The 1,153,433-nt window shown below is 37.8% G+C and overlaps 2 protein-coding genes and 1 long non-coding RNA gene across 22 annotated transcripts; 1 reads left to right on the forward strand and 2 right to left on the reverse strand.

Moving 5' to 3' along the window:
• INPP4B (inositol polyphosphate-4-phosphatase type II B) lies at positions 174,829 to 917,988 on the forward strand. 12 transcript variants are annotated; one of them, XM_021100673.1, is made up of 30 exons: positions 174,870 to 175,112; positions 302,809 to 302,871; positions 507,429 to 507,494; positions 530,270 to 530,481; positions 532,506 to 532,550; positions 560,981 to 561,099; positions 563,101 to 563,217; positions 629,513 to 629,563; positions 640,475 to 640,554; positions 675,152 to 675,263; positions 684,979 to 685,051; positions 697,490 to 697,637; positions 720,398 to 720,528; positions 720,903 to 721,007; positions 735,801 to 735,909; positions 753,710 to 753,887; positions 764,851 to 765,054; positions 777,214 to 777,370; positions 798,041 to 798,213; positions 799,633 to 799,756; positions 800,806 to 800,923; positions 806,427 to 806,567; positions 811,820 to 811,917; positions 831,560 to 831,672; positions 835,374 to 835,528; positions 885,318 to 885,360; positions 888,177 to 888,312; positions 894,265 to 894,295; positions 914,913 to 914,973; positions 917,918 to 917,988. In XM_021100673.1, the coding sequence occupies exons 4-27, from the start codon at positions 530,391 to 530,393 to the stop codon at positions 888,183 to 888,185; spliced, it is 2,694 nt and encodes an 897-aa protein (XP_020956332.1). In that variant the 5' UTR covers positions 174,870 to 175,112; positions 302,809 to 302,871; positions 507,429 to 507,494; positions 530,270 to 530,390; the 3' UTR covers positions 888,186 to 888,312; positions 894,265 to 894,295; positions 914,913 to 914,973; positions 917,918 to 917,988. The 12 variants fall into 12 exon arrangements, with proteins under 12 accessions (XP_003129226.3, XP_020956332.1, XP_020956326.1 ...); XM_021100668.1 differs by adding an exon at positions 191,993 to 192,068 and having other exon boundaries at positions 175,014 to 175,112; positions 885,318 to 888,312; XM_021100667.1 differs by having other exon boundaries at positions 885,318 to 888,312.
• Positions 542,345 to 554,282, reverse strand: LOC110261981. Its single transcript, XR_002346409.1, has 2 exons — positions 547,864 to 554,282; positions 542,345 to 544,180 (listed from the first exon to the last, which is right to left on the reverse strand). It is a non-coding gene; the product is annotated as an uncharacterized LOC110261981 (long non-coding RNA).
• IL15 (interleukin 15) lies at positions 1,029,751 to 1,103,768 on the reverse strand. Of its 9 annotated transcripts, none has more exons than XM_013978870.2 (9): positions 1,103,092 to 1,103,575; positions 1,088,421 to 1,088,500; positions 1,069,719 to 1,070,488; positions 1,041,151 to 1,041,249; positions 1,039,942 to 1,040,039; positions 1,038,552 to 1,038,636; positions 1,035,255 to 1,035,299; positions 1,032,739 to 1,032,876; positions 1,029,751 to 1,031,264 (listed from the first exon to the last, which is right to left on the reverse strand). In XM_013978870.2, the coding sequence occupies exons 4-9, from the start codon at positions 1,041,160 to 1,041,162 to the stop codon at positions 1,031,154 to 1,031,156; spliced, it is 489 nt and encodes a 162-aa protein (XP_013834324.1). In that variant the 5' UTR covers positions 1,041,163 to 1,041,249; positions 1,069,719 to 1,070,488; positions 1,088,421 to 1,088,500; positions 1,103,092 to 1,103,575; the 3' UTR covers positions 1,029,751 to 1,031,153.

Below are 1,153,433 nucleotides of genomic sequence, written 5' to 3' on the forward strand. Positions count from 1 at the left end.
TTAGGAGTAAATCTCAAAACACCTCCTGGAAAACTCACTGATAACATCTGGGTGTTACTGAAACAAATTTGGGTCCACTCACCTATGCTCTATAAAGCCAATCTAGTGATCACCGGGTTGTGGTGAAGAAAAGTGCAGTGTTTATTGCAGGTTCCAAGCAAGAAGTACAGAGCAGCTAGTGCTAAAAACACTGGAACTCCCTGATGAGGTTCAGGAAAGCATTTTTAAAGCCCAGGTGAGGGAGGGGGGGTTGCATAGTATGTGATCGGCTTGTCCACAATTCTCTGATTGGTTGATGGTGAGGTAACAAGGCAGTGTGACAGCGGTTAACATTATCAGTCCTTAGGCTCCAGTAGGTCCAGGGGGCTATCTCATTAAGTAGTTAACATCTTCCATTTGGTGGGGGTTTTAGTATCTGTAAAACAACTCAGGAAATGTGCATGAGATAAAGTTATCTAGGCACTTCAGAGAGGAGCTAAAGCAGAGGATATGGTGAAAGGGTCTGTCATAGAAAGGCCCCAGAGGGTCCTGTTAGGTTATATGGGTGTTAATACACACTGAGGGAAAAATAGGAATACATGTCTGTATTAGTTACCTACTGCTGTGTAACAAATTGCCACAAACTTAGTAGATAAAACAACACCCATTGACATTTACTACCTCAAAACATCCTGGGTCAGGAGTCTAGGTGTGGCTCAACTTTCTCTCTTTAGGGTCTCAGAACACCATAATCTAAGTGTCAGCCCAGCTGCATTCCTTTCTGGAGTTTAGGATCTTCTTCCAAGTTTACATGGTTGTCCATAGACTTAAGTTCTTTGCAGTTTAGGACAGAGGCCCCCATGTTCTTTCTAGCTGTTAGCCAAGAGCCTCTCTCAGCTCCAGCCATCAGCTCCTTGCCATGTTGCCCTCTCACAACCTGGCGGATCACTTCTCTAAAGCCGTTGCAGGAGAATGGAGTGTGAGAGGATGATCACCTCCCAGGTCTCCAACGAGTCCCTGGGACAGGCTGCCAAGTGCAGGTCTTGGCTTCATGCAGGAAAGAAACTCAAGAGTGAGCCATGGTAAAGTAAAAGCAAGTTTATTTAGAGCTCCCATAGGCAGAATGTGGTCTATCTCATTAGGTGAGAGCAGCCCCAGAATCTGGGTTGATTAGTTTTTATGGGCTGGGTAATTTCATATGCTAATGAGTAGGAGGGTTATTCCAACTATTTGGGGAAAGGGATGGGGATTTCCAGGAATTGGGCCACCACCCACTTTTTGACATTTTATGGTCAACCTCAGAACTATAATGGTACCTCTGGGTGTGTCATTTAGCATGCTAATGCATTACCATGAGCATATAAAAGGCTCAAGATCTATTGGAAGTCAGACCTTCCTCCATCTTGGTTCTAACCAGTTTTTATTTTGTCCTCATTGGCTGTGTTGTTCTTTTCCTGGTTGTGCCCTGCTCCCTTCCCTCCTGTCTCAAAGCCATCAGGGGGAAGATTCTTAAGGAAGGGCCCATTCCTTCTTTTAAAGGCTTTTATTTGATTAACTTTAACTCATCCAGATAGCATCACTTTTCTTTTTTTTACTTTTGTCATCCTGTGTTACTTAGTGATGGGAGTGAAATCCACATCCACAGATCCTGTCCATGTTTAAGAGGAGGAGGTTATACAAAGATACACTTCTACAACAGCAAATGGAAATTTTGGGAGCCCAGCTCAGAATTCTGCCTACTAGAGTCTTTAAATTCTATTTTCTGCTTCTTAGCTCTTCTAGGGAAAATGGCAGAGGCCAGGGGTAGGAAGCCAAGGTTAAGTCCTGACTGCCACTGACCCACTGATACTTTGGACAAGTCATTTACCCTTTTAGGGACTAGATTTCTTTTGCATTTCTACTCAGGTGGTAATATTTTCAAAGCCCATTATTATAGGTTCCTTTGTAGGAAGGAGGGATAAAATATCAGACACATGGGTTGCAATTCGATAAATGTTGGTTTAGTGAGGGCAAAAGGTCAACCTACATTATAACTTGGATATGCACAGAAATTATTGTTACTGCATGTATTCTGTAACAAATTTGGCCTTTCCATTTCACCTCTGTCAACTAAGTGGAAGGGAGGAAAGCCAACTTAATACCCAGTGTAAAGCTTATCTGGTTCAATAATTTAAAACTGGCTATTTAAGCAGTGTTTAACACCTTTTGGATAAAAATGTGGAGCCTTTCATACAACCTCCTCCTCTTCCCTGCTGTCTTCCTAAGACAGTGTCGGTTTCCCTGAGGTTAGGGGTGATGAGGAGGAGGAGGATGGATGGAGCTAAAATATCCTTATCAGGGTGGAAAGTGCTGACATCTTCAGGTGCCATCCTTGGCCTTCTCTGGCCTCCAGGTGATATGCTGGACTACCTGGGCACAGCATGTTCTGCTGACACTCAAGGCTGGACTCTGTGGCTGGTATATTTATCTTTCTTGCATGGCTTGGTCAGGACCTAGTTATACTTCCTGATTTAATTGGTCTCACTTGGGTTCTGCAGGTGCCCTTTCCTTGACCCTCCCCTTAGTCTATGTAATATTGCCTGTTTTGTAGGTAAATTGAAGCTTGAAAAGGGAAAACAGTGAGGCTCATGTCAGACTACCCTACTTTTCTTGTTTCCTTGATTCTTTGGGCCAGAGGAGTAACCCATTTTTTTTCTTTTGTGTCCTAGAGTTCCTCCTACTAACTCAGAGATGGTATGATTGTCTTAAACTCAGGGCTATCTGCACTCTTAGAGAATGCTATGAGCAAAGTCTTCGGTGTTTGGCTTTGCAAATACTAAAATGAAAGACAAAGGATTTTTGAAAATGCTTTCCCAAGCTAATAGTCTTTTTTTTTTTTTGTAAGAAAAGCATTGTTTATTTGTTCTTTTATCAAAATAATGAATAGCTAAACACATTCTAGGGAATGGAAGAGAATTAGAAATGAATAATAAATAAATGAACAAACCAACAGAATGAAAAGGTATCAGACATAACATATATAAAAGTTGAAGTTTTTTCCAAGTTTTGGATAGATCTCAGGTTTATTATTATAAGTAATAGGAGCATGAAATCATATTAAACAGCTTAGATAAGAGCATGAAATATATTCACCAAAGTAATTCCTTTGAAAGTCCCCACGCTTTACATGTATCAGGCCTGATTGAGAGGCTCATCTGGAAAGAACACAGTACATAAGATATCTGAGATAACAGCCTAGAGGTCATACAGTAACAAATCTATACTATCCTGTACCTTCAAGGATTTTCTATACTTCTCTTCATTTTCACCTGAATGTGTTCCTTTTTTAAAAAAAAGTTCCACAAATAATGCCTAAGAAGCTCACATCCACAGGTGTGCTTTATAGTTCCTTGCCAAATATCTGACCTGTTGAAGCCAGATCATCTGTTTTCTCATTTAGGAGAAAACTTGGACCTTTATAATGACATGGCGTTCATGGGATCTGGATCACAGTACACATATGTAGACATGGCTTTACATGACAAGCATAAAATAAATGTGTTGCAATAATACACTGTTATTTTTTCATGGAATTTCTAAGCCAATAGTCTTTCTTTTCACATCTAAAGCATTTATTTTTAGGACTGCACCCATCGCACATGGAGGTTCGCAGGCTCAGGGTCGAATCAGAGCTACAGCTTCCAGCCTTGCCACAGCCACAGCAACATCAGATCCGAACCATGTCTGCGACCTATACCACAACTCACGGCAACACCAGATCCTTAACCCACTGAGTGAGGCCAGGGATCGAACCTGTGTACTCATGGATGCTAGTTGGGTTCATTAGCCACCGAGCCCCAGTGGGAACTCCAAGCATTATATTTTTGAAGGAGAATCATTGAATATTAACTCAGTCTTTCTCTTTTCATTCTTTTGACTATAGATTCTAATCTACCGCAGGCAGTCAGACAGCTAGTGTAAATGTGAGCTCTGGAAGATATTTTCAAAACACCATTACTGCATCCCTCTCAGGTACCCATGAAAGTGTTAGTGTCTTGTTTGCTTGTGTATTCCCCATTCCTGGGAAAATAGTTGGCACGTAGTGTACTCTGTAACAGATGTAGAGTGAGTGAATAGGTAAATGTGTGTATGAATGAATAGGGCAGAGAAAGTCTTCACAGGAAACTTGCTCTGCAGCATCATACAATCTGAACGCCTTTTTTTCTCTTTTCCTCTCAGGTCCTATTTGCTCAGATCCATGAGAAGCCCGTATTATTTCTCTAGCTTTCTTTCTGCTTTTATTTGCTGTCTATTTTCCTCTGAGAGCTTTATATCTTTTTTGGTTAATTTAGAAACCAAGTTATACTCAAGTAAATCTCAGCTTTTACTGAATTAAAACCTTTTTTTGATCAAACTATGTCTTATTTCCCTCTAGAAAATAAAAATTTAATTTGATATGTGATTCTCTAAGGACTAATTGCTCATTGGTAGGGAGGGTAGAGAGACATTTGTTTATTAAAGCCCACCACTTAGATTTTAACTGAGGTAGGTTGAGGAAAAGAAGTACTAATAATATCAGCTATGATAATAATAGTTAACATATTAAATGCCTATTTTGGATTGGATACTATGTAAGCTCACTTTACACAAACATACTTACATTCCGTAAGAACCCAGTGATAGATATTAGTGTTGACCCCTTTATAGGTCGGGAAATTGGACCTTGGGTTACATGGAAATAACCTAATCAAGACTCAAAGCTATGGAGGGTGAAGCTGTGGTGAATCATGTCTGTGAGATTCCAAAGTCAGAGCTCTTTGCATTCTGATACACTGCTCTGGAACCATAACTGTCATACTTTTCTAAAAATATCTTGAAAATCATTCAGCAGTAAAGAAAAATGGAGTGAAATGCTAAACACAGAGAACTTTAAAAAAACATTTAAACAAACAATACATAAGCAAAAGTAAATGGGTTAACATTTTCACAAAAATCCTGACATTAAGAAATAAACTATTTTAAGGAGAGCAATGAGAGGCTTCTGAGCTATCTGTTGAAAAAAGGGGAGGTTATTTCACAACATGCTAACTGAAAAAAGTATGGTTAAAAAAAGCCTGGTGACCTAGGTATACAGTCAACAAAGCGGCCCAAAGAACTTGAATAAGAAAGTGGAATTGATTCCAGAAGTTGAAAGCGGAAGCTCAGAAGCACTCATATATATTTGTGTCTTCAAGTCACACACATACTTGCCATTACAAGGATTAGAATTGCATGTATTGGATAGATATTTGGAAATTTGGAAAGACATTAGGCAAAATAAATACAAGTATTTAATATTTAACAATGTTAGACACTGAGTTTGAAATTATATACAATTTCATTAGATTGTCTTACAAAGGTATGTATTTTCCAAGATTTCAACTTTTTTGCCAGAAAAATACTCCAATTAATTACTTTAAAAAGTAATGAAAAGCAAAACCAAGACTGAAAGAATAACATTTCTTTCTCACACATACACACTCACAGCTTTCCCCCTCACCCACCCAACGACCACAAGAGTAGGTTTCTAAATTCCTTTGTATTGAAGTTTAATTGACAGTATTTTAGTGCTCACTATTCAACCTTCACTTCTTCACTTTTAGTTCTTTATTTATTTCCCCAATCATCCTTTTAAATCTATCTTGGTCCAAATCTCTAGTTATCTCATAATGATACATTTCTAGGACAAAATATTTTAGGTAGTGTTTTAATCTAGCCTGTGGTGAATAACAGGAGACTGACTAACACTGCAATTGGGCAGAATTCATCTTCATCCTTCAATTATATTTCTTCCCCAAATTAAGTTTCTGATCAAGCCTTCTTATGTTGTGAGACAGTATTTCCCTGTTTCTGTCTTGAAAAAGCCTTACCCAAAGATTGGCTCTAAGACTTTTTCACACGTTTAATACTTTTAACAAAGATCAAAACTTAAGCTCTAATGATAAATATGTGAGTGGTGTGTGTATGTGTGTTGGTGTTGAGCAGGGTAGGAAAGGGAAAATGGAGGAGGTAAAATGGATAGAGGCAAGATAGATAAACCATGAAGCTGAGAGTAGAATATGAAATTTGTTTCGTTGAAGTGCCTAAAATCTGACTGTTTAGACAATAAGAAATAAATAACTTCGGGTTTAAACTAGACCACTTTTGAAGGATCTACCTTGTTACTAGGCCACAGTAGTAGTATGAGGTATCAGTTCATTTATTAATCTACTTAATAAATATTTAATAAGCACATATGCATTAATTTTCTGTTGCTGTGTAACAAACCACCCCCAAACTTAGTGGTTTAAAACAAAACTAATGATTTACATTGCTTGAATATGTAATTTGTCAGGGCTCAGTGAGGACAGTTCATCTTTGTTCCTCATGCTTCTATCTGGGGTGGCTTGACCAGGAGCTGGAGAGTCCACTTTCCAGATGTTTACTCACAGACTGGGAGCTCAGCCAGCCTCTGGACCAGGGACTTTGGTACTTCTCTGCATGGCTCCCCCATAGACTGCTTGGATTTCCATATAGCATCATGGGTAGATTTCAAGAGTAAGATCCCAAGAGAACAAGGCAGAAGTGAAGATAGTCTTATGACCTAGCTTCAGAAGAAATGTGGCGACATTTCCACTGTATTGGTTGTGGCAGTCATAAAAGTTCCCTTAGGTTCCAGAAGAGGGGCATTGTTGCTTCTAGTTAGTGGAATGAGCATCAAGGTCACATTTTAAGAAGAACATGTGGGATGTTGTATTAGGGTTTTGTAACAAAGTACCACACACTGAGTGACTTGAAACAATAGAAATTTTGTAGAAGTCATAGTTCTGGAGGCTGGAAATCCTAAATCAAGGTGTCACAGGGTCATGCCTGCTTGGAGGCTCTAGGGGAGAAACTTTTCCATGTCTTTCAGCTTTTAGTAGGATGTAAATCCTCGGCGTTCCTTGGCTTGCAGATGTATAACTGCAGTCTCTGCCTCTGTCATCACATGGTGATCATTCTCTCCCTGTCTTCTCTCTGTTTCTTACAAGGACACCAGTCATATTGAATTAAGGGCCCACCCTACTCTAGCCTAGCCTCATCTTAACTCATTATACCTACAGCAATTTCCAAATAAGGACACTGGTTATTGGGACTTCAGCATATCTTTCTGGGGACACGATTCAACCTTAACAGATGACACATGTATCTTCTTTGCAAAATAAAATCTGCCACGCTTTACGAAATAGCAGTCACTAAGTCATGTATAGGTGATAAATTGGTGACTTTTAGAATGTAGGGTCCATGAAAACAAAACTTTATCCAGTACTTAGAACATTGTTGACATAGGGTAGGCACCCAACAAATATGCTGAATAAATGAATGAGTGAAAACGGATAAAGACTTCGACTTAATAGAGTTTACAGTTTTGACTAATATGAACATCATCAAGTTATCACACAAGTACAAGCTGAAGGACATGCTATTCATTCATACTTAATAAATAGTTACTGAGCATGTATGCCCTGCCAGGAATTGTAAGGGGGGGGTATAGAGCCATGAACTAATCACAGTTCCTGCCCTCGTACAATATCAGAGAATAAATAAACAAGAGTGTGTAATAAGTAGATGATAAATATTACAGAGTCAGAGAGGGGGTACAGGATGGTGTTGGTGATATTTTACGTAGGATGCCCTTAAGGGTCAGTGTCACTGAGGAGGTAACATTTCTGCAGAGACATGAAAGAAATAGATGAGAAGATAAGCCAGGTGCCAACTTGGGGGAAATGTGCTCCAGTGGGGGGCAGGCCAAGGGCAAACACCTTGAAATAAGAAAGGGTTTGGCTGTTTGAGAACTGCTAGGAAGCTGGAAGGGGATGAGCAAGGGGGAGGAAGTGGAAATGGAGATCAGGGACTTAAAGACAAGCCAGCCGAAGGACTTTGCTTTTTGCTTCAATTGAGATGGCACACATGGAAGGTTATGACGAAAGGGTTGGCATGATCCAACTTATGTAGAATCTCAGCTCAAACTTGATTTCAGCTTTCAGCTCCTATATCATCCCCTCAAGTAAAAAGTTGAGATGATTAGGAGACTGTGTAGCAGGAGAATGTGACCTAGTTTGGAGGTGGGGGGTTTTGAGCTGACACGTGGAAATGACAATAATTTTCTAGTTTTATCTCAATTTGATTTTCAACAGATACAAAAGTTGCATTATTTAACTTCCTCATATTACACATTAAACTATCTTGAGTATTTTAAATACCCATGTATTTGAAAAGGAAAAATATATAGCAACGGTTCTATCCAAATGACATTTTTATTTAGGAGCAAGAAACATTATCCAACCTCAAATAGGAAATTGAAGCTTACCTGTTGGGAAAGTATGTTGGGAAACACAGCTCTAGGTCAGGGTTTGGCAAACTTCAACCCATGGACCAAATTCTGCCTGTTTTTGTAAGTAAAGTTCTATTGGAAGACAGCCATCCATTTACATATTTTTAATGGATTTTTTTTTTTTGACAATAGCATAGTTAAGTAGTTGTGACGGAAACTATGAAGTCCCACAAAATTAAAAATATTTGTTATCTGGCTCTTCACAGAAAAAGTTTGTTGCTCATGCTTATGCGAGATAAATGCCAGGCCCAGGAAGATCTCCAGCTTTCTCTAAACCTTAGAAAAGTAATGTGACTATTCTAGTAAAGAAGAATTTGTAAAAATGAATTTTCTAGCAATTAAAACGTTCACCGTGGAATAAATCAACATGGGGCCTTTATGCACAAATGTTCGAATGGCTTTGTAAGTTGTTATCAAAGCCATGTCTACTCCTGTTTTTTATCAGTCAGTGGTACCACCAGTTACCCAAGTCAAAAATCTAGTCAGTGTCCTAAAGTCCTCTCATGCCTATTCACCTTTATTACCAACTCAGTCCTGTCACTCTGGGCCAGGTCACATGGAATTCTGCAAGTTTGGCTGGCAAGCATTTCCTAACAGCTTTTCCACCTCTCAACATTGTTTTTACCCATGGTATATGGGAGTTCCCAGGCCAGGGGTCGAGTTAGAGCTGCACCTGCCAGGCCTATGCCATAGCCACAGAAATACCAGATACTTAACCCATCTAGCAACACCAGGAATCAAATCTGCATCCTCATGGATACTAGTTGGGTTTGTTACCATTGAGCCACAAACAGGAACTCCAGACAGTCTTTTGTATACAATGCCTTTTTTTTTTTTTGGCCATCTGAAGGATATGGAGTTCCCAGGCTAGGGATCAGATCCAACCACAGCTGCAATCTAAGCTGCAGCTGTAGCAACCTCGATCCTTAACCCACTGTGCCAGGCCAGGGATTGAACCTGTGTCCCACTGTTCCCAAGACACTGCCAATCCCCTTGTGCCACAGTGGGAACATCTCTACCCTGTACAATGACCTTTTAAAAGGCCCCAGTCCCCTATTTATACCCTTCAATGGTTTTCTCTTGCCTTTAGAAATAAATCCAAACTCTAGAGCATAATTTTGGACTCTTTCATAAATGGTCTTCGTTTGACTAACTTCTCTTTACCCTTCAGGTCCCAGATTATCTATCTCTTCCTCGGAGATCCTTCTCTCATGCCCAAGTCTGGTGTAAGTCACCATCAACTATTCTCCAAAGGCACTTTATAGTTTCTTGTTATAGAGCAGAACACATGACATTATAATTGTTTGTTTAATTGTCTGTCTGAACACTGTAACACTGTTAGGGCAAGAACCATGTCTTTATTAACTAAGAAGCACTAGGGAGGAAAATGGATATAATCTCTGTTGGAAAGACACTGGAGCATAGTGAGAGAAACAAATATTTGTCAAGTAATTACTGAAATAAAAGTGGCAATATCCTGGAGATTTTAAACTGAGGTTCCCTGCCCCTCTTTACTGAAATTATTCTTGTTCTCTTATGATTCTTGTGTCATTCACTGATTTAGGAAGAAGACAAAGACATGCTAGAGTAAAAAGGTCATGATCAGATATGAAGTTCACAGTCCTTAGGGACACAGTAGTTTTGATGGCTAGGTTTTCAATTGCAAGAAGTAGTCACCCTCAAAGAGAAAAGATTTTCCCCAAATTTCTAAACTGTCCTTTAATAATCAAGAACCAAAGATAGAATTTACTATAAGCTCCAGAGTAGGAAGGATACAGGATATGTCACACAGCTGATAGGGATAGAATAAAGGGACAAAGTAAATAGGTAATCCCAGTAGGGGATTGTAAATAGAAAAAGAACCATGGGAAATGCCTGTAAGTTAATGAACACTCAAGAAAGTAGGCTTACTGAGCAACAAAACTAAGCAGGCTTGTTTAGCAACAAAACTATGCAGCAGAAGCATGAGAAACACCCCCAAACAATAAAACAATGGTGGGATGAGACCCACATCCTGCCCAGTGAGGTCACTAACTTAATGATTCCTAGGATATGGTTCTCTGCACACACTAAAAACAAAAACATAGGAAAAGGTGACCTTATACTGAAACTTGAGATGATTTACCGTATTATAATATATGTTACCATTTTTTGCTCATTTCTGTGGCACCATGACAGTCCCAGTTTGCCCACATAGGACAAGAAAACTCCCCTTCTCCACATGGAAGAGGGGCTGATGATAGAAGTTTGAGGTCTACTTAAGAATGAGGAAGAAGGTGGTCTTCTCCCCCTCCCCACTCTCCCTTTGATTATAAAACTAGCCCACTAAGTTCTCAGGACACGGCACTCCTTTGCCTGCCCATTTGCATGTCTCACAAGCATCTCTACTAATAAACTCTTTGCTTACCTGTCACTCTGCCTCTCACTGATTTCTTTGTGTGCTGAGACAGAAGAACCTACGGTTCTCTAAGTCCCAAGACACATTCTGCCGGTTTCACAGTGAGAAGATAAAGGCTCTTTGGGGGAGGAAGGAGTGAAAGATACAAGTGAGAAGCCTTCTCATTTTCTTGTTTCTTTCCTCTAGAGTGTGAGTCTTTTGGGGACAGCAGAAGGCCCAAAGTAGGGTTGAGGAATCCGGACCAGGACTTGTGCCTTTTTTCCTTTCCATGACTCAGGGAAGGTGAGAGCCTCTTAGTGAAGAGGCCCTGAGTGCAGCATGGCACTGGGGCCACGTGGCCCATGGGTGGTTGATAGCAGTGCTTGTCATGGTCTGACCACTAGTTGAAAAAAGAATTTCCAAACTCAGAGCAGGGTGAAAAGAAAGATGAGTTTATTGAGGCAGGAAACACTGGTAGCACAGTGGGATGACTTCCTGATGATCAGGGAAAGCCGACCTCCAGTGGAGGTAGGCTGTTTGTTTTTATAGCCAGAGGTAAGGGAAAGGGTGGTGGGGCTTTGCTGAGGGTCTGAAACTTCCCTCATCCCAGATAAGAGCCTGCTTGGGTAAGCTATTTCTTTAATCAAGAGAAAGAGAGCTTACTGGGGCAGGCTATTTTCTTATCGGAAGAGAGCCAGCCCCATGAATGCCAGCTTCGGATTTTGTGTTTCAGCTGATAGGTTCCACAGTGCTGAGGCGGGTGGCCCAGTGAACGGCTGACTTTTCTCTCCTAAAGGGATTTGGAACTGTAGACTAGGAGGCCTAGACTAATCTTAAGTCCAGACTAGTTTAGAGTTTCAGATCCTTTTATGTAGAGAGGGTCAGTGGAGAAAAACATGTTACAGGAACTGAGAGAAAGTCTTGTTTATGATTGTATCCCAAGCATCTAGTACAGTTTATTGGTACACAGAAGCTTGTAATAAATATTTATTGAATAAATTGAATGAATGGAGAATGGGAAAACAGGGAAGAAACTGAGTTTTTATTTATTTAAAAGGGAGTTTTTGAAGGAATCTGTCATGTTGATACTTGACATAAAGTCACTTAAATGAAGACTTAATCTTCTTTAATTTCCGGAAAGCAACTCTACAACTAAGTGATCTGAAAAAGTCCTGAAAACCTTTTATCCTTGGAAAATCTACATGGCTCCAGATTCCATGGATCACTACATTCATCTTGATAGAACTATGACAGTGTTCTTAATCTAATCCTTTTTCAAGGTGTTTCATTTTTTGTGATCTTTATTTCAGTACAACTGTTACTGTCTATTACCCGCAGAGTATGTAGTGCTTAGAAAACACTTAAAACAAATTTGTTGAATGGATTGCTGAAGACTTCATCTAGTCTCCAGATCTGAAAACTGTAGAGAAAGGGCTCCCTCCTCTCTTAAACTATATTTGTACTAATTATCCACAGAGCATCTGTGGGATGTAAGATGGGTGCTCAAAAAGTATTTGATGAAGAACCTGAGTGAGCAAACAGGAAAGAAGGGAAAGAAAATTTTAGCTCACTTTGCAGAGAGATCTTTTCAGAGAACCTCTGTCAAGCTTAAAATCTTCTATTCTCTATTACCTTCAGTATTAATTTTTAATGTACTTTTGCCATGAAACCCCATGTTCGATCTTAAGATCATGTAAGTATTATGAGAGAATATATATTAAAATAATTAGCTTTTTCCAGTTCTGTATTTTATGCTTTTTAGGGAGGATGGACTCTTAGGAAGAACCTTTGTTTTACTGAATAAGATGATATGTGAGGGTGTAAGATGTAGAAGCAAAGTAAAGACAATATCCTGAACAGAAAGGGTAGAGAGACCAAGGCATCAGGGTATATGGATGTTGCCCACATGACATCCTAGCTTTTGAGCTGAAAGTCTTCCTTCTTGGGTGTGGGTGAGACTTACGGTATTTGTTGTTATAATCATTGTGTTCTTCCTGCATCCATTTTTGACTTCTCTGCCTCGTAAACTCGTGCTTTATTTTTTCTCAGCTTGGTCCAGAACTGACTCTGATTGCCCCTTCTTACTGATGTGGCCTCTCTTTAGCTGTTGATAGGGCTGAGGCCTCTTGAGTCTATGTAATATCCCCCATCTGACCTTGTGCAAGGATGTCCACCCTACAGTAGAGGCTTAGACTCAGCTTTTCACCCACTACAGCCTATGCACTCTTGTCCCAGCAGCCCTGTGACACAAGAACAGAGGTTGATCCTGCCTCTGACTGACCATACCTCCCCACTGTCTCACCCACACTGGATGTGACCATTTATTGGCCAGGGGCCTCTCTACGTAAGGATCTCCTCTCAGAGGCCTAAACGGGGACTGCTCCTCCAGTCTGTCACCTCCTCTTCAAAAGGCCACCTTGAAGCTAGGAGGTTGGGCGCACATCTAATTGCTTATCTCCTTTGAAAGGGTGGGCTTTTCTCTTCCCGCCTGATTAAAATATTCTGTGTCATATCCTTCACTTCCCCAAAGATCTTTGCCCTCCATTTCTTTAAAGCTGTGATTGTGAGTGGGTGTAGGGAGATAGAAAACTCGCTTACCAATAGGCAACATACATGGAAAGATATTTTAAAAGTTTTGTTCTTACTGCACTTGGAGAATGGGTGATTTATATTAGTGCCAGATATACGGAGGTTTCTGTGGGTTCACTAGGTTGAAAAGATCTTCCTTGTTGAATGGAAGGCTAGACATTAATATTTAACCCAATACATGATTTCTTTAGTGATCAGAATTATTCCTGGAAATGGAGATATACCCATTTCATTCTGAGTTCTGGGGACACTTGCCCTAACTCTGGTATAGTAAGTTTATACTTCTGTATAATAGCACTTAACTTTCCAACTGTACTTATCTCTGCCTAAAAGTCTCTCGCCTTTAGATTTGTGTAAGTTCAAAGCATGGACCTTGTTTTTCCTACACCTCCTATCACTGCTTCTCCAGCAGTCAGTGTGACACCTGACACACAGTAAGCAGTCAAAAGTTGTTTATTGAATAAATGACACCATTTAAACCTATGGTTTAAAAATGTGATTCACTTTAAAGTGGCAATATTATAAAAGGCCACAAGATGGGCTCATGACACTGTGGAAATTTGTAAAACACTCCTGAATCATGAAATTATGAATTTTCTGCAAAAACTAGGAAGATTTCACACATATTTCTGCATCTTAAAGAGGAATTAAAATGCTTTTAGTAGCAAATCCTGGCAACATTTAGTAATTTCTTTTTTCATCTAAAGAATTGTATTAAAGGAATGTTGTAGTGTTATTTAATTATCATTCCCTCTCATGGCTTTGAAAAAATACTTTTATCTTTATAACTCTCCCCATATATTCCTTACTATAAAATTGAAATGTGTCTTTCTATTTATGGAATAATAAATTATATTTCTTCTTCTTAGAATTCAAATGGTATTTGTCACTTTTTTTTTTTTTTTTGTTCAAAATATTAAGCTCTCTAAATTGAGTAGCCATCTTTTCTAAACTAATGCTCCTTGAAACTTGACTATATGCCAGGAAGGAGAATCCCATTGTTGTCTCCTTCGATACTCTTAACAAGATAAGGAAACTGAGGCCCTGAGAGTCTGAAGTTTGCCAAAGTCGCCAAACTAATGATTAGAGCTACATCTTAGAAGGAAGGCAGATATAAATCAAACAAAGCAAGAGCAAAAACAACATCAGAGAAGCAAGAGAATATGTGCTGGTGATAAAGCATAGTGATGTGATAGAGTGCCCGAGGTACTACTTTCAGCGGGATGACCTTTGAGGAGGTGACATTGATGCTAATCCGGGGATGCTAAGAAGGAGCAGGTGTTCGTAATTCTGGGGGAGAGTTTTCCAAGCAGAAATAAAAGCCAGTACAAAGGCTGATGGGAGTGGGGGAGGTGATGGCTCTCAGTTCAGAGAGAAGATAAGCTGTGTGGCACTAAAAGATTCATCCAGTATCACTCATGTCTTTGACACAGTTGATGTTAGACATCTGCTGTTCTGGTTTCCCTTGGAGATAAGCAGACACTGGAGTGTGTCTTTGCAACAACCACAGGATTGCTACTTATCTAAAGCCATTGACACGCATTACCAGGAAGAAGAAGAACTTTTATGGAGTTGGCTATTCTTTAGCTAAGGAGGGTCAGGGTTATATTCTATTAGGATGACTCTAAGCCAGACAGGACCCCCTGCACCTGCTGAGCTAGGGTAGGATCGGAATGTTCTTCATATTGTCAATATGCATGTATTAAGTATCTACTACCAGGCATAGAGTATAATGCACTGAACAAAAGAAAGTCCATGCCCTCAGGGAGTTTGACGGGGGAAGGGGAACAGATGTGGATATCAATGTCTATCTAGAGAATTTTCCTATGAATTAGTGGCTATGAAGGCAAAAATTACACCATGTTCCCAATCCCTTGTGTCAAAATGTCAGTGTGTGAATATAGTTTGTTTTTTCTTTTTTGAATTTTTCTTCTAAGTAGCCTAAATTATGGAAAGATTTCAGAAAAAGCAGTTGAGCCTATAATAATTAGATTCCCACTGGGTTTTAGATTTCAGTCATTGAGGGATAAGTTTCTGCTTCTCCTATTATAGACCCAAAGGGACACAAATCTTGAAGAAATGACCCTGACCTGATGGACAGAAGTGAGGTAGGGATGAGGAAGCATCATGCAAGTCTGGAAATGCATTTGGAGACCAGTAGGGTACAAATAAAGCCATGATATCTATCAGGTTTCCAATGTCAACTGCAAGTTCTAAATCTTTGTAGACAGAAACAATTGCAAGTTCTGAATCTTTGTAGACAGAAATAATGGCACCATACCTACCCTCAGGAGACTCCCCCTGTTAAAGGAGCCCAACTGGGACTGGGGCAGAAAATGGAAATCCTGACAATTGATGCCACTTTCTGTTTTGTTCAAGTGCCCAATGAATTAAAAAGTTCTAAATTTAGTCAAACCGTGGCTAAACTAAATTGAGCCATGTGTAAGTTACAAAGCCAGTGATGTCATATAGCACCTTATATTAGGTTTTCTATGAGTAAATCGCAATTTACTACAAACTCAGTGGTGCAAAACAAGACAGTTAATATCTGACATTTCCTTAGGCAGGAGTCTACCAGTGGGTCTCACCTGGCTTAAAGTCCAGGTGTTGGTGAGGCTGTTTGTTTCTAGAGGTTCTAGAAGAGCAGATTTCCTGGCCTCTTCCAGTTTTTAGAGCACCCCTGCACTGCCCAGCTCCTGGTCCCCTTCTTCTGTCTTCAACACCAACCACTTCACATATGTCTAACTTTTCTTGCATCATCATGTCCCTTCTAACCACAGCTGGAAGAGGTTCTCTGCTTTTAAGTGCTCATGTGATTAGATGGGCCTGCCTCAATAATCCAGGAAATTTCCCCTTCTCAGAGTCCATACCCATAACCACATCATCAAAGTCCCTTTCACCATGTATGGTGGCATATCTGAGGTTCTATGGATGAAGACATAGACATCTTCCATAGACATCTTTGGGGCTATTATTTTGCCTACCACACCCTTTTCTAAAAATAAAAAGATGCACTGAGAAATGTATACATGTCACTCCTATAAATCCCCTGCAGAGAAATCCTGCTGTTTTCAATTAAAACTCTCCTCTTCTGTCCTTTCCTCTCTCTCCCTACCCCTCCCCTCCCCTCCCCTCCCCTCCTCTCCTCTCCACTCCAGTTTTCTTCTTTGGGGATAGATATGGAAAGAAAATGAGATGAATAACAGGGTTTGGTCACTCAGCTTCTCTTTTCTTCTTGTAACAAGGCTTTGGTAAGGGAAATGAGTGTTCTTTTTATCCACTCTGATCCTGATATTCTGGTAGGGTTTCCAGTCATAGTATTCTTCTACCTCTGTGCCTCAGGCCCCCTCTCATCCAATTAGGTTATTTTATCTACCTGGTCATTGTGATTGGTTCAGTAGTGGGCATTTAGCCCAAATTGGGCCAATCAGAATACTGCCCGAGATTTTTTCCTAATTGCGTCCAGGGGGGGAAATTACTCCCTTCCTTCCTTCCTTCCTTCCTTCCTTCCTTTCTTTTTAGGGCCACACCCATGGCATACAGAGGTTCCCAGGCTACAGATTGAATGGAGCTGTAGCTGCCAGCTTATGCTACAGCCACAGCAATGCAGGATCAAGGCCAAGCCACATCTGTGACCTACACCACAGCTTACAGCAATGCTGGATTCTTAACCCACTGAGCGAGGCCAGGGATCGAACCCAAGTCCTCATAGATACTAGTTGGGTTCGTTAATCACTGAGCCATGATGGGAACTCCTCTTCTTTCTTTCTTTGTTGCAAGAAAGCTGGTTCTGTCTTTTACCACTTGGAGAAACCAAAAGACTGAAAAGTGTAGGAAGAGACAATTCGGTTACTCCTTGATTTTATTCCTTGAGGCCTTCAAAGCTGCTTTGGTTCCTCTTTGACACCATGTTACCCACATTTGTTTCCAATAAATCTCCTTTTTGCTTAGTCTAGTTTGATTTGAAGTTTGTTTCTTATAATTAAGAGTCCTGATTAAAATAGGGTGTTTTCTCTCCCTTAATGCCTTTGTCCCCTGACATCACTTTTGGTCCATTGGATTTAAAAGCCAAATCTCAGGTCAAGGATGTCTCCCACGGTGGGGGAGATGGGTGGGTAAGATTGAGAAGCAATCAGAAGAGATTCTGAAATGAGTCCACATAATATTGTTTATGTTAATTCCTAGGTCACACTTTCTGAAAAACTTCACCCCCTGTTTTATAGTCCTTTTTGGATTATGCAACTCGTTAATTAAAGAGTATTTCATACAGATCCCAGTAATCCTATTAATACAATCATATTAATTGTATATATAATACAGTAATATGAAAAGCTTGAAATCTGAATACTTTCTATTATTAAGTGAAATTAAAATCCTTAAAGTGAAATATCCCTTCTCATTTCTTACTTTGCTTCTGGGACTTATATATTCCTAACAAAACCTTCAAAGTCCAGCTATTCTAAACCCAGATCTCTCATGTATCCCATGTTTCCAAAGATCAGAAAATTATATAAGAACATTCCAGTGAAACTCCATACCCAGACTTTTCTGACCTAAATGCAAGAAGTGCCAATTTTGCTTTATAATTTGGATCTTCTCATCAACATAGTTCTGAGACTCAGAAATGTTTGTCTTTTTATATACGTTTCTGACATACAAGGAGAGGCCCAGTATGCACTTCCCAATACATTGCAGACTACAGTTCTGCAAGGGAATTTGTGGGGAGATGAATGTCCAACCAGCATATGAGGTCAACTCTTTTAATTATTGCAATTAGGCTATCCTTGGGACTAGAGTGACCAGAAGATTCTTATCATTTGAGGTGTAGGGGAGCGAAATTTGCTACTCTCAAAAGTCCCTTTGGCATGAAGATTAGTTGAGGCTGATTATTTTTTAAGAATAGAAGACTCAGGAAGTCTTGTTTTGTACATCCTCCTTAGTTGCCTAAAGAATTCAGATAAAGGGCCTGCCTCCTGAATAGAGCTATCACCAGAGATATCTGAAAGGAATTTGGACCAGGTATGGTACATAGACATCAGAGGTCTCTCTGGGTCCCATTTTCTCAGCATGGCCCAGCAAAAATTTGCTTTTCCGTCTCCATGGCAGTTGCCTTCCTCCCATTTGAAATCCCAAATCACTACCCCAATAGCTTTTTAGTTTGTTTGTTTTTAGCTGAAGATGGTATTTAAGGTGAGGTTTTCAGTCATTTTGGTGAGTTACTCGATTTTCCTGAGTTTCTCCCATGTATCCATATTATTGTCAATGAAAAAAATGATCATTCTAAGGAAGAATTGGAAAATTTGATTTGAGCCAAATTTGAGGATTATAAACTGGGAAGAGTATCTCAGAAAGTTCCGAGAACTGTTCCATTCGTTGGAAGTCAAGGCACAGTTATGCAAGTTTTTGAGACAGAGGGCTGTACATGGAATGATGTGTTTTTGACAGTTTACATAATCCAGAGCTAAGCGTCATCCTTGTGGGTCTCATGAAACTCCTGACAAGATCAATAAGGAATGTTATCTTTAAGGAGTGGTCTTGTCAATGCTAGGAGAATATTGCTTTTTATGGCTAGACAGGTATTCCTGCTACTGGGGGAGGTCTGATATATGCATGATATGCAGATATACAATGCAGTGTGGGGGAGAGGGGAGGCCAAAGGCAGAGAAGAATTTTTAAGTTTAACTTTTTCTTATCTTGCATATGAATTTATTTCACATTATTTGTTAAACTTTTGTTTGATTTTCTCCTCTTAATCTGTCTCATGTCAATTTAACTCTTAGACCAGCCAGAAAAACCTGAAGTGTAGGGGAAAATTTCTTCCTCCCTGACAGAGATAAAGGGAAAGTGTCATGAGTTCTCTTATACAATTTGCTTAAAGAACAGGAAAGAACTACCTTAATAAAATTTAGTGGATGGGAGTTCCTTCTTTGGCACAGTGGAAAGAAATCCAACTAGTATCCATGAGGCCTTGGGTTTGATTCCTGGCATTGCTCAGTGGGTTAAGGTTATCTGGCGTTGCCATGAGCTGTGGTGTAGGTCACAGACGTGGCTCGGATCTGGCATTGCTGTGGCTGTGGTGTAGGCTGGGAGCGGTAGCTATGATTCAACCCCTAGCCTGGGAACTTACATATGCCATGGGTGTGGCCCCAGAAAAAAAAGATAAGGAAAAAAATTTCAGTGGGCAAGAGGAGTGTACAATTATTTTGTTTGTACTCCAGTCTTCTTGAAATGTAATAGTTAAACATATTTGCAAACAAAAAGATTTACAATTTATAAGCTAAGTATTCAACTAAACTTTTTAAAAAAGAAAAACAGGGTAAGCCTAAACTAATAATGATATCAACATAAATTAAAGAAATAGAAATCAAGCAAATAATACAAGATCAACTAAACCAGAAGCTAATTGTTGGAAAAGACTAACGAAATAGTTAACTTTTCCCAAGATTGAACACAATAAAAAATAAAGAGAAAGCAGAAGTAAATAATATTAAACATTAAATAACCAGACATCACTATATATAAGGTTAAAACTTTAAACATAAGAGAATACTATAAATCGATTTATGTTAATTATTGGAAAAGACCTGGAACAAATTCTCTTCTAGAAAAATATAAATCACCAAAATAGATTCAAAAGAAATTATAAAACCTGAAAATACACACTGAAAAACTGAATGAATGTTCAAATATTGACGCTCAAGAATGGCACCCTTCTCTGAACCTTTTACAGCTGAGTTTTATGACGCCTTTAAGGAAAAAAAAATTTTTAATCTTATAAAACATGTTTATACAATAGTAAAAGAGGGTGTACTCCTCAATTCCTTTCATGAGTCTATGTAACTTTGATACCCCAGAAAAGATAGTATGAGAAAGGAAAATTAAGGTCCTATGTTATTTTTGAACATAGTTATAATAATCTTAAATAAAATATTTGCAAATGAAATCTACCATTGAATTTAAAAAAACTCTTGGAGTTTCTGTATGGCTCAGCAGTTTAAGTATCCAGCATTGTCACTGCAGTGGCTTGGGTTGCTGCTGTGTTTCGGGTTCAATCCCTGGCCTGGAAACTTCTGCATTCTACAGGTGCAGCCAAAAAAAAATTTTTTTTTAAATTAAAAAAAAAAATCTTAACCAGGCAAGGATCATCTCAAAGATGTAAAGATGATTTATTCACTGAAATTTTATAAATTAATTTACCATAATTACAGGCAAAGCAAGGTTAAAATCCACTATAATCACCCCTGTATCCTGAATTGCTGCTGTAAAGAAATCATCACAAAGTTAATTGGCTTAAAACAACACAGATTTATTATCTTACAGTTCTGGAGGCCTGAAGTCCAAAACTAGTCTCAGTGAGCTAAAATCAAGGTGTTGACAGGGCTAATTTCCTTCTGGAGGCTTTAGGGGAAAATTCGTTCCCTTGCTTTTTTTTTTTTTTTTTTTTTTTCCCTCTGGGAGCTGCTTACATTCTTTGGCTTATGGGCTCATCTTCTATCTTCAAAGCCAAAGTGTAGCATCTTATTATGATGCTTTGACTCCCTCTAATAAGGATCAATGTGATTCCATCTAACTCACTCAGGTATTCCAAATATTCTCCCTGTTTCAAAATCCTTAATTATATCTGCAAAGTCCCTTTTGTTATTTAAAGCAAAATATTCACAAAATCTGGGGTTTAGAATGCAGATATCTTTTGGGGGTATTATACAACCTATTACCCTTTAGAAAAATAATTTGATAAAATTTAACATGTTCATAATTTTAAAGTGAAGAACAGCAACAATAACAAAACTCAGCAATAGAAGTAGAAGAAACCTCCTTAGCCTAGTGAATGTTATCTTTAGGAGCATTTTCTTTTAAAGTCAGGAACCCCACAAGAATTCTCATTATCAGTGCTTTGTTCAGTATTGTGCTGGAGGTCCTATCCAGTGCAACACATAAAATAAAGAAATAAATGGTAAAGCATTTAGAAAGAAAAAAATTTGTCAACAAAGAGATTTTCCACAGATAAAACTTAAGAAAATCTATAAATATTAGAACTAATGAGAAAATCAGCAAAGTTTCTGGATACAAGATGAATTTACTGCTGTTCCTATATATGAGTAGCAAGCAAATAGAAAATGCAATATGTAATTTTTAAAATTGCATTCAATCCCTAACTCATGTCATGCACAAATAGGAATTCCAGTTAGATTAAGGACTTAAATATTTAAGGTAAAACTATGAAACTTTTCAAAGGCAATATGAGGCCATAACGTCATAACATTGGAGTAGGGAAGGAGTTCCTAAATAGAATATAAAATATATAGGTTTATAAAGAAAAAGTAAATTTGGTCACTTTAGGATGAGGAACTTCTCTATCAAAAGACATTAAAAAAAGACTTATAAAGGAAGCATAAAGACATGTCACAGTAGAAAGATAATTTGCAAAAGATGTAATTGAGACAGGATTAATATTTAGAATACATAGTGATCTTCTAGAAATCAACAAAAAAGAGAGATATCCAATAGGAAAATAGGCAAAAGGTTTAAAGAGGCATTGCACAAAAGAGGAACTCCAAATGGCCAATAGACATATTAAAAAAAAAAAAGATGCTCACCTCATTAGAATTAGAGAAATACAAATTAAAACCGCAATCAGATTCTACTCCATACCCAACAAAATAGGCAAAAATTAAAAAGTCTTACACCAAGTGTTGTCATCAGAATGGAGCAATAGAAACTCTCAGACAGTGCTACAGTGTAAAATGATACATTACTTTGGAAAATAGTTTAAAATTTGAATATAAGTAGATACTATGGTTCAGCATTTCCACTCCCAGGCATAGACTTTAGAAAAACTAATATAATTGCCTGAAGATACATATACAGCATTGTTCATACCATCATATTTTATAATAACCCTAAACTGAAAACAATGAAAATGGCCGTCACAGTAGAACAGACAAAATTTAGCATGTTCATATTTGGAGATGCTCTACAGCAGTGATAATGATTGAACAACCATCTCATGTATCACTACGGTCAATTGCAAAAATGGGATTTTGACTGAAAGAAGTATAGGGAATACAACAATATAATTCTATCTCTAGTGTTTAAAACCATCAACACCTCATCAATAAATTATTCATCAATAAATTATTAATAGATACATACATAGGATGGGTGATACACTGTAAAGAAAAACAGTTGGAACATCTAATGCAAAATTTAAGATCGTGGTTATAACTGGAGGGCGGGAGGTAATAAGATCTTGGAGGTAAGAGTCCACATGAGATTCTGCTTAGGTCTAATTTTTTTGCAGGAAAGGAAACAAATGATTTTTTTTTACTGCTGTTTTTATCATGTTTAGCATATATAGTGTTACAAACATCTCCTGTTTGTATATTTCTTCCTTTGTTTCTTCACACCCATACACACACTCAGGTTAGTGATAAAAACAACAAAAAAAGAATAAATCCACATAAGTATGCATAACTTTTATGGAGAAAATTCTGAAACTTTTTTGAAGGGCAAACAATGAGAAAATGATTGAGCAACCATGTCTTTGAAACTCAGTGTGGGTGAGTGAACTCAATATTGAAAAGATGATAATTCTACTCAAATTTACTTAGTGAAAAAAAAAAATTTACTTAGTTCATTTCCTTTCCTTTTCTTTTTCTTTTTTCCCCTTGGTGGATTTTTGACAAGCTGATCATAAATTCTATGGAAAGGTAAAGGGCCCACATTAGCCAAGACAAACTGAGGTACAAGGATTGAGGAACATATTTTAATATATTTTGTTTCTTAAAAAAAAAAAAAAGACTAGGGAATGAAGAAATTGAGATAAGATTTGTAGACAACCGTTTTGAAAATTTTTGGTTGTGCAGAAGAGCAGGAACCCAGTCTGTCAATACTTGCTCTGGTACACAGAAACATTTCAGTGCATGGCTCAGCTACTTCATGTGAAACTTAGACATAGCTTATGACACACATAATCATGCTCAGGGTTTTCCAAACTTGCATGGTCATAAGAATTGCCTAGGACAGTTGTTAAAACTGAAGATTCTGTTGCGCATTCTAGACCAATTGGATCAGACTCTGCAAAGGAAGGTCCTGGGAACTTGTATATGTAATTAACTGCCCAGGTGATTCTTCTGATTTGGTAATGTTGTATAACACGGCTTCCTTAAAGGATAATTGTTGTTAGAAACAGATGATTAAACACATTTTGTGAAAGTTTATACATAACTTTAAAATAATAGTAATCATCTAGAAAAATATTTATTTTCCACGGATGAGAATTATTTCCTCAGTAGCTTGGTATCTGCTTTAGTCACTTAGATTCTTTGAGAGAACTCTTTATAAACATGCCTAACTGCAAAATTAAAAAAAGAAATGTGGGCGTTCCCGTCGTGGCGCAGTGGTTAAAGAATCCGACTAGGAATCATGAGGTTGCGGGTTCGATCCCTGCCCTTGCTCAGTGGGTTAACGATCCAGCGTTGCCGTGAGCTGTGGTGTAGGTTGCAGACGCGGCTCAGATCCCACGTTGCTGTGGCTCTGGCATAGGCCGGTGGCTACAGCTCTGATTCGACCCCTAGCCTGGGAACCTCCATATGCCGCAGGAGCGGCCCAAGAAATAGCAAAAAGACAAAAATAAAAAAAAAAAAATGTGAAAGCCTTAATTTTCATATTAATACCACTTACTCAGTTCTAATTAGGAGATCATTGATTTAGCTATTTTTTTCCATATATTTTTCTAGAAGAAGGAGGTATAAACAAATTTGGTTTGTGTTTCTGTCCAACAAGATTTGTGATTCTTCTGCATTTGTTGCTTTCAAGGGAGAAGCAGGTCTACAATGTGGCAAAATAGATTAAATATCATAGGTGGATCACTCTTGTGAATTGTCACAGCCCTCAAATTATACCTTTCGTTAGAGTGTTTTTTGATTTTTTTTCAATTACATAAATAGCATATGAATATAGTTTCATTGTAATGATTAAACCATTCAAAACATTAATAAGTAGTACTCATTAGATGCATTCTGTGTGCCTTCTGGGAGTATTTTTTGATGGATTATGGAACTTAATTCATGGAATTCTCACAATTGTATGAATTATGTACCATGATTATTTTAAAGAAGTGGAGTCCAGGTGTGTACATCTGGAAAATAGCAGAATCAGAATCTGACCTCATGTAATTTGACTTCAAAGCCTATTAACATACTCTGAATCTCTCTTTAATCTGATGGCCAAGAATACATGGCGAGAGGCCTCCAAGGCCCCCACACCTACACTTTCTCCCCCGCCACCCACAGGTATTAGCTGATAGTAGGTTTGTTTTGTCCTCTTCAGACTTGCGGGCATAGCTATGTCTACACATGTCTTTTATTAAATTTAACTGAGGTCTACACCACCAATTATTTTGTAACTTCTTTTGGCGTAACTCCTAGAAATCTTTTCATTTCATTACCTATAACCTACCACATTTATGTATTTATGTATTTATTGTTATTATAGTTGATTTACAATGTTCTGTCAATTTCTACCTACTACTTTCTTTTAAAAGCAGCTTAATAGTTCATAGTATGTATGTACCAAAACTTGTTAAACAGTTGCCATGGGAATAGATATATCTTCTAATTTTACTCAACTATAAATGATGCTACAATGACTCCTCTTGCAGACCTTGTGCTGGGTATGAATATTTCTATAGGATAGACTCTGAAATGAAATTGCTTATAAAAGTATGTAAAAAATGAACATTTTGCTTTATACTGCCAATTAGTACTTCAAAAAGTCTGTGCTGATTTATTCTCCCAAACTTCATGAGCGTGCCTATTTTTCCATATCCACACAAGCATTCGATATTATCAATTATCAAATTTTTGCCAATCGGATAGCAAATTATTTTAAACTATCTCTTCATTTCCTTTTTGTATCTTTTGTTTACTGTTATGTGTCTACCTGCTAGGGCTGTGGCTGTCATAAAGGAAGACAGTGAATACTGATTGAATGAATGGAAGAATACATGTGTTTGTCATCTGTATCTATTTTATAGTTTGTCAGTTTATCTCTTTTGCCCATTTTTAAATTGGGCTATTTATCTTTTTATGCTTAATAAGAACTTTTTCTACATTCTTGGTAGTGATCATTGTCTGTTATATATGCTGCAAATATTTTTTGTGGTCTGTTGCCTGTTTTCATTTATGGTGAATTTTTATTTAGAAGATCTTATTTTTAGAATATCAAATTTCAGCATCTTTCTCTGTTTGCTTAGAAAGGACTTCTCTAGAATTGAAGATTATGAGATGGTTCAAATGGAATTTCTGCAATATTTGTATAGTTTTGTTTTGTTTCTGGTTTTTAAATTCATCTGATGTGTCTGTGTGTGTTTAATGTTCAGATTAAGCCTGTCTTTATATTTTCTTAGATGATAGCCAATAGCAGTCTTTTTGAAAAGTAATGTAGTCTTTTCTTCTGTATGGATTTAAAATGTAATCTTTTTCATAAGTAAATTCACAGAACTCTTTCTGAACTCCTCATGGAAGACGGGGCTTCTCAGCAACATCACTACTGCCAGGGCCTAGTCCTCAACTTCTCTATTCTAGAAATGGGAATTTTTCAGTATATTGAGAGAGAATAAGCTGCTCCATTGCTAACTCATGTTGTCTCAACCCCCCCGATATCGGTAGATAAACCAGAATGTGATCTCACTAATATATGATGCAGTTTGTAGTAATAACTCCTGTTTGTAGTAACTCAGATTCTCAGCATGTTTCAGGGTGTCCTCCTTCCTAAGTACCAAGGAGAAACTGAATTCTAATTGGTCTATAGCTTGTGTACATGGAATCAGAACAATGAGCATAGTCAATATGTGGCAGGGAGGGGGGATATTTTGTCTAAGCTTTAGGAAATAAAATATAACAAGCCTACAAACAGTCTTTACTGACTGCAGCAGACCTAGGAAATCAGTTTCAGTGAGAGAATTGGAAGTAGGAAGTGGATAAGAAGGGGTTTTAAAAGGGAGCCTAGGGAGTTCCCGTCCTGGCGCAGTGGTTAACGAATCTGACTAGGAACCATGAGGTTGCGGGTTCGGTCCCTGTCCTTGCTCAGTGGGTTGATCATCCGGCGTTGCTGTGAGCTGTGGTGTAGGTTGCAGACGCGGCTCGGATCCCGCGTTGCTATGGCTCTGGCGTAGGCCGGAGGCTACAGCTCCAATTCGACCCCTGGCCTGGGAACCTCCATATGCTGCGGGAGCGGCCCAAGAAATAGCAACAACAACAACAACAAAAAATCATTAAAAGGGAGCCTACTTCACAACTATAAGAAAAATGCTAACATGACAAGTTTTATTAGTGATTGAAATCCAGACATCCAAGACTTTTCCAAGAGCACAAAGCAGAAGAATTATTAGTTAGCAATAGGCTTTACAAATATCCCGCCTGGACTTCAGATTTAAAATATGAAAAATACTTATTCGAAGAAGGTTAATCACAAATGTGACAAGCAATTACCTCCAAAGTATTAGGAATGTAAGAATTTTAAAAAGTGATACGACTGAAAAAAAAATGAAAGAAATAAAACTTTTCTTTCTTAAAAATAGGGACTATTTACAAGTGAAGCTGCGCCAAATTTGTTTAAAATACCTACTTAAGTAGGAATGTCAGAGTGCCTATAATTAATGTCCCTGAATTTCCTGTGGAGTCTATTTTGCAATACTTTGGAAGTCTTTTACTCTAGTTTGCTGAGAGATGCGGGGAAAACAAGTAAATAGGTATATAAAAAAAGGAAAAAACCTAAATGTAAGAATAAGAGATTTGAGCTGCCCAGACACCCAAGTTTATTAACATGTAGAGAAGCTCTCTGCTGCAAGAAGGTAATGTCTGAACAGGTAAACTACACAGTTATTTTCTTTTTCTGGTCTGAGCATGAAATCATTCTTGAGTTTAATAAAAGATAGACATTTGGATGAGCTGTGTAAGTGAAAACAGAGGAAGGTAAAATAACCAAGGCCTTCAGAAAAAATAAAACAAAACAAAATAGGCATCATAGTCTTGAGAAAGAGGAATTTATATATATATATATATATATATATATATATATCAAGAAATTTGGGGGGAGTTCCCACTGTGGTGCAGTGGAAATGAATCAACTAGTATCCATGAGGATGTGGGTTCAATCCCTGGCCTTGCTCAGTGGGTTAAGGATCTGGCCTTGCTATGAGCTGTGTTATATGTCGCAGAGGCAACTCAGATCTAGTGTGGCTGTGTCTGTGGTGTAGGCCATCAGCTGTAGCTCCTATTCGACCCTTAGCCTGGTAACTTCCATATGCTGTGGATGCAGCCCTAAAAAGCAAAAAAAGCAAAAAAAAATTCAGGGGTTTTAAAAAAAAAATTTGCACTCTTTTGCATTGGTTCTTTTGTATACTAGGGATGTTGAGGCAAACCTATAGCTATCTTTTGTTCTTTGACTAATGAAAAAACGAGAATGAGCATGTATCTTTTCAATGAATGCTGGAATCTAAACACAGGATTTATGGGGAAAGTTCTAAATGCTTTAGAAAGGAGCTTAGAAGAATATGGTATTAACATTTATTTAACTAGAATGAGCACCTTGGGCATGTTCAACTCATTAATTACAGTAGTATGGACACTTTCATTTAGTGATCACTGTACTTTTAAAAATAAATAGACTTTATTGTGGTATAATTTGCATATAATAAAAAGTATCCTACACTTGTTTCAATAAATATATGTACTCACCACCTCCACAGCTAAGAGACAGAACATTTTCATCACCCTCAAACTACTTCAGAGTCTTTTGCCGTTATCAGCACTTGGTATTGTCAGGCTTTTTAATGTTAGTCATTTTAATAGAGATCTCATTGTGGTTCTAATTTGCATTTTCCTGATAATTAATGATATTGCATATCTTTTCAAGTACTTTTTTGCCATGCATGAATTTTCTTTGGTGAAGTGTTAACATATTTATTTTGGGTTATTAGTTTTATTCTTATTCAGTTAATGTGAGTCCTGTATGTATTCTGGATACCAGCCCTTTATCAGATAAAAGTTTTCAAATATTATCCCCGGTGTGTGGCTTGCCTTAATACTTTTCTAAAAGATGTTTTTTTGAAAAAGCAAAAGTTTTAAATTTCAATAGTGTATAATATATCAATTATTTTCTTTTCTGATTTGTGTTTTTGGTGACCTATCTATGAAATATGCCTCCTGCAAGCTTGCAATGATTTACTCCTATATTTTTTCTGGAAGTTTTATATAATTTGCTATTACATTTAAAACTATGAACTATTTTGAGGCAAGGGGCAAGGGATGAAGCTGATTTTTGCCCATATGAATATGAATACTTAGTTGTTCCAGCACTAATTATGCAAAAGAGTATTTTATGGCCCATTACTTAGATTAGAATTGTTCTAGAGAATCTCTTGACTATATGTATGTGTGCTTCTGGACTCTATCTTGGTTTGTGATGTATGGGTCTAGTCTTAGACCAGCACCACAGTTTCTTGATTATGATAGCTTTACAGTTTGGCCTGAAATCAGGGAATGTAAGGCCTCCAAATTTGTCTTTTGGGGGCATTCTTCTAAGTCTTTTCCTTTTGATATAAATTTTAGAGCCAGCTTGTCAAAAATGTCTCCTGGAATGATTTGACTGGAACTACCCAGAATCCATTGACAATTTTATAGCAAATTGTTATCCTAATGATATTGGGCCTTCTGACCCATCAGTCTGTAGTATCTATTTGTTTAAGACATTTTAAATTTCTCCTAGCAATGTTTTATAGTTTCCAGTATAAAGGTCTTACATTTATTTTTCAAATTTATATCTAAGCATGTTATGTTTTGGATGCTATTGTAAATTAAATTGTTTTTTATTTTATGATTATTCCTACTGAAATTATATATTTTTTCATATTGATTGTTTATTCTTCTTTCTGGCTAAATATACTAATTACTTCTAACAGTTTCATTTTAGATTCCTTAGAATTTTCTATGTAGATTACCACGTCACCCATGAATAAAGATTGTTTGTTTTACTTGTTTCTTTTAGTCATTATCCCTTTTGCTCATTTATTTCCATCTTCATTGCACTGGCTAGGAACTTCAGTACAATGTTGAAAGGAGTGATAGTGAACATCTTTGATTTACCTTTAAAATTAGAAAGAAAGCATTTAGGAGTCCCTGCCATGACTCAGCAGAAACAAATCTGACTAGTATCCATGAGGAGGCATGTTAACTCCCTGGCCTCGCTCAGCAGGTGAAGGATCTGGCGTTACTGTTAAGGATCTGGTGAGTTGTGGCATTGGTGAGCAGATGCAGCTCAGATCTGGTGTTTGCTGTGGCTATGGCATAGGCTGGCAACTACAGCTCTAGCCTGAGAAGCTTCATATGCCACAGTTGTGGCCCTAAACAAGAAAAAGATAGGAAGTGTTTCGTTTTTACCCTCAAGTGAAATTTTAGCTATAAAAGTTTCACTGATGTCCTTTATCAGGTCGATGAAGTTTCCTTGTTAATTTGTTGAGAACCCTTATCACAAATGGGTGATGAATTTTTGTCAAATGCTTTTTCTGCATTGATTGAGATCAATCTTATGGCTTTTCTCTTTATTGTGTTAATGTGGAGAATTACATTGATTGATTTATAAATATTAAATCAACCTTGTATTCCTAAACTACAGCCCACATGCTCATGATATATTATCATTTTTCTTTACTGCTGGATTCTTTTAAATCATATTTTAAAAGAAATTTTACATCTGTATTCATGAGAAATATAGGTCTATAATTTTCTTGTGATTCCTTTGCTTTTGGTATCAAGGTAATACTGACACCACGGTGTAAATGAATTGGAAAGTGTACTAGGGATCCCTGAGACCAACTTTAGGCTTAATGATTTACTAGAAGGCTTACAGGACTCAGAAAACTATTGTACTAATGCTTAGTTTATTACAGTGAAATTCAGATTAAATTCAGCAAGGAAAATGAATATGCGTTAAACCAGGAGAAATTAAGCTCAAGCTTCTATGTCTCCTCTCCTTGTGGAGGAGTCACATGATGTCCTTAATTCTCCCAGTGTGATGTGTGACAACACGTGTGCATAACCAGGGAAATTCTCCTGAGTAGATCTTCAGAACAAAAGCAGGTATTCACATATCACATAAGCATGAACCATCTGATCAAACTGTATCATGTGGTCTGAGGCCTCAGGCTTGGAAAAACTTTGTCAGAATACCCCAAGGGCTTAGAGCTCCTATCCCAGCAGCTTGCCCAGGGCCAGTACTGGAGGAAGGACATTTTTGAGAATGTGCAGGGTTTTAAAAACCCAGGCCTGAGTTAGCCCTTTCCTGATAGGGTATGTATTTATAGGCTCTATTTTCTGAAAGAATATGTGTAAGATTAGTTTTACTTTTTATTAAATGTTGACTGTAATTTACCAATGAGGCCTCCTTGACTTCAAATGTGCTTTATGGAAAGATCTTTATTTAAAAATTCATTTTTTTTAGTTGATGTAGCATTATTTATGTTGTCTGTTTTTTCTTATGTCTTATTTGTAATTTGTATCTTTTGATAAATTTGTACATTTAATTTAGTTAAGTTTTTTGGCACCGAAGTTTTAATAATATTCCTTTATTACCTGTGATAAGTTGAAAACAGTCCTCCAAAGACATGCCTATATCCTAATCCCTGGAAGATATAAATGTTACTTTGGAAAAAGCTAATTTATAATTAAATTAAGGATTTTTAGATGAGGAGATCTTCTGGGATTATTCAGGTAGGCCTTAAATGTCATCACAAGTGTCATTGTACGAGAGAGGCAGATTAGAGAGATACACAGAGGAGACACTGATATGAAGATGGAGGCAGAATTTGAGTAATGCAGCCATAGGATAAAGAACACCAAGAAATGCTGACAGCTACCAGATGCTGAAAGAAGCAAGGAAGGGATTCTGTCCTAGAGCCTCTGGTGAGGATATGACCCGGCTGACACCTTGATTTTCAGACTTTTTTTGCCTCCAGAACTGTGAGATAATACATTTCTCTTGCTTTAAACTATAAAATTTTTAACAGTTTTTATTTTCCCAGCAGCCTTGGGAAACCAATACTTTCAGTTTTTACCATCTGTAATAACTGCAGTGTTATTGAAATTGGTAATTTCATCTTCCACTTTTTTCCTCTTGAATATTTTGGGTAGAAGTTAATCAATTTTATTGATCTTTAGGTTTTATTGGTTTATCTCTTGCTTGTCTAGTTTATATTTCATTTATTTCTGCTCTTTATTATTTTATTCCTTATGCTTAATTGGGGTTTAATTTTCTCTTTTTTTCCTAGCTTCTTAAAATATAATCTTAAATCATTGTTTACTTCTCTCTTTTTTTCTAAATTATAAATTTTATAAATTTCTTCTAAACACTGCTTTAGAACCATCCCACAAATTTTGATGTGTATATTTTTATTAGCATTTACTAAAAATGATTTCTAATTTCTCTTGTGACTAACAGGCGCTTTAAAATTTTGCTGGAGGGATGAAGACCAACCTCAGCCAAAAGAGCCACAGATTTAATTCTTATCCATCATACTAACATCTCTATTAATTTCTGTGAACTTTTGGCTTTGAGTCAACAATTAGTTGTTTTTTTAAAAAATATTCTCTCCAGTTTTTACAGTGATTGTGTGCAAGAGGGTTTGCTTAACCCTGTGGAGGGTTTGAAAGGAGGCAAACCCTTTACGCTGTGAAGGCAATAAAGAAAGGCCATTTATTGGACATCTTATCCACTGTATTTTAATTGTCTCTTTTCATGCCTGTTACTTGTTTATTTCACCATAAACTTATGGGATGTGGAGACTGTATTATGTTCCACGTTGAATTTTCAGCACTTAGAGCAACACCTGGCACCAAGCAGGTCCTCCATAAATATGTGTTGACTGAATTAATACAATTCTAGCAGTGAATCTCACCTGACGTCTTCAAAAGAATGGCAAGATCATTATGTTACACATGCCCAGAAGGATTTATGATTATGAATGATGTGAAGGAATTTCAAACATGCAAATGATATGCAAATGAAGGCTCTATTAGTGAAGAAGCCATGATTCAATGGGAGGGGAGGTGGGATGTCAATGCGGGTAAGCCTGATCGGATTAGGAACTGACTACAATAAAATACCTAGGCAGAGAAATAATTGGGAGGTTCCTCATTAACACCTTTAGGACACCTAAATTTGTGTTCACAGTGAATATAAGAACACTAAAATGATCTTTGTTTTTCTGGGAACAGACACAGAGTCTATTTTAAAAAGCAAATAAACAACACCTCTTTCTTCATGGTTGTCAAAGAGAAGCTTACACATATTAAGATGCTTATGCTTTTTTCACTGATATAACACTGTCCACCCTTATCACTTGTACTGGTTTTGAAATAGCAATAAAGCAAGTGTGAAATGGCTTTATTTATTTATTTTGGGATGTATGCTAAAGATATTTTTATCTTAGTTAAGGACTCATTTAAAATCATATTATCTGGTATAGGGATGGTATGGAATGAAGAAAAAAGTTTCTGTTTGTTCAGTTAAATATTAAAAATAACTATAGTTACAATTTGTAAGTAAGAAGAAAAATAAATATCTGGGGAAAAGAAATTCACACAAGAGAAAGGAAGAAGGACGAATGCGTTCAGGGGACAAACTTCCATCTTGAATGGGCCTGTCAGATAACATTATGGGTAAGTCTGGCAAGTAGGAGACTAAGTAGAGGCAGAATGTACCTTTGTCGGAGTGGCTCAAGCTACCGGCTCTTTATTCCTAGGAGACTGGAATCTTGTGTTGCCAGATCTTCCATTTGTTTTCAGTTCTTCTAATGGTTTTGGACATTCTTCAAAAGTTCTCTTTTGATCTACAGGATTTCTGGTTTGTACCTGGCCTGGCATCCTTCCTGTTTCTTTGCTTTCTTTAGTTGAACTACTTTTCTAGTCTTTGAAAGATTTTTTTCCTATCCTCTTTTCTCTCTCTCTTTCCCATCCTTCCTTCCCCATTTCCTTCATTCATTCCTTTTAAATAATTCTTTCTCAAATATTTCTAGTAAATGAGAAAGCCTGCTTCCACAATCCTTTAACCTTGCTTAGGGACACACACACACACACACACACACACACACACACACACACACACAGAGCTTGGAATTTTAAGATTTGTCTTGGGTTTTCAATGAAGTGTTCACAAATGCTTTTCAGCTTCCCATGGGTTATTGAATTTTTAAATGCTAAAATTCAATATCCCGCTAACTGATCTCTATAGATTTTCAAATTCTTTTTCCAAAATTGAATAAGTAGGATGGATTTTTCTTTTGTTTTGCTTTCTGTCTTTCACTGGCAATGCTCGATTTAATTGGCATCATCACAAACATTTATCAAGGACTACACTATAATGAGCTATGCCAGGGGATGGGGACCCAAAGAAGAATACTTCATGCTTATCTAGTTGCTTATAATCACAATGGGGAGGTAAGGTAAAGCATGAAAAGATAAATAATGAGAGAAGGTCATATATGCTAGGTAACAGAAAAGTAATATAACCAAGAACTATAGGGTTCAGTGATAGGAACAATTGTTATGGCTTGGGATAGTTAGAGAAAGAAGGGAGAAGTGAACACTCATTGAGGGTTTATTGTTTCTAGGCATATCACACATACCTTTTTCATTATTTAATTATTTCAAGAAACTAGTGAGGTTTATAATGTTACCTCTTTTCAAAATGGTGAAACTAGACTCAGCATGGTCAAAGTGATACTCCCAAGAACACAGAGACAGTAAATTACAATCCAGGGTTTGAGATGAATAGTTATAAGATGTTTGGGAAGTAAAGAGTCTAGGAGAGGAGTTCCCTGGTGGCACAGCAGGGAAAGGATCTGCTGTTGTTACTGCTGTGGCTTGAGTCACTTCTGTGGCATAGGTTCAATCCCTAGCCCCTGAAACTTCTGTGTGCCCCAGGCACGACCAAGGTGGGGAAAAAAAGACTAGGGAAGTGGTAGGTTCTTCTGGGGTATAGTAGAGTGAAAAGTTTTAATGACAAAGACAAGGTCAGGTAATTCTTTGAATGCCAGTTTCTTAGTGTGTACTTAAGGTATTCTAGAAAACTGTTTTTAATACAATCAAATATTATGTGTTACTTTAGAAACTAATGTTATCTTCTAAAATAGTCTTATTTTAAACAGAATTTTAGAAAAATATCTTTTAGGTATCTTTTAGCATAGAATTCCTGGTCTAGATATCTGCCCTACAGAAATACTGGCCTACATGTGCAAAGATATATCTAGAAGGTGTTTATTATAGCATTGCTTTTAATAGTGAAAAAAATGAAATTAACCTGTGTGGGAGAGACTGGCTAGATACTCATCAAGCCTTCTACCATTCCTGGGAACAAATTCAAACAAATTTTCCAGCCTTTTGGTGGGCTGTGACTAGTTCTTGCCAGTAAAACATGTGCAGGAGAAATAAAGCTCATGTTTCTTCACTTCTGTCCATGGCAGTGAAGAGTGGTGTGCCTTCACACTTTCTCTCTCTTCCTCCTGTCTGCTGGGTGACCTTGAAGAAGGATACCTGTAGGACCCTGTGAAAGAACACCCTCTATTGACTCATTGGACTGTGACCCAAGTTCAGCCATAACTTTTACTGAGTTAAACTGCTGAAGTTTCAGTGTTGTTTGTTATAGCTCTTAGCCTATCTAATTAATACATTCTGACATACATGAATTAATAACTTGTGATGCTTTCATATTATGAATTGCAATGTGACCAGTTAAAAGAATCAGGCAGATATTTGGTACTGTCATGAAAATCACCTCCAGGCTATGCTGTTAAATATGAAAAGCATTTCACACAATAGCATGCCTAATACCCCACTTTGGAATAGCTGCCACCCCAAATTCTGTGTTTGCATGGCCTAGTGCACAAATGCAGGGGGAAATGGCTGAAAGGATATGGGGCTTGAACAGGGGGTTCATCACACTTTTATCTATGTACTGTATTATTTGAACTTTTAATAATGAAAATGTACTTGGGACTTTTATAAATAAAAAAGGAAAAAGAAGAAACTCTGCTCAGACTTTTTGTAAAGCTTGTTGTAAGCTCAATTAATGGTTGTAAAAATTCATAGAAGAAAATTCTAAATATATATGAGGTATTTTATTATGACTAACCTCTTCAAATATCTATTGTTAAGATGTCTATGTAGATTTCTGACCTAGCTATGATTTTTTTTGTATCACAGGAATGTTGGAGAAGCTGCAGGTTGCTGGGCTATCTTAGTTGAGAATCATGTGACTACAATTTGAGATGCCTCCTGTCCTTTTATACTTTTTTTCCCGCATGCATCCTCCTCTTCTACCTAGTTCTGGAAATAAAATATTGGGAAGAAGAGGAGAGTTCTTTTTCTTTTTAGAGTTGCATAGAAACATTTCCCATTTAAATAAAAAGATGCATAAATGGGGTAAAGAGTTGCCCACACGGCAGTGATTTTCAGCTCTCTGCTTCAGAAGAGAGGTCATAAATAATGAGAATGTAATATTGTCAAAGAAGCAGTAGATATTTCTAGCTGATAAAGACACCTGAAGGCAAACAGCTTGTCTCTTTAATTGGCTTGAATAGGAATTAATTCAAAAGCTATCAGTACATAGACCTGTGTGCAGACAAGTCTTCATGAGGAGAAAACCAGGGGAGCAGCATGCTCTGCTTCAGGCCGACCTGGGTTTGAATCTGGATTTAGCCAACTATATCACGTGCAGAAGAAAATCATGTTTTTCAAATATCTAGGATAGTGTTTGATATGTTTGAGGCACTTCATCAACGTTTTTAGAAACAAGTTTTTAAGAACTTATTTTTAAGGAGCACAGCATTTAAAGTAATATTTTATATCGTTCTGCTGAACAATTCTCTAGATATGGGGGTCGTTCTACTGTGTAGCCAATTTTATTTTTCCTTAATTTTTATCTATTTATTCATTCTTTTTTTATTAACATATAGTTGATTTACAACTATTTTGTTAGTTGTATTAGTTTCAGGTGTACAGCAAAATGATTCAGTGATATATGTATATATTCTTTTTCAGGTTCTTTTCCCTTGTAGATTATTACAAAATGTTGAGTACAATTTCCTGTGCCATAGAGTAGGGTCCTTGTTGGTTATCGGTTTTATATATAGTAGTGTATATATCTTAGTCCTTGATTCCTAGTTTATTCCTCCCCTACCTTTCCCCTTTGGTAACGATAAATTTGTTTTCTATGTCTGCATGTCTATTTCTGCTTTGTAAATAAGTTCATTTGTATCTTTTTCTTTTTAGATTCCACATAGAAGCAATATCAGTGATATTTGTCTTTCCCTGTCTGGCTTACTTGGAATAATAATCTTTAGGTCCATCCATGTTGCTGCAAATGATATTTTTCATTCTTCTATACGGCTGGGTAGAATTCCATTGTATATATGAACCACATCTTCTTTATTCGTACCTCTGTCAATGGACGTTGAGGTTGTTCAACATCTTGGCTATTGTAAATAGTGCTACTATGAACACTGGGGTGCAAGGATCTTTTTGAATTATAGTTTTCTCCAGATATATGCTCAGGAGTGGGATTGCAGTGTCATATGGCAACTCTATTTTTAGTTGTTTTTCTTTTAAGAAACCTCCTTGCTATTCTCCACAGTGGCTGTGCCATTTTACATTCCCACCAACAGTGTAGGAGGATTCCTTTTCCTCCACACCTTCTTCAGCGTTTATTAATTGTAAACTTTTTGATCATGGCCCATTCTGACCAGAGTGAGGTGATACCTCATTATAGTTTTGATTTGCACTTCTCTAATAATTAGTGAAGATGAGCATATTTTCATGTGCCTGTTGGCCATCTGTTTGTCTTCTTCGGAGAAATGTCTATTTAGATCTCTGCCCGTTTTTTGATTGGGTTGTTTGTTTTTTGATATTAAGCTGTATGAGCTTTTTGCATATTTTGGAGATTAATTCCTTCTCGGTTGCATCATTTGCAAATATTTTCTCCCTTTCTGTAGGCTGTCTTTTTAATGACGTAGCCAGTTTACTTGGTAGGAAATCTTAGGATCTGAGAAGGGAGGGGAGAGGGAGACAGAGGAGAAGGAGAAGAGGAAAAAAATACAGGAGAGGAACCAGAGGAGGAGGTAGAGGAAGAAGAGGAGGATTGAGTGGAGGCAGACAGGGAGGAGGAACAGAAATATGATTACAGTTACTTTTAGTTATATGTCTAGATCACAAAAATGTCCTTTTTTCCCCTCTATTGATGAACTAATCAGATGCAATTCTTCCTAACATAAAATTTTTGTGGCAGTTTTCACTTCTACAAGAGTTTCTACTGACTGATTAGTTTCTAGCTTTTACCGGAAGTAACCTATCAATAGTATTATCTTTACTGATACCCAGTATATTAAAATATAAATATTTTTATTATAATGGCATTGATATGATAATCACATAGAAATACCTATGTGTCATTTTCTAGAAAATTTAGAACGTATTAGTATATGATAAATAGAAATTGGTTAAATTATTAGAATACTAAGTTTAGATTTATGTTGTTGGAGTTGTTTGTGATAGAATATATGGATCATATAAATTATAAATTACCATGAAACTCCATGGTGAGTGATTTTTAGGTTGCACTGATTATTTCTTATTGTTTTCTCAATATCCCAAAGTAAACAAAGAATGTTTTTTGAACATATCTTAATAATAATTGTGACATTTCTTATTGTACTTGACTTCTCTGATGCAGTTTGGCTTGTTAAAAGTTCAAGAAATTTTTTCATTCTCTCCAATTTTATCTTGCAAATGATGTTTACTAGAAGGTAGTTAAAATATGACTATAACTTTAAAATTTTTCTTCATAATTATTTTTCATTAGTATAGAGTTAGAAATATTAATATTAATAATCATCCTATTTAAAGATAATATAACAAATAAATTACAATTTAAGGAAGTAAATCTTTAAGTTCAACTGGGGACCATTCTTAGCAACCTTCACTATTAAACACCATTTGGTGTGGAACTTAAATTTCTATCTTAGAGTCAAATAATTTTCTTGGTTAGAATGTATCTGGTGGAATTCAATTAATGTCTTCTGTCTAACTAGCATGTTGTAGAAGGAACAAAGAAGAGAAAACCCACTACCACTCTGAGTGTCAACTCTTTTCATTGTAAAGTATGCTAGCCATATTGGCACATAATGTTATGGTGAAGCTCAAGTAAGGAAATGTGTGTGCATTGTTAAAATGTAATGAAAATGTAATGCATTGTTAAAAGCATTGCTCAACAGGTGTGATGGTAGATGTTTCTCATGGCCTATTGGCAACTTGGTTTCATTATTTTTCTTCTAGGATATTCCCTATATTATGGAAATTGGAAGTCTAGAGACTAAATCTCACAGAATCTAAGCCAGAAAGGTACTGTCAAGGAGAGGCACTTGTGTGTAATTTGAAAGCTTCTGTCCTCTTTCTACTTCAGCAGCAGAGGAAGGATACATGCACGCATCATCATTTTCCCTCAAGTTCCATTTTAAATGATAATATCTGCCAATACCTAACCACCCTCTATTTCCAACCTGTGGCCTTCAACATTACCATATTGTATAAAGTGGACAAATGAGGTTCATTCATAGTCAAGATTCCTGAATATGATTTTATTTCTATTTCTCCTTTTTTAAGGAAACCTACCTCCTCCTTTTATACCAAGGGCAATTGATAGTGATTACCTTAAATTACAACACTTGTTTCCACATTTGGGAAATTGGAAGGTGAGCTTCTTTTCTACTCTGAAATAGACAAAGTGCAAGCACTCAAAAATTCTTTTTTTTTTTTTCTTTTTTTGCTTTTTAGGAGTCACACCCTTGGCACATGGAGGTTCCCAGGCTAGGGGTCAAATCGGAGCTACAGCTGCCAGCCTACATCACAGCCATAGCAATGCAGGATCCAAGCCATGTTTGCGACCTAAACCACAGCTCATGGCAACGCTGGATCCTTAACCCACTGAGCAAGGCCAGGGATTGAACCTGCAACCTCATGGTTCCTCTTTGGATTTGTTTCAGCTGTACCACGATGGGAACTCCAAAAAAAATTCTTATGATATAGTGGGATTATCATAGATATTTAAAATTTCTTTCCTGTTAATTTCAATGTCTTTTTCATTTCTAGGACTGTTTCTACTGACTCCTTTTTTCCCTCCTGGTTAAAAGCCAAATTTTCTTTTGACTTTATACATTCAGTAATTTTTTATTATATGCTGGACATTGTTGATGTAATGTTGAGAGTCTAAAATTGCGTTACCTTTCTTTATGGAGTGCTAATTTTTGTTTTAGTAGGAAATTAAGTTACTGATGATTCAGTTTGATTTTTTTGAGGCATTGTTTTTAGCTCTCTTTGTAGAATCTATAAAAGCCCCTACATTATGGGTAGATATGCCCTAGTTCTAAGTTAAGGCCTTTCTGAGGTCACATAGGGAAACAGTTGAAAATACTTAGAGATTTGTGTAAGATATATGGAAGGTCAGAATCCCAGCATTATATGATCTCTGGATTTCCCATTCAGCTTAGATTGCCAGCAATTAATCCCTCCCAGACCTGCACACACACAGCTAAGGATCTAGCCTAAAATTCAAGAGAACTTAGAGACTTCTATGTAGATTTTTGTATTTCCTTCTTCACATAGCTCCCTCTCCTCTGGCACTCAGTCTAGCAAATACCCACTGTTTCAGCAACCTCTAACTCTAATACTTATATTCTATACCCAGTAAAACTGATTTAAACTATTCTTCTTACAAGGGCCAGAGTGAAAGTAGAACTTGCCTTATGTGTTTTCCTTGTGTCTAGGATCACAGACCCATGCTTTCTTTTGTTTCATGTTTGAAGATTTTATTGAAAATATTTGTCCTGCTTTATTGTTACTGACTGCAGGAGGGTAAATCTGATAGCTATTACCTCCTTATGGCTGAACTTCCAGAAAACTTTTGGAAGTCAACCATTATTTTTCTTTGTGACATTCTCATGTATGAACCTGATATGAGGAATCTCTGTATCTCGTTACTAGCATGGAAATGAATCTAAAACCTGGAAGAGGTCAAGGCCGAAAGAAAATGAGTCCAATATAGTCCATTGAGCCAAGCTTTCAGAACATTCTGTCTCTGGATTTCTAGTTTTATGTGAAGATATAAGTGTCTTTATTGTTATACTTAATTGAATTATATTTTCTATTACTCGTGGGCAAACTATTTTAACTGATAAAAGCCCATACATATATTTTTAAATCTAAAAGTTAAATCATACTGTAACATACTCTGAAAGAATATTGAAAAATTTCCTTGTACTTTAAAAAATTATGTTTTAATTAATTAATTAACTAAATTTGCTATGCCCATGGCATATGGAAGTTCCCAGGCCAGGAATTGTACCCATGCCACAGCAGTGACTCAAGCCACAGCAGTGACAACACTAGATCCTTAACACACTAGCCACCAGGGAACTCCTGTACTAACTTTTTTTTTTTTATGATTATAATTTATTCCATTATATTCTTTCATAAGATGCCAGTGTAAGTCTTTTGTCCATTTTTTTTTTTTTTTTTTTTTTTTTTTGTCTTTTGTCTTTTTGTTGTTGTTGTTGTTGTTGTTGTTGCTATTTCTTGGGCCGCTCCCGCGGCATATGGAGGTTCCCAGGCTAGGGGTTGAATCGGAGCTGTAGCCACCGGCCTACGCCAGAGCCACAGCAACACGGGATCTGAGCCGCGTCTGAAACCTACACCACAGCTCACGGCAACGCTGGATCGTTAACCCACTGAGCAAGGGCAGGGACCGAACCCGCAACCTCATGGTTCCTAGTCGGATTCGTTAACCACTGTGCCACGACGGGAACTCCTGTACTAACTTTTTTATGTCACTCATTATATGAAATAAATGCTCCATTGGCTGGGGCTAAATATAATCCAGATTTTTCATGAAATCACATTTTTTACTAATTAGTTCCTTAATGCTTTTAACATTACACAAATATTTATTTAATACTCTGTGAAGCACTGGGGATAAAATGGTGTAAAACCAAAATAACATATGAATTTGTGTCTATCAGCACCTATGTACACGTATGCCTATAGTCTAATGAGACTGAAAGAAAATATCTAGAGGAGTTAACATGGGTGGTGGAATTGTAGGTTATTTTCACATTTAAAAAAAAATGTTTTTCTACTGTTTGTGTTAAAACAGTACAGATACTTATAATACAGTACTCTGTATCTGGCACTGTGATAAACAACATGTATTAATTTTTTCATTTAATTTTTACAACAAGAGATACATATATTATTCTTATTTTACTGATGAGGAAATTGAAGCTTTGATTTTAAGTAAATTGTCTGAGATAAAACAATAAAGAGTGGAGGATACATTATACTCCCTGAATTACATTATATTGTAATTACAACATAATGTAGTTAGAAAACAAAAGAAAGCTAATTATCTTTAAGAAAAATAGTAATGTAGAAATGTATTTAATTACATGGAAAGAAGTTTATGCGTGTTAAGTGATGAGAAATCTGTTATAATACAACTGACTCAAAAGACTCTCACACTACCTTGGCTACAGTCTGGGGACGTTTTTGACAATGAACATGTACGATTCTTTTTTTCTCCTGGGAAAAAAATGGAGTCAATAAATTGACATTAACTGTCTTAAGCTCAGTACAACAGCAAGTAAGAACACATACAGTGTCCAAAACATCTGTATTTATGTTCTCTCTTCTGGAATTATGGTTTATAGTTCTTTTAAAGATTTTATTAGGAAACAAAAAAACTGCCTTTCAGTGCTTCATTGGAGCCCAGAAAAGAAGTTCTTTGGACAGGAATATTACTGTTCTTCAAAGCAATTTCCAGGCTGTGCTCACAAAGCTTGACTATAAAGAATACCCCTTTTTTGTCCAAATCTTTGTCCTGAGAAATGTCCAGACAGTTTGTATATTTAAAAGAGAAAATCTTGCCAGTAGATAGTTGAGAAGCAGTTTAGGTAAATCTGACTCAAATATCTGATCCATACCTAACATGACCTTGAGTACAAAATAGGTGAATAAATCTCTGACCTCTTTTGCTATCCTCAGACCTCTGTCCCATTGTTTTGAAAAGAAACAGTCAAATAAGACAGCCTTGATTTTGGCAAAAATCGTATTATCTTTTTTTTTTTTTTTTTTTTTTGTAACGTGAATCAGTTTTCTCTACTGAGTATATATTACTTATGTAATAAGAATGTATATTATTTTAGAATTTTAGGATTGCTGTGGGCCTTAGGTATTATCTTTTTCAGATTCCTTTTCCCTTTTTACAGATGAGTACACTGAGATCTACTTGCTAGAATGTGTGATGGTATTAATTCGTGGTACTTTACTAAATGTTTTTGCTTATACACACTCTCAAAATACATTTATTACATTTTACTTTTTGGCTTCCTGACTAGAGAGTTTCTTAAGAATTTTTTTTTTAATAAAGGAGTAATTTGAATAATTCTTGAAAAAGTAAGAAATCTTTGGGTCCTGTAAAAGCATTTTCTTTCCTTCTTTTTAAGACTCTAAGGGGATTTCACTATCAGATATTTAACATGAGTATTCGGTATCACTTTCTTCTTGCCATTTAAAAACATTGCTGCTGTAATCTCTAGCCCATCCAAAGACATACCTGTGGCTTTTCTCTTCTTCCAGTCTTCACCCAAGTGCTATTTTTATTCTCTTTTGTGAATGAGCCCTTCCAATATAAGGGCTATTTCCTTTGAAAGGGAATTTATCTGAGTGGTTTACAAACTCTTAAAAACTTTGAAAACACTGGCTCTTGAAGGTCAAGTACTCTTTATAAAAATGGCATTTCACTGAGTGAGATTTTCACTGACTTTAGTGTTCCCTTTTTCCCTTGATTCCTTTTTGTATCTTGATCATGGCACACGGCACAGGTGTATTCTTATGGGGACCTCATTCACAACATTCACAGTAGTTTTCTTCTCCAAGAAGATTTTCTAAATTCAAAAAACATCTTTGTTTCACTCTTCAGTTTTTCATCTCTTCCATGTGTATCATTGAGGATTTCTTTTGATTGCTAGAAACAAAAAATATGGACAAGAGCTGCTAAAGTATGGGTTTATTTTGGTCATATAATAGGAAACCCAGAGGCAGTTATCTAAATTCATTTACTCAGGGATGTCATCCAATACTACAACTCTTACACTTTCACTTCACTAGTGTTGGTTGGCTTTTTCCTCCTGATTGCAGAAATATTGTTAAATAAATTCTGCTTAAAACCAAGTGAAGTTTTTAGATTTGGGATTCACTTCTTTAAGAAAACAATGAGTGTCTAGTAAAGTGGGGATAGATTTCAAGGACCCTGTTGAAAGGTGTTTGAAATTGTTCTTCTCCATTCCATCCATCCTTTCACTTTCTGTTTTCATCCAAGGCTAACCTTTGGGCCACAACTCACTATCAGAAAAAAGGATGTTGACCTCTGGAATACTGATGTTTACTTTAAAGTTAGAAACAGCAAGTTTGGATTTGAATCAAGCCACTAAATAGGGGAATTAAGGGTCCAGCTTGGGTTATCATGATAGGAAATATGTCTCACAAAAGTCCATAATACAGATGTTATCTGGAGCCTCTATCTTATAGAAATCTGGCTGAATGTGTCCCGAACCTCCAGTTTTATTGTTTGTGAAAGCCCTCCTGTGATTCTTGTGAATTTCTGTGACTTCTTCTTCTTCTTCTTTTTTTTTTTTTTTTTTGCATTAGGTTGTCTATGATTATTTCATGGTGTACAGTGTAATGCTTTAATATGTGTATACATTGTGAAATGATTATCACAATCAAGTTAACACATACATCACCTCACACAGTTACCATTGTTTTATAGTAATAAGAATATTTGAACTAAGTGGATGCTGTTAAAACATTAATTTAAATCAGAAGAAAAAGGATATTACCCAAAGTTCTATTTTTTTTTTTGGTAGAGGTATTGATAAAATTTTGTGGAAGAATGTTTCATTTGGAATTACAAAAGCAGCCACAAAAGTAGGAGGCAGAATATTTTTAAATCAATATTTATTTAGTTGGAAACAGGAAAAAGTGATGTCCAAAGGAAGTCACAGTTGCTTAAGTGATAAAAAGAAACTGCAAAATTACTACAAATACATAATGAGTCTTTGTTTTATTATATTTCTATCTTTACTTAAATACTAATTTCAGGCAAAAATTTTTGCCTCAAGATTTGTACCTTGGGTCATGAATACTCCAATTTCTCTAAATTATGCTAACTAGATAATACATCAAAGATCCTAATCTGATTCTTCCCTTATGTAAAAATCCATTTACTTAGAGAAATTAATATAGAAAATAGAGTGTGCCAGTATTCTGTTAAAGGTAGGTAATGAGCAATAGATTGTATATGAAACTTCTATCAATATTTGCTAGGTATCTATAAGAACATATTTTTTAAAAAGCAAAAAATTACTTTCAATTTTCATTTCTCAGTTGCATTTGGAATTAGAAAAAAACTATCAAGTCGTTTATAGGAGTTGGGGCTCTGTCATTTTTCAGTAGTGTAAACACTAGGTATGTGACAAACGTAAAAATAGCTAAATGTTTATACCAATTGTGAAAAAAAAATAAGCTTACGTTAATGATAAAGCTGGAAAGACATATCATTTCCTTGCAACCTCCTTTTTATTAGAGCAAATCCTTGATTGAAGTGTGTGTGTATAATAACTTCTATTCAGAAATCAAATATGGCTTATAATATTAGAAAACTGGACCTTATAATTTTTCCTATATTGTGTATGTTCTTGATTCTTTTTTCCTATAAGTAGGTTCTTGGAGAATCATAACATCATTTGTGTGATATTCATAGAAATATCATCAATGTCTGGAAAAATGAGCTCTTCCCATACTGTAACTTTAGCTTGGGCCAATACATCCACACAACATGTACCAAACACACAACAAAAGTCCTGGAACCTTGCTACTTTTCTACATTCTGCTCAGTCTGCATTTATCTGACTCCCGAACTTTTGGTTTTATGCTCTGTTCTTTTTCTTGCACTTGACCTTGAACATGATACGCAATTTGCTTCTTTGTGTGACTCTTTGCACTCTACTTGAACATGGTATTTTTAAAATTTGCCTTAGGGTCCCTTAACTTCCAATGATTTGATAGTTCAAGAACAGAAGATCCAACCAATAAGCTTGGCGTTATCCCCTTTTCCTTTAAAAAGTTTTATTGAAGTATAGTTGTTTTATAAGGTTGTGCTAATTTCTTATATACAACAGGGTGATTCAATTATACATATACATACATCCATTCTCTTTCAGATTCTTTTCCCACAGACTATCACAATATTGGGTAGAGGTCTCTCTGCTATACAGCATGTCCCCATTGGCCAATCATCTATATATCTCAGTGTGCAAATGCCAGTCCCAAACACCCAGTCCATCTCTACCCACCCCCAATCTATTCCCTTTGGTAACCATAAGTTTTTCAAAATCTGTGAGTCTATTTATGTTCTGAAGATAAGTTCATTTTTATCCTTTTTTAAGATTCCACATGTAAGTGATATCATATGATGTTTGTCTTGGAATATTACTCAGACATAAAAAAGAAGGAAAATAATGCCATGTGCAGTAACATGGATGGACCTAGAAATTACCATAATAAGTAAAGTTAGTCATACAGAGAAAGCCTGGCCCTTAATCTGATGGGCTTGAATAAACCTCTGTAAGGTGTAGGCAAAGAAACTTGTAGTTTCAGTTCCTGATGGTTCATTACTCTGGTTCCCTAGGTACAGACTTGATGAAGATGAATGAGGCTTTCTCCTATACCTGACACCATGAGTTTATGAATAACCACAAAAGCAGATGTTCTGCATGCCATTGTCAGATACATAACCAATGTTGTCATATGTAAAACTCTGTTGGAATATAAGGTCATACAAATATTGTTATAATTTGAGAGGACCTTGTTTTGAAAGAACTGTGAAGTTGGAGTGATTGTCAACACCTTATGAGGACTATAGAAAAGGGGTCATATTATAAGGGCAAGTAGGGCCATAGGAGAATCTTATATTTACTTAGAAGATTTGTCATGATGGTAGAACTGTAATAGTTCTAAAACCATTTTGTGTATATTATAAACTAAACAAATGAATAAACATGTTAGTGTTAGGAATCAGAGCTTTCACTGTAGAAGAAGGGTGATAAAATTTTGTATTAGAGGCTATCAAGGAAGAACCCTATGGTATTACTTTGGAATCAGATCTATTGATAGATCTATCTATTCAGAAGAAGTGATTTCATTTAGAAGTAGCCCTGTTCAAAATATACACCTAAACTTAACCTACATGTATTTTAATTAATAACTAAACACACCTGGAGTGGTGAGAATTATTGGATAGGAGGAGAATGGCATTACTTGTTAGTACATTACTGTTGGTAAAGGCTATAAGCTTTTCCTAATACCTAGCTAAGAAACTCTAAGTCAGTGGTTCTTAACAGGTGAGAGTAAATTCTTTAATTTTTCATCAATATACAAACTTTTGTTTAGTAACAGTTACTGTGAAGATTATGTGTCAGATAGAAAATTTACTGAATGGGTTATTTGACCATCCAGAATGGGTTAAAATTTATCATGCAATTAAGAAGTTAGAAGCATATTTTAAGACCAAATAATGCCGAATAAAGCTGGTGAGTTTACTGTGATGCATGAGAATTTTGCCTCTTGAGTACCTAAGAAAATGTGGTCAGGGCACAAAATCATCCTCTCAAATGACAACTAAGATAGCTAACTGAAGATGACTAGGGATCCATGTAACATTATATTACAATTATAATTAGAAAGGAAATCTATTGTGAGAGTAATGCACATATAAAATATATTTATGCAAGAGGTTTATTGTTATTTATGCTTGGAAATTATCAGCATATAATGGAAATATAGTAGAATGGAAGGCATTTCATTAGTGGATTTAAGAGACCATATCTTAGTCAATAAAGTATATGAAGGTACAGGAGACAAGGGGAAGAACTCTAGAGTATACATTCTTGTGATCATAAAAAGTAGATGAGTCAAAAAAAAAAACCAAAAAACCACAACAAAAACAAAAAAAACCCACTTGGGATTCTTCCAAGTGGAGCAAAGTAAACTGTCTAAAACTGTTCTGACATCACTCTTCCTCCACCTGGTCATGGGCAGCCTCCATCTCCCCTTCATCCATCAACCTGTAATAAATAAAGCAACATGCAAATAAAGGAAAATGTAGCTAAAGGCAGGGCAACTTATGGTTGGTCTCAGTTTCATTTTGAAGGATCTCTGGGGAGTTTGAGAGGGTTTCAAACAGAGGAGAAAGAGTGAGTATTTTGGGGGAAGAAAGAGCTGAGGCAGTAAATAAGAGACTGAGTCAGCCAAGAATGTCTTTGTTATGATATCTGTCATGTCTCTTGCTGGTGTGATTGGCCAGAATGTACACCTGCCTGTTACCAGGAAGGAAATCCTAGAGGGTAGAGATTCTAACTATAGAGTGATTACATTATTGCTGAGATGTTAGAGTCTTTGCATCTTTTTAAATCATTGATCTGCCAAGTGCTACAGACTAAAATTTTTGAGAACCATGGCTGAATAGGCTTCAAAGACTTGTGATCAATTCTCTTCCTGTTTGACTTGTGGATATATCTCATTTGGATGGTAGCTCAGCATGGGGAATTTAATAAATTTAGCTCTGGTGTGATCGAGGCGGAGTCAGTGAACTAAGAAGTCTGAGACTGTAGTGGGGCCAGAGTTCTGGTTTTTCAATCTGTGGAGAAAATGGAGTAACTCAGGCTCTTTCCACCTAGCCGCCATGTTGTTCTGGTGAGAAATGACACAACTATTATGTAATGATAGTTACCCATGAACATTGCAGTGCAATAGGATGGTGACCACCTCTTACTGTAACATTTTGGCAAGTTGCCAGCTTTGTTCTTTACCAGCATAAAAGGTGAAGGGACCACTGCTGCTTGTGAAACCAATAAAGGGATGTCTGACCTACCCGCAGTTCCTCGTTGGCTCTTCTTCCGGTTGCCTGAATCCAAATGGAACCTGTCTGGTCTTGGGAGACTGCAGAACACAACCCAAAGGAGATCTAGCTGAGAAGCAGTTAGAAGGACAGTTTCCTTGCCCAGTGCTTCCACTGACCTCTCCTAATCTGTGACCATGGACCAGGGAAAAATGTATCCTGACATCAGCTTAGAGAAGTGGGCAGTCGTGCGAGGTGATAGATGAGGAAAACAACAATGTGACTGAGTCAGAGTTTGGCCCGGGAGTGTTTCCGGGGCTGGGTAGATAGTTGTAGTCCTTTTATGGTAGGTTTATGTGGCTGTGTGTGGTGGCGTGTCCCCTGTGGTGGAAACACCAATAGAATGAGAGTCATTTTAAAACGTGGTGTCCTCCAGTAACAGCCAAGGTTGGAAGAGTTCTGAAGTCTGGCTTGTTGGGTAATTTGTCAAGTAAAACAAAGAGAAAGCTATGAGGTAGAAGGAGGTCGGGAAATGGATGGAGGATTGGAGTTAGAAAGGAAAACTCTTAAATAATCTTATCTAAATGTGCTGGGAAGAAAAAAATGCCCTAGTACCTTAGTAGGATATTTTATGATTTGTATAGATGTAAAAATCTTTTTTTTTTTTTTTTTTTTTTTTTTTGCTTTTTAGGGCTGCACTAGTGGCATATGGAGGTTCCCAGGCTAAGGGTCTAATCGAAGCTACAGCTGCCAGCCTACCCAGAGCCACAGCAGCTTGGGATCCGAGCCCCATCTTCGACCTACACTACAGCTCACGGCAACGCCAGATCCTCAACCCACTGAGCGAGGCCAGGGATGGAACTCGCACCGTCATGGTTCCTAGTCAGATTCATTTCTGCTTCACCACGATGGCAACTCCTAGCTGTAAAACTTTTAATGGGAGTTATAGCCACACATACACTGATTATTTGGGATATATATTTTTTGCCTTAATTACCTAAATAGTTGAGGAAATGTCTAATGATCCCAATTAACTATAAAGATACCTCAGTTCCCCAGATAATGTAATCCTTTATTGTATTTTGTATCAGGGAGTTACGAGAGAGATCTTCAGTAGAAAGATTTTCCTATTTTCCCATTTCCAGTCCTTAAATCTGTTGGTGAAATTGGTCCAGCTTGCATAATGTCTGATAATTAAAAATAAAGACATTGTAGTGCACATCTTTTATTCACTATTTGTTAAAGAATTAGCTTGCGATTTCTTTTAAAACATTTGGGAATATATCCGAGATTTCTTTCCTTTCTTTTTTTAACTAAAGGGCTCTTAACCAATTGTTCTAAATTTGCATACATTTGAATACTATTTTGCAGGGAGTAGGAGAGTGCCTCTCTACTTTTTCTAAGACCATAAAGTTTGATGGGAGTAGAATTGAAATATAATATGATTAATTTCAAATAGCATTACAGTGTCAAACAATTGGTAATTGTAAAATTTGCCTATTAGTCCTGTGTTCCACAAACCTGAATCGCTTTTTCTGTCAGTATCTTGATTCCAGAGATAATAGCATTTCTGTCTCCTTTAAAGGCCATCATTAAAATTAATAACTAATGCCATTAAATTCCAAAAAAACTTAGAAGCTAGCATTACATAGAAATCAATGTATCACTTATTATAAAACTGATTACTCATTATCCTCATAATTAAATTAATTATGAGATTAATATATATGATATTTTAAAATTTTAAATACCTTTCTTTGGAGATACCTGGTGGCTCAGTGGGTTAAGGATCTGCCATTGTCACTACAGTAGCTTGGGTCACTGTTGTAGTGTGGGTTCATTCCCTGGGCTGGGAACTGCATGCTGTGAGTGTGGCTAATAATATAAAATAAATATCTTTGGCAAACCACTCAATCACTGTCTATGGATTTTTTTTTTTTGAGACATTTCTTACTTTGTGGATGTACAAGGTACTTCCTGGTTATTTTGTATATTTCCTGTACCAGCTCATTCCTAAGGAACCCTGATTCCCTTTTCTGGGGAACAGTATTAGAAACTAAAATCTGGCACTAGGCATGCCCCTTGGGATGGGGCCGATGTTACTTCTTGGCTCTCTCAGCTGACAAAACAAGGAAATATATCAAATATATACTAACCTGTGTATATATGGATATCTATGAATACCTACAAATTTATATAGAAATATGTAAATTTGGAAATATCTAGAAATATAAATGTTTCTACATGTCACCATCTGTGTCATGTTGAACTAAACTTGAGTTCATACTTATGTCTCCAAGCCTGGTTCATTTTGACCATGTGGATCCGCCTCACGTCCTTCCTTTGCTGAAGTGTAACCTTTCCCTTGTAAGTGGGGAATCTGGCCTCAACCCTCTGCTCTCTCTTTACTTAACTGCTTAATTTAAGTATTCCTGTGAAGTGGGTATCAGGACTGTTAATCCATACTTCTGTGGCAAACAGCATTGTCAGGGAGTTCCCGTCGTGGCTCAGTGGTTAACGAATCCGACTAGGAACCGTGAGGTTTCGGGTTTGATCCTTGGCCTTGCTCAGTGGGTTAATGATCCGGCATTGCCGTAAGCTGTGGTGTAGGTCGCAGATGCGGCTTGGATCCTGCGCGTTGCAGTGGCTGTGGCGTAGGCCAGCGGCTATAGCTCGGATTAGACCCCTAGCCTGGGAACTTCCATAGGCCGCGGGTGGGCCCTAGAGAAGACAAAAAAAGAACCAAAAAAACAAAACAGAAAAACAGCATTGTCAGCTAGAGTACAGTCCTTATGCAGCTTTATTTTGGCTTTTACTTTACAGCCTCCACTCATTTCCAAAGTTACTTATGTCAGCACCTCTTCCTCCCCAATGTCTTAAGAGAGGTTGTCTCTCATGCATTTGCAGTGCAGTTAGGTTGTTTGGTCACATTCTGCATTCCATTGTGGATTCTCCCAACCTTCTAAATCATTTTTTTTAAATTTGCACTTATTAAGGTTCACTCTCTGTGCTATATATACATTTTATGCGTTTTGATAAATATCAAGTATCATGTAACATACAACATAGTTTTAATGCCCTAAAGAAGTCTTTTATTCTTTACCTATTTAACACATCTCCTATGTCTCCAAGTACATGGCAACCGCTGTTTTTTAAAAATCATTTCTGTAGTTTCACCTTTTCTAGAACATCTTACATTTTGATAGCCAGACATAACAAGGAGCTGCTGTAAACAGGCCTTTAGTAACGTGTGGTCCGTAGGGATTGGGAGAAGTGATCCATAGTCCTCTGGTTAGACCTCAGCGTTTTGATGAGTCTATGACTCCAGACGTGATCTTCACGAGCATCTCTCTCCTTGTTTTTCTCTCTCCTTGGGTGGCTCGAGTGGGCTAGAGTTGAGTGTTTCCCGTCTCCCATGTAGAGGGCTACAGGTGACTGGAATTGTGTGTTACCCTTCTCTCAGGTGAGTTAAATTCTGATAATACCCCAGCCAGCTAGGCTCCAGTTAATTAGTTTCCCCTGGGCAGGCCTTAAAAACGTCAGAGTGTTCTGGCATATTTCAAAATGATCCCTTTTCTCCCTCTGCTGCTGGAAGCATGGAGAGGTATTTTTCTCTGATATTTACTGTGAGAATCTGGTTGAGCTGGAGGTAAAACTCACAAAATGGGGGAGTCCCTCTGTGATTGGGTTCCCCCAGCCAGAGTTTTTACCAGAGTCAGAGTTGTCCACACTGAGCCTCCAGCAGCAACTCATTGGTTACAGTGCAGGTTGTCTACTCCAGCACGGGCTCTTTCAGCAGTTTCTGCTGGTGAGTCTCTGCTCAGGTAAGCTCTGACTCCCTGTGCTCCCCTGTCTGACTCCCTAGTCTTGGGGACAGTGGTTTGCCCTATGTCTTCCCATCTCTTAAGGATCCTGGAAGAGTTATTGATTTTCATTCTGTAAAGCTTTTTACTTGTTAGGATAAAGTGGTAACTTATAAGTTTCTTACATATAGTACCAGAAACCTGAAATCGCTAGGTATTTTGTGACTATAAGTTTTCAATGTTTAGTAAATATCTAAGAGCGTAACTGCCAGCTTGTGTGGTAAGAGTATGTTTAACTTTATAAGAAATTGCCAAAACTATCTTCCAAAATGACTAAACCGTTTTGCATTCCCACCATCAATGAACGTTGCTTTGCCTCCAAGTCAGCAATTGGTATTATTTGATATTTGGATTTTAACTACTCTTTGGTTTATGTAATAGTATCTCTTTGTTGTTTTAATCTGCAATCCTTAATGAAAAATGATTCCAGGCATATTTTCATTTGTTTATTTGCCATCTGTATATCATCTTTGGTGAGGTGTCCAGGCATTTTGCCCATAATTTATTGATGTGTTTTAAAATTTCCTTCTCTATTTTTGGTACAAGACCTTTATCAGGTATGTGTTTTTCAAATAGTTTATCCTAATCCATGGTTTATCTTTCTATTTCCTTAAAAGTTTCTTTCACAGGATAAAAAATTTTAATAAAATCCTACTTAGCAAGTTTTTCTTTCATGGAATGTGCTTTTGGGTGTGGTGTCTAAAAAGTTGTATCACCAAATTCAAGGTTACATGTGTTTCTCTTTCTTTCTTTTTTTTTTTTTTTTTTCCTGCGGCCTATTGAGGTTCCCAGGCTAGGGGTCAAATCGGAGCTACAGCTGCCGGCCTACGCCACAGCCACAGCAACGCCAGATCCTTAACCCACTGAGTGAGGCCAAGGCTCAAACCCATAACCTCATGGTTCTTAGTAGGATTTGTTTCCGCCGTGCCATGATGGGAACTCCTATTTCCCGTTTGCTTCTTGGTGATACATTTCAGCATCTTCTTGTTTGCCAACTTTCTTTATAACCATTGAAATTTAGTAAAAGCTACAAAATCTGAAGATTTTTAGCCTGTTAATTATTTAATCTCTAATGATCAATTTCTAAGTCACTCTGAACAATGTGAAATCTAACTGTAAAGAAATTTCTAACAAATTTCATGTTTTCTCAAGACAATTTACTTTACAAAATTTTTCTCCAAAGGCTTATGTGGTTAAGGAGAGATAAATAAAAATTAAACTACCACATGGAAGACCTTTTCTTTTTTTGCTATTTTTTAAATTTTCACATTAATTTTGTTGCAAAATTTTGTAGTCAGTTGTAATGTATATGTAAAATATTTGTAAATTTTTAAGACCTTTGCTTATTTTTTTTAACTGGTAGACTATCATGGCATTTGAATTCATGTAGGGAATTATGTACGTACCATAATCAATTCTATTTCTCTATCATATGTTTTCAATTTAGTAATAGCCTTGTTCTTACCATGATAATGTGCTCCGTCACAATTCGTACATATATCATTACTGGAAAAACAAATCCTTTTTTCACAATAGCATTCGTAATAATGTCAGATGTTTTACCTTAAATGGAATAAATTTTTAAAAATTTTACTTTGATTCCAGGACTTGTGTGAAAGAAAAGCAAACATTATTAGTCTTAACTCTTTTTCTATTTGAAGGATCGGATGACATAGATATGAAACTGGCATAATTAATCATTTATGATTTGCTAATGCAGCCAACAGATTAACAGCTCTCACTTTACTTTTTATTTAAGTACAAGAAACTAAGGAATAGAAAATTAGCTACATTAATATAAAAGCAGTGTCATTTGATCTAAGTGAAATGATAAGTAACTGCACCTTCTATAGCTGCATTTTCTATTGTCATCTCTAGACACAATCTTGTTAAAATAAATATCAAAATTAAAATAGATGCTGGCCTTACTTCAGATTTCCAGCTACTGGTTTTTATACACTACTGGTATCTCTACAATCCTCATGACATGGTAGATAGTAAATATTTTAGTTAAGCTATATATATTTATCATTACTTTTTTGAGAGAAATTTAGTATATGACTTTTGATTAAATAGTTTTGAAGTCATAGTTTCCAAAAGAGTGTATGAAATAACCATTACCAAATAAGCTAAATAGTTGTATATTTACATATTATTAAACAACTGTAGCAGTAGTATTAAGGCTATTCTCTACATACTCCACAGAACTGCTCTGTGCTTTCTCTCATGTATTTTGTGTTTCTCTAGCCTGTAAGTTCTCATGTTTCATGCTGATTTATTCCTCTGTCCCTGACTGGTGGTCTGATGGTTTCATGTATTATATAAACCAGGACACAGAGTACGTGAAACTAGCTGTTATAACCATTGATTTAGAGACTAGCACCACAGAATACTTTTCCTGATACTTAACCTAAGATTTGAAAGAGATGGCTGTGCTAATCATTTGTACTGAAAGACAAGCTAGAACCCTATGATTGTCTTGAAGAATGATGGTTGTTGAGTCTGGAGATGCTCAGTGAAGAAAGATAGGTTATTGCTGATTGTCCTTCAGACAACTACATGTGAAGGTAAGAACTCTAGTGCACACGAGTCTCATAGCCTACTACATAAAACCATTGTAGAAGCGAGACGGTCAAAGTGGAGGACTGCTAAGCCCAGTCATTTATTTTAATGCAATTATTAAGAACAAAACTTTATTAAATAATCCAGAATAATTGCTAAATTGGACAGGATGCAGGGGGAAACCCTATAAACTAGGACTATTATGGGCAAACCAGAATATAGGGTCACTTTACTTATTATCCCAGAATTCCCCAAAATTCCTTGTGTTATAGGCCTATGTCCTTCTTCATTTCCTAACTTCCTGTCTTCAGGGTAATTATATTTTTCAACTTTTTGGCCCTTACGTCTATATTTTTAAATATGTGCAAACTGTTCTCTTGATTCCTTTTTTATTTTTTTGATTCTTAACTTTTAAAAAATTATCTATTGACTTCTTGTTAGAGTATATGAGGATTTTTCTCTCTTTTTCCTTTTCATATTCTCCATTATAATATCACCATTTTTGGTTCAATCCATTTTTGGTGTTTTCATTATCAGTGTGTGTGTACTGTGAAGTCAAGTATTATATCATGAATATAAATCGTTCTTAGATATTTTTCCCTTTGGAGTTGATAATTGCCTTATTTTTTCCTCAGTTAGTTTTCTCTAAATTAAAAGCTGTCTTTCTGTACATTCTAACAGTTCTGTAAAATATTTATGAATATAACTTTCTAAGCAGTCACACTTCTAAGATAATCTTCCAGTAACTTCATCACCATCCTTTGCTTATTTTTTTGCTAAAAACATCCTTTTTGGAACCTTCCATTTTCTGTTCCACGATGGTGTGTGGTGTAGGCTTCCTGCATGGCTCTCATCTTGGGACTTCTTTTTGACATGTTCATACAAATTCCTTTCACCTCTTTCCTCTGTTGGATCCTTGTACAGGATTTCATGTCTGCTTTCTTTGCCTTATTAACTTAATTTTAGTAGCTTCTTACAAAAAGATACCTGGGAAGTTAAATTTTTAACACTTGAATTTTCTTGTGAATTGTGAACACATTGCTCCATTTTACCAGCATTCCCTGTTTCCATTTGGAATTCCGATGCCATTCATATTCCTGAGTTGGTGGAATTAGTAGCAACATTTCATTTACTATTGAACATGTACATGTTGATACTTGTGAATTGTAGATATTGCCTGGTAGTGTTATTAATGGAAAAAAAAGAAAATCTATTTTTTGTGTTCTTTTCATAACTAGTAGTGTTTTTTTCCCCCAAGAGGCTCAATGGTATATAAAATGCCATTTTTACAAGTTTTTTTTTTTTGTCTTTTTGCCTTTTCTAGGGCCACTCCTATGGCATATGGTTCCCAGGCTAGGAGTCCAATCAGAGCTATAGCTGCCGGCCTACACCAGAGCCACAGCAACTTGGGATCCAAGCCGCGTCTGTGACCTACACCACAGCTCATGGCAATGCCGTGAGCAAGGCCAGGGCTCGAGCCCACAACCTCATGGTTCCTAGTCAGATTCATTAACCGCTGAGCCACGACGGGAACTCCTGCAAGTATGTATACTACAATGATCAAATTATATTTTATTTCATAATGATTGTAGTTAACATTTTGTAGAAAGAATCTAATGATTTCATTGACTGTTTGTATCTTGAGTTCAATCAGAATATTTTGCAAGTAGAACATACATACTAGTAATGATTACCAAAATATACATTGTGAAATTTTGTAATTATCAGATCTCTCAGTTCAGAACAAAAGTAAAATCATTAGAGATGACAAATCCTAATAAAATCTCACACAGAGTGAGCTTTATTTAAGTCATAATGAAAACAATGAAAAGTACATTGCATTGACATAAAGGCTCATAAGTGAAGTACACTGAAAGGAAATGAACATGTTTTCTTCACATCAAGATGGCAGAGGAAGGGACTCCATGTGATTTCAAGTTCTTAATACTAAAGTCAACGTTGTTTCAAAGAGTCTGAAATAAAGCCTGCAGTGCAAAAACCAGTTAGATTACTATTCTCTAAAACCTGACCTGGAAATATTATATTCCCAAATGTCTGCTTGTGACAAATTAACTTCAATGACATTATAAGACTATCTGAATATTGGTTAATATCTTGTTTGTTAAGATAACTTACTTCAACAAAAATGGACATTGATCTTAAATATTTGAAAAACAAAAATGTAAGTGTTCTGCTGAAGGTTTTGAAATAGTTTTTGATTTTTAGTATATTGATTGGTTTCACAGAGCAAGTGGCATAGAAATTTCTATGCTTTAGTAAATCTCATATATATTCCTAGATAATGATCTAGAACATAATGGATAGAAAATAATGGATTAACTACACATATATTATTGTGAGCATATTAAACATTCCTATATGCATATTAATTTATAAAGAATTATGAAAAATTACAATTAATAATAATGACTCTTGCTTCTTGAAGTAGCAAAGGAGCTAAGCCTGAGGAAAAATATTTGAAGTTGGTTGTTTTTTGGCAAATGCTATGTTATGTAATATGATATTAGGGAGTAAAATCATTTCAATCTATTTTTTTTTTCCCCCACTGCACAGCATGGGGATCAAGTTACTCTTACATGTATACATTTTTTCCCACCCTTTTTTCTGTTGCAGTATGAGTATCTAGACATAGTTCTCAGTGCTACTCAGCAGGATCTCCTTGTAAGTCTATTCTAAGTTGTATCTGATAACCCCAAGCTCCCGATCCCTCCCACTCTCTCCCCCTCCCATCAGGCAGCCACAAGTCTATTCTCCAAGTCCATGATTTTCTTTTCTGTGATGTTCATTTGTGCTGTATGTTAGATTCCAGTTATAAGTGATATCATATGGTATTTGTCTTTGTCTTTCTGACTCATTTCACTCAGTATGAGAGTCTCTAGTTCCATCCATGTTGCTGCAAATGGCATTATATCATTCTTTTTTATGGCTGAGTGGTATTCCATTGTGTATATATACCACATCTTCCGAATCCAATCATCTGTCGATGGACATTTGGGTTGTTTCCATGTCCTGGCTATTGTGAATAGTGCTGCAATGAACATGCGGGTGCATGTGTCTAAATGAACGTCTTACATGACTACTAGAGTCTCACTGCTGAATGCTATTTCTAGGAAGTATTGGATAGGTAGGTTTTCAAAGAAATGGTACTACTCTGCTATAACAACCTCTAACTAACGTGGACATATATTTCCCATTCACTCTTCCACAACAATCCTTTCAATATATTATACTTTACGGGGAATAATATTGCTGATTGCAACACTAACTTGCTGATGGTTAATCAATTTTGATGCTTTCTTGTTTCTAAATGTAATAGCACTGTTTTTTTTTTTTTTTTGTCTTTTTAGCTATTTCTTGGGCCGCTCCCGTGGCATATGGAGGTTCCCAGGCTAGGGGTCGAATTGGAGCTACAGCTGCTGGCCTACGCCAGAGCCACAGCAACGCCGGGATCCAAGCCGCACCTGCAGCCCACACCACAGCTCATGGCAACGCCAGATCCTTAACCCACTGAGCAAGGGCAGGGGTCGAACCCACCACCTCATGGTTCCTAGTCGGATTTGTCAACCACTGCGCCACGACGGGAACTCCAGCACTGTTAAAACTCTTATTTGTTCATTTATTATAAGAAATATCATGTCTTTTAAGAAATCTTAAGTTTCTTTTAGTCTGGATTTATCAAAGTAATTTCAGTACTTTTGTGCTTGGACTGGAAAATAAATGTACTTTATGGAGTCAATGGCTTTTTGCATTCTGATGATCAGTTCTGCACTCAAATCTCCAAAAGGGAATGAACAAATACCTTGTTGGGGAACACTCTGTCCCATTTTTGTTTTTGCATTTATTTCTCCAGCCAAGAATATCCCAGGATCTCATTTTCTTCTCTTTATTGCTCTTTTGCATAGGCTGATTGTTTCAGTAGTTTTCCCCACAGTAATAGTTGCATCTTTTTCCTGTTCACTGTGCTGGATGATTGTCCCATTTAGCACTTATTTGCTAGCTTGATTTCTTGTTTCTGGACTAATTATTTTACTTTACAAGGGGCACTGGCAAAAAGAACAGACTATTAGTCTAAACATTTACTGTGGGTTCTATTATCTTTCTATTTCATCACCACCAAATAACATTTACTTAAACAACAGCAACAGAATCTAGAAGTTGTTGAATCATATGGCATATTTCCATCTTGGAGCATTTCAAACTATTTCAATATTAGACTTATTTTTATGGGATTGCTTGCCCCACTGATTGATCTTAGAACATTCATACCATTCCCCACCCCCCCCAGCACCCACCCCCACCCCCAGCCTAATTCCACCTGCATGGTTATAGGGAGACTAGCCATGTTAATACAACAGGTTTGGCCTCCTGGCCATAGCTCTGCACCATGCTGGTTCAATCAGCACCTCTCTAAAATTAAGCCATTATGTTTTGGTTTACTCTGACTGGTCTTTTGAGTTTTCAACATTAAATTTTTTTTGGCTGTATTTTCTGCCGAAAGCAGAAAATGCGTGGCTGCAGAGATAGAAAGAAGGCTAGAGGTGACTTTTACAAATGAGCAGTGACGAAAGAAGGAAAAAGCATCACAAAGGCATTTAAACTCCTGGTTTCCATTTGTTCTGAGCCTGGCTGCATCTTTGTCTTTGAGACACCCTTATAGTCTTATGATAAAGTCCCCTTTTAAAAATGTATGCTGCCCTCGTTTGGGTTTTCTTACTTGTTAACAAGAGCATTCTAATAAATATATATCTTAAGATTCAAGATATTTTACATCAATATTGCCTATACTTCTCTATGTTACTACAAAACAAAACATAAAAATAAAACAAAAACATGATCCCTTACTTCTGTTATTCAGTAAAGAAAGTTTCTAGGCTATGATCCTTCTTAGAGGCTATCAAACAGTCTCAAACTCTTGAAATTTGGTAACTGAGTGTCCTCTGAGTGATAATATATCAGTGTTTTCCTGATATGTCAAAGAAAATCTTTATTTTATTCTGCAACAAACACTTTACATATTTTATTTATTCCTGAGAGGTGATACTTATATATTGGATCATATTTTCATTTTTATTTTCTTTATATTCTGGCTATCATTTCTCAAAGGAAAAGATTAGCTTTATTGCTTTTGGGTGTGTATGTGTCTGCACACATACACATATGTGTGTATATATGCATATGTAGATATATATATATGAAACATATATATTTGCACATATATAACTTTGATTTTTAAAAGCAATTATTTAATATTCCCCACCTACCCTCATGAAGATTAAAGAAAGTTTTAACCCACATTAAAAATATATATAAATTAGGAGTTCCCGTCGTGGCTCAGTGGTTAATGAATCCGACTAGGAACCATGAGGTTGTGGGTTCGATCCCTGGCCTTGCTCAGCGGGTTAAGGATCTGTCGTTGCCGTGAGCTGTGATGTAGGTCGCAGACGCGGCTCAGATCCCGAGTTGCTGTGGCTCTGGCGTAGGCCGGTGGCTACAGCTGAGTCGACCCCTAGCCTGGGAACCTCCATATGCCATAGGAGCAGCCCAAGAAAAGGCAAAAAGACAAAATGTATATATGTGTGTGTGTGTGTGTGTGTGTGTGTGTGTGTGTATATATATATATATATAAATTAAAATACTGAAAGAACACTTCATTTTACTGTGAGCCCCCTCAGTCTCCTCATGGGTTACAGAAATTTAAGCAGCCATACTAACTACTTTCCTTCTCTCTTTATTTAGAAAATTCTGATGGACGTGGTCTTGTAAAAATACTTTTCAAAGGTTTCCAGGAAATATAAGACTTCTTTGATTAGTAATTAAAAGTAAGTTTCAGGGTGATGTCAGCAAGATGGCAGAATAGGAAGTCCCAGATCCTCTCAGCAGAGACATCCACTCAACAATACATGGACCAGCTCCCTTTGTGAGATATTCAGAACCAGTTAAGACACCTGCATGCAAGGGGAGCAGTGAAACCAGCCAGCATCAATGTCAGTAGGAAAATTTGGCACCCACTCTGCCAGGCTGGATCTAGAGAAAACTCCCAGCTCTTAGCTTCTCTTTGAGGAGGGAAAGAGGAAAATAAAACACACATCTAGTTCTTTGGACTTTGGGGGAGTCTGCCTGACAGACTGGTTTCTGTCTTGCCTGAAGCTAAGTGCTGACAGGACAGGGTGCCATGTCCAGGGCAGCTGAGAATACAGTGATTCTTTGAACTAGCACATATTCCCTCTTCACGGTTCTTCATTCTAGCTCAGTGCAGAGAAACCCCCTACTCTGGGCTTTTCCCTGGGGAGGGAAAGAGTTAGAGCCTGTGGTCAGTGTTCTTGATATTTGGGGGAGGGGGGCACCATGCTCTCTCTCTTTCTTTGTTTTTTTAAACCTATAATTTTGAGTAGAATTACTCTGAATGTACAGAGTGCCTGCAGCATGTGGAAGTTACCTGGCCAGGGTTCAAACTTGTACCACAGCAGCAACAATGCTGGATCTTTAACTGCTAGGCCACCAAGGAACTCCTACCTTTATTTTTCTTAGATTTTAAAAATCATCTCTTTCATCTTCATTTCATGGGTTTTTTGTTTGTTTGTTTGTTTTTAATTGTGGTAAAAGAATGTTAGGAACACAACATGAGGCCTTACCCTCTTAAATTTTCACATGTGCAATGAGAGTAATGTTAACCCATGAACACAATGTAAGCACAATGTGTGGAGTAATCTCTAGAACTTATTCCGTAGGGAGTCTCATGAGATGGCCGACAGATGGTGCTCAGGCTGGAGTCACGTGAGGGCTTGAATGGGGTGGATGTACGAGGTAGCCTCTTCTGTTCTAGGTCTGGCACCTCAGCTGGAAAGTCTGAAGAAGCTTGGAATTGGGCCATCTATGTCCTTCTTCATGTGGTCTCTCTGCAATGCCTGATTGAGCTTCCTCACAGCATGTGGATCTCAGAATCGTCAGGTGTTTGCCATGGTGGCTGGCTTCCACCAATGCGAGAGTTCTAAGAGACCAAGGCAGAAACTACAGGTTTTCTCTGACCTAACCTCAGAAATCACACAGAATCACTTCCAGCACAGCCTATTGGTTACAACAGCCAGCTCATATTCAATGTAGAAGGGCACCACACTTGTCTAAAAGGGATTCGTGTGCTGCATTGTGGGGCTATACTTGGACATGATCTACTATGCATACCATCTCTGTTAATAGCATCTTTTAGACCTAAAAGCATGTAGTGGAATTATATCATGTTTATTTTATTTACTTAACTATTTCTATTCTAGTATGTGCAAGACACTATTCAAGGATTGAAGATATAGTTGCAAAGAAGATATACACACGTTCCCAAACACACTGACTGGTCTCAGTTTACATTCATGACCATCAACATTAAATTCAATCTGGGAGAGAACTAGAGAAGGACACACATCCTGGGAGGCATGGTTCACTGTGGGACCCTCAGTGTAGACTAGATATCACATATGTCAACCCTTTTAATACCATCACTTAGACTCTGAGAAGTATACAGTAGCATTATATCAAATGCTCATTTTATTTACTCATTTTCTTTAGAATCGAACTTCTACATCCTTCACCCTCACTATTATGTTAATGAAGGCTGATTAAAAGATCAGCTTGGCTTCTGTGTTGAGAATTGACTGGAGGAAGGCAAAGGCAAAAGCAGGGAGATTATTAAAAAATAAATTGATTGTGAAGATCCAGGAAGAAGATGATGGTGGTTTGGACTAGGACGTCTATGAGATTCTGAGGATCTTCATTCCTCCCCTTTGAAGGCAACTCTGTCATGTCCCATGGCTTTCTAGTCATGCACAGATATAAGAACGTGTTCATTTTTGGTCATTACTTCTGTCTTCAGGCATTCCAATACACTATTCAGTCTAACTATATCAAAAAGCACTTCCCCCTCTGACCACTGTCTAGAGCCCAATCCTATGGCTGGAGGCTACTGGTGACAGCCAGGCAAGGTCTGATTGCATGCCACCTCTTGTTTTTCCCTCTCCTCTTCTCCTTTCTGGTGCTCTTGGCTCCCACAGGGCTGGGATGGGATGCATGGGGATTAGAGGAGGTAGCAATAGTCTTAATTTAATGTTATTGTCATTGATGTCTTTGTGGACTCAAGGCTGAAGGTGTCAGTCTTTTGGGACACTGTAGGGACTTCCTTTCCACCCTACCAGTACACCTGGAGTCTCTAGTAGCATTGTCCTTAGGTTGCCCTCTTGCAGGACACTTTGAGACCAAAGCCCCTACTCTAAATGGTGCTCTCTCTCCTTGTCCTGCTCTTGCTAGCTGCTCATGTGAGCTACAGGGGATGTGTGTCAGCTTCTCCCAGAGCTCCCTATCCTTAACCCACTCAGCACTGGCAGTACCAGGTCTATTTATTCCACACTAAGGACCCAAACAGAAGGTAGGATGGCAATCTTTTCTTCCAGGCACTCCTGATCTCTGTGACTGGTTCTCTTGGAGACTCTCCTCAACTAGACTGAAATGGGGGAAAAGAGGGGGGAAAACCACAATGCTCTTCTGTCTAGGCTGACAGCTCACATCTCGGATGATCCCTAGTACAACTTTCTTTAGCATTGCCTTCTCTTTAAATCAGCTTGAGGCGGATAGATGGGGGTGAAGGAATCTGATCTGATTTTGATTTCTTTTAATAAGCCCCAGAGTGGATATTTGTCAGCTCCTTGGTGTTCTCTTTAAAGAAGATTTTTTTTGAACATTTATTTATGCAGTATTCTCAGACCATTGAAAAGTCTAATTCAGAACCCCATTTAACTTTCCTATTTCTCGATTTAATTTTTAAAAACATTTATTTTCTTATAAAATCATCTGGGTTTTCTTTTCTTTTTTTGGTTCATAGTCATGTTACATAATTATTTAGTAGATTTAATATATTTTGGTTTCAGCTCTTCACAATTGGCCCCTAAGAGTCATGATCCAAGAATTGTGAATTTTGCTGAAATAGGAATGTGGACCAAGGCAGCCTAGGCCTGAGTGCAGCACTTTTATCTCTGAGTAGCTTTGTTATACTCTGTCAACAGTAACTCAGTAAGAGATGAAACATGTGCTTCTTCGAGTAAAATGGCTATTAAGTGAGAGAAAACTTTAGCACAAGTGGAGAGGGCAGCTAAATGGCTGGGCAAGGATGTGTTGGGAATCATTTGACTTTTTATTGTGTTGTGATTTAGAGGAAAACCAGATATTTCAGTATTTATCATTTTGGTCATTCATGAACACGTTGAAATACAACCAGACCAAATATCAAGCTCTGTGCCATATGTGTTCATGTATGTGTGTATGTTTATACTATATATATAAAACAATATTTTTTTAAGTCTTTCTTACGTTTGCCATTATAATTTCTTGTAGCTGAATCTGTGTGTGCATGCTTTCCTTTTTATTTCTTGGCGATATTATTCAGAGATGTCTCTACTACCTTTTCTAAGACTCAGTTTTCTATTTTATGATTTACTTATTTCTGTACTTTTTCATCAAATTCTTCCACTAGACATTTGCTAGCCTTGCTCACTTCTTCCTTTTGAGTTATCTGTTTAGATGTCACCTCTTCAGATAAACCTTCTGTGACTATTTTATCAAAAATAGCAACTTCCTTCTACCCCATTTCTGTCTCTAACCCCTTATCCTACTCTATTTTTCTGTACAGAATTAATCTCTATATAACATTGTTACATAATTACTTCTTTATATTTTTACTTATTTACATTTACTTACCCTGTCTGGAATGTAATAAGCCTTTGCCAAATATTTGTACAATGAAGATTTAATAGAGTGAACATTTTTACTCATCCTGTTTTCTTAAATTTTTTTCTCAACGATTTTGAGTTAAATTATGAGTTTACTTTTTTCTATTTTTATTTAATAACCAGAAACTTTAATTTAAAAAATACTTTATGACTGCAGTTTTGATTTTGCTATCCATGCTAGAGTTATTTAGCAAGTCTTTTTAAAAAATATTTTCAAGCAATCTAGGTGTTTTTATTTAATTTCTTTGTTGGTAATTACCAGTTTTAATTTGCAGTTAGAGAACTTGAACTGTACAGTATTTGTTTCTTAGCTTTTATTGAAATAATCTTCATGAACTATATGATTTTTTTGGGTAAATGTTCTCTATAGAATAAAGTTTACTTTATCTAATAAATAAACTTATTAATTGTATTACTCAAACCTTAGGGGAACTTGGTCAGTCTTCTGTAAAAGAAAGAAAGATTGTTTTAATTCTTACTAAAAAAATATTTTTCTATCAGTATTATCTCTTCAAATACTTACAATATAAAAGGTCGTAATTATTTTATTTTCATTGTGAATTAAATCCCCTTTTTTTTTTTTTTTTTTAAGCTTTTTAGGGTTGCACTCATGGCATATGGAAGTTCCCAGTCTAGGGGTCTAATCAGAGCTACGGCTGCCAGCCTACACCGCAGCCACAGCAACTCCAGATCTGAGCCTTGTCTGCGGCCTACACCACAACTCCTGGCAACACTGGATCCTTAACCAACTGACCAAGGCCAGGGATTGAACCTGCCTCCTTATGGATCCTGTTTGGGCTTGTTACCACTGAGCCATGATGGGAACTCCTTAAATCACTTGTTAATAAAAATGACCATCTTAATGTTTTTGTATATTCAGATTTACTTTGTTTGAAATTAATATTACTATTTTCTTTCCTTTGATCTTATTTTGCCTATTAAATCTTTGATTCCTTTTGTTTTTAGCATTTGAGTCTACTAATGTTAAATGTGTATTTTGAAGCTGGATGTTAGATTTTGGCTTAATAGGATTGTTCAGTTATTTTTAGTCCAAACTCTTTGGGGATTTGTTTTTTCTATCTTTTTTCATTGTGAATGTTTCTTTGTTACTAGATTTTTTTTTTTTTCCTCTGATTTTCATTTTCTTTTGTCTGGTGATTAAAAAGTAAAAATCTTGCTTTAACTTTAAAAATAAGTTACTTTAATTTTAAAAAATGCTTGAAAGTAGATTTTATTATCTAATGTAAGAATAAGAATTTTTGCATTCTATGTAAAATAAAGAATTTAGCAAAATTTCCTTTCCATTACCTCTTTTTGATTTCCTAATATAGTCTGCAGCTTTAAGCTATTATTTTTGTTATTTGGTTATAGATTTCAACTTTGTTTTTCTTTCAAGACCCACTTTTTGCTTTGAATTTTGTAAATGTAAGTGACAAAGACAATAGTTAACAAACTGAACCCCAGTATCTAATAAATCTTTGACGATAACTTCTGCTCCCTTTCTAAATGGTGGCAACTATTTAAATGTTGAATTTTCTTTTTCCCTGTAGCTATCATTTTCTTAGAGATTTTCTTGGTTGTTACTGATTAATTTTTATGCAGTCTTAATTCTGTACTTCACATGTTCCAATGCATATTTTAATTACTTCGTATTTTATATTTTATTATGCTTTCTTAAGGGCTTCTTTGCATTTTAATTTTTCTCTACCACCTCAATCTTCATCTTGTGTCCTATCTCCAGTTTCACTCAGTCCATGATTTCTTGTATTTCACTGAAATGTTTAAAAAAGAAACAATAGAAACAACACAAACTTTTCTTTATTTCTTGGATAAGTTTTATTTAGAGGTAGATATCTCTATTTATTTTTAGGTTAATAGCAAAGTTCTTTCTTATGAATCACAGAGAGTTTTTATTTTAAGGGTCCCCTATTTCCCATTTCTTTCTGATTTTTTAAAACTTGAATAAGGAATTATTTCCCTGGGCCTGATATTTGTCAAGTAAGGTGATAGTTTCATTCCCTTTGAGTTTATATATTATCCACACCTTTATTGCTAGAATTCCCCCATCAGCCTTAAGCTGACAACCAGCTTCATGAACACAACCTCCAGCAAATATCTGGTGTATAGTAGACATCCATTTAGGATGACTTTGTTCGATAGAGTGAGACATTTCTTTTGCTCTTACTTTTTGATTCTTAAAATATTTTGAAATTTGGTTGAGTTGTTATAGATAGTACATGACCAGTATAATCTCTGGAGGGCATTCCTCACTCTGCTCTAACTGAAATTTTAATTTATCACCGAAGAGCAAGCACTACAACCCATCCTCTATTCAGTGGCAGCACTAGAGATTGATGCTTCCTGAATGGATTTAGAGAGACAGGTAAAGGTGGGCAAGGGGGAGGTAGGCAGTATTGAATTAGCTGATATGTTAGGACCTTTTTCAATTCATTCCTGTAAAACTAAATAGCTGTTTCAGGGGTCTTGTCAATGATTATTTTAGAACCTATTGAAGCTATAAGTAGGGGTAAATCATTAATGATGAATTGATTTTTTTACATGTTTTTGTTGCTCTAACAATTCTCATCACTTTTTTTCTTTTTATGGGAAGAGAGGGAAATGTGTGTCAGTTTCCATTCATCAGCCTCATCATGACCTAAATGTTCTAATATTTCACCTTAATTTTGTTTTAAGTCTCTTTATGCTTTGGGGAGAAAAGTTTTTATTTTTTTTTTTGAACTAAACAAAAAATGAATAGATGTGAACTTCAAGTTCAAAACCATGTAGAACTATTGTTGGCCTTCCCAACGGTGCATAACTGCCTGTGGGAAAGACTTGTTTTGTCTGAAAATCCTCTGAATGTTCATGAAAATTTATGGAAGTCAATTCTGCATCTCGTTCTGAATGGTGGGGCTGTTTTTTAGACCTACCCAGGAGTAAGTAATGTGTGGAAATGGTCCCTTTGAGTGTCTTTACAGGAAAAGCCCTACAAAGGCAAGAATACATTAAAAGGTTGTGATAAATACAAACATTTCTAGCAAACAGCTTAATCATAATGCATATCCACTCTCTTCCTCAAACTTTTAAATGCTTCTCTCACAAAAGCATTTACAAGCTTGCAGAACCTCTTACAGTCTTTACAGAAGATTTCTAGGAATCGAGAGGCTCTATTCACCTGGCTTTGGATGCCACCTATTCATACACTTCATCTACTCAGATTAATCCAGTTAGCATTTTCCAAATGTGAATTCCCTTCTATATTTAGACCCTTGACTAGCACACTGTGAAAGAGGTTTTTATTCTAGCAGAAGTTCCCTCATTGATCTGGTTCTTGTTCTTCCTTTCCCACCATTGATCTTTCAGACTCTCTTAAGTCCTTGTTCTAGATGTAATAACTTGCCTTATTCTTGGCAACTGTGCTCTTTCTAATCCTGATTTGTTTAGTTTTGATTTCTAGTTGCAAGCTGGTTATCAATTTCCAGGCCCTCTCAATTTTTCTAGTACCTGCTGTCTCAATTTTGTTCAAGTCGTATCTTTGGTTATCTGAATTTGGCTCCATTTCTAATTTTGTTGTCCCAACTGTTAAAAGTCTTAGAATAACAAAATACTGGCAAATTCATATTTAATATATATATGATATGTATTTAGATATGTGTGTATGTGTGTATGATTATACCACATTTTAATGAAATGTAGGCATTATAAAACATCCTAAACTATGTTCAAAAATAACTATTTCAATTTTAAAAAATATAGATGTACTTTTCCATCATGCTCTTTTCTCTGTGACTTCCCCAAACTCTGTACATTTTTTAAAGATAAGTGCGTTGCAGAAATAGAATACTCTGCTTTTCTAGCTGCTTGGATTGCCTCAGGATCTAACACAAGACCACACAATTATGCATCTCCTTTCTCAAGTTACGGACTATTTAAGAATATTGCATCTTTGCAATGCCCATGTTTGCAATATTCTTAAATATACTCCCCACTGCCTGAGAAATAATAAAATTACCAAATTGAAGGTATCATTAGGTAGCGGAAGAAGGGACAGAAGAGGATTAGGAGGTATTCTCTTTATTCTTGGGAAACTGATATATTAATGAAATTAAATTCTTACTTTGGTAAATTTATCCACCCCCCCCCCTTTTAAGATGAAGGAGTTGTCTCAGCTTAGACGGTCTCTGAGATGGCAGGGTTCTTTTGAGATAACTAACTCATAATTCCTATCTTCATAACATTTTTCACTCCCATGTAAAATATGTGGAATCTTTTTATCCTTGTATGTTTCCTTACTGGAATGTTGGTAATTTATTGTGGGTGCAAATGAGTCATGCAGGTACAGGAGCATGATATTTATTAATTGTTGACCTTTGTCTTCAACATTCAGCACACAACAAACATAAGGGAAAAAGCTGGAATAGGGAAACTTAGCCTAGGGAAGAGAAATAGTGACTGGTAGCTAATGAGGAGTCTGTCACTGTGATTTTAATGTCAATGTGTCTTAACATATTAATAGGAGAATGTCTAACTATTTTTCTGTACTTTGCTTTAAATAAAATCCAAAATTTTCCTTTCTTAGTGTATATTTAAACACTGAGAATTTTGGCAGAAGTGCTCTTCTTCCTGGTCTCAAGTTTAGAACTCCTTAGTGCTATATTTTGTTAAGTAAACTTCTTTCTGTTGGATCCACTGCCAGCTACTTACATGATAAAACTGTCAATTATTATTTTTTTTTTTTTTTTGCTTCAAGGAAGTTCTTATTTTGGTTTTGCCTAGTTCATCCTTTTACTTTTCAATATCCCATGTTATATCAATTATTGCACTCAATTGCTCTACCTTGAGCTCTACCCCCTATTTTATCTCAATTATTGTGATTTTAAACATTTTATCATTGACCTTACAACTTTTTTTGCCGTCACTCATTTTTTTTTTTTTTGATTTTTTTGATTTCTAGGGCCACACCGGCAGCACATGTGGAGGTTCCCAGGCTAGGGGTCGAATCAGAGCTACAGTTGCTGGCCTACACCACAGCCACAGTAACTCAGGATCTGAGCTGCCTCTGCAACCTACACCACAGCTCATGGCAACTCACTGAATGAGGCCAGGAATCGAACCCGCGTCCTCATGGATACTAGTTGGGTTTGTTAACCACTGAGCCATGATAGGAGCTCTGCAGTCATTCATTATTAATGTAGTGCCAGAGATGCACCTGTGCTTTATTTGATTGTTGAATATGAATAAACCGGCTCACTACTTGGGATAGAGCTTTCTGCCTTGGAATGTGATGTTTTCCTAGTACCAGTGATACCTGAATTGCTATGAAATTCTTAACTAATGAAGGTAAAAGCCTTTCATGGTAGAGAGTGATTGCGATGAAGTCACAATACCCATCACATGCTACAATGATAACGCTGAATCTAATATTTACTTTTTATAGAGAAGTGATATACCTTCTAATTCTTTAAAATATATGTCAGTATGCACTGATAGGCATAGGAAAATATATTTATAATCTCATATATTTCTTCACCAATTAATAGGGCAGTTGAAAGAAAAATCGTTATGGCTCCAAACCCCAGGGGCAGCTGGCAGGGGAACGTAACATTCGATTTGCAGAATAGCCTCCAAGCTTGCTTCTAGGTGCCGTAAAATGTTATACTGAGCAAAGTAAATCAATAAGGAGTAAGAAATATGAGATATAATACGTATACTTAAAATTCTAAAGATGTTCTTCAACCTACAAGAGGTTTAGACAAAACCTAAATGATCTAAATTTGCATTACTCTTTATAATTTGTTTGAAAAGAATTAACTCAATTTTTAGTTCCAGAATTGAATTAAGGTATCTATACATGACTGCAGGCTCAACATTCTCCTGAGAGAGCAAATAAAGTCACAAAATAAGCCTACCCCTTTAAATATACAGCCAAGCTATCACCAAGCACTTTGGCTGCAATATTCACCTTCCTAAAGCAGCTGAAGCCCTTGTGATTTTTAAATCAAAGGTTAAAAAAAAAGTTTTGGAACTCTTCCTACTGTGTGAAATTTCTTGATTCCTTCTCATTGTCTTTGCCCAGTAACCCCATAGAGGTGTTTTATTTTATTTTATTTTTGTGTGTGTCCTTGGGCATGTGGAACAAGGTGGCCATCAATTAAAGGTGTAATCCTTGTTTAGTCATGGAGGCTGGTCCAGCAACTAGCTCAGGTCTGAAAGAGCATCACGTTAACTAATCATATTAACTAATGATTCTTTTTGTTCTGTTCTCAACATAATGGTTTTAAATTTAATGTATTCAACTTATAGTCTCATTAGAGGCTGTGAAGACAGCATGGGTACTTGCGTAGCATATATTAAACCCTGGTTTCATTATGATATACTGTAATACTTGGAGTAGGGATTGGGCATGGTCAGTGATTTGGGGAGCAAAAAAGAGAGATGCACAGAACCTTTACTTGTATTAATTTAGGGAGCATTTTTCTTGTGGCAAAGTTTTGCCAAAATTCCTAAATTGTTTCCTAAATTCTAAGCGAACCCTTCTTTGTCAATGGAGAGTTATGGCAAATTCAGTCTAGCATTCCCTTTCTAGTCCAAGTTTGGCCCTTGTTAAAATCAGTGTTTAAGCAGAATCTCTACTAAGTTCCTATATAAATCATTCTCATAGAGTTTCCTAGAAGGAAGACTTAGCAGGGGACCCTGCAAAGGTCCACAGCCCCTTATAAAGAAAACTACCCTGTGCCAAGACTCTGCTGATGGTGAGTCCTAGGCAGTCTGCCTTTTGGCTGGCTCACCTTTGCTCTGTCCTCCATCCCTACCTATGGTTTTTCCACCTGTTTTTTGGCACCAATATTATCGGCATCTATCCCAAGGGCGGTCAATCAGTAGGCTGGCTAGATAACTAAATATGGTTCCTTGTGATGAGTTTCATCATGTGAAGTCACCTGTGCCAATAACTTCTTGCTCTGGATAATATCTCTTAGGCAGGTCAGAGGCAGTTAGCAGGAGACAGTGCTAAACTGCTATGGCCACAGTGGAGTCAATGTGGCATACAAACAATCTATGAGAAGGAAACAGAGATATACAAAGGGTGAAGATATGGGGCGGTAGTAGGAAAGGAAGGAAGTGCTGAGGGAAGAGCAATTACACTGGTGATGGGGCTCTAGGGTAAGATCCAGTTCTTCCTACTCAGTTTTGCAGCAGGCTTTTACTCTGACCCGCCTCCCCAGTTCCAAGCTCTGAGAGGCCAGCTCTACTTTAGTCCTGTTCTTAAAGCTCAACTGCATGGTTGGACTTTTACCGGGGATGCCTGAGGCTAGCCATGGACATAGTTTTTCTTTCTCTGTTACTGGTATGGCCTGCTTCACCACCTTGGGGTACAAAGGGGTTCATATTTATTTTTCAAATCAGTACTGGCTTGAGGAGCTCCTGTGTGGCTCAGTGGGTTAAGGATCCAACATTGTCACTTGCTGTGGTGCGGGTTTGATCCCTGGCTCAGGAACTTCCACATGTTGTGGGTGTGGCCAAAAAAAAAAACCAAAACTGACTTGAATATTCATGTGCCCAAATCATTACAGAATCCAGTATCTTACTCCTGAGATTTTCTTCTCTTCCATCATGTTAAAAATAATTCATAACCTTTAGGGGCTTACTTGGTAGTAAAGGCTAAATACCTTTAAAGAGCGCTTACTTCCAAACCCTCAAGGAGAAAGAGAAGGTAATTATTTTCCGTTGACTTTGTTTCTGTCACTGCCACATGTTGCTACTACAGTTGGAAAGTCTTGCAATTTTCTCTGCATTCAATTCACCATTGCAATGCTACCATTGCAGATCTGCTAGAAACTTTTCAGTATAGGGAGGGGATGTTCTAGAGATTTCTCCCCGTAGGGTTAAGTCTATCAGTGGTCACAATACTATTCTCTTTAGTGGGACTATATGGACCAATAAGAACGTTTGCTAATAACATCAAAAGAGATGAGGTCATGATCTCAATGTCTGTGTCTCCAGGAGTCTCTTCAGTCTTTAACACCCATGCCTCCTATGCAGTTTTGCCTACACTTCCGCTATGAAGAACAGCTCTCCACACTACTGTGTATTAGTGAGGGTGGCTTTCATCTGGTCTCATCAGTATAATGCTATACCTTTCCTCCCAGGCTTGGGGTCCCCACTTGCCTTGCATCTATATTACTAAGAAATCCGCTCAATAAAGATATGCCCAGAGTTCCCATCGTGGTGCAGTGGAAATGAATCCCACTAGGAACCACGAGGTTGTGGGTTCGATCCCTGGCCTTGCTCAGTGGGTTAAGTATCTGGCGTTGCTGTGAGCTGTGGTGTAGGTTGCAGATGCTGCTCGGATCTGGCATTGCAGTGGCTCTGGCGTAGGCTGGCGGCTATAGCTCCAATTAGACCCCCAGCCTGGGAACTTCCGAATGCCACTGGTGCGGCCCTGAAAGGACAAAAAAGACAACAACAAAAAAAAGACAAAAAGATATGCTCCAAGATTATGTGTTTATTAAAAAGGGAATCCTCGCACAGGATTTAAGATTCAGAAGGTCCAAAAGGGTTTTTTTGAAAAGCAAATTTCTGTCTCATCCTGTTCCCTAGTTCCTCTTTCCAGAGGTGTGTATATTCTTAAATGATATTCCATGTATAGTAAAATTCTATACTTTGTTCATTTTACAATAACTGTTCCATAACAGGATATATAAAATAAATTGCCTTACTCTTTTTAAAGGTGGCATATATTCTATCATATGCATGGAGTATGATTTATTTAGTCATACATTTATTAATAAGCAGTTAAGTTTGCCAATCTTTTGCTATTATAAACAATGCTGGAAGGTGTATCTTTTACATTCATTATTTAGCAACTATGTATAACATATCTATAGGGCAAACTTCCAGAGATGTAATAGTTGGGCCAAAGAATAACTTAGTAATTGTGATTTGCAATTTCGTATACATACTGCAAAAGCCTTCCCCATAGATGTTGAAATAATTTAAACTCCCTCACATTGTATATGAGAGTGCCTGTCTGACAATACCTTTCTTGACCCTGTAGGTAGAAGTTTATATTTACTAATTTTTCAGTGAAAAATGAAATATTATAGTTTTTATTTTGTCTCACTTAGTAGGAGTGAGATTGAGCATTTTCACATATGTTTAAGACATTTATATTTCTTTTCCTGTGAACTATCTCTTCATAGCCTTTGCCTAGTTTTCCATTGAGTTGTTTCACTTTTGGCTCTTGGATTTTAGAATCTCTCTCTCTTTCTCTCATACACACATGTGTGCACACACACATACATGCACAATTAATATTTTGTAATATGAATAACAACAAATATTTTTCTATCTTTATTCATCTTTAAATGTTTTGAGAGGACACAGGGAGCTTTGTCTTCAAGATAATTAAATTTACTGATGGATATTTTTTGACTTCTAAATTTTGTGTTGTGTTTGGAAAATCTTTTCTCAGAGACTATGTACCTAGCTAGCATTGTGCATCCCACTGCACTCATTTCTGTAATCATCGTATAGTAAGCCAGCAATTATTTGAGATGACATGAGTGAATTTTCTTTGTGACCTAAAAAGACTAACTTAAACTGTGATACTGTCAATAGAACAGAAATAAAATATTAAAGGTGCATTGGACTGTGCTTTCCAGCAATAATCTAGTCAGCAGGCAGGTCAACCTGTGTTCAGGACTCAGAGCTCTGATCATGCTTTTTTGAACAAAGGTTTGAACTCAAGATACTGAGGCTGAGACAGAGTCTCAAATAATAATAGCTCTGAAGCAGGGACTTACTTATGGGAAAATAGATGAAGGTTTGATCTGGAAAATATTAAGCAAACACATATAGAGTATGGACAACAGCACTCAAACACATTTTTGTCTACTTTTAATTTTTAAGGTCTCCTTCGATCACATATTTCTGATTCATGTATTCAATAAATAATATTGGTAATTTCTGTGTACATTAGTTTATTAGGCATTAGAAACTTTAAGGAATTAAATGCTATTGTCCTTTATCTTTTGGAACTTACAAGTTCACACGAGAATTGATGAGTAAAGAAAATACCTACATATGAAACCAAGAATGTGTTTGCAAGGATATATAGCAGCTAAAGCATTGCAAATTGTATTTATAAATGTGAAGAAGTCAGTGAGTTTTTTAAAGTGGGAAATAGGTTAAAGAGCAAAGGTTATTCTTTTTACAAAAACATTTATCATTATTGAAAGTTTAGGAAACAGATAAGCAAAAAAAAAGATAAAACTCTAACAGCACAACCAGAAAGATCCACTTTGAGCATGTGTTTCTTTCCTTCTTTCTCTGCCTCAAATTATACATTATATGTATTATTTGGTAACCTTTTTCTCTTAACAAGAGACTGAGGACATCTGTCATGTCATTGCATGTTTACTTAAAACATTTGTGGTGTTCTATTATACAGCTGTGCTGTACTTATTTAAACAAGTCCCCATATTGTTGGAATTTTGGATGGTTTCTAAATGTTCAAGATGATGAACAATGGTGCTGACTATTTGTGTGCATCTTAATTTTGTTCAGATACAGTGAGTAGCTAGAATTGATGAGTCAAGAGCCCTTTTTCTAAAAAGGGCCTTTGATATTTACTTTTCATTTATGCATTCATTCATCCCTGTTGAATTTGGGGTTAGTCAATTTAGGGAAAGATTTTAGAGAGTCCATTTTAGTTTGAGATATTTCTGAGAGCCAAAATATTCCTGGTCACCCCAGTCTATAGGCCTCTAGGGACAGTAAATTGAACCAGGTTAGAAAGTAGGATAAGGATAACTGAAGTCAGTTGATTCTGCTTGGAAGATGACATAAGAAAGATTTCTTATCCCTTTGTGTCTTTCGTATTAAGGATTGCTGTGGACTGAGTTACATCCCTCCTTCCTTTATATGTTGACATCCTAATCCAAACATCATATTTAGAGATGAGGCCTTTGAGAATTGATTAGGGTTAGATGAGGTCATGAGGGTGGGGCTCTCATGATGGGATTAGTGCCCTTATAAAACAGAGATACCAGAGAGCTTGCCCTCTCTGTCTGTCTTTCATGTGACTTCTCTGTGATCCAGAAGAGAGTTCTCACCAGAACCTGATCACGCTGGTACTCTGATCTCAGACTTCCTGGCTTCAGAAGACTTGTGAGAATATAATTTTCTATTGTTTAAGCCACTCAGTCTGTGGTGTCTTGTTATGTCAATCTTTCTAGACTAATATCGGGAAGTTAAACAGAAAGAAAGAAAGAAGAAAGAAAGAAAGAAAGAAGGAAAGGAAAGGAAGAAAGAAAGAAAGAAAGAAAGAAAGAAAGGAAAGAAAGAAAGAAAGGAAAGAAAGAAAGAAAGAAAGAAAAGAAAAAGAGAAAGAGAGAAAGGAAAGGAAAGAAAAAGAGAAAGAGAGAAAGAAAAGAAAAGAAAAGAAAGAAATTCCTATATTTCTCATAATTAAGAAATGATAGATTTTTTAGAAAGTAAAAACACTCTTGGACCCTTAATGGTGGCTTCAGTTATAAGTAGTATATTACTTAACTGAGTACATACGTATTTTTACTTTCATCAAATTTAAAATTTTAAAGTTAAACTTCCCCTAGAAAATCATTAGATTGATTCAAATGTAATTGTTAATTCTCTCATGTCTGTGGATTCCCACTGGAGAAATAGTGATATAAGATAGAATGTTTTGATACACTTTTTACGGGTGATATTTGACATAGCAAAAATTTGAAAATTATCTTTCTCTGTAGAAAATGATTTATAAACAAGTTCATCCATGGTGCTATTCTCCCCACACTGCCTTAGACGTGCTATCTTAGAAAAATTCCAACATTTTTCTCATTTACCTCTCTCCTCCTTCTCACTTTGTCTTTCTTCCCTCCCTTCTGCTCTCCTTCTGCCTTATTTTTCCCTCCTTTCTCTCGCATATAGTGTCACAGACACTATTCCACATGTCTAAAGGAGCTTTTATGTCAATGAAGTGAGTTTGCCAATAAAACAATGAACAAGCAAATAGTAAGATGTCAGGTGGTGATAAACAACGAAGGAATATAAAGCAGGGTAAAGGGGAATAAGGAGTGCTGGGGGTGTTATTTTATAATGACGTAGTTTATATGGAATGGTCCAAGAGTGTCTTGGACAGGGTGACCTTAGACTAGAGATACAACTGAGGGGAGTGAGCACCACAATAGCCGCCTGGGAGAAGAGTATTCAAAGTGTAAGTTTAGGTGGGAGAGTACTTGGCATCTTTAAAAAAAACCAGCAAGGATTATGGCATGGAATGAGCTGAATGAGTAAGAGGGAGCATGGTAGGGAATGAGGTCTAATGAGGTCTAAGAGGAGCAGAGGGTCACATCATGTAGGGTCTTGTAGGCCATTAGAGGGAATTTGACTTTTACTCTAAATATCATGTCAACCTTTTAGAGAATTTTAAGCAGAGAAGTGATTGTCTCCATGGTCCCTCACATTTCTGCACATCTTCAAAGGCATTAACATATAATTCACTCTGAACTTTTCTGGGGTATTTGCATTGTAAGAAGCCTTGGAAGATAGAGTTCTTTCCTTTCCTGTAGCAGGTTTGTTTATATTGCAGAATAACAAAGGTAGAGAGAGCTCCCTCTGGAGAGGAGGATAAGCAGGTTTACAGGAGCGAAGTACATAACATCAAGTCTTCCTGACTCCTGTGACTCTACCCATTGCCATATACTGGCAGTGCCTGGTTCTTTTCATATCATCCTGTGAGAGTTGGGCCTTATGCAACAATGTTGCATTAGCTACTGTTACTACTGTGGGTGATGAATTGTCTTTTGTATCTGACCCAGTGGTCTTGTGTCTTCTGTCAGTACACTGTGGCAGGCTACTTTATTAGCTTGCTCATTGATAAGATCTCAGAACTTTCACAGTTCCTGTCCTGATTGCGATTTGTTCTGAGTTACACTTGAAAGCATGATTCTGGCTGATGTGTGGAAAGTAGAGTGGAGGAAACCAACAGTATAAGCAAGGAGACTTCTTAGTAGGCTCTTGCAATAATTTTGGAGAGAAAGAATGGTGGCTTGGATCAGGGATGAAAGTAGTGATGTATACTGGATATTAAACAGAAGGATTTGGTAAGAAATTGGAGAAGGTGAGAGAAGGCAAAATACCAGGACTGAGTCCAAAGTTCCTGGTCAGAGAAACAGGAATAATGGATGGGAAACATTGCAGAATTCTTGGGGTAGAGGTGGAAGGGAACTAAAAAGCTTATTTTTGTCATATTTAATTTATTTCATTTAAATTTTTTTACTTCTTCCAACTTTATTGAGATATAATTGACATATAACATCATGTAAGTTTAAAGTATGTGATGATTTGACGTATGTAATATTGTGAAATGACTTCCACAATAAGGTTAGTTAACCATTCATCCGTCACCTCCCGTGACTATAATCCTTTTTGTGTATATGGTGAGAACAGTTAAGATCTACACTCATGGCAACTTTCAAGTATATAATACAGCATTGTTAACTAGAGTCACCATCCTGTGTATTAGATTCCCCAGAACTTATCTTTTGACTGGAAGTTTGTATCCTTTGACTCTCATCTACACATTTTGACCATTTCCCAGTCCTTAGCAACCACCATTCTACTCTCTGTGTGTTCCCATAGTACTCCCATCCTTTTTGTTTCTATGAGTTCCTTTTTTTTTAATTTCACATATAAGTAAGAGCAAATGGTATTTGTCTTTCTCTAACATATTTCACTTGGCATAATACCCCTTAGATCCATTGATTTGTTGCAAATGGCAAATTTCTTTTTTATGGCTGAATAGTAAATATTCCATTGTGTGTGTGTGTGTGTGTGTGTATCACATCTTCTTTATCCATTCATCTCTTGATGGAAACTTATGTTGTTTCCATGTCTTGGGTAGTGTTAATAATGCTGCAGTAAGTACGGGAGTGCAGGAATCTCTTTAAGATAGTGATTTCCTTTCCTTTGGATGTGCACTCAGAAGTGGGATTGCTAGATCATATGGTGGTCCTATTTTTAATTTTTTGAGGTATTCCATACTGTTTTCCATAGTGGCTGAACCAATTTATATTCCTACCAATAGTGCACAAGTGTTCCCTTTTCTCCACATCCTCATCAACACTTGTTATCACTTATCTTTTTGATAAAAGACATTCTAAAAGATGTGAAAAAATATCTCATTGTGGTTTTAATTTACATATCCCTGATGACTAGTGATGTTGGGTATCTTTTCAGATACCTATTAGTTATCCATAGGTCTTCTTTGGGAAAATGTCTGTTAAGGTCTTTTGCCCATTTTTAAATTGGAATATTATGAGTTTTTTAGGTGTTCAGATTTTTGTTTTTGCTATTGAGTTGTGTAAGTTCCTCAAATATTTTGGATCTTAACTCCTTATTTGCTATATGGTTTGCAAATATATTCTCGCATCCCATGTACTACTTCTTTATTTTGGTGATTATTTCTTTTGCTGTGTAGAAACTTTTTAGTTTGATGTAATGCCACTTATAGATTTTTGCTTTTGATGCTTGTGCTCTCAATGTCATATTAAAAAATTACTGTGAAGACCAATGTCAAGGAGCTTTTTGGCCATGTTTTGTTCTAGGAGTTTTATGTCTTTAATGTATTTCAGTAAAGCTTTTTGTTTGTTTGTTTGTTTAGGCTGTGGTGTGCAGTGGCGTGATGTGGGATCTCAGTTACCAGACCAGGGATTGAATTCCAGGCGCAGCAGTGGAAGCACAGTCCTAACCACTAGACCACCAGAGAACTCCCTATTTCATGTTAATTTTTGTGAGTGTGTAAGCTGGGAGTCCAATTTAACAGGTGAAAGCAAAAGCCTGTGTAAACTAGGTTAAAAGAAACTCAGGACAGAAAATTAATTTTCTGAACAGTTTGACATAGAGAAGTGGGGCAGTAACTGAAGAAGAGGATGGAAACAATTTTTTAAGATGTTACAATATGTTTGCGTGCTAATGGTAGTGAGCTAAGAGAGGAAAAATAACAGAAAGGAGGGAGGACAGATAGATGTGGGAGTAAAGTCTTTGAGCGGCTAAGAGAAGACTGGCCTTAGAGACAGAAGGAGGGGTTAGACTTGGAGAAGGGCATGGGGTCATCCATTTCAAGCATCAAGAAAAAAAATGATCTAATACAGATATGGTGATAAAAGCTTGAAAATTATCTCTGTGATAGCATCTGTCTTTTTGGAGAATTAGGAAACAAGGTCATCAGCTGAGGGGAGCTGGTATTGGAGATTTGAGGACAGAGAAGGCATGGAATAATTATCTAAGTGAGTAGAAGAGTAAAAGGGACCACAAAACAGATTGATTGCTGGGCAAGTGTCCTCTTGAGCTTAGGGATTATGAGATAGGAGAGAGAAGGGTGAGCATGGCTGTGGTTTTTCTTCAGCGCTGTTCAGTTGTCCAGGTGCAAGGGTGAAGAGGGTAGGGAGTTGGGCTTAATGAGCCCTGGGATTTAGCCAGGTGTGTATAATGGTTAGAGAGAAGGGTAGGGAGTTGGGAGTGGAAAGGAGTGATTATAATGATAAACAATGTTGTTTAAATTTTGCAGTCGGGGAAGAGAGTGTGTAATGGAGATGAGGGACAATGGAAAAGAGATCAACGGATTGTAAGCAAAGGATAGATGGAATTTTTACCCCAGGGTGGGAGAAGAAAAGATTGGAGGTTTTGGTTGAGGCGTTTATGGAGGGAAAACAGATCTAAACAGGTTGGTTTCAGCTAACCCACTTTGAATACTCTGCTTGGTCTTTGTGCATACGTAGCCCAGTCTGGGTACCTAATTGCCTCATGTTCAAATTCTTTTTATCACACTCTCTGTTCTGTAAACTATCCTGCTCACAGAGAGCAGGAGGGAATATCTCTCTGAGGAGTCATTTTGATCTTGCTGGTCAAATCCTTCGAATTCTGTAATGATTCTAGTCCATTTTAAAAATCAAAATTTGATGTCCTTACAGATAACATTCCCATAACTTCTTCTTACTGTCCTTTCTACTTCATTATTATTATGTTTTCATTTTGCGCATATAAACACAGCACATTTCCCAGAAGTGCTTTAAATAGGGATAGCTTTCTCCCTTTATCTCCCACTGATTTCATTGTCTCATGAAAAGAGAGAAGCTTTTCTCCTAAAGCTCTTTTGCTCTTCTGTGGCTCTTTGTAGGATTTTTTCACTATCTCTCCAGAGTAATTCCAACACAATCCCAGAGCTTGATCTCTAAATTTTGTTTTACTTCCTCCTGTGATAACTTATAGGCTCAAAGCATAGAGTCGGTTTTTTTTTTTTTTTTTTTTTTTTTTAATTCAACTATCTGGTAAGATTCAGAAACACAGTCTTCAGACACAGAGTGGGCCTTTGTCCTTCTCTGTCCCTCTGGCAGTCCGTGCCCATGCCCCTGTGATTCTTTTTGATGTGTTATCAAGGAATTCCAGATGTAACTCTAATACTCTTTCTTTTCCCTTTTTTGCTTTCATCACTGTACCTTGCTCCAGGCTCAGTGTTTTAATTGGGTGTCTTTCTTTTTAAAGGGATATGTATTAGGGCCTTAGGCTATTATATTTTTGTTTACTGATTGGTTATTCTGAGTGATTAGTTCTCACTGGGCTGACCTCCTCTGTAGAATGTTGGGACTAATGGAACTTAGGTAATTTTTTAGGTCTTTATATGCTCTTTTCTCATGTCCATTACCCATAATATTTTCAGAGCTTTCAGATAAACCATTACTTGTAATGACAACTTAAAGAGCTGATAGTTTTTTTTTGTTTTTGTTTATTCGTTCGCTTTTTTTGTCTTTTTAGGGCCACACCTGCAGCATATGGAAGTTCCCAGGCTAGGGGTCAAATTGGAGCTGTAACTGCCGGCCTACACCACAGCCACAGCAATGGGGGATCTGAGTCGCGTCTGTAATCTATACCACAGCTCATGGCAATGCTGGATCCTTAACCCACTGAGCAGGGCCAGGGATCGAGCCTGTGTCCTCATGGATACTAGTTGGGTTTGTTACCACTGAGCCATAATGGGAACTCCAAGAACTGATAAGTTTTTTTCCCCCTGATGTTTCTGGAGAGAAATTCAGGCTTAACAAAGCTAAGTCCTGGTAGAAAATGGTGCTTTTGACTTTTTTAGATGACCCTTATGAGGAAGTATCTCTTCGGACAGCTTCCTTATTTCTTTTTGGTCTATATTATTAGTTTCCCAGGACTGCCATAACAAAGCCCCACAAAGGAGTCGGCTTAAGACAACAGAATTTATTCTCCCACACTGCTGGAGGCCAGAAGTTCAAAATCAAGATGTTGGCAGGGCCCTGCTCCCTCTGAAGTCTACAGGGGATGATTCTTTCTTGCTTCTTCCAGCTTCCGATAGCCCCAGACATTCCTTGGTTTGAGGCAGCATAACTCCAAACTCTGCCTCTGTCTTCACATCTTCCTTCTGTGTCTGTGTCCAAATTTCTCTTCCTCGTCTAAGGACACAGGTCATACTGTATTAGGCCCCAGTCTAGTCCAGTATGACATAGCTTATCTAAGTACATCTGCAAAGACCCTGTTTCCAAAAGGTCATATGCTTAGATTCTGGGTGGACATGAGGTTTTAGCCGACATCAGTCAACCCAGTCTGGTGGATGCAGCATAAATCTGTAGAAATTGTATGCTAACCCTTCTGTAGGAAGATGAGTGTTTCAGAATGGTACTGTGCAGTTTGGTGTCCCTTTCACTGCCAGCCCCATTTACCCCTTTTATACGGAGAGTTGACATTAAGGAGTAGAAATGACTGGTAGTGACTCATTTCAGTCATTCAAAATACATTTCTCTGAGAACTTTACCAAACATCAGAAAATGATGCTTTGAAGAGAAACGTGGATTTGATAAAATATTATTAATGCAGAAACATTAATAAATAATATATGTTACTGGATAAATGCCTGTTACGGGGGTGTGGGGGAGGAGACCGTGAAGTCTTTAATTTTATCCATTTCATTGTCCCTCAGTAAGATGACTTAACCTATTACTTTACTAAAAAGCCAGCTTAAAGGAGCCCCTCCCATGCAGAGTGGCCTTCTGTGTCTCCATTTCTTTACTACCCCCTTTTTTCTCACTTTGCTCCACGAGGAAAATTTGCATCTCTCTTCCTGCCAGAGGCTGATCTTTTCACCTGTGCCCTGGATCCAACCTCGTTTTCTGCCTCTGAGATTTCGTGCCTTCGATTTTTCTTTCTCCTTTGTAAATTTAATCTTTCTCTCTACCAGCTCTTTCCCACATATTGATAAATACATTTAGGTCCCCCTCTCCTGACAAGCTTCATTTTTTTTTTTTTTTTGACTCTGCCACTCAAATCAATACTATTTTTCTCAGGTCTCAATTCTTTTTGTCCTCTAAGTAGCATTTGACATGTTGACCATCCTCTCTTTGGAAAAAAAAATTTTTTTCCCCATCTCTCATTTCTTCTTACCTCACTGTTATTTCTTGTCTGTCTCCTTCATTGGCTCTCATCTCTCCTACTATGTCTTAAAATGGACGTATTTACCAAGTATTTAAAGTCTTCCTTAAAACTTTTTCTTACTCTGTTTTGATGATTTCGTCAACCTTATATCTTCCCATAGTAGGAGCCTTTCAATCCTATACCCCTTGCTCCCAATTTTTTATAATATTCAGGTGGAAAAGCAGCAGCAGCAGCAGCAGCAGCAGTAATAAGAATATTAGCTACTGTTGAGTGAGTGCCCAGTGTGTGCTGTCTACAGCGCCAGATGCTTTTTCTTTCCTTCTTAAAAAAAAAAACAAAAAACTAATTCTAAAAAAAAAAAATCTGTGAATTATATGTTAGTATTCCTATTTTTCAGAGAACAAAAGGGGTTTTAGAAACATTAAGGTACTTTTTTGCAAAGTCACATAGTAAGGCCTGGCACAGAGAAAGCCAAAGTTCTCTGCACAGACCCCATCAACATCTCCATAAACCCAGTGTACCACCTTACCTCATTTTTTGGTGAATAAGAACACCTTACTCCTTATTTTGTTAATTTCAGGGCTCAGCTTCTAAACCTTAGGGTTATTTCTGCACTTCCTTTTTCATAGGACTCCTCACGCAATCACATAATTACTTGCCAATTCTTCATGGTGTCTTGAGTCCAGCCCCTCTTTTCCAGATTCAGCATTGCCATACTTGTTCAAGCCCTCATCCTTTGCCTTGACTATTATAAAAAAAAAAAAAAAAATCTCACAGCCCTCTTTGGCATCCTGTGCCATACACTTCTACATGGTGATTATTCCTCCTAAAGCCCAGCTAGAGAGTGTCATCCATGCATAGGTTTTTCAGAATTTCCATTGCATGCTGAATGAGGTACAGTCCTCTTACACTAGAAGTGATGTATAAAAGAATAGAGTTTATTTTGATGATAAACTGACAAAGTACACATAAAGCACTTAGCACCATGTTTGCATATAGGAAGACCTTAATACATATTTTATGTTATAATAATTCAGTGCTCTTCAAAATGTGGTTCTAAACTTATACTTCTAGCTTACATATTCCAAAGCCCTTCGACTCTACCCTCCATTTTAACAGGACACGTGAACATGTATCCACTTTTCTGCTGTAGTTCTTTTATTCATACTATTTTTCTTTATCATTCTCTAGCTCTGCTTTGAAATTCTTTCAATTATAGGTCCTTCTCAAAGCCTATCTTCATGAGGATTTTCCTGACCCAAGAATCCCTGGTCCCAGCTGATAGAATTGTTTCTTACTATAATCCCATGGCACCTTGTTTATAAATCTCTGATAACAAGCAACATAAATATAATTGTCTGGGTACTTGGTTCATCTTTTCTGTATTGTGAAGTCTCTGAGGGCGCAATTTGCATCTAATTAATTCTGCACCTTTATAGAGCCTAATAGAGTAACTCTACACTATTTGCACTCAATAGAGATTTGGATTTATATTAGCTTTTTCTAAATTTCTTAAGATAATACTAAGCTGCTACAACAAAAAGACCCCACATTACTCTCAAAATCAGATAGAAATTAATTGCCTTGAGGGAAATATGGGGTCCAGGAGAAGTAGGGCATCCTATTCCTGTATGAGTTGACCTGGGGACCCAGTTTCCTCCGTCTTTTTGTTCCATTTCCTTGCCACCTTGTCTGCATTGTAGAAGCTAGCTTACCTGTTTCATGATCTCAAGTTTATGGAGAAGCTAGCTTACCTGCTTCATGTTCTCAATACAGTTTGTGGAGTGAGGATGAGGAAGTGGAAGGCAAGCAATTTTCCTCTAAGGAAATGATATCATTTATTCCACATAAGTGATATCCTATATTCCATTAACATTCCATTGCTAAGAGATTAGTCACATGGCCATTCTGAGCTGCAAGGGAGACCAGGAGGTAGCCTCTAGATGAAGAGATAGCCACATCCTCATATACCCAGGACCTTTCCATCTCTAAAAGAAGACTTGGAGAATGAAAGGTTAGGGGATAATTAGCAGTCTTTGCCACACCTCCTCAGGAAATTATCAGCTATGTTATATTTTATTTTTACTCCCAGTATCTTTTTATAACAAGACCACTTAGATAAAATCATTCTGAATAACCAACTATTTTGGATTGCTACATAGCTATCTATTATGACACTAAAATTTTTTAGCTAACTTTTTTAGGAGAAATCTTCCAATATGTATTGCAGCTTCAATGAAATGATTGAGCCTGTTTCAATCATTTCTTAAATGCTCAGGGTTATCTTTATAAATATGAACATTTTACTGAGCTGAAATAGATGTCCTTGGATGCAATGGTTCAGGCTCCTTTTTATAAACATTCAGCACTCTATTGTGATGTAATAGATTGATGCCCTTGAGTACTCTCCAAGTTTTCATTCTCATACTCACTGTCCCCAGTTCTTACGTCTGTTTTTAAGCAATAGCCCCAGAATAGCTTCCCTTTGCTATTAGACTTTTAGTTGATAATGCTTGCTGGTGTCAGTGCAAAGGCCTACGGAAGCCCCTGTCCCTCTTCTTTCTTGCTGTTTATAAAATTTTATGGGCTTAGAAATCAAAAAGTGTGCCTGGGAACAGTTCTAGGTGTTTTACATATTTTAATTAATTTCATCCTTTAACAACTCTGTAAAAGATACTATTGTTTCTCACATATTATGAATGATCCAACAGAGTGCCAAGTTTAAGTAACTTGCCCAAGGTCACAGCATTAGCAAACAGCAGAGCCAGGATTCAACTCACACAGTCTGACTCTAGAGTCTGTAGTCTTAATAATTACACTGTACTGTCTTTAGGCTTCTTCAAATTCTATTCAAACTAAGAATAAACAGACTCTGAAAGAGACTAAGAGACATTCATGCAAAAATTGCATTTTTGGTTGTTAGAACATTCTCTCCTTGCTCTACTACATGCAAATGGCATTGAAAGATAGGCAAGTTCCAAAAGGTGAGTGAAGTAATATGGCAGCTGTGGTTCTGGCAGTTGTGTTGGGAAGCAGTGAGGGAGCTTACTCCATTGCATGCAGAGTAGATCAATTATAAAGCAAGAATTCAGAGGTATGAAATCAGTGTTTCTTCTCTTCTGCATTCGACATCACTAGAATTACAAGCCTTTTCATGCTCTTTTTCAAGGTGGTCAAACATTTTGATGACTCTTGATCTGAGAATACATGTAAGACTGCTGTTTCTCATCTTGACCCTCATGTCACCAGGATATAAGGGGCTAAGTTTCCAAGGAAGCAAGAAGAACTCTAGAGAATGTCACCGGTGTTTTGTTTGAGTGGTGGTTTTTTTTTTTTTTTTTTTTTCCTGATGCTATAATATAAAAGTTAGTTTCCAAACATGACTGATTTAAAGAAAAAAAAAAAAAAGCACCTCTTGGTCAAGGGAAAAATTATCTTATATGGAAAGCTGGTACTTTGGAAGGAATGTGTGTTTGAAAAATGCAATGTAAAGTATCTGGACAATGTTTTTAATGGAACATATAAGTGGCAAAGAGCATCTTAGTGTGAGGAGATACTAGCTGGGAACAATGCCAATAACCAAGAAAATTAGTGAAATGAAAATATGTTCTATAAATGCTGACAGGAGAGTAGGTCCTATCTAAGATTATTACAACCTCAACAAGATTGATATTTTCAAGTGACTTTGAGGCTTTGCTAGTTTATTTTGATGACTAACAGTTTTTGGAGTGTTCCTTGGGTATTGACTCATTTTTCTGCTTCAAAACAACCCAGAGCATTTTCTTTTATAGCAGAGCTGTCACTGATAGACAAGTAAGAAGGCTCTTCCCGTAGCTTTGGCTATGAATGGTTTTATTATAAGACAGCAGCATGTTTGGGAGGCCTGAAATTTTGTTTATTACAAAACAAGCATGATAGTAGAATTTTCTATAAAAATCACATACCTCAACCATTTTGCACTCCTGCACCTCATTAGCCTGTCAAAATGAGTAGTTACATTCATTTTTTATATAATAACACATATAATTACAAGTTATAAAACTCAGACTGCAGCATATAAAGGAAATAAACTAGCCTATATAGCAGCAAAATGAGTATGAAGGGTATAGTGGTCCAGTAGTAAGAAATTTTATATATCTAGAACCAGCTATAGGCAGACATAAATATTTCTACCTCAAACCATCAGACATTCCCAATTCCTTCTTCTATTCCCCATCTCACTCAGCTATGAGAACATAAGTATTAGATTGATGAACACTGAACCCCTTGAAAAGCTAAAAAAAAAAAAAAAAGGAATATATTGAAGTTGGCCTACTTCCAAAATGTCCCTTCTCTTATTTCCTTAAATTCAAGTGATATGAGCCAAGGCTGTACTAGCTTCAACTATTTAAACTTCCTTGGGGATGATACCACTACCTAAATGGGTATAGGAAGTAATTGCCCAAAATCAAAGCTGAATTTCTTGAGTTCCTATTAGAATTTTATTTTTTTTACTTTATTTTTTATAATGATTTTTATTTTTTCCATTATAGCTGGTTTACAGTGTTCTGTCAATTTTCTACTGTTCAGCAAAGTGACCCAGTCACACATACATGTATGTATTTTTTTTTCACATTATCATGCTCCATCATAAGTGCCCAGATATACTCCCCAGTGCTATACAGCAGGATCTCATTGCTTATCCATTCCAAAGGCAATAGTTTGCATCTATTAACCCCAAATTCCCAGTCTATCCCACTACTTCCCCCACCCCCTTGGCAACCACAAATCTGTTCTAAAAGTCCATGAATTTCTGTGGCAAGGTTCAAGTGTGCCATATATTACATTCCAGATATAATTGGTATCATATAGGATTTGTCTTTCTCTTTATGACTTACTTCACTCAGTATGAGAGTCTCTAGTTCCATCCATATTGCTGCAAATGGCATTATTTTGTTCTTTTTTTATGGTTGAGTAGTAGTCCATTGTGTATATTTACCATATCTTCTTAATCTAATCATCTGTCAAAGGGCATTTAGGTGTTTCCATGTCTTAGCTATTGTAAACATGCAGGTGCATGTGTCTTTTTCAAGGAAAGTTTTGTCCAGATAGATGCCCAAGAGTGGAATTGCTGGGTCATGTGGTAGTTCTATGTATAGTTTTCCAAGATACCTCCATACTGTTTTCCATAGTGGTTGTACCATTTACATTCCCACCAACAGTGCAGGAGGGTTCCCTTTTCTTTACACCCTCTCCAGCATTTGTTATTTGTGGACCTATTAGTGATGGCCATTCTGACTGGTGTGAGGTAGTACCTATTAGAATTTTAAGCTGGTCTGTTTAGCCTTTTCTCTGAGTTTGGAATAGAGCAATGTCATGTATAATCTTGAGTCTTTAGTTTTGTAATTTTGGTTTGATCTTTGGGGTAGAATCATTTTCCACGTGATCTGATCATCTATATCTGATTCCCTGGCAGAGGCCGAGGTTATATTCAGCCTCACACGTTCCTCTTATGGCAAGTCTAAGTACTTTCTGTGGATGTAAACACCAGATACACTTGTTACCTTGTCCTCTGGCTTTTGTGTTCATGAGTTTTCTCTCTCTCTCTCTCTTTTTTTTTAACCCCATGTAAACCTAGATTCTAAATTCTATCATTTTACTGCATTGCAAGAATGAAAATATCCAACTCATGCCAAGATATTAATGAATTTCCTAGAACTGATGGAAGATTCAAAAGTCATAGGGGTGAATGTGTTGTCATGGTTCCATTTGCCTCACTTTCTCTCTCTGTGCCCTCTTATTTTGCCCTGAAATTCTCCAAACTGCATTTTTATTATATAGAATATAATTTTTTTCTTCTTCTGTTTCAAGCTTTTATTGATTGATAAGTAGGTCCTGAAGGCCTTAACTTTTACTCTAAAGACCTTTCATAAATCTTTCCAGCAAAAGCTCTCCCTGCCTTGGACAAATTATTGCTTAAGCTGTCAGCTATTATAATCTTTATCCTATTATGAATAATAGCTCAGTCATTTTATTAATTGCCTCCCTCTGTACATCTCTCTCTTCCCTTTTCATTTTCCTTTTATTATCCCTTTCTTGTCTTTCTCCCTCCTTTCCTTTTATCCTTCCTACCTTGTATGCCTGATCTGTACTAGATACTCTTCTAGGCACTGAGGTAAGGAGGGTAAATAGGAGAGGTTCTTACTTTCCAGAAGCAGGGATATAGAAAGGGAGACAAACAAACAAACAAAACAAAACAAACGAACAGAAAACACCCCACAGAGTGGGAGGTTGAGAGGGAGGGGGAGGGGTAAAGGTCATTTCATGGTTGCTAACTTGGAGAATTGCTTGACAGGCATGCCATTAATAGGAAATACCAGAAAAGGAGAAGATTTTAGGCATAAATGATAAGTTTGGTTTTCAACATGTTGAAGTTTTATGTGCCAGCAAGAAACTCAAGAAGGAGAAAATTCAGTTTGGAGTTTAGAAAAGAGGTGAAAGTTGGAATATAGTTTTAAGGGTCACCAGCCTGTGGGGTAAGATTACCCAGGAAAGAGAAAGAAAAGAAAAAGAAAAAGAGGTCAGAAAAGGATGTAATTTTAAATACTAGCCACATTTTACAGCAGTCAGAAGCAGAGCCACAAAAAGTAAAAGCAAAAGTACACAGTAAAAGCAAAAAATTACATGGAAACTAACCCAGTTCATTTCTAAACTCTTGCCTTCTTTTTATGACTGAATCCTTGGATCCCATGGATGTGAAAAGTGACTATCAAGGGAGGATAAGAATAGAGAGTTGTACTGTAGGAAGGAAAGGAAAATCTTCATAAGGGGGACATAACTGATGGTGTTCAGTGTCTCAGAAACATGAAGACTGAAAAGGGACTGTTGAGTGAGCCTCTGTCTTCCTTACCCTATTGTTGTTGATCATTCCATTTTGTTCTCTTTCAAAATGAAGAGATGATGGTACATGGTCACCATGTTTTTCACCTTTCTTGTCTACTTTTTTCCCCACTGTTTTCCATTAAGTTCTATTCTCTTAAGTATTATTTTGTGAGCCTTCTCAGAAATGTATTCTAGTTTTTTAAAAATTTTTTCTAAAATCCTTATTGAATATTTGTCTTGACAGAATCCCATTGGTTAACTTGAGTTAATGCTTCATTTGATCTCATTTTGCTTGTATTAATTCACTCCTAGATAGCACTTGTTTACCGAGAAGCATGCTGAACTTCTTGGTCATGGTCAACCTGTATTACCTGGTAATCTCTGGATTTCTTTTGTTTATAATTCTGCACAGACAGAAGTTAGTAGATCTTAGTATGTGATAATAGCAACTGGGTTCGAAGGGTATATGGTTAGAGGAAGCCTGAGTATTTTTCTTTCTTTTGTTCTTTTGGTTGATGTGGAAGGATCCAGTCTGAGTAACATAATGGAAAGGACAAGACAAAGACAGTTATTAAAAAGGCTTTTCAGTTAGCAGTTCACACTGAAGATTTCTATAAGCATGGACAATTGTCAGTAGAGTTTTTTTTTCAAACTGACAGTCATGAAATTAATTTTCAGTCCTGCAAGGACTCAAGAAGTTGAACACACTAGATGCTTAAAGACAAGAAGAAAGTTTTCTTTTCTTAAGTCATATATTTTTGGGATTTGACATCTCACAAAAAGTGACTTTATTCTGCTATTTTCTATAAAATATGTGACTGGTTTTATGATCATTTTACATTATTTTATTACTTTTATAAGGATGCCTGCAATAAATTTCAAGGTATTTTTTTTTTTACAAGGAGAACAAAAAGATAAAATTCCAATGAGGCTGAAATCTTTCTTTTTATACATAAACATTTATTATATGAATTTATGTAAAACTTTGTGATCACAAGGTCAGTGAGTCTAAAGATCTGTTTTATTTCATTCTTTTGGGGGGGAAAGTATATTTCTCTTCTTGCCAGAGCTGGATGCCAGGGTTCCTATTATTAAGACTTGAGTTCCACTCTTAAGAAGCTGCTGAAGGTCCTGGCCACAGACTTTAGGGCCCCAAAGTCTTTCTACAGGCTTACCCATCCTAAGAAGATGCATTAATCACAAGGATCATTAATACAGGGGGGTTCATCTTATCAGACATGGTGGCGGCTGAGATGCTGAGTTTAAAAATATTTCATTATGATATTTTTCAAATATACAGCCAAGTTGAGAGAATTTTTACAGTGAGAAACAATACCATATTTAACCACAACCCAGATTCCGTCAATTATATTGTCCTGTAGATGCTTTATATATCCCTTTATCCATCTTTTAATCCATCTATTCTTTTTGATGTATTTTAAAATAAATTGTAAATAGCAGTACACTTCTTAAATATTTCAGCATGCATATCATGAACTAGAATTCAATATTGGATTACTGTTTTTTTATATTAAATTTATATATAATGTGCACAAGCATTACCAGCACATTAACTGGGTTTTGACCAGTGAATATACTTCCTAAAACCAAACTCATATCAAGACATAAAATATCACCACCACCCAAGAAAATTCCCTCATGACCCTCTCCAAATACTACCTCTATCCACAGAGGAAAATACCAATTTTTTTTCTACCATAGATTAGTTTTTCCTATTCTAGGATGTCATATAAATGGACTAATACCATAAATAGTCTCTTGTGTCTGGAAAAAAGCCAGACACATCACTTAGCATGATGGTTTTGAAATCCATCTTTGTCACAGCATGTATGAGTTGGTTTATTCCTTTTTATTGCTGTGTGTTGTTCCAAGCTATAATATACCATAGATTGTTTATTCTCTTTCTGGTGGACCCTGGTCATTTCTAGTTTGGAGTCATTATGAATAAGAATACGATACCATGGATATTGTTGTATAAGTGTTGTCTTATAAACATATGTTTTCATTTCTCTTAGGTAAATATCTCAAAGTGCAATTGCTAGGTCAGTGTAGGAGGTTTGTTTAGTTTCATAAGAAACCACCAAAACTTTTTTCAAAGTGTTTATATCATTTTACATTCCTGTCAACAATATGTGAGACTTCCATTTGTTCTACATTCTTGTCAACATTTAATGTTGCTAGTCTTAATTTTAGCCATTATGATAAGCATGAGAAATATAGGACTTAGGAGCAAATAATTCTCTCACTGCCCCTGCCTTTTTTCCCTCTCCTCAGGAAGCTCTTGCAGTGCTCATTGCCTGATTACTAAGACCATAGAGTCTGGAGTTCCCATTGTGGCTCAGTGGTTAATGAATCCGACTAGGAATATGAGGTTGTGGGTTTGATCCCTGACCTCGCTCAGTGGGTTAAGGATCCGGCGTTGCTGTGAGCTGTGGTGTAGGTTGCAGATGCGGCTTGGATCCCACATTGCTGTGGCTGTGCTGTAGGCTGTCGGCTACAGCTCGGATTAGACCCCTAGCCTGGGAACCTCCAAATGCTGCTGGTGTGGCCCTAGAAAAAGACGAAAAAAAAAAAGACCATGGAGTCTAGAGGGTTCTCCTAACATAAATCTTTGATTCAAAGGGATTCTACCCTATGGGCTTCTTCATACCTACATTTCTTCCTTTAGCTCAGGACCAGATTGTATAGGGCCTAATACAGTCCTCATTCAAACTTGCCTTCCTTTTATGACTTTGACACTATGGACCACCACCACAACACCAGCTAGTTGATCAGGATATTAAGGCAGAGAAAGGGTGAGGAGGAACTGCTACCTTTTCTCTGAGTGTTTTATGCAAGACAAAACATTTCTGCATTAATTTTAGAGTGTGTCAGGTCAGTTACGAGAAAACACAGAAAATATAGATGTGAGACTGTGTATTCCTGGTACTTCCATCTGCATGGTCTACCCTCTGTTTCTGTATGCGTCCTTGAAAGAGCATGAAAAGCTCTTTTTAAAACACTTTTCTCTTTGGTTTCCCCAAAGACTGGAGGGGCATGAATACATATATCAAGGTGTGCTGAATAGGGCATGGAGCATAACTCATTTCACTCTCTTGCTCCCAGTCTTTTTTTCTTTCCCAGCTTATCCAGATACAAAAACCAGTGAGTTTACCCATAAGCCACAGGGAATTTGGTCCTGTTCATCAAACAGCATTGCCTGAAGAACTCTTGATTTTGAAGAATGCTGTCATATATGAACTTTAAGAAATCTGGCATTAGCCACATGTAGTGCTCTGAGTCACTGGCTCCACATATTGTCTCTTGAGTTACCTAATTTTTTAGCTCATACTCTGAGACTTTGTTTAACCTGTGGTTAAGTGTTCTTAGTTAACTATTTGTATTGGTTTTAGTGTTTTGCAGTTGCATTAGCCCTTGAGTGTCATAAGATCTTCACTTTCTCTTCATTGAGTCTCCTTGCCTGATCTCCTTAGCCATAAAGTTGGGTCACGATAAACATAGAAGAAAGCGGATTCAAGTTCTGCAACTCTATATTTTGCAGCTGACTTTCATTACTCCTGGTCACATATTATCATTTCTTTCCACTTATTATACTTATTGAAGAAGTGTTAACCAGTTTCCACTGCCCTCATAAATGTAAACACTTTGATATTTACCTCAAAGTAATCCTGGACAATAGCATCCATAATTATTACCACGTAACAGAAGCACAGAGAAATGGCATTCTCACAGTTGGCTGAAAAGTCAGGACCTAATGCCAGGTCTCCAGGAATATTTAATAGCTGTCATGTTTCCTTAAAAAGAATGGAGGTAGAAATACAAGTCTTGGGGATAGGATAAACAGAAGATTTGTTATGATACTATTGATAGCAGAAGTCCCAGATGTTGCATGTTAAAAATGAAATATATCAAAGAAAATCAGTATAACTGATACCTACCTTTTTTGTAGCAATACCTACAATCTATGTCATCATTTATTCATTCAACAAATATTTACTTATGGTATACTATGTACCAGGCGGTGTTTTAGTGGTTAGTGGCACATCAGTGAAAAAAATAGGAAACAAATTCCCATAGAGCTTACATTTTGATGAGTGGAAACAGAAAAGAAGGAAAATAAACAGTTGTTAAATATGCTATGAAGGGATAAGTGCTATGGAGAAGATAATGCATGTGGTGGATAAAATTTTAAAGGGATGGTTTCAGTAAGCAGAGAACATCTGAGCAAAGATTTGAAAAGTGTAAGAGAATAAACCACGTACAAATTTGAAGTAAAACTGTGTCGGGCAGAGAGGTATGAGCTTGATACATTGTAGGAACTACTTACAGAAAGGTAGACTGAAGTGCTGTGAATGGAGTATAGATAGTAGATGAGAGATGAAAGGCAATGGAGGCGCCAATCCACAGGTGTCTGGTCTGCTGTTGTAAGGAGTTTGGAATTTATTCTCAGTAAGCTATTTATTCTGTTGGAGGACTGACATAATTGGACATGTCTGAATGGGTCACTCTGGCTTCTGGGTTGGGAATAAACTGAAGTGGGGCAAGAGTGTAAGTGGGGACATCATTTGAGTAGGACCTTCACTTTGGCTGGAAAGTACAAGAATTTTTAGTGTAGTACAAATGGAGTGGGCTAATAGGGATGATCAAAGATAATAGCGATGAAAAGATAACTGAAAATGTCCTTGTAAAAAGGCTATAGTGTGTTTGTGTCTGTCTTGGTGGTTGGTGGTATTTGCTGAGTCTATAAGCTGTGTGTATGCTTATGGTGAATAAATTTGCAATTGTGAATTTATCTTTGCCCCCTTGAAATTCTATTTTTCACAGTTCTGTCTGTACTTCAAAAGTACTTCTTGTATCAGTTACGTCTGGGGACTTATCTTAGTGAATATTTGCTCAACTGTCTCTGAAAAATATTATTTGAAAAATATTATAACTCTGTTCAAGGACAAAAGCTTCCCCAAAACAAATAATAATGAATTTGAGAAGGCATTATTTTAGGGGCTCCTCAAGGAGTAACAGACTAGACGGTCTCAGGAGTGTAATGTTTAGAAGAGTTTGAGTCAATAGAAATTAACTAAGTGTTTAAAATGGTAAATATTTTATGTCTAAGACAAATTAGATTTTAAAAGACATCAAGACTATGGAATTGAAGCAAATAATAAGGCAGTACATTCTTTGCTATGAGAGTCTATGAAGAATATCAAGATTTCAGGAAAAGTGGAGCAGTAGACAGGAAAATTTACTCAGATTTAGCTATTCCTGAATTGTAGTATGTGAATAATTAAAATGATCAAAGCAATAGGAATGGGAGCTTAAAGTAATTATATAGATATTAATTTTCTTGCTTATAAATTTAGGAGTTCAAAAATATAATTTTATTGTTCTACAACTGAAATTAATTTCTGTTCTATCCCATTCTGCCTGGTGATACAATTTTAACTATTGTCACCTTAGTCACTTCAGGAATTTCTCAATTCACTCATGTTTTGCTCCTTTCAATTCTCCCTGAGAGGGTGTGCACACACACACACACACACACACATACACACACATTCTGAGGGATTTTCTCCAATGCTCAGCACCAGAGGGGCAGGACATCTATTCCTCAGCCATTGGCTGTCTTTATCGGCATCTGTTGTCACCTTCTAGCAATTGATGGCTGGTGGCCACTCTCAGGTTACAGAAGGCACTGGAAGCTTGACCGCAGTTCATCATCACGTGGGCTTCTTCATGTGGCTACTGACTTCATCAGGCTCTCAAGGAGAGTCCCTCTTTTGAAGGCTTTTACCTAAGTCTGAGCCATGTAGGATAATCCTTCTTTTGATAATAATAATAATAACTCTAAATGGACTTACTGAACTTATTTGAAACTTTAATTACACTGGAAACCCACACACTTTCGTCATATTCTGTTAGAAGCAACTCATATGTTCCATCCACATTCAAAGAGGATGGCACAGGGGCTACCCTGGCACAGGAGCTACCCTAAGGTCATGCCCAATAGTCTGGAAGACTTTCTTAATGTTATCTACTAGAAGTTTTACTATTTTATATTTCACATTTAGCTTCACAGTCTACTTGGAATTTATTTGTATGTGAGGTAGGTGTTAAGATTTATTTTTATTTTGTGTGGATAAACAGCTGACCCAGTATAATTTATTTATCATACATCAAATGAATGTATGTTTGCTTATTTTTCTTGTTTCTGTTCATTGACCTATTTACCACTACTGGGCCAAAAAACACAGTTTTTATGACTTAGATTTATATGTCATTGATAGCTGAGTAGTGTAAGCCTTCCAGATTTGTTCTTTAAGTTTGTCTTAAGTCTTTTGTATTCTGAAGTTTGTCTTTGTCTTTTGTATTTCCCTATAAATTATAGAATCAGCCTGTCAGTTTCTAGCAACATTTCTAGTGGGATTTTTATTGGTATTTCATTAAATTTATAGCTCAATCTGGAGGGAATTAATAACTTTAAAACATGAGCCTTTCAATTAATGGAATCTCTCTCTCTGGTTCTGTCTTTTAAAAATTATCTTAGTACTTTTTTATAGATATCTGTGTAGTGTTGCATAACTTTCATTAGGTTTATTTCTCTAGGAAGTGAACCAGTAGTTATCTATATGGTTGGAGCATTTCATTAATCACAGAAGAGCATTTTTGAACCAAGAGGCAGTGTTGAGAAAAGACATAGCTTCCCTAAATTCTTCATTCAGGGACTTAAAATATAACTTCATTCATAAAAGTTATGAATGCTTGGAAAATTAGAAACTCCAGCATTCAAATATATGGACAAACTCAATTCCAAAACCAAATCTAATAGCAATTACACTGCCAATGAGAGAATTAACCTGTTTAGAAGTCTATGACAGGAGGTGGCATAGTTTTGTTTTTTTTTCTTTTTCTTTTTCTTTCTTTCTTTCTTTCTTTCTTTCTTTCTTTCTTTCTTTCTTTCTTTCTTTCTTCCTTTCTTTCTTTCATTCTTTCTTTCATTCTTTCTTTCTTTCTTCTTTCTTTTTTCTTTCTTTCTTTTTTTTTTTTTTTTTGTAAACGGCTGGTTAGTATTTTAGGCTTTATTAGCCATAAATGAAATTTTGTTAGAAGTACTCAACTCTGCCTTCATGGCATAAAACAGTCATAGGCAATATTTAAATAAATGGACATGACTGTGTTCCAATAAAACTTTACCTATAAATCAGGTGCTGGATGGATTTGGCCCAAAGGCTATAATTTTCAGCCTTCTGTTCTAGGGCACTGGTTAGAAATCATTATATCCACATGTAGTCCATTTGATTATGGATATGGAATGGTTAATTCCAACAAGGAAGGATGTTTAATGTTATTCAATAAGTATAAAAACATTTACACCTCTGCCCAAAGGGGCAAGCTGATTCCTTACCTCAGTGTTTGTAGACTAGTGTAAAGGAGAAAGAAATCCTAGCAAGAAAAGAATATTATTTCTTGACCATATCACACTAAGGATTTTCACTGACTTCTTAATGAGGAAGGAAAGAAAAACCAGATCGCTAATGTATGTGTGTGTGTGTGTGTGTGTGTGTGTATATATATATATACTCATATGGAAATGTATGTGATGCATGTATTTTGTACTTGCATTAATATACAAAAAGTTATCCTACATATTACACATATTTTACTTCATTTACGTAAACACTTTCAGAGCTAATTCTTTTTGATAATAACTCTAGAATGCACTTATTATATTTGACTTATTTGTGAATATTAACACTATTAATCAGTATAAATAATTTGAATTATGGGAATTTTGCTACACATGTTTTGGTGTGCAGTGTTTTAGTATAATTATATCTAGAGGATATAAAGTTCTGAACTCAAACGCTATTGATCTGAAGCTTTTAAACATAAGGACAACTTTATTAATCATTTAAAACATTATATATGTTTTAATTACAGATCATAAAAGAGGATTTAATAGGGATAAGGGAAGGGCTCCCCAAGCCCAGATAGAGCTGTGGTAAATAAAATGTGAACCAAATATCAGGAAGACAGGATAAAATAGGCTATTTTTCGTAAGAATTTCTTAGGCTTTCTGCTGCCATTTAGTCTAAAGGAACACATGGTGCAGTCTCTCTATGGTCTAGATTTATTTGGTTAGCTAAGGAATCAGGAGTACAATTTGTGATTTCTATTTTGGGAACTAATTATTTTAAATCTAGCAACTTCCTTGACATGTTGATAAGCATTTTGCTCAACATGAGCTGTTAATAGCTATCATGGAAAAAAAAAAAAAAGGATTTGTGATCCAATTCATGTTGGATGCATTGGCACTCTCTCCCTCTGTTAGAGACTCACCACCTGCATGAACATATGTTTAGGGCTTCAAGGAGTCTGGAAGTTATGAAACATGTTCATGCTTAGCCTAGATTTCTTCCAAACTTTTTGGATGATGAAGCAGTTTGTTTCCCCTATAGAACACACTAGGGTTTTAAGGGAAAATATTCTGGAAACAAGTATTTTAATCCATAATTTAGTTTCTTGCTTTTTTTTTTTTTTTTGGAACCACTTCTCATTGTTTCTGACTTTTCTAATCAAGATGGTTGTATTTATTTCTGTTATTTCTTATAGACATCTAGAGCCGGTTAACTTGAGGATAACTTAGTGGGAGAAATTAATTTTTCTCTGTATGTTATTCTTGCATAGTTGAAGATATTAGAAGCAATGTTATATTTTGTATTTTTATTAGCGGTTTTAAAAAGTACATTGACATAAATTTATATATCCATTAAATACATTGGTTATTAATGGCTTAGTTAAATATTGTATAGAACTTTTTAGTTTTGTTTTAAAATTTATACAAATAATCTATGGAAATATATTTGTTATTAAAGATGAAACAATTCAGAAATTTTTAGAATAAAACAAAAAAATTTCCCACTCATAAATAATCTTTGTAAACAGTTTGGATTCTTTGGGAGCCTTTTAAAAGTGCATTTTAAAATATTTGCTTTTTGGCTTTTGAGTTTTATTACATATGTAGAAAGGCCTCCCTTATCCCATGATTTTAAATAAAATAAGCATATACTTTGTCCTTAAACCAGATTAACAGAACCTTAAACAGAATTCCAGAAGTTCTGGAAGCCTAAGTAAATATGTATAATAAATGCTTATTGATATTGTGTTACAATAAATGTGTTTAATAACATTCAGGTTATGTTCAATGTGTGTCCCTTATTAGTGTTGCTTAGTTCAATGCACTACAAATTTACAACAAATGTGACACATTAACATGAAATTTCCATAAGTCCTTGCATCTGTGATGCATTGATTTGTATTTATTTTTCACTGGATAAATCTGTGCCTTTAGCATATCTCAAAAGATGTTGAGGTTCACTTTGTAAATATATATTTATATTATATTACATTATAGATAATTACATATATTTTAACTTTGTGACTACTCTGTACTTTTTTAAAAAAATCCTTTAAAAGTGTTTAACTCTTTAACTCATCTAGAATTGAATTTTGTATATGTTGTGAAGATACAATCTACATTTATTTTTTTCCCAAATGAATCATTAGTTGTTCTAGTACCCTTTATGGAACAATTCACATGGGATTTATGTATTTCCATCTTAAGGTGGAAGATAAAGATTTTAGAGTCACTCTTAAAGAGGTGAAAGTAGAAGGTGTGAGGGAGGATGAGCTCTTGGGGATGGGAGTAGATACGAGAACAAATAAAGCATGACATTCTGGACCGTAGGACATGTGCTTCTTTAGGGAGAGGAAGAAAAGGAGTTAACCGAGAGGTAGGCAGAAGGACCCAGCGTAGTACTCTGGAAGTTATGGATCAGGGAAGTTGCGAGATGAGGAGAGGGTAATAGTAGCCAGTGGGGAAGCAAGAGTCTATGGTCAACTGGGTGGTACAGGACATTTGCTATGTCAGTTTTGCAGTTCACTGGTTCTGCGATACAATTGAGGTCTAACTGGCTTTTGGATTATTTTGGATTACCTACAGTTTATTCCATTGTTTCCATCCATGGACATGGATCATGATGAGTTAACTGTAAGCATGGGGGGCTTCTAGGTAGTAAAGTGAAGTTTTCTAAACATATTTTAAAACATCATTTCATGAAAATTTTATTTGTATGGGGCATTTGAAAATATTTGCAATGACAACCCGGGGAACATACAATGATATAATGTTTTGACCTAAACAAACCATGAACATAAAAGATGGGGTTTTGTATATGCAGCACATGGTGGCTCTTCCTCATTCATTTGGTGAAAATATGGAGCATACTTGGCCAGGCCTCTTAGCATCCTCATGTTTGTCTGCACCCACAGTGATGTTGTAAAATACAATTCAGGCTTGCTAATTCTTTGTTTTATAAACTCACCATTTCTAATGCCTATTTGTGGCTCACTTTTCTCTGTTTCCCTCTTCAAAAAGAGGTGGAGAGAGGTAGGAAATTTGTCCCATTTAGTTTGGATGATACTGTTTGATCAGCCTGTGGCCCCTGCCATGATAATCACTGCATAAATGCATAGTAGCACAGCATCCCACTAGCCTTCCCCAGCTGCCCTGGAATGCAGCCAGGCTGTAGGCACGTGTGCGCAGTCTGCTCTGCTGCACCCTGGCTGAGGATGGATGGCGGCAGGATCCGGAGCAGCTGCTCTACAGCAAGATGTGGGAAAAAACCTACATCCAGGCACTCACAGAGAAGACCGTCGGACTTGTTGATGTGACACCAAGGAAGCTGCCATAGGTGATGAATGAGGGGTACTGTCTGTGGGCAGACACAGCACAGGCAGTATGACAGAGGGGGCTCGTTTTGATTTAAGGTATTGAGCAGCCTGTGAAGCGAGGAACATCAGCAAACAGTGACAGGCCTGCATTGGTGCCTGGAGTCAGAAGGCAGGGCTTGACCAGCTAAGCTGTTTAGAGCAACTTGCAGGTTTTTTTTTTTTTTAAGCTATATCCATAAATATGGAAAGTAAAATTGCCAGCATCATTATAATCATATATGAAGAAAGAAAATGCACATCCATAAATCATACTAATAATGCCAGCTAATGGTGATGCGCTGAACGCTGTATTCCATAAAAGTCTTAGAGTCATTTTCTATCTGCTTCTCCTGATTTATTTTTTTCATAGCCTTATCTTTGCCAGATATTTTATTGTATATTTATTTCTTTATAGATCATTTCCTTCCTAGCCCCTACCAAAGAGAAGTTACAGGGGGTACAATCTCTGAATGGTCTTGTTTCCTGCTGTGTCCCCAGCGTCAAGAACAGTGCCTGCACATAGTAAGCCCTCAAGATAGATGTTTGTTGAAAAAAATGTAAAAATTCAGTCTGGTAAATTTCTAGTGATTTCCCATAATATTAGTGAGGCCCAAAACATCAGTTTAGAATAAGAGATGTGCTCATTAAGTGAACAGTAATTTTCTTCAAAGTGATTCCTAAATAGCTGAGTTTTACAGTATTCAAAATGTATAATGCCATATTTCTGATGGATTTATCAGTTAGCGTTATTAACATAACTAATATATTCATTCTTGTGTGCTTATGCTGCAAAGTAACAGGTTTTGATTAAGTTTCTCTCCTTCCTTTTTCATCCCTCTCATCTTGTCCTGGAAAGGATATTGTCACAGCACAAAAACTTACCTCCAACTCATTGTCAATATACTGATAACAGGAATCAAATGATCTACCTCCTTTTATAGACTGGGTGTATCTCTGTGTAAAAGTAGGTGGAAAAATATGAGTTTTCCTATGTAGAGAAACAGAATGTTCATAATTACTTTAGGTGGCAATGGTTTGGGCTCTTGGCTGGGAAGTATTGAGGCCAACATGGGATAAACCTACGAGGCAAAGCAAAGATGGCAACTAATGCAAAACAAACCTGGGCATCAACCTCACCTGAGAGCATTAATAAATAACAAACAACCCCTCCAAAAAAAAAAAAAAAAAAAAAAGAAAGGAAAAAAAAAACTACCAAGAACAAACAAGCAGGTTACAAGTCCCTGTTCTGGAGGTTCATCTGTGGAAGTACTAGACTCCACATTGAGAACAAAATAGGAGTTCCTGTTGTGGCTCTATAGGTTAAGAACCTGACTAATATCCATGAGAATGTGGGTTGGATCCCTGGCCTCGCTAGGCGGGTTAAGGATTGGGCATTGCTGCAAGCTGCAGTGTAGGTTGCAGCTACAGCTCAGATCTGGTGTTGCTGTGGCTGTGGTGTAGGCCAGCAGCTGCAACTCTGATTTGACCCCTAGCCCAGGAACTTCCACGTGCTACAGGTACAGCCCTGAAAACAAAACAAAACAACTTCTCAGGTAGCTCTCATGTACATAAATACTAAGAACCACATAAGGCTGGGATTCAAATTTCAAGTAGAAAGTTGGACCAGTGCAGCCTTTCTCAAGTACTGCCTGAGAACACATATTTATTAAAGTTTCCCTCACTGGGAATTCTGCATCAGTTGTACAGGGTTGGGGCCAATAATCTTTTTCCACTTTTTAATTTAAAAAAATGTAATATGATTCCAGGTGATTGTTGGAGCATGTGGTAGTTCTATTTTTATTTATTTTTTAATTTTTTTATTTTTGTCTTTTTAGCTATTTCTTGGGCCGCTCCCGTGGCACATGGAGGTTTCCAGGCTAGGGGTCGAATCGGAGCTGTAGCCACCGGCCTCCGCCAGAGCCAGGGCAACGCGGGATCCGAGCCGCGTCTGCAACCTACACCACAGCTCATGGCAACGCCGGATCGTTAACCCACTGAGCAAGGGCAGGGACCGAACCCACAACCTCATGGTTCCTAGTCGGATTCGTTAACCACTGCGCCACGACAGGAACTCCGTAGTTCTATTTTTAATTTTTTGAGGAATCTTTGTACTGTTTTCTGTAGAGGCTAAACCAATTTATATCCCCAGTCCCAGGGTTCTCTTTTCTCCATATCCTCGCCATCACTTATTATTTGTTGCCTTTTGATGATAGCTATTTTAACAGGCGGAAAGTGACATTTCATGGTTTTGATTTGCTTTTCCCTAATGATTAGTGATGTTGAGCATCTTTTAATATGCCTGTTGGCCATCAGTATATATTATTTGTAATGCCTTTTCAGATACTCTGTTCATTTTATAATTGGGTATATATCAGAAGAAAATGAAAACACTAATTTGAAAATATACATGCACCCCAGTGTTCATAATGGCATTATTTACAATCCCAAGATAAATATGCATCAACAAATGAATCAATAAAGAAGATGTGGTATGTGTATTATATCTATATCAGAATATTACTTGGCCATGAAAAAGAATGAAATTTTGCTATTTGCAACAATATGGATGAACCTGGAGAGTATTGTGCTTAGTGAAATCAGTCGGACAAAGAAAGACAAATACTGTATGTTTTCATTTATATGTGGAATCTAAAAAATAAAACAAACGAGTGAATCTAACAAAACAGAAACCCAGGTACAGAGAACAAACTAGTGGTTACCAGTGGGAGAGGGGTGGAAGGAGAGCCAAAATAAGTAGAGGGGATTAAAGGAACAAACTACTAGGTATAAAATAAATAAGATACAGGATGTAATATACAGCACAGGGAATATAGCCAATATTTTATTACTTTAAAGGGAATATAATGTGTGAAAATATCATATCACTGTATTGTACACGTGAAACTAATACGCTTAAAACATTTGAGATCATTCTTATTTTCAGGCACATTTGGGAACCATTAGTCTAGAAAACCTTGAGGTCTGGTTCTGTCCTCAGATTCTATGATTTTCAAATAATTTAATTCTCTACGTCGTCTGTATGTAGACTCAGTTAAAATGTTATTTTTGGGGGGGAAAGTGTTAGGAGTGCTATAACTAAATTCATAGACAGTGGTTTATAAATTGGGCAGTTTATGCTTGGCTTAAGAACACATGAGCAAATAAAGAGGCCTCATTTCATGCAAACTTCCTGTGGAATGGCATGCCCTCTGGATCACTGGGCCCAGTAACATTTTTCATTTGTTTGTGAGCACGCTTGATGGGTCTGTAGCCGTGGTGTGCAAAGGTTAAACTCAACAGCTAGAAAAATGATGACAGTAACAAAGTTTAAATAACAAAAAAGCATGGTGCATGAAAACCAATCTTCAAAGCCTATAAACCTCCTGGTACCAATTCCTCATTATATTTTTTTAACTACATCATGAGTATACAACTTGAACACCCCTGCAAGTTGAAAAACAAATAGCCAGGACTTAGAGCGCTATTTCCCGATGATGGTTCTGCTTTGTATTTTCTTTTTGTTTGTTTCTTCTTTTCACTATATATTTCAAGTGGATTAAATAGAGAATTTTAATTAAGAAAACAATGTTCAGAGCCCTCTTTGCTTCTCAGATGCTGTACTTATGGTCTAGTAAGTACTTTAATGAGTTGTAACATCGCAAGATGTTTCTAGTTCCTTTACATCCTTAGCTCCATCAGCATGTATTTCTGCCAGACTTTCAAAATGAATTCTATTTTCCCAAAATGGATAATTTTTAACAAAGAGCCTAGTGAAGATTTTATTCTTATTCTACTTTTTAAAGGTGCCTAATTTAAGGTATTAGCTATTCTTAACCCCAAGTAGGACTGAACTAATTTTTTCCCTAGCTACCTTACATAGCTATTCACATGGCAGAAGTCTTTGAAAAATTACTTTATCTTAATTTTAGATCTCCAGATACTGCAGAGAATAATTACAGAAATTTGGAAATTTATCATTTGAAAGAACATTCAAGATAGTTTATTACAACACTGACGATTTTCAGATGTGAGGAATGAGACTCCAAAGGACAAGGTGACTTGCTCGTAGCCATTTAATTCAAGGAAAGCCAGTGTTAGCACCTGGGCATTCAGAAGCCAGAGCCAAAGTTTTTTCCAGTCCACACATTGACTTCAAGTGCTCTTACCCTAACAAGACCTCTTGGTTGTGAACTATTCTTTTAAGCTGTTTAAAAAGATCATTAGCGATAATTCTGAAAATAAGCTATTTCTATCTCTATACTATGTGCAAGTATATTTTTATGTATGCACACGGTATGAATATCCATAACACATATACTTATAGTAATAAATGGCTCTTTGAATGTAGACTTAGAAGTGCTTTTCTTCAAGCAGTCTGTGGCTGCGGTGTTCTCCTTCTCCTTTCCTCCTCTCCTTATACCCAACCTTTCTATCTCAGTTGGGGCCTCACTTCCTTTGAGAACCTTTTTCTGCAGGCCCAGGTCAGGTCAGGAATGATTGTTCTATGCTCTCTTAGCCCTTTGTAACCTTCCACCACAGCATTTCTAACACCTGTGATTTTACATTTGTGTGATTACATAATTAATGTCTGCCTCTCCCCAACTCTAGACTGACTCTGATCATTTGAGGACAGGGGCCCCTGCTGTTGCTCATCCTTGTCCTGAATGTGTCTGACTCAGTGCCTGAAACACAGAACATTCTTAGGAAGCACTTGTGGAATGAACAAAGAAATGAGTGAAATATCCACTATCCTCAAATGAATCCATACTTGAAATTATTGCTCTATTAACATCCTTCCTTCTAGTATCACATTTATGAAAATGAATTTTCATTCCTGCTTCCTACTCCTTCAACTCCAATCTGCTGCAAGTAAGCTTTATTCCAAGCATTTCCAAGTAATCCTTGGCAGGGGCTCACCTTACTGGGGTGTTTCAGGACAGGCTGATCTGTGGAAACATCAAGGCCATCTTTCCGAGGTCCTGAAGCTAAAAAGAAAGAGAGGAGACCATGCTTGACAGCAAGAGTGAGAAGCTCCATAAGACTCGTAGCAGAGCTTTAGCCAGTGATTACAGCTCAGCATGGCTCAAGGTAGACCCTCAACATTCATCCTGCCCTGGAAGGGGAGTGCTCAACACCTGAAGACCAGAGATCCTATGGTTCTCCTTAGGAACCCACGAAATGAAAAAGTCCCCATATGGTCTTGGCTGTAAAGAAAGGGCCATTTCCTCAGAGGGTTTTGGAAACACCGTGGAGGTTGCTGAGATATGTCAGAGTGACTCTTTGACTGTGATGAGTCCCTGGAAAGAGGATGAAGATACCAGCATGATTAAGGAAGGGGAGAGGGAAGGACTAGCTGTGCCCATGCCTCCTAAATGAGGGTTGGCAGAAGATGGCCACCCCTCCACATTCTAGTCCCAAACCAAGGCCAGAGGAAGGCAGTGAAGAGTGTCCCCAGAGAGACACAAGTGCTGAGGGACTTCTGCCCACCCAGATCCATCTGCGTTCTGCCTGAGGTGCCAGGAAGAAATGCCACCCACATATTTGGGCTGTTTTGCCTGTGACATGCCATTTTGGGGGGCCCTGCTCTGAGTGCACATGAGCTTTGGACCAAACATGAGGTTCCTACCTTCTAGGAAAAAATGAGTGGAGAATGACAGCCATCTTTGCAAGGGATTGCAGTGATTTTCCTGGGAAGGTGAACCATGGATGAGAGGGCAGTTACAACCCTTCTGCATACTGGGATTGTCAACACTGGGCCTGGATTCCATAGCACAGACACACAAGGTGCCCCTGCCACATGGAAACAGTGAGAAATCCTGAAAGAGATTCTAAAAACAAGATGGCCTTGCAGGCCCCAGGGGACCCATGTCAGGAAGTAAGTTAGACATCAGTCTCTGGGCTTTTGGTCATCTCCACTCACTGTGAGGCTTTGTGAGAGCTTAAAGTTTGATTGAGCTGAGACGCTAAGAAGAAATGGAAGTTCTCATCTCCTGACAGAGCGTAGAAAGCACGATTGTGGCAACAGCTGACCCCAGTGGTGGCTTGGGGGGTACAGCAGAGCTGCCTCTGAGGAGGCTCTCTGACCAGGTGCTGCAGAACCCACTCCTAGGGGAGCACAAATGCTTGAGGCTGAAGTCATGTGCAATCTTACTATTATCATTAGACCTGTGATGTGCTGAGATGCTGTGCTAGCACCTGGAAGAGGTCCCATCTGAGGCCAAGCACCGCCTACTATGCTAATTCAGGCTAACTGCACAGTGCTCAGCCCAGCACAGCACAGCACAGGCTGGTGAACTGCTGTCTTAGTCACCCATGCATGTAGGCCCACACCCAGCCCACTCTTTGTCTTTTAAACACCATAAAGATCCTTCTCACTCATCCTTCGTCCTTGTCCCTGTTTCCTCCACCATTTTCATTCCCTAATGGCAAAATTTTCTCTTGGTGTTCCCTATAAATCTCTGAATAATTATCAGCCTATTTCATGGATTCCCTGCCTCCCCTACCCACTCCTGCCTTTCAAATGTTGATGTCTTGGGGTTCCTTCCTCCTTCTAGCTCTCTTGTCCCTGTCGATACTGTTTCTAGGTGATGTCGGTCATCTACTGCCAGGATGCCCATGCAGCTCAGTTTTTTCTCTCCTCCCAGATCTTCTTCCGGCTCTGGGGTTTATCGAGAGTTTTAGAAAACTATATATGAGATGTGGCCTTTTTCCTTGTAGATAGTTTAACTGAGTTGCTATTAAGTGGCATATTTTACCAGGAAGCAAACACTGTCCTTAGGTCTGTGTTTAACTATTCAAACAATTTTGATTTTTAGTTGAATTTAGAATATGATAGTAAAAATTTTGTAGTTTATTTAAATCATAATTATATGTTAGATATTTAATGTGTACATTTAATTTTTATTGGCAATAAAAACCATAATACTGAAGTAAGGATTAAAAGCCACTTAGGGGAATTCAGAAATATTAATAACATCTTAGTACTTATAGTTAATAGAATTATTCTTTGAAATTACCTTGTCTCAAAAATTAAAGCATAAGATGAATTTATAGATATTCAGTTTTTAAAGCACTTTTATACATAGAAAAAACTTAGCCTTTTCCATGGGCACAAATGTTGCTTACGAGGAACCTAAGTAGCTGGCCATAAGTATAGTCATCAAGGGAGAATTACATTTCCTTAGTCTCTGGATATGTCCAGAGGATTTTTTAAAAATATAAAAATAATGACCCTCAGAATTTTCTGTCAATAGTTAACCCCCCTGAAGCTAGTTCTCAGAGAGAAAGTGACTCTGGAATTACTTGGGTAATTAAGGAAAATCTTTCATTTCCTTACAAAGTACTTAGTTTAAACCATCCTATGTTTGGGTTTCAATTTTTTTTTAAAGGTTATGATCTTAAATTTTTTAAGTTACCTACAGATAATCCAGGCATGAAAAACAAGTCCAAGGCAAGATCCGGGATATAGGCCAAACATTCTGACTTGGTTTCACTATCTGCTGAAACTGTAAAATGACACACAATGAAACATTCAAGTCACAAACTATAATGTCTCTATAAATTACAATAAATAAGACAAACACTAAGCATAGTGCACAGCACTGTTCTGCGTCCTCAGAATCGGTGAGGCAAGTCTGTTTTGACTCCAGGTGTCCGCTTGAGCACAGTGATGGGTTTGCAAACAGATTGTGCTGTGGCCAAGGCCATCTGTGCTGCTCTGCAGACCTGCATGGGGTCCTCCAAAATGGAGGAAGCAGATCAAGTCCCCTGGGCCATCCACACATCCACAGCTGAACTGTGTGCCTGCGGTTCAGGTTCAGGAGATATCTATCTGCACATCTGGATCCATTTTTGAGTCACCCCCATGGGTAAAGGAGTTGAGAGATGTCTGGCCGGCTCAGCTGCTTGGGGCAGCTGTGAACTCAGTGGGAATTTAACTCTGAGCAAGTGCCTGTATTTCTGAGAAGACCTGCGATGGACCATGAAAGTAAGTGGAACTTGATTGGTTGCTTTGTTCACGGAAGTGATGTCCTCATTGGCTGTCAGGGCTTCGGGTTTGCTGATGCTGGAAAAGAAAAGGTAAAGGAAAAAGAGACCAGGAAGAAGCAACTCTAGAAGAGGCGGGGAATGCTTCATAGACAGAAGCTAAGATGCTCTGAGGTGGAGAGAAGAAGTATTTCTGAAGCAGAGTTGTGAAGTGGTTATGAGCAGGATGTATTGAGCTCAACTGCCCTGTTGGTTTCAAATCCCAGCTCTCACGACCTTGGGCAAGTTATTTGCCCTCTCTTTGTCTAAATTTCCTCGTAAAATGGGAATAACTGTCTTCATCTAGGGGGAAGATGTGAAATTACAGGAGTTAACAGAGGTAGAACAACATGAAACAGTAAAACTGCTCAGTGAGTTTTGAGCTATTATTAGCCACTGTGACTTATGTTCTTACACAGCTCCTGAACACCGTCCTCTAACCCCCAGCCAGACCACACGCAAACCGTAGGTACAGAGTGTGAGGACCTTCAGTAATCCTCCAGTGCATCTGTTTTCTTGAGGAATTGCCAGACTAAAGGCAGACCACCTTCTAGAGAATGTGAAACTGTTGGAGTCTTTAGCGCAAGGCTGTATAAATCCTGCACAGATCAATAACATTTTAGGGCACTTTTTGTGGGAAGTGCACGCATGCCCATGTACACACACACACACACACAGAGTGAGATCTTGCTACATGGTTCATATTCTGTTATGGTTTTTACATATATAATTTCACCTATTCCTTGCAACAATTCTGTAAGGCAAGGCTAATTATTATCTTCATTTAAAAGATGAAAAATCTGAGGTTTGAGTGAGTTATGTTAGCTGGGATCCATATCTAGTAAATGTTATAGCTAGAGTTTGTAACCATATCTGCCTGACTCCAAAACCAATGCTGTTATCCATTGTACCTAAAGATGTACAGGTAGTGGCCAAAGGGAGGCCAGGGTGCCTGACTTTTTCTGGGGAGATGGCCACATTTCTGGAATATGAGCTGAAAGCTATGTTCTTTATGTTACAGGGTCAAAATTTAACAATCATAACAAATAAAGATGTATAAATGCTGGAGCTTTGTTCCCTGTGTCTGAGATCAATTTCTCCTTGTCCCTCCTTCCTGTTCATGGTAGGGAAAGGCACCCTTCTTGCATCTGTCATCTAAGGTCCACCCAATACCTTCATTTTATAACAGTGGATATTCTCTTGATTCAAAGATTAAACTTCCTATAAAGGTTGCTTCCAGCCTGTCAAAAGTATCCTTCCCCTTCTGCTTCCCAAGATGGGAAGAAGCTTGGGTGTTCTCAGGGCGGTGAGGCAGCAGACTGATTCCTCTGCTGAATGTCTCTGGAAGCTCCCTAGGGACTATTCCTTTTAGCAACCTCCTCCCTGGTCCTCCTGATGTGGCTGACCCTCTGAAGCATGGTCGGCGATGCTGTTTAATCCCTAGGCGTTTTGCCCTGGGCATCTGCTCTTGGCTTTATCTTTCAAAGAGGCACCACCCTCTACCCATTCACTCCCCTGCAGCAAGTATGCCAGTCAGCATCCTCAAGTGATTTTACTTTTTCCTTCCTTTTCCTAGTGGGGGGAAATGATCCCCACTAGGTATATGGGGGGGCTCTAAAGGCAGTTTCTCTCAGTCACTTCCCTACTTTGGCTTTGGAGTCATGTTGGGGGATGTACTGAGGGGCATACACAGCAGGGGAGGCAGAGAAACCTCCAGCTCTGAGAGGCCCCCAACTCCTCTGTGTGTTTCAGCCACCCTCCCTTCCCATGAGGACATCCTCTGCCCAGGCAGGTTTGGCCCCAGTGGTGGGGAAGGCCAGGGAGCCCCTTTGCAACAATTTGCTCTGCCTTCCTCTCTCTTCCCTTCCTTTTCCTCAAAGAGAGGCTTAGCAGTTAGGTGGACATTTTCTTTAGCTCATAGCTTGACTGCTCTGTATGATGATCTGCTATGTAGAAAATCTTCCAAATTTCCTTTGCTGATATTTGAAGAGAAGTTTTTTGGAAATTAGGGCTGTGTATATGTGTATGTGGGGGGTGGGGAGAAGGTGCTCTTGCTCAAGGAAATCAGGTTTTCAAGACTATTTCTCACTGTGAATTTACAAATCTGATTTAACACTCAAATCTGAGCAATTCCTTTTCTCCAGGTATGATGGGCTCTTCCCCTAAAGCAATGAAAGCCTTTGATTCAATACCTGAGAGAACCATGGGAATTAAAAATGCATGGTTACAGTATTTTCAAAATACTATAGCCATTACATATATATCTAGTTTAATGTTATTTCAGTGTGGATATCCCTTTCGTGATCCTCAAGTTTCATAGAATTTTTATTTAACTGTTCCAGAGTGATTTCTGCTGTAGTTTAGACCAGAGCATTAAATGGGGAACAACAACATTCTCTTATCGCAGCCCAGGATGGCAGTGGCATTGGAATTCAGAGCAGGAAAAAAACGGTTCTAGGGAGAACAGAGGTGGCATGTGATGTCCACCTGCCCATCTTACACCAGGAACCTTCTTCAAATACTAGCCTTGGAGATTCTGGGTTAAATTTTGTTAATGAAGGAGGTTATTTGTGCCTAGAAAAATGTTGCTACATTTCTGACTGCTGACATTATTTTGGGTTCTAGGTGTGTGTTAAGAGATTGTGGGATGCAAAATACACACTATGGCACGGAATATAGAATGCTGTTCAGAAGAGTTTTCATTTGGAGGTTGGACCATAATGTAAGCATTCTAAAGGATTTTAGTCTTAGCGTATTGCTCAAGATGACCTTTTATGGTGATCTGTATGTGGCATCCTATTATATAAAACATTTGTGAGAACTTGGAGGAAATGATGGCTTGAGATGTTGACAGAGCGTGTTTTTCTGATGATGAAAGGGAATTTGAAAATCTTTGTGTAAAGCATCTCCAAAATACTAGCTTATTTTGTAACATTTAATGATACTCTTTGTATATATGTATCCTTACCTGCCTCATTCCACTTGCCACCGCTCCTGACCTCCTAAGGTAGGGAGAGGGTTTTGTTTTCCTTTTTGTACTTTGAGACACACACGTTTTCCCTCAGTCCCCTATAACGGAATTATGAAAGAGCATTCAGATAACAATTTTCTATGGATTAAGGCAATGATTTGCTTTATAAGCTGTGGCTTCCTCTTGTTCAGCTGGGTTTCTGGGTTCCCTCTCTTCACTCTGACATCGGTACTGAACTTAAGGAATCTTAAACCATTCCTTCAGTTAATGAGAAAATGAGAGAGTGGAACTTATTGAAATGGGTGGCAGCCAAAGAGGACACCTTCTGAAATGCAAATTATCTCCTAGAGATAAAAGAGGCACGTAAACAACACTAGAACATACCCTTTATTTCATTTGGTTGCATCTTTAATACTAATAGATGAAAAGGAGGACAAGAAAGGAAGTCAGGGAGAAGAGAAGTCAACATGACACAGACCCAAGAGTGCCAAAGTGGGAAGCAGGAGAGGAGTGATCAAGAAAGTGATCCAGCAACTATGGATGCAATGACTGAAAGAGCACTTGGCAATATTCTAAGTGACCTTCTAAACCCTTTACAACATTCCCAAGTTTATACTCTATTGTCCATCATGAATCTGTACCGTTAGATCAATTGGAGCCACTGTGTAGGTGGAGCCATTAAATGTAAATTTGGGGGCTTCTGAACATCACTTACATTTAACATCTCAGATTCTTCCTTCTAGAAGATTTTCATAATTCTGCTCCATGCATCTAATGGTCCTACCTTTATTGGCTACCACCTCATTTTCTGTTTCCTCTTCCAATACTCACCTCCTGAGAGTTTGTTTGCCTTTTCCAGCTTGTCCTTGTGCTTTGGCTGGAGCTAATTCTGTCTGGATTAGTACCCAAGGCAAGATGATGGTTAATGTTTTGGTTAGTATAGTCAGGCTGTATGGATTTCTCTCCCATCTTTGATTTATCAAGTAGGTAAACTCAAGCCCCTTCTTAACCTCTCTGAAAGAATCAGACAAGACCCTATCTGGAAAAGATAGCATATTCAAATGGAGTAATTTGATGAGTGTACTGGTTTGCAGTGATGGTCTGAATTCTTAACTCCCCTTCTCCTCTCCCCTTGATATGTAGCTTTGCAGAGCTTTTCTACTGTAGATAGGGTTACCTGCTATACCTACCCACCCACCCCCTTGGCATTGGGTTGACCATGTGACTTGCTTTGGCCAATGCAATATTAGCAGAATGAATAAGAGCAGCAGTTTGGAATGGATTGGTGCACTGGGGCTTCCTTTCCTGTGCCTCTGCTATACTGGGGGAGCATGCCAGGGGTAACCTCCTGAGGTCAGGAAGCAGGAAAAGCAGGTCTGAGGCCAGCCTAGCTCATCCTTTAGCCAGCTGCTAGAAATATGAATGAGCCTGACCAAAGTGGACTAGCTGACCATCCAGCTGATACTAAACATGTGAGCAATAAATGCTCATTGTCAAGGCCACTGAAACTGTGGGGCTTGTTATACAGTATTGTGACAATAACCTGGGAGTTTAGTTTTTGAGACTTTTTACAAAGGTGTGGGCTGAGTTTAGGTAAACCAGGGTTGAAGAGTAGTAGCAACAAGGTGCATTTACCATCGCTGGGCCTGAAGGAACAAGGGGAGGAAGTGGTTAATGGAGTTTAGAGAAAGAGAAATGTATAAAGACCAGAGCTGTGAACTTGAGTTAAGGGTGCCGGCCAGCCTGGGGTTACATTGCAAGAAGGGAGCTAGAGGAATACATGCCATCATGTCACTTGCCTCACTGGACCTACTGTCCCAACTATTACATGAACTTGGGCTACAACTTCAGAAGCACCCTCTCAGGACAGTGGTGGTGTTTCAGGAATTGAGATTAGCACCTAATTAGAGCCAGGCTCTAGTAAGCCTCAGAAGTTCTGAGTATTTTCCTTTGTTTAGGGCACAGTCAACTGGTAACATGGCATGGGTTCTTGAGGGAAGGACTGAGGTAGGATTTGTGATATAGGCCTCTGGCTGTGTTGCCTGGTGCTTCAAGGGTCCCAGCCTCTCCCTCAGTCAAGGGTCTCTGAATTGCCTTACGTCTGGTGGAATAAAGTATACATTTCCACTATGGTGATGAGTTAAGTTTCTGATGACTAACTCTAGACTATTTCTGCCAGTATAGGTGCAGAAATGTCTTAATGGACAACCCATCTGCTTTACTTCTAGGGATCATTGACGACTCCATGGTCAGTTCACCATCCCCACAAATCCTTGATGGTCAAAACCATCTGATTTTATTTTCCCCAGAGGCTGACTCTTTAATTGCCTGCACCTTATGGCTGATGGTTAATTGCCAGCACCTGGTCTCTCCTCACTGGAATCATATTATTTCTACTGAGATCAGGAAACTAAATTTTAATGCAGGACCTTCTGCTGCTATATCTCCAGCTTGCAGACAACACCTAACACAGAGAATTTCAATCTCCTGGAGGCTTTCTCAGCAATGCCTTGGTAAAGGAAGTATTCTTTGGATCATCCTACGAGATGCAGTTGGTGGTGGTGAGCAAGTTGCCATATGATAGATTCATTCCAACCTTCCATCTCCTGTTAGGACTCCTTCTTCTCCTGTAACTCTTGACCTCAATTTGACCTCAATGATGTAAATCAGGGGTTAGCAGATGTTTTCAGTAAAGGTATAGATAGTAAATATTTTAGGCCATGAGGACCATATGGTTTCCTTTGCAACAACTCATATATTCCATTGTAGCTCAAAAGCAACCACATACGATACGAAAATACATGAGTGTAGTTGTGTTTTATAAAGCTTTATTTACATAAGCAGATGCAGGACTGGATTTGGCTGATGGGCCATAGTTCTTTGTCCCCTGATATAGATATCTTTGGGACCCAGCTTCAGTTAGCTACCTTCACAAACTATCAACACCACTGTTGATGATCTAATATATTTGTGAGTCTTGGGTAAACAGATGCTAGTCAATGAATTCAGCTGGATCAAGGTTTATGGTTCATTCTTCTATATCTAGTACTCTGAGAAGCTGCCTCCATATATGTTCCTTGGCCCGGCTGGTACCCATTGTATCTCTTTTCTTGTATAGATTGTCTCCTTTGGAGCTGGACTTGTTTTACTGTGTCTGGACTATGCAGAGCATTAACTCTTGTTAGGGTCCAGAGTCAATGAGGAGTGACTGGAATGAATCTTGAGAATAGGCTTTGGTTTGTGGGATAACTTCTGGTTATTTCTTGAAAAACTTTTACTAAGGATTAAGTTAGTTCCCTTAGAGAGTATTCTTCAGGGAGAGATTGTTCCTTGAACTCTACAAGAGATGTTCAGAGGGCTGTGGGTTCAAAATCTTCAGCCTTATATCCCTTCAGATGACCTATTCCATAGCTCCAGGTCCTGTTTATTCTCCTTACATTAGGAGAATATTTGAAAGCATTGGGCATTTAATTGCTGATGTAGTTCTATAAACCTTCAGATCAAGTTTGCAATTGACTAATTTGAAGACCGTCTAAAAAAGGGATTATTTAAGAATTGAACAGTGTTTGGAGTTCCCATTGTGGCTCAGCAGCTAGCAAACCCGACTGGCATCCATGAGGATGCAGGTTCGATCCCTGGCCTCGCTCAGGAGGATCCGGCATTGCTGTGAGCTGTGGTGTAGGTCGCAGATGCAGCTCGGATCCCCAGTTGCTGTGGCTGTGGTGTAAGTAGCGGCTACAGCTCCGATGTGACCCCTAGGCTGGGAACCTCCATATGCCATAGATGCAGCCCTAAAAAAGATCAAAAAGAAAGAAAGAAAGAAAGAAAGAAAGAAAGAAAGAAAGAAAGAAAGAAAGAAAGAAAGAAAGAAAGAAAGGAAAAGAAAAGAAAAGAAAAGAAAAGAAAATAATTGGGCAGTGTTTAAGGAAAATGTTTAGGATAGTGTGCTAATAATCCAAGGGTTTTTTTTCCCATCCTAGACCTAAAGGGGTCAGGAAGGGTTGCAGAGAAAACTGTACATGGATGTCCACCAATCAGGACCTAGTCCTTTTTGTGGAGGGGGCATCCAGTGCACAGCAACCCAGCAAGAAATCTTTTAGGGAAATAAATTCCACAACCCTACTCTCCTTTCTTTCAACTTTTGCAGTTCTCTCCATGAACTTAAATCAACAGGAAGCCAGACACCAAGGAAATCCATTGATGAAACCCGTTCATGTCAACCACTCAAGACAAGTAGCAGGAAGAAGGGTAGAGAATAGATTTGGAGGAGCTAAAAGAAGGTTTTTTTCCCAATGCACTACACTTCAGTTTCCTGGGGCTATGTAATGAGGAGAATTTTGTCTACCTCACAGATTTGTTGTGGGGATGAATTTGTGAAAACAGGTAGAATACTTAGGCTAATGCTTAGCACAAAACTTTTATTACTCTCAATCTGTTCTTGAATACCATATCTTACCCTGGTATTAGACTATGGGCTCAAGCTTCCATTTTATCTCAGAGTTTCCCTTTGTATTTGTCAATTGTAATGCAGAGAACCACACCTCTCCCTCCCCCAATAAATGAGCCTTCTATGTTAAGGAAGGGAAAGAGCTGGGGATACTTTGCCAATGGGGATAGTAACTCCATGGAATATGGTGGCTTTAAAGAAAAGAGTGTAAGGAAGGAAAGGTAATATGGTAAATTGAACTTCTCTAGACATTGCATGTATTTCCTTCTGGCTTTTGAGAAATGGGGAGAGAAACTTGAAAAGCTGGGAGGCTGGAGATGGTGGTTGGTTGTAACTGGGCACCAAGAGAGATTGCCCTAAAGGCATGTATTCCAGAATGGCAGAGTCAAATGCAAATTGATCAAAGGAGAAGAGATGATTTTATATAATTTCAAATACTCAGAAAAGTTTTAAGAATTGTATAAGAAACATCAGTGTACCCTGACCCAGATCCACCAAGTCTTTGCATTTTGCCACATATGTTTATCATTCTCTCCCTCCCCCTCTTTCATGCTTTTTTTCATGTGTGTGTAAACTTTTTCCCTGAATCATTTGAGAGTAAATTGAGGCATTGTACTTCTTTATACCATAATGATTCTATGTGTATTTCTTAAGAAAAAGAACATTTTCTTTATCCTTATTGTCAAAATCCAAAAATTTAATATTGCTGCATATCAATGATCTAATATATTGCCTATTCAAATTTTGTTGGTTATCCCATCAGTGTAATTTATAGTTTTGTTTTCCCCTTACTCCAAGATAAAATCTAGGAGCATGATCATTCTTATGATGGATTTAATTTCAATCCATCTAGAACCAATTCTGTCTTTGTTTTTCTTGACTTTGACAGTTTGAAGAGTACATTATAGAATGACATTTAATTTAGTTATTATTTTTAGCATGAAAATCTGAGTTTTCCATTTTTTCCTAATTTTAGATCTTTTTTGTTAGGTATTTTTTGGTAAGAAAGCAACTGAAGAAATGCTGTCTATTTCTTAGACCATCATATTCAGAGGCACGTGATATCTATTCCAGTACTGATAATATTAGGTTATTGTGCTGTAAACTTGACTATATTTATTTTTGTAACAAGTAATTCATAGGAAAGTACTATGTAACTATATAAAAATAACATTCCTCACCAAGCTTTTACTTCCTAGTTTTAGCATCCACTGATTATTTTTCTACTCCATCATTCTTTTTTGTATCAGTTGTTATTATCCTATAAAAGATTTTCCTCTTTCCCATTTATCTAATTATTAATTTACATAGGAATGAACTCATAGACTATTGCTTTTTTCATTGAGTTATGGTCCATTATTACTATTAGTTTGTTGTTCAGTTTGTCCCAGATTTGGCCAGTGAGGTCCTTTCAAGTTGGTTCAAGTGACCTTTGGCCAAATCCCCATGGTTATTTCAATACTTTTGTACTTTTTGGTACAGCAAAATGCTCCAGGCTCATCCTGTTCTTTTCCTGAAGGGTCCCTGAAATGAGCCATTTCTTTGAAGGATTTCTGGTTCATTGAAGTAAAGAATGGCATTTAGAAAGCAAGAACCTGACTCAAGATTGCTCACTGATACATGTGATAGATTTTAGGTCTTCTTAGCAGACAAGAGATAAGGAATATATGTATGTATGTTTGTATAAGTAGATGTCGGGTCTTTAGTGTTTTAGATACAATTTTAACAGTTGTAGAAAACAATTCTCCATTTTGAGACTAACCTTTGAGTTCCTGGATACTTGGTTAATTCTTAGGAGTGTAAACTTTTGGGTAATTCCAGTTTTTAGAAGATCTCCTATTAATGATACACACAGAGTTGATTTGGCTTGATTTAAAAAAAATCATCAAGGAGTTCCCTGGTAGCCTAATGGTTAAAGATTTGGCATTGTCAATACTGTGGCTCAGGTTCCGTTCCTGGCCCAAGAACTCCCACATGCCATGGGCACGCCAGAAAAAAATCAGCAAATACAGGTTGAGAACAACTATATCCTCCCCTTTCAGGTATAGAATTATAAGGGAAAAAAATCTCCTAGTGATTTCAAGATGGACAGGGAAGTACTTATAGGTAACACATGTGCACACAATTCCAGAATACAGTTGATTCCCACAACAAGTAATTTCTTTCACATTTTTAAAGAAAAATGTCAAGCCTAATATCAGATGTAAGACTTCACCTTAAAGTTAAAAGAATATTATTTCTGCTTCTAGTTTTAGTCCTTGATTTATCCCTGTCATATAATATTTCATTGTCTAATTATATAACTTTTAAGAAATTTATTCTTTCTGTGGACATTTGAGACCCATTTATTTCATCCTGTGCAGCTGATGATCTGGTGGGTTATTAGTTAGGACACCAGCCATGCTGCTACAACTCAGAGACCCCAAAATACACTAACTCAATCAAGAGAGAAGTTTATTACTTTCCAATGTGAGAGTGCAGTGGTGAGTGGTCCACTGCTAATAGGAAAGCAGGAACTTTTTCAAGGGACTCCCTACCTTGTCCCAGTTATCTCCACTTTCTGAGGAAATGAGAAAGGGCAAAGGAGCAGTAGAGGCAAGTTGTGATGACTCTAAGAGATGACACAGGCGTTGCATGCGTCATTTCTACCCTGTCTCATCAGCCAGTACTGTCACCACACATGCCTTGCTTCAAGAAGGCTGGAAATGTAGCTGTTATTTCGGTGGTCACATGTCAAGCAGAAATGCAGTGGAGTTTATTAGTAAAAAGAAGAAAGGGAGATATTCTGGGTGCTAATTTGCTTTTCTGCCTCTAATGGTATGTTGCAGGTAAACATCTAGCTGGCCATAAGGACAAATGGAAGGTATGAGATGATGGCCCGGGACCTATAAATATTAGATGTTTGGGGGATTGACTTGGGGGCTGAATTTGGAAGCTGGTTCATGAAGTCATCAGGTGTAGGATTTTGATGTGAATATTCAATAACCTGAGGTACATTTATTGATCAGGGAGAAATTATACTGTAGGTTGCTATTCTTTTGTTATTGAACCTCATTGTGACATTCATAAATCATTTTTCTTAATACGTACTCTTGTCCAGTCATTATGTATATTTATATTAGTCTTTTCAATTAAGATCTGCACTGATGAAAGGACAAAAAGTCTAGAAGGGCTATTGGTTTTAGACAAGTGTATTTTACTTCATTCAACATGGGTAATATTTTCAAAGTCGGAAAAGAACTTTGTTATGTACCGTTAAAGGTCTCAAATTTTCATATTTTGCCTTTAATCACATAGTGGGGGAATGTATTTACTCCTGTTCATGCAAATCTAAATGCTGTTGGAGGTAATTCATAATAATTTGATAAGAATTTGAAATGAAGGCAATATTAAAAATACAGCATGCACTATGATAAAAAGTGCAATGGTCGTTTTGACATTACTATTTCTGGCCGATGTTAGGATTGGGTGCCAAAAAGAGATTATTTTTGACACTCGAAATATTATAAGAATGATGCATTACATCTACTTGACATTATCACTTCTGATGATGGTTATCTCCCTTACTTTTAACCCTGGAGGGTAAGATAAAAGGTTAATCTTTTTCAGGAGATTAAAATGTATTTTTAATCTTATTTCTTTAGGCTAAGTAGAGTGAAGACTTAAGAAATTATGCGGAAAAGTCAGCAATATTTTTAGATTACCATGTACATGGTGCTACCTTATTTGCTTTTTGTGTGGTATCATAAGGGTATTATTACGTTTTCCATTTTGCAAATGGATTAGTGAGATTTAGAGACATTAAGGACAATCGCTCATTCAGCAGAAAACATTCACTTGCCAGAAAAAAAATCAAGACTCAAGCAACTTCTGTCTCTAGACTCTGTACACTTTCTACTCTACCACACTACCTCTCCTTATAGTAGACAAATAATCATGATAACTCATATTTATAACGACTACCTATTATCTGGCCAGTTACTCAATTGGTCACTTTCTTTTCTTTTTCAGATTATATTCCATTATAGATGATTACAAGATCCTGTGTATAATTCCATGTGCTATACAGTAAACCCTTGTTGCTTATCTATTTTTATCACTTTATTTTCTAGGGTAGATTTCCAAAAAGAGAGCTTGGAAAGCTTACATTCTTCAATTTAGCTTATAATTGTTTTTAAATGTGTTCATGCTCACAATCCATGTTAAGTGCTGTCCATTGTTTCTCCTGATTTGAATTTTGGGCAAAGATTAATTTGTTCAAGGGTTTCAGATACAGTTGAACAGCCTCGATTGGGTATTTCTCAAATTGCGGCACCTTGTAGTTTTAGGAAGCATTTAACGTGAGACGGTAAATCTCATCATCGTTTCATAAGTTAGACAAAGTCAAATTAAATCAAAATATTGAATGTTGGAAAATTAAGCATATAATACAGAATATCTAAATTTATAGTCGTTTAATGTCCGTGAGATTACATTGCTTTAACTTTCCCCAGAATAAAAACATCTGGTTCAATGTGGTGATTGATAGTTTAAGTTACTGGTCAAGTTCTGCTCTCTTTTCTTTCTCTTTACCTAGAAAATCCCACCTTGCAGAGATTTGTCAAATTGGCCAATAGTTCTGCATGTTCAGACCAAATATACATCTAGCGATACAGAGTTTTCATACTGAAGATGACCTTTAGTCCCCCATCAGAGAAAAGTGATAAGCAGATTACACACAGAAACTGGAAGAGCCAGGGAGGTTTCATTTTGAGAAAAAGAGGCCAGTGGCCCTCTGAATTCATTCTGGAGTTTCATTTAACTCTGTTGTGTTTCAGAACATACTCATGATAATAAAAATCCCTTATAACATATAAAATATGCCATCAATTTCTGTCTGTAGATGTGAAGGAAATCAACTGTTATAAAGTCTTGGAGATAAGCCATTTGTATCACAGTTTGGTTTTTTTAAGAAGCCCTGGTATCTGGTTTTTAACCATAGCAATATTTTGGTCTTGATGTGGGAGGTTCAACTCTTTCAAAAGTACTAGGTATGTCCCTAAAATATGTTAATTGAGGAAATAGCTTGAAATAATAGAAATGATCTCTTTTACATAACTGAACTCTCTTATTTGAAATGTGACCCCTTCCTTCTCATAGGGTACATTTCTTTCTTTCTTTTTTTTTGGCTCAAAATTTTTTTTTCAAATTTTTTTTTCTCTACTGTACAGCATGGTGACCCACTTAACACATACATGTATACATTCTTTTTTCTCACATTATCATGCTCCATCATAAGTGATTAGACACAGTTCCCAGTGCTGCACAGCAGGATCCCATTGCTAATCCATTCCAAGGCAATGGTCTGCATCTATTAACCCCAAGCTCCCAATCCATCCCACTCCCTCCCCCTCATTTAATGTGGAGGAGGGCCTCTTGTCCTTGCTGAATGTTTCTTTATATAGCTTGCTGAAGACAAAGTTCTCAGAGTCTCTGTGTGTTGGATATTGGTTATGCTTCATCTACCAATTCTAATCAGGTGGGACTTTTCTCAGGGGCCCTTACCTCTACTGTTCAAGATGGAGTATTTGAATCTTATGCAGAAGAAAAAAGAAAGTTAAACAGCTGGCTTCCTGTGCCAGCTCCTGCTTTTCCCAGCCTGGCTCTGATGTACCACAATTGCTGGACTTCCTAATCCTTAGCCTTTGGGCTGATTTCAATCCTGCCCCCTCCCAAGCTTATTTCTCTAGCCTTGCCATCAATTCTTTGAGCTCCTGTTACCATTCCAGTAAGCTTATTTTTATTTAAATCAGCCAGAAATTGGTTTGGTTGCCTGTAACAAAAGAGCTTTGGTCTGATTATACTAACAATTATTGCCATTTCCTGCAACACTGAATCAACCCCAAATTATTTATTTTTTGTATTGACAAAGCAAGGTGTGTGATGTGTAGCAAGAAAGGGTATTTACTTAATAATACCCTTTCTTGCTACACAGCTAGTGAGTGCTACTTAAGCACGTGTCCAACATACCATTTCTAGCTATGTCATGCCTCAAAAAATTGGAACTAAAATTTCTAAAAAGGTCCTTTATCCTATACTATAAACTTTTAGTGCTAAATGTTACAGGAAATCATCACTTTCCTTTCTTTTCTTTTCTCTCTCTCTCCCTCTCTCTTTTTTTTTTCTTTTTTTTTAAGGCCACACCTGTGGCATATGGAAGCTCCTGGACTGGGGGTCAAATCGGAGCTGCAGCTGAGACCTACTCCATAACCACAGCAACGTGGAATCTTTAACCCACTGAGCCAGGTGAGCAATCGAACCCACATCCTCATAGACACTTATGTTGGGTTTGCAACCTGCTGAGCCACAATGGGAACGGCCCCCTTTCCCTTCTTCTATTCACTGTGCATATTACAAGAACTGATTCACACTGTTCATTGATGTTTTCATCCAAATGTTAGATGAAATATCCAGTAAGATACATGTATACTTGTAATTCTACAATTTGTGCCTTTCATATCAGGTGACATACAACAAGTTCATTTAATTAAAGGAATTTTCTAGTGGTGTCGGTTATAGACTTCATGTTTGTTTTTATCACCTCAAATTCACATATTGAAACCTTTATGCCTAATGTGATGGTATTTGGATATAGGGCCTTTGGGAGGTGGTTAGGCTTAGACGAGGTCATCAGGGTGGAGCCCCCATGATAGGATTCCTGTCCTCAGAAGAAGAATAAGGAACTCCAGTTCTTTCTCTCTCTGCCCTTTGAAGATATAATGAGAAGACAGCTGCCATTTGCAAACCAGGAAGAGGGCCCTCACCAAAGACCTGACTGTGCTGGCGCTCTGACCTTGGACCTCCAGGATTCAGGTCAGTGAGAAATAAATGTCTGCTGTTTCAGCCATGCAGTCTATGGTGTCTTCTGTTACAGCAGTCTAACTGATTAAGGCAGATCTGTTCTCTTTTCTTTTTAGCACAATATTTTTCCTTAACTTCCGAGACTTCTCATCAACACTGTGATTTCTATATTTTTGCATGAAGGTGTACACTAATGTATAACACTTCTGTATTTTTGTTTCTTCTCCCTCTTTAGTAATAACTATCTCTGAATATTTTCCTCAGGAACATTATTTTGTAATTGTTCTGAAAAAAAAAAAAAAAACCAACACAGTTGGTTTGTAAAAGAGATCATTGTACTTTGTTTGGAAATGAAGAAGAAGCCTCAATGATGTTTTAAAATTAAAACTACCATGAGGACCAGAAGGAATTGGATCACAAATCCAATAAAATTCAATATCAAGGCTTATGAAAAATAACCATAAATGAAGATACAATTGCCCCAGCCTATTTTGTGTATGCTCTATAGTTGTATTCATTATATATGTTTATATTATTCTAAGTAACAATATTTAGATTAATATTTTCTTTAGTACTATTATGTTTCAGTAAACCAACTCTAAACTATGTTCTCTGCTCTTGGGGTTTAGCAATTTGACATTAGTAAAGATAAAATGAAACAGGAACAATAAAAATCCAACAGTACAAATGTAATTAGTAAGCACCCAGATGATGTGAAAACATATTAGTTGGGTGTCAGTTACTTAATGCTGTAATGATTGGTAAGAACTTTAGAAACTTGTCAACAAGGAAGAACTTAAAAGAATCCTCTTGGAGTTCATAGATAGTATTGCATCTATTTTTTGTGAAATATATATAAATGAAAATGATTTTTCTGGAGTTCCCGCTGTGGCGCAAAGGGATAAGCAGCCTCTTGAGAGCACTGGTACTTGGGTTTGATCCCTGGTGCAGCACAGTGGGTTAGAGATCCGGTATTGCTGAAGCTGTAGTTTAATGTATAACTGTGGCTCCAATCTAATCCCTGGCCCAGGAGCTACTTATGCCGTGGGGCAGCCAAAAATGAAAAAAACAAAAAAAGAGTTTTTTTCTTTTGAAATCACCAAATCACCTGTGGATCATTTGGCAATTCATAGAGGCATTTTGAAGAACACACTTTGAAAAACTTTGGATTAGAACTTTTCCATACTCTTTTAACCATTCCCCCTTTCCATAAAATCTTGACCATAAATGTTTATCTATTAATGGTAAATTATATATGTTTCCTTATTTTCCAAAATTTTATGTCCATTTAAAACATACCCAAAATTACAGAAAGAAAAAAAGTAAAATCTGTTTTAAAAATACTTTACATTAAGAACACAAAAATGTATTTTAAAATATTTATTCTTAGGTATACAATTTTACTGAGTTCTGTATTGTAAATATACCTTATTATTTTTGAAAACTCTGGCCAACACTTTGTGGTACAATGATTAAAAGGACTGGTTCTAATTTTGGTTTATTTTGATATTTGGTTTTGATGGATTTATACATATGATTTTTTTCCCCTTCCTTTATACCTATGATTCTTTACAAAGATATACAGATCCCAAAGGAAGAAGTACACCTTTGATTGTATTTAAAATTTTTGATAAAAAATTTTTCAAGTCTACTGGGCAATTACACAAATATTGTTGTATAAAAAACTGCTTTTGTGATATTTGTGCTTTCTGTAATAGTATTACCTTTAATCTGTGTCTTCCTTGCAGAAGTCTTTTCAAGGGACTTATTTTGTAAAAATTAGCTTCTTAGAATTATATAATTATATGAGCCACATGGGAAGTCCCAGAATTATATAATTATGTGAATTCACTTAACTAGTCACTCATGAATGGTGATATCTAATGATATATGTGAAAACACTGAACATATGAGTGGAAGCACTATCATTCCCTCTGCTCTTATCTCAAGAGGTCACATGATTCAGACTTAGTGTCAAATCACGTTAACCATTAGTAAAGTTTAATTTCTTTTTTCTTTTTAAAATAAAGCAGAGATTCTAATATTTACTTCCCCCACTATTATGTATCACTTTGCACACTTCTTGGAATGTCAACACACTCATTTGGAGTCCCCTTCCTTTATCATATCTACTGCTGCATCTTGAGATCCATTTAGGCCTGGGAAGTAGCTCTTCTTAGCAGCCAATGTATATGTGTATTGTAGGATAGAAAGGTTATTATCAATTGCTTCTCTTCTTATTTTTATGGATAGAACCTAGCAAGACTTTTCATTGGGCATGTAGTCCACCCAGCTAGGATCTGCATTTTCCACCTGCCTTGCAACAAGGTGTGGCCACGTGAATATGGTCTGGCTGATGGGGTGCAATTGGAAGTGATGTGTGCAATATCCAGGTCATGGATTTTAAAAGGAGGCCTCTTTACGTCCTACTTCCTTCCCCTTCTCAGTGAATTACGCATGGCAGCACCAGAGCAGCCAACCTGGAGCCACTGATGGAAGTTACTTGTGGAAGATGGCAGAACCATCCTGTCATGTAAAGGATAAATAGACTTTTATTTTATGTGAGCTATTGTGTTTTCTTATTATAGCTTTTGGCATGTTTATCCTAATGTGGCCCAATATTTGTTTGGATGGAAGAAGCTTTTCCAAGGGATGACATTTGCTAGTAACATTCTCACTAGCTCCTAGAACAAAATTCAGGTATATTTTGACTCACATGTTCTGTCTTGAGTTCAGATGATAGAAGCAGGACAAAAGGTCAGACTATGTTTAGATTATTTCAAAGTAAGATAGTACTGTTTACTACCATTTCTCAAGCTCTTAACTAGAGTTAGAAATTTTCAAAATACTCTTATTTTTAATCCTTCAACAGTTTTATGAATTTGGAATTGTTATCCCTATTTTACAGATAAAATATGTTTGTCCAGAGGATTTGAAGTCTATGTGATTACTAAGGGGCAAAATCTAAGAATGCAAGTTTCTGGTCTCTTTCCATTCTGACTCTACCTTTCTAGATCTTTTTTTTTTTTTTTTTGAAGTATAGTTGATTTGCAATGTTGTGTTAGTTTCAGATGGACGGCAAAATGATTCAGTTACACATATTCTTTTTCATATTCTTTTCCATTATAGTTTATTACAGGATATCAAATATTGTTCCCTGTGCTATACAGTAGGGACTTGTTGTTTATCTATTTTATGTTTACTAGTTTGTATCTGCTAATCCCAATCTCCTAATTTATCCCTCCCTCACCCCATTTCCACTCTGGTAGCGATAAATTTGTTCTCTATGTTTGCAAGTCTGTTTCTGTTTCATAGACAATTTCCTTTGTGTCTTATTTTAGATTCCACATATGAGCGATATCATATGACATTTGCCTTTCTCTGTCTGACTTGCTTCACTTCGTATGATAATCTCTAAATCCATCCATGCTGCTGCAAATGGCATTATTTCATTCCTTTTTTATGGCTGAGTAGTTAGATATATTTTGAAAATAAAAGTGTAGTTTGATGGATGAGGGGACAAAGGTTTTACCAAATTTTTTAACAAAGGAAATTTCTAACTTTTTCAAAGATGCTGAAACTATCTGTAGTTGTGAATCTATCCCACAAAGAAGCAAAAAATCAGATTAGTTTGGCATGTCCAGGCCATGTATTCTATCACAATACATCATGTTCGACCCGAAGACTTGGTCAACATGATCTTCTACTGAGATCATCATCACAAATAAATATGCCAAGAGAAGTAACACCAACATAAATAAATAAATAAAAGCCTTTGATTTATGTCAACTGCATCAATTTTCATAGGGTTGGATAATTAAAAGGACCTAAATTTTCTCCATGGTATATTCACGTAAGCTTAAATAAAGGTGAAGGATATGGTATAATAGGAGGCAGAAAGTACAAATGTCAGAGAGGTATAAGACTTTCTGGCCAGCTCCCAGGTTCCTCTCTCAGTCACAAAAGACAAGTCTTCTTGATCACAAGGAAATCAGAGTTCCAAATGAAGAGATGTCTTTTATACTCCCCTGGCCATGTTGCTCAAACCAGGATCTATGACAAGGCTCAATAACAGAAATCAAGAGAACACACAGAAACCAAGTGCAAACCATCAATCTGTGCATTTATTACAAACGATGCTAATAAGTTGGCCCAAGTTGCACTGGCCTGTCTTGGACCCTAGCCTGGGACTATATTCATCAGTAGTAGGTACATTTCATTCAAGTGTGGCCAAGGGTCAGCATTTTTGGAGATAATAAACATAGGGTTGCAACAGATTATCTGAGAGTAACCCTGTTTTTACACCATCCACCCCTTGACCCTTGGTCAAGCTTTCTTAATTACAAATTGGTCAACATTTTTCTTTCTGCCTTTTAGGATACTTATAGAATAGTAAAAGCAGAAGGATAAACACCAAACTACTAATTTGTAACATTCATGAGGTATAGTTATTGCTTTAAAAAAAAAAAAAAAACATGTGGAGTTCCCTTTGTGGCTCAGTAGTTAACAAACCCGACTAGGATTTATGAGGATGAGGGTTCAATCCCTGGCCTTGCTTGGTGGGTTGGGGATCTGGCATTGCTGTGAGCTGTGGTGTAGGTCACAGACTTGGCTTGGATCTCACATTGCTCTGGCCGTGGTGTAGGCCAGCGGCTGTAGCTCTGATTTGATCCCTAGCTTGGGAGTTTCCATATGCCACACGTGTGGCCCTAAAAAGCAGAAATAAAAAATTAAAAAAACATGTTGGCTTTTCACATATTCCAGCACAGAATTGTTCATAATCACGTACCCCTTTTTCTCCACTACAAAAAAAAAAAAAAAATTATGAGGAGAATCTTAGACCATAGAATCAGAGAGAAGATCTAGGTTAGGGATGCATGGAAAATTCTCGTGTGTGAGTATCCTAGTAGATGTGTAGAGTGTGTTAAGTGGTGTTAAGTCTGAAAGGGCCAATAGGAAAATCAAAATTTATTTGCACAAGGGAGAGCTGAGGAAGCACTTGGGGGAAGAACTCAAGCACAGGACCATAGATCAGGAATGATGCTGTTATTCCTAGGACCACTGCAGAGCAAGACAAGACCTCAGAAATATTAGGCAATATATCAACATTCACTAATTTGAATTCAATTACTAGAAGGGTATGGTGCTTAGAGCTCAGCTAGGACACCAGGAAAACTACTAGTTCATTTATTTACTCAGTCTTTCATTTTTACTCTATCAGTACATATTTATAGTATACCCAATATGTGGCAAAAATTTGGCTGAATACACATGTTAAGTAAGACAGAAAAATTCCTTGTTCTTCAAATTTACATTATATATATTCTGATGAATGACTAAGAAAGGTCACTTTTAGGTTGTTATTATTTTTGGCTATGCCCATGGCATGTGCAAGTTCCCAGCCCAGGGGTTGAACATGAGTCACACCAGTGACAACTCTGAGTCCTTATCCACTAGGCCACCAGGGAACTCTGTTACTTTGATTGTAGGATAATGATCTAATGTAGAGATGCTTTGGTTCTTCCACGATAGGAATTATATTGGTTCCAGAGTCTAGGGTAGGAAGACGCTGAAAGGAAAGGGCTTAGCATCCTTAGATTTAGGCTTTGGAGAGATGTGCCAGAGAAAATCAAGATTATTTCACTGCCTACATCTTCAGAATGGAGGGCTAAGAAATTACATAGTTTGTGTTGAAAAATCTAAGTCCTTGTAGAAAATTCAGTCTCCCAAGTCTTCTTTTATTGTCATGATCGAATTGTGTCCTAATGTAACTGACAATTTCAACATTCCCCTTGACTTTGTTATTATAGCTCTGGAATAAAATGAAGCCCAGACTGAGAAAATGTATATTTTGCTCCATTGATGGTTGTTTTTAAAAGCAGATGTTCAACAAAGGCTCTGCTCAAGCATTGCAGATCTGTTATAACAGTCAAACCTTAATGCCGTCCTTCTGCCTCATCACTCAATATGATAAGTACTTACTGTATTCAAGCTCTATGAGTTAAAAGATTCAAACTTATAGATAAATATCTTCTATCAACTACTGAAATATAGCTTTCATATTATCTCGCTTCCTGGAGCTTTGATAAGCTGACTTTTTATTTCACTTTACCTTATTTTTAATACTGAAATAGCGAGTACCAATTCACACAGTGACTTGATAACTGTAAAATCTGGAACTTCAGTAGCCAATCAAACTTCTTATTGCTTAATGGTCAGGGCAAGAGCCTTTATTCCATTTCATTAAAAACTTTGACTGCTACTTTCTTCCCTTAAAGAAATAAAATAAATTCTTATGGAATTAGCTGGCAGTTTTTAAGACTCTTATGCAAATTGGTAGCAGAGCTTAAGCAGTTATAAAAGAAGCTGATAACTCTGGAAAACATGAAGAACGGGAGTGCTTTGACTTATATACACATATGTGGTTGCATTTAAAGTTTGAGTATGAACCAAGTGCTTTGTTAGAAAGAAAATGAGGTTTCTGAAGTATGTGCAGTGAGCAGAATGAAACCAGCATCTTTGCAAGGAAATTTAAATGAAAGAAAGGCAAAACAAATATATTGGGGTCTTGGGAAAAAAAAAAACAGTGGGACAATAACAGATCATAATATAATCATCAGAATATGAAGGGTGAAAAAACAAAGGTATTAAGTGAGAGACAGTATACCCATGAGAACTTGGACAGTGTCTGTTTTCTTTTGTTAGAGACAGTGGATTTATTACCATGCTCAAATCTATAATAATGGGCTTTTTTTGGTCACAAGAAAGTCATCCTGATTTGTATTTTTGGTTTATGCATTTATGTGCCATTTGTCTATCTTTTGATAAATGACCTATCTATACTTCAGAAATGTAGATCTTATTTTCAAAAGCTATTCTTAGACAGTCTTTTGACAATGAACGGTATGTTTTGAGGAAAAAAAGCCCAAACAGAAATATTACAGCTTTGCCGACTCTAGCAATCTTAGCTCATTTTTCCTTTGTTTCAATTATAGACTCTAATTAAACAATAATCCCTGCACATTTTATTTAAGAAAGGCTATATAGCAGATGTCAAGGTTAATTATTGGACAGTTGACTCTACCAATGAATGGGAAATGTGGTAATTAGATTTCTATTAAAAAAAAAAACAAAGGTGACTTTGCACTTTTTGATTGTGTAAAGTCATAACAGAAATGCAAATGGCTACAAATAAGCAATGAGGAAGAGAAAGCTCTTCTGGGATCCTTAGCTGGGCCTGGCATGCACCACTTGTTTCAGAGGGAGAAAGCTCTAGCATGTCTCAGTGTGGATGGAGTCTAGATTTAGGTGTGGACTCTCATTTCTAGGAGATTAGTATCCAGACAGTGAACAAGAGCCTGCAATATAAAGCACAGCTTTACTATAGCAAATAGGAAGAAGTCTGGATTTTGAATCAAATGAAACAGGCTTACTCGTGTGGCCTTCGGTGTACTATACACATCTTTTGGACCTTAGTTTCTATAAAATGGAAAAGTTGGATTCAATTATCTTTAAAAATTTTCCTAACTCAGAATTTTGCAACTTATTTTTAAATTCTACATCTGAGGCCCTGTCTGACAACTCTGTATTTATTAAGAATGTGAAATCAGGTTTACCTTTAGGCTGCTGGCATTTCAGAAAATACTATTATATTCACACCGTTTAACTTTAATAAAAGAATTGGTTCCATTTCTACTAATATTAAAATCCCATGTAAGTTTATACTTCAGAACAATACCATTTGTCAATGTATGAATCAGCTTCCTCATGCTGTGAACCTCTTGAGAAATGAGGCATTGTGAATTACGGCACCAACTCAGTGTTGCCTCTTGAGGGATTACCACTCAATCATGATCTAAATAATGGTTATCTTGGGTAGCCAAAGAATCTGATTTCGAAAGTTACTGAGGGCATCTCTTTAACAAACAACATAAACCCAAATAGAACACCACCACCAAAAAAAACCTATGGAAACTATGTAATTTGTGGTCTAAGATGTCCAAATTAGAACATTTCCACCATCAATGTCAATTAAGAAATGATTGTTGAACAGACAAATATTTAAGAAATATTTTCCCTGGCAAATGGAAGTTGTAAATACTTTTTCAAGGATATTTTAATATATATATATTTTACTTGAACTGTCATAGACAATACCATATAAAGTTCTAAGAAGTCAAATCACATGAGATAGCTACATAAATGTTGAAAGCCTTTGACACATCTCAACCCTCATTCTTGATAAAACATAAAGCATAAATATAGGAATTGATATATACTTAACATGAATTTTTGTATAATTACATATTTATATGCTATATAGATTATGTACATATATAATTTATATCTATCCATCTATCTCTGTGTTTCTTAGTCCTAAAGCCAGCATTTTACCTACTGGTGAAACACCAGTGGCATTTCCACTAAAAAATACGAAGAATAGAATGTAATTATTTAACTCTGTACTGGACATATTAGCCAATGCAGTTGGAAAAATATATCAGTGGGATAAAAATTAGAAAAGAAGTAAAACTGTTTTATTTCCATTTTCACAACATATCCAGAAACTATAGAGAATCAATGATAAATTCAGCTTTTATGATGATGGTCAGTGAAACTCAATAAAATAATTCATATATGTGTTGATAGAAAATTAGCATACAGAAATCAGTAATCTTTATATACATAAATTATAGCCAGGATAAGATATAATGGTTGATGGACCCTATTCATAATAAAATAAGATAAAAATAGTTAAGAGAAACCTTACAAGAAAATGTAAAATTTATATGAAAAATACTCTAAAACTTTTTGAAAGACACAAAATTAGCCTTAAATAAATGAGAAGATATTTCTTGTTTTTGTATAGGATTACTTAGCATCATAAAGATGTTATTTCCCCATAAGTTAATTTATTAATTTAATTCAATCCCAATAAAAAAACCCAAACCAGCTTTTTTTCCCAGGAGGTTAATACCAAAGGTCATGTGGAAAAGTAAATATGAGAATAGCGAAGAAAATTCTGAACAGAAAAGTTATGGAAGTGTGTAGGTAGCCCTCCAGATATTAGAATATAAAAAATAAAACTTCTGTAATGAAAATAGTAAATTAGAGGCACATAAATAGCCCAGAAGAATCAAACAGAAATAGAAATACCCAAATACACATGGAAATATAGGAAATGACAAATCTGGAGATGACACTAGAACAAAGAGGGACTTTTTAATAAATGGTGCTGGGACAATGATATAGACATCTGGGAAAAGACAAAGTTTGTCTTTCTCTTTCTGATTTACCATGCTGTACAGTTGAAAAAAAAAATTGTGTTGGGGAAATAACAAATAAATAAAACTTGGGGGAAAAAAAAAGATAAAGTTTGATCCATGTGTCACACTAGGAACAGTTCCAAAAGGATTGGACATCTTTTAAAAAAAAAATGAAACCGTGTATGTATAAGAAACATGTGTGACTTCCTCTATAATCTAGAAATAGGGAGAGCTTCCTGACTAGGATGCAAAATCTAGATGCAATAGAGAAAAGATTGATAAATTTGATTACTTTGAAGTAGATAACTGGCATGGTAGAAAAAAATTTTTAAAATGATAAATAGGAAGATATATGTGTTTTTTGTTTTTTGTTTTTTTGTCTTTTTAGGGCTGCACCTGTGGCCTATAGGAGTTCCCAGGCTAGGTGTTGAATCGGAGTTGCAGATGCTGGCCTACACAATAGCCACAGCAACACCAGATTCGAGCCACTTCTGTGACCTACACCACAGCTCACAGCAATGCCAGATCCTTAACCCAATTAGTGAGGCCAGGGATTGAATCCACATCCTCATGGATACTAGTCGGGTTTGTAACCCACTGAGCCACACCATGAACTCCAGGAAGATAATATTAACAAAACATATGTAGAAAAAGAACTAATAGCTCTAATACATGAAGAACTTTAAAGAATAGAAATACTTTACATTCACTGGGTTGGCCATAATAAGAACAGTAAGAAGTGTTGGTAAGGTTGTGCAGAAACGAATCCACCTACAGTCTGGTATGAATGTAAAGTGGTATAGTGCTTTAGAAAATAGCCTGACAGTTCTTCAAAATGTTCAGTATAGCATTACCATATAACCCAGCACATCTACTCCTGGTTACATATCCAAGAGAATTGAAAACATACATCCACCCCAAAACTTACACACTAATGTTCATAGCAGCATTATTCAAAATAGCCGAAAAAGTGGAAACAGCCCAAATGTTCATTAACTGACAAATGAATTAACAAAATGTGATCTAGTCAAACAATGGATTTGACAATAAAAAGGAATGAACTTCTGATACATGCTACATGGATAGACCTCAAAAACATTATGCTGTATCAAATAAGCCAGACACAAAAGACCACATGGTGTATGATTCCATTTATATGACATGTCCACAGTAGGCGAATCCGTAAAGATAGAAAGTAAGCTAGCAGTTGCCAGCAGCTGGGAATAGATGTCAATGGAGAGAAACTGCTAATGTACAGGATATCTTTTTGGAGTGGTGAAAATTCAGAATTTTATACCTGGAATTAGATGTGACAATGGTTGCACAATTTTATAAATATGCTAAAACCCACTGAATTGGACACTTTGTATCATTTATCTTTACACATTATTAAAAGGGTGAATTTTCTCGTATGTGAATTATATTTCAAATTTTTTAATGAAAAAAAATTCCAAAGACCAGATTACAAAATCTGCAAATGACATGAAGAGACAATTCATTGGAAAAGATATACATTGGAGTTCCTGCTATGGTATAGCGAGTTAGGATCAAGGCATTGTCTCTGTGGTGGCTTGCATTGCTGCTGAGGTGCAAGTTCCATCCCTGGCCCAACGCAGAGAATTAGGGATTCGGCGTCGCCCAAGCCATAGGTCACAGCCACAGCCTGGATTTGATCCCTGGCCCGGGAACTTACATGTGCTGTGAGTATGACTGAGAAAAGAAAAATAAATAAATAAACAAACGTGTTTTTAAAAGACCATTAACCATGATTTTGCTTAGTAATGGTGTATTTTTATTTATCTCTCTTTTAGAATCCTTTTTGGTCCCTGACGTTTCCTAGGAAATGGCAGTTACTCACATCTTCACATTTATTTGAGTAGGGTTGAGCTCATAATTCATCTGTGATATATTCTGAGATACTGGTTTTATCTTTTTCCTTGACCTAAGGGTTATTTAAGACTTCGTTGGATTTCCCTTGTGGCTTAGTGGGTTAAGGATTTGGCGTTGTCACTGCTGTGGCTTCAGAGGAGAGGGGAGGTATCACTGCTGTGGCACAGGATTGATTGTGTGCGTTGGTCCTTGATCCCTGGCCTGGGAATTTCCACATGCCATGGGCACAGCTCCCCTGGAAAAAAAGCAACAACACAAACAAAAAAACTTTATTCCCCAAAGTTGCTTCTTAAACCAGCAGCACTGGTCTTACTTGGAACATGAATAGCAATGCAGAATCTCTAGCTCCACTTCCCATCTACCTAATCAAAATCTTTAACATGCGATCTGTAGGCATTTTTTTTTCCCCCTGTGGTTCAGCATATGTTCAGTTTTATAAATTTCCTTGGACATTTGAGAAGATAGTGTGGATTCCTTAAATACTATTGAACATCCATTAGTTATTCAATCTTATTGTTATTTAGATTCTTCAGAGCCTGACATTTTTTGTCTCCTTGATTTCTCATGGTAAGAGAAAGTTAAACTCTTTCTATTTTCCTTGTATTTCCCGTAGTTTTTGCTTTATTAGTTTTGGTGCTGTGTTTATATTCTGATGCACAAAGTCATGACAGTTCATGGTGTATTGATTGTATCATTTATCTTTACACATTATCTACCATGCCTTGTTAAATGCTATTTAATTCCATGAATTCAATTTCCATCCAGGCCTTTTTCCATTGGCTCCTTTATCCATCATTGGTTTGGTTGAATTTTATCAAGTAGTATTTTCAGGAATGGCTCATGTGGACCATATTCCTTAAATATTTTACATCTGACATAATTTGCCTTTATAACATTTTTAGTGTTATTTTTATGGTAACTTTGTTGAATCCTTCCTTATATTCTAGTATTAACGTTGCTGTGAATAATTTAAAGGCCAGCCCAATTTTCTCCCTTAAAAGGAAGCTAATTCTTTTACTTTTATACTTTAACATTTGCCATAGATGAGTATCTGCAGCTCTGAAATCCTGTCTGATTTTTCATTTGCCTCAGCTTTTCCATATTTTAAAAATATCTTATATCAGCCATAAAAAAAAGAAAGAAATGATGTCATTTGCAGCAACATAGATGCAACTAGAGATTCTCATACCAAGTGAAATAAGTCAGAAAGAGAAGGACAAATACCATATTACATCATGGTATGGTGTGGAATCTAAAATATGGCACAAACGAACCTATCTACAGAACGGAAGCAGACTCACACACATAGAGGACAGACTTGTGGTTGCCAAGGAGGGGAAGCAAGTGGGATGGACAGGGAGTTTGCGGTTAGCAGTTGCAAACTATTACATTTAGAGTGGATAAGCAATGAGTTCCTACTGTACAGCGCAGGAAGCTGTATCCAGTCTCTTGGGATAATAATGGAAAATAATATAAGAAAAACAATGTATATATATATAGGAGTTCCCATCGTGGCTCAGTGGTTAACGAATCCAACTAAGAAACATGAGGTTGCAGGTTTGATCCCTGGCCTTGCTCAGTGGGTTAAGGATCCGGCGTCGCCATGAGCTGTGGTGTAGGTCACAGATGCGGCTTGGATCCCACGTTGCTGTGGCTCTGGCGTAGGCTGGCAGCTGTAGCTCCGATTAGACCCCTAGCCTGGGAACCTCCATATGCCACGGGAGTGGCCCTAGAAAAGGCAAAAAGACCAAAAACAAAAACAACAACAACAAAAAAGAATCTGTGTGTGTGTGTGTATGTGTGTATATATATATATATATATGAATGACTGGGTCACCTTGCTGTATAGCAGAAATTGGCACATTGTAAATCAACTACACTTCAACCTTCACCTAGACACCTGCTAGTTGTGCATCTCCAATGAACAGAGTTTAGCTTGCTGTTAAATCTGAAAGTACACCGGCAATAATTTGACTCACTCATCTCAACCTTTTCCGGGCACAACCTCATGACACTTCCCTCTTGGGTTCAGTATACAGGGCTTGTGCTGTTGGAGTACACACAAACACAGGTGGGATCACTAACTGAACTGGTATTGGGTGAAATGCTCTTTGCTACTGCCTCTGTTGGCCATTTGGTGTATCAGTTGGCTGTACTGTGGTTTGTGCCATTGCCTCTGAGATACACAAAGAAGCTTCAGAAAGAGACATTCTTGTGCTGGTAGCTCACAGCAAGGCCGGAGACTCTGCTGGATGAATAGAGATCATGCGCTGCATCAGGCAGGGATTCCCAGGAATCAGAAGTCTGAGTCCCCAGCTCTTTTGCATCACGATTTGGCATTTGCTCTCCTTTAGCAGATCTGGGTCAACAACTATATTCCTGCCTCCTCCTCCTTCCCCCCCACACCTGCTTCCTGCAAAGGTTGTAGGTTTGTCAGTCTACTTGTTTAGTGATGGCCTCTTCTGCCACTCTGGGCTATTGGATCAGGATCAGGAATGCCCACCAGTTCTTCTCACATATCTAGCTCCAAGCAAAGGTCATTGACTCCTTTCCTCATGGTTTCCACTTAGTTGTGGAGTGCTTCCTTAGGGATCTGCATGGGAATATGTTACCTCTAAATTTGGTGGCTATTTTAAATACATTCTGGTTTGAGGCTATAGTGTTTTCTAGTATCAATATTTTTTTTTCTGTTTTTTTATAATTGGCATATAGTTGACTCACAAAGTTGTTAGTTTCAGGTGTACAGCAAAGTAAATACACACACACACACACACACACACACACACACACACACACACACACACATATATATTCTTTCCTTTTCAGATTCTTTTCCCATTTAGGTTATTACACAGTATTGAGTAGGTCCTTGTTGGTTCTCTGTTTTATATATAGTAGTGTATATGTTAAACCTCCTAATTTATCCCTCTCCCCCCACCATGGTTCCCCTTTGGTAACCCTAAGTTTAATTTTGAAATCTTTGTTTCTGTTCTGTAAATTAGTTACTTTGTATCATTTTTGTTATTAGAGTCCACATATTAGTGATCTCATATGGACAGATCATCCTTCTTTCTGTTTTTAATCTTTGTTGTTTTCTCTAGGTATCAGTGAGTGGAATGGTAGGAGAAACACCTTTTTTACTTGTGTTTTACCTCTGTCTTGCCTGCCCACACCCCAAAAGTTGGTCTTTTGGTGGCTGACCACCCATCATATACAAAGACTAGGCCAGCACTGTCTTTTTTCTTCTGGATTAATTTCTCTCTCTCTCTCTCTCTCTGTTTTTAACATATATACATATACTCAGATATACATACTCACTCTGGTCTAAGATCAGAGTAGAAAATAAGTTTCTTATTTAATATAAGTAGTAAATACTTGTAGGTTAACAATGAAGAACTCTGTGATTTGGTGGTGAAACAGGATAAGAGAAAATAAATAGCACAAAAATTTTTGCTGAGATTGACTTAAGTAATGCTTTTTGAACTCCATCAGCTGAAGTAGGCTTTTTCTCTTTCTTTAAATCACTGTTCCAGCTGATTACTTTGCAACTTTGATGTTCCCTAAATAAGAAAGAGATTCGGGGAGCCTATATAAATGGACTCACAATATCCTTTAAAGGACAGTGAACTATGATTTTTTCAAGGTATTTTGAAAAGAGAATAGGTCCATTTCTATTCAATTGCTCTGATATTGCCATTCAGAAAATATGGATAAAAAAAGATATCATGGATTTTTGCTGAATAGTTCTGTCTTTTCATTTCTTTTTTTTATGTGAGATGAATTTTAGAAAAGTACTTTAAATACTAAAATCGTAGGATGCTTTCCAGAATAGCACATTTCATCCAAATCTTGGGAACATTATGGGCCATTGGAAGGGCTTTGGTATTTAAGCTGTGTCAGTAATGATTACATGGTTTTGAGGAGTGACACAATATTACCTAATAAAGTCACTATGGTTAGTGTATGGAGAAAAGATAGTGCAAAAACTGGATGATTAATTAGGAAGTTCTGAAATAATTCAGGTATGAAATGAGGCTAACTTGGACCAGGTGGTGGACATAGGGTGATAAGAAGTAGTGCAACTAGGGATATATTTTGAATGTAAGATGCTGATGGACAAGATGTAGGGTGTAGGAAAAGATGAGAGGTAAGAATAAGACCAGAGTCCTGAGCAACTACAAACGTGGATGTGCAATGATCTGAGATGGGAAGGTTTTAGAAGGAACTGGTCATGTGGAAAATAATGAGAATTCACTTCTGGACATGCTTTGTTGAGATGTTTAATAGACACCCAAAAAGACAGGTTGAGAAGACAGTTGAGACATAGAGATCTAAGTTTCAATGGAGAGGTTTAGGCTGAAAATATAATTTGGGCGCCTTCAGCTTACAGGTGGTATTTAAAGCCATGGATTTGAATGAGACAGCCCTGGGGAGTGAATGTGGAAGGAAGCAGAAGAAATCCTTGAGCACAGCCACTTTCAGAATTTGAGAAGTAAGGAGGAATGATTTACTGAGATGGATCAAGGCAAAAGGAAAACCAGAGGAATGTGGGATCCTGCTTCAAGAAGGAGTGATCAACTGTATCAGATCCTACTGATGGGTCAAGTAAGACCAGGACTGGGAATTGACACTAGAGTTAGCAATGTAGAGGTCCTTGGAAATCTTGAGAAGAATTAATTACAATGACATGTGTGTGTTGCATTCAATTAACATCTCTTTCATGAGTATCCAGTTATCACCTAGACACTGTATCTTCGTTGTTGACCAGAATACCCACCATTTAGCATAATAAGCCCTTGTAAATATTCGTTGAATGAGTGACAATGACCAGATTTTAATCTTTATTTAAGACCTAAAACTGAGTTCCTATGTCATATACTAAACATTCAGGGGGAATTCTTTCCCTGGATTTACCACAGATTTATCCAGGATTTAGGTGAATATGGACCAAGCTCTGAGCTTGGCCTTGGAACTGCAAGATTAAATTAGATGCAATAAGTCTCCTAAAGAAGTCTGTCATAATTGGAGAGGCAGACAAATGAATGGACAATTAAAATGCCCTTGGGCTAATATAGTGATTCAAGTGAAAGAATTCTGTGAAGATGTAGGAGGTATGCCAGCTGGGCCGGAAGTGAGGGCAGCTGGAGTGTGGGGAGCTGAAGACGTCCGCAGAGGCCACATCCTTGGGCTTAGTTAGTGGGCATCACCCAGGTGAAGGTTTGTGGGAAAAGAAAACTCCAGAGCAGCATGTCCTAGGTGTGGGGTGAGAGGAGCCATGCCCTGAAATACATACATATTTCTTTGATTTGAGCCCATCCTCCCGCTCCTGTATCTCCTATTTTCTCCAGCTCTAGTCTAGGTTTTTTTTGTTTGTTTGTTTTGCCTTTTGTCTTTTGGGGGCTGCACTGGTGGCATATGGAGGTTCCCAGGCTAGGGGTCTAATTGGAGCTACAGCTGCCAGCCTACACCACAGCCACGGCAACATGGATCTCCGACCTGCCTCTGTGACCTATACCAGATCCTTAACCCATTGAGCGGAGGCTAGGGATCAGACTGAGTCCTCGGCAACATGGATCTCCGAGGCTAGGGATCGAACTGAGTCCATGGCAACATGGATCTCCAACCTGCCTCTGTGGCAACACCAGACCCTTAACCCATTGAGCGGAGGCTAGGGATTGAACTGAGTCTTCATGGATACTAGTCAGATTCGTTTCCGCCTAGCTACTATGGAAACTCCTAGTCTTGATTTTTTTTTATTCCTGGTTGGTTTTGTTTCTTTCTCTCCATTATCTCTCTTCTGCCTCCTTATTTGTGGCTGACCAGCATAGCGCTTTCTCCAGTTTCCTCTGTAGAAAGGCATTTCTTTGATTTAACCTGGAGCTGAATTTAATGAACTTCCTCCATGTGCAGCCTGAGCACTGCCCAGACGTTAATGCCTTCTCTTCTTTTCGGGGGTGGGTGTGTGTGTGTGTGGGCAAGACCTATTCCATCCTCTTTCCTCCTCTATGGCTTCCTCAGAGCTTTATTCTCCATCAAATCTGACTACCTGAAGTTTCCTACATTTGCCATCTTGGTTAAAGTCTCTGAACATCTCCTGTGCCTACCTTGAGTCTCCTCCCCAGCCTACCCTTTCCTCCTCTGGTGACTTGAACTCACACTTACTTTGCAAATTCTTTTTTTGTTTTTTTTTGTTTGTTTGTTTTTGTTTTTTGTCTTTTTGCTATTTCTTGGGCCGCTCCCATGGCATATGGAGGTTCCCAGGCTAGGGGTCCAATCGGAGCTGTAGCCACTGGCCTACGCCAGAGCCACAGCAACGCGGGATCCGAGCCGCGTCTGCAATCTACACCACAGCTCACGGCAACGCCGGATCGTTAACCCACTGAGCAAGGGCAGGGACCGAACCCACAACCTCATGGTTCCTAGTCGGATTTGTTAACCACTGCGCCACGACGGGAACTCCTGCAAATTCTTTTGTGAATCACCTTGACTGTAATGTATTATCAAGACAGGCCAAGTTAGGCTACATTAAAAAAAAAAAAGAACACATCAAAATCTATGTGACTTAGTATTACAAAAGTTTATTTCCTGTGCTTACAAGATTCGGGCATGGGTCTGGGAGATGATCTTGGGATGCTCTTTTTTTCTGGAGATTCAACATCTCCCAGGATCTTTTGATGTTAAAGCAATTTGACATCAACACGTGCTTCCATGACCACTGGGAAAGGCAAAGAGAGCGTGGAGACTTGTACTGGCTATTAAATGCTCCTGCCTGGAAGTGACACATGTCATTTAGGATCACATTTCAATGGCATGTATTCCAATGCGTATATTCAAGGAGCAATGTGCCTTGAAGGAAAAGAGAACCAGAAATGTTAGCAATTACCTTGTGGTAGCATTTACCTCGTGGAAAATACTGGTGAATTGTATTTGTGGGGACACTACAGGAAATCCTGCAATTATCACTATCATCAGTAAGTTATTTACTAAAACTTTACATAATGTACTTGTCTTTGTGTCCTCAGCTATAAGATAAGGATAATAAGATCACCTATCATAAAAGGTCATGATGAGAGTAAAAAATGCTTAGAATGATACCTAGAACTCAGCAAAAGATGAGTTATCAAAAAATCATTGTTGATTTTTACTATGAACTCTTCCTGGAGCTTCCTTGTCCCATCTTGCTGAGTGAGAGATGTTTTCGCTCTCCTTGTGTGCAACCATAGATGATTATATCATAATTTATTATTTTTAGGTGAGATTTTAAGTTCCATAAAAGTAGGATTTTGTCTCTTCAACATCGTACTCTGGAACCTAGCCCAGGGTCTGTCATGGAGTAGGCACTCAGTGTATTTCCTATGTATGAATAAGCGAACAAGGAAGAAGCTTGTGGTTTCAAAGCTCTGCACTGGGGATTAATCATGTTTGGACCTACAAATACCTCCTACCTTTTTTTTCCCCCTAAAGTCCCACTCTTTGATGATTTGTTTGTTTGTTTGTTTTTTAGTCCTGCACCTGCAGCATTTGGCGGTTCCCAGCCTAGGTGTTGAATCGGAGCTACAGCTGCCAGCCTACACCACAGCCACAACAATGCAGAATCCAAGCTGTGTCTGCAACCTTCACCACAGCTCACAGCAATGCTGGATCCTTAACCCACTGAGTGAGGCCAGGAATCGAACCCATATCCTTGTGGATACTAGCCCATGAGCGCTTGTTACCACTAAGCCACAACGAGAACTACCTCGGATGATACTCTCACTCCTAAACTGCTTGTATGTGATCCATTTACAGAATGGAAGCATTCTTGACCTGGATATTGTCTTTCTTAAAACTATGTTTTCTTCACTCAAGAACTCAACTACTTCCCTTGCTCTGGTCCTCTGACTAGCAGCCTCACTGTCACCTGGGAGCTTGTTAGAGGTAGAATTTCAGACCCCATCCTAAAATTATTGAATCAGAATCTGCATTTTAACAAGATCCCAGGTGATTTGTATGTACATTAACATTGCAGAAGCATTTTTCTTTCTAAAACTCTTACTCAAAGTGTCAGAACGAGCTTATGTGCCCTCATGCGTATGGCTAAGAGTTAGAGATTGAGCGTTGAGCTACCCTAAAGTTGTTTGGGTTTGACTTTGTTCATTCTGGTTTATTACTGAAGAAAAGACCTTGATTCTCATTGACCCAACATTAACAGACTATGTTTAGTATCAGGGGAAGAATGGATTTAGAAATACTTTGTTCAGGAAGTTGAGGGGTTTGCCAGTTGATTATTATTTAGTGTCAGTTGATTTATTATTCCTTTGTCATTTGTTACTGAACATAAAAACTACCTGAGAGATTCCTGAGATTTGGAAGTTATGGAAGTAACAGGTGGCTTTTACCAGAAAGTTTTATGATGCGTAAAGTTGAGCTGTTTCTTTGTAAATTAGCTGATCCTAACATTGTAAAAGACTTTATATAGGTTCTATGCTGCTTGAGAAAGATCAGGCAGCTGGGCTTCCTGTATGTCCATCAACTGGGCAGTCATCATTATCCTAGGTAAAGGCCTTAAAACCATTTTTTAAAAGTGCTCACAAAGTGTATTCCCTTCTGAAAGCATGTTTCATGTGAGTGGTTGAGAGCGATGCAGGATGTCTACCCTGATTCAAGGCAGACAAAGGCATCCCAGCTGGTTCTCTCATGAGTGAGAACAGTAGGGAAGCCCATAGAACTTAGTTAAGGGCTGATTGGTGCTGCTTAAACGTTTTTAGTTCAGAAACCATCCAATGATAAAGTTTAAAGAAAGTCCTATTTTATGACATACTTTGAAGCTCTGTGTATAAGGAGCTTCACCTTCTACATCACCCCCCGTAATATATTAGTAATATTCAGCACAGTCAACATTAGTGCAGGGTTATATGGGGAAATTTTTCTTTCTGTAGGAAAAATAGCCAGAAAATTTCCTACAACTTCAGGATGCATTTGGTTAACTGACCTAGTGCAGGATACTGATATGATTGTATAAACATGGTCCATAACTTTTAAAAAATTTTTCTTAGAGTTACAATATTGTGTTAAGTATATGGCAAAGTGAATCCTGTATACATATACATATATTGATTCTTTTTTCCCATATAGGTACAGAGTATTGAGTATTGAGTATATCTCCCTGTGCTAAAAGTATGTCCTTGTTACTTATCTATTTTATATTTAATAGTGTATATATGTTGAATCCCAACCTCCTAATTTACCCCTTCCCCCATAATTTACCCCTACCCCTTACCTTTGGTAACCATGTTTAATTTTTAAAACTTTGAGTGTGTTTCTATTTTGTAAATAGATTCTTTTGTATTATTTTTATTAGATTCCGCATATAAGTGATATCATATAGTTGTCTTTCTCTGTCTGACTTATTTCACATAATATGATAATTTTTAGGTGCATCCATGTTGCTGCAAATGGCATTATTTCGTTCTTTTTATGGCTGAGTAATATGCCATTGTATATATATATGTACCACATCTTTATCCATTCCTTTGTGGATGGACATTTAGGTTGCTTCTATGTCTTGGCTATTGTAAATAGTACTTCAGTGAACATTGGGGTCCATGTATCTTTTCAAATTATGGTTTTCTCAGGATATATGCCCAGGAGTGGGTTGCTGGAACACATGGTGGTTCTGTATTTAGTTTTTTAAGAAACCTTCATACTGGCTCCATCGTGATTGCACTAATTTACCTTTCCACCAAGTGAAAAAGGGTGTCTTTTTCCCAGCACCCTCTCCAGCATTTGTTGTTTGTAGACATTTTGATGATGGTCATGGTGTGAGGTGAATACCTCATTGTAGTTTTGATTTGTGTTTATCTAATAATTAGTGATATTGAGCATCTTTAAATGTACTTTTTGGCCATCTGTCCATCTGTCTATCTTCTTTGGAGAAATGTCCGTTTAGATCTTATGATTTTTGATTGGGTTGTTTGTTTTTTAGATGTAAAACTACATGAGATATTTATTTATTTTAATCCCTTGTCAGTTGCTTTCCTTTGCAAATATTTTCTCCCATTCTGTGTCTTTCTGTTTTTTTATGGTCTCCTTTGCTGTGCAAAAGCTTTTAAGTTGTATTAGGTATTATTTATTTACTTTTTAAATTTTTCATTACTCTAGGAGGTGAATCCAAAAATATATTGCTGCAATTTATGTCAAAGAGTCTTTTGCCTATGTTTTCCTCTAAGATTTTTATAGTATTCATCCTTACATTTAGGTATTTAATCCATTTTGAGTTTATTTTTTGCATATGATACAAGAGAATATTGTAATTTCATTCTTTTACATGTAGCTGTTTGGTTTTCCCAGCACCATGTATTTAAGAGGCTATCTTTTCTCCATTGTGTATTCTTGCCTCCTTTGTTGTAGATTAATTGACTATAGGTGTATGGGCTTTATCCTGTTCCACTGATCTATATTTCTGTTTTTGGGCCAGTACCATACTGTTTAATGGCTGTAGCTTTGTAGTGTAGTCTTAAGTCAGGGAGCCTGATTCCTTCAGTTCTGTTTTCTTTTGCAAGATTCTTTGACTATTTGAGATCTTTTGTGTTTTCACACAAATTTAAAAGTATTTTGTTTTAGTTATATGAAAAACACCATTGGTAATTTCATAGGGCTTGCATTGAATCTGTAGATTACTTTGAATACTATAGTCATTTTGACAATATTAATTCTTCTAAACCAATAGCATGGTATATCTTTCCATCTATTCATGTCATCTATGTATTTCATCAGTGTGTTACAGTTTTCAGAGTACCATAGCCATAGTTTTTTAATAGCAAACTCTGTCCAAGAATCATTAGGCTAGGTTTTATTCTAAAATTGCTATTCTAAGTAGCTGTCTATTTCTGGCCTGCTGAGATTGCTATGTTCATTTTGTTTTTACCACAAATAAACAAGCCATTAAAAATTTATTGGATAAAGTATTTATAATGTATTCATAAATAAATTAAACATTCAATATTATCTATCACATAAAGGAACACATGCCCATTTTCATTACTTTTTTGTTGCCTCTTCAACATATTTCTTTAAAAAATGTTTCAAACATAAAATAAACATATTTACCATTGCTACATCTTTTTAGCAATTGTAGCAAATAATTTGCACAGCTATTTTAACTTGTTTTGATGGATAAATTGGTACTTTGACAAAGATTTCTTGTATGGTTGATTACAGGGTTACCACAGAGATATTGTGGGTTTAGTTCCAGACCATTGCAATGAAGTGAATATCACAATAAGGTGGCAATAAAGTGAGTCACATGATTTTCTTTTTGGTTTCTGCACATGCATGTAAGAGTTATATTTGCACCAGGCTGTAGTGTATTAAGTGTGCAACAGTGTTATGTCAAAAACAGCCTACACACCTTAATTAAAAATACTTCATTAATGAAAAATGATAATTATCATCTGACCCTTCCTCAAGTTATCTTTTTGCTGGTGGAGAGTTTGCCTTGATGTTGATGGTTGCAGACTGATCAGGGTGGTGGTTGGTAAAGTTTGGGGGTAGCTGTGGCAATTTCTCCCAAGGAGACAACAAGGAAGTTTGCCACATCAATTGACTCTTCCTTTCACAAAAATTTCTTTACAGCATGTGGTGCTGTATGATAGTATTTTACCCACAGTAGAACTTCTTTCAAAATTGGAGTCAGTCTTCTCAAACCCTGCTGCTGCTTTATCCACTATGTTTATGTAATATTATAAATCCTATGTTGTCTTTTCAACAATATTCACAGCACTGGATTGAATTCCACCTCAAGAAACTACTTTCTTTGCTCATCCATAAGAAGCAATTCTTTATCCATTCAAGTTTTATTATGAGATTGTATCAATTCCATTACACCTTCGGGCTCCACTTCTAATTCTAACTCTCTTTCTCTTTACTTTAAATCTGCAGTTACTTCTTCCATTGAAGTCTTGAACCCCTCAAAGTCATCCATGATGTTTGGAATTAACTTTCAAACTCCTGTTAGTGTTATTATTTTGACTTCTTCCCATAAAATCATGAATGTTCTTAATGGCATCTAGAATGGTGAATACTTTCCAAAAGGTTTTCAATTGACTTTGTCCAGATGCATCAGAGGAATTACTATCTTTGATAGCTATAGCCTTACAAAATCTATATCTTAAATAATAACACTTGAAATTAGAAATGACTCCTCGATCCATGGACTGTAGAATGGATATTGTGTTAGCTGGCCCCAAAACAACATGATCTCATTGTGTTTCCATCAGACCTCTAGGTGCATTGTCAATTAACATTAATATTTTGAAAAGAAGCTTTTTTTACTGAGCAGAAGTTCTCAGCAGTGGCCTTAACATATTCAATAAATCATGCTGTAAAAAGATGCTGTCATCTAAGCGTTATTGTTCCATTAATAGAATGTAGCATAATTGTTAATGTCCCTAGGATTTTCAGAATGGTCAATGCCATTGGCTTCAACTTAAAGCCATCAGCTACATTAGTCTCTAGTGAGAGAGTCAGCCTGTCCTTTGACACTTTGAAACCAGGCATTGACTTCTTCTCTCTAGGAAAGCCCTAGATGGCCTCTTCACCCAACACAAGGCTATTTTGTCTCATTGAATCTGTTGTCTAGTATAGTCGCCTTCCTTGGTTATCTTAGCTAGATCCTCTGGATAACTGGCTGCAGCTTCTACAATAGTAGTTACTGCTTCACCTCGCACTTTTATGTCATGGAGATGGCTGCTTTCCTTAAACCTTCTGAACCAACCTCTGCCAGCTTCAGACTTTTCTTCTTCATCTTCTTCACCTCTCTCAGCCTTCAGGAGATTAAAGAGAGCTAGGGTCTTGCTATGGATGAGGCTTTGGCTTAAGGGAGCATTGTGGCTGGTTTGACTTCCTTTCAGAACATTAAAACTTCCTCCATGTCAGCAATAAGGCTATTTCTCCTTCTTATCATTTGTGTGTCCACTGGAGTAGCGCTTCTGATTTCCTTTAAAAACTTTTCCTTCGCATTTACAACTTGGCTAACTGTTTGGTGCAAGAGGCCTAGCTTTGGCTTATCTCAACTTTTGACACGCCTTCCTCCCTACTGTAATCATTTCTAGCTTTTGATTTAAAGTGAAAGACTTGAACAGTTAGAAGCCATTGGGTATTTAATTAGCTTCACTTCAATGTTGTTGTGTCTTAGGGAACAGCAAGGCCCAAGAAGAGATGGAGAGAGATGGGAAATGGTGGTTCTCACTTGGAGTTGTCAGGACAAATACAACATTTACTGACTAAGTTCACTGTCTTATATGGGTGTGGTTTGCGGTACTCCAAACAATTACAATACAGGCAGACCTTGGAAATCATGTAACTTTGGTTCCAGACCATGGCAAAAAAGTGAATATTACAATAAAATGAGTCACACATTTTTTTTGATTTCCCAATGCATATAAAAATTGTGTTTACACTATGATGTAGTCTATCACGCTATAGTGGATTAGACCCTTACATTATAATGTAATCTTTATGTAAAAATAAAGTTATGTTTATCCTTTAGTGTAGTATTAATTGCTTTGCTGAGTGTACAATAGCATAATGTCTAAAAAAGTGCATACTTTAATCGGAAATACAAAACAAGTATTACAATAGTATATCAAAGATCCTTGATCACAGGTCACCATAACAAATATAGTAATGATGAAAAAGTTTGAAATTTTGCAAGAATTGCCAAAATGTGACACAGAGATGGAAAGTGAGCAAACATTGTTGGGAAAATGGCACCAGTAGTCTTGTTTGATGCAGGGTTTCCACCAGTCTTAAATTTATAAAAAAACACAATATTTGTGAAAAGAAAGCAAAGTATAATAAAACAAGATATATCTGTATTTTGTGATGAGATGTTATCATCAACAATACACAGAAAATGTTTTGTGCTATGAGAAAGATCTGGAGTCAACCACAGAATGGCTGCATTGAGATTACTTCTGCCCTAACATTTCATATCTGTGTGTTTACCAGAAATACTTTTACACTGTTTTCCCAATGACATGGTAATAAATATATGTTTTTTATGAAATAAAATATCTCACGCTCACCTATATAGTCTTTCATGTACATTGCCATCCCTGTAGGTGTTAATCTATCAACTAGACACAAAAACAATGATTGTGTTTTCCCCTTTTGGTCTTTATGTGAACAACACAGCACTTGGGTGACTTAAAAAAATGAACAGAGAACTTCCCCTGTGGCCTAGAGCATAACAAGACGGCATCATCTCTATAGTGACTCTGGTCTGATCTCTGGCCCTGAAATTTGAAACTTCCACATGCTGCAGGTAGGGCCAAAAACAAAACAAAACAAAAAAAACAAAAAAAAAAAAAAAGGAAAAGAAATGGACAGTTAGATGAAACTTTAGAAGCATTTGGCTTTTTAAGTACTAAATGTCAGTGATAAGTGAGTGAAAAGATCCTGAATAGCCAAGACAATTAAAAAAAACCAAAAACAAAGAAAGTTTACTTCTTCTTTTTAATTTTTTTTTTATTTTTATTTTTTTTTTGCTTTTTAGGGCAATACCCGTGGCATACATGGAAGTTCTTAGGCTAGGGGTCGAATCGGCACTATAGCCTCCAGTCTCTCGCCACAGTTACAGCAATGCAAGATCTGAGACGCACCTGCGACTTACACCACAGCTCATGGCAACGCCAGATCTTTAACCCGCTGAGCAAGGCCAGGGTTGGAACCCATAATCTCATGGGTACTAGTTGGATTTGTTCCCACTGAGCCACTACAGGAACTCCCAGAAGTGAAGTTCCTGATTTTAAAACTTACTGTAAAGATAGGCATACTAGATAATGTGGTACTGGCATAAGGATAGACCAATAGAAAAATGGAACAGATTTAAGAATTTAGAAATAGGAGTTCCCGTCGTGGTGCAGTGGTTAACGAATCCGACTAGGAACCATAAGGTTGTGGGTTCGGTCCCCGCCCTTGCTCAGTGGGTTAATGATCCAGCGTTGCCGTGAGCTGTGGTGTAGGTTGCAGACACTGCTCGGATCCCGCGTTGCTGTGGCTCTGGTGTAGGCTGGCGGCTACAGCTCTGATTCGACCCCTAGCCTGGGAACCTCCATATGCCGCGGGAGCGGCCCAAAGAAATAGCTAAAAGACAAAAAAAAAAAAAAAAAAAAAAAAAAAAAGGAATCTAGAAATAAACCCTTATATTTGTAGTTAACTTGATTTTCCACAAAGGTGCCAATGCCATTCTCTTGGGAAAAGGATATTTTCAACACATTATGCTGGGACAGTTGGATATACACATTTAAAAGATGGAGTTAAACTCTCATCTCACACTATTACACAAAAATTAACTCAAAACAAATCAGATACATGGAAGTAAGAGTTGAAAAAAAATCTTTTAGAAGAAAATAAAGGAGAAAATCTTGATAACTTGGATTAGAAAAAGATTTCTTGGATCTACAACAAAAGCATGACTCAAAGGGTAGGAGTTCCCTGGCAGCTCAGTGGGTTAAGGAACTGTCATTGTCACTGCAGTGGCTTGAGTCAGTGCTGTGGCCCGTGTTCTATCCCTGGCCTGGGAACTTCCATGTGTCTTGGGATGGGGCCAAAAACAAAAAAACCCATAAAATGTAGTATACTAACTTGTGGTTAGAAAACCACCTTCTAAAATTAATAAACTGCCTTAAAAAAAGTAAAGAATAATCAATTGGATCTCATAGAATTTTAGAACATTTGTATTTCAAAGACATCATTATGAAAATGAAAAGACAAACAAACCAGAGATGGGGAGAAAATGTTTGTAACTCATGTATCTGATAAAGGATGTGTACTCAGAATATACAAATAACTCTTATACCTCAATAATAGTTAAAAAGAACCCAATTAAAAATAAACTATTTGGGTAGGTATTCCACCAAAGATATTCAAATGGCCAATAAGCATGTAAAAATATTCTTAACATCATTAGTCAGTAGATTAATGCAAATTAAAAACATGGTGAGTACCATTTCATACCCACTAGCTATTATCAAAAAGACAGACAATAAATGTTGTCCAGCATATGGGGAGTCAGAAAACCTCCTACACTGCTGGTGAAAATGTAAAATGGTATGGATCTCTGAAAATAGTTTGGCAGGAGTTCCCGTTGTGGCTCAGTGGTTAACGAATCCGACTAGGAACCATGAGGTTCTGGGTTTGTTCACTGGCCTCGCTTAGCGGGTTAAGGATCCGGCGTTGCCGTGAGCTGTGGTGTAGATCGAAGACTCGGTTCGGATTCGGATCTCTCTTGTTGTGACTCTGGCGTAAGCTGGCGGCTACAGCTCTGATTAGACCCCTAGCCTGGGAACCTCCATATGCCCCGAGTGCGGCCCTAGAAAAAGACCAAAAAAAAAAGTTTGGCAGTTTTTTTTTAAAATAAAATTAAACCTAAAGTTACCATGCATTCCAGCAATTTCATGCCAAGTTATCTATCCTAGGTAAGTGAAAGCATACATCCATATTTTTAAAAATTGCATGCAAATATTCAAAGCATCATTATTCATAATAGCAAAAAGTGGAAAGAGTACAAATGTTCTTCAACGGGTGAATAAAGAAAATGTGGAAAATTCATTCAATGGAATATTATTTAGCAATACAAAGAAATAAAGTACTGGCATGTGATATGACATGGATGAACCTCATAAACATTATGCTAAGTGAAATAAGTCATACTCCCAAATATGTGACTGTATTGCGACAGGGGGTGGAGACAGGGATTAACAGTTTATAGGCAGGAGGGATATTATTATTAGTGGTAGTAGTAGTTTTTCCTTTTTAAGGCCACACCTGTGGCGTATGGAAATTCCTGGGCTAGGAGTCCAATCGGAGCTGCAAAGGCAGGCCTACGCCATAGCCACAGGAATGCCAGATCCAAGCCACGTCTGTGACCTACGCTGTAGCTTGCTGCAATGCCGGATACTAACCCACTGAGTGAGGCCAGGGATCTTAAGCTGCTGAGTCACAATGGGAACTCCACAAGGGATATTATTGATGAGATGAAAATATTCTAAAATATTCATTGAATTGCACACTTAAAATGGGCAAATTATATAGTGTGTAAATCGTACCTTCATAAAGTTTTTGGGAAATGTTGTAAATGATTAAAATAAGTAAAATCAAAGTCTCTGTGTCATCTTGATATCCACTTGGGTTTATTATTGTTAGAACGTTCAGATAATCTTAATCCCACAGGTCCTAATGGTAGCCAGCCTCCATCAGAATGCATCTCTCCTCACCAATAAACTAGCTCTTTGTTTACAGGTTACAGCTGTGGGCCCAGGGCAGATTATAACTTCTGCAGCTAGAAGATGGATAGACCCTTCCTAAAATGTAGCTAATTATTATTTTCCCACTGCTTTGGGCCTGAAATGCCCTCTTCTCCTTACTTTGTCCTATTCATATTTCAGATCTCAGCTCAAAGCATATACCCCCAAAGAGTTCTACCTTCTTGATTATGCATCCTTACCTGCCTTCACATTCACAAATCAGTCCTTTTGTTTCACTAACCATCTGCTGTTTAGATTTTGCTCTGTCCCGGCCAGTGATGCCATTCGTTACATTACTTTTACCGCAGTAATTCTGTGATACACTGTGTTTAAGAACATGTTAAATACTGATTGCATGGGACCTTGTTAAAAAGAGGATTTCTATGTCTTATCTGTAAGACTTCTAGGGGGTGACAGAAATAAGTAACACAGGGAACAGTGTGATTGGGTCACTTAGCTGTACAACAGAAATTGAAGAAACTTTGTAAATCAACTATACTTTAATGAAAAAAGAGAAGTAATTTTAACAAGATCCAATGATGCTTCCGTGTGCATAGTATATAGCCCACGTACTGTTTTCAAGACACAGAGATACATTGCTGAGGATGGAATCCATTAGAATATTTTCAATGAACTTTATTTGAGGCATATTTCATATCATATAATTCACCCATTTAAAGCATACAGTCCTCTGATTTTTAAGTTAAATTTACCAAGTTATGCAACCATCAGTTTTAGATCATTTCCATCACCCTGATAGTGTTTCTCATGTATATTAACTTCTACTCTGCATCTCCATCCCACATACCCTGCCCTAGGCAACCACTAATCTACTTCGTGTTTCCATAATTTGCCTTTTTTGACTATTAAAAACAATGGAGTTATACAATATATGGTTTCTTCTGTCTTGCTTCTCTCCCTTAGCATAATGTTTGGCAGTTGGTTGGTTAAGAACTGAATGTCAATGAGAAGTGTATGAAAAGCCCCTGAACAGACACATCATGACACATATCAGTGGCTCCTTCTTTGTTACTGCTAAATAGTATTCCACTGTAGGGGTATACTGCATTTTATCTAACCATTTGTCATTTGATGGACATGTGGTTGTTTCCAGTTTTTGGCTACTATGACTAATACTGATATTAATATTCCTGGGTAGATACCTAAAAGTGAAATTGCTGAACCTTATAGTAATTTAGTTTAAAAACATTATGACAAATCTTCAAATTGTTTTCCAGTTGGCGCTATACTATTTTACGTGCCACTCATATGGTAGGAGGCTTCCTGAGTCCCCACATTCTAACCACATTTGATTATAGTGGTATCTTATTGTGGTTTTTTTTTTAAAATATTCTACTGACTTTATTCTACTTTTAAAAAATTATACTTGATTTTCAATGTTGTGCCAATTTCTGCTATACAGCAGAGTGACCCAGTCATTCATATATGTATATATACATACACATACACACACACACACACACACACACACACACACATTCTTTTTCTCATATTATCCTCCGCCATTGTCTATCCCAAGAGACTGGATATAGTTCCCTGTGCTGTACAGTAGGATCTCATTGCTTATCCATCCTAAATGTAATAGTTTGCATCTACTAACCCCAAACTCCCAATCCATCCTACTCCCTCCCCCTTCCCCCTTAGGAACCACCAGTCTGTTCTCTAGGTCTGTGAGTCTGTTTCTGTTTTGCAGATAGGTTCATTTGTGCCAGATTTTAGTTTTGCATTACCCTACTGATAAATGACACTGAGCATCTTTTCCTGTGCTTATCAGCTATTAATTTATTGTTTTTGGTGAGATGTCTATTCAGACTTTTTGTCTATTTTTGGGGGGAGGGTTCTACTTCATTTTTAAAAATTAAGCCACAGTTGATTTACAATGTTATGCTAATGTCTGCTGTACAGCAAAGTCCTTTTTGTCCATATTTTGATTGGTTTGTTTTGTGATTAAATTACAAAGGTTCTTTGTGTATTCTAGATATAGTTCTTTATCAGATATGTGTTTTATAAATATTCTTTTCTGTCTATGGCTTGTCTTTTCATTTTTAAAATTTATTTTTCATTTTTTAAGTGAAAATTGCAATGATTTTTAATTTTTATTTTTTATTTATATTTTTATTGCTTGCTTGCTTGATTTTTGCCTTTTAGGGCTGCACCCACGGCATATGGAGGTTCCCAGGCTAGGGTTCTAATCAAAGCTACAGCTGTGGGCCTATGCCATAAATGTGGGATCCTGGTGGTGTCTGAGACCTACACCACAGCTCACAGCAATGTCAGATCCTTAACCCACTGAGTGAGGCCAAGGATCGAACCTGTAACCTCATGGCTCCTAGTCGGATTCATTTCCGCTGTGCCATGACAGGAACTCCATGTCTTTTCATTTTGTTAATTGTATATCTTGACATGTAAGAATTTCGAATTGTGAGGAAATTAAATTTATTATAAATTTTTATGGACCATAATTTTAGTGTTGTATTTAAGAAATCTTTACCTAACCCAAATTCTCAAATATTTTCTCTTTGTTATCTTCTAAAGTTTTTATTGTTTTAGCTCTTTAACCCTGTGATCCATTTTGTGTTCATTTTTGTGTATGAGGATCTAAGCTCATTTTTGGGGAGGGGGCATGTGGATATCCACTTATCCAAGAATCATTTGTTAAAAGGGAAAATGGGAGTACCTTCTTTGGCCCAGTGGGTTAAGAATCTGACTGCAGCAGCTCAGGTCACTTTGAAGCATTGGTCTGATACCCAGCCTGGAACAGTAGATCCAGTGTTGCCACAGATGCAGCATAGGTCATAGCTTCAGCTCAGATCTCATCCTTGGCCTGGAAGCTTCCATATGCCATGGTGCAGCCATAGTAAATGAAGAAACAAATTTTTTTAAAGGAAAATGAATTTTCTTTGTAAAAATATGTCTATCTTCATGCCAACATCACACTGTCCTGATAACTGTAATTTAGATTAAGTTTTAAAATCGGGAAATCAAAGTCTTCCTACTTTGCTCTTATTTTCAAAATTTTTGGCTCTTCTAGGTCTTTCATAGTTCCATATACCTTTTAGAATCATCTCGTCAATTTCTACAAATAAAAAGACCTGCCAGAATTTAAATAGGTATTGTCTTTGTTAGATGGTGACTGTACAAAATGAAACACAAAGCTGCAAGACAAACTTATCTAGAGAAACTGTTAAATTATGACAAGGTAACTTGTATCTTCCCTGTTTCTTATTCCAGCAGGAACCTCTGCTAAAAATAGAATGTTCTAAAAATAGAAACTACTCCTTTCCCTGTATAACTAGTTGCTCCCAGCAGGGAGCCTGAGTTCTCTCTGCTCAGTGCTCCTGGGCAACTCTGATGGTGGATAAACCTGGTTGAGATCTGTTGCTCCCCTCTCTGCCTCCTTCACCTCTTGCCATTTCTAACAGTCTTGAATCTATAGGCCAATTTGGGGACAACTGTCAGCTTATGACTAATGAGTCTTTAAATTCCTGGAATACCTTTCCATCACTTAGAAATTCCCTCAGCAGCATTTATAATTTTTAGTATACAAGTCTCCCACTACTTTTTAAAATTTATTTCTATGTATTATATATATTTTTAAATCTCTCCAGAGTATTTGGGATCTATCATGATCAGAGATGGTTTTAAAACCGTATGCCCAGATAGTAACGGTGGTTATGTCTGATAATGTAATAACAAGTGTAGTTTTATTTAAAAATTTTTGTCGCTACTTTCCAAATTTTCCAGAAGTATCATGATTCTTTTTTTTTTAAGTTGGTGATGTCCCCAAACATATTAAACCATCGATATAAAAACCTTAACAACAACAATTAAAGCTATTAAAGCTGTTATATATTACTCTTACTATATATCAGAGAATTTTTCCCTAAGCTTTTTTTTGGGGGGGGGGCACATCCCTGCATATGGAGGTTCCCAGGTTAGGGGCTGAGCTGGAGCTGGAGCTGCCAGCCTACACCACAGCCACAGCAATGTGGGATTGGAGCTGAGTCTGCGACCTACCCCCTCAGCTCATGGCAATGCCAGATCCTTAACCCACTGAGTGAAGCCAGAATCGAATCAGCATCCTCATGGATACTAGTCGAGTTCATAAACTGCTGAGCCATGACGGGAACTCCTTCCCTAAGCTCTTTACATGTATTACTCATTTAATGTTCTCAGTGACTTCGTGAATTATCTCTAGTATCATGCCCATTTTATTGATATGGAAACTGAGTCACAAAGTAGTGCTGGTACATACACAAAGTCTCAAGGATTGTAAATGGAGGAGTAGTTATTTGAACTGGCTCTAGATTCCATGCTCTTAGCCACTGAATATTGGAAATAAAATCCACCAGATATTAATACCAAATATCTCTGAGTAGGTGACAATAGGTATTTTTAATGTTTCCCATAATTTCTTAGATGAGTGCTAATATTTTGTAATTAGAAAAATATTATCTGAAAGTACCATTAACTAACCCAGTGGTGGACCCTACCACATGGGATGCTTTTCCTTACCTGTTAGATCATCCCGAAATTCACAGTCACCAGCGGTGACTCAGTGAGTTTAAAAACATTTTAACTTTCTTTCTTTATAAAATATTGAATCTATTATCATAATCAAAATTTCACAATTACATCTTCTACTCATTACCTAAACTACAGGCCCCTTCCAGTAAAAAAATTCAGTAGTGTAACAAAAAGAAGTACACATTTACAAAATAAGACAAAACATAAGTAGGGAAAGCAAAGAAAATGCAGATATTAAACATTTTTTTGAAAAAGACATATAACTCATTTTATTTCATTCAAACACTGTTAAATGAATTCCTATGTAACATTTAAATTGACATTTTCACTTTAGGTTGCTTCTGTTTTTGTGTCTTGTTGGTGAACTAGCTTTTTAATGTCCCAAAGTCATAAGATCTTTAGAAAAGACCTTGTATCTTGTAATTAAAAACTGCTATTCCTTTAGTTGTTTTGCTCAGCAAAGGCACAGGGCACAGTGCCTTTTGGAGACATTGCTCTTGAGATGGGAATAAAAGATTTTGACCTTTTATTGTAGCATTCATGGATCGGAAGAACTTCATTTATTTTAGGTAAAGAGCAAATGGAGCATTGCTTATTTTCAGTAATTCAAGAGCAGCGACTGAGGTCACCTATGACTTGCCAGTCAATGGCTTTTTGTAACGTTTTCCATTTAGAAAACTGTTGTACTTGTCCTTAAAACATCAGTGGCTCTAAGCTAGCAATTTGAACATGCAACGCGTGCGCGTGTGTATACACACACACTCTCACACACAACCATATGACCACAGTCCAGTCACTGGTGAGCTATAGTTAAAAAGAACACTACCCCCACATATGAAAATTTTCCTCCTCCTCCAACTAAAAAGACATATCTTTCAAAACTGAGAAATTGGAGTTACCTTGTAGCTCAGAGGGTTAAGGGTCTGGCCTTGTCACTGCTCTGGCCCTGGTTACATTGGCATGAGTTCGATCTCTGGCCAGGAACTTCAGCATGTCATGGGCAAGGCCAACAAAACAGACCAAGAAATAATTCAAAAATTTACTCTTAAATGTGTAATAATTAGAGCTTTGGGATCTGCCATTGCTGTGGCTGTGGCTGTGGCATAGGCTGGCAGCTGCAGCTCCGATTCAACCCCTAGCCTGGGAACCTCCATATGCCGTGGGTGTGGCCCTAAAAAGCACACGTGCACGCGCGCGCGCGCGCGCACACACACACACACACACACACACACACACACACACACACACACACCAAGAAAGAATTCAGAACAAATAGAAATGTGTGGTTTTAAAGGTTTGAAAGTACCTGGGATGGGCTTCAGGGTTGGACTATGTGAGGAACCCAAATTTCCTATTACTCTGGGTCAGAAAGAGAGAGTCAATTAATGCCTCCCTTATAAGAATAAACAATGACTTAGGGATGGTGGTAATAGTGGAGGAGACAATGTGTAGATTTTTAAAGCAGCATGGAAAGAGAAATTCTGAGTGATATTAATAACTTGTGAAAATTATGTAATTTCAGAAGGCTATCTTGAGAGCAATCCAAAATTTATTTTTAGGATCAGATGTGTCAGACACATTTACCCAAAACCAATTTCCTAACTCATCAAAGATGGGAACCTTGGAACCATATGCTGGATATGTTATCTCCAAAAAATAATAATAATAATAATAATGCCTGTTTTAGAACCAAATATCTATTTTATTGGTGACACTAGTAATAATTCAACAAAAATCTCAGAGAAATAAAACAGAGCTCCCTCCTCATACTATATTAAACCTGATATAAACTATGTACAAGATCAAGAATAAAATTCTTTAATGGACCAGATATTAGGAAGTTTCAACACAGCTGGACAAAGCTACCATTTTTAATGAGCTCTTTTTAAATTCTGTGAGATGACGATAGAAAGATCATGGAGTCGTGAGGGTCAAAGTGATCTTTGTGTGATTCACCGAAATCTAATTATGTGCAGAAGGAAGCTACATAATTCATTTTATACTAGATTCTTCAGAAAATACTTAAGTTCAAATATAAAGCCTCTGGAGTCAAGGGTTTTGGAAGAAAAGAGATGAGCTCATTAGGGTAAATGTGGTTATCTGCAGGTGACTGGTCAGCATAATTAATGTTCTTTGGGGAACAAGGGGGAATATTTGAATCAGAAAAGTTATACTGCCTTGTACATGTACCAGATTTAAAAGGAAGATGTAAGATATTATTGAGTTCCTAGCTATGAAGTTGATATATGTTAATATTATTGGTAGTAAGTTCATCAGAGATGATAGCAACCTCTTTGAAAATTTGGAATAGTAATCTAAAATTTAATAAGTCTTTATCACTAAATCATGAGATTTGCTGTAGCATGTCCGAGTTGACCGTATTGAGATTGGATCTGCCAGTAGAATTGTTAAATCCTTCTTCTGGTAGGTATAATGAAGAAGGCGGCAGTAAGAGAGCAAAAAGGTCAACCTAGTAAGCAAAAAACTTCAGGTAACGAGTATGCCAAGGAGAAGCAGATACCAGTAGTCCAGCGAAGTAGTTCATATCAAGGAGGAGTTTTAATACCAACTAACTGTGTGGGGGGGGCAAATTTGTCTAATAGACATGAACAATCTAGGAGCGCAATCAATATACAGAAAGTGGAAAGACAGGCAGGTTGGTGTGAGGAAATCCTCTCAGCAGAGTTCTAATCACAGGGAACCCCCCCCCCGAAAGTACGATGATGGATATCACAGACTGGCTTGCTCAGAATTTCTACCTCTTTCTAGTATGGCTTCCTATTCTTCAGAGGATGGCAAACGAAAATATACCTTTCCCACATTTCTGGATGTGATTTACGTTCTGCCAACCAGATGCCTTTACGTAAGACTAAAATCCAGAACTGAAATAAGAGTGGAGGGAACATGGCACGTGGCTCCTCTTTTTTGCTGATGCAGATTGAAGTGGAAGCGATTTGATCCTGAGCTCGCAGCTGTCATCATGACTTCCTGCTTCCTCAGGCAGCTTCCTGATTATGGCCAGAGCAGCAGCAGTTCTGCATCATGACTCAAGATTTTTTTTTTTTTTTCCTGGAAGATCAGACTAAATTCTCTTCAGTTTATAAACAACTTTATAAGCCATTTAATATCTCATAAAAGAAATTCCTTTGTGCTAACACAATCTAGGGTAGGTTTTGTTCTCTTATAATTGAACCTTCACAGGGTAATGACTGGCTATAGTGATCATAAGCAACAGAATTTCAAAGAAATGAGATTCTAACATTGGCTGGCTCACCAGTTGGAAATAAAGGCAGCTAAGGTTCTGCTAGAATCATAAAATAGACACTGGTGCACACTAGTGATGCAGAAACTTAAATCATCCATTGGCATTGTGTGGAATAAGAGGCTTATTAAGGATAAGGTTTTGGTGGCTTAAGTGATGATGGTCATTATGGGAAGAAAAAGAATGTAAAGACTTGTGGGGCAGTGGGGTGGATTTTTCTATCTGTTCCATGGAACTTAAAGGACAAATAATAAAGTGCTATTGAAAGTGTTCTGCTCAAGTTATGGTCAGAGAATCAGAGAACTTCTATGGCATGCTATAGGACTCTCCTCTGTCTTATAGCTGTTGAACTGGCAGCCAAAAGAAATAGAGCCAGATCCTTTGAGCTTCTGAACCACAGTGTAGGGTGGATTCAGATCTGTTATGTGAACAAGAGGGCATCTGAGGGAAAGAATGGGACCAGAGAAACAAATAGAGAAATTGGTAGAGGCTTAACGTCTCTGAGTACTTCAGAAGCCCTCATTCCACCAAGTATTCCTTGAAAGCAGAAGCAAACTTGTTTCCTGTTTCATGAGGCTGCTCCTTTCTTGCCAGAAGTTTCTGTGATGGCTCCACTTGAGGGAGATGCCAGCCCTCCTTGAGCCCCACACCCCAGCATTGGCTTCAGAGCCACACAGCTAGAATCCAACTCCAGCATGCTGGTGTGGTGGCAAACACAGTCAAAGCTGGAGAGAAGAGCTTTATACAACAGAGAAAATCACAAGATTTTGCCCATTTGTGATGGCAAAAACCTGCAATATGTGTGGGAATGGATTCCGAGGGTGTCAGACCAAGAAGGGAGAAGCTTAATTTTAGATCGGGTTGATTATTTTGCATGGGGTGCAGTTGCCAGAGATTCTGGGTTCAATATGCTCACTTGAGCAGCTCAGAACGTTTGATAGAAATGTGGGTATATGGGATAGAAATGTGGCCAATAGCTATCATGCCCCTAGCCATATCCACAGTAATGGTCAAGGTGTAAGCTATAATGCCAGAAATTTCTTGGGATAATGTAGAGAAAAAGACATAAAGATAAGGAAACATTGGGGTACATTTATACATGCAAATCAGTCATCTACACCTACTTATGTCTCCCAAGAGAGACTAAAGGATACCTCCTTCAACGAGGCACTGCCTCCACCAAGAAATACCTGGAGGAGTTCCTGTCGTGGCTCAGCAGGAAGAAACCCAACTAGTATCCATGAGGATGCAGGTTCGATCCCTGGTCTCGCTCAGTGGGTTGGGGATCTGGCATGGGGGTGATCTGTGGTATAGGTTGCAGACGTGGCTTGGATCTGGAGTTGCTATGGGTGTGGTGTAGGCCAGCAGTTACAGCTCTGATTTGACCCCTAGCCTGGGAACCTCCATATGCCGTGGGTGTGGCCCTAAATAGACAAAAAAGAAAAAGAAAAAGAAATACCTTGAGAAGTGTTTGGAGTAGTTGTCCCGTGATGGTAGGAGCTGCCTGATTTCTGTGGAGTGGATGGGGTTCCAGGTGGCAAAGGGCAAGGGAAGACACAATGCAGGACCCAAGACAGATGGAATGGATGTGGTTGCCATAACAGGCAGCAGGGCCAAAGCGATGACCATAGGTTTTGAATGTCCGGGATGTTTGACGGGACAAGAGGTGCCTAAGACTTAAAGAAACATGTGGGTCTTATTATCATCCTCCTCGATCTGCATAAACAACCCCCAAACAAAAGCAAAACTCTAAATGACCTAAGTGACTATAATTATGAGTGATAGCGCTTTCCTGGTTCATAGACCCACAGCCCATAAATGAATGGACCCTATGATAGGGCTGCAAGCACTGTTCACCATCTTTCTATTCCATTAACAAGGACCTGCAGTCATCTGTCAGGAGAGCAGCTATGCCCAGGAGAAGGGAGCCAGCCAGATCTTTGCGGGATTATTGACATCAGCTGTAGCGTTAATACTTTTTATTTTTTGCTTTTTGTCTTTTTAGGGCCTTTCTTCGATATTAACATTACCTTGAGAAAGGCAGAGGGAATAATCCCATCCCTAGCCCCATCCTCCCTCATTCGGCTCTCACGTTCTACCAGCAAGAAGACTGATGGGTCTTGGAAACAATATCAATGATCAGAAATCTAATGAGAGAGTGGTTCTAATTGAAGCTGATGTTCCGTATGTGGTTTCTTTTCTTTCTTTCTTTCCTTCTTTCTTAATTTCTTTCTTTCTTTCTTTCTTTCTTTCTTTCTTTCTTTCTTTCTTTCTTTCTTTCTTTCTTTCTTTCTTTCTTTCTTTCTTTTTTTTTTTTCTTTTTTTTGTCTTTTGTCTTTTTAGGACCACACCCGTGACATGTGGATGTTCCCAGGCTAGGGGTCGAATTGGAGCTACAGCCACCAGCCTATACCACATCCAAGGCAACACAGGATCTGAGCCACATCTGCGACCTACACCACAGCTCACGGCTTCACAGGATCCTGAACCCACTGAGCGAGACCAGGGATTGAACCCGCAACCTCATGGTTCCTAATCAGATTTGTTTCCGCTGTGCCGCGACGGGAACTCCCATATGTGATTTATTTTCTGACGTCATTGGACACAGATTGTGATGCCTGATATGGAATTTCCAAGTTGGCAACAGCTTTTTCAAAATTAAATACCCCAAATAAGAAGAGACCACAAATGCAGTTTCCTTTTAAGTAACAAGGGCAGCCGTGGACAACAGGCTCCATCCATGCTGTGGCTCTGTGTGGTAATTTAGGTCAGAGATTGGCTAACTTTTCCTGTAAAGAGCTGAAGAGTAAATATTTTAGGCTTTGTCGGCTACATATAGTCTCTGTTGCATATTTTCTTCTTCCTCTTTCTTTTTTTCTAAAAAAAAAAAAAAACCACCTCAACAAAGTCAAAACCTCTCAGCTTGCAAGCTTTACTGAAGCGGGCCAAGGGTCAGACTTGGCCTGCAGGCCATGAGTCGCTGCTCCCTGATTTGGCTCTTGGGCTCCTTGGCCATCTCACCAGTCCACAGGATTTCACTCTGCTCCATTGTATGGATCATGCTGTAATTAGGGATCCAGGAGGCAGAAAGTAGACCTGCAGGTCCTGGGAAGGCACACCGATGCCACAAATGGAAGAGAGATCCTCTCAAAGTTCAGTGATCTCTTTCCAAGTCAAAGGGCCACTTACCAGAAGGTTTTTTTTTTTTTTTCTTTTTTTGTTTTTAGGGATGCACCCGTGGCATATGGAAATTCCCAGGCTAAAGATCCAATTGGAGCCACAGCCGCTGACCTACACCACAGCTCACAGCAACACTGGATCCTTAACCCACTGAGCCAGGCCAGGGATCGAACCTGCGTCCTCATGGGTTTCTGCTGCACCACAATGAGAACTCCCAGAAAGTTGTTTTTATATCTGGTTTTCAGAAACCAGGAAAACCATTCAGGAGTATTGGACACAAGCTCTGCAAGGAGGAGCAATAACTGTGTCTTGAAGGCGGCACCTCCAATGTGGTGTGAGGGTCCTCAAACCCTTTCCATCAAGTGCCTTTGGAACTGAGAGACGGCTGGGCAGACACAGGATATCAAATGGCTCCAACTGCAAAGAGGGGAAAAATGCAGTAGCCAAGAACCAGGGGCTCGATGAAGTAGGTCCTGTCGCATTTTTGATCTTGAGCCTATTTCTCTAATAAGACATTTTGACTGAAGGTATTGTCTGACATTGGCATAGAAGGAAGCCAAAACTTGACTTTAATTTTATTCCTCAGTTTCCCCGGGAAAAAATTGTAAAAATAGCTATAGTCCAAGGTCACTTTAAAGAAAGAAACATTCAGAGTTTGGTGAAAACCATGTAATTGTGTAGTTATGCAAGCAGAGATGGCTTTTCTTCTTTATTCATTTTAAGAACAGTTTGAAGTCGTTTGTGTATAATAAAAATTTAGCCTTACTTAGATAAATAAACTACAGCCTCCCTGGCATATAGATTATCAAAGGACAATCGTAAAGTGGTTTACTATTTTACATAGTATGCTTTCTCTTTCAGAATTAATAAAAGCCACAATGCATGCTTTATTATAAAAAGCAGAACAAAAACTGGGCAGTGTTTTCTTCTTTCAGAAAAACAAAACCAAACAGTGAATAACATATTAGGAATTTGACCTGAACTGTAAGAGATTTGACTTTCTTGCTGTGTCGCCTTAACCCCATCTGTAAGCGTGTTCCGTAGTGATGACAAGTACTTGAACCTCTTTCTTTGATTTCATAACTTTTAGCAGAAACATATATTTTCACTGCATGTGTGTATGTTTTCACCAAAGCTATTTTCTTACGTATTTGAATGTGCATTTGTTTCATTAAGGATCTTTACTAGCCTGGTGCCTGATATCCCTCTCAAGCTGAAATTCCTAACTCACAGTTCCCCACTCTCATAAACAATACCAGGTTGCTCTTAAAAAAAAAATATTTAAGTATAGTTGACTTACAATATTGTATTAGTTTCAGGTGTACAGCAAAATAAATCTGTTATATATATCAGTTATATATATATGTGTATATATGCATCTCCATTCTTTTTCCCCATATAGGTTATTACAGAATATTGAGTAGACTTTCCTTGCTATACAGTAGGTCCTTGTATTTATTTAATTTAATTTAATTTTTTCTTTTTTGGCCACACCCGCCTGTGGAATAAAGAAATTCCTGGGCTGGGGATTAAACCCGTACCACAGCAGTGACCTGAGCTGCTATAGTGACAATGCCAGATCCTTAACCTACTGTGCCACAGGGAAACTCCTATTTTATATAGTAGTGTGTATATGTTAATTCCACCCCCTAATTTATCCCTCCCTGCCACTGATTCTCCTTTGGTAACCACAGATTTGATTTCAAAATCTGTAATTTTATTTGTTTTATAAATAAGTTCTTGGTATCATTGTTTAAATTAGTTTCCATATATAAGTGATATCTTACGGTATTTGCCTTTCTCTGTCTGACTTACTCCACTGAGTATGATACTCTCTAGAGAAGTGTGGACACTTGATCAAAGACTAGCCTAGCTATACAATGTATAGAGTAACTTCTTGCAAGAGGCTCTCTTCTTAATAGGAGAGAGATTCATTGCCCCAGTCAGTCTGATGCTGTCCTTTGCAATTTGGACTGAAGATCATTCAGCTAGGGGAAAGAGAAGAAAGTGGAACCTCCAAAAAACAACCGTAGGCAATGAAAGTTGCTGGGAAGTATTCATGATCAAAAGGAAGGAGTCAGATCAGAAGAGAGCAACACTGTGGTTCTGAATGGCAGTGTCCCCCAAGTTTTCTTCATCCCTCCACTCCTAGCTGTCCAATATAAGGTGACTAGGATCCCAGTAGCGGCAAAGACAGTGGCTTCTCTGGCAGAGAAAAATGAGAGGTACAGAGAAAGGGGTCCCATCAGACAGACCAACACCATGGATTTCTAGTATTTCATGTCTGCCCAGTGTATCTTTGTTCCTTGTAACTCTCACCCAAATGTGTGTGGCTTCTTTAGCCTCTGGGGATCACACCTCCCTGCAAAAGACAATTAAGGTATGTGGAATCTGAAAAATACAGCACACTAATGAACAGAACCAAAAAGAAGCAGACTCACAGATACAGGGAACAAACTTGTGGTTACCCGTGGGGAGAGGGAAGTAGGGAGTGGAAGGCGGGGTGGGGATTAAGGGGTGCTGACTCTTATGTATAGAATAAGCTATAAGGATATATTGTAAAATATGGAAAATATAGCCAATATTTCATAATAACTCTAAGTGAAGCATAACCTTTATACGTTGTTCATCAGTATATTGTATACCTGTAACTTACATACTATTGTTCATCAACTACAATTAAATAAATTTTTTAAATTAACAATTTAAAAAAAGAATAGTTGGAGCTGGTATCCCACTTGATTTCTGGAAGTCTGTTTTGTTTGCTTTGTTTCTTTTGTTTGTTTTTGAGGCAAAGAACACTTATAGGTTCTACCAATGGGTTCCCATTTAGAGCTCTTTCAATCCATCATCTTCTGGTGCCAACTCCAGGCTGGCTTCACCATACTGTTCCTGCCCTCTGATCCACCCTGGGAGGGAACAAAGTCACCAAGGCTCAGCTAAGACCCTGCTATTGTGTTTAACTCCACTTCACAGACAAACGAGGGGCACAGAAGGGAATGACACGGGAGAAAGACCAAGCGAAGAACAGGAGACTTCTCAGGATTTCTTCCAAAGTATAAAGGCCACGTCCTTCTATGATGGTACCTGGGATGTGGGGTTAGGGACAGAATAGGTTGGAGAGGGGATGTTGCTTGGTTTGCCAGCTTGTTTCAGGGAGCACTTGGGATCCTTGAACGAAAAGTGCCTGTGATCTTGGGCTTCCTGCCTGGAGTTCAGTTGCCCCAGAGTCTTTTGAGGTCCAGCAAGAGACAGATCTAGTTTCTCTCTCATCCACTGTTCCCAACCCACAGTTGAAAGCCCACCTCCAGGAAACACAATCCTCTTCAGAGAGGTAATAGGACCTAGAATGAAAACCACCTTTTTCATTGTTGTGTAGAGCTTTTTGCTTCCTCACTATTTTGAATATCCCATTGTCATTGTAGAATAATATTCCTTTTGGCTTTACCATTAACAAAACCCGCTAAAGTACCCTTTTTTTAAAAACCCAAAACAAAAGCAATCTGACCACTTGGTTTAAGTTAATCTTCCATTTGAAGAACTCAATAAAATGTTCACAGGGCTTTTTTTTTTTTTTTTTTTTTTTTTTTAGGGCTGCAGCCATGGCATATGGAGGTTCGAATCAGAACTACAGCTGCCGGCCTACACCACAGCTCATAGCAACACTGAGATCCTTAACCCACTGATTAACCCACTGAGCGAAGCCAGGGATCGAACCTGCACTGAAACCTCATGGTTCCTAGTCGGATTCGTTTCTGCTGTGCCACGACAGGAACTCCTGTTCACAATTTTAAAATAGTGGTGTTTACTGGCCCCCTGCTTCCATTCACCTGAATACCCTATCAAGGTTTTTTTAAAAAAACTTGAGCCTACTCTCACCTAGAGCTTTTGATTACAAAATGAGCAAGGCTACCTCAGACGGGGAGGTTTTTATTTTTATATTATAGAAAGCGTAAAATGAGTGACTCATTTGTTTTCATTATAACTTTCATCAAACTGAAATCCAGTCCTATAAACGCTGCTTCATTTTAGACCTGATAAAATGGTTGGCTTCGGTTGTCTTTTCACATGGATGAATTTCTTCAACCTCTTCCTAAGGTTTCAAACGATCCTATTTGCCCATAAGTGCTATGTTCAAGGGAAGAACAGTTTTAAGTTATCTATAATGATATCTCAGCTTTTACCTTAGAGAATATTGCAGTATGTTCTGTGTGAGAAGCTTATATTCTATTTACGAAGAAAAATATCTGTAACTTTATACTTTGCTGGAATCTGTTCTAGAAACCAATACTCCAGTGTACATGTGAACGCCACTCTGGAATTTCAAAAGTCTTCAAAAAGTTCATGATCACATGCACTCATACAGGCACAGCCTTGTACATACGCTTTCATCAATTTGGGTTACATGAGATGAAATAACCCAGATGAATTTTCTTTTTTCCTTTTTTCTTTCTTTTTTTGTCTTTTTGCCATTTCTTGGGCCGCTCCTGCGGCATATGGAGGTTCCCAGGGTAGGGCTCCAATCGGAGCTGTAGCCGCCGGCCTACACCAGAGCCAAGGCAATGCCAGATCTGACCCGTGTCTACAACCTACACCACAGCTCACGGCAACGCCCGATCCTTAACCCACTGAGCGAGTCCAGGGATCGAACCTACAACCTCATGGTTCCTAGTTGGATTCGTTAACCACTCTGCCGCGACAGGAACTCCCAGATGAATTTTCTGCTCATGGTAACTCAGATTCCTTCTCTGCATCTTCTCTGGCATTATCACTACAAGATAGGGAAGCATAGCTGCCCCTTGAGGAAGAGAAGCCTATGACAGAGGGGCCTGGGTGAACAGAGTAGGGAAGTGAAAAACGAAGGAGATGAAAAAGGGCAGGAAATGAGAAAAGGGGAGGACTGTGGATGTGGTGGTCCGTCTTGCCCTGTAGAGATTAACCTTCAAGAGAGAGATTAGATACTCTGAGGTACTTTCTGAAGAACCCCAAACATGGCACGTCTCAGAGAACTTCCACGCTCAGTCTAGGGGAGCATGTTAGAGAGATGAATAAAGGAAGGTTCTAGATGGAGGGGTCATGGCTCCCCAAGACCTTCCTGTGCCATGTGGGGATCTAAGGTTCCTGATGACCTTGTGAGGGGTGCAGAAGTGCCGAGGAAACCATGGGTCAGAAGATGAACTGGCGTCTGTCTTGTACAATACCCCCTTGCCAAGACTGAAAAAGATGGACAGGGAAGGGGCAAAAATCAGAATTTCAATATGAAGTCTCCTAATTTATATGTTCTAGGCTCCCTTTCACTGTTACCTACAACCTGACGTTTGTCACGGAGACATTTGTCAGTCCCTGTGAAAAGTAACAGTTCTGAGAATCTGACTAAGGTCTATGGAATCTGAGAGGAGAATTTTCCAGAAAGCTTGAAATAGAAACCTTCTGCAGAACCACTCCTAACTCTCAGTTTATCTTTACCACTCCCTTCCCTATTCAATTCTAACAAGCATTCAACTGAACACCTACTGTTTGCCAGGAACTGTGCTAAATCCTGGGGATAAAAAGGCGAAGAGGCATAAACTTTGTCGTCAGAGAGCACATCATTTAGTAGGTTTAGACTTGATTTTTCCACACCTATCCTCTGTTATTTATTTAGTCCTCCATTCACATTACATTCATTGATCATCTAGTACACGCAGGGTACAGGACGTGGAAACACAGAGATGAGCACAAAATTTAGTCAAGAGGACAAGGTATGTATACAAATGGTACAGAACAAGGAAAGAGATTGAGGTGATGTGCTGTGAACATCAGGAGACCAGAGAAATCAAATCCACTTGGAGGGGTCAGAAAAATCTTCCTGAGGAAGAGGATGGTTGATATGTGGGGGTTTCAGGGAACATAACTGGCACTAATTCCACAGGGAGGCATCTTGGGACCTGGTGGATGGTGGAAACGCTCAGCCATCAGAGCAGATGTCCTCACCCGCTCTTAACCCCCTCCTTGTTTCCCCAGCACTGGGAGTCTGCCCCAGGTGTATCCCTTCCTGCACTGGATTTGTTGACCCATGTGTCTCCTTCAGTGGGTCACAAGCTCCTTCTGGAAGGAGGAGCCATGTTTTATTCAGTTTTATCTGACAGTTACGAAGGTTCTAAGAACTTAAAGCCTAGGTCATTGAACTTTATTTATTTTTAAATCAAGTTATAGCCAACTTGAGCCTCTCACCACACTTGCTGAAATCTGTCAGTCAGGGGAGCTCCTGTTGTGGCTCAGCGAGTTACCAACCTGGCGAGAATCCATGAGGATGCGAGTTCTATCCCTGGCCTCGCTCAGTGAGTTAAGGATCCGGCATTGCCATGACCTGTAGTGTAAGTTGCAGATTGCAGAAGCCGCCAGGATTCTGCATTGCTGTGGCTGTGGTGTAGGCTGGCAGCTACAGCTCCCATTTGACCCTTGGCCTGAGAACTACCATATGCCTCAAGTATGGCCCTAAAAGGCAAAAAAAAAAAAAAAATATCAGTTTTTAGGGTCTGCCTCACCTCTTTTGGACCTTCTGCTTGGAAGTAGGTTTACTCAGTCCTGAGAGATCTTCTGACCCATGGTTTCCTCAGCACTTCTGCACTCCTCACAAGGTCATCAGAAACCTTAGACCCCCACATGGCACAGGAAGGTCTTGAGAAGCCATGATCCATCCATCTGGAACCTTTCTCTATTCATCTCTCTAACATGCTCTCCATTTTTCAGCGTGGAGCTTTTTCTGATCAAAATTGGTCTATTCCAGCCTAAATCAGGTCACCAGGAGATGGTAAACCTGGATTGTACTAAGGAAGAAGGGACCCAGAATGATAAATGGACAGGAAGATTGGATGTAGAGAAATTTTTGAAAATAGAGTGAGAAGGATCTCTTTGTATGCTCAAGAGTGGGATGCAGGCTAGAGACACTGAGGAACAAGATGTGGGAAAAATATTCCGGAATATTGCTATAATCAATGGCCCTGATTATCACAAACATTCCTTACAAGTATGCCTGATATGTTTCTCCTTCATTTTATGCCACCAGTGGCGTAATTAGGTAATAAAAAAGTCTTTGAAAATGGGGAGGAAGAAAAACAATTAACTCAGATGTTTTCATTTTGAAGACTTCCGTTAAATGAAAAGCTTTATATTTCTCAAAATGAAGCAGCATAATACTGCAACCTCTACTCCTTGAATATAGCAATCTTTACCCAGTGGTTGTCTATAATTTCTCCATTTCTGATTCTAAGCTTTTTCTGGCATTTACTAAACATAATCATGTGAGCTATTGTTCTGTAACTTTGCAGATGGTACTCTTTAAGAAAATAGAATTTCAAATAATATGTTAGTGGAAAATTATATATATTAGCAGGTATTTTTTCAGATAAAAATTTCTTCATACAACCAGATTTAAAAAGCCAGATTTCCCCAGGGCAAATATTCTTAATAGATGCCATTCCAGGGGATCTGTGTGTTTACTGAAAATATATTAAAAATGTGAAGTGTAGGGAGTTCCTGCAGTGGCGAGGTCGGTGAAGAATCCAACTGTAGCAGCTCGGCTCAGGTTGCTGTGGAGGTCTGATCCCTGCCCAATGCAGATCTCAAATAACCATATCATCTATCATCCCACTATAAATATGTGTGCATCTGCTTATATTTTTTTCTAGGGAAAAGTCCACAGCACTCTTCAAATTCTTGAAAGCTTTGCTGACCAGAAAAATGTTAAGATTCACCATCCGGTTATATTTGAAATATAATTTCATATGGAGAAAGGGAAACTTCCTACACTGTTGGTGGAAATGTAAGTGGTGCAGCCACTAAGGAAAAAGTATGAAGTTTCCTCAAAAAACTAAAAATAGAGCTGCCATATGATCCAGAAATCTCACTCCCAAGCATGTATCTAGACAAAACTATAATTTGAAAAGATACATGTACCCTATGTTCATAGCAGCACTATTCACAATATCCAAGTCATGGAAACAACCTAAATGTCCATCGACAGGTAAATGCATAAAGAAAATGTGGTACTTATACACAGTGGAATACTACTCAGCCATAAGAAAGAATGAAATAATGCTATTTGCAGCAACATGGATGCAGACAGACATTATCATACTAAATGAAGTAAGTCAGAAAGAGAAAGACAAATGACATATGATGTCAGTTATATGTAGAATCTAAAATATCGCACAAATGAGCCTATGAAACCGAAACAGACTCCAGACATAGAGAATAGACTTGTGGTTGCCAAGGGGGAGGAGGAGGGAGTGGGATGGACTGGGATTTTGGGGTTAGTAGATGCAAACATTTACATTTAGAATGGATAAACAACAAGGTCCTACTGTATAGCCCAGGGAACTATACTCAATATCCTGGGATAAACCAGGGAAAGAAAGTAAATGGAAAATAATATTAAAAAGAATGCATATATATATATACACACACACACACATATATGTATATATAACAGTCACACATATATATATGTGTATGTATAACAGTCTGTGTACACACATATATATATATGTGTGTGTGTATATAACAGTCTATGCAGCAACTACTACAACATTGTATATCAAACTTCAATAAAAATAAAAAATGTAAGATTTATATACATTTTAGAAATAACTATGGTGTAAGTGAGAGAGCAGAATGTCTATCTTTGATAAATGTAAATGGTATCACACTCATTCCTTTCATTAAAAATTTTACTAATTTGCCATAAACAAAGCTAAGGTAAACTGTCTGTGAAATACTTGATTCTGTCCTCATGCTCATCTAGTCTCATGTCGAGATCATCAGATCATCCTCTTACTTTTACAGCATCTGAGGGCACCACCATCACTAAGACAGTATCTAGACAGGAGAGCTGGAGGGAGAGAAGGGGGGACAAAAGGGACAGGCAGTCTATGCAGGCCCTGTGAGGATGAGGCTCACACCTGAGGGACCCATTACCCTCACTCATGATTTAAACACGCACACTCATTCACACACAGAGTTGTCATGGCATTTTTCCTACCTGCCTCCTTCTGCCTTTTGTGCCATTATTCATCAAACAAGGATTCAGAGATGATAGTGGTTACGGAGCACCTACTCCTTCCCACATTCTGGGAATTTTTTCCTTCCCTTCCTGCCTCTGCCCACCATTATTATCCACCTGATGGCTATAGCAGCTGCTTTGGGACTGCAACTTGACCTTGATCTCTCAGCCATGGTTGTTTGGACTGGAGTTTGGCAGCCAATCGTGATACTTCCTTGAGAATTTGGAAATGGCCCATAGGTTATGAAGTTCAAGAGCAGTGAGTAACCATGTAACTTAGTGGACACTAGAGAAGCAGAGAAGGTCAGTGTATGGGGGCAGAGAGAAGGAAGGAGAGAGAAAAAGGGTGGAGCAGATAGGGGAGTGGGTGAAAAGGGGGAGATAACGTCCTTAACGCATGTCCTTATTTCCAAGTTGTCACTGATACCCAGTTGCATTCCTGTCTTTGGGTTCCTTGGATAGCCAGGCATCTTTACACTAGTTCCCCCCTTTTCCCTAAGTTGGGTCAAACTTCTAATAACATCTCCCATGAATTATAGCCACACACTTACCCACCCACACACAAGATGATCTTAATGTATGAATGTCAAACTTAAGCCTTCCAATGATAAGTTTTTAAAAATTGGGATGAAAACTGACTTGATCTACAAAGTTATCATTAATATAAGTAAAAAAGTATGGTTAAAAAAATCCCTATGCCATACTTGGCGCCATGCTTTAGATGAGACTTTTCACAGAAAAGCCTCACAAAAGTGGACACTCTTCCTTGTGCCACACCGACCTCACCTGAAAAAAACTCTCCAGGAAAAATGAATCTATACAATGAAAAAGTATGAGCTACTTCACTGAAAAAGGAGGGTGTGATGCCAGCCCTGCAGATTCTGGCTTGATTTTTTTGCTTTAGACAGCAAGGTAACTACTGAGAGTCACCTCTGACCTCCGGCCCTATAAAGATATATCAAAAGGAAATGAAAAATATTTTGTCCTTCATCAGAAGATGGAGTTATGTTTGGGGGGCACGAGTGGCTTAAAGTTCAAGGTTTGTAAAAGTGGCTGCTGAATGAGTTTAATAAGCCATAGAAACATCTGAATCCACTAGGCTTATTTGAGGAAAACACCACCAAATAACTAAAAAAAGGTAAATATCAGGCTGTGGATGGATTTTTAAAATGTCATGTGGTACATGCATCTGATTCATTCTCTCTTTCTCTCTCTGCTCCCTCCCTGCGCCCGCTCCAGAATTTAAACTTCCTAGATGATATGCATAGGTATGTCAGCCTTTCCCCAGCAGTCCTGTAGATGGTCTGGAAAAGGTCTTGGTCAGCATGATCTATGTCTGGCTTTGAATTACAAGAGGGTTTTCTGGGTATCTCACTTTAACTGTTCATTTTCTCAAAGCCAGTTGCTGCATCTATTTTACAACTCTGTCTTTTGGAAGGAACATTTTAGTACTTCTGGAACTTTGGCAGTCTTCAAACACACACACACACACCCAGAGCTCCCTTTAAAGTTAGAGGACAGATATGTTAAATGTCTTTTGAACTGAGTGGCAAAGCTCTGGCACCCTGATGTTCTGATATTCTTTCACCCTTTCTGTATTTTAAGAAAAGGCTGAAACTCTTGTCCAATGAAAAAGCTGTCTCGTTCTGCCAGCAGATCTCTACAAATAGGATTTATCCATTGCTTCAAGCCGCAAGTATGACACAGGTGTTTTTTTTTTTCCCCCAAGTGGGTGTGTTGAGAACCACCTCATGCAGGAGAAATTTAATTGTGTAATGGGCCCCTCCGGTGTGAGCCACAGCCTCACAGGGCCTGTGTAGACTGCCTGTCCCTTTTGTCCCCCCTTCTCTCCCTCCAGCTCTCCTGTGATGGTGGCTGAATGTACCAGAAAAAGCTTGAAGAACAGGGAAGGGCCGCAGGGGAGAATGGGCCAGGCCCAGTTTCTGGCCCATAGTGTTTTTTAATTCCTTTTGTAAACATTTATTGACGCTAGGACGTTAGGCATTGTTCCAAGTTCTGAGGAAGAGCAATAGGAAAAAACAAACAAACAAACAAACATCAAAGTCTCTGCTCTCATTGATAAAGCTTCTAACCTGCTGGCTGGCAGTGAAATGCTTGCGGAGAGAATGGATGCCTAGAGTAGGAAGTGACAGCAGGGGTGACAGGTGGGGACAGCTACAGCTTCCCACTTGGTGTAACATTAAGCCCTGACTTAACCCAAATCGATGTTACCATCCTAACTTTGGGATTCCAGTCTCTCTGCGTGGCAAATGTAACCTGAGCATACTGGTATTCTCACTCCGCCTTATTATCTTTTAAAAGTGCCCTTACCGAGGGTGCTTGCCTGGACTGGGGCTGGCATTCCCAGCTTTACCATTACCTTTGAGCAGCTCAGTCAATACCTCTCCACGAGAACCGCCAGGTGGCACCTGTAAGGCGCAGATGGGGAGAGGCATTTGCCCCACACCCCGCAACCCGGAATAGCCAGGCAGCTTGCCTTCGCCCGTGGGCTTGTTTGCGAGGAAGTGAGGGAGTTTTAGCCTCGGTTCAGACTGCGCGATTACGTACCCTGTTTTCCTGACACCCAAACAGACAGAGCGTAGATTTGTCTCCACGCGCCGGGGCTGCCAAAGGCGTGACACACGCCTGTGGGGAACAGCTCGGCCTCAGTCCCCGAGCAGAGACGTGGGGACTGCGGCGGGTGGTCGGTGGGCTGCGCTGAGCTGGAAGCCTCGCCATTGCCCAGGTCTCCTCCGCCCTAAGTCCGGGCCCAGGCAGAGGAGTAGTAAGAGAGACAGGTCCCAGAGTGGTGGCAGGCAGAAGTCCGGGGAACGGGGCGGGGACGGGGGGAACGTCGCTTCCCTACCCTCCCGGACTGAGCCCGGTTCTGGGGCGCCCCCTTTCGCCGTTTAAAAACCCCTGTGGTTTCCGTGGCCCCGGCCGCGGCGTGGCGGCCTCGGGTCACCTCTCACCACCGCTCCGCAGCGGTGCTCCTGGCAGCACAGGCTAGGGACCGTCCCCGCTGGCAGAGGGGCCCAGCAGAGGGTCGGGGTGCGGGGTGGCGGTACACAGAGTGAGCCTGTTGGGGTCATTTCAGGTTGGGCGGCGGGGACATCAACTCCACTCCATCGGTAGTGGGAGGCGAGCTGCGCCAGCTGCGCGACTCTTGCTGCCGTCGCTGCCTCTGTTCGGGCGCCGGTGACATTGGGAGGAGACCGCTGGGAACCAGCAGAAGAGGAAGAGGAGCAGGGAGGGGTGGGATTGGAGGGGCGGGGGGGGTGCGGGGGGAGAAAGTAGCGATTGTGCCAGGGGAGCATGTGAGCAGGGGAGAGGCGGCCGCGCCGGCGACAACTTCTCCGGGGCGCGCGCGGCGGGGCGGGGAGCGAGCGGGGAGCGCGGCGGGAACCCGGAGCCCGAGGGAGGCGCGGGCGCCTCGGGGAGCAGCCGCTCGCGCCCTGCGCCCTGCGCCGCCGCGCCGCCGGCTCGCTTCCTCCGGGTTCCCAGCCCGGGTGCTGAGGCTCCGGTCTATAAATAGCAGGTTACAGCTCTCGCTAGGCGCGCACACGCTCACCCGCGAACGCCGGAAAGTCAGGCTAAAAGTGTCTGCTGCTGCTGCTGCCGCCCCCCACTCCGCCTCCAGGAGAGGTAATTACCCGCCGGGGCTCCCAGGGCCGGGTGGGGGGTTTGGCCAGGGTGGTCTGGGAGGCGGTGGGGAATGTGTCAGGCGTTGGAGCGGGTCTGAGAGCGGGGTGGGGGGGGTCACGTCCTGGCGGGGGGTGGTGAGGGAGTCTTGTTTGGCATTAAGTTTCTCAGCCTGGCAGCCCCGATAGCCCCATACGGCCCTCGCGCCTAAGGGGTGTGGTGCGCTGCCTCTCCTCGGCAGCAGGAGTACCCCTGACCCCCGCGGACACTCTGGCCCGGCGCCGCTCGGTCGGGCCCACGCGCGGGTTCACGTTCATCCTCACCCCTTCACACTCACTCTCAGGGCCCCGGGTTAACTCCGAGCTCTGGCCTCGCTGACCTTCCAAGGCTGCGCCCACCCTCGCGGTCCCTTTGGAGGGGCTGCGGTGGCCAGAGGGAGGGGGGGCTCGCTCTCATCCCTATCCCGGCCACAAAGCTGCCAACGCCGCCCGCCCCGGGAGAAGTCGCCTTCAGGGCGAAGGGTGGGGGTGGGGTGGGGGTGGGAGTGAGGGTGCTTGATACTGGGGTCTCAGTTGCCCCGTTTTGGGCTTTTCCTAAAGAGTCCCTGTCATGACCACCCTCGTTCCACTCCCAGCAACTCAGCCCGCTACGTGTCTCTTCTTGGCAACCAGACATCACTTGTCCTCCCACAGAGAGGTCCTTCTAAAGGGTCAGAAAGCCAGGGCCATGACTTGAAAGCGCGGTGGTGGTGCTGCTGGTGGTACTGTGTGTTGTGGGGGGAGCATCGTTGTTTGAAGTCTGAAAACTGCGCTGCAGGGTCCGCGAGCTCTCAGGGCACCTCTGGCACGGAGCACCCAGGCCAGGGATGTTCGGAGCTAGGGGTCGTTCCTGAAGGGACTTTCAGGCTTGTCGCTGGGACTAAGACCAGGATGCTGGAGCTCCAGGTACCTGTTTTTGCCCCTCCCTTTGCCTCTGAAATCTCCTCCCTGTTGGGGGGTGGTTTCTGTCCCTAGAAGATGGAGAGGCACCAGCAGTTTCTATTTGGGGACTAGAGGTTTATAAGGGTGAGGATGTGCATGTTGATGAGGTTGTTGCTGCTGCTGCTGCTCCTGCTCCTGCACAAAACTTACCGGAAAAACCGGGGAGGGTTTTCTCTTACTCTTGTTTTAATGATGAAGATTCACTTTCCCTTTCCTCTCCCCCCCCCCCCATCTCCAGAACTAGGTTTCCTCCCTTTCTGAAATGTGTTATTTGAGGTCATTACATTTTGTGACTCCAGGTGTTATATTTTTGCCCATCTCTTTCCTCTAGTATGACAGAACTTGTTTGTCAAGGTGTGGCTCTGTATAAGTGAAAGCCTGGAAGACAGAGTAGATTTGTCTTCTTCCTGTCAAGGTGGGCACTAGATAGGTCGTTTATAGGTGTAGGACTGTATTTCAAAGACCTTGCTTGTAGTAGGAATTTTCTTAATGGGTTCTGGACCATCCATGGTAGTATTCTGACAGTGCTAAAGCAGCATATAAGGTGCAGAGAATCACCAACAGAGCAGCTGGCTAGTGCAAGAAGTTGGGTAAAAGGAGGCCTGGGTAAGTGGGCATTGTCACACTTAGTAGACAAAGAAATGCATTATCTTGTGTTCTTTTGCGATATATCCCAGTAAAACATTGATATGAAATCAGAGTAAATGATCAATGGCTTCGTAATAGGTACTTGGGCATTTTAAAAATAGAACCTCTTGGATTTGTAGTAAAGTCTTTTTTTTTTTTCCTTCGGTGTATTTCTTTAAAATGTGATGTAGCACATTGTCCTTGAAAGGTTATAAAGTGTGCCTGGGAAAGAGAGTCTAGATCTTCACTGTCACTAGGAAACATAGGTGCTGATTGAAATACTGCTCTTATTTTGGAAGAATAGGCTCTTTGATGAGGCAAATCAATATTTGTGATAAATTAATGACCAGTTAGGATGTACATAGTTATAATTGTGTTTTGCTTTTGATCCTTTGATAAAGTATAAGAAAAAACAGGTAGACCAAGTTAGTCCTGTTCCTGCAGCAAGTTTAGACCGTGTTCCTGCACATGGTCAAAGTTACAGGCAGAAAATACTTTTACATGTTGGGTTTCAGCTTCACTTTGGGGATGCACATTGACTGAACGACTTGATTACTCATAGCATAGACTTGTCAGTTAAATTTGATTATAAAAATCATGCTCTTATATTTGAGTTGTGTGAAGTGGAAAATCATTAAGCTGAAGGAAAAGCCAGATATTTGTTCTAAATTGTGCAAATTGAAAGTAATTCATTTCCTTTCTGAGACCTGGGAGTTTCTTCTAGTACAAGTAATATAAATCCCCGCATGGATAACCAAGGTAACAGTTACTACTTCGAGGCAAAACCCAAGAGGGCAATTCTCCTAAAGACAGAGAAAAAAGTGCAAACTGATCTCATCTCTCTTAGCAACCGAATGGTTGTCAGTTGTCAGGTAATTACCTGACGTCGAGAATACAAAGTTAACAAAATTATGAAATCATAATTAGTGAGCAAAATGCTTACTGGATGTCTATTACATTTTCTCATTTCACAGTGCACAGTCCCCAGCCAGTACTAATACTAGATATACAAATATCATAATTTCTGTAATCTGTGTGGAATAAATCCTTGTCTTCCATAGCCATAGGGATTTGAAGAGATAGAAGTGCGCTCTTTCAGATAATCTCAAATTAAATGTTAATGTTCGTTTGAAAGCTGAATCTGTCTCTTCTGTATTCTTTACCTTAATTTTTTACCATGTCCTAGCTAGCTTTCTAGAGCCCTAGGGAATTGGCTTCATAGCCATATTGTTACTACCTTTTAATACTGAGTTAGAAATCTTTGATTATAAGGACTCTTAAGGATACGCTCATAAATACACACGCTTTCATGGTTCAGGCTCAGAAATGAGATTCTTAGACAAGTAATTTTAGTTTAAATTCATATGACGATGCTGTGATTGCATTTTTGTGTGCATGTGCAAGATGCACTGAGCTTATGTTTTCCAAAACTTGAAATTCTCTATGTACCTAAAAACACGTTAAGATGTGGGAGAACATTTTAAGGAAGCTTCAGAGCCCCAGGCATCATTGTCCTTTCAATCAAGACTTGTTAGTGCGTTTATTTTGAACATTTTCACTACCTTGAAGACCAATAGGAGCATTTCAAAATGCTTATGAACTTTTACTGTTGTAACTATATTGTTTGTATATCTGCAACTGCTGTGGGGTTTTTTGTATAAGGCACAGTTGTAAACCTCTACCTTACTTCTTGGACGTGTCTTGCTACAGATGGTGTACCACGAGGCCAATGGAATATCTAAGGGTTGCAACTTTAGACTTTTTCCAATTGTCTTTGTAATTTTACTGAACACTGAGAAATGTCATCCCAACATAGTGTGACGAGTTGGATTTTAATATAATATGTGTTCTTAAATCATGTTTTCCAAACTGAGTTTCTTAAATTGCAATACTTTAAGTTCTATCTTCCCAATTGGCAGCCATTCCAACTAGGTGTCCTAATTGTGTGGTAGAGGCCTCAAAATAGCCCTATGCAGAACTCAGTGAAATAGACTTGGCAGTATTCATTTGGTTAAGCTGATTAAAGGAAATATTGAGAAGTTTTCTAGATCATGAGGCTTTGATCAGAAATTCCTTTGGGAATTATCTAAATTAATGATTTCAAGGGGATGGAGGCAACATTTGCCTTCAAGGAGAACTTCTCTCTCCTTTCCTCCTTCCCTCCCTCCCATCCTCCCTCCCTTCTTCCTCCATCCCTTCTTCTTCCTTCCTTCCATCTGTCTATCATCTGTCTTTCTATTTTTAACCTACCCTTCTGGTTGTTACAAGGAAGCAATGCAACAGGCCTAATGTTGAACTCTTTTCTCTATTTTCCACATTTCTAAGGAGGGAGATGTTTGTGGGATATACAGACAGCCTTAATATTCACTGTGAGTGTTAAGGTCTTAAATTCTTTAATATTGAATTCAATTGATTCCTTATATTGAATTATTGGCGTAATAGTGACAATGGAAATCATCTTCCAAGATTACCACAAAATATAATTCTTTTAAATTTCCAAACATGAGTTATTTTAATATATCATTTATTTATACATTGTGAATACTTTAAAAGGACATCCTGAGATCTTTATATGTTTCAAAAGGGAGTGTGATTTTTAAAATGTTAAGCAATAATGATTTAAAGTGAATCTTCTGAGGATTTTTTGCTATAACAGACTTAATTGACAGAAATATGAGTCTTTCACCTTTCACCTTTGTTCTTAAAATAGGTGATTCCAGTGCATTAAATAGACCAAACAGGGAACTACCGTTGTAGAACATAGTGAAGCAAATAAAATATACTCCCTTAACTGTAGCAAAGTTCTCTATAGCATCCCTTTCTTTAATTCAGTCTTTCAGATGTTTCTCATTTCATTTCCTTGGGGCTTTACTTTTCTAGCCAAAAGATCAGAGATGAGCTCCAGCAATTAGCACAACCAAACCACAAAAATTATTCACCGCTGGGAAAATAAAGTAGAACTAAAAAGCAGTGGCATCTGAAATTGAAATTACAGCCTGTGGATGAGAGAGGATTATAGCTATGTCCTTAGAAAGCCTGAAAGTATCATGTGATTATTTAACATTGTATGAAGCCCTTTTGAACATCATCACATGCCAGACTGGCTAGATAACCACGTATTTCACTTGGAGCATTGGCATATGTTACACTCATAATAAAATATGTTGCATACTTGATGCACAGCATGAAAAAAAATCACCCCTTAAAAAAATTTCATGTCTTCATTAACAAAACCCTTACTTTTTATATTTACTAATCTAATCAGATCTTTTCTACCTAAATTTATGAGACAGGGATAATTTTATGGTATGTGTAATATCATTTCTTCATAATAGCCTTCTCTTGAAGCAATTACGAATAAATATGTTTCAGAGCTGTCTTTTTGGATAGATTTGCTTTAAAATCAAGCATTTCCACTTTTCTGAAGACATCCATTGTGCATTTGGAGTCAGAGACAGTGAACACTAGGTGGCAGTGTGCAATGCTTAGTAGCCTTGAGTCTTGTTAACTGATATTTTCATTATTAAAGCTTTTCTTTTAAACAGAATTTATTTATATCACGAGCCAGTTAATGGAATTAAAATCCACAGGCAACAAAATCCTTAGCAGTATATTTAGAAGATCTACTGTTTGTAATACTTTAAAGATTTGATTGTAATATTTAACATACTCTGCTTTTATGTGGGGTCTGCTTATAAGGAATTAATTGAATTAAACATGCCAGAATTCTGCTTATGACTGGGTAAGAGAAGGGGAAAGAGAAATTTAAGAGAACATGAAGGAAAAAAAACCCCATATGGCCGTTCTAAAACAGACATTGCATTAACCGTTTGCACTTTAATCCTAATCCTCTCCTTACACAGGCTGAACAAATTCTTTTTTTCCAGGAGTTGAAGACTATATTGTTAATTATTCTCTATCTTGCTAAACTTGGGACAATGCAAAAAAGAAAAAAAAAGTGCAGATTTTCTCTCTGACACTTCAGCAGTTCCCTAATGTCCTTTGTAGTAGTGATGGCCTGGCTACCACAGTGACCAAATTGGATTTACCATGTAGTACTATAATTTACTTTATTGTGACAGCTGAAATTTATCTAAACCATTTCTTCTTGGTTAATCTGGATGTCAGCATCTCTTTCTTTGGCCGAATGATTAAGCTATAGGTCATGGAAGAATTAAAATTTATTCCATCATCCATGCACGAGAATGGGACCTATGTATTGTGTAGCCACCTGATTGCAACCCCCTCGACATCAATATGGTAGGCGCTGTAACCATGTTCACTGGATGTGGCAGTGGTAGGAATGTAAACCAAGGGAAAATTAATCAACATAAATGGGCATAATTAAGAAATATATGTCTTTTTAAAAACGTTTTACTATGTAAAATTTTAAACCTAATAAAAAAAACAAAACAAATCTCATCAGCCAGCTTCATTGATTGTCAAATCAGAGCATTCTTATTTCATCCACAACCCTACTCACTTTTGCCCCCACCCCGGAGTTTTTGGAAGCAAATCCTAGAAATTACATCAAAGGAAATGTACTTGTGAAGCAGGTATTTACAAAACTAGGTATCATATGAAGGGCAATTTAAAAACATTTAATTATTTACCAGAAGGGAAAGGGGAGGAATAAATTAGGAATTTGGGATTAACAGATATACCCTACTAGATATAAAATAGATAACAAAGACCTACTGTATGACACAGAACTATATTCAGTATCTTGTAATAACCTATAATGTAAAAGAATAGGTATATATTCTGTGTATAAAGTGATTCAGTCTATGTATAACTGAATCACTTTGCTGAAGATCTGAAACACTAAATCAACTATACTTCAATTAAAAATTTTAAAAATAGTTACTAAAGTAAAAACATTACATGTCATTTAAAAATTAGAAATCTTGGCGTTGGGTAAAGTAAACAGTTGAATTCGTTTATGGAAAATATGGCAGACTATATAATTCAGGAATAAACTTCAATTTAGATTCTATGTCATCTATTTTTAATCAGCCTAAGTGTGCAGTACTGTTCCTCGAACACAGTAGGTAGGTGGTACCTGCTCGATAAACCAATGACTGCATTTGGCTTCTTAGATTAAAACAAATATTCGACTGTCTGCATACCTTATCACTACAGTTCTCTTGTGTAATGTGTTGCTTCTAAAGAGGCAGACACTGTAGATACAGCACACCCTTGGCATGTAAGAATTTAGTTTGCATGAGTCAAGATCTTACTACCAGTCTTAAATTATTTATACGTAGTAATCTATAGTTTTGCTGACATATGCATTTGAATCACACAGTTCTAGAAACTGGCCTTTGGGTGAGTTTCCAGTGGTCCAGTGGTCATTCCTCTAGGTGACTTTATGCTCCAGGTGACTTTACATTTCACTGTCTAGAACTAATTACCCCCGGGGAGTGTGTTTGAGAATTTGGCAGTCTTAGAAATTGTTCTTCCCTTTCCCTTTGAGAATATCATGAATCTTCTAAAATATACCATTTAGATTTTGTGTGGAGTTTAAATTTGAAATGAGTGGAATTTTTTTCAGATCTCAAAAATGACAGGAACCATTATGTACAAATCTTTGTGACATTATGTATCTAAGAGAAAATATAATTCCATGGTAGAGAAAATAAGTAATTTGTACCTAAAGGGTATGTGCCATGCCATGTTTTTCATATGTATAAATTATATAGGAAACAAAGCCTCTGTGTAATTTTCTTAATAGTAGACATGTAATTTTTTTGACTTTTTTTTTTTAATTTACTATAATGTTTTCTTTCCTGGGCTGTGTTTTAGAGACTGCCTCCCAATTTATTCATGCTATTTGTATTTACATTTCCCATTTTATATTTTGGGTGGGAGTGAAGAATGGTACAGACTCAGAATAGTGTAACGGGCTTCCAGTTGATTTCTTTCTTTCTTTTTTTCTACTCATTATTTCCCCCAGATGATACATGTGATAGATCTCCATTAAAAAAAATTGGTGTGGAGTTCCTGTGGTGGCTCAGTGGTAACAAACCAGACTAGTATCCATGAAGATGCAGGTTTGATCCCTGGCCTCGCTCAGTGGGTTAAGGATCTGGTATTGCTGTGATCTGTGGTGTAGATTGCAGATGCGGCTCCAATCTGGAGTGGCTGTGGCTGTGGCATAGACACAGGTCCGATTCAAACCCTAGCCTGGGAACTTACATATGTCATGGGTGTGGCCCTAAAAAGTCAAAAAAAAAAATTGGTGAGAGGAGAAGAGTCTAAAGAGGCAGAAAAAAAAATCACCCAAGGACCTATTGTGAGCGTTTTCTCATATTTCTTTCTAGGATTTCCCGTGATTCTTCTATAAGAGCTGAGTGTTCATTATGCTTGTAAGATTGCTCTGTGTGTGTGTGTGTGTGTGTGTGTGTGTGTGTGAGAGAGAGAGAGAGAAAATGAGTGTTCTGACTTTTTTTTCACTTAGAATTGTATTGTTCAATTAAATTTAGAATTTGATTGAGCACCTACTGTATGCTAAGTACTATGCTAAGTTCTGTCTGGTTTATAGCAGTGAATAAAAGGAAAATTCCTTTTCCTGTGCCTGTAAACACTTCTCTAAGCTTCTTTTTTTCTAAATTTCTGTCTGGTAGTCAGGCATACAAATCACTGTCATTTCTTTGGCCATCCTTGTTACTTAGACTTTTGGAATTTTGTCATTTTTTCCCCTGTTAATATGCTGTAATGAATCTTCTCTATATGACCTCATTTTATGATATTCCTTGTCTATCATTTTCACTGTTTTCTTAGGAATGATTCCTGGAGGTAGTATACTGGATACAAAATATGAATTTTTAAAAAACTCCTTGTATGTGTGCCAAACTGCTTTCCAGAAAGACTGCACCCATTTTCATTCTCCCTGGAAGTACAGAAGTCATATCTCCATTCTCACCGCATTGAAGGATTTTATTTTATTTATTTATTTATTTTATTTTGCTTTTTAGGGCCACACCTGCAGCACATGGAAATTCCCAGGCTAGGGGCTGAATCAGATCCACAGCTGCCAGCCTGCGCCACAGCCACAGCAACGTGGGATCTGAGCCATGTCTGTGACCTACAGCACAACTCATGGCAGTGCCAGATCCCAAGCCCACCGTGTGAGGCCAGGGATTGAACCCGAATCCTCATGGATACTAATAAGGTTCGCTTCCCCTGAGCCACAACGGGAACTCCTGATTTTAATATTTTTTAAATTAAGTTCATTAATTGGAATGAGGAAGAAGAGTGTAATAACATCAACTACAGCAATAGCACTTATTGAGTACCTCATACAGACCATTCATCAGGTAAGACCTTTATCTATATTAACTCATTAATCTTCCCAACAACTGTAAGAGGAGGAAAAAAATACCATCCCATTTTAAAGGTTAGGAAACTTATTTTTTGAGAGTTTAACTGACTTCTCCAAAGTCACATAACTGGTGAGTGGTTGAATCGGGTCTTGGACCAAGACTGATTTTACTGTAAAGTCCTGGCTTTAAAGTACTGCATTCTTTCTACCAAAGCTTTATCACGTGAGGCTGAACATTTTTGTTGTTGTTTCAAAGCTCCAAATTTAATTTGATTAATTTATATATTTATTTATATATAGTTATTTTTAACTGATGTGCAGTTGAATTCTATGTTGCCTTAGTTTCAGCTGTATAGCAAAGTGATTCAGTTATACATACACACATATATATATTCTTTTTTAGATTCTTTTCCATTATAGGTTATTATAGAATGTTGAGAATACATGGTAGGTATTCGTTGTTTGAGGGTGAACATTTTTGAAATATTTATTTTCATTTGTACTTTCTTTTTAATATTCATATTTTTAGCCTTTCTTTGAATGTTGGGACCTAGGTTTTCTTTTCATCAATTTTAGTGTCCTTTATGATAATGTCCTCTTATCATTTATGTTATCAGTATTGTTTTTCTCTCTGTTTTTTAACATATAAAAACTGAAATTGTATGGGTGGTTAGGATGAATGTCATATTTTACCTTTTTTTTTTTTTTTGCTTAGACAATACTTTCTCATATATTAAACAGAGCAAAATTTGTCTTAATTATACCTCCTCTAAAACAATCTACATTTAATTCTTTAATGATTTTTTTTTATCACTAGCCCACCCGACACTTTTGGTGTAAGGTGTGAGGTAAGCATTAAATGAATTATTGTCTTGATTGAATTAGGAAGATGTGGTGTATATATACACAATGGAATACTATTCAGCCATAAAAAAGAACAACTAATGCCATTTGCAGCAACATGGATGGAACTAGAGACTCTCATACTGAGTGAAGTAAGTCAGAAAGGGAAAGACAAATACCATATGATATCACATATCTGGAATCTAATATATGGCACAAATGAGCCTTTCCTCAGAAAAGAAAATCATGGACTTGGAGAATAGACTTGTGGTTGCCAAGGGGGAGGGGGAGGGAGTGGGATGGATGGGGTGCTTGGGGTTAATAGATGCAGATTCTAACCTTTGGAATGGATTAGCAATGAGATCTTGCTGTGTAGCACTGGGAACTATGTCTAGTCACTTATGATGGAGCATGATAATGTGAGAAAAAAGAATGTGTACATGTATGTGTAAACTGGGTCACCATGCTATACAGTATAAAAATGACAGAACACTGTAAACCAGCTAAAATGGAGAAAAATAAAAATTATTATATAAAAAAATGCAAAATTTTAGAGAATGAACAATTTGTCATGCTCAAAGCCCATTGCCTACTATGTGCTTAATTATTTGAAGTTTCATAGTCACATAGAATATGGATTTGAAATTTGTGGTAATGCAAAATAATAAAAGGGCAGCAATGATATATTTTTATAAGATCTTGGAAAATATTAAACAAATGGATAAAAGAAGTATTATAAAAAATTTCATTTTTCTGTAGCAATCTTTGAATAATGTACCCATTTCCCACTTCTTTGTGGTTCTGTCACATCATATTATATGTTGTCTGATTCCGGAGGTAAACGAGGTCAACACACACACAACACGCCCCCCGACACTCCCATGTAGTGGCTTTCTGGTTCTGGTGTACTTACTTCATTCTAGTATCCTGTTGGTTTTTAAAATAGTAGCATGCAGGTTTGAAGGCTGCAGTTATTTGTTTAATATCTGGTAGTATTGGTACTGTCTTTTGTGTGTGTGTATTTATATGTCATTTTTAAGATACTCTCACTCGTATTTCTTTTCAACTCACTCTAGAATAATTTGGTAAAATTACCCCAAAATATTTTTAGATTTTAATTGAAATTTGAGTGTACAAATAGAATTGAGAAGAATTGGCAACTTTACAAGATTTAGTCTTACTGTACAGAAACCTAGTGTGTTGCTCAGTAAAGTTTTGATTTGGGGTATTTTTCATGCTGTATGCAAGGGTTTATATCAGACATTGGTCGTTTGTCTAAGTATTTTCTTTTTTCATGATTCACTCTTCAAACTGACCAGAAAATTAGGGAGCATTCCTTGTGTACTATGGGCCCACCTTAACTTTGTTCATTCAAGTTCACGTCTTTGGCCTAACAGCATGTCATTGTCCAGGAAAGGGAGAGGCACTTGAGGCTTGGAAGCTTCTCTTTCCCATGACTGGGCCACAACCTTGCTCTAAGTATATATTTATTTTAAATTATTTTACTTAAATTAGCCTAAGAAGATGGTTTCAGTATGAATATTTAAAACATTAGTATGTGAATAGTTCTACTTCTTCAATAATTCACCAAGGACATAACATAAAATTGTACCAAAATATGTAGTATCATGTGTGTGTGTGTGTGTGTGTGTGTGTGTGTGTATAGATACATATAATATATATATAAATACAAAGTTCCCATCATGGCATGGCAGAAACGAATCCGACTAGGGACCATAAGGTTGTGGGTTCGATCCCTGGCTTTGCTCAGTGGGTTAAGGATCTGGTGTTGCTGTGGCTGTGGTGTAGGTCACAGATGTGGCTCGGATCTAACGTTGCTGTAGTTCTGGAGTAGGCTGGCAGCAACAGCTCTGATTCGACCCCTAGCCTGGGAACCTCCATATGCTGCGGGTGCGGCCCTAAAAAGACAAAAGACAAAAAAAAAAAGTAATAATACAATGCAGCAAACATTGCTCAGTTTGATATTTGGTTCCCAGTTTTCAAATCTGATGAAAGTACCTCTAAGCTCATCAGCTTGGACCCATTACAATGAGTGACAGTGTTGGGTAACTAGCCTGAAGCTCTGAAGCTATTTATTTGGGTCTGTACTCTAGTTATAGAGATCTTTTTTTTTAAAGGAATATCCAGAAAGATTTTCATACTTGCAATTTTTTCATGTCTTTTTAAAATGCTCCATTGCTATATATTTCAGCTCCCGTCCATGGACCCTGGTATCTAAAACAATTTGCTTATTGGAATCATGCAAGAGAGAATGTGTTCCTTTTATTAACATGAGTCCTCCAGGTTTTCCCAAAACTGAGACTTGTTTATCTCAGGCCAATGGACCCCACCTCTGCCGGTGCCCTGTCTCTCGAAGCTGCCCTTTAGACAAGTTGGAGAGTTATTGTGTGCGTGGGTCTGCAGGCCTGCTCATCCACACCTCCAGTTCCAGTTTTATTATTTTAAATGATGATTCCTCCGTGTAGTGGAATTGTACACTAAGCTACGTGCCAGTTACAAGCATCAGGTTGTGGTGAGAACCACGTTCATCTCCCTGCCGAAAACTGCCAGGTCTTCCCCATGCACAGGTCATCACGTCAGATTTTACTAACATCCAGTTTCCATTTCCCATGGAGCTCACTGAGCTCAACAACAAAGGAAAACAAGTGAAAAGCTTCTGATTTGCTTCTGTTAAGATTTCTAGTTTCCATGCCTAGGTTTATATATTTCTTTTTACTTGGATGCTTGAAGCAACAATATACTCACAGTGATGAAAATCCTCTCAAAGCCTCAGGAGAGTTTTCTCCCACTGGTTTAAATTTCCCTGTCAAAATTTCTCAGGTAATGTGATGCTGAGAGAGAGTGTGTGTGAGAGAGAAAAAGATCCGTGTAGACGAGCAAAGCCATTGCAGTGGGGTTGTCAATCACATGACATTTCACTTGGAATTCTAACCCATGCAGATTTACAGCTCTGCAGAGTGTTTTCTGCTGCCAGCATATAATGTTTAATTGTAATAAAAAATGATTTTTAAAAAATCGTTGAAAAATGGTGTCTTAGTTCAAGACGGCATCTCTAGTTTAACTATTTCTGTATTTCACTTTAGGATGACCAGTGTTCTGATTTGCTTGGCGCTGATGGGTTTCCAGTGCTAAAACTTGGAGAGACCTGGGCCAACGTGCCGGTGGGTCTTTAGCTCCACAAACATGTTTGAGAAGTATGGAGAGATTAGTAGATAGATGTTTTCAAGTATCTATTGTACTCAGTAGAAAGGAGAGAGAGTTTTTGGTATATGAAGGTGTTACTTGAACATTCAATGAATAGTAATCACCCTAGAGATGTTACAGAATCTGGACTCAAGTTGTTCTTTGCTGGCAGAAACTGGATATTTTTTATTTATGCAGTTATACTTATTTATTCATAATTTAATCCCTGCATACTTCCAGAAATGATTTGAGAAGCTTTACAGTAAAACCGTATATGAAGATACTGAGTTTTTATGGCAGTTCAAAAACTAAGGTGAAAGATGTATTTTGAAGCTTGGCTAAAAGTACTATGCCTTAAAAATTAAATTTGATAATATGAATGATAACTAATATGAGATCTGAGGTACTCTAGGTAGAAACATACTCTAGGTAGAAACATGATTTTGGATAAAGATGCAGCCATGATTTGAGTAATGATTTGGTGTTTTAAAGTTCCCAGCGGACAGTCTGGCGAGCTGTTGCAAGGAGGGCCGCATATTCAGGAGTTCTGGACAGGCAACTTTCCTTCACAGGCATGTTTTTGATTCTGGCTCCACGCATTCTATCATGAGACACATTTGGGTTGCATTGAAAAAGACTGTGAATTTATTAAAAAGACCTGCTGTAAGCTTTGTTCTTCTGTGCCTAGACTGTAGTGACTTGGGGAAAGTCTTTGTAATCTACCTGAGCCTGTTTTCTCATCTGTTAAGTACAGATACTAGTAACTACCTCACAGATTTGGAGTGAGAATTAATTAGTGGGTCTGTACCCAAAAAATGACTTACAAATATACTGTAAAAACATAGTATGAAAGATATTAACAACCACTAATGTAATTATTATTTTCACAGTCTATATACAAAATGATTATTTAGGACTCAATTACAGCGTTATATCTTACCCAGACAACTCTATAGATTAGGAGTCCACGTTGGTGAATTTTAAACCATAGCTGCCTTATCTGTAAACTGGTTTATTAACATGTGCCTTGCAAAGACGTTAGGAGGATTAAATACCATAAGTGATATAAAGCACACAGTGTCAGACCATAGCAAGTCTTCAATGAATAATAAGTCTTCAAGCTATTTTAGTTACTATGGTTAACACTTTTTATTTTATGTGAATGAGTGAGGAATTGATATATTGGAGTCATCTGACATTGTATTTCCTAAACTTTCAACAGTAGAATATTAAATGACATCCCAGTGTATAAAGTAGATATAAAAACATTTTGTTAGTATGGATGCATTTCCTAAGTTCACATTTTAAAACATGCTTATTGATAAGGGGTCAGTCAATGAAAACAAAGAAGTTCCTTGCTGAACACAAATATGTAAAATCATGGTTCATAGATAATAGTTGTGCAATATATCTGTTCCATCATGCAGTTTATGTTTTACTTGTTTTATTAATTTTCTTTTAAAAAATTTAGTGTCTTTATTTTGTTTTGATTTATTTGGTATTTCTCTTTTGTGTCTTTGGTTTCTACAGTTTCTTCCTCTAGATAGAAAACTTCTCAAGGCTGGGGAGTGTCTTCAGTTTATCTTTTGGACCTAATGCCCAGTAGAAGGCATGGCACAGGGTAGGCCTCAAAAATGTTTTGTGGATAAATGGATAGTCAGTATAGTGAGGCTTATTTTACCTGAGAAAAACCACTGTATTTTTAAAGGTGTTAGAGTATGAAAAGACAAGAAATGAAATAATAAAATAACTAATAACAAATAAAAAATACCTTCTTAATGGAAGTCCAGAAGAATTTTAATCTATAAGTAGAGCTCTTGCCATACCAGAGAAGAATCTGGTCTTTGCAAACGGTGTGTGTGCGCATGCGCACACACATATGGGAGCTCCTTCATGCATATGGGTTTACAAGAGTGGGTGAGGGACAGAGTGAAGGAGATTGGAAGGGATAAACACTTGGGCAGGACCTGCCAAGTGTCAGGCACTTGCCAAGTGCATTGCTTTGAGTATGGTCTCTATTCTTGAGGATTTTTGCCATATCAAAGCTTGATGAAATAAGCCCAGTGAAATGTTTATCATACTTTGGCAGGTGGACTGTGGGAAACACAGACTGTTAGTGGAACTGTGGGGTCAACTGTTTTCTGTCTTTTGGGGGCTGAGTAATTTGTAGAGTTCTTTATCACCCCTGTCTTATCCATGAGAGCCAGCAAGAAAAGGTAGAAACAAATCAGAAAAAAGTAGACTGTATGCTGATAAAAATAACAACAGCTAGCATTTATGGAGCACTCTGAGTGTTTTACTTACATTAACTCTTTTACTCTCTGCAATTGTAGGAGGTAGGCACTGCTGTTATCCCCATTTTACAGGTGAGAACTGTGAGTCACAGAGAGGAAATGTAATAAATTGCAGTTCCATGTTTAGGAAATGGTAGGTCCAGGACTCTGAGCAAATTCCTTAAGCACCACCACTCAGGACCCTCCTCTTACAATAAGACTCTTGGCATATCAGCTGCGGAAGCAAGAGGAAGGCTCATGGCCGTGCCAGTTCCATGTAGGGGTTCTCCAGGAGAGCTTCAGTTGATGGGAAAGGAGTATGTGCCCTTGAGGGTAGCTTGCAGCTATGGTGCCAGGGGCAAAGTGCCCCCTTCTTGCTGTGGTCATTGAAGGGCAGAGGTGATTATTCCAGTTCTGGAGGGAGGCTGGTGAGAAACTAAAGTCGGGATCTGTAGAATCCCTCCTTATGCCCTTTGTTCCATCTTTAAGTTGGGGAAAAATGGGTTTTTAGTTCCAGTTGGATCAATCTGTTGAGTACATAGATATGCATAATATCTGGAGATGCTATGATGATTACAAGCATAAAATTGCCCGGCGATTGGAAACTTTTAATCATACACTTTGAACATTCTAGCCAATTTTTTTTTGTGGCCTAAAAATACATCATAGGTGGAAGGAAACATCTGCTGTGTTTTTCGTGAGAGCTGAGGAAGCTAATGTGCTTCGTTTACACGGTCATTTAAAGTGCATTGGGCACACTTAAGAATTTTATTTGTCACTGAATTTTCTACTCAGAACATTCCACATGTACAAATAAATGTTAACCTCTGTAAAATCCACTGGCTTAAGCCACGTATAGGAGTTGGCCGCTAAATGTCAAAAAACCATGATACAGGCTGAATGGTTTGCCCCTCCTGCTGTCTTAGAAGATCTATCTTGAGCACAAAATATATTTTATTTTAGGAAGGATTTGTTTATACCGTAAGGTGCCAATGCTGCTAAGGTTTATTTGCGCCATGGCTGTTTATAGTACAGATTCTGTGGGACTTTACATGGTAAGAACAGCATATTGGAGGAAAGTGAGCACACCGCAGGTTACAGCTCTTCATTCTGATATGTGTCCATTAAATCTCAGCCTATGAAGAATCTTTATTTCCTAATGGAAGAGGCGGGTGTGAGCCAGCGTTACATGATCACTGCAGATTTGTTTGCCGGTCTTTAAGGTTCATTTGCAGATCACCCAACATAGAGGTTTCGTCTTGGGAAGCATAAAAAAAAAAATGCTTTTTGAAAAACATCAGAGGAATTGGTGTTTTCAGCCTGATCATAATTCATTGAAGGCACGAGGGGATCTGCGTGAACCGTGTTCTTCAAATTAATGGGGAGCCAGAAGTCTTCCTTCACCCTTGTGAATCCTTGTAGAAGACATTTGCAGAGAAATTACTTGAGCTGCTCCCCTGTAGGGAGATTAATGTTTTAATATGCAAAAGCAGACAACTCACAATTCCTTTGTGCCACGGCACTCCTAGCTGCACTGTCTTACTGCTTTATTTCCCCCTTAAAGCCTGTCTGCCTAAAAACTTTTGTAGAGTCAAATAGAGCCGCTAATGCCAAGCCATATCTTTGGTCTAGACCTGAGGACTCTGCTGCAATGGAACCACCAAGCCATCTTTGACCTAGCACTGGGGGGAAAAATGTCCAGGTGAAGGTATGGAGATCTCCCTGCTCGTTCATTTGAATTTACTCCTTGATTTAGAGCATTGCAGTTAGGCACTGGAAATTGGTATTAGGGGAGGGTGTGTTTGGGGGCTCTTGCCACTGATTTCCAGTAGAAGTAAAAGCCAACAAAAGCATGACCTTCAATAACCCACCACCAGTCTACTGCATCCGTGCATCTTATCAACCATCCTTTCCTCCTGCCTGCCTGCTAAACTAAACCCTGCTCCTCTGCACTCAATCCCATTTCCTTCAGAAATCTCAGGGGTCTCTGCATGGCCTTCATTTCTTATCTCCCGTGTCTTCACTCTACCTCCTCCCAATGTGCCGTGAGCACACTCACGGTTTTCAAGTGTTAAAAAGAATCGAACCCTTTCTCTCCCGCGTATCTCGCTCCAGCTACCCTCATTCCTCTTTTGTGAGAGAGCCAAGCATTTGGAGGGGATGTTCCACATTTCCTATGCTTTCCTACTTCATTCTAGTCTGGACTTTACCCCCGCAGCTCCCGTGAAACTGCTTTTGCCAAGGCCACTTAGAGACTACGTTACATTTCACAAGTCATTCTCTGTCTTTGACCACAATATCAGGTTCTTTTGCTTTATGGGTTATTACAAAATATTGAGCATCGTTCCCTGTGCTACATGGTAGGTCCATGTTGGTTATCTATTTTTTGTATAGTGGTGTGTATCTATTAATCTCAGACTCCCGATTTATTGTAGTTATTTAAAATGACATCTCCTTACATGCAGCCCTATGTTCACAGGAGCACTATCTGCAGTAGCCAAGACATGGAAACAACCTAAATGTCCATTGACAGAGGATGTTTAAAGAAGATGTGGTACATATATACATTGGAATATTACTCAGCCACAAAAAAGAATGAAATAATGCCATTTGCAGCTACATAGATGGAACTAGAGATTATCATATAAGTGAAGTAAATCAAAGAGAGAAAGATAAATACCATGGATATCACTTATATGTGGAATCTAAACCATAACACAAAAGAACTTATCTATGAGAAAGAAATGGACTCACAGACGTAGAGAAGCGACTTGTGGTTGCCAAGGGAGAGGAGGAGTGGGGCAGAGATAAATTGGGAGTCTGTGGTTAGCAGATGGAATCTATTATATATAGAATGGATAACAAAGCCCTACTGTATAGCACAAGGAGCTATATTCAATATCCTGTGTAAACCATAATAGAAAGTAATATATAAAAAATGTCTGCATATGTATAACTGAATCACTGCTGTACAGCAGAGATTAACAAAACATTGTAAATCAACTATGCCTCAATGAAAATAAATAAATTAATTAAAATGGTACATCTTTTGAAATTACAGAAGAGAGATACAGTGTACTAAAGGATGCAAAGACTATAATGAAGATTATAAGAGGTCAAATCTACCCACATTGATCTAAGGATTTAGTGTGGTCCCAATCAAAGAGAGAGATATAGTCGGGAGAGAGAGGTACAAGCATGGTTAATGGTATATAGAAATATTGTTGATTTTAATGTATTGATCTTGTAATCAGCCACTTTAATAAATTCTGTTATTCTAACATTATTTTTCTGTAGCTTGGCTGTTTTCGAAGTATATTTATTGCAACAATGCTCTATTGCTAGTAAACGCTCCTGGATTCTATTTCTCTTAAACTGCCTTTATTTGGGGCTTGCTATTGAATAATAGTTTTATACAACTCCACGTTGATAGTTTTCCCTCTCAGCATTTTGAAGATATTGTTCCACAGTTTCTGGCTTCTATTGTTACTATTGAGAATTTTGCTGTCAGTCTAATTGCCATTTCTTTGTAGTGATCTGTCTTTTCTTTCTGGTTGGGATAAAGGGGAACCACAAGGAAGAATGCAGCAGCTCAGGAATAATAGCAACAGAGCTGTCGGAGAGGGAGGGGTTACTGGAAACTGGAAGAAGGGTGGGTTGGGTAGCCCAGGAGTGATAACCTTCCATCAAGAGGCACAGCCGGTCCTGGGGGCCTCCTGGCCACAACGCCTACACTCACTCCCCTCCTCCCTCTGTCTCTTGCCTGTGCTGCACATTAACTAAACCCCCAAAGAAGCCAAGGATTGTGATAAAGTGGACATAATAATAAATATGTGTCAGATAAATATGGGGGGCAGAGAGCATGGTGGAAAAGGGCAGAGAGTGTGGATCTAGAGGATTCAACATAGATTCAACACAGGATATTCAGCCCTTTGTATTTAGTTTTCTCTTCAAATATATATAGTCTTTTTTTTTTTTTTTTTTTTTTTTGTCTGCACCCACAGCACGTGGAAGCTCCCCAGGCCAGGGATTGAACCCATACCACGGCAGTGACAATGCTGGATCCTTTAGTCCTAGGCCACCAGGGAACTCCTGTCTAGTCATTTGTGATTATTTTTGTTTCTTCCTCAAATTTAAATCCCATCTTTTATTTCTTAAGGCATCTCATGCATAGTTGTTTATGTTAGATATGTTAGGTCTGCTATCTTAAGCCATGAGGTTCTATAGTTTTTGGTGTTTCTTCTGACTTTTGGCATGATGGCTCATTTTCCTGAGTTTATGTTCATTCTTTAACGTGAACACATTTTGACTAAAGATATGTATGATTCTTAGGAGACCTGAGTTGAGGATCTTTTCTCCAAAGAAGAGTTGCTTTTATTTCTGCAAGATACCATTGACTTCCAGAACCTTCTTTGCATGAGCAGTACCATTTAAGCCTCTGACTCTTGTGAAAGAATAAGTATAAATATAATTTTTTGGAGAAGACTATCCTTTTTCTTTTCTTCTCAGAACTATCTTAGAGGCAGACAGATTTCCCCATCTATTATTCCCTTTATTGGGTGTGTGGAAGTGTTCCAGACCATTTTTTAGAAACAGTACTTCCCTTTTGAGAACTGCAATTCTGTGAGGGACTCAGGGTCACCCTCCATCTAGAGTTCAAGTCCAAGGCCTTATAGTTTCTATACGGGGACCTTGGATTTTCCAAGATCTGGTTTCTTGGTGTTAACATGTGTCCTGTCCATTCTTGATTTATCACTTATTTTTTTTAATTTTTTTTCTATTTAAATTTTTTTTAATTAAAGTGTAGTTTATTTACAATGTTGTGCCAATTTCTGCTGTACAGCAAAGTGACCCAGTCATACATACATACATATACATTCCTTTGCTTATGTTATCTTCCATCATGGTCTATCCCAGGATGTAGTTCTCTGAGCTATATTTCATTGCTTATCCATTGTAAATGTAGTAGTTTGCATCCTCTAACCCCAAACTCCCCGTCCATCCCACTCCCTCCTCCTCCCCCTTGGCAACCACAAGTCTGTTCTCTATGTCTGTGAGTCTGACTCTGTTTTGTAGATAGTTTCATTTGTGCCATATTTTAGATTCCATATATATGTGATATCATATGGTATTTGTCTTTTCTCTTTCTAACTTACTTGACTTAGTATGAGAATCTCTAGTTGCATCCATGTTGCTGCAAATGGCATTATGTCATTCTTTTTATGACTAAGGAGTATTCCATTCTGTATAGGTACGACATCTTCTTAATCTTGTATTTAATTTGAAATTGAGGTATTTTATTTAATTTTTTTTGACTAAGCATTATACATATCATTGTGATTTATTTGACATCTAAGACTCCGGTGTGAAAGGAGATTGCCAGTTTTCCTTTTTTTTTTTTTTTTGCTTCTTGCCTTGTCATCCTTCTCAATGTCATCTCCTTGCTTATCCTTTAAACTCTAGGTACTTCAGAGTTCTGTCCAAATCTCTCTTCTTGTATCATCTGACATTTTCAATTCTTACTTTAGTTCACAGGCTGTTGTAATCTCTCTAAGAGCAGGGGTGGTGTTGATATTTTTCACCAATATGTCCCTAGTGTTTAGCATAGTATGTAGCACATGGTAAGTATCCATTTCATATTTGTTGAATGAATGAGTGAATGTAAGAACTGTTAAGGTGTCTCAATAGAGCATGATTAGTTTGTTGTACTACAGGTGGGGGGGGGAGCTTGGAATAGTAATGGCTCTATAATGGATAAAGATTTTTATTTTACTTTAGTTTCTTGAGGTTTGCACTTCTCTTGAGGGGCTATAACTTGCCTTTGGATTTGTCTTTGTCTTTATACTGCAGGTGATGTTGAATGTTTTTACCCCTCCCTTAAAAATATGTTTGCCAGTAACACATGTGGACATAGAGAATTCTAAACAGCTTTAGTTGGTGATGGGATTTTTCTGTCTGCTATTTGGTGAATAGTAGTAAATCATTTTTGGTCTTTTTTCCAATTAATATGAAGACCTTCTAGTTTGCGCGTAACTTTATTAATTTGATCGTTGGGCTTGATGACTGAGCTTCAAGTAGAGTAGATAAAGTGAAATTAACTTCTGCTAATATTCCAAGCAAACAACACTTGAATATTTGGAAAAGCACTTTAAGTACAGAGAGGTAGCTGGCCAGGGTGAAATCTGTCTTTATCAAATGTTGCATGGCTTTTAGGCTAACAGCATGGGACTGAATTGTGTCTGGGAGATTCCTCCCACAAAGAGAAGTATGGAGAACAAGATCCTGCTGGGTAGAAGCAAACCAAAGACTGACCCTTGAAATAAAGAATTTCTGGTTTTTCCAAACAAATGGTGACTGACCTTGAAAGTGAGTGACTATTAGAGGCAGTAAGGCAGGACCTGATGCGTGTTCTCCAGTGAGCCTTGAAAATGATGGCAAGGATGATGACTTTGGGAGTAAAAGACCCTACAGAAAGGCACTGATAGGCCTGTGGACAAAGAGATGCTGCTGTAGGTTTCAGGAGCTGTAAAGGTAAAGCTATTTCAACAACAGTGACAAGCTCCCAGGAGCTTCTAAAGATGAAAATGGTCATTGTACTTTATCTTGGCTATTTTAGAGAGCTTGCTGGGTTATTCATTTTTCTTGCATGTCAGAAGCTGGAGAGTTGAGTTTCTGAAGACCTTAGTGGAGAGAGCTCTTGTCAAAGTGAATAAAAACGCAGGCTTAGCTGGCCGAGAGTTTCCCCAGAGAAACAACATTTGAACAGCACAGTATTAAAGATGAGGACACTGCAGCCAAAATATCAGAGAGGGGCAGCTTGTGCAGGAGAACAAATATTGTGCAATTTTAAGAGATGGGAGTGGGAAAGGTTTTCTGTTCATTTTGCCTGTGCTTTAGAAAACAATTAAAATGTTTAAAAATTATTTTATAATGATTTTTATTTTTTCCGTTATAGCTGGTTTACAGTGTTCCATCAATTTTCTACTGTACAGCTTGGTGACCCGGTTATACATACATGTATAGATTCATCACAAGTGATTAGACATGGTTCCTAGTGCTATACAACAGGGTCTCATTGCCTATCTATTCCAAATGCAGTAGTCTATTTAGTATTAGGATACTGGAACGGGGAAAGGGATCAGTGCAGACAGAGCCATTTGGGAACAGCAGGCAGAGTCTTAACAGAACAAACCCGAAGGACATCAGTTTCTTTTTTTTTTTTTTCATCTTTTTGCCATTTTTGGGCTGCTCCCGTGGCATATGGAGGTTCCCAGGCTAGGGGTCCAATCGGAGCTGTAGCCACCGGCCTATGCCAGAGCCACAGCAACTCGGGATCCGAGCCGCGTCTGCGACCCACACCACAGCTCAGGGCAATGCCGGATCCTTAACCCACTGAGCAAGGGCAGGGATCGAACCCGCAACCTCATGGTTCCTAGTCGGATTTGTTAACCGCTGCGCCACGATGGGAACTCCAGGACATCAGTGTCTTGAGCAAAATGCTGGAACTCCTACTTTTCATTCTTTCACGGCATTGTCCTGATATATAAGAATACTCAAAATGGAGAATTCGCTTTGTGAAATTGAAGGGTATATTAGCCTCATTCCCCTATGCGGCCAAGTACATTTATGAACTTAATTAAAGTTTAGGGAAAGGATTTACCATCCTGGAAAAAGAAAAAAAAGTGGTAGTTGTTTCTCCTATGTGTGTATATTTCACAGATGAATTTGCTAACTTTCATCCTAGCTACTCGCATTGAAATTATATTTGAGCCAGGTAATGGAAAATAGACCCCATAATCAAATTCAAAAGGAAGTTTAGTGTCCAGAACAGGGTCCATAAACAAAGAAACATGGGAAAAGAGGCTTTTCTTTTCCACATCTATAAAAACAAGAGCTTGAACAGAGAGTCACTGAGTGCGCTTCCAGCTTGAACAGTCTGTAGCGCTGAGAATCTCTCATTTATTTCCTGTTTCTTTGTTGCTGTTCCCTGTACTACAGGCAAGCAAGACCACTTGGTCCTTCCCGAACACACCTCCTGCTCATGCATCCTTTCTCCTTTCAGGGTGCTCTTCCTTCCCAATTCTGTCACTCAGAATTCTACTTATACTTTAAGGTGCAACTCAGGTCATTGGCCACACTTCCCCAAAGTTGTCCCCAGGTTTTCTAATTGAAAGTGATCTCCAGGTGCCGTGCACCAAAGCACCTGTGGTTCTGCTATCATACTTTTCACTTACTTGCTTGGGTTATGCTTATTTGTTTACATACCCATCTACTAGATTGCAAGTGTCTTGAAAGTCAGGGATTCTGTTGTTAGATTCTCAATCACATATAGCATTGTGCTTTGCATGTGATAGGTTTTTCTCTTTATACAGTGAATTGAAAATTGAGTAAAGAAAATGATTTGCTGGTAGATTAAAGCCAAGTAGATATAGTTACAGGAAAATCTTAAATTTATGTGATGCATTTAGTGAAACTAATCAACATTTTAACCTAGAATCTAAAACAAGTAAATAGGAACTTTTCTGGACCTCTCTCTTTCCAAATGGTAAGAAATTTGGATTATCAATAGAGTAATTCTATTAATCATATCCCTTCTTGAAAAAAGCCTTCTAGAAATCAAAAGAAAGAAAATAAGGCGTTATATTCACAAAATGCAAATAACTTGCCCTTTAAAATATGTCAAAAGGAGCATGGTTACTAGAAAAGTCTGACGTGAACTTTAGCTCATCAAAGAGACTAGCACACAAATGCAGGGTTGTAGTGCTATTATATGAAATTGTCATTGTTTCTTCCCCTTCCTGTACATTTGCTAGCTTTAAATTCTCTGAAGTGAAATGGAGGTAACTTGAAAATGTCCTCAACACTTGGTCAAAAAATGTGTCTCCAAACCCAAACAGAAAGATTTCCATTTTGAACTATTTCTAATTTATGTCATTAAAATTAAGATATAGGAGTTCTTGTTGTGGCTCAGTGGTAATGAACTCCACTGGTATCCATGAGGATATGGGTTTGATCCCTGGCCTTGCTCAGCGGATTAAGGATCCAGTGTTGGCATGAGCTGTGGTGTAGGTTGCAGACCTGGCTCGGATCCTGCCATATGGAAATTCCTGACTTCTTGCTCAGGAATTTCCATATGCCCATGTGTGGCCCTAAAAAAGCAATACGTAAATAAATAAAGTGAAAGTGTATATGTATTAGTTCTGAACTTATTTTTCTTGAAACAAAGAAAAGACCTTTATTTAAAATACTGTTTGTATTGCTGATTGCAAAAAAAAAAAAGTGCACAATATGACAGTTGTGAATTAAGTTTTATTTGGGGCAAAATGAGGACTATAGCCTGGGAGAGAGGCTCTCAGATGGTTCTGAGGAGCTGCTTCAAAGAGGTGGGCATGGGGAGGGGGTCAGTATATCTGTGATTTTGGTGGAGGGGATACATGCAACCAAGCACGCGTTTTGCAGAAGTTTGCTCCTAGTCACAAGGAACAGGAGTCTCAGTTAATGATTTGAAGTGTTTTTCTAGATATGAGGGGATGCAAGAAATTGGGCTCATATAAGCTCCTGAAAATGACTATCTGAAGGCCTGTTCTGCCAGTTTTTCTATCTCCACACTGAACTTCTTTCAGGATGTGTCAACCACAGGTCAGAGACAGGAGTGGCGTGGGACTGTATTCTTAGAGAACCAGATGGCAAGTGACAATTTTTAGTTGGCAGCATAAAGTGGAATAAGTTGAGGTGATCAAACCATCTTTTTGAGAGACAGACATTGAAACTCCATCTGAGTAAAGGACTGGGGAAAATGAATTAGTGTGAGATTGCTGTGACAGCTCATAACCAAAGAAATTCACTTTTCTGATACTGTGGGAAAGAAGCTTTGGGGTTGTGTCTTTGGAGTTGTTTCATATCAATAAAGCCATACATAGCTTTTGGAGTTGGAGTTAGGGTTAAGTCTGAATTTCAGAGTAATCGCTTATTCGATTGAGTAGGTTCAAGACAACATTTAACCACCAACTACTTCAGCCTGTTCCAGGGTGTTTTGATGCCAAGAGGGTTAAGAGTAAGGAAGGTATGGTTTAGGTTAATAGCCCAGAGAACTGGCTGCTCTTGCCTGGTGCAGTCTTTGCTTTCTCACTGGAGACTTTCCAATGAGGGGGGACAGGTTTCATCCTCAAGCATTGTCAGTCTAAATGCAACAACCAAAAGTCTGTGGTGTCCCCAAGGCAGAATAGACATCTGTGAATTAGTGGTGAAGGTAGAGGTCATTTGGAAGAGAAAATATCGAGCAATTTAGATGATCAATAAAAAACAATAAGGTACTTTCATGAAAAATGATCTTCATTTAAAATGATCAAGGTTGATAAAATTCAGTCTGCTTTTCAAAAAAAGCTTATCATTCTAAGACTGTTGATTACATAGGGAGCTATTTGTATCTGTAGTTATAACTAGAAACTCACAGATTAAAGTATGAAATAAAAATACGTTAAGGCTACATACGTAGTTGATGGCAATTTTGAAAAGAAAATATGAAAGTAACAATATATTAATATTAGATAAAGCAGCAATATAGGAAATATGTGTCATTGTCAGGCTGATTAGTAACTTCCTGGATTATTCCAAGCAACAAAGAAAGAACATTGCCCTTCCAAAAAAGCTATGGTCACCTTGTGGTGTCATTTTAATTAAGGCAGTGTGTATTTCTAACATAATCTGTGAAAATAGAAAACTGACTGAAATATAAATCTAACTGTTCCATGAGCAAGTAGTATATAAATCAAATAAATAAATGCACTCAAGAGAATTTAGGCTCAAGAGAATGTAATAAATTCTATATCATCATTGCAGCTTTTTATAATGTTATTACTAAAAAAATGTGAGCTAAAAATAAAAAAAGCAATTGGCCAAGTTCTCCAGAGGCATTATAACTCCTGTGAGAAATAACTGACCAGACAGAAGCAAGCCTGCATATTGTGCAGATAATTCACATGGTTTGCTAATAAAATGCAGGAGACAGATTAAATTCTTAACCGCCTATAACCAATATAAAGTTTTAATAGAAACCATGAGATGGGGTCCCCTTAAAACCCATCAAATACACAAGACCAACTTCATAAAACAAACGAAAAATTTAAATTAGAATCAGGGGACTCTGAGTTGGCTAAGTTATTTCACAGTCAACTTTTCTATAAGAAAAGGTTACAAACAAATGCACAAAGACCAGCCAACCACTGTACATGCAGAAAAGGTGCAAAAGGAAAGCATCCTATAGTAAGCTGCCTGCATTCATTGGAGTTGAGCATGCTCGCTTTCCTCCCAGTACAACTATAGCATAAATGGCAATGGACTTGTCGACTGAAAGAGGAAAACGCTCCTCTGCATACAGTAGTTCCACAAACTTAGAATCTGTTAAATTCAAGTGACCTTAACATGAAGTAGGTTTATTACAATTTAATCTAACTTAATTCGAATTTTGGGTCTTAAGTCAGTAGCTAACCCGGACATATACTGATTTCTGTTGGGTTTTCAGAAGCAGAGTCTGAGACATGGATCCAGGTGTCATGACTTATTGAGGGAATGCTCTTCAGAAAAAGGCAGTAAGGGAGGAGGTGATGCAGGCTAGGGAAGGAAGAAGACCTGAGCAGAGAAGTGGTTTCAGGTCAATGTTAGTCTTGGCTAGATGTGGGGTAAATTCTAACCTCAGCTAGGTGTAAACTCATGGTGGCAGTGAAAGGAGAGATCGTGCAGGCATAAACCACAGTGAAAGCCACACCACACCTTGAGTGGTTATCCAGAGATGCCAGTCAGTCATGCCTGTGGGCGGTGTGTGTGTATGTGTGTGTGGGTATGCATTTATGTGTGTGGGCGTGTGTGTGTGTGCGTGTCCCTATGGGGTGTTGCGGGAAAAGCATGTGGCAACTTCCCTGATGAGGCAGCTCCTGTCTATACTGGCTCAACAAAGGGGCCAGTATGGACACGGCATCAGCACAGCATTTAGCACATATGGGTTTTAGTTTTACCAACATGTGACAGTGTACAGAAATACCCAGGGGGGAGGGAGGAGGGAATGGGAGGGACTAGGAGTCTGGGGTTAATTGATGCAAACTATAGCATTTGGAGTGGATAAGCAATGAGAGCCTGCTGTGTAGCACAGGGAACTAAATCTAATCACTTGCGATGGAACATGAGGGAGGATAATGTGAGGAAAAGAATATATATATATAAACACACACACATATATATATCTATATATATCTGTATGATTGGGTCACTTTGCTGTACAGTAGAAATTGACAGAACGCTGTAAACCAACTATAATGGAAAAAACAAAAATCACAAAAAAAGCAATACCTTTTCCATGTATCTTGCTGGAAGGAGAAGGGAAGCAGCTAGAATTTGCCTCCTGAAAGTTATACTAGTGTCTCACCTATGGGGTAGACAGCTGTAGTGGGAAGAGTCTCCATTTAGCATTCTGTCTTGATAATTCCCTGAGACTCACTTTGAGTTTTCTATTGCCATTTTAAGACCTCCCACTATGTATGCCTGGTTTCTTTCCCTGTTGCTTGGTAAGGGACTCAAAGGCTAACCGACCCTGTGTTCTGCATCAGTGGGGTGTAAACCTTTTACAAGTTTATCTGAAAGAAAGGAATCAAACATCTCAGCACATTTTCCCCAGGCCAGCTCTGGGTGCAGCAACTTAGGCTCCTTGGTGTTTGAGAGTGACATTGTTTATTCAAACTCCTAATTCTATTTACTTTCATCAGTGTATGCTCCCTTCTCAATTCTTTTTTTTTTTTTTTTTTTTTTTTTGTGTTTTTGCTATTTCTTGGGCCGCTCCTGCGGCATATGGAGGTTCCCAGGCTAGGGGTCTAATCGGAGCTGTAGTCTCCGGCCTACACCAGAGCCACAGCAACGCGGGATCCGAGCCGCGTCTGCAACCTACACCACAGCTCATGGCAACGCCGGATCGTTAACCCACTGAGCAAGGGCAGGGACCGAACCCGCAACCTCATGGTTCCTAGTCGGATTCGTTAACCACTGCGCCACGACGGGAACTCCCCCTTCTCAATTCTTGATCTTTCTTCTACTCCAAAGCATTTGTGTCCAGGGAGGCTGGGGGAGCATGCTTGCCTGAGACCCTCTACTTTCTAGAGTACATCCCACAAGCTAATGGCAGCACTCACAGCAGAACTGAAAGACATTCCTTTCCCAGGGAAGATTCATCGTGAGCCTAGGAGAGCCAGGCACTCTTCTAGGTGCTGAACATGGGGTGAAGTCCCCGTCCTCATGGTACTTGCTTGCTAGTAAACCAAAAGGTCGTAAACAAATATAATATATTGGTGGGAGAAATACCACATGGATAAAAACAAAAACAGGATGAAGAGTTAAGGATGGTTGAGTGGTTGTGATTTTCTATAGACTGTTGAGGGGGAAGGAGTTCTCTAATACGGGAGCAGTTAAACAGCGACCAACAGGGCTGTGAGGGTGTTGGGGAGAAGAGAAAAGAGAGTTCCTAGCATTGGGCACAGCACACACAAATATGAAGAGAGTAACCTGGCAAGAGAGTAACCCGGCTGCCAGGGGAGGATGGGGCTGGGGCAGTGGCCAGGAGCCTACCTAACCACAAAGGCTTATTTGTTGCTAATGTTATATTGTTACTTTTATATCTTCAGTGCCACTTTTTATAATTAAGACTTTGAGGCAGACAGTCAACCTAAAGTTTGGTTCCTACAGAAATTATAGATTCTACTGAAATCTAGATGTAATTAGTGATACATGCACACATATGTATGTTTTAAATTGCTTTCCTTTTCTGGGGTAGGGGGGTGTAGAAAAACCAGGCCCTAGAGATGAGAAAAAGCCATGGAAATTGTACTTTGGTAAAAATGCCAATAATGGAATCAAATCTAGCCTCAGGTTGTTTTTAGGAAAGCAAGCTTTGCTCAATGAGGGATGATGGCCTTTGAAACTTGGGGGATGTCAGAGAGGAAATGAAATGCTGGTGAGGGAAGGAAGAAGAGTGGACTCCAGAGCTAACATAATTCTAGGTGCTTCTCTCTCACTTTCCCATGTGATGCCAGAAGGCGCTGATTTCTTATCGGCTTTTCATTCTTTAATGTTATTGAAGTTCCATTTTCTTTTCTTTCGTTCTTCCTTCCTGGCTGCACCTGTGGCATATGGAAGTTCCTAGGCCAGGGACTGAATCTGAGCTGCAGCTGTGATCCGTGCCACAGCAGTGGCAATGCCAGATCCTTAACCCACTGTGGTGGGCAGGGGGTCAAGCCCTCAACCTCCTCAGTGATCCGAGCCACAGCCGTCAGATTCTTAACCACTGCACCACAGCGGGAACTCCTTAAGTTCCATTTTCTTACAATTTTTGACTACCTGATTATTTTTCCTATCATGTTGCTTTCTTGTGACTAAAGTGCTCTCTCACTTTTTCTCTCTCTCACTCCCCTGCCCTCTCCCTTTCTGGAAAGCTAGCTGTTTATTTTTCTAATTCCAGTGAAAGGAAACCCAAAAAAACTGCCGGGATAAGTTTATCTCACAAGTTCCAATTTCCTGATGTCTTTTGTTGTTATTTTGGTTTCCTTTGTATATCAGTATATAGCAGTCGTAGAGCAGGTTTAGATTTTTTTTTTTTTTTTTTTTTTTTTTTAGTTCAAATACATCCGGAATATAAAGTAGCACAAATATGATGATGGAGGAGACTCAAGAAGTGTTAAGTTATTTAAAACGGATTTAATTCTACTTGAAAGCTGACTTCCTGGGTGATATGCTTGCTGTGGGGGAGTCTTAATCCCTGGCTCCATGGTTTCCTCGGGTTGGGATGCTAAGCGTTTAATCAGTTAGTCATCACTCTTCTGAGGGCCTGTTGTGGCCCAGGCATTACAGTCAGGCGGCTGTTACCTCCCTGGATGTGCTCCTTGGAACAGGAATAAATTGGGTGCCTGCATGGTGTATAAAGTCTGAAGCAGCTGCATATTCAAAGATTAGAGCACTTCCATGCAGTTTGACTTTGAAAAGACTGGACAATCAAGGGGAAAGTCAGGGGAAGGAAGAGGCTTGTCGGAGGCAGCTTGCTTATGTTTGGGAAACCTCTCCGGTCTGTGACTGGTAATTCCATTTCACACATCTTTAGTTTTATGTTGCTTTTTAGCCATGGCTGGCAAGCTCACTAACAAAACCTGTATCCTGTAATCAGAATGATCAACCACCTTGTTGAATGCACGAATGCAGTGCAAAGTATTGGAACAGCCAATAAACAACAAGAAAATAATGAAATCCCATTGCCTCCCGGATCCCTGTCTTTATTGTTTGTGCTTTCTAATTTTACATCGAGGACCACCATTTTGACAGGGAAGGGCTGGTGTGTACCAGCATTTTAAAAGGCGCGATTGAAACCGCATCCGTTCTTATAGAAATTCCTGTTTGTGTACATCCCCACCATCCCCATTAGCTTCCTAGGGCCACTGTAACAAAGGACCACACACAAAGGACTTGGAGCATTTATGAAAGTCTGACGTCAAGGTGCTGATTTCAGGGCATTGATTTTCCTTGCTTTGTAGATGCATCGCTGTAATCTCTGTGCCCCCACTCCTGCCCTGTCACAGGGCGATCTCCCTGTGTGTCTGTTTTCTCTTCTTTTTTTCCTTCTATAATGATTTTCATTTTTTTCCATTGCAGCTGGTTTACAGTGTTCTGTCAATTTTCTACTGTTCAGCAAGGTGACCCAATCACACATACATGTATGCATTCTTTTTCTCACATTATCATGCTCCATCCTAAGTGACTAGATATAGTTCCCAGTGCTATACAGCAGGATCTCATTGCTAATCCATTCCAAAGGCAATACTTTGCATCTATTAACCCCAAATTCCCAATCCATCCCGCTCCCTCCCCCTCCCTCTTGGCAACCACAAGTCTGTTCTCCATGTTCATGATTTTCTTTTCTGTGGAAAGTTTCATTTGTGCCATATATTAGATTCCAGCTATGTGATATCATATGGTATTTGTCTTTCTCTTGCTGACTTACTTCACTCAGTGTGCGAGTCTCTAGTTCCATCCATGTTGCTACAGATGGCATTGTTTTGTTCTTTTTTATGGCTGAATAGTATTCCGTTGTGTATGTATACCATATCTTCTTAATCTAGTCATCTGTTAATGGACATTATAGGTTGTTTCCATGTCTTGGCTATTGTGAATAGTGCTTCAGTGTTTTCTTATAAGGACAGCAGTCACAGATTAGTGCTCACCCTGATCTAGTATGACCCCATCTTAATTTAACCAATTAAATCTGCAAAGACCCTGTTTCCAAAGAAGGTCATGTTCTGAGATTCAGATAGACATGAATTTTGAGGGGGACACTATTCAACCCCATAACCCTTTATCCCACTAGATTATAAATCTTTTTGAAAGATAGGCTTATACTGGGAGTTCCCATCATGGCTCAGCAGGTAAGAACCCAATTAGTATCCATTAGGACATGGGTTTGACCCCTGGCCTCACTCAGTGGGTTAAAGGATCTGGCGTTGCTGTGAGCTGTGGTGTAGGTCTCAGACATGACTCAGATCCCGTGTTACTATGGCTGTGGTGTAGACCGAAGGCTGAAGCTCTGATTTGATCCCTAGCCTGGGAAATTCCATATGCTGCCAGTGTGGCCCTAAAAAGAAACACACACACACACACAAAGAAAGATAGGTCTGTACCTTAATTTTTTTACATCACAGTGTCAACTGTTTTGTGTTTTATGTTTGTTTTGTGTCAACAGTGACTTGGAACACAGCAGATGCTAAATAAACGGTTGTTAAATAAAATAAGTGATATACTTTGAACATTCAGATGTACTATAAAGAAAAAATAACCAGTTTCACATGAGCTCAAGAACATTTCCTTTTGTATAATGTATACACACATGCATATATATATGCAGATTATATATATGTATATTTTTATACATGATTTTCTAAAGACGTTAAGCACCACAGAATATTGTTACTATTTTTACTATTTGTCTTTTTAGGATGGAAAGTAGTTTAAGCTTGAAGGAAATGATGAAGTGGATCCTTTTCTTGCACTAATTCTTAACTTTTCCTGTAATAGAGTATTCAGCATAAAGGTGTGCAGAATATGAACACATATGCAATTAAATATTTAAAGATTATCATTATACTCTTCTTAATGAAATGATTTCTTATCAAATGGGAACTGGCTACTTGGATTTTACCCTGCTTTAATCTGTTTTGAGAAGAATCTCCTCTGAAATCACACCCCTACAAATGGAGAGTGACAGAACCTTCCTTCAGTGAGATCCCTACGCCTAAAGACCCTGTCATGGTTACGGAGGTGGAGGTACTTCCCAAGTGAGCCTCCCAAGAAGGGAAGCAGCAGAAGATGCATTTCTGTTCTGCCTGGAAGTGGCTCTGATCACTTTTCTGACATCAGTCTGTTGCCACAGAAGGAATCATGGTGACACAAGTCTAGCACTGTGACCTCACAACAGAAAGTAGAACTTTACTTTCTTTATGCCATAGGTGGACAAGCATCTTCTCTGCGTACAAAGCTGGCAATTTGGGAAAATGGAGAGAAAAATATTCTAACTATCTATGGGGAAAATGGGGTTTTCTGCAATTGTTTTTCACCTATCCTTTAAAGCAGGACATCTTCAATTTTTGAAATATCCCTCAAATCAGTACACCTGGTTTGTAACAAATACAAGGACACAGAATGAAGCTAATTATATAAAAGTATATATAGAGTTAAGCTAATGTTTTGTTAAGCTTACCTAATTTGTCTTCATACGGTTAAAAATCTAACAACTAAATCCCCGCAGAAAGATGTAGTTTGATTGGGAGGCCAGGTTTGTTTTTCTCATCACAGCTGACGTTTAATAGAAAGAATAGCGTGAAAGGTAATTGCTTCATTAAACTGAAGCATGAGTGGCATGATTGATTTATATTTGTGTGGCATTCATTAAAATGATCTTCCTATTTTAGAACAGTTTTGGATTTACAGAAAAATTATGAGGTAATACAGAATTCCCATGGACCCCATACTGTTTTTCCTATTAATAACAGCCTACATTATTATGGTACATTTGCTCAAGTTAATGAACCAGCATTAATTCATGACTCTTAACCAGAGTCCACACTTTATGCAGATTTCCGTAGTTTTTTTTGTCGGATGTTCTTTTTCTGTTCCAAGATCCCATCCAGGATATCACGTTACATTTCCCTTGTCATGTCTCCTGAGGCTTCGCTTGGCTAGGACAGTCATTTCAGACTGGGCTTATTTTCGATGACCTTGACAGTTTCGAGGAGTACTAATTGGGTAGGTTGCTAGAGGCTCTTCTAATGGACTTGGATATTTTTTCATGATTCCCCTTGGTTTATAGGTTCTTGGGAGGAAGACCCTAGAAGTCCAATGCCCTTCTCATTGTATCATACCATGCGCGTAGTTCACCCCTGTTGAGTTAAGCTTGATCACTTGGTGAGGTGGTGTTTGTCAGACTTCTCTGCTGTAAAGTTCTCTTTTTGCCATTTCATCTTGCATCCTTTGTTAGGGATGTACGATGCATAGCCGACACCCACCGAGGGAGCCCTGGGGGGCAGGGATGACTCTCCATCTCCTTGAGGGTGGAGTGACTGCTTTCCTTACCTCCTTCTATGCAGAACTGTCCCTTCCTCTCCAGCTATTGATTTATTCAGTCATTTATTTATATTAGTGTGGACTCATAGATATTTATTTTATGCTTTAGATTATAATCACATACTACTTTTTGAATTTATTTGCTCAAATTGTTGCAGGTTTGGGCACAGGGACTGCTTTCATTTGGTTCCTGTGTCCTATGTGTATTTTGAAGGCAGGACAAATTGAGTTTTAAATGTCCATGACATTTCTTTCCCTCTTCATACAATAACCGTATAAAATACTTTGGGGGAAGAGGAGAGAATATTTGGCCACAGTATTAGTAGGTAACTTGACCTGATAGTAGTATCTATTTTTCATCTTTGTCTTTATTTTTATCTTAGCATTTTGCTGATTTTTACCCTCTCAGAGTACCTGCTGTGGCACAGTGTGTTAAGATCCAGTGTTGCTGCAGCTGTGACTGAAATTGAAGCTGTGACTCAGATTCCATCCCTAGCTTGGGAACTTACATATACTGCAGGTGCAGCCAAGAAAAATTTTACGCCATCTCAATAAAAACTTACATTTCACAATTTACGATAATATATGTTTGTCAATTATTTCATGTGATTTTTTGGGGTGGGAGATTGTTGGTAAAAAAGCTGGGGATGTGGGTCATGAGGAACCCCCCTACCCTACGACAGTTCCATCTGATCTTCCCCTGGCTTGAAGATATTGTACTTAAAATAGGATTTCTTCCTAAGAGAAAGAAAATCCGTGGTCCTCCTCTATTCCCCTCACCTGCTTTCTTACTATCCCCCCTTTTGTTAATTGCACAATGATCAGGAAACACCCTGCTATGCCAGAGATTAGGTCCCATTTTTCCAGCCACTGCCCATTTGCAGCTCCTCCTCAGGCTGCAGTTGAAAATACCCTGCAACGGGGGCCACGACTGGAAGAAAGGTCCAGACCTTTTTGATGTGTGACTTTTGCCTCCTCTCAGGGGCAACACCAATTTGGGGACAGCCTGGTGGTTCGCAGTGTTTTTAGGGTTAGTAAAGAAATTGGCATCATGATTTTTAAAGCTGTTACTACCATGTTTTATGTGGTATTAGAATTTCAGTTCAGAATATAAATACTGCCCAGAGTCACAAAATGCAGCATAATAAAAGGAAGGGAGAGATAAGCAGTGGGGTCCTTTAGTTACTTTGTTATTTTGCAGTGTGTAGGACACTGATATATTGTAAATCATTGATTTAGTATTCATTTATTTTGTTGTTGGCACAATGATCTTTTAAAATGAATCTTTTTATTAGCTTGGGTCTATAATCTGTGTCACTGGAAAGCGTTTCCAACTTCTTTTATGTGTTATTGTTTATTTCTTTATCCTTTTATTGCCAGTGACAAGGCATAGAGCAAAGCTCAACTGAATAGTACAAAACACCATTACATGGCTTAGTAACAAGGCCGGTGATGGAGAGACTTGGAGAAACTGATATTAGAGAAACAATGTGTTATACTTAGTGCATTAACCCACCGACTTCTATAAGTCTGGGCTCTGTTCACCCAGAGCTTTTTAGCTCCAAGTGACGATTTGTCTGGAGCAGGTTCTTCCTGAAAGACCCATTAATATTTCTTTACCTTTTATCTCATGAATGGTGATGAAGGACAGAGCAGGTTGTTCTAGGAATGTTCAGAAAATGATATTAATTTTCATTCTGAAATGAAATGATGTTTCTGAAAGCTTTATAAGTTTGCAAGGTGTTATCTTCACTTATTGGGTTGGATGTGACTAGTGCATGTGATGTCTCCTTGCTGGGTCTAAGGGCTTCAGTAGCACTGGAGTGGAGTGGTGGAAACTCCCTCTGTAGAGAGGCTGTTTTGAAATTTCACTTTCATCACTTTTAGGAGTGAGATCATGAGCACATGAGAGGCAGAGGCAGTGTATGTGGCGTTAGATACCTGGATGGACCTCATGTTATGGACATAAATTTGATGTTGGTCAGAGTAAAGCCTTTCGTTTTTTGACATCTCAACAATAGATGAAAATCCTCTATGACAAGTGAGATGTTCCAGGAGAGCATTCTCATAATTGTAAAGCATTGTCATGCTTTTCGATACCTACAGGCTGTATATCTATAGAGCTGAGGTACTTTTACTACCCAGCAAAAGTATTACTCAAAGTATTATACTAAAATTAGATGTTCTGTTGTCTTTGTTCCCTTATTTTCTCATGAATGTTATAAATAAGACACCAGTGAGGTGATATAATTGTTTCTCTTTTCCTTCCATGTTACTGGAAGCCTAGTTATTGATTAAACCCTTTAAGCAGCCATGTTGTTTGCTTCTCCAAGTGAACAGCGGGTGCTTATATCCATCACCGCACGCTAGGCAGGAAGACCAGCAAGGATGGGATTGAACAGTCTTTAGTGGAATTTTATTAACATCTATATTTATTAAAAGGCATAATATTATTTTCTAATGTTAAAGGGGGAAAACAAAGCAAAGCCAATAAATTTGGTGAGGAAGCAGCTCTCATGACCTCTAGAGCCAAAAAGAACAGTATCATCACCTCCAAACCACAGCTGAGGGGAGCAGTCCTTCTGGGCAGTATAAGACAGACACAGTCCCCAAATCCCAAACCTATATCCACGGCCAAGGCGGAAATACCATGGGTATGTGGCCATGTGCATCCTGTTAGGTGTACCGTTTCTTAAAGAGCCTGCTGTCATTAGAACACAGAGTTCAGCAGAGAAGTGGGCTTAAATAGTAGAGATTTTAATTTTTATCCAAAAACACTGTCTCTTTTTGAATTTGTTTGAGATCAGAGACCACGTAACTCATCTTCATACCCTCCACAAAATCCCCATCATGCCTTATACTTAATGGGTTTTCAGTAATGTGTGTGTGTGTGTGTGTGTGTGTGTGTGTGTGTGTGTGTTTGTGCGTGCGTGCGCGCGTGCGCACATGTGTGTTAAATGGACTCGTTGACTTTGGTTTTAGGGGGACTTGGGAAATTATAACTGCTGGTGGACTATCTACTTATTCAACTATTTAACCATTCCTTGGATAATATTTCTGAGGCCTGTTATGTGCCAGCACCGTGTTTTTCTTTGGGGCTAGGATGGTAAGCAAATGTAGATATAGGCCCCCTTCTTATGAAGTGGAGATGATAAGAGTTAAATAAAAAAAAATAATAGTCAACATACTACTAACCAGTTGTTCAGATGAATTAATCTATAAATCAATGCACAAGAAAAATTTTAAATATAATTTAAAAATCTTCTAACTTAACTAATATGTATCATAATACAGCTTCCCAAGTGTTATAGGTTGTAATTTAAATTCATTTAAATTTAACGGATCATTCCAACAATTCTCCAAATCATTGGCTGATTTTTAGATAGTAACATGATGAATCCCATCAAACTTTTCCAATGACCTCCTCATTTAAGTTCCCCCTAGTCAGCACTTCTATGCACTTGGAGGGCAGCTGGCATGATGTCCTTGGGTCAAAGCAGGATACACACCTGGATGTCAGGCGCTTCCCTTATGGTCTAGACTCAGGGAGATTCTGGCTTGGCTCTGTTAACAGCACCTCCACCCGTGCTGCCTGCCCTGCCTGCCTAGTGCTGCTCTGAGACAGCAACAGCCATTGCCCGTGACTCCACTGCCATGGTTGCCCCTTCGTACCTGAGGCAGATGTGTGGATGGAGGCAGGGGACACGTATTCACCAACTGCACCCTGCCCCATTCCTGGCCTCTATGCTACTGCTCCATGGCAGTATCCTTTGGTGGCTCCTGACAGGGCAGTATGTATAGAATTTGACAATTGGATTCAGAGTAGGTTAATATTTTAACAAGCATTGCAAAGAAAAAAAAAAAAGATGTCGGCATTGTATATGGATACCTATATAATATCTTTAATTTTTAATTTGCTAGAAAAGAACCCTCTTCTATCTGGACATGTAAAATCAGGAAGAAATACTGTTTAATGTATCTTTACTGAATGACAGTTTGTACTCAAGGGATTTTACTGGAGGGTAGACAAAAGGATTTGGAGTTGAATATAAGTTGAAGTGTGTGATATGTATGATAACGAAGTTTGGCTTTGGAAAATTTCTGTAATGACTTTAGGATCATATTGTGGGGTGAATAGCAGCCTTGTATATGAAAATACATATATATTACAGTGTAAAGCTTACACGTTAGTCAACCATATATTGAGATGACAATAAAAGTGTCTGAGTCCTTTGTGCTCTATAGGAATTTAGTAGATGTTAGTTGAGCTGATTTTATGAAGCCGCTGGTATAGCACTGAAAATATGATTATATGTATTAACTGTGGTCCCATAACTGAAATGTTAATCTCAGTAGATTGCTGCGCATATTTATAGCAGTAAAAGATTTATATTCTGAAACAATGAATAAATAATGCTGATGGATCAAGATGTAGTTCAGGGTTATGAGTAAAAGAATCTAATACAATAGGAACACTTCTGTGGATGCGTACTGAAAAATGTGAAATATTTTATAATTAAATGCCAAATGGTAGCACTCTTCATAAGTGCTTTGATGATAAAATCTTTTTTTTAATTTTTGGCAACATATGTATGACATAAAATTTACCATTTTAACCATTTTTAAGTATAGTGGCATTGAGTATATTTACACTGTTGTGCAACTTGATGATAAATTCTTAAGTTCAAGGTCATATTATATCCTGTAGGGTTTTTTGCTTAAATATGGAAAAACCAAATTTTTTTGAGTCACTGACTGCAACTCGATTGACTCTTGTTGATCCAGAAACATCAGTCATAAGGAGGATACTCAGGGAGAATACCGATATTTTGGTGCAAACTTTATCACTTTGAAATAAATTCTAATAAATATTCTAGAATGTTGCACAATTTTTTTCTTTGCATCAGAGTGAGTTTTTTCACGATGATGAATTATTAGTAGTAGTTTATAAATGGAAATTCAATCTATGAATCCATCCTTAGTAATTTACATGTATACCAAATGGGCATATATATCTACTACTGTAGAGATGCATGGAGATGGGTAAGAAATTTATCAAAAGATCAAACATTTGTCCTGAATATGACATTGTAGGTGTTAAAGACTAATGGAATACTGGAGAGCGTCTTAGAACAGCTGGGTTTTTAGGAGACCTTGGTTTTTTAAGAGTGAAATGAACAGAAATTACTAGATATTAAGGTAAAAAGCAAAGTCATGATTAAAATTTGGCACCGCTATTTAGCCCAATTAAATATCTTTTCTTATATCACATAAATGGAAATCAAATGTGAAGGAATATGATTATATTTTAGAATCTTAAAAGTTTTACATCTTTTTCTTAAAATGAAAATGTTGGCCCTTTTCCTTTTTATACTTTTTTTGACATTAAAACTCTTTCAACATGCATCAGATTCCAGAATATTTTTCATTGATAAAAATCAATTGATTGATAAGATTAAATTTTCCTTCTTTAGTAATAAGGCTTTAATCCAGGATGACTGATGAAGTCATTTCTTATGCAAATATTTTTGAAAATAAAAAAATTATGTGTTCTTTTTCCTTACTAATACAGATATTTGAGTCTTAATTTCTGAGGACTGTCATAGTATTAATAAATCCACAAATATTTAGGATAACAATATTAGCTGCTTAGGCTTTGTGGTCTCATACTAAAAGATACCGATGGATTTTCTTTCTGGAGTTTTTTAACTCTTCAAAATCATCATCATTTTCAGTAGTAAGACGTAGAAATAAATATCCTTTTTTTTTTTTTTGGCTTTTGTCCTTTTAGGGCCACACCCACGGCATATGGAGGTTTACAGGCTAGGGGTCTAATCCGACCTACACCTGCCGGCCATGTCTGCGACCTACACCACAGCTAATGGGTACGCCAAATCCTTAACCCACTGAGTAAGGCCAAGGACCAAACCCACAACCTCATGGTTCCTAGTCAGATTCATTAACCACTGAGCCACCACAGGAACTTGGAAATATCATTCTTATCTTACCTCCATGGACTATTGCATTTTTTGGTTTTGCCCCTTCCAGTTGGTCTTCCACATTGCTTGGCTGGCGGGCACAGAAATCTCATTCTTTGCTCTCCCTGCTGAAAGCTCTCCCACCTCTACACCTCTCGAGGATGACGCCTAAACTGTGGGGCATGAGCTGTGAAAGCATTTGATAATTTGGTCGTTGTTCTCTCTCCTGCTTCTTAGGGTTTATGCCAACATATGTTTTAGAGACAAGTGTTTCTTTCCTTATGAATGTGTTTAAGTTTTTGTCTACTTGGAGAAAACCATAATTCAAAAAGATACATGCACCATAATGTTCATTGCAATGCTATTTACGTTAGCCAAGACATGGAAACAACCTAAATGTCCAATGACAGAGGGATGGATAAAGACGATGTGGTACATATATACAACGTAATACTATTCAGCGATAAAAAGAATGAAATAATGCCATTTGCAGCATCATGGATGGCCCTAGAGAGTATCATACTAAGTGAAGTTAGTCTCTCAGTGAAAGACAAACATCAGATGAGATCATCATGTGGAATCTAAAAAAAAAAGGATACAAATGAACTTATTTACAGAACAGAAACAGACTCACAGACTTTGAAAAACTTCTGGCTATCAAAGGGGATAGGTGGGGTTTGGGGAAGGGATGGACTGGGGGTTGGGGATTGGCGTATGCACACTGAGGTATGGAATGATTGGCCAATGAGGACCTGCCGTATAGCACAGAGAACTCTACGCAATATTCTGTGAGAAAAGAAGCTGAAAGGGAATGGATGTGTGTACATGAATCACTTTGTTGTACAGCAGAGATTATCACAACATTTTAAATCAACTATACTACAATAAAACTTTTAAAAATGAAAAAATAATGTTTAAGTTTTTGAATAAATAATATGCACATGGAATCAAATATCAGCAAATGTAAAATGAAGTGTCCTATCAAACGTCTCTCAACTCTATCTCCCATTTGTCCAGGTCCATTGGCTGTAAGAGATAGAAATCATCCAGGGAAATTTTATGCTTGTATGAGCTAGTACACACTCATATTTACATGCTATTTTTTTCCCTCTCTTTTTAAGCAGAGTGTGGCATGTTTATTCATTCTCTTCTGTACCTTGCATTTTTAACCCGACAGTATATCTTGGAGAATTTTCTACACAAGTGCATCAGCCAGGATGGGTTCCTGTGTTGATCATGTTGTCTCTGTGCCTTAAAATTACATAGATTAATATTTCATTCACACTACATGTCTATTGTGAGTCATCTGCAGCCCTGGTCCAGGGCAGTGTCTCCTGAGGATTCAGGCTGATTGAGCAACATCTGTCTGGCACAATGCCAGGTTCTGCTGGGAGTGGTTCTGGTCACTTTTCTGACATCAGTCTCTTGCCACAGAAATAATCATGGTGACACAAGACTAGCACTGTGACCTCAGAACAGAAAGTAGAACTTTACTTTCTTTACGCAGTAGGTGGACAAGATCTACTGTGAGGGGAAAAAGCATCTTCTCTGAGTACAAAGCTGGCAATTTGGAGAAGTGGAGAGAAAGATTAATAACTGCCTTGGAGAAGTGGAGAGAAAGATTAATAACTGCCTATGGGAGAAAATGGGGTTTTCTGCAATTGGTTTTTACATATCCCTTAAAGCAGGACATCTTTTTTTTTTTTTTTCTTTTTGTGGCCACACCTGCAGCATATGGAAGTTCCTGGGCCTGTGGTCGAATTGTTAAAAAAAAACAAACAAAAAAACAAAAACAAAGAAAATCTGTTTTTCCCTTATATGACAGGGAACGAAAATGATTTTGCTGATAATATTTTAGTGATTCTCATGTCAGATTCGATTCATACAAAGTATTTCTTGAGCATCTACTGTCTGATTAAATGAATATAGACTTAGTATTATATTGTACCTGTAGCGAGTTGATGACTATTGCAAAAACCCATTTTAAAACTTGGATGTTGTATAAGGTGCTTTAAAGAACTGGTAATTTAAAAAAAGAAAAACTGGTTCTTGATGTTTCCTATCTTGCATCTTACCAATTTCTTTATTCAATTTTATTATTCTTGCACCAAGGGGGTAGTCAGTGCTATCTTTTAAATGATCATTTTCCTAATAGAAACAAAGAGAAGAAAGGAGCCCCCAGACTAAAAGCTGTATGCTTGTAGCTTTAGTAGGCTGAGCAAGCTGACATCTCAGACTGTGCTTTCAAAATACCTTTAATAAAATGAAATCACTATCATGGAAAGATATCTGCAGCCTCATATTCAAGGCAGCATTATTCACAATAGCCGAGCCATGGAAACAACCAAAGGAATGTTATTCTGCCATAAAAAAGAAGGAAATCCTGCCTTTAGTAATGATATAGATGAATCTAGATGACATCGTGCTAAGTGAAATAATCCAGACACGGAATGACAAATACTGTATGATCTCACTTACTTGTGGAATCTAAAAAAGCTGAGCTCATAGACGAAGAATAAATTGGTGGTTGCCAGGGGCCAGGGTGGGGGAAATAGGGTGATGTTGGTCAAAGGGAGCCTTGTGTCAGTTATGAGATGAATAAGTTTTGGGAATTGAATGTATAGCATGGTGACTTTCATTAACAATACTTTATTGTTTACCTGGAAGTCGCTAAGAGAGATCTTAAATGTTACCATCAGAAAAAGGTGATTAAATGAGATGAAGTTGCTGATTAACTTTATTGGTAGTGTATAGGTATCTAAAGTCATCACATTGTATACCTTAAATTTACACAATGTTATATGTCAGTTATATCTCAATAAAACTTGGGGAAAACCACCTTCCATATTATTTAGTAGATGAGCTATTTAAGGAAAATCCTAGTACCTATCGGAATGCTTTCAGCTTCACGAAACATGATTCTCAACCAAAAGTGGAATAAACAGTATGTATTATTTTTCTCCCATGACCAGTGAAGAGATAGGTGACTCCGGAATTGGTTCAGTAACATCACAAGTCCAGACCTCTGGAAAAGCATTGCTTCAATTCTCTTAACCTCTCCTCATTCTCACAGTGTGGCTGCCACAGTACTAAGCATGCCATCTACTCACTAGTCCTTGAGTTCAAGAAGAAAGAGTTTCTTCACACATATTTCTTCCTCTTTTTATCAAGAAGAAGATCTTTTCAGATACAAATCTGTTGGGAATGAATAGGTCAAATGCCTCCTAAACATTCTCTGGCAAAAGGAACTATGACTCCCATGTGCCAATCATGATTCATTTTCTGGGGCTTGGCATGATATGGCTCAAAACCTGAATCAAAGTAGGCTCCTATGACAGAGCCCAAGAGAAATGCCTTCTGAGTGGGCATTTAAATGGCTGTGACAAGATCTAAGAGCCGAACTCTTAGTGACCTTTGCAAGGGAAAAATGGAATCCTCTTTCATTTCCATATCCTCCTATCCACATGCCACCAAGTTCAAGCAGTGAGTCTCTAACATTCATCTCCATGTTGATGAACCTGGGCCCATTTTTTCCAGCCAAGATCTCTCTTCTGAGTTCAAGATCCATGTATTTATATAGTTATCTAATTTATAACTAGGGGTTTTCTACTTGGATGTTTCATAATTACAAAAACTCAGTATGTCCACAACTAAATATGTTAATTTTTTGTCCATTCCACTCCTCATCTTCACGTCCGTACAAGGGAGTCACCTTGATCCTGCCTCACCATTAAAACTCATATCTAGTCACTGATTTTTGTGATTATTGACTTCTGAATATCTCTAAGATTCACTCACTTACAGCCATCTGTATTAATTTGCTAGGGTTGCTATAACCAAACACCACAGATTGAGTGGCTTCAAAAACAGACACTTTCTTACAGCTCTGGAGGCTTGAAGCCCAGCATCAAGGTATGTTGAGACCTCGCTCCTTGGCTTGCAGATGGTGACCTCCTCAGTGTCTTCACCTCATCTTTCCTTTGTGCACACACATCCTTGGTGTCTTTCTGCGTGTCTGTATTTCCTCTTATGAGAACACCAGTCAGATTGAATTAGGACCCACCCTAACAGCCACATTGAACTTAACCAGCTCTTTGAAGGCCCTGTGTCTAAATGCAAGCAACATTCTGAGGTAAGAGGAGTAAGGCTTTCAACACCTGAATTTTGGGGAACACAATTTATCCTGTAATATCACCCACTTCTGCTTTCTGAACTTTGGCCATTATTCACCACTTGTCTAGATTACTGAAACCACCTCTTTTTCCTGTTCTTTCTTTATTCTCCAGTGAGAGTGTTCTTTATGTCATGACACCCCATGTTTAAATGCTTTCAATGGTTTTTCATTACTTTAACTTGGTATGCAAAGCCCTCTGTGATCTGTTTCAGGTCAACCTCTCCATCTTTTATCTCTGGACAATTTCTCTTCATCAAATCCATTTTCCTGCCATTTGGGTCTGTTTTGAGACCTTCTGAATGACCTGTTTTGTAGACTCTGGTCCCTTAAAACACCCCCTTTGTTTATAACTTACTACCAATGTGGAATAATGTCCTATTTTTCACTCCTTCTATCCTCTCAAGTTATTACTACCATTCTTTACTCACTTAATGGGAAGCTAAGAAGTTCTAAGCATAGTACCAAGGGAGAAATAATAAAAGAGACCCCTAACATTGAACGCCCAAGTAATTTGCAGAAATCCCTGAAACAAAAGTAAGCATCACACTGCCAACATCCTATTGTATTTGTAGGGTTATAAGCGAATTAATATAAGAGCTTTTCCTTTAGCACTTAATACACTAAGAGATCTTTAAATCACTGTATTACTTTCTTTCCTTTCGGAGATCTGCATATAAACCTCCACTCTTTATTATCTCTTGAAAAAGCAATTCTGTAATATATCTGGTGATCCAGTTGGTGATCCAGTTTCCATTTGATCAGATGTATGCACCATTACTTTAACCTTATGCCATGTAAGAATTATTAGGATCAGAGAGGAAACATGATCTGTTAAAGCGAACCTTTTAACAGCCTTGTAAATAAGCACTGGTACTTTATTGTTGACTCAGAATCTTGACCTGCTCTACTGCTTCCAGTAGCGATACACTGGCCATAAAAGGAGTGAAGCCAGCAGTGTTGTTTGTTTGCCTGGTATAAATCATTCCTCACTTTGGGAGAAAGGAGATGCTGTTTCTAAGTTTGCTATGTGTATATTCAACCTAAAGTGGATCATATTTTCTTACTGATACTCAAAGCACTTGAAAGGAACTCACACCTATCTTTTGTTTTTAGTTGTTTTTAATTTTTTGCAGTACCATTTCGCACAAGCCAAAGAATCACCTTGCCTTTTTCCAAATTGCATGCTTTTCCAATTATTGAATTCAGAATGATCTTTATACATTTTAAACTTCTAGTACTTCTCTAAGAGCCAGTATTTATACTTCTGGAAATTTAAACTATGAAAACAATCCAAAAGAGGCAAAGATTTTAATACACACGTGTTCACTGCATCATTACTTATAATTTGAAAAATTAAAAAATTGGAAGAACACTGAGTATCTGATAATAGGGCAATAATGAATTAAAATTTGATAAATAAAACATAAAAGATATTTATGAAGAGGCTTAGGTATAGGGGAATATTTTTGCAACAACATTTAGTAAAAAAAAAAAAGGTATGAAACAAACTTACATATGCCATAGATCAATGATTAAAACACATCGTATATGCAAAGATAGAGGAGAGACACAAAAATGTTAAAACTGAATATCTCTAGATTATAGAATAGTAAAGAATTGTTATTTTCTCTTCTAAATTTTCCTCTATTTTCTAACTTTCCTACATTTGTTATGTACTATTTTTATAATCCCTCAGCATTTATTTTTAAAACTATATTTGAGGAGTTCCCATTGTGGCTTAGCAGTAATGAACCTGACTAGTATACATGAGGATGTGTGTTCGATTCCTGGTCCCACTCAGTGGGTTAAGGACCTGTGGTGTAGGTCACAGAGGTGGCTTGGATTCCACATTGCTGTGGCTGTGGTGTAGACCAGCTTATGTAGGTTCAATTCTGTCCCTAGCCTGGGAACTTCCATATGCCACAGGTGCAGCCCTAAAAAGAAAAAAATAAATCATATTTGAGTAGCCCTTTAATAGCATGTAAATATTTTATATTAATTTTTGTAGGTAGGATGCAAAATATTATTTGTTCTATGGCTTTAGTTATGATAAACAATGAAGACAATTGCCAAAGTATTAAAAACTTTTGCTTTCAAAGAGTGAATTATGATCTTTATATTTTTTTCAGAATTGCCCAATTTTTCCACAATATTTGTACCTTTTAATATGTATAATTTAAAGTCAGCAAAAGTGCATGCAATTTTTTAAAATATATTGGAACCAATGAGATTCAGATAGTAATGTGAAGACAGTTATCCTGAAATACATATGTATATAAAATTTCCATATATATGTATGTGTGTGTGTGTGTGTATATATATATATATATATATATGAAAAGAGAATCAAGAGATTTTAAGTAACATTTTAAACAATGTTAGTTGTAAAACATTTAATAGGGGCTAAATGTGAAATTTCCTTTCTGTTTTATGATGGTGGTTCAATGGGATTAATGTTAGTATTTGAATCTAGTGGTTCTTAAAAAAAATTCAGTCCTTTAAAAAAAACTGCCAGCATATTGTGTACACATGGGTAAAATCCAGTAGTACCAAAGGTTTCATCAAGAAAAGCCCCAGTCTGTCTCTCGAAACCCCATCCTGTTGCTCAAACACAAACACTTTAACCGTTTAAACTACTTTCAATTTTGTTTCTTCTGTTAATTCTATAACTTAAATAATATCCTTCAATACTAATTGATTTATCAACTTTAGGCATTACTTCTGTTTCTTACTGTGAAATATGGTTGTTTCACTTACACAACCCCCTTCTTCCCAATTCCCTCCCCTTTTCAATTTGATTATATATTTTGGAAAATTTTTTCAATTGTCTGTGTAAGTTTCAATAATGTGTTTTAATCCCCTCTTTTGTCCTCTGGTCTTTAGATAAGGGCTCTCTATTCCTCGTGATGTCTGGGGAAGGAATGTTAACACCTCCTCTCTCCCCTCCACTTCTTTCCAACTCCATGCTCCAACCTGTTGGCTGTAAGTTTCCTTGTATGTTATCAAAGTAGATAACATTCTGTTCTGAAACCATAATCACTTCCTTCCTGCTTTAACAATATAAGTAGTTCTGAAGATGATGAGTAGAAGCACTTCTCCTTCATGGCCCCAGTTACCCACCCTCATGCCTCTTGAATCAATCTAGCATTGAATCACATGAGTTTGGTTGTGATCCTACACTCCACTAACTACTCAAAAATCATGCCATGTTTTTGGTTTGCTTTATAAATGTAACAATAGCTTTCTTGTGGAGTTTTCTATCTTTTCTAATGTTTTTATTCCTCCCTCTTCTTTCCTCCTTTGGTCAGAGTAAACAAGCTTTCATGACATCAGTAATCTCTTTGGACTCATTTTTGTATTGTTTGGAAACTGTTCCATTTTCTTCTTTGAGATTTTCTGTTGTTGGCTCTGTGTCTTCCTGTTCTAATGGAGACCAGTTGCTTTCTAGGCTTGCTGCATAGCTATTATCCTAAGATTGCCTTTCATTGTGCCCTGCTTTAATTCTTTGTTGTTATTTACACCTTTCTCTTGATTTCCATTCTCGTTTTGGTGAGGCATCCTCAAGTGATTTCTTCTGAGAGATGGATGTGAAATAAGGTGAATTTGTGACCGTCTGAAAATACATTTATCTAAACTCACATCTGAAAATAGTTCATCCACATACAAAAAATTTTCCTTAAACTCTAAAAACCCTGCTCCCAATTAATTTCCTAGCATTTAATGATGACGATAGCATAATGATTGTCATGCATTTTTTTAGTGAACTTTTATTCTTATTTTTCACTTTGAAAACATTTAGGATACTCTCTTAATGTCTGAGAGTATAAAATGCCATGAAAGTATGTCTAGATTTTTTTCTTTTATTATTTCTTGGGCTAGGAAGATTCCTAGATTCAGTATTCCTCCTCACGTGAAAATACATATCTTTTTTGTCTTCACCGTCTAGAAATTTAGTCACTTAGATATAGCTCCCCCTTCCCCCCACCCTGCCCCCACCCCACCCTTTGTTCATAACTCTTTTTTTTTTTTTTGTCTTTTTGTGCTTCAAAAGGTCCTTGACTTTATCTTCCATTTTTTCTCTTGGTAATCATGATTGACATTAGTGGAAACTTTTTTTCCCCCTCCGCATGGGTCTCTCCTTTGAATGGAGAAACTCTCTGTACAGGGATAGGACTTATAAACTGACAGTCTTTGTTCAAGGGTGATTGAAAAGGAGGCTTCCTCCTAGGTCAAGACCTTATACATGCCAGAGTAGGTAAGTACCTACTTCAACACCAATAGTCTAGTTTCTGCAGCACTTATTCACATCTTCAGAAAGAATTATCTTAGGGTTTTTTTTTTTTTTTTTCTGGCCCGGCTGTAAATGTTAAGCTGCTGGCAGCTTGGCCTCTGTGCCTTGGCAGGAGCTGGAGGTCTCCTTGGTCAGGCATTCACTTACTTTCTGTCTTCAGCATCCTTTTTCCTACCACTCTTCCCTGCTGACTCAAGCACAGAGCCAGGGCTCTCATTCCCTGGTTGTGGGTGCTTCCATTCTCTTCCATTCATAGCATGATTCTCAGCTGCTTTCTACCTCTCAGGATTTTGGTGAAATCTTTTGACTGCTGAACCCCTGATTCCTTTTACAGATTTATTCCCTTTGGTGTTGATTTTTGTCACTTTAACGGCACTGTTGTCTTGGAACAAAATGAGAGAGGCAAACATGCTTTGCCCTTTAACCTAAAGAAGAATCCTCCGTGTCTGTATACTGCTTAGGTCTTGCATTTTAACATCCATCATTCATTCTTCAAACATTTTTTGAGCACATATATGCGTGTTTGTCACATAGAGCAAGATGTTGGGGATGGAACAGTGATGAGATGTGACTCTCACCTTTGGGTTATTCATATTCATGGTACAGGGGCCTTTCTTTGGGAGGAATGGATATAAAAATGCAATGAATGTGGAGCATTGTTCATCTCCCTTCTATTAGATAATACTGTTAAATGAAAAATAATGACCTAAATTAGGTCAAATCATATGAAACATATCGAACAGAGGGCGCAATTATGGAAGCTTTAGAAAGAGGATTTCTAGTGAGAACAACAGGAGATATATATATATATATATGTATATATATATGTGTATATATATATATATATATATATATGATTTAAAAAGTAGTTGTTTAAAGGCATAATTCATCAGCTGAGTTCCTTCCTTCCTTCCCCGCTCCCTTCCTACATCCCTTCCTTCCTTCCTTTTTGGTTGTAGAAAGGTAAAGCATTTGGGTAAGCAGAGAGGCCATAGATCGTTTTGGCCACATTGATGGTTATGATGGAAATAGTAGATATGCTGATATTGATGATGATAATACTGTTAATTAATGATCATTAAGCACCTACTGTATACCAGATTCTATTCTAAGATCTGCTATATTTTCACACAGCCCTATGAAGTAGATATTGTTAAAATTTGATCTTGGAACAGGTTTTTAAAAGGGCAAGTTATCAGCCTAAGGACATTAAGAGGAAATTTTAGATCGCATTCTCTGTTATACTTTATTTTGTTACTGATTACATAAAAAATGAACAGAAAACTCTTTATAAAGAAATTTCACTTTCTTTTTATGATATCTTTCAATGAACAGAAGTTCTTAATTTTAAAGTAATCTAGCATATCAATATTTTTCTTTGTGATTTGGGCTTTATATGTTTAATTTATCATTCCTTGTCCTAGAGTGTTAATGATATTCTAATCTTCTTAAAATTTTATTGTTTGGTCTTTAATATTTAGTTCTTAAATACACAGAATTTTTGTGTATGGTATTAGTACAGATTTAATGTTACATTATTTTTTTTCCCATTTTGTCTCAGGCTTTGTATGGAAAATTTCGTTCTTTTTCTATTGGTCTTTAGTTCAGGTCAGTAATAAACCAATCTTCCAGAGTCTTTGACTGTGCGTCCGTTATACTGCTCGCATCCTTTTCGTCTATCCCCAGTCCACCCCATCTTAAACTACAGCTTGTGTACTTAGTACTTTATTTGTACCTTAAATGTCGTTAGTTCTTGCTATCTGGTAAGACAGATTCTCCTGCCTTGCTTTTCCTTTTCTTTTAGTGTGTCTGCACTATTGTCTTTTGCTTTAGAATTAGCTTTTGGTAGATGCATGGATAGGTAGATGATATAATTCACAACCACCAAAACCAACCCATTAATTCTTTACTTGTAATTGCATTGATTCCATAGATTCATGTGGAAAGAATTAACATCTATACAATATACAGTCTTTCAGTACATGAACATGGTATCCATTCTTTTAGTTTCCTTCTTGTTTCCTATTCATCCTGATTGGGGATCCCTCCCATTATCAGTGATTGATGGCTGTTTTGATTTTTTTCAAATTATTAGTATGCATAGGCTTTTTTTTTTTTTGTCTTTTTGCTATTTCTTGGGCCGCTCCTGTGGCATATGGAGGTTCCCAGGCTAGGGGTCCAATCGGAGCTGTAGCCACCGGCCTACGCCAGAGCCACAGGAACGCGGGATCCAAGCCGCGTCTGCAACCTACACCACAGCTCATGGCAATGCTGGATCGTTAACCCACTGAGCAAGGGCAGGGACCGAACCCTCAACCTCATGGTTCCTAGTCAGATTCATTAACCACTGTGCCACGACGGGAACTCCTTTTTTTTTTTTTTTTTTATAGGCATTTTAAATACTTATTAGTTATTCAGATTTCTCTTTCTGTGCAGTTCTTGTTCATATTTTCATGGGATTTCTGGTTGGTTGTCTATACTTGCAGAAACTCTTTGCATTCTAGAGTCTTTATATACTAGATATTTATTAATTATTATTTGATATGACTATTAAATGTCTCAGTTTTAACATTAAAACAATAGAACTCTTGTTAAATCCATCAATTTTCACCTAATATTTTGATTTTGGTGTCTCATTTAAAAAGTCCTCATCCACATAAATTTACAAAAATATCCTCTCATGTTTATTAGTTCCCCATTTTTTCTGTTTCATATTTAGGTCTTTAAACCTTCGTACATAATGTGGGATTGATAGATAGTATTAATTTTCATCATCTAATGAGCCGGATTTCTTAACATCAGCTACTATACGACCTGTCTTTTCCTTGCTGATCAGCTCTATTTTCAGGTCTCTCAGGTGGAACTTTTGTTCCATTGTTTAATTTTTTTCATCATAATTGCATATAATTTTCATTGCTGTGCTCTTTTTGTTACGTGTTAAAATGTGGTAGGAAGAGTGTCCCTTCTTTTATTTTCTACCTTGATGTACCTGTTCAGGGATACCACACACACAAATGCATATCATGAAATAATAAGTTCTTAAAGGTGGAATTTTGGTTAGTCTTACACTGAATATGCAGATTCATTTAATTTTGAGAATATTGATTTTAGGAGTATTTTCATTTTAATGTGCTCCATCTATAAATATGTTACCCATTCATTCAGATCTTCCTTTTTTAAAGTTTTAAAGTTTTCTCTTTTAGATGTTGGCTAAAAAAAAATGCACAAGTTCAATTTGAGGATTATGTTTCAGTGGCCTTATTGAGGACTATAACCCCAGATGGCAGCCTTTCAGATAGCTCTGAGGGACTGTTCCAAAGAAGTAAGGAAGGAACCAGGATATATTGGTGGTTTTGCTGAAACAAACAAACAAACAAAAACAAACAAAAACATGTAGTAGAACATCAAAAGATTATTGCTAAACACACACACACAAAAGATATCTCAACTTAATGATTTTAGTGCCTTTCTGTGTATGGGAAGTTATAAGAGTCTGGGCTCATTGATATGATTCCTTTGGGAGTTCCTGTTGTGGCTCAGAGGTAACAAACCCAACCAGTATCCATGAGGATGTGGGTTCGATCCCTCCCCTCACTCAGTGGGTTAAGGATCTAGCATTGCCTGAGCTGTGGTGTAGGTCACAGCTGTGGATCAGATCCCGCATTGCTGTGGCTGTGGCGTTAGGCTGGCAGCTATAGATCCAATTAGATCCCTAACCTGGGAACTTCCATATGCCATGGGTGAGGCCCTAAACACACAAGAAAGAAAGAAAGAAAGAAAGAAAGAAAGAAAGAAAGAAAGAAGGGAGGGAGGGAGGGAGGGAGGGAGGGAAGGAGGGAAGGAGGAAGGAAGGAAGGAAGAAAGAAAGGAAGAAAGAAAAAGAAAGAAAACAAAGAAATAATTCCTTTGATATGCATCTTAGTTATCAAGACAATATCCTGTTTTTCTCCGTCCATAATTCCCCTCAGGGCACACCATCAGGGTAGCTGCGTAGCTGATGGCTTGAAGGCTCAATGATGGGGAACATTTATTGCTTTTTGGAATGACAGGCAACAAACATTCTTTGTTTACTAAAATGGCAGGCAACTTTTTTTTTTTTTTTGTCTACTTAGGAGAGTTTTAAAGTTTTCTCTCTGTTGGTTTTTTTGGGGGGGATAATTTTTGCTAGGCTAATTTCTTAGCACTTTTAGTTTGTTCACTCTAATGAATGATAGCTTATTTTTTGAATGAAGTTTTCTGCCTGATTGTTAGTGGTTTAGAAACATTTCTGGATTTTGGAAGTTAATCTGCATTTGGAAACCTTGCTAACTCTATTAATTCAGAATTTTCCTGTTGATTCTAATGACTTTCCATGTAGATGATCATCTCTATTACACATAGGACAATTTTGCTTCTCCTTTCTAATCCTCATACTTCATCTTTATACTAAATAGCAATGATAACAGTTATCTTTGTCTTCTGAATTTAAAGACCCTGTGAAAAATTTCTCTGTAAGGTATGATATTTACTGTAGAGTTTGGCCATTGAGCATATTATCAAGTTTAGGAAATGTTTTATTACTTTTATTTTCTTTGGTTTTATCATATACAGGTTATTGAACAATACTTTTCTTATACCTGTTGAGATAGTCATATGAATTTTCCATAGTAGTCTTACTTAATTTCTTCTTTCCCTTTAGTTTTCTTCTTTGAATAAAGCTTTATTTTTTTTTCATGAAGGTATTGCATATATTTTGTTAAATTTATTCCTAACTACTTGGTGTTTTTAATGCTATCATTATGACATTTTATAACTCCTTGTTGCCACTGTTTAGAAATACAATTGATTTTTGTATATTGATTTTGTTTTCAGCAACCTTGCTAAGATTTTTTTTTAATCTTAGTAACAAATACAATGTCCTTAGCACAATGTCCTTACCTTATTTATTTATTTTGCTTCTACTTGACTTTTGAAATCACAGTTTTCTATGCATAGTAGATTATAGTTCTCATGGATTGCTGTTATTCTAGGAATTGAGGCCTCTGGGAAATCCTTATAGCTGTATTTTCTTACTTGCAGGGCCTCAGCCTTAGCTGCTGAAACAAATACATCATTTGCTTTTATTTGTCCTTAATGCCTTTTGTTATATTGGTGGTTGTATTGAAATATATGTTCTGCTTCCCTGTTCAGGTTGACGTTTACTGAATTTATTTGTGGCTACAGGCTGATCCAGACAGTGAGATGGGTGCTGAGGATACAGAATGGTCAAGTCAGTCCCTGTTTTCTCAGTAATTTAGAGCTGGTGGATTTCTGGGCAGATGTATTCCTGATTAATTTTTCCAAGTTGTAAAGGATAACTTCTTTTCTTTTTTTTTTTTTCTTTTTTGGGGCATAACTGCAGCATATGGAAGTTTCTGGGCCAGGGATTGACTGCAGGCTATGGTTGTAACCTATGCCACAGGCTACAGCAGCTGGAAATGCCAGATCCTTTACCCACTGCACCAGGCTGGGGATCGAACCCACACCACCACAGAAACAATGCTGGATTCTTAACCTGCCATGCCACAGCAGGAACTGCACAGTCACCTATATTTTAGGGAGCTCCATTTCTGATGGGCAATTACTAGAAACAGAATGCTCTATGTGTGTGAGTGTTTCATGATTTTTAACCTTTGGGTTTAAACTCTTAAATGTGGGGAGTTCCGGTTGTGGCTCAGTGGGTTAAGGATCTGACTAGTGTCCATGAGGAAGTGGGTTTGATCCCTGGCCTTGCTCAGTGGGTAAAGGATCCAGCATTGCCATGAGCTATGGTGTAGGTTGCAGATGTGGCTCAGATCTGGCATTGCTATGGCATAGGCCAGCAGCTGCAGCCCCAATTCAACTTCTAGCCTGGGAACTTCCATATGCTGCAGGTCCAGCCCTAAAAAAAAGAATAAACAAAACAAACAAAAATCAAACCCAAAAAACCCCACATAAATATGCGTGGTATTGGCCCATCTCTGTAACACTTTTGCCATACACCCTTCATGTGGCATCTTGGGACATGCAAAAATTTAGAAGATCGGTATTTTGCCAGAAAAGAAGTTGGACCTTCCAGCTCCTAGATTTGGTCACAAACATCCTTCGGTCATGAGAATGTTGGAGTGAAGATTGGGGTATGGAGAAAGCTTGCCGTAGCCCAACCCATTTTGAGATTATTTTTGGCAATTTTTCATCTCGTGTGTCTGAACATATTTTAGGCACTTCCTTTTCAGTTTTGAAAGAGCAGTGTTTGAATTGCGTATGGTATTGTCACATCAACACTTGACCAGTGGTGTGGGGAGAATCCTCTTGAGCTCTGTGGCTTGGAAAGGCTGCTGTGCTTGGGTGTGGAGTGACTTTTCCATCTGGGATGTCTCCCGGGACATTTACCACGCTAATGTCAAGAAGAAGATGGACAGAATCCGTTCCCTCCTCCGAGCCCATCATAATGCTCTTCACTTCTTAAGCAGTATCCCTGTTTGACCTCCCCAGAAAGAGTTTACTTAAACTAAAAGGAAGAGACCTTGGGGAAATTATTGCATCAATAACAATACTTTCATAAAATGGAAAACCCTGCAGCATCTAAAAACATTTTCAAGGAATTTTTTTATGTCAGGTGAAAATGTTGATGATGAAGTACTAACTGAGAAATGAGTGAGTCTTGGTATTTTTCTGTTTCCCCTCCAATCAAGTTCTTGAATTTATATGTATTGTGTTGACAACTGGAGGAAATTTTTCTAAAAAAAAGTTAATAAAATTTATTTTTAAAATACATTACACACACAGAAATGTAACCTGTAGGATTAAATATGAGATATTACAGGGTTATTTATCTCCTGGTCACTGCTCTTTGAAGCTTGTTTTAGAATTTCTGTCAAGCACACTTGGGTACTGGGGTTGTTGGAGGTGGGCTAATGAACAGCAAGCCGGCAACGTGCAAGAACATCTGGGTGTGGAATCAGTGTTTGGAAGGATCATACCGATGGTGGCCGGTTTAGGAAACAGTTGGTGGGTAGGTAAGTAGCAGAACCCACATCTCAGGGTCCAAACAGTACTGGGGGATATGGCTCTGAAAATGATGAGAGCTGAGAAGGAAGGCAAAAAAAGGGCCATCCTTAATCTCTAGGGACATAGCACAAGGAGCCAAGGTGCTAGGAAGTTCTTCTGTAGGAAGATATGGACAAGGTACTGAACCCATCACTGAATTAGAGCTTAGTCATCAAGAAGAAATGAAGAGCCATGGTGCTGGTAGGGGTGTGATATAAGCCTCCTAGAGGTCTTTTTAAATTTTTTATAAAAATTTTTAGTTTTATTTATTTTAATTTTCAAGTATGGTTGATTTACAGTATTGTGCCAATTTCTCCTGTGACCCAGTCATACATTTATATACATTCTTTTTCTCATACTATCTTCTATCATGTTCTACCCCAAGGGACTAGATATAGGTCCCTGTGCTGTACAGTAGGACCTCATTGCTTATCCATTCGAAATGGAATAGTTCACATCTACTAACCCCAAACTCACCGTCCATCCCCGTCCCCGCCCCCCGCCCCGCCCCAGCAACCACAGGTCTGTTCTCTATGTCTACGAGTCTGTTTCTCCTTTATAGATGGGTTCATTTGGGCCAGATTTTAGATTCCACATGTAAGGGATGTCATATGGTATCTGTCGTCTCTTTCTGACTTACTTCACTTAGGATGAGAATCTCTAGTTGCATCCATTTGGCTGCAGATGCCATAGAAGTCTTGATCTTCAGCTGTACATCACAGCCTTCTTCATTCTAACCTCCTCCCTAACCACTCTGACCCCTTCTGGCCACCCTCTACACACACCCCTGCTACTATTCATCCTGGAGTCTGAGTGGGTAGTGTGCTAATGAGGTAGGAGGAATCTCACGTTGACTGCTGCTGTTATAATCTCTGACCTTCTAGTGCGAAACCATTTTCTTCCGCTGGCGAATTACCCGTAGAAAAAGGGTATTCGCTGAATTGCTGAAATGAAACAAAAGCCCTTATAGAGCAGCAATATTTAAAAGTCCTGCTCCAGGCAGCAGTGCATTTCTGAGATGAAGTCTTTGATGATATGAAATTAAGCTTTTGTGATAAAACTTCTAAGTCATACTGTGTCTTAGGCTTCTGATCTTGGGCAGATCATGTCACTCCAAGTCTCTATTTCCTTTCTGTTAATTTATGATATATTTTACCCTGGCTATGAAGTCCAAAGTCAAAGATACTAATGTATATGAAATCATTGGGTAACAGTTATACAGATATCAGGCTTTTTTTCTATTTTTATGGCCACACCTGAGGTATGCAGAAGTTCCCAGGCCAGGCCTTGAACCCATGTCACAGCAGCAGCCTGAGCCACTGCAGTGAACAATGCCGGTCCTTAACCTTCTCTGCCACAAGGGAACTCCTGTCAGGTATTATTATGCAATGTAGACATTTCTGAAATATGGGATAGGTGTCTGAAAGATTGCAGTGGAGTTGGTGTTTGGTGTTGTGAGGTGGGATTGTGGTGAAGTGTGCCCACTTGGATGTGATACTTCTCTTTTTCAAGCTTTTAAAGGAGAAAGGAAAATAGTCCTTAAATCTGGTTTATTTGTAGTATGAGAGAAAAAAGGATCTCAACAGAAGACAATATTTTATACCATTTAGAAATAGACATTTATATAAATGTTAAAAGGCAGTTTAATTTTCAATCAGACTAATTATATCAGGGTTTTTTTTTTTATCCTAGTTTGTGTTTCTTTTCCTTATACAAGTCCACTGGCTCTGAAAATATATGCCTTAGTTTTTTAGTTCCTCTAACCTTTTAAAGAACATTTAAGGATTACCTCCTAAAAGATACAGCAGAACCAAGAGAAAATTCCTCTTGTATAAGACCCTGGGAACTCCAAGTTTAGTCTTGGGTCTATCTTAGAAATTCTATTCTCTATTCTCTTTTATTGGCATTTTTGATCTCCTTCTTTTACTACTTTCAAGAACTGTGAAAAGCTAAGGGAAATTGTATTTGAAAAATATCTTGAGCTGTGGAATAGAGATACATTATTAAAGTTATTAATATTGGCTTTGAATTCACCAAGTGTTTATTGGCTGGCATGTCATAATAGTTATGCTTTCTGCCCTGTGGGTCAGCATTCTTGGGGACATTGCAAGTGGGGATAATGTCTCTATTTCTTAAGCTGACGTTAAGACTTTCTATAATTGCAAGTGCTCCAATTGCTCCCATTTGAATTTCTCCATTCCATCTGAATTTCTCTCCTCTTGGTGGTGGTCACATCTGTGCCCTCTCTCCCTTCCACGACTGTGAATCTTGTACTGGCTTCCCTGTGGCACATTTTCAAATTTCTCAAGTCTACACCGATCTTTCTGAACTTAAATAGCACTCATATTAATTGGCTTTTACTGTGTTTTCTCTTATATTATTATTATTTGCCTTTTTATGTGCATGTCTCTCCTACCCCTCATCTTGACAGTAGATTTTTTTTTCTTTAGAGGCCAGTCACTATCTCCTACAGGATTTTTTTTAGCACCAATATAGCATTTTTCTCCAAGTAGAATTTGGCCATTGATTTATCATTGGCTATTATAATCCCCAACTACTGTTGCATAAACTGAGGCACAGCTGATGGTTCAGTGTCATAAAATAAGCTGGTAGCACGGATAGGAAAGGAACCCACAATATAAGATTTCTAGTCATCCTAAACCTGACGTTTATTTGAATATACTTCATTTTTAGGACTGTTTTAGATTTACATCAAAATTGAGAAGATGGTACAGGAAACTCCTATGTACTCCATACAACTTACTCTGTCGTTAACGTCTTAGAGTAATGGGCTATGTTTGATATAATTCATGAATCAATATTGGCACAATATTGAATCAATATTGTTATTAACTGAAGCTCGTACTTCATACCTTTCATTTTTACCCAATATCTTTTATTTCCCAAGGTCCCATCCTGGATACCACATTACATTTAGTTGTCATTTCTCTTTAGGGTCCTCTCGACCGTGACAGCTTTCTCCCTTTACTTGTTTTTGATGACTTTGACAGTTTTGAGACGTATTGGTCAGGTATTTTGCAGAGCGTCTCTCAACTGGTCTTTGTCTGATATGTTTTCATGATTAGATACAAGGTATGCTTTTGGTGGGGCATAGATAACAGAGGTAAGCTACCATTTTTATCATATATTGAGGGTACGAACTATCAATACAACTTATCTCTATTGATACTGACCTTGATCACCTGGCGGAAGTCGGTTTCTCTGCTCTAAAATTACTTTTTATTTTCTTTTCCTCTTTTCATACTATTTGCTTGGAAGCAAATCTCCATTCTCAGTCTACACTTAAGGAGTGGAGAGTTATGCTCCACTCTATAAATTATTTGGGATATGTCTCTTATCACCCATTTATTAATTTATTCAGTCATTTATATCTGGACGGAGTCATGGATATTTATTTTATACTTTAGATTATAACCCCACACAACTTTACTTATTGCTTAAATCGTTGGGCTTTGGCCAAATGGAGCCCTTTCACTTGGTTCCTGTACACTTTTGGTATAGTATCCAACCAATCCGGGGTTTTTTTTTTGTTTGTTTGTTTTTGTGCACTTTCTTACTTCCTCACTGCAAAGTGATCCAGGCTGATCTTGAATATTTCTTGCCCTAGTCCTAGAATTAACTTAATAAATTAGAATTAATGAATTAAAGAGCCTGGATTCTTTTTATTGGCGAATGGAAGTAGAAATCAAGACATGGCTACTACGTAAGTTTGTTTTTTTGAGGCTCTCTGTATTGACATAGCAAAAAATATATATATGTGTGTATGTATTAACCTGTACACACACACATGTACACACTTCTAGGTATAATCATCTTTATCTGCATTAAGCTAAACATGAGTTCTTTTTGATGACTCCACCTCTAATCTACTTGCATATGAATCTTTCTAGGCTCCTCCTCTTATCTGGAAATTCCCACTCCATCAGAGGGTTATCTGGCCCCCACTATCAATACCCTGTCTACTTAATTTTTTAGTTCTAGTATACATGTAGAGCTGCATTGGAAATGCTACCTTGTGTCCCCATGAGAGATAACTTTATCAACTGGAGAGCAGTGTTTATAGGCCCTTGCTTTTGTCTTTAGTGTTATAGACTCCACTCATTTCCAAAGTCCCTTGGGTCTGCATCATCCCCCTGCCCTCACTGTATTCAGAGACTCTGTTTCATACATTTGTAATGCATTTATAATTTATATTCTTTTGTCATAATCTGTATTAATTCCTTGGATTCCCTGACTTTCAAAATGACTTATTTACAAAATTTGGACATATTAAAATTTATCCTTTGTGCTATGTTGTATGGGTTTTGAAAAATGCATAATATCATAAATCCACTGTCACAGTATCATACAAAAGAGTTTAATTGGAGTTCCCGTCGTGGTGCAGTGGTTAACGAATCCGACTAGGAACCATGAGGTTGCGGGTTCAATTCCTGCCCTTGCTCAGTGGGTTAATGATCTGGCGTTGCTGTGAGCTGTGGTGTAGGTTGCAGACACGGCTTGGATCCTGCGTTGCTGTGACTCTGGTGTAGGCCGGTGGCTACAGCTCCGATTCAACCCTTAGCCTGGGAACCTCCATATGCCGCGGGAGCGGCCCAAGAAATAGCAACAACAACAACAACAACAAAAAGACAAAAGACAAAAAAAAAAAAAAAAGAGTTTAATTACCCCAAATATCCTCTGTTTCACTTGTTCTACCCTCCTTTTCCCCTTCTAAACCCCTGGCAACCACTGATTTTTTTTTTTTTTTAATCATTGTATTTTGCCTTTTCCAGAATATCACATAATTGGTAACATACAGTATGTAACCTTTTCAGGTAGCTTCTTTCACTTAGTGATATACAATTAAGGTGTTTGTAGCAGTTTCTGGCTCCAGCAACTTTTGCTCTAGGTAAGCTGTTCTTGGCTGTGATTCTCTGTATTTGCTTATCTTTACAGATTTTGGGGATGGTGACCTGTGACTTCAATTCTGATTGGTCTAAAAATAGTTGTTGATTTTTAGCTTGTTTCTTTCTGTAAGCAGGGAAATCATGACTTCGAAGTTCTTCACATGCAGAAACCACAGGCATTTCTCTTAGCCTTAAGAGTCTTAACAATCTCTTCTTCCTATAAAGCAATTTATTTTTTACTCTTTATGGTTCAGCGACGCACATTTCCTTGTCTTTGACCACACTGTCATTTCTCTCGCTCCTTCTGCGTTGACTATATGCCACCCAGACCTAGCACTTTAGGTGCTGAGCGCACTTCAGTAATCAGCAAGAAGGAGGCGGGGTGGTTTGGGAGAAGGCAGGTAATGTGTTACCTGAAGCGTTATTATACTCTTTATTCTTTCAAATGCATATTTTCTGTCATTTTAATGTTTTGCAGAGTACAGAGAGGATTCTAAATTTCTGTTTATCACAATCCCAGTGTAGCAAAATGTGCTGTTTAAAAAATTAATCTTCCGCAAGGGATGCATAAAAATAAACCTGGGAACTAAAAACCAAGAAGGGAAAAGGAAGCCAGGTCAATAAAAATTGTCTCTGCATGGTGCCTTAGTTCTCCCTTCATCATAAATATTTCTAACATGGAACATAGCCAACTTAATTTTAAATAAGTTTGTTTTAAAAAGAGGTTAGCAAGACAAAAAGAGGGAGTAAAAGTCATTCCAGCTGAACCACTGGCTAGCAAGTGAAGCAATGACCTTTCAGCAATTCTTTAAAGGGCAGTAATTGCATTATTATTGTTAATGCTTATTTTCTCATGGTTATCTGTTGCTTTACTGTTATATCCTATAAGTTTACTATTGTAATGCCAATGATAAACACACCTTAAATATGTATTTTAAAATATTTTAATATATTTATACATATTTTATTGAAGTATAGTTGAGTTACGAAATTGTGTTAGTTTTAGGTGTACAGCATAGTGATTCAGTATTTTTTGCAGATTATACTCCACTAAAGGTTATTGCAAGATAGTGGATATAATTCTGTGTGCTATACATTATGTCTCTGTTGCTTATTTATTTTATATAAAGTGGCTTATATCTGTTAATCCCATACCCCTAATTTGTCCCCCTCACCTTTGATAAGCACAAGTTTCTTTTCTCTATCTGCGAATCTGTTCTGTTTTGCATATAATTCATTTGTATTATTTTTGATTCCACATGTGAGTGACATCATTCAGTATTTGTCTTTCTTTGCCTTATTTCACTAAGCATAATATACTTTAGGTCCATTCATGTTGCTGCAAATGGCATTATTTCACTCTTTTTATGCCTAAGTAATATTCCGTTGTATATCCATGTCTTCTTAATCCAGTCGTCCCTTGATAGGCACTTGGGTTGCTTCCATGTCTTGGCTGTTGTAAGTGAATGCATCTTTTTTGATTAGTGATTTGGTTGTTCCTGGATATGTGCCCAGGAGTGGAGTTGCTAGATCATATGGTAGTTCCATTTTTAGTTTTCTGAGGACCCTCCATACTGTTTTCCAAAGTGGCTGCACCAGTTTACATTTCCAGCCAATGGTGCACGACTTAGATGAAGACTTATATCGTAATTTATAAAGATTTGCTCTCACTGAATCCCATTGATTCTTTCCTCCCTTTCTAATTCTTCCATCCAATCTGATTTTTCATCTTTGATTTTCTAAAAAAAATATTTCTCAACAATCATTAAATTATAAATGGGAAATGTCTCTCTAATTGAGCCACAGGCTTCCACTTCCTATTTGTACCTTGTCTGTGCCAATGAAGGGCTTGAGTATTTTAGTGGGAGGAAAATCACCTCCTTCTAGGATGATCCATTACATATTGGACAACACTGGCTGTTAGGAGATTCCTTCAAATAATGACTGACAGCTGTTCCCTCCTGTTTCTCCCCACACAGGGTGCGTGTCTGTTCACAGCAGTTCAGCTGGTGGGTGGGGAAGAGGTGAGCCCTGTCTATTGGAATAAAATAAACAGCGGGAAAGTGACGCAACAGAGGAGAACTTATGAGGGTCACCCCACTTCTGCTTTCCTAACACCTGCTTTTACACCCCCATTCAGCCCTACCATGGTCTTGATGAAAAATCTGTCAAGTTTTAGGACTACTTCACATGCATGTAAAGAACCATGGCCATGATACTGTGCATGGTTATAGTACTTTTTAGCTCACAAATTCAGTGAGTATTATGAAATTGATTTCTCTAGAGCCTCTAAGGTCTTGAGATAAATGAGCTCATAGACACTCTCTGTATTCTTATTAATTTCCTCTTTGCAGCTGAAAAAAGAAACAATCACATAGCTTCTGACACCTTTATGAGAAGTACATTAAGATCAGATTCAGTCTAGACAGAATCGAATTTTGGTTTAACCTGAAACTTGTTTTCCTAGAGGTTTTTAATGCCTCAATTCCTTAGTGCTAAATGGATGTGTCCTCAGCGTTTATCAAATAAACATAACTTTGCTTTTCTGTCATACTCCCCTCACCATTTTGCGTTTTGAATAAGCCCCCCTTGATTTAACTCCTGAAAACTCATTTGAATCCCCCCCCCCATTCTCTCTGATATTCCGCCTTTGTTGAAACTCTCATTACTAGACTTTTGGAATTTTGTTGAAGGTTGGAGATGAGAAACCCCACTTGATTGTCTCATATGTGAAGATTCAGATACTTAACTTTAAGCATTGATGTTAATAAACAGTGAAAATTGTGTTCACTTTAAAGAAAAAAAAATGTAGTTCTCTTTAAATGACCCTGAACTTATGTAAGCTGTCATTGAGGTGCCAGAAGTTGCTCTCTTCTTTCTTTCTCTGTCTGAATATAAAAGTAATGATATTTATTAATAAATATGAGCTCATTTCTCTAGAGGGCACTGTGAGCTGGGGACATTTCTCAGACCTGTCGTAGTTTCTTACTTTTTGGCTCTATTTTCCCCAAGTCTAGTCTCTTTTTCTGTTTTACTCCCTTTTGTGCTGTCTGCCACTGTCATGGCCACATGACTTTGAATAATCTTCTAGCTTTCTTTTCCTGCTTTCTGTCTTTCATTCTTTTCCTACTTTTGTAATTTTATCTTATTATAATCTACTTTTCTGTTCTTTAAAAGAAGGGGTGATAGATGGTAACTAGACTTAACCGTGATGATGACTTTGTAATATATACAAATATCCCATTATAATGATGTACACCTGAACTTTATATATTCAAGTTATATATTGAAAATACTGAAAGTTTTATAATTGGTTTTATAAACCACTTTTAACTTTAAAAAGCCAAATGCAGCCTCCTGATCTCTTAGAACATGAGATTACGGAGCATGGACTAACCTCCCATGGTTTCAGCCACTATCTTTTGTTCTGTGAGCATGGAATATAGGAAAAGAGGGGAAGGATGCTGTACCAATATTTACCTCAGTGTATACCATATTGGTACAAAGGAATTAGTAATGAGAGTGGTGGTTGGGAGTCATAGATTTGTAGAAAGAATAGAAAGAAAAATTTCCTGATAGGATAGTAAATATACATCCCTAATGCATCATTGTCTGTTTTTTAAAATAATCTCCTTTGGTCTGTACCATGGATAGTTTTGAACGTTATAGATTCATGTGGACCCTTCATTATATGGAGTTGTATTCTACAAGTTTGTTCATAAATGACTTACTTGGGACTGTATATATTTAAAACATTGTTACCAATGCTTAGGGTCCTAGGTTAGCCCCCCAAACACCAGTCAAACCGTTACAATGAATCTAAACTATAATTTTAATAATTTCAGTGTTCGTAACCAGCACTTATAAAATTATCTCAGAAAAAAAAATTCTCTGGATTTTATCTTAGGATGCTAGGACACTTGGCTGGGATTCTGATAGTGAATGAGTTGGAATGGGCTGTAACAGTGGGTCCCCTAAAAATCAGGGGCATATTAACTCTACTTATGCATATAGAAAGTTACCTTTCCTATGTACGTAAGAGAAAATAAGTTGGCAATTCAGAATTACTCTCCAGAAGCTACAGGGTTCCTACACTTAATGGAGCTGAATAAGTATAAATGCTCTGAATTTAGATCCTCAGCCATATTTCTCAGTCTGAACCCCTCTCTCAGCCAACATTAAAAAGTAATCACTTGCAATAGAACATGATAGAAGATAATATGAGAAAAAGAATGTATATATATATTTATGACTGGGTCTCTTTGCCGTACAGCAGAAATTGGCACAACATTGTAAATCAACTCTAATAAAAAATTAAAAAAAAAAGTCATGTGTTGCCTGAACAAAAATTTACATGATGGAGAGGTTGGAGAGTACAATTTGTAAAAAGCTGTAGACTCTGAGAAAACAAACATAACCTTGTACATCCCTGGAAGGCAAGCCATATGGAAATCTTTCTACAATAATGATTCCCAGCGAAGTATAGTGGTGAGTCTTATGCTTGCCTTGTCAGAATCACTGGGAAGAGACTTTTTCAATCTCCCCACCTGCCTTCATTCTTACAGCTTCTCCTTCCAACCCCCACACTTAGCAGGTGAGAATCTGCTGTGGTGTCACTGATACTGAGGGAGCAAGATCACATGCTCTGGAGTACAGACTGGGAGAAAGCGCTCAACCTACCAGCTTGTAGAAGGTAGGGTCATAAGATCACAGAGATCTGTGTTGGAAAACTTTGAGATATTCCTGAACCTGTGTTGTAAATCTTTATGGAACGTGTCAATTTTTTTAAACTAATAAGATGGGAAGAAGAATCTGAAAACAAACCTCAAAAGAAATCATCACCTTTTGGTTTTGGACAACTAAAGTTTCTGTATTATCTGTCTTTGGAGAAAAAAAAAAAAGAAGAAGAAGAAGAAGAAGAAGAAGAAGGAAGCCTGTGTGTGTTTGAGGAAGACAGAAAGGAAGATAAAGAAGTAAACATTTTTTTTGCATACCTACCCTAAACCAGGAACTTCCACAGACACATTTCATACTATGTAGGCGTGCTGCCAGTTGCTGCATGCCTACATTTTCTGCAGAATATATGGAGGTTTAGCTTGAAGAACTTTCTCAAGGCACATCTAATACGGTAGTAAGATCCAGCTTCATGACCCTCTGTCCTTAGTGGGGCACCTATGCTTGGCTCAATACCCTGCAGTTACCATCCTGAATTTTCTTTTTTAACAAGAGCCCCCATATTTTTGTTTTGCACTGGGCCTTACAAATTACATAGCCAGTCTTTCTGGTAGACCATGCTGAGGTGTTCCACGGAGATCCCTAAAGATACATACTGAAAACTCATCAGCCCTGTAAGGAGACTAGGAGAAAAGGAGAGGGAACTCCAGGGCTTGTACAGTAGGAACTTTGTATTCTGGAATCAGACTATTAGGTTCCTCAGTAGAATCGTTGCCTCTTATGGTAATATAAGTAAATGGTTCTTGGGTGTCAATGTGACTTGATGCCTTATATTAATTTTCTATTGCCTTATAACAAATTACCACACAATTGGTAGCTTAAATCAACAAATATTCATTATACCATAGTTGCTGCAGGTCAGGACTCTGGGCATTGCTTAGCTGGGTCCTCTGCTCAGAGTTTCACTGGGGTGCCATCGAGGTGTTGGCCAGGCTGTGTTCCTTTCTGGATCTCAGGATCCTCTTCCAAGCTCGTGTGGCTGCTGGCAGAATTTGTTCGGTTCCTTGGGGTTTAAGACTTGGCCCTAGAGGCCAGTCTAGATGAAACCAAGCCTCCTAGAGGCCACCCGCAGTCCCCCGACATGTGGCTCTTTATTGGCAGTTCACACACGTTCACACTTCTTCAAGGCTGGTGGGAGAGTCAGTTTCTCTCTAGTCTGCTGTAATGTAATCACGAGAGTGATGCTCTGTTACCTTCACCATATTCTCTTGACTAGAAGCAAGTCGCAGGGAGAAGGGTTTACACAAAGACCTTAATAACAGGAGGTAAGGAATAGGGGGCCCTCCTAGGATTTGTCCACCATATATAAAAATCCAGAGATACTGGACACTCTGCCTAGGTGGGCCTCTCCCTTCACAGGGGTTACTGAGACTATAAAACTTTGGCTATATCTCCATGAGATCTAGAGAAGGCAGTGTGGCTGTTCACTCCCCATCTGTTCTTGTATCCTGTATATTCTTTTGCATTGCTTTGCTGCTTCAGGGAGTAGTCAGATTAAAAGCCACCTTGAGCTGAGTTCCAGCCATTATAAATGATCAACCTCAAATCCAGGCCAGCATCTGGGTCAGCCCTCACTCATTAGTAACGGGCAGATCTGTGGTTTAATCCCAGGTTTGTGTGGCTCAAAAATTCCTGTGCTTCACTGGAATAGATCCAAGTATTCTGGGGTCTGAAATGTATACATTTTGAGGGGCCCACTTTGAGAGAATATTAAATTATAATTTACAAGATTAGTCATGAATTGACTAGTTAGGATGAGAAAAGAAATCCCTGATAAATTCCTCAAATCTTGGAGATTCAGGTCTCTCTCTCTTTTTTTTTTTTTTTTTTTTTTCTGAGATCTCTAAATACTTTACCCAAAATATTTATCTAGAGATGCTTTCTAATTGCAGCCTGGTCTCCTCCCATTCCCATATAGAAAATTGTATCGCTACTGGCAAATTCTAGTACCCAAGGGAGACAGTGCAAATGATAGGCCTGGAAGTTTTATTCGCTTCCCAGGAAATGTGCCTTTGCTTCTTATGTTGTCCTCACTACTCAGCAAGTGATTCATGGACTAGCAGTGTCGCCACCTCTGGGAGTTTGTTAAAATGCAGAATTCTAGGCCTCACCCATACCTGCTAAAGAAAACCCTGCATTTTGCCAAGATCCTGGGTAATTTATACGCGCATTCATGTTTAAGAAGCAGATGCTGGGCAGCATTACTTCTTCTCTGGGCTGCACCCAACTTGTTTTTTCTTGATGGGAGCCAGTGTGTAATAGCCCTTAGCCCACAGCGGGTAACAATCTTGACAAGAAATAGAAGAAATAGTAGGAGCACATCGAAGTGCTTTAAATTAACCCGAGTCTCCAGGGTCAGACAAATTACATCCTTGGGGTACAGAAAAAAAAAATTTATAGCTGTGATTAGAGAAAACCATCAGTAATCTCTGAAGAATCCCAGAGAATCAGGGAGGTGCCGTATTTTTCCGAAGAAAGAAAAAGATGAATTCTGAAAATTACTGGGTAGTGTCTAAGAGCAATTTCTTACAAAATTCTGGAAGGAATTATTAAACGGGTAACTTGTCAGCTCTTAGAATGAGAAATGGTGATTATTAGGAATCATGCTAAATTAACTTCCTTTTTCTTCTTATGTTTCTAAGAGTGGGAAGCCCAGGGAAGGCTGTAAGTCTGATAGGTTTGATTTTAGATAGGTGTTTACAAATCTCCTAATGATATCCTTATACACCGTATGTAGATATTTGGTACAGATAATAGCTCAGTCAAATGAATTTGTGGTTGGTTGAATGATTATACTCTCAGTTAAATCACACATAGTATGAGGAAAAGCGTTGATAGTAGGTCTCTGTACCAATCAGGGTTCAATTACAGAACTCTTAGGAATGATATGTAATAAGGCATTGATCCTAGGGATTTGACTTTATACAACTGTGGGATCAAATTAAAGTGTTTATGTACTTTTGCTAGGTATCAAGTCAGCACTGCAGGAAATCAGGAAGAAAAGATGGATAGGAAGAAGGGGAGAACAAGGGCAAGCAGGAATGTGTGCAGAGGATGGTCTGGATCTTGCTTCAGCCTCCAAATTCCCAGTTCCTATGATGCAGGTATCTGGCAGAAGAAGCTGAGGTCCAAACATGCACCTGGCCTGGGGGCAGGAGAAGCTGGAGGAGCTGTGGCCCTGGCAGCTGCTTCATCCAGTAAGGTCAGCCAGCAGATTCATAACCCATCTGTAGGAGCCACATAAGCACCTGGCCCAATGCCACCAGGCTTCCAAGCTCAAATATGGCAGCTGGTGGGTCACTTCTGCCTTCTGGTCTCATCTAAACTTCTCCTATGGCCAAGCTTAGCTCAGAACCATGAGGGAAAGGAATTCTGGGAAACGTGGTTCCTGCTTATCTGAGTTGACATTAGTTTAAAACTAATAGTTTTGTTATTGGCCTTGCTCTGCTGAATGTTTTTTAATAATGTAAAGCTGTGAATGGTAACACATCCCAAATGGTAGGATTCAAAGGAAACCTCTCAATAAACTGCTTTCTCATCTATCAAGTATCACATTAAGTGTGAGAGGCCCTTCTTGACCACACTCAGCAAACTAGCATCTCAGCCTCCAATGGTCCTGTATAATCTGAGACCTTGCTCTGTTTTTCCATAGTGCTTATTAGAATCTTTTGTATATAGTTATTGGTTTATTTATGTTTTGTCACCTCCACCAGAATTCAAGGTCCATGAGAACAAGGACCTTGCCTGTTTTGCTCAATGCTCAATCCTTAGCATCTAGAATAGAAAGGCACAAAGAAGGCACTTGATAAAGATTTGTTCCATAAATCTATAATAACGTTTAATAATAAATGTAACATCATATACTGAGAGGTTAAAAAACCACCTGTGTAAGTAGAGAATGGAAGACATCTAAATTAAAAATAATTCATGAGAGAAAGTAAGTTTGGGGCACTTGTTGATAGCCACAACAAATTTCCAATCAAATTGGAATATTAATACATTTTTTATTTATATTAAAAACAAAGGAGGTAATATTTACATTGTACTCTATATGGAAGGAGAAGGGGCACATATTTTTAAATACATATTAAAAAAACAAATTTTTTAAAAATAAAGAGCCACCCGCCCAAGACCCCAGGGGGTGCTGAGACCTAGTGGACCAGCTGCATAGGACTGCCAGCTCCAGGCAGGACCCCCTGCAGCCCAGAAAAGCTGCAACAAGCCTGGCCGACTTGGGAAAAGATCTCAGACGGTCTTTCTGAGTCGGGCTGTTCTGGGGAGGAGCCTCTTGAGTCTCCAAAGGCCCTGCTACCCGCCCAAGACCCCAAGGGGTGCTGAGACCTAGTGGACCAGCTGCATAGGACTGCCAGCTCCAGGCAGGACCCCCTGCAGCCCAGAAAAGCTGCAACAAGCCTGGCGGAATCGGGAAAAGATCTCAGACGGTCTTTCTGAGTCGGGCTGCCCTGGGGAGGAACCTCTTGAGTCTCCAAGGGCCCTGCTACCCGCCCAAGACCCCAGGGGGTGCTGAGAACCAAGTGAAATCTGCTACCATCGTGGGGTGGACCTCCCAGTCCTGTCTGCCCTCAGGAAGTCCTCCTTTGCTTCAAAGAAACACTGTTAGTCCCATCAACACTCCAGAAAAGCCACACTGCCTCAAAAAAAGATTGACCAACAACGACAGCCCTCAGGAAATATTCCAGGGCAGTGACAAGGCAAACACTACCCGATAACGGAGAGTACAACTCCCTCAGGAGAAAGAAGACAACAAGCAAGATGAAGAAGCTGAGAAACCACCCCCAGTCAAACCAACAGGAGAACTCACCTAAAACAGTCAACAATGAAACTGATCTCTGCAGTCTGACAGACCTGGAGTTCAAAAGAGAAATAGTGAAAATACTGAAGGAATTAAGAGAAGATATGAACAGCAATGCAGATACCCTCAGAAAGGAGCTAGAAAATATAAGGAGGAGCCAAGAAAAACTAGAACATTCATTTGCAGAGATGCAAACTGAACTAGGGGCAGTAAAAACCAGAATGAATAATGCAGAAGAACGAATCAGTGATATGGAAGATAGAATAATGGAAATCACTCAATCTGGTCAACAGACAGAAAACCGAATCAAAAAACTGGAAAGCAATATAAGAGACCTATGGGATAATATAAAACGGGCCAATCTACGCATAATAGGAATTCCAGAAGGAGTAGAAAAAGATAAAGGAATGGAAAATATATTTGAAGAAATTATCGCTGGAAACTTCCCAAATCTAAAGGATACTGGATTCAAGATACAAGAAGCACAGAGGGCCCCAAACAAACTGAACCCAAACAGACCCACACCAAGACACATCATAATAAAAATGGCAAAAGTTAGTCATAAAGAGAGGATCCTAAAGGCAGCAAGAGAAAAACAGAATGTTACCTACAAGGGAACCCCCATAAGAATATCAGCTGATTTCTCTACAGAAACACTACAGGCCAGGAGGGAATGGCAAGAGATATTTAAAGTGCTCAAAGGAAAAAATATGCAACCTAGAATACTTTATCCAGCAAGAATATCATTTAAAATAGAAGGGGAAATAAAAATTTTTCCCAACAAACAAAAACTTAAAGAATACAGCAACACAAAACCCAGGTTAAAGGAAATATTGAAAGGGCTTCTCTAAACCAAAAAGAAAGGAAGGAAAGGGAAGAAAAAAGAAAAGAAAAAAAAAAAAAAGAAGAAGAAGAAGAAGAGGAAGAACTAGGACTGAGGAAACGCAATCAGAGAGCAGTCACTCAAATAAGCCAGCATACAGATTTAATCATGAACATGCTTCAAACAAAATAAAATTAAAAAGAAAAAAATAAAAGAGTCATCAAAACCATAAAATGTGGGCAAGGGATGTTAGGAGGTAAATAATCCTTTTTGTTTGTATGTATGTCTCTCTTCTTAATTTTAATATAATAATGAAGTGTTTGAACTTACAGGACCATCAGGCTAAAACACACAATTATGGGAAGGGGTTAGCATACTTAAAAAACAGAGCAACCACAAGCCAAAACCAAATATTGCATTTGCAAAAAATGAAAAAAAAAATACACTCAAGCAGATAATAACAGGAGACCATCCAACCAAAAAAAAAAAAAAAAAAAAAAGAAGAATGGAGAACCATAGAATCAACTGCAACACGAGGATCAAATGGCAATAAATAATCATCTATCAATTATCACCTTAAATGTCAATGGACTGAATGCCCCAATCAAAAGACACAGAATGGCTGAGTGGATAAAACGGCAAAAACCTTCAATATGCTGCCTACAAGAAACTCACCTTAGGACAAAAGATACATATAGATTGAAAGTGAAAGGCTGGGGAAAAGTATTTCATGCCAATAGACATGACAGAAAAGCAGGAGTCGCAACGCTCATATCAGACAAAATAGACTTTAAAACAAAAGACATAAAGAAAGACAAAGAAGGACACTATTTAATGATTAAGGGATCCATCCAAGGAGAGGATGTTACTATCATCAACATATATGCCCCAAACATAGGAGCACCCAGATACATACAACAAATATTAACATACATAAAGGGAGATATTGATGAGAATACAATCATAGTAGGAGACCTAAATACCCCCCTCACATCAATGGACAGATCCTCTAGACAGAAAACCAATAAAGCAACAGAGATCCTAAAGGAAACAATAGAAAAGTTAGACTTAATTGATATCTTCAGGACACTACATCCAAAAAAATCAGAATACACATTCTTCTCAAATGCTCATGGAACATTCTCAAGAATCGACCACATATTGGGACATAAAGCGAATCTCAATAAATTTAGGAGCATAGAAATTATCTCAAGTATCTTCTCTGACCACAATGCCATGAAATTAGAAATCAACCATGGGAAAAGCAAAGAGAAAAAACCTACTCCATGGAGACTAAACAACATGCTACTAAAAAACCAATGGGTCAATGAGGAAATCAAGAAGGAAATTAAAAACTATCTTGAAACAAATGATAATGAAGACACAACCTCTCAAAATCTATGGGATGCTGCGAAAGCAGTGCTCAGAGGGAAATTTATAGCAATCCAGGCCTTTCTCAAAAAAGAAGAAAGATCCCAAATTGACAACTTAACCCTCCACCTAAATGAATTAGAAAAAGAAGAACAAAGAAGTCCTAAAGTCAGCAGAAGGAAGGAAATTGTAAAGATCAAAGAAGAAATCAATAAAATAGAGACTCAAAAAACAATAGAGAAAATTAATAAAACCAAGAGCTGGTTCTTTGAAAAGGTGAACAAAATTGATAAACCCCTGGCCAGACTCACTAAAAAGAGGAGAGAAAGAACCCAAATCACCAAAATTATAAATGAAAAAGGAGAAATCACAACGGATACAGCAGAAATACAAAAAACCATAAGAGAATACTATGAACAACTATATGGCAATAAGTTTGACAATCTGGAAGAAATGGACAATTTTCTAGAATCTTACAGCCTGCCAAAACTGAATCAAGCAGAAACAGACCAACTGAACAGACCGATCACTAGAAATGAAATTGAAGAGGTCATAAAATCACTCCCTACAAATAAAAGCCCAGGACCAGATGGCTTCACAGGTGAATTCTATCAAACATATAAAGAGGAATTGGTGCCCATCCTCCTTAAACTCTTTCAAAAGGTTGAAGAAGAAGGAATACTCCCAAAGACATTCTATGAGGCCACCATCACCCTCATTCCAAAACCAGACAGAGATACCACCAAAAAAGAAAACTATCGCCCAATATCATTGATGAATATAGATGCAAAACTTCTCAACAAAATCTTAGCCAACCGAATCCAACAACATATCAAAAAAATTATACACCATGACCAGGTTGGGTTCATCCCAGGTTCACAAGGATGGTTCAACATACGCAAATCAATCAACATCATACACCACATTAACAAAAAAAAAGTCAAAAATCATATGATCATCTCAATAGATGCAGAAAAAGCATTTGACAAAGTTCAACATCCATTCATGATCAAGACCCTCGCCAAAGTGGGTATAGAGGGAACATTCCTGAATATAATCAAAGCCATTTATGATAAACCCACAGCAAATATAATCCTCAATGGGGAAAAACTGAAAGCCTTCTCACTCAAATCTGGAACAAGACAGGGATGCCCACTCTCACCACTGCTCTTCAACATAGTTTTGGAAGTCTTAGCCACAGCAATTAGACAAACAAAAGAAATCAAAGGCATCCATATAGGAAGAGAAGAGATCAAACTGTCACTGTATGCAGATGACATGATTCTATACCTAGAAAACCCTAAGGACTCAACCCCAAAACTCCTTGAACTGATTAATAAATTCAGCAAAGTGGCAGGATATAAGATTAACATTCAGAAGTCAGTTGCATTTCTGTATACCAGCAATGAAGCATTAGAAAAGGAATACAAAAATACGATACCTTTTAAAATTGTACCTCACAAAATCAAATACCTCGGAATACACCTAACCAAAGAGGTAAAGGACCTATATGCCGAGAACTATAAAACCTTAATAAAAGAAATCAAAGAAGATGTAAAAAAATGGAAAGATATTCCATGTTCCTGGATTGGAAAAATCAATATTGTGAAAATGGCCATCCTACCCAAAGCAATCTACAGATTCAATGCAATCCCTATCAAATTACCCATGACATTTTTCACAGAACTAGAACAAACAATCCAAACATTTATATGGAACAACAAAAGACCCAGAATCGCCAAAGCAATCCTGAGAAACAAAAACCAAGCAGGAGGCATAACTCTCCCAGACTTCAAGAAATACTACAAAGCCACAGTCATCAAAACAGTGTGGTACTGGTATCAAAACAGACAGACAGACCAATGGAACAGAATAGAGAATCTGGAAATTAACCCTGACACCTATGGTCAATTAATCTTTGACAAGGGAGGCAAGAACATCAAATGGGAAAAGGAAAGTCTATTCAGCAAGCATTGCTGGGAAACCTGGACAGCTGTATGCAAAGCAATGAAACTAGAACACACCCTCACACCATGCACAAAAATAAACTCCAAATGGCTGAAAGACTTAAATATACGACAGGACACCATCAAACTCCTAGAAGAAAACATAGGCAAAACACTCTCTGACATCAACATCATGAATATTTTCTCAGGTCAGTCTCCCAAAGCAATAGAAACTAGAGCAAAAATAAACCCATGGGACCTCATCAAACTGAAAAGCTTTTGCACAGCAAAGGAAACCCAAAAGAAAACAAAAAGACAACTTACAGAATGGGAGAAAATAGTTTCAAATGATGCAACTGACAAGGGCTTAATCTCTAGAATATACAAGCAACTTATACAACTCAACAGCAAAAAAACCAATCAATCAATGGAAAAATGGGCAAAAGACCTGAATAGACATTTCTCCAAGGAAGATATACAGATGGCCAACAAACACATGAAAAAATGCTCAACATCGCTGATTATAAGAGAAATGCAAATCAAAACTACCATGAGATACCACCTCACACCAGTCAGAATGGCCATCATTAATAAATCCACAAATAACAAGTGCTGGAGGGGCTGTGGAGAAAAGGGAACCCTCCTGCACTGTTGGTGGGAATGTAAACTGGTACAGCCACTATGGAGAACAGTTTGGAGATACCTTAGAAATCTATACATAGAACTTCCATATGACCCTACAATCCCACTCTTGGGCATCTATCCAGACAAAACTCTACTTAAAAGAGACACATGCACCCGCATGTTCATTGCAGCACTATTCACAATAGCCAGGACATGGAAACAATCCAAATGTCCATCGACAGAGGATTGGATTCGGAAGATGTGGTATATATACACGATGGAATACTACTCAGCCATAAAAAAGGATGACATCATGCCATTTGCAGCAACATGGATGGAACTAGAGAATCTCATACTGAGTGAAATGAGCCAGAAAGACAAAGACAAATACCATATGACATCACTTATAACTGGAATCTAATATCCAGCACAAATGAACATCTCCTCAGAAAAGAAAATCAATCATGGACTTGGAGAAGAGACTTGTGGTTGCCTGATGGGAGGGGGAGGGAGTGGGAGGGATCGGGAGCTTGGGCTTATCAGTCACAACGTAGAATAGATTTACAAGGAGATCCCGCTGAATAGCATTGAGAACTATGTCTAGATACTCATGTTGCAACAGAAGAAATGGTGGGGGAAAAACTGTAATTGTAATGTATACATGTAAGGATAACCTGACCCCCTTGCTGTACAGTGGGAAAATAAAATTTAATAAAAAAAAAAAAATAAAGAGCCACCATGTCAATAGACTAAGGAAAGAAATTAAATGATTCTATCTGTTGATGCAGAAAAATCAGTTGACAAAATCCAATATCCATTTATGCTATAAATTCTCACCAAACTATGACTAGAGGGGACCTTACTCAACTTGGTAAAGAACATCTGCAAAAAACCTACAGTCAGCATCATACTTAATGGTGAGAAACTGGATACTTTCCTTTTAAGATTGGAAACAAGGCAGGGATATTCACTCTTACCAGTCCTATTCAATCTCATACTAGAAGTACTAGGTAATGCAGTAAGACCATAAAAGGTAATAAAAGATATGCAGGTTGGGAAGGGATTGCTTGCAGACAACATGATTGAATCCCAGAAGAAATAACGAAGTATAGCAAGTTAGCAGGATACAAGGCTAATATACAACAGTCAATTATTTTCTTACTTATCAGCAAGTAACGATTTAAATTTGAAAATAAAAAAATACCATTTACAACTGTACAAAAACCTGAAATATTTAGAGGTATAAATCTAACAAAATATGTATAAGAACTATTAGTGGAATACCACAAAACACTGATGAAATAAAAAGAAGAAAAGCTTGGGGTAAATAGATGCAGAATGTTGCCTTTGGGATGGATTAGCAATGGAATACTGCTGTATAGTACTGGGAACTCTGTCTAGTCACTTATGATGGAACATGTAATATGAGAAAAAAGAATGTATACATGTAAGTGTAACTGAGTCACCATGCTGTACAGTAGAAAAATATATACACATAAATAAAAGATAAAAGAAGAATATCCAAACAAATACAGAACTTTGCTGTGTTGATGAATTAGAAGATTCAGTATTATCAAGAGGTCAGCTCTCCTATTTGATCTATTCAATGCAATCTTAGTCACTCAATGAAATCGCGAACAAAATTCTAGCAATCTATTTTTTTTAGATGCTGACTGGTTAAAAGTTTATATGGAAAGATAGGATACCTCAAGTAGCCATTCGGTACTACAGAAGAACAAAGTTGATGGACTTATACCACCAGATTTCAAGATTTTCTATACAGCAACAATAATCAACAGAGCATAGGATTAGTGAAAAAATTGACACATAGTTTAGTGAAATAGAATATAGCACCCAGAAAAAACTAATACAAATGTGGTCCATTGATCCTTGATGAAGAAACAAAGGCAATTCAATGGAGAAAGGGAAGTTCTTAACAAATGGTGCTGGAACAATTGGAAATCCACATGCAGAAAATGAATCTGAACACAGAGCTTATGCCTTTTACAAAAATTAAGTCAAAATGGATCATAAGCTACTTGCAAAATGCAGAGGTACAAAATGTAAAATGTAAAACTACAGGTCTTTTAGAAGATAACGTAGGAGAATATCTAGGTGACCTTGGGTTTGGTGGTGACTTTTTAGATATAGTACCAAAAGCATGATCCATAAATAAAAAACACATCAGCTGAACTTCTTCAAATTAAAAACTTATGCTCTGCAAAATACACTTGTCAAGAGAATGAAAAGGCAAGTCACAGATGGGCAGAAAATATTTTCAAGACATATACTTGATGAAAGTTTTTTATCTAAAGTATATAAAGAATTGTTAAAATTAAAACAATCTGATTTTTAAAGTTCCAAACTAATACCTCACTAAAGTATGGTAAATAAGGGGGTGAAAAGAAGCCCAACATCATGTTATTAGGGAGTTTCAAGTTAAAATAGCAATGAGATACCATTATAGCACATGAGTTGGACAGGTGAAGTGTGGGAGATACTTTATGTTGGTTAAACATTTTTGTACGACGTTATAATGGCAGATACATGACACTCTGCACTCGTCAAAACCCATAGAACTTTCCAGCACAATGAATGAATGTTATTATGTATACATTTTAAAAAATTATTAGTATATTGGGAAGATTTCCAGAATAGAAAGCAGATTTTAACAAAATATATAACTATGTTACAAAAGCGTGAAACAACCTCATCAAATGGGATAAAGGAGGTACTGGTTAAGTAACCTTGAAAATGCGTTGGATCAGTAAGACTAAAGTCAAATGTTTTCATGCATAAGTACAACATAGAGTTGTTTCTCACCTGGGGACAGGTTATAACTTGGGCATTGCTTTACAAGTATACCAGAACTGAACAGTTAAGTAAAGGGGGGATGGATGGTGGGAGCCAGGTTTCTCAATGTTGGAGTGGAAATTTTCAGATAAGCAAGGAAGGAGGCTAGAATGATTCATATTCTGGGTTAGAATTGGAACCATAAGTATGTATTCCGGATTAGCTTAATATAGGTACAGGTAGTACATACAAAAGTATTTTTAGATATGCAGATAACATGGGTAAGTGTACATACATAATTTTGCTCTGTGAGCTGAACGGACCTAGCTGTGAGCTGAAGCTAATTTACCCCAGTAGAAATTAACATATCTAACTTGAAGTTCCCGTTTACTTATTTTATTTTATTTTATTTTTACCTTTTTTGCTTTTTAGGGCCGTACCTGCTGCATATGCACATTCCCAGGCTAGGAGTCTAATTGGAGCTACAGCTGCCAGCCTACACCAGAGCCACAGGAACGCCAGATTTGAGTGCATCTGTGACCTACACCACAGCTCACGGCAATGCCGGATCCTTAACCCACTGATCGAGGCCAGGGATCGAACCTGCAACCTTATGGTTCCCAGTCAGATTTGTTTCCACTGTGCCGTGACAGGAACTCCCAGTTCTTGGTTTCTAATGTCATTAATATATAAATATATTTATGTACACACACAAAAAAAAACAGGGTGTCTAGGGGAAATGGTTGATTTTAGAAAGGGGTTAGGAAATATACCAGATGAACCCAGAGACTGTTATGGTGCCTAAAATTAAGGAAGTACTTAAATAAACTAATAAATAAAGTCAAACAAATAAAATCCCCCAATGATGATGGTATTTCAAAGAAAGACAAGAGCCAACTGAAAGAGATTCTAGTAGCCAAAGCTGGAACAATTCTAGGAACAAAATAAATAAAGCAGGGCTGGATTATAACTCTAAGTATAAAATAAATATCCACGGGCCTATAAAGATATAAATGATTTAATAAATAAGTAAATGGAGGGGAAAGACAAATATCCCATGCAAATGAAATCCAAATAATATATAATGCATATAATCCTCAAAGGGATGAGGATTAACCTTCCGGTTTTTAAATGTGGGCACTGCACTGTGATATTCTTCCGAAGAATGTAGTACAGAAAGGGGTGTGGGGGGAGAGTGACTCTATAACAGAGAAACCTGATAGTCACTACCTCACTAGGTGAGCAAGGTCAATATCAACAGTGATGTGGTGGTCATCATATGTACTTTTGACCTGATGTGTTAAAAATGTCACTTTACCTCCATAGTCTTTCTCCCTAGGCCCATAATCCCAGTCTAATCATGAGAAGATCATCAGACAATCCTGATTGAAGGCTATGCTACAAAATACTTGACTAGTATTCTTCAAAAGTATCAAGGTCATTGAAAACAAGGGCAGTCTGAGACACTGTCACATCCAAGGGGAGCCTAGTATGATGTCTATGTGGAATCCTGGACATTAGGTAAAAACGAAGGGGATCTGAATAAAGTCTGAATTTCAGTTAATGTACCTATATGGACCCATTAATTGTGTTAAGGACCTCATACTAATGTAAGGCATTAATAATGGGGGAACTGAATAGGCACTGTATATGGAAAATCTCTCCCCTATTTCTGCAATTTTTTTCCCTGAAAATCTGATATTTAGGACAAAGATTTGATTTAAAAAAGACCAAAAAATGAAAAGCACAGAGGACAAAATCAATGATTGACTCTGGCCACCAGGTTATAGATGGAATGGTTGATTTAAAAATATGGAGAATATGGATGGGGTCCTTATAAGTGAGTCAGTGCTTATGCAGCATTTGTCACTGGAGTGCTGTTAACCCCTGCCTTCAAATATTTCAGACCTTGAATGTAAAGGGATCATACTTAGTGTGGTTTCCAGTGGCTGAACAAGACTAAGTTGATCAAAGTTACGTGAAGGTGGATTTTAATTCAGATTGGAAGAAGAATCTTCTAATTATTTGAGCTGTCCGAATATGACTCATCTGCCTTTGGAAGGCAGAGCACTTTCTCTCACAGACCCTCAGGCTGAGACTAAAAGAATCCATAGTGAAGAGCAGTTGGAGGAAAATGAGCCCCGAGGTGTCAGAGGCAGCTTGTTCTGTGACACCTGTGTGATGGCCTTCGTTCAGGTGGCTGCAGGCAGGCCTCCCATACTGGTTATTGTCTTATTATGTCCAGATGGCACGTTTTTCTCTGATCATTTCGGAATTATACACTCTAGATAGGAGGAAGGAGAAATAATTGTTGAGCGCTGTGAGAAATGGGTTTAAGAAATGCCTCCGAGATTATATGTGTGTACATGCACTCTTCTCTTAAAAGGAACATGAACAAAAGGTGAAAGAAAACAAAATGAAGATAGGAAACAAACCCCTACAGTGGTTTTCTGCAGATGTTATCATCTCAGTTTTCAGTACTATCTGGTAATAGTGACGCTTGAGGCCAACTCCAGTGAATAGGGATAACTTTTGGAGGGCAGGCATCTGCTTCTGTTATCCTCAGAACCAGGTGGGACTTACCTTCTGGAAATCCGAGCAATTGCATTCTCTTCTGGGAAAGCAGTACCATCCGAAATTTTGGTCACCACCCTTCTGCTGTTGTTCTTGCTTGTTCAAAATAGTATGTTCTTACTTACATGGTTCCATATGTGCATTTCTTCTTCACACATCTCAACTTTGTGATTCGCGCTCTAAAAGTCAGGAACGTCAGGAATATAGAAACCGCAGCATGTTCAATCATGTCTCTTTTCTAAGAAATGTAGGCGTTGAAACTCAGGCAAAGTGCAGCCCTTCCAGTAAAAAATAATGTAGCCAGTAGATCTCAGATCAAGAAATATCTTAGTATATCTGCTATAGAGAGAATAGATGAACATGTACATTGGTGTGTGTGTGTGTGTGTGTGTGTGTGTGTGTGTGTAGCCTGTGTGATTTTTAGTAATAATGTCAATTCAATCAGAGAATTGTGCTCCCTTGAAATGTAAATACATAACCTGTCATTTGTAGGCTCTATTTCTTGGCTGTGGTTTGCATGCAAGAGTAAGTGTAAATACAGTAATTTTTTTTAGTAGATGACCCTGATCTTTGGATTTTATGCCTACCCTCATCCCACACCAATGTTCTAATTTCTTGGCTAATATTAATTATAGTCAACTTCATGCTACGGTGGATGACAAGGTGCAAAAGACAGCACAGACCTGTTTTTTGTTGAGATTTTTCAGGCTAACAGCCTAGTCTCTCTGGCTTACCTCTTTCTTCTCACTAGTCTAGGAGGAGGTTCTTGATTTTGATCTCCAGCATCAGTTTCTAAGAGTATCCATTTCCTGGATTCAGACCTGAAGAGCAGTGGTATTGCTAGAATGAATCTTTGCAGCATCGGCTCCCATGGTAGCAGTATGCTTGCATGCTTCATCCACACATCCTCTGACCCCTTTGGATGCCCTTTCATTATTTGTGTTCACGTAGGTCCCCTTACATAGGTGTTAAGCTCCTTCACCATTGGGGACTGCATTGCGTGTATTTGTTCATTCCTTCAGCTGCGCAATGATGTTTTGTATTCGATTTTGCACCTGCCTGTGATTGCTCATGCTGGACCTTCAACCCTTTCTCTCTTCATCCACCTCCTAATATCCACACATTATTTAAGGGTCACCTGAAATGACATAGCTTCTGAGAAGCGGATAGTTCGGTTGGAATTAATCACATCTTTTGCTATATTCCCACTCCACTTTGCTCTGGTCTCTTTTATAGCTATTTCCTTCTGCTGTGTATTTTACTTATTTATGTCTCACATCCACCCCAGAGAGACATGCATGCGCAGTTTCTTGTAAGCTCCTTACAGACAGCATCCTACTTATTCCAGCACAAGGACTTGTATCTGCTTTACGAGACATTACAGATGCCTCATGAACTTGAGTTTAATGATGCAACTCAGTGTCTTAGGAAGATAGTTTCAGAGCTATTTATTGTCAGTTCCCATCATGGCTCAGCAGTAATGAAGCTGAGTAGTATCCATGAGGACGAAAGTTCGATCCCTGGCCTCGCTCAGTGGGTTAAGGATCTGGTGTTGCTGTGAGCTGTGGTGTAGGTCACAGACGCAGCTTGGACCCTGTGTGGCCATGGCTGTGGTGTAGGTCTACAGCTGCAGCTCCAGTTAGACCCCTAGCCTGGGAACTTCCATATGCCATGGGTACAGCCCTAAAAAGACAAAAAACAAACAAACCAAAAAAAAAACATTATTCTCTGTTGGCTCAAAAAATGATATCCCTAGCCTGGCGCTCCCCTTCTCCCTGCACTCCCATCTCCAGTTATCTACCTATCTCTAGCTAGTTTACTAATTAGAACTGCAAACTCTTGGGCAGGAAACTCTTGATCTTTTTCTTTACTAAGCCTTCTTCATCTCAGTAAAAGTGAGTACCATTTAGAGTGCCATTCAGGCCCAACCTTGACAGTAAGCCCCGATTGCCCTCTTCCTCATATTTCACATCAAATTCATGAATAGGTCTTGTCAGTTCATTACCATATCTGAATCTGAGGCATTTTCACCATCTCCGTATCCATAGCTCTGGTCCAAGCCACTTGATCCCTCCCCTGGATTAGCGCCACCTTCGTCTTACCTGAACTGCACAATATCCTAGTCATTGTCCTGGCCTCCACGGTTGCTCCCCTAAGATGGGTTCTCCACACAGTTTCTAGAGGTAATCAAACATCAGACCACAGCATATCCATTTTGAAGCTCCCCAGTGGCTTCTAGTTGGAATGAAATGAAAATTTCTAACCGCATTATCCAAAGGCCCACATAGTATGACCCCTGAGTTCCTCTGACTTTCCTTCTTTCTCTCACCTCTCTGTTCAGTGTGCTGCAGTGACATTGACCCCTTTCCTGTCCCTGAGACTTGGCAAGCTCATTTGTTCCTGCCCAGGAATTTTGTTTCTGCTGTAGTTTCGGCTCAGAGCTTCACGGGACCACCTTCCTGATGTCCTTGGAGAAGCCTGCTCTGACCACCTTGTTAACGAGCCCCCTCAGGCATCCTCTGCCGTGATTTCATGTCTTTCTAGCACTCACTAGGTACAGGACACATTTTTTCCTGCCACTTCCCAACTAGAGTGTGATCTCTGGCATCTAAAATATCTCCTGCCCTAATATGTACTTATCCATTGGCCGATAGAGGCTAATGCCATCTCGTTGGCAGCCTGTCTTGCATCTCTTGGTAGTTGGTTCCTTTTTGTTGTGTGGTTCAGGATTTTTGCCCTGCCTTGGGGTGATCTGTGCCCCTCACAGCTGTTTCCTGGGCCTGACTGTGAGCCCCTTAGAAGTAGACACCGTGCTTGTATCACCGCTGCTTCTCAAAGAATGTGGCATGGAGGAATACGGAAATAGATGAGCCCATGTGTTTTCCCTTTAATACTGTAATCACTCTTTCCTTCCTCATTCTTTTCTAATGGACTTGCTTGTTAGTTATAGGAAACTTAAATTCCTATTAGAGCCTTTTAAAACTGAGATTGGGGAATTGATGAGGCCTATAATTGGTAAAAGAAACTCTGACCTGAGGTACTTGCCTAATGAAAGAATGTGGTAGGAGGGCAGTGGGAATAGTTTCAGTTAATAGAGGAGATGAAGATTCGATGCTCATGGTAGCAGTTTATTAGGCAGGAAAACCAGTGCTATTAATTCACTGAAAAAATGATCTGTCAGAATAGTTCTTCTGCTCTATAAGCCAAGAGACTGGCTTAGGTCTTTTAACAAATTGCAGCCCTTTTACTTATATGAACATGATTAAATAAAGATTTATCTATTTTTTTCTTTTCCCAATACATTATTTTTTTTTCTACTGTACAGTATGGTGACCCAGTTACACATACATGTATACATTCTTTTTTCTCACATTATCATGCTCCATCATAAGTGACTAGACATCGCTCCCAGTGCTATACAGCAGGATCTCACTGCTAATCCATTCCAAAGGCAATAGTCTGCATCTATCAACCCCAAGCTCCCAATCTATCCCACTCCCTCCCCCTTGGCAACCACAAGTCTATTCTCCAAGTCCATGATTTTCTTTTCTGTGGAAAGGTTCATTTGTGCCATATATTAGATTCCAGATGTAAGTGATGTCATATGGTATTTGTCTTTCTCTTTCTGACTTACATCTTTTTATAAAATTTTATATCATATAACTCGGTACTTTTAACTGAACACTGATATTGGACCTACATCACTAGCTTTACTTCCAGTCAAGAGGATTCATCTGGTTCCTTGCCAAACTCTTATGATCAAGAAACAATCTGATTTTGTAAAAACAAATAGACAGGCTGTTACCAATATCCTGCATGCATCACCCACTTTATTTTTAATGTTTCCAATATTGTTTTCTCATACCACACACTGCACCAGATTTTGAAAATTGAGCCCAAAGACCTAAAATAATGAAATTGGGCTTTAGTGGTTTCTCATTTCTTATCACCCATACCCCCCGCCGAAGTTCATCTTGCCTCTAGACAGGTTCTGAGCCTTGAGATAATTACTTCTGACCCCAGAGAAAAATTAGAGACTCTTTCCAGGCTGTCCTCCCCCTTGTGCTTTAAATGACCTCATTCCTCCACCCCCAAGTCACAGCTCCTATTTCTTTAGTGTCTTTGTTACAACTAGAAAAACAGATTTGTCAATGAATAATAACACCTCCATGTGTAGATTCAAAGGCATTTTTAAAATAAAAATTTCTGGAGAGAACCATCTTTGAAGAGTAATAAATTATCAGTGGTGGACTTTTATACACAACATTAATCCACATCATATTTTAAAATGCCCATCATGCACCTAATGTCCACTTTAATGAGGATAGAGTAAATTAGTCGAGTTAGAAAAAAATAGTTGTATATAGCTCAGCTGTAGTTTATTAAAATAGCACAGGTTTACTTATTAAGGTCTAGTTTCAGTTTGATGCCCAGAAAAGTACTTGAAAGTTCCCCGCAGCGCGTCATGGGACACTCTCAGTGCCCTCCTCACATAAGTGTGGTCCCTCTGGCTGAGTTTAAAGTGGAAACAAGCCTGGCAGCCCTGGGCCACATGAGGTTGCGAGAGCCCTCACAGTCAACATATGCAAAACGAACTCGTTTTTTTTCTCTTCCTTTCTCTGAGATATAATTTCATCTTTATTTCCTCTCTTTGTTGAAAACATTACTGAACAATCAACTTCTTAAGCCAGAAACCTGGGGGTCGCCTTAGAAAAATGATTCTTTCTCAACTTTCATGTATACCTAGTCACCAAAACTTATAAATTCTGCCTCTTAACCTGACTGCCACTCTTCTAGAGTAATGCCGGCCTTCCTCACACTTACCTTGGTATCGCAGTAGCCTTTCATCTCATTCTTTCTGCCTCCAGTGACGTCGCCCACCAATCCATCATCCGCACCACCAACACGTTCCTAAAACATAAATCTTTCCCCTTGTTCCCCGTTGCCTATGGAATTACTTCCAAACTAAAGCAGAAGCTACCCTTGATTCCTCATGATCATGCTTTGCCTCTTCATGACACAGCTTTGTTTACAGACATACGTCCATGAGAGACTGTGTTCTAATTCTCTTGAGCCTTTGCTGATCTTTAAAAGCTCCATGTTCTTTCTTGCCCCATGACACCTTTCTGTATGTCATATATGGTGTTCTCACTATGTGAAATTCTTCTCCCCCCCGAGGCCATTCCTACTTCTCTCTGTCAAGATTCCATGCAGACAACCAAATCCTCTGTGAAACCTTCGTGATTTCTGTGATCTCTGGGCAGCATGTGTTTCTCCCTCTATTGTGTAGCAATTAGACTCAGTGAATATGCCTTTATCATAAAATGTATTGCTTTGAATGACAAATGCTTGATTCTTTGCTGCCTCAGGTTGCCTCTGAAGAGAATGAAGAATATCTGAGCAGGACCCTGGGATAGACACTCCCTTTGCCCCCCACAATGTCTTCTGCCTACCTCTTGTTTATAGAAAGGCTTCAGTCACAAGATCCTGGCTCAGAAATTAGTGATTGAAGGTATGGGAACATGTAGTGAGAAGAGTAGAAGTTGGGCCAGGAGAACCAGTTACAACAGTAAATCAGCCATATGACAGTCACAGAATCTTTAGTTTCTCCCTGAAGTAAATAGATAATAGTATCTGATGCACATTCCTGAGTTTTTTTGCAGATGTAAAAACCCCCACCAGATGGAAGATATTAACTACCTGATGGACCAGGAAAGAATAGTCCCCAGGCCTACTGGAGCCTGAGAATTGATAATGTTAACCCTTGTGGCACTACCCTGTTAGCTCACCATCAGCCAATCAGAGAATTTTGCATGAGGTAATCACACACCCTGTGACTCCCCTCCCTCACCTGGCCCTTAAAAACTCCACCTTGAAACCCATTGGAGAGTTTGGGCTCTTCAAACATCGGCTGACTGCTGCCTGCACTCCTTGTTTGGCACCTACAATAAACACTGCACTTCACTTCACCACAAACTGGTGTCAGTAGATTGGCTTTACTATACACCGGTGAGCAGACCCATGTTTGGTTTAGTAGCAAGAGCAGAGTCTGTGGTGTTTACTTATTTATCCCTTATTATTATTTTTGTATTGCCTGGTACAGTGTACCTGCCATCTGGTAGGCACTTAATAAATATTAAAAGACTAACAATCACAGCTAACATGAATTGATTTCTTATTACGTGGTTCTCTTCTAACCACTTTAACATGAATTACTTTATTGAATCCCTGCAACAATGCTTTGAGGTAAATAATAAAGCTGATGCTTTCAGTGCCCTGTGTCACTGTTTTTTGACTCAGCTCTGATCTGTCATCGCTGTGGCAAATAGTTTTGTGTGAGCTCAGGCTCTTGCTGCGCGTCTCACCTCAAGCGCTCTGTGTGTCAATCTGCTCTCTATCTTAGACCTTCTTCAGAGCTGCGGGAAGCCGTTAGGTCTGTCTGTGAGGCTAGCACAGAAGTGAGAGGGATTTAACATCCTCAGGGCAGCCTTTAACCAAAGGTGCCGGTGGGTAATTGCTCCAGCGTCTCCTCATTTGGGTCAACAAATCTAAGAGGCATTCTGTCTGCTCTCAGAGGTCTCAGCTGAATCAAGCTTCCATTGCTTGTAGAAGCAGCTTGGATAATTTGCTTTTAGATAGCGCCATCTCACTTCTTATTCCTCATTGCTTCCAGAGACATCTCTCAAGTAAACTACTTACACACAAGATCTCATCGGGTTCTATTTTGGGGAAATCCAAATTAAGACAAGCACTACTATTATCCTCATTGTATTGGAAACAGAGGTGCAGGAAGGCTAAATATCTTGCCTGAGGTCTTACAGCTGGGAAGGGAGGGAGGCCGGGTTTGAGCTCAGTCTCTGCTGAGCCTATTTTCTTGAGCACTTCTCCATCCTGAATAAAGATTCTAGCAGATGCTGGGGATCTCACCCTGAGTGATAGAAGTCACCTACCTTAATTGTGTTTAAAACTTGTAGTTGACAGATTAACATTTTTATTCCTCTCCTAGGTTTAGAGAACAGAGGTATATTGCTTCTTTGATTCTATCCTCCCTCCAAGTCAATTCCCAATGTTAAGTTCCATAATATTTGTTCCAGAGGAAGAAGAGCACAGAAGAATGAGAGAGGACACACTAAAATGTTATAACTTACCATCCTTAAAAACTTTATTTTTTTCTGAGTCTTTTCAATGTATCTCTCCTGATGACAAAATTAGCACTTACAAATCTGTTCTTGAGAGAAGCAGAAGATAGAAAGGAACACAAAAATGCTTGGTCTGTATGCAGTTCCCCAGACATAGCTCTTATTTGTCCCATTCTTCCAATAGCATCACCATTAATCCTGCTGGAACAAGCATACATGGGTTTATATAGAGATATTTTGCATATATGAGATTTCTGGAGAATGGAAGTAATTACTATTTATTTATTTGCTTTTAGGGCTGCATCTGCAGCATATGGAGGTCCCCAGGCTAGGGGTTGAATCAGAGCTGCAGCTGCTGGCCTACACCACAGACACAGCAACACCAGATCCAAGCTGTGTCTGTGAGCTACACTTTGACTCAGGGCAATGCCGGGTCCTTAACCCACTGAGTGAGGCCAAGGATCGAACCCACATCCTCATGGATAAAACTGTTCAGGTTTGTTACTGCTGAGCCACAACCCGAACTCTTCAATTACTATTTATACTGCTCATTAATTTTGGTCTCTTCTCTATTATAATTTTCACTTTCTCTTGATTCCTTTATCCCTTTAGAGAAGTGTTGTTAACCCTGACTGACATTACAATCAAGGAGGAGTTCAAAGCTCCATATTTAGCATTTCACAGCGGAGGCCTCTGAATAGTGGTGCTGTGGCAGGCAGGGCACTTAGATCATCATCCGTGAGACCAGCATCATCTGAATATGAGTAGCTCCATGACCTTGAGTGACTCTGTTGCCCAATCTGGGTCTCAGCTTCCTAAGGTGCAGAATAAAACTAAAGAGTTTATTCTGCATGTGTAGACTTGTAGAGAATAAATCTCCTGTGCAGAAGAAAGTGGATGTTCTTACATTCTTTTAGAGCCATGGAAACATTTTTGAATCAGCTGCCATCTCTGTATATCATCTCTCCTCTGACTCCAAATGCACAGACCCAAGTACAGGCATGATGCCTCCCCATGAAATTTCAGGGCTGGCATCATCTGTGGACCTTCTGGGTTTAAGAAACCATAGACATGACCTCCAAGTTCCATTTCAATCCTAGCCTCCTATAGTCGGTCTTAGGTACGGAAGCACTCAATTCATGCTGCTTAAGATTTTTCTATAAGAATTTATGCATTTGTTAACTTTCAGGCTCAACGTAAATGACTTATTAATAAAAGTCCAGATGATTTTTAATAGACATTAGAAGAAACAAACATTTATATTTTATTTATATCTTATTCTCTATTTTTCTGTGTTTGGATATCTTTTTAAACCATGGAGGTGGAATATGTAAATGATAGACTAATGGGCTATACCCTACAAATAATATTTGCTGTGCAATATGAATTAAAAGTATTAAGAACATGATTGAATCAATTAAAAAGGTATTCTGAAATACTTCTGTCACTGACCCTGTGCTTAAAATTAGGATGTTCATGCAGATGTTAGACTGCTCTGTGTTTTTCTGTAGGAGGCTATATTGATTCAATATCTCTCTTTTCTTCAGGGAAAAAAATCTCATTAAGTATGAATCTAATGGACTGGAAAAACTAGCAGACCAACCTCAATGAAATAATATATTTATTGAGAAAAATAGAGCACCTCATTAGCTGGAAATGAATGGTAGCTTTGATTTACATTGTATTCATTCTGTGTTTTCATAAAACTACTACCTTTTGCTGACAGTTTCCTGTACACTTTTTTATGAGCTGAAAGCTTATAAAAGAGAGGTAATGATGATAGGTAAAACAATGCTCACTTTTAATTCAGGTTACATAAATAAAAGAAAGATAGCATAATATGCTATTGTACTGCTTTAGTTAATGTTTCTCTTCAGAATAAGGAATTATGATGATGTACACTTTTCTGAATCTAACCTAAACTAATTCTATGTTGTTAATTTTGTTTTGCACCAAATGGGCTCACTGGTGATTGATGGAAAAAGGCTGAGGAGATCCATCTCTTCCAACCAAAGGGATCACCTTCCCTCTGTCTGCTGATGTTGCATTACAACTCTTCCTCCAAATACAATCAAAGTTATTGGTTCAGTCTGATTTTCTGCATTGTATTTGGAGAGATTGTTTTCCTGCAATCCACTACTCAGGGTGGCTTAGGCCTCAGGATGTACCTAGGTGACTATGACCTTTGTTTTATATTTCCCAGTATTACAGATACACCCCTTCAGCCCCTCCTTCCTGTATCACTTTGGCTCATAGGCACCTTGTAGATTTCACCTGCCTTGCTTGTCCCTCTAGACCCCTGGTTACTCGTTTCAACATTTCAGCATTTCCTTTGCTCTCCTAATCTCTAATGTTGGATCACCCCATTATCTGCTTTTTCCACTACCAGATAACCAAGCTTTGTTGCAGAAAACTCTGACAATTTTTGGACTAAGGTCTGTACAATACCGTGCTCTCTCCTCTCAGTTACGTCCTCGGCGTGTCTTGATCTCTTATTTACCTCTTGTAGACTTTCTGAAATATTGCTGAGAGCAGTTGTTTCAGATGTTTTTCACTATTTTCAAACACTTGGTCACTCACTGCCTCCAGCATAGATGACTTGCTCTACTTTGAGGTCACGTATGTCCTCTTTGTTAATGAGTTAGCAGTCCCCTGTGGCCTTTCCAACCAAGTCCAACTTCTTAGCTGCATATTCAAGACCATCTGTGTTCTGGCCCCAACATCCATACTCGTGTGTGTGTGTGTGTGTGTGTGTGTGTCTGTGTCTGTGTCTGTGTGTGTCTGTGTGTGTATGTGTCTGTGTCTGAGGGTCTCCAGTTTCTCAAGTTTTCTGAAGGCTCTCTTGTTCTCAAGACAGATTCTGATCATCATTGATAGAGGGAGGAAAAGGGTGGGAGTAACGAGGATGGGTATTGACTCTTTTGATTTGCATAATAAAGAATCTAAGGTATCTCTCAAGAACATCTCCTGAGGAATAATTGCTCTCTGAATTCTAATCTGTCCCAAAGAAAACAGCTGCTTCTTCTTTGTTCTTGTCCAAATAAGATGTTTCTGTTACAGCATGGGGTCCCAGTACCATCAGAGTCCCAGCTAAGTTGTTTTTTTGTTTGTTTGTTTGAAAGTAACCATAATACCAACAGCTTCTTTGATGTCAGCATAGTACGGTGCTGTGCCAGCTATTTTTCAACAGTTGCCTTGAATTTTTCATTACTGTATAAAGCAGGATATGACCTTTGAGGGTTTCAGTATCTGTTTGATGTATATGTTCATTGATAGACTTTTTCAACAGCCATTTAAAAAGGGTCAAGAAATGAACACAACAATTTTGGTCAGAAAAGAGCTTTTATTTATTTATTTATTTTCGTCTTTTTGCTTTTTTTTCTAGGGCCACTCACATGGCATATGGAGGTTCCCAGGCTAGGGGTTGAATGGGCGCTGTAGCCGCCGGCCTACACCAGAGCCACAGCAACAGCTCATGGTAACACCGGATCCTTAACCCACTGAGCAAGGGCAGGGATCGAACCCGCAACCTCACGGTTCCTAGTCAGATTCGTTAACCACTGCACCATGACGGGAACTCCAGAAAAGAGCTTTTATTTTTGTCTTTGGTTTATTTGTAAGTTTCTACTTAAAAAGTGTGGATTACATGCAGTTTATATTTTGAAGGTAAATTCTTCATTTTTTATTGCATACACGTGTCATATTGTCTGAAGAATGAAAAGGGGAGGTAGAAAATATCTTGAGAATGTAATAAGACTTTTTTAAGGAAAGAAAAATGCATGGTCTCATAAATTAAGTAATAAAATTAGCATTTTGTCATAACTTTTTGAACTTGAAATAAAGCATCTTAAAAATGAATAAGCTCAAAGAATTTAAACAGTGGATTAGAGCTTTTAGGAAGCTGTCAATGAATATGTTTCATCATTAATTTCCTACTGAACTTTCTTTTTAGTTCTTTTCTGTAAGAGTTGGAATAATTTCATCTGTCTTGATGATTTACAGTGCTTTTTTGTTGATTTTTTTTTTATTTAAAATTTCTTTCTACTGAACAAAACTTGTGTTAGTATATTTGAACAATGTCCTAGCTGCAGAGAGGTGGAAGCATAACAACTGAATCTTGGTTAAAATTTGTTCTGGCATGATTTTTACTCTGGTGATATAGCTAGTATGTTGATTCGTCACTGCAAGTTTCCATTTTCCTCAAAATATTCATTTCTCCTTTAGAAGAGCAACAACTCCAGGTTGAATATGTTTCTGGATTCAGAGTTCTTCCATAAGGTTTGGTATTATATTATAATTCTCAAGCTCAGTTGGCCTTCTCAGTTATGTGTAAGTTTCTTTGGTGAAACTACCATTCTGCATCTGCAAGGTAATATCTTGGTTCTCTACAGTGTGTTCTATTATTTTTTGGCATTTCACCTTGTTTCTGAGGGTTAAATATGATCAAGGAGGACATTAATTAACATATATTGAAATAGTTGTTGGTTTTTGTTGTTGTTGTTTTTTGGTTTTTGTTTGCTTTTTAGGGCCGCACATGTGGCACATGGATGTTCCCAGGCTAGAAGTTGAATTGGAACTGCAGCTGCAAGCTTATACCACAGCCACGGCAACACCAGATCCAAGCCGCATCTTTGACCTATACCACAGCTCATGGCAATGCTGGATCCTTAGCCCACTGAGCAAGGCCAGGGATTGAAACTGCATCTTCATGGATACTAGTTGGCTTTGTTAGAATGGCTTTCATTAGTGCCAAGAGGTTAGTATACTTGGAAAAAAGACCTGGAGGATATTCAATTATAAACTTTTAGCTGATATTCACAGTATTTATGTAAGGTTCAAGTTAAGAATATAGTTGCAAGCAGGTAAAAATATAGAGAATTTTTTTGGCAAACAAATATGATTTATTATTATTTTTAAATTGTTATTTCCCCAATACAATTTTTTTTCTGCTGTACAGCATGGTGACCCAGTTACATGTAGATGTACACATTCTATTTTCTCACATTATCATGCTCCATCATAAGTGACTAGACATAGTTCCCAGTGCTACACAGCAGGATCTCATTGCTAATCCATTCCAAAGGCAATAGTTTGTATCTATTAACCCCAAGCTCCCAATCCACCCCACTCCCTCCCCCTCCCCCTTGGCAACTACAAGTCTATTCTCTCCAAGACCATGATTTTCTTTTCTGTGGAAAAAGTTCATTTGTGCTGTATATTATATTCCAGATGTAAGTGATAGCATATGGTATTTGTCTTTTTCTGACTTACTTCACTCAGTGTGAGAGTCTCTAGTTCTATCCATGTTGCTGCAAATGACATTATGTCATTCTTCTTTATGGCTGAGTAGTATTCCAATGAGTATATATACCACTTCTTCCTAATCCAATCATCTGTCAGTGGACATTTAGGTTGTTTCCATGTCCTTAGCTATTGTGAATAGTGCTGCAGTGAACAGCCAGGTGCATGTGTCTTTTTTAAGGAGAGTTTTGTCTGGATGTATGCCCAAGAGTAGGATTTCTGGGTCATATGGTAGTTCTATGTATAGATTTCTAAGGTACCTCCATACTGTTCTCCATAGTGGCTGTACCAGCTTACGTTCCCACCAACAGTGCAGGAGGATTCCCTTTTCTCCACACCCCCTCCAGCATTTGTTATTTGTGGACTTATTAATGATGGCCATTCTGACTGGTGTGAGGTGGTATCTCATGGTAGTTTTGATTTGCATTTCTCTAATAATCAGTGATGTTGAGTATATGCTCAGAGAATTCAAATGACTTCTCCAAGATAACACAGCAAGAGGCTGAGGTTTTATTCTCGTTCTGATGTTCTGGCCTATACATCCGATTGAAATGTATGCTATCTATCCTCACCCTATTCCCCCATGCCCCTTAGAAACTGCATTCTGCTGCAGTGATTAAAAGATAGCATAGTTGTTCTCCCTGCCTCTTAGAACAGTGCATAGCCATGGATTGGATCTAGGCTAACCAGGCAGGGAAATTCATGGGAAAATTGGGGCTGGCTTGCTGCAAAGAGCTTCTCCAGGGTTGCTTTGCTATTGGCAATGGGCCATACACCAGCTTTAACCAGAGGAGAGTTAGTTCAGGTGGCTATTTTTATCTCTTGAATAAACTCACCTCATAGGATTATGTTGGCTCCTAGAGTTATACTGAGAATTTAAATCACTAAGATGATCTACCTTCCCAAGGTTCTTCTTCTGAACTTGAACAAAGCCCGTGCATCTGTCTGTGCCTGGGTGTTTGGGGCAATACACTTGGAGAACTGATGTGAGTGTGGGCATGGATTTCTCCCTCTTCAGGCTAATATCAGCCAGAGTGTTTCCAAGAGCGCCGCAGGCCCCAAAATACTTCCAGATTGCCAGGGGGATGCAGAATGAGGGCCAGAGCAACTAATACGCAAATACAGAGTACATCAGGATGAACGCATGAAAAACAGTGTAGGCATGTCTGTGTACACTTGGCATATGTTACAGTGAACTCTCTGCCTGAGACAGTTAAGGGTGTTGACCTCCAAGCCATGGGCTTAAGTTATATAGCACTTTTGTTGTTGTCAATTCAATTGTGTCAGGGTTTCTGGTCACATAGAAGACCAGAAATGATCGTTTTGGTTAGTGAGCTGAATCTGGCCAGCTTCCATTTCTATGCGGTTGGCCTTGTGTTCTGAGAGAGTATGAGACGGTTTATGCTCCGCCATTGGCTAAGAATGTGTTACCATGACTTAACTATTCCTATATATGACTGATTCATATTTGAATGGAAAGAAGGTCAGAGCTGCCCCAGAGTTCCATTTTAGCAGGGCACTCATAATGCAACTAACTTAAGATAATATCTGACAGGTAGGGCTATGCTATCTACTTCTGAAAAATGATCAAATATCACATGTGTGTTGTCAGCTTGAGAATGATTTTTTAGTGTATTTTCTAATATGGAGTGGGCTTTAAAATTAACTCACAAGCAATGATTATAATGAGGTCTGTTGTGAACATTTTATAAGAAATACAAAATTAATTAAAAATATAAGAACTAGTCATCTGAAAATACCATTATAAATGCTAAAATGGATGTATTTCTCAGTCTTGACCACATGCCATTATGATATATCTGTGTTAAAAGGGGGTCATGGTAATGATTTAAAATAAATTATGATATGATAAATTTTCTGTTTTCAAAGTGTGAAATCAATATGTAAAACATCAAAAGGGACCCATGCACAGAACTTCAATCAGTTTACCCAAATTGTCGAAGGACTGAGGACTCCTGCGACCTTGGGCCTGAGGTGAAATAGAGGATGTTGCAGAATTCAATTTAAAATGTTTAAGAAGATGTGTATCTTTTTTTAGCTTACAGCCAAAAATACTTTTTTTTATGACAATATATTTATTCATGAAAAATATATTAGGTTCATACTGTGTTCTTGAAAAGATTTTGGATGTCATATCCTGAATTAGAAGGATTTTACAGTCTGTGTGTGTGTGAGAATGTGTGTGTGTGCACACATGTGCACAAGATGGGGGAGTACAAATAAATAAGAACTATCCAGGAGTTTCCATTGTGGCTTAGTGAGTTAAGAACCCAACATAGGAGTTCCCGTCGTGGTGCAGTGGTTAACGAATCTGACTAGGAACCATGAGGTTGCGGGTTTGGTCCCTGCCCTTGCTCAGTGGGTTAAGGATCCGGCGTTGCCGTGAGCTGTGGTGTAGATCGCAGATGCGGCTCGGATCCTGCGTGGATGTGGCTCTGGCGTAGGCTGGTGGCTACAGCTCCGATTTGACCCCTAGCCTGGGAATCTCCATATGCCGTGGGAGTGGCCCAAAGGAATAGCAAAAAGACAAAAAAAAAAAAAAGAACCCAACATAGTGTCTGTGAGGATGTGGGTTCAATCCCTGCCTTCACTCGGTGGGTTAAGGATCCAGCATTGCCACAAGCTACTGTGTAGGTTGCAGATGTATCTCGGACCTGGTGGCTGTGGTGTAGGCTGCCAGCTGCAGCTCCGTTTCAACCCCTAGCCTGGGAACTTCCATACGCCACAGGTGCAGCCATAAAAAGAAAAAGAAAAAAGAAAGAAAGAAATGTCAAGACACTGTGCTTTGTGCCATATTGGGGGTCAGCAGGGTGTTAGGGCCAGTGATCATTTTGAGGGGAACACTCAATCCAACTTTGGGGAAGATGTTCAGGCAAGAATTCTCGAAGAACTTGTCTTCTGAAACAAAGAGTTCAATTCAGGCAGAAGAGAAGAACTGGGAGGGGAGAGTAGTGATTGACAACGACGTTCTTAGATGTGGCAACACTACCGCGGGACCAAAGGCAGTGAGAGCAAGGTTTGTTCAGGAAACATGTTCCTTCAAAAAAATGTATTTTTGGAATTCACACTATGGTGCAGTGGGTTAGGAATCTGACTGCAGAGGCTCAGGTAACTGCAAAGGCTTGGGTTTGATCCCTGACCCCACACAGTGGTTAAAAGGTCCAGCATTGCCACAGCTGTGGCATAGGTCACAGCTGCGGCTTGGAATCAGTCCCTGGCCTAGGAACTTCCATGTGTTGTAGGTGCAGCCACATTTTTTTTTTTTAAAAGTATCTTCATAGTTTTATACCAAATTTATTATAAGAACAGCTGGAATAATTAAAATCACAAAATTCACTTTTATTTTTTAACAGTAGGCTTTTTAAAAAAGTTTTATTGAAGTATAGTTAATTTGCAAGGCTGTAATAATAATTTCTGCTGTGCAAAAAGTGATGCATTCATACACATACACATGTCTATTCTCTCTGATTCTTTTCCCACATAGCTTATCACAGAATACTGGGTAGAGTTCTCTGTGATATACAGCAGGTCCCCGTCTTTATAACACGACTCTTTCATTTTTTTGAGTCAATCATTGAGAGTATTTTCAGCATAAATTATTGCTCCTTAAGAGTTTCTTGGCACTTCAGCATAATTGATTTCCTTTTTGGAATTGGCTGTGAAGGCTTTTATAAATGTTGACACTAACTTCAAGAATACAGCTGGTCATTCATGTAAATTGCCAATTTGTTTAAAACAGTAACCTTTCCTAATAATTTATGTATTTTGCTCTGTCTTTCGAGTGAGTTCTCTGATTTTACATTCTTTTCTCTGTATCTCTTGTAAGCTGAGGTATTTTCTTTGTCTTTCCCATGTGTGGCATGACAGAGAAGCTGTTAAAATGATTTATTGCCATTTCTTAATATGATGGCATAAGAACAGCATTTTCTAGATTTATTTGTTCAGGGAATGTGTTCTCAACTCCATGATACTATCAAATTAATTAGAAATGTTGGTTTCTGGATATTTGTGAATTTTGACAGTTGACTATTTAGTGACTGCACTGACAGATCTCCATTTGAAGTACTTGGCTTGGCTTTAAATGTTTAAGATGAAATATTATTCAAACTATGCAAACAGACAGATTTTCTGGTTTCCTTTTTCTAGAAAAGGAAGCAGGATTTTCCTAAAAATTTTGGCCTGCATTTTTTTTTTTCCCCCTGCTCTTCTGGATCAAGAGTGTGTGTGCTCTTTTCTTTTTTCTAGTTAAAGTTTGTAGTAGAATTGCTTTATGGTATAATTTAATTAGTAGTAGTAGTAGTAGTAGTAGTAGTAGTAGTAGTAGTAGTAATAATAATAATAATAATAATAATAAAGCTCTAGAACATGTAGGCTCAGGGTCTGGTGGAATTTACTCTTGGGATCCTGGGAAAATCACTTAAATTCTTCATAGCTCAAGTTTATTTAATCAAGAGGTATTACTGTTTGCCATGTATGTGATGGTACATTCAATTTGGGGGGGATTTGGTGGGGAGATTTTAAAAATTAGTAGGGAAAAATAGATCCATACAAAATTGTTATAACATAAATCATATACACATACATATACATCTTAATAAATAAATGCAAAACAGAAAAGGTTAATACTGCAAGAGAGCTAGTATAGAATGCAGTGGGGTTTCTAGGGATGGAAAACTTACTTCCAGTTGAGAAGGAAGGAGACTTGAGGAAGAAATATTTGAACTGGTCCTTGAATTTGTGTTTAGAGATATGGAGACTAGAAGAAATGGTATTAGAAATAGTATTAGAAATGGAGGAAGCTTCATTATAATGCTTAGGGTCAGAAGACCTTGTGCTTTGAAGGAAACAAATAGTTCAATTTAATTGAGTTAAGGGCAATGAGGAAAAACAGGGTTGAAAATATAGGTTGGTGAAAGATCGTAGAAGTTCTTCAATACAAAATAGGGAGTTTAATATTCACTTTATAGATCTTGAAAAGTCATTGGGGGTTGTCATGTAGAAAAGGAAACACTTTGTCAAGACTTGGTTTTAAGTCTTATCTCTTGCATTTATTTTTTAAGTACTTATTAGATAATTTCTCAGAAAGTTGGCTTCCTCATTTATAAAATAAGACTAACAAGACGATCTTTATGGTTTGCTGTAAGAATTGGGGATAGTGTAGTGGTTGTTAGCAATTGCTATCCATAGAATGAAGGACCTTTAACAAGCAAATTCCAAGTTTGCTTTCTGGGCCGTGTTTCTGTGAGGTGGTTTTTTTTTTTTGTTTTTTTGTTTTGTTTTGTTTTGTGTTTTTTTTTAGGGCCACACCCGCAGCATATGGAAGTTCCTAGGTCTAATTGGAGCTACAGCTGCCAGCCTACACCACAGCCACAGCAATGCCAGATCCAAGCCATGTCTGCAACCTATGCCATAGCTCACGGTAACACTGGATCCTTAACCCACTGAGCAAGGCCAGGGATCAGACCCCCAACCTCATGGTTCCTAGTCGAATTTGTTTCCGCTGCGCCACAATGGGAACTCCTCTGTGATCTTTATGTTATATATTTGCTTTGAGTATCATAGGATCTCAGAATCAAAAGTAACCTCAGAGGTGTTCTCGTCCACTTCCTACTGAGGGCAGGTGGCTCCATTGCAGTCTTTCTAATTGTGTTTTACAGTGTCAGTTATCTGACCTCTTGAGGGAACTTACAGTTATGAGAAAGTTTCTATTTTCCATTGTTGACCACTTCATGTCTTGAAAAGTTTTCTTTATATTAATCTAAAATCGGTCATCATCTAACATAAGTATTAGTTGCCTAATCCTTTCTTTCAGAGTTATCACACAGTGGTACCTCTGCCACAGGTTAAATCTGAAATATCCAACACATTTATTTAGTTTCCTTTCCTGGGTTCCTTCTGAGTACTTCCACTTCTATATCACATATTCTTGGGTCTTTCATCTACTCATCACATGACATAATCACAAGACTCCTTGTAATTATTATTATTATTAATATTTAAGACTTTACATTTGTTCCTGTTACACATCATCTTGGGCATTTCTGGCCATCATTCTGTTCTATCCATGTTGTTTTCAATCTCACATGCCTTACTCAGATAACCTTTAAGGATTCATTTTGTTCTGGGTAGGTATTCTCAAATGATAAATATAACAAAACCTACAGATTCAGATCTGTCCTTATTTATCATGACTCTTCTCTGATGAGTGTTATGTCTTTTTTTTTTTTTTTTTTTTTTTTTTTTTTTGTCTTTTTGCTATTCCTTTGGGCCACTCCCACGGCATATGGAGATTCCCAGGCTAGGGGTCTAATCGGAGCTGTAGCCACTGGCCTACACCAGAGCCACAGCAACGCGGAATCCAAGCTGCGTCTGTGACCTACACCACAGCTCATGGCAACTCCGGATCCTTAACCCACTGAGCAAGGGCGGGGACCGAACCCGCAACCTCATGGTTCCTAGTCGGATTCGTTAACCACTGCGCCACGACGGGAACTCCTGATGAGTGTTATGTCTTGCTGTCACTTTTTCCTATATGACATATTTATCATTTTGCCCAATGCTTTGAGTCACCTTTCCCCTTTAAGTTACAACAACACATACCTGTAGAGTTGAAAGCTGGTGGAGAATAGGTCTTAGGAAGCTATAAAGTAAGAGCAGGACCCCCCAGCTAGCACTAAAGGGATGGACATCTTTTTGAGTATCTCATAAAAATGATGTTGCTGAAGCTTTGTTAGGCTAATTTTGGCTGCAGGTATCAGGCACCCCAACTTAAAATGTCTTAAATAATAAGGGCATTCATTAACTTACATAGCAAGAATTCCAGAGGCAGGACAGTCCCAAGGTTAGTTAATTCAGCAATTTTCTAAGGTCATCAGAATTCTACTTTACTTTCATCTTTGCACTCTGCCATCCTCAGCGTTTTCCTTTCAGGCTAACTTCCTTCATGGTCCCAAGATGGGGGCTGCAGTTTTGTAACAATATGCAGACATGACCGTATCCAGGAGCAGAGGGGAGCCCTTTGTTCTTCATCATCGCTTTTTAGAATCCTCTCATCAGACAACCTCTCCTATCTCATGCTCCTAAACTCTCACCTGTGCCAGCATTAAGCCGACACTGCCAAAGAGACCTGGTTGAATTGTGATTCACCCTCAGGTCTGAAGCTGGAACTGGTTCTAGAAAGGAGGCAACCCCCTTGAAATTGATGGAAGGTTTGAGACTTGCTAAAAATTGAGATTTTATTAAGCAAGACCTGAACAAAATTGGGATTCTGTGAGCAAGGAAGCAGGTTGGTGTGGAAAATGATTTCTGGGTGAGCAAGTGCTAGTGTTCATTATGCTCCTCAAGCTCAAAGGCATTTTCTGTCTTCAGAGTGTAGATATTTTGCTACTGAAAATGTTATGAAAACTGTGAGATGTGGTGAGTGTTGGCTTGTTGCTAAAGATCAAGCCGCCATTTTATAGGGTAAAGGGAATGGGACAAATCCCTCTGCTAGCCTCATAGTTACATTTTATTTTTCTCAAAAGCAAATGAACTAAAGCATAGTTTAAAAAAAATGATTTGTGCATGGCTCCAGATTCATCCTTAGTTTGTAACTGTCAGTCCTGTGTATGCGTGTTCCATCTTTCAGCCCTCTTAGAAGCATCAGCTCCTTTATTTTTCATTTTTCCTTTCAGTCTGATGGCCTTATAACAACTATTTTAAAAGGAGTTAAAATTATAGCTTTACAATTGGGAAGTAATAGGAAAAAAAAAAGGACTAATTGAGATCTCTGACAGAGAAAAGAATCTGGGAGAGAACGTGTGTTAGAATCTTCAAAGAGCTGGATAATTAAATGCAAATTAAAAATTTATTTGAAAAAGTTCATAAAAAGTCAATGTAATATTATTTCCAGCTGATCCTTGTGAAAATGAGAGTTAGGAAAACGAAAAATTGGTGTAGACATATAGTCTAAGGAATTCGTGGACATGAATTACTCCATGTCATTCGGAAAGAAAACCCCGGGTGAGTAAAAGTCTGTGGCTATTACTTAATTTCAATGGTAACCTGAAGAAAAGACTCAGAGATTTATGAGAACAGATGGAATAAAAATGTATGTCATCCACAGAAGAAAATGAAATAAGTAGCAGGACTAAAAGTTTCCATTTGCTGTGACCTGTGTATGTGTCAAAAACTTACTTGTTTCGTTTAATCTTTGCAGCCCTTTGAGGCAGGTGCAATATGAGACAGGTATAATTATGAAGAATTATGTAATTTTAAATTGTAATGTGCCATACAAATGCAAGATATTTTTAGTCTATGTTTTCCTGCACCCACGTCAGTCTATTGTTGGGTGTACTGACTCTCCTCAATTCTAAGATGAATGCACAGAAGCCCATGCATGGGTCAGAGTTTAGCTATATAAGCAACATTACACGACTTTATCTGAGGCAGAGCCTCAAAACCTCATCGTACTGAATAAGTTCAGTACATCAGGAATGAGTTGCAAAATCAGATTTGCAAGTCATACCACACCCTGAGACTGAATCCTTTCATATTGCAAATATGCATATATTCTTAAATTGGCAAATAGTAGAACCCCCCTCTAGATAGTGTCAATATTTTTGAAGTATTTTTTAAAAAATGACTTTGGAAAAGGTTACTCCTTGCTGATTAGCATAGAGTGGCATTTAAAATACTGCCCCAAGAGTATTTAAGTTTGGATGTGCCATAACTATGAACAAAGATACAATTTATGGTAAATACTGGTGTGGAGTTGGGAGGTGGATAAAGAAGGAGAAAAAAAGCAGGCATATATTTTAAAGTTCACTTGGCTTTTTCACAGACCAACATAGTATTTGGGTCCGAGCAATTATTTTTGCTGCTTGTCAGCACTCAGGGTCACCATTGCTTCAGCCCAAATAAAGAAGCTCATTAGTGAAAGATGTCCCAGAGAACAGCGTGACTCATTTACTTGAGAAATTGAATGCAAAAGAAACCCCTAGCTAATAATATTTTGGAGTTATTTTTGAGAAAAGAAGAGATCCAGGGGAATTATTATAGGTATAAAGGGAAATTCCGAATGAAAAATTCACATTCTTCTTCATTTCAGATCAGCTAGTTTGGAAGTAAGTACAATTTCCACATAGGCCATAAATATGACCTTACTTAGAATTATGGCTTTTCTATTCTCCTTGTTTTTCAATTGGAAAATCAGTTACCAAGGTAGTTTCTTCTAGAGTTTTCTTAGGAATCAGTAAAATCTGGACGAGGCAGAGTTTTTCAGTAACATTACCCGTAAAAAGCATCCTAGACTTTTTCGTAGCAATTTGCACAAACACAAAATGATACTGATATAGTTACTAAATATTTTCTGTGTTGTAAATATACTAATGTAAAACTCATTTTTTTCCCCCTTGGGGAGAATTTATTGAAAAATTTATTGAAAATAAATTTATTTTATTCAATTTATTGAAAACCATTTTATTTTCTCCTAGACAAGCATATTCTACCCTAGAGGACCTTTCAACAGTAAAATTCATCCTGAAAACAGATTTGTGAAAGCTTTGATGTTTTCTCTCTCTTTGAAAAGATATATATTCCCAAATGTTAAGCCTCAAATATAGTCAAAAAGAGAGACGGAGAGAAAAAAAATCAATATGTAAATTTGTTTTGAGAGGTTCTTCTGGGCTGACCTGGTCTTCATCATATCACCGTTGTCTAGACTGATGTCAAGATGGTAATTGGCAGGTTGACGACAAATCGATTTTGGCTTCACTGTAAAGTGGGTGCAAAAGCCTGTAGACATAGATGATCTAAGAACCTTAAACTAGCTACCAAGTAGCATTGAATACACTGAAATACTTTATAACAATGCGAATGGCAAAGTTATACTCTATCTTCATTGTTGCCCTCTCTTTGTACAATTAAAAGTTTAACCTTGAGAAAAGTAAAGATTTGAAATAGAATTTATGTCACTTGATTAGAACAAGGAATAACCAATCGATATTCAGCAGCTCTGATGGTTGTAAGCGTGGCTTTATAAGACTAGGGCTGTGAGTATTTTGTAACCATTAGGTCTTAGTAAAAGGTTTGTTCTAAAAGCTCCTGATATAGACATTTATTAGGTCTGTCAAAATAAAAACTTTATTGCATGTCCTGAGGCTTAGAGCTCTCCTCTGCACAGAGCTGTTTCTACCTGGACAGGGTATGCCAGGAATTATTTATATTATTTTGAACCAGATCTATAAATCCTAACTCAGTGCCAGGCTCAAAAGGGAAGCACTTTCTGGATCACTGCATCCTAGTAACTTTCCATTAAAACATGCCGTTCCTTCCCTTGTTCATAGAAAAAAGGAGAATTTGCTTTTCTTCAAAGACTCTCAGCATGTACAGGAAAATGTGGCCAATAAAAAAGACACACCCGGTCCTTCGTTGTTGGGGAATTTCTAGAACGTAGAGTCTCAGCTGTCTGGCTATTGGGAAATGATAAAGTAAAATATGATATTATCTGAAGAATTAACCGAGGATCTGGAAGGATAAGGCTCCTGTACAACTCTTGCTGCCTGACAGCTGCATTCTGTGACTCTTCCAAGGACAGAAGAAGGGCTCATTAAGTCCAGTATTTCCCCAGCTAGTTGCTTAAAATCAAACAGCAGAGCGGGGAAAGGACAAAGCCTCTTTCTCCTCCAGCAACCAGCAGGGTGTTTCACTTCTGACACATAAAAGACGGAGAGTTCCCAAACTCAGGGGCAGGGACCTGGGCAGAAATTCAGGCTGTGATTATTGAAACTAGAAAAGCTAAAGATAGAAAAGCTCCATAGATGGGGAAACCGAGGACACGCACGGCCCGTGGACTCTCTATGCCTGAGGTGTCCTGCGGATCTTTAGGAGAAGATAAACAGGATGGCTCCTCCTGCATCTGAATCTCTTTCCTGGGGCCTGCATTCCTCTGACTCCAAGGTGACGAGGGCCTCTTAAATCTTGGCTCTCCATGTGCAACAATTACATTTTCTTTTTTAGCCGCATGTGATTGGATTCACTGATCCTTACCTTATGTGGCTGGCTTCCATTCTGCAGCTCTGAAAAATGTCTCTTTCCTAAGCAGAAATACAAGAAACCTCAACTTGAATGTCTAAAGGCTTGAGAGGTGTGTGTTTTAGACTCAGTATATTATAAGGCAGGCCCACAGATAGGAATAAAATAGAATTCCACATCTTGAAATTATTAAGTTGTTTAAAATGGATTTTTTTTTAAATGTCTTTGGAGTTCCCATCGTGGCTCAGCTGTAACAAACCCGACTAATATCCATGAAGATATGGGTTCAGTCCCTGACCTTGATCAGTGGGTTATGGATTTGGCATAGCCATGAGCTGTGGTGTAAGTCATGGACACGGCCCAGATCCCGTGTTGCTCTGGCTGTGGTGTAGGCTGGCAGCTGCAGCTCCATTTGACCCCTAGCCTGGGAACTTCCACATGCCACAGATGTGGTCCTAAAAGAAAAAAAAAATGTGTCTTCGTCACTTTGGATTGCTGTAACAAAGTACCATAGACTGGGTGGTTTATAAGCCATGGAAATTTATTTCTCACAGTTCTGGAGTTTGGGGCTTCTGAGGTCCGGGTGCCAGCGTGGCTGGGTTCTGGTTCCAGGTCCTCGATCACTGACTTCACATTGTATCTTTGCATGGCAGAGAGAGAGTGAGCAAGCTCTCTCTCCTCTTCTTATAAGAGCACCAATCCTGTTCACGAGGGCTCCATCATCACAGCATAATCACTTCCCAAATGCTCCAGCTCCTAATACCATCACCCTGGGAATTAGATTTCAGCCCTGAATTTTGAAGGGAAATAAATACTCTGTCCATAACAGGATGTATACAGGATATGATATGGCTTGGAGAGCGTGAAGCAAATAACCCTAAAGGACATGGAAAAATGTTAAAGCAGAAACATGGAAAATAGAAAATCTCGTGAGTGAAGCCACAACTGGGTCAGGAATGAGACAACTCCAGATTCTGTCTCTTTTGTGCACTTAAGCCTCCAGGCCTTATGAACAGTCTTGTATGAGGTTAACTGTTTAATGGTTTTAAAGAATCGGAGTCAAGTATGGAATAAGTGACAAGCCTATCATATCTACCACACCTTTAATGACTGATCACTGATCACATGCTCAAGCTGGCATCAAGGGAGTTCTCTCCCCTCTCAGCCACATGTGCCACAGGCAGAAGCCATGTGCTTAGAAGAGAAACTTGCTGTATGGGGCAGGATAAGAGTCACAGAATCATGGGATTAGCAGTGTCACGAAGAGGCCTTTGAGGAATGGGAATTTATGTAGTGTACTGAGGGTAATGATTCTTGAAGATGTTCATGGAATCCAGTGAAAGAGAGAGAAGGGGGAGTTCCCATCATGGCCCAGTGGTTAACGAATCCGACTAGGAACCATGAGGTTGCTGGTTCGATCCCTGGGCCTTGCTCAGTGGGTTAAGGATCCGGTGTTGCTGTGAGCTGTGGTGTAGGTTGCAGATGTGGCTCAGATCCTGCGTTGCTCTGGCTCTGGCGTAGGCCGTCGGCTACAGCTCCGATTCGACCCCTAGCCTGGGAACCTCCACGTGCCACAGAAGCGGCCCTAGAAAAAAGGCAAAAAGACAAAAAATAAATAAATAAATAAATAAAAGAGAGAAGGGACAGAAGTTATGTGTTGAGAAATGCTTTATTACCCTATATGGAATTACCTCTTGTTCTCATATATAACCCACTTTTTTTATTGCACCATGCTCTACAGAGTCATTGCAGAGATCAGCTAATCAGCATTTTACTCCATTGCTCTCTGTAAACTTGAAGGCCATTGTCATTATTGGGCTTATTTTTTGACTCTCCCCCATTACTTTAAAAATGATGACAACAAAACTTCTATTTTGCCCTATTATTTATATTATCCTTGGATCTCACTTTTAGCACTTAATCAGTGAAACTACCGCACAAAGTTCTGATTATACAGCATATACTGGCCCTTTATAAAAAAATATATATATATATATTCCTTTTCTCAACGTCATGTTATTTTGACAATCGTACTCCAAATATGGCACATGTCTTCTGCGTATCTAGATCTTTCTGCAGTATTTGTACCTGGTCCTTTTGTATAATGAATTAATTCCTGACTCTTCTATTTTTTAAACATGTTTCCTCTCATCTGATACTCTGCATTTTCTCCTGTTTCTAGACTCTCCCATGGGTTTCACATTAAATTATCCAAAAATAATAGTATAGGTCATAACCTTTCTTTCCTCAGGAACTTCCAAAGCTTCCCACTACCTATAAGGACAATGTTTAAATTCCTTGTCTTGACATCCATGCTTGTCATCTGACCTAATAGTTATCCTATGCCCTTTTTCCTCCAAGGAACCCACAATCTGATCAGCCCCATCCACCCAGGGCCCCTCATAGAGGATCCTTCAGCCTGTCCCCTTTGTCTATGCTAATCTCACCATCTGCTCTCAGACCCCTTCCCATTGCTTCCCAGTGATCTGAAGCCCCCTTGGACTTTGGCCCAGCTTAATCCCGTGACTCCTCTTAGGAGCTTCTTCCTCCCCCTCACCTAGTGTATGAGACTCCCACCTCCCCCAGCCCTGCATTTGCCCTCCTGAGCCAAAGTATCAAAAAATGGTGCAGAACAAGATTTTTGTCTTTTTTCCACTATTTTCCTACTGAAGTGTATTCTTTTTTCAAACTAGAACTCGTGTTGTCAAGGTCATTTTAAAATGAGTTTCAATGAGATCTTGCTGCGTAGCACTGGGAACTGTGTCTAGTCACTTATGATGGAGCATGATAATGTGAGACAATAGAATGTGAACATGTATGTATAACTGGGTCACCATGCTGTAACAGTAGGAAAAAAAATTGTACTGGGGAAATAGCTATTAAAAAAATAATAATAGGAGTTCCCGTTGTGGCTCAATGGTTAGCGAATCTGACTAGGAACCATGAGGTTGCGGGTTCGGTCCCTGCCCTTGCTCAGTGGGTTAAGAATCCGGTGCTGCCATGAGCTGGGGTGTAGGTCGCAGATGTGGCTTGGATACTGTGTTGCTGTGGCTCTGGCGCAGGCTGGCGGCTACGGCTCCGATTAGACCCCTAGCCTGGGAACCTCCATATGCCGTGGGAGCAGCCCAAGAAATGGCAAAAAGACAATAATAATAATAATAATAATAACAAAACATAAAAAATAAAAAAATAAAAATGCTTCATTTTTCCTGAGTAGTACAATTGAGTTACTAATTTCTCCACTATATACTTTTGTATTTTCCAAATATTCTTTATTAAAAAAATTGCAGTTAGTGTTTATAATAATAACAACAAACCCTTACTCTGTGGCAACAACTGTGAGAGTAGGTATTACTTTCCCTTTTTTGCATGTCAGGTAATGTATTTGAAACTTACCTGAGCCTGTCTGACTACAGAATCAAAGCTCTTAACCATTCTACCTTCAATAATCATGGAAAAGAGATTTTTTTTTTTTTTTCTGCTATACCTGCAGCACATGGAAGTTCCTGGGCTAGGGTTTGAATCAGAGCTGCAGTTGCAGCCTACAGCACAGCCAGATCCATAATCCACTAACTGAGGACAGCGATCGAACCTGCATCCTCACTAACACTATGTTGGGTTCTTAATCGCTGAGCCACAATGGGAACTCCAGAAAAGAGATCTTTAATCTTTTTTTTCCTACATTTTTGAGAGCATTAGTAATCCCTCTTAATATCAACTGCAAGATTATGTATTTGCCATCCTTTTGTTCAGGGTTCCTGACATTATATTTCTACCATACCCATATGTAGATAGCTCATCCCACATGGCTTTCTCATACAACTAACATGTCACCACTGTCCCCACTGCAGATGGGTCTGTTGCTTCCGTTTGAACCTGTGAGTAGGGACTTATGGCTGCTGCAACCAATAGATTGTGATCATGACGCTCTGTGCCTTCTGAAGGTGGGTCACAAAAAAGCATAGGGCTTCTGCCTGGTTTTCTCTCTCTCTCCCTCTCTCTCCCTCCCTCCCCCCACAGTCACAATGCTGTGAGATGTATAAACACTGTTGTCGGAGCACTTTATACCCACCATTAACTCTCACTCTCATTTGCCAAGATTTTAACAACCAAAGTGTATTGGCATGCTGTCTAAATAAACATGTCTTTAAGAGTACCCTCTCTCTCTTTTCTTGCTTCAGCTTTTTCTAATGCCTACTTTTTATTTTTTCATTTTTTTTTCATTTTTATTTTATTTTATTTTATTATTTTTTTGCTTTTTAGGGCCCCACCTGTGGCTTATGGAGGTTCCCAGGCTTGGGGTCCAATCAGAGCTGTAGCCACCGGCCTATGCCACTGCCACAGAAACGTGGGATTTGAGCTACGTCTGTGACCTACACCACAGTTTAGGGCAATGCTGGATCCTTAACCCACTGAGCAAGGCCAGGGATCGAACCTGCATCCTCATGGATGCTTGTCAGATTTGTTTCCACTGAGCCACGATAGGAACTCCCAATGCCTACTTTTTAAACATTTTCTTTCCTTTTGTTTCCTCAAAATAAATATCTTTTCCCTACATAAAACTATACAATTTACTTCATTCTTAAAATCTTGTCTGCTCTCCTGTACCAGAATGAATCTTCTCCATTTTTTTTTAATGATTTTTATTTTTTTCCATCATAGCTAGTTTACAGTATTCTGCCTATACCACAGCCACAGCAATGCCAGATCTGAGCCTTATCTGTGACCTACACCACAGTGCCGAGCAATGCTGGATCCTTAACCCACTGAACAAGGTCAGGGATCAAACTTGTGTCCTCATGGATACTAGTCAGGTTCATTAACCACTGAGCCATGATGGAAACATTTTCTCCCTTTTTAATATTAGTGTTTGCAGTTTTTTTTTTTTTTTTTTTTTTTGGCTGTGCCAGCAGCATGCAAAATTTCAAATTTATTGAAAGTTGCCCCCAAATAAAAAAAATGCATACCACTGTGCTCTTTTCCTTAGATTCATTTTTAAACATTTCAACGTTAATTCAATTTTTAGAACATTTTGCAACATTGCATGATTTTTACACATGTACACACACATGCGGTTGTACATGTGGGTCTTTGTGCACACACACAAAATGTCTTATTTTCTGAACGATTTGAAAGTAAGTTGCATACATCATGGCTAGTCTCTTCATAGGCCTTCCACGATTATTTCCTAAGAATAAGATATGTTACATAACTTTAGTAAAGTTATCAAATTCAGGGAATTTACTATTAATACAATATTTTTCTTTAATCTGCAATCCTCTTCCAATTCAATAATTGTGCCAGTAATGTTCTTGAAAGCTTTTTTTTTTTTTTTCTTTTTGAAACAAGATCTGGTTCAGAATCACATTCTAGGTTTAATTTTCCTGTCTTCTCAGTCTTCTTTCTATCTTCTCATTCTTTAATGCTAAGTTATCCTTATATTATTAATTTTTATAGTACATCAAAAATATTTTAATATGATGCCTAGAAGAAATCAGTGTTAAATCACACAAAGGATGTGTTTAAAATGATGGTACACAAACTAGAAACTGTTTTGGAGCCTTTTCTTAATTGGTTGCCTTTGTGATTGATCTCTAATTCATTTGTATTGTGATTAGAGCAACAGTCTTAAATTTTAATATTTAGTCAGTTTGGGTAAATATTCCATGTATACTTGAGAATAATATGTTTTCTTTTTTGCTAGGTACAGGATTTTATTCTATCATTTAAATGTTATTAAATATTTATATCATATATTTCTACCATTTGTGTTCAAGAATTTGGCATATTTATTCATTTTTTTTTCCGTGTTAAGTACTTAAAGACCTGTTAAAATGTGATAAATGTATTTTAAAAATCTCCCAATATGATGGTGCAATGGAAAATATTTCATTTCTTATAATTCTATTAATTTTTATTTTATATAACAAGGTGAACACAATTTTAGAATTGTTCCTTGTTATATTTTCCAGTGAATTGGATTTTTTATCATTAAGTAGAATTCTCTTTATCCCCAGGACTGTTCTTTGGCTTAAAATGAATTTTGTATGATATCCAGTAGTAGTATAGCTATGCCATTTTCTGTTATTCCTTTAAGGACTCAGTCTATTTTTTATGTGTTTTCTTTCCAAATATATTTGAAATTCCTACTACTATTATTTTGTTCTTTGTGTTTGTCTTTTTTCTCTTACACTCTATTTACTTGTCTCCTCTTTTCATATCTTCTCTCTTTATGGGAAAATATCTGATTTTGAATTCAAATTATTTAATAGAAGGAGGAATACCATTTGATTTTCTATTTCTCCTTGATTCAGGGAAGTTGAGTTGTTCAGGGAATATGTACATTTCCTCTAAGTTATTGAATTAATAGGTATAAAATTGTCCACAATGTTTCCTTTTTTTCTTTAATGTTTGAGGGATCTCTAGTAATACATGTCATTTCATTACCAATATTCTCAATGCGTTGTCTCTCTTTTTTTCCTAATTAGTTTGCTAGGGGTTTATCAGTTTCATTAAACTTTTCAAAGACCCAACTTGTGTTTTTAAAATTTTTTCTCTATTATTTGACTATTTAATGTTTCTTTGGTTTCTGTTCTAATTTTTAATATTTCTTTCTTTCTCCTTATTTTGAGTGTAGTTTGATCTTCCTTTATTGAGTTCTTAAGTTAGAATTTAGATCTTATGTTCTCATATGGGCACTTATAAATCTCTAATAACTACTTTAGTTATGTTCCACAAATATTGCTATGTTTTATTCATATTATCATACAGTTTGAACATTTTCCAATTTTTCTTATATTTTTTCCTTTATCCCATGGGTTATTTAACAGTGAGTTAATTTTTAATTATTTCTTTTTCTATATAGATGAATAGATATAGAGGTTTTATTTTTTATTTTTTTTTATTTTTTGGCTTTTTAAGGCCATACCTGTGGCATATAGAAGTTCCCAGGCTAGGGGTCAAATTGGAGCTGCAGCTGCCGGCCTATGCTACAGCCATGGCAACACCAGTTCCGAGCTGCATCTGCGACATATACCACAGCTCATGGCAATGCCAGATCCTTAACTCACTGAGCAAGGCCAGGGATTGAACACAAGTCCTCATGGATACTAGTCAGGTCTGTTACCGCTGGGCCATGATGGGAACTCCTGTTAGAGATTTTTAACTTAATTCTAATTTGGGAAAAGAATATACTCTATGAGATTTCAACCTTTTAAAATCTTTCAAGGTTTATTTTATGGCTGGCATAGATTCTATGATTGTGAATATCTCATTCTTGAAAAGAAAATCTGTACTGTAGTTGTTGGATATAGGATTCTATAATTGTCAATTAGGTCAAGATGGGTGGGTTGGGTGCTTAGGATTTTTTTTCTCTATTGACTTGGCTCTTATTATATCAATTATTGAGAGAGGGATATTCAAATCAACAATAATATGGATTTGCTTATTTCTCCCTCCAGTTCCATCAGTTTTTGCTTCAGGAACGTTGGGGCTTTATTAGTAAGTAAATATTTAAGACATATTTAAGATCATATGTCTTGTGGATTAATTGACCCTTTTATCATTGTGAAACATCTGTCTTTATGTTTTGGAATATATTTTGTCTTGAAACTGACTTTGTCCCATACTAATATCATATCATTTCTTAGGCTTCCTGTTTACATTATAGATCTTTCCCCCATTCTTCCACTTTCAACTTATTTGTTTTCTTTAAATTTAAATTGAATTTTTTGTTGGCAGCATATAGTTGAATCTGGCTCTTTAATTCAATCTTGTGAATCTGCCATATAATTGGACTGTTTAGTCCAAGAGTTAGCATGCATTTTCTGTTAAGGGCCAGACAATAAGCATTTTAGGCTTTTCAAGTTGTATGGTCTCTGTAACAACTACTGACCCCTGACATTGTAGCACAAAGGCAACCACAGACAGTATGTAAATAGAGAAGGCTACTTTTCAATAATATTTACAAAATAATTGGACAGGATTCGGCCTGCAGGTCATAGTTTCTCAAACTCTTGTTTAGTCTTTTTGTTTTTCTTTCTTCCTCTCTGTTTACATTTTCATATAATTATTTTATATTATTTTTAAGCCTTCATTTTTTTTCCATTTTCCTTTACTTTTTTTGGTCTGTTTTTTGTTATGTCTTTACTGACTACTTTGGGCTAATTGGCTGTTTTAAAATACTATATTTTATGTTCTTTCTTGCTTCATACTTCTTTTGTCTTTTAAATTTATGTAGTGTTTGCTCTAGGATTAACAATATCCTACCCTTAATTTCTAACTATTTAACTACCCTTAAATTCAACTTAGAATTAATATTCTTCTATTGAACACCTGATTCTTCACAATTCCACTTATCTCTTCATACTTGATTCGTCTTACTTTCCAATTTCTTCTTCCTATTCCATTTCTGAAACGTTACACTCATTCAACAGTAGAATTCCATTAATTTGTCCCTTATTTATTATGCTGTTGTTTGCATATCCTCTATTTTTTCATACTATAAACCCTACCTTACAATTTTATTATTGCTTTTCTAAAAACAGTTATCTTTTAAAGAAATAAGAATAATGTAATGTTTTATTATGACTGTTTTTTTCCAATGTTCTTCTTTCTTTCCTGTAGATTTGCCTTTTCATGGGGTATGATTTCCCTTCTTTCTTTAGCATTTCTTGTAGTTTTTGTTTGCAGCAAAGACATTTTCACTTTTCTTTATGGTAAAATCCCATTTTTACCTTATTTTTATTAGATATAAAAATTTTTAACAGTTTTATTCCAACATGTTAAAAGATGCTGTCTGGATTACTTTGTTCAAATGAGAAGTCATCAATTATCTTTATCACTTTTCCTGTAGTAATGCATCTTTTTCTCTGTTTTCTCTTGTTTTCGGTAATTTGATTATGATGCACTTTGGTATAGTTTTCTTTAGTTTTATCTTTTTTGAGGTTTTCTCATATTCCTAACTCTGTAAGTGAATTTTTCCCATCAAGATGAGTATACCTTTAGCCATTATTTCTTAAAATACCTTTCTATCCTATTGTTTTTTTTCCTGTTTGAGACTTTTGGTACGCATATGTTTGATTAATTGACATTGTGGTATAGGTCTCTGAAATTGTTTATTTTTCTTCAGACATTTCTTTCTTTTCCTCAGATTGCATAATTTCTATTGATTTCTCTTCGACTTCACTGACTCTTTCTTCTACCATCCAGAATTTGTTATTAATACCATCCAGTAAACTTTAAAATTCATTTATTGTTCTCTTTAGTCTAGAATTTCTATTTAGCTTTTTAAAGAACTTTCATTTCTTATCTGAGATTCGCTATCTGTTCTCTCATTAATACTATGTTTTCTTTAATTATCTGAACACATTTTCCATTGGTTCTTTGAATATATATTTAATAGCTGCTTTAAAGTCCTTGGCTATATGCAAGAACTGTGTCATCTTTGAGTTAGTTTATTTTAATGTGTTTTCATTACTATGTGCCATATTTCCCTTTTTTGCGTATCTGATAATTAATGTTTAAAGGCATTATAAAAAAAGGTACAATATTGAGAGCTGTTACTGAGCTATCTCTGCTCTGGTTGGCATGGAATCCAACATCCTCTGTCATAGCTTGACCTCTAATATCTCTTGTTTCATACTCAACCAGTACTAGCAACTCTCTAAAAACCTTCATGTGTTCTTGTCCTGCACATGTATAGCCCATTCCTTGCCTTAGAACTTACAAAGAATACTACTCAAGTATCTGAGACCTCCCTTCTACATAGCCTCTTCCTTTCTGATTCCTTGCTTTGCATATTCCATCTACTACAGCTTCCTTGAATTTTAATTATTGCCTTCCAAGTGCAGCGGGGCCATGCACTTTGCTTGGGTCCCAGCTTGCTTTACTGAGGTTAGAAGATTCTTCCTAAGGAAGTGTTGGGGAAATGATGGAGCTGTCTCTTAGCTCATAAAATAAAGTTTTGTGCTGCATGTATAATGTCCAGAAATATTTACCTTATATATTTTGTCCAATTTTATGATTGTTTATAGGAGTGGACTAATCCAGGGCCAGTTACTCTATTGTTGTTAGAAACCGAAGTTTCTCGAACTAACCTATCTTTCTCTCTTTCTTTCTTTCTTTCTCTCTCTCTCTCTCTCTCTCTCTCTCTCTCTTCTCTCTTTCTTTCTTTCTTTCTTTCTTTCTTTCTTCTTTCTTTTGTGTCTTTTTAGGCCTGCACCTATGGCATATGGAAGTTCCCATGCTAGGGATCAAATCAGAGCTAAACCTCTGGCCTATACCACAGCCACAGCAACACCAGATCCACGCCACATCTGTGACCTATGCCACAGCTCATGGCAATGCTGGATCCTTAACCCACTGAGCAAGGCCAGAGATCAAATCTGTGTCCTCATGGATACTAGTCAGATTCGTCTCTGCTGAGCCATGATGGGAATTCCCTCAAACTTTCTTTCTGATTGAGGTTTTCTGTTCTTTCTTTCATTTTGTGCTGGCTTTAAGTTAATGTATTTGATTTCTATTTTTAGAGATTGACCTTAAAATATTGGGTGGCATACTTAAAGTCTAAAGTTAATTAATCTCCACTGCCTACTCCTCAATAATACAAAGCATTACAACTTACATTCAGTTACTTGGCTTTTTAAAATAATTAGATCAACCTTATTTTGTTATTCACTGAATTAAGCATTATCATTAATATTATTATTATTTTTTCCTCTTTTTTTTTAGGGCTGCACCTGAGGCATATGGAAGTTCCCAGGATGGGTGTCAAATCAGAGCTGCAGCTGCCTACACCATAGCCACAGCAACATGGGTTCTGGCCCACATCCATGACCTACCACAGCTCACGTCAATGCTGATCCTTAACCCACTGAGCAAGGTGGATGATCGAACCCGCATTCTCATGGATACTAGTTGGATTCTTTATAGCTGAGCCACAGTGGGAACTCCATTAACATGATTTTAAATACAATCATTGTTGATTAACTTTACCCACATGGTCACTGATTACTTTTTTCTCTTTCTCTAGTCCTTCTTGTGTTTCAGACTTCCCATCTGTGATTATTTTCTTTCTGATGCAAATCATTGCTTTAAACATTTTTTTTTTGATATGGGTCTATTGGTGTTAACTCTGTTTTGACACATCTAAATATTTATTTCACATCTACCTCAAATTATAGTTTGGGAATAGAAGTCTAACTGACAGTTATTTTTTTTCATTATTAATGTATTATTCTGTAGTCTTCTGGCATCCATTGTTGTTTTGGGAATTTGCTGTTGATCTATTTATCATGCTTGTTAGTAATTATACTTGCTAGAGTCAAACCCCAAGATGGAGATCCTTGATTTTGTTTGTTGAAATCAGAAAAACAAGATTAGGAAACCAGCATAGGACAGGAAAAGCAGCTAGTCAATGATATGGATTTAGTGGAAGATGGGCCATATTTCAAAGAAGTTCTGCATCCTGATTGTACCACAGAAATGTCCCACCTTGATGTAGAGGACTAATCATTGGTATTCTTTATTAGTTATTCTTTAGCAGTGGGCTGTCCCCAGAAGAAGTGTAAACTCTCGGAGACATTTCCAGTAAGCTGAAGACAATTATTAAGAGAAGAGTAGGTGTGAGTTCACCGGCTGGTAAAGAGGATGTGGATAAGAAACCAACAGTGGATAAGAAACCAACAGATATTCTACTAAAATAATCAATCTTTTATTTTCAGCTGCATTTTAACCCTTTTTGTCTTTGGTATTCAACAATTTTACTATTGTCTCTAGGTATAAATTTCTTTGTGTTTATTCTGCTTAGAAAATACTGCGTTTGCTGGGTCTCAAGTTTCAGTTCTGAAAAACTTTTAGCCAGTTATCTTTCTTGGTATTGCCTCTTCCAGGTGCCACAATTTGAAAAGAATAAATGCTCCTTAAATTTTGAAGTTCCCATCGTGGCTCAGTGGTTAACAAATCTGAGTAGGAACAATGAGGTTGTAGGTTTGATCCCTGGCCTTGCTCAGTGGGTTAAGAATCCGGAGTTGCCATGAGCTGTGGCTGTGGTGTAGGTTGCAGACACGACTTGGATCTGTCATTGCTGTGGTCTGGCGTAGGCCCGTGGCTACAGCTCTGATTAGACCCCTAGCCTGGGAACCTCCATATGCTGCAGGTGTGGCCCCAGAAAAGACAAAAAAAAAAAGAAAAAAAATTTTTTTTTTCCCTAGCTGCCTCACTTACCTCACGGTAGGTTTGGACCTTGTCTCTCTTCCATTTTCTCTTATCTCTCCTTTAGGGAATTTAATTGCTCACATGTTAGAACTTTTTATTCTCTCCTTCATTTTACATGGGTTTTATAACTGTTTCTTCGTTGTATTTTATTTATTTGTTCAAGTGTGTCTTTCAGTTTTTAACTCTCTCTGAAGTTGTACCCAATTTTCTATTCAATACATCTATTGAGATTGTGATTTTATTTATCTTTTTCTAGAACTTACCTTTGGTCTTCTAAAATTTCTATTGTTTTATATACCGTATTGGTCCTTTTCTTGTTTTTAGTTCCCAGTTTTATATATTTAGAGATTTTTAGTCTATCATTTTATGCTATATATCTGGCACTTATAAAGTCTGAAGTCCTTGGCAATCTAATTCTGCTGTTTGATACTTCTTTGGACTTTCCCTTATGAGGGCCCATTTTCTCGTAGTTTGTGTAATTTTGGATTATGAGCTCATTTTTGACTGTTTAAAAATTCTGTGACTTCCGAATGTCTGAAGTTAGGTTGTATTCCTTTGAAAATGATTTAATTTGCTTCTTTAAGTTAATTTATCTGCTTGAAGTTTTTTGGGATTTGTTATCAATGTAACCCAAGCCCCAAAGTCAGGGGGGAAGGATTATGATATATGCATTTTTAGAATAGTGGTTTTCTTCTTCTCTACTCTAAGCTAGGGATGTCACAGATAATTTTCCCCTTGTCATTTCCCCTCGGAAGAAGGCATTTAAAATTTTTATACCTTTTTGGGCTTTTGCATGTTCTTAATTCCACCTCCCCATCTTTATTGAACCTAAAGTCTTGTCCGCTCTTTCCTGTCAGGCAGTTAAAATCCAGGGCTTCAAAATCCTAGTGTTAGTAAACACCACCAGAGCACCCATGATTTTTGCTTGTTGATGCTACTGTTGTTTCAGACTTGTCTTCATTTTGACACTGTAAAGACATTCTTATTTCTTGTGATCAACAATGCATTTTAACTGTGTTGTGTTTTAGTAAACATTCTAGATGTTTTGAAGCAAAAGGCTTTTTAAAATTACTAGAGTCTGTGTTACCAGGAGCAGAAGTCTTCTGACTGAACACCAGTTTTTATTTTTGTCCCCTTTTTTATTCTGTAATACTTTGGTAGTGGAATTTGGAGAATTTGACTATAATTTCCTTTTTATAGATTGCTTCTTATTCTTGCATTTAGATATTGTTCAGGTTTTCTGTGCATGAATACTTTCAGCATTGTGAAATTCTTTTCTGCTGTGCTAATTTTGTTGATATAGTCCACCAAAATTGTTGATTCCCAGAACATGGCTGGAAAGTAAGAGTTTAATTTAGTTAAAACTTTTTTTAATGTTAGTTAATTTTTCAAATTTTGGAACTAAGTTTTACACCTGCTTTAATGCATGTAGGCACAGCATCCACCAATAAATAAAATATGGCTATTGCCTAATCAGATTATCTTTCCTTATCCAATGAGGTGGAGTAAGTATGAGATCAAATAGAAAGACTGTAAAGGATGCAAGAGACTTGTCTCCTCCTTGGACCAAGACAGCAATATTATGAAAGCAGGCAAAGTGGTCTTCATGTCTCTGCTAAATTATTTGAAAGATTAAGAGTAATGATATATTTTAACATGTTATCATAGTAAAAGTTATCATAGTAATTGGCAAGGGTCCAATAAAATGTGTCCATAGTGTTTAAAAAATATACTGTTAGTTCAGGGACATTATGAATATTTTAAAAAAATATACTGTTTTTCTTTCATTCCTTTTAATCCAATGCACTAATGGTTTATTTAAGCCTCCTGCATTGGTATTAAAATTTACCTATTATTGTTGTCTTTTCTAGATTTCTTTTCTTTTTTTTTTTTTTTTTTTGTCTTTTTGACTTTTCTAGGGCCGTTCCTGTGGCATATGGAGGTTCCCAGACTAGGGGTCTGATCGGAGCTGTAGCCTCCAGCCTACACCAGAGCCACAGCAATGCAGGATCCGAGTTGTGTCTTCGACCTACACCACAGCTCATGGCAACACCGGATCCTTAACCCACTGAGCAAGGCCAGGGATCAAACCCACATGGTTCTTAGTTGGATTTGTTATCATTGAGCCATGACAGGAACTCCCTTTTCGAGATTTCTAACATCCCTCTCTCCTCTCTCTCTCTCTCTCTCTTTTTTTTTTTTGTTAGTGATACTTTTTTTTTTTTTTTCATTTTACTGGTTGTGGTATGTGCTGGTATGTCCTAATTAATGATTTTTTGACATTCCAGCCCAATTCACTTCAGTGTATATTTCTAAGATAAGGCTATTTAGCTTATGTAACCACAATATGGTTATCACACCTGACACAATTAAAATTAATTCCGTTGACTATCTAATAACCAGATCATACTCAGACATTATTTCCTACTGGCAAAATTTTAAAGAATGATCTTCCGTGATCATGTACTCAAGTAAATTAACCTTCTTGCCTCAGCTAGCTCCTATGTTGGCAGTCCATTCAAGAACCAATGCAAAGATAAGGTGGTAAAGAAATTTGATCTATTTTTTTCAAGATGTGGGTACCGGTGCTTCATTAAAATAGTAAAACGCACTTACCAACCTAGAATTTTGTCTTACAAAATTTGTCTTATTTTAAAATTGATTTTCTTTGGCATTAACTTCCTGTATTTTGATGGTTTTTCATAGAGCTATTTCTCTTTCTTTGAGAGTTTTATTAATTCTTCTGTTTGATTTTGGTTGTTGATGGTGGTTGTTTTCACCAGAAGTAAAATCCTATATTACCACTAAGATATCTTTGTGGAACCTCTTCAGGCCAACTTGTATAAAAAGCTAGAAAACCCTAGAACAGCTTATAAGTGAATATCTAGGAACCAAGGAAAAAATTCACAAAGGAATTGAGAGCAGCCTTGTGCTTTAATATAGCATAAAATCTCCTAGGATTCTGAGAAAGAAAACAGTAGCTTCTCTGTTATTGATCTCTTAATTTAAGAGCGCTCATAGACATTTACAAGGCTACACACCAGAGCTAGAGCATGTCAGCACTGCCTGTGTCCAATTGATGGTATTTGTAGTCACTTGTGGAGGATACAGAACCTGGCAAACAAATAGCTCTACAGACAGCCCTAGAAATGAAGCTTCTGGGTTTTTTGTTTGTTGGGTTTTTTTAGGGCCGCACCCACGGCACATGGAGGTTCTAATCGGAGCTGTTGCTGCCGGCCTATGCCACAGCCACAGCAACGCCAGATCTGAGCCGCGTCTGCGACCTACACCACAGCTCACGGCAACACTGGATCCTTAACCCACTGAGTGAGGCCAGGGATAGAACCCACAACCTCATGGTTTCTAGTCAGATTCGTTTCCACTGTTCCACGATGGAAACTCCAGGAAGCTTCTGTTTTAAGTCCTCAATAGTTAATTCAGTAACACTGCAGGCAATAAAGCTGATAGAGGAAGCACCCAGTTTTAACAGACTAAAACACTTAGTGGTAAAATTGATAAGAATATCTTTCACAGAGCCTATGGGAATAAATTTAGCTGGAGCAAGGATTAAGAAAGCCATTAGTTCAGAGGAATATGTTATCTCAGGCAAATTTCTTAAACTTGAGGTTTCCTAGAGATCCCCTAGGTTCTTGTTCATGCACCATTGGTCTAGGGCGGTGTCTGGAATTCTGGTTTTCTAACAGGCTCTCAGGTCTTGGGGAGACTGGTTTTTATTTTTGAGAATAAAAGGCCCAGAATCTGAGAATGTGACTTTGGCAATAGCATGAGACAAAATGTGAGCAAATGCATAATAAAATATATAAAAATCAATTCAGAGACAAATGCTAAATATGTGTGTTTAAATATAAGTGTTGTGATAGGTGTACATTGCTTTAAGCTCTTAGGAGATAGTACCTAGTCTAAATTCAAAGTATAGTGTGTTTACAGTTCTAATGAATACATGGAAAATATTAAAAATAGCAAAGATGTACAGAGAATAGAAAACTCTTATGCAACGTACGTTTTGAGTACAATGGGAAACTCTGTGGTAAGGCTCGATATTAATATATTTAAATAATAAGACATAGGACAGAATATGTGCCAGAGTAATTGAAACTCACATGAAAATATCAGAGGTACATTATCAGCAGAACAGCACAGGGAATGAGACTGGCCTTCAAATCCTGCCTTTGCTCGCTGCTTCTGTGGCTCAGGTAACATCCAGAAAATCAAGCTGTCCTTCAGTTGCCTCATCTATAACATGGGTTGATAGTGTACCCAGCAGTTAAGACTATTATGCATATTAAATATATAAGACAGCAGCTCAGAACAATGCCTGGTTTATATTTGACAGTACTAAATGTTTATTTTATAATAATGTTACTAATAATAATACATTGAGAACTAAAAATAGTTTTCAAAAAGTAATTTTCTTGAGTTAGTCTTGTTGCTAAATTGCCTGTGGGAAAATATTTTGATTATTTATTTGAATAAATAATGGAAAGTGAAAATTTAAGATTACGTAAATAAAATTATCAGTGAAATTAAAGCATATCATTTAGAGAAGAATGTTTTCATTAACTGGGAAAAGGTCTGGATATTAAAAAATAAAAGGTAGAATTTTCTTCTTCCCAGCATTCAAATTTTGTATGTTTTACATGGACTGTGGCTTTTTTGTTGCTATTTTATTTCTGCCTTTCCTCTGGCATAGATTTAAGCGTACATTTCAAAAGCCTGGGCCTTGATTATTACCTTTGTGGTTTTTCATTATTGATGCTGAATCTAGTTATAATTATAATCCAAAGAAAAAAATTTCCCATTTTATTGCTTGTAGACAGAGATAAATAGGTGTTAATTGTATTTCTTTTTAAGAAACATTTTTTTTCCAAAATTTACGTGCAGACACTTCTAAAAACCTGCAATTCTAAACCTTTGTTTTGTTTGTGTTTTTCTTGTCTGAAATAATTATTTCATAAAACAATAAGCAAGGGGAAATTAGAAAGGAATCCAGGGGGTAGCAATTTTAGTATATACAAAAGCAAATACTTTGAAAGGTCAGGTATAACACTTAAAATCCATCTCTAGGTGTTTCCTGGCTAATGTAGCCAAAATTAAAAAAAAAAAAACTCAAACACATGTACTATTAAATATACAAATATGCTTTAGTTGGAATGTACATGCTAGATTTCCTTTTATTAAATAAAGTTGACAATGACTATGCAGTTGGAGGAGGAATCTTATATGTTAAAAATATGGAAAATGGCTTGTGTTCCAGGGCAAACACTCATGTTCTGTCTCCAGCTTCTGTCCTGAATCATCGAACTTGTAGATGCTGAGGAAAAGCATTTGCAGATTGAAATCTGCCCTTTTATTTCTTCCCAATCATCTTAAAATCAGGGATCATCTTTAACATTTATTTGTGCCTTTTTATCAAGTGGTACAGACAGATGGGTGGAGATTCCAATCACACTTAAAAATCTTATTAAAGTATAAGTATATAGAAGAGTGAGCAAATCTTAAGTGTACAGCTTGACAAATTTCTGCAAAGTGAACACAAAGATCCAAACAGAAGATCATGAAAGCAATAATACTGGTACCTTAAAAGCTCCTCTTATTTCCCCTCTCAGTCACTATTTACCCCACAAGAGGTCCCCCCCACATTTCAAATAAATGTTGTCATGTTGTATGTACTTTTTTCATCTGACTTCTTACCCTAAACATTATTTGTGATATTTTTCCGTGTTTTTCCTGTAATGGTGGTTTGTTCATTCTCACTAATGTGACTCTTTTCATTGTATGAATAGATCCTAATTTGTTCATCTGTTCTATTGTTAATGGAGATTTGGGCTGTTTCCAGTTTTTTCCTATGGTAAAGAGTCCTACTATGAGCATTTTGTATATAATTTTTGGTAGCCAGAGTATGGCTTTGTAGAGGTTATAAACGTAGTAGTGGAATTTGCCCAGCCATAAGGTGTGCATACATGCGCCTTTAGTAGAGACTACCAAACTGTTTTCTGGTGTTACAAACTTTTCCACTCTTTGCGTCCATCAAGGGCATATGACAGTACCATTGTTCCATGTTCTCGTCCACTCTTTTTTTTTTTTTTTTTTTGCTTTTGAGAGCTGTACCGCTGTGGCATATGGAAGTTCCCAGGCTAGGGGTCGAATCAGAGCTGTAGCCACTGGCCTACACCAGAGCCACAGCAATGCGGGATCTTAGCCGCGTCTGCGACGTACACCACAGCTCATGGCAATGCTGGGTTCTTAACCCACTAAGCAGGGCCAGGGATCAAACCTGGAACCTCATGGTTACTAGTCAGATTTGTTTCCACTGCTTCACGTCAGGAACTCCTCCTTGTCCACTCTTGGAATCATCTGTCCTTTATATTTGAGCCAGTTTGTCTGCATGTAGTGGTATCTCATTGTGATTTTAGTTTGCATTTCCTAAGGATTAGAACTGAGGAAATTTTAATATGTTTATTGAAATGTTGAATGCCCTCTTTTATGAAATTTCTATTTGTCTTTTGTCCATTTTTCTATTGCGTTGTCTGCAATAGTTTTGTAAAGGTTTATTTTAATATTCAGAATATGAGTCATTATCTGATATTGCAGAGTTCCTTCTGTACTCTGTGGCTTGCCATTTTATTCTGTAGTTGGCATCATTTGATGAACATTAGCTCCCCCCTCCGCCCTGTTTTCTGGATGAGAATGAGACTTTATTTTTCTTACAGTTTTATCAAGTAAAATTGACATACAGCATGGTATAAATTTAAAAATTTAAAGTAGACAGCATAATGATTTGACTGACATACATTATGAAATGATTACCACAATACGTTTAGTGAACATCCATCATCTCATATAGATACAAAATTTTTTTTAATATTTTTTTCTTGTGTCAAGAACTCTTAGGATTTACTCTCTTAACAACTTTCATACATGACATTCAGCAATGTTAATTATATTTATTGTGTTGTACATACATCCCTAATATCTATTTATTGTATAACGGGATGTTTGTACCTTTTTGCCTCCCTTCATCTGATTCCCCCCTCCCCCCTCTGGTAATCACAAATCTGATTTTTCTTTCTATGACTTCGTTTGTTTGTTTTTGAAGTATAATTGACCTACTACACTATGTTAGTTTCTGGAATGTAATATAGTGACTTGATTTTTTTTTTTTCTTTTTCTTTTTTTCTTTCTTTTTTTTTTGCCGTCCCTGGGCATATGGAGTTCCCGGGCCAGGGATCAGATCTGAGCCTCAGTTGCAACCTAGCTACAGCAACACTGGATCCTTTAACCCACTGTACCCGGCCAAGGATTGAACCTGCATCTTAGTGCTGCAGAGACACCTCTGATTCCATTGTGCCACAGTGGGAACTCTGTGATTTGGTATTTCTGTACAAAAGTCCTCAATTTAAATACAGTCAAGCTTATCATGTTTTCCTTTTGCGGTTACCACGTCTATGCTGTTTAAGAAACCATTGTCTATCCTAGAGGGAAAGTTGCTTTCATCTAAAATCTTTATTGTTTTATCATTCACATTTCGATATACAATCTTCTGAAACTGATTTTTGTATGTGTAGGGGTTAAGATTCACTTTTTTTCACAAATGGGTATATAATTCCACCAGTATTATTTAGTTGAGAGGTTGCTTTCTCCCCATTGTTTGACATTGTCAAACTTGTCATAATTGTATAATTAGTTGTTATAATTCATGCAGGTTTGTTTCTGGACTCTTTTTCATTCCATATATCTGTTTGTATGTTTTGGTACAATGTATGTTTTTGTACAAAATACACAGTTGTTAATTACACAAGCTGTACAATATGTTTGCTCTCTGGTCATTCAAGACCTCCAGTTTTGTTTTTCTTTACTATCACCTTGGCTAATCTTAGCCCTTTGCATTTATGTATAAATTTTAGCTCATAAAATTTGAATTAAAAAGAAAAACTACTGGGATTTTGATTCTGAGTATACTGAATACCTAGATTAATTTGAGGAGAATTGACATCCTTATTATATTGTATTTCCATTCTATAATCATGATGTATCTACGTCTTTTTTTTTTAATTTGCTTTATTTAAGTCATGTTTTATGTGTTTTTGGTGTCAAGATCATGAGCATTTTTGTTAGGTTTATTCTAGGGTATTTGATGTTTTAAATTCTATTTTAATAATATATAATTTCTATTTTTGTTGTTGGATGGTAGCACAATTGATTTTTGTTGAAGGAGCCTAATTTAGTAACTTTGCTAAATTTACTAATTAAATAAAACTAATAATTTTTCTGTAGACCCAATATTATTTATTTGGGCTGCATCCATGACAGATGGAGGTTCCCTGGCCAGGGACTGAATCCAAGCTGCACTTGCAACCTACACCAGATCTTTTAACCTACAGCGCCAGGCCAGGAATGGAACCCACTCCTCTGTAGAGATGTGAGCTGCTGCATTCAAATTCTTAACCCACTGTACCACAGCAGGAATTCCCCCAGTATTTATTTTAATTTTAAATCTATTTCATTACTCATTAAAAGAAATGGATTTTAAATTATTGTCTCTATTATTTTATTTAAAATATAATTATCACTTTTATTTTTAAATATTAACTGAATAGTAGCATTAATTGATATCCACAATAAAAAGAAAAGCTGGACTCTAGATGAACATATAGGAAGGCATGTTAGCATTTCAGTAGGTGCTAGAAAAATTGGAATTATTGCCTCTGGTCTGTCCTCACCTGCATAATACTCTTGAATAAATGAGGCTGCCATTCTGGTCTTAGTTTCCTCATCTGAAAAATGATGACATAAGACTAGATACCTTCTAGTGCCTTTATATTGGGGGTAGGTGACTTGGACAACTTTGGGGTCAATGGTTGTGCTTTCAGATTTTCCCTTTTATTCTCCGCTTCCCCTCATGGTGATAGCGGGAGGCAAGGGGCCTCTTATGATCTCATTGTGGGGGACGGTAGTAGAAGGGGCTGCGCCCACCCAGCACTCCCTGTCCCCTGCTCAGGGCCCCTGGGAACTTCTATCTCCCTGGGACACTGCACACTGGCTGTGAGGAAGATGGGATCTGTCTCAGGTTCATGTCTTTAGGCATGTCCCTCCCTCCTTGAAGGCCTCCAAACGGCTCCTACATCGTGTTAGATGCTGAGCGCGGGTTTTCTCAGAGCTCTCTCCAGTCTGTGCCCTGAAGAGTGGTCTGTTAGTCCTAATGCTCCTCTTACCACATTCATGTGGGGGTTGAAACTAGAGAAGGGACACAATGACCTGATGCTGGACCCCTTCCTCTTCTGTCTTCTCCATTCAGCCCTTGCACCGGGGTGTACCTTTTCCATAATCCTTTACATCATAACATACATTTACATCATAACCACTCTTGACACTGCAGAACTCTGTGATTTGGTTCTCTAGGTCTGACTTCAAAGATGTTAATGTCCACTAAGATCGTATTTTTAAAAATCCTATTTTCTCTAAGGAAAGCCTGCTATATAAGACTATTGTCTTGCTGTGGATCCAGAATTCCTTCTAGATGTCAAACTCTAAACACCATTCTTATTTTAATTATCCTGTAACAAACCTAATCCTCCTTGAGGCAAGTGCCACCCCCGGTAGAAAGGTGAGGTCAGACATAGAAAAATGCAAAAGCATTACATGCGGATATATTTGCGAATAATAGCATCCTTGTTATAGGATGGCCTATCATTTCTCCAATTTACCACCTCTCTCTGTCTCTTTCCTACCTGACATACTGGTTTGTCCAAATATTTTAAAAAATTTGCCCAACGATAAGGATCTGTTATATCATCCAATTTCTATCATACGACATGCCTCCTAGTTACGTGGTCATTTCTGTCTGTGTCTTTGTCTTCATGTGGCATTCTCCTCTCGGCCTGTGTTTGTATTTCTATCTCCTCTTATAAGGACCCCAGTCATATTGGATTACGCAGCATATGGAGGTTCCCAGGCTAGGGGTCCAATCGGAGGTGTAGCCCCCGGCCTACGCCAGAGCCAAGGCAACACGGATCCGAGCCGCGTCTGCAGCCTACACCACAGCTCACGGCAACGCCAGATCGTTAACCCACTGAGCAATGGCAGGGACCAAACCCGCAACCTCATGGTTCCTAGTCAGATTCGTTAACCTCTGCGCCACGACGGGAACTCCCATGTAATGTCATCTTAATTTACATCCCCACTTGCTTGCCTGCCAGTCTTAGTCTTTCCAAGTCCTTCTCTTTTGTAAAATTCTTAGACCAAACAGGACCAATGGTCAGCCAGCATATACCTGTCCTGCTATTCTGGTTAAGTTTTAAGATTATTTTTTAAATGACCTTTTCCTGACTGCACAATACTCTTCCAATTCTTTTTGTTGCTTCAGCACAGTGTCTGGTGTTTAATGACGGTATTTTCATGAGTTACTTAAAACTATTGTCTACAAATGTTTCCTCCACTTATCTGTGTTTTTCTTGAGTCCTTTTTGTTTACTATGGTTTCTCTCAAGTCTGTTATAGACCCTCACTTGAAATAGGGGCTCACCAGCTGTTTTCTCAATTGGATTGAGTATTCACAAGAGCAGACAAGGGTCAGTTGCTTTGAGAGAATCTTGAAGTATATCCCAATTTCTTGGAGGACATCTTTAAATTAAAATCCTCAGCAAAGTCCAGGGAAGCCACTGCAGCAGCTGACAGCTCACTCATTTTCCTGAAATGCTGTTTAATCTTTTTTGCCTTACCTGCCAAGACATTTAAAACAAACTACTCTTTATTTCCTTTGCCATCACAGAGTCCGATTAATATACGAGCAAATTAAGTAATGTCCAGTATGGTATGATTTTTAATTATTCCACCATGTGGCTCACTGGAGTGATGATTTTCAAAGGGGTAGCAAGATTTTTTTTTAAAAAAGGAGAACAATGATAATAATAATAATGATTTCATAATTATGTTAGCTAACATTCTCTTGTTCTTTATATATATATATATGTCATTTTCTCTCTATATATGTCTTCTTTATATATATATATATATATATATATATGTCATTCATTTATCCTATCCATTCTACAAAGTAGGAAGAACTGTCATTCTGATATTACAGATAGAAAAAGGATGGTACAGAGTTTACTTTCCTTGGCTAAGTTCACACGGCTGCTAAGATGTCGCAGTGATTGCTGTCATTTGACTGTTCTTATAGTGACTGTGATAGCCAATTAATCAACATTGCTTTTAACTGTTAACATTTCTTCAGTCAAATAACTTTCTTAAGGAGTGAATTTAAATTCTTACCTATCTATGTGACAGTCCTTTCTGGAGAGCTGTTGCTCAGACTTGAATTTCTTATCCTCCAATCTGAACATTCAGATAATGATGCAATAAAATCTTTTATGGGATACTCCTCAAGATGGTTATATGCTAAGGGAGGGGATAAGATATATTTTCATAACTTTTGACTCCTCTAAAGTACTTTCCTCCTTGGTACAGCATAGAAAGGCTCTGAAATTGCTTCTCATAAGTAGAGTAATCTGCAATTATTTACAGAGTCATCTCTCGATGTCTCATTTTATCATTTTTGTGGAAAGACAATTGAAAACCACCCAAACTTTCATGATTTTTAAAACCCATACTTACTGGGGGAGGGAGGGAACTACCTTTAGATAACTGCAAATTCCCTCTCAGTCAGTTGTATTGGTCTTGCCATGGATTACATAGTATCTTTTGCAATGATTGAAGCTAATGCTTTTCTTTGTTCCTGGGTTAGCCTGTTCCCCTGTAAGAAAAGAGAGCCAAGCAAAGCAAAGGGCTGAGGTTCTGCTGCAGTCACCCGTGTTCTCCACCGCAGGGGAGAGGGGACCTTTGGGGAAGTTATTTGGCATTTAGAGCAAGTGGTTCCCAAGGCAGCTGCTGAATGGAGCTGAATATTTTGTTATGTGATTTTCTTCTCTGACCTTTATGACTAATAAATCTCTTTAAGAAGCATTTAACGAGTAAAAAAAAAAAAAAAAGGTTGTTTTTATTAATCTCTTTTCTTTTTGCCCACAGAACCTAAAGAAATGGTGTTACCTGGCAAGAGATCTGCTATCCTTTATGAAAAATCCAGCCAAGGTAATGCTTATTTTGAATTGATTTTTTAAAAATCTGTTTAACTCTGATACATTTGACTGTTTAATTTTCTTGATGACTGGTTTTGAGCTATTGAGTAATCCATCAAAAAAGTAACTCATTATCTGAAAAGTAGAAGGAATGATTTTTGATGACTACTATATATGGGAAATGATCGGTCAATTTTAAAATATATACTAGCTTAGGAGTTCCTGTCTTGGCTCAGCAGAAATGACTCCAACTAGGAACCATGAGGCTTCGGGTTCAATCCCTGGCCTTGCTTAGAGGGTTAAGGATCTGGTATTGCTGTGAGGTGTGGTGTAGGTTGCAGACAAGGCTCAGATCTGGCATTGCTGCGGCTCTGGCGTAGGCTGGCAGCTACAGCTTCGATTATACCCCTAGCCTGAGAACCTCCATATGCTGCAGGTGTGGCCCTAAAAAGACAAAAGACAAAATAAAATAAAATAAATAAAATAAATACTACCTTACAACATTGTGGATAATGGTTAATTTTCTGACACTACACTTGGATTTATGTTAGTGTATGAATAGGAATTTTTTCAACTTTTAAAATTTTATTTATTAAACTACAGTTGATTGTGGATAGGCTCTTGACTGAAAGATTGTGTTCTCTTTGTAGATAACTGCAATTAGTGTGTTATACTTACAAATGACGGACATTAAGGGAAATTAGATTCTTGTCGTGGTACAATAATAATAAGATTTTACTTTTATTCCAGCATTAGTTAGATGGCTTTACATGTTGCTCTTTGCTCTTGTTGCAAAAATTTTCAGTGCAGATTCCTAGAAAACTTCAGGCTTTACGAAGATACCCTTATACAAAACATGTATTTTCTCTGGAGAGATTGAATTTGATCGTACAGTTGTTGAACAGCATGCCTGATTATGTTCAACAGATTGCACATTTAGTTGCTAAATTTTCAAATTGCTATGTGATTTATTTACATATGTTGGCCTAAGAATATGAACATTCATGCAAATATTGTAATGACATATATGTGTAAACAAAGTGGAGCATAGATGCAGATATAAAATGTGTGTGTGTTGTATGATTTATGGATAAAGCAGCTGTCTCAAAGGAGTTTTTAATAGAAAAGTTCCTGAAAGGTTAGAATCGTGATGGGAGCTAGACCCATCTATCACTGCTGTCCACTTATATAGCTATGAAGATATGATTTCACTTTATGCAAATGAACACACATACTGGATTTGCTGAGATGTATATCAGGCTACATATTAATTGCGTTTTATTTTTGACAAATTGTTGAATTCCTAAAAAACAAGTGAGTGCTGAAACAAAAGAAGCAGTTAAATTTAATGGGCATCGGCAGCAAACTGGTTTCTGAACTTTAATTTGCAGTTGAGCAAAAACAAATTGTTGGGTTGAATTACAGACAGAAGGGTTTCTCCTTATTTCTTCAGAGGAGGTATAAACCCCTCAAGGAAGTAGCTTCTCTTCTTTAAAGGGAATTTTAAATTGTAGGCACTCTATACTTAAATGATAATGCAAAATATAAAGTGTTTTTAAGTGGTTAATGAAGTCAATTGAGGGCTTCCTTTAGCATAGAGCTGTTAGCTGTGACTCCCCAAGGAGAGATGTTATAATAAGAACGAATACTTAGACAATATGTGCAAGGGCTTGAAGCTGAGCTCTGTGATTCAAGCGGAGGGAGATGAATGGTAGGAAAGTGCTGGTTGAGGGGAAATCAATGGGAGATGACACTGGGTAAAGACAGAGCAAGAAGCTCACTGAGTGAGTGGAGCTAATGAAGAGGGTCAAGGATCCCTGTCCTTTAGAATAAAAATAAAGGATGACGGGAAGGAGCACAGACCATCTGGGCATTCATGTGAATTTTTTCTTTTTTCAGGATATGTGTATACTAATATGTTCAGTCTTATCAGGCTTTTATTTCACGTGTTTAAGAAATGGATAAACTTACTCCGAATGACCATAGTAAAGAAGGAGTTGGGATGAAAGAGAGAAACTCCCATTAACATGGCAGAGAGTTCACTACTGTGTACCTAGAGTCACAAGATTTGCTTCTCCCCAACATGCAAATGAAGGGCCAGTTCTGGATATAGGCAGAGCAAGCACTTTGGTCCGGTAACAGTGCCGAAGAGATTATGCTCTAGGATGCTGGTGTTTAGGTGGAGGTTGGGAGTAGGGTGTGGAGGACTAACTGAAGTGTTCATATCATTACCTCTCTAGGTTGGCCCTTTGAATTCTTTGAGGTAAGGCAACTTCGCAAAAAATTCTTGTTGAGAGTTCCCTTGTGGGTCAGTGGGCTAAGGACCTGATGTTGTCACTGCTGTGGCTCCCGTGGCTACTGTGGCATGGGTTCCCTCACTGGCCCTGGAACTTCTGCATGCCCTGAGCACAGCCAAAAAAAATAATAATAATAAATTAAAAATTGTTTTAAATTCCTTTCAATAAGACAAAGAATGCTAATGTGATACTCTGTCTCTATTATCCTAAATGTGATATATGCATGTAAATTTCAAAGTTAAAGTAGTGGACATTCAAGATATACTAGTGAAGGTGCTGTTTTTAGATACATAGGACCATTCAGCTTTTCTCAGTTGGCCATGATGACCTAACATACTCACTTTATGTACCATTAACTCTGGCGATGGGGCTTGGAGAGCAATCTATTGGCTTAACAGGCAGTTTTGTGTGTGCAGATACACGAAAGTTCTACATTTGACTTTATTTTATTTTACTTTTTTGTCTTTTTAGGGCCTTGCCCATGGCATATGGAAGTTCCCAGACTAGGGGTTGAATCAGAGCTGTAGCTGCCGGCCTACACCACAGCCACAACAGTATGGGATCCAAGCCATGTCTGTGATCTACACCACAGTTCATGGCAATGTCAGATCCTTCACCCACTCAGCAGGGCCAGGGATTGAACCCTCATCCTCATGGATACTAGTCAGATTTGTTACCACTGAGGCACCGTGGGTACTCCTACATTTGACTTTCTTAAAAAGGGTTTTAGGATAAGTTTTCATGTGGCATCTCATTATGTAAACTTATTGATTCTGTTAGTCATAATCTTCTTAAATTTTGTCACCCCCAAATAGAGGCAGGTTAAAATATCCTACTCTTTTCCTAGTCAAATTATGGGCAAAAATAGACTTTTATTCTGTTCAGTTTTTCCACAGGTTTATAGGTCCTAGAAGAGATTGAATTTCAATTAAGAAAATTTCATGTTTATAATTTATTTTTATTATGTAGGAATATTAAGTTTTATTCTCACATATATTTAATTTTCCTGTAGGAAAGTAGAATGATACATCAAGGATTCAGCAATTTTTTGATGTACTCTAGGTTGAAATCTAACCTTAGTATGAACACATTTTTGAGAATTGAAAATAAACTGTCAGAAGGCTAGTGTACAGTGTTCTTTATGTTGTAGGGCACTAAGAAGTAAGTTATACATGTATCATTTAGAGATTGGTTTCCTTGCGGTTTATTATTATGGCTGTAGAACATTTTGTAGATGTAACACATGTCGAAGTCTTTTATAGAGGATACAATTCTTTTGATATTTTAAGAGCTTATTGCAAATTATATTTTATATTATTTATTACAAAATACTATAAAGCAACAATGGAAAGTAAAGCATCAAATGTGCAGTTGATTAACAAGTTAATGACCATAAACTTAAGTGCGAGTTAGGAATACCGCTATACATGTGATGAAAGTGTGACGTAATTGTCACAATGCCCATAGGATATATGCAATGCTTTATAGAGCAAGAGCTCTAACATCCGGCAAACATGCTCCCAAAGAAAATTTAAACTGAAAGCCAGTGAATAAACCTTTGAACACTTTCATGGAGAAGAGATTAAAACCTAATTCTTAGAGAGGACTGTGTATGAGGAAGAGTTATTATGAATTTCCCCTTTTTGTTTTATGATTTTGTCATTTGCAAAAATACGAAGATATCCTTTACTCTTTAGAGTATTAGATTCTGTGATATACTCTACCTTTTTAAAACTTTAAAGAAAACTCCCAAGACTATAAGCCGTAGCGTTGTCAAGAATTGTCTCCTGCTAATATTCAAGTTCTTATGTTGATTCTCCACCTGTGTTTCTTACCGTACTTGTCTGTCTCATACTCCACCTCATCCCCTAAACATTCTTGCTGTTCCTTATGCTGAAAACTCCGCTTGGAATGCCCAGTCTTTTTTCTTCCTTATTCCAAAGCCTTCATAACCTTAAAATATCTCTTTAGGGAGCCTTCTGCGTTCTACATCATGCTACAAGTATTTCTCTTCCTTAACTCATATTCATTCAGTAAAGTAACCTAGATACAGTATCTACCACATTGTCATTGATTTCTCCGCATTGCTATGTAATAGTTCTCATGTGTGCATGGATTTATATACATATGTATAATTTTTTTGTGTGTAAATGTATATACACAGACACAGGATTTATTTTTCCTTCAGTGAGATTGTAAAAAAGATTCTTCTGTCATCTACTTTTAGTCCCACATGTGAGTGAAGTAGACAGGCTTTGAATGAATGAGCTTCTCGTGTCTCTAAGATTTCCATTGAACGAATATTTAAACGGCCAGAAGATGCCTTTGTACTATGAGAATTATAATTTAGCAATGTTTTGTATTATTTAAACATTGCTAAATTAGGACCAACTTGAGAAGCTCTTCTCCCTTTATCACATCTTTTCAATGTGAATAAAATCTAAATTCAACTGTACCAATTTATAGAGCAAATAATTTCCAATTATGAACATACACTCCCTTAACCAAAGGGATATTACCCAACTTAATCACGCACTGGCTTTGTGCTCCTTTGCACATGTCATGGGAGAAAAATCTAACCTGAACTACTCCACAAAGGCACTTTTGCCTAAAGAGCAAAACAACACTGCCTATATAACATACCTTACATCAGAATCAATAGGGGGAAAGTTCTATTGTAATTTGCCACCTTATTCATTTATTCATTCATTCATCGATTTGGTGTTTACCTCTTATACTCACAAGTGCTTTCGTGGGAATGGGGTGCGTGCCGAACTTGTCTTGCTCTTGTTCTGCACACACACATCCCTTGTCTGCACATACCTGCATATGGATAGAGGCTCTAGAGTAAATCTTTTTGCTTGCCTGTAGAAATTATCTCTATGCTTCTTATCATTTTTTACATCAATCTCAATTTCATCGTTCATGTGGATGGTTGGAAACATTAAAGCAGTCCCTGATAGCTATTTTAAAATTTTCAATAAATATTGAATCTCATGCACAGGGAGTTCATGACCGTTTTTTGAAAGTTTTATTGAAGTATAGTTGATTTACACTGCTGTGTGAACTTCTGCTCTATAGCAAGTGACTCAGTCTTATGTATATATATATGTGTATATATATATATATACTTTTCATATTCTTTCCCATTATGATTTATCATAAGCTATTGAATATAGTTCCCTGTGCTATACAGTAGGATCTTGTTGTTTATCCATTCTATAATATAATAGTTTGCATCTGCTAATCCCAAACTCCCAGTCCATTCCTCCCTTACACCCTTACACCCCTTGGCGACCACAAGTTTGTTCTCTGTATCTGTGGGTCAATTGTTATTTCATAGATAGGTTATTTGTGTCATATTTTAGATTCCACATATGTGATACCATATGGTATTTGTCTTTTTCTGTCTGACTGACTTCACTTAGTATGATAATCTCTAGGTCCATCCATGTTGCTGCAAATGGCATTATTTTATACTTCGTGACCGTGTGAGCATGTGTGTTTGTGGGTATGAATGTGAATTAACATATCCCAGCTCTATAAGCAAGTCTCTTTAGACCATGACCCTGAAAGTACCTAAATGCTAGGTGTGGAGTTTGGGGAAGGGCTCTGGTTATTTGGGAAGTTGAGATAAAATTAAGACTACTGAGGTTGGGGCAGAGCCTTTGGGAATTGGGGCAATTCCGTAATGGACTAGGCATTTTGGGGGACTCAGTTCTCTTAAGGCTTTAACAGATGTGTTGGTTTTCATTTCTCCAGTTTTGTAGCAGTAGCATTATTTTGGAAGGGGAAGCGAGTCACTGGAGGTAGAGTGGTGTGAGCAGAAGCAAATAATTTGTAGCATAGGATGTCTACTAGACTTTGCAAGACATATGTTTGTGGTACATCTATCCCCTCTCTCTGGATATACATTTGTGATACATTTAGCATTGAAAAAATTATGCCACTAGATGTCAGCAGCAACCTCCTAGGGTTCCCGTGGCCTTCATTTGTGATAAAATTGGTACTTTATTAGAACATCTTATCTGAGAATAGTAAGTACTTATTTTGAACATTCAGAATGAAAGTGGATTTTTTTCTGAGATATAAGAAGGAAGATTACAAACATCAAAAACTATTTAAACATTATTTTAAAACTGCTTTTTGTTCACAGGTGACAAGTTACTCTTACTTCCAGTATTCTCTCTACCAGTGAGATGGCATGAAGAAATAGGTGTGAGGCTGAGTAATTTGTCACAAATTGTACCTGATGCCAGAGCTTGACATTTCTGTTTTAATGCTTTATGATTCATTTATGTTGTGATTGCATGACTATTTGTGCTTTGGGCTTGTTTCATGCTGTTTTTGCAGAAGCATTTTTGGAGCAACAGCTTATCAGAAGGTGGTGTGGTATTAATTTTTCAGCACCCACATCTGTGCACTGTTTACTTAGTAATGTCTAAACTTTCCTGGATCAGTGCTCTGTTGTTACAAGCGACTCAGAATATTTTGATAGATGCCAAGGAGCATTATGGGTGTTTGCTCACCAGTTGACAAACAACCTAGAAATATGAAAAAAAAATGCTGTTTTCATGAATTGTGACACATAGAATTGTTTAGTCCCTAAAAGAGCAGGTAAAAGTATCTTAAATTTTTTTTCCAGAAAGTAATAAGAAAATTGTGATATCAGCCAATATTCAGTAGATACTAGTAATGTTTTTTTAAATAATGCAGTTATTATCTGGTCATGTCAGGTTCACATTACCAGAAATATTCAGACTAATCTGTTGGATTTTAGTCATCAGTTGGATCTCACTCTTAGGTGATTGACTATGAGTTTTTAAATGATTAGGAGAAAGGTAAAGTTGTTCCCCTTTCTCTTTTTTCGAAAAATTCTTTCAATGCATTTTTAAAAACACCTTTAAAAATGCCTTAGCAAAAGTTAGAAAAGACTTCCTCTTTTGTTGTTGTTGCACCTGTGGCATGCAGAAATTCCTGGGCTAGGGATCAAATTTGAGTCACAGTAGTGACAATGCTGAATCTTTACCCACTAGGCTACCAGGGAACTCCTAAAATTTCCTTTCCTGAAACCAGTTTTATCAAGGAAAATACTAATGTATATGTTATACCCTTATCACTTTTAAGATTTTTAAAAATTGTTTTAGTGGGTGCAGTGAGCAGACTAACTCAACTAGTACATAGGCTAAAGCAATACTTTCTTTCATATCAAAGTTGTTATATTTGAGAATTATTGTTTTGCTTTCATAAGATTATCAGTAGGTTTTGTATTTTCTGTATCTCTGTTTAGAACTGTTCTTGAAAAAAGAGTTAACCGGAGTTCCCATTGTGGCTCAGTGGTTAGTGAATCTGACTAGGAACCATGAGTTTGCGGGTTTGATCCCTGGCCTCACTCAGTGGATTAAGGATCTGGCATTGCTGTGGCTCTGGCATAAGCAGGCAGTGCAGCTCCCATTAGACCCCTAGCCTGGGAATCTCCATATGCTGCAGGTGCGGCCCTAAAAAGACAAAAAGACAAAAAAAAAAAAAAAAAGAGTTAACCAAGATTTTCTCCACGACTGTGATTGTTATTCTTTAATTATGTTAGTAGGTGATGAGGCAAACATTTGAAATCATGCTGCCATTACTTGGCCCATGTAATTTCCTGGCGCAGAGCAGATGCAGTGAGTAAGTGTGTTAATAAATGGAAGGTGTATTATTAGCCAGATGTTCAGTTAAGGCACTCCTGGCATTGAAGTTGGTGTGGAAGCACACAGCTTGCTAGCTCTGGAACAGCCATCCCATGTTTCCAGTACTTAACCCTCCAGAATAAGGTCAAGGCTGGTATGTGACCAGGGCACCTGTCCTCAGCCTGTGACTTTCTTCATCATTTGCAAATAGTTCAATGACACAGATGTATGTGAAGTATTTTGAGTTCGAGATGCTGCCAGTTTCAAACAAACTGTTTTAGCTCCACATTAAGAAACTACCTCCCACTTCCATATGCACCAGCGCGTTTCTCCTCAACATGTTCATTTGCCTGTGCGTTGATGCGGATTAAATTATACAGAGGGTCAAGTTCCCTTTGGGCGGTTCCAGACATCTGAACAACTCAGCCTGACATTCAATGACCACTTTGCTGCTGCTACTGCCGCTACTGCTGCTGCTGCTGCTGCATCCCGGATCCTTCCAACCTCATTTCCATCTGATTTCTCAGCCAGGAGTGACTTCAGAGCCCATACAACCTGGTTGATCCCCATGCCTGTGTGATTGACTTATCCCTACTTTGATGACTTGGCATTTACTGTTACTTCTCCCCTCCATTACTTCCTTATTCTTCATTTCAGAGAGCAGGATGTAGCAGGGACATTTCTCAGGAGCCAGATGGCCTGCATTCAAATCCCAGATTGCTGATTTATTATTAGCTTTTTGCCACCTGACCTTATGCAGGCTACTTCACCCATGGGATCTCATACTGCTGTCTTCTACAAAACTGTTAAAGAAATAGACTTAAATAATTAAGTGAGTTAGTAGTAACTTAGGATATTAACATTAACTTAAAATAGATACTGGCATATAGTTGGTGCTTAATTAACTATTAATTTCATTAAGGAAGTCTCAAACTTCACTTCCATAAAATTTAGTTTCAGCACACTTAGCATTCTTCATACAATGATTATTAACCTCATTGATCTGTATTTGCAGCTCTGCCTGTCCACCCTGCCAGTGCTTTTATATTTGACAGTCTACACAACTTGGTATACTATTGTCCACTTCAATAAAGTAAGAGAATAATACTTACCACAGGGTTATTCTGAAGGCAAAATTGGAGAACGAGGGTTATGACAAGATTGGTCATAACTATAATTTCATCCTGCTTTTGTTATGTATAAGAAATGGAACTAGGAGGCTTACTTACCTTGAGTGATCACATAACACTGTACATGTGTTTGGCGGGTGATGGCTGAGGAGGTGATGAATTCACCTTTAGAATTATTGAGGATGGCGAGATGGCAAAACGAAATCAAACAGGAATGGAAATATGGAACTGAGTTCAAAAGAGAAGTTACTACCTGAGATGGAGTTTGGAAAGTTATGGAATTTGCCTGAAGCTTTCTAAGAGGATGAACAACTCGTCTGAGGGAGTACAGACAGGGAAGGTTGTTCATGAAAGAATGCCACCCCGCATACACTCACCACACACACACACATACACACACACACTCACTGATGAGAGGAGTGAAGCTCATGATCATGTGCTTCTCCAGTTTTTGTAAAGATAAGGTGTATAATAATGTTTTCTTGGAGTTAATGCATTAAAATCCCACAGTTGAAAATAGCCTCAGACATAAAATTATTATGTCTGAAAATACTAGGACAGATAAAATTACTCTTGTTCCAACTTATTTTTTTAGGGCTGCACCTGCAGCATGTGGAAGTTCCTAAGCTAGGGATCCAATAGGAGCTACAGCTGCCAGCCTACACCACAGGCACAACAGTGCCAGATGCCACAGACTGGAGCTGTATCTGGGACCTACACCGCAGCTTGCAGCAACACCAGATCCCCAACCCACTGAGCAAGGCCAGGGATCGAACCCGCATCCTCAAGGATGCTAGTTGGGTTCTTAACCTGCTGAGCCACAACGGGAACTCCCTCTCTTGTCCCAACTTTTGAACTGATATAAATATCGCTAACAATGACAATTAATCATTTGATTAGAATGTTACTGTCTATTTTTCCTGAAAGAAGTTGGATGTTTGATCCAATTGGTGATACGGTAGCTGGGCGTAGATCAGATATTGATAGATCTTTGTACAGGATGTGTGAAGGGCTTGGAGATCATGATCGTGGAGCTCGTTTTTACTGCATTGGCAATAAACAACTCATTTTCCATTCTTAGGCTATGCTTAGCTTTTGAGGCTTGTTCTTACTAACTCGTTAAAATTATTAAAAACGTGGTAGATTGGTATTCTGTGTAAACTCTCACAAAACTTGTGGTAGACATCTCATTTTCTTCAGGAAGCTGGGAAACACATTCATTCTATGTGGTACTGGCAAATTATGGATAATAATAGAAACTATTTATTGACTGCTTATTTGATGCCGGGCACTGTTCTAAACACAGTGCGGAGCATTAGGGCCTGCTCTTATCTCTGTTTCAGTTTTGTCCTTCATACTGTGGAATAAACACCCAGTGAGCAAAGCTCATTGGCACAAGTCTGAAGATTGTCTGGGAGGTTTACGCGGCTCCTAGCTGGGTTCATTCAGGCCTCTGCAGGCAGCTGGAAACTCAGCCGTGGGCTCGTTTTGCTGATCTTGGCTGGGTTCTTTCATGTCTCTGTGATCTTGGCCAGGACAAACTGGCCGGTTTGGCTTTGCTGTATATGATCTCTGTTCCCTTAAGAGTCTAAACTGAGCTTGTCCTTCTAGTGGTATCAGAGCTCTGAGAGAAAAAGAGCAGAAATGCTAAAGAGTCAGAATGAACACAGAACCATTTCTCTTGGCCAGCTTGGAATAAGGAGATGGGAAAATAGACTCCACCACTGGATAAAAGGAGTCAACAAAATCACATTGCAGTTGGCTGGTTACAGGAGAGTGGAGAATCGGGGTCGTTTTTACCATCCATTTACCAGAATATCCATTCCAAATGTAGGAAAACTGAAATGCAGTGAGGTTAAATAACTTACTGCTGGGGTGGACTTGAGACCTTCAGCTGGCCTATTAGGGAACATCATTTCCCAGGACCCAAGACCCAGTGATTGAACAGGAGTAAATAAATTAATCTCAGCCCTTCCATGAAATTTGTTATGCAAGAGAAAGTGTCTTCCTTAAGTGTCAAAAATTATCAAGATGTTGACTTAGAGTTGCCAATAATCTTTCCTTCTGTCATTTGGAGAGGATAATGAGCCAGTTGAGGGGAAAAGGGAAAGACAGACAGACAGACAGACACACACACACACACACACACACACACACACACACACAGACAAGAAACAGAGAAGAATAAGTGAGTATCAGAAAGATGCAATTGTATTATTTGAGCCAATTGATCCAGCTGTGCTTGAAACTTTAAGCTTACTGGTTTCTTAATACATTTCTATTTTGTTATCAGTTTGGTCTGACCAAGGTTTCTATCCTTGGACGCCTAAACTAGTTTATCTATCAGTGATGGATTATTTTTCAAAAATGGCTGTAGCAATGTATCTAGTCTGCATGTTCCTCCCGAACCTCCTTGGCTCTCCCTACCAAGAAGTGAAGACTACTTTCCTTCCTCTTGAACTTGAGTGGCTTCGAGTCTGCCCTGATGACATAGCAGTACTGCAGAAGTGATGCTGTGGGATTCCCAAGGCAAGGTCGTATGGAGTAGACAGAATCCTCCTGACCTTCATTCTTCCTGGACCCTTCCCTTGGAACCCAGTCACTGTGTTGGGAGAAGCCTAGGTCTCGTGGAGTAGCCAAGGTGTTTTGGCGAGAGCCTCAGAGCCAATAGCCAGCATTGTCTGCCAGCCCTGTGAGGAAACATGCCTTTAGATGATCCCAGCTCTCAGCCTTGGGACATTTCCGGCCATGGTGAGTGGAACAGAGATGCGTTCTTCCCCATCCCCGCCATGGGTCCTGTGCAAGGTGCAGATTCATGAGTAAAACAAATGTCATTGATTCAAGGGATTAAATTTGGGGATAGCTCATTAGGCAGCTGTGGAAATAACTGCGGCCCTACCATTACATGCTTACCCTGTAGCTCCTTCTCAGGACTCTTTTTCTTACTAAAGCATATGCCAGACCCTGCCCCCACCCAGTGACTGCCATTCCACTTTGACCCATGCCTTTATTCAAACTTACTTTGACTTGCCAAGCAGAAGTGGACATTTTTTATCAACACTTGTTCCCCACCGCTCCCCTGATTCCCACTGACTTCCTGATGTATGGAATCGGAACTAGTTGAGGAAGATGGGTTTGGGTTACCCGTGTTGCTCTATGACCCTAATAAAAGGCTAGGAATCCTGATCTGATGAATTCTACTTCCATTTTCTAGTGCTATGCTGTTAAGACGGTGGCCACTAGGCACTTGTGATTATTTATAGTTGAATTCATTAAAATTAAATAAAATTGGCCATTCAGTTCTTTAGCGATACTAACTACATTTCAAGTGCTTGAGATTTAAATGTAACTACTGGCTAACGTACAGAACAGTGCAAGGTCATAGAACATTTCCATCATCTTACTATGGTCTTTTTTGTGGTTGTTCCTTAAGTGATTATTTAAAAACGTTTTATTGAAGTCAAGTTGACTTACAGTGTTTCAGGGGTACAGCAAAATTTCAATTATGTGTGTGTGTGTGTATGTATGAATATTCTTTCTCAGATTATTTCCCATTATAGTTTATTTATTATTGAGATATTGATGAGATATTGAATAGAGGTTTCCCTATTCACTGTGTTCTTTTGAATGGTGCTGCTCTGATATGCCACTTACACATGTGGTCCGAGGCTATAACTCCTTCAAAGATTGGCGTGCCATGGCAAAAATCTTAAGGCTCTGAGCAGAGGTCTAAAGCTCTGGTCTCTGTCTCCTAGGTGTGAGCTCCAGGAGAGGGTAGAGATATAAGAACCTCTGCTCTAGTTAATAAGGCTACGCTTTGTCTACATTCACATGGAAAGACTGCTTTTTGTAATCTTCCCCGCCTTCTTCCCTAGCCCCTGGATGTGTGGATAATGGTTTATTTTCTGGGCTACATTAGATGCCTTTCTTTAGTCCTACCTGACTTTCAGAATAATTCAATTCACAGAAGTCATCCTAGTAACAAAAGTTGTCCCTCCGAAAAGACTGGGGGGCTCTGTTCTCCCAGTAGAGAGTCCTCATGAGCACTAGGGGCTTCAGTGGACTTGAAAGTGAACTCTGGCTGTGGAGTGGTTATTACTCCCTTAGAAAAGAAAAAGAATAACTTCCAGGCAAAAGGGCCTTTATTCTCCCAAGGTGTACGTTTTCTTGAAAGCTTGTTTATTGATTTTCCTGGTAACAACTGAGCTTGCAAGCTTTAAAAGGAAAAAAAAATAGAAGCAGAGAAATAATATCAATGACCAACAAGTTTATTCATCAGCTTTGTCTCATTTGTAGTCAATCATACAGGGCTGTGAAATGAAATGTACCACATGCCCCAATCCCAATTTAATTCTGGAGGCCACAGAATTTAGTCCATCAAAAGGGAAAGCAAATACTTAAGCTGTCAAGCAAAGATCCGTTGCCATTATAAAAGGGATGGTGCCTGAATCAATAACATTGTGTGAGGAAGGTGCTGAAAGTGGGGTGAGCAGAAGGAAACTTGGCCACTCAATGGGATGGTACTGGGTACAAGTAGAATGGTGTTGACTTTGATTTCTAATCAGTCACGCACATTGCCTGAAGTAAACTTCACTAGCATTGGTCCTATGGGAAGACGTCTTCTTCAATTTCTGATCCATGTGATAACCCTTTTAAAAAGTCCTATAATCAGGTAATTTTGGAAAATGCTGAATTTTATATCTCCCTCCTGTAGTTTTATGACACACATTAGAATATTAGTCTCTGAAAATCCTGCTGTAAAGAAACCTGTTTAACTTTGTTTAACCCAGCATTTCCCCAAATTGGTGGCCCATGGAACCTTTATGCTTTAATGTATTTTTATGTAATGCTCTCTGCATCCAGAGAGGTGGTTTCAATGAAGCACAGTTTGTGAAGTGCTGCTTTTGAATGAAACAGGAATTCCCAAGAATGCTCGCTTTATTTATTTTTTTCATACTTTATTATTATTTTTTAAGTTGCATGGCTGTTCTCACAGCAATGGAAGTGCCTAGGCCAGAGATGGAATCTGAGCCACCACTATGACCCATGCTGCAGCCGTGGCAATACCGGATCCTTTAACCTGCTGCATCAGGCCAGGGATTGAATCCTTGCCTCTGCAGTGACCCGAGTCACCACAGTCAGATTCTTAACCCCCTGTGTCTGGTTGGGAACTCCAGGAGGGCTTGATCTATGACATACAAGTTACCTGTTAAGAATGTCACTGTAGCCATTAGCATCTGTCCATGCAGATTAACTCTCCTCAGTCAGAAGGATCCTAGGACCCTGATGGTGGGAGAGGCCATGACGTGGGATGTTTTCTAAAGCGGGCTGTTTCAGGAGGGTTCCTGGGGAGTCAGATGATGGCCAGCCAACTCTGGAAAGGTCTTTTCTGAGGCTGTAGACGTTCAAAACTGTGTTTCTGGGAAGGTCAGTTTTCAAAGGCATCAAAAGGTGGATGATTAGGTGAAGAAAATTTTACTAGCTCCTGTGACTTCAGATAGTGTTCAGTCACTCCTTACCCTTTGCAAATATCCATTTCTCAGAAGAGTAGATCGCTGTCGCCACTTCTGCTTTCTCACCATCCATTCTCTCTTTGACCTGGAACAATTTTTCATTCACTCTCTCATTCCAGTAAAACTGCTCTTTCTCAGATATCAGTTTTTTTTTTCCTACTATTTTCCAAATTCAGAAAACTCTTCCTGGATGAACTTATTGTCTCTATGATTTTGGATTCTACCTAACTGCCCTGAAGTTCCATATGCCTATCTCCAGCCCAGGGCACTGTTCTGAGCATCAGAATTTATTCTCTCAGGCATCTCAAACCTACATCCAAAGTTGATCTAAACCTCTTCCTCCTGTGGATCATTGGAAGAATCATTATTCACCTTGTCACCCAAGCCAGAAACCTGGGAGTCATCCCCGATCGCCCCTTTTTGCTCTTCCAACCTCCCTCCCCATAATCCATTACCTTTCTCAAGGTATTGCCTCTCCCTCGAAATCCAAATCTCCTCCCATGCCGTAGGTTCCAGAGTCAAATCACAGCACTTCTACTTAACATCTGGGTGATCTTGAACAAGCTTTCTAATTTCTTATGTCTCAATTTCTTATTTGTTCAATGGGGATAATGGTAATGCCTAAGTGAGTTGTCGTAAGCTTGTGAAAATGAAATGGGTATAAACTAGGGAAGCAGAGAGAAGATTGCATTGATTAAACTGACTTTTTTGGATGGGAAAGGTACTTATTTATTAATAGGGGAAATTCTTAATGACTTAGTGTTTTTATAGGAGCAACTGTCTTTTAAAATGCTATGGTAGTAAATTAAAAAAATAAGGTTGTGATATGGTTATAATTCATGGGAAAATTATTTATTAATAGTTTTCTCCTTTCATGACAAAAGTATGGGCTATTGGCAGGAAATAAAAGGAATTGAACTATCTTTACCACCCTTTGTGCCAAAATTGATTGTATGTTTGATGAAGTAGATAAAAAAAGAAGGACCTTAATCCCTAGGACATTTGTATTATCTGTTCAACCAGGGTGTTGTGAAGATGTCTGCATCTTATAGGGTTAGCCAGTAGGAACACTGCTGACAGTGTCACTTGCTTATGAATTTCAGGCTATTTCCTGTAAGTCTCTTATTTTTTGCTTACTAGCTAAATGCCCTTTGAAATCATATTACACATAGAGAACGTAGTGCACAGTACAGTGTGGGAGAGTTGCAGAGTTATGTGTACTCAGGCCGACCACTATCAAAATAAGAATGCATGATTGACAATGGTCATTCCTTCTGTCGGTAAATTTTATTGGCCTCCTGGTATGGACCACTGATTCTGGATGTGGGGTCTACAAAATAGACAGAAATCCTTGCCCTACTGGATCCTGTGTCCCAGTAAAAGGAAACAGACAGTAAACAAAATAAATATTTGTACTGTATATTTTTTTACTTTCTTTTAGAGCCACCCCAAAGGAATATGGAAGTTCCCAGGCTAGGGGTTGAATCAGAGCTACAGCTGCTGGCTATGCCACAGCCACAGCAACTTAGGATCTGAGCTGCATCTGTGACCTACACCACAGTTCATGGCAATGCTGGATCCTTAATCCACTGAGCAAGGCTAGGGGTCGAACCTGCATCCTCATGGATACCAGTCGGAATCATTTCCGCTGTGCCGCAACTGGAACTCCAGTTGTACTGTATTTTAAACAAGGGCTATGGAGAAAAGTAAAGCAGGGAGGAAGGACAGGGCATCTTGTAATGACATTAGAATTGGGTATTGAGGAGTTCCCACTGTGGTGCAGTGGGTTAAGAATCTGGCTGCACTGGTTCTGGTTGCTGTGGAGGTGGGAGTTCAGTCCCAGGCCCGGTAACTTCCATATACCATGGGTGCAGCCATTAAAAAAAAAGAATTGGGTGTTGATTCATGTCAATAAAATGCATGAGACAGATTTACAAACCAGCATGTACTCCTGCCTGGACTAGATGCTGAACAGGGCACCCCTTTCCTGTGTGTAAGGGCATATAGCAGTCTAAATTATTTATTCATTTATTGATACAGCCCCCCCCCAAATTGTTATTAGGTACCTACCATGAATCAAGAAGTCTGTTAATTTGAGCACTTACAAAGATAAGGTATCTATATATCTATATTTAAAATAATAAATATATCTATATTTAAGATATATAGATATCCCTCACAGAGCTTAAAACCCAGAGCAGGAGACCAACAATTTAGCAGTCATAACCAGTACCATGCTCTGGGTGTTTCAAGAGGCTGTGGGTATTCATAGCCAGGGCAATGGTTGTGAGTGCTAGGACTTGATTTTATTATTCAGGCAAAGAAGAGTGGGAAAAGACGTTCAAATGAGAAGACCTGCATTTGCAAAATTTGGAGATATGCAAGCATGAGATCTGGGGGGGAGCTGATGAAAATTACCTGGGACCATAACTCAGAGGGCAAGAATAAAAACTGAGAGATAAAGCTGAGAGAGTGACAGGGGCCAGGTCTTAAACCATCTGGTAATACATCTTAATGGGTTTGGATTTTATGCAACGTGCAGCAGGAGTTACCACATGGTTTTGAGTAATGACTTTATTGGATTTCTGGTTAGTAAATGGAAGAAATAAGGGCAGAGATGAGGAGGATCAGGGATTTGAGAGAGAGAGAGTCTTGTCATTTGCTAAGCAAGAAGGAATCTTCGGCATGTTTACTGACAGAAGAAGAGTGAGTAGAAAAGGAGAAGGTGCAAGACAGGGAAGGAGGCTTTCTAAACAGTTGAACTTCTTGAACAAGTGAGAAGGGATGCCTTTCAGAGCAGTGGTGGTAATTTAATTTTCAATTTAATTTTACTGTGAAAATTTCTCAGTCTACATGGGCGACCATAACAAAGATTGCATGGCTTAAACAATAAGCCTTTCATGTTCCAGAGGCTGAGAAGTCCTAGATTATGGTGCCAATGATTGGTTCCTGGTGGGGTCCTCTTCCTGGCTTGCAGACAGTAGCTTTCTGGCTCTGTGCTTATGTACTGGAGAGAGGTGGGTGGGGAGGAGAGAGAGTAAGAGAGGGCAAGCTTTATGGCGTCTCCTCTTATAAGGGCACTAATTTCACTGTGAGGGTCCCACCCTCATGACCTAGTTATCTCCCAGCGTCCCTACCTCCTAATACCATCACATTAGGGATTAGGATTCCAACATTTGAATTTGGGTGGTGAAACAAATGTTCAGTCTATTGCAGAAAGAGAAGGAAATGTAGAAATCTAGAACTGACTAAGTTTTGTGGTCAGAAGTTAAAAGGATTCTCTATGGCAGCTCCCATTTGCTCTGTGAAGTCATGGGAGATCACAGATGCCTGGGTTATACAGGATTTAATTACAGTAGATTATTATGTAATTCATATGTCGTTGTACTCACCATCATGTAGCTAAATGCAGTTTCATTTTTTACAACAAAATCCTTATGGCAGATTCCTCCACTGATTTATCACTGAAGAGAGCCCTCTCCTAGAACGTTCAATTGTGCTGTTCATCACCCATACTCTGGACTTACTACCCCACCCCCATCATGCCTGTTTGTTTTTTAAAGTGTACCTCTTAGGTATTCTGAGATGACTTTGTGTGGTTTGTCCATTCTGACGTCCTTATCTGGCCATCTTATTACATCCTGTGCTGAGTGTCCTGCTTTGTGAAACATAGCTTCTTCAGTTAGTTATTCTTTCTGATGCATCCCCATTGGCAGTGGGGATGGGTGCCATCTTCCTTTTGTTCCAAAAGTGGCTATTGCTCCTGGATACTGAAAGGCTAGATTTTGGATACACTTTCTCCTTCCACATCCTGAAGATGTTTTCATATAGGGCTGCCCTGAAGGGTAGGAGATCTCCAGAAATTGGCCACTCTTCTACACTGTTGATCTGGTACTGCTGGCATGTAGCAGAGACTGAGCAAGTCCATTCATTTCTAGCCCAGATTAACTTCTTTCACTGCTCGACCTTTCCCAGTCTTATGTATGTGACTGGAAGCATGTGTGGTGCCAATGCATTCTGTCTTCAGAGAGGGGAGTTCCTTTCTATTTCAGGACAAATTCTTAGGAATGTTGATAACTGCAACATTTATTCTTTTCAGGATAATGGGACACGATGTAGGTAATTCAACTGCCCGAGAGGAGACAACCTGAGATTTCAAATACAGATTCCTTGTTTGTGAGCATGTGGATTTGTTTAGAAGGGCCAATACCAATAGCTGGTCTGCTCACAAAACCTCTTGAATTTAAACTGATGGTTTCAGGGCTGTGGAGTTAATGCAGCCACTTTTGTATGTACCATTTGTCAGTTGAGTCTGTCTCTCTGATGCATGTTAACTAAAAGCAGTGGGGGGGTGCCCTTGAAAGGCTCACAGAGAGAGTGGGAGAGAGGATAACAGGCACCCAAGCACCATACGAAGTTTTTCACAAGTTCTCCCTTTTAGTCGTTACTTGTTATTATCTGCCTTTTGCAGGAAAAGGAATCAGTGCTAAAAAGGGTTAAGGAACTTGTCCAAAGTCACACAGCTAACAAGTTTCTGAACCAGGCTTGAATCCACATCTTTATGATTCCAAAGCATCTGCTCTAAATAGACTAGTCTTTCCCTGATAAATATAGCTGTAAACATTGCTTTTAAGAAGACCTTCTTTGGTGTCAACTAACTTTATATGGAAGCAGCACCAAGATTAATATTCTGTGGAGCCAAATTGGGGAAAAATTATTTGCAAATGTCAATCTGTATCCAAAAGATGTTATATTTTGTCAGTCCAAAGTAAATCTGAACACTGTGATTTTAAACACTCATCTATTGAAAAATAATCTATTTTTATACATTTTGGAATAAATAACTTAGCTTTCTGGAATAAGGCATGGATTGGCAAAGAGAAGATTTGATCATTTTTCCTTTCAGTTTTGAGGAATAATTGGCATATGGCGCTGCATAAGTTGAAGGTGTACAGCATAATGATTTGACTTAATGCATTATGAAAGGATTACCATGATACGTTTAGTGAACATCCATCATCTCATATAGATAAAACATTAAAGAAATAGAAAAAAATGTTTTTCCTTGTGGAGGAGACCTCTTAAGACTTACTCTCATTTGGATAGAGTACATCATTTGACAGGTGTCCCCATCAATAAGAATTACGTGAACTACACACATGAAATAAACTCTACCCAGTGCCCATTTGGAGTCTCTCATGTCCAATGCTAACAGATACTTTAAACTAAAAAGGATAATTTAATAAGAAAACTAAGCCATAAGGAGGCCAAAGCTATAAAAGCACAAAAAGATGACAAGTGATATGTGTGGTGTTACAGGTCAGGGAAATCTTGAGTGGGTAGGTCTGTTAACAGGTCTCTCAAATTCCTCACTTAGGCTTAACTTGGGTGAGCTTTGGGTGTAAGTGCCAATAACCTGATTTAGTGTAGTTCTTTTTATGTTGAGTCATCATACTATTCTAGATATTCCTTGGATTTACTCATGTTCGAGGAACCAAGGTAGTTCACTGTCGACCTAGACATGTGTTTATTACGATAGATGTGGAGAAGCATTTATCCCCCATCGTGCCAGATTTTCAGTCTCTCCAGAGTTGACTCTGCTCTGTGCACATCAGGATGGAGTTACCAGCCTCTGATTTTGGAAAACTTTGACTATAAGCAATGATTCATGAAGGTATCTGATAAGAGAAACGGTCATTTTCCAGCTAGTGTTCAAAACAACATCCCTTATTTCATATATTTCAGAATAGATTCAGTAAACGAGAAAACAAAGCCCTTTTCCTTTCATTGAAACATCACTTTTTTTTTCCTGGCTAGTCAAGGCTTCTTGTTATCATTTTTCATTTCTGGGTGTTTCTGGCGATCGTTTCAGATCATTACAGCCCAGTTCCTTGTGTGGCTGCCCTTGACATGGTGGGCTCTGCGAGGCGTTCTTTCAAGGATGGCGTGGAGATGGACTTCTTAACTTTCTTGGCTATACCACATTTGCTTAGGGCATGACCTCTGTGGTAATGGAATGGGCATGATTTCCTCTCCTCTTGCCTTGCAAAGGTCAGGGAAGTGATCATGACATAGCCCCATTGTCATCTGCACTTCCATGTAGAGGCTGGGTTACCAATGACATGCAGACCAGACTGTTCTTACTGGGTAACTTTTTCTGCAATTCTTGCTGTCTCCTTGGGGTTCCCTTGTTCCCACCACTTCTCCAAGAGTGGCCTTCTAGCTTCTCATCAGCCCTGAAATCTTCTCAGTAAGTTCCTTTATGGCTCAAGATAGCTAGAGCCAATATCTGTTGTTTTCAGTCTGCCTTTCTGACTGATATATGATCTTAACATTTTCTGAGATAGCAAATGTTAAATCATCTGAGTTTCAACATCTTACAATATTTTAGGTACAATATTAACTAAGTATTCTTGGCCCAGAACATTGTTAAGCTGGAAATAGGCATGCAGATATAAGTTTAAGACAATTCACTGATACTAAAACACAAAACCACACATAATTTTGCAGAAAGTTTGTGTGAACTGATTCTAAGAAAAGATTATAATCTGAAGTAGGAAAAAGCACTTGTTACAAGAATTAAAGATTTTAGTTCCATGAAAATGTCCCAGGGCAGAAAGAAAGGATTAGTAAATTGGGCAAATATGCAAAGGCTTGCTGTTTTCATTTTTTTCTTCCACTTTTTTTTTCCTTCTGCTTTTTAGGGCTGCATCTGTAGCTTATGGGAGTTCCCAGGCTAGGGGTCGAATCGGAGCTACAGCTGCCAACCTATGCCACAGCCACAAGATAGCTGTATCTGTGATCTACATCATAGCTAACAGCAACGCACATCCCACTGAGTGGGGCCAAGGATCGAACCTGGGTCCTCATGGATACTAGTCAGGTTCTTTTCCACTGAGGCACAATGGGAGCTCTGGGTTGCTGTTTTCTAAATAAGATTTCTCTTAATTTTTTTAAAGAAGCAGTGAAGAGAGTTAATAGAATTTGGAACAGATATCTAGAAGAAAAGAAATTCTCTGTGTTCCAATGGGCAGCAATACACAAATATAGTTCTGTAGAATATAATTCTATAGTTCTGACTGACTAGCCCCATCTCTGAAGATATAATTCCCCTGAAGGAGTTCCAGACACATTATAGAGAGTAATTATTAAATCTATATTTAACTCAGCATTTTACATTTAGGAAAGAGAAACCATACAGTCTCTTCATCTAGTGCATTTTTCAGGTTAAAAATGGCAGCTCATAATTTGATGATTTCATTTCAAATAATAAAAGGTTTGTGCAAATAAATACTCATGTTCTGAAGCCATATTACTGTTTTATTGAGCCTAATCTGTCCCTTTGTCCTACCTTTTGTGGTTCTGGAAGTTCCTGCTTGGCATCACCGTGAGCATAGATAGACTAAAGATGCCCTCCGACACTGGCATCCTATTTACCTAGAGAGACGAATCACTACACAGTTGTTGGAATCTTTGCCAATCGTTTGGCTACTAGGTCACGGTTGCATGGCCATTGGTTGTCCCACAAGGATATCATTGGTGATATAACAATGCAAGTATTGATGGAATAACAAAGGCAAAGTTGCATTGAGACAGTTTCAAGGAAGGATGGAAAAGATATTTGGATGGAAATGATGGGAAGGATGGGAAGGGTGGAAAAGATATCTGTCTTTTTTCTATGAAACATTTTATGAATGATTTATTGATTTGAAATCAATCAAAATAACGTATTTGTATCAGGATTTTTTTTCAAGCTGCAAGATCTTTAACTGTGTTATTTTCTTTAGCAATGCGGTGTGTTCCTGCTTTATAAGATGGCTGTGGTCACTTATCTTGATTAAGACTAATACTCATTTTATCCTGAGTGTTGTTTTCTTTTTTTCAGCTTTATTGAGGAATAATTGACAAATATCTGACAAATGTGTGTGTGTGTGTGTGTGTGTATACATACATACATTGTGGAATAATTACCAAGATCCAGGTAATTAAAATATCTATCACTCCACATAGTTAACTCTTTTTTTTTTTTTTTTTGGTAAGGATGATTAAGATCTACTCTCAGCCACTTTCAAATGTACTATACTGACTATACTGTGCTGTTAACTGTAGGCATCATGTTGTACCTTAGATCCTCAGAACTACTTCTTCTTATACCTGAAAGTTTTTATCCTTTGGCCTCTATCTCTCCATTCCCCCACCCCCCACCCTAGCCCTTGTCAACCACATCTCTCTTTCTATGAAATCACTTTTTTTTTAAGGCTCCACATATAAGTGATATCATACCTATTTGCATTTCTCTGTCTGGCTTATTCACTTAGCATATAATGCCCTCCGGTTTCATCCATATTGTCACAAATGGTAGAATCTCCTTCTTTCCTAGGGCTAAATAAGATTCTATTGCGTATATATCCCTACCACATTTTTTTTAATCAATTCAGTCCATTGAAGGACATTTCAGTTGTTTTCATATCTTGGTTATTGTGAATAATGCTGCAATGAACATGGATGGAAATACAGATATCTCTTAGAGGTATTGATTTCATTTCCATTGTATGTAAACCCAGAAGTGGGATTGCTTGATCATATGGTGGTTCTATTCTAAATTTTTTGAGGAACTGTCAAACTGTTTCCATAATGGCCATACCAATTTACCTTCCTACCAACATTGTGTCAGGATTCTCTTTTCCCCACATCCTGGCCAACATTTGTCACAGCCTGTCTTTTTGTTGATGGCCATCCTGACAGGTATCGGGTGATATCTCCTTGGGGTTTTGGTTTGCTTTTCCGCAATGAGGAGTGATGTTGAGCACCTTTTCATTTGCCTATTGGCCATTTATATGTCTTCTTTGGAAAAAATGTCTCTTCAAGTCCCTTGCCCATTTAAAAAATTGGATTATTTGCTTTTTTAGCTATTGAGTTGTATAAATTATTTATTATTTTAGGTATTAACCTCTTATCAGATATACGATTTGCAAATATTTTTTCCCATAGGTTAGCCCAAGTGCTTTGCAAACAGATGAAAACTTTAGCAGTTGATATCACACACTACTCTCTGAAAATTCAAGCCTGCGTCACATTCTGAGAAACTAGTCTCAGAATATATAGCCCTTTATTTTGGTACATATTCAGTTTTCTGGAAATGTGAAATTCCTAAATAAAACTTTCAAATTCTGAGTTTGAATGATCATTATCATTATTATAATGGAGAAGAAAAAAGGGGGGTTAAGTAAGTGCCTAGAAAGTGATTTGTACCGTCTTATCCTTATAAGAACTTTTACCCATGCCTGCTGGTCCGCGGTTTATAGTTGGTCTCCAGCTTGGATGTCTGAATATGTTTGTCTCACGATACTGAGAAATCTGTTGGCTGCCTTCCTTTCCACTCTTTGCAGCTGTCTGACCTGTGTCTCCTGTCTTTCTTGTAGGTTCCTAGAATAAGATCTGAACACCTAAATTAGTGAAAGGCAATCAGCTTTTGTCATTTAATCCTATAGAAAAGGCCACTGAGAATGTGTTGTCCAGGCCTTTTTTCAGTTGAGACTGATTGCCAGTTTTATCTCATTGGATGGGATTTTTAGAAGACGAACAGAACATATGTGATTAAAACCTACTGCCAGAAACAATAAAATTGGGTACCTATTTTGTTAGATTATTATTTTGATTCATATGCTAATAATATGATTCACGTTCACAGCTGATACCAGACTTCTCTTGTTTATTCATGATGACTCCATAAATTGAGGCAATTTTTCTTGGAGTGAAGTTGATGGTGTTGGTGCAAGTTGGGGAAAATGTAACAATATCAGAGGGTAAGGTAATATTGGGGTTGTTTGCCCCATATTCCATCGCAAATGTCTGTTCCTTAGAAGTCTATCATTTAAATGTCTCCTTTTCCTGGAAATTACGAAGTATCGTATAACAGGTAATTTAATAACTTAGGCTGCTTACAACTGACTACAACATGGCTTGCCTAAGATGTGATTCTGAGAAATTCTGTTTTTTTAATTTGTCATTGGGATAATAAACTATAAATGACATACTTTTAAACCAAAAGAAAGTGAAAGCTTGCCAGCTTCCCTATTGTGTTTCACTGTCTCTGACCTACGGTTCTAAGAATAAATGCATACAACAGAGTGTGCTGTGCTGCACACTGAGGTTTTATTCACTTCCTTGCTGGAGGAAAGTGCTTTTATAAAAACAAGCAAAACATACAAAGGGAGGTAATAGAATAAGTAATTGTACAATAAAAGAGTGGAACTATAAACCTACTTTTGCCTGGATGTCCTTTGTGTTACCCAATTTGCACCTTCCCTAGGACCCTCAACTGGCTGGCTGGCAAAAGGCTTGGTGAATTGAGAGACACAAAAGTGGATGGCTGTCAGAAAGAATGGATATGTGTATAACTGATTCACTTTGCTGTACACCTGAAACTAACGCAATATCACAAGTCAACTATACTCCAATAAAATTTAAAAAAACATTAATGGTTGGCTACCTAGTGCCTAGTTTTGAAATGCTCAGAGAACTACGAATGTAGTAGCTAATGGGAGGACACAGGGAGGCAGGGGTTGAGTGGGCCCTTCGGATGCCAGGATAAGACAGTTTCAATGGGTGTGAGCAGTGAAGCAAGTGATGAAGGTGGGTAGACACTGCTGTTATAGGAGGCAGATCTTAGGGCTCGATTGGGAAAAGGACTGTGTGTGTCACAAAGTTAGGTGCCAGATCAGTTATCTCCTTGCACTGATATGGCTGCATATTTTGTCCTCTCAGCTAGATTTTCTTCTCTCTCTCTCTTTTTTTAAATTTTTATATTATTTTATTCTATTTTATTTTACCTTTTTTAGGGCCACACCCACAGCATTTGGAAGTATCCAGGTTAGGGGTCCAATTGGAGCTGTAGCCGCCGGCCTATGCCACAGCCACAGCAACACCAGATCCGAGCCGCATCTGTGATCTACACCACAGCAAACAGCAACACCAGATTCTTAACCCACTGAGCAAGGCCAGGGATAGAACTCACATCCTTATGGATACTAGTTGGATTTGTTACTGCTGAGCCATGATGGGAGCTCCCAAGAGTTTCTTCTCTTTGAGGGTGGCGACCTTGTTTTATAATTGTCTCCTCATTTCATAGCTGCTGGGAAGTTATGAAATGAGATCAGCTGTTGCCTGAGGATCTCTGTGAATTGCTGCCCTCTTAAGGACTGTAATGAGTGCTGGTAAGCCCAGGGCCACCCTCTTTCTGAGAAGACATGGGACAGGGCAGAGAGGAAACCACCTGCTTTGGTTCATTCATTAGTCTAGTGTCACCACCTGCTTTTGCGACCTTAAACACCATCTTTCTAGACTCCTCATGTCCTTATAAGCTTTTCATCTTCAGAAGATGACTCTGACACTCCCATTTTCCTGCTTGATCCAAGGCATCTCTCTGTTTCTTATAGTCCCAGCTCCCTCTTCTGGAACTTGACCTCTAACCTGAAGGACCGTGTCCAGTTTTTGGTTCTTTTCACCCCATTCCATCCCTGATAAATATTGCCTTCATTTGTGTGAATGACATGTATATAACCACCGAGTCCTCTGTTGGACAATTAAGGTTTGGTTGCCATTGGCACTGTGGATGGATAACTTACCACTCTGCAGAGGAGGGCACTGTAACGTCTTAATGAGTGTTCTATCACTGATTTAAATTCTTTTTTTTTTTTTTTTTGTCTTTTTGCTATTTCTTGGGCCACTCCCGTGGCATATGGAGGTTCCCAGGCTAGGGGTTGAATCGGAGCTGTAGCCACCGGCCTACGCCAGAGCCACAGCAACGCGGGATCTGAGCCGCGTCTGCAACCTACACCACAGCTCACGGCAACGTCAGATCGTTAACCCACTGAGCAAGGGCAGGGATCGAACCCGCAACCTCATGGTTCCTAGTCGGATTCGTTAACCACTGCGCCACGACGGGAACTCCTGATTTAAATTCTGTTGCCCAGTTTATTAAATTATATGTGTCGGATGGGTTCCTGCCTCTGAGGCATGCTGCTAACAACATGATTGCAGCATCTTATATTTCCTTCAGCCAGTTATTTCCAATCACAGACTTGTGCCTATGATTTTAAGAATAAGCCACTAATTTACAGATAATTGTGTGAGGAAAGTGACAGCCACATTATACATGATCCTTGGCTGAAAAATCACAAATAAGAACTTTTGCATGGGAAAGAATGTTTTCAGCACTATTAAGAACTTAGTTCAATGTCTTAAATTTTAAATAATTTATTTTTATGGAAACAAAATAGCTCTCCAGTTTGGCAGAATCATTTGTTTGGGGCTTTCAGGCTAACAGAATGCATGCTTCACTTTGGCAGGGCTGTTTGAGAACTAGCTCCATATTTGGGAGTCTTCAGTTTCCTGGCTCATTGTTAAACCTCAATTTCAGAACATTCTGTCTTTGCACCATCTTGAAATAATGTCAGTGATTTTGAAGTCTTTCTAAAGGAGATTATTTTGTCAAGTAATGCTTTGTACAATTTATAGATTATTTTATAATTTTTAAGGCACAGGCATAAGTGTTGTTTAACACTAAAAAACAAACAAAGTAGGTGATTAAGAACATGTTCTGGGGAGTTCCTGTCATGGCTCAGTGGTTAACGAATCCGACTAGGAACCATGAGGTTGTGGGTTTGGTCCCTGCCCTTGCTCAGTGGGTTAACGATCCGGCGTTGCCTTGAGCTGTGGTGTAGGTTGCAGACGCGGCTCGGATCCTGCGTTGCTGTAGCTCTGGTGTAGGCCGGTGGCTACAGCTCCGATTAGACCCCTAGCCTGGGAACCTCCATATGCCATGGGAGTCGCCCAAGAAATAGCAAAAAGAAAAAAAAAAAAAAAAGATGTTCTGAGTATCATAGAATTAGTCACATTTTATTACTTGACAAATGGGAAACTATCATGAGTTTTTAACAAGAAAGTGGTTGTTAAGATTTTGCTCCTTCTTGAGAAAAAGATTTTCCCTGAAGGACTTCAGCTGGTATCTCTAGCCATATAGATAGTAAAAGCAAATATGTTTTTAAAGAATGTTAAGTAATTTAATCAGAGAACATTTTGATGAACTCAATCTGAGAACATTTTTAGGTTCACTGTAAACCTGTTCCAAATAGAAGGAGTGAATTATTTATTTATTATTACTTATTTTTATTATTTATTTATTTCTCTTCCCATATTGTTTGTTTGCATCTAGTGATCTATTTAAAGTAAGAGTAAGGCAACTGGGCCCTCAACCCGATTTGTCCCATTTGTGGCCTCTGAAGAGAGGTCTTTCTCGGGAGAGAGAAATCATCTCACCTGGCCCCTAAGGTTTCTGTTTTGTGTGAAGATCCACTGTTGATCTGTTTTGAGAACACTCACTGGGTGATTCGTTATTTTAAGTTGAAAGAGGGCTCTCGGGTTATCTAACCCATGGCCTTCCTTTCAGAGGAGACAGTGAGGCCCAGGAAAGTGAAAGCCCCCCCCCTTCTCCCCCACTGGTGAGTGGTGTGACAGACGTGACATTCCAGCCTTCCGGTCCGCCCATACATTTCTTTTTTTTTTTTTTTTAATTATTTTATTACAGTTAATTTACAATGTTCTTTCAATTTCCGCTGTTCCCCTACATTTCTTTTCTTTTCTTTTTTTTCCTTTTTTGCTTTTTAGGGCCACACCCGTGACATGTGGAAGTTCCCAGGCTAGGGCTTGAATCAGAACTTCAGCTGCTGGCCTACACTATAGGCCACAGCAACACCAGATCCAAGTGGGGTATGAGACCTACACCACAGCACATGGTAATGCTGGATCCTTAACCCATTGATTGAAGCCAGGGATCGAACCCACATCCTCATGGATACTAGTCGGGTTTGTTACTGTTGAGCCACAATGGGAACTACCCCCTTCATTTCTTAAAGTGGATCTCCGCGAAGTTTCTCGAAAGAAAAGCATAAACAAAAGGGGCTTTGTAACCCAAGGTCAGTCAGTAGCTCAGGGATTTTGTAGTTGAGTTGTTACCTGCATTTGCCTGAGGAAATGCAGAGAAGAGAGAAGACAGAGTACTCAGGAGTCTCAGCATAAACTGAGGTTACCCTAGGTAACTAGGATGCTGAGATTGGCTTTCTAAGTCTGGATTGTCTATGGGTAAGTAGGTGCAATCTTATTAATGATTTTGAGACATCGGGTACCTGCCCTGACATTTTCTCCAGTGGTTTCCTACCTCTTCTTGATTCTAATAAATGCATATCATGGTTTGACCTTATTAAATGCACAACCTGAGTATTAAAATATTAATCAGGAGACTTTTTTTTCTAGTAGCATCTGTTTTCCAAACATGGTCCTTGTGGAATACGTTATATTATAATGTGGATCCTGGAAACTAAAATGAACAAACCACCATAGCAAAAGCCTGCCCTTGAAAGCATTGTGGACCCACTGCTCTTTTTCTCTGTTTCAAAATGCTTCGAAATCACATTCAAGTCTTGATGTCAGAAGGGCTAGCATGCCCCTCTGAATTTTTTCACTGGGCTTTTAGAGTTTGCTAGAAAAACGTGGTGATAGTTATAGCTAAAGAAAATGTTAAGATGAGAAGGAAACAAGACGCGTTGAAGGGCTGAGATGCACTTAGAGCTTCATAGTCTCGCTGTGATGGATTTAAACAGATGGTTCCTGCCGAGTTCTTAGCTCTGTCAAGTCCCGCAGGCCAGCTGGTCATCACAGACTGAACTGTACACTTTATGATAACTGAGAATTATATTCAGAACTTGAAGCAGCGGTGAAACAAGAGACCAATTGTTGGCTATAAACAGCTTCTGAGTATGCTTTTCTAAAAACAGGTGCCAGCAAAAAGGTCCTGGACCTCTGATTCCTGGTCTCTGCAGGTGGGTGAGGGGGCAGGTGCTGGGGGCCCTCTGGACTAATTTCCACTCCCTTGTTGTGCTTTACAAAGAAGTCAGATTCACTATTCACTGAAATGGAAAAGTCAGTATTGGGAGCCATTTTAAAAGTCTAAATTGGCTTTTTTAATGAAGTTGAAGGCACCAGGGAGGCTCATGGATGGATGGGAGGTGACGGTTTTCAATGTTCTCTGGTCCTTTTTGCCAATTTTCCAGCCGTTCCCTGCAGGGGAACCGGGTTTCTTTTGAGAATGTTTCAATGTTAAATTGACACTAAATCAAGAGCACAGTTAGCCCCAGCCTAGTCTTTTTAAGGGAAGAGAATTTTGGAGGCAGCCAGGTCCCCTGTGGGGAGCTGATGCAGAAGCAGGGAGACAGCAAGTAAATCCACCGAAGAAGTTGGGGACTGGGCTTTTGCATTGATTTCAAAATAGGTCTTTCTCTCCTTGTATGTCCTTTCCTCACTGCACCTCTTGTATTATTTGTTTTAGATGGAGAATATTTTGCTTTAGTTTCAAAGAACAAAAATGGCCTTTGAAACATTTTTTTCCATGTTGTATTTCAGCCAAGACCCTCTACATCATCCTTTACCCTACTTGCAGGACAGTTTGTTGGCTCAAGCTCCTAGGTGGCGTCTGCGTGCTTTGCAACACACCTGAGTCATATACTAATGGATCGATAAAAGATGCCCTATTGTGTCTTTAAAGGATATTAAGAACTGGATGCTGACATGAAAAGACATTGGTGCTGATGGTGACCAGATCTCTTATCAGCAAAATATAGCTGAACATGTCACTCACTTTCTTAATAAAACTCCAAAGCAGTATACAAGATAGTGGATCATAGAAAAGATTATTAAATGTATAAAAGTCAGTTCAGTTTTTTATGCAGATGGTACATGCCATCAATTTCGCTTTTCTTTCTTTCTTTCTCTTTCTTTCTTTCTTTCTTTCTTCCTTCCTTTCTTCTTTCTTTCTTTCTTTCTTTCTTTCTTTCTTTCTTTCTTTCTTTCTTTCTTTCTTTCTTTCATTCCTTCCTTCCTTCTTTCTTTTCTTCTTTCTTTCCCTCCCTCCCTCCCTTCCTTCGTTCCATCCCTCCTTCCTTCCTTCCTCTCTCTTCCTCTCCCCCCTTTCTTTCTTTAGCTATCTATCTGTTTTGCAAGAAAAGAAATTTGTTTGACTTTTTAAGTTGCACGAAATCAGAACTTAGTACTTACTTGTGATAATGGCTCTACAGGAAAGGAAGCACATAAATATTATTTTCTAAAGAATTACTCAGCTGTGCATGAACACATGCAGTTACGTGAAACAGAGTTTGTTTACTCTCAAATGTTTATCTCTGACAGCTGCAAGGCTTTCTAATGCTTTAATGTGAACTGTGTTGTGGCCCATTCTATGCCATCAGCTAGGACTATACCTTTAAGAAGTTTAGTATCACAGATCTTCGGACTTGACACTACTGAATAGAGAGCTATCACTAGCTCTTCATATATCTTGTGGCCCTTTGTTGCAAAATGGCCCTGAAACAAGAGTCTGGGTAAGTCTGCTGAAGGAATCATAATTTCTTGGTTTAAACCTAACCAAATAAATTATCACAAACAGCTCTGTACTGCTTATTGAAAGCACTTTTAACACTTTGGGAGGTATTAGATTGCAATTTGAGACAATTTCACTTATTTCACAAATAATTATTGTCTGCTGGTGTCCTGGGACCTTCACTTGAGGTACTAGTCTTTCTTCTAAGTAAAGTATACCAAATAAATGTGTAAATTAATTGCTGTGAGATTTTTGTTTTCCATTAGTGTTTATACAAGGTGGAGCAATGACGCAAAAGAGGACCATTAGCTTCCTGAGATGGCCTAGGATGTGTACCAGAGAAGAGGGGACTCTTGTAGGAAGAGCAATATTTGCCAGATAAAAATATTATGGGAAAACAGTCCAGAAAAAAGAACGTAACTCAAAAAGACAAAAAAAAAAAAAAAAAAAAAAAAAGGAGTTCCCACCGTGGCACAGCGGAAACGAATCAGACTAGGAACCATGAGGTTTCGGGTTCAATCCCTGGCCTTGCTTAGTGGGTTGAGGATCCGGCGTTGCTGTGAGCTGTGGCAGCTGTAGCTCCGATTAGACCCCTAGCCTGGGAACCTCCATTTGCTGCGGGTGTGGCCCTAAACAGACAAAAAGATAAATAAATAAATTAATTAATCAAATAAATTAACATGTGCAGAGTCATGGAGTCAAGAAAATATCACAGTATATTTAGGGAAGTGTTCATAGCCCTGCAGTGTTTCCTGTTAGAATCTTGCTCTCATCTTAGTATTCATAGAGAAAACAAATTATATTGCCTGCAGCAGATGTGTGATATGTGCTAAGGAAATGTCCTTCAATTATTACTAAAGATGGTGACCTAGTATTGATTACACAGCTCATTCTAGTGACAAAATGAATTAGGAAAATGTTCTGAAAAAAATATCTAAAATGTAATACTGTAAGATAGGAAGATATGATAGGCTGGAAGGAACAGGTGTCTGCAAAGAAGGCCAAGTGCAGCTTTGGTTCCCATCCATGGACTGAGGGTCATGGGACAGTGAATAGGGCAGATAATGCTGTCAGGCAAAAGTTGCGTTTCTGTGAGGCAAAGAGGCACAGAATGAAGTATAGCAAGTCCGTCACAGTGCGACAAGGGTACCATAGGACAGGATGGAAAGGACTGGGTGGAGAGGGAAACAAATAATGAGGGGGTGGGGCAAGGAAGAGACAAGGACAGTGTCATCCTGGTCAGGTAGGTGCTACCCAAGCCTGAAAAGGATGAGAAGTGTAGGACGTGGGTATTCATGTGGCGACCGAACGTGGGACAACATCCTACACTGTTTGGAACCTCTTGGCAAATAGCATCTGTATCACTTGTAGTCACCAGGACTGTGTCTTCTATTCCCAGCAATTTAAATATGGCGGCCAACAGACCCCAGTATTCTCCATACCTCCCACTTTCTTGCTCCTTCTGGTAATTGTCTTCTTGCCTAGCTCTGCCCTGCAGAACGCTCACAGCTCACGCTCCCTGGACTAGCCTAAAGTTTTTGTTTTTTCTTCAAGGGTTTTCCTGAGGAAGAGTGATCTGCTGAGAGAAAGCATTAGCAACTTCTCTCTCTCCCTGCATGACTTTTTGCTTTGAATCTTGGAAAAATTAATACTGAATCTGTTTCCCAGCTGAAACAAGTCTGAAGATCTTATGCTCTATACTTCCATACTCCAAAACTCCAATCAGAGCTTTGTTGAATTTTCAGTGGTTATTTTCTCATTCTAGATTTTTTTTTTTTCATTGCTTAATTTTGTGCTTTGGTATTGTAGCTATTTTAGAAAGTCCTTTGAAGCCCTTTTGTAATGAATAGAAAATTAGTAAGTGTAAGTAATCACATACCCTTTCTCATCTCATGTGTCCTTCGGCATAATTCTCTCAGTTCCTATCTGCCTTGGGGCACATTTTTTGTCAATGGGTCAATTTCACATCTTCTATCTGATGTTCTTTCTTAGTAACTCTCAGCATTTCATAGCTTTTAATTAAAAAAAATTCCCAATCTCATTAGTGGCAAATCTCTTTGTTTCTTCTCTTTTCTCAAGAATACTTAATGCTTTTTTTTTCCTCCTGAAATCACCATTTCCAGTGATCAGAAAATAAAACCTTTCTATGCAATGAATCTTCTTCTCCAAATCTATTTTATCCTTAATAACAAGTCTCAGTCATCATCCTAGCTCCTACTAAATAAATATTTTCTACTCTTCCATTTTTTTTTTTTTTTTTTTTTTTGTGTGTGTGTGTGTGATGGATGGCCTGCTTTCTAATTTCTACAGAGTGGGGGTAATCTCTCTGTTGGAGTTATTTTCTCTTAACAAAGGTTTATCTTTTCAAATTTCAAATTGCATACTGGACCCAGGAATAGATGAAGGTATCATTTATAATTGAAGTTGTTTGGGGGCATGTTCTACAATCTTTGAAACATATTTTATACTATAGCCAAGTTTTGAATGGCTGATAAGAATTGTCAAAAATGGACAATATCTTGAGGATCACTGATCTTTCTCTTGCGTGAAAACAGTGTGATGAATTGGTTGCCTGTGTTTTCTTACTCCTTGACCTCAGTGGTACTCCAGTCTCCATTATGAGGCATGATTACTGAGTGTCAGGGCAGCTCCCACAGAGGGCCAACGGGATTCTTGGTCTGGTTCTCAGCTTGGACTTCATTCCTTGGCTTTGACCCAAGATACAACTAACTATTGCTTTTCAGGTTAGCAGCCAAGGTTATCAGAATCAGCACTTCCCCTACTTGGGGCTCTTAACCTACAGTTGATGACTTTGTCATTTCCTTCCTAAGTTTGTCCTGACTTTCCATTAATTGAGAGCTGTAATATTTGCTTATACCATGTAAACATTTAAATGTTATCAGTCTAGAGAAATTAAAAGTCCTTATTAAACTACTACACTCCTTCCATGTAGGTTGTAGAAGTATTTCTGGTCTCAATTCCAACCTGATTTTAGAATTTGGAAAATTTTATCAGCAGCTTAGGGGTTCTTTTGCATCTGATGTTGAGTATAAGCCTTCTGGGATTTCTAAACCTGTACTTCACAGTTTGTTTTACTAACTTCAGTAATCTTGCTTTTAAATCAAAATCTATTTATGGCTTATCTATTCTACCCAGTTAGTCTCTTGGTATTATGTAGCAGTAGATAATTATTTTAGACTTACCGTATTTAAGGCAGTTGTCTCGACAGGTATTTTTTAAACACTATGAATATGTTGCACATAGAAAGCTATTTGATTCTAGAGAAAGTATAATTGGTATGAAATTTGCAGATGTTTTTAGCTTGGTAGGGAAAAGCTTGACCATTTGTATTTTTAAAAATGATTGCAGAGAGTGGAATTTCAGTGGAATGAAAGTATACCATATAAAAAAATCCATACTATGAAATTTTTTGCCATGAATCACTAAAATATTTATTGTTTATAAAACATTTTTTTTCACCCTTGAACAGTCTTTGAAGTATTACTCACTAAAAATGTCTCCCCAATGAAGGATTGTTCTAAAGTGCAGTTGGCTTTTTTCCTCTTCTCTCCGGTCAAGGGAGATCTATAAAATGGTAAATATTCAAATGTTCTTCTTGTAAAGCACTATATTTCCCTGTCTCAGGCAAGTAGAGGACTGTGTTGGCAGAAGTCAGCTTCTGCTTATTAAGTAATATAGCCATGGCTTGTAAAATTGGGAAGCAAGAGTATCTGAGGCTGCAGCGTTCCTTTGATATATCACTCGCTATTAATGCCTTTGAGAATTATGGAGACATACTTAAGTCTGAATCAGCAGAGTTTCCACTATGGCTCAATGGTAACAAACCCGACTAGTGACCATGAGGACTTGGATTCAATCCCTGATCTCCCTCAGTGGGTTAAGGATCTGGTGTTGCTGTGAGCTGTGGTGTAGGTCAAAGACGCAGCTTGGATCTGGCATTGCTGTGGCTGTGGTGTAGGCCAGCAGCTGTAGCTCCGATTCGATCCCTAGCCTGAGAACTTCCATGTGCCAAGGGTACAGCCCTAAAAAAGACCAAAAAAAAAGTCTGAATTAGGGAATAATGTCAGACAAAAAAGGGCCATTTTTTGACTTTAAAATATACTGTATTTTCGAAATGTTCAAAATCACACATATGTTCTTTGATTTATGCCATTTTATTAATATATAACAAATATGTGGTTTTCAAACTAACCTTTTGAGGTTTGGGTTATCACTCTGGTTATTTTGTTTATGGTCTTATTCTAATTTAGTCCGGTTAGAATTTTGCCAAATAATTAATAACAGAGAAGTGTCTTTTTTCCACTTGTAGGAATAAGACAACCAAGGTATGTTAAATTAAATACATTCTGGCTCTTCATTTCAAGCTGAAATGGCTCTGGCTAAATACCTTTCCAAAACAAATGGCCCTGAGCATTTGGGGAAATTCATTGAAATATTAATGGTACAAAATCATAATTAATATAATCAGCTTTAAAAAATTTTTAAATTTCCAAACACTTTTTCTGCCACTCTTCTAAATTCTCAGGCCTTCCTAAGATTTATGACTGTTGAACCATTTGGAAGTTACTGTTGGTGGAGCTCTTTTGCCTAAGTAGAGGGAAAAAACTTTTTATAGTAGACTTCAGTGGTTAACTTAGATTCATCTCTAGTCTGAAAATATTGTCGTCCTTGTAGCTCTTTCACACGACCAATCATAAGCTCTTGGACAAGTTACACGAAACTTTTTGGCAGTAATATTTTGAGTCCCCACAAAGGGATCATACACGTGCAGTCCTTTTTGGTAGAGCCATTCACGAAGGTCCAGACTGCCTACTAAGGATGTCCCATTTGAAATTGTTTCACAAAACCCACTTGAAATCTTGGCAAGCATATCCATTGAGCAGCCTTATGGACTGGTAGCCGCTCCTTCACTTGAAAGCATGCGAACCTCAAAGACATCAAAGAAAGCGTTATGCATACAAATTGAAGGAGTTTTGCCATGGGCAAATCCAAGTTATACCTTTCCAGATTTATGCAGTGTCACTCCATCTCCATAAATAATACCCTATGCTTTAGTCTGCTCAAGTAAGGGCTAGTCCTGGAACATACCACACCCTCTTTTCGCTCTGGATATTTGCCCAGAATGTCCATAAAGCTCGGTGCTCCATAAATGTTACTCACTTTTCCTGACTCAGTTCTATCACCAGTTCCTCTATGACTCTCTCCTAAATTTCCCTCCTTTTCCCCTACATACACATTGGCTCTGACACTCTCTTTGTTAAATTACTCTCTGCCTGTTGTAATACTTAATAGATTGTATTCAGTCTTTAGGTTTGTTTAGTTGTGTGATTCCTATATCCTCAGGTCCTCCAGCCTGGAGAATAAAACATAGGGTCACAATAACTTGGCAAAAAAGGCATTTGTCCGGCTTCTTTTCCAAAAGTCGGTAGGCATGGGTTTATCTCTTATGAGCCTGTTAAATAGTTCTTTTAGCTTCCAAGTAGGAGATAGAGTTTCTCTCTTCTACAGCATGTTCCCCTGATGCCCCTTAGAAGCCACCAAAGCCCAATACCCTTGCTTTATCTTTTCTCTTCCAAGTAAATGCAGGTCTGGTGCCATTTAAATCAGAAGTTTTTGTAAAATTACTCTTCTAGCACCTCTCTCTTCCATAGAACACATGGAGAAAATATGTCCTTTTCTTCCAGAGCTACACATTTAAGTTTAGAGGGCTGTTTGTATCTGTAATATGCAGTATACTCTATTAAAATGACATAGGAGTTCAGGGGCCATCTTGCTGGACAACCAGAAAATAAGTAAGAAAAGTTTTGGCTGAGTTCACCTTTACTTCTTACCTATGATAGTCATCTATCTTAAAACCCAAGAAGAAATAGCTTCTTATAAGAGGCTTTCCATTTATCATGTATGTGTATAGACACACACACAGACATACACACATATGTATGTATACACACACACACACAGTATATGTGTGTATATATCTATATAATCATCACAGTGCTTTTATTGCATAAGGCTTTCTTCCTTGACACCCCAAATGCTAAAATACTCTTGTTTGGGGGCTTTTTTCCAACCTACTGATTGATATCTTGTAGAAACCAAAGTTATATTCTATTAAGTATTTTCATAACATCAGACTTCCAAAACAGAACACTGTTTATTTGATGATGAAATTCCAGATATCAAGTCCTTGCCTGATTCTCAGAATCCCATGATCAGAGTCCCTGGGAGGAGGATATTTTTAACTTCACACACCAATATTTGTGAGAATATTTTCTACTCCCTTGCAATAGGGAATGTACTTCGTTTTAGTTTTTCAAAGAGTTATATTCTCTGTATAGAAATGAGTTGTTATAATTGTTAAATAAGCAAATTAAGACTTTGGAAACTTTGGCAATATATGGATGCAAAAGGAAAGAGACTTAGATCTGTTTATAAATTAATCAAATGAATTTCAATTCATTTTAATCTTGGAAAAGTGTTGTGGGATGGAAATCCTGTGAAACTGGATTGTGATGATCATTATACAACTACAGATGTGATAAATTCATTGAATAATTAACAAAAAAAAATTGCCAAAGTTGGGGTGGAGAGACAGCTTTACTAGATAAAGGAAGTGTTTAAAAACTTATAATTTTTTTTTGGTCAACTTTTTTTATTTTTTATTTTTTTATTACTCAAATGAATTTATCACATCTGTAGTTAAATGATGATCATAACAATCATTTCACAGGATTTCCATCCCATAACCCAAACACATCCCCCCAGCCCCCAAACTGTCTCCTCTGGAGACCATAAGTTTTCCAATGTCTGTGAGTCAGCATATCTGTTCTGCAAAGAAGTTCAGTCTGTCCTTTTGTCAAATTCCACATGTCAGTGAAAGAATTTGATGTTGATGTCTCATTGTATGGCTGACTTCACTTAGTATGATAATTTCTAGGTGCATCCATGTTGCTAAAAATGCTGGTATTTCATTCAAAAAAATTATAATTTTTTTATACCAGTTGTGTTGTAAGTATTTTTAAATTCTCACTTTTGTACTGGGGATCCCTAAGACCTCCTTCAGGTTTGATAATCCTCTCCATGGGCTCACAGAACTCAGAAAAGCTGAGATACTTACAGTTTATTACAGCAAACATATGGATAACAGTCTGTAAAAGTGACTACTGCACAGGAAAGTGTCTGGGAGAGACCAGGCAAGTGTTTCCGCTTTCTTCTCACAGTGGGTTTGTATGGATAACACCTAATTCTCCCTGTAATGATATGTGGTGCGTAGAAGGTATTGCCAACCAGGAAGCTCAGTGGACCCTGTGTCCAGGGTTTCTGTTGGTAGCAGTCATGTTGGCATGGAGGGCCCGTGTGACAGACCCACTCAATTTCCAGCTCTCTCAGGTATCAAGCTGCTCAGTGGTCCAGGCCCTAAGTGATAAAACAGACAAACAAACAAAACAAAAAACAAAGACCTCCCCTCCCTGCCATTCATCATATTGCACTGTTAGCGTAAACTATTTGCCAGGCCCAAAGCAGTATACAAAGACAGTCTTATCAAGCAGGATATTCTAAGGGTTTATCTCCCGGAGCTGGGAGCCGGGAGCTGGGAGCCTGTTGTTTCTTTGAAAATGCACCCAACCCTGCTAAATCAACCCTTTATGACAGACTTCTCCTTGGAGACAACCAAATTGAAATGAAGCCTACAGTTGCATTTTATTTAGGAAAGACAGTCAGTGGTGTACTCAGAGAAAAGGTCCTATTTCAACATCAGAAGATTGGCTAATATGTGCAAATGTCTATGTTTTCAGTTAAAACAAAATGCCTTTTTAATTAAATTTTTTTAATTTTCATAAATGACTTTGACTTCATCATTTCTTTTGACAGTAATTCTTGGCAATGTGCATGTAGCAGGAAGGCAAGCATACTTTCAGAAGTCATCAAAGATATGGTCCTGTTGGCCTCATTTTCTTCTTTTTTTTTTTTCATCATTTAAAGTTTTGCTGAAGTCGGTTCGATTTACAAGGTTGTGATAATTTCCTCTGTACAACAAAGTGACTCAGTTATACGTATACACCCAATCATTCTTTTTCAGATACTTTTCCCACATAGACAAAGTGTTTAAAGCCGCATATAACCATTTTATGTATTCCTCCCTTACACTGGCTTTTAAATTTCCTACCTACCTGTCCCAATCTCACATGCTAAAAGCGCTTCTAATGAGCCAAAAATGATCTTAAATTTCTCATATCCATGAAATGGCTCACAGCTTAAGGATGAAGTGAAGACGAACGAAAGTGAAGTAACCAAGTCATTTTCAGCAATTACAGATAGAAATACTGCAAGCATCATTGTCATGCAGCAGGTTAAAATACGGGCATTACCTGTGCACTTCTCGTTTCAAGTTTCACTATCAAACAAAAGATATTGAAGGCGATGACACATAAGGGAACAGGTAGTATTTTAAAGTGGGCATGTGAGCAGTCCTTCTTTCTGTCCTTGTGCTCTAGGACGTGCTGCAATGAAATTGACCTGTCCCCACTCTGTCCCATTGTCACCCTAAAAAAAAAAAAAAAAAAAAAAAAAGCACAACCTGAGAGTTAAGAGTTAAGTTTTATTTGGGGCAAAATTAGGACTTAAGCCCCGGAGACAGCATCTCAGGTAGCTGTGAGAAACCACTCTGGGCAGGCAAAGGGGGAGCTGGATATATAGGAGTTTTTGCAACAAAGAGCAGATAGCAGAAACAGAAGAGGTCTAGGCTGGCTGAAATCATTCTTTTGATATGAACCTTAACTATGGGGCCTATATCCTGAGTTTTCACAGCCCTGGGGGCTCAGCCTAGGAGGCGATGCATTTGCAGATGACTGTGAAGTACCACCCAAAGAGGTGGGGGAAATAAAATCAGTGTGTCCCGTGAAGGCGAGGGGGGCCCGTGAAGGCGAGGGGGGAGGTGCGTGCAGCCATGTACACATTTTACAAAAGTTTGTTGCTGGTCCCAGGAAGGTTACTACTAGTCACGAGGATCAGATGTCACCATGAAGGATTTTAGTGTTTTTCTAGATATGAGATGATGCAAGACTTGGGCATGTAAAATCTTCTAAATATATCTATCTGAAGACCTGTTCTTCGAGTTTCCCCAGAGCACAAAGTGCCTCACTCCAGATCTCCACCCTGAGCTCCACTCAGGGGGTGCCATGGGTGGGCAACTGCAGTGGCTCATGATTTAATCCAGGTAGAGGCTGATGGCAAGTGCCCAACTTCAGTTCACGCCCCCATCCTATGGAGGATTTGACTGCATGCAGGAAGCAGGTGAGATAAGGTATTCTCGTTGATTGATGCACACATTTTGTTTTATTCTGTAGCATGGGAAAACTGTGTGACAGAGTAAATGAGAATAATTTTGCTACATAATTAAAAATACTGAACCTGTAGGCTGATGTGACCTTCTTGCATAATGTAAAATTAGAGGTCATTCTTGTAATTAAACTGTAAAATTTATCTTGGTTCATATCACTTTTTACCTTATTCAATAAAGTAAGTGGCTCACTTTGTCTTGTAAATTGTTGCTAAGTGGGATTTTCATCTGTCACTGAGTCTTGGTCAGTTAGATGAGGAAGCGAATCCACAGCAGAGATGCACATGATGGTGTCGGGGTTATAATCCAGTTATCCAGCTGCCCAAGTTCTTCCTGTGAGGCTTACTCTGCAAATAATCTTAGTCATGTATTGGTAAGAAAGTGACACTGTCTGTTTTAGTTATAGATTATTATATGAAAATCAGTGATGCAATTTTAATGAAAAATAGAACATTGTAATTATTTTATCAGCAACATACTGACTTTTAAGGGTCATTATTGTATTCACTACCTGTTGTAAAAATATGACTCCTTTCCCAGTGTTTATTTTTTTATTGACATTAATGACAGTGTCTTCAAAAGAGAAGAGGATAACACTTCAGGTTTAAGATGTCATTTTTATATTACAATCCCAGTACAAGGTTTAACTGGGTAGGTATTGTTTTAAAACTGAAAGGGAGAGAGGGAGAGAGAGAGAGACAGATTCTTGCCAAGTAATTACATGAAATATTCTCTCTGGGGAGAAAAAAGTGTCAAAAAACTCTGGAGAAATAGATAGAATAAATTAACTTCTTGTAAAATCATTTTCCACATCATTAGAATATTTGTTTTCGAATGTCAGAAGCAGATGGAATACTTTCACCGCAGATAATGCTTCAAGGATGAGGCTGAAACTCACGGAGTGTTACAGCAGTGCAGGAAACTTCCCCAAGGTGTGCAGCAAGACAGAATTGCTCACTGAGCAGGAAGAGTGGTGCTCTCTATGACTGAGCTTTTGGGTTGTTTCTGTTTGGAGTCGGGGATAATTATACATGACGAAATATTGTAAAGCACAGGCAGCAAGATCTGCCAACCGTATTTATTAAGATGGAATGCTCATGGAGCATCAACATGTCATACAACACAGTTCCCTAGGTTGAATTTTAAGAAATTTCAACGCAGATTAAAAAATATGACAGTAGAGCAAATCGACTGTCTCTGCCTTCTACTGTAAATCTTCTCATTTTTTTTTCCCCTCTCTCATTAACAACTTTCATTTCCTTGGCAGTTGCATCCGTCCACCTCCTTGAAAAGCCTTTCATTTTTTCTCTTCTCTCCTTTCTCGGCCGTCATTATTCAGATGTTTGCTTTAATGCCAAAATTAATGACACTTTGAAATTTACTGTTTAATTTTATACTTTAGACACCTGACCTTTCCTGCCTACTTAATCTCTGTCTCTCTCTCTCCTAGCTTTACCCAGTAGTCAAGGGCAGCTAGTTAATTAGCATCCACAGCAAAAGGAGAAAAAGTTGCACTTGCTCAAAATGCCATTTATCTCACTATTGAATTGCATTTAGAATTTCATAATGTCTGATTTGGCTCAGTGGGCTCTTTCATGTTTGGAAATAAAGTATGTGGTCCTGGCATCCTCAGGTTAAGTGGAATCAGTTGCTTGGAACAGGATGCTTCTTGTCTTTACGTGATACTAGGAGTATAATGCCTGGGGGGGGTAAAGGGTATTGGCTTCAGATCCATGGCTGTCAAGAGACCATGCAGAGTAGAAAAAATGACGCTAGCATAATGGTGTGTTTTAGACTGTTTAAAGGGCTGTGTAATTACAGTTGATACAAGTACATACTGAGTGGAACTACAGAAAAGTAAGGGTTTTCTGCATGCAACCTGATATAACCATATAACATACATTGTATGTAGATTTGAATAAAAACTTAGTCAGCCCCGCAGTCTTTCTATGTAAATGTATAGCCTTGGGGCTGGAAAAGAGGATTCCTTTTGGTTCCTGAAAAGGGGTTTGCTCAAGAGAAGGAGCAAACTAAGGAGAAAATAATACTGGGATTTTCTGACTTTTGTGCAAGGCTGGGAAGAAATGTCTGACTTACCTTTGGGTTGCGGGTATATGTTAAGGTATATCTCGTCTGGAGTAGACCGTGATGATACCGGAAAGTTGATACCAGAATCCGGGTTCTTGTTCAAGGCAGTCAAAGAATGAACTCCACGAACACACGGGCAGCAGGCAAGCAAAGTCTTTTTAAAGAAAAGCAAATAGCTCCCAGCGCTGCTGGGAGGGGGGAGAAGAGCCCCCTTTCTCTATTGTCCTTTAAGGGTTTTTATTCCTTAAAGATGGGGGGGATAACCAACATGGGGTTCAGAAAGATGTGGTTTTCTCCCATTGGCCTTGCTCAATTATTTATATCAGTCCTTGTCCAATGGGGGTTTTAGGGTTGGAAATGTCCATAAGTTTTATGGTTTCTTTGTCCTTTTCTTTCCTTAGATTAAATCACCATTCCTCTCATTCCTTTTTATCAGCTGAGGACCTATAGTAAACAAAGTCTGTGGGGAATGCGCATATCCTATAATAAAACCGGGCCTGTGGAGGTGTTACTCCCTGGAGCCCTTAAGCCATACATGTTAATCAATATCCATATCAAAAGAATGTATCAGAGCCCATGTTCCTACCCTGACTCCCTAAGTTAATATTCTGCCTCAAAGAGGAGGGAAGAGACTTCAGTAGCCACTGGAGAAGATTATGAGTAAGGAAGAGAACCATTTCAGTCTATGCGCTTTAGTCCTGGTGGTTCAAAAACCTCTCCGACGTCCTGAACCTAGAACTCAAAGAAAATGCCTGGGGAATGGAAATAGGGAGACTGTTGAGAAGACATTTCTAGGATTGGCAGCCCAATTCAAGAATTCTATTTGGTGAACTAGCACATCTTTAGTAAAAATAATTAGTGCAAAAAATGCTTTTTTAAAAAAAAAAAAAAAAAGAAAAATTTAGTGACTTAAATTCTTAAATTGGCTCGGAAGTACCTTGTTAAAAAATGAGCCTCAAACTGTGTACGTGCTAGAAACCATTTCATATTAAGCAAGAGTTTTTGGTTCTACAATTTTCCATCTTTTTTTATTTTTCATGGTTATTTAGACATGAATAACTAGCTGTGAATAGAGTTTCAGCTTGTTTGGTCATAGCTATTTTATAGGGGAACTAAATGCCTTTTTAATTTGGAAGCACACCTAAAACAAATGATCATGGTAGTTGAATTGCTTCCCTTGGGGGATGTGATAGGTAAGAACAGGCAATAGGATTTGGCAGGAAGTAGGTAATTTTGGAATGCAGCGTAGCTAAGAAATATTTTGATGTGCTTTCCTGTTGATTTCTTGGCTGGGGTTCCTGGCACAAAGAGAGGAAATCAAATTAATAGGAATATGTGAAGTTTTAATATATTATGCTAAAATGCCATTTTTAAATTAGTCTTAAAATAATCAAGCTTAGCTTGAATTCACCAGCCAAGACCTGTACTTAGATTTATGCATTGTGATGTTAGGGCTCCAAACCAGAACTCAAAGTGGATGAAGGGTCCAGCTGACTGCAACCAGCCTGAGAGTCCACTGCTGAAAAGAAAACAATAGCTAGAAGAGAAGCTATATCTTCACTGAGAGTTACCCGCCATTTCTAATTTCAGCTCTTCAAGTCTGTAGGTCTAGATAAGATCATAATGTATCTATTTTTTTAAAAAAAAATGTATTGACGCAGGGAACATTGTTGGAGGAGGTATAGCTCTTATTTCTTTCTCAGTTGATTGGCTTAAGGAGAATGTTCTCTTCCTACAGTGAGTTTGATCATTAGTGTTTCTGGGTAAGGACTGAATCCTATATGGATAACCTGAAGGGGTCCTTCTATAGAATGGTGCTTTCTGCTAGATGAGGATTGTCAATTCCTTGTCTTTTAGAACTCAAACTCCTGTATCAGTTTGAGGTACTGATGGTGTTCAGAAGAGACTGCCTATGCTTAAAAACATGCCAAGTGCACATGACTCCTCTAATTATATTTATTTCAATTAGTATTTTTTAACCTTTCTATAACTACTGTTTTGGAATTCCTATTTTGCTATCCTGAAATAAAATTCAGAAATAAGGCAATCAACACACACACACACAATTTTATATAATATATAAAATGTGTGAATAATTCAACCTATATATACCCATAAATGGAGAAATACAAAGTTAAGTTATTGGAGTTCCTGCTGTAGCTCAGCAGTAACAAATCCAACTAGTATCATCAGGATTTAGGTTTGAACCCTGGCCTCAGTGGGTTAAGAATCCGGGTTTGCTGTGAGCTGTAGTGTAGGTCACAGATGCGGCTTGGATCTGGTGTTGCTGTGACTGTGGTGTAGGCCAGCAGCTGCAGCTCCATTTCTTTTTTTTTTTGGGGGGGGGGGAGGTTCTGGGAAGAAGGAAGAGAAAAACATGGTAAGCAATTAATTATATTATTGGTTGAGCCCCCTCCATAGACATCATAGTCAAAAATAAATGTCTGTTTCCAATTTTCGCCATGAAGAATCACAAAACTCTGGGGAAAACATTCATCTCTTAGAATTCATGAAACACTAAAGAAACAAGGCTGTGAGTTTGGGTCCTAAGTCACAGTGGTCACCTCGAGATGTATTCTTAAAATCCCCCTTCTCAGCATCAGCCACAGCCCAGATTGCCACAATCCAGATTCAAAAGAAATATATTCTGGCAATTCTATGACAAATGTATTATATATTTTATTGCACTAGAAATTTAGAAAAAAAAATGCTGATTATGTTTTTAAAGGGGAATCCTTATCTTTTGAAGCATTACGCTGAAATGGGAATGTATCAAATGATCTGTCATTGGGGGTTGCCTTTATTTTTTTTAATTTTTTTATTTTCCCACTGTACAGCAAGGGGGTCAGGTTATCCTTACATGTATACATTACAATTATATTTTTTCCCCCACCCTTTCTTCTGTTGCAACATGAGTATCTAGACAAAGTTCTCAATGCTATTCAGCAGGATCTCCTTGTAAATCTATTCTAAGTTGTGTCTGATAAGCCCAAGCTCCCGATCCCTCCCACTCCCTCCCCCTCCCATCAGGCAGCCACAAGTCTATTCTCCAAGTCCATGATTTTCTTTTCTGAGGAGATGTTCATTTGTGCTGGATATTAGATTCCAGTTATAAGTGATATCATATGGTATTTGTCTTTGTCTTTCTGGCTCATTTCACTCCGTATGAGATTCTCTAGTTCCATCCATGTTGCTGCAAATGGCATGATGTCATTCTTTTTTATGGCTGAGTAGTATTCCATTGTGTATATATACCACATCTTCTGAATCCAATCATCTGTCAATGGACATCTGGGTTGTTTCCATGTCCTGGCTATTGTGAATAGTGCTGCAATGAACATGCGGGTGCACATGTCTCTTTTAAGTAGAGTTTTGTCCGGATAGATGCCCAAGAGTGGGATTTGCAGCTCCATTTCTACCCCTAGCCTGGGAACTTCTATATGCCATGGATAGGACCCTAAAAAGCTCCCCCACGCCCCCAAAAAGTAGGTTATCATAAAATGTCTCACAAGAGGGAAATACTCATGCAGAACTTCACCAGAGGACCAAAAATAGGCCCACAGTTTCCAATGTCCTTTAGTTTCCAAGAAACTCAGTAGGGACCATGGTGATCCCCTTTTTAAAGAAAATATATTAAGTGTCTTGTCAAGCCTTTGGATTCTAGATATAATGTTTTCCTGATTTGCTAAAGCAGCAGGATCCCGTCTTCCAAAGAAATCATATTCGGAGGTATAATATATAAATAGTATATAAAGAAGATAAAAGCTCTTCTCCACTTCCTGCCACAGTGGTTGTCTCTGAAGCATCGCTGGTCTAGGGGTCTGAATATCTGATTGTTTCAGTGGTATCTTGAGAGCTAAAAATAAATTGAAACTGATGAAAAGAAATCTGCTTTTACTAGTAAGTAAGTGACTTCTTCCTTAAACTTTCTTTTTTTTCTTAGAATAATAGAACCACTCTGTCAGTCTTGCTATTAAAAGGAATTTTTAAAAATTAGAGAAGAGGGGTTCCTTTCATGGTACAGTGGAAATTAATCCAACTAGTATCCAGAAGAATGAGGGTTCAATCCCTGTGCTGTGGCTGTGGTGTAGGCTGGCAGCTGTAGCTCTGATTCAACCCCTAGCCTGGGAACTTTCATATGCCACGGGTACAGCCCTAAAAAGCAAAATAATAATAATAATAATAATAATAATAGAAGATAAATTCATATCTCTTGGGCATATGTCTCAGGAAATGTTTTGTACAATTCTTATTTTTAAATGAAATACCAAATATTTGAGAGGATGAGATACTCAGCTTGCTAAATTCTTGTCCAACTTCAAGTCAGTTACATTTAAAATAAAGCCATTTGAGGACAGGGTATCTAAAATTCTTTCCAGTTCAAAATACAGATCAAAAATGTATCTCATGAGTGGATGTGTGACACATACAAACTTCTTTTCACTACCATTTCTCTATCTTCTTACACTGAGGGTCAGATCTCTTCTATACTTGTCTTCTTTGTTGGAGAAGGACATCATACATCAACACCCAGGAGAGTCAGAAGAAACTTAGGGGATATGTATCTTAACGTCTACATTCTGAAAATACGGAGAGGAAGCCTAGTGCTGTAACTCCAACTGCACAAAGTCAGTTGTCTAGTGAGAAATACATGCTGGCCACAGAGTGTATACTATCTAAAATGATCACTTCCCAAGAGGAACTTAAATCTTTGTTGCTAGCTCGGGCATTGTCAGATACTTAAGAATTAATGTTTCTTCGAACAAAATCAGATTGGTTTTATTAACCAGCAGGAACCAGGAATGTTGTAGCCCTAGAGAACATCTGGTGTGGTTGACCTGTCTGGCAAGTCAGCAGGCCTTGTAGGTTTAATTTATCACACCATCACCATAGTCTTCTAATAAATCATTTCAGGGTAGTTTGCCTTCCTATTTATATTTCTCCTGCAAAGGTAAATTTATATCATCACCATTAATTGATCTCAGCATAGCAAGAGTCTTTCTTTTTTTTTTTTTTTGGTCTTTTTGCTATTTCTTGGTCTTGGGCCGCTCCCGCGGCATATGGAGGTTCCCAGGCTAGGGGTCCAATCGGAGCTGTAGCCACCGGCCTACACCAGAGCCACAGCAACGCGGGATCCGAGCCGCGTCTGCAACCTACACCACAGCTCACGGCAACGCCGGATTGTTAACCCACTGAGCAAGGGCAGGGATCGAACCCGCAACCTCATGGTTCCTAGTCGGATTCGTTAACCACTGCGCCATGACGGAAACTCCGCAAGAGTCTTTCTTCGTGTACTCTATACCTTTGTCAGACATATGTTTATTTATATTGTATTTTCTTAAAAATGTATTTAATATTTCTATAATCAAAGGTCACAGATATTTTCTCCTATTATTTTCTAGAAGTTTTATCATTTAGGTTTTACCTTTAGGTCTAAGATTAATACAGAGTTAATTTTCATATATAGTGTGTGGTATGGGTTGAAGTTCATTTTTTCATATGGATATTCAGTTTTTCCAGTGCCATTTATTGAAATCATTAGCTTTCTCCAGTGAATTAATTTGTACCTTTGTCAAAATCACTTAACTATGTATGCGTAAGCCTAAATCTTTTCTTTTCTTTTCTTTTTTTCTTTTTAGGGCTGTACTCATGGTATATGGAGGTTCCCAGGCTAGGGGTCAAATCGGAGCTACAGCTGCTAGCCTACACCACAGGTGCAGCAAGGCGGGATCTGAGCCATGTCTGTGACCTACATCACAGCTCACAGCAATGCAGGATCCTTAACTCACTGAGCAGGGCCAGGGATTGAATCTTCATCCTCATGGATCCTAGTCATGTTCTTTAACCACTGAGCCATGAAGGGAACTCCTGTAAGCCTATTTCTGAAGTTCCTAAGCTTCTTCATTCATCTATACATCTATCCTTTTTCTAGCATTACACTGTCTGGATTATTATAGTTTTATACTAAGTCTTGAAAGTAGATAGTGTAAATCTTTCATCTTTGTCCATCTTTTAAAAAAATATTATTTTTGTATGTGCGATTGACTTATTTTTTAAATTTTTATTTATTTTTTATTAAAGCGTAGTTGATTTACAGCGTTGTGCCATTTCTGCTATATAGCAAAGTGACTCAGTCATACATATGTGCATTCTTTTTCTCCTATTATCTTCCATCATGTTCTACCTCAAGAGGTTAGACATAGTTCCCTGTGCTGTACAGCAGGATCTCATTGCTTATCCATTCTGAATGTAATAGTTTGCATCTACTAGCCCCAAACTCCCAGTCCATCCCACTATGTCTTCCTTCTCCCTTGGCAACCATAAGTCTGTGTCTCTGAGTCTGTTTCTGTTTTATAAAGGGGTACACTGGTGCCATATTTTAGGTTCCATATATAAGTGATATCATATGGTATTTGTCTTTCTCTCTCTGCCTGACTTGACTTCATATAGTCTAGTTCCTTTGCCTTACCTAATTTTAAGATAAACTTGGCAATCTCTATAAAAATTATTTTGATATTGACTGAGACTACATTGAACCTATTCTGGTTCTTAAGGTAGAGATGGCAGTACAATTTATAAAATGTATAGAATTGCACCGATATAGTATGGAAAAGAGTCCTGTTGAATATTAACCTATAAATGCTGTCTGTCACTGGGCTCTTCATGTCAAAATACAAGTAGAGAAGAAAGGAGCCACACACTTGACTCTGAGTGTGATAAGAAGATAGGGAGGGATACCTGATGGTGGAAGTCGCTTCCACTATGTAGTTAGCAAAGTCCTGGCCACCTGAGTCAGGACTCTGAGGAAAGAAGCTTGAGGATAGATCAGGAAACAAGAAAAAGGTGGAACAGAAAGATGAAACAAGCATAGCAGGGATGGAGAAAGAGGGCTACCCACAGGTCCTGAGAGCCCTAGTGGTGATTCTGGAGCCCTTGATGATCTTGATAAGGTCAGCATTGCCCCAGAATGTCAGCTCTAAGTGCCTGACCACAAGGCCTGACCTGGATGCAGGAAGATAGCTGTTGACAAATGCGTCAAGTTCAGTAATTTCCTTTATGTATAAAGTCCGTGCGTAAATATACTGGAGGGCATTTTGGTGTGTGGATTTACTCCAGCAACTATTAAAATCTGACAGAACAGCATGAAAATGGCCCTAGGCTGTGTTGACCTTCCATTCAAATAAAATGGCTTGTTTTTCAAGTGAATGAATATTAAGGGTTAATAGTCCTCATTAAGGGATTTTAGCAAATTAAAAGGTTGATAAATAGCACTTGTCTATACCCTTTTGTTCCCCAGCCAGTGCTGGTGAAGTCATTGGACATTAATGAATGGTAGGTGTTCTGCACTGGGAAAGTAGGCTGTGCCCACACACACCCCGAACAGCAGTTGCATGTTAAAAAATTCTGTTTCCAAAGGCTGAATCCTAAAACAACCTAAAAAATGCTGAACTGTTTTTGCTGTTGTTAAAAATGTCATCATTCTCTGTATTTCTAGGCTCCAAGCAATGACACTAATGAATTTGTTTTTAAAAACAGAAGGAAAGCTTAATCTTTTGTTACTTTTTCATTTATTTACCTCTTCAAGTCTTAGCTTTTATATTACACGAAGTGACTGGTTTTAATAGCTGATGCCTATTTTATATTCTAACTATTTTCTCTGATATTAAAACAATGTATTTGTATAGAAATAGGAAAACATGCTATGAACATTTTTTTAAAAAGAATCACTTATAATGAATCACCCAAGAAAATCATTATGAGTGTTTACTTTATTTCTTCTAGTCTTTGTTTGTAACCCGTATGCCATAATGTGTTGTGCATAACATTTTTATATTAAATTTTCTTATATGTCTTTAATTTGTTAGTTTAATGTGTCATATCTATCGCATTTTATTAATTGTGTTTATAATATACATGTGGTTTGGAGTATTTTTTTTTACTGAATATATCCTAAGATAATCATTAATAAAATATTGAATGAGCTGTGGTTTTAACGGTAATGTAATGTCATTAAATAATTTTGTGTTTTTTTTGGCTTTTTAGGGCCTCACCTGCGGCATATCGAAGTTCCCAAGCTAGGGGTCAAATAGGAGCTGTAGCTGCCTGCCTACACCACAGCCACAGCAACAGGGATCTAAGCTGCATCTGTGCCCTTCACCATAACTCACCGCAACGCAGGATCCTTAACCCACTGAGCAAGGTCAGGGATAGAACCCTCACGGCTACTAGTTGGATTCATTACCACTGCGCCACAATGGAAATTCCAATAAATATTTTTAGTCCATTTAACTTTTTTGTGCAATCAATGACTTTACCTCCAATTACTTTTTAACTTAACTCTAAACTCTTCCTTATCTTTGTGTTTTTAAACTCTTTCATCATTTTCTTCAGGTATATCTTCTATAAATAGGTTTTTAAAGTTTTCATTAACCTAATCTGAGTTTATGTATTCATTTTTATTCTCTTATTGTTGAAGTAAAAGTATGTTTTTTGTGAGCTAATTAGAGTTTATGGATCAGTTATATGTAAATCCCCCAACTGTTAATATTTTGATGTATACCTTTCATTTTTTATATATACGTAAGCACACATATATATTTATTCAGCAAGCAAAATAAGTATTCTGAGATCCCATTGTTTTTAGTGCTCTTTATTACTTAATAAAATACTCTGAAATTTTGTTATGCCTTCATATAGTTAATGGAAATGTTTTTAATAGCATATTGCATCTCACCGTATCATATTTTTTATACAGGTTCTTTTGGCCATTGACATTTTTTCCATTTTTTGCATTAGTAAACAAAACTGCAGTGAACAAACCTTGTAGTTATCTTTGATGCATCAGTCATGGTTTCTTTAGAATAAAATCCTAGAAGAAAAATTTCTGAGGAAAAAAAGGGCATACAAAATATATAAAGAAAAAAAGTAAGGTTTAATTTCTTACTTCGGTTATCTTATTCTTATTTTCTGTTTTCCGGGCTTCCTTGCAATTTTGTTTGCCACTGGGTCTCTATTTTTTGTTTTCTCTTAGTGAATTAAAATATTTACATTCCCTTTCTAGTAGTTGTAAGGCTAGTGCAGAGAAAAAGAGAACTAGCCGGGTGTTCAGGCAAAGAGAAGAAAATTTATTAGAGGGAAAAGAAGAGGGTGACTGACCGTTTAAAAGAGCCAGCCCCCAGCCCTTCTGGCAGGGCCTTCTTATACCCCGCAGGTGGGAAACTGGATTCCCTGAAGCGGTGGGGGGGGTGGGAGGAAGAGTTAGTTTATCTTTTGCCTGCAGCTGGACTCTGATGGTCATGTAGTCTTGAGAAAGTCAGAGGTGTCCCACGGTAGGGTGGTCTCGTAATCTTGAGAAAGCTGAAGTGTGCGGTGTCCCATGGTAGGGGGATCTCGTAGTCTTGGGAAAGTAAGCACCAGTGGTAAAATCAGGGTGTTGCTAGAGCAAGGTGGTCAGTCTCAGGGGTTACTGCGCCCTCATATTTTATTTGTGAGGTCAGCACATTGAGCCATTTTAACAATGAGTCCCCATGTAGGCCCTAACAGTAGTATTTTCCTTTAAAGAAATTCTTAAAACTTAATTTTTCTGATTGTAAATATTAAAAATTATAAATATAAAGCTGATTACTAGTATTTTACTGTTATTTGAGGTTTATTTCATGTTTTTGAATAGAAGGGGGTTCACTTGACTTTGGTGTCCTGCAATGTTAGAATCTGTCTGATATTCCACACTGGAGCCTCACATCCCATGTTTGTATATGTTACAGTACCAGGTTTGGGGTGGCAACAACCTAGTCTAAGCCCAGAAAGAATGACCCCAGCAGTAGGTAAGGCCTTGGTGGACTATTAGACAGAAAACGGAAAAGGGACATAAGTGATGTGGCCACAGCAGACAGCAGAGGTGACCAAGAGATTCAGGGGCCAGCGAGTAAACAAATGGCTTAGGGTGGAAGAAGGGACACCTAGGTTGGGCCAAGGGAAGGATGGGCTTCAAGCACAGTGGAACTAAGATGAGTCACAAGCCAGGCTCTAAGAGACTTGATGAAAATATTTTTATGAGGCATGGCCACCATCAGAGTCCTGGTGTGGATGGCATGGATGATGGTAGAGGGAAAATCAGCAAGATGCTGAGTTATCAAGGCAGGGGCCTCATGAGCCTTGCTGTCCAGGCCAATAACTGAAGCTTCCAAGTGGGCCTGGTGGATCCCTCAGGTGAACTCTTGAATCCTTAGTCCGGGGAGTTAGGTGCTTGGCTTGACATTCCCCAAGTCAAGTCAAACTACACTAATTACCTTAGCACAGATATAACTGATATAACTGAACCATTTCTCAGATACCTTTTTTTTTTTGTTTTTGTCTGTGTCTTTGGAATGTGGAGTTCCTGGGCTAGGGATTGAACCTGTATCACAGCAGTAGCCTGAGCCACAGCAGTGACAATAGAGTCCTAGTGCTAAGGCCACAAGGGAACTCCTCTCTGATACATTTTATTTCTTTCTCATCCTTTCGGAATATCAATATTTTCCCAAGGTAATTAGTTCACATAAGCAAACAGTGAAAAAATACCTTTCTCTCTTTTTTTGCTTTCTTCTCGTATTCCATACTCTTTAATTTTAGATCAATGTAAAAATTTTTTACTGGCTGAAATGTTTCTCATCTTTTAATAGCTTTAACTGAAAATTTAAAAGCTATGGTGACAGTTGCTATAGAAATTCTCAGAAACAGATCAAAACAATTAGAATAATCTTTCAACTTGTAAATGAATACAAATCTTGACTATTAATTTTTCTTTATGGAGTAATAAATGGTCTATTTTAAAACATGGAATGCAATTATTTCAGCAAATTGGATAGATTTTAAAAAGTACACAATTAAATAGCTCGGTCTTAAAATGACCTGTTTCCTGTATTGAAACAAATCTAATAGTCCAGATAGTCTTATTTTCTAAAAAGAAGATATATGCTTTGCATTGAAATGTTAATTTGCTCACTTCTTGAATAAATCACCCACTTACCTCTCACTCCCATTTTAATTCTAACTTCTACTGCCTATATTAATGTATAATTACAATTTTCTTTGAACTTCTAAATTTGATCTGAAAGATATATGAAATTAATATAATTTTATTATCCTTCTATCTGCAGACCTGTTCTGATTAATTTATTAGCAGTGATATTGCTTCACTTTTCTTAGTACTTTACAGTTTGCAAGTGCTATCACGCCTTTAATCTGACTTGATATTTTAGCAAGTAAATAAGATTGATAATAACCATATCAAGGAGGGTAAATTTGAGATGGAATAACTTGTTTGAGTACTTCTGGCCTAGAGAAAATACTCGATGTCCTTTGTTCCTCTCTTACACTCTTGCCCTCAACCATGTTTTTAATCTCTTTGTTTCTCATTTGCCAAATTAGATATTTCCTTCATTTTGATAATCTATCTCAGTGAGGGATCCCAACTCCTTCTAATGATTTTAAAATTCTTACTAAAAAATGACTGTCAACATTTATGAAATGTTGTGGAGTTATGAAATGCCTTTCAATTCTTACAGCTTATCAATGTTGGGACTATCCCATCTATTTTAGGATTGTAACTCTGTGACATTTCCCAAGCCAGGCTTGAAATCAAGGACCTATGTATCTGTATTTTTCTTTTCCTTTATCCTAGAGTTTGGAGTTATAGGGTTACCCTAGCTGGTCCAATTAATAAAGACCAAATCTTCTTTACTTCTTTTTTAAAATAAAAAAATATTAAAGTATAGTTGATTTACAGTATTGTGCCAGGAGTTCCTGCTGTGGCACAATAGGATTGGTGGAGTTTCTGCAGTACCAGGACACAGGTTTGATCCCTGGCCAAGCACAGTGGGTTAAAGGATCTGGCGTTGCTGCAGCCTGGGTAGAGTTCTCTGTGCTATAGATTAGGACCTTGTTTGTGCATTTTAAGTGTAATAGTTTGCATCTACTAAACCCAAACCTTTTCTACTTCTTACTACTGTAAGGGCTTGATGTAGGTCTTCCTCCTGATTCATGGAAGACAGTTTTCCTCCATGAAGAGAACTCAGGATATTTCCACCTTTTGATTCTACCATCTCTTGGGGCCTCTGAATTTGCTGTCTCCAGATCATATGCTTAAAAGCTTCTGGATGGAGATGACATAGTCTTTCTTGTTCATCTTCCTTTGTTAGGAACTAGTTCTGTAGACAAACAGGAAATGTATCTCTGATTGGGCAACTACCTCCCAGGATCAACACCATGAAGTGAAATAGAGAGGGCACACTTTTGCTGGACAGTTAGCCATCAATGCCACAGAAGATTAAAACTATGACTACCCCAAAGATAACACATGTGATGCTATTTAATAATAAAGCAATAACCAGGGCGATGCAGGATTTCACAGGGAAGTTTTTAATAGCGTGAACCCATGTATGCAAAGGATCAAGCTGTGTTCAGGACTGCCCACTCCTCTGATTGGTTATGCTTTGGTATCCTGTCTACCTCGGTCCTCATCTGATCACCTAGGAGACTTAAGCTCAAAGCAGCGTTTACTAACATCTTGTCTCCAATTAAGCATCCACTAACAGCTTCAATGGATTGCCTCCTGCTCTGAGGGAAAGACTTCCAGCATCTGTTACATCGGGGGAAGTCACAGCCTCACTCTTTCCTAGTCAGCAGCTGGTGCACTCTAGGTGAATGGAGTTGAAAGACTCATAGTTTCAGTAACTATCCTGAAGATCTGACAGCATGCGAAAGAAAGATCTAGTTATGTTTTTAAAGAATTTTTCAACTCTGAAGGAATGGCTAAATTATGAAGCCCCCATGGTTTAACTATCATATTACAAAAGATACAATATTGCAAGTGAAGAAACTTTCAAACATGACCTACTATTGAGATTGGAACCTATTTTTCAAATCCTCTGTCTTTTGTCTTTTCTAAGGCCGCTCCAGAGGCATATGGAGGTTCCCAGGCTAGCGGTCTAATTGGAGCTGTAGCCGCCGGCCTATGCCACAGCCACAGTAACACTAGATCTGAGCCGTGTCTACAACCTACACCACAGCTCACGGCAACATCTGGATCCTTAACCCACTGAGTAAGGCCCAGGATTGAACCCGAAACCTCATGGTTCCTAGTCAAATTCCTTTCTGCTGCACCACGACAGGAACTCCTGGAACCTACTTTTCAAATTCTACCACATGTTGTTGATAATCCATTTTAAGGGCCAAATGTCAGGAATCTGACTGAATTTCTTCATGCTGTAATTTTCCATGAGTAGAGACAATTGCTGGTTGTGATATTTGGCCCAATGAACTTTTTCATTGCACATGTGTTCTTACTTATTGTCTTACGAGTAAAATAATTTTAACATCTTCCTCACAATTACAATTTAATTTTGCTCCCAATCTTCAGTAATGAAATATTGATTTGACCCATAGCTTGCATTTCAGAATTCAACAAATATTCTTACATTCTATCACTGTCAATATTTAAGGACTATTAGCTTTCTGACAACAAATCTTCCTTTTGAAAACCAACAAAAACGCAGGAAGCTAATAAAAGTTCAAGTGAAAATAGCAAATAGATTACAGTAATGGGAGCTCCTGTGCCCTTCATGTGGGTTTTCAATGGAATAATGCATGTAAATGATAAAAAACAAATTAAATACATAACCTATGGTATGTTGCCACAGAGTCCAACTTTATATGCATATAATTAGCTGTGCTACTTATTAACTTTACAGAATCCTTTCAAGTCTTGTTACTTAACCATAGCTTCATGCTAACTAATTATAGAAAGTATAAGGCAAAGTTGTTTTTTTTTTAATGTTGTAACTCATTCAGTTGCCTTAAAATACCATTCAGGGTGTACAAAATTAGCTGCACTTGTCAGATAATTTTCAAGCCGGATATTAGAAATGAGCACTTGAAGGAGCCGCTCACTTAGATTTGGGCCAATTTTGAAAGTGTTTATTGGAACCATGGTGTGCTCTGTAACAAAATGCGAACTCACGGAGGACAGAAAATGTTCATCTAGTGTTCCCTGTAAATGAAAGTTTAGAAAATAAAATGGCAAGAACGGTACAACAGTGGAGATAATGGAGCTTACCTACCGAGCTGGACCACCAGGTGAGATGATTTTCATAAGGATCATTTTAATCAGAAAAACTGACGCCAAACAGCAATGATAAAAGGATTCACAGGAGGGGTTTTCTTCATTGTTGTTATTGTTTTTTAAGAGTTCTGAAGGCATACTGAAAGGCAATGGATGAGAAGACAGAAAACCTGAATTCTAGACCAAATTGGTACCTTTTCATCATACACGTAGTTGCTATGAGAATTGAATATGATGGACCAGCAAGTGATTGAAACAGGTACCAGGTTCAGGAATCCTTTCTTTCTCTTCTTTTTTTTTTTTTAATGTTTCACACGTTTACAATTTTATTTTATAAATAAACCCAACATCTTCTTAGGAACTTGATATTTCCTTAATATTCAGGAATCCTTTCAATTACATGTCCTCTCCCTCTTTTTCTGAAGCTATAAAGGATAGTATCTTCTGATGGTGGCACTAGGATTGATCACTGTGAACTGTGCTTACTTGGATATTTGTGTCACTTTGCACTCTGCAACATTGAGGACAGGGTCTTCTCTTCACTCACTATTTTACCCATGGTTCTTGCTGACCACGGTTTTTTCAGAATGTCCTCCAAAATATTTATTGACCTTGATGGAATAATTGGGTTTCAAATGGTAATGAAATTGCAGCCCTGACTTTATTTTCTCCTTTGTAATTTTATGTAGGAGATGCTATTCAGGGAGGGAGGAAAGTCTGGGTTTGCAAACAAGAGCTTGAGAAAACCCAAAAGGATGTGGAATAGGAAATAAGAAAAAATTAATCAAGCATGTCCTTCAACACGCCCTTGAAATGATACAATTCTACCAAAGTTTTGAGTGTGAGGGGTTCCTTAGGATTTATTCATTATCATGGTATTTGTAAAGGAACTGTGTAGAGCAGAGAGGTAAGAAACATTGCCCTTTATGGTCTCAATTTACTAACTCATTTTATGTATTTTGCTGCTAATTTGAGCCAATTTAGTTTCATAGCCTTGAGTCAAGGTGTCTGTTACAATTTTGCAGTGTATTAGGTAAACTAACCAAGAAAACACCTTTTTTTTTTTTTCTGTAGAGAGAGTGATGCTGAGAAGTAGTAATTTCTTTATAAGAAATTGATTTAGTCTTATTTCACATTTTGAGGCATTTGGAAGATCAGAGGGTAAGGGGAAGAGAGAGAGAGATGGAGAAAGAGGGAGAGAGAGAATACATTTGATGTATACAATCAATAAAAATTTATTTACGACTTACTAGTCAATAAATCACTCGCTCACTTGCTACAAATGATGAAAAACAATAAAACAGTGAAGGACAAGTAGAAAGTACCATTTATCCGCATCTGCTTTGGCAAGGCCCTTAGTTCCAGGCTGTGTTTTCTATCCTAGTTGACTCTTGTCTACTCAGTGCAGAAGCTATTATCACCTATACACCACTATGGGGAAATTGGAGCTTGGTGAAGTAATTTGCTTAAGGTAACTGGTGATAGGGAAAGAGGGAGGATTAGAATTCAGATCTGTTCCCTTTGATGTCCATGTTCCCTCCATCGCTACAAAAAAGTATGAGGATTTACTAAAATCAAGCAGGGTTATCAGCAGGATTTCTTTTGAGTTGCATGCAACAGTGGCCATAAGAGAGAAACCGTCTCTAAGGATAGCTTCTGCTTCTCCGCACACAACTGGCAGGATTCAGGCAAAGCTGTGATGCGGATGAATACTGTCTCTTATTCCAACTTGTCGCTGTTGATCTTTCTGCTTGTTTTCTTGGCATCTCTTCCTTCAGGTCCTGTCTGTTTTCTTTGTATCAATAAAAGCAGAAAAGTGTCGGCATCAGGCATTATATGTATAGAGTTTTAGTCTTTATGTTAACTGCATTTTTGTTTTCAAACTGTTTTTATTAAAAAAAAAATACATACACACAGTTAAGTTGTTCCTCAAGCTACAACAACAACAACAAAACCCAGCAGGCCCCTGTTCTATTGCTCCTGGCTCTTGATTCCCACTTTTCTGCAGCAAATACCTTCAATTGTTTTAGCCATTTCTTTTGGTATTTCCTTGCCTACTCCTTAATAACAGGTCTGAACTGCTATAAATTTATTTATGCATTTAATTTTAAATAATATCTATTGCTTTCTCTCCATGAAAGTTGACACTTTAGTTCTTGAATCTTCCCCTATAAACACCTTCTTCATATCTACCCTAAAGTTGTAAGCACAATATTTGGTGAAATCATGCATTGTGTTTAGTGGTACATGTTGGTCTCAGATGAGCTGCCTAATGTATTACAATTTCATCCCTTCTAAAGGTTTTTATTTTTCCTTGGAAGTAATATTTGCAGGGTTAATTAGGACAGGTTCCACTGCTGAAAAAAAGAGCAAAATGGCAGTGGCTTGAAATATGGGGTTTATTTCTGTCTTAGGCAATAGTCTGAGCAAGCAGTCCAGAGCTAAGGTGATAGTTCCAGTGACAGAGACCTGGATTCCTTTAACTGTATTGTTTCACCAGCCTCACAACCTGGCTTCCACTTCATGGTCTTAAATACTTCTCTACCTTGACTCTCTGACTTCTTTTCAAAAAGTGGAAATTGGAGGAGTTCCCGTCATGGCGCAGTGGTTAACGATCCGACTAGGAATCATGAGATTGCAGGTTCAATCCTGGCCTTGCTCAGTGGGTTAAGGATCCGGCATTGCCGTGAGCTGTGGTGTAGGTGGCAGACGCGGCTCGTATCCCGTGTTGCCGTGGCTCTGGCGTAGGCCAGTGGCTACAGCGCCCATTCGACCCCTAGCCTGGGAACCGCCATATGCTGCAGGAGCGGCCCAAGAAAAGGCAAAAAGACAAAAAAAAAAAAAGGAATTGGAGGAGTTCCTGTCACAGTGCAGTGGGTTAAGAATGTGACTGCAGTGGCTCAGGTCGCTGAATAGGTGAGCATTTGATCCCTGGACTGACATGGTGGGTTAAAGGATCTGGAGTTGCTGCAGCTGTGGCTCAGATTCATTTCCTTGTCCGGGAACTTGCATATGCTATGAGTGAAGCCATTAAAAATAATAAGAAGAACTAAAAAAAAATAGAAATTGGAGAAGAGGATGTGAGGAGCACAGAAGTTGCAAGCATCACATTCCATTGGCCAGCATTTAAACTCATGGCTGCACATAACTACTTCAAGGAGGATGAGAAATACTGTCTTACTAGGAAAGCTGCTTATCCAGATAAATGTGGGGGTTTTATACCAGAGGAATAAGGGAGAAGGACTATTTGGAAACAAACAACTGTCTCTACTGCCTTGATTCCTACTCATAGTTTTCTGACTTCTGTCTTTGCTGCTGCACAAAATTGTCCATTTTCCATTCCGGTTTCCAAAGCCTGTGACCTCTTTTCAGTCAGTAGGGCATTTTTCCCTGAAATGTTGTCCAATTCTATTGCTATAAATTTCCTGAAATTCCCTATTAGAGTTTACAAATGCCCTTCCCTTTGTTGTATTCTTGTAATTGTGAGAGGCAAAATTTTAAAGCAATGAATGGGTTCATTGTCTAATATCTCCTACATGTTTTTTTTTTTTTAATTTGTTGATGACTAGCAGCATAAAGTATCAACAAAGATTTAAATACTACATCTTGATTTTCAGTGATTATATCATAGAATCATGTATACTAGATCTTGTATATACCTTTTTCTTTCCATAGAATGTTAATACTGTAAAGCTAGGGTTTTATCTGGTCTTCAAATGCAGTCACAAAATAACTAAAAATCTTTCCTGGAGTTGAATTATCTGTCATGTATCTGTCATTTGTGTTGATATTAACTAAAGCTAGTTGACCATAATATTCTTTTATGCACCAATGTTTGACAAAAAAAAAAAAAATCCCATTTTAAAATTTTCATAATCTAAGTACAAACCATAATCCTGTTGATATGATTTCAGATCTAATTGGCTCAAATTTTAAACTCTTTGGAGAGAAAGAGTATTATGTGCTAAATCTTTGAGACACTAGTTAGAAATATTATTGTCATATTTGTGACAAGTAGAGGCAGATACTCTTATATGACTTGATGTAGATTTCTGTCCTTAGGTTGATTTTCTTGATCATGTTCTGTTTACATGTGATTCAGAATGAAAAAAAAAGTGTCATTCAACTGACTGTTGAGTCATTTGTTGCTCTCAGTCTTACCTTGAAATTTTACAAAATCCTCACCTAAACCTACACCTAACTGGCTGTTAAGTATTTTCACCATGAGACATGAAAATAGGTCAGGCAAATAAGGCTGAGCTTAATATACACCAAACAATGAAGTAAGATGGGGATTTAATGAGCAGTTGTTACAGTAGATTTTATCTTTTTTTAAAGAAATTGAAATGTTATGAAAAAATAAACAGAAAATTTCACGCACATCAACATTCTCCTTAATGATTTACCAAAGTGGACACCTCTGTAACCATTATCAAGTCAGGGACAAAACATTGCCAGCCCTCTTTGTGCCTCCATTGAATTGTCCACCCCCAACCCCTTAAGTATAATCCTAGGGTTACTTTGATTTAATCACTCCCTTTTTTTTCTTTGCAGTTTTACCGAAGCATGTATCCCGACTAATTTCTTTGTACAACTGCTCCTGTTTTAGAACTTTATTAAGTAAATACTATGAAGCATACATTTCTTTTCTACTTCTTTTGCTTGTTTATGATGCTCATAGTGTTATTATAAGAAGCTGTAGCTGTTAAATTTTTTGGTGCATTTTGTGGTATGAATATACCACATTTTAGCTGTGTAGTCTATGGTTGATAGGTATTTGTTTCTGGTTGAGAAAATTACAAAGATTACTGCTACAAACGTTCTTGTGCATGTCTCTTGGGGCATGTGTGTACATATTCCTGATGGAAGTATACCTGGGAATGCAACGATTGCATCTTAGGTTATGTCTATCTACAACATTAGGAGACACTGTCAAAATGGTCCTCCAAAGTGGTGGTGTCAGAACTCGGCCTCTGCTCCCTGGTGCTGAATAGAAATTTGGAGACAGAATTTTGGGCACAGGAGGGTCACCACAGACTAATGCCTTAAAAACTGTGCCCCCCTCTCCTTAGGAGAGATTGGGAGGTAGTTACAGTTTGGGAGTGAACAATAAGGCTACAGGTAAGGATCAGGATAGAGGCAAGCTTGCATTGTTTTCAAAGCTGGTGTTCAGTGGTCTGGGTCTTCTTTCTGGAATAAAGAAGGCTTCATTAACATCTTCCATTTGTTGGGGGTTTTAGTTCTGCAGAAGAAGTCAAAGATTTTGTTATTCATATTCCTTGAGGAGGGACCCGACCCTGCCCCAAAGCTGCGCTACTATTTCTTGACTGCTCCTCCCAGCCTCTGCATCCCCTCCCTTCCCTGATTAGCAACTGTTTGAACCTGCCCTTTGGAACTCAATTAGGTCATGGAGGCTGAAGTTTATTCTCTAAAGACAAGAAATGGGGGACACAGAAAGGCTTGTGTGCCCAGGAGCTCCACAGGGCCCAGCTCCGTTTCAGTGGTACCAATTTATAGTCCTATCAGTAGTAAAAGAGAACTTCCACTGCTTCACATTCTCACCAATATCGATGACTGGGAACCTTTTCAATTTTAGTGAGTTGACTGGGTGTAGAGTGATGTCTCATGGTTTTAATTAGCATTTCCCTGAAGACTAATGAGCATGAGCACTTTTTCATATGATTATTGATGATTAGGTTATTTTCTTGCAAACTTTTTAAAGGCTTGTCACCCTTTTTCTATTGTGTTGATTGTCTTTCGTTTGTTCTTTTAATTGTTTGGAATTCTTGATCGTGTTTCAAAAATCTTCAGCTTTCTAGATTGCCTCTTTACTCTCTTAATGTGAATTTTGATGAACAGAAGTTCTTAATTTTGATGTAGTCCAATTTATTCCTCATTTATTTTATGTTTAGTGTTATTTAAATTCTTTTAGGAAATGTTTCCTTTTGTCAAGTGTTGATGTTATGTTACTATATACTATCTTTTAGAAGCTTTGCTGTTTTCGCCTCCATATTTAGACCATTTTTAAATATAGATATCTAATTGTCCTAGCACAAGTTATTAAAAATTATCTTCATCCCACAGCTCTTCAGTATCAACTTTCTCATAATTCAACTATTCATACATTAATAATTCTGTCTGGGCTCTCTCTTTTATTCCATTTACCTCTTAGTTCTTCCTTGTACCAATACTTCATAATCTTAATTACTTGTAGCTTTATAATAAATTTTGATTTCCAATAGAAAAGTCCTACCACCTTGTTTTTCTTCTAAGAGTTGTCTTGGATCTTCCTTTGACATTTTCATTTACATTTAAAAATTAGTTTCCTAGGTATTACTAGAAAACCTGTTGATATTTTTAATAGAATTGAATTGAATTCCTGGAATTGCAAAATATATTCTTTCCTGATTTTCCTACAGCAGTCCTAGTTTACATCTGTACTTCTGGTATCCTATCTAGTTTATATTTGGAGTTTTTCATCTTTTTATTATTATTGTTGTCATTAAATTACAATAAGCAAGGAAATCTTTCTAGATCTTTATAATTTTAGCTCCTATATAGTTCAGTCTGGAAGTGGATAGTATACATATATGGTGATAAGAAGTCTCACTTTTACTTGTGGTTATATATGGAAATAAATGCTCCACTTCTCTTTTTAACCAATTCCTGTTATAGTGTTATTAATAGCTCCCATTCAAATACAACAAGCAGAGTGCTCACTGATAAAATTAAGTGAATTCAGACATGAAGAGCTAGATAGTCAACACATTCTGATCCAGGGTGGTGATGGGAAAACTATACTATTTGACTTTTTGTCTCTGTCAGTCACCTGCTGTAGCTATGGTATATTTGACAAATTATACCTTATAAAAATATTTGTCAAATAAGAGTGTTTTGAGAAGAGACAGAGTTAATACCTATGAAAATATTTGAGAGGAGATATTTTAACATGAACAACTCTATGCCCACAAGTTTGATAACCTAGATGAAATGGGCCAATTCCTTCAAAGACACAATTTGATAAAACTTACTCAAAAAGAAATATAAAATCTAAATACTTCTCTATTAATGAAATTAAATTAATAAGTTATACCCTTCAAAACCAGAAAGCACCAGACCCAAATGGGTTCATGGGTGAATTCTACCAACCATTTATGGAAGAAATCACACCAGTTGTACAGCTCCTTCCAGAGGGTAGGTACAAAGGGAAAATGTCCTAACTCATTCTGTGAGGCCAGTATTACTTGAGTTAAACCAAAGACATTATGAAAAAATAAAACCACACACCAATATTTCTCATGGAAATCCTCAACAAAATATTTATTAGTAAATCAAATCCTCAACAAAATATTAGTAAATCAAATCTAATAATATATGAAAAGAATTTATGCACCATGACCAAGCAGACATCCCAAACATAGCAAAGCAGGTTCAACATTCAAAAATCAATCAATGTAATCCATCACATCAACAAGTTATGAAAAATTTAAGGATCATATCAATAAGTGTAGAAAAGTCATTTGACAAAATGCAACTTCCAGAATGACAGAAAATCTTGGCAAACTGGAAATAGAGGGTAACTTCCTCAACTTGATACAAAACATCTATTTAAAAAAATTGCAACTAACATGATACTTAGTATAATGGTGAGAAACTAGAAGCTTTCTGAGCAAGAACACAGCAAGGAAGTTCCTTCTCACCCTTGCTTTTCAGCATTGTAGTGAACATCCTAGCTAATGTAACCAGATAAGAAAAGGAAATAAATGGTAGTTAGGGAAGAATAAATGGTAGAGGGAAGAAATAAAACTGTCTTTCATCATTGATGACATGATCATCTATGTGGAAAATCCTAAAGAATGAGCAAAAACACTTCTAGAACTCATAAGCAATTATGGCAAGGTGGCAAATACATAGTTAATATACTAATTAATCACTTACTATAAGTCAGCAATGAACAGTGTAATTTGAAATTAAACACACATTACATTATATTAACAATAAAAACAATGAAATACTAGGCATAAATCTCACTCTCTCTCTCTATATATATATGTATAAGATTTATGTTTGGAAAACTGCAAAACTCTGATTAAAGAGATCAAAGAAAAACTAAATAAATGGATAGTCCATGTTTTTGGATAGAAAGACTCAATATTGTCAGGAGGTCTGTTTCTTCCAATTGACCTGTAGATTCAAGGCAATTCCAATCAAAATCCCAGTGAGTGACTTTGTGGAAAACTGATTTTTTTTATATTTAAATTGACCTTGCATTCCTAATTTGAACTAGGTTATGTTACATTATGATTTTAATATGTTGTTTGATTTTTCCATATTTTATTTGGAATTTTTGCACCTATGTTTATGAGTGAGATTGAACTATATTTTTTCTCAAAATGCCTTTATTTGTTTTTTGTTTCAAGGATATGTAGGATTTGAAAAATGAATTAAGAAGTATTTCTTCTTTTTCTACTCTCTTTGGAAAAGAGGGGTATTATGTCTTTTTTAAGTGTCTCAGAAAAATCAGTGAAACAATCTAAATTTGGAGTTTTTATTATAGACATTCTTTTTCCAATAGTGACAGGATTATACATGTGTCAGTTTGGGTAATTATTTTTTAAATAATTTGCATTTCTCTGGCATAGTCAAATTTATTTGCTTAAAAATGTTTTTTAGGTTCCCTTTTTATATTTTCATGTCCTGGGGGTATTTAGTGATGTTCCTTTTTAAATTCATCTATTTTATTATATCTTAATATATCATTTTCTGCAGATTTTTAAAATCAATTTTGTGTCACTTTTTTGATGCTCTCTAATGTGTGTGTGTTTTCTCTTTTATAATTTCAGCTCTTTATATTTCCTCCCTTTTACTTTTAAAATTTTATTTTAGTCTCTTTTCAAACTTCTTAGTGGACAATTGGCTCATTGCTTTTAGCCATAATTCTTTTCTAATATACCATTTAGGACTATAAACTTTCCTTCAGTCATGGTCTTAGCTGCTTAATTACACTCTGTATAGACTGTATTTTGTATGACTTCAAATCTTTTACATGTGTTGAGACTTCTCTATATTCCAGTAAGTGGTCAACTTTTTTTGAAAATCATTTTGACTTTCAAAATCATTGAAAATCATTTTGTTCTGCAGTTGTTGGGTGAAGTGTTCTATATTTGTAAACTAAGTGGATGGTATTTTTCTTTGTTTTATTCTTTGTATTATATATGTATATGTTGCATCTTATTCTTTCATAATGAGAAGGATGTGTAAAAATTTCAAAATGTTATTGAATATTTTTCTTTTATTTATGAAAATTCATTTTTGAAGAATATATTATTTTGGTAGAGAACTCTAGGTTGCATGTACTTTTAAAGCACATTAAAATATCATTTTGCTTTTCCAACTTTCTTTTTTTCTGTAGAAAAGTTAGCTGTTAAAATAATTCTTGCTACTTTGAAGTTAACCTTTTTTTTCTTTCTCCTCTTTTTAGATTTTTTTCTTTATCTTTAATTCTTTAACAGTTTACTATGATGTATTTAGCTGTAGGTGACATTTTATTTTTTGCATTTTGAGTTTTGAATCTGTGGCTTATTGTCTTCTATCAATTTTTGAAAGTTCTTACTTGGTATTCTTTCAAATAATGCAGTTACCCTTTCCTTCTCTTTTGGTTTTGTTCACATTTTTCAAAATTATATATCCTCACCCTAATCCCTTGCTCTCTTTTTTTTTTAGCATTTTTCTCTTTATGCTTCATTATAGATATCTACTTCTAATTCATTTCCACGTTTTTACTAAATATTTTTGCAGCTCTTGCTATTTTGCCTTTAAAATCATGTGTTGAGTTTTTAATTCCAGTTATCATAGTTACTGATATGAATTGTTATGTTCTAAAATTATGTTATTATTCTTTATGACTTCTAATTCTCTGCCAAAATGTCCAAGCTCTCATTTCTTATCTCTTGGAAGATATGAGCTCTGTCACTTTAAAGTTTGTTCTGATATTTGGAGTTCAATTATTCATTCCATTTCTGTGGTTTGTTTTATCTGGAGGGCTTCATCTCTACTGACTTATCTTCTACCCTTATTTTGGATTATGTGGTGAAATAGTATTTTATTTTTATTTTATTTTATTTTTTTTTATTTTATTTTATTTTTTTTTATTTTATTTTATTTTTTGTCTTTTTAGGGCTGTACCCGTGGCATAAGGAAATTCCCAGGCTAAGGGTAGAATCAGGGCTGTAGCTGCTGGCCTATGCCATAGGCACAGCAATGCCAGATCTGAGCCATGTCTGCAACATACACCACAACTCATGGCAACTCCAGATCCTTAATCCATGAGCAAGGCTAAGGATCAACCTGCATCCTCATGGATGCTAGTTGGATTCGTTTCTGCTGAGCCATGACAGAGGAACTCCAGAAATAGTATTTTTACATTGGCGAAATTATTTGAGTCCTAGCATGATGTTATTTTCCTCCAGAGAGGATTTACCTTAGCCCTTTCCAGGCACCTGATGCACTGGTAACATAGGAGTGCCTCAATTTAAATCCAGTCGTGATGAGTTGGGGCCAAGCTGCAATTCCAGTGAAGAGCTGTTCCCTTTTGGTTTCCTGTTACTTCTGATGTTCAGTCTTTTTATGTCTGATCCTAAAGAGATGGATTTACCTATATCCCCAACTTAGGAGGACATGGACTCCAGTCTCATTCTTTCATACACTATGGGCTTATGTAGATTGATTCTTAACTGACCCTTCAGATTCTTTGAAAAAGTGGTCCTTAAGTCAGGCTTATCTTCCTGGACCTCTGCTCTTCTCTGTATCCTGACCTTATAATTTTTCCTCTCTTGTTAGCTCTGCAAAGCCTTAAAATACATCATTTTAAAACACTTTATTCATTGTTTAACCAGTCTGTAATGAACAGAAATAGAAGCCTTAGTAGAGTTTATTTAAGTTTACTGGTTAAAAAATGAGTACTGTCCCATCCCCCAAAAGCATAACATATCAATGTTTTTAAAAATTAAAAACAAATATCTGTAATTTTCAAAGAATTTAATTAGGCAAAAATAAAAGATTCAAAATAAAAGACAAAATTATTGCTTTCATTCTAATAGAAATATGATTTTATTTTCTTTTTATTTATTTTGTATTTTTTATTAAAATATAGTTGATTTACAGTGTTGTTGCAATTTCTGCTGTAAAGCAAAGTGACCCAGTCATACATATACATACATTCTTTTTCTCATATCATCCCCCATAATATTCTATCCAAGAGGCTGGACACAGCTTTACAGTAGGACCTCATTGCCCATCCATTCTAAATGCAATAGTTCACATTACTAACCCCAAACTCCCAGTCCATCCCACTCCCTCTCGCTCCACTTGGCAGTCACAAGTCTGTTTTCCATATCTGTGAGTCTATTTCTGTTCTGTAGATAGGCTCATTTGTGCCTATTTTAGATTCCATGTACAAGTGATATCATATAGTATTTGTCTTTCTCTTTCTGACTTAGTATGAGAATCTCTAGTTCTCTCCGTGTTGCTGTAAATAGAATTATTTCTTTTTCATGGGTGAGTGGTATTCCATTGTGTATATGTACCTCATCTTCTTAATCCATTCATCTGTTGATGGACATTTAGGTTATTTTATGCCTTAGCCATGGTGAATATTGTTCCAATGAACATAGGGGTGCATATAACTTTTTGAATTGTAGTTTTTTGCAAATATATGCCTAGGAGTGGGATTGTTGGATCATATGTTGTTCTGTATTTAATTTTCTGAGGCACCTTCACACTGTTTTCCGTAGTGGTTGCACCAATTTACATTCCCACCAACAGTTTTAGAGGGTTCCTTTTCTCCAACAAATTTCTCTGCAGCATTTGTTATTTGTTGACTTATTAATAATGACCATTTGACTGGTGTGAGGTGGTACCTCATTGTATTTCTAATAATTAGTAATGTTGAGCATTTTTTTTCATGTGCCTGTTGGCCGTCCATATGTCTTCTTTGGAGAAATGTCTATTTAGGTCAAAAATATGATTTTAACTAGCTTGGATGTAAAACAATTGGCTTATTTAACCAAATTATTGAAAAGGACTATGACAAGCTTGCCCTTAGGAATGATTACATTTAAAAAGCAAAACAGTGTGAGGATTACACTATCCCTTGGTTCTCCTGCCTCTTCTGCTCTTTAGATGTTGACTTTACTCTGTTATAGACAAGTTTTGTCATCGTGGAAGGGAACACAGATCATGAGAGTGTAAGTTTCATCCTTAAATCTTGCCACCAGAGGAAGGAAAGAGGATTTTCCTGGCCACCATTCCTCTTTCCTAGCAATATCCAATAAGAAGAATCCTAGGAAATGCCCAGCTTAGTCCTATGCCTATCTTCAGATCATCACTGTGGTCCATTTCTACAGCTTGGATTAGATCCCATGTCCATCATGGATCCATCACTGTGGTCAGTTTCTCTGGAAATGGGTATTATTATTGGCTGCAGCAAAAGTCAGCTGTTGGATTAGGGTTTTGGTGAAGAAGAATGGAGAAGAAGGATAATTTGGTACAAGAAAGTAAGTACCCTCTGTTTATGCACATAAAAGCTTTTACAAGTAAATTCCATCTGCTTCCAATATCACATTTTACTATTGCTTCTCTTATTCCTATATCCTTGTCATAGTGGCCTTTTCTCTAAATATGGCTTTTTCTCCAAATATGCTGTCTTTTCATAAATTCATGTTTTCTTGCTGAGAAATATCTTCTTTTATGCACCTGTCATTGCCCATCCATGTTTTAAAAACGCAGCTCAGGAGTTCCCGTCATGGCTCAGTGGAAAGGAACCTAATATCCATTAGGATTCAGGTTTGATCCCCGGCCTCACCCAGTGGGTTAAGGATTGGGCATTGCCCTGAGCTGTGGTGTAGGTCGCAGACTCTGCTTGGATCCAGCGTTACTGTGGCTGTAGTGTAGGCCCGCAGCTACAGCTCCAATTCAACCCCTACCCTGGGAACCTCCATATGCAATAGGGGCAGCCCTAAAAAGACAAAAAACAAAACAAAACAAAACAAAAAACACAGCTCAGAGATTACTTCTGCACATTCTCTATGTCTTTCACCCTTCACTCAAATACACACATATGCTTACACGTGTGTGTGCAACACACACACACACACACACACAATTATGCACACAATCATCCACTCTAGAATTTCTTCAACTCACCAGGAAATAATTTCTTCTTGGTGAAGCAGCCCCTCTGCATCCATCCTGTTGAAATCAGTCTTTTTATATGTCCTCTTTACATCAAACTCTGATCATCTCCAGTTAGTGGGAGATGTATGTGTGTATGTATGTATATGTGTATACTTTGCCACATCAAAAACATGCCATAAATATTTGTTGAATGAGTAAATGAAAATCAACATCCTCCTCAAGGTTTGAAGCTCAACCTATCAATCATTCAACATGAAATGACTATCTGTTCTCCCAACAAGCATTTCTAATATATGCCTAAGACTCTACTCACTTCTCTTAGGGTTGAGAGAAGAACCACTGGACATGCCTTTTAGCTATTAATTATCTTTTTTACTTCCTCATCCCTGGAAGAGAACAGTATACTCTCAGCTGTTTAGTAGCATAGTTTGTTTGCTGGGTTATTAATTGGAGGAAAGTTGGCTAAATCCTGCTTCCGTAAAAAATGGGTGAAAACAGAGTAATAAATGAAATATGAGAGAGGGAGATTTTTAATTGCCTCTTATGGACATATTGTGATTGAACAGTAATAGAGTATTGCTCAGGCAAGAAATGTTTTGTGCTGCCCCTTTTACATTTTGTTTGTGTGCTCCCACCTTGCCCACAGTACACTTTCTCTGTTGTGCAGCCTGGGCACTTAGTTGTGTTTATCGTTTGTTTGGGGAACTCCTGGGGAAGAATCATCTAGTTATAGAGAATGAATATTCTTTCTCTGCAAAGAAATGAAACTTTAGGAATTCCATAATGTAGTGGAGCCATAGCTTATGAAATGCCTGTCGAAAGATGAATCAGAGAAAAATGTAAACAATCTGAGCACCTAGAGAATAATCACAACAGGAAAATGGTGCTTTAGCAACTGACACATTCAAAGAGTACATCTTAAGAGCTGCACAGATGTTCCACAGAGGTGCAAAGAGTGTCATTTAGGTTATGCTCCAGTGTCACAGTGAAGGGCTCTTGTACCAGGGAGCTGTCTGTGAAAAGTTTCAGTGATAGCATATAGAGCTTTGTGCAAATGTCTCTCAAGCAGAGTCCTTGAATCAGACCTTACTCGTACGAGGCTTTCATTTGGATGAGCAATGGATTGAGGAAACATAGTTTTATGGCTGTTTCTGGATGGAGATATATAGCACAGAACGGAAGAAATATTTATCCTAGAGCATTAAATAGTATTGATTTATCTGGAAAAAATTCACCAAGTGTTAAGAACAATTAACTTTTTTTTTTTTTTTTTTTTTTTTTTTTTTTTTTTTTACCATTTGGGGGAGATAGATTTTCAAATGGGAAAAGGATGGATGTATTATTATTTATTTTTAAAATTATGTGTGAAAATTTCCTACAAACTCAGGGGCTTACCACAATGTCCAGTTATTTTTTCATGGTTCTTTAGGGCAGAAGTCTGGGCAAGGTATAACTGGGTTCTCTGCTCAGGGTCTCACAAAGTCAAGGTATAAGTTGGGCTGAAATCCTCCTTCGAGCTCAGGGTCCTCTTCGGAGCTTACATAATTATCTGAATCTGGTTATTTGTGGCTGTAAAACTGAGGGCCCTACCTTCTTGCTTACTGTTGGCTGGGGGTTGATCTCAGTTCTTAGAGGGGGCCCTCAAGTCCTTGCCACATGGCTTTCTTTATGCTTCCAGCCAGCATCAGAAAATCCCTGCATGTCAGATCTCTCTGACTTAGAGACGGGTCATGTCCCTCTAAAGGATTTACCTGGTTAGGTCCCTCCCTTTTGAATGATTCAAAGCCAACTGATTGTTAACTTAATCATGGAGATGATAGTCCATCATAGGCATAGTTTTACGCACATTCAAAAGGAAGGAAATAATAAGGTATGTGTACCAGGGATGGAACTATTGGAGGCCAACCCTAGGATTCTGTCACCACTGTGGGTCCCTGTTTTAAGAGAGTGACTCTGGCAGAGTATGAATGAAAATAGATTAGAAAGGTAAGAAGATACAGCCAATCAGTGTCATCTTGTGTGCCAATTCCAATCACAGGGGCTTCCTAGACTGTAGTGCTGAGGATTCACCACAATGGAAAGAGCCTCATAAATAAGCAAAGGAGGGGGGAATAACAGTGATACACTCTGCATTTACCACCCCCATTACCCCGACTTTTCGAGGGCAACCAGTAGTCCTGGAAATAGACAATGCCAATCGACTGAAATCAGAGCAGCTGCAGCCAAAATAGAGAAGATGCAGGAGATACAGACACCATGAGCCTGCGGGAGACCTTGGACAGGGAATCGGAGGGAGAAGTGAAGCCGACTCTGCTTTGGAGCATCCTATGCAGGCAGATCCCATAGGTGGCCTCTAGCCATCAGAAGTGGACACGTGTCCTGGGTAAGCGGGCATTGGGAGCCTACAGAGGAGTCTCAGGGGCCAAAGCAAACCTCTTGGCAAAAGGCAATTCCTCTGGTCTGGACACAAACATTTTTTATTAAAAATATAAGGGTCTGAGATGTGCATCTCCCATAGGGACTTATTTTTTGTACAGAGACCGTGATCTGCTGGGCCAGTCTGTTTTGTCTTTTTTCAAACTGACCTTCACTGATGTTTTTCTTCCAAGTTCCCTTGCCCATCCTTACCTCTTGGTCTAGGAAGTTTCCCTGACAAGTTCTTTCTGCTTCTCCACTCATGCAGTCTCAGGGGCTCTCTTCTCAAAGTAAGGCAATTCATTCATCAGGACTGATGAAGAAAACATCCATTTTTTTCCCTCCACTTTATGTGCCGTCCCTTTGTCTACCACAGTTCACTGTTAACAAGTATGCCAGATACATGGGGATGTTTGGGGCAGTTGGGCATCTGCATGCAGAGCTCAGGAGAGAGATTTAAGGACTGGGAACTTGAAAAAAAAAAATGTGAACCTTCATTTTTGTTTAACATCAGCATTAAAAAGAAATCTCTGACTTTGCTGCATTGGTGAAGGGAAAATGTAATGAAAAGGATCATAGTGTTAGCACAATGGTTTTATTTATTTCACTAGCATTTGTAGCCCTGTCCCAGTTTGAGCTTCTGGGAGTTCAGGGAGGTTAGTTTACCATGAAAATAAAAAGCTGCAGTTACAGCAATAACCATGAGTTGAGTGTCTACCCTGTGCCAAGTCATTTATATAGGAAGCAATGATTATGAAGTTGTTTAAGCAAGAGAACTTTGGAATCAGAACGTTTGGGTCCAAAGCACAGTTTCCAACACAACTATGTGATTGTCAGTAGATTACTTATTTAACCTCTGTGTCTATTTTACTATGTGTATATGATTAAAAATAACAGCAGTTGTCTCTAGATGTTTTCTGCAGACAAATAAATTATACTACTTAAAGCCCTTAGAGTAGTGTCTTCTACATGGCAAATATAAATAAATGTTAACTTCTAGTATTTTGTGCATCATAATATTTTATCCACACAGTTGTCTATTGAGGAAGGGAGGGTTTTTCCATTTTTCAGTGAGGAAACTGAGACTCCAAGATGTATTTTAAAAAATGTCAAATAGCTCAGAATATGAAAGAACATGAAGTTGCAATTTGAATCCCATCATGTGACTAATGATCATGTTCCTTCCACTCTGCTGTGATCTTCTGGATTTATCCCGTATGTTTGTATTAAATGTGGATGATTGCCATTAAAATATTTCTTTTTCTCTTGAGTGATTGTTCTGGACTAGATAACATTGACTCCTGTATAGCCTAGTGTCTAGTGCACAGGGACTGCATAACTGACAAGGAGTTGTAATCATCTATTTTACTATGAACTATTTAGAACTGACCTAAACAGATATAGTTTTCTAAATTTTTAGTAGAACTGTATAGTTTACCTCTCTACTGGCTAGTTTCTCACACAAAAAAAGTCCTCTCTTTCTCTCTTTGGCAGATTTGGAAGAAGGATTTACATTTTAATCTTATTTTCTTCTTTTACATTTATATTGGATGATAGAGAAGTTGTATACAGTAAAATAGTAGGCATCAAATACAGTGGAATCAGTGAAGAATGGACAAAGGGGTTAAAATGTCCTGATTTTATTCTTTGTTTCCATTTAAAACAAATAAGAAAGTGTAGTATGAAAAATTGAGATACACTAGATTAAGAAAAAATTATTTTAATAACATTGAAGGTTATTTTTTAGGTGTTTTTAATTTACTCTTTGTGTATGCAGTTCCATGCATTTTAATACATGTATAGACTTATGTTAAGTATCAGTACAATCATGACACAGAGCAATTCCATCATCCCCAAAAGCTCCCTCAAAGCTTGTGTTTTAAGTGAGTCTTTGGAAAAAGATAAATAATAAGATTAAACTCAGAGATAAAAAAAAAGAATGAGAAGATAATGAAAAAAAAAGATTCAAAATTTGAATAAAATTTGAAGACCCGAGTTCTTCTCCTCACTCCGTTAATTATCTGTGTAATTTTGTGAACATCCTTAACTCTTTTAAGCTGCACTTCCTTCCTTCTTTTTTTGCCACACCCATGGCATGTGAAAGTCCAGTGGACCAGGGATTGAACCTGCCCCACAGCAGCAACCTGAGCCACTGCAGTGACAATGCTGGATCCTTAACCCACTGCTCCACAAGAGAACTCTAAGCCCCAGTTTCTTCATCTTTAAAATAAGAATGTTAGGCTTAATGAGTCCTACTACTCATACTTGGCTTCAAATTCTGGAATTACAATTCCATGTCAAATCATTGAACCCAAACATTTCAGAAAGAAACCTTACTTTGATTGCTGAATATATTTCTTCCATTCCTTTTTCATGATCTACTCTTGAGATGTAGTCTTTTATCTCATGTTTATGCCCATTTCTTTCTACCTTTTGGAAAGATGACTACAGCACATAAAGTAAGTAGTGTCACATTTCCCTTAATTCCACAGCAGCGACAACACTGGATCCTTAACCCACTGAGTCATTAGGACAAACCCAGATAAAGTGCTTAATTCCTAGTTATTACGTGTTACACACTTGCCATTATTTGCTTTTCCTTTGAGCGCACACAGCAAAACAAGATCTGAAATATTCCAAATTCTTATTTATACCTCCTAGCATGTATTCTGCATTGGTCAGAAAAACTTATGATGAGGGCTTGCTTCAGCATCAAAAAATCCTAGTAAAGTTAAGAATGCTGATCCTGGCTCATATTTTAAGTATGCTTGCATTGCTGTCTCATTTTCCAGTTTGCAAAGTGTTCAGACATTTTTTTTTCCTGAATTGATTCTCAAACGTATCCTTAAGGTAGTTAAGGATATGAATAGTATGAGACTATTATAGAATCAAATAATTTCAAAGTGGGTGATCACATGTTCTAAATTTTTAAGTCTCTGAGAAATAAAGCAATTTTCCCAATGCCACACAATTAGTTAGAAATATAAGTGAAAACACATATCTTCTGACTCCTGGGAAATATTCTTTTCAAATATTTGTTTTTATTTCACAGAGATATGAACCCCAAGTATGAGAAGCATGTACTGCTAAAATCCATGGCATTTTATCTTGAATTTATTTACTCATTCTTTTAATTTCAGTAAATGCATAGTCTTAGCAGTGTTGATGATATCAGAATTACACTAAAACAGTAGTCATTTGCTGCATGTGGCTGTTTCAGTTAACTAAAATGAAAACTCCACTTCCTCAGTCCCACTAGCCACACTTCAGGTGCCCAATAGCTGGATACAGCTAGTAGCTTCTGTTTCCGACAGTGCAAATTATATAGAATCTGTCATCACGGAAAGTCCTACTGGAGAGCACTATGTGAGGAGGTTAGCATATTTTGTTTCTTCCACATGAATTATGATTACATTCTTGTTTTAACTGGTGCATGCAGGTGGAAAGTAAGTACAGTTGGCATATCAAAAGATGGAGAAATAGTTGACTCTTCAAGAAATATTTTTCCCATTCAAGAGAAAATGAGTATGTGTGAAATTAAGATGCTAAGTGCAACTAAGTAGATCAACATGATAGGTAGTTATAGATGGTACCCCAAATAAGCTCTTTGGTGGGGGGATTTTTAGATCATGGTTTTTTTGTTTCTTTTTTTGTTTTTTTTTTTTTTTTTAATCAGTGATAGAGCATTTTGGCAGCAGTATTCATTACAGGTCCCTGTCAGTGAAGTTCTAAACACTTTGAGTTAATATTATTCCCTAACCATGTAAACTTGAGCATGATAATCTGTCAGAAAAGGGGAGAAGTAAGTACGGTCTAGAAGAACAACCTAGAAAGCTAAGTTGTCTTCTGGGATAAAAGTCCATATTTACTTATGTGCACACAGTCGAATACTCACAAGCCTTTATTCTGATTGAACTGAAACCTTCAGGTTCACTTCTATGATGTCTACAAGGCAGGACTGTGCCTCTGACAGGACTTGGATGGTGAATTAAATTAGCCTCCAACCACAGGTATGGTGGGTTCTGTGATCTCTTGACTCCCCTTACAGCCTCATAGCCTTAGTGTGAATTATGTGGAGACCATGGGAAATTGTTGGCCTTAGAAGGGAATTTCATGGGAGAGGCAACAGAAAATAAATAAATAAATAAAGTGCTAGTGTTAATATGAATTCAGAGTAAGAAAATCTCAACATAGAGTGAGAAAAGACATTTCACAAAGCAACCTTGCACTTCCTTGGAAGCCTAAATTGGATTTTGAAAGGGAGAAAGAAAGGTAGGCTCTTGTGAGGCAGTGATGAGGAGTCCTGAAGATGCATGGGAATGCACTTGCATTTTGGTGAGGGGGAGAGTTGGCACAGACCATGAGAAGGACTGATGGGATCAGAAAGTGTGCACTTGATTAGTCATTAACAGCATGGGCTAGAGAGAGAAGATTCAGCATGGCTAGAGCTTGAAAGCCAGTATTGGCTGTGGATGCTGCTGTCAGAGGCAGCTTTTGTTGACTCTTGGTTGAAGCAGGGTGTGACCAAACCTATCTTTCAAGACGGAGTCCTGGAGGGTGTTGCTAAAGGACCTAGGAAGTCCTCTAACATTTCTTGAGCACCACATTATCTTCCAGGCATTGTTCTAGGCACTGGGGAAGCAGTAGAGCCAAGCCAGAGACTGATGTTGAGAGCACTGGGCAGAAGACTGCAAGATACCAAGAAAGAAAGAGCAGTCCTGAAGTACAGGAGACTTAAATGCCCCTCATATACCAGAAGGATGACATCACAGAAAGAGATGCGTTTCTTTTTTAGACCATGGACAGTAACATATTTGTTTGTGATCCCTGTTTTCTCTAAACTCATTATCATATTGAAGACTCACTGTTTCCATGGAGGCGAAAAGAGTAACTGCCCTTTTATTGGCTTTCACATTATGCAAGGAGGTCAGTGACGGGAAGAAGACCTGGTAATTCTGGCAGGAAGCTCCAAAAGGTCACTTCTGCCTTTATTTTTAGGAACTCTGATGGGCAGAGGCCTTAGTCACTGCAGCTGTTTATAATTAGAAAGCAACAGGCCTTCGGTGATTCATTCATTCATCCCAAAACAAAACAGAGCAAGACAAAACTCACCAAACCCCTTAAATGCTTACCTCTGCCCTTGAGATAGTAACTAGGCAATAGGAAGTGTTTGGTGAGGACAGCCTGGGGTGCGTAGGACCTGGTTCCAAGCTGATGGTGTCCTTGTCTATAGCAGGGGCTGTGGCCATTTGTACATAAACACCCAAGCTGAGAAACAGATTATTAAGTAAATGAGGACAGTCATAGAAGGTCTGCTTCCCTTCATCCCTAGCAGGTATATGACTTGAAACCTTCTAATCTTGAAAGCTCATATGTTTTCTTAAAAAAAAAAAAAAAAAAAAAAAAAAAAAAAGTACATCTTTTCTATAAATTTGTCTGTCTTCTCCATAATTATTCAGAAGAACAAAGCTGATATCATGCCTCTCCCCCCCAAAAAAAGTAAGTCTGTACACAGAGGTTTAACACATTGTTAGTTGTTAACTTGTTTTGTACGTGGGCATGTGAAAACACTGCTTCAGAGTTTTCTCATTGTCACTTTGGGTCAGATTGACAGACCAGAATCCAATGTACATTCTCTAGAGACCAAGAGATTTCCGTGCCAGGCCAGTGCTGGTGTCAACCTTTGTATCAGCCAGGAGTGAAGCACTTTGAAAATGTGAAGCTGCATCACACACATATAAATACACACATGACAATTTGTTAAAGGTTTGCATTAATTTAATCAAGTAGAGTGCTCAAAGGATGTAGTAATAAAAAAACTACCATGATAGCTTTTAGTGTAGTTTCTTTGTACATTCACATATACTCAGTTTTGTGGCTAATTTTATGTTGAAATTAAGTGCTTGTCTGTTTTCTATATATTTGCACAATATCCAACCAAACAAGGGATGAATTGTTGGATATCTATAAGGTAAAATGTACACAGCATTCAAGTTTTATTTTTTTCCCTTTTGTTGTTTTTTTATTTTAATTGAAGGGCACGGGGATGTTGAGTTAAAAAATCAGGATATAATGTATTTTCATTAAAATACGGTATGTATAAGAAGAAAAATAATAAAACAAAATATCATGAGTTAATAATCTTGTTAATATATGTTCTATAAATTTTATTTTTAATATTTATATATTTATATTTTTAGGTTTTCCAATTCTTCTACACTGAGTATAGTCTTTTATAATAAGAAAAAAAGCAAAAACTAGAATTTAAAAACATTTTCATCATCTTTTTTCTTTGTATTTTAAAGAATTTGCCTCTGATTTTCACTTCAAAGACTTAGCCATGTACCACAGATAGTTGAAACTGTCATTTTCAGTACTTCTCATTTTATAATTTGATCTGAGTTCAGAGTAAACTGATTTCAGTATTCTTTCTCTAATGAAAACAGAAATATTGCCAGCAGCTTCCTTGTGGAATTTTAGCACTTTCAAGGCCAGAATGTTACATGTGAAAAGATTGAAAAATTCCTTTAGGCAAACAGTCTTAAGATCCAAAATATTTGGAAATACGTATTTGAACAGCTGTATTATAATCTGATAGTTTAAAATTGTTTAGCTCTTGTTGCAGGAACTTTGTCACAATTTTTTTTTTCTTTTCTTTTAGAATAGTGGTTATTTCCAGAACAAATTACTGTAGAGTTAGGGGCATTTGTTGTTCAAACTATAGATTCTATAAAAGGGAGTTGGCTCTTAGCTTGGAGGTACTTGAGTCGCTGTTGCCTGTTACAGCTCTTGGTGTTCCAAAAAAAGGCATAGCAAGTAACCTTAGAGATAGATAGTAGATACTTTACTGGAATGAATACAAATTGTTAATGAGTTACCACTGCTTCTTAAATGATACTTATCATGATATTTACTGAGTTCCCCAGAGGAAAGATGCTTATAGATAAAGGGATTTATATGGCAGCAGGCCTGCTTTTGAAATCTGCTGACAGTCACCTTTCAGAATTTAATCCTACTGCAAAGGGGATTAGTTAGTTTAGGATAAAAGGAGTTCTCAGTGGTTCAAGGAGTCATTCAAGTGAAAAATTGCCTAGGTCTCAGTCATCTAAATTTGCACATTCATCTCAATGATTCTTTCTTCTGGTATTATCTGAAAAGCCCATCAAAGTTATGATGAAATGTTGAAGAACTGACTTTAGCCTCATCTAAGCCCTGACTCCAGTAAATGTTGACACCATTTATTTACATGGTGGAATCATGGAATCTACAGGGTATTTAAAGAGGCCCTTTCCAGCAATCAGAACCCTGTTCATTGGGACATTAAGGTAGATATAACAAGCAGAAATCCCACAAGTTCTAGTATAAGGTAGTCCTTGAATGAAGTCCTGATCTATTTGGGGAAACCAGAGCGAGGAATTCATTTTGTCTGGTGTCAGGAACACAATGATGTTGTGAGGGTTGGATGATATGATGTAATTCCTCCAGTTTAATACTTGGTTCATCATCAGAGAAGGTTTTTAATGAGTAAACGGTGGCTCTGGAGCACGGGCAGTAAAAGGTGTCTATCTGAGGTGACTTTAATTTTAGAGGCCAGAACAAAAAGCAGAAAACAATGCCCTTTAATCTGTGCAGTGTGAATCCTATAGGGATATGAGAGTAATCCTTGATTTGGTACAAATGAAGTCCCTACTTTACTGGTTTCTACTTTACACCAAAGAGCGAACGGGGGCAAGCTTGTGCTTTAGCTTGTAGCAGAGAGTCCATTTGCTAAAGATTGCGGTAGTTTTAAAACCTGCACAGTCTTTAAAACTTGGTGCCTTATAAATCCCAACTGGCTTTATTGTAGTTATTAAACTACAAGTGTCTAAAGACCTGTGGAGGGAAAAATAATTTATCTTAAGCCTTTATTACAGCTTTCCTTCGTGGTATAAGAAACCAATCCAGAACTTACTGACTTAAAACTTGATTCAGGGGAGTTCCCGTCGTGGCGCAGTGGTTAACGAATCCGACTAGGAACCATGAGGTGCGGATTCGGTCCCTGCCCTTGCTCAGTGGGTTAACGATCCGGCGTTGCTGTGAGCTGTGGTGTAGGTTGCAGATGCGGCTCGGATCCCGCATTGCTGTGGCTCTGGCGTAGGCTGGGGGCTACAGCTCCGATTCAACCCCTAGCCTGGGAACCTCCATATGCCGCGGGAGCGGCCCAAGAAATAGCAACAACAACAACAACAAAACAACAACAAAAAAGACAAAAGACAAAAAAAAAAAAAAAAAAAAAAAAAACTTGATTCATTATTGCCCACAAATCTGTGGACTGCCTGGATGGTACTTCTGCTAGACTTTCCTGGGCTCAGTCATCCAGGGTGTAGGTCAGGGGGCCTGGCTTCTGCTGAAGGGATTGACACGACTACTGAAGCCTCCATCCTGAGCTTCTTCACATGAAGATGATTTCAGGGCAAAGGAAAAAGCTGCCGAGTCTCTCCAAGTCTGTGTCCCAGACAACATGTGTAACATCATTTCCTCCACATGTTATTATCGATCAAGGCAAATCACAGGGCCACTTCAGATTCAGAGGGAAGGAAAATAAACTCTGTCTCTTAGTGGAATAAGTGACAGATTCAAATGGCCGGTGAGCATGGGGATAATTTTTATAGGCACTTCTGAAAAAAACAAAACAAAAAACTCTCTCACTATTTCATAAGAAGGGATGTGGATTTATGACAAGGAAGGTGATACGAGGTGACCAATAGCAGGGAACCTGCTAATGTGAAGAGTGAAAGCAAAGAGCTCCTTCAGTGGCTGCACATTGCCAGGTTGATTGTTTACCCTGGCTGGGATGATTATACTTTTGAGTTTATTCAGGGCTGTTTTGTTTATGTCTCCTGGTAAAAATAAAAGTAGCTCTCTCCTTCCTTCTTAAAATATGCAACTTTGGAAGATCCTGGCATAGTTTGCGTGAGGATGCGGGTTTAATCCCTGGTCTCACTCAGTGGATTAAGGATCCAATAGTGCCACAAGCTGTGGTGTAGGTCACAGATGCAGCTTGGATCCAGCATTGCCATGGCTGTGGTTTAGGCCTCAGCTGCAGCTCTGATTTGACCCCATCGCCTGGGAACTTCCATATGCGGAAAATAAAAAAAAATAGAAAAAAGAAAAAGTCCAACTTTGACTAATAAATTTTACATTCACATCAAGTATAGATCAACCATACACATTTTGTACCTTGAGAGCCCATCACCCTGTAATAAGGAATTGCTTTGAGTAACTGCTGATGTGTTTACACCACAGTGGATACTCAGAAGGAGGGGTTCATCTGGAGAAGGACCACCAGAAAAAGTTCTGTCCCTGGTACGTCAGTTTGTAGCTCTAGAAACTGTTAACAAGAAGGTGACTGTTGAGGGAGATTCTTCGTTGGAGCTGCCTAACGGCTAATTTCATTCGAGGGCAAGGATCAGAAAGAGATAGGAGATAGCACCAGGAGGGCAAAGACTCAACGGCTATCTTCCCAGCCCTAAAAATTAGGGAATGTGCCAAACTTCACATACTCCAGCTTAAACTGTAAGTTCCACTAATTATTGCAAAATATACCTACATAGGCATTTCATTTAAAGCAAAATACAAGTAAAGCAAATAATGACAATGACAACAAAAACATGGGACAGCCATAGTAGCTCAGAGTCAAAGAAATCCAAGTGAAGCAATCTTAAGGTACTATTTTATGCTGTTAGTATGTCCTCTTTTTTTGCTTGCCAGAATTCTAATGTCTAAATGTTTGGTATAATATTTAGAATTAGTCAATGTGAAGCAATAATGAAGTGCCCCAGTTCTGAAGCCCGATGGTCTGGATTGAAATCCAACTCTGCTTCCTTCTGGTCGTGTAACTTTGGGCCAAGTACTTTCTCTTCTGTGAATCAGTTTTTTTCATCTGATTAAATGGGGTTGATGATAGTAGTGTTCACCTTTTAGGGGTTTTGTGACACAATTGAATTGATAGAAATAAGGCCCTTAGTCATAGGTACAAAATAAACATTTGGAAAACATTAGCTATTATTTTATTGCTGTTGGCTTTGGACATTGATACAAGCCTCTTAAAATGCAAAAAAGCAATGCATATCAAATGCATTCTTTGGCCCAGTGAATGCACTTCTAAAGCTTTAACTCATGAAGTAATCCAACAGAAGGAAAAAGATCTGTATTCCTGGGAATCATCCAGTGCAGGGTTACTTCCTTGTCATAGCAAACACTGGCAATTAATTTATGTCCCAACATTGTTTATGATGCTCGAAGTGCATGGGGTGGTCAATGTTTTTCTCCTTATGTTACAGATTAGAACTTGGATGCAGATTCTGATGGGCGAAATCCTAAGTGTACACCCATCAGTGACCTGTTAAATTTGTTTTTATGGTATATCCATAAAGCAGATGCTGTGGAGGTATTAAAGAGAATGAGGAAAAATGACCCTAAAGATCTTGATTTCTAATATCTTTCTTCAATAAAAGGAATCAAGGTTCTCTGCAGAAATGGTTCATTTGAAGGCTAGGAGAGTGAATGCATAAAATGTCTGACTGGAACTTCTGATTCTCCCAGAAAGTAAGAGTGCAAACCATAGCAATACACAACAACAACAACAACAACCCTCCCAATATAGCACAAGGTTGGGGATATGTTAAAGGGAGAGAGGGCAACTGAAAGAACTCTCAGTGGCTGAAGCTGGAATAATTTGAACAACAAATTATGGATTATAACTTAAAATGTAAAATAAATACCCATGAGTCCATACAGATATAAATAAATCATTGAATATATACATGGGGGAGAATAGATAAATCTCTCCTATAGAAGAATTGCAAATAATTTACGTAGATAGCTTGCCTTCAAGGGAGTGAACTATAACTCTCACTCCTTGAATGTGGTCTTCGTGTAGTGACTGTCTTCCCCAAACTACAGTCTGGAAAAGGGGAAAGAAGAGTAACTTTACAACAGAGAAACCTGACCCAGAAGTGCCTTATCCAGGCTATCAGAGTCAAGGTCAACAGTCATAAGCCCTGCTGAAAAGATGTACCCTTGATGGGATGTAATGAAAATGGAACAGTTGACCTCTGTGGACTTCCCCCTACTCCCAGTCGAATCATGCGGAGAACATCAGACAAATGCCAGCTGAGAGAGGCTCTACGAAATAGCCGACCAGTCCCCCCTCAAACAGGTCACCCCGAACTGGGAAAGTCTGATACAGTGTCTTAGACAAGAGGAGTCTAAGGAGATGTGATGCCTACATGGAATAAGGCGTCCTAGGTGGGATTCCGGAAAAGCGAAAAAAGACTAGGTAAACTCCAAGGGAGTCTGAATAAAGTATAGACTTTAGATAATAATAGTGGGTCAATATTGGTCAATATCAGTTCATTGAAGAGAACACATGTGTCATATGAATGTAAGATGGTCATGAGAGCAGAACCTGGAGGGGGAGTGCTAGGGAACTCTGTTAGCAGTTTATCTCTCTTGATTAAACTGTTCACAAATAAATAGTTTATCTTGAAAAAAAAACTTTTAGAAACTCAACAAGGCTCTTATTTTCTTTTGGTCATTCTCTTTCCCTGTCAGAAGAGAACACAGAGCATGTCAAACAAAGGTGAAGGACAGAGCACATGGCAGGTTTCTAATGCTGAGGCGACAGCTGGGGAATGAAGAGCTTTAAACTGAGAGATTACAATTTAATTTCGATTGGAATAGAACTGTTTGCTCTCTACTGATATAGCTGTCAATACCTGAACTCAACTGGAAGAGATGACAGGGCCTTTCTGAAATATTACTCAGGGGAAGAAAGTGTTATCCCAAAGAGTGGTTGGAAAGCTCTTTAATAAAAAAAAAAAATACTATTGCTTTTTGATTTTCTTACTACACATCCAGCTAGTTCAGTAAGCTTATTGAATGAAATATTTGCTGCATATGTGAATACATCCACACACAACCAAGTGTTTCATTTGACTGAGCTACATTTACATGCTGTTTGACGATCCCACCCACCTTGCAATTATCACCAGGATTTGTTTGCTTTCATTTACTTGTTCAGGGCTTTGAGTCTGGAAACTGGAAAACCTTTGGAGGGGTTTTGTTTGAGGTGAGGGATAGGGGGAGATGGATGGTTAGAGGAATAACAAGGGATCTTGTCTCTGCTGATTTCCAGGGACTGGGTGATCCCATATGGAGGGAGAGGGAAGGCTCAGGAGGCTGTGTGTTCCAGGAAGAGGTGGCCCTCTAGCTGGAGGTGTGCATGGCCCAGGTGTAAAGTGTGTCATGAAACTGAGAAGACGACTGTGTTTCCTGGCTCTGCAAAAAATCAGGTGTTGCTTTGGCAAGTTGAAGTCTAGCAGCTTCACAAGCATCAGTAAGCAGCTGACTTGGCCCAGAACAAAAGTGTTCTCACCACTGCCTTGCTCTGCAAGGTGGTGGTAAGTCTCCCCTCTCCCAGGATGCCTGGGGCAGCAGGAATGGCAAGTGGGAGCAAGAGAGGAGAGAGAGAATGACTGCCATTGATAAAGTCCCTTCTCTAGGCTCTCAAAAATAATTAATGGAATCTTTGAGAGGGGCTGGCTTCTTGCCTTAGGCGGGTAGGATCTCAGAATCATGGTAATATTGCCCTAAAAATAAATATGACCCCAGGCAGAGCCAACAAATGGCAAGGAATTGCCCATATATTTAATTCCACCCTTCAATCCTTGGCAATAAGAGGTACAGTATCTACTATCCGTTTTTCAGATAAGGCAAATGAGGCTTACGTAAGTTCAGATTAAGGTCACACAGCTCATAAACTTGTATGAGTGTACTCAATCTTAGTAGTTTATTCTCTGTAGATGTATAACCCAATGTAAATGGTAACTAATCTCTGTTTAGGAGAAAATTGTACACTAAACATCAATAGCAAAAGGCACGGTAAACTGCCAAGCTCTTCATATGTTACAACATGATTGTGTGGACTGTATTATTCATTTTGGTTTTATAGAGAACTTACGGAGGAAAATTTTTTTTCCCCTGATTTTTACTTAGCTATCACAGATTAGCAAGTGTGAAAAATATCACATAGGGAAGCTGTACTGTGCTTTCCACAAGTGGCTTGGGTCATGCACGTTTTATGAAGAGAAAGATTTTATACTCGCTGCTCTCTCTGTCCAAAAAGCTTTTACAAAAGAAATCCTTTTCTCTTCTGTTAGATCATATTTATAGATTGATCCTGCTACTGTTAATAACAATCACTATACCTTTTATGAGTCATTGATGTTCTTTCTGGGAACATCTCTAGTTCAAGTGACATAAATTTTAATTTATATCCTCTCTGCCCAGCGTCTCCGGCACGTGTGGCAAAATACTGTTTGAGCATCCTACATAAAGTTCCACCAACCTCTGGTTATACCTGGGTGTCTTTCCATCCACTTGAACAGACCTAGGTAAACCAAATGTAAGGGCAAGTGCTCTTTTCTCTTACATATTTTTGGGGTTTCACTTAGCAGATTTAATAAATGTAGGGTACAGATTCTAGCTGGGTCCAGTGTTGGGCTTTTAAAAATGATTTTCTAATTTACATCTTGTTTTTCATAACCTGTAGCCATCCATGAGTAGATGTATTTTCTTAACCATTTGATGGTTATGCATTTTAGCTGATTAGGGAGGTGAATGGGGAAAGTGTTCAAGACCCCTGGGAAAGAGCAGGTTGGCGGCAGCAGGTATAAGATGTTTGGGAGGAGAAGCAGCGTGTACGGCACAGACTTACCAAATTGCTGGCTAAAGCAGCAGTGGCTGGCTTCCACAATGCACAGCGAGGCATAACTTTTCAGTTTTTTAGAAGTAGGATTTTCCCCTGGTGTGATGAACAGAATTGAAGAAGATGGCGAGCCTCACTCATGCCGGCCATTACCCCTAATAATTTTGTTATTGAAGTATAGTTGATTTACATTGTCGTGTTAGTTTCAGGTGTATAGCACCTGATTCAGTTGTACATATATATATATATATATATATATATATTCCTTTTCAGGTTCTTTTCCCTTACAGATTATTACCAAGTATTGAATCGAGTTCCTTGAGCTATGCAGTAGGTCCTTGTTGGTTATCTATATTACATAGAATAGTGTGTGTTTGTTAATCCCAACCTCCTAATCCCCCACCACCACCTCTAGTAGTTTTTAAGTGGTATCCACGACTCCATTCTCAATTCATGTAGATTCAGGATCAGCTGGTACAGGAGTGATATCCTTGCAGGATTCTGGGAAAATCTCATACCAAAACAATGCACCTATAATGATGTCACAATTTATAATAATTATAACCATCTGTTTTCCAGACCATTGAAGTCTGAAGGAAGATGAATTATTGGAAATAATTATGAGAGAAGGAATGGAATGCCTATCTATTTCTTTGTAACCCAATTTCATGGAGAATTGTTGTCAACTCATTTGAAAGAGAGCATATGGATCAACCAATTAATCTGACAGTGATTTAGGTAGTCTGTTTGCTTGCCCTGGATTTCCAGTAGGACTTGGGAAGCTGGATCTGAGAGATAACCGCCATGGAGAGATACTTGAGTGCTTTTTGGTGTGTGTACAGTACAGAACTTGGTGAAAAAGTCCCTGAAACTCTTTGAGGAGTATAAAAGTGTCCTTATTTTTTGTCCTTCCAGATTTCTTATCCTATCTTCAAAGCATAAACAAAAATTATATTTTTCTAAACCTGATGGATTTTTCTCAGCTCTCTTTTCTTTGGTCCTGTTCTTGACACCCCGCATAATGACAAGACATGCCACTCTCTGCCCTCTCTAGCCCTTTTTCTGCTCTTATTTCAGACATCTTTCTTCCAGAAATCTCACAGTGATGAAATGAAAGAGTCCTAAGTTATTCTTTGCTCTGAGGATGACTCTGTACATACTGTGCCATTAAGAAATGTCCTGAACCTGGGCCAGCCGCCATATAATCACATCAGATCCCAATATCACAATGAATTCATGCCTGCTGAATTATGAAACAGCAGCTGCTCATCTGGCCCAGAAGTTGAAATTATATGAGAGGTGGATTAAATGGTTTTGACCCAATTTATTTAGTATCTCTCTCTCTCCCTGGTTTATCTTTATTCCATAAAATGGAAGAGACTCCATCTTTTCTGAACCTGCCAAAATGTTTCAGGCATTTTGGGAGAGAGAAAAAAAGCCCAAAGAGAGAAAATTTGAAATTGTTTGTCTTCTTTTAATATGAAATAAATTCAAAAATTGATTACATATGTACATTCTTTGTTACCTGCATTGGGATATTGTTTCCTGGCAGAAGTAACCATAGCTGTCACATGAAGTCTTAAAGTGTGAATCTTCCCCAAATTAATGAAATCTCTTAATTAGAGATCCTTAATTTAAAAAAATATAACTTTCTATTTGTGGGGTGGGGGGATGTGCTTGGGTTATGGGATGGAAATCCTGTGAAATTGGATTGTTATGATCATTATACAACTACAGATGTAATAAATTCAAAAAAAAAAAAAAGAATAAACCGCTGTTCCTTTGCCAAAACAAAACAAAACAAAAACCTTTCTATTAGAACTATCTTCAGATGCAGGCTTAATACGAGAAGCAAAATAAAGGTAGAAAATTGTATGTTGGGCTTGTTTCTTGTTGAGAAGCTAATATTTGCAGAGCACAGACCCTATGTCAGATGCTGAGTGCTTTATGTGGTATAACTCATGTAGTCTTTGCAACAACCTGTAAATGCAACAACCCCTTGATGCTTTTTGAAGTTGGAAAGTTGGATCACAGTAAACACAGCTAGTAAGTGGTGGAGATGGGATTGGGGTCCAAGCATCTCTTCTGTGCCTAGATCCTTGGTGCCTAGGCTTGCTTTCTCGACCACAGAGCTATACTGGTTAATGCTTATACAGGTCAGCTACTAGAGAGCTGGAGTCTTCCTTCTGTGACTTCCTGCTTTCTGTATTCTATCTTCAGGTCCTCAAACACACCAATATGTCTTGCTGTGAAGGTCTTTGTCCTTATGGTGCCTGATTTGGGACCACTCTTCCCTCACTCCTTATTACGTGGTTGACTCTCTCTTACAGCCTCGAGTGAGATGCCTTCAGCTCTGGGAGGCCATCCTTTACCACCCAACATCAAGTAGATTTTTTTTCTCCTCCAACCCACTAGCATTCTCATTTCACTGGCGTTTACATTATAGCCTCTTCATGGCATTTGTGACTTTACATAATTTACGTTATGAATGTGACGTGCTTATCTGCTTGCTTGTTTACTATCTGCCTTCCTCCAGCCCAATGTTCCTCTCTTAGGTGTTGGCTCCATGAACTGAGGGATTATGTTGCTCTGTTTTAGTGACTCAATAAATTGTGTTGGATGAACTAAGCAGATGTTCAATACAATGTCTCACATACAGCAAAACGGTGGCTATTGTTTGTGTGTGTGTGTGTGTGTTTTGTCTTTTTGGTGGAGATAGATGACAAAGCTAAGGCATGTTCACTTTGCAGTTATAGGAGTCTACAGTCAGGAGTTCTCTGGAAACTTAAAGTTGAGGGCAATATAATTTCTCTCTGAGAATTAAAGATTCACAAGAAAATAGAATGGGTCACAGTCAAGATAAGTAAATCGCTTTAAAGAGATGCAGACAAGTGAGGCCTGATTATAAGTTGATTGTTGTTGCAACATTTCGAAAACACAGGATCAGTTACTGAGTTATGCTCCCCCAAATTCGTATGCTAAATCCCTAACCCTAGTGCCTCAGAATGTGAGTGTACTTAGGGGCAGGGCCTTTAATGACTGTCAGAGTGAGCCCCCCCCCCCAACTCTGTCAGCTACCAGTTATGAAAGCTTGGGCAATTTAGTTTAGTCTTCAGTGCCAGCTTTCCTCACCTGTAAAATGGGCATAATCTCCATACCTGTTTCTAGAACTGAGTTTGCTCTTGTGTGTAGTGTAGAATAGTGCCTTGGATGTGATAAATGTTGGCCTTCTTCACTATTACTCTTATTATAAATCACCAGTTTCTTTTTTTAACAAAAAATTATTATAGTTGATTTACCATGTTCTGGAAATTTCTGCTGTGCAAAAAAGTGGTCCAGTTATATGTATATATACACTCATATTCTTTTTCTAGATTATCTTCCATCATCTTCCATCACAAGTGATTGGATATAATTCCCTATGCTCTACAGCAGGATCTCATTTCTTATCCACTCCAAATGCAGTATCGCAGGGCAGACCCTTGAGGGTGATCACTGACCACAGGTGCCGCTTTTGAGTTAAAAGACCTAAAACCTCAGAGTGAAGGAGGAAGGGGGGGATGGCAGAGATAGGGCGAATGAGCCCTAAAAGTGACTTTTGTGCCATTCTTTCCCTTGGAGACATAGTTTATGCATTCCTCTTAAAGCTTTGGTATTTCTGCTTTGCATTATCTATAATTACTATCCTTGTTGCCAATAGATTTTTCTCATATTGTATCTTTGGGTATAGTATTCTCATTTGATATCCCATGGGCCAATCAGGAAGTTAAAGGCATATCAGAAAAAACAATTGTTCATAATATACAAAGTCATATCTAAAATCTTAGCATTGTATCATGTCAAGGTGAAAAAGACCCCTTTTTTTTGTAAAAATTTCCTTTATTTCAAATATAAGGAAATATATTTGGGCTGATTAGATGGCATTTGCAAAGACTAAACACTTTTGTTTCTGCCCTTTACTATTCTGGATCATCCTCCCTCTAGAATGTAGTTCTAATAGGTCGGGGATTTTTATCTGCTTTGTTCACTGCTATATTCTCTGCACCAAGTAAATGACCAGTGCGTGTCAGCTCACTAAATATTTGTTAAACAAATGAATTAGTGTCAGGTGAATGCTGAGTGGAACTGTGACTATGTTACTGTTGTGAACTGCTGGGAGATCACAAATGATATCCAGGATAGTTAAAAAGCATGAGGGCTCCCACTCTACAACTTGGTGGATTTGTAACACCTGTGACAGGGCCCAAGCAAGGGATTCCATCCCTTAAATGTAACCTAGGCACATATGATATACGAGTTTGCATATAGCACCTTGAATTATTTGAGCCACTAGGTAGGTGATATACACAGTGTAACCACAAGGTCCAGGGTGTAATGGTAGGGCATGATTAGTGTAAGTTTCATTTTCCGTGACCATGGCATCAAATATGTCATGTTTGTACTTCTGTTCTCGTGCCAGCCTTTCCAGAAAGATCTTCATTGAAATAGGCATGAGTTTGAGGGAGCTGATAGTTGATGATAATAATAATATTTATTGAATGTTTCCAATATGCCATTTCTGTCTGAGCACTTTACACTGTTTCATTTAATGCTGACAGAACCTCTGTGAATTATTCTGATCACTCCACCCTATTGATGAGGAAATAGGACTCAGAGGTCTTTATATTCTTCTCCTTATTATCATTATAGGCTCCAGAATAGTATAAGGCAGAAATAAAAGTGTTTAGTCTTTGCAGATGCCATCTAATCAGCCCAAAGATAAGTTGACCTTATATTTGAAATAAATGACTTTTAAATTTATCATATAGCATCAATAGAAATATAGTAGGAGGGCAGTGGTACATGGTAGAGAAAGTGGATGGTTAGTAGAAAAACCTTAATTTAGTTAATCTCGGTCACCTTACAACCCACTGTAGCCTCATGTGTTAGAGTAAGTCTTCAAAGGCTACATTAAAAAAAAAAATAGCTGCTTTAATTCGTGTTTTGATTTTCTCCTGCAGTGAATCCACCTACTGTTTCTGTCCAACGGAAACTCTGCTTGTTCTCCCTTTTCTCCTCTGGGGCTGAACTGAGAGCCAAAAATAACGTGGCTCACACTTCCTAAGGGAAACCACATTCCACAGTAAATTTCTCTTCTTTTGACCCTTATCAGAGTTGAAAGTTATTTCAGCCAAATTAAGGACTAACAAGGCTTTTTGGCTGGATAGCCTGAGGCTCTCAGTGCTCCTAAGTGTCACTTAGGGAAACTGCTCTGGCTTCCACTACATCTACATTTCCATTTAGTCATTCATTCATTCATTCCTCCAGCCACTTAGCATTTAATGAATTCTGGAGCCAGCACCATCGTGGGTCACAGCAAGTGCCCCTTCCCTTGTGCCCAGGGAGCTATGGAACCGCTGGCAGAAGAACATCATATAAACAAGCAGACTATCTGATAGCAGGATGTAGTAAGTGCTATCTAAGAAGCACGCCCTAGCTCACATGAGGATAGAGAAAGCTTGCAAAATTCTGACTAGGAGGGACAGAGAAGCCGATATGTAGGAGAGGATATTTGAGTTGAATCCTGACAATTTTGAAAGGCTCTCTGTTGATAAATTGGTGACTTTCTCTTCCTGGCGACAGCACAACAGAAGGTGACAGGAGAAAATGGTATCTCAGGGGAGATTCCCATTCTCTTTGTGTCAGTTTCTCCAGTGATGGCTGGGAGTTCCTGTAGAAACAGCATGGAATGTCAGGAGGATCTGCTCACAATGTCCAGGTGACAGGTAGAAAGTAACTGCTGACGATTTTGAAGGGGGAGAGACCACACTGGGCTGTGACAATGTAGGGAAGTGTGAAGGAAGAGTGGGATCTGAACTGGACCATCAGCAGATGAAAGGCTAGCAGAGATCCCAGGTCAGGAGACACAGAGAGTAAGACGGCTGAGGAATATTCCAGGTTGGGAAATGCAGAGTACAAGGGAAGGAAGCAACTCCCCAGATGAATTCAGGTGACCCTGTGAAGACGGGCTTTGCTACAGCAGAAAGATTAGCTGGAAAGAGCTGGATATAATGTTGGTAATACCTGAGTGCAGACTGTGTGATATCTTTGGTGTCGTGTAAGGCATTTGGTATTGATGGAAGTGACCATCCAAGAGTTAAATGGTTTAGGTTAGAATTTTAGCTCTGGTGTGTTTTAGTTCTGTGATCTCAATCATGTCTCCTAATTTCTCTGAACTTTACACCTCTAAGATGGGGATAATGCCATTTTCCCTATCAGCATGTTGAAAATAATTAACTAAAACAAATATATATATAGAAAGTTCCCTTGGTGGCTCAGTGGTAATGAGCCTGACTAGAATCCATGAGGATGCAGGTTCGATCACTGGCCTTGCTCAGTGGGTTAAGGATCCAGCATTGCTGTGAGCTGTGGTGTAGGTTGCAGACATGGCTTGGATCCCACATTGCTATGCCTATGGTATAGGCCAACAGCTGTAGCTCCAATTCAACCCCTAGCTGGGAACTTCCACACGCCACAGGTGTGGCCCTACAAAGATGCCATGCCCAAATCCCTCATCCTCCTGAAGGTTCTCTGTGGGTTGGTATATAACACTTTACTCTCATGTGACAATTAATTATTCTTAAGTTTTCCGTATATATGCTTGGCCAGCCATCCCATGGGTCCCTCTCCCCACTCCTAGTCACTAGCACTTATATATGTAGTTCTCCACTGTGGAAAACAAGAGAGGGTACAGAGAGTGGTAAAAGGGGCAAATGAACCAGCAGACAGAAGAATGTTTCATTTTGTTTTGTTTAGTTTTACTAACGCCTTTTTATGTAATAAAGAACTTGGTACTAAGGTTGGTATTTCCATTTCCCTTTCTTCTGCATGAACCGGGAGTTTTGGGATAAGGATTGCAATAGCTAGAGGCAGGTTGGGGGGTGGGAGGTCACATCTTGTGTAACCCACCCAAACCTGCCCTCCCTGACACTGTAATCTTTTTTTAATTGAAGGATAGTTAATTGATAATCCTGTGTTAGGGTCTGGTGTACAGTTATTTGTATCTATCTATCTATACACACACATATGTATATATACCCTTTTTCCTATTTTTTACATTATAGTTTTTTATAAGATATTGAATATAGTCCCCTGTGCTATATAGGAGGACCTTGTTGTTTATCTATTTTATATATTGTAATTTGTATCCGTTAATTCCACACTCCTAATTTATCCCATTTCCCCTTTCATAATCATAAGTTTGTTTTCTATGTCTGTAATTCTTCTTCTTCTTCTTTTTTTTTTTTTTTTTTTGGTCTTTTTGGGGCTGAACCTATGGCATATCATGTGGAGGTTCCCAGGCTATGGGTTGAGTTGGAGCTGTAGCTGCTGGCCTACACCACAGCCATAGCAATGCAGGATCTGAGCCATGTCTGCTACCTACACCATAGCTCACATCAATGCTGGATCCTCAACCAACTCCGGGGATTGAACCCATGTCCTCATGGATACTAGTTGGGTTTGTTAACCATTGAGCCACAATGGGAACTCTGTATGTTTGTAATTCTTTAAAGTACCTATATGTGTATGTGTGTGTATATATATGTATGTGTGTGTATATATATATATATGCACACATATATGTATATATGTATAAAACATAAAACACAATAAATACAAATGTAACATAGATATATAATATCTAATGCAAACATATATAGCATATTATATAATGAATTGTATCATAATATATAATACATATTTAATATATAAATATAGTATATTATGCAATATATAATATGCACAATAAACATACAACACAGAATTATATGATATTATGTAAATGCATATATACATGTATATTTACATTCATTCAGTACCTGTTTAATGATTTTTAGCCATTCATTGAAAATTTACTATGTGCCAACCCTGAGATTCACATATATAGAAGTTAAGTGAATACTCTCTCATATTTTACAATAGAGGAAAGACAGATTCAGGTATAGGAAGTCAGAGAATCTAATGGAATGTCAGGGACTCAATAAGAGGGACAGTTAGAACATTATCACCCTGGTACATTTAGGTTCTTAACCCACTGCAGTACACTTCAGGAGCTCCTTGATGACTTTAAAAAATTTATTTATGTGCAAATCAAAACTACCATAAGATACCACCTCACACCATAATAATAAGTCCACAAATAACAAATGCTGGAGGGGGTGTGGAGAAAAGGGAACCCTCCTGCACTGTTGGTGGGAATGTCAACTGGTACAGCCACTATGGAGAACAGTTTGGAGATGCCTTAGAAATCTGCACATAGAACTTCCATATGACCCCACAGTCCCACTCTTGGCATATATCTGGACAAAACTCTACTTAAAAGAGACACATGCACCTGCATGTTCATTGCAGCACTATTCACAATAGCCAGGACATGGAAACAACCCAAATGTCCATCAACAAATGATTGGATTAGGAAGAAGTGGTATATATACACAATGGAAAACTACTCAGCCATAAAAGAGAATGACATAATGCCATTTGCAGTAACATGGATGGAACTAGAGATTCTCATAATGAGTGAAATGAGTCAGAGAGACAAAGACAAATACCATATAATATTACTTATAACTGGAATCTAATATCCAGCACAAATGAACATCTCCACAGAAAAGAAAATCATGGACTTGGAGAATAGACTTGTGGCTGCCCGACGGGAGAGGGAGGGAGTGGGAGGGATCGGGAGCTTGGGGTTATCAGATACAACTTAGAATAGATTTACAACGAGATCCTGCTGAGTAGCCCTGAGAACTATGTCTAGATACTCATATTGCAATAGAACAAAGGGTGGGGGAAAAAAATGTATCCATGTAAGAGTAACTTGATCCCCATGCTGTACAGCAGGAAAAAAGGAAAAAAAGAAAAAGAAAGAAAAAAAAAAGTGGTAGAGTTAATAAATACATTAAAATATTTTGCTTTTGTAAAAAAAAAAAAACAGTGTGGGCCAGATTTGATAGAAAATTTTAACTTTAGCATTATTCATATTATAATAGTATTATTATAAGTTTTACCCCAATATGTATATTATGTCTAGAATTTACTCATTCACATGTTCATATATTCATTTATTCAATGAATTCAAGTTGTTATGTGCCAACTTCATCCTAGTATCCCATCTCTGTTTTTGTGAGTTTATTGTACTATGAAACAGAAAATAAGATGGTAAATGACAAAAAATAAGTAAAATATGCATTGTATTATAAAAAAAATTTATGTGCAAAAATGTTGAAAAGACTTGTTTAAAATTTGCTAATACATTTCTTTTTCTTCTTTTAAATAGAGTTTAAAATGGCTGAATGTTAAAGCATCTTCTAGGTTTCCTACCAAGCTTAGAATCAACCTAAATCCTGCCTTCTTGGAGTTTAGAGTCATTGGAGGGTACTTAGTCTCCTCTCCCAACTCAAATAAACTCAGAATTCCTTCTTCCAAACTTTCAGTTTGTATTTTTATCCTTCCCCTTAAATTGTAACACTTTAAGAAATGCTAGCTCTATATTTTTTAATGATAAAAAGGTTTGTGGTAAATATTACTTTCTTTTCGCAATGGATTGAAAATTTTCAGTGTGTAAAGGAACGAGTGTAATGAGGGCTCTAAGTTAATTTTCAAGTGAGGGTTCAGGGATTACAATGAGAATAAAAGAGAGAGAGAGTGAATGAGTCCAGAGCCCCTGGAATGTGGTTGTTTAGCAAAAGAACATATTATTAATGCCATTGAAAATAGGTTCATTATTTGGTATGAAATGAAGTACACAAAGAGGTAAATTTGGTTTCTTTGTGTTCTTTCACAGACAGTGAAAAATGATGTGACTTCTTTAGTATATATTGCAGTTCCCTATAGGGAGACACAAATTAATTTTTTTCTTAGTTTTATTTATTCTTTACTTTTTTGGATAGGAGGATCTTACTGATTCTTATAGCTAGTTACTCACTCAAAATTATAAATCAGGAGTTCCCGTCGTGGCGCAGTGGTTAACGAATCCAACTAGGAACCATGAGGTTGCGGGTCCGGTCCCTGCCCTTGCTCAGTGGGTTAACGATCTGGCGTTGCCGCGAGCTGTGGTGTAGGTTGCAGACGCGGCTCGGATCCCGCGTTGCTGTGGCTCTGGCGTAGGCTAGTGGCTACAGCTCCAATTCGACCCCTAGCCTGGGAACCTCCATATGCCGCAGGAGCGGCCCAAGAAATAGCAAAAAGACCAAATAAATAAATAAATAAATAAACAAAAAATTATAAATCATATTTTGGAGGGAGAGGAAGGAAAAATAATGTCACTTATTTTCTTACCTATATAGTTCCTATATATAGAAATTTTTTGTATGTATGAGAGGTAGCATTTGTGTGTATATATGTACATATATATATACACACACATACACACTATAGTATATATATGTATGGATGGATATATATGCACTGTGTGTGTGTGTATATATATATATATACACACAGTGGATATAAGCACTGCATTATTCATCATTGAAATTAATCTTAAAATATAATCCTTAGTTTTTAAGAATTATCTACATTTTAGAGAAATTTTTATGACGCTATAGAAAGGAAGCAGTCATCAGCACAGTGTAGTGCTAAGAGCAGAGATCATATTAAACAGTCTGAGTTTCAGTCCTGGCTATTTTGCTCAGTTGTTCCCATCTGTAAAATAGGCATGATAACAGTGTTCACCTTATAAGGTTGTTAGTACTTAGATTTGGCACACAGCACTATATGGTTGTTAGTACTTAGATTTGGCACACAGCCCTACATGGTTGTTAATAAACAAAACAAAACAAAACAAAATCACTGCTTGAAGGGTTGGGAATATATTAAAGCATATGCAGGGACTGTATCGAGCAGTAAAAATCCATTGTCATTCGCAGTGGTATATTCATTTGGTGTTTAATTTTGTGTCTCTTTCCCTAATAATGTAACCTTTTATAGTTATTAGATGCTGTTTTTGTCCTAAAAACTTCTATTTCAACTTTTTACTTTTTGAGTTTGCTACATATTGTGAAACTTGAATATGGCATATGGTTTACAATGCCACGTAAGAAAGACTTTTTTCCATTTATGTTTTCAGCTGGCATTTGGCCCTACTGTGATGGGAATAAATGGTTATGGCATGACTATGAAATTGATAATGTCTGTTCCAGAAGGCTATAGAATTGAGCAAACACTGGCCAGAATTATCCTTCACCTTTTCCAAATGCAAGGTCAAAATTGGGATAAGTGAAGACTGTAATTTTCCATTTCTTGCCATCATGTGGCCATTCAGAATTTGTTGACAGATGACAGAATGCGTGTATGTTCAGTCCTGTGTAATGCAAAAACTTTCTTTCTTATTCATGCCCATGTATAGACTAAAAGTGTAGGTGGTATATTTAAATCCTTCATTAAGTTGCTATCTCATTCATGTAAAGATTTTTAGGTAAATATCCCAACCATTCAGTTTTGTTTTGTTTTGTTTTTTTCCGCTGTACAGCATGGGGACCAAGTTACACTTACATATATACATTTTTTTCCTCCCTTTTTTCTGTTGTGATAAAAGTATCTAGACATAGTTCTCAATGCTACACAGCAGAACCTCATTGAAAATCCATTCCAAGAGCAATAGTTTGCATCTGATAACCCCACGCCCCGATCCCTCCCACTCCCTCCCTCTCCCCCCGGGCAGCCACAAGTCTATTCTCCAAGTCCATGATTTTCTTTTCCCATTCAGTTTATTTTTAAGCTCTGATTTCAGCAGAGTGGTTAGATTTGAAAAGGTCAAGACTACTGACCTGTAAGTATTAACAATCCTTTTATAATTGCCATAATAATTTGTTCCATATGCCTATGAATTGTTTATCAGAGTTACTGGATTATCAGCTACTGAGAAGTTCAAAAATATCTATTTGGTATTTTTTCCAGCTGAGAAGCAATTCTGCCTCAATCCCAGATATTGCTGAATTACACATCAAAGTATGTCTTATAAAATAATATCATCTTCAGTAGCTATTAAGCATATCTATGATGATCTAACAAAATTATTAATGCATTTTTTTGGCTCTTAATATATTAGTGGTGGGAAAGCTACAGACTATTGCTTTTGAGAGCTGCCACTTTTGAATATTTTTGTAAAAAATCCAGTAAGTGCCCAATTTTCCTCAACTTCTTTGGGACACTTAGAAATGCACATGACATTAAGGAGAGCAAGAAAGGAATGGTGATTGATAGCAGTGATGCCCAGGGTCCATGTCCTTTATTTCTTCATTTAGTTGTTGCTTAAACATTTCTACAAGGCCATTTTAATTTGAGGGAAAACAAACAGAGTTCCTGAAAGCAAGCTGGCTGGGTGGTTCCAGCATTCAGGTGATGCTATGGGGCCGACTTTGGACCTTGGTGAGTCACCAGACATGTTGAAGGTTCAGATTGCGAAAGGCTGGGCTGGGAACCGACTTGAAATCAAAGAAACGACTGGAGAAAAACAACTTCCTTGTTAAGATCTGACTGCTCTTTCTCCTTTGAATTTAGAATTCTACCCAACAGCAAAAAAGACAAAAGGAAAAGGAAAAAGAATAATCAAAACCAAACTGAAGTCCGAGACAATGAATGCAGAGCAGAAAGACTTGGCCCTGAGCTTACAGTCTCTCCCACTTTAGCTCCAGAGCTGTAATCCTTTAATTGAGGCTTTGCTCTGTTCCTGAGCATTCAGCTGTTACTAACACATTTCATGGAGTGTCTGTTTTGGAAACACGGTTGTTTTAGGCAGGCAGTGTCTTAGGTACATTTGTGTTTTAATTGCAGGTAGGTAGAGTTATGATTTGAGAGTACCCAAATTAGAAGTGTTTTTGAATTCCTTTTCATGTACATTAATAAATAAAGACCAGTAATGAAAAGCCTTTCTTACAGTATGTAATGAACTGTGGTTGAAGAAGGATTTAAGAATGCCATGACCTTGGCTGTGGCAGTTTAAAACAAGAGCTGTGTTTCTGTAGGGAATATGCCCTTTTATGTGTACCATTCCCAGTGTGTATATACTTATTTCACTGTTATTACAGGTATGAGAAATAAAAGAAATTTAATGAGAATATACTTATTACTTCAGCAATATAGTCATTTGACCTTTTAAAGTATTAGTTCAAATAAAAGATTTTTCTCGTTCATGCTACCCTGTCTGCAGAGAGAATGGACACTGCTTCTTTCAGTCTTATCACCTGCCTTTAACTGAAGAGTGAAAAGGCCCATTCTGGACTCACAAATGCCTCTCCCCACCACTGGGAGGGGACAGCTGGCACAGTTGCAGTTCACCATTAGCAGCTTCTTCCCCGGGGGCCTCAGGTCCTTATATCTTAGGGAAACTAAGTGATGCCCTAGAACCCAACGGATCGAGTGGTGGGTCTTCTGCCCACCCTCAGAGCTGACCTCGGTAATGTATGTGAACTCAGATATGTTCAGGGAATGAGACTTTTCTTCAGTATAGATATCCAGGACACAACTCTTTGGCCAACTAATATACAACATTAAAACCTGAAACTCCAGCTCCTGTCTGCTTTGATCGAAACAAGTGGGGAGACCTGGTAAGAATTCATTTACTTGTACCAGGGTCTTTCCATCTAACCTGTATATACATATGTGCATGTACAGGACCAGATACCTGATCTGTAAAATTACAGCACTTGCCTAGGTAGTAGTGTCTGAGGTTGGCTGGGCTCTGACAGTCCATCAGGTGACTGTTGAATTCCCTAGGAGGCTCTGAACAGTCTTTACTTATGTGTAAATAGGACTCTCTGACAAAAAAGGCAACTTGCCTTATTCTTGTACATTTTTTAATGAGTGGCTTATGACTTTGCACGTGGCCTGATTGTGCCCTTAGAGATGGACAGTTGCTGATGTTTGTGGTTCTTTTGAATCTTTTTGAGAGTTTTGCTACACACAGAACATCACGTAGACCACAGACACTGCTGAACTTGGAAGCACTGGGTTTAAATACCAGTTCTGCCCCTTGCTGCCCTCGTGATGCTGCAGAAGGTACAGGTGCTTTATAAACCGGGTTTCTTTGTAGCAAGTGCACCCATTCCTAACACACTGCATCTCCTTCCCAGATGGCAGACTGACCTTTCCTGCTACCTGCTAGGCATTCTCCTTAGGATATCTTGATGATGCCTCAAATATCGATCCAAAACAGAACTTCCTTGCCTCTCCTTCCACTGACCCATCTTATGCCTAGACAGCCAGGTGCTCAGTCTAGTCTTAGGGAACCTCCTTTTCCCTCCACCAGCCCCTTCACATTCAGTGAGTAGTAAATTCATTTCAACTTTTTTCTTCACATTATATCTTGGCTTGCTCTCCTCTCCTCTATTTCCAATGCCATTACCCTAGTTGAGGTTATTACGACCATGTGCCTGAAATACTATAATGGATCCCTGACAAGCACCCAGGCCTTCCACAGGTTCCAGAGCTTTCATTTCCATCCCCTTCATTTTATATCTTACCCTCTGCTGCCAGTTTAATCTCATTGAGACATAGCCATCATCCTGTCATTTTCTTCTTAAAGGTCTTTCAATGGATCTCCATGAACTGAGTCAGGGCTGAACTGAAAGTACATCTAACACATGGGTGTGCCCTAGTGTGCGTAATACTAGGTCAACGAGGCTCTCGCAGTCCATATATATTCTCTGATGTTTCCTCATATTTAAGTTCAGGTTTTGCATTTTCGGCAAACATACCGAGAAGGGAGGTTGTGGCCGTCTCAGTGCATCACATCAGAAGGGATTCGATGTTGGTTTGTTCCATTACTGAAAACGATAAGGATGATCACTTGGTGAAGGTGATGTCTATCAGGTTTCTCGACTGCAAAGATGCTATATTTCTTTGGATGTAATAAACACTTTATGGAAAAATAATTGAAGACTCTCTAAGTATATGGTTATGTATCCATCTTTACCACTAATTGTAGCATCTGTTGATGATTCTTCCCTGAAACAGTTATTACTATTGTGTGTGCCAAATGCTAGTGGGAAGTTTCCTTACTAGTAAGGAAAAGTTTACTCTATTTATTCACCCATTCATCTGTTTATTCATCATGTATATTATTATGGGCAAATGAACTGACTTTATTCTGTGGGTTATGATCTGTCACCATCATTTTGTTGTCGAGTTTTCCCAGATTTGGCCTCTGGAAAGTCTCCTTCAAGTGGGCTCCTTTATCTTTTTAGAAAGTACCTTCTCTCTCTATCTCTCCCTCCCTCTCTCTCTCTCAAAGCACTTTGATATTTCCTGGCACCACAAGGTATTTTAGCCTTATCTTATACTTTCCTGTCCCAGTCCTGTAATCAGCTGTTTCTCCAAGGTCTTGTACTTTTGTTGGAGCATGGTGTTTAGAAACCAAGATTTAGGCAGTAGATGGGCTCATTAGTATGGGGGTATCACCATACGTGACCAACCCTCTTGAAAACTGTCCAGGTTGTGGAAAACAAAGAAAGACAGAGGACCTCTTCCAAATTAAAGGAGACTAAGGAAATTTGACAACTAAATGCAAAGTGTGATTTTGGATTGGAGCCTGAACCAAAAAGAACATTAGTGGGGCAATTGGAGGAATTTGAGTAAATTCTTTAGATTAAATGATATGTATATTGTATTATAGTCTTATCCATATTTATCTTCATGGAACACAGTTGAAAATAACATGACCATTCACATTACTGTTGATTTAAAAAAATAATTCAGATCTATGCAATTGAAGAAACTGATCTAAATTAGGGGCAGGATAATTCAGAAAAGAAATAAAATGGTACTTGGCATTCTAACTATACCATTTAGGGTTTTTGCAAGAAATTATCATGTATGCCCCAAATTATCTAATTAATCTCCTTTTGATGAACATTTACGTTGTTTCAAATTTCCCCTGCTGATGTATAAGGCTCTGTTAACATATTTTTACATACATTTTCAAACATTTGAAAGTCTCCTTGGGATACATTTCTTGAAGGTTGGTTAAATAATTTATAGTACAGCCATAAGCAATATGAAGTCATTAAAATTATGATATAGATCAGCATTTGGCAAACTGTAACCTATGGGCCAGATCATCCTTGCTCATTCATTTACATATTGTCTGAGGCTGCTTGCATGCTACAGAGCAAGGACAGAGTTGAGCAGCTACAGCAGGAACAATATGGCTCAGGAAACCTAAAATATTTACTATCGGCTCTTGACAGCTGAAGTTTCCTAACTCTGATATAGACTGTTACATGCAGAATGACAATGTTCAGTGAAAAAGACACAGTTTTATTTTATATGTTAATACATATACATCCATATAATTTTTTTTCATTTTTTAAAAATTGAAGTACAATTGATTTACAATATTATATTCATTTTAGGTGTATAGCACGGTGATTCAGTAATTTTACAGATTACACTCTGTTTTATGTTATTATAAAATAATGACTATAATTCCCTGTGCTGTGCAATATAACCTTGTTGCTTATCTGTTTCATACATAGTCATTTGCATCTTTTAATCTCATACTCCAATCTTGCCCTCCCCCTTCTCTCACCTCACTGGTATCCACTAGTTTGTTTTCTTTTTCTTTTTTTTTTTTTTTTGTCTTTTTGCTATTTCTTTGGGCTGCTCCCACGGCATATGGAGGTTCCCAGGCTAGGGGTCGAATCGGAGCTGTAGCCACTGGCCTACGCCAGAGCCACAGCAACGCGGGATCCGAGCAGCGTCTGCAACCTACACCACGGCTCATGGCAACACTGGATCCTTAACCCACTGAGCAAGGGCAGGGACCGAACCTGCAACCTCATGGTTCCAAGTCGGATTCGTTAACCACTGTGCCACGACGGGAACTCCTAGTTTGTTTTCTATATATGTAAGCATGTTTCTGTTTTGCCACATGCATTCCTTTGTTTTATTTTTTAGATTTCACGTATAAATTATAGCAAAGAGTATTTCTCTTTCTCTGTCTTACTTATTTCCCTGAGCATAGTACTCTGCAGGTCCATCCACCTTCTTGCAAATGGTATAATCTCATTCCTTTTTATGGGAGAGTAATATTCCATTATATCTATCTCTCTATTGATCTATCTATCTGTATCTATATCTTTATCCATTTACATTTATTGATGGACATTTGGGTTGCTTATATATCTTGGCTATTGTAATAGTTCTACTGTGAACATTGGGGTGCATACATCTTTTTTAATTAGTGCTTTCATTTTCTTTGGAAATATACCCATGGAGGAAATTGCTGAATCATATTGTAGTTCTCTTTTCAGTTTTTTGAGGAATTCCATACTATTTGCACGGTAGCTACACCAATTTACATTCCCATCAAAAGTGTTCAAGGGTTGCCTTTTCTCCACATCCTCTCCAATATTTGTTTTTATAGATTTTTTGATGATAGCCATTCTGGTAAGTATGAGGTGATGTCTCATTGTTATTTTGATTTGTGTTTCTCTAACACAGTAGTGAACATCTTTTCAAGTGCCTGTTAGCCATCTGTATGTCTTATTTGGAAAAATGTCTATTCATGTCTTCTGCCCATTTTTAATTGGGTTGTTTGTTATTTTGTGATACTAAATTGTATAAGCTGTTTATATATTTTGGATATTAACCCCTTGATGGTCATATCATTTATAAATATTTTCTCCCATTCATTAGGTTGTCTTTTTGTTTTGTCTGTGGTTTCCTTTGCTGTTCAAAACCTTTTAAGTTCAATTAGGTCTCATTTATTTTATTTTTATTTATGTTTCATTTTGATATTTAATTTTAACATTTAAAACATTTTTATGTTTTATTTTATTTTTACTTTGCTTTCGTCTTAGGTGACAGATTGAAAAATATTGCTATTATTTATGTCAAAGAGTGTTCTACCTATGTTCTCTTCTTGGAGTTGTATGGTTTCAGGTCTTACATTTAGATACCATTTGGGGTTTCTTTTTGTACATGATGTGAGGAAATATCTAATCTCATTCCTTCACATGGAGCTGTCTGTCCCATCTTCCCAGCACTCCTTATTGAAGAGATGGTCTTTTCTACATGTATATTCTTGTTTCTTTTGTAGATTAGTTGGCCATAGGTGTATTGATTGGTTCCTGGGTTTTCTGTTCTGTTCTACTGGTCTATGTGTCTATTTTTTTGTGCAGTACCATGCTGTTTTGATTATTGTCCCTTTGTGGTATAGTAGAAAGTCAGAGAGCATGATACCTATAGCTCTTTATATTTCTCAAGATTGTTTGGCAATTCAAGGTCTTTTGTGGTTCTGTGTAAATTTTAGGATTGTTTGTTCTAGCTCTGTGAAAAATATGGTAGGGTTTTGATAAGGAGTGCTTTAAATCTGTAGATTGCTTTGGGTAGTATAGACATTTTAACAATAGTAATTCTTCCAATCCAAGATATGGATTGGGATATTTTCCATTTCTTTGTATCAACTTCAATTTCTTTCATCAATGTTTTATAGTTTTCAGAATATAGGTCTTTCACTTCCTTGGTTAAATTTGTTCCTAGTTATTTTATTCTTTTCGGTGGGATTTTTTTTCTTTACTATTTTCCTCCTCCCCAATTCTATGTGTATCTTTCCTGCAGGAGATCATGCACAGGAGTTTTCTGCCAGTTTCAAGCTAGTTTTCAGTGAGCATTATAACGCATGTAGATGTATTTTTAATATATGCATTGGAGGACATGAGGTTATATATTTTGAAAAAGCAGTAGAGTTCCCTGGTGGCCTAGTGGTTAAAGTATCTAGTGTAGTCTCTGCTATAGCATGGGTTCAGTCCTTGGCCAGGGAACTTCCGCATGCTGTAGGAATGGCCAAAAAGAAAAAACAGCAACAACAACAACAACAAACAAAACAAGAGGAAGACAACTAACATAAATAATATAACATACTAAAAAAATTAAATCCCAAAGTCTGGGCTCCATCACTAGGTTACTGGATCAGAATTTATGGGCAGTAGAGCCCTAGAAATTTCTGTTCTTAATACCACCAGCAGATGATTTTCATGTACTTTAATGTTTGAGAACTACAGTCCTAGGCCCATATCAAGACATGCCTCTCCAAGGTGATATGAAAACATCCAAAGGCTTTGTGGTCTAGTTCCTGTTCACTTTGCTAGTCTCATTTCCTAACCAAAACTTTACATTCTACTAATGTAAATTCCTGCATCTTCCTGCTTATACCTTGCTATTTATCATTCTCTATCACTGAAATACCTCTCCATCTTGCTTCGTCTCGCCTACTCTTAAGTATACTTTAAGTCCTCACCCAAGTACCTCCACTGCAGGTCTTCTGAGCATCTCCAGTATGGAGGGCTTGTCTCCCCAGTGCACCATTACTGAGCTATGTCAGCACACCTGGTACATAGTTAATAGTTGATAACATTTTGGCAAATTGAGTAAATAGTATGCTTCTATGGAGCTTCTTAGAATACATGGATTCTATCCTCTATCTTTTGTTGTGTGACAAATCACCACAAAACAGTGGCTTACAATAACCATTGCTTATTTAGTTCATAATTCTGCAGGGCAACAGTTTGGTCTATGATCAGTTGAGTAGTTCTTCTCTTGATACAGCTGGAGTTACTTCTGTGTCTGTGGTCAGCTGCTGGTCACCTAAGTGGCTCTGCTTCTAGGACTGGCTTTTTGTTGGCTGGAGCAAGGGCAATTGCTGTGCAATGATTCCTTTGGCTGTAAAGTCTAGACCAGGCAGGCTCCGGCTTGTTCAAGTGGAGGTGGCAAGTTCTGAGAGAGAGAGATAGAGAGGGAAAAGGATGTGGGGGGAAACTACACGTTCTTTTGAGGTTTATTTTTAGAACTGGGAGAATATAGTTTCTGCTACTTCCTATTAGCCAAAGCAAGTTACAACACCAGTTTATATTTGAAGGTGAGCAAATAGACTCCGTTTATTTTTGGAGGCACTACAAAGTATTGTGACCATTTTTGCAGTCTATTTCACTGGTCTGTATATATGAATTGATAATTATTATTTACAATGTAACTATAAACTGGATTATAATTTCCTATCATAAATACCTTTATTTCTCTTATCCTCAAACCATCCAACTGTTGCTGTTTCTTTTCCAGCTCTGTCATCTAATTCCTCTTCAATTAACCTATTCTGGAGTACAGTTTGCATTTATTCATGAACAGTATAAATAAGCATGTACCATTTGTTAATTACTTGGATTTGGTTTAAGTCTTAAAATGAAGCCAACTTTTCCAGGCATAGCAAACTACAGACCTAAGTATGAAGACAGACACGATGCCAACAAGAAAACATATCATTCTTGACTCCTTGAATTTTAGCTTTCATTTTCAGCTTTACTGCCTTAAAAAATCGACAATATCCAGCTTTCGTTATGCCACATCAGTTGACCTATTTTCTGGTTTGAAAGTGATATTCATCTTTCTGCCTACTGGAGGGCCTCTTCACTGCTACAAAGAGATTTCTTTAAAGGGTAAAGCCATCTAAGGTCAAGTCCGTTGGCCTCTGCCCTGCTAAGGTGAGTTATGCTTTGAATTAGGGCTCAGGCTTTGAACCCTTGCATTCATCATTAGAGTCTGCACCTTCCTCTCCTTATTGCCACGGTCAGTGTGGGAACTTAACTTCATTGGCATTTTATTCTCTCAGCAGACCTTGGAAGGAAAGGTAGCAATGTCGAACATTGCCAAATAACATAAGAGCCTGGCATGGAAATTATTAAGCAGGCTTTTGAGTTTTCTACCATAGGGACTTTTTCTTTTTTTTTCTTTTTTGACCTTATTACTTTTCTGATTTTCCTCCTCATGGATTCTGAATTTAACTCTTCACAACCCTTAATTTTTTTTTCTTTAACACAAAGGTGGAGCTGGACCATTCTGTTTCCAAAGAGGGACAGAATTTCTTTCTTATATTCAAGGGCATCTTAGTCACCAGTGGTCCCTGCTCCTGGGCTCATTGAAGCTTAGCATCCAAGCCTGTCATCCACTGAGGGGAAAACATCCAAGAATTTGCTTTGTGACCTGGGATCTATGGGATGTAAGTGTGTGTTACAAAACTTAATGCATAAAGCTGCTACTTTTGATACAGTCTTGCTCATGGAGAGATGGGATTTAGCTGCTTGTAATGAGAATTTGATGTGACTGGAAATTGAACAGAAGCATCTTTTTATTGAAGGTGCTGAGCCTTATAACAATCATTCAGTGGCAAACGTTATTATTTTTCACATTACTTTTCGACTATAAAACCTTTCAGGGCCTCATAAGAAAATCCCTTTCCTTGTTCAAGCAACAAAAAACTTGATAACTTTTTCCTTACATCCACATAAAGCAAAACAATATGGTAACATTTCCCATCCCCCTCTTTAAAGATCTGTCTCAATTTTTCTCTGTGTTAAAAATCTTCTTTTGCTAGGTCAGAAGTGTCCTCTCATGAAATCTCATTTTCCCTTTATTTCACTCTGTGAGAATCTCAAGGAACAAAAAAAAAAAAAAAAAAAAAAGAGAAAGAGGAAAAAAGAGAGAGAAAAAGAAATCTAGACAGGGTGCTGGAGACTTGAAATGTACATAGAAACCTTTTTGAAAAAAAAAAAAAGATATTTTCACCCTTTAGTTAGAATCTTCCTTACAATGTGTACAATATTATCTTACAAAGATTAAAAAATTTAATCTTTACAGATCAATACCCAAAACATCTCGAATTTGATATTTGAATTAAAGTTGGGAGAAAAGCATTCTATTTCTTGCTGCATTCACAAATCCACTTCAGAAACTTGAACAAGTCATATAATTTTTCTCCTTCAGTTTTTCTGTTTATGAAACAGGCATCTATTCAACTGGAATAATTTTTTGAACTGATTTCTCTTTCGCAAGTATATTTTCATCCCAAGTCTTCTTTTTTAAATCAGTACTGTGTTCTTCCCCACCAGAAAATATATCTAGAAAAATTAATGAGTCAAGAGTTTGTAATTTTTTTGCTCTTCTAGCAGATCTGATAAAAATATCTTAAGTTCTAATTTCCTGTATATTTGTGAGTTACGCCATTGGCTATGTATTCTGTAAACCTGAGTATAGTCTTCTTAAATATTTTTCTCTGAAATTTATAATACTGGTTTGGCAACCATTCCCTGGAGAACAGCAGGTGCTATGAAAAGGGTCACTTTGGTTTGTGCCAAAATGACAGTAAGGTTTTATCAACCTGGGTGAGAATGATTTTTTTAAAATCAATACTAGTATGTGTGAGCTTTCAGGATTAAGAAGCATCTTAAATTCCATCGTCAGGCTGCTTGTTCTGTGCCCATGCTCCCTCAGAGCTGTAGAAGGGAGGCCCAGCTCAGGTTTGTAGTTCTCCCTGGGGGCTAGAAGTACTTAGAAGAGGGAGGTGCCTGGGGCAGAGGATGCTTTGGGAAAATGTCTTTCAAACAACGGGCTTCTGGTGTTGAGGACTCTGTCTTGCCAAGACACTTCACTTCTGGGGTGATCTCAGTGGAGAAAGAGTTGCTTGATAAACCTCATTTGGGGAAAGTAGCAGAGACGTATTTGATGGTTTGTATTTCTTGATGCTTATCTGATGTGAGTTGATGAGACTCTGCAGAGCCCAGTGCTAGCACACCCCTCAGATGGCTCCAGGCAAATCAGATGGACAGAATTACAGCAGTCGGCATCCTAGCTCAGGCTTTTAAAGTGTATAAAAGCCTTGTCTGTGAGTTAGATGTAAATAAATAACTCAAAGCTTTTTCGACATGTAATATGAGGAAGAAGTGAAAGCAATAATAAAGACTAATTCAATAGCTTTCTTTTCTCATTATTTTTATTGTCCTCTTGTCAAAATGTTCAGTTTATGTGGTCAGAGTTTAAAGCTTTTTAATGCCAGGTCTAGGTAAACTGGTGCTGTAATTAATATATGCATTGAGTTGCCCTGGCTTTATCTGTAAAGGGCTGTGAGTACATGATTAAATATGTTTAGAAGTGCAGGTGACATCCTAGAATTAAATCACAATATTGATCAGATGGATGCATATGATTTTACTATTTCCAATTCTGTTGCTGTATTGAAGCATTAAAAGTTGCTTTTAACAAGGTATATCTGCTGTTTTATGCTTTTGAATATTATATGTGATTGTCCATAAAGATGAGAGATAAATCCTCCACTTTTAATCTTGGTTCATTAAATACAAGGTGGGTATTAAAAACTAACATTAAAAAATACTCTTTTAGCCAAAAAAATAAAACTAAAACAGAAGAAGGAAGTAAAATCGCAGCCTCACAGCCACTCTCAGATACCTTAGGGTCCCAGCTTTTAACGCACACACTGACATTTCATCATTCAATTAGTCCATATCCATTCCTTTTTTTATCACACTTACTGCAAACGGCTTTGCTTATTGTCAGCTCAAAATGAGAAGCATGGAGTTCTCTTGTGGTGAAGCGGGATAAAGACCCAGTGCTATCAGTGCAGTGGCTTGGGTCACTGCTGTGGCATGGGTTCAGTTCCTGGCCCAAGAATGTCCATGTGCTGCAAGTGCAGCCAAACAAACAAACAAACAAAAGCAAGAAGCACTGTCACAATTGCAGGTGCATTAGGCCTTCAGCGAACACAACCATTTGGGAGAATTCCAGAGCCTTGTCAACTGGAATCATTGTGCCTTGGGTGTTAGTAGCATTCCCAGCCTCCAGGTCTCCTGGCCTTTGGGTCTCATGGAAAAGCTGGGCTTCTCAGCTCCTCGCAGATGGCCGGGACCCTGTGTGCATCTCGAGCTAATGAGCTGTGAGAAGTGATAGCATTAGTTCCAGGCCAAGGCTGTGCAAACCCCTTGTGATCCTCTAGCTGCCCTCCACCTGCTAGGAAGTCCAGGAAACTGTGTCCTGAGGAAATTTCAAGAAGTCGGGCCTCCTTTAGCCCAGATCCCTAGTTCCTACTTAGAGCAATTCTTTCCCACCTCCCAACACATAAGGAATATATAGACGAGGGAGGACATAAAGTTTCTTAGGTTAATCCTCTGAGATTTCCTAGTAAATTTGTTAACAGCAGCGCAACCTAGCCTACCCTGAAGAGTTCCTCATCTTTAGGCTTCTTTTTTAGGTATTTAGTAATAACTCTTTCTAAAAGAAGCCGTATTTCCTCCCTAGCTTTTAGTTCTTATCTTTGTTCTTCCTTTATTTTCTGCTTCCAAAATCAGATTATAGTCAGTATCTTCTTTGGGCCAGGATGATGAAATTTGGAAGATAGTGAAGGTCTAGGGAGAAGGGGGGCAGGACAAATAAATACTATGAACCCAGAGAACAGAACAGATTCTGTCTAAACATCAAGCCACCATGGGCAAAATGGGCAACAGGTGCCCTGAAGACACATGCCAGGCTTGGGATGTTGGGGTCAAGGTTGGGGAGAAGACTCAGAGGAAGCGAGGCCATGCTGGGGGCTCTTCCAGAGTTTTGAGATGGCAGGTAGGGTATAGCATTCAGAATAAAAGACTGGGACCAAGGCTTTAGGATTGAAAAGGGCAAGTGTGGCTGTCTTGGTTGCTTCCATGGATGTGAGTCAAGGGCTTGCCAAGGAAGCAGAGCCTCAGCTGTAGAGGGACTGGTTAGTGAAGTCAAACTCAGCCTGGAGCAACCACGCTTCACATACAGGGGTTAAAATCAAGATTAATTTCTCGTCTCTGAACTCTTTGTTTGAGTTCCTTGGTTCTGGGGGACAGCCAGGACCTAGGAGGGGAAGTAGGGGGTTGAGCCACAGAGGAGACCAGAACAGATATCAGAGATCTTGGTAGTTGGGACCCTGCCATTTCTTTCTTTTTTTTTTTTAATTTTTCAAAAAGATTTTTTTTATTGTTATTTCCCCAATACAATTTTCTTTTCTACTGTACACCATGGTGACCCATTTACACATACATGTATACATTCTTTTTCTCACATCATCATGCTCCATCATAAGTGACTAGACATAGTTCCCAGTGCTACACAGTAGGATCTCACTGCTAATTCATTCCAAAGGCAATAGTCTGCATCTATTAACCCCAAGCTCCCAATCCATCCCACTCCCTCCCCCTCCCCCTTGGCAACCACAAGTCTATTCTCCAAGTCCGTAATTTTCTTTTCTGTGGAAAAGTTCATTTGTGCTGTATATTAGATTCCAGATATGTGATATTATATGGTATTTGTCTTTCTCTTTCTGACTTACTTCACTCAGTATGAGATTCTCTAGTTCTGTCCATGTTGCTGCAAATGGCATTATTTTGTTCTTTTTATGGCTGAGTAGTTTTCCATTGTGTATATATACCACTTCTTCCTAATCCATTCATTTGTTGATGGACATCTGGGTTGTTTCCATGTCTTGGCTATTGTGAATAGTGCTGCAATGAACATGTGGGTGCATGTGTCTTTTTTAAGGAAAGTTTTGTCCAGATATATGCCCAAGAATGGGATTGCTGGGTCATATGGTAGTTCTATGTATAGATTTCTAAGGTATCTCCAAACTGTTCTCCATAGTGGCTGTACCAGCTTATATTCCCACCAACAGTGCGGGAGGGTTCCCTTTTCTCCACACCCCCTCCAGCATTTGTTATTTGTGGACCTATTAGTGATGGCCATTCTGACTGGTGTGAGGTGGTATGTCATGGTAGTTTTGATTTGCATTTTTCTAATAATCAGGGATGTTGAGCACTTTTTCATGTGCTTGTTGGCCATCTGTAGATCTTCCTTGGAGAAATGTCTATTCAGGTCTTTTGCCCATTTTTCCACTGGGTTGTTGGCTTTTTTGCTGTTGAGTTGTATAAGTTGCTTGTATAACTTAAAGATTAGGCCCTTGTAAATTTTTTTAAATTTTACTTTAGGGCCACACATGTGGCATATGGAATTTTCCAGGTTAGGGGTCAAATTGGAGCTGCAGCTATTGGCCTACACCACAGCCACAGCAGTGCAGGATCTGAGCCATGCCTGCGACCTATACCACAACTCATAGCAAAGCCAGATCCTTAGCCCACTGAGTGGGGCCAGGGATCGTTGAACCCACATCTTCATGGATACTAGTCAGATTCATTACTGATGAGCCTCAGTGGGAACTCCTAGGACCCTACCATTTCTGATGGACCTATTTGTGGGCTCCCAATTCCATTTTTATTATATAGGGACTTTATCTCAATTTCCTCTCACATTTCACCAGAGACAGTCCTTATTGTCACCTCTATAGTTTGTTTACTAGTTATCAGACACCCAGGAGGACTCTCTGCAGTGTGGGGGTTTGTATTTACCATGGTTGCACCTACAGATTTTATGATGTAGTGTGGAATGCTGAGAAAGAACCTTGAGTATACATCCTATTCTGCCACTGATGGCGCTCCTGTAACACCAGTGGGTCACGTGACCTTCCTGGCTGCCTCTTCCTCCGTGGAGGTGATGGGTCTGTGGGTTTGAGGAAGCTGTTGGGTGTTGGGGGTGGACTCGATGAACTTCAAGGCCTTTGTGTCTCTTCGGTTCCCTGAAGTCATCCTCTGTGGTGAGTCTGGCTTTCACAGAAGTTCCATTTCTGGGAACTCAAGGAGCTTGACCTGTTCCTTCCTTCTCTTAACTAGGTCGATCTTCACTTCTGAGCCTACATTTGGCTCTGACTGACTTGTCTCTTCTTTCTTTTCACCTCTCCACAACTCTTTCTCCACTTTTCCTGTCAGCAGCTCTACCCTGGCCAACTGCCAGCCTTCCTGCAGCTCTGTCAGCATTCTGAGAGCTTAAAAAGATGCTCCCCTTGCACCAGCAAACCTCTCCAGGCAACCTCTTTGTAAGCCTCTCCTGTGTGGGCTGTGATGTGGGAGCTGGCTGCTGGCCCCCGCAGAAGGTCACAGCAGGGCCGTTTGGAGGAGCAGCTTTGTGTTGTATCAGTTTTGATGCATGACGGGAAGTGAAGAAAGAGCCCCTTCCAGCCCTCTGTCTGCTCTTCTGCTGCCTGAACATATGAGGGAGAGAGTGCCGGTTTCCCCAGGTACCAGCTTAGATGTTCAAAACTGCAGTCGATACTTTCCCCTGCAATTTGTGCAGCTCTTCAGGCCTCTGCCTTCTTGCTGTAACTACTCAGCTCATCTTTCTGACTCAGAGTGGAAATAAAACTGTCTTAGGTGATAGAAAACCTTTTTTCCCCCAAATGACATATCAGCAGGGAGTCTTCATATGCATATCCTGCCCTCTTGTCAAAGTTAATTTATCCCCAACTGAGCTAATGGTCTTCCTCCCTGTGACTCTGGACACCTTTCCTTCCCCTGTGACTCCATTTTGGTCAGGGTACCGGCTTTCTTCCCTGTCTTCAAGCCTTGAGTTATTATTATTATTATTATTTTAATATTTCTTTCCTCTTTATCTTTCACACCTGGTCAGCCATTAAGTTCTTTCACCTTTCACCCCAACTGGCTCTAATACTTGCCTTTTTTTTACTATTTCAGTTACCATAACTCTAATCCACATCCTCATTTAAAAAGCATTAAGTATTTCACTCTAGTCACATGCATGTTGGAGTCAGGGACCCCAGCAGTGACCTGTCTCAGTAACCAAGGGGTGATGGGGGGTTAATTGTTGTAGTTAATTGGTGGCAGGGGGAACAGAGCCTGCGGGGCCAGGAAGGTAAAGAGGAGACTCACATAGGTCGTGTTCAGGAACTGCACTTTGACCTCATGTGGCTTCGTGGACAAAGCCTTGCCCTGGGTGTCTGAGTTCCTAGGTTCTGGCTGCAGCTGTGGCCTTTAGCTGGTAAGACAAGGAAACTGAGCATTCATTTCTTTACCTGCTCATCAGAGCTTATCTCATCTTTGCAAAGCTGCTTCCATGACCCCACAGGTCATGCACAGCTAAGAACTCTCTTCTTGCCCAAAAGGCAAAACAATAAATATATACACTCTGCCAGTAGGTGGAAACAAATTTTTTTTTTTTTTTTCCCAACCAGCCTCAAGATCTTCCTCCTGTTAACACTGGCTCTGGAAGCTAAGTCACCTGTAAAATGCCCATTGGCAACTAGTTAGTGTCTAATAGATACATGAGGTAGATTGCAATGTAACCAAGCCTTGGAGTCTCCTTCCTGAATGTTTCCAAGGCTGCCCCCTCCTCCTCACCTCACAGCTACTACCTTTACAAATATGCTGACCGGCTCTCCCCTGGGGTGCTGAACAAACTTTCTAAATAGGGTAGCTTTGCCATATTTTGTCAACCTCCAGTTTGCCTTTCACAGTGTGGGAAAGGTCCTGAAGGCTGCACTCTGGTGGCTGAAGGAACTTGTGCAGGTTCTGCCTCCCATCTTTTCTTCCAACGTACCACTTTGGCTTGATATGGTCAGAAGCCATCCTGAGGTCACATACTTGGATTGTTTATAGCCTTTCCTTTCAGTCTTCCTCACTTGGGTATGTTGAATTCTCCTCAGCTACATGTGGTGCTGCCTGGAAGGAGTCTTTAGATGCTCACACTCCCACCTGGCCCGTAGGACCCCAGCATGGATGCAAGGGTCCAGGAGGTTGTGTAGGGGTTGGGGCAGAGCTTCCCAGGCAGAGGGAGCAACATCTTCCAAGGCTCAGTGGTAGGAGAGAACATCGTGTGCTGAAGGCATCGTTCTTTTCACTGTGATATTTGGTGATAAATGGGTCTTTCATCCTGATGCAGTACACATATCACTGAAAAAAAAAGTTCTGATAAATAACACTCTGATGTGTTTCTCATTTCACATTTCATTAAAATAAAATGCTGATCTTGACCAACTAAATTGCTTTCACACCTCACTAAAGTCCATTGGTGAGGCTGCAAATACAAAAATGTTAGTTTTAAAATCCAGACAGGGTGAAGCCAGGGGTCATGTGACGAAGATGAAGCTGGAAAGGAAAGCAAATTCAGATCCCAGAGTGCATTGTCTGCTGGTTAAGCTTGTCTGTTGTTAGCTTGAAAGCCACCAAAGGGTTTACACAGTGGGTACTTGGGGAGTGTGATATGAACAGGTTTGCAAAATATTCTTCATGCAAACCAATTTGAGGGGGTCAAGAGTGAATGAAGGTAGTCAAAGGGTACAGACTTTCAGCTATAAAACAAGTAATTTCCGGGGATGTATGCGCAGCATGGTGACTATAGGTAATAGCACTGTACTGAATATTTGAACGCTGCTAGGAGAATAGATCTTAAAAGTTCTCATCACAAGAAAAAAAATTGTAACTGTGATGATGTATGTTAAATAGCTTTATTGTGGTGATTATTTTGATTATGTATTTAAATCAAATCATTATGTTGTACACCTAAAACTAATACAATGCTACATATCTATTACATCTCAATTTTTTAAAAGTTAAAAAAAATAGTTCAGAGAAGAAAAAGAAATAAAAGGAATCCAAACTGGAAAAGAAGAAGCAAAACTGTTGTTTGCAGATGACATGATACTATACATAGAAGATCCTAAAAATACTCTAAGAAAACTACCAGAGCTCATCAATGAATTTGGTAAAGTTGCAGGATACAAAATCAATGCACAGAACTCTCTTGCATTCCTATACACCGACAATAAAAGTTCAGAAAAAAGAAATAAAGGAAACAATACCATTTACCATCACATCAAAGAGAATAAAATACCTGGGAATAAACCTATCAAGAAGTAAAAGATTTGTACTCTGAAAACTATAGGACACTGATGAAGGAAATTGATAGGTGGAAAGATACACCATGCTCTTGGATTGGAAGAATCAGCATTTTCAAAATGACTCTACTACCCAAGGTGATCTATAGATTTCAGAATAATCCCTATCAAACTAGCAATGGCAGTTTCCATAGAAATAAAACAAAAATTTTTTAATTTTATATGGAAACACGAAAGATCCCCAATAAGCGCAGCAATCTTGAGAAAGAAAAATAGAATCAGGCTCCCTAACTTCAGACTTTACTACAAAGCTACAGTCATCAAAACAGTATGATACTGGCACAAAAACAGAAATACATATTAATGGAACAGCATGGAAAGCCTAGAAGTAAACCCAACACACCTGTGGTTAATTAATCTATGACAAAGGAGGCAAGAATGGAGAAAAAGACAGTCTCTTCAAGAAGAGGTGCTGGGAAAACTGGACAGCTACATGTAAAAGAATGAAATTAGAACATTCTGTAACACCATATACAAAAATAAGCTCAAAATGGTTTAAAGACCTAAACATAAGACCAGATACAATCAAACATTGAGGAAAATATAGAACACCCTTTGACATAAATTGCAACAATATCTTTTATGATCCACCTCCTGAGAGTAATGAAAATGAAAACAAAAATAAACAAACAGGACCTAATTAAACTTAAAAGCTTTTGCATAGCAAAGGAAACCAAAAACAAAACTGAAAGACAACCCACAGAATGAGAGAAAATATTTGCAAACAAAGTAACTGACAAGGGATTAATCTCCAAAATATGCAAACATCTCCATACAGCTTTATACCAAATAAAAAACCCCAAACAACCCAATTAAAAAATTGTCAGAAGATATAAACAGACATTTCTCCAAAGAAGACAGACAGATGGTCAAAAAGCACATGAAAAGATGCTCAACATCACTAATTATTAGAGAAATGTAAATCAAAACTACAACGAGGTATCACCTCTCAGTAATCAGAATGGCCATTGTCAAAAAGTCTTCAAACAATAAATGCTGGAGAGGGTGTGGAGAAAAGGGAACCCTCCTACACTGTTGGTGGGAATGTAAGCTGGTGCAACCACTGTGGAGAACAGTATGGAGGTTTCATAAAAAACTAAAAATAGAACTACCATATGACCCAGCAATCCCACTCCTGGGCATCTATCCAGAGAAAACCACAATTCAGAAAAATATATGTACTCCAGTGTTCGTTGCAGCACTTTTTACAATAGCCAAGACATGGAAGCAACCTAAACATCCATCAACAGAAGATTGGATAAAGAAGATTTGGTGCATATATACAATGGAATATTACTCAGCCATAAAAAGAATGAAATAATGCCATTTGCAGCAACATGGATGCACCTAAAAATTATCATACTAAGTGAAGTAAGCCAGATAAAGACAAATATCATATGAGACCACTAATACATGGAATCTAATAAAAATGGTATAAAAGATCTTAGCAAACAGAAATAAACTCAAAGAGTTTAAAACCAATCTTATGGTTACCAAAGAGGAAATGGGGAGAGAGGGGTAAATTAGGGGGTTGAGATTGACATATATACACTACTATATATAAAATAAATAGGTAATAAGGACCTGCTATATAGCACGGGGAACTTTACTCAATAATATATAATAACCTATGTGGGAAAATAATCTGAAAAGGAATGGACATATGTATATGTATAACTGATTAAATTTGCTGTACACCTGAAACTAACACAACTTTGTGAGTCATCTATACTCCAGGAAAATTTATTTTTAAAAAAGGTTAAAAAAAAAGCAAGTGTGGGAGACCAGTTTATACTATTTTATAGCATTTTATATTACTATGGGGAAAAATAACTATTGGAGTAGGAGGCGGTAGAGGAGATGGGGAAGTAGACACTTTGTAGCTATTGAATGGACAGAATTTGTAGGACTTACTGATGGTAGGTCTGGAGTGTAAAGGAACAGAACAGGGCAAGGATGGCTGGGCTTCTAGCCAGTGGAATCAGGCCGATGGTTCCCCCATTCATTGAGAATGGAAGACATGAAGAAAATCATGTGGTAGGTGTGCCTTGGTGTGGTTTTCTCCAGAAGCAGATGGCAAGGCAGGTTTAAGGGTCAAGTGACTTATTTAGGAGTTGGCTCCAGGAAACACCAGTGGAGAAGTGAAGACATGAGACAGTGAAAGGAAGGTGGGCAATAAAATGTGTTTTTTTTTTTGTTTTTTGTTTTTTTTTTTTTTTTTTTGAGAAATTTACCAGTACAGAATTCAGGAGCTTATGCTTTTTGGGAAATTCTAGAAGCCAGCCTGGGATGTGTGCCTTAGAGTTACCCATCTGAAGGAAGAGGGAGCTGTGGTATTTATGCCCAGCTCTCCTCCTGTCAGTCATTAGTTGACAGTGGGCATTGATTCTCCAGCACTCTGGCTTGTCATGTAGGCAGAGCAGGCTCCAGTAGGCACGGGAGACCTTCGGACAAGAGATGCAAATGCTGGAGGTTGAAAGTTGAAGGTATGAACCAAAATAATAAAGCCAAGGGGATATGGCTAGGGCACTGGCAGCACCCACTGCTACAGGGTGTTTAGTGAAGAGAAAACATGGAGATGGCAGTCTTGGACTTAAATTGTAGAAGTATTGCACCTGACCTAACTTTCAGACATACAAACAGAGACATCAGGTTGGGACAGATGAGTTAGACTTCAGAAGAGATTGGAGACCTGGAGTCATTTGAGTGGAGGTGAAAAGAAATGGCTGATGCTGTCGAAACAAATGACAGTGAGAAAACAGGAGAGATGTTGGACCAGCCCTGAGGAATCCCAGCACTTAGTGGCCAGATAAGGGAGAAGGATGCTAAAAAGACACTGAGAGGAATTCTAGAAAAAGAGGACAGGAACCAGGAGAGTCCATGCCCTGAAAAGCTAGAAAAGGAAGGAGAGGGCTACAGTATCCAGTGTTGCTGAGAGGACCAACAATGTCCATTGCATGTTGCATCATGGAGATTTTTAGTCTCTGCAGCAAAAACAGTATTTCAGTGGAGGAGGGGAGATAGGAGATGGAGACAGCATAGTAGCCACATGTGTAGACTGTAGATCAGATCTACCTGTGTTCAGATACCTGTCCTGCTAATTATTAGCTGTGTGACCTTGAGCAGGTAACTTACCCTCTTGGAGTCTCTGTTTCCTTATCTCTAAAATAGAGATAACAGTTGTTCCTATACCATAGAGTTACTGTGATATTAAGAACTAAATGATAAAATACTTTTGAAACAGTGTCTGACAGATGGTAAACATTAAACAAATGGTTGCAATTGTTAGTTTTATTTTCATATTGTTTATTTATCTGAGAATTTGTATTGCTTCCTTCTGTAAATTCTCCTTATTTCTTGCTGTTACACTTACCAAGATCTCTAGTTTTTGGTAATATGTGATGCTTACCAAAGGCTCAAAAATCTTCTGTAAAAGTCCAGTTTCTTTGACACCGTGCTCTGATAGGCCAGGGTTCTAGAATGTAAGTTTTTTTTCTTCCATAAAGTTTCAATGAGTTTTTTTATTACTCAATGAATTTTATTACATTTATAGTTGTACAGTGATCATCACAACCAAATTTTATAGCATTTTCTGTATGGTGAGGTTAATTTATTTAATTCATGTCAGGGTCCTCTATTGTTTATTTCATGAGGGAACCTGGTCTTGCTGATCTGAGTATGGAGCCCAGACCATCAGCCATCTGGGAGCTGGTTAGAAATGTGTATACATATATAACTGAATCACTTTGTTGCATAGCAGAAATTATCACAATATTGTAAATCAACTATACTTTAGTAAAACTTTAAAAAGATGAAAAGAAGAAATGAAGAATCTCAGGTTCTCCCTCAGACCGACTAATCAGAATCTGCATTTTAAGCAAATTTCTAGCTGATTCCCCTGCACATCAAAAGTTAAGCATTATGCTCTTGTGAGCCCCAGTAACATTGCACTTGCTTGCTTTTCTGCTACAAGCATTCAGTGTCAAGAAGCTTCCTTACCCAGATTTGGTCAGAATGACTTTAGAGTACTTCCAGCTTTTCTGTGACTGTGGTTGAAATCCCAGCACCTAATAGGTTGTTGCTGAGTCATTGTTTCTTCCCTGAACTAGGCACCCATGGTTTGGCTGTCATATGCTCCTGGTGCTTCAGGCTGTCATATGCTCGCTACTCTATAGAACCAGGGCAGGGAGTTAAACAAGGAAAAACCTTCGACTGCATCAGAGTTCAGATGAACCTGAATAGGACTTAAAATAACACGCTGGCATCAGCTTCTGTATCCCTTCCCTGGAAAGGAGATATAGTTGCCTCAAATAGCTACTCTGTGTCCTACCCAATGGCCTCTTGCCATCCAGCTTTGAAGTCTGCTACATGTAATTGACATTCTTTTGGCCACATGCCACTCCCAGCTTCAGCTTCAGCTGGCTCAGGTTAGTTGGCAGATCAGTGTGTCTGTCTTGCTGCTACCCGTCCACTGTGACAACACAGACACGGAGCTCAAAGTTTCCCGCACTTGCCAGAAAAACAAGCAGAAACACTCACACAAGACCTTTTGTGTGTAGGACAACTAATAACAGGTTTGGGGAGATGGAAAGGCCTTACATCACCTAAATGCAAACCCTTTAATGGTGGAATAGTCACCAACCCTTGCCTTAAAATTCTCCTTAGACATTTTTACAGCTTGGATACAGCTTCCTGCCTTGTCTTTCTGTCTTTCCCTCTCTCCTCCCTCGTACTTCTGCACAGTATCAGAAAGGAAATTACAGAAGGAAAATGCCCTCCCCCCAGTTCTTTTGTGTGTGTGTGTGTGTGTGTGCACTATAATTTAGGATTTAAGCTCTCTTTGTAACCCAGACGGTGCTGAACCTTTGAAAAGGCCACTTGCCGTGTCATGCAACCAGAAATGGTGTGAACTCTTTCAGAAACACATGGGCTGATCGCAGGGGGTAGGGGGCTTGTCCAAGGAAATTGGATGTCGTTGCCAAAGAAAGGACAGGCGCTTGCTGGGCAGCCATAAAGCAACACGTGTCCACTTATAGGAAGAGTAGCCTCTTCTTTCCTTTGCGTTTCTGTCTAGTTATCATTCCTTGGTTAGAATACTTATTGGTTTGCGTTGTCACTTACCGGTAAGTATTAAGTACCAATATGTGCCAAGCTCGCTCATCAGGGATTTATATCGACTCCTTCATTTTTATAACCCATTGGCAAGATGAGTATTATTACTGTTGTTTTACATGTGAAGAGACCACAGTGATGAGATTTAAGTATTTTAGCTCTAGTGACACAGCCAAGCAAGTATTTATAGTGAAACAGCCAAGTAAGAATTTAGGTAACTTAATTTACATCTCTCTCTCCAGCTAGACTGTGGACTTTTGGGCAAACAAGATTCACATTGTCTTCATAGGGGACTTCAAAGTGCTTGGTCCTCTAGTATGTTGGAGGCCTTAATCATTGTTTGGATTGAATCAATACTTCAAGGCACAGAGATGAAAGGAAAACCTAGTTTCTTGGCTGAAAAAATAAAAAACTCACACACACACACACACACTATATATATATTATCCCTTGAGGTTTTTTTATTTTATTTTATTTATTTATTTTTTATTTTTTATTTTTTTCCTGCTGTACAGCATGGGGATCAGGTTACTCTTACATGGATACATTTTTTTTTTCCCACCCTTTGTTCTGTTGCAATATGAGTATCTAGACACAGTTCTCAATGCTACTCAGCAGGATCTCCTTGTAAATCTATTCTAAGTTGTATCTGATAACCCCAAACTCCCGATCCCTCCTACCCCTCCCTCTCCCATCAGGCAGCCACAAGTCTATTCTCCAAGTCCATGATTTTCTTTTCTGTGGAGATGTTCATTTGTGCTGGATATTAGATTCCAATTATAAGTGATATCATATGGTATTTGTCTTTGTCTCTCTGACTCATTTCACTCAGTATGAGATTCTCTAGTTCCATCCATGTTGCTGCAAATGGCATTATGTCATTCTCTTTTATGGCTGAGTAGTATTCCATTGTGTATGTATACATCACATCTTCCAAATCCAGTCATCTGTTGATGGACATTTGGGTTGTTTCCATGTCCTGGCTATTGTGAATAGTGCTGCAATGAACATGCGTGCGGGTGCATGTGTCTCTTTTAAGTAGAGTTTTGTCCAGATATATGCCAAGAGTGGGATTGCGGGGTCATATGGAAGTTCTATGTGCAGATTTCTAAGGCATCTCCAAACTGTTCTCCATAGTGACTGTACCAGTTGACATTCCCACCAACAGTGCAGGAGGGTTCCCTTTTCTCCACAACCCCTCCAGCACTTGTTATTTGTGGACCTGTTAGTGATGGCCATTCTGACTGGTGTGAAGTGGTATCTCATGGTAGTTTTGATTTGCATTTCTCTTATAATATATATATATTTTTTTTCCATGATAGAAATGAGAGATTAAGAGATGGGGAGAAACAGCTTGAAGAGAATTGCATTCTGGGCAAGCTCCCTTATCTCAGGAAAGTTTAACTCTCCCGCCTCAAAGGGACAGAAATAAAGAATGAGGTGTGGCTGCCACTGTGAGCCACTCCTCTCCCAGGACTGCTAACATCCTGGTTTGCTCATTCTGAGTTTACAGACCTTCATTATGTACCACACAGCAGGAATCTTCCTGTCTGTTCCTACGGGGAGAATACCAATTTGTCTTCCAGACTGTGCTGCACAGCACACCTTTCTCCAGCCACTGCAGTAAAAAAGTGAGGGAAGGAGTTCCCGTCGTGGCGCAGTGGTTAACAAATCCGACTAGGAACCATGAGGTTGCGGGTTCGGTCCCTGCCCTTGTTCAGTGGGTTAACAATCTGGCGTTGCTGTGAGCTGTGGTGTAGGTTGCAGACGTGGCTCGGATCCTGCGTTGCTGTGGCTCTGGTGTAGGCCGGCGGCTACAGCTCCGATTAGACCCCTAGCCTGGGAACCTCCATATGCTGTGGGAGCAGCCCAAAGGAATAGCAAAAAGACAAAAAAAAAAAAAAAAAAAAAAAAAAAAAAAAGTGAGGGAAAAAGTACAACAGACCCTCCTCTGCCCACCATTGTGCATGTGACGTGTCTCTCTCTGAGATGTTAATAACCTACCCTGTGGCTGTCCCTGGGAGCCTGGGGCTTGATGGTTTGAATCCTAGTCCATGGCCTCACCCTTGGACAGGGTCATTTGGCCCCTGGGAGCCTCCAACATCTCATTTAAGACAAAAGAGTGATTCTTTCAGAAAGTGAGAATTCCCCATTCTGCCAGAACAGGCTCCAAAGCAGCTGGCTTTTGAAATGCCATTTTCCCCTCTACTTACCACACTGGGCTGTCATCTTATCTGTTTACTGACATGGAAACCAGCGCTAAAGGGAACACCTCCCCTACCTGGAATTGAGTTGCTCGGAAACCTCAGAGGTGCTGGAATAAAGCCAGGGAAAGCTGTTTTACCAGGAAGTGGAGTAGGACCATCCGGTTCTTACCCGGATCCCTGTGATACCCACATCCCACCCTCTAAGGCCTGAGTTATCTTTTCATCCAGGATCAAATTCATATTGAGGGAGGGGCTGTATAAAGAGCCGGGCACCCTCTCGTCCTCCCTCTGTGTTACTTTCAAAATATAGTCGCCCTGGAAGAGGGTTGAAAGATGGCACAGACATCCCTGTCACTCAGATTCCCCTGCACTGCCTCCCATGACCCACTCCTTCCTGGACCTCTTTCTTGGCATTTTTTTTTATAAGCAAAGTATAGTTAATTTACAATGTTGTGCCAATTTCTACTGTACAGCAAAGTGACCCGTCATATATAAATATATACACATTTTCCCTTTCTCATATATCTCCCATCGGGGTCTATACAGAGAGACTGGATCTAGTTCCTTGTGCTGTACAGTAGGACCTTATTGCTTATCCATTCTAAATGTAATGGTTTGCACTTACTAACCATCTGTTTCCTGCCTCCCCTTCCCACTTTGGCTCTGGACCTTAGACTCCAACATCTGGTTAGACCCCTTGATTGAGGTCCAGGTTAGTTTTCCCCCCCTGAATTTTAGATCACTGTCCCAAATTTTACCTGAGTGCCCCCAAGATCCTGACTTCCAGCCATCACCCTCTGATGACCATGGGCTCCCTGTCCATCCCTCTGTGCCCAAACCAATGCGGTCACCATCAGAGTGTGCACAGTCCTGGGCTGGAGGAGTAATAGGGCGAGCATAGAACATTACAAGGAGGACAGAGAAAAGATATATTTTAAAAAAAGACTAAGGAACTAATGAAAAGCACAGGTTGTGGTGTACGATGTGGGGTGATTGAAAGGATTCTGGAGAAGTTGGGAGACCTGGATAGCTCTCCTGGGTTTATGTCTCCTTCATGACATCACATCACTCCTTTCTCGTCATCAGTGTCTTCTTCTGTACTTGAGAAATCTGGACAAGCTCTGAAGTCCTGTTTCATGCTGACATGCTGTCATTTGAAGGGCTGCAGAAAGTATACATCTTTGAGGGCCTCACTGGGCCTTACAGCTCAGTGTGATACTCAGTATTCATGGCAATGACTCTAGGTCATTGAGGAAAATGACATTGTGGCCAGCGTATCCCTTTTTTAAAGAAGGTCTTATAGAGTTGAATACATTTTAGAATGACTTTTTGTCGGGATGTTAAATAAAAAAAGTACATACTGTATTTGGGCCTTAGAAAGGGAACTCCTCTGTTCTGCCGAAAATATGCAGTCTAGAATTCTAAATCTTCTAGGATTCTGTAGAGTGTCGCTTAATGCATCTAAAAAGCATTTGGTCATAACTGCTTCATACTAAATTGTTTACCAATAACAGAATTTTTCCCCCAAATTTAAACTATTTAGATGGATTGTTATGGAGGCAGTCAGATTTGGTTTACCATTAATATGTATTTTAAGTTTCAATGCATTTATTTCCTATCATATTTCTATAAGACAGGGCCATCTGGGCTGGCCTTTTCTCCTATCATTTATATATTGTCTTATCACATATTTCAGGGAGGATATTTTCCTTTGAGGACTTTCTTTAATTTTCTGTTTGTTTGTTGATATGCTTTGAAATGCTTTGGCTGTTGTTCCATAACTGATAAAAATTAAAATTCTCAGGTCACTACTTAAAATTTGCACTCGTTTGCCATCAAGTCCACAAGTCTCTCAGTGCTAGAAGTATTGCTCTGTAGTGACAGGTAAGAGTGACTTGGTTCTTCCATTATTTAAGTAGTAGAAGGAAATAGCTTTGCAGCCATTAGAGAGGAGTTGGGGATATATATTTACCTTTCAAAGTTGTTCCTTTGGGCTTCTCTCCAAACTGAACCACTGACTAGAGTCACAACCTGTTTCCCTATCAACTGGAACCTATGCTAATAATAATCCTTAGCCAATATCTCTTTTGAAACCACTGAAAGCTGTTTTAGCTTTTTTCTCAATCTTTATGCATGCAGGCTCTCTAATAAAATATGGTGATGATTAATGCATGAAGTTGTGTTGTTGCTACCTGAACCAATGATTTCTTATGGGTTCCATATTTCTTACAATATTTTAACCTCAAGAAGAGACCCAATATGATATATCAGATTCTAAATTGGTATCCAGATTTGTTCTCCACAGATAAGGAAGTAGTATACAATAGAAAGCGGGGGTGGGAGGTGGGCATTGCTTCAGTGGAAATAATTGGAGATGATATTTTCTTAGCAGGAAAGGTGAAAGCAGCATTGTTCTGACAGCCAGGGTTTGCTCTCTCTCAGCACACTGTGTCACTTCAGCCAAGTCACTTAACCTTCATGGTCTTTAGTTTTCCTGAGATATAAAATGGGTTATAAACTCGGTGACTTCTGATGGCCTGTTTGGCTCTTTGACTCTGATTCGCTAGTGGTCCATGAGAGGAAGGTCATACTTCTTTTGCCAAAGGTTGCTAACTGGATTGCAGAAAATCAGTGCAGGGTGTTGGAGGCAATCGTAAGTGGTTAATGTTTAACTATTTCCTGAGCAATCCTGCAAGGATTTGGGGGTTCAGAAGATGAAGGGTCCTCCAGTCCATCTGAAAGATCCCCAGAGCTCAGTGGAAAGGTTCGAGGATATACACGAGTTAGTCAGAAGGTTTTAAAAATGATCTGGCAAGCATAAAGACTTTTGAGACTCCAGACATAATATTTGCACATTAAATATTGATTCTAGGGTCGGTTTTCTGACTGTGTAGGAAATAACTGCTCAGCATTTTGAGAGCTTATTTGCTGTCCTGGTTGCCTTGGTAAAAATATACAAAAAGTACAAAAAAGCAGTGGAAGCAGGAAAAGGGGATCAATATACAGAGGAAATATAGACTCAGTGGTATGATTTGAAAGAATGTTGGATGAAAGCAATGCTCTAAATATTAATTTAACCAAAAGATTCTAAACAAAATGATCTCTCTTTGATTATCATTGAGATTGGCTGAGAGTTTCATCTCTATGTCCATCTCTGTCATTTAGTACTTACTCAGGGACCTCAAAGTGAGTTATTTAGTTACCGTCTATGTGCCTTGGTTACCTTCTCTTTAAAGAGTAATGAGTTGTACTGCTAAGTGAATCAGTTATACATATACATATATCCTTTCTTTTTTCCCTTATAGGTTATTACAAACTATTGAATAGATTTCCCTGTGCTATTCTGTAGGTTCTTGTTATTTGTACATTTAATACAGTAGTGTGTGTTGTGAGTCAACTATGTTCTAATAAAGTTTTTTTAAAAAAGAAGGAGAACGAAGATAGTAGTGTTACCTACCTTATAGGCTTGATGAGTCCATTTTTGCACATTCCCATTATAAAACCTTCAGGGTGGTGTTTGGCACAAAATAAGTGCTTAGTTGTTAGCTATTATTAGCTATTGCCATCATTATTACCATTAAGTATAATACTGTTGCACTGTAAATACATTGAATGTTCACCATACAGGTGCTTTTTCCTTGATACATTGGATTCTAATTTTGCATACCCCTGAGTCTTTGGGGATTAATATAGATACATTTATATAAAACAAATTTTTTTTCTACATACTTATTATTGGGGACACATATTCAAATCATATAATTTCATAAATAATATATGTAACTGAAAAAGTACAACTCCCAGGATGTAACCATAAAATCCACTTGATTTTGTTTTCTAGTGTCCATGTAAAATACATTCAGTAGGAGAAGTTTTTCCTCCATTATTGGATGAAACCTTCAACAAGTTCATTACTCTTGGATAATAGGAAGTCCTAGGGTCACATTATGTGAAAAATACAGTCTCGATTCAGAAAATAGACTGTCTAGTTCAATATATTAGTCCACACTCAATCTTTATTTGTTCCCCTCCTCCAGCTGAGGCAGAGTTTTGGTGGGTCATCTGCCTGCAGAAATTGTTCAGCCCTTAAACCTTTTTTTTTTTTTTTTTTGGCTGCATATGGAGCTCCCAGGCCAGAGATCTGATCCGAGCTGCAGTTGTGATCTAAGCCACAGCTGCAGCAACGCTGAATCCTTAACCCCACTGTGCAGGGCCAGGGGTCCAACCTGGGTCCCAGAGCTCCCAAGAGGCCACAGATCCTCTTGCTCCACAGCAGGAACTCAAGCCCCTTCAAGTCTTCACACTGGCCTCTCCCTCCCTCCTTCCCCTTCTGGGGCTATTGCTTCCAGCCGTACCGGAGTCACAAGAGGGTGAGATGGAGGGAGTACAAGTGCATGAAGATCATCCTTTCTTGAGTGATAACATCACAACTTGCTTTGTTCACTTTTGTCCTAGCAGGGGTAGTTATAAGGATTTTTTTTTTTCCTTCCATGGATGCTTCAATGGGTTCTTTGGAATTTCCCTCTGACAGCAATGCCTGTGACTTGGAGAAAGGGTTCTATCCATCCAGCTGGGGCAACCCGCACTGTGCTTGTGTAGTGGGCTCCTCTGTTTGGGTTCTTTCCATTCTCTTTCCCCCATTTATTTTCCCCTTAAAAAATAAAGGCCCCCTCCAGATCGGCTAGCTTTTCCATGGATTCCCACCTCTGTCTACAGAGAACACTCACATATTTATTTGTTCTGAAGAACTTCGAGACCTTGGTTGATTCCAACAGATTAGTAATACTCTTGTTATGCTACCAGAGCTATTATTCATTTCATCTCTCATTCCACAGACTTTGCAGGAAGAAGTCAGACCCAGGTCCGTTATGCTCCCCCAACACCCAAACACTGTAGTTGTCACACATAACACTTTCTTGGTAGCCCCTTGAAGAACCCTTCACTAGGTTTTAGTTACAGGGTACAACTTTCTCCAGAGAAAACATCCACTTCTTCTCAATTGTAGACCTTCTTATAGAATAGGGACTATCACAGCCATGCTGCAGGCTCTTGGGGTGGGGGTCTTTTCTGAGGCTCCCGCTAGTGGACACGTCTGCACTTTATGCCTATTATCTTGAGCATCTGACATCTAATTTGCAATATCAGATTTGAACTCCATTTTTATGGAACAGAAAGGATGTTTTCATACAGTTTTAAAACATTTCAGAAATATTTTATAATTTTATACAATATATAATCTGTTAAGATTTTGAGGTAAAAATAACTAAGGACCCATAAAAACCTATGCAGTTTAAACTTTGGGCAATAGTTGAAGATTTAAAGAGGCAAAAATGCCCTGCAATAAGGTGTTCAAACATTACTGAAATTACTGAGCATCATTGGGAGGTGGTTTTTTTTTTTTTTTTTTTTTTTAAATGCTGACTCTACAATTGAATTCTAAGATTAAGAAAAAAAGAGCACTTATATTACAATGAAGTAAAATGACCTTTTAGCTACACAGCTTGAAGTTTCACTAATGGATTGAGCTCCATCAGAAAGAGAAGTTCCATTTCATTTTCTGCTTATCATCCACAAATATAATAGATTATAATGCTAAAGGGGAATTAATCGTGTGACAGTGGAAATGAGTTTGCATAAAATTCATTTACTTGAAAATAGAAGCACTCATATTTACCAAATTTGCAGTTAGCTAAAGAAGTGGCGTGGTACTAGCGGAGTTAAACCATAGAACAAAGTGCACCACTAAACTTAATTGGAAACAGCATTTGTGTAGAGATTGAAATAGAAAGATTGAAAATGTGAACAACCGTAATGTACTGTTTTCTCTAAGGATTAATACATTTAAATGTAAGGATATTACACTTTAATTTGTAAGTGTAAACAAGATGCACTTTAAATTTGTACACATGCGTCAATACTTTGAGAGATGAGCTTCCAATGCCCATTTATGTAATATTTAAACCCAACAAGTATGATATTTCCAGAGGTTTTTTTCCACCCAAGATAGTGAGAAAGATACTGTTTTGTGCATGTAAATAGGCATTTTTCCCCCTTTCTCTGAACATCTGCTACCTTTTTTTTATTACACAGTCAAACCAATTGATGCTCATTTTGAACAAGGAAAATTTACAGTGTTTACATTGTGTAAAAGACTAATTCATTCCGTGAATTTTCATTGGGATACAGCATCTTATTTCATCATACTGAGTTATGCATATCAGAAGAATGCAATCTAGTTATTATTGATCTGGCCAAATGGCTTTATTGGTTTACAGTATTCCTAATTTGGGAAGGAAATGAGATTCATATGAAATTGGCTATTGTAAAAATGCAAGTATCAAAATGCTATGGCCCTGGATGCCAAGATTAATTTGTAGCCCAAGAAGGGAAAAGTATTTCGTAAAATTAACTCTTCAGTATTTGACTCTGCAATCCTGAATTAAGTTTCAGATACCATCTTAAGCAATTGTTTCATGTGTATTAATGAAGTAAAGGCAAGAAAGAGAATTCAAAGGTTGACAGACATTTACATTTTACATCAGAGATGAGATTCAAAGAATCCGTTAGATGTTCTGGTCAGACAGTTTTCATATATGAAAAATGAGATGATTTATTCATTTTCTGATAAATAGTGCCATGTCCTCCTGTAACGGGGACGAAGGTTTTGATTATTCTTTCAGTCAGGATCTAATCAGGAGATGGAAACCACACATTAATTTGGACAAGGTTGAATGTTGAGAACGATCAACTTGGAGATCCCGCTGTGGGGCAATGGGATTGGCAGCCTCTTGGGAGCACTGGGACGCAGGATCCATCCCCAGCCCGGCTCAGTGGGTTAAGGATCCAGTGTTGCCACAGCTATGGTGTAGGTTGCAACTATGGCTCAGATCTGATCCCTGGCTCAGGAACTCCATACGCCGTGGGGTGGCCGAAGAAGAAAAAAAAAGGAAAAGAAAAAGAATGATCTACTTGAAGGGAGAATTGGAGTGACTAATTTATAGGAAGAGTGGACAAGAGGGGCAACCACTTCCTCCTCTGTTGAGATAGAGGGTTTTCTCTCTCCTTCCTCCAAACCTGAGATCTAGATCTCAGAGAGGGCAAAGCTATGGTCACAGATGATGAGAAGTTGCTGTGGTGCCATGCTGGCAGACCTGGCTGGACATGTGCCCTCTGGAACTGGTGAGGAACCCACATTCTGTTTACAGGAAGGTGTATCCCCAGAAGCACTCTGCTCCTAAATGTCCTGAGAGGTTGGCCAGGAGAGGTCTGCTGGGGGCTGAGGGGTGCTAGCTTCAGTGTCTTCCAGGGGCTGGACCCAGGAGAAGCATTTTATAGCCTTTTTTTTTTTGGTTTTATCATGGCAGCTCCTCCCTAGGCAAGGGATGTCTCTCAGCCAACCTATTAAATATTTTGTAATTCCTATATCCTTTTCAATATTAATTCTTTCCTTTGATCACAAAGTCTCATTTTTCAGCATCTCTCTAAAATTGGCCCCACTAAAGCGACCCAAGTACTCCAGATATTGATCTTTGTCAAATTATTTAACTTCAGTTTTCCCCTCCTAAAGTGAATTTATATATACATATGTATTAATATATGAATTTTTACATATGTTATATAGATAGACTTTACATAAATTTATATTTTATATATATATTATATTCATATCCTTTATATATGTGTGTATATATATTTTACTTTTTAAATTATAGTTGATTAACAACATTGTGCCAATTTCTGCTGAATAGCAGAGTGACTCAATTGTACATATATATATTCTTTTTAAGTATTATTTTCCACCATAGTCTGTCCCAGGAGATTGGATATAGTTCCCTGTGCTATACAGTAGAACCTCACTGCCTATCCATTTTAAATGTAATAGTTTGGGAGTTCCCATCATGGCTCAGCGGAAATGAATCTGACTAGCATCCGTGAGGATGCAGGTTGGATCCCTGGCCTTGCTCAGTGGGTTAAGGATCTAGAGTTGCTGTGCGCTGTGGTGTAGGTCACATACATAGCTCAGATCTGGCATTGCTGTGGCTGTGGCATAGGCCAGCAGCTGCAGCTCTGGTTTGACCCCTAGCCTGGGAACCTTCATATGCTTTGGGTGCAGCCCTAAAAAGATAAATAAATAAATAAATAAATGTAATAGTTTGCATCTAATAACCCCAAATTCCCAGTCCATCCTGCTCTCTTCCCCCATATATATATATATATATATATATTTTAAATATTTTTTTAAGAAGAACATTGAGGTTTTCTGGCCACAAAGCCAATACATATGCAATGAATGTAATTCCTCTATACACACTTACACATACACATATGTGTGTAAAGGAGGAACATGCATTGTCATACATGCATACACACACATACCTTATCATGCATTAAATAAGATGATATATATATATGTATATATGGCAGCAAACCTTATTGCTAACATTCAAAGATATTAAACACATATCAGTGACTTTTATTATCAAGTAAATCTTCCTGTAGACACGCAGACTGTCTCAAACTTCACCTGAATGATAGAAAAATATTTCTGTGCCAAGATTGCCATTGAACTCTAGGACAATTGGGGAAGGCCAACAGAGGAGCGGGAGATCTAATTTGGAAATTTGAAAGATGAGGCTCAGGGTTGCTGGGTTTTTCAACTCAGGTTCAGAATCCTCACACCTGGGATGCCATAGCCACTGAGAGGTATTCTCAGTACTGTCCTATCAGCTCTCCATGCTCGGGCTTCACTGCATCATTCCTTCCTCTTCAGGTAAACGTGATCCCACTCTTGGGAAATATTAAACAGGCTAGGCTCAGTAATTGAAAGGCAAATCTCCTTTTCTTGGGTCTGGGTTTCATTTCTCAAGAGTCTCCACTTACATTTCCATCTGAGATATTCAGGATAAAAGATGATGCAATCATACAGTTTTTTTTTTTTTTTCTGATCCTGAACTGATTAAATAATCATGATTTTTTTTTAATTCCATCCCACTTGTATTAAAATAATGATCTGGAGCTTGTCTGGAAATATTACTAGTAGACAGGAGAACTTTAAGGAAAAATATTCATTCCTTAAAAAGTAACGTGAAATATATGAGTCTGTTTTGTAAATATCTTCATTTGTATCATTTAAAAAATTAAATTTCACATATACAATCTGAAAAAGAATGAATATATGTATATGTATAACTGAATTACTTGGCTGTACACTTAAAATTAACACAATATTGTAAGTTAACTATATTCCAGTTAAAAAAAAAAAAAAGTAACTCATAGAGGGACAGAGCATAAAGAACCTAAAGTTGAAATGTTGAAAAAAGTGATAAAAATGTTACCAATTCTATTAAAAAATAACACTTTTGGGGTTCCCGTCGTGGCGCAGTGGTTAACGAATCCGACTAGGAACCATGAGGTTGCGGGTTCGGTCCCTGCCCTTGCTCAGTGGGTTAAGGATCCGGCATTGCCGTGAGCTGTGGTGTAGGTTGCAGACGCGGCTCAGATCCCGCGTTGCTGTGGCTCTGGCATAGGCCGGTGGCTACAGCTCCGATTCAACCCCTGGCCTGGGAGCCTCCATGTGCCGCGGGAGCAGCCCAAGAAATAGCAACAACAACAACAACAACAAAAGACAAAAGACAAAAAAAAAAAAAAAAAAAAAAACTTATTATAGGCACATGTGCAGGGTATAAGTTATTTTAATATTAAAGAAAATGACTGTGTATGTTCTAGAGAAGGTTGAAACCCGCATGGATGTGCTTTGACTCCAAGATTGTCTGGAAATATGTTCTTGGCTAATAAATGGATATAAGTTCAAGGGACCATGTAAAGTAGAAAGCAAAGTGCTCTTTGCTTTCAAGTGGAAGATTGAAATGCTACTGGTCATGAAATCCAGGGGTGCCAAAAATGGAAATTTGTTTTTCTTTACTCTCTATTTCAAGTCTCTGTTCTGCCTCATGGCAGCAAATATGATCATTGCCAGTTCCACATAACCTCTGCTTTAGTTTGAACTCAATCAGTTCTGAATCGTTGCCCCTTTCCTCCCCCCGACTCTAGGCAGCATTTATTTCCTAGAGGGCTTATATCACATTCTGGGACAGAAGAGGGGGCATGGGGACCAATTCCTCATTTAGCCTCTGTACTGACCGTGTGCAAAATTATCTAGCTCTCTGTCGTAAACTTCATTATGGCATCTCCTGATATTTTGCTGCCCAATGAGGACCATATGACCGATGTCCACCGGAAAGCATCCGATGTCACTTTCTGTCCCAATATAGTTGTCCTGGTCCCAAAACCTTATTAGTGCCCTCCCTCCATCACCCTCTCTCTCTCCCTTCCTCCCTCCCTCTTCCCTTTCTCACTCCTAAGATCTACATAATACTTCTTGGAGCACAGAAATATCTGCCTGTGATTCTACAGCATCTTCTGCTGTGGGAAGCTTGTGGGTAGAGGCACCACCAGATGACTTTGTTCCTGATATTCCTCAGAAGTTCCTCCACCCAAGGAAGCATATGTCAGTAAAGTGTAGGGATCTTCATGCCCCAATACCCCCAAGGATTTCAGATAGTATGCTGGGCACAGGTCTCCTCTATATTCAGTTTCCCCACCTATCAGGAGCAAAAGATTAGACAGGGTCAAGAGTTTTTCTCCCTGAAACCTTTTGTTGCTTGTTTTTCCAAATCTTTGTGGGTTTTTGTTTATTTGTTTGTTTTATTCTCAGGTCAGTAATTTTCTATGAACATAGATAGATTCAAACATTTTACAGCTTTTTGTCATAGCAACTCCTCCCTAGGCAAGAGAAGAGAAGTCACTCTATTAAGTGTATCATAATCCCTATTTTTTTTCATGCTTAATCCTTTTCCTTGATCACAAATTCTAATTTTTCAGCATTCCTCTAAAATTTTCTTCACTGATGCAAACTAACTACTTGAGATGTAGTTGGAGAAAATTAAATGAGATGAACAGCCCATGAATTGGGGAGTGCACATATATTAATATAGCCTAATACTGCATTGATGTCACCAGCTGCCTCAAATATTGGCTCATTACAATTTTGGAGAACTAACACCTGTAAATTTTTCCCATATAAATTGCTTCTTTGCTCATACATGTGCTATTGAATATTAGAACACAAACTGGATCAGAATATTAATTGTTAGGTTGCCCACCATGGTATCTTTTAAAATCTTTGGAAAATGTGACTTTTCCAAAGACATTGAATACCTTTTCTGTTTCATATAACTTGGTGCTACCTGTAAAGAAACTTATCCTCTATGTTTGTACTCAAGTTATTGATTACATAGGACCAGCTCAGGTGTTGCATGAATGCTAGAAACTCATTCCTTCACAAATCGTGTTCTAGTTCAAAAGATACTATTTATTGCTCTGAGCAGTAAGAATTTCATGATCATTTGCTTTATTGTAGAGTCACATAACATACTAGTATTTTTAAAACTCTGAGGCGTCTAGTAGTAAAAAAAATTTTTTTAATGATGAAAACGAGTATATTTTGACAAGGGAGAGTATTTACTTCAGCATATCCACTTATTCAATGATATCTTTTTCTCCCTAGTTTTTTTTTTAACTTTTTTGAATTCTTTTTGTGGTACACTGTTAGCAGGAATATAAACTGGTACAATCTCTCTAGTTTCTTAGCACCATCATTTTGATTAGTGTGGACATTGCCTATCTAATCAAGGCTAGAAGCACATACTCATGTGAATTAGGTCCTGAAATTAAAAGTTGTGCTTAAACAAGTTATGGTGAGGCTAATTGCTCTAGCAAATGACCTCCCAAATCTTTGTGTCTTAAAACAGTCAAAATTTATTGTTTGCGTCACTGCCTCCTGCAGTCGGCGGGCGGATGTGGATGGTGAGAACTCTGTTCCACCCACTCATTCAGGAAGATTGTTACCTTGGATCTGAAGTGCCTCCTTCCTCACCACATAGCCCTGAAGGTCATTGCAGAAGGAGACAGGAGTATGGGGAAGTCCTAACCACCTCAGCCCACCCATCATTCCATCTGACATCCTCTTGGCCAAAACCTGACACAAGGCTAAGACCTAAACAAAAGACGAGACCCAGAGATGTTACCCTCATCTAAGCACTGCTTCCCATCAATGGCTCTACATTGGGAAAGGAGAGAACACATTCTGAATAGTCAGCTAGTCATTTCTGCTCAAATGGAGAGGAGTTTATTGTTATTTTTATAACACAACTCTGACCAGGAAGAGAATTCTACTTAGAAGAAAAATTTGGATAAGCTATTTGAGGCAAAGAGTAAGATGTCAAGCACATACCAAAAACAAAAACAAAAAATCCAAAAACAAAAAACACCCCCAGAATTCTAAAGAGGTCCTTTTGTTTGGCTGATTGTGGAGATGAATTTGCTTAATTTGGGGTAGAAGCTGGGACAGCTGAATTATTCCGACTGATAAGAGAAGAGGGAGACTGACATTCCAAGAAGACCTTTAGGTGTTAGAGGAATAAGGAGGCCTGATAAGTACTGAAGGTGGGCGAGTTCCCTGTGGGGCAGCAGGTTAATGATCCGCATCGGGTGTTGTCCCTGAAGAGGCTAGGGTTCTGCTGTGGGCCAGGAAGCCTTTGCGAATTGGAGAAGTCTTGGGCTAGGAGAGTGGGGTGGGGGTGGGAGTGGAGGAAATGAGGGAGGGATTGAGAGAGACTTTTAGAGAATTTGAAGCAATGTTTAGATGTGCATTTGACACAGAATAAAAATAGAGATGATACAGGACAAAAGCTACGGAATAGAGGCATCAGCATCAGTGTTACACTCTGTAAACATAATTTCAGTGTTATCAAAAATGCGTATTACATGGTACCCATGATTCTTCCTCTCTAATGCCACTTTATCATTAGGGTTCAGTGCAAGAAACAGAAACAGATCTAGTTACTTCAGGCAAAATGGATTTGCTACAGGAATTAAGTGCTTACAACATCTTTAACGGCTGGAGGAGTTGACGTCAGGAAGCCACCCTGAGACATCTGGCATCAAAGCATTTCTACCACCCCAGGCTCCAGAGGAGGAGCTGCTGCTTCCAGAACCACAATGCTGCCCAAGTCACAGCCTCCCCACACCCACCAAGCAAGGGAAGAACTTGGAGTTGAGCGGCTGCTGACACCCACATGTGCTGGAGCCCATCTGCCCCTCACTTTGTCACCATCTCCCTTGCATTTTCCAAATCTCAGGATGAGACATCCCCTTGGCAGAAACTGAACTGTGTCCTGGGACATCAGAGCAAGAGAGCTGATAAAGTTTGGCCTTCCCTGTTCAGTAATTCTGACAAGAAGCAGAACATAGGGGCTGAAAGGGGATCCAGTATCCAGCACAGAGGTTTTATTTTCGTATCCAGTGCCTCTTTTTCTGGAATAGGTCGTTTCATTAAAAGTTTAGTAATTTTTTTTTTCCTTCTGTACATTATGTTAGTATTTCTAAAAGTTATCTACAAGGCACTAATTCATTTTATCACAAATACAAAGCCTTCTTCTCCCTGTCAATTCCGCCTCTTCCCAGGAACGCTTTAATCAAATATCCTCAGCAGAAGCGCAAAATCTAAAGCAGACTGAGAAGCGGAATGTTAGCACTGGAGCTGGGGAATGGTGTGGACGTTTACTCAGTATGGCTGTTCTCCTCACCAGGCTCTCACAGGCTACCTTACTCACTGGTCTCGCAAAATAATAGAGGTTTTGTTCTCACATCGGCAAGACACACGGTGAAAAGGACTAACTTAAGTGAAGGGGAAGGAGGCAGCAGTAATCTGTGTTATTTACTAGATTATTGATCAATTCTTCTGATTTCACTGGTCAGTTCAATCTGTGTAGCTGAGCTCAGCTACTGTGACTCCCATGGAGTCGATCAGCTCTTTGAATTCACCTCATTGATCCACTGGTTTACTTACTACAGATCAATCTTTAAAAGCAGAATTATTCCACCTGATAAAATTCTTCATTCGAATATACTTTGAATCATGTTCTGCTTCAGTAGAGAAAGTTGGGTTTTTTTATTGTCCTGTGGATATGCAAAATAAATATCATCTGGCTGTTTTATGGCTTCTCCAGACACTCAGGGGTGACAAGAATGGCAAACATTAGCAGGTGGATGAGCAGCCTTAAGTGGACCTTGTAGTCTCCACCAGGGATCATCCAGATTTGCTGGTTGGAGAATGAAGGTACAGTTCTGGTCCAGAGCTGTGACTTTAGTGCCAAGATACACAAATGAACATCTCCTCAGCATGCTAGTTGTGTGTATCAGTGTGCGTGTGTTGGGGGTGGGGAGGGGGGGCGCTTGTAACTTTTTTTTCAGGCACAAAAAGAGGCCTGAACAAGCTGAGATCAAGTTCATATAATTGCATATAATTTTTAACCTCAGGATGTCTCTCTCAAGCTCCTCCCCACACCTTTTAAGAGCCGAATCTCTTTTTGAGTTTATTGGTAAAGGAATATGTGGTTTGTCACTGTAAAGATTCTTCTGCAGAATCTAAGTTGGAGAAAGTCGTATGTCAATAGGGAAATTACTTTGTTAAAATAGTTCTGGGAAAGTATTTTAAACTTCCTTAACCTGCAACACGGGCCTGTGAACACATCTACTCCTCTTGAATATAGTTAGAATTTCAAAGTGGCTTGTTGACCAAGGTGCAACTTATATGCTTCTCAGTGTTTGTAACAAGAGAACTCTTTGAATTCTTTAACATTATATTTAGCATGAGTCATATTTTCTTAAAATGGCATATTCATTCAAGTTTTCCTTTCATGATGGCACAAAGGATCATGATACCTAGTGTTACAGATATTTAGGCAAAATGAATGATAAGTTTGCAGCTCAAGTATTTAGCTTCATGGTTGTAGAAATTGCTTTTTATGTATGCTATATATGTATATGATGTGTATATATATATTCACATAAACACAATCTTAATGAATTTACTAGATCTTAGAATATCAATATTTTTTTAAAAGCGTCTACCCTGTCAGAGTCTGCAAGAAATTATTTGTAATATATTACCATTTTAATAACCTCCAGATTGCTGGCTGCCCTTCCTGCCATGTGGATTTAACCAATTTAGCAGTCAGGTTGAGCATGTTGGTGTTTAAAAATCATGCTCACTTATGTAAAGATTTAGGAGAATGGTGAAGGATCAAAAGCAAGGTGTGCTTTTTGGTGCCTGTCCTATAAAGGTCATTCATGATGATTGTTTCCTGGAATCCTCAAGCTTAGTTCAGGTTTTTGTTTCTTTGTTTTGTTTTGTTTTTATAACAAAAGTTTTCAAGAAACGTAATACATTTTCTTGAAATAAGAATTTATACATTTTGAACTCTAGCTGACTTTGGTTTTCCTCTGCATTCCATTTGCAACTAAGATTTGAACAATTCTAGGTAAATTTTGGAATAGTATTAAATATTTCTAGGGTACATGTGGTAAAGTATTTTTCATCTTTCCTCTCTCTGTCTCTGTGTGTGTATGTAACCTCTTCTCTCTGAACACTGGTTTACCTCTGTTTTGTTCATTAGGCGACATCTTAGACATATGTCCTCAGCCTTCCCTGAGGTGTATTCTTTGGGTTTCCCTTTAAGGATCTTTCCCACACATGTTCACGCCTACGTCGTATTTTTCCCATTCTCCAGTCGCACCTCGAGAAATCTATGTCTACCCATCACCCGGGACTCGGCAGCTGTCAATGTGAATGGGCTTACTTTGAAAGTTTTCCTTTGCTCTCTATAGATCAATTTATTGTCCTGTTAAGTATGATTACCAAATCATCCCCTATTTCCTATAACCTATACCCGGTAAACTCTTTGAAAATTATTTGGAATTGGCTGGAATGGTGTTGGATGGAGGGTGGGAAGCAGAAGAGGAAAGTCACATTAAAAGAAGGTCAGATTTTGACAGCCACACTCATCCAAGGTCAGCCCTGTTCAAACCCCAGGTGGAGGTATGCTGGGATCTGACCACATATACCAAAGTCCTAGATGACTGCAGCAGATGTGAGAGATGTATTTCATTTCCTTTCTCTCTGGAGTTCAGCACTACCAAGTTCAAGGAGCAACAGAGGGAATTATCATGGAGTATTTTTAAAGATTGGTTTCAGTGTTGAGGAAGTGGCTCATGACTTGACCTGAAGTCTTATACTCAAGCAGTATTTCTGATTTCAATAAAAACATATCTGTGCATAGATAATGATGGTTGTTGATGTTTACACATGATTGTGTTCATCAAGCTAAAATAATCTTCCAAAAAAATCACTTAAAAATGTATATTCTAGATTATGAATTTTTTCAAATACTTCTAAACTGATCTGTAAAATTTATCTTGTAGATGTTAATTATTGACTGGTATGATTCATAAGAGTGCACACTATAAACATCAGTTTCAATTCTAAAAATTACATTTAGGTACCATGATTTGGTTGGCTTTTATTTTGTCTTTTGCCTTTCCTAGGGCCGCTCCCGCGGCATATGAAGGTTCCCAGGCTAGGGGTCGAATCAGAGCTGTAGACGCCGGCCTACACCTCAGCCACAGCAATGCGGGATCCGAGCCACATCTGCGAACTACACCACAGCTCATGGCAACGTCGGTCCCCAACCCACTGAGCAAGGCCAGGGATCATGGTTCCTAGTCGGATTGGTAGACCACTGAGCCATGATGGGAACTCCCATGATTTGGTTTTTAATCAGTAGAAGATTTGAGGGAGGATGCCAGGTTTTTTGTTTTGTTTAGTTTTGTTTTTGGTAAAACATCAAATGTGGCCAGACCTTATATTGGGTACTTGGGCCAACACAAAAAACACATTAGGTAAAACAAAACAAAACAAACAAACAAACAACTGTAGCTCATTTCAAATGCATGCGACAAAAGTATTCTCGGCCATCTGCTTTTTAGGGCAGCAACACAGTTTTAAGATCATAATGATAGGAGCACCAGTGAGATAAAAAGTTAACCTTTAGAAATTTCATAAAATAGCAGTTAAATGTCAAACTACAAAAAAAATAGAGTTTTAAAAAATATTTTCACTAAGTAATTTTATATTATTTAATAATTTACATTAAGTTCTTTTTTTTAGGGTTGTACCCATGGCATATAGAGGTTCCCAGGCTGGGGGAACCTACACCACAGCCACAGCAATGCTGAATCCTTAACCCACTGAACGACGCCAGCAATCGAACCCGTGTCCTCATGGATACTAGTCAGATTTGTTTCTGCTGAGCCAAGACAGGAACTCCTAAATTACATTAAATTCTGTTTTTATCCTCAACACTGTGTTAACTTTGGGAATAAAGAGATTCTTACAGTCTAGCAGGATAGGCAGGCATGTAAACAGTTATCAAAAAAATGTATTTTAGGAGTTCCTGCTGTGGCACAGTGGATTAAGAATCTGACTGCAGCGGCTCAGGTCACTGCAGAGGCTTGAGTTTGACCCCCATCCCAGTACAGTGAGTTAAAGGATCCCGCATTACTGCAACTGCAACATAGGTCACAGCTATGGCTCAGATTTACCCTCTAGCCTGGGAACTACCATATGCCACAGGCATGGCCATAAATTAAAAAAAAAAAAAAGAATATATATAATCATTGATTAATTACATTTTATTGTAGTGGATTTATAATGTGTTAATTTCCTGCTCTACAGCAAAGTGATTCAGATATATATATATCTATATAGATATATATAGATATATATATATATACACACACACACATATCTATCTATCTACTTATATCTCTATATATCTGTTTTATATCTTTTCCATTATGTTTTACCTCAGGATGTTGAATATAGTTACCTGTTCTATACAGTAGGACCTTACTGCTTATCTACCCTATATATACTAGTTTGCATCCACTAATTCCAAACCCCCTTCCTTCATTAATTTATCTATACTTAATTCTTCTTGGCAGTGATCAGGGTGGGCTCTCAGAAGGAAGTGAACTGCATCTTCAAGTAGGTATAGAGATTTTCTGGCCAAATCAAGCAACTCTAAGAAAAGGAGAATATTTGGAAAATTATAGATGAGAAAGAACATGAGGCATCTGGGAAACTGCACACTTATCAGATGAAATGCAGACTTTTGCAGATGGTATTGGCGATCTCCAAGGCCTTGTTATGTTCTGTGTATCTACTTCCATGACTAGATCTTGTCCTATAACCAGTGGATCGGTGCTACCACAGGTTTCATTTCCTCATTCAGGTGACTTGACTTGCTTCGCTGCTGTTTTTGCTTTGTCTCTCTTCATAATGTTTTCTAAAATCAGGTGGTCTCATGAATCATAACACACATACAAATGAGGAGAAACCTATTGAACAGTGACTCCCAAAAATGTGACTTGGAGTGTGTTTAAAGTTCCCAGAAAGGGATAAGTCACATGGATAGGAACAGAGTTTGCAACGTGAGCAGGTAATGCATTTGAGAGACGAGGAAGGTGAAATTAGAGATTATTTCAGTGATTTTCCCACTTGACCTGGCAGATCCTTACCAGAAGCAGGAGAGAAAATTGATGTCATCTCCCCCAGCCTTGCTTATTATGCCTGCTTAGGGTCAGTTCATTCATAATAAAGGCGTGGGGTCATTAAGGAAGTTCCCAGCTGTCTAGATGCTGAGAGAGCCTCTTCCCATCACACATGGCCTTTCCTAGATCCCTCATGTTCTAAAAGAAGCTCTTTAGGGAAGAGGCAACTTCTAGAAATGCTGGGGCGCACTACTCTACGTGCAGCTGCCACTTCTTTTGGTTTGAAAAAATAACAGTTTTTCTACTTAGAGGGAAATCAAATCCAAAATTGTAGAAAGGCAGAAAATGATGATGATAGATTCTTTTGTTCATTTTCAGGTGGTTAATTATCAGTTGAATTAATTGTCATTTATCTTTTCCGTGCTTAGAAATTGTTCAGTTCCAATTTTTAGGAGTTAAATCAGAAATGCTTTCTGAAGTGGAAAATGGAGAAAAGGAGGGCAGTTAATTCCCGAGGCCCACACAGCAAAGAGAGTGAGCAAATCAGCTAGCATTGTTTAGAGCAATATTAAATTTAAGACTTTGTGAGATTTCATGAACCGAAGTTTGAATGCTTATTTTAATTCTTCTACGGATAATTGGAAATTTAGTTCTATACTATTAATCTGCCAATAATTTTACTTGCCCTTGAAAAGTAGGGCACTGATCCTATAACTGTATAGACATGAGACCTCTTGGTTCTGATGAATCCTTGCTCTTTGGGGAAGGGTGGGGTCAGAGAAGGGCTTAGGTAAACCTAGGAATCTTACTTTCAAGTTTAAAGTTGACACCTGTAGATGAGATTTCCATGGAAAAAGAGTTATGGAGTGGAAAAAAAGGAGATGATTGAGAATTGAACTTAGCTTTTCCCATTATGGCTCAGCAGGTTAAGAACCTGATATAGTGCCTGTGAGGATGCTGGTTAGATCCCTGGCCTCACTCAGTGGGTTAAGGATCCATAGTTGCCGCAAGCTGTGGTGTAGGTGGCAGATGTGGCTTGCATCTCGCCTTGCTGTGGGTATGGTGTAGACTGGCAGCTGCAGCTCTGATTCAACTCCTGGCCCAGGAAGTTCTATATGCTGCATGTGCAACCCTAAAAAAGAAAAAGGAAAAAAGGGGGAAAAAAAAGAGAGAGAGAGAGAATTGAACTTGGGACATGCCCATACACAAATAATGTATTGATTTTTAGCAATATTATTATTACTGTCTTTTTAGGGCTGCACCCACAGCATGTGGAGGTTCCCAGGATAGGAGTCAAATCAGAGCTGTAGCTGCTGATCTATGACACAGCAACACCAGATCTGAGCCTTGTGTGTGACCTACACCACAGCTCACAGCAACGCTGGATCCTTAACCCACTGAGCGAAGCCAGGGATTGAACCTATGTCCTCATGGATACTAGTCAGCTTGGTTTCCACTGAGCCACGATGGAACTCCCAACAATATTATTATTATAACAACAGTTGTGATTTATGGAGCCACTGCTATGTGCTGGGCTTTTCGTGTGGATTAGCTCATTTAATCCTCACAACTCTTGAGGTGAGTGATGTGATTAGCCCTGTGTTACAGGTGAGGGAATTGTTATAGATAGTTCAGTTTCTTGTCTTGCGTTTTTTCTTCAGGAATCGAGGATAGCAGCCATGGCAAAGCAGACTGCTCACTTTTGTTACACTGCCATACAGCTGGCTCACATTTATGTCCAGCTTCTCCTTAAAAGAGTCTAGAGATCTGTGTGGGTAAGGAGATAGGTAGTGGGTAGGTTGCCTGAAACTCAGGAAGTCCCTGCTTGGAATTTCATTTTTGCTTAAATGGCATGAAAATTGTTGACATTTATCTGGAAGCAAGAGAAACAGATTTACCCTGCTCTGGATATGTGGGTGGACTAAACTCTCCCTCAGCTTTCCTCTGTTCCTGAGTTATTACTTAACTCAAGGGACATCATTAGACAGCAGATGAAAGGTGTGATTCTAGGTACTCGGGGACTTTTGTTGAATCATCAACTGACTCATAATGGTTTCAGTGTTTGGCATTGCTAAGCAAATTATGTGTAAATATAGTCATTTGTACCCTCTCTCAAGACTATATGTACTTCTTGTGATAATGCATGGAAATAGATGTTCTTCAGATATTTTAATGTGAATGTAAGACTGGAAAATAGTACAGAATGAACTCTGACTTCCTCAGGGGATGCATTTGGAGAACAAATGGTATTGTTTTCAGTAACAAGTAAATTGGGCTGTACCTGTGAAAAAGAGTACAGCAAATGCTGTACTTATTCTTAAATAATTCCATAAATGCATACAGTTTTCCTCTCTCAGGTTAAAAAGTTTAAAAGGAAATTTAAGAGAGCTGCAGAGTAAGGAAGTTTAATGAATTGAAATCTGATGACATTCTACAATCCCTGCATCTTTGTGTCTGTTTTATTCTGTGATGCCCATATAAATAAATGGATATATAAATAATATGTATCATATTATAAAATTTGAAGTGATTTTTGATGACTTGAGTTTACAAACGTGTGTCACTCATGATGGGCTTGGTTATGCTAGAGAAATGAACAACTTCAACTTGTAAAGGCTTAAATGAACAAGGGCATAATTCTCACTCAAGATGCATATCCACAGTGGGTTGGATGGGGCTCTAATCCATGTCTTTCCAATTAGAGGCCCAAGATGAAGGCATTTCTACCATCTACAGCAATGCCAGTGCAGCAGCTGTGGAAAAGGATTGTTGCAAATTGTGCACCTGCTGTTAGAGCTTCTAAACCAACGAGACACCCATAACTTCTGACATTTCATTGACCAAAGTAAGTTCATGTCATGCCATTCTAATAAATGCAGTCCTCCCATGTGTACAGAAAGGAGGGGAAATGAAAATATTTGATGACTGGCACTGATGATGACCACACTATCTTTGGTTCTACCTGCAGATTCAAAGAGGCAAATCAAATGTAAGACATTCATGAGTTGTCTTCAGAGCTTAAAAAGGATCATGTTCCTGCCATTTCGTTCTTTCTTTCTTTTTTTTTTTTTTTTTAGGGCAGCAACCGTGGCATATGGAGGTTCCCAGGCTAGGAGTTGAGTCGGAGCTATCGCTGCCAGACTACACCACAGCTACCACAACACCAGATCTGAACTGCATCTTCGGCCTACGCCACAGCGCACAGCAACGCCGGATCCCCAACCCACTAAGTGAGTCCAGGGATCAAACCTGCATCCTTATGGATGCTAGTCAGATTTGTTTCCGCTGAGCCATGACAGGAACTCCCCCTACCATTTCTATGAACACATTATTTCATTTGTTCAAGCATTTTACAAATGACGTCAAGGTGAAATTTTTATTACATTTCTTTTTTTTTTAATTCTTTTTTTTTATAATTTATTTTTTTCCCCACTGTACAGCAAGGGGATCAAGTTACTCTTACATGTATACATTTTCTCCCCCCGCCCTTTGTTCTGTTGCAATATGAGTATCTAGACATTGTTCTCAATGCTACTCAGCAGGATCTCCTTGTAAATCTATTCTAAGTTGTGTCTGATAAGCCCAAGCTCCCGATCCCTCCCACTCCCTCCCTCTCCCATCAGGCAGCCACAAGTGTATTCTCCAAGTCCATGATTTTCTTTTCTGTGGAGATGTTCATTTGTGCTGGATATTAGATTCCAGTTATAAGTGATATCATATGATATTTGTCTTTGTCTCTCTGACTTATTTCACTCAGTATGAGATTCTCTAGTTCCATCCATGTTGCTGCATTATGTCATTCTCTTTTATGGCTGAGTAGTATTCCATTGTGTATGTATACATCACATCTTCCGAATCCAATCATTTGTTGATGGACATTTGGGTTGTTTCCATGTCCTGGCTTTTGTGAATAGTGCTGCAATGAACATGCGGGTGCATGTGTCTCTTTTAAGTTTCTAGCCCTGATTCACTTCACTGTGTTTGGAAAAATCAAAGTGATTTTTTTAAGTCTAGTCTTTTAAAGTGTAACAATGGGAATTGGGTGAGTGATTGAGAATGGATTTCCTCCTACCATGTTCAGGGGGAGTTGTTGGGTCAACTTGGACTAGAAAGTAAAATATTATTTTTATTATTTGATTTTTTTCAGAAGTATTTTTGTGCATTTTAGCATCCAGGGGAAACTATTTGTTAAGAATTGAGACCAATGGTTGAAAGCTTGTTGTTGAATCTTTAACTCAGGATAGAGATTCAGCAAAAAGCTACCATATAGTCTTCCTTGAAGGATGCATCAATTTATCCTACACAGGTTTGAGAGCAGACTGTCTTTTGAGCAGAGCCTTATGGTTGCTCCAGAGCAGTGAGAACATTTGTCATGCGTATATATTCATACAATCAAAATTAATCTCCTTTAAATTGTGAGACTGATGATATATTTAAAACATATTTTGAACATTGACCTCCAAAGATAAAAGGGTGAATAACACAATTACTCTTTTGGACCTGTAATTTTCGACACTGTAGCACTGAAATGATTTTCTGATTCACTTATTTCTTGAGGTTGTGTTTTTGACATGTGTTTCATTTGCTTTCCAAGCCCATTAGTGGCACCTGAACCTCTTTCTTAGAGCTGCTATAAAAATTACCCCTAATGTTACCATTAGCATTTGCAGCTGCTAATGTACAGCAAAACAAAATTGTAAGGTTTTCTGAAAGCCCATGAGGCAGAAGGTCAACCGATGAATGGCCTTTGAGTAAAATCAAAAGATCTGAATTTACTAAGCCTCTTTTCCTCCAAATATCCATTTCCCAATTATAATTGATTATTTAAATTTTTAGATGTCTAAATATATCTTTCACTCAAGTATTTTGTTATATTTCGTTTTTACTCTTACTCTTCTTTTATCAAACGTTTCTTTTGATCTGTGAAGAATTGATACATACACTTGTTATTCACCAACTAGTTACTGAGTACCTATCTTGCTCTGTAACAGGATGGTGAACTTTGGGTGGTGTGGGTCCCTCCTCACTCTTGAAACTTGCTATCTGGTAAGGAAGATGGCATGAAATAAAGTTGCTACCTTCATAAGTGCTATGAGCAAGAAGAACGTGGAATGGATGAATAGAAGATAAAATGCGGAGATCTGACCTTGATGGGATGGAACAGGATAGTTAGGAAAGTGTTCCTGAAAACATTGAGCAGAATGGCTAGAGACTTGAAGGATAAAGATGAATTAAGGAAAGATGGGACTAATGAATGTCCTGTCGGAGAGGCTGAAAGGGGGCGGGGCTGTGCAAAGATGTTGGCATGGTTGGGAGCAGAGCTAGTCCTGGAAAGAGCAGAGCCAAGAACAATGAGAGCAGAGCGTCCTTGGGCTAAAAGGGATGGAGAGGCCAACCGCAGGCATGTACATGTCTCCAGAAGTTTTTCATTATCTTGTGAACTTTTGGAAAGCTTTGTAAGTTTTTAAGCCAAGGGAAAATACTGTGTGATTTGAGTTTTGCAGAGGATCATTCTGAGTGCTCTGTAGAGACACATCAGAGCTGGATGGGCAAGACTGATGCAGAGATGTGTGGGAGGAGATTGTTATTCCCAGGCTACAGATGGCTCTAGCTTGGACCAGGATGGTGGTGGTGCAATGGGGAAAATGGGTATGTCTAATAATAATCAGAAAATGAAATTAATGTGGTGATAAACTGAAAATAGAAATTGGATAGCTGTAACACAGTTTTCTGATATCTCTTCTCAGTACATCCTGACTCGGGATTTAATGTCTGGCTGTTGAACCAGAAGTAAATTAAAACAAAAATATTACTTATTTAAAATGTCCTCATGCATGAAAAAGCAGATAAATAATGCATGTGTTGAATAGTTCTATTCAGCTTATTCAGTATTTAATATCAGTATTTTTGAAAAGGAACTGAAGAACTGGACTTTGTAGATGGCACTAGAAAATTCTGGTTCCTTTGTGGAGAAACAGGCCACCTCAGACCAGTGACTTGGTTGATTTAGTAGTATCTTTACCCTTAGCCTGAGACTGTGGAATTGACAGCAAATGTGACCTTCACACAGTCTTGTTAAAAAATCTACTCAAGAGAAATTGTATTCTGTTCAGGGAAGGACAGGGCCATTTTACTCAAGTGTGGATTAGATAACAATAAATCATGTTGTAATAATGTTGAAAGCTACATCATCAACTTGGACTCATAAAAGGGAAATTATTTCTCATAGACTGCACAAATGTGCACCAGCAGCTACGTGTGCCAGACTAGCCTAACACCAAGTTTTTGATGCTAGATAAGCATGTTTTGCTTGCGTAAAATTCATCTTTCTTCTAAGTAATATCCCAAGACTTCCCCAAGTCACTGAATTAATAATTTTCCAAGACCTACTCATTCTGGTACAAAAATTTTCCAACTGAAAAGTTGGGTGGAGGTTTCTTTCCCTCCCTTCCTTCCTTCCCTTTTCCCTGCCTTCTTTCCTCCATCTCTCCCTTTCTTCTGGTTTTGAAGAGTGACCACTTTTCTTGGTAATAACTCTTTCACACCCAAATCATCTAAGTCATCAGTGTATCTATTAACTTTATTTTCCAATTATACCCAGAATCTAGACAGTTCTCATTACCTCCCTCATTACAGATCTAATCCAAATCAACATCATCTCCTCCATCTCCTCCCTGTGTTATTTCAGTGACGACCTGACTACTCTTCAGGCTTTTAGCCTTGCCTCCGGGGTTATATTCCCCTAACAGTAGTCAGTGATCCCTTAAAAATGTAACCCATATCCTAATACTCCTAGAAGTAAATGGCACTGTGGTTTCCCGTCTCAGAGGAAGGACTGTGTCCTTGTCACAGTCCTTGCGACATTCCCTGATTTGCAGTTTAGTTCTCTCTCACCGACCTCATCCCCTCCTCTTCCACTCCCTGGGCCACACGCTGGTCCCCTTGTGGTCTCTCACACATTCCAAGCATCTACCCACCCAAAGACATCTTCAGTTGCTGTTTTCAATGTCTGGATGTTCTTCCCCCAGATATTATGATTTCTTCCTTCACTTTATTCAGGGATCTATTTGGTCATTGTTTGACCAGAGAGGCCTTTGCTGACCACCTTGTCTCGTATCACTCCCACTTACTTTCCCCTGCCTTACTTTTCTTTGCGATGCATACCCTTCTCCTAACATATATGTGCATTTGTTTACTTGTTTATCATGTTTCTCCCTCCTCTAGCTCTCAGAGTTGAGTCTGTGAGTGTCATTCAGCTCAGTATACTCAGCATTTACAATAGTGCTTCATACCCAGCGGGGACTCAATTCTTTTTGGTTTGAGGGGTAAATATTGTTATAATCCATGTTTTCTACAACAGGTGAAGAACTGATTGTCCCCTAGACACTTTGCAAGGAGCACATCCCTGCCAACATTCTGGTCTTAGGATTTATGATCTCTAGCTCTGTGACAAAATACACATGCATTGTTTTAAGGCACTGTGTCTGTGGTAATTTGTTTTGATGGCAATAGGAAATTAATGAGTCTCATGAATTAAGATGCAGCCTCACAATCCTTTTTTTTTTTGGTCTTTTTAGGGCCACACTGGAGGCATATGGATGTTCCCAGGCAAGGGGTCTAATTGGAGCTGTAGCTGCTGGCCCATGCCATAGCCACAGCAATGCCAGATCCAAGCCGTGCCTGCGACCTACACCCCAGCTCATGGCAACACTGGATTCTTAACCCACTGAGCGAGTTCAGGGGTCAAACCTGCATCCTCATGGATGCTACTTGGATTTGTTTCCGCTGAGCCACAACTGCAACTTCCCACAGTCCTTTTGAACTCAGTGCTCCTGCTGTCTATGGGTTGGAGTTGATATAGGTGGTGGTTATTAGTATCAGTCACTACATATTTCTGGATTTTCTTTTGGGAATATGGCAGAATTGTGTTCTTCTGGTGGTGTGAATTAGGTGTGGCCATGTGGCTTTCTTAGGAAGATAACTAGCAAGTAGGAGTCCTGTATATAACTTCCAGTAAAGCTTTATAAGCATTTGAAAATGTTTCCATATTCTTGCTTTTCTTGTTATTTGAGTGTAGAATCTCAATGAGACAGACTCTCCAGGAGCCTGGTTTCCTGAGGAAACAATGAGCACATTCCCTCAGCCAACACCAGTGGACTTTAGTGTGAATAAGAAATCACTGTGTTCAAGCTGCTGAGATTCTGGGGTTATGGTTCAAACAGCAAAATCTGGTCCAATAGTTTTCAAGAATCTTGATCTTAGAATCCTTTTGCACTCTTAGAATACATAAAATAACTTTTGCTCATGTGGATTATACCTCTCACTACTTATCATGCTGGGAAATGAAAAATAAATTATTAAACAATTCATTAAAAGTAACAGTAATAAACCAACTTCATGTCCACATAAAATATGTTTAAAGAAAAGCTATATTTTTCAGAAAAAAAATGGTTTCATGAGGAGAAGTAGTCTTTTATACGTATTTGTAAATATTTCCAATGCCTGGCTTGATAGAAGTTGGCCAGATTCTCATATCTGCCTCCACAGCAGTAAAACTGTTGCCATTTGTTGTTGTGGTTGAAGCATATGGACAAAATCCAGGCTCGCATAGTTACATGGCTGCAAATGAAGAAATATTTTAATGCCCTTTTGTGAATCTTCTTTGACACTGCACTAGAAATCTGTAAATAGTAGTCTCTTAAAGGTTAATTGCAAGGTGTAACTGAAAATATATGAATGAACTTTTTATATTATCACCTGAGATCCTGCGCTTTAAATGGATACCTTTAAATGGATATTCCATGATTGCATAAAAGCGTTCAATGGTCATTTGAAAAACACTGGCTCACTGAGTTTCACAGCTCTTTTAAATTTTAACACATTTCATTACCCAGTATCGAACCTAGTGTTCTTTAAAATTGCTGCCAGAATCTTTAGAAAAGATATTTTGTTTTGAGAAACTGGTGAGACATTGTTGCCAGACACATTTTTTTTCCAAAATTCTAGCACTTGTTTAAATATTCAAGTTCTATTGCATATTGAATTGTTTGTTCATTTTAAAGAAATTTTCAATTCTGCAAATATCTAAAAAATACCTAAGCCTGACTCATTAAAGTTTTTTTTTTTTTGTTAATGATTCTTCCAAGAAAAAATGGTTTGTAATAAAAAGAGAGGCTATTTCATTTTGGAACACAGAGTTACATAAGTGCTTTTCATAGGGATGACCATTGTGGACAGCAGCTTCTGACTTGGCTTTTGATGATCTCCAGCCATTGGGATCCATGCTCTTATGTAATTCTCTTCACTCAAGTGTGGGAGGATTATCAATTGCTTATAACAAGTAGAATATGGCAAAAGTGAGGAGGTGTCACTTCTGTGATTGGATCGTGAAAGACTGTGATTTCTACCTGGCTGATCTTCTCTCTTTGGCTCTTCTCCAGTGCTTGCCCTGATGGAGAGGGCAACCTGGAAAGGAAGGGAGAGTGGCCTCCAGCCAATAACCAGTAGGGAACTGAGGTCCTCAGTCCAAAATCCCTCAAGCAACTGAATCCTCTCAACAACCACGAAAGAGGTTGGAAGTGCTCTCCTCCCCACTTAGACCTTGAGATGCCTGTGGTCCCAGTTGGCCTTGCAGCCTTGTAAGAAACCTGGGCCAGAGAATGCAGTGAAGCAAAGCATGAGTTCCTGACCACAGAAGCTGAGATAATAGGTGTATGTCATTTAAGCCACTAAATCCTGGGGAAATTTGTTACACAGCAGTAGATAGCTAATACAACTATTAACTTCATTATGTAGTAGAAATGCTTTATATATATAATATTCAATTTTTGTCACACAGAATTTTAAGATGTGTACTTAAGTGCCATAACTTAATAAAATTACATTTTTTAACTGCTTCATCAATGATATTCTTAAGTAAAAGTGACATTTTAGTGCGTGAGGGTGTATGAAATATACAAAGCCTATTAATCCAGCTTATTTCTACTGCCTTGATTTGTAAGCAGCAGTAATTTTAGTCATCATTGTATTCGTACCATCAGTGCATATGCCAATGTATGAAAGAGGGCACAGGACAATGCAATGAAAAAGGCAAGTAACGACAATGATAAATAATGTGGTGAGAGTTTCTTTGCACCGAACTCCTAAAAGGTTTCCTGGGACTTGTGGGGATTGGAGGATTATACTTTCAGAACTGCTAATATGGACTATTCCTGTTATCTACAAGAGGTGAATTGTTAATTTGTTATCCCTAGTCTGTATGTCACAGCACAGTAAAGTTGCCCTAAAGGAAGACAATGCACAATTCTCTTCATTTAAATATGAAAAGTGGATTTTTTAGCGTTTTGAGACCCCTTCCTATGGAGTAGAGTCTCATGATTGACTCTGCCCATCAATTCAGGACTGCCGAAACGTTGCTTTACTTTAGTGTTCAAAATCCTAGTCATGATTATACATAACAAGAAAACAGTTTTGACTATTACTTGCTGCTGCTGCTGCTGCTATTGATATCTTGTTTCTTAATTATTAAGAAAAGCACTGTTCATATTTTGTGTATGCATTTGTGGGTGTGTGTGTTTTCGCTTTTGCATGTATTTTATAAATAGGAATCTGGTACAAGTTGGAATAAGATTTACCAACATTTCCAAGTACATATTTCATTTGTGTCGTTATTACTAACACTGGTACTTTAATGAACTTACTTAATACTTCCTTCCTTATGATAGGGAATTTAGGAAATATATATGTATAAGTGAGAACATAATGCATAATATTTCCACCAAGATAAAATCATTGCTAGAAGTTTTGTATGTTTTCTTTCTTTTTATGCACTTGAAATTAATATGGGTAGTATTTCAAATTTTCTTTAACAATATTGACGGGCACTTCAGACCCTATAATTTGCTTTCAAAATTCTAGTTGCGGTTGTAGATAAGTTGAACATCGAAATGATTGATTTTATTCTGAAGAAAAGCATATCACAAAGGCAGCATTATTCAACTATCCAAAATACTGAAAAAGTGTTGGTTAATGTTATTTTTCAGCATAGGTTAATTTTGTCTCTACTGTTAAGCATGTTATATTGGTCTGCTTTTTACATGCTGTCTTTTATATTTTATAGATTTTAAGTTCACATATTATGTTTGCATGCAGTATACAAATTATAAAGCAAAAGGAAATAACACATAAAGAAACACATAGGAATTAGCTTATATTTATAAATAATAGGAATGACATGTTTCAAGTCCCTGAAGACTGATTTTGTTTTACTAAACATGTATTCCCAGATAGAACAAGGCAGTCAGCACCAGTTAAAATGCAGGTGCCACTCTCATATGCATCCTGTTCCAGAGACCACCACGGTAGGTTTACTTAACTCAGAGGTCTACACAATTGATCCTTGTGGCCGTGGCTGAGCTGATCCTTTGCTGCTGGAACTGACACATTTTATTGCCAAAATTAATACTCTGGTCAGGTCTCTGATAAGCTATTGTAGTGAAATCTCTCATTACTTATTACCTCTGTTTCCACCAAAGAATCAATTAAACTCCCTAAAAAACACAGCGGAGGAATCTGAAAATTGGTAAATGTTTTCTGTAGCTGGTCACTGCTCACCTCTCTTTTCATATTTACTCTACTGGATTCAATATAAAATTAGTTTTTAAGATGCAAACTATTGCATTTGGAGTGAATAAGCAATGAGACCCTGGTATATAGCACAGGGAACTATATCTAGTCACTTATGTTGGAACATGATGGGGAATAATGTGAGAAAAAGAATGTATATAGATGTGTGACTGGGTTACTTTGGCGTACAGTAGAAATTGACAGAACACTGTAAACCAAATGTAATGGGGAAAAGAAAGTCATTTAAAAAAAAGATGAAATTAGTTTTTAAACTAAAAATGCTCTTGAATAATACAGATCCAGCATGTTCCTTGCAGACTTCTGTCTTTTGAGGGCCAGAGAGGGGCCACTAGGTACACATGTATTGATAACTGTTTTATATTTAATGGTCAAGAATTCCTACTATTAAAATGGGTACTAGGTTATTACTATCCTCATCTATTATATATAAAGCTCAGTAAATGTACATGGTATTTAATGTTAGATGAAATCATACCAGACAAATTGCCTTCCTTGAGGAGCCTCCAAGCTGTAAGCAGGAGAAGGACAATGCAGGAGGGAGATCGTGGGAAGGATGGAGAATAATTAAGGGTTGCAGACTTGGCATTGCTTTGCAGAGTAGGTGGACTGCAAGGAGAACTTGAAAGCTGAGAAGTGATTCTGAGATTGGGAAGCCATTCAGTAAAATAAAATCAGTGACTGGAAGCAAGCAAAGGGAAGAGAAAAGGGTAATTTCAGCCTTCTAAGAAATCTATGTTCTCAGCTCTGCCATGTCCTTGTACACCATGTTCGTCTGGTTTCTCCTCATCGCCTCTTGCTCATCAGGTTCTAAACCAGTGAGTCTCAATCTTGAGTGAGCCTCAGAATCACCTGTGGGCAGGGGGGTGGGGTGGAATAGGGGGTTGTCAATGATTGCTGGGCCAGGCGTTCCCGCTGTGGTGCAGCAGATTAAGGATCCAACATTGTCTCTGAGACAGCGTGGGTTTGATCCCCACCTGGCACAGTGGGTTAAAGGATCCATCCGGCATTGCTGTAGCTTCAGCATAGGTTGCAGTTGTGGCTCGGATTCAGTACTGGTTCTTGGAACTTCTATATGCTGAGGGTGCAGCTGAAAAAGAAAATAGATTACTGGGCCACACATCAGTCAGATGTCTGACTCAGTAGGTCTAGGGTCTTGAATTTGCATTTCTAACAAATTCTCAGGAATTGCGGCTGCTTAAACCATATTTTGAGAATCTCTGTCCTAAAATATCTTCATTTCCTCTTATATCTTTCCCTCTAAGCCTCATCTTCAGTTTTCACCTTTATAGTCAGAAAATACCCCAATTCTGTTTTTCTTTTTTTGGCCACACTTGCAACATATGGAAGTTCCCAGGCCAGGGATCAAACCTGAGACACAGCAGTGATCCGAGCTGCTGCAGTGACAATGCTGGATCCTCAACCCACTGCACCACAAAAGAACTCCTGAAAATACCCCAATTCTCTTTTTCCTTTCCTAGAAATTTCTTGCAGATTTACCTTTCAAACTTGGAGCTACTTACCTACTCAGATGTTGTTACCACTCCTATAGTATTATCAGCAACAACAGAGCTAAAATCGCTGCTGTTAACTTCTTTGAATATGCAAGACAATATGATAACCACTTTTAAATATATTATCTCATTAAATAATGCTATCAGATAATCTGTATTATCTCCATTCTCAAGTGAAGAGATTATTTGCAGTAAGATTAACTTGCAGTGTTAAAGGAGAGATAAAGATGAAGGTGTGTCTGACACCAAAACCTATGACGTTTATGTTCATCAGTACTCAGCCCCTACCTGCAGTCTGTTTCCTTCTTGCAGCCTGTCATGTTTAATTGTCAGTGCAGTAGTAAATATTCTCCCCAACTACTAACAATCTCCACTACATTACAGAGACTTAGCATATGATGAGGTGGTATTGGAAATCAGTATGGAAGGGATAGAAGGATCAAGAAATGTCACTGGGACAATTAAATGCCTGTTTGACACCATACACAAATAAATAGCAGTTAGAATGCAGTCCTCAAAGAGACAAATAAAACTTTGAAAATTTTTGAGGAAAATAAGACATCAAGGTACAAACGTTATAAAATTGAAAAACGTAAAAACTTGTCAAAATACAATGCAAGAAATAACAGCCAAGGTCAAAATTAAACCATACACCAAGGAAGTTATTCAGGGTGAATTTGAGCAATAAAGGATTAGTTTAGGAAATATCTAATCCGCTCTGCCAAGTCTGCCCGGTTCTCAAAAGAGGAAAGCCAGATGGCCAATATGGTTAAGAAAGTATGTTCAGATTTCAAACATATTAAGGAAAATTAACATTGTATAGCAGTGCGTTTTAAGTTCATACACAGTAGATTAAGATAATGTCTGAGGGTCTGCAGATGTGTGTCCCTAGGAATTCCCTGCAGTGTATCAGTTGATGGGTAACTTAGTTCAGCAACTTTGGAGAGAAGTTTGAAATCTCTACTAAAGTTAATAATGTAAGTACCTGTGACGTATTAATTCTACTTCTAGGCATGTGCTCTCTCTAGAACCTTTCTCCAACAGACACACAGGAATTTATGTGCAAGAGTGTTTACCACAACACTGGTTATATGAGACTGAAGCGCTACCTGCTGCACCAACAAGGCACCTAACAGCACTGGTTATAATAGGACAACATCGAGAATGAACCACATGTCCTCAGTAGGTTACTGGATAATTAATTTTTATGGTCTATACAGAAAGCATAATTCCTTAGTTAAAACAGACAGTGTTAACCTATATGTTATTAAAATCATCTCATAAGCATAATGTTGAATAAAATTAGAGTATGTACAAAAATGCTATTATTTCTGTAAATTTAAAACACACAAATCCTACATATTACTCATGGACACAAACATGGTCAAAGTAAATACATGGATAAGAATATACACCAATTTCAGGATGATGGTAACCTCTGGGGAAAGGAGGAGGAAAAAGGGATGGGAATGGCTTTAATTACATAACTAATCTTTTCTTATTATTTAGATCAAAAAGTCTGAACCAAATATGGCCAAATGCTAATGCTTATTAATGTGGCAAATACTTGTGTTGTTTTTTTTCTCTTCATTTGTGAAATTTTCATAATCAAAAGGAGGATATTTTAACAGAGGCTTCTATAGCTAAAGAAATTTTGAATATTCTAGGTTAATCAAGGCGCAACTGTTTTTGCTGCAAAATTTTTCAGTCATTAATATGCTAATAGACATTGTGATTTGCCAACAGGGTAGTGTCTTATGAAATATTTCCCAAATGTATTTGGCCATGAAAGTCTTTCTTTTTTAAAAATAAAAATCTATTAGCATATCATGGATCTTTGGGGAAATGCTGTTATATAGCATAGCACTTAATTTTTCCTAATTGTTTTGTGTAACTGAGCTTGATTTTTCTGATTATATTTCCATCTCCTTGATGTTAGCACCTAAGTCTTATTCCTTTTATCTAGGCATAAAATGGACATATAAGTAATACTTCGATGGCTTTTTTGCTTTTCTGAGAAATTATTGCTTATCATTATTCTCAATGTAGGTTTTGATGGGGAGGAAATAGTAAAAATATTCCTTTCACACAATTTTACATAGAAAAAAACCTGAAGAACACAAAGATCAACATAAAGATAATATTATTTTTCAAACAATGGAGCCTATCAATCCCAAAACATTGCCAGTGCTCATTGCTGCAAACTCTTTTTTTAAATTTATTTATCTCATTCAACAGATACTATAAAATTATCTGAAGAGAGATGATAGCTATGCATATATTAAAAAGTGGATACAATCCAATGCATAAGATTTTTCAGAATTACATCATCAATGATTTCTCAGGGTAAAATAACTCAATCTTTTTGAATTTGTAAACCGCTCACAATTTTATTAAAAATTTAAAGATTTGTAAATACTAAGTACATCTTAAATTGCTTGTTTCACAAGGTTACAATTTTAACACATCAATAAATAAAACTGATTAAGCAAAGATTTGTTGACTAATTAACACTTTAGCCCCTAACAAGAGAGTAAGACTGTCTTTGGAAGCTTGGAATCTAGGCATTGACTTCTCTTGCTGTGAAGGTTATAGAAGGCGTCCTCTTCCAATAGAAGGCTGTTTGCCTCTACACTGAAAATGTGCTATTTGGTGGAGCCACCTTCATTGATTATTTTAGCAAATGAGATTTAAATAGCAGCAGAATTTTACCACAGAAAACGGTATAAAGGGTAATGGTTATCGAACAAGAATTACAACTTGCTTTTCTGAAACACTCAAGTTGAGTTAACTTGAATTAGCGAAGGGGATCTTCTGGGTAACCTGCTGTAGCTTCTGCATCTGGATTTGCTCTTTCACCTTGCACTTTTATGTTAAAGAGATGACTTCTTTCCTTAAACCTCATGAACCAACCTCTGCTAGCTTTAGAATTTTCTTTGGCAGCCTCCTCACCTCCCTCAGCCTTCACAGAATTGAAGAGTTAGGGCCTTGCTGTGGACGGGGCTTTGGCTTAAGGGAGTGTTGTGATTAGTTTAATTTTTTATCAAAACCACTAAAACTTTCTTCTTATCAGCAAGAAAGCTCTTTTGCTTTCTTACCATTTTTGTGTTCACTGGAGTAGCACTTTTAATTTTCTTCAAGAAGTTTTCCTTTGCATTTACAGCTTGGCTAAATGTTTGGTGCAAGAGGCCTAATTTTCAGCCTATCTTGGCCTTCAATATGCCTACCTCAGTAAGCTTAATCATTTCTAGCTCTTGATTTAAAGCGAAAGGTATGCAACTCTTCCTTTTACTTGGACACTTAGAGACCATTGTAGGATTATTAGTTGGCCTAATTTCAACATTGTCCTGTTTCAAAGATTAGGGAGGCCCAAGGAGAGAGTGAAATGGAAGAACAGCCTGTGAGTGGAGCAGTCAGAACATACACAGTATTTACTGATTGATTTCATTGTCTTATTGAATATGGTATGCGGATGCATGGTATGTGGTGCCCCCAAAACGATTGTAGTAGTATTCTAAAGGGTACTGATCACAAATAACCATAACAATCATAACAGTAATGAAAAAGTTTGAAATATGAGAATTACCACTGTGTGACACAGAGCCTCAAAGTGAGCAAATGCTGTTGGAAAATGATGCTGATAGACTTGCTCAATGCAGAGTTGCCACAAGCCTGCAATTTGTTAAAAAATGCAATTTTGCAAAGTGTAATAAAGCAAAGCACAGTAAAACCAGGTATGCCTATAGATATGTAAGATTTAGTACCAGGAGTTAAGGAGTTAACTCAACTTGAGTGTTTCAGAAAAGCATGTTGTAATTCTTATTCGATAACCATTACCCTTTAAACCGTTTTCTGTGGTAAAATTCTGCTGCTATTTGAGGATAAAACGTTTAAATCTCATTCTTTTTTAATTTTTTGTTTTGGTATAATTCTTACAGCTCTAAAAACTTATTTTATGGATTCATGTGAATGAAAATTTCTGCCCTTTGTAGAAACTAAATGCATGTATAGTAAAACCTCTGTTGAAATACAATTCAATATTACTATTATTTAGTTTAGAGTTCCAGTTTTCTTAAGAGAAATTCATACCAGTACTATAAAATTTGTTACTTTGATCTATTACTATATTGGAATCTCATATCAATAGTTTTTAAGTAGTTTTACTAGAAAATTCTACAGGTACCCCCAAATTTTTTTAGAGATGTGATTTTTTAAAATATGTTTTGTTTTATTTCAGTCTTGGAAATATAGTGATGTAAGCAGTAAATGTATATCTTCTTAATTTGATTGCATTAAATTAAATTATTAATTTTCTTTTTTGGCCACCCTGAGGCATTCAAGGCATTCGGAGTTCCCACCCACAATTCACAAGCACAATTGTGACCTGAGCTGCAGCTGCAGGAATGCTGGATCCCTAACATACAGTGCTGGGCCAGGGATTGAACCTGCCTCCCATGCTCCCAAGATGCCATCAATCCTGTTATGCCACAGCAGGAACTCCTGATTACATTTTAATATTGATCTGAAATGCTAATGATAAACTGATTTTATATGGAGTAGAAGGCAGGTAGGGAAGAATGATACATTATCCACTTTGGGTGCTTCTGGTAATATTAGTTCTTTAGCGCTCTTTGTATAATGCCATCCTAACTCGTAACACAGAGTTAATAATTGCGAGAAATTTCTCAGCAGCTGAAGGAACTCATACTTGGTTTAAATGCACTGCTAGACCTTTGCAGTATTTCAGCGAGATGTCACACTTAATGGTGTAACTCATTTGTTTCATTATCAGCTGAGATAATATGACTCATTTCCTGCAGTTTACGGGAGTTAATGGTAAGACATTAACTCATGACTTATAACTGTCTGGGTAATAAAATGGTATCACCAGTATTCTACTCATGCTGCTGTAAGACAGTGGAATAATCTACTGTGTTATAAATAAATTAGAGTTATATACCTTATGAAGATCAAAAATGTAGTATTTATTTTTGTAAACAATTCCTTTGATGAGGATATTGTTTTTTCAGATAGACCTTCCTGGTTTGTACAAGTATAACTATGGGCATATATCTTAGAGCATTAATTCAGGATAAGCCTTGTATAGACTAGAAAATCAAAATAAATAGTATTTTAGTTACATATTTCTAGAGAGCAAATTACCCTCCCCCGCAATCTTTGTGGCTTATACCAGAAAACATTTATTATCTCACACAGAGTTTAGGAGCAGCTTAGCCAAGTGATTCTGGTGTGGAATGTCTTGAGTTATGGTCAATATGTCAGTAGGAGTTGCATTCATCTGAAGCCTTGACTGGGGTGTAAAGATTTGCTTGTAAGATGCCTTAATTGCCTGACTGGCAGATGGTGCTGGCTCTTGGTAGGAGGCCTGGATTCCTTGCCCTGTAGACTGTTTCATTGAGCTATGTGAGTGTCCCCTTCACATGGCAACTGATTTCTCCCAGAGTGAGGGATATGAGACTAAGCAGAAGCCAAATGGCTTTTAGGAGCTAACTTGTAAATCACATACTAAGCTTTCAAAGTATGTTATTGGATATACAGGTCAGCCCTGATCAGTGTGGGAGAGAACTACTTGAGTGTGTGCTTACCAAGAAGTAATGATCGTTGGAGGAACTCACCTTAGAGGCTGGCTACTACAGTTTGGGGGAAAAAGAAATGTGTAATTTGAAATTTGTTTAAGGACAATGAGGCTCTCAATAGCTTAAAATTATTTTTGACTGATTTATGCAAGGTGAAGTAGCACAAAGGTTTTTGGTATTACTGTTTATACATATAAATCTCTTTCGTTAACATCATTGACTTTGCCAGCCAGATCATACAGATATTTGTTATTTTGTAAGTGCAGGAGGTCTGGTACATCAAGAAGATGGCAGAGTTATATTAGAGAAGTAAGACCTACATTTCTTATCTTTTAACCTTTGGTCATGGTCATTGTTTTCTGCCAGACCAGAAGTACCCCCAAGAGATTCCCCCAAATGTTTACTGCTGAAATCAGTTCAATGTAGTCAATGTAGTACTTTTTCTACAAAACTATAATTCAGAAATGTCAGTTTGTTGTATCTATCCCACTGGTAGTTGTACATACTTGTAGGTTTTGTACATATTTGAAGGTGGTGACACCTTCTGATGATGAACAGAAGAGACTGAATGCCTCCGTAAACATTTACCTTTGCAAAAATCAAATAATGGTAAAGGAAATGCATTCTTCTAATCAAGACATCTGAAAGTTAGACTTTCAACATGGAGACCAGGAGTAGAACAGTGAAGAGTTATCAAGTCTGTTATGGTGGATTAGGGGAAAAGAGTGGGTAGGGAGCCTTTTTTTTTTTTTTTTTTTTTTAATTATGACTCAGGGTGTTGTTCTTGCATCCTTTTGATGGAAAAAATGTCTATTGTCATCACAGGGTGAGCTGTTGAAGTAAATGACAATACTGCAACTTAAGATGTTTTGAAGAAGAGATGTTAAGATTAGTTCAGATGCTGTCTTTGTTTGAAGCTGAGACATTTTCATAAACTGGCATTGTTTCTGATGATGGCTAATTAGATTGAAAGAAAAACAAGGATGCATCTGATATCTTTCTGCACCATGGGATGACATTTCCTGGATATATTTTACCACCAGGTTCCAATAAGCCAGCTATCTAGTGTTGTGAGAAACATGGAATCAGGTGTTTTTATATTTAATTAGGCTAAACGTCTGATTTATGACACCTGAATCAAGGGTCAGTACAGTCATTCAACTCAAAGAGACCCACACCCAGTGTGAATAAGTCTGTTGCTGCCTGCTGTCTGACACTCAGGAGGCTTTAATAGACCCAATGACTATTGTTAGAATAAAAACGCTGTTCTGGTGTAGACTTCAATTCCTGACCTCTTAAAAAAAAAAAGAAAGAAAGAAAATTGAAAAATGATTTTCACATAGGCTTGTAGTAGGAGTGATGGAGCTCTTTTGGGGCAGCTGTAGAATTTATTTCCTGGACCCTTGTACAGGGGGTGAAAAGTGGGAATGGTAAGGGTTATGTTGCATTTTTTGGTCCATTCATATGTAAATTAGATGGAAAATTAATTCTCTGCTTAGATCCCTAGAATGGTGATTTGAGGAAAGCTTAATAAAGGACCATTTACAAAGATGTCAGGGTTTAGTGCAAATAATGACTATGGTTCAGTGCCATGGCAACTGCAATAGTTGAGAGCTATTGTTATCTCTAGGCCTTTAGGGGAAGAGGAAGGAAGAGGTTGGGAATCCAGAGCGAAGTGAGTCATTTGACAGGAGCTGTAATGTCAACAAGGGAAACAGCTGACCATTAGTGACCTGACTGAGGGACCTGGGAAAATAAATACCCTGACTTTATTCTCCCATTGACTTCTCATCTCCAGCCAGTGCTAGACCAGGCTGGAAGCCCACGGATGCTGTCCATACAGGCCAGACTCTAGAGCATCGAGCAAGATAGAATGGTGTGGGAGGTGAACCCAGAGGGAAAAGGAAGATATCCAGCACAAAGACATACTTATACTTGGCAGAAATCAGAACAAAATATTACTCCTTTTCTTAATTCCAGTGAGACTAAAAAGCTAAAACATACTGTGGTCATCTCCAGAGTGTGATTGCCTGGGTTTGAATCCTAGCTCCAGCAATGACTTTCTGGGCTTCATCTATCAAAGAGTTAATCATGGCTCTTTGTTGTGAGGAATAAATAATGTATGTAATACACTTGGACCAGTACCTGGAACATGGAAAGTATTATATGTCTTTGCTACTATTATTTACTTCAATCCCATGTAGTATTGTATAGTTGTGTTGCTCATTTTTACGACAAATAATGTGCATTGAGTTAAGCTGGATTCTTGCTGTTATTATTTTTCAATATTCCTTTGGTGTTTGGCTGAAACCTGGAGTTACACATCTGGGTTGCAGTAATTGAATTTAGATCCTTAGGAACCTGACTTCCAACCAAAGGAGGCAAGGAACATTTCTGTGCATATCCTCCTAAGAACTGGGAAGTATGGTGAATTTCCTTACTGCAGAAGATGACTGACTGGGTTGACCCTGTGTGCATTAAGTCTGTGATAGAAAAGTTTAGTCAACTGTTCCTGCTTCCTCCAGTAAGTGAATCCCATTAGGATTTCCTTTGGGAAGCATTTTAAATAGGCTTATTGCATAGAATGGTAGAGATGAAAATGAATCTTTGACTTGGAACAGTTCCTTTTCTTGAGATTTATTATCTAATTAAGCAATTTCCCAATAAAACAAGCATTTAAATTTTCACAGGAAACATGAAGCAGCAGTGATAATATTAAAAACTAGTATTTGTAAATCACACTACCGTTTCACAAAGGGCCTTCCCATTTACTGGCTCAGTGGATTTCTAGCTTTATTTTAGTCATGAGACCCTTTGAACATACTGTTTATACATGTTTCGATCCACCATATCATATGATATGTATATTATCATTATATATATAACACATGATTTATATGTTATATAAAATCATTTATTTGTAAATTCTTAGTCTGCTTTTTCAGTCTCTTTCTGGATTTCCTCCCTTCCTTGGGTACAGGGCTCAGTCACTCCAGTAGATTTTGGAGTTCTATTCCAAATGCTGAGTGCTGGGCCTCAAGACAATCTTCCCTGAGAATATGCATGTTAGTGTGCAGGAAGTCACTTCCCAAGGGCTTTGAGACTAGAAGGAAACACTGAGGGGCATTGAAAGGACCCTGAGCATCTCTTTTTCATGCCCCATCATAGTTGTGTTTGGAACTTGACATGAGGTCTGTGACCAAGTCATAGTGGAGTTTGGGGTTTCAGGTTCTCCCCATCCCACGTCATATAAGTCATCCTAGCCCTTCTTAGTTAGCAGACTGCATGCAACCTTATAATCAGTAATTTCAGAGGCCATTCCAAGAGTAATATGGCATAACCAAATTAAGTCTTGTTTTTACTACCATGTACTAAGATCTTTATCCACACAATATTTAAAATCATCTTGGAGTTGCCCTTGTGGCTCAACAGGTTTAGAACCTGACTAGTATCCATGAGGATGTGGGTTCGATACCTGGCCTTGCTCAGTGGGTTAAGGATCCAGCATTGCCACAAGCTGTGGTGTAGGTTGCAGATGTGGCTTGGATCTGGCATTGCAGTGGCTATGGTATAGGCCAGCAGCTGCGGCTCTGATTTGATCCCTAGCCTGGGAACTTCCATAGGCCTCAGGTATGGCCCTTAAAAGGCAAAAGACAAAAAAAATTAAAATCATCTCAAGGGGTGTGTGAGTGTGTGTGTATTTATGCAGTTTTTCTCTTCTCTCTCTGCCCACCCTACCTATTTATTAAGGGCTTTTGTGTCAGCCTCTAAGCTGAGTTCTCTGTACCATTTCTTTTAAAACTCATATTCTTATGATTATATAAGGAAACTGTGGCTGGCCTATGTAGCTCAGGTAAGGTCTTACCATAGCCCATGCTCTTTTTGAAAAATAAATAATTAGTTATTTTGGCCTCACCTATGGCATGCAGAAGTTCCCAGGCCAGGGATTGAACCTGCGCTGCAACAGTGACTCGATCCATGGCAGTGACGGTGCCAGTTCCTTAACCCCCTAGGTTCCAGTGGTCGGTCTCCACCATACTCCATGCTCTTAGCTGCAATCCTAAACCACTCATACAAGCTTGACACAGTTCAGCTCCAAAACTGAGGAGAACAATAACAGCGATGCTGATTTGAAATGCCAAGAATCATGGTAAATTTGTGGTAAAAAGAAAAGACAGCACATATTTTAATCAGATGATATTATACATTCTAACTACATTCTTGGCTGGAAGCTTATGGAGGAATTTGGTCATAGCCATTCTCTTGGGATTGGTGAGCCATATGACAAAGGAATTGGCCTCTAGGTGCCTTCTGAGGAAAGGATAAAGCAAGAGTGGGGTCTTACTCAAAAAGAATCCATGCAAAGACTGACAAGGAATGGACATTTTCAAGGTTCGCTCACTCTTTGCCTGTACCTTCATGAAGTTCTTTTCCAGGTAATTAAGAATTTCCCGGAAGGTAGCATTATTCCACTCTTCTTATGTTTTCAGATCATGAGAATTTCACGTGGTTGATTCCTACCACTCATTTAAATCTCGGAGCAAACATCTACTGGAGATGCTTCTTAAGCACCTCCCCTCCCCTCTCTAACCAGCCTCCTTCCCAGAGTCAGAATCCCAGGAAAATTAAACAAGAATCACTGTCTATAGTTATCTTTTAGATTTACTTGTTTTTCACTGTTTGTTTCTCCCCACTGGAATAAAACTCCAAAGAACAGGAATTTTGTCTTCATTCCCTTCTGTGTCTACCAAATCTAGACTAGTGCCTGATACATGGAAGGCAGTGTATAAATATTTGCTCATTAACTCAATATTCTGAAGCTCTTGAAGTGCTCAGTGATATTAAGCATTTCAGCCATAACCATTTCAAATCAGGTGTAGAGTTATTAATGAGAATTTAAAGTTCTTAAAACAGAGTATGAATAAAATGAAAGAGCTTCATACAGAATTTTAAGTTCAGTGTGTCCTTAACTGTAAAAGCTTGATAGAGAAAAGCTTGTAAAGATGTCAGATATTCCATATGGTTGCTATGCTGGTGGGTTATGAGTGTATTTCTCTAGTGTTGAGGTAGCAGCACAGTGAGCACAGATATTTTATAAGGAAATATAGAATAATCAAAGGACTGAAAAATATCTTAAGCAGATCAACAATAATTTTCCAATATTGTTTCCATGATGTAGTTTTGCTTCCAGACATATTTTCCAGTTACATGGTAGAAACTGTGCCCAGACAGTTGTGACAATAATGATGATGATGATGCTGATGATGATGGCGATGATGAGAGACGGGAAGAAAGCAAGAATGGGACAGAAATGTGAAGGAAGTGGAGATATGGGAATAGTTTACCATTTTTCTTTTTTGCATAAACCCGTACAAGCTCAGCTAGCAGTGTTTACATTATTAATCTTTTCTTAATCTTGTGAAAGACAGGGACTAGAGAAAGGCGTAGGATGTCAAACAAGATGACCCCAAAATAAATGGCAAGTCATTTATGACTTGGTATGTTACCAGCATTTAATAGCATCCTGAGTTTACAGTAGGTGCACAGATGGATCAAAACCTTTGGTTTGACTTACAAGTCAGCCACCTGGGCTTGTATGTCAGTGAGAGCAGGAGCTGTGTCTTTTCAGATGCCTGTGTCCCCAGGGCCTAGTATGGTGCCAGGTACTTAAAACATCGTTGTGTGCTTTTTCATAAGTTAATATACTGGCTATGGTATTTTTAAAATACTATTAAACATATGGAGTCAAAAGTTACCTCTCCTGTTATGATATGATGCTCTTATGCCAAATTTCATATTATTGTTCTGCTTTTGAGGAAAACTGTTGCCTCACCAGGACTGAACCTTCTATTTCACCTGTTGAATAGGTTAGCGATATTTAGAATCTTATACACGGCTATGTCACATCAAGCTGCATCCACTTAAATGTACACAGATAGAAATGATCTCAAGACTTTGCTGGACTATTATAAAAAGAGTACAAAATTAAAAAAGAAATCTATTCTGCCAGTGGCTTTAAGCCTCATTCTAAATGTTATAGTTGGAGACTAGAAAGATAATCCTTCTACTCTAACCAATTATATTTTCAGTTATGAAGATGCATCCCAATATTCCTTTTAACTCTACGCAGCGGTGGCAATTGTTGAAACCTGTCATTTTTTAAAAAAGCATTAGTTCTCGACCTGGGCTGCATTTTCGCATTACTTGGCGAAACCATAGAAATACTGATGCCTGGTTCCCAGCCTGTACATTCTGATTTAATTGATCTGGGGGCAGAAAGGGCATTCAAGTCTTTTTTAAAAGCTTCGAAGTTGTTTCCAATGTACAACCAAGGTTGAGATCCACTGATTAAATGGTTAACACCCTCATCTGCTTAGACTATGGTATTATTTTCCAAACAAACGAACATGCTGGCTTTTGTTAGCTCAGAATCCATAACTGGTACTAAGGAATCTACAGAAAAGTCCTTTCCAAACAATGTCTCTAGAAGATTTCTATATGGTAAAACAAACAAACAAACAAAAATCCTTTTAAGTGGACTGTCAGATCTTTTGCCTTTGTGTTAAGGTTATTGTAGAGGGTGATTTTACAGATTTCCTGTCCTTAATAATTCAGTTTTTTAAGTTCTTAGCATTTTGACCTGGTATGTACCTCGTTGAGATTACACTTAATGTTCCCCTTTTCAAAAGTACATTAGAGAGAAGCAGCACTTTGGAGATTTTATTTCTTGACTCAAAATCTTGGGATGAAATTGAATAATGAACTTATGAGAAAGTTAATGTAAGAATGGCATATTGAACTAACCCAAATGTACCCTCTGGAACTCATAAAGAGAGGAGAAGCTTGAAGGTTTTAGTACAACTCAGCTGTATATAGAAACAGAAAATGAAGCAAGATCTCTTTAATTTCCCAGGATCTCAGAAACCCAATTCATGTTCAATGTGGAACCGACAAGTCTATGTAAAGGACAAATTAGTTTAGAAATTTGGGGCAGGGGATGTCCATTGTTTCTCAACTTTAAGTTTCCTTTAGTTTGGTGGTTTAAAAGCATTCTTTATATGTTGATTTAGTAGGGAGTTATTGATGGAAACTTAAGGGGTTCCATGCTTTTACTGCTCACATGCTAATGCGTTTTTAAATTTAAAATACAGCTCTTGAGGAAACACAGATAATCTTTACCATATTGCCAGGAAAACACAAGACAAATATAAATAATAGAAGCTCTAAACATTGGCCAAATAAAAACATGGCATTATGTCTAAGGTGTGCTACTCAGTGTGTAGTTGATGAGAAGCACTGGAGTTTTACATCAAAAAATAAGCTAAACTCATTTACATCTGAACTACTAGACTCGATTTAAGTCAGTTTGTCCTGATACAGATTTTCTAGCTGTGTGCAAAAGGGAGGGGGGGTGTTTAATTTTTTTACTGTGTGCTTGCCAAATAAAACAAGATCAGCGTGTCACAAGTGAATTAGCTGTATGTTTGTTCTTTATTATTGCGACAATAACTGCTTTTTGACTAAATGAAAAGGAAATCCGGTAACCTGCTTAAGGTAACTTACAGCTACTAAGAGAGCACTTGCAAACTTCTTCATTCTAAGGGGGCAATGGGCTAACTGAAGAGCCATTCTCTTGTCAGTGAGATAATGATAGGTGGTGGCAATCTATAGTGGATTAATCATAGTGATTAGTGTGTACCTAAATTGATTGAGCTGGACCTCTAAAGCAGATAATGGCAGAGTGGCAGTTCATTAGTCTATATAGACTAATTAAACAATCTAATTAGAAATACCTTCATGTGATTATGAGTCCAAAGTGATTCTGTGGGCCCACAAATTGAATTATCTGGATCTTAAATTCTCATAAAAATAATGGTGTTTGAAGAGTTAGCTTGGTCTCAAAATATTAAATGATAAACGTAGGACTTAATTAGATGTCATTTATTTCCTCATTTATTGAGTAGTTAATTCCGGGGTCCCTATTTTCCTTTCTTACTGCAGTTTTGAAATGATCATCATATGTTCAGAGCTTAGTATACATCAGACTCTGGGTTCAGCAGTGTCTGTGCATCATTTTGCTCACTCTTTACAATGCCACTGCAAGGCAGAGGTTATCATTCCTTTTAAACCCATGAGAAAACTAAGCCTGAAGAGTGAAATAACTGGTCGCTTTTCTAGTTAGGATGTGACAGGACCTGCACATCATCAGCACTGGACCATGTCCTACACCAATGTGAGACGTGCACTCATATGGTGTTAAACTAATAATTCAAGATTCTGTAGGTTTCATTGGTTCTACTCATGTTTCTCAGTGATGTCCTTTTCCAGAGCTCCAGGTGGCCCCTCCATATCTGTGGGTTGGGGATCTTGCAGGGCCGACTCTGCTCCACCATTTTATATAAGGGATTTAAGCAAAATCTGTGGATTTTGGGGTCCATGGGGATCCGGGAACCAGGCCTCCCGCCTCCCCCTGCAGATACTGAGGGATGACTGTATTTATAGTTATTTTGCAGTTGCCTGCTTTTCTTATTTTTAAGAACTATAACATATTCTGGTGGAGACTTTGGGGCACAACCTTATTTTCTTGACCAGGCTGAGACGGAGGGACGAGAGAGAACTTGGGATCCTAATTGTTTGCAGCAGGATTTCTCAACCATGCATTACTCACGTCTGCACCAAATTATTCTTTGTTTTGAGGGGCTGCCACATACATTGTAAAATGATTAGCAGCATCCCTGACCTCTACCTCTTAGATGCCAAAAGCAAACCTGCTCCTTAATTGTGACAACCAAGGAGATCTCTAGACTTACCAAATGTCCCCTGTTTGGCAAAATTGCTCTTGGTTGAGAACTACTGGTTGATAGGGGTCAAGACATTTTATTGACCATGTTATTAATCACAGCTAGACGACCACTGTGTTGTGGTTGCGTTGCTTTATAGTGGTTGTCCAAGAACAGTGGTCCCCGGTGAGCTTAAACAGGCAAGGAAGACTTTTAATCAAGACTAATAACAAAGGGAAGAGAAGTTGACCTCAGCTCCACAGAAACTAAAGGCCAAAGAGCTTTAATGACTGTGGTGAGTGAGTAGACAAGGACCCGAGGGCATCGGGGGGCAAGTGGGTCCCTATGGAGTACAGTTAAGCCCTCTGTGTTTATTAACTAATGCCTTTGGAAGTTGGATGCCTCCCTGCCCACAGAGACTGAGAGGAGTGCTATCTCTCCTAATGATTACATTTCAAAGGATGGACCCTAGGTCCTTGAAAAACCCATTCCTGGGTTATAAAACTGGCAAGAAGCCGGGGGAAGATTTACACATCAAAGAGGTAGAGAAAGAATTTACAATGACAAATTTTCTCAAGTAAATACTCCTAAGGAAAAAGAGGTCATAGGCCTATCCTCAGAAAGAAACCATCTGAAGTTTAGTCTAGCTGAGGAGACTGTTAATTAAGGTCAGGGTTATGATAACTTGTATGCGTAGTGTGAATCTAGGACACGCCACTATTGGGTCAGTGGTTGGGTTAGGATTTTTGCGAGCATCCCACAGCCCCATTAAAGAATGTGGCAGGGTCTGGTGTTGGTGCCATGGCCTGCTTTATTGCCCTCAGTTTCCAGGTCTTCATCCTCTAGAACTGACACCTCACAATCGGCTCTGAGTTTAAACTACTAGTGCTCTCAGCAGGTGATGGTTATGTATTTTCCAAACTGAGGTCCATTTAAACAGCTTCAAGTGGAGTTCCCGTCGTGGCTCAGTGGTTAACGAATCCGACTAGGAACCATGAAGTTGTGGGTTTGATCCCTGCCCTTGCTCAGTGGGTTAAGGATCCGGCGTTGCCGTGAGCTGTGGTGTAGGTTGCAGACGCGGCTCGGATCCCGAGTTGCTGTGGCTCTGGCGTAGGCCAGCAGCTACAGCTCCGATTCGACCCCTAACCTGGGAACCTCCATATGCCTCAGTTACAGCCCTAAAAAGACAAAAAAATTAAAAAAATAAACAGCTTCGAGTGTAGGTTAAAAGAACAGGGCAGGGGCTGTCTTCTTCATTCCCAAGACCTGACAGTAGTAGTCACCTAATAGTCATTTGCTTTGTTCACGAAGACATCTGGGTCTCTATTTTCATGGACGGTCAGCTGTGTCAGTTATCTTGACTCTTAACCTCAGAAGCCCACAGGAAAGCACATAGTGTCCCACTGCCTGGGGTATGATTTCTGAATGTATCCTTTAGAGATATGGGGGCACAGCAGATATATCATGGTCCTGGATTCTGTGACTGATTTCAGGGATTTTGTTCCACAGCAATTTAATCTGCTAGTACTGAACACTTAGCATGAGCCAGACACTGCCTTTAGCAATGGGAGTTTAAAAAAAAAAGACTGTTGCATCTTAAAGGGGCTCACTGTTTCTGAGGAGTCTGACTATACACATGGCTACAAAACTACATAACTGACTGGGTGGAAGGCTGTGGGAAGACAAGGGGAAAAAAGATTTAATTTATCTGGAGACATGAAAGACATCATGGAAGCAAGGTCATGGAAAGGGGGGGAGACTAGAATGCTGGACAGAATTTCAAGAGAGAAACTTCTATGAACAATGTCAGCCAAAGCAGAGGGGAGAATTAATGGTTTATTTTCTTTCTTCTTCTTTTTTTTTAACAGCCACACCCACAGCATATGGAAGTTCCCAGGCCAGGGATTGAATCCAAGCCCCAGCCGCAGCAACGCTGGATCCTTTATCCCACTGCGCCATGCTGGGGATCAGACCCACACCTCCGCAGCAACCTGAGCCACTGCAGTTGGATTCTTAACCTACTGTGCCACAGTGGGAACTCCCAGAAGTGATGGTTTCTTATGTCACCAGTCAATAAGGGACACTCACAAAATGGCCTTATTCCTCCTCCCACCACTGCCTTCCAACAGATTTTGTTGCATCTGCCTTCTAATAGTTCAGGAAGACCCCAGATCTTTCCAGAAATAATATTAGAACAGTCACTGGATATTAGAACTGTCATTTTCTGATATTAAAAGTATAGTGCAATCAGATTTCGTAACTTTTACCTCTAAACTAATTTAAGGCATCTATTTTTCCCACTCAGTCTCAACACAAGACTTCTCCGGCCAACAGTGGGGAAACGTTATCTGTTTTTTTACTCTTCCGTTTTGCTCTTACACTCCTTTCCTCCTAAAGCTCTGCAGTTGCTGGGTCCTCCAAAGCTGAGATGAACATAGGAAACAGAAGTAAAGGAACAAACTCTCCCCTGTCTGGTACTCTTATATCTGGCCCAGGGCCCTGTATTTCAGATGCCCAGTACCTTGCTCTTTTTGTAATGGGTGGCATCTTGAACATATCCTGCAAGTGCAGAGGTAAAAAACCCAACCCTCTCCTCCCCTCGTCTAACGCATTTCCTTAAGATCTCCATTGCCTCATCAACTTTGCATAGACCTGTGATAGGTGACAAAGAAGGTAGAGACATGTTTAGATTTATCTAAGCAAGTCTGCGTAGGAGCGTCTGGCACCTCTATTTAGAATGTGTGAACATTTGTCACCTGCTGTCCTTAATTTAGGACCTTAGCCAAGACTCTAAGACAACCAAAACTTCCCATTAAATATCCTATTGCTTTTAAATGTGTAGAATACTTACTCTTTATGGAAAATGTATACATTGATGACAACAAGCTGCCTTAGAGAAGCCTCAGATGTGGAAAAAGATATATCTACCATCAAAAGAAACTTTGATTTTCATTTCAACTATGGGGATATTAGTTTCTTTATCTGCAAAATGAGTGAGATAGACTGTGCTTTTGAGTATTTCTGTGTATGCCAGGGCACAGGCACCGTGTCAGTGCCTGGCATATAGTAGATAATTAAAAATGTGAGTCAATATCTCCTCTCTTTGATCCTAATATCAACTCGGAGTCGATATTGCAGGAATTGTTTGGGAAACAAATGGTATTTCTAAGCATAGGAGAATTGTTACACTAGGGTGAAAGGCTGATTTTGAGGATCTTGTAGGTCATGGTGAAAGGTTTCAACTTTCTTTGCTACCCAGTCAAAACCCAAGAAGAATTTAAAATACAGCAACATGATTCCAAGTACCTGGACTTGAACTCCCAAACCATCTTGCTGTCCACCTCTCCTTTTCTTTAATGAGGACTCACAATTGGTCACTTTACAGTAACTATAATGAGAATGATAATATGAATTGGCAATATTTATTGAGCACTTAATACGTATCAGGCACTGTGTTAAGCAATTGGATTACATTGGTACATTTTGTTTCTACCACTTTAGTTTATGCATGAGGAAATTTTGAGTTTGGGAAAGTAAGCAATACAATGCAATGGAAGTCCCACCTCTAGTCAGCGACAAGGCTGGGACACGACCTTTGTGGTCTAACACCAAAACCTGGCAGCCCCCTGCTGCCCTGTCATTTCTCAAAAGATACTCACAGAAACTTTCCTAGTCACTGAGGAAAGAACTTTATTTATTTCATTTTTATTATTATTTTTTGTCTTTTTGCCTTTTCTAGGGCCGCTCCCACGGCATATGGAGATTCCCAGGCTAGGGGTCTAATTGGAGCTGTAGCCACCAGCCTATGCCAGAGCCACAGCAATGCAGGATCTGAGCCGTGTCTGCGACCTACACCACAGCTCAGAGCAATGCCAGATCCTTAACCCACTGAGCAAGGCCAGGGATCGAACTCGAAACCTCATGGTTCTCAGTCGAACTCATTAACCACTGCGCCATGACGGGAACTCCATGAGGAAAGACCACCCAAAGACCTTTCTATTTGGATCAGATTTTGTTTAATAACTTTCAACACAATTGTGTATTTTCTTCATAGATTATATGTCTTAGGCCATTTTTATGAAGGCTTTCAGTATTTTGTAATGTTTATAAGTATTATAAATGATAGACTTTTTCATTTTGTTTTCAAGATTATTAATGCTAGAGAAGATAAAGGCTAAGGGCTATTTTTTGTAGATTGTTTCAAATTACCCTGCTTTGCTCCTCCATTATAATTAACTGTGACCTTTACTTTCCCAGTTCGTATAATCAGGTGCATGAGATGTAACTGTTTCAGCCCACTCACTACCCTTTGCTTAACTCATCTTCCTTCATCTCAAAATTCTGATCTATTTGTTTACTTAGAGTATTTTTCCAAGTATTTTTTTTCATATGTAGTGTACAGATACTATATTATTGCCTATTCTTAAATTTTATTTTTTTCACCCTGATAGGTGATGGATATCATGGGTGGTAAAAGAATCCTAGTGCTGACAGGCTTATCTTTCAATTGGTTCTAAAGTTTATTCTTCTGTCTAACAGCTACCAGGTGTTTCTATGAGAAATTTCATCCTGGTCTGATTTTTATTTTCTGTTAGGTAACTTGTTCTTTGTGGTTTTAAGCTCATACATTATTTTGTTTGTTTTCAGACTTCTGAAATTTTAATTGCATAGGCCTAGGAATATCTTTCTTCTTAGCAATGAAGTTTGGGACTTGGTGAGTCATCCGAAATATCTGTTTCAGTTATTCTGCACCTCAGAAAAATTCTCTTTTACTGATTCAGTTATCACTTTGCCTTCATCTGTCCTTTTTCTCTTTTTAAAATTTCTATTATTTGAATATTAGGTTGTATCTCTTCTCCAAATCTCTTATCTTTTCTGTCATATTTTCCATTTCAGTTTTTTATGGCTACACCCACAGCATGTGGAAGTCCCAGGCCAGAGAATGAACCCTCACTGCAGTTATGACCTATGCCACAGCCGTGGCAACACCAGATCTTTAACCCACTGTGCCACAAGGGAACATCCTACTCCATAAATAAACAGAAATGTATTTATTAATTTAAATTAAGGTATGGAACAGTAGAGTTGCAACCTACTCCACATTTTGAAAGCAACTCTTGATCTTCCAAGCTATGGTTTTGATTCCTAGAGGTGCTAATCCACGCCCTCATTTCATTTAATGAAATCTTTAGTTTGGAACTCAAGTTTATTAACTCTGTGTGTGTGTGTGTGTGTGTGTGTGTGTGTGAGAGAGAGAGAGAGAGAGCGAGCAAGAGAGAGAAAGATGAGAGAGGGAGAGAAAGCTCTCACATTTGCCTGAACTAAACTAAAATTTTATTCAAATATCCATTTGCCATTTCCAAAAGTTCTATTTTTCTGGTGAGGTTTTCTGATTTTTCTAATTTTCCTCTTATCTCTGGCTCCCAGTTTCCTAAAATGGGGAGTACATTTCCTTCATTATGTCATTGTGGCTTAGGTCTTATTATTGAGATATTCTACAGAAAGTGAGAGTCATTGCAGTTTCTACATCTTTGGGTCTGAGACATAGGAGCCAACAGCTACATCCCCTAGATGAGCTGTTGGAATTTAGCGGGCAGATAGCTCGATGTGATTAGGCCATTTGTGTTTTCTAATTGGTGCTTATCTAAGTTATCCTCTTACAGAGACTGGGGGATAGTAGCACTATATATAGTTTATTGTGAGAAAAAATGGTACAGAAACATGACATGAGATCATTAAATCTACTCTCTTAGCAGAATTTTAAGTGTACAAGTACACTAACGATAAGTAAATATTGTTCAGCAGATCTCTAGAATATTTTTTATCTTTCATACCTGCAACTTAATGCTCATTAAATAGTAACTCCCCTTTTTCCCTTCCCTCCAGCCTCTGGCAACCATGATTCTACTTTTTGTTTCTATGAATTTGACTGCTTACAATATCTCATATGCAATATTTGTCCTTTTTTTTTTTTTTTTTTTTTTTTTTTTTGGTCTTATTGCCATTTCTTGGGCCGCTCCCAGGCTAGGGGTCTAATCAGAGCTGTAGCCACTGGCCTACGCCAGAACCACAGCAATGCGGGATCCAAGCCGTGTCTGCAACCTACACCACAGCTCATGGCAATGCCGTATCGTTAACCCACTGAACAAGGGCAGGGATCAAACCCGCAACCTCATGGTTCCTAGTCGGATTCATTAACCACTGTGCCACAACGGGAACTCTGTATGTGTCCTTTAATGACTGGCTTAGTTCACATACTATAATGTTCTCAAAATTCATCTATGTTGCCACTTATGACATGATTTCCTCCTTTTTTTAAAGAATCTTGAAGAGATATTTGCACACTCTTGTACACTGCAGCAGTATTTACAATAGCCAAGATGTGGAATCAACCTAAATGCCCGTCCATGTATGAATGGATAAAGAAGATGTGGTACATACAAACAATGGAATATTATTCAGCCTTAAAAAAGGAAAATGCTGTGTGTCTTCCTTTTTTAAGACTTTATTTTTTAGAGAAGTTTTTGGTTCACAACATAATTGAGAAGAAGGTACAGAGATTTCCCATTTATACTCTACTTCCTCACATGTATAGCCTTCCCCATGATCAACGATGAACTGACATTGACCAAATCCATAGTTTACCTTAGAGGTTACTCTTGATATTGTACATTTTTGTGGGGTTGGATAATGCATTACAATATATGTTCACTGTGATAGCATTATATGGAAGAGTTTCACTGCCCTAAATCTTCCAAGTTCTGCCTATTCATCCCTTGCTCCTTCCACCTTCAATGACAACCACTAATGTTTTTCTTTTTTTCATTGTTTTGCCTTTCAAAGAATACCATATAGTTAGAATAGTTAGAATCATCCAGTATGTAGGCCTTTGAGTTCTTTCACTTAGTAATGTGTATTTAAAATTCCCCCATGTCTTTTCATGGCTTGGTAGCTTATTTCTTTATAATATTGAACAATATTCCAAAAATAATATGGTACAGTGGTTTGTGTTGTTGTTGTTGTTTTAATCCATTCACCTCCTAAAGAACATTTTGGCAATTATAAATAAGGCTGCTATAAATGTTTGTGTACAGGATTTTGTGTGGATATACATTTTCAGTTCTTTTGGGTAAAAACCAAGGAATATCTGAATCATATGGTAAGAGTAGGTTTAGTTTTAAGAAAATGCCAACCTGTCTTCCAAAGTGGTGTAACATTTTGCATTCCTACTAGCAATGTATGAGAGATGTCCTATTGCCCCACATTCTTGCCAACATTTGGTGTTATCAATATTCCAGATTTTGGTCATTCTAATAGCTATGTATCAGTATCTTATAATTGTTTTACTTTTCACTTCCCCTACGACATAAGATGTGGAGCATTTTTCTAGTTTTTTTTGTTTGCTTTGAGTTTTACATCTAGACCTATCATCCATTTTGAACTAGTTTTTGTAAAGAGAGAAAGAGCTGTTTCTAGATTAGTATTTATTACTTCATTATGTCAGGTTTTCCAGCACATTTTCAAAGAGTGTATTTTTGCTCCGTTGTATGGCCTTTGCTCTCTTGTCGAAGATCAGTCACCAGTGTTTATAGGGGTCTATTTCTGGGCTCTCTATTTTTCTGTTATTTCACTAATACTACATTGTCTTGATTACTGCAGTGTTATACAAAGTCTTGAAGTTGGGTAGGGTCAGTCCTCAAACTTTGTTCTTCTTCCTCAATGTTGTGTTAGCTATCCTGGATCTTTTGTCTCTTCATATAAAGATTATAACCAGCTGATCAATATCCAAAAAATAACTTGCTGAGATTTTTATTTGGATTGCATTGAATCTATATATCAAGTCTGGAAGAACTTACATATTGACCTGTAAGATGAAATATCTCTCCCTTTATTTAGTTCTCCTTTGAGTTTGTTCATCAGAGTTTTATAGTTTGCCTCATATAGATCTTGCACATATGTTATTAGGCTTATACCTATTTTGTTTGTGGGTGCTAATGTAAATATTATTATGATTTTAATTTCAAATTTCATTTTAAATTGTATATAGGAAAACATTGGGCTTTTGTACATTAACCTCATATCTTTCAACTTTGCTATAATTGCTTGTTAGTGTCAGGATTTTTTGGTCAATTTTTTCCCATTTTCTACATATGTAATCATGCTCTCTGTGAACAAAGACCATTTATATCTTTTTTTTTTTTTCATCCACATATATTTTTTTTTCTTTTTTTCCTCTTATTGTATTAGTAAGGGTTTCCAGTACCATGTTGAAAAGGAGTGGTGAGAAGAAACATCCTTGCCATACACCTGATCTTGGTGGGAAATTTTCATCTTTCTTACCATTAAGTATGGTATTAGCTGTAGGCTTTTCGTACATGTTCTTTATTAAGTTGAGAAAGTTCCCCTATATTCTAGTTTTTTGAGAGTTTTTGTTATAAATGAAAGTTGAACTTTGTCAAATGGTTTTTCTGCATTAGTTACTACGATGATATAAATTTTCTTCTTTAGCCTGTTGATATGATAGATTGCATTAACTGATTTTTGAATGTTGAACCAGTCTTGCATACCTGGTATAAATCCCAGTTGGTCATTATGCTTAATTCTCTTTATGCTTTTTTGCATTCAACTTGATAATATTTTGTTAAGGATTTTTGCATCTATTTTCATGAGAGATACTGGTCTAGTTTTCTTTTTCTTTTTCTTTTTTTGTAATATCTTTGTCTGTTTTTGGTGTTAGAGTAACACTGGCCTCATAGAGAGGGCTAGGGAATTTAATTTCTTCCTTAAATGTTTGGTAAAATTTACCACTGTATCATTCTTTTTTTTTTTTCTTTCTGTTTTGGAAAGTCAAATTATTGATTCAGTTTCTTTAACAGATATAAGCTTATTCAGATGGTCTGTTTCTTCTGGGTACTATCTTTCTTGATGCTTACATTTCAAAGGGGTAACTTTGAATCCTTGAGAAAGACATTTTGGGGGGTTATAAAATTGATCAGTGGCTGAGTGAAGATTTGTATATCAAAGAAGTAGAGAAAGAATTTACAGCTGCAAGAATTTACAATTATTATTGCATCTTGAAAAACTATTCAGGTTTCAAGTCTCTCTGTAATTTTATGGTTTCAAGGTACTGATGTACTTCCTCTATCCCAAAGTGTTTAAGACACCAGAGTTTTGTTCAACCTTCCCAGGAGTACATCCCGTTCTAAGCACCAAATCTGTCTCCAAAAGTACGAGTTTTGGAGGCTTGCTCTTGGGCTTCAGTGAAGTTCCTCAGAAGTTCCTCAGAATGTTGCCAAGCTTTACCTTTTGGGGAAGAAAGCTCATGCCTGTTCTCCCACATGTGCCCTCCCTAGCTTCTGAGAGTGCTATTGGTTTGTCCAAGGATTGGCAAAAACCTTAGAGTTTATTGTGGAGGGAAAGGGAGCTCCTGAGTTTATTTTGCTAATTTGCAGAATTCAGTCTGTTTCTCAAAAAAGTAATATTTTACAAGGCTGCAGAGAGGCATGCTGGAGGCTGGGGCCAGACAAGGGACTTGGCTTTTAGACTCTTGTTAATGACCTCATATTAGAGGATGATGGGATTTTGTTCAGATTTCAGAGTTGGCGTAGGGGAAAAGAAGTATGGATAAATCTTACTCTTTCAGAGTATAATAGGATTTAAATAATTTCTTAACAGCCTGCAGGGTTGGTCTTTTTTATTAGTTAAAGGGAAGAATACTTGGAGGATTGCTGAATTGGCAGTCAGTATCTTTCAGCAATTATGACCCCTGTGGGGTGATGGATAACAGCATTCTCAGGATAGTTGATTCCGTGGGATGCATAAAGAGTCACATATTCTGTTTACTGGTGGAGGCAATTCCTATTCCTGTGTAGTATATCTTAGACAAAAAGATAGCTTGTAAATAAAATTACTAGAAAAGCAAAATTATCTTATAACCTGAATAGCATAATTCAGTCTTAGTTGGCTTCAGTGAGTCTCTCCAATAAAGCAGACAGTAGGTATATAAATATTTAGAGCAACACAATTCAAACCTATTCTAAATTTTGTTTTGCATTTCTTGAAACATTGTGTTTGCTGATTAAACTTTGTTTTAATCACTGGCAAATGCTAACTCCTTGTCCTCAGATATTTGGTTATTATTATTTTTCATGGTTGAAGCCTCTATTAAATATTATTTTTATCTCTCAGAATATTGGGTTGTTGGCTTCTTGATAAGTCAGGTAAACAACCAAAGCTTTTCTCAGTAGTATTAAACCTCAGTGCTGGCTCCCAGATAGATTGAATGGTTTTTATAGAATAGATATTTTCTCTTTATCCTTGATGATCCAAGGCAGATCACAGGAATGGAGGAACAGCTTCTGCATTGTGCAACTACAAAGATGCTGATAACCAGTTCTTACAGGGAGAAAAGTCTTTCTGAATAACATTTCAAAATACTTTGTGCATTTTAGAAACTTGCCTTCCTCTCCTAAGAACTGAGACTAGATATTTATTTACAAAAACACACCAGTTAGCCTTTAGGTCACTCTGTCTATATTTGACAATTCTAACTAATAGTGGTGTCTTCAAATAGTAATTCATTGTGAAGATTATCTTCCATTCTAAACCAAAGTTTTCAAGTGAACTTTTCTTTAAATAAGACTTTTTAAATAGGTAGATTCATTGTAGTGATAGTTGACTTTTTCAAAAGGTCACAGCCGTCTTCAACTCTTAAGGGAGTTGACAATTCTCTCAGTTAATTTCTGTATCACATTGCTTTGTGAGAAGTGAGATACCCATGAGAAGAATGATATGATTGGAAAAGCCTGGTAGATTTGAGTTCTGGTCCTGCATTGCTTAGGTTGGCATTTTTGGACAACTGATTTATTCCTCTGATGAAATCACCCAAGAAAAAGTTAATATAAAGATAAAAAATAAGTTGCAAGGTTGAAATAAAATGGTTATATCATGATTTCAAGTCCCTTGAAAGGCTCATAAAAATAACTAACATAAATTTGCCTAATATAGTTTTGACTACAGTTTTGTCTTTTCATTTGTAATACCTCAATCATCGTCTGTGCCAGTAAATGTGATCTGTGCCATTTTTGGAACATAACTACAATTAATTATCTACTCATTTCATTTTGAATTATTTTTTCATCTTCCCTGTATTTTTTCAGTGGGTAGCAAGTGGACCTGTATTAGTAGAGGTAAGCCTTTGGATCCTTATATTTGGCAATGCACCAAGAATGCTGTAGGTTTTCAGTGCAATGGCTGAAGCCAGTGATGATATACTGGTAGGAAAGTCTATTGTTGGAAAATATTATTGTTTCAAGATAATGTTGGAAAAACCAATGAAATTGAAAGCAAACCAACATTTTAGACATGGTTTTGCCTCTGTAAGTGCAGTGCTGTTTGTGGATATAATTATTTACAACTTTGACTGTTTGGTTTATTTATCCTGTGTTTAGCCAATAAGGCATTTTCTCAAAATATATTTATTTTCTAGTTTTCTTTTCTTTTGTAAAATTTTATGGAAGTATAGTTGATTTACAATGTTGTGTTGGGAATTCCTGAGGTGGCTCAGCAGTGACAAAACCCACTAGTTTTTGAGGATGTGGGTTCGATCCCTGGCCTCGATCAGTGAGTTAAGGATCTGGTGTTGCCATGAGCTGTGATGTAGGTTGCAGATGTGGCTCAGATCCTGCATTGCTGTGGCTGTGGTTTAGGATGGCAGCTGCAGCTCTGATTGGACCCCTAGCCTGAGAACCTCCATATGCCACAGGTGAGGCCCTAAAACATCAAAGCAAACAAACAAACAAAAAAACAATGTTGTGTTAATCTCTGCTGTACAACTAAGTGATTCGGTTATACATATACGCACATCCATTCTTTTTCAGATTCTTTTCCTATATAGATTATCACAGTTCAAAATTAGTAAAACTGGACTTCTTCTAAGTAAAATGTAGTAAGCCGCATGAGACCAACAAAACTGCTGACAGAACTAGAAAAGCCTGATAAATTACAAACGTCACATTTTCAAAGACAAAAAGCTGTGGAATAAATGGATATTGGGTGCGCTGAAAGTCCAGAGAGGAGAAAACGTTTCCCAAATGAGCTGAAGGCAGCAGCTGTTTATTCCCCTACGGGGTTTCCTTACGTGGTCTGGAGGCTGAGGAGCAGGGATTTACCCAAGAAAAGCTCAGCTCCAACGAAGCAAAGTGGTCATTCAGCAGCAAAGTGACAATATTAGAGAAATTAGGGACTTTGCACACACAGCTGCTTTATTACACAGTGCCTTTTGAAGCTTTGCATGAAACCGAAGCAACTAGAACCAAAGCCTCAGAAAGGCAGAGTGAAATTGCTCTCACCTCAAAAATCACCATTCAAAAGAATTGAAATTCCCTGTGGTAAAATAATAATGCAGAATTGACAGTGAAGAGCTACAAGCACGGTTTTTTCTGGGCCTGGGGTTCTGGGATATGTGGATGCTGAGGACCCAGGCAGAGTTCGGTTTCAGGATGGCAGAGACACCACCGAAAACTTTTGCTTATTTTATGGCCAATGATATAAATAATATATTTGGATAATATTTTGAGTTTATGTTATCCCTAATTTACATAATTATGAAACCAAGTAAAATACTTAGTGGGTATAAGTGTGTTGAGAATCTGGCATTCTGTTGCATTCTGGCACTATACATTGATGTAACTATTATGGACATAATGAAATAATTATGAAAATAAGTATGAATAAATGATAAAAATAAATAGATAATAAGTAATAAATCATTATAATTATGAAAGTTAAGTACTTAAATAATTATGGAAAATAATTAAAATCAGTGAACAAAGATTCTCAACAGTGAATTGGAAGCTAAAACAAATCATGTTGCAATTCTGGAACTGGAAAGTTATAAACTCTGAACTTGAAATACATTACTGGTTAGGATGATCAGTAGGTAGAAACTGCAAAAGAAAGCATGAATGAGCGTGACATCAACAGAAATTACTCAATTAGAAGAACAAAGAAACAAGTTTTTGTTTTGTTTTGTTTTGTTTTTTAATAAACACAGTCTCGGTTACATGTGAAGTGATGTCAAAAGTCTAGCATGTGAAATAGAGTTCCAGAAAAAGAGAAGGAAATGGTGCAATAAATATATGAATAAATAATTGCCAAAATACTTCCCAAATTTGCTGAAAATAACACAACTAACCTACCAAATCAAGAACCTCAGAAAACCACAAGTAGGATGAATGCAAAAGAAATCACCCTTTGTCATATCATAAATAAACTGCTGAAAAACAGATAAAGAAACAAAGGTTGAGAGAAGCCAGAGAAAAACTGCCCATTACCAAGAGGAAACCATGGCACAAATTATGGATGTTTTTTAAAATAGACATAATGGCAACTAGAAAACAATGGAACAGTATCTTTAAAGTTCTGAAAAGAAAACGAAGACCCAAATCCAGTGAACATATACAACAAAACCAAGGGTGAAATAACATTTTTCCAATTTAAGAGAATTCTTGGTCTGCCAAATTGCACTACAAGAAAAGTTAAAGTAGGTTCTTTCTGCCAGCTGAAGGGAAGTGATACCAGGTAAGGAGTTGTATCAACAGGAAAGAATTAAGGGCACTAAGATTATAAATATGTAAATATGAGAGCCTATTATGTTTTTATTATTTTACTTAACTGAAAGCTGACTATTTAGAACGAAAATAATAGTCTGTGTCGTTCACAAAGTATAATAACAATAACACAAAGAGAGGAAAGCAAATGGGATCATGCTGTTGTTGTAAAATTCTTACTTTTACCTTCTTTTACCTAAAGTGATTCAACAAGAATTAGGAGTATGATACATTGAGGATGTTAAACTGCAATATTGAGAGCTATTGATAAAAATTAAGCAAAGAGGAATAAAATTAATAAAAAGGCCACAGAATTAAAAGAATAAAATATATGCTGTCTACAAGAGATAAACTTTTATTATAAAAACACCCCTATGTTGTGGTAAAAGATGGGACAATATATAACATACAAACAGCAACCTGAAATTAGAAAGCTAATGTAGCTTTAGATTTAGATCAGATATAGTAAACACCGAGACTAGGACTGCTACTTGAAAAATAGCAGTATTTTACAATGATAAAAGCATCACTAGGTCAGATAACATTCCTATCCTGCATATATATATATATATATATATGCACCTTTGACAGAGTTTAAAATACATAAAGCACAAATCTGCAGAACTAAAGGAAGAACACACAAATGCTCTATCATAGTTTGTATTTCTAATATCCCCCTCTTAGCAACTGATAGACCAAAAAATATCAGTAATTATATCAAAAACTTGAAAACACCATCTAATTGATCTAATTAATATTTGTAGAGTGCCCTTCTCAACGCCTGCAGAACACACACTTGTCCAGTATGTATGGAGCACTTACTGATATAGATTATGTCCTGGACCATAAAAGAAGTTTCAATAGCTTCCAAAAGACTGACATTTTACAAAAGTAGTTTCTCTGAGGAAAATATATACCGTAAGATTGAATTAGGAAAAAAAAAAATTACCTGGAAACTGACCAAATATTTGGGAGTTAAATTAACACTTGATTTAGGTTACCCACGGGTCAAAGAAGGATTTCCAAGGAAAATTAGAAAGTGCTTTAATTTAAGTAAAAATAAAAGCGCAGCATATTAAAATTTGTGAGATGCAGCTAGAGCAGTGTTTGGAAACAAATGAACACTTTTAAGTGCTTATATTAGGAAAGAAGAAACACTTAAAATCAATGAACTACATTTTCACATTAAAAAAATAGAAAGGGGAGAGAAAATTAAAACCAAAGTAATTTGAAGAAAGGAAATAATGAGCACAAGACAGAAAAGCAGTGAAGTAGAAAAAGAGAAAAGTTAAAAGCCTGGAAGTTGTTTTTTTCAAAAGATCAATCAAGTTGATAAGCTTCCAGCAGGACTAATCAAGAAAAGAGAAAGTACAAATTACCAATACTGGATTTGAAAAATAGGCTAGTAGTATATATCCTAAAGATACTAGGAGAAATAGAAAGGGATATGAAAAATGAACCAATAAATTCGAAAATTTGAATGAAATGAAGTTCCCTAAAATTCACAAACACACACAAGAAAAAAAATAAAAGATATGAGTAGTTTTGTATCTGGTAAACAAATTACATTTGTAATTCAGAACTTTCCTACATAGAAAACATCAGGCCAATTCACTGATGAATTCTATCTTATATTTCAGGAATAAAAAATTCCAATGTTACACAAACTTTCATAAAATGTAAGAGGAATGAGCACTTCACAACCAATGTATGACATCTGGTTCCCAAACTAGAGATATTAGAGGGGAATACATTCCATTATCCCTCATGAACAGAGATGAGAAATTCCTAACAAAATATTGGCAAAGCAATTCCATTATATATAAAGAGGATAATTTATTATGAACATTTGGAGTTTATCCCAGTAATGTTAAGATTGGTTTAACATTCAATAATTAATCTTGTATTGTACCACATTAGCAAAGAAAGGAAGAAATTATATGACCAATTCAAAGGACACAGAATAAGCATTTGAAAAATTCAATACCCATTCATGATAAAAACTCTGCAGCAAACATCATTCTTAGTCAATAGTGAAATTCTGAATGCTTTCCAGCCAAGATCAGAGATAAGCAGATTGTCTGATTTCTATTCAACATTGTACTGGAGGTCCTACTCATTATAAAAAGACATGAAATTCATAAGAACTCAAAGGAATAGTTAAAAATGTCATTATTCACAGAAGATATATACATATATATTTATATGTAGGAAATTTTGATAAATTTAAAATGGAACCGTTAGAAATAATACATAAATATAAAAAGATCAGAGGGTGCAAGGCCAATTTTACACAAATCTATTTCTATACACATGTAGAAACAATTAAAAGTTCATTTAAAATACATTATTTATAAAAGCATCCCCTAAATATAAAATAATCAGGAAATTTAATAAAATTTGTGTAAGACTTCAACAATGAAAATGATAAAATTTTGCTTCAAGAATTTAAAGAAGATTTTTTATCCCTGTTTATGGATTAAGTAGCTCAAATTTATTAAGATGTCAATTATTTCAAAATTGGTCTACAATTCCGAGGCAATTGCAGTTAAAATCCCAGCAGACTTTTTTTTTGGGGGGGGCGGAGGGTAGAAATTGACATGCTAACACTAAAATTATATGGAAATGCACCAAACCTGGAATAGACAAAGTCTTGAAAAAAATAAAGTTAGGGAATTTACATTTCTTAACTTCAAGAATTATTGTAATGCTGCCATAATCCAGAGAGTGTGGTACTGGCATAAATAAAGACAAATAAATCAGTGACAAAAATAAGAATGTCTGGAAATAGACCTACTTGTAATGATCAATTGAGTTTTGATACAGACACCAAGGCAGTCCTTGAGAAAATTCGTTGCAATAAATGTCGGCAAAAGGGAACATTCTTATTCCTGATCTTAGTGAGATTTTTTTTCAGGTTTTCACCATTGAGAATGATCTTAACCATGGGTTTGTCACATTTGGGCTTTATTATGTTGAGGTAGACTTCCTCTATGCCCACTTTTTGGAGGGTTTTTATCTGAAATGGGTGTTAGATTTTGTCAAAGCCTTTTCTGCATCTATTGAGATGGTCATATGGTTTTTATTCTTCAATTTGCTAATGTGGTGTATTGCACTAATTGATTTGTGGATATCGAACAATCCTTGCATCCCTGGGATAAATCCCACTTGATCATGGTGTATGATCTTTTTAATGCATTGTTGGATTTGTGTGCTTGTATTTTGTTGAGTATTTTTGCATCTATATTCATCAGTGATATTGGCCTGTAATTTTCTTTTTTTGTGATATCTTTGGTTTTGGTGTCAGGGTGATGGTGGCCTCATAGAATGAGTTTGGGAGTATTCCTATCTCTGCAGCTTTTTGGAAGAGTTTCAGAAGCATCGATGTTAACTCTTCTTTAAATGTTTGATGGAATGTGCCTGTGAGGCCGCCTGGTCCTGGACTTTTCTTTGTTGTAAGTTTTTAAACCTCAGTTTCAATTTCAGTACTTGTGATTGATCTGTTCATCTTTTCTGTTTTTTCCTGGTTCAGTCTTGGACGATTGTACCTATCTAAGACTTTTTTTGTTTATTCTAGGTTGTCATTTTATTGGCATCGTTAGTTGCACGTAATAATCTCTTATGAGCCTTTTTATTTCTGTGATGTCTGTTATAACTTCTTTTTTCATTTCTAATTTTATTGATTTGAGTCATCTCTTTTTTTCTTGATGAGCCTGGCTAGCTAAGGGGGTGTAAAGTTTGTTGATTTTTTTTTTTTAAAGAAACAGATTTTAGTTTCATTGATCTTTTCTATTGTTTTCTTAATTTCTATTTCATTTATTTCTGCATTTTTCTTTATGGTTTATTTCCTTCTGCTAACTTTGGGTTTTGTTTGTTCTTCTTTTTCTATTTGCTTTAGGTGTAAAGTTAGGTTGTTTATTTGACATTTTTCCTGTTTTCTGAGATAAGCTTGCATTGCTATAAACTTCTCTCTCAGAACTGCTTTTGCTGCATCCTGTAGGTTTTGTAGAAGCAACGCCGAGTAGTTATGCTGCGAGCCACATGGGAAGTCCAATCCCATAGGTTTTGGAGCATTGCATCTTCCTTGACATTTGTCTTTAAATATTTTTTTGACTTCCTCTTTCATTTTTTCAGTGATCTAATGAACATGAAACAAATGAGTGACAGAAATATGGAAAATGCTTAAAATTATAAATTGTCAGGAAGCTGCAAATTAAAGCCACAATTATCACTACCTGTGGACTGAGTATGTAATACCAGGATTATCACTCCCTGGGAACTGAATGTCTGAGACTAAGAAGACTAATGATGCCAAATTTTAGTGACGGTGTGAAGCCAATGGAATTCTCATACTGGTGGGAGAATGCAATGGTACAACCACTTTAGAAGTTTCACAATCTTAGTTGCTTAGAAAAAAAAGTTTTATTTCTTGTTTACGTACATTGCAGTGTATCCATATCTGACAGGTAGAAGTATAGTAGGATATGATAGAGACCTAGGATCCTTCCTCCTGTGGATCTGCATTTCTTGGTGTTATCCTCATCAGCCAGTGGAAAGGGAAGGAGAGCATGGTGGAAGGCAGAGGAGGATTTTATACACTAGGAGATCTGGAATAAGTGTACAGAACATCTACCGACAAACCATCAGTCAGATCTTAGTCACATGGCCATGCCTAATTGCACAGAAGTTTTGGAAGTATAGCCTAGGTGCATGCTTAAGAGCAAAGGGAAAAAGGTGTGGTGAATGTCTAGACAGTGTCAGCCTTACTCACATCACTATTTAGTTGTGGACGGATGTAGGAGGCAATTTTGAAGAGAACACTAGTTTGGGAATTTAATTGTTAGTTCTACTAGTAAACACATGTTACCTTGGGCAAGAAATTTAAAATACAGCTGGTTAAGGGCATGGCTTTAGAATCAAGCAGATTCATTCAAATGCCAGTTCTTATCCTAGTTGAACCCCTAATTAAACCAGTTCGCACAATCGATGTTATAAAATAGGCAGCTACTGATACATTTAAGAATTCTTAAAGATGGAGACTTTACTTTTGAAAATAGAAATTATGATACCTGCTTTTATTCATTCTAGGAATGTCCCCAGGATCAAATGAGAGAGTGTCTCTGAACTAGCTGAACTATGTTATGAAAAATAAATTATTTTTCTCCTTAGCTGACAAAGGAGCCTTGATCTATACAATGTTTATATAAACTCAGATTTTGGAAAAGAGAGAATGAGTATCATTAGTTACTGTTTCCTGTGGCTCGGAAATACAGACTTTCAGTCTAAAAGTTAAATACCTAAGGTTCTTTTGTTTGTTTGGTTTTTTTTAATGAGAAAATTTCCACTCCAGTGAGATGTTCCTTAAAAAACATTTAAATGAAGATTGAGACGATGCTGGTTTCTGATTGCTTTGTTCTTGTCCCTCAGCTTTCTGGCATAAGATCAGATTCTCCTAAATCAAAGTAACTTTATATCTCCCTTAGTGTCAGCTTTAAAAATAAATGTATCTGTGCATGCCTTCTCTGAAAACTATTTACATTCCCTATCCCTAGAAAAGAGCAGACTAATCTCCTTGAGTCTTACACAGAACCAGGATTCTCTGATGAGTAGTCAGGTATCTCTGCTCCAGTCCCCAGATGACAAGTTAAAATTCTGGTAACGTTACTTCCTCCTTAATTGCATAGATATTTTAATCATAGACATCGTTATTAATAAAAAACTAAATACAAGATCCTTAAATGTAATTTTTTAAAAATAGCTAGACAGAGACCTTATTTTCTGAGGCATTCCTTTCTGTCCAGATGTCTTCTTCCAGAAAGTTAGATATTTATTATTTAATTTGCTTCTTTCAAAATATTTTGGACTTTAATGGGTTATATACTCAGGCTCTTCTTTTTTTAAAATTTATTTTTGTTTTTTTCCACTGTACAGCATGGGGACCAAGTTACCCATACATGTATACGTAAGTTTTCCTCCCATTGTTGTGTGGCAATATAAGTATCTAGACATAGTTCTCAATGCTACACAGCAGGATCTCATTGTAAATCCATTCCAAGAGCAGTAGTTTGCATTTGTTAACCCCAAGCTCCAGATCCCTCCCACTCCCTCCCTCTCCCCCCAGGCAGCAACAATTCTATTCTCCAAGTCTATGATTTTCTTCTCTGTGGAAACGTTCATTTGTGCTGTATATTAGATTCCAGTTATAAGTGATATCATAATTTATCTTTCTCTTTCTGACTTCACTCAGTGTGCGAGTCTCTAGTTCCATCCATGTTACTGCAAATGGCATTATGTTGTTTTTTTCTTTATGGCTGAGCAGTATTCCATTGTGTATATATTCCATATCTTCCTAATCCAATCATCTGTCTGTGGACATTTGGGTTGTTTCTATGTCTTGGCTATTGTGAATAGAGCTGCAATGAACATGCGGGTACATGTGTCTTTTTTAAGGAAAGTTTTGTCTGGATATATGCCCAAGAGTGGCATTGCTGTGTCATATGGTAGTTCTATGTATAGTTTTCTAAGGTACCTCCATACTGTTCTCCATAGTGGCTGTACCAGCTTACATTCCCACCAACAGTGCAGGAGGGTTCCCTTTTCTCCACACTCCCTTCAGCATTTGTTATTTGTGGACTTATTAATGATGGCCATTCTGACTGGTGTGAGGTGGTATGTTATGGTAGTTTTGATTTGCATTTCTCTAAGAATCAGGGATGTTGAACATTTTTTCATGTGCTTGTTGGCCATCTGTGTATCTTCCTTGGAAAAATGTCTGTTCAGGTTTTTTGCCCATTTTTCCATTGGGTGGTTGGCTTTTTTGCTGTTGAGTTGTGTAAGTTGCTTGTATATTCTAGAGATTAAGCCCTTGTTGGTTGCATCGTTTGAAACTGTTTTCTCCCATTCTGCAAGTTGTCTGTTTTCTTTTTGGTTTCCTTTGCTGTGCAAAAGCTTATCAGTTTGATTAGGTCCCATTGGTTTATTTTTGCTCTAATTTCTGTTGCCTTGGGAGACTGAGCTGAGAAAATATTCATGAGGTTGATGTCAGAGAATGTTTTGCCTATGTTCTCTTCTAGGAGTTTGATGGTGTCTTGTCTTATATTTAAGTGTTTAAGCCATTTAGAGTTTATTTCTGTGCATGGTGTGAGGGTATGTTCTAGTTTCATTGCTTTGCATGCAGCTGTCCAGGTTTCCCAACAATTCTTGCTGAATAGACTGTTTTTTTCCCATTTTATGTTCTTGCCTCCTTTGTCAAAGATTAATTGACCATAGGTTAAAAAAAAAAAAAAGAGTTTTTGAGCATCTGTAGTGAGTGTTCTTGAATTCCACAAATCTGTTCTAGTTGCTGTTCATCATTTTAGACCATCCTACTGCCTTTTAATCATATAGTTGCATTAATCCTGTCTTAGCTCCTTGCTTTTCAGTTTGATCAAAATGTACACACATGTTCTACATTAGTTCATAATGGAAAACATTTCAAGTTTAAAAATTTGACTAAGACCTAGAGAAACTGTGATGCAAAAATGGAAACTTAAACCTGAATATCAAGTATCATCGCTTTTTAGGTTCATTATTAATGTCTACTCAGAGTTCTCTTTCACTTCTGCTCAATGAACCAAAAGAATGCCACAAAGGGGAGATATTTGGGGAAAGTGTTTTGAAAAATACTGGCTCAAAAAAACTGTTCCAGCATTCCCATCATGGCTCAGTGGAAACTAATCTGACTGGGATCTGGGGAGGACTCAGGTTTGATCCCTCACCTTGCTCAGTGGGTTAAGAATATGGCATTGCCCTGAGCTGTGGTGTATGTCGCAGATGTCGTTTAGATCTGGCATTGCTGTGGCTGTGGTGTAGGCTGGTGGCTACAGCTTTGATTCTACTCCTAGCTTGGGAACTTCCATATGCTGCAGTAGTGGCCCTAAAAATAGAAAACAATCAAACAAACAAACAAACAAAAAGACAAAAAACTGTTCCTATCCTGACTCCATTATGTTTTCTAGAGTGCTCTAAACATAATGACACTCAGCAAGTGGAGGCTGGTTTTGCTACCCGAGCACCATGATTATGTACTTTGAATTATTTAGCTAATTCTATTGTCAGGCCTTTGGCATTGACCTCTGGCATTGACCTGTGAAATGGAAACAAAAATGTAGCGTGAGTCCAGTCATTATTACTGGTTTCTATCATAGGACCATTATGAGTTTTGTGTTCCTGGAGGTTATTACACTCCTCCAAACAAGAGTTCTCCTTTTGCAGGACCCTTATTTCTTGAGACTATCCATGAAAGAGGCTGGAAATTAAATTTGCATCATAATCTATGCTCATATTGAAGATAATCTTATATGTCATTAAATAAAATATTGCCTTATTTATTTATGGAGCATGCCGTCTATGTGCTGGACTTTATTCCAAGTCCTGGAAATAAAACGATGATTAAAAGATGCACCTAGGCTTTTTTTAAATGAACCTCATGGAGTTTACAATCTAGTGGGAATTGTAAGCTCTTCACTGATGAATTGCGCAAATTAAGATATGATGTGTCACAACGGAGAAGTACTAGATGCTATGAAAGCAAATAATGTATGATTGAACCAACTCAGGAAGGTCAGGAAAGGCTTTTATTTCACTACAAAGCACTTTCATATGATTTACTTCTCTGACTCATGGCTGCCTTAGTACAAATTGATGCACACATAGCTTGCATGTATGTCTAACGGTATCATTCAAGTAGTTTCAGAACAAAGTCCACCCCAAAGACACATTCTACACTTTACTTTTGAAGCCATTAAATGTCAGAAATATTGAGTGTTCAGGTTCACTGAACCTGAGGGGTGGGGGGGGAGTGGTCAATAAATTATTTTTATTTTCCCTTCATGTTTTGGAAGGAACTTATTAATAGGCACAGAAGTCAGACAAATAGAGCTTTAAATAACAGCTTTATTACTAATAAAAGCTTGACTGGATGATGGGAAATACTTGCTGCCAGATTGAGCTTCTCATATTCCATTCTGAAATTAAACTCAGCCACCCAGTCAGATAGAGCTGGACCAGTGCAGATAGGGCATGTCCCACGTGGAGCAGAGCCCATTATTATAGGCTTCAACAAGGTAGGAAGCAGAAAGACTATGCAGTTTCCTCTCATTTGAAATAGAGTGAGAAGCCCAGGAGGGTAGAGAAGGGCAGGATTGTCACCCTAGTTCAGTTCTATCCCAAATAGAGTCCCGAGAAATGGAAGCCATACCACACAACAATCAGGTTCTTTTTGTTTCCTTAATGCATGTGGTTTAACAATCAACCCTATGGCTCACTAGAATTAGGTCTGGCCCTGGTGGAGAAGGATGTTGTCGGTTCCAGGAAGTCCTACTCTTTACTCACAAGGTTAAGGATACCACTCCTTTGCATATCTGGTGGGAAGTTTAGTTTTTACTTCTAAAAGCTGCATGGCCCAATATAGTCACGTTAAATAAACTAAAATCAAATTAAGTAAAAATTCAGTTTCTCAGTAACATTCGCATGCTTTAAGTGCTCAATAGCCAGACGTAGCTTGTGGATACACTGTAGGGCAGATTAACTTAGAACGTATTGGCATCATCAAATATGCAGCATCCTCTAGAATGCACTGAAGTAGGGTAGAGTAGTGCATCAGTGAACTCCAGGACTTCCCTGTACACTAAGACATTCACTTTGTTTTGACTATTTTGTTTATTTTTTTTTGAAGTATAGTTGCTGTACAGTATTATGTAATTTACAGGCATACAATATAGTGAGTCACAATTTTTAAAGATTATACACCATTTATAGTTATTATAAAATATTGGCTATTTTCCCCGTGTTGTACAACACTTCCTTGTCATTTACCCTATACCCAATAGGTTTGTACCACCTACTGGCCCACCTCATAAGGCCCCTCGCTCCTTCTCTTTCCCCACTAGTACCCACTAGTTTGTTCTCTGTATCTGTGAGTTTGCTTCTTTTTATTACATTAACTGGTTTATTTTTTAGATTCCACATATAAGAGATATACAACATTTGTCTTTGTCTGACTTATTTCACTAAGCCTAATCCCACTAGATCCATCCATGTTGTTGCAAGTTGTGAGATTTCATTCTTTTTTATGGTTGAGTAATATTCCATTGTATAGATATACACATCTTTTTTTATCCATTCATCTATCAATGGACACTTAAGTTACTTCCATTTCTTGGATACTGGAAATAATATTGTAATGAACTTTTATATGTGCATATATTGTTCAATTAGAGTTTTAGGTTTTTTTTTCCCCCTGTAGAAAATACCTAGAAGTAGAATTGCTGGATCATATGATAGTTTTTAATTATTTATTTATTTATTTTTATTTATTTTCAGGAATCTCTCAACTCCTTTCTGTAGTGGCTGTACCATTTACATTCCCATCAACAGTGCACTCTAGTTACTTTTTCTCCACATGCTTGCCAACACTGGTTGGCAAAATTTACATACAACACATGTTTTCTTTTGGATGATAGCCATTCTGAGAGGTATGAGGTGATATCTCATTGTGCTTTAGATTTGCATTTCCCTCAAGATTAATGATGTTGAGCATCTTTTCATGTGCCTGTTGGCTATCTGTGTGTCTTCACTGGAAAAATTCAGGTTATCTGACCATTTTCAAATCTGATTATTCATTTTTTTGGTGTTGAGTTATATGAGTTATACATTTTATATATTAACCTCTTTCCAGAAATAATCATTTGCAAAGATCTTCTCCCACACAGTATGTTGCCTTTTTATTTTGTTGAAAGTTTCCTTCACTGTGTGAAAGATTTTTAGTTTGGTGTAGTCCCATTTGTTTATTTCTGTTTTTGTTTCCCTTACTTGAGGAGACAGATACAAAAAATATTGCTAAAACCAATGTCAAAGAGCTTACGTCCTATGTTTTCTTTGAGGTGTTTGGGCTTCAAGTCTTACATTTCAGTCCTTAATTCATTTTGAGTTTATTTTTGTATATGGTGTAAGGAAATGGCCTAGTTTTAGTCTTTTATATGCAACTCTACAGCTTTCCCAAAACCATTTATTGAAGAGAATATCTTTTTCCCATTGTATATTTTTGCTCATAGCATAGATTAATTGACCATATAACTGTGGGTTTATTTCTGGGCTATTCTGTTCCATTGATCTATGTGTTTGTTTTTCTTCCAAAACCACCATACCTTTTTTACTACTATATCTTTGTTGTGTAGTTTGAAATCAAGGAATGTGATATTGCCAGATTTGTTCTTATTTCTGAAGATGGCTTTGACTATTTAGGGTCTTTTTTGAACTATTCAATTTTGGGGATTATTTATTCTGGTTCTGTGAAAAATCCCAATAGGTATTTTCATAGGAATTGCATTGATGTGTACATTGCTTTGGGTAGAACAGACATTTTAACAATATTATTTCTTCCAATTCAGGAGCATTGTGTATCTTTCCATTTATTTGTGTTGTGTTCAATTTATTTTTTCAATAGCTTATAGTTTTCATATCTGCTTCTTACATTAGCCCCTTTTGTCCTCTACTTCATGTAGCACAGGTAGAGTTTATTGCATCTGAGTATCTTTTTTCTTTTTAATTTTGGTCTATACGTTTGTTTTCCTATCATACTTCTTCTGAATTTTTTAATAGAAGGTCTCCTGTAGTGAGAGATATAGAGCCATCCATTTCTAGATTTCCAACATCATCTAGTTTTAATATCAAATTTATTTCACTTCACCTCCCTGAATGGCATAATATCATTTCAGAATTATTTAACCATCTAATTAGGCAACATCTAATATTGACCCAGATGGGCTCTAGCAGCCCTCTCCTTGTACTTTCTTTAGCGTGTCTCCTCTAAATTCTTTCTTCTTTTGGAGTCAAAATTCCTAAGGGTCTTGGACTTGTCCCTTTAGGTAGTGATGTACTGGTAAACTGGCTCTCTAAAAACACAAAACTAAATGAAAAGTTCTGGCTTTTAGTATTTGCCTATTTTCTAGTATAAATTCTCCTACCATGACTGATTTCAGTCTACTAATATGATATTACTAAATGTAGCTTTGTGGGAGCTCACATGGGCTGGAGCAAAAACCAACCGAGTTTTGAGTTCGACACTGATCTTTGTGCCTTTGATGCTCAAACATAACCCTGGTTTCTGAAATCTCTTCCTAGACCCATTGGGATTTTTAGGGTGTGATTTGCCTATTGCTCATGTCATGAATTCTGCAAGAGCATGCATCTCAATAGTTTTCTAGATCCTGTCTCCCTTAGGAGAAGTCATGCTGTTCTATTCTTATTTCTTGACCCTCTTCTTTTGCCCTCAATGTTTTGGGTCTCAATCAGTCTTTCTAACATTGAAACAACTAAAGCAAGGGTGATAATGAGATGATGTTTTTAAGCACCAGCCTTGAATATAATAAATCCTCAAAAATGCTAACTGGCATGGTTAGATGTTTATAAAAATATTTTATTCTGTACTTCTATCATTTTAGGGGCCCATATGTGTTATCTCCTAACATGCTTCCTTTCAAAGAAAGCAGCCTGTCATATTTAGTCTGTATTTTAAAAGGCCCTAAATCCTAAGTGTTATCTTTAACAGACTGTAATCATGGGTTCACTGGGTCTGAAGCTGGATCCTCTCCTTTGATATACTGAAAAGGGTGTTTTTATTTGCTTTGACATTTTTTTGAAAAGTAATCTTGAAAGTTGTTCTTTGGCAAAACATTTTATTCCTAGATAATATTCCATCTGTAGGCTATTTTGAGGGCTTCACTGTCATTCTCACTCTGCCTGTCTGTCCATATTTTGAAAGAAGATCTTTAACAGGGACAGTTTATGACATTTGACTAGTAGTATTTGCAGCTTGTGCTATGAAGCTACTTGAAAGAGCAAAAATTCAAAGCTATATCATCTCAAAATTGATAGACCTGGTTGAACTTTAAACAAATAAAAATGTGTACCTTTTCCCTTACAGTAGTGTCACTGTTTTCCTTTATTAGCCATGCCTATAGTTTTGAACCACAACATGCATTTTTCCTGGGCTTATAGTAAGGGCTTTGGTACACAGTCACTAGGATTCTTGTAGGCTATTGACTTTCTCTATTTTAATTTAAAATGATTTCTCAACTAATACCCACATATTGCCACCATATGTCTTTTTCTCTAATATTTAACTATTTCTTTTATTTTCTCACTCTCATGAGGGTACTAAAGGTAATGTTATTGTGATTATTATTACTTTGGAGCTCACTCACAGGCATCTTTTTTTTTTCTACTACTTCCTATATGCTACATCACACAAAATAGAATAAATGCTCCTTTATTGAAAATTTTAACTACTTATTCTAAGAAATGGATCCCAATCCTCTCTAAACTTGCTAGTGCTAAATCATATACCTATACGTTTATGTTTGGGTAATTAAAACCAATGACCTCCTTATGTTTTTGTCTGAAATGTGATTGAACAGTTTTACCTTAGATTCAACAGAATCAGTCATCTATTTTTCCCAAAGCTAATGAAATGAGGTCACCTGGGAGTTTTTTTGACGTGCAAAATTCTATGACTGAGACTCTTGAATCCCCAAGTAGTACTGGTATGCAATATGTTTAAAAATCACTTGTTTAGGAGTTCTCTGTGGTTCAGTAGGTTAAGGATATGGCATTGTCACTTCAGTGGCTCAGGCTGCTGCTGTGGTGTGGGTTCGGGAACTTCCACATGCCATGAGTACAGCAAAACAACACAAAACAAAAACGAAAAAACAAAACCCATAAAACCACTTGTTTAATGTATAAATCTGTTGACTTTTTCAGTCATTCATTCAGTAACAGTTTAATCCCTTACCACCTATGAGGAGATATGATAGTATAGAATCAAAAAATGATTCGTTTAACAACATACAATTAAATAACCACATGGCAAGCCACCATAATGTAAATAATATGAGAATTCCAAGGGGGAAAACATTTTCCTAGCATATATATGAAGAGGCTTTGTTGGACTGATGAAGTTCCAGTGGGTAGCAGCCTGATGAAAGCTGCCGCCAGACAGGAAATTTACAGAGACCACAGAACAAAAGCCATTGTAGAAATGGTTGAGAGAAGATCCATATGGAGAGCTAGGAAAACAGAACACTGGAAAAAGACAGGTCAAAAAATATTCTGACTATCAGTCTAAAGAGTATTTTTATCTTATTATATCACATAATATGCCTATTATATGACTATGAAAATAGCAGTCCTAAAAATTCCCTTTTTTAATATGACTTTTGCCCTGAAGACATTTCTGACACTTCTCATCCAGAACTACATTTCTCTTGAAATCCTCTTATCTATCCACTCTGAAGTGCTTGCAGCTTACAATAACCTCATTCTTTAGATTATTCTCATCTTCAATAAATTCTGATGCCAATTTTATCAAAGCCTTGAATACCAAATCATTCATTTTACCTACTACATTATTTAGGCCTTGGCATTGATAGAGACAAATGTATGCAAACTGCCTTGGACTAATTGAGACTCACAAAATCTTTAACTATGCTGGACTGAGATGGAGATGGCCAGCTGGCCATGAGATATTCTGGTTCCCCTCTAAGGTGTAGAGTTATGGCTGCTCAGGTCCTTTTACCCCAGGCACATCATGTCCTGTCCAGACCTGGCTTGTAAGAGCTCCCATGTGACCCCATCCCCTCTCTTCCCTAGTCTCCCTGCTAGAACTCCATGTTCAGAGTGACTAAGCCACTTGTTGGAAAGATGGTGAGGCCTCTCTTAGCCTGGGTTCCTGAAGGACTTTGTAACACGGAACTCCTTCCCAGCTCTTCTCAGCAAAATTTGGATTGATGACTTTGTAACTTTTCAAAGTTGAAGTCCAGTTGATTAACAAGACTGTGTTAGTTTCAGATGTATAGCATAGTGATTCAGAATTTTTGTGGATTACATTCCTCCATAGGTTATTACAAGATAATAGGTCTGATTCTCTGTGCTGTTCACTATTTGTTGCTTATTTATTTTAAATATAGTAGTTTGTATCTGCTAATCCCCTACCTCCAATTTACCCCTCCCCCTTCCCTCTCTCCTTTGGTAAACAGGTTGGTTTTCTATATCTCTTGAGTCTGTTTCTGTTTTGTATGTACATTCACTTGTGTTATTTTTTTAGATTCCATATATAAGTGATATAATATTTGTCTTTTTCTGTCTGACTTATTTCACTAAACATGATATTCTCTAGGTCCAGCTACGTTGCTGAAAACTGTTTCTTTTTTTTTTATGACAGTAGTATTCCATTAGTTATGGCTGAGTAATGTGTTAATATATATTCTTCTTAATCTAATCATTTGTTGACAGCATCGGTTTCTAAGAACACAAAAATGCATACTGATGGTGATCAGATGGGTAAAGAATGGTGGTGTACTTTGGATTTCAATCCCATTTAATACTCTGTTCATTGGTTAAAAGGGAATCATGAATGTAAATTGCTCAACAGTTTTATACTAAGTTACTTCATGAGGTAAATGCCTTAGGTATATAATCCTTTATTAGACATCCTCATTAAATATTAATGGGATCTGGATTTTGTAGATTACATGGGGTGTATTAGCAGAATCAGGAATTAGGGTCTATATCACCAGATTCCTAGTTTTGTGCAGTTTTTATGATTTCAGTCTGGCTAGCTGCTTCAAGAAAAACACAAAGTAGAAAGGTTTTCCTTTCTAAAGTACTAACATCTGAATTTTGTTATTTTGGATCCTGTTTTATTGTAAAACTCAAATTTATTTTAAAACTATGGCCCAGTACAACTTGTTTTCCTCTGATGAGAGTCAAAAAAAAAAATGATGTTTCTGATCTGAAGAGAAAGAATAAGAAACAGTGCTTCTGATCTAGCAATTCACATCTCTGCTTTGGAGGAACGGGTTACCAAGAAAATGATAGACTAATACGGAATCAAAGTATCAAGTGTGGGCAATAGTTATAAATAGTTACAAAATCATGATAAAATTTTTTTGAGTTGGGTTTCTATGCAATGGAGGCATCAATTCCAAGGCATTGATATTGGGTATCTAAAATGAGAGTGCAAGGAATTTTTACATGTTGGAGACACATTCACGGGAAAAAAAAGTTTCAAGAATAAACATATTTTGACTCAAAATTAAAGAAGAGCTTTCTCATAGTCAGAGATATCAAGAGATAGGATGTTTGATTTTATTTCTGAGATCATGAACTACTAAGCCGAGTTATCACTGATTTTGACACCTTGGCTGGGAGATGGGGTAGAACTGATTTAAATGACGGAGAGATGGTAGGACTATACCATCTTTTTTTCCCACAGTGATCTTTGCAATACCTTTCTAGTTTGAGATTCTGAGATACACATGTAAAATTTGTTATTTAAGGCTGTTAACTATTGATGATACATTAATTGGTCAGCTTTTCTTTTTCCGAATATATCATCTTCCCTTTAATAAGTAATGCATGCTGTGTCAAAAAATTTGAGGATTCTTAAAAAGTCGAAAAAAAAAAGTAAAAACTTCACTGTAGTTTTGTCATCTGTATCATCAGGTTTCACAGTCCAAATGTAGAAGAGACTCTAGCTAGTTTAAGAGAGAAGGAGTTAATCTGAAAGTATCAAGTAGGGCTGACTTTTCTATCAGGGACATAGGCACAGTGCCAATGAATTGCAGTGTTTTATGGGCCATGAAAATGTCTTAATTTCTTTTAAAATCCAAAGGAAAAAATTGTTTAGTTTGGAAGAATTTTATTATATGTTGTTATACCTATCTTTATACCAACACATTTATAAACTATGATTATATGTATATATACATATATTATGTATATCTGTGTAATATATGTGCATATATATCCACATGAGCACCTCTCTAGGACAAACTCTGGTTACTTCCCTGGCACAGGCTCCGCTGCCCTCACATGAGCTGGATGGTAGATCCTCTGCCCCCACTGACTCTGAATGCTGGCAGAGAAGTCAGCTCTCAGAATGGATCGCCAAATGGATTCAGTGAGGCATGTGCTTCTAAACTGAATAATTTTCATGTGCCAAAAGTATAGTTTATAGTTCTAATTCAAAAAGATTCATGTACTCCAGTGTTCATAACAACACTATTCACAATAGCCAAGATATGGAAGCAACCTTTATGTCCGTCAGCAGAGGAATGGGTAAAGAAGATGTGGTCCATATATACAATGGAATATTACTCAGCCATTAAAAGAATGAAATGATGCTGTTTGCAGCAACATGGATGGACCTTGTGATTATCATATTAAGTGAATCAGAGAAAGGCAAATACCATATGATTATCACTCACATGTGGAATATAAAATATGATATAAATGAACTTATTTACAAAACAGAAACAGACTCACAGACATAGAAAACTACCTTATGCAAACCCGATAGTATCCATGAGGATGGGGGTTCAGGGTTCAATCTGCCTCACTCAGTGAGTTAAAGATCTGCTGTTGCCGTGAGCTGCAGTGTAGGTCACGGATATGGCTCAGAACTGGCATTGCTGTGACTGTGGCATAGGCCTGGAGTTGCACCTCAGATTTGACCCCTAGCCTGGGAACTTCCATATGCCACAGGTATGGCCCTGGAAAGACCAAAAAAAAAAAAAAAGAAGAAGAAAAAAGAAAACAAACTTATGTTTACCAAAGATGAAAAGGTGGGGAGGGATAAGTTAGGAGTTTGGTATTATCAGATACACGCTACTGTATATAAAATAGATCAACAAGGTCCTGCTGTGTAGTACAGGGAACTACATGCAATATTTTGTAATAAACTATAGTGGAAAAGAATATGAAAAAGAAAAAAATATATGTATATTTCTGAATCATCTTGCTGCACACCAGAGATTAACATAACATTATAAATTAACCATACTTCAGTAATGAATAAATAAATAAATAAATAAATTGAAGCCTTGTACAAGGATATCTTATCAGAAAAGCCTTGGTCACAGGCTTCTACCTTAGCATTCTCACCATGTATCCACCCCTTCAAGGATAATTTAGACTTTCAGCCTATAAGGAGGAATGAATGAGAAGTGGATTTGGGGCATCCATCCTGGTGATGTATAAACATATAAAGTGGGAAATTTCCCAAACATAGAAGAGATATGCTAAAGGTTTTCAACAGCCAAATCCATCACACATACACAAAATTTGCTGTCAATGCATTGACATATTAGCGTCTGGACTTACTTATTTATTTATTTTGCTCTTTAGGGCAGCACCCATGGAATTATGAAAGTTCCCAGGCTAGGGGTTGAATCAGAGCTGTAGCCACTGGCCTACACAACAGCCACAGCAACATGGGATCTGAGCCACATCTGCAGCCTACACCAAGGGTCATGGCCATGCCAGATCCTTAACCCACTGATTGATGCCAGGGTTTGAACCTGCATCCTCATGGATACTAGTCGGATTCGTTTCCACTGCGCCACAACGCTAACTCCCTGGACTTTCTTTTTTTTTTTTAAATTTTTTCTTTGGGTTGAGCCTGAGGCATGTGGAAATTCCTGAGTCAGAGATTGAAACCATGCCACAGCAGTGGTGATGCCCGATCCTTAACCTGTTGAGACTTCAGGGAACCTTAGCATCTAGATTTTCTGGCATGCATATGTTTCGTTTTTGTTTAATAGTTTAAATAAAAGCTCTATATCTAATTATTGAACGTGTATTACATGATAGGTACAACTAATATTATTGGAATGATTTAATTTGATCTTAATAAAGAGCCTTTTAAATAAACAATATTGTTACTACTCTGCCATTCTATAAATGAGGAAATTAAGGCTTGAAGAGAGAGTGTGAATCAGGTTTTAACTACTGAATTCACAGACTATATATATGGCCTAAGAATCTACATATATAGATTTAAACTCCTGGATCTTTTAGGGGACAAATATATGAGGGCCTCCATACTATACAATTTCCTGACATCCATGCCATGATCTCTCCCTGGTTTTTTCTAAACTCTACCCTACTCAGTTCCTGACTTTGGCATAATATTGTAAAACTTCCCACTGATGGGGGCTCTTGACCTAGAATCACCAGGCTTTCTGGGATGAACAACAAGGCATCTCAAGCCCAGCTTTCTTTCATGGGGCACATGGAAAAAGCAAAGAGCCAGCTCTGACCTTAGCTATATTCCCACCACACCAGGACTCCAGGGAAGTAGAGACAGAATGTGGGTCATAAGAGCCCCATTTAGGGCCATGAGGGAATGGAAATAGAACCCAAAGAAGCATAAGGTGGAGCCCAATAGAGACTATTCCATTTCTTTAATATGCCGTATTTTATTCCTAATCAATGATGTTTAGTTTAGTTTAGCGTTCAAGAAATTAAGATAGACTTTTCTATTTTCTACTTAAAGAAAACATTTCTGTTTTAATTAAGGCATGTATTATATTTGATCATTTATTGTGAAGGTCATGATAGGTGTTAAATAGGCTTTTGATTGCATTAACTCTGTGGGATGTTTATTTAAGGTGATCAGTACTTTGACAGGTTTGGGTAAATACTGGTTCTCGCTACATGATAGAAGCTGGCAAGTAATAACAACATAATGGGGACAAAGCAAGTATGAAAGATCGGGCTCATATAACACAAGAGATCCTTCTGAGTCATAAACTTTTATCCTTTGAATTTGCACAGTCACCCAGTTTATATTCTATGCACCTCATCCATGCACCTCACTGTGTGAGGTGGTGCCCTTCCTCTGCATGCTTTACTTGTATTTTTTGGAAGTTATTTTAAGGGTTTGTCTGACACTCTGAGACCATGCTGGCCTCTAGACATCCACATGGCAAGGTGGACTCATTATCTTGGCAGATATAATGACACGCTAACCTATCAAGGGATGTGTAGTTTGTTTTGATGATAAGAACAAGACACAGTAATCCACCATGGGAAAGACAGATGACAATACTTAGTTTTAGGTAGATTAAAAAGAGATAAGAGAATGACAGTTTTGTTCAAGTGTTAGAACAAGGCCTCATGTATAAAGCCTACTTCAGACACCTAATGACAATGATCAATTAGACCAATGTGTTTTTTTCAGAGTCTACCTGAAAAAAAGCTTAATGTAGCAAACCCATGCTATCTCTATGTAACTGTCATATTATTTTTACCTGTTGTGTTTAGAAATCAGTAGATGGTTTTCTTTGGTAGCTACTGAGTGACTCACTTCATGTTTCCTCCTATTATGAATCTATTTTTCACAACACTTCTCTTTAAAAGCATCTCTGGATCTGTCAGACTCAAAGAATTAGAAACTTTAAGAAAAATTGTGATAAGGTGTTTTGTTTTCCCCAAATTAAATAAGAACCTGGTATGATTTAAAGCTGACTCTCAAGTGGAATCTAAAAAATATAGCAAACTGGTAAATATAACAAAAAAAAGCAGATGGATGTAGAGACCAGTTGGGAGAAGCCGGGAGGAGCAATACAGGGATAGAGGAGTCAGAGGTGCAAATTTTTAGGTATAAAATCAGATACAAGGATGTGTTGTATAACATGGAGAATATAGCCAATATTTTATTTTATATCTTATAAATGGAATATAAGCTTTAAAACTGTGAATCACCATACTGCATATCTGTAATTTATACATATGTAACATATATGTAAAATATACAACATATATAGCACATATATATAACATATATATGATTGTACAGCAACTATATACTTCAATAGAAGAATAAAGCTGACTCTGTAGTTTTTATACTCCCATATTAAAAGTCATATAGAATGGGAAGAAATATAGCAGAATGTGAGAAAATCTTAATCACACGTGACTGGAAGAAAGTTTGTTTTGGATAAAGCACAAGAGTTAAAAAGCAACTTTAACTCAATAAACGTTGTTGCTCTCTTTTTAGCAGATAAAATGAAATCTTAGTAATTGGTAGTAAATTTATAATTTGAAAATTATCATTCCTGATAATAAGATAAGAACCAGATGGCACTTTTGGATACACTTATCAAATGACACATAATAACAAATATTTTAATAAACCACATGGCATAGTGATAAAACACCCAAACCAGGTCCTTGGGTTCCATTTTAAATACTGATGCTTAAACTAGCTGTGAGAGTCTGAGTTTCTTTTCCTTTCTTGGCCAATTCCTCGGTCTATGAAATATGGGTAATAATGGTACCTACATCAGAGGGGGTTTTGTTGTGGGTCCTCAAGTCTACCCTCAGGCTAGATGATTTGCTGGAAGGGTTCCCCAGGATTCAGAAAAATTGTTATACTCACAGTCATGGATTCTTACAGCGAAAGGATACAGATTAAAACCAGTGAAGGGAAAGGGCACATGAGGCAAAGTCCGGCTGCCAACTTCCAGGTGTCCTTTCCCAGCAGGTCCCATGGGTGTGTGTGCTCAATGCTCTCGGCAACAGCGTGAGGACATGTGTGAAGTGTGGTCAGCCAGGGAAGCTCAGCCAAGCTCTGGTCTCTAGAGTTAACTGGGGTCAGTCACAGAAGTCTGCAGCCCCAGATGACAGACCTCAGCTATTCAGACTTTAGCCGCCCCTTCTCCCAAGCCAAAACAGGTGTTCACCCTAAGTGTGTCTGGTCCAACTAGAGCAGCAGACACCTCAAACATACAGAAACTCTCTCATCAGTCAGAGTATTCCAAGAGCTCAAAGGTTATCTTCCAGGAGCTGGCCTAAGGCCAATTCTAAAGGTAGATCTGTCTTTGGAATGTGTAGCATTTGAGTGACTCACACCTGCTGGGCTAACCCTTGCCTGCCCAATGATTATGGGAAATACAGGAGTTGGTCCATGTACTTTGGACAAGCGCTTGGCTCAGTAAGCAAATAAATGAGTCAGCTGGAGTTCTTTCTAGCGGACCCCTGTGAGCTGAACAAAGCAGAGTCTTGTTTGGAATACAAACAAGAAATAGCTATATTCCATGGCATGTGTGATCAGGACATAAGTTCTCAAGTTTGGAAGAATGGGCATTATGAGCAAATCAAATATTTTAGCCAGGCATGTTTTAAAAAAGGAGTTCCCAGTGAAACACTAAATCTTAACATTTTGTCTTTTTGTTCTTTCCAGAGATCTGAGGTCAGCAAAGCAGTAATCAAAGAGCAGAGCTATTTGAGGAATACAACAAGGAAGCAGGTACAGGAGTGATTCTCAGTAATTGATCAATAATATTCATTGAGATTGATGATTAATTCAAACTTATAGCCCGTTTCATTTAAAATATTTTATAGAAAGGCCAGTTTGGTGTCTTAGAATGCGTGTGACTGCATATTGTAGGTGGCTGACCATATCCTAAAGAGGAAATGATTTTTAAGCATATATTAAATAAGTTTTGAAGATTTCAGCTAGGCCAGACCTAGGCAGAAATGTGAAGGAATTAACAAACTTACTAATATTACTAAGTCAATACATATCTATTAAAGGCCAGTTATATGGCGAACACTCATCTGTGAGGCATTTGGTGATTTTTACAGACTTGAACAAAACAGGCAAGGTCCATTCTCACCCTCATGGTGCTCACAGTCCAGTGAACGTGACATGAAATAAATAAGCAAGTATCTATAGTGCATAAAACTATGATAAATACTATGAAGGGTAATTGCAGAGTTCTGTGGGAGATAAGGAAGGACTCTACTGTTGATGGGCCAATCAGAGGGTATTTCTTCGGAAGATGTTCAAACTAAGAGGTGAAGTGTCAGGAAAAGAGTCCCAGGAAGATGGAAGAGCATTGAATAGAGAAAATAATGAAGGGGAAAAAAAGGATCAAGTGGCTGTAGCGAAGTCACAGAGGTGGAGAGAAGCATGAGATGAAGTGGGGTTGAAAGTGGGATGAACGTGAATATGGCAATAGGGCCTTAACACTGTGGATGAGATGTCTTTAGCAGACCAGCTCTGCTTGACCACTTTCTGCCCTTAGCATTTCTGTGCTCTGTCATTTATCATTTGGTCTTCTCTCCTGTTCCCCTGAATATAGAAGTTCTCAAATCTACCACCCAACCCCACCCTCCTGCATCTCCTGCCAAATTACAGTGTAAAAGGCTTGGAGTTCCTGTTGTGGGGCAGTGGTTAATGAATCCTATTGAAGAACCATGAAGTGGGTTCAATCCCGGCCTTGCTCAGTGGATTAAGGATCCAGCATTGCCATGAGGTGTGGTGTAGGTCGCAGACATGGCTTGGATCCAGCATTGCTGTGGCTCTGGCATAGGCCAGTGGCTACAACTCTGATTCGACCCCTAGCCTGGGAACCTCCATATGCCGAAGGTGCCGTCCTAAGAAGACAAAAGACAAAAAAGTAGGGGGGGTGCTTATGACTGTGCAAAGAGGTTCTTAGTGTGTCTGAATACTGGTTCCATGAAATGTTCTGTATAGAATGGTTTGGGGTCAGAGTTACTGCTGTGGTGCAGTGGGGTTGGTGGTGTCTCTGCAGCACCAGGATGCAGGTTCAATGCCCAGCCCGGCACAGTGTATCCTTTAGGATACAGCAGTTGCTGAGCTGCTGCATAGGTTGTAACTGTGGCTTGAATCTGACCCCTGGTGCAGGAACTCCATATGCCATGGGGTGCCCTCCCCACCAAAAAAGGAAAGAAATGGTTAGGGGTTAATATATATTAACATAATATATGTTCTGAGAAGTTCTGTAGTAAATATGCATATATTTATGTATGTATATACATGTGTGTATATGTGTGTGTATACCTTTATTTAACTGGATATTTAACCAAAATGTCCAGGTTTACATTAGGAAATGTTTCAAAAGTTTCTGTCTTGGAAATATGTATTTTAAAGGGTTCCTTATATTCCTGACAGAGGCCTGCTTTTAGGTAACTTGACCTATTTTATGGCTAAGCACAGTAAATTATGTTAGCCAGTTTTCTAGAACCTAGATAACGCAAGCCAGAAAAAAAGAAATGTTTGTTTCGGTGGTTTAGCTTTTTCAGGCAGAAGATATTTCTTGACCTGAATTATATGATTAATTGCTTCAAATCCTGGTTATACTTTGCATGTGAAAATATAGTCTTAAGTACCGATAAGGAGCCCTGGAGTAAGAGTTTATCATTAATTTTCATTGTTAGTGGTATTTGTTCTCTTAAATCAAACAAAGGAAAACCACACACGCACAAAACAAAACCATACTTTCTGCATCTTAGCTGCTCTGAATCTTTTTCCTTTCCACTGAATGTGCTTATTCTCCCTGATTTGTAAAATTCTCATAATTTAAAAGTCCCTAAGTGTAGAAGATGACTGGGTAGTGCCTACTTTTGCACTTGAAGAAATGATTTGATTTAAAACATAAAGATTTAGTATTTACAGAAAGAAGTTTCAAGGACTCAGTGTTGTGTTAACTTCAGGTCATCCCAGAAGAGAGGTTCTCAGGATCTGTGTTGGGAAGGACATTGACTTTTTAGAGCAATTCAGAGTCTTTCTTTTTTAAAAAAAAAAAAAAACAAAAACCCACTTTATTATAATTGTTTTACAATGCTCTGTCAATTTCTGCTGTACTATATATCTAATCACTTGTGATGGAACATGATGGAGGATAATGTGAGAAAAAGAATGTATATATACATACATACATGTGTATATATTTATGTATAACTGGGGCACTTTGCTGTGTAATTCAGTCCTTCAAATTAATTAACTATTATGGAAAGTAAGGAAAAAACTCATGAAAAATTCCCTAGGATTACATAACTTAGAAACATCCCCAGAAAGCCTTGTTTCAGCCCCAGAAAGACAAGAGACAGCTGTCCCCTAGTTACTCCTCTTGCCATTTGCTTTCTACTAGAGATGTGTCTCAAATTTGGAATCTAATTAGAAATCTTAATTGAAACTGGCTTAAAAGGAAAAGAAAGTAAAATGATCAACATGAAAACACAAAAGTAGGGCAGAAAGTGGAAATGGTAATATAGCCAGATTGAATAATCACCTGTCTTAAAATGAGTTGGTGCCTGGGGAACATGTTATCTGGCACAGAATTGAACATTATTGTTTCCTCTTTCAGGAGGAATTTTCTCAACCAAATGACAAGTCTTTTAATTTCTATAAATTGTAATTTTCAGGGATGATATTTTGCTCACTGTAAAACCAATAGTTTTAAAGCTTTGAAGCTGGAGTTAAATCCCAGCTCCCTAACTCTTTCCCTCTCTGACCCTGGATAAACTTTTGAACAGGCTCCATCTCAGGTGGCTTGCAATGTGGTTTCTTTGCAGTTTGTCTCTTGACTTGCACACTGACTACATATGTTCAGTTCTAGAAAGAAAAGAAAGAAGAGGAGAAAGTAAAAAGGAAACAAAGCTAAATTCGAGAATATAAGTCATAATCACTAGTACAGACTATTGCTGATACCAAACATTCAGAAAGTGCTTATTGATTCTGTGCCTTGGAGGCAAAGCCTCAAAGGCAGATTCATTAATCTTTTTACTCAAACTATTTTCTTCTCCTCTTGAGGATATTTTGGAGCCTGCCATCCAAATTGTAAATCCCACTTAAAGACATAGTAACATATTATTTCTGAATTATAGTACTTTGCATGGTGTTAGGCATGATAGTTGCTCAATTAATATTGGTTTAATTGAGTGAGGCTATGAACAGGGCCAGGAAGTAAGTAACCCAGATTGTCCCAGCCCCTGGTTTACAGACACCATGTCTACCATCCCAAGCAGGAGTGGCTATGCCTCCCTGTGAATGATTTCATTCAGTGATAGCGTGCCCACTTCCTGTTGCTGCTTCATGCACTCTGCTTCCATCAGATTAGCTAATTTCCTGTTATTTATGCATATTCTACATGTGTGGCTTTAGGTCTTGGCTTGTACTGCCTCCACTTTCAATATTTTCTTCCTTGTTTTCTTTCATTCTCCCTTCCTTCCTCCCCCTTTTCTCCTCCCCCTTCCTTTTATCTCTACCCACCTTTTTGATGTACAAATCTCTTAAAGTCTGACTAAATAACATCTCCTCTATGAAGCAGTCACAGGTATCTCCTGAGATAATTATCTTAACCCCTTTTATTTTTTTTGTTTTGTTTTGTTTTGTGTTCATGCATGGTTGGGTCCTTGTTCTCCATCTTTGAAGAGTGACTTTGAACACAGAGCCAGTGAGAGCCCAGCCACATAGTATGGTTAATGACTCTCTCCTTTCACCCCTGACTCTATTTTGGTACCTTTTATCAAAAGACTCACCAAGAGAGTGGACCTCTGGTAGTGTTTGCTGCTTGTCTGCATACTGGTGTCTGGGTTACTGATGGTATGCATTTAGACAATGAGCACCAGGCTGCAGTCACGTCAGTTAAGTCTAAGTCCGGTTGGCTTTCTGAAACATAGCCTTAGTTTTTCCTCCTGTGTACCTTGCAGTCAGAAGCCTGGCTCTGCACCCAGTGGCTCAGGTGCTCTGATTCCCAGGACACCTGCCTGCATCCCTTTCCCTGTGGCCTTACCTTACTTTGGGTATCCCTCCCTGCTTTATGGCTGAATACACAAGTGATGCTGAGAACTGCTCTTCCAAAGGAGCCCCTTTTACTGCTTCCCTATCCTCCATCTCAAACTTGAAGGCATCCCTATTTATTGAGGCCCATTCAGATCAAACTTAAGTTTGTCAATTAAAAATTGACTTGATAATTTGGACTCTTGGCTCCTATATATCAATATTTCTTTCCCAGTTTATTCTTCTCACTTCTTTATTGAATGTTTTTGTTTTCTTTGGTTGCTTCCTTTTATGTCTCTGCATTCCTCTTGATGAAATGGTTATTATCAAAGCCTTCCAGTTGTTCCTCTCTTAGGCCACCTTACATTTGTCTAACTGTATTAATAATAGTAAATATTATTAAAATAAATAATGCTAGTCTAGTAATATTTATTGGCCACCTGCTCTGTTTTCTAATATCTCTTCAGTTGTTTGTTTGTTTTATATTCACTGTTTTAATCTACCACAGTAAAATTCATGCTTTTCCGTGTGTGTTCTAGAACTTTTGACAAATGTAAGCAGTCATAGACTCGCTACCACAGCCAAGGTACAGAACACTTTCATCGCCTCATAATCTTCTCTCTTCTACACCCTTATGGTCAACTTCTCTTCTCCAATTCTAATCATTAGAAACCACTGATCTGTTTTGTTTCTATTATTTGCCTTTTCCAGATGCCATGTAAACTGAATCATAGAGTACGTAGCACTTTGAATTAGCTTTCTTTCCTTTATCATAATATGCTTAAGATTTACTGAGTTTTGTGGGCATTAGTGATTTACTCCTTTTTATTAGCAGTCCACTTTACAGATTTGATTTGGTGTGATGAATCCATTCATCATTTGAAGAAATTTTGGATGATTTTGAATTTTTAGGTTAAAAAAAACCACAGATTTTTGTGTGATCCTAAGTTTCATTTGTCTTAAGTAAAAAAGCAGGAGTGAGATTTCTGGCTTATATAGTATGACCCAGGCCATGTTTAACTTCATTAAAAAACCCTCCAGATTTTCTTCCAAAGTGGCTGTACTATTTTACCTTCCCACAAGCAATGTGCGAGAAATACAGTTGGTCCATATCCTTATCAGATATTAATATTGATAACTTTAAAATATTTAATTACAGTCATTCAAATAGGTACATAATAATAGTTCATTACAGTTTTAATTTGTATTTTCCTAATGATCTGTAGGTCAGTTTAGAAAAAAATCATCTTGGAGTTCCCGTCGTGGCGCAGTGGTTAACGAATCCGACTACGAACCATGAGGTTGCGGGTTCGGTCCTGCCCTTGCTCAGTGGGTTGACGATCCGGCGTTGCCGTGAGCTGTGGTGTAGGTTGCAGACGCGGCTCGGATCCCGCGTTGCTGTGGCTCTGGCGTAGGCCGTGGCTACAGCTCCGATTGGACCCTAGCCTGGGAACCTCCATATGCCGCGGGAGCGGCCAAGAAATGGCAAAATGACAAAAAAAAAAAAAAAAAAAAAAAAAAAAGAAAAAAATCATCTTAACAACGAGCCTTTCAATCCATGAACATTGTATATACCCTCATTTTATTTTATCATATTTTATTTATTTTATACATGTTTTGTTGATTACAGCATACAGATTCTGTACATATTTTGATTTCTAGATGTTTTTATTTTTTTGGAACTGTAATAAATGTATTTTTAAAAAATTTATATTTTTAATTTTCATTGCTAGTTTATAGACAATTGATTTTTATATAAATTGACCTTTTATCGTTCATTTTTGGTTTTTTGTCTTGTGTTTATTGTTTTATTGGCTGCACCTGTGTCATGCAGAATTTCTTAGGTCAGGGATTGAATCCAAGCCTCAGTAGTGACAATGCCAGATCCTTAACCACTAGGCCACCAGAGAACTCCTATTGTGCATCTTTGATAAACTTATTTCCAACTTTTCTTGGTATATACTTTTAGGTGTTTTCTACATATACATTCATATTGTATGCGAAAAGAAATACTAGTTGTTGCTTTCCAGTCTGTGTGTCTTTTATTTTTTTTTACTTGCCTTATTGCATTGGTTATGACCTCCAGTATAATATTGAAGAGAAAAGATGAGAGTGGAAATTCTTACATTATTACTGACCTTAGCAGTCAAGTATTGAGTCTCTTATTATCCAGTAATGATGGTAGCTATAACATTTTTGGAGATGCCCATTATCAAGTTCAATTCCTAAACTGCTGAGAGTTTTAAAAAATTTTTTTGGGAGTTCCCGTCGTGGCACAGTGGTTAACGAATCTGACTAGGAACCATGAGGTTGCGGGGTTGGTCCCTGCCCTTGCTCAGTGGGTTAACCATCCGGTGTTGCTGTGAGCTGTGGTGTAGGTTGCAGACGCGGCTCGGATCCTGCGTTGCTGTGGCTCTTGCGTAGGCCGGTGGCTACAGCTCCGATTCAACCCCTAGCCTGGGAATCTCCATATGCCGCGGGAGCGGCCCAAGAAATAGCAACAACAACAACAACAACAAAAGACAAAAAGACAAAAGACAAAAAAAAAAAAAAAAAAAAATTTTGGATTGGAGTTTTGATTTTCTGAATATTGAATTTTGTCAGTTACTTTTTATGTGTCTTTGAAATAATTGTATGTTTTTCTTTTTAATCTGTTGATATAGTGAATCACATTGATATATTTTTGAATATTTAACTGGCTTTGCACTCCTAGATAAACCCTTCTATACACTGGCTTATTCTAAGATAAACCCCTTTTTTACATTATTGAATTAGGTTTGCTATAGCTAAGACTTGGTTGATAATAATTTGTGATTCTAAGTTCATAGAGATATTAGTCTGTATTTTTTTTCTGTAGCATCTTTTATTGTACATTAGGATAATGTTGGCCTTATAAAATGAGTTGGAGCTATTTCCCATTTTTGTTTTTCCTGAAGAGTTTGTATAGATTTTTATTATTTGCTTTTCAAGTTTTTGCTAACATTCATCAGGAAAGGCACCTAGCCAGGAGTTTTATTTGTTGCTTTTAAATATGAATTCAAGTTTCATAATAGGTATAAGACTATTCAGATTATACATTTCTTCCTGAATGAGATTTAGTTGGTTTTTTTTTTTTGTTGAATAAACTGTTCAATTTTATTTTCATTACACTTTTTCAAAGTTGAAGTATAGTTAATTTGCAATGTTGTATTAGTTTCTAGTGTACAGCAAGGTGATACAGTTATACATCTGTGTGTGTGTGTGTGTGTGTGTGTGTGTGTATTTTCAGATTCTTTTCCATTATAATTTATTACAAGATACCGAATGTAGTTCCCTGTGCCATGCAGTAGGGTCTTGTTGTTTATTAAGTTACACTTTTATCTTCATATTTTTATAGAATATGAAGATTCTATAAGAATTTTATAAGAAGAAGATACAGATTTTTTTATCATTTAAGTTTTTTTTTCTGTAGTTATGTCCCTACCCCAATTCCTGATGTTAGTAACTTATGGCTTCTCTCTTTTTTCTTGGTTAGTCTGACTAGAAGTTTATCAATTTTATTTATCTTTTCAAGAAACATCTTTTAAATTTTTTGGTTTTCTTTCTTTTTTTTAATTTTTATTTTTTTTGTCTTTTTTGTCTTTTTAGGGCTGCACCTGGGGCATATGTAGATTCCCAGGCTAGGGGTCAAATCGGAGCTGTAGCTGTCAGCCTATGCCACAGCCACAGCAATGCCAGATTCGAGCCATCTCTGCAACCTACACCACTGCTCATGGCAACCCCGGATCCTTAACTCACTGAGGGAGGCCAGGGATCGAACTCTCATGGTTCTTAGTTGGATTCGTTTCCTCTGAGCCATGATGGGAACTCCTGATTTTCTTAATTGTTTTAATTTTTGGTCACATTGATTTCTGATTTTATTTATGCTATTCTTTTCTTTCTGCTTGCTGTGACTTTAATGTAGTCTTTCTAGTTTCCTAAGATAAGAGATTAGCTAGATTTGAGATTTTTATAATATTAGCATACTAAATTTCTGTAAGTACTACATTAGTTGTTGCTTTTCACAAATTTTGATATTGTTTTTTACTTTCATAATTCAAATTATTTCCTAATTCCTTTTGTGATGCCCTCTTTGCCCCAGTGATTATATACGAGTGCGTTGTCAATTTTTGAAATATTTGCCTTTTGTAGATATTTTTCTGTTATTGAAATCTAGTTTAATACCACTATGTTCTGAAAATATATTTATATGATTTCAGTTTTTTTTTAATTTAGTTTTTATTGTTATTTCCCCCAAAACACTTTTTTTTCCCCTACTGTACAGCATGGGGACCCACTTACACATACATGTATACATAATTTTTTCTCCATTGTCGTGCTGCATTGTAAGTATCTAGACATAGTTCTCAGCACTACACAGCAGGACCCCATTGCTAACCCATTCCAAAAGCAATAGTTTGCATCCCTTAACCCCAAGGTCCCAATCTTTCCCGCTCCTTCTCCTTCCCCCTAGGCAACCAAGAGTTTATTCTTCAAGTCCATGATTTTCTTTTCTGTGGAAAAGTTCATTTGCGCTGTATATTAGATTCCAGATGTAAGTGATATCATATGGTATTTATCTTTCTCTTTCTGACTTACTTCACTCAGTATGAGAGTCTCTAGTTCCATCTATGTTGCTGCAAATGGCATTATTTCATTCTTTTTAATGGCTGAGTACTATTCCAATGTGTATATGTACATCTTCCTAACCCAGTCATCTGTCGATGGACATTTGGGTTTGTTTCCATGTGTTGGTTATTGTGAATAGAACTGCAATGAACATGCGGGTGCATGTGTCTTTTTAAGGAAAGTTTTGTCTGGATATATGCCCAAGAGTGGGACTGCTGGATCATATGGTAGTTCTATGTATATATTTCTAAGGTACCTCCATACTGTTCTCCATAGTGGCTGTACCAGCTTACATTCCCACCAACAGTGCAGGAGGGTTCCCGTTTCTCCACACTCCCTTCAGCATTTGTTATTTGTGGACTTATTAATGATGGCCATTCTGACTGATGTGAGGTGGTATGTCATGGTAGTTTTGATTTGCATTTCTCTAAGAATCAGGGATGTTGAACATTTTTTTCATGTGCTTGTTGGCCATCTGTGTATCTTCCTTGGAGAAATATCTATTCAGGTTTTTTGCCCATTTTTCCACTGGGTTGTTGGCTTTTTTGCTGTTGAATTGTATAAGATGCTTGTATATTATTAAGCCCTTGTCAGTTGCATCATTTGAAACTATTTTCTCCCATTCTACAAGTTGTCTTTTTGTTTTCTTTTTGGTTTCCTTTGCTGTGCAAAAGCTTATCAGTTTGATTAGGTCCCATTGGTTTATTTTTGCTCTAATTTCTGTTGCCTTGGGAGACTGAGCTGAGAAAATATTCATGAGGTTGATGTCAGAGAATGTTTTGCCTATGTTCTCTTCCAGGAATTTGATGGTGTCTTGTCTTATATTTAAGTGTTTAAGCCATTTAGAGTTTATTTCTGTGCATGGTGTGAGGGTATGTTCTAGTTTCATTGCTTTGCATGCAGCTGTCCAGGTTTCCCAACAATTCTTGCTGAATAGACTGTTTTTTTCCCATTTTATGTTCTTGCCTCCTTTGTCAAAGATTAATTGACCATAGGTGTTAGGGTTTATTTCTGGGTTCTCTCTTTTTTTCCATTGGTCTGTCTGTCTGTTTTGGTACCAGTATCACACTGTCTTGATGACTGTGGCTTTGTAATATTGCCTGAAGTCTGGGAGATTTATGCCTCCTGCTTGGTTTTTGTTTCTCAGGATTGCTTTGGCAAATCTGGGTCTTTTGTGGTTCCATATAAATTTTTGGAATGTTTGTTCTATTTCTGTGAAAAATGTCATGGGTAATTTGGTAGGGATTGCATTGAATCTGTAGAATGCTTTGGGTAGTATGGCCATTTTTGCAATATTAATTTTTTCTAACCCAGGAACATGGAATATCTTTCCATTTCTTTACGTCTTCTTTAATTTTCTTGATTAATGTTTTATAGTTCTCAGCATATAAGTCCTTTGCCTCCTTGTTCAGGTGTATGCCCAGGTATGTGATTTTTTGGGGTGCAAGAATAAAAGATATTGTCATAAAAACACTCCCTACAAATAAAAATCCAGAACCAGATGGCTTCACAGGCAAATTCTACCAAACATACAAAGAGAAACTGGTGCCCATCCTCATTAAACGTTTTCAAAAGGTTGAAGAAGAAGGAACACTCCCAACGACATTTCCTGATGCCACCATCACCCTAATTCCAAAACCAGAAAAGATACCACCAAAAAAGAAAAGTATAGGCCAATATCTTTGATACATATAGACACAAAAATTCTCAACAAAATTTTAGCCAACCCAATCCAACAACATATCAAATGATCGTACATCATGACCAGTTGGGATTCATCCCACATTCACAAGGATGGTTCAACATACGCAAATCAATCAACGTCATATACCACATTAACAAAAGAAAAGTCAAAAACCATGTGACCATCTCAATAGATGCAGAAAAAGCATTTGTCAAAGTCCAACATCCACTTATGATAAAAACTCTCACCAAAGTGGGTATAGAGGCAACATTCCTTAACATAGTCAAAGCAATTTATGTCAAACCCACAGCAAATATAATACTCAATGGAGAAAAATAGAAAGCCTTCCCCCTAAAATCTGGAACAAGACAGGGATGCCCACTCTCACCACTGCTATTCAACATTATATTGGAAGTCCTAGCCACAGCAATCAGACAAACAAAAGAAATAAAAGGCATCCAAATAAGAAAAGAAGAGATAAAACTGTCACTCTATGCAGATGACATGATACTATATATAGAAACCCTAAGGACTCAACACCAAAACTACTTGAACTGATCAACAAATTCAGCAAAGTTGCAGGATATAAGATTAACATTCAGATATCAGTCGCATTTCTGTATACTAACAATCAAACTTTAGAAAAGGATTTCAGTTTTTTGTTTATTTTTTATTAGAGTTGATTTACAATGTTGTGCCAACTTCTGCTATACAGCAAAGTGACCCAGTCGTATGTAAATGTACATTCCCTTTCTTACTTTCTACAGTAGGACCTTGTTCTTAATCTCAATTCTTTTAAATTTGTCACAGTTTATGGCTAGTGTCAAAAAATGAGGACTATCTTCAGGTCAAAACTATAAGAACACAGTGGGGAAAATGAAAAATTTATCTTCATGTACTTACTTCTAGAAGTTTTAGATTCTTTTCACAATTTTCCTACATTTGTTTATTTTTCAAAATCCTCAGGTAGCTTGCTTTTTGTGTTTGCTTCTTATTGGTGGGGGATACGACAGTTAGTTGCCTTGGTCCATCTCTGCTAGAAATGGAATACCAGAAAAGTTTGCATATATTAATTTATTTAATTCTTTCCACAATGCATTAGATGGGTATTGTCATTTTCCCAATTTATGATAAGGAAACTAAGAAATAGTATGCTTGAGTTAATTGCCCAAGGTCCCAAAGGTAGCCTGGGTCTGTATTATCTGTCTTCACCACTTTGCTTTGGTTTCTCTCATGCTAAATTATTGTAATAATCAATGCCATGTAAAAGGATTCATATATGCTTGCTAAACTAACATAAAGCTAATTATAAAAGACCTCGGAACAAGAGCGAGAAATAGTCAAACAAAGGCACATTTATTAACATGCCAGACGAGGGAACAACAACTGGTAAAGAAATTCTCAGAGTAGTTTCCTAAGGGAAAAAGAGCCGGGGAGTGTTAAGTACTAAAATGTTGTGGTGGTGGCGGGGAGATAGATGGGCATGGGGAGTGAGAGTGTGGAGACAGGAGGGAGAGAAGGGTGCAGAGGTGGGTGTTATGTTGGTTATGCTATTTAAGGATTGAAAACTAGTTCTATGGCAAGGACAGAATATAAAAGGAAACTTTTCTGTTTCCAGCAGTATATTCCATAGAGATACTCAATAAATAAATGTCACATGAACTAATGATTATGGCATTACTTTTCTTTTCCTTACATGTATGATCAAAATTACCCTAAAAGTTGGAGAGTTTCAGCCTGAGATTGAAAAGATGGGAAAGGAAAAAGCAAAGTCTATACATGTTTTATTCAGTATTTGGACATAAAGTAATGATATACTTTTCACATAAAATCTGAGCTTGGATACCATACTGCCTCAATGATAATCCTTTATATACTCCATCTGATCATAGAAGATTAGCACATATTACAGAGGGAATTCATTAAGTTAATCCATGGTTTTCTTTAGTTGCATGAGATGCACCAGAGAAATCCTAAATGAATTTGCAGGTGGAACAATGGCTTTGAACTTCAATACTCTGACCTGTTCTTTTTGCAGATATTCTTCCCAGTTCAAGTTTAGCAACTGAATTTTCTTTTTCTTTCCTCGTCTTTTCTCTTTTTCTTTCTCTCTTTCTTTCTCTCTTTCTGTGTGTACCTATTGTTTCCCCTTGCCATAGTGCAGTTTTATTGAGTAAATATTTTAAGGTAGAATGTGCAATTGTGTACATATTTGAGTGTAAAGGAAGTGATCTTCAGTGAAAAATTCATCATCTGTGTGTGATAAGCGGTATGAATGTGAAAACTTAGTTATATCATATTATATTCTTTGTAGATAACCTCAGGCACTCTATAACGTCTCTAGAAAGTTAAAATGAAATTATAATGATCACAAATATACATTTATACTTGCCTGTCATAACAAAAAGCAGAAGATAAAATTTTAATTAAATTTATGATCTGTCTTACTTTGAAATTTAGAATTTCAAAAGAAAATGAGCAATTAATCATCAGAAACTGTGGCAAATTCAGTCAATACTAATTTGAACCCGAAATGTATCATCATCATGAGAAATTCAATCAGTTCTCTGAATGAATAACTTCTGATGTCTGTATTAGAAATGGCCTGAGGATATAGCCAAAGCTTCAGTTTTAGTTCTGCCTGAGCACATGATATTTAACTGGCCTTGGGCATACATGTGTGGCAGTGTTCTGAAGGATTGTGATACATTTGCCATTGCTGAGGCAGCACTTGCTTAGAGTCCTCTTAAGTACGTGTGAAAAAAGAATCAACCTCCCTCCAAATTAAAATTCTCTCTAAACATCTCTGCTTCTTGAGATAGGTTTGAGATGGGCCTCTAGGAGTCATTATATTTGGAATATGCAGCTGTCGAATAAAAGTATCAGAAAAAAAAAAAAAGCCTCATCATCTTAAGTGTGAACAGTAGACTCCTGTCTTTTGCTTAGTTTTCAGATGACAGAGAAAGCCATTAAAAATATGTGTCTAGCGAATTGCTATATAACCCTCTGGTACTATTTTTTAAACCTCTGCTGTGTGATAGCAATTTTTTTTAAGCCGGTTTTAAAATTTCTTGTTTTGTAAGCAAAATGCAGTGTGTCACATGAAGTAATTATAGAAGAAAGTCTACATGAAATTTCAGTCTTTTTTGGAAGATTTAATGAAAGCTCCTATCCCTTGGATGATGTGTGAGAAACAACCAGGAGTGTCACACTGTGAAGAAAAGGGTAAAAGCCCACCTTAGAACAAAAGGTCTTCTTCCCAATCCTAGCATGGCCACTGGCCCCATGGAGTTTTTCTCTCCCATCTCTGGGTCTCAGTGTTCTCATCCTCTGAATGCAACATCCCTTAGTTTCCTTAAGTTTCTTCAATTCTATTTTCCGTTAGAAATTTTTGTCTCAGTATTTTAAAGAGTGACGATAGATAGACATACATAACCAACCTCTTGGGAAGAGATGATTGAGGTTAAATCAAGCATGTTTTTACGTCTTTACTTTGTAATTCTTCAGGTTGCTTTCACATGTGTGACCATCATAGAACACAGCCTAACAAATCAGAGAGCTGATTAGCTGTATTCCCAAAGTCGGTTCAAGGACCCCCCAACCTCAGGACATCAGTGCATTGGTGGAAACTGGTGCAGATCTGATGTGGTACTGAGGTGTTCTGATTTCTCAGGATTAAAGGTGCTTTGCCACAGGGATTGGCAGAGCCTCCCTCTCCTACTTTATGTACAGTAGAGACCATGTTGTTTGAAATAAATGAGTGGCAGACGGACCTTGGATTTACAGGGCAAATCAAAGGCAGAGTCCCTTTGACCATGCTTGCTGAACTGAGTTGTCTCTATTGCTGCTTTGTGTTCTGTCCTTCTCAACATCAAGATTTTGCTAGTTTCAGTGACCATTTAGGTGGGTGTCAAGGGTCCCAGGCAAATAACCAAGATGGTAAAATCCTGGAAAGAATGGAAACACTGGAGATAGGACACAAGCCAGTTGCTGGAGAAACTGAAGGCCAGGCTAGGATGCATGACAGCCCCTGGCATCAGTCTAGAACACTGGTGAAGTAACACAGCCCTTAGCCTATATTGGCTTTTCTTCTGGTGGAACTCCCTACCCACCTCTCCCAGGTGATGAACCTGGAATCTGGGGGGTCTTCTGTGCTGTAAAGTGGTGCTTCTCAAGCTTGAATGTGCATAGGAATTGCCTGCTCTACAATAAGGAGTCTAATTTAGTATATTCGGGGTCTGTCTCAAGGTTCTGCATTTCTAACAAGCCTCCATGTGATGCAGGTAGTGCACGCTCGCCCAGGCACCACGTTTTGAGTGGCAGTCTTAAAAAGATGTTGCTGTTTGGTCTTGCTCAATCCACATGGCTTCTGTTCTGTTCTGATCTGTGCTGCTTCCTCATGGTGAAGGTGAGGAGGACATAGCTGGCTAGTTCAATCCTGAGCTCCCAAAGCTGGACTTTTGATCAAACTGGAGCCCCTGACAACTCTCCTTTGTATTCCCCTTGTGTCAAAGCAGATCCTCACAGAATTTAACATTAGTAGTAAACTCATACCTATGGCCTAGGGAATTCAATTGTCTGTTGACACAATAGGTTTTCCTGGGCAGACTCGCTGCCCCTGAACATTCATCCAATTGCTGTGATGGGAGTTGTCCTCTTGTCTGCTCAGGGCTGTCGTGAGAAACCAGGAAGGACTTTGACCTTAAATACATGCCTGATTTTTTTTTTTTTTAGGTAAAATATTCACTGATTTATGCTAATTTTTTCCAAAGGGAATTTTTTCCCAAAAAATCATTTGTAGAAATTCCACTACTATTTTTGAATGATATGTAATAAAAATAAACCCCTATCATTGAGAAAAGGGTCTGGTTGCAAACCATGAGGATATAATTATCCCATGGTGATGGTAGCCTTCAGAGTACACTGATATTTCCCATGAGGGGAAAGAAGCTGAGAAAGTAGAGGTAAATTCCATCTGGATCATATTCCTGGTTTTACTTCTTGGCGTTGTGTAGCATTCAGCTGATCCTTAGAAGCTTTGCCCAATCATGCTCCGTATTGCGAAGTCCAGTTGTTTAGAAGTGATTTTTGGCATCGTGAATTATATCTGGTATAGCAGAATGAAATCCTGGCTCCAGAAGTTTTGTGACACTGACACGAAGTGAGCAGTTTAGTAGCTTATCTCCTGAGAGTCTGTACCATTAACAGACCGGAGACTTGCTATTCTGTTTCTTTGTGACATGGGTAGGAAATAGTAATTCATTCAACACTTTGTATCAAAGCACTATCTGGAAGCCCAGCAAAAGTTGGAGTTGTACAGTCACCAAGCCTCCAGCACTCCCTGCCGGGACCTTGGACTGAACAGGCCGGAAACATCTGTAACCAGATCCACGTAGAACCCAAGAATGTCCCATTGTATGATGCCTTTCATCCATGTCATCCCTGGGTCCTTTCTAAACCACAGGAACCTCCTGGCATGTATTTTTTTTTTAAGCCACTCCCATGGCATGTGGAAATTCCTGGGGCCAGCCATTGAATCTGTGGCACAGCAGTAACCCAAGCCAGCAGTGACAACTCGGATCCATAACCTGCTGAGCCACAGAGGCGCGCCACCCTGTTGCATGTTTTTGTCCATTGTGCTCTCCCCATTTTTGCCATGGGCTTAGATGGCCATGACTGCATTTTCCTCGGATTCTTTCACTTTTGAAATATAAGGTCCTTGGGGATTTCTGTTTCTATGAGAAATAGTCTCATCCACCTTCTAACTCTTCAGAAAATGTGTTCTTTGTCTCTTTGTCTTAATGGAAACCTGGATTTCTGGAGTTTTCTGCTTCCCTGCTGCCTACTCTAATGTAGAAGGGCCATAATCACAGAGCCTGAGGGCAGGGTTACTATTTTCCTGGTGCCACGAGAGGCCCCTTAGCTGTTAGTCTGGTTATGCCACATCTCTACCCCTATTTATCATGCTCATTGGCCAAGCTCCTTTAGACTTTTTCACCAAACATAGTTGGGTCCCAGGCTCTGCCTGCTGTTCCCTTGGGTGATTGCAACCACCGTGGGAATAACCCATCTAGCGGCTTTGCTGGCCCAGATTCTTCATCTTATGGACTCTAAGGACCATCAACACCACACCATTTCAGCCACCCACTTACTCTGTGGCAGTACTCTGGACTTCTCATCACTCAGGGCTAAGTTCTCTCTGCCCTAGTATGTCACTCATTCCCCTTTAATGACCTCCCAATCCAGCCTAGGACCTTTTCAGTCACATTAGTAATATTCCATTCTTGGTTTCACCCTTCTCTCACTGCATCAGCAGACAAAACCCCAACACTCTGTCAACTAAGCCAGCTGTCCTCCACCAGGATGCCAAGCTGCTTAGAGAAAGCCACACAACTAGTCCTGCTAGGGTTGTTTTCACACCCAACAAGCAGAGTTGAGTGGTTGAAACAGAGACAGTATGGCCTCAAATGTCTAAACTATTTATTATCTGTTCTTAGAAAAATTATGCCAACCCCTGCCTTGGGCAATTATCTTTAACAGTCACTGAAAGTAAGAAAAGGTGAAATTAACATTTATTTTCCTTTATGCCATTTATAGTGCTCTTTATTTCTTTCCTTGATCCAGGTATCTCTCTGCTAATGTCATGCTTGAAGAACTTCCTTTAATATTTCTTGCTGTGCAGATCTGCTTATAATGAATTTGTCAGTTTTTTATTTGTCTGGGTGAAAGTTTTTATCGCTCTTAATTTGTCCAGGTTATTTTTATGTTGTACAGAATTTTGGGCTGAAAGTTTCAGAACTTTAAAGATGTCACTTACATAGTTTCTAACAAGAAGTCCAAGATATTTTCTTGTTTTTTTCTCTATATGTGCTTTACTGTTTTGCTCTTGTTGTTGCAAAAATTTTCCCTTATCTTTGGTTTTCAGTAGATTGAATATAAGTAGAATTTTTACAAATTTTTTGTTTGATTTGCTTTTTGATTATTGGTGTGTGTGTGTGTGTGTGTGTGTGTGTGTGTGTGTGTGTACCCTACTCTCCATGGTGTTTTCTCAGTTTCTTAGATTAGTGTTTTGATGTATATAAATATTTTTGGAAAATCCTAGGCCATTATCTTTTCAAATATCTAATCTGTCTTTTTCTTTCTTCTGAGATTCAAATAATGCATTTTGATTGCTATTGCCTCACAGTGTTTGAATGCTTTCATGCATTTTCAATTTTTTTCCCTTTTTTTTTAATATTTCAGTCTGGGTTATTTCTATTGGCCTGTCTTGAATTTTACCAATTATTTCCTTGATGGTGTCACATCTACCGAGGAGCCCATCAAAGGCATTCTTCATCTCTTATGTTGCGTTTACATTCTTAACATTCCCATTTGATTCTTTCCAATAGTTTATGTCTTTTCTAAACATCTCCATATCATCATGCAGGTTTTCTTGCTTTCCCATTACAGTCTTTAGTATATTCTCTTTCTGATGGGTCCATCGTTTGGGTCATATCTGCGTCTGATTCTCTTGATTACTTGTTTGCTTTTTTGGTTGACTTCATCATCTTCTTCCTCACCTTCATCTTCATCTAGTTTGGGTGGTGTGTAGGATAGTAGAACATGAGATAAAGCATTTAGGCCTACAAGTGGGCTTTCCTCTTTTCTTGCTAAGCTTTTAATTTGTGCATTGGGGAACTTGAATCAATCTAGTCAATAACTGAGCTGGGTTTGGGTTTTGTTGTTGCTATGGCCATCCTCAGTGCACCACCAGCTTCAAACTCCTCTAGCATTCACTTGTGTTTAGGGAAGGGTTTGGGTGGCTAGAGAATTTGTTCTCTGCCTTCTACTTTAGTCTTTTCCTGGCAGCTTCCATGTCAGAGTGGTCCATTGTTTGGGGTCTGACATCCATTCCTCCTTTGCAAGAAAGCTCTGCTCCATGGAGGCATTTGTCTTTCCTTAGATTTCAGCCTGGTTGGTGGCTCTGAGAACTCAGGTCTCTGATTAGTTAAAGAAAAGTAATGATTTTATGTATTATTCAGCTTGTTCTTGAGTTCATTATAGGAGAAATATTCTTCACATCTTTGTCTAAACAGAAGCTGAAAATTGCTGTGTCACAAACATATTTTCCCAGTATGTAATTTTTCATCTCATGCTGATTTGATGGTGTCGTTCCCTCAGTTGCTCCTCTTTGCTGCCCTTGTCATCGCAGCTGGTGCCTTCACCAGATAGCTTTTCTTCCTGCTCCCTGAAATACTTGTGCACCTTGAGTCCTTAGTCATCTATCTTCTCACTACATGCACTTGCTTTCAGTGGCTTCATGCATTTCTTTGGCTTCAACCATTAGGCAGTGATTTCCAAAAACGTATTTTTCCAATCTTAATATCTTTCCCAAGATCTAGACCCCTAGTGCCCCTGCTTTCTGAATATCTTAAGGCATAGCAGAAACAAAATGGTTAAAACTAAACTCATCATCCTTGGCTGCAATTCTTTCTTCTTTATTCTCCAGGTAAGTTTAATGGTCTGGATGTTAACTGAGTTCCTCTGGAAATTTCTGTCTTTCATTATCTCAGTTCCATCACCAAGTCTAGATAATTCTATTTAATTTTGTTTTTGAATGCAGATTATCTTCTCTAGTTATCTCCTACATCTTGACTTAGCTCCTTTTAATTGTTTTATTTTCCTACAATATTAAAACTACCTCCAAACAGGTTGATATCCTTATCAAATTGCTACCTTCTAGTATATTCTCTACTTAGACACCCAGTAAACTTTTAAAAAATCAAATGTGATCATGTTACTCCTCTGCTTAAGGTATATTTAGTGTAGCTTCTTTCTTCTTTAAGAAATATGGTTAATCTCTCTGGCTGTTTTAGATTTGTATGTGGTATGTAAAAACCTCAATCTATTTGTGTGCGTGATCTTCAAACCAAAAAATTTCCAAACAGACACAGAAAAAGGAACTATTGTACCTAACCATAACCGTAGGTAAATGCTATATTTGCCAGCTAGACATGCTTAGGTTTCTAGAATTTTTCTAGTAATGCAACTGATTCCTTTTGAGTCTTGTGCCTTGGTAACAAGCATCAGATCTGAAATTTGATAGCTGCAACAAAGATAGAATGGAAATGAATAGAATCACAGGAGATTATCATATAATCCTTGTTTCGTATAGCTGACTCCATTCTCTCTAAAATTGAGTTTATTTTTCAGTTTTGAATGGGTGGAGTGCTTAAAATGGGACCATGTTAATGAGCCTTTGTGGGCATCTTACTTTGGTCCTCTCCACTCACCCCCAAGTTACACCAGCGCACACAACCCACAGACAGAGTTGACATTTATTACTTATTCACAATTAATATGCTAGGTTATTATTTTCCTAGGATTCATCCATATTGCCTTATTTAGGTCTCTTCTTCAAATTTTAGGATGACTGAGGGTAATTAGGGGTTGAGTCTTTGGTCAACAATGCCAACGAAGTCCATGTATTCAACCTCCACATACACGGTGGTCTTCCACAGATGTTATTCCACAAATGCCAATGCATCTGTCCTAGGTTCTGGATATAATGTAGTGCAATAAATATGCACTTGTCCTCATTAGAAAAGACTTCTAAATTTAAGTTGTCCAAAAAGAAAGTGCAAAGCATTGTCTTAATTTAAAATATAATTTTTTACTCCCATATTGCCCCTTCCCCTTCCCTCTCCCCACTGGAAACCACTAATTTATTCTCTATATCTGTGAGTCTGCTTATTTTTTATAATATTCACTAGTCGGTTGTATTTTTTAGCTTTCACATGTAAGTAATGTGATATGATATTTGTCTTTCTCTGACTTTTTTCACTTAGCATAAAACCCTCCAAGTTCATCCATGTTGTGGCAAATGGCAAAAATTTTATTATTTTTATGGCTGAATAGTATTCCAATATACCATGTTTTGCTTATCCTTTCATTTGTTGGTGGGCACTTAGGTTGCTTCCTTATCCTGGCAATTGTAAATGGTGCAGCTGTGAATATCAGGGTGCCTGTATCTTTTTTTTTTCTTTTTCTTTTTTTTTTCTTTTTACGGCCACACTTGTGGCATATGGAAGTTCTCAGGCTAGGGATCTAATTGAGGCTGCAGCTGCCCTCCTACACACAGCCACAGCACCACTGAATCCTTGACCTACTGAACAAGGCTGGGCATCAGACCTGCATCCTCATGGATACTAGTCAGGTTCTTAACCTGTTAAGCCACAATAGGAACTCCTCCCCTCTTTTTCTATGTATCTTTTCTAATTAGTATTTAAAAATACATAAATACTCAGGAGTGGAATTCCTGGGTCACGAGGTAGTTCTATTTTTAGTTTTTTTTGAGAAATCTCCATACTATTTTCTACAGCGGCTGTACCAATTTACATCCCTACTAACAGTGCATGAGGGTTCCCTTTTTGACACATCCTCTCCAAGATTTATTTGTGTTCTTTTTGATGATAGCCATTTTGACAGGTGTGAGGTGATATCTCATTGTGGTCTTGATTTGCATTTCCCTAATGATCAGTGATATTGAGCGTCTTTTCATATGCCTGTTGCCCATCTGCATTTCCTCTTTGAAAAAAATGTCAGTTCAGATCTGCTGCCCATTTTTTTAATTGGGTTGTTTGGTTTTTTGATTTTGAGCTCTATGAGCTGTTTATATCGTTTGGATATCAGTCATAACATTCGCATTCAGTGGATTTTCTTTTCATTTTGTCTTGGTTTCCTTTACTGCACAAAAGCTTTTAAGCTTAATTAGGTCTCTGTTTATTTTTGCTTTTATTTCCAGTATAGGGATAGAAGATTAAGAGGCACAAACTATTATGTATAAGATAAGCCACAAGGACATATTATACAGCACAGGGAATATAGCCAATGTTTTTATAATAATAAATGGAATGAAACCTTAAAAATTATAAATCACTATATTTTACCTATGTAACTTATACAGTATTGTACATCAACTATAACTCAATAAAGAAATAAATAAAATATACTTTTAAAATTGATGTATTTTGTCTTATTAATAGTGTTATGGCTCTTTACCCCAGAAGATATTTCTAGTTGTATCCTTAGAGGCCAATGTGTATTTCTCTGCAACTTTATTTTAATATTTTCTGAAGATTCAAGAAGCTTTCTGGGTATAACTTTTGCCAGATGATATTTAAAAACTAGAACTGAATTATAAACACAGCTGCTTTTTCAAGAACAAGACATAGGGAGGCTGTGGACCTGTGACGCTGGAGACGACATCAGTATTCTAAACGAAACCCAGTTGCTGCTGTCTCATGAAATAGCATCGGGTAGATGCTTAAAGATTTTTGTTCATTTTAATTCAGCTGGTAACTTGATTTAAAACAACATTGATTTTTTTTTTCCCTAATTCGTTCTTGGTCATGTATATCATGCTAAATGTCAAAATGTATTTGAAACAATTTGAGGCTATCTATGTCACAGGGTGTTAAATTCTTGACGGCTTTCTTTCCCCATGTTAATTTTCATCATTTTGTCATTGCTTGCATTGGCCTTGGAGTTTTAGCTTTTTAGAAGTATTATTCATTCTTTTCACTATATACCCCAACGATTAAACAATTAAAGCTTTATTAGGCAGAGCAGCAAGAGACATTCTATGGCTCATGATAAGGCTCGAAACTCCCCTGAACAACCTGTTGGCTCACCTTGGAAGAAGAGCTCCATGTCAAATGATCTGTATGTGCTTATGAATAATGTTCTAACAAGGGTAGATGGAGAGATGAGCATAAAGGGCAATTCTAATGGAAGGAACAATGATAGTATTCACCTTGACAAAACTTGACAATGCCTTGACCAGATGTGGTGTGCTCTAGCTGCTAAATTAGGTGCATATTAAGTTAGCAGTCCCTATAGTCATCTACTATGTTGCAAAATGAACCAGAAGAGAAAGAACATACCTTTCAGGATTTAGAGGTTTTGCCTATGACCAGAAAATCATCGCATAGAGAATATCCTTTCAACCTAGTGCTTATGGTACATTCAACTGGGTGGATTGGTACTAAAAATACAAGTGGGATGGGCAGGATCCAACCTTCACATGAAGGTATTTGAAATCTCTACCTACCTTTAATTCTTAGCTTTATACTGAATTCTGAAATAACCAGGATTTTCACCTATTGATGTTTCCTAAATGCAGAATTTCAGAGTGGGATATCCAGACTTTAGTGTAAAGATACGTCTGTACAAAACGAGGAAACAGTGGCAGTGACATTTGGGCACAAAAATTTGGAAGAGTTAAAGAACTGTGAAGATCGATCATGGAAATCAAAGAGGAAGGAACATCAGAAGAAGGCCAGCACTTTCTTCCCGCACCCCAGGCAAATGATACTGGGGACTTTCAGTTCACAAGTGAGTATGCATGCACCCTCAAATTAACTAACTTTTTTCCTTTGCACTACTTATTTCAGTATTGAGTCTATGATATGTCTCCCATCTTTTATCTTAGATGATATGATAGTCTATGAAATGGTTAAATATCAAATGGTAGAATCATAGATCTTGAATGTGTCTTGAGGTGCTAATAAATAATTTTTTGTTTTGTCTTTTTAGGGCCACACCCTCAGTATATGGAAGTTCCCAGGCTAAGGGTCGAATCAGAGCTGCAGCTGCTGGACTACACCACAGCCACAGCAACATGGGAGCCTTAACCCACTGAGCAAGGCCAGGGATTGAAGCCGCTTCCTCACGGATACTAGTCAGGCTTGTTGCCGCTGAGCCACAATAGGAACTCCAGTTTTTATGTACACTTTCTATTCAACATTTTTATAATCTCATATGGGGTCATTTTTTGGAACCTAGAAATTTTCTCTTTAAAGCCAAAGAAATTTAGGTTGAGAGCGTTAGGGCTCAGTGATGACACTGGATGCTCGGACTGTCACTGCTATTCTTGAGAGCTGTAAATCACATGAATAGAGCTAGCTTGGAGATTAAGCCAAGACTTGCATTTAAACATTAGCTTTGGGTTTCTGTGCTATTCAAGTCATTAAAATCATTGGAGGAATTGTATGTTTTCTCTCATGCTTAACATTCTAGAGTCTGTCTGGGTTTTATTGTTTAGCATACATTGTATATTTTTCTTTTCTTTTCAAAAGATTCCTGTTGCCCAATTATTTAACTCTAGCAAGCATATGCCTAACTTCTCATTTAATTTACATTATAAAATAGTTGGTATTGGTTGGATGTGTTTTTGAGAAATTTGAGAAATTTGGTTGTCAGAGCTTACAACAGAATTAATAACCTCTTAAAAATCCACACTCTTTGAAATTAATAAAGACCTACCTAATGATTGTCACTCTAACCTATCCTGGAATGTCTAAACTTGTTAACTATAGCATTGTTAAATGTCAGCAGGAAGAAAAAAATCGGTTACTATGCAAAAAAAAAAAAAAAAATGAAATCTGTAAATAAGAAATTATTTTTGTACAAAGAAGTGGTTCTAACAGTATTTGTGACCAAATGCTAATAAATTTAAATAGTACTTGATGAGTACACTCGTTAAAAACAAGCAAGTAAAGGCTTTTCCCAATATTATTACGATTATTGCTAACTCATTTACATTTCTGTAAATTTTAGCTTTGCTTTCTTGATCACCCATGCGTGGTAACTAATGGTACCCAGGCCAACCCACTCTTGTTTAGGAAGCCTCTGCGCTGTGTGAGGTCTTTGGGAATCTACCTACCACATTATCACTGCCCACCAGTCTTGTCTTCTTACCTGCTAGCCATTAGATGTTTCCATCTTCCTTACCATTATTCTCAGACTCACGCTCCCTTTTATGTCAAGTTAAACAATTTAGCCATGTTATTAGATGTTTTTCATTGCCAAAGAAAGAATAGAAACATTTAAAAAAATGCTGATTTGAGCCATCAGTAAGTTGGCAGAATAACCACTATCACCAGCTTCTGAGTAACCTAACCAGAGAAGCTCTTTAATCAGTACTTGATTATCAAGTCAAGGCTGGAGTGATGAGAAAGAGAAATCTACGTGAGAGAGGACTTTAGTGAGGTCATCCTTTGTGAAGATTCCATATCCATCTAAAGAAAACTGAAGAAGTTGAAAGAAACTGAAACAATTGAAAAATATGTTTTATATATTTGTCAAGACTTCCCAAAACAACATTTCTGAGGTTTTAAATGGCCATTGGAGCTGAAGAGATCAATCAAATCTTTAGTCATATATAGTTCTGCTACAAATATTATGTTCTGCCCCAAGAACAAATTCCTCATATATAAATTTGAATAATTAACTGAGTTTGTTTGTTCTGCCAAATAATGCAGTTACACATTCTGGGCAGGGGGAAAGTAATGTTTGTGGACATAATTTTGATAATGGGTTAAGTATCTTTAATCTGAATTTGTTCCTAATATTCCTAGGTATTCAGAAGACTCCAGATGAACCACAGTTGGAATTCATCCTTGGTAAGAAATTCCATCTTATTTATGTATAGCTATAAATGTAATAGTCATTTGCACATTTAGTTTACACCTTTAAGCATGCTATTTATATCATTATATAATTTATAAACGCTCATGAATATTGTTCTGTAAAAAAAAAATTCATTCTATAAAGTAGTGTTATTTTCCCTGATTTATGAGGAAAGAATTAGAGCTGTGGAACACGGCAGCTCATGGCCCAGGGATGAGGGCGCAGTGGTGAGGGGGTTGTGCCTGTCATCCAAGTCTACTGACCACACATCCAGTGGCCAGCACTCATTCTAATACGGTGCTACGGTGCTGGATTTGGTTGCTAAAGACTTCTCAAAATCCGAGCATCTAATTATTTACTGCTTGGGCTGGAGACTGGGCTTCTGTAGAGTTTCCCTTTGTCTTTCTTTGCTGATTACAAGGTTCCTTCCCCCTTTCAGTCCTACTCAAAAATATCCCGTCTCTTCCATCTTGATACTGCGAACAGGTTCTTGGCATTTGAGAATTTGACTTTAATTCAATGCTTGGACTTGCTTAAGCAATTCTAAAGATCTGTCAGATGTAGAAATCTGTAATTTTGTCAAAGGGAGAATTAAAAATGTGCACCTTGAGGCTGGTCCACTTAATACTCAGTGGGAGCTGCTTTGTATTTGAACCGGCTGTGACTTCAAAGTGCCATTGGGGAGTTAGCTGCAAAATGGTATTTAAAGAAGTTAAAAATGTGGTTCATATGAATGTGTTAGAGAGGGTTTTTTTTTTCCTTCTCATACTTCTGAAATATTTTGAAAGGTCACTAATATCTTTAATGAAGTTTTATAGAATTTTACGTGCATGTATTCAACTTCATGTATATAGACAACAGATACATTTTCACATCCAAATCTTTAAATATTGATGTACATATTTTATAAAGTTGTGGGAAAATTGAAATATAGACATCTATTGTCTATAGTAGTTTTTAGTGGTTTGAAGTAGCATTTATTTTAGAAGTATATGTTTTCCTTATACAAGGAATAGTTTCCAAAATTATAACATTTGCTTAAAATATTATATTTGAAGCATAACTTATTGAGAAAATAATTACATTTTTGTTTTGTTTTCTTTTTCTTTTTAATAGATTTTATTTTTAGAGCAGTTTTAAGTTCACATCAAAATGGAGCAGAAAGTACAGAGATTTTCCACATACCCCCCTGCCGTCACACATGCACAGCACCCCCCCCCCTTATCGACATCCCCCATCAGAGTGGTACATTGTTTAAAGCTGATGAACTTATAGTGACAGATCATTATCACCCTAAGTTCATGGCTTACATTAGGGTTCATTCTTGGTGTTACCTTCCATGGGTTTGGGCAATGTAGAATGATATGTATCCATCAAAACAGGATCTCTTGGAGTTCCCGTCGTGGCGCAGTGGTTGACGAGTCCGACTGGGAGCCGTGAGGTTGCGGGTTCGGTCCCTGCCCTTGCTCAGTGGGTTAATGATCCGGCGTTGCCGTGAGCTGTGGTGTGGGTTGCAGACGAGGCTCGGATCCCGCGTTGCTGTGGCTCTGGTGTAGGCCGGCGGCTGCAGCTCCAGTTCGACCCCTAGCCTGGGAACCTCCATATGCCGTGGGAAGCGGCCCTTGAAAAGGCAAAAGGACAAAAAATAAATAAATAAATAACAAAACAGGATCTCATAGAGAGTATTTCCATTAACATACTCTAAAAGTCCTCTGAGCTCCCCAATATATCCCTTTTTATCCCCTAACCCCTGGCAACCACTGATCTCTTTATTGTCTCCATAGTTTTGCCTTTGACAGACAGTTAGAATTGTATAGTATATAGCCCTTTCAAATTGGCTTTGTTCGCTTAGTAATATGCGTCTGAGTATTCGTTCTATTTCTTTTCATGACTTGATAGATCATTTCTTTTTAGCAGTGAAAAATATTCCATTGTCTGGATATACCACAGTTTAGCTATCCCTTTACCTATTGAAGAGCATCTTGGTTACTTCCAAGTTTTGACAATTATGAATAAAGCTGCCGTAAACATCTGTGTACACGTTTTTATGTAAACATAAGTTTTCAACCTTTTGGGGTGAAAACCAAGGGGCACAACTGCTGGATCACATGCTAAGAGTATATTTAGCTTTGAAAGAAATTGTCAAACTGTCTTGCAAAGTGGCCTTACCATTATGCCTTCCTGCCAGCAGTTTGTGAACTTTCTGTTCCTCCACAGCCTCACCAGCATTTAGTGTTGTCAGCATTCTGGATTTTAGTATAACTCATTTTTTGAAACATTTAATTTTTGTTACAAAAGTAGCTAAAGAGGCATTGTAAGTTAAAGAATTCTAGATGTTTCATTTTTCTAGGTATTGAGAAACAGGCAGAGCTATGAAAACTCAAGAAACTACTGTGGTAACACTAATAAAACTGTCCACTTAAAAAATATCCACAACCTAAAGGTTGAGAGTTAAGTTTTATTGGGGGCAAAAAAGAGGACTATGTCCTGGGAGGCAGCCTTTCAGTTAGCTCTGAAATACGGCTCCAAAGAGGTTGGAGTAGGGGGGAGGTCAGTACACATGTGATTTTGGTGAAGGAGGAGGTACATGCAACCAAGCACACATTTTTACAGAAGGTTACTGCTAATCACATGAAGGTTTCTGCTAGTCACAAGGAGCAGAGGTCACCATGAAGGATTTTAATGCTTTTCTAGATATGAGGAGATGCAAGAATCAGGCTCATAAAAATCTTCTCCTGAAAATATCTAACTATCTGAAGACCTGTCTGCCAGTTTTCCCAAAGCACAGAGCGTCTCCCTCCTGATCTCCACCCCGAGCTCCTTGCAGAGGGTGCTGAGGATCAGCAGCTATAGTGGCTCAAGATTCAATCTATGTAGAGGCAGTTGGCAAGTGTCAGTCTCCAGTTCACAAGGATATACTTTATTACTTATTTTTCTAGAGTGCTCTCAAGATGTTTTTAGATATAGAAAAAATTCATTTTCTGAAAAGGAGCTGAGTGTCAAAAAAGGCCTACATACCTCTTTACTCACTGACTGTAACTCTTGCTACTTTAGCCTTCATGTACCCATCTTTCATTTTTAAGAGAAGAAAATCATTTTTTTTATGTTTTGAGTAGGACTTCTGAAAAATGAAGATTTTTTTTAGGCTAATTCAGTATATTTCAAAACAGTTCAAAACAGAGAATGATTTTTTTTTTTTTTCCACACCCACAGCATGTGGAAGTTATTGGACCGGGGATAGAACCTATGCCACAGCAGTGAGACAGGGACAATGCTGGATCCTTAACCTGCTGTGCCATGAGGGAATTCTGATAATGCCTTTTTATTCACATCCTGGAGAACAGGGAAAATCTGAAGGGGGCAGAAGCAATTGGAGTGGAGTCTGTTAGTCAAACATAGATAGCAGGCCTGGGCCAGATAACTATCTTCTATTTTAGTTAAAGTTACATATCTTGTTTAAAGACCTAATTATACTAATTGTTTTGAAAGTGCAGTAAGTTCGGGAGAAATGCTGTCGTCACTTACATTTCTGGCTTTGAATCATAGATTTAAGAGATCAGCAACTCTGAGAATTTATTCGTAATAATATCCCTCCTATTCAATAAATAACTGTTTTTCTTTTTTCATATTTATTTAAAAAATATACCAGAATTCTTAACAACAGGGAATTTTATGTTATCACATGACAGGAAATGCCTGACAAGTAAACAAAAGAAAATTATTTAGAATCTGCAGTGAAAATACTGATGGAATTAAGAATGAATATGAACAGTAATGTAGATTACTTTAGAAAGGAACTAGAAAATATAAGGAGTAGCCAAGAAAAATTAGAAAATTCATTTGCAGAGACACAAGCCGAGTTAAAGACACTGAAGGGCAGAATGAACAATGCAGAGGAATGAAATTAGAGATTTGGAGGATAGAATAATGGAAGTCACCCAATCAAGGTAGCAGACAGAAAACCAAATGAAAACAACATGAAAGGAATATGAGATCTATGGGATAATATAAAGTGGGCCAGTCTACATACAACAGGATTTCTGGAAGGAGAAGAAAAAGAAAAGGGGATTGAAAACATATTTGAAGAAATTATGGCTAAAAACCTTCCAAATCTAAAGGAAACAGATATCAAGATACAGGAAGCACAGAGGGCCTCAAACAAAATGAACCCAAACAGGCCCACACCCAAGGCATATTACAATAAAAATGGCAAAAGTAAAAGAGAGGGTTCTAAAGGCAGAAAGAGGAGTTCCCTTCGTGGCTCAGTGATTTACGAACCTGACTAGGATCCATGAGAATGTGGGTTCTGTCCCTGACCTGGATAGTTGGGTTAAGGATCTGGCATTGCCATGAGCTGTGGTGTAGGTCGCAAACGTGGCTTGAATCCTGTGTTGCTGTGGCTGTGGTGTAGCCTGATAGCTGTAGCTCTGATTTGACCCCCAGCCTGGGAACTTCCATATGCCCTAGGGTGCAGCCCTAAAAAGCAAAATAAATAAATAAATAAGCAAATAAGTAAATCAAATAAAAATAAAGGCAGAAAGAGAAAAACAAAGAGTTAATTATCAGGGAAACCCCATAAGGGTATCAGCTGATTTCTCTACAGAAACACTACAGGCCAGAAGAGTGTGGCAAGATATATTCAAAGTTCTAGAAGGGAAAAATTTGCAGTCTAGAAGACTCTACCCAGAAAGAATATCATTTAAAGTAGAAGGAGAAATAAAGAATTTCTCCAACAAATAAAAACTGAAAGAGTACAGCAATGCTAAACCCATTCTAAAAGAAATACTGAAAGGGCTCCTCTTAAAAAAAAAAAAAAAAAAAAAAAAAAAAAAAAAAAAGGGAAGTAAGAAGAAATAGGATGGAATAAATCACAATTGGAAAGCAATCAAGTCAGTGTACAGATCTAAAAGAAAAAATAAATACAACTCATAAATGTAAGGAAGTGTGTTATTTATCCTGGAAGATGTTATTTCCCAAACTGTTTATTATACTTTTTAGCACTTTGAGATCCTTAACTCTAAGAGTTCCACTGTGGCTCAGCAGGTTAAGGACTCAGTGTTGTCTCTGTGAGGATGCAGATTTGATCCCTGGCCTCACTCAGTGAGTTAAGGATCAGGCATTGCCACAGCTGCAGTGTAGGTTGCAGATGCTGCTCAGATCCAGTGTTAACAGCAGCTGACTCCCGGCTAGGAACTTCCATATGCCACAGGTGCAGCCATTTAAAAAAAAAAAAAAATGCTTAACTGTATCATTTCTTGAAAAATTTTTTAAAATTACTCTCTCAAGGAGATTATCACTAGAACCATGTAGGTTTCACTGTATATTTTTGTCATTTTTTTTCTTTGAGTTTTTTTTAATCTCACAGATTATTCCATGCATCAACTATTATATAGTTGACTTCATTTCATAATTAATCATGAGAGAATATTAAATATTAATATTAAATATTTTGTCATTGTTTAATAATGTGCTCAGAAAGAAAGCAAAGCATCTTAAAACAAACAAAAATATCTAGGAAAAAAATGGAATAACCAAGATAAGAGACTTTTTCCATTTAATTTTCTAACTAAATTGTTCTGTGTTTGATTCTCAATTCTTATCAACGTATTTGAATAAATCGAAAGTATCAACAGCCTTGCTTTTTAAAATGGGGAAATAGTCACACTAATTTTGTAGGTGTTGTCTTGCTTTGTTTAAGTTATTTTCCATTAGGGGTTTATTTTTGCCTTGTCTCTCTGCCACTATAAAATCATTACAGCTTATTGAAGCTATATCTTTATTCAAGGAAATGAGGTAGGAGATACTTAGTTGAGCAAGCTAACTGGCTAAAATTGTCTTGATAGTACAGGATAACTCTGTACTGAAAAAGTGTGTGTCTCATACCCATCGTCAACTCTATTTCTAGTGATTGACTGCACTTAAATTCTGTAATTCACCCTTACACCCACAGCTCTGCCTCCACATGTCATTCATTCTTTCTCTTGAGTGTATCGATACCCTTTTTTTATTTTCACAAAGAGAAAAATAATTAAAGCTCCAAGAGACACAGCTTCTGCATATAGTTTAATAAAATTGTTTTCATTTCAACAAAGCTGTCATTGAAGAAGAGGGATCGTTTCTTACAATCTATTTGCATTTCTTTCTTAAAACTACTGCGGAAAAAGTATACAGGCGAGTAACTCAACAAAAATAAGAAAAAAAAGAAAGTCCCATGAACTGTTTCTTAAGTTTATCCCTCCAATTATGCTTATAATGTTTGTTATCATATCCCTCCATTTACTATCTCCAGAGTCAATAAAATACTTATGTGCTTTTGTATTTTTATACAGATGTCACATATATCATAAATCCAAAGCAATAGTCACTATTGCATGTTAAATATGTAGAAGAGAATGGCATATGTGTATGCATGTAGTCCTGGTGTTTTTTTCTTGACGCTGTGAAGACACATTCTTGAAATAACTTACATGTTGATGACTGATACCTAATGGAAGGCAAGTGACCAGAGAGAGGGTACATCAAAACATGTTCTCTTAGTGCCAACAGCCTTAGTGACAGTTATGATAGGAATGTGGGAACACGGAGGCTGGAGTGAAATCCCAAACAAGTGCAAATAATTCATTCATCTAAACCATATTGGGAGCATAAAAATCTTACTAATAATTTTAGATAGTATGAAGTTCTATGTAGACACAGAAACAGGGCAACTATATAGAATGTGCCTGGGACATGGAAACAATCCAAATGTCCATCGACAGAGGATTGGATTCGGAAGATGTGGTATATATACACAATGGAATACTACTCAGCCATAAAAAAGGATGGCATCATGCCATTTGCAGCAACATGGATGGAACTAGAGAATCTCATACTGAGTGAAATGAGCCAGAAAGACAAAGACAAATACCATATGATATCACTTATAACTGGAATCTAATATCCAGCACAAATGAACATCTCCTCAGAAAAGAAAATCATGGACTTGGAGAAGAGACTTGTGGCTGCCTGATGGGAGGGGGAGGGAGTGGGAGGGATCGGGAGCTTGGGCTTATCAGACACAACCTAGAATAGATTTACAAGGAGATCCTGCTGAATAGCATTGAGAACTATGTCTAGATACTCATGTTGCAACAGAAGAAAGGGTGGGGGAAAAAACTGTAACTGCAATGTATACATGTAAGGATAACCTGACCCCCTTGCTGTACAGTGGGAAAATAAAAAAAATAAAAAAAAAATTAAAAAAATAAAAAAAGAATGTGCCTGGGGAGAGATAGGTGACTTTGGGGACAGTGGGATTATTTTGTTTTTGTTTTGTTTTTAAAACATAATCACAATACCTTTATTAATCCTAAAAAATTTATAGAAATGCATTAATATCATCAAATATACAATCAAGTTTAAATTTCAGAAGGATGGGAATTCCTGTCATGGCTCAGCAGGTTAAAGAACCCGACTAGTGTCCATGAAGATGTGGGTTTGATCCCTGGCCTCGCTCAGTGGGTTAAGGATCTGGCATTACTGTGAGCTGTAGTGTAGGTCGTAGGTGTGGCTCAGATTTGGTGTAGGCCAGCAGCTGCAGCTCTGATTAGAACCTCTAGCTCAGGAATTTCCATATGCTGCAGCTGCAGGCCTAAAAAGGAAAATAAATAAATAAATAAATTAATTAATTAATTAATTTCAGAAGGACTTCTTTGGCTATAAGGGGTCAAGGAAGACCTTTTTGTGTCCAAAGGATCTTATGCAGGGCATGGATGCTAATTTGGAAAGTATCCATGCTGAACATAAGACCTAGGTGACTTTTCCAGCAGGAGGGGGTAGGTTACAGTAGATAGGCAATAGGGTTGAAGGAATGGGAATACTGGTGTTATAGGACAGTCAAATCAGGATGCTGGTCTGATCAGGCATGAAACCCAAGCTGATCTGGTGTTGAAGTCAAGGGAGAGTTGCAAATAGAGAAGGACCATTTGCTGGAATGCTGGCCTGCCAAGGTTGGAGCGGGACGATGGTAGGAGAGAGGGGCGGAACCAGAGCACTCCTACTTCCACAGACTCTTCTGGTCTTCCTCACCCTCACCTGTACCTAGCCTCTGGACAACAGGATTGGCCTTGGCACTTGGGTATTGCTGGGATTCTGATGAGTAATGGATAAAGAGAGATGATTCAAAGCCAACTGATGGAAGATCTTTTTGCCTTTTGTGAATCTGTTTTATCTTTTAAGAATCAGTATATACACTTAGGGAATAATTTTTTTCCTCTTGAATTGAAAACTATGTATCCATTCCTCCCCTGCAGATTTTATTAGTACCTAAAGCAACACTAATCTGAGGGTCAAACATTTATTTAATAGATCCTTACTTTATTTTTCTGTTTTATCTAAAATTGATAAATCTATATTAATGGCTATAATTTTCTTAGTGATATAGCAAAAACTATATTAGATGAAAATTAATAATAGGTAATGCAGAAATACATCACCATTACCCCTGCGTTTTGGTCATTTGTCACCATACATTTTCTGATAGTTCACTCTCTTGATTTCTGTTTTCCCATCTCATTTCTTGACTTTTTTCCTAATGCCTCAAATTTCAGATGGATAAAGGAAAGTTTGAGTCACTGTATTTCATTCACCCCGACTCAGAGTCAATAAGCATGTGCAGGTTTTTTTTTGGTTTGGTTTGGTTTGGTTTTTTGCTTTTTTTTTTTTTTTTTTAAGGCCACACCCTTGGCATATGAAGCTTCCCAGGCTAGGGGTCTAATCAGAGCTATAGCTGCCAGCCTACACCACAGCCACAGCAATGCCAGATCCAAGCCGCATCTGCAACCTACACCACAGCTCATGGCAATGCCAGATCCTTAACCCACTGAGTGAGGCCAGGGATCGAACCTGCAACCTCATGGTACCTAGTTGGATTTGTTTCCACTGCACCATAATGGTAACTCCCAATAAGCACGTGTTTAATCTTTATAGTGAAACATACTTTTTAAAGATAAAAATGATGCAGTCATTAAAAATAATCTGTCAAAAGAATATTTCACCCAAAAAAAGAGAATAAGAATTGTCAAAGCAGGATAATAAATTCTATGTTTGACATAAACCTTATTTAACTGTGTCTACAAATAACAAGATTGTAAGTATAGTATGAGTTTTTAATTGTGGTTCTTACAACTTTGTTCCATTATTATTTCCTTTGCTATGTTTTCCTATATTTCCCCAAATCTTTGCAACATGCCCATATAAATGTCACAATCAAATGTTTGTTTGTTTGTTTGTTTAAATATCTAAATAAGCTGAACAAGAAAGGGAGCATATTTGAAGGAGTAAAGTTATGCTCTTTTCTTTCAATTAACTCAGTGTAATTAGAGAGATCAAACTAAGACTCCTGAAGTCATTAAAAAGACCCTTAAAAGCTAAGTTGTTTTTCAGGGTCTCTAAGAATATGAGAGATGGTGTAAAGAATCAAACTGGCATGAGAAGGAATAGTCAAGAAAGGCTTTAAAGGAAGACTAATTCAAGTCAGTTTTGAAGGAAGAAAGCGGCATTAGAACAGTTGCAGGAAAGGAGGAATCATATTCGAGACCAAGGGAGCAGCAGAAGCAGATTCTTTGTTCTTGGAACAAGATAAAGACTCCAAATGCAGGAAACCCCCCCACACACTGGAGTTTCCTGGTGGCCTAGCAGCTAAGGACCCAGCTTTGTCACTGCTATGGTGTGGGTTCGATCTCTGGCCTGGAAACTTCCATGTGCCTGGATGTGGCCAATAAAAAGAAAACACACACACACAAAGACATGCCATAACCACTTTTTTATTATTGTACCAAGTTGCATATACAAAGCCAACCATCTTATTTTCCTAGAAGATAAATGAAAACTGTGTTCTCAAATAGATTTCTTGATTCATCTACTTCCTAGTCTTTTGGAATCATGGCACCGAAGAATCCAAATGATTCCAAGTGCTTTATAGGAAATTACTTGCCATTCACTCTGCAAGCCATGTCGGTTCTGCCATAATGTGGCTAAATACACAAATTGAAGCACACCCTTGCAGAAACTCTGTTTTTTTCTATGGATATGGAGGATTTTTTTTTTAAGGCTGTGGGCATGCAACCCACTATATACCTGTATCAGATAAATGATTAATATACCAGCCTAGAAATCAGTGATTAAAATTAAGTTTCACCACAACATCATGTCATGGTACAATGGCAGGACATCCCTAGCTAAGTTACTTCAAATGTTAGAATGGCTTTCAGTAAGGAGAGGTTGTCCCGTTTGGTTATTAAGGCCTTGTTCAATAGAGTGCTTATTCCAAGTGCTTTATTCTTCTGTTGGATCATATATGTGATTATGTGTACTGGTTTTAAGTTTTGTGTATACAGCCACTGTATTCCTAGTAGCCCAGATAGAAAAATAAAAAGTTCTGTAACTCATAGGATCAATTTTCTGGGTCCAGAATTTGCAAATATGCATAAAAGGTGCCCTATTGACATGCTGCACAAATACTATCTCATCTCTTTATGGACAGCATTTTATAGCTTGCTAAGGCCTTCATTATCCTGCATGTCAGATTTATTCATATTTTATGAATTGCTATAAGTCAGGCATTGTTTTATATGTTTCTCTAAAAGAAAAAAAAAAAAAAAAAAAAAAACACCCTAGGAGGCCAAACTTGCCAATTTTCTCCTGTGTTCACACTTTTACTCTCCTGCTGATCTGTGTTCTATAAATGATCATAAAGCTCTGACTTTTTTAAAGCTCCAGTGGGAGAATGGAAGATTTTACTAGATCTTCTTTAGTATTTTTTACCCTCTACATGGTATCCTGGGCAAGCTAAAGGGAACACTAAGCACAGAGGTATATTTTTGTATATAATCAGTTGATGAAAAGATTACTTCATAGAAGATGCAAGACGCTATTCAAGCAATTAAGAGAAGCAACTGCTAAGAACTAGACAAGGCCTGTGCTTGCTCTATTTTATTGCCTGATTATAAGTTGAATGTCATTTCCTTTATTCTCATAGTATGATACATTCCTTATAAAACGTTACATTCTACTGGACAGTAATTTTGGGGACCACTCTAAAAGAAGTCATTTTGCCAACTACTAAGAGAACCCAGTAATAGCTACCATGTTTTGAGCATCTACTTTGGGCTTATCTCTTTATAAACAGTGTGCTATGTTTTCCGTAACCACAATTCTGAAGGGTAATAACATTAAAAATAGCTAACATGTATTGAGTGCTTATTTGTTCACCATACATTGTTCTAAATAATTTACATAAATTAATTACTTTAATTCTCACAATTTCATTATGAGATGAGTCCATTATAGGATAATTACTCTGTTATCGTCCTTGTTTCATGGGAAGGAAACTAAGACATAAGCAGGTAAAGTAATAAGCCCAACAACTGAACCCAGGAGTCTGAGTACAAAACGTGTTCTCCCATATTATTTTCAACGGAGAGATGAAAAATCTAAGATTCTCAGTGATCAACTTTCCAAAGATCTTACGGAAGTTGAGTGAGAGAGTCAGGATCCAAGTTGCGTTTTGTCTGATTCTGAAGCTCCTGCTTTTAACCGTTGGGCTGTGCCTCCTCCTTCTTGATCCCTCTCTTCTCATGAATTTCTAGGAGGTGATTGAAACGAACAGCTATAAGGCCAGGCAGATTGTGACAAGGACAGACTAAAGGCATAAGCTAATAACTGTGGAAGTACTGAGCAAGTGGTGATTAAATATAACTATGACATCAGGAACAACATCTCAGAAGAGGTGGCATTTGGACCAGGTCTGGAAGGATGGTCAAGAGTTCAGCCAGTTTAGGAGGAATACAAGAGTCTCCAAGATGCAGGCAGAGAGAACAGCAAAATACCTGAGGCAAAATCCTGCAGCTCATTTCCCGAGGTGATGAGTTTAAGGCTCATTTGCATTTTCCTCTTTGTTACTTATAATCCCACTCTAAAAATAAAGGCTCTAAAAGTCCTCTTGCAATACTTTACAATTGTTGCACATATATTAGAACTTGTTTTAAAATTCTAAAGGAAGGCAGGTCTTTAAACATTATTCTAGCACTTGCAAATTGTATTTGGGTATCAGGAGGAATTGGGTCTTACTGGCTTTGGGGCTATGCTAGATGAAACTCAGGGAAGGCTCAGGCCAGGCTAAATGGGACACGGCCGAGGACTCTGTCACCATTCTGTGCCCCTGACTATTGCCTTCCTACGCAGAGTTTGCATACAAAAGTTTGCATACAAAAAAATCTCCCCAATGTGTCTTTTCATGGTTTATTTCTGATCTTACATCACATCTGCTAAGTGCTTCTCACTATTCTGGTTTCATAGGTTAGATTCAGTCACTTGCCCAAGGGCATAAAGCTGGGCGTGGAAGAAGAAAGATTCTAAAGTCCGTGTTCCTTGTGGCTGATTATTAAAAATACAGGATTGGGGAAGGGAGCACAAAAGGTTATCTAAGACCTGCACCATGTTTTTTTACTCTGGAAATAGAGATTTAATTGAAGGAAGAGAAAATCAACCAATTGTAGTCTCTTAACCAGGCTGTCCTGGGGGTAGTCATTTCTGGTGACTCAGGATTCAGGGCTTGAGGCAGCTGGAAGGAAGCCGTTCTTCCTGACACTGGTCTAAATCCTAACTTGGCCTTCTTCAGGAGGCTGAGATTCATAACATCAGTTAATAAAAGAAAAGTACATCAGAGAACAAACATCTCTTCTCTCTTCCTTTTTGCCTGGACTTTAGCATTTAACTGAATTCACTTGCAATAAATTACATCTATTCGTCTGTTCTTCTTTCTTTCTGAATAATATACCTTATATTTTGTTAAGGGAGGTCTTGGACGAGGTTTAACTTCACAGACCTAAATTGATTATTCCACATAGATTTACCAAATTATTTGTTAAATTAGAGGGTTTTGTTGTCATTGTTGTTGTTAATGTTCACATTCCACCTTCTTTGTCTCTCTTTCATCCATGATCAACATGCCCCATGCAGTTTATTTCTCTTTGTGTGTGATTTACCTAATTACTTTCTTCCCGCCATTGTATAATTACTGAGAGGCTGGTCACTGGAACAGGGCTACCTTTGCAACATCTGTTGCTACTTATGGGTCATTGAGGCATCAGGGCTACCCAATGGCTTTGTTCATTAGGAAATCTCTGGGGTTATAAGGGAGCAAGATCCCCTGATACTATTGTCCGTGTGTCTGAAATTTGTCATTCGGGCTACTGTGGAGCAGATGGCATCAAAATGCATCTGAGGCCACCTGGGAACAAGGCCAGGGGAAAGAGACATAGAGTGGAATGGGATTAAAGCAAAGTCCCTTTGCAAATCCAGCATACAGAATCATCTTTTCCCAAATGCTTCTTATTGGAGCCCTGACCTTTTTCAGTTGGCAGTGGTGGTGCTCTCCCTGTTTCACAAGGGCAGAAACTGACTCTTGGAGGGATTGAGTATTTGCCTGAGCTCATGGGTCTGGTACAGGAAAACCCAAAGCTTTTCAAGGGCTCCTCCCCTTACTCCTCCGTTATCTCTACTTGACCAACGACAAAGACATAACTCTTGGCTGTCATCTATAGGTAAGATGGCAGAGGTCAATTTGAGCAAAAAAGTTATTCCCAGGTGAAAACATACTCAAATTCAGAATGTCAGTTTTATCCCAATACTGAAAAAATTTAAACACCCTCTTGCTCTAAGCAGTTTCAAAGTCCATGGTTTTAAATAACACTTATGAGTCTTTGTCTCCAAAATTTGTAACTTCTGTTTCTATCTTTTTTTAATTGGTGTAGTTGATATACACACACACATATATATACACATATACATATATATACATATATATATTCTGTTTTTAAGGTTCTTTTCCATTATAGGTTATTATAAGATATTGAATATAGTTCCCTGTGCTACACAGCAGGACGATGTTGTTTATTTATTTTTTTACATAGTAGTATGCAACCGTGAATCTCAGATGCCTAATTAATCCCTCCCCGCCCTTACCCCTTGGTAACCATAAGTTTGTTTTCTATGTCGTTGAGTCTATTTCTGTTTTGTAACCACTTTTGTTTGCATCATTTTGTTGGATTACTCATGACAGTGATACAATATGACATTTGTCTTTCTCTGACTGATTTACTTCACTTGGTATGAACATCTCCTTGCTCTCTTTATCAACTAGCTAGTACACATCTCCATTTCCTCATCTAAGAGGTCTTTTTTTTTTAAGATATAAAACATTTATTGGATATTTATTCTGTGCCACTCTCTGGAATAAGTATTTTACCAATTTTATCAAATATAATCCTCATAATAACTCTGATTAGGCACCATTATTATCTACATTTTGGAAACTGAATTAGGAAGAGGTTGAAAGGGGTTGAGATTTGAATCCTGGCAGGCTCACTCTAGAGCCCATTCTCTTAGTCCCTGTGGATTGTGTGACTTCCATGGATGAAAGAAGGAAAATGAACTTTTGGTTATTTCAGATACCAAGAGTCATTTTGTTGTCAAGGAGTAAAAATATCCCAACCTTAAAAGTAAATCAAGGAAGATAGATGAGAGGGGACACACCTTTAGACCAAATTTTTAACCAGACATCCACATCATTTTTACATTTCTAATTGTATCTTTAATTCTATATCTGAGAGGTCTACAATCAGATCTTAGAATCAAGTCCTTGGAATGCTCCCTTCCTCTGGAATATTAATCCTTATCTTCCTTTGAACTCCACAGTGTCATTTGTTCAAGACATTTTACTTCATACGAGGTATTTTAAACTTAAGATATTTAAGACTAAGGGAGTGGGATGGACTGGGAGTTTGGGGTTAGTAGATAAAAACTATTGCGCTTAGAATGGTTAAGCAATGAGGTCCTATTGTCCAGCACAGATAACTATATCCAGTCTCTTGGGAGAGACCATGATGAAAGGTAATATAAGAAAGGGAATGTGTATATATGTATGACTGGTTCACTTTGCTGTATAGCAGAAATTGACACAACATTGTAAATCAACTTTCATAATAAAAAAAAGAACCGTCAAAAAGTCCTGATTTTTTGATTCCCATTTTCTGTCTTTCCAAACATTTTATTTCCCCAGTGATACTCATCTCCTTTAAATGCATCAATAGCCATTCAGTTATGCAAATTCTCAAACCCTGGCTCTTTCTTGATTCTTCTTTTTCCCTAACTTCCTATCAATCCGTCAAGTCTTATGATTTCTATGTTCAGAGTATACTCTAAATTTGACCACCTCTGTCCATAGTCGCTGATATCGTTCAATCCTAAGCCTCCATCAGTTCTCACCTGGGTGGGTTAAAGGCATCTTCATGGGTCTGCTGGCAGCTGCTCTTGCCCCTACACACTTCCTTCCTGACAGAAAAACAGTAATAATCCTTTTAAAATATAATCATGATTTCTTTACATCACTAGTTAAAAATCCTTCAATGGCTTCCATTTCACATGGAATAAAATCGAAATAACTTACCACACTTTAAAGGATCTCGAGAAGCAAGCCTTCTCATCTTGCCTGTGCTATTCTTCCAGCCCACTCTGCCAGCCTCATTCTCAACCTCACTGCTCTTCTTTTTCATTTGTCAAACAGGCCAAGCATTTGGGTCTTTGAATTTGTCCTCCCCCTCTTAGCTAGCGCCTTGGTGTGTTTTAGGTCACAGCTCAGATGTCATTTCATCACAGAAGCTTTTCTTGATCCATGCTCCCCCCAACATTATCAATTTAACCACCCTGTTTAAAATTCACACTAAATGATTTTTTTTTAACACTTTATGTCTTGCTAGACTATAAGCTCCATAAAATAGGGAACTTGCTTTCCTGTTCACTGCTATGAAACTGTCACCTAGAATCATAGTATGCACATTTAGACATTCAATAAATGTCCACAGAATGAACGCAAGCATGAATGCCATTGCTTTTGAATTCACATTTCTCCAGAAAATAAATCTATATATTTAGAAATGCCCTTGAAATGTTTTGTAATTGTTGCTCACAGAATTGTTTGTAAAAAGCAATTCATTTTAGTATTTGCAGTGAAGACAGTTATTTAACCATGGATATTTTGTTGTTAGGAAATTACATTAGGAAGGTTAGAACCCAACTGCCCTTGGAGTTCATCTAGAGAGAACTGACAGGAAGAATCAGTCATAGGCTGAGCTGAACAAGTGGGTCCTATAACTAAACTGGAGAGCTGTTTATCTGCATAGAACTTTATGCCCCCATTTTTCAAAAAGTAACTTCAAGATTCCTGTGTTATGACAGCATCAGGAAGCAAGCCATTTTCCTATAGAGATGCCCTTAAGAACATACATACATAAGTAACAAGAAGCATAACAGACAACTAAAAGAGTAGAGATGGACTGGGGTCCAGAGATTTGAGCCTAGATTTCAGCCTACCACATGTGACCCTGAGAGAAGGCAGTGCAAGGGCAGATGCTACATGTGATTGATTTGAAAGCATGGGCTGGGCTGCCAATCTCAAAGCATTTGAATCTAGATTCTGCTACTGGCTCCCTGTGCATTTCTGAACTATTCCTCTTCTCTGGGTTGTTTTGTGGATGAAATGAGGTAGGGTACCTAAGGCACTAAAACGGTGCTAGTATATACATGATTGCTCAATGGTATTTTATTATTGTTGTGGGTTAGTCTCTTACCCTCTCTGTAAAGCTGATTCCTTATCTGCAAGTTGTGCATAAGAATTCCAGTTTTACAGTGTTCGAGTTAGTATTCATCGAAGTGAGACGTACATTATGAATACATCATTAGGAAATTAACAAATCTTTTTCCCACGTATTTAATTAGATCTTCACATGTTCTCAGTGAGAATCACTGTAATGATCATCCCCATTTCCAGAGGAGGATACTGAGACTTCAACACAAATCCAAAGTCATGCAGTCAGGACTGGAACCTGTGATCTTGAGCCTTTGACTATTTCCTGCAGGGAGCAAGAAAGAACTACCAAGGAGACCTTCAAACAGAAGGTGTCTCATATTCTCATCTTACCTCGTCTCCTGTATGTCCTGGGAATGCTGAGAAGTTGGTTCTTCTCTAGGTTAGTGTGGGTAGTATAAACGACTGTTGCTCCTTTGTTCTGAAACTTCCTGCATAGCTGGGGCAATGAAGCATCTACCTCCAGCTCACAGGCTCTCTGCTGAGCTCAAGGCTCTCCTTGGAGATCCCAAGTATTATAAGAAGTGTGCTCTTTGTTTCCTCTAAACTCTGATTCTCGGAGAACCTGTCCCTCTTTGAAGTTGTCTGATCTGTTTCCACAGAGTGTGAAGCTTGTGGATTTTGCTCCGAATAATTAGACCCTTTCTGCCTTCAAGCATTTGATTTCAAGTCCACATTTGATTTCTCACCCACAGACCCAGTGTCTTCCTCCTCTTGTGTCAAGTCTCCTGGCTCACTAGTCATTTCTAGCTTTACGTTCTCTACCAACCTTCTGTTACTTCCTGTGAGTCAACCGTCTTACAATGAGAGAATTGACACCCTTCAAGCCCATATTTAACATGAATATTGAGATTTTCTTTTGTGTACGAAAAAAAAAAAAAACCCACACACATTTGATTGATTCAAGAGACTCAAGAAAAATGGGGAGTGATAATGTGTCCACCCTCCCCCACAGAGACTGTTTGCGATAGAGACAATAACAGGAGAGGCCAATTATCCTTTCAGAACCATCTATTCTCCTGCTTCCCTTTTCCCCTTGTTTCCTAATCTATCCATATAGGGCTTTGATTTAATACTTTAAATCTACTTTAAAATAGTTGACATTAGAAATGGCAGTTTCACAGAAGACTGTTAATTCTACATATAACTACTAAGTCCCACACATTTATGGGGAAAATATCACTGAAATTTTAAAAATTTCCTTAATTAAAATACCACCTTCTAAAATGTAAGCCCTTGGGTGCAATATATACAATGTAATTTTTCTGCAGCATTTTGATTCAGGGGAAAGTGTGTCTAACAACTTGCCTCATGCATGATTTGGTGAAACCCGGACCATGAGTCAGTGTTTTGTGTGGGAAATTAGCCAGATTAAACAACTGCTTTCCAACTTGCCTGCTACTTCCTGTCCAAACAAATGGACCTCAGATTCTCCCAGGAGACTTAACCCCTGAAGGCAACATCCCAAGGTTCCAATTTCCTTTATTCTTCCTCAGACTCCCAAATGCCTCTTAGGCATCATTTTGTGTCCTCAGAGGTCAACAAATTTGAGCACATTCCCTTAGCCACCCACCTTTGGTGACTTAGGCTCTGACTTTCCTCCCACCCATCCTGTAAGGAACTATCTCCACCAGCCACACTGGCCTCATCTTTTGGTTCAGAGATGAATGGAGGAAGCAGCCCTTCCCCCACTAACCATGTGTACTGCTAAATTGACTGATGGCTGCTCTGCTTGTCCTGAACAGGAATCCCTTTGCATCCTATGTCAGACTGGCAGTTCTGGAAAAATGTTGTCATCTGAATCCCTAGGCGGGTAAAAGATTTAAGGTTGTTCCCTGTGTTGCTTCCTCTTTTGTGACCCTAGTTCTAACACTACAGATTTCCATTAACTGACTCACAATATTTCTTTCAGTATTCAGAGGGACCTGCTTCCATTCTTGGAATAACATTTTCATCCTTTCTTAAGCAGCACATATGTTGCTTCTGAAAAGAGCAGCAGAAAGCTGCAAGCACGTGTTTCTGAAGTGGAACATGGGTTTGGTACATGCACACAAAGAGCCAAGAATATTAGGCCATTGATGGCAGACCAGTTCGGGCTTTACATGACATAGCATGGGATATCAACACGGAGGAGACTTGAGCACAGACTTGTTTTTCATTCAGTTGCTTGGGGATGGAATCAGCCATCTAGGTAATATTCATGAAAACAAGGCAAAATAGAAGTGAGTACCGACTTGACAGAAGCCTAGGGAGTAAGGGAGGAGCTGGAGAATGGGAGTCTTCTGGTACTGACAAAGGTGAGTTGAACCAGATTTGCTCTTTTCATATGCAAATACTCTGTCTTCTCTACAGCTGCCATCTTCCCTGCTCCAGAGTACAATCAAAGATCTTTTCCAGGGAGCCATCGTTCTAGTCAGAGGTTCTATTTTTACTTTCTCGATAGATTCTTCATGATACTTAAATTGAGAACCAGTACTGAATGGTTAATTTTAGCATAATGTTCAAAACTGTAGGAGTGAATTCCATCTTCCCAGCCATTTTTTAAAAAGTTAACATGTTTTTATTTAACACACATAAATACACATAAAATATGGTGACGTATTTCTACGTTGTTCTGTTACAGGGGAAAAAAGTAACAAATTTTGTTCAGGACCTATTTCCTATTTCCGAGCAATCTGAATCTAGCTTTTTCATCGAGGAGATTAATTTATAAGTGAGTCAGTTGTAACAAAATTTAGAAGCAGTAGTGCTCAAATCTCTGTGTAGAGAGAATTCTGAAACAATATTTCTATAACAAAATCTCTTAAATTCTCTCATGCAAATTATTACCTATATTCCTCAATAACTCTATCTTCTGCTTCCTCCCTGTGGTATTCCTCTCATCCTTTCCTTGAGTTTTATTTGCATTTTATTATCAGAGTGTTGCAGGTGTTAAAATTCTCCTTACGAGGCTAAGTCGCCATTGAAGATGCAGAGGAAAAGGCAGAGTAGAATGCACAGCATTTAACTGACAGAAAGTTAACTCAAGCTACTGAGCTATTGGTAATAAATAAAAAAATAAATAACCTTGGAGTTCCCTTGTGGCTCAGAGAGTTAAGGGTCTTACATTGTCACTGCTGTAGCTCCTGTGGCTGCTGTGGCTCAGGTTCCATCCCTGGCCAGGGAACTCCCACATGCCGGGGGCACAGCCAAAAAGAAAAAAAATCTTCATCCGTGAGCCACATCTTGTGATCTGCAGATCTGGCTGACTGATTAATCAAAAACATGAATATGGAACAAATAGCATTAATAGGCAGCAATAGGCACATTATTGTTCTGGACTTCAGCTAACATGAGCAAAGTTTAAGTCTAATGCTAGTGGGCACATAATTAAGTATGCAGTAAACTAGGCTTCCTGACAACCACTCCTGTTTTCTCTGCATGCTTCCTTTATTATCTTAATTGAGAACAACCTGAAGTTGTTATATTAGCATTTTATTGTTGTAATAGAGAAGCAAAAAATCTAGCATTATTCCAGTATGTCTAAGGAATCTTTTCATTAGGATGACTTTATGTGTGTGTATTAATTCCTTGGATTGGTTTCATATCATACAACCTTGAACACTGACTTGTGTTTTGCCCTCTAACTTTCTAGAAACCTGAAATTAACACTGTTGGTTCAAGTTATTAGGGTATGCTTATTCTTGAAAAGTAAGATTTTAATTTTGAATTTGGAACACTAATATTTTGAATTCAGTGTCTTGAAAGACAAAAGAAAACAGCAAAAAAAGAAAGATAAAGTCCAAATTTTCTAATCCCATTTTTCACACAACTTTTATACAATTCTTTAATTTTCCCAGAAAATATTTCTTATGTTGGCAGCTCTGCGTTGTTCACATACTCTTTAGGGAAGTATGTGTAAATTAAAATCTCCCACATAACAGTTAAGGGAAAAATAGCACATTTTTGTTTTATTTCTATGAAGACTTGAGAAATAGTTACTTAACTGAAGGGGGAAGCTGTAGTTGGTTAAAAGAGATGTATTTCTGACCCACTAGTCCCAAATCGTATAAATATACATGTGATGATTTTGAGAACCTCATCTTTCAGACTGTGAGAGAAACATATGGTAACAAAGACATTTGAGATAGCAGAAGAGAACATACATGATAAAAAAAATACCAAATGAGAAAAATTACAGAAAATAGATTCTGTCAGTTGAAAATAAACTAAAATGAACAGGGAGGGCACGGTGTGGTACGAGGCTCAATGAATTAGAGACTCCTAAAGATTCTACGGAGAATATGAAATGAACATGGTAGAATATTACCAATGGACATGTATCAGCTCAGCATGATATAGAGCCACCCTCCTCTAAGAAATAGCTTTAAGAAAATATTCCAGAGTGAATAGCATATTCCTGACTATGAAATGCTCCTGTGTGGCTCTGAGTCCAGGACACTGTGGATTCTGCCATTTTACTGTGGACAACTGAATTATCATGGAATGAGGAGCATTGGGAACAAGGCAGTATTGTCTTCTGAATCCACTTAGGAGATCTGAATTGTAGAGGGTGACAGCCTAGGCTTCAGAAAATTGCTATCTTAAAACTCTTGAGAGAAAAGAAAAAGAAAGAAAAGAAAGTCAGAAGAATCTGAAAATAGGAAAGCCTATTATACTGGCAAAGTAACTAGAGGGGCTTATCAGGCTTTTGAAGTGTTATATCTATCTAGGTAGGATGTGAATTGACTTACTATAGATGCAATCACTGGTCTAGAATGGTTATTGTGAAACCATGTACCAGAGTCCAGTATTTTATTGGACTGCAAACACAACTCAAGTTGGCGCATCAGTTGATAAGTGGCATGTAACTTTCTAGAATACAGGGGACAAGAATATATACTACGTGGCATTTTTGAGAAACCTGAGCAAATGTTAAGAATTTGAGAAGTAGGAGTTCCTGTCATGGCTTAGTGGTTAACAAACCTGACGAGTATCCATGAGGATGCAGATTTGATCCCTGGATTCACTCAGTGGGTTAAGGATCTGGCGTTGCCTTGAGCTGTGGTGTAGGTCTCAGACCTAGCTCAGATCCTGTATTGCTGTGGATGTGCTGTAGGCTGGCAGCTGTAGGCTGATTCAACCCCTAGCCTGGGAACTTCCATATTCTGCAGATGCAGCCCTAAAAAGACAAAAAGAAATTGAGAAGTAAATAAAAAAACCACAATCTAGGCAGAAAGAGTTTTACCCACAGCTTTAGGGAAATGGCCAGTTTGCTTAGGAATGGCAAAATAAGAAGAGTGCTAGTGGGAGAGCCTGGAGCTAGGTGGTTATTTCCCTAAATCCCTGTTTGAATCAGGCCACTCTTCTGTTCAAGACGCCCTCCATCCTCTGTACTCTGCTTATTTGCCCTTGAGGGGCATGGCTTTCTCTCTTCCATTTTTCCTATGAAGAGTCTGGGAGGCAGATATAAGAAATGGACTTTTGTCAGAGGAGACTGCTTGTTTCTATCAGACTATATGGATTTGAGCTGTAACATTTATTTTTAATTGCAAGGAAAGAAGCTTTATTAGCATTCACAGTCTTCCTTTTTTGATGAAGGGATGAATAGAACAGAGGAGCAAGTCTGTTCTTCCCAAGGGGTCAGGGAATTCTCAGTTGTTCAGACATGCCTGCCTGTGGACCAGCTTTCTCTAAGTAAAGGAACACTAACCTCCCAGATAAATCCCTGCTTAGAGGGTGCGTTTACCATTTATGTGTAGTACACCTGACGGCAGACAGAAAATAAATAAGGCTTTCTGCTATTTGGCTTCTCATTTAGAAGTGCCTATTCAGAGGTGAAATTAAATGTGCACATCTGATTTCACAGAAGGCATTATATTAATGATACCTATGATTTCCAAGATTAATAAATAATCCAGTATGGGGTTTAAATTTTTTTTTTGTATTTTTCTATATGAATACAAGAAGGTACCAAAAAATCCACCAGTATAGACTTAATAAAATGCTTTTATTGAAAAAGAATAAGGTTTTACAAAATCAGGACCAACCCAGAATATCTTGAGCGTTTAATTACTATAAGAATATTAACTAGATAAAATCCATTTTTGTGTTAGTGTATGACAATATTCCTATTAAACTTAATAAAAAAGGGCCTCTAATGTGCATAGCATGCTATATATATTACTTCATATAACATTTATAACAAATCTATGAAATTTGTCCTTTTGATTCCATTTTACAGATAAGACAATAGAGGTGGGAAGAGATAGAATCATTTATCCAAAGTCACACAATGCCTTAGGCTAGATTGTGATTTCGAATACAATTTTATCCCTAGTTAAATTTTTTTTCTTTAGCCTCTATTTGTTCTACTGTATGGTTTCTCCTCTAAGCCCAACTTTCCTTGGGCTAATTTTAAAACAGAATTGTAGAGATGTGGGAATTGTTGCCCAAGTACCCCTCTTCCACCTTCTCTGCTTGTGGCCATTGCTTTTTTCTGAATGACAGAAGATAAACATGAGAGATGAAATGGAGTGGGTCAAGAAACATGACCTGTATTTCACAAAACAAAGAGTTCTTAAGGAAAAGAGACAGTTGCATGGAGTTGATCTTGAAGTTGTACTGCCTCAGTGGCTCAGGACACTGCCCATGTGAAAGTATATGGTAGGCAGCTCTGCTTATTTGCATACTTTATATCCAGTTTGCATTATTCATATCCAGTCCAGGTCTTAGAAACACTAGGATTTGGCCAGTGCTGCTAAATTAAAGGCACCTGAACCAACAGTTGTGTTCTACTTCAAATTGATTTTTGCTGGGACTAAACTCTCTGATAGAAGAGTTGAGACTTTTGGGGCTTCTAGCCAAAGTTGGCTAGAGTGATAGAATGGCTGTTTAGACTCAATAGACTTGACATGATTCAGAAAGAATGGTTGCAAAAGCAGAAAAGGGAGGAGTTCCCACTGTTGCTCAGCGGAAATGAATCTGACTAGGGTCCATAAGGATGGAAGTTCGATCCCTGGCCTCACTCAGTGGGTTGGGGATCCTGCATTGCTGTGGCTGTGGCACAGCCTGGCAGCTGAAGCTCCAATTCAATCCTATTCTGGGAACTTCCATATGCTGCAGGTGTGGCCTTAAAAATATAAATAAATAAAATAAAATAAAATAAATAAGAAAGGGTGAGGGATAAATTAGGAGTTTGGGGTTAACATACATACTACTATATATAAAATAGATAACCAACAAGGACCTACTATGCAGCACAGAAAACTATATTCAATATTTTGTAATAATGTACAAGGGAAAGAATCTGAAATTGTGTGTGTGTGTGTGTGTGTGTGTGTGTGTGTGTGTGTAATGGAATCACTTGGCTGTATCCCTGAAACTAACACAAAATTGTAAATCAACTATAATTCTTTTTTTTTTTTTTTTCTGCACCCGAGGTATGTGGAAGTTCCCAGTTCCCAGGCCAAGGATTGAACCTGTTGTGGTAAAGCTGGTTTACCCACAGCCTTAACCCACTGCACCACGAGGGAACTTCAACTATACTTCAATTTAAAAAATTAACAAAATAAATATCAAGTGAAGGAAATGATAGATATTTTGTAAAAACATTATTTTGGAATAGATAGAATATTAACTCAACAGGAACCTGAAAACCTCTGTCCTTTAGCTTCTGGATTCTCAAATATTTGAGACAGGCATACGGATTTAGCTGACACAGTGGCCGGGATTTCAGGTTTTGGACAAATCCTCAAATCAAGCCACCATGGGCTTTTATTTCTTCAGGCAATGATTTTGAACGGCAGGCCTCTCTTTGGCCAGAGCATGGATTTCCAGTTTGCTCAGTGCCTGGCCCTCCCCCTGGAGGGATACTGAAGCTGCATTTAGTTTTATCACTATACTTCAATTGAGGATTCCCTTCTGGCAGAGCAGGAGCTGTCTGACTCCTGGACACAGCTGAGTTTGTGATGCCTGTGAGCATCTCACTCACCAGCACTGACCATGGAAAGTGAACTCTGTGTGGCCAGTTACTATAGCAAAGTTAACAGGAAAAATAGTCACTTGTGGCTCTTCTATTTTTTTTTTTTCCTAAGGAAAAGTTTTAAATTATAGTTTGAAAAATTACTCATTTTTTTTTCATTTTTCCTTTTTTCATTAAAAAGTAGTCAATTCAGTGGACACAAACACATTTGAATCCCAACCCACCAATATCTTGTATGTTTAACCTCCACTGGGCTCTGAAAATTCTTTTAAGTCACCGAGTCTAAAACAAAGCCAGTAAAAAGGCAGAAATAAAAGTAAAAATCTACTGATGAATGCATGATTGCAAAGAGTCATTCCTCTGTTACTACCCATGTGAGTCAAGAACTTTTAATTAAACACGACAATCAAAGCAAAACCTGGAAGCATTTTTATTTTTATTTTATTTCATTTTTTTTAGTCCTATGAGTTGAGGAAGGCCATTTACCCAGGTCACTCCCTCCTAGAGTGGCTTCATGTGGGGTAATGACAGTGCATACATTTGACTTGGAAGACCAACAGGACATACTTCCATTTCTGACAACAAGTTTTCAGGTTTCTTTAGCGGCTGTGGAAAAGTTCCTGTGCAGGTTAGACTTGATGGTGATCCAAATGAGTGATGTCTCCCTGAGCAATCCAGTCACTCATGATTTATCACCTCTCCAGTGGGATGGTTTCAGTATGTATAGATCCAGAGTGTGTATGGGTTTCACCTTATGAAATGCGATGACTCATGTCCTGGTTGGGCATTTCCAAAGAAATATTGAAGCTAGTGACCACTTTTAAGGAGCTGTCTGACTACATGACTAAGTCAATAAAAACCATTTTACAGAAGAATAAAACACTATTGGTAAGTGTTGGCATCGCTATTGGTAAATATTAGTATAATGATATTAGTAACTTTTATTTTACCTGGAAAAATCCTTTCATAAAAAGTATTTGATTTCTTTAAAACTTTTTGTTGAAGTAGAGTTGATTTACAATATTGTGTTAGTTTCAAGTGTATAGCATAGCAATTTAGTGTATGTGTGTGTGTGTGTGTGTGTGTATCTTCAGAATCTCTCCCCTTATAGATTATTACAAAATATTTAGTGGAGTTGCCTGTGCTAAACAGTAGGTCCTTGTTGGGACTAACATATATATGTTATGTTATCCCAACTTCCTAATTAATATGTATATATTAATCCCAATCTCCTAATTTATCCCCTATTATCTTCCTTACCTCCCCCTGAGGAATAGGTAAATAGATGAAGAAATCAAGTTTGACAATGTCACATAAGTAGAAAATGGTGAATCGGGGAATACAGCTCAGGGATTCTGACTGATGTCAGGGTCTTTCCCTAAGGTCTTGCTACGTAAAATTAGGGAATAATAAAGTATCTGAGTTGTTGGGCAGAAAAGAGATCTGGGCAGCCTAAGACATGACTTTAGTTGTTGTTGTTTTCTTTGCCTCTTTTTAGATCTAGACTATAAAGAAATAGATAATGCCATTATGGTTGTTTTTACTTCATCAGTACTGGTGGATCTGCAAATGCAGTTGGACAGAACATTTGAGTTTAATGGAGATTTTCTGTTTTTATTAGAACTGAGTCTTAGAGGTTCTCTGATAAAATGAAGAAACAGCTGCTCACTTCTGAGAAACAACCACAGCCCACAATCAAGCCTGATAAGAAATAAGAAAAGAAGTAACTTATTTTGAGCAAATGTGTCATAAGTTAGTAAGGTAAAAATGAAGCTATCAGCAGAAAGTAGACAACGATGCATGTGTTTGAAACAAATTGACTCCAACTTCAAAATCTAAGGACAGATATATGTCAATATCAGTGAACGGAGGGAGAGCTGTATACTGTGACGAGAAAGCCAAGAGAATGAGTGATAAAATTAAACATTCATTAGGCAAGTGGAGGAAATGATCAAAATAACCACCAAAGAACAGTAAAGACTAAATCTTTTTTTTCCCCCTTCCGGTGATACCTTGGTATTATCAAAACCTTGCATCAGTATTTTCTAAAATTGTAGATCCCTTGGGTTAGACAATAAAGAATTATGGCAATGGGTCTTCTAAAGAGAGGCGTCCTTGTGCAGGAGAGGAATTTAGTATGCCAAGAAAAGAAATGGAGCTGCTGGAATATGATGCAAGAAAACTACCAGAGAGTTCTAGTAATATAAATGTGACCACTTAATATTTCTAAGCCTCTAGTTCTTAGTATGTCAAATCAAAATAGTAATTCAAAGCTCCATTTTGAGAAATAAAGAAATAATTGGCAAACAGCCTCAAAAATAATGATGGCTAAAAAAGTTATTTTTTTCATGCATGCTTTCCTGTATGGTTAGAGACATGTGGTTTAAATAAGGAAAATTTGTAGCAAAATATATAGGCATAAAAGGATCTCAAGGTCTATCAAGAAGTTAAATAATTTGCCCAGCATCACTTAACTGGTAGAACCAGCTGAAAATCAGGCCTGTTCCATTCCAAAACTCCTGCTTTTGCCTTTATCCTATTCTGCTTCTACGAATGAGCTGATTTGTAAGGATGGAAAGGTGATAATTACACTTATAATATTCTTTGCTTTCAAGTCTTAGGTTTAAGCCATAGTATCTCCGTCCTAGGAGATGAAGGCCCTGTGCAGGGCTACAGAGCCACAGTGTAGCTTAAATACATGGGTCCTTCTGTCCCTTTCTGCGCTGGTCAGATGTGTGAGATGTGGATGGTCTAAAGCCAGGCACACTCCCACTTTGAACCCAGGATCCTGGGCTACTTCTCAGTACCCCTGTCCCAGCCTCCACCTGTCCCCAACCACCAGCTCTGCTTAACTGATCCCTGGTGAGGACTCTTTGCATTATCCTTAGCAATCCAAATGCAGGTTGTAAAATTACCATTTCAAAGCCAGATGGGGAAACACAGGGGGAGGAGACCTTAGACTGGCAGTAAAGAAATTTTTTTTTTTTTTAATTTTTCTTCCCCAAATGGTGGGAATGATGTGTGGAAGGAGAAAATATTCAAGTAAATTTGGTATGGTGAGGAGAGTCTGTAATATGAGCCTGGTATCACAAGGGAAAGTTCTTACTTTTGCGGCCCCTGGTCAAGAATTAACCCATCCTTTCCCCACATTTCTGCCTCTGGACTTGGCAGGGATCCCCGACAGGAACGACGGACAACCCCTTTAACCTCCCCCCACCCCACCCGCCCCTAGCCTGGGGCTTGTGTGCTGCTGTGATAGGGCAGCCTCTCTTTCCTGTGTCTGTCCCCGTGTAGGACAGTAGGAGGTCAGCTCTAGCGAACAGATAGATAAGGACCAAGTTTGTGGGTTCCAACATCTGAACTAATGCAGCCAGGGTGCACTGGGAGCAGCTGTAAAGTTTCCCGGATGTGGCCCAACGTCGTAGACTTAGTCTAGGAGAGTGAATTAAAGCCTAGGGTTTAAAGACTAATTAAAGCCACTCAAGACCCTGAGCTGTGTGTGCACAGTTCCACGTTAGAGCTGGGATCCCAGAGCAGTCGAGACTTGCAAGAACTGCACATGTGGTCAGTGGAAATGAATTTTCAATTCAGCTCGGCAGCACGTGACTTCCTATTTCTGTAAGGTACTTCCAAGGGACTTCCTCTGTAAACTCAGCCCCCGTCCCAGAAGATTTAATTCCTCGCCGCGGCTAAGTTGACTTCCACCCTGGGACAGACGCTTTCCCCTGAGATACAGGGTTAGTTTCTCCTGTTTCTCTTTCCTTTGCCATTGCCAGCTTGCAAGGATCTTGTGGCTCCCGTCCGTGATCGGAAGCTGAATACCCTGGTGCAGATCGCAGTTGTTCACCCCGCCGAGCAGAGTCTGACAAGATACTCCTGCACGGAAATTGTGGAGGTGAGTGTGCTGCGCCTGCCTTCCTCTCGCTATCTCTCAGTCGCTCTCTGGATTTGAGCAAACAGCCGAAATAAGTTAGATCATAGCCTGCAGCTCTGCTGGGCTGCTACCCTCTGTCCTTTCGGAAAGCTTACCTGAGGTTACTAAGCACGCCTTTGTAATTTACCAGAATAAACAAATGGGGGGGCGGAATTTGCTTTTTTTTAAAAAAGACCTACTTTTCTTTAGAAAAGAGAAAGAAAACCACACTTTGAATCTTTGAATAGAGTACCAAAATTTGTGCGGGAAGCACAAATTTTACATTTTAAAGTAAATGGAATGAATATTTCTTTTGGGGGGGAGGAGTTTTAAAGTACCCAGAGAGGTTTTAAACCTAAGTGTTTTTCCCTTTTCATTTTTGTCCTCTATTCTTCAGACTGTGAGGAAACTTCATATTCTCTGCTGGCTGTGGCTGTCTTTTTAAAAGTATGATGTTTTATGAAGAAAGGTAGATGATTAAACACTGTAATATTCCTAGGCAAAAGGTGTAAATATTACTCATGGATGGGAAATTTCCTATTTACATTTATTGTAACTTATATAATCCTCAAAATGTGTCAGGAGGAAACTTGTTATTGTGTTGGATCAGATTCAAAAGAGGAAGTGTTTCCCTTTTGATTATTTTGTTCTCATCACACATAGTTCACAGCCTTAGTGACTGAGAGATAATTATTTAAACATCTGAGACTAAAGAAAGTGTCCTCTGAACTCCTCAAGCTTTGCTTTTCTTAGATTCGGGGGCCCTGCGTGTTTTACAAGAGGAGTTCCTCTGTAAGAGCCTAAGTTGCCTCCCCCAGACCTGGCTTGCTCAGTGCTGTTGGGGGAATAAATGATTCACACTAAACTCCACTCACTTCTCTAATGGGAATGGCCCAGATCCTGCACGTAGCCTTGAATCTGCCCTTGGGAAACTTGAGGTTCTAATGCTGGTACAGTTTGTAGTTAATAAACAAAAATAGTGGTATTCAATCATTGAAAGAACACTAAAATTGTAACATTGTTCATGTATGTGAAAAATATTTTCAAGCATTATTCCAGCTTAATTTGTTAAAGTATTGACAAAACTTAAAAGGAATGATCTCTTCTGACACATTTATTTGAATATATACAGCTGTCCTTGACTCTTTCATTCACTGCCTGTTCCAAAATGTCTAACACACAGTACCAAACAAAAAGTGGTATTTGTTGAGTGAAAGGAAGAAAGCAAGGAATACGTGAATAACTTGAGCTTCCATAGACAAGTTTACAGACCTCTAGCAAACATCTCTATGATATTCAGCAACATACATATTTAAACATAGAAATAAAATTTAATGTTGGATGTCAGCTCCCTAAAAATGAATTCTGCGGCCTGGAAACACCCTGTGCACTGCATGCTGAGCTAGTCATTTCATAGCCCCAAATCCATCATCTTTAGTTTCTTCCATTAGTTTTCAAATCAGTCTAAGGGGAAAAAACAACAACAACAAAAAAACACAGCTCAACATCTAAAAACAAATGAACGCTATCAGAGCATCACTTTCCATTGAATCATTGCATACAGGAAATAAATGGACAGCGTAAGATTACCAAATGGTTCTTGATAAGAAAATAGCTTCCTTTTAATTTGATCAGTCACAATCTTAGGTTATTTGCATAAATCACAAGTTATGTCCATTGAATATATGCTACATGCACTGACAATTGACCCTAAGGAAGGGTTCAGCATATAGTGAAAATAAATTGTTTTTCAGGATATTTTAGCAGCTCTGACAATGATGCAGCTCTGTCAGTACTTTGGGGCCCAGGGCCAAGTGGTTCCCCATGCGCATCATTTGGCAATTCAGATCTCTCTTCTAATACAACTATTTCCTAGAAAAACAAACAGACCCAGACACTTTCTGCATTCTCCTGTGTCACCGCATGCTGTCGACTGCAGTTGCTGCCTTATTGAATCAAAGTTGTCTGCTTGTGCTGTTACAGGGAACAAGAGACCCACTGTTCTTGACTGGTGTCACATTCCCATCTGAGTATCCCATCTATGAGGAGACCAAAATAAAACTAACAGTCTATGATGTCAAGGATAAGTCTCATGACACCGTAAGTACTTGTACTTTTTGGGAAAAGAAATGTGCTTTTCCCTTTTTTGGGTTTTCGATCTAACTGACGTTTTTTTCAAAGAGGGTCTTTGTACTGTGTTTATGCTAGTCTTATGTTTATGGTTTGCTGGGATTTTTTTTTTCCCCTCAGACTCATTTGGCTTAGTGCCACATTGGCAATTGGTGAGCAGCAGCAAAAGCTTTTCAGAATGGGTTTTCCTCCTTTTCGGGAAGGCTGGCTGGATGTCTTGGTTTACATTTTTATTATTGTTGCTTTAAGGAGTTGCTGAAGGAGTAACCTTGTGGATAGAAAGCAAGTGGAAAAGAATGAATAACAAGTCAAATCTTTCTAGATGTTGTCATTATGGTAAAGTGGGATGGATAAAGTGCTCTGCTTTCACACTTTATGCTTTGACCTTCTGAATAAGCAAAACCCTCTCTGTTCCTCTGATATTCCTGGCACCAAAGCAGAGGAGGAAGTAACTGCCAGCACTAGGGCAGAAGCTTTCATTGACCAATTTTACAGGAAGGTCAGGTCAAGTCCTGATAGTCTTTTGTCCTTCAGGTTTTCTCCAGGGTCTCACTTTTCCCCCCACTTGAATCAGTGGATTCAAGTGAGACCATGAGGTCCCCAGGCACTGTCTATGGAGACCACAGTGACAATCCCTGGATAGGAGAGAATGCTATTGGTAGATGTCGGGAAGGGGGTGGTTTAAAGGGAGCCCTCTTTAAATCTCCTCCATTAGCAGGAATTTTTGTCTGTTTTCAAGGTAGGGGGAGGTGGAGGGAAGCTATGGCAGTGGTGATATCACAGTGAAGGACAAGCCAGGAACCACTTCCAGGGCAGGTAGGCCAGTAGCTTCCGGGAGAATTCTGGCTGAAAACACAGGGATGCTGGCTGGGCCTGGAGAGCCACACATACCTGGTTGAGGGGAAATGCAGCTTTACACTCTGCTCTTACTAGGCATTTCTGTCTCTCTCGTAATTCTTTCTTTCTCTTCCATTCTTTTCCACAAAATATATAATATAGGTAGATGGGGATATTTAATAGAGAAACAAACGTTCTCTACTGAAGGAATTTCTAGTCATCTTAGCCCCAGAAAAGTTCATTTCTTTCAAATGGCAGAGGAAAAGCACCTAGCTGGAATAGAAACAGTGATGGTTTCTATTTCTGAGAGTTGTTGAGAAGGCAGACTGTCTGGTGTCTGTTCCACTTATTAGCTTTGTGACTCTGGGAGAGTTGACTCTTGATATCCTTCTTTCCTCATTTATATTTACCTGGTGGGGTGGTTGTAAGGATTAAAGAAGTTAATATGTATAAAATATTTGGAAGACTATTAGCTACAGGTTAATAAGTGCAAGTTTATTATCCTTGTAGTTTTGGCTGTTGCTTCATGGTTCCTCATAAATAGTGGAAATCAAATAAAGGAATATAAACCAAAGTCTTTTTTTATATTGACTAATTGTTTTTTTTCTTAAGTAGCCCTATATTTATTATTTTTGACTTCTTTGAGGAACAGGGGAAGATAAAAATACTTGAAGAGACAAACACTGGGGTTAATACTGGTAATCAAAATGTATGTGCCGGGAGTTTTAGTTTTTCCTTTCCATTACTTTTCCTTAATTTTTTTCCTTTTTTTTTTTTTTTTTTTTTTCTTTTTAGGGTGGAGCCTTCTGCATATGGAAGTTCCCAGGCTAGGGGTCAAATCAGAGCTGCAGCTGCTGGCCTACACCACAGCTACAGCAATGCCAGATCCTTAACCTACTGAGTGAGACCAGGGATCGAACCCATGTCCTCCTCATGTATACCTTCCGGTTCATTACCACTGAGCCACAATGGGAACTCCTTCTTTAATTTATGAAATAATGTGGAAGAGGAATGAACTGCGATTAGGACCAAAGGCTATGCACAAAACCTAAGGCATGTTTTTTTGTTTTGTTTTGTTTTTTGCCTTCCACCAAGAAAAGAGAGAAATGGAAGGAAATGGGGAAAAGTCAGAAAGTTAGAGAAAAGAGAGATATGGTTCAAATGGATGGTGGGAGGAGGTAACACAACTGTGCAGAGACATGATAAGCAGAGAAATGATCAGGGTGAAAGACAGTGTAATGCAGATTTTATGGGATTTTTATGTTTTTCCAAGCATGTGATCAAATTCAGTGCTCCCAACGGTCCCAAGGTGTAGACAGGACAAAGGATATAGAAGGCACAGAGTTAAAGAAGCACTATGCCACGGAGATGAAAGTGTTGAACCCGCTGGTTTATTATGTCCTTAGAAATATCAGAGTTAGAAATAATTAAATACCAAAGGTGTTCCTATCCAGTTCAATCTGCCTCATTTAAAATGTGTGTGTATGTTAATGCTTGAGGGATACATAATTAGCATACTCATTAATTATGCTTTTTGTTGGCTTCTATTCTGGAAACTCATTAATTAGGATCTTTTAAAGACTTTCTTCCTTGATCCAGAGGTGTTATCACATAAAAGTATTGAACAAACTTGAATCCCTGCTGTGAAATAAGAGTTGTGAAATTTGAACATGCTTAAGAAATGCAACCAGCTTTCATTTACCAAGTGCTGTTAATTAAGGCATAACCTCTTCCTTAAAATAACTAACAATTAGCTCTGATGATGGAAGTGTAAATAGAAACAGAGTTCATTAATATGCTAATAGTCCCCCATAGACAAGTAGTATTTATCCTGGCATCTTTCTCTTACTTCTTAAGTTTTTTGTTATGTTTTGTTTTGTTTTTTGTTTTTTTTGTGTGTGGAGATGGATGCAAAAGTGGGGAAGGTAGCAAGTGGTTTTAAAGTACGGTTTATAATTATGGGCGCTTAAGAACCTAAATATTTTAAGGATTAAGAAAAGAGATTATGAATATTTATGTGTTTTGTAAAATCAACAAATTATGTTCATGTATTTTAAAGTAGTTTAAATATGTGATCCAAGTTAACCATTGATCGTATTAGGGCAAGACAATGAGATTATCTCTACTGGCTGAACGCTAATTAATTGAGTCAGGTTAAGTTCTTTGTCTTTTTCTATTGAGTTTATTATTACTTGGAATCAACCAAATAGATGTGTTACTTTGCCTTCTCATTTTTTTTTCACATACATATTCATATTAAAATTTTCCTTTTTTTTGGTAGTTTTAGGGCTGCACCCATGACATGTGGAGGTTCCCAGGCTAGGGGCCAAATTGGATCTGTAGCTGCCGACCTATGCCACAGCCACAGCAACGCCAGATCCGAGCTGGGTCTGTGACCTACACAACAGCTCACGGTAACGCTAGATCCTTAATCCACCAAGAAGGCCAGGGATCAAACCAGCATCCTCATGGATACTGGTCAGATTGTTTCCCCTGAGCCACTACGGGAACTCCCATATTAAAAGTTTTTAGAGAAATATGCTAACCTTTCGTCTGTGTCCTTAATGCGGATATTATCGACTTGTTCTTATAGTCCTCTAAGCAACTGAACCTAACATTATTTTATTAAGTAACTTCAGCAGAAATGCAGTTAATTATTGTACAGGATAAGAAGAGTCTAACTGTTGATTCAGAATGACTACTGTTTTCTCTCTACCACATCCTTCATCCTTCCCCGTCTTTGTAGTCAGTCCCTCTCTGCAGCAAATGCATGGATAGTGCTTGGCAGGTAGGGAGGCAGGGAGTTAGGTCATAATTAAAATTAGAGTGACCTTTTTGTGATTTTCCTTACCATGAAGGAATTATCAGATTTTCTCAGAATAGGCAGTTCTAACACCCAGCTCTTGGGTGGAGACTTTAATGATTGAAATTGAAGCCCATGGCTAGAAATATGAGAGGCCAAGTTCTAACACTGGAAGTTGATGTCTTCTGGGTGTCTGTTTGTTGTATGCTCTATCTTAAAAGACTTGCAAACTGAAACGCATAGACAAAAGTGTTTTTACCACATCATTTACAATGTTCAGCCCTAGGGGATCAAGCTTGGCATCTGAGTCTATCATATGTTACAGCAAAAACCCAGAGGAAGGATAAATTTTATAAATGAAAAGAACATCACCATCCAACCCTTCTCTCTTTTCCTTTCCTGCCAAGTAACATGGTGTTTTGGAAGGTACCGAACAAGATTGTTTCGGTACTATTTTGAGGTCGCCCCTTCAATCTGCAAATACATGATTAGGTCACAAAACTGTTTTTGCCCATGGTAGAAATTTAGATTTCAGCTTTCATTTGCAGGAGGGTGTACTGACCTCATTCCTTTGGCTCTAGGGTTAAATAAATGTTTGCCATATCTCCAAATGGTTGGATTTTTTAGCTTATTGGACGGGTTCATGTCTACTAGACACTGAACATTTCTCAGATAAGGATATATGTCCTAAAACATTTTTTTTTATTGCCAATAACTAGCAACTCTCCATTTGTACCTTTTAGACAGAGTGATCTTATCTAGATTTACCTTAAATTTATTCTATATGTGCATCACATGTCCAAGGAAATTTAGTTTTGGTATAATTCCCTAGGCAGAATTATCCAGTTCAGTTTTTCTGTTTTTCCATGGCAAATAAAACCATTTTCTGTGTAGTATACTTTGACATGGCTTAATTTTCTGCATCGACTTCTTAGATATTTAAGTCTATACCTGTTAAGAAATTGTGTGGCCAGCCTTCTGTTCCACTTGAAAGATATGGTGCACTGGAAAAGGAAGAAGAAATTAGATTATTGATTAATCAAACCAAGCACCATGTTTAATTTTAATTTCTTCTTTAATCTCCATAAAACTTCTTTGAGACAAGTATCATTATATCCATTTTAAAGATGACGAAATTGGGATTCTGAAAATGTAAATAGGTCAAGTCAAAGATCATTTATTTTTTCCATGTGACACTTTGGTACATAGTTGATAGGATTGCTTTCATTTTTCACTCACACAATGAGATATTTTTACTTCAACTGACACTTTAAAAGCATTTTTCATTTGGAGCTTAAGAATTGATTAATTGAGGGGGAAAAATCAGTATTCAAATATCAGGGAAAAAAAACAAAACATTTTAAGCAGTTAAATTAAGCATGTGTAAACTACTTGCAGATGTCTGAAAAAACTTTATAATGAAAGGGCCAATTACTGTTCATGAAAAAATAGTTGTTATTGCTTGCTGTGAAATGGCTAAATTTATGTCTTGTACTTTTACTCTTTGCACCCCAGACCTTGTTTTTACCTTATAAGTGTAGTGTGTGGTCCTTTCAAGCTGTTAGTTCACTCAGCCTTGGCCTTTTGGAAAACTCCCAAAAGGAGTGATGGAGTTTTAAATGGGAGTTACTGGTTCCTTATAGATGTCAGTCAGGGTTCTAACATGTTGCTGACTTTCATAAACAACTTCTGCACCTTTCTACCCATTGTTAAGTCATATGTATTTACAAAGAGCATATTTAAATTTCTCTGAAGTATAATTTACAGCCAATAAAATGGAAAGATCCTATATGCTCAATTTGATGAGTTTGACAATTGCATATGACCATGTGGCTGCTACCCAAGGCAAGATGTGAAACATTTTTATCATTCCAGAGGTTCCTTTGTGTCCCTTTGCAGTCACTTGCCACCCACCACACTCAGAGGCAATTGCTTTCCCATATCTACCAACACAGATTTGTTTTGCTTGTTAAAATTTATATGAATTAAATGCCGTAGTATGTGCTGTCTTGTATCTTGGGCCTTTTGCTCAACATACTGTTTTTGAAATTCATTCACGTTGCTCTGTGACCCAATAGTCCACTGCTTTTTATTACTGAATGGTATTATTGTAGTGATATAGCACAATTTGTTTATTCATTCTCTTACTAATTGCTTCCAGCTTTCGGCAATGATGAATAGGTGTCTATGAACATTTGAGTACAAGTATTTGTGTGGAATTGTGCTTTTACTTTGGGGGGGGTAAATATTGAGGACTACAATTGTTAGGTATGGGTCAGACAGGTATTTAACTTTTCTAGAAACTATTCTTCAAAGTTATTTACAACTTTATTCTCCTACTCTTAGTAATGCATGAGTTCCAGTTACTCCACCAGCAATGATATTGTCAATCTTTTCACTGAGTATTCTAGTGGGTATGAAAGAGTATGTTATTGTGATCTTAATTTGCATTTTCTTGATGACTAATTGTGTTGAGCACCTTTTCCTATGCATATAGGCCACTCATCTTTTTTCACAAAATTAAGTGTCTGTTCAAGTGTTTTGCACATTAAAAAAAAAATCAATTTTCTTTTTATTGTTAATTTCTAAGAATCCCTCATATTATGTGGATACAAGTGCAGTTTTGTTACACCCTACTGTGGTACAGTATGTTACAGTTTTGATTTTTTTTCCCCTGCTCTTTGGCTCATCTAATCGTTTCCTTAATGATGTATTTTGTTGATTAGAAATTTCAAATTTTTTCTTTCATAGTTATGATAGGAGAATGTTCTCTAAATTTTCCTCCAAAATATTTTTTATTTCTAGCCTTTACATTTAGGTCTAAGATCCAGCTCAAGTTATTTTTTTTTTGTAATAGAAATGAGATAGAGATCAAATTTATTTTCTCCTATGTGTATATCTAGTTATTCCAGCATTATTTGTTAAAAATACTTTTTTCTCCGTTGAATTTAGTTGGTCCCTTACCTGGAAAATCACTGTCTCCTGAAGCACAAGGGTCTATTTTTGGATGCTCTGTTCTGTTCTATTGATCTATTCCTCTAGCTTCTTGACAATAACATGATAGTTATTACTTCATAAAAATTCCTAAAATCTGGTGCTTTAAGCCCTTCATCTTAACCAGCTTGTTATTTTTATCAAGGTGTTTGTTTTTGCTTTTGCCAATTCTGAAGACTTTTGTCTTTCCATACAAATTTTAGAACAACTTGTCAATTACTTTTAAAAACCTATTGGAATTTGGATTGAAATTGTATTGAATCTATAGGTCAATTTGGAGAGATGGACATTTTAATGATAGTGGGTCTATTGATCTATGACTATGGTATGTGTGTCGTCCTATTTTTTTAGGTCTTTAAACTTTCATCAACAATGTATTTGTTCTCAATATACAAGTCATAATAATTTTTAGACTTCTTTCTAGATTTTGTGTGCTAATGTAGAAGGTATTGTTTTAAAAATAGAGTTTTTAATTTTATTTGCTAATAGGTAGAAATACACTCATTTCTGTATATTGACTTTGTATCCAAGGCTGCAGCCTTGCTAAATTCACGGATTAGTTCTAAAGGATTTTTTTTATAGATTCCATAGAGTTTTGTAAAATACATAATCATGTTATATGTGAATAATGAAAGTTTTATGTTTCCTTTTCCAGTCATTGTGCATTTTATTTTTCCTTATTGTACTGGCTAAGTTGGAGTTTTAGTATTGCATTATAGATCTGCTAACAGTGGAAAACCTGATTTTTGTTCCCATTCTTAAGGGAAAAGTGTTTAATGTTTCACCACTAAGGATGGTCTTAACTGTAGGTTTTTCATAGATGCCTTTGATCAGATTGAGGAATTTTCCTTCTATTGATAAATTTTCTGTTTTTACCATGAATGATGTTGGATTGAGTCAAACTTATTTTCTTTTTGGTGTGTTTTGAGATGCTTAAATGTTTTACTTATTTATTCTTAGTGTAGTGAAGTACCCCTTAATTTATTTTTGTGTGTTAAACCAACTTTAGATTCTCTCTCTCTCTCTTTTTTTTTTTTTTTTTTTTTTTGGTCTTTTCCAGGGCCGCACCCGCGGCATATGGAGGTTCCCAGGCTAGGGGTCTAATCGGAGCCTACGCCAGAGCCACAGCAACGTGGGATCTGAGCCATGTCTGTGACCTACATCACAGCTCACAGCAACGCCACATCTTTAACCCACTGAGCAAGGCCAGGGATCGAACCCGCAACCTCATCGTTCCCAGTCGGATTCCTTTATACTGTGCCACGACGGAACTCCCCAACCTTAGATTTCTGAACCTTTTTTTTTTTTTTTTTTTAAACTCACTGCCTTCCCACCTCTTTGCCAAGCTTCAGCCTAGTGTTGGGGGAATCAACCTCTGCTCTTAGGTCCTCACCTTAGAGAAAGCACTGTGCCCTTGAGCAGTGAATCTCTTGCTCCCATGCTTCTTTGGACTGTCCTCCTGCATGGAATGAAGTTCCAGAGGAAAAGATGAGGGATGGGTGAGACTCAGGCTGCAGCTAGCGCATCTAGGGATTCAGATCTCTCACACCAGGCCACATGTGCTCATTAAAAGTTCATTACGAGTTCAGCTGGTTTCCATGGAAGACCCTCTTCTTCCTGCTGCTCAGCCAAGGATGATGCCAGCCCTGGGCATTTTCTCCTCTGCAAAAGGGTCTGTCACCATCTGGATTTCATTTCATTTGCATGTATATCCTCGGTTTTCTGATGGGTTTATTAACAAAAGCTATGATTTGGTGGCATATTTGCTTTCTTCTCAGCTGAACCATGGGAGTGACAGTCTCTTGCAACATTTTATATCTTAACCAGAAGCAGAAGTGCTACTTATTAAACTTCTTTCCTTTAGCATTCATGTTGCTCTCCAGATATCTGCTCTTCCATCTCTGTCTTTAATTTCCCCTCCTCTATAGATTACCTATGAAATGCACTCTGTTCTAGGCTGCTCTTTACATTGTTTTCCCTTTTCTCTCATATTGCAGTTCTTTGTGCTACTAGCTCTTGCATACTTACAGTACTTGTTCTGTATCAGCTATTCAGAGATTTTTTATTTTGTTTTTGTTTGGAGTCCCACAGTAGAGAAAAGGATATTCTTGGGTACCTCTTCACGTAGCACCAAAAATAAAAGTTGTTTGCCTGAAGAAGACTGGCTCTTTGACAATAAAATAAGAAAACAACTTTACTCATGAAGCAAAACAAGCTTCTTACAAATTTGGTGCAGAGGGTGGGCATAGCAGAGTGGCTGTTTGACTATGATGTAGCCACATTCGTATTTTATGGAGATCAGCACAACTGTAGCTTCAGTATTTTCACCCTGACTGTCTTCAGATGTAAGACAGTATGGAAACTCTGTTTAACCTAGCTTAAAAAAGGAAAAAACAAACAAACAAGAAACAAAACAGCAATACTTGGCATTAATTTGCTTTTTTCCAATTCACATAGAAACAGTTAGTGAAGGCCTTTTCCCTTTCTCTTTCCCAAATGGGGCCACTATCTTCATGTTAATCATAAACATAGAGAAGCACAATCTACCCTGTGTTTTCTAGTAGAATAATGAGATTGGTGAATTAGTAATCCTTGTAATATTTAAAGAGTGCTTTCAAATTAGAAGTAGGGTTGAAAATTGAGCAAAGTATTTGAAGAGGCATCCCTCAGAAAAAATAAATCCAAATGACCAAGAAACATGAAATGTGTTTAAATTGTATTTTCTTGGAAACACAAAATTAAAGTGGCATTGTGGTCATCAATTTTGGCTAATGAACTGGCAAAAAATTTAAAGACCATTGCTGGCAGGGATGTGGGAAAAAGTACACTCTTGTACAGTGATGATTAAATGTAAAATTTTACAACTTAAAAAAAAAAAACCAATCTTCTAGCATCTATTCAAATGAAAAGTAAGTGTACGTTTTGATTTAGCAACGTCCACCTGATATATGTCAAACCACCAGTACTTAAGGGTATTTGGAGAAAAATGAGCATTGCTGATAATAGTAAACGATTTGAAGCAGAGTCCATGCCTTTTAGTAGGAAAAGTGTGAATAAATTCTGGCATATGCAAATTAGGGATATTATGAGACCTTAGAAAGAAAGATTAATTAATAGGAACTCTAAGGGCACACTTGAAACGTGATTCGTGAGTATCCATACATGCTTGGGAAAAGCAAGATGCAGAAAACAGTATGTAAATAGAAACCCATTTTTTTGAAAAAGAACAATGAAAAATGCCTTTACAGAGCTATGTGCTTTGAGTTTATAGTTATGCCATGCATAATTATGTATGCCTGTCATGAGGATGCAGAAAAATATAAGAGGATAAATGCAGTGGATGGAATGGGGGAGGAGAAGATATCAAGGGGAGATAAAGAGAAGGAGAAGAAAACGAGAGCAGGAGATAAAATAACAGTATAATAAAACAGTCCTGTCCATAGGCTTTCTGAAAGACTCCTTATTTTTAACAAAATAGAACAAATATAAATTTAAAAAGGTAAGTGTCGTTTATACTACTTCCTTACAAAGTACATGGTCCTCAGGGAAGTGTCAGTTTTTCATCCTGAAGATTCAATACAGAAGGGCTGTCAGTGGTCTGGATGGGAGGGAGCTGACACCTCTGAGTGGCCACCTAAAGTTATGCTGGGGGGTGTGGGGCAGTGCCTGGGGATGTCAGGGACCACTGTCTGGGATCATCTGTAGGGAATGAGGGCAGTGGCTGACATCACCCAGCCTAGACAGAGCAGAAGAGGAAGAAGATGGCAGTCATTTGCATTACTTGATGAAGCCCTGGGAACTCCCTGAAATAACTAGGGCAACTCTAGGGTACACAAGGATCTGCAGACACAGTTGGGGGCTCCATCTTCTTGTACTGTGATAGTTAGTAAACCAGATAATGAATTCACACTTCCAGGTACATCTAGGAGCATTTATATTTTTTACCTGCTAACACCAATCAAATGATCTGAAAATGGACCACTGGATTTGTGAGTCTAACTTGGACCCTGAACTGAGGGAGAGTTTATTTCTGCCTCAATGTATTTTCCTCTGAGATATTGACCTCATGCTGAGAGTTTTCAAGAATTCTCCGGATGTTGCCATTTGTTCAGTGGCTTAAGCTGCGAGCGCCTGGCAGGCCAGCTCTGTCTTGTTCATACAGCAACCTTCTGGCAGGTGGAAGCATAGGGAACATTCTAGCTGATGGGGCTGATCCCTGAACAACCCAACGTGGTCACTGAAAATGCATGGCTTCCCATTCCTGCTTGTTTTGCAAAGCTGAAATGGGAGACGTTGCTAAAACATTTCTTTTGATTCGAAAGGAGGAGAAACTGGTGATTTAAAAGGTTAGTCGGCTTGGCTCAGCTCAGAATAGCTTTTAATTACCTTAAGTTTATATATGCTGTATAGCAGGAAGAAAGGGACATTCTAAAGAAATCCAGGCTTTCTTTAGAGTCATTTGAATGGAAGGATAATTACAATTAGATTAGATTACAATTAGATTTTAAACCTGGTGTTTAAATTCATGTGAAAAAGTATTTTTAAACATTGGAGAAAAGTTATGTGTGTCTACCAAGGCAGAAGATGAGGCCACATTCTGAAAAATGTTAAGGGACATCTGTTTCCATGTTAGAAAAGTTTTCTTTCCAAGTTGCTACGAGCCGGGCCACTCAGGTTTCATTGCAGTAAGTCACGCTATCTTTTACGATGTGCTCCTTGAAGATGGGGCTAAATGCTGAGGGACAGCTGTTCCTTATATCATGCCCTCAGGAATTCACAGTGTGAATTCACAGATACTGGTCTTTTATATAAACGTGGGTAATAGTTTTTTTTTTTTAACCAGGAGAAAGAGGTAGAGAGCAGATTTTGGAAGACACTATAGATTTGCTAAATTGGAAGGAGCCTATAAGGACATTTAAACTTTTAAATAACATACTGATTTTTTTTTTAAACTGCCATTTTAGTGTTTTGAAAAGGGCACCGATGGTCACATTGGCATGTTGGAATGTGGGAAAGCAATTTCCCCAGAAAATCTTAATTGGACAGGATGTAAGTATAAATAAGAGCTCACCAGCCTCACCCCTGACTGCCCCCACTCAGGGAATTTGGAGCATATGTTATGACTACAGTATTTATTTGCTTTTCATTCCTAAGTTTAAAATGAGGCACGGTGAAATGTGCCAGCAGCTTGTTCTGGCCTCCAAGCAACAAGGAAACTAAGGTCTCACATTAGAAACTCTGGATGTGTGCTTGTGTTTTGGTACCATCTTTTTTTTTTTTTAAAGAGTTAATTGAAGTATAGTTGATTTACAATGCTTGACAATTTCTGCTGTACAACAAAGTGATTCCTTTATACATGTACACACATCCACTTTCTTTCCCATTCATTTCCCACATAGATTATCACAGACTATGGCACAGAGTTTTCTGTACTATACAGCAGGTCCCTATTGTCCAATCATTCCACATACCTCGGTGTGCATTTGCCATATGTACACAGAGTTACCTTCACACATTTGTATATGTGTGTACATTACGTAAGACTTTAGATTCCAGGATCGAGTTCATTTGTTGCCCAACAAGGTCAAAAGTATGCTTAAGGCAATGTTAATATTGAGAAAAAATTTCTTCTATCTGTAAAGAGAACCTTTCAGTTAGTATAGGCTTAAAGGCAGAAATATGTCTTCCAGATTCTGGTTTATTGCCTTCCCCAGTACACACAGCTAACAGTTCCTTCCTCCTGGTATTAGTTTCTCTGACTTTGAACTTGCAACCTAAACAAATATCTGAGAAAAAGCGATATTGAACTGCAGGTGAATTATTATCACAGACCACAAGAGGCATTTGAAAATCCACACAAGAGTTGGTGTAGGAACAAAGTTTCTAAATGCTATTGTGGGGAAATCATGTCCACACAATGTTGGAAACAGGTGTAGCAAGGACATTTTCAAACTCGGGACAAGGATACAACTCTCTGTCCCCTCAGGGATCCCTGCCCAATCATGATGCCACACTAAGAATGGAGAACATCAAGTTTAGAATCAGAAGCTCTCATTTCAGATCTACTGCTTAGTTGTGTGACTTTGGACAAGTTATCTTTTTGGAGTCTCAGTTTCCCCAGCTTTGAATGAGACTGTAACCTGCTCTGTTTGCTGCTGAAAGGAACATGTGGAAAACTGATTTGGAAGCAAAAAATCTAGCAGAAGTTCAGGTCTCATCATAATTTGCTGCAGGTATTATTTTTGTACTCAGGGTATTCTTTCCTGAGTGACACTGGTACATTTCCAAGAAAAGGATTAATGGTTTCCTAGTATCCGACTCCTCAAGATTGACCGTGTTTCCGGTGAATTGATCAGTCTGGATATCTCGTCTGTGTTCTCCTGAGGTGATGTGTGACTGGGTGCTGATCCTGTACTGTACACCAGAGCTGTTTCAGTTTGACACCTGTGAACAAAAATGAATAAGAACTAACTTTCTCTGTTTTTAATCATAGTATTTCAATAGCCCAATACTCTGTATTCTGATACTCCCGTATTCATTTCCTGAGTGAGTATTTCTTTCCAAAAGGGGGGAAAGCTGCAAAAGATTATTATGACGCATGTTCACATTTTTCGTTTTGATGCCTGATTCTCATTTTTTGACTTGGGTTACAAAGGACACTGTGTCTATGGGTCTGTCTTCTGAAATCACACATGAGAAAGAATAAGAGATGGAAAAAAACCTTCTTCTTAAAGATTCACTTTTCAAATCATACTTATATCTGATGAGCTGGCCAGAGAATCACCCTGTACCTTTTTTCACTCTTCCAACTCTGAGTCATTATCCAGTTTGATTTTTGAGACATTGTTCGAGCTGCCCCAGATGAAAGGCTTTTATGGGATTCTTTGACCTTGGATATAGCAGAAAGTAAAAATGGAGAATAATAAATTCTTTCCTACTTTCCCTACTATCTTATTTTGCTTACTTTCTCTAAATGTTTGTTAGATAGATGGAGTAGAATGTTTCTTCTCTAGTCTGACCTCATGAAATTCATGAATGCTTAACAAGATGAGATTGTTTGAAGGAACATTTGAGACCATAGCCACCTAAAAGTTGTGGGAAAAAGTTTTATTTATTTATTTTTCTTCTGTGAAGCAGATGGCCTAACCATTTAGACTCTCAGGAACAGCAGAGATAAAATGGAAGAAAGGGCTTAAGGGTTATTAATTAGTTAAACATCAGACCAGAGTCCAAGTGGTTTTATTGGATGGTAGATTAAAGGAGAGGATTATCTTACCTGATAGCTATACATGTAAGTTCACCTTTTCCAGCAGTGCTAATTTTACTTGGGACATGACCAAAAATAAAGAACACATAAATGACATAAAACCATGAATTACAAAGAATTTGTACATATTTTTACATGTGAGTTTAGGTGTTAAAATGCCCTTTCTGTTCTGTTCACTTCAATCAGGATAAGTCTACCTAATGTTGCCATGGAGTAGCTGTAGGTATGTTAGAGTTATTTGGTGCCTGTCTCAGGTTAGCCTAGTTACTGTATGTGAGATTTCCATGTTGAGGAACTGATATCCAAGAGGACCTAAGCCCAATTGTCAATCGATCATGAGATATTATCCTAAAATGCTGAAATGTCAAGACAAAAATAGTCACAGGAAGAGAAGAGCTGTTTTGTCCGTGCCCATGGCATGTGAAAGTTCCCAGACTGGGGACACCACCAGCAGCTGGAGCTACTGCAGTGGCAATGCCCCATCCTTAACTTCCTGAGCCACAGGGAACTCTGAGAAGAGCTTTTTTTTTTTTTTTTTTTTTTTTGTCTTTTTGCTATTTCTTTGGGCCGCTCCCGCGGCATATGGAGGTTCCCAGGCTAGGGGTCGAATCGGAGCTGTAGCCACCGGCCTACGCCAGAGCCACAGCAACGCGGGATCCGAGCCACGTCTGCAACCTACACCACAGCTCACAGCAACGCCGGATCGTTAACCCACTGAGCAAGGGCAGGGACCGAACCCGCAACCTCATGGTTCCTAGTCGCATTCGTTAACCACTGCGCCACGACGGGAACTCCGAGAAGAGCTATTTGTCTCAATGCTGTTTGCTCTCATTGCAAGTTCCTAGAGATTATTTGCTCTACCATGTTTAGAAATGTCACAATTTATTAATTCACCTTAATATTTTATATTATTCTTTGAAATGTTAGCTATATTAAGGAAACATAAAAATATGACAAATGCACAGGCCTCTTGATATCAATTTGATTTTTGTTACTGTAAGTTTGACTTACAGATGGGCTGTCCATGTAGAAATATCTAAGCAATAATTTGGAAATAGGCCCATGGAATGAGAAGAAAGTGACACGATTTGTATCACCTGGAAACATCAATCTAACAGTAACTTAAAAATTACTTCTAGTGTTCCCGTCGTGGCTCAGTGGAAAGGAATCCGACTAGGAACCATGAGGTTTCGGGTTTGATCCCTGGCCTTGCTCAGTGGGTTAAGGATCCGGCGTTGCTGTGAGCTGTGGTGTAGGTCGCAGACACGGCTCAGATTTGGCGTTGCTGTGGCTGTGACATTAGGCCAACGGCTACAGCTCCGATTCGACCCCTAGCCTGGGAACCTCCACATGCCACAGGTGTGACCCTAAAAAGACAGAAAAGACAAAAAAAAAAAAAAAAAACTTCTCACACAGGAAAGGAGAATATTATCTAATTCTGTTCTGTTTCCTCAGGAAAACAGACTTGTCCCAGACTTTTTCCTGCATCTCACTGGCTAGAATTGTGCCGCATGGTCACCAGTAAAAGCAAGGGGAGTTGATAAAACAAGTATCTGTTCTTTCAAACATTCCTTATTGGAACATGCAAAAAAGAAGCAAGTTGGAAATGACTTTTGATTTAGGCCAGTAACCACAGTCCTTGAAATAAAGATTTGGAAAGCGTCATTACAGAAGTGATCTTTGAAAGTTGAGGGAATCAAGAAAGAAAAGTAGGAGAAAATAACTAAAGTCAGAACCTTGGGAAATAGTGACATATGGAGAATGAGAGATGATCGGTTTTCTGTAAAAAGGATAAAGAGCTATCTCACACCCATTAAGATGGCTGCTGTCTAAAACCCAGAAAATAACAAGTTTTATTTTTCCACGGCTAGGATGTGGAGAAATTGGAACCCTTATGCACTGTCAGTAGAAATGCGAAAATGGTGCAACTATTATGGAAAACAGTATGGAGTTTCCTCAAAAAATAAAAAATAGAATTAGCATACAGTCTAGCAATCCCACTTCTGAGTGTATGTCCAAAAAAAAAATTGAAATCAGGATCTCAGAGCTATTTGCACACCTATTATGTTCAAAGCAACACTATTCATAGTAACCAAGAGGGAAACCAACCCAAATGTCTATCAATGGATGTATAGGATTTAAATATATACACATGGGGCACATACAAACAATAGAATATTATTCAGTCTTGGAAAAAGAAGGGAATCCTGCTGTCACATGCTTCAACCAGATGGACTTTGATGACAGCGTGCTATGTGAAATAAGGTGATCACAGAAAGACAAAAACTGTATGATACCATATATATGCGGTAGCTTAAGTAGTCAAATTTATAGAAACAGAAAGTAGATGGTAGTTACCAGGAGCTGGTGAGAGGGGGAAAGGGAAGTTGTTATTTAATGAGTACAGAGTTTCAGTTTTGCAAGATTGGAATTTGGAGATGTATTTCACAACAATTTGCATATGATTAACACTAATGAACTAGCTACTTAAAAATGGTTAAGAGGATAAATTATGTTATGTATTATTTCTCACATTTGAAAAAAAAAATACTCCACCTCTCTGCTTTGGTAGGTTTGGGCTAGTGCCCCAAAAGTTGAATTTCTAATATGTTGCCAGGTAATGCTGATACTCTTGGTTCACTGGTCATACTTTGAATCACTGCTCTAATGTGTTAAGACTTATCACTCTATTTCATAATCCTCTGTTTATACTCTAGCTCCCCTTGAGACCCTGAACTCTTAGGACAGGTAACATCTGGGGTGGTTTTGTGTCCCCAGGTTCAACCCCCTGTTTTTGTTTTTGTTTTTCCTGAAGAGATTTGTGTTGAATAAAAAAAGGTAGAAAAAAAATAAATAAAAAAACAATTAAAAAGATGAAGAGAACCAGATAGTGTAGTATCGTTGAAACCAAATTAGAAGAAAGTTTTGAGATAGAGATGAAGGTCGGTGTTGTCCAACTCAACAGAGGTATCAAGGAAGGTGAAAAAAAGGCTAGTAGATTTAGTGATTGGCAGGTCACTAGCCTTTCAGAAAATAGTTAGGCATTGAGGAGAGGCTAGAATCTAAGTGTTTATGGTATAAGTGAGGAGCTGAGGTTGTAAATACAGGCTAACAAAAAAAGAAGAAAGAGGAAGGAAATATGAGTGAAGGTACAGACAGGTGTTAGTTTAGGTAAATTTGAACATGTTAGTAGAGAAGATCTGAGCCACCTAAGCAAACTGCATGAATGCCCTTGAATTTTGGGGTAGTAGGTAGTAGGGTTCTCAGAACAGAGAGCTGGAGATTTCTTGAATATCAGTCTTGATTTACTAGAAATTCCCTGATTTATTGTTATTATTATTTTAATTATAAAGTGTCTTCTGCGGCAGTGTTTATGTTGTAACCCCTTCCTTGGATCAGTTTACCAAATGAGAAATAATGAAATACTTGGCTTGAATCTCTCTCATTTGGGTAACAAGAGAAAATGCTGCCCATTATTTTTATGATATGTTTGGAGGTTCTGATGAGAAAGAAATTGTGTTTTGTGGAAGTCACCAGTAATATGACTTCCTTAAGGAAAATAAGATGAGTGTTGCCTAATAGTTTCTCAAGAAAAATAAATTATTTCAACCAGTTTGATACACCCTGGGAATCCAAACTAACCGTGATAAAAGAAAATCATGTGAAAGAATGAAAGGCTGTATATGAAATTATATTCTGTTATGGTTTATATCCTTTTTTTCCCATAGCATCTCAAAACTAATGGAAAAGCCTCCCCCTCTTTTGGGAGAAATTCTTTATTCTACATCTTCCAAAGTGTTTATCCAAAGAGGTGTTGCTAAGAAATCTAGATCATTGAAAAATAGTAAGGAAAAAGGTTAGCATGAAAAGTATATCGTCGGAGTTCCCGTTGTGGTGCAGTGGAAACGAATCCAACTAGTAACCATGAGGTTGTGGGTTGGATCCCTGGCCTCACGCAGTGGGTTAAGGATCTGGCATTGCTGTGAGCTGTGGTGTAGGTCGCAGACGCGGACTTCGATCCTGAGTTGCTGTGGCTGTGGTTTAGGCTGGCAGCTGCAGCTCCGATTCGACCCTAGCCTGGGAATTCCATTTGCCATGGGTGTGGCCCTAAAAAGCAAAAAACAAACAAACAACAAACAACAAAACAAAACCAAGACAGAATCACAACAACACAAAAACACGCATTGTTTTGAATAATGGCCTCTGAGATGGTTAAGATTGTGAGCTGTGCTCATCTGAACAAGGGTTTATTTCCAGGTTCTGACACTTTCTTATCTTGTAAGCATGGGTTTAAGTTACTTAAACTTTCAAGTTTTAGGTTATTTAATCTTTCTGGAGCTCAGGTCATTTGTCAGTGACCATAGGAGTAAATATTACACAAGGTGGTCAGAAGGACAGTGAGATGATTGGTGTAAATCTAGTTTAGCTCCTGACATGTAATCGTGACTCGGTGCTGCTGGAGTTCTCAATGTGATGATGATGATGATATTGATGATAGTATTTGTGCTTGAGCACTACAGTTAATTTTGGGGGAAAAAAGTTCGTTTTATTTTTTTGTTTGCTTTAGCAGTAACTGCAGAAAGACTCTCAACTGGGAAGATGATAAAGCCTAGTATTTCCTGAATGACTGTTTACATTTTTATGTTGAAAGGAGTGTGAGTGACTATACAGAGTGTTCCCATTCTGAGAATGTGTGATCATCATCATCCTTATCCTAAAACCAACCTTAATAGCACTACTGTGCTTCACACTCTGGTCTCTAGGCTTTACGTATTTGCTCATTTAAGTTCAGAAAATACTAAGAGATGGAAACTATTAGTATCCTCCATTTTCCAGATGAAATAATTGAGATACAGGGAAGTATAAAGCTCTTTTTTTTTTCTTCCAGGTTTTTAGTCCATACTTTATTTGTTTTGTATATCACCGAGCACTGGGTTTATTTAAAACTTTTTAAATTTTTTAATTAATTAATTTCCCCAATACAATTTTTTTTTTGCTACTGTGCAGTATGGTGACCCAGTTACACCTACATGTATATATTCTTTTTCCTCACATTATCATGCACCATCATAAGTGACTAGACATAGTTCCCAGTGCTACACAGAAGGATTTCATTGCTAATCCATTCCAAAGGCAATAGTCTGCATCTATTAACCCAAACTCCCAATCCATCCCACTCTCTCCTCCTCCCCCTTGGCAACCACAAGTCTATTCTCCAAGTCCATGATTTTCTTTGCTGTGGAAAGTTTCATTTGTGCTGTATATTAGATTCCAGATATAAGTGATATCATATGGTATTTGTCTTTCTCTTTCTGACTTACTTCACTCAGTATAAGAGTCTCTAGTTCCATCCGTGTGGCATTATTTTGTATAAAGCTCTTAAGTACAAGTGCTTGGGTATAAACCAGGACATTTACCACTAGGCTCTGTGCTCGAATTAATCACTATATTTTAAATGACCATAAATAACATAGTAAATAATACTAGATATTTATTATGTTTTGCCACAAGAGTGTTTTTTACTTATATAGCTTGGATCTCAAAGGAAGAAATTCTAGAAATTTCACTAAAATCTCTTTTTCTCTTAAGTGTTTGAGATTTATGATCTGAGGATCATGGCACCTTAAAAGGTCAAGCATTGTTGCTCTATTCATCTTCTCAAACACTTTCTGCTTTATGAAAGGGCACCAATCTATTTAATACAGATGCAAAAGTAGAATTTATGACACGTACAGGTCTTGGCTCTTCCATCAGAGTTTTTTTCCACTGTGCTGCCTCACATAGAGTCAGATTTTCAAAATAGTAATTGTGAGAGCCTGCAGATATTTGAAACTGATCACTGTTCTGGCAAAGAAAAGAAATGATTCAGTTTAGTGCTCCTTATGTTTCAAGTCCAGGAGAGAAGTGCACCATATGCCCTTGTATTTATTTATTCACTTGTAGGCAGATACAGAGGGTCAGTCCTTGGTTCAGGACTGAGACTGAGGTAAACTCTACATGAGCCATCCAGTGAGATACTATTTGTGGTGATACCAAGGCAGCCAGAGTAAAGATGCTCAGGTCTTCACATACAAGACGAGAAGACCGAGCTGACACCTCCTCCTGGAGAGGAAACACATTTGCTGATGGTAGGAATGGGAAGGATATCATCAACCTCACTTATTTGTTCTTGAAAATGTGTCAGGCTGCTTCATCAGAGGAACACATCCCTACCGACTGTCAGAAGCCAGGCTGGAAATGGAGTGAGGACTTGGGAAGGGAAAATTGCCCATCCTTAAAATGCCTGTCATCTCTGCCCTTTCCCATTGCAAAACCAAATCCAAGTGAAATTTGCTGCCTATTTTTTGTTTGTTTGTGTGTGTGTGTGTGTGGGGGGGGGTTGTTTGTTTCTTTGTTTTGTCTTTTTAGGGCCACACCCTAGGCATATGGAAGTTCCCAGGCTAGGGGTTGAATCGGAGCTGTAGCTGCCAGCCTACACTACAGCCACAGCAACGCTAGATCCTTAACCCACTGAGCGAGGCCAGGGATATATCCTGAGTCCTCAAGGGTGCTAGTCAGATTTGTTTGGTGCTGAGCCATGACAGAAACTCTGCTTTCTATTTAGATTGAATGACCTGAAAGGTAGAAATTTGTCTTATATTCATGCACCTAGATTACATTTAAGAGCTAATTTTTATAACCAATACTAAGGAATCGGAGTAATTATGTTTGTATATCTCTTTTATACCCTACACATTATCTCTAGAGAGTCAAGCCTCATGATGTAAATTGATGCAGTCAAGCAGCCAGCATGATCAGAATCTCACAAGATTCCTGGGAGGATATCCTGTGTTCTGTGTTCTGTGAGATAGAGGTATAACTAGTGTACTCAGAGGAAAGTCCTCTAATGTGCTAATTATCATTATCTACTTATTCATGAGAAAACCATGGCCTTCTCATTTTCCATTGGCAAAAGCCTTCGCCGATTCCCTTTGATTTCCTTTACGATTAAAAATGTCATCCCTGTTTTGAACGGAGTCGTAAGAGATAAGGAGACCATGATGCTGATTAATGAAGGCTATCATGGTTATCAATTCCAAGATATTCAGTGATGTCACAAAAGCCGAGCATTTTTGAGAAGGGTCTGTTCATAGCCAAGTGTTGATAATCAAGAAAATCTCTCAGGTCTTCAATGAAACATCTCTTAACACTTCATCCTCTCCACCGAATCTTCATTGACAGAGCTGCGTTGATGCCTCAGATGTGCAGCTGTCCTTACTCCCATTTCCCTAAATCCTAAATCCATTTAATTTCTGTGTGTCCTTAATATTTCATTGAATCTGAAGTATACCTTACATTTTGTAGCTCCCTCTATTTTCTTCTCTATGCTTCCTGAATCACCACAGGTGTGTGGAGTAATTTGTCAGCTAAGTGCCTGAGGTGGGACAATGTGTTCTCTTAAAACAAGGATGGAGGTAAGGATATCAGCACTGAATTAGGAGCCACGTCTTTTTTTTTTTTTTTTTTTTTTTTTTTTGCGGTGGGGTGGAGGGGGGATGCCTATGGCATATGGAAGTTCCTGGATTCCTGGTCCAGGGGTCAAACCTGCATGAGCGACCCAAGCTGCTGCAGTGACAATGCCAGATCCTTAACCCACTGTATCACAAGGGAACTCCAGAACTGCCTCTTGTACCATGGAAGTTTACACCTATGTATCCTGTCCCAAGCAGCACCAGGCAGAAGGAAGCTTATGTTGCTTAGCTCTTTTTTCTTTAATTTATATTTAGTCATGTGGACTCTCAGTGTCAGGTTGTCAGATGCTTGGAGAACCAGTGTTTTGAATACATTCTTTGAAATCTCTTGAGTTTTTCTATATTCAGTGTTGTATCTCATTTCATTGTCAAAACAGGTTTTCAAAACCTCAAACTATCTGTACAGCAAAGTCTGATTTACTATATTCTAAATTCCATGTTTACTCTGCCTCCACCTGTTCCACCCATGGACATTCTCCTCCACACTTCTCCATTCTGCTCTGGCCTTTCTGATGTCAGGACCTAAGCTTGCTTTCTTTTCAGCTTTACATGGGGTCCAGCCAGCATGAGGCCCCGCTGGAGATCAGGACATGAGCGAGAGAGAAATCTGACAATGAAGAGCCCTCATTCCCATTCCTACCGCTTGCTCAGGTTCCAGAATTGTCTGCTTCTCCACCCTCCTCCCCCTGCTGTGGCTTCTGTCCAATCCTGTAGAACTACTACTGGCTTATCTTCCATCTCTCAGCAGATCCCCAGCAAATGTGGTCCCTCTGTCGCCACTTCCCACCAGCGGTGTCGAGGACCCACTGCTGTGACTATATTCCCCTGGTGCTTCCCTACATCTTCTTATGTCCCTGACCCACCCACCACTCCATAACAGTCCTTTCTTTTCTTTTCTTTTTAGGGCCGCACCCGGGGCATATGGAAGTTCCCAGGCTAGGGGTTGAATCGGAGCTGCAGCTGCTGGCCTAGGCCACAGCCATAGCAATGCGGGATCGAGCCATGTCTGTGACCTACACCACAGCTCAAGGCAACTCCAGATCCTGAACCCACTGAGCAAGGGGATTGAACCCATATCCTCATGGATACTAGTTGGATTTGTTTCTGCTGAGCCTCAGTGGGAACTCCAACAGTCCTTTTCTTTAATCCTCTTCAGTTAAACCATTGAAGTGTGCTGCCTATTTCTTCCTAAGTGATGCAGCACATGGGACTTGCTTCAGCCAGGAAATATCTTGTTTATTACATAGGCTTTTGCTGTTGGCAAAACCTTCAAACTTTGGGACATTTACATTTGTTCCACTCTTTCCCCCATATTGACTATGTCCTGTTTATCTTTGCTTTTCCAAGTTCAGGTCAACTGTCAGCAAATTGTATACCTCATAGAATGCACCAAGAAAATCTCTGTTTAGTTGAACACACATGAATTAACACTGAATTCTCTTATTTTCATTGCATCGGATACCATGAATAATAATGCTGAACTGCACATAGATTACTGAGTGACAATTTGCCTACATAATCCTAAAATAGTCATTTGTATAATCACGTCATGCTTTATTTCTCCTTTTTCATGTATGTGATTTACCTTAATTATCCTTATACAGGAATTTAATTAATGAGTCTTTTAAATTAGAAATAGCTGCCTCTAACATTTTACTGGAATCATTTATTCTTTACTATTTTAGGCAAAATTATGATTCTCATTTTATAATACGGGAAAACATTTTTAAAATTATTGTTCAATTAAGGTAATGAGAGGGTCAGTTTCTATAATTAGAATGCAATGTCACAATGGAGTAAGTGGGGAAATGTTGATTATTTGGAACATTATTAGTAATTTGGAGAAGAAAAACCATTGCAAAAATTTAATATTTAAAAAAAATAGTGATGTATGACCTATAATGATGCTTTGTGGTTTTATGCCTCACTGAATCTTGGCTGCTTTAGCAAGGCACATGCATTGTAATGAGCTGCTGTGTGAAATGACTAATGTTGTGGATACACATTGCATTTAATTGATGTAGCCACATGTCTGAAATAAATGTTCCTTGGAGTGTCAAGTGTAAACCTCTCTAGATTCTTCAATGTACACTTCCCTAAAAGTAGGACTCTGAAAACTGCAGGTTCCACTGAAAGGGAGGGCTATGGATGTTCACTTCTTTTTATTTCTTCTCTGCCTATTACTTATGGGTTGTTTTTATTACAGTAAATCATCTCTGTAGAGAAGCATAAATACTATTCTCCTTTCACTGCTACAGCCTCCCTGGTCTCAGATGACTTTTGCATCTATGTGTATCTAGTTTATTGAGAAGGCCCAGCTCAGTGGGGAACACACATGAAATGGTTTTATTTTCTCCAGTCTTTGCTCCCCTATTGTGTTATGTCAAATTCCTCTTCCCAGCTGGGTAGCAGGTCCCTTAACAACATCCTAGGTGGATGCCGTAACTCTTAAGTCATTTCCCATTACTCAAATTCTGTCTACTGGAAAATTCCAATCTCATTTCTTTTACAAAACTTTCCTTTCCAATGTCGAGGGCCAGGCTGGAGCCACTTGACCCATGGGGAGAGGCGTGGCTTGCCTGTTCACACCTCCTACCCCTTCTTCACCTTCCAGCCCAGGGCAGGATTGGCTGGCCAGACTTTGGACACTTTCTTCCTCATTTTTTCTTCTGCATTCAGATGGGGAGAAAGAAAAAAGGAAAAAAGGCTGTTGTCCTTTACCTGCCTGTTGTCACTTGGTGGCATACCGCTGCTTCTTAGGCTGTGACCGTCTCACTATTGCAAAGCTGGCTCTCTCTCATGGAAGAGTGGGGGTGGGCTTGAGTTTGTGGGAGGTCTCTGTGGGGGTGTCCCTTCTGCAGAGGTTTCGGAACCTGACCCTATTCATGTACCCCATAGCCTCTTGCTCTTTTGCAGCCCTTTTCTGTGGCTTGCTAGCAAGGTGGTTCCAGTCCAACTCTCTTCCAAGATGCCCACTTGACCATAGGGACCAAATACTGAGTGTAAGCTGTGACACCCAAATTAATCATCTCCTTCTGCCTTTGGTCTTTTGTCAGTTCCCTTTTCCTTTGCATAGGTACAGGGAAGATCAAGATACGGTGCAGTAGGGGAAACCAATGAGGTGCTAGAATCCCAGTCTCTACTGTATGATCTCCCAGATCCCTCTCATTTAGCTTGTTTGATGGGGGCAGATTTTACTTCCCAATGAGCCAAGAAGCTATAGCAAGAATCTATGGTTCCTGATGACTTCTTCCCTTTCTTTCTTTCTTTCTTTCTTTCTTTCTTTCTTTCTTTCTTTCTTTCTTTCTTTCTTTCTTCCTTCCTTCCTTCCTTCCTTCCTTCCTTCCTTCCTTTCTTTCTTTCTTTCTTTCTTTCTTTCTTTCTTTCTTTCTTTCTTTCTTTCTTTTTTTTTTAGTAGACTGGTAAGGGGAGTCAGGAGGCTAGAGTGATGTTTGGATGTAGAAGGACTACTTCAGCTGCCTTAAAAGGGCTGAATATGAGAAGCCTTTATCGTTTGTAGTTCTCTTTAGAATATGATGTACTCATATTCTTTCCATTCTTAGAATAAAGCATTAATTGCCAATTTGGAGCAACAGGAAAAGTCCCAATTCAGATCTTGTTACCTGGTCTCATATTCCTGTGGGCAGAGGCACCAGAGAGAGATGTTAGAAAGTGCTATATTCCTTCTCTGGAATCTCTCCAACCTCACTCCCCACCCCATCCTCCCACCACCTCCACTTAGGAGATTTTATTACCCAGAAGAATAGAAGAAGCCCTGGGAAGGAAATAGCTACCTGGATTCTAGTCTGATCTCTGCAGAGCTCAGTGGCTCACTGGGACTTCACCCTTCTGTGCCTCAGATAATCCGTCTTGACGAATGCAGATGAAACTACGCCCCTGCTTATCTTTCAGGGTTGTTGGAAGACAAATGAGATAGTATCTGAAAACCCTTCGGAGGAAATATGATGTATAAATCTAGGTGGCATTATATATGAGACACCACCTTAATCATTCTTCCACTTGCTATAGGATGCCTTCTTGCTGTGCTAAATGTAATAGAAAGATCCCTGGATGCAGCGAGTTTTCACATCCTGGTTCTGCTTGGCTTTGAGCACTGACTGACTCTTTCTTTACATCTCTTTACATTTACTTCCATATCTAAAAAATCCGTAGCAGAAAAATGGTATTCTTTACCCCTTAGAGGTACTATGAGGGTCAAATACACAGGAGGTAAGAGCTCTTTGCGATACATAAAAGATTTTGAAATATATCTGAATGTCTTTATATGAATATATATAATGTAGCTCTATATAATCATGTGTAATATACCTTATACCTTTCCATATGCACACATACATGTCACATAGTCCTTCCATTTATGTCAGTGATCTGGCACAATGAAACAACTTGCCTTAAAATTTCTTAAATTGATATATACAAATGATATAGACAGTTCACTCATTTTTATAGTAATTTAAAAGTCACACGTGTGTGTACAGGTGTGTGTTTACACGTGTGTGTGTTTACATGTGTGCATACACGTGTAATACTAGACTCACTCGCAGGTTTCCAAAATTGATTCTAAACTGTCTCTTTCTCTTTCTGTGTCTCCCCCTGGTTATGGCACATGGGCTACAATGTAGCCAAAGGTATTCAGAGGATAAAAGAACTACAGGGAATTCATAGACTTATCTGCCTTCGCAGATAAGTTATTTTAACCCCTCACATATTTTTCTCACCTTATCTTTTTGTCAAACGTCTAATCATTGGTGTTCTTACCTTCATAATTGATTTCATTCCTCTCTGTCTTTACTAATTCCCAATTTGGACATAAATAATTTTTAGTTCTGTTAATTACTCCCATCTCCCCTACTGCTGAAGATTTTGATAGAATTTGTGCAGGACACCATATCCTCTTTCTTCTCTTTCTCTTCTTGCATCTCTATGTTTTCTTAAATCAACCTTACTGAGGCACAGTTACTCTTATTCCATAGGCCACAGTGGGTCATCGTTGGGTGTTGCCTCAAGGTAAGGTGTTATAAGAAGCAAACAAATGTGAATCATTTATTTATTTGCATCTTTTTTATTTTATGGGATATACCTTGTTCCTCACATGTACGCACACACTGCAGTTGCTGGAGGCAACCTTTTGATTTTACTCTTTCTGGCCTCTTTTTCTTCCACCCGCTCACCCTCATCTACTACCTCCATCGAATTCATATTCAACTTCATAGTCAGTTTAGACCTTCTCCCAACATCCCTCATGAAGGATTTCTCTCTTTTCCGAATTCCCATAGCATCCATGCTGTGTTTATATCACCTATTGCCCTTTATGGTTATTTGTGTACATGTTTCTCTTTTGCACTAAGTCTGTCTTTCTCAGGAGCATGTTGTATTTACTTTTATGTTTCCCACATCGTCAAGCATAATACCTTAAGCAAAATAAATATATCCAAATGTCTCTTGGATTTATAATGTAGTTCATAACATTGATACTTATAAAAGTTTGTTTTATTCATTCTCTTGCCCACAAATATTTATCTCCTACTGTAATAGGTGATCATATACAAACATAAGTCAGGCATAAATGTTCATTGCTCTCACAGAACTTGCAGTCAGGGAGACACAAACAAAGAAACAGATACACAATAACAAATTGTAATCAATGCTAAGAAGAAACAGGATTTTGAGAGATTAACAGGAGGGGTTTCATTTTGTAAAGGGTAATTAGGAAAAGCATCTTAGACTGGGTGATATTCAGTTGGAAACTTGAAGGAAGCTCCTCAGCATATACATCCACGTACATCACATGGACTGAAATCTAGTGGCCAAATCAGGAAAAGCTGGGGAAATTTCCAATCCTAACAAACTCTGGCCCTAGGAAAGAAGTGCCAAATTAACCAGAAGTGGGCCATGGTAGCAGTGCCTGTCCACCTACCAAAACTGTTCATGTCCTTTGATAGAGATGCGGATAGAGTCAGCTCATGGTCAGTCTTAAAGGTATTTTCATTTAATTTTATCTGATTTAGGAAACCACTGACTGGCTTCCAGAAGAGATGGGACATAATTCTATTCATATTTTTCAGTGGTTACACTGGCTATTGTGTGAAATATGGACTCAAAGCAGTTAGGAGTAAAGAAGTAGTAAAGATGATGGGGGCTGGATGAGCATACTGGCCATAAAATGAGGAGAGGTGGTTGAATTTTAGACATACTTAGGAGACAAAAGCAACTAGACTTAGTGAACAATAGGATAAGTTAGTTGAGGTAGAAAGAAGGCATGAAGGATGATACCCAAATGATGTACACAAAATATAGGACACACAGAAACTGCATGAGATAACAGCTATATTTCTATATAAATATGTACCCTTGGTGCAGACTCAGCTGCCTCAAGGAAAGTACTAATACAGATTTTGAGTCACTTTTGGTAGATTTTTCAAACTATTCACATGGCTGCTGGAATTTACTTTTTCTACATAATATTTTATATTATTAACCTGTGATAATCTTTTTTTTTTTTTTTTTTGCAAGCTGACATAATTAAAAGGCATTCCATCATTGCAGTCACTCTAGCTATTATCTTTAGCTATCATCTAAAATGATGTTTGCCTTTCCTACAGTGTGTAGATCTCTGACCTGGATTCCAGAGGATTTGCAGAATTAACAGAGACATGATCCCATCCCTGAAATGACCTAAATTCTCAGCCTACAGAGGGATTTTAGCATTAATTATTTTCAGTGTATCGGTATCTACACTTGGCTTTGTAATATGAAATAGTCCTTGAAAGTGAAAATGTCTAGGATGTATTTTCAGAATACTTTTCTGTGAATTTCCCAGGTTTCAAATATATTTGCTTCTGTAGTGATAACTTTGTGACACCTTGGCTGTAGACATCCAGCACAAAGGATCGGATGGTTTTAGATGCCCAACTGCCTCTCAGGGATAAGATAAAGTAGTGAGTATTGTTAAAAAGCATTAAGTGAGCAAGTTTTATAATTTGGCCTTGTTTTTATGTCTGCTGAGTTGGCTTCTCATTTACCCTTCTTGAAGTGGCCTTTGCAATTGCTTCTCTTAATTATTGGCATGTGTATCGTATGTTTATATTAACATCAGGGTCAGAATTCATATACATGATCTTAGTCTCTATGATGAAGGTGATTTTGTGGTTATTATTTCAAGTAATATTTCCTTTTGTGTTTCTTTAAAAGCCCCTCATATATGAAATTGAACTCAAAAGGAAACATATTGTGGCATTCTAGTATAATTTTTAAAGATGTGAAGTTCTTTCTACAGTAAATACTAAGTAATCATAGTTATCACAAGTCCCATTTTATAAAATGGGCACAAAAGCCAAACCTGGCGAAAATGGGATTAAAGTTCATCATGACCGAAGAAACCTGGACACGAAAAAATATTTCCTGCCCAAGAGGGTTATTTTAACTCTTCAACAAGTTATTAAAGTAAGTTATGGGATTCTAAGACCCAGAGATCCTTGAAAAAATTGAATCAGGATAGCACAAAGTGTCACTCAAGTTGACACAGCCAAAGTCTTATTTTTGAATTCATATCGCTCAACAGTATTTACTGATGATGGTGACAAAATGAGAAAAAGATAGTTCATATGTTTTCGAAAACACACAGAATGTGCTATTTGATAAAAGTTTTAGTAATTTTGATATTTTTACTACTTTGTTTTTCCTCTGCTACAATCACTGAGAATAAAAGAGTGAGTGCTGAAAATGGGAAGAATTCTAATTGTTAAACTTGCAAAAATACCTGTCTGAAAGGAGAACTGGGAGTTCCCACTGTGGTGCAATGTGTTAATGATCTGGCTTGTGTCTGCATCTATGGAGGCATGGGTTCGATCCCCAGCCCAGCACTGTGGGTTAAGAATCTGGTGTTGCCTCAGCTGTGGTGTAGGTCATCACCACTGCAGCTAGGATTGGATCCCCTTCCACATACCTCAGGTGCAGCCAAAAAAAAAAAAAAAAAGAAAGAAAAAGGAAAAGAAAGGAGAAACTGAAAAATGTAAACTGGTGAGAGTAATAATAATAAAATTTTTATTAAGCACTTAAGTTCTAGGCATTTATAATTATTTATCTTACTTAATATTCATAATAAAAATATGAGGGTAGATGCTATTTTCATGATGATTTTTGCAAATGAGGGAATCAAGGTGATATTAGACTAATTTGTAATGGAATTTAATTTGCAAAAAAAGGTTCAAAATAAAAAATAAAAACTACAGGTGCATACCTGTTTATTAAAAATGTAAAACAATAGCAACTAAATTCAGGACAGATGTTTATTTTTGAAATTGGAGGATGATAAATGAGATCAAGAAAAGACAAAATACTTAATGCACTTCTTTATGTCTTTCTTTAATAGTAACAGTAAAGCAAATATGGCAACATGTTAGGATTAGATTAATAGTAGGTTTATGGCTATTTTTATATCATTTTATTATTTATTATTCTTTGTAGTTGTCTACGTGTTTGAAATTCATTACACATTGGTTAAGAGGTCAGGAAATGAGAATTTCTATAGACCAAAGCCCACAATCATAAAATGCTAATGCCAGAAAAGAGCACAAAATCATTTTCGTCATTACCCATATTATATTCATGAATATAAGCCTTTCCCAGAGGAAGGTGCGGTCTTTTCTCCAGTCCCACAGGCTGTGTTGTTTTTGAGGTTTGTTGGAGAAGAAAGAGGAGACTTGAGTGCCTGGGTGCACCCCTATCCCCTGCGCCCTCTGGAGAGGTGCTGAGTTGCATGGAACGCCATCGCTCCACAGCCCCCTTTCTCCTCCAGGCTCCTCACTGCTCCTGCAGAGCCTGGCCTTTGCTTTCTGCTGACCAAGATCCATAGCACTGTCACCTCACTCTGGCAGCCTCCCCCTTTCAATCTGCTTTCTCCTATCTCCTTACTCAGCCAGAACCATGGAATGAAGTTTTCAAAAATGTCCTACTTTCTCTCGCCGTCTTCACTTGATTCATCCTGGTTTCCAGCTTGGACGAGTCCCATTTTTCAGTTACTTTCATCTTCCTAGACTACTGTGGATGGCTGAAGAAATTTGCAAAATCGTGCTTCCTAGAGTCTCCTACAGAGACATGCATCTCATCTTCACTGCTCCTTCATTGCCATTTTGCTTTTATTTCCCTGACTTGCGACTGCCCCAAAGCACTGGTCCTAGTGATGTTTCTAGACTCAGCAGGTGCCTGCCAACAGCATAACATCATTCTGTAGAAGCTAGAATCTAGATACGTGAGAATAGTGAGGCTATCCATGTCTTGCTCACATCTCCCCCTCTTCATTTCAAACATTTATACAAGGTTTATATTCCTTCCTTACTTGACCTCTGTCTCTAAGAAAAGTAGTCAACCTCTCCTTACAGATATAAACTGTTTATTACCACTCTTGTTATTTTTTTCCTCATAGTCCTGGCCTTTAGTATTCTCATGTAGTTTATTGTGGTAGATACATAACCTTTCTTCCTAACCACTCATTTCCTCTGGAATCAGTTACATTCATTGCTACCAGAAAAATCTTCCTAAAAATACCACTCTAGCTATTTTATTCTGGTAGCTCCTTATTACCTTCTAAAGCAAGGTAAATTCTTTATTATCTGACTCTGAGCTACATTTATACTCTTGTCTCATGAATTTTCTCTTTTTTGGACCGTTCATTTGTACAAAAGTGGATCATTCACTTTTGCTTAATTAATAGGCCCCTCTCTTCTGCCTAGAATGCCTTCCTCCATGTACCTGTAAAAGTAGAATGCATATATTGTATATTTTTTAGCTCCCCTAACATATTATTTTCCTCTTTTGAGCTTGGATTGTAATTTATACCTCCTCTCCATCACTTTATCATTTTATACATTGTAAATTGAGTAGCCCTATTTGTTTTGGTAACAGTATTAAAACTTCCCGTTGTGGCTTAGCAGTTAATGAACCCGATTAGCATCCATGAGGAAGCAGGTTCCATCTCTGGCCTTAGTCAGTGGGTTAAGGATCCGGCATTGCCTTGAGCTGAGGTGTAGGTCGTAGATGTGGCTCGGATCTAGTGTTACTGTGGCTGTGGTGTAGGCCGGCGGCTGTAGCTCTGATTGGACCCCTAGCCTGGGAACCTCCACATGCTGTGGGTGTGGCCCTAAAAAGACCAAAAAAAAAAAAAAATTCTAGAGGAATAAAACTACATATTTTTTACTTTATACTTCTACAGCATCTACCAGAATTTGTGGCACTTAAACACATATGTCTATTATTGAATCATATTGTCCGTTTTGCTTAAGGTTAGAAAAGAATTCCGCAGGAAAAAGAGCTGTCCATATATAAAAAAGGTTTCTTTCCTTGAAAGTTAATTGGCCTTTCGGAGGATCTAAGCCTTAACTTCATTAGTCCTGCATTCTGATGTGCTGAACTTCTTCACAAAGTTTACATGATTAGACACAGTTTGCTTTGGATGCCTTAGTCTTGCCAGAACCCAGTAACTTGTGGTCACCTTTGTGTTATATAAAGAATCTCTCAAAAAAAAAAAAAACAAACAAACAAAAAAAAAGGAGTTCCCGTCGTGGCACGGTGGTTAACGAATCCGACTAGGAACCATGAGGTTGCGGGTTCGGTCCCTGCCCTTGCTCAGTGGGTTAACGATCTGGTGTTGCCATGAGCTGTGGTGTAGGTTGCAGATGCGGCTCGGATCCCGCGTTGCTGTGGCTCTGGCGTAGGCCGGTGGCTACAGCTCCGATTGGACCCCTAGCCTGGGAACCTCCATATGCTGCGGGAAAAGACAAAAAAAAAAAAAGGAATCTCTGTGCAAAGAAGTAATTGTGTTCCTCGGCTGGAAAGGGCATGGCTTTTCATAAAAGATAAGAAAATAAACTGATGAAATATAGTTTAGTTTCTATCAAACCTGCCTGTCCTTACTTCTGCCCCCATTGTTTTTTGTTTGTTTGTTTGTTTTGCTTTTTAGGGCCACACTCATGGCATATGGAAGTTCCTAGGCTAGGGGTCTAATCAGAGCTGCAGCTGCCAGCCTATACCACAGCCACAGCAACGCCAGATCGGAGCCTACACCACAGCTCATGGCAATGCTGGATCCTTAACCCACTGAGTGAGGCCAGAGATCGAACCCCATCCTCATGAATACTAGTCAGATTTGTTTCTGCTGCACCCCAATGGGGACTCCCTGCCCCCATTGTTATGACTGGGTGTTTAGTGGGTGCCAGTTATGATGGAGATGTTGCATGTATAAAAGCGTAGCAATGGTGTAGTTTCTGTTGGTTAGAATTCATGATAATGAATGATTTGAAAGCATAAATCTGTGATCTTTACCATCACCTTTGTCCCTAAGAAGATCTATGAAAACAAAGGAAGTCAAATCTGCATCTTAACCTCCTGACTTCTTTCTTCTGTCTGGGTGTGGCAGACACACACACACACACACACACACCCCTTTGCAGCTTCTCCTAAAAGAGGTGGAGGCTATTTTCCCACCTTTAACTCTGGTACGTCATTGTAATTTATTTTGACCTTCACAATGCAGTGGAAATTACAAAACAGGACTTCTGAACCTCTCTTTCTTTTGGTCTTATCATGTCTGCTTTTGCCCACTTGGCATACTTCCAGCATCATGTAGAAAACCCAGATGAAAGGTGTCATCGAGAGAGAGAGTCCTAGATCTTATAACTTTTCGAGCCATTCTAGCTGAGACCCCAGGCCATGAGATGTTTTAAAGCATCTAGCCCCACCCAAGCCACTAGCTGACTGGACCACCCACCCTGAGTGAGGCCAGATGAGATGAACAAAACTGCCCAATCCATTCACAGAATCACGTGAAATGATACATCGCTTTTGTCAAGTCACTAAGTATGGGATGGTTTGTGAGTTGGGTACATTTAATTTGATTTTCTATATTCTTTGTTCACGAGCAGAATTCCGCATTCACATAATAGTATCTAAGGTAAACCCCAAATAAAGATCATCCGAATGAAAGATTGTACCTCTCAGAGTTACGGTTTCCTATTTTGTAAAGTGTCATTGCATTAAATGCATTTAAGATCTTTTTTTGCTCTCTTTTCCAAAATATTGGCTCATTTTGATAGTTGGATTTCCGGAAGACTCAGAATTCTCGATTCTGATTTTCTTCTTTGTCCTCCACCTGAATTGATCTGGCCAGTTTATTCCTCGAGCATCCATGACAGATAAGAGCTACAAAATGGCAAGATCTCTAAGGATACGGAGGACGGGACTCCTACTCTTGCCTTTCCTGTGAACATCTCTGCCTTCTACTTATCGATAAGCTGTGCTCATCCAAACCACTTCTGAATTGCCACAAAGTTACAGGAAGGAAAGATACTGGCACAGTCAGGAAGATGATTTATCCAAGGCATCTGTGCAGTCCACTAGATTTTTATTTTATTTTTTATTTTTATTTATTTATTTTTTTTACAACCGCACCTGCCGCATGTGAAAGTTCCCAGGCTAGGGGTCAAATTGGAACTGCAGCTGCCAGCCTGCAACACACAACCACAGCATCACTGGATCCGAGCAACACATGTGATCTATGCCACAGCTTTTAGCAATGCCAGATCCTTAACCCACTGAGCAATGCAGGGATAGAACCCATGTCCTCACAGAGACAACATCAGGTCCTTATCCCACTGAGCCACAATGGGACTTCCAGCCCACTGAATTTTTAGGCTGTAAGGGTCAGTGTGCACATTTGCTGAGCTCGTGTCCCAAGGCTCTAAGAAAGTTTCATTATGCATAATACCTAGCATGCTCGATTCAAGGCAGACCATGAGCTTGCTGTTAGGGCTTGTCTGTTTAGTATGGCTTGGGCTGGACTGCTCTCTCCAGGTAAGCAGGAGGTCTCTTCAGCCCATCTGTCATCTACGTTTGATGCGAGTGCTGTGCACTTGCTGGATGCTTTGGGTTTTGTTCCATGACCCTAGGTGGCACTGTGTTAATGAAATCACCCAATGGAGAAATGACTTAGACTGCCAGTAGATGTTGAACATAATTTGTCTTAGCGCTGGAAAGAAATTGATGAAGATAAAATGCATAGAATTTTGGAGCCAGAAGGCACTTTAGAAACTATTTCATGAGGAAAGTGAAAGTCATAGAGCAAAGGCATATGCCCAAAGTCATAAAACTAGTTAATAGTATTCTGTGCATTTTGACCAATAAACACTCTGTAGTATTGGTGCATACTGTTAGGAATCAGAAGAAGATATAGGGTGCTGTCATATTATGGCCAGTGCCTCAGAAATGCTGACTATTAATTTGCACAATACTTGCCCTCAAATACATGGACATGATGGCTGAGCAAAGACAGTAACAAGATAATCCAGGATACACTTTAATAATACACACACACACACACACACACACACACACACACACACACACACACACAGAGAAGTGTGCCAGGACAGTTGTTCTGCCTGTTGCCACATGAAAGAGAGAAATAGCGTCAAGAGAAAAGTAATCATTTTTGCTGACTTTTAAGCCCTCTGAGAGCGCCAGTCCTACCAGACAGTCCAATCAAGGTCCTGGAATCCAACGAGCCCAAATCATTCTCTCTTAGTGAAATGGAGATTTCTCCTTTTTTCCTAACTTAGCCATTAGGAAAATTAAGGCAAAGAGCCTGGAGTTCCCCCTAGAGGCTAGCATTTATTCATGCAACTTTAAAAGCACTGCTCTGTAGGGAGTTCCACGTTTTCAGTCTTGACAATTCCCTAAGGAATAGATCAGCATGCTCACTTCATCATCTTTACAGATGTTAACAGGATGAAGACAGAATAGCCACAGTTGTACCTCATGCATTAAAGGTTGAAGAATACACAGGGTTTCTTTTATGATGGACATTAAAAAATACGTTAGGTGACTTCTAACCTTTTAACATAAGCTGGCTGGTAGCACATCTGGATTCTGCGATCCAAAGTCAGGTTGAATAGAGGTGTGGTTATCTGAGTAGTGAGCTGGAAAACACCACCATCTCTATTGCTAAGCTACTCTCTTCATAACTAAGTAGGCCCCTTGTCTTCAGCGAAAGTCCCCACAGACAGTTTGGCATGTCACTGTTGTGGGGTGTTACCTCTCATGCAGCAGGCTGCATTCAGCAGCAAACAGAGGCAACTCAGATGCTGCCATTCAACATTCGCTTCTCAATGGCAAATCCCGATCATGTTGGGGCCATGAAAATAGGGAACAGCTCTTTCTTAGGTGTTTAATTAATAGACGGTAATTAAGAGAGGTGGAGGGGTTTCTTTTGTTTTCCCATTTCTTTCTTTGCTCTCTGTTAGTGATGTGTCATAAGCCACTAAAAGGGAGGTGAAGTCCTACCCTATTAACAGGTGAATTTGTTAAGCTGCTGGTGTGACAGAGGAACATATGGCTTGGGAATATTTTCTATTGTAGAAAAATAATATCTATATTTATTTGTCTCCATAGACTTTAGGAGTGAAATTTTCATTTTCACATCATACCTATATGATGTATTTTAGTAGATAGCATAGGTACTGCCGATGTGATGGTACTTTTAATTTATTTTCCTGCATTTCAGTCTCGAGGATCTGGAAGGAAATGAGGGTGGAAGAATAAAAGTTGATGTATTGGCTTTTGTAGCTTCTGTTTTTGCTTTTTTTGGTTGTTGTCTCAATACTGACAACTGTAGAAGAAAGCTGTTTGGGAAGCATTTGTGGTGCTTTCTTCAACCTGATTAGCCTTTGCTGCCAGAGCCTCCTGTTGGATGGTAAAGGAATCCCTGTAATTTTTAGGAACATAAACCCTTTGGAAACACATCCACCGAGCAGACAGGAGGAAAAAGCACACTATTTGGCCAAAAAAAGCAAGGAAGTCCATATCTAAAAAAGCTTGCTAAACATCCCATCAGGAAATATTCATTACTTTCATTTTAAACAGTAGCTTCCAAAATCTATTTTCATATTTATAGAACACCTTGCAGCAAGCAAATCTAATCCTGAGAGCTACATTTTATTTGGTATCTTGCTTTTGCTTTTTAAATTCCACTTTGAAAATTGTATAGGAAAGCGTGAACTCACAGGTTTGGTTTTGACATCCTTCAGTGGGCTCAAATGTAATGGATCATAACTGTTTGTTACACTACAGGAATAAGAATACGTCTTAACTCAAACTCTCAAGACTGTTAGAATGGATTGCCATTGAAGTACTTTCACATAAAAATTAACCTGGGGCTTTGTCCAAATGATCTGACTTTACATTGCTATGTTTATCTGGACCACCTTAGATATTTTTATTTTATTTTATTTTTTGTCTTTTTAGGGCTGCACCCGTGGCATATGGAAGTTCCCAGGCTAGGGGTCGAATTGGAGCTGTAGCCGCTGGCCCATGCCACAGCCCCAGCAACTCCAGATCTGAGTTGTGTCTGCGACCTACACCACAGCTTGCAGCAACAAGGGATCCTTACCCCATGGAGCAAGGCCAGGTATTGAACCTACGTCCTCACCGATGCTAGTCAGATTCATTTCCACTGAGCCACGATGGGAACTCCCTATGTAAGATTTTTAATTGCCCAAGTGAGCTATGTAGGGGGAGAAGTACTTTATTCAGTTTACACATAGAAGCAGTTTCTGTGAAAATAGTGCCAATCTTGGAATTTGAAGACAGAGCTCAAATCTCAGGTTTTCCTTTCCCTGGATTGAAATGGTACTTTGTGGACATTTGCAAAAGGGGACAGTAACGCTTGCTCTAACTGCTCCCATTGGGTTATTGAATCGATCTGGGCCAAGGCAGGAGACAGACACCACACCTGCTTTGTGAACATAGATATTGAATATGATTTATTAAGTGGGCATAATATTTTTGATGAGGTCAATTATCAGAAAGAAGATGGCAACTACAAAAGGTAGCTATCACCTCTGGAACTGGAGGAACAAAGGGAAGAGTTTGAAATCATTGAAACTTGGAATTTTGCTTTTTAGGGCCGCACCCACGGCGTATGGAAGTTCCCTGGCTAAGGGTCGAACTGGAGCTGCAACTGCTGACCTACACCACAGCTCACGGCAACGCCGGGTCCTTAACCCACTGAACGAGGCTAGGGATCAAACCTTCATCCTCATGGATATTAATTAGATTTGTTACCACTGAGCCACAGTAGGAGCGCCCGAAACTTAGAATTTTGCAAAAAAGGGCCAGTGGAGCTAAAATGTAATGATCTTGATGAGCTTGGGCCAAAAGAGTATAGCCTGAGACCCTCTGTACAGAGGGCGGGTTAGTGTGGGTTCATTACAGTTGGAAGTATTGCAGACTGGTTGTGACTTGTTCTATGGCAAGGCGCACTGTTCCTGGAGTGCAAACGTATAACTAGACTGATGCTCTTAGCAACAGCAAAAAACCAGCTAGCCTCCAGGAAGGAATGTATTTCTTCCTCCTGCAGCCTTCTCAGACTCCATCTAGTATTTCTGGTAAAAAAAGGCTAACATTGAGCTGGTTGGGAAAGCCAAAACAGGATTTCAAGAATCAGCCTCAACATCATAAGGCAGAGTGTGGACAATGAGCCGAGAGTTAATCATGGCTCAGTTGTATGTAAAACCACTTTGGAAATTGAGATACAGATGTAGATTATATTTTTGCAATGCAGAGGAAGAATTTTATAGTCATTAATGTTTTTGGTGTTTTAAATCCTGAAAAATAATGCCTTAGATATTCTTAAATGACTTCCATGTCGTCAGCTATCTTACCGATAGCAAAGTACTTAATAGTTCCACCACTTGTGGCCCTGTTATCATTGAGACTCAATAGCTTATGAATAATAACCTTATTCTGCTGTAACAAAGTATGAATTAGAACATTCATGCAGAATAAGGTAAATATAGGGTAAGGAGGAGTGGGGTAAGAATTTGAATTACGTTGGTGTTGGTGATACATAAAAGAAACTCTTTTTAAGTTTTGGTTTTCTGTTTGTTTAGCCAAAAAACCAAAAAAAAAAAAAAAAAAAAAAAAAAACCAAACCAAAAACAACCCAAACAAACCCCAAAACAAAACAACACTTGGAAGAATGGTCACCAAGAAGGATGATGGTGAATACCATTCATTATGTGCTCTGATTTATCTTCCCATTATCTTAGAGAAATGGCAGTTTGAGACAGAGACACCACCAGTTATTAAACACAGAATGTGACAACAATGTTCCCACTTTTATTATTTTGCTTAAATACAGCAAGGGCATACTTTATGTTCTGGACATGGCATATTCCTAAACACTTAGAGAAAAGCTAAGAGAGTAACTTCTTTGCAGCAGTGGAAAGCAATTTACAACTAAATTCTGCAGCTTCACGTCTCTTGATAATTTTTGTTCTATGGTTTCTTGTATCTAAGAGCATGAGAAATATCTTTGGTTACGGTAATAATCAAAGTCTGTGTCCTACAGCATGATTATTTGAGAATGCATTGAGTATCTTAAAAAAAGAACAACTTTTATTTCTGACTTACTTTGAAGAGAATAAACAGATATTCTGGTCAGATAATGATGATGGCTTTTTTGTTGTAACTTCTTTGACAATATTGGTTTCAGGAATACCTGGAATTATTGGAGCATAAAGCTCTTGGTTTGTCCATTTTAAAATTATAGCTGAAAAATAAAGAAGCATATGTGATTCTTTGATTCCTTAGTGGAGGGGGTAGGGGGATCTGGACAATTCTCGATATTACATTCGAGATAGAGTGATTACTATATTTCCTCTTTTCCTCACACAATTTTCCACTTCAAAGACTGTTTTTGTGGGCTGTATAATAAATCTTTATAAAATATTTGTGGGCTGTATAATAAATCTTTATAAAATATTTTATTTTTATAAATTATTGATGTTGAAAAAAACGCTCATGTTTTATATTTCCCCTGAAATATAATATCTGTATGCCTTTGCAAAAAGGTGGAAAAGACAATCCATGAGATTCTCCTTGTGACCAAATGACTCTGTTTTTAAGTGATTTGCTAAGAGAGCAGTTTAACTTTCATTCTCTTAGAGGACCATTTAGTGCTAAGCTACTGGAAGAAAGTAGATCTTTCTTCCTAAGAACCTAATGTACAAAGCAAGTTCAACAGGCAGTATGAAAAATAGCATCCCTTTTATGCCAACTTTCCTTTCTTTCCCCTCATTTGGAAAGTGACTCACAAATGTTTCTTTTGTCACTGTATATCAGATGCTTTTATTCTCTGAGGGGAAATCAAAAGAGATTTGTGGAGAAAGGGCTATCTTCTGTGATGTCAGCATTTCTATCCAAATTGAGATATATTGCTGATAATTGACCCGAGTTTATTTTAACTCAGATTATAAATAAAGGGCTATCCCCCATAACGATCTTGGCGACCAGACCGTATATGCAGTAATAGCTAATAAAGAGCCAAATATGGCGGAAATTTGGAACAGGAACAAAAAACCCAAAGGAGTGTAAAAACATGAGGAAAATAACATCTGCTCTGTGTTCCTCATTGGTGCTGGCAAGGCTGAGCTGTAAACATTAGCTTCCCAAGAGCCTGCACTGGGCTGGCTGTGAAGTGCATGAAATCACTCTGCCCTCCTGCAGAACAGCTCTTGGGAACAGGCACTCAGTGAAGTTGACACGGGGAATTCTGAAGACAGATAAGGCGCTGCTCTGCTAACCTTCTATAGCGATAGAAGGGAGAACTCTTCCTTCAAATTGTTCACTGGGGATATTTTAGATGCTCATTGCCCAGTTCTAGTCTGCCACCCTGGAGCTATGGTACTTGAAATGAGTGGGTCGCCAAACCCCTGTTGAGAAAGAGGTTCTTGTATTTCCTGATATCCCAGACTTGCACTTGTCAATTTTAAGGATGAAGCCACGAGAATAGAGGGAAGGCTTCCCAGTGCTGAGGATTTCAGGTATCTCCTTAATCATCTGCGTTAAAATAGAATTAGAAGGCAAGGCAAGTGGCTGGTCCTGGGGCTCCAGGGTAACCTGATGTGGGTCCACAAATGATGGGGTGAATGATTCTTCCTCTGAGATAAAATATTCCAAAAATAAAAGATTCTCCTTAGACAAGAGCAAACACTGAAGTGACAGGATGGTGAATGCCTTAAATTTATTAAAATGCCAAAAGTCAACCCATTTCCCTATCAAGATGATTAATGACAGAGCAATTAACTTAGGGGCTGATGGAAACAAAGGCTCCTCCTCAGTGACCTCTTTACAACAGCAGGGTTGCAACAGGGCGAGACTCTTTCTAATGTCCCCTCTTCAGACCAAATGCCCTTGTCCCCTGACACCCCTTTATCATAGCAAAGACTTCAGGATGGAGGAACATTTTCCACAAGATGGAGCCTATAGTTTATCTTTATTACGGATGTACATTTTTTCAAAATGTGTGAATATGTGTGCAGCCGCATAATGAAGCTACGATTTGGTTTATACTCATACAGCAGAGTTTACGGATTATTGTGTTTAGATGTTGTCATGCTTTTGACAATTACATTTCCCCAATTCCTCCTCCCTTCCCCTCAGGGTATCAGGGAATTGTTGTGACCTAGGATGGAAAGACTTAATGTTCAGGTGGGAATAAAACAACCTTTGCTACTCTTTGTAGAGGACTGTCCCCCCCTTTCTGAACTGCCTCTGCTCTTAGACATGTACCCAAGACTAGAAGAAAATCTCCACCTAGTACATGCTCTCCTCCTCATCTCATAAATGCTTTCATATTTCATCTTCAGTCGTTTATATTATGATATCAGAGAGGTCTCAGGAGAAAAGATCACATAAAAATGATCTGCCCACCTGTTTTAATGAATGGCTTATTTTTAATGTTTGTATTGAATTTTAATATTTTTCCTTTGGAGTTTTCCAATTTAGAAATTAAATGGAGATAATAGCATCATTGCTAATTCAACTAAGGATGAATAAATTAATTTCATTGTGTGATTTTTGACCCCTGAGGTTGGTGCTCAACCAGTATTGATTTAGCTTCGTCCAATCTTCATTTTGTGTATCAGCCAGGATGCAATACTTCGAGGGCTTCATAATAATAAGGGCTGTTCTTTTCCCTCAGACCACTGGCCAAATAATAATCAGGTAATTGGAAAGTATTTAGCACTTTCATTTGAAAAACTAACGCATCCTAGTCCTGGCTCTTTAAGATTCTTCTTGTGTTATCCCTAATAAGCAGTTGGGTGAAGAGTTTTGGTCCTGGGGCTGGCACATAGTAGATATTCAATAAATATTTGTTGAATATCTTTTAAAGTTGAATTTAAAATGACATTGCTCATTCAATTTAAATTTAAGCACCCGTTTACTTAATTTGAAAAATGTGATATTGACCATATGAATTCAAAATGAAATGGCATTAAATGTAATGAAATCAAACATCATAACTCAATTTTTTCCTCCCATTTTAAAGATGCAGTTCCTTATCTAGGCATTTCAAGACCACTTATTAATTTACAGAGAGGTTGCTCTGACATTCTTATAAGGGAGGACTGGGGCTTTATCTACACAAAGGGAAATGGAAAATTAAAGCAACTCTAGAATTTAGTTAAGCCTGGTGTCTTGACCTATTCCATCTGGATTGGTCACAAAACTGAACCGGGTCAATGACTGTGTGGCTGGCACTACCAGGCAGAACCTCTCATGTCCTTTCAAGTGGGGGGGGGGGGTTCTCCTTTTGTGGAGCTTGCTCTGCCTCTCAGAATATCATCATTCAGCACTTTTATGCTAGTACCACTCAACATTGCACTTTTATATTAAAAAGTATTAAAAGTTCCAATTTAAACTAAATATTTTAATCATTTAAGTAGTGTAGGCTTGACTTACTTAATATTTGTCTTAATGTGGTATTTTTTTTGCTGAGTTACTAAGGCCGTAATTCCATTTAGGGAAATTTCTTTTGCAACAGAGCTCCCAAGCCCTCTGTTTATTATTATTATTGTTGTTATTATATTCGTTAGTCCTTTTCTGTTCTTGGCCTTAATTTACACTTTTTGCTTATCATTGTTCCTCCACAGGCTATCTCTTACCTCCCTTGTTTATTTGGGTTTGGTTTATGAAAGAGACCTTTAGCCTTTTCCACGTTATCAATATGTCACTTTTTTCAAGTCTCGTTCCAGCTTTTATGGTTCTAAACTATTTAATATTTGAGGATATTTGCCTTTTTAATTCCTTCGATAAGCCTTCTAATTCCCAAAGCCTCCCTAAATTATGAAGTAATAGAGGCCAAGAGTCAAAAAGAAGAAAAGGGAAGTGGAATAGAGTTAATGACCAGTTTATCTTAGAGTTCTAGTGCTTGGATTTAATTAGGAAGCCCACAGGGCAGATCTACATTCTCCTCTTGGAAAGGAGCAAGAGTGTGTTATTTATGTTTTGGTTCATAAATTCCTAAGCTGCAGACACCATGTCTGTTTAAATTACAAGCCCAGCTCAGCACTACCTAAGATGATGATAATGTTGTCCAATAAATTAGAGCTACCGCTGTTTGTTCCTTTCTACAACCCCATTCCCTCGCTCTTGTGACTATATCCGCATGACTTAATGCGTTGCAACTGTATGTTTACATGAGCAAACTGAGGTGGACAGCTGAGATGAGAACCACTTTGCCCAAAATGCCACAATCACGTAATAGAAAAAGAAAGATCTAAAAGCCATTTATCCAAACGTTTATTTCCTAGGCTAGGTCCATGCTGAAAAGGTGGAGTATTAGCAACTGTAGGGGTGATGGCTAATTAATGGTCAGCCTTAAATCTGTAAGACAACATAAAGCCTCTGTTTCCTTTGATTATTCTAGTTCTTTGGATCATTGTTAAATTAAATCGTATGTGAACTACTGTCACTTTTTTTTTTTTATGAAGACCCCTGGAATTTATTGGGAACTGGATAATTTCATTTTGACTTGAATTAAATGAATTACCTACCTGTGCTTGGATTCTACATTTTCTGATTAATTTGGCTGAGATTCATATTTTGAGGTACCACCAAGTAAGCATGTGTACTATTCCCAGTCCAAAAGGTCATGCACACTGAATGATGTAACCACATCCTTTACCTACTCCTGGCATTTGGAAAACACCCGTCACACCTCTATGAGTGTGTAGTGTATGTTTTACTCTAAATCTTTTCTAGCCACTGTTTTCCAAATGCTTTATTTTTCAACATTATTTCGCCCTGCTCTGGCTTTTTTAAAAATCAGGAAATAATTGTGGGGCAGTGAAGATTGACCCTTCTTATCAAAAAAGAATGGCTTCTTTTTCTAGGGATCTGACACCTGTAATGTGTCTTATAATAGAATCTAATTAGTTGTAAGTACATCTACTGCTACATAATGTCTCTTCTCTTACTAAGGAATAATATTATGACTTTTCAACACATAGATGCCTCCATAAAGTTTTTTTATTGTGCATATTTCCTCAAATATAAGTGAGTTAGGTGCACTTAACTGTTATTAAGTTGTGAATTTAAGACTTCATAGACATAAGCAGAACCAAGCAGTTAGCTTAGAATACTATAAGGAGAGCTTATGAAGTGCCTATATTACAAATCAAGTGAGATGGTAGACACCAAGAGAACAATGTTTAATTTTAAATATTCCATCTAGAGACAGTATTGTTGTGTACTAACTGAATTACACAAAATGGTGCAACAATGTGGAAATTGAGGTTTATTTTGCATTGTTATATTTTAAAGAAAAACTATCAACATCTTAAGTGATGTGAGCATTTATCATATTGTCAAACAAAGCTATGCCCTTGTTTCTTAGATGACTGATGAGCGTGTGGCTGGAAAAGGAGTTGATTTCCTTCTGATTTGTTTTTCCATTCATGTAAATTTATGCCTGTGGAAGATGTAAGATCAGGCAGAGCAACTTGGGAACAGACATGATGCAACTAGGAAAACTTGCCCCGTCTATCTTTCCCATTATGATATGATGTCCTCCTTTGAGTTATGAAACCTTGTAGCTTGGTAAAGGGCCTAAACAACTCTTTTATATTAAAATATACATTATATTTTATATATATATATATATGTTATATATAAGTATTCCATCCCCCCCATTATTAGCTTTCCTGTTTTGTCTCTTGGACCTGGCTTGAGTATTTTATTCTTAAGGAGATTAATATTCTCTTTTCCATTTGCAAAGATTTTTCTTATTTATGAAGTTATTTCTCTTTTAATGAATGCTGTTCTTCACAAAGCAGGGGGCATTTTTAGAGAATGTGAATGGCTTAAAATGAATTTATAGGCATTATTAGAAAGATCACCAAAGTACAGGCAGTACTAAAGATGGCTAAATAGTGGCATCTTGGAAATACAAGAAATATCATTGCTAACAAATATTATTAAGTTGCAACTTATTACTTAGCAAACCTCTACTAGGAGCTATCCAGGGCCAGAAATGTAATATTAATATTTGTGGTAATTTTGTTAAATTTGGATAGCACCTTACAGCTTTCAGCACATTTTCATATGTATTATTGCATCTAAGCCCTAAAGAAAGGAAAAGAGTAAAGGCAGTGCTTCCTCTCTTTTACTAGAGACAAACAAAATGTCTAAGAGATTAAGTGGTTTGACCAAATTTGCAATTAATGCATTGCTGAGCTGTCACTAATAGCTAACTATTGAACTTCATCAGCATTCCAATTGATGAGGAGGTAAGCAAATCAGAATATAGGGTAAGTGAAAGTAGGTGTAAAATGCATGGGGGGGGGTTGTTTGAAGATATTAGTCATGATTCTGTCCAGTCATCTAGGAACTCTGATTGTGGAATTCATATTTTAAAAAAACAGGCAAAATTCCAATTCCCCATTTTAGTCAAAGGGAAATTTATATTAGTTTAATTTATTATAAATGTTCAGGGTTTTTTTTTTTTAAGCCTTCACAGGTATAGGGATTTATGTGAACTCAGAAGCAAAGGATATTCTTATAATCCATTAAATAAATGTTTTATATCTGTCTGTTCCTTCATCTCTAGACTGGCACTATCTTTGTCACTACATCATATGAAATACATCCCTTAGAATAGCCTCTGTAATCCACTCAATTCTTGAGATCCCTGGTTAATTTACTAGTTGGGAATATCCATTGTGGTGGCACCTGCTTGGTTGTATGGGAAAGCATCCTGTGTATTCAATAGAAATAAACTGAGATCACAAACTTGTTTCACATCAGCTTCCCTGGTACTAATATTCAGATTTCTTCTAAGTCAGATGTTTGAACTGACAGGATAGAAATAAAATCCGTCATCTTCTTACTGATGATTTTTCTTCCAGTGCAATTGAGGGATGGATGACATTTTTAAGTTAATGATGTTGGTTTGTACTTGACACACTTAATGTCACTTAGTCACACTTTGCTTTACATTTCTCCACTAATAACATGGTTTTTATCCAAATTTTTATGACCATGTTCACTTATAAAATGGTTTATAGAACCTTTGGAATGAGGCCACTAACTATTCCAGCTTTAAAAGCATCCACATCAGTAATAATCCATTCAGTGTTGGTACTTGCTTTTTATTGATAATTAAAATGATCTGAAATCAAAATGAGAGTAATAAATAAAGCTCGGTGTCAGAGATCAAGGCATTAAGCAAGATAGTTCACACTGCTATTAAGAGATGTAAATGCTTTTTTTCCAGCAAAATTTCTCTATACAAAAGTGCATGGAGTTTATCTTGAAATTGTTTTATATTATGAAAATGTTCATGTTCTTATAAACATTTCCATCTAATTTTAATTTAACACTTTTTGCAAATATGCAACAATTCTTATATTCTGACAGAAGAGGCAATTGTGTTTTTCATGTATCTTGAGCTATTATAAGCATCCCTACCTTAAACTAGATTCCTCAATTCTGGGCATACACAGCTACCAAGAGAAATCAATTACTTAAGAACTGAGAGAGGGTAGGAAGAAGGTGGAGAAAGCTTGAAAACATAAAGGGAGGGTGCCCAAGACCAATTTCTTCCATTCCTCAATTTTGTTCAGTGCTGTTCCAGAAATCAGATATAGTAAAATTGTGTCCAGTTCTTCGTTAATCAGTATTGTATTTAACAGCATCCTCACTGTTAACATTAGTACAGCTCACCTCTTCTGAGGGCCTTTGCTTATGTTCACTCCTCTGAGTTTTAACTTTCTCGGATACTAGTAGTAATATGTTGCTACCCATTTTTGAGAACATTCTATGAGCAAGGTCCTGGAAATGTGTGTTGAAAACAGAATTGCATTGAATGCTCACAGCTACTCTGGGAGGATTTTTGGTTTCTTTTTGTTTTTGTCTTTTTAGGGCTCCACCTGTGGCATATGGAAGTTCCCAGGCTAGGGATTGAATCAGAGCTGTAGCTGCTGGCCTATGCCACATCCAAGCCAAGTCTGCAACCTACACCATAGGTCATGTGAACGCCAGATCCTTAACCCACTGATCAAGGCCAGGGATCAAACCTGCATCCTCATGGATGCTAGTCAGATTTGTTTCCGCTGAGCCACGGCAGGAACTCCCAAATCTGGTAAGTTTTAATCATTTGTTTTTAAATATAAGAAATCTGAGGATTGGAAGAGTGTATGACAAATCATCACAAATTTTTATTGTTTACCTTGAAACAGTATGTATTTATTGTCTTACAGTCTGCTAAAAAAGTCACAGGGTGACATCACCTCTGCCATGTAATATAACAATCCTAAGAGTGACATTCTATCACCTTTGCCATATTTTGGGTGAGAAGCAAGTCACAGATCTTGTCTACACTCAAGGCAAGGGAATTATAAAGAACAGAAGCACCTGGGGGCAGGGATCATGGGAGGCACCCTGAAGTCTGTCTGCCACATTAAGTAAGTTAACCAAGGTCACACAGCTACTGGGATTCACAGCTAGATGTTATTGACTTAAGTGTCCACCCACTAACTACCATGTTTTCCCATCTCCGTAGGATCCAAAAGAAATAAAACACAACTGTATGAGACTACTGTCTACATGTACTTCAATAACTTTTTAAAAGTATAACTTAAACGATGTAATTTCTCTATTTGGGGACATTCTCAATTCTAACCTACTCCTTAAGACAAAATATGTGTGTGTTTTATCACATCTGTTTAGAAACATAATAAATGAGTGCAGTAGTGAATTAGACACCACACCACACAGCCCCTCCATGAACAGAACAACCGTTGTTTTCAAAAAGTAATGAGTAGGGTCAAGGCAGAGATGAAAGTGTCTCTTCTAGTCAAAAAAGTATATTTATATATTCACTAGTAAGCACAGTAGAATCTGTGTATGGCTTTTCTGTTTAAAAAGTGTAACTGAATTTTTTTAAACTCAATGGGAACCACAGTGGGAACTCCTAGAATTTTCTTTTAATTTATTTTTCATCAGGGTATAGTTGATTTTCAGTGTTGAGTCAATTTCTGCTGTACAGAATAGTGACCCATTCATACATATAATGTACATTCTTTTTCTCATATTATTTTCCATCATGGTCTATCCCAAGAGAGGAGATATAGTTCCCTGTTTAAAATGGATAAGCCGTGGGCTTGTGTTTCTAAAGAAGGGGAAGATTCTTTGATTCTTCCACAAAGTGTGGCTGGCTTCTGGCTCTCATATCTACTGTTGCCTCTGGTACCTGCCATAACATCTAAAAAGTTGAGAAATGAGATTCTCAGACTAAGCCTTCTTGTCTTTTTTTCAGGTGGAATTTAGACTTGTCTTTCCTGTAGACAAACAGGTGGGGAAGAGCCCTCTCAGCTCTTCCCTTTATCAGATACACCTTTTGTAGTTCCAGTTAGTAATTTCACTTGAAGAAAATCTCTCCTCCATTTGAAGTGCTTTTTTGCGATATTAAATATAACCTAGTTTGAGAGACTTTTGTTTGTATAGTAGATAAATTATAAGGCTTTTTCTTAGGAAGACAGTCTTGTAGCTGAGAAATAAAATTATTTCTTTGTAGCATCCCGAGGTATTTATTCATGTAGCTGATTATAATTTGTTCTTTTTTCCAGTTTAATCGTTATTTTTTAGTTATGCATGAACTACACATAAGAGGAGAAATTTTACTTAATATTATAACCAAGCATGAGAAAACAAGAAATCTATGCAGTGGGGAATAGATAAATAAGCATCAACGGAACTGCCTTTTTTTCTTTAGAGACAGAGACAAAAAACAGTAAGAAAAAATAAACTCTGAATGAACTTCAAAGCCAGGATGCATGATGGTCACTTGAAACATAATTCACTTTCCTGCACTAAAAAAAAAGTCCCTTTTTAAAAATATGATGGTGAAAACGAATGACTTAAGCAAGAGGGTGCAAAGAATTGTTATGGGAGGAAAGTGCTTTTCACCAACCCCCTGAATGCTGTCCAGCTGGCAGATAATGATTGGGGTCTACAACATAATCCTGGTAAAAAGAACCCATCCTTCCAATGGAAAGAATAATTTTGTTCTTCATTATTTATTATATTCCCAGAGCCCAACATAATTTTTGTGCTCCTCGATTCTTCCATTAGTCCATAGAAAAGAGCACTCATGCTTGTGTGTGCTTCGTATATGAGCCCAGGAAAGCAGCACTTACAGTAATCTACCTTAATGCTTTGTTTTGCTTCTCTTTTTGCACGCAAGTATGGCTGTTAAGTCTGGATCAGTCACAGTCCCAATAGGAAACAGATGGCACTCGCAAATTAGGATAATTCCAGGAGGGCTTATTTACAAAGAGACTATTTGCAAAGTGGAACCACAAAGAGTAGTGCCGTAACTGGGTTTAATAATGTTAGAGCTATTACCGTTCTTGGGCCTGAAAGAAAGAAGGCGGGGAACAGTTTCCAGAAAACAGAGGGACTTGAGTAGATAAGGCCAGTTTGGTCAAGAGACATGACTTCCAGAAGCTCCCTGTCAGGAAGGCAGCCAAAGGCATATATATATATGCCTTTTCCCCTCTGGGCTAACCGGCTGGCTGCCAGGGCCCCCATTGAAACCCAGCTAAAAGCCAGAGGACAAGAAAGACCCTTGATGTCTTCCGCAGAGCTCAACCCCCAGGGGCAGATGACCAAGGTGGGAAAGGGTGGAGGAAAAATTGGATCTGGCACGTGTGTCACAAATTACAACATATGGAAATTAGGATCTTGAAATGCAAGTTTTTTTTTATGGCTTACGATCATCAAAGTAGAGTAATAGCATATATTTAGTACTTAGGAAGCATGTCGGCTTTGAGAGTCCTACTTGTTTGAATTTGAAAGGCAAGAAAAACAAAAAAACAACTTACTCATTAGTAGGGCCTCTGTCCAGGCAAAGGAGCAGATTTTTGTGTGCAGGTTGGTTATTTTCTTTCGAAGGGGCCTTTGATTATAAATTACTATAACAGTTGGATGGCTAATCTATCATGTGACCCTTAATTAACTGGATTTTTAAAATTAAAGCGTTTGTTAGGTTTAGGTGGTATCTAGGTGTTGGGGTGCTATGGAAGGGAAGGTTTCAGACACATATGGAGAGTCTTGAAAGCATTTTCCAAAGGACACATAGACAATCTTAGGATGATGTAGTAGAAAGCGGGTATGTAAGCGCTGACAGATTACTTTCAGATGCAAAATTGGAGATAATGACATTGGATACCTTCTTGAGATGTCATCTTTTAAAGATGACTGGCCATGTACTCCTTTTTCCTCACCTTGTCCTAATGCTTTCAAACATGAACATTTAAGAGTGTTAGGTGAAAAAGACACCATCAAAAGAGTGACAAGACCAGTTATCAAAGGGAGGAATCATTTGCAACATAGACACATTACAAAGGATTAAGACCCATTGCATATATAAAAATATATAAAGGATATCTACAAATCAATAAAAATAAGACAAATAATTATAGGGGGAAAATGGCAAAAAGGTGTGAACTAGCACCTCACGAAAGAGAGAATTCCAATGACCAACGAATGTTTGGGAATCGGCGTCATTAAACAAAGAAATATGAAATAAACCTATGATGAGATATAACTACATATCAACTGTTGGCAAAAAATTTAAAAATCTACTAATTTCAGGTATAAATAGAAATGTGAGCATTTTGTATGGGTGGAGGTAAATGATATAATCATTTTGAAAAATGATTTAGCGTTCTAGTCCAAAGATGTGATCTCTCAAGACCCAGCAATTCTCCTGGGTAATTACCCTAAAAAGTGATTTGCACATGTGTTCCAGAATACATGTGAAACACTTCACAGCAGCAGATCATTCTAGCCATACCTGGAAATAAGCCAAATATTCATTAAGAGTAATAGAGGTAAATAAATTGTGGTATACCAACACCATAAATTACTATCTGGCGATGAAAACAAACCTTAGCTGTATGCAACAACTTGGATAACGAGCAAAAAATATATTGAGTAAACAAAGCAAGACAAAGGAATATATACAGTATACTTATGTATTTTAAATTAAAGGAAAATGTAGTTTAAAAGAAAGCCCACACTTTTTGTTTTGGCATGCATTCTTTAATGGTGATACTCAAAGAAGAAAAAGGAAATTGTTATAGGACAATGGTTATCTCTGATGGAGAAGGTTGGGGTTGTATGGGGGAAAAGGCTCAAAAAGGACTTTACTATATATGGAATCTAATGAAAAATGATACAACAGAATTTATTTATAAATCAGAAACAAACTAGAGATTTCACAGCCAATCTTAAGGTTACCATAGCTGAAACTGTTGGGGGGAGAGAATTGGGAGAGTGGGAATAACACATCCACACTACTATATAAAGTAGATGATTAAGGGGAACCTACTGTATAGCACAGGAAACTACTCAATAGTTTGTAATAACCTAAATGGGGAAAACAGAATGGATATATTTGTATATATGACTGATTCATTTCTGTGCATTTGAAACTAATAACAACATTGTAAAATGGTGTTTTTTTTTTTTTTTTTTTTTTTGTCTTTTTGCTATTTTTTGGACTCTGTGCATATGGAGTTCCAGCTAGGAGTCAAATTGAGCATAGCCACCGTCTACGCCAGAGCACAGCAACGCTGGATCCGAGCCGCGTCTGCATCTACACCACAGCTCACGCAACGCGGATCATTACCCGCTGAGCAGGCAGGACCGAACCGCACCTCATGGTTCCTAGTCGGATTCGTTAACCACTGCGCCACGACGGGAACTCTAAAATGGTGTTTTTTAAAGAGGTTTTCTAGGTTGCTGGCTAAGTTACATTTCGTCCACAGATGGTGGTTGCGCTGGTCTTAATCCATACATGTTAAAGTGTACACATATGATTATGCAGTTTTCTTTCTTCTAAAATTAGATTAACAACTTTTTAAAAGTCAATTGACTCTCCATGTTCTGCGGTTTGATGATTGATTTTGCTTATCTCTCCAAGGTGTTTGAAGGCACTATTTAAAACTTTCAGATTGCATTTTAGTGGCTGAGAAGTTAACATGATGAGCATAACAAAAAATGTGAATCTATAGCAAACATCCATTAGATTTGCATTATCTCTTCCCTCTGGCATATGAAAGCAAAGCCACCTTAAGGTCCACAGGAAAAACTAGGTGGAAGAAAATGAGGAAGAAATCAATGCTGCTATTAACAGCTGAATTCTAAAGAGTAAGATAGACAAGGTAAGGAGTTAACACAAGGTGATTTGGGCTAAAAAATTAATAGGACCAGAGCTGAAGGTAGGGAAGAGAAGCATCCTGTACCCTAAGCAAACATTAGGAAACAGTTCGCGGAGAATTTGTTTTTGTTGTTGAAAGGTTTAATCTGAGTTACTATGAATAAAGAAAAGAGGAGAAGTGAAGAAGCTCCCATGGAAATGGCCAGATGCCTTTCTTTTTATAACTCCTCCAGCTGCTTTGGGAATTCTTGAATCCTTAGAGAGACTTTTTTCCTGCATTTTTCCCAGGAAATAGCAGACAGAGCATTAGCCAGACTGAGTTATAGGCACCATCCTTGGGAAATCTTAGGAGGCCAAGATTCTAGCGGAGTTCAGGGGAGTGGTTGCCACAGTGTGATTGCTCCTTAAAGAATTTATCCATTCTGTCTTTAAGGACAGCTCCATCAACTCGTACATAAATACAGTATGCATTAAAGAATAAAATAGAACCAAAGCCCGGCTAAATATAACCTGTGATAATGACAAGATCAAGCACTCAACTTTTGCTTTTGAATTTAGAGTGTTTATGTACAAATCCTTTTCTCTCTTACATGCAAGAGCCTTATTGTAATGTGGTATCATAAAGTATATCTTTATATATTTTAACTAAATGCATTATTATTTTTGAGTCTTCCTAATTTCTACAAAACAGAAGTTGAAAAACAAAGGAGAGAAAGAGAAGATTTGGTCTTTAGCAACCTCTCCTCCACTTTGAAAGGCTGCACCCTTTGCATCTGGGCTTGTCACATGTTCATGTACTCAGGGATTACCTGAGGACCTTGTGAAATGCAGATTCTAGTTTATGGTCTGGGGCAGGATCTAAGATTCTGCATTTCTGTCAAAATCCTGAGCGATCCCATTGCTGCCAATCCAACAATCTGGCTTTGAGGAGCAGGAAAGGGAGCAATGGCATGGCCCCAGTTGATCCCATCAAATGCTTGGGATGCCCCTGAGATGAGTTCTTCCCAGTCATCTGTTTCCATGTTTCAGCATTTTCATTGTGGCTGCTCGTCTGTAGTTTTATACCTGTTTGAAGGAAAAATAAAATATTGAGCCTAGGCCTGCTTTAGTACTGAGCTAAATGTGAAGCCAGGGAAATGTTGATCCAAAGTACCCACTTCCGGTTATCAGAGGAAGTTCTGGGCATGTAATGTACAGCGTGGTGACTGTAATTAACGGCACCGTATCGCATACTTGAAAGTTGCTAGGAGTTGATCTTCAGTGCTCTCACCACACTCCAAAAAAAGAAAAAAAAAGTCACTAAAATGAGGTGATGGATGTGTTAATTAAGTTGCTTGCAATAATCATTTCACAGTGTATCTGCATATCAAATCATCATGTTGTATACTTTATATATGTAAAATTTTTGTCACTATACCTCAGTAAGGCCGGAAAAATTCTAAAAAAGTTTTTATTTTGGAAAATATCTTTTTTAAGTTGTTGGATTAAATTATTTCTAATGTCTTTGCTATCCCCAAGGCCCCTTGGCTCATAAATGATAGAACACTCTGATGTGAGTTTTCATGATGACAAATGGGATCCTGTCTTTTTTTCTTCTATTTCTTAAATTTCCTGTGTTTTTTTTCTTTTTCTCCCTCTTTAATAAGTTTCTATATTCATTTCCAAAGGACATTGAAAAATATTTCTCTTTTGCTTTAAGGGTAGCATTTAATACTCTTCTGTTCCATTGCTCTTTTTATGAATCTCGATGTGCCTATGAAGGCTACTACTCTGCTGTTACAAAACCTTCCCTAAATGTCTAGCCATGCTTACCCGCCTTATGTTTTATTTTAAAGAAAGGGGGAAAAGCCAAAAATAAAGTCTCATTAAAGTGCCATAAGTTTCTCTTTTTTTAATATAAGATTGTCTGAAGTCCCTGAAACATGATAAGCACCAAACTGTCATGTTATATAGCTCGATTTGTAAAAAGCCATGAAATAAAATATGTGTAAGACAGCTCTTTTAAAAATTAGCTTTTCTTAAGGAGGCAAAATTATTGGCATGGTTAATTCCCTTGAATAAATTTCTGTTTGCTTAATTGAAGCAACTATCAAAAATTCCTTAATGGAATATTTTCCTAAGAATATAGAATCTAAAAGTTCTAGTATGACTAATTCTGTTTTGGACCAGGGCATATATGGACAACTGTAGGGTTTTATTGTTGTCATTGTTGTTGTTGTTGTTTTGTTTTCAACAGCTTTGTGGTTCATTCATTGAAAATACTTTTCTAGACATTGATGGCTAACATGGTTTGTGGCCTGTAAAGCTTACAATCAGAGGTTCCAAAGATAGAGAAGATTTTGTAGCATCCTGATCCAAACTTCCAGGGCACTTAAAACTGACCCTGGAGCCCATGTCATGAGACCAGTTCTGGTCAGCCAGATTCTTTGTATGCTTCTGCATCTTTCCCATGGCCAAAGTTTCCACTGATTTTTAAAAGAATTTCTCAGCAGTTACCAGGAATCTGATTGAATAGACAATACTGGCCACTTCTTAGCCAGATATTTGCATTCCCCAGAGTTTAAACTTAATTATTATATATTTTAACTAAGTGCACTATTACATGGTTGAATTTAGTTATCTTAGGTCTTAGGTCCTGCCCCAGACTGTAAACTAGAATCTGCATTTCACAAGGTCTCAGTGATCCCTAAGTACATGAACATGTGACAAGCCCAGATGCAAAGGTTCAGTCTTTCAAAACAGAGGAGAGATTGGCTAAAGGACCAAATCTTTCCTTTCTCTCCTTTGTTTTTCAGTTTCTGTTTTGTAGAAATGAGGGAGACTCAAAAATAATAATGCATTTAGTTAAACATATAAAAATTTTATTATGTCTTTTTCTCTGTGATATGAGACTAAGGGGGATTTTATTTTCATATTATTCATGGTAGTAGAGTGGTGGGCTGTACCGTGTTCTTTCTGGAATAGATGTCTGAGCTGGCCACAGCCAGGCCCCCGGTACACTGAGGCCTCAGTAGACCTGGGTCCCAGGGTCCTCGGCTGTGCTGACTTCTCCACCATGATGCCACGGTTGGGAGCTGGAGCCCTTTTCCACCAGCCCAGGAGAACTGATCATGCATAACTCTTCCCAACTCCACATCTGTTATCCCAGGTGGTAGCTTGGAGTGGGCCAGGGTGAAGGTGTTTTCACCACCGAAATTGGCACACTCTAGAAGTCATAGCTTCTCTTCCACCCTCAACTTTGGAGAACCGGTTGGTGTTACCTGCACACCATTGTCCTTAAAGACAGAATCCTATCCAGCATGGTTAAAGCCCCTGAATTTCTTTCCCTGTGGTTCCATCCAGTCTGTGCCAATAATGAGCACCTTTTCCTGAAAGTGACAGCAAGTTGCTTTCTGGGGCATCAAAGGAAAATTCACCTTAGGAAGTGGGGACTGTAAAAGCATAACTTTTGATAAGAAGAAGTTGTGAAAATGCCCCTGGTTTCTCTTGTCCCTGTGAATGGAACTTTGCTTTGTGCTCATAGTTTTAAATGGTTCCCTCTCAAGTGTCTGAACTCATTAGCTCCGATTAGCCTGCCTCTTTAAGGCACCCAGGCAGCAAGAATCCCAAGTATAGACTCACTTTAAGCACAGAACATACATGATGCACGATGGAGATACTGCAACTGTTAAGAGTTTTAAGTATTAAGATTCTAAGTTTCAAATGTCTCTTTGAGAGGGTAAATTCCTTAGACATCTGAAAAGAGGTATTTAAAAAGCTTTGAATGGTTTGAAGGAGTAGGAATGTTTTGGCATTTGTTGAATAGTTATAGTTTAAATTGAATTTTCTTGACTGAATACCAGTGTGCATGCCTAGGGATGTGTGTGTGTGTGTGTGTTTGGTGAAAACAGACACAGAGTCTTTGATTAGAAAATGAAAGAGCCATCTCAAAGGCAGCTAGTGCTCCAGTGCAGGTGAAGAGTGTTCCACAACTTGAACAAAAAATTCAGAGTTGGATTTCCAAGTCAGGCCCTGTGAGGTGCAAATCCATGCATGTGTGGAAAGACGCTTTTCAGAAGTCCTGTTAATAGGTTTACTAGGTCTGTTGTACTGGAAAGAAGGGGTTTGGTTTCAAAAGTAATGGTGCTACCCTTCCCTTTCATGATCTTCCACCCACCCATCAGCATTTGCCATTCATGCCATTTTTGAATCATCACTTGCTGATACGGTTCAAATGCAAAGAGGCAACAATGAAGATTTTTTAAAGTTCTACTGCCATGCATAGCCGCCAGAAGTGTTGACTCTATCTATAACCCATCCTATGCATAGAGGTTTCTTTAGCAATTATAATTCTGTTATCACTAAGTTTGTTTATGATTTCATTAGGGAATTGAGTTCCCTCATGCTTTAAGGGAGGTTGCTTCTTCTGAAGATTCTTCTATTTCGAGAGCTGTGCTCTTATGTAAGTCAGATGTAAATAGTACATGTGTTATTTAGCACTAAATGCATTTATAATTATTATATAATATTCAAATTAATATTCTTCTATATTCTTATGACCTTGGGGGATTATTATTCTCAGAGATTAATGTAATCACACATTCAGGAAATTTATATACAAACTTTATTTCTCTGTAAGTATCAAAGTATTTTCTATAAATGCTCAGAAACAAATTAAATGACTCAAGGTTATCTACCGATTATCCCCCCAAAACCTAAAAACCAGAGTTTCCACTGTGGTGCTGTGGGTTAAGAATCTGCAGTGGTTTGAGTAACTGTGGAAGTGTGGGTTCAATCACCAGCCTGGTGCAGTGGGTTAAAGGATCTGGCTTTGCCACAGCTGTGGTGTAGGTTACAGCTGCAGCTCAGATTCAGTCTCTGGCATGGGAACTTCCATATGCCATGGGTACAGCCATAAAGAAAAAAGAAAAGAAAAGAAAACAAAACAAAACGCAAAAACCTTAAAAACCTAGTTTGCTCCAGACTCTAGAAAAGTAGAGTAATGGTAGTACAGCTCTAATTTGCAAATGACTCCTAATTGTTCATCATTCCCATCTAGACCATCTGCAGTCTGTTCTCCAGATAGAATCAGAGTAGTATTTTTATTTTTTTGATCTTTTTAGGGCTGCACCTTCGGCATATGGAGGTTCCCAGGCTAGGGGTCGAATCAGAGCTGTAGCCCCTGGCCTACACCACAGCCACAGCACCTCAGGATCCCAGCTGTGTCTGCAGCCTTTATCACAGCTCACAGCAATTCTGGATCTCTAACCCACTGAGCAAGGCCAGGGATCAAACCTGTGTCCTCATGGATGCTAGTCAGATTCCTTTCCACTGAGCCATGACCGGAACTCCCAGAGTAGTATTTTTAAAGCATGAAAAAGATCATATCCTTTCTTGGCTCAAAACCCTGCAAGAGTTTCCCATTGTAATTAGAATATAGACTTGACTCTACCAGAATTCTCCTTTTCTTTGAATCTACTTCCACTTCTTTCTTCTTTCTTCATCTACTATTTTCAGCCACTCTGGCCTCAGGGCCTTTGCACTTGCTATTGCTTTGGCCTGAAACACTCTTGTTATTTTTCTCTGAGCTGGCTTCTTTTCTTTAGCAGGTCTTAATCAAAGTCACCTGCTCAAAGAAATCCACCTTCACTGTTGCAGGTAAAATGACCCACCCAGTTATCACTTTATTCTATGATCCCATGTTACTTCCATGCATACTTACTAATGTACCTGTTTTGACACTTCCCATCTCTTCTTGTTACTAGAATGTAAGTCCATGAAGTGATTATTCCTTGCTCATCACCGTGTCCTTCACACTTAGAACGACAAAAGATTAACATAGGCAAAGACATGCAGGGACATGGGAGAAAGTCAAGTTCAAGGAATCGTAGGGATCCAGAGTGGCTGGATTTGTAAGTTCATGATATAAACATCACCTCCATCTCTAAAGCGATTCTAGGGCAAAAATCTTAAAAATGCTAACACTGTGAAAGACTAAATGTGAAACACAAGCCTCAGGGGTTGAGGATCATCTGAGGCAGAATTCCTCAAACCTTTGGTTTCAGGATTCCCTTACCTTCTTGAAAGTTATTCAGAATCCCATTTTGTTTATGAAGGTTTTAATAACTAGATGTTTGCCACAGAAAGAAACGAGTGTGATTATAGAATAGCACTGCCATTATCCCATTTTTGCCTGGAGACCAACACATTTCATTGGAGAGCTACATGAAAGCTCCTCCCCACTGTGCCTGTATCCACTCTTTTTTTCCAATGTGTCAAAAAAAAAAAAAAATACTTTGTGGGTTGATTATGTAAATCAATTGATCTCTACCCAGGACTTGGTGATCTTCTGACTGGGATTACAAAAGCCTGGGTTATAAACAATCTCTTAAAAGTATTGAGTGATATCACAATAATTTTGTTTTAAAGCTACCTAGAAATAATTTAGCTTTACAGTGTTGGGACAAATGCCTTTCACTGAGCAACAGATTAATAGACTTTTGCTGGTGTTGATATTACTGTTCTCTGCCTAACGGCTTGTTCATTAACTCATGACTGTGGTCTTAATTGGGGGCTGTTAATACATAAGGAGGGTGTTTTTGAGTCTAGCAATGTGATAAATTGTGTCTGTTTCTATTCCCTGAGGCTAATAGATTTTTGGTTTTTAAAACTCATTAAGCAGCCCTAGGAAAGATAATTGAAGTCACCATCCGTCTGGGCTCAGAAGAGTCGCACCGCCATGGAAGGGGCGCAGACTTCGAAGCAGACCATTTCATGTCTGATCTGCACCTTGGTATTGAAATGGGCAAATTAGGGAGTTCCCTCTTTGCTCAGTGGTAACAAACCTGACTAGTATCATGAGCACATGATATCTGAGTTGAATGCTCTGCGTATTGAAATGTTAATCATGTTCTCCTGTGAGGCTTTGGAATTCATCAAGAATGGGATTCCTGACTTATAATGAACAGTTCTTTAGCAAATTATCAGTTAATATTTTTAGTGTCTATAAAACACATTTTTAGATTCCGTTTTTGCAGTGCAGAGAGACTCTTTATTCTTTAGTTCTGTTTTAAAAATAGCTAAACATGTATTAACACTTAAAAAAAAATCCTTGGTCTTAAACTGTACAGCTCTTTGGGGGTTTGTTTTATTTGCTTTAGGTAAGTGCCTAAGACAAGTCTTGACTCTTAGGTGCAGTGCAAGAAACCTGATGGGGTCTGACCAGGGCTGCCTTGCCCAGCCCTGTAGCTTTTGGGAGGATCCAGAAGTAAAGAGTATGAAAGGCAGAAGTGTTTAATCTCAGAAGACCTCTGTTTCCGCATCTGTTATTTTTAGCAGAGCCTGTATCTTTCAATGACTCTCTGACAAAGGAAGAGACTGTCTAAAGATATTTTTGCTATTCAGTATTTTTTTCACCTGTCTATAATAGATCTTTGTAGTAGTGGGAAAGGGAAATGGAATAAAATGTGGGTAATGGCAGGGATACCCAGAGTTATGTGACTCTGGAGCCACATTTGCAGTCACCATTAACCTAAAGAACCACATGACGCCCATATATGACTGGTAGAATTTAGTATAATGGCACATTCACATAGTGAAATTAGAAGTCTTTAAGAGCCACCAATTAAGCATAAAAAGACCCATGTGAACAGAGAGCTGTGATGTGAGCATCACTGCCTTGGAGAAATGGAAAACCTCTAAGATTAGATGCATCCAAACTAAGAGGGCTTATATTTTTCCTAGTATGACCTCTTTTGGCTTGTAAATCTATAGAATGTTCTTGTGTACATCATTTGCATCATAGGTTTGAACATGTGGAAGATGATCACATTTGCTTACTAAAGATCAAGACAGCGTGTCATACTCAATAATTTTTGGATTATAGTTGCATAGTGCTTAGGCTTCAGAGTAAACTCTACTTTTACTGAAAGAACTACTTGCAGTTTTCCATTTGTAACTGTTTTATCAACGACTTAACTCAAGAGATGGACCCACATGCAAGGGCATTTTTCGACTCTCCAACCACATTAAACTACTATGCTCTGTTGACTATCGTCTTTTCATCTCTTAATCACATGTTTGGGAGATTCCTTAGCTTTGCAATAACTTGCAGATATTAAAAGTTTAGATTGGGCAGGATGTGGTAACTGGGGCAAAGAACGCTTCCTTTGACATCACCTAGAAATAAGCCGAACATTATAAAAATCATGTTTGAAAACATCATCAATCTGTGGAAGTAATAATGACACGAAAAACTAAAACTCCAGAGAAAGGAAGGCCTTTTGAGTTGAGCATCAGGAGCCTATGAGTTTTCCTCTTGAGGCATTTGGGAATCTGGAATAAAGAACAGGTCTTTTCTTGGCTCCAGGGCTCAGAGAAAGAGAAATCAGCAGAGCTTTCGACAGTTGTGTGGCATGAAGTAAGAAGCTGAGACTTCAGGGGCTGCACATCAATGGCTATTTTTTTCTCAGAAGAGACTTGCTGAATCCTGACCTTGGCAGGAGGCTGAAGAACCCGGCCAAAGGCTTATGAAAAGCAGCATGATACCTCCCACTGTTTCACAGTGTTTTAGGAATCCAGGGAAAGGGACCAAAGCCAGGCAGAAACCCCAGCCCTAGAGAGAGTGGTGAATTGACACCGAGGGACTAAAAAGACCATTTTTCACCTGGAGGGTGGGGAGTAGCATTTATAGGTTCTCCCAGTAGCTGGAAGTTTGAGTATCTGTCTTTGCTAAACATAAAGTGGCAGCTGACAGACCAGCACCCAGCAGAGATTTCCGTTTTCATGTGTGGATGAAATGACAAATTTAGAGACCAGAGGGAACTCAAACCCTGGCTAGTCTGTCTCCAAAGACATTTGCAGCTGTGCGAGCCACTGTATAAAAGAACTAGGCTGAGACATCTCAGAATCTCTGGCATCCTTTCAGGGTTGAGGGGTAAGACCAGCCAATCTCTCTCTACAGAAAGTTCTGGATGGCCATACCCTACAACACATGTAGACAGGTGTCTTACTTTGCTAAGGCTGCCACAACAAAGCACCACAGACTGGGGAGATGAAGCAATGCAAGTGTATTTGCTCACAGTTCTGGACTCTGGAAGTCCAAGGTCAAGGTGTTGGAAGGGATGAGTTCTTCTGAGGCTTCTCTCCTCGGCATAGCCACCCGCCCACTGCCTCGTCACATGATCATCCCTTTGGGTTGCACCCTGGTCTCTCTTCCTCTTCTTATCAGGATACCAGTCCTATTGCATTAGCGCCCCACCTTTGTGGCCTCGTTGTAGCTTAAATACCCTATGTCCAATTATAGTCACCTTCTGAGTTACTCATGGTTAGGTTTTCAATATATGAACTTGAAGTTGGGGGTGAGGGAGTGGGGTTTGAGGATAGAGGGGTGGGGAGAATGGAGATTCAGCCTGTAACATCAAGCCTTACCAAAATTCCAGCCCAGCTCTGTCCCCGATCAATTCCCATCCCCATGACATGATATAACAAAGCATAACAAAGGAGAGGGCATCTCTGAAAGAAAATATTATCTGGAGCTTTTACAGATGTTTGACATTAAAAGAAAATCACTAAATACCTTCATGACCAAAGGAATAAACTCAGCTCTTATTTAGACACGTTTATGTGCAAATGAGTATCTGGCATTCCTATGTGGGACCTGTTTCACTCATAAGCACTTTAGGCCAGACTTCTCAAACTTTAACGTGCGTATGAATTACCTGGGAGCCTTGATGAAATGAAGACTCTGATTCTGTGTGTCTGGAATGAGCCTGAGAGTCTGCATTTCTCTAACAAGCAACGAATCCAGCTCCAGTTCTGTCACAGTCAGGTTTCCATATGTTTGAAGATTAAGGCAATTCTGTTATCTCATTCCAAGTGGAACCAATCAATGTGATGATATGTGTTTTAATTTGAGATACAGAGAGAATTAGAGAACATTTTTATTAGGGGAAAAAAAAAAAAAGGTGTGTTTCCCTGACATTCAGTATCAGAGACCTTAGCTAACATGACAGGAGTCTTCAGAAAGGATCTGGGCTTTCTTCTCTGCCTGGGGGTGTTCCTCTATTATTATCAACACCTTCCCCTCTGCCTTCCAGCTAAGACCTTCTGGGGGAAGGTTGCCCCTTTCTCACTGACCAGTGAGGTCCAGTCTGGACACCCTGGTACACAGCGTTATGGCTGCCTGGCTTCCCCTTCTCTGGGTCTGGACACCCAACAATATCCTAGCATTACCCACCTATGCATAATAGAGCAATCAGCACCTTCCTTTGCTGCTCCAGACAGCCGTCCACAGGCTCCTTGTAATAAAAAGGAATTCTTTGTGGATTGGCATGCTATATTCAACCACGGCGGTGGTCGCCCAACCACCCTCTTGCTTTGGCACAATTAAAAGTTATGAACTCGTCTCTAAGGATTTGACGAAGTGTCCCTCACTAGATGCTACCTAATTTTCCTTTTTTCTTTTTTTTTTTTTTCAGGGTAAATTTAGTATGTAGAATGTTGAGCTGATAAAGTTGATTGAGAGGGAAATGACTTTGTTTTACAGGAACCTTAAGAAAAATTCAAGACGGAAGATATAGTTTTCTACATGGCCACTCCTAGTAATTGATCTTTCTTGTTTTATTTGATGTCATAAAAATATAGATAAAACAAAGTTATAAGAACTTTAAATGCGTAGTCAAGCAGACATTCTTATGTTCCAGGAAGGGACAGGGAGGGGTATGGTGAAGAAAAACAGGGAGAAGAACTGCTAATAAGACCAAAAAAGGGAAAATGAATTCCTAAGGAAGGGTCGGAAATCTCAGGAGGCTTGACATTGCCGATGAACTGGAATATTCCAGATGCTCCAGTGACAGCCATTGCACCACCCTTTTCTCAGCAAGAGGTCTCATCCGTATCTGTCAGGGGTGTATTTGATTTTTCAGTGACATATTTCTCCCTCAGGCCCTATCTCCTTGTCTCTGCTTCCTCCCTTCTTTCCCCTGTATCTCTTCCTGCCTCTTTTCTTCTTCTTTCTTTTTCTCCCTTCCCCGTCTTTTCATTCCCTTTCTCTCTCACGTTCTCCCTTCTTCCCTCTCTGTGTCAAGTACTGTTCTCAGGGCTGAAAAGATGTCATACTTACAACAGCCTATGGGGTCTGTTATTAACCCCATGTGGAGAATAACCTACAGAAGGGCAGAAGGTTGCTGGTGTAGAGAGGTTAAATCATTCTCCCAACGTGACTCTGGGCAGAGTTGGGATGATTCCAGGGGCTCTGGTCATGTCACTCCTCTGCTCGGATGCCTTGCTGACTTTTCCATTGCCTGCACATTGCTTACAGCTCCAATTCCATAGCATCATTGATGGACCTCTACAGCAAACGGCCCCCAACCTCTCTCCCCAAACACATCTGACATCCCTGGAGGACCTCATGTTATAATATCATCCCAATACTCACTCTTTGGAACACAGATGGGCTTTTACAGCTCCATGCCACATGCCTGATACCTGACACCCTGCTTGCTTTGTCACATCCTTCTTTGCCTAAAACTCCTACTCGTTTTTTCAAAGCCCAGACCACCTCTTCTGTGAAGCCTTTTGCTTCAGACACTTACAGGCTGAATGAGTTTCTTCACTCTGAATGCCCATAGGAAAATAAATGCTCCCATTTCTATCGTAGAACTTACTACATTGTCCTGAATTATTTGTTACTCCTGCGCACTAAACTCTGACGTCCCAAAGAGAAGTAATGGGACCTTATTCACACACACCCCCCCAAGAAAACCATCATGGATGTGTAATCCATATACTATAACATCAGTAGTATTGACCTTAAATATAAAAGTTTTAGAACCATGCATATATACTGATTTAAGCAAAAATTTCCTATAGAAATCTGACTTAATACAGTTAAAAACTGGTTCATAACTTTGTCCTTCACTTTCTCCAAATCAGGATTTCTGCTGGTGATTTAAACATGCCATGATTTAGGAAAGTGCGACGTATGTGTACTTTTCAAAAATACATCTTTTATATAAAGCGAAGTTCCTTCTCTCTTTCTCCTTCTCACAAGCACACCCACACACACACACACACCCAGCCACACTGGATCCATAAATATCTTTAGATTTTTCCATAGTATACAACTTTGGGTCAAGAATCTTTTTTTTTCTATATAATTTATTCATATTTATAAGAAATAAATGTTCTGCTGATAAAAGCTATATAAATTTAGGAGTTTAACAGCTGTATTACAGGAATTGTCAGTATTATTCTACTGTTGTCCAGTGTTAAATCACATAGTATATACACATGCACACACTTTATATAGTCCTCTATATGTTTACCAGTTTCTGACCATTTTCACTTTATTTCTAAATTGAAGCATATCCCTTTATATAGTGTTATTTGGATGTCAAGTATTTTCTGAAAATGATGTAGGGATACACATACATATACATGTGTGTATGGGTTATATATGTGAATATTCACTATATGTGTATTTCATTCTGGTATATATATATGTGTGTGTGTATAGTGTGTGTATATCCTACACCATGTATATAGTCTCTCTCTCTCTCTATATATATATATGTATGTGTATATATATATGTATGTGTATATATATATATGTATGTATATATATATGTGTATGTGTATATATATATATGTATATATATATATACACATACACACACACTACACACGTACTGTATATAGTCTGCGTGTCTACACACACACACACACACACACGCACACACACTATACGGTCCATTACAATTCACTATGTATTAATATATAGTTTCCTAGTTTCCTTACCCTTTGAGGCCAACTAACTATTTGCAGATAATGAGACTGAATGTTGCATCTGAACATTCTGGACCGAAGATTGTTAATGCAGCTCCCAAACTGGAAATGCTCTTAGCAGATGAGTGCTCTGCCCTGACATCCTGCGTTGAGTGTGTCCTGAAAATTGTGTTGTTTACTCTGTTGGGATCTCTCCTGTCATTTATCTTGTGTTCTGGTGAACAATTTTGAGCCTTAACGACTGACAAATTGCATACGTGATGATGCCGGGTCTGTCATAAACAGTGAAAGTGGTACGATTGTCATGCTGCACCTCCAAAGGGATTTTGTTAGAATGTCCCCCTAAAATGTTGGCCCATTATATGTTCTTGGGTTCCTCTCTGCCATCCCTCCTCCCAGCTCTCTGGTCTCCAATGAAATGGTGTTCTTAGGTATTGTTCTGTATTCATTTACCTTGTTTATCTCATCCTGACTTCAAATTAAGGTATACTAGATTTAGGTTTTACGTTTTCTTCTTGCTTTTATTCGCGTTTCCTTAAGTGAGAAAGAGAATTATGATTTCTTTTTATCTGAATTTTTTTCTTAAAAAGGGAACCATAGACTCAGTCGCTACACATTAGAATCATTATTAGGGCACAGGAAAGAACACAGATGGTTTGAAAGGCCCTCAGGTCATTCTAATGTCCAGCCAGGATTGAGGACCACTACTCAGTAGGAGACATAATGTCTACTTATTATCTGTGGGGTTGATTTTTCACTGGGAATACATTTTAAACATATGAAGAGCTTCCCCCAGTGACTATTTATTTTACACTGTTTTCTTCTCCCACAATTGAGAACTCGTTTTCAAATGAATCTAGATAATGGTATCTCACAATTTAGCCCAGAATTTTCAAGCAGGAGGGATATATCCTAAAAGGACCGTGAGTTCTGGTGCCCAAGCAGAGATAAATATTTATTAGACATGCATGGGATGATTTCCTGTATGCCAGCTCTGTCCTTTTCCTTAACTGTTGAACGAGGGTTGCTTTTCAGGGAAATTAAATGATTCAAGAGTTCCCTTGTGGTTCAGCAGATTAAGGATCCATCGTTGTCACTGCAGTGGCTTGGTTCACTGTGTGGGGCAGGTTCGATCCCTGGCCCTGGAACTTCCACCTGCCCTGGGTTCAGCCCAAAAAAAAAAAAAAAAAAAAAAAAGAGAGAGAGAGAGAGAGAGAGAGAATGATTCACCCATAGCCCAGATATCTCTGTATTTGACAAGAAGTGATGGGGTGAGGGTGCCGGCAGCTCTCTCTACTTAGGAACATCAGAGAATTCAGGAACTGTAAAAGGACAGCTTCGTTGTTGCCCACAGCAGATGTTGTACACAGCTACCTCCAGTAATGATTCACCACAGAGTCTGAATAGCTGCCAGATGCAGGAAAATGAAACCCAGCACCCGTGTGAAGCGTCTGCACTGGTTTCTACTCCAAAGTCATACAGAAAATGTTTGTTTTTCTCCATAGGTTCGAACCAGTGTCCTACCTGAACATAAGGATCCCCTGCCAGAGGTTGGGGTAAGTGTTTCTTACATTTCCAAAAGGCATACACATCGCTTCTAAGCTAATCATTTGGATTCTCTGGCCTCCTGCCTGGTAGCTGCTGAATAAAATTGAGTTAAATTAATAGGGTGTGACTATACAAGGAGGCACCATCACATATTTGCTGAATTGCATGGAATACTTGTCTCCTGAAAATCGTCCTCAAGTGAATTCATACTTCGTTCAGCTGGCGAGAGATGAATCCAGAAATTGCCCTGCAGGTAACTGAGATGTGATTGGGAGCCAGCATTCCTGGACCAAGAGGAGGCTGGGAAATTGCAGATGTGAGCTCTGCTGCTTCAGCCAGGAGGCAGAGGACTAACCAGCCGTGGGACTGGGATGTTTTCTGTTTCCTGCCGCTGGAACACTGTGGCGCAGGTCAAAACAGAAGCAGCCACAAAAGTGCAGCCCAGTGTTAGAAAATCCAGCTGAGGTTTTCCTGCTCCATCTGAACCCCTGCATCTCCAGCTTTTAGAAGCTGGGAGGGCACCAAGTGATTTTGCTTAGACTAAATTAGAGTAGGCGGTAGAAGTTCCTGAAAAGAGCCCAACAGGTCCCTGGGACTTTGCATTCAGAAAGGAGGGAAGCCTCCAGAAATATGTTGTGTCTAAGAGGCTCTCTGACTGAGGCAACCAAAAGGCCTATTTGAAATGCCCTGAAATCCTACAGGCAATTGGCAACCTTCTTCCGGTGGGTGGGTGTGGGGAGCCCTGGACTAGTTATCCTTCATTTCCCCCGCTGGCAACAGGCTCCATACCAACCTGCCAGGGGAGCCCTCCAGAAGGAGGGCGTTGATTTGACTGAGAAGTCGGCCACCTCCGCTTCTGTTAGTGAAGGCAAAGGAGTGGGGCGCTTGGTGCTCCCTCACGATAAACAAGGCTTCTGCTTTCTTCCCTGGTTGGGGTGAATGACTCTTTGACTCAAGGGAATCTTCATTCTTCAATCTTTCTTTTCTGCCAGTCCTTTCAGCCTCACCAAACTTGACTGTGTGGGCTTCCTTAGGTTTTCCCAAGGTACCAGCGAGTCTTTCCAGCCTCAGGCCTCCCTCCCGACAGGCCACAGGCCCCTCTTCCTGTCCAGCCGCTACCCCCCACTGGCCCTTTGCTCCCAGTTCAGAGCTCAGGTCGCAGGGCTGAGGATTGCTTACCATCCTCCTTCAAACTAGAACTTTCATTGCAAGCTGTCATCACACCTTTGATGATTCCTTTATAAAATGTAAGGTCTTTTGAAATCTATAACTCCTTAAAATAATTTTAAAAAAATCAATAGTTTTATAATCCCATAAAAACCTTTTTCCCTCCTACCCCAGCCTTGCCCCTCTTCTCTTCCCTTGCCCCATCCCTACCGGTACACTAATTTGTTCTCTATATCTGTGGATCTGCTTCTTTTTTATGTTCACTAGTTTGCTGCTTTTTTTGTTTTTTGTTTTTGTCTTTTTAGGGGCTTACCCATGGCATATGAAGGTTCCCAGGCTAGGGGTCAAATCAGAGCCATAGCTGCCAGCCTACACCACAGCCACAGCAACACAGGATCCAAGCCGTGCCAGCAACCTATACCACAGTTCACAGCAGTGCTAGATCCTTAACCCACTGAGCGAGGCCAGGGGTTGTACCTGCGTCATTATAGATGCTAGTTAGCTTCTTTTCTGCTGAGCCACGATGGGAACTCCTGTTTTTTGTTGTTGTTGTTGTTCGTTTGTTTTTAAAATTCCACATGTAAGTGATATCATGCAGTGTTGGTCTTTGTCTCATTTCCTGTAGCGTAGTACCCTCCAAGTCCCTTCATCTTTCTGCAAATGGCAACAAAAAAAAGTAAAAAATGAAATTTATGACTCTTAATAAGTTAATTATTTAAAAAAAATTTCCATTTATTTTTTGAAGCTCAAGGAAGATGAGCTGGTTTAATTTTTTCTCCTGTCACTACTCACTACCACAACTGCTTTGTGTTAAATCCCCTTACTTGAGATTTTAATGACGTCTTGGCTTGGCCTAACTGTATACATTTCCCCCTTTTGTTGCTCATTCGGTTCCTGAATAGAATACATCTTTATTCATTTTGAAGCTGAAACTGATAGCACTTATGAGTGGAACCCAGCCAGAACCCAGATTGGGACTTGAACCCACAGGCCGGGACCCAAACTCAGCCAAAACCTAGATTGGGACTTGAACCCATGGTTATTTAAATGAGAATCACTCACCCAGGATCTGGACTTACTGAGGTTCAGATTCTTTGTGCCTCTGCACAGAAGGAATTCAGTGAGAGACAAAGTGATAGGCAAGAAATAGGTGTGCTTGTGAGAGATGCAAGCAGGCAGGCAAGGAAGCTCTACCCTGAGGATTAGGTGGGCTACAATTTTATAATCCAGGAGAAGTGGGGGTGGAAAAAGACTGCCTCTTCCTCTTTCTTCAAGTAGTAACTCCACCTTTGTATCTGACCCTATAATGTCAAACTAGGACTGTCATGGTGCTTATTCAAAATGGCAGAAGGGTGGTCCTTAAACCCCTGCCCTTGGTCTGAACCTGAATGCAGGCCTCTCCCCATCCCTCACCCAATGACCTGAGGCATATCTCACGCCCCCACTTGTCAAACTGCCTGCCTCTTTCTGATGGTCCTCTTGAGCAATTCTTAACTTATAGTGATCTCCCAAACTTCCCTAGGTTTCCATCTTTATCTATGGTCCTTTATTGGGACTTCTGCAACTACCCATGTAACTATCCTACTCCATCCCTATCAAAACTTGAGTCTTTTCTCTGATTTTAAATTATTTTCTCCCATCCTGTCCTTCACTACTTCTTACTATAGGCTACAGACTTCTTTGTGCCTCTAGATGAGGTGGAGGGGGCCGTGGTCCGTTATCATGTGCATCCTTCCCTTTCCTCCTCTCATCGCTCAGTTACTCAGGAGGAAAGAGAGGGAGGAGGGTCTTCCTTTGCTTGTCCACCATGAGGGTGTGGTTACCTTTATGCTGGTTTAATGCTTCTCAGCCTAACACTGCACATCAGAGTCCTTTTTGTGAAAGTAAAATGCCAGCTGTCCCATAAGCACACATGGAGCTATTTCCGGAGGCCTTAGAGGCCCCTTCCTATTGTATATGTTCCCACTATGGGGGATCTTCTTCTGAAGGAACCATCTCTCTGCTGACCCTTTCTACAAGCCCCAGCAGCACTGGGTACTAGATAGTCAATTATTCTCAAAGGAGACACAATCATCAGTTCCCAGTGGCAGTAAAGATGGTTTGGGCACATCCAATCTCCATAAGTCTCTTTTTGGGTCCAGACTCCCTTGACTTTGGCTTTAGGTTTGAGGATAGAGGTGTCTCCTTGAGGGTAATGACACAGAGATTCACCTCATATCTTAAATTATATCCTCCCCATATTCTGACCTTCTCTCTCTTCCAACATTATATTAACTGGCTGTATCGTGATTACTAATAGGCCAGTTTCTCTAAACTGGCTCCTCTTTAGGCACTATGATGAGGTTCTCTGAACTTATCATGTGGTGGTGCATTTTGTATCTTGTGTCCTCATCTTTGACAAAGACTCGGCTATACTTCCTGGATCAAAAGAAACTTCTTAATAGACATCCTGTGACATGCCTATTGTATCAGTTAGGAGTGCATTCAGAAGCAAGTAACTGGATGAGTAGTGGCTTAAAGGAAACACCTGCTTTATCTCATGTTACAAAACGTCATGGGGGAAATTGTCCAAGGCTGCAGCTACTCAAAAATAACTTTTAGGTACTGGGCTCTATCCATTGTCTTGCTTCTCCTTTCTTAAAGTATTGTCCAATCTGACCATTATACCTTCAGGTATCACATTCCAGATTGAAAAGGCTCAGATCAACTGATCCTGTTCTTTCAATTCTGGATGACAGTAACTTACTGGGAAAAATTAATTGATACACAGTCATGCCTCTATAACTTTGGAGATTAGTCCCAGCACCCCCCTCAGGTATCAAAATCCATACTAAAATCCCTTACAAGTGGGCACTCCATATTAGTGGGTTCCATATTTGTGGGTTCTGCATCCATGGGCCATCTTCACTGCCACTTACTTATCACTGAGAAGAGTGGGGTCCCTGGGTAGAAGGGAATCTAAGTGCAATTCCGATTTAAGCAAAATCAGGATGCTAGTAGGAATGAAAGGTGGGCAGAATGGGTATTAGGTATCAGTAGTGTTATTGTACTCTTACTAGATCTTAAACTCTGTGATAGCAAAAGTCATGTCTATTTTGTTCACTCTATTAGATCTAGCTCTGTGCCTGTAAATGACAAAATCATGATATATGAATTGAATGCATTTGAAGCATACCGTGATTTTGATTTGCCAGTCATGTTTTTAGAACCACCAGAATAATAAAAAGAGGAGTGTCTAAAGATAATTGCATAATATGACACATTTTAAAACACATCAGAAGTCAACAAAATGACAATTATATTACTGAACTCCATCTCAGGCAGGTAAGAATGAGCCTAAATAAGAACAAGTCAGCACACCTTGGCTTTCTAACACCCTCAGAGTGCATGATATTCTGGAAAGAAACAAATGGCTACTCCTTGAGCAGCTCTGAAGGACCACTGGTTAATACCCATCTCATCACTCCTCAAAATATTTCTTTGGACACTGAAAATATTATTGAGGGTTTAAGTACTTGGCCAAGAACATAGAACTGGTAATGGCTCTGCCATTAAAATGTGCCAAGGACTCTAACTGCTAAGTACTCCAATTAAAAAAAAAATGAGCTTGTCTCTTACTACAAATCATTCAAATATATTCTATACATTTTTAAAGCAGCATCTGTTAGATGCACACACACCTTTGTTAATGGCTTAGTCAACAAATACCAGTCTGTGCTCTGAGTCCTTTGGAGGTATATTCATAGTAAAGATGTAATTTTATAATACATGGCTTTATCCTAAAGTTCTTTTTAATATTTTCTTTGGATTGTTGATCAAGTTGTAATTGGTTTCCTCTCAGTTGTTGTTGTTGTTGTTTTTCTTTCTGATGTATTTGTTTCAGCACAAATAATTCTTTTACTCTCTGTCCTTTCCTATGGGGTGGGAAACCATGCAACCACATCTGGTAGGTTTGAGAGTATAGAAGTGTGAAAAAGGACCTGACCTGTAAGACATGTGGAGGAGATGTTGTCTCACAATATCAACTTTGGCTCTTCAAAGACCTTTTACAACTTAAAAAACCTCCCATAATACATATATAACGTTATGAGACTAGGTCAGTATATTATGGATATCTTCATTTATCCTCAAAACCGGCACTGTCTAGCAGAAATATAATGCATGCCACATATGTAATTTAAAATTTTCTAGTAGCCTATGCTTTTCTTTTTCTTTTTCTTTTTCTTTTTTTGTCTTTTGGGGGCTGTACCCATGGCATATGGAGGTTCCCAGACTAAGGATCTAATCGGAGCCTTAGCCACCGGCCTACACCACAGCCACAGAAACCCCAGATCCGAGCCGCACGGCAACTCCAGATCCTTAACCCACTGAGTGAGGCAAGGGATCGAGCCCACAACCTCATGGTTCCTAGTCAGATTCGTTTCCACTACGCCATGACGGGAACTCCCCTATGCTTTTAAAAGAGTAAAAAGGAGCAGACAAAATTGATTTCAGTATTTTATTAAACTCAATGTATGCAAACTATTATCAAAATGTAATCAATAGAAAAATCATTAATAATCTATTTCACACTCCTTTTTTTCATATCATATCCTATAAACTGATGTGTAGTTAAGCTTCAAACACATCTCAGTTCACGGTGGCCACAGACTAGCATTCAAGCTGGATAATGAAGCTCTGGACCATACTTGGAAAAACTTGGGAGATCCATGCAAGTTGTAGTATAACGGAAATCTATACTTTGAATAAAAGCTTTGTGAGAGGTACATAGATGATGGAGACTTGCATCGTGTATGGGGAGTACTTCCTCCAGGTCCTTACGTGGTAGTAGTACCAGGGGATCAGACTTTATGGAGCTATGCAGCCCTGGTGAGCATTCTGGATATCTGTGACAGGTGCAGCGTCCCCGACAGGGCTCACCGGATGAACTCTTTATTTGCATGCTCCCCATAGAGTAGGGCCAAAAATTGAGGCAGAAGCCTAACTTTTGCCACACTGCTTGATATCATTCTCCGGCCAGGTGAGTGATTGAAATCAAGCATAAAGCAATTTAATGATCATCAGCTTTGGGTGCTTGCACCCGAATAATCATTGTGAGTGTTGTATCCTCATGAGCAGCCCAAAAGGTCAAAGCTGCAGGTTGTGCCAGCCAAGAGCCTGTCAGAGGAAAGGGAATTGCCGCCTGTCTGGGAAATGAGGCACAGCATGATGGGGATGAAAGAATTCTGGACTGCAAGCAGGAAACCTGCATTCCGAGTTGACCTCTGCATGTTAACTTGTTCCGTGACAACGTGTAAGCCAGTTAACGCCTATGGGCCTATTTCTTCATCTACAGACCAGGTCTTAACAAGTTTTCACAGTTTTTTATTTGATCCTGACATTTTCTGGGCTCTGATAAACATTCCATGTGATTTAATAAAAAGTCGAGCTATAAGGAATCGTGTACTCATCACTAATCGCTGTAAAGGACCAATAACTTTCATATCTTTTCTCCCTAGTAGAAAGAATAGCAGTACAAATTTAGTAAAATTTATTCTAATTTATATTTTCCCGAAATCTAATTTTTAAACATATATTTTCCTTTTTGATAATCAGGATTGCCCATAGACTTTTTCTTTAAATACTGTCTTTTCCAAAATGTATTTGCTTATTTTTATTTTGTTTTTGTTTTCAAGCTTTTTTTTTCTATTTTTAAAGTTTTACTGAAGTATAGTTGATTTAAAATGTTATAATAATGTCTGCTGTACAGTATTTAAAATGGACTTATATTTAAGTCAGCTGACTTCTGGGTAGACTTTCCTTAATCACGATGCAAGCTAGTTTATGCAGTGCTTCCTATTTTCCTAGCAATGTACTAAATACTTTGCCTGGATCTTATAGCTATGCTATGAGAATTCGTTATCATATACAAAATTTTCATCCGGAAACTAAGGCTGAGGGTGGTGGAATAACTTGTTCAAGACCACTGTTTGTGAGAGAGGAGACAGAAAAAAAGGTGCTGACAGTGGACAGCCAACCTAGGGGCTGGGAGAAGCGATTTAATTGCCCAGATTTCCATTTTTGGACATAATCATTGATTTAGAACTACGCTTCAGATTTCCAGCTCTAGTGACACTTACATTTTTTAAAAACTTTCTCCCTGGTACTGGAACTCCGAGTTTAAAACCTTTAGGATGAGAATTTTGGACGCAACACTGAAGGAGAGATGAAAATATTTTCCTTGAGTTATATCTGGAATATAAACACATTTAAAAATAATTCTCTTAAATTCTATATTAATGATTAAGGTGACAGTAAAGATAAAATAACTCTGTATTAAGTTATTCTTTTACATTAGCACTGTGTGCTACTTTCCCTCCATGGGAATTAAGATTTCAGAAATAGCAAAGCCTGTTTTCCCTCTACCTCATTCTTTTGTCAGGAGACCAGTGAATATTCATGTAAATTAATGATGTGTTTTCCAAAATAGGGGATGTAGAGAGAGGGACCTTGTTTTATTTATATTGAAGTAAAACAAACACATTAAAAACCTTCTAGAAAGTCAACATATAGGCAAATCCATTGTTAGCTACTGTAATGTGAAACAATTATATATACTGTCTTTAAATTGGGGGATTTTATTAATGCATTTTATGCAACTTGTAGTCCCAATGTACAGTTATTTTTAGAATAAATAAGGGAATATTTATATCTAAATAACAGTTCCTTTAGTTTGACACATTTTCTTTATGTAATGCTATCATGTCATTACTTAAATTTGTTTGTAACGGGCTGTGTGATTTCTGTAAGCTCTCTTATTATCCTTGAAGATTAAGCATGTGGCTGACAGTTGTGATGGAAAAGATTGACGCACAGGCATTATTTTTGGCACACTGCAAGCACTCATGGTGTAGCTGTAGCTCTGGGTGCTGGGCTGAGCTGGAAGATAGACCATCCAAGGTCATGCTTCCACAGGAGCCCTTGGTCTGGTGGGCAGGAGGGACATTCAGTGGCTTGTGGTCACAGACTACTTGCAGCTGTGCCTCCTGGTGTGTCTGTAGCACGTGTCTGAAAATAGTCACTCCACCTGTCTCTCCCTGCAGCATTCTAGTCTGGGACATCTGCTGCTTTTATTGCCGAAAAGACCACAGTATCATTTATGGCATGTGCAATTTGTTTTCTTAATTCTAATACCATCCATACTTTCAAAATCTCCAAAGGCAAAGAGAAGAAATAACTTGAAATTGTGGGACACCATGACGTTTCTGATAGGTTAAGAATTTTCTTCGAGTGAGGATAATGAATTTAAATTAAAACCCCTAATTACGAGTGAAAGAGGAAGCCAGACATCTCTCTAAAATACAAAATGCTAAAGTGAAATTCACGACCACAGTATACAATCTGCAAGCTAAAAGATTGTTTTGATTTCTTACAGTTCAGTAAATTATAGTAGTTTATAAATATCTGCAGAAGGAGCATTTCTCCTTTATGTAATAGAATAACTTACTTGAAAGCTAGTGTCTATGCTATTCATTCATTCATTTATTGTCAGTAACTATTTATCACACACCTAATGTGTGTTAGGCGGTAGGGGTTTATCAGGAAACAAAGCTTGTTGTGGAAGTTCAAATGTCAAGTTTTTTTTTGGGGAGGGGACAAATTAAGGCACTAAAATACATAGTATTTAAGCAAAAATAGAAAAAAATACAACAGGATAAGAAATCAAGGCTAGCAGCGTCAGTGTCAGGGAGGCACCCTCTTTTACATGGGGGTGTTCTCGAGGGTGTCTGATGAGGTGGCATAAGTAACTTTTGCCCACCTGGATCTCTGCTAGACTCTCTCTGCCCCTTGCTGAAAAGTCACCTTCAATTTCTGCAGGCTTTGTTCAGACAGCTCGTGGACTTCCTTTTCTGCCTTGATTCACTCTCTATTCATCACTCATATCATCAGAGCTAATTTCCACAAATCCTCTGTTTTCACATAAACCTTCTTCCCCTAATAATTTAGTCTTAATGTTATGCAGGATTTGGTGACATGGTGTCTAAACCAGCTCTTTGAGTTTTGAGTAAATTAGTTGGGTTGATTATATCGCTAACATATAGGCACCTCCAACTTTACAACTGACTTATGTTTCAAAGGTTTGCCTTTAAGACTTTTGTGATGTAAGTTATAGAAAAACAAATATCTTATGATATCACTTATAGGAAACAAATGAATTTATTTACAGAGCAGAAGTAGGCTCCCAGACATGGAAAACAAATTTATGTTACCTAAGAGGAACCAAAGGGGAATGGAGGGGGAAGAGATAAATTAGGAGTTTGGGATTAAAATATACACACTACTGCAATATATAATAAATAACCAACAAGGACCTACTGTACAGCATAAGGAACTGTACTCACTATTTCATAATAACCTATGAGGGGAAAGAATCTGAAAAAGTGTATATATATATATATGTATGTATAATGTATGTATATAATACATACATTGTATATGTAATATAACTGAGTCACTTTGCTGTAACCTGAAACTAACACGTTATAAATCAACTATATTTCAATCAATGTATTTTTTAAAATAATAAGCAAAATAAATATTTCAGAACATTATAAAATAGCATGAGTTAAATTAAGCAGGGGAGACTTTTGAACCAGTTCTAAGCTGAACTTTGAAAAGACTTAGAAAAATTCTGACCTGAAGATTTTCTTCCCTGTGCTCAGCAATTGTTTTGTGTGGTTGCAGCCTTTAGTATATATGGAATAGCTGCACACTTCCTCAGAAAAGACCAGTTGACTTAAATCCAGCCTCTTACTCTAGGGCAGGCTGGTAACAGATCTCTGCATAGAGAGTGTTCTAGAAGATGTAGTGTAGATTTCTTGTAAAGTATTACAGTGTGTTAGGCAGTAATGGTATAGGTTATAAAATGGGTTTGGTATTCGCATGTTTACATCTTGACCTTGAAAGGGAATGAGAAATCCTATTTATGATAGACCACAATATTGTGACTTTTAAAATTACAAGTAGCCAGGAATATTAAAAAGAGATGAAAGATTTTTTTTTTATCCTGGAAAAGAAAAACCAATTTAGTGCTTTATTCTTTATATTATGAGTCAGAGAGTGTAGAAGGTAGATATATTCATAGATCGTCAACACCCAGTGTGATAGGTTAAAAAAGCAATTTTAGAAAATGTAACTGAATAAATACCATTCCTTTTTTTTTTTTTTTTTTTTTTTTTGCGTGTTGGAATGAAATTGTCCCATGCTAGTGTAGAAATAACAAAGGAAACAAATGCTTTTAAACATTGCTGTGATGGGGGAGAAATATAGCATTTCTATTTATAACTTATACAGAGTCCCACATAAAAATAGCTCCAACTAGCAGATTTGCTCATATCTGGAATTCAGAGTTGTTGCTGCCCATGACTTGAGGAATTCTAATAAGAGCAACGACAGCATTGGTAAATATTGAAAGTTTGTCATGTTTTCTTTTACCTCAGTTTTCATGTAGGGAGAATGTTTATTCATGAAAAAGTCCTGGCTTCTGTGTTAGACATCTAATTTTTTTTTTAATGAGAAGAATTCACTTGCACCCCTCAACCTTGCCCTGTAAAGTAGGTATATACTACTGATAGTTGTAGTTCTCTCAGTGAACTATTTGTCAGGCTAATAGATTTAACATTTTATTCTAAAGACTAATGTTGTGTGATTGGTGTGACTCACAATATTTAGAACTTCCAAGGTTAATGCAAACCATTCTCTCTTATTTTCAGCGAAGCTTCCTGGGCTATGCCAGTTTTAAAGTGGGGGAGCTGCTGAAGTCCAAGGAGCAGGTGCTGGCCCTGAGCCTGAGGTGGGTCTCAATGCTGTTCAAGTTAACAGCTTATGATATTTATTGAAGACTGGTTGGGTTTGAAAGCTCCAATTCTTGAAGATGTTTAGATGTCAGCTCTCAAATAGCTTGCATTTTTCATTGCATCAAGTTACAGTGAAAGAGCAATTATTCAAGTTCACATTCAGGTTTGTGTTTCAGATTGTCAAAGGTTATCAGCTCTTGTAGGGAAAAAAAAATGACATTATTAACAAACTAGTGGTAGCCAAAGGGGAAGGGGTCGGGGTGGAAGAAAAGAGGAAAGAGATTAAGTATTGTAAACTACCAGTTATATAATAAATAAACCACAGGGATGTAATATAATGCATAGGGATATAGTCTATAATTTTATAGCAACTCTGTGCTGTGCATAATCTATAAAAATATCAAATCGCTAGGTTGTGCTAATACAATATTGCAAGCAACTATACTCATAAAAAATAGTGATGAAACTTGAAATGAAATTTCAAAACATGATGAAGTTTCAAAAAATAATGAAACTGAAAGTAAGAAAGTAAGTGGAAATGATGGGCATGTTATTAAATAATATTTCTGTTACTTATCAAAATGCTACTTTTTAAATCAAGTAAGTTTCTGTGTTGTTAGAAACAACATTGTGATTTATGATAATGAAGGGTGAGCTGATTATTCTCTTTTTAAAGCTTATTTTGTTGCTATACTCTTAAATATAAAACTTTGGACAGATTCATATTGTAACAGATAACAGATCAGAGATGATTTTGAGTATGAATACAAGTAGTTTGGGTGCAAAGGATGTAAAGTTGCACAGCATTTCAATACCAAGAATAGTATTAAATAGAATAATCAGTTCTTTTTAACTTCATTAAAAGTTAGACAACCTAGTAGGTTATTTTCTAACTGTATAATACTTTTTAAATTATGTATACATAGAGAATACTGCTCTGCAATACTTATATGAATGAATATAAAAGTTGTATAGAACACTGTAAATCTTAAGCTGCTCTTTTTTTTTTTTTTTTTTTTTTGATGAAACATAAAGCCCACTCTTAACAGACAATGTATCTTAAGTTTGTTTGCTCTCTGCCTGGCCCCCAAGGACCCATTGTAACCAGTTTATTTCTGTATAGATGCCATGGCTTATGCTGGAATCTGTTGCTAGCTGTCTCCTTTTCTCCTTTTTCCTGATCCTTACAGTTTACCATTTTGACTTGAGAGGCTATAAAATAATTTCAAATCATTCATATCCATGCAGAAAAAATAAATATTGATAGGTTCGAATGAGGTCATCTTCTTTTTGGCTTCCTTTGGGCTGTGTCTCTTAAACATGCTACTTTTTGTTGTTGTATTTTATTTGGGAAGACATTCAGAAATCTTTATAGTTTTTTGATGTTATTTCCAATAAATTTTGGCGGGGATTATTTTCTGTCTAAAGTGTGTCAGTGCCAGCTAAAATGTCTATGTCTCACTGTCACTGATGTCCTAGAGGATATCTGTTACCCATCTAGCATGGCAGTTAGATTTGACCTAAGTGCCCCTGGATTCGTGATGTGAGATGTCAGACATCGAGTGGCTGAGAAACACTAACGGGTCACAGATTTTCTGTGGAAGATGCATGGCTCTTTATTCCTCACCTTGCTGATCACTAACTGCAGTATTGATAGCATCATAACTGCCATTAACATCAGCAGCAGAGGGCATACCATTTAAACGCTGGCTTTCAAACAAACATCAAGGGTCCAGATATTCTATTGAAATGAAAATCTGCTAACATACGCAATACCTGAGAGGGAGAACAGGAAGAAAAGGATCTGGTTCAGAGTATTACACTTAGAATTCCAGGTCTAGAGAAAATCAAGACATATTTCCACTTTTGATTTTACTACTCCTGGTTTCTATTCATTTTATTTTGATTGTATAAATAGGAAACAAATTCAGTAACAAAAGAATTGTATTTTCTGGAAAAAAGAGTGTTCAGAAGCCAGTGTTGAAATGGCTAGATTATTACTTTTTTCCCGTTTCACTCTTTGCCAAATTTGTGGATGTCTCCCTGTGAACAAGGCACATTGTAGACTTGTCTTAACCTTTAGATTTCTGCTGCTTTGTGTTTTTACATCTGTCCTAATTTATTTTCTTTCCACTGACTCGGCAGTCTCTGAAGTATGGAGTTGGAAGAACATTAGGTCAGGGGAGCATTTTCTGGCTGTTAGTTTGGTTTTGTTTTTCATATTCCTTTGCACTGACAACATCTGACTTCTATTCATTTTATATTTGAGTTGTTAATTTTAAAGCAATTGAATTCTCAGATTTCTATAAAACAAATTCCTAGAAATAAGGGCTGTGTGTCAGCAGTGTTCTTTGATGGTGAGGGTCCCCAAATCTTCCTAGTTTCATTTGTATTCACGGCCCCTTTGGGTACCTACTTGTCAGATAATTCAGATTTCAAACTCTCAAACTAGTTCCATGGGACACGGTAGTTTAATGGGGCTACTCTGTCCTGTGTGCTGTGAGCTGGAATTTTTGAACCTTGAACTGAATATTTTTTTAACCACAGAAGACTCAGAAGGTCAAGAAGTGAGTGTGTGTCTTGTTTATAGATTTAGACTCAAATTTCATGAAATATAATGTAGTGCATTTTTGAAATTGCAGAGTAACACTTGTTTGCTTATATTGGGCAGACTGCCTCGGATATGGAAGGTGGCTCCTAATTCTAGAACTCATATTCATTTAAATGCACAGTTACCAAATTTCTGTCTAGGTGTTCTCACATCCCAGTTGGACTTGGTCTCTTTATTTAAAATTAACCCTTTTACCTTTATATATTATCTGCTTTGTTTTGCTCATATAGATTGGTACCTCCTGTCTCTTCTGACTTCTTTCAGATCTGAATCACTTTATGATTTTGTTCTCTAGTTCATTGCCATATATTCCTGACTCCTGCACTATACTGGAAACAAGCTAGGTTCTCGTATAGAGGGTTACAATTATAGACATGAAAGAAACTGAATAATTTTATAATAATATTAATGACAGTAATAGCACAGATAATAGGGAGAGAGGTGGAGTAGGAAGATACTAGGAAATACTTATGCTTTATGTGCTGATAAGTATGTTAGTGATAAGTATTTGTTTCATTGCCCTTTAACAAATTAGCCTCTGATGTTATGATTTTTGTCATTTTATAAATTAGGGAACTGAGGTGTAAAAAGCAGTTAAGTGGCACAAAGTTACAATGCTCTTAAGTCTTTTTTTTTACCTTGCAGTACTTTTTTATTATAGTTGATTTACAGTGTTCTGTCAATTTCCGCTGTACAGCCAAGTGTCCCAGTCATATATACATACGCACACACAGACATTTTCTTTTTCTCACATTATCTTCCATCATGTTCCATCAAAAGTGACTAGATATAGTTCCCAGGGCTGTACAGCAGGATCTCATTGCTTATCCACTCCAAAGGCAATAGTTTGCATCTACTAACCCCAAACTCCCAATCCATCCCCCTTCCCCCTCTCTCCCCCCGCTGCCCCTTGGCAACCACAAGTCTGTTCTCCATGTCCATGAGTTTGTTTCTTTTCTGTAGACAGGTTCGTTAAGTCTTAAGTAGGAAAGCCAGGGTATGAAGCCACACGTTGCTGCCTATAAAGTCTATGCTCTTGAGGACTCCCTTCTTGTCTCCTTTGAGAAAGGAGAAAACTGCTATCTAGTTAAAACCTGTCATATATCATGCAACTTCGTAATAGCAGAACAAAGCCAGCACTCAGGTCCAGGACCACTGGTTCAAGGTGTCTTCCACAGTGCTTCATTTTATACTAAATTAAGACAGAACGAGTGTTACCAGGCCATGATGACAGAAACTGAGAAAAAGCCTGCTAGGTTAAGCCAGGGGGGCCAGGGATGGGGAGGTGGAGACCGAGGAAGCCTGGGGAATCGATTCTCACTCCAGAACCATAGCCCCAGACCTGGCTTACTACCTGAGCACCTAACAATTGTTTCCTTTACCAACCTGCCCTGAGTCTCTTGGGATCATAATAAGCAGACATTTAGAACATCATAATGCTGTTGTAGGATTCCCTAACAGAACGAAGGAGATCTGTCTCTGGGATGGTGCTCAAGGCCAGGGGAAAAATTACATTGCTCTTAAAGTGGTCAAACAATCACAAAAGCAGAAAAAGTAGGGGAGGGTAAAAATTCTTTCTTAGGAAATCCTTCTCAGGAGAACTGAGACAGGTAGAAGTGTTTTGACCTTGTCTAAGCTTTGTTGCCTCACAGTTCCTTATTCAGTGCTGGTTCATTCAGCAAGCATTTATCACAGATTTTTCATATGCTGTCTACAGTGATGTGTTCTTTACCAAAATTTTAAAATAGCAGCAGGGTCCGTATTTTCTGGTTGATGTTGCTAATAATACCATTAATGAAAAAACAATCTCATTATTAATTGAGCATCTACTAGCATGCAAGGGCTGTGTTAGGTGTTTTCCTCCATTGTCTTTTTTAACCCATGCACTTTTATCATCCCTATTTCATAGAAACTTGTCGAAGAGTCCACAGCTGCTAATTAGATAAGTAGGATTAGAAGTTGGTTTGGTCTGACTCCAAAGCTTGGTTTGCTTTTATTTTCCTGCCTGGTAGGTAGCTAACGATCTAATAGAATCCTTGCTTTCTTCTCCATTTTACATTATATTTTTTGGAGAAAAAAAATTTTTTTTCATAATGCTTTAATTGTAAAATTCAATTTCGTATGTCTGTCACAGTAGTAGAGGTCAGTAATTATTTGCTGGAATTTTGATTCACCCAGATGACTTTCTTATATTTTGATGGATGCTCAGTATTAGCCTGATACCATTTATTTCCAAGTAGAACCCACGTAAATTAGTGAATATAATGCAGTCTAAGCATCAGAGTGTATCTGAGACAAGCACCTTTCAGAGTAATGGTGACTGGTAGGTTGTAATTTGCTCGAAAACCCAAAAACCTTACTTGGATTCACATTTATTTCAGTGTTGGTCTTGTCACAGAAACTTTCAGGTCATGTTAACAACTGCTTTCTTATTCCTTTTGTAAGCTTCTACATGTAACTCCCCCAAATTCAGCAAACATTTATGTAATTTTATCAAAGTGGATGTAACAAAATTTTCTTTTTTTTTTAACTGATGTTTATTTTTTCCCTTAGGGTTGGTTTACAGTCTTTTCCTGAATGCAGATGTGTATGAATTTATTCATAAAAAAGAGAATTTGTGTTTCCTTTTTCTTCCTTCTGCCACATTTACAGTATTGCGTCACGTAACACACAACCTAAGGCTTTGATGGACCTGGCTAAATATCTGGTGTCATGTTTTATAATATACAGATGAATAGGAGAGTCTCTGAAGAAAATAAACAATGAGCTTCCATCATTTGTTTTCATATTTTCCTTATTTTCTGTAACATTTATATGTGTGTATATATTCAAGCAACTATCTCATAGAGTGCATGGACAGATATGCCTTTGTACATTTATATTATTTTAGTACTATTTTGCTTTCTCACAAACCTTGACTACTTATTTTCTAGTGTTGTAAACATGTCTTGGAAAAGGTAAGATCCAAATTATGAGGTCTTTAAGGTTAGGTTTTTTTTTGTTTTGTTTTTTGGTATTTTGCTTAATTTAACCTCCTTACTTACACACACACACACACACACACACTTTCATTTTATTTCTAAATATAGGAAAACAAGAAAAATCCCACATGTTTTTAACTTAGTCTCCCAAAAGCATGTTCTTATCTTCAGAGCTGGAAGCAATGTAAAGAAGCAGCTCCATAGACTATGACATGCAGTTTTCAACCCAAGATTACTCAGAGTGATAAAAAAATGAAATTGTCACTAGCATCTTCAGGTTGGGAGCTGAGTTACGTTCTGTAGGCCATAAGGCAGTGCATTCAAGTAAATTTGTTTCTGGAATGCATGAATACATCTGAATCCCCACAGTAACCTGAAATCAACCTTGGCCATAGATTATATAAGAGTTTTAAATGATAAATTTGTTTTTCATTTGAAGTGTAATTAAACTTTTTTTCGTTTCCTAGTACTACTGCTCTTTTCCCGCATGCAAATAATGCTTAAGCACCAATTTACAGACTTTAAAATTGTATGTGTGATGAATACTTCTATAACAGCACGTTTTCATATTAATATTTACCTTAACTTCAGAGATGATTAAAAAAAATCTCATTCAAGCATCTTAATATCATGCATATTTTGAATATATTTTTCTCTCTCTTAAAACTCTCTTCCAGTTAGCTTTTCCAAGTACGAAAAAGTAGGATTACTGCAGAAAGCCCTGATGTTTCCACCACACTAAATCTTATGTCTAAAATATTTTCTATGTTAAATAAGGAGAGTAGACATTGACTAGTGGCTAAAAAGCCTACTTAGAGAGACAAAAGCATATCAGTGATTCATTTTAAGCAGAATAGTACTAAACATTATTAAATGCACCAATGGAAACGTTAGGGGATGAGGATGGTGTTGATGTTTTCCTAAAATCCACATTCTAAACTCTGAACACAACGCATAAGGATAAGGATCCCCTCCCCCCCGATCCCCACCCCCACCTCTGCCCCTTTGGGAATAAGCCAAGCAGAAAAACATGCACCTCAGTAGCAAAGGCATACTCATGCTTGATCCAGATGGACACATATAGGGAGAGCGTGATAGCCCTGCAATGCTTTATTCACCTGGCCTTTGACATGATTCAAAATGAAGACAGGAGGCTCTTCCAAGACAGTGCCTCTGATTCTGACACTGACTCAGACCTCATAGATATGTAGGAACTGGTAACTAACACTATTAGAGGTTTATGATGGGTCCAGCATTTCAAATGTCTTATCTTGTTGAATCTTTTTTTTTTTCTTTTTAGGGCCACACCCTTGGCATATGGAAGTTCCCAGGCTAGGAGTTGAATCAGAGCTACAGTTGCAGGCCTACGCCACAGCCACAGCAACACAGGATCTGAGACGCGTCTGTGAACTATGCCATAGCTCACAGCAATTCCAGCTCCTTAACCCACTGAGCGAGGCCAGGGATCCAACCCACATCCTCATGGATCCTAGTCAGGTTGTTAGCCCAGTAAGCCACAATGGGAACTCTTTATTGAATCTTTTTTTCAGTGTTTTTAATGCAATTTTTATTGAAGTCATAGTTGATTTACAAGGTTGTGGTAATGTCTGTTGTACAACAAAGTGATTCAGTTATACATGTGCATGCATCCATTCTCTTTACGATTTTTTTCCCCACATAGATTATCACAGAACACTGGATAGAGTTCTCTGTGCTATATAGCAGGTCCCCACTGGCCAGTCATTCCATTGACCTCAGTGTGCATCTTCTAATAGCCTTGCTCAGAAGGTGTTTTTTTTTTTTTAATTTAATTTTATTGGAGTAGAGTTGATTTACAGTGTTATATTAGTTTCGGTTGTACAGCAAAGTGAATCAGTCATATATATAAATATATCCATTCTTTTTTCCCTTATAGGTTATTGCAAACTATTCAGTAGATTTCCCCGTGTTATACAGTAGGTTCCCATTCATCATCTATTTTATATAGCAGTGTGTATGTGAAATGTGAAATTATTTCCCTTTGACTAGTAAGCAAAACGAGAAACAACAATATGATTTTCTAAGGTCACATATGTGGGACGGGATGGAAATTAAAAGAGAAGAAGGGTTCTTGATATCAAGGATTTCCTGGAGAATGTATATTTTGTTTAGAATTTTAATATTAAATAATTTGAGAGGTCAGAAGAAACCTGGGCATTTGAGCTTCTTCTTGGGCCCCTTTAGTGACCTGGAACTCAATGTCAGGAGACCGTACATCTTTCTCATTTTCTCATCTGAGAAAGACGTTAGAAAATGCTGAGAAAGATGTTAGAAAGATCTTCAGTGTTAGAAAGTGCTCCTCTTTTATCCCAAATTTTACCAAATTTTAGTGCTTGCCATGTTCCCAGCTTGCCTTCATGGAGTTAAGTAAAACAAATCTCATGCCTTTTCTGTATGAGGGCATTTGAAAGCAGCTTTCTTGCTCAACTTTAAATCTTCTCTCTCTCTCTTTTTTTTTTTTTTTTTTTTAAACTCAGAAAGGAATGTAATCTAGTAGAAAGAGCACCAGACTTTTCCATGAGACCTGGGTTCAAGTCCCATCTTGGTCACCAGCTGTGTCACTCTAGGCATGGTATCTATTCTCTTACATTTGTTAATTGAAGCCTTAACAACCTCCCTCCCAGGGTGACACTGGGCAATTAATTAATAAATGCAGTGAAGTTCCACGTCTGGCCATTCACGTATGGCCATGGGTGTGAGGGAAGAGCACTCTGTAAAGACTGTCTTTCCTTGCTTCTTGCATTAAACTTACTAATTCCTTCACCCATAACTTAATGCTTTGCTTAGTTTGAGAGCTTAGTTTGTTGCAGTTCTTTCTTAAAATCTGACATTAGTTTTTTGTTTGTTTGTTTTTGTTTTTTTTTAATCAATCAGTGGCAGAGAGGATGTTGTAAGCTTTGATCTGGATGTAACAATTTTATGATCTGAGCAATGGATGCTTCCTTGAAACCTAAGTTCTGGCTTTAATCACTCTGATGTCAGATTTGGCTTTTTGTCAGGGGGACAGCTAACCAGCACGAGTCATAGGGAAAGTTTTGGTTGAAACAGGCAACATTCCAATAGAGTTGGGAAAAATATGAAATTTGTTTTGACTTGAAATTTTAGCAATATACCCTTGAAATCGGAACAGAGATTCATAGAAGTAACACAGTCTCAATTGCCTTTAGAGTTTACCAATGCATTTTATTGCTGAATCTATCACAAACTGTCTACAGAAATAAATTCAAGTGATATTTCTGAGGACTGGACTGTGAGAGGGAAGGGAGACATCAAAAATAGAAGTAGGGGCATTTGCTTCCGAAAAGGATCCCGTTCTTATATGGAATTGCATTAATGCCATTCAGAAACAAGACTGCCTAAAATTATTGAAAGGCTCTAACATGAACTGCTTTGTAATAACTGTTAAAATGACATTAATTTATGAAATCAGAGAATGAAAAGTAAAAGAGTATCATGGGCTTAGGACAGTTGAGAAGTAAGAGTATGGGATTTAGAGATCTACCTGAGCCCACATCCTGGCTTTTTTATTGCCTAGCAGGATGGCTGAACTGAGACTCAGTTTTCTTATCTGTGAGATGGAGATGGCAGTGGTGCCCATCTCACAGCCTCAGCTCGCGAGAATTACTAACATGAAATGTTTATAGCAGTTCCCAACACATAGTAAGTGCTCAATAATTGTTAGCTGTAATTATTATTATTATTTTTCTTTTATTGACTGGCTTCTCTAGCCTTAGGTTTTTTTTGATGTTGTTTTTGTTGTTCCCAGGTGAGAATTAGACAAATTGGACACAATCCATCTGAAAACAAAACAAAACAAAACAAAACAAAACTCCAGTGCAAAGCAGGTGCCCATCATCCTTGTTTCCTACTATTAAATTGATCATCTTCATCAGTATTATTATTTTCCATTTCATCCAACTAGACTTTCATTTATCTTTTAAATAATGCAGTGGTACAGTCTGCATTTTTTCTTTATGTTCCTAATCCATTTTCATGAGGCGGGAGGTATGACCATGGAAACCAATTAGCACTTCCTTAGTTTGCATTATTCAAGAGATGTCTATTTGTCAGATTGCAAATTAGAGTTTTCAGTCAGTGAAGGGACAGTGCGTACTTAGAGTAGACTTCAATAGCTCCTCAATTTGTAGAGAAAAGCCTGAAACCTTCCCGTTTTTAAAATGCAAATGGTATAAAGTTTCTATCCGTACACAAAGACCTACCTGCTTAAGAAGTCTGAGAGCTAATTTAGCTTTGAAGATAATTTACAGGAATGATTAGTCCTGCAAAGAATTATATTTGAGCTGAAAATTGTGTATTGGATTTGCCCATATTTACCAAAGTTACTTTCATCATCATCCCCCTGTATTTCTGCTGCTCTGGACACATTTATATCAGCTTTTTACCAAAGAATGTCATTGGGAACACCGGTACCGCTTCAGTTATTATGTGTTCTTTGAATGCAGGTATTTTATGGCAAGTACGTTTGAAAAAACAGTCTTAAAAAAAGTGAAGAGGGTGACCCTATTGTAGGATTTCTCAGAGCCTTCATTAATCTCGAGGCTTTGGGGACCCTCCGAGGATGTTGCCTATAGCTTTTCTGTAACTAATTTGAACCCAAGCAGCTTTCTGCATGGAACACCTATTAACAGCTTATCAGATGCGGTGTTCCAAGAAAAACACTGCCTTGCTTAGAAAATGCTGCTTTGGAATGATCAAAACAACCAGCTGTTTTCCAGAGAAATACACGCACACATTTTCTGTATCTGTTCATCCTCTTTTTCCCACCAGGGGCATTTTCTCTAACACACACCTCTGTCGGCAGGCCTGTGGCCCTCGTCCAAATGAACACTTCGTCCTACACACACCCCGCACCTCGGTTTCTCCCATCACCACCCCGACCCCCGTTGTCCCACAGGCACTGCCAACCCTTGGGTGGCATTTTACGCCCATGCCAGGGCCTGTATAGATACCAGTTTGTGAAATTTGTACGGAATGTGTGGAAAGGGGGAGGGAGTGACAAAATACACGCTCTGTCTTTTATGTTCATTGACGATTCCTTTTAAACCTCCATAAGTGGAGACACACTGATTTTCAACAGTCACCTAATAGTAAGTGGAACTACCGCAGACTGAACTTGAGTCTGCTCTTGAAAGTTCTGCCTTTTGGTGCTTGTTTCTTTCTTGTTTAAACTAAGAAGGATTCGGGACCCCAAGTGGAGCCCGAGCTAAAAATCTCAGCATCATTTTCAACTCATCTTTTCTACAGTTTTCATCCGATTCCACTCTTTTTTCTGCCTTAAACTTTATATGTCTTCCTGCCCCCCCGCCCCCCCCGCCACGAACATGAACAAGAAACTAACTTTGCAAAAACTTCGGCCAAGAGACACAAGAGAGTAAGACTGCTTTTTAGCTTCATCTGCAACCGCACATATAACCCCCGGCCCTGATCACCACTTCCTTTGTCATTTATAGTGGCTTATGAGCACAGAACACTTTCTTAAGGTGCAGTCAGTCTCTGTATTTCTTTGGAAACCCTTCTTCTCAGGGTTTGATCTCAGTTTCAATTTCAGCCAGCAAGAAGAGCCCCAGTGTTTGTATGTGTCGATGGTGCACCTTTCCCACACTGATGTCTGGTTATTTCCACCCCACCCCCTTTTTGCTATCCATTTCCCAGGGTGGTCTTACCCATCTGAAGCCCATGATATTCTCCATATTTACTCTACTTTGGAACCGAAGGGCAGTAGTCTTCAGGCATTTCATTGAAATGATCTGGTTGTCACCTGCTACCCAGGGCTCCTCAACTTTCTATGACCCAACTGATGGGTTTTCTCTCATCAGGCTTTTCAGTGAGTGCCTGAAGAAGCAGGTCAGAACTCATTATTCTTGCTCCAGCTAACACAAGCTTAATGATCACTGGAAGGTCACTATTCTTAACTGTGTTCCCAAGGAGATTTGGCTTTGCTTTTCCATTTACACCTTGTCAGTTCTACTTAATAAATATGAGTGAGCTGTATGGAAGGTACCATCTTTAAGGAACTGTTGGAAGTTACCTGCTCCTTAAGAACCTATTTCCCTAGCATGCTCTAGCCTAGATTCTCTGCCCCAATCCAGTAAGTGAAAATTCACTGATATTTCTTGTTCTGGGGCATATAGCATGGTATCTCATAAATATGGTGGAATGAGATTATTTGCAGTAAGACTTTGGTAAGATAAAGAATTGAGTCAGGAAAAAGAAGACACAATTTTATTTATGAAAGATAGGAAAACTAGAAAGCACACAGTCCTATGATAAAAGGTTTTAAGAAGGTAGAAGATAAGTATGAGATCAAAGATAAAAAGGTGTAGAATAAGAGGGGAGAAAGAAGAGAACAGGCACGTTTATTTTGCTTCACTTAACTAATTTTAACACCAATATAAGATAATTGTTTTCCTCAAGGTTGTGCTACAACAGGGATTGGTTGCTTCTAGCAATGGGCTCAACCTATTGGTGATCCAGGGGGTCCCTTGATCAATGTACTTCAGTTTATTGAAATTTGCTAAAAAATGTTAGGTAATTAAAGGTCCTTCTTTATACATTGTATGGCACTGATGAGTTTGTCACATTATTGGGCAATTTACCATCTTACATAGTAAGATTTAAAAATTAACTGAACTCATTGAGTACAGGCTTAATTGGACCTGATCTAAGTGCTACTGGGCATATATTTCATGACAAGCAAGTGAAAGGACTAATTTTGCTTGTAGATACATGCTGTAAGCTACTTCTTTCTGATGTTCACACATATAAATTGGAAAGTAAACAAACACATTCCTTTAGAGCTTAATATAAAAATTAATTGCTAAAAGCAAATTTAGGATGCCATATTAAACTTGGTCTAATCCTCATATCCATCAAAGACCAGAGCAGATAACTTGAATTTTATTTCATTTTTATCTTCCCCAACATCAATGAGCTTTCTCTAATTCAAAGCAGGTTTAAGCATTTCAATCCTAAACTTAGCAATGGTGTATAGGGGGATTATTTTTCCTCTTATCTAGAATCAAACTGAAGATTTTCCAGGGACCCGCACAGTAAGTAGGAGAGACAGCCTCTAACAGTTTGGGGGTTTGCTTGTTTGTTGGGCAAAGTGCCAACTAACACTAAGTTCGTGGCTCCTGGGACTTAGCTTTAGTACCAATAAATACGAATGGCTTCTATGGCCAAGTGATATAACCTTTAGAGCACTTTAAGGATTGGCCTGTGATTGTAACACTGGAGGAAGTGAAGAGTTCCATTGGTGTCACTGGAAGGAATTTCTTACATTTCTTCATCTGTTTGCTGATGGTAATCATGTCACTGAAGATGAGCTTAAATTATGGGTTCATAAGGAGATTTTAAGAAAAGAATCCCTTTATATTCATTTATACTTTAATGGGGAAAAATATTTTCTCTTTCTTTCATGCCATCTCTTCTTCCCTTGAACCCTCACTATTCCTTGAAACACGTACTATATGAGTGATGCTATCTTTCTTGCCAAATTCGTTGGAAAAATATATTGAGATATTAAAGGATATATGCAGGCTCCTCACAGGGAGGGAAAACACATATAATTGGTTTCATAGTATTTGTTATGAAATTTTATTCTTTTCTTAGAGGTCATCATTATAAATTCTCTGAGTTCAAACATGCTAGTCAGAGACATGATGAGGCAGCCAACTTTTCTTTGAGTTTTAGGGTAAGGTAATTAAAAATGGGAATACATATTCTCTGTAAAGTGCCTTTCCTTATTTACATCCTACGAGTGGATTCCTCTTTGAAAGCTTTCTACCTAATAGAGAAATGTCATCAGAAAAGAAGATTAATGAATTTCCAGGGAAGGAATAAGGAGGGTTTCCTTCTGGAACTAATTTTAAGAGTAGAGTCCTGGGCAACTCTGATGCTGGAGGAGAGGCTGAGAGTAGAGAATAAGCAACATTTTACACCAGCACATGAATACTCATTCGAGGAAAAGAGATCTCCTTTCTACTTTGTCATACAGAAGAATGATCAGAGCATAAAGCTAACTCATGAAGTTGCAGTGCAGACAGTGTGATGGCTGTGTAGATAACCTCTTACATTAGCTAAGACTGAAAACCAAGTCACATCACTCCTGAGAATTGTGGTCCAAACTCAGCATTAACAGGACAGGTAGCTTTAGGAAGCAGATTTTTGTTTGTTTGTTTTCCAATTTTATCATCTCAAAGGGAAAGGTCTGGAAAGGGTCCTGAATGCAAGAGATTCTGTCCCTGTGGAGTTGGAAGAACGACCCTCCCAGTACGTGGACGTGTTCACCGACTGAGAAACTGTCTGAACCCCATACCTTTGAGAATTTTATGCAGGGTTCATCAAATAGGTATGCCTGAGTATTCACTCAATTTCCAGCCCCTCTCCCCTTCATGGAAGATAGGGTGTGGAGTTGAAAATTTTTTCTAATCTTGTCTTGGTCTTTTTGGTGACCAACTCCCACCCAGGAGCCCAACAATCATTGCCTCATTAGAAGAAAAGATGCTCATATCACCCAGGAAAGTCCAAGGAGCTGTGTCAGGAACCATGGTCAGACCAAACATGAGCACATAAGATATTCTTATTGCACTTATCACTTAGAGTATTGTTAGGATTTGGGGAGATCTGTGCCAAGAATCAGGATAGAGACCTTTATATATATATATTTCTATTATTTGGCAATCAGTAATCCAAAAGATAATCGAAAGATAAACCCAAGCAATATTCCAGATTCCAAAACACTACTAGTACTTGTATCCCCTCACTTCTTCTACTGCTTCCACCACTAATCCCATCATCAACAAAATCATAATTACTGGGTGTTTGCACAGGATGTCTCCCAAAATATCTTATAAGGTAGGTAATATTGTTACTGTTGTATAGATGAGAAACTTAGGCTTGGAAGTATTAAGTAAATCGCTCAATACCATATTGCTGGTAAATTCCAGAGAAAATGTAAATATAGAACGAATAAGAGAGAAGATAATTTATAGGTTTGCAATAATAGACTTATTTAAAGGAAGATGAGCCAGATTCAATAGTCAAGGTCATTTTCAGATAAAACTTTCCAGAGACCGCCAATGTAATTCAAATGAGTTCTCTAGGCTTGAATCAAAAGTAATGAATAATGACTAATATGAAGTTCTATTCTGGCAATTTTTACAGTTTGAGGTTTTAAGAGTGTTATGCCCTGAATGTTTGTATCCCCACAAATATATCTGTTGAAGCCCTAAACTCTACCATGATGTTTGTTGGCAGTGGGGTCTTGGGGAAGTGATTGGGGTTAGGTGCGGTCATAACGGTGGGGCCCTCACAATGGGATTAGTGCTCTTCTAAGAAGAGACACCTGAGAGCTTGCTCTCTCTCTGCCATGTGAGGGCACAGGAAGAAGGAAGCTGTCTGCAAGTCATGAAGAGGTTTCTCACAAGCATCCAACCTTGCTGGTACCCTGATCATGGGCTTCTAGCCTCCATAACTGTGAGAAAATACAATTCGGTTGTTTAAGCCACCCAAACTAGGATATTTTATTACAGTCTGAGCAGACAAAGACAAAGAGTTATCAGATTCTGATAGAGTTCTTTGAATAGACTTTACAATCATATTCCTCTTATATTGACTGTGGTTTCTTGTTTTTAGCAGTAAGAATTAAATTGTAAAAATTACCACCACTGCTGCACATCTGTGGTGAACCACAGATATGGGGCTCTGCTTCTTGGGATGGAGTTAAAGTTGTCAAGAATAAGGCCTACTTCAAAAGGACCAAGAGAACTTTAGAAGAAGGCAAGAGGGCAGAACTGATTGCTATGCTTGGAAATGGTTAGCAATTCAGGGTAAAAATATTTGCCATACACTCAAATATGGAATGATAGTTCATGTAGTCAGCAGAGAGATCATTTGTTAGGTTCCTATGCCTGTATTGAAGAGGCTTTGATAGTCTGTGCAGCTTATACTCATGAACTTCCAAAGTGTAGTGTGAAGGAGTTTTGTATTTGTGTGCAATTCACATTGGAACTACCACTGGAAGTAAAGCTTGGGGGGCTCTGAATGGAGCTGTGAAATGAAGCTTTTCTTTTATCTATCTATCTATCTGTCTATCTATCTACCTATTTATTTTTTTCCGCTGTACAGCATTGGGACCAAGTTACATATACATGTGTACATACTTTATCCTCCCATTGTTGTGTTGCAGTGTAAGTATCTAGACGTAGTTCTCAGTGCTACACAGCAGGAGAAGCCTTTCCATCCCTCACAGAACCAAACAATTCTCTGATTATGGTTCAGACAGCAAGGAATTCAAGGCAGAAGTACCTTGGAATCGTATCATGGATGAGAACATTGCAGATCACATGTGAAAGGAGATGGTTATGCTTACAAGTAACAGTGCACTCAGTACCCAAAGAAGGTAACATGAGGAGATGGACAAGACACAGAGGAGATGGACAAGACTGCTTATGCTGCTGTTTGATGAGAAGACACCGAAGTCAAAAAGAGGAAGTGGAACTCTCTTAAAATGGCTCTTGCTCAGAAGGTAGATTGGGGGCTCAGAGAACAAGTTTCCTCAGAGTTCTGGAGTAGGCTGGTGAAAGTGGGACCAAAACACCACAGTCCTATGAAGAATTTTTCAAATAAGGACAACCAGAGTATTGGCTAAGAAGCTAAATTTAAGGACATTTAAAAGTTCCCATAGTTGCAACCTTTTATTTATTTATTTTTAGGGCTGCACCTGCAGCATATGGAATTCCCAGGCCAGGGGTCGAATCCGAGCTGCAGCCACCAGCCTACACCACAGCCACAGCAGTGCTGGATCTGACCACAGCTGCGACCTACACCACAGCTCACGGCAACACCAGATCCTTAACCCACTGTGCAAGGCTAAAGATCAAACCTGTGTCCTCATGGATACTAGTCTGGTTCACTACCATTGAGCCACAAAGGGAACTCCCATAATTGTATCTTTTAGTTTTCAGAAATAATTAAAATTAATACAATAAATAAAAGCCAGATGTGGGCTTCTGGTTTCTACTGTGCTTTGACAAGTATCAGCATTGCTGCTGACTTGAGAGGTGGCCATGAGCCTTTCCATTTCTCTCCGGTCCTCAGGTTCTTCAGCATGTTTTGGGTGAAACCTGAGCTTACTTTCTGCTCTAAGCATTCTCTGATTTTATTCCATCCTAATACTGAGTTCTGAGGAGTTTATCTTGGAATAAAAGAGAAAAGAGCTGCATCCAAGGTTATTGAGAGCTAGTGAAACTTTTATTGGGAACACAAACTTCAATTCAGTTCTCAAATATTTACAAAAGGATATATCGCAGTCACTCTTGAATTGAAAATTTTAATCCTGTGACTTTTAATTTTTACTGTCTTTCTACTTCCTGTTAGAATGTCAGCCTGCCAAATACCAAAATCAATTTGTTTTCTCTTCTGAATGTTTTTAATGGTGTAATGAAGATCTTTTACTTATGAATAGATGTACTTTCTTATAATCAGAAATCTTAAAGTAGTGTTTTAAAAGGGAGATATTTGAGAGAAAGTCATTGCTTTCTCATGCACTTTATGTTGAAAGTTGGTACAGGATATTTGATTTATTCCTGCTGAGCTTCAGAATCTTTTATAAAAGCAGTATACTGGTTCCATATAGCAGGGTGTCTTGAACTTTGCTTTACTTTTCTAACTTTTAAGAAAAATGTTCTGCAGAAATCTTCGTTATTCTATCTAGACTGCTTTAACTGTGAATCAGTAACATTTTGACCTCAAAAATAATTACCAGATGATTTAGTAATGCATTGTTAAGACTATGTAGCAAAACAGGTTAAAGTTAGAAAACAAGGAATTTCAGGAGTTCCTGTTGTGGCACAGCAGAAGCGAATCTGACTAGGAACCATGAGGTTTCGGGATCTATCCTTGGCCTCGCTCAGTGGGTTAAGGATCTGGTGTTACCATGAGCTGTGGTGTAGGCCAGCAGCTGTAGCTCCGATTGGACCCCTAGCCTGGGAACCTCCATGTGCCATGGGTGCAGCCCTAAAAAGCCGAAAAAAAGAAAACAAAGAATTTCAGGTCTTTAGAGTATTTTTAAATTACCTCTGCCCTGTCTGCCCTTACATATTTTGCCTAGCTAAACTGAGTTTCCTTGCTGAGGCAATAACCATTACTCATTCTCAGGTGACTGGTCACCAGGCAGAAGCCCCAGATCCCTAGTTCATCCTTCATCCACAGAGCTGCCCATCATTTATCCCTACTCTGGCCCTAGTGCCCTCTGCTTCCCAAATCTATTCTGATTCCTGAGGTCCTTCCTCATCCCCATACCCTAATCTTAATCATTTCTCTTTATTTAGCTGGAAGCTGGCTCTCTCCGCTGCAGCCCTGCCTAGTGGCTGCTCTTCATACTTGCTTTGGGGTGAACATTCTCTGAAAACTCCCCTGGATTGAGTCTCATGGCCTCAGACATGCCATTGGATTCCCTGCACTACTAGGATCACCTGAAGATGTCACTTCCTTTCGTTTCCTGAGGATTCTAACTTGCAGTTCCCTCTGTCTCTTCAACACTGCTCTTCCTTTATATGTTGGGATTCGGTGGCCTTTCAGGTGTTCCTCTTTCCTACCTCAGCAACCCACTCCTGAGCTCATCCCCTAGGTCCTGTCATTAATCTCATTCCTCCAGATCCTTAACTTTAATATTCTATTTTCTGCTTTCCATCACATATCTTTCCAATATGCTTCTTCTAGTTGCTCCTAAAGTCTTGTTTCTACCCTTTACATTCCTCCTCCCCATAGTCACTCTTCTTATCCAGCTGAGGTTTCATGGTTCAGCACTGAGAAATCACAAAACAATTCCTTCTCATACATTCTCAACTCCCGTGTCCTTCTTACTATACCCCCTCAGCAAAGTATGGATAGATAGATCTATAGATGGAGTGATTGATAGATATAGATAGATAGATAGACAGATTGATAGATAGATAGTAAATAGAGTGATAGATTAATAAATGATTAGAGGTAAGATAAAAATAAACGCTAGAACAACAAAAACTCTGGTTAAACCCAACATTTTGTTCACCTCCTCCACACTTGCATCTCTGCAGCTGTGTGGACTAGGCTAACCTGACTCCCATGCATCCAGGTTCCACTTGGGTCCCTGAGCCCTTTGTACTCTCTGTAGTCCTACCATATTTTCCTGGTCCATTTGCTCTCCCACTTTCCTGGACTGTTCTTTTACACCTCCTTGTTCCCAGAACCTCCAAACTATCTTCCCTTTTCCTATTCTCAGCTGATTAGTCTGATCTCTGTTTCACTGAGAAGAGGAATGTGATGATTTCCCACGCTGTGTTGATCAACTTACCAGCATCTACTTTGCCTTTCTGCCTGTTACTCTAGGTAAATTCTGCTTTGTGTCTAAAGTTGTCTCCACTTGTGGTTTACATTCCACCTCTTCTCACCTATCCAAAAATGTCACTCCAGCAGCTATCCCTATTTCCTCGTATATCATAAATTATTTAAATAATGCCACTGAATCTCCCACATCTTCTTCTAACTTATGCTCCATTACCCTATTCTTCTTCATAGAAGGAGCATTTTAAGAACTGTCTCTACTTTGTCTCTTATGATTGTCTTTTGAACCCATTCTCACCAGGCTTTCATCCTGATTATTCTACCTAAACAGCTCTTGTCACTATCAGGAATGAATGGCCCTCATGTTGTTATATCCAATGAACAATTCTTTGGGTTCCCTTTCTTTGGCACATCTGCACAGTGGCTCACTCCTTCCTTAGAATACATTCTTCACTTGGTATCTAAGATACCAGACTTTCTTTTTACCTCTCTTCCCTAGGAAGCTGGCCGTGACTTCTCCATTTCTTCTGTGGGATGCTTCTCATCACTCTGACCACTAAATATTGACTTGTTCTCTATCTCAATTTATGAATGCTTCTCTCTTCTCTCCTCATTAACACACTTCCATCCAATTTCAGAGCTTTAATATCATCTATATTGTGATGATTCCCATATTTTTATTTCTAACCTTGACTGATTCCTTGAGCCCTGGACTCTCGTATCCAGCCACCCAATGACATTGTTGCTTGACCTTTACATACATGTCTCAAACTCAGAATGTTCAAAACTGAACTCCTCCCTCCTGCCTGCTGCCCACTCCTGCCCATAAAATCCTTTTATCCTCACAGTCTTCCATCCCAGGAAGTTGCAATTCCACCCTTCCCATTGTTCAGGCCATCATCTCTATAGTGTCTGATTCCTCTTTCTTGTGTCTCTATATCCGGTCCATCACAGGATCTTGTTAGTTCCACCTTCAGAATTAAAGTGGAATCCTACACATCGAAACTTCAACTGCATTTCTTCTCACTCATCTCTCAGCTCCCCTATACTCACCTTTCTGCACTGTAGCCCAAGTTCTCACTACTGTGTCAATTCAGAATCTTCTGTTGGTCACTCACCACATTCAGAATAAAAGGCAAAGTTTTGATAGTGGCTTCTATAGCTCTAGATGACATCACTCACCATTACTTGAGGTAGACAGAAACCATGTCCCCTGACATTCCCCACCTCCCTGGTATATAGGCCCTGCTTAGTTCTGTCCTCTAGAGTGTGGTTGGGACCTGTGAATGTGACAGGACAGTCACTCGCTCTGGACTCTTGTATCTAACCACGAGAGGTTATCCTATCTGTCAAAGGTGATGAGGTTATCCTGTCTGCCCTATAACTTTACCTAGCTGGCTGGGCTACCATCTAGCTAAAACATCATCTTAGCTGATTGGAAAGAGAAATTCTCCTGCCAGCCTTGCAAAAGCAAAATGCTATCTTGTGAACTGCCAGTGGAGAGGACCCACCTGGCAAGAATCTGACGGTGGCCTCAGGAGCTGAGTGTCACCCCTGCTGATAACTAGCAGGAAAACAGGGACCTTAGTCAAACAACCACAAGGAAACCAATTCTACTAACTAAATGAGGTCAGAAGAGCCTCCATGTAGGAGTGCAGCTTAGCCTCTACTTTGGCTTCAGACCTCTGAGACCCTGAGTAGAGGACCTGGCCTGGCTTCTGATCTGGAGAAACTGAGATGGTAAATGGGTGTCGTTTTAAGTTGCTGGGTTTGCTGTCATTCATTATGCAGTGATATAAAATTAATACCTACCTCTCAGACTTAGTCTTCTTACCCCACCTACCCAGCTTTAGCCACAATGGGGTCTTTGCTCTTCCTGGAATATGGAAGACACTGTTCACTACAAGATCTTTGGACCATCTGCTTATTCTGCTTTAGAAGATCTTCCCCTAAGAAAGATATATGGCTCACTTCCTTACTTCCTTTAGTTGTCTGTTCAAATAGCATCATGTTAGGTTTTTCCTAGTACATGCATGCACACACACTATATATGTATATATGTGTGTGTATATACATATGTATGTGTACATATGTGTACTTACTGACTGTAAGTAGCAGCCACAACCCAGCACTCACCTACCTTGCTTACTTTTTCTACAGGGTACTTAGCATATTCAGATGTATCATTTACCATGAGAATTAAAGCTCCATGAGGGCAGGGATTTTCATTTTGTTCTCTATTGTACCCTTGTACATGGAAGAGGGCTTGTAAGTGAATTGATACTTTCTGTTATTTGAATTTATTTTTATAGTTTCATGGAAATTTGTAATTTTGGAAACTTTTTTCCTTAAAATGTTGTCATATTAGAGGAGAATAAAGCAAAGATTATTTTTTAAGCAGTTCATTTAAATTTTTTTTTGTATTTTATTCATTTATTTATTTTTGATGATTCTCCTCAACTGTATTTATTTTGTTTTTTGTTTAATGATTTTTTTTTCCCCATTATAGCTGGTTTACAGTGTTCTATCAATTTTCTACTGTACAGTATGGTGACCCAGTTACACATACATGTATACATTCTTTTTTCTCATATTATCGTGCTCCAGCATAAGTGACTAGACATAGTCCCCAGTGCTACACAGCAGAATCTCATTGTTAATCCATCCCAAAGGCAATAGACTGCATCTATTAACCCCAAACTTTAGCACAGCAAAGGAAACCAAAAAGAAAACAAAAAGACAATTTACAAAATGGGAGAAAATAGTTTCAAATGATGTAACTGACAAGGGCTTAATCTCTAAAATATGCAATCAACTTATACAACTCAACAGCAAAAAAGCCAACAACCCAATTGAAAAATGGGCAAAAGACCTGAATAGACATTTGTCCAAGGAAGATGTACAGATGGCCAACAAGCACATGAAAAAATGCTCAACATCCCTGATTATTAGAGAAATGCAAATCAAAACTACCATGAGATACCACCTCACACCAGTCAGAATGGCCATCATTAATCAGTCCACAAATAACAAATGCTGGAGGGGTGTGGAGAAAAGAGAACCCTCCTGCACTGTTGGTGGGAATGTAAGCTGGTACAGTCACTATGGGAAACAGTATGGAGGTACCTTAGAAAACTATACATAGAACTACCATATGACACAGCAATGCCACTCTTGGGCATATATCCAGACAAAACTTTCCTTAAAAAAGACACATGCACCCACATGTTCATTGCAGCACTATTCACAATAGCCAAGACATGGAAACAACCCAAATGTCCATCGACAGATGATTGGAAGATGTGGTATATATACACACGGAAAAAAAATTATTTTAAAAACCAACATACTTTGGAGTTCCCATCATGGCACAGCAGAAATGAATCTGACTAGGAACCATGAGATCGGGGGTTCGATCCCTGGCTTCACTCAGTGGGTTAAGGATCCAGCATTGCTGTGAAATGTAGTGTAGATCAAAGATGTGGCTCGGATCTGGTGCTGCTGTGGCTGTGGCATAGGTCGGCAGCTACAGCTCCTATGAGACTCCTAGCCTGGGAACCTTCATATGCTGCAGGTGGGGCCAAAAAAAAAAAAAAAAAAAAAAAAAAAAAAAAAAAAAAAAATTCAACAGACTTTAACTTAATACCTAAAAAATTTAAAATAAACCCAGGAGTTCCCATTGTGGCTCAGAGGGTTATCAATATGACTAATATCCATGAGGATGCAGGTTTGATCCCTGGCCTCAGTGAGTTAAGGATCTAGCATTGCTGTGAGCTGTGGTGTAGATCACAGACACGGCTAGGATCCAGCATTGCTGTGGCTGTGGTATATGTCGTCAGCGGCAGCTCTGATTTGACCCCTAGCCTGAGAACTTCCATTTGCCACAGGTATGGCCCTGAAAAGCAAAAAAAAAAAAAAAAAAAAAAAAAAAAGGCAAATACTATATGATATCATTTATATCTCAAATCTAATATATGGCACAAATGAACCTTTCCATAGAAAAGAAAATTATGGACTTGGAGAACAGACTTGTGGTTGCCAACAGGGAGGAGGAGGGAGTGGTATGGACTGGGAATTTGGGGTTAATAGATGCAAACTATTACCTTTGGAATGGATAAGCAATGAGATCCTGCTGATCCCACTGAGAACCGTATCTAGTCACTTAGGATGGAACATGATGATGTGAGAAAAAAGAATGTATATATGTATGTGTGACTTAGGTCACCTTGCTATGCAGTAGAAAATTGATAGAACACTGTAAACCAGCTATAATGGAAAAAATAAAAATCATTAAAATAATAGAAAAAATTTAAAGAAAAAATTAAATGCAATTAAGTAAAATATTTCAGAGTGCATTTCTCATTTGTACAATTTAAAGTTTAATTAATTTCTTACCACACAGGTTTGAAATATGTTATATTATAAAGTTATGTTCAGATACTACATAACTTTGAATTTTTATTTCTATCTTTAAAAGAAAATCTTAGAGTTCCCACTGCAGCACAGAGGATTCATGATCCAGTTTTTTTCTCTGCAGCAGCTCGGGTTGTTGCTGAGGAGTGGTTTAAAGACATAGGTCACAGCTGCAACTCAGATTAGAGCCCTGACCCAGGAACTTCCATATGCTGCAGGTGTGACCAAAATATATATATATTCTGTATATATATATGCACTATTTTCTGCTATTAAGAAACTTATATATAATCCAAAAGCACAAAAATATTCTCGTAAAATTGTATAATTCAAAATTTAAATATTAAATATTGACCCATTGGTAGTATTTGATACTTATTATTTAATAATTAATCCTCTAATCCTCCATGCCTCTTATCTTTGGAATGTTTTCATAGTGGCTTAGAATATTTTCATTTTTTTTTTTTTTTTTTGCCATTTGCAAACCATTCTGTAAAGAGTTTCTGCTGTAGGAGCATGTCCATCTTTTTAGTAAGAAAAAAAAGTGCTTAACTGTCTGTCAAGATTGTTTGTATTTGGTGTTAAAAATGTCTATATATTTTTTGCTTTAAAAAAAATTCTGCCTTAAGTAGCTTTTCCTCAGCAATCTATGTCTAACCTCTTAGAAATCCTTTCTTATTACTATCACCTTCCTTTCAATGGTCTCTGCTTTATATTTGTGTGCATATATATATATATACACACACACACACACACACGTACATATATATGCATATATATACACACATATACACATACACATATATGTACGTATTTATGCATATATATATACACACACACATACTGCTCTTTTCCTTTCAGTATTTTTTTTCTCTTAAAATTCAAATAACAAATAAACATAATAAAATAAATTAACAAAAGTCCTTAGCAGTAGTTTTTCTCTTGTGGGTCTATACACACACACACACACACACATGCACACACATATATGTACATATATATGCATATATATGCACACATATACACATACACATATATGTACACATTTATGCATATATATATATATATATATACACACACACACACTGCTCTTTTCCTTTCAGTATTTTTTTCTCTTAAAATTCAAATAACAAATAAACATAATAAAATAAATTAACAAAAGTCCTTAGCAGTAGTTTTTCTCTTGTGGGTCTAAATGTGAGTAAATTCAGACAGTGGGTGGCCAGTAGGTTTAATTCCATAAACAAGAGTCATTGGCTTGGAAAATTCATAACACTTCCTACAAGAGCATTTTCCTCTCCAGTCTCTGATGAAATACCCTCTGCTGTTAGGGTGGAAAACTTTCCTCTCACACATGCCATTTCTATGTCAGAAGATATTTTGAAGGCATAGGAGCATGGGATCAATTGACACTTGCCTCTACCTCTACAAATAAATGTTGCCAGAAATTAGGTTTTGTTCACATGGATGGGAATAACCTTTTAGTAATTTGGTTTTATATTCCCAGATCAAATGGCTATTAGTGTATTATTAATTCATTATCATAGAAAATGGCTATGTCCTTTCTCCTTTGTTCTATTGTATGAATTAATATTCAGTAAAATTGACTTTTCACTGTTGTACGGTTCTATGAATTTTAACACGTGTATGGATTCTTATAACTACCATAGGAACCAGGATACAGGACTGTTCCATCATCACTGAGAAACTCCCTCTTCTTGCACCTTTGACTCATGCCTCCACCCACACCAACCTCTAACAACCACAATTTTTGTTCTCTATCACCACAGAGAAATGCTTTTTGAGAAACTCATTGACTCCTATTTGAGGCTGGCTTCATTTTTCGTCGAATGCCTTTAAAATTCATCAAGGTGTTACATTTATCAATAACAGATTTCTAAAAAATTACTGAGTAGTATTCCATGATGTGGTTGTACCACAGTTAGTGACACCGTTCATATTAAACTATATTTGGGTTGTTTCCAGTTTTGAGTGATTATGAATGGAGCTGCTAAAATATTCATCATAGGTTTTTCTGGGATCCTAAGTTTTCATTTTTCAGGGTAAATACCTAGGATTGGAATTTCTGAGTTATGTGGTAAGTGTATGTTGAGCTCTGTAAGAAACTCCTGTGCTCTTTTCTCCACCAGCAGAGTCTGAGCGTTTCAGTGGCTTTGCCTCCTCACCAGCCAGCCATTTGAGGTATAGAGTGACATTTCATAGTGCTTTTAATTTTCATTTCCCTAATGGCCAGGGATGTTGAACAGTTTTCCACGGGCTATTTGTTATCAGTATATCGTCTTCTTAGACACGTCTGTTCAACTTTGTTTTCCTGTTTATTATGTTGCTCATGTTCTTGCTGTTGAGTTTTGAGGGCTCTTGATGTATTGGGGATGCAAGTTCTTTGTCAAATATAGGATTTGAAAGTGTTTTCTTCCAGTCAGTGTTGTCATTTCATTCATGTAACAGTGTCTTTCACAAAACAAAGCAAAAGTTGTCAATTTTGATTTAGTTTCTCAATTTTTTTCTATTTTAGATCATGCTTTTGGTGTCATATTTAAGAACAATTTGACCAATCCCAGTTCATGAAGATTTTCTCCCTTGTCTCTTTTCAAAGTTTTATATTTTTATGTTTTACGTTTAGGTTTATGAACGATTTTAACTTTTGTTTCATTTGCAAAATTAAGTAAAGTTTCATTTTTCCCCCCAAATGGATATCTAATTGATCTGATACCACTTGTTGAAAGGACTACTCTTTTTCCATTGCATTGACTGTAATTTTGTCAAAAAAAAATTGGCCATATTTGCCTCTGTATTCCGTTTCATTTTTTAATACATCTATCCTTTTGTTGATATCATGTACTTTTTGATTACTATAGATTTAGATTAAGTCTTAAAATTAGTGCATGCAATTTCTCCATTTTTATTCTTCTTTCTGAAATTACCTGGGCTGTTCTCTTTACCTTGCTTTTTTTTATAGCTTTTTGAATCAGCTTGTCAATATGGACAAAAATCTTGCTGAGATTTTAATTGGTATTGCCTTAAATATGTAGATCAATTTGGGGAGAACTGGCATCTTTATTGAGTCTTCCAATACGTGAACCCAGTTAGTTTCACCATTTATTTAGGCTTTAACAAAATTTCTTTCCTCAACATTTGTAGTTTTCAGCATATAGATCTTGTGCATTTTGTTAGATATATACCTAAGCACTTTGTTTTAGATTTACTGTAGATGATCTTTTTATAAATTTCAGTTTCTAATTGTTAATTGCTATATATTTGTAGGTCGACCTTGTGTCTTGTGAAACCTGGTAGTTTCAATATCACTTCTGTTTTCAAAACCTTTGTAGTGTTATTCATAACTGTCCTTCAGATTTATCACCCAGTCGGCAGTCTGGGACATTGGGGGTGATGTAGCCCATAGATTATTTCTCAGAGTGTCTGATACACTGTTTAGGTCCATGCCCACATAGCTTGGGGTTAGCCCAGAAGTTCCTGAACAACCTTAAGTCCTTCCTCAGCTCCTTCCTCTCCACACTATCCCTGGCACATTTCTGTTTCCTGAGGCTTCTCTTTTTGATCCTTCATCCAGAAAGCTGGGGGTTTATTTTCCATTCTCTGCCATGCAAGTGCATTCTTTTCTGGAGCCAAGAAGTAGAATAGAGAGAGGTAGAAGGGGCATTCACCATACCCTTGGGATCATAGCTTTAATCAGGATCTTTCCCTTCCTCATAATTTTAGGCTCCTTCAGTTCCTCCTTGCTATCACTTTTGTGGCTGCCACCACTGAATTACTGGGAGGTTGAGACCCAAGAGAGCAGGAAAAAGAAAAGTGATTTCATCATTCTTCTGAGTGTTAGGAGACCTATTTTCTGTTCTTTGAGCCAGAACTAGAGGGCTTCTCCTGGAGCTTTCTCTGTCTGCCCCATGATCTTCTCTGGGCTTGGGGTTTTGCTGAGTTCTAGATCATGAGATCCCAGGGGAGAAAATGGCAAACTAATGCTGGTTCAGTGGTATTTAAAATTATGATTTTTCTCCCCAGTATACTTGGCACTATTTACCTTGAATCCTCAAATAGCTGCCCAGTGCATTCTGTCCAGGTTTTATAGCTTCATCCCAGTGGGTACGAGAAGGGAGAGGATTCTTACTCTCTCTTACTTGCAACATCTTATCTACCAATAGGCAGATGATGGTATCCTATTAATTTGAATGTAATTTCAGGTTGCCTGTGAATCCTGGTAAGGACATTTCCAAGATGCCAATCTTGTTTTCTCACCTTGCTGACAGACTATTTCTTACCTTCAAAAAGATAATTCATACTTTGCATTTAGTATTGAATCACGTTTCCAAATATAACTCACTATATATATATTTTAATAGAATCATGATGAAGGAAAGATTTCTTTAGCTTATTAATATTGGAAGAATTACTCATATTTGGATAGTACTGTTCTCAGCAGTAAAGAGGAATCTACAAGCCAATTGGTCTGAATAACTGATAGTCAGCATATCTATGATGTGTTCTTGAAGCTTTATCGCCCAGATTGTATTACAGTGGTGCTCATTACCAAACACAAAAGCATTTTTTTTTAAATTTATTTATTTATTTTTTTGCTATTTCTTTGGGCCGCTTCCGCGGCATGTGGAGGTTCCCAGGCTAGGGGTCTAATCGGAGCTGTAGCCACCGGCCTACGCCAGAGCCACATCAACGCAGGATCCGAGCCGCGTCTGCAACCTACACCACAGCTCATGGCAACGCTGGATCGTCAACCCACTGAGCAAGGCCAGGGACCAAACCCACAACCTCATGGTTCCTAGTCGGATTCGTTAACCACTGCGCCACGACGGGAACTCCACAAAAGCATTTTTTAAAGTTGATTTACAATGTTTTGATAGTTTCTAGTGTCCAGCAAAGTGATCCAGCTATACATGTACACTCATATATTCTTGTTTTCAGATTCGTTTCCATTATAGTTTATTACACACAAGAGCCTTTTTATATTTAAACTTAAGATCTTTTATTCTTGGACCCATAAACCTTATGAGACGGATAGAACTATTTGCTACCTTCATATTTTATAGGTGGTAAATTTTTATAGAGGCTAAGTTGCCTGTCTATGATTACATAATTTTCAGTATAAAGAACCAACACCATAACCAAGGATGGTGTCACTCAAAGTTCTCTACTTTCTACTAAACTGTACTCCATAATTTAATGGCATGTGATGACATGGATCTGTTTGAAACAAAAATACTGAGCAGTCCATAAATAACCTTTAACAAGTCCTGATATAAGGTCTTGAAAACCCGGTTATACTTCAGAATCTCTGGGTAGTCGTTGGGCCATGTCTAAGGGATTTTTATAGAGAAAAGAAAGCAAAATAGTGACAACAGGGCTCTAAGAAAACCTGATGTGGGTGGGATGGAAGAGAAAGATACTGGAAGATGACTAGGTTCTTCAAGTGTAATGAAAGAGAATTGATGAAATCCCTTGGGATATCGCCATTGGGAAGAGGACATGTGAAAGAGATATAGAGGAAGGATCAGTAGAGTTTAGTAACTTATTGGATGGTGGGGACTGGGCACAGGTAGAAATGGAGTATTCTGTGGTTTTGGTCTTTGGAGAATGATATATATTGATGTGAGCTGGGGTTTAAGGAGAGGATGAAGCTGATAGAATGTACAGTTGTGCCAGGACAAAAAGAATTGGGACTCCTAGAACAGGGAATCAGGTCAGAGTAGGGAATATAGAATTGTGGTAGATCCTTGTAGATGTGATAATCAAATCCCAAGATAATGGATGGAATTTCTGGAGACAAGGTTATAATGACCAAAGAGGAGCAAGCCAAGGACTATACCCACTATACCTGAGAGTGTGTAAGCTATAATATTAAGAACTACTGAAAAGTTTTATTTGAGAATGAGTTTGAAAGTATTATATGGCTTCTGACATTTGTGAATTCCAGGCAGAATAGAGATGTGTTTAGTCATGTGTACTTAAATAGAACTCTCACTTGGGTGAGGCTAAAGGAAATCTAGCACTGCCAGATAAATATATTCACCAGGAAGATGTCAGAGAGTGCTCATTCACTCACTAACTCCATTTGTTTTCTTAGGCCTTTGTTTATTTTTCTGTCCAGGTGAGATTTTCATTTCCCAGTTACATGGCTTGATGAGTTAATGCAAGGCATGTCTTACAGATGAGATTCCTGTGCTTTGTACCACAACTACTTTATATTCACAAAGACTGACAGTGCTAATGATGGTTTTTCCCTGGATGTTTACAGAGTCATTTGTATCTCTGTGACATTTCCAAAAGAGAAGAGTTATTTACATGTTGCTGTTTAACATTTCCATAGGATTTTTGTTTCCTTTAGCCCTTACTAAGGAGGGTTCAGTAGGTGGTGAAAAAGTTTAGAGGAAAAGTATCATTACATTGCCTTTTGTTAGAAGACTGTTTCACACCCCCTCTTTCAGAAATGTGTGTATGTTTCAGCCTGTGAGATTGCATATTTCATCAGGAAGCATTAGGGGAGTTATTTTAAAGGAAGATTTTAAAGAACCTTAATCACTAATGTATTATGCATGACAAAAATCTAAGTGATAAGGAAGTGTAGATTTGCCTTACTGAAATTTTTCCCCTTCTCTATCTTCCATCTTGCTGGCATGCTTAAATATTTCAATGTATCTGCTCAGGGAAATAGGAACTTGATGTTGTGATTGAAATAATGTAGCTGCCATGAACTATTCATCTTTTACTCATCTAACAGCTCTTTGCATTAAGCGGCGGTAATGACCTGGCAAGAGACTATTTGAAATGACATAGTTTTTTGTTTTTTGTTTTTTTTCTGTATGGCTTGAGATAGTTATTTATTACTGTAGCCTGTCCTTATTGCCATATAACTTGCTAGGAAAGTTTATGAAGATTGCTTTTGTTTCTTAGTTCAAATTTAGATCCTTGTGAAAATACCAAGATGCATTGCCATAATGGTAGTAAAATATCTATGTATGTATACATTGGATACTGTAAGAAAAACTAGCCCTTGGATTTGAAGTGTTAAGTTACTTCCTGGGTTTGGCATGAATTGGTTTGTTTCATTTGTTTGGGGGAAAAGTTGAAGGGAAGGTGGGGGATGAGGAGGAGGCTGGATATGCCTAAGATTTTCCCCAATTGTATCAGCCCATGATAACCTATGATGCCTATTATGGAATCATATGATGAAATTCCAGCCTAGACAGAGCCTAAGGCTTGAGTGTTGACATGATAGCTGCCAGAGACCAACTCTTTGGTTTGCAGTAAAGGAAACTGGAATCCAGAGAATTGAAGCTATGTGGTGTTGGTCATAGAGCTAGTGAGCAGTTGAGTTGGAAGGAGGACTTTAATTTCTTGATTCCTAGCCCAGAAGTCTCTTTAATATATCTCCCACACAGATAGGATGAATTTCCATTAGATAAAAGTCGGTAGAATTTTAGTGATAAATGATGGTTAAGCAATTATCAGTTGCCTCCTGAACCTTAATGGGTGATTCACCTTTGAAAGCATCATTAATCATTTAAGAGGGAATTTTTTTTCCTAAATATCTAGGAAATCACCTTTGAAACAGCCTTTGGAAACATGAAATTGTTATTTCATTTGTGACTCTCCTGATTGAAGAGAAGTGCTGAGTATCCAGGCTTTGTGTGGAGTAAATTGTCACAGAATAAATAGGGGATGGCTTCTACATATCATGTTGCTATTCACTGACAGAATAAACCAGGCTTTGGGGTGTCTGGAGTCACTTCTTCAGTTTATAACCTAAATTTCCCATTCTGTCTCCCACAAACCTCTGATGAAGAAGCATGCTTAGGGTACTTAGAGCGTTTTAATGGGAAATAAAAAAAAGGTTTTAGAATCCCTCTAGTATGCTTTAATTAATGCGACACAGACACAGGGGGCAAATGCTTTTGGAAAAATGGTGCCAATGCAGAGTTGCCACAAACCTTCAATTCGTAAAAAACATAATAGTTGTGAAGCTCAACAAAGCAAAAATACAATACAACAAGACATGTCTGCATTTAAAAAGTAGCCATATATTTTTTGTTTTGGTTTGGTTTTGGTTTTTGTCTTTTTTTTTTTAGGGCCACACCCACGGTATATGGAGGTCCAGGCTAGGGGTCGAAACGGAACTGTAGCGGCCAGCCTACACCACAGCCACAGCAACTCGGGATCCAAGCCACATCTGTGACCTACACCACAGCTCACGGCAATGCCGGATCCTTAACCCACTGAGCGAGGCCAGAGATCAAACCCATGTCCTCATGGATGCTAGTCGTGTTCGTTAACCGCTGAGCCACGACGGGAACTCCTCGATATTTTTTTTTAAGGGAATAAATAAAGCTATTGTTCAGAAGCTTACTCCCATACTCCCAGAGTGCATTGCTTCATCATCTAACTTTGGCACTTTGTAAAGTTCACTTGCATTGTAATTAGTTATAAATTTGTGTTCTTTGCACTACTAGGAACGTAAGCTTTATACCGTCATCTGCCATTACTAACTCCATCTACCATTGTTAACTCTTTGTGTCTCTAATGAGCACTTAATTGCTCTTGAAATGCATGCGCCATGAAATCCTATCATCTTTTCCTATAGTCTTAGAGGCCAGTGTTAGTGGAATTTCTGAAGAGAATTGAATTAAATATAATGTATTAATGACAATAGCAGTTCTGTTGATGCTGCTACCTCTACTGCTTGGATGAAGGGGTGGGGGAGAAGGAAGAAGCATTTATCTTGTCAGTCATTATGCTGAGAACTTTACATAAGTCATGTCGCAATTTAACCCTTACAACAAAATTATCATCTCCTTTTTACCAAAGAAGTTTCATGTGATTACATACCTTGTCCAAGGTCATGAAGCTAGCAGATAACCGAGACACCTGAGTTTATACTTTTAACCGTGATTGTCTGTACTGGTTTTTTACCCAGCCCTGGAAGAGGCTGGGAGAGTCTGTCCTCTCTTTCAAATCCCTATGATGTTATTTGGTTTAGTTCAATGAAAAAAATTGGAAAGTTATACACAGCCTTTATAGATCTAGAAATTAATCTCAGTTTGCTCAAGCAAACGTTCTAAACAATGCCCAGGAGAAGAAAAGGGTGCCTTTAATTATTATTGATGGTCAATTTGGGGAAAAAAGAAGTCCTAAAATTTCTAGAAAAAACTATGAGTAGTGCCAGTGAGGGCTTTTATTAAAAACTATTTAACTCTCAGGTACTGAAGCATTGTATGGACATATCTCAAGTGATTTATGATGACTTGTTATGTCATTTTCAAGTGGGAAAATAATATATAGTTAATTATTAAAATCATCCCACGTTTGGAGGATAATACAGTTTTTTACAAAATCGTGGTTTGTACCATCATCTGTATATACATCTTCTTTGCAAGTTTCCTATATTAATTTAAAATAATTGAGTCAATATTCTGATATCCACTGATTTAAAAATCACCAAGAAGCATTTTATTTTATGTTTTAGTAGGAATCTGAATACACTATTTAAGTAAATCACTTTTATTTCTCTATGTGCATAATCTTTATTTTATTACATTTTGACGTTAGCTATGTATATGTCATGAGAATTTTTCTATTTTGGTTTTCTTAAAAGTATAAGTCAAAAGATGTGTTTAAATTTGCACTGTATACATTTTGAGAAAAACTTCCAATGATCTATTAACAGTTAGTTTCCTTTTCACTTAATATTAAGATCCCAGGCTAAGGGGTGAATCCAAGCTACAGCTGCTGGCCTGCACCACAGCCACAGCAACTCAGGATCTGAGCCAGGTCTGTGACTTACACCATAGCTCACGGCAGTGCCAGATCCTTTAACCCTCTGAGCGGGGCCAGGGATCAAACCTGAGTCCTCATGGATACTAGTTGGGTTCTTTTCCACTGAGCCACAACAGAAACTCCCTAATTTATGATTCTAACTCCTTCATTATTCTAATTAGCATTTTAGTAAACTATGTATACTGATTTTCCTATTCCTCTTTTCTGACACCTCTAATAATAAAATAGTGACATTTTGAAGAAATCGGTTGAAAGAAAAATGCCTTTGTATTCAGATTAAAGTTACAAACAAATTTAAGTAATGACTAAATAAAATGAAATGTCATATAATATTAGTCAATTAGGCTTAGAAGTTATGGCGACACCCTACACCAATGGGTGACTTACTACCTATCTTCAAAATAAGTTTTAAGGGAAGAATAACATTATGTATTACAGTGTTCCCATGACATAATGCCACCATTTATTCTGTACATTTTCTTGCTCAGAAAAGAAAATTGGAGAATCTTAAAGGATGTTGGTTGTTAATTTTATTTTTGGTTTTCATTATTATTGTCAACCACAAAATTTGTGTATTTAGGACAGTAATGATGATGAAAGTCTTTAACAAAATTATCATGATTATTAAGTAGAGAAGATTTGTTTAATGACCAACAGACTTTCAAAAAAAGATACAGACCTAGGTTTCTGGTTTTGCCAATTTGCTTCCATGGATACATCTTCCTATCTTTTTCAGTTTAAGTTTCTTTATCAGAAAAAGTATTGGGTCATCCCAAAGTATCTTAATGGTTAATTTCTGCCCTGTATGTACTATAACTGTCTTATGTTTGCTGAGAAAACATCTTTACTTTGTCTCTGAGACAGAAGAATGATGCTAGGGAAAAGGCGCAAAATCAGATTTTATAGCCAATGGCCAGATCATTGAGGAATATGGGGATATTTGTACTCTTTTCTGTTTTATTAAGCTGTAATTTCTGTAATAGATGGGCAAAATATCTCACACAGTTGGTAGAGAGAAGCCATGGTTTATTCTGTTACAGACATGAAGTTGTCAGATAGGAACTGCAGTCATGACACTAGTGGTCACTCCTGGGAGCCTTGAGAAGGTTTTACGTTCGTGGGTAGTTTTTAACAGTCCGTGCACTTACTGCACAAATTCATGATTAATTTTCTTTTGCGATGAAAAACAACACCAACACTCTTAACATGTTTCAGTGTGTTCCGAGCAGGTTTTTTTGTTTGTTTGTTTTTATTATAACCATGCAGGTAAAAAGCAATGTTGGTGGTTTTCAGAAACAAAATGTTTGGACATACTTTCAGGAAAAAGAAGATTCTTATCCTTCCCTTTCGTTTATTTAATTTTATTCTTTTTGGTTACAGAACCTCAGATGGTGGCAAAGTTGTTGGCACTATAGAAGTCTCTGTCGTGAAGATGGGGGAGATTGAGGATGGGGAAGCTGACCACATCACGACAGATGTGCAGGGACAAAAGGTAGGCTCGCTCTCAGCTCACTGCAAAAATTGAATTAGAGATGATCAGCTTTGCCAGGTGTCTGAATCACCAACACCTCTGTGGGGTTTGAAATCTCATTGTTCAAAAGCTAAATGAGAAATGAGTTTTGGATTTGGAGAACCTTAAGTGGGTCTCATCTCTGAACCAGACGGCCAATTTGCATGGAACTATGCAAAGCTGTGCACCATTCAAAACACCTTTCTCTTTGCAGCTGGCTCCCATGTTGACACAGCCTCTTTTCAGGTAGAATAAAGGTATTGATGGCTGTTGCTTTCTGCCGAAATTAACCCTCTGTGAGATGGGAAGGTTCTGAGAGGCCTGCTGCCCAAAGTAACCACTTCTCTGTTCTCAGAATTCCCTTTGAAAAGAGAGGCAGTTTGAATTTGGATTTCATTTTTATATGAAGGGGGACAGATTCAATAGCTTTGTGCCTTATGAAACTGCAGAGAAAGAAGCAGGAAGTGGTATAAGGAAGAGGAAGCCCAGGATCAAAGCCTTAATACATAGCATCAATATCTGGGATTTTTACTCTTTTTTTCTACTTTCTTTCTTTAAGGGAAACTTGATATAAGTCTAAAGTTCTGTCTTAGGAATGCAATTGCCTATTTTATTGAGGCACAGGGGGTAGACTTACAAACTGTTAATTTTTTTTTTTCAGGGAAATGAATTTGTTTTTATGCCAGAATTCCTACCTTTTCCTAAATAAACATTTTTTTTTTTAATGACAAGGTAATGTATATGTGACCTATTTTCTGGCTTAGTGTTCCTTATCTGGGAGCACATTTGATTTTGGGTATCAAGGAAATATCTGCATGGGAGACAGGTTAACAAATCATTAACTGTCCCCCCCGCCCAAAAATAAAATCTAAGTTTCTTTAAAAAAAAAAAAAAAGGTTGTTCTTGCCCAGACTGCTGCCCCAAACCTTGTTCTTCCCAGTTCTCTATTCTCCCTCAGAATATATCCCAGGTCACAAATAGATTCCAGTGAGACCTGAGGTTTAAATCAGGTTACTTGCAGATGTCAGGGCCACTGTGAAGTTACACAGCAGATGGACACTTAAGATTGTCTATTTAAGATTCCTGTCTTGTGGCTAGGAACTGTCATTCAACCCTTGTTAACTTTGGAGTTCTATGTAAGATTCCTATTAGTCATCACTGCATTCATCCATGTCAGGATTAAGGAGGGAGGCCTCTTACCTATCCATGTAGCCTAAGAAGGTGGGGAGGGTGAAGGGGATGGGGACAGGATGAATTAAGGGCAAAAGTAGGGAGATGATTGTGCCTGGACCCATGGCAATGTGCCAAGAGACCAGGAGCTGAAGCACTTCCCATTTTAAAGTAGGCTTGCCTTGCCTGTTGGGAATCTGTTACCAGCCATCTCTATTTTCTCAAAGCAGGCTCACCTCTGGACTCCTTTACAAGGTTGCTATTACGGGGTAGCGCACATTAAATCATGGTCTGTTCATAAAAGGAGAACTTGATACCCAGGAATATGCCCCACCAAAGTCCTACATAATGTTTCTGACTTAGTAATGTGAACTTAAAAAAAGGTTTCACCGAACTAATCTAGAAATAGGAGGTGGTGGTGTCAGCACGTACCATGTAGGAGTTGTAAGAGGACTAAAATGGTAAACACACCAAGTGTTGTTGGTTTTAGCTCTGTCCTGTCAGGATTCTTAGTAAACCTTGACCTTCTGTGAGGTTTTCTGTAAAGTTACTATAAACTCTGTTGGCAATCCCTAGGAATAGTCATGATCCAGTGATGAACATGTAGTAAGGTCCATTTTGCATGGTATTTAGAATTGTGTGGAAATGACTTTATCTTGATGTTTTTTGGACTATGGTCAGAATCATCCAGGGTGTTTGTTAGAAATTCAAATATGGGAACCCCTTTGCAGATCCGGTAAATCAAAATCTCTATGAAGTATATTAATACAGTCTGTTACTAATAGTGATTTAAATCCTGAGGTAGGTCAGTGGCTGAAATATATGAAAAGACAAAGTAACTGAAATTGAGGTTATCCCTAAAATAACATCCTTCTCACTGGTTTGCATGAAGGGGGTCGAAAGAAGTGGAACTGCTCTTAGGACCATAGTCATGTGTTTTGTAACCTATGTTATCTCTCATGTATGCTGAGCAGATAAAAGATTAAAACCTGTGTTACCAGCTTGGACCGTCATAGTAAAATACCGTCGACTGAGTGACTTAACAGAAATTTGTTTTCTCACAATTCTGAAAGGCAAAGTCCCAGATCACGGTGCCAGGTGATTCAGTTCCTGGCAAATGCTGTCTTTCCGGCTTCCAGATTTCTTACTTTATCCTCACAAGGACTCTCCTTGGCAGATGAAGAGAGAGAGAGAGAGAGGAGAGCAAGCAAGAGCAAGAGAGAGAAGAAAGAGAACTCTGGTGTCTCCTCTTCTTATTGTAAGGCACCAGCCCCAGCACTAGGACTAGTCTTAGGACTTTATGCAACCTTAGTTACCTCTGTAAAGGTCTCATCTCCAAATACAGTCACTGGGGCATTGAAACGTCAGCATATGAATTTTGAGGAACACGATTCAGTTTATAACAACACCCCTGATATAAAACATTACAGTTTAATCTTGCATCTTACATAGCCTCCAGATCATAGAATAAAATATAAATGAAAATCTGATGTCTTTTCTCTCAGGTACATTTACTTACTTGTTTCCTAGAATCATATAATTATATATTTTTAATCAAGGGAACACCGTATGGAGAGTCATTCACCGCATCACACTGTTTAAGCTCCTATTTGATATATACATACGTAGAAATAGAAGACAAAGTGTTAAAAATCACATAGCAGTAGAAAGAAAAGTTCGCAAAAGGAGCGCTAACATTGTCCTTTTTCAAAGGTAATATGTTAGGTGAAATACTGCATTAAGTATGCAAACTTTTTCTTTTTAATTTTGGAATCATCTTTGACTCCTTTCTTCCTGTCATACTCACAGTCAATATGTCAGCAAATCCTGTCGATTTTGACTTCTCAATAAACCCAGAATCCGATGACTTGCGACCCCTTCACTGTAACCAACATTGTCACCAAGATTTTTGTAGTAGTCTCTTTTAAAAAAAAAAATTATGTGGATAATTTAATTATTAATTTGATTGCTTTTTAATCTGGGTCATCAGCCTTCTGCTTCAGTGCTTATCATAATTTGCTTTCCTGTGGAAAATTTAAGTAAAATGATCAAATCTCATTATAGTCCCCATGCAATAAGTTTAACGACATAAAATAATTTCCAACATTGGGTTTTATTTTGGTTGGATTAAGCCTGGCCTTAAACATGTAGATTACTTTATCATTAGAATCACTTTGTCTATCAGTCTTAAAAAGTACTTCTTCCTACTCAATTTTTTTCTTTTATTTCCAGGAAAATGGACTGAAATGACTACTTTGCACTAAAGATATTTTCTCATATGTTCATCTACCTATTTTTCTTTCTTTCTTTTTTTAATTATTGGAATATAGTTGTGTTAATCTCAGGTGTACAGCAAAGTAAATCAGTGATACATACACATAAGGTCCATTCTTTTTCAGATTCCTTTCCCTCTTAAAGGGCTCCCTGATGACCTCTATCTTCCTTCCTTGACACCCCCCACAACTACCACCACCGTCTGCTCTCAGCAGAGCACTTACTGAGATGTCATGCAGAATGTGTCATTCCTCCAGTGGTTTCTCATCTCCCTGCAAGTGTAAACCCAATCCTAACTTGAAGTCCTACCGTCAGTGGCTCCCGTCACTTCCTTCACCTCGTTCCCTACTCATTTCTGTTCCTTTCAATCCAGCCACAGTATCTTCCTGGCTGCTCCTTGAACTTTCCAGGTACATTTCCACCTCGGATCCTTGACCTTTGTTCTTCAGTCTACTGCCGAAGCATTTTTCTCAGTTACTGTGCTTCACCCCTTCATGGCCTCTGGTGTTTATACAAAATCACCTTCTCACTGAAGCCTTCTCTGCTAACACATCTAAAATTGTGATGCCTACTCCAAACTCTCTATCTCCCTTTTCTGCATTATTTTTGTCCTTAGTACTTATCACTGTCTGATATGGTATATATTTTATTTATCTCATTTATTGTTTATTTCCCTCACAAGAATTAAACTCCACAAGAGAAAGACATATGTCTATTTTGTTTTTTTACCCTCAGTGCTCAGAATAGAGACTTGACATGGTAAAAATGAATGAATAAATGAAGTCAATCTTACTTTGAAGAAATTAAATCCAAAATCATCTCCTGGAAGGGAAAATAATTTGGCTGCAAAAGATGCTGTACATACTGACTGGCCAATAAATAAGGAGGGAAATAAGGATGTAGAGAAGAGTATAGGATTATGAAGGAAAGATGAAGAAATTAATTTAAAAGAAAACCTTTGAAATAAAGTCAAGAAAAAGTGCTATTAGGGAAAAGAGCACTAGGAAACAAAAATCATCAAGTCAGGTGACAGATGAGAAAATTCATGTTACAGCCCATAGCATCAACTTAGAAAGCCCAATTCTCCCCTTTGCCTGCTTCAGAGATGCCTGGGCTTCTTATTAGGGCAGGAGGGCTGGCAGTCCTGCCAACACTGCTTAAACCCAGATCCTACCTTGTCTCCCCCTTTTGTTTTATGTCTGTATGGTATTTGAATGTGGGATAGTACTACTGGTCAAAGGGATGGTGATTTCTACACAAAGGAGGAGAATGCCTTATTTATGACCATGGCAAAACCGTACAAAGGGAGTTTATCTCCCTTTGACTGTGAACCTAACTTAGGTAGTATTTTGATGACCTGCTGCCCTTCTCAGGTTATTCTGAAGAGGCATTTGAAGTAAACTTTCGTCAGGCTTAATTAGCAAAAAGGTCAATTCCTTGCATGGCTAAGGCCCAGTCTCAAAAGATTTCCTTCCTTTATTTACCCCAAATATAAAACTGGAAATAATATAACTGGCCTTGTTTATCTTTATAGAATATTTGCAAGCACATGTTATCCTTCATGCTTTCATCAAACAGTACTACCTTCTATATTCTAGGGATCTGCCTAGGTTCTGAGTACTCAGCAATAAACCAAATAGACACAGATGCTGCCTTCTGGGGAAATAACAATAAAAAAGTTAAGCAAGCACTGTATTGTTGATCAGAGAGTGCTATATGCTAAAGGAAAAAATAAGATATGGTGCAAGGACCAGGGAATGTTGGGCTGTGGCCATTTTAAACTGGATGGTCAGGAATAGACTCACTGATCATGTGATATTTAAGCTCAACATACATGAGGTAAGGGCACACGACATGAGGAGGTCTGAAAGGAACAAGAATTATAGGTAGAATGAATACTATGAATGAAGGTGGCAGGATGCTTGTTGTGTTGAAGGAACAGCAATGAGGCCAGTGTGATTGGAACTGAGGGATTAAAGGGGAGAGTAGAAGGGGTTGAGGACAGAGATTCATGGAGCAAGGAGGACCAATCGTGTACTCCTCTGAAGGCCTTTAGACACTGGGCTACATGAGAGAGAGTTGAGAAGTCTTGAGCATAGGTGTGAACTTTGATCCATATTTTAAGAGGACCATTCTGGCTACTGGGTTGAGTAAGGCCTGAAAGGAGGCAAGGACAGAAGAATGGGGCCTGGTTATTGTGAAGATTCAGGGTAGAATGAGGATGAGCTTGATCTACGTGATATCGATGGAGAAATGAAACATGGCCAGACTTCAGGGGGAAAGGGTAGCCAAAGAACAGAATTATCATCTTCTCAGGAAAACCGAGAGAAGCAGGTGGAGGAGGACGGAAATCTTGAGATAGTTATGTCTGATATTCCTCTTAGACATACCAGTATCGATATATCTAAGCTGCTGGAGATTTGAGTCTGGAGTTCAGGTGAGGTGTACAGGATAGAATGATGTATTCGTGAGTCATCAGATGACCTCTGGATGGTGTTAAAACCAAGAGACTGAATGAGATCCCCAAAGCATAGTGATTCTTATATTTTATACTCTTAACATTTATACTTATGTGGATTTTATCTATTGATATTTACTGTGTTAGAAATGTTGCTTTTTTGGATTATATCTTTAGACATTTATCATATTAGAAATTCAACCAAGAGATGTTGCAAACAGAGTGCACAGGCACACACATACCATTAGCTTTCCAATGATTGTGATATAGTCTCTAGACAATTCTACTTTATGCTTATAGGAGAAAGAGAGGGAAACAGAAAAATAGCATTTTTGTTTTATTATGAAAATAAATTTGTCTTTGCTCTGTGCTAGATTCTACAAAGGATGCAAAGCCAAAAGTTTTCAGGAACTTCTGGGAGACTCAGGATCAAACTTTGAGATCCGTGGTGGATGGAATAAGCCCACAGTTGTGAAAGTACTTTGCCAAGAAGTGTTGGTCTTAATGGATTCACACAGAGCTTTATGATCATTGTTCATACAAGACGGCTAATTTTCTAGCCCAGTGGATGGCAAATTGTTATGTTAGCTGATAGTCAAAATCATTTTGCCTCAAGAATTTTGCATATTTTATGTTTCCTCCCTTTGGCCACCATCCAAATGACACTTGCAAAATTATTTACCATCGAAAGACACTTTTAAAATGATTAATCAAGATCAGTAGCTTATGGTGTTACTATTTCTGGTACAAAAACATGTGATGTTTGATTATGCCTAAACAGAATCACACATGTAAAGTCATTACTTTGGGAGCATACATCACATAACTGTGCAGTGCTGCAAAGATCCATCATCCTAATAGCCATGAACACTCTATTTTGCTGAACCTCCTTAAGCCCAGATTCCACATCCTTTCAATCTTTGCAGTCTCTGTAGCAGTCAGCACAGTGTAAAAATGATTCTAGGGTTAATGTCAAAAACAAAAGTAAATAAAACCACCTAAGGAAATAAGAAATGGGGTTACTGGCTTCAAAAACATTCAGTCTGAACAGAAACACATTCAGGGAACAGCTCAGGTACACTCAGGAAACAACTGAAGGAAATAGTTACTGAGTCCAACTATGAAAATATTAATTGATTTAGTAAATATTTATCTAATCTTGTCTGTTTTGCTCCCATGGATTTAAATCGTGAGAGCATTCTGAAGAGCAGAGCTATAAAACACAATAAAGTTGCAAGATTAGAATATTAGGTTAAAATTGTCCTAAATAGCAGCCTTCTAGTGTGGATGGAAGATATGAATATATAAAAGCCATGTCTGTATTTATTTGATGAAATAAGACAGGCCTTTTGTTAAGAAGCAGAAAATCTTTGATTTCAAAGAGGCCAGGCTGCCTCTTTATAGAGAAGCAGGTTCTCAGGATAATAACCTGCTCTCTGTGAAATATGGACTTCTTCACTAAAAAGGTTTAATCTAAACCATTCCTATAAGTTGTAGATGATGATCTTCCTTTGGAAAGGAAGACAGCTTAGAGCTGTATACCTAGTTATTACGTGGAAGGATGTCAGGGACAAGTCATGAAAAAGGATTGGAAGACCGGTGTGAGACGATTGGATTTGATTGGGTGGTAAATAATCATTATGCCTTCTAGAACAGAACTTTGATATGAATATAATGTTTATAAATGATCACTTTAACAGCCCTATGTAGGCTGAAAGGAGTAGAGAAAAATATGGCAAATAGGAGAAATAAAAAAAAATAAGTATGTCCAAGCATCACTGCATATTGCTGTAGTGATTTGGGAAGTGCAATTCCAAAAAAAAGCTGTGACTTCAAAGAAGGGATCACCTCTGACTTCTGGTTGATCAGGAAAACGATTTAGAGAACATTCAGTTTTAAGAGCTGTTTGTAGTGATTCGTTCTTTGTGTCGGCTAGGATCTCAATATAAGCAATATTGATAAGTTGTAAAAGCACATTTTTCCCTATCAATAATTTTCCTAAGTAATGTGATGAATGTTAGGATGGAAAAATGACGCAGAGAATACAGAAAGTAACATTTAAATCAATGTTGTAAATTATTTGTCTTCCTTCTCGAAAATGCTTAAGGGACATAAACCTTCTGTCATTAACAGTAACATTAATGGTCATGAATCTTAAAGGGGGCCAATCCCTGGAGGAAGCAGGGAAGGGGGGACATAGGACGCTTGGGAAATAGCCCAAGCAGTTCTGATGCACCTTCCTGGGAAGGGCAGTCTGAGCCCTTGGAGTCTCTCTCTCTCTCTTTAAGTATTGTAGGACTCAGTCATTTTATTTTATTTTATTTTATTAAAGTATAGTTGACTTACAGTGTTGTACCATTTTCTACTATATGGCAAAGTGAGCCAGTCATTCATATATATATGTGTGTGTGTATATATATATGTATACATGTGTGTATGTGTGTATATATATGTATATGTGTGTGTGTGTGTATATATATAATTCCTTTTCTTATATTGTTTTCCATCATGTACTATCCCGAGAGACTGGATATAGTTCCCTGTGCTGTACAGCAGGACCTCATTGCTTATCCATTCTAAATGTGACAGTTTGCATCGACTAACCCCAAACATCCTATCCATCCCATTCCATTCCCCTCCCTCCCCCTTCCCCTTGGCAACAGACTGGTGGTTGCTTTGGAGTCCCTGGACCACACTATGCTTGCTACAACACAGAAGGATGGCTGTTTCCCTTAGAACTCCTCACCCAGGACTTTTTGGGGTTTCTGTTTGTTTTGGTTTTGTTTGCATTTATTTGTTTATGTCTGATGTAGTTGCTCTAAGAATTCACTTTTCTCCTTCAAGACCTTCTCTTTCTTTCTTTTTTCTTTTTTTTTTTTTGGAGGGGGCTCGGTGGGGAAGGCTAGAGATAGAAGAAAACTCATTTGAAGAAATAATTACTGAGCTATGTGTGAAAATGGGTCTTTTGTGAACCTCCTGAGGCCAGAAAAGTTTTGCTTCCTCCTGTTGGTTGCCTTTTCATGGGATGAAGCAGAGTCTCATGCTTGGTGATGGATTATCCAAGACACTGTCTCCCATCCATGGTCCCCTCTTTAGGAACATGGCAATGTCCTTTTTTGTGCCTCTTCTCTGCTTCTGTCCAGGGAAGTGTCAGTTCTGTAAAGTATCATGAGCTGAATCTATGCATCACGGGCTAATAGATGTATGATCGCTGGATCAGCTTATTTATAAATTGCTTATTCACAAATCAAACATCAGCTTAATTGTAAAGTATCCTTATACTTTTTGAATGTTCCATATATTTGTCCAGAGACAAAAATCTCCTTTTGCCTTATGAAATTAGAGGCTACAACATTTTTTATCTTTCATTTAAAGTTGCCTCTATATAAAATCTAGAAAATAATTTGCTTTTTATTGATCCAAAATCAACCTGGGTGACAGAAGTACAAAGCCATTTCTCTCGTCATATGTGATTTGCTGTGGTAGGAACCTGTCTCTAGCAAATCGGGGACAGTCTTTTTCCTCTTTCTCCTTTCTTTTCTAAGTAGTTTTAAACCAGAACTAAAATGTAGCCTATGATTATATAATATAAACTATATTATATATAAAATAAAAGTAAACCATCACAAGTTAAACCAGGTTCATGATAAAGCTGAGATTAATTTTACAAAAATGTCTTGTTTAAAATGTTTTGAAAGCATGTGCATGACCTCATGTTTTATAAACAAAAAGAATTCCATTTCTTACTTGATTATTTTTCAAATATCTTTTCTTTTCTCTTTTATTCCTTCCTAGTGTGCACTGGTATGTGAATGTACAGCTCCTGAAAGTGTGAGCAGAAAAGATAACTTACCTTTTTTGAATGCAGGTATGTACCTCAATTTCAGAAACTTACATTAATACCATCTGAACATAAATTTTCATTTTCTATGAAGTCAGTACTGAAGCATGGGCAGCAGCATTCTCACAGAATCATTGTGAACACCTTTTAAACATTGGCGGAGTTCTGTGGTGACTCAGCGCGTTAAGGATCAGGTGTTGTCACTACTGTGACTTGGGTTGCTCCTCTGGTGTGGCTATGATCCCTGGCCCAGGAACTTCCACATTCTGTGAGTGCAACAAAAAAAAAAAAAAAAAAAAAAAAAAAAAAAGAGTAAGTATTATAAAAGCTCTTAATTAATTTGACTTACTAATTATAGAACTCAATGTTGTTAAAACAGTATGTATATAGATTCAATAGGAAAAATTCATACACACATTTGTAGATGCCTGGATGTATATCTAGATGCTGTGTTGCTTAAAGTAATAAATTTGAATTTCAACAAGGCATTAAGCAATGTGATAAATGATGACTTTGAAACATCTGGTACAGTTTCAAAATATGTGCTAATATATATAAATATGTAAATTATGGAGCTAATTTTTGAATGATAATATAAACTATGTTGCCAGTAGTGATGATAATAGCAAATAATGACTATTCCAGTGACAGGCAATATGCTAAATGCCTCATAGTCTTGTCTTACCTTGCTTTCCGATGTGTGCTGTGAAGAAGATGCTAACATTATCTCCATTTTACAGATGAGGAAATTGCTCAAGGTCACTATCTAGCAAAGAGCAGGTCCAGAATTTAAATCCAGTTTTAATCCCAAGGCTTTGCACTTAATTACCAGGTCATACTATTACTAAAAAGCTGTTAATTAACAAGTTAGTGTAACAGTAGAAAAAAACCTGAATGTTTTTCTAGCTTTGCTCAACAGTGACATGGATAGCATGGTTATCAGATTAATGAGTGAGATGAAATTTCAAAGGTTTACTAAGAGGTAACCCCAAAACTATTAGCAGTTTTTCCTTGCAGGAAGCCACTAATAATCAGGGATGGAGAAAGGCAGGCAACTTTTTGACTCAAAGAACTCAAAATAAAATTTAACAAGACCAAAAAACCCATTAACTGTATTTATCAAAATGATGGGTTAAACAGAAGAGGAGCCATACTTCTCAACCTATGACTAAATGACCATATTCTTTTTTAAAAAAATATTTGGGATGTACTATCAGGAGGAATGCACATTAAACAGTTAAGGGGCTACTCAAACAGCTAGCCCAGCCATGTACCATAAAAATACTTGATAAAATATGTGGTGAAAAAAATCTAAAAGTGAATGGATGTGTATACATGTATAACGGAGTCACTGTTGTATAGCATAAATTATCACAATATTGTAGATCAACTGTACTTCAATAAAACTTAAAAAAATACTTGATAAAGGAGTTCTCTTGTGGCAATGGGTTAAGGATTCAGCACTGTCACTGCAATAGGTTGGGGGTGCTGCTGTGGCACGGATTCAGTCTGTGGCCTGGGAAGTTCCACATGCTGCGGGTGCCACCCAAAACAAACAAACAAACTTGATAAGTTATCCATGTGGGTAAAATAACTAATGTATCCTCAAAAGGTCCTCCTCACATATATGTTTCTCACCTGGAAGTTGACCAGACCTTTAGTTCTTTATTTCACTATATCCACATAATCTCTTTAATTGACCCAATATCAATTTTGAGAAATAAAATTGAATATGAGAGATTAAACACAGTTTGAATGAATCAAATTATCATCAAGATCATCTACACTGTAATTATAAAACACTTTTTTTTTTTTGTCTTTTTGCTATTTCTTTGGGCCACTCCCGCGGCATATGGAGGTTCCCAGGCTAGGGGTCGAATCGGAGCTGTAGCCACCAGCCTACGCCAGAGCCACAGCAACGCGGGATCCGAGCCGCATCTGCAACCTACACCACAGCTCACAGCAACGCTGGATCGTTAACCCACTGAGCAAGGGCAGGGACCGAACCCGCAACCTCATGGTTCCTAGTCGGATTCGTTAACCACTGTGCCACGATGGGAACTCCTATAAAACACTTTTAAAGTGATTCACTCATGTGAACCTTGTAATTTTTTTAATGCACACAAAAATAAATGCCCCTTTAAAATGCCGATTGGTTTAATATAATTTTCAAAGAGACAGACAAAAATGGTTCTCAGATTAAGATAATATACTACCTAAGGAAGAGACAGAGAACATAGTGAAAAATAAATCCATACTTCCTAATCCTTGTGCCATAAAATCTGTGAGGCATGAGTTTGGGAAGCATACTAACTCTGCTGGATTACGAGGATACAGTGAGTAATGTGTACATTGTAAAATGGAAAGGACAAGTGACAAGGAAATGATGGAAGCAGCTGCATTCTGCAGTTTAAAAGTATTCAGTGGAGCGAAAGAGGACGGATTACCTTTTTTCCCTTTTTCTTGGAGGTGACAGTTCTGATGGTGATCCTTAGAGTATTCAGTTCCAGTGCTTCTTAGCTCTGATGATATCCAGATGTGCACATAGAATCTGGAATATTGGCCACAGATATTTTCTATGAGTCTTCTTCTCTGAGCAAAAGATAAGACTAAATGACAATTGAATGCTATAAAACCTACTTTTTTAAAAAAATGTATTTTAAAATACAACTAAGTGCTATATATGAAATGTTTCTATTCAGCATACAGAAGGGTGTTGTGCAAGAATAGAGTATGTAGCTAGAAGATGCACCTATGACTTCGGCCTGTGTGTACCTTAGTCTTTCATTCTGTTTATTTATCCATCTAAACTCAGCAGTTTTGGCATAAATCCATTACACTCCCATGTGGTATTTTTTCAAAATCTGTAGGCAAAGGGAGCTATTGACATTCTTCTCAAGTCTTTGTATTCATGTGTTATATGGAACTTGCCAGCCTTGAGTAAGTTATAGAGTTCTTACTGAGTGAGTGCAAGAGGTTGTCATACCTTATAGCTGCTCTTCACTATTCTATTTATATCTCTAGAGGTTTAATGCATAACTCAGGAAATTCACTTATCCATTGTGAGACTAAAAAGAAAGAGCTCTTCCCCCTTAGGCCTCACCTTTTTCATGCCCTGTTTGCCTTGCAAGTTGAATGTATATACTAGGAGCCTGGGAAGGTGAGGGTAGGAAGAGAAAAAGGATGAGGAGGAAGAGAGAGGGCAGAATTTACAATTCCATAAAAAAGATATATGAGTAGCTTAACTATAGGAGAAAACACATTCTTTTCAGCTGTTGGCTTTTACATTCTCCGAAACTGGAAACACACTAGAAGACATAGTATTAGAATTGAGAAGGTCTCATTTAGTTTGGCTTTATAATTATATAGCCCAGCCCAGGTCGACCTACCTGTTTAAGTGTGGCTTTATTCACTGAAACAAAACGGACACTTAAAAGGACTTGTTGTTGGAGTTCCTACTGTGGCACAACAGGATCAGCAGCATCTTGGGAGCTCTGAGATATTGGTTTGATCCCTGGCCTGGCACAGTGAGTTAAGGATCTGGTGTTGCCACAGCTGTGGCTTAAGTTGCAGCTGTGGCTTGTTTATGATCCCAGGCCAGGGAACTCCACATGCCATGGGGCAGACAAAAAAATATTTATTGTTGGGGAGTTGCTTGGGGATGGGGAGTAGGGGAGTTCATTTTGACCATAGAGAAGTGCAGACAGCCAGGTCTCTTAACTGATCACAGAGTTGGGGACTTGCTGAATCATATCACCTGAGGCACCTTGTCCACAGGAGAACAAGAACACATGTCCCCAGTGGTGTTAATATCAGAACAGTGGACAGGCTTTTCTGAAAAATTGGTGTCACTGCCTAAATTTGCTAACTAGCAGTGTAACCCTGACAGAGAGGTCAGCCTCTTTGGACATCAATTCTTTTAAAAGGACCAAACTGACCTGGACGGTCTTTGATTTCCTTTTTGGCTCTCAGTGTCTAAAGTCTGTAGAATATGGTTTAGCTTTTGCTGTGTTTTCCTTCTTCTCAGAAATACTTCACAACAGCATTCATTTTCATCAGTTTCACATAGTCAGGTATCCCATTCTTTGTCACTTATAGTTGTCTTTCTTAAGAGCTATTTATATTAATAAGCTGGGCCACAGGTAAAGTTTTAAAATTTTTTTTCAAGACAATTTTCTCTAGATTTACTAATTCTACCAATTTTCCTTGTAAAAGTATAATGCTTCAGAAGACTTCAGCCTATGGACGTACTATTATGCCAAATCTGAGGAGCTAATGGGCCCTGTCACCAAGTTTCCTATTATCTTCACATTTTGAGTGAGTGTCCTCTTGTCAGCAAGCATTCGATCTGATGAGGCATCTTTCTTGGTTGAATTCCATACTTCTTGAGTCATGAAATTATCTTTGATTTTGTGTGTGTGTGTGTGTCTTTTTAGGGCTGAACCGGCAGCATGTGGAAGTTTGGCAGGCTTCCAGCCACCGGCCACAGCCACAGCCACAGCAACGTGGGATCCAAACTGTGTCCGCAACCTGTACCACAGCTCACAGCAACGCCAGATCCTTAACCCACTGAGTGAGGCCAGGGATGGAACCCACATCCTCATGAATACTAGTCAGGATTGTTAACCACTGAGCCACAACGGGAACTGCCATCCTTGATATATTTTAAAGACCACTTTCATGCTGTATATTGTGTGTGCTGTACCTCAGAGTCACCAAAGGTGTATCTGACAGCGATGATTTCCATAACTGTGTAAGTCAGAACCCAAGCAACAAGGTAAGGGTTTCACTGCTCTCAGTCTTCATTACAGCAGTTTCCCTCCTGTTTGGCGAATTTATAAGTGTTTGTCTTCTCGCCTCAGATGAATCATACTTTTTCTCAAAACAGTGCTGTATCTTTGGCTCTTTTTCCTTAAGTAGGGTTAAGCCATCTACTACTGTTACTTTCCATAAGATTCCCAATTATTAGTTATTTTTTTTTAAAAGAACATTGCGTATTATTTCTGTGTCTCCAGGGCCGGAAAACAATAGGAAGTCAGTGAATATTTGTCAAATGGCAGATAATGGTGTGTTTTATCATTTGAATTTATGCTTCAGATAGCAGAAAACTGCACTGTTAGTCTTTCCATGAGAAAGATGTGCAAATGCCATTATTTAAGTTTGAAATAAAAGGATATATTAATTTCTTTAGAAATTATTACTGAATTCTTATTTTTGAGTTTTTCTTCTGCCCCTTATGGCACCACAGATTTCAACTGCCTTTCACAATACATAAGACAGAACTAAATATTGGAGTAATTGTCTCACTATCACCCCATCCAAAGCAGTGCATGACTCAGAATATTTTAAGGTTGTCAGAAATATTTCCCTCCTCATTTTGAGTCCTGGGAAATTCCAGCCATAAAGAAAATCCCCCCCCTTTTTTTTTCATTCACTACCTTGTCATTTTTTAGATCATTTGAGTTTATGCTGACAAAGATATCTTTGTTATATTTTCCCCATACAGTTTAAATAGATTTTGCCCTTGTACTTATATCCCTATGATGTATAAAATATGGAACCATATTGGCTTACAACATCGGTCCTTTATTCCCTATTCTTACTCATTAGATTTCTTAGCCCTTTGCTGTTTTAACAAATTTGATGGAGTCCATTAACCTTGCTTTTTTTGAATTTTCATATGTTCTCACTACTGTATTTTAATATATTTAAGGTGTTTAAATAGCTTCAGTAGAAGAGTGAATTTCATTATCTAGTAATCAATGAAATCATCTCTAAGACACTTCTAAATCCTCAATTGTTTTCCTTTTGTAAGCTCATTACCTGCCCACCTTAGGTAAACTGAAAAAAAAATAAATGCAAAAAGATGCTATAGTCAAAAAGTTAACGTTTTGTGGGCAAATGTGGGGAGGGCTTTCTCTCTGATTTTCCCTCCTTCGTTCTGATGCCTGTGATTTTCCTTGAAGTGAGGGTTTTAATGATGCCCCCGCCCTTGCATTTTTCCCCTCAATGTACACAGTCATCAGTGCCCTACAGTTCTGCTATTGGGGGAAGTAATGATAGGACACATCTGAGTGGTAGGATTTAAACTCATTTCTGGGCACTGTGCTAATAAGTGCAGGAGATAAAATAAGGATGAAGAAAACAGCACAGTCATGGCTTTCACCAAGTTCACATTCAAATGGGGGACTCAGAGCAGCAAACAGACCTGAGCACAACTGGTAAGAACCATGATAGAGATGGGGATAGGGAGTAGCAAGGAAAGACACCTGTAGGGAGGGAACAGAAGCCAAGGAAGGCTTCCTGGAGGAGGAGCTAACTGAGTTGAGCTTATAGGATAGATAATTACTATAGCTAGGAAGGGGGGGCGGGGCAGGGGGGGAAATTCCTTTAAGGTGTAGGGGGTGCCTTCAACAGAGGCAGATTATCAAGGAACAACTTGAGTTCAATGAACTACAGGTTATTTCAAGTTGCTCAGCATGATGCATGAGCCATAGAAGGATGCTTTTCTAGATGTATCCTTTATTTTAATGACTGAATTAGATTGAAGAGAGCAAATCATTCAAATGAGAATGAATGAAGAGAATCACTTTTCTGACCACCCAAAATTGAAAATCCAAATGCTGCACACTGAACTCATCCGCTATTACCAGTTGAAGACTAAATTCCCACAAATATTTTTGTTTTATTCTGACATCTGTCATAGTTTTTTCTTATTCTTGCTCTTGAATTGAAGATGGAAGGCCAAAACCTTATGGGTTTGGTTAGAATAGGGAAGCAGCACTTTGTCCAACTCATCTTAGATCCTGCTTCTATTATTTTTGTGTTGCTTTAAAAAAACACAAATAATAACATAATTTTGATTTTATAATACACCTAAAGAAAAGCGATTTAAATATTCTTGGTAATTTATTTTCTATTTTTTATTTTTTTATTATTTTTTGTCTTTTTGCTATTTCTTGGGCCACACTAGTGGCATATGGAGTTTCCCAGGCTAGGGGTCGAATCGGAGCTGTAGCCACCGGCCTACACCAGAGCCACAGCAACGCGGGATCCGAGCCACGTCTGCAACCTACACCACAGCTCACGGCAACGCCGGATCGTTAACCCACTGAGCAAGGGCAGGGACCGAACCCTCAACCTCATGGTTCCTACTCGGATTCGTTAACCATTGCGCCTCGATGGGAACTCCGATAATTTATTTTTTAACAATTTATTTCATCTTTATTATTTTAAAAGTTCCCTCTTTGCTGTGTTTTCTGAACCCGTGTCACATTTTCTTACCCTCTCTTTTCTGTAGCCATGCCTAGGATAGTCTTTTAGTGATTTCTATTTAGGTCTTTTAGTTCTCATCTAATCTTAAAAAGAGCCAATCTACATTTAAGATGTATGTGTATAAATCTAAGATATTTTCAACTACAAATGAGAGAGTGTCATTACTTAACTGGATTACACAGACTTATCCTTACTAAGTATAATGTAGGATTTGGAGAATAGGCAATACATGTACATTCAGCTGAAAAATGAAACTGTTAAACAACTGCATAATTAAAAGCTATGGAATGAATAGATTTTCTACAAGAATCTACAGTACATTAAAATAGTGACTTTGTAAGGCGCGAAGCCAGTAACGTCAGATTCCATTTAAATATGTGATGTCTCCCACCTCCTGAAAGCAAGAAATTACGTGAAATAATCACAGATGAACTTCTCTGGAGAACTGTATTAAAGGCAACCTGGTGAAATAAATGTTTGGCATTTTGATGATTCCCTTGACCTTAAATCCAAATGTCCAAAACTCCGTTCTAATCCCTTGATGTCTCCAACACAGACACATGAAAAAGAAAATCATCCCAATGATATCTCTCTGGTTTATCTTTTCTGCCCCATCTTTTTTTGAGATGTCATCTTTTTTTAATGCATTGTCTATGCATTGGCTTTGTTATTTTCTTGGGATCTTTACTTTGATAATTCAGAATTGGAGCACTTGGTTTTTGTAAGTGCTGAATCTCATGGAAAAGAAGGAGGTGTGTTACTTTATTAAAAAGACCTGTTAGGTTGCCCGGAATAAACAATTTATGGTAGAGTCCAAAATGTCTCCACTACTTTTATCCTAGTAGACTCTGTCCTATAATATTTTTAGAAACTGTTTTGACAAAAGGAGTTTAAAAAAAAATGAAGATAATACACACAGGGCCCTCTTTAAAAAGAGCTTGTAATAATATATGTTGGATAGTTATTGTTACTGAGCTGAGCCTATTGAATGGTCAGAAATGCATCTCCTATGTGAAGAAACATATGGCATCAGTGGAGAGCCAGAGCTGAAAGTGATGGGCTCATTTACACAGCTGGAGTGTATGTGCAGAACTGTTGAAATTTTATCTCTGCTATAGGAGAGAAGCATTTATAAAATGACAAAAGCATTCATCATTTATGGCCCACTGTTAGATATGCAATGCATGAATACCATGTCTTTTATGTGAGGATGGCAAAAATATCCTGACCATGAACCCAGCAAAATTTTGAATTGAGGACATATTATTTGGTCTGTTTGTAACCAGCAAAATAAATTTCATAAGAATTAAAAGTCAGGCTTTTTTTTTTTTTTTTTTTTTTCATTTTCTAAGTAATACTCCATTATGTGGTATTTTAGTACACAGCTTCATATGTAGTGGGTGTTCAACTAGCAAGGCTGCTGGATCAAATTAGGTTCTAAAGCGGATGTGTGTATTTATATGTATACATTGTAGTTATATGTATTCCTTTATATGTATACATTGAGATCCTAATAAATACATACAATTTAGTACTAATGTTTGGAGACAGGTTAGACCCTATAACATAAAGTTAGATAGGAGACATTACTGAGAATTTTTTTGGTAGACCAAGTTGCCTGTTTTTGTTTGTTTTTTTGTTTATTGTTTGCTCCAAGCGTTTTTCTTAAAAAACCAGCAGCATTCTTACAAGGTCCTTGGGTATTGTGTACCAGGTGGTCAGAGGAGAATTCTGGAGCTCATTAATCACATTATCCTTGATTTCTACTTATGCTGTTTCAACAAGGGTTTATATTTAGAACCCATTGAAGAGCATTAAAATGCAAACAGCGAAATCAGAATTTGAAGTGCTAGTTTAGGGATAACAGAAAAAGAATATTATATTTTGCAACATAATTAAAATACAAAATTTTTAAAAATAATTATTGTTTTATTACAGATAAGAAAAATCCAAGGATTTTTAACCATGGTTTGGGACATGCAAAGATTCTGTATAATCTTGGACAAAAAAAAAAACAACAACAAAAAAAAAAAAACAAAAAAAAAACAGAGGTTAAAAGCAGTACATATACTACATGTAGATAACCCAAGTGACTGACTATTTCTTAGGTTACTAAGGAAAAACTTGAACATTTTGGAGACTGAGTTTTTGTCTTACTGTAAAAGGATGTGTTTATATTCCTGATCCTGTTAGCTATATCAGCATTCCTGAGATCCCATAAATGGTTTAACCTGATTTATAATTTATTTTATTCCATAGACACGTTTTTTTCTTAACTCTAGAGATATGGCAAGAGAGGTTATTGTAAAATTCTTATGTCTTTGAAACATTGTCATTTTAAAGATGAATGAAATATTATAGTTATGTCATACAGATATAAGTTCCTGTATTTCAGATAAAAGAAAATGTAACTTATAAGGGCTAATATTCAAAATATATAAAGAACTCAAACAACTTAGTAACATACACAAAAAAAAAAACCCCACATAAAATCTGATTAAAAATGGGCAGAGGATCTGAATAGACATTTTGCCAAAGAAGGCATACAGGTATTCAACAGGTACATGAAAATTTACTTGACAGTATTAATCACAAGGGAAATGCAAATCAAAATCGCAGTGGGATATTACCTCACATCTGTTAGAATGGGTACTATAAAGAAATACAAGAAAAAGCAAGTGTTATTAGCAAGGATGTGGAAAAAAGGGGTCCTTTGTGCACTGTTGGAGAGAATATAAATGGTGTCACCAGTATGGAGAACAATATGGAGGTTCCTCAAAAAACTAAAAATAGAACTACTGTATAATACAGCAGTTCCAGCTCTGAGTATTTATCCAAAGAAAGTGAAAACACTAATTCAAAAAGGTGTATACATCCCAATGCTCATTGGAGCATTATATTCAATAGCTAAGACATGTGAACAATCTGTGTATTCAGTGAAAAATGAATAGACCAAAAAATACACACACCACACACAACATTATTATGCAGCTGTAAAAAAAAATGAAATCTTGGCCATCTGTGACAATATGGATAGACCTTTAGGGATTATGCCACGTGAAATGTTTGACAGAAAAAGGCACATAACTGTATGATCTCACTTGTAGGTGAAATCTGATAAAAACAGAACGAAAAAATGAAACAAAAGATAAAAAGAACTCATAGATACAAGGAACAGTTTGGTTATAGACAGTAGCCTGAGATGGGAAAAGGGGATGGAATTGGGTGAAATGAATGAAGAGAATCAAAATATACAAATTTTGTTATAAAATAAGTAAGTCATGGGGATGTAATATACTGCGCGGTGACTATAGTTAATAATATTCTATTGCATATTTGAAAGTTGTTAAAAGAGATTGTTAAAGGTCTCATCATAAAAGAAAATTTGTGACTATGTATATGATAGATGTTAAGAAGGTTTATTATGGTGATAATTTTGCAATATATACAAATATTGAATCATTACATTGTATATGCAAAACTAATATAACTTTATGTCAATTATACTTCATTAAAAAGAGGAATAAAATAATAATTAGCCTTATATATGGATCTATTTTATAATCTAAATGATGAAACTTAAAGGTCAGGTTTATGGCAAAAATATAATCCTTTTGTACATGCAAGTCTAGATTTCAAATAATGTCTCTTGGAGCTCTCTGGTGATCCAGTGTTTAAAGGATTCGATGTTGTTATTGCTGTGGCATGAGTTCGATCCCTGACCTGGGAATTTCTGTATGTCATGGGCATGGCCCCCAAAAATGATTCAGTAAAAAGAAAAAAAAAAAGATTGTCTCTTAATACTGGAAATATTCTCTTGTTTTCTGGCTTCTATTGGTGCTTTTAAAAAGTGAATGTCTGGCTAATTCTTATAGGGGGTAGGTAAGTGTACTGAGAGCTTTGAATCTGGTCATTAATGAATGAAATATTTGAAATTAAGTTTTCTGATGTAGTATCAATTCTGATAATGATACTGTCTAGACTGGACCTCTGAGAAGGGAGGTTGCAAAATGGATGAATAGTTATTCATTTTAATGCTCAGAAATAAATATATGTATATACATATACCCAAGTAATGAATGAGATATGGTCTTATAGATCCCTAAAACATCGAAAGGCATTTTACTCTATATATTGAGACAATTTGGGCCAAATACTAGGCTCAACAGTGTTTAAAGTTTTCATTCACTTCAATATCAAATTTTTGGTTTAATAAGCTTTATTGGTAAACTGGAGACATATAGTCATATATGGTGATTGGTATTGACTGGTCAAATATCTACTGACTGGTAATTGACCTGGTATTTTGTTGTCTGTTATGCTCTGATGTGTTTCTCTTATATTCATTGTCCCACAGCAATGGAAATAAAATACCACCCTGAAATATAGGGCTTGGCAGTGTGGTAGGAGTTCAGGCCTCACAAAAATGATCAAGTATTACCTTAATATCTAGCCCTATTCTTTTTCTTTACATCTTTTACTGTCCTTGATGACATGACCTGGTCACTTCTCCCGTAATCACGGCCCACACGCCTGAATATTGTTTGTTCGTAGTCTCCCTGTCTTGCTTCTGATAAAATATAGTTTCAGAAAAGTGGGTTATTGGCTTATTGGCACTAAAATATGCATAATGTTTGAATTATAGTAAATCTTAAGCCAAGGAATTAACCTTTCTGACATTTAAGAAATAAATCCCTTATGGTAGTCAGGTCATTTAAAACGTCTAATATAACATACCAGTTGTCAGCTTCTACATAAGTGAGTAAAGTTGACTAAGAATGATTGGAAGAAATTCAGAAATATATTTTTCCGAAGTATGTATGATATAGAAATCCATATATATTCATCACATTTATAAATACGTAGGCTTTAAAAAAATCTTTAGGAGCAAAAGGAAATGAGTATGTGGTAAATCAGAAACACAGTAACCACATTTATGAATTGGAACTTGATTATCATTTTTTTTTGATTTCATAAAGACTGTATATCCCAGCAGCTACCCCCCAAAAAAAATCAGAGGTAAGAAGAAAATTCTTAGAAACTCAAATATGCCATGGATTATGTAAAAAATTTTTGATCAAGTAAATAATTAGAATGGTATATTGATTAATGATTGTGTTAATTGATCTTTATCTAATGTGCATATCTTTATAATTTAACTCAACCTTTTATTTTTCTCTCCTTTCACAGTGTTAAAGAACCCAGTATATAAATTATATAGATTTCCCACATCTGACAATAAATGGATGCGAATCCGGGAGCAGATGTCAGAGAGCATACTTTCTTTTCATATTCCTAAGGAATTGATCTCTCTTCAAATAAAAGAAGATTTGTGTAGGTAAGAGGAAATGATTTATGATTGTCTCTCCCATTATTTATTTTTTTCTATAAAACATTTTCCTTAAAGTGGTATAACATAAAATTCTGGACCTTCACTGTCCAGCATGATGGCCGGTGGCCTTGTATGGCTATTAATCACTTGAAATGTGATTAGTCCCATTGGAGATGTTCTGTACGTGTAAAGCACACACCAAACTTTGAATTCCTTGCCCACAAAAACAGATTTCATAATGAAATGTTAACATTTGCCATCTTGGAGTTACATACACTATACTATTACTTTTATGTGCCCTTTTCATTTTTTAAATGACTACTAGAAAAAAATTTTAATTACACCTGTGACTTTCATTTGTGATTTGCATTGTATTTCTCTTGTGTAACTTGGTGTCTAGCCAATAACCTGAGCTTTGACCTTGTTAATAACCCTTGTGTCTTTACTTCATTTAATTATGGTCACTAGTTCTTTAAGAAATTCTGGCTTGACTCTTCTTTTGAGTATTTATCTGTAACAAGGTTTTCAGATATTTGTGGTTCTAAAAACTCTTTGAGATGATTGATAAAGTAGGCTATGTGAATGGATAGTGTTGCATACAATGAAATCAAATCTGTTGCTGTAATAAAATAGAATGATTTGAGAACTGATTGTTGATAATATCTCTGAGCTGTGACTAATCAATTTGTTTCTCTGCCTTATAAACCTCTAGTGACTTTAAAAATGCTGATATACTTCATTATACCACACAGACAGTTAAGGCTCTAAAACTCAGAAAATTAGCAATTATTTTTAATAGCTAAAATGTACAGCAGAGTGTGAAATGTCCAAAATGTGGATTCCTGCCTTATGCTCACATCAGGACACTGTGTTACTTAATAGCACTGTACCCCTTTGGTAGAGCCACACTCCCACCCCCAGTCCCCAGTGAAGCCGTATGGACTTGGCCAGTATGCTCTGTATGGATGGGTCAGGTCAAACCTGGCAGTATTGATAATACTTGTTAGAGTAGGAGTGACTGCAAAAATGCTATATATTCAAGTGAGAAAAAAAGAAAATAAATAGAATATGGATTTTAAGGGAAATCAGAAGGGAAGGTGTGGGTTATTAAAACAACAACCACCTGTACCTGGAAGAATCAAGATTGAAAAAGAGACAGAAGAGTGGGTATTTGAAAGTAGAAGAGTGGAGTTCCCTGGTGGCTCAGTGGGTTAAAGATCTGGTATTGTCATGGCAGTGGCTCAGGTTTGATCCCTGGCCTGGGAATCTCTGTGTGCTGAAGGTGTGGCCAAAAAAAAAAAAAAAAGAGGAGAAGAGTGAGAATAGTCAGGCCACGGAAATCAGACAACAGTCATTGACTCAAGCCAAGAGAAGATGTAACATGTTCAGGAACCTAAGCAGACTAACTTGTAATAGCTAGGTGCAAAAATGAATTAATGTTAAGCCAAATTATTTAATATTTTCCTACCTAGAGCCAGTACTAAGAGTAGGTGATGGTCAAAACAAATTCCCAGGAAGGATAAACAAGCTTATGTTAGTATAGAAAGAGTATGGAGCTTGGGTGTTTAAAGTCATGAAAGAATTATCATCCTCAATGTTGTTGCATTCAAGACTATTGTACACTAAGAACCACTCTTCCTAGAAACATGTAAATATCACTCTTTATAGGGAAAGGTTGGAGAGGGTAACCTTTCCTCTCAGGGGTTATAGAATAAGAAGGACTTAGAGAAGGCAAGCATGAGTTAGAGGTGTCAGGCAAAACCTAGCATCTTTATTTCAGCCAGAACCACAGAAGAGGAGTTACCAGATGAAGTAGAATTAAGAAATTAAGGTAGGGCCTTACCTTATCAAGTGGTACTGGAAAGCTACAGCTAACTTAGCCAGTCTTAACATCTAAAGATCTTAAAAAGACACAGAAACTAACTAAATATCTAAAAAGACACAGAAAATGGAAAAAGATGACCTTTTGTAAAGCACCGAAATCTATTAACATAATACTACATTATTATACTAACATACTATTATTAGGTTAGTATTTGGGCGGGGAGGGGGGTGTTGAACATCTTTGTTGATGGACCACTAATTCTATTACATCAAAAAATACAGTTGACTAGTGAGAAAGAGAGGAGAAAGACCTCTACTGTTGTCCCATCTGTCTTTTTTCTTTTTCTTTTTTCTTTTTTTTTTTTTTTTTGTCTTTTGAGGTCTGCACCCATGGCATATGGAAGCTCCCAGGCTAGGGGTTGAATCAGAGCTTTAGCTGCTGGCCTACACCACAGCCACAGCAACACTGGATCCGAGCCACATGTGAGACCTACACCACAGTTCACAGCAATGCTGGATCCTTAACCCACTTAGCAATGCCAGGGATCGAACCTGCATCCTCATGGATCCTAGTCGGGTTTGTTACTGCTGAGCCATGATGGGAACTCCCCATCTGTCTTTTGTCACGATTTAGAAACCCCTTAAAGGCTGATCCACTGACCTCTGAATGTCTGGCTTTTGAGTCCTCCAGGGTTATTTTTCAACCCCTGCCTTCATTCCCGCTGATATAGTGTATCCATTCATTTACTAATAGTAGATCCCAGTGGGAAAGGAGTAAGAAATAAGGAGAAAGAGTAGAGGTAGTCTTGGCTCTTAGGAGGCATAACCACTGTGTTGCCATTCATCTTGTTCTCTTGTCTTTCTCTGTATCCTTTTTCCCCCCTGTGCATTTATAATAAATAAATAAATAAATAAATAAATAAATAAATAAATAAATAAATAAATAAAATAAATAGCTAGCAAACACTTGGAAGGGGGTAGTAGGCAGTTTGGGTGGAGACAGAGGAACAATGCCTCCATATATTAAAAGTTTCATTGGTAAGGACAGACCTAAGAACTGTTATCAATACACCTTGGAAATTGTTCAGAGAAGAAAATCTCATTTCAATCCCATGAAACTAAGCTGTGTAAGAATATGATAGGTTTTGAAAATTGGGTAGGCACTTTGATGGCCAGCCTATTTCAGGTATCTTTTGTTTTTCCAACACTTTTCCTACGTAGCTCTCTCAACATTAAGCTGTGTTTTAAAAAAATTCAACAATGACTCTTTAACATTTTATAAAGAAAAATAGAGAAAAATCCATGTTGAAGACTCAAAAAGGAAATAGGAAAAACTCATAAGAAAATTGACCAGCCATCTCAGTAGAGTGAAAGAAGGTATGGCTGTCATGAAATGGAATTGGAGTGCCTTAAGTCATGAATCATCACCTGTTAGGGAAAATGCTGAGAAGAAAAGAGTAATGGAGAGAGAACTGAAATTTTAAAATGCAGCAGGCAAATTAAATCCACAGAGGCAGTAGAGAAGAACAGATTGGACACTGAGAATCACATGAAAGATGTGGAAGACAAACATGAAAAGCTGTTCTCAAATACAAAACAAAGATGGGAAGAAGTTCAAAATGATGAGAAAGAAGATGTTAGATATGCAGAGCACCAAACTGGAAGCTACCAAAAAATTGTGTGTTCTTGAGTGAGGAAGAACAATTCATGCAATTTCTTGGAAGAAAACAGTGAATGCTTAAGCAGTTTTTTTTTTTTTTCTTCATATACTAAAATCAGTCTAATCTTATACTTCTCTACAAAAGCCCACGGCATAAGATCTACTGATTTTTTTTTAGAGAGAGAAAGGCTATGGCCCCACTTGATTATATAAGGTCAGGTTATGAATTATTTTTATGAATGGAAGCAATGGAGATAACAGAGCTAAGTCTGCAGGAGCTCAAAAAATGTCATCACCAAACTTTCTTTAAAAATTACTTGAAGATCCCTGCCATACAGATGCGAAAATAATTTAAATTAAGAATTATATATATAAATTAATATAGCCATTAAATTTTAACATAAATTTAATATGATATAATGTAATAAATTAAGAAGATAAGAATGGCACATTGTCCTGCGAAAGGACGTGCAACATTTTTCTTGGTTGGGTGGAATCCACAGTGTAGACAGAGCTTTACTCTGAAGTTCTTTTCTCAACCTTTTTCACCTCTGTTCTAACTCACATACCAGAAAGTATTTTACTTTCTCCTAACAGCACAATTTTGATGGATTTTCTTACCTTGTTTGACAAAGACTCTGGGTGCCATAGTGCCGTTCTCTCTCTGTACTTGGAAAGAGCACAAACTGCTTCATTTGTGTGCTTGGAAATCTATGTTGAGAGAATGATTTTTTGAAGACCTTGGAGTTATTTCTTCAAAAGGAAAAAAAAGTTTCTGGGGCGACTTTATGTTGTGGTCATTTACATTGCTAAGGAACGTAAGTGACCTATTTTATGAATCTTTAAAATAAATATTAACTAAATTGTGTCATTTTAGTTGGTAAAAAGCAGTAAGCAAATGACTAGCAGATATAAGCTGTCCTTAAGTCCTTTTCATAGTTTGTTCTGCATGGGTCTTGTGGATGGGTGGAGACAGTTAGAGATGGATAGACAGACAGACAGACAGACATAGATATATAATCTTTTTTTCTTTTCTTTTTTTTTTTTTTGGAGAAAGCCATATTCACAAAAACTTTTTCTTCAAGGGCCAAATAATAAATATTCTGGAAAATATTTTACCAAAGTTAGCTGCTCCTTCTCAATGACCAAGATGATGAATTTGCAAGCATGTCCACCCTTAACATCTGTGGAGTCTGGATTTTGAAAACCCTACACTTTATTTCATGTTCCATTGACTCTTTCAATCTCTCTTTTCACTCCATATGTGAACTTTTATACAACTTCTCTGAGTTGGTGTGTTGCCGTCTCCCTACAAGAGTGTTTAGGGAATTATTTGAATATTTTGATAACTCCCTTGGTAAACAAGGGAGTGGAAAGTGAAAAATTGAAAACACTGCTGTGATTGATATCAGCCTCATAAACTCTGCAGGAGAGATTTCCTAGGTTTGAGTATGGGTTTAACTGTGAAATAAAATAGCAATTAAGGAAGGGAATTAAGGAAGTACTAGGTGTATGTATAGTCACAATTGTGTCTTAAAGACATATTTTTTTTAACTTTGCAAGAATGAAATTCCACTCCTACATTTAAGTACATTGTTCATTTTACCACATCTGGGATTGGTGTACACTTGACAGCGTAAGTTAGTATGAGTCTCTGCAGGGACCGCGTGTGTGTATGGTTCACCTTTTTGCCTAATGCACACCTGTCCATATAAATGAGGAAAACATTATTCTTCTCAGCCATCCTGACATGGAGTGGAAATGTTGACAAGTACATAACGGCAGAATGGCTGCTTCCCATCTCGCACACACAGTGTCTGTCCTTGCCTGCCACTGCCATCTAAAACTCTCTTGCTATTAGTATCTTAGTTAGCATGACCTCAGACTCAACGTGTGCAAGACTTGAGATTGCACATACGCAAGTCTTAGAGCTGTGATAAAGTTTAAATTCTTTGGGGGCTCCCTCTGACTGGCTGAAGCATGAATGTCTTCTGAGTTCAAGTTCAGATATGTAACAGCTTTTGCATTGACTGTGAAGTGTTTTTAAAACACTGCTTTGAATTTTATATTATGGTTTATGTCCAAAAAATTCCCAAGCAGGAACTCGTAGATAGCAAGTTATGTTTATTGCTGTGAAGAAAGGCTTATATTGTGCCTGGCAATTTTCTGATTCTTTGCTCTTGAAGACATATTTTAAAAATACATAAGATGTATGGTGAGTTTTTGCTAGAAAAATAATATATACTTGGAGTTCCCATGGTGGCATAGTGAATTAAAGACCCAGCATTGTCTCTGCAGCAGCTCCAGTGGCTGCTGAGGCATGGGTTTGATCCCTGACCTGGTGCAGTGGGCTAAGGATCTGCCCTTGCTAGAGCTGTGACCTAGGTTGCAGCTGTGGCTCTGATTTGATCCCTGGGCCAGGAACTTCCATATGCCACAAGTGTGGCAAAAAAATATGCATTATATATACATATAATACACATATATGCATATAATATACATGCAATGTATAGTATCATGTGTGTATAAAACATGTATAACATACATATAATATACATATTATATATGTATATTTGTCTTTATATATGCACACACATATGTATATGCACATGTATGTATAAGCTCACCATAGAAAATAGTGAAAGTACAGAAAATACAAAAAAGTAAAAGAAAAATCATTCTAAATCCACCATCCAGAAAAAACACTGTGTCTTTCTTTTCTACATCTACTCTCATCTTCAAGAGCCTCACTCTGGGAAACAGGATTGTGGTCCCCATGGCTATCATGCCCTGTATCCTGTTTAATTTTCCTTGCACGTCTGAGCTGTATTATGAATAAATATACAATTCTATTATCTAATGTTTTAAAGTGAAGGTTACTAATTAGTAGAAATTATTGCATCTTAGTTTTGATCGATACATAAATAAAGTAGAAGGAAAATAGACTGGAAATGCACTCAACTATTAGTAATATATACGCTAACGTTAATAGTGATTAGTTCTGGATGGTGGATTTAGAATGGAAATTTCTTATACAACCATAAAACAAATGCAATAACCCTTCCTAATCTCAAAAAATACTTAGAGTTACCAGTTAACTGTACCTTGGTTTTGTTTACTTTATATGTGAACATCAAAATTTACCTCTCCTTCAAACTTTAAAAAAAATTAAAAAAAAATTTGTCTCTCTATTTTTTGGTTGTTTTTTTTTTTCTTTCAGAAAATTACTAGCCATTTATAATTCAAGTTTTTGTCTCTTCCCAACTTCAAGAAAAAATATAGGTAAATGGGGATAGGCTTACTGTGTTCTCATGGCAGCAGCAATAAAAGGGATTCTTGATTCCTTGCAGTGTCTTCCCCTTTAAATCATTCTCCCTAAATTAATCCCTGTCTCAGTAAATGGCACCCTCTGTCCAGCAGTGGAGAAATATGTTTCAATGTAGAAACATAAAACATAAATATTTTTGTCTTGTCGCACTACATCTATCCACATTCAAGTTCAGGTCAATTTCTAATCATGCTAGCGCCACAATTGCTTTCAAATTCATTCACTTTTTGAATTTTCACTCCATCCATTCTAATCCCAACCAACATTATTTCTTGCCTATGTGTAATAGTCTATAATGGATTTTCTGCCAAAGGCCTTGCTTCCTTAAAATCCATGGTTCCTTTTTTTTTTTAATGAACAAATGATACAAATAAACTTATTTACAAAGCAGAAAGAGATTCACAGACGTAGAAAACAAATTTCTGGTTACCAAATGGATAGTAGTGGGAGGCCGGGGGGATAAATTAGGAGTTCAGGATTAACAGGTACACACTACTATATATTAAATAGGGGAATAACAAGGACCTACAGTATAGCACAGGCATCCATACTCAGTATCTTGTAATAACCCATAATGGAAAAGAATCTGAAAAAAGAATAGATTATGTATATGTATAGCTGAATCACTTCACTGCACACTTGAAATTAACACCCCACATTGTAAATCAGCTATACTTCAATTTTAAAAAATAAATAAAAATATCCATGGTTTACATTGCAGACTCATATAAGTTGTTGGAAAATGTTATAAAAATGCAGATTTTCAGTAGATGTATCAAGGGGATAGCTTGGATGTGTATGTAACATCTTGAGAATGACACTAGAACTATGTGTTGGAAAGTGAAGGCAGGGGCGCGGTTCTGCCTACCAAACACTCAGTGTAACACCTGGCTTCTGAGAAGCTTACTAAATTACTCCATAATCATGGTACCTAAGGGATGTAGGTATTAAACCCAGGTCTTTGATCTAGCCTCCTTCAAGGAAGGGGGAAAATGGCAACTTGATTATTACAGAGTTATAATGGAGAGAAAAGGAGAGTGACAAGTTGAAGACTGCTCAGGGATCCTAAATACCTAGAAGATGTGTGTGTGTGTGTATGTATGTGTGTGTTTATGTGACTCTTTGCCTGTGTTTATAATGCCTCAGGCTTCACAGTCCTTCAGCTTGGGTTGCATGCAGGCAGGTTATGTAGGTCTTGCCAAACTGCCATCTATAAAAATTTTATAGCTTATTTTATTGTCATCACATATTTTGTTGTTGAGTAATTTCTTCAGGTTTTATACTACTTCAAAAGTTTGCTGTGCTTAGGCTGCATTGAAATAGGTTACTTATAAAATAAAATTATGGAATTTGGCACGTTGAAGCTCCATGACAGCTACACACAACATACTATATGATGGAGTGTGCATGTATGTGTTTAGATGGGAGGCTGTGATGGCCATAGAGTGTTTGGCTTTATAAAACATGTATAATTTTCTACACTAATAAAATGATATTTTAAAGCCTATCATAGTACAAAAAGTTTTAAAGATATGAAAGATTTCAGTGAAAATGTATCTCATAGTTCATAAAGCTCCCCAGAAAAAAAATTAGTTTGATTTATATAATATATTTTTCTATTTTTTCTCCAGCTTAATTTCTTCTCTACACATATTTTTCTTCATTGGTCCCAGGAGTAGGGAAGGAGAGAAACTTTGTGGTATATAATCCTGGGAATCTAGAAGAAAGCATAAGAATGTTTTTTAACAATTAACTTTAAGATGTTCTTGGGCTTTGTATAAGACATAGGAATATTTATGTGTATCATACAGAGAAAAAAATCTTATAAATAAAACAAAAAATCTGAACCACTTTAGTAGGGAAAATGTGATAGAATTTGGGATATATAAACTTTAAATAAAATTTTTCTTAGCACTTTTTTGAAAAAAGGTACATACTTTGTCTTAGATACTAGCCTTCATAATGTATGTATAATAAATTCATAGCAATAAAATTTTTATGTCAGTAGACACTTTTTTGTTCAATATTAAATATTTCAAATATTCTATATTGCTGTTTTTAGAACTATATTATGTACCTATGATGTCTATCTATCTGTCAATCTATCTATCGATCTATTGATCTATCGATCTGTCAATCTGCCTTTCTATCTACACCTTAAATTTATTTCTTGAACACAAAATATTCTTATACATGCAAAAGATAGTAAGATACTTTGAAATACCGGGTTGAAAGCCTAGTTGCTGCACAGAGTAACATTTCAGAGACATGTTCTATATGCTTACTTCAATATTATCGTAAACTATTAAATTGTCTCTCTAAGCACTCTACCTAGTTTGAGGCAAAATGAAGAAAATATTTAATTTTCTTCCTTGCACCTTATTTTAAAGCATTTTGTGACTCTGACATTTAAAAAAAATCTTCATTTTATTTCAAATTAATAATGCTACAGGGGTGCCATTTTTAAAAATGTGGAAAGTATATATTAGGAATTATGGACTAGAACTAGAATATATTCAGGTAAATTCTATCTCAAAAATATCCCCACTGTGAGAAAAGATGTACAGTTGGATTTAACGGACCTGGTGAGCCAGCCTGTCCATTTAATGTGGTTTGATATTCTCAGATATAATTTATGTACCTTTTTTTTCAAAATCTATCACCAGGCAAAGTTTCCTCTTCACATGGCCTACAAGGCAAGTAAGAGCTCCTGTCTACCCACAACCCCAAGCCTCATCTTACACTTGGTTTATTTTGGCCAGGCTGAAGCACGTGACTTCTGACATATCTATTGACGTTTACATAGATAAAATAAAAACACACTGAAAATATTTTCTGACCTTAAAGAAACATGGATTAGCAGGAAAAGTAATAGAGAGCTGGCTTTTCTATTTAGGTCTCATCTATATCAAATAAACCTCCAACTGATGAATCACATAAGTGTTTTTATAGTGCTCTGTCTCTTCCATTTTGTTTCTTTTAGTGTTTCATTCTTGGTCACTCTTGCTTGCTTTCTCTGAGGAAAATCTTAAGTCTTAAAGATCCGGAAGTGATGCATAAGAAATATCACATCAGGACTCCAGTATGGACTCACCTGATTAGTGTTATTTCTTCTGCTCATTTTTCTTCATGCAATGTTGAGGCACAGTTGGAATACCATGTAGCGGATTATTTATCATGGAAAGTGCATTTGCCCTACCACCTCCTAGTATTGGGAGCAGATGCTATGTGCCATTAAGTTCATCATTATGGATCCTTGGTATCATTTAATGAGAGGTCCTGGAGAGTGCTTAGTACCGCCAAGCTGGCGATAGAAATACGTGTTTTATTTTGCTGTTTGATTATTACAATAGCCCCACAGGAGCAAATAAAGCAAAGCTCAGTCAGAACCATATTTGTCTATTGTGCCAAGATCCCTTATTTCAAATGGATTGAGGAGTGGAGATTGTGTGTTGTGATGATAAAAACACAGAATTGGAATAATGATCTACGCCAGTCCAAAACCTCTGTATCTGCCAATTGAATCATAGTTATAATTTTTAGAAAATTACTCAACCTCTCAATTTTTAACTTTTTAAAAAAAATTTTCAGATAATAATGTCATCATTTGTCCTACAGGGCTACTGCAGTAATAAATGAGCAATCAGGAGACTCTGGCACTTATGGCTATGGGATTTGGTGAGAGTGTGTGTGTGTGTGAGAGAGAGAGAGAGAGAGAAAGAGAGCAGCAGAGTTTGAAACCTGCCTCCCCCAACTCTACTTAATTATTATGTGACTTGGCACAATTTACTTAACTGTCCTGATCTTTAGTTTCCTCAAAGAAGGGATTAAATAACAAATGCAGCAGGTTATTGCAAGGTTTAAAATGAGCTGTTGATGAAAACACCTAGAGCATACATACCTAGGCCTTTACTCTGTGAAACCCACTCTTAGCACTTCCATAAAAAAATCCCATACAAATAGATACTCAATATTGAAACTATTATTGTTATTTTTCATCTTAGCTGAACGCCTATAATTTATTCTAATCTCCTCTAGTTTACCAATCTAGCATACCTCATAGATGTGTGTACTCTGTGGAACTACAAATCCCTGTGGGCAGGAAAGTAGACTGGGCTTGTCTCTCCCTCAGAGTTGGTATGTTTGGAGCTGAGACAGTGATTTTGGAATGATAGGTTCAACTTAGTTCTGGGATACAGACAAGGAAGGACTTTCAATTTTCTTACTGTACAGGAATCTCTCATCACAATGGGCATATAATAAGCCCTCAGGAATGTAATCTTTTCCCAAGAACAACTAAAGCTGTGCTAAGAGAATGACATGAGTACAGTTCAAAAAAGGGAGACAAGTGCGGAGGGACAAACCAGTTTAGGGGATGTTGAGGTTGCCTAGGCCAACAATGATGGTGGCTTAGACCATGGTGGTTGTGGGAAAATGGCGAAATATACAAACATTTGGAAGTTTTTAAGGAGCTAAAGTCAGGTTTGGTGATGGATTATATTTGGAGGTAAGGCATTCAGGATAAGTATCTTAAGTATCTTGACCTCCATGACTGAATAGGTAGATATAATTCATTATTCTAAATTTAATTTAATTTTATATTTGAGTCTAGTTGAATACAATGTTGTGTTAGCTTCTGGTGTACAGTGAAGTGATTCAGTTACTCATATACACATCATTCATCGATGTAGGAAATAGTGGGCAAACACCAGGTTTAGAAGCCAAGAAGGAGCTTTTTTTTGGCTCTTAGTTGAACTGTCTAGGTCTGTGCTATTCAATACAGAAGCTACTTGTCCCATGTGGCTATTGAAACTTCAGTTAAATTTTGGTAAAATGGTATGAAATTAAAAATTTGGTTTCTCTGTCACCTCTGTCACATTTGAAGTGATTTCTAGTCACATATGGCTAGAAACCATCATAATTAAATAGCACAGCTTTGAAACATTTCCATCATTACAAAGAGTTCTATTGGGAAGCACTGATCTAGGATAACCAGCAAGTGACATCTCTAATTTTTCAAAGAAGAGCTCTACTAACATAAAGCCCTCCTTTCATCCTGCTCATTGGAATTTAATGTAAAGAATGAGAAGGCTGACATTAAGCTTCACCCTTGCCAGCAAAGGACAGAAGGGCTTTGTTGTTGTTGTTGTTTTCCAAGTTGATAGTATCAAGATATACACTATTGCTGTGATTTCTAGTGAGAGTGAGGTTGTGTTTCTAATGGCAGGTGTGAATAGAATAGTCATTTAAAGCATGGTCACCCTAGACACACCTCCTGGGCTTAAGCCCAACTCTGCAACTCACTATCTGGATGACTTGGGTCAATTACTTCTCTTCCCAGAGACTCAGTTTCCTCATTTGTGAAATAAGGAGGGTAGTACGAATACCTGTTTCCCTAGGCTGTCATACATATTGAGCGAGTGAATATTTGTCCAGTTCTTATTATAGTGCCTGGCATGAATAATAATAAGCACTACATAAACATTTCTTAAAGGAATAGAAAATACATAAGAATTTTGTTTTGTTCTTTGAGAGTAGCCAAGGCTGTCTGGCAAGTGCACACTTGAGCAAAATATTTGCACTGACTCTCTGTTGACCCTGGTGAAAGTTATATTTGATGATTTCCTCAGGTGGGAGATTCAGTCTTGTCCTCCTCTCTAAGGATACTTTCTTAAGAGAAATCACACTCACCAAGAATTAAGCAAGAGTTGCCATCACAAGTCTTCTGTACAAGTCTTGATTCTGACACTATGTCCTAACAAAATGGCCTTGAACAAATCACTTTATGTCTCACTTATATTCTTCTTCTACAGCAGTGTTGCTCCCTAGAACTTTTCATAATGATGGGACTGTTTTGTACTGCCTAGTGTAATAGCCATGTGACTCTCGAGCGCTTGAAATGTGACCAGGTGTGACTGACCTTTTAATTTTGTTTAGTCCAGCTCTGGAACAATTATATCTGAGGATTGTTTTGAGAGTAAAAAGAGATAGATTTTATCCAAGAGTCATCTTGATCACCTGGAAAGCCTTATGGTGTCTTCTGCAGAGCTCTCTTGCCAAGCACTTTGTGGAGCCTCTTGGATTCTGTCTACTTAGGAAACGGAACTGGGTGACACCTCCAGATCCAGGGGTGAAAATTGAAAGGGGTCATACTCAACAAACATTTGTGCTTTCTAAAAGTAGGGACAAGAATAATGAAAAATGACGGCAGTGTGAGCGTACTTTCTTGCTTTACTAGCCTTTCAGGTACAGTTTGTAATTTTCATAGCTGCGTGCAGTGAAAAGATGTGTACGTATCAATACATGTGGATTGAGGATAAACTTCACATACCATGCCACCACTTTCAGCATAAGTGGAACCCCGAGCTTTAAGATATATTTTTTTAAAAGTCTGTGTTTGACTAACTTTGAAGAGTAAATAAGATGTTATTTAAAAGTAAATAAATGAAATTACCTTTATCAGGAACAGCAAATAGACTTTAGGGGTGGAATGACATGCTTATCATTCATCATATTTCTTTCTAATTCAGTTATGTAAAATTAAATTATAGAATCTGGCTGTTTATCAGATACAAACAGATTCCATGATTACAGCTAAATCCTGTAGTTACTGTGTTCCAATTCTTAGTCTTTGAACATAAACTTGAAACCTTGAATGTATAGTACAACAGCCCCTTATTTTAATGTCAGGTAAAAATCAAAGTGAATGACCACTCAGTGAAATAGTGGATCATGAATTGCAACATTATTGACATTGTCATTTCTAAAAGTGCACTTTAAAAAAAGCCTGTGATTTATGGATGAAGTTTTTATCCCTCTCTGGGTTAAAGCACAGACAGTTTGAATTATGGGTTGAAAATACTGTGAAACTTGACATGTAGTTGAACTTTGTTCAGTTTTATGGTGTCACCCGACTGCTTTATGAAATGAAGCCACCCACCAGTCATTTATGGAGTCTATTCTTCATTGACTATTTAGTATTTAATTTTTTTTCCTAATGGCTTCTTTTTTTATGGCTTCTTTTGGGCTTGATTTAAGGTCTAATTTTGCTTAATGAATGAAAGCTATTTGGCTATTAAACTTGCCACCCATGTACACCCACGTGTATTTTTAGAGTGTGATAACCACTAAAACGCTCTATTTAAATAGTATAGCTATTTTTATTCTACAAAATGGTATTGTTCAACTCATAGTGGGAAAATATTTTTATTTACTTAGATAATAACAATTTCAAATAACATTTTAATGTCTTTCTTACTGGGCTGTATCCTTTGGTAGATAAATTTTTATCAGGCTATTTGGTCTTATTACATTCTTGTAAATGAATTAACTATTATTCTTGAGCACTCTTTCTTCCAATAATTACTTTTCATATTTTTAGGGACTTTTGAATTTATATAACCAGGTTTTTTTTTCAGTTGGTTATTCTGGGCTTACATTTCTAATAAAGTATTATATCACTTATATGTGGAATCTAAAATATGGCACAAATGAATCTATCTACAAGGCATAAATAGACTCAAGACATATAGAACAGATCTATGGTTGCCAAGGGGATGGGGAGAGGGAGTAGGATGGACTGGGAGTTTGGGGTTAGTAGATGCAAACTATTACATTTAGAATGGATAAGCAGTGAGCTTCTTCTCTATGGCACAAGGAACTATGTCTAGTCTCTTGGGATAGAACATGATGGAAGATAATATAAGAAAGGGAGTGTGTGTGTGTGTGCACCTGACTGGGTCACTTTGCTGTACAGAAGAAATTGGCACAACATTGAAAATCAACTATGCTTTAATGAAAATGTTTGAAAAAATTTTAAAAATAAGTGCTTCCTTGTGGAGCTGTGTCTTCAGAACTAGGGAGATTTCTTACGTATGTCGCTTGGACAAGCTGAGCATCACTGTGATTTTTTTTTTTTTTTTAAGAAGTCAGCAGGGTATTTGTAAAATGTGGTGGGAGGGATTAAAGTTCATAAAAGAGCCTAAATGATATTCTAGATGTTTCCATCTCACCACCACCCCCAGCTTCTTTTATACCAAGGAGAGAGAAATCTTTGTGATGTAATATCTACATAGTGAGTGTATTACTCAGGATTCTCTAGAGAAATAGAACTGGTAGGGTGTGTGTGTACGTGAGTGCATGCGTGCATGTGTGTGTGTGTGTGTGAAGACTCCTCCTAAGATCTGAAAGGGGAGTCTGCAAGCTGGAGACCTAGGAGAGGTTATGACGTAGTTCGAAGGCCAGCATCCAGGACCCAGGAAAAGCCAATGTCTTGGCTCAAAGTCAGTCTGGCAGGAGGAGTTCTCTTTTGCTTACAGGAGGCTCAGGCTTTTTACTCAATTTGAACCTTCAGCTGATAGCATGATACCCAACCCAAGTAGGAAGGGCAACCTACTTTACCCAGTCTACTGATTTGAATGTTAATCTCATCCAAAAACATCCTCATAAAACACCCACAATCACAGTTAACCAAATATGACATCTTGTGGTCTAGTGGACACCTAAAATTATCTATTACAGTAAGAAATGCCATATGAAGTCTTTCTCTATTCCTAAGGAAGACTTGCCCAAACTAGGGGTACAGACCTAGACTCATTTTTGTATTGCATGTATCCGTTTTAACTGGGGCAGAGCACAGCATTCAACTTGGGGCTTAATTTATATTCTGACTTTATCTCACATTTCAGGAAAATCTAAGAACTATAGTCTACAAACAACCCTTTCATTCATTCAGTCAAAAAGCCTACACTGAGCCCTTTCCATGGACTAAGGCCTGCAGAAGGACAAAGCGATAAATAAGACAAGTCTCTGCAACTCACAGGCTCGGAGCACATTTTCCCCTGTGTTGGAATTCCCCCCTTGAATACACTATCAGTAGGCTTTAAGACTTTCTTTTAAATAGAAGCTTTATATAGATGCTAAACTTTCTCCTCTTTCCACTATGTTCTATTTTGGTAATCTTAAACTTAGTTTTATTTTTTAGCAGCAGAGACCTTTTTTCACAGTTCCATACACAGACTTCCAATATTAATGAGAGAGATTCAGTTAGAGCTGGTGGGTGGCTGGAGTAAGAAAAAAAGCCTGATGCCAATTCACCCACTTCGCTTCCCTGTGGTCCAATGCCCTCCTCATCCTTCAAGCCACATCAGCCTAAGGGGTGTAAGGAATAAGTTTAAATAACATTTATCTATTTAATATTCTTTCCAATAATTTATGCATTGCATGTAAAAACTGCAAAGCAGGTTTGGATATTTCTCTTCCAGCTCTTCTATGACTCATTTTCTTTTCAATTATTTATCTTCGTTCTTCAAGAGTCATTTGGGACTTTTTTTTTTTTTTTTTGAGTCTCATTTTCTCTCTGTCTTATTTAAGAATCTGTGTTTGGAACATGCTGTATACTTAGTAGTGTCTTCTACATTATAGAAGGTTCAAAGGATCATCATGACCTCCAGGAACTTCCACTTTTCCTAAAGAGGAAAAGCATGTATTTTTGAAATATTTGAACAAGGTAAGGCAAAACAAACCATATAGACAAAAAGTGCACCACAAGAGTTATTTCCAAGAATCTGTATGAATATTTCATCAAGTATCAAGATTGTCATACTTCACAGTTGAAATGTCAAGAACCATAGAGCATTAGATGTTTCTCAAGGAGGCCTGTGCAATCACCTCTCTCCTTTGGAGATTTATCTTATGTGATTTGCCTTTTATTTTTGTAGGTAGCAAAGTGAGAAGGGATGGATGGCGGTAAGTGCCAAGAAAACTCAAATGTGTTAACAGCCTAAGCTTATTGATATTTGAAATTCAATCTTTTCAATGTCCTGTGCCTACCTATTGGAGTCTTGAAGAATTAGAAAGAGTTAGAGACAAACCAGGAGACTTGTTTTAGAAACAGAACTTTAGAGTAAAGCAGTAAATTCATAGAGATTGTATGTGTTTAGCAGGGCAGTGGATTTTCCAGAAATAAATTTTTGTTGTTATTGTTGTAAGGTAACAATGGAAGGAGACAGCTTTTGAAAGCAGAAGCCATTGTTACTGTGAATCAAACAAAGATGTTTATAGATGGGGGGAAGGAATTTTTTACAAATTTTCTATGGACTAAAAATGCATTTCCATAGCTCACCGCCTTTGCTATCTGTACCAAAGTCTTAGTAAAGATGTGTAGCTATTTAATTACAATGTTGATGCCAGAATTCTGTTTAGATACAAGTGGCAATTTGCAAAGTCCATACCTATGGCTCTCATGATACTAAGTATCACTATCCATTTGAACATATTTTAGAGATGATTACTGCATAACTAGTAGCCATGACATTGGAACTGAAAGAATCAGAAGTAAAAATCTCAAATTGTAACTTATTCTTTTGTTCAAGTTTAACATTAAAAGTACATGAAAACTTACAAATATAATCCTAGAAGTCAGTACGTCCAGGTTCCAAATCCCACTCACTCAACATTATGTCCATTGTGTACCTTCAATAAACAAGGCAAATGTTATTTTTTTTAAGTTGCTTTGTATTTCTTTGTTGTTACAGTGCAGAGTTTTATGGGGTGAGAAAAGAGTGGACATGGGAAATATAGTCTAAAAGACTTGTGATATTCTAGTGACTCCAGGATCAACAAGCAGATTTATTTAGAGGCCTCCATCTATGAAACAAGAAGTTTCAAATTATTTCTTAAATTCCCTTCCAAATGTGACATTCTGTGAGTTTGTTTTTTTCTTTTACTACATCAAAAAAGATCTATTAATTCTGATATCCTATAATGTGGATAATTTAATGGGACATTTTATTTTACAAATGAAGGAGGTGCTAGTAATAACAGTGGAGTAATAGGAATAAACTGGCACATGGTTTCTTCACCTATAATGTATGTCAGTTCAATTACAAATAATGGGGAAAATTAGTAATACAGCACGCACATATACTTACACAAAAAGACGTCTTTTGTTTATGCACATAAATAATTGCTGTGCTTTTGAACTATATTTCTGATGCACATGTTACAATTATATCTATGTCATATGTATTATAAGTATATGTAAAATTATACACACACACATATATATATGCTGAAAAACAGTGTAATTATTTTCATTTAGAGGCAGAGATGGTCTGAGGTGTGGATATATATTGAGTATTAGCAAAGTGTCTTCAAGGGCCTGGAAGAAATAAAACTAGAAGATTGGTTACAAGGGATCTGGGCAAAGGTGTGTGGATAGGCCTATGGAAGTGAGCACAAATACCTTTATGACTCAGAGCTATGCCTATCAGAAAACAAATATTACAGAGCAGGCTTTCTACAACCAGATGGACACTGTCACCTGCCTGAGGATATTAGCCAGATTTCTTTCTCACATACCCCAGAGTTTATGCGATAGACCCATGAAGAGAATGGTGTTGATGGGAGACACAAGGATTATACATGGACCTAAAGGTATGGCCTCCCTCTCCAAGGCTGTTAGAGATACTGTCACTGCTAAATTTGAATGCCAGCAATAGATTGGCAATGGACATGAATGTGGTACAATTCCTTGGGGGACACCAAGCAGCTAATTGATGGCAGGTCAGTTAAGTTGGATCCATTTGACTTTGGAGAAGGTGGCAGTTCATCCTGGGTATGTGAAACACCGTGTGAATATGTGTTTCCCTTTTCTGCTAGTAGTGCCACTGCTGGCACTCACATTTGATGGCTTACAGAATGCCTGATCCAGTGATATGATAGGCGTCCCACATAATGTTGCTCTAACCAAAGGACACTTGTTACCTCAAAGGAGGTGCAACGATGAGTTTGTAATCACTGCATACCCCACCACTCAAAAGCCATAGATCTGATAGAACTGTGGAATAATATAAATCATGAAAGACTCAGCTAAGATACCAGCTTGGGGAAAAGTGTTAAGGTTGGGTACTATCCTTCAAGATAAAATTTATATGCCAAACCAATAGCTTATAGAGACTGTGCCTACCACAGCTAAAATAATCACCTCTAGAGAAAGCATGGGCCCTTGTCATTGATCACAGTGCCCCATTTAGGGATCTGTGCTTACTTTCCCTACAGCCTTAGATCTTGTCAGTTAGAATCCTCATTCTTGGAGTGTGGGTAGAGGTAGTTTAGTTAGGGGACCCCTGAAGAGCCCCACTTACCTGAAAGTTGTGATTGATTTCACACGTGACCTGGCTTCCACGTCCCCAACTAAATGGAACGGCAGAGAGGAAGAGATACGGTGCTCATCATGGTGAGGAAATAGGGCTGCTGTGGTATAATCTGAGCAATGGGAAGTATGTCTAGAATGTAGATATGTCATATGCCCAGATGTGAATGGGAAATTCAATAAGCAAGGAAACTACGAGCCTAATCCCTTGGGATTAAAGTCTAGGTGACCTAACAAGGAAGCAACCCAAACCAGCGGAAGTGCCAGTGGAGAATAAGGCAAATCTGGAATGAGGAGTAGAAAATATTGGCAAGGCCTTCAAAATCAGCTGGAGTATTGAATTCTGTGCTTGGTTCACTACTTCTCTTTAAGTCTTTGGCAAACTGCAACTGGCCTTCATTTTGAAGGATTGTACTTGAACGTCCCCTTGGTGAAGATGAAGATTGTTGTTTTCTATCTGGATTTCATACAATGATGCAAGCAAATCCGAATCGTGCAAGAGGTTGCCTGTCCTGGGCACAGTTTATGTGCTTTTCACTGCTGGCTTAACCAAAAGGAACATGTCTTCAGTTTTTGACCACCTGCTCAGTGGAGAGCTCCAGATACTTCCACCCTTGTCACCTTATCTCCTAATGCCACCAGCTTATCAGCCTCCCTCAAGGCAAAGACCAGCCATTAGCATGCCCCCATGGCCTCTGCAATGGAAATATCCAGAATGGATCTTGCACCTGTGTTCTACCAGACCAGACCCAGGAAGGTTCTGTCTCTACTGGGGCATTGCTTCCCCAGTGGATCCCCAGAGGAGACAGATTACGTAAGTAGAAGCACAGAGGAGTTAATGTCCCAGAAGATGAATCTCTGCTGGTGAAACAGAGAAGATGTATGAAACTGGCATATAAATCAACTTTCCTCCATCTAACAATCTGCTCCAAGGTGCAGAGATTCCATATAACATCTCTGGAGTCATTTAAGATGGTCCCATAACCGGCTATGTTTTCTTGTGTAGTTCTGCTCATCTTGTTAGTGACCACCTCATATCTGCTTTTGCTTTTTCCCTCCAGCACTTCCCTTCTTATCTCCCTCTGGATGTCCTGGGATTGCCTCACCTTCCAGAAAACCTGGATGGAGATGCAAAGCAAGGCTCTTAGATTGCAAAGGTTTTTTTGTTTGTTTGTTTGTTTACAGAGTGACAAATCAAAAGATGACCCACACAGCCCTAGCTTTCCTGATTGAAAAGATTACTGATTTTCCATGTCCATGAGTTTGTTTCTTTTCTGTAAATAGATTCATTTGTGCCACATATTAGACTCCAGATGTAAGTGACGTCATATGGGAGTTTGGGGTTAGTAGATACAAGCTATTGCATTTGGAGTGGATAAGCAATGAGATCCTGCTGTATAGCACAGGGAACTATATCTAATCACTTGTGATGGAACATGATGGAGGATAATGTGAAAAAAAGAATGTATGTATTTGTATAACTGGGTCACTTTGCTCTACAGCAGAAATTGACAGAATATTGTAAATCAACTATAATTCAAAAAAAAAAAAGAAGTTTAATGATTTTGGTGCACCCAGTAATCTTCTCTATTTTAATGTATTAATGAAGCTAATTTCTTTCCATTTTTAAAACATATTGTTACTTTCTCACTTGGTCCCATTCTTTTTCACATCTTTTTTATTACTCTGGGGTTTTACATCTTTATTCTATAATTCTCATATATTTGAACTTTTTTTAATGCAATGAAAACTTATATTGGTCATTTGTCCCTTTTAGAATGTGCATCTATTTAATGTCATCTCAGAACAAACAGTGAATTCCAGGTTTCATCTAGATATCCCTGTAGCTAAGTTTTGATGTATTGGAGGGGTGTAATAAATTTTAAACACCAGTTTATAGGTTTATCCCAGCTTCCCTTAAGTTGTGGCCTATAGAACTTGAAACTTTTCTGACCACACTTTGTCAGACTTCTCTTGGGCAGTGAGGTGTACCCCAGTACCCCACACTGTAGTCAGGGGTTCGGCATTACCTCTCATCCCTCTCTCTATACTTCCTTTTAATTATTGTTTATAATAAGAATTCATAGACAGCATAAATTGTAAACCCATGGTGCACTTATTAATATTAAACAGGACTACTTATCTACTATTTCTGTTATAACTGTGTGTTGGAAGTAAAACCCAAAACCTTGCATGTTAAGTTGAAATTTCACAATTGCTGTCTACCTCAGATGTCACCTAATAACCCTGCTTCTTCTTGACTTGGATATCTCAAGCTTTTGGAAATATTTGTTTTGATTGTTGCTATTTTGTCTTGAATTTTGAATACCCTACCATCTGAGTCCCCAACTCTTCAACCTTCCCTCCTCATCTCCCTTTGGTCATGAACTTCCTTACTCTCCTTGTCCATTGATTACTTACTTCTTTTCCCATGAATGTTGTGTGATGAAAGCTAATCTGTGGAAAAGTTGCGAAGGAGATTAACATGCACACAAGACCCCAGATCAAAGATGCAGCAACACTATATTGCCTCCCCACTGAAACAAAACAAAGGCACTTACAAGCATTTGAAAGCAAGTCACATTTTTACACACCATCCGTTATTCTTGTATTTAACAGGATGTTAAAGATTCTACATCTTCAGAATTTATTAGCTTGGTATTTAGCATGTTTCGCAGCCAAAATAGCAAAGAAGTTTCATTATTGCTGGTTAAATTAGCCTCATGAAAATGTTGTTCGGTAAAAGGTTACAGAAATGAATAAGAAATCTAACTAAGCAGCGTATTAAGCCATTTATCATTATAATTTAAAAAGGCATTCTGATGATTTAAATTAACTTGGCTAAAGGAGAGGGGATTAGATAAAAGTTAATAATTAAAGCATAGATGACTTGACTAACTCTTCCTTTTGATAAAGAGGGGACAAACTATAGGCATATAGTATTTACTTAAGTTGTCTTCTTGGGAGAAACTGATACCAATAAAATTATACCTGATCATACCATTTATGGGCTTTAAATTACAGCTCTATTATATATAAGCCAGATTACCTGAATAGCTTGTGTTTCCTTTAGGCATGCTCAAAGCGCTTTCCACATTATTTTCTTTTGGATCGTTGAAGCCTAGAACTCGGCCATTTTTCTATTGAGGTTTAGTATTTGTTTTGTTTTGTTTTTGATTGAATGGACTCTTTATGTATTAAGAATAGTAAACCTTTGCCATCTTTATGAAATTGTTATCAGTAATTGAAACATTTTTTAAAACTCTTTGACATGCAAAACTAATGTTTGTGTTGCCTAAACTATTTACATATTATATATATATATATACACACACACATACATATATATATAAAACTGTGTGTGTGTGTGTGTGTGTGTGTGTGTGTGTGTGTGTGTGTGTGTGTTGCTTTTTAGGTCCACACCTGTGGCATATGGAAGTTCCCAGGCTAGGGGTCGAATCAGAACTGCAGCTGCTGGCCTACACCACAGCCATAGCAACGCCAGATCCGAGCTGCATCTGCAGCCTACACCACAGCTCAGCACAATGGCAGATCCTTAACTCACTGAGCAAGGTCAGGGATCAAACCCACATCCTCATGGTTACCAGTTGGGCTCATTACTGCTGAGCCACGATGGGAACTCCTAAAATATTTTTTTTTTTTTTTCTGATAAGCACAGAGCTTTCCTGAAAGGGATGGTGAGTCAGTTTTTCATTGGTTTGGCAACCCTGATTAAGTATTTTGTGTCTGTGGATTTAAGATCAAAATAAGTATTTTCTCCTCTTTTCTATCCTGAACAGAAACCAGGAGCTAAAAGAACTGGGTGAGCTTTCTCCACACTGGGACAATCTACGAAAAAATGTCCTTACTCACTGTGATCAAATGGTGAATATGTACCAAGACATTCTGACTGAACTTAGCAAGGAAACAGGTATGAAATTAATAATTTTACATATGCACAATGAATTGCATTTCATAGATGTTATTTGAAAACAATAACAAATATTGTTGTTAGGGACACAGAAGTGCCAAGATTAAAAAACAAAACAAACAAGATTTTATTTTGAACTCTACCATCTTGGCACGAAAATGAAAGAAGAGAAGATTGCAGTGTTTCACCTTCTGGTATCATTATCAGAACAACTGAGAATTTTTTTAAAATGTCCAAGAAAAAAAAAGCAACTCATACAGGATGTGTTTTTCTTTCTGAAATTCTTGTAACATTTTTCTATGTCAAATGTACTTTTCAACACACAAACACATTGTTTATTTATTAATGATGTTCATTTTTTTTTCCCTACCTAGGGTCCTCTTTCAAATCAAGCAGCAGCAAAGGAGAGAAATCACTAGAATTTGTTCCAGTAAATCTACATCTGCAAAGAATGCATGTACACAGCCCTCACTTGAAAGGTAGTATATGTTATATTCTTTCTATTTTTTTTCTTTTTTTGTATTTTTAAGGCTGCACCTGCGGCATATGGAAGTTCCCAGGCTAGGGGTTGAATGAGAGCTTCAGATGCCAGCCTACACCACAGCCACAGCAACTGAGATCCAAGCCTCATCTTCGACCTACACTGCAGCTCATGCCAACACTGGATCCTCAACCCACTGAGTGAGGTCAGGGATCAAACCCGCATCCTTATGGTTACTAGTAGGGTTCATGACTGCTGAACCACAGCAGGAACTCCAGTATTCTTTTTTAAATGGACAAATTATGTTGGTGTGTACTTCTTAAAAAGACTGACTATTGGTAAAATTAAAAATTTCAGCAGTTATACAAAGATAAAAGTGAAATGATTGAAGCTGATAATGACCCTAAGACTACAAAAGAAACCATTATATTTTCATTACTGTGTTTTTGGACAGTGCTTTGTAAATATGGCACCTGCGTGGAGTTACAAGCGACTATGCAAAATGAGGATTAGCTTTCTTAAGTATGATTGATGATGCTGAGTAGCTACCAATTATGCTACTGTTTGAGTTAGGTAAAAAGAGAACAAAAGACTCGTTCATTTTGTATTTATCTTAAAGAATCAAAGCCCAAAGGTGTACTCCTATGCTGTTTTTCTGAGCATTGTTGTTCTCTTCCTGATCAACTGAATCACCTCCTTCCCTATGAAAAGCAGGTTTAGCATAGAAGGTGGTGGAGTATTTTGATGTATTCAGTTATGAGATTTTTCAAGAAATTACATACAGATTTTCCTAACATACCTGAATAGCACTAGAATGAATGATACGATGTTGTATTCATCGTCCCTCTACATAATACCTTGCCATTTCTCAATTAAATACATTTTAATATATTCAGGTTTTAAAAAGTTTAAAATCTCTGTTCAGCTTTAACAGCACCTGAAGTTTTATAATCAGAAAAGTTATTTTTTTTAATTTTGTGCATACTGATTATATATACAAAGCCAGCTAACATACAAGTTCAAGTGTAGTTAAAATCATTCTGATATGTAATTTTATTATCTTTGTTAACCTCTATCAACTATATGAAATTTTATTGTGGATCCTGTTCAACAAAAATTCTGCCAAGTGAAAGAACTGAAATAAAAATGAGATGGATTCGCCTAATAAATTCAGGAATTCTTCCTTGATTACTAAATGTTAATAATTTGAATATAACAACATCTCATGGGTTTTTTTAAATCATAAAAACCAAAGTCTCAACAAGTCATAAAGAAGCTAAAATACTTAAAAGTTATCTGACAACCAATAGGTTTTTATTCTAATGGCCAATATGTAAAGACTTTTATGATATAGTGAAACATTTATAGATTTTAGAGTGGAGCAGAATTTCAGCTTTAGCACTTTATATATGACCTTAAGGCCATTATTAAACATTTCTGAGCATTGTTGTTCTCTTCCTAATTAAATTAACTAGAGCATCTAAAACATAGAATGAAGGTAATATTAGGACATGTGCAGTATTTGCCATCATTGGAACAAAATGAATCCTTCAGTTTTATGAGGGCTAGTAAAATTGGAGAAAAGTGGCCGGTTTACGACCTATTAAGAGACATTGAAATCTTTAATTTAAAAAGTAGCCAAATTTAAAGATGACTTACAGTGGCATTTTGTAAAAAAAAAACAAAAAACAAACAAACAAAAAAACAAAACTCACTTGCAAATACTTAATAACTAAGGATGAAAAAAAAAAAAACAAAAAAAAAACAGAGAGAGAGAGAAGAATGACTCAGGTTAGGGCCATGAATGGGTAGCAGTATCTCAACCAGATAGTTCGTTGGAGGTCAAATTGATGTTTAAATGTGCATTCAAGTATTTGGTGATGATCCTTAAAATTCTTCCACCAAAAAAGGGACTTATTATTTCAGTGGCCCTTTGCCGTATACTTATTTCTTGAAAGAGAAAAGAACCGTTTTCATTATGCTGTTTTTTTCCAACAATATCTAAAAATAGACCAGAGCGAACCAGGATGATACAAGGCATTTAGTTTTTGTTTCTCTAATGTGAAAGGAAGAAACCAGCAACTAAAAGAAGGAAATTTAGAATAGCAAGTAAAATGTCTTCTAATAGTTTAGTGGGATATGTATCAGTGTCCTAGAGCTTTCATAGCAGAGTACCACCAACCAGAGTTCCGAGGTATAAACCACAGAAATGGAATGCCTCACAATCTGGAAGTGGGAAGTCTGAAATCAAGGTGTTGGTGAGGCATGCTTTCCTCTGAAATCTATAGGCAAATCCTTCCTTGCTTCCTTCAAGCTTCTGGTGGTATGCCGGCTTCATTTTTCTTTGGTTCCTTGATGCATCACACCAGTTCTCCATCTTCACGTGTTCCCCTTTATGGCTTTACATCATCTTTTCTCTATTTTTCTATCCAAATGTACCATTTAAGGACCTACTTGATTAGTTCGAGTTGGATTAAAACCTGTTTTAATGACCTGATTTCAACTTCATTGCATCTGTAAAGACCCTACTTCCAAATAAGGTCCTATTCTACGATATCTTTCTTGAGGGGCACAATTCAACCCGTAGTAGGGGATATAAAAGAATTTCTTAATTGTGATGACAAATGTTAAACAGTGGAGAGAATAGCAAGATTTTGGTGTTACAGAACTAGGGTACAACTCATCAACTAGAGGATTTTTGACAGCAATTTTCAGAAAAACCAGTTTCTTCCTTTTAAGAACTAAGGATAAAAACATGGGAAAGGACTAGACATTCCAACAACCAAGAATTAACGAAAAGGTACTGAATTCTATTACATATTGATTTTTCCCCAAGGTTATTTGTACACACACACACACACACACACATATATAATATACATGTCAGATGCATATATACAAAACATTAAATATTAAGTTTACATGTTTTTTAAATATTTGTTTCTATAAGTTTATGTTTTCACTCTTTTTTGATGATTTTCATTTTTGCTATTACAGTCAATTTATGGTGTTCTGTCCATTTCTATTCTACAACAAAGTGAACCAGTCCTACATAGATGTATATTCTTTTTCTCACATTATCCTCTATCATGTTCCATCACATGTGACTAGATATAGTTCCCAGTGCTACACAGTGGGATCTCATTGCTTATCTACTCCAAAGGCCATAGTTTGCATCTATTAACCCCAAACTCCCAGTCCATCCTACTCCCTCACCCTCTCCCTTGGCAACCTCAAGACTGTTCTCCAAGTCCAGGAGTTTCTTTTCTGTGGAAAGGTTTATTTGCACCATATATTAGACTCCAGATATTAGTGATATCATATGGTATTTGTCTTTCCCTTTCTGACTTACTTCACTCAGTATGAGAGTCTCTAGTTCCATCCATGTTGTTGCAAATGGCATTATTTTGTTCTTTTTTAATGGCTGAGTAGTATTCCATTGTGTATATATATACCACATCTTCTTAATCCAATAATCTGTCATGGATATTTAGGTTGTTTCCATGGCTTGGCTATTGTGAATATTGCCCCAATGAAATACAGGTGCATGGATCTTTTTCAATGAAAGTTTTGTCTGGATATATGCCCAAGAGTGGGATTGTTGGGCCATATGGTAGTTCTATATTTAGTTTTCTGATGTACTTCCATACTGTTTTTCATAATGGTTGTACCAATTTATAGCTCTACAAACAGTGTAGGAGGGTTCCCTGTTCTCCACATCCTCTCCAGCATTTGTTATTTGTTGACTTATTAATGATGGCCATTCTGACTAGTGTGAGGTGGTGCCTCATAGTAGTTTTGATTTGCATTTCTCTAATAATCAATGATGTTGAGCATTTTTTCATGTGCTTGCTGGTCGTCTTTATATATTCTTTGGAGAAATTCAGGTCCTTTGTCCATTGTTTAATTGGATTGTTGAGGTTTTTTTGCTGTTGAGTTATATAAGTCGTTTGTATATTTTCGAGATTAAACCCTTGTCAGCTGCATCATTTGGAACTACTTTCTCCCATTCTGTAGGTTGTCTTTTTTTTTTTTAATTATTGTGGTTTCCTTTGCTGTGCAAAAGCTTTTCAGTTTGACTAGGTCCCATTGGTTTAGTTTTGCTTTTGTTTCTGTTGCCTTGGGAGACTGACCTAAGAAAACATTGGTCCAGTTGATATTAGAGAATGTTTTGCCTATGTTCTCTTCTAGGAGTTTTATGGTATATTGTCTTATGTTTACGTCTTTAAGTCATTTTGAGTTTATTTTTGTGCATGGTGTGAGGATGTGTTCCAGTTTCATTGATTTGCATGCAACTGTCCAGTTTTCCCAGCAACAATTGCTGAAAAAACTGTTCTCCATTTTATGTTCTTGCCTCCTTTGTCAAAGATTAATTGAATGTAGGCGTCTGGGTTTATTTCTGGGCTCTCTATTCTGTTCCATTGGTCTGTCTGTCTGTTTTGGTACCAGTACCACACTGTCTTGATGACTGTGGCTTTGTAATATTGCCTAAAGTCTGGGAGAGTTATGCCTCCTGCTTGGTTTTTGTTCCTCAGGATTGCTTTGTCAATTCTGGGTCTTTTATGGTTCCATATAAATTTTTGGATTGTTTGTTGTAGTTCTGTGAAAAATGTCATGGATAATTTGATAGGGATTGCATTGAATCTGTAGATTGCTTTGGGTAGTATGGCCATTTTTACAATATTAATTCTTCCTACCCAGGTGCATGGAATATCTTTCCATTTCTTCAGATCCTCTTAATTTCCTTGATTACTAACAATGGAATATTAGAAAAGGAATATAAAAATACAATACCTTTTAAAATTGTACCCCCCAAAATTAAATACCTAGTAATAAACCTGACCAACGGGGTGAAAGAATTATATGCTGAGAACTACAAAATATTTAAAAATTTTATAAACTATAAAATTTCATCAAGGAAATGTTTTTATAAGTTCAAATGTTATTATTTTAAATTGAAATTCAGGTGAAGTATGTGTTTTATAGACTATATCATCAACTTATAAATAGAGATTAAGATCTTAACTTAATTTTGGGAGTCTCTACAACTTACTTTTTTATTTTGACCAAGTTTATAACCTTTCTGGACTTTTGTTTTCTTATTTGTAAAATAAAATGGTTAAAAGTTGTAGATGGTAGTCAGTCAGATTTTCTACTTGCTTATATAACATGTATTTAGCAGATTAAATGAATCATAGTAAAATTTATTTAGGATCCATTGTTACTGATTTGATTGTGTAGCTGAATTACAGACAACATTTTGCAGGGTAATGATGCAAGTAAGATTTTCCAAGCCTTGGTATTTCATTGGTGAGTTATTTAGATATAGTCTACATTTATTTTCATTCTTACCATTAGTAAATTGCTTCTTTCCACATTTGATTAATATGCCTCCTATATTTGGAGAGGCACTTTTGCAAACAATAGCCAGCAGATTCACCAAATATAAGGCTCTTGTTTTTAGTTCTTGAAATAAGTAACTGAGCAGAACTAATGTTGTCATGTCTCATACTGACAAATGCAATAACCTCCATTTAACTTCATGTACCCCTAGACCCATTAAGTTAATTTTTCATTCGCATTCATTACTTAAATTCAACAAACAGAATACCCACCACAATAGAGATCTTAGTGGTGACAAAAATAACTAAAATCCCTGAAATTAAGAAGAAAAGTTCCAGAGTTCCCATTGTGGCTCAGTGGGTTAAGAACCCGACGGTGTGAGGATGGGGGTTTGATCTCTGGCCTCACTCAGTGGGTTAAGGATTTAGCATTGCCTCAAGCTGTGGGGTAGGTCACAGATGCAGCTTGGATCTGGCGTTGCTGTGGCTGCTGGCGTACGCCTACAGCTGCAGTTCTAGTTAGACCCCAGCCCAAGAACTTCCATATGCTGCAGGGGCCTCCTTAAAAATAAAAATAAAATAAAATAAAATAATTTTTAAAAAGAAGAAAAGTTCCCTCTCCAATATACCTCAGTAAATTTTATCAGTTGTGAATATTATACATTATGGATTCTTGTGATAGTACTTTAAGTTATATGTTTTATTTATATATAGCAGCATATTATAATATATTGAGAAGAAAGAAAGGGGAAGGAAGGAAGGGAAGAAGAAGGAAAGAGAGAAAGAAAGAACCTCTTCTATTATATCATAAAGCCACAGTTAGAATCAGGTGCAAGTTTGGTTAGGATTTACTGCATAACTATGGATGAGTCAGCTAACCTCTCTATCCCTGTAACCTTCTAATCACTACACAGAGGGAAGCAGGAAACAAGAGGAACTATTTCGAGCTCCCTGATTTCTGTTATCTCAAGAGTTCCTATCTATGACCTCGTCAATGAAATGTAATTACCTTCTAGATGTGTTTAACATTGATGCCAACTTGCTTGGACTATTTTCAAACAGATTTCCCTTAAAATTCCCTATTGTCTTGTGATTAATGTTGAAGTCATTTTCTAGGCCATTTTGAAGTCAGGAATGATGCTTAAATTGTTCCTTGAAATGAGATCAGCGTGTCTACATTTTTTTTTTTATCACACTATTTTTATAGTTGTAGGAATTTTAAAGAGATCTTCTGGGAAAAAAATAGACTTATTATCTCATTTCTATTATTAAATGGCTTTTAAAAGGCTGTGAGGCAGACCTATTATTAAATTTCAGACCAATCTGGTATCTTTAGCTTGATGAGGCTCAACCACTTGAACTCCACTTTCCTAAGATGGTGGACTCTGCTATTTTCACAAAGCCAAGGAATTTTTGAAGCATAGAATATCAAAGAAAGAAGATGTACAGATGGTATTTTTAACAAAGAAAAAAGGACTTTGCACTGATTTTGCTTAACTTTTCTGTAGGATAAAATGTTCACCTTGATTTTTTTAATTTTTGGTCTCACTACCAAAAATCTGAAAGTTAAGGTCAATTCATGTCATAGAGATACCCTCACTTAAACAGCAGGATAAAATGAGGAAAATTTTTAAGCAAGACAACTATCACCAATCAGAAAATCTTAGAATTTTAATTTTTTATTTACTCTTTTTTTTTAATATCTGACTTCTCCTAGAGGAAAACAATGAATTGTACCTAATTCTAAGTAAATTTACAAGAGTCCACCTACTCCAGCCAAGAATGAATATAGTACTTTAAATATATTCCATTCTTAATTAAACTAAGAGACCAGAAAATAATTACCATGGTGTACATAGATCTATCTACTATTTTATTTTGTAGTAATTGCAAATGAAATTCAAGGATGAAGGGATCAAAGATACCTAACAGCTAAAAAACAAAGCAGTTTTCTTTGGCTTAAATTCATATTAATTCTGAGAATTGAGCTCAGCCACTACTATCTAATTGCTTTCTTTAGAGCCACTCTTAAGTTATTTATGATTGTGGGTTCAGTTCCAGTGTTGGGGGAGAGGTTTCTCCACCCCCTCATTTTGTCCAACTCTCCACAGCCACCAACTAGGTGTCCTACAGTTCAACCCAGTTCTGACATTTTCCCAGAGATAGCATCGGATTCCCTAGGCAAAGGGCTCAATCCTGCAAGACCGCCCTCTACTTCAGATGCCAACAGAAAACCCAGGTTGTTATCTGTAATTCCAATCAACTGGCAATAAATCAGAGATTCCCTCAGCCCCTTCCTTGGGTTTGATGAATTTGCTTGAGCAACTTATAAATCTCAGAAAAATGTACTCGCTGGAGTTCCTGTTTATTATAAGAGAATAAAACTCAGAAGAGTCAGATGGAAGAGATGCACAGGGCAGGGTATGGAAAAGGGGAGTGAAGCTTTCATGTTTCTGAGTTCTCCCAGCATCTTTGCCTATTCAACAACCTAGAAACTCTCCAAACCCTGTCCTTCGGGGTTTTATGGAGGCTTCATTGCACAGACAATATTGATAAAATACTTGGTCATTGGGGGCAGGACTCGTCCTCAGCCCTTCTTCCCTAGGGAAGTCAAGGAAGAGAGAACTGAAGGTTTCAACCCTCTAATCTCATGGTTAGATTCACTGGCAACCAGCCCCATCCTTGGTGCAGTCCAGGATGCACTCATTAACCTAACAAAAGACTACCTTTGTGGCTCTCAAAACTTAGGAAACTCCAAGGGTTTGGGGAACTCTGTGCCAGAAAATGTGATGAAGATCAAGTGTTTATTTCTTATTAGAAATCACAGTATCACAGTTATCAGTGTTGAGGAGTTAACACCTCAGAGCAATTCTTTGGACCTCAAATGAACAGTCTTTAAGCCTAAGCTCTTTGAACCTCTATAAAATATGCTTACAAAATCCCAGCTTTTTGAGAAATGGATCTAATCCAGGTAGTTAAAATCAAAAGGCAACAGATAAAAGTGAAAAGGCAAAAGAGAGACCTTATTTGCTCTTTCTACATTTAGAAAGAAACTCAACCTATGGTCCCTGTAGAGAAAACCTCTTAATATGAATGGGGTATCAAGTTGGCTTGGGAGGTGGGGAAATGGGAGACATGGCTTCTGGAATATAGAGAAGGTGCTACCCATCTAGCTCTGCTGAACCAGAGCAATACTATTTTCTACTTGCCTATTTGAACTGTATTCTATGAAGTCCAAAATTGAAGAATATTTGGGGAATGCCTCTGTAATTTACTTCTTGTTACCTTCACCACTGAGAACATATAATTATGGTAGAAAGTTAGTTCCCTGTCTCTTCTTCTTTGTTTGAAAGCATGATTCTTGTGCTACTGATTATTATGTAAGTTTTCCATAGAATTTCATTTATCCAATCTGCTTTGATTAACTTACTTTTACTGTCTTCTTTAAAATGATAGTAAATGGTAAAGAAAATTATAAAAATGATTATTTATTGAAAAGATGGGAAAGAAAGGACTTGGATTATGTAAACTTTGTAAAGGACTGGATATTCAGTGGGTAAATAAAAAGAGGCTACAAATATTGTACATTTACTAGTAAATTTGTTTCTTACAGAGGTATGGATTAACAATTCTGAAGTTATTTTGTTTTTTTACTAGAGTTGACCAATTATGTAAATATATAGGTAAAGAAAGTCAAGTTTCTCTATGTCAATGAGAAAATTAGAAATAAAGAAGGAAGGTTAGAACTAATTTTGTGATGCTGAATTGAAGTCAGAGGTAACAGTATGGACTCATAGTTTTGTTGTTGTTAGTATAGATAGATCAATAATTAGAAGGATAAATATAGATCTGTGTGCACAAGTTAGTATATATACATGTATTTTCTAGCTCCAGCTACTGAAAGGAATTGAAAGCAGTAGCAATGAGCATAACCGCTCCTAGTATTTGATTTCTGAACACCATTCTCCAATAAAAATGACTAGAGTTCCTTGGAAAACTGGTTGATTCCAAGGCTGAGGCAGGAAAAATATGAGTATGGGGTGTTTTGTGGCTCTAGAAAGGAAAGTGTTCAAAAAACAAACAAAAAAGACAAAAAAAAAAAAATAGAAAAAAACAGGAGCATAATAAATGGCATTAGAGCCAACCTGGAAGAACTCCTGGTGGGCAAAGCTAGAACAACTTAAACATAAAGCTAGGGATGGATTATGTATCAGAGAACAAAGTACCCATGAGCCTATATTGATGTTAATAAATGATTGAATAAATAAATGAATGAAGAAAAGGGTCAACTATTCCTCCCAGAAGAATTCCATTTAATAAATGTAGAAGGAATGAGGGAAATGGAAAATCACCAATTGAATGCCAAATGAATGCTAAAATTGATGGGTGCAAGTTTAAATAAAAAGAGGATATTTGCATAGTCTTAAAATAGGGCCCTCCAAATGTTTAGGAACTTTACAGCAAAGAATCAACTGTAGGTAATGGCAGACATCACCTTGACCAACACAGGATGGTTAATATCAAGTAATATATATCAGCTTAACCTATTCCTGATACCACGTGCTGAGAAGGGCATAAGCACCTGCATAGTATCCTTCTCAGTAGTGCAGAACTTCTGTCTAATCATGAGAAAACATAAGGCAGACCCAAACTGAGAGACATTCTACAAAATAACTGACCAATACTTTTCAAAAGTGTCAAGGTCAAAGCAAAAGACTGAGAAACTATCACGTATTGGAGGAGACTACATGATGGCTAGATGAAAGGTAGAATCCTGGACTGGATTATAAAAAAGAGTAAAGGGTATTAGCGAAAAATGATCTGACTATATATCTACTTTATTTAATGGTATAGCACAAGATTACTTTCTTAGTTTGGGTACTTAGTCTATGGCTATGCAAGATATTAACTCTGTTCTTAAGTGCAGAGTATACAGAATTCTATTCTAATTTTGCAACTATTCCAGAAATCTAAAATTATGTTAAAACTTAAAGTGAAAAATATTCAAAGAGCAGTAAGATTGTTGTAGTTTTTTGTTTTGTTTTGTTTTGTTGTTTTTTTTTGGCTGTGCCCACAGCATGCAGAAGTTCCCGGGTCAGGGATAAAACCCTTCACACAGCAGTGACCATAGCCACGGCAATGAAAATGCCATATCCTTAACCCACTGATCTACCAGGGAACTCCTAATGTTTATTTTTAAATAAAAATCATATATAAAGTGTACAACATGATGTTTTGATAGGCATATACATAGTGATTGAGGACTGCAGTCAAGCTCATTAACTAATCCACCTCCTCACGTAGTTAATTTTTCAGGAGAGGTGAGTTGTTTTTAAAGGAATTCTCTATTTCTTCCTGTTTTAGACAGCATGTTAAAATTTAATTCAAATTCTGTGGCAACCTTGATAGCAATTAATTGTAAGCTCTTTTGATTTTTATTTTATGTGATAAGAATGTTTAACACAAGATCTACCCTCTTGACAAATTGTTAAGATCTACCCTCTTGACAAATTGTTAATCATACAATACATTATTGTTAACTCTGGGTATGATGTTGGAGAGCAGTTTCCAAAGCTTATTCCTTCTGCTTTACGGAAACTTTACATCCTTTTGATTAGTGAGCCCACCTTTCCTCCTCTTCACTCCAGCCTCTGGAAATCACTATTCCACTCTCTGATTCTGTGAATTTTAGTGTTTTAGATATCTCATATAAGTGGAATCATGAAATATTTCTCTGTGACTGGCCTATTTCCCTTAGCATAATATCCTCAAGGTTTATCTATATTGTTAGATATTTCAGAATTGCCATGTTTTTAAGGCTGAATAGTTTCCCATTGTATGTATACAGCGTATTTTTTCTTTATCCATTTATCTGCGGGTGGCATATATGTTGTTTCCATGCCTTGGCTATTGTGATTAGTGCTGCAATGAACACAGGAGTGATAATATCTCTTTGAGATATGGGTTTCAGTTCTTTTGTATAAATACCCAGAAGTGGGACTGCTAGATCATCTGATAGTTCTATTTTTATTTTTATTTTTATTTATTTATTTATTTTTTGGTCTTTTTGCCTTTTCTAGGGCCACTTCCCACAGCATATGGAGGTTCCCAGGCTAGGGGTCTAATTGGAGCTGTAGCCGCCGGCCACTGCCAGAGCCACAGCAACTCGGGATCCAAGCCCCGTCTGTGACCTACACCACAGCTCACGGCAACACCGGATCCTTAACCCACTGAGCAATGCCAGGGATCAAACCCACAACCTCATGGTTCCTAGTCGGATTCGTTAACCACTGCCACAACAGGAACTCCCTGATTTTAGTCTTTTGGGAAACCTCTGTGCTGTCCTTCATAGCAGCTGCATCATGTTGCATTCCAACCACAAGTATACAAGGGTTCCAATTTATCCACATTATGGCCAACACTCGTTGTCTTTTGTTTTATGATTATAGCCATCCTTACAAATGCGAAGTGATAACTCATTATGGGTTTCATTTGCATTTTCATGATGATTAATAACATTTAGCATTTTTTCATATCCCTCTTGGCCGTTTGTATATCTTCTTTAGTGAAATGTCATTAGCTCATTTTTAAGCAGGTTATTAATTTTTTTCTTTTACTATTGAGTTATAGGTGTTCTTTACATATTTTAGAAGTTAACCTCTTTTCAGATATATGGTTTGAAAATATTTTTCCCCTAATTTTGTGTATTTCCTTTTCACTCTGCTGATTGTTTCCTTTCAATTTGATTTTGTTCCACTTGTTTATTTTTGTTTACATTGTTTGTGCTTTTTGTGTCATTTCTGTGAAATCATCGTTAAGACCAATTTCATGTGAATGCTTTCCTATGTTTTCTTTCTAGGAGTTTTACAGTTTTTAGGTTTTATGTTTAAATCCTCAATTCTTTTTAAGTTGATCTTTGCGGATGCCCTAAAGGTCTAGTTTCATCTTTTGCATGTAATAATTATAAGCTCTGTTAATTTATAGACTGTGATCCATGAATGGATACATATTTATTCCATCCGCTGTGTGTACACACACACACACATATATATATGTATATAAGTATACACACACACACATATATATATACAGATAAGTATGTGTGTGTGTATATATATATATATATATATATATATACACATAATGTGTGTGTGTGTCTCCAAATTCTAATATATTTGTTTTTAGATAGCCTATCTAAAATTTTTATTCTTCAGTTAAGAGTAGAATTCCCTGAATGATCTGAAGACAAATACGATAAACTGAGTTGACCCTCAAAATATTTTTCATTTATTTATTGACATTTGTTGAGCACTTAAGACATATATGATGCCTAGGCATTTGAATGTTGTTCTACTAATATTTGAACTATCTGAAAAGAGGGATGTAGGTATCAAAGGCTGTGTTGGGGCAGAGGGATTGAATGGTCCTCCATAAAGAAGTGATCTACTGCACAGAGGATGCAGAGAGGCTAAGATTGAAAAGGCTATAGGAATCCTGGCAAGCAAGGAGAAGGATCAGAATTAAGATAAAGATGATTAACATGGATAAGAGAGAATAAAATTTTGGTAGCAGAGTTGTTAGAAATGAACAGATACAGAAAGAAATTAAAAATGAGCTTGAGATCTTGAAGACTTTACTCTGGAAAACTTATAAGACTGAAGTACCTGCATGGACACAGGAAACCAGAGAGGAAGAGCAGGTTGGAAATGTCAGAACAAGTTCAGCTTAATTGCTGGTTGACACTCTGAGATGTTTATAAGACAGTTATGAATAATTATTTACTGTGGAAGAGGTCGAACTAGCCAGAGATGGGTATTTTATAGGCTTTGGTAGAAACATAGTGGTAGAACCCTCAAAGGGATGAGCTTGTAAATAGAAAACAGAATGGAAACGTTTATGTAACACAACTTATAAGTGAAAGAGCTGGGATCCAGAAACATGGATTCAGGATCCAGTCAGTAACTTTAACTATTGATTTTCCATTCCTGGGTTAGAAGTCAGAAGTCCTTGGGTAACAAGGCTTTGTGGATTTGAGACAAAGTAGATAACTTCTCAAGGTCCTTGGGTTTCTTGTCAGATAAATGAAGCTGGACTAAAATTGAGTGTTGGTAACTTTGGGGTGATCTCATGACCTTTTGAGAAGGCTGTGACCCCTTTTCATGAAGTAGAACAGGTGCACCAATACAATTCACATCCACTCATGGACACCTTAAAACCCTTTTCTTAGCCCTAGGTTAAAATCCCCTGGACTAAGAAATATGAACATTTCACACATGGCTAATATGCTGCTATATTAAGAAAAGATGACCCCTAGTTGATTAGTTACTTCTTAAACTGTCAAGTGATCACCACTCCAGCAATCCATTAAGTGGTTGTTCAGCATCTGCCTCGCTGATGGTTTGGCTTGGGTTGTATTTCTCTGTTTTGGGACTTTGATTTCTCTGAGTGCTGCTGAAGTCTTTCACTTGAAGACATATGTCCTTAAAAGAAAAAAACCCGTTTCAGATGCATTTGGATTGAACCACTATAAAGAAGTTATGGTGTTTACCTGAAGCTAATAAAATAATTTGTTTTCCCTGTAAATGAGACCTGAAAAACAACCAAAATGTCAATACCAAAATCAATTTGAAAAAGATCTACTATGAAATTAGGTTTCTCAAATAAAATATAGTTTAACAAGAGGGCATTCACTCTGTCTTCCTTCTTATGGGGATACTTTTCATTAGAATGTAAAAATGATGGGATGTTTTGAAGCAGTAAACTCAGTATGTATCAAACTTGATGGTTTTCAAGATCAAAGGATTGAATTTCAATTTAAATGTATGGATTTTTATTAAAAAAACAAAGTATCTCACTGGAAAATAGATCAAGTGACATTTTGTGTATTCTTTCTATGTCACCTAAGGAAATTGCAAAATTCAATTGCATGCATTCAAAAGTGTGTAAAATTTGGTATACACAGGCAGGAAACTACTCTACAGATTTTTTTTTAAAGTACATTAGTACTATTCTGCCCTTGAGTCAAAGTGCATTAATATTTTCATTTTTTCTCTGTAAATTTTGGTAGAAAGACTGTTCATTATTGTTGAATTTCAATATGATTGCAAATTAAATGATGTAAAACTCAATAAAGTAAAATACACAAAAGACCAATTAACATGTTACCTCAGTAAGTATACAGAAGAATGAGAGAACAAACTGTTCTACACAGTAGCGTATAATTAAGATGTAGTCATAAATCAAGGAAATATTATAACTTGTTTAGGTGCACAGGTGGCTTTTAGAAAGATTGATTAGCTCTTCTGGCCCCCTTGAGATGTGAGTTCGTAGTTATTCCTGCAAAATTAAAGATTTCGCAAACTTCCCGCAGTGTATATGCCACAATGCAAACATCATGCTGGAGATAAATGTTTGCAAAGTGTTCATGTCTTTGTCCATTCCTGTTCCAGATGCTCTCTACGATGTCATCACTGTGGGAGCCCCAGCTGCCCATTTTCAGGGATTTAAGAATGGTGGTCTTCGGAAACTACTCCATAGATTTGAAACCGAAAGAAGAAAGTAAGTGATGTCAGGATGCAGTAATGATTTTTCCCTTCGGAGAAATTTGTATATAAGGTTAGAGTAGAGAAGCTTGGTCTGTCACAATGAATAGTTCTTTTTTTTCTTTAATCTTAATTAAAATTTAGTGGCGTATAAGTTGACTTACAATGTTGTGTTAGCTTCAGATGTACAGTGTAGTGGATCAGTTATTCATATACATATATCCATTCCATCCCAGATTCTTTTCCCAAGTTGGTTATTGCAGAGTATTGAGTAAATTACCTTGTGCTATATAGTAGGTCCTTGTTACCTATTTTTTGTATAGTAGTGTGTGTATATGCCAATCCCAACCCGCTAATTTATCCCCTCCTACATTTCTCCTTTGGTAACCATAAATTTGAATTCAAAATCTTTGAGTCTATTTCACTTTTGTTAGTTATTTTGTATCATTTTTATTAGATTCTACATATTAGTGATCTATTTGCCTTTGTCTGACTTACTTCACTTAGTATGATCATTTCTATGTCCATCTATATTGCTGCCAATAGCATTTTTCCATTTTTTTTGTTGTTGTTGACTGAAAAATATTCCACTGTATGTATAAATTACATCTTCTTTACCCAATCTGCCGTTGATGGACATTTGGGTTTCTTTCATTTCTTGGCTATTGTACATGATGCTGCAAAGAACATTGGGGTGTGTGTCTCTTTTCAAATTATGGTTCTCTGTCAATGAATAGTTCTTGATGTCTCTAGCCCATTTAGGAAAGTAAAGTTGTTGACTTAAAAAAAAATACTTGAGGAGAAATTAAATTATAATAAATGAAATGACTGAGATAACTAAGCATATTGCTTATAGAGTAGCACTCTGCCAGTGGAAAATTTTTCTAGAAGCCATGCTATTAAAAAATAGTATTCTGGTATCAACTATTGCTCTTTCAATGGAATGGGGTTCAGATAGAGATATAGCTGAAAGCATAGTCAAATTTAACTGTGAAGCTAAAGACACTTAATGGAGAACATAAGTCCTAATTTATGACTCTGACCCTACTAGCAATTTCCACTGTGGCCTGAGGCAAAGACACTTAACTGCCCTCTCATTTAATTATGCCATTTGAAAAAGAGCCATGATGTAGAACTCTATCACTTAAGTGATGAGATTAAAAGAGAAAACTTAGGGAAAAGGCAGGGCACAAACCCCAAAACATTATTATCTCTGTTATTTATAATTTTAATATACTTCCTCAGCTTTTTGTTTGTTTTTAGCTATTTCTAAATACTGCATCAGTAGTTTATCCTGCATATACCAACCGAGTTTATTCTTTAATACCTTCTGATTATGACTATACTTGTGTAATTCATGAAGAGTGTTATCCAGGTGTGAAGAGTAACTTTTCCATTTCAAGTAGTTACTCTTCTTGGATTAAGAACTCAAAATTTTAAAACTTAGGGGAAAATATTTATTGCTCAGTCATAGTTGGTTTAGTAATATTAGAAAATCTGAGTGGCAAAACCAGAACCTTTTTTTAAGTTTTATGGCATTTATCACGTAACCTTTGTTATTCAATGTTACGTGTCCAGATGTTCAGGAAAAAAAGGACTAAAAAAAGTTAAATTGTGTAGCAGATATACTGTTATATAAATGTATATACTTATAATGCATATACCTACATATTACCTACATATTTTTTTTTCTTTCTTATTTTAAAGAAGTTGATTTTGTACTGGTACAATATGTTAACTCCCCTACAGTTCTTATTAAGATTTCTCCATTTTTTTGTTTTTGATTTTTTTGGGGGAGGTGGCTGGGTACATAGTTCTATGAGCCTGTATCACAGGTGGAGACTAGAGTAACATCACCCATAATCATCATAAATAACTGTTCCGTTACCACATGGAAACTCCATGGGTTATCTCTTAATAGCCACACCCTCCCCCTAGCCCCTTCTGCTGCAGAAAGTTGTTCTGTTGCCTTATTATTGCAACAAGGAGTGGATGTCAGAGTGCCACCTAGGGGCTCAGAGGGGAGGGACATCTCCTATTTGGTTTATAGAGGTTGAAGGTGGTTCATGACAGACCCCATGGGGAAAGGGATGCTATCCCTTTGCTGAAATGAGAATAGGAGTGAAACATAGTTTTCTGCCTATGGCTTTACTGGGGAGGGAGGTTTCCCCATCGACCCCCTGATGCATCATCCTTTGAGTGGAGGGGACACCTCTGTTTCTGTGATATTCATCACCAGAACCGGCAGGTATGGTTAAAAGTTTTCTGTTCCGTTGGATGACCATTTTACTAGCCTTTTGATTTTTCTTGAGTGCCATCTTCTTTGGCATTTTGCTGCATTGAAGGTTTCCCTGAACACAGTTGTGATATATAGGAAGCAGGGAAAAAAACAAAACAAAACAACAACAAAACATGGACTTCATTGTGATGTCATTTTCAAGTCCTAAGGCTTCTAGCCGATCTGCCTTCCTTTCTCTACCCCTTAGAATCTTCTGATAAAAGATTTATGTGTTTTGTCCAGAGTGGTTGTGCATGCGTGTGTCATTAGTAGGAAAAGTAAAATAGATTGTTTTTATTCCAACTTTGGATGGGTAGTCTCTGTCTTGAGAATTCACAATTTGTTTTTCTCAGTCACTTATTGAAGTACCTAACACGATTAGAAAACTAAAAACTGTCCACAGGGTTCACAGACTCTACTTGAGCATACAGTGCATTGGTATGTGAAACATGGAACCTAGCCCTATAATTTCATAAAATAGCATTAAACACTCCTGGCAAAGACGAGTGTTAGGTTAAATGTTTAGACCCTAATTAATATTTCTTGAGTTTTACATATCTTCATAAAATCTGAATTATTCAGTTTTTCACTCCTCACTGGGATGTTTATGTACATATAAACACACACACGTACACACACACGTACACACTCGCGGCTCTAGAATCAAATTTAAAATAAAAAAGTATATCCAATGCTTGTAAGCGTTGATTTGCCTTAGAATTTTTCATGTATGTTGAAGATTCCATTGCTTTATTGATAACTTTCTTAATGAAATACAACCTGTTAAAGTTAAAACAATACCTTTGCGTCACTCTTAAAGGTACTCTCTGTAGGATATGGGACAAATATGGCTTATGGAGACAATACACACATGAGCATATTATCAGCTTGTCTATCAACCTGAGCCTCAAGACTAAAGTCATAGCACACTAATCAAGTTATTTTCTGCAGGCTTTTTTCAGTGACAAAGATTGCATTTGTCAGTCAAAAGCAGTAATAGAGAAGTAAATGTGGCTCTATGAAATGACTTCTCATTTACATTTGGAAAGACAGAGAATCACATTACGTGAAGGAAGTTTTCTTTGCCTCTTTTTTTCTTTTGATACCTCCCCCCCGCCCCGTCCTCCCTCAAAAAAGACAGCCAAGTCTTTCAGATCAGTTTTTAGAACTACCACAGCCATTGTTACTACTCTCTGTCTTTGATTTTCTCAGCTAGGCCAATGAAATTCTGTCATCTGGGAACAGATGTAATTTATGTGTCTGTTCCTGAGTGATCTATTTTTTGATGAATACATTGACCACATAATGAAAAGCTTTTTAACATAAGAAAGGCTTGCTTATAGTATTCATATAATGTAATTCAGATCACATAAAAAAGTATTTTAAAGACTACAAGATAATTAATTACGAAGATTGATTTTTTTTTTTTAAAGCGCAAATGTCTCAGCTCATTACTCTTTGTTCAGAAACTTTCAAAAAGTTCATGCTCATTCAGTGGAGGCTCAAATCCTCCATGACTTCACCCCACTGATTTTCTCCCTTCATTACCTCCGTCTTATGTAGTCGTTTCTTAATGCTGTGCAAAGTGTTTCCTTAGTGGATTTTACTTTTCCACCTCTTCCCCTTTCCTTACTCTGTTCTCTTTCACAAGAAATTCTTCTATTTTTATCTCCCCAGTATTTTCCATTTCTTTCTATCAAAACCATACACATAATCCTACTGAAAATTCTGCACATGATCCATCCTAAGATTCTGCCTTCCCCATTATGTCTTCCTGATGCCTCAAGTTGATTCGACTCTTTATCCTAAAATTTTATTCCTACTCACCTTACAGGTTTACTAGGTCACAGTTATGGTGTACTAGGTTTATTCCAGGCTGATATTTCTGTAACAGTTTGAGTAATAGACGACGTTTTCTTGAATTTTTGGATTTTCTGGGGTGTTCCACAGAGTACATCGTATACAAGTGTTCCGTAGATCAAATTCAGCAGGCACTGGAATTCGTAAGCGTCAAATGTAATCTCTGACCTAAAGTGCTGAAAACGCCAGTGGGAGATAAAGTTTCACAAATAATCATAATGCAATAAGGTCAATATTATATAAAGCAGAGGTGCTCAACCTTGTCTGCACATTAGAATCACCTTTGGAGCTTTAACATTTTTTCTTTATACCAGGATATCACTCAGACGTATTAAGTGAGAGACCTGGGAATGGAGCCCAGGCATTGGTAGGTTTTGAAAACCTCCCAGTGAAGCTAGTGTATGGCTAGGATTGAGACCTGCTGATATAGATGTAAGTGAGTAGTGATGGGAAAAGACAGGTGAAGGGTGTGGAGAACAGAAATAGGGATGGTGGCACAGATGAGTTAGACTTCAAAATATATAGGACATCCATTAGTAGTTATTAGGAGGAAAGAAAATCTGTGTAAAGGAATATCTGTTACAATGAAGAAGAAAAACCTTACTTTTCTAGCTTCCTGGGAATTTTTCTTTGAAGAATCCCAAACTCATTAAATAGTTGCAAAATGGGAATTCCTGTCGTGGCTTAGTGGTTAACAAATCCGACTAGGAACCATGAAGTTGCGGGTTCGATCCCCGGCCTCGCTCAATGGGTTGAGGATCCCACGTTGCTGTGGCTGTGGCGTAGGTGGGAAGCTACAGTTCTGATTATACCTCTAGCCTGGGAACCTCCATATGCTGCGAGTGTGACCCTAGAAAAGACCCCCCCTCAAAAAAATAGTTGCAAAATGGGACCAAAGATGAGAATAAAGCTGTTAAGAATTTTGATTTGGGAAAACTTGGGCCTGAATAATGTGAATGAACAAAACCAAGCATATTATCAGGCTTTTCAAGCTTTAAATATCGACTTTGCTAGGAGAGCCAAAAACCCTAATTACTCACATATATGATTTAAAAAAACCCAAATCAGGATGTTTGTAACCCATGTATTCGCGTGCTCATCAAATACGTACATGTTCCTGGAGTCAGTGCTCTTTGAAACCTTGTGGATTCCTCCCTCAAATTAGGAATCGGTTCTTTACTGCCAGTAATATTTAAAAGAAAGTGAAAAACCACCATGACAACACATATTTTGCCTGCTTTGATCATTTCCAACTTCCACAGGAACCTCAGATTGAGCGAGAACTTTCACTCAGCAGGAACATGAGACCTTTTAAAAGCACTGCCATTTCATTAAGATAATAAGGCATCTCATGAAAACCAAGGGCCTTTCTCAAGAAGAAGCCAAGCCAATGAGGCACAGTGTTCACTCTTGGAGAATATAAATTCTCTATGATCTTCGTATTCATTAGGAATGGGGTCAGAGCTAACTCCACACAAGAGATCCTAATGTCCAGTGCCTGCTTTGAGTATCTGTCATGATTTTTCCTCCACTTCCCCATCCCTAGACTCTGCTCCAAGGCCCATAATCAACACTGACTACCCCACAGTTTCAAATGGAAGAGAGAAAATGTATCATTTGGAAAAGTCAATAGGAAGCAAACTAAAACTTTATTGATAGAAAGCTGTAAGCGGCCCTTGAGGCTGTGACAGCTTGAGCCTGTACTAGAGTTGGGGGGAAATTTTCCAAAGGAAAATAAAACAAGAATACAAAGAGGTCAGCAAACCAGTCTTACTTTTTATGAGAGCAGTGGTTCTACAATCACAATGATTATACAATTTCTAAGAAAAAATTTCCTTACTATTGTAAGGAGAAATATGAGTAGATGTATTCCTATTCTCTGTTATAAATAGGAGGTTTCTTGGGTAAAATGAGAAATACCATCAGGGAAGGAAGTTTTCTGTAGCCTAAAGTGTGGCAGGGCTCCAATGAACCAGAAGTGAGAGAACTGGATGCAAAATCATACCACTACTTTTGAAATACATTCATCAGATAGAATCCCTAACCATTGCTTAATGGGGGAGGGGTTAAAGCATAAATTAACATTTTCCTTTAGTGCTATGAAGCTGAGATGTCTAAGCAAAACTGTCAGAGTTTTCCAACTCTATCCATTTGGTATTTCCTCCAGTCACATATGAGTAGACTAGACAGTAGTGACAACGATGTTTGTTTCAAATCTTTCACTTCCATGCTTAAGAGAAAGATTCTTGTTTCTTTTTATGAAAGGGAATGAGGGATTCAGACATATTCTTTGAAACCTTATTGTGACATCTGTGATTTGAGAGCCAGTGTTTTTTTCTCCTTTTTGGAGCTTCTTCTCTGTCTCTACCTTGACTTCTGGATTTTGCTCAGAAATTTATCTTGTCACTCACTAGCAGAACAGCTTAGAGTCTCAGACCATAACTACATAAATCTATGTACTATGTCTTATGTCTTTAAAATATTTTTGATTTATTTTAGTGATATATATATATTTAATAATATTTGCTATTGATAATTTTCCAACTTAGCAAATATCTTTATTGGCAAATATAGAAAAGTCAAATGAAGGAGATTAAAATCACCCATAATTTCTCTCCTCAACAAGATAGTTCCTGGGGGCATATTGGTAAAGTCTCTTCCAGTTTATTTTTCCACATAATCTATGTCTTCATTTTTTCCCTGTATTAAACTAAAATTTTAAAGTAGCTTAAAATGACTAATTCTCAAAGTACATAAGTTGCACACTATTCATTTAAAAATACTTATGTGTGTTTGGGTTTTGGAAGTCATGCACAGTACACCTAAGCTAGTTTATTTAAAGATATCTGTTTGACAGGTTACAGCTAAAACTCATCTCCTGTTCACTTTCAAATATTGTTTGTTCAGTTTTGGAAAGAAACATTTTATAGCACCAAAAAATATTTTTTAAAGCAAAATGAAATCAAACAGACCCTATGGAAATAAGAATAAGTGTAAAGAAAAGCCCTATCTATTCCTTTTTTTTTCTTTTGAACAGTGTCCCATAGTTGACAAAATGTCATTTTCAAGAAGATAACAATTTAATTTTTGTGTTGATTATAACTTGATTCCTCAGTGGGAAATATTTCCTTCTTCCAGTGAGTCAGTTTCTCCTCAGCCACTTAGCTTTCAACTCAGTTGAGCAAATACAAGCTAGATCTGCCAAAACTGTGTACCAGGCTTTTCTCATCCATGTCCATTTTCCTATATGCAGCCTCCCGTGTGTAATAACAAATCTTCAGAGTTCCTGTTGTGGCTCAGTGGTTAACAAATCTGACTAGGAACCATGAGGTTGCAGGCTCGATCCCTGGCCTTGCTCAGTGGGTTAAGGATCTGTCATTGTCTTAGCTGTGGTGTAGGTCGCAGATGCAGCTCCGATCTGGCATTGCTATGGCAGTGGTGTAGGCCAGCGGCTACAGCTTCGATTAGACCCCTAACCTGGAAACCTCCACATACCGTGGGTGCGGCCCTAGAGAAGACAAAAAAAACTAGCAAACAAACAAAAAAACAAATCTTCAAGAGTAGATGGGTTTTATTTTTAGCTCTTACACACCTATACCTTTGAGTCAGGAGAGGATAAAATATTTGAATTCAGCAGTCCTGCTGAGGTTTGGGCATACTGTACAAACTAAATCATGACATTTGCAAAGCATTGAACTGAATGCAATACAAGAGAATGAAAGGATTTCTGCTAAGTTGCATATGATCCTAAGTGAATTTGGAATGCAGTTTTTCTTCTTCATTCTCCTTTTAACTACACACAAAAAAAATAATATTTGCTTGTAGCACATACATTCAAAGAATAAAGAAGCACATAAAGTGAAAAGTCTGTCTTTTCCATTTTCTTTCCCCAGAGTCAATCTATCTCAATAGCTTAATGTGTTTTCCTGGTGGTATTTCTTCTAAGTATCCAACTATTTGAATTTTCAGTGATCATGACTCATTCCACAAACTCAGGTCATGAGATTGTAATGTTTTTGACTTTCCCATTACTCAGTGTAAATTTTCTTCCCTCCATTCTAAAGTGTGATCTAAAGCTTAGACAAGAAGCACTGTATCTAGTGCAACAGTTCAAACTTCTTAAAAATTAAATCTTTCCTTCAAAGAAAATGACTTTAATTGTAAACACAAAGATGTTTGCTAAATGATCCTAGCACTGTCATTGATAACAAATTTGGTAAAGAGAGTAGTGTCTGAAATGATAAAACACATCATCTTAACTGTGATGTCCAAAAATCACTGAGTTTCAGTTTCCTTACTGCATTATGGATGTGGCCGATTTCTATTGAAATTACTAGGTGGTTGGAAAGAATGGTTACAGTGTTGAGATTTGGAGGAAAGACATAATAAGTTATGTTGTCACTTTCTCAGGAAAACAATTTAGATAATTTGACTTTACAATTAAATGTTTTAATTTCACACAGTTATTTAAGATATGACTCCTGGTTTTATCTCAGAAGAAATATTAATCAATAGAAATATTAGGAATATTAGGACTTAAATGATCAAACATGAAATCTGTTAAACAAATTACAGAAAGAAATTTTTTTCTGCTTACTTAAACAGCGAAATATGAATAGTAAATATGGCTTGAGAACTTATTTTCTGTAAATCAGGAGTTGCATTTCTTCTTCACCATAAACTAAAAAAATATTTGAAACCATGACACAGTTATGTCATCTTGACTAGTATGCATTTAATCTTAGGAATAACTTGTGTACTTGATTAAATGCTGAGTAGTTTCCAGCATGTTATTTAAATCTCTGTTAGCTTAGATACTTACTATCCATCACTCTAAAGGGAATAAATAGTAGAAAAGAAAGTCATTTACAAATAAATTGCCAGAAAATTTTGAAATACTATATTTTTCAGAGCTTTAGAAACTAACTCTAGAATATCTCATTCTTTGCAAGATTATAATGAAAGTACTAACTTAAGAAAAAATGTATACGTGGTATCAATGTCATGGGAAAAATCACACAATTTGCTTGTGTGACATGAAAAGAATAGTGTCATTCCAAATTCTTTATAAGATGGGATCTTGGCATTCCCGTCGTGGCTCAGTGGAAACAAATCTGGCTAGCATCCATGAGAATGCAGGTTTGATCCCTGGCCTCACTCAGTGGGTTAAGGATCCGGTGTTATCATGAGCTGTGGTGTAGGTCACAGATGTGACTCAGATCTGGCATTGCTGTGGCTGTAGTGTAGGTCAGTGGCTATAGCTCTGATTCGACCCCAGCCTGGGAACCTCCGTATGCTGCAGGTGCGGCCCTAAAAAACACAAAAATAAATAAATATATATATAAATAAATAAATAAATAAATAAGATGGAACTTTGCCTGAACTATTCCAGTGCCCTCTTCCCTGTCAAGAGGCTTGTGTGAATAAATAGTTATTGCAATGATTCTGTCAGAGAAGGATGGCTTGGCTTAGCGTGATTTAAGCACAAAGGGAAAGAGGAGGATCTGTTACAGAGATATTTTAAAGGACTTGGCAATTGTTTGGATTCTGTGTATGTGTTTGGAGTGGGAGGTGAAAATCCAGAGGTGCCAAGGAAGACCCCTGGGCTTTTGTGCAGCACACCTGAGGGGGTGGACCTCCTCACTGCGTAGGCTAAGGGGACAGGACTTTGTCTGGAGATTAACATGGTCAGATTTACATTTTGAGTTGCTATGTAGAGAGACCTAAGAAGAGAAGAGCAAACAATTAGACTCTTTTAATAGTGCTGGTGAGGAGAAATGGGTGAGTATGGAGCTGAGAAAATTTAAGGATACTTTTACAGGACTTAAAATCCAACTGGATGAGGAATCGAGGAAGTCTGGGCAGGGCTGCAGGACTCTTAGATTTTTGGTTAACATAACTGGCTGAAGGACAAGGGCAATATGAGAAGGATGACAGGAAATACACCATTTGTTTACATTGCTTCCTTAATAAAATAATTGTCTGTATTCAATATGAAAGGAAGATTGGGTTTTCATTAAAGAATCTTTTAGATCTTAAGAACTCACAAGGAGGGTCAGAGATCACAAATTCCTCTATTTATCTTATCAGTGGGCATATTGAGTTTCAGAGACCGAATCGCCTATATAGCTAATGACAGAGCTGGAAAATCAGACTTCTTTGGCCACTCCCAAGTTCTTCTACATTCATCCTCACTCAGCAGATTTTCAACACAAAATGCATATGCTCTCAATAAATGAATGATGTTAATTTATGGATGACCTTTCTAGGAATTGATTTTGCTACCTACTAGATAGAAATTAAAAAACTAAACAAAATAAAAAATTGGTCCCTTCAGCTCTTTCTGGGCCTTTATGAGAATATAATTTTCAAATTAAATCATCTGCACTATATAAAAGAACACATGAATTGATGTGGCGATTTGTACTCAGATCAGTTACTATTTTAATCTGCTACTGTATAGTCGTCAGTGAAAATATTTCTGAAACACTACCCTTATTGGTGTGTTATCTACAGCCCTCCTGAATAGACCTCAGGAAAACCACTTATTTAGAAATGTAAGTTTAATAAAAATAATAAAGGAAAAAAGTAAATATATCAGATGTGCATAGATTTTATTCGTAACAATAAAATATTAGAAACATCTAGAATGAACGAATAAGCAAGCTGTTCTGCATCACTAAACCAGAACACTCTGTAGTCATTTCAGTTAGTTTGTGGATTATGAGGTATCTAGAGATGTATATAAAATGTACTTGCAAGAAAACATGAAATTTTGTATACACAGAAGACATGTACCCGTGAATGTTTAGGAAAGGATAATAAGTTTACTTAGAGTAGTAGAGATACAGGCAGACAGAGTCCTATTTCCTTTAGTATAGCTTGGGTTTCTATCTCTCTTTTTTATTTAGTTGTAGAGTAAGAGACATGTCTTTGTAAAACCCTTTGCCCCTCCTACTTCCAACAAATATGGAGAACTTGGTGTCATGAGAAAAAGTTCTCCAACAACAAAATACTCAAAAACTCGGGTGCGATGTGACATCCTTTTACATCGCTCTTAAATGACAGTCAGACGTCTTGGGAACGTCAAGAGCTATAGTACTGAGCGGTTAAGTAAACAAGCCCTGAAACCTGGGTGAAGTTTGCACACACTGAGAATGTAGAGCCTTAGGTTTGCAAGGTCTTGTGGGAAGCAGTTATTGATCTCCCCTTTCTTCATCTCTGCTACCAGCCTGGCTGTGGCATTTAGAAGAGAGGCATCATCACATTCGTCCACTGATTATCTTCCTGGCTACTCCTTCTGGCCCTTTGCTTTTCTCAGTGCACTGACTAAATAGCAGTCATTAAATATTTGTTGAAAGCAATTTATGGTGAGATAATTTTCAGTTTCTTTCTTATGTCTAGTTTGTGTTATAAAATAGAATCATACATATTCTCTAGTGAGCTTTGTTTTAATTAGATGGTAACATCTTACATTATATTTTATTTTAGTATTTTTATGTTCTCCCTACCATTATGTTACCAAATATAAGGTGTTTCCTAGGTTAGTTATGGTTTTATAATTTTTTCCAAATTTGACCTGGATCAGTACCATATTCATCAAGTAGTAAAACACAATTAAGAATTCAAACTGTATAATAATTAAGACCTGCATTTGAACCCTGGCTCTACCATCTATAGCAGTTGTGTTTTCTAGGCAAAATTACTTACCTAACCAAAGCATCAATTTCTAAATTTATATAATGGAATAATATCTGTTCCTCCGAGAGTTGTTTTCACAATTAAGTAAAATTATCCCTTCAAAGAAATTAGCATAATTCTAGGCCCATAATATAGATCCAATAATTATTAGCTATGAAAATAAAAAGGAGAGAGACAGACAGACATACTTGGATTATTAGTGTAAGTTCTGCAGTGTAAAATACTGGCTTTATTGGAGACACTCCATAAAAATGTCATCAGATTTAACAGGGAAAAAATGAAATGGGTCATAAATATACCTTCTGTTTTCCTGTATTCTTATCCCTGAATCATCATCACCAGCACTAAAATATCATATGCTGGGAACATTTGCTTCCGCCCACCCAGCTTTATTAAGATATCATTGTCAAATGATAATTTTATACATTCAAGGTGGACAACTGGATGTTCTGATATAGGTGTAATTGTAAAATAATCACCACAATCAAGCTAACTAGTTTATCCATCATCTAACTTAGTTACCATCTTGTTTTCTTTTCCTTTTTCTTTAATTTTTCTTATCTTCTTTTTCTTTCTTTTTTTTTTTTGAGAACACTTAAAATCTACCCTCTTAGCAAATTTCAAGAATACGATATGACCCTAGAATACAATATAACTAGTTACATATATAGAATAAATATAACTAGTCATTGTATTTCAAGAATACGATATGACCCAAGAATACAATATAACTAGTCACAGACTAGTTAACTAGATCTCCAGAACATATATATCTTATGTACGTGAAACAATTTTGGGGGAATATCTTGACCAACATCTCTGCATTTCCCACTCCCCCAGCCCCTAGGAGCCACCATACTACTCTCTACTTATGTAGTATAATTTTCATACCATTCAATGGACCTATTTTAAGTGTATGGTTCAGTGATTTTTAGCAAATGCACAGAACGGTGTAATCCTCATCACAATCCCATTTTAGGACATTTCCATCACCCTAAAAAATATCCCTTAGCCTCCTTTGCAGTGGAGGAACATTTACCTTTGCAGTGTATTTGGGAGTGGTTTCTATTCTTGTACCTTATATTACTCCATACTTTTATTAGGCATATGAATAAATAAGGTCTAGGATCAAGTTGAGAGATTTTTCAGATTGGAGGGATGCGGGAGGACCTGGTTTGGGTGTTAGTCCATCACATCCTCACAGAGGAGTGAACACGAAAATACTAGAAGCCACGCTTGGCAGAAATAGATTTGACCAGACTCTTGCAAGTTGGCAGAGGAAATCAGGGCAAGTAAAATCAGGGATAAATTGAAATAGGCCATGGAAGGAAGTGAAAACTCCTATGCAAAAGAGGTCCTGATGGTCAAGAAATTGCAGATAACAGCTTTCAAACTGTAACGTGGGAGAGTAGGAGCCAGTGTGATCAGAACTAATAGGCAAATTCCCTTGAGGTCACACTGAGCTGAAATGAAACAAATTTTAGATATTTTTCCCCTTAATTAACATTACCTATCACAGTGCTAATAAACAACAGAGTCAAGTTTTGTTCAAAATGCTGATTCTACTATATGGGAAAAAAAGAGTGGATATGTTTATATGTATGACTGATTCACCTTGCTATCCACCTGAAACTGATGCAACATTGTAAGTCAACTATACTCTAATATAATTAAACTTTTTAAATACTGATTCTAAAATTTCCATGAAACCAATATTTTTTAACGACGTAACTTCAGAGATAAACAGCTATTTAAGTTTAGATCATGTTACTCAATTATATAAGTGAAATCCATAGGAGGTCAACAAAATGAATCGTGTTTTTCTTCAAATTCTTTTCTCTAAGCCACAGTTCTAGCAAAAAAGAAATAAAGAAAAAAGAAGAAAAAGAAGGGATGCATGGGGAAAAACAGAGATGTATGTTTTGTTTTGTTGAGTTTTTTTACTTTGTACAGTTTCATCAAGCACATTGTTAAACCCTGTGAAGCCAGAAGGGTATATTCAAGTGTACTAAGGTGTAAATTTTCATTTATTACCCACATAGGTGTCTTCTCAGTTAGAACTGAAAACGTGTCTCTCCTTCCCTTTGGATTCAAGAAATCGTTTTTTTTCCAAGTAGTGCTTGAGTCGGGGGGAAAAAAAAGAAACTAGTGGAGGTAGTCCTTAGATTTTTCTCTGGAGGTTTGATTCTACCACAAAGGTGAAGGCACGGCCCTCCACAGCATTTTTTCCTAAACTCATCTACCCTAATCTGCCCATTCCTCTCCCCGCTCTATTTTCCTTCCTTTTTCACTCCTTGCCTACTCATCATTTCTCATCTCTATTTTTCCATGACTTCAACTGTCAAAGTAGTAGCTTGGATGAATAAATGGGTTAAGGAGTGGCGGTAGCAGTGGCCTGGGGAAGGGAAGGCACAGATAAATGGCAGAGCAAGTCCCAGGCTTTGGGCTGTGGGCAGGGGGCTAAGGAAAAGCTGCTTTATTTCTTTCTCTTTGCCTACTTCCTGCTTCCATCAAACCTAAGCATAAGTCAAGGATTTCAGGTTCTCAGTAAAGACAGAGGTGGGAGCTCAGTTTGTAGGTTATTGCAATAATCCTGATGTTGAGAAATGGGGACGGCTTACATCAGTGGGATTGCAATGAGCGTAGAAATGCTTGGTTGGATTCCTCATAAGTTTGGAAGAAAAAGACAGAATTTCTGCAAAATTAGGCAGAAGTTAGGAGAAGCGGAGAAGAGACACTGATACTGTCAAATGAACTTGATCTGAATTGTGATGGGGAAGAGGGTGGAAGGGGCTGGGTGCTGAGAATAGGGCTCAGATCGGGAGCTCTGTTTGGGACATGATAAGCTGGAATGTCAAGAAGAGAGCCCCTGCTTTTAATGGGCTTCAGGGGAAAGTCTAGATGGGAGATGAATAAATTTGGAAATTACTAGCACAACTGAGATTTTTCAACCACAAGATGAAATAAGATTACTTAGGAAGGACAGGTAGATAAGAGAAAGGAAGTGTTCCAGGACTGAGGTCTGGAATGTGCCCAACACTGGAGGATGGGAAAATAAGGAGGAGCAGCAAAAAGCCACTGAGGTGGGATATACACGCAGGAATACACAACTACTGTTTTATTTGTATTTGGTTATCAACTAGAGCTTATGAATGTGAATATTAATTCACTGTGTGTTTTATCTTTCATTATATCTCAAAAATGACACCTCTGACAGCAGCATGCACGTGAACATATGAATATGGGTGTGTGTATTCTAATTAATTAGATATTAAATAATTTAAATAAATATATATTAAATTAATGTTTGTATACAAAATACACATATATATTTACTTTAATTCACTGTTTCCTCAACATAAAAATACTGTGACACTGGAGTTCTCGTCGTGACTCAGTGGTTAACTAATCCGACTAGGAACCATGAGGTTGCAGGTTCGATCCCTGGCCTCGCTCAGTGGGTTAAAGATCTGATGTTGCTGTGAGCTGTGGTGTAGGTTGCAGACACAGCTTGGATCCCATGTTGCTGGGGCTCTGGTGTAGGCCGGCGGCTACAGCTCTGGTTAGACCCTTAGCCTGGGAACCTCCATATGCTGTGGGTGCGGCCCTAGAAAAGGCAAAAAGACAAAAAAAAAAAAAATTATGTGACACTAACTTCAACTTTTATTACCCATGATTGGCTATATTATTTATATCCTATAAAATATTTTTTGTCCAAGCGAGTATTATTTCTTTTGGTTTTCTCTGATAGTTGATTCAAGTATTTAGATTCAGTTTAAATTACAGACCACTATAAAACGGAGTTTAACTATATTCTTTTTATCTCAATAATTAAATTATACTCATAACTTCTCTTTAAGAAGCTATAACTGTTAAAATATATGACATGTTTAAAGAGTAAGGCACTGAATAGGTAGATGAAATTTATGTATGCTTAAAATTATTTTGTGAGTGGTGATATATTTTTTTTCCAAACCATACTATTTCATCCTGGACACCAACATTGGCTTTTATAGTGGAAAATGAATCTTTCAGCCTCACTTAAGGTAAGATGCTCATCGTTAAAAGGCTTAACCAGAAAAACCAATGCCTGCTACATAATTCTGCTCAAATGGAAAGTGACTTAGGAACGGGGGCAGGAGTTATGATTATGTCCTGTGATGGTGATCAAAGAATGTATTGGAGGAGAAGAAGAGGGCAGGGAGTGTATTGGGAGGGAAAAGATGAAAGGATGCTGGAAAGAAAACGATTAGAAGAGGCAACACTCGTAATGAGAAGTGAACCGAAGCAATTAGTGCTGAGTATAAAACTGGAGGGCAAAAGTAGCCTTACAGAAGGTGTTATAAAAAGCAGAATGATTTAAGAATGAAAAACTTGGAATAAGAATAAGGGACTTTTATCAGAGTCATTGTGTCCTGTGATTGGTAGTGTAGAGCACAACTCACAGTCAGAACAAGGGCAACAGGTGTCTCTGAAAGTGATTAGCTATTCCCCTGCGTCAGGATTTCCTGAGATGCTTGTTACTAAGGCTACAGCCTTTGCAGCAGAATCTCTTGGTGTCACCAGGGCACCAGCAGTCTTCACTAAAAATGCCCAGGCCCTGACCTCATCCCCCAGTGAATCTTATGCCTATTAAAATTAAGCTCCACTGAACTAAGGTATAAAGATAGAAGATGTGAGAAATAAATCTTGGCCATGTATTTCCTCCAATGGGAATTTTGCAGAGTAAGGCATATGTAGCAAAAAATAATGGATGTAGATAGTGTTCAGGAATAAAGTAACACTGAACTGCCAGGGACACATGATATGAGTTAAGAAGGAGGCAGTGGTGACAGGAGTCAAAAAGAGCACATGGGAGTGAACATATGAGAGGCCAGGTGGGACACAATGCAGAAAGAGGACAGGTCTATGAACAGGTGGAGGGAAGATCACCTTGGCCTTGGGAACTCTAGCTTCCTCAGAGCTAAGCTGTCAGAGGCTTGTCAATCCCCAGAAGATGACGCCAGAAAGCAGAGTAAACCGACAGAAGAGCAGATCAGTGACGAGGACCTTGGAATAGCCCCCACAGACTGTCAAAATTGCTGGGTATTAAACATCAGTGCGACACATCAATCACATTATTTTTTATTTTTATTTTTTTAATAGAAACATAGTTGATTTACAACATTGAGTTAGTTTCTGGTGTACAACACAGCGAGTCAGTTACAATATTGAGTATAATTTCCTGAGCTCTACCGTAGGTCCTTGCCCTAATTATCATGGGGAAAAATATAGGTAATAATTATCAAATTCTCTCTCTCCTTTTTTTTTTTTTCTTTTTTTTGGGCTCCACCCATGGCATGCAAAAGTTCCCAGGCCAGGGGTCAAAACACTGTAGAAGCAGTGACCTGAGCCACAGCAGTGATAATGCTGGATCCTAAACCTACTAAGGTACCAGGAACTCCAATAATTATTAAATTCTTGCCCTGTGTCAAGCACTGTTGTAGTTAAGCATTTCATGTGAATCTTACCCACTTCTTAGAGCTGTCTGGATGATTATTCCCACTTTCCTGATGAGGAAGCTCAAGGCTGCCCAACATCATCCAGCTAGTAAGCGGCAGAACCAGGGTCTATATTCATACTGGCCTAAATATAAAGCCTCATACTTCCCTCTCTGTACTATGAGACCTCAAGTTCATTAGTAATTAATACTAATACGAATTTGTTTTGAATACTGATACTCGACATACGTAATCATGAAGAATCTTCCTAGTGGTTGAACATGGATTGAATTTATTTCACCTACACTTACAAAATATCTTGGTCATTTGACTTTAAAAAATTCTTAGGGTATCCTAAACATCTCTTAGAAGAGTTCTTATCTGCTCGATAGGAAGTAATACTATTTGGAGTTCTGTTTATCATTTGCCATCTGGTACTAAGGGCTGAAAATTCTTCCTGCTTGTTGTGTAACTTGCCTTTATCTTTGTTGTTACAGTACTGAATACCAGTTTATTTACTATTCACCTGAAAACACAGCCAAAGCAAAAGAAGTTCTCAGCAACATCAATCAACTACAACCTCTGATAGCAACCCATGCAGACCTACTGCTTAATTCTGCAAGCCAGCGTTCTCCAGACAGCTTGAAGAATTCTTTAAAGATGCTTTCAGAAAAAGTAAGATCCAAATCATCACTACAGTGGGGAAAATGAAATACCCCAATCCCCACTGCTGTTGCTTTCTGCATACATTGCCTTTCATAGCATCTGGAAATGTAAAATAGACTAGGTTAAAAAGTAAGCTTCAAAGTATTGCCACAGGATCAAAATGAATTGGCCTCATTCTCTTGTCAAATCTTACTGAGCATTATTTTTTTTTCCTAGTAGGAAATGAAACCTATTATTGGTTGGGGTATATTTTCTCTTTTCCTTGATATCTTTCATTTTCTTTGGTTCATGGTCATAAGTGGATGAAATTCGATTTTGAAAAGTACTTTATTTTCCTCTGGTGATCACCTAATTTTTATGCTATACCTATAAGGAGAAATGTCACTTCCCTTGAGAGCAGAACTCTGAGGTGGATCCTTATCAGGGACATGGGGTGATTCATCTGCTTCAGTTCGCAGTCTACTGCGTTATCTACTGGGGGAAGTTCCTAAGAATTTCCTAAAGAGTTAGTTATTGTTTGAAATGTCATAGAACCAGGTCTTAATTTTTCCAAAGATGACTTGCATTTGTGTGTGCAGAGAGGAGTGGTAGTCTCATATGGGGTAAATACTCAATATCAACTTCCATGACGAATTAGGACATCTGAATGATGTGGAGAGAACCAAGCTAGAAAAAGACAAATTGCAGCTTGATTAGAAATGCTAGATCGGATATCCTGGAGTTCACCACCAATATACTTATCTTAACCTCTGCATTCTGGGGACAGCTTATAATTTATTATGACTTCCAATAAATATGTCCTTGAAGAAACTGACCAAGGAAAATTCTCATGGTATTATTTTAGAGTAGAATAACAGCATAGTTCTTTGTGTCCCTGAAGAACAGATTTGTAGAAACCGGAATACTATGTATGTATATATTTTTGAGATTCAGATATGTTCATTTATAATAATAATACCTTGAAAATATTTCACATTTTAGTTTAAAATCTTCATTATCATGTATTTTTCTCATGGAAGATAACCAATATCTGTTTTCAGAAACAAAAATTAGCAAATATGTATTGAGAAAAGTCAAGGGAATTGTGAAATAAATTAAAAAATGAAAAACCGAAAACCAAGATTTCCAGGTCGAATGCAGCCTTCTTTCTATGCCAGAACAAATGCCTCCATCGTGAAAAGGAAGAAAATTGAGCTGAATTTTACAACTACCTATATTGTTAAATTTTGCTAGCAACTTTAATGACATAGGCTATTTCATTTAACCTTCAAATTGTGGGTACATGTTAACTCCATTTCACAAAGGAAAAGATTGATGCTCAGAGAATTTTTTTTTTTTAAAGGTGCAAAACCAGGCAGCTAGGCTCAAACCCAGGATTCTAACAAAACCAGGCACTACACCCAGGTCTGGTTGACTCTGGAATGGAGAAACCCTTTCTTGGTATCCTCTATGTAGTATTTGTATTTTGATGTTTCCTTTTTTAAATTAAGAAAAAAAAATGTTGTTAGACAAACTTCTCTACAATACTTAGGTTTTCTAACAGTCAGTGAATATGTCTAATAGTCAATGAATGGGTTATGGGTATGGAAAGGGAACAAAAAAAGAAGAGAATGCTGCATATGGTAAAATAATAGACTTTCTTTTGGGTTTATTTCTTTTTTGGATTTGTGAATGAGATGAGGTTTTCCTGAGTTCACCTAAACAGAAGATGTTAGCCAATAGCACATCGCTGTGGTGATTACAGAGCTGCATTTATATACTTCCTGTACACTGGGCTGGGATTTGTCATTTCCTACACCATTTACAACTTGCTGCAGTGATTGGGGGAGGTGGGCAGGGCGTGTATTTTCTCCTCCTTTAATTCAGCATTGCTCCAACTTTTTCCCCTATTTTTTTTTAACTGAATAGACAATCCTCATCTACTAATAAATCTGTCAGCGCTTGAAATCTGGATTTTTTTAAAGCTAAGTTTGCAAGCCATGCATTTCTTTAAGAATTCATGCCCAGTATTTCAAAGAATCTCAGTTAAAACAGAGTTTTGCATAGTGTATGGAGACAGTTAAGAGTTCGTGGTTTAAAATAAAGCAGGATTTATGAAACTAGCATAAAAGATAAATCATTTTAGTGGCATCTTAAATTTTAGTATGGTTTAATATTAGCAAGATTTAACTTCAAACATTTTGTTTTTAAGATCAGGGACTTCCACACTGTGGATTAGAGACTAAATCTTTTCTTTATTGAGAGTCCTTTTGCTTTATTTCATTGAAGCTGAGCTGGCATGTTTGGAAAATTAGCTCTTGAGCTGTTTCCTTAAGAATTCATCCATATAGTATATTCAGTACATTATAGGGGCATAACTGAAATTTCACAGTAAAATTTTCTACAGAATTTTTATATCCTAATGTATACACACTCAACTAAGTTGTTCTAATTTTTTAAATTCTTAGTGTATCTTCTGATAACTGGATAACTGGATTTGTTTGCTGCATATTAGTTTGTGAAAATATTAAAGAAATTATTTGATGTTATGATGTAAGGTTCTAACAAAAGACAAGTTCTGACTTTACATGAATAATCTCAGCAAAGAAGACAAAGCATAAGCCAAATTTTTAACATAAGATATGAAAGGTTGGGAGTTCTCATCGTGGCTCAGTGGAAACAAATCTGACTAGGAACTGTGAGGTTGTGGGTTCGATCCCTGGCCTTACTCAGTGTGTTAAGGATCCGACACTGCTGTGAGCTGTGGTGTAGGTTGCAGATGTGGCTCAGATCTGGCATTGCTGTGGCTGTGGTATAAGCCGGTGACTACAGCTGTGATTAGACCCCTACCCTGGGAACCTCCATATGCCGCAAGTGTGGCCCTAAAAAGCAAAAAAAAAAAAACCCAAAAAAACAGAAAGGTTAATAATAGAGTGGGATGAGGAGGATTTTCCTTTTCCCTAGACTAAAATTATACAATACTGTGATTAAGAAAAAAAAGAAAGAGAGAGATGGGAGAGGGAGAAAAAAAAGTAATTAAAGAAATTCAATATGAAAAAAAAAAAATACAGACCTAAATGTGGGCATATAGCTCATAGCTCAGGTGTGTATGTGACATCAGCTTCTATTCCATAGAGGCTGATAGACCTTATTTAGAAAGTCATTGTTACCCTGCTCACCGCAAAGCAACATCAAGCACCTAATTATGTGTGGTATTGTACTCAATGCTGTATGACAAATACTACAGGGACGTGGTCCTTAACTTATACAGTCCAAAAAATTTAAAGGATGGGGTATTTCACAGTGTGGCAATCATGAAACAGTAAACAACAAAAAAGATTTTATCACATGTATTAGAAGGACATTCACAGTATATTTTGAGAAAATCTCATACTTTTAATTCATACTATGTTTGCAACCTTAACGTGGTACATCAGAGCATTCTGTTGTATGCAAAGAAAGGAAAAAGCATTTCACTATAAAACTTGATTCAGGATTTTAATAAATATTCCATTTACTTTAAAAACAATGCCAGGAAGTCAGTATGCTAAGAAGTTGAGGATACACATAATATACAGAATATTGATTATGCTGAATACATAGGTACTGAAAAGGAATTTCTTATTGTTTATTTTCTTCAACCACTCTATCTCAGTCCCAAACTGAATAGGAGAACTCAGTAAATAGAGGATTTTTGTCTATTTTTTTATAGTTGGTGAAAGTATGCACACACACACATACACACATGTGCATACATATATACTATATTCTAAAGGAATGTGAAAGTAACCAGTAGAAATGAAGATGAAGTTTCAGGACTAGAGCTTATATTTCTTCTTTTCATAGTCTCTCTCATATGGTAAATATTTCATTGGTGAAATAAGTGATAGTATATAAAAACAAAATTTATGTTTATGAGAATATTGAAAAATAGGCAAAATAAACATAAGAAATTAATATTAAGAATGATACAGGTACATGAAATATATGGATTAGAACCTCTCTTTCTGGTGTTGATATGGTAACATGTATCCTCTCACCTTGAACAACCAGATGACTGGAAAAAAATGTATAAAATAAGGGTTTTTAGGCATGGGAAGATAGGCAGCACAGGAAGATAACAAACTATGTCTTACTGATAATTTTATAATTGCCTAGTTTCTTCCTGCAGGCAGTCTCCAGGCTAAAGCACAAGGAGGAGGAAGCCAAACAGTAACTTCTCAAGCTGAGGAGATTGATATTGGAGTTCAGAAAAGCCATGATGGCTAAAATTTGCAAAAGAGAGTAGCAAAAAGGGAGCAGTATACAGAAAGCCTTGGAGATCTGTAAATGTGTGCTTTTAAATCTTTACCTGAGTACTGATTTGCATATGCATGCAAATAAACAATCAAACTCAGGGGAAATAAATACTAGAAATAAGCAGACAAAATAATTGTGGTCATACAGGACTGGGAATGCCTTATCTTCCTACCAGGAGAGTGAAAAGATTTTGTAACACATAGGGCATTGTGTAGGGCCCTCAGAAGGGTATGATCCTAGTAGTGAGATAAATTAGTCCTAGATTAAAGGCTGCTCTTGATCCATGCTAACAAGGCTTAAAAATAAGGTTGAAACAGTCTTACTGAGTCCTTCTAGTGTGACATAACTTCATACCAAAACAAAATCCACTCTTATTTGAAAGAATACAATAAAATCTAGCAACCAAGCATGTAAAGTACAAAATACCTGGCATTCAATAAGCACACAAAGAATTAGGAACATATGATCCATGACCAAAAGAAAAATCAAGCAATAGAAACAGACCCAGAAATGACAGAGATAATGCAGTTAGTAGATAAGAACCTTAACATGAAAATTACAAATATGCTCATATATTTAGGAAAGCAAAGAAACCTATAAACAAGATGAGGAGAAAAGCAGAAAATTTTTAAAAAGAATCACATAGAACTCAAGGAAAAGTGAAATATAATTGCTTAAATATAAACATGCATTAGCAGATTGGTCATTTAGAAGAATAGATACTGAACTTGAGAAAGTAGTATTAGAAAACATTTAAATGAAGCAAAAAGATAAAAAGACTGAAAATGATAAAACATTTCATGAAAGACGTATATACAACAATACCAAGAAACCTAATATACTTGTAGAATCCTAGAATAAGAAAAGGTGAAAGGAAAATATTTGCAGAATTGATAAACAAAAATTTTCAAAATTTGATCAATGAAACTACAGATCCAAGAAACAAAATACTCTAGCAGAATAAACATTAAAAAAAGAAACACAGATAGACTATCATCAAATTACTGAGGAACAGAGATAAAGAGAAAATTATGAAACAACCAGAAAAAAAGAAAAAAAATATTATGTGAGGAGGAGTACAGATGAGAGTTATAAAAGACTTCTTATGGGACACTCTGCAAGCCAGAAAGTAATGGAGCAATATCTTCAAAATACTGGCATGCACAAAAAGATATACATACACAAAAAGATAAAATTCCATATCTAGAGAAGTCCCTGAAAAAAAAAAGATCATTTTAGACAAATAAATACTGTAGATTTCATAGCAGACTTGCACCACAACATGTAGAAGGAACATGTAGAAGGAACCACAACATGTGGAAGGAACCACAACATGTAGAAGGAAATTTTGAATCTACATGAAAGAATAAAGAGTGCCAGAAATACTAAGTGTGTGGACAGAATTATAAAAATAAAATGCTTAACTTACTTAAACATATTTACTCTTTAAAAAAAAATGACACCAATTCATTTCATGGTTTGTAAAATGTTAGTGTAAGCATAGATATATAGATCAACGGAATAGAATAGAGAATCTAGAAATAGACCCATATGTGTGTGTTTAAATAACTTCAGACGAAAGTACAAAGGAAATTCATTGGAGAAAGGATTTTTTTAAACATATAATATAAAAACAATTTGGTATCCTTATACAAAGTAAACCTTTGTATTTACATCATATATACATAGAAATTAATTAATTAAAATAGATCACAGACCTTATTATACAAGCTTAAAAGAAAAGGCAAATAAATAAAAAATAAATTTCTAAAAGACAGCATGGCAGAGATTTTTGTCACCTTGGACTAGGCAAAGATTTCTTAGAGCACAAAAAGCATGAACCAAAAAAAAGAAAAAGAATAATAATATATAAGGCTTCTTCAAAATTAAAAACTTTCATTAAAGATTTCAGAAGACACTATCAAGAAAATGAAAAGGCAAGCCATAGACTTGGAAAAAATATTTATAAAATATGTATCTGACAAGGGACTTGTATGAGAATATATATTCTTATAACTTAATGACAGAACAATTCAAAATGAGCAAAATAATTGAAAATATATTTTACCAAACAAGATAGATGGCAAATAAGCATGTGAAAAAATACTCATCATCATTTGTTATTAGGGAAAGGCACATTTAAACTAAAATGAGATCCCTAACCACCCACTAGAATACCTAAAGTCAAAAGAGCTGAGCACAGGAAGAGTTGGGGAGGAAATAGAATAAATGGAACTTCCATCTGTCAATGATGGGTACACAATTGTTTGCAAAGTTTGGAAAACAGTTCAACAGTGTCTCATAAAATTAAAAACTATGTGTATGATCTAGCCGTCTCATTCCTAGTTATTTACCTGAGAGAAGGTCTATCCTATATGTACAGAGAAGGTTGTTGAGGGAGAAGGCCTGGAGGCATGTTTTCTGAAGGTCATTCTCAGAGCAATAGAGAGGCTGAGCAAGGACAAAAGATTTGAATTATTGAGCATCATACAATGTGAGTAATGCTTCTGGGTAGCTTGCTAAAATACAAACTCTGATTCAGTAGTTCTGAGCTGAAACTCTGATGTCAAAATTTTAAAATAAATCAGAGATTTTTTTCCTTTGGCCACACCTGCAGCATGTGGAATTTACCCGGGCCAAGGTTCAGACCCTCACCACAGCAGCAACCCAAGCTGCAGCAGTGACAGGCCAAGTCTTTAACCCACTGAGCCACAGAAGATCTCCCTGAAGTCAACATTTTAGCATCAGTCCATGGATAATATCCTGGAAAAAAGAGTTAAAGAAGAGTAAATCAACCAGTAAGGAAAGACACTACTAAAATATTAACATGAAACACAGAAAGGGTATTAATTTGGATTAGCTGAGACAACATAAAGTAGGGGTCTATCTTTGAAATTATGAAACCATGTAACTAGTAGAAACTGATCATTAACCCAGAAAATAAGTATTACTGAAGATGATCTAGATGTCTGAACTCTGAGTTGCTGAATAGTAATGATACCACTCATATGGAAAGTAGGAAAGAACATATCTATTAAAAAAAACCCCACCTTGATATCAGGCTAGAACTTGTAAACTTGACTGGCTGACGGAAACACTTGACAATGCTGATTCAGGAGGTAGGCAGAATTGAAGACCTTGGCACAATAAAAAAAAAAAAAAAAAGAGAGAGATACTTGAAGTTATAGAAGAATGGGTTACATCACCAATGGGAAAAAATGCCCTTAAGAAAGTGGCTTAAGGTCCCGTAGGGTCCACTTACCACATGTGGAGTGAGCAAGGGATTATGAGTCAACAAAGGAAACTGAAAAGGTCAGTCAAGAAAGAGAAGCATAAATAGAAGGGTACACTTTATAGTTTACTGTGAACTCCCATAAGGTTTCACTGATAGGCATTGTAATTTTGTACAAACTGTGGAAAAGCAGTTTTGTGATTTAGCCAAGGTCAGGTGGATAATTTTTATGAGCTGCCCGGATGTCAGGTAACTCTCCTGGCTGAAAGTTCAATATTCTTTTTCCTTCAGGGAATGTTAAACTCATACCAAAGTACTAAGGTCAAGCAGAACACTATTGCCCTATGAAATAATAAAGGCATATCAAATTTTAAAATAAGGAGAATTCCTTTTTGCCATATGCATGACCACTAAAATGATAATTACTTGTTTTTGGTATTTTGTATTGCGGATGGGATTAGGCCTGGCCTTGAATTTCTTCAGTGACTATAAGGAGATTCTAATTAGAATGAGACTTTGCTTAATTTGTTGAGTTCCCTAGTGTAAAAGCGTGGTTTTAAATGAACATATCCTAACTATTCCTCTGGCATTAATATTCAGGAAAACAGAAAATGTATCCCCAGGAGATGTAATTTTTAGTAGTTTTATACATGCAGATAATTCCGTGTGTTACTCTGTGGAATACTTGTATGAGCATATGAATTATAAAAATGGCAGAAAGGCAAGAAAACATTTCATCTTCTTTCTCTTTTTTAAATATAGAACAAAGAAAATAGAGCTGCCTTAGGTTCATAGTTTATGCTTTTTTACTATATTCTTATGCTCATATTTTAAATGAATTGTTTTGCCTTTAGACAGCCTTCCCTCTTTCATGTGTTGTAGCGGGAGCTAAGTAAGAAAAGGAAAAAGATTTTCAGAACTCTGAGACTATAGGCAGTTTACAGAGCCATGGTCACATCTTTCCCATGATTTAACTCCCCTAGCATTATCTCAGTTGCAAGAACAGCAATGTACAGATGTGTTGGGATTGAGTGTCTACATGAAGCTCTCCAAGCTGGCTTATTTTGATGGTAGAACGTCTGGGTCTATATGAATCTACATTTACCAAGTAATACTAGTCAAGAAAATTTAAGATTTTTCCAGTCACATGGATATTGCCATGGAATATGATTCAATGCACAGCATCTTGGTGATCCAGAGAGTTTCCAAAGAGTCAGATCAATTTTTCAGTATAAACATGAAGTAGAAGATCAGCCTTTGTGGTGTTTAAGATTTTGTGTGTTACATTCAATTACTTCTCAAAAATTCTAGGTTGTGAAAGTGCAGGAATCTACTGTAATATCTCTCATGTGTTTGGTGCTAAATCAACCCAAATGAGATTTGAATAAATGAAGAGGAAACTCTGCGTGTGCATGCTATGGGAAGAAATGATGGTGATTACAGGAACCACAGGAAATTTCATTGGGTGTGAATAATATTCAGCTACATAGTAATTAGTGAGTGTTACGGAGACTGGGGCTATAGTAGCAGGAATTCAAAGAAGTCAAGCTGTTTGCTCTAAAAATAAATCAAAAGAATTTATTGGAACTATCCAGAGAGGAATAGTTAAGCTGAATGGATATAAATTCACATTTTTAATATTTAAATTCGCATTGATGAACACGTCCATGCTCTCTGGAAAATTATGTAAACAGCATGTTTCCCCATTTTTCTGTAACTATACTGACTTGTACTGTCTAGCCAACTTTTTCATTAGTTCTTTTAATGAAAAAGCTGCCTATTTATTTTCATTTTCTAATTTCTTATAAAAAGATTTCCATCTTTTTATTCTAATATGTCTAATGTATCCATTTTTTTTTGCCATGTTTCTTATCTGCACACCATCAAAGTGCCTTCACTGTGACTAACAGATCGTCAGATTTAAAGAGAGTTTAAAGCATCCACTAAAATTTAGCAGTGAAGATAGTTACATCAGCCATTATGGGCACAGATAACTCTGAGAGCTGGTACATGTTCAAAGCACCTTGGGAGCTGAGGTTAGGGAATAAGGGGAAGAGGGACAGAAACATCCAATCTTGCTTGGTGGTCTTAGTAGGTGGTGTGCGTAAGGAACAAAACTGCAGAATTTGTTAGAAAACTTGGCCTCTGTTCCGTTTGTGTCTCCAACCAGCTCTCTAGGGCAGGTCACCATACATTTTCTTAGTTATTTTCTTTTTTAATCCGCTTAGTGAAGAGGCCCACACAAGGTCTCTTCTAGCTCTAGAACTTCACAACCTGTTGCAAAGATGTAACTATGCAAATATGACACAGTCTTACCAGGTGCTTGCTTTACATATGGTTTAACATTTTCCGTAGTTGCTGACACAGCAGGGAGATTTCAAGACAGTTGAGTAACCATTATTGGCCTTGGCACCGTTGACTGCATATTGAAAAGGCACCGAAAAATGATTCCCTTGAGTTACAGCAAGAGTGAAGACACGTTATATCCAAGAGTGTCTCAGTAAATGGTGTATTATTCAAAATAATGCTAAGGGCTTCTTCCCAACACATTACAAAGGATAAATATGTTAACAATATGGGTCAGTGCTTGAGTTACTTTTCTAGTCTTTGACTGAACAGGTTGTTAGGCTGCATGCATGTTAAGTGTACCATAATACATAAAATCAATTACTGCACCCTCCAGTATATAGCAGGCTGAAGCCATTAAACACTTCACTGGGAGATTGCAAAGTACAGCTGTAAAGTTCTTTATTGTTGGAAAGCTGTCATTGCAAGAGTACTTACTAGGTATTTACCACCAGCTTGTAAAATCTACCATGGCAAGTTTCACAGTAACCTCGTTAACATTGAACATTACTAAAACCACTTGGTGGAAGAGATGATTTAGAGGGTAATAATGGGGAATAAAAGCCAAATGTTTTCATGGGTAAGACTGCCTGTGTCATCTCTATTGGGGAAATCCGCCCATGATGCTAAAAAGAAAAGAAAAAAAAAGGTCTCCTGCCTCTTTTTTTCTTAAGATATATTTTTCTTTTGCCTTTAACTTTGTTTAAAATACAAAATATACATAGTAGGATCACACATTTTCTTAAATTGTGTATTGGAATTACTTGAAAGGTGCAGCAGGTTGATGGTTTCAAATGATAATCCCCAGTAAAATATACATCTCCAAAGACAGGATTTGGAACTAAAAAAGTGGGATCTGAGAAGACAGATGGTGTGTGTGTGTCATGCATAGAGAACCTCAGTATTAAGTTTAGAATAGGAGGACTCAAGGCCTTGGCGCCAACCCAACACCAAATTGTTTTCCATTGATTGGTACAAGTCCTTTTCTCTCTGTTGCCTGCACTTTTTCCATCATCCGCACCACCCGAGTGCCAACAAATCTGCACTTGACCTTTGCATAGCTCCGTGCTAAGATGCCTACCATGGTGTTTCTAATCCTTGTCAATTTCTTTCCAGACAGAGCTTTTTGTCCATGCCTTCAAGGATCAGCTGGTCAGGAGCGCTCTTTTAGCCCTCTACACTGCCAGGCCGGGAGGTGTCCTTAAGAAGCCACCCTCTCCTAAGAACAGCACAGAGGAGAGCAGTTCCCAGGACCCACCTCCACCCATGAGGAGGCAGGACTCCATCCCACATCACTCAGACTATGATGAGGAAGAGTGGGTAAGTCTTTTTTTTTTTTTTTTTTTCTTAAGCATAGCTTGCCACCCAGTGTTTCATTCTGAGAAGCAAAGCAAAGAATGTTAAGAAATCTCTGCTTTTCATCAAAACATGTCAGTAAGCAGTTATAATACAGATTATGGGTAAAAAATAGGTCAGGTTTTTCCTCAGGGGCAAATTATAAAAAGAAGTTTTATTTGATGGAAAAATCTGTTTGCTATCAAATAGATTATATATATTACATATACATGATATATCTCCTATATACAAATAATGGCATCAAAGAATAGACATCTCCAGGAAGTGTCAAAGTAAGGATGCCACTGTTGCAAGATGCTGTAATACTTTTCCTTTTTGATTGCCAAGGTAATATCAACCATTAAAATTGTTTTTTTTTTAAAGAGTCAATAATTATCTATAATCCTCTGCTTAGATGCCACAGGTATTTTCATTGGTACAGACCAGTGTATTAGTTCTGGGCATACTTTAAAAAATGTTAAAGTTGAAATGGCCGTGGACAGAGATATCTCTTAAATCCCTCTTGTTTATGGTCCTCTTATTAAAAAAAAAAAAAGATGTTGCTCCAGGCGGCTATAAAGTCAGCAGGAGAATGGTCACAGAAAAGCACCTGAAAAAATTACTAGTAAAGGGAAATAAACCAAAGAAGCTGATGTGATAGGCGCTCTAATTGGGCAGAATAAGGCAGGAGCAAAACCAAGGTTTCTCTCTCTGGGGAAGAGGAAACCACGTGTTTTCCTGAATCGATACATAATCATTATCCAGGAATCTTTTGAAGGATGTGCACATCACACACACATTCAGCAGGAAACTCTTTACTGTATCATATGTTAAACCAAGAAAATGCTGCATTAGATGCTAAACAGGTAATGATTACTTTTCCTGCCACCCTAAATTTAAAAGTGTGCAGGGAGTAAATTATTTGAAAGGCACAGAAATCTCAAAAAATCGCTGTCTGAAGGACTATAAAGTGATGCCTGTTCTTTCTTTTGGTAAAATTTCTATCACAGGAAGTACAGAGCTGGGCTCCAAGAGGTAAACGCTGAATAAGTATTTGTTGTTGCTGATTAAGATTGCCTTTCTCCCATGGAATCATTTTCAAAAGAGCAAATCTAATATTTCTCCCTTTTACCTTCACCTTCTTCTTCGATTTATTCACAGCTCCAAGGCGTCCGTACCTCTTACCCTCTCTGAAGTTCAATTTTCTCAACTGCACAGTGAAAATAACTGCATCTGTTCTGCTTTAGCTCTTAGTGTGGTCCTGAGATAAATGATTTACCTTTGTGATAATGCCTGTGACCTGGAAAGGCCTAGGCAAATGCACTGTGTTATTTGGAATTTCTGTTCTATGTTTCCTTTTTCTTTTTCTTTTTTTAAAATATCTGCTTGTTTTCCATTAAAACTGAAGGTATAGTTCATTTACAATGTTGGGTTAGTTTCAAGTATACAGCAAAGCGATTCAGTTATACATGCACATAACAAGTACCTATATATGTATATGAATATATATATAAAGAATATATATGTGTGTATATATATATATTCTTTTTTCAGATCCTTTTCCAGTCAGTATTAGTTATTATGAGATATTCAGTAGAGTTCCCTGTGCTGTGCAATAGGACCTTGTTGTTTATCTATTTTGTATACAGTAGTATATATATGTTAATCCAAAACGCCTAATTTATCTCTCTCCCCCACCTCTGCTATCCCCTTTGATAACCATAAGTTTGTTTTCTATGTTTATGAGTATGTTTCTGTCTTATAAATAAATTCATTTGTATCATTTTTTTGGATTCCACATATAAGTGATACCATGTGATATTCATCTTTGTCGGACTTACTTCACTTAATATGATAATCTCTAGATCTATCCATGTTGCCAATATGTTTTCTTTTTTAAGATATGTAAATTACATAATCTTCTTAGGATGATCAATACTACTCCTTGCAATAAATGGGAAAACTGGATAGATCATAAATTTGGATGGTTAATTTTAAAGAATTTGGTTGGGTAGATAAAGACTAGCACTTGTATTTCATTTAAGTAAACATAGCGTTAATTTTTTGACACTAATGATTACCATTTTTATATCAAATCAAGTGAGAATTTTGGAATTGGTACCTTTTGTTTTCATAAGTCTCACCTGATTGTATTATGCAAACCCTCTCTCACACCTCGCCCTCCTCCTGCTGCTCAAATTTTCCTTCTCCTTCTCTCTCTCCTTATTTCGTTTTCTTTGCATAAATTTTGAGACCTTCTGCATCGCAGGTGCTCCAAATGGAGCATAACACTAGAGCGTTAGGTCCTAGGGCTCAGAGTCTGGTTGTAGATAAAAATGTGTTAATAAATAGGTACAAAATGTTGAGACGAGGATGGGAAGAGACAAGTGGAAGAAGATGGGCTTTGCTAAAGAGGCTTCAAGTCAACATTTTAAATACAGAAACTCCTTATGATGGGGAAAGAAGGGAGAGCGTGGGGAACATGGTGAGTGGAGGTTCATGGGAAGCCCTTCAGTTCAGCGGGTGTTACTGAGCCCCCATTCTGTCCAGGTCACTGCACGGCATGCTGCGGACACAGAGGTGAACTGCCCACGGCTGCAAGGACTCCATAGCCTCTTCAGGGCTCTAGTGACACAAATGGCAATGACAGCTCAATTTAGGGTTATGCATGGGACGAAGCTGGAGTCTGGTGGTCACAGAGGGATTTCCAGAAGTAATTCCTGAGGTTTAAATGTGAATAAAAGTTAACAACTCAAGAAAGAGTTAACAACTCAAGAAAGAGTTGAAAGTTAACAACTCGAGAAACTCAAGAGTTTCTTGTTAACTCAAGAAAAGTTAACAACTCAAGAGTACAATTTCTTCTGTACAGCAGAAATTGACAGGACATTGTAAATGAACTATAATAAAAATTTTTTAAAAAGAGAAAAAAAGAAAAAGAAAGAAAGAGGATGAGGCGGCCTTTCAGACAGGAACATATTAGCTGACATATGGAGAGAGGGGTTGGGGTGTGTGTGTGTGTGTGTGTGTGTGTGTGTGTGTGTGTGTGTGTGTTCATGAGTTGTTTATTTGTTTAAAGGTGGTGAAATTGAGCATATTTCTTACTCCAGAAGTCATTTGAGAGGCCAAGAGACAGAGACACAATGACTGATGGAGGGGGGTCCTTACAAAGAAGATAAGATAAGCAGTTCTGGTAGGCCAGTGGAGGGCGATCCTGGGCAGAAGTGTCCTCTTCTGCTGAGAGGGCAGAGAGGGTGTAAAAATGGACCTTACTTTTGCAGGGGTGGGTGGGGCTGGATGGCTTCTTGTTCTTTGTTTTAAAATATTTTCCTCCAGTTTTGTGGAGCTAAAACTGACACATAATACTGTATTACTATGAAGTGTACAAGGTAGTGAAATATGCATATGTATACATATACATTTCACACACATATATATTTCATCATATATATAAATATGTATGTGTGCATATATATATATGTCACATTTTCTTTATTCATTCATCTATCGATGGACACTTAGATTTTTTTCCATATCTACTGTAAATAATGCTGTAATGAACTTGGTGGCACAGATATTTTTGAGACAGTGATTTGTTCCCCTCATGTACCCAGAAATGGATGCTCGATCATAAAGTGGTTTTGGAGGCACCTCCATACTCTTCTCCACGGCGGCCGTACCAACTTAAATTCCCAGCAACGGTACACATGAGCTCCCTTCTCTCCACATCCTTGCCGGCACTTGTTATCTTTTGTCTTTTTTGTGTGACAGCTGTTCTCACAAGTGTCGGGTGTATCTCCCTGTGGTTTTGATTTGCATTTCTCTGGCAATTAGTGATGTTGAACACCTTTTTGTGTCTCCTTTAGAAAATGTTCAGTTCATCTCCATTTTTAAAGTATTATTTAAGGTTTGTTATTTGTGGTTGTTTTTGCTATTGAGATGCACAGGTTCTTTATATATTTTGGGTATTAACCTGGAAGGTTTCTTTTATCATAAAAGTAAAAATCATGTGTAAAGAGAAGGGGCAGGGAGGACAGGCTAAGGAGGGTGGTATAGGTTTCAAATAAGCACCAAAGAAAATGGGAAGAGCTGCTTAATAGCCCCATTTAAAAAATGTGGGAAATCCCAGTCCTTGTGAGGGCTAGCCGAGATTCCAAGAGGAGTTTGCGAGGATGTTGGCTCACCTTTGGTGGCTCTTGCGAATATCTTGGTAGGGAAAAATGCCGGACCTTTCTTCCAGTTGACGCTGGAGCGCCTTCTCGGTTTCCCAGGTTTTTTTTTTAAATTTCCTTCAAAGGCAAAAATAGTAAGATAATAATGATCTGCATCTTCCTCTTTCTCTCCTTTCAATTTGTGAATTTCCTCCAGAACACATCATTTCTAGGAAGCATAAAAATGCTCTGATAAATTCACCATGATTACAAGGAAAATCTTTGCCACTCAGATAAGTGACTTCTAACTCTCTTCTCCTGATAGAATTTTACTGTATTTGCAAATAATAACCAAGGTTGATGGCTATATAACATTTTTTAAAAATTTTCCTTTACACAGCACTTTCTTTTTCAAAGACCCCTTTGTCAAGGGATGGAAATCTTTTATTTAAAAAAACAATCAGCCAAAGTCATAGCCATTTAATATTATTTAAGAAATCTTTCTCTAACTTTAAAAAGTTAAGCAAATCCAAAGAAAATGTAGCTAATTGGAAATGCCTTTAGATATTGTGCTATTAAATGAATTGGAAACATAATTTTTTATGCCACTTTTCTTAGTTAATTAGATGTTAGAAAAGTTTCGGCACTGATTACAAGTCTAGTTGACTTCCTGAAATAATTCAGTGTTTTGAACAATTAATTTAATTGGGTTTCTGTGATACTATATGAAAATATTCTCTGATCACATAGGTGGGTTTAGGTTTGCACGTCGGATTACAGTAGCTCCATTAAAAAAAAAATCTATTTTATTTACTTTCTAGTAATGACTGTAGTTTTAACCCTTACCTAAATTGAACACCGGCATGTAATTTCTCATAATGAATATTTGAAAAGTAAGCACATGTTGGTAAATTATTCTTGAATTCTACTGAGCTGATGCATGTAAAAACCTTTGTTTTGGGGGTCAAGAGGGAGAATCTCTATTCACTGTAAATCGGTGTGAGACTGTCCTTTCTCTGTTCAACATCTTTTGCTGGCAAACTTGATGGCATATGAATCTGGATAATAATTATCTAGTCCATATGGAAGCAATTGAAACTAAAATGATATCCGAACAAAAAGAAGTCTCTTATTTGCCGAATTTTACTTATTAAATAATTGAGAGCTTTACAGGTTTATTTTCCTGAAAAGTTAGTAAACAGTTAAACCCCAGAGGAGTATTGGGATTTTATGACAATCTGTGCAAAGCAATAGACTAATACAGCATTCTTCATCTTTTAGCTGGTAAAGATGACATACTGCTTTTCTTTCTCTACATCCCTACAACAGATGCTTCCAGCAGCTGGGATTCCAAGATTAGTTTGTCCAAAATATGAAAGCATGTCATCCAAACAAAGTATTAAGTTGACCCAGTTTTTGTGGCTCCCAGTAATTATACTGTCCTCTGGAACACTGTGATTTAACTTCAGCATTGCTACAAGGATGGATCTGGGGCTAAATCAGCCTACCCTCATTCAAAATTGTGACACCCCCCCCCAAAAAAAGAGATAAACTCCTGACCCATTCCAGCAAATTGCAGAACCAAGAAAACTGTAATTACTTAGCCATATCCCAAACCCATCTTTTAGGTTTTTTTTCTATATCAGGCAACATTTCAGCCTCCAAATTGGCCAATTATTTTTCCTCCTTCATGTTGTCAGTGCAAATCAAATTTTAGCTTTTATTTTCCATTCTTAAGCTAGGAGAATATTCATTATGCCTTTTTTTTTTTTTTTTGTCTTTTTGCCTTTTTTTTATGGCTGCTCCCGCGGTATATGGAGGTTCCCAGGCTAGGGGTCAAATCGGAGCTGTTGCCGCCAGCCTACACCAGAGCCACACCAATGCAGGATCTGAGCCGTGTCTGCGACCTACACCACAGCTCACGGCAATGCCGGATCCCTAACCCACTGAGCAAGGCCAGGGATTGAACCCGCAACCTCATGGTTCCTAGTCGGATTCGTTAACCACTGCACCACCACGAGAACTCCTCATTATGCCTTTTAAAGGTAAAATGTGTTTATGTCAGATAAGCACAATAGAAGGTCCACATTAATCCATAATAACCTTTCAATTATTTCCTAGATTATAGAAACAATAGCACAAATTCACAGCAATCCTTATGTGAGGCATCTTTTTAATAAAGTTCCTCTACAACCTGAAAAAAAAAAATTGTGGTTTCTCTGTAACTTAATATTCCCAGAGATTGAATTCTGGAATAAGATTTACATCTTTCTGACATATTCCTTACCAAATTCTCACAGTTCATTTTGTGCTACACCTTTCTCTAATGATGTGTAGAACAAATATGAATGTTTCAGGTTGACATGGGTATGGATGGAGCTATTTATATTGTGATAATTGGTAGCAGTGAGCAAATATGTTTGCAAAATATTACAGACTGTTGAGGACAAAACATATCTAGCCAGAGTCCTCCTCCACAGGCAGTCTGCAGTGATCTGTATTCTCAACTTCTCTTGCCAGTTTCTGTCTCCATCTTAGCCCTTATCTCTAGGGAAATTAGTTAAGGTCGTGCATAATGCAGAGGAACCTATGCAAATTGATATTCAAAGGCAATTCTGTTCAGTTCTCTGACTGGCTAGAATTATTCTGTGTGAAGCCATTGACCTGATCTTAATAAAAAGAAGATATATCATTCTCATTTTTTAGAGGTAATGAATTCTTATGGACAATGAGATACTTACCTGTGATATAACTTTATTCTAAAGCAATACCTTATGACTTAGTTACCTAAATCAGTAAAATGTCCACTAATATATGACCATTTATCTCCAAATTTTATGTTATAGATACATAGAGATGTATGTGTATCTACATATATAGGCATTCCACACTAAAAAAATGTGTACAATAAAGCATTATTCTTGCATCTCATGATCACACAGCCTTGTGAACACCGAATTGTACCAGTTGTTTGTATGTCTGTTTCCTCCATGAGTGCATCAACTTTATAAGCGCCTAAGGGGCCAAGACGATGTCATATTCACTTCTGATGTCCTTACAGTCCACAATACTTGCACATAAAAGGTACCCAATACTCATTTGTAGAATAAATTAATGACTTTGAAACTTCCCCTTAAATTATTATTCTTGTTTTCCTTCTTACTTGGAAACATGGGACTATTTAAATTTCATACAACTTGGCACTATATGGAAGTACCTTTTCCTCCATTAGAATTTATGAATTTTTTGAGGATTTTGTTTCTCTTTTCCAATCAAAAGCATCCAGTTGGGAATTCCTGCTGTGGCACAGCAGAATCTGCAGCATCTCTGCAGCACCACGATGCAAGTTTGATTCCCCCACAGGGCACAAGGATCTGGCATAGGTTGCAACCACAGCTAGGATCTGATCCCTGGCCCAGGAACTCCATGTGACAAGAGGCAGCTGAAAAAGACAGGCAAAAAAAAAATGTAGTCACCTCTGAGGTGACTATTCAAGTCATCATCACAGTGGTCTCCAAATATAGAAATTAGTGAAAATCAGGATGGACACAGAACATCAGAGACGACCAAAGTTATGAACATGATAAAATAAGGCCTCCAGCAGCTTCCCAAAACCCAGTGGTGTTGATTGTAATTTTATTTGATCATTTGCATGCCAATTTCAAACACTGAAATAATTTGCACTGAAATAATTTCAGATGTCTCCCAACAAGTACACCTTGGAAGCTACTATTTTCCCTTGCCTCAGCTCTTTCTTTTTCATTCCTGAGTCACACATGACACTAGGGTTGCCTGGTTTTGTTACTCTTCTTACAAGGAGGGGACTATCAGAAAGGATAGGCAAAGACAGGGAGAATTAGGCCCGTTGTTCCCTGTGTAGCAACCGCAAGTGTTCTATCATCTGTTTTCTTGATGGATGGGAAACATTCCTGAACTTCTCCTGTCCATTTCACCCAGGAGAAATGTGCTTTAAATACTTCTCTGATATTAAAGTCCATAAAAGGTGATTAAGCAAAGTTCATGACTGTCCATTAAAACGCACAAATGTTCTATTCAAGAAAAGAAACCCCAAATGAGATCTATGTGGGCATGCATATTCATGAAATCTTGCCAGTTTCTAGATTTTCCCACATGCAGTTAATACATTCACCTTCACTCCCCTGTTTTAGGCTCCTAATCCAGTGTTTTATCCATGCTAGTTCAATGTATTTTTCAGAATTCATGTAAGAATAAGGGAATGGATGGATTTGCTGAATCAGCAATTCATCTTCCAATTCAAATCAGTGTTTTTAACAGAGATTTTTTTTTTTTTCTATGTAATGGTGACTTCCCTGTGGTTTTATGTTGGAAACCATCATCTCCTTTGGATACTTTCCTGACTCTTACAATGGTTCAGTGTCAGATATTTTGATGTGCCTGTGTATAATGAATATGCAAATGTGCATACACACACCTTAGAAATTCATGCCTGCATTTAAATCAAGTGCCCTTAAACTTTAATGCATTCTAATGTGAATAGTGAGATATTGTTTCCTAAGTAGAAAGTTTTGAATATCCAAAATTTAATGAGTAGCTAAAAGAAATACTAAGGTATATATAGGCAGACTATTGATTTGTTTTTTTGTTTTTTTGTTTGTTTGTTTTTGTCTTTTTAGGGCCATATTTGCAACATATGGAGGTTTCCAAGCTAGGGTTCTAATTGGAACTGTAGCCTATGCCACAGCCACAGCAATGCCAGATCTGAGCCACATCTGTCACCTACACCACGGCTCATGGCAACATCAGATCCTTAACCCACTGAGCGAGGCCAGGGATCGAACCCGCAACCTCATGGTTCCTAATTGGATTCATTTCCACTGTGCCATGTCGGGAATTGATAGTTTTGAGTACATTCAATTAAAAGAAATCAAAATGGTTGCGTGCAACACACTCACTAATGTTACATAATTCAACCAGCTCAGTTATCTGATGGTCCGCAGATAACATCCAATTACCAATTTAAAATCAAAAGTTTTCGTCAACCAGTAGAATCTTTTTGCTTATTTTTAAACTTGATTTCATATTTTATTTCATATTTTCAGTGAATCGAAAGCTTTAGTGTCAGTGTGACGTATTTTAGGGTGAACCCAGCAATTTAGAATATGAGCTTAATTCTACCTTCATTTTAAAGATACATGTGATAATATTTCTTATAGTTGTACCTGAATTTATTTTTACTCCTAAGTAGCAGGTTGTTAAGTCAGTCAACAGATGTTAATCAAGCAACAATAATGCCCAGCAAAGCTATAGGTACTTGGGGGAAAACAAATTAAGTACAAAATATGGATCCTGACCTCAGCAGCCCTAGCATCTAATTCAAGCGAATGGCAAACACTCATAAAACAAGCAAAGATATTGACAGATAGTCCCGGAATGGAGGTGGTAATGTGGTACCCATTAAAAATGTTGAAAGGTTCCAGAAAGAAGTTATATGTCATTTGGAGAAAATGAAAAAAAAAAAAACATACCTCTATTCTTTCCTTTTTTCCTTCCTTCCTTCCATCATTTGTTGATTCAATTCTTTTATCTTTCTATCACCCATGAGTATTAGAACCTGAGAATAAAAGGATGAGTAACTAATATTCATTTCCCTCATAGAGCCCACTGTCAGAAAGAAAAAAATAGATTAAGTGGGGAGAGAGTAGCATGAAGAGTTCTTGGAGATGGTGAGACTTGAAAGGGCAAAAATTTGAATTGATGGAAGGTAAGGGAGAAAGCCCTCGAAGCATAAAAAGCAGCATGTGTCAAGGTAGAAATAATAGTTCCTCCAAGGTTTACTTCATACTTTTGATGTTCAGCACTCAGCAGGCAGGTAGCAGATGCCTAGAAAATATATGTTGAGCTAATTAGCAGCGGGTTTCCAGGACAGCAAGGAGACTGACCTTCATGAAGCATTCATTTTGAAGACTAAAGAGAAATACGTAGAATTTTCTAGGTCGACCCAACTACAGAGGCCCCTCTAGGCTGAGAGCAGAATGAGATCTTGCTGCATGACCAAGCCTGTTTTGGATCAGAGGAATGTTGGCATGAGCACGGTGATCAATGAAGATGGATGTGGCTCTCTCGTGTGTAAACCTGGCCATATGAGAGCTAATCATATAGGTCTGGGCAAGACCTGAACCAGAGGGTTATGGAGAGGTCACTGCTGGAGAAATAATGGCTGACCACCTGAATCCACTTGAGTAACTAAGGACAGGATGAGGCTAGTAGTGCAGTTATTGGGAAATGAAGGTTGGGGATTTTTACATGAGTGAGTGGGTGAAGTTAAGCAAGATAATCAATAGGAAATAATGTTTGGGGACTCTGACTTAATTCTAATGGATGTCTCATATCTGCTATTTTCAGTGGACGTGATATGTATGTGCGTCTGTGCGCACATGCACAGATATGTATATTATGTACCTTGGGCCATGTATTCGCCAATTTGTGCCGTAAAGTGTTTTAGGTGCAACTCCTCTCACCTAACAGTCTGGGTAAAGTTAGAACTCAGAGAGAGGAGCTATCAAACTTTGGTAAGAACAAAGGTTTGCAGGGTGGAAGAACAAGGTCAGTATAGTGCAAATTGTACTCAATCAACTCGAGGGTAGACTGAAGCTTCTTTTTTAAAATGAGATTGGCCTTGTTAATTTACTAACCGTTCTAATCAAAGTGGGTAGAAATTGGTAATGACAAGTGGGAAATTGTGCTTGGAGATAAAGATATAGCAGGGGCCCATATCAGCTCTGATTTAGCCTTTACATTCTTGCTGATCAAAAGTTGTCCTTAGAAAAGTTGACCAGCTAAGCATTGCTGAACTTTTTTTTTTTTTTTTTTTTTTTTAGTTAACTGCTGATCCAAAGCAGTTAGGATTTCTCTTGATGCCACCAAACTCATAAATGTGTGGCATGCTGAGGAAGCACCATGTTCCCTGCTCCCATGGCTCCCTCTGCCAAGGGCAAAGCCCCCTGATGACGTCCATCAGATGCCTGCATCTCTTTCCATTGGGTTTGACCTGTGTGTTAGCTTAGGTCCTAACCCAGAATTAAATAAGAACTAAGACCAGTTCCTGACTCAGAATGGAATAAGTATTGCTGCTTGTTCCCTTGACTTTGGCCCTCATTGCTGAGCCAAAATTGATAGCCATTTCACCTTTAAGAACCTGGGTTGTCTGAAGGCTCTGTGAAGGTCAAGGACATTAAACTCTATTTAATAAAGGTTTAAATTTTCCATTACTTCCATCACTAGTAGGATAATGACTGCTATTTGGGGGAGGGAGCAGGGGGGAGGCCCAGCAATCTATTTTTCTGATAGGTTGTTGTTGTCTTGTTTTATTTTGTTGTTTAGTTTGTCTCTAAACCTTTCCTGAGGCCAAGGGGCTAAACAGAATCTGGAAGCTAATCATATTTCCTTCATATTTCCTTGCCCTGGAAAGGGGAATGGCTGGAAGGACCATCTACTGCAGCCATATTCTTGGGCTTCTCCCCACCACCCCCCACTTCCTGGGAACATTCTTTTTTTTTTTTTTTTTGTAAGGCCACATGTGTGGCACATGGAAGTTCCCGGGCTAGGGGTCGAATTAAAGCTGTAGCTGTCGGCCTGTAACACAGCCACAGCAACGCCAGGTCTGATCCATGTCTGCAACCTACACCACAGCTCACAGCAATGCCAGATCCTTAACCCACTGAGTGAGGGCAGGGATCAAACACACATCCTCATGGATACTAGTTGGGTTTGTTACTACTGAGCCACAATGGGAACTCCCAATAAAAAGATTTGTAACACCTAAATTATGCTTTATTAAGAGAAAATGGATTTCTTGTATATCCAAGATATGGCCAAATTAATGGGGCTATTAGAGCTACTCAGTCTGCATTCTTCTGATTGCTCCTTCCCCTGCTCCTCTTAAATGGATTCATCAGATTTTGCCTTTGCTTGTTTTTGCAATAAAAATGTGTAGTGATACTTATGCTCTTTTCAGGATAGGGTGTGGGCCAATGTGGGGAAGAGCCTGAACTGCATCATTGCTATGGTGGATAAACTGATTGAAAGAGATGGCTTCAGTGAAGGAAGCAGCAGCAGCAAAGATGGAGAAAAGGACCCCTCCTTAGTGGATTCCACCATAACTCATCCAAAGGGTAAGGAATCATTTATTTCCAATCATTGACTGAGTAAACAAAATGCAAAAGCCAAGATAAAATGAGATAGAAAAATAGGAGTGAATAGTGCCTTTGATGAAAGTGCTGATAGTGTGCTTTTCCACTGCTCCGGCTGGGGTGATGGAAGGCTATTTATCAAATTGCATCTCAGTTGTGTTTTCAGAACTGCTTGCAATGCTCTTTTTTTTTTTTTTTTTTTTTTGCTACGTAAAAACATTCTTGAAAGAAGAACAGTGTTTTCTTTTAAAGAGCCTGACATAGTTTAATCTACATTTACACATTCCTCCAAAATTTTATTAGGAAGAAAAACAAGCACCTGCCCTTAAAACTCTTAGAAACTTTGCGGAGTATAAGGATATCTCGAATATAAGGATATCTCAAGTATAAGGTGTCTCAAAATGATTTCTGTAAAGAAGGCAATATAACAAAATGCTTTTTGCCTTATTCTGAGGAATTATTTTGTAAACTATTTCAAAACTCTATAAAAAGTTTATTCCCATATAAGAAGAATGTGTTTATATGTTATTCTAAAAACATAGTTTCTTATTTTCAAAGTCTAGATTTTCATGGATGTATGTATAGATACATACAGATGCATATATATGCACACACGTGGCTGGCTGTGTCGCTATAGACACACACATATATATGTATATATATATAGAGAGAGATACATTAAAATGTATGGCTTGTTACAAGGTTGACTAGCAAATATGGTAATTAGAATTTTCGCTACAGTTATCTCTCTTTAAATGGCTTCTTTTTGTTAAGATTCTTTGTTTCTTTGATTAATTTTGAAAATCAAAGCTAACATAGCCTCATCCTCTTATGGTAGTAAGAACTTCTATTAGAGTTGTCCCAGCTGGGTATCTTAACTGTTTGGGAAAAAAAACAGTTGCCCTCCCTCTTCTTCTAAAATCTACTCTTCCTTTTCCTTAAGGAAAATTAGTCATAAGAAAATATGAATGCTTATAAAATTAAATTTTTCTCAATTTGTTTTCCTGATTTTTCATTACTTACATTTTCGTCAGGAGTTTAATTATGGGAAACATCAATCTTTCATCACTTGATTAACAGTAGAACCATTTCAAAGTCACATTTGTAAACGATGGATTTCTAAAGTTTTCCTGTTGTAGAGCGTCCTCATTCTTCACAGTTCATTCACGTAGGTTGGAAGTCTACACTAATATTCTTTATGTTCTACTTGAACTAACTGCATATGGGTATTTTCTCTTTTTAATAATATCAGTTTTATTAATGAAGCTGGTCCGTTATATAACTTTACATACATCAAAATGAAAGCCTGCCATAACTTATGTCATAAGTAAATAGTCTACTTCAGTTTTCTTTAATTGAATATTTATTGACTATCAACTATGAGCCAGACACTCTACTCTGCTCTGGAAAATGAGGTAAAGAAGCAGAACCCATATTAGTGTCGTGTTCTGTCCATGGATAGGTGTTCTAGGCATAATACTTTCTGGCAGAATAAGATTAAGAGATTAAGGGACCCTGAATTTTGTGACATTTTTTGGTTTTGATGTTTCTGAAAACTTCTCATTGATGAGAACAGAGTTCCAAAATATTTGAAATTGGGCATTTATTCATAGGTTATATTTTATCAGAAAATTATATCTGGGCAATCAACATTTCAATTTAAAAAGTAAAAATATTTGGTAGGTAAATCATCTGTAAGATTATGTGAATCACTTTCATTTGAATGTAAGAACTGTTTGGATATAGTCTAAAACCAGATGGAAGTTACTGAGTCACAGAATTCACAGCTAGATTGTCTTTGTGCACGGTTAGAGTCAGATTACAACTTCATGCCTTCTAAGTGATTTTATTATTTCTATTTTCTTATCCGTATTTATTTCATCTGTTCTTTTATGTATATAATCATTTTAGGGGATAAGACACTATTTAAATCTATAAATAAAATACAGACTTTGGTCTGAAAGTTATTTAATACGGTATTATGAAATAATTCTAAGTTAAAACTTTTGTAACATTCAGTGTGTTAGACAATTGTGTATTCTGTTTTGGCAAGGACATTGGTACATAAAAGAGGGTGCCTAACAAATACAGAGTATTACTAATGAATAATGTGCTCAATTATACTTAAATTATGGATATTGCTGCATATTTGGAGCTGAATTGATTAGCTCAATCAATTATTTAATAAAAATAAAATATTTATTAAATAATAAAATAATAATAGATAATAAAGATAAAAATACTTAGTATTATTATTTTTATTTTAATCTTCCTCTTAAGCTCAGGAAAAAGCACTTTCAGTTCCCACCCTGAATTTTGTCACATGAAAAGTTCAGTAGAGAAATTAATAGTGGCTTTCTGACCTAATATAGAGCAAACAACCTAAAGTCACACATTTTCCTATACCATCCCCTAAACTATTTCAGATAAAGATATTTGAGATAGACATTCACTATATGTGACTCAATTTACCTGTACTTTAATTTTTTTTTCTTTCCAAGGCCCCACCTACAGCATTAAGTTCTCAGACTAGGGGTTGAATCAGAGCTGCAGCTGTTGGCCTTCACCACAGCCATAGCAATACTGGATCACCCACTGAGTAAGACCAGGGATCGAATCTGCATCCTTACAGACACTATGTCAGGTTCAACTCACTGAGCCATAGTGGGACCTCCTGTATTTTTTAAAATTTATTAGAAAAAATTTTTTGTAAATTTGAGAAGAAAAACAAATAGGATTACATACCATTTTGGTTTTATTTCTATCAGACAAATATTTTGCATATATCTTGTATTTATACACACAACACCAAAAAATCTGTAACCAGAGTACACAATGTAAATGCAGATGTATTTCTTGATATCCTGCGTATCATTATATTATGAATATTTCCTGATAAATGTTTTTCTGGAAATAATGAGATTATGATGACTGTAAACTAATACATAAAAAAGAAACCACTATTTTAGATATTTCACTATAATCATGCTGCAATTAACATGTAGGCATCTTTGAATATTTAAATCTTTAATGACATCTTGGAAAATTTTCCTCAATGTTAGCTTGCTCCAAGTGGAATTATTTTCTAAGAAAGAGTTATCCTTTCTTTCTCATGTATTTATTTATACAATTACTTATTTGTACCAGTGTGGGCTCATGAATACTTATTTTATTCTTTGGTTTATAAGCCAATACTGCTACTATTTATTCAGGGCTCAAATTATTCTAGAGTTTGTTATCGGGAGCTCTTTTCAGGGGCCTTCTGACAGCTTCTCTGCCACAGGCTACTTATTCTTTTACCTTCTCACATACTTTTCTTACTTCTTTCCTCACTCCCTTACTCTCTGGTACCATAAGGGAATTATTCTAGGCGTATCTGTATTTTCCCTGCCCTGGCTCTAGGTTCAGCTATTTGCCAAGGAACCCTGGTTTCTTTTTTTCTTTCTTTTTTATTTTTTATGGTATAGTTGATTTACAATATTTCTTCGATTTCTTTTGTACAGCAAAGTGATGCAATCACACACAGCTCTCTGCACTGTAGCATAGGGATCCATTGCCTATCCTTTCCAAATATAACCTTTTCATCCAAAAACCCCAAACTGCCCATCTCACTCCCCCACCCCCCATGGGAACCACAAGTCTGCTCTCCTTGGCTGTGATCTGTTTCTGTTTTGTAGATAGGATCATCTGTGCCATATTTTAGATACCACAAATAAGTGATATCATGTGGTATTTGTCTTTTTCTTTCTGTCTTCACTTAGTATGAGACTTTCTAGTTCCATCCATGTTGCTGCAAATGGCATTAGTTTATCTTTTTTTATGCCTGAGTAGCTTTCCATTGTATATATGTACCATAGCTTCTCAATCCATTCATCAGTTGATGGACATCCAGGTTGTTTCAATGTCCTGGCTGTTGTGAATAGCACTGTGATTAACATAAGGGTGCATGTATCTTTTTTAGTGAAAGTTTTGTCCAGATACATGCTCAGGAGTAAGATTGCTGGATCATATGGTAATTCTTTATTTAGTTTTCTGAGGTGCTTCCATACTGTTTTCCATAATAGTTGTACCAATTTACATTCCCACCAACAGTGAAGGAGGATACCCTTTTCTCCAAACCCTCTCCAGCATTTGATATTTGTTGACTTGCTAAGGATGGCCATTCTGACTTATGTGAGATGGTATCTCATTATAGTTTTGATTTGCATTTCTCTAAAACTTAATGACATTGAGAATTTTTACATATGCCTGTTGGACATCCTTCAGTCTTCTTTGGAGAATTGTCTATTTAGATATTCTGCCCATTTTTCAATTGGGTTGTTTGGGTTTTTTTTTTGTTATTGTTGAGTTGTATGAGTTGTTTGTACATTTTGGAGATTAGGCCCTTGTCTGTTGCACCATTTACAAAGATTTTCTCTCATTCTCTAGGTTGTCTTTTCATTTTTTTGTTGAGTTGTATGAGTTGTTTGTACATTTTGGAGATTAGGCCCTTGTCTGTTGCACCATTTACAAAGATTTTCTCTCATTCTCTAGGTTGTCTTTTCATTTTTTTAAAGGATTTCCTTTGCTGTCCAAAAGCTTTTGTGTTTAATTAGTTCCCATTGGTCTATTCATGTCTTTATTGTCATCATTCTAGGAGGTGGATCAAATAAGATGTTGCTGTGATTTATGTCAAAGAGTGTTCTGCCTATGTTTTCCTTAAGGAGTTTTATAGTATCTGACCTTTTATTTAGGTCTCTAATCCATTTGAGCTTATTTTTGTATGGTGTTAGATAGTGTTCCATTTTCATTCTCTTACAAGTAGCTGTCCAGCTTTCCCAGCACCATTTAGTGAAGTGATGATTTTTCTTCCACTGTATGTTCTTGCCTCCTTTATCATAGATCAGCTGACCATAGGTGTTTGGGTTTATTTCTGGGCTTTTTGTCCTGTTCCACTTGTCTATATTTCTGTTTTTGTGCCAGACCATATTGTTTTCATACTGCAAATTTGTAGTATTGTTTGAAGTCAGGAAGCTTGTTTCCTCCATTTTCATTTTTCATTTTCAATATTGCTTTGGCTATTTGGGGTCTCTTGTGTTGCCATTACAAATTTTAAAATATTCTGTTCTAGTTCTGTGAAGAATGTCTTTGGTAATTTGATAGGGAATGCATTGAATCTGTAGATTGCCTTGGGTAGTATAAGCATTTTGACAATATTGATTCTTCCAGTCCAAGTGCATGATATATCTTTCCATCTGTGTCATCTTTGATTTCTTTCATCAGAGTGTTAGAGTTTTCACAATATAGATCTTTTGTCTCTTTAGGTAGGTTTGTTCCTAGGTATTTTATTCTTTTTGATGCAATGGTAAATAGGATGGTTTCTCTGATTTCTCTTTCTGATCTTTCATTGTTAGTATGTAGAAATGCAGTGGATTTCTGTGTATTAATTTCATAGCCTGAAACTTTGCCAAATTCATTGATGAGTTCTAACAGTTTTCTGGTGCTGTCTTTAGGGTTTTTTAGGTATAGTATCATGTCATCTGAAAACAGTGATAGTTTTACTTCTTCTTTTCTAATTTGAATTCCTTTTATTTCTTTTTCTTCTATGATTGCTGCAGCTAGGACTTGCAAAACTATGTTGAATAATAGTGGAGAAAGTGGACATCCTTGTCTTTTTCCTGACCTTCATGGAAATGTTTTCAATTTTTCACCATTGAGAAAGATGTTAGCTGTGGGTTTTTAGTATATGGTTTTTACTATTTTGAGGTATGTTCCCTCTATGCCCACACTCTGGAGTTTTTATCAGGGAAAAAAAAAAAAAAGAAATTGGCATTGAGTTTTGTCAAAAGCCTTCCCTGCATCTATTGAGATGATCATATGGTTTTTATTTTTCAGTTGGTTGATATTGTGTATCTCATTGTTTGATTCGCAGATATTAAAGAATCCTTGCATCCCTGGGATAACTCCCATTTAATCATGGTGTATGATCCTTTTTATATATGTTTGGATTCGATTTTCTTGTACTTTGTTGAGGATTATTTGCATCCATGTTCATCAGTGATATTGGTCTGTAATTTTCTTTTTTTGTGGTATCCTTGTCTGGTTTTGCCATCAGGGTTATGGTGGCCTCATATAATGAGCTTGGAACTGTTCCTTCCTCTTCTATTTTTTGAAAGAGTTTCAGAAAATTCGGTGTTAACTCTTCTCTGAATGTTTGAATTCACCTGTGCAGCCATCAGGTCCTGGACTTTTGAATAAACCGCCTAACCTTACAACTTCCTTACAACTATAGAAGGAAGAATAGACAAAGCCCAACATTAGCAGAAGGAAAGAAATCATAGAGATTAGAGCAGAAATGAAATATGGACAAAGAAAACAATAGAGAAGATCAGTGAAAACAAGGGTTTGTTCTTTGAAAAGATCAGCAACATTGATAAATCTTAGCCAGATAAAAAGGGAAAGGGCACAAATCAATGAAATTAAAAATGAAAAAGGAGAAATTACAACTGACTCTACAGAAATGCAAAGGATCATAAGAAACTACCATAAGCAACTATATGCCAATGAAAGGGACAACCTAGAGGAAATGGACAGATTCTTACAAAGGTACAACCTGCCAAAACTGAACCAAGAAGAAACTGGAAATATGAACAGACCAATCACAAGTACCAAAATTTAAAATGTGATTAAAAACCTTCCAAGGAACCCTGGATTCTTTTATTGGAGAATAGCATTTAGAAACCAGCATCTCAGTGGGTAGGGACATCTTGATGATTCTTTGTAGTAATAGGTACTCTCACCAGCAGTACCTACAAGCACTCTTTTAACTTCCCAGGCTAAAATATTTTCACTGATTTCATGCCATTTTTGATGAAAAATATCACATTGTAATTTCTGATTATTTGCAGTTTGGTATTATATAATTTAATATAGTATTTCAAATTGTTTTTGATAATAAAATCTATTTCTTCAAGGTATTTATCTCCAGCTCATAGCTGGGGTGAAAAAGTCATTACATTTTTTTTCTTTTTTTTTTTTGTTATTTCCCCAATACAATTTTTTTTTCTACTGTGCAGCATGGTGACCTAGTTTCACATACATGCACACATTCTATTTTCTCACATTATCATGCTTCATCATAAGTAACTAGACATAGTTCCCAGTGCTACACAGCAGGATCTCATTGCTAATCCATTTCAAAGGGAATAGTTTGCATCTATTAACCCCAAGCTCCCAATTCACCCCACTCCCTCCCCATCCCCCTTGGCAACCACAAGTCTATTCTCCAAGTCCATGATTTTCTTTTCTGTGGAAAGGTTCATTAGTGCCGTATATTAGATTCCAGATATAAGTGATATCATATGGTATTTGTTCATTTTTTCTTTACAGTTAATTAGTAAATTGATTTGGTGAGTTCAGTTTGAGACATCTGGAGTTTATTATTCTGTATGATGTGCTAAATACCGATAAATATTTTTTGTCACATCAGTTATTAGTAATTATTTTCCTCAATATGATTTATTTTTCCTTATAATTGAATTCTGCAAATATTCAGTCAGTTTAATTTTAATCAATAGAATAACTGTAATCTATTTCTGATCAATTAAACAATTTAATCAAACTTTGTTCATGTGATTTTGACCATTGTGTTTTAAATAGGGATACATTTTTAAAACTTGTAGTTAACCCTATGGCAGTCAGTTTTTCTTTCTTCATCTTTTATTTTTGTATTTTAGCCATAATTTGTGTTTCTTTGTTGGTTAAACACTTGGTCTTCTGTGGCTATGTTTATTCATTTTTTATTTTCCTCTATAACCTGCAGATATTTCTCTCTTCAAGTCGCTGGTTTTTCTTTTTACAATGTATCAATTTAATAATATTTTAAGCCTATAGTTTTGAAGGGTTTTGTTTGTTTTAGATCCAGGATATTGCAATATAACTTACTTCATAAATTTCTTTTTGGGGTTACTATGAACAGGGCTAAGAAAAGCAAAACTTTCTCTATATTCTGAGCGCAAGTAATAGAATAACTTCTCCAAACTTCCATGGCTTATATATATATATTTTCTTCTCTTTTTTTTTTTTGTCTTTTTAAGGCTGCACCCATGGCCTATGGAGGTTCCCAGGCTAGGGGTCAAATCAGAGGTATAGCTGCTCTATACCACAGCCGCAGCAACGCCATATCTGAGCCACGTCTGTGACCTACAGCACAGCTCACAGCAACGCCGGATCATTAACCCACTGAGTGAGGCCAGGGATCAAACCTGCGTCCTCATGGATAGTAGTGAGATTTATTTCTGCTGAGCCACAGTGGGAACTCCTATTTTTTTTCCTTAATAAACAAGATTGTTCTTTTAGTTTCTGTATCCTTCAGCATACTTATATGAGTTCCCTGGTGGCTCAGTGGGTTAAGGATCCAGCATTGTCACTGCTGTGGCTTGGGTTTGATCCCTGTCCCAGAAATTTCTGCAGGCTGCAGGCACAGACCAAAAAAAAAAAAAAAAGCTCATAAATACCTAGTATGTGAGTAATGTCACATGCCTTCAATTTCGTAATAAATTGGGAAGTCAAGGATAAAACCAGTGAATTTAGAATCTTAGATTTTTATGTGCTCTTAAGGATTATTAATTAAATCTTCTAAATTATGTTAAGAAGCTTACCTACAATATCTCTGCCAGTTTTCACCTAGCCTATGATACACATTTCCACTGCTAGAAAATAATTTTTATTTTCTAGAGTGGCATACTCCAGGTTTAGATCTAAATATGTTTTCTTTAATTTTGCCCACTAGCCCAGATCTAATCCTTTGCAATAAACATAATGAATTTACTTTTCTTTGTCCACATCATAACCTAACACATCTAAAAGCAACCATGACACCCTGCTTGGATTGCCACTTTTTGGGTCATTTTTCAAAGATATAACATCAAGTGTGGTAACACAGAAGGACTAATTCCCTACTTTAGGATACTGTTCTTCTTTCTATTAAGTTTATATTAGCTACTTTGACGGTCACATCTTACTAGTAACTCCACTGAAATTCACCAACCTTGCTAAATTTGACTTACCATGCAGGCTTCTCAAGATTCAAGTAAAGTTTAACCACCACTCTGTGCTAGACATTGTGATATATTAAGGGCACAGGGAGATTAAGACATGGTCTATCCCAATTCTGCTGAAGAGATTGATGTCTAAACCCATGACTGCAATATAATACACTTTTGAGTACACTCTAATAAATACCTGTTTCTTTCATCCATCATGTCTCCTGCCCTACTCAGGTTTATTTTATTCACATCTTGTAAACATTCCCTGTCCACTCACAGAAGTAATAGATAAAAATGATGGGAAAGCAGATATAAATATAGATCCTTAGGACACATTAGTAAAAAGAACTGTATATCTTTAAATATACTTGTTAATCACTACTCTTTGGGGATGTGTGTTCAACCAGCAATATATTGACCCATTCATCTTATTGCATGGCCTGTATTTCTCTCTTTTCAAAGATCTCGTGAAGTGGCCTGCAAAAGACCAAATACCCTATGTCATTTAGTTTTTTTTTTGTTTGTTTGTTTGTTTGTTTGTTTTTTTCTAGTCTACCCAACCAAAAAGGAGATGAAGTTCCTGTAACATGATTTTCTCTTATAAGCCCCGGCTAGCTTCAGGTCATCACTGCTCCCTCATACAAAGGAGATCAGCATTCATGCAGATGGCAGAATTAGTTCACTTACCACTGGTTAGGCTTTTATGTTCCTTGATACTCATAGACTTGCCCAGTTCATAAGTCTCCTTTATCTTGCAGTCACTTTTCTTGTGGAATCTGAGAATTCACTTTTTTCCCCTAAATCTTTTACTTTATTTCTTGCTGCCTCCAATTAACACAAGTGTCTGGTAACTACCAAAAATTTATCAGTAGTTTATTACCAAGTATCTATGGCTTCCTAATGCCAAAGATTAGTTCCTGAAAAATTCACCCTGTGCTCTAAATGGGACAAATTCAGAGTTTTAGCAAATTTCTTTCCCATCTTTTATCTTTGGTTGGCCAGAGTAGCTATCTACCTAACACACTTGAAATAATTAATGACTAGAGGAATTAATTAATTGACACAATTACAGATGCAGTAGTTCATGGCGTGAAAACCTTATGGAAGAGACACACCAGTTGGAAAACAAAGAGGAAGATCCTTTCATTCATTCAGTAGATATTATTTGAGCATCTACCCTGCATCAGTACTATAGTTGGAATCACATTCGGTCATTGCCCTGTTCTTGCAGTCTAGTGGGTGAGAAAGTTGTATTTGAAAAGAGATGCACAGAGACTTTTCCAAAGACAGCATCTATAACAATGTAGAAGAGGAGGTATACATTAGGGAGTCATCAGCAGATAAATATGAAACTCAAGAAAATGAGATCACTAATATGTAGACTCTAATTTAAAAAATGGTATGAAAGAACTTATTCATGAAACAGAAACAGACTCAAAGGTTTTGAAACCAAACTTATGGTTACCAAAGGGGTAACATTGGGGGGAGGGATAAATTAAGAGGTTTGGATGAACAAATACACAGTACTATAGACAAAGTGGGTGAACAACAAGGACCTACAGTATAGCACAGGAAGATCTGCTCAGTACCCTGAAATAACCTATTTGGGGAAAGAATCTGATGAAGAATGGGTATATGTATAACTGATTCACTTTGCTGTACATCTGAAACTAACATGACATTGTAATTCAACTCTACTCCAACACAATTTTTTTAAAAAGAAAAAGAAAAAAAGAAACTGGATACAATGAAAAGAGAAAGACTAGAAAAAGATGACTCAAATCCCTAACGTACAGACTTGGGGTGTGGTAAATGCCTTCCGCTGAGGAGTAGGAAGCACCAAGGAGTGAAAATCAAATACAACTTAGATACCAAACAAGGATGTCAAAGGAGAGGAAGCAGTCACAGTAATAGTTACAGCTGGCTGCACTCAATATTTATGTAACATGTTCTTTACCGAGCTTTCCATCCTTGCCTCCATTCCTTCTCACATTGTTGTGAGAGTTTATAAGAGAGGTTGTATTTTTATCCCCATTTTACAGATAAGGAGGTTAAGCAATACTTCTAGATCACAGAGCTAGTCTGCATCTGAGCAAGGATTCAAATTCTGGGCAGAGAGACTCCTGATCAAATTTGTTAAAAAAAGAACTGGGTTTGCAGAATAACCGTTGGAAAAGGAATGCTTACATTTTAAGAACAGTTTTGCATATGTATTTACTTGCCTTTATGTCTTCATGAATGGCTTCTCGGGTTGTCAAAGCTAATGCTTCACTTGTTTGTTACCTTGTCTCCTTATCTTACAAGGCCCCACATTCTCAGACCCTCTCCTCTTCATGGTGTTTTGCCATCTTCTTCCATCTCACCCTACCTCATCCTTACACACTGGACTCTTGAGAGCTCACCTTATGCTTTTCAGCGCTTGGCTTTCAAAAGTTTGCCCATCTCTACTGTCCACAGATTCAGACTTCACATCCTCTGGGGCACCTTCTCTGATCTTTCAGATCAGGGCTGGTATTATGAGCATGAGACCAGTGCAGGTGCACAGAATTCCTCACTCAGCAGGGCCCTGTGCTCTGGGTTTAATGCTCTACAGTCACCATCTGCTGTTTAAATAATGCTAGCCTTGTGTTGTAAGTAAAGTCCAATAGCACAAGGAAGGCTATGCCTGAAACTTGGAGATTTGGTCCATCTCTGGTTCTGCCTCCCTGCTTCTCCAGTACTTGTCCAGCTTCCCCATCCTTGTCCCAGCCCAAGGGCCATCTCCCATTCCCGCCCTTACTTACTAAGGAGCCTGGGCGTGAGTGCTGGAGAAGCAGGGTCAGGCTGGGTGCCTTTGAAGTGATGCAGGCATGCATCCCCGTGCCCAAGGAAGTAGGACATGAAAGAATAAATAGAAATCACCGTGACAGGTTGAGAGAGATACCACTGAGGATGAAAGGAATAGCCTGTTTATTGCTTTATGAACAAAAGTCTCATATTTTTATTTTTCATTGGATTCTGCAAATTATGAAGTCATGCCTTCTACAAAGGCCCCAGAGACATCATGCAGGGTAAGATGAGTCAGGGGAAATTGAATAGACACTGGGGCAAACTGGAAAGTCTATATCCCTTCAAAAGAGATCCCCTACTCTAGCTCCAGCTCCAGCTGGTCATTCCCATAGGGGAAACTAGACCTAAAGTTACATTCTTTTCTGATTTTTCAAGTGAATCTGAATTTTTTATGTAAAACATCCCAATTTTTTAAATATTGATAATTGATTTTTTTAAATTATTATAATATGAGGAAGGCCAAATAAAATATATTTGCAGGCCAAAAGGGGCTCTTTGTGGGTTGCTGTTTTACAGCCTCTGTATCTCTGATTTGTTGGAAATGCTATTTTAAATGTTATCTCCCCTACTAGACATGGCTCTGTGAGAAAATATGCCAAATATGTGTGATTTGCTTGCTCTAGAGCCTAACATAATTCTTGGAAAGTAATAAAGGCCAATATGATGAAGTAAAGGCCTAGTCACCTTGATCTACAATTGCTACCAGATAAGAAATGTCTAGGTTTTCTTGATATTATTGACTCTCTTCAACATATGTGCATATTTATGCATATATGCCTGAAAATCATTATATCCTCAGAACTTCCACTTAGAAAGTGGAATTTTCCAGTAGAAAACTATTTCAGCCGTTTTATAATACGTAACAAGTCTGCTTTATTTTTTATAGTGCAATTATGCCAGCACCAGCATCATTTTCATCAAAGGGCTGTTGTATTAATATTCCTGGATTCCATGATTTCTATAAATGAATGTTTAGAATTTCACCGGGAAAAAAAACTCAATGAATGAGACTTGCTTAACATGTGCTAAAATTTGTTTCCAAAATACCACCTTTATTATTTCACTCTTACAATGCTCATAGGAGTAATTCTACACATTCAAGCGGTGAAGAAGTAGGGTTGAAGTTACCTGTGCACTTTTCTGCCTTAGTCCAATGGCAGCGCCTGGATTCCAACCCTGGTGGTCTGAGCTAAGAGCCAGTTCTCAACCACGGTGCTGCACTGCTTCTGTCCTTTCCAGGCAAAAGCATCTCAAACCTTAACTCTGTACAGACAATTTTTTTCTATCACCCTTTTAACAAAATGTTAAGTTTTATCAGAACACAAGTGATATTATAAGTTCATGAAAATCAAACCCATCGTATCTCATAAAAAGCTTTCTACAGAATTAGACCTTATGCAGACATTAAGAATTGCCATGTATTCATAATTACAGTTGAAAAATTATTTAGCATTCTCATAAATGTGTTGATATACCACAGAAAAACCAGTACAGGCACAGAAAAAAGATTCTTGTCTCCCAATTGGGAACTTGAAGGCCATATAATTATTGAATAGAATGAGAAATGGTACTGTTTACACATTATGTTTGGTTACTCACCTACCTACTCAGTACTTACCAGTTGAATCTACTCACATGAGGCTTTGTTGTATTTGTAGAAGTAATTTTTCGGAAGAGTGCACTGTATTCCACTGGCCTTGAACTTTACGAGGAAACCACTACACTCACCTAGTTCACTTCAGGATAGAACTATATCTCCTCTTCCATCCTCTACAAGCCTGTTTTCTAATCAGGCTTCAGTCAACTCATTATCCACCACCTCTCTCTTCTCAATCTTAAATAGTGGACAAAATTGAACTAAGAGCTCTTAGATGTAGATGTCTTGGTGATTTCAGATTGCTTGATGCCCTATGACCTACCCACTTATTCTCAAATGCAGCACATTTGTAGGTCACAGTTCTGAAGTTACAGAGGTTTTCATTTGTTTGTTTTGGTTTTTTAAGGCTAAGGGGCAAAATAAGCCCGAGGAATGTGAAGATTGGATTCTTCCTCGGCCATCATAACCTCTGACTCAAAACTTTTGTGCTACCACCAATACAGAGCTTGTTTGATTAATGGATTTAGTTCCTGTGAGATGTCTTAGCAGAATTTACTTAAGGCTTTCAACTGGGTGCTATGAAATGAGAAGTTTAACCAGGATATCAGATGATGCATTTCCTTTGCTATTTTTCTAAGGGCAGGACTGGAAAGTTTTATGACACTGTTCTCAGACTGGCAGACTTAAACAAACAAGGTTCCCTTGACGTGAGAAAAGGTTGCCTTTGTTCTTCTCCCAGCAGTTTGTCTCCAGTTGAGCAGTTTCTCATTTCTCATATGTCTGGAAGTTTCCAAGGTCAGTCACTTACCTTGGATCATAGTTCACTGGATACTACAGTGATAACACTTGAAGATGCACGTCTGTTCTTTGTGCGAATCCTTTTACTCCCCTAAGTAGAGGCAAAGGAAGGTACAGCGTTCCTATATGACCTCTCTCCCATGGTTACCATAACCTTGCAACCTGATACCCCTTTTTTCTAGACTTGTCCTTGCTTCTTAGCTTTCGGCTCTCTGCTCACCCATACGCTGCACTTTCTTGTCCCACCGCATCCCTGCTTACCCCATTCCCTATGCCTACTATGGTGACTGCCTACCTGCTGTCCCAGTGGTTTTTCCCAGGGCTTCAGTTCAACATTTGCTTGCCCTTTCTTCCTACTTTTTCCAAGGCCTTGAGTCATCTCAGCCCCTTTGCCCCTTCCCTCCAGACCTCCTCCAGTTAGTTTATGGCTTCTGTTTTATGGCACTTTGAATCATCAAGCCGTCTCTCCCAGACTCTGTTCCTACAGAGGCTCACTCCATGGTGTTCACTCCCAACAGGCCACGCGGCTTCCCAGAACTCCCTCTGCATAGCGCTTCCTTCAGGTGTTCAGCGAACGGCACGACAGGGAGTGAATGGGACCTTCTCTCCAGAGGTGCATTCTCTTGTCTCTAAACTCTTAACCCCTCTAAATGTGTTCTATTATAGCATTTATCATACCCATTTACATTATAAGTATTACTTTAAAGCTCTTACTTTCTCTTCTATCCATTAAATTCCTTGAGGATAGGAGCCGTGAGTTTTTATATGAGCATCACCCATACGACCGCACATCTAAGAGATTCTTTTGTCTAATGAATGAGTATACAGTTGCCCTGTGTGTCTGCAGGTTCCGTGTCTGTGGTTGATTGAACCTCCAGATATGGAAGCTGCAGGTATGGGAGGATGATAGGACTATGCCATTTTATAGAAGGGGCTTGGAAGTCCCTGGATTTTGGTATTTACAACCAATCCTCCGTGGATATGGAAGGATGACTGTATTTCTCATGACAACAGTGAAAAAAAGAGGAAATTGGTATAAAAAGACAGAAAACAGGTTAGCATTTGTTAAGAAAGATAAATACAGATTTTTTTTTTTTTTTATTCCTGGACCAGAGCCAGGAGATAGATCATAAGGATGGGCAAGGAGTTAGGAAGACTTGAGGAGGACCTTCTGAGTGGCCACCAGAGTCATTCCAGGCAGGCCAGCCTCAGCGGTTGCTTTACTTTCCCTGATTACACATTCATTGTCTGCATTAACCTCATTTCTGTGTCCTGTATCCCTGGAATATGGCTGATATTTGGAGATTGACCTCCTTTGACCAGGTATCTAAGGTCTATGACCAGAGTTGCTGGTAATATACAAAGGGGTCAAGCTAGAAGATGTCTGGAGAGGAAGCCTTATCATTAGTTGACCCCTCCAAGTGCGAATGTTCATATGGTAAAATGGTACCCAAAAAACAGAGGACACATAGGCAGCCACCTGCAGGTTGATAATACATAGGCTCTTTAAAACCAACAAGGACTCTGTGGGCGGGGATACGATATACCCACTCCCAGCCCCCAACCTTGAACCCACTGCCAGTTCTGTGTGCCTTGCGGTGTAGGCATCAGATCAAAACCCTGTCAGCTGTGGGATTGATCTCTCTACCTCTCACAACCTTGGAAATTTTATCACCCTCCTTAAAGGCCATTCTCATTGCTTAGCTTCACCGTTCATCATCTTCTTCACTTGGGTGAATCCTAAGAGCTGGTCTCATTTCTTCTCTTATCTTTTTGCATAAAGTTGAATGGGCAGGCAAGCATGGAGCTTTTTCATCTTCTTATTTTTTCTGTGTCTGAAAAGTTGTGATAACAAAACTAACAATGTCTACGAGCGTCCGTGAAGTTAATTATTTTAAATGAGCAAAGGAGACCAAGCACCTGAGAAGAAAATGGCTCAGAAATTGGAAAGAAGCCTTCCGCCCTGCTACAGTTGGTTGGTATTTGGCTCTTTTATTTTTCTCCTGAGCAACATAAGAGCCATTGAGTGCGGAGGACGTGAACATCCTGTACAGGAAATAGATGGTGTGTGGAGGAGGTGAGGGGGGCACCCGGCAGTCGTTCTTTGAATCCTTCAGTGAATTCACTGGAATACATTACAGAAGCGGGTAAAGGGCTGGAAAACAGGCTCTGCTTGGATGGCTTCCAGGACCCTTCACAAAGCTCAGGAAAAGCTCAGCTAAGCCACACGCTTTGTGTGCTTTCCTGAGGAAAGATTCTGCTTGCTGGTCTTGGGGTTAAGGAGTTTCAGCGAGTTTTTATAGAGACACTAAAACATTCTCTTCACAGTGTCCTCCCTGACTAAGAGCAGCCCAGGGGATAGGATCCACGAGGTGGGCACTTAAGTGCCTGCTGGGCAGGTAAGCTGCTGTGAGAGGTGAGGTGTAGGCGCAGGGACTGTGTCGTGAGGAGCCCTTAGCTATGCTGCGTGTGTGGGTGTATCAGGAGTGTGTGTGTGTGTGTGTGTACAAATTCTCAGCTGAAATGTGAGGAAACCTCAGAAGAGTGGATGTGTGCATTTCAGGATTTCTTACTTTGACCAGAAAATGCAGAATGACCACTGCCTTCATTCCTCCCAGAAAATGGTTTTGCCATAAGGACAAAATAAACCCCATGCAAATTGTGAAGTATGCAGAGACAGGAAGGTGAAAAGGATGTGACAGGGGTCTCAAGACTATCCAGAGCTGCAGCTTTGTTGTGGTGGTTGTTCCCAAAGATATTTTTACAGAGGAAATGAGAGCATTCTCTGCTCCTTTGTAAGAGTGATATGAAATGCTCGTTGGTGCACAAAGGCCGTTTATGAACCGACTTCAGCCTTTCTTTGGCCTGTCACACCCCATTGTATCTATTTCAGAACCTGGGATTCACACTGAGTGCGTAGTAACATGGAACAAAACCTGAAGCCATCACGCTTTGCATTTGCCAATGAGGTTTTCCTTTCTCTGCTGAACTTCAGTTTTCTTCTTTTCTAGAAAAATGTATTTTTTAGCTTTCTCATGTGTGCTTCCTTAGAGGAAGCATATTCCTATCTTCAAGACATTCTGCCTTGCTCACCAACTTGTGATTTTCTCATTCATAATGAATTTTTTCTGATATAGTCATTTTCATTAAATTTTAGCCATAAAATATATGTAATTATAGTCAATGGAGACACTAGAAGATTGTTAGTGTCAGGCATATATCTGACAACACTCCTAGGTTTAGAATGCCAGTGTATTTATTTTTCCAGGTCTTCAGTTTTATTCTAGTAGGACTAGAAATCAGGCACTCTGTCTCTTTTTATCTCATTGAAATTTCTGATTAAGAATCCAACAGTTAAATAAGTATGAAGATAGGTTTAGAAGTGAGTAAAGAAATTATCCTTACGCTAATAAAGAAATCATTGAAGATCCCTCTTTTAAAGGCCTTTAAGAAAAATCATCAGCAAAATTGAACTTGAGCTGTCACTTAGTAATTTCCAAGGGGGGAAAAAAATTAACTTTCCATTTTCTAACTAGAAAGAGCATTTCACTGTCTTGGCCAAGTTATCAACCACGTGACACAGGAAAGTAGGATGCAGGATGCCCACATTAAAAAAAAAAAAAAAATACTTGCTGTTTGGGAACGAAGCAGATGTTTAAGAGTATATATTGTTACCTGAATAGAGTAAGTGACTGGTAGTTCTACTTCAGCCTGATAAAGCGACGCCACCTGCTGGATAAAAGCTTTATTTTATGTTGGAGAATTCTTCAGTTAGACACTCCTCTCTCCAGACATAAGTACAAATAGGTTTGCCGGCTGTTTTCTTTTAAGATCTGTATATGAGTCAGTTTATTGAGATACTTGTTTTCTGTGTGTGTGTGTGTGTGTGTGTGTGTGTGTGTGAGAGAGAGAGAGAGAGAGAATCTACACATTCATATTGAGAACAATAAGTAGGAGAGTGGGAGAGAACTGGGGATACAAGAATGAAAATATGAAAACAATAGGAATATTGAATATTCCTTCTTGGTATCTGTTCATGTGCCCTTATTCTGAAAAGCGAGTCTGATGTACCTCTGTTTTTCCTTTTGCATCTACTAATGATATGAGAATCGATGGTTACCCAATGCCTGTTTCAAATGAACCACGATTCATATTTCATCCTAGGCTGCCCGCAAGAGAGTCTCTTGTTAAATGATTAGAGATTTAAGAGGCCTTCATTGAATTCCTCTTTCTCTAGTGTTTTTATTCCTATCATAACACTTAATTCTGCAATATTTTAAAATGATGACTCCTAATGCGCCTAAAGTATTTTGCCTTATGGCATCACAGAAGCATTTACATAGAGTATTAACAAGTGCCCATCTTTTTATTAAGTTGAGGTCACTGATTATCCTTTTAGCCAATTTGGTTTATTGCATCTAATCTGTTTCACCACAACATAAAATATGTAAGTGACCGTGGATACGGTACAGTAGGGATTATGATTCTTTTCATCATTACCTGTAACTCTTTTAAGGTCTTAACTGATTATTGACCATTGACGTCACTAACGATGAAACGTCTACGTTTGTGCTGAGAAGATTATATCATTTCCGATCTTGATTCATAATCAGTTTTTCAGCATGCAGTCATTTCTATTAAGTTGTATTTGTCATACTACTCTTAATTTCTTTATATAGCCATGGAGTATCACACAGTCTGAAATTTATAGTATTTGACGTTTATCAGGGCTTTGATTTCCTAATAAACTGAAATAGAGTATAACTTGTTTCTATACCACATGCCAAAGCCGTAATTATATAACTGACACATGTTAAATATCTAGACATACAAAAAGTACAGATGGTTTCAATTCTGTATCCTGTGAAGAAAAGCTTTTTGAATTCCAAATACTGTCAACAACCTGATTTTCTCATATTTGTCTGTATCTTAAAAGACTTTTGTTGTATTTATTGTAAATTTACTTATTCAATGAAAAACTGATAGAATATCTGTTATATGTAAGATACTAGGCTAGGTTCCAGAGATTCAGTGATTAAAACAAATTCCTTGCCCTCAGTGAGCTCCCTTTCTTACAGAACAGGGTGTGGATAGTTCTAGAACAGTAAGGGCAAGGAGCTATGAGCACAGAAGAAAATGAATTCAACCAAACTTAAATATACAGGCCTGGGGAGGGTGCACAAAGATGAAATCCTGAATTGAGTCTGCAGAGAAGATAAAGTATTTGTCAGGAAGAGGAACATGCAGGGAAGGGTGCGCCAGGATGGGAGGTGGGGTGTGCAAAGACACTAGGATGACAGAGCAGAAAAGGTTGAGGGAAGTTCATGCTATTCAGCGCACCTGGGATTCAGGCTACAAGTGACATCGTTCTGAGAGATGCGACTGGACAGGACATGCAGGCAGAGTTCAGTAATGAAGGATCTGTCCTGCTTTTGGACTTTGTTCTGAATACTTTGGTGTCTTTACAGTGGTTTAAGTAGAAGCGAAGAAGTGAGTGATGGGATTCCCTCTGATTAGGGCACTTCCTCTAGCAACTCTGCTGAGAGAGGATTTGAGTAGGATTCCACTGGAGGAAGTTATGGAGCAGAAGAAAAGTTATGGTCCAAGGGAGATGGATAAATGATGATGGGAGAGTGCAAGGGGAAGATGAGTATTTGATGGATTACCAGGGCAGTAGAACTAATTTAATGACCTAGTAAAGGTGAACCCTGTAGAAGCCCAGGAAAACTTGTTTCCAGCAGGGGAAGAGTTTAGTGACACCATCTACTAAGTTACAGTCAAGGCACAGATTAGAGAAGACAATTATTCTGCTATAAATTAGTTGAATACACCCAAGTGGAGAGATCCATTGGATGGCTGGTTATAGACACCTGGAGTTCAGAGAAGAGATTTGAATCAAGACCTTTGTTTTTATTTTTACAGCCTCACCTGCAGCATATGGGAGTTCCCAGGCTAGAGGTCAAATTGGAGCTGCAGCTGACAGCCTAACACCACAGCCTAATGCAGATCCAACCTGTGTCTGCGACCTGTGCTGCAGGTTGTGGCAACCAGATCCTTAACCCACTGAGTAAGGCCAGGAATAGAACCTGCATCCTCACAGAAATAACATTGGGTACTTAACCCACTGAGCCACAGTGGCAACTCCTTGAACCAGAGATCCTTAAATCTAATCTTTTTTTTTTTTTTTTTCTTTTGGCCATGCTTGCAGCATGTGGGAATTCTTGGGCCAGGGATCGAACCTGAGCCACAGCAGTGACAATACTGTATCCGTAATGGCTAGGCCTCCAGGGAATGCCCTTGCCTCTTAATCATGTGTAGAACTTGAAAAACAAAATGGGTTTCTGGCTTCTAAGACCTTCCTTCGTCTCTCCCACTGTTGTCTGCCCCCGCTGCCCCCCGCAGAGGACTGGTATGAGCAGTTGTATCCCCTGATCCTCACCCTGAAGGACTGCATGGGAGAAGTGGTGCATCGAGCCAAGCAGTCCCTGACGTTCGTGCTCCTTCAGGAACTTGCCTACAGCCTGCCCCAGTGCTTGATGCTGACGCTGAGAAGAGACGTCGTCTTCAGCCAAGCAGTAGGTGCCCCTCATCCTCCTGAGCCCAGCGCAGTGATGGGTGGTCAGATGGTACCCTCGCTGAGGACAGAGGTCTTCTTGTGGTACTTTTCTTTGTAAAGGGATCCTTTCTTTAGAGTTCCGGTACCCAGTTTTTCTTATTCTTCATAAATATGAGCTGAGTGGATGAGATCGTGTTTCTTTCTGCAAAGAGGTGGCCAAGTCTCTGAAATGTCCATTCTGTTTCACAGGGCAGAGAGCCTATGAAGAGAAAGATTCCCTTCCTACCATCTATTTCACCCCAGAGTCTGCACCATTCAGAGTGAAGGAAAAGGGTGGCTATTTTGCATTGCAGATGGCAGCTAGAGATCCGTTGGCAGCTCTTATTTATAAAACTCCCTCATGAGTCCCAGGACGGGGCCTCATACTAATATTTTGTTGTCATTGTTGTTTATAAAATAAGTTTGTCAGGCTGTATGTTTGATGGGGAGGTTTGATAGGACCACCTTCTTTGCCTACACACAAACCTTCACCCATGACACCCAGATTGGCTCCCATCAGAATGGCTGTTCTCCTTCTCCCTTCCTGCCTCCATGCCCATGGCTGAGTTTTATAGACAGGCACATGGAAGGAAAGAGACAGAAGCCTCTCTCTCTAAACATTGAAGGCAAAGGGAATATTTTGGCCAAAATATCCCTTGCCCCCCACTATTTCATGGCTGATCCAGTAGCAAATGGAGCTCACTATGCATTAGGCTTTATGCTTTCTGCTCTATACATAACTCTCCAATGTGTCCTTTCAGTGAATCTAGAAATGAATACTAGTGACTATTTTATGTGTGCAAAAAAAAAAAAAAAAAAAAAAAAAAGATTTAAAAGTGTTGGAGTTCCTGTTATGGCTTAGCACTAACAAACCAGACTAGTATCCATGAGAACGTGGGTTCGATCCCTGGCCTTACCCAGTGGGTTAAGGATCTGGTGTTGCCATGAACTCTGGTGTAAGTCACAGACGCAGCTCAGAGCTGGCATTGCTGTGGCTGTGGTGTAGGATGGTAGCTGTAGCTCTGATTTGACCCCTAGCCTGGGAACCTCCATATACCATGGGTGAGTCCCTAAAAAGAAAGAACAAAGATTTAGAAATGTTAAACCACTTTGTATGGTTTCACTGCTTAGAAATGGGAGAGACAGGATTTGCAGATTCCAGTCTGTGGTCTTTCCCCTTTGATTTAACACTTCCTTCCTCAAGCTGTACTAGAGTGGTGGGGTCCAAAATGGATGTGTGTGTGTGTGTGTGTGCGTGTGCGTGTGCGTGTGTGTGTGTGTGTGTGCGCGCGTGTGTGTCTGTGTGTATAAAATTTCTAATTATATCAGTAAAGCCTCAAAAGCCTTAAGTAGTTTTAAACTTTGCAGAGCCCAGTAACTTCAATAATTTCTTTTTCAGCTTGCTGGATTGGTTTGTGGTTTTGTCATCAAATTGCACACAAGTCTGTATGACCCTGGCTTCCTAGAGCAGCTTCACACTGTGGGACTGATAGCACAGTATGAAGGTCTGCTAAGTACATACAGTGAGTATTGCTTAGTTCACATTAAGGTGATGCTTCTATGAATAAAGACACGGGACCCATAGATTCTTCAGTTAGACCTAAAAATGAGCAGTAAACCTCCCTTATGTCAAGCATTACAGAAAGAAGGCAACTTTTTCATACTTTGTTTTCATTTTCCTGGTAACTGTGCTCTCACCCTCATTATGCTTTGAAAATGGAATTATAGATTATTTCACAGTGGAGTCCTGAGCAGCCATCTGGCTTTTTAAATATAAAAGACTTTTGCCAACATAGTTTCAGTGACTGGATGTATAAATCCCAACTCTGTGATGTCTAGGGCTGCCCTGTTCAATACATAGCTTGGTGTGGTAATTGAGACTTGAAATGTATCTAGCCCAAATCAATGTCCTAGATGTGCACACCCGACTTCAAAGACTATGAGAAAACAAGTTTTATATTAATAATTAATAAATAATTAATAACCGTATATTGATTTACAGCTGAGATGCTATCTCGGATATATTGGACTAAAGGAAAATAGATTACAGTTAACATTACCTTTGTAAATTTTACTCTTTAAAAATATCAGGAAATTTAAAATTTTATATGTGGCATGCATTATATTTCTATTCTACAGGATTGATCTAGAATCTTAGTTACCTCCTTCTTAGACTTTGTCAGTATATTGAGATATAAAACTAGCATAAGCCTGGGTCAGTGATCTTCAGTTCAGCCGTCTCTGTTATTTCTAGCAATTAAATGTCATTCCTGCCGACGGAGAGAGATCTGCATGATACTTTGGGTCATAAAAGGATTTAAGCTTCTCTCTAGTGTTCCAGCGAAAGTCTGTGTCCTTCCTTCCCGCAAAGGGTATGGTGGACAGCTGGAGTCGGTTGAAAAGGTTCTTATTTTGCTGATGAAAACCTTCAGACTCAGGACAGTGTGTTTAGAATGCATTCAGAATCTCATTCACTAAAACGTTAGCGCAAATTCCAGGAGGAAGATGTGATACAGAGTGACATTTTCTTCAAAGAGTATGTTTGTATCTAGGCTCCTTTCCCCTTGTTTAGGTGATGAAATCGGAATGCTAGAGGACATGGCTGTTGGCATTTCAGATTTGAAGAAAGTCGCCTTTAAAATAATTGAAGCCAAATCCAATGATGTCTTGCCAGTTATAACAGGAAGACGGTAAGTGGTACCCGTTTCCTGAAGAGCAAGCTTTGTTAGCTATTTTTAATGAACCCCTGACCAAGGAGCCAGGGAGAATTAAGGTTTGGCTTGGACATGTTTCCTCTGTTCTCTTTCCCTTTTTGGTGAGAAATGAGTGTAGGTGACATGGGAAGATCTTAAAAAACTCCTAGAAGTCTCATGAACGTTTGTGAATCGTATTATAGCGAGGTGGTAGTGTGGTAATGCTCCCCCATGAAATAGGAGGAATTCAAAATAATAGCAGGCATGAGAAAAACATTTTTCTCTTTATTACTATCTAGTCTCAAGCTCTGATGTTGTAACTTTTGCTGGAATCATTTGGTTAATAGTGTCATAATTCTTAAGATGACTTGATATTAAATTCTGTTAAAAGCAGCAACATTTTTGCAAAGATGTATTCCTGTATCAGGGGCACCTACCACCATTTTTCTTAATTATTTTTGACTATTCACTCTCAGACTGAGATTTCCGAGAATGGTTTTAAATAAATAGCTTTGAAGGTCAGTGTATGATGGGCAAAATATCAGAAATAATTAAGAAAAATGATGTCATGCAAAAGAGACCTCCAATGGAGAATTATATTCCCTGAGTAAATCATTTTAATCAGAAGTCCTCCACATTTTAACCATTCTGGTGTTAGTACTTTTCATTGCTGCATGAGGATGTTTGAGTTCTGCAACATTCTCCAATTACAATGAAAACAATATGAATTTCCTAAAGAGACAGCCCTTTTCATGCTAGAGAGAGATGGAGGAGAGAGAATCTAGAAGTTCAAACTAAACTTGTCTTCTTAGTAAACATATCATTACTTAAAATTTTGTGGGAAACATGCCCAGAAATACATGATTGAATGAAAGGTAACTGTTTCTTATATATAAAAGAATAACACATCCTCATGCAGCTAGTTATTTCATCTGCAAACTAATGCTTAATTTGCCATTCATTGAAAGAAAGAGAAATGAAATTGCTCATACACACACCTAGAAAATAGTGCCACTCTGTATTACTGTCAAGATTATTACCAAAAGTGGGAAACTGATACTTTTATCACAATTTACAAGGGAGGCTCACCAGGCCACTTGGTTTCGGCACAGTGCAGATGCTTTTTCTGAGGGCTGTACAGTTCTTTAGGCTTTAGATACAGTTCTTCAGGCTGTATCTAAATTCACAAGCTACCATATAGAGTGAAACTTCCAGAACAGCAAAGTGAGCAGCCTAGCAAACCCTCTCCAAAAAACAGCATTTAAGTGGGCAGGATTCTCTAAAACAACCACCTTAGGACCAAGGACTAAGTTTGTAGGCACACGAATTTAAAAGTACTTAGTCTTAAAAAGCTTAGGAGCATTGGGTAGGTTAGTTCACGTCTGCGGCATTTTGACCCAGGGGTGCTCCCTTGACCCCCAGTTTTGTCAACACAGTTTCATAGGGCAAATCAGCCCATTAAAAACCAGCAGTGTCCTATCAGAAAGGGCTGACATGATGTGGACCAGAGAAGAGAAAAAAAATCACACTCTTAAAAGTTGTTGGGAATGATGGTGTTTCGATAGCAATTCTTTTCACAAAAGCATCAAAAAGAATAACTATGTCAGGCCAAATTTCACGAAGTAATCGAAGCATTGGACACGGAACTTGCAAAATAATACTTAGGGAAATTAATAAAATCCACTGGATGGAAAGACAGTCCATGTTCACAGATTAGAATACTTGATACTGCTTAGATGGCAGTTCTCCACAGATCAATCTACAGATTCAGTGCAAATACTATCTAAATCTTAGGAGTCTTTTTTGCAGAAATTGGCAAACTAAACCTAAATTTGATATGAAAATACAAAGATTTTAGAATACTATAAATGGTTTTATGAAAGAAGAACAGAGTTGGAGGATTTTATTTTATTTATTTTATTTTTTATTTTATTTTTTTTGTCTTTTGTCTTTTTTGGGCTTCACTCACGGCATATGGAGGTTCCCAGGCTAGGGGTCAAATGAAAGCTACAGCTGCTGGCCTGTGCCACAGCCACGTGGAAATCCGAACTGTGTCTGCGACCTATACCACAGCTCATAGCAATGCCGTATCCTTAACCCACTGAGCAAGGCCAGGGATCAAACCTATGTCCTCATGGATACTACAATTGGGTTTGTTACCCCTGAGCCATGATGAAAACTCCGGATTTGGGGAGCTTGGGGTTAATAGATACAAACAATCGCCTTTGGAATGGATTAACAATGAGATCCTTCTGTGTAGCACTGGGAAAATGTCTAGTCACTTATGATGGAGCATGATAATGCGAGAAAAAAAGAATGTATACATGTATGTGTAGCTGGGTCGCCATGCTGTACAGTAGGAAAAAAAAACATATTGGGGAAATAACTATTAAAAATTTTTTTAAAATACATTTTGATTTCAAAACTTACTATAAAGCTATAATTACTAAGACTGTATAAGTACTGGCATAAGCATGCATATATGTAGGTCAATGGAACAGAATTTGGAGTCCAGATATAAGTTCAATTGACTTTTGACACAGGTGCCAAAGCAGTTCAGTGGAGGGTGGAGAACCTTTTCAAAAGATGTTGCTGTGACAATTCGTTATCCACATGCAGAAAGAAAAATTCAGAACATCAATTTACACCATACTTAAAAGTGAACTCAGAGTGGATCATAGGTCTAAATATAAGAGTTAAAACTGTAAAACTTCTAGGAGAAAATTTTGATAAGTTGTATTAGCTAAAAAGTTCTTTATATGACCCCAAAATATAGATTCATAAAATAAACTATTTGATAAATAGGATTTACTCAAAATTATGAACTTTTATCATTAAAAATATCATTAAGTAACGAACAGACAATTGGTAAACAAAAAGACAGATTGGGAAGAAAGTAGACATAATTCCTATATCTGGTAAAAGACATATCCAGAATAAGTAAAGAAATGTTACAAATCAATAAAAGTGAATTGAAAAATCTCATCTTAAAGTAGGCAGAGGATTCGAATAGATTTTTCCAAATAAGATATATGAGTGGCTTATATGCACATGAAAACATACTTAACATCATTAATCATTAGGAGGTTGCAATTTAAAACCACAATTACGTACCACTCCACTCATGGTAAATCATCATTATCCAAGAGTCAGACAGTAGCAAGTGTTGGAAAGATATAGAAAACTTGGAACCCTCATTCATTACTGGTGTAGACATAAAATGGTACCACCACTTTGGAAACAATTTAACAGTTGCTTAAAAAGTTAAACCTAAAATTAATATATGAAGTTCAGGTATGTACCCAAGAGAAAATGAAACCATATGTCCACAAAAAACTAATGCATGAATGCCTATTGCAGCCTTATTCATAATAGCCAAAACCATGAAGTAATCTGACTGTTCATGAACTTTAATGCACAGATGAGATATGGTATATCTGTGCAATAGAACACCATGCAGCAATAAAAAGGAATAACTGCTAATACATGCTACAGCATACATGACTTAAAAGTCTTGCTAAATGAAAAAGGCTAGGCATAAAAGACTATATAGTGTATGATTCCATTTATACAAAATACCTAGGAAAGTAAAATCTGTAGAGACAGAAGTAAATCACTGGTTTCCTGGTGCTAGCAGTGGAGTTGGGATTTGAAGGCAAATAGGCATGAGAGGGTTTTTTTGTTTGTTTGTTTTTGTTTTTTTGCTTTTTCAGGCCTCACCTGCCACATGTGGAAGTTCCTAGGCTAGGGGTCAAATCGGAGCTGCAGCTGCTGGCCACAACCACAGCCACAAGCCACAGCAATGCCAGATCCGAACTGTGTCTGTGACCCACACTGCAGCTCATGGCAACGCTTGTTCCTTAACCCACTGAACAAGGCTGGGGATTAAACTCACCTCCTCATGATTACTAGTCTGGTTCACTACCCCAGAGCCGCAGCAGGAACTCTGGATTTTTTTAAAGTGATGGAAATCCTCTAAGACTGGATTATGGTCATGGTTGTGCAACTCTAAAAATTTGATAAAATTCTGAATTATACACATAAAATACATGAGTTTATATCAATTATATTTTAATAGAGATGGCAAAAAGTTACCATAAAGAAAGTGTATAATATGTCACCTTCATAGCAGCCTTTAAATACAGACTGACTCATTGAATCTTCTTATATTCCTGAAAGACTTGAAATAAATTAACATTAGTCCTGGGTTAGCCAGGCTATTGTAAAGAGCACTAAGGGCAATTAAAAAAAAAAAAAAAAAAAAAAAAAAAGAATGTGTCCATCCATCTGAGGGCAGAGCTAGCATCCCTGCTTGCTGGAGTGATAGTATTTCCTGGTTCTCTAGTTAAACTTGGGTAAGAAACAAGTCTCAAGGTCAAGGATCCAGAGTACATAGCTGTAATGTTACACTAGGAGAAATTTAAAACATTTTCAAAAAGAGACAATAATTGGTCTGTGCTTCTTTTCTCCGTACATGTATTAGAACCCCAACACTCTATACAATTCTGGAAGAACCTGAATTTTCTTAAATTCTGAGTGAAACTCTGCATTACTCAATTCACACTGGATCAGAAGATATCAAGTTTCAAAATATACAAGCAGCTTTTTTTTTTTTTTTTCCTTTTTAGGGCTGTACTCATGGTATGTGGAAGTTCCCAGGCTAAGGGTTAAATCAGAGCTGCAGCTGCTGGCCTACACCACAGCCACAGCAACACAAGATCCATGCCACGTCTGTGGCCCAGATCCTTAACCCACTGAGCGAGGCTAAGAATTGAACCCGCATCCTCATAGATCCTAGTTGGCTTTGTTACAACTGAGCCACAACGGGAACTCATACAAGCAGCTATTTTTGATGACCTTGTTTTGTGAATCCTAATTTAAATGTTCAACACTAAACATTCGGGGTAATTTTTAGTGGAAATTTCCAATGAAAAAATGTTCCTGTGATATGTTAATGTTGCAAAGTGGTCAGAAATGCCAAAGTTTATACTTTAAATATTGAAACTATTACATTTCCGTCAAACCATCACAAACAGGGAGATTCATCAATAATAGTAATTAGGTCATGCTAAACAATGTTATAAATGATTTGGCCCCTTAGTTTCAAAATATTGAAAAATCCATCATTAAATTGCTTTTCTTACTCTTAATATTGGGTTTTAAAAATAATTAAATCAAGGAAATAAATATTGAAGCTCTTCTGCAGGTAACCCTAGTATACAGATATTCATTAAGTATTCTTCCTTTCCTAAAAAAAAAAACCTCAGAGTAATGGAGATAAATCAAATGTAAACAATGCTTTATGCCAAGTAATTTAATAGTGAAGTGAATGAAATGATTATTGAATGAATTAATAACAGAAAATAAGCAGATAGCAGCCAAAAACCTAAATCAGTGCTATATTCCAACTGTTTTATTGTTTCTTTCCAATGAATCTAAAGTAACATAAAATTGAATGAAATAAGGAACGCTGCTTGTCTCTGTCCTCTGCTTTCTTCAGTGAACATTATGTGGTAGAAGTGAAGCTTCCAGCAAGACTGTTTGAGTCACTCCCTCTGCAGATCAAAGAAGGACAATTGCTTCGTGTGTATCCAGTACTTTTTAATGTTGGAATCAATGAACAGCAAACTCTTGCTGAGAGGTAAGCTTCAAGTATAAGATCGGTGCTTAAATTTGTTAATTGTTATGTATATGCTGAGTAATTCTACATGTTCCTGCTCATAAAACTTAGATTCACATGTAACAGTTTCCTTCTTATCAGTACAGAGTTATTTGATATGGCAAGGAGAAATACTCATATTTAAGGATCCCTGGCCCACATCAAATTTAAATGTGACAAAATAACAAGGAAAATATTGGGAGTTCCCATTGTGGCACAATGGAAATGAATCCAACTAGTATCCATAAGGATACAGGTTTGATCCCTGGCCTCGCTCAGTGGGTTAAGGATCAGGCATTGCCGTAAGCTGTGGTGTAGGTTGCAGACACAGCTCGGATCTGGTGTTGCTGTGGCTATAGGCCAGCAGCTGTAGCTCTGATTCAGCCCCCAGCCTGGGAGCTTCCATATGCCACAGATTTGGCCCTAAAATGCAAAAAAAAAAAAAAAAAAAAAAAACCAAGGAAAATATTGGTGTCAATGCCAAATTAGTCACATGGATTAATTTTCTGCATTTTCCAAATATCTATGTGTGCATATTAAATTTTAGAATTTTTAAATGTTTATATATATTCATTTTATTTTATTTTACTAGAGTATAGTTGATTTACAATGTTGTGTCAATTTCTGCTATACAGCATAGCGACTCAGTCATACATATATATACATTACTTTTCTCACACCATCTTCCATCTCATCTGTATTTTGACATTGTAAACTCTGCTAATTGTGTCAAAATTTTCTGGACCTGGAGTTCCCGTCGTGGCGCAGTGGTTAATGAATCCGACTAGGAACCATGAGGTCGCGGGTTCGGTCCCTGCCCTTGCTCAGTGGGTTAACGATCCGGCGTTGCCGTGAGCTGTGGTGTAGGTTGCAGACGCGGCTCGGATCCCACGTTGCTGTGGCTCTGGCGTAGGCCGGTGGCTACAGCTCCGATTCCACCCCTAGCCTGGGAACCTCCAAATGCCGCGGGAGCGGCCCAAGAGATAGCAACAACAACAACAACAAAAGACAAAAAAAAAAAAAAAATTTCTGGACCTAACACACTATTTTTTCCTTTTGTTTCATTTACCAAAATAGTTTTATTGGGGAGGGCAACATATCTTTTTATAGCAACTTTCTCAAACAAAAGATAACTATATATGATTCCATAAGTGACTATCAAAAACACTTTTTGAGCAGACAAAGGAATTACTTTTGCCTCTTACATGGCTTATATAGAGAGATTATCAAAAACATGGTTAAGAGCTAAGATTCACAGAACACATATTTAAAAGATTTTAGAGGAAGAATTTACTTTCTTGCTGTAAGGCCTGTCCAGAAAAGTCTTCCCCCCGCCGCCCCGCCCCAGGAAAAACTTGTAGAGAATATTTAAAATACTTTCTTGTCAATAATTAATTCTCTGTCTCCTTTCCACATTGGTGGTTGGCATATTCTTTGCCATGACTTGTTAAGTATGTTTTAATCCTTTATTATTATTTTCTACTGAGTTAAAAATACCACTAAGTTTATAGTCCTCTTGAATTTCAGTGATACTCAGGTGCCTGTTTTTAAGCTATTATTTTCAATGATCTCTCCTTCTCTCCCTTTTATCCAGAAGATTTTCTGGACAGCATAGGTTTTGATAATTCTCACTTGCCAGTTACAGAATTGCATGCTAGCTTTGTATCTCATGTTTAATCTCAAACTGTGTGGAAGCTATTAATCTCTTTTCTTATAGTATGCAAAAATCAGAATATTATTTTAGTCGCTGTGTTGTACAAGTTTTCTTCAATAATTAAGCACTTTTACAAATCATTATGCAAGATCAGATTGTACTGCAGTCAGCTCTAATGTGTTGTCTCACAGCAAGTTCACTGGTTGAAGTGAATGATATTTATGAACATAAATTACACAATTATGGGGAAAAAACAGCGCTTTAAATGATCTCTTCTTGGTACCTTAGATTAAGTACAGCAGGCTTTGGGTTTGAATTAGTAAGCTAAAGGCCTGTGAGTGTTGTCTTGAGAGCCGTGTGAAACTCCCTACTTACAGACTTTTCAAAGAATAGTTAGGATTATATTTTCAGACCATCTAGATTAGGTTAGTTTACATGTCATGTCATTGTGACTGTTTCAGTTAATAGTCATTTCATTAAAAAAAAAAATGCCTCTGAGTTCCCATTATGGCTCAGCAGGTTAAGAACCCAATATAGTGTCAGTAAGGATGTGTGTTGGATCCCAGGCCTCACTCAGTAGGTTAAGTATTTGGAGTTGCCACAAACTGCAGCATGGGTCATAGATGTGGCTTGGATCTGTTGTTATGGTGGCTGAGGCATGGGCCTGCAGCTGCAACTTTGATTTGATGTGGGAACTTCATATGCTTCAGGTGCAGCCATAAAAAGAAAAAAAAATGCCTCCTCCCTTCCCTTCTCTCTTATCTGTCTTGCATATTAAAATGTGTTTTTTCATACCTGGATGCTATATGATAAAACACATAGGACTTGAAAAGAAGACATGATTGCAAAATAGAGAAAAACAAAGAGAAGCAGGAAGGCTGGCACTCAGATATTAACCAACTACTGATTTGAGCAAATCACTTCCTCTCTGTTCTCTGAGCTTCATTTTGCTGATTCTGAATTTTGAGCTTTTCCAGGCAACACTCACATTTTAGGTATGCCATATATTCCAGGTGATATGTTACTACATATGTAGCCATAACCAGAATACCTGTAATGCATATCCATTTTTCAATAAGTACTGACTAGTCTCCTTGGGCTACTATAACAAAATACCACAGATTGGGGGGCTCAAAAAGGAGAAACTTATTTCTTACAGTCCCAGAGGCTGAGAAGCCCAAGATCAAGGTTCTAGCCAATTTGGTGTGTGGTGAGACCTGTCTTCAGTTTTCTTATTGTGTCCTCAAAAGAGCTCTTCTTTGTGTCTGCAGGGAGAGCAGCCAGCTCTCCAGGGTCTCTTTTCACAAAGACACTAATCCTACTGGATCAGGGCCCCACCCTTGTGACCTCATTTAACCATAATTACATCTTTAGACTTTCTGTCTCAAAACACAGCCACACTGGGGGTTAGGGCTTCAACCTATCATCTTTGAGGGATAAACATTCAGTTCATAATACTAATATTAATCCAGCAAGAATGATTATTTTATTTTTTAATTTTTTTTGTCTTTTTAGGACCACACCCGTGGCATATGGAGGTTCTCAGGCTAGGGGTCAAATCAGAGCTGTAGCTGCCAACCTACACCACAGCCACAGCAACGTGGGATCTGAGCTGCATCTGTGACTTACACCACAGCGCACAGCAACAACAGATTCTTAACCCACTGAGTGAGGCCAGGGATCGACTTGAGTCCTCATGGATGCTAGTTGGGTTTGCTAACTACTGAGCCATGATGGGAACTCCAAGGATGATAATTTAAAAATGCTAGTTGATTATAATGTCTTAAAAAGTTAAGAGAGCATATTTCAGAGTTCAGGGTAGCTCTCCTGTAGATTTTCTTAGGTCTGTATTCCTGTCCTCCAAACTTAACTCTGCAATGTTGTTGAGCATTGAGTCACACACTACTCTGCCAAGCTGTGGTGTTCAGGGAGCAGGCAGTGTAACAAGAAGAATGGATATGATGCCCACCCTGAAAGAACTATCCAGTAAGGAAGACAGGTCAATAAATGATACACCACTGTTCAACTCATGCAATAAGCAAAGCTGTAGAAGGGACAGGATTAGTAGAGGAAAGAAAGTGATTCCCAGATAGGAGAGCATTTCATCAGGGAGGTTTTATAGTGTAGATGAGCCTTCCACAGGGCTTTGAGGAACAAATAGAAATTAATCAAGCCGGCAAGGCAAGTAAGACATTCTAATCAGAGGAGGAATAGTATGTGAAGGGTCCCACAAGCATCAAAATCCTGTCGGTAAAGTAGAAGAATTCAACCCCATTGCCACAAACAGGAGATTTTGGAAGTCTTTGTGAAGTTAGTTGCTAAGCTAAGGAGACTGGATTTTGTCCTTGTGGGGAAAGGAGATAACAGTGAAGTTTAATGAGCTGATAGATGAAAGGGGTGCTAGATTAAGTTCTCCACCATTGCCTTCATTGCATATGTAGCACCTGTTAGTGGCTGATGTTAAATAAATGTTTGTTGAATGAATGGGTGACATGACCATGATGTAAAGAACAGATTGGAAGGAACAGGAGCCTGGATGCGTGGCACTTTGGGTATTTGGGAGGCTTTATATCCAATCTCAGCTGGCTATATCTAGATACCTTATTTATTATAACAATAGTAAAGAAAAAGAAGGAAAGGATATCAGAGATGCGAATATATCAGTGAATAGTGGACGGAGTGGAAAAAACAGAGGAAATCCAAAAGGGTGCCTGAATTAATGGCAGGAGGTTAAAAATGTACCTTGTTTCTAAACAAAAGGAGGAGGTGGTTTCAGTTTTTGATTCCATTGAAGTTGAGGCAGGGTGGGATGATTCACTTTGAAATTTTCAATTGACTCTAGAAATACATATTTAAGTGGAAATATGTGGATGGTGATACATACTGGAAGCCATTTGTATAGCATTCTTTTATGGAGAGGCAAGAAGACAGGAAGTTTAAGCCTGGGAAATGCTTAAAGAAAACACAAGGTCTGGGATATACAGGTAGAGGGTTTTGCTTTGAGAAGGTCATAGAAGAGTACCAGTGCAGAGCTGGCATCTTTCACGGTGTGGACAGAAAAAAAAAGTGGACTTAGTCCCTGGGAGGCTGGAGGGCCTTACCTGTTCCTACAGCAATTGACAGTGTGTGTAAGACTGTATGTGGCGCAGTGTCCAGTCCTGGAACTTCTGGACCTCTCCTCACGCTGTCATTGGTGAAGAGGAAGATTGCAGGGATAAAAAGAGGGAAGAGGGGAAGAGTTTTTATGTCTTTGGAGATACAGCCCTGCAGAGGTGGGAAAACTAACACTAAGTATCAGTTATGCCAAGGCACGGGCGCTGGTGTTTTAGATTTTGTATTTCATTCAGGTTCACCTTTGATGATTGTGAGAATAGTGGGGTGTGTCAGAAGTGATTGGTGGAATCAGGGCCAGTGGCAACTAGAATATGTTTGAACTCACCATGGTGCAATGTGCTTAAAACAACAGAGACCCCTTCCTTAGAACACTATTGTCTTCCATTTAAAAAAAGATAAAAAAAAAAAATGTCACTTTAGGGTGTTATTTTGTAATCCCTAACTATTTTCCTTTTCCTATGTTTAGGTTTGGAGATGTCTCTTTGCAAGAAAGTATTAATCAGGAAAATTTTGAACTTCTAAAAGAATATTGCACAGTATTTATGGAAAAGATGCCTCCTGATTGTAAGTATGCAAGTTACAGAAAACAACAATAATAATTTCTTGATTATAATTCTTCAGTCAAGGTCAGACATAGAGGTCCATGGAAGAAAAAAGCACCGGGTAGGAATGTGAGAGTGATTTTGAGATTGTCTGCACCAAAAAAGACTGATTGCCAAGGTGGCCTGGCCACCACCTGCCTCCTTGCCCTGATTGCACTCAAGTGTGTCCTGCTGCTCCAGTTAGGACATTCATTTCAGTGCCACTGGAAAATGCCAAAAGTCAAAAATAAGGAGCTCATAATTAGAAATCTCAATTGAGTCCAATAGAAATGTTGTATAATTCTTAACCTTGGAAAAGATTTTAAAGATTTAGGTTTCTGATTTATAAGTTACATTTAAAAATATCTTGCATATATATATATATACATATATATATATATATATATATATATAAATCAGAATACATACTCTATAGGAAACAAAAAGTGATACAAGTTAAGGAACAAATTATTAAATATACTTATTACAATATTTATGCAACAGTGTTAGGGCACAAGCCTATAGCAATGTGCTTTACATTCTGTGTTTTGTTTTGTGCCATTATTCAGTTCTGCAATTCTTTTTCCTACAAAATTAAGCCTTTAACATTTGAGCAGTGCCAATCAGAGAATCAAGAATGTTTCTGGAGTTCATCCATAAGTCATATAAATAAATAAATTGAGATACTTAGGTATTCCCATTGATAAGAAGACAGATTTTAGTAAAGTAGGAAATATCTTAATATTTGTAACCAAAAGCTGTGGTAAAAGTCTGCCTTTCATCTGTTCACTGGCAATTTGTTCACTGAGCTATATTCTTATTCTGTTTGAAATATTTTAGGTAGCAGAATGTTTAGAGTTTTTTGTAATGCATTGATCTTGCTTCAAAATATTATAGTGCCGTAAGTGCATTCATGTCTTTATAGTTAGAAATTTTACTGCTGTTTTCATATTATTTTATTTCACACAAAATATTTTTAAGGCTGAAATGAAATTAAGATAGAACAATTCTTTTGACAGCCAGCATACTTAAGAATTTTAAATTTGTTATTTACTTGAAAAGTTAATATGCACAAAACGATTTTGTATTAGTAATTAATAGAAAAAGTTTATTATAACTTGGATGTTGGGGGATTTTTTTTTTTTTTTTTTTGCAGTTACTAGTAATTTCGAAGTAATTCCTGGAATTTATATCAACAACTTGCTTTCTATTTATATGGGTCATTTTCAAAGTGAGGTCCTGGAAGCAGCAGCATTAGTATCACCTGGAAATCTGTTAGCAATTCAAATGCCAGGCCTTTCTGCAGATCTACTGAACTTGTCTGATCGTGATTTTTCATCCACACTAATGTTTGAGAACCAGTGCTATACCATCCTTACTCAAAGCATAAATACATTAAAAAGTAGGTTGTTGGCCAAAGTCTATGAAAGATTTTAATACTATACATAAACAAAAAAAAGTATGTATAAGCAATTGTTGAAGTATTTCTGAGATATGAACTACAAAGTGATCTCTACATTCAAGTCATTTAAACTCTTTATAAGAATGTAAGTTTTAAAATTTTGAAGAACCCGAGACCTTCTATAATGTATTGCTAATTAAATATAACTTCATGTTTTTAAAACGTGTAAATATATTTTATCTTTGAAAACAGGATGGGCTCTTGGATCAAATCAATCTTATTAGATCAGTCTAAATAAGTTGTCTTAATATACTGATTTTTTTCCTGATATTTTGTTTCCTGTTATGTCAAGTTATTTTCGAGGCAACACTATCATAGATTTGGCACAGAATGAAGGTGCAATGTGACTCTGGTTGTTTTTTATTACGAAAGTCCAAACCCTATCTGCAATTACACCAACATATGTGGCATTATTCCTCCTGCAGAAATGTAACCTAAAGCATCCTTTGGGTTGCACTCCATTCAGGGAAGAACCAAAGGCTTTAGTAAGAGTGTGACTCAAGGTGTAAGAGTATGAGTCCAGGTATAAAAGTGTGAATAAAGGTATAATAAAGGTTAATAATTTGTAGTAGCATAAAATAGATAAGTTAGTGCTCTAAACATATTGAAAATGCTTTCACTTAGTCATCCATTTTAGATGTATGGTCCATTAATTTACTCACACTTTTTTTTATGATTTATTAAATAGTCAAAGTCTACATGCTTTCAAATAAAAATTTTTCCTTACTTCACAAAAGATGTTTTAACCTTTTGTTCATCTTAGGGATGACCCCAACGCTTGCGATATCAGGATTTTATACATTAAGTCCATTTCAGCCTATATATTCACTCCCAGTCAACTGGCTCTCACCTTTTACTCTAGAGAACCTTTATGCTCTAAAACATATGTTCTTCCCCACATATTCTCTTATTCTGTTGAAGATGTAGTAGGTTCAATGGATCATCTCACCTCAGCAATCCCCACATGGAAAACTTTTATCCTGAGCACTCCCTTCTCAGGAGTTAGTAGTGGGAGGGGAATAGAATGAAAGTTGCCTAATAGCAGTACTGATTTCCTTTCAGTATATTCAGCACAGTCTCAAGTTCATTTGGGAGAGATATTCAATCACATTCAAGTATTGCTGTCTTCCACCTGCATCTTCCTTGTATCTGCAGAAAGGCCATTAGGGGGAAGGCTTGGTTGGGAAGGATGGTCTCTCTCTCTCCCTCTCTTGGAGGATTCATGGGGTCTGGAGCTGGGAAGTGCCTGTTACAGAGGAGGAAGCCAGGCATGGGCAATCCCTTTCTTGTCAATCTTTGCTCAGACTTCTTCTTCTTGCTTCTTCTGAAGCAAGAAATTATATTTGTATATAATATAATATAATATAATGTAATATAATATAATATAATATAATATAATATAATATATACGTGTGTGTGTGTAGATATATATATATGTAGACATACACACATATATATGTCTGAAATTGGTATCAGACAGAGCTATTGATGGCTGGGAGGTCTGCTCACTCTTTCTGGGTGCCATGTGCTGTGAATTTCTCCATTCACATTTTCTTGGCTTACTGAGACAGCTCTTCGACAGTTATTCTTGTTTCCCTGACTCTAAGGCACAGTACATCATCAGGAGCTCTTCCCCTCAGAGCCCCCATGATATTCACAGGCCCCTTTGTTCACCTGGGGAAACTCCCTTGGGGCAGGTAGAAGTGTCTCTTTCTCTTCTGGCTCTGATCTTCCAGATAGGTTGGATGATCTCGTAGACATTTCAAGGCCCCTTTCGTACCCACCTAAAGCATCAAGGCACAAATTCTGGGTTGGCAAAATAAAGTCCTACCATAAATCACTAGCACTAACTAATCAGGGTCGCCATGCATCTCATACATGATTAGGGCTCCTGACTTTGGGGGAAGGAGCAGATTCAGTGTTCCCTTTTCTCCCCTTTAAATGAGGAGTGACCCAGCATTAATTTGTAATCTCCAGTCTGTCCTTTCTCTCTCTTATAATAGTGCCCTTCTCTTGCCCTTTTGCCAAAACAAAGAAGAAGAATATTGTCATACAGTCCTATTGGAATGCTACCACTTGCTGGCTCCTACGTGAACACTAAGGGTGGGCTTTCTAGCATGTGTGCTAAGAAGGAAAATCAGGAAGGGCCTTTTGTGTGCTATTGTAACCTATCATCACAGTATTGGATATTTCTGCCTTACACATAACGTTTCATCAACTGTAGCATAACAATTGCACAGGAAATATTTTTTTAGAAAAAAAATCTTAGGCTTGTGGTGAAGGTAAATATAATGTCATTGTCACATTTCATTTCCTTCTGTGCTTTTTTTTTTTGGCAATTGTTGCTGGAAGCCTCCCACTCAATTTAGCAGACATTGGCAGAGATCACCCTGTAAAACTCTGTGCCTATCACTGTGGAAGATGAAAGATGCTTGAGATATAGCCTCTGCCCCTAGTAGCCTACAATGTAATGACTCGGTGTGATCAAGGAATAATCTATCTTAGCTCTCAATCTCTTTCCAGAATATTAGTGACTGTTTTATAGTATCGATTCTTTCTGTGAATAGTTTAGTTTGGTCTGTGTTGCTTTTGTTGCTTAAAAAGTGTTAGTTTCTCCTTGATTGTTTTTGACATTCGGTGTATAGGTGATGCGTTGACATAGATTTCACTTCTGCGCTAAGTTATAGAAAAGATACTATGCATCCTTTCCATTTTCAGAAAAAAGAGAATAGGATAAGAACCTAAAGTTTTATGGATAATTAATAGCAGGGGATTATTTAAATCGTCTTCTATGTATTCCACATAGAAAATGAGAAAACATACATGATGGAAGGAGGTTAATCCATAAGTATAGGGAAAGGAAGGCTAAGGAACCCACAAAAAATGGAGAAATGTACAAATATTTGTTATTTATATATTCCCTATACTTACAAATTAACCAAATGCTGGAGAGGGTGTAGAGAAAAGGGACCCTCTCCTTCACTGTTGGTGGGAATATAAATTGGTACACTCACTGTAGACAACAGTGGGGGTGCCTCAGAAAACTAAATGTAGAACTGCTGTACAATCCAGCAGTCCCATACCTGGGCATATTATCTAGAATAAGTATCTAGTAAAACTTTCCTGAGTGAAACTACTGGGTTTTGTTTCTATAAGGAATGGAACTACCAAGGTATCATTCCTAATCCTACTTTGTGTGAAATGAATTTACAAATTGATACTCATCAGACTACTGCTGAGAAAGAAAACTAGCTACATTTATAACACATGTTGTGCTCTAGAAGAAATCAGTCCCACAACTTGCCAAACTTCATTGGCCTATCACACAATTGAATTTCCCACACTGTTCGATGCCAGGGAGTGCGGGAGAGCAGTTGCTGTCACATGCCAACAGGTATCTTGTGTTACGGATGAATTAAAATCACCGAGGAGCAGCATGTAAATCAGGTCTTGGAATTTTGAGCATGTATCAGAGAGAAGAGTTGCACCACATTTGCTCTGTTTATCAATAAAAATTAAAGCTATTTAAATGGATATTTTCTGCAGTTAGGAGTTATTTTCTGAGTGCTATTGCAGACCAGAAAGTATGTGATGAAATCAATACTGACAGCATCAGCTCTGTGCCCTGCATGGATGGGCGATGCTCCATAAACAAAGAAGGCTCCATCTGAATATTAATCCACTTACTGCTCATTTACCTACAGTTGGAGCCCACGTGTGTGGACATTCACCACATGGCTCCCTGCCACCACCCGGGTTTTTAACACGCTGCTTTCATTTCTTAGAATAAGCTATGTGGCTGTTTTTTCTCCCTGCTTTTCAGAGCCTGGCTATGCTTAGGCTGTCACTTAAACTGAGTCTGCCCCCTAGTCCTTGGTGGGCTCTGGAAATGAATTTATGACATATGGAAATGAGGCAAGGCAAATATCCCAAAGGACATTAACAAACACATGCACAGACATACCACTGCTCACAAACACACACACTCTCAGGCACACACCCCACTAAAGGTCTTTCAGTGGTTCTGAGTGTTTCTGCTTATCAAAGGGACTTTCTGGTAATGGGTTATATATTTCACAGGTTTCAAAGTATATTGCTCAATTATTAGCTTTCTCCCCACACATGGTAATACTAAATTTTCTCTGAAAGGTTCGCATTTATAAAGAGAGACCCTCTGAACATGAGGACAGCCTCTCAACATTCACAGAACCATGACATCAGAGGTACCGTTTTATTCTATCAACCACGGTTCAGCTGTGACAAAAAGCACCCATAGACCCTTTCCCACCATCAACTTTCTCCCTTCTCCTGCTTTCTCTTTTATCTCTGATTCCTTTCTACTGTCTATAAATATTGGGGATAAGTTTGGCTTATGATTAGCCTGCAAATAGGATCAGGTAGAGACAGGTGTCTGAATTAGACAGGATATGCTGGCCCAGACTACCCTATGGTAAAATGAAAAATAATACCAAATTCTTAGTAGCTATATTAGTCAAAGTCCATTCCTGCAACCAGGCACTCCAGGAATTTCCTGCAGAGTATTGGAGATACACACAAAGAAATTTGGGAGAAATTAATGAGGTGATGCAAACCGCCCAGCATTTAGTAATGCAGGAAACTAGCAGTAGCTAACCTGGGTCCTAAAGAGACCTAGGTCACATGTAGTGACACCAGAGCATCCCTGGTCTGTATCTAGGTTCTTGGTGGGGACTATCCAGCAGAAGCTAAGACCCTGGACAGAGGTTGCCCTGTGGGAGCTGGAGCCATGGAGAAACCAGGACTACTTCCAGAGACAGCAAAAGAAACAGAGAGATTGGGAAAGAAATATACTAGCTTCCAGCTTCATTTGATCTCGCTCTTAATCCCCATTGCCCAAACTTAATTGTAAATCAAAGGGCAGTAAGGAGCCTGGGAAATGAGGCTACCTGCAATAAAGAGCATAAAGAGGAAAGGTTTAGAGAGCTATAAGAGCAAATCAGCAGATGACCAGCACAGTCTACCCCTTTGCCCACTCAGCACCTCTCCTCACCTTTTATTTGTACAAGAGCCATTTCAAACAAATCTGTATCTGGATGTGGGGACAGCAGTTTGTGTTTTAACAAGCCTGCCCCCGCAGGTGGCATGATAATATTTGAGAACCATCAGCTTAGATTTGTGAGAGGTTACAGATTTCGCTATCAAATTGTAAATCTGTTTTGCATTTCATTAGTATTCTAGAATGTAAAAGAAAGTGAAACTTTTCAGAAGAGTAAAGCTGTTGTATCTTTTATTTACTTGTTGTTTAACCTAAGTGAAATGTGTATATAAGGCAACTCAGCTATAAACATGATTCTGTTCTATGTGAGATTACCTTGATTTATTATGTCAAGCTCTGTTCATATGTCTAAGTTTCCTAAGCACAAAGGATAACTAGAATGTTACAGATTTCTCCTATATTTTTAAAAACTTAAGATATAAAGTCAAAGAAAACATAAGGGTTTTCTTAAATTAACACACGGCACTTCTATTGCATAATTAATTTAGTAATAATATCTGTTTTACAGATATCTCAAGTTTGATGCTATGTAGACATCCAAACACACAAATGAAAAATCCTGTTAGTCATCCAAATATTTTGCTTCCTTTATTTCAAATGTATGCACACTTGGAAACATTCAGATGGCTGAGGAATTTTTACATATTATCCATATGTTTGGCATTGCAGAGACATATAAAAAGATGAGTAAAAGGGATTGGCAGTACATAGGAAATTTGTGACAATTCAGGCTTCCTTTAAGTTGGAAATGATCCCTCAAAAGCAGGCAAAAGTGGGATTTGAAGATTACGGGCTCCAATTTTTCTCCACCCATTTTTCTACTAAACCCACTCTAGTCAGCCTTTGATCCCCATAACTTCACTGGAACTAGGTTGTTAGGGTTTCTGCCTGTTAAAGCCAATGCTCAGCTCTCTGTCCTCATCCTCCTTGACCCAGTAATAGGTTTGACATGGTTACTTTTTCTTCCTTCCTTTTTTCCTCTTTCGCCTCTGGCCTTCCAGGCAATCACACTTTTCTGTGATTGTTCCTGCTCCCTGTCTCTTTATGTTTCAACCTCCATTACGGATTCTGCATTATCTTCTCACCTCCAAATGCTGAGGGTACCCGGATTCAATCCATGGATGTCTACTCTGCTCCCCTGTTGAACAGTCTCTTTGCTCTAAACATCATCCTTGAATTGTCCACCTCCCTGCCTACATCCCCAGCCCACCTCTCTTCCCTGAACTCGTGGATTCTGCTCAGTGCCTCAGACTCCATCCCTGATGTGCCCTTAAAAACTTATTCTTACTACAAGCTTCCCCAAATTTCAGATTTATCCTTTCTAACTTTTTGTTGTTTTGGAAAAAAATAATCTAGTCAGCTTTGACTCTTTTCTTTTTTTCACACCCCATTTTCAGTCCATTACCAAATTTCATTGGTTATATTTTCAAAATGTATGACCAGCCCTGCCCTCCTGTACTGCTACCACTCTCTGCAAAAACATGTTATTCTTGCATCCAAATTATAGCATAACCTTCTTCCGATTGCTGTTTCCTCTTTCAGCTTCATTTAGTGCATTTTGATCACAACAGCCAAAATGACCTTTTAAAATGAAAATCTAATCATACCTCTCCTCAAAGTCTTCCAATAACTCCCCATTTGTTTTTGCAGAGTCAAAACCTGAATTCTTACAATGACCTCTAAGCATGCCCCCACCAATCTAGCAAAAAAAATCTAATCTTTTGACTCCTCTCTCTTACTTCTCTCTCCTCACTTGCTTCCCTGTGCCCTACTGTTTCTTAGGACTTTTTGATTGACTGTTTCCTCCTCTTTAAATATTCCCTCCCCCCATGTGGTTACTCATTCAGCTCCTTTAAGTCTTCCCTCAAATGTCACTTTCTCAATTGCACTCTCCAATGCCTGGGTCCCCTTCTTTATTTTTCTCCATAACATCCATCGCCATCTAGGACACAGTATGTCATGCATCTTGTTTGGCTGTGTGTCTTCATCAGGACATAAGCTCCATGAGGACTGGTCTTATCTGTCTGTTGACTTTCTATCCCAACAACCAAAAATGTTATCTGGTATAAATTTTATATTCCATAAATAGTTGTTGAATGAATGAATGAATGAATGAATGAATGGAACAGATTGGGTTATCTAATTGGATGTTTTAAAGAATCAGGGGACAGTTGGATCATGGAAACAATCTAATTTAGACTATTCTCAAGAATACTCTTTCTTCTAATAATTCTTGGGGAAACAAAAAGATTTGATAGTCAAATGACTGTTATCACACTGAGTATTTCTAACAGGTCTATAGCATGGTCAGCAAATGTTTTTATGTGAAGGATCAGAGAGTAAATAATTCAGGCTTTGAGGGCCATATGATCTGTCACAAGTACTGAACTCTGCCAATGTACTGTAAAATAAGCCAAAGATAATATGTAAATTAATGAACTTGGCTGCATTCTAATAAAACTCTATTGGCAAAAACACAGAATTGGCTCAGTTTAGCCTGCAAGCCATAGTTTGCCAACCCTAATCTATGGTGTTACACCTATTTATTTTTTTTTTAGTAAAATATACTGTGTTATAAAATATATACCTACAGCATTTTTATTGCGTTATAGAACCATCAAGAAAACCCATTAAATACGCATTAGCATCTTGTTAATTAAGTGTTCCTCAAGACATAGTTTAAGAAATACCAATCTAGGAGTTCCCACTGTGATGCAGTGGGTTAAGGATCAACTGCAATTTCTCAGGTCCCCATGGAGGCATGTGTTCAACTCCTGGCCAGTGCAGTGGGGTAAAGATATGGCATGACCACACGTGTAGCATAGCTGGGATTTGATCCCTGGCCTGGAACTTACATATGCCATGGGTATGGCCAAAACAGAAAAGAAAGAAAGGAATACTGATCTACTTTAACACTTATCACTTGTTATGAGGGGCTTGGGATCCAGAATAGATTTGTTAAGTTCACACATGCAGCTAATGGGAGAACAGGGAATAATTTCCCTATTTTCTGACGCCCAGTTAAGTGTTCTTTTCACTTTTATACTGCTGTTATTCCTTTGCTGTTTAAAGGCTTCTGATCTTCTAAATTTAAAATTGTAGATTTAAAAATACTTTAGTATTTCCAGCAGTATACCTTTATTTTCTGCTTATAATTCCTACCTTTTTGTAATTACACATTTATTTTCAACTCATTGCAGAAGAAAACCTGATGCACTTACTTCTTGAAATGTGTAATATCGATAAAGAGTAAGATCATTTTTAAACATTTGATGTCTCTTGAAGCACTCCTACGTCTTTTTGAAAAGAAAAGTGATACAAAACCCTATACAATTTTATTTTATTATGTGCATGTAAAGCCACAGACATAGACGTTTAGTTTCCATTAACCTGTAGTCTGGATCAAAGCGACAAATACAAACAACACTGCAAGTAGCAAAGATGGAAGCACATAGTCACATACACACATACAAATGGCCAGCTCCCTGTTCAGTTCAGCGTTGATCTCTGCAGCTCCTCTGTTACTTCATAGTCCTCACAAATTGGATGCATCAATTATTTTTGGTTAGACCTATTCTTTAATTTATGTGGGTCTAGACTCAGATTTTTAGCCTTTTGGTCATCCTTGCATTTTCTACGTTCTTTTCTTCTCACTGAGGCTCCCCTTTCATTAGACTTCGCCATTCATTGAGGATTGGCTGGGCTCCCAGTAAACCTGTCTAGTAAATCTGCAAAAAATGGCATGAAATCAAAAGATGATATTCAATTGAAAGTTCACTTAGGTGAACCACTTGATGCTTGAACCAAATGAGTGCCTCCATTTCATTATCAACTAAATGAGAATAATTATTTCATAGATACCTGTGCTTTGTCTACCATTATCTCACTGAAGAAAGGATGCTAATACTTCCAGTGGCAGTCTCTGCAATGAGATGTCACACCGCACTTATGAATGCTAGAGAGATGGATAAAGATAACGGTCCTATGCTTCTCAAGAGAGTTTTAATTCTCATGTGTACAAATTTACTGATCCAGTTAAATTTGATTGTAAAGCTCTTCCTATAGTTTGTACTAACCCGCCTCTCTTCTCCATTCAGTAGCCTCTTTGCTCAGTCTTGTCTGAAATCCTTCAAATAGCTATCTATGTTAACCTCAATGAATTTTTTCATATAAGCGCCACTCCTCTGACAATCTTTCAAAAAAATCCCATTTTTATTTTTGGGATGCACAGAGATGAGCTCTTGAAATCATGACTGTTAGGATAATTCATTGGCCCCATGCTGAGGAGTAAAGTGGATGTTAGAAATCTTAGGACTCATCTTCCCTTTTGGAAATAAATACCTGAATTTGACCTGAATTAATATCAATCTCTGGTGACTTCAGCTTCAGTGTAATATTACATCTGATAAACAGCTCAACAATAAAAGATTAAAAAAATTGGAGTTCCCTGGTGACTTTTAATGTACTTTAACAATTAGTTTCGAAGTTTATCTTTTCCTTTGCTGTGGGTGATGCAACTTTGAAGTTTCTTTCAGAGGAAACAATGAAAATGCATAAGCCAAAGATGTTATTCAGCTCTGATCAGGTTGGGAGTTTGATATTTGATTTCTAACATTGCCTTTCTCACAAATTGTAAATGGGAAATATAATTTAAGTAAAGCTGGTTTCAGTGGAATTTTTCCTTTTATATTTTTCAAGCTTTTACAGCCTCTAAAAGAACATAATTTCCCGTTTTAAGACATCTCAATGACTTTCACCTAATTGCATTTGTTTGCTTGCTAGCACATTTAACAGTAATTGTTTCAGAATTAATTATGGAAAAGATTTGATATTACAGAATAAAGTAATAACCAGAGTGGACTGTGAAAGCACCATTCTTCACAAGTTCATTTTGCTTCATAATTAGAAGTACAGGCCCTTCTAAGTTGTTTTTGCTGTAGTTATTCTGAGAATTTATTGCTAAGTAATAAATTATCCCGTGTTAACTGATTGTGGGGCCAGGTTTTAAAACCATCACTTTACAGTGATTGATGGGATGTGTCTATACATATTCTTACTTATTTCTAATGTCCTTACCTCTAAAACAACAGTACACATTTGCAGTATGGCTGGTTACTATGAAAAATGCCTATATAACCTAACCTGTGTTTGGCTTAGAATGCTTTTGGTTGCAAGTGACAGAAACCCTAACTCCAATGGGCATCAGTTAACAAAAATGAAAGTTTCAGTGTTGCAGCAGCAACCCTTAAAGAGAGGCTTGGTTCAGTGGCTTAGCAGTATGAAAAAGAACACTATTCTTCTCCATTTCATCACTCTGCCACTCTTAGTGTTGACTTTATCCTGCATCTAGTCCCTTCATGAAGAAAGGGAGGCTGGCATAAGCAGTTATTCCCATGCTCAACTGTATGCTCAAACAAAGGCGTTGCGGGGGGCGGGGTGGGGGGCAGCTTTCCTTTCCTCTTCTGCTTTACAGAGGCCTGAGCCTCCCTCAGCTGCAACAGCATAGGTCACTTACACAACCCTGAGTCAAGTTCTCGCTGGCCTGGATTTAGATGTTCATCCCTGAATCAAGTCTTGACTTTCTTTCTTTCTTTCTTCCTTCCTTCCTTCTTTTCTTTTCTTTTTCTTTCTTTCTTTCTTTTTCTTTTTCTTTCTTTCTTTCTTCCTTCCTTCCTTCCTTCCTTCCTTCCTTCCTTCCCTTCTTTCCTTCTTTCCTTCTTTCTCTTTCCTTTCTTCCTTCCTTCCCTCTTTCTCTCTCTCTATTTTTTTTTTGTCTTTTTAAGGCCACACCTGCAGCATATGGAAGTTCCCAGGCTAGGGGGTCAAACCAGAGCTGTAGCTGCCTGCCTATGCCACAGCCACAGCAACGCCAGATCCAAGTTTCAGCAGCTCACAGCAATGCTGGATCCTTAACCCACTGAGTGAGGCCAGGCATCAAACCCGTGTCCTCACGGTTATTAGTCAGGTTCCTTACTGCTGAGCCATAAGGAACTCCTAGTCCTGATTACAAAGGGAGTGGGATTATATCAATTGGCTTCAGAGAGGGGATGTAATTGATCCCTGTGGATGTGTTCCATGGTGCAAAATGGGTGAACTGGGTGATGGGAAGGTGGCTGTACTTTCCTTTCAGCTTGAAAGTTCTCTGACAACATAAAGTCATTTGATCACGAGAGGTTGAAGCTGTTGCCTTAGCTTCATTAGCATCCATTTCAGTCAGCTGAGAGTTGACAGTCCCATTCCTGTTCACCTGTCAGCACCAAACCGTTGAGTCAGGTCAATATCATCTTCAGAACTGCTGTTATTGAAGAAATCCCATTTGACAAAACAAGGAAAAAGTAGGTACTACAAAATGACTCTGAACTGGGCTATTCTGTCCCATCAAGGGGTGGTGGGAGACGGGTCACTGGCTTTGTGAATGTTTGGGGTCGTGATTGTGTGTGCACCTGTGTGTTTGTGAGAGAATATGTCTTACTTTGGATAAATTCTTTTTTTTTTTTTTTTGGTCTTTTGTCTTTTTAGGGCTGCCTGCGGAATATGGAAGCTCTCAGGCTAGGGGTTGAATCAGAGCTGTAGCTGCCAGCCTATGCCACAGCCACAGCAACACCAGGTCCAAGCCACTTCTTCAACCTACACCACAGCTCACGGCAACGCCAGATCCTTAACCCATTGAGCAAGACCAGGGATCGAACCCTCGTCTTCATGGATACTAGTCGGGTGTGTTAACCACTGAGCCATGAAAGGAACTCCACTTTTGGTAAATTCTGACTTTTACCTGAGAAAGTAGGCTTCCAGTCTGAGGCTATGGACACTTTCTTAAGAACTACAAATGTTTTTCAGAGCTGACACAGAATTGAATAATGTAGCCTCTCCTGCCAAGACTTTTATTAATTGTTTTCCATTTCAAGTCGATGAAGCATGACAGGGTTCTTGTCCTCACTTTGCAGTTGAGAAAATAGGAACAGAGGGTTAAGCAAGTTGCCTACAAATACACGTCAAAGCAAGGATGGAATTGGCATGAGAAATCATTTTCCTGGAATCTTCGTTCAGTGTTTCCTTTAAAAAGAAATATGAAAGTTTCAAACAAAAAACCCCAACAGATCATAACATACAAATACTTTGGAACCCATCACTCACTCTCATCAATTTTGTAAGAAGCAAAATATTTGTAGACAGAGTGGAAACCCCCTTTGTACCCTTTTTGGTTTCCAACCCTAATCTTCCCTTCTCTGAAGAAATCAATACCCTGAATTTGGTGTTTTACATTCTAATATGCATTTTTTACATATGTATGGATCCATAAAAAATAGGTACAGTTTGACACATTTAACTTTATAAAACTGTTACTGTCTTTTATGAATCTTTTTTTTCTCAACATAGATTTTGGTAAATATCCATGTTGGTACATATAGCATGCTTATTCCTTTTACCTATTATACAGTATTCCATGTCTTAAATATATGTATATGACAGTTTGTTCTCTTTATGATCATTTAGATTTTTGCTGCTTCTTAATGTTATAAGCACTAATGCAATGGCTATTCTTTTTTTTTGTTTGTTTGTTTGTTTTTTATTTTTTTATTTTTTATTGCAATTTTTTTTTTTTTTCCCACTGTACAGCAAGGGGGTCAGGTTATCCTTAGATGTATACATTGCAGTTACAGTTTTTTCCCCCACCCTTTCTTCTGTTGCGACATGAGTATCTAGACATAGTTCTTAATGCTATTCAGCAGGATCTCCTTGTAAATCTATTCTAGGTTGTGTCTGATAAGCCCAAGCTCCCGATCCCTCCCACTCCCTCCCCCTCCCATCAGGCAACCACAAGTCTCATCTCCAAGTCCATGATTTTCTTTTCTGAGGAGATGTTCATTTGTGCTGGATATTAGATTCCACCTTTCACCTTCTGATTACTTTCCTGAACCTCGCTTGAAAAAAAAGTATACTCTTATGGAGATAACTATAAATATTCAATTGGACTGTCTAAATTCTGTCTGAGAGTATTACAGGAGAGAGTAACAAAACCAAGACTTGTTAGCTATATTTTACATTTGAGGAAACTCATTCTTTTATTTTATGTATTTATTTATTTTTCTTTTTAGGGCCGCATCTGCAACATATGGAAGTTCCCAGACTAGGGGTCAAATCAGAGGTGCAGCTGCCAGCCTATGCCACAGCCACAGCAACACTGGATCTGAGCCAGGTCTGCGACCTACACCACAGCTCATGGCAATGCCGGATCCTTAACCCACTGAGCAAGGCCAGGGATCAAACCCACCTCCTCATGGATGCTAGTCGGGTTCTTTAACCCCTGAGCCAGGAAGGGAACTCAGACATTTGAGGAAACTCATTCTAAGTCTAAAGCTGTAACCAAGCAGGACCCTATAGGGCCTTTCCAGGACAGACCCCATATCCTCTGCTTTAGTCCCTCTTTGAGTATCTAGATAACAGTATCTGATGAACATTTCCTGAGTTGTTTTACAAATGCTAAAACTCCCTATGAAATGGAAGAGTTTAATTACTGGATGACCATGAGAACACGGCCCCTAGACCTACTGGCAGCTAAGGATTGATGATGTTAACCCCTGTGACACCGCCCATTACTTCACAATCAACCAATCAGAGAATTGTGCCTGAGCTGATCACATACCCTGGGACCTCCCCTCCCTTACCTGGCCTTTAAAAATGCTTTGCTAAGGAGTTCCGATCGTGGCTCAGTGGTTAACGAATCCGACTAAAAATCATGAGGTTGCAGGTTAGATCCCTGGCCTTGCTTAGTGGGTTAAGGACCGGCGTTGCCATGAGTTGTGGTGTAGGTCGAAGACGCGACTCGGATCCCGCGTTGCTGTGGCTCTGGCGTAGGCTGGCGGCTACAGCTCCGATTCAACCCCTAACCTGGGAACCTCCATATGCCATGGGAGCGGCCCAAGAAATGCCCCCCCCCCCAAAAAAAATGCTTTGCTAAAATCCATCAGGGAGTTTGGGGTTTTTGAGCACTAGACGCCCTGGACTCCTTGCGTGACACCTGCAATAAATGCTGCACTTGGCTTCACCACAATCTGCTGTCAGTAGACATGCTTCACTGTGCACCAGCAAGTGGATCCAAGTTTGGTTCAAAAACCAATTTCTGTTCCATGTATACCATGATTTTCAGTTGCTCTGTCTGGTTCTGTCATTCTCTCTTGAAATCTCACCAATCAATCCACAAAATTAGTCATTACTAAAGCTGTTTCTTTCCGGAACCAGATCTGAATTTCTGTGGCCTGCAGGATTTTTTGCAAGTTGAGAAAAATTGGCAGCCATCAAAGTGTTGGACTGATAAGGATATGTTCTGAATAAAGCAAGTTTTATCATTACAGAAATAGAAACAGTAGCTTGAAAATTTTAAGAACATCAAAATGACTTTCTTCCTCTTCATGGACAGAAAAGGTGAAATTTCTATGGGACATCACTTCCGTGTTTTGGAAAGTGCCATTTTTATGCAGTAGAAATGGACAAAGGGTGGCCATTTGACTTATTAGAGGAACCTTATAGTCTGCTAAAAATGGCTGATTTAAAAATCTCCATGTCAACTACAGAACTAAATAATTTTGAAAAACTATTATGCTTTGTTCGGGATTCTCAGAATTCTGAAGAAGTCGGTCCATTGTGTTAATATTGGAATTGGTTTTTCATACCATCAGCTAACTATGAAGATACTAACACAGATTTGAGGGATATTATTGGCATTGGAATTGGGAATCTGGATTTTTGACTTGACTCTTCTTACATGAACCTGGTGAAAAAAATCAGCTAAGCGTCTTGGACATGGAGTTGGCCCAGATCAGTGCTTTGCCAGTTTTTTTTTATATTGACATTATACTTGTTAAATCAGTTTGGTAGGTTGGGACCAACATTAAAAAGAAAGCAACATGGGAAATTCCCTTTGTGGCTCAGTGGGTTAAGAACCCATAAAAACCTGACATCTCTGTGAGGACGCGGGTTCAATCCCTGGCTTCACTAAGTGGGTTAAGGATCTGGTTTTGCCACAAGCTGTGGCATAAGTCACATCAGATCTGGTGTTGCCGTGGCTGTGGTGTAGGCTGCCAGTTGCAGCTCCAATTTGACCCCTAGCTTGGCAACAATCATATGCTACAGGTGTGGCCAAAAAAGGAAAAAGAAAAAAGAAAGCAACATGGAATGAAACATATATATTCAGGGTAGAGTATAGGCACTAAGGGTAAATGTGTTTCTTAGAATTTTTGTTGCAGAGGGGGGATTGTGTGTACATAACTGCTGTGGAACTTTATATAAAGTAAAATTCTTATTCTGTATTGCTTTCAAAATGTTTGAAAGTCCATTATACCAGGTGACTTCAGAAACTGTCTCAGGAACCTCTCAGATATGGTTATCTCCCTATATGAAGTTCACCAGGTGCTCCCATTTTTTTAGGATGAAGCCCAGATATCCCAGAATAACAGAACAGCACCTTTGTAATTCTTGCCTTGGGACCATGCCCTCCAAGTACCTGGTGAACTATTGCCTTTTATGTCCTTGGCTGATATTTTTCTCTCAGCCTCCAGTGCTCTCCGTAGACATGCAGCATTAACTGCTAGAAACCCTGCCCACACCCAACTATTCTGTATAGAACTGACCACTCCTTTTCTTAAGCCCCCATTATTATTTTTACTGGCTAGTGTAATAACCCACAGTACAGTTTACCACAGTTAATAGTGGTTTAAAAATCTATCCCACCATACTGACCATGGAGACTTCAAGATGAGGTCTTTGTATCCTAAAAATTTTGTTTTTTCTCCGTGTCTTATTCATATGTATTCTGTTTTTTGCTTGCTCTTGAAATAATTGTTGTTATTTAAAAATAATACACATTTATTTTAAATGTCTCAGATGACATGAAGAGGCAGATGGTAAATCACCTTAAATCCCACAACCTAAAGATAAACACTATTAGCACCTAAGCTAATGCCTCAGTGGGCACACACGTGCACACATTCACACACACGCACATGCACAATGCTACACAAATAGCTTAATTTATTAATATGACTAGTTTTTCCTTTCAGCAATGTCAAGGACACTTTCTCTGACAATGCTGTATACCTGTATACAATTTTTAAATTGCTGCTTATAATTCTAATTCATGGATCATTTGGGTTTTTGTTTGTGTTGCCATTTATCAACATTAAGAGCAGTGATGGCAGACCTGGCTTATTCCTCATGTGCTGTAAGTATCAATTAGAAGGCCCCGTTATTGTCCTTACTTTCTTTGATTAACTGTGGAGTCTTGAGCTGGTTTTGCAGTTCTCATCAAGACATGCTACATTATGCCTCCTTCCCTTTATCTTTGGTCTGTGTACTATTAAAATGCCTGTGTATCAGAGTCTCCTACCTAGCAATATGATGTCTTTGGTCAAAGCTTCTGTTTCTTAAAATAATCATCTATAGTTACATAGTAAGGATTTAACTTTGGACTGTTATCCACTCAGACCTAATAAAATGGAACCACACATATATTTACATGAATATCTTTCATCTCACCTCCCTAATACAGAGTATGAGTCTGGATTGTACCTAACTTTCCTCTAGTCTGTGGTCGTGACATTCAAGATAATGCATCCGTGTTTTCAATGCTCAGATTCATTTTACCAACTTCTTCCACTCCTTGCTAGATATAAGTTACTAGTACAGTTCATTAGGATTTTTTCCTCTACTCTCTAGAGCAAAAATCAAGAACTACTCAGATATACAATTTTTATAAAATGAAACATTTGGTATAGTCTTGGAAAGTGCAAAGCTGCATTATAATTAAAGCTTATTGGTAATTATTTTTGTGATCTAATTTAGGAATGTATCATGTATTTCTTCAGTGTAACCAGATAGCCTAGGTATAGGCCATAATATTTTTATGTATTATCTCCTGTTTTTAGCCTCAAGTTAAAGCTCCTAAGAATTCTTCATACCTCAGTCTGTGGATTCCATAATAGAGTGTATTTTCATACTGTATAGTACTAAACCAACCACTCTTTTAGAAAGCCTTTTTGTTTCCATCACTATATTCTAATTTTGACTTCTATCTCACAGGATCTCAGGGACACTTGAATCATAGTGTGCATTGCCTTAGGTTTTAATATAAACCATATGCCATTTATTATCCATGCTCTTGTATGTAGAGATCTGAGCAATCGGTCACTTCCTATTCCCTTCCCAATTATCTTTTATAATTAACTATCTATTGCCTCTTGTGTTGTTCCTCTTTCTGTCCATACATGTGCTCTGTAGGAACAATTGTTTTCAACCAGGATGGAATTCTGCCCTCCAGGAACATTTGGCAGTATCTAGAGATATTTTTGATTGACACAATGGGAAGGGTACTACTGGCTTCTAACAGGTTGAGGTCAGGGATGCTGGCAACATCCCACAGTGTAGAATATGGGCCTACTCCCCACAATAAAATATTACCCTGTCCAAAATGTCAATATCACCCTGGTGGAGGAATCTTGCTCTACCCAAATGGACTTCATGTTTTAGTTGAACTTTCAAATTCCACCTCCAAGATGTTCATTTTGATACAGTCTCATGATTCAGGCTAGCTACTTGGTAGCAAAAAAAAAATGGAAGGTTACATCTCATGTCTCATCCACGTTGTATGTTTTGGTAGAAGTGAGGGGGCCATCATCATCAAAAAAGGTTTCCCTGATTGACTGGAAGATGCAAACTATTGTATATAGAATGGATGAGCAACATCCAAGAGCAGAGAACAATGTCCATATTCTATAATAATCCATAATGGGAAAATATAAATGTTATTTATATATGTATAACTGAGTAATTTTGCTGTGTAGCAGAAATTAAGACATTGTAAGTAAACTAAAATAAAGTAGATTTGTAAAATTTTCCCTTCTTGGTGAGTGTTATATGATCAATTGACATTACCACAGTTATACACAATAGGCATATTTCTAAGTAAAGAATAAAACTGGGGGTATTAATAGGTATGCCTATTCTCAGATACTCTCTGTTCCAAATGGCATTTGTTGTCACGGAACTGCATTTGCAGATATATTAAAGGAAACTCCATGGTTAGCTTAACACTAACATGGCTTCCTTTTTTTTTTCTGCTTTCTTTTTTTTCAGACATTTCACATTTCCAAGAACAAAATGATTTAAAAGGATTACTAGAAAATCTCCATCAAAACATCCAAGCCAAAAAGAGAAAGAATGTAGAAATCATGTGGCTGGCTGCAACGGTAAGCACTGTCCTCTCAGATTTTATTCCCTGTCAGCGTGATGACCAGCAAGCATTATTGGGTATCTGCTATGTGGGGGTTCCTCTGCATTTGGGTTACCCCATATCATTCTCCAATATCCAGGAGATTAGGCATCTAGTCCATCAATAGACTAGAACACAAGATAGAAGATGCATTTAATGAGAAAGAATTTTACTCATTGGCTTTTCTCATAAATCTGAGATGGTTTTGGTTCTTTGAGGTTAAAATCAAGTGTCTGTGATTCTTGATATTCCATGTTGCAATGTCAATCGCCCATGTCAATCAGGGTTTTGAAGGGCTGCTCTAGAGACATATGGTTTCAACAGAATATGGTTATCAGCTCTCTGGCTCATAGCCTCAGTAAAGCTCCTGGACATATTGTTCTGTTAATGAGCTTGTAAATGCCTTTGTTAATTTAGACATTGGCATAGAATTTATTACCAATGGATTGCTCCTGGGGTAATGAGCTATATTTTGAATGGTTCTTTCTCATTTAATGGCACCCTCAAGGTAGAAGATCTGCCTGCTTTCCCATCCTACGTTTCTACAAGATTGAGGGAGAAAACCGTGCCTGTATTTTTTAAGCTCTTATCTGGCAACCATTCAGGCATAGCTCACATGAACTTATGAATTTTGTTAAACATTCACATCAAGAGAGATCCTTTCACTAGGAAAGGCTCTTTTCATCAGGAAAGGCACACATTGGAGTTCTTTGTGATGGACGCCATATTTGTAGTCATTGCACAGGGTTGCTCCTGTAATTTGGAGTTCAGTGAAACAGATCTTCTCACATGTGCTATTCATTCTCTATCAATAATGTTTAAAACAAAGCCTTTCCCCTACTGCCAGCGCTTCAATTATAACCCAATATTACTAACTCTCTTCTGGGAAAAAGGAATGGATAATTTACCATGAGTCTATATAAAATAATTTACCAAGAGCAAAGCAAAGGAAAGCTCCTTTCTTTTCCCTTTATGCCCTCTTGGAGCCCTAGGGAATAACATGAAAGGTAACAATATGAAACATTGCTTTCAGGCAGCTCATTTACACTCTCGTCCCATTTAGCACCACACTGCATTACATGAAGGTTGTTTTTAATAGCTCTTTCTCCAGTGTGGCTGCTCTTTATATCTCCAAAGACTACCATGATTGCTAATTCTCACAAAAACTTCACAAAGATAGGTTTTAAGTTATCTTTACCATTTTACAAGTAACATGATAACAGGAAAGTAGTTTGATAATTTTCCAAAGCTATCTGAGAACTTAGGAACATGTACCTAAGTCATAATATACATTTCATGTGGTTATTGTGAAACAAAGGATGCACGAGTATAGCCACAAATGCATATTTTCTCTAGTATATGTAGCTTTCTCATTTGAATATATAGAAAAATTTCCCACAAATTCTGCGTGTTTTTGAAATTTTTTTTTTAAATGTACATAAGCCACCAAATATGGCTTACTCACAACTCACCTTTGAATGATGATTGCCTGTCTTGATAAATACACACACCCACAGTGTGCAAATTTAGCATTCTGTAGGAATATTGTTTTTATTGATTTTATTATTAATAGCATGTCTGTAGGTTGGTACATTAATTTCACTATCCTCTTTATAAACCGAGGACATTGATAATACTCTTAAAATGAAGAAATATAGAATGTCCCTTTGATGTTTTCCAAAAAATCTTTTTTTTTCTGTCTCTATTTAATTTTCCTCTCTTCTTTTAATCTATTAATGAAATATTGCCTTTGTGAATGTTTTACATTCTAATTGAAAAATGTAAATGTTTGATTTTGTCTTGAATGAATCTTAAAAAAAAGAAAATGAGACTTTAGAAAGACTAGATGTCGTATTAAGCTGATATTAAATTAAATGCTAAATTAAGATGATACAGTTCAAAAGAGTTGTGAAATACAGAAACTAAGGCCCAACCTGTCTGCTTTGATGAAATTGCCCCTGCTTCTTCTTAATTTTAAGTTTGTAATATGAAATAGCCTTGCTAGGATAGTTGCATATAATTGTGACAATACATTTAAAGAATGTTCATTTGTTTTAAAAATCTTTTTTAAAATTCATTTTTAAATAAAAATATAGACCACTGAGGTCTATATTCTATTACTCTAAATATAGTCAAATCTTTGTTACTTTATATTAAAAAATTTTTAAACACTTTTTAAAAAAAGCATTAAATAATTATTAAATAATAATAATAACAATATTTTTTTCCAAATGAAAGACAATTATATGGTGAAATTATGCTCTCACATTTCCCTAGCCATTTACATTAGAAATAGTGAGAAAATACCTAAGGTCTAATAAGGACTTGTAAATCCTAAGGACAGTATCAGAATCACAATTAAATCATGGTAAAAACTCCTAATAAACTGATTTGTCATATCCTCTCTTCAAAGCAGGCAACCCTTAAGACCTCATTGATGACAGATAATAAAGCAGGCCTGTATTACATCACATTAGATGTATTTTAAGTGCATGTTGATTAGCACTGTTGATGTTAAAAGTGATGATTGTTATCTCATATCAGCATTGCCATGGGCTGGGGAAGAGAAAAGAATGGAACGATTCATCTATTACCCATAAGTCATAGGTTATGAGACCATAAATTATTGATACTAAGAGATTCTTCTGGCTTGCATCAGAATTACACAGAGAGAAACAGAAGAAGACAGAACTTAAAGACTAGGTCCTTGTTAGGTACTTATATTAGCGTCCTGGCTCTGTTCTGTTGTTCTAACCTGTCTAAACCTCAGTTTCCTTATATATACAATGAGATTAATATGCCTTCCTCCAGAGTTCATGTGCAGTTAAATTAAAAGAGCAAATATATGTGAAATGTATTAGCATGGTACCTGGTGCACAGTATATATGCTCTTAATAGCGGCCATTTTTGATGTCTTTATTCTTATTAGTTGTGTTGATGAGTAGTTTCCTTATCTGCTGCACTTGGCATCATGCAGATATTTGAACTCTTATAACATCCAACAGAGACTGGCAAAGGTTTTTTTTTTTAATATATAGTAAGAAGATATTAGCAATTTAAGAACTCAAATCAAGTGGCTGATCCAGGAAACAGAGATTTTTTTTTTCCCTTCACTATTAATGTATTGCTTTTCAGCTGTGATTATTATCATTATCCCCTGCAGCTCAGGTCCCCTCTCAGACAGCTTTGCTGCCTCTGCTGGATATTTACCATCTTATGTGGCTGCAACAGTCCCACGCCACATGTACAAAAAATTAAATAAATCTATTCCACCAGCTTTTGAAATGAAAAGATAATACTTTTCCATTCCATAGGGCAAATTGAAACAATTGACTTTTATAAATTAACAGAAATTGAGTTGGTTTAGACTAGAAGTGTTTAGAGGACTCTGAGACTTTAGAATGATCTACAAATAAACAGTAAACTACATAGGAGTTCCCACTGTGGCATAGTGGGTTATGAATCTGACTGCAGTGGCTCAGGTCACTGTGAGGGTGCAGGCTCAACCCCCAGCCCAGCACGGTGGATTAAAGGATCTGACATTGCTGCAGCTGTGGTGTAGGTCGCAGGTGCAGCTTGGATTCAGTCCCTGGCCCAGGAACTTTGATATCCCGAGAGTGTGGCCATAAAAAATAAAAGACAAAAACAAAACCAAAACTATTTTTATGTCTGTTACAGATTTGTCGCAAACTAAATGGCATTCGTTTCACCTGTTGTAAAAGTGCCAAAGACAGGACATCGATGTCAGTGACACTCGAACAGTGCTCAATCTTGAGGGATGAGCACCAGTTACACAAGGACTTCTTTATCCGAGCACTGGATTGTATGAGAAGGTATCGCAGCTCCCATGGCTTCAATTTCCTTTCTTTTAAGGTCATTTTAAAGTTTTTTTTTTTCCAGATACATATTTTCCTAGAGTACTAAACATTTCGTAACTTCAGTGCATTCCCATGGCTTATAGCTCATGACATGAAAGATAATTTTCAGTATTCTCTCTACTCATTTTAGGCTGTAAAAAAGAATGTGGCCTGATTTTGGATCATCTGATTGGAGAACATATTTCATTTGTGCATTTCGACCCAAGTTAATATATAACACTTGAAGAGCACAGTTCCTTGACATACAAGTCCTTATGTGTATGCACAAAATAAAACTAAGTCATTATCCAAAACAGCCAACTATCCAAAAAAATGGCAACTAACAGGTGACCTTCCCATGGCTTGCAGGGTTCTTCCCATCTTTAACCTCCTTCCTAAAATTGTTTTCACATCACTCATCGTAAAGATGGGACGACACGGTTCCTTTAAAATAGAGAATTTATATTGTTACTCTGCCGACATTTAAAATGCTATGCCTGAAGTCATGTTTCTGAATTCATTTCCGCAGTAATTAAATCTAAAGTCTAAGCCATAATGGAAAGGAAAAAATGCCTCATTCACAACGTCTGTCGTCAAGGACACACGTTAATTAAAAACTTAAGTGAAATTGTCTCTTTTCTGCAAAGACTGACTCAGAAGCACAACAGGAAACATGGGACCAGCGCCCTGTTCCCAGAAAGGAATGTCATGTGATGCTCCAGAGAGGGCTGCTTCTTATCTGGCATGTCATTAGCTTCTGCTTTTCTTTTAACTGCTACAGTCTTTCCGTGGCGATGGTGATGCTTGCCTGCGCTCCTTCTATGCTGTATGTTTTTCCCACTAATGAGCAGTTTCTGAAGTTCTCACTTCTACCCCATTTCATGTCTCTTGGCATTTTCATTGTTCAGTGGAGTTCTATCATAATTTTTGGATAAATGTATGATGGTGTCTTTGAGGCCTGACATGAGCATCTCAGCCATGAGACATGGTTGTTATAAAACCTTCTTTCAAAAATAATCTCTCAGCACTCACAAGGAAATATTTGGAATCTGAGCATGAAATCTTCTAATGTGCTTCTAAGTGCAAATGTCACTATGGATGGAACATAGTAAGGGCAGAAGCGCATGATATGGAGGGCCAGAGACCCAGAGGACTAAAATGAATCAACCAACACAACGTCTCTGGATGGTGAAATTGTTACTTGAATATTTAAAGTGTAGGTAAGAGCAGACCCTTAAATCATAAAGAGAATTTTTTCAAATTGGTAAGTAAAGGGTGTTTCTGTCATATACCTCTTTAATTATAAAACTCTCTAGTTTGGTATAGCATAAAGGTTGCATGCAATTGACATTATAGGTACAACACACTTGCTAATGACATAGCTTTGATGGGAGTTCAGTTTTGGATTGTGAAATAAAGTAAGGCTCTAAAAATGTAATCCCAAAACACTAAAGACCTTAACTTCCGTATCCCTATGTGAATAATTGTTTTTGGTAAATTCAAATCTGTCAAATGTACCTTTTAGTTTTGTGTATGCATGTAGATGTAAGGGCTTCATGAGAGTGTAAGAGCCTGTCTGTGTGTGTGTCTAAGGTAAATAAGATGTGTCGTTTTCTTGAATAACTGCCATCCTTTCCGTCTCTGGGTGCTCTCTTACTTCACACGCCCATAGGTTTATAAGCTCTGGCACCAGGGAGGGCAGAGTAGATGAGAGGATGAGGCTTGGAAACCAGCTGATTTGAGTTTGGCCAGGTCAAATCCAGGCCAGTGACCACTAACCAGTCCAGAGGACGTTCATCTCACACTGCCTCTTAGTGCCTTAGGCAAGTCAGTCAGCCTCTCCGTGCCGTAGTCTCCTCATGTGTAAAACAGACGTGTGCTCCTTAGAAATGTCTCCAGGATTCAGTGACTTGATATGTGTAAGGTGATCAGAACAATGTTTGAGACACAGAAATCACTATACAATATTTGTTAAAAAAAATAAATACTAGGAGATTCTTGTTGGCCTAGTAGTTAAGGATCCAGCATTGTCACATTGTCACTGCTGTAGCTTCGGTTCTGTCCCTGGCCCGGTAACTTCCACATACCTTAGCTGTGGCAAAAATAAATAAATATATGAAAATAAAAATAAATATCGAGGGTCATGATCTTTCTGATACTATAAAATCTAGGAAGTTATGAGTCTCATAATTTTTCTGAATATATTATGACATATACATAAAAGTCCAATCCTGTATATTAAAATAAAGTATACTGCCAAATCTTATAAATGAAGTTGCACGTGCAGAGTTTTATCTATTTAAGAAAATAAGCACTTCAAATACCACTTTAAAAGTGTGCATGTGTTTGCAAATGTTGTCCTAATTATGGGTGGATTCATTCGTTAAAATAAGCCTGGAGAGTTTTCCTATAAATATTTTTTATGTTAGTGTGTTACTGTATGCCCTTACAAATAATCATGGGATGTGAGATTAAGGAGTCACCTTAGAAATTTAGTCAAACCTGCTTCACCATATGAATAATGAAACTGAGCTTTACAAAGTATTTTAGCAAAGACTATTCAGAAAATACTATAGCTCTCACTAGAACACAGATTCCTTGGTTATATTTTTTTTCCCCCGTGCTATACAGTAGAGGTGTATTTTTGTTTGCCTTATTTGTGCTTTTTGTTTGCCTTAATTATATTTTATTATTTTCTTTGTGCCTAGTAAAATAAAATACTATCACTTAAAATCATTTGGTTATTTAAAATATTAAATATCATATAGATCATAAAAACCGTGTACTTTTAGAAATTTGGGACTATGTACAAGTCCTGAATGGTCTGCCCAAATCCTGAGACCCTGGAACGTAAACTCTAGTTCTTGAATATAAACTCTTTAATTTTCTATCATGTTCACCATTGTATCTGGGTATTGAGCACCTTGCTGGGTCCAGATTGAAGTAAATATAAGCAGTGGTTGAATAAATGAAGAACAGTTCAAATAGGAATTCATTCTGCTGCCTTCTGCTTTTCAGAACCATGTAGCAATTTTTTCATCTTTGTTTTGAATTATGTTTTGAATTATGTTCAGAGACAGTAGTTCAGCTCTTATACTTAAGTGCAAGCCCTGATCCCTCTGGTTGCATTTGGGTCTGTCAATGATGAGTCAGAAGTTATGCTCAAACAGCTCAATCCAGTGAAACTTCCAACCTCTCCTGATATATTTTGTGTGTGGATTGGGGAACATATTCAAATTCGGGAGTTTTCATATCCACCGCCCTGCGTTTTCTTTGTACAGGCCCTGTTAGGTCCTACTGGTCAGCCCAGGATGTGTGGAATTGAGTCAAAGCCTTCCCTGGCTCTCTCATGGCCAGGATCTCATTTCTGGTTACATCTTTGGCTAGTTACTGGTCAATTGGGAGTACCATCTCAGGCCAGCTGTGAAGTTGACTGCAAGCATTTATTTGCTTCCAAGGACTCTAAGGCTTCTGACCTGGGAGTGTGAATTTCCACTCTCCGCTTCAAAAGCAGGCAGATCCTGGGGCAGCAAAGTTGCTGGTTTCCATGGTAACCCCACTCTAGCCGAAGCTGAGCTCAGAGGGGAAGAGGTGGAAAAACCACAGATTCCCCCTCTTCTCACCCACCAGTCAGTAGTTTTCCGTGAAGATACACTTTTCCACTTGTTGCTTGACTTTGGCTGATTACCAGGGTCCTGAAATCATTGGTTTCAATAATATTTTTCAGTGTCAAAGCTTTTGGAAAAGAAAGAGGATTTTTTCACAGCTCCTCAAGATCTGCCATCTGATGGGGAGTCTCACCCTCCAGATGGTGGCTTTTAAGTGCTTCTGGGACACAAAACTAAGTATATTTGAATCCCATGAAGTTTATCATTGAGTTGGATCCAGGAATCCAGAATTTTTAGAATTTTACACGTATCCTGGGACACAATCCTGAATTAAGAAAAAAAAAAAAAAACTAGTATTTTAAAGTAGTTTGATTTTTATGTTTTTAAATATGTTAAAATTTTTAATTTATTTCACATTAGTTGCAGTTTGTTTTATCTTTTGAATTATTTTAACCACTTCTCAGGCTCTTCACTCTGGATTTTTTTTTTTTTTAAGTTCATCAGGATTATAATATCATTGCTGTTGTCCTAGGTTTTCTTTCCTCATTTATACTAAACTTTTCTATTGTGGTATGTTATCTGTGTAACAGTTTCAGATTTTTTTATGGATGAGAGAAATGTTACAGATAAAAAACCTTGTTCTGATACCTCCTCACCAGATTAAGCTCCACAAGAACAGGGATTTTTGTTTTCTTGTTCACTGTTATATTCCCATACCTAGAATAATGCCTAGTTACAGTAGGTTCTAAATAAATAGTCAACAAATGAGTGAATGAACAGCAATAGGTTTCCAAAATGTTTACATTCTGCACATTAGGCAGTTTTGTGTATACATAGGCATTTGGAAATAAGCAAATGAAATTACCACTCAACTATGACATATTTATAAACGAAAGTACCAGAAGATGAAATCTTCGGAGAGATTTTGATACAAATTCAAAACCAAAGAGGCCACAATCTACCTTAATTGTCAACCCAACTTTTAGAAACAGACCTGATTGAAAGAAAAAAGTGTTTATTTGCAGCTCGTTAAGGCTGCAGCTGGGGAGACACAGATTCAACAAGCATTTGAATGGTGTTCCTTCCAGACTACAAAATAGAAAAGCCTGATAAAGGCAACAAACCACAAGGTTACAGTTAGTTACATGAGTTGTTTACCAAGAATGATCATTGGAGTTGGCAAAAAGTAAAAGTGCTTGTTATGTAAGGATTGGTTGGGGTTCCAAATGGTTGCATAGCTACAAGGGAAGACTGTAACACCATTAGTTGCAGCTCAGAAGAGCTCACAGCCTGGGCGTGTCCTTGGATCTGGTACAGTTCAAAGAAAGTTCAGGTTCTCAGCAGTGCAGAGACTGGTCTGAAACCAGGTCCTCAATGGCTGTGCAACTTCATTTTTCTATACTGGAACCGTGATTACTCCACCATAATTTCAGCTTGTCATCACCCCCTCGGTACATTTTTTAAACATTTCAGCTCTTTTCCGACATGCCCAGAATTACACGTCCTTCACACTCCAGACATGTGCCGCTAGTTACAGTCTGTTTGACTGACATGGTGCAAGATCCTCTTCAGATTCTTCAGATTGAGAGGTTTGTGAGGGGTCTGGGTGGATCTGACTCTTCAAGGAGCTCTTAGGGGTCACCTCTATTGTAAGACCAAAGCAATGATTCTTACGGGAGTCCAACCATAGACGAGGCTCTGAGATGGGGCCGGGATTGAGGACCACTTGACTAAAGTCCACCTCATTTAAACCAGCCTCTCATTTAAACCAGCCTCCCTTCAGTAATTGACTTCAGTGGCTTTGTAATAAGACTATAAGGCCAGTATAGCGAGCCTTTCTTTGAGTTTTGAAGTGTAAGAGTCTTGCCAAATTCTCCCTTGATCATCTGTAGCAGAAATTTACAAAATGGCTGAATAATTGGCACATTTTTATTTTGAAAAAGAAAAAAAGAGGAGTTCCTATTGTGGACCAGGGTGTTCTTACCCGACTAGTTATCTATGAGGATGCAGATTAAGGATGGGTTAAGGATCCAGCGTTGCCAAAAGCTTCGGTGTAGGTTGCAGATGCAGCTCAGATCCCACATTGCTGTGGCTATGGTGAAGGCCAGCAGCTGCAGCTCCAATTCAGCCTCTATCCTGGGAACCTCCATATGCCACGGGTGTGGCTCTGAAAAGGAAGGAAGGAAGGGAGGAAGGGAGAACAGAGTTTCCTGGTGGCCTAGAGTGTTAAGGATCCAATGTTGTCACTGCCATGCTGCAGATTCAAACCTGAGAACTTCTGCAGCACGGCCGAATAAAAAAATTTTAAAAAGGCAATGAATACCATATCAACACAGTTTTTTCTTATGGAATCACCATTGCATGCTAAGAACCATCTTATCCCAATGCATTTGCAAATTGCATTTTTAGTAGGGACTTTCAAACATATTTGATTAATAGATGATTAGGATTGGCTTTAAAAATACAAAATTTGACTGGATTGTAAAATGCCATGTTTTATCAAAAAAAAAAAATAACAGTTAGGAAATTCAATTGCCACTAAAAAGTAAATGAAAATGAAAATGCCACCAGTGCACCCTTATTTTCTCTTAAGAGGAATTCTAGGATTATATGTGTATATGGTGCAACAGTGTGATACCATATTGCTTAGTTGTCTATCTGTAACTTTTATTTTCCTTATGCTACGTTACTCTGCAATCTGTCATTCTATAATGGCTCTTTAAAATTAAGATAGTTGATATGTCATTAGCAAGATTAATCAGGGTATATTTCATCATACAACCTACTTATCACCCTTGAGATACAGGGCTTTAATCATTCTATTTTAGTAAATATTTAATTCACAAGAGAGAGATTAAAAGGCCCATCAGCAGCCTTATTGAGTTTTATTATCCTATTGAATGTCATAGTCTCAACATGAAAATTTTTATGTCGGGGAACATAACTTATAAAATGTTCTGCCTTATAAATATGTGATGTCACTGTAGGTTTTACTTCTCATGACTTCCTCCTTTATGGAATTCACTTTCGAGTCATTTGTGTTCGAATAAAAAAAATATCTTCTTTCTTTAGTCTTCCTTCCACTTGGGCTTACTTTACTTTTGCTTGATTGTACCAGTTGGAGAAGAGCTCCCTTTATTTCGTAGGATCCCTTACTTCAGATATTGAATTGAATAATAAGCATTTCAGACATAGGCAAATGAAGCTTTCGGTAATCTCTTGACTATATGAAGGGGATGTGTTTGTGTAGAACAGCACAAGTGGGAACAGTTTCTCCATTATCACTTCGTGTTATCTCTTCCGTGGAGAGTTTCAGTGGTAGGTTTTGCTGCATCACTGCAGTAATATCTGTGACAAATAGCAATAGTCAGCCCACATGAAGTCACTATCAGCTGAAGCTTGCAAATAATTATGCAAAAACGAAAACTGACCCTGCTTAGGAGGTTGTTGCTTCAGCTGATGGTTAGATGAAAGGTGCTTCAGAGAGTACACTTCTTTGGAAATCATGTTGGAGCAAATATCTCTTAAGATATTCACAGATGAGGGAGTTCCCATCATAGCTCAGCAAAAATGAATCTGACTAGCATCCATGAGGATGTGGGTTCAATCCCTGTCCTCGCTCAGTGGGTTAAGGATCTGGCGTTGCTGTGAGCTGTGCTGTAGGTCACAGATGCAGCTCAGATCTGGCATTGCTGTGGCATTGTGTAGGCCGGCGGTAACAGCTCCAATTCGACCCCTAGTCCGGAAACCTCCACATGCTGCAAGTGCGGCCAAAAAAAAAAAAAGGAAGGAAAACAAAAGAAAAAGAAATAAAAGCTATTCACAAATGAATCACCAGAAAAGAACTGTTCCTACTGGAGAAGTCAAAGAATGACCTACCAAAAAACGTTCAACTCTGTGAACAAAATGTGTATGCTGATTTTAGGGAATCTTCCTCATAGAATTGTATCAGATTATTTTACTACTAAAAAGTAATGGTTTTTTTTAATTGAAGTATAGTTGATATACAGTATGTTAGCTTTCTGCTGTATAGCAAAGTGACTCCATTGTATACATATGTGTGTGTATTCGTTTTCAGATTCTTTTCCAGTATACGTTATCACATGATACTGAATATAGTTCCCTGTGCCTAGGTCCTTGTTGTTTAGTGGGTTTTTTTCCCCTAATCGAAGTATAGTTGATTTAATGTTGTGTTAATTTCAGATACACAGAAAGTGGTTTTGAGGTCTTTTTCTTTTCCTCAATTTGTTTTGCATTTAATTTTGTTTTCAAATACTAGTAACTAGTGACTTGAGACTCTGTGAGTATGGAGCTTGTCTTTCAAAGCCATTACCAGTTTTTGACACACCTTTCTAAATAAGTCACTTCTTTTAATTCTTCAGAGTATTAGCTGACATATAAGTGTACAGATGTATATTTTAATTTAATAAAGTAAAGTATAAATAAGTAATTTAAATAAATAGAATTTCCACCGCAAACAAGGGTTTTTAAAGTCAGAAACACCTGGGGTTAAATTCTTACTGCAGCAATTATTTTCTGTGCAACTTTGGACAAGTCAGTTAATCTCCAGACCTCAGTTTCCTCATCTGTAAACCAAGAATAACCACCTCTCTCCTGCAGGTGTCCTGTTAAATGAATCACATATTTGAATTTTCTATGCTCATTGGATATTAGGAACTCTACTCAATAAATGTTACACCTGTTCTCTGTCCTGTCTCCATCCCTACCACCCTTTTTAACCTTTCCTGTCCCATGTTTCTCTATAAGCGTCTCCTCTGAGACTCCTGAAATTAAGGAATTTCCCTGGTGCTCAAGATCTTAAAAGGAAAGTCCCAGGTTAATACTTGTTTTCTAAAGGGCTTAAACTCTCTCAGTGATTATGGGCTAGAGGGTTTGGAAGTGTCGGTAGAGCTCTACTAATAGCACCAGGGGACTCTGGGAGCAGCTCAACCGAGAATAGAAGGTTAGTGGTCGTCTGTGGTCTCCAGGCAGGTCGTCGGTACTCAGCCAATGGAGCTTGTCCAACTCTTGAATGCCCACAGACTTGACTGGATACCCAGTAAATAATGAGCCACGACCCCCTCCTCAGATGACCTGGGCAGATGTATCACGAGCAGAAATATGTTACCATCTTGTTCATGGTCAAACATAAATATTTATTGATATTTAGTATGGCAGAATACCGTGCTAAACAAAGGGAGGCATAAACTTTTATTAATAGAAACTGAAAGTGAGTTCTTGCTGTGTACTAAGAATTACATAAAATATTCTGTATGAGGAACCTTAATTTAATCCCCTCATTAATATTAATGAGGCTGTGAAATAGATGTGGTCACATGTCTAAAATGTATTATTAGAATGAATCAGAGGAAAGAAGGAATCATGGTGGGTTGAGGTGGTCCTGAGGGAAGTAGGCTTTGAATTGAGTCTTGAGGGTGAATACAGATTAGCTAAGCAGCAAAGAAGAGTTGGGAGTTCTTGACTAGGAATATATAAATGGCTAAGGCTAGGAGTATTATTTATTAGCTCATCCATTTGTTAGGAGTTTTTGTTTCCAGAACTGGTCTCTTGGTATGTGTCACAGTCAACAACTCATATTCTTCAGCTGATATCATGTTTTTGAGATCTAAGTTCATGTATAAGGTCTAGTCCTCTCCCTTTAATAGCTGTATAGTATTCCTTCATGTGAATAGAGTACAATTTATCTACTCCCCTATTGAATTTTAGCTTGTTTCTGATACTTTAGTACTTTAAGCAATAGTGTAACAGATGATAACCATGAATACAAGTGTGGGAGTACATAAACCTATAAGTGGAATGGGTGGTATTTATATTTTCAGTTTTACTCGATGTTACCAGAGTGCCCTTCAAAGTAGTTATACTAATTTATATTCTACACGCCATGCTCATGTGTTCCCATCTTTCCACATGCCCCAATATTTGTACTATAAGAGTTTTTACCGATCTGATGGGTGAAAAGTGATATCCTGGCTTAATTTGTATTCTCCCTATAATAAGTGATATTGACTATCTTTCTAAATATCCCAGTTTCCCCTTTTGGTCATTGATATTTCTTGTTTCAGATATTAGAGGTTTACCTATAATTGTGACTTTAAAAAAGGATTCCAGGGAGTTCTTGTCATAGCTCAGTGGTAGGGAACCCAACTAGTATCCGTGAGGACACGGGTTCAATCCCTGGCCTCGTTCAGTGGGTTAAGGATCCAGCATTGCCATGGGCTGTGGTGTAGGTTGCAGATGCAGCTCAGATCTGGCGTTGCTCTGGGTGTGGCGTTGGCCAGCAGCTGAGGCTCTGATTCAGCCCTACCTGGGAATGTCCATATGCCATGGGTGCATCCCTAAAAAGACAAAAAAAAAAAAAAAAAAAAAAAGAAAAAAGAAAAAAGGATTCCAGCCTTTATAAAACACTGCTTTATTTAAGTCAAAGCTTCCAGAAGAGGTTTCAGAAGTGATAGTTTTTTAGAAAATATTTTTATTTGTTTTGTTTATTTTCTTTAAAAAAAGAAAGCACAGTGAGTAGTACAGAAGAGTCTCTTGGGTTTGGAAAGAGAAATGCACAGTGTTTTGACAGGAATCTGTGTTGTGATCTAAGACATTTTGGAACTCCATTTTAGACAAGGGAAGGAAACTTCCAGCTGAGCCACAAACAAAAATCTATAGGCGATTAGGGAGATGATGGATGCCTTTGTGCTTGGAAAATGAGGTGTAGCAGGAACTAGTCCTAGCAAGGGCTCGTCCTCATTAATAAGCCAGAGATGCAGGCAGCCCAGGCCTGGATGTTATGTGGGAGAGCAGTAACCTGGGAAGTCCGTTTATGCTCCTGGGAGGTTGAGATACAAAACTCAAGGAAGTGAGTGGTGCAGTCTTATATCCTTGAACTTGAATGCCATGTTCAAAGAGAGAAATGTCTCAGAATTAAACACATGGATATGGAACAAATATTGTTGTTCTATCTCAGATCCTATTTGCTTTTAACGTTTACCCATTTGTTAGGCTATTCCATTCCCACATAATAATGCTTCCCAAATCTCAGTCATCCATTTAACTACCTAATGTCATGTGAACAATCATTTATTTTAGCCTTGTCCTGGGCAGTGATACCCATAAATCCATGCACCTGTTATGTTTGTTATATGATATTTGTCCTAATAAACATGAATACATTCAAAACTGTTAAAATTGATAATGAGCCTGGTGACTAAGCAACTTAGTGACTAAAGGTAATATACTTATACATCTGTACAGAAATGACAATGAGCTGAATATGTGGTTTTACAAAGTAGACATCCACTTGTGAAATGCTTGGATATAATGTTAAGGCACAATGCGCAAAATTTAAAATAAAGAATATTTATTAATATGCAGAGTTAAAATAAATTCTGCCTTCATCCAAGTGCTTTTACTCTGCTTGGGTAAACACTGTCATTAAAAGGGTTTTGACTCTCCTTCTAACCTGAGTGTCAGTTGTGATGCTCCAGTCTCTAGCCCAGGGTGACAAACTGAGAGTCTTCACAGGCTCCTGTCTAATGAAAACTCGGCTGGAAGGCAATAGAGGTTATGGAAAAGCAGCCAAAGTACTGCACACTTCTCTCCTGATCAGAAGATCAGAGATGACAGAGAAGTGCAAATGCACAGTGTAATGTTTATACCCAAGGGTAATGGTCTCCAGTCCCGAGGGCAAAAATACATTATGTACAATTAACCGTATTCTCTTCTCTTCCTTGAGCCCCTCAGAATTAGTGTATGAATCACACGATTATAAGAATCAAGAGTATATTTTGTAAAGCATATAATTTACAAAATTAGTACCTGATTAGTAGTAGTAAGTCCCACGTGATGCTTCTAAAGTATCTCAGTTGTTTTGGGGATTTCACTGCCCTGAATCCTCTGGAATCCAGTCATCCGGCCAGCTCAGTGGAGAGCAGGGTGTCATGTGACGTAGGTATAGACAGTCCCTGTCTTAAGATAGTATGACTTAGGAGTTTGAGACTTGATGATGGTGCAAAAGGGATACACATTCAGTTGAAACTGAGTTTTGAATTTTGAATTTGTCTCTTTTCCTGGGGCTCATGATAGGAGGTACCTATACTTTCTGCAATGCTGGGCAGAGGTACCCACTGCTCCCATTCAGCCACAGGATCCTGAGGGGAAACAGCCCATGTACAATTAACTACCACTCCATTTTTCACTTTCAGCACAGTATTTAATAACTTATATGAGCGTTTTGAGGCTGTATTATAAGTTTGAGTTAGATGACTTTTGTGCAACTGCAGGTTAATGTAAGTGCTCTGAGCATGTTCCAGGTAGGCTATGCTAAGCTATGATGATCTGTGGGTTAGATGAATTAAATGCACTTTTGCAATATATTCAACTTAAAATGAGTACTATAAATCATCTGAGCACTTTAAATGTATGGCATTCTTTAATAAGCTTTTTCTTTTTTGATATAGTGGCTTCATTCCTAGTTAGTTTTATGACATAACTCACCTTTTCTCTTTCTTTACCTTCCATTCTTGATATCGTATTAAATTTTATGTATCCATTTAAATTGTCTTAAATTCTTTTTTTAAAACAGGACAGGATGTAAATACTTAAGAATAAAATCGCATAAGGCATTCCCTACCTGCTATGCTCAAGACTTTTCCTAAATCTGCTCCTAGCACCCATCAAATCAAGTCAGCGATCTTGTTTTTTTTATTTAATTCAATTTAATTTTTATTAGCATATAGTTGATTTACACTGTTGTGTAAATTTCTACTGTGCAGTATGGTGACCCATTCATGCATACATACATATATATACATTCTTTTTCTCCTACTATCTTCTATCATGTTCTATCCCAAGAGATAGGATATACTTTAAAAAAAAAAAAAGCTAGTCTCTTACACATGAGAATCTGAATTTATGTGTTTTCAAAGTGTTTTCTGTCTACTCAACTATTTGAGAAAATTATGGCATTATATTTTTCTGTGCTTTGGAGTTTACAAATCACCTTGCCTGCTCTCTTGCTCTAGAAAATAGGAATACAATAGACATCATCTGTTGTTCAGTTTCTGTTCCCTGGTTTAATTTTATAACAGATTCAGAGATGGAATTTTTATAACAGATAGTTTTATTTGATTTTGTGATAAAAGATTTTTTTTTCCTCTTGGAAAGACCGGAACAAAAGTGAGAAAAAAGCATATTAAAGCTGTCAAGAGATATTATTTTTGCCAGAAAAGGAGGGGGAAAAATGCCTTCCTCTTCACAAGAATGAGTTGATTTTACAGCAGCTGCTCTTGAAATGGATACATTTATTGAAAACGCCAACTTATCTTTACTTATCAGTAAAAAAGAGAAAAACCGTCTTTCTTATAAGAAAACAAAATCTCACATGCATATATGCAAGGTACATATGATCAAACAGTACATGGACATAAAGTCACAAGGCAACTGAAGCAGCTGTGTGTACTTGCCATGGGTATAGCTTGACTGTAGGAGAAATGTGTGGGAAGCCCAAACTCTAACAAGCATTTACTGAGTTGAATCTTTTTCCTCCGTGGTTGGATTACATAAATACAATTTTAATGTGCCTGTCAATAATTTTAAAGTTCCTAATGAATTGTGTGGTCCCTGAACAGCTTATAGATATACTTTATAATTGGAAATTAATTCTAATCATGAGACTTTATTTGGGGGTCAAATAAATCTTATTTTTTGAAAAAAATAAGATTTAATATTCATGTAGTCAGCTATAACCTCCCCAAAGTGCAATCTTAGAAATGCTTTTATAAATTACAATTTTATGAGGTTATAGTTTCCGATCATAACAGAAGATGGAAACTATTTCATTTCTATTTATGACAGGGTAAAATAAAGGCATGGTTTCTCGTGGTCTGCTTTATTTAGTTTTACAATAAATGTATGTGTATGTTTATCTTGCCATCTTTGCTTAAATCTCTTGAATAACAAAAGAAGGAAACACTAACAATCTTGGTATGGATGCTGGGATGAAAGGAAAATGAAAAATATTCCAGATTTTTAAAAAATTTAAGACTTAGGGGATGTTGGCATGTTAATGCTAATGAAAATGAATTTATATGTGTGTACTTCTCAATTTTAAGTTTAAAATTTTAAAGTTAGCAGTTGCCTTTTGTATATTCTTAACTCCAACTATGTCTTAAAATGGTTATTAGCTCATTTTGCTGATATGTTGCCGAACGCTGCTGATTTCCTCTTGGGGTTTGATTAGGAACAGAAGCAAAATTTTGATTTAACTAATTTTAATCATAAGGAAAAAAACAGAACTAAGAGATCTGAAAGAATCTGGACCTATGTGTGTAGAAGGTTTCTGGTTTATGTAGAGTTTGATGAGGTAAAGGCTTGTGTCAACTTCCATGTCTTGACCAGGTTGGATGGGGAGGTTCTTCCAGATGGGAAGAGCTTTCTGTCCCCTACAGAGGCAAGCCTTCTGCTTGCAAGGTCACCTGGTCTCAATATTTCCCCCAGCAACTAAAAGAGAGCTGCTATGAGGAAGACAGGCTGTGCTCCCCATGGTTGTTGATTTCTCCTCCAAGGGCAGTACTAGGCAATCTGGTATCTTTGACATGTCCTTAAAAAACTAAATAAATAAATTACTACTGAAGCAATGTTCTTACACATAAAAGAAACCTTTTGTGCCGTTATCCTCAGGTGGCCTTATATCTCTGTTGGTACCATATATCTAAGAGCAAAATATAGTATTTCAATTTAGGTCAAAACTTGTGTGGAAGCATCTGAACAAGTATAGTTAGTGTTCTTTTTTTTCCATTTCTGTCAAGATAGATACCTGAGGTCTAGAATCCTTTTTTCTGTTGAATCAGTGGGAGAAGTGAAGCTAGGTATCTCTGGTCCAGCACCTTGTAATACCTTATATTAATGAATATATGAACATAATTATTTCTTAATGTAGATATTGTCCTTAAGCCTATGGTAGCCCTTTAATTATGTTTGGCAGGCGATTTTTCAGTGGAAGGTTCTGTGCTTGAAAATAACGTGATGGAAGGCAAGAGCAGACATGCCGGAGCAAAACAGGACAGTCCCTTCTTGAGTCTCAACTGCCTCTTCTGGGAGAAGATGCACTTCTCTGAGAAGCAGTGACAATGTTTACAGATTGACTGGAGCAAAGTTAGGTCTCTGTGTTTGTGGAAATGGTCTAAATCCTCTTCAGAAAAAGAGACTAACACCACTTTTTTTTTTTTGACAAAATGAATGTGGCAGCCTTGCAAGACTTACTATCCAAATAAAATAACTGAAATGAAAAAGTAAATTGCAGTAAACATTTTTTATATTACTGTTTGACTTGCTTTTGAGGTTCAATATATAGATAGTAAACTAGATAGAGGAGTTCCTGTTGTGGCTCAGAGGTTTTCGAATCTGACTAGGAACCATGAGGTTTCAGGTTTGATCCCTGCCCTCTCTCAGTGGGTTAAGGATCCGGCATTGCCGTGAGCTGTGGTGTAGACTGCAGATGTGGCTCGGATCCTGTGTTGCTGTGGCTGTGGCTGTGGAGTAGGCTGGCAGCTATAGCTGAGATTTGACCCCTAGCCTGGGAACCCCCATATGCCATGGGTGCAGCCCTAAAAAGCAAAAAAAATTAAAAATTAAAAAAAAATAAACTGGTTAGATAGTCAATTTAATGTTTGCTTAGCCTAAACCTACTTTGATCTTGTTTGTAAAGTATAATCACACTTTCATCGGATGACTCAATCATGATGACTTGTGAAAGATGTACCTATTCTTACATTACTGTTTCAGCCACTAAGGTTAATATCAAGTTTTTTAAAAAAGCCTGTTGTGTTATCTCAAAATGAGACAAATTGAGAAAAGAAAAATAATCATATGTTGGCACATCAATGCCCCCAAAATATACTAGAGTGTTTATTTTGCTCATTATTTTCATGGGTTGGTGAAAGACCAGAAGCTCTTGGTACAGAATAAAAGAGTTTTCGAGCCTTGATTGTTATTCTCCTAATACTCAGTTTTCATATCACTACCATTTCTGTGCCCTTCTAACTTCCTATTAATGATATTTTAAGACTGAAATATTTGGAAAGGACCTTGGAGATTACCTAGTGACCCTGTCAGCCAAGGCAGGAATTCTTTACACGACATCCCTGACAGATTGTCAGCTAACCTTTACTTGCACATGTCCAATAGCGGGGAGGTTGTTACTTTGTATATCAACCCATTTCATAGTTGGACAGCCATAAGTTTATAGAATTTACCTTCATGTTAAGCTGAAATCTGTCACCCTATAACTTGCCATCATTAATCCACTCATCTGCCTGGATCAACATAGAATAAGTCAGTGTCTCCTTCCTTATGTCAGTCTGCAAGTTTTTGAAGATGGCTGCTGTGTTCTGCTTAATTGTTGAAGTCCCTTTAAGATGTAAAATTAGATGGAATCCCTGCCTTTCCTAAAAAAATAGGCCACCATCTCTCCATTCATTCTTCCTTTATAATGCCTTTCATAAATAATTACAAGCAAAATTGGACACCATGTTCTAAATGTAATACAAAGAACACAAAGAAAAAGAGGACAAAGGTCTGAATATTCCTCCCTCCCTCCCCTACCCCCCTCCCCTCTCCTTCCCTTCCTTCTTCCTTCCTTGATACAATTCTTATCATGTACCAAACACTCTTCTAAGCACTTGTCATGTGTGTATAGCATTTAGTGACTCTGAACCAATTTGTGGCTGCTTCTTGGCCAACCAGACCAAAAAGTCTTAACCAAGTTTGCAACATGGTGAAATAGACAATTTAGACTTGATTCAAGTTCACTTCAGTTCCCCCCAGAGAAGCAGTGCAGTGATATCAAAGAGAACAGAGTATCATTGAGGAATTGCAGTTACGTGGGTCCTGCATAGTTCTTTTTTCTCATAAACACCCACCCACCCAAAATACAAAAGGGCAGGGAGTAAAATGGGCAATCAGACCCCTGAGCTAGTTTTATTCTGTGTTGTTTGGTGGATGGAAGTGTGTCTCCCTCAAGGGTCTCCTTACCACCACAAAAGGCAAATTTGCAGCATGATGTCCTCTTTCTTTGCCCTGTTTCTTTCTCCAACATAAGACCTCCACAGGCTCTTCTTGGTTGACCACAACCCTAGTCATTGTTCCTACAAATGTATTTCATCTTATTCAGGGTCTTTATTCCACGATGGCAAAGCCATTAAGCATAGGAATTGGTGGTTCTGAATACTCTTTTATATCAAGGAACTAAGTTTTTGAGTGCATATTATAATTTACTGGGCATCCTTCTTCATGTTAAAGATATATATATATATATATGAATATGATGTGTTCCTTGTCCTTGGAAAGTGTCAAAGCCTTTGGGGAGAGTATCACATGCAAATAAATAATGATGGATTAAGTTTTTATATTATGTATAAACTGCTTTTGGAAACAAAGATAAGGAAACAGCTAATTCCCAGAGAGGTGGCAGGAGGAGTATGGGGCACTGTCAGGGCTTCAGAGAGAAGGTGACCTTGGTATTATCATGAGAAAGTTAATTTAAGAAAGAACGTAATCCACCTGCAAGCAATATTGATGCTTCTTTAAGAAAAAAAAAAAAAAGTTATATGTATTGATTACTCTAGAATTTTCAGCATGTTTTGCTAGAGGCCTAAGATAGGTACATATTGACAGTAAATATTAAAAGCAGATTACTTTATCAAGTTATGATTTCTGAGAAAGCAATGGCCTTAAGAAAAACTAGAAATGTGACTTTTTATAAGCATCCAGGTTTAAGAGCCCTTATCCCTCCCCAAATTCATCGATTTCCTCGGTGATTTCTAACCTGCCTGTACCTTCCCCCTTTATTACAGGCTTCATCAGACAGAGGCAGCCACAACAGCATATCTGGGCTAGAAATCTGTGATACAGATAAAAACCTAATCTGTCCCATCAGTTTCATTTTCATTGACCTCCTTTCAGTTCTTATAAACACCATTACTACTCAACCCAAATTGACCTCCATCCTTGATTCCAAGAATAGGGAAAAGCTTGTGTTAGAGCCAGACAGCTTGCAGCAGATAATCATAATTGGATTTTGTCTAAGAACCCTCCCCATTTGTTTTAATACTAGGCTAATATTTTCAGTTTTATTAAAAATATGACTTCTGCAAAATAGAATTCATTTTTCTGTTATGTTTTTTTTTTTTTAATGCCAGACCCTTCTTGTTCTTGAGTATCTCAGGCATTATTGTTAAGTGAGAGTGGCATATGAATTCTATAATGCTTTAAACATAATATTGAGCAGGAGGGTAGCTAGCTTCTTGTACTAGTTAGTGTATGCTGTTGGAATGGAGAGCAAAAATAAAATAGCTTCCTCAAAGATGCTCTGTGGAAAAATAAGCAGGATTTAGGAAATAATAGCCCAGTGATAGAGTGATCTTTATTTTAAGACCATTTGTGAATCAGATACAGGTGGTTAGATTAAACGTGTCCTTTCTGCTTTTTTGTTTTTACTATTTTGAAGAATTAATGGGCATTATCTCATCAACCTTAAAGTGTATAGGAGATTGAGATAAAGGATAGAAAATAACCTATTTGACGAAGATGGATTTGGGGTTGATGGTTATATTGACCTTCGTGTCTCCCATATGAAAAGTCCAGAGTCCGTCTGTACCTCAGAGTCATGTGTCTCATTATAAATGACAATAAGGGACACAGAGTTTGGATCTTTCTTTAGGGGCTTCTTAGAAATCAGTGATTGTCAGTATTTAAAGTGGTTTATATAACCATCACTCCAACTTGGATGCACTTTCTATTGAGAATGGATTCATAATAGTTAGCTCCATGGTTCCTATGACTTTGAAATCACAGATGCACAGAGTGGGTCCACAAGAAATATTAATTGAAATAATGAGGCAAAGTCAAGAATCTAGAAGGTTCGAATTAGTGAAGAGGATCGTATATACACAAACGTATGTACTTGGTCACTCATGTCACAAAAAGCCTCAGCCAATGATCTTGATTATAGTTAAAATTAGGTGATTGTGAAGCATCCGTGCAAATTCAGCAGAACAGATCACTCTGAACAAGGTAACACAGATATAAAGACCTTCATCTATTCCTCATTTACCGATAGTATGTAACAGAGATTGCCACTTATGTATGTTGTTACCTCCACTTCCTAAATATTTGATACTCAACCATGCCATCGTCTGTCTGTAGATATACTTGAGCATGATTTAGGAATTCTTTATGACTCTCCAGCCTCCGGTAATCACAGCACTAGCTTTCATAATAGATAGGAAAAAATATTAAAAACAAATGATACAGATCCTTAATCCAGGCAAGCAGACACCCACAATTAAGTTAATTCTCAGTAGAAGGGGGGAAAAAAAGGATTCTTTGGACTATCTATGGAATGATCTGATTTTTAGATGATGGGGTGTGTGTGTATAGTGAACTATCTCGAACTCTGTGTTTTCAGCCCCAGAGGCAATCACTTTCCCTATCGTCATGAACCATCTTCCTCTAAGTAGCACAATAGGGATAACAAAACCCATTTCAGTCTCAATTTTAGTTTAATTCCCAGCTGGAACTTGAAATGAGGCTGTAATGAACTTGAACTTGCAGCAGTTGATTATCTCATATGTGCATATCAAAGTGTTGAGATAGAGTAGCAGTGTTTCCAGACACTACTCTAAGGCATTCGGTTCTGCAGAAACAGATGAAAAACAGAGTGTTAGGGCTCCCCAAATTATTACATTGAACAGAGGACAGCCAGCCAGATTTTGTTGTATTTTCCTTTTTATATAGCAGGATGACAGAACAACATACATGATCAGAGGGTTTTTTAATGACCTACAGAACTACTTTTCTATCAGAAGTTTCTAAATTAATGCATAAAACATTAGCAATGTAATCTGAAGAAAATACAGGAAGGCAAAAGTTGATAATGTATATCACTAAATACATTTAGTGATAGGTTGATTAGAATTATAAAATATGACTATAAAAAAAAAAAAAAAGTTCTCCCTGGTGTCCAAATAGCTCCCTAAAAGCATTTTTATTCCTTTGGCCATCATAGGCCTCATTTAGTACTTTATTACTAAAGTACTAAATTACATTCTGTGGACATGGATGAATGATTGTGCCTACTTACATATTTAATAGGCCAGAATTCAAGAAGGAATAAATTAAGCCTCCTCTGGAGGAGAGAACGATTTCTAGAATTTATGTCACCAGATAAAAATTGACACAAGATAGACCTGAATTGAGGCTCTTACTGTATCATTTTTGCTCTCTGGTGGAGAAATCAGTAATTAGTAACTCAGTAGCCTCCCACAACTTTCTAGCGTAAGTTATCTTTTCCATAATTCCTTAGAGGGAAATTGAAAGCTGCAGGTACAATTCTGAGTTAAACATTCAGTATATCAGTTAGGTATACCTAAAGTATTTTCTGAGAAGCTGGGCAATGACTACAGGTACAATTTTAACTTGTCTTTATGTGAAAAGGTGGCCCCATTGGGACAAAGAACATGAGTGTTGGCCCCACTGTCCCTAGTGTCTAGAAACATATTGAATCCCTTTCTATTAATAACACAGAATTTGGCATCTCCTTAGTATCTGCTTTGGATCAGGTATTACCATTTCTCACCAAATTCCCTCCCCAGACTGCCTTCTAGAAGCCCATCCTCCAAGAAGCAGCCCATGTCTATGTTGAAACACACATCTGAATCAGGGCCCTACATGCGTGAGGACATGGCAGTGGCCTGTCACATGATCACACATTGCCTAACCTTTTCTTTTTCCACAGCCTTTTCCACCCAACCCACTGGGTCCTCGAAGCCACTGTCCTTTGCACACACTGGCGAGGTCTGCTGTGTCTCCCTCTTCTTTGCCTAAGAAACTGCTCTGTGTTTATAACTTCTACCCCAACAATACCTCTTCAGTAATGCTTCATTGTTTCTTTCCATGTTTGACTCTTACTGTGTAATTTATCATGAGATGTAGGTATTATATGATTTGGGTATCTTTTCTTCCTCTGGTCTTTGAGCCCTGAAGGCAGGCGCATCTTACACAGTGCCTGGTACATAGTGAAGGATGAAGAGTTGGAAATGCGGAGTTAGAATTCTGCAGATGGAAATGCTGAGGAAATAGGGACCTTAGACTTGGAGAGTATCTAGCTCAATTCTCTCAAATACCAATTTAGTTAAACCTAATTAAGTTTAAGTCCACACCAATAGTTACTCAAAGAACCAAGCCTAGAACCTGTTGCCTCTAGGGTGTCCTCCACTGCTCTTTTCTTGTATGATGTGGTTCCAGTTTGTTAGAGTCCCCTTGTTTTTAATACTCTTCCCCGAAAGGAAACTTCCTTTCCAAGAACTGTGTTTAAATATCGCCAACAGAGTTCCTGTGTTTGCCAGGAAGCCCTAAAATTATTACATAGCATTTAAGGAAAATCAAGGGAAAATAAGTTAGTTGTACATGTCTTGTCACCTGGACATATTTTATATCTTTATATACGATTTATATAAACAATGCTTATTCAGCACAATAAAGTGATAAATCATGGTTTTAAGAAATCTCTCTAAAAATAACAAAAATTGTTAATGAGGGTGCTTTTCTTTTTGGAAAAATGCTTAAAAAGACTTTAAATATTATGAGAGTCTGATAAAGTAGTCTATTCTTGATCAAGAAAGACTTCAATGTTTAATGTTGTTTCCAAGGAAGTCAGAACAACATATTATTTCAGCATAGTATGACATTTCATACTTTATTCAAAGAAAAGCCATCAAAGGAAAATGAAGAGATAAGGGCAGTGGACTTATCTTGACTTATTATATTGAAGTAGCCACATTGCCTTCCTGTAGTGATAGGTCCTGGGTCTACAATGTTTAAAACATCCTGGATTTCATCCTATACCAAATGAAAAGAAATTTGAGACATTTATCTAAGCTAAAAATGAAAACAAAATGGAACCTAATCTAAGTATATATGTAGAGGAATAGACATTTTAATCAGAATTATTGAGTGATTGAATTGAGTTTCTACTTACTTTGTGAGCCATTATGACCTTGGTGTATGGAGAGTAACTTGAATAAATGGTTTAGTTTTCTAATTAGTCTATGGCTTTAAACATTTTTTCTGAATTTTGGTAGGTTAATATCTTCTAATTCACATTGCTCAGAACACCAGTTACATTTACAACGTTAAATGAATAGTCCAAGAAAAAAGAAAACTTTCTTAGACTGTTTCTCCTCAGAATATCAAAATGCATACATAGGACATAATGCTAAAATAGTAACAGTAAAGTGAATAAAACATAGATATAACCTTTTAACAAGTAATTTTGAAGTGAACACTTAACAAACATCTACCCAAGTCCACAAACTAGTATGTTTCTTGTTCCCCAGAGCCACCAACATATTTATATATTAAAGTCTCAGAAAATTTAATCATGAAGAAGCTTGACTTTTGTTAACCCAGAACTGCACATCCATAAAAACTCATACAGCATACTATGGGAAATTATGTCTTAGGAAACTAGGCAATTTAAGCACTGTAAATTATGGCCAGTAGATAAGTTAAGGACATTATTTTAAAAATAAGATTTAATGAAAGTATTCAATGTATTCTTGACTGTAGAATTTTTCAGAGAATTAATGTTATTTTGTGAAGATGAGCCTGTTAAAAGGGGAGGAGAAAGAAGACAAAGAAAGTGATGTATCTAATTTATGCCTATATGCAATTGTTCAGTTTATATTCACTAACATAGAAGAACATGGGTTATACTTAAGTAATCAGGTAGCAATTGGGGAGAAATAAATACTAAATAAGTAATTCCTGGGGAATAAATAAGCTAGTTTAATAATAAGGGCAACATCAATTCTCCTTAAAAATCTTATGCATTTTAATAATTTAGTGTGCATCCAACCTTTCTTATTGTCATTATCTAAATTGTAAGAGATTGAATACTTATAATTATTCAAGGTATAAATATTTTAATAAAAATCCCAATATATTAATGAACTTTGAAAATATTAGAGCAAAATACTATCAGAATTAAGTGGTTATTTCAGGTAGACTACAATGAATAAGTTTGAGTGACTCAGTTCTTGTTATATATGATTAAATTAGACCTGGACTAGAAACATTAGAGAAATAAACATGTGTAATAATAAAAACAATCAAGCAATAGTCTACAAATAAAATATCTTTTAGTTCAAAATAATCAAACTGTACAACAGCCCATCAAATCTGGATTTGTAAAGTCGAGAAAAATATTTAGAGAGAGTAATATAATATGCCTCGTTAGTATGTTTAAATCATAAGAACGAAGAATTATTAGAAATAATGGTTAAATACTCTTAAAATCATTTCTATTCATTGCAACCTTCATGGAGATATTCTTTGTTACAATTATGTTTTTCATTAGCCTTCTAAGAGACCTTGTAAATTATTTCATTGTAATATATTCCATAATTATCAATATTTATGACACCAATTATTATAGCTACCATGTATTGAGTATATAATATATGCTAGGTATGCTAAATACATTATATGTGTGCATGTTTATTTATGTAAGTATATATTTAACTTTCACAGTAACCTATATATAATATTAGCATCTTCATTTTTTTATTATCATCTTCATTTTAAAGATGGAAAAATGAAAGTTTAGCAAAATAAGGTAGCTTGTCCAGGTAACATAGCAAGAAGCAAAGCCAGATCCAAACTTAAGATTGTCTTATTTATTAGTATATGTGCTCCATGCTTTACATAAATATAGAATCGCCATGTAATATGTATGGTGATATCTACTGGAAAGTTCTTTTAAAAACTAATAATTTATAGAAATAGAAATCTATAGGCTAATAACCTGCATGTTGTTTTTTTAATCAGCTGTTTATTTTTTTATTAATTTTTCTCCAATGGGAAGTATTTTAAGGTAATGAAAGTGGTAGTAAATCCTCATATTACTAGAATGGAAGCCATTAGAATACAATTCTCTAAAACCAAAGAATAGGTGTCCTGATAATTTTAGGTTCATTCTTTTCTGTATGAGACTCTTAGATCACACCTAGATTAGCTTTGGAATCTTATTTATACAACATCAGGTCTTCATGATCTCCTAACCAATGTCTTGGCAGCTGGCCTTCAATTAATTATTTGCTATTTTTTAGAAGAAGGAATCAGAAGGATGAAAGTCAGTGTTTTAGCCGTGTAGTCCTGGAACTCAACAACACTGCCTGACAAAAAAGTCATAAAACCAGCTCCTAAATCAATGGCACATGGGTATGACCCATGGGCCTTTGGTTAACTGATTTGTGGTTTGGGATAATTAGATACGGCACCTGGATAGTTCTTTATACTTTGCCTTTTAATGAATCTTGTAAATTGTCGTTTATCAATTTGGCCATGAAATTAACTCCTGCCTATTGATATATTCACCTTTCTGGAAAGAAATATATTGAATGTCCACCACATAACCGCAAAATTCTTGTTTTAGCCAAGAGCAGCTCTTGTACTCAGTCCTGAGTATCAATCATAGCTTATATGGTTGATTTTATTGCTTGTATTGCTTTACTTTATGGTTTTCCTTCAGAATTTGTTGTACACAATATACACTTCTTGATGTGGTCTCAACTGCTGCTGTTACTTTTTAATTCCGCTTTTTCTTCCTGGCACATTGTCATTTGACGCCCATCCATCAGTCCACTTAAACTGTTCAGTTGCACATCACTAATAACTATTTCCTTGTCAAAGCCAGTGATGTAAATTACAATCTTATGTGTATTAGATATTCTTTCTCAAACTTGAGGCATGCATTCACATCTTTAAGAAGAGATAATTATTATATATCTTCCTTTCTGACATAAACCATTTTTAGTGTGATATTCCTACATACACCTAAACTTCAAACCAGGTATGAACTCCTCATGCCTGTAGCACTTATACATCTATAAAACCAAAGCAAATGTACATTACACAGAACAAAATCAACAAAATTTGAGTTAGCACTATTAAATTCCTGAAACATGATACCATTTTGTTGAAGTTAAATTGCATGTGACAACAGTTCAGTTTGCCTACACTTTTTCTGTTATAGAACACAAGTCTCCCCTCACTTTTTTTTTGATAATCATATTTTGGTAGCATGTGACATTATTTCAGTTTGCTGTCCCTTAGTCCCAAAGCATCAGGAGTGCACTAGGCAATCCTGCATGTTCTCTCATTGCCCATAGCAACAGCCTCTAAAAGTTGGGGCGGATGAATCATAAACAATGATGTAAGGCTTAATTACTTGTCTGTTGACTGGAATTTTGTCATTTCTTCCCTTCAGTGTTCTTTGACTATGACAAATTCCCAGCCACCTTGATCCATTCTTATTTGCCTCCCACCTTGATTATTTCAATATTCTTTTTCCTGGCTTTTTCTGCTTTCAACCACTCTACTTTGTTCTGTCTGGGTGGTATTTTCAAACTCATTTTCCTAAAACCCAAGTAGAGCCTATACAATTGTATGATCTTGTAGTGTCATTTCGTCTCCTCTTCATCCCTTTTTCAGACCACGTCCTCTGTTTCCCTCACTTGTCTTTTCACCTTTTTTTTTTTTACACAAATACATACCTCTACACATTCATTCAGCAAACACAACAAACATAAAAACACCACAGTTACTTGCCTGTGTCATTTTTCTTTTGATTTCTTTCTTAATACCTGATGCCCTCCCCTCTTCCCTCCATCTAATTCCTAGTGGGGAGTAAACATAAATTGGGCTATCCCAGGCCAAATGGAATGTCTGGTCACCCTAACCCTAAGCCCACACTGAGAACTATTTATTTATTGATTTATTGTTGCTATTTTTACTGCCACACCCGTGGCATATGGAGGTTCCCAGGCTAGGGGTCGAATAGGAGCTGTAGCCACTGGCCTGCGCCAGAGCCACAGCAACTCGGGATCTGAGCCATATCTGTGACCTTATACCACTGCTTACGGCAACGCCGGATCCTTAACCCACTGAGAGAGGACAGGGATCGAACCCGTAGATCCTAGTTGGGTTTGTTAACCACTGAGCCACAAAGGGAACGCCGAGAACTCTTTAGATTCAAAATTTTATTTCATGTATGACAATACTACATGTTTTCCTATGATGATTCTGGGTATGTTGAGCTGCCGTAGATAGATTGTGAGGCCCCTATGCAGGTACTATAATCTGTGTAGTCTCTGGCACAATGCAGAATGTGGAAAAGGAAAGTATATAGTAATTATTAAGAGCACAGACTTAGGAGACAGAGGGAACCAGATTCAACTTCTATCTCTAACCTCTCTTCCCAGTGTGAGCTTGAATATTCTACCTTATATTTCTGAGTTTCCCATCTGCAAAATGGATCCCATCACAGTAATGGCATAAAGTTAATGGAGATCATTGGGGTGACGTGATTAGCATTTTTGGAATAATCAGTCTCAATAAATGATAAGCTTTATTGTTAACTTTCTATGAGCTGGGTTGATGCTTTATGAACAAGTGTTACATGAACCCATCCATTGGATCTTCCTTCCTGGAATTCTCCATGGTTTGTAAGCTAGAACAGCAGCAGCCACAGTGGCAGGTTCAGAAACGCTAATGTACACCATAATTATCTAGAAAAAAGAACTAAAATGCCTTAGGGATTTCTGAGGAACAGTGAGATCACAGTGAGTCAGGAATGGATGATCTCCAGCCCCGGGGGTGTTTCCCCACAAGAATGTGAGCAAACAGTCCCCTTGTATAAAACCAAAGTATAAAACCTGAGGAGTGAGAAAAGGGCTCCTTTCTCTCTGTTAGGGATGGGGCAGGAGAGGAGAAGCTGTTGCATTGTGTGTGAAGGGAAGACTATCACGAATCGAAGGGTTCTGCATACCCTCCCAGCTCTGCAGCCCCTGGACTACTAATGAGCTCCTGGCCCCCTCTGGAGGCCTCTGCTTTCTCATGTGAAGAATGAAGGGGTGGAACCACAGGATCGCTCAGGTTCCCTTCTTGCTTCAACAATCTGAGGTGAAGAAAAGCTTTAAGCAAAATAGAGGTAGCCTAAATAGGAGAAAAGTAGGGGAAAAAAATATACTCTTTTTCTAAGCTCTGTGTCTTACTCAGTCGAACAGAACAGATGGTGCAGAAGGTGATTTCTGACTGATGTGGAACAAAGCACAAGCCACATGGATAGAAAAAGAAATTGGGGTGCCCATAGAATTGTCTAGGTTCTACTAGAATGAAACTATGGACACATTTTTTTTTTAATTTTAATCAAAAAAGTACACTCTAAGCACTTACTACAGTTGGCTCTGAGTGATATTTTGTACTCTCCCTGATAGCCATCTGTTTGCCAGATGGCACAGCCATTTCAAGAATTATTGCAGAAAATGGTTGCAAGTGTCAGAAGTAATGGCTCTGTTAGACTCAGTTTGATTATCTGCATCGGTGTAGTTAGAAAAGTGGACAGAAAAGGAGAAAAATGTATCTGAGGTAAAACAGTCTCTCTAGGGTCTTACTGTTTATAATTGCTCCTTCTGTCTCTAATTCTTAAAAGGCAGGTTCAAGATGTCAATTCGCCCCATCCCCATCTAGCATATATATCCCCATCTAGCATATATATATATATATATGTCCACTCATTTTGCTTTACTCCAGACCTGTCTTTCTTTTTACCTGGACCACGGCAGTAATCTCTGGCTTGTTCTTTTCTCTAGTCTCTCTCCTTCCAATCTATTTTGCACATTTCTCCCCAAGAGTTTTTCCTAAAGTTCAACACCAGTCATGCCACTCTATATGGAGAGTAATGTTGAAGTTCTTTACCCAGGAATTTAGGGCCTTTGTCATTTCAGGATCAGTCGACTTTTTCCACATCATTCCCCCTTCCTCTCTCTCTCTTTTTTTTTTTTTTTTTGTTGTTGTTGTTCTTAGACTGTAGTCAGTTTAAACTATTCAGGGCACAAAGTAGATATTCCAAAAATATTCTTCGAATAAATATGTAAATAATAAGTCCTGTTTGTGTTTTTAACTCAGCATTCATTCCCTCAACTTATTTCGTCACATATATCTTAGGAAACATTATTTTGATGATATTGTATTCCATATCTTCAGAGGGCTTGAGAGGTATAGGTCAAAAAGGGAGAAATTCTCATCATGGCGAAGCGGAAACCAATCCAACTAGGAACATGAGGTGGCGTGTTTGATCCCTGGCCTTGCTCAGCGGGTTAAAGATCCGGCATTGCCGTGAGCTGTGATGTAGGTTGCAGATGTGGCTCGGATCTGGCATTGCTGTGGCTCTGGCGTAGGCTGGCAGCTGTAGCTTCGATTCGACCCCTAGCCTGGGAGACTCCATATGCCACAAGTGCAGCTCTAAAAAGAAAAAGAAAAAAAAAAGGGAGAAATTAATCAAGATCCATGGTCAATTGACTACAGCTTATACTGGAACCAAATCAGTTTTAATAAGGAAAATAAATACTCAGTATTGAACAGAACAATAAGAGCAAGTATCCATCTGTATCAATAGGACCATTTATTAACTGGATATCTTTTTAGACCATGTATTAACTCTAGGTGGATACTCAAGCCCTCCAAAGCTAGTTGTAAGACTCTTCCAGTGGCCATTATTAGAAATAGCATGTTGGATACAAAATCAAGTGCCAGATAATTAAAGGTCATTAGCAGTATTAGAAATTAAAAAGGAAGCAAAACAGTGCATTCTAGTGTAGGCAATTTGATAGTCACTTGTGTTGATTAAATGCTTCTAATTAGTTGTTTTTATGTTTATGTGATCATTCGAAGACTTCAGTCCAAAAAACCATATGAAAAGCCGTTAGTTCAGGAGAAATATAAACTAAAATTTGTATTTGAATATAAAGTGTAAACTCTTGGAGTTTACATGACATTGGGCTTCAAAATTGTATGCAAAGATGCTACTCCAATCACATTCTTAGCAGCTTAGATGTTCTAATGTACTGTGACATTAATAGTTAGGTGATCAGAAATTCAATCTTGGCTTTATTTGTTTACTCAACCATTGATAATATATTGCAGAAAGTTCTGATTGTGTCACAGAGGGGAAAGAGATGAAACTTCCCTTTAGGTTATGTTTACCTTTCATTCTGTGTTGAGATGAGTCAGGGAACACTTTGGTTAGTGGATTCCTCCTTAGTCAGGATACACAATAAAGACTCCTTCTTTTATAGCTAGACGTCAACCCATATATATCTATTGTTTTCTGAAGAGGAAAGAATGACCAACTCTCCCATTTTCTTGACTCTTCCCCGTATTCTCTCTCCTCTGTGCCTCCAAGTGCACTCACCTCCCGTATCCCATAACTGTTTAGTTGACCCTACTGACTCTCAGGCTCTGTGCTGTCTCTCTTCTTCCTTCCTTTTTACCATCAATGCTCTGGACACAGTAGTTAAATTAGAATATAATGCTGCCTCCCCTTCTTTGCCACTCATTTATCAGTTGGTTATAAGCTCATTTCTGTTTCTAAAATTCTTCTGAAAGTCAAAGGCTACACAAGTCACATAATTATGGAGTTCAGAGAACTTTGTTTAGTTTGCAACCCCCTTGCTCCAGCTGACACATGGGTTACCTCCTCTTTTTTGGCCATATGTGTTTCGATGTCACTGTCTACGGTCTTCCTCCTTCCTCACTGGCCTTACAAATGCAGGATTTCTCCAGAGTTTTACCCTCAGCCCTCATCTCTGCTTACTCACCATACTCTCTGCGTCAGTGACTTAACCCAATTAGCCCACTTTTTGCAAGAAATTTCCAAATTTATGCTGTAGACCCTGTCTAGACCTACCTTTTATTATAAATATCTAACTAAAGTCTTCTGCCAAACCTCACATATTTAAGCAGCATTATTTACAATTGCTAAGCAGTTGTCATTGACATTGGCATTGAAAGTAAGTATCCATAAACAGATGAATGGATTAAGAAGATATATATATCTCACATCTTCTGTATCTCTCTCTCTCTTTTTCTCTCTCTCTCTCACACACACACACACAATGGAATACTGCTCAGTCATAAAAGAATGAAATGTTGCCATTTGCAACAATAGATGAAGTTGGAGGGCATTATGCTAAGTGAAATAAGTCAGACAGAGAAAGACAAATACTGTATGATATCACTTTTTCATGGAATTTTAAAAAAATACAACAAACTAGTGAATAAAACAAAAAAGAATCAGACTCAAAGATACAGAAAACAAATGAGTGATTACCGGTGATGAGGAGAGGGGTGGGGCAGGGTGCAGTGTATTGGTAGGGCTAATAAAGGGGTTATTATGGGATTACATGACATAATGCGTGTAAAAACTTTGAAAACTGTATAGCACTGTAGAACTAAAAAGTCTTTCGGTCAATAAAAAATTAAAAAAATTATATCAAACTAAAAACATAGCATCTTTAAATAGAATACATTTGCTCCTAAAATCTGAACTTTTTTTTTTTTACTTTCTCTCCCTGATCTTCCCCTATTTAAATTCTTAACATATATTCTACTTTTCAGATTATTTCCTCTTTTTTTTTTTTTTGTCTTTTCTGTCTTTTTAGGCCTGCACCTGCGGCATATGGAGGTTCCCAGGGCAAGGGATCTAACCCGAGCTACAGCTGCTGGACACCACAGCCACGGCAATGCCAGATCCAAGCCACATCTGCAACCTACACCACAGCTCACGGCAACACTGGATCCTTAACCCACTGAGCAAGGACAGGGATCAAACCCGCAACCTCATGGTTCCTGGTCAGATTCGTTTCCACTGTGCCACGACGGGAACTCCAGTTATTTCCATTTTAGAATCTAATTTCCTCACCCTTTCCCTGCACCTCAAGTTCAAGCCCTGATCCTTCCTTGCCCTGACTATTATTATAATAGCCTCCTAGTCTGTCTCCATGTCTCAGTTTTTTCCATCCCTGCCCCAGTTCTGGTTCAAACCACCTCACCCACTGCAGCAAGGTGCCAATCACACTGCTCCGTTGCTCATGAGTCCCTAGTATTTGCCCACCTACCATTTAGAGAATAAAGTATGCATTTTTATCAACAATACAAACATTTGCATCATAGACCTATCTCATTTTATTTATGTATGTATTTATTTATTTATTTATTTTATTTTATTTATTTTTTGGCCAGGCCTGCAGCATGCAGAAGTTCCCTGGTCCAGGGATTGAACCCATGCCACAACAGTGACAATGCCAGGCCCTTAACCCACTGAGCCACCAGGGAACTCAGCCTCATCTCATTTTAAAACAATGTAGTTGAATTTCTTATCACAAAATGTTGTGTTCATGTTAGAAAACATCTAAAATTAAAAAGCAACAGAAACAAAAAAGAAAGTATCCTAATTTTAATTGTCCCGGTTTTATGTATTTCCTTACTGCTCCATCATTACAACCAAAGCAGACTGTGGGCATTCCCAAATGCCTCGGACATTTTCCTCTGTCCATGCCTTTTCATGTTATTTACATCTCCCCAAGGCCACTCAGTTTCTAGCCATTGAAATTGGATTCCACCTTCATTGTCCATCACAAAAGGTTATTTCTCTAAAATGCCTTTCCTGTACTTTGAATCCCTGTAGCAGAGATTGATGATAATATTAATTATAATATTAAATATTAAAGCACTTTGAGTTACACTTTGGAGTTCTTTCTCTTTGGTTGTTTTACATTTTATATTCTGTCTTTTTCATGTTGTATAACTTTTTCACCATGCACTTTTTGTATACAAAAACCAAACTGTGAGATTCTTGAATGTATTTATTCTCTTTCACTAGGGTTTTCATAAGACTTCCGTTCTGGTGGGAAGTTAATAACATAAATTGTGGCATTATGCTATTTGCATGAGATGGTGAGAGTGAAAGGAAAACTGGAAAAGAGACATAGGGAAACACCGAAAGGGAAAGAGAGTCCCTACCCTTCTAGAGAAGATGATGACAATTCTGGGGACAAAAACTTTAAATTGATTCTTTTGAGGGATCCAATTCCAAGAATGGGTGGAAATGAATGTTTAATAATATCAGTACTGCGATGGTATTGTCATATGTTGAACTGGTCCATACTCAGTACAACCAAATAGATGGAGGGCCAGGCTGTGGGCATTCCCACCTCCATCTATTTCAGATGCAACAGGGAAGACCAAAAGCAGGATTCCATTGCTAAAAAAGGTTGGTGGGATTCATCTTGCTGTGATCCCATAGAAATGGCAGGGGTGCAGAGGAACTGAAAACCTGAGAAACCCAAGAAATTGTGGTGAAAGAAGACACAGCTGAACTTCTTAAGTTTCATGAGTTCCTGTCTCAGTGCTAAGCCATTGAAAACAGGTCCATCTCCTTGCAGAGGGATAAGCACTGCTGCTATTTTGACAAGTTGGCTCCCTGTGGCCACTTGGGATGCAGCTGGATTTTCATTCCATAAAAGCTCTTCAGGAAATGGTTTTAGGATGCAACCAGAAGAGTGTGTTGGTCGCTTTGCCATGTGTCTAAATGGCTACGTTAGAATTTACTGAAACTTAATAGAGGAGCAGGAGTGGTGACAGCAGGAAAATGGCTTCTGTTAGTACAAGTCCAAGGTGACAGAGGGTCACAAGCAGGTTGCAGCAGCGGTTGCCAAGTGGTCTGACTGGTTGATGGATGGATGTGGGTGTAAAGAATACAGAATAATCAGGAAGAAGTGAGGTACTTAACAGGAAAGTCTGAGAATGGCTTGTGTTATTTCCTATGATAGAAAGGAAGGGAGGATCTGATTTGAAACTGGTGGCAGAGGAGGTGGACTCAAGATGGGACCTTGAAACTGGAGGGGAGGTAAAACTTTTCCTCTCCCTTCGTCGGAGTCTCTGGCTGGGCCTGAGTGTTAAACTGCCCTAAGACAGATTAACAGGAGAAAAGCGCACACATTTTATATGTACATGGAAATTCTCACAGGAAGACGAAGACCCAAAGGAATATCAAAACCTAAATGCTTTTATCATAGAATGAACAAAGAAAAGCACTTGTGGAAAAATAACTGAAATATATGGGGACATGGGATTTGGGGGTGCTATAGGAAGATAAGAGTTATTCATCTAGGTCTGCTTCGTAGAATCCTCTAGGCACTGACTCCCCATCTCTGGTGATGAGAACGTTTCTTTCCTCCAGGTGGAGGGAGGGGGGTCTTTCCCGTGGAAATTTCATCTCCTGCTTTTAGGAAGAAAAGGGGAGGTCAGCATCCTTCCTGTACGTGCCATTTTTCAAGTGCCTTTAGCTCAAAATAATCCTTAAGCCAATGTGGCATGTTCTGGGGGTGGCATATTATGCCATGTTTCATTACCTTAAAATGTCTTTTAGGCATCAAGTAAAGATGCAATATATGTGTCCGTAATTCAGAGAAGAGGCGTAAAGTAGAGAAATTTAAGATTCATTGTCATACAGTGATAGGTAAGTCATGGACTGGTTGAAATCGCCTAGAGGCAGCATATAGAGAATAGGCAGGTAAATTGTGCTGTCCCAAAGCCCAGGGCACTTCACCATCAGTGAGAATGAGAGAATGAGCTGGAACTAAGTAGCTGCACGTCTGGTCAAGGTACTCCTTGTCTGCAGGGAAAACAGAGACTTAGCAAAGGGAGGGATAGAGAAGGGATTTTTTTTATTGACCTATTTACTTAATTGTTGAGAATGTGGCTGGTGCCTTGACATAATTGTTCAAGAATCCTATTGGATAGATTTTAACATTCTCCCTTTAAAAGGGAAGATTGAAACTTAATGGAATAGATGTCAGAGAGCTGGGCTGATGTTCTTTCCTGTAACACATGTCCAAATGCATAGTTGTTGTTACTCTTGGCAGCTACTTTCCCAGGCAACTTTCCGAATAACGTAGGCATATATGGGCTTTTATTTTTACTTGAGAGTTAAGAAAAGCCCATGGAGTCGAGCTGATTCTTCTGCCAGATTCTGTGCCCCAACCCTGCAAGAAGCTGGCTGTCGATAGATTACCTCATTACTCTCTGCCTGATGTTTATCAAGAATGGAATCAGAAGTCTTATGTTTTTGCTTCTTAGTTTCTTCTTTACTGGGTTATAAAAGTTATCCCCAATTCCAGGAGAGTGAAAAATTTAGAGCAGTGAGGCATGGGTTGTTTATATTTTTAAGTACTTAAGCCCCAAACACACTTATGGAATATTTTAGTGACTAGTCTCATTTCTTCTCTCTATTACTTTGGAGCAGTTAAAACTAAATCATCTTGTAGGAGCTCCTGTACAAAGAAGGGCTAGTAACTTTGCATGGGGGAGTTCCCGTCATGGCTCAGTGGTAACCAACCTGACTAGTATCCATGAGGATGCGAGTTCAATCCCTGGCCTCACTCAATGGGTTGAGGAGTCAGCATTGCCATGAGCTGTGGTGTAGGTTACAGACATGGTTCGGATTCCGCATTGCTGTGGCTGTGATGTAAGCCAGCAACTGCAGCTCTGATTTGACCACTAGCCTGGGAACTTCTAGATGCTGCTGGTGCAGCCCTAAAAAGACGGAAGAGAAAAAAGAAAAAGCATGGGGAATAGGAAATGAGTTATAGGTATATATCCACATCTATATATTTATTCCTTTGTAGAGCTGTCCCATCTGCCTATCAACTAAGGTATGTATAATGTAATATGGTTTGGTTTGCTTTTTAAATAATTTTTTAGACAAATGTCATTCCACATCTCAGCCTGGCTGATGGAAAGTCAATCTCTGTTATTTTGAGCTCTTCCCTTGCCACCGATCTTATCTTGCAATGAAACTTCTGGAAGACTTGTCTGTATCAGTCATCAGGTACTGATGTGCCCATTTCTTATCCATTAGGGTGCCTTTAAGGCCCTTGACATCCAGGCCAAGGTCAAGGCAAGATGACCTTTGGCCAAGCCGACCAATGACTGAGAGCCAGCCTCTCTAGATGCTTTTAGCTCTCTGTGGTCCTCCCTCCCCAGGCACAGACAGAGAACAAAGCACATGGCTTCACCTTCCAGGCACCAGCTTTTGTCCCTTGGTCTTCTGCCCAGTCACGGTGCTCTCTCTTTCTCTGTCTCAGCAGCCCCCCTTCCTTCTCCCTCTCCCTTTTCTCTTTCAACCCTCAAAGATCTTTTTTCCCCTCAGTAGACACCTCCCATTTTCTCTGTCGTAAGATTAAAGAATGCTAAATCTATTTACTTCAGGCAGCTCTTGCTTTCAGCACTGCTAAAGTCCCTGGGGCACATGCTTTATACTACAACCTAAAATGTAAGAGAGCAAAACACAATTTAATACCTCAAGAATTATTTTACCACTGTCTTACAGACGTTTAAATATAGCAGTCACATCGCATATTAGCCTTCTTTTATTCAAATAAAATTAACCTTAAATACTTCCTCTTAAGCTTTTTTTCCTTTGGTCCTTTAATCATTTATATTTCTTTCTTTCTGGACTTCATCCAGTATTCTCCTTGCTGAAATTTGAAGATCAAACTGGACTCAATTCTCTGATAATGGTCTGATGGAAGCAATTATACTTGGAACTCATTCATTCTCTCTCCCTCCCTCTCTCCTTTCTTTTTCCCTTTTTAATTTTTTTTATAAATCCTTTTAGCTATTTTTTTCTTAAGTTGTTTGTTTTTTTCTGTTGCTTGTCTCTTTCTCTTCAAAGCAATGTGAAATACTATCTGAAAGTGTCACTACTTTAGGGCTTGCTTCATCTGACAATGATATTCTTATTTTCCAGGTATTTTGTAAAACAAAAAAGGGTAAAATTGGAAGAAGGATGCAAAAAGTGGTACCAGGGAGAAATTAAACAGTTATATGTGTCTCCAGAATGTGCAATTATGTTTGAACAGGATCAAAGAATCACAAGAAAGTAGAGATGAGGAGATGGTGGACGAGTGGTTAAGGATGGGGCACTGTCACGGCTGTGGCTTGGGATCAGCCCCTGCCCCAGGAACTTCCACATGTTGTGGGTGTTCCCCCCAAAAAAAAGTAGAGGTGTAAGTAATTTCAGAGATTGCTTCATCTAATCTAGGGGCTAGCAAGAAATTACACACCTGCCAGTTTCTGAAAGGGAGATCTGTGTTTAAAGGATCCCAATCATAAGGCAAAAGAAATGTTTTTGTTTTGTTTTGTTTTTTTCCATTTAGACAGACAAAGATAAAAATTCCCTGTCTGCTATTTTGGCAAGTTTTGTCATCCTTTTAAGCCTGTAGAGATGATAACAGTGACATTTGAACTCTTTGTAAGGAACGAAAAAGATAATATCTATAAAGCAGGTGCCACTGATATGAAGGAGATATCTTTCTTTACTTTAAATCCTTCCATTGCTTTGATAGTTGCCCAGATTTTTTAACTGCTGAACCTTGACTCTCTGAAATCAACAACCACTTAGCCATAGAGGTTCCCCTTCTCCAAGCCTATAGAATTCTTTTCATTCCTGCTGTCTTCAGTCTTTTCTGATTTGCCAGGTTCCCAAGCCTACCATCATCTTCTTAGTGACCAGGCTCTGGTTTGCTCTAGTTCACAGCAGCCCTCCGCTTAGAATGTCAAGGCCAGAAATTGGTGCAGTGCCTTATGACAAGGATTCCTGATTTCTCTGAGAGTGATTTGGTTTCCTATTGCTCTTTCTTTTATAGCAAACTTATCTGTGATTACTGGAAACACTCCCTGACCAGGACATTCCAAGCAGTAACATAGTCTGATGTCTTCTCAGTCAGTTACGAATTTAGGGGCTGTTCCTCTGGTTGATGTGATGTATTTTGAACTAGATACTGAAAGCCAGTTAAAAAAAGAAAGCATTTTAAATGTGGCTGATGATTCAGTGGCCACAAAGGCTAATAAATCTTGCTTCTAAGCTCGTGGGAATTTTCCCAACCTTGATTTTTTTACTGAAATTTCTCCTATATTTAAAGTTGCTCATTTTTCTGAAATTCCTGGGAATATACTTTCAATATTCTAATTATAAATTAAATTTGTTAAAGTTTGGGTAGATAATTTGACATCTAAGAGTATTTTGAATCATTAAATTTCAAACTCAGCCTTGAGCTAAACTGAAAACAACAAATCCTTTTCCCCCAATTTTATCAGACTATCATATAAGCAAACTTTGAACCAGGCAAAGTATATTCTCAGGATCCTTTTTTGCAACTTGATGTTGTAGAGGCATAGACAAAGACTTTAAACATTTTCTCTTCCGTAAAATGTTAAATTCAGCTTGAACATTTTTTAAAGTTACTTTACATCTGGAAATCCCTGATTCCATGAAGTCAGTTCTACTCTCAGAGCTCTTAATTGATACCAGTCCTACATTATACTCCTTTTTACATAGATCTGCCACTTTACAAATCTGACACTATCCAACATTCTAGAGCCTGAACCATGGTGCTCTATGAAGATCAATTTATCAGATGAACATGGAGTCAAATAAAGCTCTGTAAGACATTGGCTCTCAAATCTTGGCTCATAATTTCAAGATAGTATGCCTATAGCTTTGAACTTGGATGTAATTAAACACAAAATGGTCTCATTTTAGCCTGGGATGAAATCAGCTTTCTGGTCAGATGGAAAGATTTTTTTCAATTCAGTTTTAATTGGTAATTTTCCTTTGGGGGAGCTCGAAGAGGTATAGTAGTTAAAGGAATAAAATATCAAATGGCAATACTATTCATGAATAATTACCCAGCAGGGGGAGATAGGAGGACTCTAGCTTTTATTTTTAGAGGTCGGAATGATTTGAGAGGGTACCTTTGGTGGGGGACTTGTGATCTGGGATTCAGCAGTAGTCGCTGGCAGAAGAGAGGGAGAAGTAAGAAAATATCGTCAAGTCACGCACACTGGGTTTTATTTAAGGAAATGTCTGCTCATGAAGGCAGTGATGTGTTTAAGAGTGAGACATTTCCTTTTACTTGTTTCTATTTTAAGTGATTGCTTTGACAGGTCTTTGAAGAAGAAAAAAAATCACTTTCTATCCTGCAGATTCAGTAACTGCCCTTAAATGTCTGATCATGTCACATTTTCAGGGGAGGCAACGTTGTGATTTGCTTCCATGGTGATCAGCCCGTCAGTGGTGGCTAAAACTAATGACATTGGATTGTCAGAGTGCCGTGCAAGGCAGCCACTAATTAATTATTTCTCCTCATCTCCTGGGGAGGAAATTACTAATATTATTACTTAGCATATCCTTTGCATTTACACTTGCAGAGTGCTGAAAAATTCATTTGTGGCCCTGAAGAAATAAGCATTCGTGCTGTTCTTAGCAGGAAATGAGGAGGCAGCCCCAAGAGCACCTGTGCCCTGTCGGTGATACAGTCAGGGCCTCAAGCTCTATGCACTGTGGCAGCCTCATAGGGAACGTTGCTTTCAATTCCAGCTGAATAATAGAGTGATAATGTCAATGGCATTTTTAATGTATTATTCTCATCTCCAGAGATGGAAGTTAGTAAACAACAAACTAATTCAATTATAAAACCACCCTTCAAAACAACAACAAGCTTTTAATGTAGTGCTTGACTTGGAAGGCATAGTCAACAAGCAGACTAGAAAATATCAGATGTGCTCTGGCAGTTGTAATAAAGGAGCCGTCTGGAATGAATGCGTCCCCTGTATCTAGAGTAAGTACTGTAACAAGATCTTTTCAGCTTACTTGTCAGCCAATAGTCTATTCCTCAGCCACAGCCTACCTACAGGTGGCCCCACTGGGAAAGAGACTATTTCTATACTATTATTGATAGATTCTGTTTAATATGTAGCCTAAATTTGTAATCAGACTGTGATATTTATATTATGGTAAGTAGGTAGGTGGGTGGGTAGGTAGATAGATAGGTAGATAGATAGATAAACAGAAGATATAGGAGACTTCGTACTTCTCTTTTAACAAGGTTCATTAGAAAGGAACCAAGATTTTAACTAAGTTAAGATTTGTTACAGATAACTTCATTTTAATAACAGACAGGAGAGAGTATTAGTGAAGATATTAGACAAATAGTATTAGACAAGGAAGCTTTTCATAGTCATGTTCAAAGATATCCCTACGTTAAATATCTACTGCATATTTCCTATGGAGTGTGCAGTAGAAAGTTGAACAAGTAACTAAGTTCCTTGTGTAATTGACACAAACCTCCCTTTTTCTCAATGAACCATTCATTTTCCAGAGAAGCTTCTACTTCACTTTGTCACTGGCTCCGTGGTCCTTAGGTCTGAAGTCAACAACAAGGAAACACCAAAGCAGCCCAGCATGATTGATGTGGTTCTTTAAATTAAGTCCGATCATTGTTTGAAATGATTACGACTGCTGTTTATCCACATGTGGCCACTGGATGTGATCAATACCAGGTCAAAAAAAGCTCCGTGCAGGAGCTTCGGCTGTAACTGGTTGATAGGGGGCCATGGGTGCTAAGAGGCTTGTCTAGAAGGTACCTTTGCATACATTTCACTGTTAATAGACTAAGCTATAGCAGCTTTTCTGCCTCACAATCCGGAGGATAAAGATCAAAAACCCCTTGACAGCTGAGAGTGACTGCAATTCCGAATACTCTGAATAACGAGGAAATATACCATGGAAAAGAATTTTCATTTTCAACTTACATCAGTATGGCGCGTTTCAGGTGTGCCGTAGTTGGAGTTACTTTTAAGCCCAATTACAAATGCCTGTTTTTTACTTACAGAGAAAATACACAACCCGGAAATTTAAAATGTTTTCTTTTTCAACGTGTCCCTCTGCAAACATGGCTGTCTTTTAACATCAGGAGTCCATAGGACATAAATTTAGCCTCATCTGAGTAAGCTGAGCGGGAGACAGCGTAATTTATGAGCGGAACTGACAGAAGGGTGCTGAGTCGGGTTCTGTTAAACTAATCTTATGGCTGGCAAGGATGACATGTCAGATGTTTCATTCATTTTAAATACCAAGCCATTTCCATAAATCATTTTTTACAACTTTAAATACATTATGTAGGTACAGTAACAATAGATGATGTGTTTGAATGTGCCAGACACGTCCATTTCCTGCACTACATACTGTGTGTCTCATTTCATTTTCCAAAAATGTATTTATCAGGTTATTTTAATGGGTTGATCCATATTTTGGTTTGATTCATGTAGTCTCGTCTACTGGTGCTGTGATGCTTGATTCTTTCTTGTGCATACACATGCAACCCACGTGAATACTGCCATAGTGTCTCTCTCTCTTGCTTTTTTTTGCACAAAAAGCAAAAAGAATCTTCCTTTTTAATACATGTATCAGTGTAGGTTAGTGGGAAAACATACACAGGCTACATTTGGAGCTATAAAAACTTCATCTGAAACTGCTGTATTGTATGAGATAATGTGTTGTATTTCAGGATATTTAAGTTTCTTGACTGTATGAATGCTATACTATTTTCTCTTCTCCCCTAACTCCCCGCCCCTCTCCCTGTTTAACAGCAGACAAACCCAGGGAGCACTGAATGAATCTGATGATCCTGAAACAGGCTGTCTAACTGATAACAAGCCAACTTCTCGACACTTCTACCCTGTCGCCTTGCTGCTTGTCAGCTCACACCTGCTAGTTGTGTGGCTTATTTTAAGTCTTGCGTTACTATTAGCCAAATACCAATAAGTTTTATGCTGTACTCCTTTCTTTTCTACAAACGACAATGGACTTTAAATTATGGGGACAATGTTGTAATTTCTACATTTTCAGATTCACAGAATTTAAAAACAAATGTTTGGATTGTAAGTGTTCTGTTTGTTTTTCCTAAAATCAAAAAAAGGGGGGGGGGGAGTACTATGCATTAAGTGAATTATTTTGCTCTTTTGTTCCTGGAAAAGTGTTTCCCACTGTTAACTAACTCAAGAAGAATTTTTAAATTACTGTCTTTGGAATAAAACAAAGAACAGAATCCTGAAAGCTTGAAGTTCTGCACCTCCTTGTTCCATTTCCCATTAAATTTATTAAAGAAATTAAGACTGGATTTGCACAACACACGGAAACCCTGAGAAAAGTCCTAGAGATGTGGAAGGTTCCAGACTTGATTTCCACTGTGCTGATCTCATTGTTGCCAGCAGCTGATAGAACCTTCTGTTTGATTTTCTAACCTGTTCATTATGTGATTTCTTTGCTGCAGTTAACCCTTTTCTGTCAAGTAACTTCCTGGAGAGAATGGTTCTTTCTGTTTTGTAATTAAATTAACCTGTTTGTAACTATTGTTTGGGTTGATTTGGCTTTCAGAGTACTTTTCTATTCTTTTTAACCAAGTCTTGTTTGTGTCTTGATGTCTCATTCTCAGCACCTGTGACTTTTGTACTGTCTGTACACAAGCTCTTCTTTATAAAGCTGAGACTTGGACCAGGCTGTTCGGAAAGCCATTTTTCTCTTCGTTGCACAGTTAAAATAATGAAGTAAAATAGAGATGACACGTTCTTTTAAAAATCTATAGGGCCAGACTTAATAAATTAAATGCCTTATTCCTAGAACCTACATCCTTAGGGCTATGTGTAGATTTTAATGTGTTTTAAAGAGACCAAGAAATTAATTTGTGGAAAAGTTATAAAAAGGCAGATATATTTATGAAACTGAAATGAAGCTGTATTGTGGAGCAAATTATATTGAAAGAGTTTATTAAATCTTAAATATATGTTCAGAGCAAAGGGACTCTAACCATCTATCTCCGAGGGCAATAATGGTATTGGGCCTGGCCTAGGATTTAATTTTGTAAGATGTATCATCATTTGTGAAAAAAAAAAATGTAGAGTTGAATCTTTGTTATTTTTACTTGGACTGTTGCTGCAACTCTGCATTGAACAAATAAAGCATATTTATTTATTCCGTGTTTCATGAAGTTGTCCTTTTTCCCCCTTTCACCAGAGAAGGATGCCGCATAGAAAATGTACTGAAGAATATCAAATGCAGAAAGTATGCTTTCAACATGCTACAGCTGATGGCTTTCCCCAAGTACTACAGACCTCCAGAGGGGACTTATGGAAAAGCTGACACCTAAGTTTACCAACATGTAAATAAGCAGGAACACAAATATGCTTCCGTTGGATAATGTCTACCTTTTGTATGTTTTTCCTTGTCGTGAGATTGTGGACAGAGGTGCACAGGGATGTTTGCCCCAATCTAGGAATGACTTGAATTAGTTAGCATATTACTCTGAAAGAAATCCATTAAACAAATCTTAAATCATATTGTGTTTCTAGTTCTAAGCTTCTGTGTATTGATTCTCTGGTTGAGATCAGTTCAGAAAGTGTATGTTTCATTTTTGAAGAATTTTGATGAGCAATATTCTGAGAAAGCCTAGGTTGCCACAAGGGGCATGAAGGTGACTGAGAGAGGCGCTGTCTGCTCCAGAAATGGTAGGAGAGGGGAAAGGGAGAGAGACTTTGAGATGTCATTTCATAGTCTTTCTCACACATAACCTGAGAGCCCATTCATGGGCTTTAAAAAAAAAATTTTTTTTTTTTCTAGTGACTTGAAATGAGGGAGAGTTAACTGGTAATCTTGACTACAGAAGCAGTTTGTGTGTGCTTGTAAAGCCTTTTGTTATCCAAAGGAGGTGTGATTGGTCCTTGTAAACATGTAGATAGATGTTAGTCAAGTGATAAAAATACTTTTCGAAAACCTAGTATCTTTCCTAAATTGTGATTTGGATTAGATGGCCCCATCAGCCTGAATTTTGAGTAGTCAGGTTCAAGAACGACCATAAATGAAGAGTTCCCATTGTGGCTCAGCAGGTTAAGAAGCCAGTGCTGTCTCCATGAGGATGCAGGTTCAATCCCTGGCCTACCTCAGTGGGTTAAGGATCCCACATTGCCACAAGCTGTGGCATAGGCCTCAGTTGCAGCTCCTATTTGACCCCTAGCCTGGGAACTTTCATATGCTGTAAAAGAAAAAAAAAAAAAAACAAAACAATGGCCATAAAATCTCTTAGAAGTGTTTCCTAGTAGTCATCTTGGTACAGAATATAAATGGTCTAAGAATGCTTTGTCTGACATAGATAAGTATATGTGAATAAACCTTTTAAAACCTATGCAACCATAATCAATGATAAACCAAAACAATTTCCCTTAAACTGACTTTCAGATGTGTTCTAAGTCAGTCAAATAAACCATAAGTTTTCCAAAAATCCAAATTAGAAATTGCCTTAGAGATCATTGTGTATAATACCATTATAAATGGCTAAATTAAAGCACAAGGAAGATATGCCCCCAATCACCCAGCTAGATAATTTCAGAACTATAGATACAGTCTTTTCTTACCCTCTTAGCCTGTGGCTTATCTCTTCTCTAAATTGCCACACTGAATATTCACATGAAAATTTGGAAAGAATGCTAGTTAGTTAAATAGAAATTGGCATTTTATTGCTAGAATGGAAGCTTGGAGTACAACAGTCTGAACAAATGAAATTTATCTTCTCTAAATATTAGGAATGTGTTCTTTTTTCTTTCTCGTCAGAGGAGCATACTCTCCAAAGCATAAATCTCCCTTGGAAATGCTAGAGGCCTGTTGCACAGACACCTCTTAGCTGTGACCGTATTCAATGGATGATCTTAGGGGCTTTCCATAGCTGATTTGATAGCTCCTCAACCAAGATGCCTGTGGAAATAAACAGCTCTCTCGCTCATATTGGGTTTTTCAAATTACTTCAATTTTAGATAATCCTTTGGGGCCAAAATTATCAACCTATTATTTTCGTGAAGGACTTATAAGCATTATACTTGAGGCAATTGTCCAACTATTTACAACCTTTTTAGTGAAAAGATTCTGTAGAGTTCCCTCATGGCTCAGCAACTTAAGGATTTGGTGTTGTTGTCACTGCTATGGCTCTGGTTACCACTGTGGCAAGGGTTCGAGCCTTACCAGAAAAACTTCCATGCTGCGGGCATGGCCACGAAAAAAAAAAAAATGCTATGTACCTGTCCATCTATTCATGGACAGGTTTTATAGTGTTCTCCTTTATATTTCATTCTCCATTTCACTGATTAAATATAACAGTCTTTGAATTGTTCTATTTCATTTGAAAATGGTAGGATTTGTGGTTATTTTCATTATCCCATTGGATTTAGGGTAAAGAGATTGGGATGACAGAGGTTTCCTTGAATAACTAGGAAGCTTCATTCGGTATAACAAATGCTAGTCTGAGTTCCAAGATACCGTCAGTATTTATCATCTTGGAAATATTTTTTATAAACAATCTTTTTTTGTTTGTTTGTATTTGTAAAAATGAAACGTCTTGACTCAAATACAGAAAACATGTATATTAACTAGAAAGCCAACAGCAGGCTTTTCTATTTGGGAAGATATTTCAAAGTGTTTTTTTTAAGTACTAGACCTTCTCAAAGAACAGAATTTTCTGTAATACAAACGCATGTAAGTTCTCATTTATTGTTAGCATGGTCATATGTATTTCCCTATTGGAAGCCTATATTTGTGCATATTTTTAAAAGTAGATTTCATCAAGAAAATTTTTGTTTAATACTGACATCAGTGTTTCTCCTTTCTGAGAGATTCCAGGTATCTTTGGAAAACTATTAATGCTTGAATTATTAAGACTTTCTAAATCAAAGAGAAAATGTTAAGAGGTTTTAAAATATCTTTTGTACCAACACAGCCTCAGTCATGCTTTACCATCTCCATTTTCATTTAAAAGATGCGCCACCCATTCTACTTTAAAAGATTCTGTTGAGCCAGGAACTGAATCAAGAAAACAACATTTTTAAACAAGAGAATATATACATATTTTGCCCTTTTTTAGGGCTGCACCCACAGCATATGGAGGTTCCCAGGTTAGGGGTCAAATCGGAGCTGTAGCCATTGGCCTATGCCACAGCCTCAGCAATGTGGGATCCAAGCCATGGCTGCGACCTACACCACAGCTGATGGCAACACCAAATCCTTAACCCACTGAGCAAGGTCAGAGATCAAACCTACGTCCTCATAGATGCTAGTCAGATTCGCTTCCACTGAGCCACAATGGGAACTCCAAGAGAATTTATTTTGCTGATAAAACTATTTACCCTCTGATATCATCAAATGTAGATAGCAATTCTGCATTAGCTGCTTACACAGTTCTATGTAAAACATTTAAAAACAAGGGAAGGTATAACCCTGATTATGTTTGACCCAGTGACCAAAGATCTAGAGCCGGAAAATGTTCTGCAAAACAGCTGAATGTAAAAGTTTGAAATATTTTATCAAGGCAGGCCCACACTCAGGTGCACCCACTTATTTATTTCTTATGTGGTTGCTTCTTTCTTGTAAATGTTGCTTTGAGTTTTGTCTAGACTCTACCAAAAGAGTCCTTTGATGTAAATAGTTTCGTCAGGTAAATCAGTGAGTCAGAGCAACCATCTGATCCTGTTAAAAAATTGTGCTGAAATGGCCAACTGCCCAGCTAGAGCAGGACACATGTAATTAACCTCCAGTCCTTTCTGTCTGAAGAAATGTGAAGTCCTAAATGCTAGGATCTGGATGGAGGATACTTTCCTTTTTTCCTTCAACTAAGTATGGGATTTTGCATAGAATAAGACAGTGGAAAAGTAAGAGATATGTATAGAGTAATGCTTTTCTTCTACAGCAAAGCAAGCCCTTCCCTATGTAAAGTTTAATACATACCAAGAAAAGAGCCTAATGCTCCGACTCGTGAGAGTTGATCATTAAAGTCTGTAAGCCAGTTGTTAAACACAACCATCATTAAATATTAAATTATAGAATACAATTGAATCAATTTCATTAAAAGCAAAGGTAATAATCAAACTTACCAATTCCTAATTATTTTAGTAATAATTTAGAATAACCTCTGACCTTGAGGTTGTATCAATTGTATCTATACAGTAGAAATACCATGTTCAGTAACATCATAGGTAGCTTGAAATCGACCACAGTGAGAGTTATACCACAGAAACTGCCAAATGCTACCAACCCAGACTTTTAATTCCTGGAAAGCCTGTTGTTAAACATTTACCAGCACACAAGTGAATGCCACCATCACTTTTTCTCCAGAAAATAATCAATAATTGGAAGCAGTATTAAATTATTAAAATGGTACTAAATGTATCACTCCTCTTTAGATGGCTACAATTTTGTTTTGATTTTTACCCTCCTCAAAAACTCCTATTAGGCTATGTCATATTTTATGTTGATATTTTATTCATAGTTAAATCAGTTAATCACAATGATGCCTTTAAAAACGTACCTCTATGTAATGTTCTGCAAGGGAAATGTCAGCAATGCAGCTTTAGTGTAAGCAATAACAACTTCAGGCTAAATTCAGGAAAATGTTAGCCTAATTAGAGTATCACTAAAATTGTGCTTCAGTATCAATTTTTCAGTTTATAATTTTAGCATTTGCTAAAAGCAAGAAAAACACTAACATATTACCGTGCCCAGATTCTAATAAATATAGCTCAATTGAAAGCCAAACTGTGAGATCAAACAAATTAAACACTGGCAGCATCCTAAATTACACAGCTGTTTTAGGTGTTTGATTTTGAAACAGGATGGTATATCAGTTGTTTAGTTCAATATACAGGGGGCGATTTATAATCTTTTGGGAAATAAATTAACTTTTATCACAAGTTTAAGAAACTGGTCTGAGAAAAACTGTCATCAGCAGTTGCAGAGGGAAGCAAATATATTGAACACAAGGCATCCCTAATAGCTGGAGGCTTTACAAATTATGCGCTACTGAAGAGAATGATTTGCTGAGAGTTGCGAAGTGGATTGACAATTTTAGGTGAATTCACAGAATTCACATTCATTTAGCCCAGCTGCTGTCTGCAAAGAGCTAAGCATTTTCCTCTCCCACCCCTCATATTGATGTTTCATTGCTTTATAAAGGAAGTACCAATATATTATATCTTCTGTTTCTTTGGAAGATTTAAGTTAGGACTTTCTATCCAAACAGATGCTACCCCCTAGGAAAAACTGTCTTTAAGAACAGAAAAATACAGTTAATGTTTTAGATAAAATATGGCAGGCCAATTAAGTATAAAGTTAAGGTATGGAAATTTAGAGTTTTGCTTTCTGAGTCATAGTGCATTAATCACTCTTCTAATTTTATTTATAAGTGAGTAAGAGGAAGTCTAAAGAATATCTGATGTCAAAGAAATGAATCCTATCTGCTATTAGTAATAAGCAGGTAGGAAAAAAATTTTAGGGTAATGTTAACCTAAAAAAAAAAAAAAGGTACTTGCAGTCAGTGCTCTCAAGCTTGAATTTTTCTAGATTACATGAATATTTAGAATTTTAAATTTAAAAAAGAAAACAAGACTCCCAGTTAAGTGTAGTGTCCGGAGAGACTGAACAATTAAAGGAGAGTAGACCTAATACAAGTGCATTGCCCATACACCATAGTTTCCTTATCTTTTAGCCGTTCTTTAGGATGTTGCACTTTCACACTCATGGTATGAGTACATTCACAGTCTTCCTAAAATCATCCGTATTACTTTAAGGTCATAAAAGGGCACAACTCAGCAGTACATCTTTAGTGATGACTTGGTGCAGTTTTATTGACTAGCAGGCAATATTGACTCAAATATTGGAGTTCCTGTGATGCTTGTATATCACCACCAACATTAACAAACCATTTCATGTCAAAAAGCTTTCAAACTTTTAAAAGGCAGACTCTACATATCTATAACTGTGCACACACTCCCATTTTCCGGCACATGTGCAATCCTTTGTACACATATACTTCTCATGTGAATATTTTATTATTTTATTTGACCTTATATCTGATTTTCAGATTCTTGTGGTACTTATCTAAAACATTGGCATTTGTTTTGTTTTAATGTTAAATGTATATTATAGAGGCACCAATAATGTTTAGTCTTAGGAAATGAGGCACGATTAGGTTAGATCATTTTATATTGGCATTTGAAGAAATATCATTTTGTTTTATTCTGTGTAAACCATATTCATTGTACACTGTGTGTATATTTTTGTTTAAATAAATGTGATTTTTATTTTTTATGTTTCTGTCTTTTTCTCCCTGTTATACATTTTTAAATTTTTATCAATGTAGCAATGTCTAAACATTAATTAAAATAGCAGAAGAGTAGCCTAAACAATATTTCAAAGAGAATGAACTAATTTTCTGTTGAACTACAATAGCAATGCAAATTTTATAGCAATAGCAGTTTAGTCTCATATTTACTAACAGAATAGTTTACAGGACTGCTATTCTATGGGAGTAAAATCACCATAATTTTAAAAGATGCAAGAACCATATATCCACCACATGAGCAAATCACTGATCTTTGTAATCCAGATAATATTAGTCATTTGAACATGGGAGAAAACTTTTCCTTATAGGCTCTTTGGCTCTGAGCAGGTATAATGCATTATAACAGTTGATAGTAAAATAAGGCAAATCCCAAGGAGTTTTAATTAGATCTTGTTCAAAAAAAATTAACAAAATTGGGATCTTGATTACATGTAAAGAAGAACTTTTGTCATCTGGAGGATTCCAAGAACATAAATGATCCAGCAGTGAGAAACTCTTGTGTAATGTCATCATCATCAATATATGTTCATACTAATGTATATTTCTACATTTGAGCAGAAACAATTCTAAAGGCATTCCCATAGTGAAACAAGTGCATAGTGAATTATAGAAGAATGCTGCCTGCAATAAAACCAGTAGAGTAGCCTGAGGTGGGAGTACCTTCTGTCTTCAACATCTATGCAAAGGTTCCTTGAGTGCAATAAGTAATGCTCCCACTCAAAGTCAGAGTACAGCAAGGGATTCAGAAAACTTACTCCAGAACTATAGTTTCCTCTTTCCAGAGAGGGGAATCTAGAGGGTGTGTAAATGTAGTTGGAACATCAAACCAGCACCCATTCTAAGCTAGAGTAGTCACATGGGTATGATCTGTGGCTCCCCAGAACAACAAAAACCTAGTTCTCAGTTCTCTCAATGATCCTGATAAATAAGGGTGACCCAAGAAAAGATTTTTAAATGTTTTAAGTAAAAGGGGGAAATGACAGAAGAGAGCACACTTGGTAGAATACCAGGAATGTGATATTGAGCTCTTAAAAACTCCCTTCTATCCTAAGCCAAATGAATTTGTTACTGTAGCCCTTCATTTCAGGATTAAGTAGTAGCAATGATGATAATGGTCTTTTTGCCAATGGTGACTTCTCATTTATCAAACCAATTGATATAAACCACTACCTCCTTGGTGATAATTCATCCCCTTTGTATTTGAGTGTCCTGCACTTAACTACTGTTTTGGGTTTCCTCTGCTTGCTTCTTACATTTAGGAATTGCCACAAAGTCTACACTCAGTATTCGTCTTTACTTATTCGACATGCTCTCTTTTGAGATCCTCAACTGTTATTTCTAAGGAGAAAACTCCAGGACAGGGCTAAGGAATGTGGGCTTTAGAGTCAGAATGCCTGGAGGCAGATCTTGGCTCCCTACTTTATTTGATGCGGACATATTTCCTTAATGTTACTTAATGTTTCCATGTCGTCACATTCTTATCTGTAAAATGATGGTAATAGTATGACTTCCTCAGTATTTCTTGATGAAAAATAAGTGAGAAAATGCATGTGTAGCCTTTTTTACACCATGTCCACTGTGCTGGATCTTCTCTGTTGGCCTCCATCCCCACTGTGGTTTAGGTGCCTGAAGTTCCCCACCATCTGGAATGTAGTGGCTGGAAAACTAATAGTACAGTTCCGTAGTACACTTACAATGAGAGTTCAAGAGATCCCATAGGTTCTGCCAGTGAGACCCATCTATGCCATATTTGGAAGGCAAAAGAAAGTTGGCAAGGGACAGAAAGCATTTACCCCTTGAGCACCCAAGTGGGCACTCAGTCATATCAAAGTAAGCAGCAGTTTGGACTTCCACACAATTGTTAACTCCGCAGCTTGCTAGTAGTGATGGTGGCTTTGACTTCAGTGTGGTGGAAGCCATAGCAGCAGCACTTTCCTATAGTAGTTCCCAAAAATGGATCAGAGGAGCCTGGTAAGTGTCCAGTTCTAAAGTGCCTCTGTCTTTTCCGGTGATTGTGTAAACATCATATTTCCTGTATCACATATACTAAATTATTTTCCACTAGAAATAATTAGACTGACTTATCTCCTGCACTCAACTCTGGCTGATGCCCTCAGCCTATCAGACATAGTCAATACATTTCTTTGTGGTAATTGTTGTTGATTGACTTATTTATCTTTGATTTTTCAGCTGTGATCCGGCATCACCTTTCAAGTATCCACTGGCTATTTCTGTATGTACATGTTTTAAGATATTCGTAATTCCACTGTCCTTCTCCCAATTCACACACAGCCCTCTAAGGATTCCATGCCCTACTCACACCGTTCACAAGCTTGAATGGGTTTTAACTCTCCCATCTCTTGACATTTAGTATTCCATTTGTCACTAAAGTCTATCAGTGTTACCACCATACCTCTCAAATCCGTTACCTTTCATTGCTACAACTATTTTCTTCACATGCATTTTATTGCCCTTGTAACTATAACTCATACCTTCATAACTGTAACTCTATTCAAATTAAAGGAAGTTTGGTATTCACTGAAATCCCACAATTTGGCATTATCTTCTCTAGAAGTCTTATCTCCTGCAATTCTATCCTCCATACATATACACACTAAGAGTTTGCACACATAGTATATGTCTTTTACACACACACACACACACTCTCTTATACACAGATTTTTCTCCCAGGTTTTCTCTGAGGCTACTTCCTTTCTTTCCACCATTTCCAAAGCTGTTGCTCAAAGTGGAACTCGTGTACTTCTTATTCTAAGGCAATCTCCCCATATAATGGAATTAGTCTACACTATTCTAGTTCTTCTGTAATATACACTGTGTCATTCGTTCATTTATTTGTTCTTTCATTTATTCAAAAGATACTTTGTGTGTCTGTGCTGGCAGGAGGTTAGACATAGGATGTTTAGTGGTAGACAAGAAGCATGGTTCTTAAATTCATGAAGTTCACAGTACAAGTTGTGGTGGAGGTAGACAAAAATAAAGCCAAATAAAAAAATAAATAAGTGGTAGTTACCCTGTATGATATGAAGTAAACAGTATAGGGGGCTTGGCAGAAAATCATGGTGTAGGTGAGTTAGGCAGGGTGGTCAAGCTGTAAAAGAGGAGAACTGTCCAACCAAAGGAAGGTAGGGGACAAACAGCGACAGTTAAAGGGGGGTCATTGCATGGACCACAGAGTGTGGGACTGGAAGAGAGATGAGATTAAAGTTAGCAAAAGCTTTTTATACCAGAAAAAAATGTCAGTTTTAGTTTACGTGCAATTAGAAGTGATCACAAGATTCTAAGAAGTGGATCAAAATGACTTTGCATTTTTAAAGGTTCACTCCAGGTGCTGTGCAGAGGCTGAATTATAGGGAATCAAAACTGCAAGTGTGAGGCTGTTAGTTGGAAGGATATTGCAATACCGTGAGGGATGGTGTTGAACTGGCATGTGGCAGTAAATATTAAGGGAAGTAGAGAGAGAGATTCATGTAATGTTTAGGGAGTAAGAATGGCAGGACTTGCTGATGGGTTGGCCAGGGTGGGAGGGGAGAATAAGGAGACTGAATGATTAGGATGAGCTTCATTTCTGACTTGAGCAACATACTGAGATGAAGACGAAGGAGGCAAGAGTAAGTTGGAGGGTTAAACCAGGTTTGGCTTTGCACACATAGTTTTGGCTGCCTAAGTCATCCAGTCCAAGCTGCATTCAAGTATGGAATTTGTGGAGCTGAATCTAAGGTTCAGAGAAGAATCTAGAGTGGGACTAGATGGCAGTGTCAGCTGTCAGCCTATGCACGTGAATAAGAGCACTCAGAATAGTAGTCAGCACTTGTGGGCTGAAAGTGCCAAAAAACATAACCAGCTTAAACGAAAAGGCAGTTTCTTGACTCATAAACTGAAAAAGAGCAAGGGTTGAATTACAGGCACATCTGCTACCTGATGTTTAACTCTTTAAATCATGATTTTTAATTCTGTCTCAATGTCTCTCTCTTCTTCTACTTCTAACATGGATTTTCTTTTTTTTTGGGGGGGGGGAGGAGGGCTGTTCTTTCTCCTTAGTGTAATTTTCTGGAAAGATTCTGCCAGTTCAGGCTACGTGGTATTTTCAGCTTATGCCTCACAAAAAGAAAGGGATCTATTCAGTCTCAGCAATTGTCCTCATCCCCCAAAGGACTCTCCTCGGTCACTGTGTCTCTAAGGGATCTATCTGGGCCCCTCTCCTCCTCTAAGGCAGGCGAAGTGGACACTTTGAATGACAGCTCCGCCACACTATATGGCGTTGGACAAGATCCATTCTCCAGAGGAAAAGACGTGGGAAAAACAGGCTCCCATTCCATCTGGGGAGTGAATGTCCTAAGAAAAAAGCCTGAGACCAAGCTTCAGGAGCTTTAACATTAAGAGGTTGTGTTATAGTAAAAGCAGCCTGCTTTTGATAAGAATCACTTTACTGTAAAATTGCATTTTCTTTGGCATTAGATTCTAAAGTCACTAGTCAGATAAAAATGAAAAGCAATTTCCCTGAAGTAAACATAACTGAGAAAACAACTCTAACGCTACAGCGAGAGGCAAGAGGTTCAGTGGGGTCTGGGGTTGCCATTAACCCTGAGTGAATCAGTTCATTGTTAGTTTCCATTCTCCCCCAAGTAAACTGAAGAGAGCATAACTCCCTCCATGCCTTTCCCTTGTTAGTTTCACAAACAAGTAGAGAATCCACCAGAAAGCAGGGTGAATCCATTGCCTGTGGATTATGTTTTTATTTCAGAGATCCCTGACCTACTTCTAAAGAGAAGTAGGGAGTTGAATTATTTTGCTTTTAAAGAGAAATAAAATAGCGGGCTAAACATCCCTTCAGTTTTGTTTCATGTTTTTTTCAGTGACCAACATCCTCTAGGAAACTATTTGTCGTTTCTGGTTACACATCACACAAACTGTCATCCATGGAGTGACTTTGATTCATGAGCATGGACACAACTGGATATACATGGTTTAGCTTCTATCTTTTTTCTCTTCTGATGTTTGTGTACCTATGGATATGATATTTTCTTTTAGAAAATTTGAAGAAGAGGGAGAATTTCCCAACTCCTTCCATGAAGCCTTAAATATCCTGATATCAAAAACCGGAGAAGCGGAGTTCCCTTCGTGGCTCAGCGGTTAACGAACTCAACTAGGATCTATGAGGATGCAGGTGCGATTCCTGGCCTCGCTCAGTGGGTTAAGGATCTGGCGTTGCCATGAGCTGCAGTGTAGGTCACAGATGCGGTTTGGATCTGGGGTTGCTGTGGCTGTGGCTGTGTCCTGGGACCCCTAGCCTGGGAACTTCCAGATGCCTCGGGTGCGGCCCTAAAAAGCAAAACAAACAAACAAACAAACAAAACAGAGCAGCAGTACAAAGAAAGAAAGTGGCTCATGAAGTGATGGAAAAATTCTAGCAAATCAAATTCAACAAGTGGGATTTATCACAGGAATAATGTGGTTTAACATTAAAAATTAATCAGAATAATTCACCATATTAACAAACTTAGAAAAGGAAAACTATACGATCATCTCATATATCATTTGATAGAGTCCAAAATGCATTCTTAAAAAGTAAAACTATCACAAATCTAGGAATACAGGGGAAATTCCTCAACGGATAACAAGCATCTACACGAACCTACAGTGAACACTTCATTTAATGGTAAAACTAAATCCTTTTCCTCTGAGATCAAAATCATGACAAAAATGTCTAGTCTCACCACTTCTGAAAATTTTACTGATGTTTCCAGCCAGATCAATAAGAAAAATTTTAAAAAGGCACGTACATTATGAAGGAAGATGTAAAACTATCTTTATTGGCAAGCAATGTAATCAACTCTGTATAAAATCCAATGGAATCTACATGTAAACTAGAAGTAATAAAAGAGTTTAACAAGATTGCAGAACATGAGCTCAATGTACAAAAATTAACTGTATTTCTAACCATCAATTTAAGTGCACTAAAAGTACAAAGTAAAGTCAATTCATACAAGGTTTTTTTCAACAAATGGCGTTGGAACAATTGGATGTCCATGTAAAAAGCAAATCATCATGGATACCTTAAACTAATACAATCTACTCAAAAGTATAAATGTAAACATAATACTAAAAATTTTCTAAATGAAAATAGGGGAAATTTTTTAAATTATATTAGGCAAAAATTTCTTAGATATTACATCAAAAGAACAAATCATAAAAGTAAAAGAAGTGATACATTTTATTGAAATTAGGAACTTTTGCTCTGCATTTAGCATTGCTAAGAGAGAGAAAAGCCTAGCCACAGACTGGGGGAAAATATGTGTAAATCATATATTTAATACAGAATTTGCACCTAAAAATATAAGTAACTCTTAACACTCAACAATAAGAAAACAAACTAAAATTAAAACAATTTAAAAAATCATGATTAGAGTCCCATTGTGGTGCATGAGGAAATGAATCTGACTAGTATCCATGAGGACACGGGTTCCCAGTTCAATCCCTTGCCTCACTCAGTGGGTCAGGGATCCGGCGTTGCCGTGAGCTGTGGTGTAGGTCATAGAGGTGGCTCAGATCCTGCCTTGCTATGGCTGTGGTGTAGGCCAGCAGCTACAGCTCTGATTTGACCCCTAGCCTGAGAACTTCCATATACCATAAGTGCGGCCCTAAAAAGCAAAAAAAAAAAAAAAAAAAAAAAAAAAAAAAAAAAAAAGTCATTAACAAAGATGTGAATAGACACCTAACCGAAGGAGATACTTGATGGCAAATAAATACATGAAATGCTCAAAACTTAATCACTAGGGAAAAGCAAACTTAAACCACAATGAGATACTTCAGTATGTAAAGCAATTGGAATTTTCTCATGTTTCTGCTGGTGAGAATGCAAAATGATTGGGCTTCTTTGGAAAGGAGTTTGATAGTTTGTTATAAAGTTAATACATTTATATAAGTTAACACACATTTAATTACATAATCCAATCAATGTCCTAAGGCATTTTCCCAAAAGAAATTAAGATGTATATTAATATAGAAAACTATAAAATATGTTTAAGGAAACTTTAAAATTGCCAAAGGGAAACTATAAATGTCAAAACCTGGAAATAATTAAAATCTCCTTCAACCACGGAGTAGCTAAAGAAACTGGGGTTCATCCATATGTTGTAACACTACTCAATAATACAAAAGAATGCATTAATTCTCTTCACAACAGCATTGATGAATCTCAAATTCATTGTGCTAAGTATAAGTAAAAAAAATAAAAAGTCAGATCCAAAAGACCACACACGGTGTGCTTTAAGGTATTTCGACAAAGGAAAACTATAGGAACAGAGAAGAGGTCAGTGGTTGCTAAGAATTTTGTATGAGAAGGCCTGACTATGAAAAGATAGAATGAGAAAACTTTTGGAGGTAATTGAACTATACTATATCTTGATTGTGGTACTGTATGAGTACTTTATGCACCTGTCAAAATTTACAACCTATATAAAATGAGGATTGAATTTTACTGTATGTCAATTTTTTAAGACTGTGTGCCAATTTTTAAATTAATTAAAATTGCAAAGTAAAAAATAATAAAATACGAATTAAAACCACAAAGAAATATTATTGCACGCCTACTGGAATGGCTAAAATTGAGTTTAACTTCAAGAACTCCAGATGGGCAGCCTGGTTGGACTAAAATCAAGATTTTCACCACCTATTTTTCTTCTTTAAATGCCATTGGAATTTCTGTACAGTCTTTGGCAACACTAAGAACACTGAGTACTGAATTTTAACTTCAGGGCAGGGAGTAGTTTTTTCTTTTTTTCCAAGTGCAGGCCACTGACAAATGTATATATATCTGCTGTTGACTTTTCAGATGCTTTTAGATTGAGAATGTGAGAGATTTTGCATTGAACTAACACAGCTTCTAGAGCTGTGAAAGAACTACGCCTGTGCCAGAACAGCTTAGACCACAGCTGCTGAAGAAACCACAACTCTGCCCAGATGCAAAAAAATCCCTCAGGCTGAGACTGAGCATGCAATGAATTGGTGAAGTCCTAAATTCCCCTGGATTTGTAACTTATAAGGACAAGATAATTTGAATTTTCACTTAAAATTCCTTTCAATTTTGACATCTTAGTATTGCAACTTACAAGAGGATTTACTTTGCATATTTTAAATCTCCCCTGGAATTTAATAATGTAAATAAATTTGGACACTTTTATTTGTTGTCATTTTATATTGGCTCACTTTTACATTGTTATTCATTCTTATTACAAATTCTTATGCCCTTTTGGGCGATACGGATGGATCTAACATGGGAAATAAAATTGAGAGTGAAATATAGAGAGCTTGAAGTTATCTAGTATTCCATTCTCACTCATTTAAAAACCCTCTGGTGGCAATAAAGTCATCCCAGAAGTATCCACAAAATTATGGTTGAACAGGAGTTCTTGTTGTGGCTCAGCGGGGTATGAACCCGACTAGTATCCATGAGGATGCTGGTTTGATCCCTGGCCTCACTGAGTGGGTTCAGGATCCAGCATTGCCGTGAGCTGTGGTGTAGGTCTCAGTCGTGGCTCAGATCTGGGCTTGCTGTGGCTCTGGTGTATGTAGGTCAGCAGCTGCAGCTCCGATTTGACCCCTAGTCTTGGAACTTCCATATGCTGCAGATGTGGCCCTAAAAAGAAAAAAAAAACTGTGGTTGAACAGATAAGTAATTATTTTTTATATGATGACAGCCAGGTTTCTCCCTGAGAAGATAGTTATAAATAAGGAAAGAGGAAGAATAAAACAAACCCTGTGGTAGTAGATTGGAATTAGAAATATCAATAGAAATTCAAGCTTTATGTATATATCTTTATATACATATACACATATGTAAAAGCACATATAGATATATACATGCATGTAAACAGATGGATACAGAAATGGATTTGGGTATGTATCTGAAAATGCATACATACATTTCTTAGCTCTATATACTAGGAGGACTTAGAAGAAGTCACACACCAGTAGCAATGAGCACACATAGTACCTAGATCTCTAAATTCCATTTTCCAAGAAAAAGAACCAAGATTACATAGATACATGATTTATTCCAGGATGGAGGCAAAGAAAGGGTAGATGAATATGGACCATCTTGAGGTGCCAGAAAGTAAAGACAGAACAAACATCTTTTTAAAAAAGAACAAAAATAAAAAGGAAAAACAAAAACCCACTGAGGAGTGACAATAGAAATTAGATTTTAATTCTATGTGTTTAAGATAAACACACATTTTTTTCTGCTAATATCTTTTCTAGCATGGATTTTTTTTTTCCATTTAAAGAATATGAGCATTCAACATTTACAACTGAGAGGATTATAAAAATTCTTCTGTATAAATTAATTCAAATTTCACCCATGTAGCATACATAATAATTTAAAATCTTTAGATCAGCCTAGACCAAATGCTAAAAATATTCTGGACAAAGAGGAAAAGCACTTAGACAAATGTAAGCAAGTGAACACATTATCTGAGTCAATACCTTAGATCCAGGAACCCATAAGAGACTACCAAAAAAACTTTTTAAATATATTAAGATGTACAATGAATTCTCAAGAAGAGAAATAAAGAAACCTGCCTGGAATGTGCAATTGATGTTGCTCACAGATGCTGCACTAGAAAAAAAGATTTGAAGACGATAAAGTAAATCATCAAGAAAGCTGAAAAGCACCTGCTGCTCCATTAAATCCAAAGTCAGTGAGATGAGCAAAGAGAGGTTGCTCACTTACATGATACAATTTTAACTACCTAAAAAACTCATTGTGGACTTTGATACAAATTTTAATACATTATGGGCATCCAGTAACCACTTAATGAGTTGAATCAACCTTTGATCAGAGGAGGCAGTGTTGGTGCTAAGGTATCAAATAAAATACATTTCTTTGTAAATGGGGATAAAGGTAAGAAAAAACCACCTCTATTAAAAAACAAAATTCAACTGAGTAAATTTTGAAGATCTTATTAGCTTTAATCAATGATCCATGAATTGGGCAGCATACAACCTAGCAGAGAGACAGGAGCTGTACAAGGTGAAAGACTTACAGGCAGAAAGGAGTGACAGGGAAGTTATTCTAGACAAAAAGTGGGTTAGTTATTGCAAGCCTACTTTCCTTTAGGGGGTGACAGGAGTCTGTTAGGTACATTACCTCCCTAGGACAGATCACAGAACCCCTGAGTAATTAGTGTAAGCATTCATTTCTGGGGGAGCCAATACTGTGATTGAATCTTGGTTTGGTGGTAGGAGGCTTAGCATAAAAGATTCCACTTGGGGACTGCTGTATTATTTTTAACACTACTACACCTTTTTCTGCTGAGTACTGCTTATTGCACTGCATCCCTCTGTAATGTTATTTTCAATATATGGGTCAATAGAATATTTCCCTTAGTTTTTTGTTTTTTTTTTTATTTGTTTTATCTTGGACAGAGAGCCATCTGCCTAATGTGATGCCTATATTGTTTTATCTGAAAAGATAATGGTATGTCAAAAATGGAATCCATTCTTGCTCACTTTATTCTGAGTGCAATTTAAAGATAAACATATTAGAGAAATGACTTCAGATATGAAAGTAGTAAAACTATGAAATAATTTAATTCTCTTATTGGTTTACTAGTGTTCCTGTGTCAGAAAAAAATTTATTGCTTTTGCTTAGTTTTCCCCATTTTTAAATGGAATCAGTGTAGTCCATCCAAAACTCATGAAAAGAATGATTTGTTTTCTTGAAAGAATATAGAATTTTAAAAGATCTGGAGCCCTTGGATCTTGGGTATCTTTTATGACTAAAATGTTATTAGTTGTATTGTGAATTCTTTTTTGCATGCTATTTTTGATAGATGTGATCTATGTCAATTTGAGCAGGTAAAATTATCTGATTTTTCAGTGTCCTAATAAAATAATAAAAATGTATCCTCCTATTTTATCTTTACAAGGTAACTACAAATGTCTTTTAGAAGTCTGCTATCCTAAAGGAACAAAATCCTATCGTATATAGGAATTCTCCTAACAAAGATTTGTATTTTTACCTATACTAGCTTTCTTCTTTCCTCTTAACTCCTTTATGCATTATTACCAAATTGTAGTTCTGAAATCATCTGTTATTTCTACCTTTGTTTTACAGATTTACCAGTATTGATAACTGGGACCGTCAGGTAAGTAAAAGGACCCTCTCAGAAAGGATGAGCTGTAATCAATTTAGAAATCATCTTTCATTTGTCTGATTGGGTAGGGCAAGGGTTATGGTTCCTTCAGTGGGGTAGGAAGGCATAATTATTATTTTTATTTTGCAAAGTAGAAAACCAAAAGCACAGAATGGAACTGGTCACGTGACTAAGAGCTCACATCCATGAACTCAGCCCATTGGAAGTTGCATTTTATAACTTTCGTGAGTTTTAAGTATATGTATCCCTCTGCTAGATATCAAAGTGAGAAGCTAAAAGCACATCGCTGTGATGCAAATCAAAATCCACCATCTTACTATCAGTGCTTCCTTCAGGAAGTTGTACCTGAAAAAGCATTCTTCTAGGACTAGTGGAAACCTAGCAAGCACTTTGGAATAAACTTAGTTGCACAAACCAGTCTGTGAATAGATTCAGTTCAGTTCAACAAATATCTCCTGAGCAAGTCCGATGTGTTGGGCATTAGGGTAGGGGATTGGATTGAAGAATAAACAAGGTTTTCAATACAGTGGATGAGACAGACAAGAACAATTTTTGTTTGTTTTGGCTGTGGTGTGCAGTGGCTCAATGAGGGACCTCAGTTCCCAGACCAGGGATTGAACCTGGCGGCCACAGTGAAAATGCTGAGTCTCAACCACTAGACCACCAAGAAAGTTACAATTCTTAAATTATAAAGAGTGATTTAAGAGTACAAGGGAAGGGCGTTTTGCTACAGGTTACTGAAATTGAATCCAATATACAGGGTTAGCTAGGAGAACAGACTAAAACATTTTGTACCAATCGCTCAGCAAAGCTTTGGAGTAAAAAATTGGCGTGAATACTAGTAGTTCCATGTTTTAAATCTAGCAGTGGTTGCAACAAAATGATTTACAGAAAGGGTAAAAACAAAAACAAGTTTAATCAAGGAAGTGAGATTCTTTACCAAGAAGAATCTGGCAATCATGATCTGTCTTTGGGCATTCCTCAATTTACCACATTCTTTAAGTCTGCTTGGTGCATATGCTCCTTTACGCTCGGTTTTAAATTTCAGATAAGAAGCTGATTCTTAAAAATGAAAACAACCTATTGATATTTATTTATTCATAAGAATTCTAAAGGGACAGCAGCAAGATGGGCTCAGGCAGTTAAAAATGTGTGGGGTATGTGTGTGCGTGTGTGTGTTTTCACACATCCCAAACAATACAACTCTATTTGCATTAAACTTATTAAGTCAAATCAATTTTACAGACATACTGGTTAGAGTTTTGGCACTTAATTCCTCTTGATAGTCCACCTGGTAAATTTCATTTCCCACTGTGCTTCCCTGCAACCTATTTTTAACATTGTGTTTGTTTGGACATCATTAACAAAGAGAAGAGCCTCCTTGGAGTTGTAAAGTACAGAAGAGCAATTCAGATATTGCAGTGAGAAAACAGTCACATTCACATACTCAGGTCTTTTGTCACATAGTCAAATAAGGTTGAAATATATTTACTCATGAGGTCTGAGAATATTTAGTTATTAGGTAGACATCAACTGTGCACAGATTCATGAGCTACATAGGGATAAAGAGAAATCCATACCATACTTCTTATTCCCCCTATATATGTATCTTTTGAGGGGGCCATGCCAAGGGCATGCAGAAGTTTCTGGGCCAGGGATCAAACTCCAGCCATAGCAGTGACTGTGCCAGATCCTTAACCTACTGAGGCACCAGGGAACTCCCCAAAATAAGTGTCTTAGATGGGAAGCAACAATTCTTAATTGTTGAGGGTCTGTTATATGCTGGCTCAGTGACAGACATTTAGTTATACCTTACTTCATTTAATTTTCAGAGCAACACTGTAAAGTGGGGAAATAAAACTCAGAAAAGTGAAGCAGTCTGCTGCCAGTCATATGGCGAGAATTCAAACCAGGATCTGACTCCAGGCCAGTGCTCTTTGTATTACCCCTGCCTCACTGAGGCTTCTAACAAAATCATACACCATGGAAGGTTAATGACCATAAGGCAATTTAGCAGTGACCCCAAGAAAATAATTGCAAAAATTCACGTTTATGAGATATAAAAAAATAAGAGATATTTGTTTTTTAAAGGAATTTGAATAAGAAATAAGAATATTTATTATAAAGATGTGTAGATCACCTACTATGTGCCAGGCATTGTGCTACATGCTTTATGGAGATGATCTCATTCAATCTTCAAAACAATCATATGAGGGAGATATTGTTATTATACTAGCGAGAGAGAAGTATGAGATTTGCCCCCTGGTCTGAGTCCAGGACTTGTTTTATTCCCAACTACTGAACAGCCTCCTCCCAAACTTCCTTACACGCTTGCAGCCAGCCACAAAGTCACGAGCAGCCTTGCAAGTGAGGTAGATCTTAGCAGACAGGATGTGTGAGCGAGAAACTAAAAAGTTACACATGTTTTCCATGTAAACAACCTTCTACAGACCTTCTCTCTGCATGTGAATTGGGATTCATTACTAAAAGCTGCTTAACTCACTGTGACCTAAGAATTGATATACGGTCCTAGATGTTATACAACCAAGGAAGTATCTGCCTTTGGGAGGGAGGTCATTTGAACTTAGAAGTTTGAAACTTAAAAAAAAAGCAATGAAAATATATATTACTAGAATTAAAGAATGTGCCCTAGATAGGTTCTTTTGTCCACAGTTTCCCAGATTAGAAATGTTAGGTAGGATTCTCACTTGTAAAGTAGTTTAAGCACACGCTTCCTAAACATTATTTTCTACAATGTTAAGTTTCATCTGCTTTAAACCTTGTGATGATAAGTCTGCTCACGCTATGCCTTTCCATAAAGCTCAAAATCCCCATCTCAGTATCAGGCTTATCTATCAACCCAGCTAAATTACCCATCACAAGAGGCCACCACTGTGAGGCAGGAAGTAGGGAGGGTAATTTTTCTGGATTTAACGACCACACACTGTCTTAGAAAGCATTGTTGAGGGTTGTCAAGAGAAGATATATGCCAATTTTTATGAGGTATTGCCACCAACCTTGAATATTTTGAATGAGCAGCTCCTAGATTGTAGGATATTTATTTATATTTATATTTATATTTATATTCATTCTTGTATTTGGATCTGGATTGAGCCCTTGTTTTAAGAGAATAAGACTTTGTTGGACCATCCTGGTTCTATAAATGATGCAAATGTAAGTGTCTTCAGGCAGCTTAGTAAACTTTCAATCTCTCCAAAAACCCATAGAAAAATCCAAGGGCATTTGAAAACAAGTTTAGAAATGATACAAGAGCACCCTGCCTGACCTCTAGCATTCCCTTTTGGTGGTAGGAAGGTGGTCATGGTGAAGCAGTAGTAATTGTTCTGAGGTCATGTTAGAGTTGATGCTCATATAGTGCACAGAGATGAATAATATTTGTCTTGAAGGGATCTAAGCCAAGTTGTCCAGCCACAATTACTAGATTCCTTTTGATAAGTATTAATAACCTCTAATAATTGGAGGTAAGGGAGAAAAGATATGTTTCTTTCCCCTACATCATTAACATAAAATAAAAAAAAATCCCAGACTGACCTCTGTCACACATAGTATGTTTAGTTTTCCAGCAAGTATGAAACATAGGCACAAACCCTTCCATAGGCTTAAACAGTCCTTTGGGTGTCCTAACAAATCTTGAAATCAGAAGTTAACCTCCAGGCAGGTGTGATCCTGTTCCAGCTAACCAGGTTAATCTGAGTCATGACTAAAAATCTACTGGCTTAACACAAGACCTTTCAGGAACAAGATCTGGGTAGTCAATTCTATGGGTCAGGGATGAAAGGCTTGTCTAGATTCCTATATCGTATTCATGCATTTTATTCCGCAGTGTTTCAGCCCATCCATACGACATACTTTTCTGCAAAGAAACACAATCTCTAACATTTGTTCCACAAATGAGCATATGAACATTCATAAATATATCTGAACCTTGTGTTGGCCACCTCTGGAAAACATCCCTTTGACAAGATACTAGCTAATCTTCCCTGGAGGGAGTACCTGTTAGAGCATTTGATCAAATGTCGGGTGTAGACTTTAACTAACATTGCTGTGAAGGGAGGTTATTTTTATAGTATAAATGGACGTCAAAGATTTGGAGATTTTTTTTGTTTACTTAAAATTTCCTATATATCTAGTAAATTCTTTCTCATTATATTTCAATTATAGTCCAAGGAATTAATTTACATAATGCTAAGATCTTAAAACTCACAGTAAACAACACTGACACTTTCTTAAGAATTGAAATAGAGTAGAATCTAGCCCATTTGTTCATTGCACTTCAACTAATTTCTTAAGGAAATAAGACTGTAGCATAGAGAATATAACATAAACTTCGGAGCCAGACGGACATGAAATCAAGTCCAAACTTTCCATTTTCTTACTGTGTGAACATGGGCACTTTGCTAAAGCAAATTCTTAGCTTCTTCATCTGTCAAATAAGGATAATTTCTAGTAGTGAAGATTAAGTGGAATAACAATCAACATGTTCTTAGCCCATGAGACAGCTGTTCAATAGGAATTACCATTCTTTTCGTTATTAGGATGACTTTGAAGATAAAATTAACAAGTTGTTAGTATTCTCAGTATAAAAAAATTGACTGAATAGGACTTAACAGTTCAAACACTCACCAGTCCAATACAATTCTTTGTTGTTTGTTCTGAGTGTGGAGCATTAGTGTACTGAGTTTGTCAAGGGAAGGAGGGCAGAAAAGCTATTTAGTCTGACTGTAGAAAAACCATGTTTTTGGCTTTCACTTTTCCTACCCTAATTGCTCTCTTTCGAAAAACATCTTACCGCAACATTGTAAATCTACTATATTTCAATTTTAAAAAAATGCTTTAATTATGTACTATCATTTCACCTATGGGAACTGTATGGCAATTATAGTACAACATAAAATAAGAGATTATAGTTTTCGTGGGGGTGGTTGTGGTTTGTGGTTTTATTTAGCCTATTCTGTTCCATTGTGCTGGGTGGAGAAAATGAAATGTAGGCCTGTATCGAAAGTTCTCAAACCCTGTTCCTTCTGTCAATAAACAGATCAATATCACACGCCTCTACTCTGTGGCTAAAAGAACCCCCTCTCTGAGAGTCCTTTCTTGAGGACAGATCTTTAATACACTTGTAGTGAAGGACAGGGAATAAAATTGTTGGGCTATTGATTTACCAGCACAGTCTAAAAGGCCATGTCTAACAACAATTTGCTTTAAAAGGCTATAATAATCTCATGAGGAAACTCAGGACCTAATCTGTTAAAACCATTTTTAACATTTTAAAACCAGACATGGCACGTCTTTGCTACTGATCTCATTAGTCTGATGAGGCATATGTTGTCTTTAGGCCTTTGTTTTAACTCCATTTGGGAACCAGAGCTATCTGGCATGGTTTAGTACAAAGCAACTACGAAGGTCATTGCAGAAGTGGGTGCAATGATTCCTAATATCCATTTTGCAATTTACAGTTTTCCCAAAGAACCTTTCACCTAAACCAGATGTGTAGCTGCTATGCTTTTGATTGGTTGCAAATATTTTGAATGTGACATTTATTATTATTTTTTCATGAAAGAAGTACAGTTGAAGTGATTACATAATTAAATTTTATAACAGAATAGAAACGCATTTTCCTATGTGAATATTATCAGAAAGTGGAGTTCCCATTGTGGCTCAGTGATAATGATCTTGACTAGAATCCATAAGGACGTGGGTTAAATCCCTAGCCCCACTCACTGAGTTAAGTATCTGAGGTTTCTGGGAGCTGTGGTATAGGTCGAAGACATGGCTCGGATGGATCCTGCATTGCTGTAGCTGTGGTGTAGGAACTTCCATATGCCACAGGTAGTGGTCCTAAAAAAAAAAAAAAATCAGAAAGTAATGGGAAAAAAAAAAAAAAAAAAAAAAAAGCAACAACCCAGCAATGCTTTCTTTATCCTGGGGAGCTAAAAGAAGTTCACCATTTTATGAAATTATTCATGGTGGTCAGGCATTTCTTGAAATTACTGTCTTTGTAAAAATTACTCATAAAGATGAGAGTACAAATGGGGGTGGGATTCCTAAATTACTCCAGTAAACCTTGCTAGATGCAGCTGTGTATTAGTCATATAACTATGCACTCTCAGAGAAGCCCTTAAAGATGTTCACTAAATCCAGGGGCAAGTTTGCTGTTTAATTTTCTCTGTAACATCATTTGAGAATTTTTCTCCAGCCTTCTCTGCAACATCTGTAGGTAGGAGAACCCAGTGCTTGGTGAGGTACTGGAGAATTACATGAAGTCATGCAAAAAGCAATAGGCTGAGGATCTGGGAATGTAATGCTGACTGGTTCTTACTAACTTCAGTGGACTTTGAACTTAGCTTTCCTTACCTGTAAAGTGAGCGAGTTGAGCTAAGCAATTCTCTGCTTCAGCTTAAGTGGTTCTGTATTGTCAATAACTTCAAACCTCACTGGAATAAATTTTTCAAAAGCAAAGATGAAAGCACGTCCATATCCAGCCCAGTCTTTGACAATGAGAGTTTTCTGAACTCTGATCGTCTAGCTTCCTCCTCCATCTCCTGTAATTCCCACAAACCAGAATTTACAATTACTTTGGGGGTAAGTACATAATAAGTAATGCTAAATACTATATTGCATCACAGCAGAAAACTTATTTTCTGGTTGACTAGCCATAGGTGTTGCTAAGATTAAACATTGTACTAAAGAACTGACAAATTGATCGTTTTGTTATAAAGTATTTTCCTCCTGAGCAAGCCAAAGATACTCACAAAGGGGTTTTATTTGTAGGTTTTCATCTTTCCCATAAGCCATTCACCTCGTTATTTTAGGTGATCTTCCTTACCTAGATCAGTAATATTATTAGGGGCTTCAAAATGACAATTATGTAATCCTATAATTTCTTCGACCTCACCAGCTGGCTTTCTTCTGTGTTACCCTCTCCCAAATCTGGTAAATTGCCTATGGACTGTATCTCGCAACATCTAGCCTATTACTTTGCTTACTTTTAAAATATCACCATACTGTGCTGTGTATATGTTATTATATTACTGTAAAAAATGGATGATTAACAAGAACTTACTGTATAGCACAGGAAAATTTATGCAATATTTGTAATATACCATAAAGGAAAAAAGAATGGATGCATTTATAGGTATAACTGATTGACTTTGCTGTACACCTGAAACTAATACAACATCGTAAGTCAACTATACTCTAATATAATTTTTTAAATTAAAAAATTAAAAACAAATAAAAAATAAAATAGCACCCTGCTGCCTACGCATATATTGACATTTGACCCGCAGTGACTCCCAGGTTTCTTTCTTATACACATACTCGGATAATCTCTCCAGGATGTTTTCAGTTTAATTGACCAACCTGCAACCCAGTTTAATCAATGTACATATTATGATATGTATTGATTCCAATTCATTGATTGCTTTTATTAAGCATGATTAGGGCTCATGCTATACAGGACTTTACCCTTGTTTTTAGCACCTTAAATGGGGTTGCCGTTTAGTATGTGAGATAATTTATTTGCTAAAATACATGCTCGTGACTTGTTTATAATACTATCTTTAAAGTCGGAAATGCTTCCCACCTGGTAATCTCTAGATCTGTGTCATTTCTAAGCCACAGATTTCTGTTTTTGTGTCTTAGCCAAACATCACTTGTGCACTTAATATCTTTCCTTTCAATAGATGTACTTTTATCATAATGGACTTTTAAGAAAGACTTCAGGGCATATGTTAATGTAAATTTTGTTGTTGTTGTTGTTGTTGTTGTTGCTATTTCTTGGGCCGCTCCCGCGGCATATGGAGGTTCCCAGGCTAGGGGTCCAATCGGAGCCGTAGCCACCGGCCTACGCCAGAGCCACAGTAACGCAGGATCCGAGCCGCGTCTGCAACCTACACCACAGCTCATGGCAATGCCAGATCGTTATCCCACTGAGCAAGGGCAGGGACCGAACCCGCAACCTAATGGTTCCTAGTCGGATTCGTTAACCACTGCGCCACCACGGGAACTCCCCAAAATTTTTAAGTCCATTTTATCATCTTTGTAATGCATTTGATTAGTCAACTAATCAAATAAAAAATAAGTTAAATAGTTATACACTGCATGGCTGATTTCATTAGTTTCCAGCCAAATTTTTATTATGACAATGGCTTTCTAATGCAGGACTAATTATTTTCAATTATATAAAAGGTTTAAGGCACTGATGCATTCAAAGGGTCTTTGATGTAGAACAACTCTCACTTTTCTTGGCTTAGTGTGAGTGTAGCTTGTTTTTATTTCCAATAAAGTAGTTAATAGGGTTAACCAGAGTTAATAGGAAATGTTTAAGCATGAATGTTGACTTTTTGACAAATATTGTCTCAATTTAAACTGCTTAAACTGTATAATCATAAAAAGCAACTTTGGGGAGTTCCTGTTGTGGCTCAGCTGTAACAAGCCTGACTAGTATCCATGAAGAAGCAGGTTCGATCCCTGGCCTTGCTCAGAGGGTTAAATATCTGGCGTTGCTGTGGCTGTGGCTAAGGCCTGGCAGCTACAGCTCTGATTCCACCCCTAGCCTGGGAATTTCCCTATGCCATGTGTGCGGCCCTAAAAAACAAAACCAAAAAACAAAACAAAACAAAAAGCAACCTTGGCTTTTTCAACAGTAGAGATTTGTTTCTTTCCTTTCCAAATTTTGCTTAATCATTTTCATGAAAGTATTTTAACAAAAAATCATCTCTTCTGCTGTTTGTTCCAACATATTGCTTAGAAAGCAAAATATCAAATCATAGAGACAAATTTGGGGTAAGAAACTGAATTCCTATAGAGATTGGGGGAATTCAGTTTTCTTTGACAGAAAATGCTCTCTTCCCTTAGGGCAACAATAGATTAAGTTGTAATTAGTGTTCTCATTTTTGTGGAATTTCAAAAACAAATGCATGCTTTTCCAAATAAACTAGATTCTTGATTGGAAACATTTTAATTTTGTCACATAAGTTAGTAAGCATTTAAATCAAAAGAATTGAGAAGGCAGCCTGTCCCAATTTATGGACAATCAAAAAAAAAAAAAGAGAGAGAGAGATAAGGAAAGAGATGAATAAATAAATAAATAATAATAATAATTTTGCAAATGTCTTAAGCATTGACATTGTCATAACTTATTTTGAAAGCCAAGATAATTGACTTCAGTAGAAATGATATATGTAAGCATTTCCATACTTCTGATTTAATGAAATTTACAAAATGATGAAAATATAATCCATTCTTACTACAGTTTAAATATTTTTTCTCAATGTTGTGGCTATTCTCATTTCCCACTGGCTAGAAGAAATGGATAATGTGTGGAATTTAATAGTAGGCATTGAACAATACTATTAGAACTATTAAAGTATAGGGTAGATTATACTCAGGAAATTTGAAATATTGGAGATGAAAGTAAATATCTTCAACAAACATAAATATTTTCATCTAAACTTCAATGTTTATAAGAAGCTAAGGCAATTGTGACAAAAGTAAACTTATTATCATATAATAGAAAGTAGATGGCTTTGAAGTTAGCCAGATGTGGATTCAAATCCTGAAATTCCAACCTACTATTTCAGATAAGTTGCTTATTTCTGCCTAAAACTGTCAATACCATTAGTCTATCCACCTAGGTCAATCATCTGGAAACAGCGAACTATTTATAGAAGAAATGACAAAACTATTTATTTGTTGGTATAAATAATTCAATTAGAGAAATACCAAGAATTAAATTTCTGGCTTTAGAAGTCGAAAATTGGTAAAATTCTAAGAATATTGAGAGGAAAAAAAAAAAAACCCCAAAAAATGTGTAGTTACCTTGATATAAAAGGAGAGATGAACAGTCAACAATGTTTTTTGTTACAATGAGTGAGAGATGGAATTTTTCATTGCTGCCTTATTTTTTGTTCATGTTAACACTTCTTTTTTGTTCATGCTAACACTTCAGGAAATAAATTTAGTGGACTTGCCTTTGCAATAAAGGGCTTAGTTGTGGCAGAAATGGATTATTCTTGGATCAGTCTTACCAAAAGACATCTGTACTCAGCCAAATTTGAAAATATCTCCCAACACCACATCTGAAGAATATTGATGTTTGTACAACAAATTAAGCAAAAAAAAAAATATATATATATATATATATATGCTATTACAATATTTTCTTATAAATTTTGCTGTATCCAACAGTTTATTTGTATTGGAATGAATTGGACTAAAATTTCCTTCGTTTTACATTCTGTGCTTATGACCGAAACATTCTTATGTTATAAAAATTATCAATGCTATATATGTCAAGCTTGTACATCATTGGCAATCAAAGTCAGAAATGAGAGAGTTGGACCTGGTAATCTTTATCTTATGAAGCTTTTAAAAATTATTTTGGGGAGTAGCCAATACATATCAATATGTAAACCCTTTGTTATTGAACAGTTCATAATGTCAAAATCTTAATCCAATATTTTTCCCTTTAGAAAAAAATTTATTAGGGAAAATTTGTATTCATTCCTTTATGTTTTATATGGTAAGGATGGTATTCTCAAGACTCCCACAAATTAATTTTACTCTACCTTAAGATATTTTATTCCCCTCAAACAATCACTGTATACATCAATGGCAGTTGTATCCACGATTTTGTTTTTTTGCTTATGTTTTTATGGACGATTAGAAATGTATTGACAATAAGTTCTTTTGCTCTCTTTCTGTGTTTATTGGCCTCCCCTTAGAGTGCGCCGTTGGCTGGCTTGTTACGTGTGATGAAGCCCTTTCTGCTCTCTTTTTTGTGACTTTCAGCAATTACCAAGTGATAGTAGGAATAATCAAGTTCTTTCTCATCCATTGTCTCTAATGTTCTCCACAATCTGAAAAATGGTAGCTATTTTGTTTAAGAATGAGTTCTAGGGTCTTATCAGTTGGCCTAGATTCCTACTGCTAATTCTTAATTATACCCTAAACTCTATTATTTTAATATATTTTCTGCAACTCTTGACACTATAAAACTTGTAAACACAGAAAGCTCCTAGCAAATGTGTAACCCCAGGAGTTTTGTTTTACTATTTTCAACAAAAGCATATTAAGCAATCCATCTGATACTGGCATTAAAAACGTTATAGGTGAGGTCCAGCTTACTTCTCTAGAAAATACTACTTAAATGTTCTTTATCTTATTTATTTATTTTATAATGATTTTTATTTTTTCCATTATAGGTGGTTTACAGTGTTCTGTCAGTTTTCTACTGTACAGCAAGGTGACTCAGTTAAATGTTCTTTATTTTAACGCCGTTTTATAGGATTAAAAGTTTGATATCTTATGACCCCAGGTCCACATTGCTTCTCATTATTTAGCAGGCATTGGGTCATGTGACATAGCTACTTCATCTTTGGGTTAATATTCTGATAAATTCTGAAATTTCACAAATCCATCTTTCTTCCAGCTTTTCCTCCCTCCCTCCTTCCCTCTCATCCATCTTCTTTCCCTCCCACCTTCCTTCTCTCCTTCCTTTTCCATGTAATTCTCCTGGTTAAGCAAATTCATTGGTGCCATTCTTCAGAATGCCTAAGACTGAGGTCATTTTCTGCCTTTGCATAATAATGGCTGGATACAGAAATGTATCAGAAGACACAATAGACTGACCTTTAGTCCAGACTATGTTGCAACTTTTAAGGCAGGTGTCTGAATCATTATCATTTCTTTCTTTCTTTTTTTTTTTTCTTGTCTTTTTATCTCTTTAGGCCCATGCCCGCCGCATATGGAGGTTCCCAGACTAGGGGTCAAATTGGAGCTGTAGCTGCCAACCTGCACCACAGCCACAGCCACTCAGGATCCAAGCTGTCTGCAACCTACACCACAGCTCACGGCAATGCCAGTTCCTTAACCCACTGAGCAAGGCCAGGGATTGAACCCATGTCCTCATGGATGCTAGTTGGGTTGCTAACCGCTGAGCCACTACGGGAATTCTCATTATCATTTATCATTTCTTTTTTTTTTTTTTGTCTTTTTTACCTCTTCTAGGGCTGCTTCCCATGGCATATGGAGCTTCCCAGGCTAGGGTCTAATCAAAGCTGTAGCCACCGGCCTATGCCAGAGCCACAGCAACTCGGGATCCGAGCCGCGTCTGCAACCTACACCATGGCTCACGGCAACGACGGATCCTTAACCCACTGAGCAAGGCCAGGGATCGAACCCGCAGCCTCATGGTTCCTAGTCAGATTCGTTAACCACTGCGCCACTCCCTCATTATCATTTCTAAATCAAATTATTTGGTTTTATAACCCTTACTTTGATTTTAAACTCCAAAACAAAATTCCATCAGTTAAGAAGATATATTCACAGGTCTTTTGTACTAGTAGATTACTAACATACTTTTTACTCAGTGGTTTCAATAAAAGACCACTGGCTAGGGGAAACAAGATTTGAGATAAGCTCTGGTAGTGTTCCATTGCTGCTGTAACACATCACCACAAACTTACTTAAAATAAGGCAAATGTATTATTTTACAGTATCAGAACTGGAGATTAGAAATACAAAAATGGGTACCACTGATACAAAGCAAGCTGTTAGTGGAGTTGCATTCCTTTTAGAGGCTCTAGGGCAATGTAGTAGGTTGAATGGTGACATTTAAAAAGATATGTTCACATTCCTAAACCCAGTCTATAATCTGCACTAAAATGCTAGCCACTGGTTATGTGAGCCTGTCAAGCACCTGAAATATGGCTAGTCCAAACTGAGGTACATTGAAGTGCAAAATACCCATTAGATATCAAAGAATTGGTATGAAAAAAAAGAATGTAAACTCTCTCATTAATAATTTTAGCCTCAGTTACATGTTGAAATGGTAGTATTTGGAAAAGATGAGATGAAGGTATATTATTAAAAATAATTTTACCTATTTCCTTTTAATTTTTAATTTTAATTTTTTTTTTTTTTTTTTTTGCTTTATAAGGCCACACTTGTGGCATATGGAGGTTCCCAGGCTAGGGGTCAAATCAGAGCTACAGCTGCTGGCCTACACCACAACCACAGCAAAGCAGGATTTCAGCTGTGTCTTCGAGTTACACCACACCTCACAGCAACACTGGATCCTTAACCCACTGAGTGAGGCCAGGGATCGAGCCTGGAACCTCATGGTTCCTAGTCGGATTCGTTTCCACTGCTACATGACGAGAACTCCAATTTTTTTTTTATTTCTTCATAATTTTTTTTTGTCTTTTTCTCTTTTTATGGCCACGCCCATGGCAATATGGAGGTTCCCAGGCTAGGGGTCTAATCGGAGTGGTAACCTCCTGCCTACACCACAGCCACAGCAACTCAGGATCCTTAACCCACTGAGCAAGGCCAGGGATCGAACCCGCAACTTCATGGTTCCTAGTCAGATTCATTAACCACTGAGCCACGACGAGAACTCCTGTTTTTTCATAATTTTTTAAATATGGCTACTAGAACATCTGAAGTTACACATAGATTTGCATTTTATTTCTATTTGACAGTGTTGGTTTAGATTCTGGATATAGTTCTTAGAAGAGGTGGGACTAACCTAAGTACCAACAACAGCAAGGAACATTCACCTACTTCTGTTCAATTACTGATTTGGAACTCAGTAATTAGACAATAAATAAATAGACAATAAATAGATGAACAAATGAGTTGAATGATCAGTTGAGTGAATTTTTTGAATGAATATTGAGCAGCACCTACAACACACGTACACACATTTAAACATCTGTCTTTATCATTGATCAATTACCACAGTGTGTTTTTAGTTCAAATATTCCACAATCTTGTGAATATATAATTAGAGAAAAAAATCATTTTTTGTGCAGTGACGACACCACTCTGGCTTTTTGCAAAATGTTCCAAACTTACAATATCAGAACTGACATATATCCTCAATTTTTCTCTGTTTGAAACACTAATTTGCAACTTATTTCTTTTTCTTCTTCTTTTTAGGGCTGCACCTATGGCATATGGAGGTTTCCAGGCTAGGAGTCGAATGGGAAACTGCAGTTGCCAGCCTATGCCAGATCCAAGCTGCATCTGTGACCTATACCACAGCTCATGGCAATGTTGAATCCTTAACCCTCTGAGCGAGGCCAGGGATCAAACCCACGTCCTCATGGATTCTAGTTGGGTTTGTTACTGCTGAGCCATGACGGGAACTCCAAAACTTTTTCCTTAATAATTTAAACCAAGTCAGCTAAGATACTACTTGTCAGCAACTTTTGATAAGAATAAAGTTCCCAGACCCTTTAACATTTAGTGAATATCTTTATCAAATAATTATATACATGAGAAATCTGTCTGTACGACAAGCAATATAAATTAGGTCATTGATTTAACAAATTTTTAATGAGTGTATTCCATGTACCAGCTACTGTGCTAGTTAATATATACACATAATTTTACCTAATGTTTAGAATATTTTAATAAATCTTCTTATCATTTCCACATCTTACTAGTGAAGAAACTCACAGTTTAACTGCCTTGTCCATGTTTGCATACCGAATGGGTGTGATAGAAAGGGCAAAAGAAAATTTGGAGTGTTAGTTGATAGAAATATTTCATTGAGAAAGAAACGTAATGTTTGCAAAAAGGGATACTTCAAAATCAAAAGTGCTATACCCTCATCAGTTACAGCTTGGTTTATAAAGCATGAATGAGGAAGTACATTGTTTTCTTTTTTTTTTAATTTAATGATTTTTATTTTTTTCCATTATACCTGGTTTACAGTGTCCCGTCAATTTTTCTACTGTTCAGCAAGGTGACCTAGTCACACATGCTCGTAAACATCCCTCTTTTTTACATTATCATGCTCCATCATAAGTGACTAGATATAGTTTCTATAAGTGACTATACAGAAGGATCTCACTGCTTATTCATTCCCAAGGCAATATTTTGTATCTGTTAACCCTAAGCCCCCCAACCACCCCACTCTTTCCTCCTCCCCCTTGGCAAACACAAGTCTATTCTCCATGTCCATGATTTTATTTTCTGTGGAAAGGATCATTTGTGCCATATGTTCAATTCCAGATATAAGTGATATCATATGGTATGTGTATTTCTCTTTCTGACTTACTTCACTTAGTATCAGAGTCTCTATTTCCATCCATGTAGCTGCAGATGGCTTTATTTTGTTCTTTTTATGGCTGAGTAGTATTCCATTGTGTATATATATACCACATCTTCTTAATCCATTCATCTGTTGATGGACATTTAGGTTGTTTCCATGTCTTGGCTATTGTGAATAATGCTTCAATGAACATATAGGTGCATGTGTCTTTTTCAAGGAAAGTTTTGTCCAGATATATGCCCAAGAGTGGGATGGCTGGGTCATAGATACAGTTCTATATACAGTTTTCCAAAGTACATCTGTAAGTACATTGTTTTCTATTATGATAGGTTACTAGAAACTTATTTTCCTTTTAGGGTAGTAGCATGGCATAAGCTTACTTGTAGCTGATTGGCCAGAATGCTGTATAGAAGAAAGCTTGAGCTCTTTTGGAGGTCAGAGTCAGTCAGCATTCAGCTAAATCAAGACAGGTTAAGTTTGGGTTTATGTCTGTGGGTGGTTGGATGGGTGGATACTCAAACTGTGGCCCCGTTTTGGATTTTCTTAACACCACAATCAGTCTATTTTAAAATTTTTATTTTTTTTAATTTTATTTTTTAATGTTTAATTAAAGTATTGTTGATTTACTATTATTCAGTCTCAAAGCTTATTCGAAGGCCTTTGTTTTACTAGCACCTTTTTTAGACATGCATTTAAAACTTTACATAATTGAGGAGTTTCCATCATGGCTCAGTGGAAACGAATCCGACTAGCATCCATGAGGATGCAGGTTCAATCCCTGACCTTGCTCAGTGGGTTAAGGATCTGGCATTGCTGTGAGCTGTGGTGTAGGTTGTGGACACGGCTCAGATCTGGCGTTGCTGTGGCTATGGCATAGGTCAGCGGCTACAGCTCCGATTAGACCACCGGCCTGGGAACCTCCCTATGCCTCAGGTGCAGCCCTAAAAAGACAAACAATTTTAAAAATAAAAATAAACAAATACATAAACTTTACACAATTGAAATAATTCTTTGACAATCATTTCCAAGAAAGCAAAGTTATATTTAAATATTAAACGTATACTATGACTACGGCATATATTTAGCAAATAGTTTCATCCTCAGTTGCAGTTGTCAGCTGTGATTAACAGCAAGAGGGGAGGTTAACATCCACTACCATGAAAGATGTCTTCAGTTCCTGCCATCTTAGTAGCCCTTCTCCACTCTTTGTTTGTTTGTTATTATAGTCTGTAGACTTTGCTTTGGAAACCAGAACCATCATGTTTGAACTGAAGATGTGTGAATTTGTGTTTCGAACCATTAAGTTGTGACAGAAAAGAAGCCCGGCTAGGAAATGAGAATCATTTGGTCTAATCCAGGCTCTACTACTACCTGGCTGTAAGACCTTGGAAAACTTATCTAAGTGTCTATACGTACAAAATAAAGGAGTTGGTCTCCATGTGACCTCTGAGAGAAATCCAGCAGCTAGTTCTGTGACTCTGCTTAAGAGAAGTTATGAAAATTCAACCCTCAAGGGACTCAGTTTTTTTCTCTGAGCACTCATATGATGGAGACTCCAAACCAAACAGCTGTACCTCATTTTAAAATTGTTTATTGAATAAAAAGTCATCAATACTGATTTGATTGATAGCATTTATAATGAAAGGGCATAGAAAAGAGAAGGTGGTAAAATATCCAAGAATCAATTCAAGAGAGTTTTCTAGAGTTGAAGGACATAAATCTCCAGATCGAAACATCTTCTAAATGCCAAATAATGCACGAAAAAAATCCCTTTTCTAGATAGTCACTTGTGCAATTTTGGAACCAAAAGAATAAAGACAAAGCCCTAAGAATTTTCAGAGAGAAATAGATATGTCATCTACAGAGCACTGATCAGAGTAGTACCAGCCCACTCATCAATAATACTGATGCTTGGAGTTCCCATCATGGCTCAGCAGAAACGAATCTGACTAGGATCCATGAGGACGCAGGTTTGATCCCTGGCCTCGCTCAGTGGGTTAAGGATCCGGCATTGCCGTGAGGTGTGGTGTAGGTCACAGATGTGGCTCGGATCCATTGTTGCTGTGGCTGTGGTGTAGGCTGGTGGCTATGGCTCTGATTTGACCCCTAGCCTGGGAACTTCCATATGCTGTGGGTGTAGCCCTAAAAAAACCAAAAACAAGTAACACTAATGCTCAAGAGTCATGGAGCAAAGCTTTTAGAGATCCGAAAGAAGCAGGTGTAACTGAAAGAATTACAAATAATTGCCTGTAGGTATCCAAACTGGAGGATGGGGAGGAGCTTTTGATAAACATTATTTGGTGTTTTCACTAGGTTCATGGGGTATTGCTATTTAAAATAATTTTATTTTTTTCACTTTGTAATAATGATATTAGGAAACATATTTAAAGTACTTTTGATGTTACGAACACAGAATACAATTCTCTGTGTAGCATAATCTCAATTTAGTAAAATGAATACCTGTCATATATGTCTTTTAAAATATATATCAGATATTTGTTTCATTAATTAAAATATTAAGGTAAATATAATATGGATGTATTAAAAGTACTTTACTAAGTAGGATATTACATATACATTCAATTTAAAAAATTTTAATAAACAAATCAAATATTGGACGTATAAAAGAAAAGCATATAAATATTAGATATTTAGTTTATTTTTTTATTTTGCTAAATTTAAACCATACTATAGAGAGAATTATCTGCACTCTCTATATATTTATACTATATACATATATTTATTTTATAGGTAGATATATGTTTAAACTTCACATTTGGTAACTGAGAACATTGTGAAAAGAGATAAGGATTTGGAAAGCAAATTTCCTGTAGAATGAACTTCTGAGGCGATCTTTTAGATTTTAATGTCTAGGCAAGGAATTCTGGCATTGCTGGTTTGTAGAGTTTATACTAGGCCAGTTAAGTTTTTACCTTGCCAAATTAGTTTTCAACCGCTGACAGCCAACTCTGAATCCTGGAGCATTAGTCACTGGGTATTTTTGGCTTTGCCAGGTGGCTGCAACTTGTTGTGATACTGACCCTAAAAGACTTACTGTGCAGATAGGGACAAAGGCATGGGCCAGCACAGATGGCCTCAGAGTGCAGATTGCTGCAGCTTGAGAAGCTTTTAAAGAACATTTTTTTTATTAATTAAAATACAGTTAATTACAATGTTGTGCCAATTTCTGCTGTACAGCAAAGTGACTCAGTTGTACATATATACACATTCTTTTTTTTAATATTCTTTTTCATCATTGACCTGAAACTTGTAGTGTAAAGTAAGGGCCTCAGCCAAGCCGTGCCTTTAACACGTGCTGAGTCCATGGGCTACAGGCTGCTGTAGTTGATCGTGATGCAGGAACAGCTTAGCCTGCCAACCCTGGCCAAGCTAAAGTGGGATTGTTACCTGCCTGTACATAGCAAGGCAGTAAAGTCACACATGAGTCTCAGAACACTAGGGAGCTTCTAGCTTTAAATTGGGAAAACATCACATGGCTGAGGCTTAAGATCTTTTTGCCTCCAGTGGGGGTAGGTGGTCCTCCATTCTACATTCAGGTACAGGTTGAGACTGCGGAGCACTTGACCTTCAATCGTGTGTCTCGCCCCAGAGCTCAATCTTAAAAAATGCAAAGGGAAAAGGATGTTTGGGCAAGCTCCAAAATAATTATTGTACTACGTGTGTACACAACACTGAGCTGCCATCACAACAGCCAGGGGATTTATGGGATGGAAAAGAAAACGGAGATTGTCTAGACATCAGAGGACCACATGGCTGAGGCATCTGCCCCCAGTGGTCCCTAGAGGCACCTGCCTCAACAGCCTCAATAGCAGTTTCAGTTCAGAAATTCTGAGAGTGTTGTTTCAGCTGAAACAAATGCAGCTCTAAGGTGAAATCCTATTCTAGCAGGCAGGTTTTTTTGTTTGTTTGTTTTGTTTGTTTTAGGCTGAATTAATTCCATTCCAAGAGGCAAAGGAAGGGGGCCACTCTACACATGCACAGAATACCTCACAGAGTACCTAGGAGTCAGTATTTCCAGTAAATCTCCTCCTCAGGACCGAAGTGCTTCAAAGGAAACTGAAGATAAGAGGTTTTGAACAGGAGGTTGGGTGAGAAAGAAAGGATTCTCAAATAACACCTTGTTTGTTGGAGAGGTGCTGCTATTGCAAAGAAAGATGGCAGCAGCATCTCGAGGCCACCCTCCTGAGGAGGTGTTAGGCTTCTGGAAGGTCCCCCATCCCACCTATGGTAAATTCATCGCAACACAATTAACCATTTGCTGGTTCCAACCAATTAAATTCATAGGCTGTGATTCCAGAAAAGTGGACCGGCTGGCAGAGCAGCCAAGCTGAAGCCAAGATGGTCACCTTCTACCATCGGTCTTTCTTCCTCAGTTACCTGTAGGATGGCTTTGACAATACTACGTACTGGGTTTAGGGAACAGGATGGTAGCATGGATCACTGTTTTAGAGCTGAGGATTTGGCTTATATTCCAAATTAGTGGCGTGAGATTAGTTACTTTTTGAGTTTTTATTTTATTTTATTTTATTGTCTCTTTTTAGTGCCCCACCGGTGGCATATGGAAGTTCCCAGGCTAGGGGTCAAATCAGAGCTGCAACTGCTGGCCTACACCGCAGCCAGAGCAATACCCAATCTGAGCTGTGTCTGTGACCTGCACTACAGCTCACAGCAACGACTGATCCTTAACCCACTGAGTGAGGCCAGGGATCAAACCTGTATCCTCGTGGTTTGAGGAACCTAGTAGTCGGGTTTGTTACCACGAAGCCACAATGGGAACTCCTTGAGTCTTGTTTTAAAGAGTCCTCTGAGAGTGAAAATGACATGTCTTGACATGGAGCTAAAAATTTCTGAGGCCCTAAAAGATTCACAGCATTTCCGATCTGTAGTTGCTGAACAAACAAAGAAATACCAACTCTATCTGTGGTGAATTCCTCAGACTTGACTGAGCAAAATTACCAATTAATAAGGATGACTTTCGGACTTTATTTTTTTTAAGTCAAAGGGATTTAATTTTGAGCCTTATTTCCTTTGGATTTAACTTGCAAAATTATTTATTCTTTGATCTTTAATTTCTCCCTAGAAATTTAATATTGGCAGAGGGCTTAGAGGAAAAATTAGAGTATTGTTATTGTTGGAGTTTTATGAATAGAAGGTCTTTATGCATTTCATGATTGGAGTTATCATACTGTTGCCCTTTAATCTCACTGCAGGACTTCTGATAACTTGTATAAGCCAATAGGGCTAGATATAATTGCACTTGAATATTAGAATAATAATGGCTAATTTCTTGAGAATTTAATTTGTACCGGGTTGAATCAGAATCATATACATTTGTAATTATATATGTGTTAGATAATAGTATATGTAATGTCATTACATATATGCTACATAATAATTATATGTATCTATATATTTGAAAAGACTAAATTTTGTACTTTTCTCCTTTGGGGGAGCCAGCCTGCTGACAGGGAATTTATATTTTACTCTGCTCCTCTACAGCCAAGCCATCCACTACTGGAACTTGGTTTCCCCGGGTCTAGAATTGTGTGTGGCTGAGTGGGTAAGTGCATAATTTTGGACTTCAGTTAGCTGACCCTTTGGTTTCCCCCACAAAGCTATGTTCTCCAACTTTGTCTTTATCAACAGTGGACTTTATGATAGCCTTCACTTTCTGTTCTGTATTTCTCGGTTGATTAAGAACTTTGGAAGGGAAGACAGGTGTCTTATCCAGCTCCTCTCAAATACTGCCTTAGTGTATACAAATGTGCAATACATGGATATTTAGATACATATAGAAATAAATGAGCACATGTATATGTAATACACAAAAAGCATACGTTCAAATATACTATTTAGATACATATATATCTATCAACATATACCAATGTGTAATGTATGTATACCTGCATATATGATATGTAAATATATATATCATAATACACATATCTATATACATATTCATACATAAATGTATGTTTTATCTGGATTATAGGATTACTAGTAATATTTTATTTGTCTTCACGCATTCTATATTTCCATTTTTTTTTTTTTTTGGTCTTTTGTCTAAAAGGGCTGCACAGGTGGCGTATGGAGGGTCCCAGGCTAGGGGTCAAATCAGAGCTGTAGCTGCCAGCCTACACCACAGCCACAGCAACGCAGGATCTGAGCCATGTCTGCGACCTACACCACAGCTCATGGCAATGCGGATTCTTAACCCACTGAGTGAGGCCAGGGATTGAGCCCTTGTCCTCTTGGATACTAGTCGGGTTTGTTAACCACTGAGCCATAACAGGAACTCCTATTTCCAATTTTTTTTGATGTGTATTCATTAATCAGAAAAAAGTTACAATGTTTAAATGACAAAGTTTGTCACCACAACTTATGTACTGTTTCTTTTCTGCTTGCCACAGACGTTACCCCTTCCCTTTCACAGATTGTCTTTATAAAACAGATGAGAATTTGTTTCAGTGTATTTGATTTTGGTTTACTTGGCTTATGAATTTTGCCCTTTGGTCACCCCCATTACAGCGTGACTTAAGAGAAAGAGTCATGTCATCTTAATTTCAGTTTTGATCATGTGCCCATGACAGTATGCTTTGCATACAGTACAGTGAAAACTCAGGAAACAGAGTTTTGAAATTTGATTTGATTGAAATTTGGTTCTACCACCATTTCCAGGCAATTGGGTTGTATACCACTGAAATAATTGCTGAAAACAGGAGAAAACAACGCTCCCAGACTCAGGCAGTGAGGTAATTCCACATAGTGGTCATGCCATAGTTCAATGAGTTTGTTATAGAAGGCGTAACCATAAACCATATTCCATGTAGCAGGAGATTTAGAGTGGACTGTGGTACGCCATATCTGATTAGGTAAATAATGGGAATGTGTTGGAAGTCAAGCCTCGGTGGAATGATTATGGAAACACGGTGAGATGTGCTTAATATTTCCTCCGAGGCCATAATAACTCCTCTTGCCAAATCAACAAATCCTGTTATCCCATCTCTTGAGAGGCTGAAGGTTGAGTAACAGGCTGCAGATGTGAATTCTTTAAGCTTGTTTTCTGTTTGAGGAGCCTGTCAGGCACCATGTCATGTGTTGTACTGATGCAATCTCGGTATGACCCTCTGGAGCAGCCCTGGGAGCACAGAGTAGCCAGTCAGAAGCTGCAAAAATGACTCATGCTGGTTCTCACTCCCTCTCAGCCCCCTACCCCCGGCTTCCTATTAAATGACCTCATGTGCAACCTCAGTGTCCAGAGTTTTAAAAATTCCCCAGGTGACTTAATATGCAGCCGAGTGAGAATCAATTCTTGAGTGTCTCTTGGAAGTTGTAATGCATTTTTTTCCTCTATCTATAGATTTTCCCAGCTAGACACACCTCCTTCCTGCAGACTCAAGTGAAATCACACAGGTTTTTTTCTGGTTGGCCTGAAATGATAAAGGAGTACTTGTCACCTTAACAGCTTCATTTCCAGCTGAAGGATGTTAAGTCACTATTCTCCCTCTCAAGAAAAATGTGCTTGGAGTTCCCACTGTGGTACAGTGGGTTAAAAATCCGACTGTGGCAGCTCAGGTCACTGCAGAGGCATGGGTTCTATCCCTGGCCCGGAGCAGTGGGTTAAATGTTGCGGCATGGCCACAGCTCCTGTAAAGGTCACTGCTGCAGCTGAATTCAATTCCTAGCCCAGGAACTTCCATATGCCACAATTGTGACCTTAAAAAAAGAAAAGTATAATTTTTTGCATAGTGTTAACTTATTCTATGGATGTGAAAGAGTTGGGAATAAACAAGGTGCCAAAAGTTAGGAAGAAAAAATGTACGCACTCTTAAGTATGGAGACTGTTTTTCCTACCTCACATTAAACAGTCTCAGTTTCTTATCTGTCACAGCTGGATTTTAGAAATCTTTGATTGAGAAAAAACAATATAAAAAGGTATTATAAAAGGTATTTATAAAAAGGTATCTTAAAAGCTGTAACAAGGTACAAATGTATTTACCAACAAGTACTTTATTTTAAAGTAAATACATGCATATCTGATTCTAATCATTTAGCATGCCAAAAATATTTAGTGCACGTGAGAATTCGTGGACTTTTTACATCAACTCTGTACCTCCTCCAGGATTCATTGCCCAAAGACTGTGACTATTCAATGGTGTCTGCACATGGCAATAGTTTGATTTGTCCTTCTCACCAGCCATTTCTTTCTTTTTTTTTCTTCTTCTTCTTTGGCTGCAGTCACAGAATAAGGACGTTCTCAGGCCAGGGATCAAACCCACACCATAGCAGCAACCCGAGCTGCTGTAGTGACAACGCCAGATCCTTAACCTGCTGGGCCATGAGAGAACTCCATCCATCTCACCATTTCTAAGATAGTTATCACCACATAATCTGGTGCATGGTAGTACCAAGGTCCAGAAGGCCATTCTCATCCCTGCTCCCAGGTCCCAGAGCTATTCAGACATCAGGACTCAGTCTTTCAGTTTTTTTTTTTTTTTTTTTAGTACCACTGAAGAAGCTTTCACTGATCAGTTTTTATGCTTAGCCTGGGAGCAGCAAAAGTGATACTCAAGCTGTAAGTAGTTGGTCCTTAACTATCCTTTCTAACTTCAAACCGTGTCAGTAATGTTACATTTCCTGTTGGCCGTAAGGGAGTGAGAGAACCATCAGAGCAGTCACTTATGTGATGAAATATAACTACATTGTTGAGTAAAATACAGCTATGGGAAGTTGAATAAACCTATAGTGTGTTAAATAAACCTACAGCTTGAAAGAAGTTGGCTTGTTAATGTAAAGAGCCAAACAGATCTGTGATATGAATGAAAATCAAGAGCAAAACCTCCAAAGGAAAGGTTTGAGAGCAAAGACAGCACCCTTTCTTTAAATACATATTAACCCTGGGCATATGTAAAGTGGAAATTATCCTAGTTCTATTTTCAAGGCTATGGATATCCTTGACATATCTCTTATCATTCTTATCTTTTTTCCACCACAAAGACGGCAAGTACTTACTGTTAGGTAATGAGTAATTGGTATTTGAATCAGGGTCGGTCAGTGACACAAAATTTTCATTTTCACATAGTTTTTTTAAAGCCTACAATCTAGGAAATAAATATACACCAAGTCTCAATTTCTTAAATGACTCTCATATATCATCTCTACTCATGCATTTCTAGCAATCACCTCGTTTAATTTTACATTCTCATTTGCCCTAGGAAAATTTGATTTTCCAACCAAAATTGTTCTCACTATCTTATCTTCCACTTACATATGGCACCACTAAGGTATATTCTTTGTTTTAACCTAAATGAAACCTCAGATTCTTTTATTTTCCCCACTCCCTTAAGCTTTTTGAAATTGTGTCTATGATACGGAAATTATAGAATTGTGAAATTGATCTAAGATGGTAAGAACTTTGGAATATTCAGAAGGCCTTGTAATTTATTATTCGCATTTATTATACTTTGTACTTGATGATGAGCAGTAGGAAATAAAAATTATGAGCCCCAGACCTTGGGTGTTGCATTGGATAAAATTATAAATAAAATCACAGGCAGAGGTTTCAAAGGTATTTAATTAGAAAATTTCAATGAAGAAATTATCACAAGTGGTTTTGAGAGTGTAAAGCACTGACTTAGACCTTATTCTGCTTAAAAGGAAAATAGAGACAATGAGGAAATATTTACATACTTTCACATAAAAAATTATTTAACAACCAGTTTTTATCACATCTGTTTACTAATAGAAACCTTTCCCTCCCTTCTAACCTCCTTCCATGTGGAGGGAGAAAATTGTTACAATTCTTGGACTCTTTTCACCCCTTTACTGACCTCACCCTAGATGAGGTAAGTGACTTCTCTGACTGGTAATTTAGGAAGAGAACGAATGCTTTTCGTTCCTCTTGGAAGCAAACCTACCCACAATTAGCTTCTGTTTTCTGTGCTGTGAATCTTACCCAGGAATTCCCCTCCAAGTGGAGATGTTCCTTCTGGTCCAGTTGCCTATGAAAAGGGGCATAATTCTGACTGTTTAGCTGTTAAGCATCATGAAATTCACTTGCCTCCCACCCAACCTCCACCTTGGCCTTTATGAATAGTGAAGGTAATATACTGGCTTCCATTTGCTGCCTTATTTTTTTTTTTTTCCAAATTGTCCTGAACTCATGCAGAGAGAAGGAATAAACACACCAGCATGTACTGAAAAATGTGGAGAATGGTGTTACATTTAAAAGCTCGCTTTCATATTTTTAAAAGAACCATTGTCCTGTATTCTAGTTATGTACCTCTGTATAGCAAACCCCTCTTAACTCAGTGGCTTGAACAATGCCTTATTATTTGTCATGACTTTGCATGGATGGGGCTCAGTTGGGAAGTTCTTGCCTCAAGTTTCTCATATGGTTGCAGTCAGAAGGTGGCTGGATCTGGATTCAGCTGATCATGCCTGGGGCTGGATGTTCACCATGACTCAAAAGTCTGGCACCTCAGCTGAGATGGCAAGCTTAGCTCTCTTTCTCCACGCGGCCCTTCTACATAGCCAGGTAGGGCTTCCTTGTATAAGAGGGAAAGGAGATCTCCTGGTAGTTACACTTCTTACTTTGTGATTGGCCTCCACCCGAATGTGTTTCCAGAAAACAAGGAAGATGCACTAAGGCTTCTTATGACCTAGACATGGAGGTCATGAAGCATCATTTCTGCTGCATTCTATGGAGTTGGCGGGGCCACTCCAGATTCAATATAGGGGGGACTAGGAAGGGTATCAATTCCAGGAGGCTTGATGTATGGACATGGGGGCTTAACCATGAACTCATACTGGAAACAAATGTTTGCTATAAGAAACTTTATTTATTAGGGTGTTTATTAGAGAGAATTGTGTTTGTTCATTTAATTTTGTAATTGCTTGTCGTCAGAATCTGAAATCTCCTCACCAATCTTTTTTTTTTTTTTCCCTTGGATGTGCATGTGCCTTGTGGAAGTTCTTGAGCTAGGATTGAACCTGTGCACAGCAGCGACCTGAGCCACGCAGTGATAATGCCAGATCCTTAACTTACTAAGCCACCAGGAAACTCCATCCTCACCAATCTTATGGGGATTAAATGATGATTATTTAATTCAATATATCATTGATGTTTATTATTGATTTCATTCAATGTATCAAATTTATGTAACGCATTTAAAAGATTTTAATTTTTTTCCGTTTTCAACAGTATATGAAAGAGTTTCTTGTGTGTTATTTTTAGTTAAAATAAATAATCCTCGCAGTCCCCATTTGGGCTCAGCGGTAACGAACCCGACTAGGATCCATGAGGACGTGGATTCAATCTCTGGCCTTGCTCGGTGTGTTAAGGCTCCTGCATTGCTGTGGCTGTGGTGTAGGTCAGCAGCTACAGCTTTGATTCAACCCCTAGCTTGGGAACTTCCATATGCTGCAGGTGCAGCCCCCCCCAAAAAAAGAAATAAAAAATAATAAAAAGAAGAAGAATTCTGCTGGTTTAAGCTTAAAGCACCATAGAATCTATTCCTTCCATAGCAGGAAAACCGTAAAAATGTAAAATGCTTACATGACCGCGAGGAGACGGTAACAACTAGAGCTGGAGATGCTGTAACTGTCTCTATAGTTGGGTGTGTGGAAAAGGGAACCTGGAGGGCAGAATGCACAGTAGAATCTTTTTCTTTTCTTTTTTCTTTTTTAGGGCCGCAGCTCTGGCATACTGAGGTTCCCAGGCTAGGGGTCGAATCAGAGCTGCAGCTGCCAGCCTACACCACAGCCACAGCAAGAGGGATCCAAGCCACATCTGTGACCTACACCACAGCTCATGGCATGCCGAATGCTTAGATCCTTAACCCACTGAGCGAGGCCAGGGATGGAACCTACATCCTCATGGACACTAGTTGGATTCGTTTCCATTGAGCCACCATGGGAAATCCATAAAATCTTGAAAAAGTTGATAGCCTTCCTGAAGCAGGTGTTTGGATAAGAAGAAAGTACCTAGTCCTAGCTGAGTCTAACCCTAGCAGGTCTACCCAATAGCTCTTCCATGGAAAGGTTTCCAGAGCACTGCTCAGTTTCTCTGGAAGGAGTGAGAAAGAAGCTGGGGGCCCAAAGAGTAACTGAGATTTAGGGCCAGTAAACAGGGGAAAGGCAGCAGTCATGCCACTAAGACTGGAATTTATCCTAAGAGTATGTATGTCGCAGTTTCATACAAGGCAATTACAGCCACTGTAATAGATAAAACATCCACTGTTAGTGGTTTTTCATGATGGAACTTTATTTTCCACTTAATTTCAAATGAATGTTTCTGATTGATGAGTGTCTGTCCTTTAAGAAATGGTTTCCGAAACAGCTACTCTTTCTTAAGTCTTAGGATTCTGTCAGTTTTATCACGAGGATTTCAAGGTTGTCATGCCCATCTGTGCACAGCTATTAAGGGAGAAGGAACTGAATGGAGGGATCGTGAGCCAGGGATGGAAGTTACACACATAACTCCAATCACATCTAACTCCAGTGGCATGGCCAGAGCTGGCTGGGACATGGAATACTAGCCGGAGATAATGGGGATTGTGACGTGGCTCTGTATCCTGGAGGGCTTTAGTGACAGCTCAGTCTTTGCCACACACAGGAACTAGAATTAGAATCCGAGAGGCTTGATACTGACCCTAAAGAGTTCTTGACTTTGGTGTTATGTTTTGGGGGGCAAGAAAAGCCCCAGAAACTCGGGAAGGCTCAGTCAACAAGGAGACTTACTGAATCAGTCTTACGGCTTAAAATGACAAAGGAACGCCACGGAGGGGTAATGCATCTATAAAGGCTCATTTTGACCAACTCTAATTGCACTAATCAAGAGCATGTGACTGGCAGATGACCTAGAGAGCTTAGAGAGGGGTCAAATAAACATTGCTGAAGAAGCATTCAAAATAAAACTTGGCTACAGAGATTGTCAACAATAATAAAGGAAATAGCCGCTCATGGAGACACAGCCATTTCCTAAGAAAATTGAAATTTGGTGAGTCCTTATGGAAACCAAGGAGCAATGTCTTCTGAAACCTAAATGTTTTCCCACTCGTTAATTTTCCTAGTGAAGATGCACAAGGCTGATTGACCTACGCACATTTATGTTACTTTGACTACCACGTCTGCCTTGATTTTACTATCAGAGAATGAAGAGCCACCACTGACATTAGAATTAATCTTCCATTTCATTCTATCAGCCTTAAGAGTTAAATAAGAGTTTTTCTCTACATAACTTCCCCCTTGTGCACTTTAAAGCATATATGCATTCAACTTTTTGTTTTAAATGACTCTATTTCTTAGCGTTAAGTCATTGAAAATTTTCTATGGTCACTTGTCATTTGCTTTGGAAAAATAAGCTTCCGATAACCTGGAGTGACCCCATATACAGGAAGGACCATGGGACCTCAGGCAGAGGGACAACAGGTGTCAGGGTCCCTATAGCCAGACCAAGCAGTATCAATCATTTCAGAGCAAAGGGTGAACTGGTTTCAGCAAGCCCTTCATGAGGCCTCATAAATCTGTGAATCCCAGAATGAAGCAACAGTATAGAGGGGTCCTGTTCTTTGTGAGACCTCCAAAATGCCGGCTGGTTACTTTCTTAACCAGTGTTCGTCTAATTCACTTGCTAAGCATCATGGCTTTGCAGCAGTTCATGAAGGAGGAAATGGTTGCTTAATTGTCCAGAAGAATTTCTGAGAGATGCTTCAGTAGTAACAACTTCTCTTCCTCTGCCCGTGATCCATGAATAACAAAACAATTGCAAATATGAAAGTCAGACAGAAAATATGACAAAGGCATCTCTAGTCAAAATAAAGCACGGCACTGAAATAATTATTTGGATAAATCACACCTCTCTCCCTGCAAATACCCATAATTTTCATAGCTCAGTTTGAAGCTTTCTAGTACTTGAGGACACAGTGTAATTTAATTATAGTCTTTACTTCATTACATGGGATCACATTAGCCAAAGGGATAAAATGTCAAGAAATATTCTTCTTATTCTACTTATCTATCTGCCACCTCAGCCTTTGCATCATTTCCCGTAGATGTGTTGGGAAAGAGAAAATTCCACCTATGCTTTTGGGTTTGGGGTTGGTCTAATAGTTAAATTGACCCAAGAAAAAAACAACAAGAGAAAATCAAATTTAATTTTAAGTACAGAGGTCTTGTAGCTGTAGAATCTAAGCAGTGACCAAGGCAGGCAGCATTCATACTTTTTAGACAAAGAAATGATACTTTTGTAAGGCATTGACAAGACAAGGAAATTTAGGTTTGGGTGCGTAACTAGTGGAGAGTCTAAACAGTTTGTTTATACCACCTTCTGGGCCCTGAGTTTACTCTCTCCAGCGATAAGGATGCCTTTGTGCCATCCTGGTGCAGGGTGAGTATTTTTCACAAGGGAGATTTATGTTCTTCTTTCTGGAGACCAAGGAGAGTCAAAAAGGGCTCTTCTTGCACTGGCTGTTTCATAAGTAACTCTAGTTCAAACTAATGGAGTTCCCATTGTGGCTTAGTGAGTTAAGAACCCAACTTAGTGTCCCTGAGGATGCGGGTTTGATTCCTAGCCCCACTAGGTGGGTTAAGGATCTGGAGTTGCCCGAAGCTATAGTGTAGGTCATAGATATGGCCCAGATCCAGTGTTCCTGTGCCTGTGGTATAGGGTGGCAGCTGCAGCCCTGATTCAGCCCTAGCCCAGGTACTTCCATATGCCACAGGTGTGGCCCTAAAAAGAAAAAAAAAAATCAAGTTAAAAGGAAAAAAAATAATATGCCACTTTAGCACATATGGGGGTGACCTGTCCTGAGCCCTAAGAGAGGCAACTCCCTTTCATGAAAGGGATCCTAGATTGAGTCAGACCCTTAGGTTTACCCTGTCCCTCTGTCCCTAGCTGTCACTTTGCTTATGGATCAGTCACTCCATTTATCTGGATCTTAACTATAAAATGAAGAAGACAGGGTAACTTAGATTTTCAATTAATTCTCCTCCGATTCTATAATTTTAGTTCCTCCTAAGAGAAAGTTCTTAAATGTAAGCTTATCCAGAATTCAGCATTCAGAATATAATTCTCCATTTTAACATCTATATTTTTGACATTAGGCCGGTTCCCGCCAAAATCTATTTCAAAGTCTATTTCCCTTTGAATTATCATTATATGACAATGGTAGACTTTTTCAAAATCTGTCATCTGCCTTGCCTTTCTCATAGAAAAAGAAAATGTCCCCCTGAATGGAGTTGACTCTCTGGATAATGCAGACTGAACAAGTAAGTTTCAGCATAATTCAGTTAATCTCTCTCTCTCTCTTTTTTTTTTTTTTTTTCCCTGATTAAATGAAATTGTTAGTATGAGAGCGCTTTACAGGCTTTAAAATGTATAATAAAATATTCAGTTGTATGGACAGTGTTAGCATTCTGTAGTGTAGACTAGGCCAGCTGGCTTTCAAGTATGACTAGAAAACATGCTTTCTTTTGCCATTAGGTTTTCAGACAAAGTCTTTAGCCTGCTTCTCTCCAGAGTCTGCATCTACCATTTCTAGAAGTGTAAATCCAGGCTCTTTTTTTCCAGAGCAACCCAGAATTGGTCTCCTTGAGGACATGCTTAAGAATGATGCCCAGAAGGATCAGGTTTATCTGTCTAGGCTGAAATGATTAAGGTGCCGATGTGAAATGAAACAGAGGAAATGAATTTTCAGAGAGCATAGAAATATTTTAATACAGTCCAACATGAACTCTATTATTTTATCATGTCCTCGTGTGCCTTTTTATAAAGATAATAATCCCCCCAAATGAATATATCTCCTGTCACTTTTCTTGTGATCTGTAATGAGGAAGGTGAGCTTCCCCATGATAAATGCATATTTAACACTAAGTGACAACAGTATTATCTCTCATTCTGTGTGCTAATGAGGTCACCTTCCAGACGGTCCACAGTCAGGAGCTTCATTTCATTCCACATATCAATTCAATATTGGCTTCTTGGTGAAGAAAGTTAAAGAGATTTTTTTCTGCAATTTCAAAGGTAAAAAAGTGATGATGGTAATAGCAGCTACATTTAATAGATATTAAATCTGAAGCACTGAGACCTCAGCTTCTACAGGCAAAGCTCCTGAGGTGCCAGCACTGACGTCGATGTCTTCTATATATTATCTCTAGTCCTCACAAAAATATCCGAGCTATAAATTATCCCCAGTTTATACTTGCTGGAACTGGCACTTGGAACGTTTAAATTTCTTCAATGACTCATAGTTAGTAAATGATTGAACCAAGGTTTATATCCAGAGCTGTCAGTCTCCAAAATCTTTTAACCTCTTGACCTGTGATGCATAGTGGTAACCACCAGCCATATGTGGCTTTTGAGTAATGGAAATATGTTCAAAGTGATCTTTTGAACTAAAAGATATAAACTCTTTCAGGAATAGTTCTATAGACTGAATGTTTATGCAACCCCAAAATTCATATGTTGCAAACCTAATGCCCAATGAGATGGTATTTGGAGGGTGAGGTCCTCATGAATGGGGTTAGTGCCCTTATTAAAGAGACTCCACAGAGCTTCCTTACCCCTTGCACTATGTGACGACATAAGGTCCTGGAGGAAGACCCTCCCTCACCTCTATGGCAATCTACCCTTGGCCTCTAGAATGGTGAGAAACATATATCTGTTGCTTACAAGCCACCAGTCTGTGGTATTTTGTTAGAGCAGGCTGTATGACAAGAAAAAGTTTTTATACTGATTGCCTATTGAGATAATACCATTTTAGGTATTTGGGTGAAATAAAATACATTATTAAAATTAATTCCATATTGTTTTCATATAGCTACTAGATAATTTAAAATTACATAATGGTTTCTGTAGCCCACATTCTATTTCCATGGACAGCATGGCTTTATACAACATTCCCTTTTTTATATATATAATGACTTTTATTTTTCCCACTGTAGCTTGTTTATAGTGTTCTGTCAATTTTCTACTGTACAGCAAGTTTATAAAGATCCATAACACAGGTCATATTCTCATCATTCCCATCTCAGAAATTTTGAGCAAAACCAAAATTTGTGCTTAGAGACATTTATTGAAATTAGAAATTTCTACCTACTAATATCTGTTAATAAGGCTTCTAATTAACTCAAGAAATTAAAATTAGCTTAGTAAATCTTAGTCATTACCTTTTAAATTATCTTAAGGCAAGGATCTAGGACTATTACTCATTAAAGTTAACTTCTGTATAATCTGATTCACGCTGGTAAGTTAAAAACCATTAAAAAAAAAAAAAGACTCTGATACCTAAGTTCTTAAGGACTTTCTTTAAAGAAAAAAAAAAAAAAAAAAAAGGAAAGAAAAGGGAAAACTCATCCAGCTGACAGACAAATTGTCCAAGATCCATCGGTGTTTCAAGTCAATGAACCTGTAGTGAACATATTTTTGAGTTTGAGGGTAATGTAATTAAAATCTTCTTAAAATAGTATTCATAAAAATTAGCCCCAAATTTAAAACAAGCCATTTTGCCTAGTAAGAATTAATCTAATTCTGATGATTGAAGCAACGTCAAAGAAATACTTACTGACATTTCTCTTCTTCCTCCATTCCCCTAGCACTGAAAGGAAACAACTCTCACATACCTTTTAATCAGACTTCTTGCCCCTAAATAAGTTCCATCTTCACCAGCCTGGGCAGCTATTTGATCTGTGAGCTTGGGCTTCAGGCATCAGAGCTATACTCAAGGTTTACATTATTGCATGTTTCTTCTGCTTACACTCTCCTATGGCTTCTTTTGGAATTATGCTTTGAGAGTCTACACCAGTGCCCTGGACGGTTGCAGGTGCTTGGGATGTGTTGTTAAAATATAAAATAAACCTTCCCACCCTCCTGGAATTTTAAGAGTTGAATTATAAGAACTTCCTAGTCTGGATTATAAACACCATGGAAGATTCCAAAGAGCCAGGGCTACTGGAAGAAGAATCAGGTTCATAAAATAAATGCATATTATCTTCAATCTGCTGGATCTGGATCTGTTCCACAGGCACTAAGTTGAGCCTTTTTATATGCATTATCTCAGGTAATAGCTGCTAAGCGATATGTTCTGAGAAAAACCACAGAAAGTTTGGCATTTATTTGAAAAGGTTTTCCATTCTGCCATTCTGTGGAATTCCATGACAAGCTTGTATAAGATAAAGATTTGGAACCGGCATCAGATTCTTCAAGTAATACGACAAGTCAGTGGTCTCAGGACAGGAAAATGGAGAAAGTAGAGAGGAGCATATGGCCTGGAACACTGTATGTGCCCTTTAACCTGCCCTTATTAGACCCATCTTAAAGTCATGGGTGACACGCACATCATCGCCTGACGATCTGAAAAATTAAAGGAAAGGCATTGTCCTTGCTGCCAAATAGATATCCCTAGTGTAGTGACGCAATCGAATGGGCTAAAGTCACAAGCTCTGGTAAGAATTTATCTGGCACTGACCGCTGTGGACCCTCCAAGGAGAGGCTTTGGGCTTCCTGACCCTCTGCATTCTCACCTGTAAAACAAAGATGTTGACATGATCTCCAGCACCCTGTGCTGCTCATCCTGTGTATCGGGATTCCTAGCAAATATTTCTCAAGTTTGACAATAAAACACTTTATCCGTCTCACTCTCTTCTTCAGTAAAATCCTACACTATAGAACCAAAAATTTTAATTCTTTATAGAAAAAATATAGAACTGAAAGAAATACTCCTTCACTTAGCTTAAAGGAATCTAGCTTTATGACAAACAAGAGTGCTCTTGGTTTTATATATTTTATAAAATACATATTTATATATATTTTTTACAAAGTGGGTAAATGTAAGGGACCCTTTCATTGGCTCCATATAAGAGCCTAGGGACAACATATTTTTCTTTTTTTTCAATCACTATGGGTACTTTATTTTTTTATATAATCATTTTTTCCATTACAGCTGATTTTTCAAATTTTAATTAAATATCTATAGGCGAGAGAGAGAAAACCCAACTTTTATGGGAAAAGTTGAAAGGTATGGAGATAGTACTTTTCTGGCTCTGTTGAGTCCTTCTGAATCCTCTATTCTTTATATGTGTGAAGATAACTTCATGAAACTGAAGAAAGAAGGAAGGTCTGTTTGCTTTTCTAAGATGCTGGTGCCAGCCCCAGGAAGTCACTTGTCAGAGGCAACAGTAATTCACATGAACATTTGCCACCTCAATCTGGGATTTTAACTTCATTTCGATAATTTTTCATGTCACGATGACTGTTAGGTTCTTTTATAAAATTTGCTTCATAAACTTGTAGATATGGCACACATTCCTATAAAGTTAAGGAAAAGATTTTGTCCCGTTTGTTGTTACCATTCGTTCCCTTGCCACCTTTAAATTTTCTTTGAAAAATCACTTTGCTGTGCTTATTTTAACTCAGTGTTTTAATATGTCTTAGGTTTGATTTTTTTATGTATATATTTGAAGTAAATCTACATAGAATTTCAGCAGAAGCAGACAAATTAGAGCTACTAAAAATTCCTAGCACAACATCCCTGTCACTTTAGCTGCCTGTCATCAGTTACTGATATAAATGTCTGGTGGATGAAGATAAAGACTGTATGATATGCCGCACAGAAGACTCACCAACCACACATAGGCAACTATGGTTAACAGCAAATGATGCCAGGGAGAGACACTTAGCTTTGTTGAAAAGTATGTTTATTCTATTTTCTAATCACAAAAAAACACACAATCTAAGGAGATAATGTGGAAAATATAAAAAAAAAACTTACTGCTAAATTGTAAACAAATTACCATTGCCAACAGTATTATATAAAAATATTTTCAGAGTATTTTTTTCACCATGGGATCTATCTTCTTTTAATTGAAAATTTAATAAGTTTTGTGCTTTTAAATGTGTATAGCTTGGGAGTTCCTGTCATGGCTCAGCAGTAAGAAATCTGACTAGTATCCATGAGAGAACATGATCCCTGGCCTCATGAAGTGGATTAAGGATCTGGAGTTGCCATGAGCTGTGGTGTAGGTTGCAACAGGGCTAGGATCCTGTGTTGCTGTGGTATAGGCCTGTGGCTGCAGCTCTGATTTGAGCTCTAGCCTGGGAACTTCCATATGTCACAGGTGCAGCCCTAAAAAGCAAAAAACAAACGAACCAAAAAACCCAACTATATATCTTTGATTACTTGTGGACTTAAATGCTATTTAATAGGTTTATTTCTTTTAAGAATTTCTTATTCAGTTTTTTTTTTTCTGAATTTTCTTGGGGGGGGTGGGTGGGGATTCAGTTGGCTTATGTTTTTAAAATGGTTTTTAATGGAGATAATATTTAGACTCTAATATATCTATCAAATTATGTTCATTCTCAGGGATTGCCACTTTTTAGGAGAATCATAGACCAGGGGCTCCCAGAGATGTAGAACCAAGTGTTTATTCCATGGACTTTCAAGAGAATTCTCACCTTTGTTGTTTATATGAGAGCTAATCCAGGAGGCCTGGTGCTGTGGCATAGGAAAGGATGGCACTGAGAATGAAAGAATTTTCCCTCTGGACAAGAGATATGATGAAAAGAGAGAATAGAGCAATGAAGAAGGAAGAAGGTTATCACAAGGGTTCTATCCCTCAATCCAGTTCCTCAGTGATTCACTTTCCAGGGGAGAAATGCTTTTCTTCTTAGAAATACACAGGTAGGCAGCATATGTGATTAGGCCAGAAATTTGTTCACATTACAGACACAGAAAGAGATCATAAGCCCCTTATGTTACCTACAAATACTCTGATTTTCACGAAGCATCTTCCTTTCTGTGTTCCCTCTATGGCCTCACAGCCGCAGAGGGGACGGAGTCCTCAGACTAGCCCTGACTTTCCGGCATCCTCCAGTTTCCACTGAAAGTGATGAGGCTCTTGATTCACAGGATCAGTGCCTGCTGAGTGCATTCGAATCCCCATCAGCAGTTTGAGCCTAAATACTTCATTTATCCATGAGGATTCGGATTCGATCCCTGGATAACCATTATAATAATACACATGAACAAAAGGTGGAATATCCCTGTCTCTCTGACAGCATCTTTCTTGACAGCAAAAGTATTTTTAAAAAATAGGTGTCTCCTCAAGTCATATTTTGGTTAAATGCAATTCTAATTAAATCTTGGCTAGTTTTATTTATGCTTTAACACAAATTCCATTTGAAGAAATAAATAAGCAAAAAAGCTAACAATAGAAAGAGGCCAGTGTTAGATATCAAAACAAAACTATAATACTGCTAAAAAAAAATCAAGAGATAATGCAAAAAAATAGATTACCATATCATTCATTATAATTTTGTTTGTGATAAAGCTGTTATCCACAGCTGTTAAGGAATGAGAGGACTAATCATCAGATGGTTGGGGACATAGATAATGATTTAAAAATTATGACATTTTATTTTTAGCTCCTTGCATACATCAAAATGATTTCTAAATGTACTGAAAAGTTTATGTCAAAAATAATATCATAAAATTCTTTACCTAATTTATATGAGCATTCTTCTCACTCCTGAATAGAGGATTTCCCTCACATATGGGGGAGTATTTCTAGAAAATTGTAAAAGTAAAAGCTTAGAATTTAGTACCTAAAACATTTTTGTTCATAATAACAGTGAGGAAAATGAAAAGGCAACACAATAGACATGGTTTTCAGCCTTAATTATGTGATTTTTTTTTTTCCCTTGTTAATTCCTATTTCCGATCAGTGGCACTTCACCTACATACTTGGCCATGAATCCTGACATCCCAGGGGGTGAAAGGAAGGTGTTCTCTAGAGAAGGGGTATGCCGACCCCTCCTGGCTCAAGGTGTTATGGGAAGGACAAGAAAGAACAAGTAGAGAAGGAAGGTCAGACTTGCGAATGATCGATCACCGTCTCCCACTCTCTCCCCAAATCCCTTGAGTCTACTTCTTGGAGAGCTTATTTTATTTTATTTTACCTTCATTCCTTTTTTTTTTTTTAGGGCCACACCTGTGGCATATGAAAGTTGCTAGGTTAGGGGTGGTGTTGGAACTACAGCTTCTAGCTTGCATCGCAGTCACGGCACGGCAACGCCAGATGCTGGATCCAAGCTATAGCTGCAACCTACACTGAAGTTTTCAGCAACACGGAGTCCTTAACCCACTGAGAGAGGCCAGGGATCAATGAAACCCTTATCCTCACAGAAATTATGTCAGGTTCCTAACTGGCTGAATATAACGGGAACTCCCTGAGGGGTGAATTTTATGTTATGTGAATTATATCTCAATAAGCCTGCTATTAAAAAAGTCACTTATCAGACAACTGGAAAGAATCCCAATGCTGACTTGACATAGGTGTTGTTCATTTTTAAGTGTGATAATGGTATTACAGTTTTTTAAAACAAAACTTATAATAGCTATCCTAAATATTTCATTTTTTTGTCCATATTTTAACTTTCATTTGATTTTAATTGATTATTACTGATTTAAAGCTGTTGGTATGTTTAAATATATTCTTAATTGCCTCCCTTTTAGAACTTTTCAGTAAGTTCTGTTCTAACTTCTAAGTAGAAAAATCGTCATTTGCATCCACTTATTTTCCTCCTCTTATTTAATAGGTAAACTTCTTATTTTTTATTCTCATTTTAGTTTCAGATATTTCAGAAGGATTTTAGAAAAACATTAAAGTTGGGAGTTAGAGCTGGAATCCTTGTTTATTCTTGATTTTAATGAGAATATCTCTAACAGTACATCATTGGAATGGTAGAAACAAATTTTTTTTTTTTTTTTGGCTGCCCTGTGGCATATTGAGTCCCCAGGCCAAGGATCAGATCGAAGCCACAGTTGCAACCTAGACTGCAGCAACACCAAATCCTTTAACCCACTGTGTCAGGCCAGGGCTGCAACCTGTGTCTTGTCCCTGCAGAGACACTGCCAAGTCCATTGCACAGCAGGAACTCTAGTAGGAGCTATACCTAGTCACTTGTGATGGAACATGATGGAGGATAATGTGAGAAATATATACATATTCTTATATGTATATAAATACATATATATTCTTATATATAAGAATATATATGTATATATGACTGGGTCACTTTTCTGTACAGTAGAAATGGACAGAACACTGTAAACCAACTATAATGGAAAAAATACAAATCACAAAAGAAAACAAACTAATATCTAAGTGAAGGAAATTTGACAAAGACTCCACAAATGTTTTAAGACCTATACATGTGTGCACGTAGACACATGCACATCCACACTGTTGAACCCAATAGTTTTAAATGCTCCCTGCAAATTTGACATTAGGCATAGAGCGTGACTGTGGGTTCCCTAAAATGTACCAGCGCACTGAAGTGGGGTGTACTAGGTTCCTGTGGCAGCTACATGACCACGAATTGGGTAGCTGAAAACAGGAATTTTCTCTCTTATAGTTTGGAGGAAGTCCAAAATCAGAATATTGGCAGAGCCTCAAACCCTCTGGAGGCTGTAGGGTAGTTCTTTGCATCTTGCAGCTTCTGTATGTCTTGACCTATGACTACATCACTGCAATCAATGCCTCCCTGGTCATAGCCCCTCCTCCTCTTCAGTCTATGTTTTCTCTCTTGCCTCTTTCTTATAAGGACAATTCCGATGCCATTTAGGGCCCAACCAGATATTCCCGATAATCTCCTCCTCTAAGATCCTTAATCACACCACATAAGGTAATATTTACTCTTTTGTTATATAAAGGAGTGGTTATAGGTTCTGGGAATTTGAGTGTGAACCTATCTGGGCAGGGGTGGTGAGGGTAGTCACTATTCAAGCCACCAAATGGCGAGAAATGAGTTACTGGCAAAGACGAGATATATCTTTTTTCTAGTGACAGGAAAGAATAGAACCTTCATGCATTAGTCTCCTTGGGCTGCTTTACGAAATAGCATAGACAGGGTGGTTCAAGCAACAGAATTTTTTTTCTCAGAGTTCTGGAGGTTGGGATGTCCAAGATAAAGATGCTGGCAAGGTGGATTTCATCTGGAGACTTCTCTTGGCTTGTGAGTTGCTGCCCTCTCCCTCTATGCTCACCTGACTTCTTTGTGCTCACACAGATCTCTCTCCCCTCCTCCTCTCTTAAGGTCGCCAATCCGATCAGATCAGGGCCCCATCCTTATGGCCTCATTTAACTTTAATTACCTCCTATGTACCTGTCTCCAAATACAGTCGATTAGGGGTTAGGGTGTCAACATATGAATTTGGGGGGACATAATTGAGTCCCTGGGACCCCATACTGCCTATAAATCAATTGTGATCTCTCTTCAGTAAATATTGCCCTGTTAAATAAGACAAACAACCTATCTTACTTAACAGTGTGATGCATTTGGATAAAATGTCAGTTAAAGAATAATTTCAACATAAAATAATAAAGTGTGAAAGAGAATGGAGATAATGGATCTGTGTACATGTAAAAATGAATCACTTTGTTGTACAGCAGAAATTATTGCAACATTGTAAATCAACTGTACTTCAATAGAACTTTAAAAAAATCAGAAAAAAATAATAAAGCCATCCTTTTTTTTTTTTTTTGGTTAATCTGGTCATATTTTTTTCAAAAGACAAGGAGAGTAGAAATATGTATCCCTTATATGACATATGATCTGAAAAGTATATGTAGAGATTGAAAAATTACTTAAAATTCCACCAATATTCTGGGCAGCATATATTGATTTTAAGGGAAAACCTCAAAGACCAAGAGCAGATTTTGATTAGAGGACCGGTGAAGCATCAATGATGGACTGTCAGACATTTGCTCCATTGTACTAAAATAAATAAATGCAAATAAGTAAGTAGAAAGTTTAAAAATTACTGTTTGAATCAAAACTACTGTTATCTAGTATTTCATTTATTTTTGCAGTAAAATTAGACTGTCCTTTTGAAAATCCCTTTTAGTTTATTTTATTGAATTCTGCTTCTTCTTGTTGGCCTCGGTTCTCACGTTCTTGTTACTGAAGACTATAATTTAATCCTTTACAGATGGATTCTAAGATCTCTGCTGCCTTTTTCTTTTTATTTCGTTTTTAAAATGTTATTTCTTTCTAGTCTTTTCTTTGTTGTAAAATTCATTTTTACTTACACAAATACACAGCTGTATTCTCCTGGCAAAAATCTAAAGCATTACAAAGCAGACTAAAATCCTCTTCGAGTCCCTACACTGGTTTTGGTTCTGGCTCCTTTTCCCCAAGGAACCCACAGTGTTATATTTTCCAAATATGTGTTGGTCTCTGATTCATCTGGAGGGTGAAGTTGGGCATGCTTCTCCCTCTATTCATGATGTATGCTGACTTATTCATTTACTTAAACATCATTTCCTGAGGACTGGCAACTACACTCTGGACACATCGCATAGTAACGTGAGCAACTTATTCTGTGGATGGAGGAATTTTACGTTGTGGATTCCTGATTCTAGTCCATAACTCCTACCTTCAGACAAAAGAGAATGTTGGGCATATACAGCAGTCTTAAGAATTTTACCATTACCCCTTGATATCAAATCTGTAATTTTTTTTTCTCTTAGCTACTCATCTTGTTTAAAAAAATTAAAGAGAAAAGAGAGCAAGAGAGTAAGAAAGCAAGCTGAATTGTGATCGCCATTTATTGGTAGCCAAACTCCTAAGGACAAAAATATTTGGAAGAACACTTTAAATCATGTAAGCAAGGAAAAAGAAGCTTGTTAAACAAAGTCATTAAGGCAAATGCCCACTCAAAGCAAACACAGGGAGCCCTGTAATAACTCCACTAAATGCTATCTCTAAAGAAAGTTGCATTCATTGTGCTTAATTTACCTCAAATGCTTTTAGGAATAAACTCCCTTGTAGTGAGTTTATGGAATGTGGAAGGTAAATAGTCCTTGGAGAGCATATTGGAAGTTGTTATAAGAAACACATATCATCTTAAACTAAGCCTTTAGCATCTGTTTCAGCCTCTGATTACAAATGATGAAACTGACATAACTTACATTTACTCCATAAAAAGGAAAGGTGGTGATTAAGGACACTGTGTGATCTTTATTCAATGCAAACTGCATCTGCTGTGTTTTCTCTTTACCTGGCTGTCTGGAAGAAAAGTTGCCCTGCTCCCTCCAGGAGGTGGAGGAGGGCTCTTTGCCCTTTGAGACAGCTGACTCAGCTTCTATGTTTTCCCTCTTTGCATCCAAAACGAGATCATCTTCTTTTCTTCACTGTAAACCAAATAAACTAATATAAACAGTTTACCATTTATAGGGTTAGAAAATTTAGCTCCTGTCATAACCCACACATGAGAGATTTCAACGTTTTGAGAATGATATCAAAGCCATTCTGCATGTTGTTCAATGCATATGCTCACTACCACCATATGCTTTTTTCTAAGTCCAGGTTTTTACCATTTGGGTCAATTTCCATCACAGTAGTGGGCTTTGTTGTACCTTGGGATCATCTGGAGAGTTAAAAACAATACCTATGCCTGGGTCACTGAAGTTCGGATAAAATTTTCTAGGATGCAGTGGAAACATCAGGTCTTTTTAAGGTAGTTAAGCTTGAAAACAACTGCATGTATAGCAACTCCTTGATTAACTGACTTCACTCATGTTGCTCATCTGAGATATTTCAAGATTTTAATCATTCAACTAATATACTAGAGTCTAATTTCAGCCCACGCTTATCCTCCTCCCTCCCGTTTATATTCACTACAGCCTTCTAAGTTAGTCTGCGGTATCAGTTGCTTTAATTTACCTGCTGATTGCTCTCACTAGACCTAGTCACCTGATAACATACATCTGACAAACTTATTGGTTGTACAGTAGTTACCATTTACAAAAATGGTCTGATAAAACCAAATTGCAATAGGATCTCAATCTCAGCTTTACCGAGGGTTTAGGTTTAAAAAACACATAATACACGGTAATTCCCATTATGGCATAGGGGAAATGAATCCGACTAGGAACCATGAGGTTGTGGGTTCGATCCCTGGCCTTGCTCAGTGGGTTGAGGATGCGGCATTGCCCTAAGCTGTGGTGTAGGTCGCAGACGTGGCTCGGATCTGGTATTGCTGTGGCTGTGGTGTAGGCCAGTGGCTACAGCTCCGATTGGACTCCTAGCCTGGGAACATCCATATGCCTTGAGTGTGGCCCTAAAAAAAAGACAAAAAGACAAAAAGACAAAAAAAAAAAAAAAAAAAATCTGCAAATGTTAGAAATATACAGCCAGAAATTTGACTAAGAAGAAAACATGTAAACTATTTTACTATTTTGCAAAGATCTCATGTGGCTGTAAAGGAAATCAAAGGAAAGAAAGAGCAATGACTCTCCGACTTGATTTGGTTCAGGTTGGTTCACTGAGTCTTCTGAAAATGCCTTCGATATGAATAATGCCTGGAAGAGTCTAATGACAAAAACTATGTTCCCATATGTCATTTCTATCCTTTCTTCATTGGGAAGATATTTATTGCTTCTCTTATGTGTATAAGACCTATTTCTAGCTGCTTGCTATACATGCATGAATAAGATATTCTACAGAGGCTCACAATTTGTCAGGAAATGTGTGTGTGTGTGTGTGTGTGTGTGTGTGTGTAAATCTAGAAGGAATTCTAAAGTTAGATAAAAAAATCTAGGAGTTCCTGCCATGGCTCAGAATTTAACACCCGACTAGCATCCATGAGAACCAGGGAATGATCCCTGGCCTTGCTCAGTGGGTTAAGGATCTGGCATTGCCATGAGCTGCAGTGTAGGTTGCAGATGCAGCTTGGTCCCCAGTTGCTGTGGCTCTGGCATAGGCTAGTGGGTGCAGCTCTGATTTGACCCCTACCCTGGGAATCTCCATATGCTGTGGGTACGGTCTCTAAAAAGACAAAAAATACAAAAAAAAACCCCACAAAAATGTAACATAAGTAAAACAGAATATATTGGAAGTAGTGATAACTTGTAGAGGTTTAAAAAGCATATGTAATATTGCATATCATTATATTTGTAAATTTTTTTTTTTTCTTTTAAGGCCACACCCACAGCATATGGAGGTTCCCGGGCTAGGGGTATAATCCGAGCTGTTGCTGCCAGCCTACGCCAGAGCCACAGCAATGCCAGATCTGAGCTTCATCTGTGACCTACACCACACCTCAGGGTAACGCCAGATCCTTAACCCACTGAGCAAGGTCAGGGATGAATCTGCAACCTCATGGTTCCTAATCAGATTCGTTTCCACTGCGCTGCAAGAGGAACTCCTATTTGTAAATTTTTTAATGTATTTTTCAGTAAGTTCGACAAAATCTCCATGCCATTGACAGGTTATAAGTATTAAAAAGCCAAGAAAGGGTGTTGTAATGCAAGATAAGTTATGATGATTCATCTAATAAGATTAAAAACAAGGTAGAAATTGAGGTAGAAATAGAGTTCATCATTTGGGATTCTCAGCAAGGGTCTTAAAATGATGTTACAAATTCACCTTAGCCAATTTCACCCATCAGAGAAGTTTGCCTCTTTGGATAAATATCTAGTAGGCTTTGGTTGATTAGGGATAAATAGTGCCATAATTCCCCTCTCCCTCTATTATCCCACCAGGTGGCATATTATGATGAAAATAAATCTTAGACTAAATTTTGTTGAATGTGGGAACATTTATTGACAAGTAGAGACAAAAGGGTAATACAGCTTGTTTTTAGGGCTTAGGCAAGCCTCCTTCTCTGCCCTTGGTATTGTATGAAGGTTTTACTGTGAAGGTAGATAAATACATTTTCTGTTAGTAGGACTAGCCAGTCCCCAAAAGGAAGAGGGACATAAGACCAACTGGGCTCTAGAACTTAAATGATGCACCAATTATATTAGTCTAGTTAACAGGTGTGCCAACTTTTCTATTCTATACTGAATTCATGGAAGTACAGTATGGCCTTCAGAAGTTGTCCTAACTCATTACCTACCTTGAGATGCATTAATTTCATAAAAAATTTTTTTTTGCACTACCTTTTATGCTGATTTAAAAATCCTTTGTGCGTTCCTGCTGTGGTGCAATGAGATCAGCAGCATCTTGAGAGCACTGGGACACAGGTTCAATCCCTGGCCCAGCACAGTGGTTTAAGGATCCACTGCAGCTTAGGTCACGACTGCTGCTCAGATCGGATTCCTGGCCTGGCCTGGGAACTCCGTATGCCATGGGGTGGCTGGAAAAGTAAAAAAAAAAAAAGCCTTTACTATAGATTTAAACAGCAAAACATGAAGTACTAAATGCCTACCTTTATAATGTCAATTACTTATTAGGCACTTCAAGATGTTAACTAACCACATTTATGATATAGATTAAAGACAATGTAGAAAAACTCATGTATCCGTTAACCAAAATTTTAGAAATGGAGACCCAGTAGAGATAAAAAAGTGTTTATTTGGGGTTTGTTAGGACTCAGCCCAGGAGTCATAGATTCAGGAAGCACTTGAATTGTGTTCCATCAGACTATAAAGTAGAGAAGGCTTATAAAGGTAAAAACTGCAAGGTTACAGGTAGTTACATGAGTTGCTAATCAAAAATTATAGTTGGAACTGGCAAGAAATAAGTGTGATTTTTAAGTAGGGAAGGGTCGTGGTCCATAGTTACAAGAGGAGACCAGAAGGTTGCAGCTGGCACATGTTGCTCACATTATGGCTGGGGTGTCCCTGGGTCTGGTATAGTTCAAAGAATGTTCGAGTTCTCAGTGGTGCAGAAACATTCCTGCTGTCTGAGACCAGATCCTCAATAGCTGCCCATCATGTATGTCTGAATCATGATGAATTCTTTATAATTCAATTTATCATCACATCTTACTTTTATATAAAGGGTATTCTCTCACACACAATCAAGTAGATGAAACATTTGAATTGAGACTTGAATATAGTGAGTAGGAACCTGTCAGCTACATGGATGGAGGGAACATTCTCTACAGAATAAGTGACAGGCTGAGGTACAGAGCATGGAAGAGACTGCTGAAGGTGGTTGGTACACTGGAATCTAGAGTATTGTGTAGGAACAATTGGATAAGTAGTATTGGTTCAACTATGAGGACCTCATACATGCTGCTAAGGTTCTCCAGTCATTGGTACCACAGAGGGAAATTGATTATAGACAAGATGAGTAAGTTCCTTGTGGATTCCTCCCATTAATGGTCTACCTTAATACCATGGGAATCTGAATTGGTAGGAATGGTCTTTTTGAAAAAGAGAAAAACTTGGAAGTTCCTGTTGTGGCTCAGTGGTAACAAGCCCAACTAGTATCCATGAGGATTTGGGTTCAATTCCTGGCCTTGCTCAGTGGGCTAAGGATCTGGCATTGCCATGAGCTGTGGTACAGGTTGCAGATGTCGCTCGGATCCAGGGTTGCTCTGGCTGTGGAGTAGGCCAGCACTACAGCTCCAATTCGACCCCTAGACTGGAAACTTCCATATGCCTCAGGTGCGGGCCTAAAAAAAAGAGGTGGTCTAGTGGGGAAGTTAAAAAGATGGTCTTGGCAGTCAACTAGATTCTGGCTTAGTCTTTTACTAGTTAAGTCACTTCTCTTAAGCTTCATTTTGTCATCGTAAAATGAAGATAACTGTACTCTCCACAGAGAGCTAAGAGCTGTTCTATTTTATGCATGTTCCAGGTTAATTAAGGAACTGGTTTTTCATTAGATCTATGTGCTGGGGAAGACCAAATAGCACTTCTTAAGAATAATCGTTCTACTTCCGTGTGGCCCACCACACGGGAGGGCTTATCAAGAATACTCCCTTGTTGTTAGGCTATCAATTTTTGCAGTAGAATGTCAATCCTATCTTAGATTTGAGCATCACTAAACACTCAAGAAATCACACAAAGATTACACTCCAGGTATTTTTCTAAATACAACCTAGAATTTATTGCTGCCTAACACTTGCCTAAAGCTCAGTGAAGGGTGATGATATTTACAGCTGCTAGATTAGAATTTAATATCATTTTTTAAAACTTGTGCCCCACACCTAGTAAGTTTTGTAGAGCTTTCCTCTAGATACTTTAAAATATATCCTTTGGTTAAGCCAGAGGCACAAACACCACATTCCTTCAAGGTTATAAGACTGTGCTTCATGCCAGGTGTTATACAACTGATTAACACATAAGTACAGAGGAAACGGGCCTAGGAAACCTATTGCTATATTTATTCTAAGGATACTTTTCATTGTATTGCAAGGTATCTCCTTTCTCAGACTCCACAAGAACAAATTCTCTTTGGTCTCAATATCAAGACAAGTTAGAGATCTCCTGATTAACCATGTATGTGTTTTCCCTTTTAGAAAACTGTGATTTATTTATCCAATTACATATGTATACTTCTTTGCATTTTCTGCTAGACCACTTAGAACAAATTTAGGGCCCACTCAGAGCAATTGTATGAGGCCTCACTGGGTACATCTCAACTGAGTATTACCCTTACTCTTGGCTTCATCTTCTTTTTCCTACTTACATTTTCTCTGTATCATGTGTTTATTTTGTGTTTATTTTGTGGTAATATGTATACTTCATAATTTGCTTTAAATACTTTCTGGAAAAATATCCAACATAATTCAAATATGTGTACTTGCTAGCTAAGGGTCTGGGCTTTATTCTTCAAGGCATTGGGACACTGTTAACTATTTTTTTTTTGGTGGAGAGTGACATGGTCCAGTTTGTAGCATAGAACGAGTGCTCTGGCACCATAGGAAGAATGGACACAGGGAAGGAGAGTAAGCAATTTTATTAAAATAGAGTTTAAGATCTTACATCAGCCTTTCCTTCATGTTTGTTTAGAATGCCCTTCCCGGGAATGAGATCCAGGACTCTCTGTTCTTCAAAGGCACTTTGTACCCACTTGAGTTTGAGAACCACTGGAAGAGTCCTACAGATCTATTAAGAGATGGTTTCACTAAGCCAAGCAAACAACAGATGATGGGAGTCTAAATAAAGGAAATGACAGTAAACATTGGAAGAACGGCATTACAGGGGCCAGCAGTGCAATGGATAACCTGTCTGATTATGGAAGAACCGCATTTTTGAGACATGTTGAGTTCCAAGCTAATTGTTTTTTTACCAAATTCTTAACCTCATGCCTATTGAGCTGAATCTCCAGGTCTCTAGGGCTGCTTGAAATACTATGGCTATTATAAGAACACATCTGAATAACAAAAGTGATATCAGAAAGGAAACAATTCAACCCAGCATTTAAATTCAGCTTCTCCTTTGCTTCAGTAGAGTCCACTCACTGCAGGGTTTGGTGTCTTTTATCTGAAATCTGTCAGAACCAGTTGGCTCAGGAAAGCTGCTAAAATAAAAGGGACCAAGCTCTCCCAACAGGCATGGGAGCCCAGAAGATTTTAGTTTTTACCAGAAACAATTTGCTATTATCAGAATGGAACTCAGACTTTTTTACCCCTGCAGCTATAGGGGATGCCTCAGGCAGTGGGTGAGGAAATTGTGTTTATCTGTCTCAGATTTTTGGTGAGATAAAAGCTAGTCACAGATGGGGGAAATTGTGGACAGGATTGTGAAAGGACCTGCCCATTTCAATTCTGAAAAATCCTTTTGTAGGAATGATTCATGCGATTGCTCTTCAAAACCAATAAGAAAGTTGAAGAATCACTGTCACTCCTGCCAGGTCCACAGGGAAGTGCCTGCGAGAGAGATTCTCTTTGTAAGTAACAGGTTTATTAGGCAGGACGTTTTCTTTCTTCCCTAGGTATTCGTTCACAAGAAGAGATAGCCTAAATCTAAATTATGGATAAAGCAAGCTTCTGACACTCACACCTTTTCCCTCCCTTATGTTATATACGTTTTGTCTACTTATCCAAGTTTACAATGAAATAAGTCTCATTCCTGTATTTCTAGAGATTGAGGGAATGCTCGAAATGTTTAAAGGATATAATCTCTTCCTTTATTACGCAATCTTTAAAACTGTGGCAGGGGCTCTCAGAGAGAGAGAATATGAGGAAAGAAGGCAGAGGGAATGTTAGTAAAAGAAGTACCATTTTCTTAAGAATACCATATGATGGAGTTCCCATTGTGGCGCAGTGGTTAACGAATCCGACTAGGAACCATGAGGTTCCGGGTTCGATCCCTGGCCTTGCTCAGTAGGTTAAGGATCCGGCATTGCCATGAGCTGTGGTGTAGGTCGCAGTCGCGACTTGGATCCCCTGTTGCTGTGGCTCTGGTGTAGGCCGGTGGCTACGGCTCCAATTAGACCCCTAGCTTGGGAATCTCCATATGCCGCAGAAACAGCCCTAGAAAAGGCAAAAAAAAAAAAAAAAAAAAAAAAAGAATACCATATGATGTCATTTATATGTGGAATCTAAAATATGGCACAGATGATCCCATCTACAAAACAGAAACAGATCAGTGAGATGAAGGGCAGACTTGCTGTTGCCAGGAGGGAGGGGGAAGAGATTGGGATGGACTGGGAGTTTGGGGTGGGTGGATACAAACTGCAACATTTGGAATGGATGGGCAATGGGGTCCTACTGGGCAGCACAAGGAACTGTGTGTGATTGGGGCGCTTTGCCATACCAGAGAAACTGAAGAAACATTGTAAATCAACCATACATTAACTTAAAAAAATAAAACCATTAAAAAAAAAAAAAAGACATGAGAAAACTTCATGAATAGAAAAAGCATTGGTCCACTTATTTTTCCCTTTGTGTTCTGAAGGGAAACTATCCAGTTGAAGACTACAAAAATTTAAAGCAGAGATGGGAAAATAAATGAAATCTCTTCATATTTTCTGTTGGCTAAGGCCAGTGTTGAGGGGGTGGGGGTAGATGGGTCTACACCCTCAAAAGCACCCAGGTGGAGCTAAATGGCTGGCCATGATCAGTACTGGGTAAGTTCAAAGGACGAATTTCTGTACCACTATAAGACTAGGAGGCTGGAAGAGACGGGTTAAGACCCTAAACCCCCAAGCCAGCCATTTGAGGGTAAATCACCAGCAGGGTGGTGACAGAAAGCTATCTCCTGCTCACAAGCCTTTGCTTCTCCAGGCCCCAGTAAGAGACGATGCCACCTAAAAGGGTCCTGCTTTTATCATCTCCCAAAAATATACAGAAAATTGCCTTTTATTTATTTTTTAAATTTTTTATTATAGTTGATTTACAATGTTCTCTCAATTTCAGCTTTACAGCAAAGTGTCCCAGTCATATGCACACCACATGCACACACATACCCACACATATATACATATATTCTTTTTTTTCATTCTCTTCCATCATGTTCCATCACAAATGACTAGATATACTACTTCCCTGTGCTATACAGCAGGATCTCATTGCTTATCCACTCCAAATGCAATAGTTTGCATCTACTAACCCCAAATTCCCAGTCTATCCCATTCCCTCCTTCTCCCCCTTGGCAACCACAAGGCTGTTCTCCATGTCTATGAATTTGTTCCTTTTCTGTAGGTTCATTTCTATGGTATATCAGATTCCAGATATAAGTGATGTCCTATGGTATTTGTCTTTCTCTTTCTGACTTCACTTAGTATGCAAGTTTCTAGTTCCATCCATGTTGCTGCAAATGGTATTATTTTGTTCTTTTTCATGGATGCATAGTATTCCCCAAAAATACCTTTTAATTATTTTCTACATCTTTATAAGGAACAACAATTTCCCAACAGAAAAGAACCCTTCCTTTGAGAAAGAGAATTCTAGGCAATTTCCCAAATTGATAACTTTCTAGGCAGAGAGGCCAGGTAACTTAAATTCCAGATTTGGGGTGCACAGTTGTGACAGTGATGAAATTTCTTCCTTTAGACTGTTATTTTCCTCATCAGTATCGCTGGATTCTTGCAGTCTATATAATTGACACTTTTTGAGGTAAATTGTGAAATAATGATTAACTTTTTCCATCTTGTTGGCTGAAATCAGTGATTCCCAACCTGGGATGTGTAAAAGGAGACATAGAGGCTCTCTGTATGATTTCCAATAACAAGGCTACTGCCTAACATTCTGGAACACCATCATGTTCCAAATTTTGTGCCATGCAATTTTTAATTGTGCCATGCAATTTTTGTTGCTTTGTACGCACTTTCCATGTTTTACAATAAACCATAGTAATGTGATGGTTTGTCTCCAATGTAATCAAACTTTCACATACATCACAATCACCTGGAGGAGTTTTGAAAACACAGACTTTGGGGTTTCGAACTCAGCAGGTCCATGGTGGAGTCTGAAAACTTGCATTTCTAAAAAGTTTCAAGTGATGCTAATAATGCCTGTCTGCTAACAAGGATGCTGATAATGTCCTCAACCACTCTTTGAGGAAGATTGCATCCTTAGATGGGGTCATCCCGATTACACACCCAGGACTAGATCACACAGCTAAAAACTGGAGGAGGTGATTCTAACCCGAGGCTGTGTACTACAAAACTTAAAAGAGAGAGAGAGACAGAGGTTTTGTATATATCTACAATGCAGTGCCATAAGATTAACCGAAATGTAGTGTTTCTTTCCTTTGAATGGGGAAATATAATGTTTCCATCGACAAACCGTAAGGTGAAGTTAACCAAAGACTCCTTGATAAGTTACATCTGAGAAATGAGCTTTTATTTAACATACATCCAGAAACAAAAATTTTAAACCTGAGGTCCAAGGAGAGGGGAACGAAAGTCAAAGACGGAGGTAGTGATACTGTTAGAAACCTGTGCCTGGAGGCAGAGTGGGACCTGTTGCCCCATAAGAGTCCTTTTGAGCTGAAAACGTATATATTTCCCAAGCTGACATGTTAAGCAATAAATCATTTTGTAAGGAGGTTAGCATTGCCTAGAGACACTCTAAGACACAGGTTCATGAAAATTTAATTTTTTCCCTCAGCTATCTTGAGTTTTCTTTTACTTTGTAGTTGACTAGATCTTGGGTTCAAGTCTAAAACTCTAGTGATTTATAAACATCTCTTACCAGGAAGAGATAAACCAAAAAGTGTCTGCCTATCAAATCCAGAAGAGTATTTTTAAAGACGCAAACCCACCACTTTAAGGGACTTCCAACTCTCTATGCGTGTCTGGACAAAAACGGAAAATAGCACACACACAAAAAGAAACGGACATGCTTGGTTGGAGGGGAGAGGTGTTATTTTTCAATTGCTCCCTTCCAGATAGGAAAGTTGTGAGCTTTGAATTTCAAATCGGTCTGACTGTCTTAAGGCAAATATCAGCCCGCAGTTCTGGGATGGGAAAGTCCAAGACCCAAAGTATTGACATGCCTAGTCTCACACCCACCTCAGAGGTCTGGGTCTTCTGAGCAATCCTGTGAGATGGTTATCAATCTTTCCTTTTCACAAGCAGGAAACTGAAGCTCTGGAGGCTGCTGATTGCCTAACAGCCCCCAGTAAGAAGTGACAAGAGGAATAACCTGATTGCAGATTTATGTAGCAATAGATCCATGCTCTGCCTTTATATCCCATGGCCAGGATCTATCAAAAAGTCCATCCATTTCCCTTCAAGAAGCAGGGTCAAAATATGCAAGAAATGTAGTGCCTATAGACAACAACCGCAACTCACCCTCTTACATCTTTTCATTTGTCCTGTTTGGATGTCCACGGATGCTGTGACTTCTGTGTGGGGATTACAGGCTTTTGCTATAACTCTTTACTGACTTCTCTGGCCTTCGCCTTTGCAAAAATGCAATAAACAATTTTTTGTTGTTGTTGTTGTCTTTTTTTTAAGGCCGCACCCGCGGCACATAGAGGTTCCCAGGCTAGGGGTCTAATCGGAGCTACAGCTGCCGGCCTACACCACATCTCACGGCAACACCAGACCCTTAACCCACTGAGCGAGGCCAGGGATGGAACCCACAACCTCATGGCTCCTAGTCAGATCCATTTCCTCTGTGCCGCGACAGGAACTCCCAACCATAAACTATTTTTATTTAAGTATTTAAAGCAAAATTCAAAATATAAATGGTTGAAATGGCAAAACTGTATAATTGCGGAGCATGGGGCAGAAGAAGAAGGGGAGTGGGGAGATAGAGCAGGAAGCAGAGTGGGAAAGTTTAAGAATAAATGCCAATCAGGAGTTCCCGTCGCGGCGCAGTGGTTAACAAATCTGACTAGGAACCATGAGGTTGTGGGTTCGATCCCTGGCCTTGCTCAGTGGGCTAAGGATCCGGTGTTGCCGTGAGCTGTGGTGTAGGTTGCAGACGCAGCTTGGATCCCGCCTTGCTGTGCTTCTGGTGTAGGTCGATGGCTACAGCTCTGATTAGACCCCTAGCCTGAGAACCTCCATATGCCCAGGGTGCGGCCCTAAAAGGACAAAAGAGAAAAAAAAGGAAAAGAAAAAGGCATCAGATTTGTGATTACCAGAGGCAGGGGTGAGGGTGGGGGCAATGGATGAAGGTGGTCAAAAGGTACATACTTTCAGTTTTAAGATAAATAAGTACAAGTCTTATAATATACATTATATAAAATATCATATGAAAAATATGAAACTGTAAATGTGTTATATATGAAAGCTGTTAAGAGAGTGAATCCTAAGAGTTCTCATCATGAGGAAAAAAATATTTTTACTTTTATTTTTCTTTATTTTTTATTTTATTTTTATATGTGATAAATGATGTTCATGAAACTTATTGTGGTAAACATTTATAAGTCAAATTCTTAAGCTGTAAACCTTAAACTTATACAGTGCTGTGTGTCAATTATATCTCAATAAAACTGGAAGAATAAATATTGAATCACCTTTTTTAAGGCTCATTAAGGAAAAAGAGGATATACAAGATTGGAAAAGCAAAATGAGACATAATCACAGAAAAGGGGGAAATTAAAATAATAATAAGATAATTCTCCATCGAGCTCAATAACAAAAAAATTGAAAACCTACCGGAAATAAGTTCTTAGTGAAATTTAAGTTATATAACTTAATATATTAATCGTTATAGACAAGATTAAAAATATTATTACAAATAGAATATATATATGTATATATATGTGTGTGTGTGTGTGTGTGTGTGTGTATATAAAAGGCCCCAAACTAGGTATTTTCACAAATGTGTTCTGGCTAAGTTTTAACAGATATGCATTTCCACTATTGTTTAGGTTATTCTAAGCAATAAAAGAATGTAAATGTCACTAAGAAATTTTATAAAATCAGAACAACTTTAATATCAAAAGCTGATGCCCCCAAACATATTAATTTATTAGTTACTATAGATGTAATGATTCTAAATAAATATTAGCAAGGATACTCCAGCAGTGTATCAAAATAGTACTGCACGATAAGCAAAGAAGGTTTATTTTAGCAATGCAAGGGTTGTACATTTATCATGAAGTCATTTCAGATAACTTATTACATCAACAAATTGAGAAAAATAATGTGATCATGTCTACAGATGCTGAAAAAGCATCTGATAAAATTTAGCAGTCATTCCTAATGAAAATTCTGAAAAGAAAGTCACTTTGTGGGAAGGAACATTATTTCCATCTAATTGAGTCTGCATTTGAAAGTTAACGTGATCTTCGTTTTCATCCAGGGGTAAGGAACGATTAAACCCTCTAAATAAAAGTTAAAAGAAGAGTGAGTAATAAGAGACCAAAAGCAAAGAGTATTTATGTCCTTTATCATGCTTGTTCAGTCTACTGATTGAATGTGAATAAAGATTAGGGAAAAAAAAAAAAGAGAGAGAGAAAGAGCCATGATACATATGATTTATCAATACAATGAGCAGAGCATGCTTTTAATTAAGTAAAAATTAACACCCAAAAAGATATCTCATATTTGTGTGTATGCTTGCATGTATATATATATGAACAAGGAGAAAGTTACAGGAAAAGGCTATTAGCATTGATTACCTGGTGAAATTGGGGATAAAGAGAAAGGTTTTGTATTGCCTTTTTGAAGCTTTACGTTGTACATTTATTTTCCTTGTTATACAAACTCATATCTTTTAAATTTAAAATACAGAAATAAACAAATAAGTAAGCACAATTGGCTGCAAAAGCTGTCAGGTCATCAGCAGCCTGTGGGTCAAGGCATCACCTATCCCATTAAGGTGAGAGAATCTGAGCAAGGTGAAGTCCCCTAAGATCCCACAAAACCACATCACAAGGGAACGTGTTAGCAAATTGTGCATCTGTCACAGTTGTTATGAAATTGCCCTGAAGACAAATGACAATGACAAGTCATGTTGTACCTCTTACCCCACATCCTGCCTTTTCCAGCCACACATAGCAGCTGATTTGTGGGGGGAGGTGAAGGATTATGTCCTGATTTAGTAAGCCCATGTGGGGAGAGGAAAAAGCTTTCATTAAAAGAGATGAGAATTTGGATATCCGACTCACTCTTTCAACAAATATATCTTGAGTCAGTGCCTACAAGGTTTTTAGGTTTGAAGAATAAATCAGTAAACAGACACACACAGAAAAACAAAAGAAAAAAAAATCCTTGCCTTTAAGGAACTTACTAGTGAAGGAAGGAGGAAAATAAAAAAAAATTAGTAAATTATTTATTAGAGGGCAGGGAAAAACAAAACAAAACAAAACAACAGCACAAAGGAGAATATGAAATCCTGGGATGGAAGAGAGGGTGATGGCCAGGGAAGATAACAGGTGAGCTAAGATTTGATGGCTGTTATAATCATCCAGACTAATATTTAGTATCTTGAGAGAGAGAGAGAGAGAGAGAGAGAGAGAGAGAGAGGAAGAGAGAGAGAGATTTCTACCATCTGTGAGTGATTGAGAAAACAACGGAATTTACATGCGTTTTAATCCAGGGGCAGGAAAGAATATTCCACAGGTGAATTTAGATTTAGCAGGGACTGAAAAGAAACAATAAAATCGCTCAGTGAATTCACACGGACTCACTTTATTGAAGTGTTATGTATAAGTTAAGGACAAGAACATCCAGAACCAGATGCAGTAACTGCTAGCATCCTATATACTTACAATGTGCTTGAACAATGTTCTATTTGCAGTCAGGAAAAAAAATACCTCTACTTGCAGGGTCCAATCTAAATGCCTTTGTAGCTTCCTCTACAGCTCTTTGCACAGTCGGACTCTTGCACAGTCTAAAAATAGTTTCACGATTTTCAGGAGGGAGACATGGCGATTATTGAGTTAAGAGTGGAGCTCCTCTCTGTGGTATGTAGCTAAGAGTGCACTTTTCAGGGCAGATGCTGGAGAGCTGGTTTTCTGTAAAGGTATTGTGTTCCCAAAGGCCATAGTTTTTCCTCTTGTCTCCTTGAGATAGAGCATTAGGAAGGATCATAAGACAGGACCCTCACTTCATACTCATAATTCATCAGTTCAGGGAATGAATGAAAAAGATCTGCTCTATTTCACCTGACGTTTTGTCAATACAAAATATTAACATGCTCACAATTATAAATAGAGGAGATGATACTACTTTCCTCCAACCCTGTGATCTAATCCATGTCTTAAATAAATGACAGGGCTGTTTATGAAGTTTATAGGTTCATGGAGAGACTCCCTAAGGATGACTTTATTTTTAGGTTTCCAATTTTATGAGTAGGTTTCCTGTCTTCACAACTGGAATGAAAGCTCTATGGTAACTAACACTCTGTCGTATACTATTGTTTTTTTAAAAAAAAAAAAAAGGAATGAAATTTTCAATTTATCTTAGAATGTTTTTTATTTTAGATATATAGCTAAATGTATTCACCTAATTTGAAGAAAATATATGTCTTTTATAACATAACTGCATAAATTCTGGTGGCTTGCCCTTAGCATTTCGAAGAAAAAAGATACTTTTCAGAACAAGACTAATGTAAAATAGCAGTGCAAGGACAGTGGGGAAGGACTGCTTACTATTATTCTTTCCATGTGTCTTGGTTGCATTATTTTACTTCTAAATCACAACCGTTTTATATATAGTAATACCACTATCCTAATTTTACAGATGAAAAAACTGAGGCTGAAACAAATCAAATAACTTGTGCAAAGGCACATAGCCAATAAATAACAGGATATTCAAACCCAAGTCCGTGTGGCTCCAAACCCCAACTTTACTGGAGCTGAAGGTCTTACCAAAGTCTGGATTATTTTGACAAGTTGATGCCATCTTCAACTTATTCTATAGCTTTATTCAGATGTTTCAACTGTCAGGGCTTTTAAAAACTTACTGGGGAAGTCTGCACTGACAAAGAGCCCTAAAATTTCACTTTCTGGGACTTGAAGCAAGAGAGGACTTAGTCTTGTGTTTTTAGACAATCTAAAAATAAATGTTTCAAAGGAAAAGTAAATAGTTAAGAATGCATGTTGTGATAAAACCTCAAGTCCAAAGAAATTGCTGAGGTTACTGTAATAATATAGAAATGATTTTCCTTTTTTTCTGTTTGTGCAGCCAGCACAGTGGCTTGCCCTAAATCTTTTACTAAATTTATGTACCTTAAAGTAAGTTATATAAATCTGATGGTGATATGTGTCAGATGAGATCCTAGTAGAAATCCAGGCAATGACAAATGAAATGTTTGAGACTGGGAATTTAAAAAGCTGGCAAAGGGGAGTTTCCACTGTGGCTCAGCTGGTTAAGAACCTGACTGGTATCCATGAGGATGTGTGTTTGATCCCTGGCCTCAAGGATCCGGTGGGTTAAGGATCCGGTGTTGCTGTGAGCTGTGGTGTAGGTTGCAGATGCAGCTCAGATCTGGTGTTACTGTGGATGTGGGATGGGCCAGCAGCTGCATCCTTGATTTAACCCCTAGCCTAGGAACCTCCATATGCCGCATATGCCACATATGTGGCACTAAAAAGAAAAAAAAAAAAGTTAGGCAAAGGATCTGAATAGATATTTCTCCAAAACAGACAAGTAGTTGATGAAGTACATGAAAAGATGTTCAGCATCATTACTTATCAGGAAACACAAATCAAAACATATCACATTTGAACATCCTGTTCAGTATATTTATTTATAAATAGCATGTATTGTTTAATATTTTCTTTGGGGAAGGAATCTGTCTAATTTGTTTATAGATATGTCTCAAGTACCTAGAACATTACATGGCAAATAGCAGACATTCCAAAAGTGTTTTTGAACGAATGAAGCTTGCAAAGACCATAATTTCAGCCTTGTACAATTGTGTTTCGTAATTATATTTAGCTGTCTTTTTTCCCTGTGAAACCATGCTTTCTGTTGTTGAGAGCTAGTATTGTGCCTTATTTATGTTTGCATCTCTATGTTTCCTGGTACTAGCCATATAGAAAATGTAGCAGTTGTCTATGCCTATGTAACAAATTACCTCAAAATTTAGTACCTATAAACAATCCCCACTTATTATTCCTTATGAGTTCCTGGGTCAGTTGGGTACTTCTGCTACACTCAGCTGGGCACACTTATTTGCCTCCACTTAGGTATGGGATGGGTACCACCTTGCTGATCTTGACTGGGTTCCATACAGCTCTGGGGCCAGGGCTAAGATACCTGACTGACTGGGCTGGTCCAAATGGTTGTTCATCCTCCTAGGCCAGAGTGGACTCATTCATAGAATGGACTCATTCATAGAGTGGACTCATTCATGGAAGTCCACAAGTCGTCTTGAAGCTAAGACTCGGACTAGCATTTGAGCCATTGCATTCTATTGGTCAGAACAATTGACAAGGGTATCCTTGGATTCAAGTGTAGGGGAAATAGGCTCCATTTCCTGATGGTAGTTGCTGCAAAGTCATATTTCATAGAAGCTTAGTACAGGGAGGAGAATAATTGCAACATTTTTCTAAGCAATCTATTACATTAAGCAAACAAAAGATTGTTGTCTGAGATGATAATAATTGTAGCTAACAGTAGGGCAGCATCTATCTCTTTCAAGTCTTATGCTAAGTGTCTTATAGGCACTAGTTTATTGCATTCTCTAAAAATCCCTTGGAGGTAGATATTATTGTTAATAAGATCTCCATATTTCAGGTGAAAAAAAAACCAAGGCTTAGGGAAGTTGAGAAATAAAGATATACTAAATGGTTATAGAAGATTAATGAAAATCATCTTCTATTGGGATAATTCCCAAAAGACTGTATGTACATATGGTTTAAAAGTTTTAGATCTTGGAACTAGGTAGAGCAATGTTTCCAAAACTTGTTCAACCTTAATGGTACCCTGGACACACAAGTTGAAAATACGGAACCTCGGCTTTAGGCCAGACCTCCTGAGTTAGAAGCTCTAGGGAAAAGTCCAGGAACCTGTACTTTTAACTAGTGCTTAGCTAACTCTTAGTGATGAGCAAGTTTGGAAATCACAGAGCCAGAACACTTTCATAAATAAAAAATCCACGATCGGGAGAAGAAGAGAATATTTCCTCCCTAATTTCTTGGTGTATACAAAGAACAATAATAACTCCTGGTGTCCTAATCACTAGCCTTCCTGGGTCAGACCTCATCATTTTATTTATAATAAATATATATATACACCTACCTAAGTGTGTGTGTATACACACACACACACACACACACGTATATCTAAGTATATATACATACACACACATATACATTTCTTCTGCTAACAATGTGAGGTTGTTTCTGACATTTGTATCCAACAAAGAAAAAGGTATTTATGAATAGCAGTAGGAGCCAGGGTTCACATTACCATAATCAGGGTGTCGGGGTGAAGTCAGAGCTACTGAACCATGCCATGCATTAATTGGGTGGAAAATAAGGAAGACGGCCAGGGTGTAGATATAACACAAATTAAAGATATGGAAATCTAAGCTAAAATCTTTCTTCGGGCCACACAAAACAAGGTCTGCTCTTTGGGGAATTTAAGAATCTTGCTCAGTGATCGGATGAGTGTATATCGCTGTCAAAGCCTGAAGGAAGACAGTGTACATTGCAATCTCCTTTGCTAGGCAGCTCAGCATCAGTGTGTGTCTCCCTTTAGAGCACCTGTGTTTAACAGCTTCCGATTTCTCCAAACTTCATTTTTCGCTGGAAAAATGAGGCCTTGCATGGGTAAACTAAACCCTGACAGGAATGATTCTCACAAGAGTTCTTCGAGTGCTCTGTGGGTGGGTGCCTCCAGCCCCCCAAGATTCTGCTCTTTGTCACAGGGTGGTATGGTCGCAGATCCCAGAAGCAGAGGGGAGATAACATTGAAGGGAAGGGAGAAATGGAATCAGCTTTCCTGAAAATGAGAAAGGTTGAGAGAAAAGCTCTTTCCTTTTTTTAGGCGATGGTTTCCTTCTCTTTGATGTGTTTTCTTTATAATTACATTTTAGTTAAAGTAGCACCTTTGTTTTCATTAATCACAACTCTTTTTTTTTTTTTTTTGTCTTTTTGCCTTTTCTAGGGCTGCTCCTGAGGCATGTGGAGGTTCCCAAGCTAGGGGTCTAATCGGAGCTGTAGCTGCCGGCCTACACCAGGGCCACAGCAACGTGGGTCCAAGCCACGTCTGCAACCTATACCACAGCTCACGGCAATGCCAGATCCTTAAACCACTGAGTGAGGCAAGGGATCAAACCCACAACCTCATGGTTCCTAGTCGGATTCATTAACCACTGAGCCACAACGGGGACTCCAATCACAACTCGTTTTTAATCATCTTTTTTTCCCATTTTCTTTGGTTGACTCCAGTATTCATGTTCTAAATTCTCAAAATAAATCTTAGAACAATTGATTTTAAGTATTCCTTTTTTTTTTTTTTTTTTTTGTCCTTTTATGGCCACATCTGTAGCATGTGGGGTTCCAGATCTGAGCAGTGCCTGCAAATTACACCACAGCTCAGGGCAACGCCAAAGCCTCAACCCACTTAGCAAGGCAATGGATGGAACCTGCATCCTCATGAATACTAGTCAGATTCGTTTCTGCTGAGCCACGACGGGAACTCCCTCTTCTTTTCTAATATAAATATTTGAGACTATAACTCTCTCTCAAAGGATCACTTTGACCACGATTCATAGGTTTTGCTTTATAAGCTTTTTATTATGATTTGATCCTAGGAATGATTTATTTCCCTTACATTTTCATTTATACATTGTGAATTAGTTATCAGTTTTGTAAAAAAAAAAAAATCAACTACATGAGAAACATTTTTTCTTTCATCTTTTAAAAAATAACTTCTAACAGTTACACTGTCATTGGAGCTCTGTGTATATCCGTGATGTCTTTAAAATGTATTGTGTTCATTTCCTTTATGATAAAATGTCATAATAAACCTTCCACATATGCTTGAGAAATATATGCATTCTTCAATTTTTGGCTGCAAAGCTGTACTTATATGCATTAGTTCAGATTTGTTAATTATGTTATTCCAGATCTGTATATTTCCTGATTATTTTTGTGGTTTATCTATCATTTGAGAGTGATATGTTGAAATCCATGATGGCGGATTTATCAGTTTCTCCCTTAATTATATTTTAATCTTGTTAAAATGAAGTGCATCCATGTTTTAAATTGCTAGCACTTCTTACTGCATGGAAATTTTTATCATTGGATAACGACACTCCATCTTTGATAAGTACTTCATATATTAATATCCACTTTATCTGATATTAATGGAGCTACACAAGCTTTCTTTTAACTGATATTTGCTGATATGTCGGTTATTTACCTTCCCTATCATTCTTATGCCATATGTGTCTTTATTATTATTTTGTTTCATCATCCATTCTGTCAATGTTGTTTAATTCATTTACTTTTATTGTAAATATTGATGAACTTGTATCTGTTTCTGTCATTTTAATTTTTCATCTAAGGTTTTTCCTATTGTATCTAAGTTAATTTTTATTTCTTTTTGACTAGTCTTTTTTTAATGGCAAAAATCTTAGCAAGCTCTCATATCTCGGTGTTTTTTGAACTGCTTGAACCCTTCTTCATTGTGTTGATATTTTCTAGTCTTTCATGTCTCATTTATTATAAACCTGCTTCCTCTTTTTCTTGAGTTTAATAAAATATTCATTTTACAAGGTTTTGACTATTTTTCTTTGTATATCTCCAGTATCTCCTGGATTTGCTTTTTCTCTTATTTATGTAATTTATCCAAGGGAATATGTTTATCATGTTCCTGTATTTGAATGACAATTGTCAAGGACTATTTTCATGTTTCTGCATGGCCAAGTCTTTCTGAGTGAAGAAAACAGAATCCTTAGCTAAAGGTCAAACCTTGATAATGTTCAAGATGGCTGAATAGATAGCGAAAGAAATAGATTTACCTGCTTAGAGATATGTGCTTGCATTTCAAAGGGAGGATAAAGCATAAAACCAGGCAGATATTGTAAGGGTTGTAAGCTGTGTTTTATGTACAGTCTAAAAGGTAAGAACCTAGGGACTTCCCACTTTTCTTCCAAGAAAACGTGATTCACATTAGGGAAACTGAGTTTATCCCCCTCCCTAAGAAGAAAAGTTGGTGGTGGATCAGTTAATCCAAATAAACTCCAAAATTAATAAGTTCAGTGTTCTTCCTCTGCACCCTTATATGTGCAGGGTGATATCTGGCCCTCATGTGGGCTATGAAACACAGGGGAGTGGGCGCAGTTATTATTTTAAGTATTAACCATAATCTTTGCTCCAGAAACTTTATGTTTACTCTCAGAATAAAATTAAATGTCTCCAAGTCATTAATCAAGATTTTAGCCATATATAACAGTCTGGATTCATTGACACTTTTGAAAGACTATTTAATTGTTTTCTCATATCAATTTTTTGTTGAAAATATTATCAATCCAATTGTTATTCCTTTATATGTGATCTTTTGCTCCTGTCACCTTTTAAAAATTGTTCTTTGTCTTTGATATTCAAACATACCATTTTACTGTGGCAAAGTATAAATTTTTCTTTAGTTCTTTTCTTTGGCCCTTTAGGGACTTTTAGGCTGAGATCTTTCATATTTGGGGGGAGGGATTGAAGTTTATTTCTCTATGACTGTATTTGGAAAGCGGGGGGTGGGAAGTGACTATCTAAAAGTAATTCTTCTTCTTTTTTGATCTGATGATGCTCCCAGCACAAGCCTTCTTCTCTGGCACAAGAGATTCCCGCCTAAGGGTCTAATTGGAGCCAGAGTGGCTGGCCTACACCACAGTCACAGCAACACAGGATCCAAACTGTGTCTGCAACCTGCACCACAGCTCACAGCAATGTGGGATCCTTAACTGACTGAGCAAGGCCAGGGATCGAACTCAAGTCTTCATGGATACTAGTCAGACTGGTTTCCACTGAGCCACGATGGGAACTTCTAAATTGACTTTTGATGACAGCTCAGCTGGTGCTTTGAGTAGCAGTGGTGCAGGGACAGGCACTTTTTGTCCCAAAGCAATATCAGGGAAGAAACAAAAGCAGAACCCCAACAGTTCCTTTATATTTTATCATGTCTGTTTCCTTCCCAGGTAAAAACCACATCCTGACACAAGGCTTCAAAATACTCCATGTCACACCAGGACTTTTTAAATCATTTTCTGCATTTTTTCTTGTTGTTGTTTCCCCCTCTTGTTGTTCAGGTACTGACCTTGGGGGGAGAAAGCCAGGAGTCTTGCTGGTTCAACATTTTAGTGAGAACCTGAACCTAAGATGTTATTTTAAAATGGAATATTATATCATAATTTTTTAAAAATTAAACTTGATATCTTTATAGGTTTCCATGCAACTGTTAGGAACACAGAGAGCCCAAGAACCCTTTGTCCAGTTTCCCCTTATGCTTACATCTTGTAAACTACAGAACCATGTCACGACCAGAAAATTGACTTTGATACAGTTGAGATCATTACCGTAAATAATATGTCCTTCATCAAAAATCCTTCAAGTTGCCCTATTATTATAGCTATACCCAGTTCCTGCCCATCTCTACCCCACTCCTTAAATCCTGGTAACCACTAATCTGTTCTCTGTTTCTATAATTTTGTAATTTTAAGAGTGTTAGATAGGAGTTCCCGTCGTGGCGCAGTGGTTAACGAATCCGACTAGGAACCATGAGGTTGCGGGTTCGGTCCCTGCCCTTGCTCAGTGGGTTAACGATCCGGCGTTGCCGTGAGCTGTGGTGTAGGTTGCAGACACGGCTCGGATCCCGCATTGCTGTGGCTCTGGCGTAGACCGGTGGCTATGGCTCCGATTCGATCCCTAGCCTGGGAACCTCCATATGCCGCAGGGGCGGCCCAAGAAATAGCAAAAAAGACAAAAAAAAAAAAAAAAAGAATGTTACATAAATGGAATCATAAAAAATGCAACTTTCTAGGACTGGCCTTTTTTTTCTACTCATCATAATTCTTTGGCGATTCACCCAGATTGGGGCATGTATCAATAGCTCATTTCCTTTTGTTGCTGAGTAGAATTCCATGGTTTGGATATTTTGCAGTTTGTTTAACAATTGAAGGACATCTGGTTGTTTGCAGTTTTTAGCTATTAAGATAAAGCTGTTATAAACATTCCTGGACAGGTTTTTGCATGAATATATTTCCATTTCTCTTAGATAAATGTCCTGAAGTACAATCTCTAGGTTATATGGTAATGTTTTATTTATTTATTTGTTTTTAGGAAACTGCCAAATTGGTTTTCAGAGTGACTTCTTACATTCCCAGTAACAATGTGTGAGTGATCCAGTTTCTCCACATCCCCACCAGCATTTGGTATTGTCATGCTTCTATTTTAGTCCTTCTGATGGGTGATTAGTGATTCTTATTGTGGTTTTATTTTGCATTTCCCCAGTGGCTAATGACAGTGAACAAGTTGTCATGTGCTTACTTGCCATCTGGTTGCCCTGTGCGGTGACATGAATCTTCCTGACTCTTGCTCTATTTTTAACCGAATTATTTGAATTTTCACTGTTGATTTGTCGTATTCTAGATATTCATCTCATAATCTAGATACTAGTCCTTTGTTAGATATATAATTTCCAAATATTTTCTGCCAATCTGTGGCTTGTCTTTTCATTTAAAAAAAAAAAATCTTGCTTTTTTATCCAATCTGCCACTCTGTGTCTTTTGATTGGAGCATTCAGTCTATTGACATTTAAGGTGATTCTTGATAGATATGTATTTATTGCCATTTTAAACCTTGCTTTCCAAGCATGATAATGGGAGAAAAAAAGAATGTACACATGTATGTGTACACATGTATGTGTCACTGGGTCACCATGCTCTACAGTAGAAAAAAAATTGTATTGGGGAAATAACAATAAAATTTTTTTTTTTTAAATCTTGGAATAATAGTCATTCCGAAAATGACCACTAAAGACTTGAGAGCAACCTTCTTTTCCCCTTTTCATCATAAAGACTTGAGCACCTATTTGCATAAAATATTCTACTGATCTTGGAGGTGATCTTCAATATTAAAATAAGTGAAGTTACAGAGATTATTGTCAAGGGTCACAGATAATTTTAGCACTTCAGCGACAAAATAAAAAGGTACCCTTGGGAGGCCCTTTATTTATATTAGAAGGAACTACATTGATAAAACATCTTCTTGGGAAAACTCTGTACTGGGCAAAGGGACAAAAAGGCCAAGCATTAGATCTGGATATTTAAAAGCTGTGAGCTTAGCAAAACAATGTAAAACTGTGCTTCAGACTGAGTTGTTGAATGTCATAGGCATGGGACATGCTGGATGGTTACTGAGGTTAATGTTAATATTTTTATCTTGGCCTGGGGCCAAGTAAAACTGTTTCAAGCTTTGGATTAAGAGCTGTTCAAAAAGAGGCCTCATTGTTATTGTCGTTTTTCTAATTTGTGGTTAAGATGAGTGAGACATGGAAACTATCAACAAACTGAGAACTGAGAAAAAAGACCCACAGAAGGAAACACTCAAAGGAATGGGTATTGGCTTAAGATATGGGAATATTACAGCATGATAGCCAGCTTTAAATTTTCTATTAATGGGTCCATTATTATTATTGTTATTGTTGTTGTTGTTAAGCCCACAATACAGTTTCATTAAGTCTCCAGCTTGATATGAGTGATTAGGGCAGGGTGGAATTAATGTGGGAGTTATTCCTGTTCCTGAAATATCGGCTACCTCTGTCACTAATGCCAAATAGAAACGTAGAGACAGAGTTGGAGGAAACTGAAGCTTTAATTGCCAGGCAAAAAGAGAACACAGCAGGCCGGTGCCTCAAGGACTGTGCCTCCCACTTCAGGAGGTAGTCTTACGGTGAGGAGTCTTAGTTCAAGAACCAGGGCATGATCAGCTCACATACATCCTTCTAATTGTTTGGTAGTGAGGTGACTGGGAGTCAGCATCATCAACCTTATGGTTCCAGCTGATCTGGGGTCCCATGCTTGTGGGCAGCAGTTAACTTCTTCCACCCAGCAGGGCCTTTAGCACCTGCAAAAAGGCTCCAAGCATGTGCCTTAGAATATTAGCTGTATTCCTTGAGGAAGAGCTAAAGTTTCCTTGACTTTGGTGAATGGATAAACTATTATTATTTTGTCTTGTTTGTTTTCCTTTTTCTCTGCCTGTCTCATTTCCCTGATTAAATTGATTCTTTGACTAAAGTTTTTCTACAGACAAAAGGCAGGCGGAGGACAGGAGTGGGGGTCTATTCTGGGAAGGACGCACAGCGTCCTGCTCAGTTGCATTCCTCCTACAGAGCAAAGCTTTGCAGAGTGCGAAAAACTGCCCAGAGTTTCAGGTACATCGTCCCAGGAGTGATCACCAGAGAAGTTTACAGATGGAGCCAGAACAAGAGAGCCAAGTAAAGAAGAGCTGGTGTTACCTGCATTGGCACACAGATTGTCATTCTGTTCCTTGGAAGGGAGGGAGGGAGGGAAAGTCCCCCTAAAGTCCAAAGACAGGTTTTCAGGTCATACCTCCTTTTGCATATAATGTGATGTTACCATTTTAGCAATTTGGACCATATCTCATTTCTATTACCCAGCCAGAGCAGCTCCCAGAAAACTACAAGCCCTTTTCAAAGGTCACAGCATTGAGGTAACTGTTCTTTTACATATTTAAGAGTGAAAAAGAATTCTAATTGCAAATGGAAAGCTATTTTTAAAGATTCAAGCTTTTCATCTTTTGAGATGGAAAAAAAAAAAAAACAACATTACATTGTTTGTTTTCTGCTCTTCTCTTGACTTTGGGATTTCTGCCAAATATTTCTTTCCTGTTAGCTTTCGGGAAATCAGGACCTGGATTTGTGATTGTTTGTGCTACCCTCTCAAACATGCTGGCCTGATTAAATATATATAAGAATTATGAGAAAAGCAGCCTTTCATTATTATCAATGTAAGGGTTTCCTGAGAAATAGTCAGGGTTCATCTGTGGAATGTGGAAGGTGATACTGGTCCTTAAGCAGGTGTAGAAAGGGGAGTTCTCTTTTGGCACAGCAGGTTAGGATCTGCCATTGTCACTGCAATGGCTTGGGTCACTGCTGTGGCACATGTTTGACCCCTGGTCCAGGAATTTCCACATACCATAGACATGGCCAAGAACAAAACAAAACAAAAAACTAGGTGTAGAAAGTAACAAGACATAACTAGCTCAAATATAATGAACCCTTCATTTCACAGGCATGATTCTCTCATTTGGCACAATGAAAGGCAAACAGTTCTTTTTTTAGTTTATTAGACTTCAGTTTCTTGAGATTTTATGAGATAGGGTCATTAATATTAAATAAGCCTATTTATTGTATCACGTTTTTCTTGACAATGCAGTGTTAGTACACAGCCCTTGTTTTTGTTAAACCTGTTCATTTACCCTTTCCTCCTTCTGGGTCATCCAACTTGATCTTATCTAGCATGTACTCATTAAAAGTTATTTTCATTTTTCAGGCATCATGTGGCAGCATGACATATGTACCAGACTATTGTATATAGATGCAGTAATTACCTCCATTATTCACACACAAAAAAAAGTTTTATAAAGCTACACCTCTTATCCAATAGAAGAATCCTTGTCATGATACTTCTTACCTCAAAGAAGCACAAGTCTTTTCCACTGGTTTAATCAAGATGAATACAGTGTGATATGTCCTTGCTGAAAAATATATTACCCATTATTTTATTCTGATATTACTATAGTATCTGATAGCACAATCTCTTCATAAATACAATTAATTCAGTAGGATGAATCAAATGATCTTTTGCCATAACGTGTTAGGGTTAGAATTAAGATTGCATAAGTGAATTTGTCTACCCTGCAGGATACTATATACAACTGTTTATTGCCAATAGAATTTGTACCACTTTGATAAGAAAAATTACCTAAAAGTTTAGAATAGAGCAAAAAGATGATTGTGTTTCTTTGCAATGTCATGGCTGGAACATTGCCTTACGGTTGTACCTACAAATTGTATCATTTTATAGGGATGTACCTTTGTTTGAGTTACTGATTAAGGCCCATATTCTGTGAAATTACATGTTAATTTTTGTCTATAAGAGATATAAATGATTTCTGTGAATTAGAAAAGATAACCTCAAAGTTTATGGCTTTATTACCCTCTATGGCATTAATCAATTTTGTTTCACTCTTAGAACACTTATTTCAGCATGCTTTGCTCTATTATTTATATACACTTGTTCTTCAAGTGACCTTGAAGCAACTTTACCTATACATATCACTTTGGCAATAGAAACTTAACTTTACTGACTCCTTTTTCCCTGCTTTTTGGGTTTTTTTGTGTGTGTCTTTTTGTCTTTTGAGGGCCACACCCATGGCATATGGAGGTTCCCAGGCTAGGGGTCCAATAGGGGTCCGCCTGCCTACGTCACAGCCACAGCAATGGGAGATCGGAGCTGCGTCTGTGACCTACACCACAACTCACGGCAGTGCCAGATCCTTAACCCTCTGAGTGAGGCCAGGGATTGAACCTGTGTCCCTATGGATGCTAGTCGGGTTTGCTAACCAATTTAAGAATATATTGTGCAACATAGAGAACAAGGCAAATATTTTATAACTATAAGTGGAATATAAACTTTGAAATTTTTGAATCTCTGTTATACATATGAAATGTATATAATATTGTATATCAGCTATACCTTAGTATAAAAAAAGATAAATACGTAAATAAACAATAAAAAAATAAAAAACAAAGAAAATTATTGTGTTTTTTGTATTGGTCAATGTAAACAAAAATTCCAAGAGCTTAGTTAAAGAACTTGCTTAATACCAGAATTAATTAATCGATATTTTTTCCATGCATAGATTATAAGTAACATAGAACACTGAAAATCTGGTCATCAAGTACAATTTTTACTTTAAAATATATACAGAATGACTATATCTTTGAGATGCATTAGTGACCATCTTTATTTTTGCCTCTGTAAGAGAATAAAAGAATGTGATTTTAGAGATTGAATAGCGTGTGCTCCTGAGTTTCTCTGGTCTGCCAAAATGCTTATATAAGACAGTTCTTAATTACCTACCTATCATTTTTTGCTGTGAAGCAGAACTTGGTACTTTGGTTAAAAGTTGTAGGAAATAGAGATGGATGAGCATCTATACAGAAAAATAATAGAAAATAGATATAATTTGTGTATACAAGGTAATGGAATTTTGTTTTTGTTTTTGTTTTTGTTTGTCTTTTTGCCTTTTCTAGGGCTGCACCCACGGCATATGCAGGTTCCCAGGCTAGGGGTCTAATCGGAGCTGTAGCCACGGGCCTACACCAGAGCCACAGCAAGGCGGGATCTAAGCTGCGTCTGCAACCTACACCACAGCTCACGGCAACGCTGGATCCTTAACCCACTGAGCAAGGCCAGAGATCGAACCCACAACCTCATGGTTCATAGTCAGATTCGTTAACCACTGAGTGACAACGGGAACTCCTGGAATGTATTTTTTTAAGGAAATAGATAATAGTTTTATTCTGAAATAAATTGTCATGTTAATACAGAACATGAAAGAATCAAGTGGATGACAAAATTTGAATGGATATAGCAAATCGTAGAAGGTATAGGAAAGTAAATTTTCTTTGACTTGGATTATAATACCCAAAAGGGTTTGTTGAAAAAGAAGCAATGAAATGTGTTGGTGCAGTGTTACAGAATAATTTTTTCTTTGTTCTGCTGTCTTTTTATGCCCTTGATTACTTATTTTAATCAGAGAACAAAAATTACTTCTGGAAGAGTGAAAGCACCTTATAATTAGATTACCTCTTGCTATATATGTTTTTGTCTTTTCTTTTTTCTTTTTTTTTTTTTTTTTTTTTTTTTGCATTTTCCAGGACCACTCCTGCAGCATTTGGAGGTTCCCAGGCTAGGGGTCTAATTGGTGCTATAGCCGCTGGCCTATACCAGAGCCACAGTAACTCAGGATCTGAGCTGTATCTGTGACCTACATCACAGCTCACAGCAACGCTGGATCCTTAACCCACTGCGCAAGGCCAGGGATTGAACCTTCAACCTCATGGTTCCTAGTTGGATTCATTAACCACTGAGCCACGACAGGAACTCCACCATTTGCTATATATGTTTTTAAATATTTTTGACATTGTAATTAATAGGTAGCCAGGCTATAAACACTTTTTTAGGAACTAACAGTCCTCTCTTAATCCAGTGTCTAATCTCCTCTAACTCATTTGATTTTGCCCTTCTAAAATCAGAAAAAATATTAGATACAGAAAAATATTTTTTTTCAAGCTATCTTTAATTCCTAAACAAGGTTTGGTGTTTTCCAGAGGTCCCCAGGCACCTACAAAGATTCTTCTTTCATCTTATTAAAAGAGGAATACTAGTAATAATTCAGTTGTTTGATGTGCTCAACATTTCTTAATTAGCTTAACACTATTGTAAGAGTTGCTTGGGAAGGGGTGCCAAATCAGGAGAATCTATGTTTTCCCTAAGTTACTTTTGCACTGGAAAATGCCATTAATACAAATATGTTTCAGAAGTTATCCACATTACAGAAAGAATTAGAAGGCTCCAGGATTGAGGTAGTGACCTTATAGTTCACAGCATGTTTGACCCACAGGGAAAACCTGCATCAAATCCATCCTTAAGGTATCATTATATACTATGACCCAACAGAAAAGGTTATTCCCATTGAATTTCATATGTTCTACTCACAAACTAATCCATTTAGTCTTATCAATAGAGGGCCTACACCTTTCTCCCAGGTTTGTCTAAAGGCTCATTATGAGCTACAGTCTAGAAATGTTGGTCCTCAAAAAAGAAGGATGTTCTTAGGGCTCCAGAGAAAGACGTATTAGTTACTGATACTTCCACGGAAAGACTTTTGAAGTAAAGTCTTCTAAGCCAACATCATTTGGACTTAGATGGGGGACTGATTCAAGACTTCCAGAATTCTTTTTAATCAAGAAGGACACAACTTCATGAAAGTAGACTGCTGACAAGATCCAATGGAAAAATCATTAATTAAGGAGGGCTGAATGAATTCATGAGGAAAATTTAATTGTGGTTATTCATTTCAGAATATTGTTGGTGATATTTTTCAATACTCTATTTTCTGATGGATATATGAGCAAGCCATTTCTACTTAATGTTTTTGCAAACTGAAATGATTCTTAAAAGAAAAAATGCTATCTTTTCCTCACTGACCTATCAGTAGAGAGGAGCAGATATTGAGTCTTCGCTTTTCATGGCAATATGAAAGGTCTAGGACTACTAAGATTCTGTTCTTTTTTTTATCAGAATATAATCCGGCTTTGGAGTGATAAGTAATGAATTCCTGCTGTATAGCACAAGGAACTATATCTAGTCACTTGTGATGGAACATGATGGAGGATAATGTGAGGAAAATAATGTATGTATATGTCACTGGGTCACTTTGCTGTACAGTAGAAATTGACATAACACTGTAAATCAACTATAGTGGAAAAATAAACATCATAAAAAAGAATATAATTAGGCAAACCAGTTGCACAATCAAGGATAGGCTGGAGTGTCTATTTGAGACTGAATCTCATTCATTCACATATTTAAAAGGCCCAAATTAAGGAAAAGAGGTTGTATCTTCTATGTCACCAATGTCTATGTTGCTCTCTAGGACACTGGTCAAAAAACAGGGTCCTTGCCTTACAGTTATCAAGAAAGGTAATTTCTTGACAGTGCAGGAACCTCAGCAGATTTTGGAAACCTCAAAAAAAGAGGAATTCACCAACATTGCCTGTACTAGAGGCAAAACTTGATGGAGATGAACTTCTGTATGGTTCATAACCTGAGAAGAAGAGTAAATAATTGATGCTTTAAAAAGAGCGTTCTTATTTGCCTAATAAAATCTCTGCACATAATTTAATTCTGTGGGCTTAGCAGTTTTTCAACTTTGCACATTTCTAGTCCATTTAGAAAGGACATGTACATATGCTATTTAAAGACTCTTGCTGAATCTATACAGAGGAAACAGGAGACCACCCTTTTCATTAAAAAAATATAATTTCTGAAGATTACTTATGATCACAAGGAAAGTCTGTTAAAGCTACCCTAAAATTTGTAAATAAAGAAAAAGGATGACTGCTTGCCTTTTCAATGTCATACTGGAGCCAGTCTTATTACAGTAATTTTCTTCCATGCCCCATGCTAATATTTGACCTCTTTCATTCCATAGAATATAAACAGAACTCTTTGCCCAACCTATATCAATAGTGCGAATTCTAGTAAACAGTTTTGTCTTGTTTTTCCAGTCATCACTTTTACGTTTCCTCCAACTCTTTCCTCAGCATATTTCTAGATGGAAGATGACTATTAATTAAGATACATCACTTATAGTGATTGCTTGTTTTTCCTCTTACAAATATTTTGTAGCTTACCTTCTGACACTTTATAAATGATTTTGAGTTAGTAAATAGTAACCAATCATAGAGTTTCCAACCTAAAATCTCTTTTAAATCTTTTCTAATCAGTCTTATATCCTTACTATTCTACCAAAGGTGTTTCTAACAAAAATTGCCAATTTCCTGCAATATGCTAATCCAATGATTAATCTGTCATCCTTGTCAAACTTGCCCAATCAGCAGCATCTGCTGCAGGTGATTGCTTCCTCCTCTTCCAGCATCTGAAGAGGCTTTCTTCACTTTCAGCAAATCCTGGCTGCTTTTGTCCTGCCTCACTGGCTCACACTTCTTCATCATCTCTCTGCTCTCTTAATGCATTGATGCCCGGGAGAACTTGCTATTTTCTACTTATTATCTTGGTAATTTCATTTCATTTAATATCACAGTTTTAAATGTCATCCATGAACTAAAAGTTCCATTCCTCTTCCTGAACTTCTTTCATCCCCATATAGGCATCTTCAATTTAAAATCTCCAAAACTTCACTTGAGATCTTCCATCTAAATGCATTCCCCTTAGAGTCTTTCCCATCTCCATTATGGGCAATGCCACCCTCCCCCTTCAGTAATTTCCCTTTTCCACGGTTTCACGTTTCCACTTCAGTTACCATGAACAACCACATGGTCAAAAATATTAAATGAAAAATTCCAGAGGTAAACAAGTCACACAGTTTTAAATTGTGTACCATTCTGAGCAGCGTGATGAAATCTCCTCTCCCTCTTCCCACCTGGCTCTGACCCAGCTGGAACATGAAGCATCCCTCGTCCAGAGTATTAGTCACATAGTAGTCATCTGGGGATCAGATCAACTGTCAACATTTCATATCACAGTACTCATGTTCAAGTAACTCTTGTTTTATGTAATAATGGCCCCAAACTGCAGAGTAGTGCTGCTAGCAACTCAGATATGCCAAAGAGAAGCTTTACTTTTGTTTATTACTTAAACAGCATGCTTCCTTTCATTGAAGAAATGCAAGTTTTCAATTTAACAAGGAACAAAACAAAACAAAAAAAATGGATGCTGGGATTGCTAGGATCTATGGTAGGAAGAAAGCTTCTATCTGTGAAATTGTGAAGAAGGAAAAAAACGTGGGCTAGTGTTGCAGTCATACCGCAAACTGCAAACATTATAGTTATAGCCACAGTGTGACATAAGTGCTTCATTAAGATGGAAAAAGCATTACATTTGTAAATAAGACATTTTGAGAGAGAGAGAGACCACATCCACACAACTTTTACTACAGTATATTGTTCTATTTTGGTTTTTTTGTGGTTAATCCCTTAACCACATTAAACTTTATACATTAAACATCTATACATTAAACTTTATCACCAAGATGTATGTATTGGAAAAACCATTGTATACCTAGGCTTCGGTACTGTCCACAGTTGCAGGCATCCACTGGAGGTCTTAGAACATAGCCTCTGTGGATAAGGGGTGGGGATGTGTATGCAATTTCCCTTCCTCTCATTCCTTTACATCTAATCCATTAGCACTTCTACTGGAACACAGGTTGACCATACCTTACCACATATGTTGCTCTCATTCTGGTCCAATCCAAGATACTTATTGTAATTATTGAAATAACTCGGCTCTCTCAGCTTCTGTCTTTGCCCTCCCTTGTACCTCCTCAACCACCTTACTGTTTATTCTCAGAAAGCATTTGAGGTAATCCTTTAAAAATAAGCCAGATCACATGACTCTACTTTGCAAATCCTTAGGACTTTGCATATTGATTGGTACTCTCTTCACTTATATATCTAAGAATTAATTCTTCAATTTCTGGAGTTTTATCATAGTCTTGATAAGGCCTTCCTTAAAATTGTAGTAACACCACCCCACTACATATACGAGCTTTTTATTACCCTTCCAGGCCTTCTTAGTCACAATATTTATCCTCCTCTAATATACTATATGTTTTACTTTTGCTTATTACCTAAACAGTAAACTCCCTAAAGACAAGACTATTTCCAGTATCAAGTACTTGGCATATAGAGAAGATTGAGAAATGTTTATGAGATTACCCAATTAATTAGTTCAAAATACCACAACAAGCTTTAAAATAAATATATCAGTATTTCCCATACTGACACAAGGTGATAGTTGAAAATAATGAGAAACCATCAAAAACTATGACGTAGTTGCATGTGATATTATGTTTAACCTAAACTACATTTCTCTTACTTATATAGGCTTCAAATCACAAAGGATTTATAAGAGCTGTTTCAGTTTGGATGTTGACAGGTATTTGAATAAATCTTAACTTGTAGGTGGGACAATCAAACCATCCTCCAAATTCTCATCTGACCATGAGCAGGACATCCATTCCAGTTTCAAATGATCTCTACAGAAAATTATCTGTACCTTGGCACTCACTTCAATGTCATTACTCTTCCAGACTTTTTTTTTTAGGTACTAAATTGAAATCTTCAGTAGTTTGTTAATAATCATTTCCTCTTACCCTGGACTCATTGAGAAGCAACTAATCATCATTCTCATTTTAAGAGAGTTAATGACTATTAATAGATGTATTATTATTATTGTTCCCCTTTAATATATCTGTAAAATATATACATACACATACCCATATATATGCATCTATAGTTATATTTTGAAATTAAACCTCTAAAAGTACCAACTGCCCTGTAAAAGGTTTTCTCCTCCAAGCATCAAATACTGCTCTTACATTTAGAAAAGAACTAAAACAAAAAGAAAATGCTATGCAATTCCTCAGAATATTAGGCCACCTTGTTAACAGGTGTAAGGATTTGGTTTTCTAAATGTGCCACTGATTATTATTATCTGGAAAATGACCCCAGTTACCATCACGGGAACATCAAACATGACAGACTCTCTCTCAACATTTCCTTCATTCGTTGAAATCGTAGAATCTTAGAATTGGATGAGATCAGCACGTTCACTGTGGTATGGCCGTAGACAAGAATCTCAGAATTGGAAAACACCTTAAAGCTACCTAATTCAATGTTTGAATGTTGGTATTGGATGGTTTAAGTGATTCTGTCAGCTTGTGCCAACCTGACACAAAGGAAGTGACAACTGGAAAGAGATGTCACACAAATAGCTCATCTTTGGAGAACAGCTATCTTGCCCTGGATAAAAGATGTCCTTTTAAGCTTTGTCCTCATCTGAGAGCAGAGAGAGAAAATTCAAGCAAAACTTCACATCACCTCGTATTACTGTCAGAATGAAACTTGTCCTTTGATACTTTAACCCAATCTGAAGCTTATTTGTATTGTACCTGGTTTTCTTCTGCCTTTTAGATATAACAGATCCCAAAGCAAAAGCAGAAGAAAAGCATGACAGTGGCTGCATAGAGGAACATAGGAGCCCACAAAACCCCCATTTTTGCTCCTGCTTCATGGATTTATACACAGTCAGTTAAAGACACCAGGGAAGATCCCAGTGTAATACTCACATGTTCAAGTTTACATTTCACAACTAATTCAATGACCATGATGAATTGTCTCTGCCAGACAACACTGTAAGTACTCTTCATTATTAACTCATTAGTCCTCCCAATGTTCATATGAAAGCACTGTTATCAGTGTTATTATTTACTTACATCTTACAGGTGAGGAAGCTGAAGCCCAGGGAGGTTAGGGACATGATAAGTTCAAGCGATTCAGATGCTCTTTTATGTAACTTCTTTTCTCACATGAGCAGACAGACGCCCTCTTCCTTGAACTCATAACAGCAATATTATTGTTCATTTGATTCATTGGCCAATTATTTCTCTCTTTTAGTTATTTAAATTTCCATCTTTTAAATAGTAAAACTGTTCTAAGGACGAGAGATTGTGAGTAGAGTCTCTTCTGTATCTAAGCAGATAGATACTGCCCTGAAGTTAATTTTCTTTTTAAAATAAACTTTAAAGAAATGCTGTTTCATTGAACTATATGTCTTATTTGTATGTCAGTAGAAGAGTATTTTGATTACTGCTGCTTTGGAGTATAGTTTGAAATCAGGGAGCATCATAATTTCAGCTTTTCTCTTCTTTCTAAAGATTGCTTTGGCTACTTGGTTGTTTTGTTTCATCTTTAATTTCTTTCATCACTGTCATAATTTTCAGAATATGAGTCTTTTACTTCCTTGGTTAGATTTATTCCTAGATATATTTTTCTTTCTGATGCACTTTTAAAAGAGATTATTTCGTTAATTTATCCTTCTAATATATCACTATTAGTGCATAGAAATACAACAGATTCCTATGTATTAATGCTGTATTCTGCAGCTTTACTGAATTCATGAATGAGTTCTAATACCATTTTGGTGGAGTCTATAGGGTTTTCTATAGATGGTATCAGGTCATCTGCAACCAGTGATGATTTTACTTTTTTCTTTCCAATATGGGGGATTCCTTTTATTAATTTATTTTTTGTTTGATTGCTGTGGCTAGAACTTCTAATACTGTGTTGAACAAAAGTGATGAGAGTGGACATCTTTGTTTTCTTCCTAATCTCAGAAGAAATGCTTTCAGCCTTTCACCACTGAATATGGTATTGGCTGAAAGTTTGCATATGTGATTTTATTAAGGTATGTTAAGGGATGTTCCCTCTATATCCACTTTGTTGAATCTTCAGCATAAATGGATGTTGAATTTTATCAAATGTTTTTCCTGTATCTATTGAGATAAGCATATGATTGTTATTCTTCTCTATTCTTTATATTTGTTAATGCAATGTATCACATTGATTTATTTGCACATGCTGAAAAACCCTTACATCTCAGTGATAAATCCCACTTGATCATGGTGTATAATCCTTTTAATTTATTATTAAATTCAGTTTGCTAGCATTTTGTTAAGGATTTTTGCATAAAATTTCCTCGGTGATATTAGCCTAATTTTTTTTGTGTGTGTGTGTGGTACATTTGTCTGTTTTGGTATCAGGTGAGGCTGGCCTTACAGAATAAGTTTGAAATTTTCGGTGATATCTTGAGAAGGATATGTATTAATTCTTTTTGAAATATTTGGTAAAAATTAACCTGTGAAGCTTTCTGGTACTGGACTTTTGTTTACTGGGATTTTTTTTTAGTACTTATTCAAGTTTGTTACTGGTAATCAGTCTGTTCATATATGTTATTTCTTTCTTGATTCACTCTTGGGAAATTGTACATTTCTAGTAATTTATCCAATTCCTCTAGTTTGTCCATTTAATTGGTGTATAATCATTCATACTAATTTTTTATGATCTTTTGACCTTTTTTAAAAATTCCTTCTCTGATGTTTTTTTAATGTAGATCCAAATTTCTGATTTATATGACTTTTAAGTATTTCCTGCAGGGCATACTCTTGGCAATAAATTCAGCTGTTATTTGTCTCAGAAACTATTTCTTCTTTAGTTCTGAAGCTTAATTTAGCTCAATGTAGGATTCTATGTTAGTGGGTTATTTTTCAACATTTCAAATATTTCACTCCTTTCTCTTTTTACTTGTGTGGTTTCTGATAAGATGTTGACAGTAATTCTTATTTTATATCTTGGTGGATAAGTTTCCCCCACCCCAGAATTCTTTCAAAATTTTCTCTTTTTCTTTAGAATTTTGCAGTCTGAATACGATATCCCTAGGTGTAGCTATGTTTGTATTATTCCTTTTGGTATTTTCTGAGCTCCTAGAACTGTATTTTTGGAAAATTGTGGTCATTATTACTTCAGATATGCCTGTTGCATCATTCTCTCTCCTCTTTATTACCTTGCAACTATAAATTTTGTGTGCCTTTGAAATTGCCCAGTTCTTGGCTGTTCAGGGTTTAGTTTTTTGTTGTTTTATTTTGGGGTAGTGGTTTCTTTTTTCTTTTTGTATTTAATTTTGAGAGGTCCCTATTGACCTATTTTTTATTTTATTTTTTATTTTCAAGCTTTTGCTTTTATTTTTAAGATTATTTATTTATTATTTATTTTGTTTATATTTTATTTTACATTTTATTTATATTTTATTATTTATATATTATTATTCATTATTTATTTATTTATTTATTTTTATTTTCAAGAGTTTTTTTGTCTTGGTTTTCTCCAGTCTACTGATGTCCCATCAAAGGTATTTTCATTTCTGATACAGTGATTTTGATTTCTAGTATTTCTTTTTTATTTATTTTTTTTTAGTGTTTTCTAATTCTCTGCTTAATATTACCCATCTGGTAGTCCATGTTGCCTACTTTTCCAAAGTTCCCTTTTTTGGGATTTCTTTTTCTTCACTATACTCTTTCCTTTGGTGAACTTACCAAGTCTTATAGTTTAAACACTGATAGGCCAATTAACCCAGATTTTTATTTCTGGTCCTGAGTACTTTTAAATATCCCTACCAGCATATCTTATAAACTTTTTGAGAGAATCACCTAAATGACGCTAATTAATATAAAAATCATCTCCAAAACACAATGCAATGTCACAGCTATACGATTCCCTACCTAACTCTCTCTTGTTCTATTTTTGTTAATGTTAATATCATCATGTAAGAAATAGGATCTTGCACTGATCTTTGTTTCTTATCTTATCCTCAATAATTTGACAAATAGGCGGCTCTGCTGCCATGCCTACTGCTGTGTAGAGGAATTACCTCCTTCCACTGTTACTGTCAAAGATCAAGTTCAGATTTTCACTAGGTTTTATCTTGACTTTTACAATTGCCTTTTCACTGTCCAGTGATGCCAATTTTAGATTAATCCTTCTAAATGCAACTATGATCGTGTTAGGTACATGTTACTAGCAATCTCAAAAACCATCAAAAAAATCCCTTTTGGATCCAAAAGTAAATGCACCATCCTCTGTCTGATGCTGGGTTCCTCTACAGTGAGAGGGAGTCCATCTTCCAGGCTTCTTCCCTTCAGTCCTCAAATTCCCAAGTTCATCCAAAGTGAGCTTCTGAGAATCTACCTTACGGTTCCAGCCCCTGTGCTCATTCCATTCTATTTTTTCACATCTTTCTTTTCTCTCAACTTTCATGTCATATATTTTTTTATAGCTCTGAAGTTATTTTCTTTCTTGTTTTAGCTCTGTGTTTCACTGTTATCTTTGCTTTCTTCAGCCATTGTTTGCATGCTCTTGGGTAATATTCATCTTTATATCACTTTAAGTTCTCAGTGTACTTTCTGACACTTAATAGTCATTTAATGTGGGTATTGCCTATTTGAGTTGAATAAATATACATTCCATCCTCATTTCTAGTTCAGCTATATGGAATGTTCATTTGGAGTGATAAATAAAGAAACAGTCTTTAAACATAAAATATTTGTTCTAGTTTTACTTTAAAAAACCAGAATTTGACAGCTTCACAAAGAGTTAAATAGCAAGTCTGATCTTAAAGACAATCTAATAAGAGCAGGTGATGACTGGGTATCAAAATCCCCAAAGTCTCAGCAGCTACCAAATTCATATGTTGGGGTAAGCCCAATGGTAGGCCTTAATACCATAGCTTCAAAATTGATCATTACATATAATGACGCTACTGAAATAGTTTGTTTGCTTCAAAACTAACTGCCAGCTCTGGCTCAGATTCATTAAGAAGCCTTTTCTCATGGGAGTTTCATTATGAGAAAGGTTCTTGGTGCCAATAAACTTCTCATTTGACTGATGCTAGAATGCAGAGCTCTGATGGCCTTGGGAACTGTGATTGCCAAGCCCATATTTTAATATCCTGGAAACTCACTGATGCCTGAAATATAACTTCAGAGTGAAAATATAAACAAGTGAAAGAGACCACACAAAAGTAACACTCCAGGGGCTCATTTTAGCCTCAAAGAAAGAAAAGTGTCTTCTAACCTTCTGCCAAAGTTTAGTGTTTGAATCCACCAGATTTTTGGACTTTTCAACTGAAAAGGGGGTTACCTTCAGTTTGAAAGTTTTTGCTGTTAACAAATTATGAATGTCAGGATTAAGATTTTACTTTTTTTTTTTTTATTTGACCACTTACATTCACGGTAATGCTTAGCTCCTGCGGTGCCGTTTATCTATAAACACTTTAGTGATCAAAAAAAAAAAAAAATCCTATTTTGTTTTTGAATCATTTTGTAGTCAGTCATCTCTGAACACTGGCCTGAAAGGGGAAACTTGTTTGTCCTCCTAACTTAAAGTAAACCTCAGTTAAAAAAAAAAAAAAAAAAAAAACAACTCTTCTTCTACAATTATTAAATTTGAGATCCGTTGCATTCCTTCTTTCATTCCTTGTTTCCTTCCTTTCTCATTGCATTTATTTGTGCAATTGGCCATTAATCAAAAACACATTTGCGTGTTAGGCACATACAAAGATGAACTAGGCTCTTATCCCATAAAAGGTCATAACCTAAAAGATGAAAAGAGCCACATAAACAAATGCAATAGTGTATTATGGATACTGTAATCAAAGTAATCACTGAGTACAGAGGCGAGCCGAAGGAATTACTGATTAATTTGGCCAGGTTTGGGGTGAGAAAGTCTTCAGAGAGAGAGCAACAAATGAGTTGAGTCTCCAATGCTGAGCACATGCTTGTTAAGCAGACAGATATGGTTGAAGAAGCAACATGAACAATAACTTGGCAATGTCAACATGGTGCTTCAAGGCACTGTCCATCATTGCACATGGAAAGGGTTCAAGAGGAGAGGGCTGTGTCAGGGCTAAGTCTGGGTTATTCAATGTCTAATCAACTACCTTGCATTGCATCCTTCTCAAAAGCAAAATGGCTTTTCCTCTCGGGTTTCATTTCGCTCCAGTCCTTTTCTTTCTTTCTTTCTTTTTTTTTTTTTTTTGGCTTTTTAGGGCCACACCTGTGGCATATGGAATTTCTCAGGCCTGAGGTCTAATCAGAGCAGCTGCCAGCCTACGCCAGATTCAAGGAGGTCTGCAACCTACACCATAGCACTCAGCAATGCCAGATCCTTAACCCACGAAGTGAAGCCAGGGATCGAACCGGCATCCTTATGGACAGTAGTTAGGTTCATTAACACTGAACTACAGCGGGAACTCCCAGTCCTTTTATTTATATATTTCCATGACTGTGAAATGTTTACTCTGATCTTCAATTAATTTGCCAGCTTGCCTCCATCTTACCCTTTACTACTTAATCCTTACTTGCTCTAGTTCAGTTATCTAAGGCTTGCATTATTTTGAAAATTTCCTATCCTCAAACTTCTTCCCAGGATGTAGGACATTTCAGAAGAAAATTTGAAATCCATACTCTGGACCACATTGTTCCTGGGTACCAATGACATCAAGCCCACACACATATTATCAATATATTAGAGATGGGGGAAGAGCAAGCATCAAGGTCTATCACGACGATCTCTGACGTAAATGAAATAAGTTTACATCTCCCTCTGAAGCTATTACTACATCCCCAGAAAATGACCGGTGCCTTTTCATCAATTTGGCCTGACCTGAAATGCAGAAGACAAGGGGTCATGGCATCCATCGTTGGGTGAAAGAATTACAAAGTAGGTTTTCCTTTTCTCACTGAACTAAGGTTTTGTGGAGGCCCATGTGATTATTAATTAGGAGAAACACGCTACAGTACTAAAGTAAAATGTGCCATGGAAAGAAACGGGCTTCCAATCACAAGTGATGAGACGAAATGCTTTGAATTCCAAACCACGATTTTTCAAACTACTTCTCACATGGGAAACCCTAATTAACTGCTCTAGAGTGAGCTGAGTAAAAATGTATTTTACTTCTTTATTTATGCTGCCTTGACCATCTGTCTGACAAAGGCTATGGATCTCCCAAACAATAAGGGATAGGCCAGAATTTCTACCCCTTATTGACTGCCTGACCACAAGTTTCAGGCACAGTGTACGGGTCCTATACTTACATCCTGGTCTCTCATCCAGATATTCCTCTAGCCCTGTGTGTTAGGAAGTGTCATTCTCATTTTACAGATTATAAAAACAAGACTTAAAAATTAAACAATTTGGTCTAGGGTCATATCAGCTGGTTATTAAGCAGATTTGGTATCTGGCCCCAAATCCCAAGTCTATAACCACATTGATGCTAGTTACTGAGAAAGATAGGGTTCTGTTTAGAAGAGGGTTGAAGAGTAATATTGTTTATGTGTGGCAGAAATAATCCACTCTGACTCTGGAGGAGTAGCTCTGGAAACAAGACTCTGATTCCGGCCTATGAATTAGCGAGATGCCCTGGATTTGCATTTATACATGCTAGGGCCACTGTTTCTGCCTCGATCCACTGATATCCTTGTGCCCATGAATACAAGATACCCATGAGTGGAGAGATATTGGGTTGTGTACTACTCTTAGGAGAAATCTTATTTTCCCTCCTTTGCCCCTTACTTTCCACATAACCAACTGAATCTAATATCTGCTCATCCAGGAGTTCCCATCGTGGCTCAGTGGTTAACAAACCTAACTAGCATCCGTGAGGATGTGGATTCAATCCCTGGCCTTGCTCAGTGAGATAAGGATCCGGGTTGCTGTGAGCTGTGGTGTAGGTCACGGATGTGGCTCGGATCTGGTGTTGCTGTGGCTGTGGCATAGGACGGCAGCTACAGCTCTGATTTGACCCCTCGCCTGGGGACCTCCATATGCTGATTTGACCCCTAGCCTGGGAACCTCCATATGCTCCATATCCTGAAAAGACAGAAGACAATAATAATAATAATAATATACCCTCATCCACCCTTTGAACTTCAATTTTATTATAATTTTAAATGATATTTGTGGCCATCTAAAGAATTTCTAAAGGATTTTTGACATGATCTGATATAATGCTGAAAACAACCACCTAAAGCTCTAATTTTTTATATTAGACAACACACACAAAAATGTCCTGAGAAGTGAAAACTTCGGTTTTTAATATTTTCTCAGATATGTTATTTTTATTTCTATTTTTCAAAATGTTCAACTCAAAGTTCTCCGGGAAAATAATTCAGTCAAAACCCTGAGACATTTTAATATTCACTCCAGAAACTAATGGTGTTGCTGAAGAAATAATTGTTTCATGAGATAACTGTAAAATAAAAGCTGACAGGATATTCAGGTTGAGTACACTAGTACACACAGTACACTAGCATGAAAATAACTAATTTAAGAACAGAATTAACAATAGGGGCTTATTTCAAGATTCCATGGAAATGTCTCATAAATCATAATATTTTTAGTTTTTCAGAGGTTATTGAAAGTAATAGTGGATGATAAAATTATACATCTTAAGAATTTAAGGTCTAGGTAAAAAATTGAGGTGAGCATCCTTTTTATTTATTTTTATCCTTGTGTGTTGAGGGGTCCCCCAGGTCACCCCCAGGTTTGTTGATTCATTAGGAGGACTTATAGGACCCAGCATTCATTTGCACTCACAGTTATGATTGCAATAAAAGGATGCGAAGCAAAATCGGCAAAGGATAAAGCACACAGAACAAGGTCTGGAGGCACCCAGACAAAAGCTCCCAAGAGTTCCCCCCTCTCCAGAAATTCACTTAATTCCTCCTGCAGCATGTGTGAAATGCTGTCTATCAGTGAAGCTCATTAAGACTCGGTGCTCAAGGCTTTCATTAGGGCTGATGACACATGTACCTCTATCTAGCACATGCCAAAATTTCAGACTCCCAGAAGAAAGCAGGAGTCCAGCATAATCCACATTATGGATACAAACAGTTCAGGCACAGTTCTGGGAATGGTGGGAAATTCTGAAATCCAAGGTCTCAGATATCAGCCAAGGGCCAAGCTTGCAGGCCAGTCTAATTTGCCATCTTGTCTAAGGATAGCAGCGTCCGCTGACTTGCTGTGTTTCCACTTGCTGGTTTGAAAGCAAGACTACTTCCAGCCCCTGTGACTCACTCACTGGCCCATCAGAATCTAGACAGAGAAACTGACATTGGTAGGGAAAGAAAGGAGAATAGGAAGGCTCCTCCAAGGACTACCTGGAGGTGATCATTACTGAACTATGTCCCCAGAAAGAAGCTTGAGCCTCTGGTGAGCTACTGCCATCTCACGAAGCGTCTAGAATTAGATACCTAGCAATGAAACCTTTGAAGTGGGGGTACTGTCCTTTCTCAAGTGAATTGGCACTTGGAAAGAATAATTAATTACAGAAGATTCAGATCACAACATTAATGTCATTTGGCATGAAATAACCCTTCTCTTTATCAAAACCGGAAAGATAGCTATGTTTTAAGTCCATGAGAGGGAATCTAGGTACCTCTTAGTTCGCTGCCTGGTTTCCTTGTTCCCCAGCAGCTCAAGCTCTGAAATCAACAAGGATAAATTCCAATTGGCCGACCTCAGACTCCTAGCTCAGGGATAATAGGATCTAATTTAGTTCTTCATGATGCTATGATAATACTCCTTCTCAGGGGTATGAAATGGAAATCAGTTCCCATGTGAAATACCAAGAGGAAGGAAACCATGGCAGCAGAAAATAAGTTTAGCTCTTTGAGGCTAAATTTTGCTTTTTTCCTATAAACCCTAAAACTGTATTGCATGAGGCTTGGATTAGGAGTCAGCAGGAAAAGGTAAAGAAAAAAGAATGCCTGCAATTACCACTGTGACAATGCTCCATTTTTCCCTGGGGGCCAGTGCATAAGAAGAAGAAAATGGATGACAATTTGCTAATTGTTCTGAAGTGTTTCAGACTGGTCTGATTTTATGCTGAGGAACACAATTAAATTCTCTGAAATAGTCTCTCCAACACAAGAATTTCTCCCAGGGGAGCCCAGGAAGGCAAGAGAAAGGATTTAAGAATGAGTGTCTGCAAATTGTTCTGATTATCTCCATTCCTACCTTATAAAATGAAAAAAAGCAGAAGATAATTTGGGGGAAAATGAAAACATGCATCTGTAGAGAGTTGTCTGAGTACTTTCTGGAGACCTTAGCATTGCTCTTTTAAATAAGATTCTGATTGGATATGCAATGTCCCTTGCTTTCTTTGTCTTGCATCTCAAGCAATTAAAAAAAATAAACACCATATTTTCTAGAGCTCTAGCACAATTCCAAAATTTTGCATGCTTATCTAGTCATCCAAAGTCTAAAGTATGCATATGTGTTCATTTAACAATGTTGGAGGAATTTTATGTTTACACTATTTTGCAATTTTGGAGATGGAATTCCTTCAAGAGATCATGATCCAGATGACTAATCGGGTGGGTACTACTCATTACACGGCTGCTACAATTTTTCTTCTGAACCTGACACCATTGTCAATGTTGTCCCTTAGACATATGTTCATGTTCTCAATAACATCTCTCCTTCACCAGAAATATTTCCTATCTGGTTAGGTCACTAAGGTACCTTTTATGTATAAAGTCCTTCTGCTAAAAAGTCTTAGACAAATATTTTCTCCTGGCTTAATTTTGAAGAAGACAATAAAATAATATTTTCAATTTGATTAAAGATTTGTATTTATTCCTTTTATAACTATTCCTGTCAATGACAAAAGTAAAGCCTAAAGTGAGGAAGAATATGGATTCAGGTTACTTTAGATTAATCTGTGACAATGAAACACATGAACAAAATGAAAGGATTTAGATAGCTCTTGCTTTAGAACAGCTAAGCAAAGAATATTGAAAAACCAAGAGAGACAGCTGGGTGATAGTACAAACTAAAGCATTATGTACAAATTTTGACCAGACATGAACTAAGCCTGGATCAGACTCTACCTATAGAAGTTAAATGTTCAGGTTCAAGGTTTGTGAGGTGCCAGCTATCCAGACATTCTTCTACCAGCCATGCCTCCTACTGGGGATCTGAAGATTAGATTTCCTTTCATACTATGTCCAAATTTCAGCCCAATCCAGGATTCTTGAACCTACCTTTTTAGTCTGTATTGGCAGGTTATTACATTTTTCTGCTCTTTGGAATGAAAGTCAGAAAGACACTGACAAGTTTAGGCTCAGTGTAAGATAGAAAAAGTTCTTGTGTCAGCAAGGTTATTTCATAGAATTTAATTGTGTTCTTTAATTTAAAATGAAAAGTGGTTCCTTTTGTACTGATCAATGCAACCTAGCCAGAAAATTGTTATTAGTTTTAATTACGTCATTTTTCTTATGAAAGACCAAGAAGGCAATCCAATAGTAATTCAATCACTTCTTCCCCTGACCCCTGAACAATTATCCTTTTTCTGACTGGGTTTTAGAAAGAAATAAGCCACTAAGGGTCAACCTCCACCCCCACCCTCCCCCATACAGTATTTCTACCAGGGAGAAACTTATTAAGTGAAGGCCTATTTCAAATAAATGGGAACAAGGGAGGGAATAGGGGAAGGCGGGCTGTCAGACCTACTATTCAATTTGTGGGGCTAAGTGCGTAATGAAAACACAGAATGCCTTGGTTCAAAATTGTTAAGCATTTTAAAACAATAACAGCAAAGCCCTAAACTAAGTGTGGGGCTCTCCTGAGGGTGGGTCCTTATGTGTCTGCTCAGGCTTCATTCTTCTGAAGCTGGCCCTGTTTATTTATTTATTTATTTATTTATTTAGTCTTTTTGCCTTTTCTAGGGCCGCTCCTGTGGCATATGGAGGTTCCCAGGCTAGGGGTCGAATCAGAGCTATAGCCGCTGGCCTACACCAGGCCACAGCAACGCGGGATCCGAGCCGCATCTGCGACTTACACTGCAGCTCATGGCAACGTCAGATTCTTAACCCACTGAGCAAGGCCAGGGATTGAACCCACAACCTCATGGTTCCTAGTCAGATTTGTTAACCACTAAGCCATGACGGGAACTCCGCTGGCCCTGTTTATAGGGCATCTGTACACATATCTGAAGTCAATCTTGCTGATATCACACACCTCAAACTGGGAATTGAACCTACAGGCTGGGATGCAAACCCAGCCAAAATCACTTTGGGATTTGAACACCCTCTCTTTTAATTAAAATCACACATCTGGTCTCCAGATTTACTGAAGTTCAGGTTCTTCATGTCTCAGTGCAAAAGGAATTCTGAGAGCCGCAAAGTGATAGGTAAGAAGTAGATTTATTGAGAGAGATAAAATGTGGCCCCTCTCAAAAAGTGAGGGAATGGCCCCAAAATATGAGGCAGTTAGTTTTTAGGGGCTGGTTAATTTCATACATGAATAAGTAGGAGGATTATTCCAATTATTTTGGCGAAAGGGTGGAGATTTCCAGGCATTGGGCCCCTTCCCATTTTTGGCCTTCTATGGCCAGCCTCAGAACTGTCATGGCAGCTGTGGGCCTGTGGTTTAGATGCTAATACATTACAATGGACGTAGAATGACGCTCAAGGCCTACTGGAAGTCCAGCATTCTGCCATCTTGGACCTAATCGGTTCTAATTGAAGCTAGAGTCAGATGGTCCCCGGGCTGAGCAACTGAAATCTTTGCCCTGTGGACACACAGCTTGATGATAAAAGCTGTATCCTGCTTGGATAAAAAGATAGAAACCATCTATTTCTCATTTTTGAGGTCAAGGAGACCTCCGGAACTACACACTCTTGGAAAACTCCTCAGGGTTCAGAGGAAGGAGGACCACCAGGCCATAGTACATCCTGTCAGCTTCCTAGGAACCCTTGTGCTAGAATCCAAATCGAGGGCAGGGCCCCAAGTCAGGCCACAGCCAGATGAAGCAAGATGATTGGCCAGGGGAACCCCGGAAGGACCACCCCCATACAAGTGATTTAAACAACCTCCAAAGCACATGTTGCTCTCCTCCTCTCTCTTCCTCTCTTGCTTTTTCTCCCGTGTCTCTGTCTTTCTCTCTCCCTTTCCACCCCACCCACCTCAGCCTCCGTGTGCCTATATTTTCTCCCACACCTGTCTTCTCTCTCTTTAAATAAGAGAATTGCCTCACTACCCCTAGTCTCTTTGCCGATATCTTTCTTCAAAGGGACAAAGTTCTGGGGACCTACATCCAGTGGTTAGAGTTTGGCATTCTCATCCAACAACCACCCAAGAACATAAGTTTTTGTCCCATCCTCAGTGGCTATGTTACTTTGGGTTTTTTTAAAAGATCATGCTCTGCCCTCTTCCCTCCTGTTTCATTCCTACCGCTTTGGATCTCTGGCAGGATCTGACTCTGCTGTAAAATGTCCTTCTCCTCTTAGGGAGAGCTCTTTCTCAGGGTCTTCTAAGGCCCTTTCTGCTATTAAATAAGGAAGCCACTTAACCAAACTTTTAAGGTATGTCCCCTTGTTTCAAGCCTAGTCTAAATACAAAATCCAGATCTTTGTCCTTTTCACTTTGTAGGAATCCCTCCACCTTATATGTAATTCACGAATGCAAGTAGAAACCAAAGGAAGGGGCAGACCCCACAGCAGGATTACTGAAGTCCTGGGGGTACTATCTCCGCTCCATATTAGCTCCCCTCCCCTCACCAAGTCCTAGACACACCACACAGGAAGCCTTGACACAAATTTGGCACCTCTACAGCAAACTTGCTGGTGAGACACAGCAACCCAATCCATTTGCATGTAATGAATAAAGGAAAGATTGCATTGACTCAGTGTTTTGAATATCTTTATGCCAAAGAGTTGCATTTCAGCCCTGCATTTTCACGCCCTCCTATCAAGAGTAGGAATCCTTTTCTGCTCCCTCTTTTCTGCCCAATTACTCAGTCAGGCCTTAATTTGTTAAGAATTAAGCACGCATATTCACATGCAAATTTTAAGTGCCTCTAATTGTGGTGACCAGGAGCCAAATTCACATCTTAGACAACCCAACTGAAATTGGTGTTCAGCCCACATCTCTGGATCTGGCTCCTATTTCCGAATAACCCACACTGAGTCATAAATGACTAATTCAGCATTTCCAACTCTCCTTTCGTTCAAAAAGCCACTCAAATCAGGACCCATAAATCCAGCTCGACATACTGATAAAGATTTTGGGGGAAAATATTGAGTAGTGCAATGGGAGATTTTCTCAGCTCAGGTTAAACCAGCTTCATCTCATAAGAATAGTGGCAATCAAATTTGTTCTTGCCTTTCTTAAAAATGTAATTAGAATGCAGAAAGAAGTGTAAGAAAAGGGATGGGAATTATTTATAAAAGTTTTAGAATAAATCTTTCTGGGTCAGGAGATTTGCCCAGTGGCAAGAATTTAATACATAAGCATAATTCTTTAGAGAACTCCTGCTCCAGGGAATTTTCTTTTTGCTTTCCCCTCAACCAGGGGGAACTTAAGGAAATGAAAAATTTCAAAGAGATGTTAGCAGTGGATGGGCAAAACCCAATTTGATCTCCACTGTAATGGTATGATTCCATTTTTGCATTAAAGAATAATATCCATAATGTGAAGATTATGCCAACTACTCCATAAAAGGCTGCAAACCTGGAGGCAGCCATTGCCGACATGCTTCCAATTGTGCTCGGAACGGCAAACACGGATATGCCGAGAGATGTGCAGTGTCAGCAAAGCATCTGGGCTGGCAGCTTGGAGAAGTAGGCAGCTGAGTCCCACCCCCCAAATACAGAAACCACTTATATATGTGAGAAAAAAATGCAGTTTAGAAATTGAAGACTTTGTCAACCAAAAGGTTGTGAGCAGACTGAAAATATGAAATACTCATAAATTTAGCTTCTTGACTGAAACAATATGTATATATTATATATATACATACATATATATGTATATAAATGTGCATATATATACATGTACATATTTCTCAGCACAATGTGTATATTTTTTGAGAGAACCCATAGAGAGAGTTAGTGAAAATGTAAATAGACTCACAGACATAGAAAACAAACTTATGGTTACCAAAAGGGAAGGAGGGGGAGATACATTAGGAGTTCGTGATTAATATACATACTACTGTATAGCACAGGGAACTATACTCAATAGTTTGTAATAATAACCTACAAGGGAAAGAATCTGAAATTGACTATATATACATATACATATATATATAGAGAGAGAATATATATATGTATATATATATACATACACATGACTTTGTTGTACACCTGAAACTAACATATGATTATAAATCAACTATACTTCAATGAAATTTTTTAAAGAGGAGTTATTGAAAATGTGTTAATGTCCAGCAGAGCAAATGTATGTGAAACCCAAATCTCACTTTTCTACTATCCCATGATTTTCCTACCTTGTATCCTTGCTCATGTCCATAAAGAAAGGTCAGAGACTTAACTGGAACTAGCAGTTAGCTTTCATCTCACAGGTCAAACCTAGTATAGTGGTTTCCTGCAGAGCTGTGTTGAAAAGAAGCATGTCTGTATCCGGGATCAGCAGGAAAGATTACAGTGATTGATTAGTGATGTCTATCAAGCACACAGGGAAAATTTAAATTTTCTATAAATTTTTCATCTCTTTTCTGGACTTAACTAAGTTTGGGGAAAGAGAAGGAAGGGGATAGATTCATAGTTCATGGGTGATGGAAGTGGTTGGTGGTCCTGAGATACATGATTTCCCTTCAAGAGTGATCTAGTGGCCACAATTTTGGGATCCACTGAAGGGTTCACACTTAGGCCTTGAATTACCCGTCTTCTCCAAGCTAATGAAGAGCATGGTTGGGATACTGGAGCCAGATAATTTCTATTTGATATGGGATCCTTCCAAGGAATAATCTTTGTCCTGAGATGCCTCCTTGGCCCAGCCTAGGCTTTCCCAGAGCTGTGCTGTCGCCTGAGATTTCCTTACCCAGTCCTCCCTCTTTTCCTCCCTCTTTGACAAGGATCATACCTGAATATCACCAGGGGGCTCTCTCCTCCTATTTCTGTTCTCTCTCCTTCCTCTTTCTCCCCTATAGCCTTCAAGGCATTTTCCCATTCATCAGCTTGCACTGTTATCTACAGTGTCATATTCTCAGGAAACAAGAATTGATACACTTGGGATAAAAATTAACCCTACACTTGGTGAGTTATCTCAACAAAATAAAAATGTACCCCCTCCCTCCCTTCCCCATTTCAATATCATTTAAAGTAATATTGATATCTTAACACCAAAGTTATTCTGAATAAAACTTTTATAGAAACAAATAAAGGTGCATGCTCAAGCAATAATGCACCATCAATATCTACACTAGGAGTCCAATTGTGTGGTATGACTTTGGGCTTAAGGACCTTGAGTCTTTATGCACCTTACCCAACCTGATTGTTGGTAAGAGGTGAAGCTTCCCCCATGATTAGACTGATTGTAGAGAAAGGAAAGGGGATCTTCCTTCACACCCAGTTGGTTCCTGGCATTAATCTTTGAATTTTACCTGCATTTACTGTGACAGAAAAGGCTTCTATAATTCTCATTGGTGGCTTAGAGGACCTTGGTTTTGGAGGTGGTAAAAGCTCTTACATTTTTTTAGCACGGTTTTATCTAAAATATATATTATATAAACCTAGTTCTTAATTAGCTTATAATCACTAAAAATCAAGACATCGGACTGGCAAGTCTAATCAACTCCTAGTAGACAATTTCACAGTGGATGGGGCAGAAACTATCATTCCCTCTTTATTTTCCATGCCATACTTCTCCATTCCTGCCCATACACACACACACACACACACACACACACACACATTAGGCTGGGTAGAAATGGAAGAGATTTTCCCACTTGGATTATTTTTCCCACTGTGATATGCCTTTAGAGCTTGGCCTATTGTCAGCTTGATTCCCATATTTCAGGAACCTGCAGCCCTTGCTACTAATTCCAGCAATATGAACCCATGTGATCTGTTCTGATTGTACCACCAGCTATATTTCTGTATTGACAAGGGTAGCTGCGGAGTGACAAAGCCAAACCCATTGTGTTCTGTAAGTTCTGACAATTATGAGTTCAAGGTATTGGGAAGCTCTATAAAGGGACATTTGCTATGTATGCACTTTAAATAGCTAAGACTTTTCCCTGTATTTGATATAGGATATATCTTTTAATTTATTTTTTAATTATTTTTTTAATTTTTTTTTATTTTTAGGGCTGCACCAGCAGCATATTCAACCTCAGGCTGGGGTCGAATCAAAGCAGTAGCCGCCAGCCTATGCCACAGGCACAGCAACGTGAGATCCAAGCCACATCTGCAACATACACCACAGCTCACAGCAATGTCGGCTCCTTAACCCACTGAACGAGGTCATGGGTTGAACCTGCGTCCTCATGGATACTAGTTGGGTTCCTTACCACTGAGCCACGACGGGAACTCCTATTATCTTTTAATTAAAATAATCATGAGTTTTATGAATGTCTTCTCTTTAAACTTTGTTCCCCAGTATTTACATTTACAATCTTATAAAAATCTCAAGCAAGGAAACTGAAAGGAGAGGCACTTCAAGAAAAAAGCTGAAAACACTATCAAGAGAAAAAGCTTAGTCTCTTCTAGACTTGAACAGATTACATCAGATCTGCTAAAGAAAATGTCTAACTTAAGCACATGTGTTCTAGAAAGACAAGGGAATAACTTCACCTTTTAGTGGGACGCAGCTTAATGATCCATTTCTTAGGTAATGGCAGGGTATTTTCCTGTTAGAATTTTAAAAGCCTATTCTTTCTCCTAGTGAATGATTTTTTTCACTCCCCCCATATTATTTCAGTTCACTGTGGATGCTTCTAAAATTCTTTTCACAGGATTAAATTTCACTCTGCTTCTAGTGAATCCATCTAGGAAATCAGAAAAAAAAAAAGTCTATTAAGCTTGGTTTGAGATCATATTTTTAGACTCATCACTAATATAAAGAATAGTGGTTAGAGATGAAAAGGATCCAAACAGATTCCTGGGCAAGAGTGGACATTGCTTTGTAATTAAAATAAAGATAATAGATTCTATTGAAAAAAAATCCCAGGTAGCTTTGTCCTCTCTCTATAATGCACTTCGGGAATTTCAGTTATTCATTCATCTTCAGAGTAGACACATCAGGAGTTCCCATCGTGGTGCAGTGGTTAACGAATCCAACTAGGAAGCATGAGGTTGCAGAGTCTATCTCTGGCCTTGTTCAGTGGGTTAACAATCCGGCGTTGCCGTGAGCTGTGGTGTAGGTCACAGACGCGGCTTGGATCTGGTGTGGCATTGCTGTGGCTCTGGCGTAGACAGGCAGCGACAGTTCCGATTAGACCCCTAGCCTGGGAACCTTCATATGCTGAGGGAGCAACCCAAGAAATGGCAAAAAAAAAAAAAAAAAAAAAAAAAAAAAGAGAGAGAGAGAGAGAGTAGACACATCATTTTTTAGGCCACATTATTTTTGAACATCTCTACTTAATTTTGACCATGGCAATTTAATTTAAGCTGGTTGAGTTCAACTGTGAAAATCTATAGGTATTTAGTTCAATTTATTAGCAGAAGTTTAATTCTCAAGGAAATTCCACCTCTAAGATATCTATGATTAAAAAAAATATCAGCAAATTAAGTAAGTCTGAGATGCAGTCCTTAAAGTTTTTGGTTTGAAGTAGATGAGAAAGAATATATATACATATATATACACACACACACACACACACATATATACATATATGTATATATATATATATGCACAATCTCTTCTTTGTTTAAAGGAATAAATGATAAAATGAATGCTTTGATATGATTCTTTAGTTGGTAGAGGCATATAGAGTCTATTAGGTTCCCTATACAGAGCAGAATTGTCCTAAGGTCAAAAGGCTGATTTTTACTTTACAGAGCAATGAAGCTGCAGATCCCAACAGCAAACACCACAACCACCTCCTTTACTGGTCTGCAACTTGTACACGTTTTTATCTTCTCCTGGATCTTGCTTTGGGTTCATATCTAGTTTTGTCCGTCCGCCACTTGTGTGATCTTGAGTAAGCTAATTCTCCTCTCTCAGCTTAAGAGTCCCCATCCGCAAATGGTGTTAAAATGCCAACCTCAGATTTAGAGATAGTGATTATTTTTTTAAAACTGCCGGAAGTGTTTAATAAGTCACTAATTGGAATTTTGAAATGTTATTGTTTTTACACTTTTTAAGATTAATAATCCACATTTGAGATGACGTTTTAGAAAAATAACCTAACATATAGAAAAGTCTTATGTACAAAGATGTTCAGTGGTGACACTAATGGAAGTGAAAGACCTGTAAGTGTGTAAGCTAGAGAATTGTTAAGTTTTGGTAATGAAGGTGATTTTATGCAATTGTGGAAAATGATAGCCATAATTTAATATAGAAAAAAGCAAAGTACAACACTAAATTTATTGTATAATCAAAAATATGAAGTTCCTGTTGTGGCTCAGCAGGTTAAGAACCCAACTAGTATCCAATGAGGATGCCGGTTCGATCCCTGGCCTAGCTCAGTGCGTTAAGAATCCAGCGTTGTCACAAGCTGTAGTGTAGGTCGTGGATGTGGCTCAGATCCACATTGCTGTGGTTGTGGTATAGGCCCGCAGCTGAAGCTGTGATCTGACTCTACTCTGGGAACTTCCATGTGCCAGAGGTGTGGCCCTAAAAAGAAAAGAAAGTTCAGATTACAAATATCCAAAAACATATACTAAAATTATATCACTAAGTCTCCTAAAATAGATTATAGCTGAATCAGAGGCATTATTTCTTCTGTTTTTCAGAATTTATATAATGTGGTTATTTTTTATGAATAAAAATTTTACTAAGAACCTCGTCATCATTATTTGAGGCTGGAAGTCTGGGGTGGTGAAAGAGAATGTTCTTTTCTCTGAGCTGGTTTTATAGCATTGAGGTCACTGTAGTGGAGGAGCTTTAATGCCAAGTTAGCTGGGAGGCAGCCTTACCTGAGAAGGCTGAGAGTGAAGTCCAATTTTAATTCTGAAACAGGCGGGCCAGGGCAGAGTTTTCTTCTATATTACATCTACTTTTGGTTAAAAAAAAATAATAATAAGTTTCTGTCAGCTTGTCCCATTACTATCAGCATTATGGAAGCCCAAGAAATCTTAAGTACAAAGAAGTCAACGAGTAGATTGCAAATCTTTGAGCAGCAATGTTTCGCATGGATACCTTGGGATTAATTAATGTCATAGAAAAAAAATCTTCAGCTACTCAGAAATTCTACCCCTTCAGCTCCACCCAACCTCTAGCCTCTGCCAATTCATGATCCACAATTATTAACATCAAGTAGCTAGTTAATTCACATTTAGTGATCTCATTCCTAACTATCACCACTTCCTTCTTTCCACATCAATCTATCCTTTGCTCTTTTTTTTTTTTTCTTTTTACAGCTGCACCTATGACATATGAACGTGCCTGGGCTAGGGGTCAAATTGGAGCTGCAGCTACCAGCCTATGCCACAGCAACCCCGGATCCAAGCCTCATCTGTGATCTACACGGCAGCTTGTGGCAACACTGGATCCTTAACCCACTGAGTGAGGCCAGGGATCGAGCCTGCATCCTTGCGGACACTATAGTCAGGTTCTTAACCCCTGAGCCATAACAACTTCTATCCTTTGCTCTTTTAAATATACTTCATGGTCACTTTCCCTCTGCTCTCTGAAGCCCATATGCTACTAGAACACATTTATTTCAAAAAGATTTAGGGAACTCATTTCTTCTTAACTTCTAATACTTTTTGAAATGAGCATTCTCCCCACCCTTAATTCTTAAGCATCAAAAAACTAAAGGGAGATAGTCCCGTGCTCCCTCTTGCTATTTCCAATTGTTTGTTCTGCTTCCTTTGTGTCACAAATTTTCTCTTCAATTAAAAATAGACTTGCCACTATTGAGGATTCTCCTTGTGCAAAAGCCAGGGCTAGGTTAGTCAGTCCTTCTTAACATTTTGATATATTTCCTTCTTCTTCTTAGAATTTTTGGCAGCAAACTTAAAAAAGAATTATGAGAGCCAAAATAACATTTAAAAGGAAACATATGCATTACAAAGCAATCACCACCATGGTACCACAGCATTTCTAATCGTTATAAAAGCAACCACTGCTAATGGCTCATTTACTGTATCACTCTTTGGGGATGTATTTTTTCTGGAATAGAAGAGTTTATTCCCAGGCTGAGTTCTTTTCCTTTTCTTTGCCTTTCATAAGGCAAATTTGTAAAAATGTCCACAAAATAAGAGTTTTTTCCTTGGTGACCATTTTCCAAACTATTTCCTGCAGCAGGTCTCATGGACTGAGCTATTCAAAGTTCTGTGTCACCTGCAACTTTTACCCATTAATCAAAATATGGTAATATTTGGGGATGACATCAGCCAGATGGCAGAAGAGGAAGCCCTGATCCAGGGACACAGATTCAGTAACAATACATAGACCAATTCCCTAGGAGAGAAATCCAAAAAACAGTGGGTATGAAGTAAGCTCCATCAATTCCAGCACCTCAAGTGGGTATGAAGTAAGCTCCATCAATTCCAGCAGGAAAATTCATGCCCCTCCCGGCACCCCCACCTGCTGCCGTAGTCCCACCGCAGGCTCAGCGCAGCAAGGTGGGAATAAAAAAAATCCCGAGCTCCTGGCTTCTCCATGGGGAAGGAAGCAGAAGACTGAAACATACATCCAACATGCAGACTTTTCAGGGGGCTCTTAGGGGACTGGTTTCTGTCTTGCAGGAATCTAAGAGCTGACAGGGAAAAGCACCAGGTTAAGAAGATGAGAACAAAAGCAAAGTTTTGGACTAACCGCCCCCCATAGCGCCTCCCCCTGGTTCTCTGTGGAATAGCAGGAGAAAAATCCCAACTCCCAGCTTCTCCCTGGAGAGGGAGAGTTAGAATGAATATCCAAGAGTGTCCAATGCTCAGAGTTTTCTTGGACCGCTCCAGGGACTAATTTCTGTATCTCCCAATTCCAAGAACTGATGGGACCTAGCATACCCTGAAGCCCGGAGATCACTGAGAAAAAAAAAAAAAGAGAGAGAGAGCTGGACAACTTGCAGTAGCTCCAGAAAACCTGCATTAAAGGTAAATGCATAGACAGATACAGAATATTGTACTATCATAACTGCAGTACTGTGGACAGACACCAGGGGGATCAAGAGATGATGAGTTCCTGAAAAAGAAATCAGCAAACCCTTCTAACAGGGGATTTACATGAACAAAACCAGAGAATACACATTATTTTTCACTGCATTGGTCACAATAGCCAAGATATAAAAGCAACCTAATGCCCATAGACAGATGAATGGACAAACAAAATGTTGCATACACAAACACTGGGATGTTATCCAGCCTTACAAAAGAAAGAAAGCATGCCATTTTATACAGCATGGATGAAACTCGAGGACAATTTACTAAATGAATAAGCCAGTCGCAGACAGACAAGTATGGCAGTATTCCACTTTATATGAGGTATTTATAGTAGTCGAACTCACAGAAACAAAAGTACAATGGCGGTTGCCAGGAGTTGAGGGGAGGTGGAAATGAGAAGGTATTTTTCAACGGTGCTACCTCTGAGGGCTACGCCCTCATATTTGGTCCACAGCACCACTGAATAATGTTGACGCCCTAATCCCTTATGTCAAGGTTGTGGAGATAGGGCGTTTAAGGAGGTGATTAAAGTTACATGAGTTCAGTAGAGTAGAGCCTTGGTCTGATGGGATTCGTGTCCTGTAAGAACAGACATGGGAGAATGTGCCCCTTCTCTGTCTCTGACTCTGTCTCCATTGCTCTCTGCCCTTCCTCCAGGAAGAAGTCCTGGGAGTACACAGCAAGGTGACAGCTTCCTGTTGGCCAGGATGAAGTCCTCACTAGAAACCCACAATGCTTGCTCCTTGATCTTGGACTTCCAGCCTTCACAACTGTGAGAAAATAAATGGCTGCTGTTGAAGCCATCCCATCTAATGTACTTTGTTGTAGGAGCCTGAACTGACTAATACAAATAGGGATAGAGTTTCAGTCATGCAAGATGAACAAGTTCTAGAAATCTGTGGTACGAAAATGTATATATAATTAACAATGCTATACAATATACTTAACAATTTGTTAAGAGGGTAGAGCTCATGTTATGTGTTTTTTACCCAATAAAAAAAAAAAAAAAAAGGGTGGTATTTCTCTAAAGCTTCACATTGCCTCAACACATTTCTTTTCTTTTTTTTTTCTTTTTGGTCTCTTTTTGCCTTTTCTAGGGCCACTCCTGCGGCATATGGAGATTCCCAGGCTAGGGGTCTAATCGGAGCTATAGCCTATGCCAGGGCCACAGCAACGCTGGATCCGAGCTGCGTCCCCAACCTACACCACAGGTCACAGCAACACTGGATCCTCGGCCCACTGAGCAAGGCCAGGGATCAAACCTGCAACCTCATGGTTCCTAGTTGGATTCGTTAACCACTGCACCACGATGGGAACTCCAACACATTCCTTTTCTTTAAGCCCTTGTCCTACATGCAACCATTTCACCCATTTTAATTCCTTCTAACCCAGGTTTTTATCATTTAACCCCTACAATTTGTCACAATTACCTACATTTTATTTTATTGTTTTTATATCGCTCTTATTTTATTTTTACTTTAAGAAACTAATTAGAAAGCGAGTTCCCATTGTGGCTCAGAGGATTATGAACCAGACTAGTATCCATGAGGATGTAGGGTCAATCCCTGGCCTCGCTCAGTGGGTTAAGAATCTCACGTTGCTGTGGGTATGGCATAGGCTGGCAGCTGCAGCACCGATTTGACCCCTCACCTGGGAACTTCCGTATGCTGCAGGTGCGGCCCTAAAAAGCAACTTCATATATATATATATATATACACATATATATATATATATATGAAGTTAAAAAAGTAATGGAAATACATAGTATAAAATCCAAAAGATACAAAAGAGTATCAAGTAAAACCCTAAGTCTTCTGCTGCCTCTGTTCTCTGCCTCGCATCCACCACCTGCCTTCTCAGAGACAACACCTATTTCTTGCACAGTCTTCCAGAAGGAGTCTATGTATAGACAAGCATAAATATATGTTTTCAAACACAGGACAGCATATTCAACAAAACGTTTTGCACCATCCTCTTTTCACTCAAAAGAGATTATTTTATATAAATCTCTAGAGTTCTACTTCAGAGATTATTTTATGCCTCAGAGATTATTTTATATAAATCTCTATAGTTCTACCTCAGAGATTATTTTATATAAACCTTATAGTTCTACCTCAGAGATTATTTTATATAAATCTATATAGTGCTACCTCATTTTTTTGAAGACTAACATTAAAAGACCTCATTCTTTTACAGAACAAAGTATGTTTGTAACAGTGGTTATGAGAGTTATGAGACTAAGCTCTGAATTCCAATCCCAGATCCATATTCCCCTCGGCAAGTTCCTTATCTCTGTGTGCCTCCGTTTCCTCATCTACAAAAGGTGGATGATGCTCATTTGAGCTCAACCGGTTTATTGGGAGGAAATAAAATGACCCAAACAAATAAAGCACTTGAAATGGTGTCTAATACATAGTAAGCACTCACCATTTTTCTGTTATTATTTATCCAGTTCCCTACTGAAAAGCATTATTTCCAATATTTAGTGTCACACATAATTCTACATGAAATATCCTATTTAAAGTCATTCTGCACTTATGCAAGAATATCTAAAAATAGAATAAAGTAGGATAATTTCTGAAAGTAGAAATTTCTAGGTCAGATGAAACAGTCATTTTATATATTTGTACGTATTGCCAAGCTACCCTCCATTCAGACTACGATAATTTATTCTCTACCACCAGTGGTATGAGAATGCCTTTTTTCTCTCACCCTTGCCAGTGTGATGGTTAAAATGATATTGCAGCATAATTCTAACTTCAATTACCTTTTTATGTTAAGCATTTTTTCATATGTTTAAGAGGGAGTCTTTCGCATTTCCGTTTCTCTTTTTTTTAGGATCAATTCATTCACATAATTGCCCCATTTTTTCCGTTCCTTTCCTTCATTTAACTCTCACATTTTTGTTAAAGCGTAAGTGGTCATTGCAGAACCTCTGACTCACTTCCCCTTCAACTGAAATTGCAACCTCTGCCTCTATTTTGCTCAAAAGTTGCTCCCTGGAGGTCACCAGTGTCCTAATTTCTCCACTGAATCGTGTCTTCTCAGTCAGAATTCTCACTCTTTTTCTGCAGTTTTGACTGCTCTGGCCCACCCTCCTTTCAGGGGGGCTTCAAGGGGCTTCCGGGTCACATACCTCTGCTTCTCCTCGGAGCTCTTCCCCTGCTTTCCAGTTTTCTGAGGGGGACCACGTGGGTCACCTGCCAGTTAAACTAAGGTCCCCATATAATTTACCATCCAAACAAAGATACTTTTTAACCAAAAGAGGTGCTCTTAGTAATAATTCCAGGACAATCATTCCAGAAGAATTTTTTTTTACTACGGGGAAATATGCTGACTCTAATCTAACCATTTTTGTCAACTGTTTTCTTCCTTCTCAAGTGTCCACAACTTTCTTTTATAAATTAGTTTCTATTATAGTCAATTTACAATGTTCTGTCAATTTCTACTGTACAGCAAAGTGACCCAGTTATACATACATATACATTCTCTTTTTTTTTCTTTCTTTTTTTTTTTTTGAGGGCCACACCCACGGCATATGGAGGCTCCCAGGCTAGGGATCTAATTGGAACTGCAGCTGCCAGCCTTCGCCACAGCCACAGCAACACCAGATCCAAGCTGTGTCTGTGACCTACACCACAGCTCAAGGCAATGCCAGATCCTTAACCCACAGAGCCAAGCAAAGGATCGAACCCACAACCTCATGGTTCCTAGTCGGATTCATTTCCGCTGCACCACGACGGGACCTCCTACATTCTTTTTCTCACATTATCCTCCATCGTTTTCCATCGCAAGGGATTAGACAGAGTTCCCTATGCTATACAGCAGGCTCTCATTGCTTAGCTTTGGTAATTGAGCTTTGCCGTTTATTTTTAGGAGCTGCAGTCTGCTAAGATGAGGTGAGTAGAATGAATTCATCCAGTATCTTGCTTCCTGGTTGTACCTTCAGTCAAATATTAAATCACTTGGAATTTTAAGAAATGTTCTCCAAATAATTCTGAAGGTATCAGAGATGGTGTATTACCAGAGAGGACAGCACACCTATGTCTGAAACAGTGACGCAGTAGCTACAGGGTCGACTTCAGATAAAACATGTGGTCAGGGAAGATGAGGGGAGCTCTTAAAATTGGATACTCATGGGAATCCTAGAAGCTCATTGTGACCACGTCTTTCCAAGAGCTGATATGTTTAATTTTAAGCCACCTGAAGATTCTGATGTTGTGCTTGCTCATCTGTGAAAACCACTGCCGTTGTTTTAAATTTTTTTGAACCAAAACACTGGAAGGGATTCCCTGTCTACGCAAACAAGGAGACATTGCTGGAACGGGTGGTAGAAGGTGGACCTCTCACTGGCTGCAGCACCGTGGCATTGAACTCCTCTCAAAAGGGAGGCAGCCTGCCCACCCTCCACACCTGTGAACCATGTGACTGCTGGATCGGTTTCATGTAGGCTGGACTGGAGCGGCACCAACCAGTCTCTTCTTCATCTCTTGCTACATCCACAAGTCAGTCTGGTTTATAGGGACAAGCTTGTGTTCTTTGTGTAGCTCATAAAAAAGATTTTTGTGCCTAGAGGAAGAATGGTGTGATATAAAGGCTGCGTTTGTGGATGGGAATACAGAATATTGAAAGTAATTCGCCCTTATAAGTCTTATGTGGGGTCAACATAAGACTTTTGGCTACAAGCTAGTTTCTTCACCCTAATAAAATCCTCCATAGACACCCACCTAAAGGCAGGAAAGTTCAGAGGAAATAAATGGAGACAGAGGACATAAACCTTTAAATACAAATTTGATTGTCTCAAGATGGAAGGCCATGTCCCTCTACAGTCTGGTATATATCAAAATTCTCATTTAATTCATATTGATGAGAATCTCCCAGACATCAGGTACGTGGACTTGCCAGAAGATCAACAAAGTGGGGTCTGGAAATTATAACAGAGAAGAACAAACCTGACTCCATATTGAATCTATTCATTTAACTCTAACCCTTGTGCTCTGTGGCCTGTGCTTAGTCATCCTGGCTTTGCACCTTTGTGCCTATATCCTGAAATATACAGAATAGTCTGTTCTCAAGGCTCTGACATTTAAAGGTATAATTCTTTTCCATTCCTATAGAGACAAAAGTTTGCAGAACAGGAAGTAACAATTATCTCATCAGAGGTTTATAGGAACAAAGTGACCAGACCTTGTGGACTGTTGCAAGAGCAAAGGATTCCTGCACCAAGAAGTTTGTAATAACCAGTCACAATACTTCCCCTTTTAGTATAAAAGAAGCCTTGAACTCTAATGCTGGTAAGATGGTTCTTTGGAACCCTAGCCCACCATCTTCTCAGTCTGTGGGCTTTCCAAATACAGTTGCTATTCCTTGTCCTAACACCTCATCTCTTGATGTATTGGCCTATCATGTGGCAAGCAGCATGAGCTTGGAAGCAGTGACAAAATGAGAGAGCTGAGAAGTTTATTTGAAGAGGTATACAGTAGACAAGTTTATTTGAAGAGGTATGCAGTAGACAAGACAATATAATATATTTAATATACATATATATATATTTAATAGGAAGATGAAGATAAAATTGGGCAGAAAAAGGAGTTCCCGCTATGGCTCAGTGGAAATGAATCCAACTAGTATCAATGAGGATGCGGGTTTAATACCTGGCCTCGCTCAGTGGGTTAAGGATATGGCATTGCTGTGAGCTGTGGTGTGGGTCACAGACATGGCTTAGATCCCATGTTGCTGTGGCTGTGGTGTAGGCTGGTGGCTGCAGCTCCAGTTCAAACCCTAGCTTGGGAACTTCCATATGCAATAGGCATAGCCCTAAAATTAAAATAAATAAATAAATAAATAAAAATGGACGGAAAAATCAGCCAGGTAAAAAGATAAGACAGATAGGAAATAAAACAAAATCAGATGAAAATATTGTTTCAATGAATGGTTTAGGCTGAAGACACAAAAAGTTGGGGAGTGGGGGCCCCCTTTACTTGAAGACCAGAATGAATTTCCTAAAACATGTTCTGTATGAAATAGATTAAGTTTGGAGGTTCTGAATTTTGTTTGGGATTTACTAAACCAGGACTGCTAAAAATCTAACCTAATGATTTCACAGTGAAACTAGCCATCCTTGCTGTTGGCCGTCCCCAAATGTATTCCTGCCTCCTTCCTTGCTGATTTAGCCTCACTGAGGACCTAACAGTTCTGCTTATTCTCTTTCTCTCACTTTCTAATCCATTCTATACACAACCCTGTTCAAGGATCAGCTTCGATCATGCTCCTGTTTGACTCAAAAATCTGTACAAATTTCTCCAACTTTGACAAAAATAAAGCATTCCTCTGTATTTTTTTCCTACCAGAAGCATAGCACAGCACATTAAATCCAATATATTTTTAGCAAATATTTATTTTAATTTACAACCATGAATAATTTTTAAATAAAGTCAATAGTATATATGAAAGTATTATTACCTTTTTATTTATATTTTATTTATGAAGATCCCGAGAGAGACACATAGAAAGTCACGCAACTAGTCAAGGGAAAAAGAAGACAGGAAGGCAAAACCCTGATTTGGGTGCTTGTAGCTTTCTCACTAGACTATGCTCCTTTTTTGTCTATTGGGCTACTGAAGGCAACCATCCATTCCCAGCATTATGGAAGCACACAATCACATTTATAACATCTTGGCCTATTTCATTAGTTTTTATGGAGGAAAATGGAATTCTTTGTAGTATAATTCCCTTGCATACCAAAGCCACCCAAAAGTTCCCTTAAGACTTAAGATTAGTGTTATCCCAAGATACCCCCATCATACTTAGAAACAAGTACATGGTGAGGATGTTTCATAGATGAAGGGATGAATGCAAACCTATAAATCTATAGAAATATACTTATGCAGCAAAGGGTTACCTCAGCAGATGTGAGGAGATTATACCATGCATATTCCAAATCAAAGACCGGCCTTTGCTAGCTCCTGGGCTATAACCTCAAAGTCCTTGGCATATCTCGCCCCGTAAGAGTATCTTTGTATGCCTGAGGACTTCCGCCATGCCAGAGTTTATGTTAACAGTGCTACACATGGTGGGGGCTTTGGGCCATACTGTATCCATCTGACCTATGGAGAAGCAGGAGAGTGACTAGGGTCAGGGACATGGGTGTTCTATGCCTCCAGGACTAATCTCCAGTTAAAACCTTGAACACCAAGAGTCAGGTGATCTTCTCTAGCTGACAATACTTTGTATGTTTTATTACACATCATTCCTGGGAGAATTAAATGTGGTCTTAAAATCTCCACTTGGAGAGGACACCTGGACGCTTGCATCAGTCTCTCCTAGACTACCTTACACACCTTCTACCTTTGCTCATTTTAATCTGTATCCTTCACTGTAATAAACCATTGCAATGAATATAACAACATCTGAGTTCTGTGAGTCCTTCAAGCATATCACTGAACATGCTACTTCATGATGGCTTATTTAGAAGTGAGGGCAAGACTAAGATCACCCAGGCTACCTGAAGTGTGGTAAATGGGTATGTGAAATAATTACCCAGTAATTAGCATTGTATAACTATGTTACAGTTTATAACAAAACTCTATGGAGTGGGTATTATCCTTATTTTTTTTAGATAAAAGACTGTATTAGTTATCTCATTACTATGTAAAAAATTACCTCAAAACTTATTGGATTAAATTAACAAACAAATATTATCTCAGAATTTCTGAGAGTTAGGAATCCCACAGTGGCTTAGCTGGATGATTTTGACCCAGGTCTTCCATGGGTTTCAATTATCTCGAGTTGCATTATATTGCAAAGCCATGATTGGAGTTCCAGGCTCTACTTCTGAGAAGACTCAATCTAATGGTTATTGGCTAGAGCCCTGTTGGTTATTGGATTATTGTTTGGAAGTCTAAAGCAGTAGACTTGCCATGTAGGCTTTTCCATAGAATTGCCTGAGCATCAAGACAAGGAAGCTGGTTTCCCCCAAAGCACACGCTGTCTAAAGCAGAAGCCACAGTCTTTAAAACTTTATCTCAAAAGTGAGCTAAAATTATTACTGACCTAGACCACTGGTCACACAGATGAAAACTTGTCCAGTGGTGGAGAGGCTTACACAAGAGTTCACTGAGGGTCATCTTGGAGGCTGACGACCACAGGAACTAAGAAATTAATTTACAAGTGCAAATTCGCACTGTGAGAGGCAGAGCCAGGAGCTGAATTCGTCTCTTGACTCTAAACCCCTGGATGGTCTCCCACAACTGATCTGTAAACATTGCTTTTGGCTGTAGGGAAAGAGAAGAAGATGAAAAGCTAATGTATTCCTTCCATCACAGTTCTCAATATATATTACTATCTCATTTTATAGGTCAGAATAGAGGTTCAGAAAAATTATCATTTTCTTTTCCATATTCTACTGTTCTAAATTGCCTGTGGCTCATGCTACAGGAGCAAAATGTAAAATGAATCACCCATCTTGTTCCTCTGTCTCTTTACTTGTTTTTGTTTTTTGTTTTTTTTTTTTTTGCCTAATCTGAAATATCAATAATTTTGCTACTAGGAAAGACTGCTGCTGATAAAATTATGAAATGATGCTTTAATGAGTGTCCTACACAATCCATGAATTAGTTACACTAGTTTCTCATTGTCCTAAAATGTATTTTATCTCTTCTAAGGGAGTTGTCAATTTCCCTTACCTGCAATTACATTGCTTAGACAATGCTTTTAATGCCTTTACACGTCTCAGTAGGAAAACATAATATAGCTTTATCACCTATCGGTATGTTATTTCTTAAATCCGTGGTTGTTGCTCTGTCAAAAAATGTATAATTTTAGTTATTCCCCCAGCAATGAATATTTGTGGCACCAGGGGCAAATGTCTGCCCTGCCTTACAGTTTCTGTATCTTTTTGCTCACATACCAACTTTTCATTCAGTACAATTAGATACCACCTGCAGTAGGAGATAGCATATGTATCAGTAATGTAATGGAAGTATGACAAATAAGGACAGTTATGACCAAGTTGTGCACAGCCACTTGGCCGGGAATTGTGGTAAAATTACATTGATTCTATGATGAAGGTTGATTTCTAATATGTGAAATATGAACACCTGTCTTAGAATCCATGAAATTCTTTTATTGTCCAAGTTTTAGTCTCACAGTGATTGCTGGGACACAACCATTTAATTTCAAGGTGCAACTCAATCTAACTCAAACCAAATCGGGCCTCTTTTACCTCACGTCTCATACCCTCAAGCAACTTTAATGTTATATTATGTTTAGGCGCTCTCAGGAATAAGTGGTAAATCAGTTCAAAACACTAAATCTGTTATTTAAAAGACAGCGAGTCAGCCATCAAAACATTTTATTTTAACATGCAGTGGACCTCCCCTGACAGATCCTGACAAGCCTTATTTGAGTAAAATGAAAAATAGAAACCATTGTCTTTGCAAAACAAGGGTTTGTGAATCTCCTCTAATCAGCAATTTCAGTAAATGAGAGTAAATGCTCAGGGGAAAAAAAAAAAAAAAAAAAAAAAAAGTCAGGAATGGTTTCTGAGAACTAATGGAGTGAGATGGGCTGAGAGGCAACTGCCATGTGTAGTTAGTCATGTTACCCTGATATAGTCAGAACATTAGGACATGTCTTTCATTTATTCTACAAGCATTTCTTTGCAGTTCAGCTGGGTAATTTTAGACACACTTCGTATTAGTTTTTTATTTGCTGTCATAACAAATTCCCACAAGGTAACCGGCTTAACACACGTTTATATCTTTCAATTCTGGAGGTCAAAAGACTGACACAGACGACACTGGGCTAACATCAAGGTGTCAGCAGGGCTGTTCCTTCATGGTGGCTTGAGGGCGGAATGTAAGTTCTTGTCTCCTCCCACTCCTAGAGGTCACTCACCTTCCTTGGCTTCTCTTCTCTGTCTTCAAAGCCACTAAGGTCGCATCTGCCTGTGCTTTTCTCCCATAGTCATGTCTCCCTCTGACTCTCCTCTTCCATCTCTCTCTTCCAATTTTAAGGGATCTCGTGATTACATTGGGCTCGTCTATTTTAAGGTCCTGTTTTAAGATCAGCTGATTAGGAACCTTAATTCCCCCTACTGATGTAACCTAACATATTCACAGGTTCAAGGCTTTCACATGAGCATCTTTGGGGGGGCCATTATTCTGTTATCAGACTGCTTTTGCTCTTAAGATTGACTATGATTTAATTGACAAAATCATCTCAAAATTTTCTAATTTATCTTATGGTGCTAGAGATTTTAGCCTCACTTGTTTTACGAAGCATGTTTTTGGAATTCACTGCTATTTTTGTGAAAGACCACACTGTTTTAAAACAGGGTGTTTTCTTTTCTGCTATTGACTTTCTGGGGAAAAAATCACTTCACTTCTCTGAATCATAATTTCCTGTTTCCAACATGTGTATAATTGTACATTTCCTATTTATCTCATGGATTTATGATGGAATGAGCAAATAAATGCATGTAAAATATTATATTGTCATTACTGTACAAATATAAAACAGCATGTCCATTAGAAATAGTGTTGGTTATATTAATTTAAATGTTCCAGGAATTCCCGTCGTGGTGCAGTGGTTAACGAATCCGACTAGGAACCATGAGGTTGTGGGTTCGGTCCCTGCCCTTGCTCAGTGGGTTAACGATCCGGCGTTGTTGTGAGCTGTGGTGTAGGTTGCAGACGCGGCTCGGATCCCGAGTTGCTGTGGCTCTGGTGTAGGCCAGTGGCTACAGCTCCGATTGGACCCCTAGCCTGGGAACCTCCATATGCTGCGGGAGCGGCCCAAGAAATGGCAAAAAGACAAACAAACAAACAAAAAAGTTCCAATTTAACCACTAGTTTCTTATTTCAGAATTTCCAGATAGTAAATGTTATAGGAGTTAACGGCCCACGAAAAAAATGCATTCTGTGTTTTCAAAGAATGAGCTATTATAGAAGCTCAGCATTCCTTTACAAGTAAAATGTTTTGCCAGAGCCCTAAAACTCCTGGAATCCCCAGGAAGCTTTGTTTTTAGGGGATCTGGTTTAAAATAGACCATCTATATTACAGATGGAAATTGTGTGACAGTTATGAGTGGCTACATCTTGCACTTTCTGCAGGTGGCATTTTTTTTTTCCCTCTTTCCATTCATACCTACAATTGTATCAAGAAAGGAGAACAGTTGGTTTAAGTGGGAAGATGCACACAGGTGGGCCAGGGCCCATGGTCGTCAATTTAAGGGCACACTTTCATTTTCAATGCAATTAGCTATCTAATTGAGCGTCCAAATTTAGCAGTGCATTTGCATGTGCAATTAATTATGATTTAAAAGCACTCTGAGTTAATGGTTTCTTTTCCATTATCTACAAATGTAATTACTGAAGGATAGATTGAGTTTGGAAATCATTTGGGAAACTGTTTTTATACCACTGGAGGCCGATGCTGTGAATGGTAACAGTAAAATCAGAATATCACACCGAGAGGCATAAGGCTGCAAAGGGAGTTATTTGGGGGAAGAGCTGTAGGACAGGACCATATTGCTGATTTGAGTACATGGTGATCTTTTTTTCTTGCTTACCAGAATGAACTCAAATTATAGTCACCATATGATTTCACTCAGAACAGAGATAAATGCTGGAACTACCTAATAATCAGAACTACCTGTTGTGGATTTGACATTACAAATAATTTTCTATAATTTAGGGGAATTATAACATTAATATGTACACTATTATAACCATATGATCAAATTATAATTATACATACTATAATTACATATATATATACATATATATCTCTCCTTATATACAAATAAATGAGGGCTAAAACCAAAGGAAATCCAGAAACCACGTTTCATGATACTAAATCTTTTCATTGTCAAACAAGTGCCTAAATAAAAAAACTTAGATTACGATGTTGATCTTTACATCTTTAAGTTTTGTATCCTGGGGTGAGTTATTCAGCCTTTCTGAGCATCATATTTTCAAGATTATAATGGCTACTTTTGATGCTATTGAAGGGTTATAGGAAAACATCCCTTAAAATGTTCCTGGCACAAAACTGTCCTTCAATGTGTGTTCCCCTCCCTATGATAGCTTTGGATGTTGCCATAATGGTAGCCCAGTATAAAAATGGCACAGTAAAATAAAGAAAATAAAGAGAGGAACATTTCTTCATTTATGATTTTCTGATGTAGTTTGATACAGAATCAACACCATGCATGTTTTTCCAAAATTAGAAGTGAACCAAAACATCTATCTTTATTCATTGTAGTTCACTATCTCACCTAAATTAGGTTAAACTTTAATTTTCTGAAACAAACGAAGTGTAAACCTACAAATGGAAAAAGACATCCATACCTTAATAAAATATATTTCATTTGAACGTTCTTTCATTTCCTACTTACTCTCCAGGGCCTCTTAGAATACAGCCAAATTGGACTCTTAATTATAAGTAGCCATTTGGAATTGCTTAATCAATGCTGATTTACAACAGAATGCATAGACAAACCTTATTATCATAACTACTTTCCAAATAAATTTCTAAGTATGTGTATCTCAGCGTATCATGAAATCTTCCTTTTGATTTCTCTAGATAATATCAACCAAACTGATTAGAAGTAGATCTAAGTGCCTAAAGTATATGGACAAGTTTCTTATAAGGAGTAAGAATTTATTTCTAACACACCATTTACCCTAGATGTGTCCAAGCTCTTCAAAAACTTGTGAGCTTCATAGAGCCCTGGAACGAGCGCCACCAGGGTATAAATATGCCAATGTTATGGTGCTATGATTGTAAAGAATCATATGTACTTTTTAAAAAACCTTAAATGATCTTATATTGAAGAGATCTAGAGGACTTTCTAGCCAAGCAACAGTGAAGAAAAATATTTGTATAGCTTAATAACTGTCTCTATCTCTTGCTAGGTTTGTTGCCTCTAAATAGAGTTATCTGGCAGGTGTTGAAAGGTACTGTCTTAGCTGGCTTAGCAAGCACCCCCAGGGAAGTTTACCCTAGGAAAAGAGAATACTGTGTTTCCACTCACTGATGGTTTGTTTCCTTTCCATAATAAAACCTTCTGTTTGATATGATTTTCATTAAGCTAAACATGATTATTAGGGTGTGCAGATTCATAATTAGGGAGATGATTTATTCAATGTTATGTCCCTAGGCTTGAGCAAAATGACACTCCTTAAATCTTTTAGTTTATAATCAAAGCCTTCTTAAAGCATAGGTATCTTCCACATTTCTTTGATTCTTCTCAGCAGCCCTGGTAGCGAATTCCTTTCCGGTGGTGTTTTAATATATATTTTTTCCTCGACCCCCATTTATCAGTGACACAAACTATTCTCCAGAGGGAAAAAGTGTCACTCTGATCAGGATTCGAGGCTCTATTCAGATGATAAGCATCAGGGAACACTTGAAGACAGATAACTCCCTGAGTGGAAGCAGGTTGGCGTTTTAGAAGATGAGGAAATGATTGAGACACGTGTCCCTGTGTTTGACTCTGGGGGCAGTTTCACCTTTTAACTGCTGTCAAAGTTGCAGTTGGAGGCTTTCTGGGTTTTGTGCTTTTGCTCAGGGCTCTTAGTGTAGTTCCATCCCAGTTGCTGTCACAACAGGACTTTCCCAGAACTGTGTTGGGGGGGTGGGGTTCGTGGGGGTAGCGAAAAACAAGAAAGGCAAAAAAAATAAAGAAAGAAAGAAAGAAAGAAAGAAAAAAGAAAAAAGGAAATAGATGAAGGAAAAATTGGGGACTTTGCATCATGTCCGTTTTTGTGATTTTATGTAGCATAGAAAAGGAACGTGCCTCATTCTACCTGGGTTTTCACTTGTATTTTGCTAGTTTTTCTTATCCATAGTAAGAAGCAGGGAAAGATCCCTACCAGGTAGCATGTCTGCATTTCTACAGTGTGAAAAAACATGACGACTTTTCTAGTTAGACCATTGTAATTTCCTATTTTATCCCTCCTACAGACTAGCCAACTTTTGCGTTCTGTTTTCTATGTGAAGTTATTGCTCTAGTTTTCATACCATGAGCCCTTCCTTTAGGAACACTGCTAGTACCTTGAAATTTCACAGTCTCCCTTTTGACCTGGAATACTTTCTTAAAGACTTCGGAATTATAGAGTCCCAGAAATATTAGAGCAAGACCTTAAAATACACATTGAAGAAACATTGTTTTCCCTATACAGAGCAATACTTGTGAAATACAATGTTAATATATTAATGTTTTAATGTAGCATATTTTTCATGTAAATGAAACATTCATTGCTTTGCAGAAGTCCAAACACACAAAAACTCTCTTGGAACTACTGATTAGCATCCTGTCTTTATTTCAGTCTCCTTCCTAGAAAAAATATGACTTCGACACGTGGGACGAAATGTGAACACAAATCAATAACTATGAATATCATTCCTTTCTTTGGGATTCATAATTTATTAGAATTTTCTGTACCTTTGAAAAATAAAAATCTCTTAAAGAAGATGCTTTGGCAATGTTTAAGGTTCTTACGCAGAGATGCACACATCATCAACGATTGATTTGTGATTAATTTACACAATAAACAATTAAAGTATTTTATTATAACATTAATGTAGATGTGTCATTTTACTCTGCACTACAGAGCAGACAAGTTCAGACGACCATCAAGAAGATGGACTTAGCACTTGCCAAAGTTCAATAACTATTCAATCAACCTACTCTCTTGATGGGTAACCTGTCCAAGACTGCTCTAAAATATTTCACACCCTTAAAGTCATTCACAAGAGACTGATGGTTTATATATCCTCTTTCAAGAGGGGGCCTTGTCATTTATACACTTGAAGTGGAGAGAGAAGCAGACTTTTGGTAATAGGAATGTAAACCTCAGATGCGTGAAAAAAAATATATTAGGTCACAATATGCATTAGATCCATGTTGTGAAAGCCTGCAGGGTTCTGGTTTTTTTCCTTCCACTGTTTATAGCTTGAACCTCTTGTGCAGCCATCCATTGAATTCTCATAAACGGAACTGAACTGTGTTTGTATTGCCAGAAGGACTGGCATGGATGACCTAGAAAATACACACAGTTGATGGGTGTGTAGAATGGGGGGTATATGCCTTCAGCATAAAGATATCTGCTATAAGTCAGTTGATGAGTATTGGTGATAGTTTAATATTTTGTGACCATATCGATTTTAGCCAACATTTTCCATACTCCAACTAAGAATTGCACATTCTTTCTGATTAAATGTGTTTCTGAGATCCAACTGTTTGGAGTTCAGCATTTTGAATTATGAACACTGAGAGAGGAATAAAAATGTTCTATGTCATTAGGAGGCACTGATTATGTGACTATTCTTATTTCTTAGAACTAGAATATAATAAATAACACCATCAGTGAGGTTTATGTCCAGACCTACAAAGAGAGTGTATTTGGACTAGAAGTCCTAAAGTTTTACTCTGGTTTTAGTTGAGAAAGGAAATTTTTAGACCATTAGGTTGGAACTGTTTTAAAGCTCTCAATGATTTGCCAACAGCATCAAACAGTGGTAGGACATCTTAATGGTCTGTAATCACCAAGGAAGGAAGAAGAAAGGATGGAAGGATGGACAGACAAAAGGAGAAGGGGAAGAAAGGAAGGAGGGAAGGAAGGAGACAAGGAAGGAAGGGAGGAAAAAAGGGAGAGAGGGAGGGAGGATGGGAAAAGGAAGGAAAAAAAGAGAAGGTAGGAGGGAGGGAGATCAACATGTATGAATCAGCTCCAGTCTCTAATCTTTGGGTTTAATACCGAGCTTGCATAAATTCACAGATGATAAACTTCCATGAGTTTACATTCATGAGGGCGAAACTATTATTTCCCTTCTCTGCACTTTTCCAAGTAGAAAGAATGTGGCTCATCACATAAATGCTCAACTCCAATTCCATGAATATGATGCCATGGATTCAATTGTCCCTAAAGCAAGCACAGAACCTCTGGAATTTAAGAATCACCCCAGTTTTTTGCACTCCAGAGCCCTCCCTCTCTGTTCTTGCATTTGTGTCCCCCATTCCAAGCACAATTTAGTTCAGTGATAGAGCCTAATGTCTTCACTCATATCAGATTGACTTTTCAAATAGGAAGACGAGATCAAGCATGTTCATTTTAGACTTTTCTTGGTTAGAGAATGGCTAAAATTTGGGGGTAAACCAGGCTTACCTTCAGAGAAATAAAGTGTGTATTGAACATAATTAGTAAAGTATTGTCTAATGAAGCTTAATGTTAACCCAAGGAAACCATCTGAACTTTTGAGGCCTGTGAGGAATTGAGATTTTTGGAAATTTGGAGGAAATGAATACCCCTCTTCCAAAAATCCCATTTTACTTGAAAGTTAACAGCCTAAAACTGTTGCACATTTCAAGCTGTTGGCTGAGTCTGGAAGCTTTGTGATTCAGATTAATCCCTGTGGTGATTAATCTCCACCCCCATTGTTTTCTTTATTAGGAAGAAAAGATTCCCATATGTTTCCATGTAAGACAGAATGACTCAGGCATTTTATATTTAATGCACCCTTGGATAGCTGCTTTAGATTTTATATGCTGGTACAAGAACACAGCAATTGACTGTGACACCGTCTGTTGATGTAATAAGGAAAATGGCCCAGGAGACAGAGAGTTTTATGTTCTGGTCGAAAATATGCAAAAAAAATCTGAATCTGTTCAGTGCTATTATTTGCCAATATCTCTCAAATGGACTCTTGGCTCTGGCATTAAATCTAATCAAAAGTAGTGGTGATGAGATTGCCTTGACCAGTGTAGAGATCAGGTGCAAGATGCTTATCCACTAATACTCCTCAGCAACCAGTGACATATTTACAAGAACTCATGGTTAGCACAGAAAGGAAAAACTATGTGAAAAGACCTCCTTTTTCTCAAAATGAGGGCTGCTGACTTCACCTAGTACCACATTCTTTTCTTTATAGTCTATGCCTTCAATACTTATAGGGGAACTTTGAGATATGTAATTTGTACCAGCCTTCAAATACCAACCCATGGAGATGAAATGAGAAAAATGCACTTACCTATCTCCATTTTTTTTATTTGATTCATCAATTTATTTTAGCATGATCCACTAGGTCAAAAGTTTTGATTCTTGTCAAAAGCTTGAGAATCATTCTCCATTCATATCTTTAAAAATCCATAATCATCAAGTCCTATAGACTCTACCCTCATAACTAATCACCTAAACCCAGTGTCCTCTTCCTCTTACCATTATCTCTAAACCATTAGCTAAACCAGTGTCAGAGTAAAAAACTGCACTGGACAAACAAGCAAAGAAGGCTTTATTCAAGACTATTGCATTAGGGGAGAGAGACTGAACTCAACTCCACTGAAACAAAGGATTCGAGAGTTTTGAAGAGCTAGGGTGGGAGGAATTGTACAACAACCTTGTCTACCATTCTGTTTGCTAATTGGCTCTTATGCAAAGAAAAGGTAACTTTTTCCTATTTTCATTATAGGACGCAGATTTGGAACAGGTAGCCAGTAGAAGTTAGATTCCTACCCTCCCACAGAGGCTAGGAGAAAGAGGAGTTGTCTTTTGTGATGATTACATTTCAAAGAGATGGCTCCCAGGTCCTTGAGAAAGACATTCCTGGGGTAAAAAAACTGGCAAGTCTTTTAAGAAGATTTACATACATTCCAAAGAAACAGAGAGAGAGTTTGCAACTACACATTTTCTAAAATAAATTTTCTAAGAAGGGAGGTCAGGGGCCTAAAGACCTGAAGAAATTTGTCTAAAATTTAGTCAAGCTGAAGGGAATTTTAAGCCCTTCTTGGTCACTGGCAGCAGAGGAATCTTTCCAAAACACCAATATGGACATATTTGTTTTTGCTTAAGAATCTTTGATTCCTGTTCTCATGTAGAATAAAACTGAAACGCTGAACTTGTCTGATAAGAGCTAATTTTTATTATCTGATACCCTAACTACTTTTCTGGGCCTCTCTGTGCTTCAGACAAATTGGAATACTTGCAAATCTCTAAATATAGCATAGCTGTATGCCTTCCTGCCATCAGACATGCTGTTTTTTCTATTGGGGGTACTTTTCCCTACCTTGTTTTCCTACCAAACTTCTCTACTGCCTCTGTGAGGCTGATCCCAGATGGGGTTATTTATTCCTTCTCTGACCACATAGCAACTTTTCCATAACTCTAGCACAGACTTATAAGATTATATTATGACAAGGTTTTTCTGAGTCTCATGAGTTTTTGAGCAAGAGTAGGTAGAAGTTATATATCTTTTGGTATCATATTCCTATCACCCACTGTAATGTCAATCACCTTGAAATGACTGCTCTAATATTTTTTCAGTTACACTAAAGATGCCATTCTCAGACATAATACAAGGACCTACAAATGGAGCTGCTAAATGTTCTCAATGATATCAAATTACCATCTTTTGAGGATAGACTTAAAAAATAATAATAATCAAGTATAATTTGGAACTACATTTGAGTAAAGCCAATTTAAAAAAATCTGTAATGGGTGTTTTTCATGTGATGTTTAAAATTAGCTCTTAAGGTTTTAAGCAAAAAGCATATCATTTAAATGAGGACTTAGATCCAAGGACTTAAAAGGACAACACTGAATTAGATAAATGAGATTGATATGTTTGTTAGCAAATTCGTCTCAGCACTATATTGGTATTTGCAAAGCAGCTCTGGGTAGGGCTACATCCTCAGTAAATATATGTTGACTAAATATTTTAGAATAACTCATTGTTTAAGGCATCATGGCAAAATAGAAATTAAGTCCCCTGGCTTAAAAAGCTTAATACATTTGCAACACTATAAAATCATGTTCCATGGGATAATGAATCCATTAGTCAGGCTTCTTGTAATGCTCAGACACTTCTCCACTGTACAGCTGCTTTACACCTGCTAGTGAATGATCTTCACTCAATAAGTATGCTTAGTTCAATTTAAAGTTGGGTTCATATCTGTGAACATGAATTATTTAAATCCCTAAAGTCTTTGAAGGGATAGACATTTTAAAGCTTCTTGAGATAAAAACTCAAATCTGGTTACATTACATTAACTCCATAGAGGAGAAAACAAATCAGGTAATGTCTATTTGATAAAAAATGAGATTGGAAACTTTTAAAAAAAATTTTGTATATAATTTACATACAGTGAAATACAGAAATCTTAAGTGTGCATGTATAATCCATACCTCTACCAAGGCACAGAATATTTTCATCACCACAGAAATTGCCCTCCTGTTCCTTCCCAGGTGAAACTCCAACTGAGAAGTCCCTAAAGTGGTACAATGGGATCTGCGGCATCTCTGCAGGGCCAGCATGCAGGTTTCATCCCAAGCTGCAGCTGCAGCATAGTTTGCAACTGCCACTGGGATCTGATCCCTGGCACAGGAACTCCATATGCCTCGGGGTGGCCAAAAAAGAAAAACAAACAAAAAACTCCACCTGAACCAAATATCATGATTTGTTTTGCCTGCTCTAGAGCCTTATATAAATGGAATCTTACAATGAATACTCTCTTGGACCTCTCCTCTTTCATTTAGCATGAGTTTGGTAAATTTTATATAACGGTGAATCGAAGATTCACGCACATTGTTTCCATGTTTCAGAAATATGTTCCTGTTTATTACTGAGTATTTAATTGTATGGCTATGCCACATTTCGTTAATCTGTTCTTCATTGGTGGACCCCTGGTCTTCCTGGTTTGGGGCTATTATGCATACAAGTTATTGTATCTAGAAGAGCAGTTGCTGAGTTGCATGATAAAAACATCCTTGCACATGCTTATCATACAACTCCATAAGAAATTGCCCAACTGTTTTCCAAAGTTGTTATACTACTTAATACACCCAAATGCAATGAATCAGAGTTCTAGTTGCTCCACACCCTCTCCAATATCTGGTGTTACCACCTTTTTCATTGGAACCTTTCTAGTAGGCATGTAGCGAATTGTCATTGTGGCTTTCAGTTGCATTTTCTTGATGATGATTGACGTTGAGCACATTTTCATATGCTTACTGGCCATTTGAATGTCTTCTCTGGTGAGATATTTGGCAGTCTTTTACATATTGAGTTCTTTGAATTTTTATTATAATGTTGGAAGAGCCTTGTGAAACAAAATTTATATTTTGTGGCAAGATGATAAAAATTTAAACATAAAAAAATCTTCTTTGCCCTTCAGCCTCCTCTCTCTCCCCTCTACTGTGCATGCGTCTGCATCATACATTAACCAAACTTCCCATCCACAGCAGTGCCTACTCAACCCTAACGAGCAACATATTCCTAGCATCAATAAGGTAATTCCATAAAAGATAATATTGCTTCTTAATCTTGTAAGGGGTTGTGATGATCTATGACTTTGTACCTGTATATCTGGATTATATAAACTGTCAATAACATGTCATTCATTGTACAGCTCTCTGTCTCAGAAAGCTTCTATACTAAACTTTGAACAAGCAGAACTGTTCTCAGAGCTTTCTAATAGGCTGTTGCTGGATTATAATCCTCAATTGGGCTTGAATAAAATTTTCAATTTCTTTCTGAGATAGACTGACTAGTTTTTTCTTGTGAGTTTTTTATGTATTCAGGGAGGGGGGATTCTTTTGAAATCATCTCTTGCTGCTTGCACACAGAGGTCCCATAAGGTAGAAACAAAAATGAAACAAAATGATTAACTAAGCACACCCCCCCACAGCTTGTTTTGTAGAGCAACAGAGAAATCACAGAAATGCAAACAACTTGCTGACAGCCCCTTAGACTGAGCCTCCCACAGGCACATCGAGGTACTAGAATGATCATACTGAAATGTAGATGTCACAGATCAAAAATCCAGCATGTATGAAACACAAAAAATCCTCCCAAATTTGTACACAGGACCCATGAAGAAGCATGGAGGGAAGTCACACCTGCACAAAGAACCCTTGAAATTTAGAATTACTTTCCAATGATCACTTCCCAGCCTCCTTCCCCTCTTACTCCTTATTTCCACAAAAAGGTGATGGGGAGACAGATCTGAGCCTTACCTCCTGTCTTCTTGCTTGTCTACCCTGCAATAAAGCCTTTTCTCTTTCTAAAAAGAATATTGTCTCTGTATTTATTGTTTCTGCTGCACAAAAGCAACAAGTTCACTTGCAGGGTAACAGTTTGTCAGATATTTGTATTAAGAATACTTTCTCCAGCCTGAGTCTTGCCTGTTTATTTTTTCTTTTTTCTTTTCTTTTCTTTTAGGGCCGTACCTGCGGCAAATGGAAGTTCCCAGGCTAGGAGTTGAATCAGCACTGCAGCTACTGGCGTACACCACAGCCACAGCAACACAGGGTCTGAGTTGTATCTGTGACCTACACCACAACTCATGGAAATTCTGGATCGTTGACCCACTGAGCAAGACCAGGGATAGAACCTGCATCCTCATGGATACTAGTCAAATTTGTTTCTGCTGTGCCACAATGGGAACTACCTGCCTGTTTATTTTCTTAAAAGTGAATTTTCATGAGCAGAAGATTTAGGTTTGATGATGTGCAGTTTGTCAGTATTTTTTACAGTTAATGCTTTCTAAATATTAACCAAAAATTTTAGTATTGCTACATTGTCATTAGAGGAAGTGCAGGGTGGAACAAGGGTAAGTGAAAGAGCAAAATTATCATCTGCCAGAGAAGAGAGTTAAAACATAATACCTAGGCTTAAAAAAATCTTTTCTATTTAGAAATAAATCATAAACTTAGTATTTCGAACTATGAAGAGAAACATGAAATTGTTAAAATTATTGATAGTGGATGTGACATTGGAGCTGGACCCAGACTTGGGCATGGGGCTGCTTTTGTTTCAGTTATGCATCTTTGTGTGTCAGGTGGCTTGTGAAAAATTAGGTACATGGATTATCTTGATTTCAAAAAAGAAACAAATTTAATAGACCAGAGACCTCTTATGAGTGACTCCTATAGAAAGGTCTGTAAGTTACCTTTTCTCCTTGATACATATTATGCCAAATCATAATTTCTCAAGTTTGAATATTGGTGAGATTTTTAAAGAAAGTTGAGGAAAACAATTTGTAGGAAAACAAACAAACAAACCTCATAATAGGCTAAAATGTGCTTCATTTTGTAAAACCACCTCTTACTTTTAGATAATCACATCATTCCAAATAAATGGCCCCTTTTTCTAATGTATTGTACAAGGTAAAAGCACCTTTAAGGGCAACAGCTATACTTACAGCTGAAAAGGCATACTGAGAAGGGTGGATTCAATACTCTTTAAAAGACTTAGGAAGGCAATTACATGGGTTGGGAAGAACAAGAGAAAAAGAAGGTGGGATAATTTCTTATCTAGTGAGACCAATGTCTCCTGGCACTACCAACTTATTACAAAGTACCATCCCCCACATCAAAGTTTAAGACCAGGAGTTCCCGTCGTGGCGCAGTGGTTAACGAATCCGACTAGGAACCATGAGGTTGCGGGTTCGGTCCCTGCCCTTGCTCAGTGGGTTAACGATCCGGCGTTGCCGTGAGCTGTGGTGTAGGTTGCAGACGCGGCTCGGATCCCGCGTTGCTGTGGCTCTGGCGTAGGCCGGTGGCTACAGCTCCGATTCAACCCTAGCCTGGAACCTCCATATGCCGCGGGAGCGGCCAAGAAATAGCAACAACAACAACAACAACAATAACAACAACAAAAAAAAAAAAAGACAAAAAAAAAAAAAAAAAAAAAAAAAAGTTTAAGACCAAAGCCAAGACACCACATTTCTTCATCCTCTTAATGAATCTTTAAAAATAACTTCCGCATTTGTTGGATCACAGAGAAAAGTATTTGAAAGACAACAACTACTTTACAAGCCATCTCTTTAAACTAGATTGTCTTAAGAAGAAAAGAAACAGATGTGCAATGAAACTTCCCTTTTCTTTTCTCACCTACTTCCACTTGATGTGTCAAAAATCACTAAGCAATTAGATCCATTTGTTTGTTTTTCAGATCTGAACAACAAATTCAATAAGACTCTTCCAAATACTGATTCCAACTTTTTTTCTTTGAGTATTCTACAATTTTTAAACTTGAGGACTTCTTGGAGTTGACACAATTCAAGTGGCCTTGACCATTAATCATTTCCTTGGGATTTCTTTCTAAGAGGAGTAAATACATTTTTAAATTTGAGTGTTCTTTATTAGTTGGGATAAATAATTCATATCTATATGTTCTTATCTTAAATTTCCCTTAAAATAATTTTGCTTTATTAAGTGGGGGAGAGGATCCCAGAGACCTTGTTCTCTTTTGATTTAAAATACCAAAAAAAAGTGAAAATGAACTCTGATTTATGGAAATAGAGAAAGTGTGCTTTTAGGTATCTAGATGGTTTGGTTCAATTGAGATGAAAGTTGAATATCTGATTATTGCATAAGTTGTATTGGCTCTGCTCAGAGGAAAACTATTTAAGAGTTACTGTGCTGCTTCTATATGTGCAGATCCAAATCTCGGTGACACAAACATCAACAAGCTCACAAGAGGATGGCACTTTAAACATTTACAAAGAGATCTGAATCTGCCAAGGGACAAGACACATGCATCCTCAGGTCAGCAACTTCTCTCCCATTAGGCAAGACAAGAGGGAGCCAGCTTTTATTTGGAGATTTGCTCCTTGTACAGCAAGCCAGAGCAGAGAGAGCAAATTCAAATGTTTAGTGAGGCTCAAGATCTGAGAGGCATCTGAGTACATGTGTCAATGTGAGAGGAATACGGGCATCTTTGGCAATGAGTAATTCAAATCTTAGCCAAGAAAGCCTTTTTTCAGGGAGTAGACATGTGAGATTTCCCAGCATTTGTTTGCTTCGGTGCCTCCTCTTTATCTTTTCTCCATTTATGATCAAACTCCTTATCAGAAACTCCTTTTTCAGTTATGTTATATTATACCCATTCAGTTATATTATATCCATTCAGTTATATTCCACTCATTGCTTTTTCAAGAGAGCCTTTGCAGAGTTCCTGGTGGCCTAGCAGGCTAAGGATCTGCCATTGTCATTGCTGTGGCCAAAAAATAAATAAATAAAAATTTTTAAAAAAGCCTTTGAAAAACCTTGAATTCACCACTCTGTGCAGGGTAAAACTTTCACTCACATTTTGTTCCATTTCTAAACTCTAAAGTTATTTTTCCACATAATTACTTTTTCATACCACTAATACCAGCAGAATGTTCTTAGTCTGCTGAAGTAACAAGAATAATAAGCACATGAAGAAGAAAGAATAGAGTCTAGACTGAGATAAAAGTATATATTTAGAAAACAGTCATTTAGTAAAATATGATTGATTAATTTGGGGGAAAAATAACAAGAGGAGACGCTACACATTATTCCTTGAACCAAAGTAAAGGGTCAAATTATTTCAGAACTAAAACATAACCAAAAATCTATCTGTAGGAAAGACACATGGACTTGAGTTTGGGCTGAAGAAATCCTTTGCAAGCAAGATACAAGGATCAGAAATATAAATAAAATATTGGATCTATTTAACCACAACCACATAGACATTAAAAACTTCCTGTCAAAAACAGAACAAATGTACTTGATCAATATGCTCTGAGTTCTTTGTATGCTCACAGCCCCTTTGAAGGAAGTGACCATAGATGTTTTATTTTAGTACTCACTCTCTACTCTAGGTTTCACTAACGAAAGAGGATGTACAAAAGAAAAGATGGCAAATGAAGATGTCAGTCAAATTAATATCGTCCAGTGCCAAATACCATCCCTGCCTTCACCCCCTTCATATACACACTGACACACTGGAACATTTTGCTCAGACCAGGAGTCTTAGGCTGGACTTCTTATTTCTTAATCCCTAACCTTTGAACCCCACTCTATTTACCCACCAACCATGAGAACCTGGAACCAAGAGAAAGAATTCTGTTTTCAACTCACGCATCTACTCAGTCACAGTCGGAACAAGGAGAGCAGAAAGTATGGCTGGTTTAAAGACATCTAGATAGATGGTCAGGCCTAGGATGAATGCAAGGTGCTGAAAGAATGAGAGAAGGCTGGAGGCCACAATGCACACATAACTGACTTTGAATTTAAACATCCTAACTACTAGTGGAAAGAGCGCTCTGATCAATTAGATCAGCATTCTTCCTCCTAGGAGAGGGTGAAGAATGGGGTACAAATGTTCAGGTGTATTTCTCCCAACATTTCCCTGAGCGAGGAAGCTGGGACATGCTCAATCTTTCTTATCAGGATGGGCAGAAATGAGAAAAAGAAAGGGCCCATTCAGCAGTACTGCCTCTTTAAATTTATTCGTTTTTCTTTAAAAAAAAAAACTTAAAAGAATATTTAAATGTACGCAAAAAGATTTGTCTCAAGGATATTCATTGAAGACAGAGTTTATAACCATGAAAGGATGTAAAGCTACCCATGCTCAGTGATAGAATGTAAAAAAGGGTTTTAAGTAAGAATGTTACACTAATATAATAGATCTTCCTTTGACCCATTAAAATAAGGTTCACAACAAATTAGGTGGAAATAATTCATAAAATATTATAAATGATATAACTTTATTTTTATATTTAATGAGTGTACATGCACGAGAATGGGAAGCTTATAAAAATGGTTGTTCCCGGTGATCATCTCCAAGTGGTCGTACGATGTGTGATTTTATTTTTTCTTTATTAGAATCTCAATTGCTTAATCTTCCCATAACAAACATACAGAACTTACAGAATATAAGAAAAAGATAATAAAAGAAGAACAGCTGAGTAGGTCAATTACAATAAGCGGCACAGCTGTGTCAGGAACTGGGGAATAATGAAAATGTTGAGTTTAGGTAGGAACCACTTCCAAACAACTCAGTAACTGATTCAGAAAGCTTAGTCTGGACCATCTATTAGGAATTGCTATGAGTTTCACTTATATATGTCTCTTCTAAAGTAAACGTTACCTGGTTTTACCTTTTCCTTTTTGACCCTAGGTTACTCACGTTCACTTTCAAATGAACTTTATGGAGACCTACAGATTGATTCATCTATCCAACTAGTCATACACATTTGCAGGTGGAATGAATGCATGTTTTTGTTTGTTTGTTTTTTTGTCTTTTTGCCTTTTCTAGGGCCACACCCGTGGCAGTCGAATCGGAGCTGTAGCCCCCGGCCTACACCAGAGCAAGAGCAATGCTTGATCCAAGCCGCGTCTGCAACCTACACCACAGCTCATGGCAACGCCGGATCCTTAACCCACTGAGCAAGGCCAGGGATCGAACCCGCAACCTCATGGTTCCTAGTCGGATTCGTTAACCACTGAGCCGCGATGGGAACTCCTGAATACATGTTTTACTAGTGCCCTAAGGATGCGAAAAAGAACAAGACTTCTCCCGAGAGAAACTTGCAGCATACTTGTTGCCTATTTTGGGAAACAAATCATGCCTTCTAGAAACAACTTGATTATACTCCTAAGATAATATGATGTAGCATGATGCATAGATTTTTACTGAGGACTATGAAGAGTGAGATGAATTTGGAGGTCCTAGAATGTCATAAAAGATTCTTGGAGGAGGAGTTCCCGTCGTGGCGCAGTGGTTAACGAATCCGACTAGGAACCATGAGGTTGCGGGCTCGATCCCTGCCCTTGCTCAGTGGGTTAACGATCCGGCGTTGCCCCGAGTTGCTGTGGCTCTGGCGTAGGCTGGCGGCTACAGCTCCGATTGGACCCCTAGCCTGGGAACCTCCATATGCCTCGGGAGCGGCCCAAAGAAATAGCAAAAAGACAAAAAAAAAAAAAAAAAAAGAAAGAAAGAAAAAGAAAAAGATTCTTGGAGGAGATGCAGCTTACCCTGAGCCTTACAGAGTACACAGGATTTGGATTTGCAGAAATGAAGGACTTAGTTATTCCATGATGGCACCACAGATGAAGTTAGCGGAGGGGAAATTTTTAGGCAGAGAGATGAGGTTGGACAATTAAAGTGAACTCATTTAAGGGAAAGTTTTAGAATTCAAACTGAGGAATTTTTATTTTATTTAAAAAATTTAGAAAAAAAAATTGAACTGGTTCCATAATTCAAATTTCTATAGTTCTCCCATGATTTTTGCCATGGAGCCCATATTTTGGATACTGTGGGGGAGCTCAAGACTGATGTTTTTCTGTTTTACCACTTCTTGGCAATATTGCCCCAATGAAATTCTCTCAAAGACCAGCAGGAACCTTGAACCCTTACCACTCTCCAACCACACAGAAACAATCTGTAAACCCCAAGATGTCACAGGGTTAGACTCAAAGATGTTCTAGAGCACTGTATTAAGAAGGAATGAATTGTGTGTGTGTGTGTGTGTGTGTGTGTGTGTATGGTCTGGCGTCGGGGTGGGGGTGTCTTTTGACTCTCCTTTTATCTACGGATTCTCCATTTCTTGTGGAGCTGGTAATATAAGTCACTTGAACAATTCTTAGGCTGGGTAGCCAAGCTAACAGTCCTCTAACTAAGGATTAAGGAAATGTTCCATTGCTTATTTGATTTTTCTGATTGTTTATTTTCTCTCTCAATCTTGGTGCTGAGCATTGAGATTCAGGGGGTGAGGGGGGACCATTAGTGCCATCATCCAGCAGAGCTGGCAAAAATTCTATACTGGGGCTTGGAGGTGGCAAATTCCAAGCTAGTGCAGCTGCTAATATAAGTTCCTATCTGCCTTCTTCTTTTGCACATGCTTTCTCAGAAACTTCTCTGGAAAAGCTGGTATTGGCAGCCAGGATTTGTGCTCTAGTCCAGGGTGTCTATGATGACTCTTCAGTGTAAAATACAAGTGTTCAACTTATAAAACCAGCTCATACAACTCAACATCCCCAAACCCCAAACAATCCAATTTTAAAAATGGGCAGAAGAACTGAATAGGTATTTTTCCAAAGAGGAAATGCAGATGCTCCAACTGGCATGTGAAAAGATGCTCAGCATTGTTAATTACCAGGGAAATGCAAATCAAAATCATAATGAGATATCACCCCACACTTGTCAGAGTGGCTAACACCAAAAAGACTACAAATAATAAATGTTGGAGAGGATACAGGGGAAAAAGGAACTCCTACATGGTATTGGCGAGAATGTAAATTAGTGAAGCAGCTGTGGAAAACAGTACGGAGATGTGCGAAAAAACTAAACACAGAACTACCATGTGACCCAGTAATTCTACTCCCGGGTATATATCCAAAAAAAGGCAAAAACCCTAAATGAAGAAAATACATGCACCCCAATGTTCATAACAGCATTATTTACAATAGCCAAATATGGAAGCAACCAAAGTGTCCATCAACAGAAGAATGCATAAAGACAACATGGTATAACTACACAATGGAATACTACTCAGCCATGAAAAGAATGAAATTTTGCCTTTTGCAGCTACATGGATGGACTTAGAGGTCATTATGCTAAGTGAAATAAGTCAGACAAAGACAAATACTGTATAATATCACTTATATGTGGAATCTGAAAGAACTCAACAAACTAGTGAACATAACAAAAAAGAAGCAGACTCATAGATATAGAGAACAAACTAGTGGTTACCAGTGGGGAGAAGGAAGAGAGAAGGGGCAATACTGGGTAGGGGGAATAAGAGCTATTATGGGATTATATGAAATCATGTGTGTGAAACCTTTGAAAATTGTAAAGCACTATAGAATTTAATGGATTTTTCATTCGATAAGAAAATAAAATACAAGTGTCATGGTTTTCCAGGAGTTGCACACTCAAATGGCTGCAGAAAGCAGAGAATTACACAGAGGTGAAAACCAGGCAGGTGTGGTGGGGCCCATGACTGCAGGGAGCCTATCCTATTGATGTAAGAAATATCAGACTGAGCCAAGTATTTTACAGAACTACAAAGTGACCTCAAAAAGTCATCAAAATCTTTCAGGTATGTCTGAAATCTCAAGGACACAAAAGAATCTAAGCCACTCTCAAAGACTACCAGGAAAGTTAGACGTCTTGCATTCTTGATAATTCTTCCCATAATGTGGCAGCCTCCATGCCAGATGAGCCACCGGAATTTCCCGACAGGTTGTTTAGGACCCAGCCTCGCTGTGGACCCTGCCTTCCTTTTCAAACACCAATCATCATTCAGTTTGATTAATTTTCCTGTGTGCAGTTGCCAGGACATTAAAGCAAAATCATCCAAAGTAACAATTTTGTTCTTAAGTTATTTGAAGAAACAGCTGTACAGAAAAGGTCAAATTATTAGTCCTTCGGGTAAATGATGGTAGGGAGAAATGAAAAATAATTTTGTACTTGTTCTAATAGAGAACAGTCTGTGCAGCACTTTTAAGGTCAAAAGATCAGAAAAACTTTATTCCAATATGAGCCTGGAATGACCAGATATATACACTGAAAAGGGTGCTTGCCTTCTTCCATTCTTCTGTAAGAGTGGGGAAGATGGAACAGTAATAGGGGCAGGAAGAGAGTACCCGAGAGAAAGTGATGAAGGCAAAGTGCCAAGAGCAAAAACATCCTGACATCATGGTAAAAGTATTGGAATGTCCTTCTTCATCCACCTTTTTTTGGTAACCATCTGCTCATCCTTTAAATTTTTGATGTTACCTCCTTCAAGACACATGCTTTAACCTCCACTGGGCTCCTTTGAAGACTCTTGAGTTCCTGTAATGCTCCCAAGAATATATCTTGCAATGCGCTTCCATTTAGAACTCTATTGAATTAGAGATAGGCGAAAGGCTGACTTCTCATCCTCTTCCCCCATCTCATCCTCTTTGATGTCTGGGTAGTTATGAAAGGTAGAAAACTCAGAGTTATGACATCTGAATTTCTGTAATACGTGTGCTAGAGATCATGGGGAGATGCTGCTGTGGTTTTACATTTGCAAACTACGTCTAATGGTATTACCAATCTGACGATAAATTTGCTGTGGGAATTTGTTGGCCATGAAACACATTCTATTAGCCATCCTACCAATGTTTCCATATACTTAAATTATTTCTAGAATCAAAGGATATTTCACTGCCCCAATTTCTAGCTAAGAGCAATAATCAGGTTTGTTCTTGCCATCAAAGGGCATAGTAAAAAATTTAAATCCTTACTTTATCAATGTGATAATTGACTTACTGAAACATCATATGATGTTTCCATAAGCTGTTTCATTTTTAAAGATTAGTTCTTCCAATTGTTTCTTTGAGGTCCTAACAATGAATTTTACTCTGCTGTATTTTCCTGCCTCTAATTATCAGTGGCTAAGCAAATGCATGGCCATATGCAACCAGTGCAGTATTGAAGAAACTAATGAAGACCTCTTCAGTTATATCTGGACTCTCAGGTATTTGGAAAGTTCCTCTCAAGGGGGTCACACCACTCACTAACGATAGCTAAAGTCCCTTGGGACATCAAAACTTTCACTGAAGAACTAATACCCAGACATTGCATATATAAGTCAAATCTGACATTTTTAGACAAAGACTTTAAAATTAAACAATAGTGCTATCAACCACAAAAAAACTCCCCCTCCCCAGTAAGTACTCAGAACTCTTTCAGAAAGGAGGAGGAAAACACTCTCTGACCCATGTCCCAGAAAAAAGAAAGTGACCTTTTTTGGGGGGATGGTATCCACCAAATTAATGGCTGTGGCTTCTGGGGAGATTGCAGAGGCAGCATGCATTGTCACTGATGTACTTGCTAGCTCAGGGGTCCCTGTGGAAAGAGTATTCACTTTGTAGCTAATGTAAATTACAATGCTTGTCTTTGTATTTCAGTGATTTGAAGTGACATTCTATTAAAGGTGTTCTTGACATAAACAGGATTAGGTGGTAATGGGAGAATTAAACAAGAATTATGCTTGGCTGATAACCTTGAGCCTAATAGTCTTCAAGAATAACACAACAGTCTTTCTTTCTCTCCATTTTTTTTAGTTATTTTTTTTGTTGGAGTTTTGTTTTTCAAGTGGCAACTTAAAGAAATGAAAAGTTGTAGATTAGGACTTTTGTTTTCTACATTTGTTTACTACCAACTTAGAGATTTTTAATCAGTGATGAGAGCTTGATAGTAGGTCACATTAATGCAAATTTCATGTTCATCACGACCCTGTTAACTTTGCTAATAAAATAGTAGAGACCAAATTGTCCTGCATTTGTAGCTTAATGATGAGAGCATGAAATCATTCATTAGCAAGGGTAGTGAACTAAACTATAAAAAAGAAAAGAATAACCTTGACCTAGTCCAAAGCATTTAAGTCTCCAGCTCCATCCAATTCTTGGCAATCCTGATGCAATGAAACTTAAACATATTTGATTCTTGACAATCTGAGAAGGACAAAAAACTAGATTGAGTAACCAAGGTCATACATTAAATCAATAATTAATGTAAATAATGTAAGTGATTACATTCAGCAGCAATGAGGTAGATAAAGTCTAGCAGATAGAATAGCTTGAAAATGAGTTGGGAGAGAGGATAAGAACTTGAGAATATTGCAATATTTGCTCTAATAGGTGACAATTAACCAATATGAGCTGGTGCACGGAGTTCCTGTTGTGGCTCCATGGAAATGAATCTAACTAGTAAATGTGAGGATGCAGGTTTGATCCGTGGCCTTGCTCAGTGGGTTGAGGATCCAGCATGGCCATGAGCTGTGGTGTAGTTTGCAGATGTGGCTAAGGCCAGCAGCTGTAGCTTAGGCCAGCAGCTGTAGCTCTGATTCAACACCTGGCCTGGGAACTTCTATATGCCACAGGTGTGGCACTAAAGAGAAAAAAAAAAAAAAAAAAAAGTGCGAAGAAGTGTTGAAGTTAAAATAGGGGTGAGAAAGGGCAGTGGTTAAATTGACTTAAAGGCAGAATTACCCAGGGCAACCAGGTGCTAAGCCGAAACCACAATAAATAGACACTTTGTTTTGGTAGTTTACTGGCAGCATTTGATGGGTAGAAAATACTAGAGTTCTAATTCTGCTTGATACCAGGAAGTATTAAAATAGAATGTTTCAAGGAAATTCTGTGCACATGTAATACTGGATTTATATCCAACCTGAGGCTATCCTCAGACTTGCTGATTATAACACCTCACTAGAGTAACAGGAAACTACAAAGTGCCTCAGAGGAAGGGGAGGGAAGAAAGTTACTTTGTATCTACCCTGTGCCAAGAAATGCAGTCAGCATCTAATTTAATTCACAACCATCCTGGTAGTGGACAATATTGTTACTGTCTTTTTGGAGACAAGAAAATAGGCTTGGAATGGTTAGGCAACTTGCCAAGTCTCAGATGACTGAAATCAGACCTGGTTCCACAGTGTCCATTCAATTAGGTGCTGGCCTCCAGGAATAGATTGGAGGCAAAAGCTCTCTGATGTCAAACCTTTGTTTCTCCAAGTGTGATCCATGAACCAACACCATCACATCTCTTGGGAGCTAATGAGTCAGAATCTGCGTTTTAACAAGATCCTGAAATGGACATTAAAGTATGAACGCCAGTTTCACAAGATACAACACTGCCTGACTTTAACACGAAGAAGAAGGGAATTCCTAGAGAGGCAAATTTAAAACATTTTGATTCATGGAACATGCCACAATCTGATGAAAAATGTGGACTCACTCCTGAAAAACAACATATGCCCATGGATATACATTGAAATTTACTTCCTAAGGGATGCACACCCCTGGAAACCCACTCATGGACAATTCAGTTATCAGTAGATGTCAATTAAAAGATGCCTTTGAGAGGCAATTACGGTAACAGAGAAATCAAAGCAGTATAAAGAGTTTGAAATGTGAAAAACCATGGCAAAAGAAAAAACCTTACTCTTTCAATTAGCAACACATAAATAACTGACTAGCAACTAATAATTAAATTTTAATAAAATGGAAACATCTGCAAAAGATATAATTTAGACAACTACTAAATCAGACCATAGATGGAAACTTTTGTTTTATTCCTTTTTTTCTTTATTTTTGAATCAAGTACTTAACTCAAAAAGAAGAAATTTCAAAGTTAAAGATATTAGGCACATTCAGTAAATGATTTCATGAATGACCTAAAATCTGAATTTGCTAAACTATTACATCTCATGGTTTGCTGTCTTTTTCCGTTTCAAATATTAAACACAAATCAAAATCGAGGTAAGATTCAGTTTCCTAATCTTTGCAATCATGGTGTTACCATTATTTATTTAAATCTATTTAAAGAATATGCAAGACAAGAGAGGTGAAAACAAGGCTGAACTCTTTAGAAATCACTGTCAACTGAATGCATTAGAGTCGATGGCCAACCACATAACTGAGGTCTCCAAATCAACTTCAATGTAGAATAAAATGCTTATTAAAGGTAAGTAATAGGAGTTCCCTCGTGGCGCAGTGGTTAACGAATCCGACTAGGAACCATGAGGTCGAGGGTTCGGTCCCTGCCCTTGCTCAGTGGGTTAACGATCCGGCGTTGCCGTGAGCTGTGGTGTAGGTTGCAGACGTGGCTCGGATCCTGCGTTGCTGTGGCTCTGGCGTAGGCCTGTGGCTACAGCTCCGATTAGACCCCTAGCCTGGGAACCTCCATATGCCGTGGGAGCGGCCCAAGAAATAGCAAAAAGCAAAAAAAAAAAAAAAAGTAAGTAATAAATATGAGCTAATTTGCAGACTACATGTTTATTATTTAAAACTACAACCTGAGCTATTGTTTAAGACTTATACTTCTAAAAAATATTTTTTTTTCAGGGAAGCGTATTCTACCAACGGTATTGTTTAGAACCACTGCATTTAGTGATCATAAAGGCAGACAGACTTTCAGTAAGTTTTATCATTGTTTTTTAGTTCTCCAAAGACAATGGACCCACTTGAAGCCTACACCTGGGGCTTTGATACCCGCCCTCAGTATAACACTGCTTGCACATATTCATCCTCTAGAGTACAGTCTATGTTTGTTGTTGGAGATAAAATATAGATGACTAAAAAATGAAATGAACCCTTAGGGACAAGTTGGCTCTGCTGAGAAAAAGTATGGCCTCCTGGGAAACCAAGTTTCTTCAAACAGGGAAATTCTAAAGTCCAATCAGATGCCTTTCAGAGTTATGATCTCACTGTGGTGACGTGGGATTATATCTGGTTAGAGCTCAGAAGACCTCTCCACGAGGAGAAAGCATTTCGTCTGTTTTGCAAACCTGTTCATTCTTACCAAAGGAAAAATGCCTTCTACAATGGCCATATCACGCATTAAAAAGCCATTCAGCTGAGAAACAGGAAATAGCATCATTGTGCTATTTATTAGATGAAGTCTGTGCCTGGTGTTATCTTTCTATTTCCAGGGAGAGCTGCTTTGATAATCTTCATGCTCTTGACCTGTGAAGTACTGAAAAATCAAGGCCAAGTGACCAGCAAAGACAATAACCATTTAAAAGAGTGCTGCCTTATGTCTGCAATTTGAATTGAGTGTCTCTGCTATATAAAGCATGATATTTTTCTTATAATGCTGCAGTGTGGATAACAGGTCTGTGGTTTTCAATTCTTTAGTAAACTCTGGGACACCAAGAGCTTACATTATATTGAAAAGAGTGGATTTCTTTTCAGATGAAATGTTTAAAGCAATGCTATTAATATTGCTGTGTATAACAGCTGCCTCTATTTATTCATAAATACAGCACAAACATCTTACATGTCAAGAGGAGAGGATTTTCTTTTACTATAAAAAGATAATTAATTCAGGCTGAATAAACTTAATGACACATTTGCCATCTGGGCAAAGCAAACAAAACACCAGAATAGAATTATGTGAAGAAAAAATAATCAAAATATGGAATAAAAATACATGCTTAAACTCTGTTTGGCTTTCCTTAACAACAGATAATTTTCCACCCCAAGTATTATGCTCGTGCTTATTTGAAAGGAAACATAAAAGACAATGGGGCCTAGAAAAATACCCAACTGAATGGGCACAAAAAAATTTCAGGTGATTTCTTTCTTTTTTGTCTTTTACATATCAGAAACATTGGCAAAATGTTTCATAGGTTCTGCCTCTCTTCATCTCTACCCATGAGGGACAGAAACTCTTATCAAATAAAAGAATACAGATAAAAGTGCTTTGTGAACGTTTACGAATCATCAAAGTATATGAGGATCACTGTTATTTCCACCAGCCTCCGTGTGTCCTCAGAGAGCAGAACTTATAGACACACACGGGGCTTTGGCTTTATTAAATCAGCTCAGGGCATGGAACCTGGCTGGTGACCATGATCTTTAAAACCCTTGAAAAAATGATACTTGTCCTGCGGAGCCGTCACTGTACTGACATTCTTGTCTCGCCCTTAGGCTCTGAACTGTCACTAAGATTCAGAAATGTTGCTCCTTTCTTATTCTCTCCTTTTTTTTTTTCTTTGTCTTTTTGCCATTCCTTGCGCCACTCCCGTGGCACATGGAGGTTCCCAGGCTAGGGGTCGAATCAGAGCTGAAGCCGCCCGCCTACACCACAGCCACAGCAACGTGGGATCCGAGCCGCGTCTATGACCTACACCACAGCTCACGGCAATGCCGGATCCCCAACCCACTGAGCAAGGCCAGGGATCGAACCTGCAACCTCATGGTTCCTAGTCAGATTTGTTAATCACTGAGCCACGACGGGAACCCCCGCCCCAATTTTTCTTAATGAGGATGGATGACTTCCCTTCTATCCAATAGTTCTCATGAAAAAGTGGTTTAGAAAGTCCTTCTTTCAAGAAGACTTCTTGGTCCTCAGATTTTGACCACAAGACAGTTCTGACTGTCCTCAGATACCAATGCTGAATTTATATGTCAACCCTCATAATCTTGGACTCTAAAGTCATATGTGCTGCAAATAGATGTATTGTTTTCGACTGTGAACAAATAATTACTTAAATTGATCTCCATTAGGTGTTGCAAGGAATTCATTAAATGACCACAATAATGAGGCCCATGTAAGATGCTGTTATGAGAAATGATTTTTATTATCCTGTATTTAGCAGTAAGGAGATTTTAATTCCAACTCTTCTCTCAACACTTCCTATATTTTTCACACGAGTCAGAATAAGGATCCCCTTTTTTGGAGTATAAAGAAATATTCTTTTCAGAACCTATATAACCACTTGATATTTACCTTACCAGCTTCTTCTAGTGCTTTTTCTTCTAGTGCCTTCCTTCTGCCCTTTGAATATGCCATAACCTTCCTGATGGAAGGTCTGGCAGCCAGTTTCTCTGATTGATTCTTTATAATTCACATCAGGGCTCAGATGACCATTGTCTCAGAGTCTCTGACATCTTGAAAGCATCTGTTCTTCTCTTTATATGTTCACCTGGTGACCTTCATAGAATTGAAAATATCTGAATAAGCACTCCAGTGATTAATTTGATAATATGACTTTTCCTGTTGGAATGTAAACGCCATGAGGTCTGTGGTCTTATCCACAGCTGCAATGGCAGCACCTAGCATACAGAAGGTTCAATAAATGGGGTTACAATATGACTGACAGAGTGAATTCCTTGAAGATAGTGATAATTTACTAACCACCTGCAGGATGACACTGGATTCTCTGATGATTACATTCTGGGAGTGTTGACACAATTTGTAAAAACTAAACTATACAATTTTCAATTCTGCTTCAGTGTAACAATATCCTCTTCAACTTCTCTAATAGTGAACTTACTTTCAAATCCAGGGTTAAAGAAATAACGTATTGGACAAAATCATGACTCCTCATTAATGATTCCTTAATTTTTCCTCTACGTTGCAGTGGATAGATTATACAATGAAGGATCTTTTCAATGAAGCTGAAGTTTGCCTTGCATAATAAGTCCTTTAGTGAAGATAAAATTTAGTCATCAGACATATTCAGAAGCATTGAACCAAATCTCTATGGAAATGGGATTTCTTCGGGGCAAAATATTTATACATGACATGGATGTGTTAATCGTGACTCACATATCAATACAGAGAGCTTACGCTAAGCCTGATATAACACACATGAAGGAAAAAATGCATTCTCAGTATTTGTGTGTATGGGAGGAGGAGGGGAATCAATCCCATTCCTTAATTTTGATATTATAAGTCAGTTTGAACTTATGAGCCATTGACTCTGATGGACAGAAACAGTAACATATCTAAACATATAAGCCTTTCTCACAATGACAGCAATAGCAGCAAAATAAGAAAAAAATTACATCGATTCTTTGTTCTAAGATAAAGAATGAGAGTCTATAAAACTAGACTTGCGATTGGATTTTAAGGATCTCTAGATTCATAAATTATATATTGGTTCTGTTTGTTTTTCCATGTCCCCTGTCTTCTAGTCCATTTTGCTTATTGCCAGGGAGAGTGTAGAAATAATATCCTCTCACATATCTTTTTTTTTTTTTTGGCTTTTTTTAGGGTGGCACCTCAGCATATGGAGGTTCCCAGGCTAGGGGTCAAATCGGAGCTACAGCTGCCAGCCTATACCACAGCCACAGCCACACCAGATCTGAGCTGTGTCTGTGACCTACACAGCTACAGCTCACAGCAATACCAGAATCGTTAACCCACTGAGGGAGGCCAGAGATCAAACCCGCAACCTCATGATTCCTAGTTGGATTCATTTCCACTGCACCACAACAGGAACTCCGAGTCTTGACTTTTTGAATATGATACCTCAAACCATTGCAATTGCCGTCTTAATAGTCATATCAAACTGTCAACTTCCACTGAGTTACTGGGGCATAAAAACCCTAAGATCTTTTTTGCTGGATCCAGCTGCATCTTCCTTATTCTTTACTCACGCAGTTCATTACTGTGGCCCATGTACAGAAGTCTTTGTGTATCCTTATTAATTTTCATCTTGTTACACGGATGCTTTCTTCTACACTGAGGGAATTGTAAATCTTCATGCTGTTACATACTTTGCATATTCCATAAATTTGATAAGCAAGCTTCCTATCTTTATCCAAATGACAGAGCAGAATATTGTACCACAAGAACCAAAAGAAGAGCGAGAAGCATGATCATGATGGTGTTTAACAAATGCCACCATTCCATCTGGATGACTTTTATCTCAGAGCAAAATACTGTCATATTTTGGACATTATTATTTACTTCTGGAAAGATTATAATAAAATCAGAACTCCTGTGATGCATTTGGGTTTAATACACAAGTAAAATTTTTTACGTATTACAAGAGGTTTACCTCCAATATTTATCCAAAAAAGTCTGTATTTTAACTTTAAAATTTTCTGATACAATAAAACAAATGCATTGTCAAAAAATTCATTTCAAATTAAATTAAAAACAAACAAACAAACCAAAAGAGAAAAACCACCACACTTTGAGGGCTGCCAAATACTATTTGTCTAGATTCACATCAGGGAGCAAACTGAGGGCTAACACATGATTCTTCGAAAATGAAATGGAACACAGGTCTCTCCAAAACTAACTTGAAATAATTTTTTTTTTTTTTTTGGTCTTTTTAGGGCCACATCTGCGGCACATGGAAGTTCCCAGGCTAGGGATAGAATCGGAGCTACAGCGGCTGGCCTATACCACAACCATAGTAACAAAAGATCTGAGCTGTGTCTGTAACCTACACCACAGATCACAGAAACGCCGGATCCTTAACCCACTGAATGAAGCCAGGGATGGAACCTGCATCCTCATGGATACTAGTCGGATTTGTTTCTGCTGCGTCATGACAGGAACTCCTTGAAAGAAATTTTAAAGCATACATTGACTAGAATGATGAGATACATGAGCCATTGGGCAGTACTTTATGCACCAGTAACTCAATGTAAGTTGACAGTTTAATATGACTACTAAGGGGCAACTGCAAGGAGTTCCCTTTGTGGCTCGGTGGGTTAAGAACCTACTAGTATCCATGAGGATTCAGGTTCCATCCCTGGCCTCACTCAGTGGGTTAAGGTCCGGAGGCCTTGCCACTAGCTGTGGGTAGTGGATGCAGCTCACATCCTCCATTGCTGTGGCTGCAGTGTAGGCCAGGAGCTGCAGCTCCAATTCTATCTCTGGCCTGGGAACTTTCATATGCTGCTGGTACGACCCTAAAAAGGAAAAAATAAAACAAAATAAGAAGGCAACTGCGGTTGTTGGCTACTTTAAAAATATAGGTCAGTATTTTAAAAGTGTGGCCAATGGTATAAGGTACATTATTTGGGGCACTGGGTAAAAAAAGAATGTTTCAATAGAGAAATGGTTTGTACTGTGAAATGGGGAGAAATGGATTCTTAGGATTCAATTCCTACTCTGTAGTCTCTCAGTGAAGATTGCCAGAAGTGGACCAGGGGAAAGAAATTTGTGATGAGAAGGAGACTATGTCATTTCAGCCAGTTCCATTCAAGTAGAGCTTGAAAATTTTAGATGGTTTACTAAAAAAAAAAAAAAAAAAAAAAAAGAAAGAAAGAAAGAAAGAAGCAGCAATTATTTTATGCCAGATTACATTGGCTCTAACTCATCAGCAGTTTTTATTTTACAAACATGGCAAAAACAATGTGGAAAAATAAAATACCCATACTTGGGAAAGCATGAAATATAAACAACTTAGTTCATATACTTTTTTGATACACGATGCCCCCTGTCAGTGAGAATTTATTATTCCCACCCCACCTACCATTGACGGCTGCCTATTCCATGCCAGGCACTTGTAATTTCTTTTTTCTTTTTGTCTTTTTTAGGGCCGCACCCACGGGATGCAGAGGTTCCTAGGATAGGTGTTGAATTGGAGCTGCAGCCACTGGCCTGCGCCGCAGCCACAGCAATGCGGGATCCTAGACGCATCTGTGACCTATACCACAACTCATGGCAACACCGGATCCTTAACCCACTGAGCGAGGCCAGGGATCAAACCCGTGTCCTCATGGATACTAGTCGGGTTTGTTAACTGCTGAGCCACGATGCGAACTCTGAGGCACTTGTAATTTCTCTCTTTCATAGAAGTGCTTTATATATCAATAGCTAAATTACAGAATAAAGTGCTGGTTTCCTAGTTCCTCCTTTCTCATTGGTAGTCAGTTCTTCCACTAAGGGCTACATCTAACAGAGAAGTAAACGAAGCCTGCAGTTAATGGTCCACACTGGTTAGGGCACTGTCTTTACGTGTAGCAGCGGTGCCTCGCCCCACTGGTTGTTCACTAATTTGACGATCTCTCTTGAACCCAACACTCTATTTTCTTATAAGTGGTAAAATATCAGTGGAGTTACGAAGGATAAAATATGTACAGAATTTTATTCAACATTTTACATTATGCTACAAATATGTACAAGTTCAATAATAAATTAAAAATAAATGAATAAAATAAGTCTGAGAACAGTTCCTGGACACTGTATGCAATGCCATTTTTTTGTCCTCCAAGAGCTCATCTGATCCAAGATGCTGAGCATCTTCTTGCTAGAAGAACTTGTTTTGGCACCACATTTGAAATGCTGAGCGCTTCGCTGCCTCTAAGCAGTGGCAAGATGTTCGTTAATAATAGAAACGCTGACAAGGATCAGTTGCAATCAAGAAGGGTTGATGAACATTTGCACGATATGTATAAAACTCTTCAAAAATTCGTTAATATTTTTTTCCTCCAGCTCCTCACATTCTTTGCATCCAGATTCAGTTTTATACTGCCAAACAAAAAGAAAGGATTAGATGGGAAAGTCTACCATACGCCTTTCCTAGGAACATCGTGTACTTGAACCAGGGGGGAGGTCTTGAGTCATAAGAACATTGACAAATTAATATCCTATTAGGAAGAACTAGGGGAAAAGAGATCTAGGAGATTTGGTACAGGCTGACTTGTCCTAGACTGGATTCCAGATACTGGAAAAAAATCAGACATGGCTATGGGACTATGAATTTCCTGCTTAGAGCACTTCCATGGTTTCTAGTCATCTATCCTAGCACGAAATCCACGATTCCTTGCATGGCATGCAGGCCCTCCTTGAGCTGTGTCTTGCCTATTTCTTTCACCTTTCTTGCAGCTGAAAATTTATACCTGGGAACACTGGGCTCCTGCCTTTGGCCTCCATGTGCACATCGGGCTATCCGAGGTTTGTGCTTTTCTCTCTGCCTGTTCCATGCTTCTGTTTTAGCTCCTACTACTTATACTTAATATCACTCAGGTACTGACTCCAGTAGGAAGGCTTTTTTGAACCTAGGAGCTCCTGGGATGAACTAAGTGTCCCACCTCTACATTCTCAGAACCCCTTGTTTAGATTCTATCTGTATTATACCATGTATTATGTATTATACAGAGTTTTATGCCTTTCATACCACTACTCTCTAGGTTTTTCCAGGAGGGTAAGGCCATGTGTTTTGACTTCCTTAACATATAGAACAGGGCTTGGCACAGAGTATGCACTCAGTCATTACTAGCTGAATTGAACTATTTCAGTGAATATCAAAAATCGTTGTACTTTAAACACAGTTTCATGAATAAGTAGAATATTCTAAATGTAGCAATCAAAAATAGACTTTCTAGAGATCATCTGAACCATGAAAGCTGTACCAGCAAAAATCAAAATTAGATTTTCCACCCATTAAATGTTTGAAATTCAGATTCACCAATATTTATCAAGCACATCCTGCATGCCAGGCACTGTCATATCCCATATAATGCTGTCCTATTTGATCTGGGAAATAATTGTGTCAGATGGGTAAGGCAGAGATATTAAATGAATCATCTCAGCTGACATAATCAGTGAAATTCTCCATGTCCAGGTCTTCTGACTGTGCAGTCCTGCCCATCCTTTTGCTGCATGTGCCACACTATGTCAGGATGCGGGACTCTAAAATGTACATTAAGAGTTCCCCATGGATGTTGTTATGAGCTGTCTGTCACTCGGCTCAATCTTTCAACCAATAACAGATAACATATCACAAAAGTCTTTTAAACATTAATATATTCATTTCAGAAATAGATCAAGTATCCAGTATATGCCAAGCATTGTTCTGGGAGTTGGAAAATGGTGTTTAAAAAAAAAAAGAAAAAATAGGAGTTCCTGTCATGGCTCAGCAGTAATGAACCTGCCTAGTCTCCATGAGGATACAGCTTCGACCCCTGGCCTTGAAGTTCTGCATAACTGCTGGGTAACTCACCTCAATGGACGATAAACTGCTGTTTGCAAGGATGATAAGGTTTTCTACTGTATCACTAATGTCTGAATTTCTGGACTCTTGCAAAATGACGCGTAACTCCAGGAGAAAGCACTTCATCGCTGTTACTTTGCAATTGGGCTAAAAGAATTACGAAGAACCATTGTGGAAACAAAAATGATTATTTTCTGATTATTCAGTTTCACATAGATGTAAGTTGGTTTTTTTATTTTTAATTTTTATTATGATTGATTTACAATGTTCTATCAATTTCTGTTGTACAGAAAAGTGACCCGGCATTCTCACATTATTCTCCATCATGTTCCATCGCAAGTGATTAGATATACAGTTCCCTGTGCTATATGGCAGGATCTCAATTTTGCTTTTTTAAAAAGTCAATCCAACTATTTGATAAAGAAACACAGTACCCCTAAGGAATTCTACCTAGGAAGCAACCTGATTTTTTTTTTTTCTCTCTCTTTTGGCTTTGAAATCAAAACCCAATCAAACTAAGAACAAAACAGAAAGGATGGTGATATTGTGCAAAAGAAAACATAATAACCCTAGAAAATATGGAAATCATAGAGCACTTTTTCCTCACTAAGCACATTTCCTCTGTGGAAAAGGGTGCTAATACTGACCTGAGACTCTCAGTACATTAATATAGACGGCGCATAGGGAAGAGTTTTTTAGAATCAGATCCTATTGGTAACATGTTAAACAGTGGTAGCTGCTAGTCATACTATTCCTGCAAATTCCAAAGTTCTGGAGGCAGGCATGATTCCAAGAAATTTCTTAGAAAAATAAAAGCACGAGTATGATCTCTTCACAGGCTGGCCACATCAGAAAGGCACCTTGCAGGTCTCACAAAAAATACATTTCCCACAATGATTAATTTAATGAAAACCTGAACTTCATACAAAAGAAGCATTTAATGAACATGCGGCAATTTGAACACAACTTGTCTGATTTTCTGTGCTCAATACCTGGGACCCTTGCAGACCCTTGACAAGTGCTCACTAAATAAATGAATGAATAAAGACTGGATAGAGTTCCCTGTGCTGTACAGCAGGACCTCATTGCTTACCCATTCTAAACGTAATAGCCTGCATTTACCAACCCCAAACTCCCAGTTCATCCCACTCCCTCCTCTCTTCCCCTTGGCAACCTCAAATCTGCCTGTGAGTCTGTTCCTGTTTTGTAGATAAGTTCAATGTGTGACTGGGCCACTATGCTATACAGCAAAATTGGCACAACACTATAAGTTAACTATATTCCTAATAAATAAACAATAAAAAGTGAATGAGTGAATGAATGAATAAAGGAACACACCCACTGGGCCTGGCCTCGGCAAGCTTCCTTATTCCCCCCATAGTAGCTGCTCCAGATTGAAAGGGTAATTGCTGTCACCACGTTGATAACAACATAAATTAAAAAAAAATAAATTAAATAATAACACTGAGAATATTTAGTGCCTTCCAAGAAACATATCTAGGTAGTGGCTGAGTCAGGGTTTAAATCTACATTCCAATCTCAGCTTCTTTCTACCACCAAGAGTTGAAGGGTTATCTTCTTGCAAAAAAGCGTCTCAGGATTCCAAGAGTTGGTGGTTAATTGATTACTTTCTACTTTGAAGAAAATGCAAAGAAAAATGGAAAACATGCTGAAGCCAAAAGAGGGAGACAATTCCTAGGAGCAGCACCACCCAAGTGGTTGATGGAAGATCTGTTTTTTTCTAGTTTCTGGCTGTGGCTTCTTTCCAATGCTTAGAAAGTCTTAGAACCTTCTATTTCAGAAGAGTTCTAATTAAGGAAAAACAGAGAGAGGACTCACTGTTTGGAATGCACACACATAGAGTTTATTTTCTACGAGGTGAAGAAATCGGGGATTGGTTTCCTGGTTTTTAGTAATCAATCCAGAGGGAAAGGACTAGCAACAGGACTGAAATCCTACATGCCTTAGGTATTGTCAGCATATTAATGAAACAAGTTATAGATCATTTTTGAATTATGATAGATTTTAAGGATAATGTTACTTCTTTTCTCACACAGAGAGTAACAAGTTAGAATCCTTTTCTGACAGTTGTAGAGATTTGGGAAAAATGTAAAGCATCAATGTACTTCAACAATTTATTAAAAATATGATTAAAAGTGACAACACACTGTAGTACTGGAAACAACTGATACTTTTAAACTGAATGACTTGGTTCTTGCATTTATTGCATCCTGATCTAATTGCACCATAGAAGTGTATGCTATATTTAGTCTGACAAGGAAGGGAAAGGCTTTTGTATATCTTGATTTGGCAACGATGCTACAATGAAAACACACATGTATCTCTTTCTTTCCAAGACCCACAACCTCAACAATTACACATAAAATTCACTGATCATATGCTGTGAGGACAGGCCAAAAGTTAGATTTAAAAGGTATATATATTTCAGTAAGTTTATGAAAATATGTTTCTTAGACCTTTGAAAACTGGAAAATATAGCAATATTGAAAACAGACTATACTCACATGAGCATCACTTTCAGTATACAATGTGGCATCCATATGTATAGACTGAAAGGAAACAAAATTAGATAATATGAAAAACTATGCCCTGCTTTAGGTACAATGAGAACGACCTGCTGAAAACATTAAATTAAGCTTCTAAATTAAGTTCTTTATTTTGAGATAATTTTAGACTCACATGGAATTATAAGAGAAAATACAGAGAAATCCTGGGTACCCCTTCACCATCTCCCCCAGTGATGACATCCTGCATAATACAGTTCAATATAACCAGGAAATCGACATGGATACAGTATACCCACTTTATGTTTTTCATGTTTTCTGTGTATGTGCAGATGTGTATAGTTCTATGCAATTTTATTATATGTGTAAATTAATCTAATCACTCTTGCAGTTAATATACCTAACAGTCCCATCATCGTGAGAATCCTCCTGCTACTCTTTTACAGCCCAATCGCCTTCCTCCCAAAATGTTCCTCCATCATTCATCCTCCTAAACCTTGCTCTCCAAGTAATGCTTTAGTTAAATCCCACAGATCTTCATATGAAGTATTTCATTATCATTCAGTTCTATATTTTTTAAGATCCTTTGAGACTTACTCTTTGACTCATGAAATGTTTATAGGTATATCATTTAATTTCCAAGTGGAAATTTTCTAGTTGTGTTTATGTAATTGACTTTTACTTGACTCCACTGTGGTGGCAGAACATCTTTTGCATGATTCAAATTCTGATAAATGTGTTTGTATCATGGCCCAGGACATGTTCAATCGTGACAAGGGCCTGAAAAAAATATTTATTCCCTGTTATTGGGTGAAGTGTTCTATCTATGGAAATTAGATATTGCTGGTAGATGTGTTGTCCAGTTCCTCTATTTTCTTTCTCATTAATGTCTAGTAGCTCTATTACCCCAAGGAGGAGCTCAAGTCCTCAACTATTTCCGTAGATTCATCTGCTTCCCCTTTCGGTAGTATTGTTAAGTTTTGCTTCTTACATTTTGAGGCTCTGCTGTTTGGTGGGAACACATTATCATTATGTTTTCCACATTCATCTTTTACCATGATGTAATGTCTCTTATGACTCTAGTAATTTTATTTGCTATGAAGCCTACATTATGTGGTATGACTACAGCACTTCTGATTTTTCAAATTATTATGTAAATTATTGTGTGCATGTGCCTAGGTTTCCCAGAGCTGCTAGAGCAAAGTACCACAAAGTGAGTGTCATCAAACAGCAACAATTCACTTCTTAGAGTTCAAAGCCAAGGAGTCAATTGGGCCTGCTCCATCCTAGAGAACTGCTCTAGAGAACTGTCCTTCCTTATGTCTCCCAAGCCCCTTGCATCACCTGGTGATCCCTGGGTTTCCTTGGCTTGTACTGCCTCTCTCCAATCTTCTTTGGTTTGTAATTGCCTCCATTTTCACAGGGCCTTCTTCCCCGTGAGAGTCTAGGTGTCCTGCCCTCTTATTACAAGGTCAGTAGTCATTGGATTTGGGTCCAACCCTTCCCACTATAACCTCACCTTAACTAATTATATTTGCAAAGACCCATTTCCAAATAATGTTATATTCTGAGGTTCTACATAGGCATGAATGGGCAGGGGCACTATACAACCCACTACATCATGGCATATTCTTTTCTCTTTTAATTTAAACCTACCTGTCATTACATATACCTATCATTATATATCATATATATACATTTGAGGCAAATTCTTTGTAGACAGAATAAATTGGTTTGCATTTAGTTATCATTTAAACCAATCTCTGTCTTTTATTTGTGTTCCTTTTCTCCTCTCCTTCCAGGATATTAATGCTAGGAATTCTGGGTCTTTTATTGTGCAAAGATCCCTGAGCCTTTATTTACTTGTTTTTCAGTCTGTTTTCTCACTATTATTTTATCCTCAAGTTGACTCTCTTTCTTCTGTCATATTCATTCTGCTAATAAGCCTCTCTAGTTTGTTTTATATTTCAGTTATTGTATTTTTCAGTTCTATCATTTCCATTTGGTGCCTTCTACATATTGTATTTTCTTTGCTAGGACTTTCTGGTTTCTTTTTTTCAGTTGTTCTGAGGATATTTGTAAATGCCTGCTGGCACATCTTCATGGTGGCTTTAAATCCTTGTCAAAAATTCCAACAGCTAATCCATCTCCGTTTCAGAGTCTGTTTCATCATCTCTTCTCATTCAAGTTGTGATTTTCTTGCTTCTTGGCTTGAAAGTGATTTTCAATTGTATTCTAGTATTTTGGCTATTATGTTAGGAGGCCCTGTGTCCTATTTAAATCTTCTATTTTAGCATGCAGCCACCCTGTGTAGGCTTAGTATGCAAATTCTGACTTAGTTCACAAGCTGTGATTCCAATAATGGTTTAGTTTTAAGAATCTTTGTGATGCTAATTTGGACAGCTTGCTTCTCCTGCTGCCCCTGTTGCATCATCACACCATAGGAGGACCCACATTTGTCTCCTCTACAAGTTCTGCCAGGCCAGCTAGTGTCTCCAGGTGGGAAAAGGGTTCTCTTGTCCATGGAAGAGAGAGCCCTTCCCCGGGTCAGGCCTTTCCCCCTATAGGGGCCACCAAATTGTTGCAGAGACATGTTTCTCTGAAAACTCCATCTTGTCCTTCTTTACTTTATCCCATCTTCTTGCCTTAGTTTATCCCATCTTCCTGCTTGGAAAAAACAGTCACAGAGATGGAAATGACTTAAGCTTAAGAATTGTTATGTGCCTAGAGGTCAGAGTAAGAGCTTAACCTTTTACCAGCTAAGTGGTTTTCAAAATAGTAAAAGCAAACAAACCCTCTATCATCCATCCATAGCCACTCCTCACTTGATCTCATCTAAAGAGCACAATAAAAGTGTGTGGTTTCTTGAGGCAGTGCTCTTGGTCCCTGAGACCTTGGGTCCCCTGGTTCCCACCTTTACTTAAGATAAATGTCTCTGTGTCTTGTTTTATGTTAACTTTTTTCCTTAAGTTCCACAGCACCTGTTCTTCAGCCCCATCCTGCTGAGCTGGTCTCGGCACCAAATTACTTAGTTTTTCTGGCAGAAAAAAAGAGTTTCTTTGGCCTGTGGTGACAGAGAGCTCTTTATGTTGTGCCACCTATACATTGAATTTTAAAGATAATTACAATCTGAAAATTCTAAGTAAAAGATTTCATTTGAGGCTCTATGAGGTGCACAGACTCTACAGAGATAATATTGTTTCAAGTGAGATTTCATTAAGAATGACAGCAAAACACAGGGATTAGCACACTCCTTAGCAATTAAACCAGATATTTTATGGAAAAATGAGTACTCACTCGAATAAGATCTTCAATTTTTTTCAAATCACTTATTACGTGCTGCCAGGTTGCTTCTGTTTTAGGAAGACCTGCACTGATACAGCTGAAAGCAAAAGGAAAGAGCAAAGCCTTTTGAGTGAGCATAATATTGTCTCGATGAATACTACAGGCAAAAGAGCCATCAAAACTTTTTTATTCCGACATGTGAAAGTATGAGTGTTATCCCTGCCGTTGTGCATTCAACAGCCTTGCAGATCAATATTAACACCGAACACACAGGACAACTTTGATGCTATAGGATAGCTTGTTGACCAGTCTGGATTAGAGAAAAGCCTATTTGGACGGACAACGTATAAATAACCCTGGTGCAATTTATCACAATAAAAATAAAAACAGTACATGATGCATGGCAATGCTCAGTAAATGTTTTTGAATGAATCAACTACTTTAAGTAGAGGTATCATTGGACTTTTAAGTCTAATAAATTGTATAATTCATAAAATAAGAAATAATCTTTTTCGCATAATGATTCTGACAGTAAATAAGTATTTTTATAGTAAGTTAAACATGCCTCTTGTAGGCTCCTTGTACCAGCTTTCTCCATAAATATTATGGACTTGAGCCTTATCTAGTCATAAAACTAGATCACATAACTTATTTATTTTGGTAAAACAGAAATGTCAGGACACATACGCTGACTAAGTGACTTTGGAAGAAGTCTTAGAGCTTCAGGGAAAACAGTTGCTCAGTAATGGATCTTCATGAGAGCCAATACAATTCTTTTTTGTGAGGGGAAGGTACCCTCACAAATCAATAGTTCCCCGTAGCATGAAGGCATTAGTAGAGTAAAACTGAACTGGGAATCAGCTTACATAACTTGAGTTGAGTGCTTAGAGCCAACTTAGTGTAGGGTATTAGCTGTATCTAACAGAGAAGAAAAAAGTTAATAAGCATGGTAAAATATGAATGTTTATTAGGAGGAAAAACAAAGGGCCTAAAGAAAGAAATGGTTTAAACCAAGCTAGGATAGGCCTCAAAGGGTGAGAAGTCAGTGCCAGGGAGAGATTTTAAAAAAGTATTGTGAGTCCTAAATATCTATTTTTTCTCACTGCTGTGAAAATCACATAGGATGTTAATACAGAATGCACTTTCAAATTTAGTTAGATACCAAGTTCAGTTTATTTGCAGGATATGATATTTGTTTGGAATATTACAACGCTATAGAAATGCTCTGTGGGATGTTTACCAAACCTCTGAATCTCATGATCTGCCCTCTATCATACCCCAAATACTGAGTACCTGAAGGATGTAAGCAAATTGAACATAAACCAATTTAATAGATAAGATACTAAAGAACAATGATCATGGCCATTAACATGATAATATTTATGATGAAAGACAAAATTACCCCAAAATGAAGACATGAATGCCAGCCTCAGTTAAAAAATGACTGTTCAGAAGTAAACACAAGTAGCACTGGATGCAAGTACTTCTCAAATATGGTTTCTGAAAAGTATAATCACAGACAAAGTCGGTAAATTTTTTTAGTTAAAAATCGATATTTAAAATAATACCTTATCAAAATGTAAATTTATCACAATTTAAAAATTCCTTAGTAGAATTCATGAAATCAGAATTGATCTTTTCTGTTTTCTTCCCCATCTTCAGCTCTGTTTCCCATGTGCAAAATTCTTTAATATGTATTTCACCAGAGGCACTTCACTGACTATATATATATATAAATATACATTGGCCATGCCCATGGCATGCAGAAGTTCTGGGGCCAGGGATTGAATCTGTGCCACATCAGTGACCTGAGCACAACAGTGACAACGCCGGATCCTCCTTAACCCGCTGTGTCTCCTTAATGACAATAATTTAAAGAAAATATACATATTTACTAATTTACTATATGCCAATATCACCACTTAATTTGTTTTTATTATCCTTAAACTTCTCTCTCATCCTTCTTTCCTTTTTAATTGTCCAACATATTTCATACAGCACAGATTAACAACATGAATGAATTATTAATATAGGCGTGCCCCTTACATATTAATTTCATGTAATGATATGAAAATTAATTACACATTAATATCATTTGGAGAAAAACTGGATAGAAAAAGAACCAACCAAAGATATTCTATGCCATCCTAAGGGTCAATACATAATCATTTTTCTGAGTGATTTGGGAAAATCGCTTATCTTGGAACTTCCCAGAGTTTTAATACATCTGCCTGTCTTTTTTATATTGTCAAAGCCTTTACAACTTCAGGGAGTAGCGTTAACTTGACCATTTAATAACTAAGAATCTGTGCCTTCATATAGTCTGCACTGAGGGGCTGAATAACACCCAGATTTGCCATCAAAGACTACATAACTTACTGAGTAGACAGACACATAAAGAACAAAATAAGGTGAGATACATAAAACGATACATTTAGAAGAACATAAAGAGCACATCGGGGTGTTAACAGACTTAACCTGTTTCATTTATTTTCAGAATAGGAACAATCCTTATGTGAACAGACATCTGTGACATTCCAAGATCTTTAGAGAAGAGTTATAAAACTTATTAAGAAAAGCTCATATACTATCACTACGTAATTTTTCTTACCAAAATTCTCATTACTCAATGCCAGGATAAATCCTTAAGTACTGAAGAAGAGCTGGCTATGGCATTGGGTTTCCAACAGCTGTCCATCCAGGATACTTCCTACAATACAACCCAGAGAAAAGATGATCCATTAAAAATACCCATTATTTTTAAACTGGTAAAATTGAAGTGTTCAGGGTTTACCTGAATGCTTTGTAGTGTTTCATGCCTTCATGCCTTTGCCCATTATTTTCCCTCTACCTGGAAAGCCCCTTTTTCCTTTCTTAGGTTGGGAGCTTTAATCATCCCTAAAGGAAATCTATTTTTGTCATCTCCTCCAGGATGCTTTCTTTACCTACAAATCTGCGGCACCTGAACAGGTTTAGCATTTACAGCCCTATGATGAAAGTATGTGGGCAGGATTCTATGATTTCTTCGAGGATAAGGTCTGTTCTTATCCTCGAAGAAAACTAGATGTTTGCAACCTAGTTCCAGGTACACAGTACCTGGAAATGTCTCAGTAAATGTCTGGTGAGCAGAACTGGAAGATAATAAGTCTCTGATTCCCTTTGTTATTGACTGATTGCTTATTTGGTATATTACCCATATTCCTATAATTCTTCTTGAGTCTCTGTCCCAAAGTCCAGCTCTCTTCCCAGCATCTTGAAAAAGTCAGATATTTAATAATCATGAAAAAAATTTTTTTTTCAAAACTGAACTCCTCACATTGTCTCCTCTCCTGGTCTACCTCATTTTAACAAACAATAACTTGGCTCTTCCCGTTTCAGGCCCAAACCTCCAATATTATCCTTGACACTTTCTTTCATACCTAACATCCAACTCATTAGAAAATTCTGTCTCTTCAAAACATAACCTTCTCTCCATCTCCATTATTGTTATCCTGGATTATTGTAGCAACTTTCCGCCCAGCTCATTTCCCCAAGCCCGTGCTTCCCCAAGCCCGTGCTTCCCCACACCCAGTCTTTCTCAATATGGTAGCCAGAGTGTGGCTTTAAAAATCTAAACCAGGAGTTTCCTGGTAGCTCAGTGGGTTAAAGATCTGGTATTATCACTGCTGTGGCTCTGGTTACTGCTGCAGCTGGTGTTCGATCCCTGGCCCAGGGACTTCCACGTGTGCCATGGGTGAAGCCAAAAAGAAAAAAAAAAAAGCTGAAAATCTAAGCCAGTTTGCATCCTCCCTGTGCTCAACATGGTTCAAATGGGTTTTTCCAGTGAAAGCTCAAGTCCTTCCCTGATGGCATATGTCTTGCTACTGGCCCCTACCTAACCCTCACCTCACCTCCTGAATTTCTGGCTGAATTTAGCCTCCCTGCTGTTCCCAGCAAGCTTTCCCCACAAGGTCTTTGTAGTCCATAAGACCTCTGTTACTGCCTCTGCCTGAAAAGCTGTTTCCTCAAATATGGTTTGCTTACTCTCTTCCTTTAGGTCTCTGCTTTAATTAATTTATTTATTTTTGTTTTTTACTTTTTTTATTTTTTTGTGTTCAAAGTATTTATTTTTTTATATAATGATTTTTATTTTTTTTCCATTATAGCTGGTTTACAGTGTTCTGTCATTTCTCTACTGTACAGCATGGTGACCCAGTTACACATACATGTATAGATTCTTTTTTCTCACATTATCATGCTCTATCATATGTGACTAGAAATAGTTTCCACTTCTACACAGCAGGATCTCACTGCTTATATATTCCAAAGGCAATAGTCTGCATCTATTAACCCCAAGCTCCCAATCCACCCTACTCCCTCCCCATCCCCCTTGGCAACCACAAGTCTGTTCTTCTCCATGTCCATGATTTTCTTTTCTGTGGAAAGGTTCATTTGTGCCATATATTAGATTCCAGATATAAGTGATATCATATGGTTTTTGTCTTTCTCTTTCTGACTTACTTCATTCAATATAAGAGTCTCTAGTTCCATCCATGTTGCTGCAAATGCTGTTATTTTTATGGCTGAGTAGTAATCCACATCTTCCTAATCCAAAAATCTGTCGATGGACATTTGGGTTGTTTCCATGTCTTGGCTATTATGAATAGTGCTGCAGTGAACATGTGGGTACACATGTCTTTTTCAAGGAAAGTTTTGTTCAGATATACGCCCAACAGTGGGACTGCTGAGTCACATGGTAGTTCTATGTATAGTTTTCTAAGGTACCTCCATACTGTTTTCCATAGTGGTTGCACCAATTTAACTTAATGTCACCTTGTTGATGAGGTGCCCATCCTTGGTAAAATAGAGGTTAACTTAGTGAATACTATATTCATTGTTCTCTGTTGTGACTGAGTTCACTCTCAGGCACACTTTATAATTGCTCCTTTGCTTGTTTTTGTCAGGACTTCCTATTTTTGTTTTTTACAGTGCTGCGTCCTTACAAAAAGAATAACACATAGTTGGGGCTCAATAAATATTTGATGACTATTAGTGAATGAAGGGACCACAACTAAACTCCAACTGTGTTCCTTCCTATCCTGCGTAGTGTTGGGCAAATTCCTTAACTTTTCTGTTTCATTGTCTTCTTTTGTGAAACGATGCTGATCATAATTATGCCTGTCCTGTTTTTCTCAAAGGTTGTTGACGAGATGCAAATGTAACATTAAGTGATAATGTTGTGAATCCTTATTATGCCTTGTGCACAATATAAAATTTAATCTTCACAATAATCTTCACAATAACATATGAGGTATATTCTATGATAATTTCCCTTTTGCAGATTTGGGAGGGAAAAAATAGAGAAGTTAGGTATATACATGTCTTGAAGTCACCTGGAGAATAAATGAGAGCCAGGATTAGAACTCGTGGAGTTGTGACTGCATCATTATTGCCTGGCAGTCCTGGGTGTGTGTCTCTCCTCATTCTGTGTCTGTACTTAGTGCAAATGACTCCAGAGTGGAATAGGTTTGTAGTAGACACCCTTTATCAGTTGGATAAATTTTTTTTTAGTTTTAAGAAGTTATGTTGAATTTTGTCAAATATTTTTCTATCTACAAAGGCAGCTGTATGACTTTTTAAATCTGCGAACATATGAATGTACTAATAAACTTCCTGATGTTGACCATCTTCTCAAGAGTAAACCTTAATTAATTTTATTTTGTTAACTCTCTAGTGAAATTTGTTAATATTTTATTTTGGAAATTAGCATCTATATTCCTATAAGAGACTGCTATATAATTTTCTTTCCTGGAATATCATTACATAGTTTTGATATCAGATTTTGGTGCCCATGAATTAGAATAATCCTACATTACCATAAGTATTTGTAAATCCCCTGAATGTTTGGCAAAAACATTCATAAAGAAATCAGAGGCTTTTTATTAGATATATTTTGATTAGTCTTTATTTTTGTTTTCCTCATCTTTGTGAATGCATTTTGATAGTTTCCTTAGAAAGTCAGTGTTCAAATTGACTTGCATGAATATATAATTTATAAAAATTATATTAGTAATGGCTTATTTTCCATGTTAATATATATACATATATGTATGTATATAATTTGAATGTTTCCTTTTTAGTTTTGATCAGATTTGTTTTTCAAAGAGGTATCTCAGTTTTACTAATTACTTTTTTCTACTACATTAACTTCTATTTTTTAATCTTTAGTAACACTTTATTCTGTTTTCTTTTTTATTATTTTTATAGATGCTTGAGATTAATGCAGAATAAAGTATTTCATTCTAATTATTTCCTATGAAAGTCTATAAAACCCTCTATGCTATGCTTTCATCATAATACGGTATTTTTTAATTTTTTTATGTTTTGTTTTAAAATGAAGTGTATTTTCAAATTGAGTTTCACTTTTATACCAGCATTATTTGAAAGGATAATTTTACATTTATAAGTGGATCTTTTAAAAATTTTTTATTTGTTAGTTATTGATTTTAAATCCAATGTTATTGATATTATTTTAATTCAACATTAAAATTGAATTGGCTTGTGAGAACCAATGTTTAAATAGTCAGGCATTTTGTGAACCAGTTGTTAAAACACTGTTTGCTTAAAATCAGTGTGGTGAAGTATTTATACAACAGAAAATGGAAAATGCTGCAAATTAGAGTAGCTGCTGTTGTTTTTTGAGAGCCAGTTAACTCACATGTCCAGACTACATCCCTACTCGTTTTTGTTTATGTAGAAATTTCTGAACAGTATTTAAGCATTTTTAATAACTCCTTGATTTTCTATTAGATTTTCCTCCATATAATTTGAAGCTATATTGTTAGAAGCATAAAGGTTCGTGGTTGTTATATCCTCTTGTAGGTTGTAACTTTTATCCATGTGCATTATCCTTGTATTGCTTAGAATTCTAATTGAACTTCTCTCTTGAATTGTAATTTTCTGGTATTATTATTATTATACTTATATATTCTTTTCTTTTTTCTTTTACTTACTTTCTTTCTTTTTTAGAGCCACACTCGTGGCATATGGAAGTTCCCAGACTAGAAGTCAAATCAGAGCTGCAGCTGCCAGCCCACACCACAGCCACAGCAACACCAGATCCAAGTCGTGTCTGTGACCTATACCACAGCTCATGGCAACATGGGATCCTCAACCACTGAGCAGGACCAGGGATCAATCCCGCATCCTCATGAATACTAGTTGGGTTTGTTACCACTGAGCCACAATGGAAACTCCTATTTTTTTTGGCATATATTTTTTGTGCTTTCATTTTCAAGCTTTTTGTACCATTCTATTTTTATTCCATTTCTTATAAATAGGACATTTTAAAATTTATATATTTTTTGCCTCTCTAATTTTAAATCTAAGACAATCTAAGTGTCTTTTAGTAAGCAAATACTGTCTTTATCACGTCTTTGCATGTGTGAGTGAATGGACTTGTATGTTCAGATTTACTACTGCTACTTTTTACATGTGTGCTTTTAAACTGTGATTTCTTTAATTTTCTCCTTTTGTGCCTACCATTGCCATCTGTTAGATTGTTTGTTTCCTTTGTCCCAGTCTATTTTAATTTTTCAGTTTGGAAATTATGATATATTTAAGTTGCTTTTTTATTTTTATTTTTTCCTGTTGTGAACTTGTATCTTGACTTGTGCAGTCAATCATCATGAATGTGTTGCAACTCCACTAAATAAAAAAATACTTTTAGCATGAGTTTACTTCCTCTTCTTTTACCACAACATTAACCAAGTGGAGTTTATCTGTGATTTTCTGTCCACAGTGCTATTTGGAAAAGTACATATTAGGGCAGACATTGCTTGGTGTTGAGGTTGGAAATGGAGTGACTTCAAAGAGACATGAGAGAAATTTTTGTGATTGTAGATATGTTTTCTATCGTGGTTGTATGGTTGTCAAAACTCTGCATAACATATACCTAAAATGGGTGCATTTTATTACCTTAAAATTGTACCTCAATAAAAATTGATTTTAAAAGTGTAGTAGAGAATGACAGAACGAACCAGAAATCTTTAGCTAATATACAGTAGGCTCGTTAGAGGTTGCATCTCAAGAAATTATAATGGCATAATTTTCCTAGCAATACTTGTAGCTTAGAATTTGAAATTGGCACAAGAAAAGTAGCAGAAAGATGAAATGTAGAAGAAAATTAGGTGCTATTTAGGATGGTACTATGTGACCAGCTGGGACATTTGTTGGATAGGGAGGCAAATGCAGATAAGAGGCCAGTAGTTGTGAGAAGGGGGACGATGTAGTTGTAAAGAAAAGAAAAACAAAATCCAATTAACATGTAATATATGTTTGTTATATACCTAGCATATTTTTATGTTTTGGTGGTGCAGTAATAAACAAGATAAACAAAGTTTCTAACCATAAGAATCACATATTTTTGCAAAATAAATGAATGAGATAAAGAAATGGACTTTTAAAAATGCTGCTATTACACCCAAGTATAAATATTATATGTTTTATGCTCCATGATTTCTTCTAACCACACCTTTCTTTTTCTTGGATAATTTGTTAATTTTCCTGGGATGTATTTTCACAGCATTATTTCATAGACATTCTGTGATCTTAAACATTCCAGGATCTGGTATGAAAGCATGTCTTTGCCCTCTTTCTCAAATACTAATAGCTTTCTAGGTTCTAGCTCATATTTCTGTAGACTTTGAGGCTTAGTTCTATTGTAGTATAAGTACCATTGTCAGATTCATTCTGATTTTTGTTATTAACTTGCTTTTACTCCATGAGTGCTAGCTAATAGCCTGCTTTATTTGTTTTTAACCTTGGAATTAGAAATTTTTTTTTAACTAACCATGTTTTTCATTTATTCTTTTTATGCCCTTTCAATATGCATGCTGGTGTTTTTTTTTCCAATTTTGTATAATTTTCTTTTATCATTTTTGTGATTATTTTCTCCTGTCATTTTTCTCTTTCTGGAGTTCCTTTTTGATACTATATTGGGATTTCTATGTCTTTCTCATAATTTCCAACTCTTTGTCCTTTTGTACTATGGTTTGGGAGAATTTCTCACCTTCACCTGTCTTTTTGAACAAAGTGCTTTTGGAAACTGACCCAGAGGAGTAGACCCCATTGACTATTCCTGGGCAGTAGGTTAAGTATCATAGTTGTCCTACACTGGGGAAGCTATATTTGCCCTAGAGAATGTACTACTTAGCCCTCCTCAAAAATACTTACACAAAACATTTTTCAACAACATTTACACTGAATGAAAAAAAAGTGCATGTGAAAACATTGCTACACAGAATTGTGATCAGAGTTGTAAGAGCATCAACTGTGTATTCCCTCTAGCTACATAGATGCCTCATCATTGTCTGTCTTAGATGATAAACTACCTCAGGTGTTTCTGTATTTATTTTTTCTACTACCATCTGTTTAGTTAATGCCTTCTGAGTTGTCATGGTAACTAAGATGTCTAAACTTTATAACTTCCTTTGTTCTTGGTAGTATAGATATTTCATTGGTTATGATTTTCTTTGAAAGCATTTTATTATAGTTAAGCAATTTGTCTTGTTCTAAGTATTCCCAAGAACTTCAAAGTTGTTTCATTTGAAATATACATATATATATAAAATTTATAGACCTTGTTTGAAAGAATATTTTTAAATACTAAGAAATATCTTAATCATTTATTTTTATTGTTTTGATAAACTGTTGTGATTTATAGGTCCAAATAACATGCTATGTGATGTAATAAGAGAATTATATGCCAATTTCAAATCTTATTTCCACATGAAGTAATTTTAAAAAATCACAGTAGTTACCCAGGATTATGTAGTTCATATTGGATTTTCTTTTAACCTTAATATTGGACACAGATTGTGTTTAATGAGTTGTCTTACTTAGAAATTTCATAATACTGATATCAATTGAAAACAACTTGAAAGCAATTACAGAAAAAAAAAAAAAACCAGTACATTTAATGACAGGACAATTTAAGACATTAAAGACGTTGCTTTCTCAATTCCATTCAAATTGGGACTGATTAAGAGATCCATAGGTGCCAGAGGTTAGCAAACTATAGCCTATGGGTCAAAACCACCAACAGTCTGCTTTGATAAACTTGTATTGGATTATAGCCATACCCATTCATTCATTGTCTATGGCTGTTTTCATATGATAATGACAGAGTTAAGTATTTGTAACAGAGACCAAAAGGTTTACAAAGACTGATGTTGACCATCTGGCCCCTTAGAAACAATGTTTACCAATTCCTGTTTTATACAATGGTGACAGTTCTGTCCACTCTTACTACCACTACTTTCACACTGTTATCAAATGACTCACTTTTCTCTGAATACACACTACGCTGGCTTGTGTATATCCTTGCTCAAGGCTCTTCCCTCACCTAGAATGTTCTTTCTTTCCTTTTACGCATATCTGACAATCTATCCGTTCTTCAAGGTATGATTCCAATAATACTTCCTTTATGATGTCCTATAATAATTAAAAACAAAACAAAAAAACCCCTGTATTTCCTGGGTAGTGACATCAGGTTAGGATACCTGTGCTGCCACAAGGTCAATGCAGTCACAAGATTAAAAAAAAAAGCCCTAAACCCTGAGAGCTCTTTGGGCTGAGATTTAGTCTTTTTTTAGCCCTGGATCTAGGTACCCAGGTGGATGAAGGCCACACCAAATATGCTGATTTTGAGGATCTTTCACTGCCATATGCAAATTACAAGTCACAGTTCGGACACTGCTTCCCTAGTTCTCCAAAAATAGGACATACAAGGAAGTAGACAATTTATTTCTTCCCTATACTTGCCTTCTCAGAAAGTAACTAATTGGTTTCAGCCACCTGTCTCTAACAGGTATTTTGTGGGGATCAACTGAGATAACGTATGTGGAAGGACTTGAGTTGTGTTTCACGTCAGAACAGTTTGAAAGACCTATTTTTAAACTATCAAAGAGCCATGGCTGTTTATTATTCACATGGGATGAGTCAAACACTTCCTATAGTAAAAGGCCTCCACTTCTCAAACACAAGAGTTTGTACAACTTCTTGCATCTCTCCTTTCCCTGTACAACTTAGATTGTGAGGTAGGTTTTTGAAAGCTATGTATATGATATTTACCTGAAGCAAGTCACTTAATGTCTCAAAACCTTAATTTCCTCACCATAAAATAAGAGTAATGCTTCTTACATAAAGATGTTGAGGATCGAAAGTGATATATTGCACATGAAATAATTTTGTAAACCTAAAAGCACTTGGTAAATGATACTTATTCTAATTAATAATGCCATCATTAATAATACTTGTATTAAATGTTAACCTTGAGTCTTGGCCAAAGAGAAAGTCATACAGTATTATACCTTTTCAGACCTTCTTCAAACACAGGGATTCTGCACACACATTTCTAGTAAAGTTATTGGTCCACAGAACTACATACACCAAATGGATAAGGTTGAGAGCTTCCAAAGCTGTTAATGAAAACTAAAGAGTCTTTGCCGTCAGCCCAGGAAACCATGTCAGTTCTTTTGCCAAATTACAATCAAAGCTGCAGAAATTTCATTTCCGTTAATACTAGTGTCCATTACCACTAATTGTTAGAAGATTTTGAGGCCATTTCGTAGTAATTCTACCTTGGTTGGCATGGAGCATTCTGGCTCTAGCTCTTAGTGGTCCTAGACTTGCACCAGCTGGTGGTAGTTGGGCAGGGCAATGAAAAATCACATTGGTCAGAATTTAACATCCTGTGTGGGTGGAGACCCACTGGTGCAAAAGCCCAGGAATGAAATCCTCATGGTTTACTCAAGGAACTTCATGGGGCTTTGGTTAACAATCTCATCGCCCTTTGTAATGCTTTGTCCCAAATGAATAAATCTTGTTTTTTGAACAATATGGAGGGTGGGATCCTGCAACTAAAAAGGAAGTAGAAAATTTAAAAGGCTTTGGGTGAAATTACAAGGTAATTTTAAAGTTTTGCAAAAAATCTGGAGCACCAAGATGTATGTGGACCAGTAACTTTACTAGAGATGTGTGTGCAGAATCCCTGTGTTTGAAGAAGGTCTGAAAAGGTAAAATACTGTATGACTTTCTCTTTGGCCAGGACTCAAGGTTAACGTTTAATGCAATTATTATTAATGATGGCAATATTAATTAGAATAAGTATTGTTTACCGAGTGCTTTTAGGTTTACAACATTATTTCATATGCAATATCACATTCAGTCCTCAACATCTTTATGTAAGAGGTATTACTCTTATTTTACAGTGAAGAAATTAAGGTTTTAAAAGGTTAAGACAATGATTATAAGATGAGAGTAACAAGGAGAGGTTCTTTTAATTAAACCAAACAATGGGTGGTTTAGATCATATGTAACAGGAGGATTAGACTTAATAATTTGTTATGGAAAAAAAGGGCACTTATATTGGTTATACTCTTACAGTATCTTGTTTAAAACCTAATTAAATCCTGCTTTTTCCTTTAAAGAGTTATACAAAATATATTATAAAGCAACCATTTTTGTATTTCAAAACCATCGGAAAAATAAAAGAACTTAATTTTTTCAGCCTACAGAACTTAATTGCAGTGGATACTTATGTCAAAGGACATGATAAATTTTGATTTTTTGAAGAGGGAGGTCATCAAATACATACTGCTTTAGAAGGACAGCAAAAAATAATTGTTTCTATTTTCTATATTTAGGTTTTAAATTTTTCTTTAATAAAATGGAGTTGAATATAGGAATGTGTAATCTCCACATTCTTCACTGCCTTGAATTAGAGAAAACAGAATTTTTTACCTATGAAAGTCTTAAATGATGTTTCAGTTAACAGTGATTTATTTTAAAGACTGGACATTTATTCGATGTATGTAGAAGTAGCCACTTCTATTGAAAATTACAGTCACAGTCAGGAGTTTACATGCAGCGAGGTATCTGACAGCCTCCACTTTTCATGAATATGGCTTTGGAATGTAGCCAATTCAGGAACATAATATGAGGGAAGAGTTTGGGCTTGTAATCTGGTCTCAAATTACAGATCTGGTCTCAAATCCCTGCTATCTTGTACTGGCTATGGGACCTGAGCAGCTCACCCAAGTGCTGTTAACCCTATACCATAAGATTGTCCTGAGGCTTACATGCAATACACATGTTAAACGAATAGCAGAGTGCCTGGGGAAAAGTAAGTGCTCAATCAATAGTAATTCTCTACCCTGTATTTCTCCCCAGTAGTTGGTAATGGGCATTGGAGAAAGGGAGTGAACATGGTATGGCCAATGATAAATGGGTTAATTCGTGGAAGAGCCTGGCTTGACCAGAACACTTGCTGTTCACTGAGTTCATGAGCACAATGGCATCATCAAATCTGCATTTGATTTAGATCGTCTTGACCACCTTGCAGAGAATATATGTAAAGGGAGTAAGACTGAAGTAGGAATGAGTCAAAAGTTATTGCAGTACGTAGTTCACAGGTGGACCAATACCAAAGAAGTAGTAACAGGAATTGAAAAGTGGTAATAGTATTACTTGTTGGAGTGATATTTCTCTGCAAAATTGGCAGGTCTTGTTGGCTGTCTGGGAGTGTACAGTGAGGGAGGAGGACGAGTCTAGAACAACTCAAAGGTTTTGTGGTTTGGAATGTCAGAGTAGTGGGGCTACTAACTGAGACTGGACAGAAGACAGGGCTGGTTTCAGGGGAAGATGACTCACCCAGTGTTGGATGTGTTAAGTCTAGGAAACTAGTGGCATATCAGAGAAAACAGTCTGGCAGACAGGTGAAGATGCAAACTAGAAGCTCAAGATATGGCAGGGCTGAAGATACAATGCACTGGTGTAAAACCATGAGTTCAGATGAGATCAAGCAAGTGGGGAATGTAAAGAGAAAACTGCAGTGAGAAAAGGGAAGAACAACCATCTTTAACCTTCCTTCAGGTAACGGCGTTGAGGAAAGGCTTCTAATTGCTTCAGGTTATTGGTCAGAGCTAAAATACCTTCCAGCAAGCAATTATAGCCCCCTCGTGGACTCAGCCCAGATCCTTGAATGTAGGAAGCACATTTTTTCAATTTGAACATTTCTGAAACAGATGTGAACATTTCATGTCTTATATATGATTTCTAGCTTCATCCCCAGAAAAACCGTTAGTAAAAAGATTTTCCATCTTAAAGAAAATGACGACGTCTCAGGGCGAGTCCTCTGGGAAGGAGACATTTATGTGCAGGATGTATATTGAGAAGTGTCTTCAGTACGATTCCCTACGGAGGAAGAGAAGGAGCCTAAGGCCACTCAGTCACTCTCTGGGCTCCATTAAGCTCTGAAGCTGGGATGGCCCTCCAGAGCTGTCCAGGGTGGAGAAAAGAGGCTCCCTGTAATGTGTCCACTGGCTGGAGGCACATTGCCCTGGAGAGGATGTGATCCTGGGCAAGGAAGATTTCTTCCAGAGAGGACCGTCAGATAAAGACTTAGCATGTGATATCACTTATATCTGGAATCTAATATATGGCACAAATGAACCAATCTATAGAAAAAAAAACAAACTCATGGACATGGAGAATGGACTTGTGGTTGCCAAGGGGGAGGGGGAGGGACTGGGAGTTTGGGGTTAGTAAATGCAAACTATTGCATTTGGAGTGATAAGCAATGAGATCCTGCTGTACAGCACAGGAAACTATACCTAATCATTTGTGATGGAACATGAGGGAGGCTAAAGTGACGAAAAGAATTTATATATATGGATGACTGGGTCACTTTGCTGTAGAGCAGAAATTAACAGAAATTGTAAATCAACTATAATAAAATATTTTTTAAGAAAATTAAAAAAGAAAAAAAGAAATCAAATTAAATCAAATAGCTATGCCTAAACTCCATAGGCCTCGGGTGCAGCCCTAAGAGAAAAAAGAAAATATAAGACTAGCAAGTAGCTCTCCCCTGGTCAGGGTTAGCAAATTCTTTATTCTTGAAAGAGAATCTGGCCATAGCAGGCTATCCACTGCAAATGATATTTAAGAATGACATAAATACAGCATTTTTATCTCAATATGATTTGATCTTCATATGATTATGAATATTAAACTTCAATATTCCCTGGAACAGCCCATTTCAAGATTCATTTTAGTAAAGGGTGAGGTCATCTGGAATTTTTACCCTGTCTGGCATAAAGTGGAGAAAGAGAATTACTATGGAAAATTTTTAAAACTTCATAAAATCAAAAAAAGACATTCCTAGGGATTTACTGAAAAATTATTTGGCAATGAAAATGAAATAATAGGCATTCCCGGCATGTCTCAGCAAAAATAAATCTGACTAGCATCCATGAGGACGCAGGTTTGATTCCTGGCCTTGCTCAGTGGGTTAAGGATCCAGTGTTGCTGTGAGCTGTGGTGTAGGTCACAGACTTGGCTCGGATCCACATTGCTGTGGCTGTGGTGTAGGCCAGGGGCTATAGCTCTGATTTGCCCCCTAACCTGAGAAACTCCACAGGCCTCGGGTGCAGCCCTAAAAGAGATAAAAGAAAAAAAGAAAAGAAAACTAAATAGTAATGGTTAAATGCTAACTTACTGAGCACTTAGCATGAGGCAGGTTTGTCATGAAATTGGTGACACTTAGGCTCTGCCTCTACCTCACGTTGCCCATAGTGAAGAAGCAATAGCCCCAAACCCTAAAGTGGGGGCATGGAGGGTGGCCCCAGCCTGGTGGTCACACTCTGCCCTCTAGTTGTCATCCTGGGTTCGTAGCAGATCCAGGTAGCAAGCAGGCTGCCAGCACTCCCCTCAATCTAGCTGGACTCCAAGGACAATCTAACCCCAGCAGACTTCCTAGAGAATCTGAACCTTATCTGTGATTCTAAAGATGTGAATATCAAGCCTGATGCCTGATGCCTCAGGGCCACTATATCCCAGGCTCTTGGCTACTTCACCTAGATACTTTATTCAGATACACGCTGATGTGCATTTTCCCTCCTTGCATGGTTGGACTTGCCCACAAGGATGGGTGTGGTGGGTGTGGGGAGTCAAGAGGTGCAGTGAGGACCTGACCAGGCTGGACCCACTGCAGAGCACTGGCCTGTCTGAGATCAGGCCAAGTAAAACCCTGGATTTCTCTGAGGCTTCCCTCCAAACAAGGATCACATGAGCAGGAAGCCTTGAAGGAAGTTAGAAATGTAGTACTTCCGGCAACACCTTCCGGAGGTAGATGAATACTTCCTAAACCATCAGTAATAAAAACAAATTTTAATCAACTTTGCTAGAGAAACGTAACTTTTCTTTCTATTCTCTCTATAGAAAATATTAAAAATCATGAAAGAAGAAATCTAAGTGTATGCAGACAAAAATTTGTAGGAAACAAAGAAAATAAAGATCAGTCAAGAAGTTTATTAGTGATGAAAATGTTTCGTAATGCTTGTGGTACTCTTTGTTTTTTGATAATTAATTTGCGATGCCTTTTCCCACCCTGCACAAATACCAAAAAAAAGTTTTAATTGACTAATTTTGTATTCAGTAGGTGGTAATCTTTTTCTTAAAGAAGGTCACAGACACTAAAAGCTGGAGGCCCCACAAACCTGGATTCTCTCTTATTCGGGATGTGCTCAAAACCCCTCCAAGCACTTAATTAATTCAATCAGATAAATCTATGAGCTAGCCATGGTCATTACCACACTTTACCAATGAGGAAGTTGAGGACAAAGACTTTAAGGAACTTGCTAAAAGTGACTCAAAGAAAACAAGGCAGGGTCAAGATTTGAATCTGCTATTTCACTTTTTCTACTGATGTTCTTCAAACTCTCTGCTATACTGCAAGAGGAAGCTTAAAGATTGTTTGGATGCACTTGACATGCATCCTTTCATTTATGATTCAACACTTACTCAGTTCCTTTTTGGTTAAGGAAATGTGCTGGCTGCTGGATAGTATCAGGCAGATTTGATATACTTCCCATCACCACAAAGCATAAGGACTAATGAGAATAGAAAGTATAACACAAATACAAAGGTATTTATGAAAGCTATGAATAAATAAAGGAGAAATAATGAATTAAACACTCTGCTTCGCTAAGTGAAACTGAGTAACAATATATAAATATCTGATAAGTCTTTCATTCATGACATAGGAGATCAAACACTGTAATATCCTCAAATTTCAAGATAGTGGATATACTGGGGACAACAAAAAGTTTCATTTCAAGACTAATTAACAGATGTTTTCTGAGTACCTATGATGTGACTGACATTTTGATAGGTATTTGGTGATCAAATAAAAAAACACAAATTGCTAACTGGGAAGAATATCAGAGATCCTATAATCTACCCACTTTTCCGAAAGATACAGGGCATATATTCCAAAGCATCTCTATTAAGAAGCCTTTTCCTAAATAACCACAGTCAGAAATATTTTACCTTTTTCTAAACCCAGTCTAGAATAGTGCTGTGCTTCTACAGCTCTTGTTGTTGTTGCTGTTGTTTTTTAAGGACACAAGTGTAGCATATAGAAGTTCCCGGGCCAGGGATTGACTCCAAGCCACAGCTATGACCTGCACAACAACTGTGGTGATACCACATCCTTAACCTGCTGCACCATAGTGGGAACTCCCAGCTCTTGTTCTTTAGCTGGGTACTTGTTTAATACAAGTTGAAGTCATGAGCTCTTTAGCCTTTATTTTAACAACCAGTGACACCTTTAACATCTAAAAGCTACGCACCCTCTCCTCAGAAAAAGGCACATAAACACAGATTCAAAAATTTAGATAAAATCATCTGAAGCTAAAACGTTAAATCTTCTAAATGTCTCAGGATCCCTTTCTTCTAGATTTTTGGTTCCATAAAAGGACTTTTTTTTTTTTTTTTGTCTTTTGTCTTTTTAGGGCCGCACCCTCAGCATATGGAGGTTCCCAGGCTAGGGGTCTAATCGTAGCTATAGCTGCCAGCCTATGCCACAGCTTAAAGCAACGCCGGAGCCTTAACCCACTGAGCAAGGCCAGGAATCGAACCCGCAACCTCATGGCTCCCAGTCGGATTCGTTAACCACTGAGCCACAACAGGAACTCCACAAAAGGATTTTTAATTCATATTCACAACACATACATTTATCTGCCTCCTATAGTGCCTAACATGGCAAAAAAACAATAGAAGTTTAATAACTTGAATTAGCCAGGAACTATGTAGCAGCCTTGTAACTCCCTGTCTGGTCATATCTTACACTATTTCATGATTTCCCTTTAAAAAAAAAAACATAATATTATTGCCATTGCGGATTCACTTTTATAGTAGAGGTAAAATAAACATTAAAATACAAACTCAGTATAACTACTTAGATATGACTATACATGTGATAAAAGTTCATACTCAGGAGAGGACAGGACCTGTAACACAGACAGTACTCAATAAGATTTGGGGAGCAACTGTGAATACATGAACAAATGAATAATAAAGCAGAATGGATAAAGGCTGTTGCAAATATGGATGGTGGCAACCGAGGTTAGTATTTTTGAACAGGAAGGAGGATATTCCAGCTACTATAGACCCAGCATAAATTATACCATCCAAGTATGAGAAAACTGAACAGCAGCCACTTGCTAGAAAGTATTGAAGGAAGTCAAAAAAAAATATATTTGACTAGGCAGGTAGGAGCTGGATTGCATGTGACCTTCAAAGCCAAGGTGAGGAGTCAGATATTTTTTCTGTCCAATGGGATAAAACTTTAGATTCTAAGCCAGTGATGTTACCTAACAATTGTCCTTGACAGGAATTAAGTCAGTAATTAAATCCATAACTTAAGAGAAAAAAAAAATCACACCTCATTTTTTAACATCAGCTAGCATAATACTCAGCCAGTTGTTTACCTTTTAGACAAACAATTACTCTAATCTGATAGATGGCCCTTCTCCTTAAATAAATTGGTTTCATTTCCTGGTCATCAAAAATCAACCTTTTACAGGAGATACTGTTGACTATTCAAGAGTGAAAGTTTGTATTTGATTGCATGCTGAGTCCACATGTCAATTACTAGACAGATAAGTATAGGATTGGGTCATAATTAGTTGAGATCCCAGAATAAAATTGTTCAGCCTCCCCAGCACATGCGCCCAATAGGAACTTCTGTCTGGGTCACAGCCCTTTTTGAGACTGTTGATTCCGTACACACACACACACACACACACACACACACACACGCATATATATATTCCATATATATTTGATATTATATTATATATATTGTATGTGGAATACATATTCCATATATATGGAACATATATGTACATATTCCATATATGTGGAATTAGCAGTCACAAAGATGGAAGTTCCTATTGAGCACTTATGTATATGTATTCCATACACACACACACACACACACACACACACAATTTGCTTTATCTAGTAGTCATGCTGTTTCTGTATTTGACTAGCCTACTGAAGCTGGTCTTTATTCAATCTCTCTACAAACCCCTTCCCGGGATGCTTGGGTTATAGCCCTCTTTAGAACCCTATTGGTAAAAGTGAAAAGTGAGCAATGCTTTTTTTCCCAGAAAATTTGTACCACCCCCTCTCCAGCCACAAGCCTTATCCTTCTGCTTCAGCATCACTTTCTCCACCTGCACACAGCTATTATTTCAAAGACTAAATGTGAAAGTAAACTTGAGGATGTTGTCCTAACATACAGATAAGATAAAAGTGAGCCAGAAGTCGTTCGGGAATGTGTGCTGGGTTCCTGCATTGTTTCTATTACACCACAGAGTTCCTCGCCTTCCCCCAATTGTCCAGGGCTGGCTTTCCAGTGTGTGTGAACTCACACATGCATTTCTACCATTGCACAGAATGTGATAAAATCTCTGCTCTCACAGAGTTTATGCATTTTGTAGTGTGACTGTATATTATGTACGTGTGCTGTAGACAAGTCGAGATAAATAGCACTGACTTTTTGATAGAAAATTCTAGCTGGTATCTTACACCTTAAATAGTTTTGATCAAAAGCTTGATGGGAAAACTTGGTAACTAGATAAAATTAACATTTTTGTGGCATTCAATTATCAATATTATCCAAGGTTAGACTTGACAGAGAAAATTCAGGATGAGTCATTATTATTAACGTTTTCTTAGTTGTTTACATATTCTCATGGATCTGAATTTAAGAAGAGGAAAGTATATGTAAGGAAAACAAAACTAAGTATCATTGTGTTATTCACTTTTATCGATAGGTAACTTGTCTTTGTTGTTAACATTAATAGGTGTTCAAAAAAAGCTCTCAGTTCAGCAGAAACTATTTCTGAAGGGAGAAAAGTACACTGAAAAAAAGTCTTATATTAATCATTCCATTGAAAATCTCTAGAGTATACCCTTTCAAATATATCTAATGTTGAAACTTAAATTTTAACAACTGTTGGAGTTCCCATTGTGGCGCAGTGGTTAACGAATCCGACTAGGAACCATAAGGTTGCGGGTTCGGTCCCTGGCCTCGCTCAGTGGGTTAAGGATCTGGTGTTGCCATGAGCTGTGGTGTAGGTTGCAGACACAGCTCGGATACCGCATTGCTGTGGCTCTGGCGTAGGCCGGCCGCTACAGCTCTGATTAGACCCTTAGCCTGGGAACTTCCATATGCCACGGGAGTGGCCCTAGAAAAGGCAAAAAGACCAAAAAAAAAAAAAAAAAATTGACAACTGTCTAGAAGAATCACTCTTCAGCAAAAAAATTACTTCAACATGAGCTATACATTTGTAAATTAAATTGATATTCATAACCTGTATGATGCCAAAGGAAAATAATGATTCCTGGTGCAGAAACAACAAAATGGGTCACAATGTCAGGGAGTTGTAGAAAATCGATCAAGAGAATAAGCTGTTTGCACTAACAATCTCTTATCAAGCAATTAATGACTTAACTTGAGTGCCTGAAGAATCTGTGTGCTATTATCTGAAAAAAAAAAAAAAATGAGGCCCTATAATAGAGTAAAATGCCATACAGAGAAATTGCCTTTGGAAAAAAAAATGTTTTCTCAGTTTCCAATAGAAATAATATAAAACAAGTTATACAAGAATGAAAAATATGTTAAGAATCTTGTTATTTCACTTTGATTCCTTGGGCACCCATTATTGTGCTAGAACTGAATATTTACATCAAATAAACACCATTAGCAGAAAAGAAGATGAAAGAAATGAAACAACCTGTCTTGACTGCCACCTCTCTTTTTTTTTTTGGTTTGTTTTTAAGGAATATGTGAAGAAATACCTGTATAGTTTAGGCTTCCTTTGATGCTGGGCAACCTGTTTCCAGGCAAAGCAAAAGATTACTATGACTTCTATTACCCTTTAAAAAATATCCACTCTTTCTTTTTGCTCAGGTTAATTAGACATGCCAACTCATAAGAAAAAAAAAAAGAAGGAAAGAAATCATGTTTCACAATGCATCTCATGTAAGAGTTCAGAGCAAGAATCAGCAGGTGTTCTGGGGAAAGAAGGAAAATGTACAATGATGGGAGAGGCACTCTCTCAGACTCTGCTTAATTAAGGTAAACACAGGACCACTTACAGTTACAGAATTCTTAGGAGAATATTAGGTGTACACTGGCTGAGCTGATTATCAGATGCCAGGCAGTAAGGATACAAATCCAGGGTAAGCTAACCACCAAATTTAAGTGGAGAACGAAAGTTTTACTATGGAAGAACTGGCTTTAAAACCTGCTCAATCCCAGTTCCCACTGTGGTTCAGTGGTAACGAACCCAACTAGTATCCATGAGAACTTGGTTTCTATCCCTGGCCCCGATCAATGGATTAAGGATCCACCATTGCCATGGGCTGTGTGTGGCATAGGTCACAGATGTGGCTCAGATCCTGCATTGCTGTGGCTGTGGTCTAGGCTGGCAGCTGCCGTTCAGATTTGACCCCTAGCCTAGGAACTTCCATATGCTATGGATGCATCTCTAAAAAAAGAAAAAAAAATCTGCTCATTTCAATTTAAAAAATCTCCCCAAAATATTCTATACTCATTGAGGATTCCCTGGCGTTAAGCACTTCTTAGGAGCCATGCCTAGAGTAATTAAAGAGGTGAATTATTCAACATAAATTATGTTTGGTTCTTGACAATGCAAATTCCCAAGGAAAACACCCCCAAAAACTTGGTCCTATGTATAACATGCATGGGTTGAACAGAACTATTAAGCCCCAGAAGAAAGGCTGGTGGGACAGGCATTCTGTTGGAAGAAAGCGGTCAGATGATGGATGTGTCCGAATACACAGGGCAAACACAGCTCTGAGTTAAAACAAACTCTCAAGTTCTGAGCTTCTTAATAGCACACAGGGCAGCAACTCATAAAGACAACATCCGATCCAATTTTATGGGACTTTGCTTTATAGCCAAGACATAAAGCCATCTCCATGCAGGAAGCTGTACTTTCCATCAAGTGTTCGACAGACACAGACCCATCTGACAAGTCTCTGATATTCACACAACAAAAAAATAAAAGCAGTGATACAATATTCATTCAGTGGAATGAAGCACATAAAACACAGGAGATAGCTCACTTCCGGACATGGTATTGGTGACATTAGCTTCCTGATTCTAACACTCATTGTCACATGCTCCCTCCAGCTATCATAAAATATTGCTATCCAGCTAGAAAATCAACACATTGGCTTCCAAAGCACATGGACTTGGGAGTTTTCCTATCAGAATCCTACAGCTTTATGAAGCCCCGCACTGACAGAATGGCAGTGTAAAAAGAAAATAAAACCAAAAGAAAAACAGATAAACAGCTGTTTCCCCTTGCACTAAGGCATCACTGCAAACATATAGTTGCAGAGGTTCTTGCATAGTGAAAACTCTTTTGGTCCCTTACCTTCTGAATGGCAGGCAGCATGAATGGTTTTGTTCTGTTTTGGTTGCCATTTTCCACACTTTATTACCAGAAAATTCATTCCCTAGGTGCATATTGCCCATGATATCCTACCTTCTAGGGAGAGAAGTTGTAGCTCAGACCCCATTTCTAATTTAACTGCTCATTCAATTTTCTTTAACAGATGAAAACATCATATGGATGCTTTGACTTGTCACAACTGGGCCATCAATTTGGGGGAAAACTCACCAGAGTGGCAATACCAGTGTTTCACACAACATATTTTTCAGGAAAGGCAAAAAACCAATTTTTTCTAAGACACTGTGTAATAACCACTCTGGCCATGGTCTACTATCATAATGCCTGTGTTTTAATATTTGGGTAATTTATCCTAGGTAGCAGAAATATTGATGTCTCATTAAAGTAAGAACAATCATGCCTATGCTATGATAAAATAACAATCAAAATAAAATACATTTCTGGTGGAATGAAGAAAAAGCAGAAAAAGAAATGAACAAAAACAAAAACAAAAAGAAATGAGAGGATCAGAGAGTGCAAAACTGGGTCCCAAGAAAGAGTTCTCTGTGCAAAGAAAGCAAAGGAAATCTATAACTTGATCAAGAATGGTGGGCCCCATGTATATTCTAATAAATTTTATTATAATATTCACACACATTCATCTGTAACATTGTTCCATGTACCTCTGAGATCCAACAAACAAATTTCTAGGAAGTCAAAAGAAAATAAACTAAACATCTCTATCAATTTGAAAACTGGCCAAAGTCTATCACAAATGTGTTTAAAATGAATGGCTCATTTTATAATAGTTGGGATAATGAAGTTCAGAGATGTTTAGTGACTTGTCCCTAATTACCTAATAACTGAGTAAACCTGGATTAGACTTTATTTCATACATAAGCTATGTTGTCCTTAATATAACAGTCCATGAGGCTCTGTTTGACCTAATAAATCATGAGGAAAAAAACCAGATTATTTTATTGTCTTAATGGGGGGTAAAAGGATTCAAAAGCTGTCAACAAAGAAATCAATCGTTATCTCAGATAAGTTACAGTCAACAGCTTGAGGAGAATGTACCACATATTTGCTTATGTTATTTATAAATCACCAAACTAACACCTGTCAGGGGGAGGGGAGGTGTGTGTGTTTACCAGATTGAATATTTTACTTCATAAAAATTTCATGTGGCTTCTAGTTAATGGTAGAGTGGTATGCTCAAGAATGGGATTTTTCATGATTGACTTTATTTTTTTGCAATTCCCTTAGAACGTTGCTATAGGAACTATAGTCACTAAACTCAATTACCTCTGAAACAAATATGAATAATGGAGAAAAACTATGATTGCACTCAAATTTCTGTAAGAAACCACAATGAGCATGACTCTTAGTTAACCAAGTCTTTAGTGTGTTCATAAGATAAGCAGAGGGGAGGTAGGGAACCAGGAGAAACTGAAGCTTGAAAGAAAAAGTACAGTGGACTAAACCAATATTAAAGCACAAATGAAAGAAATATGCAGAGCACAATAATACCTAATTTCTATGATTCTTAACCACCTGGACCTCCTATTTTGCAGGACCAGCATGTCTGTAAAGCTTGTGCCGGAACTCTCTAATGCGGTACTTTCCACTGCAGTGTATGGTACCGACACAGTCTGGCTATGTAGCAATAAGGCTGGGTTCGTAATGCCAGTAGATGAAATCAGGCCCTCTGCTAAACGTGGTATGGGGACAAAGTTGTGCAGCTGAACCAAACCCAGGCTTGAGCTCCAACTCAGTCAATCACTATTTTGAGCAATAGGGCATGGCAAGCAGAATTATACACTCCACCCCAAAATCCCACCTTAAATATGCATATATCACTCCCCAACCCCGTGGATATGTGATGTCACATGGCACAGTTGACCTTAACAGAGGATTGCATGGGGGGGGGAGGGTGCGGGGAGGGTGACTAACCTAATGTCACGAGCCCTTAAAATCGGAGAACTTTTTCTGACTTAAGCCAAGACTCAAGTCATGAAAAGGACTACACATGCCTTTGCTGGCCTCAGGATTAAGGGAGCCATGTAACAAGGAGTACTGGTGGCTTCTAGGAGAGGTGTGTAGCCCCTGCGGAGAGCTAGCAAGGAAAACAAGGACCTCACTCCTACAACCACAAAGAACTGAATTATCTCACAACCTGAATGAGCTTTGTAATGGAATTTTTCCAGAACTTCAAAATAAGAGCCCACCCTGGCAAAGACCTTAATTTCCACCTTGTGAGGCCCTAAGTAAAATATACAATCAAGCTTGTCCGGATTTTTGATCTACATAACTGTGATGTAATCAATGGGTGTTACTTTAAGCCACTAAATTTATAATGATTTGTTACACAACAGAAGACTAATATATAGGGCAATTTATTTAACTTCCAAAGCTTATAGAAAACAAAGATAATAATACAAATGATTAGTAGTAATGAGGAGTTATGCAATGATGCATGTAATGTGCCTAGCACAGTAGTTAGCATGCAGTAAGAATTTAAGACACAATTACTATACTTTTAAATACTTTTATGAAACCTCAAAGATATCTGACACATTGTGAATTCACACATTTTGAAATCCTCTACAAAACTGTTTAGATATTACTTCTGCTTAAGTCTCCTAGACCTTGTACAGACCTACAGAAATTAATAAATGAAGTTTCATATGACATAGTACAATAAAATAATCAGATGATTCACAAATAACATTTGGAAATGAGTCTGGTTAATTTGTATTTACATCTTAGGCATCTTATACATGCTACTTTTTAGGTGAACATAAAAAATAATAGTAATTTAAAAACCAAACTAGATATCCTAAAACAGGATTAGGATCCTGATAAAAATAAATGTCACAAGTCCTCTAGGCTGTGGTTCTCTACTGTAAGTAAAAACAGCTGAAGAATTACCTGAAACCTATAAAATCTAATATCAACTTTAGCAAAACTCTCTAAATTTTAGGACCCAAACAGGAAAGATTAGGGGCTTTGCGAATGTTCGATTTGCTTATATTTTTCAACTGGTCAAAATAATGCATAGATATGAAAGTAGAATGTGGGGCAAGAGAAAAGAGCAGGAAAATTTTGTTGGAATATTAGGAATGGGATAAGAAACTAGAGTGCTTTAAAAGAGGATAAACCATATAATGAAATTTAAAAGAGCGAATCCATGAGAAAATGCTATCAAAATGACAGCAAGATATTTTATATACATGAGCTAAATGGACATAAGAAAAGGTCATTAAATAATGATAAATTGGTCAATCCAACAAAAGAATATGCCATTTGTAAATAAGTATGCACCCAACATAGGAGCACCTATATAAAGCACCTAAATATATAAAGCAAATATTAACATACCTACAGGGAGAAAGGGACAGGAATATAATATTAGTAGGGGACTTTAATACTCACTTATATTAATGAATAGATCATCCAGCAGAAAATCAGTAAGGAAACACTTGACTTAAACTATATGTTAGATCAATGGACCTAACAGACATACAAAACATGCCATCCCAAAAGCAGTAGAATATTTGAAGGCCAGAAGATATGAAATTATGTTGCATCTCCAAGAAAATGAAAGACATTTCTTATAGCTAGAGATTATAATCAACATATATAATCGCCTATAAACTGGAATGTTTTTACTTTGTTATCACTCTTTTTATTTGTGTGTGTGTGTTTAACTTGGGCAGAACCAAATAAAAGTGGTTAGAGGACTCCTGCTTTTGTATACTAAGTCTATTGTTCAATTTATATCCTGTGAATATTTTTCAATGGAAAATTATTGCTACTTCCAAATGTTTGAAATCTTTGTTGTTAGCAAAATGGAGAAATTTGTTTATTTTGTCATATATCCATTCCAGATGTGGTATATAAATTAAAGTCACTAAGACCACAAGCCAACAAAGACAGATCAATGCAACAGGATAATATTTTGATATGAGGTCATTTAAAAGGTAAGGAGACTAACCGGTTACAAATGACACTGACCCTACTAGATTAAAACACAACCAAACGAATACACAAAAATCACTCCCCATCTCCACGCCATGCTCTCTAAGCCTTCGTTATGTACTGAAAAAGAAGGAAAATTGAATGAAAATATATGTATATGTATCTTTTTGTCAAGGAATAACAGTGACAGCTTGTAAGAGGTAGAATTTATTTCTGTTGCTAAACCACTTAAGATTAACTACTGAGACTTGAAAATTCTCGTTAGATTTCCCTCATAGATACAAATAGAACCTTTACTCATAACACATCAGTTAGAAGATGCTGCAATATTTTCTTTATCTTACTTCATATTATTATTTGCTAGTAGCCATTACTGAAACACAAAACGAAAGTGCAGCTGTCAGCCACTGTGTATTGGCAGATTTACATTTTACCAAGTGTGAAATGAAAACTCACCATGTTGCAAAGATGGCCACAACAATCCCTTCATGGCCGTGCCCTTGTGCAATGAGATGTCACCACTCCTTCCATAGAGAGGTGCAGTCTATTTTCCCTCCCATTAACTTGGGCTGCCTATAGCATCCCAAGTGGCAAAAATAGAGGTCAACTTCCAAGGCTAGGTCAGAAGAAGCCTTGCCTCTCTGTTTCCTCTGTCTTTGAATGTTTCTGCTGTCATGAAAGAAGATCCAGCTAGACTGATGTATGAAAAAACCACATGGAGAGAAAAATTCAGACCCCAAGTTCCAGACATGTGAGTGAGGAATCTTCAATAAGCCCAGACGAGACCAGCAGGAAACCAGACGACAGACAGTTTTTATCATGAGAAATAAAGCATTGCGGCTTTAATTCAATAAATTTTGGATGGTTTGTTACCCAAGATAACTGATTCACCATATATAAAGTTTTAAATCACAAGATTTAGAAAAGGTGTGTTAGTAATCTCTTGTCAATAAATCCCTCTGGCTATAAAATGAAATAATCTAACTTTCCAGAGCACTTTGCAGTGCTTTTTGCAACCTCATTTTTTCTTAACTGTAACTTTATGAGCTAGTTATTATTATCTGGACTTACAGAGAAGAAAACAAAGGCTGCTCAGTTTACCTAGTTAATAACTGTGCCCACGAGACTGTGAGTATCCTCATTAGTCTTTGAGCTTCCTAGGTGGGGGATGTCTTACTTATCTTTGTATCTCAAGCACATGCAAGATGACTACCATAACAAAGTCTATTTTTTAAAGCTCAGATGGATGAATAAACGGATGGATGAATCAACCTGTTGCCATCTCTGCTGTTTTAAATATTTAAGAAAGTAGATACATACAGCCTCGTCCACCGCCGCCACCATGTCCAGCCCATCCAAGGTCCTTGTTCTCCATGATGGTTATTTAGCTATTTTTCACTTAAGTTAGTACCTGTGTAGTTTCTATTCTTGGTTGTCTTCTTCTAAGTAAAACCTAATTATCAGTGTCTTTCTCAAAACTTAGTACCTGAAAACTGAACACAGTATTGAATTTATCTAAAACTGCTTTGCGAAATCTGAACTCTGCATATATAAGAAAGTAACACTCTTTTTGTAGTTTTCAAAAGTTTATCTGAGATAAGGTATCATCTTAAACAAAACAAATAAAATAATTTCTCAGTTTACAATGGGAAAAGATTGAATCTCTTGAGAAATCTGTCGTAAGAAGTAAAATGCCTTGGCTAAACTTAAGATCAATAAAATTCAGTCAGTAAAATATAATTACTCTCTAGTGATCTACTTGAATTGAGGGAATAAATGGACTCATTAATTTTAGCTAGTTTGAGCCTTCTTTAAATTGTGCCATTGATTTTGTTTAATTTAGATAGAATTAAAGAACTCAAATTTTTTATTAAATTCTTTCTATAATGCATTTATTTTGGTCACTTTTAAAAAGAACAGAACACCCCTAATACCATGGTTAAAACATAAATAATCCTTGAGCCAAGTGCAGCTGGCTACAATTATGTGCTGTTTTGTTCTATCATTTATCATGATGCTCTTATAGACCAAAAGTGGCACTTCTGGTCTCTGTGACACTCACTAAGTCAAACTGTACTTTGCATTAATCTCCATAGAATTAAGAAATTAGGAATTTTCAGACCCTATTACATTAAATTCTAACCAATACTTTAAAAAATCTATATTATTTTTGTTGAATTTACTTTTTTTACAAGGCTCATAAGAAGTAGGACATGATCTTATAAGTTTCTGGGAGAAAAATGTAATATTATTTTATATCATATTTTCACATAAAGCTCAAATGAGAACACTGCATAGAGTATGCATATTCAGTAATGACTTTGCAAGCCATATATATGCTAAAGGTTAAGAAATCTAGATCTCTAGCCCAACATCTCTGCCATGGTTCTGTTCTTTTACAAGAGAATATAGCAGGGGTTGGCAAACCATGGCTCAATGGGGCCAATGAGGTTGCAGCTTGTTATTGTTCTACATTTTTAAAATGTGAATTAAAAAAAGTTAAAAATAGTAAAAAAAGAAATTTTTAAGAGTACATAGCAGAGACACCACGTCTGTCACACAATGAGTAAAAGATGTACTATCTGACCCATGATACAAAAAGTTTGCCAGTCCCTGAATAGTGGACATATCTATCTGAATAGCCTATCTTTACCTCAAACTTAACTGAAAATCAGTTTTTCTGCCCAGATAACACTCTGTAAAATCCAAAAGAATTAAACTATGACCCTTGACTCAGAAACACCCATTGCCAAGGCCTCTTCCTGAGCCCTGAGATCCGTTTCTATGCTTCTCTGTGTCACCCCTGCAATTTGCAACAACTTAATCTAGGCTTGCATCCCATAACTACAACCTCTATTTTACTCTTTGATTCTGTCTGTGCGCCTAATGGATTAATTTTAAACAACAGTTTTACTCTCATCATAAATCACTTAAATTTTTTCAAGTTTTGCTAGTGCTTACTATTACATGTCTAAATTATATGCCATTTTCAAATTATATGACTTAATCAAGCAGCTGCACGTCTAACTTTAGTTTCCATTTAAATGTTTGCCAATAAGAAGGTACTCATTTCCCTTCAGGTAGGCCCATCACTTTATTATATTCTACTTATGTTCTACATTGTCAAATATATAAAAGAAGGATTTTTTTACCGTTCTTAATAATAATCATAAAAGAATAATTACTAACAAATATCAAGTACTAACTACCAAGTTACTATTTTAAGCTGTTTACTTAGTAGTAAGCAATTTTTTCGTTACAACAACTTTATAAGCAAGAGACTGTTATTATCATCACTCTCCGGATGAGAGATGTGAACAGAGATTCCTTCCCAAAGTTGCACAGCTAGGAAATGGCAGCACCAAGGCAGGAAACCAGCAGCCTCGGTTACCCATGTTTTCACGACTGTACAATGCTCCTCTCAGAATTACACACTGTCACCTCCTGTTTAGAAAATTTCCACTCCCTGACTTTTCCTGAGGCTCCTATCTTGAGAATGAAAGTTGGTCTAGGGTTTCTTCTACAGTAAAGAGTGAAAATACTCCCTGACTATGACGGGAAGACAATAGACTGCCCCAGGGTCAAAAAGATGTGACGCAAGTCAATGTTTCAGCCAGGAGGGTGGGGAAGCTAAGAAAAACAGAGGGAAAAGACAGATGTGCAAAAAATTCTCCACTAAGGGGTTGGAACCCTTGGTGGAGTGGATTGAGAGTGTGTTTGGTGACAAGGCTTTGTCCTGTTCCCCATTTGGGAATTCCTAATGGATACCAACAAGAAAAGGAGCCCCACTCAACAGGCCGCCAAAGATGATAGAAAAACAAAAGGGAGGACTTATTAGGCAGAGAGAAGGACTGACTTAACACACCTGAGCCTCCGCACTGGAAGGAACTCATAAGTTTCTGCCAAAATCCACAAAAGAACATAGAACATAAGGAGAGCGCCAGAGAGGCAGTGGTGAGGCAGCTTAAAGGAATGTGGCCCCAGGACAGCAGAGATAGTTTAGAATAGGTAGATTGAGGCTCAGAGGATCTGCAGTATCTGTCTTTCAAAAGGTCTTCCCTTCTAAAACAAAATGCCTCTTAACAAGGTTGCGCATATCACATAATCCATCATTTAACACATTTTAATAAAACCACAAAGTGGTTTAACCACAATTATACAATATGTATTAACAAAAGGTATGCATCCTTTCTATATAGTTTTTAATACACAAGTTATAGTTCTATACTGTAAGCTTCACTAACAATGACAATAGACAAAGTGCAATCATCCCATAAAAAAATGTTAACAACATCAGGTTAGGTTTCCACAGAATATTAAAATAACCAACCATATAGGACTATTAAAATGAAGGTAATATAGAGGATTAAATAAAGAAGCTTACTAGTGGTAGATGATGGTAGCAGGGTGCATGCTTGTATTTATACATCATAAGAAGCTCTCAGTTTATATGTGCGTATGACTAACCAATCAAGCCTTTTGATAACTTTCTGAATATTACGCACATTAGGATAGGAAGACAAAAATAAACACACTCCACATTATCACCACTATCAGAAATAAAAAAAAAATTCAAAAATTAGTATTTAACTCAACTCCACCCTTCCTTCCTGAATAAACAGAGCCTTGAAAAGCAGAAGACAAATTTGCTTCGTAATCTTGCTGACTGGATGAAATGAATACATATTTTTGAAGGTGAGAGTGAAAAAACAGAATATGAATTAAACCACAGGTGCTCAAACACAGGGTACACATATGTGCCCTCTTAATAAGATGAGCCACCGCTATCTGAAATTCCAGTCAAGCTTTTTATCTTAAGTTGTCCCACTGAAAAATCATACCAACATCTTAATAAATCAATGATAATAATAGCCATTGCTTATGGAGTGCTGACTGCAGTCCAAAGACATGCACAGCACAGTAAAGGCTTTAGTTCATGCACCATTTATTGAACCCCCATGAGGCAGATCTGACTAATATCTCCATTTTTACAAACAATGAATCTGAGCTTGTCAGCAGCTAGCCTGAGGTTTGATACAATGCTCTCAAGTGGTAGAACTGAGCTTCAAATTCCAGGCAGCCAGCCACTTATACTTATGCACTGCCCTCCATGGTGCCCTCACAATGCCTTTCATGAAATTCAGCATCCATTCTCTAAAAAAAAAAAAAAAAAAAACTTTTAATGAAAGGAATAATTATTTCTCTTTTTAATTAATTTATTTTTTTAAATTAAAGGATGGTTGATTCACAATGTTGTGTTGGTTTCAGGTTTACAGCAAAATGATTCTTTTTCAGATTCTTTTCCCTTATAGATTACCAAAAGATACTGAGTGTAGTTCCCTGTGCTATACAGTAGGTCCTTGTTGATTATCTATTTTATATACAGTAGTGTATATATGTTAATTCTAAACTCCTAATTTACTCCTCCCCCCTCTCTCTTTCTGTAACCATAACTTTGTTTTCTAGGCATATAATTATTTCTTATTGTAATCAGATCCTCTTTAAATTAATACCAACTTCAAACCTCCTAACAAATCACTATAAGTGTCCCCACTGTATTCAGGAGGTAGAATAAGATGCCCTGGTAGCTATTCTTCAGAGTTTTCCTGGAATTTCTGATTAATAAAATAAAGCAGAAAAATAAGAAACTACAGTTACAACTATTCCAAAGGGTAAGACCACAGTAAATTCTACAATTATTCTAAATTGTAGAACTATAATTCTACAATCAACAAAGATAAACACAGTACCTGAGACATCATAAGAACTAAAATGGCAAGGTCTATGCAATGATTTGGAACAAAATAAATGATAAACAAAAATTAAATAACCAATAATTTTCATATTCATCATTCTCTATCTTAGCAATATGAAGAGGAAATTATCTAACTCACATTAGTGACAAAATTTTACAATACTCAGGGATAAATATGATAAAGAATATACTGGAACTATATGAAAATCAATAAGACTAAATTAAAAATCAAAGAAGACAAATAATTTGAGAAGTATACTTTATTCCTGAATGGAAATACTATGTGCTACAGAAATACCATTTTCCAAATCATTTCAAAAGAAATGAAATTGGAAGTAAAATTGACATTACAATCTTAAGTTCATCTGGGAAAATCCACCGGTTGTAAACAGAATAATTATGAAATAGAAAAACAATAAAGAGGAAGTAGACCTAGAAGATGTTAAAATTTACCACAATATGAAAATAAGTTTGTCACTAAAGTATTGATAGGTGACTCAATGAAATATAACACTGAATCTTGAAGTAGCAGGTAAGGGAAGAATTATTACTTAACAAAGGTTTTATGAAGCCATTGGTTAGCTATTTAGGAGAAAAAATACATTCTCATCTCACCATATGACAAATTGTCTTTTTTTTTATACAAACTGTTCATCTTTGCCCATTGTTCTGTTGCTTTGTACTTCTCAACACTCCTGGAATATCTAAGTCAATTTGGAGAGGAAGCTCCTGGTTATCTGAGTGGCAAATATTTTTTCCCAATTTATCATTCTCCTTTAGAATTTCCTTGGAGCTTTGTTTTATTTTGTTTTGGTTTGTGCCAATGAAAGGTTTGCTTGGGTTTTTTTTTTATGAGTCATATCTTTTTTTTTTTTTTCTTCTTCTTCTTCTTCTCTCTCTCTTTTAGATGCTGGAATTGTGTAACAGCTAGAAATTTTTCAGTTGGATCGTTTTGGGTTTTCTCAGTATTAAGTCATCTACGAATTACAGTTTTACTTCCACCTTTCTAGATTTTATACTTCAAATTTCTTTCTCTTGTCTGACTTTGTTAACTAAGAACTCTGGTACAACATCACTAGCAGGGGTGAGAAATGGATGCAATTAATCTTGTTTGTACTTGGAGCAGAAATAACAGAAGTACCTCTAGCATTTTGCCATCATTTATGACACGGTCTTTGGGCAGTTTGGGTGTGTATGTATGTGTGAAAACATAAATAGTTTGTCAGTTTGTCAATGGCTGTAAAATGTTTAACTGTTTCGTTATTGAGCCACCGCTCTTTTTTTTTTTTTTTTTTTTGTCTTTTTTTTTTCTCTTTTTTGCCATTTCTTGGGCCGCTCCCACGGCATATGGAGGTTCCCAGGCTAGGGTCGAATCGGAGCTGTAGCCCCTGGCCTACACCACAGCCACAGCAAAGCGAGATCCGAGCCGCGTCTGCAACCTACACCACAGCTCACGGCAATGCCGGATCGTTAACCCACTGAGCAAGGCCAGGGACCGAACCTGCAACCTCATGGTTCCTAGTCGGATTCATTAACCACTGAGCTACAACGGGAACTCCAACACCTCTCTTTTTCAAGACATCCAGAATGGCGGATGCTTTTTGTCAAATGAGTAGAATTAACATATGATTTTTTTCTCTTAGATCAACCATTATGATGAAATATTTTAATAGAATTCATAATCTTTCATCCCTAGAAAGAACCTTACCTCTACTTTATCATGATATACAACTTCTTTAATGAGTTGCTGCTAATAATTTTCTCAAGAGTTTTTAATTGATATTCATAAAAACCTGGGAATAGTTTTCTTCTTGTGCAATTTTAACCAAGTTTTTGTCAGTGATAATCTCACTTCATTAAAATAACTGGAGTTTGTATTCCTCTGGATGTGTTTAAATTACACTGAAATCCCTTATTAAAAATCATTAGACAGAATGTAATATACAAATGATGCATATTGTAGTAACTAGGTAGTAACTAATACCTACGTCATAACTTTAAAAGATACATCTTATAATATTTAAGGTAACAAATAAGAGTAAAATTATATTAAATAATAAGTAGGGGAAAAACAGGGGTAGTAAAAAATTGATTAATCCAAATAAAGGCAAGAAAGGAAGAAAAAAAACTACGTAAACAGATGGGTCAAATGGAAAAAAAATAGTAAACTGGTAGATATAAACACAACTATAGCAGTAATTGAATTAAATGAAAAGGGACTAAATATTCTTACAAAAGACTAAGATTGTCAGGTTAGATTAAAAACAAAAATGTAAAACTCACATACATGTTGTTTTAGGAGGCAAACATAAAACATAAGGACAATGACAGGTTGCAAGTAAATGGAAAGGAACCAACTATAATGGAAAATATTAAATTCATTTTAAAAAAGAAAGTAAATGGAAAGGAACATATGTATCATGCAAACACAAAATGAAATAAGCTGGGGCAGCTGTACTAATATTGGAAAAAGCAGACTTGAAGGCACCTCACTTACTAAAAACAGAGGGGGGCATTTCATACCCAAGAAAAGGTTGATCCAACAGGCGGATAACATGATAAAAAAAAATGCAGCCTCCTAAAATCATAGCTTTGAACTTTATAAAGCAAAATTAACAGAACTAGACAAAGGGGAAAGGCAAATTCACCGTCATTTAGGTGATTTAAAAATCTCTCACTCGGAAGCTAGTAGAACGGCAGTAAAAGAAGAATTCAGCAAGGATGGAGTAAAAACAATTAATGGAAGCAAGGACGGAAAAAAACAATTAACATACCTGATCTGCTTGACATGAATGGTGCACTGTACCCCCAAACGTCAACATTCACACTTTTTAATTTTTGGAATACTAGCCAAAGGTGATCAGATGTTGGACCAAAAAGAAAGCCATTACATGTAAAGGACTAAAATTATTCAGAGTTTATCATCTGACAGAATTCTGGCTGTGAAATCAGTAACGAAAAATAAATTAATAGGGGATTCTCAGTTGTGTGAAAAATAAACAATACGCTTTTTAAATAACTCATGAATCATAGAAGAAATCCCAATGGAATTCAGGCAAACAAGAAAGATATGACGTCATCATTAAGCACAGGAAAAAACGGATTCTGTTAAAGAGTGTAATTCCAGGAAAGCAGGAGAAGGTAAAAATGGAAAAGCAGCAGAAAAGGGTGAGGCTGAGAGACAGAAGGGCTGCAGGGTCATTCCCAAGTGCACAGAGCTACAGAAACTGCACCTTTGCAGTCAAACCCCCAGCAGATGAAGGGGCAAGAATATGCTCCTAACTCCTGCCTCCCATTAGTCAAAGATTAGCCAGACAGCCTTTAAACTTGTCCATGTGTCTTCATCAGGAGGAAATCACCAGCAGAAAACCCATGATGTGAGCAGGTGTGAGACCTCCACGTTGTGGAGTCCTTCAGAGCTTATAAGAGGTGGCTTATGCACCAGTTCTGATCTCCTCCAGCTTTGTCAGCAGAAGCCCCTTTCTGCAAGTGCATTTCCCTCCTTATTGAAGGCAAAGCCCCTTTCTGCAAGTGCATTTCCCTCCTTATTGAAAGATTTGCTTTCTGAGATCTGCCACTCATAGGACAAAGAATCTTTCTTCATTTCTCCCAGCAGCTACCCTCCTGCTCAAGCTTAGTCCCCCCCTCATAACTGGGCTCTCTTCTGTCAACTGGTAATTGTTGACAGCTGTCATCATGGGGTCCCCTGCACATTCCCATTCCTCTCTGTTCCTCCAGTGGAACTTGCTGCAAGAATTCTACTAGCCTCGGTTACTTTAGCCTATGCTCCACTTGTTTTGGATTTTATGGCTTTTCACTTTCTCTGAGTTTCGCTCTAGACTTAGGGTTTTCCACAATCCCATTCTACACGATTTCCATGAGGAGAATTACACTTGGCCCAGTCCGCTGCCCTGTTCATCATGGAACCAGGAAGGATTGTTTTAAAATTGTTAAGTGTCAGTACTGATGAGGATGCAATGTCACTAAGATTCACAAAAAGATGGCGAAGATGTAAATTTGTACATATTTTTTAGAATATGCCTTGAGCACCATTAAAATATTTACAACTTTAAACATCTTCATTCCTCTCCTAGAAATCTTCCTAATAAAATTTTCAGAAATCTAGTTGGAGATTTATTAGGAAATACACTAACTGAAGTATTATTTTAATAACAACAGATTGATGAAATTATAATAGGTAGTGATATATGTCATATTGGAGTATTATATACACATTAAAAATAATATTTACCTAGCTTACGTAATGTCACAATTTGCTGCTAAACAGACAAAAATACAAGGTGGATTTTCAATATTTTTATATCAGCCATGTAGAAAAACATAATCCTGGAAAGAATCATGTAATAAGCTGCCTCTTAGTTACTGCATTACTGGTGATGTTTTTCCCACGTTCACTTTTCTATAGTGTTCACTCTTACTTATAGTGAGCACATATTACTTTGATAATCAGAAAGATAATAAGAAATAAAATCTTGAGACTCTCCCTCACATCAGATAAGAATAGCTATCAGGGACTTTTACAGAGGGACCACATCAAAATGCCTCTGCTTTTAAGCAACCCCAAGGAAGCTGCTCTGTCTCCTAGACTTTTTATGAAGAATTCCCTAAACTCAAAAAACAACTTACGGAAAAACCAGGAATCAAGGAGAATTCTGAAAAACCGAAAGCACTTTTCTTATGACTTCAAAACAACTGAGGGGAGATTTCTCTTAAGTTCTTGCATACTTCAAGTATGATTTCATTTAAAGAAAATTCCCCTGGTTTTTGCCCCAGAACTGACCATAATGGAATTTTTAAAATAAAATGTTTTTTTATTCTTTCATAAACAGTGACAACAATTTAGAGCTATGCTGCTACTATAAAAATATCCCATGTTCTATCCCTCAACATCCAAAATGCCCTCTTTCTTCTTCTTTGAGCCTTCAATGGCAGCAATACATAAATGCGTTTATCCCTAAGACTCAGTGAGTTGTTTCTTTTTTTTTCTTTTTAAGGCCACACGTGATGCATATGGAAGTTCCCAAGCTAGGGGTCCAATCGGAGTTGCAGCTGCCAGCCTACACCACAGCTATGGCAACACAGGAGCCAAGCTGCATGTGCAATTTATGCCCCAGCTTGTGGCAACTCTGGATCCTTAACTCACTGAGCAAGGCCAGGGATCAAACCCACATTCTCATGGACACTATATCAGGCTCTTAACCTGATGAGCTACGATGGGAACACCATTTAAGTTGATTCTTGAGTTTAGGGAATTATTTATAAAAATTCTAGGAGGAGTTCCCGTCATGGTGCAGCAGAAACGAATCCGACTAGGAACCATGAGGCTGTGGGTTCTATCCCTGGCCTTGCTCAGTGGGTTAAGGATCCGGCGTTGCCATGAGCTGTGGTGTAGGTCGCAGGTGCAGCTTGGAACTGGTGTTGCTGTGGCTCTGGCGTAGGCTGGCAGCTTCAGCTCCGATTCGACCCCTAGCCTGGGAACCTCCATATGCCGCGGGTGTGGCCCTGAAAAGATAAAAGGCAAAAAAAATTAATTAAATAAATAAACAAATACAAATTCTAGGAAACAGAGCAGTTTCAAGGAAGCACATGAAGTTAATGGATATCTTTTACTTTGAAGAAGCAAAGAACGGTTTCTTCATACTTTTTCTTTCAATTTATATTTATTATTTTCTGATGCCAGAAATGATTGCACAAGAGAAGAATTCATTTTTACCCCTCTTAGGAGTCTTGCAAAGAGTTTCAGTTTTCATAAACCACTGCTTATTTATTCCTTCGCTTATCCTGATTTATACGGATGGTGCAGAAATCTTTCCAAAGGAGTTCAATATTATAACTGAAAGTAAAAATGAAATGTCTGTGTTCACTTTATCAAGAAGCAGCCAGTTACCTGGACTTCCGTTTCTGCGGATGTAATGTGTTTAGTTTTGAGACTATATACATGTCTTTGGTCTTTAGGGCCACACCCAGGGCATATGGAGGAGGAGATTCCCAGGCTAGGGGTCCAGTCGGAGCTGTGGCTGCCGGCCTACACCACAGCCACAGCAACAAGGGATCCGAGCTGCGTCTACGACCTACACTACAGCTCATGGCAGAACCAGATCCTTAACCTACTGAGCAAGGCCAGGGATCGAACCCACATCCTCATGGACGCTAGTTGGGTTTGTTAACCACTGAGCCAAAACAGGAACTCCAATTTTGAGTCTATATTTGATTTTACATCATTCTCAAAGATTTTTCAAAAGTTTCAAGTCATTCAAGATTCCAATCTACATTATTTTTGAATTTCCTAACATTAGTAAAATCATTCATAAATTGGGTATTGCATTACATTTATTTTTATTATTTAATTTGTACCCTGGTTCTTTTAAAACTAACTTAAAAACACAGCAGAAAGTGAGATGCAGAATTTCTTCATCTTGTGTGCCAAGGGTTGGCAGACTATGACCCATGGCCCAAACTTTACCTGCCACTCATTTTCATAAATAAGTTTTGTTGGGACAAAGCCAGGCCCATCCATGTCTGCATCTGCTTTCCAGCAACAAGGGCAGAGTTGAATAATTGTGACAAAGATCATTTGGCCGGGGAAGCCTAAAATATTTCCCATCTGGCTCTTTTCAGAAAAAATCTGCACACCTCTGTTATGTGTAATGTTCTCTATTCTCAGAAAATGCTTTCAACATTCCATGACGAGTGGCATTTTGTTTTTAACTAAGATGCTCATTTTTAAAAATTCTGGATATATGTGTGTGTGTGTGTATGTATTTCCAGGATATAAATATATACATAAAACATCACCTGGTTTGCCGCATCTTCATTATTATTAATCACATTACTACCTAAATAGGTCTATCTCCATGATGTAATTGTTAAAAGCCTTACTTACACAACCTCTTGAAGGCTGGCTATCTGCTACCATTGACCTCTTTGCTTCCTGTGACATTATCAACATGGCACATGAGGGGACATTGTTTCAAAGAGCCACATGATCATATGTAGGAATGGATTCTGTAGGATAAAATGATTAAAAAATCATCTACTGGATAATCTTCCCTTCCTTGGGTGTGTGCAACTGATCATGCTAGAAAACACAGGAAGATTCATATGAAGAAAGTTTCCTAAGTCAACGGGAATTTTTTTTGGATTAATAGTTTCTAAAATCATCCGTCTTTCTCATAATTTAACTCACATCTATGTTGACTATAGCAGCTTCATTTGGGAAACGTGATAATCATACATCACTTAAAATGCACTATAACATTTCATGCAGTTCCTTAATAAAATGGCTTTCATTTTCCCAGGAAAAGTACAAAGGAAATGCGATGTCAATTGCATTTGTGGACTTGATGTCAAGTTATTAACCAGCTCTCAGGAAGACGCTGAAAATAAGTTGCAAACATCTGTTCTAAGAGTGAAATGGCAAAGTATACTCAGACACTGAGTAGTAAAATACATTATAATAACGTATTTTCAAGTGATTTTTAATGCCAACAGATTACTCTACCAGAAAACTTTAAAGCAGTATATCTCTCACTTTTAAAGAAGGTAGTCTAACTTACAAATGCCATTTTAAAAAGTTAAGCAGTGTAATTCCCATTTTATGAAATAAATTAAGAAACATCCTAAACATTAAGTTCAGGATGGTCTGTGATATAAAGGACATTTATATTAATAACAACATTATCCATATAATCTCATTTTTTACTATTATTGATTTAGTGTAAGTTTCATATGGTGGTAAGTCCAAAGTTTAGCCATCCAATATGCATGCTTGCATGCTGGTACTTTCTTGAATTATTCATTTAAAACGCTTTACTCAGAACTTACTGTGTATAAGGAAATACATTAGATACTCTAATAACTGGTTTTACCCCTTAAGAAACTTTCCAACAGTGGGGGAAAAACCGCAAACAACTCAGTAATGCTCTTAGTGTTTTAGCAGAAGAATAAAGAAAGCCCCTTGTAAAACCAGAGTGTTAGGCAATTAATCCCAAAGAGATAACTTGGAAAGACTTCACTGAGGTGACATTTGAGCTGGCTTTGAAGGATAAGTAGTGTTACTCTAGCAAAGGGAAGGCTGCTTGCAGAGGCTCAGAATTCAAGAGGGTAAGCGAGGAATGGATTTGAAATGTGGCTTTATTCTTGCCCTGGAACTGGTGACTAGAACCCAATGTTGGGGATAAAGAAGCATTAAGCTCTCCCATATTCTAAAGAGAGTTTTATAGCTAGGTCTAGACATCTGCTCCAGGGAAAACTCAGAGGCAGGCAAACCCTTAATACTTCTACCACCTCCAAGCCACCAACTCTGCCCCAAGATCCCATTCTGGGTCCATATACAGAAGACTAAAATATCAGGATGGAAAGGGAAAGGCAATGACTGGGATCACCAGCCAGGAAGTGCAGCAGGACTACACACAAGAGAGACTATACTATGAACTGAATTGTATGTCCCCCAAATTCTTATGTTGAAGCCCCACCCCCACCATGAAGGTATTTGGAGATGAGGCTTTGGGAGGAAATTAGGGTTTAATGAGGTCATAAGGGTGGGGCTCTCATGATAGGATTAGTGACTTTAGGAGAAGAGATACATCAGAGAGCTTCCTCTCTTTCTCTCTCTCTGTCTCTATCTCACTATCTCCTCTCTCTCTCTCTTACTGTGAATACACAGGTAGCTATCTGCAAGCCAGGAGTGGAGTCCTCACCAGAGAACTCAATCAGCTGACATCTTGATCTTGTACCCCTCAAGCCTCTAGAAGTCCAGGTATGGTATTTTGTTATGGAAGCCCGAGCTGACTAGTACAAATTGGCATCTCATCCTCTGGCTGGACATCATATAGATTGCTTATGTGCTCTTAAATTTACCTGGCTAAAGAAAAAAAAAATAGTGGTGAAACGTATCAGATTTTGTTTCCAGTGTTTGATCTAGCAAAGCTGTGTGAATTTCCTACCTGTGGAACAAGGCTGGCTTCCTTTATACAGGGACTCAAAACCCAGACCTTGTGGGCTGTACCATTAGGGGAGGGAATTGAGAGGGTAGCAAGAGGTTAAGCCTAATCAGCCACAGAGGGCTGCTGTGGAGACCACTACAGGTGTGTGGAAGAACTCACCAGCACAGCCTACGGGAGAGCCCAACTTTGGAACCTTCCATGTAGAAGGTATCAATGGTTCATTCTTGTTAGCCAGGAAGAGAAACAACAACCAGAGGATAGCCTAGTTAAATCAGGAGCTATCTGGTCCATCTGCCCTATGCCTCCCTCTCAGTCCCCAACTTCTAGAGGTCAAAACCAGAAGTTTAGAAAGCATGAAGCATGAAGATGTGGACCACACCCTTTTCCCCCTACTGGTCCCAAAGGCCTAACTTGAGCTGAGAAGCATATGGAAATGAGACTGGGATTTTCAATGGAGTGGACAATGGAGTGGACAATTCAGTAATTGGAAGTGACCAAAATGCTATAAGATCTGACACTTTTGCAAACAGATAATTACAAATGGATCATGAGGGAAGTTGTTCCAGAAATACTGAAGACAGAGCAATAAATAGGTCTTTCATGCCACATGTTATGGAGTGAAAGGGAAGAGGCAATGACTGCTCAGAAAAGAGTAATTCATTTTCAATTTATTTAAGGCAAATTCCTATTCCATTATTTCTCCCACTCTCTAGTAATGTCTTTTCTAGTTCATTCTCTTTCAAATTCCTTTTAAAACAATCTCTCACCTGACCCATTACTATTATATAAGAAGAAGAAGAACAAGAATCCTTATGAAGCTTTTTGCTGAAAGAAAAAATGATTATGGTTTTGAGAAAAATGTTTATTCAATTTAAAAGCTATCTTAGACACAGCCATCAATCCTAGCTCTTTCGTTTTTTTTTTTTTGTTTTTACTATTTTTTTTTTCTTTCTCCTCTGCATCATGTTCCCGTAACAGCCAATTCCTTAGTTCTGGTTTAACTTCCTACTCCCATTATCTCAGAAGAGCTTTTCCTTTGGGTATTTTTTTTCCTATCTTCTCCACGAACCTTCATCAACTCCACTGAGCACACCTAAGAGAGACCCCTTCCTTGAGCATTCTTCCTCTCTAACCAGGAAACAAGCTTCCTGGAAAGCCAACACAACTGATGAATTCTGCAGGAGGCATGAGATTGAAATTAGCAAATATGCTGAAAGGCACAGGATGGGCACTGAGACCCATATGATTCTCACAAGGAAGGACCCTGAACCTGCTATGGTTACACCTGTTTACCCCCTGAGCTTCAAAGGAAGGGTGAATAAGAGTGGCTAAAACTGTGGTTTAAAGCTGGGTGGACTCCTGCCTTTCATACCCTATGTAGTCTAACCTTTCAATTATTAGCAGTAAAGGCTAATGCTTCTAGGAAGATAGTAGGCTAGCTTTTACAGGAAACACCTAACAAAGGGTGACCAAAATATTTTAAAAACAAAAAATTTCAACTCAGCTCTTCTGCTGTTTTGTCCCAAAATCTGCCTCAAGTTAAACAATACACCATTGAAGCATGACAGCAATGCACACTCTCCATTGCTGCACAGCAGTGATAACAGAAGATTAAGACTGACCTATCCAGATCGTTGGCCCATATGCAGCCAAACACATATCTGGGAAAACTCTTACCTTGTCTTTTAATTAATACTTATTTAAATACATACTTAGAATCAAAGCGCATTAGATACTCCAAAGAACTTCCAGCCAGGCATCCACATTTCACAGAGGAAAATAAAAAACGGGTCCCAAAGAGACTAAATGATTTTCTTCGACCAGAAGGGCTATCTCAGAATTGCTATGCATTTCCAGAAAAGATGCAAAGGTACTATTCGGAGCTGTAGTGAACAACGAAGCACTCGATACGCCAGCTGAGAGCTATCCCCAGGACTGCTCTCAGTGAGAGAGAGCTGCCCAGCACAAGGTCACAATACTCCTGGGGGGCTGGCTCCCTTCCTTGGAGTTGGAACATCCCTGCATGGTCATCACAGCTTCAAAGCTGGAGGAACACGGGGTTGACTGGCTGAGGCCTCTGCTGAAACTGCATCCCACTCCAACTTCTCCCTCTACCCACTCACTTCCATCAGGTGAAGTTCCTGCGAACAACCCAGGAAGTCTCCTGCATGGACGTCTCCAACTCAGAGTCTGCTTCCCAGGGAAGCCAACTTAAAAAAAGAGTATATTCTATTACTTGAGAAAATGGATGGCTAAGAAACACTTGGATTAAACTGACATAGATTGTAGGTCTTCCTTTAATTTGACAATGTGTACCACGAAACTCCAATGACTACCCAGAGTTACCGAAAGTTATTTCGCCAATGAACATCCTCTGAGACTTGTGTTCTGTGGAATCTTTTCTGGGAAACGCGAATGCAAGTCACTCAAGCTCATGTTAGATTTCAATTGCCAAAGTTACTCATGTCAATATTTCCTGAAATGGCAAAAGAATGGAAATAACAATAGGAGAACAATTTTTAAAAATTGAGGAATGCTTAGATTAAATTCTGATGTGTCCACTTAACGAAACAGTATGCATCCACGGGGAGTAAAAAGAGAAATCCTGTAAGTTCTAGAATGAAAATGGATCCAGTGTACCCAGAATGTATTTGTTTCTAAAAAGGAGAAGGATTAAATATATGTGTACATGTTCTTGTGTGTGCACAAATATTTCATATACCCTGGAAAATAAGAGCACTAATTTATTTCTACAGAAAGAAATTAAAAAGCTCTTTGACCCTTTGAATTTTAAATCATGAAAACAGATAACTGCTTCAAATAATTCAAATTTTGAAAATTAAAAGCAAAACACTGCCAAGTAGTAGATAAGCAGATATTTAAACACTTCGTCTAATCATATACGAAGAAATTCTCGGAAACAATGTGAGATAGCCTCTGTAAAGTTACTTCAACTCTGGGCTCTGTGAGGACAGGAACCATATCTTACTTGTTTATTCATAATGCCTGAAGCCTAGCAGAGCGTCTGAACCAGAGGCAGCAGTCAATAATTTTATTTTATTTTTTGCTGTGCACATGGCATGTGGAAGTTCCCGGACCAGGGCTCAAACCTGCACCACAGCAGAAACCCGAACCACTGCAGTGACAATGTCAGGTCCTTAACCCACCAAGCCAACAGGGAACTCCAATTTGTTTTAAAATTTAATCCTCTTGCTTCCATATGGCAAATGATTTAAAAGAGCCCTTTCTTTCCTTTTTTCCTTTCTTTTTTTTTTTTTTTAAAGCGTTTTTATGTGGGATCCACAGAAACTCTAGAAATGGAGAAAAAATGGCACATTCTCCTGATAGATTTCCCTGCTTTGGTTTTCCTCATATTAGCCTAGAGTCAGCAACATTTAAAAAGTATCTGGAGCTCTGCTGTCCGATACAATAGCCACTAGCCATATACGGCTATTTAAATGTAAATATTCATTATTGAAAATAAAATGAAGCTAGAAATTCACATCCTCAGTTGAGCTAGCCACATTTCAAGCCATGTATGGTTAGTGCAATCATGGTGGACCCAGAAGATAGAGAACATTTTCATCACTGCAAAAATTCTGGATGGCACTCAACTAGGTATAGTACAGACTTTGGTTTCTGATAAATCTGGGTGAATTCCAACTTAGGCATTTATTTTAGTAGGGTTTAGAGAAAGTTAATCTCTAAGTTTCTTCAGCTGTGGCATAGAGAAAATTATAACCCCTACTCACTGGGCCACTGTGAGGTTCAAGTAAGTTCATGCAGACTACACCCAGTGAACACTTGAAAATGCTACGTCTCAGCGATGATCACCACGGTGAATGCAATTCCTCACCATGAACCAGTCATCTCATCTCTCACATTCCGGTTCTGCTACCCTTCCCACAGGACTGGAAAGAGAAGAAGTGGCCATGAACATGATCAGAGTCTAGTTCAGTGTTATTCAAGTTCTAGTTTACAACCGAGAACACGTGCACTAATCGCTTCTTCAGGAAAGTTTTGTTAGGAAAAAAATATCAGATGAACTAAACGTGTTATTGATTAGGTGAATTACATCTGGTGCAAGCTCTTTATTAGGGCAGGTCCTAGGAACAAACATTTTCCGACTTTGGATTGCAATAGCCTTGGTGGAAACACATATCCCTTATATTATTTTTAAATTCTCACGGAGTCTGTTAAACCGTTCCAGAAGTAGGGCCAAATCTAGGGTGACAGAATAGAATGGGAAAGGACAGCTGGATCAGTCCAGGTAAGGTTTTTATAGTTGGTAACATTGAGCTAAGTTTTGAAGAACATAAATATGATGAAGGAAGAGACAGAAGTGGAAAAGAATGACAAAGGCCTAATACCAAGAGAAAGGAAAGGGACAAATGTGAGAGAAGCCTCGTAGCTTTAGCCCTTTAAAAACAAAGCAATATCTTCCTTTTATCCCATAGGCCAAGACACCCCCTTGTTAATTTGTGGCTTCTCAAACAGAAAACGATATAGTCTTGATATTAAAAGACTATTAAAAGATTATAAAGTGGCCAATTTTGGCCTGTTTAGTCCTACTACGCAGTATCTTCATATAATTGGAATATTACATATAAATAATTTTAAACTCTAAAATGTATATGGAAAGCTATTCTGGCAACTTCAAATATTTGCACTTAAAGAGACAGGAACTATGATGGAAAAAATAAAAATCATTAAAAAATAAAAAGATAAATGAGCCCCAAACCAAGAAGTTCCCAAGTGTGTGTTTATAATGAATGTTCTTCTTTTGCCTCCTTCAGGTATTTGTATAAAAAGATCTATATAAAAATTATTCTTTGTCATAAAAATCAACCAATCATTACTAAACAATTTTCCAGTACTGCCACTCCAGATAATTGTTTAACTATTAAAGTGTGTGTTATGATTTATAATAGCCTTACTGGTACCAATCTCTAGATGATTGCCCGGTGCTGCCGAGGAAGACATACCTCATCTGTTGTAGCATGAAATGCTGTATGACATTTATAATGATGCATATTTCTTATTACCTGCTGATAATAACCTATGAGTGAAAATGACAGCTTAATGATATAGCTGCTCTCCTGCTGGCAAATAACTGGATTCAAACATTTCTATGGCTTCTCACTAATCTCAACCAGAAGCAAGGAAGTATGACTACCACAGTCCTCCGAAACAACACTTAAAATTAAGTTTAAAAAAAAAAAAAGCTAAAGCAAAGCTAATTTTTAATGAAATACAGGCACAATTAAGTCCATTAATTCCTCAGTACCCTGTCTCACTAGAGCTGGTTATCATTTTCCTAATGTTTTATTTCTCTTGCTGATTAGGCTTCTGGTATTTCCCACTCCAAATATTTGGCTTGTTGTGAAGTGGATCAAATGATTTACCCTGAACACTGAATCAACCCAGTGGGCCATACATGTGCTATAGCTATCTTGTTTCTGAGGTATGCCTCAGAAGCTTGTTTCTGAAGCTTGCAGGGCTTCTCCTGACAAGTTAGACTAAACTTCCCAAGTCTACAGAGAAAAGCAGAAGTGCCTATGAAGCCGCTCTGAGGTTGGCTGTCTCCATTAATAAAGTTTATTTAAAAACTGGCAGAGTGCTTGGCCTCCCAAGTTCCAGTGTGGTCCATGTGGCTGCTGGCTTGCTTTTCCCTGGATTAGATGGTGGAACATGTTTACCTTTCTGGCACTGCTGGTTCTTTCTTCTCCGCCAGCACTGTGTGTCACTACCTAGTACATAGATAACAAAATGCTTGCACCCAGATTAGGAGACTTAATCAGTTTTAGTTCTTGACCTCCTTTCACTGGTCTCATTAAATATTCTTATTTAAATAGTAGTTACTAAAATTACTATGAATGGATCATCATTCCAAACTTCTCGCCATTTTTCTCAGATTTCTGCTTCTCCCATGTTCCTCAGCTTTTGTGCAAAGAAAATGGGCTGTACAGACGTCATCAAATACTTAATGTGCCCCATTCCTTCTGTGGGATTATGTATTTGTTATAGTTCTTAAGATTCTGACCCTTTCTGCTGGATGCCCAAGATGGCTACATTTTTGTAGTTTCAACTTACTTTTAAGGACTGTTTTGGTTTGTTTTCAGAGGGGATTATGAAGAGGCAAATGTGGGTGGCTTCTTCCTGCACCAGAGCCACCCCTAAATTACAGAGGCTGCGCTATTAACTAAAATGGCCATATTACTCACAAGAAGATTCTTTGAAAGACGTGGAATGAGAACAAAGGAAATTGGAAAGTCTTGCAGAATATATGTACAACATAGGCTTTTCTCCATCCAGCTAGAGAACATAGCATTCTAAGCAGTTAGCATTAAATGGGTCACTACCATGGGCTGGAACCACAAGCATTCATTTTTATAGAAATAAAACCTCTCTGGGTTCATGTAAACAACGGCAGTGGGCACTGCCATGGAATAGACTGGAAGCCTACAGACCTGGACCCTGGTTCTGGTTCTGTCTTTAGACAGCTATGTGACCAGAGCAACGCTGTTCATGTCTCTTAACCTCAGTTTCCTCATCTCTAAAACAGGGAAGCTTGATTGGAATGTGTCTAAAATCCCTTCCAGTATTCTATTAAGGTCATAGGTTGGTTACCAGCATATTATCAAATTCATCCATGTTATGTTAAAACCATCTCATTTGAACTTGAAGGAATTCCTCTTGTCTAATCCTCCTAATTTCCCAGAAGAGAAAAAAAGTGCAGAGAAACTAAATGTATTGTCGAGTGTTATACAAATAGGTAAAAACAGGTCTACCTTGTGTTGGATGCCCAGCTTAATCCTTCACTGGCAGTTCATTCGCCAACAGGGAGCACAAGGCATGTGCTATGCCTGGTACCGCCTCACGATATTAGCTCATTTTCAAAACAGGTCTACTTGTCCCTAAAAATCTAGGGTTATAATATGCTTGAGGCTTTCAACCTTGTTTATAAGGTGATAACTAAAGGGCTATCTTAATAGATTCTGAATTGTTTTTCCTTCACACCTTAGTTTAACAATCCTGTGCCAGTAGCACTAGCAAAATGCTGCTACACTGCCACTTATTTCCAAGCAGCTGCTTTCTGGGTCAGAACAACGAAAGTAAACACACCACCCACAACTGCTATGAAACAAGTCTGATTCATCCTAACTCACTGTAGCCCAATTTACAGCTCTGTCTCAGAGGAATGGAAAGATGGAATTTTCACAATCTCCTTTACACTGTGGCCAAGCTACCACACTCTTGCTTTTATACTGGGATCTTTGGGATTTTTGTCCAATGTTGTTTCACCACAATAATGGTGAATATTATTATATATTTACATAGCTACTGTTTCCTGAATGAATCAGTTGGGAGGCAGGAGACCAGATAGTTCTTAGGTTAGAGGAAGACCCAACAAGGGTAGCTGGCTCCGTCTTTGGAAATCCACCTTGTGGATTCTTAAGAAATCAGATGGTTTGTAGAATGCCAAGCCATGCTCAGGAACTAATGCCAAATCTGTGAAAAACCCTTGGGAGAAAGAAATTCTATTTCAGTTTGGCAGCCCAGAGCTGGACAGAGTCAGAGACGAGAAACAGAGGGTGAGATGAGGAAGAAGGTTGTAGTTGCTGTCTCCTGCTCCCTCCCTCATTTTCCCCAAAAGGTAGGATGGAGAGATGCCTGCTTCATTTGACTGATACTTGCTGGCTGTGCCTATATGGTGGGGCACTCAGAAAAACTGTCAACACCAACTACAGAAGCCCAAACCCTGGGTCCAAGTAATTGCTTTTCCCATAACTACTTCCAGATAATGAGGCACCAACAGCAAGAGACTGGAAAGGATCCTTGGAAAACAAGGTATCAGAAGAGTGGAGAGTCACAGAGTTGTTAAATGCAGAAGGCAAGAGTCAAAGTTCTTCAACCTGAAGGATGCCCCTACCAACATATTTGGAGAACCCTAACCCAGAGCCAAGGGTGTTGGCTCCCAGCAGATAGACACTAGAGTAACAATGATCTCAATTTAAGAAAGAGAAGCTTACAGGGAAGAATGTACAGTGGGGACTCTGCCAAAGAGTGACGGACACTGGAAAAAAGTGTGTCAGATGTGGAAAGCCTAGTGGAACAGATAAGAATTGAAATAAGAATTTCATAAAATAATAAATACTTTGTGGAACAGTAAGAGGGATTTTGGAAACATGAATCAGGAGGAAGAAATTATGAAGAAATAACTGAGTATAATAAATATTTTTTAAAATAAAGGATAAAGTAAGGAATTAAGTAAGTCGCTTGAATGCCAGAATGAATACTGCTGTAGCATGAAACAATGAGCACCACAGATCAAGGACTATCCTGGAAGGCACTAGGGACTCACAATTAGAAGAAGAAAATGAATGAAGAGTCGAATGATATGGAGGATGAAAGCAGAAATTCCAACTTCTGTCCACTTGTGGTCTGGAAAAAAATTAGGGAAATAAATGAGAAAATAATAATCAAGATTTTTCAAAAATCGCAAACGTTAAGACCTCAAAATAAAGACGATACAGTTAAAAACAAACCCACAGTCAAAGTCAGGAATATTTTAGTGGAATTCAAGAATATTCAAGCTAAGTAAAAACTTCATAATATTCATTAGTATGGAAGCAGAGAAAGGTCAGATAGACATCAGGCTTCTCGAGGGAAACAACAGATACAAGAAGATAATGGAGTCGAGTCCCCACAATATTGAAGAAAAACAGCCCTGTACCTGGAATTAAATATCCAGGGAAATCATTACTTAACTGTGCTGATGCAATGAATATATTCACAGGCTTATCAGGGCTCAGAAAAATTCACCCTTCATTGACCCTGCCTGAAATAATTTTTGAAGGAAGCAAAAAGATACAGGAAACAAAGGTAAGTAAAGAACTTAGAGTCTACTACTGTTAAACAAGCAGAACATATAAAGCACTAAGAATACTGCTTGGTACATAGTAAGTGCTCAGTAAAAAGGAGCTATTATTAGCTTCGTCTTCAGTACTGTGTTAATTAGTGGCACTAATTTGACATCCTCATCATTTCCCAAAACTAAAGAAGATGCTTTTTAATTCTGTATTATGTATGACATTTACTAGGGATTTTTTCAGTATATCTCATTGATTCATTGATTCATTTATTAGTGCATTTATTTGGAAGATCCCACCTTATCTTATAAAGCTTTTACCTAAGAGCTTGATAATAACTTGTTCTGTATCCCTGAAGAACATATTGATAGATTTTCTAATATCGGGCCATCTATATAATCCTCCTCAAGTAAACTCTACTTTATCGTGGTCAGAGCATCTTCCTGCTGTGTTTTATTGTTGTATTATGTTAGCTAACATCTTATTTAGTGTTGAAAAATGCTACTGATTTTTTGTTACTCTTCTGCCCGGCAATCTCGCTGAACTCGCTCACTGATTTTAGTAGTTTGTTCATTTTCACAGCTTTCATTTATAAACAGTGATGATTTTATTTCCTCCCTTTTAAATGTTATGCCTCTTATGAGTTTTCCCAGTGAGGCAACACCTGCCAGAAGAGTAAAGGCTCTGGAGAGAGACCTGGTTCAAATTCCAATTCCACCTCACCGTGGAACCTGGCCAAGTCACTTCACCTCTTGGTGCCTCAGTTTTGTCACCTGAAAAGTGGCAAGGAAAACACCTCATGAAGTTTGGGAGGGTTACACAAGTGAAAGTGCTTGACACATGACTGACAATAAATGCTAACTACAGTCCTCTCTCTGCACCCATCAGGGATTGGTTTAGGACCCCCATGGATACCAGAATCCACAAATGCTCAAGTCTCTTACATAAAAACATGTGATATTTGCAAATAACCTACACACATTCTCCTGTATACTTTGAACCATCTGTAGATAACATAAAATAACTAACACAATGTAAATGTTATGTAAACAATTGCCAGTGAGCAGCAAATTCAAGTTTTGCTTTATAGAACTTTCTAGAATCCACCCCCCCAAAAAAATTTTCAATCTGTAGTTGGTTGAATGAGGATGTGGAACACACAGATAGAGAGGACCAGTTGTAGGGAAATATTTAAGAACGAAATGAAATTAAGAACGAGAGACACCTAACCCAATCTTCGTGGTCTAGAGGAACTATTCCCAGAGAAAACATCAAAATGAGACATCTGGATCAGATAAGTGAGTCAGGAGAAAGAGATGAGGAAGAGACAGTGGATGAAATAGTGTATTTCCAGTGAAGGATATGCAACTCCACATGTTCAGCGATGAAGAAAGAACAGCCTTCCTAGAGAACTGACAGTGGTATTTTGGGAAACTCAGCTTTTGCATCTACAAATGTGCACTGTTCCACTAGATGAAGTTTCTACAAGGAATCATACTTGGTTCATCTTTTTATCTTTTGGAGTACTTGGCAGAGAACGATTCACAGAGAAAGTGCTCAGTAAATCATAAATATCTACTATTGTTTGGGAGAGCTTCTGACCCATTGTCAGAACCATAATCTAGAAGCCAATGACCTATGAACTGCAGAGGCTGAGTAATATGCCTGGAATTAAGAGAGGCCAAAGTTTAGAAAAGAAATAACTCTGTGTAGAACTAATAATCCATCATAAAACCACATGTGTGAAGTTTCAGAGGTCCTCCACAAAACAATGAGAACAAAGATCTTGCTTTCTAGGGGTATAATCAAAAGAAATGAAATACAGATTTAAAAAAAAAAATCTGATACCTGGGATTACTGTAAATTTTAAAGTGACAGAATGATGTTGTGATGACTGTATATTTGTTCTCTTGGATTCTTAGGAAAAGAGGCACCAAAGAAATTAAATATTAACAATACTACTATTTAAAGAAAAATTCTCTCATCTTTTTTATACTAGTGAATTTTTTAAAAAATATTTAACGAATATTGTTGCATTAGGAAAACGAAAGGATTTCTATTAAAGGAATTTAGAGACCAGGGTGTGGCTTGTTTGTACTTCCTTTCATTTATTGAAGTATTTACTTGGAAATTTATGAAGTTATTCCCTCAAATAATAAAACTGGAACAGAATATTAAACAGCCCTATTTATTTTTAAGTTCTGGAAACCTCATACTAATATCAGAAGTCTATCTGTATTATCCTAGAAATGAATATACAGACTCGTTTTTAGCCTGGCCCAAATTAGGCTTTCGGGAAGTTCTATTTCCCTTCCTGATCTGGAAAATAAAGTATATGCTGGGACTTTCTAACAGCTACATGATCACTGGTGACTTATTTCCAGTCAAACCTAATCAATCTCCTTTTCTGAGAACCTGATGTTACTTGACCCCTCAGCAATATGGATAGATTACTGACAACAAAAATAACATTAGAAAATACGGAAAATACTGCAGATACTTGGAGACATATCCATCGGTGGAGACAGCACAGAGGAGGATTGTGGTCATACTTCCAGGTGGCTAGAGAGGAAATGAGATTTGAGTTTTGCCAGGAGAACTTTGCAGAGGAAGTGACTCATAGATAGAACAGGTGGGTGGTTGCTGGGGTGGTGGTGGTAGGGGGGATGCATGTAGAGGGTCAAAAGGCACAAACTTCCAGGTATAATATAAATAAGTCATGGGGATGTACAGCAGTGGTGACAATGGTGAACAGTGCCTAGCTGAGCGCTGCTAAGAGAATAAACCTTAAAAGTTCTCAGCATAGGAGTTCCCTGGTGGCTCAGTGGGTTAAAGATCTGGCATTGTCACTGCCATGACTCAGGTCACTGCTATGATGCAGGTTTGATTCCCTGGCCCCAGAAACTTCCATATGACACAGATGCAGCCAAAGAAAAAAGTTTTCAGAGAGTTCTCATCATGGCTCAGTAGTTAGCAAACCCAACTAGCATCCATGAGGATATGGGTTTGATCCCTGGCCTCGCTCAGTGGGTTAAGGATCTGGCACTGCCACGAGCTGTGGTGTAGGTCACAGACTCAGCTTGGATCTTGTGCTGTGATGCAGGCTGGTGGCTACATTTCCAATTGGACTTCTAGCCTGGGACCCTCCATATGACACAGGTGAAGCTCTAAAAAGACAAAAAAAGACCAAAAAGAAAAAAGTTTTCAGCATAAGAAAAATTACATCTATGGTGACAGATGTTAACTACACTTATGGTGGTGATAATTTTGCCATATATACAAATGTCAAATCATTGTTATACATCTGAAACTCATATAATATTATATATTAATTGTACCTCATTAAAAGAAAAGATGCATGTGTAAGAATAGGCATAAGGGGCATATAAAATCCAGCAGGAGAAGGGCAGACAGAGTTGGAATGACAGGAAGCAAGGGCTAGAAGGTGTGAAAAGCCTAACATTCTGGAAACTGACCAACCCTTTCCTGGAGACATTGCTTGAGTATTTCCTCTCCCACAGTGCCTTGCTCAGTAACAGAAACTCTGGTCTTCTTATGTGACCCCAAACCTTCTCTACATACATTTGCCTCCTAGGGAAATATTCTGACAGCTGGCTTCAGTCAATAATTCTTGACTATTAACCCAGAAACCAAAATCTCTTGTACAAACAGCTTACCCAATCTTCAGCACAGTACTTCTAATGACTTAGGGGGCATTTTTGGTTTTACAGTCCACTTTTATCTCTGTATTTTCTAAATGAAGTTTATCCACGTCCCTAACTCACCCTCACGTTTTAGCTACAATCCACATCAGTTCCTGCAATGCTCACATTTCCTGACTTCCAACCAGCCAGGACCCTCCCTACACTTTGCACCTCCCACTGAATCAAAGCCAATCAAAGGCTTCAAAGAGTGCCTAGCCCCTACTAAGCATTCAAAATGATTCAAGGATGAAGGAAATAAATCAACTCAATAAATAAATAACATGTATAAATAAATCAGATCTTCCTTGAAACATCTCTTCCTTTAGTCTCCATTACCCTTAACATATCCTACTCTTTAGCTTCCATTCAGCAAATAGTCACTGAGAGACTACCATCTGCCAAGCACTGACAGATGATGGGGATGCAGCAATGAATGAACAAAATAACAAAAACAAGTGCTCTCCTATAGCTCATGTTCAAGTGGGGAGAGGTGGGAATTAACAAATCATTAAAAAAGACATATAAATCCATGGTCCCTTATCTGAAAGTCTTTAAAAGGCTCTAAAAGCTGAAAGCTTTGCTTAATTTATTGGTCAACAAAACATGAGCTGGCATAGACTATTTATAATCTGTACTTCTTTCACTTTTGAGGAGGTACCTGCATGGGCTTACTCCACACCACAGCTGTCACATGGTATACAGAAAAGGCATTATGTCACTATATTAGTCTGTTCTGCAAGGGCTGCCATAATAGAATACCACAGATAGGGTGGACCACACAACAGAAATCTATCTTCTCACAGTTCTGGAGGCTGAAAGTACAAGAACAAAGTGCTGGAAGGGTTGGGTTCTGCTGAGATTTTTCTTCCTGGTTTGCAGGCAGCCACCTTCTTACTCCATCTGCACATGGCCTCATCTGTACACATCCACTCTCAGACTCTCTTCCACTTCTCTCAAGTTAGCAGTCCTGGTGGATTAGGGCTCCACCCTTTTGACCTCATTTATTTAACGTGAATTACCTCCTGAAAGCCTATCTCCAAATACAGTCACATTGGGGGTTGGGCTTCAATATATGGATTTGGTGGAGAGAGGGAGAGACACAACTCAGTGTCTAACAATTATCTTTAAAAAAAAAAAAAATCTGAATTCCAAACACATCTGACCCAAAGAGTTTTGTGCATGGTAGTATAAACTTGGTAGTATGGAAGTAGTTATGGATGCATCAAGAAGAGTTTGAGCCAAGAGTGCTGGTGGAAATGCAACATGAAGTACACCAGTCAGGGAAAGCCTCCCTGCAAGGGGGGTATTTGAGCCAAACCCCCCACAAGATAAGGGAGAGGGCGACATCTGAAAGAAGATCATTTGAGCAGCAAGTTCAAAGACCCTAAGAGAAGAATATGGGCGAAGGACAGAAAGGGTGTGGATGTGATGGAACTAAGGGAGGTAGAGCTGATTTACAGAGGTACAAATCACTGAGGGCCTTACCGTAATGGAATTACGAGGTTAGAAGACAATGGAAGCTTTTGAATAGAGGAGTGGCATGACTGGATTAATTCCTTAAAAGGATGACAACATGTGACAGATAATCTCCACCAAGATGGCAGCCACCAATCAATGCCTTCCTTTCATGAACAAGCATAATACTGCCCAGCAAGAGACGGAGTCTATGTCCTCACCTTGTGCATCTGAGATGGCCTTCTGACTTGCTTTTCCCAACTGAACAAGACAAATGTGACAGTCTAGGAATTTCTGGCCTGGGCCTTCAGAGCATCTGCAGCTCCCTTTTCATCTTTTACATAAGCTGGATACTCGGTAAGGCCTCTGACAGCCTTGAGACCAGCATGTTGTGAGCAAGTCCAATCTAGCCACATGGAAAAGCCAAGTGGAGAACAATGAAGGAACCCAGCCAACAGCCAGAATGGAGGCCCCATATATACGACCCAACTTCATTCTTTCTTTTTTTAATCTTTCTAGGGCCACACCCATGGCATATGGAGGTTCCCAGGCTAGGGGTCAAATAGAAGCTACAGCTGCCAGCCTACACCACAGCCGCAGCAACACCAGGTCCGAGCCGTGTCTGTGACCTACACCATAGCTGACAGCGATGCTGGATCCTTAGCCCATTGAGCGAGGCCAGGGATCAAACCTGCGTCCTCCTGGATACTAGTCGGGTTTGTTACTGCTGAGCCATGAAGGGAACTCCCTATGACCCAATTTCTTAAACAATCTCAGACATCTTTGACCTTTGGATCATCCTAGCTGAGACAGCAGGCATTCTGGAATAGCAACAAGTCATGGCCACTGGATCCTGTCCAAATTTCTAAGGTTGGACATTTGAACAAATAAAATAATTATTTTACTCTACTAAATTTTTGGTAGTTTATTATATAACAATTAAGAACTGACACTGGGAGTTCCCATCGTGGCTCAGGGGAAATGAATCTGACTAGTATCCATGAGGACACAGGTTCGATCCCTAGCCTCGCTCAGTGAGTTAGAGATCTGGCATTGCCATGAGCTGTGGTGTAGGTTGCAGACGCGGCTCAGATCTGGCGTTGCCAAGAGCTTACACTGAATTTGAAGTAAGATCAGGTGATGGGTAGACACCTGAGTAAGCAGAGGACACTCACTATTAATGAGGCTAGAAAGGCAGTGATGAAATTCTCCTTGAAGGCTGGAGAGAGGGCAACGCATGTGACACAGTGGCAAGTTGTTTGACCACACTGTCACCTGCAATAATATGGAAGAAAGAAAATGTATCTAATGAACTTGTGGACCTGGCTAGGAAAATTTCTGAATGTGACCAGTGGCTTCATTTTGCTGCCTGGGATGAATTACAGGAAGAGAAAGAGGAACTGAAATGTTTAAACTGCATTTAGAGGAAATCATTCAACCCAGGACTTGCCAGGTTGGAAAATAAAACCTACTATCAAGCGCACCTCTTAAGACAGCACAAGATTCTCAAAGAAAGAAGTAGACTTAGAGCAAAGATCAATTCCAGGGTCTGTCGGTACAATGTACTCTCAGGTTAAAGGTCAAATCACATATGTGGCTGGAAGATGCCTCATTAAGATCTAGAAAAGATTTAAGGTGGCACCTCAAAGACCCAGTCCGTGAGACCAAAGTGTTTCTAAAAACCTCGAAGGCTTCTCCTCCAGCACTCTGACTCACAGCCAAAGTCAACTGGAGCTTGTCCTAAGAGTTTTCTGGGTATGACTTTTCTAATGGAGTGAACCTCGATAAAGTTTACAGGAAGCCCCCACCCCAAGATTTATAAGGAAATATACCCCCCCCAAAAGAAAAGTACCAGTAGCTAAACAAAAAGGACACAAAATGTCTATAGATCCCTAACTCTCCCAGCTGGAAGCAGCCTGCTCAACTGCTAAGAAGAGCTATTTCTTATGGAACAGGAAGAATCAAAGGAGGAGACTTTAACTTTACAGTCAACCCAGCTGAGGCGCCGGATACACAAAGGAAGAAACCTTCTTGGAGGTTTCATCCCAACAGCCTTTGAGGAGCCAAGTGGCTGAATATAGCCCAGACTGTAGAATCATGACAAACAACAAATTATTGTCCTTCCAGCCACTGTGTTTTGGAGTTGGTTTTTTTGTTTTGTTTTGTTTTTTGTTTTCCTGTTTGTTTTGTGGTTTTGTTTATTTAATGCAGGCAGGGCAGATAACTGAAAACAAGTGACTGACACCTTCTGGGGGTGGGGGTTGAGTAGAGGGGAGACAAGTGTAGCAATAGAGAGACCAGTTCTTGCCACTCTTTCTCAAGACAGGAAACTCAGGGCCTGGACTCGGGTGGCAGCAGTGAAGGTGGTGAGAAAGTCAGATGTAGGATATATTTTGAAGGTACAATTAAGTGATTTACTGTCAGATTAAATGTGGAGGTGTGACAGAGTTCCCTGGTGGCTCAGTAGGTTAAGGATCTGGTGTCTTTCTGTGACTCTGGTTATGGCCATGGTGTGGGTTCAATCTCTGGTCTGGGAACTTCTGCATGCTGAGGATGTGGAGGGAGAAAGAATAAATGGGGGAGTGAGTAAAAGAGAAGTAAAGACAACTCTGAGACTGATTGATTATTTATGCACTTAAAAGGATGAACTTACCATCATGCAAATGAAGCAGACAGTGGGGGAATAGTTTAGGGGTTAAGTCAGTAACCCAGTGAGTACTAGATATTCAATCAGGAATGTGGAACAGAATTCTATGAGGCGGGAGTTCAGAGAGAGGTCAGGATCAAAGGACAGATATTTATGAATCATCCGTGTAAGAAGGTATTGAAAACCCTGAGACCGAATGAGATTATCAAGAGAGTGAGCACAGAAAGAAAAAAAGGCCATGAAATTGGCCTATCAGATGCTTACATTTATAGCTTATGAAGGTAAATAACCAGCAAAAGAAACTGAAATAGGTGCTGGTGAGGGAAAAGGACCATAAGGAGATGGGGGTGGGCTGGAAGCCAAATGAAGACCACTGCAGTTCTGCCTACAGCCTCCCTAGGAAGAGAACTGAGTGCTAATCACTGGATTGAATATGGCTTCTTGGTTGGTACCTCTGACCAGGGCATTTCTGTGGAGTAATGGGGATGACAGGCTGGCTGGGTCAAGAGAGAATGAGAAGGGAGACACTGGAGACAGAATAGAGTTGACTGTGAAAGCTGTCCTATAAAATGGGGACAGAAAGACCAGGTGGCAGCCAGAGAGAAACATGAGGCCAAGAGAGTCTTTTTGTTTTGGGGTTTTTTTTTTTTTTTTTTGGTTTGTTTTTTGCTTTTTAGGGCCACACCCGTAGCATATGAAGTTCCCAGGCTAGGGGTTGGATTGGAGCTGCAACTTCTAGTCTACAGCACAGCCACAGCAGCGCAGGATCCTTAACCCACTGAGTGAGGGCAGGGATGGAACCTGAGTCTTCATGGACACTACTCGGGTTCGTCACCTGCTTAGACACACCAGGAACTCCTGTTTTTTGTTTTTAATGGGAGAAATTACAGCATGGCTACATGGTGATGGAAAAGACTCATTAGAGAGAAGAAAACTGATGACAAATTATTTTAAAAAAATAATTATTAGAGCTATATTCTTAAAGAGATTGTAGGAATGAGACTATATCACTAAATTAGTGCAATGGATCTCTGGCTGGTTTGCTTAGCTCCAATTTGTTTTGTTTATTTGCTTGTTTGTTTTTTTCTTCAAGAAATCCTACCCCAGATGAATTTTCTTAAAATAATATTTTTATTGTAATAGTGCAACAATGTATTCTGCCATGTTACTTACATTTTCTATCTGTTTTTGCATTCCTCTGCTTAGCCGTCAAACTGTTCAATGGTGCTTGAAGTCAATGAATGTGGCCCACACGTGGCTGGGCACACACAACACACTGTCCTATCTTTTTGTGAAACACAAGAGGAGAGACAGACATATAACAAGATGCATTTACAGAGAGAAAAGCTATTATGAAGAAATGTAGACAGCACCAAATAAATTTATATAAGGGAGAGCATAATTCTGCCTGGGCAGCAGAAGACGGTAGCAAAAGTTAGAGAGCTTCGTGAGCAGGACACAGGAGTGACAAGGATTATAGGAAGTGTGTCTAGAGCGCAGAGAGTGATGGGTGATGAGACTGCAAAGTCTCTCCAAGCGTCACCCCTGTCAGCGGGAAGCCTCTATAGCAGCCACAGTACTTTCCTTCCTGCCCCGTTCAGGCATGCCTACACACACACACACACACACACACACACACACACACACAGTGAGCCCTAGTAGTCCAAAAACCAAGGGGAGGGGTAAAGTTGAACTACATAAGAGCTCTTCAAAGCAAGGAACTGGCACCCCTGGATAACCCACATGACTTTCCAAGGTCCTTATGACCACAGAGAATTCTAAAGAAATGCCCAGATCCACTACTCCCATAGGAACCCTTTTTAGTAAGTGATATGCCTGAGGCAAGCAGATTTCTAGCAAGTTCTCTTTTCCCACTTCCCCTTTCAGAATTATGTTTCTTCTATCTTATGAAAGAAAGGCGTACCTCTCCTCCATCCAGACTCCTACACACACCTTGCCTTGCCAGGGAGCCCAACAAAGGGGCAAGTGGAAAAACAGATATTAGAGATACCTTCTTTAATCAAAGCAGTGATAGCAACAGGACCCATGCCTAGCTCTATGATATACATTCCTAACACAGTTCAGTTTTATGTCAGTAATTACTTGCTAAAGGTGAATTATTTTGATTGCACACTAAAATATTTAAAGAATAATTTTAACAAAAGAATAATTTAACAAAAGAATAATTTTAACAAAAGTTTCTTATTTTGAAAAATGAGATCTCAGTGTGTATGCTTATCATGGGTGCTGAGAAGTGGAGGAAAAAAGTTGAAAGTATCTTGATAGTGGATGTTGTAAAAAGACTGATATTGATATCAAAAAGTTGATATTGTAAACTATCTAAAAGTTCATTTAAAAATAATGATTTGAAAAGTTTAGCAGTCAGTGCTAAGAGTGTGCAAGGGGTATCGCTGACCCTTGAGCAACTGGGGGGTTAGAGGAGCCAACACTCTGCTCAGTGGAAAATCTGCTGTAATTTACAGCAGGCCTTGGGTATCACAGTTGCTCCACAGCCACACAGTTCTGCACCCATGGTGCTGCATCCACAGGTCTGCATTTCCCCAAATTCAATCAATCACGGATCCTGTAGTAGAGCGGTATTTACTGTTGAAGCAAATCCATACCTGGACCTCGCAGTTCAAGCCTTGGTTGCTCCAGGGTCACTGTATTTTCTCTCCCAAATTTTTATCAGAAGGCATATGATCAAAAGACTTCAGTGATAAAAGGGACCATTGACAGATTATCATTGGCCTCCTTTAGCGAGAGTCACTATGATAATCAGAGTCCTCCCACCCCCAACCCTATATCCTTCAAATTCTCCTCTTCTGCGGTCATTTTCAGTTTCGGTTCCTTTACTTGACAAAATACTTTCTATCACTCTCCAGTCAGCATGTGGCAAATAAACAACTTAGAACGTGATCAGCTAAAAGGCAGAATTCCTTTTTTTCACTTTTTTTTTTTTTTACCCATTTTTATGTGGTCTATATACAGTTCTCTGCCATTCTAAAAACGACCTACCAGACACCACTAGATTCACGGTGGGATAAAACACTGGAAAATAAATGTATATTCACACCTTGCCTCCAGATATAAAATATGTACCAATAATATCAGTTGAAGTGAACTGAGGTCAAAGAGATCTATTTCTGATTCCAGGACTGAATAACAAGAAATAATTTCCTTGATATATAGCAAATGAATGAATAATACTAAATATACATAAACTGATTATAGTTAATTAGTAAAATTCATCATTAAATAGTCAGTAGTAAACACTACTAGCAAACCCCACAAATGTTCTCCCAACTGCCATATGGAATTTTTCCATGCAATTCATAAAGTAGAATGGCAGCAATGGCATAAGCAGAGCTCAACTTCTCTAGTCTCATGTAGTAATCTGCAATCACTGAGTAAATGAATCTAAGAGTTAATACTGAGTCAAAGAAAGAAAAGAAAGAAGCTGGCTTCTTGCCAACCCTCAGGCCATATAATCTTCTGAAAAGGGGATTTCCCAAATAGTTGATGACACCACCTCAGCTGTGATCCATGAGAGTCTTCTGATGGCTCCATGAATCTCAACCTTTTACTTGGACAGATGGATAGATAGGTAGATAGATAGATAGAGACATATAGATCAAGCCATATTTGCCTCCTATTTGTCAAGCTCTAATCAGCAAAAACTATGTAAATTGGACAAATGTTTTCATTCAGGAACCTTGAAATTTTTTTTTCCTCCAAGGAACCTAACCCATACAGACACTCACGTGAATTTTATTTGATCATAAAGATAATCTTTACATATATAAATAATGATGCCAATTACACAAGTACTGTATAAGCATTACTTTAAAACCGACATCCCATCGTTGTATCACTCTACATCAAAATGAAATAGTGGTTGATTGTCACTGTCAACGTGTGGGAAATATTTCTATGGAAATAATTCATCCTTCATGAATACCAGTGATCTTAAATCCATCTGGGTTTAAATCTCAGCTCCACCACTTTCTAGCTCTGTGACTTTGGGAAAGTTATTAATTACTCTATGCTTCAATTTATTCTGTAATAAATTATAGTCCCTATCACCACATAAGTTTTATTATGACAATTTTTAAATTTAAAAATTTTTATGACCATTTAATTTTTAGTACACACATACTTGGAAGAATGTCTGGCAAATAATAACTCAACAAGTGCTAGCTATGATTCATACTATTTCCCACAGTTCAAGTTGTGGGCCTAAAGCAGTCCTCCCTGTATTATTCATTAACTAGCCTTCAAAAGAATAGTTACATAATGAACAAAACTTAACTGTAAACTCTAAGAAAGATAAGAAGAAAGGACAGTTTTCTAAGTTTTAAAATGTTTACAAAACTGTTTTGGATTCAAAATCCATTTAGAAAGATTATTAGAGTTATGGATATTTTCTTCAGGAAACTCTACTTTACACAACATTTCAGAGCTTCATTCACAGCCCTCTTGCAGTCCACCCAGGGTCAGCAAATCTGAGATGGTGAACCTTCCCGGATTTTAAATTCTTCAATTATTATTAAACTTTATTTCAATAAACTGTAAACCCCTGCTTTCCTCCCTCCTTCAATGATGTTTATAAGCATGCATTTCAAAGACAACCACAAACATCATTATGTCCTGTGATACAGCTGTTTGACATTTACACATTAATTTCATGAAATAAAACAAAAAGCATCCAACTGTTTTTTCTTAACCGCACCAGTAATCTGCAGGAAAATTCCTAGTCCCAGAAACTGTAGCTTCAAGTCAGGTTCTGGAGTTCCCACTCCTAATCAACAGAAAATAGTGAATCCAAAAGTATGAGAACACTCTCCCTTCCAGAACTTGCAGACTAGCACCAACCTAAACCCTCTCGGTCACTCCAACACCATGCAGCTGCTGCTGCTAGAAAGGCCACTCTGAGTATGACTAAAACTTTGAAAGGAGAACACAGAGGGAGAAATACAAGAACAAACATTAAAACACAACCAGAACAAAGACTCAGAACTTTCTAGACTTCCTAACTTTAGTAAGTAAAATTTTTAATTTTTCACTACCTTTTTTCTTTTTTTTCCCCCTTCATCCTGAGCATGCAGAAGTTCCTGGGCCAGGAATCGAATCCACAACACTGTAGTGACCCAAGCCACAGCAGTGAAATTGCTGGATCCTGAACTGCTAGGCCACCAGGGAACTCCCCAATTTTTTCATCACTTTTTAAATCTAAAATGACTATTGCTTTGTCTTTAGTCCTTTTCTTCATATACATTTATGTTCTCTCCTTTGAACCTCCTCCCTCTCTCTGTCTACTATGCCCACCACACTACTTGTTAATGAAATGACAAGAGCTGAAAATTTAATGCTTTCCATAGAACAATCCACCTCTACAGAACAGGATGCTCCAACTACCCAGATCTGATTTTTTGGTTTTTGGTTTTTGGTGGGTTTTTTTTGTATTTTTAGAGCTGTATACTCAGCATGTGGAGGTCCCCAGGCTCGGGGTCAAATCCAAGCTGTAGCTTCTGGCCTACACCACAGCCACAGGAATGCTGGATCCAAGCCATGTCTGTGACCTACACCACAGCTATGGCAACGCCGTATCTTTAACCCCCTAAGTGAGGCCAGGGATTGAACCTGCATCCTCATGGGTACTAGTTGGGTTTGTTAACCGCTGAGCCACGACGGGAACTACCAATTTGTTTATTCAGTTAAATCCACAAAGCATGTTTTGGCAGACTGACAAGATGAAGATGCCCATGAGTTACAAGTAGATGCCGTTACCAATGTCATAACATTAGAAAGTAGCTTTTAAAAACATAATGGAAATAGCTAGTGACAATCACTTTACTTCCAGTTTCAAAACCTCTGAGTTACCCTACCAAAGAATCTGTTACAAGCATCATTTAAGAATTAACCTTGCCTTGCTTCTATTTCAAATTTAACAAAATTTTAAATACATGTTATTTCAAGTTAAATTCAATATATTATGTTAAATGCAAATATATTGTATATTCTTGCAATCTCAGTAGCACTTAAAAACGAACTGAATTTTCATTTAAAGCCACCTTGAATAAGGATCTCACTGCAATACAAGTCTCCTGCAGTTCTTCCAAGTTTCCAGCACTGATTTTCTGGAAAGAAGGTAAACTGAGGCCTGATGGCTAAAACTATTCCTGTAAAATCCCTCTCCCAAAGAAGATAAGAGTCCTGCAGGGAGGAAGAGGATACCTGGATTTTGTCAGCAAAGTTAAGAGTCAAATGCATAGCTCCCAAACTTTCTCACACAAGGTACCGGGAGCTGCAGTACCTTTCCTAAACTTTCTGAGCTCAATGAGGTACAGAACTCACCGCTCTGTGCTATCAGACCTCGCCTTCCCCGAAGCCTGCAACTTGAGGGGGCGGGGGGTGCTGTCAGAAGCGAACCCCAAGCTCTCCGTCTGCCGGCGCGGCGTCGGTGGAGCGCACGACGCCCGGCGCCTCCTAAGGCTCGCCCGCAGCCAGCGATAGGGAAAGAGCGGAGCGCACTGCTGAGCCGCGCGGGCACTTCAAGTGGACCCGCGATCTGCTCCGCTGGAAGCGGAGGATGGCGAAGACGGCCCGGGACAGGAATAAAAGGGTCAGAAGGGGAAAACCCTCTGCGCGTAGTGCAACCGAAAACCAAAGTCGCGGTCAAATGTTCCCCATTAAAGGGCGGGGCAGCCCGACCAGCAGCCAGTCGGGGCAGGCAAGTGGATCCGGCCAGAGCTGCGAAGGGTCCAAGGCAAAGGCTTTCGGGGAAAATTCCCTCGCCCTTTCAGCCACCAGCACCTCCCCTCCCAAAGCTGAGAAGCCAAGCGCTGTACCTCCATCGAGTCAGGGCTGCAGGGGAGGGGGCAGCGGGCAGCGCAGTGGGACCGGCGCAGTCACCCGGCTCCCTCCTGGGCGTTGGGCTTCTGCGGCCGGCCGCGAACGAGTCAGCTGGGGTTCCCCTCAGCGCCTGGAACCCAGGGAGTCCCAACCCCCCCGCAACGAAAAGAAAAGTGAAAGAGAAACGAGCGAGGAGAGAGGCGATAAACACCACCCGGAGGCTGGAGGAGGGGCGGGTGGCAGCGGCTCTTGGACGACTGCCTCAGGTGTCTTGGGTCCCTGCCCCCTGGGAGATGTCAGCCACCGCCAAGTCCCAGGGCGCAGAATCTGGAGAGCAAGACCAGGGAGATCTGGAAGCGCCGGCCCTGCCTTGCAGGCACCCTGGCTCTGGCCTTGGCCTATGCCTCTTCGGAGGCATGCCTAGAAGGCGCAAGGAGATGGCCCGGAGCCCACCTGCCGCATCCGTGCAGCCAAGCATGGCAGGAGAGGCAGCAGGAGCTGAGAGGAGACCTGGGCGCGGCACGTGTCCAAGTCAGCCAGAGGAAAGAGAAAAATGTGCTGGATTGGCATGGGCGGTTACTCCTGACCTTAACCCTCCAGGCAGGCTAGAAGAAGGAAGGCTCTGAAGACCTAGTAAGGGAAATGTGGGAGGAGGTTACCTGTGCGACTACTTCCTTCAAAGTAGTTGGCACGGAGGGTGAGTGAACTTGAAGGTGTGAGTCTGTCTGCAGACCACTTTCCAGGTCTAGTGCGTGCACAGTGGAGTTTAAACATTACAATAAGACCATGTGAATTGTCTCTATGGTAGGATTTTACAGTTGAAAGAAGGAACTGAGTTCTTAGAGACTAAGTGATCCTTGTGCCTCGGAGCCACCAGAAAAGGTCTCCTGACCAGCTTGGGGGGAACACTTTGGAAAAGCATGTATGCATGAGAATCACTGAATATCCCTGATGGAAGGGTGCTTCCCCAACTTTTCAGTCATATCACAGAAAAAATGACAAAGCTCCCCAGAGCTTGGTAAAATGTATAACTAAGTTTTTTTGGCATTACACGTATGTTGAAAATAAAATAGAAGTGGTTTAAATATTAAATGTACCTTAAAGTTCCACTTATTTTGTATTTTTATGAAAAAGTTGAGCTGTAGATAGTCCCTATCCCCACAGTAAGTGAGGTATGTAAAACTTGTTTTTCACAATCATTCAAGATTTGACCATAGTTGGAAATTATATTTAAAGAAATGAAGCAGCCATTCTTTTCTGTCCAAGTCAATGAAAGGCTGAATTTTCTTGTGATAATGTCAATGATTTCATATTCAGTCAAATGTTTTCATAGTAATACGGTGAAGCTCTGATTTGCAGAATGAGCATACATGGTGAGATCAGGCTTGCAGCTGGATTGAATTCTGTTTGCAATAGATATAGCAACCCTCAAAGGACTAAATCATGTGTATATGGAAATACGGAAATAACTGATGGAGAAAAGATCTGTGTCCATGCCTCAACTAGAACTGTTCCTGCACTTCTTGGCTCCCTCAAGGTGAACTCCCATACCTCCTTCAGCCATCTTAGAGATGGTGTGTGTTCTGTAGCTGATGGATAAAGTAGCTATTCAGAAGGTAAGACCTATCATTGGCCTCACTCAGCACCAACTAGCAGAGCCAGCTATCACTGCCCCCAGAGGACATATCATATCCCTGCTTAGAGGAAGCTACTCTTAGCTAGAGCTCACTAGCCGGGGGTTCCAGCTGCCCCCCAGGCCCAGAGATATCAATGTCTGACAGCACACTTTTAACATGTGGCTACCATGAATTTTCTGAGTTACTGGAGAAGTTTTCACAACACTATAAAACTGATGGGAATTTTCTTTGTAGAACCAAGCTTTAAAGTACAATGCCATTTGCAGCAACATGGATGGATCTAGAGATTATCATAGTAAGTGAGGTTAGACAGTGAATAGCAAATAACACACGATATTACTTATATGTGGAATCTAAAAGAAAAGGGTACAGGTGAACTTATTTGCAGAACAGACTCGCAGGCTTTGAAAACAAACTTATGGTACCAAAGGGGGACAGATGAGGGGGCGGGATGGACTGGGGGTTTGGGATGGGCATATACATTTTGAGGTATATGGAATGATTGGCCAACAGGGACTTGCTGTATAGCACAGACAACTATGCCCGATATTCTGGAATAATCCATGTGGGAAAAGAATGTGAAAGAGAATGGATGTGTGTGCATGTGTAGCTGAGTCACTCTGTTGTACAGCAAAATTATCACAACATTGTAAATAAACTATGCTTCAACAAAAAAATAAACAAGTGCAGTTCGAAGACAGGAAAAATAAAATTTGTCTACAGATATTACTCAAGCCTCTAATCTATGTAAGTTCTGGAACAGGATGAGATGAATGATGTATAAAGAATTTAGTCAGATTGAGGAGATAAAATAACATAAATGACAATAAAGTGAAGTTGAAACTGATGATAGCCATATGGTAGACTTTGTTCAACTACTTGCCTCCAAAAGACCTAGGTCAAATGTGTTCCCTTAATTACAGAAAAAAACCCACAATATTTTTGAATTAATTATATAAAGGTCGGCAATTCAATGAAGTTAGATCTTTAGCATAATTTTTGTTGTTGTTGTTGCAGTGCCTCGAATAGAGAAATCTAATATATGCAACTTGTATTTTCAGTTGCCATGGGCTCTTTGGCAAGACATTGAAAATTACTCACACCGATGAACAAGTAAATTCCACTGTATAAATTAAAAGCAAAGACCAAGATTGATGAAATAATTTGAAGCTGCCTAAAGGTAACTGGGAAAATTATAATGTGGAAAGAAGTAAAAATTAACTAAACCTCACAGAAGTGACCCTAATAATAATATTTCTGTGAATTAAAAAAAAAGCAATAAAATCATTGTTGAATAAGTTTTTAATATCTGATCTTTTTCATTCCGGAGACAATATTAGCCAACTGACTTGTAGACTTTAAAGTAAATGACTGAAGTTCCCATGTGACTCAGCAGTAATGAACCTGACTAGTATCCATGAGGACTTAGGTTCAATCCCTGACCTCACTCAGTGGATTAAAGGATCCGGCATTGCCATGAGCTGGGGTCGCAGAGGTGGTTCAGATTTTGGCTGTGCTATTGTGATGTAGGCCGATGGCTACATCTCCAATTTGACCCCTAGCCTGGGAACTTCCACACGCCACAGTTGCGGCCCTAAAAACACAAAAGAAAAAAATAAATGACAAATAAATGTTTTATGTAGCTTTGGAGAGTACGTGGAAGTAATTGAAAGTTAACTCTGACTTAGTGTTCGAAGTCCATAACTGTGACCTTAGCTATGGCCCTCCTAAGGAACAAATCACAGGCCAGAACAACATAGTTGGCTTCGGGTCTTTGAAACAACATAGCCCAAGACCCCTCAAGCTTCCACTTGGGTCAAAGCATGCTTGAAATATGCCTTACCTCAAGGTTGCTCCCTACCTCTGTCTTTTTGGTGGTTCCGACCATGAGGAATACTTTTCCTCTTAAGTTTTCAAGAGCTTCTTAAGTTAACTGCTTTCTCAGGGTTACAGCAAGACTAGCTAATACTTCTGTAGTTCCTATCATTTATGTGCCCAAATGCTTACTAAGCACACATATTAGGCCATTAAATCCTCGCAGCAATACTATGAAATATGAACAACCATGATCTCCATTTTAAGAATGGAGAAATCAAGGTCCAGAAAAAGCACAACTCACCTGCAGTTCACGTGTAATTGAATGATCCTACAAGGATTTGACCTCAGGTGGTCTGGCTTGAGGCCACACCCTTCACCCTCTGCCACCTTTAAATCTGCAACCACACTCTACTTCTAAAACAAAGAGTTCTCCAGGAAAAAGTCTTTGACTTTTCAGGCAGTCTCTTTCAGTCCAATTTTGTTTGCTTTAGAGTAATATTAACCTCAGTCAGGGAGAAAAACTCATCAGTCCCCCCGAATTTCTTCTTCATTGTGTTTCTGTAACAAAACTGCCTTGAAGGTTGCACCCCCATTATGAACACAGGTTATTTGAATAAAGTTGCTGACAGCAGCCTGACAGAGCTCTGGTGTGGGCCAGAAACAGCAGAACTAGTAGCCGACACCTTCTGGCTGATGCCCATTAGAGATGGTGATTATTTGAACTATAGAGGCAGAGGGTACTCATGGCAAAGGAGGAGAAAAGAAACCTAGTTTTAAGCTATAGATGAATTAAAAATAATTAAATAATCCATTTATTTGTGGGTGAACATTTAGGTTGTTTGCATGTCTTGGTTATTGTGAATAGTGCTGCAATGGGTGGATTAAGATGTGGTACTTATACACAATGGAATATTACTCAGCCATAAAAAGAACAAAGTAATGCCATTTGTGGCAACATGGATGCAACTAGAGATGATCACAGCAAGTGAATTAAGTCAGAGAAAGACAAATACCATATGATATCACTTATATGTGAAATCTAAAATACGGCATAAATGAAACCATTTATGAAATAGTAACAGACTCATAGACATAGAGAACAGACTTGTGGTTACCAAGGGGAAAAGAGAGGAATGGACTGGGAGTTTGGGGTTGGTAGATGCAAATTATTACATTTAGAACGGATAAACAACAAGGTCCTACTGAATGGCACAGAGTCCTATATCCAGTCTCCTGGGAAAGACCATTATGGAAAAAAATATAAAAAAGGATACATATATATATAAAACTTTATATATATATAAAACTGAGTCATTTTGCTGTACAGCAGAAATTGACGCAATATTGTAAATCAACTACGCTTTAGTAAAATTGTTTTAAATAATTAAATAATAAACTCAATTCTTAATACACTTAAAAGTATATGGTATCTTAAATGTTTTGATGCTTAGTGAGGGAGAGGGTGTTTAAATATAAGAGATAATTTAATGTGCTAACAGTACTATTCTGAATAGTAATAGGCTGATCTTATGAATCAAAATCTTGTTCAGAAAACATTAATTATGTTACTTAGATTTATAATGAGAGTGTATTATAAATGTATACAATATGAATGGATTGTGTTGCCACTTATTTCAATGACTAACTGTAAAAAAAGATTTTATTTTCATCACATAAATTTGCAGACATGGAAAATACACATTTCTTGAGTTGGTCCTCTAATTTAAATTCAGGCACTTTTTACAACATGGGATAACTTTTAAAAAAGTGTGTGACCAAAGTCAACACCAATAACATATCTACATCAACAAGTTAAATTGACATTGATTTTTATTTTGACGCTATAGCTGGTAAATAGGCCCACCACAAATGTTTGAGTTTATTTGAGTTTATTTTTGGTCAAAAATATTTTTACCTGTCATTTCATAGGTTTTTTTTTTTTTTTTTTTTTTTTTGTTTTTGATTTTTTTTTTTTTCTTTTTAGTTCCCAGGCTAGGTGTTGAATCAGAACTGCAACTGCTGGCCTATACCACAGCCATAGCAATGGGGGATCAGGATACATCTGTGACCTACACCATAGCTCATGACAGCTCTAGATCCTTAACCCACTGAGCAAGGCCAGGGCTCGAACCTGGCCTCATGGATACCAGTTGGGTTCTTAACCCACTAAGCCACAATGGGAACTCCATTTCATAATTTTAAATTCTTGCTAGAATCAAAAAATCTTGAGAATGTATAGATATGTGTATATGTATGTGTGTGTATATATATATTTATTTACACACATATATGTGTGTATGTGTGCATATATAGCTCTTTGAAAGTACCGTGAAATAATTTGTTAATTTACATACTTTAATTCCGTGGTTTATATATATATATATATATATATACACACACATATATATAATCCTATAAATATATATATATAATCCTATAGTCACTTTTCATTGAATTTTTAACCAACCTTTTTTCTAACCCTTTATCAAAATCAATTTTCAGAGTGACATACACTCTGATGTATGTGAACTATAACAACAGAAAGTTCACAATCAGTGTTTAAAACATCATTGATTTTGTTATTAGGGGAAGTGCTGTATGGAAAATTTTCTTGATGAAATGATATCCTCTAATTATTGTCCTAGAAGGATCATAACAAAAAAGCTCACAGGCCAAATGAAGATGTTCAAACAACATGGTTTGTTAAATCAATCTAAAACTCACTATGAGAAGGACAAAAGAAAAGGGGAGAGGGTATGGATGTGGCTTCATTGGCAAATTCTGTTAAACAATTAGGAGAAAATAATGCCAATTTTACACAAAGTCTTTAAGAAAATACAGGAGGAAGAAACACTACTCAGTTTATTTTGTGAAGTGAAATTATCCTGCCAAAACCAAAGATATCACATGAAAAGAAATCTATAAGGAATATCTCTTTTGAACATAACATAGAAATGTGTAACAAAATATTAGCAAATCTAATCTAATGCATAAAAAGAATAATACATCAGGAACAAGCAGCATTGTCTAAGTAATACAAAGCTGATTTAGCATTTGAAAGACAATCAATACAATACTCTATATTAACTAAAGGAGAAAAAACATTTGCCAAAATTCAACATTCTGTATGATAAAAACCTCTCAGAAAACTGGGAATAAAAGCAAACTCCCTCAAACTGATAAAGGGCATCTACAAAAGTTCTACACCTGCTATCTTACTTCATAGAAAAATGAATGCCTTACCCCTAAAATCAGCTGTAAGCAAAGATGTCTGCTGTATTCAACTGGTACTGAGGATCCTAGGCAGTGCAATAAGATAAGAAAAAGAAAAAAGTCATAAAAATTGGAAAGAAATAGGTGAACTGTCTTATTTGCAATTCCTAAGCACACTCTCCAAACAATTCCTAGACCTATAAGTGAATTTATAGCAGGATCATAGGCTACCAGATAAATATATAAACATAATTTATACTTTTGTATATAGCAATGAATAATTGGAAAATTATTTTTAAATATAATTTTCAGAAATATCCAACTATAAAATACTTAAGCATTAATTTAATAACATATACTCTGAAAATTACAATATATTGCTGAGACAAACTGAAAATGATCTAAATCAGGGGTTGGGAAACTGACCTGCAGCTTTTGGCCTATTTTTGTTTTTACAATACAGCCGTACCCATTTGTTTGCATGTGGTTAAGGCTGCTTTTGCAGATGAGAAGTTGCACTGAGACCATCAATTTAGCAAAGCTTAAAATAGTTATTACCTTGCCCTCTACAGGAAAAGTTTATCAACCCTTGATCTCAATGTTGGGAGGAACATGATATTCATTGACTGGAAGATACAAAGTTGTTAAGGTGGATACAATGCTCCAGATTCAGTGCAATCTCAGCAGGTTTCTTATACAGCTTGAAAAGCAGATTTTAACACTGATATGCAAATGCAGAGGACCTAGAAGAGGTAAAACACTTTTGAAAAAAGAACAATGTTGGAGGATCTATACCACCAAATATCAACACTTACTATAAAGCAGTAAAGACCAAAGCATGTGGTAATGGTATAAAGATAGACAAATCAAAGGAACAGAATAGAGTTGGGAAAAAATTCACACATATATGGACAATGGTTTTGACAATTTCTAAGGTAAGAGAGTGAAAGGATACTTTTTTTGACCAATGATATAGGAACTACTGAGCTTTTTAATGGAAAAAAAATTTTCATTTCCCTAAAAGCATCATTTGTAAAAATTACACAAATGATTCATAGTCCAAAATGTAAAAATCAAAAGTATAAACCTTCCAGAAGAAAGCATAAGAGAAAAATCTTTGCAATCTTGAGGTAGGTAAAGATTTCTTAGCACACAAAAAGTATTAATTATGAAAGAAGCAAAATAAAATAATTGGATTTCATCAAAATATAAACTTTTTTTCTCTCTTTAGGTCCAAATGCCTACCAACATATTAAAAGTTCTGGAGAATCTTGCAATAAAATATTCTGTTTAAGACTGGTTTATTTCTCAAATTTATTGGTTAAAGACCCATTTTGCAATAGATACCAGTAACTCTTTAACAGAACTTCAATTCCAGAAAAAGACACTTGCAAAGTGCTACTGAAGACACATTACTTTCTTCTGGAATAAACTCCATCATCAATACAAATTGAGGGAGAGGGGCCATAACAGTCAAATAATTATTTTTGCCATGAATATGCTCTGTATTTGATTCACTTACATTTTAGTATGATGTTTTTAATGTTTGGGAATTATAAACATTCCTCTATATCAATAAACATTATTTTAAAACAATGTGTTGTTATAATTGGACAACTTAATTAGCTATTCACCTACTAAGAGTCATTTACAACTTGATTTATTTTTTATTAAAATTAAAAGGTCCTCATATAAAATATGACTACAGAATCTAAAATTTAAACTTAAGTTTCACTCACTCTGGTTAAAAGATTCTGGTTAAAATATTGCCAGGAGAGACTTTAATCATACAGAATCTTACAAAGAAGCTCATTCTATATTTCTGCTTTATTTTGAGAGAAACTAGGGCGGAAAGAAGCTAGGTGATCCACACCTCATGATATGGCCAAGTAATGGCAGAGCTCAGAACAGATGCCTGAAGAGGGTTAGAATTTGCAACCCCCAAAATATGCCTCTTTGGCATATGGATTATCTTGAGCTGGTTAGTTATAAGAAACAGCAGACAGAGGGGAAGCTCTGAAAACCAGATAGTCACTCTTCTGTAAGAGAAATATACATCTATAAGGGAAATCTCCATTTTAAGGGGTGTACCAGAAAGCAGCAGAGGAGGGCCAAATCTCTAGAAAGTCATATCATTAGAGAAGGCTGACACTTAAATCTGTACAACCACCATACCCTGTTGATTGTGCTTTTCCTGGTAACCTCTCCTAACTGGCCTTCCACTACACCCAACATTATTCTTTCCTCTTTAGGGGGAGATGATATTTAAGGTGGTGGTTGGGCAATTTCAGAGAATTACTCGGCATTCTTGGGCATTTCCCACGTATACAGAAGCTATACACATCACTAAACTTCTGTTTTTTTTTTCCTATTAGATAAACAGTCTTTTATTATAGGTGGATCTCAGCCAAAGACCCAGAAAGATAAAGGGAAAATTATTTTTCCTGCCCTGAATGCCTTAAGATGTGATAAGGCTATATCACTAGAATTCCTCACCTGTAGCTCTTACATTAAGAGACACTAATGACTACATTCCAAGATATTCCCAATAAGGACTCCTTGAAGACGAGCTCTAGTCCAGTGTAAGAAAGAATTGTCAGTAAACACTGTATAAATTAAACAAACCACAAAAGTAAACCCTCTCATGGAGTTGAAACAGCAAAGCGAAATTTAGGTAGATTTAATATCTATTTGGATTCTTGTCCAATACTGCACACAGAAAAAAAATGTGCTATATTTCAAGAAAGTATATCATAGTTTACTACTGATTGCAAAAAAATCACAAAAACATTGAATGGGCATTTCCCTGAAAAATGGCTTTCAAAAGGGAGGGTTGTCATTTTTGTTCTTTTTGAAACATGAATAAGAAATGAGGTCCTGGTGCAGGCAAAGGAAAACCTTATGTTTGCAAAATTGGCTTTTATGCTTAAACACATGGAAAGTAGAAGTGTTGGAAATAGTTATGCATGGTATTTGAAGGTACTTTCATCTCTACATGAATAAATAATGATGGTATATAAACTGTGTTTATATTGCTGCTTCATTTGCTTGTCTCACCCCTCAGATGCAAATCTTCCCTTTAAAATCTACATTTGTTTGCATTTACACCTACGCTTAGTTTGGGAAATCTAATATCTGAGAATTCAAAATCTTTGACAGACCTAAAACTAATGTTACTAAATCATTCTTTCACTAGCATTTATTTATTGCTAACTCTGCACTCAGAATTTATTACCCACCACAGATTATACATAAGGAGTATAAGGTATGGTAACTATTTTCCAAAGGGAAATATATAACATAATTGTTACCATTGAGAAGTTTACAGTGTGTCATGGTAGTTTTTTTTTGTAGGTAAATTTAACTGCAAATAGTGGCTGGCAGATAACCCTATCTGCTAGAATTTTCTATCATGTTACTTCGAGGTAGTATCACAATGTCATTTTAGTGGACTAGCTTCTTTTCCCTATGATTGTTGAGTAGGAAGTTAGATGCCAGATGTGTGATAATTCTTACACCCTCAAAAACTCAGAGAAAAGGAAACCTGGAATTAGTCTTAAAACTCTGATCAATTTAAGCATGTACCATTAGTCATGCAAACTTATCTCATAGATGTGCATCCACTGAGAAGAGATACTGTTTTGATGTCAGCATGATATAATGTTGAAAATATTATTTTTTACACTTGGTAATCATACCATCTGCATATAATCATAAATCTGTAAGATTTCCAAAGTTATATTTCTTACCACTTAATGCTTACTGAATTGGCTACAATTCCAGAATAATTGAAAATAAATAAGAGTGTCTTCTTGATTTTATTGGAATGATTTTAGTATTTAAACTTTAAATGTAATTTGGCTATTGGTTAGAAAAATATTCTTTATTATATAAAAAGAAAATATATTCTCATTCAATAAGTCATTTTATTATAGATAGAGGCATTTTAAAGTTATTAAATGCCTATAGGGTGCAACAAGATTACCTTGTAAGTGAACTGTTTTACTTTATATATGTGATTTGTTATAATATATTTTCTCCTTTGACATATTTAAATAGTTATATATATTCTAAGATTAAATTACGCATGTAGCTCTTATTCTTTTGCAATTCTGATAAATTCAATAGTTGTTGATTTGGTTTTAGAGAAAGGTGTTCACACTCATACATTATATTGGTGCTCTTACTCATTTTCTCCTTTATTTAACCTATAGGATATATATATGTGTGTATATATGTAAATTGAATGTTTCTATACTGTATTATTTGCAATAAAAAGGTTTAATATTGTTTTAACTTCACTGACATTTTATCTGTTATGAATACAAAATGACTCTTCTCTTACCCAAAGTAAGTTAACTTGAATTTTAACTTTCTCAATATTATTGGAAAAAATAGACAGTTCAAGACTCGACCTGGGTTCATATTCCAGCAGTATCTGTGGTTTTCGGCAAGCAGCTTCTTTGAAGCCCAATTTCCTCTTCTTTTACCAGTAAACAAACATTAGCTCAGATGCTATCATCCTGGAAGAAATATGACATGCACCTGTTAGCCTGGGATGGGGTGCTCAATAAACCTGTCGTGAATGTCCCCATTGTCTGCCTTCCTCCTCAGCACTCTGTGTAATTTTCAGCTGCATCCTTGTTCTTTTTTGTTTTTTTCATATATTGGCCTTTCATCACCTCCTTCACCTTATTTTATTCCTTATTCCTGGAGAACTTTGAGATCTTCCTCCATCACACAGATGCACTTTTCCACAGCAGTGTTTCAGCAGGGCCCGTTCTGTTGCTGCTATTCTATGGCAGTCATCTTTCTATCCACCTCCCTTTCATTCCCATTTTCTTATTTTTGCATAAGCATCTGGGTGTCTCCTCCTTGGCCTGTTTGTTACATAAGCGTGATATTCTTATTTCTTAGGAACGACAACTACTTGAATCCTTATGGGGAAGCCAAACAGTTGTCTGAAAGTTTCTTTTGCTTCCTCTTAGAAATCATTTTTCCAGAGATTTGATTTCCCTGGTGTTTCAGGATAATATGCTCCTCTTTCTCTTATGACACCATAATTTTTTTTTTCCCTTGAGAGATTGTATGATGTTTTTCATCAATTTTTTAACACTATGAAACACTTGGGACATAAGAGAATATAGGTAATATATATAATAAATAATAATACAATGAAATAGGATGTTACTGAGACCGCTGAAGTTTCCTTGAAACCCTCTCCAATTATTTCCTTTTGTGCTCCATTTTTAATATAGCCGAGATCCTTTTTTTTCCCTTTTTTTTCTTTTTAAGCCCGCTCCTGTGGCATATGGAAGTTCCCAGGCCAGGGGTCAAATTGGAGCTGCAGCCAGAGCAATGCAAGATCTGAGTTGCATCTGTGACTTACGCCGAAGCTTGCGCTAACACAGGATACGTAACCCACTGAGCAAAGCCAGGGATCGAATCTGCATCCTCATGGATGCTAGACGGGTTCTTAACTCACTGAGTCACAGTGGGAACTCCACTTAGACCTTTTTTCTAATATCTTTTTCCTTCTTCCTGAAGTCTAACCTTCACATGTTATTTCAGGGAGAATCTGTTGTGGTGTATCACTTATCACATGAAAATGTCTTTAATTTGACTGTCTTTGCAAGATATCTTTGCTGCATATGATTCTAGGTTGAAAGGAACTTAAAGCATTTTGAAGATATTATTCTTGTGCCTTCTGGCTCCTGTTGAGAAGTCACCATTCCTTTGTTCATACTCTGACTCTTCTCTCTGCTTTTCTAAAGGTCTGCAATTTTATTTGGTGCTCTGCAGTTTTTCTAATTATGTACCTTTGTGTGATAATTTATTCTATTTAAGATTTGCTGGTGTTTCCTCGGAATGAGTTCATTAGCACAAATGAAATTTTCAGCCATTATCCATTTAAATATTGCTTCTGTGTAATCTATTATTTTTCCCAGAACATTGATTAGATATATGTTGGACTAGTTCATTCTATCTTCCATGTTTCTTCATCTCTCTTTTGTACTTTTTGACCACTTTGTCTCTGTGGGTACCAGTTATATGATTTGATTTATATCTTTTGGCTTCATTAATTCTCCCTCAGAGTGTTATTCTGGAAAGTTGGCTTTAATTTCACTAACTACATTTTTCATGTCTAAAAGTTCAATTTTGCTTTTTTTTTTTTTTAACAACAGTGCTTACTCATCTTTGATAGATGCAGAGGTGTGTCATTATTTTTGTTTCTGTCTTGTCCCATGGTAGCCGTGGGAAGATCGTGAGGGAAAAGCTCTCTAGAGTACCATTGAGAAAGCAGAGGTAGAGGAAAATGTACCTCAAAAATGTAGATAAATTCTTCAAGATTTGAGAAAGTCTTGGATTCCTCTTGGGGTAGCGTTGTTTCCCCTTGGAGTGTTTAGTTATTTTCTTTTTCTCGGCTCAACCCATGATCTCATGCAAAGACTATGAGTTTATTCTGGTCCATTCCTATTGTTTTCTGGTTTCCTGTGCCTAAGTGTGCCAACTGGTTTCACTCAGTCCTACAAGTGTCTTCTGCCTCCTCTGTTTGAGGTGATCACTTCACTACAATTGCACAGTCCCTGCCGGGCCGGAATCAACAGAAGTGCTATTGCCTAATGCTGTTCCTGGGCTGTTGACTGGCTCTGGTCCAGCATTTTGTTGTCACCCTTTAGATTCTATGAAATCAGAGTTTATAGGAACAGTTCCACTCAGTCAACAGCACATTCTTGAGGCCAATGGGAAACATGTCTTGCAGCTGCAAAGATGGTCAAATGCGATAGCAACTCCACTCTTTCAGTCAGATCTGAAACTATCTAGTAATTATGATTTGAGTCAAAGATTTTTTTAAAGTTACTCTTAAGTTTAGAAACTCTTAAACTTTCAACTCTTCAACTGGAACACAACTATCACGAATGAGTTACAAACTGATAAAAATGAAAAAAACCAGTATAACAAGTTTTCCCTTTTACTCTTGAATATGTATTCTAACATTGGTGTAGGTTGATTCTCTCTCTCTCTCTTCTCCCTCCCTTATTCCCTTCCTCTCCAAGTTCTGCTCTGCTTTCAGAAAGGAAAGTAAAAAATACCTTCATTTTCAAAAGTCTTTCAGAATTTCCTTGAACTTGAAGTGTTGCATGAAACCAAGGACCTTGTAGGAAGATCTTAACATTGGCAGTGCGGTCACCATTGCTCAGGCTGAAAGATAAATGCTGGGCTGGTTCTGTTTAGTTTCACCTTGGTTGGAAGTAGAGCTTTCCTTTACGCCTTATCCCCACCTAAGACATTTCTATGCCCAGGTAGGCATACAAAAGTCTAGGACTGCTGCAGAGTGGGTGGGACACAGATAATAGATTGCAGAGAGGGTCTGCACTGACTGACTGCTCGGGGTTGTGTCTCTATCTTGTTGATACCATTGCATCTACCTTTTACCTCTTGGCAAGGTCCTTTCTTTTAGTTCTGCTGCCTTCTTCCCCCAGCCTCAGTCATATTTAATTTCTACAAACAAGAATAAAAATACTTGGCCTTAGATTTCAAGATTTATTTTGCTTATATTGTGAGAAAACTGTTTGACAGACACAGGTTGGAAAGCTTTGGAAACTGGCAATAAGCTTAAGCGGGGGGGAAAAAGAAAGATTCAGGAGACTCTAGCATTTATCCTTTATATTGATGAATGGAATGCTGCATTAATTGATTAATGGGATGCTGCATTAATTAATTTTACTTAATAAAAATTAATATGTAAATCATATAATTAATTTGATTATAAGGGTTTTAAAATTATTAAAAACAAGTCACTAATGCTGTTAATAATTTCTAAGGACCTTGCCACCTTTTAATTCTCTGGACAATCTGAAAAACGGAATACAGTTTTGTGGTTATACTTTCACGAAACAAATACAAATTAATACATAATTTTAGAATGGATAAACAAGGTCCTACTGTATAGCACAGGGAACTATATCCAACCTCCTGGGACAGACCATGATGGAAAATAATATAAAAAATAATGTACGTATATGTATAACTGAGCTACTTTGCTATAGAGCAGAAATTGGCACAACACTGTAAATCAACTACACTTTAATTAAAAAAAGAAAACAAATCAAAGCATACTTAATTTTTTAAAAGTTGCTAAGCTCTTAAGCAAGATAGAATGTACTCAGAGAAAAAATTAATATTTACTTAAGCTAGCTCATAAATCTTTATTTTGCACTCTCAATCTCCTAGTTTTATTTAGTGATATACTTGACATTATAGGCTACTTGATTTGTTTATGAAAAACTCATCTTAAAAAACATTTCCTCAGACTCAACTAGTGGTAAAAATTCTCATTTTAAGACTTGCTGGCAATTATTGAGCACTTAACAAGGTACCAGGCATTTGGTTGAGAGCTTTACACACATTATCTCATTTAATCATCCCAGAGGTACAACGAGATATGCAGAAAATTATCTTAGTTTTACACTTGAAGAAACCTAGGCTTAGAGAATTTAAATGACTGGTTGGTCCCCAGATAGGAAGTAGTGGATGCAGAGTACAAAACCATAGGTGCCTGGCTTTGAATCACTTATTCTATGTGTTGCATTTCAATACTTTTCATTATGGAGAATGCAGGGCTCAAAACGCAATGGTGTCTTTAAATCTGTTGCTGTAAGGACAGAATGTCTTCTTATGTAAGAATATCCTCTCAACAGAGAATTATAGCATTTTAGAGTTGGAAAAGCCCTGCAGACCATGAGGTCCTGTGGTTCCCATTTTGGAGTCAATGAGCCCTGTTCTATTGCAGCAAACTCACAAACTCATAAGGTTAGAAGGCAGGATCTTTGTAAACGCACTATCTTCCAAGTATCTGTCAGACCTTGTTTGAATTACTAGCTCAAAGCATTTTACTTTCAACTTAAGATAATGTTAAATTCTTTTGAGCAACATGATACTTCTTGAAACTATTGAGTTTCCTAGCTTGAAAGTGATAAGAAGTACTGCAGTAAAATCTATGGGAGATGAAGGTGGCACTATCCAGCCTGGTTCCAAGGTTTGAGAAGTTATGCAGTGCTTAATGCATCCCATTCATAACTAATCATCCTTATTTAAGAATTAAAAATTTTAACTTTTTTTCTTTTACTTTTTTGTCTTTTTAGGGCTGCGCCCATGGCATATGCAAGTTTTTAGGTGAGGGGTTGAATCAGAGCTGTAGCTGCCAGCCTACACCTCAGCCACAACACCAGATCCGAGCTGTGTCTGCAACCTACACCACAGCTCACGGCAATGCCGGATCTTTAACCTGCTGAACAAAGCCAGGAATTGAACCTGTGTTCTCATGGATACTAGTCGGGTTCATTACCACTGTGCCACCACAGAAGGTGCCTAAGATTTTTTTCTAATGATTTTTATTATTTTTAAAAAACAGATATTACATTGTGAGGGTATAAATATTTATGCAAATGTTTGTACCTAGTGATTTACTAAGCTGTGAGGTACTTCTTTTGGTCTTCTTTTGGGTGACATGGAAAAATAACTAAGACACCAACAACACCATGAATCAAAAGAAGCCTCTGATCTAGTCCAATATTTCATACTACGCATGAGGTAGACTCTCTGAACATATTCAAAGACTTATAGATGAGATCGATGTATAACAAAGATAGGAATAAACTAAAACATGTTAAAAAGAATATGATATAGTTAATACAGGAGTCTTAAATAATGATTTTGTTTAAAATTGTACAGCATGGCATGTATCAAAGCCTTTATGGCTTCTCAAATTTACCCTATCCATATTTGCTCAACTCAAGATTAGGCCATTTCGCTTTTCTGTTCACAGTGAGAAAAATCTATTTGTTTTGACCTCCTATTTGGTTATAAAATTTGTAATGAACAAGTTTTGGGAAATCCGTGGAGATGGGTAATACATATAAAAATATTGTCTATTTCTTTACATATGCAAGTTGATAACAATATTTATTGCTGTTGTCATTTTTGCCTGGGTAGTCTATAGATACCAAAGACTTACTAATTCATTCAACAACTTTTTCCTGAGTGCACATCAGACTAGCATTATATGAAGCTATCGTGGGTTTTGTTTTTGTTTGTTTGTTTGTTTTGTGACTGTACCCATGGTATATGGAAGTTCATAGGCCAGGGGTTGAATCCAAGCCACAGCTGCAAACTACACCACAGGTACAGCAACACGAGATCCTTTAACCCACTGCACCGTGGGCCAGGATAGAACCTGCACCTCTGCAGTAACCAGAGAGGTTGCAGTTGGATTCTTAACCCACTGTGCTACAGTGGGAACTCCTAAGCTATTGTTAAGTGTTCCATAATGACAGAAATTTTATTAAGCATAGATGATAATCATATTCAATCTTATCCTTTTAAAAAAACACATTTTAAGTGAACTAAAAAATAAAATTATATTTTTCAGTTCACTTAATTCATGGGTCAAGATGCCTTTAAAAATTAGATGACTGGTAGTTTACAGCTTAAATCAGGATTATATTTTTGTTAAATATTTAATAAATGAATATTTGGCTATAAAAATATGAAACTATAGGTGAATATAGATTAAAATGTATAAATCCCATTTAGTAAGTTAACATCTAAATCCCATTTTCTTCCTCAGAAGTCACCCTTGGCTACATTGCAGGGTGTATCCTCCCATTATGCCAGCAATTAAATACACACAGAAAGGGATCATATTATAATACATATAACTCTGCTATCACTTGCTTATTTTCTCTTATTCATAAATCCTGACTTCTATGTATATATTATACATTTAACATTTATTTTTCCCAGTTATAGAGATATCATCAACATAAACATTATATTAAAGATGCACAACATAATTATATGATATAGGTATATATTGTGAAAAGATCACCGCAATAAATTGATATTCATCACCTCACACAGTTGCAAAGTTTTTCTTTCTTGTTTTAGGGCTGCACCTGCAGCATATGGAAGTTCCCTGGGCCAGGGGTCGAACTGGAGCCACAGCAACACCAGATCGAAGCCATATCCTTAACCCACTCACAGAGGCCAGCTCCCAGCAACACAGGATCCTTAATCCACTGAGCGAGGCCAAGGATCAAACTTGCATCCTCACGGACACTATGTCAGGTCCTTAACTCACTAAGCCACAATGGGAACGCCACAAATTTAAATAAATAAAACAAACACATAAGCACACATGTATTCAATGAATTTAGAGTTTTCCAAGGTATGGATTTACCATAATTTAGCTAATCTCTTAATTGTGGTTTTTATAACATTGTTTCCCATTCTTTGATATTATGGTGATGTCAAACAGTGTCTTCATTCATATATCTTTTTGCACATACATGAGTGATTTTGTTGAATATAGTCCTAGAATCAATATCCTTTGGAACAAAATATATATACATTTTAGGTCTTGATAGATACAGCCAAATTGCCTTACAAAATGGTTAATAACCACTTGTACTATTAGTGGTATGGCAGAAGGCTACTTTCTCTGCAAACATTAATGGAGAAATGTTTGCAGTTTTAATTGTGGCCCATTGTATAACCAAATATTGTGACCGTTCATTCAATAATAGAAAATTTTTTTTTAGGTTTAAATGTCTAATATTACTAATAGAATTAGCCAGATCGTACATATTGATATATTTTGTCTCCACTAATGGCCAATTTGGGGGAGAACTGTGCTGAAGGATGAAACTACGATTGTACGTTTGTCAGGTACATGTTAAATTTCTAACAGTTTTTCCTTTACTTTAAAGCTCTGATGTTAGGTGCATAAAAGATTCATGAGCTATAATATACTGGTAGGTTGTATCTTTATAAAGTCATACAATATTGTCACATTGTTTCTTTTGTCTGACGGGGAGTATTTATTCCCTGATAGTACCATAAAGAATTTATTTTACTTAGTTGTGTATATCTCTTCTTTAGCCTTAAAACTTGATTTCACATTGTTTTGTGGATGCCTATTTGCAAAGCCCTAATTACTAGAATTTTTAACACTAGTTTTTACAATTTATTTTATGTCACATAATCTGGGAACTTCTGTCTTTGGAAAGGAATTAGTTGTTCTTATGTATATATTTGACTTTGACTATTTTATACTTTGTCTTTACACGTATTTTTATTTTCTTTATTTTCTCCTTTATGTTATATTGTTGACTTGAATTCATTTTCTTTCGTTTGGAAATTCCATATCACATTTTTATTCATCTAGTGGTTATACTTTTTTTATTTATTAAGGTGTAATTTACCTATAAATGAGGTACAAAGACCTTGCAAGTAACATTTGATCAGTTTTGAAAATGCACTTTTATTTTGAATATTGTTTTGTCCCTTTAAAAAAATTGTGTTAAAAAAGACAAATACAAGACAAGGAAATGTGTGGATGATACAAACCTTGATTGTGGAAGAGGCATTCCTTTCAGGATCTCCATCACCTAAGTTTCCCTCATATTATCCCAATCAATCTCTGCCACTCAGAAACACTCTTTTCATTTCTAAACCATAAATTAGTTATACTAATTTCAGGATTTCATATAAATGGAAGTATATAGAATGTGCTGTTTCCTGTGTGCCTTATTTTAGTCAGCACATGTGGTAGATTTTCACACATATTATAATGCATATTAGCAATTCATTCCTTTGTTTTGCTAAGCAGTATTCTACTGTACAAAATACCAGAATTTATTTATCCATTCACCTGTTGGACATTTAGTTTTTTTCCAAATGTGTGCTATTATAAATTATAAATTATTAAAGTACAATAAACTTCTTGTATAAGTTGTTCTTGGTAGAGGTACCTGACAAGATGTGTAGAGTCTAGGATTTTATCCTCTTGCAAGTTAAAATGTTTGCTTGGTGCGGTTTCATGGATTTTGGCATAAGACATGAGACTACTAAGTCAGAGGCAAAAGACTGTTTCTCAGGACACTGTAGGTAGATTGAGTATCAGTATATTTGCACCAGTTCTCTTTGCCTCTAAGTCTCATGAGACGATACTGGGGGCCCAGGTAGATGCTATGCATGCAGTGGGTTTGTGACAATACAGAATGCTGACAACACCAAATGTTGATAAGGACACGGAGCAACATGAACTCTCATTCAATGCTGGTAGGAATGCTGAACGGTCCAGCCATTTTGGAAGATAGCTTGATACAAAACTAAACATCCTCCTACCATATAATCCAGCAATCACAGTCTTAGATATTTACCTAAATGAATCAAAAGCTTATGTCCACACACAAACCTATACACAAATGTTTACAGCAATTGTATTCATAATTGCCAACATTTGGAAGCAATCAAGATGTCCTTCTCACAGCAGAAATTGACAGGACATTGTAAATCAACTATAATAAAAAACTTAAAAAAATATATATGTCCTTGGATTCCCTTTGAGTCACAGGGGAAACGAATCCAACCAGGAACTGTGAGGTTGCAGTTTCAACCCCTGGCCTGCTCAGTGGGTTAAGGATCCGGTGTTGCTGTGAGCTATGGTATAGGTTGCAGATGTGGCTCAGATCTGGCATTGCTGTGGCTGTGGTGTAGGCTGGCAGCTGTAGCTCTGATTAGACGCCTTGCCTGGGAACTTCCATATGCCGCAGGAGTGGCCCCAAAAAGAAAAAAAAAAAAAAAAAAAAAAAGATGTCCTTCAGTTAGTGAACAATTAAACAAACCATATTACATCCATGCAATGAAATGTCATTCAGCAATAAAAAGAAATGTGCTACCAAGACTTGATAAGACATGATGGAAAATCAAATGTGTCGATAAAAAAAAAATCAAAATCAGTCTGAAAGGCTATATTCTGTATAATCCAAAATATATGACATTCTGGAAAAGCCACAACTACAGAAAAAAGAAAAGGAAGAGTGGTTGCCAGGGGTTCAGCAATAATGGGAGAGGGATGTGTTAAGTGGAGTATAGAACATTTTAAGGCAATGAAACAATTTTCTACGATAGTGGAATGGTGGTTATATGACAGTAGGCATTTGTCAAAACCCATAGAATTGTACAATACAGAGTGAACCTTCATGTAAATCAAGGGCTTTAATTTGTTAATACTAATTTATCAATGTTTGTTCATTGACTGTAACAAATACACTACCCTAACGCAAAATGTTAATAAAAGGGGAAATTGTGCATGGTGTGACAGTGGTAGAGGGTGGTACATAGCATATGGGACTTTGTATACTTGCTGTACAAATTTTCCATAACCCTAAAACTGTTCTCAAAAATAAAGCTGATTTTAAACAAACAAAATTCTTAAAAATATACTTTGGAACTAAGGCTATCAGTATCTCTGGCCACAAAGCACACACAAAAAAACACCCAACTTATAGGATACCCACCCTCCTGCTTTTTATGCTGTATTGACTTCTAGTAAATTTCCCTGTGAGTATGATATCCTATTTGTTACACTGATTAATCTAACTGAAGTTAGAACAAAATACATTTGTCTTATACAATATTTAATAAAGCCACTGTCAACAAGGCCCTGAACACCAGGATAAGGTCTGCCTACAGTACTGACCCCTCCATGCCCTCCCTCCCTCCCATGGTTCCAGCTAAGCCAGCTGAACAAACGCCATCAACTATCAGGGCATACCTTGAAAATCCAAGGGTGGTTTCCTTTTCTGTATTGACCTTTCCACTTGGCCGAGGTATGACTTGACCTATTTGCTATTACAATGACTATGTCTTCGCCTGCAAAGGAGGAAGTCTAGGGCAATAAGAACCTTGGCCAGTGAGTTGAGGCAAACTTGAATCCCTTCCATATCTGACACGGTGCCATTGATTACTTCAGCTAAAACCAAGGACAAGTATCATCCAAGTAGGAACTGAATGATTCTCATCATGGGGATAACTTTCACTTTGGGAAACTCTCCCAAATAACCAAGGATAGGCTCATTTTGGAGAAATCTCTGCGGTCATCTGAGAGATGCACAAACCACTTGTAATGTTTCCTTAAATACATGACTATAAGGATCCTAAGGAGGGAAGCAAGTTAAGGCCTATCTCCCACACATGAAATACCATTTCAGGGGCATATATGCTACATGGAAAGAAAGCATTGTTTACAAGTGCAGGAGCCCTCCACGTGGTGCCTGCATGAGCCAACGAGGTTGACGGCACCTCCAACGTGGTCTTCTGGTGACTTAGGGTTCCCAATTCAGTTCAAAGAGTTGACTCTATTCCTTTTTTTTCTTTTTTGGAGGGACTGTGAGGACAGATAGTCCAATCTGTGCTGTTCATCCACACCACAAGCTGGGCCACATTGGTCTGCTCCACAGACTGAGATAGTATGTGGGACAGATATCCACATGTGATGACAAGCATTTTGTATGGGAGGTAGAGGCCTGAGATCATCTCCTGCTATTTCTGATATACTTTATCATAAGGTTAATGGGAACAGTAATCCAATTGTGATCAGGACCATCTGGGAAGGGCTGAAGACTCTGAAGTTGGTTAAATTCAAGACATTTGCAAGTTTGGTAGCACTGAAACAGGGCACTCCCCTTCATGAAGAAAGTTCCAAAAGCAGTTCTGAGAGACCAAGGTCATTGTTAGCCCACCCCCCTCCACCTGCCCTGCATCTATGCTATTCCTTCCCCAGGTTCTGGGACTCTCACTCTCTCCCAGCCATTACAAAATTGATATGTCCCATTCTGGTAGCTATAATTTCACTTTTTTTCTCCCCAGTCATCTCTCATGTTCACTTATAATTTCCATAGAGAAAGTCTTACAGGAACAAACACATTTTTGCAAATCTTATAGAAACCCATTATGTGCCCCCTCTGGCCTACATGGGCTACTATAGGGGGACTCAGTGAACAGTATGGTCAGCCAAGCTGTTATTGTCTTTAGGATACAGAACACTGTCAGTTCAAAATGTAAATCCAAGTGTCTGAAATGGAATTAAGTTTAAATCCCTTAGATTCCCTTTTGGTTGGTTTACCACCAAGATGATATACTGTGTATATATATATGCATATATATATACACATACTTTATACACACACGCACACACACACATACACTTAATTTACTGATTTACTGTAAGGAAAAAAGAAGCATCATATTCAGGAATGTTCAGAGAAGAACGCCAAATATTCACAATAATTCTGCATAATCTCCCATCTCTCTTATCCTGATTATTACTCAGCAAGTGACTGAGAGGATTCTTTCTAGTAACCAAAGTATCTACTAAGGTTTGTGAACAAGGAGGAGATGAGAGAGGTAAAGTTGGAAATATTTTTGTTTCACCCTGGCCAAGTTATAAGTGAACAAGGATTAGGCATTTATGTGAATCTCCCTGAATTAAGAAAATCCAATGGCACTGCCTTAAGCAGCAGAGTTGGGAAGAAGTTTCTCCCAATGAGACAGCTGCCATTTTTCTTGTAAAGTCAAGAAACTACTGGAGGCAGGCCAGTTGCATTTCCAAATATACCGTTTCCATTTGCCAAGCAAGGCTTTATGTATCATTCCCACCTTGTTAATAATAGAGTCTGAGTTGAACCACCCCAAAATAAAAATGTCAGATCAGAGAGTGACACATGAACTTCACATAATGATCTTCTCAGATTGGGAGTTCATTTTTGAGAAGAACTCCAAACAAGCTAATAGCTAGAGGTGATTGGGAGGTGATGAACCTAAAACCCTAGTTCTACGCCCTAGTAGTGGATGCCTCCCTTTGCCAGTCTTCAGTTGGCAAAATCATCAGTCCTATAAACCAACAGCTTAAAGGACTCATTAGGGTCATGAGTCCCCAAAGGTATTAGCACTTTCTCTACATCTGGCTTTTCCGTTGACACTTATGGGATTACTAAGCACATGCATAGGACACATTAAGTCACACTACACATTCAGAAGTAGAAGCAACAATGAAAGTACATTGAATTGGCCTAGAGGGCTCCAATCACAATGTCCTCTTAATTTCCTTTACCCGTTGTGAACCCTGCTCCAATCCCTCATTTGAATTTGGGAAACCTCTAACCCCCCCAAATTGGGTTGGATGGTGACTAGAATGCCAATATCCTGCACAGAGTAAAAAATGCCAAAACTTCTCTCTTCCTTAAGACACTAGAAAAAGAAGAGCAAACTAAATCTAAGGAGAGCAGAAGAAAGGGGATAATAAAGGGTTAGAGCACACATTAGTGAAATAGAAACTAGAAAGACAATAAAGAAAAATCAATGAACCCAAAATTTGGCTCTTTGTAAAGATCATCAAAACTGACATCCCTTCTCCTCACTGTTTAAATAATTTTCTCTCTTTTTTTTTTAAATCTTTTAAAACTGAAAACATGGAGCATGGATTTTACAACTTTTCCTTGTGTACTCTAGGTATACAAAGACTTATTTTACTCTAAGGTCTCCTTTTAGTTGTATCCCACGTATTTTGATATGCATTATTTTAATTATCTAGTCATTTAAACTACCTTATAATTTCCTTTGTAATTTCTTCTTTGACCTGTGTGTTACTTAGTTGTATGATTTCCAGATGTCTTAGGAGTTTCTATATATGTTATTGCTTTTAATTCCTAATTTAATACCAGTGAACACACTGTGTATAATTTTAATAGTTTTAAATTCATTGATATGTGCTTTATGATTCAGCATATAATCTGCTGTTTGTCTGCTATAAACCCATCAGAAATCATTATCTTTTTATTATATATATATCAATCATCATTTCCACTTGACTTTTGTAATCCATCTTTTCTGATAAAATTCCACATCTGTGGAGGGCAGAATAATATCTATCCACATGTACCAATTCCTAGTAATTGTGAATGTATGTCATATGACAAAGGAGAATCAAAGATATGACACTCCAAAACCTATGGGATGCAGCAAAAGCCATTCTAAGAGGACAGTTTATAGCAATACAAGCCTACCTCAGAAAACAAGAAAAAGCTCAAATAAACAAGCTAAAGCAGTTTTACACCTAAAGCAGCTAGAGAGAGAAGAACAGACAAGACCTAAAGTTAGCATAAGGAAAGAAATCATAAAGATCAGAGCAGAAATCAATGAAATAGAAATGAAGAAAACCATACAAAAGATCAATGAAATGAAAAGCTGGTTCTTTGAAAAGATCAACAAAATTGATAAACCCTTAGCCAGACCTATCAAGAAAATAGAGAAAGGACTCAAATCAATAAAATTAGAAATGAAAAATGAGAAATAACAATGGACATCACAGAAATACAAAGGATCATAAGAGACTACTATATGCAACTATATGCCAATAAAATGGAAAACCTAGAAGACAGACAAATTCTTAGAAAAGTACAATCTTCCAAGACTGAACCAAGATGAAATAGAAAAGATGAACGGACCAATAATGACTACTGAAACGGAAACGGTGATTAAAAATCTTCCAACAAACAAAAGTCCAGGACCAGATGGCTTCATAGGTGAATTCTAGCAAACATTTAGGGAAAAGCTAACACCTATCCTTCTGAAACTATTCCAAAAAATTGCAGAGGAAGGAACACACTCAAACTCATTTTATGAGGCCATCACCCTGATACCAAAACCAGACAAAGATACCACAAATAAAGAAAATTACAGGCCAATTTTACTGATGAACATAGATGCAAAAATCCTCAACAGAATGCTAGCAAACTGCATCCAACAGTACATTAAAAGGATTGCACACCATGATCAAATGGGTTTTATCCCAGGGATGCAAGGGTTCTTCAATATCCACAAATCAATCAGTGTGATACACCACATTAACAATCTGAAGAGTAAAAACCATATGATCCACTCAATGGATGCAGAAAAAGCCTTTGACAAAATCCAGGACACACTGTTGATAAAACCCCTTCAGAAAGTGGGCGTAGAGGGAACCTACCTCAACATAATAAAGGCCATATATGACAAACCCACAGCGAACATCATTCTCAATGGTGAAAAGCTGAAAGAATTCCCACTGAGATCAGGAACAAGACAAGGATGTCCACTCTTGCCACTATTATTCAACTTAGTTTTGGAAGTCCTAGCCACAGCAATCACAAGTAAAGGAGATAAAAGAAATCCAAGTTGGAAAGGAAGAAGTAAAACTATCACTATGTGTAGATGACCTGATACTATATCTAGAGAACCCTAAAAACTCTATCAGAAAACTGTTAGAGCTCATCCATGAATTTGGCAAAGTCACAGGATACAAAATTAATACACAGAAATTGACTGCATTTCTATATACTAAAAATGAAAGATCAGAAAGATAAATTAGGGAAGCAATCCTGTTTAATAACACATCTAAAAGAATAAAATACCTATAAGTAAACCTACCTAAAGTGATGAAAGGTCTGTACTCTGAAAACTGTAAGACACTGATGAAAGAAATCAAAGATGACATAAATGGATGGAAAGGCATACCATGCTCTTGGATTAGAAGAGTCAATATTATCAAAATGACTATACTACCCAAGGCAATCTACAGATTCAATGCAATCCCTATAAAATTACCAAGGACATTGTTCACAGAACTAGAACAAAATATTTTAAAGTTTGTTTGGAAGCACAAAAGACCCAGAATAGCCAAAGACATCCTGAAAAAGGAAAATGGAGCTGGAGGACTCAGGCTCCCAGACTTCAGACTATACTACAAAGCTACAGTCCTCAAAACTGTATGGTACTGGAACAAAGACAGAAATATAGATCAGTGGAAGAGGATAGAAAGCCCAGAATTAAACCCATGCACCTACAGCCAACTAATCTATGACAAAGGAGGCAAGAATATACAATGGAGAAAAGACAACTTGTTCAATAAGTGGTGCTGGGAAAACTGGACAGCCACATGGAAAAGAATGAAATTAGAACACTCCCTAACACCCTACACAGAAATAAACTTGAAATGGATTAAAGACCTAGATATAAGCCCAGATGCATGACAGCAACATCTTCTCAGACCCACCTCTTAGAGTAATGACAGTAAAAACAAAAATAAACAAATGGGACCTAATCAAACTTAAAAGTTTCTGCACACCAAAGGAAGCCCTAAACAAAACAAAAAGACAACCCACAGAATGGGAGAAAATCTTTGCACATGACATCACTGACAAGGGATTAATCTCCAAAATCTATAAACACCACCTACTGCTCCATACCAAAAAAACAAACAACCCCATCCAAAAATGGGCAGAGGATCTAAACAGAGGATTCTCCAAAGAAGACATATGGATGGCCAAAAAACACATGAAAAGATGTTCAACATCACTCATTATTAGAGAAATGCAAATCAAAACCGCTATGAGGTACCACCTTACACAGCCAGAATGGCCAGAATCCAAAAGTCTATGTGTGGAAAAAAAGGAACCCTATTACACTGCTGGTGGGAGTGTAAATTGGTGCAACCACTGTGGAAAACAGTATGGAGATGCCTCAGAAAACTAAAAATAGAACTACCATTTGACCCAGCGATCCCTCTCCTGGACACCTATCCAGAGAAAACCATGACTCGAAAAGACACATGTACTCCAACGTTCATTGCAACACTATTTTCAATAGCCAAGACGTGGAAACAACCGAAATGTCCATCAACAGAGGAGTGGATCAAGAAGAAGTGGTACATATACACAACAGAATATTACTCAGCCATTAAAAGGAATGAAATACCGGCATTTTTAGCAACATGGATAGACCTAGAAATTATCATGCTAAGTGAGGTCAGTCAGACAATGAGACACCAACATCAAGTGTTATCACTGACATGTGAAATCTGAAAACTTCTTCTAATTTGATAGAAGAAGAACTTCTTTGCAGAACAGATATGACTCACAGACTTTGAAAAACTTATGGTTTCCAAAGGAGAGAGGTTGGGAGCTGGGGGTATGTGCTGGGGGTGTGGGATGGAAATCCTATAAAATTGGATTGTGATGATCATTGTACAACTATAAATGTAATAAATTCATTGAGTAATAAAAAAGATTTCATATAGAATTAAGGTTGCCAAACATTCAACCTGAGATGATTAGATTATCCTGAATTATCTAGATGGGCCCCCCATAATCACAAAGTTTTAACAAGTGAAAGAAGGAGGTAGAGGGGTCAGTGTCAGAGTGAGAGAGCATTTGAAGATGATAGGATGCTGGCTTTGAAGATGCAGGAGGGTGCCATGACCCAAGGAAGGCAGGCAGCCTTTAGAAACTGGAAAGACCAAGAAAACGTACTCTCCCCTAGATGGAAGAAAATCTTGCTGACATCTGATTTTAGCCCACAAATCCCATTTCAATGTTTTGACCTCCAGAACTTGAAGATAATGAATTCGTGTTTAGCAAGCCACTAAATTTGTGGTAATTTGTTACAGCAAAAATAGGAAACTAGTACACCTGTTCACAACAGGTTAGCCATCCCTTTCCACTAAATTTCTTAAAATTAGAAAAAAATTCTAAAATTTCTTCACATATTTTAATATCCCTGTCTGATAACTTCAATATTTGGGTCATGTCTGGCTTTGGTTCTAGTGACTAGAACCAAAAGTCACTCGTGGTCATAAATTCTTACTTTTTGCATGTCTAGGTTTTTTTAAAAACGGAATGCTGAAAATTGTTAAGTAAATGAACAGCAGAGACTGAGTGAACAATATTTATTTCAAGAAAAGGGGACCTCTTCTCTGTCAGGCTGCTAAGGTGGATTTGAACTTAGCTGAAGCTGTGCCATTGTTTTCATTAGATTCCATTCACCACAGGCTTCAAAATATATGAGGGCTGGATCAGAGGCCTCCTGTTAGCAGAAGCTGGGATCTGAGTGCCTGGCGGGTTGATCTCAGTTCTTATGTGCCCTGCTCTCTGACTTCAGAAGGCCCCATAAAACTGCACCCAGGAAGGGCTCTCTCTCAGCTTTCCAGATCTGCCTAGAACCACAGAAGCTACTACCTTGAATTTAACATAAAGCCTAGAGTGACTGTAGGGTTCTTTCCAAACCCTTCCTTGCCTTGCCCCAGACTTCAGCAGGCTCCACATGCTTGGTCTTCAGAAGGGGTGGGGGTGTCTCAACACTCTTGCTCTTCCCCTGGCAATTGACAACCTCTGCTTCCTACAACATCTGATGTCATGATACCCTCTTTCTCTGCCTTTAATCTTTTCACCAGCATTCAGTGAAGGCCCATGGGAAAGGAAAGGGCTGACAGGTGAGGACAGACTCCTTTTACACCTGGGGTTTCTAGTCATTTGTAATAGCCAGCCAGCCCACAGTTTGGACTTTAAATATTCAGTCAAAGTTTCTTTTCTTCCTACCTGTATCTATGGGAGCTCTTTCCTTTTCTCTTCTCTGCTGAAGATGGAATTAATTACACAGCTTCTCTTTCCTAGGAGGGGCATCAGGTGGGCTTAAACAAAAAGCTCTGATTTTTGTTGGTTATTCAGCTTCTTCTCACTCCCGTGGTGGGAAGGATGTCCTCACACAACTTTCTACATCCTAAGTAAAAGCAGAAAAGTTAAATTTAAAATTTAACTCAGGCATTTGGATCATCACATTTTCTATCAACATTCAGAATTAAACAGTATCAAAGGCCAACCATAAAAGCCACAAGACTTTTAGGATATTCTACTTCTTTCCTCGTTCTTCAGCATTGCCAAGTCCCACAGTTTGTTGAAACGACTGGAAAAATCTATGCCTCTACTTTGTTTTTTAGGCATCACTGCTTAAGTGTTTCCTGAAGCTTTGTGTTATATTGTCAACTAGACCTTAGGCTTCACTGTATATTTCACTGCTTCCTTGTTCTGCCTAATAATGTGTTTTATTTTCCTTTAAATTATATGCAACTGCATTGAAGCCACATTTTTCAAAAATGTTGTTTAAGGTAGTAAAATTTCTTTGTTAATTCTCCTTTTTTTCAATATTATTTTGACTCTTTACTATATAATTTGAGATTTATAATTATTTCTCCTGGAGAATCTTAAAATATAATTAAAGACAAAAAAAACACAATGTTAAATCATATCTAAAGAATGTGCTTCTGCTAGAGTACTTTTCTAGCAAAGTAAATATAAATATTGAACTTTCATGCCATTTTCAACAGCTCTCCACCATTTAACAAAATAACCATTTGTCAAAAAACTTTTATTGAAATCTTTCGGAGTTCCCGTCGTGGCACAGTGGTTAACAAATCCATGAGGTTTCAGGTTCGGTCCCTGGTCTTGCTCAGGGGTTAAGGATCCGGCGTTGCCATGAGCTGTGGTGTAGTTTGCAGACACAGCTCAGATCTCTCATTGCTGTGGCTGTGGTGCAGGCCGGCATCTACAGCTCCAGTTAGACCCCTAGCCTGCGAACTTCCATATGCTGAAGGAGCGGCCCTAGAAAAGGCAAAAAGACAAAAAAAAAAAAAAAAAAGAAAAAGAAATCTTTCTACGTGCCAGAGATATTCACTAGAGATTCCAAGGTGAATGGACAATACTTGCCCTCAAATTGTTTGGAAGTAAATGGATAATGACATATAAAGTTAGTGTTTTTATCAGAGACAAATTCAGGATGCACTGCTTATAAGTAGAAGATATGGCAAAACTAGACTCGCCCAACTTTCTAGGTGGGTGTTTCCTTAGCTGGGTCTTGATAAATAATACCCAATTTAAAAAAAGAAAAGATGGGAATGTTTGTCCCAAGAAATGGGAGCTGTAAGTTCAAAGACCAAAAAGCTAAACAGAATCAAACAGGGTCTGGTAACTTCAAATACTGCATTTCATGTAGAATATGGCACATACGTATAGATTCAGAAGGAATTTCAGATTCAGATGCCCTTGGAAGCTCAGCATTGTAAGAGGGCTAAACCTTATATGGATAGATAGATAGATAGATAGATAGATAGATAGATAGATAGATAGATAGATATTGATAGAGATATAAATATCTATATACATGTATATAGGGATAGATATATACATATATGTATATCTAGGTATATGCATATATGTATATCTATCTACTTACAGATATTCATGTAAAGAAGGCATGCCCTGCCAGAGGTAATTCCAATAAATTATTTTGAAATACTGATGTTGCTAAAAATAATAACACTAAGACATACTGTGAGCCAAATTTAGCTACAGGCCAGGAATGTGCAGTCAGGGATTTAGAGAGTAAACATTGCAAAACACCGTTTCAGAATCTTGTAGCTGAACCATGTGACTACCAACAGATAATAAGACTTCCCTGGCACTTGGTGTCCTCATCTAGAATCCTTACCCACTCAAAATTCTAACAAAGTTATAAAAATACTAAAAACCTCAAGCTGAAGTTTGGTTATATTGTTGAGGTTAGAGTCACACCCCAAACCAATAAACATGAAGGTCAAAATTCAAAGCACCTTCATCTCATTTTCTATACCATGTTAATGGCATTTATTTTATTTTACCTGCTATTATATTGTTTTTGAGCACACAATCTCACCTACCAGAATACAAGCCTCATAAAATCAGAAACAAATTTTTTCCATCTTTATAAGTCCCACAGTATTTCATCAACGTCTCTTTCTCACAGGTTGTGGCTAATCACGAATAAAGGTGAAAGAAAAATTTTAAATTTAAAAAGAGAAACATTTACTACTTGAAGACAAAATTGTATGCATCTTTAACCTTAGGAAAATGGAGTTTTAGAAAGCAATCTTTAATTAAAAAAAGCCAAACCATAACAAAGAAAAGGAACAAATAAGCAAGCAAACAAGAAACAAGAAAGGCAAAAAAAAAAATGGTTTGTTTTCCTCCTGTGACCCTAGGTCAAACATCATGTATTGGCAAGAAGCTATCTGTCTTTCCCGTAAAGGATGTTGACACTTTCTGTCCCATGGTTACAGTATACATGTGCCACAGTACTTCCTCTCAATGACGTTATCTTTTGCCAGTCAAGTGGTCCTACTTTAGAAGGAGTATAATCATGTTGCCTAAGGAACAGCAGTTCCGGAGTGCTTTCGGTTGAGTACTTTCTCTCTCCTCCACAGCACTTTGTTCATACCATATTATAGGGCTAATTATGTAAAATTGTGGTTAGCTCTTTACAAATCTGTCTCTGCCCCAAAGCTAGGAACTCCAATAAGGCAGAAATATTATCTTATTTGTCTTCATAGCTAAGATTGTAAAAAGTGCTTGGCATATAGTTGATGTAATGGTAGTAATAAAAAGTAGGTGTGAAATTTTCACATCAGGTTAAATTGTAGATTGCAATGCTTTGTGGGTCCCAACCTACTGAAGCAATTGGGGTTATTTGTTTCTCAGGGAGAGCCAGGAGCAGCTAGAACAATAAAGTCATTTCTCAGCTTTGACTGTTAAATAGGGTTTTTGAGCCCCAAGCAAGACAATAGTCTTTAAAAAGTGGTCAGACTACAAAAAGCTGTTTTAAATACAGGCAATTCTTCATGGTGAAGATCAAGTTCACACTCTTTAACTATTAGGCAAAGTAGAAGACTGCCTTCCCCACCAACATCAAACTGTAAACAATGGAATCCTGAGCCAGAGCTGCTTCACTTAGTCCTCCCCAAATTCCTGACCCCCAAAAGGCAGAGAGAAATACGAAGTTTTTTTTTTTTTCTTTTTTTTTAGGGCTGCACCCATGGTATATGGAAGTTCCCAGACTAGGGGTCCAATTGGAGCTGCAGCCACCAGCCTACCCACAGCCACAGCAACACCAGATCTGAGCCACAGCTGTGACCTGCAGAGCACCTTGTGGCAATACCAGATCCTTCACCCACTGAGCAAGGCCAGGAATCGAACCTGCTCGTGGATGCTAGTCAGTTCTTAACCTGCTGAGCCATGACAGGAACTACCAAGGTTTTTTTAAACTGGTAATTTTGTGGGTAATTTATTATGCTCTAAAAATAACTGTACTTGATCATGATTTGATGAAAGAAGTAGGGCAAAATGAGTTAGCTAGTATTTCATTTGGGAGGTTTTCAACTATGTTTGATAGTGAAATAAAATTATACTCTTGTCTTAATTTTTCCTATCTTGAAATATTTCCTAGATTTTTTTTTTTTTTTTTTTTTTTTTTTTTTTTGTCTTTTGTTGTTGTTGTTGTTGCTATTTCTTGGGCCGCTCCCGCGGCATTATTGTTGTTGTTGTTGTTGTTGTTGTTATCTCTTGGGCCGCTCCCACGGCATATGGAGGTTCCCAGGCTAGGGGTCCAATCGGAGCTGTAGCCACCGGCCTATGCCAGAGCCACAGCAACGCGGGATCCGAGCCGCGTATGCAACCTACACCACAGCTCATGGCAACGCCGGATCGTTAACCCACTGAGCAAGGGCAGGGACCGAACCCGCAACCTCATGGTTCCTAGTCGGATTCGTTAACCACTGCGCCACGACGGGAACTCCCTAGATTTTTTTTTTTTTTGATGTCTCCAAATCAGTGGGTTTATTTTTATTTTTAATTTTTTTGTTAGCATATAGTTTATTTAGCGTTGTGTCAATTTCTGCTGTATAGCATAGTGATCTAGTCATACATGTATATACATCCTTTTCATACTCCAAGAGATTGGACATAGTTCCCTGTGCTATACAGTAGGACTGCAATGCTTATCCATTCTAAATGTAATAGTTTGCATCAATTAACTCCAAACTCCCCATCCATTCTTGATGTTTCAATACAGCAATTCTATGATAAGACTCCTGCATTAGTTTTTATTGCTGTGTAACAATGTACCATAAAGTTAACAGCTTAAAAACAACCTCAATTCATTATTTCACAGTTTCAGTGGGTTAGGAGTTTGCATGAATATCTGGGTCCATCTGGCTGAAAGCAAGATGTTGGCTGGGCTGAGCTCTTGTCTGGAGTTCTCTGGGAAAAAAAAAAAAAAAAAAAAAAATCCACTTTCAAGTTCATTTAGATTGTTGGCAGAATCTAGTTCTTGCTGGCTGTTGACCAAGAGGCCATTCTCAACTCCTAGTGGCAGCCTGCCATTCCCTGCCATATCACCCTCTCCAAAACTTGGCAGTGGCTTCTTCAAAGCCAGCAGGAGAGAGTCTCTGCTATTTTAAATCCCTGACTCTCCCAGTCTCTGATCTCTAGAACTAGACTTAAAAGGTTCCTGTGTTAGAAAAAGCCCACATGGACAACACTTTCTCCAAGCCAACTGTGCCATCTAAGACTAAACTTCAATCTCAGGAGTAACACCCATCATATTTACAGTCTGGGAGATCATGTGTGTATGCACACACAAGGCAGGGATATTGGGGGGCATTCAGAATTCTGCCCACACACCTTCTAAGGCTAATATGTGTATCACCTCATTTCCATTTGTTTAACTTCAAAGCAAAACAATTATCTAGAATGATTTAGAATATTCATTATTGTGGGAAACAGGGTCTTCTGGCCAAGAAATTGAGGGCAGGACACCCAAGTAGGATCCAATAGTGTTTGTCAAGCAGAGTACTAGAAAGATGATATAGGCATTGAAGGATCATTATCCTCATTTTAAAGGTTGGAAACTAGGCTCAGCACGTATTAACTGAAATGCCATGACTATTAAAAAATAAAATTTCTTGCAGCCACTGAGCAAGAAATCAGGCTGGAAAGATCCCAGTGAGCCGCAAGGGGTCATTTGTTACTTTGGTGAGGCTATGTAGAGATCTGGATCTATCTCTCAGTGTCAGGCTCCTAATTACTACAATGCTCAAAACCGACATATTAACAGAAGAGCTGTTTATTCAATTATAAAGTAAAATAGAACTTTCCCATGGACTGAGGTAGCTGTACTTATGGGACAAGTGCGTTCTGTCTATACAGATAGACGTACAATGGGGAAAAAAATCTGAATCAGAAGGTGGTTCTTTGAGCACAGAATCAAGAAAGGATTAGCTGACAAATAAATGACTGGAACTGACTTAACATTGGGGCCAAAGAACTTAACGGCTGTTAGCAAGGCTTCTCTCTCAGGATAAGGATTGGATGGGCACTGAAAATGCTGTTCTTCCAGCCAAACCCCAGGCTTTTGGGGCTATAAACATCATTTTGAAGAGTTTATACATCCCATCAGGAAATATTCAAGTCCTTCTGTCTTGAGAGTTATGTGGTTTTGTTGTTTTTGTTTGTTTGCTTTTTTTTTTTAGGGCCACACTCATGGTATATGGAAGTGCCCAGGCTAGGGGTCGAATTGGAGCTGCAGCAGGCATACACCACAGCCACAGCAATGCCAGATTCAAGCTGCATCTATGACCTGCATTGCAGCTCATGGCAACACCAGATCCTTAACCTGCTGAGCAGGGCCAGGGATTGATCCCGCATCCTCATGGATAGTAGTTGGGTTTGTTACCGTTCAGTCACAATGGGAACTCCAAGAGTTGCATGGTTTTGGATAATGTCCAGGTCTTTGAGTTTATCCTACAATTTAATTAACAGGAGAGGATCATATTCTTCCATCACTTCTGTGTTCTTGGTGGTGATATGGCCCTGCACTGCAGTCTCTGAGTTCTGAAAACTGGCATAGATATTTTTCTATCACTCATTTTCCTTTCCCCAAAATGAATAGGTTTTAAAACTATGCCTACCTTCTCTAATGTTTGTTGCTTGCTTACATTATGAGCACACAACAAGCTTAGCAAAATTAAAATAACTATTAAACTTCAATCACACTTTTAGTAAGAAGAGTACAATCAAAACTTTACCCTGATACTTAATCTTTCTTAAAAGCTTTCCCTCCCCTCCCCCCAAAAACCTTCCTTTATTTCAAACACATTGTATCTCATTTCAGAAAAAGACCATTATATAAGAAAAGGTTATAATGTTGTATTTATGGTTACACTCAACCAGATTTTTACAGTAAGATAAAGTATTATTTTTTAGTAAGATAAAGTATTATTATTTGTAACATGTTATTTCAATACTACTTTAAATTGGTAACTCTAATTCTTCAAAAAGGTAAGTTGTTACCACAAACACACTCTCAAAGTCTTATGTTGAAGAAACATATTCACCTTTAAAAAGAATAGTTTTGTATTTCCCCCCTTAGGAAACATTTACATGATTGCTACATATAAAAAAGCAAAAAAATAACATGGAGAAAGTATGCTTTTGTTGGTACGATTTATATGAGTGAATGTTTTAGTGAATTATCTAAAAATTGCTTCAATGCACCATTTAACTTTACATATGGGGCACAGTCTCTCTGTTCCAAAATTTCATCTATTAATACTGGTGGAAGCCAGACCAGAGTGGGTTTGAGAGAGGGTGGCAGAAGAGGAATTCATGAGTACAGACAACTATCTCAAGAATGATTCTGCTGAAAATGAGGGCAAAAAAGTGGTGCAACAGCTGATAGAGATGGTGGGGCTGAGAGAAGCTTTAACAAATGATAGCAATTTTAATGCTTTCACAGATGGTATTGATCTGATAGAAAACAAGAAGCTGATGTTTTAGAGGAGAGTGGGGATAATAACAGGAGTGAAGACTTGAGTAAAACAGAAGGACTCTGACCCATGGATGCAGGCATTGGCTTTAAACAAGAGCACAGGGGAGGGTGGAGGAGGGGAGTGCAGATGCTTGGAGATGGGGCTTGGGATGGAGGAAGTCTGTCGTGCTTCTATCCAATTGCTTTGTTCTTCATAGTGAAAAAGAACAAGGCCATCAGCTGAGAGGGAAAATGATAATGGTAATATTTGGTATTTGGAAGAAAGGGAAAGGCACCAAAGAGTTCTCTAAAACTATGGGAGTGTGAACTGAGTAGGAATGTACAGTACTTGCCTGTCAGACCAAGGGACCATTTGGGATTCATGATCATGAGTCATGACGTCAACAAGATATATATATGTTTTTTAGCATGACCAGCTGCCAAAATAAAGGAGCAGGGATGGAAGAATTAAAAGGTTAAAGGTAATGGTGTGTTAAAACTGGCTCTCCCCTGAGATGATGTTGAACAAATTGGCTATGGTGAGATTATTTACAACAGGGACATTGACAACTGCTCTATATCAACAGAGTTTTGAGGGTTTTTTCCCCCCTAGATACCTAGTTATTAAATATTTACCAGCACCCTCTGCTTAGAGGTTACATAAAGGCCTATTCTGTGCTTTCTTATCATTCACCCCTAAGACAAATTTTCCTAAGAATTATTACTCAGAGGTAGAGATAGTTTGTATCAATTGACTTCTATTCAGTGATACACAACCAGAATTCAGAGCTTTTGTCAACATTTTTCATGACCTAAAATTTCATGTAGCCAGTCCTAATTCCTAGATCCTTTAAGCACAGACAGAAACAAGAAATATTCGAGCAAGTACATCTAGCAGAAAATGGCACTCCACTAGGAACCAAAGAGAATGGAATATTCTGGTGAACTCTTTGTCTTACTTTATCATTTCTTAATCGTCTCACTCTCTGAGTCATTCCACAGTGCCTGGGGTTGCTCCTGGGAAGGAAATCTTTGTGGCTGATAGTTACACAGTCCAGTAGATTGCAATTCAGAAACACTCCCCACAGAAGAAAGCATGCAGTAACACAAGGAAGAAAGTCAATGTTATTATAGGGATAACCTAGAATCTACTCTACTCTTTAATGTAAGTGATCTATACCCCAGTAATTTTATTATTAAACAATTCACTTGATCCCAAACCAAAGTGTATCCACTGGATCTGAGAACCAGTGCTTCCATGTCCATGTCAAGATCTTCATGTCAAGATCATGAGTCTGAGTTCTTAAATGTCTTGAAGGGGCCTTTATGCGAGGCAAAAACCATGTCCAACTACTTAGTTTTCTAATTAATATAACTCTTTTAAAGCTGTAATTATAAAAAACTGGCTTCTCTTATGCTTTTAATTTAACTAACAAATCTTATTGTACTATTTATAAAACTAATATGCAAAGAACAATCATTTTCTCTTTTTCTTTGATGAATGTTTAATTAATTCAAGTTGAATAGACTAAATTACTTTAAATAATTAATCTCATTGACAAATTTAGTAAATTTCATTTTCTAGAACATTTTAGACTGTACTTAGAAATTTAGTATATTTTACTTTTAAAGCATTTAAAAAACTTTGTGACAACTCAGAATCAAAACCGTAACAAGGAAAACCCACCTATACATTTAAAACAGTCTTGTAAATAAAATAAGGTATGATTGTAAATACAGTGCATCTTCACTTTTTTGATTTTTACAAACTTAGTCAAATTTGCAGGTTTAGTTTTAGCTTAAAAGCATGATTCCAAAATCTATTGCATATTTTAATTTACAGTAAAACCTTTCACTTATCAGGTTCTATTAAACATTGTAAATTCTTCAGACACCAAATCTATAAAGCTCCCTCAATTTAGTTCAAAAATTTATTCCAGACTATGAACTCAAAATATAAATGATCTTGGGTTAATACACTTCCTTATATTTTTATTTAATTTAAAACTTCCTGAGGTGGATAAACTACATAATTATCAAAGGAAGCATATTTATTATTTCAGAGGAACAAGGCTGACAATTTATGATGATAATATGATTACTTAAGGATCACAAGCAAGGCAAAACAAAATGCAAGGGCCACATACGCAGAGTGATCATGTGAACTCAAATTGACATGCTTAGTTACTTTTTAGAGTCACTATATGATCAGGGGCTTTAAATCCACATTCACATCCAGTTCTTTCACCCAATTTGCATGGCCTAAAGTCTGTATATATAACCTCCATCTCATTATGCTAGATTGAATTCTACAATCACTCAAATTGGGGGGATGTGTGTGACTAGAGGTATTAAGTTATATTGCTGCGTTTACCTTGTCTTTCTCTGTCTAAACGTTCCCTTCTTATTCCCTAGAGCCCTTAGAATTCCTTATAACTTTATCTAATGTTTTGAATACCACCTTATTTTCATGCAAATACTGAGCTAAATTTCTAATATCTCTCAGAGAGATAGCTTTATAAACCCTAAGTTACTCATGTTCAACAATAGTGTTTTTTATTATAAAACATACATGACATTTTAACAATTTTAAATGTACAATTCAGTTGCATTGAGTACATTCACAGTATTATGCAACCATCACCACTATCCATTTCCAGAACTTTCCCCCAAAGAGAAGCTCTATACTCCTTAAACAGGTAGTCCGTATTTTCCCCACCCAGCACCTGGTAACTCTATTCTACTTGCTATCTTATGGATTTGCCTATCCTTAAAATATATGGAATTACACAATATTTATAATTTTGTATCTGCTTTATTTTGCTTAGCATAATGTTGCCAATATTCATTCATATTGGAGCATGTATATCATAATTTCACTAATTTTTAAGGCTAAATGGCATTCCATTGTATGTATACAACACATTTTTTTTTATGCATTTATCTGTCAAGGGACATGGGGTTGGTTCTACATTTTGGCTTCTGTGAATAGTGTTGCTGTGGACATTGATACATAATTATCTGTTTGAGTCCTTGCTTTCCATTCTTTGGAGTGGATATCCAGAAGTGGAATTGCTGGATCACATAGTAATTCTGTGTTTAACTTTTTGAGTAACTGCCCACTGTTTTCCACAACGGCTATACCATTTTACATTCCACTAGCAGTGCATAAGAGTAAGTTTTCCACATTTTTGTCAACACTTGTTTTTGCTTTGTGTTTGTTTCTATAGTTGTCATTTTAGCGGGAGTGAAGTGGTATCTCACTGTGGTTTTAATTTGCATTTCCATAAAGACTAGTGATGAACATACTTTCATGCATTGCTATAATGACTAGTGTTTTAAAATTATATTTGACATAACAGTAAGTATAGTGTATGGAAAAGACAATAGCATATGGACTCTGTATCTAAAAAGACTAGGTCAGAATTTGAAGTCAAATACCACTATACGACCTAACATGTTTAAACTTTTTGAGCCTTAGTGTCTTCATTTAGAAACTTCAGAGTTTAAGGTACATACTCAAATGTAATTATTATTAATAATATGAAGATAAATTTAATGTTTCATATCAGGATGCTAGATATACTCCAAAAACTCCATATGAAATTCCCATGTTTCTGATAGTGAAGAAACTATCCATTTCCCAAGTCATTTAACATCACATTAAGGGAGAAATAAAAAGAAGATGGTCCTTAAAATAATAAGACTAATGATCATAAAATTGAATTTTAATGTGTAAAAGTTAAAGAGACATAAAATATTTAATGTCTTTTTTTCTTAAATAAAACACATCCTACATTTTTTCCCCTCTTCACTACTCCCAAGAACTTTTGCTTAGTTAAACTTCTGAGTTAAACAACAGAAGAAATTCTAGGTTTCTTGTAATGAGGACTTGAAGAAACTAATAAATCTTGAGCTACTGGCATTTTTCAGTAGCAGACACAAGGGTGAGGTTTTATTTGTTTAATAGAGGGGAAGAATTAGGTCTGGTTTTGCTGTCTAGCCATAGTGATAGATCTAACTCCTTATCTAAATAAGGACCATTATTTTGAATAAATTCTTCTCCCATGCCAGAGAAAATGGAGCCCAATACCCTGTAATATAGACAAAGGAGAGGAAAGACACGGACTGCCCACCACTTTTCAAACAGAGATCTGTCACAGATGAAAGCAGGATTGATTAAAACATCCATTTCCTGACTCCCTGCCAAGTAATATCACTTGTAGATAGGGAGAACAGCCTGCAAAGCAATCCAGTTGCAGTCATTAATCACACACCATCGCTACGCACCTCTGGTGTTTAAGAACTCCCCTTTTGCAGAAGCAATTGATGGCTATGCAGATTTCTGTATCAGGAACATAAAAATTCTGTACTCATAACACACTGAGCATATAACACATTCATTGAATTAGTCCTTGAAGGAATTAAAAAATACTTTTCAGCCCTCATGGATGAGGATGATCCCTACGTCTCTCAAGAAAGATGAGTGAATATTCATGGATTCCATTGAAATGCTTAGGTTAATGACTACAGTCATCTGTTCTTTTGTCTTCCTAATGGAAGAGCATGCAAGGAAGTGGTCATTTTTTTTAGTAAAATTACTCAAGCCTGGGGTTGAATCTTTGAACTACAACTTCAAATCTGTGGGTGACCTGGGGCAAGACACTTAATCTCAATGAGCTTGAATTTCCCATCACTAAGATAGAGTTAATACCAGCCTCATAGGATAGTTGGTGCCAAGAAATGTGATAAGGTTGGTGGATGCACTTTAGCACAATGCCAGACTAGCAGGTATTCAAAATAAGTTTATTTCAATCTTTTTAAAACCTTTTTATTTACTATTATTATTTACAAACTTCTCATATGTGTATCACTCGTGTCTCTAACTTTATGTATACACTACTCAAGGGGAGAAAAATCAGATCTTCTTTCTTATACTAATATAGGACATTGCATGTAGTAACTCATATGGTAGGTCTTTTATTTGTAATTAAAAAATAGTATGTGTTCATTTTAAATGATTTAGAAAATACTTAAAGAAAAAAAATTTTAATTACTCAAAATAAAATACCACAGAAACTCATCAATGAATTTGATTAAGTTGCAGGATACAAAATTAATATATAGAAATATCTTGCATTTCTATACACTAACAATGAAAGATCAGAAAGAGAAATTACAGGAAAAAAATCTCACTTATCCTCATGTCAAAAAGAATAAAATACCTAAGAATAAGCCTGTCTAAGGAAGCAAATGACCTGTACTCTGAAAACTATAAGATGCTGATGAAAGAAATCAAAGATGATATGAACATATGGAAAGATATACCATGTATTTGAATTGGAAGAATCAATACTGTCAAAATGACTATACTGCCCAAGGCAACCTACAGATTCAATGCAATTCCTATCAAATTACCAATAGCATTTTTCAGAGAACTGGAACAAAAAATTTTTAAATTTATATGGAAACAGAAAAGATCCAGAATAGCCAAAGCAATCCTGGGAAAGAAAAACAGAGCTGAAGGTATCAGGCTCCCTGACTTCAGACTATACCACAAAGCTACAGTCATCAAAAACAGGATGCTACTGGCACAAAAACAGAAATGTAAATCTATAGAACAGGATATAAAGCCCAGAAATAAACCCACACACCTATGGTCAATTAATCTACAACAAAGGAGGCAAGAACATAAAATCAAGAAAAGATAGTCTCTTCAATAATTGGTTCTCCTGGGAAAACTGGACAGCTACATATTAAAAAATGAATTTCATGAAGTAGAGAAGAAGGCCATTAACAACAGAATCACACATAATGATAGCTAATTATAAATGGTGGTAAGAGATACAATGAAGTATCACCTCACAGTAGTCAAGATGTCAATAATTGAAAAGTCCACAAACAACAAGTGCTAGAGAGGGTATGAGGAAAAGAAATCTTCCTATGCTGTTGGTTGGAATGTAAATTGGTACAACCACTATAGAGAACAGCATGGAGGTTCCTTAAAAAACTAAATATAGAACCACCATATGATTCAGCAACCCACTCCTGGGTATATAGTCAGAGAAAATAATAAATCAAAAAGGTACATGCACCCCAATGTTCACTGCAACACTGTTTGCAATAGCCAAGAGATGGAAGCAACCTAAAGGTCCATCCACAGAGGAATGGATAAAGAAGATGTGGTACATATATACCATGGAATATTACTCAACCAAAAAAAGAATGAAATAATGCCATTTGCAGCAACATGGGATGAACCTAGAGATGATTGTACTAAGTCAGACAGAGAAAGATAAATACCATATGATATCACTTATATGTGGAATCTAATAAAAATGATACAAAAGTACTTATTTACAAAAAAAAAAAACCTCACAGATTTCAAAATCAAATTTATGGTTACTATAGGGGAAACTGTGGGGAGGGGGGATGAATTAGGATGACGGAATAACATACACATACTACTGTATAAAATAGATAATTAACAAGAACCTATTGTAATAACCTGGGGGAAAAACAATGGATACTTATGTATAACTGATTCACTTTTCTGTATATCTGAAACTAATAAACATTGTAAGTCAACTACACTCCAATAAACTTTTTTAAAATTACTTTTTTCACATTTTTTTAAGAAGTATTTATTTGCCTTCTACTGATGAGCCAGGCATTGTGGTCAGACTGCTGATACACTGGGGGACAAAACATTTCCCTCATGAATTTCATGAAGTAGAGAAGAAGGCCATTAACAACAGAATCACACATAGTGATAGCTAATTATAAATGGTGATAAGAGTTGTGAAAGAAGAGACTTTTTCTACATATTATGGTAGAGCATATCAGACACACTGAGATTGGAGAAGCCAGCCATAGAAAAGAACAAAATAGTGCCATTTGCAGCGACATGGATAGAACTAGAGATTCTCATACGAAGTAAAGTAAGTCAGAAAGAGAAAGACAAATACCATATGATGTCACTTATATTTGGAATTTAATATATGGCACAAATGAACCTTTCCACAGAGAAGAAAATCATGACTTGGAGAACAGAACTGTGGTTGCCAAGGGGGAGGGGGAGGGAGTGGGATGAACTGGAAATTTGCAGTTAATAGATGCAAACTATTGCCTTTGGAATGGATAAGCAACGAGATCCTGCTGTATGGCACTGGGAACTTTATCTAGTCACTTATGCAATAATAGCAATAATAATAATAACAATAATAATAAAAATATTCAAATTTGTGCACACTAATCTTGTCACTTATGGAGCATGCTGGAGGATAGAGTAAGAAAAAGAATGTATATATGTGTGTGTGACTGAGTCACTTTGCTGTACAGAAGAAAATTGACAGAACATTGTAAACCAGTTATAATGGAAAAAATAAAAATCATTTTAAAAAAAAATATATATATATATTTAAAAAGAGAGAGAGAGAGATTGGAGAAGCATGAGAAAGTCTGTTAAGCCAAGACTTTAAGGATAAGTAGAGTAAGCAGGGAAACAGTACAGGCAAGACATTCCCAAGCAAAGAAAATCTAGCTTGAAAAAACACATGATGTGGAAAAAAAGTTGGCATATTTATGAGGGTATCATGGGGATGTCAGATGAAATATAGAAAGAACCAATTTCCATTAAGCATAATTGACAAAAAATTCACAACGATAATTATATATTTATATGATGCTCTATAACTTTTATATCAATCCCTTAAATAATATGATCCTTGATCCCCAGCATGACTGAAGAAGCACTGAGATATGAATATGGTGTCCTATTATTTTTTCCTCTGAAGTTTCTATGAAAGGAAATCTTATCATCTCTATTATGCATAATTTCCTTTTTATTCTAGAGAAATGGATAAAAAATGACTTCACTTTCTCTTTAAATATGTAAAATCACTCGCCACCAACTACTACTAATTATAGCACAAAAATAATATTCAAGGAGTTCCCAATGTGGCTCAGCAGGTTACAAACAGGACTAGTATCTATGATGATGTGGGTTCAATTCCTGGCCTCACTCAGCAGGTTAAGGATCTGGCATTGTGGCTGTAGCACAGGCTGCAGCTACAGCTCCGATTTGACCTCTAGCCTGGGAACTTCCATATGCCACAGGTGTGGCCCTAAAAGCAATAATAATAATAATAACAATAATAACATTCAAATCTGTCATGCTAATAATTATCACCTAAACTATCTAAATTTGAGCTGATAATCTTACCCTGGGACTTCAGGGGCCCCTTCTCAGAACCTTTCAATCCCAGCCACCATCCTTAGTCTACATGGTCCCAAGAGTTACAGCAGTGAAACAAATTTAATTGTATTTCTTTCTAGTTTAAATATCTACAGATTAGGAGTTCCCATTGTGGCTCAGTGGGTTAAGGACACAATATTGTCTCTGTGAGGATGTGGGTTTGACACCTGGCCTTGCTCAGTGGGTTAAGGATCTGGGGTTGCTGCAAGCTGAGGCATAGATCACAGATGAGGCTCCAATCTGGCCTTGCTCTGGCTGTGGTGTAGGTCAGCAGCTGATGTTCCAATTCAACCCCTAGCCTGGTAACTTCCATATGCTGTGTGCGGCCATTAAAAAAAAACACCTATAGACTAAAGAGCACAACTCTGTTGGTCGATGCTCTTTATATATACAACTTCTAATACATCATATACTAGAGAAGCACTCTAGGTATCTATTGCACAAGTAAATAAAATGGGGGGAAGGAGCTGAGCTTTTAAATTAAAGATGGATGAGGTTATGTGTACACAGCACATTAGCCAGAGGCTAAGTTCAATACTCAGGAGATTTGTCTTTGGACATTGAAATCTGATCTTAGTAGTTATATTCAAAAAAACCCAAACTGTTTATTTATTCTTTACATTTTGTCTCTTGTAAATGGCAAAATGACATCTTCTTTAGAACATTTGCTTAATGATAATCAAGAGGTATTTTCCTCAGAGTATCATCAACCTTGTATATGTTACCTTTGTTAATAAAACATGTTTTCTTTCCCTGTGTTCATCTCAGGAATGCAAAAATAATTCTCTAGACATTTTTCTGGGTTTTCTTAAACACTTTAACCCTATTCGAGATTCATGTGGCTAAAATGTAACAGCTATTAGCTTTGCAAAGACCTTCCAAGCATTTTAAACCAAACTTTACACCAATAGCTATCTGCCTTCATGTTGAAATTATTTCCAGACTATGACATGGATTTGCCTATGGCTGGGGACAGATATCTGCCTACTTCCACTTTGGTGCATTTATTTGACTCCCTAGAAAGAACCACCAGAAACAAACACCAAATTCCGTATATTCTGTTCTTTGCTGTTCATGGAAAGATGGGCCAATATCCAAAGAAATATCTAATACCATCACCTCTTTTCTTTTGAAAAGCCTTAATAAGGAAGCAAGGAAGACTGAAACAGAAAAAGTAGAACTTTTCACGAGGATTAGAGAAATTCAGTCCCATCCCTACCAAAGAGCATTAGAAAATACTGCTCATAGTGTAAGATGAAGCAGAGATCAGAAAGCTTTCAAAATCATTGTCATTGCTTAGATCCTGGGAACAGATGTTGATGAACAGATGATGATAAGTAGAAGCATTCTTAACTTAAAGCTCTGTTGAAACTCACACTTAATTTGTACGTAGAACAGGTAAACCTCTTTCAAATTTTGAGCATGTAAAGACCTCTGCCAATAGCAGAGATAGCCATGCCCTAAAATCCTCATTATCTCTCTAATAGCTTGGCCTTTATGTAGTTATACGTCTTATCAGTGGACTGAACAAGACTGTCATTCTTTGCTTTTAGAGCTTTGTCAAGCAGTAATGGATCAAGCAACGTCTTTTGAAACTCTTGATAGCCCAAGATGGGACATCTAAAATAGTGTCCTACTGTTATGTATTTCCTATCAATATCTTTCATATCTTTTTACCTCTCCTTACAAATCTAACTATGATTTGTCATAAACTGAACTATAACCTGGGGATCCAGCTATATTCCGTAGGCCCATATATCATCAACTATCTCAAATAATGGCGTGTCTGAACTCAAGGGGCAATTCTGTTGATATATGAGACGGAATGGAACACAGCTTATTCTTTCGCTGCTATATTGACTTTGCTGTATGACAGTAGCAAGAACACAACATTTTTTATTTTTTCTTTTCTTAAACAGCCAGGTCTTGGAAAATACAAAAAGAGGAAAAACATAGTCATTTTCATGACTATATCATCACTTTAATCTGCCACTAGGAAGAGATCATAATTATGGGAATAGCTTTATTGTTTAACTCTTAAAGATTACACTTTAAATAATCATCATTTATTGCATTGTTACAAAAATATTTCAGGTTGATGATTATAAGAAAGCAGCCAATAGATATTTAGGAAAATTAGTATATCAAGTTTTATAAGCAGTCTAAGTTTGAGAGGCAGACACACTGAGTATTCAGAATGTTGAAGTAAGTGTTTGATATGCATTGTTTCATTCAATTTGCCCATAACCCTATGAAATAAGGGCTGGCGTTGTCCTGCCTGCATTGCCTTCCCCTTACTGCTTCAGTGCTCACTGTCCAGCTTCCAATCCCCAGCAACTCTATTTCTTCAACATGTACCCAAGGGCTTTCTCTGGCTGCTGAAGCCCACAATACTAGCTCTTGGGGTAGGCTAGTAGGCTGGCAGAGAATGAACTCCCTGTGAAGCAGCCTTTTTCCGAAGACTAATGGGTTGGTATCTTATCCCCTCTCCCAAACCACTACAGGCAACCTTGTAAGGTAACTGCACTGATTCCCCAAATTTCCTCCATGGGCTTCAGCTTCAAGCTCACATGTTAACTGCCCCCACGCTCATGTTTTATGGGCCATCCTCTCCTCCCTGTCTCACCTGTATTCATTCTTGCTTTCTTTGCCTCTGCTTTTCAAATAAAGTTCTTACACTCAAATTTCTGCCCCAAAGTCAGCTTCTAGAAAAACTCAAGGTAAAACATTCTTCCTTTTTCTTGTTGTTTTTTGTCTTTTCAGGGCCGCACCTGCAGCATATGGAAGTTCCCAGGCTAGGGGTTGAATCAGAGCTGCAGCTGCCAGCTTATGCCACAGCCACAGCAATGCAGGATCCCTAACCCACTGAGTGAGGCCAGGGATCAAACCTGCATCCTCATTGATACTAGTTGGGTTCCTTTCCACTGAGGCAGGATGGGAACTCTGTAAACATTCCCCTTTGATAGAAGGGTAAACTAAGGTTTATAAAATAGGTTATTTCTCTAGATTCATGCACCTACTCCCAGGATGTAGGGCCAGAAAATCATCTGGAAGGCCTAGTTCTTAATCATTAGATACAGCTTCCATTTGGTAAAGTAAGAAGTTCTCAACTTCACCTTTGACAATGTACTCATAAGCACTTGCTTTTTCATTTATATTAGATTTTTATTACACTCTATCCATTCAGCCATCTCATTCCTGATCAAAATTTAGAAACATCATTAGGAAAACAAAATACAATCAAAATAACTCAAGATCTAATCTGATTTCAAAAATAAAATTTAAAAAGGCTGGGTATGTCAGGGGTTGGAGAGGGGGAATTGTTTGAAGGCAGTCAAAAGGTATAGACTTCTGGTTATAAGATAAATAAGTGTTAGAATATAATGTACAACATGATAAATATAATTAGCACTGCTGTTGTTTTATATGGACATTGTTAAGAGTGTAAATCTTAACAGTGTTTATCACAAGGGAAAATTTTTTCTTTTTTTTCCTTTTGTGTGTATATGAGAAAATGAATGTTCACTAAATTTACTGTGGTATTGTAATGATTTTATGATGTCTGTGAGTGAAATCATTATGCTGTACACTTTAAATTTATACAGTATTGTGTCAATTATATCTCAATAAAACTTGGAAAAAAATTAAATTCTCAATGCTTAAGAAAATAATAAATCAAAATGAAAAGGCTGGGCAAAGCAGGCTACCTGAATTAGAAATGCAGATGATTAGATTTTTTTAATAATTAAAAAATGCAGGTTTTAAATCATGTTCTGTCATAACCAACTTCCAACTGAGAAACAGAACGTGTCCAGGATAGTTAAGTACTCAGCTCACAGTAGCCTCTCAACAAACTTGCTTTGGTTTCTTTATCTTTCTCCTCCTCCAGGTTTGGGCTTCCACTGTAAATGGAGTGCTTTTCTCCTATGCATCCATCAGAATCACAAGAAGCATTTAAGGAAGTACATCTATGTTTTCCTCTAAGAGTTTTATAGTGTCTGGTCTTGTATCTAGGTCTCTAATCCATTTTGAGTTTATTTTTGTGTAGGGTGTTAGGGAGTGTTCTAATTTCACTCTTTTCCATGTGGCTGTCCAGTTTTCCCAGCACCACTTATTGAACAGGCTGTCTTTTCTCCATTGTATATTCTTGCCTCCTTTGTCATAGATTAGTTGGCTGTAGGTGCATGGGTTTAATTCTGGGCTTTCTATCCTGTTCCACTGATCTATATTTCTGTCTTTGTTCCAGTACCATACGGTTTTGATGATTGTTGCTTTGTACTATAGTCTGAAGCTGGGAGCCTGAGTCCTCTAGCTCCATTTTTCTTTTTCAGGATGTCTTTGGCTATTCTGGGTCTTTTGTGCTTCCAAACAAACTTTAAAATATTTTGTTCTAGTTCTGTGAACAATGTCCTTGGTAATTTGATAGGGATTGCATTGAATCTGTAGATTGCCTTAGGTAGTACAGTCATTTTGATAATATTAACAGTCATTTTGATAATATTAACTTTTCCAATCCAAGAGCATGATATGTCTTTCCATCTATTTGTGTCATCTTTTAATTTCTCTCATCAGTCTCTGACATAAACGACAGCAACATCTTCTCAGATCCACCTCTTAGAGTAATGACAGTAAAAACAAAAATAAACAAATGGGACCTAATCAAACTTAAAAGTTTCTGCACACCAAAGGAAGCCCTAAACAAAACAAAACGACAACCCACAGAATGGGAGAAAATCTTTGCACATGACGTCACTGACAAGGGATTAATCTCCAAAATTTATAAACACCACCTACCACTCCATACCAAAAAAAACAAACAACCCCATCCAAAAATGGGCAGAAGATCTAAACAGATGATTCTCCAAAGAAGGCATACAGATGGCCAAAAAAACACATAAAAAAATGTTCAACATCACTCATCATTAGAGAAATGCAAATCAAAACCACTATGAGGTACCACCTTACACCAGCCAGAATGGCCAGCATCAAAAAGTCTACAAACAATAAGTGCTGGAGAGGGTGTGGAGAAAAAGGAACCCTATTACACTGCTGGTGGGAGTGTAAATTGGTGCAACCACTGTGGAAAACAGTATGGAGATGCCTCAGAAAACTAAAAATAGAACTACCATTTGACCCAGCGATCCTTCTCCTGGACACCTATCCAGATAAAACCATGACTCGAAAAGACACATGTACTCCAACGTTCATTGCAGCACTATTTTCAATAGCCAAGACGTGGAAACAACCGAAATGTCCATTGACAGAGGAGTGGATCAAGAAGTGGTACATATACATAACAGAATATTACTCAGCCATTAAAAGGAATGAAATACTGGCATTTTTAGCAACATGGATAGACTTAGAAATTATCATGCTAAGTGAAATCAGTCAGACAATGAGACACTAACATCAAATGCTTTCACTGACATGTGGAATCTGAAAAAAGGACAGAATGAACTTCTTCGCAGAACAGATACTGACTCAGACTTTGAAAAGCTTATGGTTTCCAAAGGAGACAGTTTGGAGGGTGGGGGATGCGCTGGGGTTGTGGGATGGAAATCCTATAAAATTGGATTGTGATGATC

The sequence above is a fragment of the Sus scrofa genome, chromosome 8 (assembly GCF_000003025.6).
Source record: "Sus scrofa isolate TJ Tabasco breed Duroc chromosome 8, Sscrofa11.1, whole genome shotgun sequence".
In the NCBI taxonomy this organism is placed as follows: Eukaryota; Metazoa; Chordata; class Mammalia; order Artiodactyla; family Suidae; genus Sus; species Sus scrofa.

Coding starts and splice junctions, on each gene's coding strand:
- INPP4B (XM_021100667.1), top strand. CDS start 530,391: ATGGAAATCAAAGAGGAAGGAACATCAGAAGAAGGCCAGCACTTTCTT. Junction 753,888..764,850: donor TAAAGATGCTTTCAGAAAAA/GTAAGATCCAAA, acceptor ATTTCTTTCCAG/ACAGAGCTTTTTGTCCATGC. Junction 831,673..835,373: donor TCATGTGGCTGGCTGCAACG/GTAAGCACTGTC, acceptor TGTCTGTTACAG/ATTTGTCGCAAACTAAATGG.
- IL15 (XM_013978870.2), bottom strand. Junction 1,038,637..1,039,941: donor ATTCATGTCTTCATTTTGGG/GTAATTTTGTCT, acceptor TTTTGCTTTCAG/CTGTATCAGTGCAGGTCTTC. Junction 1,035,300..1,038,551: donor AAATTGAAGATCTTATTCGA/GTGAGTACTCAT, acceptor GTTTCCTTTCAG/TCTATACATATGGATGCCAC.